This window comes from Rhinolophus sinicus, chromosome 8 (genome assembly GCF_057876585.1).
Source record: "Rhinolophus sinicus isolate RSI-liver-muscle chromosome 8, RSI-T2T, whole genome shotgun sequence".
NCBI lineage: Eukaryota > Metazoa > Chordata > Mammalia > Chiroptera > Rhinolophidae > Rhinolophus > Rhinolophus sinicus.
Genome location: NC_142508.1, coordinates 74791966 through 75943719, shown reverse-complemented (window position 1 = coordinate 75943719; position 1151754 = coordinate 74791966). Strand labels below are relative to the sequence as shown.

Here is a 1151754-nt window from a genome sequence, read left to right as displayed (position 1 = left end):
ATATGTTGTTTCATTTACAGCTGATCTGATGAAACTCCCTATTGCGTTCATAATACCATCTAATTTTAAGGGTTCCAGTGGATTTGAAGCCCATCCATTCAAAACTTTAGAATGATGCTTTCAAAACTTGAATGCAATTGTAACTGTCATGCTATTTGTCATCTTAAGGGTGTCACCTTTTTCAGTCTGTCAGCAGTTTTGTTTCTGACATGCCATAGACAGAGGTTTCCTTTGAACGAGGAATTTGTACAAAGGAATTGTACAAATGAATTTGAATTTGAAGAAACTTCCCCAAGAACTATCTTAAACATGCTTTGAATTTATGTTGAACTGTGCTAACCGTTATTGGTTTAGAAGCACAGTACAAGAATCAGTTATGCAGCTAAAATACAACTTCTGGGCATAAGAAAACTCCTGTAGGGTTTTTATATGATTTGGGTCTAAACGCTCAGTCTTATTAGCTTGATGTTTCTAATGGAATCCTCAGTGTCATCCAAGAATGTCTTAAAAAACAAGAAAAAAAATACACAAGCCATAATGGGAAAACTATTTTATATCTTGACAGAACTCTGAAAACTTTATTTCTTTACTTGACCTGGCTCCAAATTAAACAAGAAAGTCCCATGAGGACTGCATTAAACCTGCTGAGTTATATAACCAGAGATCTGACTGGGACCCCTGCTTTTAGGGGTCTGGGAACAGTAATTTAACCCCTCTGTGCGCTGCTTTCCCTGACAAGTTGAGGATACTATTCAACATTATTTGCGGTTTAATTTTCTTGAGTTTTGGTGATGAAAAGTCCTATCCAAATATTATGATCCTTCTTTGCAATATGTAATGTAGCCAAATTAACAGCAGCTCCAAATGGAATTTAACAAGGCCAGAGCTACTCAAGTTTCTCCTCATCTATTCCCATAGTAACAACTAATGCATGATATTGGTAAAACGTCTTATATTTGGTTTTATATCTTAATTTGGTTTCATGTCATAAAGCATAGCGTTTCTATCCAGTATGGAATCTTAGTATCTATAGAACTCCTCTCCTGTATAACTCAGTGTAAGAGAGTTTCGTGTCAGAGACTCACCACTTCACATTCATAGTCTAAATCATATGCAGATAAAATCAAGTGGAGACCTAGCAAGGCTCTCACAGTAGTGAATGGATACATGGTATAGAGAAAGCATTCTGACCTTGGGGCCCTCATTACAAGTCTCCGGCACAGGCATGAAAACTAATCACCAGGAGAGAGTTCCACACAGGAATTACAGTGTGGGGGGAAAAAACAATCCCCAAGCATTGTCATCGTAAATTTCAGTTTTTTTCCATGAATGCAAACTTTTCTGGTCTGGAAACGTGGACTATTTTGATATTTTGACTTAGGTGAGAAAATACAGAAACACGAGCAAATGGGGGAAACGACAAGCAAACTTTTCATACATGATAATAAACATATATTCAGTTACACGTATGAGGTTGATTCTCCTATTACTACAACCAGTTTGGACCATAGTGGTCTCTATGCTACCAGACAATACACAAGAAGAGCTCTAGAAAACAAATCATTTGCCCAGTTAACTATTACTTTTACTAAGAATAGATACAGTCATAGGTTCTGACAGATATATAGTAATTATGGACTGGTAACCCCCAAAACCCTAGCAGCAAGGAAGTCCTAAGCTGAGAATTCTTCCCCAGAATAGGAAATGCAGTATTTGCTCATAACCTAAGGAGCTCTTCAATAAAGCTATTTTAAAAACCAATACACTCAACACAATCATGAGGTGTGCAATTTTCAGTGTGTTTACACCCTGCCTTAAAAAAATATATCCTGGATTCACAGAAATCCTAAACTGTGGTCTTGCCTGTTTGCTGAAATATATTCTATTTCTTTTAAAGTGAAAGAATGACCTCTTTTGCAGGAACAATTTTCAGAGACAGCATGTTTATCAAATGGTTTCTCTGTTTTCATAAAAACAATTTATTTTCACTGAACTCTTCAAGATAAGCATCAAAGCCAGGAAGAATATACAATGAAATTTATAATTACACTCCAGAAACAAATACTGGGTAGTTTTTATTTTGCTCAAGTGAAAAAGATTTTTTTTTTTCTCCCAAAGAGACAAAGGTAGTGATGGGGGAGGAGGTTAATACTGGAATGAAAATCAGGAAGCTCAGAGGGTTTCCAGCAAGAGGGGCCCTGCAGTGTTGCCCTCAAAGACCACTAACTGAAGAATAAAAGCTGAGGACCCAGTACTCTGAACGTTGGATGAGGGTCAGTCCATTTTTTATTCTTCACCAAGGGACAGCAATGGGGCATTCAGGAGAGAAAATCATTAGATATTAATTAAACACTGCCACGACAGATCTATCAACCCTGGCACATAAATATCTCTCATAGTTAGAGCCTCTGATGACATCCTTTCTTTGGTAAGCACCCGTGTTCCTAGCTTAATTTATATGGTATGCTCTTTTTAATAACAGTAGAATAAAATTGTAAAAATAAAAGAACTGAGTCTAGTAAAGAGTGCGTTTCTTAAACAGGAAACAATTGCCTTTGATCAGACAACAGCCAAGAACTAGCAGCAAAACCATCTCCCCTAATTTGCATAGATCCCTGCGTGCCAAACAGATGAGTGTTTGCTTTTCGAGTAATAGTGCAGGTGTGCCTCCTGCAGTGGGGAAATCTCTAACTCATCAAACTGTTTCGCCAGAGTGGGACATGCCCTCTTTTCTGGAACAGTTTCAAGCTTTTTCCCCCAAGCATCCTAGCCACCTGTTTATGGAGTTCATCCTCAGGAGTAGATGCATGCAATTAGAAACAAGAAAATGAAAATAAATGACCTTGTTTGTTATTTATAACAAAGAAACTCAGCAAAATTAATGCTGTGGGGATTGACCTCTTGACCTGGGAGAAAGAGCCACCTCATGGCTTTGTGGCCCACGAACAATAGTCCAGCAGTTCCCATTGTCCATCCGGCCTGACTTGTGGATGGCCATTAAAGATGCATATCCAAAATATTAAATGTTTTACAAGTTAGATTAGAGGATTTGTGCTTTTCTAAAATAGCATGTTTAAAGAAGTGAGACTGCTTAGCAAAAGAGCTTTTCTTTTTAGGGCCAGCAGGTAAAATCATTTCATTTTATCTACGCAGTGTGCCCTGTGTCAACATGTTGAAGAAAAGGAGAGTATTAAAAATTTCGAACTAGGGCTCTGGGAATTGAAGAATGGTTAAATATATCATAGAAATCAAATAGAAAGGTGGTCTTGACAAGTAGTTCAGGGAAAACACGTTTCCTGCTTGTCACAGCTACTGGTAGGAAGGGAGAATACAACCTCCTTCTGTTACATATATGCAGTGTGGATGGTGCCCCCTAGAGTTGTGCAATGAAATAGCACTGCTGTTCCCTTCCTCCGCTTACCCCATCCCACCAACCCCAGAAACCCAGTGAAGGGAGGAAATGAAGATCACCATGGTGAAAGGCTCTTCAGAATTGGTGCCTGGTTGAAACATCTTGAGGTAAAATCTAGTCAAAAGTGACAACCTCCTGGTTTGTGTGGCTGGTCCTAAAGCTGGCCTCTGCTACCCCCTACTGCCTTCTTTCCTGCCTTTTGGTTCCCTTTCTTGTTCACCCACGACACATTCCACGAGTGTCCAAGAGTCTTCTAGATCTTAAATTAAAATCCAAATTTGATCCTCCCTCCCCCATCAGGTTGCTTATGTATTGTCCTGTCTGTCCAGGGCCACAATGTCTCAAAGTCTTTAACTGTTTTTATTTTTCCCCAGGAGTAAACAACTTTGTTTGTTTGTTTTTTTAAGAAGGACTTGCTACTGTTCTTCAAAATATCTTTTCCATGATGAAATGAAGCCAATTTCCCAAGATATGCAGATGCCATGCAAACACTCACCTGGGCATGATAGACCTTCCGTTCTCACCTTTCCTTTCCTTCTCAACCCATGGACCACTGCATCGTGTGCCTGTCCCCACCTTTCACTGGGGATGCTGCAGTCATAAATCTGGACAGATCCCTACAAACCCTCATTGCTCTCTCACATACTGACAGTGACAATGGCAACAACAAAATTATAGCCATTGAAGGTCCATCTTTCTGTTTAACATCAGTTGGACTGGACAACTCTCAGGCCCAAGGGAGAGGAGCTTCAGAAGTTTTTGCAGTTGACTGGTGTAAAGAAACCCACTCTGCAGTCCAAAGCGCACATCAGCTATTGTTTTACTGAAAGACCAAGTTCTCTTTATCTAGAAATGTCACCAAATGAGTTCCCACCGTGTGCTTACAGTACCACAGGCATTCTGTGAGAGAGACAGAATGGATGATTGCTCCCTGTTACCCAGAATGGAAATTACATTATTTGTTGTTCAAAAAAATTGTACTGTGTCTTTCTAGGTATGTGATGCTAAGGTTCCAGAAATGCAAGAAAGCATGATCTCTGTCCACACCAAAGATTATAAGACATGGAGAAAGTATTATAATATAGAAATATTGTAATCAGTGCCACTGGGGAAGCATTTCCTCCCTAGTGTAGTCAGCAAACACTGGTTTATAAATATGATTGCAGATAACATGTTGGGGTGTTGCTTAGAGAAGGGAGAGACCGTTTATGATCAGGGTAATCAGAGGAAACATCGTTGGGAAGACATAGAAAGCATCTGGGGAGGCAAGTGGGATGAAAAAAATGTCCTAGGCGTGGAGACTTGGTGGGATAAGATGCTGGGAGTTGTGGGGGTCGGGGAAGAAGGAGGAGACAGGATAAGAAGTGAAACATAATGGAGTTTTGAAGGCCAGGCAACTGAGTTTGATTCGCTGCAAGAAGCTACACAGAGGATGACATAAAAAACATGGCTGGGCACTCGATCTAAAATTTGCTTTGACTCATCTATAGCAGACTCATTTAACATTTAATGAGTTTATACTGTGTGCCAGTTGCAGGGCAATGTAGACATCTCTTTGAGGAAGATTTTCCCTTGTTTTAAATTTAAGAAGTGGGCTCTCAGAGGTTAAGGAACTCACTTAAAGACACAAAAGTAGCACATAGAGCTGCAATGCAAATTGAGGTCTTCCCTTTTACTGCATCACTGCAGGGCAAAGAAATAAAAAATGTCAACTTTCTCTAGTATTGACTTGTTATTCTTTACCTTTTCCTTATACTCACCGTCTGAAAGCAAGGTTAATACGATACTTTTTCTCCTCAAGTGGAAGTTGTCATGAAAATGATGTTTATATAATACTCCTTGTATAGTACAACTTTATAAGTGAATCAAGAAGAAACGAATCTTTATCTGAGGTATTAATTATAAAACCCTGTAGCAGAAACAGTTACTGTTTACTAAGTGTTTATGTGCTGTGCCCCAGACACTATGTATGTCCCAAACTTGAGGGGTCATGTGATCAGTTCTGGCCAATGGACTGTGAGCGGACATGTGTCACTTCCAGTCTGAGACAATTAAGAGCTGCTATGCATCCTCCATATATATCACTCTTGCCCTACTGGGGTGTCCTTGGAAACCAAGTGTCCCACATGCCATAGGTATAACATGCAAGAGGGCCAGTAATGCCTCAGAATTTACATGAACATAAAGATATTTTGATGGTGGTGAGCCACGAGATATCAGTGTTTGTTACTGCAGCATAACTAGTCGATCCTGATCAATACAGATGCCCCTGACTTTAATTGACTCAAGGGTAGGCACCCTATCTGTCTGGCTCATTCCCTGATCCCCACAGCTGAATAAAGGGCCCCCCTGTATTTATATGCTCAATAAACATTGGTTGGAAGAAAACAAATGAATCCAAAATTGACTCTGGTCTTTACATGCTATTTAGTTAAGCCATCTATGAACTGTTTTGGGAAAACAGTGGTTGACCAATCTTCCTGAAATATAACTGCATTATATGACTCCTCAAATTAAGATCTTACTATATATCTAATCAATTTCAAACTCCTCCTCCTCACATTCAAGGTTCTCATAATTTGACCTAGATTCCTATGATTTTAATACTTTATATTTCTAATCTAATCAATCACGACTCACTGACATGTGCCCCCCAATCATTTTTCCACTGTTCTAGGAGTATTATGTGTTCTTGAGCAAATAATTCCAAGTCTCTGAACCTCAGTTTCTCATGTTTCTCATTGTTATCTGTAGTAAATGAGAGAACGCATATAAAATTTGTAAATTATGTAAAATTATGAAAATCCAAACTTACTTTGTTTTTGTTCATATATAGTATTGATTAAAAGAGTGATATTAAAGACAGTATCTCTATTTCAGGAACACCTCTGTCAAACTTCCACGATAATCTTGTACATACAGTTGCTATCTAGGGAGCACTGCTAAAAGGACCTGTTGGTTACCTACTCCAGGTTCATTCCCCCTTCTTTTTGTTTAACCCTACCTTCATTTTAAGTGGCCCCACCCTCCTTAACAGGGCCACATTAATCCAGGGTAGATACTAGAATGATGGCTCCATTTTAACTGCCAGTGATTAGTTAGTCTTTGGCTGTGATGCATGTCAGATCAATGAGACATATTCAAAAGAGTATAGAAGGGCTTCTAAGGGTTTTCTTGCTCTTAAAAATAAACACTCAAGAATATATAATAATTTCATCTTCTGGATAATGTCATGTCTGAAAATGTTGCAATCATCTTGTCAACATGAAAGGATCTAGCTTGAGGTCAGAGCTGACACACCAAGAGGAGAATGATGGAGCAGAAACATGGAAAGAATATACTGGTAGACCCTTGACAATTTCATGAGTCACTGAATTAACCAACCCTGGAACTTTTTCCCTCCTGGTTTCTAGTTATGGTTTCTAGCTATGTGAATAACCTATATTCTTATCCTTTGATCCAATTAAGTCTAAGTTTCCTGTTACATGCAACAGAAAGCACTGAAACGCACTTAACCTTGCTGTATTAGTTTACCTGGACTACCATACAAAATACCATGGACTGGGTGGCTTAGACAACAGAAATATATTTTCTCACAGTTCTGGAGGCTAAAAGCCTCAGATCAAGGTTCTGCCATAGTAGGCTTCTCCTGAGACCTCTCTCCTTTGCTTGCAGATGACATGGAAGACCTACCTACTGACTTTTCAGTTAACAAAATTAAGGAAATGTCAATTAATATAGTTGGAGACAAAATTCAGACTCAAAATGATCATAAAAGACTAGAAACCTGGGTGGAATGAATAAGATGAAAATTAGCTCAGATAAGTATTAACTTCCAAATTTGGATTTCAGTATTCACTTGCAAAACAATGGAATGGAGTTTTCAAATTGAGCCCTTATATAAATTGTAGCACTCTATGGTCTGTGGCTCTTTCTGAGAACTTCTTGTTCTTTTAAATTAGTTGCATGCTAAAGTTAATTTGGCTAAGTAAATGTTTCCTTGAAGCTGGAACATTTCTATAATTTTGGTTTCCCTTTTGTTTACCGATCAAGTAGATAGCGAAAAACAGTCAGTAATTTTGGGTCCCTACAGGTAGCTCACCAGTCTGGAAAACCCCGATCTAAGAGATCCCTCCATAATGCAGCTTGGTAAGGGGAAGCTACTGTAATATACAGCATAAATCTAACCAAAATACTCTCTCTCCTTGTAAAGCTGGATATTGTGTAAGCTTGGCTTTCCCAACGCAGGAAACAGGGATAAAGACAAGCTCACTTTCTAGCTGCTGTGTCTATTATGCCATTTTTATTTCTTTAGTTTTCTGGAATCACCTTATTATTTTCCCCTTATATACGAATAGATCCTCACTGAAAACTGAAGTCCAAACATTACAAAAATGTGTAGTGTAGAAAGTAAAATACCTGCCTAATGGGTAACCACATAAATGTTAGGTGACTCCTTTTTCGGACTGTATTTCTCTATGTATTCTAACAAAATATTAACATTTCCATTTTAATGAATATAGGCTCATACTACACATATTATTTTGTAACCTCCTTTTCTCATGTAGCAGTATATCCCAGAGCTTGTAATGGCAGACTTGTTTGCTGTACACCAATCCATCAGCCAAGGACAACTAGAAAAGCCAGACAAAATATTTTGATTGATTTGGTTTGAAGGCATCAAAAAGCTACCAAAACTTCAATGACTTGAGGGGCTAAAATCCTTGAGAAAAGGTAAGGGCAAAGAGGTGGGCTCAACATTCAGTCTGTTCCCTCTCCCCATCCCTGCCCCCCAAGGCCCTAATCTGAGTCACAAGCAGTAGCTAGCTGAGAGCACAGAGCTGAGCAATGCTTCTGGCAGTCTTACCTTACTGAGGGGGGAAATGGGAGTTCAGAACCCAGTAAGGAAGAGGAGCCATGATAAGCAACCCAGGCTTTCAGGTGGCATCGATAAAAGCCCAGAAGTAGGGGTGAACCAGCCCTCCCCAAGAGCGAAGTCCGGTTTTAATAAACACAATCCCTGATTGGATTAGGTAATTTGCCTCTATTCCGTTTGTTAGAAGTAACAGCAAATTTTCTTTGTAAGGAAACAAAGTTATCCAGAGTCTCAGATTATCTTATTTTATTTTATTTTTTTATACACAACACCTGGCATCTACTTTTAAACTACCATCCATTTCAAGAGATGAAACCACATGACTGAAGAAATAGATGATAGAACGTCCTGATACTGGATTTATTACACATGGATTTTAAAACAATCATGATTAATACTTTAAAGAAATTAGATTATAATATGAAGAAATTCAGCATAAATACTATAGCTTTGTGGTATAGTTTGAATTTAGGAAGCATAATGTCTCCAATTTTGTTCTTCTCAAGATTACTTTGGCAATTTGGGATCTTTAGTGGTTCCACATAAATTTTAGGATTATTTGTTCTAGTTTTGTGAAAAATGCCATTGGTATTTTGATAAGAATTACATTGAATCTATAGATTGCTTTGGGTAATATGGATATGTGAATGATGTTTTCTCCTAATCCACGAGCACAGTGTATCTTTTCTTTTATTTGTATCATCTTCAATTTCTTTCACCCATGTCTTACAGTTTTCAAGTACAGGTCTTTTACCTCATGGTTAAATTTATTCCTAGGTATTTTATTATTTTTGATGCAATTGTAAATGGGATTGTTTTCTTAATTTCTCTTTCTGATAGTTCATTATTAATGTGTAGGAAACACAAATTTCTGTATTAATTTTGTATCCTGCGACTTTACTGAATTCATTTATTAGTTCTAATAGATTTTTGGTGGGGTCTTTAAGGTTTTCTATATATATAGTCTCATGCCATCTGCAAATAGTGGTAATTTTACTTCTTCCCAATTTGGATGCCTTTTCTTCCTTTTTCGTGTCTGATTGCTGTGGCTAGGACTTCTGATATTATATTGAATAAAAATGGTGATAGTGGGCGTCCTCGTCTTGTTCCTGATCTTGGATCTTTCAGTTTTCACTGTTGAGTATGTTAGCAGTGAGTTTGTCATATATAGTCTTTATTATGTTGAAGTATGTTTTCTCTATGCCCACTTTGTTGAGAGTTTTTATCATAAATAGATGTTGAATTTAATCAAATGCTTTTTCTGCATCTGTTGACATGATCATATGATTTTTATCCTTCATTTTGTTTATGAGGTGTATCATGTTGATTGATTTGTGGATATTAAATCATCTTTGTATCCTTGGAATAAATGCCACTAACTCATGGTGTATGATCCTTTTAATGTAGCGTTAAATTCAATTTACTAAAAATTTTTTTTGGAGAATTTCTGCATCTATGTTCATCAGGGATGTTGGCCTGTAATTTTCTTTCTCTTTCTTTCTTTCCCTTTGTGTGTGTGTGTGTGTGTGTGTGTGTGTGTGTGTGTGTGTGTGTGTTGTTGTGCCTTTGTCTGGTTTTGATGTCAGGGAAACACTGTCCTTGTAGAATGAGTTATGGAAGTGTTCCTTCTTTAATTTTTTCAAATAGTTTGGAAAGGATAGTCATTATTTCTTTATAAAATGTTTGCTAGAATTAATTTGGATAGCCCTGTGGTCCTGGCCTTTTGTTTGTTGGAAGTTTTTTATTACTGATTCAATTTTTTTACAAGTAATTGGTCTGTTCAGATTTTCGCTTCTTCCTACTTCAGTCTTGGGTGTTTGTATGTTTCTAAAAATTCACCCATTTCTTCTAAGTTGTCCAATTGATTGACATATAATTGTTCATAGTATTATTTTATGATCCTTTGTATTTCTGTGGTATCGATTGTAACTTCTCTTTCATTTCTGATTTTATTTATTTGGGTTTCTCTCTTGTTTCCTTGATGAGTCTGGCTTAAAGTTTATCAGCTTTATCTTTTCAAAGAACCAGTCCTTAGTTTCATTAACTTTTTTTTTTTATTTTTTTAGTCTCTCATTTATTTCTTCTCTGATCTTTATTATTTCCTTCCTTCTCTTTACTTTGGGTTTGTTTGCTCTTTTTCTAGTTCCTTTAGGTATAAAGTTAGGTGATTTCTTTGGGATTTTTCTTGTTTCTTTCATAGGCCTGTATCACTAGCAACTTCCCTCTTAGAACTGCTTTGGCTGCTCCCATAGATTTGGGAAAGTTGTGTTTCTATTTTCATTTGTCTCAAGATTTTTTAAAATTTCCTTTTTGATTTCTTTGTTGACCCATTGGTTGTTCTGTAGCAAGTTGTTTAGTCTCTACATGTTAGTGTTTCTTCCAGTTTTCTTCTTGTAATTGATTTCTAGTTTCAAACCATTATGTTGGAAAAGATGCTTGATATGATTTCAGTCTTCCTGAATTTATTGAGGTGTGTTTTGTGGCCTAACATGTGTTCTATCCTGGAAAATGCTCCATGTGCACTTGAAAAGAATGTGTATTATGCAGTTTGGGGATGAAATGCTTTCTATGTATCTATTAAGTACATCTCATCCAATGTGTTGGTTAACGCCAGTATTTCCTAATTGATTTCTTGTCTGGATGATGTATTTATTGCTGTAAGTGGGGCATTAAAATCTCCTACTATAATTGTCTGTTTTATATATTAATGTGCCCCTATATAGGTACATAAATACTTACAAATGCTATGTCTTCCTCTTGAATTGACCCCTCTACCATTATGTAATAACCTTCTTTGTGTCTGTTTACAGTCTTTGTTTTAAAGTCTACTTATCTGATATGAGTATTGCTACTACAGCTTTCATTTCATTTCTATTTGCATGGAATATCTTTTTCCATCTCTTCACTTTTAGCGTGTGTGTGTGTGTGTGTGTGTGTGTGTGTGTGTGTTTCTTTCAATCTAAAATGAGTCTCTTGTAGTACATATATAGATGGTCATGTTTTTCATCCATTCAGCCACGTATGTCTTTTGATTGGAGAATTTAGTCCATTTACATTTAAAGTAATTATTGATAAGTATGTAATTATTGCCATTTCATTCGTTGTTTTTTGTAGTTCTTATCTGTTTCTTTCTTCTTCTTTTGGTTTCTTCCTTTGTGGTTTGCTGGTTTTCTTTAGTGTTATGTTTGGGTTCCTTTTTCTTTATTTTGTGTGAATATTTCATAGATATTTGGTTTGTGGTTATCATGCGGTATATATATTTCAACTTATATATATAGCTGTCTATTTTAAGCTGATAGGCACTTAAGTCCTAATGCATTCTTAAAGTGCTACATTTTTACTTCCCCTCTCCCATGCTTTATGTTTTTGGTGTTATATTTTAGATCTTTTTGTTTTGCATTTCCCCTAACTACTTATTGTAGTTATAGTTGATTTTGCTACTTTGGTCTTTTAACCTTCATACTAGCTTTTTAAGTTGTTGGTCCACTGCCTTTACTATATATTTGACCTACCAGTGATATTTTTTTCTTTAATATATTTTCTTATATTTGATTATGGACTTTCTTTTCCTCTTAAAGAAGATCCTTTAACATTCCTTGTGAAGCTGGTTTCATTGTGATGAACTTTAGTTTCTGCCTGTCTGGAAAATGCTTTATCTCTCCTTTAATTCTGAATAACCTTGCCAGGTAGAGTATTCTAGATTGTAAGTTCTTTTCTTTCAGTACTTTAAATACATGTTGCCACTCCTTCTGGCCTGCAAAATTTCTGCTGATAAGTCAGCTGGTAGCCCTATGGGGTTTCCCTTGAATGTGACCAGTTGTTTCTAGGGTTCTTAAGGAAGATGCCACTTCCTTGGAAGTCTGCTGAAGCCTATGTACTCTATGTCAAAATAAAACTTGCAAATGCATACAGTAAGATACCTAGTATTATGAATAACAAAATATTTTGAAATAGAATTTCATCCACAGTTTCCTTGGCACTAAGGTTTGTGATCATTGTATTTGTTTTTGTGGTTACTTTCTAATTAAGGAAAGTGATATTGATTTCCATTTGCAGTCATGACATTCGATGTGTTTTTAAAATAAATTTATTTAAATTAAAGAGGAGAGAGGAATTAAAACATATATATTAAGTTAATAAGAATAGGAGATATGACAAAAACTGTGAAAGTAGTTAAGTTGTGATTGAATGAAGAATGTTGATTTATCCTGAATAGGTGACTTTAGTGGTTGGAATTTCAGGCACCACTTCAGGCTAATGATTGCACTAGACCAGACTTTGAGTAAATCTCTCTTGTCCATTCAATCAACATCTATTTACTGAAGTTGGGGAGAAGGCATTGAACAAGACAAGTGACCAACTCTCAAGGTGTTTCTGTTCTACTGGAAGGATACAGACAGTAGGCAGGCAAAAACATTCAATAGAAGATAACTTTGGGTGCTGATATTTGCCCTGAAGGCTCACTAGAGAATGAGTGACTTGGGATATGAGCAGGAAGAGTGAGGGTAGAAGTCTTGCCTGGCCACAGGTGGGTCAGAAAAGAACTGGGCTCCCACTCTGGCAGTGTCTGAAAAATCATGGAGAGACAAGCTGGGATTTCTGGATCATTACCGTGAGGAAAGGAATAAATGTGTATTCTCTCTCAGTTGCTCCTCTTGACACCTGGGCAAATGGTTGTTTACACAGGCACATCACCGAGCCGCTCCCTCAGAGGTAAACAGCCGCTTCCTGCTAGAATTGCCAGCACAGATTGGGGCCCTGAAACATTGTGTACCCAGCAAGAAGAAGAGATATCCTTCATGCATGTTTTCATCAACTCATTCCAGCAAGACTTACTGAGAGCCTCTTAAGTACGCAGCACCATGGTAGATACTGGAGATACAGTAAGGAACAAGAAAGAGGACACTCCTCCCTTGACCTCTGTCCACTCCACATAGAATCCAGGGTTGTCCAAGCTAGAAATGCCTCAGAGTCCCCAGGCCTCCGCTTTCATTGTGCAGATGAGAACATCAAAATTTGAAGAGGGGAAGTGTCTTGCCCAAGATGGTGATCTAGGTCACTATAGACTTCTGTTACTCAGGTCTTAAAAGTCCTCTGTCAACGGCTTTCATTGCCTACTATAATACTTCTGAGGTTGTTCATCACCCACAGTATTTTAATTGACTCTTCTTGTCAATTCAGTGTGTTCTCTGTTACCAAAATATCACGGGTGAGGGAAAGCAAAAATCAGGGGTCCCTTCAAGTACACTAAAATGTCATCCAATTTTAAGACCCTAAATCACAACATAGACTCCTCAGACTGCCCGAATTTGTCTTATGTTTATTTACCTTCTTCTCCAGAGAACACTCCCCAATTTCAGTTTTCCATTTTGAAATTAGTATAGCCTATAGTTAGGACAAGTATACATTGCATGTAACCGTACCTTCCGTTTTCATGACACATTGTATTTTAAATTGTTTCGTTCATCTGTTAAATCAGCAGGTGTTTCCTGAGTACCTACTGTGTGCCAGGCCTTGTGGGAGATGCTGGGGTTGACTGGTAAGCCACAGACAAATATATCTCTGAACTGATCCTGCTGTCATAGTCTAATCTGAGAGTTAAGCATTTGTCAAACAATTGCACATAGGAATATAAATTTACTACCGTAATAGACGCTTGTGTTAGTTCAAGTCCTCTAAGAAACAGACACCAAGACAAGACCAAACATGCAAGAGATTTTTTTGTGAGTACAAATAGGAAGGGGGCTGGAGAAGACGGGGAGAGACGTTAGGCAGTGAAGCACATCTTGAAGGAGAGTGATGGGCAGTCGTAGACTGCAGGGTTGTTCTAAGTCCTGCCAAAGCCCAAGTTGTCCATCGGAAAAGTCTCGCATTCTCAAGAATGGCCCTGTCTTAGCTCCCACCGTGCTCATTATGGGAAGTGTGGTCCCAGAAGAGAGGTGGTGGTAGACTCAGTGGACCGCAGCTTGGGGTGTCAGGCAGTGAGGCTCCCCTGAGCAAGAGAGCTAAGAAGCACAGTTTCATGGCCACTACAATACTATAAAAGGGCAAAATGTGGTAATAACAGAAGATAAATTAGAGGAGCTTGATCTGGTCTAGGAAAATGGAGATTCCCTGAGCAAATCATCTTTGTGTTGCGTTAATGAGGTGAAAGTGCTGGGTTCCAGGAAGTCAGAATAGCAAGGACAAAGGGCCTGCGGCAGAAAGCAGCATGGACTGTTCTAGAAACTCAGAAAAAGGCCAGTGCAGCTTAGTGGAGAGTGGAATGTGAGGCTGGAGAAGTGAGCCTCACTGGGACGCCTCAAAAGGTCTTTCAGCGAAGGATACACATCTAAACTTACCATGATAGATATAGACTAGAGAGACGGTAGAGTACTGTGTGTATGCCTGGATTTCCAGGTGGTTTAACTGCAGCATGATTGGTGGGGACCGAAGAATGGACAGGCTGGGGCCTTGATGGTATACACCAGTGTTAGGTTTAGAAGAGAGGTCACAAACTGGTGGCTCCCATGGCACATACAACTTAAAGATGTGTTTAGTGCCGCCCAGACAATCACTTTTAAAATTTGTGGATTTGCTGTCCACATTTAAAAATTAGGCCATTCTACACAAAAGATCTGAATTACTTGCTTCCCTTAAAAAGTCATAGATAGCAACACTGGGCCCACATTCCTGCCTGAAAAAAAAAAAGATCATGTAAAGAGTAGGGATTGCCTCCTTTAGACAGGGCCTGTGACATGGCTGTAGATCAATAAATATTTACTGACTGAGAGAATAAATGAATGAAAATACAGAGACCTATAGTCAGCACAGAATCCCTCTGAACCTGAAGAGAATGTGACTGAAGACTAAACCCAGTGTGTACTGGTAAATGTTTAACAACCACCTCTTTTGGAGACTAAAAAAAAGTCCTGATGATAGTGTTTGCCAATTTTTGTGATAGAAATATTCCCACCCTGGCTGATTTCAAGCTACCAATGTGATGTCACGGAACGTGGAGTCGGAGCTAAGCACAAACAGGTTCATGAGATGTTTCAAGTCAGCTCCAACACTCTACTCATGTGTGTGAGGCTAGGATTGTTACATCACTGAAATAATGACCTTCTGGAACATAGCAGGTGCTCAGTAAATATTTGTTTAACCAGCAACTAAATAGGTTGAAGCTCACACATGGGAAATCAGTGGGAAACAGGAAAGGATAAGAAAGTGTATAAAGAACTGGGGTGCTGACCCTGGGACCACGAGTCAGGGGAATGTTATAACTTCTTGGACCATTAACCTTTCAGATTTTCAGATCTCTCTTGGTCAAACGAAGGGGAAGGATTGGAAACTCTCCTTAAATCCTCTTAAAACTCCATGATGTAAATTAGTGATTTTCGGCCATTATTTAAAAGTGTGATTATCTTTTCAAACAAAATATCACAAATCTGATAAAAGGGGATATACATCTGTTGGGTGCCCTGACCCCTTAACTAGTTAGTTTCTCCTGAAGACCCTTGTAGTAGTCTATCAGCTTGGTGAAACCAATGAAACACATCTTCCTGTAGCTGTACCCTTGTGACGTCACTTCCTCTTGACTCTGGACTGAGCCTGTGAAATGGTCCAATCAGTGGAATACAGCAGAGGTGAGGATAGGCCAGTCAGTTTCGGGCCTAAGCTCTAAGAAGGGCCAGTGGCTTCCAGAGCCCTGCGTTGCTGCCTAAGAAGTTCAGTTACCCTGCTGGGGAGGCCACATAGAGAGTCCGTGGTAGACTCATGGGGAAAGTGAGAGGCCCTGAGACTGCATGGAGTGCAAGCCAGGAACCCAGCCATCCCAGTGTGCCAACTGAGCCCAGCCCCAAATTGACCTGCCAGCTAAATACCGGAATGACCACTGGCAAGACCAGTAGCATTGCCCAGACAAACCCAGTTCAGATTGCAGAGTTGTGACCAAACAAAACAGTTGTTGTTTTAAGGATTTAGATTATGTTACAGTTTAGACTCTGTTAAAGAAGTGATATTACCTAAATAGCCATCGACACAAAATTGATCCACACAACTGCACAGCTATTGAAAGAACAAGGCAAGTCTAGGTTTGCTGACGTGAAATGATCACCAAGGTTTACTCTCACATGTGAAAGCAACATTCAGAAGAGTGTGTAGAGCACAGGATCCTACCTGTACTATAGGAAGATAAACACGTGTACTTGTGTAGTAGGTGTGTGTGTGTGTGTGTGTGTGTGTGTGTGTGTGTGTGACTATAAATGCATAGAATATAGACTATTTCTGGAAAGATACTTAAGAAACTTGTAACAGAATGGTAGACTTGGGACGGGGAGACTTACTTTCACTACCTAACCTTTGCCACATATTCTTTACCATGTTCCCATTTATAACTTACTCAAGTCGTAGAAATAACATTTTGATAAAAACTAAACAAAAGAGTGAGCTCTACGAACATCATGCTGCCGATAACGAGCTATAACACTGTGGTAACACACTACTATATTCACCTTGATGATTTAGGTCTTTGATTAAATTTTACTCAGATGTAGCATGCAAGAATAAAGAATTAAAAATGAACGAGGCAATTACTAAGACCCAATATGGGTTCTCCAAGAGCAGATCATATTAGACCAGTCAATTTCCATTTCTGATTGAGTTACCTAGGCAAGGCCTCTGGCCATGTCACAGATAATATTCTTGTGGACAACCTACCAAAATGCAGAAAGAGTGACTGTACAGGTAAAAGCATATTTATTGCTGCTTTCAACCCACCATACTCATATTCAGCCCAGAAGTCTCTAGAGATAGTCCATAACATTCTTATCATTCCCTCTGTGGCGTTCAATAGTCTTTCTTTGGTGATTTGGATGAAGACATAGGAGGCATACTAACCAAATTTACAGAGGCCATAAATAGGGAAGGAATAGTTGGTATGTTTGATGGCAGAAGAAGGATTCAGCTTGTACTGACTATCCAGGTTAGTAGGCCAACACCAACCATATACAATTTAAATGCCATAGAGTCTGTATTTAACAACAACAACAAAAAAAAGTCAGCTATGCAAGTACAGGGTCAGGGAGCTGGTGTGATGGCAATTGAGCCAGAAAAGATGGGAGGGTTTTAATGAACCCAAAGCTCAATATGATCCATCAATGGAACTGCTTTCTTTATTTAAAGAAATTTTAAGCCTCGTAATACAGTATTCTTTTCAGTTGAAGGGCTGTAATAATCTTGATAGATTCTGTGAGGGGCATATTACCTCTGGAGAACTGTGTACTCAGTTCTGGGTGAAAGAGTAAGCAATTATACACAGGAGGGTTTTGGAATGCATGTTGCTGGGGATAAGTGAGAACAAAATGATAATATTTTGGGAACTAATAGTGACCGCCATCTATCTAAAGAGCACTCAGGTGTAAAAGGGAGTGAACCTAGTCTTGTTGCTGTACGTTTTAGTCAGCCAGTGCCCCATTAATGCTGTGCTGGCTTATGACCACCTCTATTTACTTCTTATCTGCCAGTGAACTGCAGTTGGTCTGATCTGATGTAGGCTTGGCTGGGCCTGGCTCCAGGCCGTGGTTGGGGCTCAGTTTTGCTCCATGTGTTTCTTTTCCCTTTGGGAATCAGTAGGTGCTCCTGGGAGTATTTTTCTCATCATGATGGAAGCAGCACAAAAGGGCATTCCTAACGGGGCGCACACATTAAAAGCCTCTGCGGGCATCACAGCCACCAACATCCCACTGCCCAAATCAAGCCATCCCAAAGTCAAGGGTCAGGGAAGTATACTTGTATACTTCATCTACTGTGAGACTATGGGAAGGGAACTGGATGCATTAGCATTATAGAGTAGTGGATCCATCCATTTATCCTATCCAGCCAGCCCAGCAGGGTAAAACTAGGGTCCATGGGCTAAAGTTATAAGAAGATTGATTCTGGTATAATAAATTAAAAAAAAAACAACTAACTTATCATTGAAACCGTCCAATGACAGATGTAAACTAGTGAAACCCTTGTCCCAGAAGAGGTTACACAGAGTGCAACAGCTCATTTCCCAAGAATGTCATAAACGGGATTCCAGTAGCACTTCGACAGTCAGATACTGAGCCAGTTGGTATCTTTCTACCTCCAACATCCTACAATTCCATGATCCTGTCTTACCCCGCACTCTTCTGTCCCGACTCTGACATCTTAAGGCTATTTCTCCCAGTGCTGTACCCCGGGAAGCTTAATTATATATGGCTTATTTGTGTCCCTGAGAGTTTCACATGAGCATTCCTTGTCTTCACAATTGCTGTGCAAGCATTTCAGTGGTACAGGCTGGATCTGAAACTTCTCTTTCCTCTTCTATAGCTGCTAGCTCAGTGTCACGCAACAAGTCCACAGCATGGCATTAAACCACCACCCAACACCCCGTCCGGCCCCTAACCCTCTTTCCAGCCTCATCTCCTGCTTTTCACACCCTATGGACAAGCCAAATAGAGCTACTTGCCTTTCCCCATACACAGCCTCTGCTTCTGAGGCCTTTGATCACTCAAATACCACTCTCTCTTATCCTCACAGGCCCAGATCCTACCCATGCCACCCAAGGAAAAGCAAATGCTACCTTCTCCAGATGGTTTCATTGATAACTCCACCCAGAAAGAAGTCTCTTCTTCTTCTGAATTGCCCTAACACTTCTAATGATGCTTAAGATTTTCATGGGGTGGAAAAGTTAACCCTATTCACGTGACTTGAGAAATATTTAAAACATATATACCCGGTCCCCATTTCACGATAGTCTCACATTATTGATCTGGCAACAGAAACCAAGTAACAGTGGCTTAAGAATAAAAACGTTTCGTTACCTGACATAGTAAGGTATACGGAAGTAAGTGGTTCTAGTATTGGTGCAGCAGTTTAATTATGTCACCCAAATCTGAGTCTCTTTCTGTCTCCCTGAACTGCCATTATCAATGTATCAGCAACGTCTCCCCCATGGTTGCCAGACAGCTGTTATGGCTCCAAGCATCACATCCTCACACCGGCACACCATGCAGAATGAAAGCAAGCATGGGAGAAGTGTTCTTCTCACATGTGTCTCTTGCCAGAGAAAGAGAGCCCCAAAGTTTCCTGCACACATTTCCTTACATCTCATTGGCTAGAACTGGGCCACACACCCATCCCTGACCTATCACTGACGAAAGAGAATGGGTTGTCCAGATTGCTTTAGGCCAAGCATGATCCACCGTGGGGGCCAGATTGTCTTGAACAAAATCCAAACTCTGAACACTAAGCAAGAGATAAGGGGGAATGGTGTCTAAGAAAAGCAGCTTTTATACATACTGTGTTTCCCCAAAAATAAGACCTAGCCAGACCATCAGCTCTAATGTGTCTTTTGGAGCAAAAATTAATATAAGACCCAGTCTTATTTTAATATAAGACCAGATATGATATGATATGATATGATATGATATGATATGATATGATATGATATGATATGATATGATATGATACTGGGTCTTATATTAATGTTTGCTCCAAAAGATGCATTAGAGTTGATAGTCCGGCTAGGTCTTATTCTCAGGGAAACACGGTAGATGGCCCAACGGGACAGTCACCTTGCTGAGTGTAGGAATTGTCCATGCCCACAGAAGCTTTGTGAATCTTCATAGATGCTCCATGGTCACTTGCTAAATAACCGAACCCTCTCTCTCCAAGCCCTTGTCCTGAATGATATTTTTAACCGATTGTAATGTGCACAGTCCCCACACCCCACTTATTTTGACTTCTGAGCATTTCAGTTTCCCCAGTCTCCAAATATAAGTCAGGTTCTCACTGAGGCCTGCAGAGCCCTCCCACGTGTAGAAATCCTATAAATATGCGCTAATTATTTAGGTTCCTAGAAAAATGTGTATTTATGAAGGAAGCATGGATTGAGCACAGCTCGTAGATAGGGTTTCTGTCTTTCCTATACTGTCTGCCGTGAGGCAGGATGCGGAGTGAATGTGTCAGACAAACCAGGGATCAAATACAAGCTCCAGCATTTACTGCCTGTTTGACCTTGGATAAAATGTTTAACCTCTCTGCGTGTTGGTTTCCTCCCGTGTAAAACATGAACCATCTCCCAGGAATGCTTTGTGGACTGATACTGATAATAACTGCAATAATAGTAACTACCACTTTGTGAGCACCCATTGCATGGCTGGCCATATTCTAGGTATTTAATGTATTAATACATTATTATTGTTTTTAATCTTCACAAAAATGCAATGAGATAGGGGCTTGCATGGCTCCTGAGACTCAGAGACGTTAAGGGACTTGTCCAAAATCACACAGCTGCTAGATGAGGGTTGAACCCAGGTGTTTGACTTCAAAGCCAGTTCTGGAGCATATCAATTGCTCGATGTTTCTTGGTTTCCTTTTTCCTTTTCTCCGATTATTTGCTGCGATTCCAAAATAATCACAATGGTTGCTGTCAGCACCCCTTCTCTTGCTTCTGTAATGCATCATTCTCTTTTTCTCTTTTCTCTGTTTGTTTCCCAGGTGTTCAGTGTTTTTTAAATACCCAGACACGAAATGCCCTTGTTCATACCCTTCTCTTGGACTGCCCTGCCTTGTCTGGGTTAGGGGAATGTGGAAGGAAGAAAGGCAGAAAGACTGAGGAACTCCAACAACCTTTTTAGCTTTGATTCTCTGTTTCCACTTCGGAATGCTGTGTCACTCTGTGAGTCCCCTCCTCTCAATCTCCCCTTTCCTGGAGAATACCAGCCGGGTTTCACTCTCCTTTTAAAATACCCATGGACCTTTGTGCCCCTGATCACTTCGGCTTTAGTGCACTGGGCCTCACTAATGGCACAATATCCTTTTCATAATAAGGTCTCCAAAATGGCACAGTAGACTTTTGTACGCGGCCAGAATCGCTGCATTCATCGCAGACAGCACGCACCGTTCTATCGGATACCCTCATTTTCTCTTTTCAGGAAAGCCCAGTGTCAGCTTTCATGCTGCCTCTTATGAACCAGGCGCTTATTTTCTCTGTCTCGTGGCTGCTGTTTTCCAATCTGTGCCAGTTTCCATTTCTGCATGACATCAGATGACCAGGATGTCCCTACCCGGAACTGGGACTTGGCTTAACCGATGGTTGGCTTCTCCCGAAAGTCCATTCTGCATACATTTCTGAAAACCCATTGATGTCCTGTCTACCTTCTTCCTTCCCTAAGCAGAATCTGGTGGACACATCACTTTCTTTGGTACTTCCATAATGTTCCCTGCTCATCATAAAGGAGCCATTTTTAAATTTTTTTTTAAGGAGGGCGCAGCTCACAGTGGCCCATGCAGGGATCGGGGATCGAACTGGCAACCTTGGTGTTACTAGCACCACACTAACCAACTGAGCTAACAGGCTGCCCCCAAGGAGCCATTCTTAACTGCTAGGGCTCACAGGGTCACATTGTAGGTGATGCAGCCACAGAACACACTCTAGAAATTTAAGAGGAATAATATAAGAAAAACCCTGAGATGAACTTTCTCTTGAAATATGAGCATAGCAAAGAAATTTGAGAGGAGAGAGCCTGAAAATAGGTTAATTGCAGTTTAATTGTATATAATAAGAGCTATCATTGATTGAGCCCATAATAATGCCAAGCACGCTCCTAAACACGTTGTATACATTATATTATTTAATCTATATAACAAGACTCAGAGGAACATATTATTATCACCCCAGATTTACAGAGGAAATTAAGGCTAAAAATGGTTAAGTAACTTGCCTAATAACATGCAGCTAGTAAGTATGAAAGAAGGGATTTGAACCTAGACTTTGGCTGATTTCCAAGTCCATGAGCGTAGCTACTGTAACCCAGCGTCACTTACTTTTTGCTCCACGCAGCACCTCTCTGATGGTTTGTATTTGCCTTCTGGTTAATGTTTACTCCCTTCTTTCCAGTACACCACGTCAAGGGTGTGGCACAGGCTTTCTGCTTCCTGAATGTTCATTACCTAGTTTAAACCAGTTTACTCCCTTTCAAAGGGACCTGAAAAGTGACAACCCTAAGCTGAATGGAGACCCAAGACCCGACTCCAATCAGAACTGGCTACTATGAAGGATGATGTTTTTCTTTTTATATTGTTGAAGCTTCTTTGATGCCAACATGGCCCAAACGTTATCTAACCTTCAGACAATCCCAGAGGACATACAGGAAATCCCAGAGGACATACAGGAGGGGTCGCTGGGGACAAATGGACTAAGAGAAGGTCCTGACGCACAGGACTGTTGGTGGAGGGGGAGCTTATGAGCAATCGTTTTTCTATTGCAGAATTAGTCTGGTGGAGGGAACGTGGGCTTTGGAGTCAGCCCTAGGTTTGTGGGATGACCTTGGGAAGCATTCTGGGCATTTGGGACCTGTGTCAGCTACCACAGTGGTGAAATGGAAGGAACAATATGCCCTCCTAGGAATATTTTGTGGATTTGTGACATTTTGTAGATAAAGGACCCAGCAGATACCTGGCACATTGCAGATATTCCCGACACAGAAACCACAATTCTTCTGAGAGACTTAACTTGACTCGCACGGGAATCCCCAGTGATCTGGGGCTTGCCCTCAGCCATGTTTCTGAGCCACTGAGCGAAGGTGAACGTGTTAGTTCCACTGCTGATTCGGGATCCTACCTCAGGAAGTGGAGCTCATCGTCCTGCTCTGCCTTTTGTGTGTTTTGAGAAGAGTCACTGCGTAGTCCAGGTAGCATTTTGAAAATCTAAAATACTGTTAGATAATTCTTTGTTTTTATCGCAAAGAAAAAAAGAAAAGGAAGGGAAGGAGGGGGGAAAAAAGAGAAATAGAAAAGAGTTCAGGACGGATGTTTGCCAATTTGCAAAGTGAGCAGGACTGGTGTTTGGTACTTTCTGATCTCTCCTTTTTCTGCCCCTTTTTTTTCCCTTAAAAGGGGGGGAGGGGAGATGTATTAGACTGTCCCTGACCTAGATAGAGTGAGAGACAGAGAAAGAGAAAGGATGAGGCACACCCCTTCCATGACCCCTCAAATTATGCCATAGAGAAAACTGTTTCTGCTTTTATGGCAGTTGATCTCACTGTCTTAGTTTCCTCATCGGTTGAAATGTATTTAGTAGCAGCTGCCCTGCACACCTGCCAAGTTGTTAGAAGAGCCGAACAGATGAGGTGGTAAGGAAACATGAGGTTGTGTTTAAATGGAGGTACAGAGGCTTCCCAGAGGGAGTCTCGGGAGGCAGCAAACCAGAGTTTCAATTCAGCGCAGGCGATCAGCAGCTCTGTGACTTTGGGGAAGTCACTCCCACTCCCTGAGCCTCAGGTTCTTGGTCTTGAAATGAGCAAAGCAGACCTGGCTCCTCTGGTGGGAGGCTCCATGAGTTCCCATGTGTGAAGGCACCTGGAAAATTGTGTACACAGGTCACCTCATTTCTGCCGCTAAGGGCAGTCCAGGTTATTGCTGCCTTGTTTTGTTTTATTTTGTTGTTTTCCTTTCCATCTTTCTCACACAGTAAAAGCACAGACGCGAATTCCCGTTCATATGCATTTTTAGGAGCATCTGGGGTCCCCAGAAGCAGGGTGGGGGTATAAGACAAAGGGAGTGTGGGCTCTGGGTGGGGAATGCACACTCCACCTAGAAGGGACAGAGAGACTCAGCGCCAACAGACAACTGACGTGGTGGGGTGTAGGTCCAGTGTGGCCACGTCTGATTTTTCAAAGAATGCCAGTGATCTTGAATTTTTTTAATGTAAAAATCTACCATACAGGCTCAAAACTAACTGTAAACAGCAAAGGAAAAATTCTATTGTCTTTTCAGAAGACATAATCTGGTGCGGCTGCCCCGCATTGTAGGTTGGAGGGTGAAATCCAGAGAATAGAAAAAGGCTGCTTGGCTGGTCAGCAGTTGACGCCCAGAGCTGGGGCCGCCTCACTCAAATGCAGCACCATCATTCTCTGCTAGCTACAACCAGGTCTCCTGATTTCCTGGGCAGTGCTTATTCTACCACACTGGGTTCCGTTTTCTAGAAAGGAAATGGGAGAAGTGACCTACAAATGAAGAAGCAAAGTGCAGAAGGAGCAAGTGAAGGAAAGAGAAGAGAGAAAAAGATCCCCAACTAGCACCACCTGGCCACGTGGTGAGTGCCCAGCATGCCTTTCAGAGGAACACAACCAGGTACCCCTTCCGCACCTACTCCAGCACCCCCAAAATGCCAAGTGCATGCTGGGCATGCTTTGGCTGTTGCCCCCAAGCCTGGAACAGAATGCATGCAACCCCCAAAGTCTAACTGTGGGACATAGTGGTGCCTTGTTGTTAGTCTCTAGAACTGATGAAGTTTTCCAAGAAGTGTTGGAAGACTGGCTTCCCAAAACCTGGCAGAGTTGGCTCCATTCTGTACCAGGTGAAGGGGAAGTAGGTCGTAAAACACTTTGGCTCTTATCAAAGGTTATTAAGAAACAGCAACCACCACACCTGACTGTGCCATGTTCCTGATAAGAGGCAGCGCAGGGGAGGGCGTTGTGGTATCCTGAGTGACCTCACTGCTTGCCTGACCCTTGGCCACCATGTTTTCTCTGGGGCAAGTCAGGGGACGCAGCTTTCTTCCTTGATTTGCTTCACCAGTTGCCCGCTGTGGAGAAGCAGGGAGAAAACAGCATCTTGAAGTCGTGGCTTTGGTGCCTGGTATGCAAGTACCTCTGCTGTCCCCTGACTCCTCCACTCACCAGCCCTGGGACGTCCCCTGCCTGAACATCACTGTCCTTTGCTCTAAAATGGATAACAATACGTCCCACGTGGCCTCCATGGGTAAATGAAAATGTAAAGCATTTGCCCCCGAACAAGGCACATAACAAGTTGTCACTAAATGGTGCCTATCGCTGGAGGAGCAGTGTCCTCTAGAGCTTCCAGAATCAGATCCCAACCAGGAGGCTGTGAGAGGCTGCCCAGCACTGCTCCCCCAAAGGTAGGCTCCAGTGCCAAGCTGCCTGAGTTTGGGCATCCTGAGTACCGCTTCTACAACTGCCTTCCTCCCATGTTCTCACCTGTGAGATGGAGTAATTAACACTGTACCTCGTGGGGCTGCTGTGAGGACTGATGGAGCGAACCCGTGCTGTGCTTAGCATTACTCCCCACCATGACTGCTGAACGGATGATAAATACTTCTATCCAAGCAGACACACTGGAACAGGGACTGACACAGGAGCTCAGCCCTTGTCATTATGGAGCTGACAACTGAGGAAGGGGCAGAAGACATGCACGAGATTTTACACAGAGAAACTGTAGCAGATGGACTGACACCCACCTGTTCCTTCTCAGGCCTTCGCCCTGTGGCTCATGGGCACTAGAGTGGCCAACCTTCCAATTGCCAGCCTCTGCATCTCACCTGAGATCCTTCTCTGGTGTTCAGAGCCTGCTCTGCCCACGTGTTCAGCAGGGCTGAATTAATGATTGACAGGAGCTGCTGTATAAATACCCCAGCTGCCTCCCGCCTCAGTGAGATAACTCTGAGGGGCACGGTTTACATTGGCTCCTGGAATTGACTGACAGGACTGAGACCCTGTTTGTTGGCCACTGGCTAGGTGACATCATTTACTGGCCGTCTTTCGGCCTTGTCCCAATCCTTCTTCCCCCCATCTCCAAATAAGATACTTGTGCTTGAATCCTTGTCTTACGAACCAATTTATGATGCATAACAAACAGAGGTGCCAAGCTGAGTACCCCCAAAGTGCTATGATGTCTGTATAGATGGCAGGTGCCAGAACTCCCTGGTGGGGACCTGGAGAGAAACCTTTGCTGTGGTTTCCTTCAATGGGAAACTGCTGTACACCTGGATATCTGGTAACTGCTCCACGCACCGCCCTCCTTGTTTGGGAGCAGGCTTCCTTTGTAATGTCCCTGGAGGCAGGGAGCCATGGGTGGGCTGATGCAAGAAGCTGGGATTGTGTCTCCAGGCTGGGATCACATCCTAGCACCCGGCCTCTCGGCTTAAACACAGCATCTGTGAACAAGAGGAAGCATCGTCCATCCAGGCAAATTGGAGTTTTCTCTGTGTCCTTTTCCCTTTTTTTTTTTTTTTTTTTTTTTGAAATGAAGGTAAAATGTAAAAACATGTAAGTCTCTGAGCCCTTTCTCTGTAAAAATAAGTAATAATTCAAACAGTAAACCCAGCTGAGAGAAGTCCCTGTCATGACAAGGAGAGACACCAAAAAAAAAAAAGAAAAAAAAAAAAGAAAAAAGAAGAAGAAGAAAGAAAGAAAGAAAGCTGCGCTCCCCAAACAAATAAGGAGACAGTGAGGTAAAAACTAAAACCTGGGAGTGCTCCTTCTGAACTGGGAAATTGGTGTGTGAATAAGTCAAGTGCTGGCTTAATTTTCGCTGAAAAACAAAAACAAGACACTCAGAGACAGAGCTGACACTCCAATGTTCAGTGGACAAAATGAATACACTAATTAGTAAAAAATTAATACAGAGACAAATCTGCCATTTCCAAAAAGCTGCCCTCTCTGTAGGAGCCTACTCCTGGCTGCGGCATTTTCCCTTCACACTGATAGATATTTTGATAACCTAACAGAAGACTCATGTCTAGGTGCCGAGGCTTTAAAAGGAGCAAAAAGATTGAAGTGCAGGCGTTTCTTCAAGGAAATTAGATTTTTGCAACAAGTCCGGGTCCTGAATGATACAGAGGACATGCAGAACCCTCCCCTTCGGCTCTTCCAAAACAAATACAGTCATTTCCAACCACTCACGGGTGTTTTTCCTCCCAAAACAAACACCGAAACAAGTATTTACAGAGTTATGAAAATGCAACAGGAGTCACGTGGGGCACAAGGTTTCCCTACCTGGGCCCAAGAGCTCCGGTGGGATTCTTAAACAGAATGTCACACCTCATGTCCACTGTGGGGCAGGAAACCCTCAGACCAAAGAGGATTAGTCCCAGAATGTATTCATCAGGATAAAAGCCACATCTTTTCAAGAAAGTGTTTGCAGTTCAAGGGAAGAATGGAATTAGACAAAGGGAGAGCCAGTGGCTTTTTCCTCATTTGCCCAAATTTGCAGAAATGCCCTCAAAGAGCTCCTGACCACCCGGTGCATCAATCCATTACGTTTATCAACAGCACAAAGTGTGGTGCTAGCTGTTGGGCTGACCACCTTGCATAATCTCTTATTTGGTTATTTACGAGAAAGGCCCCTTGTTTGCTTTTGCTCCCAAATGTCCCGGATGTGAACAGCTCTCAAAATTAGGAAATGCAGCTGGCGAGTGGTTGCTGTCAACACTCCGTATTTCATCCTTCTGCCTTCTCCTGTGGATCTAGAGAATCAGGCAAGAAAATAAAGTGAATGTGCTTATGGAAGGAGGAGAGAAAGATAAAGGGAAGGAAGGCGGGAAAGGAAAGAAGATGGAAAAGGAAGGGGGGCAAGAATGGAAAAAATATGGAAAAGAGGAAGGTGAAAAGGAGGGAGGGAGGAAGGGTAAAAAGAGAACAGAAAAGAGAAAGGAAGGGGTGAGAGAGACAGACAGCGAGAAAAAGGGAAAGAGAGAGAAGGGGACAGAGAGCGATCTGCTGCTGTCAGACCCTCACTGCTTTACACTGAGGAGCCCGATAGCCTCTCAGTGAAAAGCTGAGATTAAGCTCACAACATAATTTCCATTATGTTAATGTTGCTTTAAAATATATTGCACAGAGTGCTGCAACAATCAAATTATCAATTATAATGTCTACTCAGAGTAGAAAAGTGTTGCAAACAGAGGGCTGATTACTGCTTCAGTACATCCAATCTGCATACTCATTGTTCAGTACAGGGAAAACAAATTATCTTGTGTTGGCCCCAGTTCAAATTTAATTAAATGAGTGCAAAGCAATTATAATAAAGTACAATAGTGTAGTAATGAAAGGAAAATAACTCATTAACCTATTAATCTTTATTTATGTTCCTCTCAAATAACTATGTAATTTCTTTATCACCACATCCCATAAGAAAAAGGAGGGTCTCTGCGCGTGGCCTGGTTTACCAGGTTCTATTTGGTGAAGGTGCCATCACGTCGACCATTTATAACTAACTTTCCTTGGCTTCGGGACCACCCCTCAAACCTCCCATCCAAGTCCCCGCACACACGTACGTGTACTTGGTCTAGACTTAGCATTCCTCTCCCACACTTTCCTGACGCCTGTCAATACACAAGGTAAATCTCTCTGGAAGCTGAGATGTGCTCACCACAGCATATGGGAGAGCTATCCTGCCACGTCTGTCGCCTGAGGCAGTGCAAATCAGGAGAAAGAGCCCAGTGCTTTAAGCCTGAAGAGACACTAATAGCTCACCCTTGACAGTGCTTTCCAGTTGATAAAGTTTTTCACGTGTATGATCTCATTTAAGCCTCACGACAACCCTGTGGGGTCGTATGACTACCACTGCCTGCTTTACAGGTGAGGAAATTGAGATTGGATTAGGTAAGGGTTTTGCCCAAGTCTTGAAGGTCACCAGTAGGGTTCTAACGTAGGCCCACCGCCCCTAAATCTTCATTGCTTCCCCTGGGAACCTCACTTCTCCGAGTATGCTCCAGGGACCAGCAGCTTTGGAATCATCTGGAAGCCCATCAGATTAAAGAATCCCCTGGTGATTCAGCTGCACACAGATGTTTGGGAAGTGCTGGCACTGCTCGATACTGTGTTACCTTTCCTGGAGAGAACTGTGGCTCAGACAAGTCTCCCAGGGCAATGGTTTTCTGGAGTTCTCATAGCAACTACTCGGCTAAGTGTTTCCTGGCAACTCTCAACACCTTGAGATGACCTTGAGCGATCAGGGCTGACTCTGGCTTCACTGACCTGTCATCTGAAGACACGGCTGGAGTTAGAGGATGTAATAAGAGCAGCAGTGGGTTCTCTTTTTAGCCCTACCCCGACCCCCAAATCCTCACTCCTTCCTTCAAGGAGAATTTTCTTTTTGTAATGGAGAAGCAAAAGCAACTGATGAATTGAAGAAGGAAACACATTTGTTAAGTTCCTACTTTGTCCGTGTATTATTTCATTTAATGTTCACAAGGAACAGCTTTTTTAGAGAAAGTGACTGAGAACAGGATTAAATGATGGGCTCAAAGTCGCCGACACAGCTGCTAAGGAACAGAGGTGAGATTTCCTTTGGCTTCAAACAGTATAATTTCACTGTTTTAACATTTTCTCTAAAAACAAAAAAAGAGAAAGGAAGGACGGAAGGGAGGGAGGGAGGAAGGAAGGAAACCTTCCCCATTAAATGCCCTTCAGTCCAATTCAAGCCCCACATCGGGGCATCTAGCTCTGTACTCATGCTTCCTTGCCCTCATCAATCACTCAGGGGGCATCCGCGTAATTGGGCAAAAATCAGGCCGAAGGAAAATGGGTGTGTGTAGTTGCCAACCAATGACTGCTTGGGGTCTGTGCTGGGGGCAGAAACCACCAGACCAAGTCCAGAATGACAACCCTCATTGCAGCCCACTGCGAGGGGCTCCACTGTCCAGTTTTGTCTTTCTGAGGATTGTTTTGAGTTGTCTGCAGGATAGAAGGGCCAACGTCAGTGAGGAAGGGAGCGTCCTTGGCACTATGAGCTCAAAGATATTGAGTGCTAATTTACATCCAGCAAAATCTCTCTTAAATAAACTCTATTTAATCAATTCACCAAATTAACCGAAACTCTTTTGTATATAAAACAGACTTCTCACGTTCCCAGCCGGTTGAAGGCTCCAGTAAGGAGACTACTTTCCGGTGTGTCCCTGGTCCTGCTCTCCCATGTATCGGGTGCTGTGTTTACTGGGAACCCACTAGGTTTACTCCCGAACCTGCTTGTTCCAGTTGTATTTATTATGGGGATTGTATACCTTAACACTATGTGAGCAACAAAGGGAACTTAACGTTTCTGTGACAACTAGACTGAATGCTTTGGAAATATTTGATAAAGGGAAGTCACTAAAAACAGTGTTGGCAAATCTGTAAAAAATTGAAGGAAATTGTGAAGATCTTTATGGAAACAGCCCTGGAATGTTTTTTTAGTCTCTTCAGGTTTTTCACATTGCATTTTAAAGAAAATGGAACTGAAACTCAATACATTGTGAATGTGCTTTAGGTAAGAAAGATAATCTAGAACTCTAAGCAATGTAATATGACCATGTTTTTTTTTTTGTTTTCCAGAAAAAAAGCCCACATCCTACACCAAATGCAAAATAATGTGTATGTTTTGAATGAAGATAAAAGTAAATATTTCAGGCATGTGTCATTTAAAATCATTCCTAAATTTACCTCTAGCTAGGTCCCCCAGGGGCCTCTGATCAGAGGACGTTCACATTTCTACTTTCCATGTTTGTCATTTGCCCATTTACCTTCCATCCCATAGACATACTGTGCTATATTTAAGGTCAAGGTCTTTTACATATTCTTAATTCAACTACCTTAGTCTACACATGTTTATTGAACAACTGTTGTATGCCAGGCACTGGGTTGGGTGTGGGAATAGATCAGTGAAACCTAGAGCCTACATCGGAGAAAAGACACTTTAAATAAACCATCACAGGATCGTTATTTAATAATAATTGTATTGTGTGGATGGAAAAGCGGGGGTTGACCCTATCTTTATATAACTCAGAACTGGGATGGGTCTCCTACTTCTAGAGGGTAAAACAAGTGTTGTTTGAATAAATGAGCAGGCAACTTTCCTCCCTTGGATCCGATGTATAATGCAGTTTCTTTCCTCCTGCTTCACTGAGGTATAACTGCCAAATAACATTGTGCATATTTAAGGTACACAACTTGATAGCTCGATAATGGAGTCTCTTGGGGCTGAAGGGTCACCATCATCCTTAGCCGTGCCCGACGTGATGGCGTAGTGGCTGGAACCCTTGGGATTTGGAGCAAGTGCCTTCCCTGACCACTTTTCTTCCCTGTCCTCTAGTTTGTCCCCGCAATATTCTCTCCACCCTACTCTTCCCCCAGGACTTTGACCTTTATGGACCCTCTCAGCTGGCATCCTGGCCCTGGGCCTCCATGGGGATGAGGCCATATGAGGGCTGGGAAGGCAGGAGGAGGTGGAGATTGTGGGTTTCGTTCCTCAGCTCCGCATCTGCAGAGTAGCCATGTATTGGCTGCATCTCTCTCCGGAAAACCACAGCTCGTGTCAGGCAGCTTTCTCTATACAGCTGCTCTTTGGATCCAGGATTAGCAAACCAGGCTGAGATTAGGGTGAGGCAATTGAGATAGCTAGGTGCAAAATTTAAGGAAGTACTGACTCTCCTACCTTTGCTTTGTTTCAGCTCTGATGCAAACCTTTCCTATAAAGGGCCAGATAATACGTATTTAAGTATACAGTCTCTAATGCACTATTCAGCTCTGCCGTTGAATAGTGAAAGCAGCCACAGACAATGCGTAAACACATGGGCATAACTGTGTTTCAATAAAGCTTTATTTTCATCTTTCACGGGCAAGATGTGGCCCATGGAGCATGGATGCCAAACTCTGCTCTAAGTGGGACAGTTCCCCACGGTTGCTCCCTCTGGGGTACAACACAGTCCCATGTGGTTTCCCTTTAACCCTGCTCATGTCTTTGCAAACAATCTCTTCACTAAGCTCCCCTCAAATTATCCAAACTGAGTGTGCCATCTGTTTCCTGCTAGGACCCTAATTGATGCACTTGGCTTTGCATTTCTCCAACACAGGCTTTAATTGCAAAGTAACAACAACAACAAAACCAACAACAAAAATGGAGACCAGGACCAATTACTGTGTGGCGGGACACGGTGTTGTGCCTGCATCCATCCATCCCAGAATACGAGAGGCTACTTCACAAAGTTGCACGATGCTCTTAAAGTTGGCTGGAGCTGAAAGAAATAAACCTTTCTTTCTTGGGGCCTGGAGTCTCAATCCTGCTGCCCTACTTGTCCTCTTCTAATGGAATGGAGGTCTGTTCTAATTAAACAAGAAAACACATCTTTTCACAAGGGGAGAACGGAGGGCATTGTACTTTGTGCCTCAAAGAAAGCATGCTTTAATAAGAATCCTTTTATAATCCCTGCTTTTATTTGTTGCTTCCCAAAGCTTTTGCGGGTAATAAAGGGATTGTAAAGTTGACAAATATAAGCAGGGACAAAGAAGTTTGGGGAGATAATGCCTCGGCGAATGGGCAAGTATTTGAAAGTGTATTGATCCCACAACACATAGAAGATGATCGCAAAACACCAAAGCTGCCATCGGGGTGATGTTTCTATTACAAAGTAAAGGCCTGTGCAGGCAGGACCATGCATTCCCCGTATCGTGCAGAACTATGCCCAGAGTTAAAGAGAAAAATAATTCAGGCAAAAATGCAGGCTGTGGTATCTAAAGATCTGGGTTCACCGTGGATGCACTGCCCTTCACCTAACTTACTGCATTATCCTGCAGATCCGGCAAGTGGAGGCTCAGCAGATGTGTCGTGTTCCGTCACAGGTATGTGATGGTGTCCCACCATTGTCACTATCACCGGCACAGCCCATTCCTCCACCTGGCAAGAGCCACCAATTTTCCCTTGAGGGTCCCTCCCTCGCCTACTCAAAGACTTGATCCTTCTACCTGGCCTCCATCCCCAGTGCACGGTTGGAGCATGTAGCCAGGCCTGATCCCATCAAGGCACGGCATCCCTCTGGCCACAGAGATTGGTTTAGTTATAGGCACGTTTATCCATGAGCCTGAGATGCAGTAAGTGATCACATGGGCTGTGCTTTCCCACCAGACTTGAATGTGGGCACCGGAACTGCCTATACGTGGACCCTAAGGCTGAAGCCAACAGAGTAGAATGATGACATTGTTCAAGCCCCAAATACAGCCTCGCCTAACGCCGACCTTAAAGAGACTGATTGGGGGAAAATATAGACAAGTTTTCACACTCCCCTGAATCCACACCTTTTGTAATATGACTTTGCAGATTCTCTCATTGAGAGTGTTAAGAAATGGAAACCATGTCCTGCCCCTTGTCTAAGGACAGGTCTTGTGAGTTGCTCTGGCCAATGCAGTGCCGTGGAGGAGATGGTGCACATGTTCACGCTCGCTCGGCATCCTGCCACCACGCAGCAAAGCCTGAGCTAGCCTGCTGGAGGATGGGCCACGGCGTGGACCACAGCCAAGCCGCCCAGCCAACAACCAGAAGCAGTGCTGCCTAACCCATCCACAGATGCCTGCAGAAGAATGAGAGGGCCCAGTGGAGGCCAGAGAAAGCACCCAAGTGAATCCCTCTTAGATGGCGGACCCACCGATTTTGAGCTACATAAATAGTTGTTTTAAGCTACTGAAGGGTGAGGTGATCTATTCTTCATCAATAACGAATGGATACACAATCCCACTCCTGGGTTTTTCACTTATAGGGACCCCAAATTTATCATTCTGTTTTAATCCGTTAGGATTGGGTTATCTGTGACTTGAAATGAAAAGAATTCTAATGCAGTAAAGATGTGCCTTAATTCCCCAGCCAGACAGCCCTGTCAGGGATCCTGTCTCTCAGATCTGGAACCAAAGGGAGTGATCAATAAAGTCTTAATGACTGTGTGATACTGGCGGGTACTCCAATCACATTTTGAAGAGCAAAGGATCTATTTGCTCTTGAATCTCCAAAGTCATCTCTGTGGGGATCGTGGTTTACTTGCCTAACTCCTCCACAGAAATTCAGAAGATATAAGGGGTTTCTCCAACCATCACAATAGGTGAAAACAGATAAGCTGGCCTAGAGAAGGCACCATTCGTGTCTAAGGAACCACACTGTGGCATCTTCCTCAAAGGAATCCAGAAAAATCCCCCGCTCAATTCTGCACTCCTGAATTATATGGAAACCTGAAATTGTCTTGTTTTTCTAAAATAAAAGACATGTACTGTTTCCAGGCAAGAAGCCAAGATCCACCTATTCTTCTCCTCTAGGACTCCATCTACTCACTGCTATAACTTGCTGCATTATTCCTATAATTTCTTTTTCTTTTTCTGAAAAAAAGGAAAGAAACTAAAGCAGGGACTCCATAAGAGTCATACTCCACTGCAGTAATAAGATAGAATCCTATGTCAGAGTGGAATCCAGTAACCAATGTTCACCAACTGCTGACAAATTATGTGTGTGAGTGTGTGTGTGTGTGTGTGTGTGTGTGTGTGTGTGTGTGTGTGTGGAGAGAGTGAGAGAGAGAGAGAGAGAGAGAGAGAGAGAGAGAGAGAGAGAGAACCATATTGTGGTTCTTTAATCAGAGAATAACCAGACTTTGTCCACCCCAAGTAGTTTATATTTTAAGTTCTTAAGTAGTTGTTTTTTCTCAAATCCACAGACAAAGGTCAGAAGGAAGAAGACCTTGCTGAAGACTGAAAAGAGAAGTACGCTAGGGGGACAGAGATAACTTCCCTCAGCCCAGGGGTCAGGCAAGGGAATTGCTGGCTGACATTCGCCCTTTCTCTAAACTCTCCCAGGCCTCAACAGCTCCTAACCTTTCCTTTCTTCCTTCTCAGCCTCACTCAGAGGCTCAGCTCTTTCCCTGAGAAGCCTCAATGAAAAGTCCAAGGTAATAAATGCCATTCAGGAGAAACGGAAGCTCTGGGTTCGTTTGGTTGCTCTCTTCCGATCTAGACAATGAGCAACGGTCAGAACGAGGCCCAGAACCAGCTTCCTTCCTCATGCGGTTGCAGGTCGGCAGCATGGAGAGAACACCGCACTGGGAGATTGGGTGCCAAAGAGAAGATACTTAGATGAGAAATAAATGAGCTGAGGGGAGGTGGGGCAGGTGAGCTGTGAGGAGATGGGGAAACTGTGGAGTGAGGGAGGACAGTCTGCTGAAGCTACTAGACATAAAAGTGGCAACGCATGAAAGCAAATCAGGGGGATGAGGAGGAAAGCAGTGAACAACGTCATATTAGTCCTCGTCACTCATCCCCTTGCTTGCGTAATAAAATGCAAACTCTACAACCTGGGCTGATCCTACATAACTGATCCCCGCATCTCTTCAGCCTCTTCCTTAAAAAGGCCCCCCTTGCTCCTACTGTGTTTCCCCGAAAATAAGACCAGGTCTTATATTAATTTTTGCTCCAAACGACGCATTAGGGCTTACGTTCAGGGGGTGTCATCCTGAAAAGTCATGCTAGGGCTTATTTTCCGGTTAGGTCTTATTTTTGGGGGAAACATGGTAGCTGCACAGGCCTTCTTTTCATTTCTCCAGCATGCTAGCTGTACCAGCATGCCTGCCTCCGAATCTTGCCATTTACTGTTTTTGTTCTGCCATGGTAGATGCTTTCCCATCCTTCAAGTCTCAGTTCAAATGTCACCCCCTCTGAGAGGTCACCCTTGATCAACTTATCCAATCCAGACCTGCCCCTGCCCATCATTTTCTGACTCATTACTCTAGAATTTTCCCCTTCATTACACTTCACACTAGCTAAAATCATCTTGTTTATGTTACTTCCTTCCTTTTGCTAACTTTGGGTGCAGTTTGTTCTTCTTTTTCTAGCTCTTTGAGGCATGGAGTTAGGTTGTTTATTTTTAGCTCTTTCTTCTTTTATAATGTAAGCATTTGTTGCAATGAACTTCCCTCTTATTACTAGCTTTTGCTGTATCCCGTAAGTTTTGGTATGCTGTGCTTTCATTTGTCTCAAGGTATTTTCTAATTTCCTTCTTTATTTCTTTTTTTTTACCCAGTGGTTGTTCAAAAGTGTGCTGTTTAATTTCCATATATTTGTGAATTTTCCAATAGTCCTTCTGCTATTGATTTCTGGTTGTATTCTATTGTGGTCAGAAAAGATACTCGATACGATTTCAATCTTAACTTTGTGAAGACTTGTTTTGTGGCCTGACAGTCGATCTATCCTGGAGAAAGTTCTATATATGCTTGAGAGATGTGTATGCTGCTGCTGTTGGATGGAGTGTGTATGTCTGTGTATGTCTGTCTGTCTAGTCTACAGTGTAGTTCAGGTCCTCTGTTTTTTTATTGATCTTGAGTTTGGATGTTCTATCCATTATTTCTAGTGGGGTATTAAATTCTCCTATTATTATTGCATTGCTGTCTGTTTCTTCCTGCAGTTCTGTCAATGTTTGCTTTATATTTTTAGGTGCTCTGGTGCTAGGTGCATATAGAGTATTTACAGCTACTATACCCCCTGGGTGAATTGACCCTTTTACCATTATATATTGTCCTTCTTTGTGTCTTGTGAGAGTTTCTGACTTAAAGTTGTTTATGTCTGATGTAGATATCACCACACCTACTTTCTTTTGCTTACCATGATTGTAGAATATCTTTTTCCATCCCTTCGCTTTCAGCCTATATGCGTCCTTAAATCTAAAGTGCGTTTCTTGTAGACACCGTGTAGTTGGATCTTGTTTTTTCTTTATCCATTGAGCGACTCTATTAAAATCATTTTGCTTATTCCTTTGTTCATTTGCTTACTGTTTGTCTCTGTTCTAGAATGTCGGCTCTGTATCACTGTCTTGTCTCCTGTGTTGTACGCTCCCATGCCCAGCACCTGGCCTCACACATAGTAGGAATTCAGTAAATACTTTTCAAATGAAAGAAAAATAAACACAGACTTGGGGGAGAAAACAGCCAATTAAATAATTACTTAATTGAATAAAATATTGTTTTTTACAACACATGTGTCCTTACTAAGCCTTTAGAGTTTGTGTCTCATAAATCTTCACATCCCATGGGGCTAGTAATGGGTGAGGCCAGGAGACGCAGTGTGAGAAAGGGGACCAGGAAACCAATCTCAACCACAGGGGTTAATTGCCCCAAGGGACCCTTCGGGCTTCAAATGTGCTGCTTGGTGGCACAGAGCTGTGGAGGAGGACAGAGGTGTGGTGATAATAAAAAGTAAAACAACTTTCAGCCAATTTTATCATTGTTCTTAACTCCCCATAGACTATGCAGCCTTCATTGCCTGTCCCCTGGTGGACCACTCCCACCTCCACCCCAAAACTGTCTGGACACATCACTGGGTTTTTTCTCTGTGACTGAGTCCATTTCCTGGGCCAGCAAGTATCCTTGAAGCCACCTAGGGGGCCAGCTCCAAGAGAGCAGACATGTCCATATAAGTGAGAAGGGTAAGTATTAGAATCTTAACCCTGGCTATTGGGAATCCTTGCTCTCAGGCCACGAAAACATCTAGATGGTAGTTCTTTGCCTGCCAACTCCATATCTTCCTGCCCCTGGCAGAAATCCTTTGTCATTCCAGCTTCTCTCTGGAGGTCAGGAAGGGCTCTGTTTATCCAAGTCCATGAGCCATGCCAACCAATGACTCATGGCTTCCCCAAATCCATTAGGGCCACATGGACAAAGATACAAATGGGGTGGGGTGTGGGAAGGAGGGGGAGGTCTATTCTGGCAATATGAGCCTCATGATGGAAAGAGACCTAAAGTTGAGTCATATTTACTTCGCATCTCTCTGCCAGCCCTTTCCACAGTCAACAATTTACAGCTCTCGGAACATGGACAGTGCTGAGCTGAGTGACCGGCCATCTCAGCTTCTTGCCATTGGACACTCATGCTCCAACTAGTCACAACAAGGACCTACTCTTCGTGCTGCCTCCCTCTTGATTCCTTTCTTGAGCCCTCTTCTTCTGTTATCCCACTTAGCAATTTTGCATTATCACTTTGTGCTTAGTTCAAAAATACATTTCTTCGAGCACAAAAAACATCACCCAGACACAAGTATGTTAAATACCCTTGGTGTCCATGTTAAAAGACAGTTGGCATACAGCATTCTGAGTGTGGCAAATAGGTTTGTCACCTATGTTAATTTCAACTGTGTAGTAGTGGCTGCCTATAACACTGTGTTGAGAAAGATTCTGAGGTTGCATCTGAGTCCAGTGGCACAGAGTGCTGCAATCAATTAGTCATGTCTGCCACAGGCTTAGACTAGAAGGGGGACAGCCCTTGTGCCACGTATTTGTCACCCCTGCAGGAAACCCTACACATCCACAAGTTAAAAATTCATGGGTTCAGTTATTGCAGAGGAGTCCCAAATGTTCCAAAGCATGTAGTAATCTATATGTATTTTTTACATGTCTAGGATTTGAGGCTTACACACTCGGTATCTGGAAACAAGTCCCTGTACTGCGGAGCGTTAGTGGAACTTCCTCACACTCATATTGTAAAAATCCTTTGTGATTCTCACCCCTCTTCACATGAACAATATTTTTTACAGAAATCAAAACTTTTATTTCATTGTGGAAAAGTAATGTAAGCCCCACAACAGGAAGAACTTTGATTGTCTTTGTTACTATTATATATCTGGTAACAAGTAGGTGCATAGAAAATATTTATTAAATGAAAAAAAGGCAGAGAGGAAGCTATGGGAGATGAAAATATGGAGCAATGAGGTCTGGGAAGGGAGGGAGGGGAGCTGGAGAGAGGGAAGTAATTAAGTCGGTCCAGAAAGCATAAGTTTGGGATAAAACAAGACTGAAATGGCCCATATTTTTAGAATCATTAGGGGTTTGAGAGGTGTGTTAAGCTCCACTGCTTGTGAAGGGGAAAATTATAACTAAAGTGACATATGGGATGAAAACCTCTGTGGTTCTAGCCTTACTCCTGCCAGAGGAGGGGCTATGCATTGTTTATGGCTGAAGTGCCAACAGTGTCATTCCCCTGCTAGGGATTATTGTGTCTTCATGGAGACGAGAGGGGATTGAATCAGGATGCCAAATTTCTACATCTCAGTCAGAAGGAGCCCCTATGTTAGCCCCGGACGAGAGGAAAAGGGTGGAAACAGGGCTGGCCAGAGGCATCAGAAGATGTGGTTGGGAGAATTCAAAAACTGAGATCATGTGATCTAAAGTCAGACATACTCTGGGTTTGGGTCTCAGCTGCACTATTCCCTAGTCACGTGACTCTGAGGAAATTACTTTGGCCCCCTGAGCCTCAGTTTACTCACCTATAGAATGGGAATAATAATATTAAATAAGATAACGCACACAAGGCATTTAGCCCAGGATTGATGCATATTAAACGAGCCATAAATGTTAGCTATTGTTACTATTATTTTTGTTGCTGTTATTATTAATAATGCCAAGATGCCCATTATAGACTAAAGTGTGCATCAAATGGTTTTCCCTGGGCTCACGGTTTGACTGTGTTTGCCAGCTTACCTTATAGTTAGACACAACCATGTAACTGGGTTCTGGACAATGGCCCCTCCCAGGTCTGGCTTACAAAATCTCCCTCCATGCTCTCTGACTTCCCTCATCTTCCAGCCAGATGGAGGGCTCGAAAGTCCTAGGGATGGCAGAGCCCCTGGATGGAAAGAGCGTAATCCATGAATGACTGTGTGGGGTAAAAGCCCTACTGCCACCCCTGCTGGCCGACACTGCACAGGCATGTGAACTAGAAACACGCTTTCACTCTCCTACGTCGATGAAATTGGTGGGCCCTTTGTTACAGTAGCTTGCCCTAGCTAATACACCAAGGTTTGTAAGGACTAACCAGGAGACACAATTAAACACAGCTGAAATTCCTCTTTCCCACAAGTCACTTGCCCTGGGCCTTGGAACACGAATTCTAGCTGCTCATTCAACCAATGGCTGGAAACATTTTCTCTGTCTTCACTCATTTGGGTGCTCCCCAAGCATTCATTTTCTGGTGCTCGTGTCCTGGCCTAAAAGTGTGCAAGGAACAGAAGACTCCCTGGATTTATGTGCTCTATTGCCAGTATTAGTGAGGACGCCAGGCTGCAGCCATTCATCATCTACCAGCCCACCAGACAAAATGATTCACTCTAGACTTAAAGGTTGAAGTCGATTGAGTATTGTTTTAACTGGAGGGAGAGCAACTTTCATAAAGTGGCGAGAGCTTTATGACAGAAAGTTGTATTAATGACCCCACTTCAGTGCATATCAGGAGGAGGTCATATAATCCTCTTCCCGGAATTACATGCTGGCCAGTTCAGATAAATAACGCAGATCTCTGCCATTCATAATCCAAAATGTTAACAATTAATTTCTGCAATCAATCCTGAAGGGGGCTGGAAGCCTGAATCGCTAGGCCCAGACAGGCCCTGCTTGTCTCGTGGATTTCTCATGAGTCAAAATTTAAACCTTAAACTTGTAACGAACTGTTGTCAAGACACAGCTGACTTAGGCAATCAAGATAACATTATTCAGCAATAACCTGGGTGAAACATATTCTAAGTGTGAATTAATAAGTTGGCTGACTCCGGGCCCCAGATGTTTCCCACTCTGGCAATATGCCCGAAGCGATGATAAGCAGATTTACATACTTAACTAATATGTTTATTTAAAGGAAATTTCCAAATCCAAAATAACATCCAGATTTCTTATTTGGCTGCAGATCAAAAGACATGCTATCAATAAAGACAGAATCCAGGATAAACCCTTTCAACATCTGCTTAAAACCAAACAACAGATTTGAGGGTTTTGGTAAAACTTAATTGCAGACAAATTTTACTGCCTCTTACATAAATATATATTTTCGTGTCCCTGGGGTGGTTCTGACCTCATCAATTCTCCTGTTCACAATACACAACATTGTTCTTTTACTGGCACCAATAGTTCTGCCTTTACCAAGCATTCCTTTCTCAAGGTTTTCTTTCTGACTGAAGGATGAACAGATTTCCTCCCCATCAAGAAAGTCAAGCAAAAGTCAGGGGCCTGAGCTAGAGTTTGGAATGTTGTAAAACAACAACAGAAAAAAAAAAACACCCTCCGCTCTACCAACAAGCAAGTACTTTGTTTTTCCATAATTCCTAATGAGTGTGTATTTGGTCTCACTCTCCCTTCATTTTAGAAGGAGATTGTAGAAATAGTGATGATCCTTGAGTATCGACATTTTCCTTTCTGTTTTGTTGCTGATTCCCCAAGGGAGAGCTCAGTAACTGGATCAAAGTGTTAACAGATCTCTGTGCTTGTGAAGGAGATGATAATAGAATGGGTGTTGGTCCCAACAGCTCTTAGGTCTGTAATGTGAACACGTTCCCTTCCCTAGGTGTTAACTTCCTGGAACTGGATCGGAATGGTTGGGCACTGAGGCATTTTCCCAGCCACTGGCCAGGGCTGTAATTGAACTAAGGACCTGTTCCGGATTCCCTTTGCCGAAGGATCCATTTGTGTCGGGGCCAATATTAGCTGGTTGACCTTGGGGTGGGAAAACTGAGAGAGTCAGGAGTCATCCATCTTTGCTCCTGCTCCCAACTTTGAACTGAGTCATGTTAAACTGGGTCCAATCTCCTCACGACCAAGCTAGGAAGAAGAGGTTGGTGGAATCAATCAGAGAAACGGACACTAAAACAGCAACGGGATATCATTTTCCTCCTCTCAGTTGGCAAACATATTTCTAAATACAACATTTGACTATAGTTCAGATGTCCCCAATTACAGGTGATACATATATAACAACTATATATGTATAAAATACAGGTATCAAAAGTCTTAAACTTTTCTAACCTTTGACCCAGAAATTCTACTTCTAGAACGCATCTTAAGAAAATAATTATGGATTTGTGCACAGATTTAACTATGAGAATGTACGGCTTTGCACGTGATAACAAAAGAAAATATATCACAAAAGACCTAAGTGCCACACGATTGAGACCAACTAATTAAATGATGGTATACAATTTATAAAATTATTTAAAATGAAGTAATAGAATAAAATTTAATGATAATGAATGGTTGTCATGAGTCAAAATTATATTATACTGCTGAGGGAAGAAAGCAGAAAAAGTATGTATTATATTTTGCCTTTAAGAGATATACATGTACAAGTACGTAATTGGTAGTGACATACAACAAAATTATGACAGTGGAACAATCATGGGTAAGTATAATTTGTTTTTTGCTTATTTTATAACCTAAGTGTTCCATAATGAACAAATGTCACTTTTATTGCAAAAATTCTAAATATACTGTGAGGGATTTTATTTTAAATTAGTTATATAAAGGTACAATTCACACACAATAAATGCACTCATTTTAAGTATTCATTCCGATGAGTTTTGAGAAATGCATGTGCCCCATATCACTAATGAATTAAGATATGGAACAATTAAAATATAAAATTACTATATAATTCCTACTACCCTAAAAAGTTCCCTCCTGCCCCTTTGTAGTCAGACTCCTTTTCACCTCTGGCTCCAGAGAAACTCTCTGTCCCTGTTATGGGCTGAGTTGTATCACTCCCCAAATTCATAGGTTGAAGTCCTAACCCCCAGTACCTCATAATGTGACTGAATTTGGAGCTAGGCCTTTAAAGAGGTACTTAAGGTAGAATGAGGTTTTATGGATGGACCCTACTCCACTGTGACTGTTGTTGTTCTAAGAAGAGGAGACGAGGACACACACAGAGGGAAGACCATGTGAGGACGCAGCGAGAAGGTGACCTCTAGGAGGTAAGGAGAGAGGCCTTCAGAAGACACCAACCCTACCGACCTCCCGACCTCTGATTTCTAGTCATCAGAACTGTGAGAAAATAAATGTCTGTTACTTGAACCACCCAGTCTGTTGTATTTGTATGGCAGCCTTAGCCAACTAATACGGTCACTATTTTGTTCCCCAAGAGTTTCTATAATGGACTCGTACAGTGTATAGTCTGGCTTCTTTTGCTCAGAGTCAGCTTTGATGTTTTTGAGATTCGTCCTTGTGGTTGTGTGTATCTGTAGATCAGCAGGTTATTTACTCTAATCAGTTGATGATTCTTTTCATTGCTGAGTAGTATTTCATTGTTTGGCTGTACCACATTTTGTTTATTCATTCACCAGATAATGGACATTTACGTATTTAATACGTTATTTCCAATTTGGGACTATTGTGAATTAAATTGCTATGAAAATCTTGTACAAGACTTTTTGCAAACATGTGTTTTCATTTGTCTTGGGTAAATATCCATGAGTAGAATTGCTGGATCATTAGGGAAGGAAATGTTTCACTTCATAAGAAACTGCCAAACTGGTTCCAAAGTATTTATACCATAGTACCACTCTGCCAGCAATGTTTGAAAATGCTGGCTGCTCCACATTTCCTAACACTTGGTTTCCCAGTCTTTTTCATTTTAGCCGTTAAAAAGTAGATGTGAAGTGGGTGTCATTATAGTTTTAATTTGCATTTCCTTGATGACTAAGAATGTGAACATCTTTTCATGTGCTTATTGGCAGTTTGTGAGCTGTCTGTTCAAATCTTTCATCCGTTTTTTATTGGGTAATTAGTTTTCTGTTATTGAGTTGTAGGAGTTCTTTACATATTGTAGAACCAAGTCTTTGTCATCTACCTGTATTGCAATATTTTCTCCCAGTCTGTGGCTTTTCTTTATGTTTTCTTCATGGTGTCTCTCAAAGAGCAGAAGTTTTTAACTTATTTTGCTTTTGAGAAAAAGAAATGACCAGTGGTGCCTCTGAGAATTCAAGAGCATCTCTCTGCCTTTTGATCTGAGCTCAGCTTTTTTTATCTGAGCTCAGGCTCTGGTTTTCTTACTTGATTTCTATCTCTCCTGCTACATGCACTTTTCCTCATTAATCCAACTAGTGAACGCCTCCTGGTGAAAACTGTGAGCACAAAAGACAAATGAGGTGTTGGGGAAGCCATAGCAAAACCAGAAGCAAAGCCTAAGTCACCCTGGCACTTCCTCTGACCTCTAGGAAGGGAAGTGTCATGTCTGCTGAAGTACTTTCTAGCATTTCCTGGCTTTAAACTGACAGCAAACAGTTCCTTTCAGTCACAACTAACAAAGTCCTTTTTCAGGTATGATTTGGTGAGTGCTGTCATGCTTCTTTCCCACAAGCAAAACAGGAAAATAGAGATCCTTCAAAATTCTGTGAGAAAATAGATCTTTCAGGAAATGCAGAATCGGACTTTCTGAGCTAGAAGGCTCTTGCCTCCACTCCCCTAGAATTGACTGCTTTCTGCTGCATGACCCAAAGCAACCCTGCACACACATGCCTCATCACAACTCAGACTTTTTAGAGTGTGTATTTCTTTACGTGTCTGTCTCCTTCAATCACACCGGAAGTCCCTTACAGGCATGGCCATGTTTTGCCCATCTTTGTATGTTTAGAGCCGAACACGGAACTGGCACAGTATAAGAGCCCAACAAATACTGCCTGGATGGATGGATGGATGGATGGATGGATGGATGGATGGATGGATGGATGGACGGACGGACGGACGGACGGACGGACGGATGGATGGAGTCAATTAATTGCTCAAACCCCAAACACTTAAATGCCTATTCCCGTTCTATACCTGATCAAAGCTTTCACTCTGGAGTTGGACAGACCCTCAGTCACGTCTCAGCTCCGTGTCTTGCCTCTGCATTACTCTGACAAAGTCCTCAGCATTTGAGTCCCAGTCTCTTCAACTTATTAAAGGAGAATGATGGTTATGATTATGATCGCAAACTTATCAGTCTGTGTGGATTAACTTAGTGAACACAAGTGTGTAACCCAGTGCCTGGCTCATAGTAAGCACTCTGTAAATGTTACCTCTGATGACTTAGATGCTGTATTTTATATGACTCATTTCTTATGAAATTGCTGTTCATGTTTGCTATGGGTAGAAGATGATAGTAACGGTGATAATGATGATACTAGAATTACTATCAACCAGGTGCCTTATGTGCATTATATTTTTTAAATCTTCACAACAACGTTGAATCACAGTTATGTGATCCCTGTTTCATAGTTGTATCTGAGGTAACTGTGTGAGGTCCCAAAGCCGGTAAGTGATGAAGCAAGGATTCAGACTCAAGCTTATCAGATTCTAAGCTCTGTCAATGCAGTCACTCTGTCCCTTCACTCAGCAAGGTGTCCTCTGATTCAGAGGGGAGGATGCCTGTGGCCAAGGAGGTCAGCATAGGTCCCAGACATGGCACTGGCAGATTGTTCAGTCTGGACAAGCAGTGGTCAACCTTCTCTGGGGAATGTCAGTTTTGTCCTTTCCTTCTTTAGATATTATGTCACTTAGGATTGAGTTCCCCAGTATATTACAGACAACACAAGTAATAGTGGCTGAGACATGATAGAATTGTTTTCTCTTATGTAAGAAGGGAGAAGAAATATTTAGTCTAAAGCTGGTATGGTGGGTCCCAATGAGCAGAACCAGGTTTCTTTTACCATATTGCCCCCCAAAATCAGCAGTCCGGAGAAGTGCTTCCCTTCCTCATAGGGCCTGAAACTTCCAGCCCCACTGAGAGATATGCAGTCCCAACAGGGAGCCCAGCCCAGGAACCCTCTTTGTCTTGGGGGTTTGAGAGTCTCCTTCTACACCAGGTGCTACCCTTCTATTTGCATGGGGAAACCCCTTTGTCCCCTCAGGCAGCTCTCCTAGAGACAAGTGGGAGTCCCTGCACCACCAGATGTACCAAGCAGACCAAAAGAAGACCACAGAGGCTCTGAAAATTAAGCCATCCTTGGCCGTGTTCATCCTGGGATCATAGCTCAGCTCTACCTCTTGCCAGCCCACAAAAGCATGCCAGGACCAGTGTGCTGAAGCTAAACAGCCTGCTAAGAGAAAAGATTTAAATAGGACCCAGAGTCTCTCTCCTACCAATAATAGCCTAAATGTCCAAGATACAGTTAAAACCATCACACCAAGAGCCAAGAAAATCACAACTTGCATGAGAAAAGACAATCAACTGACATCAGCCATGAGATGAATCAGAGGCTGAAATTATCTGACAAGGATTTGAAAGCAGCCATCATAAAAATGCTTCAATAATCAACTACAAATTCTCTTGAAACAAATGCAAAAAACAAAAAACAAAAAAACAAAAAAAAGAAAAAGAAAATCTCAGCAAATAAATAGAAGTTTAAAAAAAGAACCAAAAGGAAATCATAGAATGGAAAAATAAAGATATAATAACAGAAATATATAGGCCCTATCCCCCAGCTGAGTCAGCCCCTTCACAGAACCCCAGAAAAACCACTTAATCTTATTGGCTACTTTCTAGCTACAAAGGAGGCTAAGAAATGTAGTCTTTAAGCTGGGACACGAGGGATAGGTTGGAGTTGTTTACTGGGGAAAAGGAAAAACTAAGTATTGGGTTATCAACCAGCTATGTCTACCACTAAAACAAGGGCTCATACAGTGAGAATGAGGCCAAGACCCTGGGAGTTTGCACTGGGAGACGGACTGATTACAGAAAAGACAGAGAGAAAGTGTGTGCCCATTAAGGAGGAAGATAAGTCATTTTTGGTTCAGTCTGGCATGATCCACAGTTACTGTGATTCCTAAAAGCCCACATAAAGACAACTTGATGCGACCTAATGCCACTAACACCTCAACAGGCTCACCTTCTCAGGGAAGGCCACTTAATTACCTGATTAATTTGCTCATCCTAATTAACTTGTCCCTGTTGTAGATAAGCTCGTATTGATTGCCCTGCTGGTAGTAATTAGAAAAGTGGTAGAGAAGTAAATGGAGGAGCCACAAGAAGGAAAAACAGAGCATGCATTCCCATCGCCCAGGGACTTACCCTCCAGGCTCGGAGCTCAACCCCTTTGCTTCTCCTTCTGGGCAAACATATGAGAGGTGCAAATCATTTTCTCCGACAAACATTTCTACCTACTCCACACTCCTTCTTATGGGCTCTGCCCTCTTCCTTTTCTCAAAGACTCTGCTCCCACACCCCAGTGTGGCCTTCCTCCCTCAACCACAACTGACTGGGACCAACCACCTTCAGTTTTTTTCAGCTTTTTGATTTGGGGCATGAAGAAACAGCAGCAGAATGCCAACTATAATTATATATATATATATATATACACACACACATATATGTATATATATGTATGTATATGGTTACAGGAAGTGGAGTACAGCATTAGGAATAGAGACAGTGGAAATGTAATGGCTCTGTGTGATGTCAGAGGGATAGTGGATGGGGGGAGGGGGGTTCACACAGTGTGAGGGATATAAATGATAAACGTCTAAGTATTACTTTGTCTTGTGCACCTGAAACTAATAAAATAAAAAAAGAAAGAAAGAAAGAAATTATATATTAAAAAAAGAAACAGCATCAGTTAACTTTGGGTGCTAACACTGTAGGATTTTGTAGACTTGGAGGGTGGCCAGGTCCCCCATATTGTAGCAGTCATTTTGGACCTTATACTCCCACCAGCTCTCCAGACTCCACATGACTTTACAATTCCCGGTCCCTTTCTTTCGTCCCCTAGCCATGCTTCTTACGCTGGGGTTTATAGGATACCTCCAATTCTTTTACAAAGTTTCCTTGTACAGAAGCTCACTCAAGTTGGTTGCCATTTCTTGCAACTCAGTAAGCCTCTAGTAAAGTAAAGCACTTCTCTCCATTTTAATTTTAAACACCTCTAGTAAAAATACAAATTTAAGGGACTTAGGAAAAATTAGTAAAATGGGAGTTGCTATCAAAAATGTATATACTGAGAACAGACTGAGGATTGGCAGAGGTGGAGGGTTGGGGATAGGAGAAATTGGTGAAAGTGGTCAAACGGCACAAACTTCCAGTTATAAGGTAAGTAAGTTTTGGGGACATATGTACAGCTTGGTGACTATAGTTAATGATACTGTATTGTGTATGTGAAAGTTGCTAAGAGACAAGATCTTACAAGTTCACATCACAAGAAAAAATTTATAAGTGAAGTGATGGATGTTAACTAAATTTATCATAATCGTTTTGTAGGATACATGTATATCAAGTCATTATGCTGTACACCTGAAACTAATAAATGCTGTATGTTAATTATATCTCAATAAAAGTGGGGGAAAGACTTACAGTGTGCTAAACTGCTCTGGCCTCCAACAGGACCAGTGCGGTGTCTAACCCTTTCCTACCCAGTAAATCAGGGCTCTGCCTGTCATTAACATGTCACTGTTTCCCCCACTCACTTCGGTCCTTTGGGGCCCCCTAATTCTCATACCCCACCCAGATTCCCAGAACTCTATGGCCTCCCAGAAGCAATCATAGTCAACATTTAGTGCCAGTTATTTTGGCTTGGGGCCATCGCCCTGCAAAGCTGGTATGGAAGTGGTACTCTCCTATCTAATTTGATTGAATTGAGTGTTCCAGTAAGACTGGTGATGTTTTCCTTGCTTCAGGGTCCATCCTAATGAGCAAATGCTGCCTCACTTTCATAGAAGCCTGCAAATCTGGGCTTGTAAAGAAAATCTTTACAAACACTTCTTGGTGTCTCAGAGATCACCCAACACAATTACACATGAGGATATGCTGGGAACTACTAAAATAAACCTGATTTACCATCTACATATGAATTTCATTTACTGTTGTGGCATCAAAGTTCAAAAAAAAATGTGTTTCTCCAAACATTGTTTATTAATTGAGAATGAAATGGAAGTGAAAGAGACACCAAAAATTCAAAGCAGCTTAACTGGGGAGACAGAATCCTGATCATGTGGGGTACCATGTTCCTGACCCCTTTGTCGGGAGTCTTCGTAAGCACCGCCTGAGTTTGCACAAGTCACACAAACAAGAACACCCCCAAACTTTGTTGAGAAGAATGAGGGCATCTTTACAAAGGACTAGTGAAGAGGAAACCCATGTGCTACTCACAGCTCTTTAAAGGTTACCCCGTGCCAAGGGTTTTTCGCCAGTTCTGACAGCAGAAATCTGGAAGCTCAATTCTAGACGACTGAGGCACCCCATCAGAGCCCCAGATGTTCACATTAGAAAGAAATCCACTCCTCTTTTAAAGCAACGCTTTTCTTCTTCCCCATTACCTGGAGCCTCATCTAATCCTCACGAATATACAAGATTCTCTGTTGACAAATACACGTCGACGACATCATTTAAATGGCAGCATGGTATTCCAGGATAGGGAACTAGCACAACCGGCCCATATGGTAGGAGGTTTAAGATTTCTCCAATATTTTCTATGTTAAACAAGCATCGATGAACACTCTAGTACTTAAACATCCATGAGCATCTTCAGAAATCTTTTTAGGATAAACTCCTGAAGTAGTTTATGTACACCAGTGTGGATGGGCCAGCTAAACAAGTGTACATATTTAAATATTTTTTTGAAACATTTCCAACATTCCTCTCCAGAGGGGTAGTACCACACTGTGCTCTACAAAGCCTGCAGGAAGTTGTGCATCGGTCGGTACTCTCCTTACACTGGTGACGATTTTTTAATCTTTGACAATTGGATTTATGCTGGGCTTTTGCAACTGGCATCATGGTCATGTGTTATCTCTTAGTCTAATAACTATCCTTTTCCCATCACCACCACCAACACTACCGATTTCTCTGCACCAGGGGGACCAGGACCAGCTCTACTCCACATTTACCTCATTTGGGGGAAGAGAAAAGTTACGACCATTAATTCCTTCATTCCTTCCTTCATCCCGTCTTACTGAGTGCCTGCTTTGTACCAGCATTGTTGTGCGTGCTCATGATATAGGGATGGACATGACTGACAAGATCTCTGTCTTCATGGAGCAGATGGCCTGTCCACCATTCACACCGCAGACTGCCTAGGGCTCAGGGTCTGCACATTGGAAGCAGGTCCCATCCCAGACCCTACTCTCTCCCATGAGCACTCACGCACCAACCACGGAAAGCTTCACAGACATTGCCTTCTTAATCCCACTGGTCATAATTGGGGATGCTCACTCTGGAAACACTATCATGGGTTACTTGTGCAGAATTTGGGTATTAGACAGATCAGAGGGGTCCTAATATGCTAGAGAGGAGACTCAGTCTTCATCTCACAGAATATTGAGTTTTCCTGAATGCAGTCCCTCAATTGTAGGTAGTATTCTCTTTCTGACACCCAATGACTTCAATGAACTTATGCATAAACCGTAGATCCCACCACCTTTCCACTCCTGAGCATCTAACCAGCCCAAGGAGGCAGAGCTCTGGAACATTCCAGGAATCACAGAATCTCTAATGGAGGTGAGATCTCAGAGGAAGTGGAGTACAATCCACTGCCTATTGTAGAACCTGCCGAGGGTCCATCTTTCATATACCCTGATTCTGTAGTAACCATCCTTCATTTCTGCAGCTTTCGTTTTCTTTTTTTTTAATTAAAGTTTATTGGGGTGACAGTTGTTAATAAAGTTTCTGCAGCTTTCTAGGTTAGATATAGAGGGGAACATGACCCAGAAGCCACGCTCCTTTCCCAGATGCAGACAGTCAGAAACAGGTTTTGGGACGGCAGAAAGATGCTCAGATGTTCTGATTTGAGGTACAGTATCCTGACGACGGCTCCAAACAAACTGAGATCTCTCTGGATCCTCGACTAGACCCCCAGTCAGGTCACATGGGTCTGTCTGTTGCAGATTTTATAAGGAAAAAAATAATGTACGTTTCAGGAACATTCCAAGTCCAAGAGGAGGGTGTGGGTATGTTTATACACGTGAGTATGTGTCTACGGAAGGGGAAGTTTTTTGGAAATCACACAGCAAACACAGGTGAATGGCCTTCCCACATACAGGCATACAAGCTTCCTCTATTTTGCTACTTTCCGTGGGAGCAAAAGAAAGGGATCAGAAGCTCTTGAGCTCTGCCATTTTCGTTGTGCATTTGTTTGTTTGCTTTTTTCTGTTCCCTGATGGAAGATAAGCTCTATGGCTGTAGGGCTCTTGTCTATCTTACTTGGCACTATCCCCCAGTAATGTAGAATGATGTCTGGCATATAGTAGGTACGCAAAGAGTCACGTAAGCAAATACATCATCACGTTTCATTCATACAATGATTCCGTGAGGGGACCTCTATTACTCATTCATTCAACAGTTTTGCTTGAGTGTCTACTATGTGCCCGACATCAAGCCAGCCACAAACCATGGTTAATCATCTTCTTCCTCCCTGCTAGGTGCCTTTGGGCCCAAAATGTATCACAAGAGGTGGGCATGTGTCCTTGTTAGCAGGTTGCACAGGCACTTGGCATTTCATTTGTCCCTTCAAATCCAGTTTGGAACAAGGGAGGGGAATAAAGACATTTGATTTATTACTGATGATGTGGATTAATTTGGTCCTCCTGGGGGGTACACACACACACTCACACATAAGAGATTCACTGGCAGGGATGTGGTTCTAATGACTCTACATTTATGTCCCCTTTTGCCCTAGTGCAGGCAGGCAAGATCCCAACCAATTCATGCATGCCTCAATGTCACCACCTCTCCCCATCCCCAAACACAGAGTCAACCTCGTCCTCCAGAGGACAAGCCTTTCTCATCTCAAGGTGGGACCTCGAAAGGGGCTGTGCCTCCAGCCAGGAAGCAGGGGAGAAAACCGGAAGCATGGCAGAAGTCTCAGTACTCTCAAGGGGAGGGGAGGAGAAGGGTCCCCAGAGGGTGACGTCTCCTGCAGCCCACTCGCTGGTGATTGGCACCTAGGTTTAATGGAGTTGGCTTTGGGGCCTGGGAGCAGGCACACTGCCATCTCAACAGATGGGCACGTGGGTAGATAGCCAACAGATAATGTATGAGCAACAAATGTGTTTGTCGAGGGCAGTTTTCCCAGGCAGGAGCATCAAAACGGGCTCATCCTGAGTCTCCACACCTGTGCTTCTCTTCTGTCTAAAATTCTGCTGGAGGCTGAGGTCCCCAGCAGGGGAGGGGCCCACACAACTGCTAGTTAATTCCTGCAGAAAGGAGAAAGACATGGCCCTAGGGAACACAGGGGAAGGACACCCCCAGGGGAACAACAACAACAAAAAACGATGCTACCCCCTATTTTCAATGAAGTCCTTGGGTTTATCTGTTTTTCCCTCTTATAGATGAGAAGTGTGAAAACCCATTTTCTGGCACTCATGTAGTCATGATGAGTTTTGAGGAAGAATGGGGAATGTGCAAAACATTGACAACTGCCCTGGGACCTTCTCCCTGGAAAATAAGAAGCTCTATCTTCATGCGGCATCAATTATGAATGTTATGACTAGTGTCCAGAGCAGGGGTGTCCAAACTGCGGCCCGCGGGCCAACTGCGGCCCGCAATCCATTGTTAATTGGCCCGCAGCAAATTCCAAAAATATATTTAGTTTACTTAAATAAACCAGGTGAGGCAATACGTACTTCACCTCAAGTCAGTGACCCAGCTATTTATGTATTTTACCGCACATGGCCCTTGGTGAAAACTGTTGAAAAAAGTTTGGATGCCCCTGGTCCAGAGCTACAAAAGGCACAGACCATGTGCAGATACTGCCTATTCAGTGCCCAGGGTAGACACCACTAATAGATTACAATGAATATAGTATTTTCTCATGAACCCAAGGTTGGGCTACAGATCTTTTAAAAAAAAAAAAAAAATTAATAGCTACTGCATTTGCCGAGTGTAAAATACAAAAAGATATACTTGAAAATTCACCCTCCGGTCCCTGAACCCCAGCCACCCAGTTCTCTCCCCCAGACAGGGATCAAAGTGCCCAGACTCAGGATATCTGGAGAGATAACATTCTGGGGAACCAATAGCTTTGAGAGGATGTGACATGGGAAATGAAACTGACTTCCATTCAGAATCTAGTCTTTCCGTTTCAGAAAAGTGGCCCAGCAGCATTTTCCCAGCTTTAGTCTCGGTCACCCACTGGTAGGCTGGGACCAAGCAGAGCTAGCTCCGTGGCGATGATACAGGCCCAGGATAACAACTGTACCCAGATGGGCACCTGTGTGCCCACAACGCCCTGAACCTCCTGAGTCATGTCTGGGCTGCACAAGGGTTGATACCCAAGCTTTGCTGACTAGACCTTCTCAGGGACCATTGGGGGGCTGCTCTTGGGGATGGGGGTCAGAGGCCAAGAGGGAGAATTTCAGTGGGCCGTGCATGTTGACAAAGCTTTGAGAAAGCACGAGGTGGAAGAGCAAGCACTGGACTGGGAATCAGAGGAATCTGGGTCCTTCTCCCCATTCCGATGTCTCCTAGTTGTGTGACCTCGGGAACGCCACTTCCCATTTCTGGTGTGAGATAAAGGGGCTGCTGAAGTAGGAAGACTGGTTACAGTTACATCCACAGGCTTTAGAGCCAGGCCTCTGAGGTGTGAATCTGGTCTCCAGCACTCACCGGCCCTGGGACCCCGTGTGAGGGACGCAGGCTCTCCTAGCCTTCATGTCCCCAAAATAAAGTGAGGATAGTAATAGTACTTACCTTATGGGGTTATTGCAAAAATGAAATGGGCTCACAATGCATTTATACGGTGTGGCATAATGCCTAACACATGGTAAGAACTCAATAAATGTTAGCTATTATTATTTTACGATGACTTTCAAAGGTGGCAGTAGATACTAAAGGGAAAAACTGAGGAATTAACTACCTAATTTATGCCAGTACTGCTGATGACAACCGGCTACTAAGTTCTTTGAAATTCTCAACATGCTCTTGCTGCCACCCATGTACTCCAAAGGCGGTACTATTAATTTTGCAATTATATCACCGTGAGAGAGGAACATGCTGTCTTGGGCCCCACTTTCTGCAGCACCCAGAAGAGAGCCTGGCTTGTAACAGGCACCGAGTTCCACATTCCATCATATCTACAATGACCTTAGTTGTAAGAGGCATCATTACTGTGCATCTAAGAAAGAAAAAGATGCTGCTAATTACACTCTGACCTGACAATGATGGAGAGACACATCCCGACCTAGAGATGATAAACTGTGGAACAAAGCGTGTCTTAGATGCAGTGAAATATGGGAAATGTTTCAATAACAATGACCCACGCAGAGTTCTGTTCTTGAAGAAATCTCCTAACCCCTGGGAAGATCAACGCAGAAGCCACAGTACTGCTCGTGAGCACGGTTCCAAGTATGGAGATCCTACACATAGAGAGGAGGGAGAGCAGGGTGGGTGCCAGGACCTGTGGAGAGGGGGCAGTCTGTGTGTAACAACGAATGTTCTGGCCATGTCCAAAGCTTATGATGGCATTTCTAAACACAAGCATAAGGTTGTGTGACTTGTTGAATGTAACAACTTATGATAGGATAGCACTTTCCAGCCTACAACACACTTTCACAGGGATTCTCAAATTTCCTTCCACCTCACAGCAACCCTTCCAGGCAGGCAGGTGAGGGAACTGAGGTTTAGGAAAGTTAAACGCCTTGCCCAAGATCCCATGGATAATTAGTGCCATGGCTGAAACTTGAACACATTCTCCTAACGCCGTAGCCAGACCTCTTGCTACACACCCAACTGACTCGAGTGCCTAGTCCAAGCTAATTACAGAGCATGCTAATTACAGATTCTATTGTTAACTAGAATTTTATTGCAATGAATTCTGCAGGTGAACCTTCTGGAAGATTCCAGAAAAGTATGAATAAGAGTTTGCGTGCCCTTGAGAGGATTGTCTAACTTCTTGGCTCCTCACTCACCCATTAGAGTCCCCCATTTTGATTCCAAAGACCTTTTCGTGTAAATGAGCTATTGAGCCAGTGGGAGAAAAACTCTGGGCTCCTTTGGGGGTGTATTTTGGAGCAGTTTGCTGTTTTCTTAAAGCTTGGGGAAGAGTAAGCGGTAATCAATAGTGAAATCTGCCTGAATCTCAGAGGCTCGATGAAGGTGCTTTTGAAACACATCACAGAGCTTGATTTTCTGTTATTTAGTGCCAAAAGTTATTACCTCAGCGGCAGTGCAATGTCTAATTTATACCAAATTGTTAGCTGAAATCTATTAAAGTTTATTAGCACCATCTCAGTATACAGTAACATCTCACTGGTTCTGCTCCTGTTTAAATTGACCAGCTGGTTTAACTCTATTAGCTTTGAGGCTGAGATAAACTCGAGTCCACAGGAGCCATCCACGGCACCGGGAGAGAATGAATACAGATGAGGCTCGGGGTATTTGGGGTGTTAGCTGCTATCAAGTTGCTGCAGACTCCATCTCTCCCAATGCCGCCACGACCCTGTTATTTCATTACCAATGGAATGGGGAGCTGTTCTCAGAATTCAGAGAGCAGTTGTCAATTTGATGGAGTTTCCAGCAGAGAAGGAGGCATTCCTGGAATTGTGAGGCTGACAGCCCACAACAGTGACTTGGAAGAACTCAGATTGTCTGAAAAGAGGAACTGATTTTTCAAGATATTTCTCCATTGCCAGTAAATCCGTGACTTCTAGAGGGTACCTCCAGTTGGATTGAGGGAGGACACACGGCCAAACGTTCCCACTAGAAAGATCTTCTGACCTTGCGTCCATCCTACCTGTCCTCAGTGTCAGGACCTTGAACAAAGCAGCCCACAGACATACGGAAGTGTTTAAGTCGAGGCTGAATGACCCACTAGAGTGGTACCCAAGGTTTGGTTGTTTGCGACTGCCTGGAGCAGTGAGAATACCGGCCTTAAAAGTCACCCAGATCTGATTTAAAAGCTGACCTCATTGCTTACTATCGGCACAATCTTGAAAAAGCGACCTAAACATTCCTGGTCCCAGTTTCCTCTTCTGTAAAATGGTTTTTGTGTGAGGGTTTGGGTGTTGTACACTGTCTCCAGCACAGCCTCAGGCACACAGTAAGTACGTAATCAACACAGTGTCTTTATCTTTACATCTGCTTAGCATTTTGCAGCCATTCGGTTAATTATATTTTCGTTTTGCTCTACGCTTCAACTAAGCTCCCTCGGAGTCATTCTCTTTTTCAAGTCTGAGAAGAACCCAAAAGAATACGTGGAACAGAAATGTATAGCTCTTTTTACACAATAGGAAGTCCTTGACTTAGAGAGGTAGAGAGACCCACACAATGTCACGCTGTCAATGTAAAACCATAAGACCAGGTTCCTCAGTCCTGCACCAGACTCCACTGCACCTCACCATGTGGTCATTATGTCACAGCGTTCTGTCAGGGAGATACGCTTCAGAAAGGAAACCAGCACACCAAAGCCAAACGGCACGGTCTCAGAAGCAGCAGAAACAAAGTTCTCAAGCATTTAGAAGCTCCAAGAACTATCCTTGATACATGGTTATGTGTTCATTACGTGCTCCTTGAATGAATGAACAGATGCACTAAGCTGCATTCCTTCCATTGGGCTCTCCAGGATGAAAATGGAAAGAGGATATACAGGAAGCTACGTTCAACAAGAGGCAAGGTGGGAAGATGGTAGAAAGACGTTTCCTAAGCACGGGACTTGATCACTCAGTGAGCGGAAAGTGCGCTCTGTTCTGAATCAAAGACAGCCAGGCCATCAGGAGTGGGAAGAGAAGGCCCCTGGGCAGCTGGAATGTTTGTGCTGGGGGAGGAGACAGAGGGGGGTGGAGCTCTCCAGGGACTCGGCCCTGACTGCACACACTCTCTGCACAGCTCCTGACACCAAGCCTCCAACTCTTGACCCTGTTCCAGGCCCCTTGAACTTTTTCAAGACACTCTGTGTCCCTGATCTAGCACATGACCTGGCAGCAAAACCGGCTCTTCTGTGTTAAGGTCAATGACGTCAAACAAAGCAGATGTTATTAGCTCCACTTGATAGCTAAGGAAAATGAAGGCCAGAAAATGAGCCCAATGGAAGGTTTCCATTCCTTCGCAGATAATAATTAAATAGCTTATGATCTTCTCTAGGCCGGCACTGTCCTGGGTGTGCGGGATTCCACAACAAACAGGGCACATAGTGTCTCTGCCCTCCCAGTGGAGGGAGACAGACCTGAAGAGGCAAGTACACCCACAGCACACCCGTAAATTGTGGTGTGAAGATTAACAAAAGATGGAGACAGAGAACAATGTTTAGGGAGTATATAATGTAGGTAAGTAATCAGAGAAGGCCCATCTGAAAAAGCAGGGATATAGGCTGAGATCTAAGGGGTAATGAGAAACCAGACAGAGAGAAGAGCTGACTGGTGGAAGCAGTGAGAGTGTTTCGGATAGAGAAAAAGCCCATGTTGAAAGCTTGATTTAGAAAGACTTGGAGCAGTGTGAAGAACTGAAATGAAAACTCTGGGGCTGGATCTCAGGGTGTGAGAGGAAGTGAGGTGCAGAGAGAGCCGGAAAGGTAGGTGGAGCTGGTTCATAAACAGCTTGGTCGGTCATGGGTTTTATTTTATGTCAAAGTGGAACCCACATGGAAGGGTGTTAAACAAGGAAATGACATGATTAGTTTACAACTTAAGAAGATCACTCTCTGCTGCAAGGTGAAGAATGGATGTGGGGAGGCCAACAGTGGAAGCAGGGTGCCAAGTTGGGAGGCCATTTCAGTTGGGATAAGAGATGATGGTGGTTTCTCCTGGGCTGGCCAGAGATGGAGAGACCTGAGAGGGGACATGGCCAGAGTCAAAGCTAGCCGGGCTGCAGCTAGAGCCCAGGAGTCCTGATTTGTCCAACTTGGTCCTTTCAATGGCCCAACTTTGGATGGTGCACAGGGCAAAGGGAGTGACTGGCAGGGAAATGGACAAATCCTTACAAGAGTTTGTCTAGAACATGGTGCTGAAGCTAGAACACAATCCCCGAGGGTCCACACACATTATTCTCTCCAAGAGGAATTTTTATTGTCACGTGCAATTCCAATGACAAGCAAAAAAGAAATCAATAGAAGCATATTGTGGACCATTTGGATGACAACTTTCTGACTGAGTTCAGCCACACTATCTCGGAGAAGACCTTTGCTTTTTTTATTGACCATCATGCAAGCTCCAAGTACTACTCCTGCTCTTCTCTGCAGAAAAGAATAGAGAAAGACCCAGGGCATAAATTCACAGGAGATGACAAATGCATGCCAAGTGATGAGAAAGAGAAGTGTTGGTCCCTTAGATCCCCTACCCCAGGAGAACTTGCACCAAAGCCCAAAATAAGACAGTCATGTTCAAAGAGAGGATTCCATTTCAGCTCAAGAACATCATCCGTCATATTTATTTAATAGTCTTAATTTGAATTGTATTGGATTTGCAGTGACATTTGTATTTAATTTCTAATTTGGTTTCATAATTGACTAAAACAATAAGCACAAGGAGTTTATATCTGATTTTACATTTATGTATATTAACATCTTAATAAAAATAACTTATATTCTCATTGGGGTCCACGGTGATTATTTTCCTCTAAAAAGAGTCGATATATCACTCAAGCTTAAGAAATCCTTGTCTCAACGAAATGAACATTAAGCTCTTCTAGACTACATGAAATTTATTCTCGGAGAGGCATAAGGGAGCAGGAATACCTGGAAGAGGAATCATTTGTCCTTCCTGGTACAACTCCCAGAAGATGCAAAATCTGCTGAATGTTAGGTTTAGAAGAATGAGCTTAAATTGTGCTAACTTACCACTGGATTCCCCCATGACAGCGGGGTATATTTTCTACCTCTTAACATAAAAAGCAAGTTATTATTCTCACAGTCCCTGAAGAAGAAGTCAGGGGGCCATGCTCTATGGAAAGTGTATGTGTTTAAACTTAAACCTTGCATTAGGTATAGGGAGCTGTGCATGTTATTGAGAAGCCAGTAGAAACAGAGACCATGAGACTGTCCTCCCCTTCTCAGCCTCATCGAAAGTGGAAGTGTGGGGGGGCGCCTCAGCACTCTTTACAGTTTTCCTTTTCCTCCTCCTCTTTGTTGCTTCCTCTCTAGTTGAAGTCTCCTGAGATCAATGTGGCAATAACGTGGATAAGCTATGCACATAGTGTCAGGACTCTAAGTATATGGTACACGGGAATGTTAGGTTTTGATTAAGGAGAGAAGGTCAACTACTCTAGATGTTGTTTCCTACATGGCACCCAAGGCTTTCAAGGTGAGTGTGACAACTCTGAGGCTCTGGGTTGGATGATTTTAAAAGGAGACACATGTAATTTTTACCCAAGACTTGCACTAATGGAAAGCACCATTCCTCAGCTGTCTGAGTAGGCCTAGAGCACCTATAAAAACGGAGGTTGCTCATCCGAGGACCTAGACCAGAAAAGTGAGGCTGAGAGGGAGAGAGCATATGAGTGCTGATGTCTTGACAGTGTCTCTTTTCACCTGGATACAGGATGGGACAGTGTGACCAAATTCGAGAGGCTAAAAGCCAGGTGTGTTAGCCCGGGGAGGGGGATAGCTCCTGAAATAGATGTCCTTTGCTTCGCTTCATGCATCATCACTGATCTCTGTCATTTCCCATTTGCGAGACACACAGAGTACATCCCTGCCCCATTGCTTTTTAGGTAAACATTAAACAGCACAGCACATGGAGAACAGCCAAAGCGTTTGATAATTCATCTGCAGTGACAAACCTGAGCGTCGCCATGTGATGCAAACGGCTTTGGCTTCCACACTGCTCCTGTTGCTTCAAGTGCTCATGGTAAATAGGCTTCCTTGGGATGACTATCAAGTATTCATTTTAGCAACATTAAATTACGACGTGTTATCCCACTTTACATTGTGCTACATGACACATTCACGGCGCCAGCCCTTTGGTGACTGATGTTTATTCATTCTAATCACTGCACTTGCCTGAGAGTTTTAGGTGAATGGGAACAGGACTGGAAAAAGATTGTGTGCAGGGTTGTTTGAGTGGGACCCATTTATGGCCAAAGAGGCAACAACCCCCCCACCCCCCAAAAAAATTTGGGTGATGGAAAAGGTGAAGGCCACTGGTGGGGGTTGAGTCTAATCAATGTCCTCATCTAGGGACTTCCCGAGACCACCACATCGAGGAAGCAGCAGTAACAATACGAATCACAATGCTAATACTCTTTACAATAATTACCATTTTTCAAGACCCATCCTATCTATTATTGTCACAATAACCCTGTAAGGTAAATACAGCAGAAAGTTTAAGAGTATAGGATCTGGGGACTGACTGCTGGGGTTAAACGTTGGCTTTACTTACTAGCCAAATGATCTTGGCCAAGTTTCTCAACTTTTCTGTGCCTCAATTTTCTCATCTTTAAAATGGGCATAGCAATCATAGTTACTACACAGGATTGTTGGCTAGTAGAACTGTTACAGTAAACGCTTAAAACAGAGTTGGCAGATGGGTTGTGGTAGTTCTTCAATGGTCCTGTTTCTCTCCCTCCATGTACCCTGCAGGAATGCCTTTCCCTGTGCTAGAGTTCAGGTGTGACCACATGGCTTGCTTGGCCCAATGAAATCACAGTGGAAGAAAATGCATCACTATAGAATGAAAGCATGTGGTTGCTAGTATGAAACACTGTCGTGTCCCCTTCCCTCTGCTTCAGGGACCATGGTATCCCACACCTATGATGGATCCTCTGACAGCTGAAGTCATGGAGAAAGGAGACAAGAGCAGAGCTCCCAGCTGACTCGTGACGTAGCACGAGCAAGAAATAAACTTTTGTTGTTATAAGCTGTATTTTTTTTAACTGAAGTATAATCCTACTTACCTAACTGATGTGCAAACTGGTCTGCATCATTTCTGTCATTTTGTGTATTTTACAGAAGAAGAATCAAACACTCGGAGTCATGGTCCCAATATCACACAGCAATTATGTGATAAAAGCATAATGAAGCTTCAGTTTTAAAGTTGATACTAAGAGGAATACAACAGAAATAGAAATTTCCTGACTCAGGGAGTACTTACTATCCAAGTGCAAAGAGCAGGCTCTACTATTTCCTGGTTGTGACTCAGTTTTCTCATCAGTAAAATAGAAATATGTAATAAAATAGAATAGAATACAGGGAATTGAAAGAGGATAAAATGAGATAATACATGTAAAGTACTCATAGGAGTATCTGGAACATAATAAATGATCAATAACGCTAGCTATTATTACTATTATTAACATGATTAAAGACCACTTATCTCGTAATCTTAATATTATCTGGTTTCATCAGTCTGTGGAGACAGTTGCATTTACACAGCTATCTAAGTAGGTAATAAAGCTAAACCAGAAGCTCCTAATTGCCTTCATGCTTGCTGCTTCCCTCTTCTTGTCACAGGGAAGTTGAAGCCCCCATCTGCCTTCACGTGTCCAATTCCTCCTACTATTAAATACCTCCTGCACCTGGAAGCCTTCCTGGCTCACTCCCACCCAAGACTGTTGTGTGCGCCCACAGAACCTGATGCAACTTTCCCAGGATGCATCAACTTCTTTTTACCATTGTCAAAGTCTCTTCCCTGCTGGACTGGAAGCTCCATGAGGGAATCTATCTGTCACGTTCACAACACTTGGGACTCAATATTAATTCATGAGAAGAAATAAACACACAGACGAATGGATAGATGATATGAGTGACCACTCACAGAAAACATATTCATCCATCAAACATGAAATGGTACTCAGCCTTGCAATATGCACTAAAGAAATGCATTAAGACACCAATGAAATATGATTTTCACTTTATAGATGGGGCGAAAAAAAACCAACATTGATAACATTAAGTAGAAGAGCGGGTAGGGAGAATAGAGCAGATTCAGACTGTCATAATATTGGTCCACATGGGGCTCACTGGGCTCACCTCCTTTCACAACCACCTCAAAATTACAACAAAACTACAGAACAACCATCACTGATATCACCTGAAGTCTAGCTGAACAGAAGCCCTATAAATAAGGATATACAGAAGAAGCCACCTGGAGACTGGTAGGAGGGATGGAAATGGAGAAGGGCTGGTCGCACACCCATGGGTGGCAGTTAAAAATCAGGAGAGACATCTCAGCTGCAGAGGTACCCCCTGAGGAGCTAGGGGTCCCAGTCCCACACCAGGCTCCTCAGCCCAGTATTCCAGTGCCAGGGAAAGAAGTCCCCACAACTTCTGACTGTGAAAACCAGCAGAGACTGTGGCTGAGTAGATGGAGGGCAGCAGGAGTCTCGTGTGCTCCTCTTAAAGGGTCCATGCACAGACTTACTCATTGATGGATCCACTTGCTCTGAGCTCCATATCTGAGGCAGCAGCTGAAAAGGTGTCAGGGACATACAGGGAGGAACTGAATAGTCTGGCTTCAGGACAAGGGCTGGAAGGGCAGCTTTCTCCCAGACAAAAGTGCTGGCAGAAGCCATTATGCCTTTGTTGAGCCCTCTTTCCTCCCAGCCTGCAGACTTAGGTAGGCACCATATCTGAGTCTTCATCAACCTGCCTAACACCATTCGCCCTGCCCTCGTGCTTTACTGAGACTCCGCCCCACCGAACTTGCAGGCCTACCCATTCTGCTTCTAATGGCTTTTCCATAGAAATGGCCTGTCTTGGCCCAGGCTGCAGACCTAACTAAAACCTCTCAAAGGTTCACAAACCCCAAACAGGAAGCATCTGGCCTCAGCATGCTTCGTACCTCTTGCTAAGCAGACCCAAGCCCAGCATTAGTGGCAGCCAGCCTCCCCCCAGGCACCTCCAAGTGCAGCACAAATGGTAACTATCTTCAGATCACTTTGTAGCTCATACCAAGTGGCCCCGGGCAGAGCACAGGCAGCAACTGACCTTGGCCTGCACCAGAGCTCCCCCAGAACCAACACTCTGAGTGGCCAACTTCAGACCATATCAGAACATCATGCAACCACCTCCACAAATGATACACCCAAAGGGCAGACTCAGCAAGCACTAGAGCCCCCCAAAACAGAATACTGCTCTGTAAGGTCGGCCTCTGCACAATAGTTCCTCCACTGTAGTCACAGTCAATCAGCCTGACAGTTAATCCCTCCCAATGTTGTGCCAACTACAATCAAGGCTCAACTATAACAGGAGGGCACACACAACCCACACAAGGGACACGCATGGATCACCAAGGAGACTGCATCACTGGGTCCCACAGGACACCTACTACAATAAGGCCACTCTAGCAAGATCAAGAGACCTGTTTTTACCTAATATATAGAAACAAACACAGGGAGGCAGCCAAAATGAGGAGACAAAGAAACATGTCCCAAAGAAAAGATCAGAACAAAGCTCCAGAAAAAGAACTAAATGAAATGAAGATAAGCAACTTACCATGGGCAGAGTTCAAAATACTGGTTATAAGGATGCTCAATGATCTCAGTGAGAACTTCAACAAAGAGATAAGAAACATAAAAAAGAACCAGTCAGAAATGAAGAAATAAGAACTGAAATAAACATTACATTAGAGGGAATCGACAGTAGATTAGATGAAGCAGAGGATTAAATCAGTGATTTGGAAGGTAAGGTAGCAGAAAATACCCAACCAGAACAGCAAAAAGAAAAAAAGACATGTGGTTTCCAGAGGTAGAAAGTGGGGGGCGGGGCAGCTGGAGGAAGGTGGTCAGAAGGTACAAATTCCTAGTTACAAGATAAATAAGTATTAGGGATGTAATACACAACACAATGTCTACAATTAACACTGCTCTCTGATATATTGGAAAGTTGTTATGAGAGTAAATCCTAATAGTTCTCATCACAAGAATATTCTTTTCTTTTTCTTTTCTTCTTTCTTTTCTTTATATTGTGTCTATATGAGAGGATGGATGCTAGCTGAACCTACTGCAATAATCAATTTCACAATATATGTGACTCAAGCTATCATGCTGTGTGCCTTAAACTTACGTAGTGATGGATGACAATTATTTCTCAATAAAATGGAAAACAAACAGAAGTTTGACCCAAAGGAGCTTTCACACCCCCACACTTCTGAGCTAGCCATATGTTCACCATCAACCGTGAAGCTCTGGTGTGTGTGAGAGTGGCAGGCTTGAGCCTATGGAGAGCTGGTAACCACAGCAGTGATGGGAATAATGTACAGGTGAGACCAAAGATTCTGAAGAGGTGCATGTAAGGTGCCTCATACACAGAGACTCAGGGATTCAGGGGTATAGGCTGGTTCCACATTAAGGTTTGACCATCTTCACACATGGCCACCACATCATGGAGGAACAGAGAAAGAAAAAGAAGGAACCAGGCCTGGAGGTAGCATATGCCATTTCTGCCCACATTCCACTGACCAGATCTGGTTACATAACCACCACCAGCACCCCACCCCGACCACCCCCATCAAAGAGGCGATAAGAAATGTACCCTTTCTGTGAGCTAAACAAGAGCAGGAAGCAGTTTGGTGAACACAGCACGTTGTCTTTTCCACTGGTTATACTGGGAATCTCTCCCAGCCGTTGAGGGCTTTGATTGAGATCACGTATGTTCAAGGGAGTGGGTGTCCCAGGCACATCATAGGCAGTTGACAAATGATATCTTGACTAATTATATGACTAGGAGTTAGTTACTAAACCTCTGTGTGTGTCTCAGTTTCCCCATCTATAAAACGAAGGTAGCAACAGTGTTTGCTTCAGAGGATGGCTGAGAGAATTAAATGAGTTAATATCTGTGAAGCAGTTAGAATAGGATCTGCTACATACTGGGTGTTGTATACATGTTTGCTAAATAAATAAGTGAAAGAAAAGGGTTCCATGACTTCAAAGAATTACACTGACCATATATGACAGGCTCCCATCTTGGGCTGAAACTCTTCATGATCGGTGGTTTTATTGGGTAAGTTCTTCTCAACTACCTCCTAAAAGAAATCTCATCAAAAGCGACTTGTAAAGAAGGAAATCATGCAAAGTTTTTAGGCACAATGACTTCTCTGCACCCCCCTTCCTTCCGCACCTGCAACCGTTAGGAAAATCCTAGTCCCTGCTTCAGAAGTCTTCTGTAAGAATGAGATAATGGATGTAAACAGGGGTCAGCAAAGTTTTCCTGTAAAGAGCCAGATAGTAAATATTTTTGGCTTTGTGGGTCACACAGTTTATGCTGCAACTGCTGACCTCAGCCATTGTAGCCCCAAAGCAGCCACAGATAATGTGTAAATGAATGAACGTGGCTATATGCCAATACAACTTTACTTATGGACATTGCAATTTGATTTTCATACAGTTTTTATGAGTCATGAAATAGTCTTTTGATTTTTTTAACCATTGAAAAATGTCAAAATCATTCTGAGCTCGCAGCCTGTACTAAAGGAAGCGGTGGGATGGACTTGACTCATAGGTCATAGTTTGCTGACCCCATCCATAAATACTTGGCACAATGCCTGGCACAGAGTGAGTGCTCAGTAGCTGTTGTTAACCCATTTATTATTAATATTAGTAGAGCACCAAGCAGGGGCTTCCTAGTCCCTACCATTCCACAAATACCTGAAGATCAGTCTTAGTCTGGGACTTTACTTTTCCTTCTTGTCTTTTAAGCAGCTGAACTCGACCCAGGTCAGGGCTGGGAGGAGGGGCGGGGTGAGGGGGGAGGAGGGCGTGAAGTCAATGCTTCGGTTCAACAGCTTCTTAAACATCCTGGCTGCTTGGACCATAAACTGCCAGCTTGAAAGGGGCTTTATAAATAAAGAGCCTGGAAGGCAATTCAGAATCTGATTTTGCTGCAAAAGCATGATTTTAACAGATCTGTAGCTGTTCCCAGCCTTTTAACACTGTCTCCTGTGAGTCAAGAGATTTTGATCTTGTAACTAAATTGACTCTGCCGCAGGTTTGCCATCCTCTTGGGTAAATTCTCTGACATACAAGGCTTCAGACCCAACGCCATGGGGGGGGGGGGGGAGGAGGAGGAGGAGGAGGAGGAAGAAGAAGAAGAAGAAGAAGAAGAAGAGGAAGGAAGGAAGGAAGGAAGGAAGGAAGGAAGGAAGGAAGGAAGGAAGGAAGGAAGGAAGGAAGGAGACACAACCCTCTTGTGTATCTTGTGTCTCATTTTCTCCAAATTGAAATATTTAAAAAATATATATCACAATGAATGTCAGAATCAGCTCCCTTTGGACCTAACCCTAGTGTTCTCTTTTTTGGCAGCAGACATTTCTGTTTAGTCCTAATGCTAATATTTAGAACAGTGGCAGCAGATTTAAAACAGTTATTTGCATCATGCCAGAGATCTATTGTGTTCCCTGTCCAGTCAATCAGTGCTTGGCAATCAGGCCTTTTTTTTAATTGTCTTTTTTTTTTTTTTTTTTTTGAGATAAATTGTTGCAGAATCCAACAAGAAATGGTTTCAAAATAAAGAGCTCAAAGAGTAGCTTGGCTGGGGCCGAAAGCAGCAGCTCTGGAAATGCAGGCTTTTCTGGATGCAGCAACATTGTCTGCTTTCTATAGCGAAGCAGGACGGTGTGTGCTGTGTTCTGGTGCCAGCATCCCTCGGGCATGTGCTGCCCACAAATCTGTGATCGCGGGTAAGGAACACCTCCCTGGGGCTGGTTTTGTGGAGCTGGAAATGTGTGTCACCTCCTAGAGCTGAGAACAGAATATGACCAGGAGTAAACATGCTCCTTCAAGAACAGGGGGAGAGAGGGGTACAGGAGGGAGAGAGGAGAGGACGGGAGAAGGTAGGGGAGAGGAGAAACACAGAGAGAAAAGAGATGACAGAGGAGAAGAAGCAATGAGCAAGTACGTGAGGGGCTGGGAGGAAGCATGAGAAGGTGGGTAACAAGTGTGCAAGGGTGTCCAAGCCTTTGGTCCTTGCACCTTTGAGGATGTGGGTACACTTAGAAAACAGCCTCCAATAAGCTCTGGAAAGAAGCGGTCAACAGCTAACTTCGAAAAATAGTTGTATTTTCTTATAAATCCAAAAATCCTATAACTCACAAACAGCAGGGTGTGTGTGTGTGTGTGTGTGTGTGTGTGTGTGTGTGTGTGTGTGTGTGTGAAAGAGAGACAGACAGACAGAAAGAGAGAGAGAGAGAGAAAAACAAAGAGAGAGAATTTCTTTTACTTTGTTTTCCCCTTCACCCAATCTGTTTTGCTTTGTTTTCTTGCAGAATAAGAGGTTATTCCCGCTGGAGGTCTGGGTGAGAAACTCGGAGCTCTAGAACTTTATAAAAGCTCCTCTATTGTCCTGAGAGGAACACTTTTCTGGGATGAATTGACCAGAGGCGTGGCTGGCAAGCTGGGAGAAGGACCAGAGGGCTCTGGAAGGACATTTCATCCCATAGTCTGTCTCACGGCTGTTGAAGAGAATCCCTATGTGCGACATCAAATCTCAGCTCGTATTTCCAATTCTTCCCCATCTAGGAAAAGGGAAATTGAATCAAAGCTAAAAAACGTGCAGGAGATGAAACTCAATTTATTAACCAGAACCTTCTGGTATCCAGCACTTTGGCCCATCTAATGAACAATGGTCCATCATTGTTCTCAGTACAGATTCCCCAAGGTGCACAAGATTTTTTGTTGTTGTTGGAATAGAGCACCTTCCAAGTGTGGGGGTCAGGAGTGAGTCTCCCTGGAATATGCAGATTATTTAGAGCTGAAAACAATTAAAGCCCAACAAACTCAGGAAGAGTTTTTCACCTTCCACTTTCCCGCCTAAGGAGATTCAGATTGAAAAAAAAGAAAAGAAAAATCTCCTTTGGGAAGGAGCCTTAGCATACTCACCTTAGCACACAGGAATCAAGTGTGGCAGACAGGGAGAAGCCAAGCCTAAAGCACTTCTGGCTAGACTCCCCTTTGTCCCGTTGTTTCTAGGTGGCCCTGCAAGAATTTGTTTACCAAATGCTTGCTTTTTCTCATCTCCATCCATGGATTGCCTACGTCTCCCTCCTTAGTCCAAAATGACACATCTATCTCATTTTGCCTCACTGTCTTTGGAATGTTCATGCTTGTGTGAATTCCCCTTGTGCACATATTAAAATTTGAATTTCTCCTGTTAATCTGCTGTATGTTGTTTGAATTATTTGACCAGCCAGAAGAACTAAAGGGTTAGGGGAAACTTTTCTCAGCCCTGACACAAGTCATCAAACAAAAGAGAAATTCTGTTCAGAAGATTTTTGTATCATAATGTCCAACATTTGTTGAAGGCTTATTATATTATACATATTGTCTCATTAAATCACCATATTATAACCTTTACCGGTAAATCTTATGGTTATTCCCATTTTATAGACGTGAAAACTGAGACAGAGAGTAAGATAACTTGCCCAGGGTTGTAGTCAAGAATTGGGAGGGCTCAGATTTGAGCCCAGGCAGGCCATCTGACCGCAGAGCTCTTCTGCTTAATCTCCATGCTACACTCTTTTCTTGTGCAAAGATATGTGTTTGCAGGGGAATAAATATGAAGCTAAAAAGGAGCCATTCTAAGGGAGCTTAGAGTCACGGCTAGTATGTGTAAGCAACTCATGAATGAATAAAAAAAGGAAGGATTTGACGTAGTGCTGTGCATGAAGGCATCCAGCCTCGGAGTGCCATTTTGTGTTGGGCTAGGCCACTTAGTCTACTTATTCTACTGGAGTGTGTGTGTGCGTGTGTGTGTGTGTGTGTGTGTGTGTAAGTCTCAGGGAGACCTTCCTGAAGGGGGATGTATGTGAGCCAGGTTTTATGAGGTGAACAGGAGTTTGAGATATAGACAGATGATGGGAAAAAGGTCTGAGGAAGAGGAAATCGGATGCTGAGAGGTATGGAGTCACAGACACCATGCATTGTTTCAGGAATTTTGAGCAGTTCTGAATGTCTGAACAGAAATTGCAAGCTCAGGAGTGGTGATAGTTGAGGCTGGAGAAGTAGGCAGGAGTCAGAGACTCCAGGGCCTTGTGTCTGATTCCAGAGTTTGGGCTTCCTAGGGCCCTCGTGAAGCTGCCTTGTTGGAAGCATATACACATCTGCAAGGCAGGGTAATAAGCCTGGTGGAAAACCAGGTTTTTGAGCCCAAGCAAAATAGACTTGTATGCATTAGAGGAACATCGAGAAACACAACCTTGATACGGGCAAAGCTTGAGTCCATGAGAACGATTAGGTTCCTAATACTGCTTTTTTTGAAGGATGGCATCTAAAATCAGTAATGCTCTTTATTCTTTCTTCTTGTTTATTTCTCCCTAGACCCAAGCTTTCCCTAAACTGGCCAGTTGTGATTCTCCTGCAGCATGGGCTCTTGGAAAGGGATTGCTAGCATATTGTTTTCAGAGCTGAGGTGGGGGAGAGGGCAGTGATCTGCCCAGCTTCCAGCAATCCTTTTTTTTGTAAAGACCCTTCTGTCTGCCACAGAAGATGGGATCTTGACAGCTGTGTTTGTACTCTTTGACCCATCCTATAGACAAAGTTGATTGGTGTGATGTTGTGATTTATAAGAAGAAATATATATTTGGTCTTTGTCCAGTTTTGGGTACAGAGCTCCTAAAACATTTGGAATTTCCCGTGACGGGAGCAATAAAGATGTCTCTTGTTATGTCCCACCCCCAACCTCCTTGGAGGAGAGAGGGGAGGAAGATTAAGCTCAATCACAAATGGCCGATGATTTAATCAATCAAACCTATGTAATGAAGCCTCCATAAAAACCCAAAACTATGGGTTTCATAGGACTTCTAGGTTGGTGAGCAAGAGATCAGGGGAGAGTGGTGCCCTGGAGAGGTCATGGGGGCCCCGTGACCTTTCCCCACAACTTGCCCTATGCATCTCTTCCATCTGGCTGTTCCTGTTACAGCCTTTTTATAATAAACTGGTAATCTAGTAAGTAAAATGCTTCTCTGAGTTTTATGAGCCACTCTAGCAAGTGAATCAAACCCAAAGGAGGGGTTGCAGGAACCTCTTGATTTATAGCCTTTCAGTCAGAAGCACAGGTGACAACCTGGACTTGCAATTGATACCTGAAGTTGGGGACAGCCTTGGGGGACTGAGCCCTTAACCTGTGGAATCCAATGTTATCTCTGAGTAGACAGTGTCAGAATTGAGTTGAATTGTAGGACACTCAGCTTGTGTCAGAATTCATTGGATGTATGGGGAACCCTCACTCCCTTGTGTTGGAACTGGGTGTTACAAGTTGAATTGAACCAAAGGGAAACATGGGGTTCAATGAGTCTAAACAAATTCTCTTTACCAGGAATGTGAAACAGGAATTCAGAGAGAATCAGTTAATTTGTGTGAATGGCAGGATTTGAAGGACACACAAAGACGTTGGACATCTGAGGCAGCCATTTTTTCTTTAAATCTATGCACTAAGAGGTAGTAAGCACTGATATGTAAAGAGAAGAAGGTATGTACAGAGGCTCAGAGAGAAGCAGAAATGGGGAGAGTGCTGCTTGGATTCCTAGGAGCTTTTCCAATTTCTGATAGCAATTCCATTCTGAGACCCATCTCTCTTCCTCCCCTTTGGGCTCCATGAGACATTTTGTCTTTTTTGGCTTGAGCTCCCTTGAGTGGACTTCTCTTACTTGAAACTCAAACAGTCGTGATGGTATTTAGACAACAGTCCCTACCTGCTAGTGGCCACCGAGAACCAAGAATCATACAGACCAAGAAGACACGGAGGTGATGAGAAAAGCTCAAGTGCAGTATTGCTGAACCAAGTCCCCTTATCTACAAAGCCTGAACGCTCTCAATTTCGAGGACCTTTTCTCCAACAAGGCACGTCCAACACTCTTCAAATACCTCTCTGATCAATCAGCTGCTGAATCCATGGCTGACGTGCACTGGCTGAAGATATTGGTTTGCTCCCCACAGATAGCCCTTGTTAGATTGTCTTCTTTCTCCAACGAGCTTTCTTTTCTCCCTCTGCCCACATTTTCAGTTTAGGAAATGTTTTTACCTAATTAGTACACTGAATATTCACAATGTTGTTGTTTTTTATGAGACAAGCAATGTAACCATTTGATAGATGAGGAAATTGAGGCTCAAAATGCCTAAGGTATTTGTACATGGCTCACATAATGAATAAGTGATGGTGTGGGGATGAGAACGCCACGTTTTCTTACCCTGGGCGCACTAATCTTTCCGTTCCCCTCTGCCTCTGCCTAGCATACAGGGGAAGACAAGATAGAAGAAGCAAGGCAAGGCCGTGAGTGATTGAATGTTAAAATACATGGTTCAGTAGAGTAGCTGAGAGAATAAAGAGAAAACTTAGCGTGAGCCAGTAGATCACTTGGAAGGCTTCATGGAAGACAAGCGTTTTGGGTTGAACCATGAGGAATTAAGACAACAGTCCCATGATAGGAATGGAAACAGTGAGCAAAAGAGAGTTTCTCAAGGAGGCTGGTAGTTTCCCAGAGTGTGAGTCTTAGAAAAACAAAAACGGAAAATGCTAAAGGCCATTAAAAAGAAGAAGTCCAAGAAATTTGAGCAGAGACAGTAAAAAAAAATGTCATCCTTCAGTCTCCACCAGACCAGGAGGAAGGATGAGAGCCAGAGAGGACTGAAATGCAGCAAAGTGAACCCGAAGCAGTGGGAGGAAGGGGTCTGTGCTGCAGTAAGACCAGCCAGGCCCTCTTGCAGGCTTTCTCCAGAGCTTCCATCTCTGAGAGGCGAGGCCCTCGGAAAGCCGAGCTTGGCAATTCCCAGAATTCCATCAGCAGATGACACGCAACTGCCACCAGCTCTACCTTGAGTGTAACACACCTTTTGCTGTGTGGTGATGCCAAGAGGATGGCTGAGAAATAAGTTCATCTTTGGCACTGGAGAGAGAATTTTGGTGTGGTTCTTTTTCTCCTTCTGAATTTCCACACTGGCCTCTTTCCTTTGGTGTAGCCCTCCCAACAACAACAGCAAAATCTCTTGGCCAAGGTGAACCTTGAAGAGATGGGTCTGACATTGGGTTGGTGGAGGAATCACTCTACAGGTCTCCTCTCCCCCGTGACTTTTAGAACTGATACCCATTGAATCAAGGGAGCAGTTGAGTTGACCTTGAGGCAGAAGGATTCGGACCACCTCTTCCTGAGCTGCCCTGCTGAAAGAACCCACTTCTATAGTCAGAGGGGCAAAGAAAATTCAAGATCAGCAAAGCAAGCAATCAGAGGGCATGCTTTTCCCTGCCTCCCCCACCTGACTCACTTCTCCACATTCCACCTGCTTCAGCCACCTCAGGCCCAGTCCCAGCTGCCAGATTCTAACTGAGGCAGTTCCTCAAATTGCCAGGAGATTGCTATCCAAACTGTCACCCCCTGATCAGAAAAGAAGGAGTTATGGAAAGTAACTGACAGCACCTGAGCGATCTCTCATTTGGATTAAATCAAGATCTTTAAATATTTATAAAGTTCTGGTATCTAAAATAGCCAGGCTTTGCCTTGCACACAGGCTGTTGAAATATGGGCTAGTGCATTCTAAACTGAATTCTTGTCTGAACAGTCATATATTTTGTGTGTGTGAGAGTGTGTGTAACAGTGTGTGTGAGTGTGTGGTGTGTGTATATGTTGAAAACCCTATTGCATTATGTTAAATATCCCAAGGGCTCCATATAGAACATGACTGGAATGAATATAGGACAAGAATAACTTTTTCTATCTCATTAGATGGTCTGAGTTTTGAAATCTGCTCTAAAAGTGTGGTAAAGTGTGCAGTGTTGTAGATTAATGCACTGAATACATTTCTACAGTTCTTGATGTGTTTCATAAAAGGTCCATTTCAAAAGTGTGCTGTATTATAGGTGAACACTCGCAGTAAATAATCTTGTTACAGAAACCTAAGCAATTTTTACAAGGCGTATTTCTGGCTGACTGAACAATTTATTCTCCAGATGTCACATTGTATTTTTCCAATATAAAATGAAACAGCTTTTTTTTTTTTTTTTTAAAGGCCGACTGTGCTGCTTTGTCTGAGTCTAGAACAAAGGATCTCTCCTTAAGGAGGCTGATGTGTTACAGCCCATCATTTTAAAATGAACACCACACCTGGGACGAACAGGCAGTGCCATCGCTGGCTTTCCTTTTCAGGAATGACACTTGGCAATCAGGCCGGTGTTCCTCTGGGTCATCTGGTCAGAGAAAACTCACTCGCTTCTTGAAACAACAAAGAGAGAGAGAAAAGGATGAGGAGAGTGAACAACAGGAGAGGGGAGGAGAAGAGGGGACAATGGGGCCTGGAAAGGGACAGGAGACAAATAAGGACTAGGGAGAAGACAAATTATGAAAAAGAAAGCTGGCTGCAAGAGATGGGAAATACGGAAGAAATATACAAATTATGCTGCCACTAGAGGCAGCATTTGCTGAGGTTTTTTTGCAGAACCATAAGCCCATGAAATACTCTATGAAAAAAAAATTCTATGCTCAAACAATTTGGAGGATGGTAAATTTCATATACACCCCCTTCCTTTGGAGATTCACCTTAGCATAGTAAAAGCTCTGAGAAGTCTTGCTGGAAAGATTCCTGTTTAACTTCACTTAACCCAAACTTATTGGAACTCCAAACCATTTATTTTCCCCCCACAAAGCATCTACGATTATGTGATTTGGATACATTCTCCTAAAGGTTTCTGGCACATCCATCACATGTTGTGTCTAGAAAAGCTGGATGGTCTCCCACCATCCACACCCCCTATATCAACAGTGTGTGTAAACCAAAACACTCTGTAGAGCTCTATAGTTATATGACCCTTACCCAAGGCAAGTCCCTGGAAAGTTATTTCTTAACACAGTAGCTAATGCTGACAAAGTGTATTAGTCAGCTTTGGCTAAGTAACAAATAATTCCCAACATTTCAGTGGCTTACAAAGGTTTATTTCTCATTCACTCTACATGTTGCTGTAGCAAAACTGAGCTTATATACTTCTGCTCCACGTGTCTTCCAGAACCTGGGATCCAGGTCTCATGGCAGAAGGAAAAGAGAATGAATGAACCATGCAATGCCTTTGAAAGCTTCTGCCCAGAGTATCATACCTCAATTTCATTGGCCAAAGTGAGTTACATGATAAAGCCTGATGTCAAGGGAGGAATTGAAGTCACATGGCAATGCCTGGGCAAAGTATAAACCTCTTACAGAGAGGAGCGTGGATGAAGGAGAACAACAGCAGAGCTACTACATAGAAGTTAGAGGGAAAAGCTATGGCCCACTGGCGTGTCTTTTGGGGCTCTTTATTTTAGGTGCGGCCACCTCACAGTCCTAAAAGGTGAAAAAAAATAGACAAGGGCTGGAAGTGGACCTGGTGCAAGGTAGATATGTTAGGATATTAATGAATACAGGTGGTTCCCACTTTCAGAAAATCCAATCACTATATGAAGAGTAGCGTATATACGAGTATTAGCGTTTAAGAGTTCACAGAGGACAAGAAATCTTTGCTTAGCCAAAAATTTCCCAGCAAAGAGCCATTGAACAGAGTTGTAATTAATTCAATATATTAGACGGAACCATATGAACCTGTCTTTTCTCAAAATTAAAAAAAGTTACCTATCAGCAATGTCATATAATTTGACCTATTACAAAAATTCAATTTCTATGCATATTATCAAAAACCATCACCAAGGCTGACTGAAAGGTTTCATCTTGGGTAACAGCCATGACTGGTGGTGCAGACAAGGATTCTGAAGTGGCATCTGACCTCAGCAAGGAAGAGCACCATGAACGAGAAGCCCTGTCTGCCATGGGACTGGGGGACTTCTGCTGTGCATTGCCATCCCTGCTCTCCTGCAGTGGATTAGGGGACACAGCCCTCTTTTCAAGCCATCAGCACACCAGCAGTAGCCCCCGAAACTAGGATCTACCTCTCAAAACTCAAAGGACTTCTGCTGGGCTGTATCTCATTGAAGGAGGTTTCATGGACCAACTCAAAATTCCCTCTCCTGGGGAAAAAAAAAATACTGGGAACTACAGAAAGCAAAACAACAACAACAAATGTATTGTGGGATGGGCAGGGCATGAAGCAGAAAGAGGCATCCAGGCGACAACCATCAATCTCCCTGGAGTTTCCCACTTGAGTGCCTTCCACAACAAAAAGTGTGCTCCTACGAGCGGAGCAGGGTCTTCCCACTGGCTGTTCCCTCTGCCTAGAATGTTCTTCCCCCAGACATCCACTCATCTCAGTCCCTTCCTTTCCTCAGGACTGTGCTCAAATGTTACCTTTGCAGAGAGACCCTTCCTCACCATGCTGTATAAAATAGCTACCCTCGTTACTGTCTGTTCTCCTTACCCTGCTATATTTTCTTTCAGATACTATGACCACCTGACATGAAGGAAGATGTGGGTTACAACGGACACTCAATAAATAACTCTTGAATGAATGAATGAATGAATGAATGAATGAATGAAATCAGACTAGTATCACTGTGGCCCAGGAGAATAGGGACATCTTAGAAAAACAGCCTTTCTCATATAGATTTATAGCTGAACATTGAAAAAAAGGTTAAAAGTATCTAAGTAGTGATTTTAAAAATATTTAATATGACATTGCATCTGTGAAAGTACTCAATAGTCATAAAGGAATAATGTAAAAGGAACCATTTCAGAGGAGTGAACAATAGAATGGAGACTAAAGAACAATACCCCATGAGTGAAGCAGAAGGCAAACCGGATAAATGAAGCCTCATCAAAGGAGAAGAAGGGCTTTAGACATGAAAACAGGAGAGAAGAAAGATGGGAGGGCACACTCGGGAGATCTGCTTTATAAGGAAAAGGAGTATCAAAAAGGGAAGAATAGGAGAAGCAGAAACAAAAGGCAAAGAAAGTGAAAGTCAAAAACATGTCTGCAGTAAAGGAAAGATCAAAAGGGTTTTCTGAGCACCGGGCAAATCAGTAAAAATGAGTCTTTGAAAACCTAACTTAATTTGAGGATTTACTGTGTGCCAATCACTGTGTTCGGTGTTAACAATATCTCATTTAATTCCCACAATCACAGGCAAGGTCGGATAGGTATTACACCCATTTTGCAGATGAGGAAATAGAGGTCTCGAGAGATCCAGTGAGCAGACCAAGGTCACACTGGCAGTTGGGAGCCAGGAGTTAAGCCTTCCTGGCTGCCACGCATCACTCGGACTCTGGTACCAACCTGCCTCTTGGCAAATGTGAAGTACTCAGTAGGACTAACAGGCAGCACAGGTCTGGCCCCAGATGGTGTGCCTGCACTACCTTAGTGCGTGCCTACAGTGTCAGCAAGGAGGAAGATATGTCCCCCCCTTCAGAGAGCTCTGAGGGTTTTAAGTTGACTTTGCAGAGATGGGGATGTCTTTCACTGAGCCATTCTCTCTCTCTCTCTCCCCACCCTCACCCCCCACGCTCATAGCATGGATGGGCAAGGTGGGGGTGGGGGCGGGACAGTATCTCTTCCGGGAGCCAAGCACAGTGAAGTTCAGCCTCTGGAGTCAGGCAGCTTGGGTCTGAAACCTGCTTGTGCCACTCACTAGCTGTGTGACTTTTTGCAAATTAATTAACTTCTCTGTGTCTCAGTGTTCTTAGCAAACACATAGAAATACAGCTGCCTCGTAGCGTTCATGAAAGGTGTATATAAGGCGAGACACATAAAATCCTTAGCACACGAGCACATAGGAAGCCTCCAATAGAATGAGATTTCATGAGCTCTCTGGCTCTGCTCAGTCTCGGCCTCCCAGACCCCTGCCATCCTTGCCTCTGCCTCCCAGGCCCCGCCACAAAGCACCACTGGCGTGCAGATGCTGCTCCATAGAAGGGAACCTGTTTAACTGGTTTCTTGCCCACCTACCTGACTTGCCACCCTCCCGAGTGGGCCACAGAACACCCTGTGCTGCCCGGCTCCCTCCTTGGGCCTTCGGTATGGTCTCTCCCCCTTCATACCATTTAGGCAACACCATTAATCAAAATCCTATAGCAGAAAACGCATGCATAAGTCCGACACATTTATTGCTATGGCAACAGTTCAGGCACTTGTCCCAGTGTCAAGCTATATCAGTGGAGATAAATTCTATTGTTTTCACAGTGACAGTTTTCTCTGTGTTAGACTTAATCCACGGAAAAATATAGCCTTTCTCCTTATTTAAGAGAGTGAGAGAGAGCTGGGAAGAAAGAGAAAGTGACCTCTGGGTTTCTTGCCCTGGGCATTCAGAACTGGAACCAATTTTTCTCCTTTCTTTTAAATGAAGGAAGCTATTCAGTGATGCAGCAGCGTCATCCTGATCAATTGATCAGCAGTATCCTGATAACCAAGATTCTCCTCTTTGGAACCTGCACTTCCAGGAGGGTTCAAATGCAATCTCCTGCTCTGTGCTGGCCTTCTCTCGCCTAGCCCCCCCCAGGCTCAGTTCTTTGGATACTGGGTGACCTCAGCCTAATGCCTCCGCAAATGGTGTCGGTACACACAAACGGGCTTGCTCAGAATGAATATTGTCCCCCATGAATAGCATCTCTCACCCAGAGAAACGGCCTCTTCTGTGTCTTGGAGATGTGCCCCTCGCCCCAGCATCTCCACCTGGAGCCTGACAGCACAGAGGCATTCAAACCTGGCTTCTGTGTTATGTGCATTTGGGGGTAGCCTGCACTCGCCACACCCACCCTTCGGCAAGAAGTCAATTAGCCTTTTATAAGCCCCTGGCTCTTCTTCTGTGCCCAGCCTCTTTCCCATCCCTCCAGCTGGCATTGCTCGATCTCCAGAGATAGAATCCAATGCAAGTCTACAAGCCTTTTCAAGCTTTGGTATCTGCCCAGCACTCTGCCAGGTGCTGAGTAGAATGCAAGAGAAGTAAGAACCACTGCCCACACATTGCTGATAGTTTAGTGGGAAGCCTGAACATTCATTCCTTCATTCTCTGCTACCAACTATTAAAGCACCCACTATGTGCCAGGGGCTTTACACAACACCTGGGTGTTAGTTTCCTCTTGCTCTCGTAACAAATTACCACCCGCTCAGTGGCTTAAAGCAACTCAAGTTTATTCTCTTACAGCCTTGGAGATCAGAAATCTGCAATGGGTCTCATTGAGCTAAAAGCAAGGTGTCAACAAGGCTGCGTTCTTTTTGGACGCTCTCAGGGAGAATCCATTTCCGGGCCTTTTCCAGTTTCTAGTGGCCAGCTTTCAAAGGCATTGCATGGTTCATTCATCTTCTTCTACCCCAACCTGTAAAGGTTGAAACTTCTTTGTAAGGTAGGTATTATTATCCTCATTTTACACAGGAGAAAACTCTGGGTCAGAGAATTAAAGAGACTTGCCAGAGCCATATAACTAAATAGATGGTGCAGCTAGAAATGGAGCACAGGATTCCCAAAATGCCCACATTCTTTACCTGGACGGACCACAGTAAGTCCCTCTTTGCTCACTCAATAAATCATAATTATTGAGCACCTAATATATGCATCTCTGTGAAACACCATTTTGGGGCAGGGTTAAAAAACAAGAAGGGAAGAAAAACAAGGCAATGCCCGTAACAGAAAGACAGGATGGCGTGTAATCAGGTTAAGAGTTGTATTGTCCCTAAGAGGAAACTCAGTATGAGCGGGGGTAATTCAGGAAGGCTTCCAGGAGGTGGTAAAGTTGGGTCTGCATCAAAACAAGGTACAGAAATAGCTCCATTCCTTCCAGACTGTAGGGTGTGTAAATATGGTGAGGCTGCCCCCAACTCTTGCCCTCAGTGCCTGGGGGAGTCCATCCCAGGGCAGGAAGTCTTGATTCTTTCCAAACTTGGAGGGCAAAGTTGACATTTTGACTTCCATGGAGGCCTCAGCAAATTCCCACTAAGGTCATTTCCCCTTGAGTTTAGAGTAGAATTTAATGCTGTGTTCCTTCAGTCCAGGGTGCTGGTGGCCATGGCGACAGACAGCTCCATGAAGCTGCAAGGTAAGCCCAAGACCTACAGTGGACACTGAGCTCCAGCTGAAACCGCCTTTACTTTTTCTTTCCTTTCTTCCTTTAAACGCTGAGAAACCTCTCTCCATGAATTATGGAAGAAGGGTGACATTTAAACATTGTGTTTTCAGTACAGTGAGCAAGTAAGCCTGAAAGGCTCAGGGAACCTAAGAGAAGAAAACCAGGTGATAGAGGTCTGGAATGAGAGACGGAGAGAAGGGAAAGCAATTGAAGAAATCACAGGCAGCAAAGGGTGAGCTAGAGCAACTAGGCCACAAAGAAGGGAGGGAAGGGCTCAGCGGAAACCACAGAACTTCTCGGGAGGAAGGGTCTAGGAGAAGCAAGCTGGCAGGAAGGAGGGCTTGAAGATTCCCTTCAAATACTGGGGGGCAATAGAGATTCTAGGGGCATAATGTCATCACTTGGTGGCAACCTGTATTAAACTGGATGGAAGGAAGGTGAGTTGTGGATCACAGAAGGTTCTTGCAGCTTGAGCAGAGTGATGAGAAGGTTGGGGCCACACCAGTCACCAGACAGGTTTAGAGAGTCCACTGTGGTTGGAGGCAGGAAGGGAAGGGGCTCCTTGGTGGCTCTGAGGGTTTATTTGTTCTCTGGAATTCTTGTTTCTTATTTCAGCATCTGTGTAATAGACAGTCGGACAAAGAAATCTTATTGTGGCACTGAATGAAACACAGTTGCCAGAACTCACTTGAAGGTTAGGAGACTTCTGTATCCTGGGGACAAAGAGGCCACAGAGCATCGCAGGAACTCCGAGCAAGTCCAGCAAGGAACAAAGAGGATTTGAAAATTGGGGCTGAGACAGGTGTTTGTTGCCCCCACAGTACCAGGCAAAGGCCTTTGCTATAAGGCAGTTTCCCAAATTTCAGCTGGTCACGTTCCACCTTCATGGTTTGCGCCCAAACCCTGTGCTATGGCCAGTGTGCATTTTTCTCCACTACCGCTGATCACCTCCCTGTTTCATTCGCTTATTTTTAAATTGACTTATTTTTAGTTCATTTTATTTAAAAGCGAAATATATATCAACTAACGTAACTGAAGAATGAGTGTCACCATAAAGAGAAGCGAAACACAGAATAAATACACTGGATATGAAACAATGTGATTAAATGATAGGTACTTATGATTCCCACTTAAGGTTTTGTGCCTGAGATCCGGTCTATGTTGAGAGGGAGCCTGATTGAGTTGCGGAGCGTTATTTAAGAAAACGCTGCTCCAAACAGAAATTTTCTCCATTGACTAATTCAAAGAATTGAAAGCAGATTGATACAGAAGCAGCTTTGTCACCATTGGCTTCAATGTCGTATCTGTGTGGGACACTCAAACGATAATCTTCCCAACGCGAGTGGCGAGTGTTGGGTACGGGGAGCAATGCTGTTGAAAGATGATGTCTTAGCACCCTTTCTCAGAGAAAAGCCGGAGGCAAAGCTTACGTGCTCGGGCTTTGTCAGAGGGTGCAACACCAGGACCTCAAAGAGTGAGGGAAAAGAGGTTGAGAGACAGGGATGAAGGGAAATGAAACACAAGTGGGTGCATCGCTGAGCTGGCCACAGCCTCGTGAGAAACACACTCAATTGCTTGGTCATGTAGGACATCCCTGGGAAAACTATGGAATCACTTCAACTCCATATGGTCTGTGGGAAGAAGGAAGGGTGAGGAATGTATCTGCAGACTCTTGCTTATACGTTGTTTTCTCTCATTGGGTGGAGTTTGCTTCATGAAACATTCCCTCCTCAATCAACACTTGTGGTTTGGGTGGCCCCTTTGGAATCTGTGGGTCCCGTGTGGTTAGACATGAGCCTTGGAGCTACTAGAGTGAGCACAATGGAAGTGACGCTAAAATGCAGCTTCATTCCTAGGGGAGGCTGAGACAACCAACGTGTTAGGACAGGAGGTCATGGTGGGCGGGGCTGAGATAGTTCCATTTCCTTTTTTCTGAAGTAACAGGTTGAGGAAAGCGATTCAGGAGACCCCATCCCATGCTGCAGTCCTATGGATCTGAGTAGATCAGTGACGTCTGTTTCCTCTTTTATAGAGTCAGAAACCCAAACAGGTAACGCTGGGGATCTTTTCTATGACAAGGATGTGTGGATCTGAGGGGCATGGAGGGCCAGGCAAATCCATGAAGACGCATCACCTTGTTCCCGCACTCGTGGCAACGAAGTTTTATGATGTATTGAGTTGATATGAAAACTCACAGCAAGAGGAAATGAAGAGAGATGGAATTAGGTTGATGTGGCAAATTATGATTCGGAAGAAGAACCATATACATGCTTTTCCATAGGTTATTGTAACTGGGAATCAGAAAGCCATTTTAATGCTAGAAGGGGTGGCCAAAATCATCTCCTCTAACACCTTCATTTAACCAAGGAGGGGTGATAGACAGCACCATGATGGCAGACTTAGAAGCCCTGGGCCCCCCTTCCCTCCCATGAACACACCAAGTCAACAACAATTCACAGACACATTTCCTTTGTGAGAAATCCAGAAATCCATTGAAAGGCTCCCTTACTGCGAGCATGAAACTATCCACATTGAAGCTGGTAAAGAAATTCAAGAACCCTATTGCCGCAATTCCTACCTCCAGCACAATGCCATAGGATTGGAAGGAAACCTCCCAGATCCCAGCTTCTCCCTGGGCAGGGCAAGAGTTGGAAAGAGCATCCAAACATGTAACGTTTCTGGGGGCTGCCTGAGGAAGCAAGTTCAGTGTCGCTGTCTCGCAGAGCTGACAGGACCTAGTTCACTCCAGGTGCCAGGCACAGCTAAGAACAAAGACAGCACACTGGACTAGTATGAAGGTCGGAGAGACACCCCCGAATCTCTGGCCAGGCTGATTGGTGAGGGTCTTCTTCTGGGTGAGGCCAGTCCATGAAGACTGGGTGAGGTGGCTGTTATGTTTCATTCACAGTCACCAACACAGAGAATCAAGGACAATTAAGAAACAAGTGAATATGTCGCGAACAAGGGAACAAGCTAAATCTCCAGGAATGGACCCTGACGACACAGAGTTATAGGATTTACCTGACAGAGAATTTGAATAACCAACATGAAGATGCTCGCAGAAGTCAGGAGAACAATGTATGCACAATGCGAGAATTTCAACAGAGAGACAGAAAATACACAAAGCAGAAATATACCAAACAGAAACCGGGGAGCTGAAGAATGCAATAGCTAACCTGAAAAATGCACTTGTGGTGTTCAACCCCAGATGTGAAGATTGGTGCCCACAGTCACAAGTAAAGCTCACACTTGAACCAGCTCTTCCAACCCTAAGTCCAGTGCACAAGTCACTTTGCAGCCACAGAATAAATGACCTTCTCCACCTCACCATAAAATGACTTACCATTAATCAGAATTACATCCCTAGCTTATTACTTTATTTAATAGTGTATTTAATGTGGGTTTAATATTAAAGACCCATAACATAGAAGCAAGAAATTAAGGTAGCAAACTTGTTTTTACCCTGTTCCTAGCCTACTATTCTAACCAATATACTACATTGGTTTAAATTGTATATATTTTTACACAACATTTTTATATGTTTCTGGTCATGGGCCAGTCATTTTTATTTACCTCAATGACATTGAAAACTCGCTCTTTAGGCAATTGGGCATTATATGGCATATTTTCCCTGGCAGGTTTATGTTTGTTGTTTTTTCATTTCTTTAACTGACATTTTTAAATGTGCATTTATTTATTTTGGGGTTTGTGTAAAATCCTCTTTTGTGGAAATGAGGCTGTATTTGCATAACAACTAAAATCTTTCTTTTAAAATACTTGGGGTTGTTGTAGAAACTTTCATCTCTAGAAAATTAACTTGTAAGACAAGCCCAAACAGAGAGTTGAATTGGGGAGCTGTGTTCAATGGGGGCTAAGTGGAAAGGAAAATGAGGAAGTTAGTTTTATTTTAAAATATGACAAGTACATAGCATTTTTTTCCGTTAGCGTGGGGAATAGGATTTTGTTTGGGTTCCAATGTTAGTACCGAACTTCCTGTGTTGCTCAAGGAAGCAATAAGATGTCAAAATGCTATGAATACAGGTGGCGTAGTGAAAGGAGCATTTCCTTAGGAGTCAAAAGAGCTAAGTGCAAGCCCCTACTTTCCATAAGCCTCAAATTTCCAGGTGCAAAATTGGGATAACACCTTTCTAGTCTCACTGGAAACTCTCAGATCACAAACCAGCTGGGAGATGAAAAGGTATGGTGGCCAAACTAGAAATATTCTTACTCCTGGAATCACTCGTGCTCAAATGAGAGCAGTCCAACACCGGCCTAAACTCCATAGTGGACCTTTATCCCTCGGAGGGACCTGCCTATCCACCTCTCATTTACTCTGCTGTGGCAAAGCCCTCACTTCCCTCCAAAAATTCATGCTTCCCCTTTGATAGTGCAGAGTGCTGCTAGGAAGAGATTTATATTTCCCAACCTCCTTGGAGGTTCAGTGGGACCATATGACTGAGTTCTAGGCAATGAAATGAGGCAGAAATGATGCCCACACTTCCAGATGTGTGCCACTAAAAAGAGGCAGGGGAAAGATTCCATACTCTTTCCCCCTAGAACACATAAGACCTACAGAATTAATTTGGGAGACACATACTGAAGACGTAGGGCTGCAAAATGGAAGAAATCTAAGTCCCTGGATCAAGCCTTGGAATTGAGCCTCCCAATTAGAAACTCCCAAAGGATATCTCCATGGTGGCCAAATAGGAGCTCTAGCACTCATACCTCAACAGAAACATCGATTTCAACAATCACCCATGGATGAGAATTCCTTAATGGGAAACTGAGAATATAGCTAAGAGGTTCTAGCATCTCAGTGTGTTGGGGGTGGGGGGATCCAAGAATAGATGCACTGAAGAGATTAAGAACAGCTTTCACTTTACCAGTGTCACCCCTCCCCCAAGGTGACGCAGTTCGGGCCCAAAAGAGATTCTCCCTGTTCACAGTTTCTCCCACTGGGGAAAATAAGAGCAAGTGAGTATCTGGCTTTCCTAGTCTGTGGAACACTGCCCGAGAAGCCCCCTTCTGTCTTGCCCCACCCAGGACACTAAGAGGATTGGCATGGCTAAATAGTCTGGGGACACTGAGGAACAGAGAAAGGGGGTGGCGGCTCACAGCAATCAGCATGCAGATCTCATCCACTGGCTGCCAAGTCTACTCACCAGCTTGTGTATTTCACCAACACCCCTCACATGTGGATTCCCTCAGCTAGCCCACACATGCCCCCAGCACTCTGCAGCCCCCACCCCCATGGCCAGTTCCCCGAGCTCCCCTGCAGAATGAGTGCATGCAGACCCCTGTAGACAGCATACAGATATAAGCAGCCAGTTCAGCTCTGCTGGATTGGGAGCAGACGCACAAGCTTTCAGACGTCAGGGCACTGCCACAGAGAAAATGAATGGGAGGCTTTCAGCACTCAGCCTGGCTTTGAGGGATTGAGAGAAGACATGCAAGCCTAAGATTCCCCCCACCCCCCGCAAGAAGGAACAAGAGGAGTGAAGCAAGCACAGTCATAGAGGAGATCTGAGAGACACCAGAATCTCCAACTGGTCTGATTGGTGAAGTTCCTTCTCTTCTAAGGCCAGTCAGTAAAGATTTAGAGAAGGTAACTGCTTCTTCAAATGTGAAGGCAGCAACACAAGGCTTTAAGAAACATGAAGAATCAAGGAAATATGACATCACAAAAGGAACAAAATAAAACTCCAGTGGCTCCTCCAAAGATATGGTCCATGAATTGCCTGACCAAGAATTCCCAAAACTGACTTAAAGAAGTTCAGTGAGCTACAACAAAGCAGATAGACAAGTAAATGAAGTGAGAAAAACAATATATGAACAAATGTACCATGAAACATACATGAACAAATGTTCAATAAAGAGCTAGAAACCATACAAAAAAGGGACCAAATGGAAATTGTAGAGCTGAATGACACAATCACTAAATTGAACAACTGGAGAGAGAAATTCAGTAGCAGACTCGACCAAGTAGGAAAAAAGCATCAGTGAACTTGAAGACTGATCACCCAGTCAGAGGAACAAAAAGAAGGAGGGGAAAAGGGAAGGAGGAAAGGAGGGAGGGAGGGGAGGAGGGAGGGAGGGAGGGAAGGAAGGAAGGAAGGAAGGAAGGAAGGAAGGAAGGAAGGAAGGAAGGATGAAGGAAACCCAAGGCACTTATGGAACACCAATCACCAATTAATAAATGAACATATGAATTATGGGAGTCCCAAAAAGAGTAGACAATGGATGAATTGATAAGGAAATTACGATGTAGACTTAAATGGAATATTATTCAGCTTTAAAAAAAAATAACAATCTGCCATTTCTGAAAACATGGATGGACCTGGGACATTATGTTAACTGAAATAAGCCAGATACAGAAGGAAAAATACTGTATAATCTCCCTTATACGTAGAGTCTAAAAAATTTTGAATTCATCAAATCAGAGAATAAAATGGTTGTTACCAGAGGCAGGGGGGGCTGGGGGAACAGAGAGGTGACGGTACAAAGTTTCAGTTATGCACAATAAATAAGTTCTGGGGATCTACTGTATAGTGAGCACAGTGCCTAGAGTCCATGGTACTTGTACACAATGTGAGCGCTGTGTATATGAAAATTGTTAAAAAGGTGAACCTTATGCTACGTGATCTTACAATAAATAATAATAATAATAATGATAATGGGGGTGGGAGGAAAGGGGGGGTGATAGATGTGATATTCATGGTAGTGATGTTTTCATGGATGTATACTCGTACTTACAAACTCATTGAGTTGTGTACATTAAATATGTACAGCTTATCAAATGTCCATTATACCCCCAATAAATTAATTTTTAAAAGAAAAACAATTAGGAACAACAAAAGTGGGCTATTACATGAGGGGGAAATGAACTTTTCTTGTGTTAAGCCAATAACTAGAATTAGGGATATTATCTGTTATAGCCACTGGCATTACTTTAATTGTTATCACTTTTGAGCAGGTCAATGATTATTTCCTTTCTGGAAATTCCTTCTTTCATTGTGTGTCACCTGGATGACACAGTAAAATAACTAAACAAATAAATAAATAAATAAATAAATAAATAAATATATAATAAAAATAAATGAAAAATCCCACTATGGAAGCCAAAGAGATCACCTTTCTCTCCCCAATCCAGTATAGTCAGGCGGCAGAGATATGACTTCAGCTCAGCTAACCAGATGCTCTGTCCTCGGAGAGAGTGAAGTAAAGGAGAGGTATTTTCATGGTTGGAGGTAGCGGCAGCATTCTGACCATACTATTCTCCCACAAGAGACTTCCTGTAAGTCCTATTTTCCATCCCTCCAGAGTTGCCCAGGTTCCTGTTCATTCTTGTTCAAATGCAAGGCTCTCAACAATTCTGTGAGCTTCTGATATCCTTCCAACAAATTTCATCTTTTTAAGTTAGTTAGAGTCCGTTTCTGTTGCCTACAATTAAGGAAACCTACCTAATACTATCCCTTCAAAAGAACAAACACTGAAGATACAATTTAAAAGAGCCCATGTTCCCATAGATACTTTGAAGATTGGTTTTGGTAAACAATACTAAAAGCAAATATAGATCACTTAAAATATAAATATGCTTTACCTAGCTGTCTCCTTGAGTTTTGCAGGAGTCTGGGGGCAGGGGAGACAGGAAAGAATTAACAGTGTGGTTTTCCAGAAGCCGCAATAAATATGAAGACAGTGTAGTCAAGTCAGGGGGACTGTGATTGATTTATTACATTACAGTTTCTTAAAAGTGTTCCATTGCCTTTTTAAAAACCATTCAGTTATTTCAAAATGTTTGTGAATGCAGCTTCCAACATCATTATAAGGGATTCTTGACAGCTCTTCATTTTAATGGCACCGTAATAAACAGGCTTCATAACGGTTCTGCTTAGTGGCAGGCCGCTTTGGAGGCCATTGTCTAAAGGAGTCCAGGCTTACGTGGTGCCCTGGTACAAACACTGAGTCTGAAGTTAATTCGTGTGGCATAACTGGGGAACTGGTTTTGCAGTGTGATGCTGATGGTACTTTCTAAATGGGCTAGAAAACCAGACAAGGCTCTCTGAGGTGTTTTCTTTTTTAAATCTGAAAGGCCAGGAAAACCAACGGAAGTGTCAGATTGTCCTTAAATATCCAATGGTAAGAACTGGTACTTATATGCAATTCAAATTGGAAGGGAAAGATTGTGCCTCGGGCCAATTGAAGAGAAAAGACTGGTTTTCTAATTTGTTGCAAATGAAGATGAGCTCTCAGCTGGGCTGGCCAGGGTCCCCAAGAGACCAGGCAGCAGGAAAAAGATCTGGTGTTGGGAGTAGGGCTGCATTTGGAGCAGTGCGGTTCCCCTCTCTTCTGGAGGGAAAGCACAAGAAAATACAGTCTGCACCTCCAGGATATAGAAAATGCCCACTGTGCTCTCGAAATAAATGTATAATGCAAGTGCTTACACCTCAATTCAATTCCACAAACATATACTGAGTGCTTACTTGGCCCCTGGTACCATGCCAAACATTGTTGGAATACAAAGATGAATAAGGCATAATATTTGCCTGACAAGTCGGAACCACAGGGAAATATAAACAAGGCAGGAAATAGATGTGCTGGAAGGATTAAAGGAGACATCTATTGCTTGTACCTGCGCAGCATCCCTCTTCTTGGGACAAGCACTTTAATTTTCTTTAGACAAATTGTCGTTCCACTCAGGTGAGGCTGACCGTGGCCCCACCCCACCTCATGCCCCACCTCCAGGATGGGCACACGAGTCTGAACAATCAGGGCCTTGCACTCCCCTGATCCTCGTGCTCAGGGTACACACGGACGACACTTGACCCAAGCCGGGCCAAGCAAACTCCACTCTGGAACTTCAGCTGGAACTACTGAGAAAGGTGCTGAGTTTTCAGCCAATGGATGCAAGCCCAGATCCGGTGGCAGTCATGGCGGGAGTCATTCATGCTACACGAAAAGTGACTGTTTGAGAATAAAAACGGAGGGGAGCAGAGTGAAGAGAGGGACAGAGACAGCTGGTGACATGGTTCAACGGGAGTACCCATCTCTGCCTGAAGCATTTTACCCTGGACATTTCAGAAAAGTGACCCAGGTGGGGCTGCAAAGAGCCCTGACTATTCCTGATACCAGCAGCCTCCTGTGGACAGGATGAAGTCAGTCCTCCAGGAATCAGGGGTGGCTACTGGGCTGCTGACATATGAATGGGGTGAAGGACAATCTACAAAACGACTTGTGCCTTTCATGTCTTCAGTTCTGTTCTGAGCCCAGTGGCCACGGTGGTTCCTTGGAAGACCTTTGCCTTGGTTGGTGTCACGTGACCCTCCCCGTGTGCTGGTCACTCGCGCCGTTTGCTTTTAGATCCCTTGCACTTCCCTCTGTTGTGTCCCAGGGCACTGACTCCTGCACATTTCGGTGCACAGGCTTCGTTAGCAGCCAGCTTCTGGTAAGGGTCCCATGGGACTCCCCGACAGGACACTGAAGAGGGAGAGGAGAGGACATGCTAAAGTATTTATACCAACCCCTCCTTTGGTGTCTGTCTTCAGCAGCAGCTAAAGTTCCCGCTCCCACCAGATGTCCCCATGGCTCCAGCTCCTGCAAAGTGGCCCTTACTCCCGGGCACCAGTAACACCTCCTGCTCTCTTTGTCCCTTCAGTCCTATGACGGAAGTGACTTTCTGCCATTGCTAACTCTGGGTGGCCTTACCATCTTTATCTGCCCTTTGAGTTCTTCCAACGTTTTCCTAACCAGTTCTCTACCTTAATTGCCCTCTATTAATCATCTGGCATGGACTGTATTCCCATTGTCTATCGCTATGCAACAAACCACTCCAAAACTTTATTGGCTTTAAACAACAACAATTTTTTAAATATCTCTCATGGCCTCTGTAGGTCAGAATGAGGGCCATGGAAAAGTAAGATCACCTATGGAAAAAGAAGGCAAACTAAAACTAAATGCAAAGTAGTATTATTAAATTCTAGCAAGATAATGTTGATTGTGCAAGGCTCTTAGCCTAAACTCTATTCTCTCTTTGTTGAAATAAGAAATTAGCAAATCTTAGGTGTTAAAGACATGCACCAAACTGAGATAATCAAAAGGACTGAAGGGAAATTTCTTTCTCATGATGGAGGTCTGAGGTGATATGAAAACAAACAAACAAACAAACAAACAAACCCAAAACTATAGCACTGTGCCACATGAAGTCATCTCTCCTGTTGCCTAAATATTAGCTTGTGTACCCCGAGGTGCACGTGCCAGGTTTGGGGGAGCAGTTTGGGTTAGGACAGGGTTGCTTGCAGAGAAAAGAAGTTTAATTAAGACAGCTGAAATTAAAAGGGCTTTATTTTAAGAACGCAGAGCCAATCTTCAGCACCCCTTTCTTTAGTAAAGTTCCTCTGCTCTGCCTGCAAGCTGCCCGTCCCAACTGCCCTGAACTCTTACCCGTTGCATCTAAGTGGCCTGCCAGGTCCCAGGACACCTACTAGAGACCAGGTAATATCATTGTAAACGTGGGGAAAGAAAATCCTCTTGGTCCAACTTGGGTGAAGATTCAGCTCTGGCTCAGCCAGCCCTAGCCCAGGTCGGGGTGTGACCCTGGGAGTAATAAGTATCCTGAAGATACTGACCCTTAGATGGTGTCTCTAGTGGCCTGCAGCTAACTGTGGAAATTAGGAAACTAGCTGAGCCCAGTGTACTTGGAAATCTGCTAGCAGGATGGAGAGAGCCTAAGGCAATGCAGTTGCTATGGGTTTTGAATTATGACCACTGAAGCTTGAGGTTCCTCCCTGGAGGCCACCTGTGTCCTCTAGTCAGTTGTTGATGGAGTCACAGTTTTGCATATGGTGGCTCACTTCTGGGTACACATACCAATAGGAATGCAAACACTCTCATCTGCAACTACCCAGAACTTACATTTAAGTGAAGTTTTTGTTCACTTGTTTTCTTTCTCTCTACATCAGGTTGTTCTTATAGTCTCACTTTCTTAAATTCCCAGGAGCGAAAAGTAATAATGACTTATGCTGTGTGCTGTTTAGACTTGTCAGACTGTTCAGTTCTAGGCTAACAGCCTGGAGGGAAGCAATTAGAATGATTTTCGCTAAACTTCCTACTCTCTGTTATTAATGATAAGAAAGATGTTTAAATAGCTAAAATGACAATCCCTTTCTGCTAACCCCTAAATTTCTGTTTATGTTTGCCTAACAGTGACACCATTTTGTCCTTTTCAAATGGTGGCAACGTATCATTATGTCTTCATTCCTCCCCCGTGGTTAGTTGGGAAATTGATCCCCAGACAACAAGCCTCGCACGAACCATACAAGATCCTAGATCAGAGACCACAGACGAGTTTCATTTTACATGCCAACTCTGATCCGCACTGGAGGCTGCACGGAGAGCTGTGTTGGAAAAGATTATTAAGGTCACATTTAGGATGAGCCAGGAAGAGTGTGAGGGTCAATTGATGATGTTTGCCACCGTTAGATAAAGGAAGCACGGCATCATTCAGGCATGTATTCGCCATCTTGGACCAAGACACGTCAGCATTTGTCCAGATATAACTCCCTGGGGTCAGCGAACAACATTTCATTTTAAAGATTGCATTAGGTCCTCACTACACCTCAGTGAAGTGGTAGGGCTGAAATTACTATGACCATTTGATAGATGGAGGAGACTGAGACCCTGAGGCTGCTTGAAAAGAAAAGCCTAGAAGCAGAATTCCTGTGCCTTTGACTCTTCCTGAGTAAGTCCACAGAGGGGTGGGGAAAGGCCCAAAGCTGGGGATCTCATGATATTTTGTCATCCTTTTCTGTTCCGTGGTGATCGGGTGGATTAATTCATCATTTAAATAGTTGAATTAAACAATGATAACTATGGAAAGCATGCCAGTGGCCCTACATCTTCGTTCACACATGGTCTTTTTGCTGTACCCAGTCTCACACTCCCGCTTACAGCATAGCTGGGAAATAAATATTCTCTGGGCTACAACCTCATGCAAGTTGGATGCATGGACCACACCGTCATTGTGTTTCATTCCACAGTAACTCACTTTGAGCTGGGCACAGAGTGGAGCTGCCTGATAAGTGCTTACTGAGAGTTTGCACCAACACCCTGGGCTATTCCAAGGAAACTGTGAAGAAAGCCAGTCCCTGGAGACCCCACCTTCATTCCCGGGACCTTCTTACCAGATCCCGGGAATTCTTATAGTGGAAGTATTCCAAATGGTTGATAACTTGTGGGGGCGTGGGGGTGGGCAGGGTGGCAGATACGCTCCTAGTAGCCCCTCAAATCCCATCAGCTTCATTCCCTAAATTTGCCCCCTTTTTGGCCGGCCCTGGATTTTCATGCCACATCCATCCTTCCTTTTCTCCTTCCTATCACTCCCTGCTCCCATCCCCACGAGGACGATGGGAGGCCATTTCCGTGCAGGGACACACGGAAACATCGACGTAATATCAATCAACTTTGCACATCACTAGGGAGTTAAAACAATGGCACTGAATTGTAAATTGTAGAGCTATAGAGATAGATTTCTATTCCCAGAAAAGAGGGTGATGGGCTCTTTAAAAAAAAAAAAAAGTAGAGGAATATTTTCTTGACATTTCATAAACAGTCATTTGAAAACTGCCCTAGAGCAAATTAGAAGTGAGTACAATGCCCTGGCGTTCACTTGTTAGACCTGGAAGAACGTGCACACACGCTGCATTCCTTATACATACATATTTACACACAATATACATAAAGAATGCCCTTCCCCCACTCCGCCCTTCCACTGCCTGCAATAGTAACATTTACTGGAGACTTTATTACAAAAGCAACAAAATGAAATTCTAATCAATAGTAGTTTGCAGGATGGTGGGAAAAAAAAGAACTGAATACATTCATAGGTAAAAGATGTTATTATCTCAGTTCAGTAACTATGAAAGAGAAATAGATGAAAAAATCTGGGTTTTATATTAAAAACCGGCACAGCTGTAGAGTTACATAATAAAGTATTGCCTGTATCCATGGAAATGGAGAGTAATTGATGCACCACAAGTTATTTTTATAAACCCAAACAAAAAAATTCAATCAGAAATGTCTTTCCCCGTTTTGGGGGCATTGTATATTTTGTATCTGTACATAATGCACACATTTAGAGTGTGAATGCACTCATTATTGATCAGCCATGTTGAATAGGACATGCTGTTTTCCCTGAATATTCAAGATTAGAATCCTGCGGCCTGGCTCCCACTCCTTCTTGAAAGACTTGCTCTGAATAAATTGTGCAGTGCTTAAAAATTCAGGCAGTTTCAACTTGGGGGAATAAAGGGGCCCCATTTCTTGTTTCAGCAGTGTCAGAGGGGGCAAGTTTGGAAGATGGGAACTCTGCCTCATACATACACTTGATTTCCCCCACAACACCATCTCCCCTTCTCCACTCCCCCCTTACCCCCCACCCCAGCGCTAAGCACAGAGCAGGTCTTCCAAAGATGGCAGGATGCACAGCACATTGCAATTACCCCAGTTTGCTTGGCAGTAAGACTCACCTTAAAGCACCTGTTAAAAATACAGATTTCCACCCCAAACCCCTCTATTGGATTCTTCAGGGGAGAGACCTAGAAATCTGTAAAATCTCTGTTGCTCTGCAAGGTAAGTCTTGCCATTAGGCAAATTGGAGAAACAGGTGCAGAGCTGGCTTCACAAGCCTGTGACGTAAGTAGCCAAACAGAGCCCTGCCTTCACAAGGTCCTCACTTTGTTGAATGCGCTGCTGTCTCCCTCTTGAACTTCCGAATAATTTTTAAACAAGGGGCCCCGCATTTTCATTTAGTACCGGGTGCTGCAAATTGTGTAGATGGCCCTGCCAAAACGTAATGGGGAAGAGCATAAACTTAGCAAATAGACAGACGTGCATAAAAATTCCAAGTCCGCCACTTAACGAGTTGGGAGACCTTTAGCAGGTTATTTAAACCCTCCGAGCTTCTGTGTTCTCATCTATAAATGGGAATGATAACTATATTGATCTGGTGGGCTGCTATGAAGATTAAATGACACACTGTTTGTTACATGCTCGCTGCTTGAAGAGAAGCAACGCCTCCGTTAGTGGGCACCATTGACACCGGCTGGGTTGAGTTGGGTTGAACTGAGCTGAGCTAAGTGATGTAAGGACGTGAGGAGGGAAGGGGCACTTTAGCTGTTGCTGGAGTGGATACTGATTAAGCCCTGGCCCTCCTGCTGTTGAATCAATGTCCAAATTGCCTCAAATAAAGCAACCCTGCTATGGATCAAGCTTAGCTGCTACCACAAGTGTTTAGCTCTGTATCAGCTTCTTTTAGGATGTGTCTTTGACTGACTGTGCCCCGGGAAAACACAGAGGAACGAAACTAGCTCCCGGGAAGGAAACCTCCTCCACCATCACTTCTAGATCCGCTGACCAGAGCAGGAAACTAGAGGTGGTTTGGAACAGGGTGATGTGACCGTGACAGTGAGTGGGGTTCCTACTAATGGCCTTCTGTCATGTGTCTCAAATCTGTCCACTCCTTTTCATCTCCACGGTCACTCCCTTTTCTGTGTCACTGGAATCTCTCACCTGGACTATGACATTAGACTGGCTTTCTGTTGCTATTTTGTAAAATTTTAAGAACAGCTTTATTGATATATGATTCCCACACCATAAAATTCACTATTCAAAAGTAAAATCTAGTGGGTTTTAGTACATTCACAGAGTTGTGCAACCATCAGCCTATTTAACTCCAGAACATATTAATCACCCCAAAAAGAAACCCATAATCATTAGCAGTCACCCCCCCCACCCATTCCAACCTCCCACCAGCCCCTGGCAACCACTAATCTACTTTCTCTCTGTATGAATTTGCCTATAACTGCACATTTCATGCAAATGGAATCATACAATATGTGGTCTTTTGTGTCTGCCTTCTTTCACTGTATAGTCTTTTCAAGGGTCACTCATGCTGTAGAATCAATCAGTGCTTCACTTCTGTTTCCTATAAATCATATCCCATTGTGTGAACAGACCACATTTTGGTTTTCTATTCATCAGTTGATAAACATTTGGGTTTTTCTACTTTTTCACTATTTTGAATAAGGCTTCTATGAATACTTATGTACAAGTTTTTATATGGGTACATGCTTTCATTTCTCTTGGTTAGATACCTAGGAGTAGAATTATTGGGTGATATTTTAATGCTACTTTTAACTTTTTGAAAAACTGCCATACTGATTTCCACTGCAACTGCACTATTTTACAATCCCACCAGCAAAATGTCTGAGGGTTTCAGTTTCTCTACATCTTTACCAACACTTGTTATTGTCTGACTTTTAAATTTTAGCCATTCTAGTGCGTGTGAAGTGGTATCTTGTGGTTTCGATTTGCATTTTCCTAATGACTAATGATGTTGAGCATCTTTTCGTAGGCTTATTGGACATTTGCACATCTTCTTTGGGAAAATATACATTCAGAGCCTTTGCTCACTTTTTAAATTGAGTACCATTTGTTGAAGGCTATGCTTTCCCCATTGAATAATCTTGACACCATCATCAAAAATCAACTGGCTAAAATATAAGGGTTTGTTTTTGGACTCTCGATTCTATTCCATTGATCTTTGTGTCTATCCATATGCTAGAACTATAACGTCTTCATTACTTAAGGTTTGAAATCAGGAAGTATAAGTCCCCCAACTTTCTTCTTCTTTTTCAAGGTTGCTTTGGCTATTATGGGTCCCTTTTATTTTTATGTGAAATTTAGGATCAGTTTGTCAGTTTCTGCAAAAACCTTTTTTGGAATATTACTAGGGACTGCACTGCATCTATAAATTACTTTGGAGAGTATTGCCATCTTAACAATATTAAGTCCTTCAATCTATGACCATGATATGTCTTTCCATTTATTTAATTTCTTTTAATAATGTTTCATAGTTTCCAGTGTACAACTACTCTTGCATTTCTTTTGTTAAATTTATTCTTAAGTATTTCATTCTTTCAGTGCTATTGGCAAATGGCACCAAATTTCATTTTCATATTGTTCATTGCTAGTGTGTACAAATACAACTGATTTTGTACCTTGATCTTATATCCTGCAACCTTCCTGAACTTGCTTATTAGTTCTAATAGGTTTTTATGGATCCTTTAGGATTTCTGTATACAAAATCATGTTATCTGCAAATAGAGATTGCTTGACTTCTTTTTTGCCAATATGGATGCCTTATATGTCTTTTCCTTGCTTGATTTTTCTGGCTAGAACCAGTACAATGGTAAATAGAAATGGCAAGAACAAACGTCTTTGTCTTAATCATAAAGCATTGGTTTAGGATTTTTTGTTGTTGCTGTTTTTTCCCCCCAAAATAGAGGCTGCCAAATTCTAGATCAGCAAACATTTCCTAGGTTCTAGATTATATGCAATAGTGTGTTGCAAAACCAGCACTCAGCAAATAAAACAAAACAAAATAAATTTTAAAAAAAACAACTCATTTGTTGTGTTCATCAATTTCTATGGAGTATATATTCCTACTACCACCAATTTCAAGCCACCATGGGTTTCTCAATTGGCTTACAAAATCTTGCAGTTTGCATAAACTGATACAAGTCAGGTCCAGTACCCCATCACGCAAGTCTTTATGCCTGGTGCTATGAAAGATACAAAGCCCCTCTGCACAACCTCAGTGAGCATATAATCTAGTGGAGACACAGATATACTCACTTTGGTCCATTGCTCTGGGTTTTTCCCAAAAGAAACCTGCATCAGCCTCAGTATTTATTATTATTCGGAGCGCATCAAGGTAAATACAACGAGTTAGCCAAAGGTTTAATTTTCAAAGATCGATAGACTGCCAATTTGTAATAATGTAGCTATCATGCCTTCTATTATAAATATTCTACCTTATTACATTTTCAAGACCCATATTCTAATAGTTCTTGGGTAACTTTTTTTTCAACATTGAAGCATTTGTGGCTAGACACAACTAGTCTTTCAAGATATTTAAAGACCATTAGCAAAAATCAAGTCCCCATTCCAACAGAAATTCTTTTGATGGAACAAGATAAAATCCCTACATTTGCTCTCAGATTTTGTATTATTTATGAACAACTCACAAATCACAGGGGGAGGGAGCAGCAAATAGAGATGAAAGCACATTGCGGGAACATATGCTGATGTTATGTACAACACGAACTGAAAATATTGCCCTGCTCCTTAGTCAGACATGTAAGATGCTCCCTATGATAATAAGGTTCCCTCAATAGTGAGACTAGTAGAGTACCTGCAGAGATTTCTGTCCTCGTTAGTGGGCAAAGTCTTTGACATTTGGATTTGTTTTGAAAGCACATTTTAGGAGAAAACCAAGACCAATCAGAAGAACAAGAAGACGCTTCCTTGAACGGGTTTCATTAAGAAAGAGCCATTCTCTGACGACACGCCCTCTAAGGATTCAAAGGTCTAAGCAACTAAGGCAAGAGAACACCGTGTTCCGTGCCGCTCACGTTGAAATTGGCCACTAAATTTTTCTTCTTTCAGACGGTGCTCAGCTTTCCTGCCAGGGCCACCATATTCTCTCTCTCTATCCCAGCTACGGCCTCTCTTCCCACTGAGATGGGATTCTTTGGGGAGTCCTGGGACCATAGAAGGTCATATATTTGCTCTTATGCAGCCTTCTTACAGATGCCTGTCTGCAGATGTTTAGCTGCTGTTGTTCCCTCGCACCTCTATAACTTCCGCCTCCCTCTGAGAAGTTCCCCAATACCCTTTCGTATCCGGCTGAGAAAGTAAACAAGTCCATGGGGCTTTGGTGCCAGGTATTAATAGATGTATATGGATTCAAGTCCCTTCTCGAATTCCACTAGCTAAGTCCCTGCATTCTGTCTACTGCATTCCACTAGCTAAGTAACCTTGGACAACTGCCTCACTCAGCCTTCTGAAGAAGTTTTCCCATCTCTAAAGTAGGCACATAGTAACAATAAATGTTTTTAATTATCCAACTCAAATGTTTTCGTGAAGGTCTCTGTCATCTCCCCAGCCAGAGGGAATCTCCCCTATTTCCTGTCTTCCAATAACCTCATTAGTTACATGCTTCCTGGTCCTCACTAAATGGGAGCCTCCTGTAGGTGGCCTCCATTCATTACGTTCTTATTCGTTCATCGGAGTCACCTTTGAGAGCTTACCAACGCCTGACACAGCGCCCTGCATGCTGGAAACTCCTGAAAGACAGAGAGCGTGTCTCTCTTGCTCACTGTCTCGGCTTCAGCACAGTGCTAGCAAACACTAGACCTGCGAGAAATATTTGCTAGATGAAGAACGGGCACATACGTAAGAACTTAATATGTGCAGCAAGACACGATGCACAAATCAGTGGTGGCCAACCACGAATTCTCGAAAGTTCTTGTTCACCACTGGATGCCTGGCATCCAGTATGCCCCTGTTCAGTAAAAGATCGTGAATGAATTAACCAATGAAACAATCGACTGACCTGGTGGCCTTGTATCTCCTATAACCCCATGGAAAGCAACATGCAGCTTCAAAGTACTACTGGGTACAGTTTGAGTAACGTCTGGCTGTGAGAACCAACGGAACAGATATGACACAAAAACGGATGAGTTTTCCCTATATCAGCGATTCCCAACTAGGGTGATTTTGTGCTGCACTGGAGATTTGGCAACATCTGGAGACGTATTTGGTTGTCACAGTTGAGGTACTGCTAACTGGCATCTAGCGGATGGAGCCCAGGGATGCTGCAAAATATCCTACAATGCACAGGATCACCCCACAACCAAGAATCATCAGGTTCGAAAATGTCAGTAGTGCAACAGTTGAGAAACCCTGCTGCAAATGATCAGATATGGAGAGATTGTTTTTCATAGCGACCTATTAAAACAAATATCAAAACTATTGAGATTTTCTATATAACCATCGGCCTCGGTCACAGAAGCACAGGACATCAGGATTGAAATGCACATTACTGATCACCAAGTCCTAACTCCTCACTTTACAACAGGGATCCTGCAAGTCCAGAAAGGGGAGTGAATAATGGCTGAGCCAGGACAAGAAGCCAGACTCCCGAGTCCCAGGCCGTTCCCAAGGCCTGTCCTACATCCTTTTCAAAGTGTCAACAACTGAGCCCCACTTTCACTACCTCCTGCAGGTTCAGCCCCAGCCCTGGATTCGAGCCCTGTTTCCCCGACTTCCACCCTTCACATCCTACCCCGATGACTTTTGCCTTATCTGTGAACCACCAGTACTGTTATTTACATAACAGTTTTATTTCAATTCACATTGACTTTTTTCTTAAAGTTTAATAAGGAAATTTTTTTATCATTACCATAAGTAAAAGCTGGTGTCAAATTAAAAGGGACCTAAACATTGGCACTGCACCAACAAAAACGTTGTTCAGAGCTGGCTTGGTACTGCTGCACCTTTAAGTCTCTGAGCCTGAGCCTGTTTGCTAAAAAGGGAGATTCACAAGTGTAGGAAGTGTTAAGGACGTCTTGGCACCAGACTGAGACGTTCTCCTTAGTGTATTGGAAAAGACTTGAAAAGGAATGCAGTTCTCACCATGTCCTTCCATATTATTTATTTACGTGCCCATGCACCACTTAAAATCATCTTGCGTTTTCTCAGCAGCGTATTTGTTTTTGGAAATACTGGATTAAAGGAATAAGAGTGACCAAAATCATGTCCGCCCTCTTTGATCCTAGTTCCTTTTTTTGACTTCCAGACTGAAGGAAGGTGGCACCCCGAAGTCTTCCATGTTCCCATGCCAAATGCAATTAAATAGGAAAATCAAAGCGAGATGAAATGAGGAATCATTCACTACACTGCAAACTTTCACAGGATACATTTTAGGCCGTAGATGGGTATAGTAGGAGAATTCTAGGATGAGCCCCATGACCCCCATCCTTATATAATCTCCTCCCTTTCCAGTGTGGGTTGAACCTGTGAATGTGATTATATCACACCTGTGAGCATTACGTTACATTGCAGTTGGAAGATTACCCTCGGTGGGCCTGACCTAATCAGTTGGTTGTAGAAAAGCAAGTCAGAGAGATGTGTTCCAGCGGACCGAGAAGAAAGCCAGCATCCATGTTGTGAAGTGCTTATGGGAGCCATGTGGCAAGGAACCATGGGCACACTGGACACTGAGGGCAGGTCCCAGTTGACCACAAACAGCAACACAAAACTTCAGTCCTCCATCTACAAAGAAATGTATTCAGCCAACAACCAGAGAGCTTCCAAGAGGAGCCCGAACCCAGACTTCTAACCTACAGAAACTGTGAGATCACTGCTTTGTATTGTTTTAAGCTGTTAAATTGTGGGACTTTGCTATGTGGTAAGAGAAAGCTAGGACAAAGGGATACCAAGATGAATGTGGTAGATTCTCTGGCAGCAGAGAATTTATACTCTAGTCCTGGAAATAAGACCTACATACACGTAATTTTAATATTAATCGGGGTATATAAGTTGTGTCTGGAGAAAGATGCAAGCAAAGTGAAGAAAGAAATATGGCTGAGGAAAATCAGAGAAGGCTTCATGGAGGAGTAAACACTTGCACAGGCCTTAAAATTCAGAGAATTTCAGCAAGCAGAGAGGTGGACCCAGGGCAAGCATCTCCCGGATTGACCAGATGCCTGCTTGGTCTTGGACACAGAGCCATGCAGTGTATAGGCTCTGGGTTCAGTCCTGACTCCACCACATACCAACTGCATGACCTTGAACAAGAGAAGAAAGCTCTCTGATCCTCACTGTCCCCATCTGGGAATGAGGTGTCCATAACAGTGTCAACCTTTGGTGTCAAAGTCACATAGCCAGAAAACGGCAAGCCTTCTTTCCTGGCTTGTGCGAACTCCACCCTGCATCCACCTTCACGGATTTGAATCTTCCCAAGGAGCCCCTGCCTGGAGGCTGCCTCCAACGTGTGTAAGGCCCGGGCCCAGAGTATGAGAAGCCTACAGACCGTATGTCTGGGTATTTACAAGTTACAGATCAAGCTAACAGCTGTTAAATAAAGTAAGCTCTAGCCTCCCATTCCGGCAACTACATAAAGACACAACTTTTTGACAACATTTTTTTAAATGGTTTTTAGAAGATGGGCTTACGCTGCCTTGCCTCAATTTGAGACACTTCTGAAAGGCAGTCTCGGCTCCAGAGCTCCCCACAGGGCGGGCAGAGTCCCCAGGTACCGAGGAGCAGCTTCTCCCTTTGCCGGATCCGGCCTTCCCATATCCTTACAGGAGCGTCTGCTGAGAACACTCACCCATGGACCATCTGAATACAAGTCTCTTCCCAAGATGACCCACCACCTGCTCACACATGCTCAGCTGGGGACCCAGCATCTTTCCCCTGCGGGAGGCCCTTCTAGCCTGCACCTCTAGCTCCTGTCCACCTCCCTAGCACATGCTGGTGCTCACCTGATGGCTTCAGCGCCAGGAGCCATGACGATAGAGGGAAATGTGGTTGTCATTACCTCTTTATTAAAGCTGAGCAGAGCCTCTTCCTTTGGCAGTGTGCCACGTGAATGCGCCCCCCTGGGAGAGCCGCACTGTGTGCCGATCACATTCAACGTTTAAAACAACATTTAATTATGTGCAAAGAGAGACTCCATGTGTCACTCGTTGGCCAGGTTTGTTTGGGACGTTATTATCATACATATCACTGTAGCCTATTACTCCTCAGCAGATTGGACAAGTTTCAAGGTTAATAAAAATGTTCTGGCAAATGGTTATTCTGAAAGTGATTGAAGGAAATGTCCCGCTCGCAGCATATGTTTGACCTTTGGGGAGAGGAAAAGGAAGAAAATGCTCATGGAAGACTCGTGCGGTTTGAGTTCTTCTGACAGCTCTAAATTGTCTGAAGCACGTGGAGGTGCTCTAAGCAGCACGGAGCCTGGCATTTCCTTCCCAAGTCTCCTCTCCCCTTGGATGCGTTGCTTCAGGTAATGATGATAATAATCCGTAAGTAATAAGAAGGTGCATTTGTTTTTAAGTCAGGCCCCACGCTGTGCTGTGTGTGTTATCTCGTCGTGTTCCAACGACCCCGACAAGTCAGAGCTCTTCTCACTTCCCTGGTACAGAAGAGGGAACTGAGGTTTAGAAAAATAAAATGACTTCTCCAAGGTCACCACGGAAGTTGTGGAACCCGTATGAAAACCCAGGTCTGTCCACCTTCAAACCACCAAATACTGTTTGTGCTCAGCCACAGCCAAAGGATACCATACAGGGGCCGCGCCCACCCGTCCGCAGCTCTTTCCTGGCTGACTTCCAGCCGCCAGTCCCTGGTGTCTGTGCCTGAGGGGGGCTTTCCCCAGCTTTACCGAGGTATAACTGACAAATAAAAATGCTACAGGCTTAGGGGTACAACGTGATGATATCTATAGATATATAAATCATTACCACCATCAAGCTAATTAACAGCCATCCACGTGTGTGTATGTGAAAGAGAGAGAGAGAGAGAGAGAGAGAGAGAGAGAGAGAGAGAGAGAGAGAGAGAGAGAGAGAGGTGAGGACTCTCAGGACCTACTCTTAGTAACTGTCAAGTATATGATCCAGTACCATTGACCAACGTCATGCTGTACATCAGGCCCTCAGAACGTAATCATCATATAACTGAAAGTTTGTACCCTTTGACCACCATCTCCCAATTTCCCTCCCCTGCCCCAGACCCTGACAACCACCACTCTACTTTCTGCTTCTCTGAGTTCGATTGTTTAGACTTTCCATGGAAGTGAGATCATGCAGTACTTGTCTTTCTGTGTCTGGTGAGTTTCACGGTGTCCTCCAGGTCCACCTGGTAAGGTAGAAGCCCGCGGTGCTTGTGCAGCGTAGGCCGGAAGTGCGAAGGAATTACAACCGCAGAAGAAGCCCTCAACCAATGATTCTTGAGTGTTGGTGAATAAACGTCCGGCTTCCTTGTCCTGTGGGTGGGATAATTCTGAGGCCACATGGTCCCCATGGGGCTAAGCTCCAGCCACCTACTGTGGTAGCTAATCGAGTAATGCACCTTTTATTGGCCGCCTTCCCTTCCCTGTATCACTCCTCCATTGGTGTCCTCGGCACCTCCCAGACCAGCTATTTGCAATTACATCTTAGGCTCTTTTGGAGTAATCTCAACTGAGACCGGGACTCCCTAAAAATACCCCTGGGAGTGGGATATCTTGGGCACTGAGGAAGGACGGGTGTTGGGCTGACCCATGCTGCTGCCCTGGTGTTAATTTAGACTTTTGAAAATTCTGCCCCCAACTTACTGCTCAACCACCTTCATGTTGGCCAGAAAATGCTATTCCAGGTAAACTCTTCCCCAAGGAAATTTAGGACCAGAAGTTACAGATTTAAGACTTCCAGCGATGCAGAATGACACAAACAATCAGATACCTCAAACCAATGCCCTTAGGTGTGGTTTCTCCCTCATCCTCCAAAGGAATGTTTGGTCTATGGTGGTCCATGATTACTTAACCCCCATATCCTCTTCCTTCCCGGTGCATTGTCCATTCATATTGAGCAATGCATTATTTTTTATCGTGTAAAAAAGAATGTACTAGGTTTGTAGTCAAAAGGCCTAGGTACAAATCTCTGTTACCTTAGCCCACATACCTAACGTCTCTGAGCCTCAGTTTCTATATCCATTGCCATCCGTTCTCTCATCATTCAGTCAATATTTTTGACCAGCTGTCCTGTGCCAGCTATTGTTCCAGGCTCTGGAAATGTGGCATTAATGAAATCACATGGTCCCTGCCTTCCTGGAGCTTAGAGTGAAGCAGGGGAGACAGACACTAAACAAATAATAAAACTAATAAGTCAACGAATCAACTATAATTGTGGTTAAGTACCAGAGTAGGTGCTATGGATGCTATGCCCACACCACTCTTCCCACCTGGAGATCACCTGCAACTTCAGTACACAATTCCCATACCAGCTGACAGCTTCTTCCTCTAAGCACTGATGGCTCTATGCCTGAGAGTGACCTCTGGAGTAGATGACACTCCCAGGAACAACTTGCAGCCGATGAAAGAAGCGAGTCGATGGATACATACCCCAGTTTTCTTGCTTTTTCACAGGACAATTCTGAGATATATTCTAGAGCAGGGTTCAGTAAAATTTTTCTTAAAGGGCCAGATACTAAATATTTTAGACTTTGCAGGCCATATGGTCTGTTACAACTACTCTACTCTAGACAATGCATAAAAAGTAAGTGGCTGTGTTCCAATAAAACTTTGTTTACAAAAACAGACAAGTGGCCTTGGGCCATAGTTTGCCAACCCCTACTCCAGAGGGTCTCTCAGAGGGTCCCCAGGGGAATGGGGCTCAGTTGCTCACAGCAATAACTCGTTAACACACGACTTGTCTCTCTTGCCTTCCCATTTCCCTGCACTAGTCTCTCACCACAGGTGCTGGGATCACCTCCAAAATCCTGATCTTGGCTCCGCTTTGGGGGAAACCCAAATGGAGACCATGCATTAAGAAACAGAAGTGTAAGGAGTCATGAGGCCACATAACAGGAAGCGTGTCCAGTCTGATGAGTTCAGAGGGAGTATTCCAGGCGAAGGGAACAGCATGTGCAAAGCCCTGAGTAGGAAGGAATCATGGCTGCTTTGAAAACCTGGGAAAAAAACATGTGTGGGTGGAAACTTCTATAGGAAGGGGCGGGAATAACAGAACCAAGTGACCAGAGAGAGAGGTGGGCCTAGATCCTGTGGGACCACAGAGGCCACACGAAGGCCTCGGGCCTAGGGCCAGAGGCAATGGGGAGTCACCGAAGCCAAGAGACACGATGTAATGCGAGTGTACATGACCAGGTCCACAGGGGCCACCAGAAGCTCTGCCACCAGGCCCCTACCCCATCCACTCCCAATTCATTTAGAGCTCCAGTCAGGAAATAAAAAGCATCACCCTCCAACACGAATCATGAACAGTTAAATACCCTCTATCAACAAGGGACAGAGGAAAAAATAACCAATAAAAATACATAATAAAACAACCACAGAGCAAATAGAGCTGCCACACTCAAGCCCTGCCAGGTTATTGCTCCAACTTAAAGAAGGATTTTGGAGTAAGATTATTTGATTTTTTCTGGCTCTTTGCCAATTATTTCAAAATGCCCTTTAGTCCTTCCTGTTTTGTATCTCTGTCAAAGAAGTGATGCTCTATAGTCTTCCATGGGGAATCCTGGAAAAATAGCCCTTCCTCCTCCCTTCCCCTCACACAGACAAGAAAGAAGGAAGTGTCATCACGAGTTCTTCATGTGTTTGCATGTTTTCCAGACACCCCCTTCTTTCAGGCATTTCTGAACCAAGCATCCTTTCGGAAAGATAACCCTGTGTTGCTGAAAAGAGTGTCTGCTACCCTCCTCTACAAGAATCTACCTGCTATTTGGAACTTGAGGGTAGACTAAATAGAGACCTGGTGAAGCTCTTAGAAGACGCTTGGCACTGTGACCAGGTTGGCAGGTAACTGTTTCCTAGGAGCGGCTCAAGGAGCAGCCACGTGGTCCATGTGGATGGATTCAGTCTCTAACAGTGGCCAGGCCTTCCAACAAGTAATTTCAGGATAAATTACTGCACTTCTCTGAAACTAAAGTCACTCAGCCACAAGCCACATACAGGCTTTCTCAGCACACCAGAGGCATCCTGTTCAATCCCTCAGCCTTTCCCTGATATGTGGTCTGAACATATGAACATGTATGTTTGTGTGCACATGTGTTAATTAGGTTTCTTTTAGGTCATTCTGAGGACATGATACTGTTCCTACAAGTAACATTAGGGCTGACAGACGCATAGAACCAAAGTCAGCCCCTGTATCTCCACTGGAGGTATCACTTGCATTCTGAAGTTGGATAGACCTTTCCAGGTCTTTATTTCTTCTGCTGTTCTTTAGACAGTGGTGCACTGAATACACTTCTAGGCCAAGTAGTTAGGGAGTCATGATTCCCAAAAGGGAAGGAGCACCTCTCTGGATAATGTTTCAGTTAGATTTCTTTTGGTTGCAACAGACAGAAAATCCAGCTCATGATTTTGCGTAAGCAAAAAGGAAATTATTAGGCAAACCCAACTGAAAAGACTAGAGGTAAGGCTGGTTACAGGTGCGACTTTGTTCTTTTTTTTGAATGGAAAATATGCTATTTATGATTTCTCCTGTTAATCATCAGTTGTGGCCAATGTCAGTCATAAATTATTTTTTAAATTAAAGATGATCACACCAATTAATTAAAATATGCATGAGGTGATAGTCATACAAACCTATGTAAAATGTATTGCTTTGAGCAGATGCATATATATGCATTAAGTGTGCATATGTATTGTATACAGATAGATGTGAGCCAGTCCCCCTCTGCGGGGCAGCTCTCTAAGTCTGTGTGCATCTGGTAAGCCCTGTACAGAGCTGAGCAGCTCTCAAGTTCATTGGTCTCAGCCAAAGAACAAACAAGTTTCTGAGGTGTGCTTGCTAGCAATTCTGATTATACCTTCCACTTGAAGAGAGATGCTGGGACAGATGCCAAACCCACTACAAGCCACTGTGGTCCTTAAACTGGCACTTACAGGGGCTGTAGAAAATATAAACCGGATCAATCATTCCAGATGGAAGAGCAATCATAACTGTACAATTCTCATTCAGCTCCATTCAACGAACAGTAAGTAACAGAGGGACTGATCTTTGTCAGCTCGGCCACCCACCAATTAAAAAAATAAGTGTAATAAAGACATATGTATATATACACTTACATATATATTTATGTCCAAATCATGACTATATAGCTCAACAAATGATCACAAACTGAACATACCTGGGTAGCCATCACCCAGATTAAAAACAAACCAGATCAATACCAACGTCACAAAAGTCAGCCCCCCACCAGGCATCTGTCTAGTCACTCTCCTAAGGGTAACCACTATCTTTACTTCCACAGCATAGATTTGTTTTGCAGCTTTGTATTCTATAGAAATGGATCATACAGTATCTGAAATAGAAAATTCACCAGATGAGCGAGACAATAAAAAGCAGAGAATGAAAAAAAAAAGGTCATTGACTTTTAAAACAGGGCAATAGCAATTATTCAATAAGGTAATATATTCTAAAAATTGAAAAGAAAAAAAAGAACCAGAGCCAGATTGACCTACGGGACAATAGAAAGCATTGTGTTGTGACACATGTGTGATTGCAATACCAGAAAGAGAGGTAAGATTGAGAATGGGGCAAAAAAAATTTTTTTAAATTGTGTAACATTTCCCAAATTTAATGAAAAACAGGTCTAAAAAGCTCAACTTCCCTAATCTGGCAAAGAAAGTAGACATACAAGCCCAGGAAGCACAGAGTGTCCCTAAAAAGATGAACCCAAAGAGGCCCACACCAAGACTCCTCATAATTAAAATGCCAAAAGTTAAAGACAGAGAGGATCTTAAAAGCAGCTGGTTACCTACAAGGAAGCTCCCATAAGACTGTCAGCTGATTTCTCAGCAGAAACTTTGAGGCAAGAAGAGATTGCTACGAAATATTCAAAGTGATGAAAAGCAAGGACCTACAATGAAGATTACTCTACTTGGCAAAGGTATTTAGAACCAAGGACAGATAAAGAGCTTCCCAGACAAGAAAAAACTACAGGAGTTCGTCACCACCAAACCAGTACTATAAGAAATGTTAACAGGACTTCTTGAAAACGAAGAAGAAAAATATCACAAATATGAATAATAAAATGGCAATAACTACATATCTATCAACAATGACTTTAAACATAAATGGATTAAGTTCTCCAATCAAAAGGCATAGAGTTGCTGAATGGCGAAGGGGGAAAAACCTTATACATGCTGCCTAAAACTTCAATTCAAAAGACACACACAAAGTAAAATGGAAATGCAAAAAAAAAAGAAAAAAGTTGAAATAGCAATACTTATTCCAGACAAAATAGACTTTAAAACAAAGGCTGTAACCAAAGACAAAGAAGGACTCAGTAATCCCATTTCTGGATATTTATCCAAAGAAACCCACAACACTAATTCCAAAAGACATATGCATTTATATGTTCACTGCAGCAATATTTGCAATAGCCAAAATATGGAAGCAACCTAACAGATGAATGGATAAAGAAGAAGTGGTACACATATACCATGGAACATTACTCAGCCAAAAAAAAGAATGAAATCTTGTTATCTGCAACAACATGGATGGAATTAGAGGGTTTTGTGCTGAGTGAAATAAGAAAGAAAAAGACAAATACCATACACTTTCACTTATATGTGGAATCTAAAAAAACAAAATAAATGAACAGGCAAAACAGAAACAAACTCATAGATACAGAGAACATTTTGATGGTTGCCAGATGGGAGGGAGGTTGGGGAATGAGTAAAGTGGAAGAAAGGATTAAGAGGTACAAATTGGTAGTTACCAAATAATCATGAGCCTGTAAAGTATAGCACAGGGAATATATCAATAATACTGTAATAATTATGTATGATGTCAAGTGGGTATTATTTTATCAGGGTGATCACTTTGTACGTCATATATATATATATATTTATATATAATCACTATGTTGTACACCTGAAACTAATATATTATATGCCGACTGTAATTGAAAAATAAAAAATTATTTTTAAAAAGAGCCAAAATAAATGAAATAGAAAACAAAGAAACACTTTGGAGGCAACAAAACAGATGCCAAAGAAATGTCTTGCAGTGCTGATTTACAAAAGAGAGAAAAATTTAAGTAAATGATAATGTGATAAAAACAGCACTAGCATTTGCACATCACAATATGATTAGGTGAATGATTTGATGGCATTAAATTTGAAAAGTTAGGAATAAGAAGACAATTTTCTGGAAAAAAATAACAATTATCAAAATTGACTCTGAAAAAATTACGTGATCGTGGATAAGTTGCTTAAGTTCTCTGAGCCATTTTCTTCATCCATTACTGAGTCAATAACACTCCCCTTTGTGTGGTTGTCAAGAAATTGGGGAGAATGTCCATAGTGTGCTTAGCTCAGTGTCCAGGGCTTAGGAGGCGCTCAGCGGAGTTGTCGCTATGGTGGGTGTTAGGTGTTACGTAAGAAAAACCAAAAATTGAAGTTCATTACATTGACCAAGTAACTTAATCTATGGAAACTTGCTACATTTTCTGCAAAATGGAGACAACCATGGTTCTATATTATGGGATTGTTGCAGGAATTAAGTGCAATAATATTTAGACCTTTGGCAAAATGGATGACATATAAAAATGAGCAATAAATATTTGTTATTTTAAAAAATTGAAGTTCAGGACTGCTTCCCTAAATCAAGGGTGTCTGAAGTTTTAATCACGTTTCCTTTCTTCTACATTTCCGTTTCTAAAATAACAATCACAATTGTTCATTCTATTCATGTTGGTTTGATCAACTTTGGTCTGTATATTCAGAGACATTGCATTTCAGAACCATTGATCATTTCAAGTAGTTACATCCCAGTGCTATGTATTTCATTTTAAAATCTCCAGAAAATGTGTGCCTCAGATGCAACTGGATCTTAAAATATGCACATTTTCTCAATGACTAACACAGCAGAGGACATCACACTATTTTCCAAACTTCAGTCTTGTGCTGACCACCTTCATAAATGTTGCCCTCATTTACCCGATATCTTTCAATGATTCACTATTTTTTGACTTAAGTTAATTTCAAAAGGCAACTTGGGGTACTACTATATATGGAGTACTAGTATCACTGACCATAAATAGAAAATATGCATTAAAAGATAGAATTAGAGGAAAACTATATTGTTACAGCTGAGCTACGAACTATTGCTTTTCAGAGTCTCCGAAACGTGAGGTTGGCGCTGTCTTTGTTGAGAGTGAGAAGAGAAAGAGCCCGAGAGAAACTGATTAGCAAATATTACAGGGGCCTTCACTACATGCTAGCTCCCCAGACTTGCTCTTTCTTGAAATCACAAGAAATAAAACAAATTAAAAGGGAATAACTTTCTCAACATGCAATTCAGTTTTATTAATGACCTGTTCCTAAGCCTTTACTTCCCTCATATATATATAAAAAAAATGGAGCACCTACCTCACAGGTTTGGGGTACATGATAGGCAAAATAACACATGCAAGGCTCTTAGCGCAGTGCCAGGCACATAGATGACAGTCAAGAAATATTAGCTATAATTTAAAATATTATATACACAATCATTATCCACACTCTTCTTGTTTATGGAAGAAACACAGGTGGGCTTCTTGCTATTTACCTTTTCTATCCGCAAGTTGAAATTAGGGGTTGGGAGGACTCTGTTGACGAGAAGTCACCATGGTCTACAATTTTAACTTGTGCGTAGACTTATTTTTTTTCAATTTTAAAATTTCTGAACTAAATATAGAAATAAGATCCATTATTGAAAGACTGGCATTTTCTGCCGCATGGCTTGCTGCATCCGTTATTCTACTCTAGTACTCTCCTTGGGAGAGAAATACTGTCTTCTACTTTTTATAGCTTCACTCTCCTTTACTCATTTTCTCTCTCTCTCTCTCTCTCTCTCTCTCTCTCTCTCTCTCTCTCTCTCTCTATCACACACACACACACACACACACACACACACACAAACACACACACACAAATACCATAGGTGCACCTAGGTGCATGCGCCTAGCCCACCACCATAATGAGTACTTAATTAATACTTGTATATTATGGAAGTCTTGTTGAAGACAGAAGCCCCATGTCTACCTCATTTTCAAAATACCTTATAAGAGGGAGAGCATGACTATGTGACACTGGTCCTTTTTCTAGTTTAATAATAAAAGCTTTGATTCTACTGAAATAATTTCTAGTAGCAAATTAAAGAAATCTTTTTAGTAAATTTGAATTTAGAAAAACTTCAAAAATAGGACCATAAACTTCTAGAAATAATGATGTATTAACTCCTGGTAGAAAAATCTAAAACTCACTACATTAATTCTGTATCTTTTTCTTCCACTGACAAGAGCTGTTAATTAATTGCTCTTTTTGCTATCAAAAACAAAAAAAGAACAACATAAAAGGAGAATGCTGTCAAATCATCACCATACATCAGACATAATGTTTTTTCACTTTCATCAGATATTTAGAATCCATCAGATATGTTAATATTTATGGAGTGTTTATGGAAGAAATCTGTTAGAATTAATAAATAATAAAGCTAATATATTTTTTAAAAATAAATCAAGAATCACATCATAAAGTTGCCCATAATTTACTGCAGCAATATAAAACCAGAAAAGCAGTAAGCAGACAGGATTCTATACCATTACTCAGAATATCTAACTACCCCCAAAATGTCTTAGTCTTTTTCTTACAATTAAATAAAATGTTTTGGCAACTCCAACTTGTAGGACTGTTTTCATCAACCTGGATGGGGCCATAAGAGATTATATGTACATAGCAATTCATACTAAGAGATTTTCTTTCTCCCTGATTTTAGCCTGAGATGTTATATTTGCTAATATATTATTCAGGATTATATTCTCTATATTCCAAACTGAGACTGATTTTCTTATTTTGTGCTATTTTATCAGTTTTTAGTAAGATTATGCCAACTCTTTGACAATGCAGACTATTTCTATTCCTAAATAATGTAATGATTGGATACTCCCAGGCATTATCAAGTGATACAAATCCTTCTACTGATCACAAATTTCTGGAAGAGGGAGAGAAGATATCATGTCTACACAAATAGCATCAAGCAATAAAGGAAGAAAAAGGATTAAAAGTTGTTGATACAAACATTTTTTCTGTAGTAGTGATGAAAGAACAAAAGTGTTTCACTATATACCAGCAGACCTGAGTGCTGGTTAACTTTAATTTTCCTCTTCCTTGATTCAAAAATGTAATTTCTTTTTCTCTAGATTATTGAAGTCTTGTTTCTATGATAGCCATGTCCCTGGGAATAAGGGAGTTAGATTTCTGTTCAAAACAATATTTTCAAACCACTGTTTTAATAACTTACTGGACCAATTGCAGAGCTGATGTGTGGACTGAATGTACTGAAGTTTTTGAGTCATATAGGTAGAAAAAAATACATGTTTTGTGGTCCTTCATGGCCTCTTTCGTTAGCAGCATTTTTATGTCAAGGCACTGTGAGACTTTGGGTGATTTCCCCTTCCTTTCCCGTCCCAGTCCGTGGGCTCTGCGGGTCCTACTCAGAGTTAGTCCTATGGAGAAAACCTGAGGGACATAGAAATCTTCGTTTCTTTGATCCAGCCCACTTTTGATAACTATGTTCTGTGACTATGGTTTATTCATTTTAATTTTCCCCAATTCTTATCATCTACTCTATATTTCAAGGCCCAGATTTCTTTTCCATTTCATTTTATTTCTTCTTTTCTTAAATTACTTCCAGTGTTTCTCAACCAAGACAGCCAGGGCCAAAATATATAAATAAAATTAATCTAAGGTTACTGCATTAATAGAATCATATCACTGTGTGTTTTCAAAAGTGTTCTCTAAGGTCTTCAATCCTCTCTAAGAAACCACAATAGAAGGTTTTTTTTTCCAATCAACCTTACTTTTTCAAGATCTTTGTTGGAGTCTCAAGAGTTCTATAAGAACCAATATATAATTTATTAGTAGAATCTGCAATGAATGGGCACTTGTTGGCTACTGAATTGAATTCATTTTTCTGAGCCAATCTTTTAACGAGAAAAATGAAGGAAATAAAATGGGACACTTAAAAACTAATAGAAATCTTGAATATAATAACTATTGACAAAAGCAATTAAGGAACACTTCAAACTTTTTTAGTAGACATAAATGAGAATGTTCAAATGACAGGCACCCAAAGGAAAGACGGAAATTTGTGAAATTTAACTGTTGGATTACTCCTAATTATTTTTCCTAAATCAAAGAGAAACTTTTACAACTTTTAAAAAAGTGCTATAAATAATGATACCTGAGTTTATCAATGAATGAATGTGAATTAATACTGTTTCCTGTGTATTCTCAATTAAGCATCCTTTCACCATCATAGAGTCCCAAACACATTCAGAATCACATGCCCATGTTTCATTACATGGAGAAATGTGGAAAAATCACACTAGACAGTTCTTTTCAATGGATTAAGGAGGTTTGTAAAAGGGGAAAGGGATACTAATTGAAACCGCACAACCCACATTTCTAGGACACCTCTTCACAACCACCGTTTTATTTTTCTGTGCAGGATATAAAACCATAGTCTGTATAGAGACCTATGCAATCTGATTATACTTATAAAATTTTCAAAGATCATCTCCTAAGGGGAAAAAACTAGTCTAAAATCCAGTTGGATTCATTTAAGGGCAAAGACAGCTTGCCGTATATTTCCAGGTATATGCAACTGTTCCCTACACTGGAGAAGTACGTTTTTGCCAAACTTCCATTTCAGAGTAGAAAAGAAGGTCTTCATGAGGGTCTTCATGTTGATGACCTTTTAATCTCCTTGGGATTCAAATACAGTAACAGTAATCTCTTTCCTTGGCCAATAATTGCTGAATCACTCACCTGCCTGTATTAGTAGGGAGCCCAGTATCTTCCTCTAAAGGCTTCTATTTGGTTGCCCATGAGAACCAGGGACTTATTTGGAAGTGCTGGAAAGTCTCCCAGGGCTGCCATCAATACCCTTGCCATATGGAAACAATGTCACTCCTGAGCACCAGTCCTATACAATCATATGCCTATCTTATGGCCAGTGTGTGCAGGATATATACTCGTATGTCAGCAAAACACTAAGACCATACGTGATCTTGCCTCATGGTGAGTTTGTGCTGGCTTCATGCTAGTTGATCTCAGTCTGTCAGGCAGTTTCTAGTAGCATCTCAAGCAGAGTTGTGTCTGTGAGGTTTCCTAGAGCTTGCCCTTTTCTCCCTAAAAGCTCAATGGCCCCTACGCCAAATGCCTACCTCCTTCCACACTATGAGTTCTTCAGGATGGGCTGTCTTTGCCAACTCAAAAGAAATCCTGCCTATTTGCTCTAGGGAGTGACTGACTGCTTTATGCTTACATACCTACTGCGAGCCTTCAAGAAGAGATGTTTTTGCATCCTCCAGACAGGATAGCAAATAAAAGTTTCACTGATAAAAAGAATTCCAAGTGTTTGACCATACTAGGAATGCTACCTGTAGGAAAAGGTGGGGAGAAATGTGCTTTTGGTGTTCCCATTCTTCCCAGTACAATATAGCCATCCTAACGAGGTTTTGTTCTGTAGGAGGGTCCTGGTCCACTTCCCTTCTCAGTCTACGTACTTGCCCCGGTCAGCGCCATATCCTGGCATCTGGCACGAGTCAATGTGTGCATACGGAGAACTCCCAGATCTGACTCTCCAGCCTGGATCAATCTCCTTGACTTCAGATATGCACACTTAACCCTTCTAGATACTTCCACCTACAAGTCTCACGGACATCTCAAACTCATTGTGAATGGTAAATTCCCCCTGCGTTCCCATTGATACTGTGGTCCACCCATTGCCTGAGCCAGAAACCTGGGAGCCATCCTGGATTCCGCCTAGTCCCTCACCACATAAATTCTATTCCGTAAATATCTCTCAAGTCACGCTCTCATGATCAGACCACTGCTGTGGCACTTTCTTAGGTTACCGTTATTTCTTGTTTGGATTAATACGACAGCCTCTTAACTTGTTACCTGCGTTGTCTCTCTTTAAATCATCTCCCACCTTGCAGTCAAAATAATTCTTCCGAAAGGAGATCTGACCTCCCCAGTATTCCCTATGACACCTAAAACTTGGTCTAAATTCCCTAAGGATTATGTCAAAATTTTATAACAAGTCTTCCACAAATCACACTTTGATCTGGCCCTTTCTCCTCCTCCTCCAGCTTCTTTCCTTCCTTCCTTCCCTTCCTCCCTCCCTCTCTTCCACCTTTCCTTCCTTCCTTCCTTCTCCATTTGTTCCATTCTTCCTTGCTCGCCCCCCTTCCTCCTTCCCCCTCTACCACCTGATATTTCTGGCCAAATTATAATCCTCTCTCTTTGGCCTCCAGGCCTTTGCACATGTTGATCCTTCTGTCAAAGCACTTTCCATCACTCCTTCTGCGTAACTAACTCTTACACATCATTCAAAGCTCATCTTAAATGTCACTCACCTGGGAAGCTTTCTTTACCTTTTTTAATTAGGTTAGGTACCCGTCCTAGAGGCAGGTATTCTCTGAAGGCACTTGCTGTCTTTTATTAATTAAAGCCCAGTCCTAATGATGCAAAGGAGCAGTGCCAGAGGAGAGAAAGGTGCTATAGCTGCGTAGTTTAAACCACAACTGGAATGAGGCAGCACAAACACGACTTCACCTCTCTCTTTTCATCTATTGGCTTTCGTCTTGGGCGGTGCCTCCTAAAGTGACAGCAGGAAGGGACTCCTGAAACTCCAGGCTTCTATCCCACCAGTTGCATAACCCCAGCAGAAAGAATTTTTCTCTCTTAGAAAAACTCTCAAGGCTGATTTTTCATGTCCCAGTTTGGGCCACATGCCCATCCCTGAAACAATCATGGAACAGGACACTGAAATCAAGTCTGAATTATGTACCCACCCATGGTACCATGGAGTGGAGTCAGTCTACCTGAACCATAGAAATTAAGTGGGAAAAAGATATTCTACAGTTTCCAGAAGAAAAGAGAATAAAAGCTGTACAGGCAAAAAAACCCAAAAACAAATGTTCACCTTGACAATCATCTTAATTGCCAGATGTAACAATTCTCTCTCAATCCTACTCTGACTTGTCCTTCTGGGCATATGTTTCCCTGTTGACCATCATCTACTTGACCTCTTACTCATTGCTTGATCTCGGGGTCACACCCATCATCAAAACACAACGTATGAGTCTGTCCAGTGGCTATATTTGGGCCAGTCTTCCAGGCCACACAGGTATCTTTTGCTCTGAAAGTCTCAGTCTCTCTTTCTATATTGCACGATGGAAGTCACTCGTGTGATTTCCCAGAGACATTGCACCTGAACTAGCAATCGCCGCAATGCCATGCTTCCTCTGTTACAAAAGTATATTGGAATGCAAGCCCCAGACAGTAACATTATTAAAGGGACAGCATTAATCCTTCTCTCACTGATTGTTTTCAATGCATTTGATATTTTTAGTTCATAATTATCAGTCATTTCGTAAGACATCTTCCACACCAATCATGACAAACTGGGATTTACCAGGTAACCAGGTCACATGGCCCTCAATGATCTTGTCCTTCCACCCACAGTCTTTGTCCGTACCATTCATTGGATCATGGAATCATATTCTGTTTGCATTTTTTGTTTGTGTGTTTGTCTTATGTAACTATTGCAAGGATTATAAATACACGTGACTACCTGAGTAAGGCCAGTAATATAAATGAGGGCGTAGACTAGATGAAGACAGTAAGGAGGGAAGGGGGATTGGGGTCCACTGGAGAGTACATTTCTCATCAAAAGGAAGTAGCCGCTACTCAGCTAGTTGTTACCATGAGGGAATGTGGAACCTGTGTTTCCACGTCATCTGGTATTTTTCATGCAAAGTCTGAGCTCTCAATTTTCAAGTGAAATATCCCAATTTCTAAAAGTTGGCAACCATCAAATTTTAGTTTTTATTTTATATATTTCCTTATTTATGATACGATACTATAAAGTAAACATTGTATCTGCAGGCCACATCTACCATTTTGCAACCTTTGGTCTCTAAGCCTTGCCCCTCACCAAGAGTGTACACTCCTGGTAAAACAGAAGAACTAAATATTTGTCTGCAAAGCTTACAGCACATTTCACAGGATGGAGTTTATAGCAAGCAGTCAATAAAAAAGAGAAATAAAGAGAGGCTTGCTGACAAATGTTAGAAACACAGCAAATGCTGCGACAGCAAGTGCACAGGCGTTGCATCAAGTTGGGTTTGTTTTCAAGGATGTCAAATGACCTCACCAAAACTTTCTGCTAACCAAAGTTTGTGATTCCATAGAAGCTGACTTTCTAAGCTGGATGAGCTCATTTAAATAAAAGTCACCCAAACAGACCCTGCGATGCAGGGTCCTGGTGCTGGGATGATGAAACAGGACTAGAGGCTCTGATTAAAAGCCCTTACCTCACAGAAGGGTTTTTCATTCTCACCACATTTTTCTCCCAGCCTTCTCCCATTTTCTATAAAGAGCCCATAATCTGTACACTGTACATACTAATGAGATTTACATATGGTATGAGTAAGTCTCTGAATCTCTCCTGAGTGACATGTGTCAAAAGCATGTCTAAGGACCTATGTGTCTTCACCAACTGCAGATAAGGAAGACCAACATGGTCTTGGTCTCTGAGTCTACATCTGAAAAGGACTAGGTGATAACTTGTGTAGGTGGCAAAGGCTTTACCTGTCTATTGATCCAGTGTTATTTGAGAATTGCTTAAATGAAAATGGTACCTAAAGTCAATATTTCATTGATTAATTTCCTTTACAAGTCAGTGATGGTCAGGACCAGAGACTGATATGAACTGAAGTCTAAAGCCAAACACTTAACACCAGTTGGCTGCTCCATGTCCACCTCCAGCTTTAGAATTAAAATCAGCACAACTCACAAGAGTGTCTGAGGGTGGCTGGCAGAGTGGCACCATGATCTGTGGTAGAGCAAAAGCCATGGACTCCCCCCTCCCTTGTTCCAGTTCACTGCTCACTGGTCCACTAAATGAGGGGATACTCTGGCTTCTGTACCTTGCATTGGATGCAGAGTTCTGCAGGCTACACAGGCTGGGGGAGGAGGAGAGAACCCCTCCAGTATTACCTAGTGTGCAAATGTTCTTAAGAAGTCCATGGATGAGGATGGAGAAAAGAAAGTCAGGGCGTCCCAAGGAGAGCGTAGAGAGTTCATTCTTAGCGTATGACAGCAGCAGAGACGTGATCGTTTCTCCTGTCTTACTCTTTTCTTACTCATTGCTTATGTTATAATTATACTCTTTATTTGCTATGTCATTTGATTATCAAAACAACATGAGAATTATTATGTGTGTTTTTTTTCCACTGATGAGAAGGTGTCCCAGAGAAGATCAATGACAATAATGGAATTGTGAAACTGGAAGAGTCTTTAGATATCGTTAATCTTATCCCGTGTATACATGTGGGAAACGAGGCCCAAAGAGAAGAAGGTGATTGCCCAAGTCGAGGGGGTAATTATTAGCAGCAGCCAGATAAGAATCCAGACTTTCAAACCTGCAGCTCCCCATTCTAGCTCAGTAGCTGTAAAGCTGCCAAAACAGCTTCCTGTAGTGCCCTGGAGCCAGCACCACCACTCAGGACCACGTTCTACGACTTAGGCTTTCTGTCATCTCAACCCTAAAGGCTGAGAAATAAAGACGTCTTTAAAGTCTTAAAATCTGCAGTAAATTATGAAAGGAAAGACAGTGTAAATCAACGTTAATATGAACTTTTAAGAACTCCCCGATTGTTCAATTTCCTTCCTCTAATGCTGACAAAATTTTGCTAAGTATGGATACCCAGCAGACTGAGATTAATGAATAGACCAGGATTACTTATAACTGACCTATTCATTGTTCCTTTGCAGATGGTTCTACTAAGTATGTGAAAACAATTTGTTCACTTAAATAGGTTATATATTCCCTACCCTCGATCTTGTTTACACTACTAATTTGCTTAGCAAACCCTTTTTTCCATATCTAGTACAAAGGTAAACTTCAGCCCAGCCAGAGGGTCTGAATTATTCATGCATTCTAAATTAGCAGGGTCCAGATTAATGAGGTTTTACTCTACTTTTTATCCTCAACTACCTTCCCTGGGGCATAGAGTCATTGCTATTCTCTCTTTCCTTCCCTATTATCATAAGCTATATCCCCCAAGTGATCCCCCCTTAAAGGGGCACCTGGTTACAGTCTCCCCAGGGCTGCTCTGAAGGCACAATGGAAGAAAGACAAGTGGTCGTGGGGCTACAAATCTCCCATTGCTCATCCGGGTTCCAATTCTTTGCAGTCAGTAGCTGTCAAATGCTGTGAACTCGCTTCACTTGCTTTTGTCCTACATATAATATTCTTAAAAGGTCTTGGGCACCATGAGGCCATTAGCTGGGGGGACAGAAGCAGAGAAAGCCTTGGAGGACCCCCCAGTGGACCCCTTGGTGGTCATGTACTTACTTAGTGAGAATTAGAACTCCAGCTGCAGGAGACCATACAGAGCGCTGGCTGGTTTGTGATCATACCCTGCTCTTTGGTGCTAGATGGAAGGATACATTTTAAACGTTCATTTTCCATGCACGATTCATGAACGACAACATTCTTCCTCGAAAAAACAACTGCAGGAAAGGATCTCTCTCTCTCTCTCTCTCTCTCTCTCTCTCTCTCTCTCTGTCTCTCTCTCTCTCTCTCTCCCCCCCCCCTCCTGCTCTGGCAATGTCATCTTTATGATGTAAAGATAACTATTTTGAGATTGCTGCGATCTGTGAAAACTAAAAGCAAAGAAATTACATGTGTTTATCCAAGGTAAGTATGTAAGCACCAGGAACATAAGAACATGGACATGGTTAAGGATTAGCTCAAAGCCAGTCACCGTATGCACACTCATTTCCTCTTTTACTGGTTAATTCCCCCATGATGCCATCTGATCATTTCTCGAATGTCCCCTGTGTCTTTGCCTTAACAATCGAGCCCGGTAGGCCATTCCACACATTTGTGATTCTCCGCATGAAAAAAAATGCTTCCTGACATCTGTTCTGAATTTGTTTCTCTTTAATTTCCATTTATGCTCCCTTATCCTAACATCTGTGTCATTCTGAAAACAGTAACTCAGACTGACGTTATCTGTGCCATTTACAATTTTATATTCCCCGGCTAGAAGTTCCTCTTAACCATGTCGTGGGTGTGGAATTCTGGCTGATGTTCCATCCAGCGAGTGGGGCTCAGGTGTGATTTCAGAGGGTTCAGCAGATGTGTCAGCTCCCCCCAGTCCTTTCTCAATATCTTTTTTGAAAGAGGAGCCGGGGCTGGGGGTGGGGGTGGTCAAACCTGGATAAACACAGTCTTTCAGCTAGAAACCTTTTGCTGAGGCTTCTTTCCTGGTCCTGCAATGCAGAGGTCGACCTGGATCCGCACATCCTAAAGCTTACCTGCCCACTTGTCTAAGAGTCACTTTCTTTCCAGCACGATTCAGAGCCTAGGATTTTCATGCACTCGAGAGATGTTAGTTGGAAGAATGCATAAACCAACGAAGCCAGGTAGGTGGGAAGGAAAAATGGATGGAAGGTTGGTGATTTCTTTGAAAACAAAAGAAGGCAAGATCTAAAACTCAAAACCAGTTCTAAAATAATCATGTCCTTCTGAAATTCATCTGCTTGTTAGAGCTGTTACTTGGCTGTGCAAAAATCTCTCCCCTGTCCTGTAGTCCCCATGCTTCAGGTAAATCTCTCTCCGGTGGGCTTGACAGGTTCATTCTGTGCTCAAGTCATTTACATAAATTCTAATCATGCTACAGAAAGCTGTTTCGCGGGCACCGCCACATTTTTCAGCTTACAGTCCCCACTTCTGCATCCCCGTTTTCATCGCTTCCTCTAAGCTTAAGAGCGTGCCCCTGAAACGTGTTCTGAGATCCAAGTGCTCCCCCCCCAAGAATGAAAGGGCCTTCCAGCTTAGAAAAATAATACAGTCATTCAAGAAATTTTTATCTGATGCACAACTACTTTGTACGAGGCACTGTGCTACATGCACAGAACAAAATGAAGAAAACCAGACATGGTCTCCGCCCCATGGGACTTTACGTCTAGTGGGGGAGGCAGGAAAAAGCACAACTAAGCAAGCGCATCAAATCAACCTCCAGTTGCACATCACGGCCAATGTGATGAAGGGAAGGAGCAGGGCACTATGAGAGAGGCGGAGGGGACAGCTGTTTTCAGACTGAGTGATCAAGGCGCGATCACAAAATAGAATATCACAATAAATATGGGGCAAAATAGTCAATGGCACTGCGAGCAATGAATTGGTCCAATGCAGAGGGTACCACGAGCCACATGTCGGTAGAAGAGAGACAGAGGCAAAAAGAAGTTAGAAGGTATCCTGTGACGTGGCCGCAGAGATGGATACACCTGTGCCTGTGTTAATCGGAGTGGAGAAGCAAAGATTGCTTGTTTTCAAATATGAAATAATTTGTAAAGCATTGCTATTAAAGCTTAAAGGAGGGAGAGCTTGGTGAAAGCCAGAGATGTCAGGAAAGCTTTGAGAAAGAGAAGGGACTTAGGTGGGGCTGGGTGGGATAAGAAGGTGAAAAACGTCTCACTTCTGGTCCAGGACACCACCATGTCCGGCTTCAGCAACAGCTCCCGTGTACCAACTGTCCTCCTTGGCAAAGCCAGAATGAAATTCCTAAAATGTAAATCTGACCCTGTCGCCTCAATGTTTAAACTCTTCAACAGTCCCCACTGAAGGCTGAACCCTTTCATGTGGTTTACAGGGACCTTCATCATCTGGTCCCTGCACGTCTCTCTGGCCACGACTCTTGGACGTCTTCACAACCCTTCTTTCCCCTAAAACTTCCGTTCCACTTGCGCCCACTTCCTTCAGTTCTACGAGTGTGTGGTGCACGTGTAGGTGCTGCCACGTGGACCTCTCTTCAGTGGTCCCGTTGACTCCCTTCTGCTCCCCCTTCAGAGGCTATTGATGAAATCACCACTCTGGGAAGCCTCTCCGTGCCTCCCCCAAATCTGAGTTGGGGGCCTTTGCTATGTGTCCCGACAACCACAGTGCCTATAGCCTGACCCTAATCACACTGTATTGTAAGTGTTTAATTGCCTCTTCCACATCATACGGTCTGTGAGGGCAGAATGCATAAGAGTCTGGTCCCCCACTGGTTCCCGAGAACTGGCGTAATTCCTCTTGGAAACAAATAATGAGTGAGTGCCGATTAAATTGTTGTACCACATTGTTGAACTGAAAAAAAAAAAAAAAAAAAGCTCTGGCCAATGGTGCTAGAGCTTCCCCAAGAAAGAAGATGATACTGGCACCCCACTGACCGATTCCAAGTTTCATCCTTGAAATTGTCCCCATTCAGAGATGTATCAGCCTCCCAAATAAAATATGGCCTGAACTAGAGAGGGCCAAAGAGACAGGGCCCGGAGTTCTGCCTATTAGTATTCGGGAAGAAATTAAAGGGAGCAAGGATATGGTGAAAGCGGGAATAGGTGTGTCAGCACTTCCCCCAAATGACACCAGGCTTTGACATCAAAATGTCCAAGAAAATCACAGATGCCTTTCTTCCCCTCCCCCACGTTATGATGCACTCCCTTTGTACATTTTGGAATTATTTATGGGGCACTGGGCTTAAATAAAGAATCCACTCTTTTGCAAGAAACCATGTATGTTCCCAAAACATTTTTTTAAACCTTGGTATACTGATGCTGTTTGTAACTAAGCACTAGTCTGTGAGTAATAGGTAAGTTTTCTTTCCTGGTTATATCAGACTAAAGCTTATTCAGCTGATAACGTTTTTGCTGCTGTATCTTGGCAACATGATTTATTCTGCAAATGCTCAGTGTTACCATCTCACAAAGCTGTACCATCTGGGTTGAATTAATAGGCTACCCAGAGAAATAAATGAGAATGGTCTCCCATAATTAACATGTAGGTAAAGTATATTTAACAGATTATTATAATTAATATGTCAGTTACTGATTTCATGCTAAATAGAATTGTGAACACAAGATATTAAGATTAGTTACCCTCTCTGTGTGTGCCTCAAAAAAAAATGCAATGGGGAAAGAAATGAGGGCACGGAGTTCAGTATCAATAAAATTGACCTTAACATTAAGAACATCAGATACCAAAACTCTAAGCAAACAATGGCGATGTCGGGCATTATAAGCTGGAAGCAACAAATTACTGGTTTCATAAATTCAGAGTTTATACCAGAGATGTCCAGAATATCCCAGATGTGACCTGCAAAAGCACAAGAATGTGGTTAATTTATACACAGCTGAAGGCGGCAATCTAAAGGAAGGGGGTGGGGATGGGGAGGGAAGACAAAGAAAGAAACCAGATCTGCTTCTGATGCCAGCCTGCGTTCCCTGATGCTCAGTAAGTCAGTTTGAGTGGGAAAACCCACAAAGGCGACCTAGGACGCTGGGAACTCAGGCTCCGAGCTGGATCTTTATGGGGAGTAGACAGAGTTTTTGTCAACTGGCACAGAGAGCAATGGACAGATCAGAGGGAACAAGGCGGGGGGGGGGCAGGGAAGAAGACAGAAGATGACTCATCGTCTTTTAATGTGTCTTTCACAACAAATTCCTCTATCAAAATTATTAAGTTCCATTTCTTTCAAAGCTTCTGGGAAAAGGAGAGATTCATCTTGGCAGAGATTCCCATGGGATGCTGAAGTGCATCGTTAACTCACCCAGCCATGAAAGCCACTCTTCTTCATACAGGTTCATCTGGATTTCCTGTAGTGGAGGTGTGTCTGCTTCGTACTACAGTGGTCCAACAATACTTTTTAAATGTGTGCTTGCAAATGCTTATGTGTGCAAATGAAGCAAGGATATGAATTTGCTTCCATCCTCTGGGTTATACTAGTCATTGAAGGAAGTATGTCTTCTGGACAGTTCCATTGTCCCCTGCTCCTCACCACTACTCAGTGATCAGAAACTCTTTGGAAATTACTTTACTTTCTCAGTGACTTTGAGCTTCTGGGCTTGGATTAAAAATCATAATTCTGGTTTCAACTGGCGTGTCCAAGTTGTCAGTTTCTCTGGAGGAAAATAGCTGAGGCTTCACTGGCCTCCAAGCAGAGGCCACATTTCTGGGGAAGTTTCTCCAGGAGATGTACTATGTCTCCCATCTCCCCCCAGCAGAGAGCAGTGCCGAGCGTCCCACCCACAGAGTGTCTGTTTCCAGGGCTCCCTAATTGAGGAACAAATGGATTCATGAATGCTCCAAGCTGAGTCTTCTTTAGGGAGTCCCTGAGGATGGAGTGCAGCACATCTCCAAAATAACCAGACTGTCAGAGAAATGACAGATAGAGTCAAATGGAATATACCTTCCAAGAATATCTCTTTAGCCCTTAGGAACAGAATGAAAGAAGCTTCTCCATCACCCATTTTCTCAGTAGTACAAAGGAAGGAGCAAATATTGTCTTAGCCTGAGAAATGTGTGTCGGGGGAGGTGTTGGGAGGAGGGTGGCAGTTACCAGAAAGAGAAATCATCAGGTTAGTTCAAGGAAAAAAAAAAAAAAAAAAAAACAGATTTATTGAGTTGATTCAGGGAATCTAAAACAGGAAGCACCCTTGATCTCAGGAGAGAATTCTGACATAAAGGGAGCTAACCTCTGCAGCTGTCTGTCTCTTTCTGGGACTTGTCAACCAATGGTCATTGGAGCCAATTCAATGTCAACAGTAGCCCCCAATTTAGTATGGAGTAAACAAAATTTTTTTTTACTCAGTGCAAACAGCTCAATTGTGATAGAGCATGGCCGTAGAACAGCTCAATAGTGTTACAGCATAGCAGCGAAGCAGCCCTTGGACAAGGCAGCCCTAGAGCAAAGCAGCTTTATTCCAGTCAGGTCTATGCCACGCTGCTCCAGTCCAGCAAGACAAGAGGTCTTTGGCAGTTCACCTTCGGGGAGCCTGGGAAACACAGTCTTCAGCATTCAGTGGAAAGGAAAAGCATGTACTACAAGATAGAAGGGAACTGATTTATAGAGAGAGAAATCCCCACCCCTGATACTTGATTGGTCCATCCTTATGCAAATTAGGACTCTAAGTCCTCACAGTTTGATTGGTCCAAAAAGCACTGTCCTGATTGGCTGGAGTGGCGCTACTCCAATTGGTCAGTGAATATGCTAATGAGCGGATATAGCTGCACATCTCTGATTGGACAGGGAAAGTCCCAGTCCTATTGGTTGAAATATGATTCCAGGAACTCCTTTGTAAGTGTTGGCTCGGAGAGCCGGAACACAAGGCAACCAGGCAGTTCAGTGCCAGAGGTAGGAGGTTTAGTGCAGGCTTCTCCCCAAAGCACAGCATACATGAGAGACCCCTGTTTAGAAATGCCTGCTAGGTTCCATTTTTTAATTTGAGCCCAGTTAGCCACTAGGAGCTCTTCTTGGTAGGTATCTTTTTTCTTGGGGTGGACTGACTGTATTGTTCTCTTCTTTGCTTCTTTCCTTCTCCCTGCATCCTTTTTCTTTGTCTGCAGTGTCACCTCTGTCCCATTTGCCCACTAGGCCAGTACATGGCTCCTCCTTTTAAATTCTTCCCAATTCAACTGCCCAAAAAAGTCTGACCTGAGTCCTGATGCTAAAATTCCAACTCTTCAAGAAAGAATATGGTTGGCTGAGCCTGAGTCAGAGTTCAACCCTGGTCCAATCAGCCATGCCAGGAATAAAGTGGTCCAAGTGGTCCCTCAGCAGGGGTGGAGAAAATAACTCTATGAGAGAGGCTAAGGGGGAGATGGAGGCAAAGGGATTGACATCATTTGATTTAATTATCTCTCCCAATACCCTGTTGATTTATCATTTACAATGTGGAACGTTGCTTACTTTTTTCAAGGAAAGTTTGTCTTCACCCTACCTTGGTTGGATTAGTTCTGGTTTCTAAAACACCCTTTCAGGCACACCTTTCATTTAAGGTGTTTGACACATAAATCCAAACTTGCAAGGAAAAGAGAGTATACCTCTGGCATGTTGTTAGAGTCACCACGAGTAGGGGGATATGTGTTTTTGGTGATTTATTCTATCCGTGACTCCTGTCACGTTGCTGGGCTCATAGTAGATACTCAAAAAATATTTGTTAAAGGAATGAACCAATTAATAAGGTTTTGTCAAAGGCTGAAGCCTGCAGCATGAGCCTCATAAGCAGCCATTCTCATGGATCCCCCTTGCATTCTCATCAGTCAGTGACTGCAGAGTGTTTCAGACTTTGGCTGTGGGCATCACTTGAGGGTACCACTCGTCACTGTCTGGTTGGGCAGCAGCGCCCAAGCGCAGCTGAGTCTGCAGGTGGGTAGCATGTGTTCAGAGAGGAGACGGGAAGCTGGCTCCAAGTCTGCCACGATGCACATAAGCCCTGGGCTGCTCAAGGAAAGACAAGACTCCGATGAGCTCTTGAATATAAAGGAGACGCCAGTGGGAGTGTGACAACTGGAGCAACCAAGAAGGCACGTCATCCCCGTGCCTGAATGATCCTAAGTACACAGGAAAAAGAGCTAAACTTAGCAAGCTCTAGAATACTTCACTGGAATCCCTTTAATAATGCCAAAATGGTCTCTGGTGCATTGACTTTAAAATACAGGAGCGTGTTTGACCCTGCGATTCTATTTCTAGGGATCTGTTTTATAGAAATATTCAGTCATGTGGGCAAAGATATGTATGTAAGGGTATTCACTACAGCAGACTTTAAAAAATTATTTTTAAAATGGAAGCACCTGAAAATGTCCATCCGTCAGGGAATGATGAAGCAAAATATATATGCCCATATCTGTGGATTAAATGTAGCCATCAAAAACTCTTAGTGGATCGATATGTTCTACTGACATGGAAAGGTACCAAGATATATGATTTTATTTTGGTTTAAAAGTAAACTTGGTACATGTGGCATGGGAAAACTATAACTCCAGAGAAAAGAGTTGAGAAAACTTTAAAACTTGTTACGTCTGGGAATGAGATGGCAGGAGCCACTAAGGGGGATTTTCATGCTGTACCTACTCACTGCTTTCTATTTCTGTGTTGACTTTTCATAAGCACATTTCCCTTTTGTAATTCTCCAATTTTAAAAAAAGAATAAGGAAAATGGGAAAAAAATTAAAATGTACCAACCATACTCCCCATGAAAGGAAACTGTTTCAGACACTAAGTAATTTACTACCAGTTGCTTGTGTAATTTGGGATTGGAATCTATATAATCTCTTATCACCTCCATGAGGCAATGGGTTTAAACTGTGTCATCATACATTTAAGTTAGATGTAAGGACTCAAACCATTCTGGGCTGACTTATAAAGTCAGCGAAGTGAGGTAGAATGTGGCCTCTCGTGTCTTCTAGATTGAGGTTTGGATTTTGCTCACTTATAAGCTATGTGACCTTGAGAAAGCTATTTAACTTTTCTGTATTTCAGATTATTCGTTTGTCAAATTAGGATACTAAGGGCATCTACCCCACAGGGTCATTGTAAAAATATAAATAAAGACTATATATTAAGCACAGTGCCTGGGACAAGTCCTCAGATATCTTAATGAGCAAATATGTATCATTCACAAAAAATCTTATTAAACATAAAAGGCAAGTTACTCGCTCAGGTTCTTAATGTGTGATCTGGAATCCCCAGGGGCCCACCATAACTAGGTTTCCAAGGGCCCATAACTAGGTTTCTGTGATTCTGTGAGCCATCCAAAATTACATGGAAAACTTTGTGGGAAAGAGCCCTGGTGAATCTAACTGGGAATGGGTATACAATCTTACCACATCCTGAAAGCTTCTCCTGAAGGCTAAGGATTCCTGCTTGGAGTCCACTTTTTCTTAGAAGCATGGGTTCTAAGCGATCTCCCACCAAGACAGCACAGCGCCCCAACAGCCCCCCCACCCAGCTTTTCAGGACCAGCCTTCAGCTGCTGGGGTCCTGTGGCCACCCCCTCTCACTAGAGGTGAGTCGACCCTGCACTGGCAAACCAGTCACTCTACGTTAGAGTAAATCTAGTCTCACAACAGGTTCGTAAATCCATAAATACTTTGTATCTCTGAATTGACCCAGTTTGGCTAAATTAATCAGCCAGATCACTGAATTAGGACTATTTCAATTTCAAGTGATGAAAATCCAACTCATTCTCAATGAAAAATAAATAGAACTTGGCCAGGAATGCATCTAAATTCAAGCAGGACTATATCCAGGTGCTCAAAAGATCATCAGGAATCTGCCGCCATCTCTTATCTCTGCTTTATTCTGGGTTGGCTTCAATCTCAGGTGATCAAATGGCTCCAACGAAACTCAGCAGCTCCAAGATAGTAACCCGGGGGGGGGGGGGGGGGGGGGGGGGGGGGGGGGGGGACTTGCACTTTACTCAACAGTTCCATCCAAGCTCCAAGATTTGCTCCAATTGGCCAACCTGGGTGATTGGCTCATCTCAGAACCAATTGCCATTGCCGAGGAGATCGGAAGCTCTGATTGGTTAGCCCTGGTCCCGCCTCTAGAGCTAGGGGATAGAGTTACCCACACACAACCACGTGAGTTAAGAGTGCGTAAAGGATGGTTTCCCAGAGAAAATCGGGGTGTTGTGCCCACAGAAAGGAGAATGGATGTTGGACTGGACAGCTCTTTGCTAACCTGTCATCAGTCATCTCAAAGACACAGCCTCTGTGTTGGTGTATCCAAAATACAACTGCTGAGTCTTTTCTGATGAAAACAGTCCACCCAGTCCTGATTCTGCATCATCATGCCACAAGCTCAGGCAAAAGATTTGCAAAACGAGGGATGGCTGCGGTCTTCTCCAACAGATAAGCCACGCAGACACGACTTCTGCTACTTGCCCTCCTCTCGGTAGCTCTCCACTGTGTTTTTCAAGGCTCTTATTAGCCTGTCAGGAGGAAAGGATTAACATGTATTTTGATTTCTGTTGAAAACACGTTGTTTCAGAAATAAAGTTGGCATGGAAGGCAACGTGGTTGATTTAATCTCTGACACGGGAAGTTTATTTATAGCATCACAGCCTTCTGAATGTTTTAAAACTCAAGCATTATGAGCCTGATGTGCTTTTCCTGAGAAGGATGGAATGGCACTAAATGAATAATGCCACCTGGGCCAGCAGCACAGGCACGCCCCAGAATCAAATGCAGCTTTCATCTGCTCCCAGTATATGTGAACTCCTTCCTGCCGAGGCTGGCCCCATCTTGCAGGATGTTTCCCGGGCAGCCTGTCCGTGCCCTGGCAATGAAAGTCCTGAACGGACCAGTCTGGCCTCTGGTCCCCTTTCCCAGTCTTCTCTCTTCCAAATTCTCTTCTGGATGGCTGGAGACATCTTGGAACAAGATCTGTGGCCTCTTCCACCAAGCTGACTCTTTCTACCACCATCTCCCCGAAAATAAGACCTAGCCGGACAATCAACTCTAATGTGAGTAAAATTAATTAATATAGGACCTGGTCTTATTTCACAGTAATATTTCTTCTTACATAAGACTGGGTATAATGTAATGTAATGTAATGTAATGTAATGTAATGTAATGTAATGTAATGTAATATAATATAATATAATATAATATAATATAATATAATATAATATAATATATAGTAATATAAGACTGGGTCTTATATTAAATTTTGCTCCAAAAGACGCATTACAGCTGATTGCCTGGCTAGGTCTTATTTTCGGGGAAACAGGGTAGCAGTCATATTCCACAAGACATGTGTGAAGAAGAGTTTTGTTTTTTGGGTTTTGTTTTTGTTTTTGTTTTTTTGAGAAATGGTGTTAAAGAAACCTAAGCCACTCCCCTCATTTTCCAGGTCAGAGAGAGTCTCACACAGTACATTTTCCCCCAACAACGAAATCTCACTAAAAATAGGTATTGGCGACAGGGACTTGGGTTAATTTAGGAATTTAATTCTGCCTTCCTGTCACAGGAAAAATTGATTATACTCAAGTTAAAAGGTAAGTCATTCTGGGTGTATTTAAAACAGCCAGGCATTCTTCTGCCCACATTCTTTTGGGCAGAAGACCCCAAATGAGTACTGCAAGTGTAAACATTTTATATTAATCTACAGGCAAGTGTAGATTATAGCCTCAATGCTATAATCTGGAAGCAGTGTATTTTTTGCAAGTCAAAGGATCAGATACTTTGTTTCTTTGTTTGTTTGGATGTCCAGGTCAGACATGGACGTTTTGACGTTTAGACAGAAAACAGACTACATGCATTTGAGATCAAGCTCACTCCACCTCTTTCTAGAATCTGGCTGCAAAGATAGCTATTCCATACCAGGGCTTTTCTGTAAAACATAGAACACAAAACAGCTGGAAAATAACTCTCCATTCCCTCTTCACAAGCTTGATTACAGGAAAGTTCTCATCGGGGAAAGAAAGTTCTAAAAGCCAGCTCAGGGAGCTCTGGAAGAGGCATGTGACAATCCGTATGAATTATGAATATGGGGTGTTATTACAATGGCCACACTGTTGAACCAAAAATCAGAGCAAGTGGTCTGAGAAGCACAAGAGTTCTTATGGGGGTAAATATTGAAATGAGGACCATCACAGAAAATGTACTGCACTGAGAGGGCACAGAATACTATCTAGGTCCTGGGTTTGGATTGCAAATGTACCAATTATATGACACTGAGCAAGCCATTCTTTCTCAGTAAACCTCAGTTTCCCCATCTGGATAAGGTCAATAATCATGTTATTTTCTTCCTAAGGTTATCATGAGAATTAAAGGAGATAAACTGAATGTTAAATCAGGATGCTCTGTATCATGAAAACGCATAAAATCAAAGATGATAAAACAGACGCCAAGTCACCCTTGTGGGACATGCTAAGAAGTTGTAAACCCAGTTTTTTGATTCTTGGCTCATCAATAACCTGGAGAGAAGGCAAAAAGTTTGATTGAAAAAAGGACAGTACTGAGGATTTTTTAAACTCTCTGGTGTGCACTGACAGAGATCAGCACCAAAAGCCATGGTCCCAGCAAGTCCCACCGGGAAGAGCCACCAATGGAAAGACATACAAGCAATGGGTGACTCCGGAGGGTGTCACCAGCATCCCCCTGCTATGGGGGTCATCTGTGGGAACAGACAGCATCATAGCAGGAAGAGACCACGTAGAAGGAAATGGCTGGGACATAAGGACGCCCAAGAGAACAAGTTCTTGGGTCTCACAGAACGCCTCTCATGTAGCCTTCTGGGTTGTTTTGGGGGGATTTGATGGAGCTGGATAGCCCACAAGGCAGATACAGTGAGCGCCAAAGAAATGTTTAGAAGCTGATATGGCCTAGGGAATGCAGATTCAAATGGGTGTGAAAATGCTTGGCCTATAGAAAATGCATTGTGTTTAAAGGAAGCAACTCATTGAGGTCACCAGCTGACAAAAACTGGGCATACAGTGCCAGTGGCCTAAGACAGGACCCCAAACCTGGACAGGGGACAATGGAGAAAGAGCCCCTCAAAGGAATCGATATCTCTTGGGAAATTGTAGATACAGTACCAACAGAAGCCAGCAACGCAAATGGTATTACTATACCAAGGAAACCTGAAATTTTAGCTACCCAGCTCCATCTCCTAAATCAGGCATTGGGAGACCAAATGCGGCTGTCATCTGCTTTTGTAAATAAAGTTTTATTGAAACATAGACATGCATATTCATTTACGTATTGTCTATAGCAGAGGTGAATAATTCTGGCAGAGACCATATGGCCTGAAAAGCCTAAAATAGATACTCTCTAGCCCTTTACCCAAATAGTTTGCTGAGCCCTGTCCTAAATCATGGATTTTAAATAAAGTTCTTCAACAGTCAGAAGATTTACTTACTCAATAACATAAGACATGATGCGGTGGGAACAAATATAAACTTGGGAGTCAGACTAAAACCACAGCAGACATCTGACACCTCCTCATGCTTGTCTTATGCCTGGAAGAAACTGAGTGTTTCCTGTGCATAACCTCACTTAATCTTCATAACGAGCCTGGGCAATAGAGTCATTCCATTTTACTGATGAAGAAACTGAGGCTCAGAGAGGGTAAGTAATTTGCTTAAGGCCACACAGCTGGAAAATGAGGAAGCCAGAATTCAAGTCCAGATCCAAAGGTCCTGCTCCTACCCCTTTCTTCCTGCTGTCTCCAGGTTCTAGAGCCAACTTGGTCCCTTCCCAGCCAAGCAAGGGAAAGTAAATCCTCTTCTTACTATGGCTCAGGGTAATTTTAGGAGCAAATAAGTGCTAATGGCTGTTTTTGTCAAATCCAAAGCATCCCCTATTCTCATTAGCCCTTCTCTTTTTCCCACTCTTCCTTTCTTTCCAAAGAAAAAGGGCAAATCTGCCGCCCACACACACACACACACACACACTCACACACACACACACGCATGCACACATACACACACACCGCCCTGGTGTTGTGTGCGAAGTAGCGATGAATTAAAGCAATGGAACAGATAGGAAATCAATATGTAGATGGGTGGGGTTTTTTTCTTCTTCTTCCAAGTTTGCACTTCAAAGTCACTTTGGCCAATTGTCAAAATGTCAAGTGTGGGCTTTCTCTCCTTTTTTCTCTCTGCCTCCTTCTCAGCTTCCTCACATTTCATGGTGTACACTGTTTTTGTTGGCCCTGCTACTGAGCAGGGAGAAATCCATCGGTTTCATTAGCTCTTTGAAAAACGAGGTGGGACCAAGTTGGTGAGGTGACGAGGTCACCAAGAGCCATTTATCATTTTCGATGAGGCATAATGAACTCCTAGAAGCTGGACTCTAATTGAATTGTCTTCTACTTAATTGAGGAGAAGGAAGCGAGTTCCAAGGTACCGACTGAAGATGTTTTTATTGAAACACAGACAGTTCTTATTTGTACCCTGTAGGTTACGGGGGTGGGGGGGGGGGATGGAAAACTGCTGCTAGTTAAGCTGTCTCACTCTCTATCACTCAACACAATCTTGATTTTGTGTGTAGTGAAGTCTAGATTTTCCTCTCCAACCTGATTCTTCCCCTTTCAGTAAATAGTACTATCATCCACCCAGCTGCCAAGGCCAAAAATCAAGGCTTCAACCTGACTCCTCAGGGTCCATAGCCTCGCCAGAGGGCCCCTCAGCAAAGCACACCAGCTTCACCAAAGCTCACCATCTCTCCCCATCCCTGGTGAGAATCTCCCTGATTTAAGCCGCCACCATGGCTCCGCTGAATGCCTACAAAGCCTTCTCAATGTTTTCCTTGTTCTCACGCTTTACCCTCCAAAGTTCTTTGCCCACCCAGCCGCCCAAGTGTGGAAAATCTAAATCCATGATACCACTTGAAATAGTTATCTACTGCTGCAGAACAAATTACTCCAAAATGGAGCAGCTTAAGATAAAAAATAATTATCTCGAAGTTTCTGGAGATGAGGATTGGAGCACAGCTTAGCTAAGTGGTATTTATTCAGCGTCTCTCGTGAGGCCGTGGTTAGGATGTGAGCCTGGGCTACAGTCATCTGAAGGCTGGACGGGGGCTGGCGGGTCCACTTCCAAGGTGGCTCACTCCAGCCATTGGCAGGAGGCCTCCGTGTCTCAGCACACAGACCTCTCCTAAAACGGCTTGAACGTCCTCATGGCATGGCATCTGGCTTCCTCTAGAGTGAACGAACAAGGTAGAAGCTGCAATGGCTTCTACAGCCAAGCCTCAGAGTCCTAGCTGTCATTTCCACATAGCCTGTTAGTTACAGGTCAGTCTTACTCAATGTGGGAGGGAGTGAACGCCAGGGAGCAAGGGTTATTGGGGGCCACCTAGGACACTCACTGGCTATCAGATGACTTTGTTGCTTTAAACCCTCCGGTGGCTTCTTACTGCAATTAGAATGAGATCCCCGATTGTTAGTATGGTTTACTAAGCCCTGTGCGATCTGGCCTCCACTTACCCATCCTTAACCACTGCATTCCAGCTACTGTGGCCTTCTTCTTGTTCCCCAGCCACATTCCTGCCTCAGGGCCTTTTCTCTTGCAGTTTCCTCTGCCTGAAATGCTCGTCTTCCAGACTTTCCCATGGCTGGTTCCCTGGATCCCTGTCATTCAAGACTACAGGCAATGTCACCTCCTGAGAAGCCTGCCCCCACCTACTCTGTCTAATTAGAGTTACCCTCCCTCTTTCTATGCCCATATTCAGGATTCAAGACAAAAACCAACTATATGCCAGGTTTGGTGTAAAGCTTATCCTGATGTGATCATTTCACTGGAATGTGGGTAGTCTCGCAGTAGAGCTCAGGTGCTTGGGTACCACCCCTCTCTCCATATCTCTGTGCCTCACACTAGACTCTCCAATGAATCGATAGCCCCCAAAAGATGGACAATCCCTAGGAACTGAATGGAGACAGTCAGAAGTAAGCCCCTTACCCCTAATCTACATGAATCTAATCCCTTCAGATTTTGGGGGCATGTGTGTGCCGACACCTACTTGCCATGTGTGGCACTTACTGATGCATCTATAAGGTGCTATGGGAAGCACTTCATAACTTCATAAACTGCATTTCATGTAACTGGCACAAGACACACCTCTGAGGTAGAAAGTCTTATCTCCACTTCACAAGTGGGAAAACTGAGGCTTGCCTGGGGCTCCACCTCAATTAAATGATATGAGCCAGCATTTAAACCCTGCTTTAATTACAGTGTGTAGTCTTAAAATTCCATTCCATCACCTCTTTCAGTGTGTAAAAGTCACTGTGTGTAATCTATAGCAATCCATTGCATTTCTCAAAATAATTTTATATTAATATATGAGTTTCTCTCATCTTAAAACAAACATTCATTGAACACCTGCTAAACACCCAGCACTGTGGGGGTTGCTATGTAGATCCAGAAAAGCATGACACCGTTCCAGCCCTCACGAAGCTTGCGATTATACATTGGCTTGAGAGGCTAAACAAGAATGAGGAATTTCCCTAACATTGAGAGGACTGAGAACATTACTGAGGTGGGTAGAGCAGGGTGGGGAGGGGCATTTAAGGTCAGAAGAGAAACAGAGTTTGAATCAAGCTTTCAAGAACAAGCAGGATTTAAACCTCAGCAGGGAAGGGAGGGGCTCTGTAAGCAGAAGGACCTGTTTTTGCAAAAGTGAGGACACAGGAAACATCAGAGAATAGTGAGATGACCAATTTGAGTGAAACTGAGGCTGCGTGCATGAATGTGAGGGGCGTAACACCACAAACTCCAACCTAAAAAGAGAATGATGTGTGAGGATAATTAACTGGGTAACACGGCAGTCTCCATAAATATTTGTTGAGTAAAGGAAGGAGCTACGACAAGAACCGTGTCTTTCCCAAGAGCATATCATTGGATAATTAGCTTTACCTCCTCTCTGCCTGCTCTTAAGTAACCTAAACATAAAATTGAGGAAATTGAATAGTCACACGTTTCCAGTGAATTATGGCTTTGGGGCCATATAAACAGGGCATCCGGCTACTTTACATTTTTTTCTGTTCTAGCCCAGTTCAAGACAACTGAATCCCTCCTACGTGCTCAGAACTATAAGCGGTGTCCAACACAGCTGGTTCCTACACCTGGCTCAGCCATGTTCTGGTTGAACGACCTGGTCAAGGTGAATCGCTTTTCTGTGCTCATCTGTAAAATATGCATAAGATACCATATTTACAGGACAATTGTGAGGATTAGTTTAGATAACAGCCATATTTTATAGGCACTCAAATATTATATTTCTCTCCCTAACCCTGACCTTTCATTCTATAAAGAAGATGGTTCACATTGGGACCGGAGGGGAGAAGAAACATGGGAATGACCAGTGATAGCAACCTCGTAAACATGCATTGAGGTGAACATCAATTATTTCAGCTGCCCAGAAAAGCAACACCTCTCCTTCCTGGCTCTGCTCTACGTCCCTATTATAATCATGTCACAGATCCCACCTTTCTGGCCAGAATTATTGTGTGAGGAGCTTATCCTAAACCAAACTGAGCCAATGACATGGCCCAACCGCTTAGCTACAACCTTATGCCAGAGATGGGCACCTGACAAAAACTAGGCCAATCAGAACTCTTTCCTGGAATTTTTGAACCTAGAATCAGGAAGGCTGGCGAAGGTTCAAGTCCTCTCCTCTGATATCCTCTATTCTAAAGAGGAAGTAGTGTGCCATCATAGAAAGTTTGAACATTCACCTGGAGGGTAGAGACAAGACTGAGAGAGACTGTTTGAGAAACATGTTGGTTCCAGTTCCACCCGTGCCCGGTATCTAGTCACCCTGTCGTCTTCAGTTTGTGAGCAGAGAAACTTCCCCGTCCTGCCTAAACAATTTTGAGTTAGGTTTTTGTCACTTGGCAGCACAAAGAAACCTACACCAGAGTGAAGAAGGAAGTGGGCTTGTCATGTCTGAAGAACAATGAAGAGGCAAACCTCACTGGAATAAGGGATTTGTTTTAAGGAATTGTGAGATCAGAGCTGAATGAAGAGAGGGGTGACTGAGGCGGGAAAAGCAGTCACTTAGGATGAGTCAGGTAGGAAAGGTCACCGAGGCAGGTAAAGGCTAGCGGCAGGGAGGCTGTTGGAAGTGGAGCAGAGTAGAGGCCATTGCCTCAACCTTCAGCAAGCAATGGAGAGGGAGTCACAGGTCTTCACCTTGCAGGCACATAAGCACCGAAAGCTGCCTCCTCCACCTTTAGAATTCTACTTGACAATGTCCTCATTAGGGAAAAGCTCCATGGACAGTCACATCAATAACTAGATGTGTAATTAACTTAGATTCCCCCCACGGTGGGGGGGACGGTGGAGGAGGGGAGGGCTGAGAATATAAGAGGTCAATATCAATAGTCAAAGCTCTTACAGATGTGTCTTCTTCCAGTGGGTGCCACACTGACAGCATGGCTAAATGAGCTTAATTTGACAATCCCAACAATCCATGGTTAACACCATGTCACTGTTATCATTTGTATTTGGCAAATGCAATTTTTTGGCTATTTGCTCTCCCCTAGCTTTCTCTTCTGGGTCCTGGACGCTTGGGTTCCTTGGGGGGCAAGTTTCCTTTTCAACACCACAAATACCATCTCTGCTACTGGGACACAACAGTTAAATAATGTGAAATTGCATGGATGCCAGTGAAATAAAAGTGAGTTTTACAAAACCGAGTTCCTTCCCTGAACATAATAACAGTAAATTTCTAGGGTCCTATAGTGTAATATCCATTAGATTTATTATGTTGCAATTCCCAGTCCCACTAGTTCTGCCTGAGGGTGAGTATATTACATTTCATCACAGTTTCATTTTCTCCTACAGATGAGAAATGGGAATGTGATTGCAGTTATGTAGCATGCATGTGTTAAATCTGATCTCTAATAAAATCAAACACATCACAACTCAAAGCACTTTAGCACAGTGTCGGCAAAATGAAACACCATCTGTCATCATGTAGAGATTGCCTTATTATAACACAAAATCAAACGGCTCGGTGTGAACATTGTTACTTAATAAATGGGTAAATGAAAACTGATAATTATGATCTTATTTATTTTAAATGATTACTTAAAGCCACCAAAAGCACAACCTAATTTGTCAATTAGACACTCTGGACCCCTTAGCAGCATAGAAAGCAAACACCCCTCACTCAAAATGGTAAATAGACTTGGAGAGAAACAAAGGCGAGGATTGAGAGGAACTCTCCAAAACTGCCAGAAGTGGAGATGAGGAAAGGAGCTCAAGACTTGAGAAATCATGATCAATCCTGATCAGGTGATTGCAGCTTCTACTCCAGAATTGCCCAATATTTTCCCTTGGAAAAAAAGCAACAGTTTCCAGCTGAAAGAGATGGTGGCAGCCTGAAGGCCCCAAGGAGAGCTGGTGGCACAGCCTTGGTTCCCATGAGGCACATGTAAAATTGTGATGTTTCCAACTGTTGAAGGCAGGAGGTTTTTAACTTGGTTTTAATCATTCATTTGACTAGAACACGATTAGTCTAGGGTTAGTTGTTATTTCTGAAAATCGATGTTAAAGTAGGTAAAAGACACAATGTAGGAGAGAGGAGTGTGAATGTTGAAGAGACATAAGGGCACTGACTGCTGTGAATCTACCATAAAATAGAGACATTTGCTCGTCCCTGGAAAAAAGAAAATGGAAACATCTAACTGGCTTTCTGTGATCGTAGCTACATGGTGATGTCTCTTTCTAATGCTTTTACCTATAATCCCGATTATCTGTCCTGATGAAATCGCAACCATTCCTGGGAGCCTGCAAGAGATGACAAGAGACTGCAAGCCCAAGAAGTTACATAAATACTTCCTGTCCCCACGCTAAGCAGTTTGATGTAGGTGTGCTACGCAGAGATTAACAATTCTGGACTCTTCTTTTGGCATGATATCCAGTTTTTCAAAGACTCTTACAAATATTAGAAATTCTCTTAGTCCACAAAAAATTGATGGAAGCGTTTACAGATCCGCCCTAGGTTTCCCAGACTTCCCCTAAGACCTTGAAATGGTATCTTAAATGGCAGGGAAATAAATCAAGTCTGAAAAAATATAGTCTACTGCCATTTTACCATGCCCCTCTCCCACACCCTTTAAAGGGTGGCTTCATGGAAGGATTGTCTTAAGCTCCATAGAAAATAATTTAGTTTTCTAATTTCAAGAAAACTTTATTGAAAGGTGGTTCCATCTCTAATATCCAATTCAATAAGGTAAATATTTTGGAACTTTTGATATATTTAAATCAATGAGGTGATTTAAATAAATAAGCAGTTTGCATTCATGTGTAATTTGCAAACCAGTTAGAGAGGGAAAACTTGTAACAATGATTAGAATTTGTGATAAGTGAAAGCAAATTATGTTCAAAGAAAAACAATCTGTGTAGCTGTTTAAAGGAAGGAAAGAACATTGTGGCAATCTGAAAAGACTCACAAAGGAGGTGGCATCTGGGATGGACTTTGAGGGACTCGAGATAAAGAGGATGAAGTAGGAGAGGTAGGGTAGGTAGGTGGTAGGAAGATGACCATGTGGTATATAAAAGCATTTGACTGGGCTTTGTCACAGGTCCCTGGCATAGAGCTCCTAAAATCCTTGAGATTTCCTGCTGCACTAATGAGGTGACTCACGGCGGGCCCCCTCTCACCACAAAGACCAATCCTATGAATAGAGGGTTGGAACTTTGAGGCAGCCTAGAGCTTTGGACCTACTGGGGAGAGAAAGAGGCTAGAGACAGTTCAATCATATGGCCAATGATTTAATCAAGTGCATCTACATACCAAAACCCCAATCTAAAAACTCTGGCCACCAAAGCTCAATGGAGCATTGTGGTTGGTGAACTCATGGACGTGCCAGGGGGATGATACACCCTTGACTTTACAGGGAGAGGGCACTCCCTGCCATGGCTCACCCGTGCGTGTCCTTCATGATGAAATTGTAATTGTAAGTATTGCTTTTCTGAATCTTGGGAGACATTTTAGCAAATTACCGAACCGGATTGTCGGAGCCCCCAAATTATAATGAAAACGTAAAAATTTGTAGTTTTCTGATTTACACTAGGGCAACCCCCAAATGCTGCCTGTTCTAAGATGATTTCTCTCCTCTGTGCAGTGTCATGAGTCCTGCTCAGAGAGCGTGCCGGACTCCCCAGACACCAATCTAAATAAGGCCTTTATTTTTGTCATTTAGATGTTGTTTCCACAGGATGACCAAATCATGGATTCATTTGATCAATTCAGCACACCACCTGTTAATTAATTTAAAAAATAAAGACCTTAGCCAAAGTTGGTTCATTAAACTGGCCCTATATGATAGATAAGCTTCAAACTTGTTGAAACAAAGATTTGCCTAAGTTATGACAGATCCGAGGCTTCATAGATGGAAAGTGGAGGGACTTCAGAGTTCTGGAGGCTCTTATTCCTCCTTATTTCTCTCATCAGTACAAAGCACTGAATGTGGCCACTTCTCTTGGACTCTCTCCAGTACGTAAGGGTGTTAGTCAACATTTCCCTTTCATCTGTGATTGTGTCTATCGTAGCCCAAGAGAATTTCAAGACAATTTTAGAGAGTCAAAGAAAACACTGAGAATTTGGAAGAAACATGGCAGGGTAGGCCTTCTACCTATTTTTAACATGGAAAGCAAATGGAAGTGCAACAATAATGAAAGGATGAGTATAACAGCATCTTTCCTGTTGCAAATGATCAAGAAGAAAAATCCTCAACTTGTCTTCAGTGCAAGGAAAAGAAAGAAGCTCAAGTAACTGGAAATCCGGGAGGTTCAGCTTCATTAAGGTGTCGTCACCCTGACCCCGGCCTCCAGCAATGGCTTCAGGATATGGTTCCTCCCTCTCTCCCTCTCTGGGCTCTGCTTTTCTCTGTGCTGGCTTCTCTTCCTCAACTGCTATTCAACAGGATGATTGCAAACAGGCACAGGTTAACATCCTCAGAAAGACCTCTGAATCTGGCAGAGACATTCTCTTTTTCTTCAACCATTCAACAAAAGCCCACAACTCAAATACTAGTGAACTGATTTGGGTCACATGTTCATCCCAAATCACTGTGGGGGTTGGGGGCCCAACTGAGGTAAGCAGGGTAGTTCTCCCCACACAAAAGTCATAGCTGTTACTGAATGTAGGACTGACATCTAGGCCAGCAAAACCAACAGGTGTCCACCACCAGACTCCTGCCTTGTTCCTGGCCCCCGGCACCTCTTCCCGACACCAGGAGCCATCTGACCTACCTCTGCGGCTCACTGGGCCACACTCCTGACCTCAGGCACAGGGAATTCAAGAAGCTTCAGTCTATCGTCCTGAAATTCCGCCTCAAGTCACTCTTGCGATTTTCCAGCTCTGACCCCACTTTACATCCCAGGATCCTGTTCTTGTTCCCTAGGCCTTCTCGTCTTGGCCAGCTGCCTTGGGTACCTCCTGTCATGCGAGGCATGGGATGACCCGGCCTTGCTTCTGCTAATTTTGTCCCAGAGTCTGGCTTGGAACCCCAGTCCCATGTTGGGCCATGTGTGGACACACTTCCACGATGTCAACATGGATGTCAGTACATGACACGCTCCTGAATTCCCTGCTATCGTGGTCCACTGGCCCATTGGGGCTCCGCCCATCACTTGTTATTTTCTGCGGAATCTTCAGTCTATCCCTACTCCACATTACCACCAGTCCTCCATAGACTAAAAGCTGCTTCCTGGGCAAGATTTTCAATTATTCAGAGCTGACTGACTTTTTAAAAAAGTGTTTATTTGTGGGGGGTATTTTTATATTTGTCACCCTGTGCCAATCCTTGTCTTGTTTTCCCTCAGATCCTTTCCCTTGCTCTGTTCTGCATTTCAGGAGAGCTGATCCCTACGAGCCGCATTCCCCAGCCCCCGTGTTAGCTGGTTTCCAAGTGGATTAAGCCGATGAGAGGCAATGGCAGGGCCTGGGGGGTGGGTGAAAGGGAGAGGCCAGGGTATTTCTCCCCCTCCCTCTCTGCCTTGGGTCATGTCTCCTTCAGTCAAGTATCTTCTTCATGGCCTCTGCACCTGCCAGACAGGCTCTGCTGTGGCTCCATATTCCACCAGGTGAACCTGCCCCTGCCCCCGCCTCCTTCCTCTCCTTGTCCCTCCTGCCGAACTGCAGTAGCAACATCCTGCTGTCCTTAGTCTCAGGATTGCTTCATCATCCCAATTTGGCTTCACTACTCTGCCACCACCTATGTAACTAATCTCCAGCATTAAATTACCTCTGCTTTAAATATTCAAAGTGGTTTCAGCATTTCTGGTTGGACTGATACCACCCTTTCCCCCATTATCGGTCCATTTGCTTCAACTCAAGTTGACTCCACCCCCAGACTTAGGCCTGGCCAATCAGAACATCTCATGCCGCTGGCCACAGTGATTGATTTGGGAATTTGCATAGAGCGCAATCACAGCCAGTGATAAACACTATCAGGAATTATGCTGGGACTGTTGGGAAAGAGGCAGATTGTCTTTTATTTCTTGGGCTAGCCCCTGTAAAGATGCAAGCCCAGATCTACAGCTATTAGCCATCATGCGACTTCATGGAGAGAGCCCTGCCTGAGAATGAAGCCAACATGGATGACAGCAGAGTTGGAGATGGAGGGAGGAAAACTGAGCCTTGATAATATTTGGAGTCTGACATCTTTCATCCTTGGAGTATGAAGTTAAAAGAAACTGCCTTATGGGGGAGGGGAAGGAGGAAGCTATATATATATATATATATATATATATATATATATATATATATATATATATATATATATCAATCGATAGAGGTTATCTATCTATCATTTTTTTTAAGTAACTGAAAAGAGCAGTCAAGAGGAGACCCAGAAGCTCAAATAATATGAACAAAAGAAGGTTCCCCCTTTCCTCCCCTCTCTTAGTTCTCATTGGCTTTGCTTAATCATGTGCCCCACTAAACCACTGTGACTAAGGAGATCTACTATTTCATTGCCCTGTCCTGGCCATGGGTCTACACCTACGAGCACGGGAGAGGAAGGAGTCAGCCCCACCTAAACCATATGGAAAGAATTTGGGGGAAAGTGGCTCCCTGAAAGTGTCTGCAATGCTGTAACTTCAGTGCAAACCAGAGGCAGTAACGGCGGGACCAAGTCCAGCTCTTTTGTTTTGTGGACACGAAAGCTAAAGATTGGACCAGGTAGATGACTTGCCCCAGGCCACACATCTCAAAACCACTTTTCTACGTCTAGCGTCATGGTACCTGGAGACCTCATTAGCCTCCTTCCAAGACAATTCACCTGAATTACCCTCTGTGACCTTCAAACCATACTCAGAATGTTCACAAACTTCCCCAGTTCACACCCTTGGAATCTCAGGAATTGTTCCCAGGGCCTCCAAGCCAAAAGAAATACATGACAGTTCCATTTATTTAGCAATTAGGCCCACTAAGTACTAACAATCTAATGACTTAGTGACCATTTGAAAAAAATAATAGTACAAATAGGTTTAAAGAAAAAAAATACATTTTTATTTTATTCTTTAATACCCACAACTACTTATTCAGGGCAGGCAGGTAACCACTGAACATTGCACAATTTCTCAAACCTTGGATCAGATTAGATACCACCCTTATTTCCTATTCCACACTGATGATCACATACTTCTTGCTTTTGATCAGAATAATTGTCAAAAAAAAAAAAAAGCAGCTTCACAAAATATGACATCACCGAAGGAAGTAGCACCATTAAATGTTAATGTTTATATAGTGTTCAACAGATGCCAACTCCCACTGGTTTCCTTCCAATGTTAAAGATCCCACGCGCCACGATGAGTGACCTGCAGTGTTCTGACACACCTGGACCATTTGGGAACCAAAGCCTTAAGATAAAGGCCATCGCCATGGGCTGCCCCAGGGTAGCACTCAGCAGCCCAGTAGCAGAAGGGAACCATGGAGAAGAATGAGGGTGCTGCCAGCAACGGACCAGATCTGGGGACATCGGAAGCCACCTGAGCAGAGCAGACACACTCCCTGAGACCCTCGTCCATCAGAGAAAAGTGGCAATGCCATCGCCAATTCTAAGGAACCAGGGTAACCACCATTGGCCTCTTCCTAAAGACAGTGGGACCAGATGTCACTGCCCCCAAAGACCCCTTGGGGTGCTATTTATTACATTTCAGATGTTTGCTTCTTCCTGATTCCGTTCTGATTTCATTCTGCCTTTCTGGCCTGTAACCTCATCACAAACAAATCACTTCTGTTATAAATTCCTTCAGAAACTGAAGCAAAGCCTATTTAAAAATTGTATTTTCCCCTAAAATAAAAATCGACACAGCGATTTTCCCTTTACCATGTTCACCGAAAGCACAGAGACCTGTGCTCTGAACTTGGCTCTGCCATCGCCTTGCTGTGTGGTGCTGACACGTACACACTCCCACATGTCATTTTTCTTATTTGTTAAAAAATAAAGGCAGGGAGTAGACTTTGAGATTTTATCAACCAGTACATTTTTTAACGCTTTAGAGTTCGGCTTACGATTGGCAAGTTTTAATATTGCCAAAAACAAACCAAGAGCAACTTCCATCTACTATTATCATTATTTTATGATATAAAGGTCATTTTACTATCAAAAAAGGAGGGGGAAAAAATCCCCCAATAGTCTCCATTTTAAAAGCTTGTTTCTTTTGCTTTTTTAGAAAACCATCGTTTGTCCATTTTTCCATTTTGCTTCAGACTGGTGAAAACCACATCACAGATCAGCACAAGTTACAAAGGAGCATTGCACACATGCAGTACCGCTTGTGGCCCTGACTTTGCAGATATTCACTGCAATGACAACTTTCTGAGCCTCAGTATTCTTAATCTGAAAAATGGGCACAGTGGAATTTGTTCTATTTACTCCCTAGTGTAAATGTTACGAATGTGAAATGAAAGAGTGAATGCAATGGGACTTAAAAAAAAAAAAATTAAGGTATCAACCCTATCCCCAACTTTTGACACCCCTTATGTTGTTGTAACCCAGAACCAAGGCTGCAATTATGGATCTCCAACTTTTTAATCGAACTCTCCAGCCTTGACTGGGTTTAATTTAGACCCTGAACATTAGTTTAACAAAGTGCTTTCATATTTATTATATTGGATTAGCAAATTATAAGCTATCACACGAGGCTTTTGAGAACACCCAGACAAATGGCCTGCACACAGGGAAACCTCGTATAGTCACCATATGGGCTTCATTTATTAAAGCTTTGGACCCGGAGCTTGGGGAAAGCCAACCTCTTCACAGAGAGACTCATGAGGATTGGTTGCTAGGAAGCTACAAAAGCGAGTGTTTTTAATGAGATTTAAAGTATCATAAATTATATATTATTTTCTACACTTAGGACATTCATAGCTCTTTGGTTTATTTTGTATTTCATTTTGCATTGGTGACATATAATCCCTTTACATACAAAATGCCTTGCATAAGAATTCCCTCAGAAATCAGAGCAAAATTACATTTTAAAATTATTTTTTTCCTCCCTAAAATAAAAGTTCACATTTCTTTGTCTCCTCCTGTGTGTCCAAGGCAGGCAATCGCAAAGAATTTATTTTCTCCAGCTTGAAAAAAAATTAATCCCAGCCTTTACCAATAGTAATTACTCAAGTGAATACTGTGAGTTGAGTCTAGAGCTGCTGTTAATAAGAATTCTCAAAAAAAAAAAAAAAAAAGAATTCTCATAATTCCATTTTCTGATGAGAGTTAATGTGGGTTCTGCGGGTTTAATTCCACAGATAATTACGGAGGCAGTACTTAAAAGGCCTGTTTTCAGTACCCTTCCTCAACTCCCTTCAGTTTTCAACATTAAATAAAGAGGCAGCCGTTCCACAAAAGAAATTCAAAAACTATTTGGTTTAACTGCCCATCTTTAAGGAGGCGAGTCATTATGCAAATGTGGCGCCCAGAATTGGCTCACAGAGGCCGGGTCTGTCCGATCTGCATAATAAAAGGCAGCCGCCAGTGGGATGCAAAGGCCATGAGCATATTTCTGCTGAAAGTGGCCACTGATAAGACAAATTAAGACAGTGGTTTTCGATTAAGAAATGTTTTGATCAGGGATCTTTTGTGAAATGAGATTTTAACAGCTTTGGAAAACAACGACCCCTGAAACACACGTCTTCTTGTTTGCTTCCCTTTGTAACTTTTCCTCTTCTCCATCGTGAGGTTTTTCCACTGGAGGTTCTAGAGACATTATTAGGCAGCTTTCAGGAACATCTCCACAATTAAATTTAATGAGCTCTATTTTCCACTTTTAACAAAAATTAAGGAATCTAGCAAAGTGCAATTAATCAATTCCAGTAAAAGTTTTAAGAACATGTGTAAGTCGAGACGTGGGGAAATCTGAGGCCACAATGTACGTAAGCGGCCTACCAACAATTGGAGACCAGACCATGGGGCCCAGGCTTGAAGGCTAAAAGTCACCTTTGTCTTCCCTTCACACGAGTGGGTGTGCACTCTGGGGCCAGGGCTTTCCTAGACAGCAGGGAGATTGGATAGAGCGAGCTCTACCTGCTTCAGGTTTCCGATCTCTATTTTTGATTGCTCAGTGTCTGATGTCTGGATTCAGTGTACCCCTCACTGGGCGCATGGCTCACCAATCCCAAATCAGGGCCTCACTGAGCATCCAGGCCCCACGTTCCTTGGGTTTGCTCAACACTAAAATACCCTTTCCGAATACATGTTGGTTCAGTTTGCTGCATTCAAGTGCGACTGTCCATAGATCTGTCAACTTATGAACTATGTCCTTTAGCTGTAATTTCAGGAAAACAGTGAGAGAATGGAAGGATGACATGGAAGATTGGAACAAGGGCAAAATGGAAAAAATAAGAACTTGTTGGCAGATTGAAAAGACCACTGGAAAGAGAGAAAAAAACAAAAGTCTGAGAAGATAGGCGTACACCAGAATAATTATAGAGGCTGTATGTGAGTTTTGCTGGTGGACTTATATACTTTTTGGTCTATTTGTTTTTTTCTACATTTTCTTCAATGATCATGCATTACACTTATAAAGATTTTAAATTTGCTATTTTTCTTTTAAGCATGTACTGATGGTCCGTGTCAATATGGCTGAGTGAAGCCATCTAAGTCTGTCTGGTTGCATGACCTTGGGCATATTATTTCACCCTCTTGGACTGCAGTTTCCTAATCTGTAAATAAAGAACTTGATTCTGAGCTCTTTCAGGACTCATATGTTGAGTCATCTATGAATATCTGTTTAATCCTAAGGATGAAAGAAGAATAAGGAAACGTAAGGGTCAGGAAGCAAAATAAATCTTCTTCCTACAACACAGCAATACTCAAGCTATGAGAGTGCTTGGAGGTCATCCAAAATGGTCTTGTTTAATAATTATTTGAAAAGAAATATTCCACTAAGGGGAAAAAATGGATAGGAACCTCTGATTTATTTTAATACGTTAGATAAGAAATAAGTGTCTCAAGGGTGACAAGCTGGAAGGAGGCAGAGCTAGAATTTGATATCTTAGATCTGTGTAGAGCTTCTCCTAACAAATTATGTGCTATCTTTAATTTGCAATGTTTCCCTATTTGACCCTTAAATAGGGTGACTGTTCATCGCGATTTGCCTGGGATCGTCCGGGTTTATGGCTGCTGTCCCAGTGTAATTATTAACAGCATCTCTTTTGCTCTCAAAAATGTCCTGAATTAGACAATAACTTTTACGGTCATGTCACTCACCCTTTAGCTCAGTCTGTGCCCCTCTCTCAGCCTGACATTTCACCTTGACACAGCCTGGCCTGGGCTCCTTCCGTAACATCTATCTTCATCAGAGAGAGGACTGACCCTAATATCTCAGAGTCCATCTTCATTCATGGGCCAACTTGTATGGTCTGGATGACAAAGAGATCCCAGGAGACATAAGCTGGGGTTTGGCCTCCCGACTCAGAAACCAAACTCTTCAACAAATCACGCAATATCATGCAGAGAAAAGCCAGCTCTGCTTAAAAGGAGCCCATCATACCTACACGTTGCAACAGCCTTTCTCTTCCTAAAAGGGAAGATATTGTATGCAAAATGTCATATATCTTCCCCCAACCAGCCTCTTTCATTCATTTAGTTGACAATTATTATGCGCCAGTTTCCATGTCAGTTCTTGAGGAGACACAGAGATTACCAAAACATGGTCTGTATGCCCAAGAAGTTCATGGCCTAATCGAGGGATAGAGGGTAGGGATATGGGTTTTACATATCACCGATTCATTTTATCATTTTCAATCTCCTCCACGCAATGTGCCACATAGTAGGCACTCAAAAAGATTTGTTGAATGCATGCGTGCATGAATGAATGCATTAATATTGCTTTGTTCCCTAAGTGCATTCTGTATCCATTGCTCATCCCCCAAGAGATAGAAACCATATTATGATTGGACAATAGACTTGGAGAAACAGTCACCTGTGGCAGGTAAGAGCCTGGGTTTACAGGCAGAGTCCCGGGGCTTAAATCTTGCCTCTGTCTCCCGCTAGTTGCACAATTTGGGGCAATTTACTTCACTTTTCTGTGCCTCAGTTTCCTATTCTGAAAATGAGGATAATAATAGTAGCTACTTCGTAGGGTTGTTGAGGAGACTGAAGTAATGCCTAGTGACAGTGCCAAGTGACAGAGCTGTGCTGGTAAAAATGTTTAACAATCAGCTGTCTGGTGATAAAAATAAATTAAATAATAAAATAAATTAAAAAGAAAACCTGACTTGTGCCATTTGCTGATTTCAGTGGTGTAAATGCTCCTACCAACCAACGTGAAGAATGCAGAGATGGAAAGAGATGTCTCCAGCTGATTCCGTGAGCCAGCACTCTACTGATGTATATCTGAGCTAATGTAGTCAAAAGTTTTTCCTAAACTTTACACATGTAAGTTTGCTCTATTAATCCTTTTTCTGCTGTTGGTCCTCACTGCGTTTAACAGAACATGGGATCAACGTTCTAAATAATTACATGAACAAGCCAACTACACTCACCAAGTCTGGCTGAGCAGCCAGGAATGGGGGAGGTCTCTTCCCTAGCACTGTCTGCTGGGGACCATGTCTCGAGTCTCTTTAGAAAGATGCCACGATAATAACAGCCACTGTTTTGAAGCACTGCCTATATTCTAAGAACTGCATCAGGTGCTTTAAATACATCATCCCATTTTATCCTCACAACAACTTTGTGAGAGTGGACGTGTCACCCCCAATTTACAGATGAGGAAACTGAGGCCCAGAGACGTAAATAACATGCTCTTATTCCATTACCACTAAGCGACAAAGCCAGGATTCAACCTTGTTCTGTGTGAAGCCAAAGCTCACCCCCAAAAACCACTGCACTTAACCTGCCATGGCTCCTTTTAGGTCCAATGTATTTTAATTTGACTGTTGCCAGTGGGCAACGTGATAGGGTCTAAGTGGCTACGAAGATAGACTCGAGAGGCAGACCGGTCCAAATACCACTCTGTTATCAGCCATGTGAGCTCCAGCAAGTTACTTAACTCCTCTGTGCCTCAGTCTCTTCATCTATAAAATGGAGATATTTCTGACATCTGTTTTAAAGGGTTGTTATGAGAATTAAATGAGTTCATATGTATGAAATATTTGTAGCAATGCCTGGCACAGTGTTTAAGTCCGTGTAAGTGTTTATTAAATGAACATAAATAACGTTCTTTCAGATGAGGTGAGAGTTCCCCTGGATTTCAAGACAGAAATAGTGTGAAATCAACTCTCAGATATAATAGCTAAGCTGCCTATTTCACTCAGTAGAAAAGGTCCAGGCAGAGGAAACCAAACAATATTGGGACCCAATATGGACAAACCCCAGGCCGATAGCTTTCCTTGCCCTCCACGCGTGCTGTGTACCCTGATTTTCCAGTTAACAGCCTCTATGGACCACAGTCATAACAGGTAAGGCAGAACTCACATTTTTCAAAGGTGGCTATCAGTGCCCCTCAGAGGACACATGATGGAAGGAAAACAAGGATTGTCATATGGTGGTAAATGCATGACTTCAGCAGCCTTCCTCACGTACAGGTGACATAACTCCACTCAGCTAACTAACCCCAAACAGGGCCCCACAGGCGTAGCACTCCCTCATAATCTTCCAAATAATAGTTAAACACTCCTGTGGAAAGGCAAAAGCTTTTGGAAAATCTGATAAAGACACAGACCCAGGTGAAGTTGCTGTATCTACCAAATAGGTGGCTTTCCAAAGGGACCCGAGGGTTTTCATTGCGTTCTTTCCTTTCCAAAAGCATCTAGAGACAGGCGGTGGCAGCAACACAAGTTAGGTGACCCAAACACCCCACAAAGGACTCTTTTGATAGGATGGACAGCACCTCTCAAAACCCTTACCGGCATATATACCCGTTCAGTACATCATCCCCAGCTCTGTTCTTACCATGTCCTCCAATAAACTCTATGCCTTTACTAACAATTGTCACCCCAATAAATTAAAAAAAAAAAAAAAAAACTCTATGCCTGAGGGATTCTCTCTGCTGTGTGGAAAGTTATAATAGGATCTAATAACCAATACACAAAAAGATCAGAGGTTAGAGGAACGTGATAAACGACACCACCAGGATGCAATCAGCAAAACGGGGAAATTCTATAGGATAAACGACCTGGTTTCTTCTATCAATAAACAAGGGATGTTGGGGGGCGGGGGGGAGGATGGGAGGGGAACTGTTATAGATTAAGAGACTTGTGAGCCATATCAACAAAATGCAATGTATGGCTCCTAATTCGTTTTGGATCCTAATTTGAGCAAAGCAATGATGGAAAGTCATTTTGAGACCATTTGAACACTGAAATGTGATGATATTAAGCAACTAGTGTCAATTTTTAGGTGTGTTAAAGATACTGTGCTTGTGCTTTTAAAACGTTCTTATCTCTTAGAATTACATACTGAAGTATGTGTAGATGAAGTAATAGTATTTGCTTTCCAACACTCCAGGCAGGGGGTGGGGTGTAGGGTGGGGAAGTCAGTCCTGATAAAACCGAATTGTCTGTATGTTGATAGTTGTTGGGTGAGAAGTACATGAGGGTTTATTATACCAGTCTCTGTGCCTTGTACATGTTCAAAGAGTTCCATAGTAAAGTGTTTCTAACTTTCCGATTCAGAAACATGTAAGAATCCTTTTTGACCCCTCCCCTTGCTTTCCTACTACCTGTCTTCCCCACTGCATTCAGTCACTAGGGCTGGTCTCTTCTGCGTGCAACAAATTGTCCCCTCCTCTCCACCCAACAGCAACCAGCTCAGACCCTCGTTCCTTCTTTCCTGCATGATTGCAATAGCCTCCTAACTGTCCCCAGTCTCAAAGCTCCCGAGCCATCACCTCTCCCACCAGAGTGATGTTTCTAAAATCAAATCTGATCAAGGCACTGCCCTGCTTACAACCCTTCAATGGCTCACCTTCACCTATCAGGAAGTGTCCAACTGTGACTCCCGAGGCCCTTCATGACCCATCCCCTGCCTACCATCCCGGCTTCACCTTTCCATCCTGCCCCCAAATGTGGTAGGTTTCAGCGATACCAGGCTCCTTCTCATTCATTTGACAAGAATTTGGGGGACCCTATTATAAGGCTAACAGAATGCTAATCCTGGGTAACACAATAGCAACCCCACAACCTCCCTACTTCATGGTGATAAACGGCAGATGTTTTCACCTATAATCCCCGGAGTTTGCTATGCTCGTAACCGTCTACATCTTTGCACATGGAATGACTTTATTTGGAATGCCCTTCCAAAACCAGTTCCCTTCCATCTGCTGAATACCTGCCCATCTATTTACCCTTTAAGACTGAACCCAGACATCACTTCTTTTGGGAAACCTTCCCTATCTCCCTCAGGCTTTGGTTCTATCACCAATATCTTGTGCATTGCCTAGGCCAAAGTTGGTTTTTAATAAATGATTATTGAAAGAACAAATGCGTGAGTGGATTGATGGATAGATTTCTGCCTTCCTTAAACTGACTTTCTTGGGCTTTTGAGTCATGAGTGTTAAGAGTGGAGGTGACATCTGAGGTGACATTCTATATCCTGAAGCACTTGGGGTTATGAATATACTTTGTTAACCAAAGTCATTGAAAATGGATATTTGCTTCAAGCAAAAGTTTCCCTACGTATTTCCAGTGAAGAAGTTTCCACTGTGAAATACATTGAGTTAAAGAAAAGTTATACTGGATTGTGTTTTTTTAACTCAGAGCCTTTAATACGCTAATTTGCATTGTGACCCTCCAGAATGATACTTTCTGCAATTTTGCAAAACATATTTGACCAACAGACCCTTTTGTTCTCAGGGCATCTCAACAGATGAATGTCCTAAAGAGAATTTGGTGGGAAACACTGGTTTACCTGGTGTTCGGCCTAAGATTTTCTTTTCTGGTCATTGAGATTTATCTTCAAACAAGGTAACACAACAGGGCTTTGCCACAGTGGCTCTGCAACAGCAGGAAAGTGTGGCAGCTCTCTGATTCCTTGCCTCCTTGTCTGTTAAACTGTGGGTAATAACGCATTTCATGACTGAGTCAGCAGAATGAAAATTACCTTACAAGGGTAGGGCATAGTAGTTTTATTGTGGTGGTGTATTGTTATCACTATTTTCCAGCTTTCTTTCTGTCTTTATTTCTCAGAGTACAAGTAAAAGTAGCAATGGCTTAGTAATTGAGAAAATGGCATATCAATCAATGCTTGTTAAAACAAACGGACAAAAATGAAAACCTCTAAGGACAAAAATCAGTAGCTGTTAAGGCTGCTTCTAGATGTGTGAGAAATGAAATAAGAGTAGACAATATGCCATTTGGGAGAAGAGAGTTTCTTTTCACACAGTGGTTTACATTGTTTTCAAAAACACAAAGAATGCAATAAAATACATGCGAATGTATGATTTTACACATATATGAATACCCATCTTACACTATCGCGTGAGAAAATAAAATTGACGAGGGTTTCTTTTCTGTCTGTGTCTTTGTAGCTTAAATGACGACTAATCTTACAGATTAAATCTGATCACTGGATTATTGATATTAATTCTTTCTTCAGCTTGACAGCTGTAGGATGGAAATGGCATAGAAAATACACTGAAATTGACTGAGCCCAATTTAGCAGGCAGGACCTGAGCGGGCACATAAAAAATACATCCATCACGGCTCACAATTTTATTTTTAATTCAGAATATTTTCATAACCAGAGAAAGCAAGGTTAAAACACTATATTAATAACACTGTTGTTTTTACATAACGATGTACCTGAGGACTTATGATTTATTCCATCGTTTTAGACTGAATCTGTTAACAAATAGTGAAAATTTTCTTAAACTCTTTAAAACACAGTTTGATGAAGAAACGTTCAGTCATGGAGGAGGCTTTACCATCTTCAGTATTTTAAGCCCTGCTTTTAGTTAAAGCTTTTAGTTAAACAAGGACAAATCTAATCTGGCAATTTGCAAATAGGCTCATTTCTGCACCCATTCATTAATGTGCTGATTAGAATCATAATGTAGAGTTGGGGGCATATCAAAGTCAACTCATTTGTGGAAATGCTCATAAATTTAGCAAATCGTTGTTCAAATAGAACCATTCCATGATTATAGATGTAGAAAAAGAGTAGATTTTAAGCAATCAAGAATGGAGAAGTGTACAAGTTTCTTGTTACCAAGTTACCCAGACTGAAGTGATAAAAGCTAAAATCAGAAGAAGTGAAATGGTAGAACTGACAGCTTCCAGCAAGAATGGTCCCCATCCAAGTACAGAAAGCAGTGGGAAAGGAAACGAAAGGGTACGGATGGAAGAAGGAAGTCGCTTGGAAGAAGTAAGATTGGTCATGAGTTGACTGTTGTTGAAACAAGGTGGTTGATTCATGGGGGTTATTACTTTTTTGTTTATGTGAAACTTTTCCTGATAAAGATATATATATATATTTGACTTCTAATTTTAAGTGAGTAAAAGGGAATCAAAGGCAAATCAAGAACTATGAAAGGAATATATTGATTATAAAGAAGAAGCAAAAGAAGAAACCTTCAGAGAAAGGAATACAGACTGTATAAGGAATATTTAGAAGAAAACCCGAATGGACACTCCATTGCAACAACAACAAAATGGTAATTACTGGAGATAAAGGACGTATTAACGATCCTATTGTGGTAAACAATATACGTGTATCAAGTCAACTTTTGCCATTGATTTTTTCTGAGTTTTTAGCACATTCCTGTGACTGGCAGAATGCCTGGCATCTAGGCATTAGTTTTCAATAAATATTTGTGCGGGGGGCTGAATACTTGAATGAATGGGTGGATGTAGGAGAATGAATGAATGAACCATAGCATTTCCTCTGCGTGACACCATTTCCCTAGACATCTGGGTCGCATGAGCTATCAGACTGAATTCAGTCCCATCTCATCTTGGAATGAACACATCAGGGAACTGGTGGCTTCAGAGTCACCCTCAGTTTCTCCCTGTCCCTCACCCTTCCTGTCCAATTATCCCCAGTATCACCTCCTAAATATTTCTCAATATACTCCCCCTTCCGTTGTCTAGCTAGACCCTTTATTACTAGACTGTGTCAATAGTTTCCTAACTAGCTTTCCATTCAACCCCTCATCGCTCCAATATGATCCTCCTTACCCACTGGTCCTTCATGCCACTTCAATTATGTAAATTGTCCACTGCTTCCCCTAAATCACAGATCCTCATAAAATCGAAGATCTTTAGCGCAACAAAGGCTTTCCACAATTGGAGCCTAGCTTTCTTTCCAAGGACTGTCCATACACCCACCAGTTCCCTCTTCTTTGGTGAGATATAGCTCTACTCGTGGGGGGGTCACGTTGATCTTGCACTGGGTTTTCTTAGACCAGAAATTCTTTTCTCTCGTTTTCTCTAGCTACAGAGCCTTTCAGGCCCATTTCAAATGTCACCTCTGAGAAACTTTCCAATCACTCTTTCTTCTGTTTCCTTTGGCATGTAGGTCATAGATTCTTTTTTTTTTTAATTAAAGTTTATTGGGGTGACAATTGTTAGTAGAGTTACATAAATTTCAGGTGTACAATTCTGTATTACATCATCTATATATGACATTTATTGTGTGTTCACCACCCAGAGTCAGTTCTCCTTCCATCACCATATATTTGATCCCTTTATCCTTATCTACCACCCCTCCCCCCCCTTGGTCATAGATTCTTGTAATACTTATCAGATCATCCACAATTATTAGTTTACTTATCTGTTTTTCCCACTAAACAATGAGCTCCTAGATGGCAAATGTTGATTCTTGTTCTGGTCAGAATCCCCCATGCCCAGTAAGCACCTGACATATAGTAGGTATTCGATACATGTTTGTTGAATTAACATAATTTATATTTGGGAATGAAGTGAGGGACAGAGAAGGCAGTGACCCAAGATAGAGTCCAAAGAATGCTATGAAAAATCCACAAGTTTTTTTTTTTTTGGAAAAGAATATAAAGAAATATACTATATGCACTGAACACATAAAGTCCCTAAATTAGCAAATGTCAGGAATGTAACAAGCTTTCAGGCCAACTGTTACTCCACTGTTAGGAAAAACGAGAGCAATTATCTAAGTTTTCCCACTGTGCAATATCATTCTATTGCAAAATAATTTTTTTTCTCATCTGACAAAAGGAAAGAGTGGATCTAAGAGGAAGATCATTCCTTGGAAGGAAGTGAAGGCGAGAAGAAGGAAGACAAAGGAGATCTGAAAAGATAAATGCAATGACCTAGTTACCTCAGTAACTTTACCAAGTTTGGGGGACCCAGTACTTTTTGTGGCCTGCTAATAATAAAAATCAGTACAGAACGTAGATACCAAATGGCAGTGACATGATCTCTCCTTTCTTCTTGCTTCCTTCTTTGCTAAAATGTCCCTGATTCCCACCCCCCACCCCCATCCCCCATTAATTGCACTCCAGTTTTCTAACATACAGAATATCTTCCAAATTACCCGCTGGTGTGAGTGATAATATAGTGTGTGAGATGAATGAAATACTCAGCTCCTCAAAGCTCCCCAAATCCTTTCTTCCAAAAATGATCCACAGTTTTCTTAGCTTGAATAGTCTTTTCAAACCAACCTCAGTGATTATCAAAGCAGTTTAATGTTATTAGAATATCATCAAGTTTCATTATGTTTTAATAAGAGATGGTGACAAGAGATAATGGTAAATACATTTTCACCAAAATTAAAATCACAAGTTGTAAAATTAATCCGAAAGTGTCTGTTATAATGTGATGTAATTTCAGTCGTCTTAAACTTATTCTTGTTAACTACTCTGGTATGGTGCTCTAGCAATAAAATTATAAATATGGTAAAGATGGGTATCTCAAATACCCATCTTTGCTTTCAATAATGAAAACTGTGGTTTGCCTCATCATTTTATTTGCCACTTAAAATGGATTGTCTAAAGGAAATTGATTGACGTGATCAAATATTTCATTGTCTATTCATCATTCATTGTCTATTCATCAAGAATTTACATGTAGAACATTATTGTGAGGTCCAGTGTGAACTAACAAGAAAGGTAAAAGATTGCATGCTCACTTTCCCCATTCTCTGTAACTAACTTAGAGAATAACCTAGGAAAGTATAAAATTAAATGTGATTTGTATAGATTCATGTGCAGTTTCATGTCAAAAAGGGTAACTGGGTTTCCTTTTTAAAAAAATATTAAACATAAGAATATAATACAAAAAGGAATAAGTTGGGATGAAAGGAAAATGAGAGAAAGTAAACGGTTAGGTAAACATTCTATTGAAAGAGGGAGACTATAAATGAGGCAGAGAGTTCCCTGAAGGTCAACACACACACACACACACACACACACACACACACACACACACACACGAGTTGCTTAGAGAAAGCCAAGCTTTTCTGGAACTAAGACGCAAGTTCTATTTTCATGGAACACATAAAGGGATGCTATAATGTTTCCTTGACAACATCATGTCTATATCTAGTGATGAAGTGAGTTTCATGTAACTTAGCTGATGTCAGAGTAGTAACAAGAGGCCAAAGCAACATGCACGGGCTAAGCTTGCTGCTTTCTAATCCTCATCTCCCAGGAGCCCATTACCTAGCTGGGGTCTTGGAGGTGTCCACTTGGAAGTAGAGCTCACATCGGAAGAGCTATGGTAGTTGCACGTACAAGGTATCATGACAGCACAAAGAAAGAGGTGGTAAAACTTGAGCAAAATTCTAAAGGTAGAGAAGGAGTGAGCTAAGACTAGAGGAAGGAAAGTAGTGGGGCGCAGGTCAAATCCGACACTCAGCTGTATTTAAAAAATTTTTTTAATTGTTTTAGAGAGAGAGAGGGAGGGAGGGAGGGAGGGAGGGAGGGAGGGAGGGAGGGAGGGAGGGAGGGAGGGAAGAGAGAGAGAGAGAGAGAGAGAGAGAGAGAGAGAGAGAGAGAAGGAAGGAAGGAAGGAAGGAAGGAAGGAAGGAAGGAAGGAAGGAAGGAAGGAAGGAAGGAAGGAGCATGTGGAAAAGTATGAGAAAGTGCGATGGCTTGGGGAAAGTGAAGGTGCATGTAAGAGTGATGAGGAGAAAGCTAGAGTGCCCAGGAAGACCCAGATCTTTCAAGACATTATTTATTACAGGAAGAATAAAATTTGTCACCCCTGTTCTTTGCTCACATGGTCCACTGACTCCACTTGGTGGGAGTAGCTCTTAGGGTCTAATTATTTCTGTGGTTGCAGATCTTGAATGGAGAGGCTCAACTAGGTATTTAACACACTCCTCTGAGAGACGTTTCCTAGGAACTTGAGCATTTAAAGACTTACATCTCGATCTCTTGGCTGCAACAGGGTGAGTTATTTTCTTGAATCCAGCAGTCATGAGGATTCTCAAGAATCAGTGTCCTCTGGACCTTTCTTCTGTATCTGGAAATCCATGTATGTCAAATTTCCCCCACTCCTCCCTGCAGACCCAGTGCTTCCCCCACACCAGGCCTGTTCAGAGGTACTCTAGAGACCCTCAGCATTACTACATGAAGCCGTCTGCTTTTCATCCACCGGGAGGTGAGATTTCCCTTCTTTGAATCCCTGTGGCCCTCATTGCTTGGTCTCTTTACATCACAGTTATTTGCACACATATTTCCTCTCTTATTTGATTGTTGAGATTTTGGAGGGATACCAAAAGTACTTTCAGAATGAGTGTGTGTCTTCCATTTGACATTCTTCTGCATCCTGTACACAAACCATGACTGACCATCTGCTATGTGCCAGACACAGTTCTAGGCACTGAAGAACCACATTTCAAAAGACAGCAAGGTCCTAATCTCAAGGAATTTATATTCTGGACGACAGATATGTTTATTTGTAAACACAAAATCTTTTCAGATGGTCACAAGGATATAAAACACAGTGAAATAAAGGACAATAGCCGGAGGAGGGATGCCACTTGGAAATGGAGTATTAGGAAAGGTCTCTGTGAAGAGCTGGCATTTGAGCTGAGACCCAAATTATACAAAATTCAAATGTAAGCATCTATAAACAAATATTTATTGGAACACAGCCATACCCATTCACTTACGTATGGTCTATGGTTGCTTTTATCCTACAACAGCAGTTGAATAATTGCTGTTGAACAAAGACCACATGGCACTCAAAGCCTAAGGGATTTATTATCTACCTGATCCTTTGCAGAAAAAGTTTGCGAACCCTTGAACTAGACTATAAGCTTCCCACGGTCCATTCATTTATTCAACAAATATTCCTAGAGGGCCTTCAGTGCCAGGCATGCTGTTGGCTTCCGGGGAAACATGGGGGAGTAAGTCATACAGTGAAGATTCTGAATTCCAATAAAGCTAAATTAAACACATGGTGAGAACCAGGACAGAGTTCTTTGAGATCAAGGGTTAACAACACTCTTACAATCCATGTCTTCCTCTCACCGAACAAGGACATCCAGTCCATTTTTATCAACCCGAAAAGAAGAGAGAAGCTAGATCCTGAAAACTGACCAGCTCGTTATATAGAAATGTAGCTAATCAGCAAAATCTGAAGGATCTAAAATAACATTGAGTCAAACTTTTTTTTTTTCAGAGCAAATATGAAAAAAAGAAGATGAAGTCCTCAGAAACAGAATATTATTTAGCAAGCGATGGAAAGTGTTCTCACTGCACTAATGAGTCATTAAGTGAGGCGTTTGGGAACTGGGGAGGAGCTATAATTAGGTTATCTGTATTTTTAACACAAGAAAAATAAGCCAAAGCAGCATTAACCAATGCAGCTGTATTGGAAAGGGGACAGCTCTCTGCAAGTCTCCTAACAGAGGGGAATCATTTTGAACAACTCAGAGCTCAGCTGAGCAGTTAATTTAACAAAATGCTTGAGAACAAACCTGCAGCCATTGGTAGCCATCCTGAACTGTCTCCTCGCTTTACCCTCACTAGCAAGCAACACCCCATTCCAAAACACCAGGCCTGTGCAGATATCAGTTTAGATGGAGTGGAAACAGCAAATCTGATCATAACAAAAGGGGAACACAAATGAAGTGAGTGATGGGTTAGGGATTCACATAATTAAATTGTCAAAGGCCATAAAAGGAATGTGAAAACCAGGGGATATCACCGTCATGGGGGAACAGAGAAGGGATTTAGCTATAAATACATTTCTGAGGAAGATGAAGAAAAAATAGAAGTCCAGATTGCTCATTTTTGGCCTAATGAATAAATCATCTTGCCCCTCCCAACCCCCAATGCACCTGCTGCTTTGAAAAGTCCTTCCACACCAACCCAACAGTAAATGCCTCACAATGGCTCCAACGAGGCTGGAGTCCCGCCAGTGAAAATTACCACTCTTCAACCAAGATAAACATCATATTACTTCATTACCCTTTTAAAACATATGCAAATTAAATCCATTATTCTTTTTTCACCCAGAAATGAAGTTCGTTTGGCTGGAATTCAGTGATTCCTTTTGTTGCAGTTGACCATGAATGGATGAACTTCATGTAGATGGTGCCCACTCCCCATCTTTGAATCAAACATTAATACCATTTGACAGTAATAAATAACACTTATCACAATAGGGATGGAATAATGATTTTCCCACTCAGCTGGCTCATCAGAGCCTATCAGCTGACAACTGCATAAATGAGATTAGCATAACAGCTGCCTATGACAAATGTATCTAAATCCTTCTAATGCCAGCTAGTGCTTTGATCTCCCTATCAAGTCGATGCCAAAACCCAAATCCATTTCTGCAAAATACATCTTGTTTATTATAGATACATATGTATGTCCCAGCACAGTCTGCAATCCCAAGACATCCTTAATTAAAAGGAGTCGGAATGTTGATTAAAAATGGTCACCTCTGGCATTGTACTTCCTTCTATGACTTTGCTGAGGATTTTAAGACATTTATTTTCAAAATGGAGTCTATGCTCTGCTTTCCCATACTTCCACTTGAGTCACTCACCAGAATGTAATGAGGTCCCATTCTGATGTTTTCAAATGAAAATAATTACCGTGGTTTCGTTTTGATTATTGCCTTTCAAAGGTATCAGGTTCATAAAAATTTAAATCAACTCCAAGTAACATAAGCCACCATCCTCCACTTCCTATTTTACAATCACAGTGAAACACAGACTTGCTCTTTGTTCGGGAATGCAAATGGGGTTTCAGGTCAAACCTGAACTATAATGTCTTCATTTAGCCTCCTCAACAATCCTCATTGCTGGTGAGGGTAATACGAGGAGCAGTAAATACACATTTTGGGTGTCCAGGTTCCTGCAAGCCTCAATTTGCTTCTCCTGCTGAACTTGAAGTTGAAGCAAGATGGCAAGTCCAGTGTCCAGGGAATAACACATTGGATGGTAGGGAGAATCGGATGTAAGGAGTTAGAGATTATCTGAAGAGAAAGGAGAGAAAAGCAAAGCTAGCACACGAATTGAGTGTGGCTCTTGTTCCATCTTGGAATACTTATTTAAACTAAAGGGAAAGGATAGTAGTAGCTAATTTACTTCCCACTGCTCTACATGACTCATTTTAATCATATCCATATCAACTATGTCCCCCAAACAATTAAATTAGTCATCAATCGTCATTTATTCATGCAATATATATGTGTCGAGGGTCCTCCATGTACTATTGTAAGTGCTGGGACAATCACAGAAACCTGATAAACAAGGCTTTGCCCTCACGGGACTTATATTCTAAGGGGCAAAAAGCAAGAGCTATTGAAAAAGAGCTGTGTAGCAGTGAACAGAGACAGAACACTTTTCAGATCACATATTAGAGAAGACGAACGGATTGCAACATTTGTACAAAGATGGGCAGTCATAAATAAAAACAGACATAGGTGCTCTCAGCTAATACAATTAATTAAGACCACATTTTAGGGATGACTTCTGAGTAATTGTTAGACTGAGGTTGAGATTGTTCTACAGTTAATTAATCAGCCCAATATAGAGAATTCAATATGAAACAACAGGGGATATTCATTAATTTATTCAACAAACATGTATTGATCAGCCACTAGGTGTTAAGGATACAAACATGTAGGAGACAGTCTGTTCTCGGTGGCACACCATCTCGATGGGGGAATGACAATGTGACAAAAACAGAGGTCTCCTGGGCTTGGGGAAAGCAGGCAAGGCCTCCATGAAGAAGAGACCTTTATACTGAGAACTAAAGGATGGGCGTTGGTATAAGACACAGAGGAGGATCAGTGTGACAAAAGCAAATGTCAGACAATAACAACAAAAAGCAGGCATGCCACAGCAAGAATTTCACCAGATCCAGTAAGGTGGTCTTGGCCATCAACACCAGATCCCATGGTAGTTGCCATGAAGTTATTTGTAGTTGGCTGGACATGGGTTTCTTTACCTTAAATGTTAGTTAACCACCCATGTTTCATTGTATAAGGTGGTCCAATCATGAGTGAAGGATTTCCCCAAGTATTATGAGGGCAAAAGCTTTATACCCTGCCCAGAGAAAGTAGATATGAAAAGCAATGCACTGTGCTGAGAGGTGTTGGAATGGAATCTTGCTGGTTTTTCTTCACAAAAGCTAGACAATTTGATAGATATTTCTTAGTCGATAGATATCTATATCAGCGGTTCCAGTGGAAAGGGCTCTGAAAATCTATGTGTATTACATGCATTATTTGTTGCTGGGAGAAATACTATGTATCACACAACCAATTTTGCTGTTTTTCAAATACATGTAAATGGAGCTCTAACAAGATAAAGCATCACTGAATTTGTCATTGCTCTATTATGGTATATTTTCTCTGTCCCCAGACACAAAAGTACTACTATCACAAAATTAGTGTTAAAGATAGGGGTTTTCATATTGTTTAAAAAAAAAAAAAAAAAAGATGAAATTACCGTATGGAAAAATGACCAATTCTGTGTTATTAGTCTTAAGAAGCTAATGATTAAGAATAACCAAGCAGTAAATCCCCTTGACTTCACAGAATTTCGTCCTTAATATGACCTCAGAGACTTTTGTTTGAGTCATATCAACATGCCATATATCCAAACTTGAAAATAAAATGGAATCAATAGATTCAGTGTTATTAGAAAGCCTATACATTTCTATTGCAGCCTTGATGGAAACTTCTGACCATGTTTTTGGTTGGTTGGTTTGCATTCCAAGAGCTTGCTATGTGCCTGGCACTTGGATGGTGCATGGAATATACAGTAACTTAAAAATCATGTTTCCTGACTTCAAGGAACTTACAATGTAATTGGGGAGAAAAGATCAACACCTAAGTTTCAATACAAGATAGAAAGAGCTAAGTACCATAAGAAATATGGGCACCAAGACTGGGAGAATTGTCCCAAATACTAGTACCAAGAAAGTCTGCTGAAGAAGATAATACAGAAGGTGAGTCTGGGAGACTGAGCTGCACCAGACTTCTGAAACACTAAATGGTCCAGACTGGGTAAAACTTCTGAGGGTGAAAGGATAAATGGGGACCCAAATCTTAGTATCAGTTGATGAACGGTCTTGATGATGCTGGGAGTCAGTAGGCTTTGAGAAGCCATCATCTACTTTTAAAAAAAAAAAATACTAAGCTAGGGTTTTATTTTCTTCACATAACAAAAAGTTTAGAGACGGGCAGCCCAGGACTGGTACAGCTACTCCACGAAGCTATCAGCTTCTATCTTTCCATCCCATTGTTCTTTTTTCAAATCATGGTAGAAAAACACATAATATAAATGATTTTTAAGTGTGCATTTAAGGAGTGTTAACTATATACCCACTGTTGTACAACGAATCTCTGGAACTTTTTTTTATCTTAAACTCTATACCCATTGGACAACAACGCCTTCATTTACGGATAACCTCAAATCTACTTTCTGTTCCTGGGAATTTGACTACTTTAGATATCCCATATAAGTGTGACCATACAATATTTGACTTTTTGTGACCGGCTTCTTTCACTTAGCGTCATGTCTTCAAGGTTCATCCACGTTATACCATGTGTCAGAATTTCCTTCCATTTTAAGGCTGGATAATATTCCAGTGCATCACATCATCTTTATCAATGGCCATTTGGGTTGCTTCCACCTCTTGGCTATTGTGAATAATGGTGCTATTAACATGGTGTGCCATCATTCGTTTTTGAAGTAGAGAAAGTGATAACCACATAGGCACACAGCCATCAAGATGTAAGAATTTTCACCTTGCTCAAGCTCTCATTGTCTGTTAAATAGTCACAAGTGAACAGAATTTATAAAGACGTACAACTGGCTCTTGCCCAGACACATCTGACTGGAAATACCATGGAGAACACGCTGTCCAACCGACCCGACCCTAGCGCTCACATGCACAGCTCGTGGACCTCCTCGGCAGAATCAGGCCTACTGGCTGGATTTGCCTGACTTTACTCTTCCCTTTCTCAAGGGTGAAACTCAGAGTGTATTAGTTCATTTGTTTGTTTGCTTTGTTTTCTCCAACCAACACTGGCATTGTCCATTATTTAATTTTGAAATACAAGGAAGCATGATTTATAACTAGGATCCCTAATGACAGACACTTGAGATGGTCAGCAAATATAAATGTTGCATTAACAGGAAAGTCCCTAGTCCTTAGAAAATTAATTTCTGTAATGAACTTCAAAGGAAAAAATAAATATCGGGGGTGCCAAAAAAAGGTATACACATGACTTGTATTCATCTTTTGTTATCTGTATATATTGAGTATTACAATTTTAATACAGCTTTTTTCCTTTCTTAAAATGTGCATACATTGTTTTGGCCGCCTCTATATTTTAAATTGTCATCCTTTGATTTATTGGGGGTTAATATAAATAAAGTCAGAATCAAGTACCCGATATCCATGATGTCCTCAATTGCTTTCTTCAGGCCTTTGCTCAAATAATATTCACTTAGCAACACATTTCTGGCCAAACCCTTCAAAGTCACATCTCCCCAACTTCTTGGCACTCCCTTTTCCCCATCCCTGATTTTTTTTTTCATCATCCTTATCACCTTTTATAATCTCTCTATTATATTTACTAATTTACTGTCTTCTGTTTCCCCACTCTAGAAAGTTCCATGTGGTCAGGGATCATGTCTGCTTTGTTTTCTCAGTGACTCTTGGTTCTTATCTGTATCCCTAGGGCCAGGCACACAGTCAGTACTCAGTAAATATTTGTCCAATGAATGAGTAACTGAATACATGGAGCATAATCTGAAGATACTTATAGTAAACACCTCCTGGTACCTGCAACAATCCCTTTTCTCAGAGAACTGCCCCTGTCCACAGGCTTAAGCCCTGGCAGCCACATTTGGAGAACATGGACAGTCACCCACAGCCACCGCTCTGTGCACCAGGAGAGGACATGGCCCTACCTGGACAAACCAATTGTTGCCTCTCCCAGAAATTAGAACTGGGACTGAGCGATGCTAATCTGAGGCTCTGCACTGATGTGATACAAAGCAAGGGGGCTACAGGGCAGACACACGAAGAGAGAAGCAAAGAGAGCACAGCTTCTGCAAGAAAGAGAGGGGGTTACAGAGAGAAAGGCAGAGAGGAAAACCAAAAAAGTCAGCCTTGGTTCTGGATGGTTTTCTCCGTTCTTATCCCAGTACCTTGTAGATTCTGTCATATAACCCTGTATACATCTAATAAATCCCCCTTCTTATTTAAGCTACCTTAGTGTGGGTTCCCATTCCTTCCAGCTAAGACACCCTTCGCCATGATCATGACACAAAACGTCGCCTAGTGTGGATGATAAATGGGTTTGCGTTCATCAAAGTGATATTTCAATGGGTCCGTGGTCAAATAGGTGCTCTCGCCTTTCTTGCACTTTGTGGCTTCATTTTGAGTCACTTGGGGAAGGGTTCACTCTGCAGTTTGAAGACAAGCCTCTTTATGGGGCCTTTTCATATGCTAATGTAGAGCATATTTTCAGCTCAGCCCTTAATCAAATGGGCATCGTCTAAAGGAGATATAATTATAGCATCTATATTGCTGGCTCTTAACTGAAGACAAAGCAAACAGTATGCTAAGAAGTGATATTCAATGATGACACTGAGAACAACGCAGAAAGAGGGTCAGTCAGCAGAGCGGAGCTACTATAACACTTTATCCTCAGAGGACCCCACCAAACAGAAGAGACCCGAGGATTGCTGGGTAGTTTTTCTTGGATGGACGGAGTGTGGTTACTTTAACAGGTTGTGAAATGATGGATGCTGGCATAACCAACAAATCTACATAAAATAAGGAAAAATAGCCTTGATTACCAGTGAATCATATTCAGTAATAACCATTAAATTCATTGAAAACAATTTAGGTAAAAGCCAATCATTTTTTGTTTTGTTTTAGATTTTTAAAATGTAATGTTAACTATTCAAACTCACACTGGAAAGTTCTATCTTCCACTGAAGATGTCGTATTTCAGTAACCTTGACACTTTTCTGTAGTTTAAAATTGCACAAATGTTAAAACACTGTAAGTGGTTAACAATGATAATGTCTTCTTTCTTAATATCACAATCAGAGAATGAAACATAGTTAGAGAACCGTTGGCTTGGAGTCCAATTATTTATCTGTCTCTGTTTGACAAGAAGGAAATTGGGCTTGCTCAATCATAAAAGTGACCAAACAGCATTACACACCTTCCATTGTAAATTAATTGCATCTCATATGTACCGCAAATGTGTTTAAGAAGTGGGGGGATAAGAGAAAATAGTTTCAAGAAATCCAAGCGATAAGTGCCAGTGTAAAGCTTTCTAATTCTATTTTTTTCATTTCAAACACTTCATAAGGTTCACTTAGACAATTGGGGTTGTGTGTAAACACAACTGACTGGTTCTCATTGAAAAGAGCCTTTTCCCGCTCTCCAGCTAATAATATTTCCCTTTTGTTCCACCTCATTACTTCAAGCTTTCCTAAGTAATTTCTCTCCCTCTTCATTGTCTGCACCTTTACAAATATTTGCAAGTGGTTAGCATGCCCTATCCTGATACTTACCACGAAGCAAAAATCTTCAGTGTTTTTAATACTTAATAACTGGGCCAGTGTCTTAACTGTGTTTCTCCCCTGTAATTTGGACTGTCTAACACGGCGTGGTAATTACCTAACGCTGTCCGCTGCAGTACAATATTGAATTTAAACTTCAAGTTGCTTTTCTTAACAAATGCTGTCTTGGGTAAAAGTACTGTAAGAGGTTATCAGAGCCAAAGAGCCACCACTGAGTCCTAGATAGTTAGGAGACGGGTCTTGAGATCTAACTCTTATTTCTACAACTGTGTGGCTTTGGGCAAGTCACTCCTTCGGTGGATCTCACTTTCTTTGCCTATAAAGTAAGGATTCAAATAGATTGTCTCTAAGATGCCTTCGAAATCCCTGATGTTAAGGCTAACCTACATTTTAGAGCATCCTTTTTAAAACTGAAATCTAACTAAGCCCTTTCTTTCTTAAGAGCCTTCAGTTGCTTCCTATTGCACGGAGAAAGAATTCAAGCTTCTTTACAAAGCTTGAAAAGCACTGCATGGATGAGCCTCTGCCTGCATCTCCAACCTCAGCTTGTATCACCTTGTCCATTGATTTTCGGCTGGGTTCCTCCAAATGAGACCCTGAAATAGGATATGAGTCCCAGTAGCTTATTTGAAAGAGGAATGATAAAGGAATGGGATGGAAGGCAGTCAAGGGAAACAAGCCAATAAAAGGTATGTTACCAAGCAGCTCGCCACAGTGGGCTACTGAGGCTCAAGCCCCCTAAGGACTCCTAGGAGACAGGGAGAGCACAAAATATGCCTCCCAGTAATCCCACCCACTCCCACTCATCACAGGTTGAGAACAGCTCCTGGGACCTCAACTCCCTGGCATCTCTAGCCTGTCCAGTATGCCAGGGAGAGCCGCCCCTGTAAAGGGGACCACTAAGGCCCACGGGGATATGGGTGGGGGACACATTTGTTTTCCATGGTTTACTAAACTCCAGCCTTGCAGGCTTTCTTCCAGGTCCTCACACTTGTCCCCTTGTCCTCTTTTTTAGGGCCTCGGTGTACATGACCCACTCTGACTCAGACACTTTGCAAGGTTTCCTCCTTCTCAGTGTTGGTAGCACTTTCTCAGGGAAGTCTCCCCTCGCCACCCCAATTAGGTTCCCCTCCCTTCTTTATTTTAGTAACACTCCATGTGTTTCTTTCATAGCATTCTTCATACTTTGTATTTATGCTGTTAGTTTACTTTATTTTGCATCTGTATACTCCACTAGACTATAAGTTGTCCTCAGGAAGGGACCGTGTCTATTTTATTCACCAATGTACAGCCAGCATCTAGTCCAGAGCTCATTAAATTGTTTTCGCAAAAGTAAATTTTTGAAAGCTCACAATCATTTGTATTAATAGAAACCATCCATTTACACTCAACAACCAAAAATGTTTTGGTAAGATAGAGAGAAAATATTTTGATATATCATTGTCTTATACAAGTGCTGCTCAAGGGTGTCCTGGAGGAGACGCTACCATAAAGTACCATAGGTACTTTAGCTTAAGTAACTTATACAAACACAATAATAGATATAAGCAGGAATGCGACATACTAAAGCTATCAGAAGACGAGATTCCAGTCTCAGCCTCCTAGGCTCTTATGCTTTAAGCAATAATTGTGACTTTCTGAGCCTCTGGTATACTTGCTCTCTTTTTGGAGTTTTTAATTTTTTAATTTAAAAAAAATAATGAGGAAATTGGATTATCTCTTGTCTCCTCTAAAGCCTCAACATTCTCTCAGTCTATTAAATGAGAAACATAAATATGACCCTTGCATAATATAGATGTTCAATAACTATTCAGTTTTTTTTAATGCTTAGAATATGGATAACTGAGCCACAAGCACAATAACATGAAATTCTGCTAACTGAATCTGTTTCTTCATTTGCAAAAAATAGTGTGAAACAATTACTTAATTCTGTGCTCATGGTAGACATCGCTAATCAATTGCCACACTGTTTACCACTTATCCAAAATGTAGCTCCAGAAACCAGACACTACATTAGCCAGCAGATCAAGGTTAACATTGCCAGTGATGAGTTATGCTGAAAGCAGGATAGCACGATACGATGTGAGAAGAAAGGCATTTCACCTCTGTGGTGCTCTTCTCAAAAACCTATAACCCCAGCCTAATCATGAGGAAAACATTAAAACAAATCCAAATTTAGGGACATTCCGCAAAATACCTAACCACTACTCCTCAAAATTCTCAAGGTCATGAAAAACAAGGAAAGGCTGAGAAACTGACCCAGCCAGGAGACATGACAGCTAAAGGTAATGTGGGATCTTGAATGGGATCCTGGATAAGAAAACAGTTATTAGTGGGGGGCGGGGGGGAATTTTAATAAAAGCTGAATAAAGTCCAGAGTTTAGTTAATAGTAATGTACCAATTTTAGTATTTTGGTTTTGGCAAATATACCACGGTTATATAAGAGGTCAACAACAGTAGGTAAAATTGGATAACAGATGTACAGGAACTCTCTATATTAACTTGGTGACTTTTCTGTAAATCTAAAATTATTCCAAAATAAAAGCTTATTTTTAAAAAAATCAGTGAGCCAGATCCCCTCACTAACAATGTGTTTAACCTCTTTGAACTTCACCTTTCTCATCAGAATATCTTTCATCTCTTTGGATATTTTAATGCAGATATAGAAGATTGAAATTAAATGAATACTATGAAATATTCCCTGTTAGAACACCTTGCTTCGGGACACATAGTAGGAGATAAATAAATGGTCCCACCTAACTCAGTGTTGCTTTTCTCCCACGTTCCAGTAATTTGAGTTGCCAGCAGATACAGGCTTTCCTAAATCAACACACTTTTTTTTTAATTTTCAAATTAATTTTTGAAAGCATCTTTTACTTACACCCAAATTTAATTGCAAAGTCTGAGATCGGGGCACGGGGATAATTTATTGAGTACTTTGATGCTAAGGAATTGCTCACTGCCCCTAACACTAACAATCAACTAAATTGCTACAAATCTTCTCTTAATACCCTCCAGATGACATCTGGGCTGAGGCTAGTCTTTGTTAGACTCAGACAGCTTTTCCCTTGAAGACACATACCAAGTGCAGGATGCAGGCTTTCTAAGTACTTATGGATCCCATAATTCATTGTCTAGGTGAAATGGGCTGCTTTTGAAAACTTGGAGACTACAGCCTTCACTTTTCAAATTGTGTAGCTAGCAGATTTCATTTACAGTATATTGCAACAAGTCCCTGGGAGTTTCCACCGAAAGCCATAAATCAGAATCAGTTAAGAAAAATGTTCAAGAGAATTTCCCATTTCTGCAGATAGACAAGGTTGAGAAATATCAGAGGTAGAGTTATATAGTGTGAAATGACACTTTCTAAAGGGCTCTTTTGAGCAATTTATTAAGAATTTGTCAAAGACATGCCAAGTACTCATCAGTGAATTAGGCATGTATTATAATGCTTATTGTAGCATTTAAAGATCATAGTACTTATCACTTAGATTGTACTTAACGTGCTCAAAACATTTTCAATTCTAATTAAATAATCTCCCACGTGTATCTGGGTAGAGAAATAACCATTTATAGGAGGAAGAAATACCCAGACTCACAAATAAAAAAATCCATCAGAGGAGGCTTGGGAACATGAATACAGTATATTAAATATGTAGGCAAATGTATAACATCTTGAGTTTCAGCCAGAAATCTAAGTTGGTTCCCCAAACAACCATTTGGAATTCAGTCTTCTCATCAAAATGAGCCTTCACGCATTTTTTTTTTTCCTGAAGTTTGAGCTGCCCTAGACAGAGTTTTGTAAGGTGTAGACTAATTATATGGAGCCAAACAGGGAAACCAAGAGCTTCCATTTTCCCAAATGTGGGGTTTGGCTTTTTAGAATTCAAGCTCAATAAGTATGGAGTCCGTGTATTCCAGCTTCAAAACTTTCTTTCCTTCATTTCTTTTTCCAAGTTTTTTTTTAAAAAGGCATTACTATTTCCCAGTGGGATCAACATTTTGTAGAGGAAACAACCAAAAGGAGAGTCCATCTTCACAAGTGAAAATATTGTTATTTGAAAATATAGGGCAAGGATTTTGGCTGAGAGAAGTTTGGGATTCAAAATTCAAATTCAGCCTCCCACTCGATGAGGAGGTTTCATGTTAGTGTTCAGACCACAAGCCCCCAACGGTAGGCAAGATGGTGGTATTTATCCCAATGGAACAATGCTTACATATGCTTTAGTCCAGGCATGGGACTTCTAGAAATCCATCCTAAGGTCACCCCATGTACAAAGTGTATGTACAAGTGTATTCATTGAAGCACTGTTCACAATCAGAAAAAAAATTGGAACTCTTCCAAATGTCCTTATAGTGAAATGCATAATTCATTCATCTAATATACTACAACCCCGAAAAAGCATGAGTTAGAACTAGTGTCACATCAGCGGGCTATGTTAGCATTTCCTCCCCCATAGAGAATCAGCCACAACTTGACCCAGAAGGATAAATTACTTGGGACGCAATGGAGTATTGTCATCAAGCTTGTGAGCAACAGAGCCGACGACCCCAGTTCAAATCCCAGCTCTGCCCTCCATGTGACCCTTGGTCTAGTTGACAATATCCAAAATCTGTAGTTTCATAATCTATGAAATGTGGACAATATCAGTAGTATCCCCTCCGTCAAGTTCTTAAGGGAATTAAATGAGACAACGCATATATTGTAGCACAATGCTTAGTACACAAGAAGTACTCAATAAGCATTGCCTGTTATGTTAATATACAGTTAGAAGGGATCTGAGAGCCTTGCAACTCAACGTGTAGCTTATGGAGCAGCAGTAACAGCTGGGAGCTCGCTGGAATGCAGAATCTCAGGCCCCACCCCAGATGCACTTAAATGGAATCCCCAGATAATTCACATGCACAATGTACTTTGAAACTAGTAAGTCTGGGGTAGGGACTGAGATTCTGCATTTCCAACAATCTTCTGGCCTGTGACCCCCAATCCGAGTAGCACATTTCATGTGAGGAGTCTTAAAGATTGCCCAGCTATGCACCCTCATTGTACGGATGGGGGAACGGAGTTCTGAATAGGTTAACTGACGTGTTCAAGCCACACACCCGTCCCTAGTAAATGCGGGACTCAGACCCAGCATTCCTTACCCTGAACCTCATACTTTGAACAAAGGTTTTAGATTGCAAATTGCCAGACCAGCACAGTTCTCCAAGAGCACAGTGGCTGGTTTGAAATGAACTCATTATCGAATTCTGAGACTCTGTACACGTGTCAAGGAAAGTGAGACCCTAAATGGTTGTTTTAATGAATGCAATGTTATAATTCACGCAGAGTCACTGTTGTACCTAGCAAATTCATAATTAGAGGTAATTTTGCACCTGCTGTCATGAGAAGATGGCATTTCCTTTAATTTAGCTTGATGCCTTGATTATACTGTGGGAGCGGCAGGAGACAAGGCAATCTCTCACTCGACTCCTGGAGAAAACACACAGCCTCTGGTTTGTGGTCATGATTAATAAAGCCATTTAGCATCCCCAGAATCATCAGCTGCTGCTTCTCGTGGAAACTGATACAGAATCTTCCATGAGGTGGGGGCGCCTGTCACCATCCAACCTGTTGCAGAAACTGCAAAAGGCTACTGGGTTCTTTTTCGGGTGAACCATCCCTAGAATGCCAATCAAACTAACTAGGAAACATAATCATCGATGGGGCTGTGAATCCCAGGTCACTAACCCAGGGTGATAAGAAATGTAATGTTATTTTTTGGTAAGTGAATTTACTTTCTAGTTCAAGATCTTGCGTCAGGAGTTTGGGAGTCTTCTTTTTTTCATGGGCTGCTTTAGATTTAGGGAACTTATCTAGAGCCAAGTCCTTAGGGGGTGTGGCCATTTTGACGGTCAACTTGACTGGCCTAAGGGATGCCCAGATAGCTGGTAAAACATTATTTCTGGGAGCCCAGGGGAGGATGTTTCTGGACAAGATTAATTACCATTTGAATTGGTGGACTGAGTAAAGCAGGTAGCCCTCCCCCATGTGGGTCAGCATCATGTAATCTGTTAAAGGCCCAAGTAGAACAAAAAGGCAGAGGCAGGGCGGAGTCACTGTCTCTCTCTGAGTGAGCTGAGACATCCATCTTCTCCTGCCCTTGGATGTCAGCACTCTGCTTCTTAGACTTGCAGCCTCAGATCAGGACTTACACCATCAGCGACCCCCCACCCCCCTCTCATCCCCCAATTCTCAAGCCTTTGGACTCAGACTGAATTACACCACCAGCTTTCGTGGTTCTCCACCTCGCACATGACAGACTGTGGATTTCTTGACCACCATAACAGCATGATCCAATTCCTGTGATAAATCTCCTCTTATCTATATCTATATCAAGATAGATATCTTGTTGTTTCTCTGGAAAACACTGGCTAATACAAGAGGAGAGGGGCATCTAGACAGGCTGACATCACGGAGAGGTCCCCATCTGGTACCGACCATTAGTCCTCTGTGGTCACTGCTGTTTCCATACACAGAATCCACCTGGTCCAGTGCTCTCTTGGTGACTCTTGGACACCCAGGCTTCTTTCTGCTGCTCTGTGCCAGCCAGCGGGGGGCTAGGTGAAGCCTACCCTCTAGACCCACCACAAAGCCACCACACCTGCTCCAGGATCATGCTAGGAGAGTGTGGAGAGCTATGGCATCTTGCCATCTCAAGATTCAAATCCAGGGTCAGCTGAGGTCAAGTCACACCTTACCCACTACACTAGTGAGTCTCTCGTTTTCCCCTTTAGCGGTGATCACAGTAGGGGAACGCCAGGGTTCTGGCTCTCTAACTGTATGATACTTGAAACCTATTGGGCGTTCTAGAGAGGAAGTACCAAGGTCAAGATGGGGAGCCAGAGGAAGACACAAATATGACCTGGGTCTATTCCCTTAGCCTGTCTGACTGTCCCTCTTCAGTCCTGACATTCTCAGTGGTTGGGGGGGATTCCACTATGCGCAGGCACCATCTTTTATTGCTCTTTTATTGCAGATGAAAAATTAGTTTATTAGCACTTTTTGGGTAAGTTTTTTGCTTATTTCTATTTTTAAAAAGATTTTCTTGTTTTTATTCTATGTGCCTCTCATGAGGTTCAAACTACAATTGAGGCTGGTATTAAAAGACTCATTACCGCAAGCCCGGAAGATGGAAGACTCAGCATGTTGCATATGAGTCACTTGATTTCAAGTGGTGTTTTTAATTACTCAGCTTTGGACTCAGGTATCACCTTCCCCAACAAAACAGCAATAGAGGAGCCACTTTCTAAGTGGATTAGATCACTTCCCCCATCACCAGCCAGCCCCAGAACCAGGAGCCATTTTGCCACATGGGAAAAGCTATTCTAAACGAGCCCATTAGATGGGTGGGGAGAGGTTCCCCGAGGCCTATGGGGAGAAAGAGACGAATGCAGGTGACTCCCATCAGTAGCTAACATCCCAACATTTTCCCCACCAAAGGTCTGCCTCTTCCAAGGACACTGCTCAAAGCACATGGAACCCAAAGAGTAACACATAAGAGCAGGGGCTTTGGAGTTGACCCCACAGATCTGAGCTCCAATCCCAGTCGGGGGACACCCAACCTTGGGCAAGTTCTTCAGGGACTTCAGACTCGCTTTCCTCACCTGTGAATAGAACATAGCAATATGTATTTGCCCCATAGGATTTGTGTGAGAATTAAATTTTTTAAAAAGTGTAGAAAGGTCTCGGCACCGTGTTTGGCCTGCAGTAAATGTTCATAGCTAGCAGCTATCACTTGTGTTATGGTGATGGCCCTTCTCTCCTCAATCTACCAAACCAACATCATACAGCTTCGTTCTCGTCATGTCTTAAATCGTCCCTCAACCAAGCACGTCTTCCACCACACTCAACTTCACATTGGCCTCTGTGAGGAGGGCCCCCCAGTCACACAAGCCTTGATCACTCTGCTTTTCAGCTGTACCATCCCTACCCCACCTCGAACCCACAGTGCAGACTTCCTTTTAACTCTTGCCCATCCTTCAAGTGTCTGTGCCTGGAACACAAGGCAGAAAGAGGGACAAAGGATTTAAAGTCAAACAGATGAGGTATCGCAGATGGATACAAATATAAGGAATGAAGGGGCCCTTTCCTCCTGAGGGTCACATATTGAGGGTAAGGGGAGTCACTTACTCACATCACGATGCTACAAGTTAGAAGATGGTGAAGCTGTGACCAAAGCACCCGAAGGTCTAAGGATGGGAGGACAAGAAGGGAGAGATAGGGTTACCTTTGGAGTAGCTAAGAGCTCTTGAGATTAGAGCAGACTCTGGAAATAATGGCTTGGACGTTGAAAGTAGAAAAGGTACAGAGGGCAGTTCTGTGGCGGGAACCGCATGCACAAAGCCCCAGAGATGGCAGAATAAAAACAGCACTCACGAAACGGTGAAGGGGCCATGGGTAATGGATAGAAATCTCCCACAAGACGTGGGTGTGCTAGAGAAATGGTTTTTTTCTTTATTCTCTTTAAGTCAACTTAAATTTGTCTCCAAGCCCCCAACCCACCGAACCAGCAAGAAAGTCAGTCTCAGCCACTGTTAAAGGCCTGAGTGAGTTATTGCACGTGATGCACTTAGAACAGCACTCAGTAAATGTTGACAAGTTTTGCTTTGACCGATTGTCCCAAACCCACGTGCATTCGTTCAATTCGCAGAGCCACTTCTATGAGGAGAGTAGAACATGATCGACGGATGAGGTTTAGAGAGCTGCTCTTCCTGTCAGAGTTCATCGTTCTTCTCCCAAACTTGCATCAAGTAGAAAGTCAAGGTCCTCCTAGACTGACACCCACCCAGAGAAATGTACTGTTAACCGTTGGTGTATATCGCCTTCTAAATGTTTAATAAAGGTCAATACATGTAAATGGAATCCTCCTATACAACCTGCCTTTTTTCAAAACAATACATTGTAGGCCTCGTTCACATCAGTACTATTGGATGCACCGCGTTCTTTTCAAAGGCTCATTATATTCCACGGCACTGACATATCGAACTCTGTTGAACTAACCCTCCACCCACGGAAATGTAGATTGTTCTCAATTTCCTCTGATCCTGCACTCATCATCATTTAAAATACATCCACACAAATTTGCCTAATTATTTAGGATACATTTCTAAATGTGGACTATCTGGGTCAAGGGACATGATTTTAAAATTCGGGTACATAGTGCCCCCAAACACCAACCCCAAGAAATCGTGTTTATTATGTTTATCCATTTTAGGTACCCTTCCTTCGAGTTGTGATTACATCGTACCTTGGGTTATATTGCACTTCCATCTGCATTAGGGTGCTAGGACTACAGTAACAAAGTACCACAGACTGAGAGGCTCAAAGAACAGAAATTTAGCTCCTCACAGTTCTGAAGGCTAGAAGTCCAAGATCAAGGTGGCGGCAGTTTAGTCCCTTCCTCTTGGCCTAGAGATGGACATCTTCTCTCTGTGTCTTCACAGGATCTTCCCTCTGTACCTGCCTGTGTTCTAATTTCCTCGTCTTATGAGAACACTAGTCGCACCAAATTAGGTCCCACTCTAATTTCCTCATTTTAACTTAACTACCTCTTTAAAGACCCCATCTCCAAATAGTCACAGAAGTACCAGGGCTTAGGACTTCAACATATGAATTGAGGGGCACAACTCAGCCCATGACGTTATCTGTAATCTAATGATGCCTCTTTGTATTTCTGGAATGCCTAGTACAAAAAAAAAAAAAAAGATGTTCAGTGATTTCCTGTTAATCAAATGGATATATTTGCCCAGCACCCTGGTCCAGGGTTCTGCCCACAGAACAAAGTAGGCACTAGTCCAGAGCCCTGAGTTGGAATGCCAACTCTGTCACTCAATAGCTCTGTGACCTCAAGCCGGTTGCCTAACCTCTCTGAGCCTGTTCTATTATCTATGGTAACAATAATAGCATTCATTCACTGTGAAGAATTATTCAGGAGCCCAAATGAAAAATCCATGTGAATATGCTTAGCAGAGAGCAAAGGATGGTTTAAAGACCAGTGGCAGTTGTTACCTTGCCTCTTCTTGCCTCTGCTTCTCCTGTCACCACCTTCATGCATCCCTACCCCTCTTGGCTTCTTGGGTTTACTTTCCCCCAGAAGAGGCCTGCTTCCTATGTAAACAGTCTCCAAAGGCAATTAAGACTCACCCTCCCTTCCCAGGGTTTGTGAAACTCTATGCATTCCATGCTTCTAGGAACATTAACCATTACTTGGTGACACTGTCCCAAAAGGGACCAATTGGCTTTGGGATAGTGGACGGTGACTTCATTGGGAAGGCCATTAATCATAATTATGAAATAATGAAACGGCTGCCAATTTGCCCATGCCTAATAACACCTAGTTAATAAGAGGGTCTTTTATTTCTCACAGAGGAAATGGATGGCCGAGGATTCTGTTTCTGGGAGAACATTACACGTCTTGGATGGCTGAGATGCCTTGGCCGGTGGAAGTCACTCCACTCTTGGCTGGATGCCTCGGCAGCACTCTATGAGCCGTGCAATAACCTCTCTGAAATGCACTGCTGCTCCTGTCTTATTGCTTAATTAATCCACTTCTAATTGACATGGCCATGCATTACCTCGCTGCTTCCCTGCTGTGAGAGCCCATAAAAACATACTTGGCTTTCTGAACAGGACTCTCGATACAATGTCAGGAACATGAACTTCTAAATGACATCATACTTTGTCAAGAAACGTGAGTCCCGTGACTTTGGCCAAGTATGATCCTGACATCTCATAAAAACGTCCAGGTCCACTGAAAGCATTATTATATTTCAAAGGATTTATATTGCAGGGAGGTGGGGGGAAGAGGAGATGGAGAAGGATAGGAACTAATTGGAGCATAGGGGGTTGATATTGCCTTTTGTACCCTCCTTTAGTAGTTGTCTTTCTAATTCCTTCCTCCTAATCACATTATTATAATCACCAAAAAGCCTCCATCAGGTACCTAACTGAATAGTAGGCTGTCCGAAGCACCATTCTGAATGATAAGTCATTTCGAGATCAGTCCATTCCAGATGTTTGGGAGAAGTGGTTCCAAAAATCCCAGCTCCATCACTCCCTAGCTGGATGCCCTTGGACAACTTACCTAACCTTCCTTGTACCCAATTCTCTAAGACATTTTTTTTTTTTTAAATCACATGAAACAGCATGTTAGGCTAGGGTTGGGAACAAAGTCTTTGCAAATTACATATAATCTAAATCATCTTTAGAAAATTCTTTAAAACCACTGTTGTCTTTACAAATCTATCTCCAGTAGTCCTCAGGCACATTGAACTTTGAGACTTCCAAAAGGAAAGTCTAGATCAAGGGTTGACAACTATGGCCCCTGGGCCGAATTCAGCCCATCACCTTTTTGTTTTGTTTTGTTTTTTGTAAATAAAGTTTTATTGGAACACAGACATGCTCATTCATTTATATATTGTCCTGCAGCTGATTTTATACTACAACAGCGGAATTGAGTGGTTGCAACAGAGGCCACATGGCCCCCGAAGCCTGAAATATTTGCTAACTGGCCTTTTATAGAAGTTTGCTGAGTCCTGGTCTCGGGGCAGATGTCTATTCAATCCAGCCCCTCTGCCTTTGAGATAACTATCAAATAGCTCTCTTTGAATGGGGAGAAGTAGAGAATTCTAATGCACATCACTTGCCTATAGGGTAGCCTCTATTCAGTTGTCATATTAAATCTCTACAGCTTTAATTTGCGTTAATGGAGGTGTTCATTGCCAAAAGAATTAAGATGTCTTGGTGTATATCTTGTGTAGGAGTTAGGCTCTAAAATCAGCTGTAATTGCACTTGAGATCTGATTTCTCTAAACACAGTGCCTTCTTTCCCAACTGGAATGTAAGAGTTGTGGGGGTGAGGGATGTCTGCCCAAAAGCAAGGTCTTTGGGAAGAGTTGTAGGGCCAGGCTCCATTCCCCTGGGAACTGGCAGGGTGAGTGACTCTGAAAAATTCTCTGTGAAGAAACAAATCAGGACTTCTCAGTCCACTGGATTCACAGGAGCCGTGGACAAACTGGCTTTGCACCCCTGGTCCATACTTCACTGTCAGCTCCCAATTTCACCTCCACCACTTTGCCTGCTTTCTGTACCGAGAGCCTGTTCAAAGCCCAAGTGGATTCTAGCGCCTTTCTTCCTGCACTCACTCGGTTTGGAGACACTTCACAGGCGATATTAATCATGCTGATTAGGCATGACCTCCCCTTTTGTAAACTCATGTTGACGGCCTCCAACCAATCAGTACCTGTCGCAATGTTTGTGTTCCCTAAATGAGGGTGGAAGACGGTGAGGGAGAGAGAGAGAGAGAGAGAGAGAGAGAGAGAGAGAGAGAGAGAGAGAGAGAGAGAGCGCTTTGTGTGAGAGTCAGGAGTCCCACCAGGCCCTGCCTGCTGCTAGCAGCTTATGCTTGGGGAGGAGGTGGTTTTCAGAAATTTCCTCATTGCTGTGGCTTCTCTTTTTATGGTCTCTTCATTGAGATATGATTGACAAATAAAAGCTGTATATATTTAGGTTCTACAACGTGATTTTTGAGAGGTATACAAAGTGATGATTTAATACATGTATATGTTGTAAAATGATTGCCACGATCAAATTCATTAACACATCCATCACCTCGCATAATTATGTGTGTGTGTGTGGTGAGAACACTTAAGATCCACTCTCAGTAAATTTTAATTATACAATACAGTATTATTAACTATAATCACCACGCTGTGCATTAGATCCCCAGAACTTATTCATCTTACAACTCTTTTTGTTCTTCATTCATAAGACTGCCCCTGTCGGTGGAAAATAACAATAACACACATCGATGCCGCACTTTGTGCAGCACGCCTTGTCTCCCTAGAACGGTGTTACAGGCCAGTGGCTACAAACCTGGGCTCAAACCTGATTCAAACTGCCACGATGTGAATCCTGTGTGCTTCTTACCGTGTTTCCCCAAAAATAAGACCTAGCCAGACAATCAGCTCTAATGCGTCTTTTGGAGCAAAAATTAATACAAAACCTGGTCTTATTTTACCATAAGACCAGGTCTTATAATATAATATAATGTAATGTAATGTAATGTAATATAATATAATACCCAGTCTTATTTTACTATAAGACCGGGTCTTATATAACATAAGACCCGGTCTTATGTTAATCTTTGCTCCAAAAGACGCATTAGAGCTGATTGTCCGGCTAGGTCTTATTTTTGGGGAAACACGGTAGTAGCCAGTGACCTTGGAGGAGTGTGAACTTCTTAGACCTCAGTGAAATCATCTGCAAATACGGAACAGCAGGCAGGGTCAGCCTTGTGGATGGGTGACATCTGCAGCTGCACAGGACCCCCGCTTAGCAGGGCCATGCACTTGGTTTAGTACTCTGCTGCCACCGTTGGAATTTTTAGTAAGTTTTGAGCAAAGAGCCTTGCATTTTCATGTTGCACTGGGCCCTGCAATGTTACAGGTGTGCAGAGTGGGAATCTCCCTCTGAGGGACAACTGGGGTAGACGAATGCTTGGAAAGTTCTTGACACAGTACCTGGAACATTGCAAGCACTCGAAAAATAAACTATTATTATTAATACTGCTTATTTAACATCACAGGAGCCTTATGAGGCAAACGGAACTGAGTGTATGATTTATCCAACAGTATGATTTTACTTTACAGATGAAAACATTGAGGCTCAGACACATGAGATATCGTCTCAAGATCATCTTAGTCCAACAAATGTCCATGCATTCATTCACTCATTAATTCATTCATTCTGAAAATGCTTACTAGGCTCCAATGACGCACCCATAGGCCTGAGGAGGCTGAAAAGCAAGACGAGCTGTGTCTGCCTTGTGCAGCTAACCATCCAGCACCTGCTCTTCAAAGCCACAAGCTGGTCCCTGAGGGGATCAAGTTCTGGAAACCCCAGAGTTGCCACCCTCTAAAGTCAGCAGACCCAGCTCATGTGCCCTCCCAGACATGGCTGCAGCCAACACACCCTCTAAACACCTTTGGTCCTGCCCTAAGGCCTCTGGGGAATTTTCCAGTCCTGGTCTTGGAGGACCAGGACCCCTGCCCTATGTGAGGCCCCAGCATTACCTTCCAAAGTCATCTGTCATCCCCAGGCTTCCCATCTGGGAATGGCCTATCGATGTTTGCCCCTGGGGAGGGAGCATACGTAAAAACACTGCTCTGCCCAGCCCAGTGCGGGCTGTCACTTATCCAAGAGGGGGATGAAACAACAGGCACCGAGGACCTTGCCAGCTGCTTGGCAGTCACAGAGCCAGAGTGAGAACTGGGGTCTCCCCCCGGTCCCCCTGGTCCCCACGATGAATCAGTTCCCTTTCCACGTCCCCTCCAGTTGTTACCAGTCCCCACCATTAGTCATTGCCTTGCTTCTGCCACACACACACACACACACACACACACACACACACACTCACACACTCACCCCCGCATTACAGGGCCTTTCCATCTCTCCATGAAATAAAACGTGATGTTTCCCAAACTTAGAATCATTCATGGCATTTTCCACATACATTTATCTTACAGGTGTACATAGTGTTTTTCTTCATGTTGCCTTTTTAAAAATTAAATACGTTTATTTAAAAGAAATGTTATAACTTTAACATTAATCAACAGGCCCACTTGCCTTACGTAGAAAGTGACTGTACAAATAAAAATAGAAAATGATAAAGAACACTGGATTACTTTGTGCGGGAACCGCCTATAACCATCTTCTGTACCACAGGGGTATGCAGAGCCCACTTGGAGACGCTCAGGGGTAAACCCATTCCCAGCCGTGCATTAAATAGCTGACAATACCTGCGTGTACTACCCATCTGTGGATACTTGCATTGCTATAGGGGACACTTGAAAACATAATGCTTAACCCATAGAAATAACATGGGGACTCTAGGCAACTGGTAATAGAGAAAATATTTGTGCTTAGAGCAGGGTTTTCCAGAAAGGCTGAAAGCTTACCACATGGGCGGCCACCTTATTCATCTCTGAGTTAATGCAGCCCCTGGACACTCAAGAGTGGGGTCCGGACTCCCTAGAGAATGGAGGAAGAAAGATGACCTGCTTTTCCAAAGAGCTCCATTTGCTTTGTGCTTTGTTTCTTTCCCAAGTGAAACCAGATAAGGCGCTGCTGCCAGGTTCCCCTGTCATTACAAATGACTGGTGGAAGTGTGAGCTATGGAACAAATAATCTAACAGGTATCTACTGAACAGGTGCTCGAGTGCTTATCTGCTGATTGCCGGGGCTGGCCTGCGGCAAAACAGAGAAGACAGTCCTGTTTGTCAGCCTTGCCTTTCTTGTCTGTCTTGCATTCCCTCTAGGAGTCACGATTCACCTCAGCTTCTCAGGGCTCCACACTCTCACCGTGCACTAGCTGACTTTTCCTTCCTCTCTCCCCCTCTAAATTTCACTGCCTTGAGCCATTCCCCATAGGACCTGCTCCAGGTAACACATGTAGAACGCCCTTGATGACCACTGTTACTTCATGTCCTTTGTTCTTCATTACCAGCCTGGCATACAAAGTTTTCTCACTTTCTGCCCCATGATTAATCACTTCCCAGGATGATTGACAGTGGGAACATTCATTTCCTTCAGAGAAAAACTTCTGTCCACTGGGTGTCATCTTGTCACCAGAGTCTCAAAAGAGCCACAAAAGAGTCAGCCATTGGTACATTTCACAATGTCCAGTCTTATCCATGACTAATTTCTCATGCAGATACATAGACCCTTCTAGAGACTATAGATTCCTATTGTTGAAATCAGATCAGCTTGAGGAGAAAAGATATGGGAATGAGTTCTGGACCTGCTAGAAACCTAGGGAGAAAGGCAGAAGGACCTGGTATTAGCACAAATTACATTTCTTTTAATATTCAAATTACAGTGAAGGGGAGTCCACATATGCTTACGTGATCCAAAGACCAGACTTTCCTGGGAATCTTTCCTCAAATATCATGTTACCCGCTGCCACCTTCCCGCTGAGACTGACTCAAGCATAACCCTGAAGGTATGACAGCCTTATCTGCTCTTGCTTACCAGGAAGCACTTCTCCCTGCCATGGCCTAAGTAGCCCTAACAGCTACAATCCAAACAGCTCAAGCAATCCAAAGCAGAGCCCTGGATACTGCCTACCATCTCCAATGCTCTTCCTAGGACCAACCATGGCTGGAGGGCAGGTCTCTGCTGACTGGCTCAGGCCTCATTGGGTCATCAAATACAAGAAAGGACAGTCACATTCAAGGAAGTCCTGCAGCAAAACTGACAAAAACTGCAAAACAGCTTTGTGTGAAGTAAGAGATGAGCCAGATGTGAGACACAAGCTGGGGCATTTTACGTTGTTCCCAGACATTTTGCAAACAGGGGCTGTTGCTCTAACAAAGATGGTGTGAGTAAGCAGTGGTTTGTGCATCTTTCTGGGTCAGTGCAGGCTCAGGTTTTAGACCCTTACTCCTGCTAGCACAAAGCACACCAGGACACAAGGAGCCACCTGGATTGAGTGTTTGATTTTGACCAGCTGGGCTACCAAAGTGGGTACTTCCAACTACTGCAGTTGCTATGGGGCTGATAAACTGAAATCTGTGAACTCACGTTGCCTGTCTTCCCTGAGATATTATTGCATGGAAGCAAAAGCCATCCACAATTAACAGACAGCCAGGGAGTAAATGTCCCCCAACCCCCAACATCTATCCCAGACAAATGAGAACATGGATGAAACAAGAGACTCTTAAAGAGCAATTTTGAATGCCTTGAATTCTTAATAAAACCTCCAAACAAGATTCTCCTAGGAGAGGACAGAAAAATGCAACTGAAATGAAGGCTTTTGGAAACAAAAAAGAAATGGCACATTTGACAAGGGTCAGCTGGCCAGGCTCCTGTGATGACAGCATTCTGGGAGTATTAATATGTACCAAGAGCTGTAAATGGTTGCAAAAATGTACATGGATTCCTTGACATAATGTACTAGCTCACACCATCTGCCACTTTCAGCAGTCGTGGCTGCATGCTTGAAATCCTTTTTAATTACTTTCACTTAACAAGGAGTTGAGCTGCAAGCTAATTTTTGAAAAGCTGCCACTGGTGTGGCTCCTTGGGGTTGTTGCTCTGGTGACCTTTAGGGATATCTAAGATGGGCAAAAATCTACTAAAGAATGCCAAGAATTTGAAAACTTTGTGTGCTAGTCCATATTGAGTACTAAATTGAGCTTCTCTTATGCTAATGCTGGCCATACACAGCAGGCACGGTGGTAGAATCCCCACATACAAACATGTAGTTTCCACAAAGTCAATTGAATGTGCTCGCAGGGCAAAAAGAATTTTTAATGTAATATAGTCCTGACACATCAGCCAACTGCTCTTTCTCAAGAAATTCAAGAGCTGTTCAATTCAAGAAATTGTGATTGCAACACTCCAGTAAAACATGGCAGCACTGCACTTATTAAGCTCTGATGCTCGATACCCCAAACCATGCTTGCTATATTTCCTGGTGAATATAAAATATTTTTAAAGAAAAATTTTAATTATACACAGTTTTTGCCTTATACTTTTAAAGACTTAACCTCAAGCTTACAAGTTAAGCCTTCTTTTGACACTCTCTCCAAGTCCACAGAAAGCAAGCCTCTCTTTGGAGACTGGTGGGCATACGTGTAAGAAAACAGAATAATTATAGTTAGTGCATGTAGGGTCTCTGAGGTCAACTCTCCAACTTACAGTGGGTTTGTTTTGCTTTCCCAGGGGAGAGTCCTCTTAGCAACATTTTGCCAAAAAGTCAACTTTTAGGCCCAAATAATAGGACTTTCTAAGAGAGAGAGAAAAATCTTTCCCATCATTCAAAAAGAGCATAAGAGAGACCAATTCTAAGATCAGGGCTATATGCACCCCACATACCCTGGAGAGATATATGCAGGAACCACACATTGGCACCTAAACAGGGGCAGTCATGTAATGAGACTTCTATATATTAATAGAAGCCACAGATGTTTGTCCTTTCCTCCATGAAATGGTCTTTGGGATCTCACTGGCCAAATGGACTGATTTTCTCACCAGATTTCTTTACTCTCTGTTGGCCCCTAGATTTATTCACCATAAAATGAGCTTGTTTCCCATCGTGTCTCAAATACATCTTGTGATGGTTAATCTTATGTCTCAACTTGACTGGACCAATCATTTGGTCAAACATTCTGGGTGTGTCTGTAAGGGTGTTTTGGGATGAGATTAACATTTGAATCTAGGCAAAGTAAAGCAGATTGCCTTCCCTAATGTGAGGGGACCTCATCCAATCAGTAGAAAGCCTGACTAGAACAAAAAGGCCGAATCAGAGGGAACTCCTTCTACCTGAGAGCTTGAGTTGGGACACGAATCTCTTTCTGTCTTCAGACTTGAACTGTAACTTTGGCTCTTCTCGGGTCTCAATGATGCTGGCTTTAGACTGGAACCACTGACATTCCGGGTTCTCAGGCCTTTGGACTCAGACTAGAACTACACCTGAGGCTCACCTGACTATAGATTTTGGGGACTTCACAGCCTCCATAATCATGTGAGCCGATTCCTTATAATAATAAGTCTCTACACACACACACACACACACACACACACACACACACACTCACACACCCTATTCACCAGTTTCTCTGGAGAACCCTGACTGAGACATGTATCTATAGCCAGAATAATATCTGTGGTGGTTTGCACATCAGACTAGGTCTCAAACTGACTACATCCATCAGAAGAGACTAGAATATGCCCTGGTAACAAGCAATTCCAAAAGCTCAGGGACTCATAGCCACAATGGTCATAACTCACAATACATACCCATCTCAGGTCAGGAGAGGAGCTCATGTCATTGCAGTGACTCAGAGAAGTAGGTGGATGGAGCACACACACCCCCAACCCCCACCAGACCTTGCTGGTCACTGCGCCCGGGGAAAAGGAAGCCCTGGACAGTCTTGCACCAGGAATGTAACATTCCAGTCTAGAAAAGACAAACAGTCCTTTCACTTACAACTCATTGACCTGGGCTGGTGCATGGTCCTATCTGCCAACTGGGGAACAGGACGTACAACCCTACCATGTGCCTGGAAGGAGATAGTTGGTAAGGACTGTTTGACTGCTATATGCATTTAAGAGGTGACTCTCACTTCCTCTGCTGTCTTCTCTAGTTGTCTTAAAAGCTGCAAAGCTCTATTTGTCCAGATCCGGTAAACTCATTGCTAGAACAGTAAAAAAAAACAAAAAAAACAAAAAAACCTTGGACTGGTAGGTTATCCAGTTAGTAAATTTTCATTGAAATAAGTAAGTAAGCAAGCAAACACACAAATGTTAAACCCTCAGGGTGGCCTGAGATTATTCTTGAACACTTCAGCTTTGCCACATTGTAGTCAAAAAGCATTACTGCCCAGAATAAAATGGTGTTCCTTGCAGGAGCCTTCTATCCCTATCTTCTACCCCACTTTGTGGACAATGAGCTTTCCAGAATTCTTATCTTATAGTCTCTATTCTTGAGTTTAATTCTCTTACATTTCCCCAAGATCTCTATCTTCCTTCCATTCCAAGAACTGGTGTTTTTCAGGTGGAACATACCATTTATCTTAAGAGCGTTATTACATAAATCATAGAGCAAGGCAGTGGAAGGGTAGCCTCAAAAATCAGAATTCCTTGATTTTATGGATGAGAAAACCGAGGCCCAGAACAGGAAAGTTATTTTTTAAGATCAGAGTCAAAACTCCTAACTACTAGCCCAATTCGCTTTTTACTAAATCACATGCCACCGTGGAGAGACCAGAAAAGGGATTTATTTTGCCCAAGAAGCACAGAAAAAAACTCTACAGGGGCTAGGACTGTGAAACACAGGGAGAGAAAAGACAACAGAAGTTGAAAATCAGTGATGTTTAAGGAAAAAAACCTAGCAATGCTTTTCCATATTCAAGATTTCCAAAAACTGTGGTACAAAGCTTATGACTTACCCGCCCCATTCATCCTTTTTCACTCTCTTGACTCACCCACAAAAAGAAATGAGCTAGAATACCTGAAACTAACATAATATTGTATACCAACTAGACTTAAATTAAACTGAAAATAAAAAATATTTAAAACCAAAGAAATGAGCTAAACACAACAACAACAAAAGCAGAACATGCAACCGTTTCATTTAGGATTTGAGTGCAGCTGGGTTATAAAAGGAAATCACCACTCATTCCTTCTGAAGGTACAAGGGAAACACAGGAGTTCCTGCAGCCTCAAGCCCACCCTTACTAGTATTGAAGTTTCCTTTATGAGAAGTGTTTTCCCAAGCAGTCGTATTATTATTTACGTTCCTAAAGACTAGTGCAGAAATCAAGATAAATATCTCTCACCTTAGACACCTACCTCTTCATAAGCACAATTACATTCTAACCTCTCTTCCATCTCTTTGATATTTGACATATATTTAAATATCAGTCCTATAGAATCACTGCATAATCTTGGAGAGGGTAATAGTCATGCAAATAATAATCCTAGATTAGGAACTGGGGGGGTAAAGGCAGTGTTCACTCCAGGTCTTCATTTGAAAGGCTCAATCTGTAACCTGTCCTGTCCTCTGCAGTTCCCTTGATTACATATAGTACATGTTGTGGCTTTCAATGGAAGGCACAAAGCATGTTAGAGACCCTACGAAAGTGTTCCCATCAGAATTCTCACTAACAACAGAGACCCTGATTAATATACCACAGTTCGTAGAGATATGATGAAACCTGAGGTGTCACTGACACCAGTAGAGTAACTAGTCAAGTTGTGATGTGAACTGGCTCAGAGTTAGAATTTTAACTACCACACAGAAAAGAAATCAGCATTTTTCAGTCCCCTGTTGTCACGGGGGTGTGTAGTGCTGGCCTACGCTGCAGAGCTGTGGTTGGAAACATGTAAAGCCCCTGAAAGGGGAGTCTTGTTTTCCAAACCTTTGGAAAACTGGCAGGGCCTTTGCAGTGTTGTCCATCTGGGTGATTATGTACAGCTGGGATGAACACAGCGAGGGCTTCAGCCTGGGACGTCCACCTTCATGGTCAAACACCCAACAGAGAAAGAGTCACCAGATGACTGCATGGGCCAGATTCCACTTCTGATCTAGAAGGTAAACCTGAGCACAGGCTTCCAGAAGAGAAAAGAGGAAGGAAAGTATTTTCCTTTCATTGAGAGAATTAAGAGCTTGCCTTGGGGGAGGAGGGGTGTGGGGGTGGAGCCCCAGAAAGAAGTTTCCAGGCTCTCGGCCTCACATAGAAAGGTGTTGGCTCAGGTAGTAAATGGCCAACTGTGATTGCATGGCCATCAGCTGTGGCTAGTTGGCCGTCAGCTGTAACCAGTGAGCCATTGGCCACAATATAACTGCTGTGGCTACGGAGAGGAGGAAGGAAGAGAAAGAGAAGAAGGATGGGGCTAGCAAGGAGATGGCGGCTGGGCTGGCAAGCGTGGATGGCGGTTTGCGGACAGTGTGTATCCAGCCTCCAGTGAGAGTATAGTGCCGCCAGAGAGAATAAAGTGGTATGACTCCCCTACCTATGGCTCCGTGGGTGTTCCTTTTTGGCCTCACCATATCCTGCGTTCTTGTATGGGGAGCGGGAGCAGAGACCCTGCAGGCCTCCCGCACGACAAATGGCGCAGCGAGCAGGGTCACCCGCACGACACATGGCGTAGTCGGCAGGATATGGTGCTGGCCAAAGCTCTCCAAAGGACGGTGGAGCAGTTTGTGTGTATGAACACTGAGTCTCAGGAAGACCAGGAGGAGCAGCTGCCGGAGAGCTGGACCCCCGTGGAGGGGTGGGAGGACGTGGACGGTTCTCCCACCAGCACAGGAAAAGCCATGCAGCTGCTGGAGAGATGGAGCCCCGTGGAGAGGTGGAAAGATGTGGACGGTTCCCCAACCAGCACAGGCCAGAGAAAGCAAAGGTCGTTGCAGCCCTGTGGGCTGGGGAAGTTCCTGCTCAGGCAGCCCGGATGCAGGACTTATAGTCCCAGGAGGTAACGCTTGCTGAGTCCTCTGTGGGAGATGAGGGTGAGGTCAAGGTCATCCCTCACCCCCAGGACAGCCCTGGCGAATGACTATGGACTATGGGGAATTGCCTTCCATCCCTAATTTAATGGACTGCTTGACTGTTTGTTTGGGAACTGTTGTTAGTGGAACTGGGGGATATTTGCTTTTGTCTCTTGACTGGCCGCCATTGAGAATATGTAAGCACCTTGGTTGTGAGTCGCTGTTGTTCCAGCAGGGTACCCTGAGAGGCACAGAGAGAGTGGCAGTGCCCTGAGAGCCCTGGCTGAGTCCAGGAAGTCTGGCTGAGCCCTGAAGATACCCTGGCTGTGCCCAGGAAGTCGGGCTGTTCCCAGAGAGAGTAGAGCCCTGGCTGTGTCCAGGAAGTTTGGCTGAGCCCTGAAGATACCCTGGCTGTGCCCAGGAAGTCGGGCTGTTCCCAGAGAGAGTGGCAGTGCCCTGAGAGCCCTGGCTGTGTCCAGGAAGTGTGGCTGTGGCAGTGCCCTGAGAGCCCTGGCTGTGTCCAGGAAGTGTGGCTGTGCCCACAGAGAGTGGCAGTGCCCTGAAAGCCCTGGCTGTGTCCAGGAAGTGTGGCTGTTCCCAGAGAAAGTGGCAGCGCCCTGAGAAATCCTAGCTGTGCCCGGGGAAACTAGTGGTACCCTAAGAAGTCCAGGAAGTCTGGCCGTGCCCAGGAGTACTGGTGGTGCCCTGAGAAACCCTGGCTGTGTCCGGGAAGACAGGTGGTACCCTAAGAAGTCCAGGAAGTCTGGCTGTGCCCAGGAGTACTGGTGGTGCCCTGAGAAACCCTGGCTGTGTCCGGGAAGACAGGTGGTACCCTAAGAAGTCCAGGAAGTCTGGCTGTGCCCAGGAGTACTGGTGGTGCCCTGAGAAACCCTGGCTGTGTCCGGGAAGACAGGTGGTACCCTAAGAAGTCCAGGAAGTCTGGCTGTGCCCAGGAGTACTGGTGGTGCCCTGAGAAACCCTGGCTGTGTCCGGGAAGACAGGTGGTACCCTAAGAAGTCCAGGAAGTCTGGCTGTGCCCAGGAGTACTGGTGGTGCCCTGAGAAACCCTGGCTGTGTCTGGGAAGACAGGTGTTACCCTAAGAAGTCCAGGAAGTCTGGCTGTGCCCAGGAGTACTGGTGGTGCCCTGAGAAACCCTGGCTGTGTCCGGGAAGACAGGTGGTACCCTAAGAAGTCCAGGAAGTCTGGCCGTGCCCAGAAGCACTGGTGGTGCCCTGAGAAACCCTGGCTGTGCCCAGAGAGCCTGGCTGTGTCCAGGATATTGCATTCACCCCCAGGCTCCTCGCACAGGTCCCCTCGCGGAAGACGCTTGTCGCGTAGATTGTGAGGCGAGAGCCTGTAGGGGTGGAGTGTGGGGGTGGAGCCCCAGAAAGAAGTTTCCAGGCTCTCGGCCTCACATAGAAAGGTGTTGGCTCAGGTAGTAAATGGCCAACTGTGATTGCATGGCCATCAGCTGTGGCTAGTTGGCCGTCAGCTGTAACCAGTGAGCCATTGGCCACAATATAACTGCTGTGGCTACGGAGAGGAGGAAGGAAGAGAAAGAGAAGAAGGATGGGGCTAGCAAGGAGATGGCGGCTGGGCTGGCAAGCGTGGATGGCGGTTTGCGGACAGTGTGTATCCAGCCTCCAGTGAGAGTATAGTGCCGCCAGAGAGAATAAAGTGGTATGACTCCCCTACCTATGGCTCCGTGGGTGTTCCTTTTTGGCCTCACCATATCCTGCGTTCTTGTATGGGGAGCGGGAGCAGAGACCCTGCAGGCCTCCCAGCACGACAAATGGCGCAGCGAGCAGGGTCTCCTGCATGACAAGGGGGTTGCACTTGTAAATAGGTGCTTGTTGTTCATACCTGTGAAACACACACACACACACACACACACACACACACACACACACACACACACCTTTTCTTTGCTGTGCTTTGCAGAGCAGCATGACCCAACTTTATAGGATTTCCTCTCCATTCCATGGGTAGAAACCCCACCTCTCACACATCTCAGAGGCCCAAAAGCCTATTCCAGATGGTTAAAACAAACTCCCTTCATTTAACTTGAATTTATATCAAGATTTTTATATAGTAGATTTGGGCCTAGAGGCAGTAAGCAAGGAGATTTTGTTCTTCTACATGTATTCTTTTTAGACCCCTGCTCTTCTTTGACCTCTTCCCTCTGGATCATACTTGCAGAATTTCCCTGCAGACACATTACAATCAAGCAGTTCTTAAGAAATCCATTAATACTTGCAAGCGTGCTCTTAACAGGTGAGAGGGATTTCTTCTCTTGGGCAGGGAGCAGTCTGGGCCAGGGATAAAGCACAAGCAGGAGAGCTTGTTAAATCCAGTTCCTTTTCTCAATGGCATGGGCCAGTCATTTCACTGCTCTGGGCCACTGTTTCCTCAACTGTTAAAAGAGGGACCTGATTACTGCTCCTAGGTCCCGCTGAGGATGTTATAGACATGAAAGGATATGAACTCCCTTGGTGGAAAAGGTATTATACAAAAATTGGGTGTTATTAATCAATTAAGGGAGAGGTTTTAAAAGAAACGGTTGAGAAGGGAAGATGAGAGAAAAAGAAAGATAGAGACAGTATAAAGAAAAAGATACCTTTGTGACAACATGGATGGATCTTGAGAGTGTAATGCTGAGCGAAATAAGTCAGACAGAGAAAGCAGAGAACCATGTGATTTCACTGACATGTGGTATATAAACCAAAAACAACAAAAGAACAAGACAAACAAATGAGAAACAGAAACTCATAGACACAGACAATAGTATAGTGGTTACCAGAGGGTAAGGGGGGTGGGAGATGAGGGTAAGGGGGGTGGGGGGTGGAGGGTGGGAGATGAGGACAAAAGGGATCAAATATAAGGTGATGGAAGGAGAACTGACTCTGGGTGGTGAGCACACAATAGGATTTATAGATGATGTAATACAGAATTATGCACCTGAAATCTATGTAATTTTACTAACAATTGTCACCCCAATAAACTTTAATTTAAAAAAAAAACTTTTTAAAAATTTTTTAAAAAATGATAGTATAAATTAAAAAACAACAACTATAAACCAATAGTTCTCAAAGTGTGGTCTGGGGAACCTCTGGAGGCCTCAAGGCCTGTTCAGGGGGTCTATAAGGTCTAAACTCTGTTCACAATAATATAGTATTACATATCATACATATTTGTCATTATAAAATATAAAATAATATATAATTATTTTAATGTAATGTTTGCCTTTTTCACTCTCTCACAATACAGTGAAGTTTCTAGAGGCTACAGGACATGTGATGCTATCACTCCAATAGCTAACTTAATAGATGTTTCAGTATTCTTCTGTTTACTAGATTTTCATAACTAAGTTTGTTCTCAGTATATCTACAGTGCTTTGAGTAGCTATCTTCAGTTATATTTCCTGGTATAACTGATATGCTTCATTATCACCCAATAAACCATTATTTTGAAATCTTAAAAAACTATATACATAGTATAAGCAAATTCATGAGTAGAATTATCCATCTTCAGAAGAGCTGTTGGAAATGTTGCCTACTCTGTGGGATGTTAATAGGCGTCATGGAATAAAAACATTCTAGCAATCCCATCCTTGGGCCCATGCAGACTCAGACTTGAGTAATAGAGGCCTAGCTCTGGCCCTCCCCTCGCTGTGACCTTCAAGGCAAGGAGTCCACAGGCCCAAGGAGACATGTCTACTCAGAAACCCCTCCTTCTGAGTAGCCCTCACTCTGCATGCACATTCAGTCCCCAAGCTCCTAGGAAGCAGCTCAGATGTAGATATGGAACGAGAGTGTCCACATACATATACCAGAAGTTTCTTGTCATATGGGATGGCAACCAGGGGAGGTATGGGAGAAAGAACAGATCAAAGGTAGGGTCAAGGAATAGCACTCCCAATGACGGAGTCTAAGGAGTCCAGGAACTCTCAATTCAAACATGAATTTCCAGGTAATTAGGAAGGTATATTTGTCAAGAGAGGAAGATATCGTATATTTTACAGAATAGTTTATTAGCTTAATTTGTAACCTTGAAATGTTTACATGTATGGTGTATGGACCTCCATTTACACTCTTGGCAGGGCCCTGAAAATATTAGGAGTGGGCCTAGAATCCAAGGTCAATTAAGTTTAGGAAACACTGAGATAAACATAGTTAAACAGACTTTTTTTAAGTGGACGATATCTCGGAGTCTTAAATATGCATCATGCATTATGCATATCCACGAAGGGATTATGCCATATCTCCTTCATTCCAAAATGCACATTTTAACATTTCCAAAATCAGAATGCATCTGACAATTGTAGGCAGCCAGAAAACAGCTGTGGCTGAACATATGCATTAAAATTTGCATAGTGGGTATCAGTGGCTTGGAAGAAAACCCCAGAGACAATAGTGGAGCATGTTTTGAAGAAATGTTGCATCACCCAAAATCTTGATGACCTAGAAGACTAAAAGCTTGTGGAAAACACACACACACACACACACACACATCAATGACTCGGAGTAAAAAAATAATTCAGAAGAGTTGAACTCAACATGAAGTGTGAGGGAAACTAAGCAATTTAATTTGCTTAAATGTTCTGCCATAGATTGATACAAGAGTGATTATAATACAAATCTGTATCTAAATAAATATTACACCACTTTTTCAATAAGTAAAAAATAAAAATTCCAAGTGCTAAGAAAGAGTTGTTTCGCAGTTTAGTTGGTAGCGGTTTGTCTTTCTTAGTTGAACATAAAGTAATGGTATGTATTTATTTAATGGCATTTTAGATTCTCTGAAATACAATAGCACGTAAAGTTTTCCAGATGTCTTTGAACAGGGAGGGCTTTTCCGTCTAATCATTACATGAGATACACATTTTCTGGAGCATGCTTTGAAAAGGCTGCATTAGATCACGAAATATTGAAAGGCAGGGTTGAAAGGGGCTTCAGAACACCCCAATATCTCATTTTGAAGATAGGGAAACTGAGGCATTGAAGGAGAAGTTTACACAGCACATAAATGACAGATGTAGAACAAGAGCCAGCTGTCCCCACTCCTCATAGGAAAATTTTAATCCCTACGTCAATTGAATCTTCCTGGTTTATACCAAACTGATATTTTCTGAGCCAACAAGAATTGGTCAATGAATATTCTGCGCTTTGGTGTCTTGCATATTCAAAACTTGTTTATGATTTGTCAATCATCAATTAAAAAAACTGAAATGGTTGACAAAAAAAAAGAAAATTCATCCAGAGGTCTACGAGCTCACAGAATCACAACACTCAACAAACCAGAAGCAGAATGAACTTAAAGAAAACTGCACCAAGATATCATAATCAAATTTCTAAGAGCAAGTGATTAAAAAAAAGAATCTGAAAGCATTCAGAGAAAACCAATAAAGATAAATTAAAGGTAACAGAATAAGAAAAAGATATCATGCAAACACCGATCAAATGAAAGCTGGAGTGATTTTATTAATAGTAGACAAAGCAGACTTTAGAACAGGAATACTACCTGGAATCCTCTAATGACATTTCTAATATTATTGGGCAGATATTACAATATCTAATAGCTAATGATAAAAAGGTAAATCATCAAGAAGATCTAACAGTCCTAAATGTATATGCCCAATAAGAGAGTTTCAAAATATATGAAGCAAAAAAGTGGCAGAACTACAAAAAGAAAAAGATAAATCCACAGTATATCATGAGATTTCAACAATCCTCTCACAGTAATCGAAAAAGTAGCGAGAAAACCTGTAAGAGTACAACTGGATGTACAGAAATGCACGCACACAACTCTTCGGAAAAGCCCGATTTGAATCTGGGTTATGTCACTATAACGTAGCAATAACAGACTCTAGAGGTAGTGCTCAGTAGAGGGTCCTGTCAAGTTTTACATGTGTCTCAGCTTATGATGAGCATGAAACAATTCATGAGTCATTAACCATGGGCTCTCCACCTCTGCCCAAAGCATTTGAGAATCTAACAGGAGCTTTTACAGGGAGCTGATTGTTGAATGACTGAAATATGTATGGCCTCTTTCTTGGGGAAACAACGCCATTAGGACACAGAGGGTAAAATATTCTTACTCCCTTTGCTGTATTGTGTATTTCTGGAGGATGCTAAATGCATGCTATATGATTCTCCATGTGGTACATGGATACTGTCAAGGCCCCAGTGAATCATGCCTCCTTGTATGTACATACGCCCATGTGTAGTTCCCGCCCACAATGACTGTTGTGTTAATCCTGTGACTTCATTTGGCCAATGGGACTTCAGCAAACATGCCACCAGCAGAGGCTTAAAAAGCAACTGTGAATTGGGGATTACTCTCTCTCTTGATCTTTCTGGAACCCAGCCACCATGTAAAGAAGACTAGGCTATGCTCCTCGAGACATGTGGCCCAGTTGACAGCCAAGCACTGGCTACCAGACATGTAACTTAGGCCATCTTAGACAGCCAGCTCTGTCGAGCAACAGGAAGTGACCCCAGATGAGACCAGCAGAAGCCCAGCCCAAATAGCTGACCCACAGAATTGTGCACAACAAAATGATTGCTTTAAGTTTGGGGGTGGTTTACTAGGCAGCAAGCAGTAACTTGTTAAACCCCAAGCACAGCCAGCTCTGCACCAAGTAAGACAAAAGTGGTACCTACCCTTCTAGTTACTCAAAGGAGAGACAGAAAATGTCTCATTAATATTGCCTAGGAATTCAGGCTTAACCTCTTCTGATGTAGCCCTTCTCTCAGCCCAGCAAATCAATGTTAATAAAACACACGTGCTGGAAATCCCCTGATGCCCTTCTAGGCGGAACTTTTTAGTTAGGAGAAGAAAAAGAAACTTAATTTGAAGCTTTAATAACCTCCCAATTAGGTTGTTTCTGTTGGCATTAATATTTAATCATGACATTACCGTGACTATTTTAGAATTGGACTGAAATTAAGTAAAAATGTTTGATCATAAATAATTTCATTATTAAAGATTATCTTGGTTATATATGTTCCTGTGCCCATCTTTTATTAAGTTTACTTTTCATGTTGACATTTTTAAGGGCATAATTGTATGTTTTCATTCTTAGTAATATTGTTACCATATATTAATTATGGCACAGTGCCAGGAACACTAGTAATAAAATTCATTGGTTTTTCTGCTTTAAGAGCCAGCAATAGGCTCTCTCTCCTCTACAACTAACGAATAGATGATAAGCTTAGCTTTACATTGATTCCCTGAATTATTGTCTCTTTTTCTTAATTTGTGCATATACACCATTGGTCTTGATTTATGGAAAAACCAGTGTGAAGAAGAGTGGGAAGGATGGTTATCTTTGCCCTGTTTTCAAGAGTTTCCTGGAGGCCACATGTAGCACCAGAGGAAAGGCAATATGTAGACAGAATAATGGTCCCCCAAAGATGTCTACATCTTAATCCCCAGAACCTGTGAATATGTTACCTTACGTGGCAAAGGGACTTTGCAAATGTAATTAAGGACCTGGAAATGGAGAGATTATCCTAGATTATCTGTGTGGGCTCAATGGAATCACAGGGTCCTCAAAAGTGGAAAAGGGAGGCAGGAGAGAGAGTCAGAGAAGAAGATATGGCAATGGAAGCAGGGTCAGAGTGATACCATCTGAGAGACTCAGCCCACCATTGCTGACTTTGAAGCTGGAGGAAGGGGCCATGCATTAAGGAATGAGGAAAGCCTCTAGAAGCTGAAACAGGCAAGAAAACAGATTCTTTCCTAAAGCCTCAGGCAAGGAATGCAACCCTGCTTACACCTTGATTTTAGCCTAGTGAGCCCCACAGAAGACTTCCGGCCTGCAGAACTATAAAAGATCTGTACTGTTTTAAAGCCACTAAATTTGTGGTAATTTGTTACAGCAGCTGTAGGAAACTGATACAGGCGGTAAGTATTCCCTGGAGCAGCTCGCTTTGAATCTGGGCAATCCCACTTATGGGCTGTGTAAGGAGGTAAGTCATTTAACCTCTCTAAGCTTCCATTTTCACATCTATAAAGTATGCATAATAGCAGTGATTTCATAAGATTATCAGGATAATTAAATGAGGTAATTTGCATAAAGCTCTTAGCACGTTGTCTAGCACTTTTAAAGTACTTGTTAAAGGTCAATTATTGTTACCATTATTCAAACTTGCAGTGGCTGACTTGTTCACACCTCTTTGTGCCCTGCCCTGGTAGAGGATCCCATCGCCTGCCCATCGGCAACTCACATGCAGAGCCCTCTAGGTGGTGTGTGCTCCCTGCCCATTGTCAGGCTTGGCCATGGGACTTCTTTGGCCCACTGTGAGCAGAACTGAGCCAAGCCACATCCAAGGGGAAGCTTTCAGAGCAAGTGCACAGTTTGGCTCAGCCTCTTATTCTTTTCTCATTGTGACAAGAAAGACATTTCCTAAATAAGGGCTGTTCCTTCCACCTGAGTCCTGGCTGAGAAATTACATGGCATAGAGCCACAGCACATGTAACAAGAGATATAAGTATTTATTGATATAAGTCATTGTGAATTTGGGGTTCGTTTGTTTTCATGTAATGTTGACAAACAACACACCGCTCATAGATATTGTCATAGAGTCTGTCAGCACACGTGTGCGCACACACACACGCACACACATGCACATACCTTCCCCCAGACTATCTATAAGAACTACACTTTGCTCACAACTATTTTGACACATTAGTATTCTGTGACCCCAGGGCCCCTAACCATAGTTAATCTAAGCACAGATGGATCCTTGGGCCTACTTGGGCCAAATAAATTTCCTTTCCAAGAAAAATTTGGAATTTTGTGACTTACAGGAAGCTAGACAAGCTCTGCCTATGTCTAGAACTAAGGGATTTGGGAAGAGGAGGAAATCTTAGGAATTATGGCCTGATCATCTTGGACCTTGCCGTTGGAGAAAGAGAAGTTAGATCTGCCGGGAAAGAAAAGTACATGCACGATGAGAAGAAATGGCTGACTGAGTCCCTAATAATTTTCTAATTCCTGGACTGGGACCACCCTGAGGCCTTGGGCACCATGAGGTAGTCCAGTCTCCTTTCAATCTATCCCCCTTCCTACTGAAGTAAGCTCAAGGTGGTGTCCAGAACCTTAAACCAAAAGCATCTTGGCCAAGACCAAGTTCTTTTTTTTTTCATAATTAAATATTTTTTTAATTTGTATTAAATTTATTGGGGTGACATTGGTTAGTAAAATTATATAGGTTTCAAGTGTATATTTCTATGATACATCATCTATATATTGCATTGTATGTTCACCACCCAGAGTCAGTTCTCCTTCCATCACCATATATTTGACCCCTTTTTCTCTCTTGTACTTCCTCTCCCCCCTTACCCTCTGGTAACCACTAAACTGTTGTCTGTGTCTATGAGTTTTTCCTTGTTTGTGTTATTCATTTGTTGCTTTCAGTTTTACATCCACATATGAGTGAAATCATTTGGTTCTCAAGTTTTTGTGTCTGACTTATTTCGCTTAGCATGATAATATCAAGATCCATCCATGTTGTCACAAATGGCAGTATTTCATCTTTTCTTATGGTTGAGTAATACTCCATTGTATATCTGTACCACATCTTCATTCAATCATCTATCGAAGGACACTTTGTTTCCATGTCTTAGCCACAGTGAATAATGCTGCAATGAACATAGGGGTACATGTATCTTTACAGATAAATGTTTTCAGATTTTTGGGGTAGATACCCAGAAGAGGACTTGCTGGGTTGTATGGTAATTCTATTCTTCATTTTTTTAGGAAATGCCGTACTGTTTTCCATTGCGGCTGTACCAATTTATATTCCCACCAGCAGTGTCTGAGGGTTCCTTTTTCTCCACAACCTCTCCAACACTTGTTATTCCTCATCTTGTTGACACAAGCCATTCTAACAGGTGTGAGGTTTATATCTCATGGTGGTTTTGATTTGCATTTTCCTGATAGCTAGTGAAGCTGAGCATCTTATCATATATCTGTTGGCTGTTTGTATGTCTTCTTGGGAGAAGTCCTCAGGTCCTCTGCCCATTTATTAATTGGATTGTTTGTTTTTTTGTTGTTGAGTTGTATGAGTTTTTTATATTTTTTGGATATTAGCCACTTAACAAAGATGTTATTTGCAAATATCTTCTCCCATTCAGTTGGTTGTCTCTTTGTTTTGTTGATAGTTTCTTTTGTGGTGCAGAGACTTTCTAGTTTGATATACCGTGTTTCCCCGAAAATAAGACCTAGCCAGACAATCAGCTCTAATGCATCTTTTGGAGCAAAAATTAATATAATACCCAGTATTATATTATATTACTATTATTATACCCTGTATTATATTGTATTGTATTATATTATATTATATTATATTATATTATATTATATTATATTATATTATATTATATTGTATTGTATTATATTATATTATACCTGGTCTTATTTTACTATAAGACTGGGTCTTATATTAATTTTTGCTCCAAAGGATGCATTAGAGCTGATTGTCCAGCTAGGTCTTATTTCGGGGAAACAGAGTAGTTCCATTCATTTACTTTTGCTTTTACTTCCTTTGCCTTTGAGGTCAAATTCGTAAAATCCTCTGAACACAAAGTCCGTAAGTTTATCTATGCTTTCTTATTTGCAATTTATTGTTTCAGGTCTTATGTTTAGATCTTTGGTCTACTTTGAGTTAATTTTGATATATGGTCACCGGCATCAGCCTAGTTTCAAACTTTTGCACGTGGCTTTCCAATTTTCCCAGCGCCATTCATTGCAGAGGCTTTCTTTTCTCCATTGTATTTTTCTGGCTCCTTTGTTGAAAATTAACTGTCCGTGTATATGTGGGTTTATTTCTGGGCTCTCAGTTCTATTCCATTGGTCTGTGTGTCTGTTTTTCTGCCCATACCGTGCTGTTTTGATTATTGTCACTTTGTAGTGTCAGTTGAAGTCAGGGAGTGTGATACCTCCAGCCTTGTTCTTTTTTCTCAGGATTGCTTTGGCTCTTCAGAAGTCTTACCAGCAGACATACCAAGAAAAAGTTTCCATCGATGAGAATCCGCAAAGCCCTAAGGAACCAGTCTACATGTAACAGAGGACACAACCTCCCCTGTCCCCATTTTAACAAGTCCCCGTCGGTGCAGAGCACATAACTCTGTGCTTGCCACAAAATTGAGCTGCCATGTTCGTTGTTTGACTGAATTAACGGGCCGTCTTGGCCAAAATAAGTCTTTTTTTATTAAATGTTGACAGATCATAGTATATCAAAAAGAAAATCTACAGAAGCCACTTTTCATTTATGTAAACAGTAAAACCAAAGTGGCATATTGGAAATCTCTAAATAATACTTTGTCTACATAAAAGGGTATAATTCTTTAGGTCAGAATAAATTAGGAAAGAAAGCTTCCTTTTCAAGCAGAAGAGGATTGAGAATCTAAATTACCCGGAGCTGGTATGTCGCCAATGACAGTCTGATCTCTTGCCACCTCTACCATTTCACACAGCTGGCATAGTGACAGCTCCATGTACTGAGTGATCGCCATGCTGTCTTTTATTTATTATCTTATTTAATCTGGCCAAAACTCTATAAGGTAAGGACTGCTATCCCCATTGTAGAAAGAGGAAACTGTGGTTTATGTGATCTCAGTAGCTACTCCAGTTTTACACAGATATTAAATTTCAGAGCAGAGGTTGGAACTTATGTCTGACTTCAAAACCCTTGGTTTTAACCACCATGTTGGTGGCTGCCTTCTAAGAATATTTATTCCTTCCCAGTCACATGACCGATATCTTCCTCTTTGTGCTGACTCAAAAATTCTAGAACATTCTTTTCCAATTGTTCTGGGACAAAGAGTACTCCCTTCCATCAGCTCCCATAAATGCAAATGGCCTCTCAAGAGCTCTGGCTTCAAAATTCTTTCACCCAATGTGCCCTTGTATTTCTTTTAGGTTCAAGGCTATGGGGTCCAATAGGGTCTCCCCTGCCCTTCTTAGCAGTCCGTTTTCCATGTATAATGTGGGTTTCTTGCTTCTGCTGCACAGTCTGTTTTTGTGGGGAGAAACACTTTCACACAGTAGTATCTGACCCAGGATATCCACTACTGCCTTATTGTATTTAACTCAGGCACGAAGGGGCTCTCTCTATGAGCACAATGGTAAGATTTTCATTGCGCTGTCATTGACTTTTGTCTTATATTTATAACCATGTCTTCATTTTCTCCTTTAATTTAAGGAGCAAGAGCTGCTTGAAAGTCACCAAGGTCGGCTCTCAATGGACTGTCTCCTGCCATTTCCTGATTGCTTCTTGCCTTTTATCCATCCCAACTTCAATGTCTTCTTTGTGCAGTGTGAGCAAAAGCCAAAGAGCATCATAGAACATGAAGAAACGGCTTCCAGTTAACCCTTTGCTTCAGGGATAAGGGCTCCAGTGGTACGTGCACGTTTTTTTTTTTTTTACAACACTTGGACTTTTTTTTTATTCTTTGCCTTAAGGAGTATGACAGAAATTAATAAGAAGTGAGCTTCCCATAATCCATTCTAATAAGACACAAAATTATTTTGAACAACTGCTTCAACAGCCTGAATCAATATCTTTAACTTCTAGACCCCTATTTTCAACACATATCTCTTAGACAACCATTATATATAATTGAGCTGAGCACCAGGAACAGACCCAGACGTTTAAAAAGTCATAGGAGATGAGGTTTGGAAACATGGGCTCCTCCTTAAAAAAAAGAAGAAAGCTTCACAAGAGTGGCCAACCTTCTTGCCTTAAGTGTCCTCCATCTCCACTCTTTAAACTTAAAAAGAGATTTTGTATTTTCTGCCTCTCTCCGTGCCCAGCGCAGCCATGGCTCATGGTCCCAAGAAGCATCTGAAGTGTATAGTGGCTCCAAAGCGCTGGATGCTGGATAAACTGACCGGTGTGTTTGCTCCTCTTCCATCTACCAGTCCCCACAGCTGAGGGAATGTGTTCCTCTCATCATCTTACTAAGGAACAGACTGAAGGATGCCCTAGCAGGGGACGAAGTAAAGAAGATTGCATGCGGGCGCTTATTAAGAGTGATGCGAGGTCCAAACTGATGTGACCTCCCTGCTAGTTTGATGCATGTCATCAGCAGCAAGACCAGAGAGAACTTCCGTCTGATCTACGACACCAAGGGTCGCTTTGCTATTCATCAGACCGTGTTTCCCCGAAAATAAGAGCTAGCTGGACCATCAGCTCTAACGTGTCTTTTGGAGCAAAAATTAATATAAGACCCAGTATTATATTACATTATATTATATTATGTTATATTATACCCAGTCTTATATTAAAATAAGACCTTTTAAATAATAACTTTTGCTCCAAAAGATGCATTAGAGCTGATGGTCTGGCTAGGTCTTATTTTCGGGGAAACAAGGTATTATACCTGAGGAGGCCAAGTACAGGTTGTGCAAAGTAAGAAAGATCTTTGTGGGCACAAAAGGAATTCCTCATTTGATGACTCCTGATGCTCATACCATCCCGTACCCTGGTCCCCTCATGAAGGTGAACGGCGCCATACAGGTGGATTGGAAGTCTGGTGAAATTACTGATTTCATCAGGTTTGACACTGGCAACCTGTGCATGTGACCGGCGGTGCCAACCTGGGAAGAATCACTAACAGAGAGACAGACACCCTGGTTCTTTTGATGTGGTTCATGTGAAAGCTGCCAATGGCTACAGCTTTGCCACTCGGCTCTCCAACATTTTTGTTACTGGCAGAGGCAACAAACCATAGATTTATCTTCCCTGTGGAAAGGGTGTCCGCCTCACCATTGTTGAAGAGAGAGACAAGAGACTGGCGGCCAAACAGAGCAGTGGGTGAAATGATCTCTACGTGACATGATTAGAAGAGTCTTTGTACTTAATTAAAGATAATATAGCATGATTAATTGCAAAACTAATATTTTGTGTTTTCCATAACTCCTTTTTCCTCTGAATTTACATCCACTTTCCAGGACAGAGGACAAGTGGTGACATAAAACATGCCCACAGAGCCATCTGTCCCCAAAGCTGTCCCCTGGAGGCTCCTCATAGCATTACTTTTAGGTTCCTATCATGTTAGCCAAGGTTGAGTTTAATCTCTAGAAAAAGATCCATTAAATCTAATTTCTTGATCCTAAACAGCATTTTATCTCCCTCGCTCCCATAAGTTTTTATTAAATAGATGATACATTTTACAATCCATGTCAGTTTAAATTTAAAGAAATAATCAATCCTCCTGACTCCCAGTCCAGGGGGCTTCTATTAATCTATAATGTAATATTTAATATATTTTAACATGCTGAAGAGGAACCAAAAACAACAAAAAGATGTTTATTTCATCTTTCCACCTGTCTATCCCCAAGTTTAAGCCCATCCCTTGGCTGTTGCCAAATGAGCCATGGTACGGAGGGAGACCCCTAAAATGGGCATGTGACCCCGAAGCTGCTAGCTCCTAACAGTGTGACACACAGAGCTTCCGTTTGTTCAGATGTCAAAATGGGGTGGGCAGGGTGAACAAAGACTTTGAGCACCTATTGCCCATCAGGCCCTTACATCTTCATCTTTTCTAATCCTGAGAGCAACACCATTCGATGGATGAGAAAGCTGAGGCTGAGAGATGTTCAAAGCTACTTTCCCAAGGCCAAATGCTAGGACTCTAACCAAGGCTCTCTAAGACTCTACAGAGCACTGGCTTAGGGATACCACGAGCACTAAATAAGAGAATGTATGCAAAATGTTCATTAAGCTGAAGCATTCTTCCCAAATGTAAGGTGTAAGCACTATTTTTTAAAAACTTATTTCAAGTTGCTCTCCCACCTACTTTCTGCCCAGTGTTCTAGTTGTCCTTTCCGAGATGCTCCACATACTTTAATGAAGGGTTTTGCTCATCTAATTCCTTTTGCCCAAATACGCACCCCCATCGTATCTACCAGTGAATCTTTTATTTAATTTTCAAAAAGACTTACTCAGTAATTACTTCCTCTTAACCTTTCTTACCCTTGTTCTGCAAACAAGATTGATTACCACTTCTTCTGGATTCTAATGGTATCTAACACATATAGAATACACACACACACACACACACACACACACACACAGTATTAACAAGAATGCATTAACATCCACCCCAAAACTCTGTGACTTCAAACAATAATTTTGTCTTGCTCACATGTTTGCGGGTTGGCTGAGAGTTGACTGGTCTAGGCTGGGCTCAGCCCCAAATTGCATGTTAGATCCAGATCTGATCCAGGTAAGTACTGCTTGGAGCTGCTCCACAGAAGTAAACTCTTTGTCTAGTGGAAAGAACTAAAGACACAAATGACAAAGGATGTAGGATAAGGGATAGGTGAAGATTTGAGGTCAATAACTCAATCTGTCACGCATGCCTATCAAAATGTTCAGATAGCCATTCACTCAACAACTTTTTATTGAGCACCTACTATGTGTCAGACATTCTTCTAAGCTCTGTGGACACAACAGTAAGCAAAACCAGATAAGGTGCCTATCTGTACAGAGCTAACATTCTGGCGGGAAGACGCAGGTAAACAGGCAAGGGAGATGATTTCAAATTGTGCTTATTAATGTAAAGAAAATAAAACCTAGACATATGGTAAAGTAAAGAAAGCAACAGTGGGAGCAAAGGGGAGTGTAGTTACCTTAGACGGGGCAGTTGGGAACGGCCTTTCTGAATGAAGAAAGAGCTTTTGAACAGATGCACATAATGAAACAGAGCTGGTCTCACGAAACACGTGGAGCTCTGGAAAAGAGCATTTCAGGCAGAGGGCAGTCTGCTGTGTCTGAGGAACAGAAAGAAGCCAGTGCAGTATCAAAATCTAGAAGGACTGTTAAAAGACAGATTGCAGGGCCTCACCGCCGAAGTTTCTTATTCAGTGGATCTTGTGTGGGCCCCAAAATTGCATCTCTAATGAGTTCCCAAGGATGCTAATAGTGCAGGGACCACACTTTGGAAATCAGTGCGACTGTACAATCACCAGACATAAGATAAGGCCTTTGAAGCCATGCTAGAGCTGGAATGTTATAGTGTGTGCATTGGGAAGCCATTGGAGGACATAAGCAGGGAGCGACGTGACCTGGTTTAGGTTTAATAGAGCCCTCCAGCTTCTACCTGGAGAGGATCACCAGGGGACCAAAGAGGAAGAAGGACATTGAGACACTTATTACATCCAACCGTCAGTTCCCAAGGTCTCTACTTGGGATGATGGGGCACCTGATGCCATTACCAACAGAGAGGAGAATCATGGTGAAAAGAAGGTTTGAGAAGGGGGGATGAGGGCAATTTTGAATTTAACTTGAAACCCCTTTGGGACATCCAAGGCCACCGTATTGCACAACTCCAGGGCTACCATTCACCCTGAATTTAGTGTGAATGGCCACCCTGCGGCACAGAAGCATAATCTGATGTGAACAGCAGCGCCTGGAATCATGCAGCATGTCAGACTTGGAACATTCTCCTTCCTCTGAGCTTGCATTCTAGTGAGAGGAAGTGGACAACAGGCAAGCAAGGTGCTGTCAAATGGTGTTCAGTACTATAAAGAAAATATACTCTGAACTCTGTCAATCTGGACCGCACGCGTTGCTGTTCGCCCCTGACTACATGGCTGGGGCCTCCGGGTGCCACCGTCCTAGGACCTACTTGGTTAACGAAGACACACAGAGAATGGTACCTCGCAGGTAACAATAGTAGCTAACAGTTACTGGCTCTTACGACGTGCCAAGCCTGATGAGCTCTTTTCACGTATTAGTTCAAACCATAATTCTAGGAGATGTGTGCCATGATTTTCCCCACGTTACAAATGGGAAAATTGAGGCACAGAGCAGTTTGGTAACTTGCCAGAGCCAGGAAGGGACAAAGCTGGGATTCACGAGCAGGGAGCCTGATTGCAGAGCTGGCTCCTGTACCCACTCAGCTACATTTGTCCTCAGTTGCTGGCTGGCAGGGTCTGTCTGAAGGGGTCTGCATCACCCTATTGCCCTGGCCAGGCTCCAGTATTACCAACGAGAGAAGCCCAACCTTGCCAAGGCTGATGTTCTTTGCCAGTAAGTAGCTAGAACTGTCAGAGTAGCATTAAGAAAAACCCATGCCTGAATCGACGTGCCAGACCTTTTACACAGAGAAAATATGGACATTTTCTTTTAATAATGCTACACAGAAATAATGAAATGGTAGCATTACAAAAACATAATTAGGTCTTCAAAAAAAAAAAAAGAAAATCTCTACTGGAGTCCTATAAAAAGACCACAGGTGTTCGTCATTATTTTTTATTTAGCAGGCAGTTTTAGCCATGGTTTGTTTTTTCCCCCCATTTATTAACTTCTGGTATTTTAAGATGATTTGTGTATAATAATAACAATAATTTCCTGTTTGCCTGTCAGTTGTGAGCCGCTTTAATTACAGATATTCATTTTCACAAGTTAACTTGGTAAACATACTCATTTGTTACGTTCCCTGTTCATTAAATCAGTTAGCACAGCTAGTAACTATATTAAGTATCTTGCTGTCGGGTTTCACAATGGATCTTCAGCAGTTTCCAATACTATTCCTCACAGAGACTTCCTGAGGGGCCTTTCCCATTGGGTTGGAGATGCCGTCTTCCATCTCTACAAGGCCAGGGGTGTCAGGCCCGATGGAGGCATCCACTCCAGGCTTTGTGCATCAGAGTCAAAACCATTAATTCAGACAAGAGTGCAGTACTTGGTGACTAGAGGCAAGATGTGCGATAAAGCGGGACCCTCTGATGAGGGAGGATTTCACTAGATGATTGGAGAGCAGGCCTGACCACAACCCTGTCCTTGGAGGCCCCCTGTCCTTGGAGGACCCCACCACCTGCCTTGAAGAAAGGGAGGGTCTACTCGACTATGGTTGTACCACCTGACCCTGACCTCTGGCAGCAGCTAATTATTCCTGGGACATCAGAACCATCAGCTGTATTCACGCAAGCATTTCACGCGGAGATGTCAAGTCGGAGATGGGAAATTCAGATAGAGTAGGGGGCTGGTCTCTGAGCTATAGCAGCCCCAAACCACACAAGAGCTGCTGTATGAGATGATATGAAGAGATTGATGAAGCTCTTCAGCAAAGAGAGAGGCTGCCACCAGAAAAGAAAAAGTAGACAGAGCGACAGTCACCTGAAGGCTTGGCTGTTCCCAAGAAGCCTAGCTATTTGTTTCTCGGAGTCTCCTGTGCATCTTTATAATAAACCAGTTACCTAGCTAATGTAGTGGGTCTCTGTTACTTACAACAAAACACCCTCTGATCAATACATTTGTAATCAGGGTGATTGTGATAATGGTTGTTCCACTAAAAGTGTCACATCTGGTAAATCCCAATTTTTCTAGGAAGGAGCCGCAGATACCAGTACCTAGGTCATTAGTCACCTGCTGATTAGATGCTTCGTTCCAAATTTTCCTTCAAGCAAGTGGGGGCTATGACTATGCTGACATGCCAAGTCAGGACTGAGGGAAATAAAAGGTTAGAGGCTCCCAGTCGCTAAGTCACATGGCTGAACAGAAAGTGGTTCATGTGGGGTGTGTCAGGGTGAAAGGACGTGCGTCAAGGTACTCAAGAGTGGATACTCAAAACAGAATTAAAGTTCAATGAGTCGACCACGGTCAATTCTTTTTAATTACCCGGCCCTGTTTCTTTGGTGGTCCCACTGAGCTTTCCCAAACAAGAGCACAAGACCCATTTATTGTAGCTGGACAAGCAATGATGAGAAACGGAATGAGTTCTGATATAAGCACGGGGCAATTAGGGAATGTGACATTTCGTTGAGCCGAGTTTAAGGTGGGTCTTCTAGGTGGAGGCGTCAGACACTGAGGGGCACCATTAAATCACCGTAGGGCAAAAGACACCGCGCTTATTATCCACACAATCTGGTTAGGATTCTGCAAGACGCCCCAAAACTTGTCCCTGCTATTTTCTCCATGATACAGGACATCACTCCCATTCCCTTCTGCAGTTTGCAATTTCAGTTCCTCCTTGCTTGGCTCTCCTCTCTGCTCGTCCCATGCTCATCTTCTGGCTTCTCTTACGGATCTCAGTTAACCCTAGATTCCCTCTCCCTCCAGAAAGAAATCCCTAGGTCAATGCTGGAAATACACGCTGGAATTCAGGAGAGAGCTGAGGGTGTCGTGCTCCTCCCCTGGGGAAAGGACGGACACCACCTACACCTCAGGGTCATGGGGCTGCCGGGTAGGTAAGGAAGGAGTTTTTGCAGCAAGGCTTCCAAAGGAAGTGTGAGGATAGGTAGGACTTAGAGTTTATGAGTTTATGGGAATAGTTATAGTCTTAGAAGAGAAAGAAACTTGCAAGGAGGGTAAACATTCAGGTAGAGGGAAGGAGTAACGGGGGATCTCCCTTCAGACATCTTCATCTTCCCTGTAACGGAGAAGGGTCCTGGGAGTATGCAGTTCAGAGACAGAATTACAGGCATGAACAGAGCAGTAAATATTTGGAGAGGGCAATGCCTACATACTAATAAGACTTGATTTTGGAAGCAAATACAGTCATCTGTGTGCTGGAGCTCTGTAGGTTTTGCCCACCCTGCATCAATTCTCTCTCCTCTGATAACAGTGTCTTGTTTTGATTTGGAACCCCCAATGGATGCAGTCTTATTGGGACTGTCAAAGTGTCCCGTGTGCCCTTGCTGAAGGAGCAGGCAGGTGACCCAAGCCAAACCAATCAGAGGTCTCTCCCTGGAATTTGAGTCTTGAATGTACTAACACGACTGAAAACTCTTGGTGCTGGTTCATTCTGAGAGTGGCTTCCAGGAGGCGCTACCCATTCGTTCCTGCTCTCCACGGGCAATTCTGACGCCAGTCTTTCCAGAGGTCTGGTTCTTTGAGTCTGTCTTTAATTTTTGTGAACCAACCCATATCTTTCTTTTTTTGCTTACATTGGTCATAACCAGGTTCTGCTGCTTATAACTTAAAAAACTCCAGCCAAGGCATAGTAAGTAGTATTACCAGTATTAAATAAAAAGCAAGACATGAAGGAAAGAGCGTAGAATGCCAGGATTTCAATCCCAGCATTGCCACTGCCACTGAGATTCTGGGCAAGTTTGAGCAAGTCCCGCCCTCTCACTAAACTTCATTTCTCACATCTAGAGAAGTGGTCGAACTAGAAGCTGCTAAGACCCTTTTCTATCTCTCGATAGAAAACAGAAATACTTTTTCCCACATCTCAAGTGCTTTCAACAGTCTCTAGTATCTGCCGTCCACCCTCACTAGCCTCAGCAACTGGGCTGAAAGGACTTTCAGCAAACAAAAGAACAGAAACATCATATCCCATCCCATAGCTTTCATAAAAAGATTTCCAAATCCCACATGATAAGCCAATTTTGTTAAGCAATCAAAGTTTAATCTTATTTTTTTTTCATTCTGTCAGCATCCGCTAAGTACTTCTTGCATAGATTTTACTTTTTGAGAAGCTGAAAAAGGAAGTCAGGACATGATCTCTGCCCTTAAGAAGCTTGGGATTTGATTGTGGAGGTACATGAAGTCCCTAGAGAATATTTCTAGGAGGGCTGGGATAGTGTACCCAGCACCTAACAGGTGCTAAGCATATAGTAGGTGCTTAATAAACAGCCGGTGATTGAATGAGGAACAACACACCGACATACTGTTATGGACAATAACCTTAAAAATTCAGAGTGATGACAAGAAGATGAATATTTTGCAGATACTACGCACTTCTATTATATAGAAGTTTAACAGTTTTCGATTCTGAAAATATTGCTCAAAATACATCAATTGAAGAAAGGTGATTGTTTACATTTCAAAAAAGAATATTCCTAACTTAAGAAAAATTACTTAAAGAGTCTAATGTGATTAAAACAGATTTCTCGTTGTGTGAAAAGTTTTAAGAACGTTTCTGTAGTTAACGAGGGTAAACCTGAACTTGACACACCAACATGTAACTCTATGCAAAAACTTGGGCCTGTCCCAGAGATGCAGTGTAATAGAATTTGACATGCAGCCGTGTTAAGCAAATGGAGTTGTTAAAGCCTCCGGCTTCTCGCCAGGCCTGTCAACACTCAGAGGTCTGAGTAACACAGGGGACTCTTGTTTCAAGAGGCAAAGTTCACCCAGAAGATCACAATCCATTAGGAAGTAACAAGAGCCTTCTGGCATGGCCAAGTGGACAAGACTCAGGAAAACCTGAACGGTACATGCAATAAAATTAAAATGCAATGGGGATGAACTGCCGCGGCAGCAAGCGTAACCTTCTTGGTGTCTTTAGCAGTGTTAATGGATCTACTTATGGCACAGATGGTGGTTTTCAGAAAAGTCATTTTTTCTCTAACAAATTCATGACTAAACTAAAAAGACCACTATCAACTTCATTATGCTTTCCAATTGACTTGCTTTAAGGGTTATTCTTTTATTATAGCTCTTAAGCTCCCATTTCTTTTTTAAAGTACTTCTTTTAATACCAATTTTCACAGCACTAAGAAATTTAACACTCTTCAGTGGTTATATTAATGGCAAAGAACTGTTGCAGGCTGGAGAGAAGCATGAAACACACCGCTATTGGACTGGTCATTTGTTATCTCCTCTGCCACAAGTTAGGGACCCAGATCTCAAGGGGCGACAATCCAATTGCCACCAGGGATAGTGGTAATGAAAGTTGCTGCCATCCCTCCTCAGAGAAAACTATCTTCCTCCCTGCAACAAGAGAGTTATGGCCCACAGCATATTCCAGATTACTCGCTACAAATATGACTCTACTGCAAAGCTCTCCTATCTAACTGTGGCCAGTTAGCTTTTTCAAGTGACCGGCAGGTCTAATTTGGGGTTGACTGTGCAAACAAATTCATAAGCATTTTACAAACATCATCATAACTGTAAACACAAAGATAAAACAGAGTTTGTATAACATGGGATCCGCCAGGGTTCCGTATCATGAGCCAACCAAATGAATTTTTTCAAAGCCAGATTGACTCGGAGGGAGACCAGATTTCATAGGAATGAAGATATTTATCAGAATATTATTTGTAAGAGTAAAAATTGGAATGAATTTCCTGGCAATGCGGAAGTAATTAAATATATCTGCTCAGCTATTAAGAACATCAGGAACAATATGCACAAATAAGGAAAATCATTATAATGTTAAGAGCAGGAAGGATCTATAAACAATACAACTATATAAGACATCCGATACACTGGAAAAGTACTAGTAGAAACACATTAAGATTCCACCAGTATTTGTTCTCCGGTGGTGGAATTACGCACATGTGCTCACACACTTCCATTTTTCTATTTTTCAATCTTATTACAATGTGTTCATTTATAGTCCTAATGAGGAAATCTTAATATTTTACCTCACATGGAAAACAGGACAGTAGTCATTCACACAGATTTTAGTGATAGATAACTGGTTTTTCGTGATTTGAATTCTGTGTGAAGGCCCCTTAGCCTATGGCATTTGAACTGTTCATAACATTACATTGAGAAATCACATTCAGTATGGAAGCTGGTCAAAGCAAGGGTCACACGCTCCGTCGCTTCCACTTTACAGGTAGAGAAACTGAGGTTCAGGCGTCCCTTACCTGAGACTTGGAGAGACACTCGTCCCTTCAGCTTCCTCAGCTCTCAACTAGATCATTCATTTTGAGGCAAATCCTTGCCCGTGTGTAGAAATCTATGAGAGTCAAAGGGAAAAAAGTAAAATTTAGATCCCACTTAATCAGCTATAATCACATTTTTTCACTATATTTTGCTATATTTCACGATGACATGGCCTGGGTCTGTTATAGATGTTCCAGGCATATGGGGAAACACAGAGGCCTGCACGCTCTGGAAAACTCACCTGGAATGCAACACTAAAAATTTCGCTTGCTAAAACTGTGTCCTAGGAGGGAAGTAACATGTTGGAATGCATGAGGAAAGTTAAAGTGTTTTTCAATGAAAGATTGAATTTTTTGGAGAAAAGTTTCTCTTCCGACTCTTTTCCTCAGAGACATTTCCCCTTTGGAAATGGAGCGCAATTATTTTTTATTCAACTTGTCTTTAATTTTTATCTCGTGTGAGGGAAGAACAGTGATCACTCACAAAATGGTTTCATGATTGATCGTTTCATGTCACGCATCTCCCCCACCCCCACCCCAGAGCACCTACGAATCAGGCCTCAAGGGTTTGATGGGGGAGTGGGATGGGTATTCCTTGAACAAAAAACACAGAAACAAAGGGCGGCAATTAGAGACACCTTTAGAGAGAGGAGAAATAAAGTCTCAAAATGTGAACTATTTGAGCACTTTTGAAGGTATTTTAGATTTTCAAACGCTCTTATCATTTCTCATATCCCGAATTTTAATGAGAATAGAGAGGTACAAAAAAACCTCAAAGAACAACCAGGAGAGTCCTGAAAAATCAGAGACGTTTGAAAGAAGCTACGTATATCTGTATTTCAACACTTTTAGTGAAAACAATGCTGAACTACAAGAAGGAAAATGTTCTTTGTCCTAGGGTGCAAAGTTTCTAAGTTAGACGAATGCAGTATTTATCTCCTTTCAATTCTGATTTCCCAGCACAGTTTCTCTGCAGTAGGGTCTCAGGGAGAATGGAGCATCGCATACCCTCTTGGAAGGTTCCACTTTCTTTCCATGGACTTCTAGGTTGGCATGGGGGTTGTGAACCGAAGGTCACTGGCACCAATTCAATGCCAGCAGGAGTCCCCAATTTGGGGAACAATGAAGAAGAAACCCACATTTGGTTCAAACAGCTCAACTGTGATAAAGCACAGCTGTGGAACAGCAGGGCTGCTAGGCGTCCCTCTGGAGCGGCCCCTCTTCAGCGAGACAGCTCTGCTCCTCTGGCCCTGCCCCTTCCCACCAGGTACAGGCAGACCTCTGTCTTTGGTGGAAGGGAAAGCGCACTTCAAAAGCCCGGCAGCTGACTTATGTAGACAGAAGTCCCCTCCTCTGGTCTGTGATTGGTCCATCCTCATGCAAATGAGGACTCCAAATCCTCACAGTTTGGTCCAAAAAGCACTGTCCACATTGGTCAGAGTAAAGCCACTCTGATTGGTTGGTGAAGATGCTAATGGAGCTATAGCTGCGTAGCTCTGATTGGATGGGGAAAGTCTCAGTCTTACTGGGTGAAACACAACTGCAGGAATTCCTTTATAAGGGTTGGCTCAGACAGCAGAAACACCTGGGGGCAGGCAGTTCAGTGCAGGCTTCTCCCTAAAGTATAGATTGCGTGAGAGGCCCCTGTTTGGAAATGGCTGCAAGGCTCTGTTTTTAAATTTGAGCCTAGTTAGCCACCTGGAGCCCTACTTAGTAGGTATCTTCTTTCTCAGGTCAACAGAGTTAACTGATGTTCATACTCCAAACCTCCCACTAAAATGACCACAAAGATACACAAAAGGACTAGGGTGTCTACACTGTAAACCAAAGATTGGAGAGGAAAAAACAAAAGACTAGATACCCATAGAGGGAACCGATTCTTGCTGTATCATCAAGTGAAATTGATTTTGAAACAGGTATATATTCTCTGAATCAAAACAGCATAGGTAGCTCCAAAGAAAGAGAAATTAACTCTCCTTCACTATCTACAGCCTAATTCTATAATTCAAGGATTGAACTGACAGGAAAACCATCACCCATTCTTCTGCACCCACAACTCCTTCATCCCCAACCTTTCCTCCATCAACTCCTCTCTCCCCATCCATTCAGAGATATCAAAGCCCGACATATAACACGGCATGGCAGAAAGTGGAAAAGGTTAAGCAGAAGTGGTTTTGCAATGGTAGCCGCACTGTATTCACAAGAGTAGCATCAGAAACAGGCATGAAGAACAAAAAGTGCTGGGAGAAAGGAAGGTATTGGAGAGAGGGGAATTTTCACTTCATACGCTACTCAAAATATTTTAAATGATCTGTGACTCTTGAAATTTTTAGATCAGTCTGCAACACAATTTGTAAAACAGTCAAAAATAGTATAGAGCCCAGTGGACAATAGGCAACTGATTTGTTTTGGTTTAAAAATTCACATAACATACATGCAACCACACATTTGTATGCATACACACATATGTACACACACACACACACACACACACACCTCTCTTCCAATCCAATCTTTATCACAATGAAGGTGAGGGCAAAATCTTAGATATGGACACATGAGACACGATGTTGGATTCGTAGGCAATACAAAAGATCAAAGAAGCAGCAAAAGCATCAGTTGGAACTCAGTGCTTACAAGTGATTTGAAGCATTACTCTAATCTGAACTGATGAACGTTAAATCCCAGATAGTGTTGGGGATTTCAGTACTTATTTTTAAATAATTGTTTAGTAACTTACTTTGGCTACTTCCCAAAAGTGACAAATTGGCCTTAACAATTTGCCTTCCATTTAGCTCCACCTCTTCAGCATAAGACAGGAATGTGATAATGACATTTCTTAAAAGAGTGCAATAAAGAGAAGACATTAAAATAGCTCAGATGGTCTGCCTGGAACTCTCAGGCCAAGAGGAAGTCATGTGGCTCTATACAGCTGAAGCGGCACATTTGGTAGGGGTTGGGAAGGGTCTTGTTCATTGAACCCCTTCGTGTCTGTGATAGTAGCATTTCCCTCCTGACCTAAACAAATTCTCAAGCTTAGGGAGAGAAGTCCTTCCTCAAATCTCATTTTGCAGGTAGACATCTAAAGAAAGGTGAGCTAGTGTACTTTCCTAGATACCATGGAGTCACAAATGCCTGGTATTTCTGACTGTGTGCTTTTAAAATGTAAACTTTCTTGGAAGGAGCATTGCCTTGATGGAAGAGTCACTTCTTATTCTTCGGGAGACTTTCACACAAGATCTATCTTGGTAATACGAGTTCTACAATACCCATTGTTACGAGTACTACACAGCAAGATATGTTTTCCAGAACTAAACTGCTGCTAGAAATCTCAAAGATACAAAGTAGGCGTTTTACTGAGACATCTTTTCTTTCCACTAGTCAGTAATTTCCTGCTACTACCACTGAAGGAAAGGTTCATCAAAAGACGTTCATCGAAGATTTATGGTGTCCCCACTAGGAAGTCAAGAGAATGAAGCCTACAGTTTCCAGGGACACAATCTGGAGATCCTGTTTCATAAGGTTCCAAAAGGCAGCTCAAAAGAAAAGAAAAAAATAACCTAAGTGTGATCTTTGAGGATCTAATAATCATGATAGCAGCCTTAGGTACTGAATGTCAGCTGCAATGGGAGTCACTCCATCCGCTGTTCTCTCTCTCCCCACAGCTTCTCTACCCTTAGTGGCATTTGACACAGTTGATCTCCCCCACTCTACTGAAAACTTTCTCTTGGCTCCAATGACACCACATTCTGCTGATCTCCCTCCAACCTCAATAGCCACTTTTTTTCTCAATTTTTTTTCCTCAAGGCCATTTCTAAATGTGGGCACATCATGGAGCTTTCTCTTCTTCATAGGTGAATTTTTTCTAGTCCCACGGCTCTAAATGCTCTCTATACACAGAGAAGTCCTGACCTCCCACCTGAGCTACAGATGTGGGTCCACCTGCTCATAACAGGTGCTGATCATGTCCCTGTCTTGACACACCTCCAGCTGCCCTCACCAGCATCTCTTTACCTATGGGCTTTCTCTGACAGCTAGGGGCCACTTCACTGGTATTTCCTCTGCCCACACAGTACTCCAGAGGTGCTAGGAAACCCTTCAACCAATGGCTACAGGGAGTTGATACGTTAAGAAACTCAGCTTCCTTGCTATTCAGGTAGATTAATGCTGAGGTGCATGATTCTACACGGACCCTAGAGTTCTCCAAGAAGAGAACTTGCTTGATCATGAATCCTCCATTGGCTGCCTTCGCCTCCCTGTCTCACCTCCCCCCTCCCATACTAGCGTTTCCTGGGATCACCTTCCAAATATTCTAATTACGCTCCAATCCTTATCTCAGGACTTTCTTCTGGGGAAACTCACATTAAGACTGCATCTCTCTCTCTCTCTCTCTCTCTCTCTCTCTCTCTCTCTCTCTCTCTATATATATATATATATATATATATATATATATATATATATATTAAAACTCCTCCCAACCCATTGTCTCTCCATGTCTCTCTCATCTCACCACTATTTTTTTTAATTAAAGTTTATTGGGGTGACAATTGTTAGTAAAGTTACATAGATTTCAGGTGTCCAATTCTGTATTACATCATCTATAAATCCCATCGTGTGTTCACCACCCAGAGTCGGTTCTCCTTCCATCACCATATATTTGATCCCCTTTACCCTCATCTCCCACCCCCCACACCCCATACCCTCTGGTAACCACTAAACTATTGTCTGTGTCTATGAGTTTTTGTTTCTCATTTGTTTGTCTTGTTCTTTTGTTGTTTTTGGTTTATATACCACATATCAGTGAAATCATATGGTTCTCTGCTTTTTCTGTCTGACTTATTTCGCTTAGCATTATACTGTCAAGATCCATCCATGTTGTCACAAATGTTCCTATATCATCTTTTCTTACCGCCGAATAGTATTCCATTGTGTATATATACCACAACTTCTTTATCCATGCATCTATCGAAGGACATTTTGTTGTTTCCATGTCTTGGCCACCGTAAACAAAGCTGCAATGAACATTGGAGCACACGTGTCTTTATACATAAATGTTTTCAGATTTTTTTGGGTAGATACCCAGGAGAGGGATTGCTGGGTCATATGGTAATTCTATTCGTAATTTTTTGAGGAACCTCCACACTGTCATCTTACCACTATTTACCCAGTTTTTCAAATTGAAAAATGAGGAGCTATCCTCGCCTTTTCCCTCCCCATCCATTTCCATATGCAAGTCCTGCCTCTTGGCCTACCTCTAAAATGTACTTCTGTTCTTTCACTTTTCTTCTCCAGTCCTATTTCCCATCAGCTTTGGTCTGAACCCCTCCATCGGGGCTCCCCACTTCTCTTCCCTCCCACCTTCCGTTCTCCACAAAGCATCCAGAGGGACCTTATAAACACTTGGATCAAGTCGCTCCCTTGCTTAAAACATTACAATGGTTTTCCATCACACTTTGAGCGAAATCTAAACCAATGTTTTCCGGGTTCCTTCACAATCTAGCCCCAGCCTCAATTCACTTCCTACCACTCTTCTTTTGCTCACTACATTCTAGGCCTCCCCTCTCCCTAGAGATGCCAAACTCATGCCTAAACTAGGATCTTGGGTTGGTATTCCCTCTGCCCAAAAATATTTCTAGGACAGACCCTTTGTCAGTCAGGTCTCTGCTCAAATGTCCCTTTTCAGAGAGACATCCCTGGATATTCCGTCTCAGAAGGCATAGCCAGTCCCTTTCTACAACACCGCCAGAAACCCTTATTTCTTTCCTTGCTTTTGTCTGTTTCCCTACACCAGAATGTAAGCTTGTGTCTACCACGGGCACCGTGGTAACCTCAGCCTCTGGAACAGTGCCAGGCACACCGCAGCTGCTCAGAAATACTTCTTGAGTGAGCGCACACTACATGCAAAGCACCATGCTAGGTGCTCTCCAGCTATGAGGTAACCATAGCTATCAACATTTCCCACTCTGACCTTCAATTTTCCATCTATAGCGTGGCTTGCCGAAGATCACTCAGCTAATTAGTGGAGATAACTGCCTACTCAGGGATGCTGAAGACTTAGGAATGAGGACTTATGGCTAATTGTTTCACTTGAAACTGCTAAAGTCATGAACAGCTGCCACATCCAGAAACTCAAATAATTAGGTCACACATTCGGCCTAAATTTCCTATCTTCCTATATTCACTTTCAAAGATCCTAAACTGGAGGACAGCAGTCCCTTGGTTGATAAAAAGATATCTAGCACAGAATTGTGAATGGAATTGTTCTCATTTAAACCCTAAAAATGCAAACATATTGTCCTTATGCTAAAGAGGCAGACTTCATCGGAGAATTTGAAAATTAGATTTCACTGATAAAGAAGTTACCAAATTATAGCAGAGTCTTATGACCATGTTTTTATCAGAAGTCACACTTCAGAACCTCTTTGTGGATGAGGCTATTTTTAGCATCTTTTTGATGGGTTAGGCTTGCTGGAGGTTCAAGGCCCAGTAGGAGGCATATATATATATATATATATATATATATATATATATATATATATATATATATATATAAATTCTATATTACTTTTAGCATGTTTTACTATGATAAAGTGTACATTTATCAAAACCTCAAAGGACTTACAGAATTTAGAACTCCAGGCACCATCCACATGAAGCCATTGTATTATTTCCTACTTAACAAGGGAATTACTTAAACTCAAAAATTGTTTGGATATCAAATCATAATTGTGTTACAGACGATTCAGTTTTAATAATGGATGTACTTCTTGGCCAGACCAATATTCTATGGGAATGTCCGAGGATAAGAAAGATTATCTCAAAAGAAGCAACATCAAAACTAAAGGGAGGAAAAGCCTTTTAACAAATTCGTGGCACTTTGAACAAATCTGTAGCACTAATTTGTGTGGCTCTTCCCCAGCAGGCAATTTATTAATAAGAGTTAGAAGAGAAAAAAATGAAAGGGAGAATACGTCCCTACAACTAAGAGGCATACTACAGTTAGAAGCTGGAAACTGAATCAGATATTTGAACACTTCGGACATTCCTTAGATAATTGTGTCTTTTGCCCACTGTAATCCAGACACAGGCCATTAAGTAGAGGGATAGGAATTGATAATGGGGGAAAAAAATAACAAAGTGGCATAATCATTGCTAAGGGAGTGACTTAAAATAGTCAGGAGGCTATTAGGGATATGGGACCTGCGCACACCTTGGACCCCAGTTCTCGAGCTGCCAGTTAAGCTGTTAAACCTATGGCTAAACTCAGCTCAAGGCTGAGCCCCAAACATCCCAGAGCCATAAACATCCTGGAACAACCATGGCTACATGGACATATATGGAATGTACCTCCTTCCTTGTAGTTTTCTCCTCCCTCACTTGGATATTGGAACTAACCAACCCCTGTCAAGCAAGCAGAATCCTTCATTTGCATGAAAGAATTACATTTTGTGGTTTTTGCCTTTATAAACCCTGCCTTCCTTTGTTCTCTCCAGAGCCCTGTTTGGGTTGCCCCCAAATCTGCATCTCTCAGATTCAAATCCTTTGAGACCCCAAACAAACTTTTAAATTGTTTTACAGCCTCAAATCTTTATTGATGGACAGAATCAATGGATAAATGCCTGCACCTCCTATCCTTTGGGGGCACTCTTCTGGGAGGCATTGTCCTTGCTTCTCAGGGGGTCCTGGTAGAATCGAATCTCCATTGCCCAAGCACCAACCTCAGTGACATGCTCTTATGCTGACGTTTCCTCGTTGCTGCTTCCTTCTCCCTGTTCCCTTACTCCAGGTTCCTGGAGCACCAGCACCCAGTCTTTATCTCAGGTTTCCATGATGACCTAATTAAAGCACTGTTCATTGGGCTTTATCTCCTTTGCTGTGACTGCGGTATTCGAGTTTACCCCACGAGCTCAAAAATACTTTTCCCTCTACTGTGGAGTTCAAGTATATATGCATGAAATAGTCAGAATATTACCTTTTTATTTTTTGTGGATTTTTGACACATTTTAAAAAAAACTTGAAATCAATTAATGCAGCAAAAGGGTTAAATACAGAACTTAAAGTGATCACTTCTTCTCTTGGATCTAATACTTTACTCTTCCCAATGTCTAAAGAACTTTCACCTACTGTGTTTCCCCAAAAACGACCGGGTCTTATATTAAGTTTTGCTCCAAAAGACACATTAGGGCTTATGTTCCGAAGATGTTATCCTGAAAAATCATACTAGGGCTTATTTTCCGGTTAGGGCTTATTTTCAGGGAAACACGGTGCTTACCACATTTGGACCTCTCCAAAACCTTCAGGATTGTTAATGGAGAGAAGGTTATTTTTCTGATTTGGGCAGTTGAGGAAGTTGAAATACAGAGGTAGAAAGAGGATTGGCCAAGATTACAGGTGTAGTAAGTGGTATGGCCGGACATCATCACCAACCCGGACCTTACACTGGTCAGTGCATTTCGATTTTCCTTGGCTGCCTGCAGCACCCTCCCTCCACGTTTGCCCAGATCCATCCTCCTACTTGTCCTATAATAGTTGTTCCAGCCTCATCTGCTCCAGGAAGGCTGCCCTGAGCTCCTTTAGGGTAGGGACTAAATCATACCACTCTTGGTATCCTGTTACTACCATAACATCGGTGCGTTATGTTCATAATAAGTATTTGTATAATAATAAGTATTAAGCATCTGTCCCTTAAATGAATGAGGAAAGTAGTGAATCAGTGAATGAATGACTCACTCTTTCAGGGCGTTTCTCACCGCGCTCTGATAAACTGCTTACCTGTCTGCCTCCCCGTGTGTCTATGAGCCCCTTAAGAAACCATGTTAGTCAACTTCAGAGCCTCTGTGCCTGGAACAGTGTCACACACAACTTGGTACTTATTAGTGTTTCATGAATGAATGAATGAATGAATGAATGAATGACTAGAACTTCACTTTCCTAACAATAAATATGGCAGTAGGCATAAGATAAAATGGCTAAAGTGTCATCTTGAAGAAAACTCTGGAGTCATGTCACAGATGAACCAAATCCACAGAAAAACAAAACTTTAGTCCAAGCTTTTACTAGGTAATTATTGGTTATCTTAATCCAACAATTGAAATCTAATACTAAACACACGAGAATTGTTGATAACAATGTATGCCTCGTAGCTGCTGCCATATGATGATGGTTTTTTCATTGCCAGGCTCTATGACATTTGTGTGCCTTGTTTCTCATCCATAATAATAATAATAACTCCACATATAGAGCATGGACTTTGTCCAGAGCTGCCACATGGCAGTGTGGGTTACGTGACTGCTGGAGCTGTGCAGTTCACAATTTACATGGCCATACTAGATAGCCCTATGTTGTACTAAGGACTCCAACTGTGTTATCTCATTTAATTCCCCCAACAACTCTGAAATATATAGAATTACAGGTTCCGTATTACAAATAAAGAAACGCATCTAGGGAGGTGAAGTGATGTACCCAGCATCACCCAGCCATAACCTATGAAACCAGGAATTTGCCCGTGTGGAGTCTGGCTCTGAGGCCCCCACGATTAACCTCATGCAATAGTTTTGCAGTATTATTGCAAAGTTATGATAAACTCGTAGCTAGAAAGGAAACACTTTTGCAAAGGGCAAAGTCGGGATATCTTTTGAAATCATTTTTTATCTTTACTTCTCCTTCATGGTCAACCCCTAATGCTCAAAACCTGAGAGGTTTTATAAATAACCGGGGAAAATTTCTAAGCCGTCTGTACAAATTCATATTTTATAACGTGAACATCAACTATATCGAAGAGAGAAATTGAATAAACCCCAGCCATTATTGATGTTCCTTATCAATAATGATAAATATAGAATGATTCTGAGCAAAGGGGATAGGAGCTAGAATCTGCTGAATAGAGAGTCACAGAATTTCCTTCCTTTAAAAAAAAGTCCTGGAAAATTTATTGGAAAAATCCTCAAAGGCACCAACTCAGCAGCAGCCCAACTGCTGACAGTGATGTATTCCCAGGGTCCCAAGCTGGAAACAACCTATTTCCTTCCAACTTTAGCAAGAACGGTCCAAGATACTCTTTTTCCTAGGAGAACACTCTGTTTCAGTAGTCTGCTTGAATACATAAAGTACATTTTATCATTCTACATAGGTTGCTTTAAAGAAAAAGAGAGGTAATGTAGATTTTGAATATCTTCCTAAACCCCACAGAGAATCTGTCCAAAGTTTCGTGTAGACAGTTGGCTTCGTTAGCTAGTCTCAGGCTTAAAGAGCAAACGATAAAAATACAATAGTAGCACTTCAAAAGACACAGATTTCAGAAAATAGAGAATTCCATAAGAGTTTTTCAGATAACTGATGCTCACTATCTCAAGTGTCAAAATTCCTTTTTTATTTTCATCAGTTTGGTGTCACGCTCTCAAATGTGTTCCCTAATTCACTGTCTGTGGAATCAGAATATACAGGAAACATTTTAATAGTTCCTGGAGGATGTGGGGTCATCATTATGAGTCTCACTTATCACATCTGAAATCATATCATCAATTGTATTATGCGCCCAGAACTATTTCTCCCCACATGGAAGGAGGCTGGTTGGCTGCACTTTCTATTAATATACATTTCTGTCTACCTTGAAGGTATCATTTTATCTTTCCTTCGGTTCAACAGCTATCTCTTCTTGCTGTCCCCTCTCTGCCCTGCTACTTCGAATCTGCCACCACATTTTAGATCCGGTATGGTCAAACGACAGCCCCTGGGCCAAATCCAGCTCGCTCCTTGTTTGGTAAATAAAGTTTTATTGGAATACAGCCATGCTCATTCTTTGCCATAGGTTCCATGGCTGCTTTCTCTCTACAACAGACCAAGTTAAATAATTGTGGCTGAGGCTGCATGGCCTGCAAAGCCAAAAATAGTTGCTATCTGCTCTCTGTAGAAAAAGTTTACCGGCCTCTATTTTAGATTCATGTATAAGTCAGTGTCTTTTAGAAAAATCTTGTCCTCTCCTTCTGAATAAAGTACGGTGCTTGACAACAACTGTGTTGTTCGCAGTGGAAAGGCCTTTTTTTTGCTTACACCTATGTTTCCAGATGTGTACTGGGTGGCTGAGGAGACTAAAACCCTGACCTTCAAATAAGGGAGCATTTCCCGGACTTTTTTTGAAAAGTTATAAAATCCCACTATGTTTAAAGGGAGTTTGCAATGTCCTAAAAACAGCATTTGTATATGATAGAGCTGTATCTGTAGCCTTAAGCCGTATAAACATCGTTCTTATTCAGAGTTCTGATGGCTTCAAGTAACTGAGCGCATAACCAGTCCCAATGCTCAAAGCACAGCTGGAGTCACTGCCTTAAATAATAATAGAAAAATGAGATGCAAGAGAGAGAGAATTAGGAAGTCGGCCAATTAAAAAAATAAAATTATAAGGAACAACAACTGAATCAAACTTCTCCCTGAGATTTACAGCGGAGAAGTCAACCAGAGACATTGTTTAAAATCTAACATGGCATTGTAACCCAGAGCAGGTTTCCAGCTAGAGGAATTACAGCATATGGTATTTCACACACAAAAGGTAATTAAGAACTGCCTTGGAAAAGAGCATTTGTAGCCACCTCCTCAGTGACCTAGCAGGCTGGTTTGTATCAGTTACTATTCATTACTGTCAGTAAGAACAAAACAGGATATGATTAATGGAGTCCATTGCAATGAATTGCAACAGAGGGTGACACCTCAAAAAGATGAAGTTCAGAAAAAAATATACCATCGTTGACTAAGCCTGGGGATACTATCTGCATTTTATACCAGTAGTTTTATTGTAATTATTATTATTACTAACAAAGCAATGAACATTTAAACATTGCTTAATACTAGTCTGTGTATTATATGGGTTTTAGCTTATTGAATCCTCAAAAAATTCAATGAGATAGATGTTTATATTATCCCTAATCTACAGGTTAGGAGAGGGGCTTCTAGAGATCAAGCAGCATCAACCGTCACTGGGGTTAGGAAAGGACTGGATAATTGGGGTATTGCAAGTTGAGTTCACGTATGAGGATCCTAGATTATTACCTCCTTAAGGTCAAGGGCTGTAATAAAGTGGTACTTGATAAACATTAGTTGAGTCCATGAATAAATAATGTAATGGATGAAAACAACATCTAAGCCAACCTGTCTGGTTTAAATATCAGGTCTATCCTAATTTGGTTACCTAGCAATCTAAATCTGTGTCTAAAATACTTACATTTTCCCTATCAAGTACATAACGTCCATTTGGACAGATGGCTTCTCCTCGATGGTTCTTTACAACATGGCAGTACATAAATATTTCCAGGTATTTTTTTAGGGGTGGCCCCCCAGCCTGATCACCTAGAACCTGGGAGAATTACTTCCTTCCTAGAGTAAAAGCCTGCAAAGTATGTTCCATAGCAGAGTAACAGGTGTTAGCCAAGAAAACAACACCATGGCCAGGGAAGTCTTGGAAAAACAGAGTTAATCAAATGTCTCAACTTCAGAAATTCTGAAGGCTTTTAATGTGCTGTAATGCCTTGAAAATTGCCAAGTGGAGGAATCTCGTCTACACAATTATCAGATCCATTTGATCATGGAAATACTCTTTCTTAAAGCGCCTTCTAGGACTATTAACCTGAGAAAGCCACCCTGGGAAATGTTAGAGAGAAAGAGGCATGGGTCAACATGGAAAACAAAATTACTAACAACTTAACGAACAGAAATGGTGGTGCGAAAGGATTGCAGCTGGGAGATTGACTCCGGTCAGGAATAGATCTCTGGTTTCAGGAGGAGCTGAATTCTGGAGCTGAAACACCCTCATCAGGATTCAGCACCTGTCCATGTCTCAGCATCTTCCCCCACTATGTGGGCTTTATTGCCAGGCCTCCCAGGTGGCTCTGGCTGCTCCAGGGTCACAGCCTTCTAGGTTCAAGCCCAGGGATAGAAGTGTTTCTTCTCACCTGCTCAAGCAAAAACCCCAAGATGTCTCTGACTGAGCCCAACTGGCTTGGCTTAAGTAGCCCCCCCCCAGGCCCCAATCACTGTGCCAAAGGACCAAATACTCTGAGTGGCCAGGCCAAATCACCACAAGTCATTCCACCACTGCAACTCAGTATAGAATTAATACTTCCCAAAGCACAGGGCTGAGGACGAAGTACAGAGTAGATCTCCAGGGGGGCGTTGGGGGTCTTTTCCTAGAAGGAAAAATGGATGTTGGGAGACTGAAATGACAAATTCCCAGCACGAAGATTAATTTCCCTGGATTTTTAAATTACAAGTAGCTTTCAGACTGGTTTGGAGAAAGTCCCCTCATATTAACAGTTGATTCAAAATCCTCAACTGAGAAGAACAGTTGAGATCTTGCTTCCCAGCAATTGTCATCAGTTTGGCTCAAATAAACTCTGATGATAATTCCAAAAAAAAATCCTAAACTAACATAGCACCTGAAGAACAGGCCAGGCCCCCAGACCCGTTCAGAACTTGACCCAACTAGTTAACCTTGATCCTGTGATTTGTTTCCCTCTGTCATTTCTGTGGCTGTAGTCTTATCAAGTTGGACAGCAGAGTATCACCAATCCCATCTTTTTCTTCTAAATGTTAATCCTTATTCCCCAAAACTAAAGAATAATGTATCCACGAAAGAGCCAAGGATATACCCATTTCCTTCTTGACACATTCCAAATCAAAGTTTCCCTGCCCTGGGATCCACATGAAGAACGTCTGATGTCATCACAGCTCTCTCTCTCTAGTGTTCACTGTTCTACATTTTAGCACTGCAGTGAGAAGACTGAAAAATAACACATCATTGTGATCTTTACTGGCATAAAAACTAAATACACACCTGCCACGGGAGGAAATCTCTAGGTCCACGCTTTCCAACACAGTGGCCACTAGTTGTATGCGGCTATGAAGCACTGGAAATGGGGCTAGTGAGGAATTAGAAATGCTCTCCGTGTAAAATACACAGCAGATGCCTAAGACTTAATGTAAAGAATGTAAACTATCTCGTTAATGATATTTGTATTGATTACACATTGAAATGACAGTGTTTTGGGATATATTGGGTTAAATCAAATATATCATTAAAATGAATTACACCTGCTTCTGTTCATTTTTTTTTTTTTTAATGTGCCTACCAGAAAAGTTAAAATTACATATGCAGGCGTCATTATATGCCTCTTGGCTAGCGCTGCTCTGGGTCATCTCTAATAAAGATTCGATGTGACAAAGAATGAGCCATATGAGCTCTTTACAGATGTAGCATTAAAGCAAAAGAAATGGATAAAAGAGTTGAACGTCAGTGCCTCCAGGAAACAGGAATGACAATTTCCATGGTAAGCCTTTTCAGTGCAATCTAAATTCTCTTTAAACCACAGTCATTCATCCCTTTAATTTTGAAAATGTGGATGGCCACAAAATAATAATTAAGCATTTCAGGGGGGTTTTATTGAGATATTTTAGGGGTGGACTTGTTTATAACTGCTGCAATGATTTCCAACTCAATGCCTGTGCTTCTTAACCTGGAGGCTACCGGTGGCATTTTCATAAAACTGGGACCAGCGTAGATTTTCCAAGCATGTTCTTTTTTCCCCCAAAGATTCAATTCCAGCTAAGAACATCTGGTCTGTGGCCTAGAACTCTGGGGCCTTATGGTAAGTGTTGTAACACAGCCAGACTACTTATTGAGGAAAATCTTGCCCCCACCTATAGGTGGTCTGTGGGTAACAGGTCCACTTCCTCAGGAAGGGGAACCATCTGCGAATCAGGCATGTCCTTAGGCTCCTCAGTTCTACCCCTGAGAACACGTGACTGGTGAGCATATTATGGCTTTAGTACTTGTTGTTCCACCGAAGAGCTACAAGGTAGGTATTTGTCAGGCTGACCTCAACTGTACCACCACTCAGCACATAGCTAAAGCCCCATCCAGGGAAATATGTGTGGCAGATTTCCTGAAGGATACATAACCTGGCTCTTTAGTACTTCTCAAAATATCCCCAGAGACTATCTGCACAGATAGCTCCTGTGATTCCTACACGAAATACAGACTCCCTTCTTCCAGGCCCAAGGTGGGGACGCACTGTCCTCCTCCTTTGAAGGTTAACATAACCAGGTGACTTGCTTTGACAATGAAACAGACTTGGGAAGTCACATGCCGGTCTTCCAGATGGAAGCTTAAGGAGCCAATGTGTGATTTGCCCCGATCTATTTCCTGCCTCAGCAATCATGGAAGCATGGATATGGCGCCTCCCTCAGCCAGGACCCCTGCGTACAAAAACCATAGACCAGAGACACCCAACCCCCAACCCCCAGCCCCCCCACACCCTCTTCCCCAGCTGACCTGCAATGGTTACGTAGCATGAGCAAGAAATGGACCTTTTCATTTGAAGCCTCTGAGATTTGAGGGCTGTTTGTTTCTGTAGCATAACCTGGCTTATCCTTACATATGGGGGAGGCCTGACAACTTCTACTTTTAACAAACTCTTGGGTGAATCTTATGCACAGTGAAGTCTGAGAACCACTGCAGAGATTTGCTATGATCTTTTATTGGCTTAGCCAAGGGCAAGAGAGAACTGCCAACCTAGGCTACAGGTTTGGCCCTCAGACAAATGCTTTTGCTGCTTGGTGATGTGCCATTGGCCTTCAGGGAGGGACAACTATCAGGAAAAGCCAAACTAATTGTCTGTGTTTCTTAAGGATGCCATTAAAGACTCTTGTCCTGCAGTTGCAGTGTCCTCTTGGTGAGGACCCAGAAGGGAAAAGTCTCTCTGCTGTCAATACCATGTACAGTTTGGCTTCTCCTGAGTCACTAATGTGTTTCTAATCTAATGGTTACTGGGAATTATGACATTAATCCTATAAGGAGCCTCTGAGCCAAATGCATGGCCCTTTTCCAGCAATGAACTAGGCTTCACAGTCTTTACTGCTTGGGTCAATCTCATGCCTTCACATTATTCTTCTGAACTGATGTCCCCCTTTCCACCAATTTTTCTGGCTCACTCATGTTTATTTTATTTTGAATTATGTATTTTTGCAAGCTGCCTTAATTCTTTTCAGGAAAAAGGCAGGCCATGAATAAAAATATATATGACATGCAAGCATGCATGCATAAATAACAGGCCCGTATTTCCAGAGCTACAATAATGAACCTCAACTTGTTTTTTAATGATGCAAGGAAAAGAGGAAAGAAAAGAGAAGGAAGAGGATGGAGAGGGGGTGGGGAGAGGATGTAATGCCATGAACATTCCCCAGTATTCGAATTCTGGCTTCTAGTTAATAGGCAGCAGAGAAAGGCAACTTTATCTTCAAGATAAATGTTATAAATTGCATGTAATGAAATAAGGTCTTATTTTCCCACCTTTTGGTTTCTTATTTTTAAGATATACAGTCCTGTGTCAACCAAAATATCTAGACTTATAGCACACAATTCTATTCAGCTTGTAGAACAAATTCACTGGCAGAGTCGATTTTTATTTTAATTATTTGTATAGAGTAGAAAGGAATGGCCTGATTTATTACCAAGTTGGGCTCCAATGGCAATATTATTATAGTTGCAACAGATGAATAAACCAATATATTTCTTAAAGCCATAAAACAACCAGCTACATGTCAGAGAAAATTGTTCTCCAAAACAACTGTAAAAAATAAAAAATAAAAAAACCAAGGGAAATCGTGGCCTCCTTAGCCTCCCAAAGCCATTCCAAAGACAACAGGACTCCCGCAGACCAGGAAAAACTCATTTCAACAAACTGACTTTCCATCCACCCACTGAAATTCAAAGTTCACTGAAATAATTTATACTATTGTCTCTGCCATTGATGTGTTTATTCCATTTGAATGTGCTTTAAAAACAAATCAGTAGCCACAGATCATTGCTGTCCCATAACCCAAAGCTGGACATGCTGATACAGCCCTAGGCAGCAAGCTGCAGGATGAAGTTTTGATCAGAGCTGTGTGCTCTGATGACATTTTAATGCCTGATCAGAATGGAACTATTCTCTGCAATGTGCTTTGAAGGAGGTGGTAGGTGAGGAGGGGGGAGGCAGAAGTGGGAAGATGGTTTTTATATCCCATCGTCGCTTATCTATGGCATGTGTGCCATCCCAGCATAGGCTCAGGACAAGGAGAAGTGAACTGCAGAGGGTGGCTAAAAGTCAAGTGGACTACTGAAAAGTCCTCCTGGAAGATTCCTGTCATGCAGGGTGTCATGCAGGGTCTCTGCTCCCGCTCCCCACATAAGGACATGGTGAGGCCAAAAAGGAACACCCACAGAGCCATAGATAGGTGAGTCATACCACTATATTCTCGGTGGCGCCTGGGTTGGAGACACAGGAAGCAGGAGCCACATGATCCGCAACCTGCCGTCCACTTCTCTGCAATCCGCAACCTGCACTCCGCCGTGCTAACTGCAATCCGCCCTTGCCAGCCACCATCTTCTTGCTAGCCCCCATTTGCTGCTAGCGTAGCCACAGCAGTTATATTAGTAACCAATGGCTCACTGGTTACAACTGACGGCCAACTAGCCACAGCTGATGGCCAGCCAATCACAGTTGATGGCCATTTACTACCTGAGCCAGCACCTTTCCATGTGAGGCTGAGAGCCTGGAAATTGTACTCCTGGCTCTGTCCTCACAGCTCCCTTAGGTTAGGTAAACTCCGAGGAACAATGCTGATTGCCAGGCCACAGGGTAACCAGGGCTCTCAATGCTCTATTACCCACTGAGATGCAGATGTTGATTTTCTGGTGCATTTTCCATCTGTATCTATATCAAGGAATACCTCCAGGTGGGCCGTATGAATGGGACAACAATGGACTTTTTAAGATGTAATGAATGTCTTAGTATCATCATCAAAAAGAAAGAGAGAGACAGGAAGGAAGGAAGGAAGGAAGGAAGGAAGGAAGGAAGGAAGGAAGGAAGGAAGGAAGGAAGGAAGGAAGGAAGGGAAAAACATATGAATGAAATCCTGGTTCCTTGTGTTTCTTGTGGTGTGTCCTTGGGCAAGTTTCCTCTTTGAGCCACACTTTTCTCATCTGCTGAGTGAGGACATTAATGCCAACAGTTGTTGAGGAGACCAAATGGAATATACTTCGCACCACACCTGGCTTAGAGTAGCAACAGCAGTTAACATCTCCCAGGTGTTAGTCCTTTATCAACTCTATCACTTGTAAATTGCACATGCCATTTGTTATGCCAATTGCCAGTTGCACATTCTCTCATCAGGTCTGGGACTTGATCATAAGGGAATCCTCTGCTGGTATTTATAGTTTCTTGGAATGTCCTATGTGAAAGCACGTCTTTTAAAGTGAGTGCTACAGCATCTTAATTCAGAGAAGATAAAGCACTAAAGTAGGCAACATGGAATGTAAATGCTATGAGCCGAAAACACTAGCGTGCCCACCAGGTTCCCCAGAGCTGTCAAAACATCAAGGTTTTTTCTCTGCTGGGCAGCACATTTAAAGATAACAATTGCATGTATAATAACATGTTTAATTATAACATGTATAAGGCACTTCCTGTGTGCCAGGCTGTCATGTGGGGTGGCCTGTGGGGTCTCTGGTCCCACTCCCCACATAAGAACGCAGGACATGGTGAGGCCAAAAGGGAACACTCACGGAACCATAGGTAGGGGAGTCATACTACTATATTCTCGCTGGCGGCTGGGTTGGAGACACAGGAGGCAGGAGCCACACTATTCGCAACCCGCCATCCACTTGTCTCTGCCAAACAATCTCACTTGCTAGCAATCCACTTCTCTGCAATCTGAAATCCACACTCCGCCGCTTGCTAGGTCAGCCACCATCTTCTTGCTAGCCCCCTTTTTTTCTGCTAGCGTTGCCACGGCAGTTATATTAGTGGCCAATGGCTCACTAGTTATAGCTGACGGCCATCCAATCACAACTGATGGCCATTTACTACCTGAGCCAGCACTTTTCTATGTGAGGCCGAGAGCCTGGAAACTGCTCTTTGGGGCTCTGTCCCCACACAAGCTTGGTACTGAGCCCTTTCCATGCAACAGCTCATCTAATCACAGCAATCCTGTAAGGCAGTTACTAGCTGCATTCCCATTTTATAGATAAAGAAACTGGCTCTGAGAGGTCAAGCAACTGGCCCAAACTACTGTTTCCCCAAAAATAACACCTACCCCGAAAATAAGCCCCAGTTAAGATCATCAGCCAGACGGACAAATTTAGTACATTATGACAATGTTCCAGAAGAAGATGACATGACTGTATTTGAATAAATGTAGATTGTTGTACATGAAAAAATAAGACATCCCCTGAAAATACGCCCTAATGTGTCTTTTGGAGCAAAAATTAATGTAAGACCCCGTCTAATTCTTGGGGAAATACAGTGTAAGATCCGGTCTTATTTTCGGGGAAACACAGTAGAAAGTGACAGAGCAAATATTCAAACCCAAGTCAATCCAATTCCACACTCAGGGTTTTAGCCAGTCTTTAGGGAAAATCTGAGGTGGGGGTCACCCACACGCTGTTCCTCTCTCTAGAGGTCCTTTTGGTTTCTCCTTGTGGTGGGGAGTTCACGCAGCACCTCTCACCCCTCCGTTGACACAATTCCACTATGAGGAGCCCGTTCTAAAGGCACTGAATGTAAAAGAATGACCTCAACGGTGGCAACTTCCAGCTTTGGAGACACACTCTCTTCTCCATCCCCAAGAATTCAACACACACGGTTCAGGTACTGCAGTCATAAAGTTATTAAAAAGATGTTCTCAGTGCGTTCCCATTTCAAAGCAAATGCACAAGTGAAAAAGTCCCCCATGTACAAAAGACCTGTGACTTAGGAAAAAACCTAGCACAAAGATCGGAGCAAAGAACTTTTTTTCCTAAGTGCTAATCTTCCCTCAGCACCAGTAATTAAATTTAAAGCTAGAAAACCGCCAACCCATCCAGCCTAAAGACCACGTCTCCAGCTCAAACTAGACAACAACCAAGGGATAATCAGAAGATGAAAACTATATGATTTAGAACTCTCTCCACGGTGAAAGAACATTCATATTTATTTATTCCTTATTCAAAAAAATTTCATTTCTAGAGGAACTCATAGTTTCTGTAGGCCATTGTTCTGATTTGGAGCAATTCATCACAGAGCGATAACACGCTGATGATGTGTTACACTAATACATCCTTACATTGGTAATGCTCTAATGATCTGGCAGCCTCCTAAATCACCAGAGAGCTGTCACTCCCGTGATGTGTTACTCAGAGATACGGCTCTGATCGGAGGAAGGCATCCAGGAACTCAACAATGGGAGAATTATATTTTTTGACTTCAGAATTTCCTGACTATAAATAATAACCTCTTTCGTAGAAAATAGAAAAGTCAGCCTGAAATCAAAAGAAGCAGCAAAATTTCTCATATTTTTGAATACACGAGAGATGCAGAGATAAGCATATATATCAGCAGACTCCTTGGCTGGGTGGTAGAGCAGGTCACTGATAAGAAAATGATTTCGGAAGTATTGATGGTGTTGCTGAATCTCTTTCTGAAAGGTAATCAGTTGGGTGCTTATGGATCCGTTTATCACTGATGTGGATTGCATCAATGCCCTAAAATAAACAGTGTTGAAACCTGAGTCAAGAGAAAAATGACAGACTGGGGAGAGAGGTACCCTCTTCAACACTGTTGGCAGGAGAGTAAATTGATATAACCTTTCAGAGGGCAATTTGGCAATATTTATCAAAATTTAAAGCACACGTAATCCGGGCCCAGCAATTTCATTTCTAGAAATCTGTCTGGCAGACATTCACACACATACAGAAGGATATATATGTGTAAGAACATTTACGGCAGCAACTATTGCAATTGGGGGAAAAAAAATATGGAAACAACCTCCATCTCCTACATAGTGGAGAGCTTAAATACATCAGTGTGTCTTCATTCTATAAAGTTTATGTGGCCGTTAAATATTATGATGTGGATCAATGGCTTCGAAAGTGTTGCAGAGAGTTGTAGAGCACTGGTTGTCAATTTTCTGTGTGTGCCAGAATCACCGGGGGAGCTAATAAAGCACTCAGAGGCCCGGGCTCATTGAAGTAGAATAAGGCCTGGGCCTCGGCATTATCGTCACGGTCTCCAGGTGGCGGTGAGAAACATTAACATCTAAGAGCCATTTTTCTAGAAAACCTAGGAGGGTCATCAGACCCTGGATTGTCACCCTACCCTCATCCAGAGACGCTCCACTGTGTGTGCTTGTGTGTGTGTGTGTGTGTGTGTGTATGTGTGTGTGTGTGTGTGTGTGTGTCTTTACTTAAAGCTCTGCAAAGTATTAGTTTTACAAGGCCGAACTGCTTTAAACTCATTTGAAAACAGTTGATATAGAAAAATAGCTAACATGATTGAGTTCTTATGCTGGGTTTTCCCATCATCCTCACTGCCTTCGGTGGCCGCACAGCGAAGCAGCTCATCTTATCATTGCTCATTTGGCAGACTACTACATTGAGGCACAAAGAGAGTAAATTCCTCATGATCAATACAGGAATTCTGGAGCTGGGATGTGAGCCTACGCAGCGTGATTTTAGAGCCTGAGCACTCTGTTTTCTGACTTCGATGTGTATGTAACTCTCAGAGTTGTTGACTTGGAAACTGGTCTGCAATCTAGCAGGGTTTTTTCAAAATTAGATTAATAAAGAATACGTGCAAGTGGGTACCGTTTTGTTGTATATTCATGGAAAGGAATGGATGTATTGCTCTTGTTAACAGGAAAAAAAAAAATGAAGGCATATCCAAAATGAAGAGAAGGAGAAGCATGGGTCAGCCAGCCAGAGAGCGTGTTCTGAAGATTCTGAATTCGGTATATTCTATGGACAACCCCTCCCCTCGCACAATCATGGCCCTTCCTCAAGTCATACATGGGTGGATTGTCCTTTGGGAGCCACTTGTGTGTGGCCAGCCCACATTCTCAAGACTGAGATGTGTTGGGTGTTAGGTTACCATTTCATAAGGAGATCCTGTGTCAGCTCCATTGCAGGCAAGGCCCCTTGTGTCCTCAGAGCCTACCCAACGGCAGGCACATAGTACATGAGCCATAAGTAATTATTGCAAGAAACGAATATTGTAAATACTGAGTGTTTTTCTTAAAGGCTATGGAGCTATGTTGACAAGAATTATTTTTTTGCATGTTAAGACTTTTTTGGGGTAACAATGGTTAATAGCATTACGAGTTATGTTACTACATATATAAGTTAGAGGTGTACAACGTTCTAATTTGATAACTGTATATATTATAGCGTGCTCACCACCGAAAGTCTAGTTTCCATTTGTCACCATACATTTGACATCCTTTACCCATTTTGCCCTTCCCTTCTCCTCCTTCCCCTCTGGTAACCACCAATCTGTTGTCATATCTATGAGTTTGTTTGTTTTGTTTTGTTTGTTTCTTTTTTACTTTCTTGTTTTATATTCCACATAGGAGTGAAATCATACAGTTTTTGTCCTTTTCCATCTGACTTATTTCACTTAGCATAATACCCTCCAGATCCACCCATGCTGTCATGAATGACAAATTTTATTATTTTTATGGCTGAGTAGTATTCGTGTGTGTGTGTGTGTGTGTGTGTGTGTGTGTGTGTGTGTGTGATCTTCTTAATCCATTCACTCATCAGTGGGTAAACAACTTAGGTTGTTTCTACATCTTGGTTATTATAAATAATGCTTCAATTAACATAGGGGTACAAGTATCTTTTTGAATTAGTGTTTTCATATGCTTCAGATAAATACCCAGAAGAGGAATTTCTGAATCACATGGCAGTTAAATTCTTAATTTTTTGAGGTACCTTCATACTCTTCAATAGTGGCTACACCAATTCACAATCCCATCAAAAGTAACAAGTGTTGGTCCGGCCCAGTGGCTCAGGCGTTTAGAGCTCCATGCTCCTAACTCCGAAGGCTGCTGGTTCGATTCCTACATGGGCCAGTGGGCTCTCGACCACAAGGTTGCCAGTTCAATTCCTCGAGTCCCGCAAGGGATGGTGGTCTCCGCCCTCTGCAACTAAGATTGAACACAGCACCTTGAGCTGAGCTGCCGCTGAGCTCCCAGATGGCTCAGTTGGTTGGAGCGCGTCCTCTCAACCACAAGGTTGCCGGTTCGACTCCCGCAAGGGATGGTGGGCTGTGCCCCCTGCAACTAGCAACGGCAACTGGACCTGGAGCTGAGCTGCGCCCTCCACAACTAAGACTGAAAGGACAACAACTTGAAGCTGAACGGCACCCTCCACAACTAAGATTGAAAGGACAACAACTTGACTGGAAAAAAAAGTCCTGGAAGTACACACTGTTCCCCAATAAAGTCCTGTTCCCCTTCCCCAATTAAAAAAAAAAAATCTTAAAAAAAAAAATAACAAGTGTTGGAGAAGATGTGGAAAAAGGGAACCCTTGTACACTGTTGATGGGACTGTAAAAAGACTATTTTTTTAGAGCAGTTTTGGGTTCACAGAAAAATTGAGAAGAACATACGGATATTTCCCAGGTACTCTCTGCTCTCACACATGCATAGCCTCTCCCTTTGTCAACATCCCTGCCGGTGTTAGGGTTCGCTTTTGGTGTTGGATTTTCTATGGATTTGAACAAATGTATAATGACATGTATCCACCATTATAGTATCCGACAGAGAATTTTCACTGCCCTACAAATTTTCTGTGCTCTACCTATTGATCTCCCTCTCCTCCCTAACCCCTGGGAACCAGTATTCTTTTTACTGTCTTCAAAGTTTTGCCTTTTCCAAAATGTCACATAGTTGGTAATATACAGTATGTGGCCTTTTCAGATTGGCTTCTTTCATTTAGTCATATTCTTTTAGGTTTCCTTCAAGTCTTTTAATGGCTTGATAGCTGATTTCTTGTTATAATAATATTCCATTGTCCAGATATACCAGTTTACTAATTCATTCACTACTGAAGGACGTCTTTGTTGCTTCCACGTTTTGGCAATAATGAATAAAGCGTCTATAAACATCATGTTCAGGCTTTGGTATGGACTTAACTTTTGACCCTTTTGGGTAGACCCCAAGGAGCCTGATTGCTGGATTATATGGTAAGAGCATGTTTAGTTTTGTAAGAAACTGCGGAACTGTCTTCCAACATGGCTGTACTAGTTACATTCCCACCAATGGTGAATGAGAGTTCCTGTTGCTCCACATTCTCACCAGCATGTGGTGTTGTCAATGTTCCATATTTGGGGCTCTCTGATAGGTGTGTAGCAGTCTCTCACTGTTGTTTTAATTTGCAGTTCCCTGATGACATATGATATGAAGCATCATTTCAAATGCTTATCTGTCATCTGCGTATCTTCTTTGGTGAGGTGTCTGCTAAGGTCTTTGGCCCATTTTTTAATCGAGTTGTTGGTTTTCTTCTTGTTGAGTTTTAGGAGTTCTCTGTGTGTTTTGGACAGCAATCCTTTATCAGATGTCTTTCTGCAAATATTTTCTCCCAGTGGTGGCTGACCTTGTCATTCTCCCGACAAAGTCTTTTGCATGGCAGTTGGCAAAATGTTCAATCACAAGTTCAAAACACAGACACAATTAAAGTTTTCTCACCTTTGTTTAAATCATCTAATCTGGATGAATCAATCGAATGGTTATTTTCAGAATCTACAGACAGAATTAAATTGAACTCACTCAGGAGCCAACAGAGGTGACACAAAAGAAGTGGCAGATGCTTCTCCTGTCTTCGTGAAACTTACAGGTCCTTTCTAGAATGAGAAAACATGCCTTTGAAAAGAATTACAAAATGACACGAAAGTTTACATGTTAGAATACATGGTGTAGGCCAAATTAAAGGAAGAGCAAGAACGTCAGCAGAGTCTCAAATGGCCAAAAAAGACATAGGTTTTGATTGGGCTCTCCAACTTGTATTGGCCAAGAACATAAATAGATTTTCCATCTATCTGGACCAGTGGTCCTCAACAAACGAATTGTCACATACTAATGAACCATCAGCCTGGCAGAGATACAACCAAATTTTTCCCAACGTGACATTTTTTTGAATGGAGGCACAGTGGAAAATACACACCATTGCAGCAGCATCCGTCTGATGGACAGTTTAGTTGAGCAGGCAGGAAAACATAAAGGGTGGTCCATCCGCCTGTGAACAAGACTAACGTGTGAGGTCAAGTGGATAAGAGCTTTTGAGTATTTAAGAGAATACAGTCAAGACAGTAAACAATTCCACTCAAATAGCAGGGCAGTGTGGAAAGGGTGACCACTAACTGCTTTGTAAACACTGGGGGATATTGTTACATTGTGGTAATGATTGCATTGTAATTATTCCTAATTTATTTAAATGTTGTTTTTACTCTACCAGTCATTCCAAGAGGGCTGCCAAAATGCTCATATTCAAAAATGTGCCATGAATCCACAAAATCTAGGAGCCACTGATTTGTGTCCTCTCCCACTCCTATATTTTGCTTAATTTTATAGTTTTGCCCTGAAGACACAGCATTTTAATAATACTAAGCAAAAGCATTCCTGGGCTATGGAATTTTGTGATATCTACAATTGTTTACGTTGAGAAGATACTATTTTAAAGTAACTTTTTATTTTGAAAGAGTTTAAAACTCACATGAAGTGGCAAAAATAGCATAGTGTTCTCACGCACCCTTCACCCAGTTTCCCCCAGTGGTTATAATTCATATGGTATTACCATAGGATGTTGTCAAAACCAGAAAACTGGCATTGGTACAATAGTATTCACTCAGGTTGTACAGCTTATTTTTAAATAGTATTCTCCAAGTATACAGGTAGTCTATGGAATATGAGTTGACGGGTTTTATAAAATAAATCAACTAGATTTTGAGTTTTTAACTTTGAAAATTGAGACATTTGACTCCATATGTTAACTCAGTCAGCAAAAATGAGTGTAAAAGTTTGGTTTCGGCATCTGGAAATCAGAAAGTAATGCTTAATTGAGCATCTATTAGGTATTGGGCATTGGACTAGTGAGTCAGAGATACCAATGGTCCCTTTATACAGCACATAGTCCAGAAAGAACCACAGAACAATGAAGGACCACTGGTAACATAGCTGGAAACATGTTCGGATGCTTCTTAAGGCACACATGGGAACACATGGGAAAGACACCTGGGTTTGGGAAGTCACAGAACATTTTCTGGAGGAAGCTGAGGCCTGAAAATTACATGGGAGCTGCTGTCCCAGGCAGAGGAAACAACCTGTGCTTAAACCCGGAAGTGAGAAAGAGCATAATCCACCTAAAGGACAGACAGAAGTTCTGTGGCTGGAGACAGTGCAGGAAATGAGAGACAAGCCCCACCAGAGGGCAGACAACCTGGTCTACAGCTGCACGCTGTGCAATGATGAGAGCCCCTGGCCACACGTGGCTATGAAGACTTGAAATTTGCATCGGCTTAAAATATTGTGCTGTAAACGCAAAACATGCACCAGATTTCAAAGACTTACTACCAAAAATATAATAATAATAATAATAATAATAATAATAATAATGTATCTCAATAATTTCCGTATTGATTTCGTGTAGAAACAAAAATATTTTGGACATACGGAGTTCAATAAAATCTATTTTTAAAATTAAATTTTCCTATTTCTTTTCATTTTTTTCAATGTGACTACCAGAAAATTTTAAATTACACGTGTGGCTCACATTATATTTCTATTGGACAGTGCTGTTCCAGAAGGTCCAGGATGAGTTTTCAGGGAAAATGTGATTTGAACTGAGGCCTGTAGGATGAGCATAAGTTAGCCAGCATACTGGGGGAAGGAGCAGCAAATGGGAAGGCCCAGAATAGAGACTGGAAAAGATGAGCAAGAGCCCCCAAATGCAATGTCTTCCAGGATATGGCTGAAACTTTAAACCTTCACCTGAGGACAACAGAACCACGGAAGAATTTTATGCAGGGGAATGATATGATAGATTTTTCAGCAGAAAAAATCCAACCAATCAATGGGATGGAGCAAGACTGGAGTAGGGGAGACAGTTTGGAGGCTGTTGAAGTATCCCCAGGCTAAATATCTTTCTGCCAGCCCTAATCCACTATTCCCCACGTCCATCCTGATGCAAATCCTGTCCAAATGTGCGCCCGCCAGAGGGCATCAAGGTGAGGTCAGAGCATACTTGGAAACCTTGTAAGCAAGCCTTTTCTCTGTAGCTCAATTTCTAAGCTTAAGTAATTAGAGATAAGGCCATTCCTGGGTGTACTGGATGAAATTCAAAGCTAATTACAGATTCCTCTCCATTCTCTGCTTTCCTTTGCCCTGTGTACATCAAAATGAAGGGATCTCAAAAGAATCGTTAATCAACTTTTTTTACATTTCAACTTTTCAGTGTCCCATTGGTATCTCCATTCTCCATTCAGGAGACTTACCTCAGAGATCGAAGCAGAGGGATTGACAGTACTTTCCCAATCCTGTCCATCAGTTCCAGCCACCAGCCAATCGAGTGATAAGGGATCCTGCTGTTAGCCAATCACATAGGTCAGATGAGGAGTTGGGGGTGGGGAAAGGATCAGAGCAATACTACGCTGCCAATATGCCTACATTGACCTTTGTTAGTCACATCTATTGGGGGTGATTTTAACCACCAAGTCCTCAATTATGTTTTTTTTCTAGGTTGACTTTGTTGCTATTGTTTATTGTTCTTATTGTTTTGTTAGTTGTTCCTATTTTTGGGGTTTGTGTTTTATTCTTGTTTTTTCATTAGCTCCCACTTTGGGGTCACCTTGGGGACATTGTATAGATGGAAACTGAGGTTTGGAGCTAAGCGGATTGTTTGTCTACTAGAGTCCTACGGAACGGATACAAAAATGATTAAGGGAAGGGGTTTGCCTTAAAAAATATAATTATCCTAGAAAAATAATGCAAATAGCATATGCAATAGCATAGATAATGCAACAGCATGCAAATAATGGAGGAGGGTGTAAGTCAAAGGGCCCTAATCAGCTGTCCTCCAGCCACATGAAGGCTGCAGTTGTGTTTGCTTACCTTGAACAGTGACTATAAAACATTTGAATTCATTGTCTGCATTTAAAAATTAGAAACTTTTACTTCCAAATCTAAAACATTTGAATTTGTTATCAGCATTTAAAAATGAGAAACTTTTACTTCAAAATCTACATTTCAGGCTTCTCTTGACAAATGGGAAGTTTTTGCCACACTGGACCTGTCTTCTCTTATAACAGTAACTGGCTGGAGCAGCAAGACAGCTGCTGTGTATCTTTAGTTCTCCCTCGTCTCCACTCGGCCCCACTCTTTTTCAACCAGCCTCCATCACTCCTTTACGTTGTCTGGCAGGCCCCAGCAGACAGTTGGGTTAGCAATCTGTAGCATCAATGCATACAAAAAGACATGAAGGATAGTCACCAAACCTTAAGAGCAGTTACCGATGAGAAGACTCATGCGACTGAGAGACATTCACTCTTTTCCCATTTACATCCGTATTTCTGAATGTTTCAGAACAAGAATATATTCAGGCTTTATTACTGCAACTTTATAAAACAATGTCTATTAAGAAATTACAATCATGTATGTGGAAACCTAAAAATACCATAAGAGCAGAGTAAGTAGAGTACTATGGATTCTTAGCAGGGAGAGAAATGATCTTCAACTGGGAAAATTCTCCTGGAGTTGGGAGGTTATGAGGGAATCTCAACTCTGTCCATTATTTGTCATTTAGCACAATGGAATAGGCGACATCTTTTCTGTGAGATGATTCCCTAATACATGTAATGGCAAAATAGTCAAATGGTAAAGTCAAAGAGGACAGAATATGTGAAACCTTGGACATAGTAGGTCATATTGAAAGAAAAAAATCAGCCTGAGACCAGTCTTTTGTTCTTTTTCTGCTTATACTAGTCCAAAAAAAAAAAAAAAAAAAAAAAAAAGCCAGACCAGGATATATATCTATTGAAGATGGGAGCATCTGGGCCAGTTGTGGTTTGCCCACCCCATACAGAGGCACAGAAAAGCATGACCATCAATTGGGCAAACCCAGAAAAACCTCATTCTTCTTAATACGTGCTGTATGTTCAAATGAATAAACACTGTTTAAGCATATCGACCTGCCACAATTGATGGCCCTGATTACTTTGATCTTCTTAGCTTATTCGCTACAAGATAGCTTTGTCCCACACATCGTCAAAGAATTCTTTAATCAAATTTCATTTTTAATTTTCCATGAAAACCTGAAACAAGAGATTCTCTCACCTGTTTCAGAATTCTACAGAAAGCAGTGAAAATAAACTTACTAGTCAGCTGGAACACAGAAAATAAAAAAAAACCACTGGTCTTCTCACACACTGATTTAAAAGGGAAGACGCAATGTATACATTTTTTAATCAATAACTGCAATTATTTATACATACGCTCAATTTGTTGCTATGCAGACAGACCAGCTTTACTTTAAAGATTTTTAAAAGAATTCTCTTTGTCTTTAAAGAAGTTTGAATGAGATGAATCTGTTAGTCCTCCCAGCTCTACGATCCTATGTTTTATGACAGGAAATTCGCTCAAACAGCTGTTGTTTTTAAAATAACTAATTAGCAGTATTATAGCTGGCTACTAAAGTTAACTGGGGGAGGGGGAAAGCCTAGCACTAAAACAATGTATTATTTCAACCCATGTGATGATTCCACTAAATTTCCGATGTGACTGCTTTATTATAAAAATAATAACAATATCCATTAAGTACTGAGTGTATTATGTGCCAGACACTTTACTTGTGTCGTCTTCTTAATCTTGACGTCAATTCTATTAAGAAGATACCATAATTTCCCCATTTTACATATTAGAAAACAAAGTTTCAGGGGGTTAACTAACTTTCCCAAGGTTACAGAGATAAGAAACGGTGGAGCCAGCATTCCAATCCAGATTGATTTTTATGCCCAAACTTTCACTCTTATTCATTACACCATACAGTTTCCTGACTCACAGGTAAGCTTTTTCAGCAGAACAAACCAATTTTAATCTATTCCTTTGATTAAGCCATGGAGTGATAGACCAAATAATCTCTATAACAAGACTCCAGTATGGTAGGTAATAGGAGCCGATTTTTCCCATCACCGTCCATTCTGCATATTTTAATATATCCTTATATTTCTCTATAGTTATAATATAATGCTCATGCAAAAGGTATTGGAGACTATAATTATTTTCATCAAGTCTCAAGCACAGTCCTCTTTTAAGGGAATTCTTAGAAATATGTGTCTGAGGCCTTCCACCCACTCCCCATACATCCCTTTATTACTGAACCGTCAGGATGGTTCCCTTGACAAAGAGTCTGTCACTTTCATACCTAATAGCTAAATAGGATTGATATGATACCAAACAAATGCCTTTCCATTCGGGAGAATTTATACTTGAGAAAACACGTTCCCCCTCGGAAGACTCCATTTATCCATCAGGATGGATCATGGGGAGGGGTAACCGGGCAGTCCCCAAAGAGAGGATTTGCTCACCTGCTTTGATTTGTTGAGCTTTCAACCCTGAAAAGTATACCTCCAGATTAAGCGTGTAGATTATCTTCTCAACATCTTCTTGGTTTTGTTCATTTCTGTGGGAGAAGAGTAAGTGTTTAGACCCAAAGCATTTTCCAAATGGAACATGCAAGCCAGATCCTAAACATTTACCAAGAAGGCATACTCTGAGTCCAGTCAGATTACTTTAAACAGAAACACTGTTTGGCCAGAAATTACTTCATTACAGCGTTCACCATGGCTTCAAAAAGGATTCTATTTTGGCTAGCAAATACTTCCAAAACAACATTTCTAGCCATCCATGGGAAAGGAGTGAGTGCCCCCTGGTGAAAATGTGGGAAACATTTCCATATGTTATTTTTGGCTGGCAAGAAGGTGCAGATGTCTTCACAATAAAAATATACTTGCTAGGAGTGCTCGTCTCCTTGAGAAGAATTGGCACCATTTGGAGCACTAGATCTACAGTGTGGGAAAGACGCGCAAAGAGAGGAGGAAAGCCAAAGCAATTACCAAGATGCAGTAAAGAGGGCAGGCACTGAACTTACACAAGCTGGGGACCAAGGGTGACTTCTGTTTTATTTTTCATACCTGGGCTGGATGGTCTCTTTCTGTCCCATCAAAAGCCACTGTCCACCCATCTCCTACCCTGTTCGATGTCCTGGGAGGCTGAGTTTTAGGGACTGTATTAACATATTCCTTCACCTCTGGCTTCTAGTTGGGTTCAACCAAAGGAAGACACCAGCAGGTGATCAGAAGATGGGAGGAGAGTGACATTGGGGTATTTATACCCAGGCCTGACTCCTTGCAAGTCCAGGTTGGGAGGGATTGGATCCTGCAACTTATAGTCTCGGCTCCGTTGGACCGCTCTCTCCTATGCCTACAACTCTCTCTAGGGTCTGGTGAACCCTCCCTTCCAATGCCCCTGTCCGGCTTAGGAATAGTAATAGCACCTCACTAGTGCTGGTTTGGGGTATTCACCATTCTTTGTTGGGTTTCCTTAATCTCCCCCACACTTTTGTAAAAAAAATCCATGCAGTTAACACAGCTTCTTAGCCTGTGTGTCCCCTCTTTTCCATGTGTGCTCTGACTAATTCAGTACTTCATGCTATATTTCAAAATTTGTACAACAAGCATCTATCCTTAAGCAACTCCGGGGATGCCCAGGGTTCCTGGCAGGCCCAAATTCCAGCCCCACCAGTGCTGACCGCTTGGACTGGGGCGAAGCCAGAAGCATCACAACATAGGACCCCTGTTTTCGGGGTCCCACTTCACCGCCCCAGGCTCCAGTGGTTTATTTAGCCCCCCGCCACTCTTCTAATGCAAGCTGTGGGCTTCAACTGCACCTCTACATTTTGAACAGGAAAAGAAAGGCTCTGTTTATGTTCAGCCTTCACCCATCTCACCAGGAGGAAAGGAGAACAAGGTGTTCTGACAGGAGGAATGGAAAAGATTAAGCAAACAACAGACTGGTTCTGGGGACCTAGAGTTGGCAAACCTGGGCACCCTGCAAACCACAAGAACAGAAGGGCAGCCCACTGGGTCAGCTTGCAGGGCATCCAGCCTAGGGCTCTGCTTCCGACAAGAGAACACCAATGTAGTTCAACCTTGTCAGCTACACCTGTCCTGTAAACATCCGGGCTTCCTTCACTTAATCTTTTGTGAAACTGTCATCCAAGACTTCGCCTACATACATACTTTCTGACATTGCGAATGGCAGTGGTGAGGGCGGGGCATGGCCGTAGGCCCCAAAGCTGTGCTCAGCTCACAGAGCCACTCTTACTGTACCACAAGGGGCAGTTTTACTTAAACTTTCAGAGAGCAACCGTCCTCAGCTATCAAATAGAGATGATAATACTTACAGCGCAGGATGGTCTCAAGGGTAAATGAGATCATCTATATGAGGGGCACCATTCCAGACACAGAGTTGGCACTCGATGAATATGAGTTTTCTTCTTCCTTTCTACTTCCTGAAGCATTGAAGGTTCCACATCTTCACTGAAATGCAACGATTAGATCATCATGAAGAAAACTGCTGAGGACTGATGAACACAGAGATGGAATTGTTCGGCATCCAGGATGGTTTTTCTTGTTTCCTTTGGCATCTGCCCAGGATTGATTACACTAGGGATAATAAAATTTAAAATAAGAGCAAATTATTGAGGACTCATAATGACTGAAGACTCATGAATGATTGAGGAAACAACAGGCACTGTGCTGAGACTTTTTTTTAATTCTATGTTTATCCAAGATATAAATGTACATATTTAAATAGTCAAAGAGTTATACAGGTTTATACAAAGCGCAGCAATTCCCCACCCTTCACCCCACTTCTGTCTTCCCAGAGGCCACCACTGTCAACCCTCTGAAGAGATTATTTGGGTATTTACTGTCACTTCTCTAAACAGCATACTTATCACTTCGTTATTTTTTTTTAGTTCTAGACGTTATCTATGGACCCCTTCCTATAGATAATGACAACTGAGCTTTTGCTCATTCCCCTATCCCTCACCACACCTTTCCCAGTATAATTTTCCATTCTCCCAACTTCCCTCTAACTATTTTGTAATTTTGCTAGATCAATATTCAGTATTGACATTATGATTATGTAAATACTGTTCACAACTGAGTCATGAGCAAATAAATGATTACTTTTCTTTCCAACACAAATTTTAGTTGCCCGAGAGATAATTCTTGTTTTCTTATTTGTTTTGGGTTTTGTGTGTGTGTGTGTGTGTGTGTGTGTGTGTGTGACCTTATCATTAATTCAACTTCAAACTGTCTGTCTCTTGTCTAAATCTCTCTTCAGAATATTTAGGTGATCAAATATTCTGTCAATTTCCTGTTCTTGGAGGAATCTTTCGTGGAGGCCTCTGATATGCTCCAACCTGAAGTGAGTCTCCTCTGGGCCTCGTGCTCAGCTACCACCCTGGGCTCCTCCTTCAACAGCATCCTGTGGATTCCCGTTGCCTCTCTCTTGGGTTGGATCTCCTCTTTCCTGAATCCCATGTCTTGCTCTTCATTGGTTTATTTCCTCTTTTGAGTGAAGTAGATCCTTCAGTAGCTTCCTGAGAAAAGACATGTGGGAGATAAAAAATTTTTAAACACTGCTTACCAAAACACAAATATTTGATTGGTAGTTTGGCTGTGTACAGAATTCCAAGTGGGAATAAACTTTTTTCAAATTCTGAAGGCATTTCTCCCTTGTCTTCTAGCATCCATCATGGCTGTTGAGAAGTTTGAAATCATTTTGATTCCGGTCCTTTGCGGGTGACTACTTCTCTCTCTCTCTTTCTCCCCAATGTTCTGAGATATATGGATCTGAGTGTAGATCTATTACCATCCACTGTGCTGATAACCCAGTTACTCTCCCCATTTACTCTTCATTTCTTTTCCCTGCATGGTTTCCATTTTTACCACTTTGTTCTGTGGTTGCTCATTTCTATTTCTGTCTTTCAATGTTTAAGCTTTTTCTTACGTCTGGTAGTGTAGATGTCTGCTCTACTTAAGGATGTGGGGAGAATAAACGGAATAGAAGCGCTGAGTGGGAGATACTGCAAACTTCACCAGGTGATCTAGCTCGGCTTTCCCTTGCAAAATGTCCACAAACCAGATCAGATTCCCCAGAAAAGACTCTTTCCATCTCCTAGGAAGGAAAAAGACCTGAATGTCCCGCTGGAACCTGAATGAAAGGAAAGTTAGGGTGGTCATAGCAACTGGAACACAGTCATTCATTTAAATCCTATGTTTGCAGTAGGGTAACCCCAACTTCAGGTATGACTGGGCCCCCCAATCCAGACACCTTCTGTTTTAACGTCTCAAAAGAACGGTCTTCAGAGAGGTTGAAGGAGGGACAGTTTTCCAGCTATATGCCATAGGGGAGGGGATTTGAGGCTCAAACTGTTCTTAAAAGGGCTTTCAAGAGTTCCTCCTAGATTCACATCCTCTGCTTCGCCCCATCTTGTGGTCCTGATTCCAAGTCTTTGGGTCTGTGGTTTAAATCGGGTTGGTTTTTGGCTTCCCACATGGCAAGCTTAGGATTCCATCTCCTCAAGTGCTAAGTCACTTAATATTTTATTTATCAGTTAATGGCCTCCAAAAATGTGTTGCTCCTGTCTTCTCTCCCATTCATTTATTACAAACAAAAAAACAACTAAAAACTAAACAAACAAACAAAAAACCCCAACTCTTTTTAGTATCATTAGTATCATTTTGGTGATATTTAGGAGAGAATGAAAGTAAGTAAGTGAAATGCATGGACTGTAAATGTCGTCTTTACTCAGATGTCCCACTAAGGACTTTACATATATTATTTAATTTATTCCCCACACCCCTCCTGTACAAGTATCATCCCCATTTCACAGATGTGGAAACCAAAGCCCAGAGAGATTAATTTGCCCAAGAACATACAACCAACAGGAGGCATAACTGGGATTTGAGATCTGATCTGTCTGACTTCAGAGCCCCATTTTTAATCATCATACTGATATACAAGGCCCAGAAATGACATAGACATAAGGAGAAAAACACACGGATGCAACTAAACCCTGTAGTCTGAAGTTTCTTGTGGTCAGCAGACATTATATGAAAACTGGACTGGATTTGAATTAAAATGCATCGCACAAGTAATTGTAGTATAATGTCTTGGGCTTAAACAATTGTTTGAAAGTTTGATTACAACTGGCATCGTATTGGATCATAATAAAATGGGTAACATTCTAAATAAAATGCTATAACGCAAAGGAAGGAGACTTTGAAATTTGAGCTCTTTCAGGGGGCATTTTGATCAAAGGCAGTAATTTCATCAGAGGTACTACTTCAGCTGGTAAAATAAGGCAGACCTAATCAGCAAACTTTTTTATAATTTGAATATGTGAAATTAAATTTTCGCTCACAGTTCCCACTTGTCTTTGCTTTTTCATAAAGTGTTTGAGGGAGTGAAAGACAACTCGTAATGTTTTCTTCTATGAGACGAGATCTTCTTTGGCGTAATACTCCTAGACTCTCTCTGGCCTTCTGTCACCCAGCCTCGGATGAGGGAAAGGTGGGAGAAGACATCAGAAATGCATAGTTCTCACTCTTTCTCTTCTTTCCTTTTTGTATGCTGGTTGTCTACTGGAAGCATCTTTCCTCCTTGCCCTACAGGTCAGGGCTGCCTGTGACGAGTGTGTAAATGTGTGTATCAGTCAGAGTTCTGCCAGAAAGACATTTATTACAAGGAATTGGCTTCTTCAATCGTGGGAGCTGGCTAGGCAAGTCCAAAATACACAAGGCAGACTGCCTGGGCAGGCTGGACACTCTCAGTCAGGAGCTGGTACTGCATTCCACAGGCTTAATTGCTTCTTCCTCAGGGAAACCCCAGTTTTCGCTCTTAAGGCCTTTCAACTGATCAGATCGGGCCCACCCAGATTATCCAGGACACTCTCCTTTACATAAAAACCACTGATTGTAGATGTTAATCCCATCTGCAAAATGCCTTCACAGCAACACCTAGCTTAGTGTTTGACTGAATAACTGTGTACTAACCTAGATGATACATAAAACTGCCCGTCACAGTGTATAAGCTCATGGTTGACTCAGACCTACCTAAGGCACATTCTCAGATGCCAGCTTTCCTTGCCACATAGTAGGTGCTCAAGAAGTACTTAATAAATGCACATATGATATTCTCAACTGTTTACCCTTCTCTTTTTTTTTTTTTATTAAATTTATTGGGGTGACAATTGTTAGTAAAATTACATAGATTTCAGGTGTACAATTCTGTATTACATCATCTATAAATCCCATTGTATGTTCATCACCCAGAGTCAGTTCTCCTTCCATCACCATATATTCGATCCCCCTTACCCTCATCTCCCACCCCCCACCCCCCGCCCCCCTTTGCTTACCCTTCTCAATGCATTTGGAACTCAGGATGCAAGAAAGGTTATGGTCCATTGCAGCCCCTCAAACTCACCCTGTCCTTCCTCCATCTCCCAGGCTGAGTTCATTAAGTTTGAGGAATGGCAGATGCCAAGAGAGGTGGTCAATATAAGAAATAATACATCATTATTGGTTGGTTGCTGTGGCTTTATACACAGCAATATAAAATGGACACAAGCATTTTGTGTCTAAAATGTTCACAGCAGCACTCTTCATAATAGTCCCAAACTGGAAACTACTCAAAAGCTCAGGAATGATGGAATGAATAAATAAATTGTGGTTTGGTCACACAATAGAGTACTCTTCAGTAATGCGAGTGAACAATCTACAAATACACATAAAAATGTGGATGGATCTCACAAATATCAAGTTGAATGAAAGAAGTCAGAAACAAAAGAGTAAACACACTAGGATTTTTCACTATAAAGTACAAAAATAGGTGAAACTATCCAAAGCTGTTAGAAGTCAGAATAGAGGTTTCCCTTGGGGGGATGGTCACTGGAAGGGAACATGAATGGGTCTGGGGGTGTAGAACTCTTTAGTTTCCCAATATGGGTAGGAGAGGCATGGGTATGATTAATTTGTAAAAGTTCAACAAACTATATGGTCAAAGGGTATAAACTTGTAGTTATAAAATGAACAAGTTCTGGGGATCTAAATTCAGCGTGGTGACTAAGTTAACAGTACTGTATTATGCACTTGAACATTACTAAGCGAGTACATCTCAAATGTTATCACCACAAAAAAAATTGTAGTTATGTGAGGTGACAGATGTGCTAACTAACCTTGCAGTGGTAAATCGTTTTGCAATGTATATGTGTATCAAACCATCACATTACATACCTTAAACTTACATGTTATATGTCAATTATATCTCTAGGAAGCTAGAAAAAAATAAAATTAAATAAGCTCAACAAACTGTAGACTTGTGTCAGCTCCCCTGGTAATACTTAATTAAAAAGTTTAACACATATATCATAGTGACTATACTGGGGGTTTTGGAAGTAGGACACTCCTTTCATGCCAATGCATGGTTATAGATGGATTCAGATTGTCTGAAAATGAATTCCCCAAATGTAGCTTACAATTACTTTCTTGAGTTCTGCTGGCTCTCATTTCTAGTTACTAATGCCTTAAAATGTACATAATATATTTCCTAAGGGTTAGCTAGAGATATGAGGCCAAACGAAAACTAAAAATTGGAGTCGTTCTATCCTTGAATGTCCTCTACAATATCTTTGCTAAATAACCAAAGTACTGTCTAGGTAATAACCATTTATTAGATACCAACAACATCTTGAGTTTTATGCCAGTCCCTGGGGGATACAGTGGCAAGGAAAATGGGTACATGGGTGGCCCTCGGGAAACTTACATTCCACAGGGGTCTACTTCAACTTAACCAGTAACAACTTAACTCATTATTTCACAAGGGAGCCCATATTACTCCAGGTAACTTGTTCGACATAACTTCCTTAGGTTAAGCCCAAATCTCTTTCCCTGTGTCTTTCAGTTCGATCTCTGATTTAATAGAACAAACTTCTGGAGCCTCCTTTCCTTGGGACTAAATGGCTTTGATTTCTTTCATTGTATCCTTTTTTAATCTGTTTCAAGTCCCCCGACTTCCCCCACCCCTCCTAGGACAAGCACCAACTGGCAAGACTTTTGTTAAAGTATTGGACTCAGAAGCAGATACAATATTCTAGATGAAGCTTGATCGAGAGCAGGGTTTTTCAACCTCGGCATTACTGACATTTGGGCCAGGGGAATGTCTGTCTTGTGCACGACAGGATGTGTAGCAGCTCCCCTGGTTTCTACCTGCTCGATGAAACCAGCAAATCTGCCCCAGCTGTGACAATGAAAACTGTCTCCAGACATTACCAAATGCCCCCTGAGAAGCAGGTTTTCAGTGTGGACTTTCTATGTCTACCTGCACACCACCACGCTGCCAATCTTGCACGGACTTCCCTGGTACTAACTAGATGTTTGTTCTTCCTCGCTCTGAACTACATCCCGCAAAATAAATACACCCTTGAATAAAATAAAGTGGAATTAAAAAGGCAATCACCCAGAGAAAAACAAACATTGCATTGTGCCCCTATAAAATAGAATCTCTCTCTCTCTTTCTCGCTCTCTCTCTCTCTCTCTCTCTCTCTCTCTCTCTGTGTGTGTGTGTGTGTGTGTGCTTTGTAAAATAAAGTTAATAGCTTTATTTTACATCAGAATGTCTCTTTCAGGAAGAACTGCCAGAGTAGAGTTAAACAGACAAAATTTGAGTCTCTATGACCAGATGGAAGAAAACCAAGGTCCAGAAACAAAGTGCGCACACATTTAATTCCCCCTCCAAACTCATCCCCCAGCCCATTATGGTGGGGAAGGGAACAAAATAATTTATGGGAAGGAGAGGGATTCAGTAGACTGTTAGGCTCTTAGAATCCTCAAGAGTTGTACAAGTCAAAATCAAAAATTGGGTCTTCATCATATGCTTAATAAGCACATCTTGAAACTGAATACCAGCCCAGTGTGTAAAAAGTAGACACTGAGAAATTAGGCAGGCGGTGTGGTTTTACCCTGGAACCCAAGGAGTATCTTAATCAGGCTGAATTCAGTTTAGTGGGTGGACTTTTGGAAAGGACAATAGATTGGATCTTGGTTAATTTTTTAAACTATAGAAATCTAAGTTTGTTGCTGTTGTTAGCTTAACATGTAATATGTTGGTACATACTAGAATTCTCTGCATAGAATGAGATCAGCTTGCCACCAAATTACACTTCTGGAACAGGGCTGTGCTAGCACTTAGCACAAGAAGGTAAACAAAGTGACCCACTCTTTTCTTCTTTTCTGTCCATAGTATATGTATTTTGAGTTTTCCTACTTACTTGGGGAAGTGAGGGGACATATTATTTTATTTTTGGTGTGCATAACTGGAGGAATTCCTTAAAGCTTGGGGTGGGAAGCAGGCGGTGAAAGGCCAGTGGTTGATTCTTTTGTTTGGTTTTTATTGTGCATGACTAAATGTATTAGACATGTTGGATCACAGAGAATATGCATCTGTGAAGCACGGCACTGTTGAATTTGTATGTGTTTTGCCTACTAATATCAGTTGCCCTTTCCAGCTACAAAAGGAGGCCTCCCTACTAACATGATATCTGAATTACTTTAATAAAACTAGAGACAGAGCATGCTATGTGACTCTTCTGTGAGAAACAAGAGGCCCTTCCCCAAGCCTTTATATATAATGATTTTTCTGTGATTTGCGTTTTCTTTAAAAACAAAATAGGAAAAGACCAGGGATGCGGAGGCAGGAAGCGTGGCACAGGAAAAGGAGTGATGAATATAACAGGTCTTAGAAATGACTCTGAACTACAAATAAAAGCACGTTTTTAATCTTTTCAACAAAAATGTGTTGAATCTGTACTATGTGAAAAGGGATTTGGCTTGGCGAGGTCATACTCCACATGGTTGCTGGAAAGCTACTGATTCAGACAGACCAGTTTTTAAATATATGGGATGGTTTTTATTCTTCTGTGGATGGAGGAGTCATAAAGTATTGACTGGGCTACTACTAGACACCAGGGGGAGAAATCTGAACGCCGTAAGGTTTTCATCAGCTTTATTGTCATTCCTTGGGAGAAGAAAAATGAGATTTACTTAATCGCAGAAGTATGACAAATTTCTTCAAATCTCCAAATGATTTTCAGTGAAGATTTTCAATTGAGAGAGATTATTTAGGGGGGAAATCCTTGAAAACGTCTTTGCATCATGTTTGAAAATCACTCGCCAGGAGGATTACTGCTCGCTTTATTGCTATGTCACAAAGCCAGGTGCTTTGTATTTAAAACAAAGGTAATGTGGCTGATATCGGACAGGTCACCTGACCGGTGTGAGGAATCTGATTGCTCCTGGCTCTCCCTCTACTAGGTGACCTTGATTTGGTCATTTTCTTTCTCTATACCTAGTTTCCCCATTTGGACAAGGAGGACTTTGGGCTAGATTATCTCTAAGGCCCCAATAGCTCAAAGAAATCCTAAGATTAAATCCGTTCCTGCCTGCCAGGCAACTATCACTCTGAGCAAGCATATTTGCTCGCCTGAATGGTTGTGCTTCCTCCTACACATAATTGGAGATATTTTATACCTGAAGTTACAATTTCATCACTTACCTACCCCATATCATTTAAGGTCTGCTCATGCTGCTTTGAAGTTCAAAGAAAGAGAAGTCTGTGTATAAGGAGAATGGCCCCTTTGAAATGCTCCCTCCGCAGCTGCAAGCTCTGTGGATCCTGCACTGTACCAAGGCGAGGAGGCTATTGTGATGCAGATGTGCTCCAAAGAGCGTCTGCAGCAAGAACATTGCCATGGGTCTTCCCTGTATTTCTTCTATTATTCATAGAACACAATGTAAATGAAGCCATAAATTTTACCCCCCACACTAGATGTAGAAAGAAGATAATGGAAATTGTGAATTATAAATGAATCACTGTTATTGTAATTCCTTAAGGATTCTGATGGAGATGATTAAATTCATGCAAAGACACAGATTCTAAACTTTTATGCCTGAGTCCTTAGTAACGCTGCTTGGAATTTCACAAGGAATGGACAAGAGATGATCTTCATTTCTCACTTACCCGGCAAATTATCTCACAGATAATCTACCTAGGCCTGGACAAATCATCTTAGGAAAGATGAAGAATTCATTCCTGGGGGAGGGGAGAGCGTTGTAAAATATGTGTGTCTTCCAACTATTCAGACGTATTGTTCAGGATCCTAAAACTCAAAACAGTTGAAAGTTTCAATACTGAGTTCTCAGAATTTTTTCAGAAAACTGGAGAGGAAAAAAAAGCAAAAATAATTAAAAGTCATTATCTTTCTTAAAAAAAAAAGGTCCAGCTATCTAATGGAGTCAAGGATGCAGATATTTGCCCACCTAAATTTATTCTGATAACATCCTGGTCAACAATTATTCTGTCCATCATGGTATACAATTCTTCTAAATAACGATGGTGGGCTACGAGAGTCAGAAGCTGTTCTGGTTTTGATAACGATAGAAAGTGGTTAGAAATACTTCACTGATCTGAGACAAAGTCTCTGGAAATGTTCAACCTTAATCTACCTTAATCTTGTGTCAGACTTTCAGAAGGTTACAGCCCCCAAAAATGAGATTTGAGATGATATTTAACAGTTCAAGTGTCATTCCGGAAAGAGTTCTCTTGCAGAACCCCAAAATAGATTTCTGACATTTTATACTATCAAATATGCATGAATAGATAAAGATATAGGCACATGCAGACTTTGGTTCAGTAGCTGTTTTCTACTCTCAAACACAAAATAATTTAAAGTTTAGAACATATGTGATCATGCCGGGTGTAAAGGTATGAGTGGAGAGTCTCCATAAAAGATGCTAATATTCACCAAAATGTAGTGGAGGCAAGATGAGCTACGAGTTCTTGGGCAGCCAAAACCCCTTCCCTGATCCTCAACATTCTTACCTGTGAAACGAACACTTTGGATTAGATCGTCTCTAAGGTAATTGACTGCACTAAGTCTCTCCATTCTTGAGAAAGCAAAACGAGATGCCATTGTTCTTTCTTTATCGGGCCTGGGCTATGAAGTACAGTAGAGGCTAGGACCCTGAAGTGAAGCAAAGTCTTGCCACCCCAAAAGTGTGCCTTTGACATAAGGGTTTTCATCTGGTTACTAAGAAACAAAAGATTCAGAAAGAACGCTTGACCTCCCCGCCCCCACACTTTCCTGCCTAAGAGATTCAGATGGACAGGCCTGATCCAGGAAGGAAATCTTAACATATTACCTTAGCAGTAGATATAAAGAATCCAAGCAGAGCCTGTTAACTAGGACCCCCAACTCTCATCATCCCCATGCCCACCCCGACACCCCTGCCCGTGTCCCATTGCTTCTGGGTTGCTTAGAAGGAATTTGCCTGCCACGTGTGCTCCACTCTACCTCAGATCCCTGTAAATTGCCTATTTCCATCGAACCTTTGGACCCCTGTCCCCTTTCTCCTTTGTCCATAATGGCATATAAATTTCAACTTCCCAATGCATTTGGGGGTCTCATATCTTATGACACCCCCAGCACGTACATCTGTAATACACTTTGGACATTTTCTCTTGTGAATCAGTCTCTGTTCATTTCACTATTCGGCCAGCTTGAAGAATTTAAAAGGTGGGAGGAAAAAATATTATTTTAGCCCCTACAATCCCACAACCCTCTGTCTTGAGGATTTAGGAATGTCCCGGAAGTCTTGAACAGAGGTTGTCTACGTGGGACTGTAAAAAATAATTTTCCTCCCATGTTCTAAGTTCTCCTGGCTGAGCTAAAAATCAATGTAACGGGCAGATTAACAGGAGAAAATGTCTAGTTTATTATACGAATGTCTATTCGGAGGTCATTAAGAATATGAAAACCCAAAGAGGTGTGGTGCAGTTGAGGTGTATATGCCATTTTGTCAAAGGAGGAGGGGGCAAGGGTCTGGGATTTCAAAGGGGAAATGAGCAATTCACAGGTAGCCAAGGCAGACGGAACAGGTGATAAACAAATTCCTGCTGAGTGACCCAGAAACAATGGAACAGAGGGGAGGAGCTAGCAGAACAGGTTTTTGCAAGGATCCTTCCTGTCTACCATATTCAATTCAAATTAGGTTAAGGTGAAAATCCTCAAGGTGAATATGCTAAGACTCCCTTCCTGAAGCAGGCCTTTCCTTCCAATTACCTTCCCCACCCAGAGGAAGGGGGAGGGGGTCAAAGGTTCTATCTGAGCCTTTTGTGTCTTAATAACCAGATAAAGATCAATATCCCAAAAGGCACATTTTGGGGAGGCAAAACTTTGGTCTCCTGCTCTATATAGGGCCACATTTGGGGGCACATACAAGGCCACAGCAGCTGACAGATTAGTATGTTGCAAGGTAGGGGGGGCGGGGGAGGGTCGGGTTCCTGGTGGAATAAACAAAAAAAAACAGCCATATCCTGAAGCTCCAGGTTCTGGAATGTCTCCTTCGCTCCAGGACAAAGATATGAGAACTTGCCTTAAGGTTAATAAATTATCTAAATCCCTTTTGGCCGGACAAAGGAGCAGATCTGATAGCTAGGAATGGGTTATTTCCTTAATCCCTTCAGGATGGGCAAACAAGACAAACCTGGCAGATGAATTCCATTAGAAGCCTCTAGCCCCCTTCCCCAAGCAGGCAAGGGAAGGTATAAAAGCAAGAGCTTTTGCCTCAGTCACTGGGCTTCCCAGTTTTGAGTAACCCCTCCCGCCGGGAGCTGCAACCTCTTCTCATGCCTTTAATAAACTATCTTCCTTTACAACTCGTTGCCTCTCCCTGGTCCGTGCGTCCCTTCTTTGGCTTCACGAGACACGATCCCGGCACTCACTCACTCAAAAGTCCCCTACATCATTTGGAGACTCACAGAGAAATATTCCTACGTCATAGCTACTAGCAAAGAGGCATCTTTCCGGTTGCCGAAGGTGAGAACGACTAGTGATCTGAGGGCGCCAATTCCCGCAGCTCCTAGACATGGCCGTCCATGACGCTCACTTGAATGGGTGCTCGAGTGGAGGCCAGGCAGTGTCTCAGAGGAAGTCCTGTCTGGCCCATACCAGCCCGTTAGGTCCGCTTGCCAGAGCCCATCCACGTGTTTCCTTCCTCCCAGGCCCTCCCGACAACTTCAGGATATTCGCCAGCATCCAGTCAGGAAAACAGAATTTAGGCCAATTTGTGGGCTTTTAATGTGGAGAACCAGTTACAAAGGTGTTAGAAAAGTTGACAGAGCCATCAGGAGACAATGAAGCAAGATGGAGAGCTAAAGGGACAAAGGGAGGAGGCAGTGTTCCCAGAGCCCAGATGCCCCTTCCACGCTGGAACCAGAAAGGAGATGCTGCTGGAACCATAGAGGTGATGCAGCTGCTGACAGAGACGCCACCAGAAGCAAAGAGAAAAGGAGCAATGCCCTGATGTCTCCCTCCTCTCACCCTCTGACACAACACCTGGGCCACACCCTAGACAAACCCACCTGGAGGCCAGATGGACAAGAGAATCTGGGAACGGCGTCTGCAGAGGTCAATACTGAGATGCAAAGCAGAGCAGTGGAAGGGTGAGAACTGGGTCTCAGAGCAAGCAGGCAATGACCCGCACACCTGGGAAATCTTTTCTCGTATTACGAGCCTGAGGTTTTCCTCTAAGGCGTAGGCTTTTGGAACTCACAACCAAGAAGAGACTCTTTTCTTTGAATTTCTGCTAAGACAGTGAAGGTGGAGTGTTTGGCCGACTGAATGGAGAAGTACCAAGAGCTGGAGAGAAATGCAAGAAACTGAAAACACATGGTGAATACTTTTCAAATGTTCCACCATCACATGTTCTGCTTTATGCTCACTGTGACTCTTCTAGGCTCATTGCAATAACCCCGTAAATAAGTTTCCCATCATTGCCTCCCAGGATGAAAATTTCTTCCTGCATGTGGAAAAAGTCACCTCAACTTGACTCACACAATGGTTGTGTTTAATGAATGTCAAAATGGACACATCAGTTCTCATCAGACCGATAATACTCTTCACCTCGTTTTGTGAGTGTCACAGACCCAGCCCCTATTAGTTCTCTATATATTCCAACCGTAAACACTAGGAGACAAGTGCCAATGACTTGTCCTTCCAAACAAGTCAAACAAGGACGTAGGCAGAGGCCCTTTTCCACCCTCATTTCTGACTCACGGTGTTGGGTGGGAGCAGCACCCACTGCTTCTCTTTTTGTTACATGATTCAGACTTGTAATTACCCATACAGTCTCTTTCCCTGACATTTTAAGCTCAAATTTTGTAGGGACTGTGTCAGTGGGATTCACCAATACTTCCCTAGTTCCCGAATGCCTGGCACCTAGCAGGCATTTCCTAAATATTTGGGGAGTGACTGGGTGAATAAATGAATAGGATTGCCTTCAGGCATGTTGGAGAGGTATTTTCCTCTCTGGAAAGACAGCCTTTCACAGAAAGAAGGAAGCACAAAAGATTTCATGGGCCCAACTTACCTGCCTGATGGCTGGCCATGATCCCCAGTCTCTACACAGATGCACCTCTCAGGGTTCACATACATCGTCCCACGTAGCTCCTGTTAAGTTGTTCTAAGTGGCAGGCTCATATTTAGGCCATATCAGACGAGAAAGCAGTTGACAAGGATGAACTGAACATTCTGAGGTTACAGGAGCATTTGGGATTTAGGCTTGAGAATAGCAACTTCAATTAAAATAATTCTTTCCAAGTACAATTTGCAAAATGTAATCTTACGTCTGGCTCTCCTCGAAAATCTTTCACCTTTTTATGACATTTCCATAATTACTTTTTGAGAGGAAAGTTTCTTTTTCCAAAAACTGTGGGTTTCTGAAAAACCAATGATTCCTTCCTCAGCCCCATAGTTCTGGAGCTAAGATTAAAGCTGAGTTTAAGCTCCAGTTTATACCGAAAATTTAAATCAATGGATGGGTACGTAGGTGTTTACAAACCACCTGAAGTATTAAAATATGAGTGTGCAAAGAAGAGGCTCCCAAGCATAATAGCTCCTCCAAACCATCTCAGATCATTTTCAATGTGTATTTCCAAGTCTCTCCCTAGAGATTCAGGTTCAGTAGGCCTGGAGTGGAACCCAGGAATCTGCATCAGAAAGTTCCCCAAGTGACCCCATTGATCACACTGGGGAACCCACTAAGTTCTCCTCCATCTCTGACATTCTAAGCATCTCAGTCTTTTCATCAGCAAGAAGCACTTGTCCCAGCAGCCCCTACTTTGTAATGTCATCGTCAAAGGGCAAGAGTTGTCCCAGGAGTGTTCATTGGTCGCTCTCATCAGTGCTGACAATAGCCACTGATCACTGAGTGCTTTTGACACAGTCCAGCTCTCAGCACACACCCAACTGAGCTAAGGGCTTTTCAAACACTACATTAATTCTTGCAGTAATCGTCCCAGGAATAATACATATTATATATTTTATAATATGATATAATATAGTATAATATAATATATAAAATATAATATAATGTATAATATAATATCATATATATCATATACATAACTTGTTTATCCAGTATGAGAACCCGCCTCCCACAGTTGAGGCAGCCAAGGCTTTGAGAGGCTGAGAAGCTTGCCCAAATCCCCTAGTGTGGGAGTGGTGGCAGCAGGGTTTGAACTCACAGCTATCTGATTCTAAAACCATAGGTTTAACCACAATCTAGACCATCTGTATGACAAAGGGCACAGGACTCCCATTTAGACAGAGGTATGGGGAACAGAGACAAGATTCAAATCCCAACCATTTCCTCTCAACAAAAAAGCAACCACGAAGTAAACAAAGACATACAGAAGGGCAAACATACCCATCTGTTTTCCAAGCAAAAATCCTGCGGCTGGCATTATTTACAATAGCCCAAAAGTGGAAACAACCTGATGTCCATCCACATATGAATGAATAAACAACATGTGGTCCATACATGCAATAGAATATTACTCAGCCTTTAAAAAGAATGAAATTCTGATACATGCTCCCATACGGGTAAACCTTGAAAACATTATGCTAAGTGAAACAAGCCAGCCAAAAAAGGACAAATATTGTAAGGGTTCAATTACACAAGATACTTAAAATAGGTCAATTCTGAAAAAATGCTCAACATCACTAATCATCAGAGAAATGCAAATCAAAACCACAATGAGATATCACCTCACCCCGGTCAGAATGGCTATCATCAACAAGACAAACAATAACAAATGTTGGAGAGGCTGTGGAGAAAAAGGAACCCTCATACGCTGTTGGTGGGAATGCAGACTGGTGCAGCCGTTATGGAAGGCAGTGTGGAGGTTCCTCAAAGAATTACGAATAGAATTGCCATATGACCCAGCAATCCCTCTTCTGGGTATCTACCCAAAAAATCTGAAAACATTTAGAGATAAAGACACGTGTGCTCCAATGTTCATTGCAGCTTTGTTTACGGTGGCCTAGACATGGAAACAACCAAAATGTCCTTCGATAGATGAATGGATAAAGAAGTTGTGGTATATATACACAATGGAATACTATTCGGCAGTAAGAAAAGATGATATAGGAACATTTGTGACAACATGGATGGATCTTGAGAGAGTAATGCTGAGCGAAACAAGTCAGACAGAAAAAGCAGAGAACCATGTGATTTCACTGATATGTGGTATATAAACCAAGAACAACAAAAGAACAAGACAAACAAATGAGAAACAGAAACTCATAGACACAGACAATAGTTTAGTGGTTGCCAGAGGGTAAGGGGGGCGGGGGGTGGGGGGTGGGAGATGAGGGTAAGGGGGATCGAATATATGGTGATGGAAAGAGAACTGACTCTGGGTGGTGAACACACAATGGGATTTATAGATGATGTAATACAGAATTGTACACCTGAAATCTATGTAATTTTACTAACAATTGTCACCCCAATAAATTTAATTAAAAAAAAAAAAAAAATAGGTCAATTCATGTAGAGCCAGAAAGAAAAACATAGGTTACTAGGAGCTGGGGCACAGGGGAAGGAGAGTTATTATTTAATGGATACAGAGTTCTGTTTGGGGTGATGAAATAGTCCTGGAAATGGTTGCACAACACTGTGAATGTGCTGAATGCCACTGAATTTAACACTTAAATGTGATTAAAATGGTGTAAAAAAAAAAAAATTTCACACAACTGCACCTCCAAACTGGATTGATCCCAAAAATACAAGAAGGGTTTAATATTAGAAAATCCATAAATGTACTTCACCTTAATAGACTAAAGGGATAAGACATTTTTTAAAATCCTGTTACTGTCACTGAGCCCGAAGTTATTTCCTATGCTAATAACTCCCAATCAAGTCTTCTTGAAATGTTTAAGGATGTAAAGTTGGGTGTCAACAAGATACCCCAGTGGCAAAACAGCACCAGTTTGAGGGTCATTTGTACAGTTTCCTATTTCTCTATTTTACATTTTCCTTCTGTTTATCCAGACAAGTCAACTCAATAAACATATGGACTGTCCTTTAAAATGTGACTTATGGGACTGTTTAAGTACCCATCACTGCAGGTTCTTCCCCCCCCCCCCCCGCCCTCCTCCCCACCCCCCCACACTTCCAGCTTCACCACTCCCCAGGACTTCACATTGCACATGTTTCATCCAAGGAAACTTTCTAATAGACTTCCATTTTCCCCATTGCAAACAGTGTGGAGTTCCCCATTCACCTGTAAAGAGACTTTAATAGAACAGTTCTTTACAGCTTTGAGAGAGGAAACATGAAAAAGTAACAGACTCTATAAAATCACAACCTGAATTAGTCTGCAGAGGGATATTCACCAAATTCTACAAGGTCAAGGTCTAGGGAACTCCTGCTTGTCAGTGTCAAAGAGGTAGGTAAAGAACAAACAAGAATAAAATGGTTTACTCCACATGGAATAGTATCATGAATTTACAAACGTGGTTCATACTAAATATTTCCAAGGCTTTGGGTAAGTTTGTGGCTGATATCATCATTCTGGATTATTAAATCAATACTAATTAATTATTAATTATATATCATTTACATTTAAGGAACTTAGAATAAATAATGCTACTCACCGAGTTCCAAAGAATTACGACATTAAGGGAGGCTAGATTAATTCATGGATCAGACAGCAAAAGTGGGACACCAACAGAAAGGAGTCGATGAGTCCGCCTCAAGTTACCAACTGGACAAATCGATCAATCTGACCCAAGTACATCCAGATCTGGGTACCCTTGCCAGAGAGAATCCTGTCCTACTCCTGTGCTCACTATGCTCTACTCTCAATCTTGTTTCTTTTTTGTTGTTGTTTTTTTCAATATGGAACGCTTCACGAGTTTGCATGTCGTCCTTGCACGGGGCCATGCTAATCTTCTGTGTATCGTTCCAATTTTAGCATATGCGTTGCCAAAGGGAGCACTCACTGTTGATTCTAACAGGCCATGCCCCTGCCTGCCTGGGGGCCTTTGCACATGCTGCTTCCTCCACCCAGAATGATCTCCCTGGAGAACTCTGCATGTTTGCAGAAACTGTCTTTCAGATGTCAGCTTAAATGGCTCTTCCTCTGGGTGACTTCACTGACTCCAGACTACTAGGTCCCTCTGTTACACACCCCTGAGCATCCTGTCCCTGTCCCTTAGTAGCCCTCATCACTACTGGAATTAGCAGCTTACGTAATTAGTTCATATCTGTCACTCCCATTGAACTCTAAGCTCTAGGAGAGCAGAAATGACTCCATATTTATTAGGACTGGCTACGTATTTTACAGACGCAGTACAAAATGAAAATGTAGGGACTCTTGTTTGAACATTATTAAGAATTTCAAGACAGCGACAGAACATTAAACGAAGCATAGGACCCTCCTAAGCATGTGGTCTCGGGGAATTGCACAGTCACGTGCTCAGGAAGCAGCTCTGGTCTTTTATCATTCACCACTGTATCCCCAGATCACAGCACAGAGCTTCGGACGTAGTAGGTGGCCAACAAATATTTGCTTGTTTATAAGTAGATGGAGTGCAGGAATTCTGGGGCACTTTCCTCTTCCTTTGTTCCACCCATTTCTCATCACTTCAAGCCAAGAAACGTGATTCCTACTATGGTCACTCCTTTGCAACCAGCTTTGCACAGCTTTCTTTAAAAGTTAGAAACTTCTCCAGCAGCCTCATTCAGGGCCCCTAAGATAGATTCGTTAGACGTTGCCGCTGAGAAATGTATTTTCATGTTTTCTTAAAGGAGATTCCAGTGCATCCTTCAGTGAACTGTTCTTGAAGAGGAGGGAAAAATCAATGCTTTCAGATAGCATTACCTTGCCCTGAATAATCCTGAAGCGGCCCGTGACTTACTGTAGAGAGTATAATTGAAGTGAGGATAAACTGCACACCATTTCAAAGTCTACTAAATTGAAACCGTTCTTTTTGTTGACACATGCTTGGGAAGCTGTAGATAATGTGATTTAAAATAAATACACTGGCCCAGTATACTTATATAATTGAAATAAATATGGAATAACCCATAGAGTCCACAGACAGTTGGGTAAATTAACCCCTTGCATATCAGGTGATACGGCACCTACACGAGAAGACGAATATGGCACTGAGTACATTTGGGGGAGGAAAGGGTACACACCCCCAGATGAAACAGACACTTTCAAGTGTTGAGTTTTTAAAGACTTGGCCTAGGTTTGTGCAGAAAAATCCTGCCGGGTCATGAGTCCTCTCTTGACTCTCCCACCATGCAATTCTGTTGAGTCAATATTAAGGGCCCCTGGCATCCCAGGGCAATAGCTACAGTGGATTTTAGAAAGGGAGAGAAAAATAAAATAGAAAGGGAAAGAGAGAGAGACAGCAATGAATCAGTATTCCTTCCTCTGATGGTCCCCAGGGAACAAAAAAGGACAAAACACCTAAAGCTACATTAAAATGATTTCGTCAGGGCCCTTTTGAGCAATCTTGGAATGTGTAATTTCTCCATCGGGACATAACTGAAGACCCAAGGAGATTTGTATGTATCAGTTAGGTTTCCATCACAGAAGTGGAGCCACCATGAGCGACAGGACAGACAGGTCTGTTAGAAGGTTAGGTCATCCGCCATCACTGGAGCTGGTCAGTAGTCTGTGAAGGTCTGTTAGCCTGTGCTTAGCCCTGAAACTGATGTAGGTGATGTTGGATCTGCTGGCAGTTTCTGAGTGTGGGCCGGGATCGTGTCTCATGAAGCCGAAGAATGGACACACGGACCAGGGAGAGGCAAAAAGTTTTAAAAAGAGGATAGTTTATTAGAGGCAGGAGAAGAGGTTGCAGCTCCCGAGCAGCAGGGGGTCCCTAATGGGGAGTGTCCCATGACTGAGGCAAAAGCTCTTACTTTTATACCTTCCCTTGCCTGCTTGGGGAAGGGGAGCTGTTTGAAGAAGGGAACTGTTTGAGGAAGGGAACTGGCGGCTTCTAATGAAATTCGTCTACCAGGTTTGTTCTGCTTGCCCATCCTGAAGGAATTAGCAAAGTAACCCACTCTTTATCTATCAGATCAGCTCCGTTTGTCAGGCCAAAATGAATTTGATGATTAACCTCAAGGCCTTGTTACATTATGTCCTGGAGCCAAGGAGTGATTTCAAAACCTGAAGTTTTAGGATATAACTGTCTTTGTTTATTCCACCAGAGACCTCCCTGTCTACCTAGGGACATGCTAACTCTCCTGTATCAAAATCAGCAGCCTCAGCCATTGCAAGAAGGAAGGTAGACATGACATGAGGGTGGATAAGGCCTAAATGGAGCCAGAAGAACGTTGTACAACCATGAGGAGGAACCGGAATGCGTGTCTGGCTCTCACAGGAACCCACATCGATCTCTTACCGCCTCCACACCAGCCGGGTGATGAATCTAAACATTTTGGATCTTACAAGGGAAGACAGTATTTGGCCAGAGAAAAATAACATTAAGAATTGTATTGTCGGTTGCCATTTTTAACGTTTAAGATAAACGTTAAACTGATTTATCAAAAAGCTGACTGTCTCATCAGAAAGAAAGTGGCCGTCCTTGAGCTTACATTCCAGGTGTGCGTGCATAAAGGTAAAGAGGGTGGGAGAGGAAAGACCATAAATTCAATAATGGTAAGTAAAATTAAAGAATAAGTAAAATGAAAGCAATAAAACAGAGTTTAGTAAAGAACAAATGGGGCTGAGGAGGCCCCTGGAGCTGGGGTGGTTGGGAAAGATGGTAACATTTGCACTATGACCAGGTTGATGACGAACCTGCCATATTCTCTAGGGAAAGAGCATTCACAACAAAAGGAAGAGCGAATGCAAAGGTGCCAAGTCAGGAAACCAGCTTGGTTCATGCAAGGGTGGCCACATTTTAGTAATCAAGGGGCAAGGTGGTCAACGACACATCTGGAGAAGTAGGTGGGTGCCAGATGGCGTAGAACCTTACTGGATGGTTCTACATCCCAAAACGAGGCTTGACTCCCATTGCTATGGGCTGACAGAGCAGGAGCTTTAAGCAGGGGATTGATTAATTCAAATAAATTCACATTTTTAGAAGACCACTCCTAGAGACGATGTAGAAAATAACGACAGGGTAGGAGTTGGAGGCGGGCAAGAATAGAAGCAGGGAGGCCAGTTACAGATGGGGCAATGGATGACCAAGGAGAGAAAGGGAACTTGTTCAAGGTCAGGCAGCAAGAAAGTGGCAACTCTGAATAGACCTCCTTCCCTCCTTTCAGGGAGAGAGGATACCAAGGGGAGCCCTCACCACGGCAAGTACCAGCCCCTCCCTGGTGCCACATAGCCTCTGGGCTGCCAACAAACATTCATTGTTGGATTTTAAAATATTTTGCTAAATGCATTTCAAAACAGACTCATTTCATTCAAAGTAGCATTTACAGTCACTCTACAGCTGGTGGCTGCTAATTATCATCTGTTAGGTGGGGCATTAGAATGTGATATCAGAAAGTCGGTCCGTCTGTCCTGGCATCTCTCAGGCTTCCTTATGCTTCCCATCCACAACCTGGCTTCTTATCACTCTCTCCAGAGCCAGCCCCCATGTCTCCTGGCATTTATGCCAGCCCTCTCTAGGAGGGGAAGACAAAGTCTCATTCTGGAAAAGTGGAAACAGTCACAGGAATTCAAAATAAGAGTCTGACAATAATAAAACGTATATACCATTAGCTAATCTAATAAAGAAAGAAGAAAACAGTACACTGTAGATATGAAATATCAAGTGATGACAGGGAAATTAAAAAAGACATAATTCAAAGAATCATAATAAAGACGTCAATTTCTTGTAAAGTTGAAGAGTGGGATGAAATAGGTAATTTCCTGGAGAAATATACTCACAGCTGACACAGGAAGAAAAAAAAGTCTAAATATACTAATTTTTTTTATAGACATTAATTTATCATAATGCTTTTACAGCACAAGTGGAACCATATACAACTACACGTTTTTCTAAAATACACTAATTTTAGATGAAATTCAGGAAGGAATCAAAGAGCTAGCCACCCAACATCTAGAAGACCCAGATGGTTTCACAAAGGAAAATTACCAACCCTTCACTGAACGGATAACTAGTGCTACTTCAACTTTTCAGAGTCTTAAAAAATTATTTCCAGTTTCTTTTTACAAAGCCAGCAAAACTTTGATACCAAAATCTGACAAAGATGGCATAATAAAAAAAAATTTAAAAATACAGAGTAAATCTCCCTTATGAATAGTAATGTAAAAATCTTGAATAAAATATCAGCACTTAGGATCTGGCAGCACACTAAAAAAATAATATACCAAGATTTAAAATGCAAAGATAGTTCAACATTAAGCACTCACTAGCATCACATATCTAGGGAAAAAATATATATATACTAACCATCTTCAAAGATGCTGGTAAAGATATTGGATAAAGACATCATTCAGTCGTGGTTGAAAAACATAAACTCTGTATTAAAATATAAGGATATAGATGTATCTTTAGTATGATTTTTTTAGAGCATATATATATAAAGAAAAAGTCATCTTCATGTATAATAGTGAATTACCAATCATTCCCACTAAAGTCTGGAATAAAATAAGATACCTACTATCACTACCACTATTTAACATTGTTCTAGATGCTTTAACAAGCCACAAAAATGTGGTAGTTAAAATTGGAACAGGGAAGGCAAAATAATGATTATTTGTACTTTATGTGATTGTATACCTAGGAAACCCAAGAGGATCAACTAAAAAGCTATTAGAAAAAGAGAACTCAATAAAGTAGTTCAATTATATATACAGATAATAGCTATCCATATACAAATCTTCCAATTAGAAAACATAATGAAAGAAAAAAATCTAATTTATAAATAGGAGTTGAGAAAGATAAAATACTTAGGAATAAACTTGAAACGCTGCAGAGTCTATAAAAAGAAAACTTTAAGACACTATTCAAGGACATGAATGAACACTCAGATAAATGGAAAGATGACCCTGTTGTTGAAAGGAGGGTTGAGTATTATAAAGATGCCACTTCACCCTAAATCAACCTATATATTTTACATAATCTCAATAACATATCGATAGAATATTTCTTGAATGACGAAAGCTCATTCTAGGGAACTATAAAGCTGCATTAGTTAAACTAATTTGGTCCAGGTGCATAAAACAGACAGAAAAGAATAGCGAGTCTAGAAAAGGATCTAAATACATGTAAAAATGTATTATGTGACAGTATTTCAATCAGTGGAAAAAATACTTATTTTTTTTCAATATAAAGTATTATGACAACGAACTAGCCATCTGGCGCAGAAAAAGCCAGCTCCCCAATTCACTTTTTACCCTCAAATACATGTTAAATAGACCAAACATTTACACATGAAAAATAAAGTAAAAACAGTGGGAGAAAACACAAGATAATTTTTTTTTTAAATTTTGGAATAGAAAAGGCTACTCTAAGCAAATGAAAGCCAAAAGCCACAAAGAAAAATGTTAAACTTTTTAAATTAAAATTTTGATTTCATGAAAATGCAAAATGTCTGCACAGTAAAATGGTCACCATAAACAAAGTCAAGCAAACAAACAAAAACTGGAAAAACATATTTGTGACACATATGACAAAAGGCTAATTTTGTCTAATATACAAGGTATGACAATTACATTCGCAAATTCATCCTAGGAAAACGTGGTACATACCTCACTGCTGAATATTACTACCTTCACCTTCGAAGTACTCCCCTTGGGAAGCTATGCACCAAAGTCAGCACCTAGTCCACCCTTCAAAGCAATTTTGGAACTCTTTTTCTGGAATGGCCATCAGAGCCATCGTCGTATTACCCTTGATATCCTGAGTGTCATCAAAATGTCTTCCTTTCAATATTTCCTTTATCTTCGGGTAAAGAAAGAAGTCATTGGGGGCCAGATCAGGTGAGTAGGGAGGATGTTCCAATACAGTTCTTAGTTCACTGGCTAAAAACTCCCTCACAGACAGTGCAGTGTGAGCTGGTGCATTGTCGTGATGCAAGAGCCATGAATTGTCGGCTAAAAGTTCGGGTCATCTTTTTTACACAGCCTTGTCAGCACTTCCAAATAGTAAACTTGGTTAACTATTTGTCCAGTTGGTACAAATTCATCATGAATAGTCCCTCTGATGTCAAGAACGTTTAGCAACATCGTTGTAACAAGTTCATGAACTTAATTGGCAGACCTCATAAGAAGTTTTCTAGAAATTAATAATCCGATAATAAGTAGGCATGAATATGCAATATGGTTCACAGAGTTAAAAAAATGCCTTTTAAAAATATACTGAACATGACTCATAATTATGGAAATTGAAGTTCAACCATTAAAAAATTGCCATTATAAAATAATGCTGCCTATCAGAGTGGCAAAAACCAAAATGCTGCCAGGGAAATGGGTGACCTCCATCCTCATATACTATCATTAGGCATGTAAATTGGTACAAACTCTACATAACCTTTCCAAAATGTCCACGTGCATAATCTTGACTCAACAATTCCATTCTAGAACATATTCAAGAATTTGTCCTACAGGTATATTCATACATGTACTCAAAGATAAATGTACAAAGATGTTCATTGAAGCATTCTCTCTAATAGCAAAAACTGGGACCAATGTAAATGTCTTTTACTTTGGAAATGGGTTGAAAAAAAACAAAAACAAGGTAAGCTATGTAAGTACAGTGCAGGTAGCCTTTAAAAAGAATGAGGCATTTCCTGGTATGCTGATATAGAACTATATCCAAGATATATTGAGTTTAAAAGAAAAAAAGCAAGATCCAGAACAGTGTCTACTATACATCCCATCTGTTCATGAAAGGACTACATCAAGGCAGCATATCTCTAGAAGGTGTCGTAAGAAACTAGCAAAGATGATGGTTTCTGGGAAAGGAAGCTTGTACCTGGAGTTCAGGGGCAAAGGGAGACTTATTTTTCACTCTATATGTTCTTATGCTGTGTGAATGTTTTACCATGTGCCACATGATTTTGAAAAATTAAACACTGTTCAAGAAAGTAAATTTTTAAAAAGTAAGTCTCCTTGAACAATCTTAAAAGGAAATTTAGAAAGCAGTTCCATTTATCATAGCATCAAAAATAATAAAATATGTAGGAATAAACTTAACCAAGGAGGCAAAGTACTCGTATGCTGAAAACAACAAAATGATGCTGAAAGAAATAAAGAAGACACAAATAAATAGAAAGACATCTGTGTTCATGAACTGGAAAACTTAAGATGTCAATACCACCCAATGCAATCTATAGGTTCAATGCAGTTTCAAAATCCCAATGGTGTTTTTTGCAGAAATAGAAAAAATTCACACAGAATTTTAAAAAACCCTGAATAGCCAAAACAAACTTGAAAAAGAACAAAGTTGGAGGTCTCACACTTCCTGATTTCAAAACTTATTGCAGAGCTACAGTAACCAAAACAGTGTGTTACTGACATAAAGACAGATATGTAAACCAATGAAAGATAATAGAAAACCCAGAAATAAATTTTCACGTATATGATCAAATGATTTTCAATAATGTGCCAAGATCATTAAATGGAGAAAGGACAGTCTTTTCAATAGATTGAAAATTGGCTATCCCCAAAATAAAGAATGAAGTTTTTCACCTTACACCATATACAAAAAGTATTTCAAAATGGGTCAAAGATCCATTTTTTTAAGAGCTAACACTATAAAACTCTTAAAAGAAAACGTGAGGGAAAATCTTGGTGATATTGGATTTGGCAAGGTCTTCCTGGATATGACATCAAAATCACAGGGGAAAAAAGTAAAAATAGACAAATTGGACTACAACAAAATTTTAAATTTCTGTGCATCAAAGGATGTAATCAACTGAATAAAAAGGCAAACCATGTATCTGATAAGAGGCTAATATTCAGAATATATAAAGAACTCCTACAAACCCAACAACAACAAAAGTAAATAACACAGGGGAAAAAATGGGTAAAGGACTTTTATCCAGAGAAGTGATACAAATGGCCAAAACAAGCATCTGAAAAGATGCTCAACATTACTAATCATTAGGGAAATGCAAGTCAAAACTACAACAAGATATCACCTCATACCTATTAAAATGGCTACTATCAAAAAAATAATAAAATAACAAACATTAGCAAGCTGAAAACAACCCAAATGTCCATCAATAGATGACTGGATAAACAAAATATGGCATATACTTTCAAGTCCGGAATATTATTCAGACTTAAAAAGGAAGGAAATTCTGACACCTGCTATAATGTGGATGAAATTTGAGGACATTAATACTAAGTGAAATAAGCCAGTCACAAAAAGACAAATACTGTGTGATTCCACCTACATGAGGTTTCTGGAGCTGTCAAACTAATAGAGACAGAAAGTAGAATGGTGGTTGCCAGGGGCTGGGGATATGGGAAATGGGAGACACTGTTTAACAGGTATAGAGTTGCAGTTTTGCAAGATGAAAAGTTCTGGCGATCTGATACCCATCAATAGTTGGGTGTTTATTAAGTGACTATACTTAACACTACTGAATGGTACACTCTGAAATGATTAAGATGTTAAATTTTGTTATGCATTTTTTACCACAATAAAAAAAAATTTTTTAAGTAAATTTCCAAACCCAAGAATTTTCTGAGTAATTCTGTTTCTCGTTCTATTTTTAGGTCCAGTGAGGTGTCATTGTTGGTGTCATCACTAGCACCATCTTTTTAAAATATTTAGTATGTAGGCGTTACTTTATATATTACTCAAAATTGCCCCATGAGGTTACTATATTATTTTTTACAGGAAACTGAAACTCAATGGAGTTAAATAACTTGACCAAGATCAATGACTAGCAGAGCTTAGACCAGAATCCAGGTCTGTCTTAATCCAAAATTTAGTGCATTTAACCAACACTTCTTCTGTTCGACAATTCCTCCTTATTTGGCCTCCCAAGATTTAAGATGTGGAGGTGGAAAGGGGTGTGGGAAAAGCAGGCAGGCAAAAAATATCCAGTTGTTTTTGTTTTCCAGGGACTTCCATTTTTAATGGCCCAACTGCACCTTAACTCTGCCCATCCATGGGAGGTTTCAGGTGAATTAAATCAGACATGTGTAGCAGCCCTAGAGAACTAGATGAAGGCCTTATTGTATTAGGCATTTTTCCTGTCACCTTGAATTAGTGTCATATTAGCTTAATGCAATACTAACATGATACAGAAATGTTAGCATATTACAGACTACTCGGTGTGTCAAGTAAGAACTTTATCATATTACTCTGTCACTGATATTTCAGAGAAGGGGGACAAACGTGATTATGCCCATAAAACAGAGACACTTAATGCAAAATCCAAGCAAAATCCCCAAGTTGGACCTTCGATTGGAGAAAAGGGTGAGAGAATGTGGTAAATACCTGATTCCAAAACCTGTAATCACATACATAGATACTAAGGGGAAAGCTGACATAGGTGCCTTCTGATAATGTAACAAAGATGATGGATGCCTTGTGAATTGATATTTTCGGCCTTGTGCCTTTTCCTGTCATGACTGACAAACACAAGACTGGAGGGGCACTGATGGGCAAGGAAATCTCTACTTAGAACTGAAAAAGTTGGATCTTCAATTCTCACATAAAGTCTAAACCCCTGTGAGATGAATAACACCTTATTGCTGGGTAAATGGCCGGGGTTCTTGTCTTAGGATAATAGACCTTAGAGGGGTCCACCATTGAGTCTCAGGGGCTGATCAAGTCCCCGGAATTCGTACTTGAAATTGTGTGCATGCAAATGGGCTTTTTCCCCCTTGGAAAGGGTCTTCAGAGTCGCAAAGCTGAGCCCCACATAGTTAGTCACCTCTACATTAAAGGAAGATAAGGAAACATCAAGGCTGAGTGGGCTGAGGAACAGCTGAAAGACCTGGAGTCCAGTCCTAACTCTGTCCCTGACTTGCTCGATGACATTAAATCAATCTGCGTCAATTATTTTATCCAGGTAATAGGATAATCATATCTGTGTTATGTACTTCACAAGGCTTTGGTAGGATTAATAAGATGGTATATTGGAAGGAACTTCAAAAAGGAAACCCCTCGCCCCAAAAAGTAAGCCATTAATACCTCCTTACAACATTATCGTCAGCTTTCAATGGGGAGACGTTCACCTACCCACCCTGATCAGGATATTCCAACAACAGGATCGACTGTATTTCCATAAGGACCTGCTTATTTCTCTCATGGTAACAAGTCTTTGGGTTTCTCTGCCTGTGGGGACATGGAGACTTCACTGAACCAGCTCCTGATGAATAACCTAGTCTATGATCCAAAGAAAACAAACTATCGGCAACTTTGGTCAAGAGAGATCAAGCCAATTTCTCAGTTTCTCCAAGTGAGTCCAAGGCTCCCCAGCCAAGCCAGGGGAAGGATGGTGAACTCAAGACAGTACAGCTCTACTATAAATGCGCAGTTCCCCTTAATTAAAAACCTATTAGCAAATTTCCTGATAGGCCGATGGTATTTACAAATATAAACTAATAGCTATTTATTAGAACGCTTATTCTAAGGCCTGAAAATGAGTTTTCCCTTGTAGTGTGATAATTGTTCAGATGGCTTCCTGCTGATTTAATTACTTCAATTAACAAGGATTCTCAGAGAGAAGTTTCCCTTGGCTTTGGATTTTTTATGTTGTTATCACTGGGGCCTCATTTTTTGTAGCTTGTGGGCCAAGCTAGTATCTGTACCACCCACCACCAGATACCAGTGTTGAAAGAAGTGAGTCGGTACGAAGAGGAAGGGGAGAAAAATTAAGCCTGTGTGTATTTCCCAGGCCCTCGTTCATAGATGGAGAGGATGCTACTGGTCCCATATTACTAGGCTGAGTCTCTTTTGGTTCAGAAAAAGAGTCTCTTTGGGGGCTAGTGGGGTTTAACCATCCCTATTTTTACTTCTTGCCACCTGTCACCAATGACCTACTTTCAAAGTTAGATGAAGCCTGGTGGAAAAGTATTATAGTTTACGAAAAAGGCTTAGGATCTGATGACCTGGGTATGGTGGTTTTAAAATATGTCCACCAACCTTCAACACACTTCCCTCCAAAAGGAGGCTTCTGATACCCTCCCTTTGATTGTGTGCTGGGCTTAATGGCTCTCTTCTGACAAATCGAATATAACAAAAATGACAGTGGGTGATGAGGTTAAATACCACCTCACAGCTTCCCCTTTGCTCCCTTTCTTAAATTCATTGTTCTGAATGAAGTTAGCTTCAATGTCATGACCAACTTTATGGAGAGGCCCATGTAGCAAGGAACTGAGGCCTCCTACCCACAGCCAGGTAGCAAGCCACCCTGGAAGCACATCCTCCAGCCCCAGTCAAACTTTCAAATGACTGAGCCGGGTCAACAGCTTGCCTGCAACCCTATGAGAAATTCTGAGCCAGAACCACCCTTTTGTTTATCAGCAAATGCCTATTAAGCGAAGCTATGTGCTAAGCAGTGTTCTCGATTCTAGGAAGGCAGCAGTGACAAGTCAGAGAGAGCCTGTTTTCATGATAATAACATCCTAATAAAATAAGCTAACACATAAATAAAAACAAATGGGATTGTGTCAGAGGGTGAGAAGACAGTAAAATAAACAGGATAATAGGATAGAAGATGCCTAGTAGTACTGGTCTATGTAAAGAGGCCAGCAGAAGCCTCTCTGAGAAGGGATATCCAAACTGAGATTTGAAGACATCCAAGACCTGGAAAAGAGTGTTCTGGATAGAGGGAAGAGCAAGAGCAAAATCGCGGAGGCGAGAAAGAGTTTGGTAGCTTGGGAATCGGAAAGAATGTCAGTGCACTGTGATGAGCATGGAGACCGTGGGATGTGATAAGGTCCAAAAGGTGTTAGAAGAGGGCGGAGCACGCAAAGCCTCATAATCCAATGAAAGGAGTAGCTGCAATTCCAAGGGAGGTAGGAAGTCCGTGGAGGCTTTTCAGCTGGCAAGTGACACAATCTGATGGGCATCTTTAGAAGATCACACTGGCTGTTGTGTAGAATGTCACAGAGAGGGCAAGAATGGAAGCCCTGAGATCCATCATGCTCAGCAGTTCACTCAGGTCAAAGGCCACATCTGGCCTGGGGTGGAAGCCGGGAAAAAATGCAGACAAGAGACAGATTTGAGCTAAGTGTTTACTGTAGACTAGATGTGAATGCTCAGATTGGACTTGGGGAAGTGAAAGAAAAGAAAAAATCAAAGATGGCTCTGATTTGGGGCTTGCACAACTGGGAGGAGAGTGAAGCTATTGGCTGAGAGGGTGAAGCCTCAGGTAGGAACAGGTTTGAGTCCTCCCTGTGAGACTCAGGCCTCCGCTGGTTATAGCTCTGTGCTCCATGAGGCCAGGCTTATGAGTGAGCCAAGGAAGGTTGCTATGTCATGTAGTGCTTCATACTTTGTAAAAGTAACATTTTTTTACTTACTTGAAACCCACAATTCTATGTGGTAATCCAGGTTAATATTTATACTTCCATTTTACAGATGAGGAAAACTGATACTCAGAGAAGTTATGTGGCTTGGGTAACATCACCAGCTAGAAAGAAACCATTCAGGACTTCTTAAAGGGGAAGCAAATGGCATTTTGGACAAGACAATTCTTTGTGCTGAATTGTTTCCTGCACTTACATCATCCTTGGATTCTGCATCCTTGGATTCTAAATGCCAGGGGGTCCCCTTCTCATCTATCCACCCACCCAATCATTGTGACAACCAGTGCATTTCCAAAGTCTCCCTAGGGGGGCAGAACTGCACATACATCTGGTTAATTGATGATTAACTGTTAACCCCCTCCCCTCTACACACACATTCGCGTGCGTACACACACACACACACACACACACACACACACACACACACACACACCTTAACCAGCTGCCCCCTCCCTGAATAATTTGTTCATGAAGCCCTTCCTCTCTGCCAGGCACTTGCTGGGTGCTGAGGATACAGAGATGGATCAAACTTATGCCTCATTTCCTTAACTTCTCAGTCAGGTAAGAAGCTCACAATCATTGCACCAGCTAGAGAAAAAATTGAGGAAGGTTTCCCAGGCCTGGTCGTTTGCAAAATCTCCAATATGTAACATGAATTCCCTCCTGCTGGTGATAAACAAGTATCAGCAGTCTGAATATACAAACACACCATACAGAAGAGGGTTCTGGAACCTCAGGCAAAATATTATAATATTTTCATGGGCTGCCCAAATTCTAAGCATTAGATTTGATGAACAGCTTTATTGAATTTTGTGGATAAATATTTAAAGCCTTCAAGGGCTTGTGTAAATCACACCTAGGCAGACGCACTTGCTCACAGCGCCATCTGCTGGTAGCTACTGGTGTAATGCAGGGAAATGAAAAGGTGTCGAGGACTCAATTGAGAGTAGACACAGTGCATCAGCGGCTTGCCCTAGGACCCTGATCCTGCGCAGACTAATCCAGAGGCACCAAGTCTCAGGAGCCTCCCGGTGTCCAGGAGCAAAAATTCTCAAAGCAACATAAGATGAAGGAAGCAAAAGGAAAGAAGATATAAAGGAGATGCAAGAATTTCTTGGGTTCAGAAGAATTTTGGAAACATAGTGCCCTCCAGAGGTCATACTCCCGGCAGAAATGGACCATCAGGAGAGGCGGGAGAGTTCACGGTCACCCCAGGACCGTTTGTTCCATTGCTGCCCCATACTTGTCATCTTAGAACATCGTGCCCTGGACGCATATTTAACAGCATAGGAAGTGTTCATATAGTCAGGTTGTGTAGGAAAAAAACATTACAAAGTAGAGTGTGTGTGTGTGTGTGGTGTGTGTGTGTGTGTGTGTGTGTGTGTACAGAAGACTATACACCAAAGTACTAGCAATGGTTGTCTCTAATGGTGAGACTAAGGGTGATTTTTTTCTATTTTCTTCTTTGTGCTTTTTTGTGTTTTCCAAATTTTCTCTAATGAACATGTATCATTCTTGTTAAGAAAAGGAAATCTTAATTTAAAAAATATTACACTAAGAGGACTAAATTCTTCCTTTCCCCTCTCCAGCTATATTGCAAGTTCATCTCCTCTGGTTTTACCCTCAGGGTAAGGTAACTTAACAATAATGATGGTCACTCACGATCGAGCATTTACTACTAACGGTGGCACATGTAAAGCACCTACGTCAGTATCGGGCACGTAGTAAAAGCTGAGTTAATGTGAACTATTATTGCATTACCATTACTATTATTACTATTGTCATTAGCCTTTCCTAAAAGATACAGAACACTGACCTTAAAAAGCTCACAGTTTAAATGGAGAGGTAAAAACAATACATAGAGAGTATCTAATGATACAAGAAAGAAAGTGACATGATTAATCAAGCAGGAAGTGATGCTCCTCGAGCTCCAATTCTTTTGGTTGCAAGTTTCCTTTGGTTGCAAAATCGAGAGCTCTACTCAGTTGAGCTCAGCTGAGGAGTCGTCTCAGAAATATCTCATGGAACCTGAAGGTAAGAACCAAAGAACAGCCCGCACCCACGGGAACTGAAAATGGGAGACCGGGAAGAATTAAGGCTCCTCTCCCTCCTCTTCCCTCTTCTTTCCATTCTATATCCTACTCTCTTACTAAACTGTGTACTCTTCCAAAGAGCTTATAATATCCACTCCCCAATTGTTCCTACCACGCTTATCATCCTCTGTACACAATACTAACTGGCTTAGTTTCTGTCTCCTCATTCAAAATTGCTGAGTGGAGAATTTGATTGACCTGGCTCATCACATGACCACATTGGACCACTCAAATCACTTACTGCTGGCCAGCCAATGGGTGAATTACCCTTGGATCAGGTACTCTGCTAGTGCAGTCAACTTGGTAAGAGGAACTGGATCACATGGTACCAAACATGCTACTGCGGCATTCAGCTGGGGTTATGGGTGAGGATACGGGGAGAGAAAGCAATAATAGACATTTCTAGAACAGCACTCGTTTGTTTCCATTTGTTTTGCAAGGTTTCTTTCTTATCTCTCCTCCTAGACCTATTTTACTGTGAGTCTTTGATACTTGAATCGCAATAAAGGAAAAGTTTTTTTGGTCACAGGTCGGGTTTCCCAGGAAGCAGATTCTAAGATGGAGATTGGGGTATAGGAGGCTGATTAGAAAGTACCCTTGGGATCAACACTAGAGAAGGGAAAGGAAGCAGGTTTGGTAGAGGACAAGGTCCAGCTGTGAGGAGATGTCAGAAGATATTATGGCAATTCTGTGAAGTCTTAAAGATGGTGTACCACCTAACAAAGCTGTCCCTAGTTGGGGCAAGAGGGCCTTTGTACCCCCAACTTGACGTCACACCCCCAGTCATGACGTCTAAAACATGCTATGGATATGACGGCCCCTAGGTATTCATAGAGTTTTACCTCTCACCCTCTCGATTGCATTTGTCACATAAGGCCTCCAGCATATTAGCCACTTCTTGCTTATCTGGTCCGATGAGCATGATGTTATCAATATAGTGCACAAATGTGATGTTCTGTGGGATGTTTAAACAGCCAAGATCTATCCAGAATAGATTATGATAGAAAGTACAGCGTTAACATGGTCCTGGAGCAAAACTGTAAATGTAAATGTATACCATTGGCCATTCCAGGTGAATGAGGACTCTGATCCTCTTTTCTGAGAGGGAATGAAAAGGACACATTTGACAGCTCAATGGCTACATACTGTGATCTGTGTGCATTGACCGTGTCTTTTGTTTTCTGTATTTTAACATCTGAGCTCTTACTGACCCTGGAGAGACTGTCCTCCCATGATTACCCAATTCCTTGTAAGTAAGTTGCTCACTAGCTTGCTTTTCAAATGCAAATGAACCAATCCAGTGCCCACACTGTCAATCACCTCTTTCGGCTCTCCCATTTGGGACACTCTCATCCTTCCCCCCTAATCACCCCAGGGCCAGGTACCAGACAAATAGGGACAGCCCCTGTGGCTCAGAGCCTGCTGAAATTATTCAAACTAGCCAATCCTAAGCCTAGGTACGCTGACTGCCCATTCCTTCATGAGGAAACCACAATGAAGGCTGTTGCCACATTTCCCCCCACTCCTTCTGCCTCCTAACCCTGCTGCTTTTCCAAGTGTCCCCCCACCCTGTGATGCGGCATGCCCCTTCCTCTTGGGAACTATGAATAACAAACGATGTTTTCAATAGTCATCATCTCCCAATCTGTTGGCCTTACTGAACCTCAAATTTTCTATTCATACACCTTTTTAGAACATAGTGGCCTTGTTAGTCTGCTCTAGCAAAGAGAACACATCTGACACCGAGCACACAGTGCAAGGGACACCACTACTTTAGGAGAGACTGCAGTAACCCACTGTCACCTTCCATAACCCACCTGATTTTTGCAGGGGCCAGATTAATGAACTAAATGGAGATATGACGGGGACCACCACTTCTGCATTCTTTAGGTCTTCAGAGTGGCCCTCATTTCTGTCACCCCCCCTTGGGATGAGATGTTGTCTTTAATTGACTATCTGTGCCAGGGTTGGAAAGTGGGGGGCAGTTTCAGAGCCTTCCGCTTGCCCTCCCCCACTATGATAACTCTGACCCTACAGACCAAGGACTGAACATGTGGGCCAAAACACCTAAGAAGTATGTCTGTCCCCATTGTACATTTGCAAACCTGGGACATGAGGACTGGCGGAGTCCAGAGACCTCGTGGATTGTGAGCTGGACGATAGCGAGGACCTCAAACCTGGTCCCTTATGCCCCCACTCTAAAATAGAGCATCACGAAAACTCTGGCCTCTAGGTGTCAGTGTCAATTGGGATGCTATGTGCAACATTCCTTGAAATATTTGGGCATTCCCCTTTCCCCAGTGTACAGTTACTCACGGAAATAGCTGTAAGGCCCTTTGGGGAAAGACTGGAGAAGTCATTACTCCACTGTGCTGCAGGGTCCTTCCTCCGGGAGAACTGGCCTCTCACTGGGATGAGGTTCCAAAGCTGACCTCGGTCTGGCAAAACTCAGCAAAGGGTTGTGCCTTCTTATTGGCAGTGATTGCTCTCAGCCTCCTGAGCATCAATCCTTGATTTCTTTGGACGGTACAGGTTCAAGGGTATTCTCGCTGGCTGCTCATCTCTTTTGCCCCTGGAGACGCCATTTTCCATTAAGCGTCTTCCTAACTCTTTGCAGGAAGGGCCTTCCTGCTTCCTCTTCTGACCTTTCCATTCATGACAATAACTGTGTCCCCCTGATGTTTGAGGTCAGCACCTGGCCTCAATTTTCCCAGAGTCCTAGCTTCCCCACTGCTATCAGTGAGCCCAGGTCTGTTGTGATGCTCCTATAGTGAGCCCCGGCCTGCCCAGAAGCCACAGCCAGACTTCTAAGGGACACTGGTGTCTCTCTCATCTCCTTACTAAATGTATCTCCTTCAAGCCTTTTCATGGCACACAATCACCTCGTAGATTTTCAAGCTTTACTCTGAGCCTTTCAATCCTATTTCCACCACCTTCCATGGAAATTCTCACTAACCACGGGCCATTTCCCTTTCCATGCCTCTAAAAACCATCACGGCAGCAGGTCCGCGTCATCTCCTGGGTCACTGCAGCACCCCTGTTGGCTTCTCCACAATTCCATCATCTGTGTAACTACTTTCTGCATTAAATTCACTCCTTTTAAATACTTAGAGGTGTTTCTGTTTTCCTGGGTAGACCTAAATGATCCTCCATTCAACATCGCCAGATTAAAACTCCCTGAGGGAAGGAACCATCTGTTCTCCATCTTTGAGGCATCTAACTAAGCACCTGATATTTAATCAGTTCTCAGTAGAAGTTTGATTAATTTGCTGGGCAATATTTACATAGAGAATAATTTCTCCAGTTGCAAATGTCTGCCATGTGTGTAATGAAGGGTAATCTTCTTACATGGTGTGAAGCATCATCCTTTGAAAAAAAAACTTAGAAATATTTCTGCCTTCAACTGAAAGGAACATTTTAAAGTCCTTTCAAAGATAATGAACTGGCAAGGCATCCCTCCATGATAGCTGTTTTGGTATGTCTGTTTTAGTCATTAGCATTTCTTCAGAAAGTCAAACCTCCTGAAAATAAATTGCCAAAATCACCCCACAATATAGGCACAATTTCCCCTTTTCTTCTACTCCCATCACTGTTTCACGTTTTCCCTTCTACCATTAAATCTGCAACTATAGAAAACGTTAGCCATTGCCTAACCCAATCCCTTTATTTATACGTGAAGAAGCAAAAAGAAGATAAATGATTTGTCCAAAGCCACAAAGCTATGACAAAGCCAGGACTAAAACTTACAGTTTTCTTTCTACCACCCACCCCATCCACCTTCCTGGACCCACCCAGTATTGCAGCTCAGTGAAACACCAAAGAAGACAGTTTTCTTTTCCTCCAAGTCTCTGGAAGTTTCACCTCTGTCAGTGGGGGTTTGAGAAATAGCTCTTATCTACTTAATACATGTTTACTGAGTGACTTCAATTATCAGACATGATGCTAGACCCTGGATATAGAATGCTAAAAGGAGGGATGGTAAATAATAGTAATAGTAGAAAGAAAAGAAGGAGAAGGGGAGGGTAAGAGAAGAGGGAGGAGGTTGGGGGTGGGGGGGGGAGAAAAAACTGACATGGCCCCTGCGCTCGTGAAGCTTCTGCATTAGAGCTTGTGTCTATAGAAAAGAGGAGAGCAGATCAGTCCTGGTAACATTTTGTCACTTTCTTGCTTATTAGATTTCTGTCACTTGCAACCTAAATAGTCTTCATAAGGTCAGGAAGGACTCATGGTAAATATTATCTAGTCCCTCCATTGATCAAGAGAGAATATTCAGCGGGCCATCCTAAATCAGTTGTTATTCAGGAACCTGCTAAATAAGTCACAGACCAATGGAACAAGTTCCAGGAACTCTTTCCTTTGTGTTTACCTTTGTACACCCGCCACAGCACAGCTCCAAAGGCTGCTGACACCTCCAACGCTGAATCATTAAAAACACTCATCAACCTCTTAGATCCAGAGAACAAAACTGGTGGTTGCCAGATGGTAGGGGGGTTTGGGGGCTGGGTGAAAAAGGTGAAGGGACTAAGAAGTACAAACTGGCAGTTACAGCATAGCCATGGGGTTGTAAAGCAGAGCATAGGGAATACAGTCAATAATGTTGTAATAACTGTATAGTGCCAGATGGGTACTAGACTTGTCAGGGGGATCACTTCATAAGTTATATAAATGTCTAACCACTAAGCTGTACACCTGAAACTAATATAATATTGAATGTCAATGTAATTAAAAACTTTTTATAAATAAATAAATCATTTAAAAAAAAAAAAAAAGAAACACTCATCAACCGACCCCTGGTCCCAATCAGCTTCTCCTGGATCATTCCCAGAACTTAAACATTTTCAAAGTTCTGTGAAATGGGAACAATTCTGAAGATTTCATTCAACCCTCCAAGGCTAATCTCTCGTAGCAGCATTTTAGCATTTTAGCAATCAAGCCCTATTTCATCTCCTGGAAATCCATTGTTACATGGTGGCTTTTACTACCAGGAATTTTTCCTCATTCGCAACAAGATTTTGCCTTTCTTAATTTCACGCAATTTCACGAAGTTAAAGCTGGAAAAGACCTTAGCAACCATCAACCCCCATGTTTCCCAAAATGTGGAACACGTAATACTGGTGGGTCTCAGGATAATTTTAGGTATTGCACTAAATGGCAACTAATGGTATCAAACATTTCTGAAGCACAGTGCATAAAAGTTGTATTCCCTTCTCAATTTTCTTTCCCTCTCTTGATTATAAAGACAAGGGATGTCATAGGCTGGTGTTAATATATCTTGAGTGCCTCTCTAGACTTGCTCATTTCCCTTTTTCCCAGAGAGCCGACCCAGACTCAGCCTGCAGCAGGCCACAGTATCCAGCTGGACCCTTAGGGCATCTGCTTTGTTCCCATTTTTACACTTACCTTCTATTTACTAGGACAGCATACTAGTTTTCCATTTATAGGTGTGACACAAAGCTTCCTTTTTAAATAAAATATGTATGCTTTAAATGAGGCTATTTAAAAAGCATATTAAGGGTCGGCCCGGTGGCTCAGGCGGTTAGAGCTCTGTGCTCATAACTCCAAAGGCTGCCAGTTGGATTCCCACATGGGCCAGTGGGCTCTCAACCACAACGTTGCCAGTTCAATTCCTCGAGTCCCGCAAGGGATGGTGGGCTCTGCCCCCTGCAACTAAAATTGAACATAGCACCTTGAGCTGAGCTGCTGCTGAGCTCCCAGATGGTTCCGTTGGTTGGAGCACATCCTCTCAACCACAAGGTTGCCGGTTCGACTCCCACAAAGGATGGTGGGCTGCGCCCCCTGCAACTAGCAACGGAAACTGGACCTGGAGCTGAGCTGCGCCCTCCACAGCTAAGATTGAAAGGACAACAACTTGACTTGGAAAAAAAAAGTCCTGGAAGTACACACTGTTCCCCAATAAAGTCCTGTACCCCTTCACCAATAAAAAAAAAAAAATATATATATATATATATATATATATATATATGTATATATATATATATATATATCTCACATTAAGAATGTCTCAGTGTTCTGCAAATATGGCAAAAATTGCAACATGAAAGACTTAGGTTTTGGAGTCACTGATGTACTGAGACTCCTTGAGTTGAGTTACTCATGTTCCTTGTAGTCACTCTACCATCATAGGCCCATACAAATCCTGTCTTGTTTAATTTTACATCAGTATATTTTTGCTTTCTTTGTGATCCCCTTTCCCATTCCCTTCTACCCCATGGAGGCAAGCATTCTAAAGTGTTTTATAAATGTGCTCAGATTTGTTTGTGCCTTTGAAAAATGAATAACATTATTTTGTATAGCAATTTTTTTTGCTAGATCTAATTCTGTTTCTTATTTGTTTCACTCAATGCTATTCCTATGATTTATTTACTTTCAGTGCTTTTAACTGCTGCATGATATTCTACAGTATGCATCGGCCATGTTTTTTATAAAAACCTAGTCCCCTGTTGATGAACATCTAGGTTGTTTCCACTTCCTTCCTGCTTCTGAAAAAATACTATGAGGAGCATCTTCGCTCATGTCCCTGGTGCACGGAGGTTTTTATCCAAGAGTGGGATTGCTGGATTGTACGATGCTTAATTTTACTAAATACTTCTGGTTTGTGCTTAAGAACAACTGAACAAGTTTAAACAGTCCTAAATAGAACATACAATTTGCCAATTATCCACATCCTTGCCAACACTTGCTATTATCCGAATACATCTTTTACTGTTTATAAATGTTATGGGTATAAAGTATTATCTCCTGGTTGTCCTAATCTGCATTTCTCTGGTTGCAGGTGAGGTTGAGCATCAGTTCACATACTTGTTAACCAATGAGGTTTCCCCATCTGGAAATTGCCTGTTCGTAATATTTTTCTATTCTTCTTTTTTGTTCCCTATCATTTTCTTGTTCATTAAAAAAGAGCTCCTGGGCCAGCCCGGTGGCTCAGGTGGTTGGAGCTCCATGCTCCTAACTCCAAAGGCTGCCAGTTCAATTCCCACATGGGCCAGTGGGCTCTCAACCACAAGGCTGCTGGTTCAACAACTCAAGTCCCCCAAGGGATGGTGGGCTGCACCCCCTGCAACTAACAATGGCAACTAGACCTGGAGCTGAGCTGTGCCCTCCACAACTAAGACTGAAAGGACAACAACTTGACTTGGAAAAAAGACCTAGAAGTACACACTGTTCCCCAATAAAGTCCTGTTCCCCTTCCCCAAGAAAATAAAATAAAAGAGCTCCTTGCATATTATAGATATTGACCTCACAAACATTATCTCTGTAACATATAACATAGTAATGCATATCTTCCAAACTAATATAAAGAGGAGATAAAATAATGAACTATTTTACCAATCCAAAAGAATATAAGAAAGGAGCTTAAAATAAATAGAGGACATATAGAGCAAATAGGAGTTATATACTAGATCATAAATTTAAACTCAAATATATCAAGAATTACATTAAATACAAATGGATTTATTATTTCAATTAAAAGACAAATAATTTCAACTGGATATTTTAAAGTTATAAGTTGTTTTACAAAAAAGATATCTAAAATGTAAGGATACAGAAAGTTATAAATAAAAGGGCAGAATATATACTGCACAAGCATAAAAATTTTAAAAGCTGGCATAACTGCATTAATATCAGACAGACAAAATAAACTTTAATGTAAAATGCCTTATCCTAATGATAAATATTTCATTCATATAGTAACAAGAAATTTGTATGTACTTAATAAAATATTCTCAAAATATATAAATATACAAATGAGACAAAAGCACAATCACAGTGGGAGATTTCAGTGATAGTTTATAGAACAAACAAACAAAAATCAGTAAAGATCCAGAAGATTTGAACAAAACAATTACAAATTTGCCTGAATGTGACAGCTCTAGAATATTGCAACCAATAACTACAGAAAACACACATTCCAAGTGTATTCTATTTACAAATATTGTTGGTCCATAAAGCAAGTCCCCTCAAAATTTCTAAGGAGTGAAACCATCAGAGTATGTTTTTTGACTCTAATAAATAAAGCTAGAAATCAATTACAAAACATAAGCTAGAAAAATCTGTAAGTTTGAAACTTTTAAAACACACTTATAAAAAAAACATAGATAAAAAAATTACCTATGCAATTCATATATATTTTAAGTGAATGATAACAAAACTAATAGAAAATAAACTATTTATGTGTAGACATAAATACTTATGAGCTGCAGATAAGCCCACGCTTTGAAAACAAATTTATAGCTTTATCAGAAAAAGATAAAGATGGACAATCAAGAGCTAAGCATATATGTCAATTAGAAAAATAAAAACAAAGGAGGTATAAAGAAATACAGGAAGAAAAATTAACAAAATACTAAATAAGCATCAATAAAGAAAACCAACAAAGGCAAAAGTTAGTTCCTGGAGAAACTACCAAAACTGATTAACACATGATAAGACTCCAAGAAAAGTAGATGGTGGACACGAATAATCTAAGTCATAAATTAAAAATGAGTCATTACTACACATTCTGTAAATGTTAAGAATATCATAAGAGAGCTGGCCCGGTGGCTCAGGTGGTTGGAGCGCTGTGCTCCTAACGCCGAGGTTGCTGGTTCAATTTTCACGTGTGCCAGTGAGCTCCACCCTCTACAGCTAAGATTGTGAACAACAGCTCTCCCTGGAGCTGGGCTGCCATGAGCAGCCGGAGGTTGGCGTGAGCTGCCGTGAGCTGCGGCAACCGACTGCCTCAACCAGGGGAGTGCAAGTCTCATAATACCAGCATGGGCCAGGGAGCTGTGTCCTACACAACTAGACTGAGAAACAACGGCTTAAATTGAAGCAGGGCAGGCGGAAGAAGGGGGGGGGGGGAAAGAAAAAACAAAGAATACCGTAAGAGGATATTATGAACAACTTCATGCTAATAAATTTGAAATAAATTTAGTTGAATGGACAAATTCCAGCAAAAACTGGCTTGAAAAGAGCTGGAAAAAGAAAATTTGAATAATCTTATCACATTCATTTATCAAAAACATGACTAATTTGCAAGTGGAGCCTTCAGCCCAGATTCGAGAGAAAAGGCACACTGGTGGCCCCTGGGACAGTTCCTGTTGCAGACATTTTTTATAGTTTTCACAGTGTTTTAAACTTTTTGTTAACTCTGAATGCTTTAGACTAGGCATATGTCCCCCAGTTCACCATCTAGATCTCATCTAGTGCTTCACTTATTTAGCTTACCTGCCTGGGCCCTTAAGGTGTTTAAACTGGCTACTTTGAAATCAGTCAGAATCATTAAGCTTGTTCCAATTTCAAATGGTTGCATAAAAAGAGGTCTGTCTAATGCTGTTTCTCTAAACTTATCAAATTTAGATTATTTTAAAAGGACCTCCAAATGAATTTTCTTGTTGGGGGGGGCGGGACGAGACATGATATTATTGCTCTGTATAACGGCATATTTGCATGCGAATAAAACCCTTTCAGTTGGTACTTAACCATAGTTAGCCAAACTGCAGTGGTAAGAGGGAACCATCCCCAAGACTTCCTTTATTTATGACACCAATTTCAAATTTGGGAGGGTTCCCCAAACCACCCTCAGTTTTGATAATTCACTAGAAGGATTTACAGAACACACTGATTTAGTCCAGAGAAAGGATCAAAATCAGCCAAAGGAATAGATACATAGGGCAGAGTCTAAGAGGGTGACAATGTGAAGCATCTGTTGTCCTCTCCCATGGAATCAGGATGCATCACCGTCCCAGTATTGATATGTGACAATATGCACACAGTATTGCCAACCATACTCTGTTCAAAGATTTTATTGGGGTTTGTTTACATAGTCATAACTGCCTAAGTTGTTAAACTCAGTCTCCAAAGCAGCAAATACCAGGGGACCCGAACCCCCACCACGAATCACATGGTGGGTCTTTCTCAAATGGCCAGCCTCCACCCTAAACAAAGACAGTCCAATCATATATGACAAAGATTACCTCTCAAAAGCTGAGGGCAAAGCCAGACCTCTCTTTTGCAAAGCCAATCCCTTACTACACAGTACTGACATATAAATGCTGGTCCTAATTCAAACTCTAGGGAGTCAGATCCATCAGCCCATTTATATATAGACAGGAACGTATGCAAAGAGACCAGTTTCAATAAAGGGACTATAAAAAGCAGAGTAACCAAATGCAAAGTAACATCATCTTACTATATTCTTTCCACAGGATATATTATCTCATGATTCTTAATTTTATACCCCTGGATAACTCACTTGAGATCCCAGCTGGTTTTCTAAGGCAATTTCAGCAAAATAAAAAGGTTAGGACACACTGAAAGCTCACCCTGCCTCTTCCCATTAAACATAGCTTTAGTATCTCTTTCCAACCCCAGAAATCTACGTTGAGAACAGAAGAGATCTTTACCATAGAATAAGCAGCTCTATAGCTTTGTTTTGTGGCTGACACCTTTCAGGAGAAAAAATAATAATAATTGAATATGTCTCTTCTCTTTAAGTTCCTTGACAACCAGACTACTCAACCACACAGAGACCATAACTGTGATAGAAACAAGTCTTGAGATTTTTTCATAGTACTAGTCACATAATATCCCTCAATAAAGTAGTCGTTTACCTTTTTAACATCTGACTCAAAAATCCTTATTTGTCAGTGATTATATATGCTCCAGAAACATTATTATAAAATTCTTTGAATAGCAAACTCTCTTTATGTGTTTAAAATCTGGTTTACATGGGTTTTCAGGAGCATAATATATAATAAGATTTACCTTGCCGATTTCCTTAACAGACTCTTTTATTTTTTGTTTTTTTCATAAATGGTATCATGGTAACATTTAGCCCAGGATGCATTTGAGTTATCACAGATTGCAAATGATGGCGTCTCTTTTTGGCATAGTATCTCACGCACAGTGAGTGCTAAATAAATATTTGTTGGATTGAAGTGGATTTGTGCATGTTTTGTTATACATCCATGTTGAAGCTCTAAGAACTTGAGATAAGAGGCTAACGGAGATGAGGGTAAAATCAGTTCAATTGTTTAATAACCAGGACTCTACGTGAAAGAATACCAATTCCTCTGCCATGTGTTTCCTTGAGGGAAAACACGTTTGATCAGCACTGATAAGACAATAGAACGAATCGTGGAGCCTGTGTCACTTTTTCTTCCAAATCCACAGTAACATATGTATTCATCTTGTCAGATTGCTATATAAATAGATGAGGTAAAACAACATGGCATTTGTTGTACTTCAATTACTTTCTTGTATAATGTCAAGAAGTAAAAGCTAACAAACCATAACTTTTCTTGACATTTCCTCCCTCAAGTGACCAATGATGGATTTGCCTTAAAAAAGCATTCATCATTTTAAAGAAGGGTAGAGACAGTAGATTTCTTTGTGTTATTTTTTCCCCCATTTTTTAAGCCAGTGGTTAAATTGAAAAGCCCAGCTCTCCTACAGATGGGAACCAAACTTGGTTGATAACATTACGTGTTTTTAATCCTGGGGGACGTTTGAAGTCATCCAAGTAGAGAGGGCATTTGCTGTCATAAATGGACCAGAGATGAAACTAAATTCCCAGAGAAGCCAAGAGGCCACCTTCACCATCACAGCCCCCTCCTTTTCCCCACCTCCAACCCTCATTCCCATTAAACAGGAGGTACTTTGCCAGGCAAATCTTTCTATGTGGCCAGATCTGACCGCCCAGCATGATTGTTAAGCCCACTGGCATTTGAGTTTGAGGGATATCGTTTCAAATGCCTCCTCTTCCCTTTACCAGCTTTGTCACCTTGCTCAAATTAATTGTCCTCTAAACCTCTGACCTCGTCTGTAACATAAAGACAATAGTATCTAATTTCATGGAGTTATCAAAAAGGATAAAAGGAGATAACATGCGAAAAGTATTCACTGTGCAGACTGCTCCAAAAAGAAAATATCCATCAGTAAACTCATTGTAAGCTCAATGAAGACAAGAATCACATGAGGCTTTTTCACCATTTATATCCCCAGAACCTCGCACAGAATTGGGCCTGTGGCTGTTCAATATTTGCTGAATGAATTAATGTATGGAATTATGGTGATGCTGATTTCTATCATTAGCATCTTTTTTGCATACCAGGGATCAGTGCGTCAAAAGAATAATGATAAATACCACTTATTGAGCAGTAGTAAGCCTGGGCACCTATGATTTCATGTGTTAAATCATCTAGTCATCACAACAACCCTAGGTAGGTACTATTACTGTCATCATTTTATAAGTGATGAAATTGAGGCACAGAGAGGTTAAATCATTTCTCCAAAATTATACAGCTAGTAAGCACTCAAGCAGGAATTTAGCCCAGCAGCAAAGCATTAAATTATACTCTACCAGGAAGTAGGATAAACCTACTACAAATAATAATGTTAATCACTACTATATATTGAACACTTATGAAGCAACAATCATCACTTTTATTTAACATTCACAATGACCCCAGAAGCATAATTACTCTCATTTTCCAGGTGAGGACAGAGACACAGATTGAGTAAACAAATTACCCTAGGGTACATAGCAAGAAAGCGGCCCAGTTAGGATTCAAACCCAGGTCTGTCTGATTATAAAACCATTCTTTTGAGCCCAATGTTTGAGAATATGATAGAATAGTTTGAGAATGGACCATTGTCAGATTATGCTGGATGTGGTAAAGATTGCCATTTGTTCACCGATGTGTTTGCCCTTCTTTTTGGTCACACACCCAGACATTTCCCAACTTCCTCAGCAATTGGATGTTATGATAAACCTGATTTCTAGCCAATGGGACATGAGGGGAAATTATGTGTTTTACTTCCAGGCCTTGCCTGGGGAACCTCCCATACTTGCTTCTCCACGTTCCTTCCCCGTTCTCTGCTGGAGCAGAAGAGAATGACCGGGTTTGGGTCAGGAGTCACCAAAACTATGCCCCAAGAGCCAAATCCAGCCACCTCTTTTTGTAAATAATGTTTTATTGGAACACAGCCACAGCCATTAATTTACTTAAATTTACTTATTGTTTATGGCTGCTTTCATGGTCCAACGCTAACACTGAATAATTGTGACACAGACCATACAGTACACAAAGCTTAAAATATTTACTATCTGGTTCTTTACCAAAAACAAAAAAATGCTAACCCCTGCTCTAGGGCATGGCAGAGCCATGAGATGGAAGGAGCCTGGGTTGCTGAGTGAATCAGTTAAAGAGAGCTGTCCTGACAACATGAACACCCCTCTCAGTTACTGAGCAAGAAATAAAATTCTGTGATGAGTCATTACATTCCGTGGTCTATTTGTTATAGCTGCTATCCTACCGTAACTTATTCACAGGACACTCTAGTTAGGGGAAATAATAACTAATTTATACATTCAGGAAGAATAACCTTCCTGGGTTTCCCAAAATTATCCACATACCATCTCATTGCCTCTCCGAATCACTCAGCCTTTACATTCAGCCATCACACTCAGCAAAGGAAGTACCTCATCCTTTGTAAGAATACACCACATGAGCATCCCCACTGCCCCCAGGAGAGACCTGCCAACGTCAGTGTTCTCTCTGGTATCCCTACTTATTGGCAATTTTTTTGTGTGTTTTTATTTTTATTTGAGGTTTCAGCATTCCAAAGAGAAACAGAATTACGGCGCTTATCCAATAATCCTGTCTATGTTGAGAAATAGGATTCTGGCAAGCATAGAAAAAAAGTATATTTTTTATTAGTATGTCCAAAACTGGAATGTAATAAAACACAGATCTTTCAGAAGAGAGAAAAAAAAAAAAAACTCTCAGTTAAGGGAAGGAAAGCCAAGAGCAGATTACTTACTGCTACAGAATCCAATATTGTAAAGTGCTTTTTTTCCTTTTCCCTATGCCACATTTTTAAGGTCTTCGTGAGCTCAGTGTGCTGTGACTATCAATCACGGAAAACTACTGACATTATGAAACTGCTTTTAAGATATACCAAGTTTTCAAAGCCAAAGTTGTCTGAAGAATAATAATCTTCAAGGCTTGTATATTTTCAGAAATATCTATTTGATACACCAAGCTGAGTAATGGCCAGCTGTCTCTATTCTGTAACTGCTTGACAGAATGCATTAATATGGTTTCGTGGAGAACATTAAATATGAGAAACAAAAACAGTTTATGAGGATCTCTGGTTCTGCTGTGGTCAACCTCTTTCATTGGTGGGCAGCAGAGGTCACATCAATGCCTGGGTGCTGAGAGTAGGCAGATCAGAATCAAATTAATTCGGAAGTGGACGTGGTCCTCTTTTTTGACAAATAAAAATTGTATGTATTTAAGTTGTACAATGTGATGTTTTGATATATGTATACATTTTGAAATGATTACTATAATCAAACTAACATATCCATCACCTCCCATAGTTATCATTTATTTGCATGTGGTCAAAACACTTGAGATCAACTCTCTTTGCAAATTTCAGGTATATAATACAGTGTTATCAACTATGGTCACCATGTTATATATTAGGTCTCCAGAACTTTGATGCTCAGGAAATTTTTATCTGTTTTTACACATAATGTGGATATGAGTCATGGAGTCAAGTCTATGGGCATGGACTGCAGCCTACGGGAATTTGCATCCTCTTCTATATGGCCAAGAAAGACCAACTAGAAGAAATAGACTCTGATCACCAAGCATTACTATCAGCATCAATCATTCCTTTGTTCATCAAGTGCTGAGTAACTGCTATGTACCAAACACCTTTTAGACACTGGGGACATGATGGTGAACTGAACAGAGTAAATTCCTTTCTTCATGGGGATTACATTCCAGAGGGGGATTATAGGAAATAAGTAAATGTATTAAGGCTATTGACACAGAGTGATATTATACAGAGCAGTCTCTGGTGATAACACAATATAATTAAAATTCAATAATAAAATGAAAACCATAGAAACTTTATATGTTTGGAAATGTTTAATTTATAAATATAGTGAATTCGAAGGTCAAGTAAAAAATTACAATGGAAATTGGAAAACATTTAAAACTGAGTAACAATGAGAAACACTGCCAACCAGACTTCGGGGGGAAGGGGTGATTAAAGCGTGATTATATGAAACAAAATCTATAATTTAATGAGCTAAGCATCCAACATCCCCGAAAAGTGATATTAGGAATGAAAAGGGAGCCATAAACACAGATAAGGCAATAACTAAACATTGATAAGTGTATACTATAAACATAAGGTCAATATACTTGAAAATTTAGATGAAATGGACATTCTCTTCCTTGGGCCAAAAAGAGCAGACTGGAAATTGTTGGCAATGTTCTAATCTGTCTGTGGGCTGCCCAAGGGACTGATGTGTGTCTCTCCTGACTTGGAGCTCACACAAGAATGGCAGCATCCTTTGGATCTCAGGTTGGAAGCTGCAGAAGACAGTGGAAGGCACTGCAGTACATGAAAATGGCATGAGGATGGCAGATGCACAGACACCTGGGGACAAAAGATTATAGGAAGAGAAATACATTAGAATATCCAAGGTCCTGAGCAGAAGCTAGGGTGAGACTCAGAGGAATTAAGGCACTTAAAAGCAGCCAAGGGGAATTGGAGGGAGAGGGGCACACGTGGCCTCAAAGAGTTTGCATGTTTAAAAAAGACCTGAGAAGAAGTTAAGCCTTCACCCTCAGGTGATCACAAGGCTCAAGGCCCACTGATTAGTAAGTCTTCCACACCAGTCTGCAAAGACTGGGAGAGATGGAAGTTTTTTCAAATATCCAATTTTCAACAAAAGATCACAATGCGTACAAAGAAGTAGAGAATGTGGCCCATTTAATGGAAGAAAATTAATCTCCAGAAATAGTCTCTAAAGAAATACACACATGAGACTTACTGGATAGAGACTTTAAAACAACTATCTTAACTATGGTCAAAGAGCTAAAGAAAAGCATAAACAAAGAACTACATAATTCAGGAAAGAACCAAAAAGAACCAAATACTGGAGCTGAAAAATACAATAACTGAATTTAAAATTTTACTAAAGTTCAGGTAGATGCAAACAGGCAGAAGAAAGAATCAGTAAACTTGAAGACAGATCATTTGAAGTTATCAAATCTGAGAAGGAAAAAAATATTAAAGAAAAGTAAATAGAACCTAATGGACTAACGGAACACCATTAAATGGACCAATATATACTTTGTGGGATTTCCAGAAAAGAAGAGAGAGAAAGGAGCAGGGAGATTATTTAAAGAAATAATAATGGCTGAAAACATCACAATTTGAGGAAAGACATGGATATACAAATACAAAAAGTTCAATGACTTCCAAGTAGGTTAAACCCAAAAGACTACACCAAGACATATTATAATCAAACTGTCATAAGACAAATAGAGAATCTTGAAAGCAGCAAATGAAAGGCAGCTTCTCACATACAAGGGTTCCTCAAAAAGACTATCAATGGATTTCTCAGTAGAAATCTTGCAGGTCAGAAGGCAGTGGGATGATATATTTATACAGCCAAAAGAAAAATATTGTCAACTGAGAATTCTATATTCAGTGAAACTGTCCTTCAAACTGAGGGACAATTAAGACATTTCCAAAGAAATGAAAGCTGAGGGGTGGCTGGTTAGCTCAGTTAGTTAGAGTGTGGTGCTGGTAGCACCAAGGTTGCCAGTTCAATTCCCACATGGGCCGGTGAGCTGCGCCCTCTACAGCTAAGATTCTGAACAACAGTCTCCCTGAAGCTGGGCTGCTGTGACCAGCTAGACATTAGCGTAAGCTGCAGTGAGCTGCCATGGGCTACCGTGTGCTGCCATGAGTGGCGGTGGCCAGTGTGAGTTGCCTGCAGCCAGTGTGAGCGGCCAGCCAGCAAGAGCTGCCATGAGCCACTGTGAGCCGCTATGAGCGGCCGACCAACGACTGGCGACCAACTGCCTCAGATGGGGCGAGCACAAGGTTCATAATACCAGCATGGGCCAGCGAGCTGTGCCCTACACAACTAGACTGAGAAACAATGGCTTGAACCTGACTGGGGTTGGTGGGGGGGGAGGGAGGGAATCTTTCAACAAAGAAAATCCCAGGACCAAATGGCTTCACTGGTGAATTCTACAAAACATATAAAGAAGAATAACTCTGTCCAAACTCTTCTAAAATTTTAGAGGAAAGAAACCCTAACTCATTCAATGAAGCACATAACCCGGATACCAAATCCAAAGACACTACAAAGAAAAAAAACTGTAAAACAATATCCCTATAAATAATGCAAAAATTCTCAAAAAATACTAGCGAATCAAATTCAGTAGCATTTTGAAAGGATTATACACCATGACCAAGTGACTATATCTCTGAAATGCAAACTGTTTCAACATTTGGAAATCAATCAATATAATATACTACATTAACAGAATGAAGGGGGGAATTATGATTACCTCAATTGATGCAGAAAATGTATATGACAAAATTTAACACACTTTCATGATAAAACACTCAACAAACTAAGATTAGAAGGAAATTACCTTAACATAATAAAGGCCATATATGAAAAACCCACAGTCGACATCATACTCAATGGTGAAAGACTGAAATCTTTTCCTCTAAGATAGGAACAGGATCCGTATTCCCACTTCTATTCAACATAGTACTAAAAGCTCCATGTACAGCATTTAGGCAAGAGAAAGAAAAGCATTCAAGTTGAAACAGAAGAAGTAAAACGGTCTCTCTTTGCAGACAACATGATCTTGTATGTGGAAAACTCTAAAGATTACACTAAAATAAAATAAAATAAAACCTATTAAAAGTAATAAATGAATTCAGCAAAGTTTCAAGCTATAAAATAAACACACAAAAATCAGTTGCATTTCTATGCACTAAAAATGAACAATCTGAAAAGAAAAGTAATAAAACAATTCCATTTACAATACCATCCAAAAAAATAAAATACTTAGGAATAAACTTAACCAGATTTGCAAAAGACTTGTACACAGAAAACAACAAAATGTTGCTAAAAGGAATTAAAGAAGATTGAAAGACATCAGACACCAATGCTTATGGATTGAAAGACTTGATATCATTAAGATGTCAATATTACCCAATGCAATCCACAGATTCAATGAAACCTCTACCAAAATCCTTACAATGGTTTTTGCAGAAATATAAAAATCCATCCTGAAATCCATATGAAATCTACAGGGACTTTGAATAGCCAAAATAATCTTGAAAAACAACAAAGAGCAAAGTTGGAAGTCACACTTCTTCATTTCAAAACTTACTACAAAGCCATAGTAATCAAGAGTGCAGTATTAGGGGTCGGCCCGGTGGCTCAGGCGGTTGGAGCTCCGTGCTCCTACCTCTGAAGGCTGCTGTTTCGATTCCCACATGGGCCAGTGGGCTCTCAACCACAAGGTTGCCGGTTCGATTCCTCGAGTCCTGCAAGGGATGGTGGGCTGTGCCCCCTGCAACTAGCAATGGCAACTGGAGCTGAGCTGCGCCCTCCACAACTAAGACTGAAAGGACAACAACTTGACTTGGAAAAAAAGTCCTGGAAGTATTCCCTAATAAAGGCCTGTTCCCCTCCCCCAATAAAATCTTTAAAAAAAAAAGAATACAGTATCAACATAAAGACAAACATATAGACCAATAAGAGAGAATAGAAAGCCAAAAAATCAATTCTCACATACATGGATAAATGACTTTTGACAAGCATGCGAACACATTTCAAATGGGAAAGCACAGTCTTCAAAAAACTGTGTGCGGAAAACTAAATATCCACATGCAAATAATTGAGGCTGGACCCTTATATTACATCATAGACAAAAATAACTCAAAATGTATCAAACACCTAAGTATAAGAACTAAAACTATAAAACTCTTAGAAGAAAAATAGGAAAAAAATGCTTCATTACATTGGCTTTGGCAAAGATTTCCTGGATCTGACACCAAAAAAGAACAGGCAATAAAAGAAAAAGCAGATAAGTTGAACTTCATCAAAATTTAAAACTCTTATGTACACTATCAACAAAGTAGAAAAGCAACACACAGAATGGGAGAAAATATTTACAAATCATATATCTGATGAGGGATTGATATCCAGAATATATAAAGAACACCCACAATTCAACAACAAAAATTCAATGTAAAAATGGGCATGTTGTACACCTGAAACTAGTATAATTTTGTATGTCAATTGTAATTGAAAATAAAACATTTATCAAAAAAATAAAAATGAGCCTGGACTTGAATGGACATTTCTCCAAAGAAGATATACAAATGGCCCATAAGCATATGAAAAGACGCTCAAATCACTAGTCTTTAGGGAAATAGAAAGCAAAACCATGAGATACCACCTCATATCCAGTAGGATGGCTGTTATCAAAAAAAAAAAAAAAAAAAAGAACCAATATTGGCAAGGATGTAGGGAAGTTGGAACACTTGTGCACTATTGGTGGGAATGTAAAATAATACAGCTGCTGTGAAAAATAGTATGGCAATTCCTCAAAAACTCGAACATGGCAATGCCATTTCTGGATACACACCCAAAATGAATTGAAAGTAGGGATTGAAACAGATATTTGCACACCCATGTTTATAGCAGCATTATTCATCATAGCCAAAAGGTAGAAGCAACCCAAATGTCCATTGATGGATGAATAAATTTTAAAAATATTATGATATATACATAAAATGGATTGTTATTCAGCCTCAAAAAGGAAGGAAATTCTGATACATGCTACAACATAGATGAAGCTTGAAGACATTATGAAATAAGTTCATTACAAAAGGACAAATATTTTGATTCCTCCTATATGATGTTTCTAGAGAAGTCAACCTCATGGAGACAGAAAGTAGAACAGTGGTTGCCAGGGGCCGAGAGGAAGGTGGAATGAGGAGTTAGTGTTTAATGGGCACAGAGTTTCTGTTTGGGAAGATGAAAAAGTTCTGGAGATGGATGATGGTGATGGTTGCACAGCAATGTGAATGTACTTAATGCCACAGAATTGTACACTTCAAGTGGTTAAAATGATCATTTTATGTTATCTATTTTACCACAACAAAAAAAAGTATTTAGTAATTAAATTTTTCTCAAAACATTTCCAACAGTTCGCCCAGAAGATTTTTACTTTCCTAATCACACCATTCCCATATTTTGCTCAATGCATAGCCTCTTGAGAGTTATATTATTATAATCTGTCTCATTTACATTCTGTAGGTGAGTATTTCTTAAACAGGGGTCTGTAGGTTCCTGAAGAGGACTGTGGACATATACTCAGCCCTTAAATATCTCTATGATATTCTAAGTTGTGTTTTATAAGTATTTGTATTAAGCATTTTGCATCACAATCACCTGCATAACCACATTTGACCTAACTATCCCCACACAATTTCTGTGACTAAGTTGACATTTGGGCACTCTGTTCATAGCAATCTATTAAAGAAAGAGCAGAGGCAGACTTCATTCTTTAAAGGTGCTTTCAACACGAAGGCAAATGGTGACATGGCAAACTGCAGTGTGAAAGTTCCACCGTGGTTAGAATGGAGACATATTCTGTGAGAACTGAGTCATCACGCAGCCTACAAAAATGAAAGAGTCCCAACCTGAAAAACAAATCCCGACCACAGCAGTGTGGCCCATATTCATTCCATGTGTGATGAGGCTGTGTCTACAAAACTGTGTTTTCTACCACCATAAATTAATGTTGCTAATTACATCTTTTAATGGTTAATTTTCTTTTTAATTCATGTGGAAATTTATTTTGGTTTTTATATGAACAAAAGTCATAAACTTAAGGAGTGTATAAAACATTTAATATTTAGATTTGTTTATACTTATGCAGATAACATTATAATAAAGCCATTTTAAATTTGAAAAATTTTTAAATGAAGGGAAAGGACATATGAAGATTTTGTAACTTGCATGGAAATCGGTGAGCAATGAGTGATTAAGGTACAGTATTTATAATTGCATTATTAGATTTGAAACTCCTTTAAATTTGAAGAGTCTGGATTTAACTGACAAGGAAACATGTGAGAAGCAATGGAAATGGATTGTAAATGTCAGCATCATGTTTGATCATACCAAGGTGACCTTAAAATGCCATCTTATCCACTTTAATTTAACAAGGCTGATTTCCTAAAATATCAAATATTTGATATAACCAAGAATATATATTGAACTACTGGAACAAATAGCTAGAAGATATTTCAGTTGTCCCATTTGAAAAAGCAAGATGTAGGCAAACTATTCTCCACATGGATAGTGGGGAGGGAGGAAGTCCTTCTTAAATGGAAAGTTTTATCTTTCCTCTGCACTGAAAGCTGGGAGCGTCAACCTCACCCAGACATGCAGACAGTTTTCTTTTATAGGATGTTATCTAAGGACCCCTGTCCCCACAAATGCCTACCCTCAGCATGTCATTCCTTTATTCAGATGTCACAGCTCCTCCTTTTTTAAAATGCAATTTCCCTGGGAAGAACTGACACATTAAATCCCTAAAATCTTAATGAACAAGCATTAATCAAATTGCCTTCTTCCCTGAAATGATAGGCTGCACATTTAAAAATGGAAGGAAGGCGCTAAAAATAAATAGATTTTTAAAATTTTCATTTATTGATAGCTAATTCCTTCAGATACTGTAGGGGCTTTATGTACTCTAATTCCTACAACTCTTTAAAGGAGGTTTCATTTGCCCATTTTACAAATGCGGAGAGTGAAGTAGAAAATTACAGTCATTTGCCCAGTGATAGCCACTAAGTGGAGGAGTCGGGATTTAAACACTGATACTCATCACCTCCCTCCTCCACGTTTCTAGATTCTCGATTACCCTCCCGCTCAAATACTGCCTGTGCTAGTCTCAGTGGCCCGCATAGTGGCAGGACACAGAGCCTCATGGCTGAGGGGTCTGATCTCCTGGTCACTGTACCCTTTTCAGGCCAGGATTGCTGCATTTGTCCATTTGACATCACAGGCGACCAAGGGAGTAGCAACAGGCACCCAGGTGCTGGCCTGCATGCCACACTTATTCCTCCATGACTGCTGTGAAGAAGCAGTCCTATCTCCTCCTGATATCAGTCAGTTATTCCTGCTAAGACGGTAACTCCTTTCTTTGTCTCACGTTCTCTGAAATACAAGAAGCCTGAAGTGCTCAGGCACCAGCTATCGCTTACAGTTCACTGGGGCTCTTGCTGTGTCATTTTGTTCCTACCACCACCCATCGGGCCTGCAGGGGTTGCATGGTCTCATGGCTGATTGCATCACAGCCTGGACTTGCTGCAGAGCCATGTCCTGTTCTGGGCACCATTCAGAGCTGGCAGCCTTTTGTGGCAGCTCTTATATGGGCCACAGCAGGATTCCCAGGTATGGAATAAGCTTCCTCCATAATCTAAAGGGGTCTGTCAACCATGCATTGGGCTTCCTCCTTCATGATAAGATGTAATAACTGAAAGGTGCAATAATTTGTCTTTTACTTTGGAGAGGATTTCCTGGCATCCCCGACATCTCTGGGCCCCTAAAAACTTTACTGATATAGCAGGCCCCTGAATCTTCTTTTTATCTCTTATGCTCCGGGACACATCCTCCAGCCTTCCAGCCAGTTCTTGTCCGTCCAGCCTGACTGGCATAATGTCATCAATGTAGTGGATCAGTGTGATATTCTGTAGGATTTCCAAACGGTCAAGATCTTGTCAGACTACATTAAGACAGAGGGCAGAGGAGTTACATAGCCCTGGGGCAAAGCTATAAATGTATATTGCTGTGTATGATTTATGAATGCAAACTACTTTGAGTCCTATTTTCTGATTATGATAGAAAAGGACACATTCACCCAATTAATGGCCGCGTACTATATATCTGAAACCATAATATGTGGCACTGTCAAAGACATATGCCTGTCATGGTGGCTACAATTAGGAGTTACTTGGCTATGTTTGCGGAACTCTACCGTCATCCTCCACGATTCATCTGGTTTCCACAGGGGCCAGACTGATGACTTGAATAGAAATATGTCTAAGTAGGATGTTGCCTATATTCTGCATAGCACCTATACTAGTATCTATGTAATATTTTTCATTAAAGGCACTTTCTTTTTAACTTAAATAAGCACTGTTTTAAAGGAAATTTTATTTTCCTATTAAAAAGGGGAAATGGGTATCACCTAGGGTAAATACAATAAAAGCTAAATGTTTAAAATTCCAAATTGTTGCCTGCAAAGCCTCTGAGTCTGAGGCTTGCTCTTTGCAAAAAGGGTGATTTTGCAGGCGGTTGGTGTTAAAGACGAACACCCATCTGAGACTTTAGTATAATCAGAAGGATTGAAAGAGAACTAACAGGGAATGGTCCTTTCCCCACACAGCTCTCTGTTATGAAACTCCCTGTCTGTACACCGCCTAAAATCGTACCTCACTCACCACCTAAAATGTTCGCACAGAAGACTAGGAATCCCTGTTCCTAGCAAAAAAAAAAAAAAAGAGAAGTTCTGGATTCTACCAAGCTCACCTCACCTTGAGTTTCTTGTCTGTCCCCCATCTCCTGTACCTTTGGGGTCTTTGATGACCGTCACTAGCTCTGTAGACACAGACACTGAGAAGAAGCACACTCCTTATGCAGTTCCTACTTAGGCACTCTGGACGTCAGTTTCCTCTTCGGCAAAACGAGGGTAATCATAGTAACTTCCACAGTGTTTTTGTGAGGATTAAATCAGTTCAAACACATAAAGTGTTTCGATTAATACCCAATACACAGTAAGTGTTATGTAAGTGTCTGCTATTACATTAATAATAGCATTATTATACTATTAGGGATAATGCCAGCATTGGTTTTTGCCTTGTGCTAAAATTATGGGGGGACTGGAAGAGAAATAAGCCATAGCCCTTGCTTCCATGAACTTATAATTTTACCAGAGAAGCGAGTGAATAATATACAAAATGATAAAAATAAATAATTCTATAGCAATTTTATAAAAGCCTGTGCTAAGCGCCAAAAATCACACCAAGTACAGATCAACACTGTATGGCTGGTTGTTCTCATTTCTATTTGCCTCCGAGAATCCATTCTTTCCCTCTCTCCCTGTTCCGTGCCTCCCAGGAGCTGACTCACCCCAATCCCTTGCCCTCTGGCTTCCAGTGAGAGGCAGCCAGTGGCAAGCAGCAGCAGGAGATGAGACGGTGAGAGGAGAGCAAGGTCAAGGTATTTCTTCCCTATTTCTCTTCCTTATTTCTCAAGAGCAGCGGTTGCCTCTCCTCTATGGCCCCAGGTCTTCCTGACTCTAGTCACTTGCTTTCCTCCCCTGGCCACCCCAGTCCTCCCACTGTTGCTGGTTCCTATAGACCTCAACATCTTTGTTGGCCCACTTTATGGGCAAAGTTAAATGGTCCGTAAATGTTCTCTTCCCTGAACTCCCTTCAGTTAAATCCGTTGGGAGGAAATTCTATTTCCGGCCAGGACCATGACTGATCCAAGAACTACAGGGCATCAGTAATCTAGGAATTGTCTATTCTTCCAGTAACTCAGAAAACAAACATTAAGGAACATGAAGAGCCTGAGGTAGGAAATCACAGAATGATCCAGACTCTCCCACAGCAGTAATCACGATGGCTGCCACCTTTTGAACACTCACCATGTGGCAGGACTCTGTGAAGTGCTTTTCATGCCCCATCTCATTTAACCCTCCTAAAACCCAATGAGTTTATTACCCTTAATTTAAAAGAAAGAAAGAAAGAAAGAAAGAAAGAAAGAAAGAAAGAAAGAAAGAAAGAAAGAAAGAAAGAAAGAAAGAAAGAAAGAAAGAAAGACTAAGATGGAGAGTTGCTAACCTCTCTAGTTGGGGACAAGGCAGAGGAAGGGTATAAACCCACTTTTGTGGCCATAGGCTTATACTTGCTTCCCTAACTACCAGGCTACACAGCCTCCCTCTGTTGTGCTGCCCTTAAGTGTGAGGCGTCATGGATTTCAAAGAACCAGGAGAAAGAGTCACCTCCCCTCCCTTTTTTCTGGAGCACATGTTTGCCTGGGTTTTTTGGGTTTGTTTTTTTTTGGGGGGGTATGTATATTGTCCCCAAAAAACGCTATTTTGCAAAATTCCTCAGATTTGCTCTCTCTGGGCTGTTTTAGAAGATTTGGGTTAAAACAAATGGGCAGGGGAAGGAAATGCATATATATTTCTCCTAGTTTGTGAAAACTGATTATATCACTTAAAATCACATTGTTTGACTCAATTTGCTGATCTGATTACCCAATTACTTTCTAGTTAGCTTTATACTATGCACCCACTGGTGTAGCCCTCTTTCCAAGCAATGATCTCTCTCTCTCTCTCTCTCTCTCTCTCTCTCTCTCTCTCTCCTCCCCCCCTCACTCCCAAAGCAAGGCTTTACTTCTATCTACTTACTTTTCCCCTAAACAACAATTTTTCTACCTGATTTTTCAATTATTACGACGAAAGCTTTCAAGTCAAAGAAAACAATGCTGCTTTCTTCCCAAAGCCAGCCATTCCCTGACACAAAGTAGCAGTGATACTGAACACTGCTAGCAATTGTTATGAAAATGCATTTCTCTGAATCCTGTTGTCATGGCAGCTAAAGATCAAGACATGCCTGCTACATGCAGCAATTTATACTGATTTGAAAAACTGTTTGGGGAGAAACATTAAAATGTATAATCGAATGCATTTGAAACTGTGGCCCGACAAAGTACAATATCAGTTATTCAAATAACATTTCTAAAGCAAAGTACATCATTTATTTCAATCAATGTTGTGTTCATTATTTATGCTCGTGGAGTTACTTTAATTTCCAACACACTGGCAATTTCATTATTTCTCTCGACATTCAGAATCTCTGTATTACCTTTGCTCAAGCACTGGCCAACTGAGCTCATACAGAAACACCCAAGTCACACAGTGAGACCAGAAACGCCACCGCATTTTCTCTATTGCTTCTTTGTTTGCTGGGCTGGGGACAAACCTTAGGTGAATTTCTCCCTGGGACAGCAACTGTTTGAAATGTCACAGCATGCTCAGTTCTCCTTCGCCCAGATTGTCATTTCACTGCAAGATACTGTACCATCTATATCATGTTTTTCTTCTCCATGGGGGATGGGGAGAAAAGTCCAAGAATAAAAAAAGATAGATGATGGGGGGCAGGGGGAGCCAAAGAGAGAATATAAAGGGTTTAGATGCAAATAATTGAGTACAAAATGCCACTTTTATTAACAATTTGGATGGTGGTTCTTGTCCCTAATCCTTTTTATTGGTTATCCCTCAAAATCACCCAGGGAGACAGCTGGCATTTGGCAGGAGGGAAGTAGAGGCATGGGGGGGATTAAGGGACTACAATCACAGAACAGATCCGTAGTGGAACTAGGATGAGAACTCAGAATTCTGACATTCCTGAGCCATTGTTTAGCCCGTGGCCTGCTGGACATGGGCCTAAGGAATTTTGCCGAGATTGTCTAAAGCTTAACTGACTGCCACTCCTCCAATGATAATTAGTTCCACTGCCTTTCCCACAGCTAGTAATGCACGCTAACATCTTGGCCTTGACTTTATGAAACTGATTTTCATCCCACTTCAGGATGGTCAATGATTTCAGCCTCTAAGTTCCTGCCCCTTCAAAATTGGTATTTACATGTCAAAAAGCAGCTAGTAGTCTCCACTAAGTCCAGCTTTCCTTCTTAAATTATGCACCTGGGTCAAATGTACACATCCACACTTGGCGTGGGAGAGTGCATTCATGTAAAAATCACCCATTTACTGCGTCTCCCCTCTCATCTTTACCCCAATTGACAGGAGCTAGCAAACCTGGTCATGTTATTGAAAAGGGAAGCATCGAAAAGCTGTCACTTACAGACTCTGTCTATGCATCAGGCACTATTTATTCTCAGTGTTTTTCACATCATAGCTTTACAATAACACACTGCACTAAGTTATGCTTATTAGCCTCACGTCTACAATGAGGAAACTGAGGCACATGGAGGTTAAGCAGTTTGCCCAATGTAACACAGCTAGTAAGAGGCCGAGATAAAATTGGACCCAGTTGTGTGGTGCCAGAGACTGATTGTTCAGCCACTATGCTAAACTAAACTGCCTCTGTGACAGAAAGAGGTCACAAGGCTCTGGAATCCAACAAACCAAAGTCCAGATGCTAGCTGCATGGGTGACCTTGGGCAAATAGCTCCACTAGGCTCCAAGTTCACATGTTGTAATAATGACTGCTAGATTTGCTAAATAAAGTCATTAGCACTGGACCTGGCACATAGCAAGCCCTCCAAAAATGTTAGCTGTTCGCTCTAAGGAATAAACAAATTCAGAGCAAATGGACCAAAAGATCTGGCCTGTGGCAGAACAGTCCAAGGAAAGAAATGGACGTGGGGAAAAGAACACATTCCCTACACACAGTCCCTTCCACAAAAGGGTGGGCGAGGCAGAAGGATGAAATGTGGGGGGTGGGGGTACCATGACCAGGGAACAGAAGAAGTGTTTTCAAGTGACAGGAGGCTGGCTGTGTTTTGGACAAATTAAGATAAAGAATGAGTCAACACAAGCCTGGCTGTAGGGATGAAAGACACTCTAATAAGGAGCTAGTCTGAGGCAGTGGCTTCCCAGGGTGATTGAATTAAACACTCTCTTCAGCCAAACAACTAGTCTAACTGATTTTTTATTTACCAAGTCCCTTGTTGCCTGAATTAAGCAACTCCTTGGTGTAGTGCGATACTTTTTCCTTTCTGTCAATACCTACTCAAAGCTGGAAGAGTTTGAATTTCTCTTTTAGGAAAGGAACAGTCTTCATAGGAAACCATGGAAACACAATCAAGTCCCAACTTCCGTGTGGTCAACTTACCAACACTGGGAATCTAGGTGAAATCTAGGACTCACCATACACTGAAATTTGTACTGGGCTCTTCTAGTCCAAAATGAGTATCTTGCAACACCCCAATGATCTGGAAATTTTCCTGTGGTTCTAGCCTAATACTGATCTTGCCATCTGTTTGTTTTCCTGGAGTCTTGTTCTTGAAATGCACTGGAGACTGGATGGGCACTGAAGTCTTGTCAAGGTGTCCAAGACCTGAAGACTGAGCCAAAAACCTAGGGTTGAGTTCAGGCTCTGGTACTCACTGCATGGCCTTGGCCAGTCAGGTCTCGTCCCACTCTGTCTGCTTTCTCATCTGTAAAATGAGAGCTTTCTATCTGCTTCAGGATCCTATGATTTTTGTGAACCCGTTCTATGAGAAAGATACTCTTTGATCAGTACATACTATCCATAGCGTGATTTATTACTGGGGGGGTATCATTTTCATGGTTGGTGGTTTTATATGATAATCATCAGTCCCCAGGGACTTGGAATAATTTCACCATCAAAATTTTCCATTATACTAGCATTATAGCTCTGTTTCAACAAGCTTGCTTAAGTAACTTTTCCATTCCAAATTCACATGATAATAGCATTATAAATGGCATCTCCAAAGACTTCAATTAAAATTGATTTGTCATTGTAATCTCAGCTAATAATGGTGTGATAATGGCATTATAATGAGGAGATCAAAGACTTACACGGAAATTATTTTGGCATTGTTATGCCGTATTCTGAATGGCTTTGAATAGGCTGCTCTCTACAGAGATTTGAAACTGTTGTGTCATAGTGATATTGAAAGCTAAGACTACAGGTAATGGAATCATCCACTCCTTTCCCCCAAAGCCCAGCTTGGAATGTCTTCTACCCTTTTCATTTCTCATAAAGGTGAAGTTCAAATAGAGCTTCAATTCTAATTCCCCCTCCTCCGGCTCTGGGGAAAAGGAAAGCGATTGAGAGGATGTTAATGCGTGCCTAGAAATGCTGCTCTCAGATGAGGCTAGAGGGAGCCCAGAAACCCTCCCTCAGCAGACGCTGAGCCCTGAGTGTTCAGCTCTCAGCTTGCTCTGGGACATGCTGCCCTGAGACAGATACCAGACCAGAGCCAAGGGGTCCTGTTAGTGGAGACAATTCTCTGGCTCCTTCATAGGGGGTCATGCTATGGAATCGGGATCCTGCAGCCTCTCACGTTTCATGCCTCTTGTCTCTCACCCTTGTGGCTTTGCAGTTGTCACAATTGTGAGCTTTGAGTGGAGTGGCATCCTTTGTCTCGCGGCTGTCTGGCTGTGAAACCAGCTGAGTGCATGTGGTGGTTTTGTGTTTATTTATTTACTTTGGCACGGACATAAATTAAGTGGAAAGAAATACAGACTCAGTTCATGTTCACGTTGGAGAATATTCTAAGGTTCTAACATTATTCTAGGTTAGAGAATTTTATCATTATATTGGGTGACACTAACACTAACATATAGTTCCTTCTACATGATAGAAGCCATCCAGACCACTCTAAATATGGTTGATTCTCATGATTCTAAAAAGTCACCACAAACACTGAATTAATGAATACTGAGCCACTGCTCATAGGGGAAATACAGGGTTCAGTGCCTGTGAGCCTCTGGTCATATTTTTGTCAACCAATCAATACAGGACCTTGTTTAATGTGTGTTTGTGTTTACAGACACCTTATTTAACATATATTTTTGAATCAGTCACATGAATTCATGGCCAGCAGCTCTATAACTCATGCCTGAATGAAGCTGATCTAACACACATGCTTTCTCTGTAAGGCCTATCACTGCCTTTTGTGCTAAGGAACACTAGACAGCATTTCGGCCCTGCACTTATGGGCCATTTTAAACAGCAAAATCACCAACAAAAGGAACAAAAATACAAAAAGCGTGGCACTAAACAGACCATGAAAAGCACACTAGTTTACACTTCAAGAGCTGAACGAGGAGACAGAGTGTCTGTCACCTTATTCAACCTTACCTGGGAACACGCTCTTTGAGCAACTTAAATTTCTCACGCATATCCACGAATGGCCACAAAATTGCCACAGGTGTTGATATTGGGTTTACAAATAAATTTTAGTGAGTAGGCAAATTCACAAATATACAATCTACGACTAATGGGAATCAACTGCATGATACTTTAATCTTTCCATCAACCCCATAAGTTAGGTACTGTTATTATGCTCATTGATAGATAAGGAAACTGAGGCACAGAGAGAATAAGCAACTTGTTCAGTGTTCAGTTTTAATTCAAATGAACTGATAATTCACTTGGTGTTGTTTCTTTATCAAACTAAATAAATCATATGCTTGGTACTTAGTTTAGGTTTTGTGGTTGTTGATGTTGTTTGGGTTTGTTTGTTGTTGTTTCTTTTAGGAGAATGATTCAGAAGAATAGTATGGCCCTAGATTGTGGATGGGAAGAAGTATCTATTTTTCAGTTGGGGGGCTCGCTTGTAGAAGTTGTAGCAGACACCATCGGTACTAACCCAAATCCATTCCAGACCCACATCTTCCTGGATGTCAGGTGTCAACCTTCTGTGTGGCTTTACACTGAAGACAAAGCCCCTCCACAGTCTTGGGGGGGAATTAGCGTACGCTAATCAGAACAATTGCCTTCATCAAACTGATTTAGGTGAGGGTGTGGGTTGCAATTCTAGCCAAACAGAAATGAAGGGAAATATACTGCAGAGTCCCCGAGAGAGGTTGTCCTTTTGCTTAAGAGATGTCTGAGAAGGACGAGTGTCTTTTTCTGCCTCTGGCTGTCACTGTGTGAGAACGTAGTACTCAGAACCACTGTGGCCTTCTCAGGACCAGGAGGAGACAAACTGGAATGGCAGAGCTGAAACACGTAGTGAAGGCGCGGAATGAAACATTCCCCAAGCCACCCTCCTGCCAGCCCTTTTGCCATCTGAGATAACAAACCCCTACTCATTTAAGCTGCTTTTAATTGGGGTTTGATTAGGAGAAACTCAAAGTATGCCAACAGATACAGGCATTTTGCTTGGGAATCTATTATAATGGAGAACTGGGAGGCTCTAAGTACAGAAATTATATAGACAGAAACACATAGAGGTTGGACCCAATTTAAGAAGCACAATGTATTGGTTGCTAAGAGATGCTGAGAGGATATACATGGCCAGGGAAATTTCCCGTACTCAGAAACAACTTATAATCTAGTTAGTTGAGAAAACCAAACACAGCCAGTTCAAGAATTCTTATACAAAGAAACAGTAAATTCCATTAATTCTGCCAGCATTAATTCTGAAATACATGTGGTAAGGGTCTGTTGATGAATTAGACATACTCCCTGTCCTCTACAATTTAGTAAAGAAAACTAGACTGAGAGGTGTTTAATTCAAGGAATATTGTGGAAAGACGTTTTGGGAGAAAGTTAAGTGAGAGATTAATTTTTTTTGGCAGACCCAGGAAAGCTTCATGTCTCTCCTGCTTAAAATTCTTCAGTGGTTTTCAGTTACACTTCACTCATTCAACAAATATTTATTGAACAATTACCCTGGGCCAGCACACTTCGAGGTGTCAGGGTATAGCAGTGAACAAAACGGAGTCCCTGGTCTCATGAATTTATAATCTAATAAAAGGGAGACGATACGATAAACAAATGAGTAAATATATCTATGTCAGAGGTAGTATTACCAGGAAAAATAAAGTAGGGTACAGAGGGTAGTCATGCTGGGTTTGAGGTGCTGTTTTATATAAGATGGTTAGAAGCTGGCATTTGAGCAGAAAGCTGAAGGAAGTGAGGGAGTGAGCTACATAGAGATATCGGGGGAAAGCGTTTGAGGCAGCAAGAACGGCAAGTGCAAAGGCCCTGCGGCAGAGAGTACCTGGCTTACTTGAGGGACAACAGGCAGGAGAGTGTGCCTGGAACAGGAGAAAAGATGGGGAAGCTGTGGGAGGTGAGATCAGACAGAGAGTTAAGGGTAGAGTCAAATTAACCATGAAGTTAATGAACCCTGACAATGTGTTCAGAAAGTCGTTAAGTTTTGGTATAATCTGGAAAAGTGAGATATTTTAGCCACAATCAGTTAAGATTGCTCTTTCCACTCGGACTTCTCCATCACATTTCCTTTCGTGCTGGGTCTTTAGAGAGACTACAGGTATTTGGGAGACCTGACTAAGAGGAAATTATCTTGGAGATACTTCTAGTCTGGGGTTAGTGAGATACATTTATGTGCATCACAGTCGCTTCCTTGACTAGCTGTCCCTGGGTAGGAGTGGTTTCCAGGAATCTTCCTACAGCTCACCACACAGTAGTGCGACCCAAAGATGGGGGCCAAAGGTCCAATGGGAATGTAATATGCCTACAGAGCCCACGTCTAGAACTCTGTGAGGAGTGAATGTTAAGGAAACGGAACTAGGAGCTAGTCCTGAGAAAATTCTCCCAGCATCTGATGTGTAAACTTGTAAGCAGAAGTTTCCATTCTCATTGACACCTAATCACAATGGAAGTGCTCTCCTGTTGGGAGTATATTCAAGAGAGGAGAAACTACAGTGATAAATGTACTTTGCTGATGGAATCTCGAGAAACAGAGTTTATCCAACAAACCCGAAGCAGTGCTACAAACTGTAGTCTATCCGTGTGTAAAGTCTCCCACCGTCAATAATAAACACCAAACTTCAAACAGTCATCCTGGAGGAAAAATTCATTCTATTCTCTCTATCGAACATGATATTATAATATCCTTGTCATATGGAGAGGCAATCAAAGCATAGGCAGACAAAAACTTTAAGGGGGAAAATGTGACAGAGGTGGTTCAATTCATTCATTAATAAAAACATTATATAATTTTTCTGATTTTTGATGTTTCTGGCATGTGCCATTGTAATTTGTGGTGAGTTCTTTTCTCATACTAAAAATATGTTCACTTTCAAATGTTGTGTTATAGCCCGAATTTTGTATTATTTATCTTAAAGAGAGCCCCGAAATTGCATCAGCTTCAGGTCTCAGAAAACCCTGGTCAGCTGCGTTTAGAAGACCTCTGAGGTATGGTGTGACAGAATCACAGCAAAGGTTTAGGAAGTTCGCTCCATCAACAAAGTTCAGTGATGAGTCCCAGACTTGGGCATTTCATGGACCAGTAATATTTCTCCCAAAAATACTGAGTGCACCAATATCTGATTGCTTACTTTAAAGATAAAAAATCATATAACTGTTTAAAACAACTATGTCTATTATGGTCGCCTTAAAAAAAATTGTTCTTATACAGAAACATACTGACGTCTTTATGGATAAAATTATATAATGTCTACACTTTGTTTTAAACTATAATCCAACAGGATATGGAGAAGGTAGAGACGGTTTGCAAAGCAAGATTGGGTGCTAGGTACATGAGGTTCATTACCCTAGTCTACTTTTGTACATGCTGCAAATTTTCATAATGAAAGGTGTAAAAAATTAACCAGATCTAAAATACTCATAAAAAAGAAAGGACATACGAGCACTCCAGAAGTTGGGAGGCCATAAGCTACCATCCTTTATGTTGAATAAATTTAATCTTATGAAAAACTCACTCTACTGTGCTTATTTTTGCTATTGTTGTTTTATAGTCAATCAGTGAAATGCATCCCAAGCTGTTCAGGGATCACCTATATGGAAGTTGGATCAGGTTGACAGCCCACTCTCAAATGGTTCAGAAAAAAGTTCTTTGAATTGTATATGTCAATTTTTTTAAGTTTATGGTGTGTGTGTGTGTGTGTGAAAGAACTGGGCTTTGCTCAGACCCCATACACATACACTTTACTATTTATGTCACATAACCTAAAACTGAGCCCTCAGTTTCTTTATCTGAAAAACGGGTATAATAATATGTACTTCACACAGTTTTTTTAAGAATTAAATAAGACAATGTGTACATCTTACACATTGAAGGTAGAAACATGAATCAGTACAACCTCTGCAATATCATCTCAAATTTTACAATACCTTTACCTTATGGCCCAGACATCCTACGTCTGGGAATTTATCCTACAGCAAGTTTTGCATACACGTGAAATGACACGTGTACAAGATATTCATTGCAATATTGCTCAACAATGTCACCAAGATCTGATTTCGTCCTGCCTTTCAGTTCTGCCTTCTTCAGTTCAACTACCTCTTAAGACTGGCTTCCCTATGAGGGCCTCAAAGGGCTATCAGTCTGCTTCTTCCTTTCTAGCCAAGAAAAATAGTCTTATCCCCTGAAAGAGCCCCTGAAATGGTCCTGAGATTCATTCTGATTGGACGGCCTTAGGACCCATGCCCACCACTTCTCTACCAATCACTGTGGCCAGAACGATGAAACTCAGTGATTGGCTCCGGAGAACATATACCACAAAACCTAAACTAAGTACCAAGCATATGATTTATTTAGTACTGATACTCCTGGAGTCTGAGAAGGAGTCTTACCTCAAAATGAGAGGGATTCCCAAGAAGAAATTAAAAGCTGTTGGAAAGGGGGCAGGAAAAGATGCTAGAAAAGCATTCAATGTAAGTCTACGGCAACACCTTTTTAACCCTTGCTATCCCATAATGCTTGATTTGGCCACTGGCTTGGAGCTTCCAGAACAGTCTGAGCCAGTCCCGAATTAGCTGGATTACACCAGATTTTCCCATCCACATTTCTGCACGCTGAACACATCACTCCTCCGCTTACTCATTTTATGATTCAAATTAGTAAGACCCTTTCCATGGCTTAAATCTCTCCACTGAACCAGCTTGTCTGTTATCTAGAAATATATGGTCACATGAACTTATTCAAAACACAACATTTTCTCATTATAACGAGACATGATTATTAAAGGCAGAGTGCCCATCAGAAATGAAACTAATCTTTCATTTGTTCAGAATAAATGTGCTCTAAAAAGTACGGAGATGGTAAAATTAATTTGAGAGTAATCAATTCCTGCATTTTAAATGAACATAATTATGTAATCATTAAATTATTTAATGGGTTTCATTAGGCTTATTTCTGGCTTGGGTGTCACATTTTTTTATCCCAATTAGCTCAAGTGCTAAAATTAATTTTTTATTACTGGGTACTAGTCCAAGTCAGGATGAACAGAGCCAGGGTCTGCCCAGCCCTACCTGATGGCTAAGCTAGGCCATCATTCCCCCAGCAGTGAGATTTGCTGTGTCAGTACAAATACAGCCAATCGAAGTTCAAAGAACCAGCCCAGTAGGTCCATGGCAAATGTGTGACCTGCTTCCAACCAGACAGGACACCTGTCAGATTCAACTGAGTGGTCCATAGAAAGCCTAGCAAAAGAGACATCTCCCAGAAAACCTACATGGCAGCCCACCACATCAATGCTGTATTATCACCAAGAATGGGCCTGAGCATCATCTGAGAACAGGAGAAACTTGGGCATTTCACAGAAATGCCCAAGTTTCAAATCCCAGATTTTGCTGGTGGTAGGCTCTGTGACCCAAAGCAATTTATGTAACCGCTGGGAGCCTCAGTTTCTTCATCTATAAATAGGGATGATGAAGTAACCATCTCCCCAGAGCTGTTTGTGAGAATCAGCAATAATGTGTACAAAGAGTCTGGAATATAGGATTCACTCACTACGTCATAGTTATTATTCTTGTCATCACAATCAGACATCCACAGATTTAATCTTCGGGGACGCTAAGGTTAAGATACAGACTAACTTTTCCATTCTGGACATTAATGATAAAACCTATACTGACAAGGATTCTGAGTGGCAGTGTTACAAAAGAAGAGATACTCCAAAACTAGGTTCTTTTAAGAAAACAGTATACTGCATAATGAAAGTGTAGGGGTGGCCAGATGGCTCTAGACAATAGGGTTGCCAGTTCGATTCCCACATGAGCCAGTGAGCTGAGCCCTCTACAACTAGATTGAAGACAATGAGCTGCCACTGAGCTCCAGAACGGGTGGCTGGATGGCTCAGTTGGTTAGAGCGCAAGCTCTCAGCAATAAGGCTGCCAGTTCAATTCCCGCATGGGATGGTGGGCTGTGCCCCCTGCAACTAAAGATTAGAAACGACAACTGGACTTGGAGCTGAGCTGCACCCTCCACAACTAGATTGAAGGACAATGACTTGGAGCTGATGGGTCCTGGAGAAACACACTGTCCCCCAATATTCCCCAATAAAAAAATTTAAAAAAAACCAAAGTGCGTAATACATATACCTTAATACAAACAATACATAATAATACAAAGAAGAGAGAGGCAATACACCTTGGGGATTAAGAGCAGGGCGTCTGGAGGCAGACTGCCAAGACATCTAACCTCTTCAAATCTCGGCTTCCTCTTCAACGTAAGGATAATAATAGAACTGAGTTGTTGTCAGGGTTAAATTATATAGTGCACAGAAAGTCAAGTCCTAGCACATAGTAAACAATATATGTTACCTATGACCATTGTTGTTCATTGGTAATAGCTATTGTATAAAAATACAGGACATGGTTAAATATGTTTTCAAGACTTTAGGAAAACAAATACTTTAAATTCAGACAAAAAGATAGATGGGATCCATTAAGTTCAGAAATAAATTTTATTCATTTATTTAACAAACATTTACTGGTACTCACTATGTGTCAGACACTGAATTTAGATGTGTAACAGGGGAAATATTGTGAAATTTTTCTGGCTTAAGACTCTAATCTGGCCTTTCATGCCAGCCAAGCTAGGAAACTTTTCCTAACATCTTCTTAGGAGGATGTGACAGGAAAAGGTCGTGCATATGTCATTCAGAAAGCTACCTTCCTTGCTCATGTATCAGACTAGCACTCAGGTCACAGTTAGAAATGCAAATGAGGAGCTCAGTGTCACAGCACGCATGCCCTTTCAGTAACTTGACATAACCACACCAGGGACCAAGTGCTTCTGTGTCCCAAAACAGGTTCTCTTTGTCTTTCCATATTACATCCATTATGGATGTCTAACATTAAAGTGACCCATCAAATTACACACAGAAGCCTAAAAAGAAGTGGTCAACCCTCACCCTCCCCGCCCTCCCCTCTCCTGTCCCTTTCTTCTTTCTTTTCTTAAGTTTAAAGAACAATAATTGCTCTCAGAACTCAGGCGAGTTTCCCTAGGTCAAATCAGATACAGATTTGGAGCAGCTGGCGGGCCATCACGTTTGGGAGAAAAGGGACAACCGACAGACATGGCCTTACGCAAGCTAACCCTGCCCTGATTCCCTGTGATCTCTGATTCATCAGGACAAAGGCTGAAGCTCTGTCCCCTTGACCTAGGTTGCCAACAATCACACTTCCCCGCATTGATTAAATAAACATTCATGAGCAAGGCCAGCACTAGGCAGTCCCATGATCAGTTCTGGAACTTGATGAAGCCCCAGCTTTCTGACCTTTCAGGTGCTCAATCTTTCCCTGTATGGAAAGTTTACAGAAAGCAGATTAGGGGAGGATTCTACAACTGCTGGCTAGAATCATGTCATCAGAAATCCTCTGAAACCAACGGCTGGACACAGGACTGATTAAGGATCCAGTTCAGGTGACATCCCTAAAGGTACAGGCTGCAAGCCTGACTAGGTCCACGCAAGGAAGGGAAACGTCTCTCAAGTGCATATTTCAGCCCATGCATGTCTGAAGCTCATTTCCAACATCCATCAAACTAATTAACAGTCACTAGATTTGCCAATAAAAATCCATTTTTGATACGAGTGTGCTAATTAGCAAATGCATTGCTGGTAATCTCGAAAAGATGGAAGGGCTTCCAGCGGCCACCTCTGGAGTCTGGCTCCATGTGACAGAAAGGTAGTTGTCCACCCCAGGCTGTGCATGCTGATTGTGGTTTCCTGACCACCGGGCAAGTTAACTGGCACATACCTACTATCCCATTAATTATGCTAAAATATTTTAAAAGAAATGTTATTGGTGTTGCAACATGCTGGGAGGAAGACTGCCTGTTGTTATCTGCTTAGAGCAAATCAGGCAGAGGGCGGAAACCCCAGCACCAACCTCATCCCTGGAATCTGAGGTCACTGAGTTGTAAAAGCTGCCCTGGCAGCCTCCTGAGGGATCCAAGAACTAATGCAAGTTTGAAAAGGGACAAGAGGCCTCTTTCTACTGGGCAGACATGACACCTCTCGCTGTCTTGCCATGGAATTTGGGGAAGTGCAGTAGGCTCGTGGATCAGCTTCCCAGGCCTTTTCCCACTGGACTTAAAACCTAAATCCCTGAGTTAACAAATGAAAAATCACTGGACTGGATTCTAAAAAATGGCACCTTCGGGACTGACCCTAAGCATCAGCCCCCTCGTATTTATATACTAGCCTGGTAGAAGTCCACGCTGCTCCACAACCACTGTGTGTTAAAGGCAGAGAAAGAAGCATCTGGAAGCTGGGTCACATCAGGACAATAAGACTATGCTTTTTCTCTTTTCCCATTTTTATATATCAACATTCTGGCTTATTTTAGCCCTGTTTTTATTTCTGCATGTTTTGTTTCAGGGAAAAAAATCTTTCTCTATTGGAGATGCTGGAGTATTCCATTAATTTGAAAGCTATCTAGGTTGTCACATTTTAAAGTATGAGAGTCTAATAAATTACATATGGCACTACAACGCTGATTAACATTTTACCCAACAAATAACAAACTTTTAAGAAAGATTTGGTGAGACCAAGACTCCAACGGAGCTGATGGAAATATAAAATGGTATAAACTTTTTGGAAGATACTTTGGAAATATGTACCAAGAGCCTTTGGGGGAAAGGAAGTTTCTATCTTTTGAGTCAATAAACTCACACTTCTGAATCTAGCTTAAGAAACATTTAAAGATGTAGGTAAAGATTTATCTGTGGACATATTTCTCACAATCTTATCAATAATCATGACAAATAAAAAGCATGTCCAATAAGAGGGAAACCGGCAAAGAAATTATGGCACATCTATATTATAGAATTGTATGCAGTCATTAAAATCATGTATTTTAAAAAGTTAAGAACATGAGAAAAATGCTCAAGAATTAATATTTTATGAAAAAAATCAACACTACATTGCATGATGCCTATTTTGTTTTAATATTTATGTATATATTGTGTACATAATTTTTAAAATATTAGAAGAAAATACTCCCAAATATTAACAGTGATCAATCTGAATTATTGGAAACTCATCTCTATTATCTTCTTATATCATTCCGTATTTTCCAAATTCTCTCTCATGACCATGCACTTTATCGTTATATATATACACTTATATAAATGAACACTTAAGCGTGATAGAATACACACACATATGTGCGTGTGTATTCTATCAAGCTTAAATGTTCATCCTCTTTGATGAAATAATTCTAGGTCTAAGAACACACCATAAAGAAAGAGATACAGACAAATGTTATGCTTCCCCGAGTCATACTCTGCATTGCTATGAACAAAGGTTATTGTGCTGTGGATATATTGTATAGATATTTTATTAACAGGGGATTCTGGTTAAATAGAAAGCCAGATGATAGATAATCAGTGATTCCTTCACAAAGCTGCTGAATTTGCTGAAAAATACAAATACCATGCACCTTAGAACTGACTGAGGCTCTAGAGGCCATCCACTCCAGTGGTTTCCCATATTTTTTAACCATAAAATTCTTCTTTTAAATAAAATCCTAGGAGAATCTGCAATACACATAAACCCAACATGAGAGCGATTGCTCTGAGTAAAGCGAGGGGCAGACGTTGAACTCCACCCCCTTGATCTCTGCACTGAGGAAGAACGTAGCTCTGTGCAAACCCCTCTGAAGACCACTGGGGCAGGATAATTTATTGGTCCATTAACTTACACTTGTTCAACCTATATTTTTTTTCCAAGCACCCCTAAGTGTTTTATTTATATTAACTGGTTTAGTCCTCACAACAACATTATAAGGAAGATACTATTACTGTCCCCATTTTACAGGTGAGGAGACCGAGGCAATGAGATTCTGCGAAGCTTGCTCTAGGCTACACAGCTATTAGGTGGCAGAGCCAGGTTCAAATCCAAGCAACTGAACTCTAGTTTATACAGTTTCTTAATGCTGTTTCTGGATTGTGGACAGAGAGAGGAAATGAGGTAAGAAGAAAGGAAAGATGATGTCTTTCATCCTCCAGCATTGCCAAGTGTCTGCCTAGTTTCAAAGGCAGTCTCCATTTTGGGCCTATTCCATCCAACATGTCGTGGAGTGCATGGAGTCGGCACTCAACTCCAGGGGATCTACCAGCATACCTGCTAATATATACTGCCCGTGTCCAGCTGCCTAGGAAGATCTGAAGAGACCCCAGCACCCAGCTCTAACAAGCATGTGGAAATGGATGGGTCACATATAAGCCAATTACAGCTGGCAGCCAGGTTTGGGGAAATCACTTTCCCTGGAACCAATTGGGAGCCCTTTTTGGAGATAAAAGGGACAGCACATTAGTCTCTGTGGTCAGAAGCAGTTTTCATGCATTTCATGGAGCAAAGGGAACCTGAAACATTTTGAAATGAGAAAATGGGGTACAGCCAAATTGCTCAGTCAAGGCATTTGAAGGGTCTTTAGTGTGACATTCCATACAGGACCTCGAAGCTTGTTCACATGTAGGTAGAAAATAACATGTGTCCATCTAGAACATGAGTGTGTTGCTATCCTTACATGCCTCCACATGTGTCACTTAATGCTTCTGTCATTAAGACATCCCGTCACATATCCATAGAAATGAGGGGTCAGGAAAACCTGAACAATTGGAATTCCTAGATAAACTGAAATCTCATTAGTTGTAATTAGTTAAACTTCCTATCCCATCTAAGATTTTTATCAGCATCAGTTTAGTAAGTTAAATACTAGCACCTTAGAATAAGGCCTATGTCATAGAGTCATAGAATTAGAAAATCTAATACTTGAAAGGAGTTAGAGATAATTGAATCTAACGTAGAGGAATAGGCAGACAGAAATGTTTGGGGAAGCTTCAGGACAGATCTGGTAAAGAACCAAAATTTTTAGCTTAGACACTATTTTTTTTCTGTCTGGGAACATGATAATATCTATAATACATGGTCAATCAGCCTCTGCACTCAAGGTGACTCCATTCAATTCTGTACATTTCTAATCTAAAGAAGACAAAAATACCTTTCTTTTATTAGACCCATATCTACCACCTTGAATAAATGAGGTCATGACTCCTTGAGGACTGATTGACTCAGCTTGTCTCCAAGATGTGTCTTTAGTGCCTCAGCTGACTCAAGGCCAGAAGTATAGCCATCAAAACACAACACACACACACACACACACACAGACACGAGTCTATTTACTGGCTTGACATCTCTGAAAATGACCAGCACAATTATAACATCAAAAGAAGATGAAGAAATAGAGAAGGGAGATAAAAGAGAAAGAGAAAGGAAAAGAAGAAAGAGGGGAAGAAGAAAGAGAAGAGGAAAAAGAAAAGAAGAAGAAAAGGAGAGGGGATGGTGGTGCAGTTTTGCAGGACTGTGTGGGCACTAGCTTTTTTGACCTATAAAGAGGAAAGTTGGACCTGGAAGTGTTGCTATTGTCTATGGACAGTCAATGGAACACCTTGGGGTCTTTTACAAAAAAATCATTTCTAACAAAAATCAGTAGAAGAATAAATACTAAAAATATTCATAATATATTGCTAAGTTAAAGGAGATTATAAACATGCAGGGCATAATTATTTTTTAAATCTCTATGTTACTTATTCATGTCTATAGATAAAATTTTATCAATAAACATAGATTCATCTATATGTGTAGTGGTTATCTCTGGGTGGAGCATTGACACAATGATCTGAGATATATATATACATATATATATAATATTTTTTAACATTTCTGTTTTTTGTTTTCCAAATTTTCTGCATTGGTTAGTATAACTTTATAAATAACTTTTTTAAAAATTAATTTAAAGCTTCCAGTGAAAGTAGCAGAGTAGGTAAACATGCTGTACTTGCCTCCTCCCACAACCACCTCAAAATTACAAATAAACTACAAACCATCATTGAGAACCACATGAAGTCTAGCTGAGCAGAAGCCCTATAACTAAGAATAAACAGAAGAAGCCACATCGAGATTGATAGAAGAGTGGAGACTCGGAATGAGCTGGTCCCACACCCATGTGTGGCAGTTAAAAATCAGGAGGGATATCTCAGCTGTGGAAGTCCCCTCAGGAGTAAGGGGTTGGTCCTAGCCCCATACCAGGCTCCCCAGCCCATAGTTCCAATACCAGTAAGTGAGGTCCTCATAACTTCTGGCTGTAGAAACCACCAGAGGTTGTGGCTGAGTGAAATGGGGGGCAACTGGAGTCCCAGGCATTCCTCTTAAAGGGCCCATGCACAGACTTACTCACTGATGGACTCATGCGCTCTAAGCTCCAGCAGTGGGGCAGCAACTAGAAAGGCACCAGGGACATACAGAGAGGCACTGAGGCTTCTGAGCAAGGGCTGGAGGAGAAGCTTTCTCCTAGAATGAAGTGCTGGCAGAAGCCATTGTTTCTTTGTTGAGCTCTCCTGGCACCCATGGTGCACATGCAGGCCACTGTCATATCTCCATCAACCTAGCTACCACTGTTTGTCCCACCCTGGTAATTCCCTGAGACATCACCCCACCCAACTTTCAGGCCCACCCAATCCGCTTCCAGTGGCTTTTCCATACAAGTGGCCTACCTTGGCTCAGGCTGCAGACTTTTTCTAAAATCTCTCAAAGGCACACAAACCCCAAACAAGCAGCATCTGGCCTCAGTGTGTCCCATACCTCTTGTTAAGCAGCCCCAAGCCCAGCACCAGCCGCAGCTGGCCTCAGTTTGCAGCTCAGCTTCTTCCAAGCACCTCCAAGCCCAGCACAACTGACAATCATCAGCAGATCACTTTGTAGTTCATATCAAGTGGCCCCGGGCAGGGCACAGGCAGTGGCTGACTTTGGCCTGCACCACAGCCCACCCCCCAAGAGGCCTCAGAACCAACTCACCTGGTGGCCAGCTTTAGCCCACTCCAGAGCAACACCCATCCACCTCCACAAACAACAGATGAGGAAATTGAGATTCTTCCGTTCTTAAAGTAAATATCCCTAACCTGGCCTCACCTCACCCCATAAAAGGACCAATGTCTGCTCTCTTACTAGACTATAAACTCCGGAAGAACAGGGACCATGGCTCTCTTGTTTGCCGGTGACGGATGGATGGATGGTGGATGGATGGATGGATGCATTGCCAAGATTGCAGAGCATGTTAATGTCAAAGCTGAGACTAGAATCAAAACCCTCTCTTTTCCAGCCCAGTTGTTCCCAATATTTTATAGTCAAACCTCATTATGTTCAGGAACAGTGTTGCATATATTGGAAATTCATACCAACACACTTGACATAAAAGGGCTATTGGCTGTTTCCAAAAGTGAAATCTACCCTTAAAAGATATAGATTTGCCAGTCATTTCGCTTTTCAAAAGAAATATACAGTTATTCCTTCAATCAACAAATGCTTTCTGAACATCTATCATATGCCAGGTACTGTGCCAGGCGCTTGCCACATTTTGTTTGGTCATTAGAATTATCTATGATGTTATTTTCCTGTCTGTCTTTTCTATAACATTCCATAATACAATATCTACATTTATAAAATGTTTAAAGCTTTAAGAGACTATTCTAAAATAAATAAATTATATTTCATACGCTCTGCAATTTTTTTTTTTTAAACTTTCAGAGTCAGAGCAGTATCTTCGGAGTGTTAAGCCTACCGACTAACTATCGGAGGACGAAATTCATATTGATCTGTAAGTACTGATTCAAGTGTGGAAAATAGATCTCCTGACCTTAGATACATTTGTAATAGTCTGAGGACACATTCCAGCAGCAAATTCCATTTCCTGCACTTGGGATCCTTCCTAATTCCAAAGAACGTGCCTCCATCATGAAGTGCCGGCCTGAGACCAGCCACCAGGGTGTCAGCAAGGACAGAGAGCATCACACGGAACAGCAACTGTTGCCACTGACACCCCGCAATGGGCAGTGTCATTCTTACATACAGAGCTCCTGACAGAGGGAATGAGTATTTGTTCAAGCTAAGACTTACAGACTGAATGAATCAACCAATGAACAAATGCCTTTTGGGAAAATCAAAAGTGATTGAAGAATGCGAGAGAGGTCTTCTGACCGCTTGAACTCCCCTACTCTCCTAAAAAACAATCTCTCCCGGCTGCTCTTCTTTGACACCTGACATTTCACCATTTAGATCAGGGATTGGCAAAACTACAGCCCACGGGCCAAAGTTAGCCCACTGTCTGCTTTGTAAATAAAGTTTTATTGGAACACAGCCATACTGTTTGTTTATCGTCTATGGCCGCTTTCATGTTATAAAAGCAGAGGTGAATACTTGCAATATAGACCCTACGGCCTGCAAAGTGAAACCATTTGCTATCTGGTCCTTTACAGAAAAAGTTTGCTGAACCCTGATTTAAATTACACTTTTAAAACGTCATTGGCAATAGTAACACTTTGAGCCTAACAGTCAGTTATATCTCACTATGAATTAGATTATTCCAGGGGCATTTAGCTGTTTGGTAGGGGAAAGGGTACAGAGAACTTGAGATTGCTAGGTTTTTGGTGTGTCAGAATATGAGCACAAAAAGGAAAACTATGGGAGAGTAGTACATAGACCTCACCTGTTTTGCAGTCCTGCTTGCCCTGAGCTTCAAATGGAAATGAGGCTTAGCACTGACTGTAAAGTTTTGAATAGTGGGAGTGTCAGACTTCAGAATCAAAGCCAAATAATTCTCTTTTGCAATTAAAAGAAAACTCAATATTCTGATTTTTCTTCCATATAACAGGTCCCTCTACTTTCAGACATGTCATTTTGCTTCCATTTCTCTGTGGCCCAAAGAGTTACAGAAATTGTTTTAAGCCACCCATCCCAAGTTTTGCAGTTCTGATTTTTTTTTTTTCCTCAACTGACCTCATTTAGCTGGGTGGAAGGCAGCTTTCCCTAGTCTATTAAGACTTCAATAAAATCATCCATTTCTAGTTAACTGGAATAGTATTCACATGTAGACCTGCATATTAATTGGCCGATAACGAGGTGATAAAGCTGCTTTTCTCTGCAGGTGTACCAATCAATTTCAATGAAACTGAAAAAATGAGTTCTTTTCTTGTTGCATCTGAAATTAAAAAGTGATTTATATTTTCTAATAAAGTGCTTTTCATTGATCTCCTTCTGAAAATGTATGGTTTCATTTGCACCCTTTTAAATTATAATAGTTTCCGTTTGTAAAAGAATGATTTTCCAATATCATTTCTGGCTTTCAATTGATGATTAAGTTTAATATAGATTTGAAAAAGAATGGTTGGGGAGGGCAGAGTAGGTTATTAAGAGCCTTCATTCCACCACCCCCGCCCCCCAAAAAAAACCCTACTACTTTTAATGACCTTAAAAACCTAGACTACAGAATTCTTTTCCAGAGTACAGTACTGTCAGAGGAAGTTATGTTTTTTCCCCCAAGAAATCCATTTTTCTATTTCACAAGTTTTCTTTTGTCATAGAATTTTATGTCTGTGCCGATTGTTTCCCATTTCTGTTGTGTCAGCCTGGCTGCGGGGCAAATGTGGAGAGAAGAGTTTTTTTTCTTTCTTCCCTCTGACACCGGCAGCAAATTCTTACTTGGAGATGTTCATGGAATCCTGCTGTTACTGGCTGAATTCTGGCAGATGTGAAAACTGGCAGAGCAATTACATTTCACTTTAATTTAGTATTATGGTCTTCTGAGCCATAATAATTAAGCAGCCATGAAAGGAAGCTATATTCTGAACTTGTGACAGAAAAGCAGAGTCCAGGACTGGACTCTGTTAAGAAATCAGGATCATCTCACTTCTTTGTCAACTCAGAGGCCCCTGAATTCACATTTAGGCTGGAGAGTCTTTGCAAACAGGTGTGGAGTGGAGTCAAGCGATCACGTAGGCAGTAGACTTCATTTAAAACAGATAGATACCAGGGACTTTGCTATTTATCTACATAGAGATAAATATTGGCTGATGAGTGAGTTCATGAATAGGTGAATAAATGGATAGAGGGATGGACGAATGGATGAATTTATGGAAAGGCAATTATCTTTGCCTCTCTCATGCAAAGATCAACTTTGTGATGTGACTTGAGTGCCCCCTACATAGAAATATTTCCCTCCCCTCTGCCCCAAGTCTCACAGTGCCTGAATAGTCCCCATTAGTCCCCATGTTTTAATCTAGATTAACTATTACCCTCTTCTAAATTCTCTTTTCAAAGGACAAGACTTGGGTGGCTAATAAGGCAGCATGGACTAGTTCATCACCTGCTTTCCCAAGTATCAGGAAAACATGGAGTACCTAATGACGATGGGCCTGACAGTGGGCTGGGAACACGGTCAAAGGTTAGAAAAAGTGGTGCAGGGCTGCGTAGTAATGAAGAAATCCTCTCAGATCTGTGGAGGACCTTGTTTCAGTTCTACTCCAAGGGACAATATTTCCCAGGTCTTCAGCCCTCCTGGAAACTCTCAAAGAATGATTACCCACCAATGTCTCAGATCCTGAACAGTCAAGACCAGCCAGGGCTGAGAACTGATGGCTTCTTTCTCCACTTGAAAATAAAAACGATGAAAATAAAAACAATCATAAAAATAAAATGTTCTAATTATAAAATATATCTCATAATATATAAATCATATTACATTATATATGTTATTAGATATGTTACGTAATTATATTAAAATAATAATATGTGATATATTACATAAGTAAATTATATACATTTAAAAAAGAGGAGTGTTTATTGAGCACCTTCTGTGTGTTGTGCATTTTCCATGCATTATCTGACTTAATCTTCAACATAATGCCAGTTCTGTGCCCACTGAGTGAGATGAGTTGTTTTCCCAGGGTCACACAGCAAGTCCTGGACACAGATGTGAATCCAGGACTTGAACCCAGGTACACATGACTCTCCAAAGTGTATGCGCCAAGCTCCACTCTCCCTTCCACTTTGGCTGCTATTAAAAATAAATACTTCAGGGCCGGCCCGGTGGCTCAGGCGGTTAGAGCTCCATGCTCCTAACTCCGAAGGCTGCCAGTTCGATTCCCACATGGGCCAATGGGCTCTCAACCACAAGGTTGCCAGTTCGATTCCTCTACTCCCACAAGGGATGGTGGGCAGAGCCCCCCACAAATAAAACTGAACATGGCACCTTGAGCTGAGCTGCCACTGAGCTCCTGGATGGCTCAGTTGGTTGGAGCGCGTCCTCTCAACCACAAGGTTGCCAGTTCGATTCCTCGAATCCCACAAGAGATGGTGGGCTGTACCCCCTGCAACTAGCAACGGCAACTGGACCTGGAGCTAAGCTGCGCCCTCCACAACTAAGACTGAAAGGACAACAACTTGAAGCTGAACTAAGATTGAAAGGGCAACAACTTGACTTGGAAAGAAAAAGTCCTGGAAGTACACACTGTTCCCCAATAAAGTCCTGTTCCCCTTCCCCAATAAAATCTTTAAAAAAAAATAAATAAAAATAAGTACTTTAGGGAAATTCTGTAGGGCCAATAACTCAATTTGTTCAACAAATATATTGCAAGGGGGAAAAATGAGAGAGGAGGACCCTATAAATTAAAGTTACTCAAGAGATATATCAGCCAAATGCAATGGATGGGCTTTGCTTGGATTCTGATTCAAACAAACCATTTGTTTAAAGAAAAGAAAAGAGAAAAGGAAGGAAATGAAAGAGGGAAGGAGGAGGGCAGAAGAGAAGAAGGGAAGGAAAGAAGGAAAGAAGGAGGGAGCGAGGACTCAATCATGAAAATTTCACTAGATGTTTGATGATATTAAGGAATTCTTATCAATATTTTCTGATTGATAGTAATATTCTGCTTACTTTCTTAAATGAAAGAGTTCTATCATAGTATTTGCAGTTGAAATGACATGTCTGAGATTGGCTTCAAAATTGCAATGCAGAGGGAGACTGGGTGTGTTAGTAATTGCTGAAGCTGAGTGTTGAGTACCAGGAGCTTTATTTACTAGTCTCTCAACTTATGTATGAGTTTGAAATTTTCTATAATAGAAAGTTTGTAAGCAAAACAATAATAGTAATAAATAAACAAAATGAAAATCATAAAGGAAAAATGGCACTATTTTTTTTTAATGGATGGATGCACAACTATGAATGTACTAAAAACTCTTGAATGGAACACTTTAAAAGAGTGAACTTGATGGTATGTGAATTATAGCTCAGTAAAGTTATTTTTTTCAATGATATAAACAAAAGAAATAACAGATCAAAGTACAGCCAATCACATGATTCTCCTAATTTTTCATCTAATATTTCTTAGTAGATGATTTTTAATAATTGAGTCACATGCAGACATGGAAAAAAACAACAACAACTCTGTCCTGTTCGGGCCTCTCTCATAGTTCTGAACTGTTACTCAAATGCTTTGGCACACACCCACCAGGATGTCTTCAGGAACTTCAAATAAATTCTGAAACCACAAAAGCAAATAAAACTGCTAAAAGAGCATTCTCTTCCATCCCTCTTTGAGAAGGGAGCAGCTGGTGAAGAGTCCTTAAGATGCTGTGAAGAAAGCTGAGGCAAGAAGACATTGTTCAGTATATGCGGCCCAGCCCCTGGAGGAACCACCACCACGGTGGCCAGCCTGAGAGGAGTGGTCAGCCTGCACTGAGGACGGAATGGTCTCTGTGTGGTCCAGCCTCCCATCTCTTGCCTGCAGGTATAACCTCCTAACTGGTCTAGCCTCATTGGGGTCAGCGTACCCACATCGCACCCCATGCTAATTAAAGGGTCTGTAATGCTCTCAAGATACAGACCAACAGCGTAACTTTAGCCTAAAGTGTCCAGCAATGTGGCCTCTCACTCTCTCTGCAGTTTTGTCCCACACCCCTGCCTGTCTCTCTCTGAGCTCCAAGAACACTGACCTGCTCCCAGTAGTCAAACATCTTTCCCTCACAGGACTTTTGCACATGCTGACCCTTCAGCATAGTTAACGGCTTGAGAGCTTGAGATCTCAGCACACACACAGGTTTTCTCAGAACAAGCTTCTTTGCCATCCCGCAGCCAAAGCCGCCGTTATTGGTTTCAACCAATTTGTCACCACTGGAATTTCACATTTAATTATTTATTTGATTAGCGTCTCAACTAGGCTCTAAGTCCCATAAAGAAGGAAACTATGTCTCCTTTTGCTCACCACTGAATTTCCAGAGTTGCCACAAAGCCTGGCACAAGGTAAGCATAGAATAGCCATCAAAAAAAAAAAGGAATTAATGAAAGAACAATGAAGGAAGAGATGGATCAATGAAATCTACAAGTGCTGTTTTTTGAGAACTTACACAGGCTCCATGAAAGCGTTTCCACTTGTAGATTTAAGAATTTATACCAAGGATAGTTTAATTTTTTTTTAATTTTTTTTTTAAATCCACCTCCAAAACAACCCAGTTAAGAAAACTCATCAGTGGCCTTCTCTCTCTGGCACAAATCCATTTCATGGAAAGAATTTTTAGTACTTTAATGATGCTTTCTTGCCTTTCAGCCTATGACAATATGGAGCAATTAGCTCTACAACTGGAATATGAAAAGGTTGGAATGCATTTCAATTGGAATTGATTTCTGTTTAATCTGTGCTTTCACAGGCAGAAATCAGGTTTTTAGGAGCCAGCTCATTAGAAAGGACATGTTGGTGGGGATTTGGGAATGTTGAAACCTTTCAAGAGAAGAAGGCCAGAACTCATATTTATTCTAGGTTGACTTTCCCTAGAATTATTGTTCCCTCCACAGGTACGCCCTGAACTTGGACCTCAAGTCACCTGAGATGTAACTGTCTGGTCCCAGGTGTGTATACCCCTTGCGTCGTGTATACACCCTGCCCATGACTTTTGTCCTGACCAGGGTCACTGGCCTCAGGGAGTCTATCTTTGTCTGTATGCACCAGAGCAGGGACCCTGACACATCTGACGACTTTAACACAGGCTAGTTGTGGGCAAGAGTCATGGCCTTGGCTCTTTGGTCATCTGGATAATAAAACTACCACCTATCTTTGGTGAAATGAGAAGGTTCTTAACTCAGAGCGTGCAATGGAATCACTTACAAAATATTTTAGACATGCCACCCAAGCCCCAAGTCAGACCTAGCAAGTCACCATTTCTAAATGTAGGAATTGGACATCTGTATGTTTTTGAAGCACCACAGGGGCTCTGATATATAGCTGAGGTTGAGAGCCCCTGATCCAGTAGACTACAGCTTACAAAGAGCTCTCACCTTAACCCTAAAGGGTTAGCTACGGAAAGTAATGATCACCCCCATTTTACAGATATGAAAACTGAGGCTCAGAGAGGTTAAGTGACTTGCCCAAGGACACACAGCTTGCAAGGGGTCTAATCTAGACTCAAACAAAGGTTTTAGCCTCAAATTCTTTAGTCCAGAATGAATGATGGATGGTATAATACTCAGTAACCAATAAGAATGATGATTAAAGGCAACGTAGCCTGAGCTTGCTTAGCTGGGTTGGTAGTGCTTTTCATTCATTTTCAAGTATTTTGGAGAATAACCCATTGCTTGTCATTCTTCTGAGGAAAGGGACCACAGGGGGCTCTTTTCATAAAGTTGTGGTTGGTGTTGTGTGTCCTTGCTGCCCCGTTCACACCACTGACAGTAGGAAGCCAAAAATAAGGCCACTTACAACCAGACAGATGGTAGATGATGGCTTGGTCCCCACCAATCAGAAGTTCAAAACAGACATTGGTGTAAGGTACTTGGAGGTAGAGGATTGGAGAGAGGCAGCAGAACTGAAGAGGCAGTCACTGGACATCAAAAATAGAGGGAGAAGATGATGTAATACAGAATTGTACACCTGAAATCTATGTAACTTTACTAACAATTGTCACCCCGATAAACTTTAATTGAAAAAAAAATAGAGGGAGAACAATTGAAAAAGAAGCAGAGACAAAAAAGTCACAAGTACAACAGCATTACAAGATTAGGGAGTGCCCACTTTAAAGGGGCAACAAGGTCAGGTCATTACTGCTGCTGTTGCAGACTGAACTCACTCTGAGACCTCGTTTCAGTTCTCTGAGACCGTTTGTGGGACTGCTGGGACAGATTTCTGTCTCCTTTACATCTCTGGGTATTCCTAAGATACCCACACAGGCTGTCCTCCTAGCTGTCACCTGAAAGTACTGACCGGCATAGTTAGGGCAATAGCGAGGCACTTCCCTGCTTACTGAGGCCGTTTTGGCCTCAGGTCTTCAGAGAGCTGTCTGCATGGCCTCGGAGCTTCCCAGAATCCTTTGCACCTCCGAGAAATTACAGAGCATCCACCATTGTCCTGGACCACTGCCTGGTGGAGCTGGCTCTTTATTCCTTTGCTTCTGTTGCCCTCTAGTGCTCACTTCCTGTCGCTCTCTTTAGATACCACTTCTCTTTAAGTTTAAGAATCCAAAACCTGGAAAGAAACTTCTTGCAAGTCTACCCATCACTCTGTGGAAGTTCATTGAACACATATGACACGTTCACTTTTCCATATGTATATTAAACCTCAATCAAAAGTATTTTAAAAGCCTATCCAGGCAATCATCTATCAAATATCTGTTGAGTGCTACCACAGCATAAGCCCCCTGTTAGAGGAGAGGAAACACAATTCTTGCCCTCATGAAGACACAGCTGGGGAGACTGCCAACAGATCTCGCAAATGGATGAAAAATGACCGCTGTGACAGTGCTGCAAAGGATAAGGTCATGGAGATTTGACTTGGCAGGGGGTCAGAGACGGTTTCCCTGGGAAAGTGAGAATGGACTGCGATGTGGAAAGGGCCAGTCACAGTGTTAACAAGGCTATAGGAGTAGCAAATGCAAGACTTTAGGAGAGAGTGGGATGCACCTAAAGAAGTGACAGGAATTCTGTGCAGCTGGAATATGAACATAGAAATGTGAGGCATGATGAGAGAACAGGCTGGAGGGGTAATAAAGGGACAGTCTTTACATGGCCTTGTTGACCGCATATGAATTTTGATCTTCATTAAAATCGTTGAAGAGAGCTTATTTGTTTTGTTCTGTTGAGAGGTGTAGGTGATCTGATGTGAGTTTTGAAAAGATCCCCCCCGTTGTGGGAAGAAGATGGATGGCAGCTGGGCCATATTTCACAGGACACTAGTTCAAAGGCTATTAATGTAGTCCCCGTGACTTGGTCTAGGTGAGAGTGTCAGAAGTGGAATAAAGTAGGTGGAGTCAAGTGATATAGAGAGAGTAACGGGGCTTGGTGGTGAAGTAGAGGTGAGAGGATGCTGAAGGACGGGATGTGTCAAGGATGGTTTTGGATTCCGGTTTGAGTAACGGGATGGAGAGTGGTGCTGTTTCCTAGATAGAGAACACCGGAAGAAAATAGATTGGGGGTGTGGGAGATGAGAGGAGCATGAGTTTGGTTTGGGACAAATTAAGGTTAATGTGCCTTTAGGACATTCAAATGGATATGTCAGCCCATTCATTTATTACTCAACCAATAATTTAAAAACCGAAACCATGATTATTGAGTGCTTACTACCTGTCAGGCATTATCACAGACTTTCCCGCTTATGGAGCTTACAGGGTAGCTCATGTCCTTGCCTCAGTGTGCAATGCTGTTCAGCTGCCCCAGTGAAGGGGTTCACAGTATGCCACCTCAAAATATGCCCCTCGGGCATAAGGATTATCTTGAGCCAAAGACAACTGACAAAAGCAGACACAGGATGAGCTCTCTGCCCTCCTCTTATCTAACGGAAAGCAGAACATAAATTCCCCTTATGAAGTTGTCCCCGTGCCTACTTCCTGTACCAAGAAAGGGACAACAAACTGACGACCAAGATGAGATGGCACTGAGAAAGAGTCTACACACACAAACCTGACTGACTAACCCTTATTACCCTCGGTTTCCCCAGGCATTTGCCTTCCCTCAGTTTACCACCCCTAGAAGCTCAGAGTCCTTTTCTTTTATCTTGTCACTTGTCTACAAAATTATTTATTTTTTGTCAGGCTGCTACACAAGCCCAAGTTCTAACCACCCCTTTGAGTTATTCATTACTGAGTACTCCCCTGTCTACACAAAATGCCGTTAATAAGCAATTGTTTTTCTCTTGTTACTCTATCTTTTGTCTACCTAATTTGCAGGACCTCAGCCAATGAAACTAAGATGAGTAGAAGAAAATGTGTGGGTTTTTTTTCCCTACCCTACACCAACCAGATGAAAATCTATTCAGTATTCAATAAATTTATTCTGGGACCGAACTACAACATGAGACACTGAGCTCAGTGCTCTCCGTGGCTTGGAGATTCCATTTCTTACCTTCATTCCTTGCCATGCCAAAGACGCTCTCTCTTCATGCCCTCCATATTACTCAAAAATCAAACTGGAGCATGCTGGGTAGAGTGTTGTCATGAGTGCGGGACCTCGTATCTCCATTTACCTGGACATCCCAGTAAAACCATTCACATGGAAAGCAGAGGACATACATTCTCTTGTTTTCTCATCCATTAACCAATGGTAAGACCATTGGAGACTTCCTCCCTGGGAATCCCCAGGCCTTAAGATTCAAGGACTTCGAGGAGGTGATGAGGAAAATCCTGGAGGTCTCTATATGCAGAAGAAACAGTCTTGTGAGGAAAAGAGTTTCGAATCCATTTAACTACTCTTCACCAAGGTAAATACCATGGAACAGTGGCTTCTGAAGAGACCCTGAAAATAAAATGGTGCTATCATCCAAAAAGTTGGAAAAATCTTTCATGTTTTATTGTCCTGTTAGAACGTCACGATGTACATTAGGATATTTAAAGGTCTGAGAAGGTCCTGCACAGCACAGGGACCTATTTAAACTCTGTGTCATATGTATTTCCAAACTTAGTTGATACCTAACCCTATTCTCATGATACCCATTAAGGTACCTGGGAATATACTCTGGTAAAAATGTACACTGATATTACAATATAATGGTTATAATAACAGTCACTGTTATTTCTTATCTGCTCTATATAATTCTCTATAATATCTATACTATATAATTATTATCTTAGTCTTCAAAACAACCCATTATATTACATGTATATATATCATATACATATCATATCATCTATTATATGTGTGTATATAATATACATTATATATATATATATGATAGTATTATATAACATTTAACAGATGAGAAAGCTAAGGATAAGAATGGATCAATAATTTCTCCTAGGCCACATAGCTGGTAAGTGGTCAAGCCATGCTGCGAAAGCAGGCTCTTAACCATTGTTCTCTATTCCTTCCACCTTAGTCCATATCTTATCTTATGCTTGAACAGTCTCATGCAATTATGGCAAAGAATGGTCCAATCTCTTTTTTAAACATCCCCAATGTCAAGAAACTCACCATTTCTCAAAACAACACATTTCATTACTGAATATCTTTAAACATTTTGAAAGGTCTTTATATTGAGTTGAAATCTGACTTGATGTAACTTATGTAACTCATTATTTCTGGTTTCCACCTCACAGATGATACATATTAAGCCTACTTATATTTCCACACAGGTACAGTTCAAATATTTGAAGATAGCTATTCTGTCTGCTGTCAGAAAGATAATCAAATTACAATTATATTTTTAGAAGTGGACTATTTTAGAAGTGTGTGAACTGGGATTTGAAAAAGTTCTTCTAAATGTTTTGTCTAATTCACATTCTCTTAGAAGTTTCCCTAATTTCCACAGTGACACCAAGACAGAATTTTTTTTTTTAAATCAGTGGGGGGACCAGAGAGAGAAAAAGATTGAGTGTGCGTGTGATATGTGGTGTCAGATGCACTTTGAAATAACTGTATACAAAGACATTTGATACTTAGCAATTTTTAAAAAGAAAGCAAGAAATCTTGGGAAAAGAAGAATGATGTAATTGCGTAACAACAAGTTTACCAAAGTGTAAGTACTCCCAACATATCCCCACTGGAAATTTTTTCTTTGCCTACTGGTTCCAGAAGTTTTTGTAATATCGTCATGAAGATGATTTTGCAAAAGAGGAGGGAGAAAAGAATAGAGATTCTTATTAGTTTCATTCTTGAGTTCTTTTTTGCTATGGAGAATTAGGTAATGAGCCAGGTAGAAAAGAGACTTAAAAAAAAATAGCAAGACAAAATTGATGGACACAATAAAAAGGAGGAAGATGGGGAGGCTGGAGAAGTAAAAAAAACCAGGGGAGATGAAATTGGGGAAGAGTTTGAGGAGATTCCACGAGAAGCTCAATGGCAGCTCTGGGGGTGGGAGAATTGGATAGAAGGAAAAGAATTTTGATAAGTATTGCTGTGGATTTGGAAATGGATTTTAAAAAATGTTCTTGAAGACAGGCAGTAACAATTGAAATTCTTTTTAGTTAATGTTGTTTTGTAAATTGTGGTTTTTGAATGTCACTTGGCTAAAACTGGACCTCTGAGGCTGTGAAATTTAGAGGGATTACACTTGCTTTTGACATTCCTTTGTTGTCAAGTCCTTTATATACTACAGATGGATATTAGTCCAGGGTATTAAAAAAAAATTGCATTGGAAGGGGATCAAGATAAGCCATCCCAAAATATGCCACTTTGTCATAAGAACTATTTTGAGCTAAAGGCATTTGAGTATATGGAATTTTTTTTTATCTACCTCGTTAAAAGATTAACTGAGGCATATTAAAACTTTTTAAGAGTTTATTTGAGCAAAAATCGATTCAAATTGGCCTGCACAAAAGTGGAAGTGATGAGGGGCAACCCACAGACAGGAGCCAAGGGAAAGACAGACAGAAGGTGCAGAAGCCAAGAAAGAAAGTTATTTGATTGGCTATCACTTTTATTGAGGTACAATTGACCTATAACATTATATTAGTTTCAGGTGTACAGCATGATGCAACACTTGTGTCTATTGTGAAATAATCACCACAATAAATCTAGTTAACATCAGTCACCAAGCTATCATTTTTATTTTGTCCTATGAGAATCTCAAACTCAACCCTTCCCAACTCGACTCCTTATCTTCCGTCCAAACCTGTCCCTCCTCCCAGACTCCCTTTTTCAGGTGGTGGCACCATCATCAGCCCCATCACCCAAGTGGAAACCTTGCTTGTCTCTCTCCCTCAACCTCTATGTAAAATCAATCACCAAAACTGGTTGATTCAGCCCCAAAATATTTCTTGAATTTGTCCTCTTCACTCTATCTCTTTTGCGTCAGAGTAGATTAATATTTAGCAAATATCCACTTGTCCACCCTCCACAGGAGAAGGTTACGTCCCTGTCTTGCTGATGTTGGCCTTGGCCATGTGACTTGCTGTGGGCAATGGAATGACAGGATATGACGGTGGCTGTGCAGTTGAACTCAGTCTCCTGTGCTCCTGCTGTTTGTTGTGTGAACACCCCTCAGGTAGCCTAGATCACCTGAACCTCAGTGACCCACAGACACACGAGCAAGGAGAAGAGGCTTATGCTTGTGTGCTACCACGATTTGGGGGGCTGGTTTCAAACTAGCTTTAAATAGTCATGATACCGGATATATCTTTTCAAGGTCAGACAATTGCCTTTGAATTAGTGTTCCTGCTTCTAGTCTTATCCCTCTCAACTCCATCCTTCAAATAGCTACCAAGATACAGGTAACCCCCATATAACACAGTTGTTAGGTTCCTAAAAAATGCTGTGTTATGCGAACCCATGTGATATGAAACAAAGAACTAGTACAAAAAAGGGGGTTAGGTTCCAAATATTAAAAAAATACTATTATATTTTTATAATTAAGAGAAATAGCTTTATTACAGCAATTTTCACAAAAAGTATAACATATTAATATGTATTAAATAATACTTTCTTCGTCATCACTGCTACGCTTTTATTACGTTCCATGTCGTTCAGGGATTTCCCTAATTTCGAATGAAATAGCTTTTGCTCTTAAAAGCTCTTATTACATTCCGTGTTGTTCAGGGATTCCCCTAATTTCAAATGAGATATTTTTTGCTCTTAAAAACTCTTATTACACTCCATGTTGTTCAGGGATTTCTCTAATTCTCAAACTGTGTTAGAGTGAAACGTGTTCTAAGATGCCGTGTGGTACGAGGATTTTCCCCAATTCTCAAACCATGGTAGAGCGAAACCGTGTTGTAGAAGTACCGTGTTATACAGGGTTTACCTGTACTCTACTGAATATGTAAATCTGAGTTGATCTGGTTTACCCAAAACTCTTCAAAAATGACAAAAAACAAATTCAAACCTCTCTTAGCCAATTCAAAAAGTGAGGATTTATTGGTTTCTATAAATCGTCTAGGGTTAGTTATTCACTTCTGGCATGGCTGGATCAGTTGCCCAAACAAACTCATCAGCAATGTCTCTCCTTGTCTCAGCTCCACTCTCATCTGTGGTTTCATTCTCAAACGGGTCCTCCCTAGTGATGGAAAAATCGTCACTAAGCGATTCCAGGCTTAAATCCTACAATTGTATTAACTCCAAGAGGAAGAGAATACTTCTCTCCTAATTGCTTCAAAAAAAAAGTCTCAGGGAAAACTCTCATTGGACTGGTTTGGGTCACATGCCCTTTCTTGAACAAATCAGTTTGACCAGGTCCATGTAGTGCTCAGCCTGCAGCCCAAGAATGAGATCAGCGCCACCCAATCGCGTAAACTGAGAGAGGGTTAGGAAAACATCCCCCACAGGGAAAAAATGGAATTGTTACCAGATGGCAGCAGTCCAAAGCAATGGGTGTCCTAGTATCGTTCTTCTGCCTAAAGCCCTTTAGAGGACGCCCCATCACCATTCAGATGAAAACTCTCAGCCTCTCGGTGTAAAATGTAAGGCCTTCCTTATATATGATCCGAACCTTTTCACTTTTCCAGCTTCACCCCATCACTGTGACATGCCCTTCAGGCTCCCACAATACAGCACAAATTCCCCCATGCAGCTTTTCATCTTGGCTCATATGTTCCCCTTCTACTGAAACACCCATCCTCTTTCCCCTGGGTAATCCCTACTTACTCTTCCAGGCTCAACCTAGGTCTCACCTAGACTGGAAAGATCTCTTTGGACCACCCTGTTCCACGCTATGGTCCCACAAAGACACAATTCATCATTTTATTAGCACTAAGGAGCTTGGCCTGGAGTAGTCACCCAGTAACTGGTGAATTAATAGGGGAATAAAGGAAGGAAGGAAGGAGTGAGAGAGAAAAGTAGAAACTCAATAAATATTTGTTTAATGAATGAATTTGGTTTAAAGGGGGAAATTAACTGCCTCATATAACTGAAAAATCCAAGGGAAGAGTTGAATGGATAGAAAGATAGAAGATAGAAGATAGAAGAAAGAAAGAGAGAAAGAAAGAAAGAAAGAAAGAAAGAAAGAAAGAAAGAAAGAAAGAAAGAAAGAAAGAAAGATAGATAGATAGATAGATAGATAGATAGGGCAGATGGATGGATGAATAGACAGAAGACAGGTGTATAGATAAGTTCACAAATAATAAACAAACCCCTCCTCTTCTGGTATTTTGGGACGTGGACTAGAGCAAGTGGGCTTTCAAGTTATGGACAGAGTCTGTACACGCCCATCTATCGAGAGGTTAGAGCTGTGTTTGAGTGGACATAATTCTGACCACTTTCACCAGACACTTGAGCCTTAGAGGGAGACAGATAAATAATACAGGGTCAGTGGAACAACTGGAATGTCCTTAAAAAGTAACTGGGGGGGTGGGGGGTGGGAGATGAGGGTAAGAGGGATCAAATATATGGTGATGGAAGGAGAACTGACTCTGGGTGGTGAACACACAATGGGATTTATAGATGATGTATTACAGAATTGTACACCTGAAATCTATGTAATTTTACTAACAATTGTCACCCCAATAAATTTAAAAAATAAATTAAAAAAAAGAAAAGAAACTGGGTGCTTTTTCCTGTTACAGATTAACTTCCTGGCAAATTCCAGCATGCCTGCCACAGCTGGAGGTGGATGAAGAATCCTGTTTTTAAAAGCCCTCAGAGATCTTGAATTTAATTAAATGCGCATTTTGCATCATCCGAGAAGGAAGTGAAAACAAACCACCACCCTGTTTCTGAACTTCTAAAGACCTGGCGCTTCCTTCATTTGATTCTAAGAAGCTGGGGGAGTTCTGGCCCTCAGGAGCTCGTGAAATAAGCGGCCTCCTGCCTCAAAGGTACACCACCAGCTGAGAACTTTTTGCCGGAGTCCCGAAGATGGACACCGTAAACAGCTTCTTACCAGACACAGCTGTGTTTTGCAGGGTGAATTTCTATTAGGAGGGACTAGAGAGAACAACAGAATTGCCTAACAAAAAAATTGAAAGCAGTTACCAGAACTTGGCCTATCCCCAAAGCTGTAGAAAGAGGCCCCAAACTTCCTGATCCCCCGCTGCAAGCCCAGGCCTGTCCCCTGGCCCACTACAAATGTGCCACCCCAGGGAGAGACCGGGGCTTTGGGCCAGCTGAGGAGGCCCCATCTCTCCCGCTGTTTCTGAGCAAGACAGCAGGCTCTACTGAAGCAGAAGGAAGGTCTGTAGTCAATTTTCAGGCTGAACTGCTTACTACTACCCTTCCTTCCTTCCTTCTTTCTTTCCTTCTTTCCTTCTTTCCTTCTTTTCTTCCTTCCTTCCTTCCTTCCTTCCTTCCTTCCTTCCTTCCTTCCTTCCTTCCTTCCTTCCTTCACCCCAGTTGTCTTGTCATCTCAAAACAATCCTACTCAGTTTCTGAGGTTCCGTGGCTAAAAAGAAGGGTCATTTTCAGTAGCTTGCGGCCTTTCCCTCCCTTCCTCCTCCCCCCACCCACCACCAAAAGGCCCGCAATGCATCACACAACCTGCAGTGGGGCAACTCCTAGCTGACCAGTTGGCTACTTCTCCACAAGCAGGTAGGTCCAAATGAGTAAAGAGAAAAGATCCCCACTGGGTACAGACCCCCCCACTTGAAGCAGGACTCTGCAATAGTAGACCATGCATTCGGGAGCCACCCTGCTGGGGGTCAAATCTGCCAGGAAGAACCCCGGGCCTGGCTGGCTCTACTCAGACAAGTCACTTATCCTCTTAGTACCTCAGCATCCTCATCTATAAATTGGGGATGATGGTGGTGACGGTTGGTTACGTGCTAAACCACCCACATAAAGTTCCCGGCATGAGGCCCGGCACAAAGAAAAGCCTCCACAGATTCTTTTCTCATTTCTGTTCTACAGAATCACACCCACCTTTTCCCACTGATCCTCTAAGCTCAGATCCCCAATCCTCTATCAAATGTTGTTGTGTCATTTATTTGCAAACATGTCTATTTGATTTCAAATTAAAATGCTTTTGAGTCAAAGTAGAAACAAAACACAAGCAGGGGGGAGAATAAAAAGGCTGACAGACATGTTAGTAAACAGCAAAATATTTTTGAAGGCTGGCTACAGATAGCTCAGACGCTAGAGGGTTCAAATTGACAGAATTTTGATACGAGGAGACACACGAATATTAGCAGAGGGACATTTTTCAGGGGATTAAAAAACCAGGAACATGAATCCGTCCTCCTTCCTTCCCACCAGGGCTCAGTGCTCCATTTCCTAGACGATCAAGGTCTCCTTGCCGTCCATTCACATGGTCACATCTGATCCTGATTGTTCCCATAATTCATTAACAATTCCCCAAGTTAGACATTAAATTATTCACACAAACAGTGTGGAGCGAGCCAAACGCAGAACCTGCCTGTTGGGGACACTGGCTATTCAGCCAGCTTTGGAGAAAAAGGAGAGAGAGCAAAGCCACCCACCCCAAACGACAGCTTTCACAGTGGAGAAAGTGAGGCAGGTGGGGTCACCAGGTTGTCCCCGCTCAGCAGCAGATCATCCCTGAAGCCAGAACAGTCTGCTCTGGGGCTCGTCCACGTCCAGAAGCTGTCAGCAAGTCCCATGATGTGAAGACTCCTTTGGTGCTCTGTGTTGGAGAGCTGAGAAACTCGGATTCCTCGTGGCCTGACCTTCCTCACAACTCCGCAGAGCAAAGCCTGTGGAGGTGACTTCTGAAGCCTGAATCCCCGCAGCGGGGGGTTTTCCCTCTTCCCTTGCTTCAGAGCTTCACAGGATGGGGCTTGTCGCAGGTGTCAGTGGCTGAAGGCAGTTCCAGAAATGAGGTGAGGGTCCTACTCGAGAGAGAAGCATCTCAGCTCTGAGGCTCAGGGGCGCCTTCCTTCATTGAGGCGTCTTTGCCATCCGCTGCCACAGTGCCGGCCTCCAGATTTGGCTCTTCTCCCGCGGGCTGCTGTTCTCCAGGTTTCTGGGACTCCCCCTCCACCTGGGTGGTCTTGCTGGAGTGGCATCCCATGTCAGTTGGACGCAGAGGGCCGAGCGCCCTGGGAGGTTCGAACCCTGATGAAGAGGTCTGATCCTCCTGCAGCTGGCTGATCCTTGGGTGCCAGAGTTAAGTGACTTCCTCTGGGCACTGTTGAAAGTGAACTGGTTCGGTTGCTATGGTCGCAGGGAGATGCCAAGTCCAATCTGCATAATAAGCCCCCTCCCCCATCTGTGTGGTGGGCAAGGTCTGCAGGGCCGCCCTTCCTGCTAACCAGCTGGTTCCCAGCACCAAGCCCCATTCATTCCACGGGAAGAATTCCCTTTTGTGTGACCCTTAACTTCTTTACAAATGACAACCCCCCGCCTAGTTACCTGTAAACACCAGCCAGTCTCTTCACACCTAAAGAAAGCCTTGTTCCTATTCCTGTTACCATGCAACTAGCCGAGGCCTCCTTCTGCGTCCAGGGTCACATTCAGTTCCAAGATCCACAGCGGGGAGGTCATCCCCTACCCTAAGGTGTCAACTCCACCCAGGGCTAAAGATTAGGGAGTGCTGAGACTGTGGGCTGCAGGGGTTACCCAAACATTGCTATGTAGCTGGTACACACGCAACTCTGTGTCAAGCACAGTTTGTATTCACGATTCTGTTTAATCCTCGCAGCAACCCTAAAGGTTGCATTATTTAATCCTCATTTAGCAGATGGGGACACTGAGGCAGAGAGATTGACTTGTTTATTTAAGGTAATTACTAACGGCCAAGAAACAGCAGAGCTGGGATTCGAACCTATGTCATCTAGATGCCACTGTCTCTCTGACTATGCTCGTCTCTCTTTTAAAGACCCCAGAGGCCATCGTCACACACTATCACACACTACCAAATTACCAGCTTGGGAAGCCTGTCAATTCATTGCTCTTTTAATCTGTGCATGTGGGTAAAGGTTTTCAAAGCTGTGAATGAATGATCTCTGATGTAAATTCTTCTTGAGTGAAGAAGTCTGGCAGGCTCTGGAACGGAAGTTAGCCCTCCAGGACCCTAAATCACACTCCTATTTCATTTTCTGACCACCTGGCTTCCCTTTTCCTAACTCTACAAAGGGGCCTGATAATCACGACCCAGCTCCTAGGAAGCTGGAAGAAGGGTCAAGCAGGTCTGTGAAAGGGGCTTTTTGGAGAAACACAAAATGTGCTCCCTCTCACGCATGCACCCAGCAGCCAAAGGTGACATCCACCCCTGTCCACTTCTGGAGGACGTTGCATGCCAACCGTGGACACTTTATACAAGTCCTCTCGCTTCCTCCTCACAATCAAACAGTCCTAGGAGGAAGTATCATGAACTCCACCTCAGAGTTTAAATAATTGAGTCCAGAGTGTTCAGGTCAGTGGCCTGAGGTCAGGAGCCTGGTAAGCAGCCAGCTCAGGATGCTCCGAACCCTGTGACCCCCACTCCCTGCGCCCCCCGTCCCCCGCCCCCTACTGCTTCTGGTTAATATCCTTCCTGGTCCTGGACCTGGGCGTTCAGTGGTCTGCAAGAATGTGGTAAAACTCCCCTATAAATCGCCTTGGTTTTTTTTAATGTACTTCCTGCCAGCTGGGCTGGCAGAGCCACAATTGGGAAGACATTATGATGCTGTTGATTTACCATTTCCATATAAACACCAAAGCACAATTTGGGGGCGTCAGGGTGGAAAAGGGAGGTTCCATTTGTCTTCCAATTCAGGGCACCTAATTAAGGCAAATCCTCATTCGGCTATTGGGATACTAAGGCAGCAAACCTCTTGTGAAGCCTCTACCTTCATCATACTTGACCCATGTCAGCACAAGACAGGCAGCAGGGGGCCTGGAACCAGATAAAATCCTCAGGTTGGGTTGGGTTAGATTACAGGTGTGGGCGGTGGGAACAGATGAGGGCGCTTTGTTAAGTTGCCCTGCCTGGGAACCCCCACACCCAGGACCTCTTATAGAACTTGTGGGCCCAGTGCAAAATTAAAACGCAGGCTCCTTGTTTCAGTAGTATTAAGAATTTCAAGATGGTGACATCAGGCTATTACGTGAAGCACAGTGCCCATGAAGCCCGCTCTGCCCCCACCCACCCTCTTTCTTGACTCTCTTAGAAACTGATTTACCTCTTATGATGGCTGTTATTGGCCAGATCACAAGCTGGCTCAGCCCAAGGGACTCTGCCCTAGAAACAGAATGAGGCCAGAAGAAAGACAAGAAAAGAGAAACGGGAGATGGACAACCCAAAGATGGATGGGACCTCAGTAGGACACTTTCAAAATATCTGCAGCTTTAAACTGCTTCCTTAGCTATGTGTGGGCTAAAAACAATTTAATACTTTTCCTTCCACCTACTAAATACTTCTAGCTAGATTAATCAAGTTAACGGAGACAGATTAAGAGGAGAAAATCAAAGTTTTAATACATTCACATGGCAATTCACATAAGCATGAAAATTCCAAAGACAGTGAGGCAGCACTGAATACATATGACAGTTCTGGACACAGGAGAAAGGCAGGGGATGGGGTATTAGATTTCAGAAGTGAGAATGGGCGATTTACAGGGAGCCAAGGAAGAGGGAACACACCTGGCAGGCAGATTCTTAATGGGCAGCTCAGAAATAAGAAATAATGGGACAAGGGGCATCTAGCTAACAGGCCCTGCCTGAAGCCTCCTATTTCCCGTACTTAATTCAAAGTAGGCTAAGGTGAACATCCTAAGATTTCCTTTCTGAAGCAGGTTTTTCTACCTGACTCCCTTGAGCAGGAACAGGGGAGGGCCAAAGGTTCTGAGTCTTGTTTCTTAATAAAGAGCCTAAAATCAAATCCCAAAAAGGCAGCTTCAGGGCGGCAAAATTATGGTTCCCTTCAGCTATTACCACCTACAAAACATAGCACACAAAACATATCAACATAAAAACACACACATAGGGCCGGCCCGGTGGCTCAGGCGGTTGGAGCTCTGTGCTCCTAACTCCGAAGGCTGCTGGTTCGATTCCCACATGGGCCAGTGGGCTCTCAACCACAAGGTTGCCGGTTCGACTCCAAAAGGGACAGTGGGCTGTGCTCCCTGCAACTAGCAATGGCAACTGGACCTGGAGCTGAGCTGCGCCCTCTACAACTAAGACTGAAAGGACAACAACTTGAAGCTGAACGGCACCCTCCACAACTAAGATTGAAAGGACAACAACTTGACTTGGAAAAAAGGCCCGGAAGTACACACTGTTCCCCAATAAAGTCCTGTTCCCCTTCCCCAATTAAAAAAAATCTAAAACAACAATAACAACAACAACAAAAACTGAATAACTGAGGTGACAGAGTCCCAGAGAGCAGTTCCCAGGCTCTCGGCCTCATGTGGAAAGGTGCTGGCTCAGTTAGTGGATGGCCATCAGCTGTGGCTGATTGACCAACAGCTGTAACCAGTTAGCCAATTAGCCACTGATGTAACTGCCGCGGCTGCACTGGTGAGTCTAGTCGAGTCAGAGAGTCGAGTCAGTTGGTTGGCAGGCAGAGAAGCAGACAGCAGGTTGCAGGTTGTGTGACTCCAGCCTCCAGTGAGACTATAGTCGTATGACTCCCTTACCTATGGCTCCGTGGGTGTTCCTTTTTGGCCTCACCATGTCCTGTGTTCTTATCTGGGGAGCGGGAGCTGAGACCCCGCATGACGGCCTGCATGACACACCAGTTCAATGAGATGAGGGCTCCATCCTTATGACCTCATTTAACCTTAATGACTTCCATAAAAACTCTATCTCTAAATGCAGCCACATTGGAGGTTGGGGCTTCAACAAATGCATTTGGTGGGGGGCGGGGGACACATTCAGTCCATAACGAAATGTAAACCTATGTTCACACAAAAACCTGTACATAAATATTTAGAGCAGGCTCAATTGTTAATATTCAAAAACAGGAAATAACCCAAATGTGAATGGATAAATAAACTGTGGTAACTTCATACAACAGACTACTAGTCAGCAATAAAAAAAGAATAAATTATTGATACATGTAACAGGTTCAACAAGTTTGAAAGATAGTATATGGAGTGAAAGAAGCCAGTCTCAAAAGGTCACTTACGGGGGGGGGGGGGGGGGGCCGGATGGCTCAGTTGGTTCAAGTGTGAGCTCTTAACAACAGGGTTGCAGGTTCGATTCCCCCATGGGCCAGTGAGCTGTGCCCTCCACAACTAGGTTGAAGACAACGACTTAGAGCTGATGCTGATAGGCCCTGGAGAAACACACTGTTCCCCAATATTCCCCAATAAAATGTTTTTAAAAAGAACAAAAAGGTTACTTATTGTTTGATTTCATTTGTATCACATGCTCAAAAAGACACAACAATAAGGATGGAGAACAGGTCAGTGGTGTTACTACCGAGTGAGAGCCAAAGGGGACTTTTGGTGTTCTGTATCCTAATTGTGGTGGTAGTTACACAAATCTCTACGACGGCTAAAATTCATAGAGCTGTGCACCAAAAATTTAATAAGTCAAATTTACTGTATACTAATGTAAGAAAAATTTAACATTTTTTAAAAAATGTCATTCGCACACACACAAAAATACGTAGATAAAAACTGTTTGCCAGGAACCGAGGGGCTTATTTGCCATCTGATCCTCATTCTCGAGATCATTAAAAATCCTTTTTCTCCTGGTTCCCACTCAAATAAACAAACAAAAAGCACACCTGCCCCTAGTTTAGCTGAACAGCTATTTATTGAGCCACATGGTACAAGGTTCCATGTGGGGTGTTGTGCGGTTTCCATAACCTTAGTGAATTGCAATTAAGGAGGGCCATGTGAGGAGGGAGGGTCACCTGACAGCTATGACCATAGGGCAGGAGAGTGGCCAGCCCGAGGCCCCCTGCAGAAAGCGAGGTCTTCCTCTGGTCTCTCCCAGGGCTCCCACCAGCCAAACCCAACTTGAAGTCACTAGGCATAGAAGGCTTTGGTCCTGCCCGTTTAGGTCAGCCTCCCAGGACGCAGAGCGGGTTGGAGCAGAAGGAGAGTTGATGTGAAGAGGCAAACACAATGGCTAGCACAGCCCCTGTGAATCCTGCTCTCAAGGGGCATAGACTCTGTTGGGGGAGGCGCCATCTTTGCGGGAATTAAAACGATGAGGCAGAAGGCGGTAAGTGCTTTCATATAGGGAGACGGTCACACTGGAAAGAGGAGTAGGGGAGGACTTCCTCGAGCCGGACCTAGAAAGATGAGCAGAATATTACCTGGAGAGGAGAAAAGGACATCATGGCCAAAAGGAAGACACGAAAAATCCCTTTCTAGGAGTTCAGTTTAATTCACCATTCACTTACCGGAAGGCAGCTGATGGCTTTGGTTAGAAGCACCTGTTTCAGCCTGGGAGGAACCTGGGATTAATACACACTCCCCCCTTATCCTCAGAGGATAGGTTCCAAGGCCCCAGTGGATGCTTGAAACTGCAGATGCTACTAAGCCCTGTATACACTATGTTTCTTTCTATACATACCTGTGATAACGTTTAACTTATAAATTAGGCACAGTGAGAGATTGACAACAATAACTGATAATAAAATAGGACAATTCTAACAATATGCTGTAATAAAAGTTACACATATGTGACTGTGGTCTCTCTCCCTCTCTGTCTCTGATAACCGACATGGCTACTACGTGACTGACAGGCAGGGAGCGTATACCCCGTGGATACTTTGCACGAAGGGATGATTCCTGTTCTGGGCAGATGTCACAATATTTCATCTTGCCACTCCAAATGACGTGCAATTCAAAACTTACGAATTATTTATTTCTGCAATTTTCTATTTAATATTTTTGGACCACAGTTGACTGCAGGTAATGAAAACCATGGAAAGTAATACTAATAAGGGGGGACTAATGTGATAACTCCACAGTGTGCATGCTGTGTGGCCTTCAGCAAGTGACTTAACATCTCTGACTCTCAGTTTCCTGGACTTTTGGGACAAGTCAATGAGGCAGTATATATGTCATCCTGCTGTGACACCTCCTAACATCTGGCAGGGGTTGCAGATATCCCTCATGACCGTAAAGTGACCAGACTTACTTCTGCCCATTATAGATACATTGTGACCCCAGAAGTCAAGTTACCACCCAGTCCACAGGACCGGCCTCACAAGATCTTCCTGGGATGGGCCCCCAGCTTCTTTCCCCTTGGTCCCTTTGGCATCCCTGCCTCCTTTCTTCTCACCCCTCCTCCTGCCAGGGTCCTGATGTTACCCTGCCCCTGCCCCTAGAATCCCCACTTCGAGCTCCATCCACTTTGGTCAATAGAAAATTCTCACCTTTTTAAATGATGAAACATCACTCTAGAAGATAAATAAGGTCTTTCTTACAAAAAATAGGTTACATCTCATAGCATCAGTGTGAACGTATTAAAAAAAAACAAAATTGAAACAAACAAAATTCTCCCTTTGAAAAAAAGGATTGACAGAACAAGAGAGAGAAACGTGAGTGTACCTTGTTCATCCAGTCCAGTATCTAAAACACAGTGCCCTGTACATAGTAGGCGCTCAATAAACAGCAGTGAAGTGCTCAAAGGCAAATGGCCACATTACTTCTTAACTCGTCCACCTATTGCAAGTTACTTGAACATTATGAGTCTCAATTTCTTCATAAAATGGGGATGATAATAGTGTCTACTTCATAGGATTACTGTGATGATTAAACTAAATAGTCCATCTAAACTTCTTAGTCCCTAACACATTACAAATAACAATAATATAATAATAATAATAGACGCTACTTTGACCTGTCAAACACTGTGCTATCCCTCAAGGAGATCACCCATGGAGAACACAGACCTGTTAATTACTGCAGTTTCCAAAACACTGTGATTAGTAGAATGAGAAAAATTCCAGGGAAACTCAGAGGAGAAAGTCATCAGGAAGGGTTTAACCTCATCAGGTAATGCCTGGCGTCAGAATCCTAGAGCTATAATCTAGAACTTTGCCCAGGTGTGTTTTGGGGCACAGTGGGGTGGGGTGGCAGGATGGAGTTCTTGCAAGGACTGGGGTAAGAGCGATCTGAAAGTGACTCAGAGGCTCTTCAAAGTGTCAGAATGGTAAATGTACCTGTCAGCTGGCTCTCACCATGGGCTGTCAGCACATCTCTGACCAATTCACCTTAATTAGGGCACCAGCCTGCCATGAGTAGGCTGGCACTGGGCTGTCTCACACACACACACACACACACACACACACACACACACACACACATTGCCCTTTGCCCTCCTAGGCACTGCCCACAGGTGATACCTCCTCCTCTGGCCCTAATGGTCACTTCGACCCTATTACACCAGTGCAGAGACACCAAAACTTAAGGAGGCACACAAGTCGGGGGAAGGAGTGTTAGCACAGGCCTCATTTTCACAAAGTGTCTCTAATACTTCCACTGGTGGCGTAATCCCCAATGTCACCACAGAGATAAACTCCTGTGGGGCCTTAAAAATAATTACTACTTTTCCTCCCACCTTCTAACTTCTTCTAACCAGGCTAACAATCAAATTAACAGAGATAGATAACAGGAGAAAATCAAAATTTTAATACATTCACATGTCAATTCACATAAGCATGAAAATTCCAAAGACAGTGAGGCAATATGGAATATATATGACGTTTTTGGACACAGGAGAAAGGCAGGGGATGGGTATTAGATTTCAGAAGTGAGAATGGGCGATTTACAGGTAGCCAAGGAAGAGTGAACACACCTGGCAGGCAGATTCGTAATGGGCAGCTCAGAAACAATGGGACACAGGGGGCATTGAGCTAACAGGCCCTGCCTGAAGCCTCCTATTTCCCGTACTTAATTCAAAGTAGGCTAAGGTGAACATCCTAAGATTTCCTTTCTGAAGCAGGTTTTTCTACCTGACTCCCTTGAGCAGGAACAGGGGAGGGCCAAAGGTTCTTTCTGAATCTTGTTTCTTAATAAAGAGCCTAAAATCAACATCCCAAAAGGTAGCTTCAGAGTGGCAAAATTTTGGTTCCTGTCACTTCCAGGATTAAAAGAAGACATTTCCCATATAACTTTGCAAAACTTGTCTCCTACCATCAGGCCACTCTGCCTTTGGTGCACTATAAATTGATTAAGAAAGTAATAAATCCTGTACTTGTCCTGTGATGAGCTCAATTACATTGCATTGCATTTTTGTGTTAAAAGTGTTAATTTGTTACATCAAATGTGAATACAGCAGAGATTTTTGGGGGTGTTTTGTTCTTTATTGTATTCTTTGTAGAAAAGTGTCTGGGACGTAGTAGGTACTCAGTTAATACTCGTTGAACAAAGAAATGAGATGGAAACATCTTAAATAGTCCACCATTTTTGTAATTCTGTCTGTCATGTCATTAAAATATATATATATATATATATATATATATATATATATATATATATATATATATATATATATATATATATATATATACTGGAAGCCTCAGGATAGGGAGGTGGCTGAGGGTTCCCTCAGCTCTGAAAAAAGCCTGACAATGGGACTCCCCTGGACATTGCATTTCATTGTTACCTGAACCTTAATTATTAGCTAATAGGTTCTCAGCTTGCCAGCAGAAGGCAATCTGACACCCTTCCCCCAAAACACCCCCTTACAGTGACTAAGGGGTGGCTACTGGCATTTAGTGCCAGCGAGTTGGGGATGCTAAATGTCCTGCGGTGCCAGGACAGCCCCAACCAACCAAAGACATGTCCGTGGTGCCGGGAGAAGCATGACCTGGTTACCAGCTCCTAAAGGACCTGATTGTGTCCCTAGACTCTACACAGGTTCTGATACTGCCTGGGTGTGTAATAAAGTTCAGCCACAGAGACTGGAGGGGACAGGGTAGGAGGACAAAGTTGGGGGGTGAAGAAAGGGTTGCTCGTAGGGGAAAGGCCTCCCTAGCTTGAGAGAAACCCAGTCCCGTGCGTCTTCGGATGCTCCCCGCATATGTCAAAGAAAGGCTATGAGAACCTGGGGTGTACTGAAAACTTTTGGGCGACAGGAAAGATCCTGGAGTCCAGCCAGGAAAACGCCAGGATGGATCCCAGGCCAGAAGTCAGGGCCTGGCTGCCCCTCCGTGCCCCCTCGAGGAAGGTTCGGCAAGTTCAGGTCCCAGGGCCCTGTAGAGCGCGAAGGTGGTCCCACCCCGCCGGGAGTTACGCCCGCGGTTCCTAGCGGCAGGGAAAACCGCCCACGTGGGAAGCGGACGCTGCCCATTTCCGCTCAGGACTCGGCTCTCATCTCCCGCCCCGCTCCCCGCACGGCCTCCCCGCGCCCACTAGGTGGCGCCTGCGCTCTAGCGGGCGCCTCTCCGCGCGGGCACAGGGGAGAGCGGAGCCCAGAGACAGAGGCAACCTCAGGATTCCCGAGACTGGAGAGCAGCGCCGGCAGCCAAGGTAGGATTCCCGAGCCCCGGGCGTTTCCCTTGAACGTCTGTAGTTGGGGTGGGCAGCGTGGCGGCCGCCGAGCCCTGCGCGCGGTCCACGGAGATAACCAGCGAAGTCGGAGCGACCACACGTGTCGCTGCGAGCGGGACCCGGAGACCCGCGGGCTCCGAGCTGGGCCTAGGGGCAGAGCGGAACATCAGGTCGCTCGCATACAAACATCCTCTGGAAAGCACGCCCAAAGCCCGGAACAGCATGTCCTGAAAGGAGAAAAGAGTTGCTGTTGCCAGAGCGACTTCAGCGTTGGCGCTGAGTGCTGATAAGATCCAAAGCACCATTTCTCAAACTTGGCTGCACATTGGAATCGCTTGAGGAGAGTTAAAAAAAAAAAAAAAAAAATGCTGATGCCCCAGTTCCACCCCCAGAGACTCAAATATAAATGGTCTGGGTCCGGGCCTGGGCATCTGGATATTTCAAAGCTTCCAGGAGATTCCAACTAACAGCCAAGTTTGAGGACCCTTGACGTCAAGGGTTGGAGAAAACCCCAGGACGTTTGTGGCAGACCAGAATGTTGATTCTTTTTCTTTTCTCTTGTTTAATGTGCCTTTGAAGCAGGAAATATCTCCGCCGCCTTTGAGCTGTCAAACCCAAGATAACAAACCAACAACCTCCCTCCCAATAGGGCTGGTTCTGAAAGGGTTGAATTCGGAAAGTGGGCAGGGAGCAGACAGACACCGATGTGGGATATGAGTGACGACTCATGGGGGAGTGGGTAGGGAGGCTTTCCCCCTAACCGAAGTTGGGGGGGGTTGTCTGGAGCTGCCTTGATCGAATGTAGCTGAGCAGTCAGACTAAGAGCCCTTGTTATTAATAAAAAGGACCCCTTATGTTTATATAACAGCAAAGTGGTGACCAGCATAGGTCTGTAGTCCCTGGAGCCAGCCCTTCCTTATGTATGACTCTCAAGAACTCACTGAACCACCCGTGGTCTTAGTTTTCTCATCTGCAAAATGGGTATGCTAAGATAAACCTCTTAAAGTTGTCCTGGGGAGTTATTAAATAAAAGCACAAGTAAAAGGTAATGTTCACCAAGGGTGTACCTGTGCCAGGCACTGTGCTAAATGGTTTCTGTGCATCACCACGTTGGCTCCTCACCATAACCAGTGGGACTATAATTACTGCGCTGAACAGTTGAGAGAGCTGGGGCTCAGAGAGACCAAGGAACTTGCTAGATCCCCTGTTTGAACACAGACAGTCTGACTCCAGAGCCATGTACAGAAGGGCAATGATCTGCTGTCCCCTTGTTGACTGAGGGAGCACAGAGACCACTTAGCACAAGGCAGGCCCGTGCGTGGTGCGTTCTCCACAAACGCTAGCTGGCGTTGCTGCCAACGAAGCACATGCCCTGAATTGACTCTGCGTCCATTCAAAATGTATCGATCGTTGACAGCCTATGTGCCAGGCCGTTTGCCAGATGCTAGAGATAAAATGGTAAGACAGGTAAACCAGCCCTCAGTGAATTCACAGTCTAGTGAATAAGAGAAATGAGGGGCAAGTACAGTAGATCCTCATTATCCAAATATTCCGTATTTCCGAATTCTCTGACTTGCTACAATGTATGTGTAACCCCCAAGTCAGTATCCACAGCATTTTCACTGTCATTTGTGGACATGCGCAGAGTAGCAAAAAATTTGAGTCACCCAACACACAGGTTCCCAGCTGAGGTCAAAGCAAGGAGATGCTCGGCTTTCTTGTTCCAGCTCTCAGACTGTACATACATATGTATCCTTCATGTGGTCTGTTTAGTGCCCTGCTATTGTTCTTTCCATTTTTTATCAACCATTTAAAAAATATAAGAACCATTCTTAGCTCAGAGACTAAGCTCATAGAAAAACAGGCTTTGAGCTGGCTGTGGCTCATGGGCTATAGTTTGCTGACTTGATCTAGAATCATGGTACCTAAGGGTCAGAAAGATACGAAGTGTCCATGCAATTGAATCCTTACCTGAGCCATGAATCTCATTGGAGAGATTGTGTGTCCCCCAAAGAGGCGAGGAAGCTGGGGTAGTTCCCCACCTCCCATCCCTCATTGATGGAGAGTTGCTACGCGCGCGCACGCACACACACACACACTCACACACTCTTCTGACCTGTTCTGCACACTGTCTGCAGTGCACATCCTGGAGCCAGAAAACGCTTTCAGGCAGAAAGAAATGAGACGCAGTCATCATCTGGAAACTGCCAATGACCTGCTGGGGACGCTGATGAGTATGGGTGGGCCACAAAGTGTTTGAGGGCTTTCTAAAGTGTGCTGCTCATACCACAGAGGGCCCTGTGAGGTGATTTGGTGTGGCATAAAGCCATGGCGCTAAAGCACTTGAAGTCTCAGGCTAGGGTAGGTATTCCCCTTTTTAAACGTCTCTTTGATCCTGCCCTGCCTCCCTCTGCAGCCCTCTGCTGCTCTGCCCACAGCAGGGGCTCCAGCCACACTGGCCTTTCACTTCCTTGAACTTGCCAGACTCTTCCTTCAGACTACAGTCAACAGAAGAAGTCTCAGTGAAGTACTAGAATGTTCTTGTAATACTCGCCTGTCCTCCTTGTTATGGAAAAGTCAGCAGTCCTCAAATGAAAGGCGTGGAACAGGCAGCAGTAGCTAAAATGTAATAACATTGTTTTTGTTTTATGTTTGTTTTTACAATTTCCACCTATACATGGCAAGTGTTACCAGCTTTGCACTTACAGTAGCAATATAAAGTTTCCTTTAGAATAAACTTATATCAAGAATGTGTCTACTTGAAGAAAAATATTAAATAAAAAGTAATAGTCACCACCCTTATTGAGCACTACTATATGCTGGGTGCTGTTCACAGCACTTGACAAGTATAATAATTTAATTACTCCTCGCCACAATCACGTGGGTTAACTATTGTTTGAGGTAGGTACTATTATTAGCTGAGAAAACAGACAAGGAAGTTAAGTAACTTGCCCAAACTTATATAGCTAGTAAATGACAGAACTGGAAAATGAACCAGGTGGTTCTGCTCCTGAGTTTGTGCTCATAACTGCAGGATTACACTGCTTCTCATACATTTGAAAAAAAGAAAAGTGCAGATGATATTTGAATTATTGCTATGAGAGGACAACCGCCTTAAAAGGTTCCTCTTTTTTTTTTCTTTTTTTTTTTTTTATCTAGCCGTATCTGTATCTACTGCTCCTTGGTTGTCAGGTTTTCTTCTGGAACCTCAGAGAACAGACCTGTCCCCTTTTCATCACCACAGTCCTTCAGATATTTGATGACAGGAACCGGCTGGCCCTCCCGGATCTTCCCTGCTCTAGATTAAACACTGCCAGTTCCTTCTGCTTGTTCTCTGTCTTGGCACCTTCCCCCAAGCACAGGGCCTCTTTCTTCCTTATTCTTTTTTATTCGACAGAACTTATAAAGTTATTTTTGTTGCTCTAGCACTTTTTTTTTTTTTTTTTTCGCAGGCCTCCCACAGCTCATATTCTGGGCTCAGGGTAAATGGCTGTGGTTGGAGTGATTGACGTGGCAAAGAGCAGCTAGATAGTGATGTCCAGAGGGAGGCTGGCCATGCATGACAGGGGGCTGGAGGCTGGTGATGCTCATTCTTGGCAGGCCAGAGACGGAGCTCTTTTAGTGCACGTGCTGCTCATCAGGCTGAAAGGGACAGACTAACCAAATTCACAGCAGCCTGGTGAGGAAGCCAGACCACAAATATATTCAGTCACAAAGGGACAAGCACTGGGAAGCGGCCTGGAAACTTTGTCAGCTTGTCAGCACATTCTTTCCCCTGCAGGAAAGTCCACATGGAAAGCCAAATTCTAGCTAGAAGGTTGGTGTTCGTGGAATCAAAACAAGGTGAGCAAGACGAATGATTTTAATAGTCAGGATAGCCTAAGATTTTTGTATCTCCTGAGGGATACAAGGGTCCGGAATGGCAGCATGGCTGGTCTAATCCCCCATCCCTGTGCTCATTCATGATAGACATGACTAACCAATGACCGCACCTTTGCCTTCCTACTGCTCCCGGGACCAACCTTGAGATCCTTATCAGGAGAGGATTACAGGGAGCTCTGGCCAGCCCTCTGAGCTGCCTGTAAAGCTCAAGGTTCCAGAGTTCTCACTACGCTGGACAATGTGGGAGACGAGACAGACGCTCAAAGACTTACTCTTCTGCACTGCTTTTTCTGAGCTCCTCACCCATCACTGTCTCTCTCTTATCTACTATTTCTTCAGCTTATGTTAATAACAATTGGCCTTTTTTCCCCCCATTATCAAGTGTTGAGTTGATTCCCAAGCCTCGCTCTTCCTGCTTTGTCCAGAGGCACATCCTGTCCTATCTGTCCTTAAGAACTTTTGCAGATCAATCATCGGACATGTGGTGTGTACATTCTACCATATACTCTCCCCACATTTTGTGGTGACTTGCTGTGTACCTCCCAGTAACAACTTCTTACAGCCAAGAAGTAGTGTTGCTGGGATGTTGGGTTTTCTTCCATTAGAGAATTGGCAGCATCACAATTTTAAACTACCGTTAGCACTCGGCTGTGCCTGGAGTCTGGGGTGTGAGGGGTACTGGAGAGTGGTGGGGCAGAAGAGGAAGTTTAAGGTATTAAACCCAACAAATCATTGCGTTTCCTGTTACGTACCTTGGTTATACTTCACTGAAAAGCCAGGAGTCTTGTCATTTTGGAGCAAGCAGACCTTTTGCCAGCCTTAAAAAATACGTATTTTCTACATGGCCTCTCTTCCCACCCATATAAAGAACCTCAACTTACCTAAGAGGAAGATAAAAGGCATATTAGAGAATCCCTGGCGCCTGGGGCCACGGAGAGAGCCCCCCCTCCCCTTGAGCTCCTCGAGAGGGAAAGTGAGCCCTGTGCTCAGGGGCTGCTCCGTCTGACGTGAGAGATCCAGTTCTCACACTCGGAAGGCTGCCAGGCTAGTGTGAGAGGCACTCTACTCTCAGGGAGTGTGATGCAGGAGAGGCGTGCAGTGTCCTTGGGGTGAACTAGTTCCCTCCCCACAGATGTCACTGGATCTGCTGCTTCTCTTTCCATCCCACTCTGTTATACCTGTGCAAATGCATCCCAGAGGGCCAGGGATCCTGAGGGTCGACCCAGGAAATTGTTCTCAACAGACCTTTTTATTTATTTTTTTAACAGTGTAGATTTACAGAAAAATTCAGACAACAGTCCAGAGAGTTCCCACACACCTCATACCCAGTTTCTCCTGTTATTAACATTGACCAACCAATATTGATATGTTTTTAGTAACGACAGTCCATTGTTTATTCGGATGTCCTTAGTCTTTACCTAACGTCCTTTTTCTGTCCCAGGATCCTGTTCAGGATAGCACATTACATTTAGTTGTCATGTCTCTTCAGGCTCCTATTGGCTGTGACACTGTATGAGAATTTTCTGGTTTCTGATGACCTTGCCAATTTTGAGGAGTACTGGTCAGGTATATGATAGACTACCCCACGACTGGAATTTATCTGATTTTTTTCTCATGATCAGACTGGGGTTATGGGTTTTGGAGAGGAAGACCCCAGAAGTGCCATTTTCATCACGTCACACCAACATGCCTTACCACTGGATACTGACCTTGCTCACCCGACTGAGGGAGTGTTTGTCAAGTTTCTCCACTGTAAAGTTGCTCTATTTCCCCGTTTCTTACTGTCCTCTTTGAAGGAAGTCACTACGTGCAGCTCACATTTCAGGGAGAAGGGAGTCCTATTCCCCCTCCTTGAAGGCAGAGTATCTGCGTAATTTGTTTGAAATTCTTCTGCATGGGAGATTTGGCTCTTCTCTCTTTCCCATTTAGTAATTTTTCTTTTTACTTATAATGGACTCATGGATTTTATTTTGTACTCTGGGTCATGATCTAATACTACTTTTTTATTGCTCGGGTTATTCCAGCCTTCGCCACTAGGAAGGGAATTTGTGTTTTTAAGCTAGCTCCTGAGGCACTTCTTGCATGTATGTATTGGCATTTGAGACCCATGAAGGTCGGGGTTTATAGCCCAGCTCCACCAGTTACTGGCCGTTGTGCACTCTTGCCAAGTTGGCTTAACTACTTGGGCCTCAGTTTTCTCCACTGGAAATGGAGCTAATATTGCTACCTACCACTTAGGGTTATTGAATAAGATGCACATAGTAAGTCCTCTGTAAATAGAGGTTGTTTTTATTGTGAGTTTGGCACTCAAATTCCTTCTGGATCTGGCTCCAGAAAGTTACAAATCAAGGCCGAGTTTGTCTTTACAAAACCTACCGTGTTTCCCCAAAAATAAGACCTAGCTGGACAATCAGCTCTAATGCATCTTTTGGAGCAAAAGTTAATATAAGACCCAGTCTTATTTTACTATAATGTAATACCGGGTCTTATATAACATACTATAGTATAATATAATATAATATAATATAATATAATATAATATAATATAATACCCGGTCTTATATAAGACCGGCTCTTATATTAATTTTTGCTCCCAAAGATACCATAGAGCTGATTGTCCGGCTAGGTCTTATTTTCGGGGAAACACGGTACCTTCCAAGATGACAGGCTTGTATGGCAGACATTGCTGCCTTGTGTCACCTTGCCCCTAGTCTCCTCTTCTCTGCTGAACCAGCATTTTCTCACAACTTCTGCCTCAATCGCACCACACTCCAGCCAAACAGCCGAGCCACCTAAAGTGTCCTCCACCAGTTCATATATCTTCACATCCTCATTCCTTCTACCCCCCTTAAACACCACTTCCTCTGTGCCATCGCCCGCCCGAGAGCCAAACACCAAGTCCCCTGTCCCCTGAACTGCCAGAGCACCTGCTGTGCCCGCAGTTGCCTTACAGCTCTTACCACTTTAGACCCTGCATCAAAGCAAGGTGCACCGTCGCCCCCCACGGTCCTCGTCTGTGTTCATCTTTCTATCCCACCTGCACACGCTCGGCTCCCCACACCCGTCTGTGGCCTTGTTTGCACCTGTGGTTAAGTTTTGACAAGACTAAGGAAGTAGGGGAAGTAGGAGAAAGGCCATATCCTGGGTGCTGACTCGGCCTAACTGGATAGCCAGTGAGGGCAGAAAATCTCAGAGGTCAAGAGGCTGACCTTGGGTCACTTCCACTTTATATATCTATATTATACATACTAAATATCTATAGATAAATATACCCGTATACATCATATATATATATATATATATATATATATATATATATATATATATATATAATATTATATATGTATATTATATTATATATATATATATATATGATGTATACGGGTATATTTATCTATGGTAAAATATACATGCCATAAAATTGACCATTTTAACTATTTGTAAATGTAGAGTTCAGTGGCAGTAAGTACATTGACATGGTTGTACAGACAGCAATCACCAACATCTATTTCCAGGATTTTTTTATCCTCCTAAACTGAAACTCCATGCTCATTAAACAGTGGGTTTAATTGTTTAATTAATTTTAATTTCCTCCCCACTCCCTCCGTCCTCCAGCCTCTGACACCCACCATTCTACTTTCTGTCTCTTTGACTTTGACTTCTTTAGGTACCTTATATATGTGGAATCAGACAATATTTGTCCTTTTGTGACTGGCTCATTTCACTTAATATAATGTCTTAAAGGTTCATTCGTGTTGTAGCAGGTGTCAGAGTTTTCCTTCCTTTTTAAGGCTGAGTATTCTGTTGTATGCATATACAGCATTTGATTTGTCTCTTAGTGGATGGACACTTGGGTTGCTTCCACCTTTGGCTAGTGTGAATAATACTGCTATGAACACGGGTGTACAAATATCCCTGCTTTTAATTCTTTTGGATGTATACCCAGAATAGAATTACTAGATCATAAGCTAATTCTATATTTTATGTTTTGAGCAATTGCCATGTCATTTTCCACTGTGGCTGCACTGTTTTGCATTCCCACCAGCAATGCAGAAAGTTTCCTATTTCCCCATATCCTTCCTAATACTTGTTATTTTCTATTTTTTTCAGTATAGCCATTTTAAATCCAGTCATCTACCAATGGTCATTTCAGTTGTTTCCATGTCTTGGCTATTGTGAATAGCACTGCAATAAACACAGGGGTGCATATATTTTTTTGAATTAGCACTTTGGATTTCTCTGGATAGATACCTAAGAGTGGAATTGCTGGGTCACAAGGTAGGTTCATTTTCAATTTTCTGAGATACCTCCATATTGATTGCCATAATTCTTCTTTGGTGTTCAATAGCTATGAGGATACAAAAAATTAAAAGCAAAAAATAGTACTAATCATTGTAATTAGCCATTTTTTACTCTATACATTTTATATGTATTATCTTTAGTCATCATGGTAATCTTATAGGGAAGATAGTCCATTTCATAGACAGAGAAACTGAGTCTCAGGGGGGGTTACATTTTTCCTAATAATAGTTTGTTCCTTTTCATTGCTGAGTAGTGTTATAGATATTATCACAGTTTGTTTTTTAAAAAATTAATAGCCGTTCTAATAGGATCTCATTGTGATTTTGAGTTGCATTTTCCTAATAACTAGTGATGATGAGCATCTTGTCATGTGCTTATTGGCCATTGTATATCTTCTTTCAAGAAATGTCTAAGTTCTTTCCCTTTTTTTTTTTTAAAGATTTTATTGGGGAAGGGGAACAGGACTTTATTGGGGAACAGTGTGTACTCCCAGGACTTTTTTCCAAGTCAAATTGTTGTCCTTTCAATCTTAGTTGTGGAGGGTGCCGTTCAGCTTCAAGTTGTTGCCCTTTCAGTCTTAGTTGTGGAGGGTGCAGCTCAGCTCCAGGTCCAGTTGCCGTTGCTAGTTGCAGGGGCGCTGCCCACCATCCCTTGTGGGGGTCGAGGAATCGAGCTGGCAACCTTGTGGTTGAGAGGACGCGCTCCAACCAACTGAGCCATTGGGGAGGCAGCTCAGCTCAAGGTGCCGTGTTCAATCTTAGTTTCAGGGGGCGGAGCCCATCATCCCTTGTGGGACTCGAGTAGTTGAACGGCAACCTTGTGGTTGAGAGCCCACTGGCCCATGTGGGAATTGAACCAGCATCCTTCGGAGTTAGGAGCATGGAGCTCTTACTGCCTGAGCCACTGGGCTGGCTTATCTTTGCCCATTTTTTAATTGGGTTAAGTTGTTTGTTCTTTTGATGTTGAGGTCTTTATATATTCTGGATATTAATTCCTTATCAGGTATACGACTTGCAAATATTATCTTCCATCCTGTCTTTTAACTCTGTGGATAGTGTCCTTTGATACACAAAAGCTTTTAATTTTGATGAAGTTCAATTTATCTATTCTTTGTTTTCTTATGTGTGCTTTTGGTGTCATATCCAAGAAATCATTGCCAAATCCAGTGTCAGTAGGATTTGTTTTCTCATAAGAGTTTATAATTTTAGATATAATGTTTAGGTTCTTGATCCATTTTAGGTAATTTTTGAATATGGTGTAAAGTAAGGGTCCATCTTCATTCTCTTTTAAGGAGACGTCCAGTTTCCCCAGCACTATTTGTTGAAAAGGCTGTCCTGAGCGGCCGGTTAGCTCAGTTGGTTAGAGTGCCGTGCTCTTAACAACAAAGTTGCCAGTTTGATCCCCACATGGGCCACTGTGTGCTGTGCCCTCCACAACTAGACTGAAACAACTACTTGACTTGGAGCTGATGGAAAAACACACTTAAAATTAAAAAAAAAAAGTCTTTCCTTTCTCTATTGAATGCTTTTGGCATCCCATTGAAAATCATCTGATCATCTGTGTGAGACATCTCTTTAAGCATTCTGTGCTATTCCACTGGTATATGTGTCTGTCTGTATGCCAATAGCACACTGTTTGGATTACTGTACCTTTGTAGTAAATGTTGAAATCAGAAACCTTGAGTCCTCCAGCTTCATTCTTCTTTTTCAAGATTGTTTTGGCTTTTTGGTATTTCTTGAGAGTTCATATGAATTTTAGTACGGATTTTTCTATTTCTGCACAAAAAAAAAACACCACCACCAAATGTCATTGAGATAGAGACTGCATTGAATGTATAGATTGCTTTGAGTAGTATTGACATCTTATAGTGCCTTCCAATCCATGAACATGGGATGTCTTTCCATTTATTTGTATCTTCTTTAATTTCATTCAGCAATGTTTTGAAGCTTTCAGTGTCCAAGTCTTGCCACTCCTTGGTTAAATTTATTTCTAAGTATTTTATTCTTTGATGCTCACTTCTACTTTTTGAGGCTCCTGATATATTGAAAACACACACACACAACGAAAGAAATACAAAACAAGGTACAAGAATGTTGGTCAATTTATATTGTACAACCCTGTCATGTTTCTCAGGGACAGCATATGTAGACATTGATAGGGTTATATGGTGTCAAAAGCCTAACTCTCAGTCCATTCATGAATGTGAGGTCCCCCTGTGCCCTCACTCCCATCATAATGGGAGGAAGGGCCTAGTGGTTTATCTTACTGCAATAGGAGTGGGAATAGCATAGTATTCCATCAGGTGGGCCCTGCTGAGGGATCCAAGAAAAGCCTGAAGTCACCATAGGCCTAATCAAAGCATCTCCGCAGAATGTGATGTCGAGAACATTAGACCCCTTTGAAGCCTCAAGCTAAAAGACCCCAGAGCCCGAGGGTCATGGAGACTTTCCCCCTGGAACAGAAACAGTCACCCAGAGGTGCAGACGAAATAGAATGGCCCTCTTGCTGTCCCCCACAGTCATGCTAACCTTGTGGGGATTTTGTCGGCTGTGTTTCTGGCCCACATCAGTTTCAATGTGAGGAGTTGTATGAGGACAAAAGGTGAGGGAGCACAGAGTATGAGGGCCAGCCCCTGCTCAGACATTCCCCCCAACCCCCGGGGTGGCTTCTGAATAGCAGGTCTCCCCTCTTCTGTCATTCCACTGTCTTAGGGCTTTCTTGACCTCAGGGTCACCAGTGAAACTCCATTCTTTTTCAGGCATTGGATTTATTTTGCTTCTTGTCTTTTTGGCCTGTGGGGATGCACATGCAAAACACACACACACACACACACACACACACACACACACACACACACACACACCGTTCTGTATCACTCCAAATGTCTGCAAGATGCATAAGCTGCAGTGTCTGGAGACACAGTCTGTCTCCTTTTCCCTCGTCTTCCCTCCTCTCCTCCCTCCCTTCTGAAGCCTGCTGTTGTCTTATCCCCAGCCGGAAGCCTCCTCTGTCACAGGGCCACTTGTTCTACTCCAGCTGCTGCTCCTGCAGGTCCCAGCCAACTCCTATTTCCATAGCAACTGAAACTCATTTTTCCATCCCTGCATTTCCACTTTGGAAAGGAAACCTATAATAGTCTTTTAAAAGAAAAAAAAATTGAGCTACATCTGGCACAGTCAACTTGAACCACACAGAATTCCTCGCTCTCCCGACTCGCCTGGCCCCCTGAAGGTCCTCCCCTGCTTCCCTCTGCTGGCCTCCGCCCCTCTAACTGCCCATGGCTCCTGGCTCAGAAGCAGGTTTGAGGAGAAGTCTGGGTGGGCCCTTTCTCTCTTTAAATCAATGCCAGATGACTTTGTGCTTTGCCAACCCCAAAAGAGGAGGAGGTTGGAGACTCTATTCCATTGTAGCAGGTAATGCTAACCTACGTCACCAGGGGCGTCTGTTTATTTACTCTCCTCCTGGACAGAGAGGTCAGAGGTCACTTAAATGTGCCATTATGTCATCTCTGAGGATGAGGCTCTCACTCTCTGACTCTCATGTTGTTTGAGCAAGACTTGATGACTACACTTCCGGTGTGATGGTTTGGCTGGCATGACGCATACGGGAGCCTAGGAGTATCGTGTGAAGGGGATTGGGAAAGCTCTCCCCTCTTCCTCCCCACCAAAGACTTTCTTTACTGACCTGGCCTATTCCTCGTGCCCAAAATTCCACCATTGGCTGTGATGCCATTGGGCTCTCAGCCCATTTTCTGTTAAAAATGGAAAGTGTATGTTAAGTTGTGCCCAGCTTGGACACTTCCCCCCGCAGCAGTGTACTTTGCACATAGTAAGTGTTCAATTAATGTTTGTTGGATTGAATTGATGTCTCAGCATACAGTGGTTCATCAGATAACTTTCTAATCTGATATCTGGCCAGAAACACTTCTGGAACAGAACTCTGGATAGGCACATTTTGGCAAGAAGGAATTTATAAAACATTATTATTAAGCACATAAAAAAAACGATCTCTCTCTCCTGCACCCTACCCACACTGCCATCAACAGGGATAATGGAGAATCACATACAAACTGCAGAGTCAGTTTGTAGTATAGCAGCTGCCTTTTATGGCTGCTCGAAAAACAATGTGTGCTGGGGAATTGAGTGTCATGAAACATCTCCAAGGAGGAGACACTGTCTAAACATGGGTCTTTATCTCTAAACATGCGCCCCTCACCCACTCCTGCTGCCCCTGTGAGCTGGACGTTTTGAGTTACTTGTGATGTGTTTTTGAACACGACATGGGGGGAAGGGCCCCCATGTTCTGTTCAGCTCTGGCTATGAAAAATACAAGCTGCGTTTGACTGAATGACAAAAAGAAATCTGTTGAGCCAGGAAGCATAGTAAATACCGTGAGTCTGTGCAAATGTGCACAGCCCAAACAGCTTTTTCCAGTCTGGAAAAATGAAGAGATTTGTCTGTGCGAAACCAGCCAAGTCTCCACCTCTCCTCCCTTTCTAACCGCCCCACCCCCCCCTCCTGGCAGGGCCTCCCACCCGGCCCCAGACATTCAGTCATCAGCTTTCATCCTTTGTGACTTGCTCTGCCCCAGGAAATAACATTGCCTGGGGAGCTACACCACCAGCCTCTCCCAAGCATCTTTGAGGGATGTCTGTCTGAGTGGGTTTTGCCGGTCCTCTCAGACCGTGGGCAGGTTTGGCTCCCAGCAGAATGGTGCAGGAGGCAAAGTGGGTCTGATGTCGCCTCTTCCCTGCTCACTTCCTGCTTTCTCCTCCCCATCAGTCTTCCGTCTTTCGCTTTGAAAGAACTTCTGTCCCTACTTTCATAAGACAGTGTTTAGAAGGAAGATTTGCAAAAAGGTGAGGGTTTAACAGCATTCGTTGTTAGTACAGGGGGTGGAGGTGGAACCAGGCCCAGGACAGCCTTTGGTGGGTACAATTTCTAAATGGGAGGGACTTTCAGGGAAAATCTGGGTTCACATTCTTGTCTTGAAGATACATTTGCATAGCAACAATGCTGTTGTTTACTTTGATGATATGTTTAGGGGTGCTGGAGGGGAGTGCTAGGGCAGTGAAGACCCAGCCACGGGAACACTGCAGCAGAGATGGCATATCCAGCCTGTAGGTCGGCATATTGGAAAGGGCCCTGGGATTGGAAGCAATGGGTCTGAACCCCGGCTCCTGTGAGTAGGAAGAACAGTATCTGTGTGATTCATCACTATATCTGCAGCACCTAGCATAGGCCTGCCAACAGCAGGTGCTCTGTTAATGTTTGATGAGTCAGTGAATGAATGAATGAGTGAATGAATGAATGAGTGAATGAGCCAATAACCTTGGATGTTTTTCCTCTTTGAGCCTCAGTTATTAAAAAAACACCTACTACTCTGCCTAGTTCACCAGGCAAGTGTGTGTGTGTGTGTGTGTGTGTGTGTGTGTAAGACAGACAGAGACAAGACAGAGACAGAGAAAGGGGACAAAAGTGTGAATGTTCTTTGTCCTCCATCAATTACAATTTAAAAGCCAGTCTGTCTCAGGTTCTATGCTTCACCCTTAGTGTGTATGCCCTTCCTCAGGAGGAGGGACTGTATTCCGGAGTGTCCCCTGAACACTTCATTCTCCGTCCCATATTCTGAGTACCCTAAGAACAGAAGAGCATGTTAAGTGCATTACCGAGCACTTTAAATCTGAGAACAGTGATTTTTAAGGTTTTCAGCCTTGGGTTATGGTGACTGCCATGTTGGTCCTGTTAAAAAAAAACAAAATTTAGCTAAGTACATTTGACGATCCAATTGGCTTTGTTCAGCAATTCCCATCTAGGAAGTAGAAAGGACCTTCGGGGAGCTGTACAAAATGGAAGGCTTTTATAGACAGATGAGGGAGCAAAAAGGAAGTTTCTAACAAAGAATGGATTGTTTCGGGCAAGGTCGCCATCCTTTGGGGGCAGGGTATGGGTCTGTCAGGCAGATGACCTCACTAGGGCTGACCAGGTGGTTCCAGAGTGACTGGTTACAGGCCACATTCCTGAGAGGCTGAAACTGCAATTAAGTCTTGGTTCGCTGGCGTGGAGCTTAGCGCAAGTGACTCCATTTTGGGCCTGTTGTTTCTTTTTTTTTTTAACAGACTCATACTGGCTTTAGAACTCCCCTGAAGTCCTGCCCAGGGTAGAACTTGCCTTAGCTCCAACAGCAGATTGTCGTCAAGGGCTGGGGGCAACCCCACATGCAGAGCTTTGTCCACACTGTGTCCTCTGCCTGAAGCACTCACTTTCCTTCTCCAGCTCATCCTGTAGATCTCACCTTCGACCTCACTTCTGTTCTTCCACCTCTGCCCGGCAGGTTAAGCTTCCTGCTTGCTCTCTCCATGGCCACTTCTCCTGTCTGAGTGCTTATGCTTACCCCACTGGATTACAACTTCCCAATCACGTGTCTGTCTCCCTCTTAAACGGTGGGCCCCTTGAGGACCAGGGCGATGTCTTTCTTGTTCACTAATATCATTTCAGTGCATCTCACAGAGCCAGAGACTGAGAAGGTGCTTGATAAATATATATCGATTAAATGAAGAGCAACAGTGTGTTGGGAAGATGGGGGAAAGACTGGAGCCAGGAGGGTTCTCTTAGGAGAGTATTGTATTTACTGAAGTGTAGAAACAACACTTCTTCTTCTACCAAAATGGCTTGCAAGAAACCAAGCATGCAAATACATACACACCCAAAGATTCCCGCACACACCCTCCTGCAGGCAATTGCTTGTGCAGTGCACTTTCCCTTGCTCTGAAATGCCTCCTCTTGTCATTCCCCCCAGTTGTCTTTCTCATTCCCTGTATGTAGGGAATTGCTAGAATAAAAGACTCTACCTGGCAGAGTAAAGATAATGCCAGGGGGAAAGTTTTGATTATCATACCTTTGCCCAAAATCTTTCCTCATCTTTCTCTGCACGCTACTGTACCATCCCATTGTAAGGAAATTCCACTTATCTTTATTACGCACAATTCAGGAAGACGCCTGAACTTTTAAAAATAGCTTGCTGCATGGTGCCGCCAGCTCTTCAGAGGCCTGCCAAATAACCGTGTCTTTTGGCAGATGGCTTCCAACTCTATGCCTTGGTTTCCCTCTTGTCTCTCTCACAGAGACAAGGAACAGAAACTGCCCGTGAAGCACCATCTGTTTTGGGGGGTGGAAAGCAGCTCCTCAGGTACGCAGAGTGACTGGTCATGATTTGCCAAGTATGAGAGAAAAGAAGGGGTCATTTGGTTCCTCTCTGGGCAGGTGAATTTTAAGTGGTTTTGCAGGTCGGTCAGAGGCTGACGGGAAGGCTTGCCTTACGCAAAGAGAAAGCTCTGAACTGGCCACGTGAACTGGCCTTGGGAAGGAGGAGAATTTCTGACTGGGCTGGGAGGGGTGTTGGTAGGGACCCAACTGGCCGCAGTTCGAGCTTGACAGCAGCCTGAAAGTGTTTTATGAGCCTGGGAACTGCAAGCACACCTTCCTCCTGCTAGGCCTTCCACACTGTGGCTCTGTCTGACCTCTGGCCTCTTCTCCTGGCCCTGCCTGCCACACTGCAGATGGAGGGGACCCACTTCCTCGGTCGGGGTTGCAAACGGGGGTGCTCAGGTGAACTCAGACTGCCAGACAGATTTTATTGAGCTTGTAACATTGGCCTTTGCGATACTGTTCATTTAAACCCATTGCCAAATTGGGAGACTTCATGTAAAATCCAGATCTCCACTTCTTTGGAAAAACGGGCGCTCTGGCAGCACAGGGGTCACATTTTTCCATGACAGTAACCAGCCAGCGGTGAGGAGCTGCTGTCCTTTCAGAGAGCACTTGTTGTCCCCAGTCCCCACGGCTACCACCCTTTGCTCCGCCAGGCTACCAGGGTCAGCTGCCTTTTGTCATCTTATGCCCCACCCCCACCCCGACCATTTAGGTTTCCTGCTGGGCCCCTGAAGGCACCTGAAGGTCTGTGACCTCTGCCTGGGTGAGGACCTCCTGTGCCCTAGGCCCTAGATGATGCAATAAACCACCTTTCCTTCCTGCCCCCAGTGGGTGCTGATTTGTCTAGTGTTTCAGAGTCTAGGGCTGGGCTCTTTCTGCCTTTAAGGGGTAAGTTATCATTACCGTGGAAATAAAGGGCCCTTGGCTAAGGAGCAGGCCGGGACCTGTTTCTCCCTTTCCAGATAAGACACTCCCACTTCAGCAGTAACCTTCTGGGAATCGTGCCCGTGACTTTCCTTTTTTCGATTCCATTAGTGACTTTCAAAAAGGACATTTCAGCCAGCTAAAGGGAGCAGATGGCCCTGTGTCAGGCTTCCTGCAGGATGAGTATTTGGGGTGTGGGTGTGGGGGGAGTCAGGGCTTTCCTGATTTGTTCTCGTAGCTGGTAGGCTTTGATCTCCCAGTTTCTTGAGGTGTGTTCTCCTGATGAAGGTATTGGGCCTCACTTAACCTTGATCATTGAAATCACTGTTCTCCTTGCCCTTCTTTCATAAACAAGGAAATTGGAACAGAGCTAAGAGAGGCTTTTTCATGCACTTTAGGAAAGAATGAGCAATGGAAAAAGGAAATTGAGAGCTTTGGGGAGTTTATAGCAAAGGAGCATTTGAGTTTGAAATAGGAGCTGGGAATCCATATGTTGGGGAGGAAAGAAAACAGCCACACGCACAGAGCTTCAAGGGTAGGGGAGGAAATAGTTATGGGAAAGGGGGCAGGGAAGCTCACGTGGGTCTCCCTTTATCAGACCCACATGTTCAGACAACAGTTCTCAGGATGCCCATGAAAGGGTCCAGAGCCTGCTGAGCTACACTCAGTGTTTTCTTAACTACCAAGGAGCACGTGAAATCGGTGGCTGGGAGCTTTCCACTGTGCACTCCCTGACTCCCTGAGGCCCTGCTGGGTCTGTGGCTTACCGGTCTTACACAAGTGCACAGGGCTGGTTCACCTGGTTCCCATCCCTGCCTCTGCTGCCCCCTGCCCCAGGCTCACCTTGGAATACAGGAGTTGGAAGACCCAGGTTCAACTCTCAGTTCTACCTGGTCTAAAGGACAGCCTCTCTGAGCCTCAGTTTTACCATCTTCAAACTGGGGGGAAAATTGTGACATGCATACAAGATAAGTGTAAAGGGCTTTGCAGTGAATAAAGCACAAAACATGTGTTTTAAATTATTCATCATACTTTTAAAAATCACTATGGGAAATTTCAAACATATGCTCAAGTAGACAGGGCAAACTCTCATGCGCTCATAACCTAGCTTCAGCCACGATCAACTCATGGCCAATCTTACTTCCTCTTATCTCCACCCACTATCCCCCTCCCCATCTTACATGGAAGCAAATCCCAGACAATCCTATTGTTTTATCCCACTTTTAAATTGATAGGGCTGACTTGCTCACCCAACCAATTGAAACTTATCCCGTCCTCAGATGTCCCTTTTCCCTTTCCAGAGTGCCACACCTACCATTCCCACAATGCAGCTGGTGCCCTAAAACCCTCTCAAAATCATGATTCCTACAAAACTGTCAGGACCGATCGCAGCTCAGGTTGTAAGGCCTGGGAGGCCTGAGACGTATTTGCATTTTACCAGAGCCCAGCATCTTCAGAAAAAAGAGTGGAACTCCTAACAGATGGGCATTGCAACACCAGTCCTTGGAAAGAAGATATTGGACCATTTCGAGCCCTCCAGGCTCTTGACATTAAGCTTCAGCCCTTTAAGAATTGACTGAGCTCCTCCTCCTATTGGTATTTACAGTTTTCCAGGAAGAGGGCCCCCAGGGGCAGAAAACACCAGTGAATGCTGTCCTCCCTCATCCACTGGCTGCAGGAGAGTCAGGGCTTTCCACTTCCAGCAGGGTCTCTGCTGCTGACTGAAGTGGGCCATGAGCTTTGCGCAGGAACCTCTCAGGTCTGTGCCTGAGTCCTTGGGGAGTGGCTTGAATTCCACCTCCACTACTTACATCCCTTAGCTTCTCTGGGCCTTGCTTCTCTTCCTCATCTATAAAGTGTGTGTGTTGGGGGTGGGGGGTGGGGTACAGTTCTTAGCTCGGAGTTATTAGAAAGGTTAAATGAGGGAGGTAATGCTATATCCCTTAGGATTCTCTTGGTAGCAAGGGACAGAAATGCCAACCTAAGATGCCTTTGACCAGAAAGGGAATTTGGGGGCTACCTTAAGGGGAAAAGTCCAGGGGTGGTAAAAAAAGATTCTATACCCTATTTCCAACATGGGTTGGAGGGAGTGGGGGAGTGGGGTGTTATACCGCCAAGGAATTCTCGGCAACACCCGTTGGGTGTCCTACAATTCAACTCAATTCTGACACTGTCCTTGTCCCAGAAAAATATGCCAGTTTATGAAAAAGGGGGAGGAGGCAGTGCTCATTGCAGGGCTGATTTCTCCCAAGGGAGACTGGTCGTGGAGCCAAGAGTGTCCCTTGCCAAGATGGAGAGGGAGGGCAGAATCTCCGGGTCAAGTGGGGGTGGATTGGCCAGAGCTCTCAGGATTCTCCTAAGTCGGAGTGTTGGCTCTCCGAAGAGCATTCCAAAAAACAGCGCCCCTCTTCCGCATCCAAGTTCTGAACACACTGATAAAAAGACAAAAGAATGGCAGAGAGCCAAAGGACCACCTTAATTATCACTGAAGCTAGCATGGAGGATGTTGCCCAGTGTGAGAACAAACGTGGCTTCCTGACTGAGCCTGGAAAGAGGATGGAGCAGAGCAGATCCCTGTGGGTAGCTTTCCCATGGCTTCCAGTCAGATAAGTCATTCCATTGCCATGGGCAGTGAGAGTAAAGACAAAAAGTGTGTTTAGGGAAAGTCCCTCCTCACGGAAACCAGAAGCAGGGAAAACATGTGACCTTGGCAAGTTCGAGCAGCCTCTTCTGGAGTAAGATGGGCAAAATCACAGTGGCTGCCTCACCAGCAGGCAGTGGGGATTCAAAGGGATAATGTGTGTGACAGCCTTGGCTTGTAGTAATCGCTCAGTGAAAGCTGGCTGTTTCCGTGTACAGTCCAGGTTCATGGCAGGTGGCCTTGCTTTTCTCTCCAGCACGAAGCCCAGGCTCCCCGAGTCCTGCTGTGCTTGTGTATTTCTCTTTTTCTCCAGCTGTAAAAATTTGTGAGAATGTGGGTGTGCAGTGGCTTTTCAGTTCTTGGCTTCTTCCCAGGTTGTGTTCTTCTCCTTGGGGGCAGGGGGATGGCAGACCTCTCCACAGTGGTGAGTGCCACCCCTCCAACCTCCCCATGCCCTGTTCCAGCAGAGCCTGGCTCAAAGTTCAAAGCCAAGGTGGCTTTGTTGAGTAATTCAGTGACACTGCCTGCCCGCCTACCATCTAAGGGTAAGTCTCACTCCCACACACCCCTTTGCTGAGCATCTGCTACCCTGTGTTTTGTGGTGTGGAGGCTGGAAACAGGCATGCTGCCCCAACTGACCGCGGTGAGGCTGAGCTTTCTTCCTCTCCCCGCTGCCCTTGGGCTCTCCGGCTCACACGGCCCCCCTCAGTGAGGTTTCAGATCCGCTCCCAGGCTGGTTGGCGCTGACTACATCTGGATTCACACCAACCTCTTCCTCCTGGGGGTTCAGAGTGTTCTTGGAAGGGAGCCTGGGAAGGGAAAGGCCTTCCCCAGCATTCCCCATCATCCAGTGCTTGGCTGACAGCACCAAACCGAGCTGCCAAGAGCTCTGGAGTCAGACAGCCCTGAGTTCAAATCCCTGGGTGACCTTGGGCGAGTTGCTCTCTTTGCTTCAGTTTCCTTATCTGTGAAAAATGTGACAGTAACAGGATCTGCCCTCATAGGATTATTGCCAGGATTCAATGAGAGACCAACTGTGGAACACTCACCCCATGTCTGGTGTGTGGGACATGCTTGAGAGATGACAGCCCTTTAACCATCAGTGGGGCGTCTCCCCCTTTCCTGTGGGTGTACTCACAGGAAGGAATCAGCACCACCTCCTGTGGCCCTCCCCACCTCCCAGATTCCATCCTTATTGTAGTTACTCTAATGTAACCAAACTGATTTGGTTCTATACAAACTCCTCTCCTTTGTCTTGTAAGTCCCATGCTTCGTATAACGCCTGGCACTTAAAAAACACTCAGTGTTTCTAGTAAATAAGTGGTGAGCAAAGGAGCAAGGGAGTGTCTGGCCAGCTGCATCTGTTCTAAACTCTAGACCTTTCTGCACCTTCCTTCCTTCCTTCCTTCCTTCCTTCCTTCCTTCCTTCCTTCCTTCCTTCCTTCCCTCCCTCTTTCCTTCCTTCCTTTTGACCTTCCTTCTCCAGACCTTCCCTTCTTTTTTCTAAATGGAAACAGCTTCCTTCTTTCCTTTTCTTGTAATATCCAAGCTGTGAGAGCATCCCTTGAGAGCCCTTCACCCAGCCTGAGAGCTGCAATTCCTCTTTCAAATTGAGTCTGTCCCCTGACTCATTCATTAAAATGCATAGGGCATGTGACCAAACTGCATAATGAGTCTCTCCTGAGGAAGGCTCAGAGGCAGGGAGATGCTGCCAGCTGCAAAGGCAAGTACTCCCCCCAGCTGTGGATCAGGCTCGTTGGCCAGCATGCCCCGGGAAGCCTAGGGGCCGTGTTCATCTCCAGTAAATCAGCCAAGCCCTGGAGAGCTACAGCCTGGCGCAGGCTGTGCAGCCTTGGAAGCTGTGTTGCTTTGGAGAGTCCAATCCATGACCTTTGCTTAACCTTCCCCCACCCCCGCTTCACATAGTTTTTCATTTATTGAAGTATATTTTTAACTGCACAAGTAATGTCTGAATATGTTTTTATCATAAAGTTTAGAGCTTGCCCCCTTTGATGACTCCCCAATACTACGACCCTTCCCTGGGAGGGGCACCCCTCTTGTCATATAGCTCGTTCCCAGGGGCCTTCAGCTGCTCCTGAACAGCTACTCTTCCCCTCCCCCCATCCCCCATGAAGGCGATTTGAGGGCCCAAACACCCTTTTGCCTACCTGAAGTCCTCAGCCAGTTCTCAACAAAATAGTTGACATGCCTCTTGCGTACATTCTCAGCTGCCTTCCTAGCAACACCCCTGTCTGTCATGAGCACCCCCCCTCACCCAGACACCCCCGCCCCCAAAATCCCGTCCCTGCAAAGGAACCCTACTGTCCACTCTTAGGAAGCAAACAGCTAAACCAGATTATCCTGATTAGAAACTTAGCTTAACTGTTGTCCAGAGGCATCCACACTTTAATATTGGAGTCTTGAAGAGTGAAGGGTGTCAAAATCCCGTGGTTCTCACAGTGGCCTCTCAGGCACTAAGGCCCCCTGTGTTCTGCTTTCAGGTGGCTTGGGTAACAGCCTATTCCGCTAGCTGTGTGGCCCTGGAAAAATCACTGAGTTCCCTGAATCACATGAACCCCCCTGCAGAATGGGGACAACTAGTACCTCCTTCACTCGGTTGTTGTGAAGCTTAAATAGAATTATGTACGTAAAGTTTCTAGCACTGTGCCTGGCACATAGTCAAGAGGCAATTCACGTTAGTAATTGTCCTCATCATTATTTTTAATGTGTAACGTGCCATTCTTTCAAGAAGTATTTTTATTGAGTACCTACTATGAGCCGGCACTGTCCTCGATCCTGGGAGTACGGCAGTGATGGCATCACACATGGCTCAGGTCTCAGGGAGCTTATATTCTAGTACGCACGTATTGCCCCTTTCTGTTTGATACGCACTTGGGTTCCCCATTATGTCATGTGGTCCTTCCTCCCTAATGCCTTTAAGTCAAGCATGGGCAATATGATTGTCCCCATCGTATAGACAGAAAGCTGAGGTTTAGAGAATTAAGCTAATGGGCCACCTAGAAACGGCCCAGCTACAACCTGATCGGGGGTCTTTCTCGACTCCAGTTTCTGGCGGCACTAATGATTGTTCTGAGGCATGGAGGATGGGGGCCGTGTAAGCAGCTCCCGGAGTCCTGAAAGCCCTGACCCTACAGCAGGAGCACAGAGAGGTGGGACCTCCCTTCATGGGCCCTTGAGAATCCCAGTTATTTCTGTCCATGAAGTCAGTCAATCAGCTGGGCTTTAACCCAGTGTTCCCCTGCCTGGTGCCACCTCGGGGGCCTCAAGAAGATGTTTTTCATTGAAGAAGTGTTTGCTCCAGCCGGTGGCCCATGGGCCCTGGCCATGGCAGCCTTCCCCCTGGGCTCCCCCTGGACTCCCCACAGCAGGAGCGAGGATGGCCGGGGCTATGGGCTCAGTCACCAGACCTCTGGGTAGCTCCCAGAACTCCAGCTGGATGGGGGTTCTCTGCACACTCCAGCATCCTGCTACTTAGGGCTAGGCGGGGCAGGGTTGGGCCTGTCTGAGAACACCACACGCAGGAAGTGGAAGTCTGTCTTGGGGGAAGTGGCATTGGCAGGCCTGGCAAAGGCCCCAGGAAGAGGGCGCTGAGGACCAGCCGCTGCACACAGAGACCCATGAGCTGACCAGCGCTCCACCACAGACATGTCCTGACCCCAGCCATCCCAGAGACAACTCACTCCACCTTCTGACTGCAGGTCCGAAACCTGTACAGCAGCACGTCACCGATGAAAGGGTTTCCACTTCCAAGGTCCACTTGGCCTAATCTTCCTGGAAACACACACGCCCCTAACTTCTGCAGCATCCTGTATCCACCCCGTCCTGCATCCACCCTTCCGAGGTGTGTTTCATAACAGTCCCACGAGGAGAGTTTTGTTTTTAATTGAATCCACGCACATAGGATTATTCATAATTGTTGATTCATGACATTCTTTCCTCTTCAGCTGGACCTTGCACAACAAGCATCGGGTTATTTTTTGTTTATCTGTTTCTTTATTTATTTGTAATACAGTACACACCTGTGAACCCACCACGTGATTCTTCCTATGTGGTCCTGCTTTTCCTATAACCGCCTCCCTCACTCCATCCTGCATCTTCAGTTTTCCATTCCTTTGCTTTTCTAAAAATAATTGTACTTAATATATTTTTCTAAAAGACATCTTGTTTAGATTTTGTTGTTTTTACCTTACTTAAGAGAATATCCTGCCGTACATACCCTTCTGGAATTGACTTTTTTCTCATAATATTATAATGGTAAAATTCATCCCTATGTAGCATAGAGTTGTGGTCCATTTGTTTTCACTATTACAGTCCTCTCTATTATGTTCCACAAGTATTTATTTATTTTCCTATCAATGAACATTTGAGATGTGATCAGCTTTCCACCACTTTGAATGTGCTGAGCTGAACTCTTGCACACGGCACCTGGAAATCAATACGAACGGAACAATTTATAATCTCACCAATACCGAACATATACAGGTCCTATTGATCCACATCGTCTCCAACACTTGACTTCTTAAAATTTTCCAACTGAAAGGTTATTAAGTGGTGCCTCATTGTGGTCTGTTCCTTTTTGTTGGCTATCCAAGTATGTTTTACAGGCGGCACCGGTGCAGTGGGGATCAGCCCACAAGGGTGCCGTGAGGATTGAAGGAGGCCCAGGGTGCTTACGGAGCCTCTCCCCGTTGGGACCGTGCCATTGTCCTGTTCAGCCCCTGGTCCCCAGGACCCAAAAAGTGCTTAATACCTCATTATTATCATCGTTGTCATCATAACAACAGGAATAATAGATAACATTTATTGAATGCTTACTAAGTGGCAGGTGCTATGCTAACTAACACCTTGACTTTTATTAGCTCATTTAATCATTCCAGAAACCCTGTAAGGCATATTACCCCACATAAAAGATGGGGAACTGAAATTAGGTATCTTGCCCAGAATCACACAAGCAGTGATGGAGCCAGGATCTGAACCCTGGCATCTGACACCCAAGTCTTAACCACTCCATTTTAGGTGTCTAATAAATACTTGAATGAAATGCCTCTACCTACTTATAACCAGGGGTAGGGTCAAATGCTATGGCACTTTTACTTTTTATCTCCTGTCAAGTATGTTTAAAATGCACCCACATTTTGGTTATAAACAAAGCTTAAATATTTTTATAATTTCGCTCTTGTCAAATGTAGCTCATTTCATTTATGATTGGTTATAAGATTTCTCAGCAATTGTTATGCAGACTTGAGATCTAACCTACAAATTGTTCTCAAATGTCGCAAGATGTTTATGAATTCCGCCTTTACCAACAATTCCCTTAAGTCTGCTTTGTTTTCTCTCATCAATCACACTTATTATCTCTAACATACCATATAATTTACTTATTATTGTGTCTATTATTTACCCAGAGGGACAGGAATACTTGTCTGCTTAGTTCTGTCTGTATCTTTAATTGGTTTATCCCTAGTGCCTCAAATTGTGCCTGGCACGAAGTAGCAGCTCAACAAACACTTGTTGAGTTAATGGAATAAATGTATGTTTATGTATCCAGGAAGGGAAAGAGGGAAAAAAGGAGGGGAGGAGGAAGGGAGGGAGGAAGGAAGGAAGGAAGGAAAGAAATGAACCAATGAATACTAAATCAAACGGTTAATGAAGATTGACTATATTATTTTAATTTTGCAATTTTATTTTTCATTTTGGATCAACAATTTCTCTTTTCGGTTTCAGGTTCCAAACATTTCTGTATACCTGAGATTTTGTGTCTTTAGGCCTAAAGGATAAAACAGTCCTGAAGATCCAAAACTGTTTTGTTGCCATTCCCTTTATCTCCTAAAAACCAACATCAGCAATGAGCAGCCTGCCTTAGATAAGATTAGCATTGAGGCAGGAGGCATTTCCAAGCAAAACTAAGTAAAACAAAACAAAGCAAAGCAAAGCAAAACAGTCCTGGCAGCTTTAATATAGCAGTTGTTCTAGAATCTACATCAGTGTCCATGTTCCATACCCCCCATTACGTATGCAAAGCCCCTGACATATGTCGAACCACTCTGAACCCCTGGCCGTTATTTGTATTTTCAAACTGAGTCCTTTAGGCAGGACTCGGGAACCTTCTCTCCTAGTCAAGCGTCTGGCTCAGTTCTCAGAGCCGGGCCAAAAGAGTAATTATAGCTTCCCTCTGTGGTGTATAGGGCAGGAGGCTGATTTAATAAAGGAAGCCTGCTTGTCTGTCTCCAGCCTGGCTCTGACTCATGGAACCAGGGAGTCCCAGAAGCGCTACTCACAGAGGGTGGTGAGCAGCTGGGGGTGAGGGTGACCTGTTAGCCAGGGCCAAAGCCCCGAGGTTCAGGAAACTCCCCGCTTGGCCTGGAGGAACCTGCAGCTGGAGCCAGAGGAAGTGAGGCTCAGACAGAGCAGCTGCTGTTCCAGCAACTACAGCCATTGCCGCACCCTTGACAGGAGGCCCCTGTGGTGTGGAGATGTAAAATAAAATGGGTTAGTAATTTTCATATTCAAAATTAATTGGGGGGAAAACCGAATTGCCTCTACTAGGGATGTCTGCCTTTGGATGATACACCAGTGGCTTTGGGTTCTTTCGGTGGGCCTGGGTGGAGGGAGGGATGATCCTTCTGTTCCTCTGATTTCCCCCTGTGGCAGGGGAGGCAGCTAAGTAGGTCTCTGCAGCCACGGAGACAGTTTGACCTGGGCGTGGCTTCAGCTTTCCCCAAGGTGACAGCCCACAGTGGAGTGGATTTCCATTCCACCTCAGATAGGTCACCAGAGGTCAGTTTATCCTTCCGTCTCCAGCAGCTTCTTCCCCTGCCAGTCAGCCAGATGGAGACAACTTGACCTCCTCCCATAGGCCCTGCGGGCCAGGAGATTCCGGCTCCCACCCCTTCCCTTCCCTTCCCGCTGAGTCACCCACCTCCCGGTCAGGTGATCCTCCCCTGGGCCCTTCTGAGAGCACCTTGACCTATATTTCTAACTCTCCATTACAGCCGATTTGAATTGTCCCGAGCAAGGACCGGCCAGGCCAGCGGGCATGGTGCCCAAGTGGCGGTGCTGGCAGCCCCAGGCAGCAGACGAGGCACCGTGGGCAGTGGGAGGGGGTGCCCCCCTTCCGAGAATGAGAATGAGAACGCGGGGCAGGCCTGGAAATGGAAAGTTAGGAGGCTGGAGGCTGTGTGCGGGGGCGGGGGAGGACTGGGTGGTGAGTTGAGTCAGCTGGGAAAGCTGACAGCCACTGGGAGACACGCGCTTCCCCCCTCCCGCTCTGGGCTCAGTGGCTGGGTGCCAGGGCCTGACTGAGCGGGCTGCTGGGGACAGCTCTGAAGGACAGATGCAGTGCTGGCTCCAGGGCTGGGTGATACTGCTGCCCAGGGGGAAGGGAGAGGTGAGAAACCGTGCAAACCATGGGATAAACCTAGCTGAGTCACCTGGATAATCCTAGCCTAGGAAACTTTTCCCCCCACAAGGAACAAGTTCCCATCTCCAACGTGTCCACGAAATGGCCTCTCCTTAGTCTGTTTATGGGTTCTTTGTGCAGTGGCTGCCTGTGCAGTCTTTGTGTCCTCTGGATGTGAGGATAACGGGGAGTGCTGTGGGAAGGGGAATTGAAAGGGAAGTGCTCAAAATCAAACTTTCAGCCACATCTTTGGGCTTCAAGCCTGTGAACAGAGATATTAATTGGAGATCACAATCCCCGTTGAATTAGACGGCTCTGAGCTAGGCGACACGCTTCAAAGCCTAGCTTTATCAGTTAGTGGGTCTGGGTCCTTGGCAAGTCACTGTAGGCCTCAATCTGTCACATGGGGATTTTAATAAAACCACCCTACATCAGGTGATGTGCGCATTCGATCAGAGGATGTGTGTAAAAATCGTATGTTAATTATATAAAATTATGTGTGACTATATGATGTTCTTTTCTCTAGGTTGTTAAATCCTTCCCCCCTCCCCCATCTGAGGGGATTATTTTATTAGTGGAATGTCCCAAACATAGGCGAGACTTGCCTCTGGGTGTGTTTATAAATGTAAAGAGAAAACTGTAGCCTCTGGCTGCATCGTGGTCTACCAGGCCTGACAAGCAGCCCCACAGAGCATGTGTACATACCACCCACAGGTTAGTGGTACATCCTTTTATGCCCTTTGTGAGAGGGATGGCAGGGAGGAAGAAGGGAAGAAGGAAGGAAGGAAGGAAGGAAGGAAGGAAGGAAGGAAGGAAGGAAGGAAGGAAGAGGCAGAGGGAAGAAGGAAATTAGGTAACTAGAGGAGCAGAGCTGGATTTACCTGGAAGCTGATTAGGCTTAAACTTCTGAGCCCTTCACTTGCATGCATCCCTTCCAAGGCCAGGTAGCTCGTTTTGAATTCAGGTATTCCTTTCCTAAACAGAGGCTCAGTGTTGTATACATGTCAGGCCCCACCCAACCTGTATCTGCCCCTTTACAGGTGCTGCTTTGAGAGACTCAATCCTGGTTCTTGTTTAAGATTCTCAAGCACAAAAGAAATGCAAGTGGCTTATGGGGGTGGCGGTGGGGAGGGATGTGGCATTGCTATGTCGTCTCCATCGCGAACTCCAAATCTGAAATTTGCAGGAAGACCCACTTGTAGTCCAGGCAAGGCCAGCGCCATAAGCAATGGGACGTAGGAAGAGGATGGAGGTCAGGCATGTGCAGAATTATTTTGCCAATTCCAGCTGACTTCTGGAATCTACTCTGGTGCTTGGGGACACTTCGGTTTTCAGGTTTCGTTCTGGTCTCACAGCATGGGTGGTAGAAAAACACTGGCTCACAATCTGGAACATTCGCGTTAGTCCTGGCTGGTCTTCCCTAGTCCTCTCTCACTAACTAGCTGAGTGGCTGTGGTGGAGTTACTTAACCTCATTGGGCCTAACTTTCTCTACATTTAAGATAATGGGAGGTGATTTCAGAGTACTTTGCTTAAACTCTCCTGTCTTCTGTATTCCCATGAGTACAATGTCCAATAACAATCATCATTATCTGATATTAGTAGCAAGAATATACATACTTCTTATAGATGAGGACATTGCAGTACAGAGATGTTACATAATTTCCCCAGGTCATCCAGCTAGTCAGTGGCAGAACGGTGATTCAAACCCAAGTGGTCTGGCTCCAGAGCCCCCTTGCTCAATCACTATATACTCTAAATATTTCTTAATAGCCTGTTTTTTTTAGAGCAGTTTTAGATTTACAGAAAAATTGAGCAGATAATACAGAGAGTTTGAGGAATGAAGCAAATCAACAAATGAAGTGTGTGTTCCTTGATTGAGACCATGATTCATTGTCCAAGATACAGAAAAGGCGAACTTACCCTTTGAGGTCTGGGCCCAGCATTTCATATAGGTTGTTCCATTTAATTCTCATAGGTACCTTATTTAGTAGGTGGCTTTAACCCCATTTTGCAGCAAGGAAACTGAGGCTCACAGAGGTCAGAGGTTGAAAGTTGACCTCTCTCCAAAACAGTTGAAGGGTTGAAAGTTCTGCCATGTCCGATCCTAAAGATCACAGTGGCCCCTCTGAAAACTTTGTAATTGTCACCAGAAGGTAATGCGCTTTGTAATTATGAACCTAACTTTCGTCTCTAGTTCCTTACAGTTTTAAAGATTTTTATCTTTTGGTCCTCACTGCAGCCCAGGAAGGTAGGTGAGGCAGCAATTATGATTCCATTGTTTAGAGGAGGCTGCTCAGGCTTAGAACATGAAGATCAGACAGTAAGGGTTGAGGCAGAGTCAGGACTGAAACCCGTACGTACGCTGACGGACTCTTATCCACATTGCTCTCCTCTCCCTAACTCACCCTTTCATTATAAACAACCCACCTCCTTGCACTTGGACTCTTGCTAAGCCCACACAAAGGAAATGCTTTGTTTGGTATGAGTCCTCTAGGGGCTGCTCCTCTTCCCAGGGTTGGCCAAGAGAATTTTTCCAAAATCTGAGCCTTGCCTGCTTTGAAGTCCTTTCTGACGTGATTCGCGTCTTACCTGCACTGTTACCAAAGCATGGAAGAAAAGGGTCATCTGACGTTTTCTTCTCCCCGTGTCTTTAACCAACACAGGGGAGAGTTGGCCGTTTTCTTTAGAGCAGGTTGTGTCTGATTCTGATAGCACAGTCAGAAACTGCAATGCCAAGGTCGAAAACCCATTGCATGATGGCAGCAAAGAACGGATTTCCATTCACCCTCAGTTCTCGGGCCAGTGTAAGTTATACTTCACCTGAAGCAAGGAAATTGTCTTTGTACTTCCCACTTCCTTGACAGCCTCTACTGGAGACGTCCAACTCATTAGCCCAGAGCAGCGTTCTTTTTCTTTCTTTCCTTTTTTAATCTAATAATTTTGAAAGAAAAAACAAACAAACCAAAACTACAGAAATGGTACAAGAAAGTTACAATGAACTCTCTTTTCTATACCCCTTAGATAAAGAAGAGCTTGATTAATTTTTTAAATCTTATTTAATTTTGTTTCTCTTTAAAATACTAATTTTATTTATTTGGGTAGGAATTACATTTGTTGGGTTCAAAATTCCAAAAGATATACATACAGTGAGGAGTCTCCCCCAAACCTGGTCCCCCATTATCCAGTGCACTTTCCTAGAAGGAGCCAGTGATTCAAGTTTCTTATGTTCCCTTCCAGAGATATTTCATATGTATACAAGAAAATATAGTTGTATGTGTGTGTGCTTGTTTTGCCTTTTTTCCCTCACGGTAAAATACTCTATTATTTCACACATTGGTTTTCTCATTTGAAATAATTCTAATTTATGTCATAAAGAATATTCTCATTTCTTTAAAAAAATGATTTTATTATATTCTGTTGTATGGGTGTTCCATTATTTGATTAACCAGGCCTCCAAGATGGTCACTTAGGTTGTTTCCAACTTTTGTCATTAGTGAACAGCACTGCAATGAATAACCTTGTATGTATGTTATTTGATAGACTAGTTTGCACCTTTTAATGGAGACCGGAATTGAGATTCTACTATGAGTTTATGTGCAGTAAGTTTCATAAATTCAGGTACTTACATCTGTTCTCACTCCTTTAATCTGGGGGTTGGTCACCTAATCTTACATTCTCTGGGTCTTAAAATTTTTCTTGGTGGTATCTCTGGTCACGATGGTGATGGTGATGAGAACTTTTCTGAAGAGGTTCTTTTCTTGTGCTGACATGGTCTGTTTCTCAGTGTTCTCCTGTGCCCACCTCTGCTCAGCACTCCGGCCAGTTACTTCAATACAAATAGCGTCTGTGTTGGCACCCCTGAATCTGAGCTGTCTGGGATCCATTAGGCAATGTGTGTTCTCACCTTGGTGCCAGGGTAGAACCCTTGAGCCAGAAGTTCAGGCTTCCTAATGTTTGTATTTGGGAAATAAATTGAAGCTTCCTAAGTGTGCTGTCTGAGGAATTTAATGAGCCATAGTAAAAAGGTATAAATACCACCACCAACAACAAAAAACAATAAACAGCTATTTCTCAAAGGACAGCTGGAAGGTAGTGCCACAGAGTTAAGTAGCCAGGAACAGCCTCTGTGTAGGTGTTATGGCATGGATTTATGAGGACACATTTTTTATTAAAAAAACTGAGCTCCATCGTTGTTAGCTCAGAGGAAAAGGAGAAAGGTTTTGAATCTAAAGATGCAGCAGTCACACCACACACACACACACACTCACACACACACACACACACACACACACACACACATACATACACATTCTGGATAAAGAACTGCTCTCCATCATTGTTAGCTCAGAGAAAAAGAAGAAAGGTTCATAATCTAGTTAAAGATACAACTGCCACACCACCCACACACCACCCACCCACCCACACACACACACACAGACACACACACACAGACCCACACACAGCACCATACCACACACCACACACCTTGCATATGATGTGGTTATACTGTAACAGTTTGAAAAAAAAGTCACCTTATTCAGCATCCTGCTCCCAGATGGGCTACCCTACATCTATTCTATGAAAAAAAGAAGAATGTATCTCATCCTTGACAATATTTCGGAAATGAAATGTGTGTGTTCCTTCCAAAAGATACATGTATATGTAAAGGAAAGACAACATCAGAGCTTCTGAGCTCCCTTCCAGCTTTAAAATGTCTCATCGCTTTCATCATCAAGAAGCTCTACTTTGCATCTGTTAATTATTGAAGTAATGGTCACCCTGTGGCTTGGGCACAAGTTTCTTTATTTAACAAACCTTTATTGAGTGTCTGCTATGGACCAGGCACTGCTACAGCCCTGAAGATATGGTAGACAGACAGATATCCTTATTCCATGGAGCTTTTATGTTTTAGTAAAAGTAGAGGCAAAAAACAAGTAAAACATAGTATATCCTATGGTGCGAAGTAGACTGGAGATATGAAGGAGGGATGCAGTGGGGAGTGTGGAATGGAGGGAAGAGGCCACGATTTTAATTCAGTGTTGGTTAGGGAAAGCCTCACTGAGAAAGTAGCATTTGAACAAAGTCCTAAAGGAGGGGAGATGGTCTCAGGATGGCCCTTCAGGTAAAGGAAATAAACCTCCTCCCTGGTGGTATAGTTTGAGGGCAAGGGCTTTTTTTATCTCCAAACATGCTTTTCACCAACTGATCACGAGTCCTAAAATTCCAGTATCAGTAACACACACTTTTAGGGCCAAAGGCTAAAATAAAAACACACAGTTATCAACTCTTAAAACCTTTGTGTAAGTTGGTTTATCTAATAGTTTTATAAGTTTTAAGGAGGGAGGGTAGTAAGGTGCTTGAACAAGAGGAAGTATATGCAGGGAGCAAGAATGTGACATGAGAGCCTGGATGGCCGCTGCTGGAGAGCAGGACTGAACTGCTCCTTAAGAATTGCTCTCATGTCTCCCGCTGTGCCCCTCTTGTCCTGTCCTGGGGGTGATCCTGGAGCTCGCAGCCAGGTCCTCTGAACTGTAGTGTGGAGTGAGGTGCCCTGGGGTGCAGGAAGCAGGCTGATGTGTGGTTTAATAATGTGTCTCCTGAGTGGCTTCCCGTGTTTGGAGTTGTGTTGGAGATGACAGAGACACACAAGAAAGCACTACTGGGCCTTTGTTAGCTCTGGTTGACTTCACAGCCCTCAGAAAAATTAACGAACGAGTCAGGAAACTAGGAAAGTTTCTTCCTTAATCAGAGCAGGAAAACAGCATTATTGATGATGACATTCACCTCATTTGTTGAAAATGGATTGTCCCCTATGTCTGTATCCTAGGTTTACTTTTGTTCCTCAAGTTCAATGATTGAAAATGCTTCTATAGACATAAACTTTAGACCCTGGGTCACAAACTCAAATGTTTGCAGGGACAGACAATAATGGACACCAGCAGGTGGGGACTGGTGGGGACTGTGACAAACTGGAGAGTGCATGGGACAATCTCTGGGATTGCTGTCAATTGGGTATGAGAGTTCAATGTTGCTAGCATTTCTCACTTTTCAACAGAAGCTGGAAATCCAAATTTTTAGGCAAAATCTTCCGATGTTTAAATGTCGGCAATCACTTCGAGATGGATAAATTGTGAGGGCCAATTTATGATTTCTGAAATAAACAGATAATTTGGTTCATTATGGAACATGATAGGAAAGGGAGGCAAAGGAGGGACATCTGATCGCCTGACGGTTTGAGAAGGTACATTTTTTTAGGGAGATGACCTCTGCCAAGTTGACCCCTTTGCTAAGGTTCTGCCTCGTCTGTGTTACCAATGGGTTATTTTGGAAAAACTAGCCACATCTGAGTAGTCCTGGGGGTGTGGCAAAAAGTCCTGAACTGAGAACTCAACAGCCCTTGGTCCTAGCTCGGTTCTCTCACATTCTTACTGTGCAACCTTATGTAAACCTCATAGTCCCTCGGGGTTTAATTTCCTCCTGTGCAGAATGAGGGGCTGGACTTAGGGTTTTCAGAATGCACCCCTCCAAGCACAGGAAGTCTTCAGAGATGTCTTCCAGGGGGTGGGGCAGGGCAGGGGATCCCAGGCAGCTAGGCCTTTGTTCTGTTTTTTGTTTTTTTGTGTGTTTTTTTCCCCTTTGGGGCTTCTGCTTTTCTGTGTTTTAGATCTTGAACTTCTGCCAAAAAAAAGAAAAAAAAAATTCTTTTTGAAGAAAGAGTTTCCCAGCTTTCAAAAAAGTTTCGAAATCACTGAATTGGTTTATCAGCTCTGGTGTTATTAGTAAGGGTTTGCAAACTCTGTGAGGCCTACAGCTAATCTGAATAATAGTCTTTTCTTCATTTGCCCACTGGTTTTCTTCATGTGCTGTCTGGCTCGAATTGCTGCTAGACCTGAGCTCAAATCACCAAATAGCCAACAAATATTATGGGAAGATTCACCAGTTCAATAGCTTGTTTGGCGTGGGGGGTGGGGTTCTTTCTTTGTTTTGGTGAACAGATGTGTTCTTTTTTGTGTGTGTGTGATGTTACACTGCTCATATAAACTGTAGTCATATTTGCCACTAACAAAACTTTTCCTGGTTCGAATGATTTGATAAATTATATCCACATTTGACAGTGCTCTGCAACTTTACACTCGAACAACTCTGAAAATCACTCAACTGACTTTTTAAAATTCGTTATAATTTATTGATAACCTAATATGTGTTGACTTTACGTATATCAGCTCTAAGCTTCAGATTATTAACCCTGAAAAGGAGATATTTTTGTGTTTATTTTACTAATAAATAAGGAACGTAAGGCTAGGTGAGGTTAAAGGCTTACCTGGACCACATAGGATTCTAACCCATACCTGTTATTCACAACCAGACGACCTGTAAGGTTGCTTCTAGCCTTGAGAAATTAGGAGGCAGGAGTCTTCCTGTTTTAAACTGTCCCACCATCAACTGCAAAACTGCTTTTAACTTTCAACTTTCCAGATCCCCTTATGTATTGAAAACCTTAAATGGAAAGCTGTTAACTCACAGTTATTCAAGTTTGTTGCCCAAGTCTTGACTGAGAGAGGGTTTTTTAATTCGTGCCTTCCATGACCTGGACACCTTCAGTGGGAAATGAAAGGGCTTTCGATCTTGGTGTGGAAGCAGACTTTGGGGAATGAACAAGCGGACTTTTCAATGTTATTTCTGCACGTGGCTGAGCTGAGTTTCTCCTGCTGCAAAGGAAGTCACTTTCCCCATTTACGGATCTATCTGCTGTTCTGGTCTAATGAGTTCAGTTTCCTTAGTGGTGGGTATATGCTCAGAGTGTGTCACAAAACATATCTTGATTACGCACAATTTTTTTGTTCAGCGCTTTGCCGGGCACATAGTATGTCCTAGGTCAATATTTGTAATGACTCTCACCACTGGAATTTTTTATTTTTGCTTTAGTAAAAGTGCACCTAATAGACAGAAGACCCATAATTTTCATTTGCACACTGCAACATTATCTATAGAGTACTATTTGTGAACATTATCTATAAGAAACAACAACAATGTGAGGCAGGAGGCGTAGGGGTTATGATTCTCATTCCACAGGCAAGAAAAATTGCTGATCATTTATTCCGTTGGCAAGTGGTAGAGCCCTGACTGTAACTCAGATAGTTCTACCTCTAATCCTGTGTCCTCCATTTCACTACAGCCACTTAGCTTTTCTAACTGGAGGGGAAACCAATTGAGTTTCAGCATGAACCTAGTTTTTGTTAATATCTCTGGTGGTGGTTTTGAAAAATAAAGGAAAAAGCAGTTTATTAATAGCATGGCTTGAGAAAAACACGAATACCGTTGTTTTTCTCTTAAAAAAAAAAAAGTGGAGGTCCCAATGATAAATAAGGCCTTAAAGTTTAGAGTTTGTCACAACAAAAAACATGGATAAGTGTTTCTGAGCCCCCCACTACTTGGCCTGTTTCCTCCAGGGAACAAGATGGAATTTGTGCTCTACTCTCTTCTAGGACCATTGCTTTATGTTTGCTTTGCAGCTCAAATTCTTTGATTGATTGATCAATTGATTGATCGATCGATTGGTTGATTGATTCATTCATTCATTGTTTCTGACTTCCACAGAAGGAGCTTGTTGAAGACTTCTTTTTTACTAAGGAAGAGAGAAGTGTGCTGGAACTTTCTCCCTTTAGTTTGAGGTTTTCGGAGAACGTTCTAACAGATGAAGCTAGGTTACTTGGATGCCAAGTCTCTTTCCTGAAAGGTTAATTTTTCACCTGGCTTGTGCCTAATTCTGCCCTTATGTGATAATGAAGCGGGTGTTTTGGAAGCCACAAGAGTACTCTGAAGAATGTTTTGAGTTGCCCTAGACAGAGGTGACAGAGCAGGATTCACCTAGAGGGTGAGAACTTGGTAATTGGGTAATTATTCAGTTCTTTGTTGCTTAGAGCAGTACTTTTTTACCTTGGCTGCACAAGTAATTACACGAAGATCTTTGAAAACTGAGACCCATCACCTCTAGGTCAGGGCAGGGTCTAAGCAAAGGTAATTTTTAAGTTTCTCCAGTGATTCTAATATGCAGGAAGGTTTGAGCATCTCTGATAGGGGCTTCCAGTGTCTCCTACAAAACCAGGTGGGATAAGCCCAGATAGTAGTTCTTGTTGCCAGCACGTTGCAGGTATGTCGGGTGAACAGTTTGGTCAGTGTAAACTACACGTTTATTGATCCCCTGTGTTCTAGGGGCTGGAGCTACTTCTAGGATCAAGACTGAGCCTGTCTGTGCCTCCAGATGCTTTCTTTCTAGTGGATGGAGATAAATAATAAACACACAAACAGGACTGTGATAAGTGTTAAGAAGGAAACAAAAAAAAGGTCCTGAGGCCAGGAGAGCCGTGTATTTGAGGAACAGGAAAAGACTGCAGTCACTTTCATTTATCTAGAAATAGGAGTGGCAGAGAGTGAGCCAGTGCCAGCCTGACATTTCTTAGAGTTTACACAAACTACTCAGTATGCTCTTACCAAATCGTATACACTCCGAAAAGGAAATAAGAGAAGTGTCCTTCAGGAGCCAGGGTAGCATGTGCTGGACAAAAAGGGCTCCACGTTGGTAAGCAAAATTGCTGACTGTGAGAAAAAGTTAGGCAGTCCTATATGACATTGAGATAAACCATGAAAAGGGGAAAAAATCAAGAACATATTTGAGATGCACAATATTTGGCCTAATTCTTTAGTCTTTTATCTGGTTGCTAACCCTTACTTGAACACAGCCTGTCACTGTGGCAGAACTGGCCTCATTTTGGAAGAGATTCAGGTCTCTGACATGCTGTTTCTGAGGTCTCTACTTAACCAACCTTTCTGGGAGGTGGGATGTTTGTCAAGTTTCTATAATGTTGGAGAAATCAAATCCATGCCTACAGGAGACCTAAATATTTTTGCGCTTTTCTGAAGATGCATAGATCCAGCTCCTTTCCTTGTTTTCATATACGACTTGTACTTAAATTGTGCAAAGTCACCAACTGCTTAACATCTAACGGTAACCAGAGAAAAAAGCTACACTGACTTATTTGCAGCAAAACTTTCTAAGATCCCTCTGCTCTTAAATTAAACAAAAATTTTTTCAATCATCTAACCCGGTTTGGCATGTTGTTACTCATCCTCTGTAAAACAAACCATGGGGTTCGGTGCAAAGAAAAGAACTATAATTAAGACACATCCTCAACCAAAATGTCCAAAAATATCAATAATCTCCAAATGCTTTTATTTATTTATTTATTTGTTTATTTTTTCTTGGGAAATATTGGGGAACAGTGTGTTTTTCCAGGACCCATAGGTTCTAACTCAAGTCATTTTTCAATCTAGTTGTGGAGGGCGCAGCTTACTGGCCCATGTTGGAATCGAACCAGCGACCTTGGAGTTATGAGCACCGTGCTATAACCAACTGAGCCACCTGGCCGCCCTCCAAATGCTTTTAAATAAGATAATATGCACTGATAAAATGAGAGTACTTCAAAAGATGACCTTAATAAGGAAGATAGTCTTTCTTAAGCCATCCATATGCAACAAGAAAAAAACTCACCAACTTATTTTTAAAAATTACAAGGCTGTGGTAATCGTTAAAGGATTTGTTTTATTCCTAACGACAATAGTATATATGAGTTTTATAAGCTCCTTCCAAGACATACGTAGGCGTGTGAAGCCTGGCCAATGGGATCATGGAAAGATGGTGACCAAATTATAGTCATGCCTATAACTAATGGGGGAAAACAAGTCAAGAAATACTCAGAGGGAACCGGGTACAATTTTCTCTCTTTTTTTTGTTTGTTGAAGTTTAAACAAGACAAGATGGATTTAAATTGTACCAGGATGGGTTTCTTCTTGAAATAAGAAGCCCATAATGCCTATAAAACAGACCAGTTGGTTAGGAAAAGACATGTCTATAGTTTCCTTCAGTTCATAGGCTATGTGGTATAGATCATACATGGTTTTTTAATTACCCTACCTGCAAATGGAGATTAAGTATTACCAAAAGTAATAAAAACAGTTGATTAGTGGGTACTTACTTCATAAAATAATTTGCCATGGGGCCAAAGCACCCCGTGTGTCCTATTCATTGCTGTATTCACAAGACCTAGCATTGGACCTGACATGTCACAAATACTCTTTAAATATTTGTGAATGAACTTATTTTTTAAATATCAGCTGCATTTCCTGCACTGGATCACTCCAAACTTGATTTAGATGTAACTTCTCCAGGAGGGCCTATATGATGCAAAGAGAAGCAGATGCACAAAGAGAGGCAGTGAGGTGCTCAGGGATGTCTTATCAAGGTAAACAGTGAGACCTCTTTTTCCTAAAGACCTTTGGAGACTAGGACAAGCAACTGTTTCTTAAAGCAGAACAGTGGAAGATTGGAACTGTCAAGTAGGAGTGTGCTTTGAAGTACATTCCTAGCTAAAAGCAGGGGATAAACTAGATAAAATGTAGAGACTCTAAGATCTGGCACTGATTAAATAGGCCTAAGAGTGAGAGTAAGGAATAGCTGCCTGGCCGAACACGTCGTTTGGATGTTGTTATTATCAGCAGCCTCTAGATTTGAAAACAGCGCTGAACATGCTTTTCAATGATCTCTGAGGTGCTTTAAGCTACAGATGAAAGCCTGTGTAGCCCTGTTTTCTATTTGCTTGAGCAAGAGCCTGCAAAGGATGGCTAAAGAGCTTTCTAGTGACATCCTTCACTCTTGTTCTAAAAAGCACCTGTGTTCTTCACTGAGGTAGGGAAATTTCACAACTCCCAGGGGCTCGTGTGACGTCGGTTTTGACTTACTACTGACCCAACTAAAAGTTCCTTTCAGATTCTTTTCTTGACGTAGAAAAGTGAGCTCTTCAATTTACTACTCATTATTGCAGAAAGGTGGAAAGCATGTCCTATTCCATAATATAATGAAGCATAAGACATTGAAATTATGAATCTATATAAAACGTGTTACTTATCATTGGCTTGTGAAAGAACATTTTCTTTAGTGCCTCAATCTATGAAAAAATGCCAATAAGATTGAGTGAGAAGATATTTTATACGCACACATTGAAATGTTCAATATGTATTATTACTTATATGGGAATAATAATCCTTCTTTTGTAGCCAACACAGCACCCAGCCTGGTACACATACATGGTATAGGTATTTAAATGCATGTAAATTACATTAAAGTCGCAAAACTGGCAAGCCCAATGAGAAATAATAGTGCTACTACAGCAATCTTCAGACTTAAAACATTATTTGCTGCTTAACTAATTTGATAAATATAATTAAAGTATATCTGTTCTTTTTGTCTCAATATGTGTTCATATATATGTGTGTGTTTATATGTATATGTACACACATATATGTACATATATATTGATTTAATGAGTATAATATAACAAAGTTGGAAATTGCTGCCTAGTCATCACTTTAAAAAAAATAGCTTTATTGAGATAGTATTTATTTACCATAATAGTCACACTTCAGTGGTATTTAATATATCCATAGTTGTGCCACCATCACCACAATCTAATTTTAGAACATTTTCATCACCCCCAAAAAGTACCTTTTAGCAATCCCTCTCCATTCTTCGTCCCTTGCCTTCCCACCGTGGCCTCAGCAACCTCTCGTCTACTTTCTGTCTCCATAGATTTGCCTTTTTTGCACATTTTATATAAGTGGAATCATATAATATGTGGCTTTTTGTATCTGCTTTTTATCACTCTGCATAATGCTTTTAAGGCTGATCCGTGTTTGTAGCGTGTGTAACTATTTAATCCTTTTTATGGCTGAATAATATTCCATTGCGTGGATATACCACGTTTTGTTTATTCATCAGTTGGTGGACATTTAGGTTGTTTTGGGTTATTATGAATAGTGCTCTATGAACATTTGTGTGTAAGTTTTTGTGTGGACATGTTTTCATTTCTTTTGTGTTGCTCGGTCATATAATAACTATGTTTAACTTTTTGAAGAATTGTTTTCTAAAATGATTTCACATTCCCACCAACAATGTATGAAGGTTCCAATTTCTTTACATCTTTATCCGCAGTTGTTATTGCCTGTCTTTTTTATTATAGCCATTCTGATGGATGTGAAGTGGTATCTCATTGTGGTTTTCATTTGCATCTGTCTAATAACTAATGATGTGCATCTTTTATGCACATATTGGCTATTTGTATATCTTCATTGGCGAAATGTCTGTTCCAGAATACTTTGCCCATTTTCAAATTGGGTTATTTGTCTTTTTATTGTTGAGTTGTAAGAGCTCTTTATACATTCTGGTTACTAGACCCTTATTAGATATATGATTTTCAAGTATTTTCTGTCATTCTGTAGGTGTCTTTCTTTGTTCTGTCTTAATGGTGTCCTTTGAAGCCTGGATGTCTATTTTGATGTTCAATTTATCAAATTTTTTCTTTGGTTGCTTGTGCCAAAGTTTTTAATTTTGATGAAGTCCAATTTATATTTTCTTTGGTTGCTTATGCTTTTGGCATCATGTATAAGGATCCATTGCCTAACCCAAGATCCTGAAAATTTATAGTTCTACACCTTACATTTAGGCCTATGATCCCTTCTGATTTATTGTGTATGGTGTGAGACAGGGATCCAACTTCATTCTCTAGCATTAGCCTATCCAGTTGTCTTTCTCAATTTAAATGTATTGGCACTCTTGTTGAAAATCAATTGACCATAAATGTAAAGGTTTATTTCTGGGCTCTCAATTCTATTCCATTGATCTATATGTCTATCCCTATGCCAGTAGCACACTGTCTCAATTATGGTAACATCATAGTAACTTTTGAAATCAGGAAGTGTGAGTCCTCCAAATTTCTTCTTTTTCAAGGTTGTTTACACTATTCTGTGGGCATCACTTCTGTAGGTCTCACTGAGGTAGGGTCTAATCCTTAGTTTTGCAGTTTTAGGATCTTAATTGTATCCGTTTTCTCCAAAAGTGAACAGGTACTAGAGCATTGGTTTATATTCCTCAAACATGCAAAATGCCAAGTTTGATATATACATTTTGGGATATTCCTTTTTTGGTGGCTTCAACCAAAATCCCTATACAGAAATTCCCCTGTACAAGGTGCCAAATTAATTACTAAAAGATTGCTTGATGAACATGGAATTGGAAACTCAGATGAAAGGGAGGGATATAGTATAATGGTTAAGAGTTACAGGCTTTAAATCCAATCAGTACTACGTTTGAATCCTATCTCTGCCACTGAATGATTGGGTAACCAAAGCAAGATTTTGGAACCTCTTCATCTAGAAAATGGAAAAAATAATCCCTTTCTCATAGAATGGTTGTGAAAGTAAAATGAAATAACAAGTATAAGCCCTTAACACAGTGCCTGGGACTAGTTAGATTTCAGTAAATGGTACCTATTGGATATACTTGAAAATACTTCCGTCAGGGTTTGGAGAACCACTCTCTGTCATAGTAGACTTCCCAAGGGACCTGGAGAGCATTGCTACCCCCTGGCTCAGGGCATTCCATCGCCTGATGGAAATAGTAGGTCAGGGTTGCTGTATTTTGATGATGTTATGATACTGATTCTTATCAATTTGAATTTCAAAGGCTAATATTTACTGATCTAGCCTTTACATTCTAGGATCTGGAGCCATCCTTTGCAATAGCTTCTCCAGAGAGCACATATCCAGAAACTTCAGTTATCAAGAATACCACCAAGATTTAAGAAATAGGGAAAAACCAGTCACTGAGCAGTCAAAACATTGTCACATATACTCATATACTTAACCCACAGGAGAACCCCACAGAAAAATATTTGCTCAAAACCTGAAAGTCTAAACTAATAAAAGTTTGTCTGTGTCTAAGTTCACAGAATAGAAGCAGAAAGAAAGAAAAGGGAAAAAAAAGAAAGAAAGAAAGAAAGAAAGAAAGGAAGAAAGAAAGAAAGAAAGAAAGTTGTTAGGTTAGGAGACGAGACAAGTGTCAGCCCAGTACTGATGAAGGAGACATACAAAAACAAAAACAAAAAACAATAGATGTAAGTTTAAAATAATGAAAAACAGCATTCCAGAGGCCATTTATTATAGGAACCAACAGATCTACATACTTTTGAGGGCACTCATTGATCCTAACAGAACACAACAATGTTGAGCACGGTAATGATGACCCTTAATCGCCAAGTTTAAGTAATTTTCAAAGGCCTATATTGAAGAAAACCGTTTTCTTGGGGAGAAAAGCTCTGTGTAGTAGCTAAAGATTTCATTCATATGGGATGTCTTCCCCTATGATGCTAGATAAATGAGATGTTACTGGCTTTCAATTTGACTCAACAGGTTGAATTTGCAAACTAAAGTAGTATTTAAATAAGTAGTGCAGGGAGCTCAGAGATGAACTGTTTCTACGCATTCATTCGCATCCTAGTATGTGGTTGTTATTAAGTATCCTTGAGAGGAATCAAAGCTGTACTTGTACCTTGTCTCTCAGCAGGGTTTCCTCCCAGCCCTTTCAGTATCTCAGTTAAATAGTTGTGTTGATCTACTCTGGAGGGCCTTCGTGGGGAATATAAAGAATGAAATTACTTGGCCACTGACCCTCTGTTCCGTTCTGGTCAGGCATAAACAAGCACAGTGACATTGCTCTGTGCTGCTTCGTGGAGACTGAAACGCAAATTTAATTTGTGTCAACTCTTAAGGTGAATATTAAATATCACCCACAGTAGATTTGAAATGGTAAACAGTTTCAAACAAACTTAAGGCTTGACTGAAAGTTCTAACATTCCGTTATTTTCTTCTCTCATACTAATAAGGATTTTAAAGTTTTTAATTAGGTATTAAAGCCAGCCCAGGACCTGAAAAGAGAGACTCATAGAAGTTTAGAGCTGGAAGGCTTTTAGAAAATTTGTCCAGCCTCTTCATTTTACAGACGTGAAAACTGAGGCCCTGGGACACATTATGATTTAATGTAGGTCACTCAGTTAATTAGTGACAGAGCGAGAGGGAACCCAGGTGTCCCCACGCCTTCGTAGGCCAGCTTTCCAGAACAACCCCTACTCCTCGACCAGTGTCGCCCTCCCCCTCTTTTTTTCGTGTGTTCTTTCTTTATTAAACAGCTGTGCCATTTGGAACGTGGGCTCGGACCTGGGAAGACTCGGTTTCAGCCCCAGCTCTCCACCGCTTGAGGTGCACGCTGTCTTTGATCAGGACTTGGGGCTGGGTCTCTGCTTAGCCTGGCGCCTTTTGCACGGCAGGTGCTTTGCACCTGGACTGAATCGCCGCTTCAGCGCGGCTGCACCGTCCTTGTTTCCCATTTTACAGCACAGGCGTGTGTCACCGGGGTCCCCGAGCGAAAGGAGAACGTGGGTCCCAATCCACTGCCGTTTGAAAAGGGAGGCTCTGGGCACCCTCGTGGCTCCTCGGCGGACCCCGGCTGGCAGGGACATGACCAGCTTGTGAGTGACCTCGGCGCCGACCCCGCCACCGGTCAGCTCGCGGCCGGGGCGTGCCTGCCCGGCCTGACGTGGCGGCGGGGCCGCGGGCAGGGGAGAGGCCGCCGCCAGGGCGCGGCCTGACGTGGCGGCCGCGGCGGGGCGGCGAAGGGAGCCCAGGCCACTGCACTGCCCGGCGTTCCGGCCAGAGGGCGCCGGGCCCCCACACTTCCCCGCCCCGAGGCCGCCTGGAGCTGCTGGAGTAAGCGCTCCCGCGATTGGGTCGGCGGCGCGGCGGGGCCATGTTGGAGCAGGCCGACGACCCCGCCTCCCGCCGCCCACCGCTCCAGGTCGGGCTGGGCCCTGAGGGGAGGGGAGCGGCGAAGGGGATCCTCCCTCCCCGGTCGCCCGACGCTGCTGGAACACCGGCGGGAGCTGCAGCGGTCACGGCCGCCCCTCCCAGCGCGGGCCAATCAGCGGCGCGGGCACAAATATGCAAATGACGCGCCGGTGCTGCCGGAGTGCCGCTCGCAGGGGCTGGTGGGGTCGCGCTGGGGGAGTGAACTGGGCCAATCAGGCGGGTGCGTGGCGGCGCGGGGGAGGCGGTGCCCCTTCACTCCTCCCTCCTCTCCCTCCCGGCCCCGCGCTGACAGGGGGGCCTGGCCGCGCCGCCGGTAAGTGCCGCCGCCGCCCGTCGCTGCCACCCGCCGCCCCAGGCAAGGAGAGGAAGCTCGGGGGCACCGCGGGGCCGCGGGCGCTGCTCAACTGGTGGGGAGAGGCGGGGGTGGGTTCTGTCAGCTGGGTGGTCGCCGGAGGCCGCCCCCGCCCGGCCAGCCGCGCGTGTCAGTCTCGGTCGAGGCGGGGGGCGGCGGGGGCGCCTCAGTCATGGCGAAGCCCGAGAGCCAGCGAGCGGCGGTGAGTACGTGCCGCCGCCGCTCGGCGGGGTGAGGGCTGAAGGGTCGGGGCAGGCCGGGCCGCGCCGCCGGAGGTGAGGGGCCCGCGCCCGGGGACGGGCGGGCGCGCCGGGAGGCGGGGGAGGGGGCGCTGCCCGCACGTGCGGCCCAGCCAGCCCGCCCGCCCCGCGCCTGTCATGGCTGCGGGCTGCTGCCCCCGCCCCGCAGCCCGCAGCCCGCAGCCCCTGGGGTCGGGACCCGGCCGCCGCGCCTGTTGCGTCGGGAGGAGGTGAGGGCAGGGTGGGCAGGGCTCCCCTTCCCCGCCCCGCGTGAGGTCAGGGCCTCCCCGTCTGCTCGCTTCCCTCCCGAGAGTCGGGCTTCCCTCTGTCCTGCAGCCGCTTCCCCCGCCCGCCGGCTTTCTCGCCTCCGTGACTCATGACAGGGCGTCCCGCGCGAGCGCTCGGTGCCCCCGAGCCCGGGGCGCCCCCGGCGCTTTCCCAGGCCTTGCCTCCCGGGTTACGACCGCACTGCCTTCCCTGGGATCCTTCGCCCCGAGGGCCTCTCCACGTCTGCAGCGGGGCCCTGACCCCGCCGCCTCTGCCGCTTTCTTGGGCTCTGGGTGTGGGACGTGATGGGTGGTTCCAGGGCTCTCTCCGCGGACATCCATCCCAAAGCCAAGCACGACCCGGAAAGCCTGGGTGTCTTCCTGGCTTGTCGCAGCCGCCAGCCCAGTGGTTTCTGTTTGTTCCTTTTTTGGTTTTGTTTTGTCTTTTTTTTTTTTTTTTTTTTTAAGAAAAATAAAACTTTTCAGAACAAAGTAGACAATAATTTTTTGTTAATTGGGTTATTAACAGTGTTACACAGTTAGTTTTTTGGAAGTCTGGAATTATTTATGTGACATGCTCATAACTATCTCAGGATTCCCCCGTATTAAATAAAGTTTATGTTCATGAATAAAATCACACACAATTTGGTTTTTCGGTTTTGCATGCTACTTTTCACCTTTTCCTTTTCTCTGATTTCAAACACTCCAGTTCTACTTAACCAGCTAGGACCTTGAAGAGGAAAGAGGGCTTGCCTTGTGTAATGTTACTCTACTCAACTCTGCCCATAATTGTACCAGTATTTTTGCAAAGTACCACTAGTTCTACAAACATGTGGATGTATAGAAGGTGAACTTCAGGGGGCTCGCCACTTTACCCAGGGGGGAGGGCTGTGTTGTGTCTTGTTTTTGCAATGCAAAACTATGAACATAGCGAGTCTTTTCTGCTGGATTTACAGGACTTGAATTTAAATGGGACTTTTTTGCTAATAGGCATCACAGAGCCTTCCTTAGGATAGATAATTGATAAATTCCTGTTAAATGAAAAATATCTGTTGCTCCAAGCACGTAAAACCTGTATTTATCTTCCAAGACTTTTCTGTTTCTGCCTTCTATTGCTTTGACACTTCACATCAAATTGCTATAGTGTACTACAAAATATTAGTAGGTCTTAGTCCTTGGGGTTTTCCTATAAACTGTGGGGTATATAATACAGACACGAAGTGCTTGGCAGGGTGGAAAATAGTTGCCTCTCAGATTTGTTAATTGTATCTTTGTCATCCTTGAAAAGTTTTAGGAGAGTGGCTATTGTAGATTTAAAAAAACAAAAACCTTATGATTGGTTAACGAGAAAAAGATGATGTCCTAAGTAAATAGTTAAAAAAAAACTGTGCTTCTGTAACCAGTAAAGCCTTCTTGGCTAGCAAGGAGTGCTGGTTGGAGAGAATCAGGACCCTGTCACTTTACTAGCTGTTGTTAGGGCTGGGGACGCTTTCCCCTAGCCCTTTTAGTTTTGGCTGGTCAAATAATTCAAACAACATACAGCAGACTAACAGAAGAATATAAAATTTTAATACGTGCACATGGGGAATTCACATAAGCATGAAAATTCCAAAGACTGAGGCAAATGAGGTAGATATGTCATTTTGGACAAAGGGGAAAGGGGGAGGGGAGCGTCTGGTATTTCAGAGGGGAAATGGGCAATTCACAGGTAGCCTAGAAAGTGGCAAACACATTCTTGCTAGGCAATCTAGAAACAATGGGGCGGGGGCGGGGGGGGGGGCGGGAGGAATCTAGTGAACAGATTTTTGCATGGATCCTTCCAGAATACCATACTGAATTCATAGGATGTGCTAAAGTGAATATGCTAAGGTTCTCTTCCTGAAGGTTTTTCTATCTGAATCTCTTAAAGAAGGAAAGGGGGAGGTAAGAAAATAAAAAAAGACTCTTCCTGAATTTGTTGGCCTTTGTTTTCAGCTTGAAATAATCTGTATGCCAGGGTGGCACATCCCGGGGCCCTGACCCCCACCCTGTGTAGCTTAGTCAAGTTTCTTAACTTCTGTGAACCTTAGTTTTCTACAGTTGCAATTCTGTGATTGTAAATATCCCATGGAATCTGTCCTCTGAAATACAAAAATTATACTTGGATTTAAATGTAAGAAAAAGCTGAGGTTTTGAAACAAACAGCGGTATAGTTGGCCTTACCTGAATAGAACGTTTTTAAAAGAATAATCTCCAGTGGGCAGGTATGACTAAACATAAGCAGTATTGTCAGTGGAAAAAACGCATAACAAGATGAAATTAATGAAATCACAAGTACCTTTAGAAACTTTAAAATCCAAACCCCTTATCTAATGTAACTGAATGCCTTCTGTTATAAGGCTTGAACTAGACCTTGGCAGTTTACCTATGGAAACAATATAGAGTTGAAGGGAGGAGCTTAATGTGTAAATTTAAAAGGCAAGAACTGAAGTAGTAGTACAGATTTAGAAATAAAGTCGACTGAAGCCTATATCAATTGTAAAATAAAAACTTTGGAACATGTGACTTAGATTTTCAAAAGGATTAGATTTGTTAATAATCACTGATATAAATGTAATAGAAGAAGTCAACTAAACACTTAGAAGAAAAATGAAATCCTGGAGAGGTTGAAGTCTGAAGGAAAAATAAATATGACTCAAATAGTAGATCTACTGGGGAAATTTCATCACGTATCAGTATAGTGAAGAAAGAACACAGGTAAAAATATGGAAACTTGAGACCGTTGGTCAGAGTGAAGATGAGTTATGAAAACTAATTATTAGGATATGTTGTCATAAGTGTTTGAAAAGCTTCAAAAGCCAAAGATTGGAATCAGATTTATGGATGCTGAGGAGACAATGATTTTATTGTAACCTTTGATTTTATTGTAACCTTTTAAATGTTTTGTAGCTGTGATCTTAACGTGATTAACATGTCTTAACACAATGTAGACTTCTTTTTTTTTTTTAAAGTGTGTTTTTCCAGGATCCATTAGCTCCAAGTCAAGCAGTTGTTTCAATCTAGTGGTGGAGAGTGCTGCTCACAGTCGCCCACAGAGGGGGATCAAACTGGCAACCTTGTTGTTAAGAGCACCTGGCTCTAACCAACTGAACTAACCAGCTGCCCCAACAATATAGACTTCTTACCTGACAGAAGAATTAGCTTTTTTACACTTATTTGTTTTGTAAATATAAGTTGCCACATTCCAGTTTTATAGCTATTTTCTAATACTTTGTATCTCTGTTTACTTCCTTATTTGGACTTCACTCCCATACATTCCATCTGTCCAAATTTTACTAGTCTGGGAATACTCTGGTCAAATACGTTTGTGAATAAAATCATCTTTTGTCATTGTAACCCTTAAGGATCCCTCCTCCCATGAGGTCATAGCATTATTATTTGACATATGTACAACTTCCTGACATTCCCTCTGTTTTTTTGCCCTTAAGTTTATAGGAACATTTTTTTGCTCCTCCCTCAAAAAAGCTGATCAAGTGACAATGGGAAACCCAGAGAAGGGGAAGCCACTTTGAGCTATAAATTTGTTCACTGGACTCCGGGTCATTCACATCCATTCGTTCATTAAACAGATTTATTAAGTTATCTCTTAATTTATTATGTATGATATTTATCTAAGTGTATATTTAAGTGAACTCTGCCTTTTGTAGAATCTACAGTCTGATAATGAACAAGTAAATAAACAAATGTAAAATTGCATCTTGTGATGGATTTAATAAAGGAAGAGAACAGGGTGCACTGAGGGAGAAAAATGGGCAAGATTTTAAACTGTGGTCAGAGAAGGCCTCTCTCAGGTGGTACTATTTAAGTCATGACATAAAGAAGCCAGACAAGGAAAGAGTTTTCTGGAAGGGAGAAAAATATGTATGAAGGCAAGAAATAGCTTGTTATGTTGGAAGAAATGAAAGTTCATGGTGGCAGGAGCACAACAAAAGAGGAAAATACGGAAGATGAAAGGGGCAGAGAGCAGATCATACAGGGCATTACAGGGTGTGTTAAAGACTTTGGTTTTACTAAGGACATTGCAGTCATTGAAAATTTTGAAGCAGAGAAGTATTGTGCTTTAAATTTTAAAATGGATTGGAGAAAGCAAAGACATTGTACTACTACAGTTCAGGTTAGACCTGATGGTAACTGGAATTAGAGTAGCATATGTAGAGATGAAGGAAAGGAAAAGGTGTGTGTGTGTGTGTAATTTTACATAGAAACAGGAGATAGGAATGACAACTTCATGGTGGATTGGATGTTACGGGAAAGGTGTCAAAAATTACCTTGAGGTTCTTGGCTTGAACTAGATAGATGGTGATGAGATTTACTGAGATGAAGAAGATGAGGGGGAAAAAATGTTTGGCAAGAAATTGGGTTTTGAACTCCATCTCCAGACAAGCAGTAAGTGCTTCAGAAAGTGGGTACTGCCTTTCTCTGAGTGATACAGGTGCTTCAGGATAGGTATGTGAGCTGTATGTGCGACACTATACTGTGACATATACATAATGAGTGTCTTACGGGGAAGGAGCAAGCTTCACATTTATGTTAGAAGAATTGGTAACTGAAATGACGTTACCTTTTAACAATGCACTTCAGTTTTTAAAAGTTTGTGAATATTTTCTTAATATAAATTATATTAGATGTGAAGGTTTAAAGAAAACATGTAATATAAGATGGGTTTACATATTATTTGGGTTATACAGAATGCAAAATTCTTATACTCCTGATGTTTTCAGGAAAGTAGCACTCTTTAAAGTTATTAGCTTCTAGGCAGCTTGATATTAAATTTGTCATTTTAATGAAATGCCGATGCTTACGAGTGAAAATTATAGCTCAGGGCATTAGTAGCTATTATTTATCAATTAGCTACAGATGCTGATGTTTCTGTTATAATTTGGCGTTATTACAGAGTGAATATTAAGTTTTTTTGTGTGTGTGCTTAAATACACTTTTTAGCCAATAATTTTAAACATAGTTATTGCAACAAAGGGACATGGTTTGAAATTTGAGGGGGGAAAAAAAGATTATTTTTCTTGTCCAGTGGTCATTTCAATTTAGTTTACCCTGACTAAGCAGCAGCAGTATAAAGTATATTTAATTTTATTCTATTGGAAATCAATGACTATGGATCTGAAATATAACTACTACTGTATCTTGTTAGTTCCTTTTATAAGATGAAAGAAAAAATGGAATAATGATTAGATGTCATATTTTGCATAAAGTTTGTTTTATTTAAAAATTTTGTGCTTTATCACAGTTGGAGTAAATTTAAAAATCATTCTTTTTCCCCCATGGAATTAATGGACTGGAATTTAATCTATTTCTCTATATTTTTAAGTTTATTCTTAAACCTTAGCGTATTCACTTTAGCACATCTTATCCCAAATCTTTGCAGCATTTATCTTTAAAAAGGCAATTAGATACTTATTCATTAGCGTTTTTTCTTCCATTCCAGGAGGTGGGCAGCTTTACCTAAAACAAATCTAGGAATTTAAGATTATAGATTTTGGGCACTTAGTCTGTTCTATAGATGAAGAAACTGATATACGGAGAAACTGTGTTGCATAAGATTTCTAACATTGGGGAGTATTTTATTTCAGAGGTTGCATAATTTAGTGAATTATTGGGGAATATTTTACTTCAGAGATTGCATAATTTAGTGAATTTACTGCATATCCAAAAATAAGAATACATTTATTACTTCTGCTTTGGTAAACATGTTGAAATCAGTAGTATATAAGAGTTTATTTATGTCTTTTCAGAGACCATCCTGTATATGTTTATCAATATTTGTATGAGTGACGTATACTCTAAGGGATTATTTAATTATTTAATTACATATGCTTCATCTTGTTCCAGTTAGGTTTAAATTTTTTTTTAAATTATAGTGGACATTCAGAAAAGTGTGTAAATCATAACAATATAGCTGACTTATTACAAAGTAAACACATCTCTGAAACCACCACGGAGGTTAAGGAATAGAATGTTATTTGCACCCCAGGAGCGCTCCCCTTATATTCCCTCCCAGTTGTCACTCCCTTTCAGCCTTCACAGAGGTACACATTATGTTCGCTCCTAAACCCATGGAGTAGTTTTCCTGTTTTTGAACTTTATGTAAATGAATCATATGTTCTTTTACTTAATATTATATCTGAGACTAATATGTGTTTTTCCCTGCAGGAGTAGTTCATTATCATCGCTGTTAACTTTAATGTTTGATGGACATGTTTTCCGTTTGGACTGTTACGAATAATACTTATATGAACATTTCTGTACTTGTCTTGTGTTACACATGTGCACACATTCTTGTGAAGTGTATATTTCTACAAGTGGAGAAGCTGGTCATAGGTGTGCATATGTTCAACTTTAGCAATAATGCCATACAGTTTTCCAAATTTGTTCCAGTACATGCTCCTTTTAGCAGTGTATGAGAATGTCAGTTACTCCGTATTCAGTTACGTGGTATGATTAAAATACCAGTATATTTGAAAAATCTTGTGCTTTTATTTTTAATCTCCAAAGTTGAATACTTGATGAGGAGCATATATTTCTACATAGTACAAAGGAATCTGAAATAGCAAATACAAAGATTTTCAGTCCCCAAATGAGTGCCATGTTGTGCCTATTGGATTGCAGCAGATTAGAACAAACAGTTTTATGTTCTCAAAGTTATAGTCGAATAAGAGTCGAATATAGTTGAATATAGTCGAATAATACTATATTTTCTTGATCCTTAAAAATGTTTGGTTTTAAAATAGAGTGAATTAGTACACTCTTATTTTAGTGGGTATGGTTTGGGAAGAAGGAAAAATGCTTATCTATAACTTCATCAAAAAAATCTTGAAAGAGATGGATGGATTTTGATCAGATTTCAAGGAGGGCAATGAGATGTTATATGGTGTCATTAAAGTAGTGGGATATTGGTTTTATATTTTAGTTTTCTACCAGTAGTAAGAAAAAATTAAATGACTAGTTTATAGTATTCCAAGAAAATGGAATTGAGTTTCTCAAGGATTTGAATGGGCAATCACATTTTAGAGGATATGGTGAGGAAGATGTGTCAACATTTGACTGAATTTGAAATGCTAAGTAAATGGATTTGACAGAAATGAAATCACTGTATAAAAACTTATGTGTATTAAACTATTTTTAATAGGAAAAGCAAGGAAAGCCATAGGAAAGAAAATCCAAGGTAGTGTGTCATAGAAGTTAAAATATCCAGAAGGCAGAGGGGTTAATTGAATTCAGAAAACATTTAAGGAGTTTTTGTTATGGACCAATCGGGGTGGTGTGTGGTACCTGAGATGAGTAAATCATAATCTTTGTTGTTTTAAGCACTCAGAGTCTAAATAGTATGTGATAGAGGGGGATTCATAGACGATTGGCGGCTTCATATAGGAGATAGCATTTGAGTTTAGCTTCTGCTGTCACTTTGCTTAGTGATGGCAAGTGTTTCTTAGTGGTCAATGACAGGGATTGAGAGAACATTTAGGTTTGTCTAGGTTATTAGTCATCTTTGAAAGTATAGTTGCAGTCCAAGAGGTTAACAGGCAAATGGGTGTTTGGAAAATGGAGGCAGTGGATCATTTATTTGCAATGTTTGTCATTGAGTGGAAGGGTAGAAATAAAGTGATTTGGTTTGTACATTTTTGTTCAAGTAGGGGAGGTCTGCTGATGCCTAAAGTTAGAAGGCAATTGCAAGGGGATTAAAAATCCCTGAGAGAGTCAGAATGTGTGTGGGTCTAAGTCCTTTAAAAGGCTAGATGGAATGGTATTAAGAAGTGCAAGATTTATCTTGGGAGAAGTCACATTTCCTCTTCTGAGAGGAGAACAAAAAAGGAATAGATACAAAGACAGATACATGATTCTGAAAAGATTGTTGGTGAATTTAAACGGGAAAACCTCCTGTCAAGGGAGAGTTTGAATGACTGTTGGCTCTCGGGAAGTCAACAGAGATGACAAGTATGAGAGGGAAGACTACATTTATTAAGCACTGACTAGATCTGAGGAACTTCGAATGTATTTCTAAACCCGGCAGCAACCCTCAGTCAGATGGTGATACTCAACCTGGGTATCAGTTTTCACTGCATTTCAAACTTGGGAGAATTCTGCATTTAAATCAATTTCCTGTTTTTCATATTAATTGAAATTTATATGACTTTAGACTATGTATTTACACTTAATTTGGTTATGCGTATGATTGATGTTCAGGATTTTGAATTCAAGAACTTGACCTGACTTGGTAACAACTGGGAAACTTGTAATTAATTTCAGTATCAGCCCAAAATTAGTTATCCTCAATCATTTTTTAACAACAGTAGAGAGGAGATTGTGTTGTAACGATTTTCCTTTCTGTGAGATGCAGAGTAACACGAAATTAAGTGTGAATGCCAACAAAACTGAATTTAGTAAATGGGTACCTACTTAGGAAGATGTTAATATAAGCATTGGTGGTTGCTATTAAGATGAGTGGTTTTTAGTTTTTAAACCAAGGAATCCTTTGTTTTTAAAAAAATCCTATTTGAAAGCTCAATTTGCAAAATAAGTGAAAGTAGAATATTCAGGGTGAAATGTTTTATTGGGGAGGAAGTGGGGATGGGAGGTCTAAAGCCCTCTCTCTGTCTCTCTCAGTGGCTGAAGATTACCCAGCAGTCCAAGGGGCGCAGTGTGAAAACTGTTTACACAGTGCTCCATATAGATTATTGATTGTGGTTCTATGAGAGCAGTACTGTTACAATCTCCATTTCACAGGTGAAGAAACTGAGCTTCAAAATGACTGATTTGCCTAAGAATACATAGCTCAACTAATAAGTGATAAAGCCAGGATTCCAGCCGTACCAGTCTACTTTCAGAGCCTGTTCTTTTAACTACCATGTTTCCCTGAAAATAAGACCTAACCGGAAAATAAGCCCTAGCATGATTTTTCAGAATGACATCCCCTGAACATCAGCCCTAATGCATCTTTTGGAGCAAAAATTAATATAAAACCTGGTCTTATTTTCGGGTAAACACGGTACACTGCTCTAGGGCCCCGTGCAGAATGACTTATCGATGAAAGGAGGGTTCTTTGAGGGATAATGGAATTAAACTTTAACTTGCATCACTGAGCCATTTGTGTGTGTGTAATATCTGTATAACATAAACTTCACTATTTTTAACGTTTTAAAGTATATAGTTCAGTGGGGGCCTTCTTCAAGTCATAAAAGTGATATGCCATTGCTTAAAAGAATGCTTTTGAATCTCAACTTTTGGCATAACTATTAAGGATCAAAAGGTTTTGTTTTACGATAGGACATTTTTTAATTCTTGAAAGTGTTTGAGTATTCTGTGCCAGGAATTATACTAGTAGAAGTTAGGGATACAAAAATGAATAAGAACCAATCTTCACTTGTCTCATTTAGTAGGGAAGACAGACAAATAGACCAAGAATGATAACGCTGTGTGTAAGGTGTGGAATACAAAAAATGAGTGCTTAACAGTTCCAGTGTGTGTGTGTGTGTGTGTGTGTGTGTGTGTGTGTGTGTGTACGTGTGTACACAGGCTTCCTAGAGATGGTAGAGCTTGAGTTTAATCACAAAGTCATTACTTTATCAAATCGTGGAAGGTGAGTGGTGGGGAGCACTGTTGTATGCAGAGAACTTCTGGAAAGAGTTCATGGAGATTTGAGAAAGTTTGATGAATTCAGACAGTATTTATAATGAGATTGAAGCATGGATTACCTTTGGGAGAATGGAAGCAAATAAGGGTGGAGAGACCTTGCTATCGTTAGCAAGGGAATAAGATGAGAAGTATATATATGTTGTCAGGACAAAGTTAAGTTTAGGCATGTGATAACTAGTATAAAATATTTTAAAAATGAATTGCAAGTACCATCTAAGTATAATCAGATATAATAGGCTTGGGTCTTAGTAATTTTTTTAGGAAGTCAGCATAGAATCTTGGTCTGTGCTCCTAGTTCTACAGGTCCATGAAAGGGTAAATAGTATTTATTGAACACTTACTATATTTTAGTATTTTGAATATATTCTTCTGAACTCTACAACAACCCTGCAATGGTAGATGGTCAGATGAAGAAACAGACTCAGAGAGCTTCCAAAAACTGCTCAAGGTTACACAGCTTATAGATAGCAGTTGGAATTTGAACTCACTCCTGAGCTCCTTCAGCTATGCCTTGGTTAACTCATATTTGCTAAATAGTTTTCTAATTAACTAGTAATCTAATTTGTTTTACAATCAAACAGTTGAATATATACATAATACAGTTAGACTAATCTAAAACATATCAAGAATACATAGAGCAGAAGTAAGGATGGGATTTGATAGAGTTGTATAAACAAATACAGGGATTGGAATACGTGACATTAAAGCCTCTTATCAAGTGGGCTTCTGTAATGATTTTGTATATTGTACGTTAATAAAACAACCTAAAGATTTGTTAATTAGCTGTTGGAAATAATTTAGAAGGATGTCTTAGATAACTATTACAAATTGGTTTATTTTTCTGTTAGGTTCTAATTTTTGCTAGTACATGTGATTTTATATGTTAAGGTCATATACACATAGAAAATAAAAAAAATGACAATCTTATTCAATATAATGACCTTTAACTTAATTTTTTTGAGAATTTCAGGTATAGAGAATGTTATGGTTGATGTCTTCAAGAGGACAAAAAGATATTTTGATAATTAAAAAGCATTTTTGAAGTTAAATCTCAGATAAGTTTTTTATTTTAGAATATAGAGCCCACTACTTTATATCTTCCTTGCATTTATTCCTTCATGAGGATTTCAAGCTTTTTTTTTTTTCTGATGGAGCTTATATCTCTAGTTGGTTGGGTTATTTGCTTGTTTTTAAATTCCTTTCTTGGAAATCTATAGAGTTCTTAAAGATTTGTGAATATGTGGACAGAAAATAAACCAAAATATACACCTTCACATGCATCCAATTCAAACTGGTCATTGATGAGGAAACTGCAGGCCAGAGGGTGAAAAATATTTTCACACTTTCAGTTAGTACCAGAGATTAGAATTTTGGTCTCCTGCCAAGGGTAAAGCAAATATATACTAATAGGTTTTTGTCTACAATTTTGGGTAATGAAATTTCTCTTGGATCGTTTTAGCCTACTTTGAAAATGTTTGTTTTAGGCTTATAAATAACGGTTAAGTGTATTAAGCAGAGACACAGTTGATGTCCGGATTAAAAAATTACTTTCAGCGTACTTTAGAAATTTTCTAAGCAGTTTAGGGCTGAAAATTGGGTCAGAGTTTGGGATTTGCTATCTAGACATCTTTTACTCCGCTTCCCATGAAATAGCTAAGTATTCTACCAAAGGGTGGACTTCTTTTTTTAGCAGCACATCATGCTTCTCGTTCAAAAAGAACTTGAAAAATACCCAGCCAAATTAAAAATGAGCCATAATATGCATACAATCGTATATTATGTATGACATGTGCTATAAAGTAGATGAATCTTGAGGATATTATGCTAAGTAAAATAAGCCAGTCAAAAAAATACATATATGATTCTACGTATATGAGGTATCGAAAGGACTCAAATTCATAGAAACAAGGTAGAATGGTGGTTGCCTGGGGCTGGGGAAAGGGAAAATGCAGTTGTTTAATGGGCACAGGGTTTCAGATTTGCAAGGTGAAAAAATTCTAGAGATCGGTTGCACAACAGTGTGACTATACTAAACTATACACTTAACGGTTAAGATGGCAAAGTCTGTTATGTATATTTTACTACAATTAAAAATTAAAAACGGTTTTTAAATGGGCCATAAAGTCAACGTCCGCCATAAAGTCAGTGTCCAGATAACCACTGTTGCCATTTTATAAAAAAGTTTCACGTAGGTTTTCTAAAAGGACAAAACACAGTTACTGCCTTTCATAGCATTCCTTCTCCGCCACCTAAAATGAAAGTTTTGTTTGTACATTCCATAAATATTTGTTGACTGCTTACTATGTGATAGATGCCGTTTACTAGGTACTAGGGATACATCAAATAAAAACTTCTGACCTCCTAGAACTTACATTTTACAGGGAACATAGACTTGAAACCAAATAAATATATAAAATATATAGAATGTTAGCCAGTACTAAGGCCAAAATGTAAAGCAGGGCCGGGGAATGTGAAATGTGGAGGGGAATGATGACATTTCGATAGGTGGTCAGGAAGGGCCTCACTGACAAGGTGACTTTTGAGAAGACGGTGAAATGAGGGAAGAGTGCAAGTGCAGTCTTTGAGGAAGGAGCATGCCTGGTGTGTGTGTGTGTGTGTGTGTGAAGCTATAACATAAAATGTACCATTTTTATTAAGTGTACAATTCAGTGGCATTTCTGTTAACAATTATTATGCAACCATCATCACTATTTCCAAATACTCCAAATTACCCCAAACAGAAACAGTGCTCTGTAAGAAAGAGCCCCCTGCGTGCTCCTCTTCCCAGCCCTGGTCATCACTAATCTCTCTGTCTCTGAATTTGCCTATTCTCGATGTATAAGAGAAATCATACAATATTTTCCCTTTTGTGTCTGGTTATTGTAGTTAGCATAATGTTTTCAAGGTTCATCCATGTTGTGTGTATCAGAATTACATCCCCTTTTTATGGTTAGATAATATTCCATTTTATATATATATGTCTGTGTGTGTGTGTATACACACACATATATATATATCAGATTTTATTCTGTTGATCGACACGAATTATTTTCAACTTTTGGCTATTGTGAATAATGCTACTATAACATTTGTGTATAAATATCTATGAGTCCTTGTTTTTAATTGTTTTGGGTGTGTAGTGTATATCTAGTAGGCATGGAATTGCTAGGTTATATGATAATTCTACGTATGTTTCACATTTTGAGAAACTATCACTCTTTTTCTCAGTGCCTGCACCATTTTACATTCCTACCAGCAACGTGTAAGGGTTCCAGTTTCTACACATCCTCTCCAACACTTGTTATTTTCCATTTTTTATATCATCTCTATTAGGTATGAAGTAATATTGTGATTTTAATTTGCATTCCCTTAATGTCTGATACTGAGTTTTCATGTGTTTCATGGCCATTTAAAAAAGTTATTTTATTAATTATAAAATAAAAATTTGAAGTGGTATAGTGTCAGTTTAATTGGCAGCATTTTTCTTCATGTTACATCAGCTGATAATACCTTATATTTGATGGCATATTGGATTCAGTAACTTTCATTGTATTTCTTTTTATTTTCCCCTTGTTAAATAATCACATCTTCATATAAAAACATAAGACATTGCTTTCCTAATTAATGGCTTAGGTATACATAGATGTTCCCTAATTTAGAGTCTGAAGCTAACTAAATAAAAGATATGTTTGTTCCAGAGAAGTGACTTCACCTACCTTATTTTTTCGGCTTATGCTTTGTTCAGTTCAGTTTGCATAGTTTTCCATTTGCTTGGTCTCACAATTATAAAATCTGGAAAAGTAATTCTTTTTTTTCCATATTTTTTTCTAAAGTCATATTTGTTAAAGTACTTAGATAGCATTGTGATTGTTAATAAGTCCATTTCTAGGTAAAATTAATACAGATTTTGATAGTTTTTACTTCTCAGGATTTTTTGGAAGTATTTCTATATTTAAATAGCAGACATTTTGTTTAGGAAATTTATATTTCCTAATATGGGCCTCAAAAATAGAAGTTCTGGAAAAGTTTCTTAGGCATTTGCTAATTTTTGAATAAATTAATATGTAGACAAGCAAGAACCTCCATTTGTGGTTTTCTATGCAAGACAGTGGGGGCAAAACCATAAATACTTTTATTAAAAATGTTTGGAATGCAGCTATAAAAAAGATAAGTCTTGGGGATGTAATATACAAGATAGGAAATACAGTCAATAATATTGTAATGGTGTGGTATAGTGTCAGATGGTTGCCAGACTTATGGTGATCCCTTACTTAGCATAGGGAATACAATAAATAATGCGATAATAACTCTGTATAGTGCCAGGTGGGTACTGTTGAATAACTATGATGTATGCCTGAAACTAATAATATTGTATATTAGTTATATTTTAATAAAAATCTTTAAAAAAATGTTTGGAATGATAAAAGCCTGGAAGAAAATTGGCTAGCCATTTCATATCAGCAAGTATCCTGTTAAATCCTTCCCAAACATAAATAGTGTGAATGTGTATGTATATATAAATATATACATAAGTGTAATTATGTTTTCTCTTGAGACTACATTGAGACCAATTTATTGCTTAGCTCAAGCTTCTGTTTTTGCCTTGGGTTGATTGTCAGTACACATTTATTTGCCCACTTTAGTAACTATAATAAGCAACGTGTACTTTCCAAATTATTTAATGGAGGGGCACCTTAGGGACAGAGTAATGACTATAACTATGGACCGGAAGGTACTTGGTTTAGCTCCACAGATGTCTGAATTTGTTGGCTGTCAGAAAGGCTGATAGTCCATGATCAGTGACAGGAGGACCATGGTAGCAACATGGAGCCATGTCGCCAATATGCCACGTGTCTGTCTGGTCTGTCCGTTGATTGGATGTCTAACTTACCTCATTTTGGACCACTTATGACCTCATACAATCGCTTTTCTTGATGCATTTCCACATATACTCTATGAAATAATAGATTTATCTGCTCAGAGATCTAAAGGAAAAGATCACAACACATTGAGAGGATCTCATGTCAGCTCTCTTAATAAGATATAACTTTGAAGTATAATACACATATATTTTATATATACTAGAGCTGCTGGGGAGCGATGGCCATTTCATGGTATTGTACAGAGTGACATACCATTCTCAAGAGTAGATTCTGTCATCATAATATATGAACTTCAAAGTGAAGTAATGCGCATTGTTACTTTTAAATGCATATAATCATGTCCCCTGCACCAGCATTTTTTTTCTTTGTAGGGAAAATTAATGAGCTGTTTGCAATAAATTATTCTACCAAATAACATTGTACACTGAGATTTTGTTTTTTAAATCACATATAAACTTTGTAGAATTTTAATGAGTGCTCATTATTTAAATAAACTTTAATTGCTTTTGTTCTTATTTTTCTAGGATTCTGACGTTTCAGGACATGTCGTTATCTAGAGCAGTAATGAACATTGACCTGCTTCGGATTAGTTGATGACCTTTGGAAATGATCCAATAATATCTACTGCAGAGAAGCTCAATATACTTCATTTGGAGTGAACAGCTCAGGTTGTTACTGAATTTTTCAAGATGACAGATCCAATGATGGACTTTTTTGATGATGCCAATCTTTTTAGTGAGACTTTAGAAGGTTTATCAGATGATGCATTTGTACAACCAGGACCTGTTTCACTAGTTGATGAATTGAACTTGGGTGCAGAATTTGAACCTTTGCACATAGACTCATTGAACCATGTTCAAGGTACTCCAACACATCAGAAGATGACTGATTATGAACAGTTAAATCAGTTTGATTCAATGAAATTTCATCACGTTAATCAGTCTTTTGGTAGCCCAGCGGAACATGTGTTATCTCCACACTCTCAGTTTAATTGTTCTCCGATCCACCCCCAAACCCAGCCCAATGGTTTGTTTCCAGATGTCGCAGATGGCAGTCCAATGTGGGGCCATCAGACCGCTACTAGCATATCCAATCAAAATGGATCTCCTTTTCACCAACAAGGACATTCTCACTCTATGCATCAGAATAAAAGCTTTGTAGCACACCCTGACTTTGCCTTATTTCAGGCCAATGAACAACACACACAGTGTACTTCACTGCGCTCACAGCAAAACAGAAATAATCTTAACCCAGGGCAAAATTCTCATAGCCAGTCTAAAAATTTTATGGATATTAATGTTTCTGGTCCACACAGAGTCAGTGTTAACCACCCACCACAAATTACTAATGCATCTACTTCACAACAGTCTCTTTCGATGCAACAGTTTTCTCAAACGTCCAATCCTTCAGTACACTTTCTCAAGTGTAGCAGTCGGCAAGAAGGAAATTTTAATGGGCCTTCTCCAAATATGACTTCTTGTTCTGTCAGTAATTCACAGCAGTTTTCTTCACATTACTCCTTTTCCAGTAATCATATATCTCCGAACAGCCTTCTTCAGTCCTCTGCAGTCCTAGCACCTAATCATGCAAATCAGACTTTATCTGACTTTACTGGAAGTAATTCCTTTTCGCCTCATAGGGGAATCAAGCAAGAATCTACTCAGCATATGCTAAATCCCAATTCAAACAGTTTCCAAATGATGCATTCATCACATCCTCAGGGTAATTACAGCAATTCAAAATTATCTCCTGTGCACATGAACTTCCCGGGTCCTGTTGACTCAGGAACTCAAATGGGCCATTTCAATGATCATGTAGAAACTAATGGCTTTTCGTCTTTAGAAGAGAATTTACTTCATCAAATGGAGTCTCAAACTGAGCCATTCACAGGACTTGACCCAGAAGACCTCCTTCAGGAAGGTCTCCTTCCCCAATTTGATGAGTCAACATTTGGGCAGGAAAATTCAAGTCATGTTTTAGATCATGACCTTGATCGGCACTTTACTTCACATCTTGTAACACGGCCTTCAGATATGACTCAAACTCAGTTGCATAGTCAGGCTCGGAGTTGGCATTCATCACTTTCAAATCATCAGCATTTACATGACAGAAATCGCCTATGTTTACAGCGACAGGTATGTAGCTCTTTTGGTGATTTGGGGTAGGGTGGACTTTTAATCACTGAGTTAATTTTATATGAGACATCAGAATTGATCAAACTAATCAGTACTATTAAATGAATATGCATATTTTGACATAGGTTTCTATTTAAGACTTATTTGAAAGCCATGTATTGATGTGCTCAAAGCAAAGCAGTGGAGTAACATAGTTAGAAAATTGTAAGGTTTTAAGACCTTGTAACTTTTAATTATGATTGCCTTTAACAGAAAGATTTATTATCAAAAACAAATCAGAACTTAATAGCCATAATTTAAAGGGAAACAGCATATTGGGAACATTTTACTGCATATATGATGGATATAGGGTTAATATTCCTATAAAAAGCTCATACATTGATGAGCAAACTTAAGATCTGTTTGGTAACTACATAAAGCCTTATATATAAGCTGAAATTCACAAAAGAGGAAATTGAATTAGTAAACAACATTAGTATGTAACAATAGTGATAATTCATTTTGCAGCATGGTTTCATTTTTATCGCTTATAAAATGTTTTTAGTGTTAATGCTGGCAAATTTATGGTGAAATTGGAACTTATAATAGCTTTGTTAATCGATACAAATATTTTGGAAAGCAATTTGGTGGTATATTTGAATATAAAAAAATACTTTATTACAATAACCCAAACATAGCAAAAGTAATATACGCAAAGATAATTATCTTGCTATATCTATAAGGGACCACTGAAAACAGCATAATTTATTATATCCATATTAGATGGACTATTATAGGCATTAAGAAGACTTTGAAGACTAACAGTGAGAATTTGTTAAAGATAGGGGAAAAGAATTCAAAATTAAGATCACAGTAAAGTGGTTAAGAGTGTAGGCTCTGTTACCCAGACTATCTGGGTTAGAATCTTGGCTCCTGTTATTTGTTAGCTGTTGACTTTTTAGTCATTTATATAATTTCTATGCGTCTCACTTGCTTCATCTTTAAATGTGGAATAATAATAAGATGTAATAGGGCTTTGGTAAGGATCATAAGAGTTATAACATGTAAAAGTGCTTATTAGAACCATGCCTAGTTATATAGAAGCACTAAATAAGTATTTTCGTAATAATACTTTTTTCATACTATGAAAATATGCATATGAAAAGATACTGGGAAAAAAAAAGAAGGTACTGGGAGGAAATAGATTTTTAGGGTAGTAAAATTATACTTTGTTTTCTATTGTTTTTGTCATGTGAATAAATTACTTTCATAATAAAAATGTATTTAATGCATTATTTTATCATTTTTTGAAACCTCGTTAAATTAAGGATTCAGAATGCTTCAATGCCTTGGTTACCTGTGAGATTTGGTGAACAACAAAGTATGCCACAGTTCTTGAAATTAAATATTTAGGGATCATTTTCTCATTCAAAATCTTGAAATGTTTGAAAAAGAAAAAAGTCTCTTATCTTTTCCTTTGGGTTGATTTTTAGTTCTGTTTCAAATGGTATTTTCAGTACTTTTTTTTTAAATGTCTAGGTAGATTTTCGTATATTTAAAAGGCTCTTCTAAATCCTTCTCCTCTTCTTTTTGTGGTCTGAATTTGAATATTATGATTTTGCTCCCTCTACTGGAAGAGGGTCAAGCATCTTAGCTGGACCCTGGGAAAAACTGATTGACTCTTGGGTCATCTATTCACTTTATATGTAGATTTCTGACTAGTTTGACTAATCACTTTGGCCAGAATATAATTGAAGTCATGAAGCCTGAAAATTATTAACTTCTTAAAATTTTATTTTTCTAAGGCCTTGTCATCATTTTAATTTTCTTTTTAAATTCATGTTTTTCTAAATAGTTCTACTGGATTTAAAAAGAATTAAAGACCCCTTTTTGATAGATTTGGAATGACTGGAAGATAATTATAAATAACTAAAGTTGTCCCTAATGCTGGCGTATAGAGTATTGTACTATCTGAGAGAAATTCTTTTCAGACCCATCATAAGCAACCTTTCATAAGTTACCTTAATTTGCACTGATAAATTCAGGAGACTTTGTTGAAATCTGCTCACCTTTTTGTTTCAGAGTTTGTTTTGCTAACTTCTTGTTCTTTTTATTATATGTTCAAAAACTGATAAAAGGCAGTTGGTTTGGAATACTTTTTTGACTTACTGAAATGAAAGTCTGTTCCCAAGTTTCCTATTTATTTGTGTTCAGAATGATATCTGGTAGTTGCTGATTGTGGGAGTGAAGAGGAGAGATGTTAGGGGGTTATTATTATGATAAAGATGATTATATATATATAAGAGGTCATATATATATATATATATATATATATATATATATATACTAAATTATATAAGTCACATATCCTAAGTAATGTGAAATTCAAATGACTTAATATGTGTGATGTATGACAAATTTTGGTGGAGCATATGTTTTTTGCCTATGTAATTTTGGGCATGTTCTGGATGGTTACGGTTGTTACTACATTGCCCAAATGTTAGTAAGGAGTTCTTATATTATTATGGTGTTTCTCCAGGTTGTATGGAAATAAATTCTTTCTTTAGGTTTTTTAAAAACTCTTAATTGCAGTAAATTCATTTCAGATGAAATTAACATTGTTAAATATATATAGAAGTTAAGAGATTAAAAAATAATAAAGTGGCAGAAGTTTTGCTTTATCAAATTTAAAAAAAAAAAGAGATTTGTTGTAGCCAAAACAATATATTCTTTAGTTTGTTGTCAGAAAATTCATGGAAGGTACACTGTTTAAATTCTACGAAACTTTAGTGAAAATTTTCAATATGTAAGAATTATTTTTAAACCTCACTTTTTCTTATACCCCAACTGGGGTGGGGAGGTTGTGGATATAATAAAGTCTGTATCAGTCGTTAAAAACAGTGAATATTGCTGAGAACATTTCTTATGTAATTGACTCTAGAATTTTACCACTTAAAAAAGAGAAAAGAAAAAAAGGTGAGATGCTACACCGTGTTTCTAAATGTACTCACAAAACATAATAAAGAAAATACTAGCTTATTTTTTTCTCTAATTTTTAGAGCAAAGGAATTTTGAGTGACTAATACTATAAATTTCATCCTCTTATGACAAATACTTTCTGCTATTTTGTAACAAAATCTTTCATTTTTATCTTATTTGTGAAGTGGAAATAACATGGATCACGGTGTGATCACTCAATGTTAGTAAATTAAATGGATAAGTTCTGTAGCCATGAAAAACATGTAGGATAGCTGAAAATAGCAATCAAAAGAATAGAATTTTGGGATGTATGTAATTATACATAATCCTTTGTTGGCTTTCGTATTTTGATGAATGTATTACTTTATTTTACTACCTTGAATTTTTATTTTGTGTTTTTCCCAGAGGTAGAGAAACTTACTTATAAGCTTAAAAAGAAAAAAAAAAACTTAGAGAAACTCAGGGTTGAACAGCCTATGTAAGGCACATTTTAAAATAATTGGATTTTTTCTGATAAAAAATTTAATACATGGTTGTTATAAAATAATTGGACCATATAGAAAGCAAAGAGATGAAAAATAAGTGACTTGCAACATCACTAGCAGAAGACACCACTGTTGCCATTTTGTTGTGTGAGTTTCCAGTGAGATCTGTTGCTTGTCTCTCTCCTGTCCTCTACCTACATATTTTAAGAAACGAAATTGAGATCATATACTTTATGAGGTTGCCAAGTTGCTTTTTTAACTTCTCAATTAATACGTTGCAGGCATTTTTAATGTCATCAGATATTCTTCTGAAAATGATTTTGAACGGCTGCGTAATTTGCCATTGTAGGGTTGCTAAAAGTACCATGTAAAAGCAAGGTTATTATTGAGATCTGTAAAAATCTGAATCAAGATAATTAAAATATCTTTGGATTTTTCTTGCATTTATTGCCATAATAACTCAATTTAAAGTAGGTGCACAGTGATAGCAAAAATGATAGTAACTAACACACACACAGGGCACTTCTTCGTGCCCAGCACTGTTCTTACCACTTAACGTATATTAACACATTGATCCCTCACAACAATCCATTTATTTGGATACAGTTAATTTCCTTCAGTTCCTTTGGGAGGAAACTGAGGTACAGAGAAGTTAAGTAATATACCCCAATTTACACAGCCAGTGGCCAGGCTGGATTCAAACGAAATTTGATTCCTTTGTATGTGTTCTTAACCACGTTCACTGTACTGTAAAGTATTGTAATGCATCGTAATAGATACTCAATGGTTTCTCCCTACTCAACCCTCCCCCCCCAAAAAAATCTACCTTACTGATGAGGCAAAAACTTGCTTTAGAACCTTTAAATGTAGAAGACTATACATCTCATGTTTTCAGATTATACTGGCAAATAGTTTATCCATTGCCAGAGGAAAAAAACAACCCCAAAGCAAACAAACAAACAAAAGAAAGAAAAAAAAATAAGCTGAAATAGCTATTCCTTCCAAAAGTGTTCTGACATTTTTTATGATTTTGTTTAAGATGATAACAACTAATGCCCAAAAGGTAAATCTGACAGTTTTCTTCAAATGTTTAAAGGACTTTAGAGGTCAGAATTAGTCCTACTACGCGGAAGTCACAGAAAAGCAGATTATCATGTAGTATAATAAAGAAGTTTGAAATAAAGCTCTTTCACTGAGAGTGGGGAGATGGAATGTCTCAGATGTGCCACAGAAGGAATTCCTGTCGTGGGTAGAAAATGGACTATACTGGTAGGTTCTTTTCAACTCTTAAGAATCTGTGGTTGTAGTTTTGGGGTTCACTGTAGGACATATCATTCATATTGTCTATTTAGCTCCTGAGTGGCGAATACAAATAACGAAGGAAGGTAAACAAATAGGACAAGTTCTCTGCTATCCAACAACGTCAAGGAAATATATAGATTAGTACACTTTCCAGATAGTTGAAATATATTCTATTAAGTATCCAAACCTTTAATTATATGGTTTTCTTTCCCCCCCAAAGGTTATGGTGATGATGGTAGTCTTGGTTAGGAAAAGATAAAGAGAAATCTTAGATTTTTATAGGGAGGTCTTGTAGTGTTTATTCTTACGCCTCCAGGAATTACCCTCACTTAAGTAAGAATCTGTTGGAACACATTAGATATTTGAAAATTATCTTAAGCAGAAACGTAGCTAATTTTGTAATTCGTCTTAAAAGAAGGAAAATCTATGTAAAATTAAAAGAAGCGATTTCCTATCCTTATTCATACCCATTGAACTCAGAGGATCCTAAGCTCTTTGCTATTTTCTTTTAAACAGTGGTTTTTTTCTAAGTCAAAAAAGCAACAGTATGTGAACAATTAAAAAACTTGTCACTCCACTTTTGCCCTAGACAAAAAGAAGAGGAAAAACTAAGTAATATTCAGATTGTTCCCTTGAATAATTAAAATTCTTATAAAGTACCATCTCTATTAAAATTTGTTTAAATCTTTATGCATTTTGCATGGCAGGCTTAAAAGAAGTTTCAGAATTCTTAAGTTCTCTAAGCCAAAACACAAAATAGAAATTTTGTGTAGGAATTAACCTTCTAGTTGCTTTCTTTTCTTTTTTTCTTTTTTTTTTTTTTTTTAGCTAAAGTGGACTAGTTTTTGGTTTTGACATTTCTGTGAAATCTAGATTAAAATATTTTATTTGAACTGGGAAATTTGTAGAGTATTAACTAGTTCTACAATATAATCTTAATTATGAAGCGATGTACTATATTGTAGAAGAATTGAGCTCTGCACTGCCTGTCAGGAATCAGTAACAGAAACTCCAGTTGTTAACAGTAGCTTGAAGGCTGTTGACCTCTAACATGCATCCTTAAGGGTGAGAAGTGAACAGGAAGGGAATTCCAGGGGTGGGGAAGAGGCATCAGTTGGTGAGAAATTTGTGGACTAGTGCAGTCTGTGAAGAGCATGAGGTTCAAGCCAAACTTCAAAGTAGGTCTAACAAAATCTTGCTGTATTTAATTTGATTGATGCGGTGGGTTCTCAGATACCTTAGGACTACTCAAATGGTTTACTTATCATTATTCATGTCTGAAATGGAAAATAATGTATGAGGGGCTCTGAGCCATCCAACTTCTTTCCTGTTTTGATAACATGAGTATAAATTTGTTTTGGAATACTTAAATATGGGTGATCAGGTTTCTTTATTGGGTAATTGGACTGAAATGATTTTAAATTAAGGAAATATTTTAATAGGTGGTCAATATATGGAAAGAGGGAGTAGTAAGCACATAATTAGCAGGCTTGTATTGAAGTTTTCAGTTAAATAAAATCTGGTAATGCTGTGGTTAACTATGCAAATAATAACTTGCATTTATTATGCACGTGACACCTTACAAATTATAAAAGGAGAACAATCTTTAAGCAAGGTTTGTCCTACATGGATATGTTTATATACCCGAAAACAGTACAAGTTTTACATTGACCATTTCATGGAATCACAGGATTTTAGAGCTGGACAGGGTTTTGCTGTATCTTCATATATAAAAAGCAAAAACAGTATTAGAGAGTTCATGACTTGCTTGCTGTCACACTAGCTCTCAGTTCCATTTCTGGTTTAAACTAATTTAAGGGTAATCAGAAATGAGAGTGACATCACACTATGTTGTAGAATGTAATTATAACTGGGTGTCTCCAAACTGAGAAATACTTTTTCAAGTTTTTTTTTTTTTTGCATGTGTGTCTTAAGGTTTTAACTATACCTTTAGTGTTAAAAATATACCCTTACTGTATTTGTTGAATGTAGGTATAAGCTGTAGACATGTGAATGACTGAATTTTATGTAATATCTGTTTTGGAAATATTGCATTTTTACTGCTTGTATTTGTTTAGTATTTACTAGATTTCTACCAGGTATAAGAGATTATGCTAGGCACTGAGGTTGCAAAAATAAGTAAGATATTGTCCTTTGCCTCTGAAGAACTCAAATTAAAAATTGTCATACTTCCCCATTGGTCCATAGTAGAATTTCAGAGCTGTTCTCTTTTCATTTCTGATTCAATTTCAATTGGAATTCGTTTCTAGCACTTTCACTTAGCCCTCCAGCTAAGTGATTTGGAATGAGTGATTTACAAACAAACATTTAATTTCCTTGAGCCATCCTATTTAGAGAAGTTGTTCCCCTAAATTTCTAGATTAGCTCTCTGTTTCATGATATTCTGGCAATCTAATTATTTGAGTCTTCATATATATATTATAATAATGTACATTAATATATAACTGTCTGAGATCCAATTGCTTTTGTAAATGGCAGAACCAAGAAAGCAGGGCCTTTTCTTTTGAGCTTCTAATCTACTTAAGTTTATTACAAGCTAAATCTATCATCTGTGTCCTTTCTGAAGCTGCTCCTATTGACCGATTCCCACCCCCCGTCACCCCCATGTGGGTTTTATTTTCCTGCTTCTTTGCATGCCTAGTGATTTTTTAATGGATGCCAGACATTGTGGATTTTTGAGTGATGTTCAGTGATGGAAAGTTTCATATTCCTGTAAATATTCTTGAGTTTTTGTTTTGGGACACGTTTAAGTTACTTGGAAATTGGTTTATCTTTATAAGATCTGTTTTTAATCTTTCTTAGGCTGGACTAGAGCAAGCTATAGGCTAGGACTAATTTTCCTCCACTGCAGACATAATTGTCATGGGAGTTCTCTATCCAGTGTCTTGTGAAATACAAGATTTTCCACAATGGCTGATGGAAAGATGAACTATTCCTGGCCCTAGTGAGATCTCAGCTAGTTCACGGTGGTTTTTTTCTGGGCCTTGGGCAGCCTCTTTACAAACTAATAGTGCCGTTTAGTACTCAACTAAAGCCTTGAGAGAGAGGACCTTCTGAAGACCTCTGGGAAGCCCTCTCCTCCAGATCTTTCTCCAGCCAACTGGTCACCCTGGCTTCCCTGGACTTCCAGCTCCGTCCCTTTCACTCAGGGAGGCTGTGTGATTTCCACCTGCGTTCCTGCTCTCCCTGGTCTAGAGCTTGGAAACCATCCTTAAAGTAAGTTGGGACAATAGTCAGTCTTAGCTCAGTTGTTTCCCTTCTCTCAGGGTTGCCTGATGTCCAGTGTCTAAAAACTAATTTTTTAAATATATTTTGACTGATTTTTCAGTTTCAAGCATGAAGGTAAATCCAGTTCCTGTTAATCCATCATGGCCTTAATTGGAAGACTTAAAACACCATTTTAATGATTGCACAATAATTTATAATGCAGAAGGACCATAATTTATTTAACCAGTTTATTCTTCTTGGATACTGTGATGACCATCTTTGTACATAGATTGTTTGTGTATCCATGGTTAGACAGATTCTTAGAAAATCAAGGTAAATGTACAAAATTTCCTTTGAAGATCTGTACAGTTATGAATAATAAAAGTACAAATAGTCCATAAATATTCAGCAGTTATACTCATGTTCAGGTTTTACATGTATTGTCATTTAATCTTCAGAACATTTCTGTTCATCCACTCTTCACAGATAAGGGCTTGAAGGATAGGATGGTTAAATAGCTCGCTTGCTCAGGCTCACGTAGCTAGTCAGTGGCAGAACAAGGACTTGATACAAGCGGCCGAACTCTGGAGCCCACACTGCCCTGTGTTGCCTTGGAGTACGGCAGTGTTGACGGTGGCCGCGAGCTAGAGCCATGGAGCCGTTACTTACTGCGGTTGGTAACAAAGTAGCCCAAATTTGGTATCTACAAACAACACAGATTTATTATCTTACAGTCCTGGAGCTCAGGAGTCTGAACTGGATCTCACAGGGCAAAAATGAAGGCGTTGCAGGGTTGCGTTCCTTTCTTGAAGCTCTAGGAGAGAATTCATTTTCCTGTTGCCTTTGCCAGTTTATGGAGGCTGCCCACATTCTGTGGCTTGTGGCCCCTTTCCATGTTCAGCAACAACGATGGCTGATTTTTCATTCTCTCACTGCTTGATGCTTCTGCCTCTTTCTTCCACTTACAAGGACCCTTGAGATTACATGGCACCATCACCGCGGATGATCTAGGATAATCTCCCCCTGTTTTAAGGTCAGCCGATTAGCACGCTGAACCCCATCTGCAGTCTGAATGCCCCGGTGCCATGTAATTCACCATGTACAGATCTGGGGATTAGGAGGTTGATATCTTTGGGGGCCTTTATTCGGCCGACTACAAGCCAGGAGGCCAGTTAGAAGATATTTAACTGAATAATAAATTAACAAAGGCCTTTTTTATGACTTTATGACCTCATGTTATAGAAAACCTGTTTGAGTATTTTAATCCTCAGCAGAAAAATAATTTCTGCTCATTTTCTTCTCTCTGCTTCTCATGCTAGGAATCACGTAGTTGTCATAGAGTGAAATGATTAGAGTCAGGCTGTTCAAAATCTATAGTTTCAGATTTCTCAATAATGTATATTTAAGTGATTTAAATAAACTCAACAATTTTTTGAAAGAAACAAAATTTTCATTCATTCAACATTTATTTAGTAAACCCCTGCCCTATAGGCATTGTGCTGGATACTTTTTCTATGTCATCACATTTTTATCCTCACAACAGTCTTATGATGGTAATGGTGGCACTTTAATTTATAAATGAAGAAACTGGACTCAAGGTATCATAGCTTAGAAGTCACACAGCTAAGAATTCAACACAAATTTGAGGAAAAGTAGGTATTGAGAAAAGATAAAGAAGTCATGGTTTTGTAATATGTAATCCAGTATTTTTGCTTAATTGTTTTAATAATCATTTATGTAATATTAACTAAACTAATTTTACATAATTTCAAGTTAAATCCATAATCATCTTAGATATTGGAGTATTGCAGGAATCACTACTATTTTTTTATTAGACATTCTGATTTTCAAACTTTATTACTATATTTTTTGTAAAAATGCTGTTGTTGACGCTGTTCCTTTTTATCATGTGATTTCAGCACTTTTTCCCCCCTTCTGCCCCCCCCCCCACCAGTTCAAGCTGTTGTTTCTCAGTCTAGTTGTGTAGGACACAGCTCCGTGAGCCCTGCACTCCCCCGCGCTGAGGCAGTTGGTCAGTCGGTCAGCCGCTCACAGCAGCTCTCGCCGGCTGCTGGCCACTCACGCTGGCCACCGGCTGCTCAGAGTGGCACCCAGTAGCCCACGGCCGCCCAGCTCCAGGGAGAGCTGTTGTTCACAATCTTAGCTGTAGAGGGCGCAGCTCACTGGCCCATGTGGGAATCGAACTGGCGACCTCAGCGTTTGAAGCACGGTGCTCCAACCACCTGAGCCCCCAGGACAGCCCTCAGCACTTTCTTAATATTACTCATGTGGCTGTATCGTTTACTGAATTGAGCCGCTTACTGAATTGAGCCGTAATGACTGGAAAGTTGGATTCATGAACTTTTGTCATCAGACAAATGAGCTATTTGTGAAGGAGAGGAGTTAGATAGTTTTCATCTTTGTTCTTGGCATCAGTCATTTGTTTCTCAGTTCCTGTGTTGGACAATAAATCTTTGGAAGTGGGCTTTCAAATGTAGGTTTCATGGATAAAGTGGGAAAAGCACTGAATTTGGAGTCAAGAGAACTGGGTTCATGCCTTGACTTTGCCTTCTACGGTCGTAGCAGTCTTAGACAAGCTGCTTTCTCTGCAGGTTTCTCCTGTGTAATATGTGTGTGTAGACTTGTATGTGTATATTTCAGGCATTTTGAATTAATAAATGTGGTAATGAACAATGAATTTGCAAGTGCTTTATAAACTGTAAGGTCGTCTTGTTTAATAAGGATTTCTTGCTTTAAGAATTTTTTTAATTTTTAGAACTTAGAAGGGGCTTTAATCAATTTTTAAAAATTTTACAGTTGTAGAGGCCCAGATATAAAGTCTACATAGCTTTTTAGTGGCATAGTCTAAAGGAAATTCTCTGATTCTATTTTTTTTTATTGTTCTTTGTCTTCAATAACTGTTTAACTCATTTTTATGCAGGCTTGCCTTAACATTTGTGCGTCCCAGGGAAGGAGTACAAATGGAAGCTCTCATACTGTATGTCAAAATATTTAAGTGTTGTAAATAAAGCCAGTAAACTCTTAAATACGTTCTGTCCTCCGTGACAAACAGAAGCACTGGTTTGAATTTAGAATTCTTGGACTCTCTGGAGTTCCCCATCCAGAGCATAGCAGAAGAGGCCGTTCCACATTCCATTTCCACCCCTGGTCCCATCCTGCACCTCTCACCCCATCTCTTTGGCCGAAGTATGTACACTGGCAATATGTATTCTTTGCCAAACAAGGAATTCCTTGAGAGAACAAACCTAGGGAGCACACCAGGCAGGCATGCTCTGCAAGTGGGTGTGAGACTGTTTTAGGTGGATTCTTGCACACCTAGAGCATATTGTAGAAGGAGAGAGATAGTACATCCTTTTAGCCCTGAGGAAGGGTGTGGCAGATGATCCAGACCTTCTCAATTGTGCAACCCCAGGAAGGGACCCCTGGTGCATGATCTAAAGGAAGTTGTTCTCTTCATGAGCAGTGGCACAGATTTGTGAAGTTACTTGATGAGAGCAGGTGAATTAGTGAGGGATGTGGGTAGCCTGTCTGACCAGGAGAATGGTTTTCACTCTGTAGAAATCATTATCATTATCTATACATTAGGCTCTGTATCTGTCAATTCAAATAGTGTTGATTTAGGAAACACTTTAGAGTTTATGGATGACTGTATAGTTTTAAAATTTTCTTAAAAACAAAGCTGTTTATGTTCTTGGAATTCCAGACTTTAAAGTCAAATTGTCTTGTGAGTTGTTAGTATGGCAGTGATCTGGACAAGCTATTTTCTCTCAGTTTTTTCAATGAAAAATATTCAGTATCCAGAAAAGTAAATAAAATGAAGTAAATAAATGAAAGAATAGTAAATAAATGTTTCTTCACTTCAATAGTTGTTAACATTTTGCTATATTTGCTTTTTTAAATACATAAACACATATGTTTGTTGTTTTTTGGCTGTATGATTTGAAAGTAAATTGTAGTCATCAGGAGAATTTACCTCTAAATACTTCATCATACATCTAAGAATAAGGAGATTCTTCTATACAATCAATATCACACCCAAGATAATTAATAATTCCACATGTCACCTAAAATCTAATTTATATAGTAGTTCCCCTTTATCCACAATTTCACTTTCTACAGTTTCAAGTTACCTGTAGTCCAAAAATATTGAATAGAAAACACTAGAAATAAATAATTCATAATTTTAAATTGCACGCCATTCTAAATAGTGTGATAAAATCTCTCATAGTCCCACACGGTCCCACCTGGGACATGATTCATCCCTTTGCCCAGCGAACCCACTCTGTATGCACTACCCCGCCCTTAGCCACTCAGTAGCTGGCTCGGTTATCAGCCTGACGGTTGGTGGTATCACTTAAGTAAGTCACCCTTACTTTACTTAATAATGGCTCCAAAGCTCAGGAGGAGTGATGCTGGCAATTTGGGCATGCCAAAGAGAAGCCGTAAAGTGCTTTCCGTAAGTAAAAAGGATATGTATATATGGGAAAAAACATAGTATATATGAGGTTTGGTACTGTCTATAGTTTTAGGCAACCACGGGGGTCTTGGAACACATCCCCCACGGTTAAGGGGGGAACTACTATACTCAAGTGTCAAGCTACTTAATTTTTTATCATTTCACTGAAAATATCATCCCAGTGAAATGTTTTTACCGCTCTTGTTTTGATCATGACTTGAATTAAAAATGTACCCAGTCTTACTGTTTTGTCTTTTTTTTTTAAAGAGTTTTTATTGGGGAAAGTGTATACTTTCACTTTTTTCCAAGTCAAGTTGTTGTTCCAAGTCAAGTTCACTTTTTTTCAGTCTTAGTTGTGGAGGGCACAGCTCAGCTCCAGGTCCAGTTGCCGTTGCTATTTGCAGGGGGCAGAGCCCACCATCCCCTGCGGGACTCGAGGAATTGAACTGGCAACCACGTAGTTGAGAGCCCACTGGCCCATGTGGGAATCGAACCGGCAGCCTTGGGAGTTAGGAGCATGGAGCTCTAACCGCTTGAGCCACTGGGCCAGCCCCCTGTTTTGTCTTTTTTAAAAAAATTAGTAATTAAGCCTGGCTTACAAATTTTTGCATATTTTCTCATTGTCAGGATGTCCTTTGAGGAGCAATGGTCTGTGAATAGCTCTGAGTTCTTCTCTGACATTCTTGAAATCTGTTACCTTACCTTTGTTTTACCACGCTTCCTAACTTTATTTTTTTCTTCAGGAAAAACGTTGACTAAGACTGGGTAAATTAAAGGGATTTGTATAATTTGAGGAAGAAAAGTGCGTTGCTAAAGATCTTAGGTTTTTGTTTTTATTTTTTTAATCTTGAGGGGAGAGAAGAATGAGAGAGATTATAAATATTTGCAAACTTTTTAGTGATATATTAAGGGGAAATGAGATGGCAGTACTTGTGGGGAGAAACCACCTAGACTTAATGTAGAGAAGGGGTACATTTCATTTTCAGCGCTGGATATCTTAAGTGCATATCAGCATTATTGTGATGTTTGTTAACGATATGGTTATTGAAGTGGGTTTCTCTAATGTGTATGAGAGCTTTAATTTCTCAATTTAAGTCTTATTTTAGAACTGTAATTTTTGGCTGAGTGTGGAGATAAATTGTAAAAATTTTTTAGTAACAATAATTATTAATATCACATAATTATTCATATATACATAAGTAATTCATATATACTTAAGCAAAATTGGAATGATTATATGAAACTTAGTTATAGGAATTAGCAGACCAATATTTTTTTCTTTAAAACACCACAAAATCAGTTTCACACCTGAAAAATAACTAATTCCTTCACAATCAAATATCCAAAGTTAAAATTTCCCCAGTAGTTTAATAAATGTATTTTATTGTTCAGGTCAATATCAAGAGAAGGACCGTATATTACATTTAGATGATATGTATTTTAATGTCCCTCCTTTTTTCTTATTTCTTTTTTTAATTTTGGCATTACATTTAGTCATGTCTCTTTTAATCTATGGTTTTTATTTTGTTTCTTATAATTTCTTGGCTGAAGAAACTGAGTCATTTGTCTGTAGTTTCCCACATTCTGGATGTTGCTGATTACATCCCCATGGTATCCTCTAACGTGTTCCTTTCTATGTTTCCTGTAAGTCATATAATTAATTTTTATTTTTAAAAATATAGAACTTTTGGGGGCCGCCAGATGGCTCAGCTGGTTAGAGCACGAGCCCTCAACAGCAAGGTTGCTGGTTCAATTCCCGCAAGGGATGGTGGGCTGCGCCCCTGCAACTACAGGTTGAAAATGGCAACTGGACTTGGCGCTGAGTTGCGCCCTCCACAACTAGATTGAAGGACAATGACATGGAGCTGATGGGCCCTGGAGAGACACACTGTTCCCCAATATTCTCCCAATAAAATAAAATAAAAAAGATATTTAAAAAATAAAAATATGCAACTTTTATGAATATCTACTGTTTTCCGGAACTGCTCTGTGGATGATTAAAATGAAGGCAATAACTTTCATAGCATTACCTTTATAATGTAAAATTGAAGATATATGACACTGAAAAAAAAGGAATGTCTTGATTAGCTACAGTACAAATCTGGGTGGTACACAGGTCCCAGGATGAAAATAAGCCTTTTATTGTAAACATGGTAGTTCACAGATGTGAAGAAAGCAAAGTAAAATCATTGTTTCACTTCCATCAGAAACTCTGAAAACAATCTAACGGTAAAACTCAGAAGACTTTGACAGATTATATAATACCCTCTTGGATCAATTTCTCCCCCTCTTTTCTCTTTAAAAAGCAAGTCTTTATTGGTAGAAAAAAATGTTATATGCAATAAATAAAAACCAAAAGAAGTCACCATACTGATGTTTGACACATTACTAAAATTAACTACAAATGTATTGTTTTTAGAAGGTTGGTTTAGTGTGAATTTTTAAGTAAACAATTATCATGACTCTTCTTAAGGAGATTAAAAACTAGCACACTGGCTTACTATAAACCATTTAGGAGAACTAAAAGGCCTTGTAAGGTTGCTTTATAATTTCAAATTACTGTGAGATACTTTACTTTTGACTGTAGACCTTCTCACTCTTTCCTTTGGGCTTTCATGACACTCTTTCTTTCCTGATGCTCATTTTACCATTCTTGTAGTTTCTTTTTGTTTTCCTTCCTTAGTTCCTCTTCATCTGCTAGTTCCTTAAATGTGCTGTTTTGGGGTTTCACTATTGATTCTCTTCTGTTATTTTACATTGTCTTTCTAGGCAGTAAAACGTATGCTTGCTCAAGGCTTGCTATGTCTATTCTGTTTTTCACTCTCTTCCAATGGAACCTTCATCCACCTCGTCCCCCAGGCCTGAAGCCAGAGTCCTGTCTCCTGAGAAAGGTTGGAAGATTTTTTTAGCTACAATGCAGTTTTGTCTATGTTGTTGAAAATTCCTTGTTCTATTTTTTATTCTTACTAAGGAATTATATCTTCCTTATTTTATGAGGCCTTTTATTCCTTCATATTGTTTTAAAAATACGTGAAGTAGAACTTTTATTTATTTTTCCATATAGCATATTTTTCCCCAGTTGAGGAACCTGTGCTCTTAGTAGATGTATCGTAGCCATGTGATCATTCTCCCTGTCTTTTGGGAAGTTTATAATTTCCACTCACTGGTGATGTAATAATTTTAATTATTTGTATACAACTAAAATGTTTGAAATGGATGAACTCCCCAGTATGGGTTGGGTGAGTACGTGGGAAAATTATTCCATCAAGAGGGACGAGACCTGAGACCCTACGCAGGTTTTAACACCTTATTTCTTGCCCAAATCTCTTTGTTTTTTCCCCATGAAAGAAGATAGAAATAACAGGTAGTATGAAAACTTTCTAATTTTGTAAGAGGTAACATTCGTAAAGGCTGGGTGCCATCCTTTTTTATTCTATTCTATATATTTTTTTAGTGCTAGTCTGGACCCACTAAATTCATATCATGTCTTTCTATTAGGTCATGATCTGTGTAAATTCTTGGGTTTCCCCAATATTGAAATATCATGTCCAAGTCTTCCATATATTCCTCCCAGTTGTTATAAAAATAATTAATACATTACATATGATATCATCTTTATATTATCCTATGGTTTCTTTTTCTTCTAAATTTTGGATATGATGTTAATATGTGCCTTCTATGTTCTTTATCTCATTTAGAATGTAAGATTTTGGGGACAAAGGGCTTTGCTTTCATTTTTAACATTTAAACAACTTGCATTTTGAAACTATGACAAACTTACAGAAGAATCACCAGGGAAATAGAAATTATTTTCCTTTGTGAAGAATTGGAGAGTAGATTGCAAAGCTGATGTTTCATCACCCCCCAAAACTTTAATATATATGTTTTTTCGATGGATAAGGAAGGATCATTGCCTACATAACTGCAATGTAATCGTTAACAAATGGGAATTTAATACAGCAGGACTGTTTGGACTGAGAAGAGGAAAGTAAAACAAAATACAATTAAGTAGATTTGACAGAATTTGACGACTGCTTATATAAGGAAAAAGTAACATTGAGAAAAGTCTATCAACTAACCTTGTGTATGTGTGTGTATGTGTGAATTGAGAAGTGGTTTACATTAAAATGTTCAGTTACTTGACACCTCAGTATTGATGTTCTGTGGGAATATATAGTTTCAAAATACTATATTCTAATAGTAGGAGAAACATTTGATCACAGATTCTTTACTGTTGTTTACTGTTACGGTTTGTTATTAAATAATTGGGATTTTGAGTCAGCTATTGAAAAGCTTTACAGGAGAAGTGAGATATGTTGGAAATCATTCTAGGTTCTGTGGACAGTGTCAGTGAGTTAAGGGTATTGCAGGCAAGCAGTGGGAGAACCCACATCTTCTGCTCCAGCTCTGACTTCTGTAGCTTCGTCCCACATTTCTAATACTGGAGCTCTCCATTTCAGACTCAGTGGGAAAATAATTAAAGTCCTTATGCACACATACACACCCTTTCTCAGCTATTCTTTTACCTGCTCCTGTACCTGTACAGGTTCTAGAAACCAGATTTTGACTCTTCTGCCCTCCAGCCATACCCCTCCCATATCTAGTTAACGTCTGCCTCTTGGAAAGGGCCCTGGAAAAAGCCTAAATTTCATCCTAGCTTTATCGAAGTATCTCTGCAGTTTTGAGAAAGTCACTTTCTTTTGTGTTCAGACTAATCTCTATAAATTACGGTATTTGAACCAAATATGATAAAGCAGTTAAAAACATGGTTTCTATAATGAGGCTCTCTGCCTTTCAATCCTTGCTCCATCATTCAGTAGCTGTGTGATCTTGGTCAAGTCACTTCTCAATGCCTCAGTATCCTCAGGTATAAAATGAGGGTAACAGTAAGTAGTACATATCTCACAGGATTGTTTTGAAGATGGAGTTACTATAGATGTAATATTAGGAATAGTACCTGGTGCATACAGAGGACTAAATAAGTGTTAGCTGTTATTATTGTTATTATGATTTTTTAAATTGTTTGCTCTCTCAGGTCTGGTCTATCATCTTGTAATACTGCTCTAAAATCCTCTCTCCCACTTGCTGTTCTTTTCTCTGTTGTCACTAGTACCCTGTTATCATCCAGGATTAAATTCGTCAATATGTGTAAAATGCTTAGAATAGTGCCTGGCACTTAGTAAGCATTAGCCCTTGTTGTTGGTTATTGTGATTTTTACATAGATGACCTCTTGCCATTTGTAGTCCTTTGCCTCTAATTTCATCTTCTCTCCAGATTGGTCTTTCCAGGACACTGTTCACATAATGTGGCTTTGTTTCGAGACCTCTGGTGCCTAAAAAAAAGCAAAAACAGAAAACAGGTTTACTGATAGAGGTATCAGATGACTTGCCAAGACCAAATGAAAAACCAATACTAATGAAAGAGGTCAACTTGGATTGTGAAGCAGTGAAAATTTTGTTTTAGCTTTTTAAAGGCACTGCTTACTAAAATAGTCTCAATTTTTATAGAAAGAAAAGTTGTACTGATGACCAAATTCAGCTGGACTTGCTACTTATTTATTTTTAGCAAAGGGACTAAAACTCTATCTGAAAACTCAGCAGTTCAGTTAGAATGTGTAGTAAAGATCAGAAAGGTTTTATGAGATTTTTATGTTATGAAATTTAATTAATGTATTTATCCAGGTTTAAATAAAGAAAAATTTATGTGGTTGGTTAGTAATTCTTTATAGACAGCTCTCGTGTTCATTTGAAAATCTTAAGCTTCTTTTTAGAATTTAAATGAAAATAGATTCATTTCTCTATTTTAAAAATAACATTGTTAGCTTATTGCTAGAAGAATCATAAGAGACCTTATCTAATTTCTTAAAGAGAAGTCACTTGTTATGTGTTCAATTTGCATGACCTGCTCTTTAACCCTTTGCTAATCTTTAGCTATTTTTATATTTTAAAGTATCATGGAGAAAAGTATTTTTCTCCAGTAAAAATTGCATTGGGTTTTGTTTTTTAATACTGATAGCTACATAAAGTCATTTCACCACAATTTTAGTTTTCAGATTTTTAAAAGTCAGGTTTTTTGTATGGTTTAAAAACCTTGACTGCTGGAAATGGCAGAGTGAGAGTTAATGTGTTACATGGAGGGAAGAACAGTCCATTGGGGGTTAAACTGCAAAGTCTAATGGAATAATAACTGGTAGCACCATCTGCTGGCCTACTTCCGCAGAAGGAGTCAGTATTTTTAACGACATCTCTAATATTCATGCTGATGCATTTTGATGCTTTGTGCATTCATTTCTTTCTGTGCTTTGTTGGAATCTGGCTATCTGCTTATAGCTGTTGAGGAAACTCCGCTTTTTAGGAGGAGTTTGCAGCCTTTTTCATACCTAAATAGGATGAGCAGTTGGATATAAACTTGCCAAGGCAGAAATGTGTTGATAAATCACAATGTGTATTTGTGGAGGGTTGTGCATCTCTTGGTTGCAGCTTGCTAAATAGGCCATTTAGGAATCTTCTTTCAATGCTTTTTTCTTGAGCACTGCCTGGGGTGGTGAAAAAGCAGAGGGCAAGCCTTTGTCTGACGCCAAAAATGTCTTCAGTGAAGAGGCCAAGAGGAAGGGTAAGTGAAAGCCTGAATGAGTGGGAGGAGGAGGGGTTCTTTGGGCTAAAAGGCTAATGGGATTGAATAACCTTCCTTATTACTGGCTGCTGCTGCGGGAGTCGTACTGCATCGCCATCTTGAGCTTGTTGCTGTTTTCTGGAGTCTTGGTTATTTGTTATAGCCTGTAGGCCTTAAGGTGGCATTTTAGTGAGCGATTCTAAACCCTCCTTCCTTTCCCAGTGCTGTAGCACTGCTATGAAACCTTTGATGAGGCAGGTATAGAAAAGATATCCAGTGAAGCATACTGGAATCAGCATGAAAATGTGTTTGGAAATTCCTGGTGGTTTTTTCCTTTGCTATAGTCAGAGGCATGTTTACGGGTAAGAACATAACACAAGTGGGATCTAAGTATCTGTGGATGAATGCGTGTTTGAACAGGATATTCTTTTTAAAATGCTGTTGATGTGCTTCCTGTGATATTGCTAAAATATTAATAATTTTAACGTTAAACTATAAAACTTGTTTTTTTTCCAGAATTGCTTGAGCAAAATAATTATGATATAGAAAGAGAAAAAGAAATCCACATTTAACTCTTTCACGGAAAAACTAAAACTTTCTCTAATTTGAAGTATGGGAATGTCTGTTTACTAACTAGCTATGTTGCTGCATAGATTGCACATTAAAATGATTTCAGGTTCTAGTTTCTTGTAAAGCAGACGCTTTATTCTAAAAATCATAATAAACTAAGTATAGTCATGCTATATTAAAATTGCTATTTTAAATTTAATAATTTTCAGAGTTCTGGAGTGAAGAAGAAAATACTTTTCTTCCAAATATACAGAATATTTACAGGACAAAATTTGAATCAACAGACTAATCAAGAATGCTATGAAAATATCAATGGATCTATATTACCGTTCTTTAGCCTTCATTTTTAAAAGCAGTAGTTGAGCTTTTTGTTTTATACCTACACTAATGTCTAGATCAGCAATGTGTTTTAATTTTAAATTTGTAGCACTCACGTATTTTACTTCTTTAAGCCTTTAAACTTTCAGATGTTTATGTTAATTGTTTTTTATGTGCTCTGGTATGTCGCATAAATAATATTTTGGTTTCTCTAGCCTCCATCGTCCAAGAAGAATGATGGTTCTGGGACATATACTAAGTTGCAGAATACCCAGGTGAGGATCATGTCTGAGAAGAAGCAGAGAAAAAAGGTGGAATCGGAAAGCAAGCAAGAAAAGGCTAATCGTATAATATCAGAGGCCATAGCCAAAGCAAAGGAGCGTGGGGAGCGCAATATTCCACGAGTAATGAGCCCTGAAAACTTTCCTAGTGCTTCAGTTGAAGGAAAAGAGGAAAAGAAAGGCAGAAGGATGAAATCCAAGCCAAAGGACAAAGAGAGCAAGAAAACAAAAACTTGTTCTAAGTTAAAAGAGAAGACAAAAATTAGGTAAGTTGGTTAAAAATTAAATTTAATTCCTTTGAATTTTTCATTGAAGTACAATCAGTCCAGTCTTTTAGTTTTGATTCGTGTGTGGTGTGTTTATACCCACATTGGAGTTTTAAATTGTTAGATACTGTGTACACCCTGTTTCTTTTTTTAATGAATTAGGTAATATTCCAGGATCTAAATTTTACTGTTCTGGGAACATAGGTTTTTTTGTACATTAATATTAGTAAACAGAATTTAAAAGAATAATATTTTATATATAAAACAGACAAAGAAAGGAAAACCAAACCAAACCCATATTGCTGTGTCAGTTCCAAATTCACTTTCTATACAGAACATGCATTAAAATTCTTTATCAGATTTCTTTATCTCTTAGTTGTACTTCATTGGGCACCTTATAGTTTGGAAACATGAGATACACAGCCTTGTGTATTTATCATAAATTCACAACCTTGGACTAAATGGAATGGCAAGAATACTGACCGTTTAAATCACCAATAAGCAGCCCTCGGCTCTTTCAGCCTTTCTGATTTACTTTATATAATAAAGAGGCCAAGTGAGGATTAATGTTCCAAGATAATTATAAGGACAAAGAATTGCTCTGGAAGGATACATTAATCCTGGGTATTTTTATTTGACAACTTGTCCAATACATTTTCAAAAACTAAAATGTAGTGAGTATTATTAGTTCTATATGTGTGTTTGTTTTGCTTGCAAGGGTAAAAATAACCTTAGGCTGGCATTGTTTAGAATTGTTTTTTCAGAAATATTTGGTCATTTTTGCATGTTTTATATGAAATTACAGATAAAGTATTTAATCTATTTTCCTTTTTCCATACAAGAAAATACACAATAAAGAAAGAATCCCTTTATTATGAAAATCTTCATTTGCTTAATAAATTATTAATATATCATATAGGTATTTAGAACTAAAACAATTTTGTAAGCCAAATTCTCAGCATTTTAAATACAACCAGCAAACTGAATTACATTGTTAGGTCCTGATGCCTTTCAAATCAAACCATTAAATAACATGGGCTTTCTTGCCATAATAGAGCAATAACTAATGTTACTGGTTTTCTATTTTATTTGCAGACAGCTAAAATGAAATTTGAAAGTAAAATGTCCACTCCTTTTATATTTATAAAGGTTTTGGTATAAAATATCTTATTTTTCCAATATTATATCTAGTTTTAATTTAGGAAACCTCATATTTAATGCTTTAATGTATTGAAAGTTAACATAATTAAAGTTTTTCCAGTTTTAACTTATACAGAAATATAGGCAAAGTAGTGTACTATTTGGAAGAGTATTAAAAAACTACATAAAACAAGGAAATTTGTAGAGAAACTTGAAAAGTTACAGCAAGTTTAAGTTTGGGGCAAGGGGAATAGCTAGAAGCTAAAGATAGCAGATGTGAGTCTGGTTCAAGAAAAAACAATGTACATAAGGGGAAATTAGAATTAATTTAATTGTAATAGAGAAGCATGGAATTTTGAAAAATGTGAATTGATACGGTAAGGAATAGTAATTTATTGCAGTAGAGTATCTGGCTCATTCTATGATATTTTTATTTTTGTTAGAAATAGTTAAATTATTAACAATAAATTATTTTTATTGCATAGCATTGATAATTTAGTACTTGTTTTTAGAGACAGAATGCTTGAGAAAGGCGAAAATTGTACTGGAAAGATATACAAGGCCATGAGGTATTGAGTAGCTGCTAAAATTCTTGAGAGTATAGGGCTTTTTGATGGAGAAATTTATACATTAGAGACATGTAAGTAAAATTGAAACTTGCCTATATATTTTTAATAAGCTGTTAGAGTAAAACTAGAATTTCTTGATCATCTTTATCAGACAAAGACACATTTTTCTCATTTTGGAGGAAAAAGCATATTTGGAAATGAAATTCATATACAATCTAGAGTTTCTGTATTACTCAATTGAAATATTTCATTACTTTGTTTTCCAATAAGCCACTACGTTTTATAATTTTGAATTTGACAAGTTTTTAATTTTGGTATGAAGAGTCATTTAAATAGTTTAGTTGCATCATTATAATTAACTGCGTTTTATGATATATTAAATATTTTTTGTAAAATTTTTATTTTTCTATTAGTTTTGGATGAATTGGACTGTTGCTAATATCAAATGATTGGTGTCATAAAATCGGAGGGAATATAGACTGGAATTTAACCATGAGCAATGTGAAACATAAATTTAAAAACATAAATTTGTAAACAATAAGTTACGGTTGATACATAGTCAGAGTTGGTGTTCAGTCCATGTATTTGATTTGGTAATATGCTGTAGGAGGGAAGATTAATCTGAAGAATTCCATATTGCCTCTGCTTGCCAGTGTGCTTGAAACCTTTTCGTCACTTCTGTCACTTTTATAGATCAATGTTTCAACAATACAAAGAATAGAGTGTCCGTTTCAGAGCATTTTGGTGTGTCTCCTTTAATCTTTACAGCACTTCTGTGAGTTAGATTGAGCGTACAGTAGGATAATGTGGTTAAATTCTTTGGTTTTGGAGCCAGTTGCATTTGTCCAAATCCCAGTTTTGTTACTTACAAGCAGTGTTAACCTGCACAAATACTTAACCTCTCCAACCTTTAGTTTCCTTATAAATAAAATGGTGATAATGTTAGTACTTGCCTCGTAGGGTTATTTTGAGGATAAAGTAATATAATACTGTGTTTCCCCGAAAATAAGACCTAACCAGAAAATAAGCCCTAGCATGTTTTTTCAGGATGGCATCCCCTGAACATAAGTCCTAATGTGTCTTTTGGAGCAAAACTTAATATAAGACCCGATTTTATCTTCAGGGAAACACGGTAACATTTAAAGCACATAGAACAGTACCCAGAATTTACTTAATAAATTGTTAGCCATTGTTTTCAGAAAACACATATCACATAGCTATTTAAGGAAAAACGCCAAGGCCGGGAGCCATGCCTCTTCTTTCAGCCTAAATGCTCATCTGCCTAGGTTCTCTTTCCATTAAGGTTGTGTTCCTAAATAAGATCATTTAAAAACTCAAGCAGACAGACAAAAACAGAGTTGCTGCTTATTAAGAGGGATTTGGGTTAACTCATTAATGGCTTTTTTCATATGAGCATGCCTCTGTTTGTCAGGTCAGCTAGAGTAGCGTTTAGGACAGGTAAATTTTGTTTGAAATAAGCCTGGAGTTTGAAAGGGTTGCCCATGGTTACATGGAATGGTGTGAGTTGAAATGGAAATAGCAGGTGTAAAATAGTGAGGCAGGACAGGAAACAACCCTTTTTTACGCTAATTGTTTCTCATGATCTTGGCAGTCAGGTTCTAACAAGCTGCCTTTCAAGCAGAATAGCAAGAATTTCTTCAGTAATAGTAGGTACTCCAAGGATGTAATGGAGAGGATTTCATGGACTGAATGAGTGAAAGAAGGAGTGGAAGATTAAATATTAAAAGATAACAAAACGATTGAATTTGATTGGCTAAAAACAGACATGGCAAGCTAATCCTTCGTAAAACCACAGGGACATAGCTAGTGGTTTAGTAATAGTAGAGAGTTAAATTCTAAAATAAAGTAATTTTAAGACTTCCACTAGAATTTTCTTATGGCTCTATTCAGGTTTAGATGATAAGCATTTTTAAATTTATGGTTTATAATTTTGACATTTAAATTGTTTCCATGTTGTCAGAATGTCTTTGTGTTATAGATTATCGGCCTGACAGATAAAATGCCTTTGATACTTAAAAATGTTCTTGGCACCCTATCAGTTTAATTGATAATAGTCCTTTACAATTAAATTTAAACTTTTTTTTATATTATTCATAATTCTTTCTATTTGTTATAAAAATGCTAGTTATTAGGTGCTAGAAGTAGCTTTTCTTTTTTTTTAATTTATTGGGGTGACAATTGTTAGTAAAGTTACATAGATTTCAGGTGTACAATTCTGTATTACATCATCTATAAATCCCATTGTGTGTTCATCACCCAGAGTTAGTTCTCCTTCCATCACCATGTATTTGATCCCCCTTACCCTCATCTCCCACCCCCACCCCCCGCCCCCCTTACCCTCTGGTAACCACTAAACTATTGTCTGTGTCTATGAGTTTTGGTTTCTCATTTGTTTGTCTTGTTCTTTTGTTGTTTTTGGTTTATATACCACATATCAGTGAAATCGCATGGTTCTCTGCTTTTTCTGTCTGACTTGTTTTGCTTAGCATTATAATCTCAAGATCCATCCATGTTGTCACAAATGTTCCTATATCATCTTACTGCCGAATAGTATTCCATGGTGTATATATACCACAACTTCTTTATCCATTCATCTATTGAAGGACATTTTGATTGTTTCCATGTCTTGGCCACCGTAAACAAAGCTGCAATGAACATTGGAGCACACGTGTCTTTATGGATAAATGTTTTCAGATTTTTTTGGTAGATACCCAGGAGAGAGATTGCTGGGCCATATGGTAATTCTATTCGTAATTTTTTGAGGAACATCCACACTGCCTTCCATAGCGGCTGCACCAGTCTGCATTCCCAGCAACAGTGTATGAGGGTTCCTTTTTCTCCACAGCCTCTCCAACACTTGTTACTATTTGTCTTATTGATGACAGCCATTCTTACTGGAGTGAGGTGATATCTCATTGTGGTTTTTATTCGCGTTTCTCTGATGATTAGTGATGTTGAGCATTTTTTTCATATGTCTATTTGCCATTGGTATGTCCTCTTTGGAGAAGTGTCTCTTCAGGTCGTCTGCCCATTTTTCAATTGGGTTGTTTGTTTTTTTGTTGTTGAGTTGCATGAGTTCCTTGTATATTTTGGATATTAGCCCCTTGTCAGAGGCACTGTTTGTAAAAATCTTCTCCCATTCAGTTGGTTGCCTCTTTATTTTGTCGATGGTTTCTTTTGCTGTGCAGAAGCTTTTAAGTTTCATATAGTCCCATTCGTTTATTTTAGCTTTTACTTCCCTTGCCTTTGGAGTCAAATTCATAAAATGCTCTTTGAACCCAAGGTCCATAAGTTTATATGCAGTTTATTGTGTCAGGTCTTATGCTTAAGTCTTTGATCCATTTTGAATTAATTTTGGTACATGGTGACAGATAGCAGTCCAGTTTCATTCTTTTGCATGTGGCTACCCAGTTCTCCCAGCACTGTTTATTGAAGAGGCTCTTTTCTCCATTGTATGTTTTTTGCTTCTTTGTCAAAAATTATCTGTCCATATTTATGTGGTTTTATATCTGGGTTCTCAATTCTATTCCATTGGTCTATGTGTCTGTTTTTCTGCCAATACCATGCTGTTTTGATTATTGTAGCCCTGTAGTACAAGCTAAAGTCAGGGAGTGTGATACCTCCAGTATTGTTCTTTTTTCTTAAGATTGCTTTGGCTATTCGGGGTCTTTTGTGGTTCCAAACAAATCTGATGATTTTTTGTTCTATTTCTTTAAAATATGCCATTGGGATTTTGATGGGGATTGCATTAAATCTGTACATTGCTTTGCGTAATATGGCCATTTTAACTATGTTGATTCTGCCAATCCATTAGCATGGAATCTCTTTTCATTTCTTTGTGTCTTCTTCAATTTCTTTTAAAAATGTATTATAGTTTTCAGCATATAGGTCTTTCACATCCTTGGTTAAGTTTATTCCTAGGTATTTTATTCTTTTTGCTGCAATTGCAGAAGGAATTGTTTTTTGTATTTCTTTTTCTGAGATTTCATTGTTAGTATATAGGAATGCAATGGACTTTTGTACGTTGATTTTGTAGCCGGCAACTTTACTGTATTCGTTGATTGTTTCTAATAGCTTTTTGGTGGAGTCTTTAGGGTTGTCTATATATAGCATCATGTCATCTGCAAAGAGTGACAGTTTAACTTCTTCATTCCCAATTTGGATGCCTTTTATTTCTTTCTCTAGCCTGATTGCTCTGGCGAGGACTTCCAACACTATGTTGAAAAGCAGAGGTGATAGGGGACAGCCCTGTCGTGTTCCTGAACGCAGAGCAAAGGGCTTCAGTTTTTCACCATTAATTATGAGATTAGCTGAGGGCTTGTCATATATGGCCTTTATTATGTTAAGGTATTTTCTTTCTATACCTGTTTTATTAAGTGTTTTAATCATAAATGGATGTTGTATCTTGTCAAATGCTTTTTTTGCATCAATTGATATAATCATATGATTTTTGTCCTTTATTTTGTTTATGTGATGTATCACATTGATGGATTTGCGGATGTTGAACCATCCTTGTGCCCCAGGGATGAACCCCACTTGGTCATGATGAATGATCTTTTTAATTCATTGTTGTATTCGATTTGCTAGAATTTTGTTTAGGATTTTTGCATCTGTATTCATCAGAGATATTGGTCTGTAATTTTCTTTTTTTGTGTTGTCCTTACCAGGTTTTGGTATCAGGGTAATGTTGGCCTCATAAAATGAGTTAGGGAGTACTTTCTCTTCAATTTTTTGGAAGAGTTTGAGCAGGATTGGTATTAGATCCTCTTTGAAAGTTTGGTAGAATTCACTAGTAAAGCCATCTGGTCCAGGACTTTTGCTTTTGGGAAGGTTTTGGATGACTAGAAGTAGCTTTTCTCTTTAGTTAAATCAGAAAACATCTAAATTAGGAAATACCACACTCAAGGAGAAATTAAGGGTGTCATATTATAAAAAAAAGAAAAACACTGAATGATCTCACAATTATATCTTGCCCTTTATTACTATAGTCTTTTTGAACCCCCAACAAGGAAGAAGGAAAATAACATTTATTAATTAACCTACCATCATATATATACATACATGTATGTGTGTTTTCCTTAAACAAAACTAACATGTAAGTATATCCACATGTGTGTTTATAGAGGGACATTTACATCTAAATAATAAAATATAAGGGGAAAATAATATAAATAAAATCTGAGGGAAAAATAAGATGAATCATTAGACATTGGGAATTATCTCCTTATTGTTCATGTTAATCAAGTGAGAAATGAGACCTGATTTGTCTCAAGATAATAGCATTTAGTGTCTGTTTGTATAAAATATAAATGGAATACTCATTTGTTTTTTGGCATATGATAAAAAAATCAGTTTTGAAAAAAATGTATGGTATAAATTTGTTCTATAGTTAATTAATCACACCCCATTAGTAGTCTCTGTATAAGTTCTATAGTTTTTTCATTCTCAGCAGATAAAATGTTGTGTTGATTTCACTCCTTCCATCTAAACTTAAACTCAGTGAAAATCTGAAACATATTCTAGAGAAAGTATTGATATATACATTATTATGAATTTAATTAAAATTTACAGTTTGATTTTTAACAAGTATCCCTTTATATAAACTGTATTATTAAGGTTTATCATTAGCAAACGTTGTGCTATATTTCATTGAATCTAAAGTGTCTTTGATTATAAGACATACTGTTATTTTATGTGTTGATATGAAAGAAAAAAGGTACTGCCAGCTAAAACTATGGCATATCGTTGGTTATTCGATGAATCTTGATTTCATAGATGTTACTGTGTGGGAAAAATGTGCATCTTAGAACCACTAAATTAAAATATTTTATGTTAATGTTCCTATTTGTCAATAGTTTTAAATCTAAAAACCATTTATAAAAATGTTTTATAAGAATAAGAGTTAAACTGTGGTGATAAAAATACATTGGCTATGATTACTACTTAGCTAATATTTGTATCCTTAGCAACTATTTACATGAAACAACTAGGTGAATTCAACTTTTTGAAAAAAATGTCCATCCTTAAGTAGGAAGTAATTTATAGTCCAAGTTTTCAGTTTATTATACAATGTTACTTTCACAAATTTAAGGATTAACTAAAGTAAATAACCCTTTTAAAACTTCATTGGTTTTCCCAGATGAGTTTAAGCTGGAGTCTTGAGTTGAACCTTAAACTGGAGTAATTTTACCAAGTTAAATGTATTTCTTTAAAAAAAAAAAAGTTTGTATTTGATAACTTTAAAAATAGCTCCAGTGTTTTCCACTTGGCTTACAAAGAAAAAAAAAAAATAATTTGAAACTATTTTTGCTTGTTTCCTTCACTTATGATGAATTGGATGAATTAATTACAACAAATGGACTAATTAGATAAGATTCATTGTTTGTCCAATTATTGCAATGAGAGAATCAACAGGGGCCAATTACAGATTGACACTGTGTAGACTGAGCTTGTTACATTGCCTCTCCTAATAACATGTGGGCAGGATTTAGATGAGTGCATAAATTACATCTGAAAATCAAATACAGATGTCAAGTATAAACAGTGAGGGTTTCTAGTGCCTAGACTTATCAAGTGAATTAACATTTCAAATTTATACTTCGTTTGGAATTGCCCTTTGCTGTCTGAAACAAGTTATGTTTTGATATTTATTTCTTATATTATACTTGCCTGATAATCTGTTGCCAAAGTTTGGTAACATTGATAACAGATTCCTTTATTGTTTTAACAAAACAAAATTTGCATGAAGTCTTTTTTATTAATATATTCTGTATTACTTTGTGGCTTTACTTTGTATTTCTAGGAATAGCAAATACCAGTTTATTTGAAGATTGTATCTATAATGAAATTTTAGTTTTATTTATCATGAAATTTCATTAGAATTAATATACATTAGTTTAATATAGTAAACTCTTTGTGATCCATGATGGAAGGCTTGCTCTTTGGTACTTAACTGATTTTATTTTTTTTTTTTCTACGTTTGGATCACCTGATTTCCTGCAGATAACATTTATGGCTGTCATTGGTCATTGTATGGACAGTAGAAATTTCTGGTTCAAAAGTCGGATAAACTTGATCCTTAATAATTTACTAAAAGATAATAGTTTCGTGTTTCTCTGTATTCATTAAACTGTGATTACTGATATAAATAAATATCTATTGGCTGGTTGAAGTATAGCGTCATTTTAAAATCAGTAAGATATATTGGAAATAGTAGACTAGGGATAAAGAGACCATACGTATTGTTTTTTACCAAACTGATGACTTTGGCAGTTTATTTCATCTTTTGGAGCTGAAGTTTCCCTATTAGTATGCTGTGTTTCCCCAAAAATAAGAGGTAGCTGAACCATAATGCGTCTTTTGGAGCAAAAATTATTTTAAGACCCGGTCTTATTTTAATATAATGTAAGACTGGGTATAATATAGTATAATACCAGACTGGATCTTATATTAATTTTTGCTCCAAAATATGCATTAGAGCTGATGGTCCAGCTACGTCTTATTTTGGGGGAAACACGGTAGTTGCACCAATACCCGCCTTGCCTATTTCAGAGTTCCCCAGGATCAACTGAGATATTATAGGCATACGCACTTTAAGTATTCTACTATAAATATAAAATAGTTTTATTATCATGAATGTTTGTTCCTAGACTGAGCTAGTGGTTTCCCAAATCTGGTGGAGCATCAGAATCTCTTAGGGAACTTTCTAGAAGTCTGATTGGGGTCCCATCTACTAGATCTGTATCCTGGGCTTGGGACCAATGTATGGTGTCTGTATTTTTTTTACACTTTTTTTTTTGACTTTTTATTTTGAACTAATTTCAGACTTGTAAAAATAGATCAGAGTTCCTTTAGGCTCTTCACTCAGCTTCCTCAAATGTTAACATTTTATGTAATCAAAGAACAATTATTAAAACCAGGAAATAAAGATCTTAGTACTATCCTATTAGCTTATTTGGAGACCTCATACAAATTTTGTCAGTTCCCCCTTTTTTTGGCCAGGGTCCAATTCAGGATCCTGCATTTAATTTTGTTGTTGTGTCTCCTTATACTCCTCCAATTTGGGATAATTCCTTTGTCTTTCATGACGTTTTCAATTTTGAAGCATACTGGCCAGTTATTTTGTAGAATGTCTCTCAATTTGGGTTTGTCTGATGTGTTCTCATTAGGAGTCTGTATTTTTAACAGACAGCCTCCTAACGAAGCCTGCTTCACACTTATAAGAATTATTGATCAATACCAACCTAATTTTTGTTCCCCTTTGTGGTATCACCTATATACCACTTTAGAACTCATAATGAACTGATATGACTTCAAGAATCAGTGTTCTATATAAGTAACCTTAGTTTTTAAATCTTATTTGTAGTTGACTCAGAATTGTCAGTTAGTAATGATTTCAAGTTTTGGAATCAACTTTTCTTTTTTTTTTGAGGTTGTGCAAAACTTACATTTACAAAAATGGCACAAAAGTGAATTCAACAGTCGATGCACATGCATACTTCATTCACATCTTTAACAACAAAAGGTATTCTAACTATAGAACCGAATGTTAGCATCAAGGGCAGCTGTTAAGCAACAGGGTCACATAAGTTACACCAGAACGGGCAAATATTGCCCAAGGAAACTTCTATTGTTAAAGCTGAACAGGTTTAAGGCCATTCAAGTTCAAGCACAGAAATAGAATCAACTTTTCTTCTACCATGGAAGTATACACTCTTTTGAACAGAAAAGGCATGTGTACATATTTTAGACTTTGAGAGGTTTAGTATAAAGCTAGTATAATCTGAAATGTTTCTTACGAAGTTAGGATTTGAAAAAGATTTTTTTTCATCAGTTAAGAATGGTTAGTGAGTTCGTAATAAGATGCTATTTCAAGCCTGTAGAACAATGTTGAAAGAAAATACAGTATATGAAAACAAAATAAAAGGATTTACTTTTAAGTACATATTTAAATTAATATAATGAAGTTTTGTCTCAGGTATTATGGGTAACAGTTTCATCTTACATACCCTCCTCTACCAAAAAGGGTGTTTAAGATTGATTTGGCAGCAGTTTTTTTCTTTTCTAGAGATTTAGTTAATATTTATCTGTAAGAATAATGTTTAAACAGCTTAGTCCACTGACCTTACAGAGTTTTCATTTAATTACCATGTACCACTAGAAAAGAACAGTATAACCTGTTCATAGTCATGCATAAACACACACAAAAAAGTTGATATGTCTGCTTTTGATTTTATTGAACTTTTTATTCAGTGGGATGTGAGTCTTTACACACCCACTTGCTCTATTAGAATACGTATTTCTTATGATTTATTTAGCTTACCCAACACGGGTAGAATGGCTTTTTAAGCAATATATTGAATGGTATTAACAGGTCTTGATTTGCATTTCATAGGAAGTGGTTAAGTAACTAAACTTTCTTTTCACTAGTTTTGTTAATCTGCAAACTAGCCGAAAACATGCATTTAGGTTTGGAGCTGGAGAGCAAATGGTATTTCTACTACCCAATTTTACTTATCAAGTTATCCTTGACCTTGCCTTTGGAAATCATCTGCACAAGTGCCTGGGGTTGTATGAAGTAATCACAAGTATCATAGTGGTTACCCTGAGGAGGAGGTTGTTACTGGAAGAGAAGGCAAGAGAGACTACTTCTGGGGAACTAATAATATAATGCCTCATTTCTTGATCTAGAAGCTGGTTATGCATTTATGTTCGTTTGAGAAAATCCACTGAGGTGTACACTTCTGATGTGGACACTTTTCTGAATTTATATTGTACTTTAGTATTAGTAGACTGCTGGGTATAGGGAAAGGGAGGGATTGCATTTCGGGGCATTCTGAGATTGTGATATCTGGGACATCCATATGGATGTGTCTAATAAATGGTTATATGAATCTGAAGCTTCAGTAAAAGTTTTGAACTAGAGATGAGAGATTTGAGAATCTTTAACTTATTTTGTAGTTAAGAATCGATTAAATTAAATGTCGCAGGTTCAGTATATAAAGAGGGAGGAAGGCTTAAGACAGAATTTTGAGAAATACCGAAGTTTATTGGTCAGGCAGAAGAGTTGTCAAGGACTGAATCCTGCTTAAAACCAACATAGTAAGAGGAGATGGAGGAAGAGACGCCAAAGAAGTTTAGTGAGAACCAGAAGAATCTTGTGTCATAGAGCCAGGGTGCAGAGAAGGAAGAAGTGATTAGTTATGTGCTGGTAGGTAAAACTTCCAATTTCCATCCGATCTGGCATTACAAAGGTCGTTTGTGGTCTTTGACATTAGGAGTTCTGCTTGGGAGTGAGGCATTAATTTCTGTATTCTTTCTATAGGTGTGACTTGTAACAAGTTATTTAACTTCTCTAAGCCTCAGTTTCCTCTCCTTATTTGCCTCTCAGAGTTGTATGAACATCAAGTGAGAAAAGTTCAGATTATAGTTGGTTGAGAAATGAAACTGAAACAGTACAGATGACTATTTTGAGAACTATGGATAAGAAGGAAGAATAAGGTCATGTGATATCTAATAGTAGAGATGACCTCAAGGGAGATTGTTATTTTAGGAAGGAAACCAGAGTAAGGAAAAGGGAACAGAGGAGGGTGGAAATGACCAATGAAAGTCGTGAGAGAGATTGGAATATATCTATGGTTGGTTCCTCAGTGTTGTTTCATAATATCTTTTTGTACTTTTATTTCCTGGTTCCAACATAAGCTACATATTTACTCTTACTTTCTTCACATACTCAGAAGAGTGAGGGGGAGATACCATCAGAATTACCATTATCCTGTTGAAAGTGGTAATCATATCAACACACGAATAACTGAGTATAAATCATGCTAGAATTTTTTTCTTACCTCACATCTACTCATCTAGTCAATAACCAGGTCCTCCTGGTTCTGCTTCCAAAATAACAATTGCATCATTTTGACCTCTTTACCTTCACAGCCATGGCTGTCTTACATTCTTCATCATTTGCTTCATCACTGTTTTCCCTGCCTTGCATTTCACTTCCTTCTGGTTGCATTGCTCTCTTATTTAAAATTCTCCCCTCCCAATTTTACTGAGATGTAATTGACATATAACACTGTATTAGTTTAAGGTGTGCAACATGATTTGATATATGTACATATTGCCAATCATCTTACATAGGAATTGTTTTTCTCGTGATGAGAACTTTTAAGATTTATTCTCAGCAACTTTCAAATACTCAATACGTTATCGTTCACTGTAGTTAATCCCCAGAACTTGCTTGTTTAAAATTCCCATATTTGCCAATTGCTTTTTTTTTCCCATTAAAAATATCTCAGCGTCATTTGTTGTGAGTGGTGAACAAGACAAATAGATTCTTTTTAAATTCATGCCCTACGGAGTTTAAAAGCTGGCCTTAAACTAAAACATTAACTCCTCGCATGTTATACAAGGCCATCTTCTGTGACCGTCACCCTGTCTAGATGACCATCTCTGTTCCGTCCTCCTGCAGTACTTACTCTGTGTATCCCTGACATGCTCTTAGCACTGCGTACTCACATTCATCTGTGGAATCCCCCTCTCTAGAATGTACCCTGCCTCTTTCAGTACCTGTTGAACTCCCTTTCGTCATTCAAAGCTCAGACTTCACCTTTTCTGTAAGGCCCCCTTTAGTCTTCACTTATTCCTTTTGTTCACATTACATCCAGTGAGTGCTAAGTTCCATTTTAGCATTTTCACTGTGATCATGTTCTAGCAACGATACTTCAAGGTTAGGAACTATGTCTGCTTTATCTTCAAATCCTAGAACCAAGGATAATGCCTAGCATATAATAATCACAGTGTTTGCCCGAAAATAAGACCTAGCCGGACAATCAGCTCTAATGTGTCTTTTGGAGCAAAAATTAATATAAGACCCAGTCTTATTTTACTATATTATATTATATTATATTATATTATATTATATATTATATTACTATATTATAGTAAAATAAGACCGGGTCTTATATAATATAATGCAATATAATATAATTCTGGGTCTTATATTAATTTTTGCTCCAAAAGACATATTAGAGCTGATTGTCCGGCTAGGTCTTATTTTCGGGGAAGCACGGTAGATGCAGTAACCATTAGTTGAGACATTACTATGTGTTAAGACTTTGCTAAGAGGTAACATACATCATCCCACTTAATTCTCAACAACAGTAGAGGTAGCTGTTATAATATCCCTATTTTCCAGGCAAGGAAACTAAGGTGAGAAGAGATCAGGTAATTTGCCCAGTGTCTCACAGATAGGTAAACAGTGGACTCAGGTTTCAAATCTTTGACTCTATGATTTCAAAGTGTATGCCCTTAACCTCCAAATTCTCTCACACTAGGAAATAATTGTTGAAAACTTCTGATACATCTGAAATATTTTGGGAGTTATTTATGTTTGGAATAGATATCTAAAATAGAATTTACCTAATTAGCAATTAGCGTAGTGTGATTAATATGGTACTTTAAGATCATGCCTTCCCATCTATTAAATCAGATAAGGAAATGTGGGAACTCTGTACTGCTACCTCTGTTCAGGGAAAAAAAATCAAAAACCCACTTTCATTTTATACATTTGTATTTCATGTGTGTGTAAATATTAACACACGTATAAGAGAGACAGGCAGGCAAACTGTTGGAATATAAAAAAATAAGTAAAAGAAAGTTCTTACTCCTTAGGAACATAGAGTACATCTAAGATAAGCCCTAACATAAATGAAATAATTAAAGAACAATTAATTGTTAAAGTGTTTTAAGTAAGGGAGAAATTAGGGGAGAAAGAAGTAGAGGCTTTTAGGGAGTAGGTGGGATTTAAGGATATTAAATGGAATTTGAATTTAGTAAGGGAGAAGGAAAAAAGTCCCTCATTTCAAATCTACAAGAAAATAAGGAAGTTATTTTAATTATTACAGTTACATTGCCTGATATTTTTCCTATAAAAAAATAATTTTGAGTCTTAGAAAAAGTGATAGAACTTGATATACAAGTATATTAACTGTAATGTTAATTGGTATTTGCTCCATTAGAATACAGTTTTTGTCTTGAAAACTACATTATGGATTTCATGATAATTATCATCTTTGATTGAACATTCAAGTGAAAAGTTTATCATGGCAATCTTAATTTGACCAAAAATGCAAAGAGATCTTACTGTTTACTCTTTTCCCCTTGAAACAGTAAACTCATTATTACATTGGGTAAGAAACAAAAAAGAAAGAACGAATCTTCAGATGACATATCCGATGTGGATCAGCAGATGGCTCAGCATACATGCAGAGAGGAAGACTCTCAAGTGAGTATTAAGTGTTTTTTGAGAGCTGACACACTGGTAGAATTGTTCAGATAGCATAATATTGCTTTATGGATAATTGTATTATAGTTCAGTCAAAACACATTTTATTGCAAAGTAGAATTTATATGACAATATTACTACAGTATACTCTTAGCAGTATTATGTATCTTACAATGTTAGATCTGGGAGGAAACTTATATATCCTCTCAAACCCCTCATTTGTCAAATAATGAAACAAAAGCCCAGAGAGGTTAAGTAACAATCCAAAGTCCCTGCTGGCTTTTGGCACGGAGAAAGAAATATCTAGTGATATCCTATACTTAGAGAATGCTTTGGAATGAACTTAATGATGGACATACTTATTTTTTAAATCACCTGCAAATGATAAAGCAAATGGATTTACTCATTCCTAGAGATAATTCCTTTCGTCTGCTTCTGTCAAAGAAAAAGATAACCATTTATATTAAAAATCCCCTAATGTAGACAAAAATACTGTGTATTTTCCCCTTCTTTTTGAATAGATGACTATACAAAATAACCTTGTGAAGTTAAAAAAAAATACATTATATATATATATATACACATATATATATAGTGAAGGTCATAATAATTCAGGCCACCCTCTGCTCTCTAATAATTAAAGTACAAATATAGGCCGAAGGGGTGGTGGCAGTTGTTGAATTATGGGGCCAGAAAGCCCCTGAATGGCCTTTCTTCTTCCTTATGCAGCTTCTTATCCAATGGGAGAGTAGTGGCTCAAGGCTCCTGGGCTGCTGCAAGAGTTGAGGTAAGGGCAGTGACTGAAGCTCCTAATATTATATGGCCTGGCTTTTTCTTTATGTTATCCTTAACTTAGGGAAACTTATGATTAACTTATTCAACATGAGAAAATTTAGTTTAATTTTTACTAGAGTAATGCTGGCCATTTTTCCATTATGTAATCACCAAACAATGAAATGGTAGTGTAGGTTAACATACATTTCTTCCATCCCTTTCACTATAGTGTTAGTTTGCTTTGATGGGTCTTGCTCTAACACACAAAAATAAATGGAGAAGGAAGGAAGGAAATATTTTCTAATAAACACTTATAAATCTATATTATTGATATATTTAAATGTGTCATTATATAAATGATAGAAAGGTCCACATTAACTTTCAACCACAATTGATTGTCAAGATTTGAAGACTTGAAAAGTAATTTAAGGTTTGGAGTCAGATAGTAATCTGAAAATGAATATGACATTTAATTTTTCACCTTTTATCGTAATAGAGAATACTTCAATAGTCTGACTATATTTAGACTTAAATTATTTTAAAGCCTCTGCAGCAGATTATATTAAGATTATTATAGGAAATTAACAATATGATATCATAATGAAGTATTAGCATTTAAAAACATGTTTCTGACCTCTTATGTGTTAAAGCCTTTAAGACATAAGAAAAAAGCTAGAAAGAAGAAATTTGAGGAAAGAATTTGTCACTTTTAAATTGTGCTTTGAAAAACATCATGGAGGAAGAAAGCCAGAAAAATTAAATAAGCCAAAAAAGTGGACATCAAATTAGTTTATTTTATAAAGTAGTAGAGCTATTGTATGACAGAGAAAGATAATTGATGAGAGTGACACCTTGTTTGGATATGCCTGATATGTAACTATATAATCTAGTGGAACGTAATTTATGATAAAATAGGCCGTAACCAAGTCTTTTAGATGAATAGTCTTCATAAGATGAGAGAGCAGTTTACAGTCACTGGTCTTCACTGTGTCTTGTGAAGAATTGCCTGCATGTGCACTTTTCTGAGTTCAAAGGATTCTTTTAGCCACTCATTTACTATTTTCTAAGGACTAAGTGAGGCATTTCAAACTAGCAATAGGAGCGTGAATTACTAGAAAGGAAACGTTAATGCATAACAGAACGTTCTAAAAGTATACTGAATTATTCTCAAACTTCATTATTTAGAAGATTTGTGCCTAGTGAGACATAACATTGTTAATACATGTTATTGTTAGAATAATAAATGTCACTGTTGGTTATTAATTTAAACTAGTCTTGAATATTAAGAAGCACTGTATGATGCCCATAATAGAAATCTAAACATTCCTTTAGCCTACTATTAAATCAGAGTGCCTTAGAATTTTTCCCCCCAGGGAAAAAGAAATATTTTATATCTTTCACAACAGGATGTGGGAAAATTGGGTTTCTGTAAGTCCTTTTATTATAATTTTTATATGCCACTTTCCTGTTTCCAGATATTAACAAAAGTGGTAGCTTCCTTGAGTTTTGAAATGTAAATGTCTTCTTGGCCAGGAGTTGGTGACTTATCCTAAATGAGGCATGGAGTTGTCTACTGCATTTGACTGAACTTACTTACCATATTAGTTCCTTTCTTTCTCTCAACATTCCATTGGTCTTAAGAGAAGGAGGCAGAGGCACGTTAAAGGCCACTGCAACCTTCCTGGATGCAAATAACAAGTTTGTCCCCACACCACTCCTGAGTCAGCCATTTTTGTCATGGCTGTGCAAGTATGAAAGACCTACCAAATTGAAGACATTGTCTACTTGCTGGTTGCATTTTGGGGAGATGTCACGGGAGTTACTGAATATACAAAAGAAAATGGAATAGAAAAAGGAGGAAGGGGTAGATTTACCAAATCTTGAGCAATAGAGTAGTTGGCTGAAATGCTTCCATACATGAGGTTTTAGAGAAGTGAAAAAAAGCAAACCTAAGTCCTTTGGGATTTTCAAACCAATGTGAGAATTTGTTTTTATAGTGGGAACATCAAATATTAGATATTTAGGGAGGTAAGTAAAGCCTTGTGTATTTGATACCTGATTTAAAATTATTTAGATTATTTAAAAATTATGTTACTACGTGTATTACTCTTTTAAAGACTTAGTTCTGTTTTTGTGATAGTGATGGTCTTTATTTTTAAGGCAAGATAGTAAAGATAGTAAAACACTGGTTCCCCCTTCATTCACTAATTATTTCATAGATTTTGTACTTTATTATTTTGTGTACTTTAAAAAACCATTTTGTGTTATTTTTGTTTTATTCTGTTTAAAATGCAAATTCATGGGTTTTGTGGCAAGTATTATTTAATTTCTTTTAGTTTTATGCCTCTGATTAATTATTTAACCAGTATTCATCTGATACACTGTTTAGGTTTGGGGCAAAAACTGTAAGTTTTAATAGTTTAAAATACGCGTATGTGTTGTCCAAGGTGTGAAATAGTTAGAGAAAGCATACACCTTTTTACTCTTGTTAATAATAGTTTCTAAAGAAAAGTAATAAAGCTATTACTAATTACTAATAAACTATATTTTGCGCAAGCTGTGAAATAGTTAAATAAAATTTTTTCATTCTTAACAATTTCTAAAGAATGCCAATAAAGGTATTACTAATCTTTGTTATTTGAAACTTTAGGAAGTAAATCTAAAGATTGTAAACCTGTGGAAAAGGGAAAATTATAATCTTCCTTTAATTAAAAGGAAAAATGAGGAAAGATGAACATTGCGTACAGTTTTGAAAATTTAATGTACTACTAAACTGCCACACTGGAGTTAATTATTTTTAAAATCTTTCCTTTAAAATAAGCCCCATAAATATGATCCTTATGGTTCATTACAGAAAAGAAGATCAAATCGACAAATTAAAAGGAAAAAATATGCAGAAGATGGAGAGGGGAAACAATCTGAAGAAGAAGTTAAAGGCTCTTTGAAAGTAAAAAAGAATTCAACTCCTTTACCTGGTGAACAGCCTTTACAATTATTTGTGGTAAGGCAGATTTGGGATTATGACAACAAAACATTGTAAACCAATATAAATTCTTTAAAGTCCTTTACTTACATTTCCTCCTAAAACCTCTTCCAACTTTCCCTCCTGGATTTCTTTTTGTAGGTAATAGAACCTTTAATCATTCAAATCAGAAAGCCAGGGATTCATCCACTTCCCAAATATGTATTCCAGAAACTCCTCCAAACTCTGTCCTTTCTGCAGAATATGTCTAAGTTACAAGCCCAATAATACTACTTTTGTACTAAAAAGTCTGGTAGTTCCCTAAGTCTTACAAAAATAACGATACCTTCTTAACACAGCATAACAAAGCATTGTGTGTATGGATTTTCTGGCCTTATCTCCTGCCACTTCTCTGCACTCAGTGGAGAGAAGCACTCAGTCCACTGGCTTTATGAACACAGTTGCCTGAATGCCATGTTTTAATACCTTTGTGTCATTACATAGCATTTTCCTCTTTGTATGATTCTTTAATCTCCCTTATCTGGATTGCGAACAACTGCTGTTTGCTAGCTGAGTGATCTGGCACCTTACCTTGGGCAAGTACCCTGTTTCCCCGAAAATAAGACCTAGCTGGACAGTCAGTTCTAATGCGTCTTTTGGAGCAAAAGTTAATCTAAGACCCAGTATGTTATGTTATGTTATGTTATGTTATGTTATGTTATGTTATGTTATACTATACTATACTATACTATACTATACTATACTATACTATACTATACTATACTATACTATACTATACCGGGTCTTATAGTAAAATAAGAGTGGGTCTTATATTAATTTTTGCTCTAAAAGATGCATTAGAGTTGATTGTCCGGCTAGGTCTTATTTTGGGGGAAACACGGTACTTACTTTCTCTATGCCTGAGCTTTCAAACCTATAAAATGGAGATGAAAACAGTACCTACCATATAGTGTCGTTGCAAGGATTAGATTAGTTGATACACATAAAGTGCTAAGAGTAGTACCTGTCACATTAAGAAGCATGTGTTCACTATGATGATGATGCAGATAATGAAGACAGAAAAAAACATTTATTTTTCCATTTTTGTATTCCTAACGTTTAACATGGTGCCTTGCACTTGTGCTACATATTGTTTGTTAATTTTCTTGTATTCCTAAACATACAAAGTGGAAACTAAAGGAATTTTCAGAATGTGCCATGATTTTTCCTCCCTCCTGCAGGAAAATCCAAGTGAAGAAGATGCTGCAATTGTGGACAAAATATTATCTTCTAGAATTGTGAAAAAGGAAGTAAGTGATGGTACATTGCATCTTATTCTTTCCATTGTATGGGTTCATAATAAAAGTCATAATTATTGATTTTATTTTCTTAGATATCCCCTGGAATGATGATTGATACAGAAGAATTTTTTGTAAAATACAAGAATTAGTAAGTATTTCAATTAGAAAATAATAGATGTGGATATAAGTGTAAGTTAATGTATCTAACTATATTAAGATAAATTGATTTTTATTTTATCTGCATTTTAGATGTTTGATTATTTCATGAACTTAAACTTTCAAAAAACGAAAAGACTGAAAACCTTTCATGTTAAAATCAATTTTTTTAAAAAAACAATTATTAACATCAGATTGTAGGACTCTATAAAATATGCTTTTACAAATTAGACATTACATTTGAATTGTTGAACTTTTCAGATTTTATTCAACTTTTTCCTTATAATTTGGTGCAAGAAACTGTTTTAAATAAAATTACATTGTTTTCCAAACAAATTAGCTTTCTGATCATGACAAAATTATTACAATGGAGAAATAAATGATAAATTACAATTTGTTATGATTCAGTTTACCGTTCTGTTTATGGCAAATTGCAGACTTTAGACTACAGTCTTCTTAGAATATATGAGTTATCACAGTGGTTACTGACACATTAAATGAAAAGATGAACTATCTGTTTGTAAAGTGGAAGATAATATTTTGTATTGTATGCTATGAATAAAAATAAATCTAAATAAACCAAAACATGGTTTTATATATTATTCTAATATGTTGCTTTTATAAAAATTTTAGTTCCTATCTTCACTGTGAGTGGGCCACTGAACAACAGCTTTTGAAAGATAAAAGGATCCAGCAGAAAATCAAACGGTTCAAATTGAGACAAGCACAAAGAGCACACTTTTTTGCAGACGTAAGAAAAAAAAATGACTATTATGTGTTGAACTCTGAATACATGTATTATTTATCAAAACTTTATTATTCATTTTACTTCTCAGGCTTTAAACTTTGATATTTGACTACAAATGCTATCTACATACAGTATTTTTCTTTTCCCAAATTTAGATTGGGAACTTCCTGAAACAGAAACACTGATAATTCAGACTGGTAGATAAAGCCTGTATTTTTAAATAGCATGTATTTCAGTACTTAAGAGTTGAATGTGAGTGTGTTAATATCTTAGAATTTTATCAACAAAGTTAGTCAAGTGGTAGAAATGGTAATATAACAACTAAATTTTAAATAATATTTTTAAGTATATGAAATATATTGTGTATTTTCAATACCAGTTTTATATATATGAACAGAACATTGTTGGAAAAATTCATTTACCTTTCTACACTTTACTAAATAGTCTGATGTTTTTTCTTGCTCTAAAATCTTTTTCTTTTAATAGATTTTTTTTTTTGAAGCAGTTTAGATTCATCTAAATTTTTTTTAATTGAAAATTTTTTAGACTTTTTATTTCAAACAATAAGTTGCAAAAATCGTACAGTTAATTCCCACATATGTTTAACTAGATTCCCAATTGTTAACAATTGACCGTTTTTGCTTTATCATTCACACTCATTCTCCCTCTGTGAGCCTTTGCCATGCACATACATTTTTTCTAAACCATTTGAAAGTAAGTTGCAAATACTTTATTTTCTAAAAACATTCTCTTGTATAATAAATAAGTTCTTTTATATATAAATATAGTATAATTGACACTGATGCAGTACTGTTGTCTCATCTACAGACTTTAGTCATATTTCACTAATTGTTCCACTAACGTTTTTATAGCAAAAATTGTGTGTGTGCTTATTCTGGTCCCAAAATCCAATCCAGCATTACATACTGCATTTTGTTGTCGTAGCCTTTAATCGGTCTTATTTGTTTTTTATTACTTGGACATTTTTTGAAAGAGTTTAGGGTGGTTTATTTTGTAGCATGTCCCTAAATTTGGGGTTGTGTGATATTTTCTCAGAATTCAGGTCGTGCAGATTTTTAAAAGAATGTCACAAAAATGATGCTGTATTCTCCCTGAGTCATATCTGGAGGTACATGATACCCATTTCAGTAGTACATTCTACATGTAAGAAGTGATGAAGTAGTGAGAATGAGGAGGGGGAACCAATTTGAGTTATAGTTAAGTAGCATCTGTACAAATTGATGATTTATTAGATTATTATTATTATTAAAAGAGAAGAAATCTAAGATGGCACCTCCATTTCTGGCTTTTATAACTGGGAGTAGGGCGTAGAGGGAATCCTGTGTTACCATCAACCCAGGAAGAAGTATAGGTTGAAGAGTAAATGAGTGCAGTTGAGTTTGGGGTAGCTGAAGCACAGAATTTGCAATTCAGTTAGGTAAGTTCTTGAGCAAAAGAAAGTGTTTGATACAACTGAGAGATGAGCCTGCATTGGGGTGATTGGTGGTCTTCAACTCTTGGACCTGAGGAAGGTAGCAAAAGAATGGTACAGAGACAGCTTTAAGGACACTTCTAAAGAACATATCTTCTAGAGTAACTTATTTGTCTGGAGTACCTTATTTTTTGTGCTTTTGGTTGGTTTTATTGTATATAACATGGTGATTCATAATATAGACGTCCTAAATATCTTTGTGAAATTAAAAAGGAAATGTTCCATTTATTGGAAATTTAATTGAAATCAAATTTAATGTATTTGTCTTACAATGAATAGCTAGTAAATTTTATCTTTCTACTTCTTCGTCAAATATTGTTACTTTTTAATTTTAGATGGAAGAAGAACCATTTAACCCAGACTACGTTGAAGTAGACAGAGTGTTAGAAGTCTCTTTTTGTGAAGATAAAGATACTGGTGAGGTAAATATTTGGTAAAAAAAAACTTTTTAAGTAAGAGAAACCTAAAACTTTCCAATGTTAAAACTTACTTTTTAAAAAAGTTAATGACCTAAGAACAATAAAACGTGTTTTGTTAGTTTTTATTGATGTAGGTTAATATCTTTAAACTCTTTCTAACTATTTTTCCAGATGTTAAAACAAAAAAATTTTTTTTACAGCCTGTTATTTACTATTTAGTAAAGTGGTGCTCATTACCATATGAAGATAGTACTTGGGAACTAAAAGAAGATGTAGATCTTGCAAAAATAGAAGAGTTTGAACAACTTCAAGCTTTAAGACCTGACACAAGACATTTGGTAAGAACATATCTTAGACAACTTGATAAAATCCAAGCACTTCTTTATTCAGCAGGTTTACGTAATCTTTGAATTTTTAATTCAGTCTTTTGTATACAATTAATACTGTATTTTAAAATTGCTACATAGTATCATATATGTATGTTAATTTAACTGTTTCTCCATTAGTGGATATTCTAGTTTTTTGAACATTGAACATGATGCCCTTGTACAAGTTCCTATAACAATTCAGAATTCAGAATTTTAATTGTTTGGTCAGAGCATATGTGCATCTAAAATTGTGATGAGTATTTCCTTCCAAATTTCCCTCCAGAAAAGTTATGAACACTTCTACCTCATATCTGAATTTAATAACTTCCTTTTCATGTATGAAAATATCACATATATCAGTTTTAACTCCTTAGAGTAATTCTCTATCAAAAAATCCACATTATATCGACTTTTCCCTTCTTTTCTGTAAACCAGTTATTTATCCATAACTAAATAGTTCATCTACTTCCATAGTAACTTTATTTTTAGAACCTTTTGTATAGAATATTGTTAAAGGCATATATAAATTAGGCACACTGGTTTCTTATAGATTACATGCATATCTTTTCCCTGTTCAGAAAAAAAAAAATAATTGAGTCAGTTTTTTATTTTTCTATTACAGAAACTGTAGAATTCTAGAAGTTTATGGCAAGTTGTGATATTGCTAATAATAACATTATTTCTTACTTTCATTTCTCTAAAACAGGATTGTTGTCATGTCAATCCAGTTTAGGGAGCCAACAAAAAGAAATTCACTTAGAGGATACACATTATGATTTTATTAAATATTTTGGCCTATCCTCTTTCAAATATAATTTGGTCATAGAAATGTTGTACTTAAGAGGGAGTTATATGTGGAAAGACAGGAACCGATCACTTTTGGATTAGCACCAGAGTGAGGCAGTCTTCCATGAAAAATTTGGAGAGGTGGTGTAAGAAAAGCAAATGAATTAATTGTTGCATGGAAGAGATACTATTTTTATAATATTTTGTTTCTTGTATTTTCCTGATTTTCTGGTCTTCTTAATTTATCTCCCAATAATACCCGTAGTCTATTACCAAGAGAACAGCAGCTAACCTCCATTTTTTTTTACTTCTACATTCCTTTCCTTGAAGCAGGAAAAAACGTGTTTATTAGTTCAGGGAGGAGTGGATCAAGGGATATTGTAATAAGGAAAGATTTTCTTTTTGGGGTGGAGATGGTGCAGTGCGTCTGTACAGTGTTGAATAATGGTGAACATCCTTATCTTTTTCTGATCTTAGGGAGCAAGGCATTCAGTCTCAACCATGATGTCTGACGTTAACTTTGGCCTTTTCAAAGATGTACCTTGTCAGGCTAAGGAAATAACCTTCTATTCAAAATTTAAAGACAGTTGCTATTAGAAATAGATGTTGGATTTTCAAATCCATTTCCTGCATCTATTGAGAATATTATATTTTTGGTTTTTAGTCTGTTGATCAACATTGATTAATTTTCAAATTTATACCACCTTCTATTCCTGGGGAAAACCCCACTTGGTCATGATGTATTACCTTTCTGATTATATATTGTTAGATTCCATTTGCTAAAATTTTGTTGTGAATTTTTTCACCTGTGTGCATTAGGGATATTGGTCTGTAGTTTTCTTGTAATGTCTTTGTCTGATTTTGGTATCATTCATTGAATAAGTTCAGGCGTATGCTTTCCTCTTCATTTTTCTGGAATGGTTTGTGTAGAATTAATTTGGTCTTTAGATGTTTGTGAAATTTCATTCTAATGCCATATAGTGTTCTGCTCCTAAGATTACTTTAAAAGTATTGCTTATGAGATGTATGGAAGATTAAAACGTTTGAAATACATCATTCATTCTTTGTTTTTCCACTAAGGATCGTCCTCCCTCTAATATTTGGAAAAAAATAGATCAATCCAGGGACTATAAAAATGGCAATCAACTCAGGGAATATCAGCTGGAAGGACTCAACTGGCTCTTGTTCAATTGGTACAATAGGTATGTAGTATATCTTAACAAAAAAATTTTAGTATGTGAAAAAATATGTTAAGTAAAATAGGTACTGCTGTTGTTGTAACTGTCATGGACTCTTTGTTTTTGAAAGTGATGTTACTTCAGGAAGATATGTAAATTATAATTTAGGATTTTGACTGCAATTGCTTTATTTAAATGTATACCAATCTAATTGAAGAAAGTTGGTAGTTTGATTAATAATTAAATTTGAAATACCTTTCTTAACATCATAAAACATATCTGTTACAGAATGTTTTTCAACTTATCAACGTATACTTTTGTCTGTCAATAATTGAGTCTAGTTAGTAAGGTGTGACCAATTACATCTGTAAGAATTAAGTCTTTTGTTTAATATAAATCTTTAAGGAAGGAGGCTGTCAGCAGTTGCTAAGGAATTCAATACAAAATATCAGAACTTAGTAACAGATTACCCCCTTTTATTATCTGTTTTTTAAGTTGTTCAAATGCTTTATGGAATATTATCTTACTTTTTTTTATTGAGATGAAGAGATAATTGCAAAGAAGTAAAAATGGTACCATGGCTGAGAAAGAAGTATATTAGTGTATACAAAGGAGCAGATGAAGGCACTATTATCAGTAATAATAGTTAAATTTGATGACGCTTTTATTCAAAATAATTTTTCTGTATATTTACTTCTCACATGATTCTTCTGAGTTGTTCCACTTAGTAATGGTGAATCATACATAAGACTCAGTCAGATGGAGTTAGGGAGACCTGTAATCCCATGCAGTGTATGGGATTTCCCCTGGTTTGTATTTGTAAATGTTAGTCATTATTTTTCCGCAAGAGAACCTTCCAGGTAAAATAGTTAACAAAATACTTTTTTTCTTCCCTTTGGTACCCTTTCACATTTGGTACCCTTTCACATTTTCTTCATTGCTTGTTTTAAACACCACTTTCTTCAAGCCCTTTATCACAACCCTACCTCTGTCACTCTTTTTATGACTGCTTCTTAGAGGAGCCTAGGGCCAGCCAGTAGATGAACTCATTTAAATTCTTGCCTGCCACCCCAGCCTACAAATGTAATTCTTAACCTCTACCCCTGTGTATCAGAAGTTCAAAGGTCCCTCCCCAGGACCAGGACTAATGCTTCCACCTCAACTCTTGACATGCATCTCGTCCAGTCTTCTCAGAAGCTCCCTTTATTCAGTTGTCATCCTTGGCTCTTATATCTTCAAGCCATCTCTGAAGACCAGCGCCGTCCCTTAAGTCTGTGAACAAATTTGGATTTAACCTATGTATAAAAGTAATAAAGAAAAGGATAAAATGTCTCCTTGTTCTCTTTCTCCTTCTAGCTACCTTGATCCCTCTTGTTACTTCCTAGGTAAATTTCTAGGAAGAGTTACCTGTGCGAGCTCTGAAACTTTTAATTTTCCACTCCACAGGACGTTTTTCAGCCCTAATTTGCTATCAGCTGAATCGGGTAATAGTTGCCGCTCCTTCCTTCTTTAAACTTTGTCCCCATGCTCACCCCCAACAGCTTCTGGAATGTGACTCTCTCCTAGCTCTCCAGTGCCTCTGTGACCATTCCTTTCAACAGTCTTTGCTGAATCTTTTTCATCTGCCTACGTTTGCGGTGTTGGTCCTTCTTGCCCCACATTCAGTCTTTTTCTTCTCAGCTGACATATTTGTTCTCCCTAAGCCATATTCTATACCCCTCTGTGCTTTCACTTATCAGTAATATTCAAATGATCTCATACTTTTGTCTCAAAAAGGATGTGAACCCCACATCTTACTCCTGTTTGCCTCCTGCTACCTAATGTCTATCAGTGATCCTTGAAGCACAACAGATGCAAAATCAGTCTTATCATTTCTGGTTTTCTCCATACCAAATGTATTCTTCCTCCATATTTTGCATCTCAGTTAAGAATAACACAATTCATTTCGTCCCCCAAACTGAAATCTGGCTGTCACATTCACACTGTATACCTGGTTGATCACTAGGTCGCGACCATTCCAACTGATAACGTTGGAATCAGTTCTCTCCTCTTAGTCCCTCCTCCCTTGGTCCAGGTGTCCACCCCTTCTGTCCTGCAGTATTGCACTACTTTCCCAATTAGTGTTCCAAGTTCTAGTCACCGCACTTAATGTCCACAATGGCGCTAGAGTAAATTCCAAAATACAAACCTAATCTAACGAGGTTTTGAAAAAAATGTTTCAGTGACGTCCAGTGCATATTAGAATCATGTCTAACCTTCTGTATTTATGCCTCCTGCTTCTTAGTATTATCCCCTCCCTTTACCCTTCTCTCAAAACCATATGGTCTTGAGAGAAGGCACCTTGTGGTCTCCTAGTGGATCAGGTTCTGGACACTTCTGTTCCTTTGTTGTGTACTCTGGCAAACACTGACCTCCTGGTGGTCTTCTCGTCTTGCATCTCTTCTAGCCAGAGTTTGACACTTACTCCTCTGAGCCTCCATAATAAACTTAATACTGGTGAGTCTAACTGGGTGTATATCATAATCATCGATGGAGCTTCTTTAAAAATTACAGCTGTTTTTAGTCTGTTCCATACACATTGAATCAGAATGGATAGGGGAGGGCCCTGGGTTTCTATCTCTTTCAAGCTTTGTAGACTCTTCTAATGCACAGCCAAAGTTGAAAATCAATGCCTAATAGCACATTGCATGACTGTTTATTATTTATTTGCATGTCTGGCTTCTCTAGTAGATACAAGCCCCTGGAAGCTAGAGAACATGCTCTATTTATTTTGTATCCCATCTTCTCATACTGTCCCTGAGATACAGAAGGTATTTAATAAAATGCTTCCTAAAGAAAATATTTAGTTTGCCTTGCTCTTGCCATTTTACTCTTTAAAAAATCAAACATCTAATGGGTGGTATCTTTATTTTGGAGCTACAAAAATCTGTAGTTTTCCTTTTGCAGGATTATAATAAAATTGTAATCATAAGCCTACTCTGCGTTTCAGCAACTTTTACATTTTTATAAATGCAGGCATTTTAACTTGATCTTTGATTATTTTTGTATATTTACCTTTGAAAACATTGTAGTATATAGAAAAACCCAATGTATGCATGGATAATATATTTGTTTATTTCAGACGAAACTGCATTTTAGCAGATGAAATGGGTCTTGGCAAAACCATTCAATCAATTACATTCCTCTACGAAATCCTTCTGACTGGTATAAGAGGACCTTTCCTGATTATTGCTCCACTTTCTACTATTGCAAACTGGGAGAGAGAATTTCGTACATGGACTGATATTAATGTTGTGGTTTATCATGGGAGCCTGATTAGCAGACAGATGATACAGCAATATGAGATGTACTTCAGGGACTCACAGGTGTGTTCTTGGTCGTTTTGTTTGTTTGTTGAATTATCAGGTTTGAACAAGATGAGCATTACATATTAATTACTTTCAAATTTAGGGTAGATTTTCATTGCCTACTTAGATCTTACTTAAGTCTCTCTATTCATCGTATTTATTTTACAATAAATTTTAGTAGCTAAAGAGAACAGTGACAATAGTAGTCAAGTTGGTGCTCTAGTTCTGTATAAATTTGCTGATTTATACAAATGTACAAATTTGTATCTTTAATTTTTAAACTAGAACGATTGTTTTACTAATTGTTTTTAAATGACATTAAATTTAGAATTATGATGGTCTCTTTGTTCTTCTTCCAGTTCTTTTCCCTCCATTTTAAAAAATTAAATCTCTAGTGAACACCATGAGTTTAAAGGTGCCTATTGATATGAAGCCGTAGGTTCTCTTTTGTGTTCGCTGGATTTTGATTTTAAACATTTTGAAATTTTTGGTTTGTTTTATATATAGATGCAAGCATACTTCTGTATCTTTTCACCTTTGGATTGGTTATTGCAGTACTCTGGTAATTTTATGGTTTTCTTCTCCCATGTATCTTAGAGGAATATTTTTAATTTTAGTTTGGCCATGTACTCATTAGGAAGAGATTTCCTATTTTTCTGCTACATACACAGATCATAAAATTAAGAGATGGAATTATAAGAAAGAATTGTCTAACAGAAAGTTAAGACTAGAAGACATGAAATGCCAAGTTTTAAGTGGTAATATGACTCTTTAAGTAAAAACTTTTATTAAGAAATAAGAATCAAAATCAATGAAAACACATTTTACACAAAATTGTACTTTTTAACTGGAAAGGGTTTATCTCCTGGCAGTCTACGTCTACCTCAGTAGCACCTTAATATTTTTCTTCCAACAAGTCTTCTGTTTTTATATGGATCATTATAATATATGGCCAGGTCATGTGATGTGATGTAGGTTGAAGTAAGGCAATATGCATAGCCTTCTACTTTCGCCTCCCAATTATAACTATTTTTGTTCCTTTCACTTCATTTTCTCATCCTTCTGTGGTTGAAACAATTACATTTCTATGAAATTAAGCATCTACAAATCCTTTAATTATTTCTCAGTTCTATTGAAAACTATTATCTTTGTATCTTTGGAGCCTGTGACATCTTATGTTATAGTTTGATTTCCTTCCATAATGTTCAATTGTTATTAATCATATACATGTACAGTTTTAGAGCTGTATGGTGTCATATAAATGACTTAAATATCAGTTTTTACACAAGGTGCAATTAAAATATTCTGAGATTGTAACAGGTTACAATTTTAATATTTCTCATGAATTCGGTATGAATATGATAGCCACAAAGCTGGAAGATTCTGGATGTGTTGTATTCTTAATATATGAAATATTATATTTTTATGGTAACTGTTATACATTCTTGAAAAATATTATCTGAGGGGTTTAAAATTCCAAAAGATAATGATATCTCAATGAAACAAATAGGTCTGTACTTTAAACATAGAAATAACTTTCATGATCTCTTTTAAGTATATTTTAATATAAGTTAAATGAATATTTAACTTCTGCTTTTTTCAAGTTACTAAATAGCTTGGAATCACAGTAGTAATAAAATTGTGCTGAATTGCCCACGAAAAGTAACAGAGATAATAACACTAATAACCACAAACATTTATTGAGTATTTGCCATGTGCCAGGCATTACTCTAAACAGCTTATATATAGTATTTCACTTAATCTTTGTAATGCCAACCTTGTAAATAGGTAATGATATTACTCCCAGTTACAAATGAAGAAACTGAGCTACGAAGAAATTACATAGTTTCCCCCAAAGTCACAAAGAAAACTGGGTTTAATAAACCCAGGTTATTTTTAATTAAGAGTCCTTGTTCTTAATGTGATACCAATTTAACTGCGTATATTAAAGCTCAGGTTTTAGAGCTGTATAAATACTATATAGCCTTATACTTTACCTATTTTAATAATATTCTACTGGAACTGTTGTTCAACTTAGTGCCAGTGCATGCAATCAGTATGAATTAGTCTAAAATAATCTGAATTAAAACCTAAATCAGAACACACAATCTTTCTTAACCCTTCATTTCTCCTAATTCCTAATAGTTTATAGTTTTCAGTCCATTTAAACATTCCCTTCACTTGGATTCCAGGTCTGTATATTGTCCTATTGCACCAGCTGTGTCTTCTGAAGCCCCCTCTTCTGGTCCCTTTTCATCTTCTCTATATCTAAACATGGGGTTAACCCAGGTCTCAGCCTTCAGATTCTTTTATATCTATAGTCATTTCATCAGAGATTTCATTTAGTTGCACAACTTAAGTACCATTTGTGCTACTGGAAAGTCCCAAATCTATGTCACCAATTCTAACCTCTTTTCTAAATTCCAGAGTCATATCCAAATGCCTGTTCAACTACTTCACTTGGATGTCTGAGATGTTCAGTCATAACCTATCCAAAAGCAAAATCCAGAATTTCCTCACTAGTAAATAGCAGCACCAACTTCTAATTGTTAAGTTAAAAACTTTAGAGTCAAACTTGAATCCTCTCTTTATCTCATTGCACTCCTATCCATTAGCAAATCCTGTAGCTCTGTTTTCAAAATATATCCAGAATTGAGCACTTCTCATGACCTTCAGTGATGATCTCTTGCTTCGATTCCTATGACCACCTCTTACTTGGTCTCTCTCTATATCCTTGGGCCATTTCAGACTCTTTTTACCAGAGCAGCCAAAAGGGACTCTTGTCAAATCATGACACTTTTTGTCTCAAGACCTTCCAGTAGCTCCTTGCTCAGAGTAAAAGCCAAAGTCCTTACACGTACAGCCTCCTTCCCTCCATGCTCACTGGGTGTCAGCGCTCTGGCTTTCTTGCCATGATCTGAATCCTGCCAAAGATACTCCTGCGTTAGGGTCTTCACACTTGCCATTTCTGACAAAAACGCTTTCTTCTGTAGCTCTCTAGGTATCAGTAACATGGCTTCCTCCCTCATTTTCAGAACTTTGCTCAAATGTCACTTCTCAGTAATGGTCTCTCAGCCACTCTATAAAATTGCAGTGGTCACCTCTGACCCCATACTTTCCACATCCCTGTTTATTTTATTCTACGGCCTTTACCAATTTCTAACTTTAGTTTTTTTTGTTTTGTTTTAATTTTTTGCGTTTTTTCTTTTTTCCTTAATGCCTATGTCCTACATTCAAATCACTGGATTGTAAGTCCCACTTGGATAATTATTTTTGTCTGTTTACTGCTGTATCTCCATCAACTAGAACAAGGTCTGGCACATAGACACTCAATAAATATTTGCTGAATAAATGACTTGAGTGGCTAATTTTGGTATTAACTACTTATTTGTCATTATATGTGTGGACTTATAGATATAATTAATAAACATTAATACTGAAATTTCATTGGCCAGATTGGGTAATGGTCACTTATTCATTGCCCTAGAATTGTTATTAGAACTCTTAAAAATTATACAACATTTTATTAAGGGCTACTTATTTGGGTATAATTATAAATTACATAATCGTGTTGGCATAATTTTTAACATTCTTAAAACACAGTGACCTATTACAGTTTTAATACTAAACTTTATTTTAAGGAAGTGTCTATATATAAAAATTTCAGTGGAATGACTTAGCAGATGTCATTAGATTTATTTTTATGCTATTTGATACGAAGTGAAAATTATAGTCAAGATATTCTAGCAAATTACTGTATTTGGTAATAAATTTTTAGGGGCGTATCATTCGAGGAGCTTACAGATTCCAAGCCATCATCACCACTTTTGAAATGATTCTTGGAGGCTGTGGAGAGCTTAATGCAATTGAATGGCGATGTGTGATCATTGATGAAGCACATAGACTAAAAAATAAAAATTGTAAACTTCTAGAAGGTCTGAAACTCATGAATCTGGTAAGTAACATCATTATTATGACTTAATTCAGTTTCTTAGCTACATAGTTAAAAGGTTAGATCATCAGAGGTAATGGTAAAAACTTCTGCCTTTTTAAATTTTAGCGTATTGATATATCTGATTTCTACCTGTGGTGATTGAGATTTTTTTGCTTTAATTAGTAAGAAAAAAAAAAATCTCATTTGTTTTCTGTCTTAAAATTTTTTAGCTCTTTCCTCCAGAACGCTTTAGTAATTAACATTTAGGATGCAAAAAAAAGGACACCTCTGCAGAATGTGCTATTAAGGAAATAAGATCATAACTTTTAAGCCCATAAATTCTTTAAAAAAAAGTCCTTTCACCAAAGTTGTAATATTATTCAGATCATTTATGATAGAGGAATAAAGTTCCTACACAAGTCTACATGCGTAGCATATGTTGGTTATAATTAATAAATAGGATTTTTAAAAGTCATCTTCTTAATGTGTATACTTCTTTCATATCAAAGTGGTTTGTCTTTTTGTTACTTTTGATTCAATTAAAATCACATAACTAGTATATGAGCACTTGAACAAATAACTCAAATATACAGAAGTACATACAGTAAACATTAAAGTGCTCCTTAACATCCATCCATTCCCACCCCTAGTTCCATTCCTTACTCCCCGTTTCCTCCAGTATTTACAGGTTGGTGTGTGTCTTTCTAGACCATTTACTAGCACATATGTACACATGCAGATATATAGATACACGTACAAATATTTAGCTAAGGAATTTAGAAGTATTTGTCAAGTTGAATTTTAAAGTAATTTGTACTTTTATTATTAAAAATGTTCTGTTTATTTCCTTCTGTTACTATTATGTTTTATTTGTAATACAATTCTAGGTTAGAAGTATATTCCATTCAGCTCTTCACATTGTTGGATTGTAGCCTTAATGATCTGAGAAATTTGTTCTTGTGCGAAAATCAAATGATGATCAGCCAAATTATAAAGATTGAGCATAGTTTTGTATACAAATTCCCAGACCAGGAATGGTTGAGTACAAAAGAAACAAATAACCTCTTTATTCTTAAAAAGACTGTTTCCTTGAGAAAATCTAAACTGCGGTTCTTAATTATTTAAAACTCTTTTCTTTTAAAAGCATGAATAGGTAAAAGTGTGCAAAATCAGGTATTAGGAGAATGATACAGAGTTTTGAAAAAGTGATTGAGAAGTAAATTAATGAAGATTTGTGGGTAAAGATGCATTTTGAGTTGACGCTTGAAAATTTTGGTCAGAAAAATATTTGCTTTTCCAACACTGAACATTTGATAACCTACGTCAACTTTCATATAATTTTAGTACTGTGGTGTTTGACGTGAATTATTCTTGCTTTATATAGGAACACAAGGTGCTTTTGACTGGCACACCTCTCCAAAATACAGTTGAAGAACTATTCAGTCTTCTTCACTTTCTAGAACCCTTAAGGTTCCCTTCTGAATCAACATTTATGCAAGAATTTGGGGATCTAAAAACAGAGGAACAGGTATCCTTTTGGTCTCTGTGAATTAGTACATCAACTCTTTTAGCATTGTAATTATTGTGTACGTATGTGTAATTGAATGTGCATGTATATTATCTCCATCGTTTTTTGTGCAGGTACAGAAGCTTCAGGCCATCCTGAAACCGATGATGTTGAGACGATTAAAAGAAGATGTGGAAAAGAAGTTGGCCCCTAAGGAAGAAACCATCATTGAAGTAGAACTTACCAACATTCAAAAGAAATACTACCGGGCTATTTTGGAGAAGAATTTTTCCTTTCTATCCAAAGGCGCAGGGCAGACAAATGTACCGAACTTGGTCAATACCATGATGGAGCTCAGGAAGTGCTGCAATCACCCTTACCTCATCAAAGGTGCTGAAAACGGTGGCGCAGATACTTTCGTTGTTCTTTCAACGAATGCTCATTAAGAAGTTGGGGTGGCTATTAGGAGGAGAGGCAGTAGTCCTCTGAGTCTTCATTCCAGTCTGGAGTTCTGGGGCTTACGTGTGTTCCAGAACTCTAGGGGCAGTGCGCACTACTTCAGTACAGGGTCCCATGTTACAAGGCCCCGTCACAGGGGCGGGAGTTGGATTCAGTCTAACTCGGATGGAATTTCTCCCCCAGTTCAATCCTCCTCACACACAAAGGCAGCAAAACCCATGTTTGGGCTTCCACATTCACATATTTTTCTCCTGGTTTCTTTCCAGTCCAGGAGCCCCAGTTAGTTCCTCTCAATTTTTGTGCTGTAATGTTATTTTTAATGTCCTGTCAGATTCTCCGCTAGCATTCTCTCCATACAACGTTTGGGTCTCTTCACTTATTTCTGGGTATATACTCCGCATCTTACTTGATCCAAGACAAGTTATTTCTTAGCCTAGTAACTAAGTCACTTGCGATCCTGGTACTATTGTTATGACTATACAGGCGGAGGGAAGGCAGAGAGCCTGGAGGGAGTATGCAACAGTGACTTGTAACGTAACTTCTCTTTGAATTTCTCTTGTTTCCTTGTTTTGATGTCCATAGACACATCCAGATTGTGAGCACCGTTCAGTGGTGATTGATCACTGTCATCTCGGTGTTGAAATATGAGATGTTTGTTTAAAGACACATGTTGAGGTTAGGACCTAGCCTATGTCTAGGTTAGGACATTTTCATTAATTCTTTCCCTAATAACATTCATGAGACATTTAGCAAACATAAACTTACATATGGCATCATGCCAGGTGTCTGGGGAGATAAAAAGATGCTTAAGACATTGTCCGTATCCTCAGTGAATTACAGTCTCGTTTTGGTGGGAACTTAGCTAAAAACGTAAATGATTCTAATAAGTAATTTACTTGCCATCAGAAAATTTTAATTTGTTGCAGGAACTCAGAGGAGCACTAATTCTGACTTTTGAAAAATTAAAAGCAACTGGGAGTTGCCTGCACTTGTGCATTAATCTTATACTTTCTGGGCAGGTGCTGAGGAGAAAATACTTGGAGAATTTAGAGATACGTATAATCCAGCTGCTTCTGATTTTCATCTTCAAGCAATGATCCAGTCTGCTGGTAAATTGGTCCTTATTGATAAATTGCTTCCCAAAATGAAAGCAGGCGGGCACAAAGTCCTCATCTTCTCTCAGATGGTACGCTGCCTTGACATCCTGGAGGACTATCTGATACACAAAAGGTAAGGCATACAGTCCATCTACTGAATTGTACTGTGAATTATGCTAGGTTTGTCATTAAGGTGCTGGCTGCACTGTACTGTAACTCACCTTTGCTCACATCTTTCTCTTTATCTAGATAGGAATCCAATCTATGAGGACAGATTGCTTAGGATTATGTGTCAGGTGTTTTCTTAACCTACTTATGTTGCAGTCCTAGGCAGGATTAAGGAGACTGACTTAGAAAACTTTGCAAACTGACAGGTATTTGACCTAGGAATGGGTTTATTAGTGTACATTTTACGCGATTTGTAAACTTAGTAGTAAAGACATTTTAAACAGATTTATAACCATCTTCAAAGTGGAAGAAAAATTGTTCAAGATCCTTTGCAGATCTATTTCATTGTTATAATTAGAACTTGCTGTACTTTGATTGTTATACACTATATAAAATTCGTTCATGATTTAATCTTTTCTGATTTGTTAATATTAGCCTTTGTTTTGTTTTTTGGGTACATGGCAGTCTTAAATATTGTCTCATCAGTATTTAGATAAATAGGATATTGATCAGGATATTTTATCACAGAGCATTGGTGATCTAATCAGATTTCAAAATATTTATATAAAAGGGAATCTGAAGATGCACCTGTAGATTTTAGTTTGACCATTATATTTAAAAGTAAAGGTCTATACTAGTTTATAGTTCATAGATTATATAGTTCATTTTTATTTTTCAGTTTTATTTCTATCTCATTTTTAGTGTCAGTGTTCCACTCCTTTAATCTCATTCCAAAATATGTACTGTTCTCAATTTTATACCATATAAGTAGAAAGAAGATTAAATTGCAGTATTACTAAAAATAGCCATTCTTACATTGTCTTGATGTCTTTACACAAATTTATAAGGTAAAGATAAATTTCTGTTATGATGAATTTCATAGAAACCTCCAAATTTCTTTAATGTCAAAAGTAACATTACTGGAAGTCACACCCCATTCTCTACTGTGGAGCTGCTGCTGAGACTTTAGTAAATTATATGTGTTAACAAGTGTCTTGAAACAGAAGAGTTGTGGCAAATGTCCTGTGTATTCCTCTTCCAGTTTCTAAATTTTTATGTGTTTCATTGTTATTGGTGTCTAACAGTTTTTGAGTTTCGTGTTAAATGAAGGATAAAAGAAGTTAAAAGTGAATTGCTTGACAGTAATGATTATAAGGAAACAGCATTGTAGTTTGCCCTTGATAGATTTATAGTTTACAGTTAAGCATATCAGTTGAGAGAGTACCATTATGGAGACAGAGAAATGTTGGTAGGCTTCTTGTGTAAAGGTTTTTAATGTCTTTGTTTCTTGTTTAAAAAAAAAAAATCATGAGATCAGCAAAGTAGTTTTATGGCCTGCCTTTTTTTTTATTCCAATTCTAAAAATGATGTTCATTGTAATGGTATTTATCCATCAGGAGTGAGGAATGCAAAGATTTTGTATCTTTACATTACTTTGTATTTCCTCCTTAGGACCTACACTGAGAAGAGTAAAACCATAGAAACTAGTTGGGGTAGTACTGCTTCTTAATTTTATAGTCAACATGTTCTAGGAAATTACATCGGATAGAATGTGTGTTCGTTTTCATTATATCCCTCTATCTAAATTTATTGCATTTCATTTGATAGATATTTATATGAGCGAATTGATGGAAGAGTCAGAGGGAATCTTCGACAAGCTGCTATAGATCGATTTAGTAAACCTGATTCGGATCGATTTGTTTTTCTTCTGTGCACCCGAGCTGGTGGGTTGGGCATCAACTTAACTGCAGCTGACACATGTATAATTTTTGATTCTGACTGGAATCCTCAGAATGACCTTCAGGTAAATAAATAATTTTTTAGCTAAGACAATTTATTTTTAAATTCATGTAACTATTTTTGATAATTCACCTCTTATTTTTGTCTGGACAGGCTAACATGTATGTTTCCCTAAGAAATAGCTGTGCCAAATAGAAGAGCTTCAATTATTTTTATTTTTATTTAATGACAATAAAATATACTTATTTAGTTATCTCACTAACTTCTTAAAAGGCTTACCTACTTGAGTATAGATTTGTTTAAAGTATATTATGTAAATATGAAAGAGGGTGAAGCTTTAAGAATAACTTATCTGTAAAAGATAAAATTTTTAGAAATTTACTTCCTTAGAAATAAGTGTTTGCTTATCCTAATTTCAAGCTTTCAATCATCATACAATACAGTATGCATAGAATTGAGTCATAATGTAGTATGCCTTTTATGAAATACTATAAAAAATTAAGGTATACATATAAGTTAAGACTGCTTGGACTTCATAGAAACAAAAGAATTAATTAGAGTGACCAAAGAGAGTCAGAGTTTGCAAAAGAAGCAATGTTGGAAAGATAAGACAGGATAAAGTATAAGAGAAATTCGTCTTTTATTGACCATGATAGTCTTAATTGTATAGCAATTAATATTACTTTAAGTAGATAATAACACCAAATACAGTAAATTGTTACTGAAATTGTACCTGGCTTAATTAAAAATAAGGTTTTAACCTTTCATTTGTGTAACTGTGTAATATAGTTCAAAATATCAAAGCTTTATCCAAAATTAATAGACTAAACCAGGGACAAACTCTGTAGAAAGTCAGTAAATATCGGGGGTGCCACAAAAAATGTGTACAAGTAGACACTTTGGTCAACATTGTTCAAACGGTAGTTAGAAGTGTCTGAACGCTGATGGTAACCATTTTGAGCACCTCTTGTAATTGCAGAAGTCAAGCATGACTTGTATTCATCTTTTGTTATCAGTATGTATTGAGTATAACAATTTTAATACAGTTTTCCTTTCTTAAAATGTGTATAAATTTTTTTGGCATCCTCTGTATTTTTGGTTTTGTAGGCTTTCACACATTTGTTTGTTTGTTTGTTTTTACAATCCTTTAAATATGTAATACCCATTCTCAGTTGACAGGCTAGATTTGTCCACAATCTGTATTTTGCCAGTCCCTAGATTAAATCCATATCAAAACTAATTCCTTCTGGAATGGAGATTTATACCCACAACTGTCTACGGTGCATGTGATGTTCTAAAAGTTAATCTGAAATCAAATAGTAAAGTCATATTTTAGAATCTGGAAAAACTACCAGATTCCCCAAAGTCTCTCTCTCAGGTGGCTTTTCCTGCTTACTGCTAATGTAGACCTATCTAGTCTTATAGACTAATAAAAAATTTGGCCTCTTATACTTTCTCTAGACCTGGAGCAGAGTTGTTCATGCACAGGTCTGAGTTTTAGTGGGCACAAGTGGATATGGATAGAATAAAGATGTCAACAAAGGGTATAGAATCAATGCCACCTATAAATTTTAAAACCAAATTAATGATTTAATCTGAAGATATTTGGAAGGTGATTAATAATTTGTGAAAAAGACCATTGATTGTGTAGAACCTTTAGGGTCAAAACTTACACAAATTTTAAGTTTAGTTGGAACTCAAGATAAAAGATGAAGCTCTTACGTAATCTCTGATGTCTCTACGTCCAACAAGTATACACATTAGATAATTAGTTCTCTCCATTTAAAATAAAATTTAGGTCTCCATAGTTAGTCACTTTCAGTTTTTATCCTTCCCTCCCCCAATTACCCAGTTGAACTAAAATATATTGAAAAGATTGTTGATAACAGAAAAAAATTTAGAAATTTAGGGTACAGGTTTAAAGGATGAGCTGCCAACAACTAAGAAATTGTAGAATTTATGTTCCTGTTTAAAATTATATCGATGACACTGTCTTTAAAATAATAATTCTTCAATGATTATATTCTCCGAAATTTGAGCATAAATTTTAACTTATAGCTGACTGTGGGATCGTTTCTTATTTTAGTGAGCTCTACCTTCATTACTTTAAAAAGGTTATAGCTAATTTCATAGCAAAAGGTTCTAAAAATTCTTATATACTTTTATATTCTTTCAAATATTTTACTATTAAATGCCTTTTATGTAATGTTTTTTGTGCTATTTTGTAAAATAAATTGAATCTATAACTTTTTGTTTTTTATAGGCCCAAGCTCGTTGTCATAGAATTGGTCAGAATAAAGCAGTTAAAGTCTACCGACTGGTAACTCGGAATTCCTACGAGAGAGAGATGTTTGACCGAGCCAGTCTGAAACTGGGTCTAGATAAGGCTGTGCTGCAGAGCATGAGCGGAAGGGAAAGTAATGTTGGTGGGGTATGTATATTTTCTTTTTCCCTTGGAGCTTTTGTGTTTTTGTTTGCATTTACTTTTAACCTCAGTAGTGTATTATTTAATTTTGATCCATACCAAACACAAAATAGACAGTTTTATGTAAGGAGGGATTTCAGAATACTGCGACATTTAGTTAATACTTTTCATCCTGTTCTGTCTGTATAACTCCAGAGCTTATGAATTCGAAGAATGTGTTTTCAAGGAAGACATATTTTTGCTCTGCTTTTAGAAAATTTGTATCATGGCATAACAAAATAGAATTTGTGAATTTTTCTATATTATTTCTATACAGTTTTTTCTTTTTTCTTTTTAACTGTCAAACTACTAGCATTGGTTTTGTCTTGTTATATAAATGACATTCTTTGGCATTTCTCCCTAAAGTTTGTTGTCTTATATCTTGTACTTACAACCATTATAGAATCCTGGTACTGAAAATAACCATCACAGGTTTCCTGCTCCATAGACTGTTTTAACTGAAGCCATTTTAGGCAAATGGCAAATCTTATTTTAAAAATAGTAAAGAAGAGTCAGCAACGTCAATGTATTCTTTCAGAGAATTCTCTCTTGAATACATCTCAAACCCCAAATGGCAATTTAAACAAGACCTCAGTGTTTGACATTATTTAGGGTTACTTTCTCATTCTATGAACTTTAAAAAATATTGTTACCAAAATTATTTTCTCTTTAGATTCAACAGCTTTCCAAAAAGGAAATAGAAGATCTGCTTCGAAGAGGTGCTTATGGTGCTATTATGGAAGAGGAAGATGAAGGTTCTAAATTCTGTGAAGAGGATATCGATCAGATTTTACTACGTCGCACAAAAACTATTACAATTGAGTCAGAAGGTCGTGGGTCAACATTTGCTAAGGTAACAGTGAGTGCTATTTTATATATATGTACTGGTAACTTGCGTTCAATGCTAAAAAAATTTAGCTGTCTCTTTACTAATTATTTGCAGAACATCTAGTTTATGTTTAAGTAAATTGAATTATCTCAAAAGAATTAGGTAATATATTCTTTTTCTTCATTTTTTCTGATCTCACATATCAAATTTCCCATGTGCTCTTTTGATCTTAGTGAAATGGAATAAGTATAATAATCAGAAATAGTTCTAAGTATTAATCAAAGTAGAACATTTGAAATGAAATTAGAAATTAAAACACATATATGTCAAAGTTATAGCAAAATATAAGCAACAGTAGAGGAGGTTAAATCATCTTACATCAACTTGTAACACAGTGGTCCCCCTTATCTATGATTTAAGTCAACCATGCATGGTACAAAAATATTAAATGGAAAATTCCAGAAATAAGTCAAAAGATATTTTGATAGAGAAACCACATTCACATAGCTTTTATTATAGGACATTGTTATAATTGTTCTATTTTATTATTGTTAATTTCTTAGTGTGCCCAAGTTATAAATTAAACCTTATCACAGGTATGTATGTGTAGGAGAAAACCGTAATATATAGGGTTTTGTACTATCCGTAATCTCAAGCATCCACTGGCCGACTTGGAATGTATCTCTGGAGCATAAGGGGGTCTACTACAATTTAAAGTACTTACAAGAGAGAAAGGGTTTCTAATTTCATTTTAAATATTTAAATCTAATATGCAGACAGTAAAACAAAATTTGTCTTTTGAAGTGTTAATAACTATTCTACCCTATCTGGGGAAAGTATTAAAAGTTTACTAACTGCTTTTATATTTGTTCTTCTTTTCTTTCTCTCTTGCTTTCTCTTTTCTTTGCACCAGAGACATGGTCAATCTATATCTTTCATTCATCTGAAGAGTTTTTTATTGTAGCATTATGTCCCATCTGCAATGATTCCTACAGGCTTTTTCCTTTCCACTTTACTTCCTTTCTACATTTTCTTCCTTCTCCATCCCCCAATTTGTTTTCAACCCAGAAATCTTTATCTTTATGGAGAGCAGTGTGTTTTTGCAGGTGGTAAAGGTGCTACACCAAAAGTAATGTTACCAGTTTCCAAATGAAAATTTTCCTCTTGCATTCATTCAGCAAACTAATGAAATCTTGTGTGAAATACTTAACAATGCTGGAAATACTAAAATGAAAGGATTCTAGTTCATGTAAATGTAAAGGGGGAAATGATTAATTCTGGGTAAAATGGGAGAGCAGAGAATCAGGAAAGCCTTACCAGAAAAAAATAACATTTGAGCCAAGTCTTGAAGGAAATGTAGATTTCATTGCATTTCAAAAGAGGTCACATTAATGAATCATATGTTGCTAAACTAAGAGGAAGATTTCAAGGCATATTATAGGCCTGTCTGGAAGCACAGGATGAATTAAATGGAGGTGAAAATGAAGGGGTTAGGGAGTTTAGATCCAAATTGTGAAGGACTCAGAAAAATTCCATTTTGAGGAATTTGCACGTGATCCTGGGGCTGTTAAAAAGCTTTTAAATCCCTTCAAGCAGAAAATGGACTTAGTGTGATCCAGTTTAGAAGTTTAACTCTAGCATCAGTGTAGAGAATGAGTTTGAAAGGAAAAGACTAGAGGCAGGGAGATGAGATAAGAGGCCTATGTAGGAACTAAGGATGGGTGAATTAGAGTAGTGGAAAACCACTTTAATTAACAGGTGTTCATGATCAGTTAGAAATTCGTGGGAGGAGACAGAAAATGACTTGACATTTTCTGGTTCAAGTAGCTAGGAGGGTCCTGGTGTCATTAAATAAGATAGAGAATGCAAGAGAAGGAAATTTATATGGAGAAAATAAAATATTGGAGCTGTTGTATTTGTGGCATTTATAGGGCATCCAAGTGGAGATGTCCATGTAAGAGTTGCCTCAGATAGAGGTAATAGAGTTGGGAGTTATTAGAGAATAAATCAGAAGGAAGTAGTATTGTGGAAACAAAAGGAATACTATAGAAGTGTAAGGCTGAGAACTAAACCTAGTCATGATTGGGTCGACGTACCCTGGCTGTAGCTTCCTTCCTGAGAAATATAATTTATTTCAGATTCCTTGGCTCTACCCAAGGTGTCAACACACTATGTATGCGTATTTCTCCCTTATGCCTGAAATTAGTTAATTTAATCAAAAGGTATTAGTCATAGAAATGGTCTTTGTTGGTTAAGCTAAGCATAGAGATATTCTTAAAGGTTGTTTTTTTGTTTGTTTAATCAGTGTAGGAATAATAGGTAAAGCACTTAATGACCACAGGAGATCCCAGGCTTTGTCATTTACAAAGTTAATGATAATAAGCATGGCAAGTCAGACGCCAGGGTTTGAGGTCTGACTCATAAGCTGAGTGACCTTGGACAATTAACCTTTACAAGTCAGCCTTTTCTATAAAGAGGAGAACATAATTATGGTTGGCCTTTCCTATTTTGCTATTGCTATGTGAGTATTATTTTACTCAGGTATACTCTAATCATAATATACTTTAATGATAACCAGCTGTGCTCTTCTAATGTGAAATACTTAAGCATTTAAATATCTATTTAAACCCTCAAACCAGGGAGTAACTGTTACATTTAAAAAGAGCTGACTGATGAGGTATAATAGCTGAGGAAAGTACAGAGAGTTTGCCTGTGGTTGTTTTATAATTTGTTCATTTCCATATTTGTGTGGCAGTGCCACTATTTAGTGAGCATTTAGCATAGAGGAATATGGCGTGACTATATATAGTGGCACTGCTGATGTAAAGTTCATAGTATTTTATACCTTTTCCTGGAATTTCCAGAGACTTCGGCTATGTACAATTGTTTTCAATGGTATGGATAAATGAAGTAATTCCAATCTGTGTTTCTTTGCATTATCAAATAGTTTTGATAAGCTACGTATATGGAGCCTTGTGCATAATAAGCCTACTTAGACTTAGTACATATCCATCAAATAAATCATTATTGGTAACTTGATTTGTAAGTTGTGGTGTCACCTAGACATTGTTTTGAAAGATTTTCATAAGGACCATCAGGTGGATCCTCGAAATAGGAAGTTCCTAGTCTGATTTAAAAATTTTTTGGTATAGAACAAAAGACTTAGAATTGCTTAATTTCCAAAAGATGAAACAAAAGTGTCAGAATCATGCTTCCGATGGATTGCTTATTTGTCAGGGCCCTTCTGTGGTACCTACTCTCCTGCTACTTTCTGATATGGGAAGATAGATTTCACCACTTAAAAGTCTTTCCTTATAAATAATTAAGGGTTTTAATGATTAAAAGAATACACTTAAAGAACAATATTTTTCTGGGAGCTAGGATATTAAGATGTAACATTTGGAAGGAGTTGGTAAACCTGTAATGGATGATAGCTTCCACAGGCATTGCATTTCTGTAGGCATTAGTCCATTATTACAATCCTTGAGAATTTCGTTAGTCAACTTGAAAATATGTTACATGTCAATTAACAGTAGAATCTAGAATTATTTACAAATATAAAAAAGTGATTTGAAAAATAATTTTATCACTTCTCTTGTAATGAATGTAACAAAAGCTATTTAATTATTTAGTGTAGTTCTTCCAGGCAAATTATTTTAATTATCAACAATTAACTGGTAGCAGAAGAAAAATGATTATCCACTGTAAGCTAGAATTTTTTTTTAAAGGTAAGCAACCGTAGAGTAATGTTTCAAAAACCCATTTTTTTATTTTAATGACTTGATATTTAATTGCTTTTAATGTTAAATATTCTCCAATTCATGTAAAGCAAATGCTCATTTGCTACATTGCTTAAATTTTGAAGCATATATCAATGAAATTATGGTACAAAATAAACCCTATGAACTTCAGTGAACTTTTTTCACTGTTCCTAAAAATTCATGAGTTTATATTAATGAAGATTTCAAAGTACGGGTATCATATTAGTTAAAAATTTTATTTCTGAATTAATAAAACGAAGTCCCCTCAGAGCTTAGGAGCTACTTGAGCAGTTAGATGATGTCAGTTTCTCATACTCATTCATACTATTTCTATGAATTGTCGTCATATACTTTTATGCAGGTGGCTGTCTACTTTTTGTTTTATTAAGCTAATTAGACTTTGTACTTTTAAGTTGGATGTGAGTTTTTAAAATATGTTGTTTATCATTAAGAAGTGTCTCACTGGATTATTTCCTATTGCCACTGTAACAAATTACCACAAATGTAGTGGCTTAAAACAGCACAGATTTACTTTCTTACAGTTCTGGATGTCAGAAGTCCAAAGGGCTGAAATCAGGGTTAGCAGCAGGACTGGTTCCTTCTGATGTTTCCAGTGGAGAAGTTGTGGTTATCTCTTCCAGCATTTAAGAATGCCTGCATTTCTTGTCTTGTGACCACATTATTCGAGTCCCTGCTTCTGTTGTCACATAGCCTTTTCCTCTTCTCTGGTGAAATGGCCTCTTCTTTCCTCTTATAAGGACAGTTGTGATTACATTTAGGACCCACTTGGATAAAATATACATCTGCCAAGTCCCTTTTGACATATAAACTAACACTTACAAGATTCCAGGAATTAGAACCTAGATATCTTTGGGAGCCATGTTTTTACCCTGCCAGACTCATCATTTCAAAGAAATAAAACAAGTACTAATATCAGTAGTTTCACAATATTATTAAAGCTATCGTTTAGAGCAAGTATTAATAAAAAAAAGAAATTTAAATTTAATTCATTAAAACATTTCTGTCACTTGTTTCATAAGTATTCTAGCAAAGTACACATTTTTAAACATTTATAATATTTGAACACTTGCTATATACAAGCATCTTACAAACCCAATCTCAAAATAATGTTTTAAAAAAAGTAAAAAGAATGTTTTGATGGAATGAATGTACTTGCTACTTGATAAGCAATGTTATGAACAGAATCTTAAAGTTCAGAAGCATTTTGGATTTTAATTTTGTTCCTGTTTATTTTTTTCAATGTTTTATAAAGATTCAGGCTACAAATATAGACAGAATAGTATAATGAAACCTGTGAATTCATCACTTAGCTTCAATAGATACCAACTCATGCTAAACTTATTTCATTACTACCCTACCCGTCTATCATATGATTTTAAAGTAAATCCCAGACAGTATATCATCACCTCCATAAATGTTTCCATATGTGTTTCTAAAGATAAAGATTTCTTTAACATAACTACTATTATCACATTTAAAAATAAAATTCACAATAATTCCTTGATATCATCAGTTTTCCAGTGTTGAAACTTCCAGTTATCTTGAATGACATAAATGTGTTATTTGCTTCTAATAGTTTTATCTTTTTAATGTATGATATTTTGCATTTAAAAATTCTATCATGGTGAGTTTTGTTTGTTGGAGGGCACAGCTCACAGTGGTCCATGCGGGGATCGAACCGGCAACTTTGGTGCTACCAGCACCACGCTCTAATCAACTGAGCTAACCAGCCACCCCTCAAGATGAGTTTTTAATGAGGGTTTTAATCATTTGATTATATCCCAGATAATTAGGCTTATCTTAAAGCCATTTACTAATTATATTCTTCTTTGAAAATCATTTTATGTGACCATGTTCTTCCATTAATTCTTATAAGAGTTAGCATGCATCTTTCAGGCCCTTTCCTTTCATAAAGCATCATGTATCTTCATTGGTTATTTCATTTTTATCAAGCACTTTTTTTACCTTTCTTTGAAGTGGCATATTTATGTTTAGGAACTTCAGTTGCAATAATGGTTATTAGTTTATATGTTACAGTGTTGACCTGTAATGTCTAAAGTTAATTCCAACTAAAAGATTTTATACTTTTTACAATATTTAAGAACATAAATCACTTATATTTTCTAATTTTGTTACTCTGCAATTTATTAAAGTTTTACAATGATTATGAAGTGTTTTTGTTGTAAGGAAAATAGTTTGAAAAATAAAGACAGTGATTCGTTTTTCTTTATTTCTTATATTCTGTATTTCATTTTCTTTAGGAGACATATTTATCTAATAATATGATTGAAGTAAAGTGGGAGAATACCAGAAAATGAGCTGTAAAGATCAAGCAGGCTTGAAATTATTGTTCTAATCTAATTTCTTAATATTCATGTGGTGTTTCTAGAAAGCATATCTCTGTCCTGTGTGGTTTCTTGACCAACAGTATTTGATCCTTGCTTACCAAAAGTTTGAGTTAAACAGCAATAACAACTTATTTAACTCTGCTCCTAAAACTCCAGCCTGGGTTGGCATTCAGCCTTCTGCCTTAAGCCTTTTGCTTTAAGTAGTTGCTTGGTATGTTTCATTCTCTGAACGTAGGTGTGAATGCTAAATTTCAAATTCTATTCACAGTAAATGTGAGGAGATAATGTTTTAAACATGCTTTGATAGATTTTTCCTCTAAGCTTCAAAACATTTTGAAAACCTGCTATTATTATGTATTTCAGGCGAGTTTTGTGGCATCTGGAAACCGGACAGATATTTCCTTAGATGATCCCAACTTCTGGCAAAAGTGGGCTAAAAAGGCAGAAATAGACATAGATGCCATCAGTGGCAGAGTAAGTATTTATTGACTTTTATAAAAATTACCTTTTGGAATACTTGGTAATATTATTATAGTATTTTAAGGTATTGAACTATGTACTTACCAGAATTAATTTACATGCATAAGTAAATTGATGTGGGGTAGTAGAATGATCACATACTGAGTCACAGTGCTTCAGTTTCATACTTCTGATGTTTGTCATGACAGGTGTAATACAAGGAAAGTTTACTTTTGGATATTAGTTATATTCTTAAAATTATGTGCCCCTCCTCACCCTCCACCCGCCCAACTCCGGTTCAAGCCGTTGTTTCTCAGTCTGGTTGTGTAGGACACAGCTCCCTGGCCTGTGCTGATACTATGAGCCTTGTGCTTCCCCCGGCTGAGGTCGTAGGTTGCCAGCTCACAGCAGCTCATGGCAGCTCTCGGCTGCTGGCCACTCACGCTGGCCACCGGCCACTCATGACAGCACACAGTAGCCCACAGCAGCTCACGCCAACCTCCGGCTGCTCACAGCAGCCCAGCTCCAGGGAGAGCTGTTGTGCACAGTCTTAGGGGTGGAGTGCGCAGCTCACTGGCCCTTTTGGGAATCGAACCAGTAACCTCAACATTAGGAGCGTGGCGCTCCAACCACCTGAGCCACTGGGCTGGCCCAAATTATCTGTTTTTTTAATTTTTAAAATTTCTTCAAGTTGTGTGTTACTTTTATTTTGCTCTTTAACTTTGTTTTCTTGATGTTAGATCCCATTAATGATGATTCATGCAAATATAAAAGGAGGGGAAAAGAAGGAGTCAAGAAAGTGGCAATTTTAACCTGTTTCGTTTATAACTTCCCTTGGAACTAAGAAAGAAAGGGCCAAAAAACTAAAATAGAATTCATGGAACTGATAATAATTGTTCATTTTATAAGACACCTGTCTAATAATTATGTTGGAATCAGTTTGTGAGCCTTGTCTACTATCAAAATAACTGCTAAATGATTAAAAGAATTTCATATTAAGATTGATGCATGGAATGTATTTGGATTTTAAAATGTAAAATTGTACAGTGATGAATAATGCCATTGTCATACATAGTCATTTAATATATTTTGGAAATATGTATAATTCTCTGTGAAAAGATAGTAATAAAAAAGTCATTATTTGCATATGGCATGTTCATATGCCTAAAAATACAGTGGAATCAGCAAACCACTATTAAAATTAATAAGTGGGTTTAATGAATTAATTGGATAAACATAAATATGCCATTTAGCCTTCCTAAATATTGGTACTAACAGAAATAGAAAAATATAGGAAAAGAAGGGCAGCTGGTTTGCTCAGTTGGTTAGAGTGCAGTGCTCTTAACAACAAGGTTGCTGATTCGATCCCCACACGGGCCACTGTGAGCTCCACCCTCCACAACTAGATTGAAACAGCTACTTGACTTGGAGCTGATGGGTCCTGGAAAAACACACTTAAAATAAAAATTAAAAAAAATATATATAGGAAAAGAGATCTACTTTACAGTAGAAAATAATATGTGTACTTAGGGTTATACCTAAGGAAAGATGTATATGGTTTCAGTAAAGTGAATTAACAAATTTAATTGGGACATTTGTCATTTGGAAAGGAAAAACTACATATTTTAAAAAAATTTTAAGAGATTCTAAAAATGAAAATGCAACCCAAATCAATTTTTTCATAAGACCAGGCAAAATCTAAAATTCCCTTAGAAGAATAAGTAGTCAAGACTATTAAATGTTCTCCTAGGAATCTGTCCTACGGCAATAATCACCCATGTACAATGATATTGTACAGAGATGCTCTTTGCCACATTGTTTGTTTTAGGAAAAATTTAGAAACTAAATCTTCTTTGATAGATGATGAGTGGTACATTTATACTGTCTAATGCAATAAGTAAAAATAATCATGTCGATTCTTATATATTGACATAGAGCTTCAAGACGGTTAAATTTAGAGAGAGAAATACATAGCACAATGCATATAATATGATCTTTGTTTATAATTTTTCAGAAGCATGTATCGGTAATACACAGACACAACACTTAAACGCAATAGATCCAGTCAGGGCACACTATGAGCCAAGCACCATTCTCCCATTAGGGCTGATACGAGCAAGACAGACAAACCCCTTTTATACAGCTTACGCATCCTGATGGGTTAGACAGAAGTAAACAAATAAATATGCTATTTTTAGAAAGGTAAGAAAATAAAACAAATTGGTAGAGAATGCCTGGAGGAGTGGATAGCGTTCGGTAAAGTGGTCAAGGGAGGTCACTCTGAGGGGACATTTGTGCTGAGACTTGAATGGTAAGAAAGACACAACAATATAAAGACACAAGGAAAAAACTTTCAAGGTAGACAGAGTGGCAGAGAGCCTTTAGTGGAAACAAGCTTAATGTATTCCAGCATAGAAATGACATTGTGGCAGAATGGAGGGAGTTGGTAATAGTGGTGACAGGGAAGGTCAGAGACCATAGATAGAGATCAAATCAGTACGGCCTTGTAGATTATCTTAAGGAGTTAAGGATTTTATAAATAAATTTATATAAGCGTAGTTATTAAACACTGCAGTTATATTTTCTAATTTATACTTTGTTAAAAAACGTTGAAAATTTTTCTGAAAATTAAGTATAATGAAGACAGACAAGTGTTACATGTTAAGATACAAAAGCATGTTAATATATTATAAAGGAACCAAAATTTAAATAAAGACACCAAGAGAAAGATTTTAACAACAAAGAATAAGAACAGAAAAAGGTCAAATTATAAGATTTTAGTAAAAGATAGTATTAGAGTAAAAAAGAGTAATAATTGTCATTAGAATATGGAGTTAGCATTGGTGAGGAGCATCGTAAAATATCTGTACCAATAAATACCTATTTATGATAAAATTTTTAATTGAAAATGCAAAAATAGAAAAACTAGATTTTTATTTTGTCAGATGTTTTGTGAGAAAACATTCTCAATTAGAAATCACAAAGGAAATGATTGGCATGTTCAAATATATAAGATTAAAAATCATGTAGTGGAAAAATAGAAGTGCAGTCATACTGGTGAGACTTTGTAGCAGAAGTGTATATGGAAGTTAATGTTATATAAAAACTAATAAAGTTGATCAGAAACATCAAATCTCAAAAGATTATGGGCAAAGGACGTTTGAAATTACTCAAGAAAGAATAAAATTAGGTGTGTGTGTGTTTTAATGGAACCTGCACGGAGGAAAGGGACAACTCTTCTTAACAGAATGCCAATTAATAAATGTAGAAGGATTTAAGAGAAATAGAAAATCACCATTAATCCACCATAGTAATAATTCTAGCAGACAAAATCCATTGATGAATTCTAAAATTTTGTGGTGAGATTTAAGGAGAAACAGGATTTTTACATGTTCTCAACATATATGTTCCAAAATACTTATTAATTGGAAAGCTAGTAATTTTACAGTGAAGAGACTTGGCAGAGAAGGTTAAGTTAATAAGGAATAAGCCAGATTAATATGTATCCCCTTAAATCCAATACTGTGTATGTACTGTGGTACGTCCCCTCGTGGTGTGATGTCTGCTTCCTCTCCTCCCCTTTGCCGTCCCCTGCTCTAAAGCATTTCCTGAACATCTCATTCCATTTCAGGTCCCTTGCTCTTCCCTCTCCTTACAATGTTATCTCCTCTTTGACTGCCTAGCAAACTACTTCTCATTCTTCAAGATTCTGTCCTGGTATCACTACTTTATGAAGCTTTCTCTGACTCCCTTTACACATTTGTCTGACCCATATGACTATAGATTCCTTATGAGCAGAAGCTGTCTTATTCATTTTTATATCTGCAGCCGATAACATAGTGTCTAACTTAGAGAAATTTCTCAGTAAAGGTGAAACGCATGTCAACTTAGGTTGTTTTTGAATGAGTTACACTGAATTGCAAATGAGGTTCATATAGTTATTACCTTGGTTTTTGTGTATTAGTATAAGTCTTGAAAATTGAAAAGCACTGAAACATGTTTCTAGACCAATAAATGTTTATATCCTTTGACCAATATTTCCATTCCTGAATATTTCACTTCTTTTGGATTTATCTTTAGGATAAACTTAGATCACAAAGATTTACTTTAGCATTATTTATGTTAAAAATTTAAAACAATCTAAATTGAATTATGAATTAATTAGATGAAGAAAAGTATGATCCATAAATTCAGCTTAAAATATGTTTTATGATTATTACAGATGCACAATACAATAACTTTCATATTAATACTAAAGCCAAATACAAAATTCTCTTTAATCCTGTGACTGTAATATCACAAAATTATATGCGTATGGTATTAAGGGTTTTAAAGGAATAAAAAAAATTTTAAGTCGATTTGGCAGGTTGTTGGAATTGTTAGTAATTTCTTTTTCTGGCTTTCTAGAATTATTTTATCATTTATACAGTTTATCATTTATACATTGAAAAATGTAAGACGTTGTTATAAGCAAAATAGTAAAGGACCTTCAACTAATAGCTATTAAATTTTACAGAACAGCTTGGTTATTGACACTCCAAGAATTAGGAAGCAAACGAGACCTTTTAGTGCCACAAAAGATGAATTGGCTGAATTATCTGAAGCTGAAAGTGAAGGAGAAGAAAAGCCCAAACTCCGGAGACCCTGTGACCGTTCCAATGGCTATGGAAGAACCGAATGCTTCAGAGTAGAGAAAAATCTGCTGGTTTATGGGTAAAATATTGTTTTTAAAGTTTCTTGTTAGTAGTCTGGCATGTTAAGTTACAGAAAACATGCACTATTGTAGTATATATTTTATCTTGTTAGAATCAATATAATCTATTTCTGAAATACCCTGAATTTAAGTGTTTAACATATATTTAATAAGAGAATGATGGGATTTTCTTAAGTTTTAAATTACGAATGTGTCAGTTAAGTCAAATTCTTCAGATTTGCCTATTCCAAAATGCAAAATGGATATTGTTGTTACCCGTTATTGCATAAAACATACTAGAAATTACTATACCATGGCTCTGCATGTTACTCATGCAAGAAAACCCTTAAGTAAAACCCTTAAGTAAATCCTGTGAATGACACTGTGGTTTTTTTTTGCAGTTTTCAGGCCTTTTATCCATGAGCTCTGTTTTTCTTTAGAACTTGCTCAGTATTAATGTAAATATACCTTTTTAACCAGATGGGGCCGATGGAGAGAGATTCTATCACATGGCCGTTTTAAAAGGCAGCTAAACGAGCATGATGTAGAAATAATTTGCCGAGCCCTCTTAGCATATTGCCTTATTCATTACCGGGGAGATGAGAAAATTAAAGGCTTCATATGGGATCTCATTACTCCAACTGAAGATGGGCAGACACGAGAGCTACAAAATCATCTAGGTAAGAACCTTCTTCCGTTTTCTTTTTCACTTTATTTTTAGTTACATAAATAATATTCAACAAAGTACCCTATAAAATACTGAAGCATTATAGACAGTGTTAAAGAACCTTTGTCCTTCACCCTCAGTTTCATGTTCCAACTTAAGAAAATACCAATGTTACCAGTTTTGTTGAGCTTTATATACCATTATCAAACATCGTTCGTTTGCAAGCTGTTGACCTAATACTGTAACTTAGAGCTCTTCCTATCTGAATTTATGTAGCACCGTCTCAGTTTTTAAAGTCCTGCTTAGTAGTCCAAAGTATGGATATTCCATAATTCATTTAGCATTTCCTTCAATGATGGGCTTTTAGGACATTTCCACTTTTAGACAATTGGAAAACAAGTTTCAGTGAAGATCCTTGTACATTCATCCTTGTGCATATGAATCAATCTATCACAAGTAAATATCAAGAAATAGAATTGTTGAGTGTAGCATATATACGTACATCCTTGGAACCTAAAATGTGGTCTGTGGATCAACAGCATCAGCATTTCCTGGGAGCGTCTTAGAAATGCAGAAACAGGCCTCAGACTTACTCAATCACAATCTACATTTTAACAAGCTCCTCAGCAATTTGTATGTAACTAAAGTTTGGGAAACAGATGTACATTTTAAATTTTCATAGATACTAATTTGCTGCCACATGTGGCTATACCAAATTTACAGCCTTATCAGAGTTATATACAAGGACTTTTTCTCCACAGCATCGGTAACAACATTCTTTTCTGCATCAAATAATTATTTCATAGCATAAAATAATTGTATTTTTAAATAAAGATAAAAACGTTAATGTGCCCTTAAAGCTGTGTTAAATTTGGTTCTATTTAATGAACAAATACCTGTTGAAGTACTTGCTATGTGCTTCTTGTGCGTGGTACTGAAAGATAAGAAGAAGCAAGATATACAACATCCCTGAGCTCATGGGCCCTACATTCTGGTGAGGTAGACAGACATAATACAAATCTAGGTGAATTGACTAAATAATTAAAGGTTGAGGTAAGTACTGAGAAGTAAGTAAGTGCTGAGATGGAGAATAACAGAAAGCACCTATTTTAGAACAGGGTGGTCATTGGAGGCCTAGCTTAATAGGAGGCAATGACATTATTCATGTGAAGAGCTGACTTCTGATAGAGAAGATTCACAGAAATATAATTCTACTCTTCTTTGGAACCCCACTTACATGTCAATAAAGAAAACATAGTAAGGCATTAAGCTTGACAAATTCCACAGGCAAAAGTCCTAGTTTTTTCAACAGATACTGGGAGGAGAGGAAATGGATTGGGTATCTATAAACCAGTGGTTCTCAGCTGTACATGATTCTGTGCCTGAATCCCGTCCCCACCCTGGGTTGTCACAACTTTGACCATGTTATTGGCATCTAGTGGGTAGAGGCCAAGTATGCACCAGAGCACCCCACAATGAAGAGCTGTGCAGCTCAAAACACCAACAGATATGGTTCCTGACTTAAGATGGTTTTGACTTACGACTTTTTAGACTTTACAATGGTGTGCAAGGACTAGAATACACATTCAGTAGAATCCTTATTTGGAATTTGGGATTTTGATCTTTTCCTGGGTTAGCAATATGCGACATGATACTTATAATGCTGGACAGGGGCAGCGAGCCACAGTTCCCCGCTAGCCAGGCAATCATGAGGGTGAACAACCAGTACTCCCTGTTGTATTCATTGTGTGAGATGATTCTGCCCAACTGTAGCCTAATATAGGTGTTCTGAGAACGTGTAAGGTGGGCTGGGCTAAGCAGTGATGTTCGGTAGGTTAGGTGTATTAATGTATTTTTGACTTAAGATATTTTCAACTTATAATGTGTTTATCAGGATATAACCCCATCATAAGTTGAGCAGCACATCTAGCACTGAGATTGAAAACCTTGCTATGACCTAAAAGAGATTTAAGAGTCTTCAACCAGTTGCAGTGTGTAGGCCTTATTTGGATCTTGATTGAAACAAACAACCCAGGGAAAATTTTTTATCATGTTTATTAGACAGTTGTAAATTTGACTACCAACTGTTAAGGAAGTATTGTATTTCTTAGGGCTGATAATGGTATTGTTTTTTGTTTTTTTAGAGGAGGCCTTATCTCTTATAAAGAAAAAAGATACTCAGGTACTCATTGATAGAATGATTGATGTGTTAGATGTACTTCTAAAAATGTGAGCGGTTAGGAGTAAATAGGGTAGAGATTAAACGAAATCGGCTATGGGTTGATAATTATTGATGTTGAATGATGGAACATGGTAATCCATCATGTAATTCCAACTATTTTTGTATATGATTAATTCCATAATTAAAAAATAAATAGGCGCAAACCTTCAAAAGTGGAGCTAATGGGAGAAGAAATAGTAACAAAATTTTGGAATTAGTGATAACTAACTTAACGAACCAGAGAGAGCTGAATCTTAGGTCAGCATGGGAAAAGGTAATAATGCACTGATGTGCTTCATATACTACCCAGGTGTTTCACGAGTTTATGACATCAGGAACCTCTGAAAGGGAGGGGGGATTAAAGGACAAAGGCTATGATTAAAAGTTGTTTAAGGGGCTTAGATCCCACGTGCCCTCTTCAACTCCTTGGAGCCAGGATGAAGACTGACTGAAAGTTTATTCCCTGGAGAGGGTACAATAGAGAATCTCTGGGTTGCATTGGTATTTGGGATATGGAGCTACTAAATGGGGATTAAATGACGTCTGTATACTGGACAATACCCTACTCAAAGAAGAAAACCGAGGAATTTTCTGTGCTGAATCTCACCAGGCCAAACCTCAAGATCATGACAGGAAACAGCCAGTAAGATTACCCTTCAGTGAGTCCAGTCAGTTAGCTCCACCCATTCAGATGACCTGTCAGCCCTTTGTACTGCCATTCGGAAATAAGAGCAAACGACCGAGGATATCATATCTGAGGAAAGTCTCCAACGTGAGAGATAGATATCCTCGGAAAGTCTCCAACGTGAGAGATAGAGACCAAGAACAAACCCTGAAAATGAAGTTGAAGGAAACAAAGAAAACTATAAACAAGGAAACTATAAAAGGAGAAGACAACTTTTAAAAAACTATCATTAATATCTTCAAAAATATTTCAAGTGTATTTTGGTTTTGAAAGACGAATAAAGTGCTATAGAAACATTTAAAGCAAACAGACCTCCAATAAATTCTAAGTTACATGTAGCAGAAACAAAAAGTAAGTCGGATTAAATGAAAAATATGAGAACATTTTGTTAGGGACAAGTTTAAAGTATAGAATGCCTACAGGTTTTATTAGAAAAATTTAAGTATACATACTTGTATACTGTTTAGTTTTCAAACCAACAATGGTGAAGAGGACTGGAATACAAAACAACATTAATGTAGAACAAAATAAAGTTTAAGATAGAAGGCATTAATTGGGATTTTAAAAATGACAGTACCTAGTAATAAAAAAGACCAATCCATAAAAAAATATAATTATGAATTTGTATGCACCAAACAAAATGACCTCAAAATATAAAGGCAAAAACCGCCAAAATTTTAAGGATAAAAGGGCAAATGCACATAGTTCTTCTCTTTACCACTATGATGCAAATCCTAGTTGGTAGAATACAGCAAGGAAAAGATATATGAGGCAAGAATTGAAAGGAAGAGTGAAAAACTCCATGATTAGTAATTGTGAAAAATTGTAAGTGGAACAACTAAAGTATCATGGAAGATTAATGTGAGGTGGTATAGTCATACAATAGAATTTTACACAGCAATTCAAATGGATGAATTAGAGCCTCATGAATCAGCAAGTATTAATCTCAATATCGAGAGTAGTAAATAAGTTGCAGAATTCCGTGTATAATATGTCATAACTGTTAAATACTAAACATTTCTCCAACATTCGAGTATAAACATTCCTGTAATGAAAAAACATATTCAGGTTAAGTGATTTTCTTTGGGAAGGAAAGAGTGAATTGGACATCAACTATATGTTACTTCCTTTAATAAAAAACTAACCAAATACAGAATATGTTAAGATGAAGAGTGGGAATTCTTTAATGTATTTTTGAAATATTGAAAACCAAAATGTCAAAAAAATAAACAGGAAACCGTAATGGGTAAACCTAATCCATGTTATTAGTAAAACCAGTTTTGAAAGTTGAAGCCAAAACTTATTATTTTGTAACTAGGGAAGCAAAAGTAAAGCAGACGGAAAGCTTTATCATTTGGTTTTTACATTTGGAAATAAATACTGTGATTTGGAACACAAAAAGAAAATCAGAATGATATATAGTCATTCAATGATATATAATCAATGATATGTAATCAGTGAGATATAAGAATTATTGGGGGAAATTGTGTTAATATGTGTGTGAAATCATTATGTTAACCCATATCTCGTGTTTGGATCAGTATTATAGTTACCATTAATATTTTAAAGATCTCTGTAGAGCCTTCATAGACCTCTGAACATCTCCAGAAATTTCTGGGATTGAAAAAATGTTTCAAATTGCAGATCTTTTGTACAAATGGTTCCTGATATGACATGCCCTTCTTATTTTAACAGGCCTATCAGCCCCTGTACCCAGGGGCCGAAAAGGGAAGAAAGTAAAGACCCAGACAAGCTCATTTGATATCCAGAAAGCAGAATGGCTTCGAAAATATAATCCTGAGCAGCTACTTCAAGATGAAGGCTACAAAAAACATATAAAACACCACTGTAATAAGTAAGTAGTGGAGTGTTTTTAACACAACTCGTTAAAAGTTTACTTTATTGAATTTATTAATAATTTAAAGCATGCTGATTTTGAGTGTAGAGACAGTGTGGTCTAGGACCAATCCTAATCTTAATCTTACAGGGTATCCCTTCAGCAAATCAAGGTACCTCTTGTGTCACTGTTTTCATCAACAGAGAGAGAAATAAAACTGGCCTCCAAATGATCTCATTATATCTTACTTGGATATTAAATAATGATGATTATGAAGATTTTGGAGAAACCTATTTTATATATATGGTAGTAATAAGATTTATTTAATCAGAAGTTATTATTTCATTATAAAAATTCTGTATATAAATTCTTATCTAATTTAAACCCCACGGATGGATTTTCTTTAATGATTAGTATCTTGTTTCTTTTGATTTCTTTTCCCTCATTATTAGGGTTTTGCTTCGTGTAAGAATGCTGTATTATCTAAAGCAAGAAGTCATCGGAAGTGAGTGTCAGAAAGTATTTGATGGAGTTGATGCAAGGTAAATGAAATACTTGTTTATATTTATTTTTCAATAACGTGATTAGGCAAAAATTATATGACCAGGAAACTGTATATTAAGTGGCTCATTAGTTAGTGAAATTCACAAGAAGAAAAATCCACCAAACTTAGAGAATGAATCCTTACCAACTTGTTGCCTTTTTTCTGTTAATCTCATCTTTGGCTCTGTCACTGAATGTGATAACATAATAACAGTAGTGACGTCAGTAGTAGTGTCTTCTTAGCAGCAAATCTGAAACTTAACTTTTCTATGCCCATTCTTCTCTTCTTCCCACTCATTACAATGGAAGAGGTTTTGTGGTGACTGACTTTGTCCACAGATGAGCCATCCCACACCTTCGTCTCTCAGTTCTTTGACGTTTATCTACAATCATCATTTTTTCTCCCCTCCAAAGCCACATACTCACTCAGTCATATACTTAAGCTTGCCATTCTCAATAACAGCATTACCTCTTAAATTTCCACAATTACTTCCTTTTTTCAAACTCACTTAACTCGGGTGCTTTTCACTCTGCTCTGTAACTTCATCACGATGTCCTTCATCTCACCACTGACTGTCTACCCCCACTGTCATGCCCCTGCTTTCCTTGTTACTTAGCATATGTTTTGTCGTCCCACACTCTAATCATTAACTAGCATCCTTTGCCTGCCTGTCCATCTGTTCTACTCACCTGGCACAGCTCCAACTCAGGATAAACCCCACTGTCCATTTACTTCTGGCCTACACCTGTGCAGCTGAACATTGCTGGAGAAAATTCAGGCAACCCTGCTGAAGTGACTCACTTCAAATTCATGAGCATTGATCCCGAATGATATTAATCACAAACAGACTTTTTAACCACTGTGACCAGTAAATTCACTTTCCTACTCTTTAAGAGGACCAGTCCACACCTCTCTCCTCTGTCCACACCTCTCTCCTCTAACCCTATCACCACCATCCTCTCCTAATGAGGGCTGTTAATTCATGGTGAAAATAGCCACAATCACCCAATAGCTACCCTTACTTCTACTCCCAGGTGTGTCCACCTGTTGCTTCCCTCAGAAATCAGTAGAAATGTCCCTCCTCCTAAGGCAATCCGTGTGCCTTGGAACTCTTACCTGTTAAGGACTTTACTCCTGTAGCCATCTTTTTTCTGAATCATCATCCCCCCCACCCCCCTTACCGAATCATTCTCCTGGCCTGCATACATGCCTTAATATCATTCACTTAAAAAAGAAAATAATTGGGCCGGCCCGGTGGCTCAGTCGGTTAGAGCTCCGTGCTCCTAACTCCGAAGGCTGCCGGTTCGATTCCCACATGGGCCAGTGGGCTCCCAACCACAAGGATGCCAGTTCAATTCCTCGAGTCCCGCAAGGGATGTTGGGCTCTGCCCCCTGCAACTAAGATTGAACACGGCACCTTGAGCTGAGCTGCCTCCCGGATGGCTCAGTTGTTGGTTGGAGCGCGGGCTCTCAACCACAAGGTTGCCAGTTCAATTCCTCCACTCCTGCAAGGGATGCTGGGCAGCGCCCCCTGCAACTAAAATTGAACACGGCACCTTGAGCTGAGCTGCCACTGAGCTCCCGGATGGCTCAGTTGGTTGGAGTATGTCCTCTCAACCACAAGGTTGCCGGTTCGACTCCCGCAAGGGATGGTGGGCTGTGCCCCCTGCAACTAGCAAAGGCAACCGGACCTGGAGCTGAGCTGCGCCCTCCACAACTAAGACTGAAAGAACAATAACTTGAAGCTGAACCGCACCCTCCACAACTAAGATTGAAAGGACAACAACTTGACTTGGAGAAAAGTCCTGAAAGTGCTCACTGTTCCCCAATAAAGTCCTATTCCCCTTAAAAAAAAAAAAAGAAAAAAAAGAAAATAATTCCTGTAACCTACACCCCACCACTCCATTGCTATGCTCACCTTCACACCAAACTTCTCTGAAGAGTTGTCTGTTTGTTTACTCTCTCTTCTTCACCTTGCATTTTTCTCTTCAACCTGTTCCACTTAACCTTTAACCCCACTACCCCACGGAAATGGTTGTTAACAAGGCCTCTAGTGACCTACAGTGTGATCGGCTCTCTAAACATAACTCTACTCCTTTGAAGGGCTGTCTTCTGTGGATCTTCATGCTCCTATCTCCACCTAGTTGTCCTTTTCCCTTTGCGAGCTCTTGTGCCTCTACCATATCTCTAAATGATGGACGGACCAAACTCTGTCCTCAGCTCTCTTTCTTGTCTATTTTTTCTCCTTAGGTGAACTCATGTATCCTCATCATATCAAATGTGATCTGTAAACAGATGACTCAGATTCACATACTCCTCTCAGACCTGTCACCTGCGCTCTAAGCTCTGAGTTATTAGCTGACTCCCAGCATGTCCACTTGAAAGTCGAACTGACACCTTCCCTGGCTCTCCCAAATCTTCTATTTTCAATCCTTTCCCTCCCACCTTCCCACATACAAGCCTTCTCCGTCCTAGTTACCCTAGGACTCCTTAGAACCTGCAGGAAGCTCTGATAGCTCAACAAGGAATGTGCCAAACCTGAGCACTTTTTGCCATCTCCTGTGCTAATCCCCCATCCAAGCCACCATTATCTCATGCTTAGACTTGTGCAGCAGTCTCCTGATTGGGGCTCTGCCTCTGCTTGGCCTTTCGACAGTCTGACCTTCACACAGCAGCCAGAGTGCTCTTTCTGAAGCAAAAGTCCGGCCATGGCAACTCTTGTTCAAACCTTCCAGGTGCTTTGCATTTCTCTTAAAATAAAATCCAGACTCCTGGTGGCCTACAGTCCCTGCACCCCTCTGTGACCTCTTCCTTCTCTCTGTCACTTACCCACAGTGCTCCAGCCACACTGGTGTTTCTGTTCCTTCAGCCTGTCATGTCAAGCTCATTCTGTCCTGTTCCTCCTGTTCCAAATACCCTTTCCTCCGATCTTCCACAGCACTGCTTCTTCAAGTTCTTTGGGTCGCAGCTGACGTTTTGCCTCCTCACATGGGCCTTCCCTGTCCACCCTAGCTAACGCAGCCCCCCAGTCTCTCAGGACTACTGAACCCTATTTTATTCTCGTTCATGATACCTATTACTATTGAAAAACATATTTATTTTTTTATGGTCTTTCTCCCATTATAATTCAAGCTGCTTGAAAGTTAAGTATGCTGTCTGTCTTACTTGATCATTGTGTTCCCAGCTCCGAGAATCTGGGAAGTAGTAACACCCAGTAAATAATTGTTGCCTAATTGACTGCTCTTTACCCTTGGCCTGACTGGGTCCAGTCCATGTATGATTTCCCAGGTATGCTCTCTCTGAATTATCCCCATGTTTCCATCTGTCATTAATCTCCCCCTCTCGGGCTTCTCATTTAACGTTTACATCTCCCTCAAAGAACACTTACTTGCTCGCCCAGTCACTTGTGGACCCCCTGTCTCCTTACTACCATATTATTACTTTCCTTGATTTCACACCCAGACTTCTAAGAAGTGTCTGTATTTGCTCTCTCCTTCTCCTCTCCCCTCACTGTGCAGTTCACCACAATTCACTCCTACACCCTCATTCCACCTCCCACTCTAAGAAGTTCTCCCTCCACATTTTGGAGGCTAAATTTGATGCATACATCATTGCTTTTCTTACTTTACCTTTATTGACGTCTTTCTTCTTTCTTCTTAAAATGCTTCTGTGATGCCATTCTCCTATAGATTTTCTTTTTAGCTTGCTTCTTGCTGCTTTCTAGCCACCTCTTCTACCTGTCTTAGAAATGTCTTCAAATTGGCCTTCCTTGTCACTTAACTGTTCTTGGGTGTTATCCTCTCTGAGGCATCAATTTTTATTTCTAAACTGATGTCTTCTAAATCTGTCTCCAGCCCACATCCCTCTTCTGAACTTTGGACACACATTTCTCAAATGTGCCATCATTGCCAGGCCTTTGCGTTCTTGCTGGAACATTCTGTTTCCCCCTTCCCTCCATTCTCCCTCATTACTGCCCACCTGACACCAGCTCGGCCTTTCCTGACCTCTCAGGTCTGGTTGGCACATACCCAGTGTCATAGCACTCATCACACAGCAGTGCAGGACCTCTTCACAAGGGCAGGGCTCTGCCTTACTGTTGCTGTTATGGCACATAGGGAGTGCTGTTTAAATACATTTTGGATGAATGAGTTAGCTTGCGGAAGTGAAAGAAGGCTTTATGTAAGCAACATCAGGGAACTGAATCTTTAAAAACAGAAATCAACAGGAGCACATGCACCTTAATATGTTCCATTGCCTAGCACGTAATGGACAATGAACATTCATATGGTACTTGCATTGGAAGGCTAGGTATGTTCTGAGTGCCTTTTCTGTTTTGGGGGTACAGTGCCACCTGATGGTTGGTGATAGGAACTATCTGACCCACACTTTGTGTTTCCCATTGGGGATCCTATCTCCATTGTTGGGGATCCTATCTCCAGTGTTCTTTCCTCTATCCTTTACCTTTTTGTAGTTATGCTTTGTTTAGCTCTGGTAAGGAAACAATAAAAAATAAACATCTTCTTTGTGTTTTTCCTCATCTCTTTTTCATCTTTGCCATAGGCAAATCATTCTTCCTCTTTTTCTATTTTATTACATCAAACTATTAAATATTGTGATTGTGACCTTTCTGTTTTTAAGAAAAATTAGATATAACAAGATGCTTATTTAAGTGCAGAAAGATTTCTTTAAGAATCTAGAGAAAGTTCTCTATCCATTTCTCTGTATTCGTGGGTTAAAAACTTTTTCTGCTGGCAAAACAAGAAAAATAAAAAGTGATTTCTTACCCATTTTTTGGTCTTATTTTTAAACTTGTAAGTCTTTCTCTTTGATTGCAAATGCCCTTATTTCAACTATATTAATGTAAAATACTGGGTTCCTATGGACTAACCCAGGAACATATTGAGCATTTATGAGATTATTTCTATATATATGAAAATTTGAATTCCCAAAGACAACCAACTTACTCATGAACTTTTGCCACACAATTTAAGTAGGAGACTCCCCATTTCTTTATATCTATAGGCCTTTATTAATTTATGAAATTATAGTGCCAAGACAAAGAGAGAAAATTCTACTTAATATAATTTGTGTTATGTTTTATTACATTTCCGAGTCTTTGAAAATTAATAATTCATGAATATGAAATAGGGATTTTACCCTATCTAATCCCTACCTCTTCTTTGACTGTTGAAAAAAATATAAGAATGGTGTATATATCAATTAATGATACATTTACTAATCATTGTCAGACATTTGCTCTGTGCTAAGCTAAAGGAGATAATGGCTTCAATCGCCGTGGTAAAGAAGTGAACATTTCGGTACTTCCGTACGTGGTGTCTTTTTCTTTTTAGAGGTGTTGTACGTGTTACTTGCAGAGGTTTCTGGGGAAATAATTCCAAGTGATAAGCATTGTAAAAGGAAATTATGTTTGCAAAATTGTAAGTGCCACAGTTGTTGTTTTTTTTGTTTTGTTTTGTTTTTTTATTTAAATTTATTGGGGTGACAATTGTTAGTAAAATTACATAGATTTCAGGTGTACAATTCTGTATTACATCATCTATAAATCCCATTGTGTGTTCACCACCCAGAGTCAGTTCTCTTTCCATCACCATATATTTGATCCCCCTTACCCTCATCTCCCACCCCCCACCCCCTTACCCTCTGGTAACACAGTTGTTTTATACTCATGAAAATAGCCAAATTACCAAAGCATCAAGAATGTATTACAGTTTTTAATACTTCATTATGTTATCATTTTGTGATATGGTATTATTTATATACAGCATGAAATAGCTCTTTGAGTGTTTTAATCAAATTATGAATCAAAACCTTGCCATTTTCCTTCACTAGTAAGCAATTCTTAATTTTTCAGGGTATTTTCCTAGCAATAGCAGTCTAGAAGAGACATAATGTGTTTTGTAGCCTAAATGAATTTATTTGCCCTTTTAGGGCCTTCGTCCCCTCGTATGCAAAATGAAATATTTAAACCAGGTGATTTTTATAATGTTGTTTGCTGACGTAAGACTCTACTTTCCAGTGGAGCCCTTTATCTGTATCTAAGGGAAATCAGTGAAAAGAATATCATTATTTAACAGTAAAGTAAACCTTGTTGAAACTTATTTCTTCTGTTGAATTTAAGAATATTAATTCATTTTATAGTGACTTTCTTGATATTGTTCAATTTTATGATTTTAATTCGTGGTAATTTGTTTTGTTTTTCCTAAGTGACATTGATGTTTGGGTCCCGGAACCAGACCACTCAGAAGTGCCTGCTGAGTGGTGGGATTTTGATGCCGATAAGTCACTCCTCATTGGAGTTTTTAAGCATGGTAAGTGAAAAGTCACGTATGCACAGTCTTTTTCTATGTAGGTTATAATTGACGTAGTTCTCATTCTCAGTTTGTTGATTTCTACTTACAGATTTATCCCAGTAACAGCCATGTTATTACATATATTATGTAAAGCATACACTCCCATACTCTCTGTCAGTGACTGCATTTCCTCATGAAAAGAGTGGCATATGTGACCTGCCCCTCTTGAACATAAGTCTCCCATAACTTCCCCTCTGAGGAGGAGTTCTTATGTGAAGTGTATAATGTATCTGTGATGAGTTTTTCCTTTTTGTTCATTTTAAGTGATAAAATTTAATCTAAATTTTCAAATATACATATTACCAGATCATGTAATATTTGTGATAATTTCTAGAAAACATGCTTAACCTGTGATATTTTAGTACATCATTTCTTAAGGATCATCATCTACCATAAATATGAGAGGTGATTGTATCTATATAACTTTCTTTTTATCTTTTTTACTTCATGTCTGGTGATCCTTGTAGGTTATGAGAAATACAACACTATCCGAGCAGACCCAGCATTATGCTTTTTGGAAAGAGTGGGAAAACCTGATGAGAAAGCAGTTGCTGCAGAACAGAGGGCGAATGATTATATGGATGGGTACGAGCATCTCAGTCATGCATTCTCCTTACGTCTTATCAGCGTATTCTGTGTCACTGGGTTTATCTTAGATAATGTAGTAGTAAGACAATTGGAGTTCACAATCAAAAGGAGCTAATGATCAGGGAAGAGACTGGATCTGCCCCACACATTCTTTTGATGAGTTCTTTTTTCCATTAATGGTCATGGCCATTAAGGCCATAAAATTCAAGGGGCATAAGAAGGAAGAATAAAGATAGAATATCACAATTAAAGAGAAATGCGATCTTTATTATACAAGTTCTAAGGCCTTAATTATACTTCTTTTCTTACCAAAAGAGGAAAGTAAGACGCTGTATTAAGGTTAACAATCCCACATTTAAATGTGAACTTGTGTGTAAATTAAAACTAGCTTTCTTCTGACTTGCCATTTAACAGCCTTTATGCTATGGCTTGGGTTCCTCTGAGTAGAGAACAGAGAATTGAGGGTGACATTAACAGTAAAAAGTCCTTCCAGCAAAACTCTATTTGTTTGTCTTGTCAAGAGAAATTTTAAGTCCACTACAGTTAACATAGCGTTTGTTGGTATTTTAACAGGGATGTGGAAGACCCAGAATACAAACCTGCCCCAGCTCTCTTTAAAGATGATATAGAGGTATGCTCTGATTCATATTTTCAGATCTTTGATTTTAGTTATGCTGTGGTGTCTTTGCTTTTACTTTTGTGTGTTTTTCATTCATATGTTTTCATTATACATAATTCTGTTCCTTAGAAGATTAACTAAGTTAGTGATCACAAATAATCATTCTGAATTTACCTGATCTCCTTTTCTAGACAAGTTGGAGGCTGGTTCAGACATGTGGATAATGTAGGACTTGCACACATGCTATACTCAGGAACTAGGAAACACAGTGTCCAGGGGCAGAATCCCAAAGCAGAGTAAGAGATGAGGGTTAGGCTGGTGTGCCAGTAAGAACTGCAATCCTGTGTAAAATCAGAACCCTCAAAGGCAGACCATTCTAACAAACAGCACAAGGAAACTACAAGGAAATTTGTCTTAGCATGGACTCTCAGTAGGGGAAAAATTGTCACCCCTGAGAATTCATAGCCATAGGCCTGCCTTCTCATGAGTTTATGGTTTGATTTTTCTTCTTCATCTGCATGGTCCAGGAACACTCAGGCAAAAACTGTATATTAAAAGGGGTTGAGTACTGAAGATAACGCCTTCCCTAAAATGAGGTTAACATCCAAAAATTCACATTATATGAGGAACAAATTACCATGAGTGATTGTTAGCCAAAACAACAGAGAACAAGACTAGACCTGTAAGAACGTCTGGTGATTGATCTATTGAAATACAAAAGAGGTAAATTTTTAAATGATTAAAGACATTAAAGAAAGAACCAGGAAGAAAAGAAAGATAAGATACGATTTTAAAAGACTAGGGACATATGAAGAAGAATTATATAACTTTGGAAGTGGAAAGCACAGTTGTTGATATTTAAAACTCAACAAATAGGTTAAACATTTGACTAGAGAAGGAGGTTAGACACAGTTCGTGAGAAAGAAGTGATTTAGAAAGTAGATATGAGAAAATAATTCATAGTGATCATGATTAATCACTTCGGGCCAATCTGGAGAGAGAAACCACTTGTAATTTGAACAAGAAAAGTTGAATGTATAGGATTATTGACTATAATGGGGGGGTTGAAGTAATGAGGGACTGGGTGGTAAGAAGTTAAAGGACTAACGAATAAAGGAATGGCCTCTACTCCTAGGGCTGACAGAGCACCCAGGAAAGAGCCCCGTCCCCGAGATCCTGGCCTTTTGGGGGATGGAGGGGCCTGGACACAGCTCATTGGATGGCAGAAAAGTTGCCGTGCTGCCACACTCCTGTAACTTGGAGTAAATCCACCTTCTAGGGTTGCCAAGGAAGCTTTTCCTGGGGAAGCGTCTCACTGGAGTTACTCCACTGTAAAACTGGTGGGGGGGACGGTTGTAGGGAAAGCTGCTGGCCAGCAGGTGCTAAAGAAGCTACCTGAACACCAGGAGCTGGCATTGGGGAAGCTGTGTGTGCTGGGGAGCTAGCAATGGAGGAGCTCCCCAGAATTAGGAAGTGAACCCCCTTTCCTCCTACAGCGTCTCAAGCTCCCACTACTGACAAAACTTAACATCATGTTGGCTGGCTAAGAAAAGATATTTAAAGAGCCCAGATCTATTTTCTTAGGGCTAGCAAGAAGCATGGGAGACAGTAAATTTATAGCTGAGAGGCAATAAATCAATAACCAACGCAAAGGAATATATAAAAAAATTTTAGAGACAAAGAGAATAGCGTGAATTTGTCTGGCATGTGTATAATAGGGATTCCAGAAGGAGATACTAGAGAGCATAAGGGAGAAGCCCTATTTTAAGAGAGATCAGCTGAGGGTTTTTCTGAACTTGATGAAAGACATGAATCTTCAGATTTAAGAAATAGTGTGACTCTTGGCAGGACAAATAAAACTAAATCCACTCTAAGAAATATCCTGGTGAAACTGCACGTACACCAAAAAGAGAAGATGTTAAAAACAACCAGAGAAAAAAAGGACCCACCTACAAAGGGATGATGATTCTAACTTTAGGCTTTTCTAAAACAACAATATACACTGGAATAAAATCACCAAAGTTACGGATACGTTGAATGTTGGGCTATCTAATTGAAGGTGCTCTATTGACAGATAAACGTAGTTATACAGCATAAGCAAAACTGCTCAAGGCTGGGAAAGATTTCAAGTTTGTCTAATAATGAAATATGAGAATGAATAGATCGTGAATGAATAGAGTTGGTATAGAGAACAACAACAGCAAAAAAAAAACAGTTTTAAGTAAAACCTGAGGCATATTTTACAGTTAGAGGAAGAGTGGAGGAAAAGAAAATGGCCTAAAAGTAATCTTAAAATAGGAAATAATTTTAGTAATGACTGGTCAAACACAATAGAAAAGTATAAAAGGGTGAGAACTTAGAACAAGAAATGATCATTTTTATTTTTGCTAAATTAATCATTAAAATTTCTCTATTACAAAAAAGTTTGATTCTCTTCTTATTTTGACCCAATTACCCTGTGACAAATTTCTGTTTTCTTTTAAAAGGATGATGTTTCCTCACCAGGAGATCTTGTTATAGCAGATGGAGGTAAATTGCATTCATTTCTTTACTTAGTATTATTGTAAATTAACATTCTCATGATACCATGAGGTCAAAAAGCTAATACATTTTTATAATATTTCAAATATATATGAAATTTTGTTCAAGACAGTTGTAATTAACATGGGACATACTAGTTGATTGGGAATTTAACAATATTTTTTGTTGTTTAGCAGTTACACAGTAAGCTTTTATAGAATAGAAGAATTGATGATATTATGGCATGATTGTTAAAATTGTACATAAGATTTCATCATTACAGAGTTAATCCATTCAACTTATTAGTTCCCTATCATATTAGGAACCATTCTTTATCACTCAGTTTCTGCGAACCTTTTCTGTACAGGGTGTTCTACTTTTTTCTGATATCAAGATAGGAAAATACTGTCACTAGAGTACACTCATTCCCTCCTGGGAACCAGGGGGAATCGAGCCTCACTCTTCCATAGTTCAACTAAGAACGAAACAGTAGGTTTTGCTTAGCATGAATGATTACCCCTTGATTATGGTGTATGTAAGTATAATATTCAACCCTGGAAACGGAGAGCTAGATCCTGCACTATATTGGGTATATAGAAGTTTAAAAATTACAGCATTGTCATACTGAATTTTTATAAATGTTCTCCTCTAATGACTTTTTAAAATATTTTGATTCTGATTAAATTGAGATAAATTTAATACAGAACATATCAGTTAGAAGAGTTTACAGTATTCAACTTCTCATAGATTCCAGTTTAACTTTTAACTTCCATAAGTTAAAGCATTGAGTATTCATCAGCCACTACACTACAACGTATTAGACCTGGAAATGCAAGTCTTATATTTTCTGTGCATGTAAAGTTCTCTTTAAATAGATAACATCGTGGTTCTTTATTCCACTGTGACCTACTTACTTTGAGTTGCCTTAAAGTTTGTTGTAATGTTTTTACACAACATTAGAGCTATACTTAAAACTTTTTTATGATGCGACATTAGTTTTGTTTTGTTTTTTCATATCAGATTGAAAGAAAACAATGTTTGAAACTAGGGAAATTTTGCTGCTTTTGTAAGGTTCGTTACAGTATGTTTAGTTTTGTTTTTAATCTTGTTTCTAGTTTTTTTTTTCAATTGACACAATTATCTTTAAATATAGATGGTCAGCTGTTGGAGGGTGATAAAGTTTATTGGCCAACTCAGTCAGCTTTAACCACACGTTTGAGGCGTCTCATCACTGCATATCAGCGTACCAATAAAAGTAGACAAGTCCAGCAGATACAACCTACTTTCTCAGTGCCTGCCACTGTAATGCAGCCTCTTTATGAAGAAGCCACTCTTAATCCTAAAATGGCAGCCAAGATAGAAAGACAGCAGAGGTAAGACAATAGCACTATATTTTCAGTATATAGTATCTAAGTATAGTGGTTCATTCTGAAGGCCGTTAGGGTGTGATTCATGAGTTTGTGAAAAACACATAAGTGGAGAAGTTCAAAATAAAACGCTTTTTGCACGTGTGCATAAATCCATACTTGCACACATTCTTGTATATACACAAATATGGTAAAACTAATAAAAATTATTGCATTTTATAGGTACTAGCTATACTTCATATTTTAATCCTTTTGTCATGTTTATGAACAGTAAAGTATGAAAGAAATGAAGGTACAGAGCAAATTCAAGAATTAAATTATTAACGAAACATAAATTACATGAAATAAATTCCATTCTATATTATTTTGCGTTGTGACTTTTATGAAATATCAGAATGTATGAAAGACAAGTCCATCCATGCTTTATATACAGTATGAATGCTTGGAATGACTATGTCAGAGGAGAACAAATAGAACTCTTTACAAGAGACCTTGTTAAGGAAACAGGGAAGCTACTCTTATCTCAGAAACTTTGACTTTTTTAACAGAGTACATGGAAAGGAATAGGAATGGTTAGCAATAACCTGGCCTCCTTGTTAAACCTGGATCCTTGAATGTTCTCTGGAAGATGAACCATTGTTCTTCTGTTTCATTTAGAGTACATTCATTGTATCGGAATTTACTTAGTCTGATACTTAAGATTTTAGCTATCCTAGACGTAATGTTCAAATACTGCTACCTCTATAAACAGGGTACACTGAAACAGGTAACTTTCCGTTATCTGTCCTTGCATTAACAACCCGTATCAAACCATGGTGACTTAACATCAGTTTTTTATTTCTCACAATGAAGTGGCTTGACCAAGTAGCTCTGCTTCAGATAGCGTCCGCTGGAAGGTCCAAAGTGGCCTCACTCCCTTGGCTGGCAGTTGGTGCTGGCTGCCCCTTGGAAGCTCAGATTTTAAGAGAGAGCATTCCTAGTGGCAAAGACCAAAACTGCAGATTTCTTAAGTCCCCACTTCAGCAGTTACAAAGTGTCACTTCTGCCACCTACTGTTGGTCAAAAAAGTCACAGGGTCAACCAGAATCTAGGGGAAAGTGAAATAGATTGCGCCTCTCGGTAGGAAGAGGGGCAAAGAGTTTGTGGCCATCTTTACTCTACCGTATACATTTTCCCTCAACTGTAGGATCTTCCTAAAATACTCATTTATCGTGATATTCAGTGGCTCCTTATTTAGTATAGATACAAAGTCTCAGTTCTTAAGCCTCAATTCAAGAGTCTCTTCAATTTAGGCTCCAGCATGCATTTCTAATTTTATCCATTACTATGCCTTCAGCCTTAGTGTACTACTTATTCTTGACTCAATATCCTAAGTTTATGTTGTTCCTGTCACATGGAATAATATCTTTCTTCCTACTTTAGTCCATACTTCAGGCTCAACGTATGTCTAAACCTTTACTAATTTTTTTCTCAACCAGTCTAGCTCACAGTATTCTGTTTTCTGCACTCAGATAGCGCTTATCTATATAAACTACTCTTTTGTCTCAATAATAGAAGATATTCTAATGACACTTATCTTCTCCTTTCTATGTCTTGTGTTCCTATCTCAATTATAAATTCTTTGAAGGTAGACACTGACATTTTTATTTTGTGACCTGCGTAGTTGGATTTCAGTTCATCCTTTGTTTTCCATTCCTATTTTTAATACCCAGGTGCAAGATTCGTATGACTTGATTGGTATCCTCGACTGACTATTTTTAAATCGTCATTACATTAATCTTCTTAATGTATCACTGATAAAAATCACCAGTTAATGTTTTTCAAAGTTCTTTCTCATATGCTTTTTCTCTACACAACAACCCTGTGGGTTAAGCAGGGAAAAGCTTCTATAAATAGGCTGTGCTTGGAGATCTATGGTGTGTGAGTTAAATATTACCCTCTTGAAGTGTCTTTAGGAGGTTTGAACTGAATAGAGATGATTTTTAACCAGGCATTTAGAATGTTTCCTAATCTGACCCCCAACCCTATCTCCCACTGTCCCCAGTATGATCCAGCTCCTTATCAATCTGGAATACTGGTCATCCTGCAAACATGTAGATTACTTCCTATTTTGCTTATTCTGAACCCTCTTCCTAACATCCCTCCATGATCTTAGCCTCATTCCATCTTAAATGCCACTTTGTGATGTGTTTCTTGATCACTTAAGTCTAAACTGATCCTTTCATCTTCTGTGCTTTCCTAAAATCTGACTTTTATAATGCATAAAACTATAAAATACTACCTTATATTATAAATATGTTTGAATTGTTTTATCTTTTTTCCTGAAAGGAGGGTCTTCATGTCTTAGTATATCGTGTACCCTATGCATATTTTCTCACATAGTAAATGTGCAGAAAACTATTGTCTGAAGGAAAAGAAGAATGGTTGGACAGATGAGTCTAGTAGTATTTTAAAATGTATTTACAAGGCAATAACCCTGGATTTAATCCTTGAAAGTACTTGAAATGCTTCAAATGTTTATTATAGTTATTATATTGAGCATTAATAAATATTTCAGTAACCCATGTGGCTTTTTCTTTAATCTGATTCAAAAATAGATGGACAAGAAGAGAAGAAGCTGACTTTTACAGAGTTGTATCTACGTTTGGAGTTGTATTTGATCCTGACAGAGGCCAGTTTGATTGGACAAAATTTAGAGCTATGGCTAGGCTCCATAAGAAAACTGATGATAGCTTGGAGAAATATTTGTATGCGTTTATGTCTATGTGTCGGAGGGTTTGCCGTCTTCCTTCCAAAGAAGGTATGTATAAAATTTCTTATTTTTCTTGTTTAGGTGAAAGAAAAAAAATCACTAAAATCTAGAAATTTTCAACTCTCATTTCAATACTGTCCAGTTCAGTATGTCAGCAGTTTTTCATTATTGTAAATAAACTATGCTTAAAAATCCCTTTTTCCTTAACCCTATTAAAATGAGATCTAAATAAAATAAAGGTCCACGTTGAATTTTGAGAAAATATCCAGTGTTTTTATTCAGTATTACATTTATGATTGAGGGAGGTGGAAGATAAAGGGTAGCTTTTGGTAAACAGCATTAACCTACATTTTTAGTCCATCTTACAGGAACTGTGCTAGAGGGCTCATTTTACACGAATAATTTTGCAGGAAATGAGGCCTCCACTGAAAACATGTAAAAAGGTTTAGTAGGAAAAAATCACTCAGGGCTTTCAAAAAAAAAAAAAAAAATGACAACTAATCAGAGGTACTAATGCTCAGCTAAGGAATTGTTCTGAGGTAAATTTCATGGTTTTCGAGGTCCAGAGAAATAGCTTATCCTGTCAGCAGTTCCTCTCAGTAGTGCTGTGTTACAATCAACTGTCTTCCTTCTTTGTTCAATATGGTTTCTGGCTGCTAAACCCAGCGGCTTCCAACTCCTGTTTCATAGTAAAAATACAAGTGGCTCATAAAAGGATCTAAATTCTATGTGGGTTTGTTTGTTTTAATTTTATTTCCTAACAAATTTGTTGTCAGTCTACTGAATAGAGTAGCCAATCGCTTGATTACCTAAATACTAGATGATTCAGAGTTGATTTTAGTGTACTGTAAGGTCCATTGTAATATCATAAATGGGTTTAAGAAGAGGGATATGGGAAAGCACTATCTTGTATTATTTATAGTTGCCAAGAGGCTCTCATTTCTTAATTTTTTAATTCCTATTAGCAATATAAATTTAAGTGAATAAATTCATCACTTTTTATTCCCGGTATAAAAGAGAAGGGAAAAGGGTTAATTACTAAGTGATGATTGAAAGGGTAGCTTTTCTTTGTTAGAAATGTGGGATGTTTTGCTTAGATCACTTTCCCAAACTTCCTCAGTTCACAGTGCCCTTAATATCTCAGTCAGTTTTCACAGCACCCGAGGACGTAAGTTCTTCTTAACTAAGAACTAGGTAGGTCCAAACTACTTAATCAGTATCTGTGTCCTAACAACTAGTAATTGTTTGAAAACATAGCAGAAATTGAAAGAAAAAAACAATACTTTTATGTCTTAAATAATCACAGTTATTTGCTAATGGAATGTGTACACCTTCTTAAATCTTAGAAGTAGCAGGGACACTCCCACTCGTGTTTCTTGTTACATATTGAGTTTTGACTGGTCCTTGATTTACTTTTTCTTTTTTTACTATTTATTTTGAACTACTTTTAGGCTTTCAGAAAAGTTGTAAAAACCAGGGAGTTTCAATATATCCCTCCATCTGTATCTCTGCTCACAAAGCTATGACTTCATCAGAAGGAAGGTCGCATGTTAAAACTGAACTATCTCATACAGTGTTTGAAAAATGTCCCCGTGTTTCCTGCAGATTTTAAGAAAGCCTTTGGTTTCAGTTAGGGATGTGTGGACTTATGTTTGTTTATGGAGTATTAACAGTTTTAATTTATATTTATAAAAGTGAGTTTGAGTGTTTTTCTCTTTTATTAAGACACTGAATAGTAAAACCTACTTCATAGGGAATTTCTTTAAAGTAAACTAGTTTTATTAATATACTTCCAAAACAGTCTTAATGTTTTACTTACTTTTTATAGATCCAATATTATGTATGTTATATGATTTTTAGTACTTCTTTTTAAAAATTCAATTTCCCCATTTAAGAATATTAAAAATAAATTCTGGAAACTATACAATGATATAGAATAAAATTACATTTTGGAAGTTACGTTATTTGTTTTAAATCTATAATGAAGTATTTTTGAGCTTAATATTTTTGTTCTGTTTTAATGTAGAGTTCGTGGATCCAAATATTTTTATTCAGCCAATCACAGAAGAACGTGCTTCTAGGACTTTATATCGCATTGAACTTCTAAGGAAAGTAAGGGAACAGGCCCTCCGACATCCACAATTGTTTGAGCGATTGAAGCTTTGCCATCCAAATCCAGACTTACCAGTCTGGTGGGAATGTGGCCCTCATGATAGGGACTTGCTTATTGGAGCTGCTAAACACGGGGTGAGCCGAACAGACTATCACATTCTTCGTGATCCAGAACTCTCCTTTATGGCAGCTCAGAGGAACTACAGTCAAAGTAAGATGGCTCATTCCAGGACTTCTACCCCACTTTTACAGCAATATCAAGTAGCGCTGTCTGCTTCTCCTCTTACCTCTCTACCTAGGCTCCTAGAAGCTAAAGGGATTGTTCTAGAGGAGATGAAAGTTAAAAGTGAAAACCTTAAAGAGGAGCCTCAGTCTTCTGAAGAAGAATCTATGTCTTCTGAGGAAACCAGGACACTAATCAAATCTGAGCCTGTAAGTCCAAAGAATGGTGTTTTACCACAGGCTCCTGGAGACCCGAAACCTGGTGGAAAGGGTGAAGCAGACAGACGCATGGTTGCAGCCCGAACAGAACCCTTAACTCCAAACCCAGCTTCTAAGAAACAGCGGGTCCGCAAAAGAGGATCAGAATCGAGTTCGGATTCGGACTCAGATTCTGCGCGGTCGTCCTGTTCCTCCAGGTCCTCGTCTTCCTCGTCTTCCTCCTCCTCTTGTTCCCACTCTCGATCAGGCTCTAGTTCTTCTTCATCGTCCTCCTGTTCTTCCGCATCGTCTTCCTCCTCCTCCTCGTCCTCCTCCTCCTCCTCGTCCTCCTCATCGTCATCAGAAGAAAGTGACAGTGAAGAAGAGGAAGTCCAGAAGCGAGGTATGTGCATAAAGTGCTTTTGCTATTTGGAGACAGCATTTCAAGTGAAGAGAAGTGATTCAGATAACTCAACCGTGTTTAAAATGGTTAGCTTAAATTTTACGTGTACACGTTTCCTTAGAGAAGCGCTATGGAAAAGGAAACTAGAATTACTGGCACACACTTCCTGCCCCGTAGTCAAGGCACTGGAACATAGGTTAATCAAACAGGAATTAGCGTTTTTTCACAATCATTTTATTTCTTGGTGATTGCCTTACATTTAGTATTCGATTTTTCCTGGAAAAAGTTGATGAGTGAGCAGATGAAGATACTATTCTATTACAGCCTCCAGGATTCTTAGCTGAAGCAGTCAGGCCTATAAGAGCATGGTAGGCCCTGCTGGTCAGTAGCCTAGTGTTAGGCTGTCCTCTTCTGCAGGGCCCTCGAGCAGCCCGTTCACGTACATGTGAGTGAGTTAACATCTAGTGGGTGCAGTGTCCGCTCAGCTTGAAGAGCCTCCACACCTCACAGGAGCCTCAGGCTGCTGGAACGACTCCATCGGCATGACATAGCATTCAGGGATGCCACAGGGACATGTCCCACTGTAAAAGTCCTATACTGAGAGAGTTCTCTTATCCCCACCAGGTATTTGTGACCCTCCCAGTCCGAAGCAGTCCATCAATCAGCAGTTTCTCTTTGTCAGGGAAACAGACCTGGAGAGTTAACTGAGGGTCAGATTTTTATGCAGAAAAGGCTGTTTGGTCAACCCTTTGTCCACCAACTCCTTAGTGCCACTTCTTTTGCTTTTGTGCTAATTTTAAAAAATAATGAGTATTTTATTCTAGGTGAATTTTTTCCTTTTGTTACCATTTGTTTTACTTCTTTTTTCATTTTCAAATATATCTGAATAATTACATAAGATTTGAGAAGTATGTGTAAAATTGTTTTATGCAGTCTTTTTTAAACAGTTATAATTGTTCGTAGCAGAAGGTACCCCTCACATGAATGCCTATGACGAAGAAAGCGTCGCATCACTGAGTACCACTCAGGACGAGACTCAGGATAGTTTCCAGATGAACAATGGGACGCCGGAGTCCACTTACTTCCTGCAAGGCGGATACATGCTGGCAGCTTCCTATTGGCCAAAGGTAAAAGAAGAATTTCTTGCTGGAATAGGTCATTTTTTGTGAACATTTTTTATATTGCTTGAATGGTAAATATTTTTATTATGTAGAAAAATAGGTCACTATAAAATGTAGGATGACATTTTGGTATTATTATCAAGTAAATTAGGTCTACTTAAATGTGTATGCTTGTCAACATAACCTTAGAATGTTTAGAATGAAAGATAATGCTTATGTTCATATACAAGTTAATATTCAAGTGCTTCTTTATGAAATTAGTGCTTTCAACTGAGTCTCCTTGAAGAAATTTACTGTAGCCAGCTGTGACCCCGGGGAAAAAATTCATTTAAGTACATGTACATTCAGTGGTAGCAGTTGAAATTGAATTAATACAATTCTTCTAGTACGTGACTGGTACAAGAGTATAAACCTCTCCAAGTGAAGCTGGGAAATGGGGGCGTAGAGAACTCTGTACTCTTTTATATATTTCTGAGTTGTCCGAAGTTCTCACAAAGAACTTGTATTACTTTGGTAGTTACAAAAACAAGACTATAGAAAAGTATATAATACAGTTTTTAATTTCACTAATGGGAATTTGTATTTGAATAACTTGTTACTGCGATGTCATATGTGTGTGAGAGAGAACCTGTGTGCATACCAAATGCACATACATTGTACCAGGGTTAAGTTCATCGAGGCTCGGAGCCATGTGAGCCGAGCCCCACAGGTCTGGCCTGATTGTGAAAATGACACTCTGATGTTGCATGCTTTTCCAGGATCGTGTGATGATCAACCGATTGGACAGTATTTGTCAAACAGTTCTGAAAGGGAAGTGGCCTTCAGCCAGAAGGAGTTACGACGCCAACACAGTGGCTTCTTTCTATACCACAAAGCTGCTGGACAGCCCTGGCGCAGCTACAGATCATAGCGAGCCCAGTGTGCCCACTCCTCCAGGTGCTGCCGGCGTTAAAGAAGAACATGACCAGTCGGCACAGATGTCAAAGGTGAAGAAGCATGTACGAGAAAAGGAGTTTACAGTGAAAATCAAAGACGTATGTTTATTTTTATTGCCCTAGGACCTGATTGCGATTGCGGTGTGCAGCATGCTTTTCCTGCAAATGGCTGCCTGCTCTTCCTCTTACTTCCTTCACACACTTGTTTTCTGGTTTTTGGATCGTTTTCCTTTTGATATCCAGGTCATTAAACTTGAATATTCTAGAGGGATCATCATTAAATATTTTTCTCTGCCTATACTTCTGAAAATAGTCCTTCTGCTTCTCAAGATGCTTTCTTAAACAGTCTGACAATTTCTAGTTGTTGTGGTTCTTTACATATTTCAATGGTGTGTCAGTGCACTTTTTGTTTGAAACATTTAGCATGCCCTGTTATCAGTAACCTCATTTTTCCGTCTGATTTTTGAAGCTTAATTGATTTCTCAGTGTCTTAAACAAGGGTAAACATCATATGAATAATGTACATAGAGACGAATGTCCAAAGCTGAAAGTGTTACAATGTACTTGGTCATGTGAAAAACTTTGTTTTGCTCATAAAAGTGTATATGGTCCCGGCATTTTTGTTTTGTTTTGTTTTCATTAAAGATAGACATTTTAATAGGCATTGTAGAAAATGATTAATTTTTTTTTCAATTAACTTATGAGCAAAAGAGAACTTGATTAATGTTTCAGGGTTTTTACTTAGAATTTTCTCTTAATATTCTGCAATGAGACTTTTTCAGTTGTTCCTTTCTGAATAATGGTGTTTGTTTCACAGGAAGGTGGTTTGAAGTTGACATTTCAGAAGCAAGGGCTTGCTCAGAAGAGACCATTCGACAGCGAAGACTGTGCCCTGGGACAGCAGCAGTACCTCACCCGTCTTCGGGAGCTTCAGAGTGCATCAGAGACCAGCCTCGCCAGTTTCCCCAAATCTGTGCCAGGATCAGGTGACTATGGTAGTAACAGTGGCCTCAGGATGAAATACTTCCTGTCACTTCCAAAACCTCTTTCATTTACTCTCATAGTAAAAATCCATTGGTCCTTTAATGTTGGAACCTCTCTTAAGTCTGTAAGGTAATCAGTATAATTTTCACTATAAATAAATATTGGAACTTTTAAAAGGACATTTTAAAGTGTAGAGGGCAGTTTAGTTTCAGGAGCTTATGTGCTTGGGTAGAAATATTTTATCAAGTAGCTTTATACAGGTAAAAGTTCTAATAGCATTTCAATATGAAAACAAATTAGGAGTTTAAAGAAAAACACCTGGTAAATCACAAATTAATGGTGATTGGTAGAGGAAGTTAAAGTTAGTTGTTTTAGAAATACTTTAGAGTCAACACAGTCCAGGCATTTATGGGATACAGGAATAGTTTATGATGAAGCCCTGGAAGATAAGCTTTCATTCCCGTGGAAGGAACACTTGGAGAGAGATTTGTATAACATCAGACCTGCTTAGGAAAGGTAAATCTAGATTGTGGGCAACATCAAGAACTGAGCTGGGGAGGCACTAGGGGTTAGTGGTCATGTATGAATGGGGTTGATGTAAGGCCTTTCATCCATATTAGCATAGGACAGAAGCCAGGAGACATTCTTATAAACAGAATAGTTTTTAAAAGTGGTGCTTTAAGAAAATCTATTATTACAGCTAAAATGTCGTATACTGAAATAATTTTGAAACATAATAGTTTGTTAATCTGATTATAATAAAATTCACTATGTGGATATAATGAAAGCTTTCCTTTTTTTGTAATGTTGTATGACATTCCTAAGTGCTTTTATATGCAAAAATGATTTTTAATCATTGTGATTAGTTATTCCTTACCATATTAATTAAGGTACCTTTTTGAAACAGATGTAGGAAGTGACTTTGATAAAGTTCCACCACAAGCCAAAGGGCAACGCCTTTTTCAGGGATACCCATGACTTGCTTAAAAAATTCTCCTTGGGGCCAGCCCGGTGGCTCAGGCAGTTAGAGCTCCATGCTCCTAACTCCCAAAGCTTCCGGTTCGATTCCCACATGGGCCAGTGGGCTCTCAACCACAAGGTTGCCAGTTCAATTCCTCGAGTCCCGCAGGGGATGGTGGGCTCCGCCCCCTGCAACTAAGATTGAACACAGCACCTTGAGCTGAGCTGTCGCTGAGCTCCCAAATGGCTCAGTTGGTTGGAGCACGGACTCTCAACCACAAGGTTGCCAGTTCGATTCCTCAACTCCCGCAAGGGATGGTGGGCAGTGCCCCCTGCAACTAACAACGGCTACTGGACCTGGAGCTGAGCTGCACCCTCCACAACTAAGACTGAAAGGACAACAACTTGAAGCTGAATGGCACCCTCCACAACTAAAATTGAAGGGACAACAACTTGATTGGGAAAAATGTCCTGGAAGTACACACTGTTCCCCAATAAAAAAAAAAAGTCCTGTTCCCCTTCCCCAGTAAAATCTTAAAAAAAAAAAAATTCTCTTTGAAACATTGAAAATGCATTTCTCGCTGTGAACCATTTTAAACAAAAGACATCATCCTTAATAATATTTCCTTTTTATAAGAGAGTTCTATTGTGCAGCACTCTTTAAGGAGAAGAACTCTGTCTTACTCATCTTTGAAACATCATAGTACCTTCTACATAGCTTTTTCATAAATATTTATTTACTGGGAAAAAGGGACTGAATGCATGGAACTTTCTTGTTTATGTTTTTTTGTTTTTTGTTTTTTATTGAGTGCCTACTGAAATGAGGAATGAGAAAGGTCAATTTAATTTGTCAACTGAACAGTTAGTGATCTTAAAGAAAATACCATAAGTTGGCTGGGGTAGGATGGACTATGGGAAATTGAGGAATGAGTTTATTGTGATAAAGAGGAACACAATAGTGACAGGTCTTTTGAAAATTTTAAAAGTTACAAAAAGGCCGATAGAAGTTTTGTTTTGTTTGTTTGACTTGGCCATGTTTTTAAGTTTAGAAGAATCTAATGTAGGATAAGACATTTTGGCATAAGAAAGCAAAGATAAATGATAAAACAGGCTTTGGAAAAAGTGGAAATGAATGGGTTCAAAGAAAGGGTCAAGGTTTATCTTGTCCATGAGAACCGCTTGCTTCTCGCTGTAAAAGGGGAAGGAAGAGAATACATATGACTATCTGGGGAGAAAATTAAGGAAATAAGTCAAAGGTTGAGAGACCTGGATTACAATTATCCAAGTTTTTAAATGAGAAATCGGGGTGGTGTTTTTAGTCTGAAGAATTGCTTGATTTAGGATATGTAAAATAGAACTAACACTTCCATATATTTAGAAAAGTGGTTACTTTAATTTGTTTAAGAACTAGATTTTTATGACTGTTTTGCTTTTTTAATTTTATTAGGTACTTCCATTCAATCAACCCTTGGTGCCAATGGAGTTATATTAGACAACCAGCCCATAGTCAAAAAAAGGCGGGGAAGGAGGAAGAATGTAGAAAATGTTGACATCCTCTTTTTTAACAGAAATAAACCACCTAATCATGTAAGTAAAGCAATATGTAAAAAGTACTGAACCTTTAGTTCAAAATTCAGTTCTAGTAAATATGTATATTGCTGTTTTGTGAATGTTTTGTAGAATAATAATTAGGAAATTAGAAGTATACTATATAGTTTTAGATTGTATCTCAGTAAATTCAACATTGGCCAAGCTTCATGGAAATCTTAAATTTGAAAGATTTAGTAGACTTCTGAACAACTTATTTTTTGATTCCTCTTCAAAAAGAATTCCTTCATTGGAACAAAATTAGAATACTAAATCATGGAAGTAAAATTTTCATTTTGTGTTTTTCTACAGGTTACTTTGGGCTTACCCACCTCACAGATTTCTACAGGGATAAATCCAGCACTGTCCTATCCTCAACCTCAAGGAATTCCTGATACGGAAAGTCCAGTTCCAGTTATTCATCTTAAAGATGGGACAAGACTTGCAGGCGATGATGCACCGAAAAGAAAGGATTTGGAAAAATGGCTTAAGGAGCACCCAGGCTATGTGGAAGATTTAGGAGCTTTTATTCCTGTAGGTGATACCTTACAAATCTTGGTATATTTTATTTCTATGATTTATCAAACGTATAATGATGAAACATAAATTCTACCCACTTATATTAAATATGTGTTCTGCTCAAAATTTAGGAAAATGAGCAGAAAAAGAAAAAATAAATACCCACCTTTCCCATGATACAATACAGTACCATTTTCAGTTTTTCCATTCTGCATTCAACAAGTATTTACCAATAAAAATCACCTTTGATATACAGAGTACTATGTTATACCCAATGCAGGTTGTAAATGTATAAAAAAACTTCAATCCTATCCCTCAAGGAGATTATTGTAAAATAATAATGTCATAGTAAACTTATATGGAGACTTTACTGTGTGCCTGGCATTATACTTAGCACTTACTTACGAGATAACATGTATTAAGTCATCTAATACTCCCAACAACTTTATCAGAATGGCATTGTCACAACTATTTCATAGATAAAGAAATGGAAAATACTGAAATTTTTAATTAAATAGTTCCATGCCACACAGCGAATAAGTCTTAAACCCAGTGTCCAAACCCCTATTCTTAAGCTCTTCTTAAAGTTACAAGAATATAGTTTCTGTGCCTCTTCAGATACACAATGAATTACGTTAATCGAAGATGAGAATCATTGTATTTCATCTGCATTTTCTTTATGCTCTGAAATACTACTCACTATCTTAAGGGTATTTAGCTTTCTCAGTCACAGAAATCTATTCATTTCACAATACTTCATTATCAGATGCTGATATACCAAATTTTGTGTCCATCTTCCTTGACATTTCTGTGTATTTTATAAGGTAAAAGAATAAAATATGTCCTCTATAGAATGAATTTACCATGCTGTTCCATCTGCCTCCATTATGAAAATTAAATGGATAGCACAATGCAGCTGTCCACACCCTGTGAGCTTCTCAGGGACTATGTCCTGTTCATCTTTATATCCCCAGCACTTTGCTCATAATTCATGATTCATAGAATAGTATCTAGCTGCCTGTAAGTATTTATTGAATCAATGATTAAAACACAAAAATTGAAGACTAAAAAGTGCTATATAAAGGTAAAGTGATTCTTAATTAATAACAAAAAAAATTAATTACTTTGATAATTTTTCATGAAAAGGAAACACAAAGCTCCAGTCCCTAGAGTAATGGGACTATATCTTTAATAAGTATTTTAATATATTTGTATCTGTAATATATTTAGTTCACTATTTTCACAGCTGTTATTGTCCCCAGCAAATAACCTAGTAGTCTGAAACAGTGACCCTCAGACTTAGCTTTTGAATACTTGTCACATACCTAGTTTTCTCAAAGGGTGCCACAAATTCTTAAACTTTTATTTAATTCCTTTTGATTAAAACAAAACAAAACAAATAAAGCTCTCATAATTCAGAGAGGGGGATTTTTCACAAATCTGATAATAAAATGAATATAGCAACTCTAAAAATAACGAGAATTTTTAGTTCAATGCTGTAACTTAACATATTAGAAAATACTAGGCTGGTTTAAAAGTAATTGTGGTTTTTGCAATTTTTAACCTTTTAAACCATACTTTTGCATCAATATAATAATATTCATTTATTCAGTCAGTAAATTTGTATTTAGTACTGTGTGCTACTTGCTATTTTAAGGGATTGAGGATAAAACAATGAACAATAGTCTTTAAAGGATTTTCATTCCTTTCTCTTATCACTGCAAAGGAATCTTTATTAATTTTTTAACATAACCATTTAGCATTTTCACTGCAAATAAACCTTCTATCGTGTTTTCTATAACTTTATTATTAATATTTTAAAACATTTTTAAAAGCATTTGCAGTAAAGAATATGAAATAATAATTAATTTCCCAAGGATACATTAATAATTTCCTCACACTCTATTGTGGTATATACCTATAACTAGATAATTATAACATGGTATATATACTATAACAGAGGTATGTGTAAAGTGCCATGGAGGCAGATAAAAGAAGAATTAATCTGCCTAGGCAGAGTAAAGTATCCGGAGAAAGATAGAAGGAAAATAGAGCTGACATGACTAGTGAGTTATGACAGAATCAGGAGGCATTAGACCACGTTATCACCAGAATAGGATATTCTAGGCATTATAAAACAATATGAAGAGAGTTTTAAAAGGATAGGATTGTAAGGCATAGTCATAAAACAATGACTGGTCTGATTTTCCAAGTTGTGTGAGGGAATGTGTCGGTTAATAGTTACTGGATAGAAAAGGTTGAATTAGGTCCTGGCTGTCATGGGACTGGCTGGTCTGCCATGCTGAAGAGTTAGAGCATTCGTCTCTTGGAATGTTCTTATTGGTTGGAAATAACTACAAACCTCAAGTGCTGCTTTGTTAACAGCTGTAGACATAAAAAGCATGGTTTGATGGAAAGAGTTTTTATTGCCAGATATAGCTACTTGCTGGCTGCATGACCTTGAGGAAGATCATTTCTCCGAGCCTGGATTCCATTTATAAAGTAAGAATAACATCTTTGAGTATTGTGTGGATTACGTGAGAAGATGTAAGAAAGTCTATCAGTCAGATGAAGGAAATGAAAGCCTCTAGCACACGTATAAACTGTATCAGAGCCCAGAGAATTTTACCTGAAGTTTCAGGTAAAATTTATCAGAAGTAGAGAACTGTCCAATTTAGTGGAAGCTACTCCAGCATTCTTGGTTGCTCCTTCAAGTAGTACTCTAGCAATACCATTGTCTTTGAGGGCGATTAAAGAAGGAACTAGCAGTGTCCGCATTTCCGGTGCCTACTTTTATACAGAATGAAAATGTGATCATTATGGTGGCCTTCAATTATGTTTAAATTTATAATATGAGGAAAAGATTCATGGGATCAAATATCTGGAGAACTGACTCTGGGTGGTGAACACACAATGTGATATATAGATGATGTATTACAGAATCGTATGCTTGAAACCTATGTAATTTTACTAATCATTGTCACCCCAATAAATTTTAATTTAAAAAAAAAAGAGAAAAGATTAATAGCTTTTAAAGTCTTATTTAATCTTTTTGTTAATTATAAAAATATTTAAAGTTTAAATGTTTTTTGAAGTTTAACAATTATATATATATAAGCTATATAAGATTTTTAAATATATAATGTGATATATATCTTCAGTATTATAGGATTAAATTACTTTAATCAGTTCATTTGCATTATTTGCACAAGTGAAGATTTTAAAACTATTTTTGTCTGTTTATTTTAGAGAATGCAGCTCCACGAAGGGAGGCCCAAACAAAAAAGGCATCGTTGCAGAAACCCCAATAAGCTAGATGTTAACAGTCTCACTGGAGAAGAACGTGTTCAGTTGATTAATAGAAGAAATGCCAGAAAGGTATTCATATGTTTGTTGTCCTTTTATGTTGATTGAATATTTAAGAGATTGCTAGAATATTATTCTTTATGCAGTAATTTCTCACAGACCTGGAAATGGGTTAAACCTAGAGATTTATGGGAAAAGATACGGACTATAAATTTATGCAGTCTAATTTCAAATCCCATCTCATAAACCGTTGAATGAAATAAGAAGTCGCTTTACATAGCTGTGCCTAAGCGCTGCATAAGAGCACTACATCTCACACAATGGTTCTCAACAGGGTGGGCAGTTTTGTCCTCTAGGGCACATTTGGCAGTGTCTGGAGATATTTTTTGTATCCACAATTGAGGAGTAGGGAGGTGGGTGGTGCGCAGGGAAATGAGGCTGTTGGCACCTAGAGGGTAGAGACTAGGGATGCTGCTAAACTTCCTATAATACACAGGACGACCCTCAACAACAGGAGTGCGAAATGTGTAGAGTGGAAAGATTGAGAAACCCTGGTGAAAGGGCAACATTGTCACCATAGCCATCGTATATTCATATATTTATCACAGTAGTTTACTATTGGCTGGCCGTAAAGTGTCTTGTTCTATCTAAATCGGCACATTACGTAATTTTCTGATAGATGGAAATGAACTGTCTTAAACAACGGTACCTTATAGACTAATGGTACCCCTGTGCTTATCCTGCTTTATTGATTGATGCATGGTAAAAGCCAGATTTTTCCAAAGTATTTCTGGACCAAATGTGGTTCAACATTTATTTCCCCAAATTGTTTGCTTTATGTTTGGATTGGTATACGTCTCTTTTATCACCCAAAGTAAATTACAGGATGCTTACGGCACCTTTTTCTAAGTTTATAGCTTTGATATTTTTATTCTGTTTTTCATTCTGATAAGTAAGCAACAACATAGGTAAGAAATAAATACTGGCCTCAGAGTAAGAACAGCAAATTTCCCATTCAGTTCCTCCAGTCACAAGTTAAATTACCCTAAGAGCTCATGTTAATTCCCTAGTTCTCTTTTGCTGCTAGTATAAAAATACATAAAATTATTTGAATTTCTCAGAAAAGATACTGGAATTGGAAGAAAACTTTTAAAACTAAGTTCCTTTGATATGATTGTATACACCAACTCATTAAAATGAATACTAATTTTTCCTCCAATTTTGTAGAGATATCTTATTCAGCTATTGTTAGTATTTGAAGTGATGTCATAGAGGTATTAAGGGAAGAGCAAGGTGACAGTTTATAATGGTAGCACTTTATTTAATTTCGTGCTTAAATACTCTAAATTTTATTTTTAATGCGGTAACCTGATTAAAGGCCCTATTCATTTTCCTCAATTTTCAGAGTTTTTATTGTCCTGAGTCTTTAGAGTACAGGCTCAGGATTCATGTGTCACTAAGGAAAAGAATCTACCTGCTAAATCCCCCATAAGCCACCCAGAAGGCCTCCAGTTTAAATTGGAGCTTAATGAAGGGGATAATAAAAAGGAGAAGGGAGCAGAAACTACAGATACTAAGTAAAGACGATAGGAAATATTAAGAATACTTACAGGTGTTATAACTAGCTATATTAAGCCCTGTCTATATCCTATCAAGATATAGTATGTATTCATTCAAAGATGTGTGGAAGAAAGAATTACTCAAGAAATATCTTTAGACTCCAAGGGACCATTAAATTGGTAGGTCCAAATCATTTAAATTTAAGTCATTTAAATTTCAAAGTATTATTTTGTATCAATTTCATACTAATTATTATACATAGTTTTTGGTTTGTTTTTTTCAAATTTACTTATGATTAGTTGGTTATTTCACTTTTCACACACAAAGAATATGTACATTTTTATACTTTTAGGGTGTCAATTTATATAATAGATAAGAGCATGGGTGTTTGAGACCTTAGTTTGAAAGCTGACCCTAACACCATGTTTCCCCAAAAATAAGGCCTAGCCAAACAGTCAGCTCTAATGTGTCTTTTGGAGCAAAAATTAATATAAGACCCTATATTAGATTACATTAGATTAAATTAGATTATACCCAGTCTTATATCATACTATATAAGACCCGGTCTTATTTTACTATAATAAAATAAGACCGGGTCTTATATTAATTTTTGCTCCAAAAGACGCGTTAGAACTGATTGTCCGGCTAGGTCGTATTTTCAGGGAAAGATGGTATTAGCTAGCTTAAGGAAACTTATATAACTTCTCTGAGGCTTAATTCCTTCATTTGAAAAATAGAAATAATACTATCTCAAAAGGATGTAGTGAGAACTAAAATAAATTATAAAACTGAGGCTCAGAGAGATTTACTGATTTTTCTCAAGTTCATATAGCTGTTAAGTCTGACTCCAAAGTATATACGCTTAACTAGGCTATACTGCCTATTCAGCATAGTAAGTGCACAAAAATGGTAGTTTATTTTTACGGTTCTAGTTTCTCTACTTAAAACATTAACAATTTACATTACCACATGTTTATATAGTATTTTAATAGTCCTTATGGGACTATTAAATACAATATAATAAAGATTGTCAAAGGTGGTTCAAAGAATAAATGTTCTAAAGAAATAAACTGTTATAAACTGAATAAAAAGCAAGTTGTGTCTCCATATTTAATCGTGTTTTTACATGTCTAACAATTTGTTTTTTGTTTACAGGTTGGAGGTGCATTTGCTCCCCCTTTGAAAGATTTATGTAGATTCTTAAAAGAAAATTCAGAATACGGAGTTGCGCCTGAATGGGGAGATGTTGTTAAGCAGTCTGTGAGTATTTCATAAATACTAACTCAGATGTCATTCTAAAAATTAGATGTCCAATTAAATTTTAAGTTAAGAATCTACAAAATATTTCATGAACATGTGACAGTGCTTTTTAGTTCACAATTTTTATTTTGCAGAACATGTTACAAAGTTTTCAGATATTTGTTGAGTTTGAATGAGTAAATACTGATTTGTTTTTATTTTAACCTCTAAGATACTGTTTGAACAAATGCACAAAGAATAATCAATGATGTGGGGAAAGAAATACATAAAAGGATATTCATCTTAGTATAGTACTAGAAAATTGGGAAAATACTAATGGTCCGGGCATATGTTGGAAAACTATGCAACTGTTTTAAAAATTGTATCTTAAAAGAACATACTGTACACCTGAAATTAATATAAAATACTATTAAACGTCCAAAAATGAAAAAAGAGAAGAGCATCTAATGACACGGGAGAAAAAGTTCACAATATGTTAAATAGGATGGTAGTTAAGCTCTTGGAATAGCAAGGCCTAACCATGTGGTAAATGCTAAATAAATAATAGCTTGTTTCTACAGGTGTTCAAATGAAAAGGGCAGGCTATGCAACTGTGTTCAGTATGATTCTATTTTTTATTTTGGAAAGGGAGGTGGGGAGAATTGTAGAATTTATGTATATATACAAGTGAAAAATGGAAGCACACATCCTGAAAAGTTAGCAATGGTTATCTCTGAATGGTGAAATTACAGATGAATTCTTTATTTGCATTTTTTGTTGTCATGTTTCCTGCAGTGAACCCTAATCCTTTTGAAAAGAGAATAAATAAATTGATCGATTCAAAAGGAAATCTAAAAACAGTCCTATGAGAGTCTTTTAAACCACTGTCTAGAGCTGAACTGTCGCAAGTGACAGCCCCAGGCACACGTGGCTCTTGAGCTGGTCTGAATTAAGATGTGTTGTTGTAAGTGTAAAACACTATCTTGGGACTTTGAAGACTTAGTTTGGAAAAAATATAAAATCTGAGTAATTTTCATAGATGACATATTGAACTGGTAATGTTTTGCTTTTATTAACTAAAATTAAGGTCACCTATTTCTATTTTACCTTTTTTAATGTGGCTACTAGAAAACTTAATATTACATACGTGGCTTACATTATATTTCTATTGGACAATGCTGGTCTAGAGGTATTAAATTCCTACAACTTCTAGGAGTTTTGAGCCTGAGAAGATCTTAGGAGAATTGTAAGAAAGTAGCATAGATTGTTCTCCGTCGTCCTGGACTTGATGCTCCCAGTCTGCAGGTGCTACTGCTGTTCTGAGTCACGTAATTTCCCCGCCCTGTTGAGTATCTTTTTCAGCATGGCTGTATCCCATATTCCCAAAGTGATAGTCAAAAAATTCATACGAAGCATCTCAATCTTAATCTTTTACTTACTTCCTCTATCCTTTCCTTATTGTTCTTCCAGATTAGAACGGGGCATTTCTTTAGCATTCTAGACTATTTGGTCATGTGAAACATGTCAGGGTATGGGAGTAACCCTCATGAAAAATTTCATTTGTACCTTGTTTTCTAGAGCTAGTCTACAAATGTATGTCTCTATGGAGGAAGGCTAGAGGCCACTTAAAATAAGAAGTGGAAGAGCTGTTTCCAGTCACTACTTAAAATAATAGGAATTTAGGTTATCTCTCTCATAATTGATTGTTTTATCATACAGAATAAGTTTATAAATAATTACCTGTTTTGATAGCTTATTTGTGTCACAAGCTAATAGCTATTGATTTTAATATAGATATTATTAATGATTTTTTTCCTCAGGGATTTCTTCCAGAAAGTATGTATGAACGTATTCTCACTGGTCCTGTTGTGAGAGAAGAAGTAAGTAGGCGAGGGAGACGGCCTAAAAGCGGTATTGCGAAGGCCACAGCGGCAGCAGCGGCTGCAACTGCCAGCAGTGTTTCAGGCAGTCCTCTGTTAGCCAATGGATTACTTCCAGGTATGGATCTCACAACTCTTCAGGCCTTACAACAAAACCTACAAAACTTGCAGTCACTGCAAGTAACCGCAGGGTTGATGGGAATGCCTGCCAGCCTTTCTTCTGGAGGAGAAGCTAAAAACATGGCTGCCATGTTCCCCATGCTCCTGTCAGGAATGACTGGATTACCCAATCTGCTGGGCATGGGAGGACTCCTGACAAAGCCTGCAGAATCTGGAACAGAAAAAAAGGGAAATGACTCGAAGGAGCTGGAAGGAAAAAAAGAAAGGACAGAGAGCCAAAATTCAGAGAATGGTGGAGAAAACTCTGTATCAAGTTCTCCTTCAACATCCTCTACTGCTGCATTAAATACAGCTGCAGCTGCCAACTCGTTAGCTCTTAACCCACTGTTACTATCTAATATCATTTACCCAGGGATGCTTCTCACTCCAGGCCTTAATCTTCATATTCCAACTTTGTCCCAGTCCAATACTTTTGATGTACAGAAAAACAAAAACAGTGACTTAGGCTCATCTAAGTCTGTAGAGGTAAAGGAAGAAGATTCCAGAGTTAGAGATCAGGAAGACAAAGGGGGTACCGAACCAAGTCCTCTCAATGAAAACAGCACAGATGAGGGTTCAGAGAAAGCCGATGCTTCGTCCGGATCTGACAGTACATCGTCGTCATCCGAGGATTCAGATTCTAGTAACGAAGACTGATCCCCAGACTACACTTAAATTATGAACTGATTTGGGATTTTTTTTCTTTAATTATTAATTGTAAATACCCCAGTGTGGAGTGCATCAATAACTTACTGACCGAACATTTCAGTTATTTGTTTAGAAGTGCAAACTGCTTTCAGAGACTTTTTGCATGTAAAATTTCTTAAGATTCATAAGTTTCTGAACTCGTATGTACTATCAAATACATAAAGGTGTAAAATTACAACAAAAGGCATTATAATTTTGTTGGGGGTTAATTTTATGGAAATTATGCTCAGTAAGAGTTGTATATTTAATATATTTGCAGTGAACACAGAATCCTTTATGCATATTACTGATTTAATTTGAATATAGTTTTACAGCCTCCTTGACACCTATAATTTACAGAACAAAACTCAGCAATAATTTGGGCAGCTAATGAATGTCATGAAAGCTGTAGAATCTACATCACCATCCATTGTTTTAATTACATGAAAATGCTCTAGTGTTGTGATGCACTGCTGATGTTTCCAATTCAGGTACAAGTATGTTTTAAAGAAGAAATAAGTTTCCCAATCAGCCAATTTAACTGGCTACCTGTTACCTCAGCTGAGTTAGTTTAGGAAGTTTACATTCGTTTCTAATTCTATACTTGTTTTCAGGGGTTTTTTAAACACATCCTATATATCATGTCAATCTGGCAAGAAATATGACTTGCTTTTTGCTGAGCTTAACTCTGATATCAGTAAAATTCAGTCATAAAATAATCCTGTGTCATGTAACTTTGGCACCCTCTAGACATACTTAGTTGTAACTTTTCAAAGTTTGGCCTCCTATTAGAAATAATTATGTCTCAGATGAGTAATGTCTGTTTCCAGGGTTCAGAAAGGGCAAACTCATGAAATGCCACTGAAAGAACTTTCAACACAGCATACTTCATGTAAAAAAATTGTTTGTTTGCTTTATTTGTGTAGATTTCTATTTGTGTTTTATGTCATGGTAATATTACAAACTTAACAGACAATAGTGGTAAAGTAATATGCAAATAGTCTACATTCACCTTGAGTTTCTTTTAGGTGTAAGCAGACTAAATGTTGCCCAGAATCAGTGTTGGGTTATCAGTTTATATTAAATATACTGAGTTGCCCATTTTGAAAATGCACTTTGAATAATCTCAAAAAAAAAAAAAGAAAGAAAATACAAGTTATACCTGTAAACCACAAAATGAAGCCCAAGGCTTCTGATCAATTTCTTAGAACCCTTTACCATGTAAAATTTGTCTGATACTTGATTTGTGATACAGTATCTCCTGCTAAAGCTGCTATTATTCTGACAAGGTAGAGGTCCAGGTTCACCTTCATACACATTTAAAACAATTAGAATTTCATTGAGTGTAAAATACCATTTATATCCTAAGGAGAGGTAAATGTTAGCATTCTTCCGGTACTTGAATAAGTCAGTGATAAAGTTTGCAAGGGGATAAATTTAGGGAACAAAATACCCCACTTCTCTTCTACAGAAAAAAATAACTTTAAGTATGTTTTGATGATAGAACTTGTTGCTTTGTCATGAATTAAGCAATTATATTGGATTTTCCAAGACATTTACCAGTAAATTGTTTCTGTATGTAAAATAACTAACCCCTTATTAAAGAGAGACAGTGTTATATGCATTTACAAAATTATATAAGTTTTAATGGGATGGTATTGATTTTTGTATTTTTCCCAAAATAGTACTTTGATAGTCCTTTATGCAGTCTTAGCAATAGTCATAATACCCATCCAGGAGAAGTGGGTAGTAATTCTTCATAATGAAAGTGATATATTACATACTTAGTATCTTCCCTTTGCAGTATTGCACTTTTGTTTAACTAGAATACACCTATGAGATAGCCAAAGTTTTTCAAACACAGTGAACTTAGGTTGCCGGTGGAGTATTTCAACACCATCCATATTTCCCTTCCCTCACTCTTCTTCTACCCACATGATCTTTATTCCTTTCTTTCCCCAATTAAAAAAAAAAAAAGGAAAAAAAGCCCTAGATCTTATCACTAAAATCTAATTTATATCAAATTTATGAGATAAAGTATTTTCCTAATTATGCTCAAATGAATTTGGTTAACATCTTAGTGATTCTCTTTCTATGTAATAAGGCAATTGCAGTTTTCAAAATATTAAGGCTAATATTAACTTTAAATATTCTCTTGGGTTTTAAGACATTTCTATTTATTATTGATTGGGGGAAAGTTGTCCAGCTATCAGGTTAAAATAAACCATGCAAATATGGTTGTGTAAAGTTAAGGGTTATAAGGAAAAAAACAGTAGAATTACATAATACTAAAGTTGCAGTGAAAGGATATCCAAGTATGTGTTGGTAGTTACTAAAAGAATTATAGCTGTTATTGCCTTGTATTTATAGCCCTTGTTTCAGGTTTCATGATTCAAGTCTTAGTCCAATTTTCCTTTTGGACATTTGCAATATTTACCAGTTGTGTTTTGTGTAGTCTGAATTTGCTTTCTGTAGTTGAGCAAACGTCTTAAAAAGTCATTTGTAATTTATTAAATTACTTTCTATGATGTTCTATAGAGCAAATGGAAGTTTAATTATTTTTTATTAAACATATTCTTTGACTACCCATGATGTCAGCCTCTGTACATGACAATACTTCTTTTTTTATTTAGTTTTATATATAAAATTTATCTTATCTCAGTTATGAAAGACAGTCATAAATCTTAAAAAGGAAAGTATACTTTGGAAGAATTTTTAAATGACAGAAGTTGGCAATAATTATATCCACAATATTATTATTTTCTTAAGCTTTCTTCCCCTAGACCTTTAAAGGAAATCCAGAAAGCCTCAGATATACCTAACCTCTTAAAGGAGTCCATTTGGGAAACTAATCATTTTTTTCCTCGGGCTTAAAGAATCTCAATTCATTGCCATTGTCGGTAGTGTTTTTTGTAAACATGAAAAAAATTTGTTTTCCCTCTAATTACAAAAGTAAAACAGTGGAGTCTTATCATACACTCATTTAACTTGAACACATTCAACTATATACTTTTATGCTTAGCAAACCTTTTTTTTTTCTTTTTTCATACAATGTAGCATGTAAACACAAGCCAACTGCTTCATCTAGTGCTTACCCAGAAGAACAGTAATCTACACCAATGCTGGAGGAAGAATTGGAAATGTTGGATGTTTTTGAAAGAAGATGCACTGTGTATTCAATTATATAGTCTGTATTTTGTGAGCTGTAGGAAGGAGTGATGTTTGACTACAGATAATCTTCACCCTCCACAATAAATTTAGAACTTAATCCCTACATAAATGTAACTCCACTACATAAACTATTTACTTTTAAGTGCAGAAAAACAAAAAATATTTAAATCATTCATAAACCCACCCTGAGATATTGTTGGTATAGATTTCCAATCTTTTTATGTTATATACTTGCAGTGGGTTGATTAGTGTCCTATAAAAATTCGTGTCCACCAACAACCTCAGCATGTAACCTTATTTGGAAATAGGGTCTTGACAGATGTAATTAGTTAAGATGCTATCACACTAGATTAGGGTGGGTCCTAAATCCAATGACTGGTGTCCTCATAAGAAGAGGAGAGGACACAGAGACACCGGGAAGTTCATGAGACACCTGGCAGAGATGGGAGCGATGCAGCTGCAAGCCCAAGAACACCAAGAGTTGCCAGCAACAACCAGATGCTAGAAGAGAGGTGTGGAGCAGATTCTCTCAGAGCCTCCAGAAGGAACCACCCTTGCCAACACCTTGAGTTTGGACTTTACTCCTCCAGAACTGTGAGAGAATAAATTCCTGTTGTCTTAAGCCACCCGGTTTGCAGTATTGTGTTATGGTAGCCCTAGGAAACTAATACACTTTTATAGTAAACCATTATATGGAGCATAGTATTTACTGTTCTGCCCTTGATATACTGACCTGCAATGTGATTTTTAATACATAGTATTGGCTCATACAGATATAAGTTATTTAACCATGTACTTAAATACAGACATTTGGGTTTATATGTGAATTAATTTTTTTGCATCTATCCCTAATGATTTCCTTAACCTGTAGAAGTGAAAATACTTCCTCTGTTTTTAAGGATTTTGATTTTGTTGCCAAGTTTATAATGATGCCATTAGTAGCAATTTATACTACCCTCAGCAGCATATTTTTGTGAATGCTCATTTACCCCCAATCCTTACCAATACTGTGTATTGTCTTTTGAAATAATCTTTGCCAAATTGATAGGCAAAAATAACATCTTGATGAATTTTTAGATTCTTTTTCTTAGAACAAACAAGACATGCATATTACATGCAGAACATCTGGGGGTGGGAAAGCACAAAGTAAACAAAAACCCCAAGAATGCTGACCACTCAGATAATTGTTAACTTTCAGGTTTTCTTTGCATATACATATATATTTTAATAAGAATGGAGTTATACTGTACGTAACCATTTTGTAACCTTTTTCTCACTTACTATATAATAATTTTTTCATGTCATTAAAGAATCTTCCAAAACATTTTTAAGGACTTTCTTGTTCTAATATACAGATGCAGTATAATTTATTTAATACCCAATTATTGAGCCCTACACACACACACACACATACACACGCACGCACATGGTGAAGGTCTCTTATGATACACTCCTATAGCTCCCTGAATTTTTTTTTATAATATATTTACACCTGATAATTACTTGTTCTAGATCTGTTTTACCCAGGAGATCACATGCTTTGTAATGGCAGAGACTGTGGTTGTCTCATTCACTGCTATATCAATGATTGGCAAAGTACTTGACATATAAAAGACGTTGACTAAACATTTGTTGAATATTTGAATGGACGAGGGCTTGGATCTCTGGCTGAATGAATGAATGAGTGAATGAGTAATCAGACCTAAGAACCAAACTCTTAATAACCAATATTAATTTTTTTTATTGAGATGTAATTGACAAATAACACTGTATTAGTTTTAAGTGTATGACATGATTTGATATATGTGTATGTTGTGACATGATTACACTGTAAGTTTAGTTAATATCCATCACCACACAGAGCTACAAAATTTTGTTCTTGTGATGAGAACTTTTAAGATCTACTCTCAGCAACTTCCAAGTATACAATACAGTATTGTTAACTGTGGTCACCATGCTGTGCATTAATCACCAGGACTGACTTATCTTAGAAGTTGGGAAGTTTGTACCTTTTGACCACCTTCACCCATTTCGCCCAACTCCCATTCCCCAGCAACGACCAGTCTGTTCTCTATGAATTTGGTTTTTGTTTTGTTTTTTATTTCAGATTCCACATGTATGTGAGATCATACAGTATTTGTCTTTCTCTGAATTATTTCACTTGCCATAATGCACTCAAGGTCCATCCATGTTGTCACAAATGGCAGGATTTCCATCTTTACTGTGGCTGAAAAAATATATATATACCCACATACCACATTTTCTTTATCCATTCATCTATTGATGAATACTTTGTTTCCATGTCTTGGCTATTGTAAATAATGCTGCCATGAACATAGGGGTGCAAACATCTTTTCAAGATAGTGATTGTGTTTCCCAGGATAAATACCCAGAAGTGGTTTTGCTGGATCATATGGTAGGTCTATTTTTAATTTTTTGAGGAATCTCCATACTGTTTTCCATAGTGGCTGCACCAATTTACATCCTACTAAGAGTGCACAAGTGTTTTCCTTTCTCCACATCCTCACCAACACTTGTTATCTCTTGTATTTTTTGTAAGAGCCATTCTAACAGGTGTGAGGTGATACGTCACTGTAGTTTTGATTTGCATTTTCTTGATGATTAATAATGTTGAGCACCTTTTCATTTATATGTTGGCCATAGTATGTCTTCTTTGGAAAATCTATTCAGAATGCACATTTTACAATCTGGTTGTTTTGCTTAATTTTGTTCTATTGAGTTGTGTGAATTTTTTGTATATTTTGTATATTAACCCCTTATCAGATACATGATTTGCAAATATTTTCTCCCATGCTGTAGGTTGCCTTTTCATTTTGTTGATGGTTTTCTTTGCTGTACAGAAATTTTTTAGTTTGATATAGTCCGAGTTGTTCATTTTAGCTTTTGTTACCTTTGCTTTTGGTGTGAAATCCAAAAATTAATTGCCAAGACTGATGTCAAGGAGCTTACCACCTATGCTCTGGGACTTGTATGGTTTCAGGTCTTGATGTTCAAGTTTTTAATCCATTTTGAGTTGATTTTTGTGTATTGTGTACGATAAGGGTCCAGCTTCATTCTTTTGCATGTGGCTGTCCAGTTTTCCCAACACCATTTATGGAAGACTGTCCTTTCCCCATTGTATATTCTTGACTTCTTTCTTGTAAATTAATTGGTCATATGTGTGTGGGTTTATGTCCTCTCTATTATGTTGCAGTGATCTATTTGTCTTGTTTTTATGCCAATACCACACTGTTTTGATTATTATAGCTTTGTAATATAGTTTGAAACCAGGAAGTGTGATGGCTCCAGCTTTGTTCTTTCTCAAGATTGCTTTGGCTATTCAGGGTCTTTTGTGGTCAATATTGATTTCTTGAAACTCAATCCTTAATGTCCATGCCCTCCATTCCAAGCAAGGCCCTCACTCACAGCCTATGGGGCCTTAAGTTGACACACATTTCCCACCACCGCAGATACTTAGTTTGCAAGTACCCCTAAAAAGAAGGGAGAAAAGGGGTTACCAACAGGTCATATGGTGACCCCAGTGTAAAGAAACATTTTATAGCCTGAATGCAAGAAGGCAAAGAAAATGGACAAAAATGTTTTAAAATGCAGCAATAAAAAGCAGCTGAGAGTGTGTAGCCCAATATCTACTCTCATAGGCCATAATTGTTTATGACAGAAAAGGCTCTAAGGGCATGTTGTTTTTATTCCAGAGTACCAAGGCTTCCCTGTGTGTTAAATATAGCTAATTGTTTGTAGTTTATACTGTGGATTGAATTTTTAGCACAACAGATTCTCATTCAAAATAAGCAGAGCTGGAAGGAGGGGTAGACCTGCGGGGCTCATAGTGTCAGGCCATATTGGACAAGAATAGCTGAGTGGAACTAATCGCAAAATGCCGGTTAACTCAGGTCTCAACAGGAGACTTAATATACCAGGTAAAATGTAAATTGGCCTCAGCCCTGCTTGGGTAGATAGCATCCTCAAATGGAAATTCAAAACAAATGAGCAGTTTTTGCTAGTAGCAACACACGTAAAAATATATTTATGGGAGACCCATATAGTATTGCAAACTCAGTTGAAGCCACATTCTCAATAATAGCCATTTGATAACTCAGTATGGAAGGAATTTAACACTGCCTAATGATCACAGGGAAATAAATTTCAATTTCAATGTGGCTGGGAATGCAAGATGATAGACCCACTTTCAAAGAAATTTGGCAGTGTCTTATAAAGTTCAACATTTACCACACAACCAGCAATGCCAATCCGTCTTAGCCTCTCTGCGTGCCCATGGTGGCCCTTTCTCAGTCCCTGAGTGTGGCCTTCTAAGGCCACCAATCCTATTGGATTAGAGCCCCACACTTACGACTTCATTTAACTTTAGTTACCTACTAAAAGTCCTATCGCTGAATGCAGTCACACTGGGGGGTAGGTTTTAACATGAATTTTGGAGGGACACACATTGGGCCCATAGCACACTCCTAGGTATTTACCCAAGAGTAATGAAACTCTGTCATGAAAGCATGCACATGAATGTTAAAAGAACTTTTCTCATAATCACCAAAAACTGGGAACAACCCAGATGTTTTCAACAATCTTTTGGGGCTTTTAAAAAAGAAAATTCAATAATTACTTAAAGGCTCAAATAAAATTTAAACTTAGGAAAGAACTAGAAATTAGGAGCGACACCAACAATGAACTTTGTCAGAAAGGCCGTTGCTGTTATCCTTATTTTTTAGATAAAAACACCAACCGTTTAATGGATAAGTGTTGGGACATTCATATAAATATGATTTGCCAACAGAAAGGAACAACTGACACATGCAACTTGGATGGATCTGAAAGGCATTATGCCAAGTTGAAAAAAGCTAGAATCAAAGGCTACATAGTGTATGGTTACATTGTATGACATTTTGGAAAAGAGGGAAAACTATGGGGACAGAAAAGTGATCAGGGGTTGCCTGGGGACGTGTGAGGAGGGTTTACTACAAAGGGGCACTAGGAAAATTTTCGGGTGATGGAAATGTTCTATATCTTGATTGACTATATTAATTTTGACTATTGGTCAAAATTCATAGAACTGGACACTTAAAAGAGTGAATTTTATCATATGCAAATGAATATCAATGAGTTTTACAAAAGAACAAACAAGGATACTTTGTACATACATTTTTGATGAAAGGAAATATGAAAGATCAAGAAAGGACTTTCCAGGACAAAAGACTAGGATACAATTTTGTTGGGATAGAACAGGAGTGTGAGGTAAAGGAGAAAAAGGAATGATATCAAATTGCTCATTGTTAAACGAAAGTTTTGTAAATGTACTTTTTAAATGGATTATAGTGTCAAAGTGCTATGACATTTAGAGTCCATTGGCTTGAAAAATACTGATAGCGACAAGCAAAGAATATTTTAATAAAACATATTTGGTGGTTTATGACTAATTTTACTTCAATTACATTAATTACATTAAATTTTACTAAAAAGGGTAGAGTGTTACCTCAATAAAGAATTTAAATTTTACTTCTAGTAAAATGTTGATGATGGTATCCAAAATAAGCAATATATCATTCTTTAAAAGTTTAGTATCCCCAGCCCAAATATAAGGGAAGGAGCAGAATTTCTTATCAACGTATTTACAAACACTTATAAAGCAGTTGTGTCCGACCTCTGTTCTTGCCCTTGATCATCTTAACTCAGCACTGAGAAAACAAATCCAACTCTAATTACGTGAATTTCAAGGCAGGGTATACAAATAGGGTTTCATCGTCTCAAAATTGTTCGGGAGGCGTCTGTTAGCTTTCCTTAGTTCCTTCTCTCCGACCTCCACGTTTCCTCCTGCTCTTCTCTCCTGCTCCTATTAAAACTTCCCTAAACTGCTTTTGTCCCAGTATTTCTTTTCCTCGGTTTACGTAGTGTCTCACTGAGCAATGCCTTACGGCTTATCAAGCATGAAAATGTTTTATAATATGCCCATTTATAAATCATAGAGGATTGGCAATAAAGTGATTCAAGTCTATAGATATGAAAAGAAAGCAAACCAAAAATAAAGGAATAAAGTGAAGCCAACTGGGTGATTGAGGACAGGACACTCAATGTCACAGTGAACGTATATTGGCCCTATTGGGGGAGGGCTTTTAAAAAAGAAAATCCAATGATTACTTAAAGGCTCAAATAAAATTTAAACTTAGGAAAGAACTAGAAATTAGGAGCGACACCGACAATGAACTTTGCCAGAAAGGCCCTTGCTATTATCCTTATGTTTTAGATAAAAACACCAAGGTGATGAGTATTCTTTCTGGGGACAGCTTGGATATTAAACCTTCACATGTCAATTAACGTTTCTTGGACGTTTTCTCTTCAGTAGAGTCCTGCTGAATGGTCTCAGGATGGGGAGGTACTTAAAATGTAGAGAAGCCGCTTTTATTTCATCCCAAAGGATACTACGAAAGCAGATTTTTTTTTGGGGGTGGTGGTGATATTTGACCCCCTTGGCTCTCCGGCCCGGACTACATTTCCCAGCAGGCCATGCTCAGGACTACGGGTGCCTACGTGAAGTCAAGCGCCGTGAGCGGCGGCGCAGTAGCCGTATAAGCGGCCGACGGGCGGGCGCTTCGCGGTTTGAATGGCTACGGGCCCGGGCCCTCAGCTCACCTGAGGATCGGCCGCCCAGCGGTGCGCTATGCCATCGGGAGGCGACCAGTCGCCGCCGCCGCCGCCACCCCCTCCGGCGGCGGGAGCCTCGGAAGAGGAGGAGGACGACGACGGCGATGCTGAAGACGCCGCGCAGCCGGCCCGGTCGCCGACTCCTCAGACCCAGCAGCGGTTCCACGAGCTGTGCAGCCGCCTCAACATGGACGAGGCGGCGCGGGCCGAGGCCTGGGACAGCTACCGGAGCATGAGCGAGAGCTACACGCTGGAGGTGAGCCCCGGGGAGGAGGCGAGGGGCTTTCCGGGCCTAGTCGCCGCGAGCACGGGGCCCCTTCTTACCCCTGGTCGGGCTCCCCGCCGGGACTCCCCGGCAGGTCCCTGGTCTCCGGGTCTCCAAACTGGAGACGGATGGGAATCCTCCCTGTGCACCTCAGTCGTGGAAACCTGGCGATGGAAAGGCTCTTGATGCTCCCAAAGGTGAACCCCGCCTTGCTGTTCTTCCCTTTCGGGTTGCGAATGGGGACCACCTCTCGCCCTAACGTAGCAACCGCGAGGCCGAGGTCGGGGTTACAAAAGGACAACTACCTGGTCGGCAGAATGAACAGGTGCCCTTGTCAAGCCCGGTGGGAGAAGGGACGGACGCTGTCGGTGTTCGCACCGAGATTAACCCTCAGGGTTTCTAGCCTCCTCCTCCTGTTCCTTTCCTCCTGCACCGCATCGCCCTAGTCCTGGCGCTGCATCTGTCTGAGTAAACGCGTTACGTTCCCGGCTGTGTTCGCGTGTGTGTAAACGGGAGAAACCTCCGGGGCCAAGGCAACGGGCTTTCTGCCTCCCTGGATGTAGCCACACGCCCCCATTTGTCACTAGGAAATCAGGACGGCGACGACCTGGAGCGCCTTTGGGTCCCCCAGACATTGCACAGGACTCTGGTAGTCGCTGTGATGCAGGCATGTTATGGCCCTTTCTTCAGACGGGGCTCGCAGATGAGAAAAATGGGCTTTCTAGCCAGTGAGACTCAGCTGTGTAGGCACCGCCCCTTTATGGGCCAATGAGAAGCGACACGGAAGTCGGGATTGTTTATCAGCTGTTTCACTGCTTGTGTGCGGAGCGTTTACACCGGAAGCCACATGCTTCTCCTAGATTGTTTTACGGGTTGTGGGAAGAGTAGGGCAAATAGGCTCAGAATGGGAAGGCCTAATCAAGGTATTTAGAATAGGGTATTTCTGCCTTTGTGTCACTAAGGTTATTTTTATTTATTTTTGCCTTAATAGCATTTTCATTCATTTCCTTCTCCCTATTGTTATATCTACAGAAGAAGAAAAAAAAGCTAGTAATGTAGTAGCTTTAGAACCTAAAGTGATTTTGGACAATTAACTACCCCCAAACTCAATTCTGTGATATGTAAATTTGAGAGATTTGTATCTACCTCACAGAGCTGTCTGAAGGTTAAATAAGGTAATATGTCGTTTCTGGCACATACAGCACTCGTGGACAGTGCTATAGAGTCTGCAAAGCTCTTTCATATACTTAGGTGATCTGGCTGAATAGGCCGTGTTCCTATTTATTTCTCAGTGGTTCCTGTCGTCGGGCAAAGAGAAGGACTGTTTTTTTTGGTGATGGGCATTAAGTGCCTCCAAATAAGCTCTTACTTTACCCTCAGGATAATCTTGTAAATTAGATAGAACAAGCATTATCTCCATACAGTTGAGGTATTTCAACTCACAGAGGTTAAAGTCCTATGAAGTCCAGTGTTATTTAGTGACAAATAATAGATGCTTCGTAAATAATTTTTGAAAACATGTTTGCTCCCTCAATTTCTAGCCTGTGGAGCTTACAGTTGGGTACGCTATAAGATAATAGTATATGTAATACAGAATACTGGTTATTGATTTCTTGTATTGTCTTTGCTTCATACTTGTAACTCATTCAATTCTCACAGTCCTCAGATAAGAAAATTGAGTGACTGTTAAGTCATTTGCTCAAGGTATTTTACTCCCATGTTGGGGACTCCCAAAGCACAGGTCCTGTGAGAGAGTCCAGTGGACTCTGTATTGCCTTTTATGATCTCGGGAAGTTACATAGCATCACTTAAGCCTGTGCTATTGGTTGAGACAGTTCAAAATGAGGGAATAGAGACTCCTGCCTCTCAGTGGAAGAATGTCAGTCACATTCGAAGAGCACATGGGATAGGGCCATCATTAAAAATACAATTCCCCACACATGTATACGTATTCCTTTCTATTTAAACATAAGATTTTTGTATTGAAATATATATAACTCACTAGCTAACCATCAATTTTCTTTTACAGGGAAATGATCTTCACTGGTTAGCATGTGCCTTGTATGTGGCTTGCAGAAAATCTGTGCCAACTGTAAGCAAAGGGACAGTTGAAGGAAACTATGTATCTTTAACTAGAATCCTGCGATGTTCAGAGCAGAGGTAACTATGTTAGAGTTTAAAAAGTAGAATGTGATTAATATAAAAGCCCATAAATCACAGTAAGAATTATCTTGGTTCATCGTTTTCTGAGCATTTGTACTTATGGAGTGCTGAATTTTGACACTAAGTCATGGTTCTCCTTTACCACATCTAAGTTAGTATCCATTATATTTTACTTATTTGGTGAAAAATACTTAAATTTTAATATATTAGGCACTTGTATGAAGAGTTTACTATTAAAGGTTGTGGCTCATCATTCTATAATATTGGAGAATTCTGAATAAGGATATTGAAAAACTTTAGGAAATGTTCTACATTTAAAAGGTTAATAAACTATTATATGGTATGAAATTTAGGACTACATGCACAGGACTTGTATTTTAATATATATGGAATGTGTAAATACTTCTAAGTTTCCTGTTTGGGGTATAAGCAACACTATTATAATCAGTTACAGAAAGGGTCAAATAATGCTATAAAGAGGCAAAAATTGCTTTTACTATCTGTTGTGTAATTGAATTGATTACATTTATTATTTGTGACTTTTGGGTGAATTTTCTCTATGACTTACTAAAGATTGGTAGAAAAAAGATATTTGGCATTTTGCAGAGTAAATACCACTGTCAAAATTTATGGACCTAACAGTTTAAAAAAAATCACTTACTATTGAAATAATTAACAAGAAATATAATATTTAGCTGTAGTCTGTTTATTAACTTTGAACTCCATCCTGAGATATATTTAGGCTTAAGAACAAGAGGCAGTACATAAAGAGTAGAACACCTGGGCTGTAAACCTGGAGAAGTGGACTTAACAAGGTACAAAACTATAATCATTATGGAGAAAGTGGAGGCAGAGTAATCCAGTTAAATGACAAGGAACTTTAGAGGCAAAGGTCAAATTATGGATTCATCATTATAAACCAGGGGTGTCCAAACTTTTTTCAACGGTTTTTAACAAGGGCCATATGCGGTAAAATACACAAACAGCCGGGCCACTCACTTGAGGTGAAGTACGTATTGCCTCACCTGGTTTATTTAAGTAAACTAAACATATTTTTGGAATTTGCTGCGGGCCAATTAACAATGGATTGCAGGCCGCAGTTGGCCCGCGGGCCGCAGTTTGGACACCCCTCTTCTAAACTATAGTAAATGAAACTTATCTAACATTTTTATGCAAGTGGTACAGTCCTGGGCTTCAGTTTTTATGTCCATTTAAAAAACTCAATTTTATCTTTAAATTTTTACCTATGTGTTCAGATTATGTACTTCTCTGCCATAGTGGACTAAATAGATTAAAAACAGAGCAGATTGGGAGAAGATATTTACGATACACATCACTGACAAAAGGTCAGTATTCAAAACGATAAAAAGAAGTACTAAGAAATGGTTAAATAATTGACAGCTACTAAAAAATGGGTAAAGAATATGGTTTCACAAAGGACAAAACTCACATAGCCAATAGATATAGGCAAAGACGTTCAATCTCACTAGTAATCAAGGAAGTTCAAAGTAAAAACAGGATAGCATTTCATTTTCATTAGACTGGGGAAGCTTAAAGCCTGATCATACCAAGTTTGGTCATTATGGAGGGAAACAAGACCTCTGTATTACTGGTGCACATTGGTGAGAGTAGAAACTGGCATCACCACTTTAGTGGGAAATTGGACAGTACCTAGTAAAGTTGCAAATGTACATTCTCTTACTCAGCAGTTCTGCTTCTTTGGGTAGTTCCTAAAGAAACTTACAATGCAGGTACAAGAATGTGTTCACTACCGCATTTTTGATTATAATGAAAAATTAGATACCTCAATTTCGATTGGTCAGGGAATGAATGCAAAAAACTGTGGTAGTTCATATGAAGGAATAGTTTTAGCAATTAAAATAAATGAATTATATCTATATGTATCAACATTAATCTCAGAAACATTAAATGAAAACGCAAGTTGCAGAATTCTGCTTATAGTATGATACCATTTATATAAAATTGTGAAATCACACATACAAATGCTATTGCTTAGTATTTATGGATACATATACATCCATATAGTTACTAGTAAGTTTGAAAACATGGATGGGAAAGACTCAGACTAACTTTATAATGGTGGTTATTTTGAGGGAAAAAGAGTGGGGAATGGGATTGGAGAGAAGTACAAGTGGGAACTTGGGCTGTTTATGTAGAACCTGAAGCAAACATTGCAAAATTTATTTGATATGTTAATATTTGTTAAATCTGGCAATTGCGTACATCAATGTTGGTTATGTTACTCTGGATAGTTGTTTTGTATTTTTATATATTTCATAGTTTTAAAAAGCTATTAGTTAATCTCAGAAAAAAGTAGGAACTTCAGAGAAATCAATCTGTAAGATTAAGCTATTCAGAGGGATGCGTTGGGATGCTATATCACTGTCTAAAAGTAATATAATTTAATAAGTTAGTTTTTATTTATCTTTAATTACATTTGTATACTTGTGTTAATTATGAAAATATCTCATTTTTTTATTTTTAATATCAGCTTAATTGAATTTTTTAACAAGATGAAGAAATGGGAAGAGATGGCAAATCTACCCCAACATTTCAGAGAACGTACAGAGAAATTAGAAAGAAACTTCACTGTTTCTGCTGTAATTTTTAAGAAATATGAACCCATTTTTCAGGACATTTTTAAATATCCTCAAGAGGAGCAGCCTCGTCAACAAAGAGGAAGAAAACAGCGGTATGTCTTTATATTTGTTAGTCAGAAATACACATTTGTGTGTGCTACCGTGTTTCCCCAAAAATAAGACCTAGCTGGACAGTCAGCTCTAATGCGTCTTTTGGAGCAAAAATTAATATAAGACCCGGTTTTTATGTTATATTATATATTATATATTATATTATATATTATATAAGACCCGGTCTTATAGTAAAATAAGATCGGGTCTTACATTAATTTTTGATCCAAAAGACGCGTTAGAGCTGATTGTCTGGCTAGGTTTTATTTTCAGGGAAACACAGCAAAGTTTTGATCCCTCAATTTTTGTCCTTTAGTTTATTTTGCTAGTCTTAAAAAACAAGTATGATTTCATAAATAATTTTTTTCCTCCGAAGAGCTTTCTTTTAATAATAATTACTTGCTTTTCATCACATGTTAGACATGAAGAGTTTGGCTTCTTTCATAGTGTAAAATGTGTGGAATCTTTGTTTATATAAATTTTCTCTTTTCATTTAAGCAAAAAATGCAAAAGATATTAGATATTTTTATCAGTTAGCTGCCTTGGGTATAGAATTTGACAAGCTGATTTTCTATTATTGACTATATTAACTATATTGACTATATTGACTATATTAACTATTTCTGTCATTTTCTATGTATTAAACTATATATCGACTATTTCTATTATTTGGCGTTTATGTCAAACTGAGTACTAAATAATCCCCCTGAAGTGGCTTCTCTGTGTATTTGGATGTTTACAACCAATCAAGTGTAGAGAGACTGGATTGGGGAAAAAATAGGGGACCTGAAAGTATTATGAATTTGTGCTTTCTGATCACGTCTGCAAAGTCTATAAACTTACTTTGACTTAGTGTTTTCCATTTTTTCTGATAAGGGCAGTTATGGGATACAAATTCTGTACCTTTATCATGGAAATTTTTTTATAAAGTAGAAATGGAAATTTGTTCCTAAAAGAGAAGCAGAAAAATGTTGACAAGAAAAGTAGGGGAAAAGAAGTTATTGTAATGGAATGAATAATGTTTGCTTCTCTTTCAATATAAAAATTTTCCCATATTGTGAAGGATGTTTACAGTAAGTGAGCAGCTTTTAAAAATAAACTGTACATTTTTATATAGTTGACCCCACTGATATGGAAGCAGCTGGTCTAGTTTGCTTGCAGTTTTGGGGAACTATTTACAATTAAGTTTTCTAAAGTTTGGATAGAGCTTTGTTCTGAGTCTGAGGGAAGCTGATGTGATAATTTATAGAAAGATACAAAATATTTTCTATCTTTGGAGTGTTACAGAAAATGATTTCAGATTGTATTTGTTGTGATATTTATTAGGGTTTATATACTACCTAATTCTAATTAAGAAAACTGTAAGTTAACTTTAAAAATTTTACATCTATATTGCCCTATATGCTTTTTATTAGTACTTTTGGCTAATAATAGTAATCATAATGTATACCATTTACTGAGCATTTATTATGGCGCAAGCACTCTTCTAAGTCTTAAACAATATCACTTCATTTGAAATCTCCATGACAAGTTTATGAGGATGATGCTATTGTTACAGGTGGGGAAAAATAAGCCCTTCACAGGTTAAGCAGTTTGGCCAAGGTCACACAGTTAATAAGTGTGGAGCTGTTATTGAAACTCAAGCAGTCTGCTTATAGAACCCATGTGCTTTACCATGACTCTATAATGTATCTCACACACACCAGTGTTTGAAAGTTTGTCACTATTTATTGAGAATTTACTGTGTGAAGTACTTTGTTGGGTGTTATGTAGGTTACAACTATTAAAAAAACACCATCACTGTCTTTTGAGAGTTTACAGTATAACGGGGAAAGGAGACATATAGAAATGCAAAAGCTAATCAAAATGTAGGACTTCTGAGGCAAAAATAAGCCACTCTACACGACCTAGTCAGGTAAGGTTCTATGGAATAAGTAGAAATAGGTCTTCAACAACGGGTAGGATTTTGCTAGGTGAATTTAGAGATACACTAGTCCTCCCCTTATCCAAGGTTCCACTTTCTGTGGTTTCAGTTACCCATTGTCAGCTGTGGTCCGAAAATATTTAATGGAAAATTCCAGAAATAAACAATTCTTAAGTCTTAAATTGCGTGCCGTTCTGAGTAGCATGATGAAATCATGGTACATCCCACCCGAGACATGACTTATCCCTTTGTCAGGGTATCCACGCTGTGGACACTCCCTGCCCCTTAGTCACTTACCAGATCAATTGTCAAGGGAGGTATCACAGTGCTTGTGTTCAATAACCCTATTTTACTTAATAATGGCCCCAAAGTGCAAGCGTAGTGATGCAGACAATTCGGATATGCCACAGAGAAGTCGTAAAATACTTCCATTAAGTGAAAAGGTAGGTGTGTATAAGAAAAAACATAGTGTATATATAGGGTTATAGAGAGAGAGCCTTCCACGCAGAGGTAAAGAATGAAGACACCGAGGCAGCAAAGCAAGAGGAAATTTGCCTGAGTAGGTTAAGCTTGTTCTAGAGTTCTCACATCATAGAGCCAGTTTTTAGAGTGGCTTGAATGTTAACCTGAAAAGTTGGACTTGTCTTGGCAGGCATCCAAACTAGATAGTTTATCGTGTGCCTCTGGTAGGGAGGCTGCTTTTTAAAGCAGGGCACGGACGTTTAATCTTTGCCATGGACTGATGGATTAAGGACAATATTATACCCAAGTAGAATAATCTCTTAGTGGATGAAGAGACTAGAGCACATGGAGAGCAAGAGTACTGAGCTAATGACTGCAGAAACTAAGCTCCGGTCTCCTGATTCCTCTTTTCAAAGTACCTCGTTAGAATAAGGCTGTTGGGCTGTGGAGGCAACAGATGTCTCATATCAACATTGGCAGAGGTTCTGATGGAAAAGCCAAGCTTAAAACACGTCTTGGCAAAGTACAACAGGTACTCTTAATGACAGAAGTGTAAGGATCCCTGGAAGCCCAGAATTTACATTGGAAAGTCCCTTTGTGACTTGCTATAATCTGGAATGTTTTTAGGGAGGAAAGGTTTACAGTTCATCAGCTATGATAGAGGAAAAAGAAACGGGGGAAATACCTGACTGCATACATGGGCCTTAAAGCAGCATAAGCCTTGTTGCAGTCACCAAAAAAACTATTGTTTCTTATTTTGTTTTCTACCTTACCTATCTTGACCTCAGAAAGCTTTTAACGTTCTTCAGAATTTTTTCTGAGATGAGCTTGCCCTGGTCTCCAGTTATTTCTGTACCAGTATTGGGTTGGAGTAGAACTTGCACATTTTCCATGTGAAGTGAACGTGCTCTTCTGTTTCTCACCTGGTTTACAGTCATTTGGGATGTCTTTTCTAACTTTTTTGTTACCTCATGACTTTCTTTTCCCCCAAAGGCGACAGCCCTGTACCGTTTCTGAAGTGTTCCATTTTTGCTGGGTGCTTTTTATATATGCAAAAGGTAAGAAAGGAGTAATATTTATTTAAATATTAGTTTATTTAAATGTTCAGGTACTATTTTTATCAACCTGTAATGTGTATCAGGAAAAGATTCTCACGGAAAAATTTCCCAAGGGTTTTAACCTTAGATTTTTTTTTAAGTGTTGCCTTTTCATAAAAGTCTTTTAAATTTCTTTACAATATCCAAAGCCTTTCTTATGAAATGGAAAAATTTTAAATTTTGTTCTTACAGAACATCTTTTCCACTCAAAGCTCTTCTTCTGAATTAATTATGGACTGAAAATGCATTAGTGTGTCTATGCTTATATCTGATCCGTAATTTTCATGAGACAAGTCTTATTTTAGTTGCTCATCCTCAGAGTAGTTCAGATTATTTTTTGCATCTTGTTCAGATGAATAAGCTCTTGATCAAATGCCTTTAGATACAATTTACTTTCTCTCCTTTTCTTCTCATTTCACTTAACCTCCCCAAGTTCTGTATTTCTGTATAGAAATGATTTTTAGTAATCTAAAGAAGAAAAGAAAGTACAGTTACATAAGTTATTAGGCTGGTGCAAAAGTAATTGCGGTTTTTGCAATTATTTTTAACCTTTTAAGCTGCAGTTACTTTTGCACCAACCTAATACATAGCTTTTTCCTAGAGTCTAAATGGAATGCCGTTGCCTATGTTAATAATAAAATATAAAAAGCAAAGTTGAAATCAAAGAATCACAGAGCTGGAAGGAAGTTTCATTAGTATAAGAGATTCTCATTATTAGATCAACTAGTCTAGCTTATTTACTTTAAAGATTAGGTAACTGAGGCCCTGAAACTAGCTGCTGGAAACAGACCTAGGATTCGAACCCAGATCTCCAAGCTCTTGATTCCATGATGGATGTGAAGGCCCTCTAGCATTGATCCTGTGATTTGATTTCTCTGATTATATAGCTGGTCCTTTATGCCTAGTTAGTCGAGAGTGTATCCTTCCTTCCCTGAGTTGCATGCTTGACTGCAAAGAAAAAATTTTCTTCTGTCAGAAATAAGCTGGTTGGCTCAGTTGGTTAGAGCGTGGTGCTAATAACACCAAGGTTGCCAGTTTAGTCCCCGCATGGGCCACTGCGAGCTGCGCCCTCCTTAAAAAAAAAAAAAAGCTGTTAGATATTTTGCTTTCCATCACACTGACATGTTTCTTTAGTGGAGATAAAGGTGATATGCTCAGTGGCAGGAAACAAAGAAAGGCTTAGGAGCATGTAAACTGTTTTCATAGTGGTTTTACTTGCTAACACTTTTAGCTTGCTGTAGCTGGTATTATATATAAATTTGTCATTGGATTGTGGGCAGGTATATTGGACTTCTAGGATTTTTATCTGTTTTGTGTCTTTTATGGCATATGTGTGATTGGGAGTAAAGGTCGATGTAAACTATTAAAGAATTTTATTTTCCTTATGTAGATTTTGGTCTCACTTGATCAACTAGGGTGCCATTGTTTGTTTCTGCAGTTAACTCAGTGTTTGAGTTGTATCTTATTATTAATTCAGTTTATAATTACTTGATTCGAAGAGTCCCCTCACAATCCAGCACTATGATCTTTTTGATTCACTGGGATCTTTTCTAATAGAGCAGCTTGTTTAACTGTTTATTCAATTCTCGGTGTAGTTATTTGGGAGGAGGTGTACTCTATGATAGCCGCCTTTCTCATGATTTTGTCTGCAACATATGGGCCTCCCACATTATCTCATTCCTGCTTTTGCCTGTTACATCTGTCAACTTCCTGTGGCACGTACTCTCCAGTGACAAGTTTGGGCTTGTCCTCAGGAGGGGATTTGTGGCCTGAAGACCAATAGGTACCACTTCTTATTTTGCATGAGATCCCAAATCCTCTCATTCCTCATAAATAAGCTGAATTTGGAGGTTAAACAGGTTATTTTTGTTGATTGAAAGATGAAATATCTCACAACGTGAGATTTATTTCTAAAGTCATGTAAAGTATGTCATGTTGGGACAGTCCTGGAGTTTAAATGAGATTCTGATCTTTAGGGGCATTTCAGCTTTTCGTTACAAGTTGCAGGGCTGCAGGTTTTTTCCTTCTATGGCAAGTACACACCAGTGACAAGTTTAGGCTTGTCAGTGTGATGGGTTTTGTAGCTTGAAACCTTTAGGTGCCACTTCCTGTTTTACGTTTGAGAAACCGAGTATATTTTAGTATTAAACATCTTTAAAGCAGAGCCAAGCAAGTTAGTTTGCTTATATCAATGCAAAATTTAACCTATTATCATTTGCCATTCTGGCAACAGAAAAAAATTTTGTTCTCTTTAATTCATTTAAACTGATTTGTCTAATGTTTCCATCTATACAAAAAAAGAATTACTTCTCCTTAATGTGCTGAGGTAAGTGGTAATTTTCTTGGGTGAAAAGGAGAGAAAAAAGCCTAAAACAGTCTATGTGTTTGTGTATGCATGCATTTGTGTAGTAGGCATTGAGTGTGAAAATGCCAAAGTTTAGAAATAATTGTGTCAGATGTATGTTAGCTACTTAAATTAAATTCATCTGATGTTATAAGAATGTAAAGTTAATATAAGCATATATATGCAGTGTTTAATGAGAAGGGATATGCTCAAAGTTACAAAAAAAATCTAGAAATATTTCTTAATTTCTAAGAATATTAAAACTGTTTCACTGCTATAAAAACTGCTTTCAGTGTTAGGAGTTAAACCAAACTGCACAAATGACATTTCCATAGGTTTAAGTTTTGGTTTCTTTTTTCTTTGTTACGAAGCATCAACAATTCTTAGGATACTAACTCTAGAACTTAAATTGTGGTCCTGTTGCATTAATTTGTATGAACTTGTGTTCATATGTAGAAAAGTATTTAAAATGTTACTGTTAGGAGTCTAATTATAGGTTCTGGTCTTTTTAAAGTACATACATGAAAAAAATAATTACATGAATAATTTTTTCAGCTATTTCCATGTAAATATTTCTACAGAGTTTATTGACAGAAAAATATTTTCATATAAAACAATTTCTTTCAGTTTGAGATAACTTAGGAAGTTGTGTTCAGATTTTCAAAGGAAAAACCATTGATGATAAAATTTTGGGGAGCTACTAGGCATTTAATAAATGCTTATTTAATGAATACTGAGTGAACAAATGGCATTTTAAGTAAAATTTTGGTTTTCATTAAACTCTTAGAAATTAATTAAACTATAAGAGTAATATATCAAAATGTAAATTTACCAAAACACTTTATGTGGCTCTTGGGTCAGCTTTGTACATTGGTGTATAATGTCATTTTAATTAAAGAAAGAAATTATTTGTAAAATATTGTAAAGTTGATGCATATTTAACCCTGTAATTATTTATAATCCTTCAGGTAATTTCCCCATGATTAGTGATGATTTGGTCAATTCTTATCATCTTCTGCTGTGTGCTTTGGACTTAGTTTATGGAAATGCCCTTCAATGTTCCAATCGTAAAGAGCTTATAAACCCTAATTTTAAAGGTAAGTTTGTAGATCAAAGATTATTGGACAACTCACATTTCTACATTCTGTTTCTCTTGGGAGTGTCATACATAGTGCAGGTGTCCTAGCATCAGAGAACATAAAGTGCTTTGAAAAGCTCTATCATTATTGTTTTTCAGAGTACTTACAACTAAGAGTCGAGCTCTCTGTAAAAATATTTATGGAAAAGGCAGTTGCAGATATCACAAAGTTTAAAGTCTTAGATGACCACATTAGAAGTTTCTGATATACATACTCAACAAGAAGGAATTTAGAAATCCAGAGTAGCCAAGATGACATTAAAGCTGATGGTATTTTTCTACATTGACAAGCTTCGTGCCTGACACACTGTGGAAGGTCAAAACGGATTTATAGAAAGAATCTTCATTTCAGATCTTTTCTACAGAAGAGTAGTTATGGTTCTAAGGTCAGGAAAAGGAATTTTCAGCTCTTAAAAGATGTATGAAAGCGATCATTATTTGGGTAATGGATTTAGTAGGCTTTACGGTATGTAATTTCTATGAATGATATACAGTAAGAGACCAAATCGTGATATACAAAGCAAACACTAAAAATTATTTATAGAACTAGTATATAATGTTGCTGCTATTTGAATAATACCATAGTAGGATTCCAAGTGATTGTCAGTTGTGGGGTGTTTACAATTAGAATTTCAGCTTGTCTGACTCTCAAAGTAGATTTTTGAAGTTAGTGAATTTAGTTACTTCAGTTGCTCCTCGTTTGGAAAATTTAATGTTCTTTGTATTCTGTCTTTTCTCTCATTTCCTTCCTAACTCCCTTTTATATATCTGTTTCCTTTCATTTTCCCCGTCTTGTATTTTTATTTTTTTCCACTTGGTCTAGGGCAAAGATTAGCTGTAAATTAATATGATAAACACATAATTCAGTGAAATATATAAATAGTATATACTTTGAACACTAATTTTTTTGAAGTGGAATTTTTAAAATTTGAATGTAAGGCTTATTTGAAAAGTTATATTTTCATGTTTCAGATCTTATAGCAATGTACTAAAATTATTTTTTATTTTTTTTAAACCATCTCTAGATAAATAATTGGAAAACTGGAATCTTGTGAATAGTGATACACTTTACCTCTATTTGCTATTTTTGAGGTATATTTAAATAGAGTCAAATCAGGCCTGTATACACTATTTCCTGTACGTTCATAAGCTAACTGACCTGCTGATTAGACTCTATTACTTACATTTCAATTTATTACAGTTTGGTTTATGCTACCTGATATCTCTGTTCTGTGATTCATACGTCATAGGCCTATCTGAAGATTTTCATGCTAAGGATTCTAAACCTTCCTCTGATCCACCCTGTGTCATTGAGAAACTCTGTTCCTTACATGACGGCCTTGTTTTGGAAGCAAAAGGAATAAAGGAACATTTCTGGAAACCCTATATTCGGAAGCTTTATGAAAAAAAGGTTTGTAAGTAGTAAAGAAGTAATGTGAAAATATTTTCTGGAGAAATATTTGATTTAATATGATGACTTAAGGATCTTTTCTTTTTTATCATAGCTTCTTAAGGGAAAAGAAGAAAATCTTACTGGGTTTTTAGAGCCTGGGAACTTTGGAGAGAGTTTGTGAGTACTTCTGTTGTAAAACTGTTTTAATATTTAAAATTGTGTGCTTAGAAAGCCTCAGTGTTTCTTATTTTTATTGTCTGTACCTTGGAAATGTAGGATATGTTTTATGGAAGAATACAGGGAAGCAATAAAAAATTCTATCAACTGTTACTCTAAGCATATTTTTAAATTCATTGAAAATTGTGTCGCTGTTCTTGAAAGCCTTAATAGTTAAGCTTTTGGATCATAATTTTTGAAGTAAAGAAATTTTTTTGGAACTATACAGGTGAAACATGATGAAGGGGAGGTACTGAGGTCTTCAAAGGTGACTGGAGCAGCTAGGAAAGATCATTTAGCTTCAGACCAGAAGCTGCAGTCGCCAGGCAGATTGGTGCAGTGCACTCATCAGAAATATTGTCAGGAAAATATACTTTATGATGGGTGAGCATGGTGTAGGCACTCCTCAGTTTTTATCATTAACAGAGTGATCCCATTAACATTTAACCGTCACAAAATTATTAGAACTTTTAGTAAATAAGAAAAAATGAAATAAATGGAATAAAACATTCACTGAAGTGGCAGTTCTGTGAGTCTACATTTTGCCTATTTTTTTTTCTCTACAGTAAAGCCATCAATAAGGCCTATGAGGAGTATGTTTTATCTGTTGGGAATTTAGATGAACGGATATTTCTTGGAGAGGATGCTGAAGAGGAGACTGGGATCCTCTCCAGGTGTCTGAACACTGGTTCAGGAACCGAGTCTGCCGAAAGGGTGCAGATGAAGAACATCTTGCAGCAGCACTTTGACAAGGTGAGAAGAGTAGGAATACGGGAGCAGACATGCCCAGGGGCCTGTTTTATTCCAGAAATTGTGTGTCTGTGTGTGTGTGTTTTACTTGCTTCCAGTGTGAAAAAGACAATTCCCATCATCACTTATCTTAATTGAAAAAGTTACCTCCATGTTTGTTTACTGGTTCAGTTTTTGTTAACATCAACTTTCAAAGTTTTTGGTTAGATCTGAGCAAAAGAGAATTTTTTTTTTTTTTGAAGGGGAACAGGACTTTATTGGGGAACAGTGTGTACTTCCAGGACTTTTCCAAGTCGAGTTGTTGTCCTTTCAATCTTAGTTGTGGAGGGCGCAGCCCAGCACCAGGTCCAATTGCCATTGTTAGTTGCACAGGGCACAGCCCACCATCCCTTGCGGGAGTTGAACCGGCAACCTTGTGGTTGAGAGGTTGCGCTCCAACCAACTGAGCCACCCAGGAGCTCGCAAAAGAGAATTTAATATGAATTTAAATGAATGTTTCATGCTGATGATTGTTGGTTTTGAAAAGATGGGCCAGTAAAATATAGCCTTTACATACTGAACATTGTAGACATTTAGAAAACGTTGATTGACCTAAATTGGTGCCTTTATCTAAGAGACTAGAGAAACTGAGAATCTAGTCTTTAAGAAAGTTATTTTAAACTGAGGTTGGGGATCATGTGATGTTGTTTCATGCAGACATTGAGGATGATTCCCATCTGTTGTGTGGTGTTTACAGAAAATATACAACTTCTGACAAGTGCCTCCAGAGGCAGAGTGGATAATTCCACGGGGCAACTCACCTGTAGGACCAGAATTAAGACTGGTTTGCTTATTCATTCAACAAATATTCTAAAAGTATTCTGGATACCAAATTGTATCCTGCACCCTGGGGCTACATCAGTGAACAAAACAGCCAAGCATATCCTGTTTCATATTCTAGTCTGGGGAGGTGGACAATAGGTAACCAAACAAGGTAACTATATCGTATATCAGATGATGGTACATGAAGAAAAATAAAATCGAATAGTAGTACAAAGTACTGGGGAGAAGGGAGACCAGCTGGACCTCGGGCTGTTGCCGATAGGGTGGTTGGGAAAGGCATCTCTGAGGAGGAAATGTTCTCGGAGACCTGAAGAGAGGAAGCAAGTCTTGTGAATAGCTGCAAAATATATTTGAAGTGAAGCGTACAGCAAGTGCAAAGCCATCAGGTAGGAGCATGATTGGCTTTTCGGAGGAGCGGGCAGAACGCCAGTGTGGTAGGAATGGAGTGAGGGAGGGAAAGAGTGATTAAGATGTGTGGGCGCAGGTGGGACAGGCAGACCTTATAGGGCTTTGGGAGCCATGGCAAGGAGTTTTGCTTTTGCTCTGATTGACAGGAAAGCCATTAGGAAGGTGTTCTGGAGAACAGTGACTGACATAATCTGATTTGTAGTTTTAAAGGTCTTGTGGGGTGGTGGGATGGAGGCAAGGGTGGAAGTAGGGAATTAAAAGGCCATTGCAGTGATTCTGGTGAGCGTTCACAGTGGCCCGGGTCAGAGTAATTCTTGTATTGGGGTTGTATTTTGGAGACAGCACGCACAGGATTTACTGATGGTTTGGATCTGGGATGTGAGAGGAAGAAAACAGTGATGACTTCAGCTGGGTAAATGGTGTAAAAGCTAAAGAAATGCCTGTGAGGTCTTCAGTGATCTGGCCCTACTACCTTTCCGAATTCATCCACCAGTTTCCTCCTCCCCTATTGCGCTTAGGCCACAGTTAGCCCCCTTTTTCATTCTTCCGCTGTGCCAAGCATCCCCCAGCTCAAAGCCTTTGCCCTCGCTGTTTCCTCTGCCTAGCACATGTTTCTTCAGGGTGTTCGTGTGGTGTACTTCATTCAATTCATTCCAGTCTCTGATAACCTGACTACTGTACAAAATAATAACCACCAACATCCTCCCCAACCCCAGGACTTCCTTTCCCCCTTACTCTGTGATCAGTGTTCCTCTTAGTATTTATCTCTGTCTGACAGTAGGTTAGGTAGGTAGAAAGAATTGTTTGTCTGACAGTAAGATGGATGGATGGGTGAAAGGATGGATGGAAGGGAAAGGGAGGAAGGAGGGAGGGAGAGAGGATGTTCGTTATCTGTCTCTGCATTAGAATATACGATTCATGAGGGCTGTGACCAGTATTGGATTCATGCTTGGTACATAGTAGACATTTCATGAATATTTACTATTAACCTTTATTGAGGGGGAAGAGCAAGTTTGAGGGAAGAAAACAAGAGTTCAGGTTATGAGCATGTTAAGTTCGAGATGTCTTTTAGGCATCTTACTAGAGAAGTTGAGTAGGCAGTTTCGATATGCAGGACTACAGTTCACAGCAGAGGTTAGGGCTGTGTACATATTCTGGAGTCGCCAGGACACGGGCTGAAGAGAGATTAGCTATCGGATGAGTGGGTAGAGAATAAGAGGTCTGAGGACGGAGCTTTGGGACACTCCAGAATTTAAATTTACTTGGAGAAAGAATGTCTCAGTATCTTTACCAACTTAAATTAATATTTACACTTGAGTTAGAGAAAGACTCCTCTTGATCAGAAAGCACAGGAAGCTTTAAACTAACAGCTTAAATACGTGTAGTGCTACCGAGAAGCCTGTGCTGGCCCTGAGGCCTGAGGTGGGAGGCTGTTTGTAGTCAGATACGTGTTTCCTGAGTGGGAGCCCTGCTGTGCATAGGCAGTGTGGTGAGATGCTGGGCTGGTGTTGGTTCTCCTGTAAACGTCCAAGGTGTTTTCCCTCCGACCAAGGCACCAGTTCATATACGGGGAAGAAGCTGGCTTCCAGAAAAGCTGTCTATAGCAGGGAGCAATCTTCTGAATGTTAACCTACCTAGATCATCTTACCAACCTAAAAAAATAGAAGTTAATCTCTTTGAAAGAAAGTGGAAGTCTTGTCTCTACTCCTGTTTATGTCACCGAGAGAGCATATAGATTTATTTCTGTATGGTTAACTTCTGTGCTTTTCATAAACTTGAATAGTTTATTCCGTTGCCAGGTGAAAATTTTTGGCAGGTATTTTTACAACTATCTCTAGAGTAAGTGCATTTAATACATAGGGAAATACAGTTTATCTTGAATATTAAAAATACTCTTAAGCTATCTTAACCTTTAAGTTTGTTGGAAAAATTAGAAAAGATGTATTCATGTAAGCCTATGTATTCATGTTGAAATTTTTTGACATTAAATTGTCTTTCTCATGTTTATAGTCAAGAATATTGACTTAAACTTATTTATCTGAAGATCTGTCTACTTTAGGGGGGAAAACTGTGATAGATTCTGGTAACTAAGAGTAAAGAAGGGCAAGAAGATGAAGAAGGATATTTCTGCCTCAGGTTCTTTCCTGCATCGAGGAATGTTTGTTTTATCCTCTCTCCCTAAAGCAAATTTGATGATTTAGATGGGCTTTTGTTAAATCATAAATTTTGTTTCAGCCTGATTTATTTCATAGCTTTCTTGAAGTATTTCTAAAAATAGCAGAAGGTGGAAGCTGTGAAATTCTGTTTCTCAGAATTTTTTAATGCTTATTTTTGCCTTCAAGCTTAAGTTTTGAAGGAAGGATAATAGAGAAATATGCCTTGTCTTAGAGATTTAACTTTTAAGAGACAGACGTTTTAGTTGGCTAAAATACAAATTGTCCTTTAATACATCTTCACTTGGATGGTGGTGGCTTTTAGTGGTGTTATGTTTAAATTCCCAGAATGGTGATACTTGAATTACTAAACTTTGTTGATATGTAAAGAAAAGTCTTGATTGCTTTGAATTCTCATTTGTGAAATAATTGAAAGTCTTTCTGACCTAAAATAATGTTCTTTTCCTCCCCCCTTTAGTCTAAAGCATTTAGAATCTCCACACCACTTACTGGTGTGAGGTACATTAAGGATAACAGCCCTTGTGTGACTCCAGTTTCTACAGCTACACATAGCTTGAGTCGTCTTCACACCATGCTGACAGGCCTCAGGAATGCACCAAGTGAGAAATTGGAACAGATGCTAAGGTCAGTTTGAGCCCTTCTTGCCTCCTGAAATTTGGTGGTTGACCATTTTCCAATTTTCTGTTATAATGTTTCACTTATTAGTGCCTTACACCCATTAATAATTGTATATCAATTATTTGCTCAGTCCTGTTTTCAGTCTGTAGAGGATACAGCAATACAAGATGTTTGACTAGAAGATAATCATTTTTCCTCAGTATCTTAGTCTTTTTGGGCGGCTATAACAGAATACCATCGACTGGGTGGCTTATAAACAACAGAAATTTATTTCTTAGAGTTTTAGAAGCTGGATGTCCAAGATCAAGGTGTCAGCAGATTCAGTGTCTGCTGAGGACCACTTCCTGGTTCATAGACAGCTGTCTTTTCTTGCTGTGTCTCCACATGGCCCAAGGAGGCAAGGAAGCTATTGGGGGGGGGGCGGGGGCGGGTCTCTCTTCTAAGGGCACTAATCCTCTTCAGGGGGGCTCCACCCTCATGACCTAATCACCTCCCAAAGGCCCCGCCTGCAAACACCATCACATTGGGGATTAGGTTTCAACATGAATTTGGGGGCAGGGGACACACAAACATTTAGTCCTCAGCACTCAGATTTCTTTAATATAGTACAGGAGACGGTAACTAACACTAGACACTGTAGAATAAAGCACCAAACTGTTCTGTCTTAAGATTTCAGGGAAATGGGATCAATAGAGGTGGTAGTTGTTAAAGGATCTCATGAAGAGGAGTGGACCTAAGCAAATTTCTAAAGTGTGGGTCATATTTGAGAAGATAGACAGTTACATTCATAACCAATGTAAAACCACTAACTTTTTTTTTCTGTTGTAGTTGACATTCAGTATTGTTTTATATCAGTGTCAGGCATATAGCATAGTGGTGAGACATTTATATAATTTATGCATCAGTCTAGAATCTACCTGGCACTATACATAGTTGCTGCAGCATTATTGACTATATTCTCTATGCTGCACTTTACATCCCTGTGACTATGTTGTAACTACCAATTTGTACTTTTTACTTCAGTTTTCCATCCAGCTCCACAACCCCCCTCCCCTCTGGCAACCATCAGTTTGATCTCTGTATCTATGAGTCTGTGTCTGTTTTGTTTGTTTATTTTGTTCTTTAGGTTCCACATATAAGTGAGATCATATGGTATTTGTCTTTCTCTTTCTGACTTATGTCATTTAGTGTAATACCCTCTAGGTCCATCCATGTTGTCGCAAAACCACTGTAACTTTTGTAAACTCTGTAAAACACCCTTGAACTGAAAAGGAAGTCCTAAAAGTTTATGATTTGATGACATAGAACCTATAGGAGCCTATTTTATTTCTGGTGGTATGGTATGAGAAAGCCCTGCGTGCACATACTAGTAATTTCCCACTCATAGCTGGACTCATTAAAGACCAAGGCTGACTAATTTTCCTTTACATTACCATGAAGTCTACATTTTTTCATAAACTTGATTGTAATTAACTCTCAATGGGCTGTGTCTGTATGGCCTCTTCTTAAGTCATGTTTCTCAAATGTACCTTGTTTACCTGGAATTCAGAGCATTTTATAAATACATTTTAGAAGCCTGGTTTAATCTCTATATCTTCCAGATATCGTTACAATCTCTAACCAGGTGTAGCAGCTTCTTTAATTTTAAATACCATTAGTGGTATTTAAATACCGGTAGATACTAGGTAAAACCAAAGGGCCCTGTTTTTGTAAAAAAGGTACCTGTGTGTGTTCATAAATAAAATCCTGCTTACGTATGATATTCAGTTGCTATCTCTAGCAGGATCATGACTGATTTTTCATTTTCTTTATACTTCTCTAAACTTGAAACATTTTAAAAATGAATATGTTTATAATCAAAATAAAAACAGTTGTTACAAAAGCCCACATGGTAACAATCAATATGCTTTTGCATTGAACATATATTGCCTTTCTAGTTAAAAAAAAAAAAAAAAAATCAATGAAATAAACCTCATTTTGTCCGAAAAGCTATAGAATGCCAGTAATGGTTTATATGAGTCTGAGTATAGTGTATATACCCCTTCATTCTATTTTCTTCCAGTTTTCATGGGCGTTGTACTGCCCTCTGGAGAAATAGTTGAGGGCAATTTTGTCTGTCATCAGTGACTGCAGATGTGTAGGTTAGGCAGGGCCACTCACTAAATTACTGGGTAAATTAAGGGTGCTAAACTTACTTCAATAAAAGGTACAACTTGACACAAAAATTTTTTTTCACTGAAAATGTAATACCAGCACCTTTGTTTTAAGGAAGTATGGGATCTCCTGGCTTAATTTTGGAAGTGCATAGTTTCTGTTCAAAGTATTTTGTGTTTACACGTTGGTAAAAATACAGAGTTGTAAATAGTTTATCACTCGGTAACTTGGAACTAACTTTTGATTAGATCATTCCTTACAAATTTTTTAGGGCATGTTCCAGAGATCCAACCCAGGCTATTGCCAACAGATTGAAAGAAATGCTTGAAATATATTCTCAGCATTCCCAGCCAGATGAGGATTTCAGTAATTGTGCTAAAGGTAAAGCTTAATATTGTCTATATTGTTCTCATCTTGAAGTTTAACTGCATGGAGTTCTTGTTTTGGTAACTGAGTTGGAAATATGAAGAAAAGATTTTTGCCTTTAGATTGAGGGCTAGAATATGGATGTCCAATTTTTCTGTCAATCAAGTGATTTCTGGGCCCTCCTCAGTAAGAGAAATCTTAGACTGATACCTTTCTTATGTTGAACTGTTTTGTTTAGGAAATCTTTAGTTTTCATTTGTACACTGGACTTTAAACATAGATTCTTCAAAATATTAAGTATAGTGATTCTTCAAAATATTAAGACTAAGAACAGAAGACATAGCTGTTTTCATGCCCAGACCTGTCCAGGGAGTTGTTTGATGTCATGAATTAAAACCAAGTATGAGTGGAATAGTAAACCAGTTATATACCTCTTAGCAAAGGTATATGTCTGTTTAGACATACAAAGAAAAAACGTGTGAATTTTAATGGAATGCAATTGTAGTTTTTATGTGAAATTTTCATTTCACAGTTTTAGAAACATTTGAATGTTACCATGAAAAAAATAAAGGAATCCTCGGGGTGGTTGAAATAGCAACTGTAGGAAATGCATATGGATGAAGAGTTGTGTTGGTTTTTAAATTTTATTTTAAGGGGGGGATGGGATGAATCCTCATTTTCCACAATATTTTTCTTTACATGTGATTTGTGTTTTTTATTATTTATACAGAAATTGCCAGCAAACATTTTCGTTTTGCAGAGATGCTTTACTATAAAGTATTAGAATCTGTTATTGAGCAGGAACAAAAAAGGCTGGGAGACACGGATTTATCTGTGAGTAAATAACCAGTGTATTGATCAGCACAATAAAATGTAGTTTCTTTCAGCCTGACCCACCAAAAAAAAAAGGCTATTTGTAAGGAAATATTCCATGGGTAGTAAAGCTCTATAGTCAAGGATTAAAACATTCACACTTAACCTTAATTGAGTTTTTAAATAACATAGAGTTTTTATTTAAGCCTTGTTTAGCAAGAATAAATTGAGTATTGACTAGAAAGAACTTTAATATAAACATTAAAGAAAATTACAAAATTGACCAGTAATTGTTCTTATTTCTTATAACTGTTTACATTTCTTTTTTATATATAAAATACTGCTGTAGGAATTTAAAAGGCTGGGTTTATGACAAATTTTTAAATTTTGAAACACATACAAAAGTATGTATAAAACATAGCTGTAGTTTAGGGGCTGATAATAAGTGAATACCTGTATACTCACCTAATAAATATGTTTTAAAAAATTTTTCATTGTAGTAAAAGATACATACAATTTACTATCTTAAGCATTTTTAAGTGCACAATTCAATGGCATTAAGCAGTTAAGTACATTCACAGTGTTGTGCAAACCTCACCACTGGCCATCTTTGAACTTTTTCATCATCCCAAACTGATAGTCTGTCCCCATTAAATGATGATTCCCCATTCACTCCTCCCTGTAGCAACTGGTAACCTTTGTTCTACTTTATGTCTCTACGAATTCACCTATTTTAGATACCTTATATATTCATACAATATTCGTTCTTTTATGTCTGGCTTATTTCATTTAGCATGTTTTCGAGATTCATCCATGTTGTAGCATGTATCAGAATTTCATTGCTTTTAAGTCCGAATAATAATACACACACACACACCACATGTATGTGTATATGTTACATTTTGTTTATATATTCGTATGTTGATGGACGTTTGAGGTTTTTTTTGCACCTTTTGGCTATTGTGGTGTACAGGTATCTATTTGAGTCCCTGCTTTCAATTCTTCTTGGTATATATTCTCATTAATCCTTTATCAGATATATGATTTGCAAATATTTTCTCCCATTCTGTAGGTTTTCTTTTTCACTTCGTTGATAGCATCCTTGGATACACAAAAATTTTTAATTTTAATGAAGTCCGTTTTATTTTTTTCTCTCGTTGCCTATGTTTTTGGTGTCTATGTAACTTTTTAATTAAAAAATAATAAATATGTACAATTTTGGAAAATTAATAAGGAAATAAAATAAATGAAATTCATTTGTGATTATGTCACCCTGAATAAACATGTTGACTTTTGGTCCATTACCATCTGGCCAAGTCATCTGCTTTCCTTCCAGCTATCTCTTTATGACAGTGGCCTCTTACTGTAAATACTGTTTTCTCACATACTTCCACATCATTATTTTTCTAAGCAACAGGATGATGTATGTGTATTTTGGTTAGGGATGTAATCTTTTTTATTAGCTATATTTCATAATATGTAAGATTTTTTAAAGTTCTTATACATTCCATTAATAATGCTTTTAGCTAAAAAAATGGACTTGAAAAGTTTTCTAAGAAAATAAGCACACACTTCTCACTAACTCAGAAAATAAGACTTCTTTGGTATTTTTATTTAACTTAACTGAGTATGAAATGTACAGAGTAGGCTAATGTTTCTCAATGTTAATAAATTTGTTTTATAGGGCATTTTGGAACAAGATGCATTTCACAGATCTCTCTTGGCCTGCTGCCTTGAGGTTGTCACTTTTTCTTACAAGCCTCCTGGGAATTTTCCATTCATTACTGAAATATTTGATGTGCCACTTTATCATTTTTATAAGGTATTTTTAAAAATCTGATACTGATGAGGAAATTGTAGATGAGACCAACTTCCTGTTATCCATCTAGTTCATTTTAATATATAAGTACATTTCTTCTAGTTTCAATTACATATTTAATAATTTCTATTCTATTTGGGGAGCAGAGGAAAAATAGAGTCCGTAAGAACTATATAAATTTTTTTACTGTAGTATAAAGACCTACTTTTGGATAAAAGCTTCATTTTGTCCTTCCTTTTATTTTATAAAGGTTTTTTTTTCAATTACAGTTGGCATTCAATATCATATTAGTTTCAGGTGTACAGTGTAGTGGTTAGACATTTATATAATTTACAAAGTAATACCCCTAATTAGTCTAGTACCCAACTGGCACTATACATAGTTATTATAATATTACTGACTATATTTCCTATGCTGTACTTTTCATAAAAGCGTTTAGAATACTTTCATTTTATGAACTAAGAAAGCTTTAAAAAAGTAATAAACCTATCACTAGCTAATCTTGTATAGCAAACTGCTTTTTTTATTTTATGGAAATTAAATAACATTGAATGTGTCTTTCAGAAACATAAAAATACTTTCACTTATTATATAGAAGCACAGAGTTATGGCATTGATTTGGTAGTTGTTTTATTCTTGAGACTGATTTAGTGTATGAATTTGTCTTATTTCAGATATAGCAGTCAAAAGTAATTTTTATAGTGACAGATGAATGTCTAGTTTTCAAATATGAAATTTAAAGGGTACTGTTTTCAACCTCAATAGACAAACCGTTTTTACATTGAAAATTTTTTGAAATACTATACAAAAGATTTTATATAATTCATATGTAGTTTAATAATTATTTATTAAGACAGTGAAAGGAAGAGCAGCTGTTTCAAAGTAGTATAATTCTTTAAACTTGTAATTTTTTATAAATTGTCTTTGTTGTATCTAAATATGTAAAAAAATTTAAATGTACCCATTTTGTTTTCATAATTTTTTTTTGTAAAAACAATAGTTATTTTTATTAAACAAACTGGGGCATTTTTCTTTATTTCAGGTGATAGAAGTATTCATTAGAGCAGAAGATGGCCTTTGTAGAGAGGTGGTAAAACACCTTAATGAGATTGAAGAACAGATCTTAGATCATTTGGCATGGAAACCAGAGTCTCCTCTCTGGGACAGAATTAGAGACAATGAAAACAGAGTTCCTACGTGTGAAGAGGTTTGTGAAAATATCTTAACATCTTTCTGTAACAAAAGTACATCAATATTTAGCCTATTCATAATCTTACAGCGAGCAATTAAATTTAGTGTCTTCCTTATGCGGGACTGGGAGGTGGCAACTAGGTTTTATATGGTATAATCACCCGTATAGCTAATAGGAAACAAGAATCAGAAATAATTTGTGATTGCCCCAAGTTTTCAGTGACAGAGTAAGAATTCAGTGTTCTGTCTTGATTTCTTAATCAAGTTTCTGTACTTAAGAATGGTTGATAGTCTAATTCTCCAAATAAGGAAGGTTATTCATATTTAATTCATATTTAAGGCTTTGAATTGTGTAAGACTGCCAGAATTTATTTTTTAACGTTAGTGTGAAAGTGGAAAAGATACCTGATAGTTATGGAATATCTGATGAGCAAAGATAGGTTTTTTCACCTTAGATTGTTACTGTGTTTTTAGTTATAATACTTGTTGGAGTAATGCCATTTGTATAAACAATCCTTTATATAGGTCATGCCACCTCAGAACCTGGAAAGAGCAGATGAGATTTGTATTGCTAGCTCCCCTTTGACTCCAAGAAGGGTGAGTGAAGTTCGTGCTGACACTGGAGGACTTGGAAGGAGTAAGTTTAAAATACTAGGGCAAATATTTGTGGAGCCAGATAGCTGGGAATTTAAAGTCCATCTAAAAGTAGAAGTGACGTTGATAGTGTATATATAGAAGAAAATATTCTGTACATTACAGTGCCATATGGGTCACTTAAAAATAATGCTTTTGAAGAATATTTAAGAAGACAGGAAAATGTATGCTATAACACGTGTCTTTAAAAAAAAGATAAAATACTATGTATTAATGTGATTCCTGTTTTTTAAGGGTGTGTTTATATATAATAATACAAAAAGGCTGAAATGGAAAAAACCTGAACTACTAAGAATGATTATTATTGGGTGATAGAATTCCAGGTGATTTCTGTAAATTTTTGAAGATGTAGTACTTGTAAAAGCGGAAGAAACAAAAGCTTCTTAAAGATATGATCCAATTAGGTACAGACAAGCCAGTGAGTTAAGAGGACTGACTGGCCTGGGCATGCTCACCTCTGACTCTTCTCAGTGGAGCTGTGCTAGCCTGGTTGATGTGACAGCAGTGCTGGCCCAAGAAGTACAGGTTTTGCTATTCCTCTGATTATGTTTTAGGCAGGTTTTCTAACATCTGCCAAGTGCAAGGTTTAAATTTTCACACTTGAGATAAAACTACTTTTTAAAAAGCAAGCCTGTAAATTCACAGAGTTCTAAATCCTAGGATGCTATTAAGGATATTCTTGTTTCTAGATCAACTTTTTAATGGAATTGATAAGCACTGGCTATAAAAGATCAGTTTTAAAATCAGGAATCACTCTGTCAGTGCATACTCAATACATATGGATGAACTCTAGGAAAACTTCGTGTTTGAAAGAGGAGTCACAATGGTTTAACTATTTTTCTGTGTATTATCCACTCAGACCCATGGCTGACAGCTGGTCTTCTGTCAAGATTAGGACTTGACTTTAAACTTCCATTTTCTTTGTACTTGTCACTTCTCTATTTTCATGAGGTCTCTTAATAATTTTAAGATAATGATCGTAATGCACTCTTTCGGACTCTGCAGCTTTATTCCAAATACAAATCTAGTAAATTTATTTGTTTGTATCATCAGGAAATTGAAATGTTAAGCCACAGTCTACTGGGACTACTACTGTCAATCCTATTATGATATCCCTACATATATTTTTAAATTAAAAAGAACCACTGATGTGTAGTTTTTACAGCTAGAGATGAAAGAGGGAAAGGAATACTTCTCAAAAATTCAGACATTGGTGTGACTACTTAACAATACGTGTAGACTAAGCCATACGGTTAATAGTGTTTCTGTTTGGAAAGTTTTGTAAATAGATAATGGTGATTGTTGTACAACATTGTCAATGTAATTAATACCAATGAATTGTATACTTAGTTAAAATGGCAAATTACGGTACATATATTTTACCACAATTAAAAATAAATGACAATTTAATATGCCAAAAACCATTGCACAAATTTAAATGGGTGAAATGTATGAGAATTATATCTCAATAAAGTTGTTTAAAAAATAATAAACTAAGCTTAATTGAATTCAGAAGACATAAGTCTACTCTTGCTGAAGGACATTATTGAGTTTTAGTAATTTTCTATATGGGGAAAAAGACAAAGATGAAGATTCATAAAACTGGGGGAAATGCTCCCAGATGATACCATAGCAGTATCAAGTCCTTTTATCAAGTAGTGGCTTTACAGTGAAATCACATTTTACGTGAGTGTTAGGTAGAAATTGAATCTGGTCAAAAATATTATGGAAAAAATAGAAAAATTCTTTAAATTAGCACTAAATCATGAAGGCCCTATAGTCTTGGAGGGCAAAGTCTAGTTTGAGTGAGCCTTAGGTGGCGTGAAGGGAGTTATGTGAGACAAATAGAGAAAAATCTTTCTTTACATTTTGCTCAGAATAGTGTGCAGTTGAATTTTCATTCGTTGAAAATAGCTATGATGTGACTCCTATAATTTCTGTTTGCTTTTTAAATTATGAAGTATTTCAAACACTAATTAATTTTGTACATAACAGCTTGGATCGAAGTCAGGTCTGTCTGCTTGAGTTAAACTGTTTTTCTTTCTGACCCTAGGCATGCCGTCTCCAACCACGTTATATGACAGATACAGCTCCCCAACAGCCAGCTCTACCAGGAGACGGCTGTTCGCTGAGAACGACAGCCCCTCTGACGGAGGTACACCTGGGCGCGTTCCCCCACAGCCCCTAGTCAATGCTGTCCCTGTGCAGAATGTATCTGGGGAGGCTGTTTCTGTCACACCAGTTCCGGGACAGACTTTGGTCACCATGGCAACAGCCACTGTCACAGCCAACAATGGACAAACTGTGACTATTCCGGTACAAGGTAAGGAAGGCAGAGTTGGATATTGAGTTCTTCTTTCTCTGTGGCATTTATTGGAAAGTTACCTGAGTTTTGGCTGGAATGATGATAGAAGTGTGGGAGGAAGAGGGTTAGGAGGGGAGAAACCGGAAACCTGTGCCTGGAGAACCTTGTATTAGCAACGCTTTCTTCCTGCTTTTTTTCTTTGTAACAAACTGTAGGTATTGCCAATGAAAATGGAGGGATCACATTCTTCCCAGTCCAAGTCAATGTTGGGGGGCAGGCATCAGCAGTGACTGGCTCCATCCAACCCCTCAGTGCTCAAGCCCTAGCTGGAAGTTTGAGCTCTCAACAACAGGTGACAGGAACAACCTTGCAAGTCCCCCCTGGTCAGGTGGCCATTCAACAGATTTCCCCAGGTGGACAACAGCAGAAACAAGGCCCACCTTTAACCAGCAGCAGTATTAGACCCAGGAAGACCAGCTCTTTATCACTTTTCTTTAGAAAGGTAATATTTCATGTACCCTTACCAGGTCAGGAGCTTGGGAAATACAAGTGTTAGATAAACAATGTTTGAAATGGTTTTGTTTATCTACTAGGTTTACCACTTAGCAGGTGTCCGCCTTCGGGATCTTTGTGCTAAACTGGATATTTCAGATGAACTAAGAAAAAAAATCTGGACCTGCTTTGAATTCTCCATAATTCAGTGTCCCGAACTTATGATGGACAGACATCTGGACCAGTTGTTAATGTGTGCCATTTATGTGATGGCAAAAGTGAGTACTTTGAACATAAAAGGAAAAAAGATGCTATTTCCTTACTGTCAGAACTGCTAACAGCTTTATTGAGATATAAGTCACATACCACATAATTCACCAAAATGTAAATGCAGTTGACTTTAGTGTATTCACAGATATGTGCAGCCATCACCATGGTCAATTTTAGAACATCATATTCCATTGTATCAGTATATGATGTTTATCCATTCATCAGTTGATGGACTGTTACCACTTTTTGACTGTTTATGAACATTTGTGCACAAGTTTTGCATGGACAGTTTCATTTCTCTTCAATATGTATCTAGGCATGGATTCCTGGGTCATATGGTAACTCTTGTGTTTAACCATTTAAGGAACTGCCAGACTTTTCAAGTCACCACACCATTTTACATTTCCACCAGCAATAAACGAAGGTTCTGATTTCTCCACATTCTTACCACTTTTTATTATCTGACTTTGTTTTTCTTAAATTATTTATCAAGGTGATAACACAAAAGTAGCCATTTTAAAATGAACAATTCAGTGACATTCACAATATTATATACGGACCACCTCTGTTTAGTTCCAGAACATTTCCATGCCTGCAAAGTAAAACTACTTACTCATTCAGTAGTTTCTCTCCATTCCCAGGCTCAAAAGTGACTGTTAACCACCATTCTACTTTGTGTCTATGAATCTGACTGTTCTAGGTGCCTCATATGAGTGGAATTGTGCAATATTTGTTTTTTGGGGATTGGTTTGTTTCAATTAATATAATGTTCTCAAGATTCATCTATGTTGAAGTATGAGTTATAATTTCCTTCCCTTTAAAGGCTGAATAATATTCCATTGTATGGATAGACCACATTTTCTTTATCCATTCATCTACTGATGGACACTTGGGTTGCTTCCACTTTATGGCTATTGTGAATAATGCTACTGTGAACATGGGTATACAAATCTCTTCGAGTTTTTTGTTTGATTTCTTTTGTTTTTATACCCAAAAATGGAATTGCTGGGTTATATAGTAATTCTGTGTCTAATTTTTTGAGGAAATTCTATATTGTTTTTCACGCTAGCTGCACCATTTTACATTCTCACCAGCAGTGCACGAGAGTTCAATTTCATTCCTTCTTGCCAGCTTGTTATTTTCCATTTTTTAATTTACCCATCCTACTAGGTATTGATTGGTACCTTATCATGGTTTAAATTTGTATTTCCCTAATGACTAATGATGTTGAGTGTCTTTTGTTGTGTGTGTTGGCCACTATTATCTAAGCTTTTGATTTTGACCATCCCAGTGGGTGTGAAGTGCTATCTCATTGTAGTTCTGATTTGCATTTCTTTGATGACTGATGATGTTGAGCATCTTTTCATTTGCTTACTGGTCATTTCTATATTTCTAGAGCAGTATCTGTTTAAACCCTTTGCCCATTTTTGAATTGTTTGTTTTGTTGTTGAGTTGTAGGAGTTCTTTATATATTCTGGATACAACTCCCTTATCAGATACGCCATTTGCAAATATTTTCTCATTTTGTGTGTTATCTTTTCACTTGATAGCATTATTTAAATTATAAAATACTTAGATTTTGATGAAGTCAATTTATTTTTCCTTTGTTGCTTGTGCTTTTGGTGTCATATCTAAGAATGCATTGTCAAATCCAAGGTTTTGAAGTTTTATCCGTTTTCTTTTAAGAGGTTTAATTGACTGCTTTTCATACATTAAACCAACTTTGCATTCCTGCTTTCCTACTGTAAATCCTACTTGGTGGAGAATTCTTTTTATATGGTATTAGGTTTGGTTTGCTAGTATTTTGTTGAGGAATTTTGTCCCAGTCATAAAGAGATATTGGTCTGTAGTTTTCTTGTTAAAAAGAAACAGGCTTGGTCTGTTTTTGTCATCAGGATAATATTGGACTCATAATGCACAGGGAAGGGTTCCTTCCTCCTATTTTTTGGAAGTTTGTGAAAAATTGGTATTCTTTAAATGTTTGTTAGAATTCAGCAGTGAAGACATTGGGGCCTGTGCTTTCTTTTGTGGGTAGTTTGAGGAATAATTCTTTATTGTTATAAGTCTATTAAGATCATCTATTCTAGAATCAGTTTTGGTAGTTTATATCTTTCTACGAGTTTGTCTATTTCCTCTGGGCTAATTTGTTGGAACACAGCTGTTCATAATATCCCCATATAGCCTTTTTTCTTGTTTTTTCTTTTGTCAATTTATTTTCTTAGTAATTGAATCTTCTCTTTTTTCTTGATCAGTCTAGCTAAAGATTTGTCAATAGAACTACCTTTGGTTTCATTTATTAATAAATGCTCTAATCTTTATCACTTCTTTCTGTCTGCTTGCTTCAGGCTTAGTTTTTGCTCTTTTATGAGTGACTTAAGATGGATGGTTAGGTAATTGATTTAATAGCTTTTTTAATATAGGCATAGGCATTAACAGTTAAAAATTTCCCTTTAGGCACTGCTTTAGCTGCATCTCATAAATTTTGGTATGTTGTCTCTTCATTTTCACTCAAAGTATTTTCTAATTTCTCTTTTGATTTGACTCATTGGTTATATAGGCATGTTCTTATAATTTCTGCATATTTGTGAGTTTCCCCAATTTCTGTTAATGATTTCTAGTTTCAGTTAATTGCAGTCAAAAAATATACTTTATATTATTTTAATCCTTTTAAATTTATTGAGGTTTTATAACCTAGCAAATGGTCTGTCCTAGAGAATGTTCAATGTGCATTTGAGAAGAATGTATATTCTGTTGTCATTGGGTGTAGTGTTCTATAGGTGCCTGTTAGGTTTAGTTATTTTATAATTTTGTTAAAGTCTTCTGTTTTGTTAGTTTGCTAGTTGTATCCATTATTGAAGGGGAAGTACTGAATGCTACAAATATTATTGAATTATCTATTTCTCCCTTTATTTCTGTTTTTATTTTATATATTTTGGTGCTCTATTATTAGGTGCATGTATGCTCATAACTGTTACAGCTTCCAGATGGAGTGACCATTTTATCATTATGACATGTCCCTCTTATTTTTTGTTTTAAATACTTTATAGTATACTTGTAAAGCCACCTAGCTTTTGGGAGGTTTGCAGTTTGCATGATACATCTCTTTCCATCCTCTTTTGTCCAACCTATTTGTATTTTTCAATCTAAAGTGTGTTTTGTAGACGGAGTATATATACTTGGATCTCTTTATCCAGGCTGACAATTTTTGACTTTGTGTTGTTTAATCCATTTATATTTAATATTACTGTTATAACTGGATTTACATCTATTTTACTTGATACACACACACACATATATAAAATTATGTCTTTTTGGTCCTTATTACTCCTTTACTGCTTTCATTTGCATTAGGTGAATAGTTTCAAATGTGGCATTTTAATTTCTGTAATGCTTTTCACTTTTTTTTTTTTTTTTTTTTACTTATTTTCTTAGTGGTTACTTTAGGGCTTACCATATACATATCTATATCTCTCTTCCTCAGCTTTATTGAGATATAATTGACATATAACATTGTGTAAATATAAGTGTACAATGTGATGATTGTGATAAAGTGATCCATCACTTCACATAACTGCTTTTTTTTTGTAGTGATGACATTTAACTGTTAGCAACTTTTAAGTATATGGTACAGTATTGGTAACTATAGTCACAATATAATATGTTGTATATTAGATCTCCAGAACTCAAGCATAACTAAAAGCTCGTACCCTTTGATTAACATCTCAACTAACATCTCACGTCCCCCGAGCCCCACATACACATCTTATCAAAATCAGCTTCAGATTTATACTAACTTAATTCCAGTGAGATATAGAAGTGTTAAATGTTAATGCTGTATAACTGCTTCCTTTTCATCCTTTTTGTGGTATTGTTATGCATGTTATATCCATAAGTGTTATATATCCAACAATACAGTATTGTTTTATATGATTTCATGACTTTTAAAGAAGCTGAGAGGAGAAAGGAGTGTAAATATTTATTTATAGCTTTTGTTATATTAACTTTATCATTTCTGATTCTCTTTATTGGTTCCTGTGGTTTCAAGTTGTCGTCTGGAGTCATTTCCCCCTAGTTTTCTTTGTGCTGTTTTTGGCAAACGTATCACATATCTGTGTTATATAGGTCCAACAATATATTATATACACATTGTTTTATACAGTTGCTTTTTAAATCAGTTAAGGAAGGAGAAGAAATATACATTTTATACTGTATAATAACATAATTATCTTTACCAGTGCTTTTTGTCTTCGGGATTATTTGAATTGTCTGGGGTCTCTTGCTTTTATTTGAAGAACTTTTTTTATTATTTCTTGTATATGGGTCTGTCAGCAGCAAGTTCTGTTTTTATTTATCTGAGATTGTATTTATTTCACTTTAATTTTCAAAAGAGAACTTTGCTGGATACTGGATTTAGTTTTTTTACTTTGAATACTTTGACTGTCTTGTTCCACTGCCTCTTTACACCTCTATAATTTCTGATGAGAAGTCGGCTGTTATTTTATTAGGGTTCCCTAATAAGCGAATAGTTGTTTCTCTTGATACTTTCAAGATTTTCTCCCTTTCTTTGGCTTTCAGCATTTTGACTGTGTGTCTGGGTGTGTATCTCTTGGTATTTATCCTACTTGGATTTCATTGAGGTTCCTGGATATGTAGATTAATGTTTTAAAAATCTGGGAAATTTACAGCCTTTATTTCTTCGAACATTTTTTTCTGCTTCCCTCTCCCCTCTCCTTTTGGTACTCACATTATGACTATCATGGTGTTCCACATCTCTCTGAAACTGTTAGTTTTTCTTCATTCTTTTTTCTCTGTTCTTTGGATTGCACAATCTGTCTTTAAGTTTGCTAATTGTTTTTTCATTTTCAGTTTAAATCTACTGTTTTGTCCCTCTAATGAATTTTTCATTTGTTGCTGTATTTTTTATCCTAGATCTTGGTTTAAATACCATTACTCTCTGTTGTTGAATTTTAGTAGATTTTCTTGAATAGATCATTTGTTTTATGTCCTTAGGACCATTTCCAGAGACATTAACTGGCTGTTTTTTTAATGTAAATTTTTACTAATTTCATTGTGGAGCAAGTATATGGAGCTCCACACTTTATTTGGCTGGAAGTCAATATCTCTCACAGAATATTCTTATTTTCAAGGTCACAAAAGAAGACAAGTCCTTCCAGAATATTATGCGTTGCTATAGGACTCAGCCCCAGGCACGGAGCCAGGTAATGACATTCTCTCCAAGGGCTGAAAATAAAGCTTAAAGTCTTTGATGACGAAACATTAACTGCAGTTAATTCTGTAGACTTTTCTCCAGGTTAAACAACTAAGATTTTAAGGGAAGTCTTCACTTTAACTTTCTTTAATCATTGACAGACAACTTCACATCTTGACTAGTTTAATTTCTCTTTTCTCCAAAAGGTAATTATGTGAAATATTTCACTCCTTCTTAATTCAGCTAATCACAAGAAAGATGTAAATTAGGAAGTTCTTTGGTTTCTATGTCACCTTTCAATCTGGTTTAGGAAACACAGGACTGTACATTTAACCAAGATAACATTAAATGACATTTTAAAACTCATTTTACCTTTAACACTATTCATCTATCTTTAAAGAGGTAAGTATGTGAGATCTTTGTGTTTGACTTAGAATGACTTGATTTTTATGGTTGGGTTCTATTACTGTTCTGTAGTATTGTAGGCAGTATTTGGAAGTTGAAGCCAGACAGGCCTTGTAAATTCTGGGTCTGTTATTTAATAGATATATGACCTTAGTTGCTTTTACTAACTTACCCTGAGGAGGACAATTACTACTTAGGGTTGTTGTGAGAATTAAATAACAGGTCAAGGTCATAAAGTCTAGAATGCATTCAATAAATACTAATTTCTGTCCCTTTCTCATGGTCTCTCTAAAGGTGTATAGAAGTGTTTTGATAAAAGGGAAAAGGAAAAGAAGAAATTCTGGCAGCAGTGATAGCAGAAGCCATCAGAATTCTCCAACAGAGCTAAACAAAGACAGAAGTAAGTGAGATCTTTATGAACATTACAAAGTAAAATTAGGAGCTTCTCTTATTTTTTAAGCCTAGAAGATTTAAGGATTACTAAACTAAATTACTACTAAAGAAACTGTGAAACTATTTTATTGGCAAAGGATTTGTTGGACCAATAAACAGAATTCTAAATTTAGTGGCACAAAGTTGTTTGTGCATAACATTTTTCTCTGGAGGATTTAGAGAAGGTTTCAGGCAGGAAATCGGTGGCCTGAGTTCCAGAAAAGTCTGGCATGTCAGTTGAAACCATACTATGGAAATACCATCCCTGTTTGTTTGCACCACTTAATGCAGGGCTCAAGTCCTAGAAAACTGGGGTAACTTATTAGTGAAAAGTATTCAGTATTTGTGGCCTGTGGGTAAAGTTAGTACTTAATGTCTTATCTGTGCTTTGCATCCTGGTATGAAAAATAAAGTGCCCTGTTGCTGCCATTATACAAGTTACAAGTAGAGCAGGTAGCTGTCTGCCTTTATCGTACTGAATTTTTCTTCTTAAAAACAATCTGGAATACTAGCCTCTCTGTGTAACACCCTTTGTGCTCCCGGCTGCAGCCAGCAGAGACTCCAGCCCTGTCATGAGGTCGAGCAGCACCTTGCCCGTTCCACAGCCGAGCAGCGCCCCTCCGACACCTACTCGCCTCACAGGTGCCAACAGTGACATGGAGGAGGAGGAGAGGGGAGACCTCATTCAGTTCTACAACAACATCTACATAAAACAGATGAGAACATTTGCCCTGAAGTACTCCCAGGCAAACACAGTAAGTGTGACGGGGACAGTTTCTTGCTGTTTCCACTGGTGAGGAATAAGGATCCACTTAACATTTGAGCTGCTCCCTCTGTAAACGAGTTTTACAAATATTTCTCTTAAGTGAAACAGAGGAAGTCTAACAAATAATTTGACTAACCAACATAATTTCTGTTGTTGTATAGCACTGGAAAAGAATAAGATGGTATTAGATTCCCTACAAAGTATAGCAATATGAGAGCGAATGCATTAGTTCAAATTGTCTAAAACTTAGTAGCTGTGGTGACATTGCAAGTTATTTGACTTTCTGTACCTCTTGTTTCCTCGTATATAAAATGAGAATAAGAATAGTCCCTAGTTGACAAGATTAAATGACATAATGTATTAAAAATGCTTAAAACAGTGACTGCCACAAAGCAAGCACTTACGTGTTTGCTATTTGTATGGTTTTCTTAAGGTTTAATTGTTGCTGTCATTGTTTACCATTCATAAAGCTACTGGTTTATTGTGTTTCTTCACCCTTTCAATAAAAATAACAAAAAATACCTGGTTAAAAACTTTGTGTAGCTTTCTTAGAAATACTGATTTTTTTTTTAACAGATGGATGCTCCTCCACTCTCTCCCTATCCATTTGTAAGAACAGGCTCTCCTCGCCGAATACAGCTGTCTCAAAATCATCCTGTCTACATTTCTCCGCATAAAAATGAAACAATGCTTTCTCCTCGAGAAAAGATTTTCTACTACTTCAGCAACAGTCCTTCAAAGGTAAGCCTAACATATATCTTGGCCTTTACTAACTCCAGAATGTTTAGGATGCTAGAAACAGCATCAATGGGAAACCTTTGGTACTCACACGAGTACGGGGAACTGCCCAGGAAGAGTGATCAGCAAGTCCCAATGGATCAAAAACCAGGGGTTTTGGGGGAGAACTTTAGGCTTAGAAATCAAGTAAGGGATTTGGATTTATTTTCATTCCTTCCTTTCCTATTTGTGCATTTGTAACATTCTACTGTAAACTGGGCTTTTGCGTTTTTTATTCTATTTGTAAATTTTTTAAATTTCAAATTTCTATTAGGGAGAGAAAATTTGGATCTCTGAACTGAGTGCCTGTTTCTGGGACAGGCAGTGTCTGTCCTCTGGATTCATTGTCTAAGAGGAGAAATGGACATTTTATACAGTGTGATAGCCATATTAGCACAGATTTGTGTGGCGGGCAGTATCCTCCTTAGTCTGCGATGGGGATGGAAGCTTGAGTCAGGCCTCAATGGATGAAAAGTTAGCAAGTTGCTGAGGTGTGGAAGGAAGGGTATCCAGGAAGAAGCAAATATGGGAAGAAATACTGTCCTTGAGGCAGTAAGGTTAGATCACTGGTCATGCTGTGTTAAGGAGTGCAACTGGCTCTCCCAGGCCTTTACGTGGTATTTGTATTGATGTTGATATTGCTTAGAGAAACATACACATGTAACAAATGGCCTGGACTCTTTAAAAAAATGTTAATATCATGAAGAAATGGTAGATGGTGAGGAGGGCACTGTAATGGAATAGAGGAAACTAAAGAGACATGGCAGCCAAATGCAGTACAAGTTTTTGATTGGTTCCTACGCAGAAAAGTACAGCTATAGAGGACATTTTTTGGGACAAGTGGGAAAATGTAATGTGGACTTTAATGTTAATATTTACCTTTAAATTTCCATTAAATTTGTTTGGTATTGATGATGGAGGTGGATTATGTAGTTCTCTATATGCTTCAAATATTCAGAGGTGATCTGTGTCAGTAACTTACTTTCAAATGATTCAGCTAAAGAAATATAGAGAGAATGAATGTGGTAAAGGGTGATTAATAAATGGGTGTTGTACTGGTCTTCAAACTTTTCTGTAAGCTTGAAATCCTTTAAAATGGAAAGTTGGGGAAAAAAAGGTAGCAAAACTTTTCCTATAATAGTGATAAAGTGTTACATGCCTTGGAATAAACTTAGCTTTTGTAGAACAATTATTTAACTTGAATTAAGAGATTTTTTAAAATGGAATAAATGAAGACCAAATATTAAGATATAATTTCCTCCAACCATTACATAAGTTTAATTCCAATGACATTCCCAGTGGGATTGTGAAAACTGGGAATAAAAATGGCAACAGCCACAAAAAGCAAGTGGAGTTGAAGGAAATGACTCTGACATTTCCTCTAATACTAGATCTTCATCCTATAACTAAATAAATTCCAAGTGGATTAAAGTTTTAAATGAAAATAAAAAATGGATCAGTCAGAATACTCAATTCAAAAGAAGGTCCAAAAAGGAGGAAAGTAGAAAAACATAGAAGAAAATAGCAAATAAATAGCAATTAAATGTAAGTGATCTAAATACACCAATTGAAAGGCAAAAATTGTAAGATTGGACAAAAAAGCAAGACCCAACTATTTATTGCTTATATGTAATGCACATTAAGTATAAAGACACATATTTAAAGTAAAAGGATTATAATCCAAATGTCCTGTTAACTGATGAATAAAGTATATATCCATAGTATGAAATATTACTCCAATAAAAAAGTCCTGATAAATGCTACAATATCAATGGACCTTGAAAATACTATGCTAAGTGAAAGAAGCCAGTACAGAAAGAGAAATGTTGCATGACTCCAGTTATATGAAATGTCCAGAATGGGAAAATTTATAGAAGCAGAAAGTAGGTTAGTGATTGCCTAGGGTTGTGGGGAGTGGAGGGTTTCTGCTAATGGATACAGAGTTTCTTTCTGGGGTGATGAATGTGGTGATGGTTGCACAACTGGGAACAAACTAAAGCCATGGATCTGTACACTTCAAATGGTTGAAATATGGTATGTGAATTATATCACAGTAAAGCTGTTTTTTAAAGTAAAAGGATGGACAAAGTTGTACTCCACTAATACTAATCAAAACTTGGAATGCTATATTAATGTCATTAATATTATCTGAAAGTAGATTTCAGAGCAAATAATATTATCAGTGATAAAGGTAATTTCATAATCATAGAGGATATACTATAATCCTAAACAGAAAGAAACCGTTTATATTTGAGATTTCAACATAATTGACAGAAAAAAAGTAGACAAAGTCAGTAAGGATATTTGAGATGTGAACATTGTCATCAGCCAGATTGACTGACTGACATTTGTGGAACACTCCAACAGCACCAAGTGCACTTGGAACATTTACTAAGATAGACCACATTCTGGACCGTAAAACAAGTCTCAATAAGTTAGAAAGGATTCAAGCAATGTATTTTCTCTGACCACAGTGGAATTAAATCAGAAACCATTACCAAACATACCTAGAAAACCACCCAAATTTTGGAAACTAAATTGCATTTCTATGAGTCAAGGAAAAAATAACCCAGAAAAGTTGGAAAGTCTTTTGAACTAAATGAAAAGCTAACATCAAAATTTGTGGAATGCAGCAAAAGCAATGCTAAGAAGGGGATTTATAGCACTAAATACTATATTAGAAAGAAGGTTTCAAATTAGTGACCTAAGGTTTCACCCCAAACAACTAGAAAAAGAGTGGAAATCAATGAGATAGATGACAACTCAATGGAGAGGAAATTAAGGCCATTAAGTTAAGGGTTTTTGGTTTTTTTTGAGAAGATTAAAATAATTGATACCTCTCTCTGTATACTAATCAGTAAAGAAAAGACACGTTACCAATATCAGAAATGAGAGATATCAGAACAGGTCCTACACACATTAAAAGTATGATGAAAGATAAAACCAACTTTTTGCCAATAAATGTGATAATGCAGATGAAATGGACCAATTGCTTGAAGGACAAACTTCCAAAATACTCAAGAAGTAGTCTTAATAGCCCTATTATCTATTTTTAAAAATGCAACATTTATTCATGATAAAACTCTTAGGGAACTTTCTCAGCCTGATAAAGAATATGTTTTTTAAAAATCAGTAGCTAACATCTTACTTATGCTGAAAGACTAATGCCTTCCTTTTAAGGCAAGGACAGCTACTCTTACATTCCTACTCAACACTGTAACTGTGGGTCCTCACATATACAATAAGGCAAGATAGAGAAGGCGTACAGATGGAAAAGTCTCCATTCACAACGTGATTTTCTACATAGAAAAATCAAAATCTACAAAAAATGACTGGAACTAACAAGATCAGCAAGGTTACATTTAATATACAAAAATCAAATGTATTTCTATATACTAGTAGTAAGTAATCAAGAAGAATTTAAAAACACTATAAATAGCATTAAAAATTAAATACTTACACGGATAAGTCTGATAAAAGATGTATAACACTCATATCCTGAAAACTACAGAATCTTGGTAAAAAATGAAAGGTGAGAAAATGGAGAGATATATCATGTTCATGAATTGGAAAAACGGTATCAAGATGTCAGTTTTCTCCCACTTGCTGTATAAATTCACCCAGTTCTTACCAAAATCCCAGCAGAATTATTTGTATAAATTAACAAACTCTGGTGCCAAAGTGTATATGAAAACACAAAGGAATTAGAATTAAAACAATTTTGAAAAAGTTGAAGGACTCACACTATCTGATTTCAAGACTTAACTATAAAGCTACAGTAATCAAGACAGTTTGGTATTGGTGAAAGAATAGACATTTAGATCAATAGAATGGAATAGAATCCAGAAATAGTCCACACATATATAGCCAACCGATTTTCAACGAAGGTGCAAAAGCAGTTCGGTGGAGAAAAGATAGCCTTTTCAACAGATGGAGCTGACACAGGCAGACAGCCATATACAAAAATAATAGTAAACATGCACCCAGACTGCACCACATACAGAAACTAACTCAAAATCGACCACAGACCTAAATGGAAGACCTAGAACTATAACACTCAGAAGTTAAACCATAGAAAATCTTTGTGAACATAGGTTACACAGACTTTTTAGATACAGCATCGAAAGCATATCTATAAATAATTGAAAAATTAGAATTCATCAAAATTAAGAATTTCTGCTCTTTAAAAGATAGAAAAAACGAGCCAGGCGGGGAGAAAACTTTACAAATCTCATATCTGATAAAGGATTTGTATCTACAATTTATAAAGGATTATCAAAACTCGAAAGGAAAATGAACAAAAGTGGACAAAAGATTTAAACACACTTCACCCATTACGTGCCTATGAGAACAGCTATAATCTGAAAAATGACAACAAGTGCTGCCGATGATGTGGAGCCAATGATTGAGACTTCTATATATTGCTGATGCATAGCCATTACACCTGGAAAATAGTGTGACAGTTTCCTGTAAACATCCCTTTACCATATAACCAGTCATCTCACTCTTGGGTGTTTCATTCCAAGTGGAATGAAAACTTAGATTCATACAAAAACGTGCTCATGAATGTTTATGACTTTATTTCTAACAGCCAGAAAGTAGAAAACAACCCAAATGTCCTTCAGCTGATTAATGGATAAACCTGTGGTAGACCCAGCAAAGATTACTACTTTGCAATAAAAAGGCACAAACTACTGTGACACTTAGCAACACAAATGAATCTCAAACACATTAATGTGTAAGCGAAAGGCCACTTACCAGGATTCTACTTCTGTGACACTGTGGAAATGGCAAAACTATAGGGACAAGGAACATCATCAGTGGTTGCCTGGAGGCAGGGTAACTAGGAATGATAATTTTTTTGAGTGAAGGAACTGTTATATATCTTTATTGTGGTGATTACATGACTGTATGTATTTGTCAAAATGTGTACAATTTACAAGGGTGAATTTTACTGTATGTAAATCTTTAAAACAAAAAAGTTAGGTTAAGCATCCAGATTAGTGGCTTTCAATCCTGCCTGTATCATATCACCACCTGGGGAGGTTTCAGAAAAATTCTAGCACAGAATTAGGAGTTTCTCCAATAAAAGAAAGCAATAGTAGACTGTTGGTTAGAGAATGATTTGTCATCATGATTTAATAGGTGATAACTGAGATCAAGGAAGACTGTTACAAAGTAGGAAGTGCCTTGGGTCTAGAACCACCCTATAACATCCTAACATTTACATGGCCATGAAAAAAGAATCAAGTAACACACAAGATCAGTTAAGATGACCGATCATTAATGACACTTGTCAGGGCAGTTTCAGGGGATTGGTACAGCTTGTTGAATAATAAATTATGGTAACATTGCTTATAGTATTAAACTTTGGGATTAAATAATATCAATGACATATCACTACGAGATTAAACTATGATACAGATATACTATAGAATACTATATAGCAGTTAAAAAGATGTCATCTATATTGGGGGTGCCAAAAAATGTATACAAGCGGACACTTTGGTCAGCATTGCTCAAGCAGTAGTTTGCCGTAATCAGAAGTGTCTGGACACTAATGGTAACCACTTTGAGCACCTCTTGTAATTGCGGAAGTCAAACATGACTTGTATTCATCTTTTGTTATCAGTATATTTCGAGTATTACAATTTTAATACAGTTTTCCTTTCTTAAAATGTGTATATTTTTTTGGCACCCTCTGTATATACTAATAATGGGAAGATGTAAGACAATTTACTGTAGTAAAATGCATGTAAATATGCTCAGTATGCTTTCCATAAAAGAACATGGGCAATGAAGCAGCACATGAAAAAAAAATTTAAATTAACAAACTACCAGAAAATAGTGTGATAAAGTGACTTTGGGGCTTTGGAGAAACTTAATGCTAAAGGCACTATAAACAGATCCGGTTTCCAGCATCCGGCAGTGTTTTTCGCAATAGGGATTCCTAACAGAAAATAATTTGCCTAACTTTTCTCAGTTCTCCCAAGGATAACATATAACTAGTACATTCTAGATCATATTAATAAATTACCCACAGTGGGTGCTTTAGGGAATTAAGGCTTATTTCTCCTGTGAAATTCTAGTTAAGAATTGCTGCTAACAATTGAGTAATACTAGACTGAAAAACAGGCATACTACTGTGAGAAATCATTCTACGTATTTTTTTTAATCATTCTTTTTTTAAAAATGGAAAATGGTGATGTATGGAATTGATTAAATACGGCATACAGTGTGATTCTCTAGCTATTGTAAAAAAAAATCACAAATTTGTGAGCTCTTACATTGTTGAAAAGTATGCATCAAAATCACCTCTGGAACTCATTAAAAAATGGAAATAGTCTTCCTCCACCCCAGTCTCAGCCAGCTGAGAAGTGAAATTGGAAGGATAAATAATTTAGTAGTTCATTTCTGTATGAAGATGTTCAAACAGTTCAATGTAAACCACTTAGCTCATTTGAGGTCCTTTGCCTCAACAATGAATTATGTGTATTAGCATTTTAAAGTTTTTACATCTATTTTACCTCACTCTAGAGACTGACAGAAATTAACAGTATGATACGGACAGGAGAAACTCCAACCAAAAAGAGAGGGATTCTTTTGGAAGACGGAAGTGAATCACCTGCCAAAAGAATTTGCCCAGAAAATCATTCTGCCTTATTACGCCGTCTCCAAGACGTAGCTAATGACCGAGGTTCCCACTGAGGTTAGTCTGCTGTATTGAAACTGTCTTCTCACAAACTGTTTAACAGCATCATTTAATGCATGTTAGATCATGGGGCTCTTCTTTAATCCTCCCAGTCTCTATCCTTAGGATAGTTTTATTCATCCCATCTGCCTTTTTTTCCCTACCATGAGTGCTTGCCATTAAGACTGCTTAGAATCCAAATGGGATTTTTTTTAACTCTTTGGCAAAGCTTTTACAAGTATTGCAGAGAAGGAAGCATGTTTAAGTCGGTATGTGAGGTCTCTGTTGATATGTTATGGAAGAGGAGGTGCGTTTCAATTCATTCCTACCTGTTTTGTGGTCAGCTATGGCCCTCATGAAAAGCAAAACAAAAACTAGGAATTTTGTCCTAAGACACTTGGTAGGAGTGTGAGATTTTTGCACTCCTGAAACATAACAAGGGAGAGAGCCCAGATTCAGATGTCCTAGCTTACCAGCCCCCGTCTCCCATTCCCTGTGTGTAATTCTCCCCTCTCCCGTCAGGTGTGGTGCAGCGTCACAGGTGTTTGATTGTTGGCTGTGCAATGTGTGAGTGAACTTGTATAAGAAGTGGCACTTTAGGGCTATGAAAAGCATGATTTTGTAACCCAGATTTTGCTGTATATTTGTGATGGCACTTTCTACAATGTGAACTTATGTTAAGTACAAAACTTCTAGGCTGAACACTATCTTTGATGCTTTTGTACTTTTTTAAACTGTTAGAGCCCCCATAGCCACCTTTTGGGCATATGTTTTAAATTCTCCAGTTTGTGTTTGTTTGGTCAATAGGGATCAGCTGGCTAAATGAAGATTTTAAATCAAGTTGAATTAAGGGAATTAATATGAAAAATTATGACCTCTTCCTTTAGGAGGTAGTTATCCAAAAGATGTGTGTCTACTAAGGTGATATATTTTAAAATATATCTTTGAGCGTGTTCCTGGAAGTTTCAAAAAATAGGTTGGGGAATTTAGGTTTTTATTAGTACATAGAACCATTTATACAAATTAGAAAAGGTTATTTAACAGCTATTGAATTATCTATATATACCTTTATTAATCACTATTGTTCCAGCAGTTTTCAAGTTGAATGAATAATCTTATTAGGAAGAAAATTCAATTGTAAATTGAATCAGTATAAACAAAGTTACTAGGTAACTTCATATTGCTCTGAGAGAAATACGGAACTTACACTGTTCAATTAGAATAGTGTTCTGCAAAAATATTTATAAAACCTCTCAAGATACTTACTGCTACTGTAATTTTATATGAAAATAAGTGTATTTTTCAATAAAGCATTTATAAATTAATCTGTTTAGCTATATTGAGAAAAGGGTATTTAGTTTCCTGCATAAATGACAAAGAACCATCATTTATTGGTTTATTTTGTCTCTACAAAACACATTAGTCATTCATCATTTAAATAATTTGACTTCATTAGAAACCGTTTTAACACTTTTTCTCCCTCCTTCCATAAAAAATACAGTAAGTAATTTGCTTTAAAAAAAACACAACAACTCTGAACAAGTGTTCTGGTTTCCTCGCACTCACCTAATAGGTACTTCACCGATAGCAGTTTATAAATCAGTAAGACAGTAGGCTGAAGACTGACGTTCAGATCTTCCACTTCAAAAGTGCTAACAAGCTACAGACCTGCTTTCCCTATACCTCTCCTCTCCGTATCCTAACATGTACAACTGAAACCACTGATTCAAAAATCATTATAGTGCTAATTAAACTCTGCCTACTCTATTAGTTTAAATGAATGCCACTTACCTTTAGCATTATATTCAGAAAAATACTTAAGCCTCAAGGTCCCCAATAATTTGGAGTACTGAACTAGATAACCGCCGTAAAGACACTTCTGACAGAAGTAATGCATCATTTAAAGAGAGGTTTCCGAACTTGGCTGTTAGACCTAAGCGTACACGGACGACACTCGTACCAGTCACTGTTCACACAGTTTACTCTCAGGCATCCCTGGCCACCGGTCAGCGTTAACCAGGCCGCGTCCGGCAGGAAAGTGCACGGTGCACGAGGCGCCCCAGCTCCTAGGTTGCTACTGCTTTCTCTTCTTTACTGAAAGGTTGCACTGAGCCAGGCTTTACCCATGACAGGCCAGCAACGTGAACACTTTTATTGTGCTGTTCTTCAGGCTTCTTCTAGGCACAAAGACAGACATTAAAACATGACTGATGAGATTTCAGCACTGGACAAACTCGTCTCCCAAAGAGTTATTTGTAGATAATGAGTAGTCTCCAAGGATGACATTTTTGAAAGGCAACAGTGAGTTAACTATTTCAAACGTGGTTATCTACTTACTTTCTGAGTCAGCATCTTCTCTCTGGCTTCATCGTGTACAGAAGGATTCCATGGAGAAAAGCTTAAGGAAGAGAAAAATATGTAAAAACTGTTGTGGCTTACTCAATTTGTGTCACATCTACTTTTTAATACGTAAGCTAGTTCCTGTAACAGAACATAACAAGGAACAATACTTTTTTTAAAGATTTTTATTAAACTATAGCTAACATACAATATTATATTAGTTTCAGGTAAGGAACAATACTTTTTAAAGAGTAGTCTTTAATCAGTTGTCAACACATATGTTTTTAGACATTACCTAGATTATTTTCTCACATAGTAACTACCCCTTATTTAGGTTAGCTCATTTAAGCCTCACAACAACCCCTGAAGTACTACTATTGAAAGATCAAGAAAGTGAGGCCCAGTCAAATTAAGTAATTGCTCTGGGTCAGCAAAGCCCGTGAGTACAAAAGTCAGCCGTCTGTCTGCGGAGCCTACGGCCTTAGCCAGTGTAACACACTGCCTCCCCAGCAACCCCAGGGCAGCAAAGAGCTACATCACCAGTTAGTTCTTCAGTTCTCAATACTCCTCCAAACACTCTTCCCCAAGATCAAACACCCTGGTGCTAATGGAACCCACTATTCCCACTATTCATTTTCCCTCCTTTCACCAAATCTGAATGTCGATGGGGAAACGGCAATTTCAGAGGGGCTCCAGCTGAAAGTGCGAACTGAAAAGTCCTGACATTTGAAAGAGCACAGTACAAGGATCCTCAGGAAACCAAAGGCACTAAATCGCTCGCTATCGGCATTATGTGCTAGTCAATGTAGAGCTTTTTGTTGAAGGAAAGAGCCCAAGAGGTATTAGAAATCAAGTTGACAACAAATAATAACGGTTGTAGGCTAACAGATTATCTCCACGTTCCCTAAGTCCCCATTTTGAGACCACCTGAAAAATGGAAGCACAGGCCCGCAAAGTACAGCTTACTAGGTCATGTCCCACTTACCTAATGGCATAGGGGTCTTCTATTTTAGGTTGGTCAAACAGACGAGCCGCGCACACCTTAACACTGTCAACCACTTTACTCTTAAAAAGCTGAATGTCTTTTTCATACCTGTGTTGAAAGTTTACATCAAAAAGTTACCAACAAAATCGACTTGGCTGCGTTTTCGGACTGACTGAAACCATAAAGCCGGTACGTACAGCACTGCAGCCTCTGGGTTGAGAGGGCTTGCCGTGTCGATCTTGTAGAACACTCTCCGGGCATACATCAACACTTGCCAGATGTGATTGTGGTTCCGCCTAGAGGGAGACAAGCGTGACTGCTGAGGCTGCCTCTTGCTGACTGGTCACGAAAGGAAACACTTATGTACTAACCTCCACTTTGCAAATGCCCTCTTCACATCCAGTTCACCTGAGGTGGGATCAACGAGCGGGTGGAAGACGGGGATATCAAACACCAGGCGCTGCACAGAGAGAGACACATGTTTTCATGGAAGCCACGGTGCTCATTAGACCCGTACAGATAGCTGAGAAAAGCTTCTGGACAAGGCAGCCATGTTGTCAAAGGAGGAGCCACCTCAAAAGGGATACGTAACCACTTTCACATGTTCTTCTAAAGTTAAATTCCGCAGTAGGGGGAAGTCACAGCACAGCGGCTACCGTGCATGGACTCAGTGCTGTAGTCCAGCTTCCAGCCTCAGTGCACGCGGGCAGAGAAACCAAGAAGAGTGAAGGCACGGCACAAGGTGCAGCAAAGCACAGACCTCCCTCGAAGGACTACTGAGTAGACAAACGTTAAGTATTCACTCAGGAAAAGAACCAAGAAATCTTTCAAGCGCTTTAAGCCCTCCTCACTGGACAGCAGATGAAGCCAGACTGTCTCCTACTTACTGGACAGTCACCGTCCGGGTAGTTATCAGGGATGTAAACTGTAAACTTAAACACACCGTCTTGATAAAGTCCATGCCGAATGAATATTACTCCAAACCACACTGCAAGAAAAACATAAAACTAGTTAAGACCTGTGTTTGTGTCAGGGGAACCAAACGCGCTATAAATGTGTTAGAAAAGGAGTGAGTCCTTACTTAATGCGGAGCGGTAAGATGGCTGCACATAGACACCTGGTAACTTCTGCTTCACAACCAAGGTACTGAAACAGAAGCAGCAGAATGACGAAACTGTATGGCTGTAAGGGACACACACATATCAGACCACCCCACGTGATTTTTTGAGAGAAGGAACGGTCCCTGGAGGGGCAGCTCTGCCCTCGCCACACATGCTGCGTCTCATGTGGCCCTGACTGCTGCCCGCTCACTGGCTTCATGACCCAGCTCAAACACGGGAGCCGAAACAGGGCCCCCGATTAAGGAATTAAAGCCAAACAGGGATACACAAAAAAGCAAGCTTTTCTCCCAGAAGTCAGCTTCCCCAAAACATTGTCTTGGAAACCAAGCGGAAGTGATTCTGAACAGTGGAACCTGGTTTAAGTCCTGGACATTAAATCCGAGGTAAGGGAGAGTATTTGTAAGATTACTGCTTTTCTGACTGTGGACGATAGAGCCTGCCCACACATTCAAAAGCCATTTTTAGGTAATTAAGATAGTGCCATGGAATTGCCCCACTTAGGTGTCATTTAAGTTTGAACAGCTGGGAGACAGACGGCCGTGTTCAGAGTTTCTGCAGCGGTCCTGGGCAGCAGGCATCAGGCACGTACACTGACTATACTCTGCTCCCCAGTTCACCCCATGACTCCAACACCTGAACTCTGGGCCAAGTGGGGAATGCTGGGAGCCAGAACAAGGGGACACACATGCACTGGCACAGGGCTGCACTGGCTCGTCTGGGACCTCGTCGCCCACTGACAGCCATGCCGCTCTGGTCCTTGCAGCTGAGCCGGGAGCCTAAATGAGCAGGGCTGTGACCAGACCTTGTAAAGGACAATGCTGAGCCAGGACCTTAAAACACACGAACCTGCCAGTCCTGAACTGGAACTGGAAGTAGCTTATTGGGCCTTAGTCAGTAGTTTTCATTATCTATTTGGTATCACACTTATCTTGAACCATTTTAAAGTAGTCCCATTTTTAAGTCACTAAAATTCCGCGGGTAACAGCAGCATGGTTGGCAGGTGTGTCTACTAACATGAAGTTTGCCAGAAAGGCCGTGTTGTGTTCTCATACAGACAACACACTTACTGCCCCAGTAGAGGCCTGTCCGTCACTGCCCAGCCTCATACACAAGGCCTCCATTATAAAGCTAATGGGACCACTGCCACCAAGGCACACTCAGGCATTCACACTGGGGCGTCAGACCCTCTGACCATTACACCACCAGTACAGCAAGTGAAAGAAGGCTCAAGGGTGCTTAAAATAGCTTCATGTTCAAAGAAATTGTAAAATAACTGAAATTAGGCATTAAGTCTCCTAACTTCCTGCCCTTGTGACAAACTATTAAATCAAATGCCACCTGCACTTCTTCACTGTTTGAGCCCCTACGATGGGCCAGGAGTACTCTGCAGAGCTGCCTACCTGCTCACACTGCAGTCATGGGCAGCGGCACTCCAAGTTTTCACTTCTGTGAAACTGCCTAAGTCTGCCTTTGGGGGTCACAAGGATAAGTCAAATTCCCTCTCTAATGACAGAACTTCGTATATATGAAGACAGGTACTTCCTCAGTTTCCTCTTCTCCGAGTCAGCAGTTCCAGTTCCTCCAGGTGCTCACTGCTAAGGTCTGGCTTTCTGACCTCTGCCTCCTGGGGCCACCTCCCCCCAGTCCGTCAGGATGCCGCTTACAAAGTGGTCACCATAACGGAGCGCAAAGCCTCCAGCTGGGTATGACCCGAAGACTGGATTGCCATCCTCGCACTGTCCCATCCTCTACGACCACCTCTTCAGGAGGTGGATTCCTCACTTCATATAGACAAAGACCAAAATTAAGTCATTAGGTTCCTGACCTACTGTACGTGCTTAATAAATCTTACTTTCTTCCTCTTGTTCTGCAGACAGACATGTAAATGAAAGCACACATCTCCCTCTAAATCTTACTTACCCAAGCTCTGAAGAAGAATCATTACACTTATGTAACACTAGGCCTTGGTTAAGAAAGATCATATTCCCTCTATTGTTCTATAAACATTAAGGCTGATACTTGAGGGGTTTGAGCTTTAAGATTAAATGGCTGCCATTTACTGAGTCCAGTCCATCTGAATAAATTTCATTCTTTACCCTCAAGAGTCATTCAAAATGTAATGAAGTAGTTGGTTAAAAACTTACAATTCTGCAAGAAGAGAGTATTCCAGGTAGAAGGGTCCATAAGAAGCATGCGTGCCATTTGTTGCCTGTGCCACTGGGGCAGGAGATGTAGGCTTAGTGATGGGCAAAGCATTTTTGGGAATAGAGGGGAGCTGTTTCTTTGGAGCCGTGCGTGGAGGACTGGTTTTCGCATCCCCCGTTAATGTCTTCTCTTCACCATCAGATCGCTATTCAAGATGAAGTGGTGAGAACATTTGTTAGGGTGATTCTTAAACCACAAGAGTACATGTGATGTACTCTTAGTCCTTGACCTAAAAGCTGGAATTACTCTTTTGCAAGGACACCCTAGCATCATGCTCAAGGTGACTTAAATGTCCTTTGAGCAGATGGGCCATTATAAAGGGCAGGACAAAGCTGACGCAAAACATTAGAAAACCCTTTTGTTAACTGCATCCTATAAAGACAATAAAGCTAATATTTACAAGATTTAAGAGAAACAAAGAAAGAAGTGGTTTCTCCTGGTGGCCCCCAAAAGAGGGCAAGGGGTTACTAAACAATTAGACAACTGTACAAGACTAGAAAAGTCCCTGGGCACTGAGCTGCTGTAGAGGGTCAGGTGCTAAGCAGCTCGGAATAAATAGTAGAGATGACTGAAATGAGTCAGTCACGACCTGAGGTTAGCACTTGGGTTTGAAACCAAGAATGAAGCTATTCTCTCACTGGCAACGGGTCTGATTTTGATCTTGTCCCTAGTGGATACGTTTCCACATCTGGACTATCACCAGCATCAACTGTCACCCACAGTAGAGACAAAGGTCTAAATGAATCCGAGACTAAACTACCATCTCATAGGCACTTCCTTGGCTCCAGTGCAGCAAAGGCTGTTTAATCAGCCGTTTTAAAAATGTATGTCAGATGCATAGAAGAAAATATTAATACCGTGTTTCCCCGAAAATAAGACCGGGTCTTACATTAATCTTTCCTCCAAAAGATGCACTAGGGCTGATGTTCAGGGGATGTCATACTGAAAAATCATGCTAGGACTTATTTTCCGGTTAGGTCTTATTTTCGGGGAAACATGGTAGCGGTGCTCTCGTAGAGGTGGGATTATGGGTTGTATTCATTTTTTGTTTGCATATTTTCAGCTTTCTGAAAATGTATTATTTTTGCAATTAAGAAACAGACATTTTATTTAGAAAAATTAAACCAGGGCCCTCAAGTCTGGCTTGACAACACTAGACTTGCCTTTCCCAAGGCTTTTCTAACCATAGAATCTTGCCGTTTAGTAGAAACTACAATAACATGTCACAGATTTCATCATATGTAAATATAACCTGTCAAAATAATGTTAGAATTGTGATTACCAGAATGATTTCTATTACTTGAGATGCAATCTCAGTCTCAGAAACTGACTTTAATCAGCAAAATAATTATTTCACAAAAGTAAACATGAACTAGAAAAACCAGGTAATCTTGTTAAGATTGCAGGCAACCTCAGTAAGAATTATCTTGGCCTCTATGCTGATGCGAATGGTTTCCTCACTAAATTTATCAACTATACCTACTTTGCGTACAGAGCTTGTAGACATGCTCCAGAAAGGGTTCATAACGTGTACTCCACACAAAGAAATTCAGTGGTCTGTGACATCAGACTCTTCCGTCTTCAGAATTCACGTTACCTTAAAATGAGACGGGAAAACAGATGTACCAACAGCAAAAGTTAAGATTTCAGAAATAACTGTGAACTAAATCTGACATTCTGAAAAGAAATACAATAGAACATTATAAGTTATAGAAACATAGGGGAAAAGTTTTCAGAAACAGTTTCGTTTCGTTCCCCCCCTGTCTTTTGACTCCAATTTCTCCCACCTTTAAAAGCCTGCGGGAATCTGTGGGCCCAGTACTTGGCCAGGATTCAGAATATTCAGTGACACAGTTCAGCTTTGGTGCCAGAAATGCAGAAGATGTGGACTACGGTTGCTACTTAGCATAATATATAGGCATTTGACTACTGGGAAAGGCAGGTTCAGAATGCACTGTACCCACATAATACAAAAAACTCTATTGCTGTTTGCAGGGTTATGAGGAATGAAAGATCCATGGGGGCTGATTTAAGTGTCTTAAATGAGTTGTCTTAAGTACAAAATGATTCTCTCCAATGAAACTAGTAGCCAAAGAAATAAGAAAAAACATAGGGGAGGGAGAGCATGTAAGACAGTGAGGGGTAACTGGGTCCTGTTGGGACCACCCCCAAGAAACGACCATTTTCAACTGCTTGGAAGTATGGAAACTGCAGGATTGCGCATTTAAGGACCTGCCAAGCATTACATACAAATGCAACAGAGGAGTGCAAATGAGACATTTCACAAACACCAATTCCACCAAAGCTTTAAGCAGTGGATAAGAAATCATGTCTCAAAGGTCACAAAACCAGTGGGTCATTTACTAAAAATAGAAAGGAATAGAGGCAAAGGAAAAACAGCAAGCCTAGCTGTAGGAACAGCAACTTCTCTGCTCTGGCGAGTTCCCCCAGGCTGGGTTAGGTTTGAAGCAGAGCTCCTTCTCTGAATTCCTGCTTGCACCAATCAGAAGGCTGAAAGTGAAAAGGGTCGAAACGTATCAACATTTTAACTAAATTCTGAAGAAGCCAGTCATTAGAGAATCATGTACCAAATGTTCCTAATCTGCAAAAACGTGTTTTCTGGCAAGACTTAAGACACTCACAGGTGGGTACCAGGTCTCCCATGCCCCGCCAGTGCCAATTACTGCTGTTTTGATTTCCAAGATATGCCACCTGGTAATTAAAGGAATGGAGATCCTGATTCTTCCACGAACCTGTTGACTTATATCCAATAAACAGCAACTTATTGCTGAGAGCTCTCTGGAAATCTGCCTTGAAAGGTAGATTTATGACACGTAAACATGGCTGGGACATCCCTTATTGAAAAGCCCCCCCTCCCGCCTTGGGACAGTGCTGACCACCGTGTAAATTTACCTGGAAGGTCCCCTTCAAGTCTAACAAGTAATGATTCTGTGACTTTGCCTTTAAGAATCAAAGCTTGTCCCCAGTGCCTCCTGTCTTTCAGCAGGAGGTACTGTCTACTGCTGCCTGTTACCAGCAGCAACTTAATCACCTGGAGAAATTGTAGCACGTTTTTCGGGAATACCTACACCATTTATTAGACGGCTAGTCTACCTAGGCAGTATAGCATTTTCCCACAGGAGTGACATACATGGAAGGAAGACAGAGAATTCGTCCTAGTCAATAGGAAGCGATTTTAGAACGTCTGCCGGTTAGGCCAAACAAACACGATTGCCTTCCCTTATATCATACAGCTAAGAAGTCAGGATCTTGGACCCATATGAATGATCCGTACATGGCATGAGTCAGAACTCACAGATGGGTGCTGCTTTCCTACTATGTGCCACAGTCCCTTAATAGGCACTACCTCTTAGAAACAGCCTGACATTCCACGTTAAGAGGCGACAGAGCAGGGCCAGAAAAAAAGGCGAAAACAGCCTTGGTGCCAGCCCCAGGTATCTGGGGACTGTCAGGACGGGCACGCTCGCCCTGGGCGGAAACCCATCTCCGCACACGCAGAGAATCTGGACAAACCTGTCTCGAGGTGATGCAAGACAGGGGCCATGTCTTGGCCTCACGGCGAGCTCGAGGCCGGGCCCGGCGAGCGAGCCCCTCTGGTGGGGGGCTGAGGGCCTCCGGGGCTCGGGGACTGCCCCCACCCCTCAGTCAGGGCCCAGGGACAGAGCCGGGCGTGGGGACGACAGTGGAGGGCGGGTCCTGGACGGGGCAAGCGGGTCGGCCCGCCTCCTCCCCTCAGGCCAGCCCGGCCCAGCTCCCGGACAGCCCCCAGCGCGCGCCCACAGCCCCTCGGCGGCTGGCGCAGCAGGTGCCTGCAAACGCGGACAGGTGCCCAGCCCCGCCCCCGTGTCCCATTGCGGCCGCCGTCGCTACAGTCAAGAGTGCCCAGCAGGGCAGACAAACGCCGGGCCCGAGGACGCTGGCGGCCCGAGTTTAAGGACCCCACGACCCTCGCGTACCTACCAGTCAGCCCGGCAGCGCACTTCGCCTCGGTGCCTTCAATGCAGTGTCCCCGTCTGCGGAGCGCCGTCGCGAACCGACAGCATCTCTGGCTGCAGCGCCAGCCCAGCCCCCGCCTGCGCCCCGCCCCGCCCTACGCTCGGTGTCGGGCTCCGCCCCCTGCCCCAGGCCCGGCCCAGACGCTTCCGCCCAGCCTCCTGGCAGGAAGTGGTTCCCATACCTGTCGGTCAAAGACGTTCTTCCGGGGATGTTGAGACGGCAGCACTCCGTCCTGCCAATCAAATCTACTCTGCTCGGGTGGGGCAGCACTGGACCCTCCCCTTACGTAACAGCTCCCGGAGCGAACTGTCAGTCACGGAAGTATCGGCGGGGATGGTTGAGGAGGGTGACAAGCAAGGCCTGCACTTAATTGGTCACAGTGTCCGCCAGTCACCATAGAGACCCACCCACAGGTTTGTGCGTTGCCACAGCAGCCATTCAGGGCGGCTGGGACTGCGGGTTTTACTAGCCTGGGAGGGGGGGCGTGGGACCAGACGGGGGTCCTTGGGAGACTTGGGGGCGGGGCCGGCCGCCTGTGTGACCTCCCCGGAGTCCGCCTCGTTAAGTTGCGCCCCTGGTGATGCCGCGAGGCCCGAGGCCGCCACGTCGGACCGCCGTGGTCCGGTCGCCCTGGACTGAGAGGCTCTTTCAGGTTGGGGGAACCTGGAAGAACTCTGTGTAGTGTTGAGAGACCCGTTTTCGATGCCTAGGAGTGAAGGAGCCAATGGATACAGATGATGGGAACCACACTTCCAGAGTCATCCCTTGGCGGTAGCGTGGCCAGAGGAGCTTTGAAAAAAGTGTGCCCGTCGGACCCAACCTGTGAAATGCGAGTGCGGGGCGGCGGGAAGGGGGCGAGTGCCAGGAAGTTGTTTACATTTGTCACAAGTCGCTCTGGAGAGTCTGGTACACACACAAGTTTGGGAACCTCTCCCGTAGCCCCGTAGCTCCTGGTCCTCGCATTCTTGATTATTTTTTACCTCAGAAGCCATCACTTTGATCGGGAACACCTTTAACACGGCTCAGAAGCGGTCCACGGGAGCCATTGCAGACCGAAGCGAGTCTGCGCTCGGGCTGACTGAGGAGGCGCCGTTCCCGCAGCCCCGTCCTTTCCCCACGTCTGTCCCCAGACTCTGAGAGCTGCTCTTGGCTTTCACACCTCCAGGCCGTCTTACCATGGTGCCTTCTTGGCCTGTCCCTCCAATCTCCTCCTGACTGAGGACCTCAGGCTCAGAAGAGCAGACAGATAGTCCATGACCAGGCTGTGTGTTCAATTTTCGGCGGCCTGTGCGATTCTGGTAAAATGACCTTGTTAACTGGCAGGCCGCCAGACTCGCCTAATGTTGCTCCCAAGGGTTGGTTCTGAAGTCCAACTTCCTCCCCCTTAGGAGCTGAAAACGCTCCTCAACCACTTCCTTTTGTCCAGCTTGACTACACTTAGGAACGTTGTAACGCCCTGCGTGTTGGTCTCAACAGCATGAAAAGGCAAGCGGGAAATCCTTTCTTCTGGCCCCAGGGGTCTCCCTTGGCACGTCTCTGTGCCGACCCCTCAGCCTTATTCGCAGGCTCGTCCACTCCCACTCTTTTCTGATCTCACCTTCTACTCTCCTCTTGGAAATCTCATCCCTTCCCCCGTGCTGCACGGAGAACTCACATTTCTCCAGCTCACATCTCTGCATGGAGCTACAGATGCACGGATCCCGCTGCCCACGTGGCACTGGATGCCTCAGTCACATCAGTTGGAATCCTTATGGCTGCCCAGACCAGAAAACCCAACTTAAACTGGTTTACTAGGCGGACAATGAAGTTCGCGAACTTGCCGCCGTGCGCTTCCATTGGCTGCACTGTACAAACAGCTCGGGAAGGTTTCCTAACCATAGTATGTCGGTGTCTCACGCCTGGGTCCGTGTCAGCGTGTGGCGGTGCCTTGCTGAGTGGCGCTCATTATTGTTGTGTGTTTTTGTGTGTCATCGCGAGAACGTCTGAGCTGAATTAGAGCAATGAACAAACATCACATTTCTTGTTAAGCTTGGCAAGCGTGGAAGTGAAATCAGGGACATGTTAGTCCAAGTTTATGGGGATAATGCCATGAAGAAAATGGCAGTGTACAAATGGATTAAACGTTTTTCTGAGGGGAGAGAACACGTCACTGATGAAGAGAGGTCAAGGCGGCCAGTAATGAGCAGAACTGACAAAAATATTGCAAAAATTCGTCGTACATGACAAGGGGATTTATCTCACACACGAGGGCGGCTCCAGGGGTGGCCCCCCCGGCTTCATTTCTGCTTTCCTTACAGTCCCTGGAATTGCATTTTCAGACTGGTAGCAAGATGGCTGCTGCCATTCAAGGCACACCCATATGTGACATAGTCTAGCCAAATAAAAGGATCCTTTTTTACCAATGGTCACTTTGAAAGAGCAAGAATAGTTTTCCCAGAAGTTCCTCAGAAACAATGCCCACATTTCAGTGACCAGAAATGAGTCACTGGGTCCCAGTCTACAACTAAACCAATCAAGGGCAAGCAGAATGAGTCTGCCATGATTGGCTTGGGCTGATCAGGATTTACCCTGGATCCCTAGACTCTAAGCAGAGGAATGACATGATCAGATTTATATTTTGAAAAGGTCACTTTGTATGGAGAACAGATTGTACTCTTGTTTCCCCAAAAATAAGACCTAGCCAGACAATCAGCTCTAATGCATCTTTTGAAGCAAAAATTAATATAAGACCAGGTCTTATATTATACCCAGTCTTATAGTAAAAGGACTATGAGAGTAGGAGAGCATTTGGGAAACCACTGCAATAGTTCAGCAAGAGACGATTGCACAATTTGATGGTGGAGATGGAGAAGTGAATGACTTCCAGAGAAAGTTAAAAGGTGGAATGGACAGGATTTGGCCATGGGTTAGATATGGGCGTAGGGGGCATGAAGATGGGGGGAGGTGTCACGGATAAGAGATTGATTACTGGCTTGAGTTACTGGATGAATGGTGAGGCCACTTACTGAGATGAGAAACAGTAAACCATATTGTTTATGGCAGGATGGGATATGGGGAAATAGTTCTGTTTGAGATATGTAATGTTTGGTGGGTGTTTCTGTAAGTGTTACTGTTACCGGAGAGTGGGCCCTTCTCTGTGGGATGACCAGGCTTGGTTCCCACACCTGGGGTCGAACCCGGGCCTCCTGGATGAAAACCGGGAAACCTAGCCGTTACGTTGCCCGAGGGTGGGCCCTCCTCGGCATGGTATCCAGGTTCTTGGCATGTCCAGCAAAGAATTGAATGAGACACAGAGGTAAAATGGTGAAAGAACAGTGAATTGGAAGAAAAAGTACACTCCAAAGAGGTAGGAGCAGGCCCAAGCAGAAGGCAGTGGCTCAAGGGCCTCATTATTAGAAGAGAAAGTACACGCCAAAGGGATAGGAGCGGGCCTGAGCAAAAGCATGGTGTAAAAGGTGCCGGCTGGTGAGGAATTGGTGGTTTTATTCTCTTTGCTCTAGAATGGGCCACTCCTCCCTAGGTGTGGGGCCACTTCATTGACACCTGTGATTGACTAGAGGCTATGACCTCATGTTTTTAGACTGTGCGTGTTCCTTCCTAGAACTCAGTCTACTATAATGATATTAATGAACTTCTGGGCATATGTATGATATTATAATGATGGTATAATGAAGCCCAAGTGAAATGGTCGTTGTGGCCCCTCCTGCGCAGGTGTGAGTGACTGGTGTAATCTAGTTGGGTATTTTGTACCCATTTGTTTCCACATAGGGGTAGGTAATTATAGTGAAAAGGGGAAGTTTTGGGTGGAAAGGGGAGGTCTTTTGGGCGATCGGATTCTGTGGGTTGTGTTGGATGTGCAGGAATGCAGAGATCCAATGCCTATCTAACTGCCTGCATTGTTTTCCCCTTGAGAGACGTGATCCCCATAAAATATCTATGGCAAGTTGAGGGACAGAGGCCTGTTCTTCTGTATCTGCTTTCTGCTGGGCAGGGGCGTAGAGCTGTCCCTACCTATCGGGGGTTTCACTGACTCTCGCCCTATCTGATCTCAGATGAGAGGAAGGGGTCTCGAGATCTGCCTGGAAGACCATGTTGACTTCTTTGGTTGGGACTGGTAATCTTGCTGGGGTATCCTCTGTATCCTCAAGGCCACTGAATGAGGAGAAATAGACTTTAATTAATAAATTTAAGTGTTGGCTTAAAGAGCAGAACTCAAAGCTATGGATGCGGGGTGGCTACGTGATGGAAAGTCCGTCAGCTGTGTGAGCCTGTGGCCATTCAACCGGTCATTCACGTGGTGTTTATTGTCCAGGAGCTGGGCCCAGAACACGTTGGAAAGAACATTAGGCTTCAATGATTACAATCAACAAGTATAAATCACAAGTTTCAGGGTAATTATCTAAAGCAGGGGGTAAAAACACTTCTTAGGATTCAGGCTAAAAACAATCTGTTGCTTAAGATTAAGAAACTGATTTACAAAAGAATTAAGAAGCGGGGGTAGGTGCTAAGAAACTGGGGAAAAGGAAACTTAAGGAAAAGGAAAGAAAACTTAAAGTTTTTCAGTGTGAGGGGCTACTCGCTTGGCCCACATCATTACTACTTGTGTACCCGATACCCATCTGACAGAGCCTCCAGTTTTGTTGAGGAATCCAACCCTCCAAGGTTCCTCATCACTCTTAGAGCAAAGCCCAAACTCCTGCAGGGCAGGGCCAATACCCGTCTAGCCCCACCTGTTCCAGGCTCCAGCCACTCACACCCTTATAATCCCTGGGAGGCATTATGCTCTCGTCCCTGCCCCAGCGCAAGAGGGGGATTTTGCACTGGATGTTCCCTTTGCCTGGAACATCCCCCCCCAGGTCTCAGCTCAAACACCTGCCTCAGGGCCACTTTGTTGATTTGGGAGATGACGTATTTAGTGTCTTTCTCCTGCACTGTACTGTAAGCTCCAGGAGGCAGGAACCACCTTTGTTTCACTCTTCAGCATCCACTCTTCTGGATGCTGGTGGTCGCCCCGGCATCCAGTCCAATGGATGCAGTGGGTATGTAATAATTTAATAAGTATTTGACAAATGAAGGACAGAAGTAACTAGACTATATTTAAAACACCTACCAGTCTGCATGCCCCCAGCTCATTATGAAAATAAGGATGATTTATTCAAAGGGAACTGAGGATGCAGCCTCAAGGTACCATTTCTTTAAGACAAAAGTATACAGTACTGAGGGGAAAAAAATGATCCTAAACCTTACTTAGAAAACCTTTTCAATCGCTTCATATTACATTCCTCATTCTAAATTTTTGGAGCACATCTGATGCTTGTGTCAAAAAGTGAATTCTTCTTGCATCAGGACTTTATAGATAGGATCTCTATGAGAATTCAAGACTCTTGGTCATGTTCTAATCAGCACAATATTCACTGAATCCATTCTTCTTTTGGTTTCTGGGAAGTGAATGGTGTAAAGCAGTAGCTCACTGATTTACTACTTAAAAGGAGGCCTTAACAGAAGGAAGGGGCAAAGTCATGGTTAGTTGAAATGTGTGTTTATTTCAGACACGTGCCTACACAGGAGCCGATATTTTTAGCTCCATCTATTTGCCCCATACTCTTTTCTGAAAGGAGAATTCCTTAGATGGTGTGGTGCTTGTATCACGGGTTACACATGTTGTTCAAGATATATGAGATGATTGAATAGCTATGCATTTATTTTAATAATGAATATCTAAGAAAACAGATCAAAACTACAATTTTATGGATAGTAATGTTTAAGATTATCCATAAATACCACAGTAGGCATTTAAAGTTCTTTTTTAAATGACTGGATTTAAGGGAGGATCTTAAGTAATAATCCTGTAGTAAATAATTCTCAGATATGGCAGGAATCATGAATTTTTGACAATGATTGAAGTTTTAGAAACACGGCTATAGGGGAGAATGTGGCATTTGTCTTTCTGCATCCTCACTGACCACTACTATTCTTGCTTATAATATCACAAATGTGCTTCCATTTTTGGGCTTCACATTTTCTTCCCTATTCTATTCGCTGTAACTCCTGGCCCTTGAATAAACTAGTGGCTGGATGAATGAATGATTAGATAAATGGATGAAGTTTACAGAGTACAGCATTTCAAATCTAAATCAGAGCAGCTGATGGACTACTGTGAATATTTATGCCTTAAGGAAAAGCAACCAATGTACAATGTTGCAGCTCCCAGAGGGCTAGAAGAGAATTGATTTTCTTTTATAATCAAACAGTGTTTTGAACATAGCATGACACTACAAATCACCACCCACTCTCTTAGCATGCTGCTATCTGTACCACCAGCCACAAGAGCAGTCTTCCCTTTGATTGGCGTTATCTTTGCAAAACCACCTCACTCTGCGGTTTCAAAATATTTGGAAAGATGATAAAGGCTGAAGGTTAGTGTTAGCTAGAGTAGCAGACTTGAAAAGAAAACGAGAAAGAGAGAGAGAGAGAGAGAGAGAGAGAGAGAGAGAGAGAGAGTCAGAGTCATATTTGTCCATTGATACATAATTCGGGGTTCGCTGTGGGTTGGGCGCTGTTCCAGATATAGACACCTTCCTTTCTTGCAATAGGTAAATGGTGATTCATGAAAGATAAGGCATCTCTGTGACTTTGAGTCTGCCACCCAAAGCAAGTGACACTGTCACCATCATTTATTCCAACTTTCCATTATGAAAGTTTTCAGTCATACAGAAAAGTAAAGTACAATAACCACCCTTACATTGACCACCTAGATTCAGTAGTGGGGGATGGTTTTGCCATATTGCCTTTTCCTATCTAATTATTTCCTCCTGAATCATTTAAAAGTAAGTTGCAGTCATCACAACCTTCACTCCTAAGTACGTCAGCGTGTATCTCCTCAGGGCCAGGACGTTCCCCTACAGAATTACAGTGTCACCATCACGCGAGAAACTTCTCTAAATTCCTAGCCTCATTACATGCCCACACCTATTTAAATTGCCCTAATTGTTACATACCATAACAAAGCTTTTACAGTTATTATGGTCCTAAGCCAGGATCCAATCAAGATTCATTCATTGCATTTGGTTGTTACGTCTTTTTAATCTCTTTATTCCAGAACAGTCTGTTCCCCTCCCCTCCTGCCCCCACATGGACTATGGGAACAGGCCAGGGTGTTTCACATTCTGGATTTCTTGTGATGTTTTTTTAGCTTGATTCCCTTATCCCCGTGTTTCTTGTACACTGTTAAAGTCTGAAGACTTGATTAGATTCAGCATTTCTGGCAGGAGCGCTTCATGGGTGAGGAGCTTACTATGACTCCTTGAACTATTGACTTAGTAGCCCTGCATGCTAATGAGTGTGCATGACCTAATAAAAACAGAAATGTGCGCAGTGCTAACACGAGTTACTTGAATATCTGGTCCCGTACATACTAGTAAATTTTGAAGTTTTCAGTTGGGTATTTTGGCTACAGCCACTTCCCACCCTTGAGGCTGATTTACTGTCAGCGACTGTTCTCACAAATGTCAGTGAGTTCATTGATCAGACCTGCTCTCTTGGCCACTTGCTGGGGACTAAAATGCTAGTCAAGTTGAATCCAGTTGAAAAAGAAACGAACGCGGTTCAGAAGACACTAGGTGGCGGGCTGTGGTTGCGGTACTGGCAGATGTTAGCGAGGGGAAGCCGTGAAATGTTAAGGAGGGATGTCTGTACACGTCACACGTAAACATTTGCCACATCCTACCCGTAGCCACGCGCAGCCTCAGGTCCCCGCCAAGTGGCATGCTGGCTACTCGCTAGCCTCACCGTTCACCTTTTCTCTCTCTCATGTGACAAGGTACCCAATATTCCTTAACGTGTGGAGAAGAGAAAATAAATTGAAGGAGAATTAAAGCCAGATGCACTCTTGCTTTCCCTGGGAATGTGACAACCCAAAGGTGACAGCAGAGACCCTTACTGTATAACCTAATGGGTTCACAGGAATGTGCGTATATTTTCCCCAGTAACACGCAGCCGATTTTCCTGACACCATTTATATGGCCCTTCCCTTTCAATTAACACTCAAAGGGTAACCTCCCGCTGCCCTGCCTAAGGAGGCTCCAAGCCTGAGAAGGCGCGGGTGAGTTTAGACACAAGGGACGTCAATCTCAACTCCTCCGAGTGGGCGGTCGAGTGCCCTCTGGTGGGCAGTGGGGAGAATGCATGCAGCAAAGCCGAAATTAATTTTCTCAAGCATGTTTCTCAAGAGATTAGTATATCCACTTTTTTAAAAAGTCCATGCTCTTAACACAAATCCCGATCTACATTTGCATTCCTGAAAAAAATCACACCTAAAAGAGTTTATTTCCTTACACAAGTGCTTCAGGGTTGCATCCTCAGGTACGCAGAGAGGAGGAATAGATTGAAGAGAAACATTTCCACTGACCCTTTCACCTAAGGCACCTTACACACCCTATAAGCATCTCTGAGAAACCGTTCCTCCCTGCTGCCCCACTAAGAAAGGTCATGGCATTGGCTTTACCCTCTCCAGCTACATTCCTCCCGCCTCTGTCAAAACCAGAACTTGGAGGCTTCATTCCCTGAGAGAGAAATGAGTAATGACTGTTTAACCTTCCGCACACACTAGGCTCAAAGCCTTAAAGAGATGAAGCGCTCACTCATGGGCCCAGAGCACAGTGACCAGTGTCCTCCATAGGAGATGGGCTGTGGGGAGGAGGGTCCGGACGCATTAGGAGAGGTTGAGGGCTGACAGCCAGAAAGCGATGGCTGCACCGCCCCCCCCCCCAGGTGCCACCCTCATGCCATGAAGGAGGGCTGCAACAATGCCCAGTTATCACGCCAACCCAAAATATGCCCATATGTCTAAGGACGAGGTTGACCAACTAGGGTGTGGCGTCTCTCACCCAGCTTGTGTTTAGGTAGAAATGTGGGGGTGGAGGTGTCACTCAAGAGTTAGCCCAATCCCCTGAGGGTCATGTGATCCAGCTTCTCAGGACAAATATTTACTGTTGAGCTGCACTGGTTACACTGGTCTGGTGGTATCAGCAATCACCTTCCAGAAAGCAGATTAACCCAGGACATGAGCTCTCTGGGGTCAGCTGGGGAAATCCAATTACCAAGAGGGCTTGGGAGAAAAGTCACAACCCCAAACCACCATCCTCCCACATCTTCACAACTGATCCCATGTTTACTGGGGTCTTTCTGCTTTAAATCACATGACATGGCGAGTGGTGGGACGCCCTGTCTACCACAACTGTGGGGGATCTTCGCCTTTCTCTTCCCGCTGGAATAGCCACAGTCACTTATCTCTTAGCCACTGTGCCAGACGCCACTGCACAGGAAACTCAGGCTGATTCGAGGGTATGTCACTATTGCTTCCTGACCACAACTATCACTCAGCAGTAAAATGCAAGGTCACACACAGAGAGGAAGGGGAGGAAGGGATTATGCTGCAAAACAGATAATCCCAAATCATCCCTAGGCCTCCACGACCCCGGTGCAAGCCATCACAGTCTCTGACCTCTCACCTGGATGACAGACAGCTCGTGCCTCCTTGCTGAGCTCTGGCTTCCCCGGCCTCCTCTCCATCTGTGTTCAACATGACATATGAGCCCATTAAGCCCCCAGTCAGGCCATGTCACACCCTGCTCAAACCCTCCAATGGTTTCCTATCTCATGGAGACTAAAGGCTGTGAGAGCCCAGGTAATCTAGCTCCTGCCACCCACGAAGCTGCCCCCGACTCTCTCTTTGACTTCCTCCCCTAGTACATTTCCCCTTCTCATGCCACTCTCTAGCCTCAGTGGACTCTGCTGTTCCTGTAAAATTCCAGGCGTTCTCCTGCCTCAGGGCCTTTGCAACTGCTGTTCCCTCTACCTGGAATGTTCCTCCCTGCCCCCCCCCCCGCCCATCTACACAGTTCACTCTCTCACCACTTCAAGTTTTTTTTTTTAATCAATACGTTGTATTTATTACATTGCGGGCTTTTAATGCTGGTACAAGAAAATTGGCATGGCTAGTTATTTTGTTCTTAAAAGTTTTAAAGAGTTGTGCTGAAATCTGCCCAATCTCCGCTGATACCAAAATACTACAATTACCAAAACAATTGCCACAACACTACAATTACTTTTGTAATACTGTATTTTAAAATGATAAATGCTCAGCTAGCAAAGATAATTGTAACTGGATTTCTTTTTTTCAGTGTAGGATTTCATTATATCGGCGAACTAGAAATTGGTAATATTAAAAGTTCCAGGAACACACGCAGCAAATGTATATGTGATATTTTTCATGTTACATAGTTTCCTTTTAAAACACACACACACACACACACACACACACACACACTTTACGTTTTCTTGTTTTGCATATGGCTGTCCAGTTTTCCCAACACCACTTTTGAAGAGACTGTCTCTCCTTTTCCCATTCTGTTTTCTTGGCACCTTGTCAAAGATCAGCTGATATATACACATCCATTTATTTCTGGGCTCTAGTCTGTATATGTCAGAATATACATATAATCTGTCTGTGTATTGTCAGTTCCATACTGTTTTGATTACTGTAGCTTTTGAAATTGGGAAATGTGATGCTTCCAGCTTTTTTCTTCTTTATCAGTATTGCCTTGTCTATTTGGGATCTTTTGTTGTTCCGTATGAACCTTAGGATTGTTTTTTCTATGCCTGTAAAAAAATGCTATTGGGGTTTTGATATGTATTGCATTGAATAGGTACTATGGACATTTTAACAACTTTAATTCTTTCAGTCCATGAACATAGGATGTTGTTCCATTTATTTGTGTCTTAAAATTTCTTTCATCTGTGATTAGTGTTTTATAGTTTTCAACACACAAGTCCTTTACCTCCTTGGTTAAGTTTATTCCTATTTTTTTAATGTTAATGTGAATAGGGTCATTTTCTTGATTTATTGGGCAGTTTGTTGTTAGTGTATAAAAATGCAACTGGTTTTTTTTTGTTTGTTTGTTTTTTTAAGATTTTTATTGGGGAAGGGGAACAGGACATTACTGGGGAACAGTGTGTACTTCCAGGACTTTTTTTCAAGTCAAGTTGTTGTCCTTTCAGTCTTAGTTGTGGAGGGTGCAGCTCAGCTCCAGGTCCAGTTGCCATTGTCAGTTGCAGGGGGCAGAGCCCACCATCCCTTGCGGGACTCGAGGAATTGAACTGGCAACCTTGTGGTTGAGAGCCCACTGGCCCATGTGGGAATGGGAGTTAGGAGAACTGGAACTCCAACTGCCTGAGCCACTGGGCCGGCCCCGCAATTGGTTTTTATATGTTGATTTTGTATCCTGTAACTTTACTAAATTTGTTAATTAGTTCTAACAGTTTTCTATGGACTCTTTAGCGTTTTCTACATAGAAGATCATGCCAGTTGCAAACAGAAATAATTTTACTTCTTCCTTTCTAATTTGGATGCTTTTTTTTCTTTTTCTCGCCCAGTGGCTCTGACTAGGACTTCCAGTACTGTGCTGAGTGGAAGCGGCAAGGGTGGGCGTCCTTGCCTTGTTATGGATCTTACAGGCAAAGCTTTCAGTTTTTCACCACGAGTGTGGTATTAGCTGTGAGCTTTTCATATATGGCCTTTATTGTGTTAAGGTAAATTCATTCTATGCCTAATTTGTTTTTGAGAGTGTCTATCCTGAAGAGACATTGAATTTTGTCAAACGCTTTTTCTGCCTCTATTGAGATGGTCATATGATTTCGTATTCTTCATTCTGTGAATGTTGTATTATACTGACTGATCTGCATATATTGAACCATTTTTGTATCTCAGGGATGAATCCCACACGGTGATGGTGTATGATTCTTTAATGTACTATTGAACTCAGTTTGCTCATATTTTGTTGAGGATTTTTGTGTTCATCAGTCAACCCATTCAGTTTTCTGCTCAAATACCCCCTTATCAGTGAGGTCTTCCCTGGCCACCTTATTTAAAATAGCAACTCCTTCCCACCGTCTAGTACCCGCTTCATTTTATTCCATAACATTTATCACCAACTATACTAAATATTCATGTTTATTTATGGTCTAGCTCGCCCACCCCCATCCCTGACCCATGTAAAGCCAGTGAGGGCACAGAATTCAAATTTTGTCTGTTCTGGGTACTTTTATAGCCCTTTCACGTAAAGAAAGTCAAAAGCATGCTGCACAGTACACACGTGTTATGAGCTGAACTGTGTTCTTTCAAAGTTAATATGTTGAAGGTCTCACATCCAACCTCCGAATGTGACTGTATCTGGAGACAGGGCCTTACAGAGAGGACTAAGTTAAGAGGAGGTCATAGGGGTTGGCCCTGGTAGGAGAAGGAAATTTGAACGAAGAGACACCGGGGACTGACGCTAAGCAGGAAGGCTAGGTGGAGAGGCAGCGAGAGCAAGGCCGTCTGCAAGCCCAGGAGAGAGGCCTCAGGAAACCAACCCTGCCGACACCTTGGTCTTGGGTGACCAGCCTCCAGACCACACTTAGAATCAGGAAACCCGATAACCAGCTTGTTCAGATGGGACTGACTCCATCCCTCAAACACAGTTCCAAGTGAAACACGATGGGCCAGTCAGACTATCCCATTCCTTTCCACTCTCCCCCACTCCCATTGGGTCAAGGATTGTCATGGGATACAAATTAAAGAGCCTCCATCCTGGAGTTTTGGACTTCTAGCAGGTCTTAGGGACAAGAAACTCTTGTACTAAGCCAAGAGGATGTCAGCCCTGACACTCCCTTTAGCAAGACTTGGTTCTTCATGTCTCCCACTTCCCAGCAGGGGGAGTCTGATGGTTCTAGCGCAGGCCAGGCCTCTACGGCAGACCAGTGAGTGGTCTGTTGCTGTGAGGGGTGGGGTGGGGCACGAACCACCACTGAGCATAAGTCACAAATGCTAAGAAAACAGGAAGTGAGCAAATGAAGGTCAAAGCTCTTGACCATCAAAATCTCTTCATGGGTAAAAACAGGCCCCAACATCTTGGCCCCAACATCTGTCTCCATTGACACTACGACCTGTCTTTGCCAACGACTTGTTAACAGAATCCTCCGAGCCATGGGCACAAGGCAAATGGGCCAGGAGATAATATGAATGTAAGAATCCAGCAAGAATGAACCAACACATCCAAAACTTCTGGTGCTGTGGCCAGGCCGCAGGTCTGCCTAATTAGGCTGCTTTTAAAACAACACAGGCCAACGAACACGTGACCAAAGATGGCCCCCCCTGATGCCAGTTTGCAACTCTTGCAAAGCAGCCACATACTGCCCGTCTACAAGGAATTTTGGGCAATATATATTTAGGGGTGGCACCAAGGAAACAAACCTTGGAGGAAAACCCAGAAAACACATCCTTTTTGTGAGACAGAGAAAGGAAGAATAGATATAGCACTGGACTTCAAAAAGCTTGCAATCTGGTCAAACACATGTGACACATGCAAGAGAAAATGGTTAATGCCCTAGCCCCTTCCTTGGACGGGCCCAACTGGGCTCTGTCAGGGGTACCGGAGATACCAGAAGTAGATGGCCGCAGCGACCACTTAAATAACTTGACACGTGACTCTTGCACTGGTGAGAAACCCAGGACAGGAAAGAAAGGCATCTTTTAAGGAAGAAAAACACTTTCTCCCACAGTCCTCTTGGTTTGGCTGAGTGGCCCCGGAAGGTATCCATGAGCTCTCTCTCATTCATTCCTGGGACGGGTCACATTTTATTAATACTAAGTACTCTGTGAACCACGGGCAAAGTGCGATCGACAGTCTTTATAACACAACCATAAAAATGAGAGAACAGCCCACTCAAGCGTAAGAGGGTCCGTTCATCAGCTGTGGCCCTCTGTGCATGTATATTCATTTTTCTGTCACCTCTACCGGGTCTGCGGGAGAACCTCAACGATTCTCTCAGAGCCAGCGGTTGCGAGGAGTTAAGGGAGTATGGTGGCACCTTGGCGAGAACCGGTGGTGCTTCTGTTTGCTTCCACGGGAGACATCTGAAGGCATGTTGTGAGAAGGGAGGGAGAAAGAGATGGATTTCAGCACAACAGTGTGTAACAACAAACTCCCTCGGTGACACCACATGTGGTTTGACAGCCACCGGACAAGGGGAAGATTCTCCAGTGACAGGAAATATTTGTGCTCCTCCCCTCCCTTTTGCAAACTGTACACCCAAGACGTCCACCCAACATTGGAGGGAAAGGCACGGGCCTGTGTCAAAGGAGCAACCTCATCTGAAATAGATCATGACAGATCACACACATTCTGGCTCTGAAACTGAGGTTCCTAAATTCTGATTTGATTTAAACAGAAGTTTTAAAACAATCACCGTTTTTCCTCCTCTCTCTCAGCACACTTCAGTATCCTGACCTTAGTGCGATCACCCCATTCTGACTAATGGTCTCGAGGTTTAAGCCCCTGTCAGGCTTAAGATAGTGTCTTCATCTAAGTTTCAGCCCCTGAGCCAAGGCTGGACGACTCCTTTGGCTACGTCCCTTTGAAACCAGTTCTGGACGCAGGAGCTAACCTTGGAGTTGTCCTCAAGACCTGAAGAAATGATTTATTACCCCACCCTGATCTCACCTGTGATCAGGACCCCTGAGCCCACAATGCCCTGTGATTTTGCCGTGTGTAATCTGTAACCTTCGCCATCGGCAAGTCAGCTCTTTCAGAGCTTGGGCTCGCCCGTCTCCTGGTGGGCCAGTTCTAATGAACTAATTCCCTTCTTACCGCAACCCCCTGCTCGTGCATTTTTTGGCCACAGCACGCAGGCGGATGGACTTAATTATTGGGGTTTGGTCACAGCTCGAGATGGCCACAGGTCGGAGGAGCATGACAATTTCTGCATAGTTCAGACAGGGCTGCCTCTTTGGCTGGGCCGCGTCAACAAGATAGGAACTGTGCATCCTGGGCCTCCTGAAGGGTGGGACTCGAGGCACAGAGGGGTTTGCCTCTGCCATGCAGACGTACGAAAACGGTAGGTTAGCCTCGCACTGTGGCTCCATCACACTCGTTTTCATGGAGCCAAATGCATTTCCTGGCATCCCACACGCCGAATGGGTTGGAGTTTATGCTTCACGTTCTTTGATGGTAACACCCTTCATGAGAGGACACATAGCCACCTACATGCTCACATGTCACTTGGAGTATTTTTCAAGACATGCTGCTGCTTCTTGGTCTCTCCCCACCCAACCCTCTGCTCCAGCAACAGGAGGACACCTGCCAAAGTGGCCACTTGCCCGAGTGCCCTCAGAGAAAGGTCTCTGCTTCTACAACCTCACATCTTTCTGCTCCTTCGAAAGGCAGAGAAAAACAACCCCAGGGGAGGGGGAAGGTTTGTGGAGCTGTGGTCAAGAAGTCCCTTCCCCATCACTGTCCTGCCAGGATTGCCACTATTAGCTGGGATTGGGTCCCATCTCTTGCAGGAAGAGCCTCAGCTTCCCAAACTGTGAAATGAGGAGACTGCTTCCCTCGTCCCTTCCAGCTCTCAACTCTGATTCTCAAGATCTCACGTCAGAAAGGACTTTAAAGATAAAATAGCGTGTGTATGCGTGCGTGTGGGTGCATGCATGCGTGTGTGTGTGTGTGTGTGTGTGTGTGTGCGGTGTGGCTGCATGTGTGTGAAGGGTCAGAGGGGGTGGGAGGGGAGAGCAGGGCTCAGAGAGGCCGTCTCTCTCCTTTCACAGATCGCCCCAGAGATTTTCTTGACTTTACAGGTGGAACTGAAGATAAATGGATTAGCCAGGTGAATAAACCTGTATTAAAAACTTTCTGAAAAATCAATTTGAGAGGGAAGATTTGGGAAAATAAAATATGATCAACTGTGTCAGATAGCTTGAATAAATCGATGCTGGCAAGTCTGGTAAACAATTTCTGATCTACGGCCCCCATGGTCCCCTCGCTGGTGATAGTTACCTCAGTAATTGGACCGTGGGATGAGGCCAGGCCAGAATGAAAGGCATTAAAAATGATGTTTCTTCAAGTGAAAATTAATTTATTTGCTGACCAACAAAGACCAAAGTAATTTCAGAATTTTAAGGATGGCGAGACAGCATAAGATTGTTTACACTTTTCACGCCCTCCTTACATTAGACATGCAACCTGCATGGAAATGAAAAAGAAACGGGCCTGTCGGTCCCCTTGCCTGATAGTCGCCGCTGACACTGGGAGAAGCACAGGTCCCCAAGAGACTAACGCTTCAGGGGCAGAGAAGGGAGGGGAAGGCGGGACCCCACATTGTGCCAGAGAACTAGTACCCCTGCCTATGGCGGGTGGGACCTGAAATGACGCCAAAGTCCGAGGGGTTTCTTTTCTGCTCCAGACTCTCTCTACATAAGGGCAAGAGGAGTTCAAGAGAGGAGCAGCCTGGGCACTGTAATGAGTCGGCCTCAGAACAGCACCAAGTCCATTGTGGAAATAACCTGAAGACCTAAGGCTGTGGTGGGCGCCTCAGCAGAAGAGGAAGGTGGGATGTGGACGTGGGCCTGGGTGGTCTGTAGACACACGGGCCACACAGCAGCCGGAATGATTCTCCTTGCGCAATGCGTGGAGCAAAGCCGGCTCGTGATGTTCTCTTTTCTGAAATGCCCTGGAAGTATAGGAAGCAGGATACTTTCCAAAAGCGAATCCTGAGAAGCAAGGAGCTATCATCAGCACCCAGTGGGGGTCCATCTGTGCACCTCTCTTGCTAACTCTGAGTTCAGTTATGGTCATATTTACGCCGTCAGTAGGTATCGGCAAACAATACAAATCAGCCCCAACCCCAGCTGATGGTGGGCCATTCACCAGCACACTGCTGCTGAAAACCTTCCCTGGGCCTCAGACAGATAACCCCTCCCTCCCTGTGGCTCGGGCCTCCCTTCCCTGCCGCCATCAGCTGTCGTTCTCCCTTTCGCACATTTTGCACCAACTCACCAGCCTGCCGTCTGCCTGGTCTGCTCCTTGGAGGGTCCCTTGAATAGCCTGTGCCCGCCGCTGGGAAAGCTCCTTCCCCAGGTCTTCGCCTATCTTCCCCTCGTTGTCAGGCCTCGGCTGAAATGTCACCTCCCCAGAGGCCGCACCCCCCCATCACTGTCACACTGTCCTGTTTTATTTTCCTCGCAGGACTTACTGCCCTGCTGAAATCCTCGTTGGATGGCTTGGCTGCCATCTGCACTCTGCTAGAACAGAAGCTTCTTTGAGCGGGGAGACCTTAACCCTCTCATTTCCTCAGCGCCCATCCAGTGCCTGGTACACCCCAGGCTGCGTGGGATGAATGAATGAGTAGTACAGAGCCTCAGATACGCCCATGGACCAGTGGGCCCTCCATTTCTGCTCTAAAAGTAAATAATTTCAGGGACGATCCCACTTCCAGGGACTAAAACCCTCAAGGGAATAAGTCTCTCGCTTTATGTCCTCCTGGGCAAAGGGGAGAAGCAAAGAAAAGGGCACCAAATGCAGACTTCTCATCTAATTCTTCTGCTGAGTGACATTTCCAGGTGCTGTGTTAAGAGCTACAGGCTATCTACCTGTAATAAGAGAGATGCACACTGAAACTCCACTTATTAGAAAAAAACCTCTCAGATGGAAAAGATCAAATAATTTGGTAACAGACCGTGTTGGAAAATGTGTCAAAAAAGACACTTTCATATATGGCTGTGGGAGCTTAAAAATCCCAATGCACGTGCCCTTTGACCTAACAGTTCCACAGCTGGGAATTTACCCAACATATCAATGCTTGCACAGGTGCAAAATTCCAGGTGTACGAGGTTATTAATTGTGGCAAAGGATTGCAAACAACAAAAAAGTCCCTTCGTGGGAGCCTTAAGCAAATTACAGAACAGCCAGAAAATAAAATGTTACAGAGAAAAAACAAAGAAGGAGGAAACTGTGTACTACTGTGAACCCATCTTCAAGATATAGGAAATGAACTGTAGGTATATGCTTCCACCTGTGTAAAAACAGGTGAAGGGAGAAGTGTGTGTACCCACAGACATACAGCTACGCTTGCATATGCTGAGGACACCTCTGGAAGAATGTACAAGAAATCAGGTTGACCTGGGTGAGGAGTCAGGTGGCTGAGGGACAGGGATAAGAAGACTTGTTACTGGTTTTTTTGAATTTGAACCATGCGAATATATCTGCCATGCACAAAAAAAAAAAAAAAAAAAAAAGGAAAAGAAAAAAATATTAAGTTAAAAAAAAATTAAGCTATGGATTTGCGCCAGAGAGAAAATTCTACATTTCAGGCATGTTAATAAGTCAGCAGAACTTTCCACTGAGCTTTCCTCTCTGTAAAAGAGGGACTAAAAGGGGAAGAACTTCTAACGCTGGGTGTCAACTGGCCCACTGCTGTTTCCTTCGCTGGTTTCTCCACGTGTCCCTGGCCTCAGCCCAGGGACCTACTCTTTGTTCTGTCTGTACTCACTCATTGGTGACCTCATCCAATCTACACCCAAAGCTCCCACTCTGACTCTCCAGCCTGGACCTCTCCCCTCAACTCCAGACTCCTGTCACCAGCTGCTTCCTCAGCATCTTCACTTGGACACGGTCACCTCAAGCACCACGGCCAGCTGCTGTGACACACTAGTCCTAAAGCCTACCCTGTTGTAAATGGCCAGAACCTTAGGGTCACCCCTCCTCTCATCCCCCACATTTAACCTGTCAGCAAATCTGAGTCACCCCGCCTTTAGTCATATCCCGAATCCAGCCACTTGTCCCGGCCTTGGACCTTGTTTTTACAATACACCAGGTGCCGTGACTCACCCACAGAAACCCCACAGCCGAGACGAGCTCAGGCCGGAGGGAGGTTCTGGACCACGGGGCCGGGCAGGCCAGCTTGCACCCGAAGCTCCTGGCAGTACGCCCCACCTCGCCCCAGCTCGCTGGAGAGGTCTGCGATCTGTAAGAACACCGGCCTCTGCTGTGGCGAAGGAAGGAAGGGACAAGGGGACAGAGTGGTCGCCACTACCCTCTCCTGCCCAGACGAGCCCCTCGGCCTTGCCCATTGACCACGCCAGCTCTGCCCTCCGAGAACGTGCTGGATGTCATAATCTCAGGTCGGCACCGCAAAGTGCGTGTGTTTAGGAATTAGGCCATTTTAGTGCTGGAGATCAGGGGGATCACGCAGGAGGAGGAGGAGGAGGAGGGACCTAGCGCTCCCGGTCGTCGCGCCTTGCAATGGGACTTAAAACCTGAGGACCAATATCACAGTGGCCTCTTGGGACCGTGGTCTGTCTGGAACGCCCCATGGAGCAGGGCTCGTTGCAGGGCGGGCGGGGTGCAGGGGCCGGGCTATCCTGGGGCAGTTTCCAAGCTGACACCCCCAGGGCTGGGAAAGCCTGCTGGGGTCCCCGGCGTCGCTGTGAGCTTCCGAGTGCTACTGTCTGGGGTGACAACATGAGCTCTCCTTGGGGCTGCTCTGCAACTGGCTTCCTTGAACACGACCTTCTTGAAGGGCAAAGAAAGCCCAGGTCCTGGTGGCAACCTGGTTACAAGGCTGTAGTCCCCAAGCTCCTGGTGGCAGCTGCCTCTTTCTCCCAGCATCAGATTGCTCTTGGGCCCCCTCCTGGCAAAGCCCCATCTTTTTGCACAACCCCCCACCCCCTTTGCACTAGACCTGGTGCTTCCAGAGCCTTCATCAACACAGCCTCTTCATGTCTCAGCATCTTCCTTTTCCATCGACAGGACAGCACGACGCTTACCCCAGGTGGGGTCTTCAGACATTTAACGATTGGATTCCCGTAAAGCACTAGCCATGGGGGCTTGGTGAGTGCCTGCCCTCGTGAGGCTGCTAGTGGGAAGTTTGTTCCTGCCCAACGTTATACTGGACGTGAGCATGTGTAGAGGGGAAGTGGTCCCTGGGATCATAGCTGCCCCCATGATCAGGCTTTCGCTAAGCTGGCAAGGTAAAGCTTCCGAACACTTGTCTGTGCTCCACCAAAAATGATATCCTTTGTGGCAATGCCAAAGCATAACCATGGACAACTTTAAAATGAACTGTGGCTTCTTCCCGCCACCGCCCAGCAGACCCTGCCTCCTGAGGGGGTGCCGCCGCAGCCCCCAGACCCAATGCCAGCCAAGTTATTACATGGCGTCTTCTCTGCAAGCCTCCGCTGGCCCCACCAGCCCCACCCGCCCCCACCCACTTCTCACCAAGCGCTCAAGTGCCTGGGGTCTGTGCTGCCCACCTGCCCGCTCGCACGCCCACCTGGTGCCCAGCCACCATCACAGTGATCGTGAAGTACTAAGGCTGTGTCCTTTCCTTTCCACAAAAATAATCACCGGGAGCCCCTTTGATTTGTAGGGAAATCGGGGCTTCTTGCTGCACTTCCTGTCAGGCCGGCCCTTTGAACAAGCTCACTCCATAATTTAGAGTTTGAATCTCGTTTTAAATGGCAGTTAAAAATTGTATGTGGCAGTTCACAATGAAATTTAGCTTGACAGCTTGGACATAAAACTAAAAATAAATGACTTCACATCCAAATAATAAGTAATAACAATGTTAGCCTGCATAAGAATAGCAGGGCTGGATTCAAATACAATATTAATTTTAGGAATATGAGTGACTGGGGAGAGACAGAGGCAAAGAAACAAACCCTTCATATAGCAATCGTCTCCTCTTATCCCCCAGGCAACTGGCTGCCTTTCTCCTCAGACGCTCAGCAATTATGTGGTGTAATGGAGGCAGCGCAAATAAGCAGAAAGATTTTATTAAACCAAATGAGCAAATCATCTGCGTATTATTGCGATTTGATTGACACTGACAAGTGTCGAGCAGACGCGGAGGTGAATATGATGAAGGAGCTTGCAGAAAAGCTCTTGATAATGTTACTCTTGATAAAGTTGCCCGGCCACCCTAAGTAAATAAAGGGGCGAGGGGGATGACGCATATTAATTTCCCCAGTTTGCAGCCTGCTGGAGGAGGAGAGGGGGGAAAAAGTTGCAGTGGGTTCAGCGTATGGCATTTTCTGTGAAGACTGAAATTGCATCCGTGATTCGCAGAGACTTCACGATAATATATTAATATTAAAACTAAAGGTCATTCCACATAACAGTTAAGCTGCCTGAGCTTCAACCTTTATACCAATAACAGACTCTGGAAAGTAAGTAGGAAATATCTGAATACTCTAAAAAAAAATTAAAAAATACATTTTTTTATTTGGGAGGATGTCTGGCTAACGTGTGCTCAGGTGGCCCCTCACCCACCTGCCTTCTCCTGGGACAATTACAGGGCTACCTCGAGGATGGCTGCATCTGAGACAGCTGGAGCTGCCGAGAGGAAAGGTGATTAATTGCCACAGGCCTCCGGGCCGTCGCACTGCGCCGCGTTCCACTAATGACTCCCTTATGAGCCGGGCGCGCTGCCCCCGACGGTGCTCACGGAGTCAGCACAAAACTTTCCTCGGCTGCTCGGGGCGCTCGGAGCAAAGGGCCCCGCGCGAGGCAGGCTCTGTCTAGGACGATTTACCGGGAGACCCGCCTGGAGGCAGGGGGCCGGCCGCGGTGACCTCTGGAGCTCCCTCCAGGGGCTGCTTTGCTCCGATTCTGTCACTCGGACTGGCTCAGGCAGAAGAGGGTCCCGGCTCGGGGAGCCGCCTGGCGGACCCGGACGTTTCCCGGGGAGGGAAGCTTAAGAGAAGAAAACGGCGGGTTGGGAGACGTGCGTACACAGAGGGGCTGTCCTCCTGGGGCAGAGCGCCCTTCCCTGGAGTCAAGCCAAACTCGTGTCCAGACAAGGCAGTTTTTCTTGCTGGAAAGTTGAGCCACCCTTGTCACGTGGGCACGGTCACAGTCTGGTCTGCGAAGGCGGAAGGCGGGTGGACAGAGCTTGGTGAGCCCGAGGCAGCTGGGGCAGGCTCACCAGCTCCCTAACTCTGCATCCAGTGACCTCGGTAGCTAGTTGGACGTTGGCCACAGTGGGCGTGTTGACACCACGGAAATTGGCAGACACTATAAATCAGGGCTCCCCCTGCACCAGCCGGTTTTTAAACATTTTCTCAGCGCTGCAGTGGCTGATTCAGGGCAACACAGGCGATTTCACTTTCAACAAGTAGCTGGGCTGCTGTTGCTATGGTTACCAGCATTGCGTCGTGTGGGCATAGCACCCAGTTTATTTTATCTAGAACTTGGTCTTCATGAACCCCCATGTAGTGCAAAGCCAGAGGTGGGAAAAAAGAAAAGACTAGAGGTGAAAAAAACCAAAACAGACTAGATTAGATCCAACCTAATGCAATAATTCTCAACTTCTCTAGGCAATTTTCTGCCTCTTTGGAGAAAAGAATTTGGGCTCTGATTTCTCCGTCTTCCACCTGCCCAGCCAGCTTAGCTTCTCTCAGAGGTAGCAGTTTAGTAAACCCAGTGGGCGATGGCAGGCGTCCCTTGGCCACTGGCTGCGGCTCACCTTGCTGTATTCTAAAGAGCTTGTGAGCTGATGGGTCTCCTGACTGGCTCAGCCTCAACTTTGGCAGGTAGACCCTTCCCCTCCAACCCTAGTGCGCCTCTCATCTTCTGCTGTGGAGTCTCCTTGCCCCTCCTGGAGGGGAAGCTCCTGGTTGCATCCACGCCGTGAGGGGACAGAATGGAACAGAATGCAAGGCAGCTGTGGAACGCTGTCCTCCTCCTCTGCCTGACCACTTACCACCCACCTCGCTTTGCTGTGACCTAATCCAGGCTGGTACAGAGGCAGATGGTCTATGTCCAGGGTCCCCAGGGGACTTGGGGCAGACATACCTCTTCCTTGCACCTCCCCCTTCCGGTCCGGGTCAAAGTGTGGAGCAGGGAATAAGGACGCACCGCTGACGCTTGGCCCTCCTGCCTTCCTCCTCCCACGTCTGCCCAGGCCCATTCCTCTTGCTGGTGGTTTTGCAAACCGAGTCATGACCCGTTGGTGGGGGATGACATACCGTGGGTCACAACCAGCATTTACCAAATAAACAGAATTTTAAAAGAGAAAATACCACATTTAACAAAGCTAAGAACTGTTCTCTGAAACTTGTTTTGACTATATGTGTGTGTGTATGTGTGCTTTGGTTAAAATGTAAAATGAATTTCTTACTGTGGGTCACGAGGAAACGGGTTTGAAAGCCACAATCACCACGTTCTCTTGTCCCAGAGCAACAGGCCGCACATCCCGCGGGCACAAGGAGACGTGTCCACACGGGGACATCTCCAAGTACCGTGGCTCCCAAGCTTGGCTCCTCTATGCTAACCGAGGAGATGAAATAATGGAGAAAATCCTCCCAAGACAAGTCTGGCTTGCCACACAAAACCCAGTTTCGAACGTCAAGCACTGAGCATGACTCTTTCTCTTTCATTCCTTCTGGAAACAACTGTGACCTTTCCTCTCTCGCCAAGGAAGACCGATGCCTCCAGCCAAGTGGAGAGAGGATCACATTCAGAAAGCCCAAGGGAAAAAGTGACTAGTAGTTTTTTCAAGATATTTCTCCTGCTACACTCTGTCTACCAGGCTAGTTGGCCGAGTCCCCATCTACTGCCCCCAGCCCCCACTTAGCCTGATGCCGGTGGGAAGTAATGGGCCCTAAGCTATACATTTTCTCAAGCGTTAGAGCTGAACGGCCCCACTTCTGAGAAGCCTCTGTTCTGTGCCCTGCTTGCTGATGCCCACGTGAGCAATGTTTGGCTTCGCCGAGCACGTCTCGTGAGACTGTGAAAAGCCCAACCTAATCAACCATTTGGGGGTCCCTTCCAGCAGGACAGGGTTGGGGCTGTCCTCACAATCCCTCTAGACTGTGAGCTTAGGGAGGGCAGAGAACACATCTGCTTTATCATGACTCAGCCCCATTCCTAGCAGAGTGTCTGAGGCGCAGGGTCGGCCCTCGATAAAACTGTGTGGAATAGCGTGAGCGTGGACTTGCGTGGGAGAAGTGCCGAACTTCCTCTATTGCTTTTGAGTATTTCCATAATGGGGTCCAGGGAATAGTGTCAGATGTGGTTCTCGAACAATGTCACATCGCTGTATTAAGTCAAAACCCCCTTTTGTGCGTTCTTTTACACATTTGCTATCAGGCAGAAACTTTAGAGAGAAATTTAGTGATGTCTGGTCTGTCTCCTAATCTTTTAATAAAACATTGTCACTTTTGTTTCTTGTTCTCGAAGAGTCTGTTTTAAGAGCTCAGCATTTAAGATAAATTTACAGCCCACAGTGTGATACACCAGAGTATCGAATATTCTCTGCATCTTTACACACATAGCTTTACCGCTAGTAAAGTGAGATGCATGCCCGTCGACATACTCTATGCCCTTCTGTTCAAGAATACACACAATGATAGCATCATTCCCTATTTCATTTGAATACTGGTCTGAGGGAAACATAAACGAGGCTATGTATTTTTTTGAATAGTAGGTCTTTAAATTTTAAGAAATTTCAAGGGATAAAATCAGTCGTATGTATCTCTTTTATGGTAACTGCCATTTCCCTGTGTTTCCAAGAGAATTGGAAACCACAATTGTAGGATATTCAGTGTCTGTAAGATATACGTATTCTCATCCTTGCTTTTTAGGCCCACCATAACCCGAACTTTATTTTGAATGAACAGAATTTTCCAGAGGACCACTTTCAACACTGTTTTCCCATTGCCTGTGCACAGTGCAGACTTTGTAACCTGGCACTCAAGACGGACATACTTGTAAGCTGAACCTACACACCTCTTCCCATCTTATTTACTCATTCATCCAGTCACTCCACCAGAAAACACTGATTAAGTACCAGAATATGAACTAAGACCTTAGCAAGACACGCAAAGCCTCTCCCCTTCTAGATTTTACATTCCAGTAGAGGAGAGAAAGAAGTGAATAACTACAGACTGGGATAGGTGCTAAGAAGGAAGTCTACAGGCTGCGGGGTGGTGGTGGGGGAGGGTGGCTTTAGATGGCACTGTTGGGGAAGGCCCCTTGGAGGCAGCTTTGGATCTGAGCCAGTTATGGGGAGGGCCAGGTCACAGCTGAGAGGACAGAAGTTCAAGGCCCTGGGGATGGAGCACTTCCTGATAGAGGAGGTGAGCCAGGGGGAGCGCCATGAGGACAGCTGGGACGGGTCAGCTGAGGACAGCTGTGGCCAGCTGTGGCCAGCTCACACAAGGTCTGGAGGATCACAGTGAGAAATCCACTTTACGTTAAAAGCAATTTGAAGTCAAACGTCACTGTGTGGTGGCTTTATTCATAATTGCCAGAAAACAGGGAAAAACTCAAATGTTCCTTAACACGTTGCGTACGGATCACGAGAATCTTCACGAGGGAGTTAAATCCCGCCGTATGCAACGTGTTAACTACTAAATGGGGAAATAAACTGGCACGTCCATTTGAAGTCATGCTACTCAGCACCACAAAGAAACAGACGACTTACGGACTCAACAACGTGGGAGCCCTTCAGCTGGATCGCGCCAAGTGTATCAGTTACCTATGGTTGCCTAAAAAAGTATCCGCAAACTCAGCAGGGACAGGAAGCACTGTCTTACCTACCATCTATCTGCAAGGAAGGCAGGAAATAGCTAATGAGCGGCACAATGGCCAGTTGTAGAAACTGCAACGAGGTTGCTGTCTGACTTCTAAAGAACAAAAGAGAAAGTTCTGTCGTTCTTCACGAAGGAGCCTCCTCCATGGAGCTTTGCATAGTGATAGAGATGGAACTTGTCAGTTGCATTAACAGAAAAAAAAAGGATTCTTTCGTTGGGTCAGCTGGGAAGAAAAGATGGCCTGTGACATGACACAGCCGGGACACGCGTGGGGTAGCATTTGACTGATAAGAGCCATGGCAGCGGGTACACAGCCACAGAGCCCCATGCTGGTTCCCCACTGACACCTACGTGACCCCAGACACACGATGCGTCAGAGCCTCAGTTTCCCTCACCTACAGAAGCTGTGGCTAGGACCCGATCGCTAAGGACCCTTCTATCTATTAACCCTCATTCTGTGATTAATATGCTGCTGCTTGTGCGGTGCTCTGTCCTGCGTTCCCAGGCGGCTCTGGGGACTCCTCAGCCCTCTGAGCACGTCCATGCGTGTCTCTCAGGGCTGTTAGGGCACCACCTGTACGATTTCTGCCACATCTGCTGGCCACCTGCTGTACGTTTACTCAATCTTTTAATTCAAATGAACTCACTTTTTAAAAACTTAAATTTTTAAGTATGTTTATTTTTAAAGTAAACATACCGTCATGGTAAATGGAGAAAAAAAATATCAGCGAGCCTATCAATTAGAAGCCAACTGTAAAATAAATACAATGAAAGCAAAAGTAATGTTGCCAATTGCAGCTGGAGATTTGGGGGGCGTCTATGTCTGCTTTTTCTTTTTTTAAAAGAAAGGTCTATGTACTCATATGTCTGCTCAAATTTTAACATGATTGAAGAGAGATACGAAAGACCTACTAGCACTTAAATGAGACAATTTCCGTGCTTTATCGGAAGGCTTAAAAGATAACTGAAAAGGGCACAGCTTTGTGCTTTGGTGATGCAGTGTTATTGAATGCCATGTCTATGTACCATCTAATACCACTGCCCATTATACACACAAGTGTGCCCTCCACACTTTGGGAAATGTTGATCTTGGCATGCGTTACAACTATTTATTTTGGAGTTGGTTCCCTTGTTTCCCTTAGCTGAGCTCCCAGAGACCAGGTGGGTTCTGGCTTATCCATCTCTGCTTCCCAGCAGGCATCCCTTGTCACCTCCTCCAGGGGGCTTAGTGGCACCTGGCACAGGTCAAGCCCTGAGGAGGCGTGAGAAGAGCGAGCAAGGCGCCCCCATCGTCAGCCAGAGAGGGTGGTATTTCAGTCCTGCTTATCGTTATCACTTCATCAGTGAGCTTTGTCTGAGGCGCTAAGGAGAGGAGGAAATGGCCCAAGTTCAGGTCCTGTTTTGAGATGATTTGAGATATCTTGAGTCTCCAAGTGGGTTTAAGGCTGCAAAACAACAGCTACACGGAACTAACATTGAACAGCAGTGAAAATTTTGAGGCGTATATATTTTTTAAAATGAAAAGACGGGGTTTAGGGTTTCCTTTTTTTTTTTCTTTTTTTTGTTTCCATGAAAAATTAGAGCTGAGCCTCCTTTGTCATGGGACAAAACTGAGTAAAGAAACGCCTGAAAGGTCCACACAATAACCTGTACATCCGTGTTCACAATTGTTGATTCACAATGGCCACCAGCTGATAAACAAAAGGTGGTGTTACCCATATGCTAGACTATGATTCAGCCATAAAAAGGATAAAGCAGATACTAATCCATGCTACAACATGGATGAGCCTTGAAAACATTATACTAACTGAAAAGCCAGGCACAAAAGCCCACATATTATATGATTCCGTTTATAGGAAACGTCCAGAACAGGGAAATCTATAGAGACAGAAAGCAGAGAAGTGGTTGCCAGGGGCTGGAAGGAAGATAGGATGGGTGGGGGGGAGGCAGGGGTCACTAAAGGGTGTGGGGTTCTCTTTTGAGGTGATGAAAAGATTCTAAAATTGATGTGGTATGTGAATGACATTGCAATAAAGGTGTTACCAAAAAACAAAAACAAAAAAAGCTTGGCAGAGCACAGCTTTGTAATCCAGCTGGGAGGGTGATGAGTGATGGCTGATGCCTGCTGATGAGGTCGGCTTAGAACAGGGGTTCTCAGCCCTGGCTGAACATGACTCACCTGGGGAGCTTTGAGAACTCCTGGTGCTCGCCCCACTGGACTGCTCACATCAGCCGTTCTGGGGGTGCGACTGACCTGCAAAATCTCCCTGGGCCGTTCTGAGAGGTGGCCGAGGCTGCAAACAGTGGCTCGGAAAATTCACAAATAAAGAGGTCAACTCAGCCCAGATCCATGCATCTGCTCATCATCAGACTGGCCCCCTCTGTCCTGGGGAACCCTCCATCCTCCCAAACACCCCCTTCTCCATTTTGTGACCTTTAAAAATAAGGCAGCTATGTGAGAAGCTATCTGCTTAATCGTCATTAGTCCTTAGGGAAACCAAGCCAAACCACAGAGATGTCACTTCACACCCATTAGCATGGCTACCATCGGGAAACGGGAAGTAAGTGTTGACGAGCTTGTGGAGAAATCGGAGCCCAGTGCACTGTTGGTGAAAATGTAAAATGGTGCAGCCTCTGTGGAAAACAGAAAGATGGCTTCTCAAAGAGTTAAGCTTAGAATTACTGTGTGCCCGTCCCCCCAGTTCTAATCCTAGGTAGAGAGCCAAAAGAACTGAAAACAGCTACTCAAGCAAGTCAAGTCCTCACTTAATGTCAAGAGGTTCTTTGAAAATGGCAAGCTTAAGCGAAATGCCATACAATGAAACTACTTTTACTGTTGGCTAATTGATAGACACAAGAGTTCACTTCCTATGGTACGTATTTCACGTCACAAAAACATCACCAACTTCTAAATACAGATTCAGGACGCTTCTAATATTAAGCATGGAAATAAATGTGAGCAATATGTGCATTTAAGAAAGAGTAATAAAACAAGATCACTTTTTCCCAACCTGCTTCTTCCAGCTCAGAGTCAAGGGCGGCTGGACCCTCTCCCACAGCTCAGGGTGCAAGGTGGGACCCCCACCCCGGACAGGACGCCCTTCCATCGCAGGGCCACTCACCCCCCCCCACACTCTCACTGGGACAGTGGAGACACGCCAGTTCACCTCACGTGCACATCTTTGGGATGTGGGAGGAAACCAGAGTCCCTGGAGAAAACCCACACAGACGGGAGAACCTGCAAACTCCACACAGACAATGGCCCCTGCCAGGAATCAATTTTTTTCTCATCAACGTTACAACAGAATGATGCTAACGAAACATTATTTGAGGACCCGACCTGCTGTACAGCATGTACACATTCCTAGCAACATCATTCACAACAGTCAGATGGAGAAACAACCCAGTTGTCCATCAGCAATGAATGGATTTTTTAGGATGTGGTATATACATAGCCTAACAAGGAATGAAGTTCTGGCACACGCTACAACATGGATGAAACTTGAGGACATTATGCTGAGTGAAATTAAGTCAAAGAAGGACAAACATTGTGTGAGGATGATCTGGTTATGTGAGATACCTAGAAGAAGCAAATGCATAGACACAGAGAGAATGGGTCAGCAAGGGTTGGCAGAAGGGGACCTGGAGATTAACAGGTACAGAGTTTCTGTTTGGATGATGAAAAATTCTTGAGATTGATAGTGATGGATGCACAAAATTACGAATGTAATTGAATTGCACACTTAAAAATGGTTGAAGCGATAAATTTGGCATTATGTATATTTTTACCAACAATTAAGAAAACTTAAGGACTGAAGGAGAAAAACACGTCAGCTACAATGGCAGGCGTAGGGAGATGGTTCCAAACCCCACAGGGAACAGACCCGTTAGAAGCAGCTGGGGGAAGGCATGTACCACCGTGGGATCAGGGCTGCTCCCTCCATCTCCCTGGACCTCAGCTTCCTCGTCAACAAAAGGATAACAGCATGGGCCACCTGTTGGGGATGTGGTCCATTCAAAAGGCAGGGTGTATTTTGGGAGTGGTGAGAATGTTCTGGGATTAGACAGTGGTGACGGTTGCACAGCTTTGTGGATATACTAAAAACCACTAAATCGTACACTGTAAAATGGTTAGTTTTTACGGTGTATAAATTATATTGACATTAAAAACAAAAAGGGCAGGGTGTATAATCACACAGCAGCTTTCCATAATGTACACACACAATTGCATGTAAGGTACACATATTTACTAAGCGGCGGAGTCCCAACCCCAACGGCAGACGAAGACCTGATTGCTGCTATTTTGTAAGACACCCCCTGCCATGGTGTCAGTAACCAGTCGAGCTGGGACCCCGGGAACCTCAGTCACCATTCTCTCAGGACAACGAGAGGCTGCAGCATGGACCCATCTCTAATCTGCCCTGAAGTGAGACTGGAGCCCCAAGTCCAGCACAAAAGAGGTTGAGCTTGTTCAGCCACATGTGGGGCCAATACCTGCCACAACGGGCTGGGAGAGCGGTCAGTCTGAGTCGGCGGCAGGTAGCAATGAGGCCAGGGCATCTGCCATCACCGAGGGGCCACACCTCCCCACCAGCAGGCATGGTGCAGGGCAGCTGACCTTTCTAAGCACAAAGGCAAAGTACCCTGGGACCAGCCATCTCCTGCCGGGAGCTGTCCCCACCACAGCCTTCGGGCCAGCCACGTCTGGCTCTTCAGTGGCACTTGGAGCAGGAGGGGAGGCGTCTGGACCTGCCGTAGCAAATCCAAGGCAGAGCCACTGGGGAACAGGGCGGGGGCAGAAATAGACAGGTTCACGGACACCCCAAAGTCTACAGTCTCCCCCACTCCGCGGGTCACACCTACCTGTGGCTTCTGTGTTGTCTCCCTGGAAAGCTCTCTTTGCCTGGGTCAAACCTGCAGGGCCAAAGGGATGGAGGAAGATGGTCACTCAGCAGCGCCCCCAGCCTCGGCTTCCTCACCGCTGAAGGCAGGCTGACCACGCTGGCTTTAAGGGGCTGTGGGGAGGGGCAGGAGGGGTCATGCAAATCACTGGGCGGGGCAGCGGGTAGATGGTCCCAGTGGCTCAGTGCTTCATGGTAACAATGGGCGGCACGGCTTCGGCAGGGAGGCTTCGAGAGGTGGCCCAGCTGGAGGGGTGCGCGTGGAATCAAGCCCTTGGCCGCGTTGAGGGAAGAGGAACTGGGAGAGAGGGCAGATTCCAAGGTTTCTCTCAAGCCATTGGGAGACTTGGAATTCTAGGAATGAGTGTGAATGTTTTCCTTTTGGGGCAAGAGAAAAAATTCCCCATCATGATGACCGTGTGTTAAAGTAGAAACCTAGCAACACCCACCCTGAATTCAACAACCGTTGATGGAAAATGTGCAGATGATGGCAGCACAGTGAGTGTGTGATTGTGAGGTCTCCCGAAAGAGGAAGAGAGAACAGGCGGCGTTGCCCTCTGGAGGCTCACAGAAAGGGATCCAGGGGAAAGTTGTCCAAAACAGTGAGAAGGTCAATGTCATTATGAGGATTTAGGAAAGACACAGAATGTACTGGACATGTCTCAATAAAGCGTTTGAATTTAAACAGATGAGATGCTATAAGTCACCTGACCCCTGTAATTTATCAGGCCTCATTGCCTTCCCGAGACAGGGAGGAAGGGCAGGTGGAAGCTCCACAGGGGCTGAGGCTCATGGCGCTCAGGCCATTTGCTGGAGGAAAGATAGAGCCGGGCCTCAGATTCCATGCCCTGTGAAGTTTCCACAAACATTCATGGGCCTTTTGTTGGCCAGATAGTGGGGGAAACATGGGGAAAAGCTATGGGGAGTGTGAGGAGAAGGTTTCCATTTGGGATTTGCCCCCTACTCACTGTGTAACTCTGATCAGCTGGCTTCTCTCTGGACCTCAGTTCCCTCGTCTGTAAAATGGGGTCAGGAAAGAGGGTCTGCAGGACCCCTTTTTGCCCCGGGAACCCAACAGTGATGTGTGAATAGTTTTTCTAATTTTAAAAGCAAGACCAGCCTCTCCTTTCCACCTAAGTATTGGGGAGGATGACGCATTAGTCTCCCAAGCAAAGCAGCACTGTTTCCTTCCAAATCTAACTTTGATTCTGCTCTGAGACCAGCTTCCTACATTTCTTAGGACCTCAAAGTTGTGTGTTTTCTAATTCCAATGTGTTTTTCAGTATTTGTGTATTTAAGTGTTAGCGAATTCTATTTATAAGGATCAAAGCATGTTTTTCGCTTTACTCCTAAAAGGTTTGAATATCGGGTGGCTTTTTTTTTTTTTAAAGGAAAATGACAGATATCAGCCCTTAGACAACTCAGCTCACGTCGAGACCTCCGTGGCATTATCGCCTCCTTTAATATTGCTGATAGTCTCTTGCAAATGTATCACAAGCTGGCATTTATTAGTGCGAGGCACAAGTAAGGGGCATGTTATTTGATTTGAATAACAGCTCGGAGCTACAGTTTGAGTCCAGAAATATATTAGTCAGAAACAATCTCATTTAATAACACAGAAACTAATAAAAGAAAAGGATTCCAACTGATTCAGAATTGAATTTATGAATATTGCTTTAGCAGGATTAATGATCAAAACCCCAACCTGTTTGTCACGTTATAACTGACTTTTCCATTTAAATGCAAAACCAGAAGTCAATGACTCCCAAGGATTGTATATCGCTTTGAAGAAAACCAGTTCATTTTACATGTAAGCTTCCAAATTGGCAATAAACTTTAATTACAGGGTCAGATAATCAAATTATAATCAAATAGCCTCACATAAAAATCTATGTTTGAAATTAATGAGACACAAGCCTGCCACTTGCTATCATTGCACCTCTGTAACTTACTAACAGACGTTTCATTTTCATTTAAAGTCACCGTAAGGACTTTCTCCTCACTTTCCACTGTGTAGCTTAATTTGATTTAGAAAACATTTCATTCTTAGACCATACAGCCCTTTGGATGTTCATATTCATCTCTACAGTTTCCCTCCCCTTCTCACCCCAGGGAGGTCTGTCTTATAATTGACCATGGGGTTTCCAAATGGGTGCTCCTGTAAACCTTTCCAACTGTGAGATGCGTCCATATCTACCTGTCTCTGTTGGGAAGAACCTTCAACCGGTGTCAGGTGTCATCTGACAGAGGCAGCAGCCACACAGCGCTGCTGAGTGGCCCGGGAAATTGTGCCCGAGGGAAAAAGAATGTGTATGGCTTAGAAATACTTAAATCATTTTGAAATCAACACATCTGTTGGCAAGTGAATGGCATTAAACGCTTAGACCTGCTCCATTGTCTCATTAGCCACGAACAAGCAGAATTCTAAGTTGTGCTCCAAAACCTCCGCATTTTATCTTTAAAAGCGGTATCTTTGTCTTCTTCAGTAACAGTAGCTTTTATTTTTGTACGAATGATGAAGAGCCAGCTGCTGGGGCTTCCTCTTCCTGGCAAACGGGCAAGCTGGGACGAAGTAAGACTGATGAGCTGAGGGGCTCAGAGAGGAATGCAAAACGGACACTCTTCTATCCTTGACGTACCTTTTTTCCTAAAAACTGGACTTCCTTGGGCTTTCCCGTGTTATACAATAAATGGGGTGCCTAGCATCTGACAGAGTCGCCAGATACAAATAGATTTTTAGCATAAGTGTATCCCAAATACTGCATGGGACATACCTATACTAAAAAAATAATTCCTTGTTTATCTGAAATTCGCATTTAATTGGACGTCCTGTATTTTTATTTGCTAATGCTGGTGACCCCTGTCTGCAGTCATAATGATAATAAATGTTCTTTGGAGTGTTCAGAGCTTGGTGTCTTCTGAAACATGAAAGGGTTTCCTGGTGATTACCTCCACATTTCCCCAACTCGCCCAGTCACCCACTCACGAGAATCAGCTGGGAGCTTCTGAAGGCTGCAGGCGCCCAGGCCCCTCCTGGAATTGCTCCTGATTCAGCCCGTCCAGGGTTTGGCCTGGGCGCCTGTATTTTGACAAGTTTCCCAGAGGATTTCCGGTACTGGACAAGTCTGGAACATGTGGCAAATGTCTCCTGTCACTACATTCCTGAGGAGCCAGTGGCAATGAAGCACAAGAGGTAAGGCCATGTTAACTTGCCTTTCCAGCCGGAAAAATCATGGCCCAGAAAATGCGGGGAGTTGCTCAGCTGTGTTCAGAACCGCACACCTATTGAAATGTCGGCCTCAAAATATTTTATTTCGTTGTTGCATAAAAAGGTCATTTGGCTTAGAGCTGGGCAGGTAGAAGGTATATGACCGGGTGGTCTGTCAGTGTCATGGGGATGTCTGCTGTTCTGTCTGGCATGCTCAAGGGTCCTACTGTGCGCGGTCCTGAGGTGTGGGCGGTGGGTCATGTCTGCCTCAGGTTTGTCACCTGTCATAAGCAGACCCCTCCCCTGCCTCCAGCCTTCTCCATGGATTCACCACTGGGGTCCAAAACAGAGAGAGCCGAGCTGAAAACCTGTGAGGGACGGCACCCTGCAGGTGATCAGCTCTGTCTCCCCAGTGCCACTCCAGCCCCCACGGGCCTCCAGGGACATGTACAAGGAGCCGACTGACACTGCCTGGGGGCAGCTAGGGCACCACGTACGTGTGAACCACACCTGAGCCTTCCCCTACTCTCAGCAGGTTACATGTGCTTTCAACGGAACCTGCAAAGATGGCAAAGTGCTGAGAACATTCCATAAAAGTGGAGAGGCCCTTGGGTCACGCCCACACGGCCCGGCTCTGTGCAGTTACCTCCTGGGCTTGAAGTCAGCCAGTGCCATCCTGCTCCCAAGAGGTGTTCACCAGCAGACGTGTGAGTCAGACGACAGGAGTGAGGTCTGGCGTCACCATCCACGTGTCATGTCACCCCAGCCAAGCACGCAGGACAAAACATGGCCAGGAGCTGTTTCTTCACGAGAGACTCGGCTTCTAGAAGGAGGCCTAGGCCAGGGTCACCCTTTTGGGTGTCCGCTTGATCCCCAGCCGCGAAAGCAGTCACCTTTTACCTCCGCAGTCAAAGCACCGTCTTTTGGTAACCGTGGAACGATGACTGGGCCAGCAGTCAGAAAGGCAGGTCCCCAGCCTGTCCCCAGCCTGTCTCCCGCCAGGCCTGGGACCTTGGGCAGCTCTCGTCTCTGGCTCACCTTCCTCCCAGGTTACGTGAGCTCTACTGTTCTGTGGTTGCCTCTGATGGGGGATAGTCAGTTAGGCACCTGCGAAGATCAAAGAGACGCAATTTAATTATTTCTCCTTTTCACCTAACGTCCATTATTTCTGTCCCATTTCATTCTAAAATCAACCCCAAAGTGACTTCTGTGCAATCATCAAGTAAGTTCTGCTTTTCACTATCGCTTGAGTTGTTTCTACCCTCTAAGAAAAGCAACTGAGGAAAATGTAATACAGAAAACGTATCAGTTCTACAGGAAAGAATCTGCACATCTTCCGTCAGCCAGCGTACTGCCTCCTTTGCTCACACCTCACATTCGAGAGGTGCCAGGATGTGTTTCAAAGACCTAATACATGGGGTTGCCTCTTACACTGTTCTGAGGCCTCCAGAGGAGCCCCACTCAACCTTACAAGACACGCTGGACAAAGCATCTGTGAGAACAAAGTGTGGCCACGGTGTAGGAGAGGCAACAGCCAGCCATGGCCACGGGTGGGCCTGGGCGACAGAGGTGAATACAGGTGTTGTAGTTCCTCAGTGTACTGAGCCTGTGGTGATGCCCTGTTGACTAAATGGGTACCAGCACCAAAACCTGTCTTGCGGCCCGTCTTCTAGGGGCACCCCCAGTCTGAGTCACCTACGAGGTAAAGAATTTATCACAACACGTCTGAAGTGCTATTGCTATGGCCTGAGGTGCAGCACAGCTCCCTTTAACCCCCGGAACACCCCTCGCCGTCACACCGAGCTCTCTCTGGAATGGTGAACACTTGGGGCTCCGAAAGTTAGATTTGGGTTCACATGTGACGTGAAATTCTAGGAGGGTCTCAGCAGCCTTAGCGGCTCACACCCTCTTTCATCCAGAAGTTCCATGGCTAGGGGTTCATCTTAAGGAATAGCTGAACATAGCTTGTAATTGTGAAAAATTGGGCATCTTGTACGGAGTAAATAAATCATGGCTCGTTGACATGACAGAAGACCCTGAAGGCATTCAAGATCACGGAGACGAATGTGTAGCAACGTGAGAGAAATGTCCGTCTCCTATGGGTTGGTGAAAATACAGAGAAGACCATTTTTATAAGGACAAAAGTAGTACAGGGCCACTTTAAATAGTTAACAGTGGTCCTCTCTGGTTGACAGAATTATGAATACTCTAGATTTCCTAGTCCTTTTTGTCTTGTTTTCCAAGTTTTCTGCCCAAAGCAAATAGTTATTTTTTTCTGTTATTTTTTTAATTGGCAAAAATGTTAACTACACTTTTGAGGAGTAAAAATCCATAATAGGACAAAAATCTTACTGATCTTTAGGGAACTGACTTCCAGTTTCCATTTTGTCATGAGTCAAATTATTGTCTGTTCATGGTGTTTCGAAGTTGTTCTAAGCGCTATCACCACTGGTGACCTTGGTCTTTCTCTTCTTTCTTGACCCGTGTGGAAACATTCCAGCCGACAGGAGGTAGCAGCAAAAGTTCTCTCTGATGTGTCAATTACGGTAAATGTTCAGACCGGACTTACTGTGCTTGTCACAGAACCTGACACATGGAAGGTGCTAATTAAATGTTTGTCGAATGAATAAAAGAAAACTCGATTTTGCTATTTTTAAGGGCTTTTTATTGGTTCTGCTGTTAAAAGAGAGAGAAAAAAAGTGAAAACTAGCATTTAACTCAATTTATAACAAACAATGGTTTAAAATAGAAACCTCAAACCAAATTTGCCTAAAAGGGTTCTGGTATATTCTGAACAGCTGTGGTAGACACACTCTGAAATAACTTCCAGCGAAATTCCAAGTCTGTGTTGAATAAATGGTACGGATAGGAGAAAGGGCTTTATCAGAGGCTGCTATACTCAAAGGCCAGGCTCAGAAACCTCTAGCAATGGCGATCCTTTCGTAGGCTGTAGATGGAGCCATAACATTACTGAATGGCACCCCGGCAGGGGAGGTGGGGGTTTTGTGCTGTAAAAGCCAGATGTTTGGAAGTTTTTCGACTTACGTTTCTGAGTGTGAACAACCAGAAAACTCAGACCTTCCTATTTCCTCTGAAGCTGACTAGGCTTGTAGAAGCCAAGATACTGGTTGGGGTGGATGGAGCTTTCATTCTCCCGGCAATTATCACCTCCTCTCACCTCCGTCTCTGACAATTTCTCTGCTTGAGGGCATCCCGGGGCTGTCAGTCCCACCTCGGCTGGTGAAATCGTTTAGAATATCACACCTTCTTTTTTCACAAGAGCCACTGGCAGTGAGGAGTGTGGGACTCACCTGCTGAAGCTTCAGGCGGTTTCACACCCCCACATGGGGCCGCAGTCGGCCTGGCAGCACCTCCTCTTCTCCCCAGGAAAGGCTTCCATAGGACTTGACCAACTGCAGGGTCCCTGCAGGCCAGGCTTCGAAAGCCTCCCTGACTTGGCTGAGCTCTGATTTTCCTTTCTCCTTTAACTGCTGTCTTCCCTCTCTTCACTCTCCTCTCCCCATCTCTTCTCTCTCCCCCTTTCTTCTCTCTCCTCTGCCTGCCCCCCTTCTCTGTCCCTTCTCTCTTTCTCTTTGCACACACAGGTCCTCGAAGCTAGAGTCTTGAGACAAAGGGCTTTGTCTCACATTCACCTTCCACATCTTATCATCTTACTTCTTTCCTCCCCAACACGCCATGGCTCCCTCCCTGCTGTCATTCTGGGAAGTCCCACCTTGGCCTGGCATCCCAGGGGTATGGGTCTCCCTCCTCTTTCCCCCTCCCTAGTGCCCTAAGTGCAGGCCAGGGGAGGGGAGGCCTATCCAGGTGACCCTGAAGCTCCGTGCCTCCATTCACGCCCTCCCTCCACGGGCTGAGATTTCACTCATCCCTCAGGCCCAGGTCACATGCCCCACCTTGTTCATGCAGCCCTCCTCGCTTTCCTCCAATGGGAATCTCTCTCTCTCTCTCTCTCTCTCTCTCTCTCTCTCTCTCCTGAAGGGCTTCGCGATGGCACACACTGGATTCGCCTTAGACACAGGCTACTTGCGTGCATGTCTGTACACCCACAGTCACTGGAAGGCTATCCCTGTATTTCCTTTCCCACTCACTCTGTGCACTCTTCTGGTCCCGCTGGTACAAGAGAAGGGAGAGATCCACGCCAGGGACAGTGAGCTGCCAGAGTGGCTTCCTCTGCCCTGTGAGGGATGGGGTCCCTGGCAAACACGGGAGCTTCAGGTCACCACGGGCTGGAGAAAGGATGTGTTCACATCACAGGTCCTCAGGCCAAGCAGAGGTGAAGGAGACGGGAGCACAGATGCTGGGGGTTCTTGAGAAGGGGCAGCGGGTTGGAAAACCACTGACCCTCAGATAGCTTTGTTGGGTCTTAGAACAGAGGGTCCCCGAGCCTCCATTTCTGGAGGTGGAGGGGTGGTTGGAGAGGTGACCAGAGTCTACTGACAACTCAGATACAGGAAGGGTCTGGGCAGAAAAGGCCTTACTGCCCTGCAGTTTCCTGTCTCCAAGCGCGGCACAGGGGGATTTGGGGATAGGATAATGACCTCCCACGTACCCACCACGCCGCACCAGCGATAATCACCTCATAGCCAATCTTGTTTCTTCTGTATCCCCACCTACTCCCCCACTTTCTGCATTATTTTAAAGCAAGTCTAAGACATTGCATTATGTCTTTCAGTCAAGCATTTCACTTGTGTAATTAGAAATAAAAAGAATTACCTGACACATTCTGAAACTAATCGCCCTATACTCTGCTGTAGAAACTGGGGGGAGAGGGTGGAAACAAAATGTAACTGTTACTGTCTAGGGGATTTAGAAGAAATGTGTTCTCTACCCATGATTGTTGGCTCCAAAGGACGGAATCTCTAACAGTGGGGTTTCATTTATCTGTGGGAGGGGCGGTATTTGGGGGCAGGGACTCGGGGAATGTGCTCAGCTACTCCATGGTGTAGTGCTGGTCCTGGTAGGGAAATTGCTGTCCGTTCTCTTCTCTAACCTTTCTCGCACCGTCTGTGCCAGATCCCTCAGTAAGCACTCAGAAAATTATTTTAAATGACCTTCAGCGGTTCCCCAGCCTCTCTCCCCTCATCAAACAAAGGGAAGTTTTGGAATTCCTGTGGCTGTAGCCTGCTGTCGCCCCCTCACATTGTGTTTGTTAAATGTCCACTTGGACACCCAGCCCGCCTGACACACCCGCTGGGATCTCCCCCTGACTTCATTTCGGGGTGAGTTGTTCTCCTGCTTTGTTCATTTGGATTAGGAACCCATGACATGCCACCTGGCTTACAATTTTCTTTTTCTCTTTCAAAACAATAAAAATGTTTTGGAGGGATTCTGGATGACATTAGGTGATCATTTTCAATTTCCATGCGAGACATGTGGAAAGACTCACCTCCACTTACAGCTTATTTCCTGAGACGGCCTGACCCACAAAATGGAACAGACCTTCCCGGCAGTCAGCATTTCAGCACGTTTCCCGCTCTGTCCTGCACTGACCGTGGCTCAAGTCAAAACTCACAGAGGAACGCAGGACTCTTCTTGACGATCTGTTCCCGGCTGAGGAAACTCAGTCCTGGGGTGTCTCCCTTCTCCCTGAGGCCAGGACTCCCAAACCTCTGCAAAGCGAGACTGGGCTTGAGTTTGGGGGAGGAGGTGGGGTGGCACAGGGCCTTCTCTGTTTTCTCTGGGAGCGGGAGAGAAAGCCCAGGGGGGTTTATTTGCAAGGCTGCTTCCTCTCTGCCTAGTTGAGTTGATGGAGAAAAGTCATCAAAGGCTGGCTACGTTGTGTTTTCCTTGCAAATACAAATGTGAATTGCTCCAGTGCAGGGAGTTTGTTAATGGCTGAGTAAATGTTTGACCTTCCGTGAGACTGCAGAATTGAGGTGTTTGGGTCTTTTTTGCGTCATTGGAACATACAGGCTTGCGCATGACAAGTTAAGGGGAGACAGAAATAAAGAGACAATATCCTTCACAGAAGATGGCAGCCACCGGGCAGGGAGCTGGAAAATTCTCATGTGCCTTTTGAGGTGCGGATTAGCTGCAGAAGAAAACTGCGGCAGGGAGATTTGAAAAGAAAGACTCTTTGGGTGGGAGAAAAGACTGGGTCCGCAGAAGCAGACCCTGCTCTCTGGCAAGGTCGGGTGAGGGGTTCTATGGGTGTAGAGAGAGAAGAAAGAAGAGACCTTAGGCTGTTTGGTGTGTGGGTCTGGGGGAGAGAGAGATGGAGGAATGACTTTAGAGAAATGGCTGTGGATGGGCCTGGAATCTCTTTGGACGTTTCCCCAGAGACCCAGTGAGGATTTAACTTTCTTCTCAGTTGCTCCCGGTTGTTGCATGTGGCACGGACGGGCTGGTCCAGGTATGTTTGGGTTAGGCGTTTGTGATGGTGCACCCCTCAGGGCCTACAGAACACAGTTCGAGCAATTGACCTTTGGTTGAACAGCTAGAACCCTCTTTCCTTTCTGACAAGGAGAGGGTCACGGATGGCTGGCTCTTGCCCACCGCTAGCAGTTGGGTCTGGGCCCAGCAGCGTGTGGACAATGGGCACTGTGGGAACCCGCCAGTCTGGGAGCAGGTTTTCCCATCCTCGCCTTAAGAGCTGTGTGGACGCAGCCTGCTCTGCTGAGATGTGGTACACTGTGCAGGCGGGAGGCGGGAAGTGAAACGAGGAAGGAGAAAGGCACATGTCAGCAAGTTCTCCATCCCTCAGTCCTGGGGACCTGGCGGGCCCCCCAGACTTTCCTGGCATTGGGTTCTGAAGTAGGTAAGGCCAGCTGGCTCTGGAGAGTTTTGTCAAGCTTATGTCAGCCTGCGTCTTGGGGTCTTGTTTGCTGCCTGGGAGGTGACGGTGCTGGCTGGCTGAGTCCCAGCTGTTCCTTTGGGGGCCCATGTGGGGGCTTTGGCCTCTGATAGGATCTTTCAAGCCAGTAAAGGATGGGGGACAGGAAGGTAGGGCTGGGGTGGAACAAGGGGTGGGTCTTACAGCCAGAGCTGGTCTCCAGGGCAAGTCGTCAGGCCTTGAAGGAAAGAATTCGAGTTCACCTGGAGGATAGCAGGGAGAGTTCCAAAGTTCTTTCCCTCCTACTGTGAAGTATTTTGCAGAACCCAGCCCTCCCTGGGGGGCGCCCTTCCATATGGGGTGTGAGGCACGGTTTGAAAAGGCATTCTTGACCTAGTGTACCCACAGGGGCTGCTTCTTCTCTGGATGCAGACAAATGCTGTAAAGCTCAAGTTTTATGCAAACACTTAGGAAGGCAGTCTCTCTGCCTCTTTGCATTACCTTCACTCCACACACTCCATCCCAGGCCCGGCCTGGGGGAGGGAGTGCGGGGTTTGCCTCTGAAGCCAGGGATCCTTTGCAAGTGATGTGTGGGCACATTTGACTCCCACTGCTCCAGCCTCAAGGGTCATTTCCATGGGAAAAGCTCAAGTTTCTCCTTCTTTGGAGCTACAGGATCTTTTCCTAGGGGCCTCCCAACCTTTCTAGTGCAGCCAGGAGCCAATCCTGGGCACCCCCATCCAGTGTCTTGGGCATGCTCACATGACCAGCTCCCAGTCCGCTTTCTCAGCCCTGAAAAATAATTTCCCTGCAGGCTGGGGGCTAATGAGAGCTGATGCCTACTGAGTGTGCCAGACCCTCTTCTACTGTGTTTCCCTGAAAATAAGACCTAGACGGACAATCAGCTCTAACGCATCTTTTGGAGCAAAAATTAATATAAGACCCAGTCTTATTTTACTATAATACCCGGTCTTGTATAATATAATACCGCGTTTCATATTAATTTTTGCTCCAAAAGACGCATTAGAGCTGATTGTCCAGCTAGGTCTTATTTTCAAGGAAACAGGGTAAGTGCTGAGTGTGGAAGAGCTCAGGGAACCCCCATAGTAGTAACTACGTGAGGTACTGCTCCTTACGATCCTCACTCTGCAGAGGAGGAAACTGAGGCCTGGAGAGACGATGGAACATGCACAGGGTTGCCCTGCCCCGGAGCAGGGGGAGCTGGGATTCAAACCCAGACTCTTCTTGTCCTCCGGCTCCCTTTCCCCGCCAAGCTGTACAAACTCAGGGGCTTTGGTTTTGTGCGGTGGGACTGAAAGCTTAGCATCTTCTGGGAGGAAGCTTGGTGTGGGGGGAGGGGGTTGGGACACAAGCGATACTCGGGGAGCAGAGAGTGGAACGAGATTCTTCCTGGAAGCCCCATGGGGCTCTGGAACCAGAGAGCTCTTAGATGTACAGCATCACAGCTGTGCGCTTGTCCGTAATTTCCCACCCCAATTGCACCCCCTGGGCCCCCCACTGTCCCACCCCAGCAATGGTGGACATGGCAGCTTGAGCGTCTTCACCCAGCGTGTGCCACGCCAGGCGCAGCTCTCGGAGCTGAAGATAGAGATAAAAAGACAGAGCCCCTACTGCTGGTGATGCTAAGACAGGTGACTAAATCCTGTACAGCGTGTGTGTGTGTGTGTGGGGGGGGAGGTTGGGTAACAGTTGCTGTGGTTGCAGTCACTTGGCCTCTGGGCAGAATTCCACAGAGGGCAAACCTTCTTGTATTTGCAGAGACCTCTCTAATGGGCCTGCTTGACTGAAAACCAGCGTATGCCCCATGGACATGACCTAGATGGAGAGGTTTAGACAAAGAAGAGTTCAACTGTGCATCGCAGCAAAGAGAAGGACGTTTGGCATTATCTGCTGAAAGCTTGGGATGGAATTTGGGGTCCTGGAAAAAGAGATGGGAGTGAAGGGCCCCCCAGATTGTCTTCTATGGCTAGGACCTGTGGAGGGCTGAGGCAGGCGGTGTCTGATGAGATCTGGGAAGAGTGAGGATCTGTTTAAAGTTGTGTCCTGCCAGCCTGGTAGCTATGGACTGTAATCGCCTACTGATTCCCTGACCGTCTGTCCCCAGGACCTTCGGTAAAGGTCGGTCACACACAATAGTGTGTGTTCGAAGCGATGGTACAGTGGAGAGGGCTACGGCTACCCGGAGAGGAATTAGGAGGTGACGGCTATCGAGGGACAGGCCGCAGCACCCACTGACCAAGGAGCAGATGCCTAAGAGGCCCTGTTTCCCTCCGCGCCCCGGGGAGTGTGGGACAGAGGCTGGGTGGCCCGGTCCTGCTGCTGCTGTCGTAGACTCAGGGCTGGGACAGGGCGTGGCAGTGAGGCAGGTCTGCCACCTGCCTCCGGCACAATTCAGAGTATGGCCCAAAGCTCAGCCATCAAGATAAATCATTTTTAATGCAACATTTAAAAAAACAATTAATACAAAAATCCGTGGTGAACAAAATATCAAAATTTTAAATAAAGACAGGGTAAGTATTACTGATTTTTCCTTTGGCCTCAGGCTCCTCTATGGCTGAGCAATGCATTGTTATGGGTCCTGTCTTCATTCTAAATGTTGGTAATTTAGTCATTATGGTTTTTTTTTTCCCCCAAGTCAAGTTGTTGTCCTTTTCAGTCTTATTTGTGGAAGGCGCAGCTCAGCTCCAGGTCCAGTTGCTGTTGCTAGTTGCAGGGGGCGCAGCCCACCATCCCGTGCGGGAGTCAAGGAATAGAACTGGCAGCCTTGTGGTTGAGAGCCCACTGGCCCATGTGGGAATCGAACCAGCAGCCTTCAGAGTTAGGAGCACGGAGCTCTAACCGCCAGAGCCACCGGGCCGGCCTGTGTTCTTTTTCTTTTAAATAGTTCCCTGTAAAATCAGATGTTAACTCTCTCTGAATAAACCCAAGTGGAAAGGCTTCTTTTTTTTTCTTCTTTTCTTTAATACATAATACCAGTGACAATAGGAACAGGTGGAAAGAATGTGTGTCCCCTCACCAACAGAGCACAGTGGTTTAGCAGGAAAACACTAAGTTGTTACATATGTAACGGACAATTCTTATTTATTGATGGTGAGACAAATGAACAACAAAGCTTCCAGGGAAAGTACGGCAGGAAATATATTAGCAGGAGGAATGATTTATGTCTTTGAATGGGGCCTATTTCTTTTATAAATGGGTTTGGTTTTGCATCTTGGTCAACAGCAGCTTCGCCCACTTTTTAATTATTAAAACTTGTGTTGGCCCCATCATTTATTGCAGCTTTTTGAAACCTCTCTTTAGCTAGCAAACCACAAAACAGACAGTACTTCCAGGATTTGCCACTCAGGGGATGTGTGTGTACTCCTTGGAATCCTGAAATTATACAATGCTCGAGCCAGATGGGATCTTGGAGGTTGATGAGTCCAACGTTACAATCCCCGCCCTCTCAGGATCACGCAGTTAGTTAGCTGGTGGTGGTGGAAATGGGTCATTTGTGAAGAGATGCTTTGTAGGGCGGCTGGAGACCTAGAATTCTACACTTGGTTTCTTTCTTTTAATTTTCCCCCAAAATGTTTCGTAAGAGTTTCATTCATTGATGTTGAGTATAGTATAGGTGGCTTTGACAAAAACACCTAAAATACCCAGGAGCACTTTGCTTCCCTCAAAAGATTGCCTGTCTCGGGTTAGTGTTGCATCGTATTTTCAAACACTTGAACTTCACACAGGGGGCTAGGAGAACCCTTAGGAAGCACCCGAAGTTTTGCTAATGGTGATAAAGTTGAGTTTAAAATGCTGCACGGGGCAGAGGGAGAGGCGAGGTAACAGGAAGATCTGCCCATCTGTAGACATGGGCCCCACACAAACCTTTGTCTTGTACATGGTCAGATCTCGAAAATTTCATGCTCCATAACGGCTTCTTGTCGTAATTACACATACTATTCTTTCAGTTTAAAAAGGACCAGACAAGGAAATGTCCCTACCTGCATATTTACAGAATTCTCTGAGGGGTGGGCCTCGGGGCCACCAGGTCACTCACATAGCACTGGCGTTGTGCCATTTTCCTAAATTTCGTTCCTTTGATTCCTGAGTTTCCAGACTTGTTCCCTTTCAACTTTTCTTTTTGTAATTGTTACATTTGTTTGTTTACTTATTTTATTTTTAAAGCTTTATGGCACAAATACTATGCATTCATTTTAGAAGAATGAGAAAAGTACAGATAAAAACTTTAAAAGACAGAGATCACCCATAATCCTAGAGTTAGCCAAGCGTTGCCATTTTGGAATATGTATTTCTAGACTTTTTGTATAAAGATGTACGCACTCAAGTATATCTTAACAAAAATGGGATCGTACTGCATATACTGTTGCATGGCCTCTTCCTTTCACACAATGTGTTGTGGTTTTAGAACCTGATGACCCTGGCAATGACTCTTCTCTCTGGGCTAGGCTCTTATTTTAATTTTTTTCAATGCAGAGAGAAAGAAGTTTCAGTATAACAAAGGGGGCACCCACCAGGTGGATTTTCTTGTGCCCTTCATTCTCTGTGCATGACAATTCGAAGTGTTGCTTTCAGCCTTTTCCTGCAAGTGGGATTATTTTCAATTTGTAAGCAGCCATAGCTGTTCCCACGGTCCTGGACCCGCCACTGGCCTCTCCGATCCGTTGGTGACCTGCCACCCATGGCCATACTCCATGAACATGGCTGGGTAAATGACCAAGGGGACGGTCTCTTCCAGTACTGACATCCACACCAGAGGGTTACATTGTTACAACCGAACCTACACTGACACGTGGCTGTCACGCACCGTCCACAGTCTGCATTAAGGCTCTCTCTCGGTGGTGTACGTTCTGTGGGTTTGGACAAATGTACAGCAATACGTATGTACCATTACCGCATCGTATAGGGTAGTTTCACTGCCATCAAAATCCCGTGCTCCACCTATTCAGCCCTCCCTGCCCCCTACCCCTGGCAGCCACTGATCTTTTTACTGTCATCAGTTTTGCCTTTTATAGAATGTCATGTCGTTGGAATCACACAGCCTGCGTGGCCTTTTCAGATTGGGTTCTATCCCTTAGTCATGTGCATTTGTTTTCTTTGTGTCTTTTTATGGCTTTCCTGGCTCATTTCTTTTCTGTGCTGAGTATTAATCCATTGTCTGGATGCACCACGGTTTATTTATTGATCACCTACTGAAAGGCATCTTGGTTGTTCCAAGTTTTGGCGACTGTGGATAAAGCCTGGTGGCCACATCTGTATGCAGGCTGTGTGGAGACATAGGTCTTCAACTGCATTTGGGTAAATATCAAGGAGCTTGATTGCTGGATCGTACTTATGGTGAGAGTGTGTTTGGCTTTGTAAGAAACTGCCAAACTGTCTTCCGAAGTGGCTGCGCCATTTGCACTCCCACCAGTGATGGATGAGATTCCCGTTGCTCCACGTCCTCACCAGCATGTGGAGTGGTCAGCGTTCTGGATTTGGGCCATCCAGATAGGTGCGTAGTGGTGTCTCGTTGTTTTAATTTGCAATTCCCTAATGACATATGATGTTAATCATCTTTTCATATGCTTATTTGCCATCTGTATATCTTCTCTGGTGAGATCTGTGTAGGTCTTTTGCCTATTTTCAAATTGAGTTGTTCATTTTCTTATCATTGAGTTTTAAGACTTCTTTGTGTATTTTGGATAACAGTCCTTTATCAGATATCTCTTTCGCAAGTATTTTCTCCCCGCTTGTGGTTTATCTTATTCTCTTCACAGTGTCTTTCGCGGAGCAGTAGTTTTAAATTTTAATGAAGTCCAGCTTATCAATTATTTCTTTCATGGATCAAGCCTTTGATGTTGTGTAGTTTGTTTTAATAACAAAAAACAACGACAATAACAAGACTAAGGCAAAGTGAAATGTTAATGGCCGCAAAAGCCAACCATTTGGTATCAACTAGAGCTCAGTGGTGATGTTTTATTTGGCATTGAAGGCTCCTTCCATGCAAATCACATGTAATGTGAAAACATAAATATTTACAATCACTTTGTCACTGTAACTATTTCAAGTGAAATGTCTGCAGGAGAAATAGACCGGGCTGCACATGTCACTCCTGAGTGGGATTAGCAGGCAGCAGTCACTCCCCAAGCTGCTGCTCCTGACATCTTGCTTGAACTCAAAAGTCAGGTGTTATCCACAGAGGTGTTTTTGCACTCTCTGCACAGCGAGTGATGGTGTTCCACTGAAAAACGCCTTCCTTCCCTGTTCCCAGTAGCACGGACCATGGCTGCTAATGACTGTACCCTGCAGACACATTAAGCGTCAGGATTTGCTGTAGGAGTTGCTGTGCCGTGGCAAGAAATGGCAATGACGCTAACAAGACAGTCCCATGCCTAGGAGCTGGACGCCGAGGAAATATATGTCAGGTGGACTTTTGGGAAAAGCGCTTGGCAGTCCTGGTCTAAGAGACGCCGTAGCCCGTGTTCACCAGCCAGTGAGCTCAGAGGGATTGATCCCTGAAGAGGAAATCAAAGGAAATGGGGGACTTCTGAAAGGCGGTATCAGGAGCTCACACAGCACCCCCCACCCCATCCCCATGCTCGAAGCCGTCATAGTCGCAGCCCACATTCAAGGGGGAGGAAAAACACTCCCCACCTCTCGATGGGGTTCACGGATGCCATTAATCCTCCACCTACACTGTGTTTTTTTCCTGCTCTTAGTTCATTGGCACAAGGAGCCCAAAGAGTGACAGTGTTCTGATTGTGGCTTCCGTGGAACCCTGTGTTCTCTTAGGTGAAAGTGTTCCCCTCTTGGGAACCAGGACCTCACAGAACCTAAAACTGTGATGCTGGGAAGCATGCTGGGAAGCACATTACCGACAGTGGAGGGGAAGGGGGCACTCCTACTTCTACGTTCTGGTTTCTGGACCCACGTATTTTAGCTTTGGGCACACGGTGCCATACCAGGTGTAGATTCAGTACCTAAGTTGCATCTTGGGGGACAGCACCTCAACTTTCTTAATTGCCTCTGAGTAGGCTCTTCAGCTGAGCCTGTAATAGGCCGTTCCATCCTTCTCTGAGTTTGGCCACTTCCGGGTACTGTAACAGGTGGTAGAAGCAGTCACGTCCCCTTTTCCCTTATAGGGGTCCCTTGATCTGAGACAATGTGATGTGGGAGTTCACTTGGCGATCAGACATTGTCATCCCTCCAGAGGGGGTACCGGTAGAGCACCGTGGTCGGGGATAGCAAACGCATATCAAGAGGAGGTTCAGTTCCAGCGAGAACAAACTGCTGCCTCCTGCAGAGTGGAAGGGGTGCAATGTAATCCACTAGCCACCAATGGCTGGCTGGTCCCCTTGAGAGGTGGTACCGTACTGAGGGCTCAGTGATTGTCAGTGCTGCGGGCAGGCTGAGCACTCAGGAGAGCAGTAGCCAGGACCAGCCTTGGTGAGAGAGAGTCCGCCGCTGTTGGGCTCGTGCACGGCCGCCATCCTTAAGTGAGCGTGGCAGCCATCCGTTTTCAGCTCCCACCAACGCACGGGGCCTTCTGATCCACAAACCAAGCGTGAGATTTTTTTCTTCTTCTGTTCTCTAGTAGTCGCACAGGTCCTTCCTGTCCCATGGGACCAGAGGTGTGAGCTGAGGAAGAGGCAGTAGCATAACCAGCCAGGTGGCATGGGGGTTCGGGCTGTCCGTTTGTGGGTCTCACCTGTGTTCCCCGATTGCTCCCTGCATAGGGCTCTCGGGACTGATCCCAGATGTACCCTTTCTATCCGTAGATTTTGCAGCGTGTGGACAGGCTAAGTGAACTACTGGTAATCACAATCCCAGAGCAGAAAGGACACAGTGCGCACCTGGCAAAATGCTGTTAGGGTGAAGTGAGTTGAAGCCATCACAGAACTGGCCACCAAAACCACAGCTGGAATCTGGGATGTGACAGAGGAAACATGAGGCGGGCCCCAGAGGCATCGAGTACGCACCCCGTCTGCTTCAGCTGTATTATCCCAAGTTGACTTACATTCTCTGGCCCTGACTCTGTCCATGTTTGAGGAAAACAATGGTCAGACTGGGAAAGCAAAGCAAGGGACCTTGGAGACCTCTAGCCATTGAGAAACTGCGTGACACCATTAGACATTTACTCTGTGAAAGGTTTTACTTCGTTGTTCGTGGCTCCCTACTCTTAGGCTTTTCTTTATATACAAGCCCCAATTTATCTCCTTCTGTGTTTTTGTAAGATGATTTTGGAGCACCAAAGTGTACACTTTGCAGTTCCTACTGAGTTGTTTTTTTTTCTTAATTGAGAAATCTGTTCTAGTTCCCATAGCACATTATACTTCTCAATATAAACCCAAGGACATTCCGTGGGTTCCGACATCAATCTCCAAGTCTCCCATTTCTCATTCTTAAGAAATGGATAATAACTCTCGACCAGTGCTGCCGAGACAAGTCATGCGTCCTCCCTTAGCGTCTCTCTCGTGGGCCTGTCCGACGTGCGCTAGGATGTGTCCTGGTTTCTGCGCTGAGCGTCTGAGTTCTTAGTTTTTGTTTTAATTACTATGTCATTGTTTTACTCCCACCCCCACACCCACCTTTGTCTTCTCCCTCCAAATCACTGCCAGCTCACTGATGTGCTAACATCCGTACAAAAAATTGTACACAAATGTTCATAGCAGCATTATTCATAGTTCCCCCAAAAGGAACACACGTAAGTGTCTTCCATCTGATGAACGCATACATAAAATGTGGTATATTTGTACAATGGAATATTATTCAGCCACAAGAAAGAATGAAATACTGTTGTGTGCTCCAGCGTGGATGAACCTTGAAAACATGATGCTGAGGGAAGAAGCCAGTCACAAAAACCGCATATTGTATGATTCCATTTGTGTGAAATGTGCAGAATAGGCAAACCCAGAGAGACAGAAAGTGGATTAGTGGTTACCTGGGCTGGGGGCAGGGAGGCTGCAAATGAAGAATGATTGCTGATGTGTATGTATGTGGTCTAATTTTGGAGTGCTGAAAAAGTTCTAAAATTTTATTTTGGTAATGGCTGCAGAATTCTCTTTTTGTTTGTGTTTAAAAAATATTTTTATTAAAAAATATAGCTAACATACAATTATTATATCTGTTTCAGGTGTACACCATACTTATTCAACATTTGTGTACCTGAAGAAGTGACCACCTCAAGTGCAGCAACCATCTGACACCATTCTATGCTGTCACAATATCACTGACTATATTCCCCATGCTGTGCATTACATCCCATGACGTGTTTGTTTTATGCCTGGAGATTTGAACCTCTTATTTCCCTCCACCATTTCTACCTTTTTAAAATTTATCCATTACAGTTGACATTCGATATTATTTTGTATTAATTTCAGATGTACAACATAGTGGTTATACATTTGTATAATTTAAGAAATGATTGCCCTGACTAGTTTAGTACCCACCTGGCACTGTACACAGTTATATTGTAATATTATTGACCGTATTCCCTATGCTGTACTTTACATCCCTGTGACTATTTTGTAACTGCCAATTTGTATTTCTTAGTCCCTTCACCTTTTTCACCCTGCTCCCCAACCCCCCTCCCCTCTGTCACCCCAATAAATCGAGCACCGTCTGACACCATAGTGATTACAATATTATTATTTTCCTTCTGGTACACCCATGACTACTCTGTAACAACCAATTTGTACTTCTTAATCCAGTTCCATTTTTCTCCCACCCTCTCAATCTCCCTTCCATCTGGCAACCATCAAAATGTTCTTTGTATCTATGAGTGTGTTTCTGTTTTGTTTGTTTGTTTGTTTTGTTCTTTAGATCCACATATAAGTGAAATCCTATTGCATCTGTCTTACTGTGTCTGATATTCTCCACTCAGCACAATACCCTCCAGGCCCATCCATGTGGCCACAGACGGCAAGATCCCATTCCCTTCCATGGACAAGTAATATTCCACTGTACATATGTACCACCTCTTTATCCATTCTTCCATCGACAGACACCCAGGCTGCCTCCACATCATGGCCTTTGTAGACAATGATGCAATGAACATATGGATGCACATGTTCCCTTGACATAGCATTTTGGTTTCTTCAGATAAATATCCAGAAGTGGGATTACTGGGCCCACCTTTGTCTCTTGTTGTAGCCTTTGTTTGAAAGTCTATTTTGTCTGGTATAAACATTGCTACCCCCAGCATTTTTGTTTTTTCCATTTTCATTTTCATGAAATATGTTTTTCCATCCCTTTACTTTCAGTATGTGTGTGTTTTTCAATCTGAAGTGAATCTCTTGTAGGCAGCATATGTAAGGGTCTTGTTTTCTTATCCATTCAGCCACCCAATGTTTTTGATCAAAGCAGTTCATCCATTTACATTGAAAGTAATTGTTGATAGCTATGTAACTATTGCCATTTTATTATTCATATTTTTTATTTTTTTTCCATCTAAGGAAGTCCCTCTAATATTCCTTGTAATACTGGTTTGGTGGTGATGAACTCCCTTAGCTCTTTCTTGTCTGGGAAGCTCTTTATCTGTCATTTGATTTTAAGTGACAGCCTTGCTGGGTAGATTACCTTTGGTTGTATGTCCTTGCTTTTCATCACATGGAATATTTTGTGCCAATCCCGTCTGGCATGCAGTTTCTGTTGAGAAATCGGCTGACAGTTTTATTGGAGCTCACTTGTAAGTTACTAGTTGCCTTTTTCTTGCTGCTTTTAGGATGCTCTCTGTCTTTAATCTTTGCCATTCAAATTATAATGTGTCTTGGTGTGGGCCTGTTTGGGTTCATCTTGTTTGGGACTCTCTGTGCTTCCTTGGCTTTTATGTCTATTTCCTTTGCCAGGTTAGGAAAGTTTTCAATCATTGTTTCTTCAAATATGTTTTCGATCCCTTGCTTTCTCTCCTCTCTTTCTGGTACCCCTATAATGTGAATGTCGTTATGCTTAATGTTGTCCCAGAGGTCTTTTGAACTATCCTCATTTTTTTTTTTAAAGATTTTTTACTGGGGAAGGGGAACAGGACTTTATTGGGGAACAGTGTGTACTTCCAGGACTTTTTTCTAGTCAAGTTGTTGTCCTTTCAATCTTAGTTGTGGAGGGTGCAGCTTAGCTCGAGGTCCAGTAGCTGTTGCAGGGGGCGCAGCCCACCATCCCTTGTGGGAGTCAAACTGGCAACCTTGTGGTTGAGAGGACGCGCTCCAACCAATTGAGCCATTTGGAAGGCAGCTCAGCTCAAGGTGCCATGTTCAATGTTAGTTGCAGGGGGCGGAGCCCACCATCCCTTGTGGGACTCGAGGAATTGAACTGGCAACCTTGTGGTTGAGAGCCCACTGGCCCATGTGGGAATCGAGCCAGCAGCCTTCGGAGTTAGGAGCACAGAGCTCTAACTGCCTGAGCCACTGGGCCGGTCTTATCCTCATTTTTTAAAATTATTTTTTTTCTTTTGCTGTTCCAATTGGGTGTTTTATGCTACCTTGTCTTCCAAATCATTGATTTGATCCTCTGCTTCATCTAGTCTGTTGGTGATTCCTTCTAGTGCATTCTTTATTTCAGTTATAGTATTTTTCATTTCTGACTGGTTCTTTTTTATGGTTTCTATGCCTTTTTTCTACGCTTGCTATCTCTTTGTTGAAGTTCTCACTAAGTTCCTTGAGCATCCTTACAACCGGTGTTTTGAACTCTATGTCTGGTAAGTTGCTCGCCTCCATTTTATTTAGTTCATTTTCTGGAGTTTTCTCCTGTTGTTTCATTTGGGACGCATATGTTTGTTTCTTCATTTTGGCTGCCTCTCTGTGTTTGTTTCTATGTATTATGTAGACCTGCTGTATCTCTTGCCAGGTGGCCTTATGTAGTAGGTGCCCTGTGGGGCCCTGGCATAGTCTCCCTGGTCAACTGAACCGGGTGCTCCAGGAGAGTCCCTTGTGTGCGTTGTGAGTACTCTCCTGTTATAGTTGAGCCTTGATTGCTATTGATATGTCAGTGGGTGAGACTGATCCTCAGGCTGATTGGCTGTGGGGTTTGACCACATCCAAAGCTTATGGGCTGTTGTGCGGGAGGCTTACCCCATTGAGTGGGATTCAACCCAGTGGGCTCTGGTTCCTTTGTGTGCCACTTGTGGGGCTAATAGGGTGGTGCTCTGCTGTGGTCTGAAGCCAACCTCTAAGTATGTTGGTTCTTGGGCCTCTTGGGAGGGGCTCCAGTGCAGGTCCAGGTCGGCTCCTGCCTGTGACCAGTCAGGGGCTACCTGGTAGGAGCTACAAAGCCACAGTTGGTCGCTGCTTGTGCTGGACCTGGAGGTGTGCAGGACAGGCCACTCTGTGAACTGAGGACGGCTGCCACCAGTACTGGGTCTGGGATAGCTCTGCACAGTCGGGACACACTGAGGCCTGCTGCCGCTGACTGCCAGTTGCCAGCTTTGGTAAGATTCAGCTGCAGATAAAGCCTCCTGCCCTGCGGAGTTGGGTCTGGCAGGGTCTCAGTGAGTCAGCAGGGAGGAGCAACTGAGTTCACCAGGCCAATCAGATTCAGGTTTTGCTGTAAGCGTAGGGGGCGGGATCAACACAGGAAAGATGGCGCCTGCCTGCCGGCTGCACGGGAGGGGGAGCCAAACAGGGAAATTGCCAACCGTCCTCCAGCCACCTCCCCGAGGCCATACGCCTCAGTCTGCCTCCCGTGTGTCTCTGACACTCCCTGAGTCACCGTCTCTTCGCTGGAGTCCAAGGTGAGTGCCTGCGAGTGAGTCTGTGCACGGGCCATTTAAGAAGACGTCTGGGTTTCGTGCAGCCTTCCGTCCTACCCTAGTGGTCGGAGTCCCCCATTTTTCACAGCCAGATGTGGGGGCTCCTCTTCCCGACACCAGTACTCCAGACTGGGGAGGCCGGTGTGGGGCTGGGGTCTGTCGCTCCTCTGGGAGGAATCCCGCTGCCGAGATACCCCTCCGGGTTCTTAACCACCACATGCAGGTGTGGGGCCCATTCCAAGTCTGCACCCCTCCAACCAGTCTCGACGTGGCTTCTTCCTTATATCCTTAGTTATAAAACTTCTGTTCAGCTGGACTTCAGATGGTTCTCCAGGTTGACTGTTCTATAATTTAGTTGTAATTTTGATGTGTTTATGGGATGAGGCAAGCACCTAATGGAGTGTGTATCTACTCCATCGTCTTGGATTGTTCCTTTCTATAATTCTGTGAATATATTAAAAATTACTGAACTGTACACTTTAAAGGAAGGAATTTTATGGTATGCGACACATATCTCAATACAGCTGTAAAAAATATATAAATGGAAACACAGTGAAAAAAAAAAAAGTCAGTTTTACTTTTACCTCTTCCCCTAGCTACCCAATTTCCTTTCCCTGAATCTACCGCTTACCAGCTTCTGGGGTTTACTTCCAAAAATATTTTAGTGTAAAAACATGTGTTTTTACATAATTTGTTGTATACACCACACACTATTTTGTACCTTACTTTTTCACTGAAAAATGTGTCTTGGAGAAACAGACATAGAGAGGAGAATGCTCTGTGAAGATGGAGGCAGCTGGCAGGGGTGGGTCTAGAAGCCAAGGACTTACCCGCAAGCATGATGCCAGTAGAAACACAGGGAACAGATTCTTCCTTAGCGTCTTCAAAGGGGCTATGGCCCTGCCAACACCTCAGTTTCAGACTTCTAGCCTCCAGAACTCTGAGAATAAATTTCTGTTGTTTTTAAGCCAAAAAAAAAAAAAAAAGAAAGAAAACTATATCTTGGAGATTAAACCATATAAGCACATCTACGTTTGAACTTTTAACTAGTGGCATAGTTTTCAATCTCATGACTGTAACATAATTTATTTGATGAACTCCCTATTGGATATTTAGGGTGTTTCTAATATTTTGCCTTTTAAAACAATGATGAAATAAATAACCTTGTCCGTACCTCATTTCTTATAATTGCAAGTACATCTTTGGGGTAAATTCTTAGAAGTAGAATTGTTGGATTAAAAGATAAGGATACTTTTTATTTTGATAGAATTGCTAAATTGATCTCCACAGCATTTGTGGGTAAATTACCTTCCCACTAGCAATGTGTGCATGCATGTTTCCCTCAGCCATGTTAGCACGACATGTTATAGAACTTTTGATCTTGTCAGTCTGTTAGTTGAAAAATTTTATCTCACTGTGACTTTAATTTGCATTTTTGTTATTATGAGCATGTTAAGCATCTTTTCCACACTTATCAATATCATCACACTACATAAAATTTATGTTATATTCACTTCGTTCAGTCATCGGAATTTTCTTTTCTGTAAATTGTTTGTTCATATACTTTACTCGTTTTTCTCCAGATTGTTGTTCTTTTTCTTATTGTTGTTTTCTTTAGGAGCTCTTTGTTTATTAAGGAAGTTAGCCATTTGTCCCATTTTTAGCAAACATTTTTCCATGTTTCTCATCTGTCTTTTGATTTGATTTGATTTTTTTGCCATGAAGAAACTCTTATTTTTGTGTAGTCAAATTTATTACTATTTTCTTTTATGGCTTCTGGAGTTTATGTCATACTTATAGAGGCTATACTCATCACTTGCGATTGTAAACATAATTATTGGTTTACTTCTAGTGCATTTATCATTTCATTTTTTACATGTCAATATTTATGGAATTTATTTTAAGGTATGAATAGGAATCCAATTAATGTTTTTCTAGATGCCTTTTTAGTGGTTTCAGCATCATTACCAAGTACTCTACTTCTCGCCACTTATTTGATATGCCACCTTTGCGTTGCCAGCTTCTTGTATGTATTTGGGTGTTTTTAGACATTCTGAGCCCCACTATGTGCTGGAATAAACAAATACCTCTTGATCATGGTGTATTATATATTTTTTTCTTGAAATTTTTTTTCATTAGTTTCAGGTGCACAAGACAAAGCAATACTTAGACGTTTATCATTTATATCCCACACACTGTGTGATCCCCCCTCCCCCCATCCACTATCCCTCTGACATCGCACAGAGCCATTACATTTCCACTGTCTCTATTCCTAATGCTGTACTCCGCTTCCTGTAACCATATACATACATATATATACATAGGTATATTATATTTTTATGTGGTCAATTATATTTGCTAATGTTTTACTTAGACTTTTTTCTTCAGTATTCTTAAGTGAGATTAGTCTATAGTTTTCTTTTGTGTTTGTGTGTGCAGTATTTATCAGGTTTGCAAATCAATAACATATTCACTTATTTAAAGGATTATGGAAATTTTTCCTTTTTTTTAATATCTCTGGGATAGTTTGAATAGCACTGAAATTATCTAGTCTTTGAAGGCTTATTAGAATTCCCCTGGTGCTTTTTGTGGGGATTAGCTCTTTAATAACTGTATTTCTTCTATGGAAAATTGATCTTTTAAACTTTCTCTCTCTACTAGGGTCAGTTCTGGTAAAGTCTTTTCTAGAAAATTATCCATTTAATCTAGATTTTCAAATGTATTTGCACAAAATTGTACAACTTAGATTCATGATATTTTAGAATAGCCTCTGATTCAATAGTTAATCTCCAATTGTCATGTTTTAATTTGTACTTGTGCTTTCTCTTTTATGATGATTAAATCTATTTTGTTGATTTTTTTCAAAGGAATATCTTTTTATTTATTAGTTCTACTATTTGGTTTTTAACTCAATTATTTCTGCTTTATCTTAAATATTATTTACTTCTCTCTACTTTCACTAGATTTACTTTTTGCTCCTTTTCTAACTTTTGAGAAAGATGTTTAATTTATTGTTACTTTCATTTTCATTCCTATATTTAGTCTATGCATTTTTTTAACCTTTGCTTTAACTGTATCTCAAAGCTTCTGATATATAGTTTTCATAATCTTTGTTTTTAAAAGAAATTGTTCAATTTCAATTTATAGTTCCCCTTTGACTAAGGAGTTAATAATTTTTAAATTTCCAGATTTTTGTGTGTGTTGGAGATGTAGATAAAAAGATAAAGAGGGTGGATGAGACGTAGGGTCCAAGAAGTGTTTCATACTATTTTGTAATGACTTCCACTGTTTCAGTCAGCTCTTAGTGTTGTCGTTTGTTTCTGACTGCTTTTAAGATTGTCTCTATCTTTGGTTTTCAGCAGTTTTTTCTATGATGTGCCTTAGGTGATTTTGTGTTTATCCAGCTTGGACATAAAGGACTAAGTCATTATCATATCTATGTCTTCTGTGGATTCTGGAAAATTCTTAGCCATTAGCTTTTGGAATATTGATTCTAATTCTTTTTCCTCTCCTGGGACTTCAACTATGTCTATAACTCACACAATCCCATGTTTTCTAATTACCCCCACCCTCCATTTTTAATATTTTTCATTTTCTTTCAATGCATCAGAATGGATATTTTCTTGATTTTTTTGTTTGTTTACAGTTCACTGAGTCACTATTCAACTATGTCTGATTTACTGCTATGTGTACCTAGTGAATTCTTAATTCCAGTTATTGTAGTTTTCATTTATAAAATTTCCACTTTGTTCTTTTTAAAAATGTCCACTTCTGTCAAATTTCTCAAAATTGCCTTTTAACACTATGAACATATTAAAAATAGTTTTTTTGAAGTTCATGGGTGATGAATCCATTATCTGAATTAGTTACGGGCTTTTCACTTGTCTTTTGTCTTAGTCTTCAGTCACGCGGTCTTGTCTCCTTACGTGCCTAGTTAATTTTGTGTGTACCAAACACTCTACACAAAAAGTGTAGAAATAATTTGAGGGAGGATTAATTTGAGCCTGGAGGATTCACTGGGGCCCCTCGTCTTTGGTGGACCCTAAATTGCAATTTTTGTTCTTCAAAGCCCTGTGAGTCCATTGAAAGCTCTGTTCAGCTTCTGAGCCCTTTCCCCATGCTTTCAGATTGGCAGATGCCTCTAGGAGAAAAGCAGCCTTCATGCCTGGTTCACCCTCTGGGTTTCCCAGATCTTGTTCTATAATCTTACAGCCTAGGTAACTGGTGGCACTTTGATGTTTTCAAATACTGTGTGTGTGTGTGTGTGTGTGTGTGTGTATAGTATGTATAAAATTAGCTTTTCTAGTTGTTCTTAACAGAAAGGGTGGTCCAAACAATCAAATTCACCATTACTGGAGTAGAACTCCATCCTGCTAAGATGTTTTGATTTTCATTTCATTTTTTTTTTTTGGAATATGGATCCAGGATTCTTTTTTAAATTAAGACTTATTTGTTTTGGATTTTCCTGGACCAGCCATGGAAGAGAATCACATGGGTGGAGGAAGGGTTTGGGTGGTTTACAAGGTTTCTTAGCTCAAGAATGTCCTCTTCTGTTGCTACAGAGAAGTGCATTTCTTTAACAAATATCCCTTTTACTGATATTGATATAACGTAATGAATCCATCCTATTTCTCTGGAGCCCATAGTTTCAGTTGGTTCCTTCTTTCACTTCACTACTGGCTCCGGGGGATACCGCTCCCTTCCAAAATGCCCCCTTCTCTTCCAGAAGAGGTGTGTTTCCAAACCTGCTACCTTTGGTCCTAGATACTTGCCAGGAGCCCTCCCTATACTTCCCCAGTGGCCACTACTCTGCTCCGCCAGGCTTCAAACCTGTTTGTAGTATTTCCCCACTCAGGGTGAGCCTTCTTCTTCTGGGGGAACCATAGTTGGAATGCTATGTTCCACCACCACTAGCACCTCGTCTGTCACACACTCCTCTTAGGCTCAACCGTTGCCTTGCTCCCCTTGAGTGTGGGCTTCTGAACTGATGTTTCCTTCTCCCTCTTAAACATAAAGTGCAGTTTGTAGAATGTCTCCCAGTTATGTTGTAGGAGTGGGTTTTCTTGTCCTCTTAGAAACCCAGAACAACAACACATATTTTTAACTTTTACATAGGATTTTTTTTTTTAGCTATCCTTTTACTATTGATTTTTAATTTCACCGAATTTTGCTTAGAGACACAAAATGTAGTAAGTTTATACAGCTTTGATTTTTTTTGGAAATTAAGACGTCCTTTGTGGCTGAGTACATAGCTGATTTTTCTTTGAAACTTCCATGTGCATTCTATATTCGTTTAGGTTTAGTAATCATATTAAGCCAATCTAGACTTATTTGATCTGTCACTCTTTGAGAGTTAAAATTTAAAATCGATATAGCCGCAGTATTTTGTCCATAGTTCTGTTAGTTCTTGCTTCATGTGTCTTGAGACTATACTGTCAGGTATACATGTTCACGTTCATCGTATCTTTGACCTGTTGTTCCCTTTATCAGTATAAAATGTCCTTCTTTGTTCCTTGTTTTCCACCTTGGATTTTATTTCGTCTGATATTAAAATTGTTACCCTGCCTTAATGTTTACATACTCAATACATCTCTATCTTGTTTTATAGCTTGTTTTTCCTCTTGTTTAGAATAGTCTCCCAACCTCTATGTTCTATGTAGTCTCTTAAGTGTTATTCTAAAATTTCTCTTATTTTCCCTGTTGTCAAAGACATGTGTGACTATATGACAAAAACATTTATACCAAATAAAGCTCGATTTTAATGACATATTTCCTTAAAATTAAAAAAAAATTCATTATGCTTCAGCTCCTCACCAGTGATTCCTGAGAACTTTCTGAGTTACAGCCTCTGTTACTTCACTGTAAAAAAGTACAAGAAGCATAGAGTTAAAAATTAGCTTGTACAGTACTACGTACTGTAAGCCGTAGTCCATTGGTGCAAAAGTAATTGCGGTTTTTGCAAATTTTTTTTTTTTTTAACCTTTTAAACCACAATTACTTTTGCACCAACCTAATAGTTTTCCTCAGTTTCATAATGGCTGAGTCCCCCTGCCATGTTAAATTAAGAAAAGTCTTACACAAAAGAGCATTTTGGGAAGGCCATTGGAGCGGTCACAGATGCTGGCATCTAAAGAAGTAGCTGTCCTAGCAAGAAAAGGGGTGGGGGGGGGGAGTGATTTCACGAAAAATGAATATAGGTAGGGAGATAGATAGGTGGGGGGAGGTGTTCAGTTGAATAGAGGTGTGAACAGAATAGATGAGAGAAGTATACAGATCAAGACGGTAAATTTGATTCCAGAAGAAAACTAATGACTTTCAGTGAAGAGAGAGGTGGTGCTGTTACGGAGATGATAAAAGAGAGTCTCAGTCGAGTGAAAAGGGGCAAAAAGCAGAAGAAAAGCCTAAAGGCGTCTACCGCAGAAAAGCGGACATGTTCTGAGAACCAGATTTTCCTTCAAAACAACTGAAGGAAAAACATTGTTTAGCATGTTAGTCAATGTTGTATGGAAAATGAAAGGGCAGGAACAAAAGGTGCAACAATACCGGGAACGTGGGCACAGTTTTCCAGGAGGTCGCACTGTAAGCCGCAGTCCATTGGTGGCACTTCGACATGGAAGTGAAAATTCTGTCTTGCAAGATGAAAGCGGTTAGGATGAGGAGATGTTTTCAAATTCTCTATTTTCAGTTTTTGAAACACTTGTTCCTATAGCTTTGATAGTTTTTGGGTTCTGGTTGACGGGGAGGTTGGTTTTGCTCTGAACAAAGGGTATATAAAGCTGTGTTTGCTCCCACTCATGGATCTAATTAGGCATGTTGCCCAATATATAATAAATCATGGGTTTAGCTTTTCTTTGTTAAGGTAGTCAGAGGCCTTCAGGCATGAGTGACTTATTAAAATGTACTCTCGGAGTTGGGGATGAATTATCATCCTGATACCGTCAATCACTTAATAATTTTATATCCCCAAAAACTCTCCCTTGGTTGTTTTATACGACACAAAGATGACATTTTATTGTCAAATTTGTTCACAGACATGATTCACATTTTGCTATCGCATGCATAAAGAAATCATTCTAAATTCAGCAAGAGTGCCAGTTTGACTAAAAAAAGTTATTTTCCATAGCCACAAAAATGTGAATCAGATTCTTGTTAGAACATGTGTAAGAAGTGGTTTTCATTGTCACAGCTCTTGATGTCAGATTGCTAAAATAATTGATGTATTATTGTGGGAACACGGTGGCACACAGAGCCCTCCCAAATCACATGACCACTTCCCAGCCCGTACTTCTTCATAACACACAGGGATTATTTGTGTTTTGTGGTAACGAATGAATGGCAGGAACAGCAGAATTTCAGTGTGGCTGTTCTTTATTTGGTTAAATATATTCTCTATTTATTCTTTTAAAAAACTAATTTAAGTTAAACGGCAATAAACCATGATAATTTAGAAAACATGTTGAAACTGAGAGTGAAGAGAAATGTTCTCTATGTAAACCGCATTGTAAACCATAAAACTTATTTTTGTCAACTGCTTCTCATGACAGTGGCTAGGAATTTGACATTTCTACTACAGTAGGCAAAAATACATGTAAAATACACTCTCCCACACACCACATCACATCTCTATTTATATTTCCAAACTAATAGCATTACAGCCCCCAAAAGTGCTGAGTGTACTGTGGACGCTTCCACCGGGAGCTGTAAGTTCACACAGTGTTACCCTGATCTGGTGTGTCTGTGCGGCACGGCCGCTGTGGGTACCTTCCTGCCCCCGAGCCATACTCAGTGCACAGGTGTGCCCACCAAAAGGACACCACTTCTCTGCAACCCAAAAGGTGGTGAACCTTTCCATGAACTCGAATCAGCACAAGACAAAGCAAAGACACCGATCTTGGAAAGAGGATGAAACCCGACTGAAGCATCGACGTGACAGGGGTCAGGACCACTCATCCACCTCAAGTGTGGCATCACCTACTCAGTTACTTAGGAAGACGGGTTTTGTGAACATTTACGTAGTTTGAAGGTGAGTACTTTAAAGCTAGAAGAGGAATATTTAATAATCCATTAAGGTGAACACGAATGTGACAGAAACACGGCTAATCCTCTAATCTTATCTGGGGTACACATTCCACACCGTTGACTAGATCTCAGTTTTCTCATAAAAAACGTCCTCTCTCCACTTAGAGATTAGAAGTCGGTGCAACCCCGTCCTTCTCTCTGCAGAAAGAGCATTTCGCTGGGGATGTAATGTTTTAAAACAATAATACAAACCTCCTGGGAGAATACCACAATAAATGTCTCAAAAACCACTCAGTTAATCCCAGGGTATAATCCGGCTGTTTTAAATTACTGCAGGGACTATCATGGGTCTTAATGACACTGTAACTGCAGAAAGCCAAAGAAAGCTAGCGAGAGAGGCCAAGAGGATGAGCTCAGAGCCAGCTGAAGTGACAACAAACATGTGGCTGTTTACTAGGATTGGAGAGGTTTAGTCTGCAGATGTTTGTGGTCTCTAGAAGGTTCCAGAGGAATGAGTTATTATGAAGATTTGCAGAATTTGATGAGAGCAAGATTCTTCTTGGAGATGGCAGGCCCCAAACAGGGAGGCCCAATGGTAGAAACAGAATTTATAGATTTCTGTGGTCAGATCATACTCTACTGGTCCCACAATGTACATCAACAAATTAATATTGTACGGATGTCATTTCAAAGCCTCCTAAAGACGAGAGTCATTATTGAAGCCATTAGAGCACAGATGGTTCAAACTATATGCAGATATTCATACTTGCATTTTTGCATTATAGCTGCTTTTTTTTTTTCTCTCTGTTGAACTGTAATGAATTGTCTCATAATCTATTCCATCTTCTTGCCATTAGCGGGCTTTGAATGTTCACAAATAGGAGCAAAGAACTCATTTTCCAGAGCTTTAATCACACAAAGAGGGAATGCCTAATTCTCTAAATGAAATGGTCTGTGATCACTGAAGCAGAGATTTAATATATCACGGCAAATTAGGTAGATTTTAATAAATTACTTATCTCCCTGAATACTTTACATATGCTTAAGAAGGAACATAGCCTGTTTGCAAACAGTGAAAACCCGCAGCCTATAAAAATCCTTTGAAGAAAATGACAAATAAAAAAGTAAATTAAAAAATGAAATGCGTTATATCCTAGACCTCTAGAGACAATTCCTTTGCAGCATTGATTCACAGCTCCATTAAAAATATCAATTAAATCCTTCAGTGAGATTGGGTAAAAGCTAGAAAATTAACTTTCTAAGCTGCTTTGTGAGGGTCTGGTTATCCAGATACACCCCAGCGTTGTACAAGCTTGATGTAAATTTTAAAAATGATAAAAAGATACTCCTTTCAGGTCTAACTAAGCATGCCATACTTTAAATAATTCTAGGTCATAAGCTAAATTTTCAAAGTGTAAGTTTCCTATATCTATCTGTATCTGTCTCCTCTTTATGTACACACATCCCTGCCTGGATCCCTTTATCCATATCACCATTACAAATCCTTGAAAATAATACACATAGGAAGAATTACAATTTTTAAGGAAAAAAACCCCAAAAAACAAAAAACTTGCAGTAATTTAATAAGTTGGTGCCAAGTCTCATTTTTTATATTTAATTGATAGAAACTGCATGCATCAAAGAAAATGCACACTGAGCTTTAATGTGCATAAAATGGATATTAGCATTTTAAAGAGGAAGATTAACACATTAATCCAAGTAATTTTCATATATTGCTTCTAATAAAATCTTCACAGTAGAAAACTCTTAATGAGGCTAATCATAGGCATTCCACTTAGTGGGACGATTAGGGATAACATAAAAGTATTTCTTTTTCGTAGGTTTTCTAAGATTTATGCTTTTCGCTTATTAAAAATAAAAATGGGAACTGTCTTTCAGTTCTTCGTCAGAAAATGTTGCAAATGCAAATAGACTTTCTCATGCTATCATGTAGGTATAAATTATGGAGAAGATGTTGCCCACCGTGGAGACGTGAAATCCTGAGGGGTGGCAGGCATGGGAAGGAGGGAATAGAAAAATAAACAAACGAAAGAGTATACAAAACTCGAACACTTCAAACCCAGGCCCCCCCACTCCCCTCCCAGCTTCCCATGAATTATAGATTATATACACCAGAGTAATTACAAAAACCTCAACTAAGAGCTTTCATGTGGGCCTCGACTCAGGAGTAGGAGACGCCTCCGGAGCAGCTCCTTTCAAGCCTCCAGGTCCTGTCTGTACTGCTCGTGGACGGACCGCAGGGCCTGCACTGCTTCGACTGTTACTTTGAGCTGGCCAATACCTCCACCATCTGCTCGTGCGTCCAGCACTAGGGAGGAAACAGCACAAAAAGGTTAATGTCATTCAACAGATTTTTCTTCGGCTAGTGTAGCTGAAACAGTAGTTGAAACGATGAAAATACCTCTATCAAAGTCCGTTCACTGGCAGCTTATAAATCTTGAAATGAAAGCTGCCACTGCCATGTGTGCAGGAAGAGACACGTTTTAGCTGTATTGCATGTCCGTGTCCATGTTGCTTGTGGAGTTAAAACTAATGACCTGTCATGAAGTGTATCTAGTGGAAAGGCTACCGGATAACAATTGCAACATGGAATCAGAATTTCTAAGCTAGTAAGAAATAAGTCGAAAAGGGGTCAAGATACAGCAAAGGAAAATTGGTTCTAACACAGTGAGTGTTAATAAGAAATTTCAAAATGCTGAACCACTGTAAAGAAGTCACATGATCATCATTCGGACGGGCTATTTATCTTTCTAAGGAGAACACTGCATTTAAAATAGATTTCATGTGAAATCAGAAAACGTTAACATGGCAGACTCAGGAATATTAAGGTCCATGGATTGGCTGTGAGGGCTCGTGACCGGCTGACGCGGGCAGATGTAAAATTTCCAGGGGACGTGGGCTTTTCTGGGGAGAGTGTACCGAAGGTAGCCAACGGGAGCCTGGGGCCCCTGTGAGCTCGGCGGTGGGGCCGGAGGGAGGCTGATTCAGAGCCTGGGGCCCCATCCGCCGGTGCTCGCTGGTGCGTGCTTGTGACTCGGCCTGAATCCTGGACTTCGGAAGTGTGAGAGCACTTAGGAGTCTATGTAGTTTCCTGTTGATATTCCTTGCGGTTTTCCTTGAACTGTATGTGAGATGAGTGTGTGTGTGTGTGTGTGTAATTCCAAGAAAGACTGTAAGAAAACCTTCAAACAAAACTCAGAAGTAGACCAAGACTTGGGTGCAGGTGAACAGGCAGGGAGGCTGCAGAGGCACAGGTAGGCGCGCTCCCTGCCCGAATACTCCCGTCTTCTGTGGGGCTTCTTCCTTCTGTGTCTGGCACAGCTCAAAACACTGAAACCCTAAACTGACTTGTGCTTCATCTTTGCCTCCTTCCCCAAATATGGCCACAACAGCTGTCTGTGTCAGACCAGCGGGGCCATACGTGGTCCTGCAAACGAGAGGGTGGGTTGCTAAACAGAACTGACTCAAAAAAAGATTAAGAATATAAAGCACAGATAATTTTGGTCCTTTTCATCAGGCTCTCTTGCTCCCGGGTGTCTTTCTTTTTATTTTGTTTTTTAAACAGTACGGAGGTCTGTTATTTTTTCACACTTATCATGCCGTGAATTCACAGGGGATGGGCTCCAGGACCTCAGGCTCCTTCCGCTGGTTCTCGCACAGTGTCCTTCTCTGGGTGGGGCAGGCTGGCGCTTCCGTAACCCAGGTACCGTTCCCTGGGGCTTCCTTCTTTTTTGGTCATTTTCCTTCACACGTTTCTGGAAGCTGTCTCAGCTCTTAGGGTGCTTATTAATATGCTCAATACGTACATTAACCCTCTTGGCAAGAATCTTGCCCTTAACTTGTTTGTTTACAACAATGCCAGCCTCATGCTGGGTAACACTGTAGACCCTTCTAGCTTTGCCCTGGTGACATTGGTGGGGCGTTCCTCTTGAACAGTCCCCATTCGCTTGATGTCTACACTGTCACCTTTCTGGTAGATTCGCATGCATGCTGCCATAGGAAGAACTCCACATTTTCTAAAAGGCCTGGACGACATACAGCGGGGCCTCTCCTGTTTCCCTTTGTGTTGGTCATTTTGGTGAATTACTGGAAGATGGCGGTTCCGGCCGAAAAGGCCCTGGGTGTTTTTAATAGGGAGGTTTAGGCTAATATTTCAGTTCTCTCATCTTTTTCTTCTGTGCCTGTTAAAGCGGTGACCAACTGTCACAGAGTTAGGATATGTAGAGTTTATACAAATTTCTCAGAATGGGTTTTTTGGTCTAATTTGGTTAATTATTTGGCCTGATCCTGACTTTTGAATACTTGACACATCTCCGGGACAAGCAGCTTGACACACAAACCCTTTTCGTCTGTGGTGTGACCGACGTGCCTGGAACTGAGGTGCCTAATTAAGCGTTCACTTAATACGTGAATAAATGAGTAAACAAGGCCTGGACGTTTTCCCAGAAGGCTTTGCTGACTTGACAAACGAGACTGGGCCGCGGCCTCCTTTCCCCACATGCTGGACACAGCCCCGGCCACCCCTGCTTAGTATTTTAAGTGGTCTGATTCATGGAGTACAATTCCTATACTATGTACGAACAGAGGGTAGAATTAAGCACTGTTGGGATTCACACCTGGTGGGTGAATTATCCATACCCAGCAGAGCACATTTTGTCAGGAATCCCGTACCCTTCTCTGCATCCTGGAGGGAAACAAGTGACCGAAAGCACCCAGAGTTCTTTTCAGTGACTGTGTCACTGGATGGTAACACTGAATTGAAGACAAGCCTTGCAAAAGACGCTAGAATGTTCACTCAGAATAACATGCCTTAGCTGAAATAAGGCTTGACAGCATGAGGCTTCTATAAACATGAAAAAAATCCAATGGTCAAACTTTCGTCACACACACACCCCTGATATTAACAAAATGCATAATGTCTTGTGAACCACAGCAAATTATTTTTACATTTCTCTTGATTCAAAGGAAGGCAGAGCGGGAGGGCAGGGGAAGGGTGTAGGGAGAGGCTTCCAGCTTCAACAAAAAAACAGCTCGAGTTGCAAAGGATTCAACTAATGTGTGACTCGCTGTCCTTGCAGCCAGCAAAAAAGAAGGTTTTAATAAAGCGCTTGGATCTCAGCAACTGTTGGTTGTACAAATGGAGTGACACTTCCCCCCTACCATCGATATTTTGCGCGATGATGTCTGCCCCTTCCTGGAACACGGCGGCAAGGTCCACGCTGGCAACGCCGATGTCCTCACACTCCAGGTCCTGCTCCTCCTCGGGTGGGTCACTGACCACCGTGAAGCGAATACTGAGAAGGGAAAGAACAGAGAGAACCGCCACAGAGGGAGGAAGTCACCACCGGGGAACACAATTCCCGGGCAGGTTTTGATCACTAAGGGAGCCATCCGGACATTTCCACTTATTCCAATGAAAAGAAAATTTCCTTAGGCTGGGTAAGTTATCATATGAACTATCAGAATTATGATAATATACCCAGCCTTCGAGTGAACAATGATCCACTTTTCGAAGCCCTGACTTAGCCCTAGACCCTGAGGAAAATTACCAGGCAGAGAAGCACTGGACGTGCACTCGGTTACACGCCGCCTGACCATACTCGATCCGTCTACTTCAGGGCTGACAGGATCAAGGGCAAAAAGGCCGTGGAGGTTAGGGCAGCGTTTCCAATGGAAATGCAACATTTTCCATAGAAGTGCACCACTCTGGAGTTGCCACTAAGCAATTTGACCAACTGTATGTGTTCTATAAAATGTGGGCCCTTGTTGGATAAATGTAGCTTTGCCCAAGGGCGATATGAGATGTTCGCATTACTTCAGCAATCTCTTAACTTACAGTCATCGCGTCCAAGTTCTAGCTTACTTTTAGACACATAATTGTAGGGCTCTCATGGAGCTGATTTGAATTAGCGGCTTGCGTTGAGGCCAAACACGCTTGGACTGACCGAATGACAGGAATTTACAGTTAAGTTCTCTTTTGATATGTCTTGGCAGCACAGCTTAAACCACGGATGCTTGTAAACTACCATTTTAACCATTTTCAAAAACATCTCCATTCCAAATCAGAAACAAAATGAGAAACTTGTTTCTTAGATAATGTTCTGAGATAAAAATCTAAGTCTCTGAGAAATTGTGCCTTTTAAAAGATGCATAAATAAAATCCTTTCCAAATGCTTATAGGTAAACATGATAATATTTTAAACCGATTTGTTGAAAATAAGTATTCAACGTTCCATTCCTTTATTAAGTCTGTGTTTTGCTGGCAATAATTATGATTAGAAAACAGAAATCAAAGGTAATACCTATCTACATAATAACTGTGAAGAGGTCAGATCCTGGTCTGCAAGTGGGGAAGAGGAATAGTCCGTACAATGCATAAAATAGAGGGATTAAGATGGACTGGTTAAGGGCTTCCATTCTGGGTTCAAATTTCTGTTTTCCTGCTTATCAGCTGTGTGACCTCGGACAAATCCTTAACCTCTCTGATCTCATTTCCTAATCTGTGGAATGGGGATATTTATACCTATCTCATGGGGCTGTTGTGAGGATCCAATGAGATGATACATGCAAACAGACCCTGGAGCATTGTAAGCACTGAGTAAACTTTTGCTCTTTTCTTACCACTATTTTTGACTTTAGTAGATCTGTGTAAGCTTCTGTATGTCTGAGGAGAGAGATAAAGAAGGCATGAAAAAGGCTTGTTTCAATTGAAAACTAAGATTCCCAAATTATACAGTGACTATGTAGTTCAGTTTAAAGAAGAATGATGATGAAAGAGATTGTCCTAAAATGAACAGGCTTGGAAGAGGAGAAGTTAAAAGTACTATCTGATGTGCATTTATACCCACAAGACTTACAGGAAAGAGGGAGGCTACAGAGGTCGTTATAATAATGTTAAGTGTTATCCTTATATAGTACCTCATATCTAAAGATGATATCTGTATCATCTTTACAAGTGCAAACTATTAGTGCCACTGAATAGATGAGAATTCTGAGACAAAAAAGAAAAAAACAACTTCTAAACGCCGGGAAAGGGCTAGAAACCAAAAAACGCAGTATTTCTGGCTTTCAATTCTAGAGAGAGCAAAAGGAGACGTGAAATACCAGATTAATAAACTATAAGGTTAAGCTAAAAAGCGAGGCAGGTACATTAAAATAATGTCAAAACGACAGTGTGGCTTAGGCTACACTGTCCACACACACACACACACAGATACATCTGATGTCTTGCCTTTATCCCGCCAAGACAAAGAGGGGAAACCTTGTTTCATCTCCTCAAGGGGCTTCCGGTCTGGTCTGAGGGTCTGGACACACACGTATGGGCTCCGTGCCACGTACCTGGGAAGGTACCAACTGGATGTGCCAGGAGCTGTGCCTCCTCTCCCCTGTCTCCCTCCTGTGGCTTCTCCACTTCTCAGTGACCCTGACCTTGCTTCCCTCCCCTCCAATTCCCAGAAACACACCTCCGCCCGCTCCAGGCCTGCGGTTCCCTCTGCCTGGACTGAGCGGGTCGTGAATGGGGCCTGTTGTCCTTCACTAGCCAGCGGAGTGTCTCCTCCTAGGTCTGCCTTCACTGTTCTTTCTATTCTATTTTAGCACCTCCTGTAATATGTAAAAGGTGCTGCTTGCTTGAGGTCTGTCCTCCTCAGTGGCATGTGAACTCCACGAGTGCAGAGGCTTCACTCTGCTCACCATTTCAGCGCCTGGCACTTCCGTAGGGGATCCTGACTGCTTGTTGAATTATGACACGAGCTGTAAAATGGACCAAAGGCTGGCTCATCTGGGGAAGGTTTCCTGGAGAAGACAGGCCTTCGGCTGGGCCTCAAGGGGCAGACCTGAAACGTCACTGCTGTTGTTTAGGAAATCAAAAGTCACTAAAATTACTCTTTACGTCATTTAACATAATTTTTGCCCTTTCCTCATTCTGAAATAATTCGTTTTCATGTGAAACAGGGCAGAAGAGCCTATGGGTTTTACATATCGCCGAGTGTTACATGTTCGATGCTGATGGTTACGTAGGATGTGCTCGTTAGAACACTGCTGAAGAGAAGAAAGGAAACCAACAAGGAACCTTAAGTCAGTGTCAAAACTACAACTTCAAATAAATAATTTTAAAGTCCCATTTCAATATGTCGCCTCCCTTTTAAAGTGACATTTGTCTATCTGCAAATGTCGCAAGAGGCAGGCTGCCGAGGTACTATATAAAATTCCTTTTACAATGTATAGAGTCATCCACATGTCAGGGAAGATGGGCCCAACATCTCTAGCTGTGGCTTCGTAAGGTACCACCAGTATTCAAGAGGGTTGCTGTCTCAGAAACTAAATTCTTACGAACTAGGAGGTACTTCAAGTAATATGACCTCTGAGCATTTCCCAAAGGTGAGAACGTTCACTGGAATAACAACTGTCTCTTGGCTGTGGGAAAATGTAAACGTACCCTCCCTTTTTCTCCTTAGAACATGACACTGTCAGGGGAGGAGGGGGGACAGGGCCCTTCCCTCCCACGATGGCCCCACTTCCTCCCTGGTGGTCGGAGGCGGGAGCCAGCACTGCCAGCAGTCACGAAGCTGTCACCAGCCTGAGTCAGTGGCTTCGCACCTGCAATCCCTCTCTCAGCATTTCTCAGGCACGGCATGAACACTTGCGTCTCTGTGGGGCATTTAGAGATTTTTTTTTTCAGAGAAACTGATGACAGAGTGGGAGGCATTACAGTTACCGTGGACTTTTTCATTTTTAAAACTATTTTGGTACAAATAAGCAGGTCTTTCGAGGAAAGGCAGGTCTAACATTAAAGCAGAAGCTGCCTTTTTAATTTTTTTATTTTTCATTATTTGTTTATTTTTTTAATGAGGGCGCAGTTCACAGTGGCCCATGCAGGGATCGAACCAGGGCATCACGCTCTAACCAGCTGAGCTAATCAGTCACTCCCAGTATCTGAGTTTTTAAAAAGAAACACTTACGAGGAAACAAAATTGTTCCCCCCCAACAAGGAGTGCTACTTATGATATGTTCTAACGTTCTAGAAACAAAGTGAACACAGAGGGAGACGATAGGACTGAATGGGTTGGTATGTGCCCCCAGGGATGTTAACGGGACAGAACTCAGTCCGGGACAGTGACGCAGCTGCTTGACCGCAGAGAGGCAGGCGACATGGCCAGTGCTGTTTACTCGCTAGAGAGCTGGGAGAATTTGGGGGGACTGGTGGTATTGGAGGGGGACTAGAAAGAAGCTGATGTAAATAAATAAAACTTGAGTGATTATCTCCCATCCTGGGAAAAAACAGAACCTCAGGCTAACTAACAGGGTTTTACCACCCCTTCTTCAGAACTGGGATCCAAAGAAATGATATACCTATTTGAAGGAGTTAATGAAAAGCTACAGTCAGATCCTAAGAGCTAAGAATTCCAGTCTCTTTTCTTGAAACAGAAGATACAGTGTTAGTTTGGAAGCTCTTCTGTGAAGTGTGTCTTTAATATTCACTTCATGACGTCTAGGAAAGGAAAGAACTTGCGTCGCTCTCTAAGGTGGCAGGGGTTAGCACCCAATTCTGAGGCAGGGAGAGGCTGTGTCACCTTTGGGCCATAAAGTCCAGGAGAAGAGGACTACAGAGAGAGCAAGGGTGCACCAGGCCAGGCCGGGGGGGGGCCAGCTCAGGGGCCAATGGGCCGTTAGAGGCTCAAACTGCATTGGATGGGAGCTCAGGCCAAAGTACAAACTTACTAAGATCAGTTCTTTTTCCTTCTCCAAAGGATATAATTTCTTTACTTGAACCAGAATTGCAAAGTGTCCTGTTCAAATTTGCCCCCGAAAAGGACATTTAAAAATATGAAATGATGAATTATTAAATGGTTGATAGTAAGATAAAAATTAGTCTGAAAGGCTGATGAGCTATTAAAATAACATTAGTGATACTGAAATTAGCACCTATTGTGCTCTTAAGTACCATGTTTCCTCGAAAACAAGAGCTAGCTGGACAACCAGCTCTAATGCGTCTTTTGAAGCAAAAATTAATATAAGACCCAGTCTTATTTTACTATAATATAAAACCAGGTCTATAATATAATATAATATAATATAATATAATATAATATAATATACCGGGTCTTATATGAATTTTTGCTCCAAAAGTCGCATTAGAGCTGATAGTCCAGCTAGGTCTTATTTTCGGGGAAACATGGTATGCGTCAGGTGCTGACCTATCCACCTTACATGTATTGTCTCATTTAATCTCTACAACAATCCTATGTGGAATTATTATTTCCATTTTATAGACGAAGAGAATGAGGCACAGGGTGGTTAGGTAACTGGTCCGAGGTCAGACAGCCAGTAAGTGATAGAGCAGGAATTTATGTTCAAGCTATTTGACTCCAGAGCACACCGTCCTTGCAACCGCTGTTATGCTCTTTACAGTTGCACTTGAATGTCCATGGGACACTTTATATGTGCGGTCCAGTGTTCTGGTTTTTAGAGCCCCATGGGCTCCATGCAGTTCCTCTGTCTGGTTGGAAGGGCTGCTGTTTCTAAGAGGAAAGAGACCCAGAGGGGTCATGGCGCATGACGCCTCATCCTGTGCTTTTTTCGCCATGCCACGCTACAGAGCTCTACCTTACATAATCCATCAGATAATTTAGAATGCTTAAATGTACCTTCTGTTAGGCATCTCTTGTTTTTGCAGTATAGCTTTTAAGATGTCTCTCTTTGCTTGGTTGTTTTCTTCATCCACGTAGATCACTATACCAAAAAAAAAAAAAAAAAAAAAGAAAAAAGAAAAAACAAAGCCACAGAAGGAAGTCACTCAGGAATATGCTATATTAGTACCATTCTGTATTTGTGTAAATTCCTGTTTTTAGAGACGCAAGTCATGCCACCTCCCTTGTACGCCTGGGAAAAGAAAGCAGCTCTGGAAGCTAGAAGCAAATCTGAATGGTCATGTGATCTAATGTCATGTCGCTGGCAGGTCTCTGTGCACACTGTCAGAAAAGACACGAGCAACATCTAAGGTGCCACGTCACTGTCACCGCCTGTTACCGGCACTGGCAGTCATGACAGTAAAAGACAGCGGTCTTTATTGTTTTGTATTTGAGGGATTTACTGCATTTTCTTTCACCCGAGAAGCGAGTGATAATGATAACGTATGGCAGAGAGCTTGTCCTTCCTGACAGCAACGGTAATTTAATCCTTCTCTCCTGCCACAACACGCAATAAAAGAGGCATCTAGTGTGCTGCCTGGAGGAAATCCACAGGCTGACGTGGGCCGGGGTGGGGGGCGAGGGACAGAGAGGCTTTCTAGGGTGTGAAGTTTGTCTTGGGTTTTTAAAGGTCCATGCTGGCATGCAGGAATGTGGCCAGACTTTACTGAGCTGAAATAGGAGATTAGATAACTGATCTCAAGTCCCACCAGGAAGAGGCCGGTGAACACTTGAAACTGTAAATAAGCGTCAGCACTTTGGGAAATTGGTATCTCAGGGTGAGAACATTCCAATTTTCATCCTGATTATTTTTTCTCAGCGCAGAGGCCTCTCAGCCATGCCTTAGCTTCTGAAGACATTTCTTTTTTTTTCAGATGCCATTTTGGAGGTAAAAGGCTCCCCTGTGACCAGATCTCAACTTAGAGATTAACCCTGATCAAAAGTACACGAAGAGTGAAAGATACCATGACAATTCTAAAGCCAGGCTCCACGGGGAACAAACATATTTCACACTGAGAATGTTTCCCTGGACAATTTCAGTTCGATCTCAAATTATGATGCTATCAACTGATTTAATCGTTTGGCTCAGTTGAGCAAACATTAAAGACGTGCCAACACCGAGTCAGGCACACAGGTGTCTGGAGGGGTGGGTTAGTGATCTGAGAACAGTAAGAACCAAGGTTAAACAGTGACCTTAGCTTATTGCTCTTTGCATGACGCCATATTGGTAAATGGGACTAGTGATATAGGTCACTGGAGATTTATAGGAATCGAAAAAGACAAAGGGTTCAGAGTATTTTGTAAATATAATATTTTCTTATCAATTCGAAAAAGTCATGCTAATGGATGAGTTCCACTAATGCTGGGGAGATGTACCTCATTTTGACCACCAGATCACCGAGCTAAATGGAAACTGTTTTTTTCCAAATGGGAATTTTTCGTTTTTGTGGTTCATCCCCCATACAACGTGTGGTTAAGACCATGTTCTTTTTGACTTCAGAGTTCTAAAGCTTTTAAAAGCCATAATGGTCTACATTGTTTTTCTTGTGATAATTTTTTGGATAATTTTGTCTCAGTTTTATTAAGATATAATTGACATATAACATTGTATTAGTTTTAGATTTATGACATAATGATTTGATTGTCTATATTGTGAAATGATCACAATTAAGTTTAGGTAACATCCATCACCTCATATAGTTACAAATTTTTTTTTCTTGTGATGAGAACTTTTAAGATTTACTCTCTTATCAACTTTCAAATATACAATACAGTATCATTAGCTATCATGGTATATACATTGTTTGAAGACAAGGGTAATATCAGTGATTAAAAAAAAAAACCTCAAAGTTTTTTGGAATTCAAAGTCCAGCATTCAAATTAGGAGTCAATTAAACTAGACCAGTTCTGATGAATCTCCATAGCTTGGAAAACAAATTTCTTTTACTGTGGTAAAATATACCTAACAAAGTGTACCATCTTAACCACTTTAAGCGTACAGTTCAGTGGCATAAGTGCATTCACACTGTCATCACCCATCTTCAGGACTTTTTCATCATCCCAAACTGAAACTCTGTGCCCATTACCTTCCCGCTCCCACCTCCCTGCAGCGCTGGTAACCACCATTCTATTTTGTCTCGATAACTTTGACTATCCTAGGTACCTCATATTAGTGGAAACATACAATATGTGACCTTTTGTGTCTGGCTTATTTCACTTAGCATAATGTTTTCAAGATTCATCCATGACATGTATCAGAATTTCATTCCTTTTTAAGACTGAATGATGTCCCATTGTGTATGTGTGTGTGTGAGTGAGTGAGATCGCCACCATTTATTATTGAGTGATGTTTATATACAACTTATTTACTGTAATCCCATGTGCTAAGAACCATGCTGATTTACAGATGATTAAACAGACACAGAGAAGGTAGGTAACTGGCCCGGGGCTACCTCATTAGAAAGTAGTGGAGCCAGAATTTGACTCCAGCAATGTCTGCCTTCCTAATCTCCATGGTATAACTTCTCCTTCTTCCATATGAAGCCAAAACTTTTCCTGCTGTTGTTTCAGCTGCAACCGTGTGGGTTGCACAGGTTGGAGTGTGAGAGAGCGTTCCAGAACTGTATATGGGAAGACACCTTATTCTCCTTTCATCTTTCCTGAAGGGATATTGCTTAAAAACACCTGGTCTTGGTGTCTTAAATAACTCTCTCGGCTGAACACTTTTTAAAGTTCCTTTCTGATGAAACTCAAGCTACTTACCAATAAGCTTAGTTCTCCAAAGATGCACTAGATTAAAACTGCGGGTACAAACGTGGCCTAGACCGGGTGTGTGAATCTAGCCTAATGATTCTTAGTCTTTCATGTGCATCAGAATTCTGTGGAGGGCTTGCTAACATGCAGGTACTGAGCTCACACCACGCTCTGTTGCAGTGGGTCTGGACGGGGCCTGAGAACCTGCATTTCTAACACCTTCCCAGCTGCTGCTGCTGGTCAGGACGCCACACACTGAGAACCTCTGTGGAGTCCGACATCCCTTTGCCCAATTCTTGAATCGGATCAGGAACTAGTGAACACTTTTGTGTTGAACACGTGGGAAATAGGGTACATGACCACCTCTAATTAGGTCAGGGTCCCAAGGACATCCATTTTATGTTCTGAAACTAGATGGATCTTGAGATTATCATGCTAAGTGAAAGCCAGACAGGAAAACTTGAGAATCATGATTTCACTCATACGTGGCATGTAAAACTGAAAGCAACAAACGAATAAGACAAACAAAAACTCATAGACACAGAGGGTAAGGTAGGAGGGAGGTGGTAGAAGAAGGTAAAGGGGGTCAAATATATGGTGACGGAAGGAGAACTGACTCTGGGAAGTGAACACAATGCGAAATACAGATGATGTATTATAGAAATTACTTGAAACCTGTATAATTTTACTAACTATAATGTCACCCCAATCCATTTAATAAGCAAGGTCTATACTTTCAAAAATTCAAATACATCCTTTAAAAAGCAATTCTGGTGATTATGAACAGTATCAGAACTCTCCAAAAGTTAAGCTACTAACCTTTCATTCTCATCAGAAATCACATTTGTTTAGGACTTGCTAGATTTGGACATAAATTTCCTGAAAGCGTATGTCTCAAAAAGATACAAACCAGTAGTCCAAATACTTGAGCTGATTTTGAACTGTCTTACCATTAAAAACGTATCCCTCACTTCTGCAGGTTGGATATATCCTTATATTCTCTATTAGTGTCATTTGGCAGAAGAAATGCAGATGGTTTAATTATAAAGGGTTGATGACATTGAATCTCAAATATCATTTTGCCAAAGCGTTATCATCCCCCCAATCCTTATCTTTGCCAAGTTTCTCCTATTAGCAACAAAATCGGAAGTCCTGCATCCCTTTCATATTCTGAATTAAACTTTAATTGTTCCAAAAGATAGATGTTCATGCTCAAAGACTAAGAGCACAGATCTGCATAAGTCTCATAAAAACTTTGGACAATTTCGTTAATCTTTTTTCTTCTCACTGTCAATTACCTAAAAGGCTTTATTCAGCCCAGACAACATTCTTCAGATCTACCATTAATCTTTCTCTTTTTCCAAACTATTCTCTTGCTTTCTCAGCATTCTATCAGCAAAATTTTCAAGCCTAATAAAATACAATTGTTTTGTTCTTGCTATCACTATTTAGCAAGTGAATTCAACTTTGGGCTTTTTTTTTTTTTCCCGTTAGTAGCCCACAGAAAGATACCTTTTTTGTGCAGGTGAAACTGGTATTAGCATCTCTTAACAAAGAGTGAATTAGGGTGTGAGTACTGGGGATCACTAATTCAAACCTCCCATTTTATAGGCCTATTTTAGGCCTCACAGACGAGCCCCTTTAGAACAGATTCAAGTTCTAATGCAGGGTGAAATCATTGTGAGGTTTAGTTAATGTCTCAACAGGTATGGCGCTCAAACAGGAGATGGCATGTACTTAATGGTTCTCTAAATTTTCCGTATGAATTAAAAAGTCACTTCACAAATACAATTACTTTCATTAACATTTTATAAGATTTGAAGGCATAAGGTTACATTATGTTGACCTTTTACATCAAGTAACAAGTGGATGGTAAAATCATTAGAATAATTAGATGAGACAGTTACTTATTTACCAAAGATTCAAGGAGATTCCCCTGCAATGAAGGATATGCAAATATTATCATTTTTTGATATGATTTATTTTTCTGGTACTTTGTGGTGAAAAGAGCTACACGAAGCTCGAGAAAATAGTTTTTGGAAACGTTTCTGTTATATCAAGTCAGGGAAAGGAAGGGGGGGTTGGATTCTTGTCCTGCCCACACAACTTACTTCTCATGTGATTTTCAACCCACCTGATTTTACAGAATTATGGACTTTGGGCACCTTATTAGCACCTTATTATTAGCACCTTATTCCATAGATGAGAAAACTGGGAACCATGACATTGAAACATCTTGCCTATGTTCACATAACTGGTAAGAATTATGGGTACGGGGAAGATGAGACCAGATCTCTGGACCCTTGTGATTACTGCCATCACTTTCTCAGGCAATGAACACATTTCTAAAAGTGCCAGCGTAAAAAAAAGTAATCACAAAAATTTGTAATACTGCTGTTGGTACAATAGCATGATAATACATATTCGTTAAGTGCAATTTATAAAACTGGTGAGAAAAAACATTTATGTTCAACTAGCATGGGATGGCCTGTTTTGCTAAAGATAATGCAACACTTATTTTTTTTCTTTGATGAGTTACACATTTATTTATTTAGTTTTTATTTTTTCAAATGGTTTGTTTTAATATAGGCTTTAGGAGAACTTAATAAGCAGTTTTAACTTAGAGTCATGGCAGCTTGACATGACTTTTTACACCTCTCTAATTATACACTGACACATACTGTTTTAAGAACATCAAAGTTGGTTAGTGGAAGAATCTACAGGTTGTCTATTGGGTCTGTATTGGTCCAGTAGACGTGCATGTCAACTAGCTGACACATGAAGTTCTAAATTAAGAGAAAGCCTGCCTGCTGTGAGAAATGGATGTGTGGGGTAAATGATGAAAAGACACTGTAAGGACTTTATGACATTCTATTAAAATCCTGAACATCTAGACACTGGAGAGATATCTACATGTATTGTGACAACATCTGTGGGGATCACATTGATCAGAAATGTTGAAAAAATTAGGCCATTGAATCACTGAAATCATATGATTAAAAAACTACATTTTCCCCTCTTGGAATATCATATTTTTTGATTAAATTTAGTTGTAGACCGAGGTGGCATTTTAAAAATGATACTATGATATAGCAGGAACATCTAGAAACATTATTTTCCCACTGTTTTTGTTTTCTCTAACTTCAGTGTTACTTCAGAATTTTCTTCAATTCTACTTCAATTTTTTAATCCTTATGCTATGGGTTTGACTTTTATTAATCTATCCTGACAAGGCTTCTGTGATATTGTATGAAGAGTAGAGAACTACATTTTCTCCTTGTTCCTTCAGCTTCCTTCACAGCTAAGACAAAAAGAACCATCTATATTATAAATGAACCACATACCATTGCTATAGTTGTAGTAGACCCACTGCCCACTCTTGGGTTTGGGGAGTGACACAGGGGTCTCCACGGCAGGAAGACTGTAGAATCGGTATTCCACAAAGAGCCTTTGGATAGTGTCATCCGCGGTGACTCGGGAATCATTAAGTCTTAGAGCTATGATTTCAATTCGAATTTCGTCTGACGTCTGTTTAAAGAACAAAAACAACAAGGAAACAAAACAAATGAACAAAAAAATCCTTTACTCTTTTTCACTATCAGTTTTAAATAAAACATGAAGGCCCGTGGGTTTCTTTTTTTGGAACGCATGGTACACTACTATTTAGTCACACATGATAGATTATTCACGACAGAGAGAGAGAGAGAGAGAGAGAGAGAGAGCGAGAGCGAGAAAGAGAGAGAGAGAGAGAGAATGAGATTCCAATGCCCAAGGGTTTGAAGTTAACAGTGTCAGGGCAATAGTCTCCTGATTTACATTCGAGGTTATAAATACCCACTAGCAGTCTATCAGGAGGGAAGATTATGAGATCTTCATTTCCGATTGCTTTCAGAATGACAAGTATCAGTGGGCCTTGTATCAAACTATGTAATGAAGTACATGTTTATCACTGCTTTTATTTAATCTACAGTACCTGAGAAAGTTTCAGTTATTCAGAGATCAAAGCCTGTAGAGTACTTTATAGCTGTTATGCTAATATACGTAGCTATGCGAATCCATATTAACTAGAGTAGAAACTATCATTTGTTCTCTTATATATTCTGCCATAACATACTTCATTCAATAAGTAATGTTTTCAAACAAAAGAAAATAAATTTTTAATCTAATTTAATACATTTTCTTGCCATTTATTTTAATATAATTTTTACAGAATTAACAACTCAAATATGTGTTTGTTTGATCGTGTAATTTTCACTTCAGTTATTATTTAATATATTTTGGTGTCACAGATATTATTATGGGAGTCACATATGTTTATGTTTCCTGGAGTAATGATTTAAAACAAATAATAGACTATGACTTAAAAATTACATCGCGCCAAGATAACTCAGTTAAATGTTTGGTTTTACAATATTAAATTTGTTCTTTATTCCCCTTTACTAAATTCAAAGGCATGGTACTGTAAATTACATAACTTCAAATAACAATTAGAAAATCCTGAAAATAAGACCTGGTTATATGGCCGACATTTAGAAATTCATTGTTAAATATAAATCAGTGTGTAAATTTACCATAGTCATTACTTAGATATTTCAAAGTATACAATATAATTAATCAAATTGAAAAGCATAAGTATCCTGTTGTAAAAATATCCCCATAAAACACAATTTCCATCGCTGTCAAACCCCCTCAATATTTGATGAAGTAATTTTACCCCCTTCTTTCAAAAGACATTTTCTTTTATTATGTATTCTGAGACACTTTAACTAAAAACCCAAATCTGAATATTTCAATAAGGTTATTTTATTATTCAGTAGATTCATGGAAATTTTACTAGGATGACAGAGAAAATTCCACACCATTCTGTCTCCACTAATACAGGTACAAGGCTGCAGCTGGCAATATTACTAGGATTAGCATAGTATGATGAAATATTTAAAGGAAAATTTTTTCTAAAACCTAATAAATCAAATGACTGCCAAATGTCATTAAAGTGATGGTCTTTGACTTGAATATGCTTTTCATATTCAAATTTGAAAAGAAAGAGATGAAAGCCTGGAAAGGTTACTCGGTTTCCACTAATAACCTCAAGCCCTCTCCGTTCACGTGCATAAAAAATGAAGTTGGCTCTATTGTCTAATCTCACTTCAGAAAAGACCTTCTCTGCTTGCCGAAGACTAACGTGGTCAAGAAAATATTTTAAATCATATTATTTTTTTCCCTTAAAATGTATTGTGGCTGTCAAAATACTGCATACACATACATTTTATCATTCTGGTTCAAATGCAGGACTGCATAGTTGACTCATTTACGTAAGTGGTAATTTGACAAACTTGGAATTGTTGTAACAATACATCTTATAAAACCTTCCTGCTTCTGCACAAAAGAAATAAAAAAGAAACACAGCTATAAAAAAGAAAAAGAGGTAGACATGGTTATTTTTACATTGTGAAGATAAGAATTTAAAATTGTTTATCACAGAACCCAACGAAGAGACAAATGAACTTTTAAATAGCAGAGGACTCAAATTTATTTAAGTGGTTATTTTATTAATAATATATTAACTGTAGAATCCATATATGAAAACTTGCATTATCAGAATGGATTTAGGCTGTCAAATAAGACGATACACAAAAATCTAATTCCAAGTGAAAGTGGATACTTGGATCACAGCCAAACCAACCAACCAACCCATCCACCCACCAAAACCAAAACCAAAACCAAGAAAACCCATCGTATTATCCAAAGAAATAAAAGAGCTTTAAAACTCTTTTTATGATGACTATCTTCTTTCTGGTCCTGTTTCACTTTTTTAAATATTCCCTCCGCCCCCCAGCCTCATAGCCTCATTACCTCTATCATGTGTCCTTTTTAATTCTCTGACTGGTATTATTGACAGAGCTTATTAGTTATCATTTCTTGATTCCTTTGATGCCACATGAATCAACTTAAAATAAATCCAAAAGGGGTAAGTTCCAAATAGTATGTATCTAGGGAAGCGTGCTCTGAATAAAGAATTTCCTAAACATAAGTTGTAGCCAACGGTGCTGGCCAACTTATTTTTCAACATTGGAATGATTCTGGTTGTATTTATGCCCCTGAATCAAAAGTTCAACTAGATTATATGTGAAAATTTTGAAGATTAAGAAGCACATCAGCTGCATAACAGACGACTCCAACTTAGTGACAGACATGAACTCCCTGGCTCTCCTGCCACCTCCTCTCTGCCCCTGTCTTCATTCATCCTCTGACATCTCCCATCTCAGGTGGTGAGATCACCGTCTACCTGGCCACCTACAACCACAAGACCCTGGAGTCACTCTTGCCACTTCCATTTTTCACATCCACCATATCCGATAGCTCACCCATTCCTGTTCATTTTACTACCTAAATATCTCCATGATTCGTTGAATTATTGAAAACTTAGGATATTTAAACATTGTGTCAGCTATTGGGGCTATAAAGACAAAACAAGATGCGGTTTCTTTTCTGTTTTATCTCTAGAGAAGCTTCTTTTGGTTCTCATCTGATCTGAGGGAGGAACTAATATAGCAGCTTCCTAATACTAGGAGGCTGAAGTTTCATAGAAGGAGGAGGGAGAAAAGAAGGAGGCATCATAAAAGATCAGTGGTTGGTAAAACTGTAAGCAGACAGACAGTACAAGACTACCAGCTCAGTGACACGGGGACAATTATCTCGCTTATTGTATCATGGCTGTGGTATGCAGCAGACACTCAAAAAGAGTGGCTCTACTCTGATGGCAGCACCAGAGGGGAGGCACTCCTGCCCCTAATCCCTTGCCTGCAGCCACAACTGCTCTTGTGGAAGCATTCTCTCCCTGTGAAAACTAACCGGGCATCACCTGCTTGAAAACCTTTCTAGTATCCTACACTCTAACACTTTCCCCAGACCTGTGGTTTGCTGTTTATATTGCCCGGCTTTTGCGTCAGAAATCTTCTTCTCCATCAGACAAAATTCCATTTATCTGAGGCTCTCCTTTACGAGAGCATCATCGCTCTCCAAGGGTGAGGTGGTTTCTCCTCTGGGCCCTCGTGCACTTTTTGGTCACAAATGTGGATGTGTTTCCATATCTGCCTCTCTCTGTAGACTGAGCTCTTGGAGGCTGGGACCGTATCTTATTCTTCCTTTTCAGGATCTGGCACATAGTAGGCTCTCAATAAATACTTAATGATATGGAGTCAGTGGCGGCTGAATATCTCCTACATATTCTGAATATCTTTCATCTATTGCCAGACACACGTGAAGCTGCAGTTATTAGTGTTTTCTCCTTTAACTAATAGTTATCCTGCCTATTATGTTTTGCAAACTTGGTGACTGTTAACCGTTGAAAAATACACAGAAATCTTGCTGTTCTGGATTACAATTGAATAGGACGATCTCAGAGACAGGTCAATATTGTAGAATCTAGGCAGTAGGGTACCACTATTTCAACTTCTCTGTATGGTTGAAATTTTTCATAATGAAAAAATGAAATACAACGTTCAATTAGGAGAACTGGAAGGGGAAACAATATACAAATGAGAGTGGATGAAGCAAAGCCGTGTCAGACACGGGCATACTGTCTGTTCAGAATCACTACAGCAGCATGGCAGGCCGTGACTACAGGGCACGCATCCTTCAGACACGGGGAGCTGCCCGGACAGTACAGGCTTTAGGCTTTCCCGGTTGTTTCTTTTCTGTGTGTGTGAACCTTTGTGATTAGCGACGGCGCTGCTTCTCAGTAGCTTTGTGTGTGTGTGTGTGTGTGTGTGTGTGTCTTGTTCCCCAATTGCCCTATTAGCTTCCTTAGTTAGCAAGATGTCAACATCAGCATATACAGCAGCATTTTAAGACTCTCACTGTGACGAACATAATAGAAGTCGCTCAAATAAGAACTGTGTGCAACTTATCTTTAGCTGTCGGTGTAGATGGAACTGTGCATTATGGGGCTGAGTGATCTAGACATGTGATGACAGCTTGTGTTGCTCTCAGAGAAACGAGTTATAGTTCCCATGATTTTGGCTCAGGTCCACTATTGCTTCCTGAGCGATGCTAATGCACATCGCAGGCCGTATTTTTCTATAGTGTTTACTTGGGCTCTGACTGGCATGCTTAGGGTTTTATGTTTTACTTCAGAGGATCATGCGGAATTCTTCCTCTGGTTTCAACCATCATAGCGGCCACACTGGAGTTGGGTTGTTAGGCTTCTAAAACCTAATTCGACTTGACAGCCCTTAAACACAGGGCTGCTTAACTGAGAACGGCCTACGATAAAGGTTTCGCAACTTGTTTCAGTCAGTTAGATTCAAATCTAGCTATGGTGAGATTACGTGTGAGTTTTATTTCATTCTAAATTTCTACAATGAATAAACATTTCTTTAACTTTTTAAATTATGAAGTATAGAGAATAATTTGGCATAGTCAAGTACTCAACATCTTAAACAGATGTGAGCATTTTGCTCTATCTGATTAAAACCGCTTTTATTATTGTTGAAGAAATAAAATATTTCAGATATAAAGTCCTCACTCCCCAGTTCCTTTCCACTCCTTCCTTATTTCCCCTGAGGTAACCACCATCCTGAAGTTGGTGCGTTTTCATTCCCAAACATACTTCTGTATTTTCTACTTCATATGCATATACCCATAAATAACATAGTATTATTTTCCGTTTTTAGATTTTATAGTAGTGGTATCATCCTCTATTGATCTTTCTGCAATTTTTGTTTTTTCACTCAATACTATATTTTGAGATTTATCCATGTTTATAATTAAGATATAATTCATATTAACTGTTATATAGGTTTATATTATATATATACTCTATAGTCCATTTTTTTCTCTACTGATGAACAATTTTGCTATTGCAAACAATGTTGCTTTGAATATCCTTTTATGTTTTCTTGTGTACCTGAGTGATTCTCTTAGGAGAAGAATTGCCGGGTGATAAGATTAAACTTCACAGGATTATCAAATTACTCCCCAGATGGTTATATGAATTTACATGAGCATTATTTTTATCACCATAGAAATGTTTTGTGTGTGTGTGTGTGTAAATACAAGTAAGTCTGCCTGTAGGAACCTCAGTATGTAGAACTTAGGTACTTTATAGCAACCAATAGAGACAAAATGGAAATAGAGGGCGATGGTCTATGTCTGGGCCTCCTAAGAGCTAAATTTTAATTGGGGTGAGTTCTAAGACAAGTTCAAAATTGTTGGTTCAAAAAAAAAAAAAAAATCAAACTTGCCATTGGTACTGACAGAGCAAAATGTGAGTATGGTAGGAACCCATACTGATTAGTGGCAATTCTCACAACTTCCCTTCTTCATGTCAGGCTTGGGGGGGCAGTCATCTCACAGACTCGGAACAAGTCCCATCGACCTCACAAAGCTTCCTCTTGTGAGGAATCATCTCTATTCTTCATACAAGTTTTGATGGAAAAGTCTTTGTTTTTTTAAAAAATAATACTAGGTGGGTGCAAAAGTAATTGCGGTTTTTGCAATTATTAACCTTTTAAACCACAATTACTTCTGCACCAAACTAACAGCTCTTTGGGAGAAGTAAGAGTAAATAGAAACTCACACTGTCACAGTAATAATGTTTTTACAAACAAAACACAACAAATCCAACCCAGTTGTCATCAGGGGCAGGAGCCTACCATTTCTCATGTTCCGTTAAAAGGTCCTATATTGAACAAACGATACAAATACTGAAAGCTTCAGTGATGGAGACCAACATGGTGCTGGGTTGGGGGTGCTTATTTTGAGAACAGCGTCACTGTCTCCCCACACACCCTGCAAACCACACCCATAATGGTCAGCAAATGACAGGAGCTTGTTACCACATGTTGTAAAGCAATGGCTGGAATATGTTTTCCTGTTCGAACACACCTGAGGGATACGACACATTTCCATCATTAACTACGGCTTACTGTGGCAGTATAATGTGAAGGAAGGAGAGAATTTTTAAAATTACCCTCAATTTCAGGTGATTTTGCCAGGCTATTCCACGTTCACCATCATTGAGAACAGATGTCGTAGTGCCGTGGTTCTCAATTTTGGCTGCACATTTGTATTGCGGGGGGAGCTTTAAGCAACATTCTGATTTAACTGATTCGGGTGGAGTCTGGGCCTTGGCATTTCAAACTGCTCTCACGGTGATTCTAATGTGCAGCCATGGTGAGAAGCTCTGCTTTTCCCTGAGCTTGCCATCCTCAAACTTTACTGTACCCCAGACGGACCTGAAGGGCCTGCAGCACACAGGCTGCTGGGCCCCAGTCTCAGAGTTTCTGGTTCGTTGGGTCTGGGGTGGGGCCCCCGCTTCCAGAACCACTGTCCTCAACCAAAAAAGATTTAAGCTACATTTATTGACCCTTTCGAAGATATTTATAGAAAAGCTTCTACTATATGCATATTCAACTGTTCCTTAGTTAGTTAACATTTCAGTACAGAATACACTAACACACTATTTCCTTTTTAGGAACAATCTACATTCATCATTAAAAAGAACCTAACAATATCAATCCTAAAAAAGAAAGTATAAAAGTTGCTTGTTTTCTCCCATCCCCTAACTAAGGGGTTGGCAAATTTTTTTCTGTAAAGAGCCAGATCGCAAGTATTTTTCGCATTGCAGGCCACGTGGTCTCTGTTGCAAGTACTTAGCTCTGCTCTTGTAGAGTAACAGCAGCTACAGAATTACGTGTAAATGATGAGTGTGGCCATGTCCCAATAAAACTTTACTTACAAAAATAGGCAGAGAGCTGGATTAGGTACATGGGCCATAGTTTGGGGACCTCGACCCACGTCCCAGGCATACTCACTGCTGACAGTGTCTGGATTATGTACCTCCAGATATTTTCTTTGCTTACATAAACCTAAATGTTATGTCTGTATGCTCATATAAAAATAGACGAGTATGTATATGCATATACCTTTTTGTTTGCTTCTTTTTAAGTGGAATCATCAGGCAGATATAATTTCTTATCCATTAGTCAGACAAAGAGTGATGTGAGCAAATAGGCATTTTCATATATTGTTATGTATAAAAATGTTACGTTGAATAAGCAACATTTTAACTAGAAATATTTGTAGTCTCAAAAACTGATAGAAACCTAAGGGTCCATCGAAAGGGGATTATTTAAATAAATAGGGTAAGCTATACAATAGAATAGTATGCTCATGTTAAAAGAAACAGAGTATACTGCTATGGAAAGAAGTCCATGGTAAATTAGTAAAAAATAACAAAGTCGCAATACATAAACAGTTTTAAAAGCAATTATTATCAGGAGAGTAATTCAACACTTACTTAAAATATAGTTTGAAACCTACTCTCCCATCTAGCTTAAGATTACCTAAAACATGGGGAGGGGCTTATTTTACCCTCTGATAGGATATCACATTTGATTCTCAAGTGATTTAATAATTTTTAAATGAACTCTCAAAGTAGTGTGTTGCTTTATGCACTTTGCCTTTCAAAGCTTTCCAGCATGTTTTGCTGAACACCATGGTTGCGATCACCTGGAAATGTCAGTCAAGTGTTCGTGAGAACCTGGTGTCCAGGTGGAATGGCAATTTAGTCCAATTGGATATGGCAGTTTTTACAAAACTGCTCTTAGTAGGAACGGACAAAGAGAAAGATGTAAATATGCATCGCATGAAAGAGTCCATTGCTCTTCCAGCCTGTGAGTTCCCATTCTCACCTGTGGGCACACATTAAGAAATCTGTGAGTCATGGCAAGTTGTGAAAATTGAAAGCCGTGTTGCTTAAATGATAAAATTAGAAATAATGTGAAAGAAGGCTTAATTTTTTTTAAATGCCGTGACAAATGCAAATTTTCAGTTTTGATGTCTAATTTGAGGACCTGAAACAAGGCTTTTAATCAATGTATTATACATCAAATTGATACTGTTAACTTCTGATTATTCAAATGAATAAAATATTCATGGAGAAATGCCCAAAGTTTTCCATTTCTCAGACCCTCCCCCCTATTAATTATCATGCCTAGGAGCCTTTCAGTAAACGCAGCAGTCATCAGGCCGACGGAATCTGACAGGCCAGCAAAGCCTGATTACACTGGTACTCTGCGGCACTTTGATGTCCTGGAAACGAAGAGACAGAGGGGCAAATTGGGTAGCACGTTATGTTAATGACTTGATTTAATCCAGCCACTAAACTTTATGTAGCCCGTTAAAAAAGATGCTAACACCAATTACGCCACTTTGGAAAGGAAAGGAGGGGACAAGCATTTCATTCTGACAAAGTGAAGCTCATAAATGTTGTAAATGAAATGAAACAAAATGAAGTAATCTATGATTAATTATACATCACAGACGTGAAGAAAAGCGGAAGAACCAAGTAATATGTCTAAGTCCTGGGAAATCCGTTAGATTCCTTTTAAGGATCGACATTTCTAAGCAATAACTATGAGCTGTCAGATTCAGTAACATGGAGAAAAAGCTGAATGATCTTAAATTGCTTACATAGTGTAGTAGATAATTCAAATTCATAGTTTAATTGGCATAAATGATATTTATCCAGGACACTACTTCTAAGTCTCAATTTTATGACAGTATGGTAGAAGCAATTAAAAACAAACCTATAAAGTCGGATAACCACAGAGTAGGGTTATCCACTTTTTAACTAGACTCTGTGCCTCTAATCGATCCTTTACATTACTGATGGTATGATCCTTTAAAATGTGATTCAAGAGTGTAAACTCCATAAGAGCAAAAGACGTATTCTCTTATTCACTGCTATACTCCCAGTCTCTAAAATCAGGCGGGGTACACAATAAATGCCCATGAAATACCTGTTTAATGAATAAGTGATTTTCTTCCCTATCCCTTGAAAATCCTCATTGGCTGCTCACAGAATCTCAGGATAGACTTCAGCCGCCTCAATGCAGAGGCCTCAATGCTCTGGACATGGCCAGCTTTCCAGAATATTTTTCTGGGGTTCCCCATGTGGGCCATAGGCTTAAGCCCAGCCATGTCCACATTCTCTCGAATTCTCATGCTTTTCTTCCTTTGGCCTCAAACGATCCCTCCTCGGCTTTCACTAACTGCCAATCATCTCCAGCACTTGGTTCCAGCTTCAGGGACTCTAAGAAGTCATCCCTGAGGAGCGTCCCTCCTGCTGAGCCAGGCGCCCCGCACCCCCCCAATGCTCCCAAGCACCCTGTACTTTCCACTCTCTGTTGACGACCATGTGTTGTGATCGTTTCCCCTGCAGACTGCGAATTCTTTCAGGCCAGGGAGTGCTTCTTTTGCAACACACAGTAGAGGCTAATGAATGAAGAACTGTTGTGAGAATTAGAGGAGAAATTACATAAGATGTGCTTAGCACATAGTAGCCATTCAATAACACCTTCCTTCTGGTGAAAGCCGTGTATCACTGTCCTGGGATTTCTACCTGAAGCCGTGCTTAAGGAGGAGACAAAAGAAGAAACTACTGAGCCACCAATATTTTTAAGCTTATGAAAGGTTTATGCCTCAACCGAAGTTGACGTCGTCAACAATGGAACCGATCGACACCCGTGCCTCCTGGTCCCACGCAGTGGGAAGAGCACAGCACGGCTTCTGCAGAGCTCCTGCCAGCCTCACAGCGACCTGAGTCCAATATGCGGACACATGACGCACACCCAAATCCAAGGGTATTCCACAATAGAAGTGGTCTGCAGCTGTACTACACGTCCATGTTATGAAGGACCAACACAGAGGAAGGCTGACAAACCGGTGTGGATTAAGAGACATGAAAACTAAATGCAAAGTGTGATCTGGGTAGGAGCCTGGACCAGATCGAGAAAATGGTATAGAGGATACCACTGGGACCAGTGAAAAATTCTAATGAGCACTGTAGATTAGGTACTAGTAGTACATGATTGTTCTGAAGTATTTAGGGGTAACAGGGCACGATTCACGCAACTCTCGAATGATTCACTACAACTATGTAAGAATGTGTGTAATAAGTACATACATATGTGCGCATATACACATGGGAGAGAGAAGAGAAATGATAACAAAAACGTGTAGCAAAATGTTAACCACTGGTGGTCATGGCTGAAGAGTGTGCAGTTCTTTGTCCCACTTTCACAATCTTAAAGAAGAAAGTCCCAGGACTCATTAAATGATTTGCTAAAGCAGCACACAGAAACAGCCACAATCACTAGAAAATGCTGTATGTCATATTTCACCGTGACAATGATCTCTTGAGTTCTGTTCCTATGTTTGCTGATATTATTTTACTATATTTGGTATACAGTTTAACAAAATGAATTTCACCTGTTAACATAAGATACTGGGCAGTACCTTCTATTAAAAGTAGAATTTTTAAAAGCACCTGGGAGCTGGTTAGTGGCGACTGAGTTATTGCTTAGAGCGGTTGCTTGCTTTAAATGACGTTCACACATTTGAGATGTCGTCTAAAACCATTGTATGAAATCACATTTTGGAATGGGAGCAAAGGCTGTATTAAGCCTTAGCAAAGTAACGCAATGACTGTCCCAGAAGTAATAAGGAAAAACCCCAGTTTATGCTAAAGGAAAAAGGTATGTGTACAATAGAATTAGTTGACTATTTCAGAGGAACAGTTCTTTCTCTCACTGAAGTTCTTTGTTAAACTGAAGTTCTTTATTCTACCTTCGCCACGGGCAACGCACCATCCCCCGGAGACACAGTTGCTGGCACTCACCCCTTCTCGCTGCAGGTGTCACGTGAGCTTCCCGACCTCAGCACACTGGTGTTTGGGGCCAGAGAGCTCTTGGCTGTGGGCTCTGTGCACTGTAGCAGGTTTAGCAGCAACCCTATGATGCCAGTAGCAGTCCCTCCCATCGTGACAACCAAAGATGTCTCCAGACGTTGCCAAATGTCCCTTGGGGGACAAAATCGCCTCTAGCTGAGAAGCACCGTCTAAGGCGGTATAATTAGATAACATTTTCCCATACTTTGCAAGCTACTTTTAGATTTCGATGAACACAATGTGTACAAAGTTAAATGAACTATTGCATTATCTCTCCAGTATCCACAGGATAAAATCCGAAACGTTTAGCCTTCTGCACTGTACTTGAGGCCCTGTGTTCCTCTACACAGAAAGGCTGCTCTACTTAGTGTATTCTTGCCTTTTGAAACACGAAACGTACATGCCTGCCTAGAAGTGCCCACAACTGTCTCTCTGCTGCCATATATCCCCATCTTTGAGATGTCACAGTTAGAGCAGGACACTCCTTTTTACTGTGGGACTGGCCACACTGAATGAATCAAGGGTGAACAACTGATAAAAATGGACGCAATCTGAGGCTAGACATGGCTAACCAGATCTCTCTCCTTGAGGCTGGGAATTTTTGCGTGGCTACCTTTGGGCAACAAGCAAGTGAGACAGAGAGTCAGCTTAAGCTGAGAGGAAGCAGTGATGCAGCACCCAAGAAAGGGAAGGGGGTGGGCGGGCCCGCTCATGGGCACCTCCTCTGCAAAGTCTACTGAAAAATCACTCCAAATTCCTCCCTCCTCTGAACTTCCTTCATTAGTTGCATGATTGTGAGCAAGTCACTTCATCTCTCAAGATCTCAGTTTGCTCCTTTGGAAAATGAGGAAGGGCTAGAAAACAGCTAATTCTTCTTCAGCTCAAATATCTGAGTCCGATATTACTATTGGTAGTGCGTCCCGACCACTGCTTTATGCTGGGATTTATCTGCTGCATTCCTACTGAACTTCTCACGAACACGCCTTCCCAGGTAATGGGGGTGCTCCCTGAGGGCAGGGCAGGGCCAGAGCACTGCACTGACCTCCTCAGAGGGAGGGATCACCAAGTGCAGATGGGGAGTCGCTGGGAATCCCTGGTTCACAACAGGAGGAAGGAGGGCTGTTTGGAGACTGACTGAATGAGAATATCCCTTTGTACCGGGACGGAGTCAACATCTCATTTCTCATATTTTCATGTTCAAAAGGTTAAACCACACAAGCATACAAAAATCCCGATGAGGCAGGCCAAGTCCTGCAGAAAACTCCTTACTGAGACGTGAGAAATGTCTGAAGCAAACACGCAGGCTTACTGTGCTTGATGTAATGAAGGGAGGTTCTTAATAAAGTGATGTGTGCACTTGACTGGGCCACAAGGGGCCCCGACATTTGGTCAAACATTCTGGGGGTGTCTGGGAGCGTGTGTCTGGATGAGATGAACACCTGACTCAGTTGCTGAGTAAAGCAGACTGCCCTCCCTAATGCGGGTGGGCATCTAATCAACGGAAGGCCCGAGTAGAACAACGGGTGGGTAAGAGGAGACTCCTCCTGCCCGACTGCCTTCACTGGGACTATGGTCTTGTCCTGCCTTCGGACTTGAACTGAAACACTGACTCTTCTTAAATCTCTAGCCTGCCTGCTTTCGGAACGGAACCACACCACTGACTCTCCTGGGTCTCCAGCTGGCCAACTGCACATGTTGGGACCTCTCAGTCTCCATAATCACGTGAGTCAATCCCTTCTAATAAATCTCTTTCTATATTTATACATCCTATGTTTTGCTTTTTTTCTGGAAATCCCTGACTAATACAAATGACTATAAAGCTAAATCCCACACAAGGAGCCCATTTTCCAATTGATTCCCATTATCAAAATTGTCTAATAGAAGGTAGAGAATTTCTATTCATTGGTTTGATAAATAATTGAACAATTTCAGACTTGATAAAGCAAAATAAAATTAAATTGAACTAAATGCTATAATTAAAAGTCTTCAGGGAACCATATACAAAATTCTTTCCCTTTCCCTGAAGTATCAATTTTGAACAATAAAGATTCCACGTATCAGGATGTTACAGGTTAAATGAGGTTATGATAATTAATAATTATGTAGTAATAAAACTATAACTTTAGACAGATGAACTGTTCTGTCTGCATTTATCAATCATTTGTATTTATCAGTCACAGAAACAAAGACTTTCTCTATGGAGACATCTGTGATAACTGAAATATTCTGTTCTATGCATTTGATCTGCACAGATTACGCTAAAAGTTTTAAGAGTTAAAAGAAGTATTGCAATTCTTACCAATACAGTAGAGATTCTAAAAACGAGTACAATTAATCATTATAGGAAAATTAACGTAGACAAATAGAAAAGCTAGAACTTTTTACTTTACTTTTTAAAAACTTTTTTATACCTGCTCTAGTAAGTGGTATACTTCCCATATAAATTAAAGTATAATTTTCTTTTCAAAGTTTCAGTTGACATACTACTTCTCAGCAATGTGCTACAAAACAAGCAAAATATACTTACGTGAGATAATTACTGTCTAAGAAGGTTTAATTTTTTTAGCAGAAATGAAGTAACTTTAGCAGTTTATTGGTAGACATATTTAGATATGAAGGGTCTATTAATTCACATTTGCACATTATTATAATTTTAAATGTCATCTCACATTTTGAATTCTTTAAAGTTCAGATTTGATTTAACACATCTTTATACAATGGTTCTGAAAAGAAGTTAGGGAAGTGAACTGGTTTAAGCAAGTACCTATTGAAGCTACTGAATGTTAGGTACTCTTAACACGCAAGCAAAACTAACGTTTACATGTTATAGTCCATTATATAATGAAACTGTAAATAAAAGTTTCTGATACTAGATGATTACTTGAATAAGATTATGATAAAATATTAATTTTTTCCCGGAAATATTTTTGCCTTAAGATGTTCATATATGAAACTGATATACTATGAATGAACATTTCTAGTTGGTGCCAAGTTACTGACCTGCTTGATATTCTTGGAGGTAGGACCCGGGATAATACACTCATCACTGTCAGAAGCTGATCTGTCTTCTTCATCTGTCAAAACACCAAAATTTTAGTGGTTTAAATCTGTTAAACTAGTTATATTTGTAGCTTGTGAAGTGGAGAGAAATAAGCTTACATTATAAGGATAACCTCAAAAGAACAATATGATAATCAGGTCTGAACCTTTTTTAGCAGCAAAGATATTTTCATTTACATTACATTTTAGAAAAGAGAAAAAAATGACAGAAAATTCCAAGTTTAGTTTTAGTAGAAACAAAGGAAATAAAAATACAGCTTGTTCTAATATGAACTTAAAAAAATAATTTTTTAAAAGAAGACAGGGTAATAGATACTTTCTTACAGCTTAACCAGTAATATTGTGTAAGAATCAAGTTATTATTATTTAAAAACATTTTAAAAAGTTTTATAGCTTTATTGTGTTAAAATGGACATACAATAAACTGCACACATTTAAAGTGCAAAATTTGATAATTTGACATATACATTAATTCCATGAAATCATCACACAAGGAAGACTGTGAACATAGCCATCAGCCCCAAAAGTTTCCTTAGGTCTTTTTGTAATCTCTTCACTTCTTCATCTCTCTTCCCATTTGTTCTTCCCAGGCAACAACTTAAATGCTGGCTGTCACTACAGATTAGTTTGCCTTCTATAGATATTTATATAAATTAAATAATGTCATAAATTGTCTTTTTTGTCTGAGTTTTTAGTTTTACTTTTTAAAAAGTTCTCTAGAATACTCCAGATGATAGTACAGAACCAAAAGAGAGTATAAAACCATTTAAAATATAATGTGGGGACACGGTCAGCAAAGCCACTATCATTCTATTGTGGCTCCAAGTGGAAATAAGCAGATTTGCCACAATTCCACCTGATCACAGCTGACGGGACTGAACCACGTCCATCATTTCTGTCGAGAAATAGGTATCATGAAGTAGATCCACTTAAATGAAGATGATCCAAAGGGCATACTCTAACAGATTAAACAAAGCTAAGAGTTAAATACACAATGTCAATTTAAAAAAGAAAGTCACCTTCCGGCTCCAATTCCTCAGTTATTTCTGTTTCATCTTCAGAAGAACTCAAACTTCGTTCTGCAAGCTGACCCATGGATAGTAAAGACACATCATCATCTTTTCCTTGTTGCATTTCCTCAGTATCGTCTTTTACCTTATCTACACAGCTTTCTTGAGAATCCTGAAGAAACAAAAGCACACTGATATGTTTATCACCGATTAGATCACATGTACAGCATTTTTGCTGAAGCACTTGAATAATAAAGTGTGTAAGCCTGAGATTTAAATATACAGATATGCAATATATATGATTCATTAGAAAATAATCACTTAAATTGTACAAATGAAAATATGCAGCTAAATGAAAATTATAAATTAAAAAGGAACAATGCATTAATCTCAAAATAAATTTTACATTAATTCACATATCTATTTGATATTATGCTAGTACCAGCATAATTGTACCTGTTACATGTGTCATATTTTTCACCTTTCTATTCCAAGGAAGTCACATACAAAAATAAGATCAATGCTGTGATTTCCTAATCCATGTCAATACAAAGACAAAGTCTTTAAGAACCAAATTAAACTTTTCAAAATAATTTTGATATAAATACATACCTCGGGAATATGTGAAACAGTTGGCACATTAATATCTATTTCTGGTGTATGTTCCACTTCTGGTGAAATTTCCTTTCTACTTTCAGGAGGAGCAGAAGTCTCCTTATAGTAATGTAAAAACATGCATGTAGGTTATTTTGTATTATTACTAAATCCCAAATCATTCTCTCTCTCACACACACACACACACACACACACACACACACACACACACACCACACACATATGCAGTTTAAGAACTGCAAGTGTATTTCATTGAAGCATTGTTTGTAATGTCAAAAAAGGGAGAGCTATGCAAATGTCCAACAATAGGGTATTAGTTAAATCAAATATGGTGCGTCTAAATACCTGAGGTTAATGTAACGATGAGAAACCTAATAATGTCCATCTGCACTTACTGACACTGAAGAGTTTACAATATAATGTTAAGTAAAAAAGCTAGTTATAGAACAATGTATATAGTTGTATACTGTTTTGTTAAAAAACAAACACTCAAACAAACATAGGTGTGTACATTTACACGAGAAAAAGTATGGAAAGAAATTAACCAAAATTCTATCTTTGGGTATCTAGATTTGGGGGAATTTAGTTTTGCTGTTTTAAATTTTTTGCTTATTTTTTTAAATTTTCTAATATTTATAGAATAATTATAAATTATGTTTAATTACTCATGTAATTAAACAATTGCCTATGCTAGAATAGGTACATGCTTTCTATGATCAATATTATCTTTTTTACTGTATCAAACATCAATTTATATCAACCATTATTCCATGGTTCATAAACTGATGTTTATTGTTAAACTATAGTTTATCATTTTTGCTATTTTAGAAGTTAACATGCCCAATATAGAAAATGTGAAAGATGAACAAGAAAACATAAAATAAATGAACAGAAATCCACATTCCCAAAACCCAATGATAATATCTGTTAATAACTAGTTAGATTTCTATTCCTTTATAATTAATTTTTAATGTAAATAAAAACAGTTTTTGGTTATACAGTGATAACTATATTGTAAATACAATATATATTGTAAATATAATAAATACAATGCAACAATTTATTTGTTGCATAAAAAAGCATTGTAACAAAATTTTCTGATATGAAACTTTGGGTAAACATAATTTTTAATGACAATACAAAATATTACCTTGAGAGGATATATCATGATTTAATGAACCACTTTACTAGTGTTGGATATTTTACTGGTTCATGATTTTTTGCTACTGTGGTTAATGTTGTAACAAACATTTCCATGGATGCCTTTTTTATATTCATGATCATTTTACTTAGGAATCGGGCTACCTGTGGTCAAATCCCAGATCTAATACTTTGATCTTGAGCAAGTTACTTAACCTGTGTAGACATTACTTTCCTGATCTTTAAATGGGAATATTTCTAGTATAAACATTAGAGTTGTTGTAAGGATTAACCGAAGTCAATGGATATGAAGCATTTAGTTCAGTGCCTGACACATAACGAAAGCATGATAAATGCTAGTTATAAAACATTGCTTGAATATCAATTGTTGAATTCATTTATTTAGAACATATATATTAAATGCTCTGTATATATCAGGTATTATTTTAAGCCCTGGGGAGAAAGAATATTTTGAAATGGGTGGTGGTTACATGGGCCTGTAAATATGGAAAATTTCATTGAGCTGTTGTGTGTTTAAGACTCATACCCTTTACTACAGAGAACTTTTTTTTACAAAGAAAGATGTTTTTAAAAAAATCGATGCAAGTGGATGGTGACTTGAGGGGTACAGTGGATACAGGATATATTTTGAAAGTACAGTTCACAGGTTTTGTGGATAAACTGGATGTAGGATGTGAGAAAAGAAGGCGTCAAAGGGATGCTTCCAATATTTCATGACTATGCAACTAGGTGAACGAGTAACTGAGAATGGGGAAAAAATGAAAGAGAAAAAGTTTGAAAGCGGCTTGATGAAATCAGGTTTGGTTTTTGACATGTTAACTTTAGATTCCTATCCAGTATATATGAAATAAGCAGTAAAAAGATAAATATGGAATTTGGCAGTGAGATCAAAATTGACAGTTTTAAATATGGGAGTGTCAGCATATAGATGCTTTTTACAACTAGGGGACTACATAAGATCTCTTAACGTAGATGTGGATTGAGAAGAGATGTCTCGGTCTGAAGTTTCACTGTTGAGGCACTTCAACAGTTAGAGATATGGTCCAGGAGAGGGAGAGAATAACTGGTAAAGTTGGAGACAAACAAAGAAGGCATGGAATCCCAGAGGCCAAGAGACGAGGGAGCAAGTATTCCATTATGTTCAGTGTTACTGGGGGATTAAGATGGGGACTGAGGTTTGACTACTGGATATGGTGAAGACAAAATCTGAGCAGAGTGAGTTTCAAGAAACAATATGAGGAAATGGAGACAAAGTTAAAACCATTTTTGAATGGTTTTTGTTTGTTTGGGTTTTGTTTGTTTGTTTGTTTTCTTTGGTAAATGGGGAGCAGAAGATTGGGGCAATAACTGGAGAGAAACATGGGGCCAAAGGAAGGTTTAGATTAAAGAGTAAGGACAACTAATACTTACACAGAGCGCCAAATTACTACACCTGTATCATTTATTTACAGCATTTGTTATGGGAAAAAACAATCAGTATTTTGAGTGTTCACTACTTACAGAACTCTGATGCGGTGCGATATCCACAAAAGACACCTTCTTCTCTACAGGTGTTAGACGTTGCCTTGGTTTAGGTGTTGGTGCCTAAGATAAACCAATATGTCAAACTGAGTATGATGAACATACATTTTAGATAGAGCTTCAGCTATTTATTTTTCTTTTTGTGGTTATTTGCTAGGTTTTACAGGAAATTCAAAGTCACTGTTACTCACCACAGCTACCGCGCTAACAGAGGATGCTGGAGGCGCTCTTTGCACAACTTCTGACTCTTCTTTGTGCAGGAAATTTCCTAAGTCTTCAGTTGTTGTGGATCCACTTGGCGGAAGGTAAGCAAATTTCCACTTCAGTATAACATGAATGGTTCCTGCAGGATGCTTTTCATGGTTTGTTAACTCAAATATTCCTGTCAAATCACAAAAATGACTTTAATTAATGCTAGAGTGAAGTTTTATTACCATAATAATTAAAGAAGAACAAAGAGAACTACCTACAACTTAAAAAGTAATTTTGGCTTTTACCTACAACCTAAATGACTTAGAGAATAAAACAAGGACAAAAGGGTCTGTGATAGGTTCATCTCTAAAGCAGACCGCTTTCAGAAGTTAAGGCCTCAAAGATAATACTGATTCAAAGATGAGAAAATTAAATTATAAATATTTTAATTCACTGAAATTAAATTCTGAGATTATTCAAAATTCTTAGCCATCCTCTAAGATATCATCTGGGTTATAGCTCAAATATCAACCTTCATTCTGATTTGAGTATTCTTGCAAGAATTGTCTTTATAGAAAAATATATTAAAATTTAAAGTTTCAAATAATTTCTATATCTAAAGGAGTCTTTGTATTACTATATAATTCTATTATAATTTTAAATATTTTATTGGAATTTGTTAAATTACTCCAAATAATAGCATAGCAAAAAATGTCCATAAGATAAACCATCCAAACATACAGCCAGTAACAAAAAGTACCATCTACCTATGTCTGTAATATTGAGTCACAAATTTTAATTATCGTACTAAATTTTTCAGTATGAAAAATCCCTGACTTGAAAAAAGAAATCTATATTTCAAGGATAATTTTGTTTAGAGGTGTCCTTTACTCAGTGCTCAAGTGTATATGACACATCTTTTAGTGGCTGGCTGGGAAAGAAAAAAACAAAACAACTCTAAAACAAAAGGATACGGGTGGAATATAGGTAGGTGATAATCTGTTATAGGCGCAGGTGAGCATTCCAGAATGGCTGAGTGAAGAGCTCAGTAAATCCTTTCCATAAGGAGCAACGATAAAACTAGACAGAAATGATCAGAAACAATACCCTAGTGAGCTACTTGTCCCTGGCTGAAGGTGAGACTTGTAGACTGCCTGAACTTTGAAGGCATTACCCAAACCATTCACTGAGCCCCAGGCAAAGGGCAGAAGTCTGCCATCCCAAGGTGTTTAAGCACAACCTCTGACCAATCATTGGCTGACCCAGGCTTAAAATTAAAGCAAGAATAAAACAAGCAGAAACTTAGCAGAGACATCAGTGGCTATAGTGAAGGAAAAAGACTATAGAATTAGTCTAGGCAAGCTGTAAAACAAAAACAGCAACAATAATCACCCCATAGATTGGGGAAGTTGGAATCTAGAGTTGCTAAAATATAGTATCCTAAATGTCCAATTTTAAGAGGAGAGAGAGAGAGAGAGAGAGAGAGAGAGAGAGAGAGAGAGAGAGAGAGAGAGAAACAGGAGAGTGTGATGTATACACAGGAAAAAAGCCATCACTATACATTTTCTGAGGGTGTCCAGATGTTAGACTTAGCAGACAAAGACCTCAGATCAGCTTTTATATGTTCAAAGAACTAAAATAAACCATATTTAAAGAATTAAAGGAAAGTGTGACGACAATGACTTCTAAAGCAGAGAACATAATAAACAGAAATTACAAAAAGAGAACTCAATAGAAATTCTGGAGTTGAAAAAGTGTAATTACTGAAATGAAAAAATCAATAGAAGGGCTAAACAGGAGATTTGAATTGGCAGAAGGAAGAATCAATGAATTTGAAGATTGATCAGGCCAGCCCGGTGGCTCAGGTGGTTGGAGCACGGTGCTCCTAACGCCGAGGTTGCTGGTTTGATTCCCACATGGGCCAGTGAGCTGTGCCCTTTACAGCTAAGACTGTGAACAACGGCTCTCCCTGGAGCTGGGCTGCCATGAACTGCTGAAGGGGAGGTCGGTGTGTGCTGCTATGGGCTACTGTGTGCTGCCAGGAGAGGCCGGTGGCCAGCAGCTGGTGAGAGCTGCTGTGAGCGACTGACCAATGACTGGCAACCGACTGCCTCAGCCGGGAGGGGCGGGGTGCAAGGCTCATAATACCAGCATGGACCAGGGAGCAGTGTCCTACACAACTAGACTGAGAAACGATGGCTTGAACTGGAGTTGGTGGGGGGGCGGTGAAGCTGAAGAAGGGAAAAAAAAGAAAATAAAGGAAATTATTAAAAAAAAAAAAATTGATCAGTTGAGATTTTCCAATTGGAAGAGGAAAAATGAAGAGAAATGAACAGAGTCTCAGAGACCTGTGGGACACCATTAGACATACAAACATGCGTAACGAGTCCAAGAAAAAGAAAAAAATGGCAGAAAATAATTCCAGAAATAATGGCAAGAAAACTTCCCAAATTTGGTTCATAACAGCATCCTACACATAAAGAAACTCAACAAATTCCAAGGAGGGTAGCACAAAGGGAACCATACCTAAACACTTCAGAGTTGACTTGTCAAAAGCTAAAAAAAAGAAAATCTTGATAACACTATCAAGTATGAAGGAGCCATAACAAGATTAACAGCTGATTTCTCATCAAAAATAATGGATGCCAGAAGTTAGTTGTCTGATGTACTCAAACTGCTTGAAGGAAAAAATAACTGATGACCAAAAATATTGTATCTAGCAAGACTGTCCTTCAAAAAATTAAAAGCAAAATAAAGACACATTCCCACAAAAATATGGTAATAACTATGTATAGTCCCAGGTGGGTTCTAAACTAGTCACGGGGATCACTTCTTAAATATATGAATGTCTAACTACTACGCTGTACACCCGAAATTAATATGACATAATACTGAATTTCAACTGTAATTGAAAAATTAAAAAAGGGGGAAAAGGTGAAGGGGAATAAGAGGTCCATTTTTAGGTATAAAACAAGTCATGGGGATGTAATATACAGCATAGGCAATATAGTCAATAATATTGTGATAGCATAGAATGGTGTCAGATGATTGCTGGGCTTCTGGTGACACTTCTTTAGGTACATAAATGTTGAATAATTACTGTGTACCCCTGAAACGAATACACTATTGTACGTTAGCTATATCTTTAATAAAAATCTTTAAAAAAAGACATTCCCAGATAACGATGATAAAGAGAATTCATTTCCAGCAGACCTGACTTATAAGACTTATTAAAGGAAGTGCTTGAAGCTGAAAGGAAGTGACATCAGATAGTAACTCAAATCAACACAAAGGAATAGAGACCAATAAAGGTAGTTACACAGTAATTATAAAAGATAGCATAAATATATTTTCCCCAATTTCTTCTCTTAACTGATTTAAAAGACAATTGCATAAAACAATAATTGCAAAATTACATTGTTGGACTTTTACAAAGACAAAACACATATGACAGTAACAGCACAAAGGAGGGGGAGGAAATGAAGCTGTATTGGCGCCAGGAAGTGACACCGGGCAGCAGAAGATGAAGAACATCAGAAATGGTAAATACATAAGTTAATGCAAAAGTCTGTAATTATGTGTGTTCTCCCTTCTCTTAATTTCTTTAAAGGACAAAAAGTTACATAAATCAATAATTACAACATTATATTGTCGGGTTCATAACAGATACTATATACATATGTCTGACAACAAGCACAAAGGAGGAGGGGAGGGAATGAAATTATCCCAGAGCTGATCTTCTGTATTTTAAGAGTTATTAGTATTAATTTTAAGTATATTATGATAAATTAAGAGGCATTGTAATTCCTGCAACAACCACTAAAAAAATAACTTAAAAAATATAACATGGCCCAAAGTTTAAGATTATCTGAGATGGTTAGGAAGAGTAGTTATAAACAGAACATGTCCGTAGCACTAAGGTTAGTTAGGTTTGTTTTGACAATTTCATAGAGTAAGAAACAGGCTTACCTGAGATACACCTGTCATGTGCCAATGAGATCAGAGGCACATTGGCTTTCCCTATGTAAATATTCTCTTGGGTATCACTATCATCAAACACATAAAAACTCAGAGACTCTGACTTAAGGTATCGATCCAAGTCCGTAGTCATTGGCACCGGGAAACACATGTGATCATCAAACTGGGGATCATTGCTACTGGGGATGATGGCTGTATCATGGTCTGCAAAATCAAAAAACTGGTACACGACATATGGGTGCGGCTGCAGGTGGCTCGCTCGGGACGGCAGGTGGTTGCAACATCTCACTGTAATATGAAGTTCGTTTAAGTTGCCATCGGCGCAGTCGGTAGAACTAAGCTGAGCAGTTTTGGGTGCTTGCTGACTTAACTGGAAAAACATACATATTTATATTATAGTAATAATACAATGAAAAGATAAACATCAGTTGCTAACCCCCACACAAGATAATTTTGTAAATGGACAAAAACCTGCATATTTTCACTTCATAGTGAATTTCTCAGTAAAAGCCTCTTGATTCTTATTCAACACCAATATTCACTGGAACATGTGTGAACAAATGATCCTATGCTATTAGCAATAAACATAGAAGACTGAACATACATTTAGAGATTGCTGTTAAAACCAAATAAAACCAAGGAAAAGGGAATCTGATGCTCTTTAATTCTATTTAATAATTAACAAGTAAAGTTAGCAGATGGGTCCAAAGATGAATGTTCTCTAGTTCACAATTTTATTAAGAGCTAATCCTTCGACCATTCTAGCTATGTGATCATAGCCCATTCTTTGGTGAGAATCCAATAAACTTGATGGCTCCTCTTCTCTCCCTGAGACAGAATCTGGTTATATTTGGCTTGGCCCTCATCCTGAACCAAGCAGATACCTGAGGCCAAGATTAGCCATTATTTCAAAGGCCAACTGTTATAAGAACAAGAGAACAGAATCAGAGATAAACCTTGGAGGGGATAAAAAGCTAGGATTGGGAGGACAGTTCAGAAGAGAGATGAGCATAAGGACGTTATTAGGCAGAGCTGGAAACTGCCCTATGGCCCCTCTGCTCAGGTAGCCAGTGCACAGGTATTTTAGCAAACAACTGCACTGACTGTCAGCCCTACCATAGCTGATGTGAACTGGGACAAAGAAATGTTAGTGTTTCAGTGCTTTGTTTATTTAGTATTGGAGAATTCTCTACCTTCCACAAAGGGACCCCTCTTTCGCTGCATTTCTGAATCTGAATTGTGCATCTGGGACCTCTGACTCTAGAGAAGTTTACTGGCGAAGGAACAATAGAACCTGTCTTAATCTCCTTAGTGGAGACATCTGGTGGTGTGGAGGCAGGAAATCTAGAAAGGGACTCACAATACTGCTTTCCCAGGGCTAGTGTGCATTTCAGCTATAGAAGGTTGTTGAGTGGAATAATTTACAAAGTACCCCCTCCACCTCTTCCCTGAAGTCTACCCACAAAAGCTGAAATTCTAACAGTAAAAGATCATTCAAGCCACAAGTGAAGTCTAAAAACCTTTAAATACAAAACTAAATAAATAATCTGGTATTTCTATTTCTAATGCCCTTTCTATAACAGCATTTCCCAAAGTGTGTTCTGCAGAATTGTAGTCCAGAAAGATGGCCTCTGAGAAAGGGGTGCCATTCTTACTTAAGTTTGGGAATCAATGTTATATTAGTCATGATTCTTTCATTGCAAGTTATAGAAACTAATTCCATCCAGCAAATATAACAGAAAGGGCCTTTAACATAAGGCTATCAGGCTAGTTCATGGAATTGTTACAGCAGAAACGTGGTTGGGCCTTAGGAAGGTAGTAGGACTGGAAAACCACCAGAATTCACTCTTTACCCAGTTTCCATTTCTCTGGGTGTGTGCCCACTATTCTCTCTCCAGACCCATTTTCTTTCCTTTGCTGGTTAACATGGTAGAAGATGGCTGTTCCATAGCTCCTAATTTTACGTGTTCCAGGCATGGAGAGTCTTGCCTTCTCTTTATCTTAGGAAGCAGAATCTGATGGGCTCCACTGGCTTCAGGTGGATATTCCGAATCATCAGTTACAGTTGGGTGGAGACTGGGTGAGGACAGGGTCATCAGACAGAAGCTTGCCCCAGTGGGCCCAGCCCCTTAGATTGGCAGTGAGGGCAGTTCCAAATGAAAAAAGATATTTATGACTCGAGCAGACACATTCCAAAACGTTTCTACTATATTCTGTCCCTTTCTTACTCAGCATAACTACATACTTTACGCTTCCTTTTGAGATTCGTATTACACACGAGAATTCCTAAAATCAAGGGCCCTGTTGAACTTTGCTCAATTCAGTGCTTGCTGCATTCATTGGATCATGGAATTCTTTTGGAAATACGGCCATTAAGACTCCATGAAACATAGTTTGGACAATGCTACCTTGAGTAATTGCAGTGAAATGTCCAGCTCTCAGTAGGAGAATATTTGTTTTGTATTCTTGGCATTTCAGAAAACTAACATGGGGAAACAGTTTGAAAGAAGAATAACTGACAGTCCAATACAAGCTACTTGTTTCCTTAACAGTAGAAAGTACAACGAAAGTCAGTTGATGTGTGATAATTATATTCCAATTCTATTTTTCAAAAGCATCCTGGGTAGTAGTACAAGGATGTCCCTTGGTGGTGATGAAACGATTCTGTATCTTGACGGTGGTGGCAGTTACATGAGCACAGACACGTGATAAAACTGCACAGAACTCTTCCTTCTTCTCCTCACCCACACATGTAAAACCTGATAAAATCTGAATCAGGTCTGTGGCTTAGTTAACAGCATTGTACCAATGTCCATTTCCTAGTTTTGATGTTGTACTACGGTTATGTAAGATCTTACAACTGGGAGAAGCTGGATGAAGGACCTCTCTACTATTTTTGTTACTTCCTGCAAGTCTATGAGTTTCAAAATAAAAAAGTTAGAAAAAGCCACTTGATGGTTGTGAAAGAAAATAATTCCAGTTTAAAGCATGACATATAAAGAAATAGTATAACATTTCTATGTCATAAAAAGGTCTTAAAAGCAAGCAAGCTTACCCATTGCATTTGCTCTGGCCCCTTAAAATTTGATGTTATATATCCCAAAGCCTTTGCCCGTTCTCGATAAAGTCGAATTGCTTGGTCCATGGGAACTCTTAATTGGAACCAGTATTCCACTGTGCCAAAATTTGGGATGGCTCCTTTAGTTCCTATAAATCAACACATAATTTGCTATTAAAACAGTCTCATAAATCAAACTATATACCAGTAAAAAAAATACATCAATGGTATTACATTAAAACTATAAATTTTATGCTGAGTAAAATAATATATGACTTGCACAAATGACGTGTGATTGGCAAATTACAGAGATGAAGAAAACAAAGCTACTTCTGCAAGTATGAGTTTCACTCTGTTAAATGTTATTAAAGAACTATGTCAAACTATGTTTGAGATATACCAATTTATACTAGTTCAATCATTCTAATATAAAAAATATCATTTAAATATAAAAAAAATCTAAGCATTGAATCAAATATTTCATGGATTCTATTAAATGCTGCAGTACATTTTTTAAACAAGTTGCACTCAATGTAGTCTGACAGATACAATATGAAACCTCAAAATTACAAATATGACATTCCACATTGTAATTCAACTTTCAAGAAATCTCTGTCACCCTTCCACTCTGCTGTGTCACAGGTATAGGGAACAATGCCATAGCTAGGCCACATATATACTGGATGTAGCGACCCTTGTATGACTGGGCCCTACCCACCCTCAGGACTCCTTTCAACTCAGGCAGCTTTTCATCTCTCTTCTTCTGTAAAGATTTCCTCTATGGCTCCCGGGCGACCTAAAAGCTCTCTCTGATTCCTTCACAGAAAGGAAGTATACGTGCTCATTAGGGCAACTGACTGCTTTGATACACCTGTTCACCAGTCTATTTCTCCACCACACTGTAAGTTTCTTGAGGGCAAGGGCCATGATTTCCACTGATATATTCCTACCAGAGGGACTAGTACATAATGGATATATAGTAGTATAATTAATACTTAAACCAAATTAGTGACTCAAACAAAGTAACGGTTGATAGATAATGTTCTCTCCATACGCTTTCCCAAACAGATTATAAACAATATCACCCCGTTCTCTCCTACTTCATCACTTTCCTCCTCGCGAATGGATCATTTTCATCAACACGTAAACATGATTCAAATCCACCATTATTTGAAAACATTGTCCTAAAAGACGACTATTGACACATACACATATTGGCTTCTATATGTATAACATTTAGGGGAAAGAATTTGTAGCCTTTGGTGCGGGAACCCAGGGTCGCTGGGGGACAGGGGAGGAAGGTGGACATTTTATAGTCTAAATATTTGTGCCTTTTTGACTTTTGAATCGTGAATATATTACCTATGCAGTAAATCACTCAATTGATCAAACAAAAATCCCTCCCCAGAACCGAAGTCGCCCTCCTTCCTCCTTGAAATGGTCTCTTCACTCGGCCTCTAGGATACTGGATACTCTGGGTTTGCCTCCTACCTCAGTGGCCATTCCTTAGTTCCCTTTGCTCGCTCTTCCTCTTCTTACTGAACGCTAAATTTTGGAGTTTCCCAAGGCTTAGTCCTTTGCCATCTTCTCTTTTTCATGTACATTCACTCTCTACGTGATTATCTAGACACAAGGCTTAATGTATATTCTATATGCTAATGACTGCCACTTTCATCTCTACGCATGACCCTCAGCCTAGTGTATCCAACTGCTGATGTGACATCTCCACTGCGCAGGTCAACCTTAACTTGTTCAAACACAATTCTTGATTTTCCTCTTCAGACTTTCCCTTTCCCAGGCCGATAGTAAGTGGCCTCCCTGTTCTGCTAGTCGCTCAGGCCAGAAATTCTTGCCTCCTCTATTTCCCTCATTATCCTACATTCAACTGATTAGCTATTAGCTAGTCTTGAAGAAAGAGCTAATCAGACATACACTTATAACCATTTCTTACCACCACTTTCATTACCATCTTAATCCAAGCCACCATCACATTTTCACAGATTAATGCAATAGCCTGAAAATGGTCCTATTTTCCCTCTTGGTCCATACAGACTATTCTTCCTATAGCACTCAGGGTGATTTTTCTAAAACCTGTGTGTGATCAAGTCACTTCCCTCCTCAGAATCCGTCACTGACTTTCAACACTCAGAGGGGAAACAGTCAAATCTGAACTACTCACCCTTATCCGAATTAGCAACCTTCCATCTCTGTCTATAGCCCCTTGCCCTGATTGTTTTTCTTCACATCTCATGATATATATACCAGGGGTGCCAAAAAAACATATACAAGTGGACACTTTGGTCAACATTGCCCAAGCAGTAGTTCGCCATAATCGGAACTGTCTGGACGCTGATGGTAACCACTCTGAGCACCTCTCATAATTGCAGAAGTCACACGTGACTTGTGTTCATCTTTTGTGATCGGGATATATTGAGTATTACAATTTGAATCCAGTTTTTTCCTTTCTTAAAATGTGTGTCCACTTTGTGGCCCCCTCTGTATGTGTGTTATGGCCGGTCTTGTCCTCTAGAAGGTAAGCTATATGAAGGCCGGGGCTCTGCCTTATCTACCACTGACCACTGTATTCCCAGTGGCTCATGACGGCGATAACAAGATAAGCTCTTAAAAAATTAGGTCCCGTAAGAGAACCTGTAAGAGAAGATACTAATGTGGAACACCACGTTAGTATATGAGCCAAATTAGTGATCCAAGCATCTAAAGTTTATAAAATCGCACTTACCAACCAAACTTGCTGTGCAAAATATTCGACCACTTTTTTCGAGAATTTCATGGAATCTCAACTGACATGCTGCAATTGTTTCATAATCTGTGCTATATGCTTGGTGGACCTCAAGAGTGACAGTATTCTTCTGAATATATTGTAAAAATAAGTCATTCACGTGAACAAGATACTGAGAAGTAAAGTTATATTCTGGGTGAAGGCCTCGCACTAGGGGAGTTGTCTGTAGTTCAAAGTCATAGAAAGCATAGGTACAGAAAGTGACAGGCTCCTTATCTCCAGACGCCTGTAAAACTTCAGAAGAAAAGGTTACTTTGCTGATACGGATTTCAAATAGGTTTTCGCCTCGTTCTAAGTGAATGGTTTCATCAAATTCATCAACAGAGTCGTCCGGCATGATTTCTGGTTTAAATTTGTACTGTTTGGTGCCATAGGCAATATCCTTTAATTGAGCTGCAAGAGAAGACACACAGTTGAGAGATTTAAAAATACTGACATATGAAGATACAAACTGGCTTCTGAAGTGGTAGGAAGTTTGAGTACTTTTGGTGAATAGTCTCCATCTTAAATTCTATGAGTATACTGTTTTTCTGTAAAGAATATTGTATTCCCCAGAAATTCATCATCTGTTTTGTTATCACTTATTACACAACAAAATTACAACTTAAATGGTAATGCAGGCTATCCCAGGGAAGAGGGGAAAGGACAAACCAGGCCTCTGAATGAGCAGCTGAGGCAAATATGTGCATTCCCCCTGTTCCTCTATTATCTTCCTTCCTATAATGTCGATTTCTCTTTCCACTGGCTCCTTCCCTTTAGCTTACTAAAATATGTATTTTTCTATTTTGGGGGGTGACGGATATGTTTATTATCTTGATTACAGTGATGGTTTCGCTGGTGTAGCCACAGGCCAAAACTCACCAATGCTTCATGGGCACTGATGACCGTGTTCTCTTCTCTGAACGTCTGTTCTGCTTTGGCTTCCACGTCAGCACTGGCCCTGCTGCCTCTTCTCCTGCCTCTCTTCTCAGTCTTTAATGGTTTCTTTATCTGCTAGTTTGTAGTGGTTCTGTTTTTATCCTCTTCTTAGTTCTATGTATTCTCATCCCCTTTTGTGATTTCTGCTACTATCAATATGCTCACATTTCTATTTTTAATTCAGATTTCTTTTCTGAATTCCAGACCCACCTAGCTAATGGCTTGCTGAGCCTTCTATGTAGGTATCTCCGGGGCACATCAAACTCAATATATCCAAACCAGAACGTATCATTTTCTTTTCTAGTAATTTCTGTGCTTTGCATCTCAAGTGATGGTGTTAGCATTCACCCAGTTACCTAAGTTGGGTACCAGAGTCATTCTAGTTTCCTCTTTTTCATTTCCTCTCCCCACATCAGTAGAGTCACAGCCAACTCTATTTCCTAAGGCTATCAGATCTGTCCCTGCTGTCTCTGTCTCCACTGACATGACCTTACTCACACATCCAGTGCTTATTACCTATATTGTTAAGGAACCCAAACTGCTTCCTTCCTTCTTATCTCACTCATTCTTCCCAAGACCTAAAGCATTAACCTCTAAAATGCAGTTCTGGGTGTATTACTCCCCGCTTTAAAAAATCCCTTAGTGGTTCTCTAGGTTAGTAAGGTTCAGACTCTTCAGGGTGGCAAACAGGGCCGCCATGATTTGGTTCTGCCTGGCCTGATCGCCAAGCTCTACGCCCTTTACTCAGCCCGAGTTCCCAGGAGATGGATCCACACGCAGCTTCACACAGGAATAGGCCTGCTTCACAACTTGGGTCCTCTTTACCCCTTTTTCATTTCCTTTCCCCACAATGCCTTTTACTGCTTTCTTCTGCTTCATGGGAATTCTGCCATCTTTAAGGATTCCAAACCTACTGTGTGCAGTCTTCCCTGAATCTTCAGGTGTAAATAGGCATTCCTTCCTCAGTACCTTTTGTATTTCCCTAGCTCTATAGTCTTCATGGAAAACTCTATTTACTTGTTCACATCTTATGAATTCCTGGAGGGTGGTGCTTTCCCCTTATTTGTATTCTCACTGGTGAACACTTTGCTTAGGATGTTTACGGACTGAGTCACTGGATTTAAGGAACATATAAAATATATTGGTAAAGACTTAGTAAAACTTGAAAGGAATGAAAATCCCAAACTCTGTGACCTCTGTGTTATTCAGGAAAATTCCATCAAGCAAATTTTTATTGAGTACTATTTGAAATACAAGGTACACACTGCTCTGTGACTTCTGGAAAACCCTGTTCAGTCGAGCAGTGGTTCTCAAAGTGTGGTCTGAGAACCTCTGAGGGTTCCCTAAAATCGTTCTGGAGGTTTGTGAGATTAGAACTATTTAAAAAATAATACTAAGGTGTTATTGCCTTTTTCATTATTATTCTCTCACAAGTGTATGATGGAGTTTTCCAGAACCTACATGACATGTGATATCATAACGGATTGAAGACAGAAGCAGATATAAAAACTCAGCTGTTTTCTATTAAGCCAGACACTACAAAGATTTGCAAAAATGTTATACAATTAAAAAAATTTAAAAAGATTTAAAACAATGTCACTCTTCTCACTGTTTTCCCAGTGTAGAAAACACAGCTTTTTAAAAATAAATACCGTAATTTATGTTACCATGTAATGGGTTTATTATTATTATTTTAACATGACAAAATATATATTTAAAAAATTTCTCACTTTGAATTTCTAAATATCATAAGTATAACCCACATAAACAAAAGGTCTTTGGAATTCTCAGTAATTTTTAAGAGTGTAAAATTACTGCTGACACAGGTCACTGAATTAAGCGTTGTGTGGCAAGGGACATGAAAGAGAGAAAGTACTTATCATTGTAGAAGTGATACTGTAGTTACAGAGAATGTGCGGAACCCCAACAGTGAAGAACACGTGTATAATATAATCCCCAAACATGTTCTGAGCACATGAGATAAATCGGTAAGTGCTCAGATAATGTTTTTCAAAACATAGTCTTTCACCCCCATCTGAATTGCTTGGAGTTATTTCTAAAGATACAGAATCATGGCTCCCAGGTCTAGGGCCAGGGCCCAGGAAGCGGCAACTGAAATGAGTTCCCCACATGGTTTTCCTATTTGCTCAAGTCTAAAAACCACTGCAAGGGCATTTCAAGTAAAGGACTAGCTGAGCGTACTGGGAGCCAGCTCCCTGGCGTGGGTGTGCAATGAGTTAGACCCCGAAGCAGGGGAGGGTGTATGAGGGAAGCAGGGCAGACAGGGGCACAGGGAGGGACTGACAAAGAGCCTGCAGACGTGTTGGGCTGAGATACATAGCTTCCTTAGGAGGTAAGTTAGAAATGAGGTGGGACATTTAGTCTGAGATATTTTAGGAATGACTTTTGAAATCTTGCCTGCAAGCAACACTGAATTCAAAAAGCAGGAGGGAGTGACTACAATTCAGGAGTAGAAAAGAATCAGATAAAAAAACCACTTTTCTGGTAAATTATTCTTAGAGTTATAAATTAGAAAATAAATAGAGCAAAAAGAAATTGTGAGTGTAGATTTGGATGACATTTTCAACTGTTAGAAAATCCATTCGCCTAGTTCGTACGGACAGAGAATTGTGCACACTGTACCTTCCAGCTTCTGGATACGTGCAGCCCTGAGATCAAGAAGATGAACATATTGTTCCACTTTGAGTTCATAATCTTGCTGCAAATTTTCCATCTTCTGGGTCACTGCCTCAACTTCCATCTGAAAAATAAGAGATAACAAACTTCAATACTTATGATTAGTTCCATTTTCATTGTTTACAGCAAGCCTGATTCAAGCATTTTCTAGATCCTGGGGATATCAGGAGCTGTAACCATAGTTTCTCGACCTCAAATAGCTTACAGTTTGGAAAATTATGTTTGGCAATGCTCATAAATCAGAAGTAAAATCAACAAGACTCCGGATTCCTTTTTGTGGAGGTGATTTCCCCGTTTGTTAAAGGCTGTGGTTGTGGTTGTGTATAACAGGATTGTGGCAGGGCTTCAGGATAACTATAGCCATTTGCATAATGTGCTAACACTAGTAAGGGTGAGTTCATTGCCACTGTTTGTTCTCTAAAATCAGGGACTTAAAAAATGTATTTGCTTTTAAACTATTTATTTCAAGGATGTAGTTATAAGGCAAAATTCCAGGCATGTGATAACACACATGATAATAGATGGATTAGACTCGTACATGGTAATACATGACACTGCTTAGAAAAGCAAATCACCAGTAGAATATTAGAGGAAACTTACTCTCCCAATTTAGCATATTACATTACCTGATAATCTTTATTAATTTTATGCTGCATAATTAGCATGTTTCTTGTCTTTTCAAGTTCTTGCACTGTTTCTGCATGAGTTGCTTGCAGCTCTCTCATGGAACTTTCTAGATCTTTACTGATTTTATTGTCTACCTTCTCTAAAAAGGGAAGGTCTCCATTTTTTTGTGATTTTTGAGCCTAAGACAAAAACATGTTTTATTACTGAAACAAGAGTTTCTAAAATGTAATCACGTGACATGGATATAGCAAGGAAAAATCATTAATTGAAAACAGATATATTTCCATTTTCCATCAGGAATAAAGTAGTCTTAGTATAGAAAATATATTTGGATAGACATTTGGAACAATTATAGAGAAATCAAAAAACAGTTTATTACTTCATGACATAAAAAAGAAATCAAGTACATTTATTTCTGTTTCTTCATTTGATTAAAATCTACACTGTGATGATCTAAAAGGAAAGAAATGCATTTTCTCATATCTTCTTGTAAATAACAGAATATCCTAGAACTGGAAAATATCTTCTGGTAACCCGTATAATTCAATATTTTACTTAAAATAATCGTGTGTACCAAGGTTTCTTAGGACAGAAAATAGATTAGTTTTATAATAAGTAAGGCATGTAAAAGTATAATGTTTGTTACCGGTGGAGAAAGTGCTTCAAACAAGAGTTTTTAAGGTCTATTTTAATGTAATTTTGATATCATCATGAAATATGTATATGCTGTAACTAAATGTCACCTGACCACTTTCCTGAATAATTTATTCTCCAGGGATAAGGGTTACAGATAAGGGTCTTCATTATGCTGAAACAGTTATATGTAGACATGAAATTCATGGTGAAGTTCAGAAAGTTACCTTTATAAGCAGGAGAGCTTCACTCAGTTCATCAGCATTAATATCACTCTCCTGCAAAAGTCAGAGTTAGGTAAAAGCTTATAATGAGATATTAATGGAAAGTACAAGAGACATGCCAAGTATGCAGCTTATCCTCATGGAACATAAGCTGTCTGACAACCTGAATTAATAAACTAAGTAATATATTTGTATTCTTTTGCTTGACCGTATAGTGTTTTCTCTATGCATAAAATATTTAGATAAAAAATTTGGAGCTCACTTCCTAAATAAGAAAAGAGTTCACCTGGTTGTAAAACTTCATGCGGTTTTTAAGTTCATCAAGTTGTTGCTTTTGTTCCAGACACTGTAACTGTTGTTCTCTATTTTCTTGCATCAGTTTCTCATTTTGGTCTTAAAAATAAAGTCACCACAATTAGAACGGTAAGAGAATAGGTATAAGAACACATTTTAAGTGACTGTAATTTCTGCTACACACCAAGCTCGATCAAGTATTGTTCTGGTCCGAGAGGAAGCGGAGCTAGCACCCAGACACAGGCCGCAGGGGGACGAGGAACAAATGAACACTCTCATGTGTCTGCCATATGACTCACTTGCTTATCAAAAACTGAAGACTTAAGTTCATAGTATTAATATAAGGAAATTGTGGCCTCTGGGACTTCAAAGGCACATTCTATCTAAAATACCTAAGAAAATATGTTTCTAAATCTATGATTTTTACCTTACTTATTAAGGGTCTTGAAAGGCATGCAAAAATTTTTTTTTGGTCTTTTAGTTTTTTCGAGTTCCTTCAATTTTCTTTCCCAAACAAGATACTTTCTCTGGTAATAAATCCTCAATTTTAATCATCTACACTTTCAACAAATCTGTTAAGATAGGAGAAATGGATTCTCAACCAGTGCATGGCGGTACCAATAATAATTCATATGTGTTCTTTATGAGTTTACAACATTAATTAGTAGGACATGGATTTGGAGCTATCATTAGGGAATGAAGGTAGGTCATGTTTCCCAAGGTACTCGTTTGCCATGACTCACAAACAGGGGTATAGGACAGAAGACAGTAACTCCATAAAGAGACTCATTTTTCACTTCCTGCATGAAGCATGCTTTAAACTAAAAAAAAACGAACAAAACCAAAAGCATAGTAGCTAACAAATTTATTCTTTAGTCTCATGTTCTTAAGTGTTCTCTTCAATAGAGTTCACTGTCATGGTCAAGCCTCCTGCTTTTTGGCTTCCTGGGGACTACCTAAACCATGTCATCCAAAGTGTCTCCATTAATTTCATCCTACTCTCAAAGATTTATGTTTATCCTAAGTCCTCAGTTCAAGTTGTACATTTTTGTTTTCCTTTTCTTAAAAAAAAAGTAAGTCAACACATTTGCCAAAAATTCTTTACATGAATACATTTGTAACTGACTGCATTTTATACAGAAATATGTTTCTGACTTTCCTAATGCTTTGTGTTCTGAAGCTAGAAATAGTACATTTAAGTAAAAAGTTTAAAAACACAGTTAAGAAGCAATGGAATACATGTGGATATAAATTTCAATGTCACATATTTTCTGGCAAACTAAAAAGTAAACAACAAACAAACAAAAAAAAAGTGACTCTAGGGTATGCAGAGATATTTTAATATCAAATATATAAACATCTTTATCTTACTGATGAAAGGTTAAAGGTTATCCTAGATTAAATTGCTAATATTTAGTGAACTAAATGAAAAAATTTTCAAATGTGGACAATACTTGGAAATTTTGAAGGCAAAGATCAAATACTTGTCATTAAACTAAAAATTAGGATTAATAATGAATATGAATTCTTATGAGATAACCTTGCTGTTTAGAGAGTAGAATAAGAACATGAAATGCTTTATGTTGATTAGGTGAAAACAACATCTAGTAGAATAATTAGGTAACAAAAAGAAGGTAAATATAGTCAGAAGGATGGAAAACCAAAGGTCCTGAGGATACTATATCTTCCAAAACTTGTAGGGATTCTGAGGGTGAACCAAAATGTGAAGGATATGACTACTCTATCTTCACCCAGACACAGTATAATTTGATTATTATTTTTATGCTCTAGTTTTTCTATTGTTGCAGTTTTTCAGAGCAGGGTCCTAAGAATGATATGCTAGTATGTATAAATAAACTAGTTCCAATGTTTCTTCCTTTACTGATTTTTGTTTCAACCACTGTGTCCGCAGATGTTGACTGATATTTTTAAAACTATGGCATTATTAATAAGAAAATAACTTAGTAGGAGAAGACATTATTGAATACCAGTAAATTCTATCACATTTTATGTAGAATTAAACACTGTATTTTTCCTTTCTTAAGCTATTTATTGGGGATATAACTCCTGGGTCTTTAAAAAGTATGGAGATGCTATAGTTCAAAGAGGAAATAGACTTGCTGAATTATCATATGAAAAATCAAAGCACCCTGTACAAGATGAAAAACAACCTCCTTACCTTATGATTTGACAAAAAGCAGGTTAAACTAAACAGCATTTTATTCAAATGAGATAACATTTCACTCTTTTAAAATTATGTTCTTCAAGCACACCATTAATAAGCAGAGTACAGAGAACAATTTAACTAAACAATTTTCAGAACTCCTTTGTGCTAATATCTTCAGCTGTGATCAATATAACCATATGCATTATGCTGAATTATGCATTTCAGCTAAAGATAGAAAGGAACTTTCAAAGGCAGGCCCTTAAACACATGCAGTTAATTTAAGCATTAACCAAATGCAAACTGCATTTACATATCCTTCCCCACATATTCACACAATCTGAAACTAATTTGTACCTTGAATAAAGAGGTGAGTATTCTATAAAAATAATTTGCCAGTTAGATGAATGACTACAAGAAGCCAGGGAAACATCTTCTGGCAAAGAACACTTGATACATGAAAAGGCAAATGTGTGAAGAGACTTCAAAGTAAAATTAAACAATTTAAAATTTGTAAGACAAAAAGGAACTTTCTAAATATTAAAAAGTGTCCTTAAACAGACAATTTCAATTTTTTTTGTTTAGTGTTTCCCTGGAAAAAAAGGGTTAAAGGCTATAATATTTTTCTTATAATCTATTGTAACATTGTCACAAAAAAACCCCCCAAAACTTAAATCATTTGGCCTGTAAATGTCAGGTATTCATGCAAAAATAACAGTTGCATTAAAAATAAACATATAGATCTAGCAATTTTTCTTAAGAAAATAAATGAAGAAATGTACAATAATTTGTTTAGAAATATTTATGATACTTAAAAAACTAAAGCTATTTAAAAATTCATCAATAGAAGATTGTTAAACAATCTATGATATATCCTCACACTGGAAAACTATGACAGCCATTATAAACGATGCTGATGTGAACTTATATTAATGCTCAAGGAATGATTTCACAATATAGTAAATAAAAAAGCATGTTATAAAACTATATATACACAGAAAACTCTGGAAGGGAATATATAAAAATATTAATAGTGATTATCTTCAGAGTTGTGAAATTGAGTGATTTTTAGAATTTGTTTACTGGACTTTTTAAAAATAGTGTACATGAGTTATTTTTATTATTCAAAAAATTCAAGAGACATAAAAACCAGTAAAAAAAGACACTAAATGAAATGGACTAGTTGAAATAAAATAACTTAGCAATTGTAACTTTAATAATTTATAAGAACCCTCAGAATTCAACACCAATAAAGAGGTTTAAAAAAAAAAAATCAAGATTCTATCCCCTTAAGAAGAGTTTTATAGAGATCAATTCAGATATCTACAGGTAAGAGTTTTGGAATTCTTGATATGTAGGGTCATACAAAAAGCATGGAAATAAGAAAAATGTATTTCATTTCTCTTTCCTTTAAGAATGAGAAATTTATATGTTTTTGGAAAAGAGAGAGAGAATATAGAGCACTTCCACTTCCTTCAGTGAACAAGAATTTATTGAGCAACTACTAAACAAAGCACTGTTACACACTCAGTGTTGCATATTAAAATCAGAAACTATGTATCATTGACATAAAAACTTTTAAGTATCCACCTGGTCAGAAATCATGTCACCATTTTACTCACAGTCTTCTAGAGAAAGATTCACAAGTAATCGTTCATTAAATGTAACCACTCAGTGAGTAAATATTACATGTGTGTTTCATTGAAATTAAGACTACATTATAAGATGTGTTGTTTCAGACGCCTCAAAAGGTTAAAAAAAAGCATAACTTTTAACCGTTACCATTTATAAGATGGATTATAATTTCAGAAATGTTAAAATGGGAAAAAAATCTTATAATGATATATGACATTGTGATTTAAATCAATATACAGAGCACTGACTAGATAAGTAATTATTTGTTCTCACTGCGCGCATTAAACTTTTAAAAGTTCTCATGCAACAAAATTGCAAATGTTCTAAAGAAGCAACCTTATTATCACATTACTTGGTTTATCTAGCGGATGAGCAAACAGATACTGCAAGCAAGTAATTCAATTCCATTGTTGTGCATTTATGTGTAATGTATGTGTGTATAACACAGTAAATCAAACATCTACTTTAAGTATAATTATTTAACTTCTATGAGACAAGAAGGGTGACATCTGTGACCCGTATCGTATCATGATTATTATTTAGTAGGGACATCTGGACAAGGCTTCCTGGTATTTAAGTTCACTGTCACAGAGAAGAATTAGACATCTCTTTATCAGAGAGATCTTCCCTGTCGGACCTACTTTCGCCGCTGTCATCTTACTGCTTTGTTTTTATTCCCAATGCACTTGCCACCACCTGACATAGTCCATATTTATTAAATTCTTGTCAGTGTCTCCCTATTGAATTTATGCTGCATGAGGGCAAGGCCTTTGTTTCTCTCATTGCTGTATCCCCAGAACTTAGAACAGTGCCAGGCAAATACTGGTGCTCAATAAACACTTGCTGACTGTTGAAGAAGGGCTCAAAATTTAGGAAAATATTAAACAAATGAAAGACAACCTGAATAAGAATAACTCTGAGAAAAAAAATAGTTCCTTTGGTGTTTATGCTAGGATGGGTCAAGGAAAATTCTGAGCAACCAACCCACACGTGAAAGTGGATAGCTGTGAGGTAATACAGGCTGTGCCCCAGACGGCAGGGTGCCTGGCCCAACACTAGGCGCCACAGTGAGGACCCACTGAGTCAGGGGAGAACAATGAATAAAACAGAAGTCTGAAACAAAGAAGCCAGTCGTCATTGCAGATGTACCTCTTTCAGTTTTTAATCTGTCAAGGATTTCGGTTTTGTCTGTTAAGTCAGATTTTAAGGCAGTCTCGAGCTGAGCAATCTGCACTTTCAGCTGCTGTTCCTTTAACTTCCATTGCTCTTCATGGGTCGCGCTGAAGGCACTGCAAAACACACGTGACATGCAAGGAAAGCTCGGAAATCGGCTTCAACCGAAAATAATAAAGAGAAAAGCTTTTAGTGGCACCGAGACCACACTGTCATCATGTCTTAGGAATTAAGTAAACATATGCTGGTCGGCTGCTGTTGAAACCAAGGCGCCTTTCTCAGGCTGCGGTTAGGGAACATGAAAGGGTTTGTGGGATGAGCAAAGGAACTGGCCTTAATTTAGAGCTCTACAGTCAGGAAAGTTGGCAGTGTGCGGCTTTTGTGGGACTAGTGAAGGAATTCAGATACTGTACATACTCCAGAGGGATCCACAATTCCAAACCTCAGCCATCGACATCGGACAAAACCGTTCTCTCCCACACATAGACCCTCTTCCGACAGAGAAAAGGGACTCTCCACCTGATCTTTAATTCTAGAATCTGAAACTGTCAGAGTCTGTGTTATTAACATTCACAAAATATTGGCCTCAAAGTGATAGCATACTGAACTACAAGATGGCAATTCTGATATTAAGGAGTAGTGATAATGCAGTTTTTGTCCTAAAAAACACAAGGCCATAGGCCCGAGAACAGTTTTACTTGTAACATGATCAGGATGAAAACACAGTAAGAATATCTTGATAGGAACGACAAAGATAGAAATATTATTCCTCAATAAAAGAGTGACAGTTTAAACTATGGTTAAGATCTACCAGTGAGCAAGACCCAAAGTGTCAGAAGAACTACGTAGTTGAAAAATAACAAATGGGACACAGAACGTACGCAGTAAGTAAACTTTCGTTTAGGCCAGTGGTTTCCAAATGCTGGCCTCACCTAAACACTGGTGCTAGACCAGCTAAACTAAGAACACTCAGGGAGATTTGCAAACGAAGATCATGGGGCCCAGGAATTCCTATTTCTCTAAAGCTCTCCAGGTGACAGCCAGGTTTTGGAAAAACTGATCTTGATCTGTATTTCAGCAGAAAACTATTATCTGTGAAGCTTGATATGACTGAATAATTATCAGCAGCTTTGACCTTTCTGCTTATTTTAAACCCAGTAAATGAAACAGAAATTTCTAAAATCTGGTTTCATACTGATGATGAAGTAAATGGAAAAAAACTCGTTATTGAAAACTGCCCTTAACGTGGCTCCCAGCTAGTCTTGAGGTTTTATCCCCAAAGAGATACTTTTCTGGGAGGCATAGCTTTCAAAAGAACAAAATTGTGCATTCACTTTACATTTTGAATGTTTTTATTTCACTAAAAAAATAACATAACCTTAAAAATAAATGGAATTCTAGAAGTTTCCCTAAATATGACATCTGTTTCATCTATCAGTGTTCTCGTTTCACATATGGAACCTTAAAAAAAATGCATGGATTTGATATACCAGTATTTTAAATTACCTTTAAAAAAGGTACAATTACCTAGATTTAAATGAAATCCAAATATAATATGTACTTTAAATACTAAAGTTAAGAATATTCCTTTGCATTTTAATTTTTATATAAAGAACAAATATACTTTCTGTGTCTGGTCAAACTATATATAACAAACACTAACATATATATGCATGTAGGTGAGTGTGTGTGTGTGTGTGTGTGTGTGTGTCATATTATTAAAAACATGTACTACCCGGAAAAAAAATTAGCATGATGAAATAGGCACAACTATACATTATATCAGACGCCAAAAATGAGAAACAGTAGTGTTCCAATAGTATTAGTACCAGCAAAAAGATCACCAACAGTTAATCTGGCAGAAACATCAGAAGCTGTATGTGTTTAAATTAAGAACAATTTAGCAGCCTGGTTTTTCCAAACCCACAAAATACTAGTGTAAATCAGCATAAGTCAATCTGAATTTAGTCCACTGCTATCTTCCCTCTAAATTTAGGATTACATTCCACTGGAGTTTCATGAGGAATTCCTTTTGAATTTACTGTATTCCTCTGTGCTCGGAGCCATCTGTGTAACTATAAATGGTGACCCACATCTGGCTCTGTTTTCTTTGTAAGGGCTGTGTACATGATTAAATCTGCATATGAGAACAGTCTTTGAGAACTTTTTACTCATGGAAACGTTTTTGTACAGCACCTTCAGCGACAATGGAGGGGGCATCGTAGCTGGTCTTTGTGCACATTTCGTTGTTACATTATGTTGCAGGAGTGATAAAATGTCAGTCTGCAGTGGGATGCCCACTGGTGCCTGTGGTCACTGGCAGGTCCACTGGCAGTCATGGGTCAGCATACTGTAGGCACACACCCTTGATCAACGACATGGTAAGATCAAAATAAGAGTTGAAGAAGTCATCTCTACCCTAGGGTCTTTTTTCTTACAGGAGAAATTCCATCTATTCCAACGTTCAAGGGCATCCTAATGTGAGAGACAGGGAGGTATAAACTCTAAATCATCCAGGAAGAAATCCATAGGTACTTTAGTTAGGGCCTAATGGAAATTAAACACATATTTACATCAGGGTATCTCACTGAAGAAAAAATGATGGCCCAAATGTCCTCAGTCTGACTTCTGGGAAGCACAAAGTGCTCATATACGATCATATGAGCTTTTGTGTTTCCTGGAAAATTGCAGGGGACAGGTGTTCACTTTACAGAAATGCAGCACAGAGTCTCTGTGTGGTCGGAACTGCTCCTTTACATTTTGGATATTAGATGACTAACGCATTGTAAAAACTTGATTCACCCAGTTCTTTTAAAAGGTTAATATCATCCTCAAAAACTAGACCAACTCTTTCTTTTTAATAAGCATTAGATTAGTATCTCTCAGGGAGTTAATATCTTAAAGTCACCTTTAACCGATTCTCTGGATCCAACCTCAACCTGACCAAATCTGAACTGGATGGTGGTGGAGATTGTGGGAGGGCAGGTGGGGACATTACAAGGGGTGGTGAAACCTACATTTTCTGTTTTCTAGGTTATTCATATACATGACAGTTGAGGGGCCATTGCATTCATCAATTACATGACCCTAAAACCATACTAACTTCAAAAACAGGATGCAGCTTTGCTATATTATAGTATAGAGTTCCTCTCTAACCAAATAGAAAGATTTAATCGCAAAAAATTTAATCTGTATTTTTAAATTGACATTTCTGAAAGTCGTACTTATTTCTTGGCATTGCATCAAAAATGTTTGAGCATATTAAAAAAGCCTCATACCAAATACTAACACGAGGGTTTTTTTCTTACCAGATGATTCTCTAATATGTCATATGTCAAGTAATAAACACATTCAAAATTTCATTTGAAAAAGGAAGATGAGAATGCAATCTGCAAATCACATTTTTCTCCTGAAAACGAGCCAATTTTTGGATAACAAACAAATGCTCCCCTTTTAAAAACATGCTCTCACTCTGACTAACCAAACAGGGAGGGTGTGTAGTTTGCGATGAGCGTTAGTTGTTGGCCATGATGAATAACAGTGCCTTAAAGCACAGAACGAGAAAGAATCTTTGGAACGATGCTGAGTTTTGCAGAGTTTGTTGCGTTTGTCTTGAGTTTTGTCGTTTCTACAACTTCTGGACAACATATATTAAAAATTGTGTTAGAGGATTTTATATTTCTATTGACTATAGTGTGCTTGCTGGGTTTTGTGCTTAAGTGACATGAATTTCTTTTTTGACACAAAATGTTTTGACATTCATTACACGCATTTACTTCCACACACCTCACACAAAATTCAAGTGCAAGCAGTGTAATGAAGTCTGTTTTTAACGTGACAGGAAAAAAAATGCAGCTCAAGCATAAAACATAAAACAAAACATTCAAAGCCAGATTTATACTCTTAGATCATCTTCTAATATGAAAAGATAGAGTTTCATGGTGATAAAGTAAATATGAGAAAAACATGTCTTTCTCAAAATTCCATTTATGCATTATTCCCAGATAAGTTTTTTATTCCTAGAAAGCATGTTCAGTAAATCCTCTAATTGGGCAGAAGTAGAAAATATGTAAGTAGTGGCCAAATGGCACTTATTGTATTAAGACCATGTTAAATTATACAAAATGATAAGATGTTGAAGATAAAAATTTCTCAATGTATGTTAGTTCTGTCATTCCATGAATGTTTCCCTTTCGAATATATTAGGTTGGTATAAAAGTAATTGCGGTTTAAAATAAAGACAAAAACTGCAGTTACTTTTGCACCAACCTAATACAATTTTCTAATGCAATTGAAATCAGACAGATAGTGAAGCACAGGGGGAAAAATTCAAGTTCTAGAGTCAAAAGATTTGGATTTTAGTCCTATACTGGAGTGTCAGCAATGCCATGTGACTCTGTACACGTCTCACTTTTTCTTGAGTCTCAATTCCCTCATTTATAAAATATGAGGATAACATTTTCTCCACCATATAATATGATGGCTGTGTGACCTGTATACTGTAATTTGAATTTTTCATACACATCACTACTACTTAGATACATATCAATATAAACCTAGGTATGGTTCTGTAGAGATGGAAGTATAAAACAGGAGGTATAATAAATGCTTTGGGGAAAATTAATCCGGGCTGATGAGAGGAACCAGAGCAAAGCACTAGGGCCAAATGCTCTGGAAGAGGGTTGAAGGGACATCCTACACAAGGATTTTTAGCCAGCCTAGCCTTGTTGGAGAGCCCCAGATATCATTTTAACTGATGTTTCAACCTGCTGCTGGTAACCCTTAATACAAGGAGCCACTGTGCAAAGAGAATCAATACTAGCAGGCAACGAAAATGATACATACCCCTGGAACGAGGCCTAACATTAATTTAGATATCTTTTCTAGGTAAAAAATAAAACGTATCTCTATACTCTTTAGGTGTGATTTGTTTAGTTTACAAAATGTAAATTTAGTTTACTAAACATAAAATAGTTAAAAAGTTAAACATATATTTGTAGATGGCTTTTTTGGGTGTTTCAGAATGTGATCAGTAGAAGCAAGCAACTGCTGACTATCAGCTCTAACATATATATTTCAATATATATAAAAACCTGTATTTATCATTTACCAGTGTCACATACAAAAAAGCCTTTAAAACACACACATACAGATACCTGTATCACTTTGAACTTAGCTGGGGAGGAGAATTCTGTTTCTCACATTACCTGAAGAGATTAATTTTTAAAATACCCTCATTATGGAGCAGATTAAAAAACAAAACTGAAACAGCTCTTCAAAATTCGTCTTGAGATAAAGATGCTTATGGTACTCTTTATAAGGAATAGAGACAATGGTAAGCGAATACCTTTGCTTCCTCCACCAAAAGAATCTCTTAGCTAAAGGCGGGGTAGCCCAACGGAAGGAACGAGGGCTTGGAGAGAACGAAAGAGGTTCATATACAAGCTTGAGGACTTCATAGCTTTAAGAACATAGGCAACTTACTTAATTCTGTTGTATTTTCATTGTCTGCAAAATGGGACTGTACCATATGCACACCTCCAGGTTGTTGTGAGGTATTTATAATAACGTCTACAGGGCATTGAGCACAGCCCATGCTGGTTTACAGTGTGTGTTCAATAAATGATAGCAGTTATTACTGGTAACAAAGCGATATGATTTTCTTAGTAATAGACTACCACTCAGATTAAAGACCTCATTATCAATACCTCAAAAAGCTTATTTTTCTTTTATAACACACACACACACACACACACACACACACACACACACACATATATATATATATATATAAATATATATATATATATATATTTATTAAAGAGTTAGCAACAGATGATTGCAAGGAATATATTATATCATCTGTTGCTAACTCTTTAATAAACATCAGATTCTGACATCCAATGCTTTGATATAAGATTTCAAACACAAAAATGACAGAACACATGGAATCATGATTTACCTGTTATCAAGTTTATCATAGTTTTCTTTTAGGAGCTCCCGTTCCTTTTCTAAATCATTAATTCTATCTTGCAGCTAAAATGAAAAGAAAATTACACATTAGGTGATTATCATATGAAACAACATGGGGTAAAAACAAAAAAAAAAAACGAAAGGAGGCTAATATGTTTCAGTCGATTTCTAAATTGCAGCTGCTAACTAGTCTACTTAGATTGTCTGTATTTAATTTAGCACTGATTTTCTTCCAAGTTGTTAAGTAAACATGAAATTAATATTTCTGCTTTAATTTAGTAGAAATGTATGCACTGCTTTACAGCAACCTTTGCCAAAACTCAATAAAGAATGTGTTAAAAGCTTGCTGTTAAGTTTGGGGAAACATAATATTTTTTACTCTCCTCCCCGATGAAGTCCATCATATTCATTTTGTATTAATTTCCAATTGGCTCATAAAAAATAAAGGATGAATTTTTCTTTTGGTTCACAGTTGAAACAAACTGTCAATCACTACTTACTCTGAAGACACAATTTCTCATATTACCTGGAATTTACAAAGGGCCAGTAGCACATCTTTTAAATAAATGAATGAAAAAATAAAATTGTATACCTTGTTTTACCCCAAGGAACTTTTTGAGAAATTAACTTGGGGTAATGATTATATCTTTATGACTAAAATTCAGCTTTCTGTGTTTGTTTCTAGTATTTATGTTTAAGTTTTATTCAGCAGTATATTTCATAGTTTACAACATTTTCCCATGGATCATAGTATTCTAAAAATTCATTTTCACCCTCAGAATTCTCTTTTTACTGAGTCACAGTAAAAGATTCTCCCAAGATTGGAAGAGAATATAGGCATCTTATTTCATTTCCATTTTCTTCAACAAGTTTAACAGGTTACAGAAAAAGACTGTGAGAGCTGGGAGACATTGGCAGCAACAATAATAGGAAGATGAGTTTTCAAACAACTTCTCAGAAAAAAGAAAATAATTTCACCAAATTGCTGGTGGTGCAGAATAGAACATCCTTCTCCTCAGAAACAGGTATATTCCTACAGCTTTGTTCTGGTGTTGCGGATGAGTACTAAGCTGTTAAAATGGACAAAGTTAAGTTCCACAGGTAATCTGGCATCAATTTCCAAACACCGTGTTTTCTTTTTCCTTACAGCCCCTTAATAACACGTTAGGTAAACAGTGGATCTCGCCACATTTGCGAGCACTTTTCAGCACTGGTTTGCCATGCCCGTAATACATTCACTGCAGTTTGCTGAGCTCAAAGCACCATGTATGTAGCTTAAGATTTTTAAATAAATAGTAACATTTGAAATGTCTCTGTTCTATTTTTTTCCAAACTGTCAGTGACGGAGAAGTTTTAGTGCAAGCAATGCTCAACACTCTGGAGGCTTACCTCTTCGAGTCTCCTTTCAGAAAACGTCACGGAGTGTAACTGTTTCTCAAGACCGCAGCATTTTAAACGCTGCTCTTTAAGTTGCTTACTTAGCTCCTCTCCGTTTGCCACCAAGGCCTCATGGCTGATCCTCAGCGTTCTCTGCTTCTAAAACCCAAGAAGGAAATCTTTTCAGAATTAGCTTGAGATTTGGATTTGAATGAATGAGTACGATTCTGTAAATGAATTTACTCCTGAAGTTCATGTGGTACAATTTATTCTTCAACGCACACAGTGTTTTTGTGCTGTTTGTCCACAAGAGACACTCTCAACCCACGTGTATCATGAGGAAGAAAATACAGGGTTAACTTAGCAGTCACATCATGCAGACTGTTTTTGTCCTTTCTTAAACGTCTGCCTCGTTTTGGACTTGTTGGTAGTGACTAGTGAGTAAATTCGTTTTAGCAATTCATTCTTTTTTCCTTTTTTTCTTTTTGCTGGAACTACAGTGGTTGGAACTGCTGTCTAAAAATACTGCTACAGGGGTCAAAAATCAATGCTGACCCCAGATATTCAAACTGAAAGAATCTGTCACCATAACATATTAACAGCCTGGGAAAGTTAGCTTCTAATTTTAATATAATTAAGTTAAAATTTTCAATTCAGTAAAATAGTTACTGAAGTCTTCTTAATTTTAAAATAGTCTGTTTATGAACATGCTTTAAATTCAATTTTATATACTTCAATGCCACATACTTCTTTCATAAATAAACAAAGGTGATTACACTAAAGTCTTTTCACAGAGACCCTATGACCATAACACATGCGCTCCATGTGCTAATTAATATCACTTAACGTTCTACTGAAGTTCTCCTTCAATCACTTAAGAGAAACATAGCGACCAAGCTACCCGAGTCCAGTCTCTGTTAACCTTGGTCTTACTACCGAGTACTATCTGTTACCAGCTTTTTCTGCGCTTCCGGCTTCATTGAAGCTGTTGGTCTGTACCTCTCAAATCTTTACCCAATGTCAAGTCCCTAGACCTGTGCTCTTGCAGACACTTGCTGGTGTTGGCATTTAAACAAATACCTGGCATCACTGTTAAATGGAAATCAAAATGGTCAGTGATAAAAGAAGAAATCACTTCTAAATTCCTTTCTTAATTCTTCATTTTAGAAATGGTTCTCTACGACATGGATTTTGGACTCTCCCTCTTCTATGTGCAGATAGCGCTATCTATCATTCCTACCCTCTAATTAGCCTCCTCTCTTTTATAAATTCTCTTAGAAAAGGTACTTATTACTTGACACTTAAGGAGGTTCCTGCAGGATGAAAAATACTACCCAGAAAATGGTTTAACAACGTTTATCTAATTCAGTAGTGAATTTAGGATTCAGATGACCCTATGCTTTGCACCGATTTACTGCTTCCCTTGTCTGAGTACTTCAAAGAAAGCACAGTATCCCCCCGTATCCATGGGGGATACGTCCCAAGACCTCCAGCGGAGGCCTGAAACTACTGACAGTACTGAACCCTAGACATACAATGCTTTTTTCCTATACCACACCTATGGTGAAGTTTAATTTATAAGTTAGGCACAGTAAAATATTAACAATAACTAATAATAAAACTGAACAATTATAACAACATACTGTAACAAAAGTAATGTGCAAATGGTCTCTCTCTCTCTGATAACCGAGATGGGTCCTGCGTGACTAACAGGAGGGTGGGACCTACAGTGTGGATACTCTGAACAAAGGGATGATTTGTGTCCCAGGCCGGATGGCCCAAGATCGTAGCACACTACTCAGATCGGTGTGCAATTTAAAACTTAGGAGTTGTTTATTTCTGGAATTTTCCATTTAATATTTTCGGACTGAGGTTCACCGTGGATAATGGAAACCACGGAAAGTGAAACTGCAGATGGGGAAGGCGGAGGGCTACTGTACTGCTTACTATAAATTCTGCTCACCTGGACTGTTTGGAGTTAATGCATTTCAGAACCTATATTGTTGTAATAATTATGCAGCACCAATAAAACAGGACACCTCTGATGGCACATTCCCGTGGGGCCACCGTCCTTTTTAAAACGATCATGGGGATGAAGAGTCCCAAGTATTCTCCACCTCAATGGTTAAGATTTAAAATAAATGCATCGAGAGTTGCCGTGATGGGTACTCAACTATTTTCTGATAATGGCAGTGACAAAACAAAGCAAAATACCACATCAAAGACTTAACAAAAACTGACTATTGGCCCACTCCTAACTTTGGTCTATCTTGGCTAGTTCATAAATGCTTAGAACTGAAGATATATATAAATACATCTAAGCCTTCAGTGCTATGTGCCCACATAAATTCAGATAAAAGGAGTTAAAAATGAATTATCTTGGCATGAGATGATTTACAATAAATGCGCTTATTATTTTAAGATGACACAGGTATTTATAAAAAGTCCAAGCAGTTAGTTATTTCTTTAGTTATTAAGTTATAATATCAAAAAATATTTGAAGTTAAATTACACACACTTGAAAATAAAAAGAGTAATCTTTAAAAGTTACTTTTTAGTGTTACGACCATTCTCCTTAAAAAAATACAATTTGAACATTATTCTTGAACCATTGTATCTATGTATCACCATAATAAAATAAATAACTACAGTACCTCTTGAAGCTGAATAAATTTTCCTTCCATTACTGAAAGAGCATTGCTTTTCTCCACTAGTTGCTTATGCAGCTTAATCATTTCTACATTGTCCCGAATGTTTGACCTTCAATGGTGTATTTAAGAAAAAGAGAGAGACAGAGTGAAAAATGCAAGGCAAAAGGAAAAAAAAAATCTGTGATGGAATCACACATTTTCATTGAATGTTACCTAGAAATAATTTACACACTTGCAGATCAATCATTAAGGTATGCAGTTTATTGTACACTTGGAATAGATTTATTATTAAAATCAACCAACAATCATTCTTGAACTTCCACAAACACATAGACTCTCGGAATTTGAAGGAAGCCCCAAGTTTGATGACTTGGGCCACCTCAACAATGACTTACGGATTTTAAGTCATTTTACAGTCCCCTTAAAGGTGGTGCAAAAGGACATCAGTCTTTAGCACAGAAATCGTTTCACCACCAAACTTCAGACTTATTTTAAGGGGGACGATCATACGACTTTTCCTTAAATGAAAAATATGCCATATAGCCAGCCACTCATCTTCCCACCACTCCCTTGAAACAAATGGTATCATAAGATTACCATTTATTGGAGTTTCCTCCTGGAGTTTGAACTTTTCAAAATATTTGCAAAAAAAGTGACTTAGCGTTTTATACTAATAATGCCCAAAGCTGGCATTTAAATATGTTGCAGATGTGTCTTTGGCTGTAAGAGATCATTTAACGTCCACAGGGTATATAGAAACTCTATATGCTGCAATACTAGTTTGTATTTTTTCTACCGAGATTAAAGCAAATGTAGAATTTAACAGGAAGATCTTATTAAAGGTTAATCATAGATCTAAATGAATACCTGTTTTCAAAAGGCATGTATTTTCCTGACAGAGAAAGGTTCCTTAATTTAATACATTCAAAAGTATTTTAAGAATTGTGAAGCTCGGTTTTAGACTTCATTTTTAAGAAAAATAAACACGAAAATTTTAAATTCAGAAAATTATTTCAGTATTTAAAGTAATTTTGCTTCCAAAACTTATCGAGTGTACACATATTGGAAAAATTGTCACGATGCCCTACTGGAACCAGAAAATGGACTACAAAGCTCACACATCTGTAAACCAGCTGAGGACTTGAAATACTTAATTTTCCTCTTTGATATTTGAAAGTTCATTGTATTTTGGCATTGGACAGTTAGTTGTCCTCACACAGAAGATAAACAAGTCCAAGAACCTGGATCTTGCCCAGGGTACAGTCTTAACACAATGTTAAAATAATTATGTGTCTAAAACATGTTATCTAGTAGTTCTGAGCACACATTCAACAGTACACTTACTATTATTGCCCTTAGTGTTCCTTTTACTCACTAAAAAGAAAAAAAACCCTATACTATGAAAAAAAAATATTTTAAATAGGTCTAAAGAAAAGATTCTTTTAAAAAAAATATATTTAGAAGTCAAACTATAATTTATGTGTTTTTTCCAAAATTACTTGGTTTGACCTCTCAACAGGGAGTGACATTTATTGATATGGAAGGAAAGAATACTATTCAAATAATTTCAAATATTTTCTTATATTTTCAGTTGTCCCTGACATTTTATTTTTCTTATTCTTAAGTATGTTAATATTTTTAAGAAGCTATACATGTCAGATATATTTAAATAATAACTATTACTTAACGATATTAACAAAGAATTAAGTCCCAATAACCCATTCAGCCACACAGAGTCACAGAAATAACAGGTTTTAATTTTGAATTTTCTTTTGTATGGCAAAGGCCAGTAAGTATCTAAGTATCTTTCAAAAACGTTCAGTGGTTTAATTGGTGGATATTTTCTTAAATTCCTTGGACTCTTCACAATATTGCCAGGAAAAGTAATGACAGTGTTTTACACTCATAATGCCCAACAAGTGGGCACAAACACAAGTAATAGTTAGAAATCAGCAATACTAATGTGGTTCTTTAAATAAAATGTTAGGTACTAGAGAGGACACCTGTGCTGGGACAGTACGCCACACCTCCAAGTCTTTAATAATTATTTTTAAGTGTCCCGTTTGGGGGCTTTCTACCTCATACTCAGTATTACGATTGGATATTTTTGAGGGGTGACGATGAGAGGATGACTGGCTGTCGAGCTGAAAGTGCTGAGTCAATGATATAAAAGTACCTAAACGTTAACGTCGACAATGTGATGAATGTGGTCTGGCCTTCAGAAAGGTGTACAGTTAGGCATCATCTCGAACTTGACCATCAACTCAGCATTTCTCCACAGACGGAACATGGTAAAAGGACAAGGGCGGAAGTGAGAAAGAAGAGACGGAAGGCCGTGTCACAAAAAGCAGGTTAAGAAATGTGAGGAGGACGTAGGAGATAAGGAGCGGGCGTCACTGGTCAGCGGCCTGCCCTGCCCGCTCTGCTGGGGGGGGAAGGCCTCAGGCTGGTTTCCTGTGAAGACGGGAGACAGGGCTAACTTCACCAGCCACAGTTTAAGCGCCCTCCACATTACGTTTTCCTGCCCTGCTCCGTGCCCTAGGACGGGAATCTCACATCTTCAGGACGATGACATTCTAACAGAACGAACAATGCATAGTAAAAACATTCAGATGAACTCTGACAGTCATGCACCAATTCATACATGCTGCATTACACATGGTGAAACGACTTGCAAATAGATATCAAGCATATCAATTAAATGCTTTGTAAAAATAAATTTCTCAAAATTTTCAGCAAGGATTTTGAAAAAACTATGAACCATTAAGTTGAAAAATACAGTTTCTTTTTCTTTTCTTTAAATAGATATATTACTTAGAATTATGCTAAAATCTTCTAAAACTATGAAAAGAGTTGTTGGCCCATCGCTAGATTAAAAACAAACTGAAATAAATTAGATTTTGTGTTGAAAAAAGTAATGCAGCTCAACAACTTATGTGCCAAGTTTCTCTCATAATTTGAAACAGTCAAGCAATAAACTCTGAAAAAGGAATTTCTAATGGAAGCCTTGAAAACACTTGACTCCAGCTCTGCTACTGGGTGCCATAATAAATCCAGAAACTTAAAACCTCAGACACACTGGAGAAGGAAAAACTTTCAGTGGAGCTATGTAATGTATAGTCTAATATGAAAACTTAAGAAGCGAAGATCTTTGCCCCAGTGAGTTTCTTATACTTCATTTCCCAGGCACAAAACTCCCTCCCCCCGACCCAACCCCCACTGACATTTCATTCTTTGCTGTAGTAAGGATTATGAATGCCCTCCCACCCCCCAAAAAAAGCCTCTTGTTGTTTTTGAGGCCAAAATGTTATAATATAGTACTTAACACCATTTAGAAGAGAAGGCATTAGGGTACAGAAGCTAGACTGAGATTCTGGAAAGCAATTAGGTCAAATATTTATGAAATAGAATAGAGAGGCTCTTTCTGAGTAACAGTTTTAGGCTGTCTAAATTTGGGGGATAAAGTTGAAAAACACCATAGGATTAAAAAAAAAAAAGAACTTTAGGTTTTTTGTTTTCTTTTGTTTTTTTGTTTTTAAACAGTGGCAGACATTCTGTAAGTGTATCATTGAAAGAAATGTTGGTCATTCATAGCCATTAGGGATACACAAGTAACAATCACCAGCAAGGTACCCCTTCTGAAGAGGGTTACAGAAGGTTGATAGAAAATGAAATGGAGCATGCTTCACTAAAACGGCTGAGGGCCGTCTATCTGAAAGGTAATGGTTTTGCTCAAAACTGCTCCTTGAGTTCACAGGTAAAAATAACGCTCCCTGATGGAAGACTGCATAGAGGAAAAATTTTGTCTGTGAGTGTTTATTTGCCTCTGGATCATAGTTTTCTTGTGGTGCTGGATTAAAGTAGAAATCAGAATTTGGTATTTTTGTACTCTCAACATCCGCGAGGAATGGAGGGGGGCAGTTCTGTCACGTTCTCTGCATACAGACAATCGGACTCTTCTGAAAATGGAGGGAATACTCCCAAGGACTGGGTGGGCACAGGAAGAGTACAAATCCTGACTCTTCTTCTAAAGAGGACCAATTTTGAGGATCAAGTTTAATGGATTCCAACTAGTAGTGGGAATCTGAGAATTATATTCAATGTATCAAAAAGCCCAATAGGAAATCTAGATGTACTGGCGATTCAGCTGCAAAAGTGAACTACAGGTCTTGTATTGTTTTTAACCTTTTGATAATTATACCAAGTTAATAGTAGCACAGGTTATTTCACAATTATCAGAAGCAATGATTGGTATGATACAGTCTTCGATGAATAAAACAATTGATTAAATTAATAAATAGCATTCAGTAGACAGAATCTTTCAGAAACACAGGTCCCTAGGGATAAAAGTGGCTATTGTTTAAAAGGCAGGTAACCATTTACCTGTTTGCATCTCTATGTCATAATTGAGGTAGCTGAGTCTAACACAAGGAGAGAACGTGGCCAGCATCCTTACCCGTGAGGGAGACAATACTCAATCTAGTTCTAAGAGAGAAATTCTTCCTACTCTTCTAAGTTGCTTCCTTCCACTGAGATGTTCCTACATTTTGGCTTTCCTTCCATTCTCATGTATGTACGCACTAAGACTTTTTTTTACTATTAATTGTGACGATTTCTGTGGTTTGTATAAAGTGCTGAGAAAATACGTCAAGTTGCTATCACAGAAAAATCTTAAAATAATATCAACAGGAAAAAGGACGGATACAAAAATGGAATTTGAGTGCTATTTATCATTGGGCAAATTCTAAGGTATTCAAAACAACAGTAAGAGCTTGGTGAATATATTTTTAAGAAAGGACAGGTCACCTCCCTGTGTAATAATAATGTTTGCATGCTTATCCCTAGCCCCAGTTACCCTTCCATGTGAGAACCAGATGTGCCCTCTAAATCAGACAAATGCACACTGAAGGACATTCTGTAAACAGCTCTCAATGGGCTGGAAAAGACTGGGAACCATGTTAGAATAAATGATAACAGCTATTTAAATAAAATATCCATAAAGGCCATTATTGGGATGACTGGGAAATTTGAATGTGGACTGTGTATTACATGATGCTACTGTGTCATTCACTGTTAAGTGTCCTGAATGTGACGGTTACACTGTGGTTATGTAGGAGGATGTCCTTGTCCCTAGAAGGTACCTAGAAGTGTAGAGGGGGGAAGTGACATATGCACTTAACTCTCAGATATGGGAGGGGGATGGGGAGAGAAGGAGGGAGGGAGGGAGCGGGGCTCAAGCATCACCAGGCAGGATGCAGAATAGGCTTGTGCCATCCACAGAGAGGCAAACGGGCGAAAGGCATGCGAGTGTTCACACTGCTATTCTTATAGCTTCTCTGGAGGCTTGCAATTTTTCAAAATGAAAAGTTGGGAAGAACTTAAGAGTGCCAGGAAGTAATCCTGTGTTGGCACTGAGACAGGAGAGATGGAGCCCCCAAAACCAAGCTGTTTCTTATGCTGCAAACGGCGGGTTAGGGTTTGGCCGTCCACTGTCAACCAAAGGGAAGACGGCAAGTCAGAATGTCTGAAACATTTATGGGTTAAATTTCCTCCACTGGGATATTATGGCACTTACATGATTTTTAATGAAGAAGGTAAACACGCTGACATGTACTTAAAGAAAAAAAAAACGTAGTACAAACTACTTACACATTTGGTAAGAGTATAAATATTTTTGGAGTTGAAAAAGTCAATAAAAGGTAAAATCATTCTGATTTTAATGTTCATGTACATGTGTTCACTGGTTACTGCTTTGCATTTAATTTAAGACGGCCTTTTTAATAAGCAGAAAATGTGCATTTTTATATTGCTTAAATTTTAATATGGATTTTTGTTCAAAACAACACAGACATTCAGGCTACTTGTAAATGATACAAGATTTTTTGCTAATGAGGCATTATGTAGAACATATGCAAAAATCACAACTCAGTCTTCCAAAATAGACCACAATAACAGGAAAAAACATGATTTTAATAAAAAAGAGCAGCACTGGCTTTTTACTTCAAAGCAATTAAGGGCTTTGGATAACCAAAAGTTTATGTCAAGCTGATGCCAAACCAAACTGGTCTATTAAACACATACTATGAAGAGTTTCTATAATATTCTATGAAAAGGCTCTTTGCCATAAATATCAAGCACCACACTCTGAAGATTACAACTCTGTTTGCTTCATGTTTGAGAACAAGGAGTCCAACATCCAGATCAGACTTCTAGAATTTCAGATCTGAAATAATGTATCCGTGAAAGACAAGTTTAAATATGTTTTCCATTTTTGTGATTTTTCTCTACAGTAAATTATACCAAGTTTTATATTCCCCCCAACATTTTTTTCAACAGTTTTCCATTAGTCTCAAAAAAAAAAAAAAATTTGCTGTTACACATAAAACTTTGAGCTATGTGTAAACATATAAGAAAAAAAAAGACTTGAAGCCTCTTATTTGAAGTCATTTCTTCAGTTTTCAACAACTGTATTTCAGGAAACAATATGCCATTCAGTACAGGTACCCTTTCTTCCGAGCAAATAACATGTAGTCTTCAATTTTATAAAATCAATGAGGTAGGGTACAAACTGGTTTATTTCGTTGGCCTCTGCAACAAAAGTGCCTTCACGTATAATTCTTATTTTGTCTCTACCTCTAATTTTTCATATGACAAAAAATAGGTTGTACAGAGTTAATAATCTAGTCCCCTGAAGAGGGCAGTAGTTTAGTTTTTGAGGTAAACTCTTCTACATGCATATGTTGGTGTCTCTTGCTGAAAATACTTTCAGTAGAAAATATGTGTTCCCGTCTATGACTCTGTTTCTTCTACTCTTCTAGTCCTAGGACGGAAGGACGTCTGGATCTCCCTTTCAATTAGCATCAAACATGCGAGTTCCTAGATGATCATATCCCTTTGGAAAAGGGAACAGCAAACAGGGTCCATGCTACTCTTTGGGAACTTACGAGATATAACAGAGAAAGCGAAGCTGATAGGGCTGGACTCCAAGCTTGGGCGAAGGCCTAAGTGCCGACTTTCTATATTCAGATAATAGCGTAAATATGGCCGTGGGCAATTTATGAAGCTAACCATACTCAGGGTTGGGGTCTGGTCCTTCAGCACGCTTCCTCACGAGGAACCATTTCTTGGTTTTCCAAGAAGGTTAAGTCTAAGTCAGTTCTTCTTCCTAGGGGAGCGTGAATAACTCCTAGGTATTCAAGCTGGTTCAAAGCCAGGGTTCAGATTACATCCCCTAATATAATTCTCAAAAATATTCCTGTTTCTTTTGCCCTGCACTTAGAAGCATATATAAACATCACTAACTATGCAGAATTTCATTATACAATTTAATTTTACACATAACTTTTTAGGAACAGAAATTATTAGAGCTAATGCTAACCTTTTACATCTCTGATAGTTTTTCATGTATTTTTAGCCCACTTTATTTTTTAAAACAAGTCTCACATGATGCATCATTTCTTAGCTTTTTCAATTACCATGTAAGGTTAGTTTGTTAAAGGAGAATTAAACTCTGAGCCTGACATGAAAAACTAGAAAATCATACTTGGTGTTTCTAAATAAGAACTTCGCCACATAAGCATGATATGACATAAATGGGAAAGGGGAAAAACAAAGACAGGATTGAGGTCTGGTTTAGGAACACATGAAGAGAGAAATAAAAGAGCTATAACAATCAAAATGCAATGTGAAGACCTCATTTGGATTTTAATTCAAATCAACAGCAGAAAGACATCCTCAGGGGAGTGTGAGTAGATAATATTACGAGACAATGTCAAGGGATTGCTGTTAAGTTTGGTAGGTGTCCTAATGGCATGTGGTTAAGTTAAAAAGACAATTCCTTATCAGACAGGGGTACACACTGAAGTATTTACAGGCGAGATGACATGCTATCTGACTGGGGCTCAATAATTGAAGACAGTAAAGGTGACACGATGGATGAAACAGGCCTGGTACCACGCTCACAACTGTTAAAGCTGAGTGATGCATACACGGGAGTTCAGTATACTGCTCTCTCTACTTCAGGGTATGCTGGGTCCAAAAAAACAAAGAGAGACAAGAAAAGAAATAAAAACAGAAAAGCCATAAAGGGAAGAAAATAATTCAAGAAAGAATACAGTAAAAACATAAAGTTTTGTTGGAAGCACAAGGTGAAAGCACAAAACAAAAGGTATTAGAAACCAGAAAATAACAAAGGAGGATGGAAAAGAAAACACTGCACATGTCAAAAGGCAGCGAGGAGACCACGGAAGGGCCCCTCTGTCATCCGTAACAATCAACAGATTTTGACGCAAACTGAATATTAAGAGAGAGAACAACTTTTGGGGATAGAAAAACTGGTACCATGTTATGGAATTTACTCCCTTTTAAAGTTGAGAAAACTTAAGGCTGGACTTATTCACAAGGTACGCTAACAGCTTATGGAATTTACTCCCTTTTAAAGTTGAGAAAACTTAAGGCTGGACTTATTCACAAGGTACGCTAACAGCTGAGTCCTCGTCACATGTTTCTCTCTGTGGATCTAATCAAACGGTGTCAGGACCTTCTACAGTCTTGGGAAATGGGGCAAATGAGTGGAGCCCACCAGATGAGGCAGAGGAGCTTAGGGAAAACTGCCCTTTGACGAGAGTTGTTGATAGCAGTTGGTAGGTCTAGGGCAGGCTTCTATGAAGAGTGTTAAGTCAAAATGTGACTTTTACAGAGACTGGGCTTATCGTTCTATGGCATGTGATAAAGTATTTTAAACTAATTTTGACCTTATCACAGTGACATTTCTGTTTTAACATACCTTTGATCTGTGGCCTGCTGTTCTCGAAGCTGAAGAAGAGATAACTCAACTTCATTTTCTTTCCTTCGCAACTGAGTTTTCAGGATCTCAGCCAAGTGCTCTAACTCTTCTATCTGGCCTCTCTGTGACTGAATAACATTTTCTCTGAAATAAAGACCCTTTACATGAATTTGCAGTTTGAAGAAATAGCCGCAGTATTTAAGCTCAGTACAAAGAAAGCTCTTGATAATAAAGAGCAAGCAAATGTTAAAAGTTTTAGCTTCAGTGCCTCTGTGTGTAGGAAAATAGCAGATTAAATGTGATCTGCAGGTCCATATAAAAAAAAAAAAAATCGAAGCTATCCTTTTTATAAGATAATGTCATGGGCAATGGATTAAACTTCCGTTCAATCTGTCAGTATTTATTGGTCACCTACTGTGTACTCCCCGATCTGGTCATCTTCAGATTATTTATGTGCCTTTGTTCCTTGCTATGCAGATCTCCCTATGCCACCCAAATTAACACTTCAGAGCAAGATGGCAAAAAATTTGCAAATCATTATACAGTGGTCTCCAGCATGTATATATATTGACCTCCATCAGGCCTGGCAGCATCCCAGTGAGATGAGCCTCAGGAAACCGGTATGGAGCTGGCTTTTCAGCTGACTAACAGGTCAGTTTTATTCTCTCACTGTATAACCATTCCTGTAACTGGTATTTAAAATATTCAAAGGGAAACATTTTAACCCTTATTGGTCTTAAGCCACTATCTAGAGTATGATACTCTGCCTCGTGTCTTCTTTCCTCATTCAGAATTGTTATTTTTTGATGATCCAGGTGAAGGCGGGTGGATAACGTGGAACCTTTCTTCATTTGTGTGACTCACAGACACTGAAACCATGAGGCTTTGATTAACTGGAAAAGTAAGCTAAACGTGGCAGAAGTAACTTTTCTGAAACCATAGTATGATGAAGAATGCAGTACCGTAGAATCACAGTGAAACAAAATCTGAAATCCATATGTCTTTGATAACTCCAAACTTTTAAGCCACTCCCTCCAATTTTTTTTTTTAACCACAAAAAGGCTAATTAATTCAGGATTTTAAAAAAATTACCTGTAATTTTTCTGAAAATGAAAATGTTGCCTCTAAAGCTTCGACTCCTCTAAATGAATAGACTTTATGCTATTCCTTTGGGGGTGAAATTGTAAGAAAGAGGACTATTCTATAAAGCCTTCCATTGATGCAGTTGGTTAAGCTGCTCATTTTCCTCATTTTAATGGAAACGCGTTTAATAATATTTTCTTACTCCACAGATTTAGCTGAATTTTAGTGAATTATTTGTACGTCAGCCAATTTTGTTTAGAATAAGAGAGGAATCATAAACAAACATGATCAATCAACAAAGTTCTAAAATGACCACAAAAAGAATACATACAAATTTCTTATTTCTCCTTTGGCTTCTTCAAGTAAACTGTTGCCATGTTTTGTAAGCGTGGGTTGTAGAGTTTCTGCTACATCAGCATCTTGGAATCTAATACCTAGGAATAAATTAATAAGATTATAGAAGTTAGAAAACAGGACCCTTGGTTTGCTATCAGAAGGAAATTTGTAGTTTAATAAAATTTCCTAAGTATTGAGAGATGTGTGTTCTATAGTACAGAGAATTAGAAATACATTGCCAAAGGGACTATGAGATCTCAGCCACCAGTTGGCATTAAATAAAACACAGCAGCAAGTATAGTCTATTTAACAAATTCTACCATAGAGACTAAATTACCTAGAAATAATTTGATTCAACTTCAGATTTAAAACCCCAGAAGTAATTTCTGTGGTTAAAGAACAAAAGTCTACAATTTAGGTTTTTACAATATAAACTGAAGTATGAAGGAAAGGGTTTCAAAACTTCACTTTAAAAAAAAATTATTTTTGATAAAGGTTTTTCGATTTTTAAATTAGTTATTCACATTCTTTGACCTTACATCTTGTACCTTATCTTCATCGATACTATGAGTGTAAGTCAAATGTTTCCTGTACTTTGGTTTACTCCACACCGCAATACGAAAATCCATATTTAAACGAAGGTAATTCGAGCAGGGATCATCAACAGGATTCCTTTATATAAAACATTTTGCTGCTGTACTTAAAATATAATTTTTCTTATAAAACTAGTTATATGCAATTTTATAAGCTTAGTCCCATTGTTAAAAAATGAGACATACTTTTAATTATATGAGTTACTCTAGACTTGTAAATTATTAGAGTTCAAGGTGGATAAAATATGATATAGCATAAATTATTAGAGTTTAAGGCAGATAAATTATGACGAATAATTTAGTTTTTAATGGAGCATAGTCTCAGATGTAAAGGTACAGAAAAAATTCCTTCTCTTCAGAAAAGTTTACTTTTTAAAAATGAGAATTTTAATTAGAATGATGGAACTATTATTTGCAGTTTCCAAAATTTTTATCATCTATTGCTGTAATGCAGACTAAAGAACAGAAAAAATTCTATCTAAAACATTAAAATAGTTTACTGTGTTTAAATTTGCCAATTATATTTATTTTGGCAGTAATGCTAATTCTTAAGCATTTTGTATATAAATCATGGGAAATCTAAACATCACTAGTGGAATTTAAAAAACCTATTTTTATTCAATATATATCTTACAACTTGCCAATGGTTATATTTTGAAACATATACACTTCATAAAAATCTTTGCTCTTCACAATAAGAATTGTTTCTACATTACACTGATCACGCCTTAAGCTGGTACCTTTGTCCCTTATCCTGACAAGGCATAAATAGACAACGGTAATATTTGTACAGCAGCTTGGGGGTAAGCTGCTTGTGGCCAGAGAGGGTCTGGGGTTCTCACCCAGCCACCCCAGGCCGCGCTATCTCTGACAAGTCTGGCCCAAGTCCCAGTCTCAAAGGTGGTCTTGAAGAGTCTGTTAGGGTTACTAAGGTACCAACCTTGATAATGACGCCTCAAGTTTACTCAGAAAGATAGCGGGTATCTATCATTAAATAGGTCAGCACTATTTAATGCTTTGTGCAGCGTCTATGTCTTGGACTCTGTATCAAACAGTGAAAAAGGTCTGAATTACTGAGTGGAAACATAAGGAGAAATCTACGCTATGTAGTCATATTTTAAAAAGGCTCTGCCACTCTGTGGCACTTATTGTTCTACATGGAGAAACTTCCATCCAGCTCTTCTATTTAAACAGTGATTCACAGCACGAGATTAGCTTGCCATGTTACTCTGCAATTTGGGCATTGTGTTTACTTAGTATGGAAGACCTTGCAGACTTTATAGAGATCTTGCCCAAGTATAGTCACGGATGATAAAACTAAGGTTCAGAGAGGATAAGTGACTTTTTAAAGACGAGAGAGATTCTTTTGGCTCTACCATGTCCTGAGCTTTTTTCCTAATCTGGTGTTATCACACCATTTTACAGATGGGGCAAATGAGGCTCTGAGAGGTCAAGTGCTCTCTTCCATGTGAAAAGTTAATTAGTGGCAGAATGCATGTTCTGATTTATACTTCATTCTGATGACTTTGGTTATGTTCGAAGTCTCCTGCCAATCTCCCATGGCTAGGAGTGGTCAGGCTCTTTCATCTGCAGCTGCACGCTGCCTGTGTGGAGGCCTTACTGACTTCAAAGGTGCCATCTAGGGAACAGATAGTGTTAACATTTTGGCTGGGAGAAAAAATAGAACAAATTTTTCTCTCTTTTGTTCATATGGTGTTTTTTTTTTCTTCCTCAATGAATTGAAAGTTTTACATCATTTTTTATGTCCCTAAAAATGATAGGTCTTTATGTGAAGCGTATTCCAAACGAAGATCAGTTAGAGGTAAAATTTTATGGCCTTCCTTGTTGGTGAAAATTTTAAAATGTTACCTAAAATATTTATTGACTAATTGCTTCATTGTCAAGTTTGTCTGCGGGTGGAGAGAATTCAGATTTTATTAGAAATATTTAGTTTTTTTTCTATATTGAGTCTTCTCTATGTAATTGAATTGCTTTGTAACCTGGGTAGGTTTTAGGGGATTCATTTTCCTCAAAATGAGGAAAGTGGCCTATGATCACTTTTAGAGACGGAAGAGTGGAGGAGACCTTTATGGTCCCTTGCTTGCGCCCTTTTATTTTATATGTAAAGACAACTCAAGTTCGGGATGATTAGAGACTTATCCACGGTCACCAGAAACTAATTAGAGGAGCAAGAACCCATCTTTCAAAGCTCCTACTTATGTACATATTCCACTGTTATGTTGTCTTCATACAATGAGAAAGATTTAAACAATTTCGCAGATTTTGTAAAAGGTCTTTCTATGAAGAACTTAAGTGTGAGCACTCAGAACATAAAGTGTGTTCATATATAAGCAAACTAGCTGGTTTCTCCACTAGCCTGAGTGAATGTGATCTGCTTCTGTAATATAAGAAACCAACTCCAACTAAACGGAACTCATATTTTACGTAGTTTCATACATGTCTCTTATCAGTAAGAATGGTTATGTTCAACAAATTTGATTGTGATCTCGTGATTCTTAAATCAAATGATCTTCATGTTAATATTAATGACTATCAAAAACTCAAAAAACTACTTTTTTCTTTCTAAAGACACCTAAAAACAGGAATACAGAAATAAAATTGAGTGTGTGTATGTGTGTGTGTTTGTGTAAAACGACCTATTAAAAGACTTAAGTTTAGGATTTAATGTAAGCTTTATTTTACCTTTCCGAGGGCATTCCTGTAAGCCTGCATTTTCATTCACTTTTCTACGCCCAGTATTCACACGAGATTGCACATGATTGTATGGAGTTTGCCTGTAACCCTGGATTTGAAGTTGCTGTTTGGCTGAAATTAGTCTGTTTTTGAGAACTTCATTTTGTCTTTCAAGCTCATGAACTTTCTCTTGCAGCTGTTCAATCATTTCTTCCATTTCCACATCACGTCCCAGCCGCTTGGGGCCGCCACCAACCCGCTCATATCTTTTCTTGTCATTAACTAGCCGTATTAACTTGGTGGCCATTCTAGGGAAATAATAAAAAGATGAAAAGGAATGTGAGAAGTCAGCATAAAATGCATTCTGTTGAAAGGAACATAATCACTGTGAAGACTTCAGTGCAGAACCTGAATAATAAATTTCAGGTTTTGATGTAACTATTACTGCCTGTGAAGAATCCTTTGATGATAATTGAAACCACTGGGCAACAATCTGCTTTATAGCACTGACAAATAACAGTTTCCTAAGGCTTATCATTTAAGGTTAGTAAAGAGAGGACACATATTTACTCCATATGTTCCTCAAATGCAATTTTTAACGCATGACCTTATGTAGGAATGCTGTATGCACTTAAATGCAGTGGGTTATATCTGCAAGCCACAGTGAGTTAAAACTTTTGGAAAGTGTGTTAAGACGGTGCGGCATTTAGGTAATACATTGTTTTCAGTTTCTCTGGGATTAAGACATACTACAAATATAAAAGTGTTAGAATGCATAGATACACACATATAAAAAGCCCAATGAAAAATTCAAAAGAACCCAAAATGCACCATTAAGTGTTGCTTAGGGCTCAAGAAACATCCATGTTTAATGGTAGAAAATAATGAGATGAGAAAAGTACTATTTTAATGCTACCTTTAAGGTTAGACATAAATTGTGCTTTTGACATCTCAGGAGTTTATACCTTTGATTTTTTTAAGTTTTGATAAAAACTGGTTAGACAGAACAAAAGACAGAAAGGGCACATGGGGGTGATGTAATATACACGTACGGAAAACATGCCTGACAGTGAATGGAAAAATCTTGGCAGGACAAGAAAGAAAAGGTGGCTTTGATGAGAGACACAAGTTCAAGACTTTACAAAATTGGTCGCACATCTTCAATAGCTGATTCTAGTTTATAGTGAATCTATTTTTATAAAGACCCAGACAGGAGATTGAAAATAAAAACTCACTTCATTTTTCTTTAAACGGCGTTTGCTTTATTTTAGCATGGTTATGGACAGAAGCTTTTACTTAAGAGAACAAAAGTGAAATAAAAAAATCCTTAATAGCTTTGGGATGTCATAGAACAACCTTTTTTTGCCCTAAGCAGAGTCCTCTGTAAAAGCGGTAGTAATACATGTCTATCTACACTCTGGCTTCTCGGCCTACAGCATGTGGCATCAGGGAGAGCTATGCATAACATAATCAGTTAAGATTGTTTTCTCTTTCCCTTGAGGCACATCCATTAAACATGCTTTATAAGGGATACAGGATAATAAAAACCAAGATCCAAGAGTACCACAAACACCCTAGTAAAATAATCAATGGATTAGTTCCTTTTCCACCTAATCCACAGAATGATGTATCATTGGGAAATTTGGGCAGGTATCAGAGCCCAAGAGAGTCACACACTCTTCCTAGCCCTTTAATGAGCTTAGGATCCTGAGCCCCACCCAATGTTTTATCCATAGAAATATGGTAGCCATCTAAGCGAGATGTCAACCTGAATATCTGAATCTCCTGTACAGAGTGACTTTGACAGAGATACAGATTACAGTCAAAAGAAAGACACAGATTTAATATGAAAAAGCAGTCAACATCTAGAGAAAAATCAATGACCCCAATGTTTAAGGCAAGAAAAGCACATCAATAGAGTGGCTTTAAATTCCTTCCAAGAATTTCAAGTAAACTTTGTCAAGAAACATAGATTGCATCTCTTGTTCCAGTAATAGTAATAATTTTTGTTTGTTTGATTTCATTATTTTATGATGTTAAAAAATTCATTTGAGCACTTACTTAAAAATGTGGTTTACCAAAGCTACATCTATAATGAAGTAAGTGATACTAATTACATCTTAAGGAGAAATTTAAAGGCAGTTCTATGCAGGTATGTGGGTAGTGTCAGTGGTGTGAAATCGAGAAGGAATCTAGAACTTGGGTTACAGTGGTCATTAGATCACTACTCTGAGGTCTGAGGAAAGCCAAATCCCAGGAGGTTCAATGGTGTGAACACATCATAGGCTGGTGGCAGAGAGGTAACAGAACACATGCGCACAATTTGCACACAACTCCTAGCCGAGTCCATTTTCCAGTAAACCGCGCGGCTCGTTATGAAGTTGTTCTGTATTTTCTGGCCAGGACAAATTACTAATGAGGCCAAGGTGGTGAATTCAGTTTTTTTTTACTGACCAATTAGGCTAACAAAGAGAAAGAAAACTGTTTAGTGGTCACAGACCACATCCCTCATTGTGAGAGGCTGGTCAGAAAAGGAATCAGGCAAGTGAGTCACATGCCTTGAAAAAAAGGACTTCACCGTCACTCAAAAGCCAACTCAAAGTAAAAGCCCCATGCACAGCATGTCAGTAGGTCATTAAAACAAAGTCCACAGAGTAGAAACTGAACTAGAATCACCCCTTCAGGATAAATTCTAAGCAGGAAAAAACCCTATCTTCTGTCTTGGCTGTCTCAGCTTTTCACTGAATTTAAACATCAATATGAATATACAGACCTGTTCATGCTTCTAGAGGTGAACACACTTTTTTGGTTTTAATGCGACCCCTCAGAAGACAGTATAGAGTTTCTGAACAGGAAAGAATGTCTACTCTTAAGAAATGATCTCTGCAGAAATTTTTGCATGCAAGTCAAAAGTGACAATGTTTCTTCAGAAACAGTTGAGACTCTTTAAAATATAGATTCTAGACGAACCTAAACAAAGTTAAGTATGTTCCAGATATCGAAATAATGTTTTCATTAGTAAACCCTAAATGTTAAGGAAACATGCATTCTGACAAGTTAAAGTAGCTAATTACTTTCTTAAACTTTCATTTTAAAATCAAGACATTTAAAAACAGATGCTTTGGCCATTTGCTTGTTAAACTATAAATATTAAACCAAAAGTTATTTATAGATATGATATACTCATGGCACTCTTAGCTATTAGCTCTTTCTTTCAAATAGCAACTTCAGACATATAACAATCGTTTTGGTTTATTATTCTAGTTTGTAAGAGTTTCCATCTTTAAAAATTGTATTTATTTACAACCTGCCTTGTTCCAAAAAAAAAAAAAAAAGATTCAAGGTGGGGTTTTCAATTAAGTTTATAAAAAAGCATATCCTCCAAACTTTACAGAGTCAGGAAATAAAGCTAAAAGCTTTTTATCATAACCTTTTAATTTTATCCTCTTGCTTGCGGGCATGCTGTTTAAGTAAAATGTTCTCATCATGCAAACGCAAAAATCTGTCTTCCAGTTCCTCCCGGCTAACACGAGACACCGCCTGGCGATATTTCATTGTCCTTGTTGAAGTTTCTGCAAAAACGCCAAGGTAATTAATAGTGGGATGACTGAAAATAAAAACATTTATCAATGGTAAAAATGTTAACTGTTGATATTAATATAAAATCTGACGTACTCATCTCAGATTTTTTCTTTGAGACCTACAATTAAGATTGTTTTAGAAAATATTAGAGCATTGTTCACATTACTGATTGGAGGTGAGAAAAACCTTTGCTGTTGATACTTTATATGTAATATGAAGAATTTGAACAGTAATAGTATCCACTCAAAAATATATTCAAACATCCATTCTTTAAGAATGTAAGCTGGAACTTTGATTCAACAGACTTTTCAATTTATATGCTGAATGTTGAAAAAACAAATTAAAAGTCTGAGTATCTGAAAGCATTTTTTATTTTACAAAGGTAAGAATTATAAAAATAATTTGGTGAAATAATAAGATTAAGATAGTTTTGTGATCCATGGGTATTGGATTATAGAAAAGAAACTATAAAATTTGTAAGACCAAACAAAAAAAAAAAAAAACCTTCACAAATTATTTATAAGCTATGTTAAATATTTTCAAAGAACTTTTATACCTTTTAGCATGTGTATATATTTTTTTGCGTAAGTTTAAATTTGGTATTTTCCATATCACTGTGAAGTCGGTTGATTTTCAAAAATCCTCCGAAAGAAACAAAGAACAAATAACAAATTGACAAAGATTAAAGCCCTGTGGTGGGTTACTGAGGGCAAGAATTGAACTTTGGGTATCAAATCCCAATAAATAGTTTTGCACACTTAAAATTTATTTGTATTTGAATTCCTGATACTCTGCCAAAAATCTAAAGCAAAGCTTATACATGCATTCTACTTTGAACAATAAAAGCTGCACAGTCAAATTAATCTTTTTCAGTCAACAATAATACACTGACCACCTTTCTATGATAGTTCAAGGAGGCTGCTTGCACTCACTATTCTGATTAACAGGTGTCTGAAGATGCCTTAGTGGAATGTATTTTACATCGCAGTCCTCTCAATGACAAGTGCAGTGGCATGACAGCTTAGCTGACATACTGATCACAGGCAAACAAAAACATAGTTCTCCACTCTAAATTGTTCCTTAAATAAGGCAGTGCTTTCCTTTCTCATTTTGAAAGTGCTCTATAGTAACTACTAAGAAATAAAAGAGAAAGAAAAGCTTTAATGTATGTTAATTTGATAAAACAAACTCAGTATCACTTGGATAAACAAACCATTTGGAGATACTCTACTTGAAAGACAAAAAATTTTAAATATGGTATTTCCTCCCATATAAAATTTAAACATAGGGAAACATTTTAATGGGAAATGTGATTTAAGCCAGGCAATTTGGTTTGGAGGCTTGATACTCTCTGTAGCTTCTACTGATATGTGGAATTTTAAAAAGATGATTTATAACAATTCTTTATCAGAATAGAGAGAGTTTTACATTTTCTATGAGCTGTTGATAATTGACGCATGCAGTAAAATACCACATGTTGTTCTAAACACGCCATCCTTGTTTAGTCCAATCAAAAGCTAAATAGTTACTTAAATGGCTTCGTTTGTATGAATATCAAAAATACTTTAAATTAAAAGTAAAGAAGTTACTGATCAAAGTTCATAACTGTAATAAATAACAGCTGGCCATACCTTGTAACCCTCCCATTCCAAAGAGGTTTAGACCTGTATCTTTCACAGGCAGGTCTCCTGCAGTCTCATCAGTTGGACCAGACATGGCCTATCTGTGGAGAAAAGAAAATTCAAATAAAATCTTTCCAAGTTATAACATTAACTATGCAATGGAATGAACCAAATAAAACGAATAAGGCACTAGAACTTTAATGGACATCTTATTGCCCACATGTGTAGGCTGAAGAAGATGAAAGCTTCTATTTTAAAAGTAATACTACATTCAATCATGGAGACAGTGTTCCTTTCAACAGTATATTTCCTATAGTTTGCTTAGGAAATGAGGTAAGATTATCATTCTTCCTCTCTCTTCTTCTTGTTCCTCTATGTGAAACAAAACTAAACTCCCTCAAATTTGAGAAATACCTCCTCTCCATTCCCCATCCCTTTCTCTGCCCCCCAAAGAAAGCAGCTATCTTAGAAAAAACTCAAGTCAGGAACTTGATTCCAATGGTTGTTCTATTGCTTCCTAGCTGGTCAAGTCATCTAATCTCACGGAGTTTCAGTTCCTTAATTTAAAAATGGAAACAACAATACCAACAATACCTATCTCACAGTTATTCTAAAGGTAAGTGAGATGGTAAATGAAAAGTGTTTAGTACATTTGCCTGGGATGTCAATATTACTTGAATATTAATTTTCAGCTTGATGCACAAATGAGTAGGTAGTTCCAAGTTTTGCAAAAGAGGTTTCATAAATTCACCAACGGGCTTTTATTGTTGTTGAGACCTGTCTTTGTTGCCAAGAGGCCTACGTCCCAGGGCTTACTGCTTCAACATACAGGCTGCCCAGCTAATTCTGGCATTTTTAGAGTTTCTATTCTTCAGAGATACACAACAGTAGCTTAGCTTTGTATGTGGATATGAGTGGTCTTTGCAATGTCTACTATGCCAAAATAAAAAAAAAGATTTTATATTTTCATTTCAATCTATCCAGAAAACCAAATGCAAACTGCCAATGAAGATGCCCTAAGGCAGAGGTTTGCAATCTCTAGAACCGGGTCCTAGAATGTCAAGTCCAAGAGAAGAGCAAGCTTCTTTGATTTGTTCTCCTCTCAGAGGCTGGCACGGAGCTGGGCACATAGCAGGCATTCACTAAACAGTTTCTGAATGAATGGAGTCCATGGGGCTTCAGGGTCTGTGGACCCAGAGAGCAGAGATGGTTTACAAAATCTTGTACACTTATGTGCATATGCAGTACCTTTTAGAGGGAAGGTTCACAACTTTTATGATAAGTCATCAGAGGTTGAGAACCACTGCATTTTGCGGTGACATACATAGCTAACAGACAGATACCTGGGTGTTCGTTCATCTACTTCTTTTGGAGACAGTGCTATAAAAAAGGTCAATTTTAGGAGCCAAATTATCAAGCAGTTTAAAGACAGGACACTTGTGAAACGGAGAGCTTTTCCATGACAAAGGTATAATAGCGTTTATAATAACAATGACGACCGTATCAACATTTATTGAATGCTTACTATAATGTGCCAGGCGCTCTTCCAAGTGCACTGCTTATATGAATTAATCAAATATCTCACAACATCCTGGTGCTATTGTGAGTCCTGCTATGCAAATGAAGAGTGAGACAGCACAGGTAACTTGCCCAAGGTCACACATCTCAGAAGTAACTGTCTAGTCTTATTTTTGTCCCTCTTAGGAAGGGGGGTGTTCTGGCATCTAGAGGTAAGCGCTGCTGCTAAACATCCTCAGTGCCCAGGATGGTCTGACCCAGAATGTGAATGAGCTTGAGAAACACGGTGCCGTGCGGCAGTACCTTTCCAACACCCTCTCTCACCAGCCCTTCTTGCTCCCTGTCCTCCACTCACACTGTTGTCCTTTAGGGACCCTTGCTGGCTCCTCATTCTCTGGAGCTCCGCTCCAATGTCACTTCCTCAGAGAGGCCTTCCCTGATCATCCTGTGAAAGTCCTCTTCCTCCTGATTTCACCGCTGTTTATATCTGTTACAGCAATCATCTCTAGCTGAAATTTTAAAAAACGTTTACTAGTTCGTGACAAGTGTGTCTTCACTAATAAAGTACAAATAAGCACCTTCAGACGAACAAGCATCTTGAGACGGGTTTCTGTCCTCTTTACAGCTGGTTGGGAACAGTGCCTGGCACAGGTGGGCACCAACCTTCCTATGTATTGAATGGATAAATGAATATCTGGCACTGAGATGAAAATGGTAAACAAAGTCCCTGCCTCTATGTACTTATTAGGCTAGGAGGTAATAAGCTGATAAACAGATAATGATAAATAGTTAAGCACACAGTAGGCCACTCAGGAGGCTTGTAAGGGTGTGCCAACCAATTCCTAACCCAGATACAAGAAGCGAACAGTGTTTATGTCACCTTCTGCTTGAAGAAGGACTTGAACGGGCACTGCAATTAGCATCAACTCTCATCAGCTAGGGTTTAGATCTGGGACATACATTTTCAAAACGGTGCTGGGCGTGGGGGTAACGGGCGGGCTGTGATTCAGGCCTGAGGGTGTGGAGGTGTTTCGTGCTGGGCTGCTTTTCAAGCGAGCAGAACTCCAGGGCCTTCTCCAGGCCGTCGAGCAGACCCCAGGATCCCGGCCTGGTAGGGGATCGGCCACCTCCATGCCCCCCGCCTACTCCCCCAGAGTACTCACCGCCACTCTCTCCCCGCCGGTCGCTAACCGTTGCTATAGCGCCGACGGCGTGTCCGGCGAGTGGCCGAGAGAAGCACGGGAAAAACATGGCAGGCCCTGTTGCCTCCTGGGAAATGTAGTTTTCCTCGGGCCCTGGCCCGCCAGCTCGCAGAGTAGCGGACTACGCTCGCCCAGCTGTCGGATCTGGGAAATTCTAGTGCTCTGGACTCCGACACAATCGGGAGCCGCTGCGGTGCATCCTGGGAGTGGTAGTTCTCGATGCCCTTGTGGAGAATGGCGCCGGACGGAAGCAGGATGCCGAGAGAACTACACGCAGGAGGCGGGGTCCAAGGCGAGGGATCTACAAGACCAGCAGTGGCGAAGGAGGCAGGAGCGGCAGCATGAAGCGGACCCAGACCGCCGAGGAACGAGAACGGGAAGCTAAGGTATGTCGGGCTCTCTAGAGTCTGGGATCTGCCGTGCGCTTGCAGTTAGGGGCAGGGAACCGGAAGGGTTTGGCTGGATGGCGAGTGGACGCACAGGCTTAAGCCAAGGCATGAAAGGGCCTTGCCAGCAAGGGAGCCAGAGATGGGGTTATAAACTCGTGCTGCTCGGGATGCAGGCCTAGTCCTGTTGGGTCAGCTCACAAATGAGAAGACACCCATTTACTTGTTCTGCTTCTGCACTTATTCCTTGAGTACATTTATAGCTACTCTTGTGCCTCAGTTTACCGGACTCTCAGATGACTGAGCATACCAGCTGTGTGTTCTCTTTGGTAATGATTTCTGAGGACTGAGAGCAGTTTAGATGAAGTCTATGTGCGCTCAGATGTGTTTATTTGGAACAGTTGTCTCGGGGGCAGCTGATAGGTTCCATGTCTTCAGCACAGTGCGTAGGAAAACTTAACTACAATCCTATTATGTACTTTTGGGGTTTAGCCTCTGGTAGCTGCCATTCCATCGGATGAAAATAATAATAGCAATACCAACTCTTACAATAGTATTTATTACATGTCAGGCTTTGCGTTGAGTTCACAATATTTATATTATTTCATATTCTTACCACAGCAGATTGCAAGATAGATATTATACAGATGGAGTTATCAACAGTCCTGTTTTACGGATGAAGACTTGAGGCTCAGAAGAATTAAGTGTTTTCCTTTCATTCCCCAGATCAAGTCCTATGTGTCTAAATATATTGGTAATTTATCCACTTATTTCCATCTCCACCACCTTGGACCAAGCTACCATCGTCTCTTTAATGGATTGTTACAACAGTCTCCCTGTTGGTTTACATTCACTCTACACCCTAACACTCCTTTGTCCTCTTCTTCCCGTCCTCCCACATAATCAGTCTTTACTCCATATTGTGGAGTGTGATCTTTTCAAAATACAAATCTAATCATGTCAATTTCCTTCCTTCCTCCTCTTCCAACCACCTGTTTAAAATATTCTATGACTTTTATTGCTGTTAGGATAAAGACGAAACTTCACATGGCCCACAATGTCCATGCATGGTCTGGACTCTACTTCCTTCCTCAGCCTCATTGGACATGACACTCACCCTGCTCTCTGCCCATCAGCCACTTTGGCCCTCTTAAAAGCCCCTCTTTCTGTTACCAAACTCAAGGGGTTCCGTGCTTGGGTTGTTCTATTCAAGAACGAGACATGGTCATTGTCAGGTAGTTTTATTTACTTGCAGCAAGTAAAGGAGAGGGGATTCACATCCAAACCCCTGAAGGGATGCTTAGCTATTGCTTATATACACTATTTGGCAATTACATTTTGATTTCCTCTTTGCACTTGGCTTTACTTACCCAGATTTGGTTAATTACATGTTGATTTCTTAGCATCAGGTTGGGTTCTTGATCCAGCTCACAGGATTACAGCTGCATCTGCAAAATACTGTGCTACCTTTGAACATCTAGTAAGAATAGCATTTAGTAAACCCCCCCTTGAGACTTTTGCCTTATCTAACAATTCCTCCCTTTTTCATTCCTCATTCTTGAGGGAATGGGGACGAGGGTCATACTTGTGTAACTGCCTCCTGCAGAACATGGACAGAGTACGTCTTTGAGTTCAAGGAGTGAAATTCTCTGGCTGCCTGACTTATAAAAATCTTGGGGTCATCTAGGTTCAGGGGTTCCTGAGAACAGGAGTGCATGAAGAGACAAAATATAGAAAAAACCGTTAGGAGTAAGAACAAACGTAGTGGACGTCACTTAACCTTGTAGCAGCTTGAGGATCTGGTTCCTTGTTCTCACTGGGAGGTATCGCTAGCTTCACCTGAGAGAGGTCTCCAGGAAGCTGTATCTTGCAGTTTGAGAAGAATAAGTTGTTAACAACAACAAATGAGGACCTGTCCATGTTGGGTTCAGTGGATCTTATAGGGATCACGATTTTTAGATTTTTAAATATAAACCCGCTCCCTGCATTATATGGGTGTAGTTTAGTATCTGCTGATGTGAGTAAAATCAGATTAGCATACTTATTTAAGTTTTCAGTTACCTTTCCTAATTGGATACCAAAAATTAGAAGACTCTAGCTGCAAGGGGTCCCGGGAATGGGAGAAACCAAGTTATGTTGGGGAGGGCCGATTTACTGAGTTCCTCCTGCCAACCCCTAAATCGTCCCTATGAGTGAAACCACTCCAGCAATCACTAAGTCCTATCTATTCCTCTTTTTAACATTATGTGTAAGGTGGATCCTCTGGTATGGGAGCTCCAGCTCTACTTTAAAGTGTCTTCATTTATATTATTATTTATATTTTTTCCTCTTGATCAATATCTTTCCTTGAAAGCATTCCTGATCAATGATCAGAAACCAGCACTGATGAGTTATTAAAAGCATCACTGGTGGCTCATTTTGAGTATGTCATGCCATTCTTGGTTCCTCATCGCCAGGAAGGCTCATTTGCAGTATATATATCATGTCCCACGTAGAAGGGAAAGTAGTTTCTTCTGTCCTGGAGGCTTTGGCCACATTTGAGCAACGAGAGCACCAGAACACAAGAAGGCTTTATTGTCATGTTTAAGGGCAGGGCCTGGATTATATTTAGTTCTAACTTTATTTTATCAGAGGTGTTTTATCCGAGTACAGCAACAGTTATTAACAACAGAGCAAACCTCACCTTGCTTAGCTGGAATGTTGTCAAGACAAATTCTATTGTCTAGTAATGCTTTGGTGGTCACTGTAACAACTGTCCAAGGAAAATTATTCTTAAACATCTTCTGTCATTTCTTGAGGTTTCTTCTATGAAAAACAGACCCAAGTGATCCTTTCAAAACACTGAGCAACCATTATCAGTGGTGTCTTTATAACATCAAGTTAGGCAAAGCAAAGATTTATAATAGCAAAAATTCTTATAGTAACAAAATTGTCAAGTTCAGTTTGAAGACTAGATCTGAACCAAGAGTCAACAACTATAGGCAGTTAGCCAAAGATATTAAATAACCATGAGGTGTTAGTGGGTATTGTGTTTAATCATTTGGCTTGTGCTAAATCTGGTACTTTTATTGGGGCTGACATCACCAGGTGTTAAACATCCAAGACTTAATACCTTTAAATTTAGTCACATATGGATTAGTTAAGCATACCTGAAGTTTTGTATTTTAGAGTGTCAGAATCTCTTCTATGAATCTCTTTGAAGATGAAAGGTTTTTGTAGAAACATTTTTCTAAGAGCATCAGAGTAAAGCAATAATTGTCTAAGTGACGAATGACTTAAAAATGGCCGTGATTAGAGTTCATATACATACATCTTCAGGTCCTTTCTCTGTGATCTTCTGCAGTGTATACACACCTTTTGCACCTATGTACAGGTCTTCTGTAAGTTACATATATCTTTCCGTTTTTGACCTAGTTTTCCTCTCCTTAGTTTGAAACAATCGTTTTATTCTAGAACGGAATTATTTTCCTTGTTCTTTCTTTACCAATAAAGCCCATGTCCTTTATATCCTTCTTTATCTAAAAACACTTTTGATTCTTTTTTCTGTCAGTGGAAGTGTATCTCTATTTTCCAAACCTTCTACAAAAACACATAAGCTTTTCTAAATACAATCAAAGGTTTATCATCATTTATTTGACAATGTTTCCCTTGTTATTTAACATACCAAATTGGCCTAGTTAGTTTAACTCCTTTTATAAAGTAAGAAAACAAGTCTTTGAGGCGTTTCAGGGATCCTTCTGAAAAACTCCAAAGTTCTTAAAAATCTCAAAGATTAGAAAAAAACCTCCTGAAATTTTGAATCTTGGGATTTTTGTCAAACATTGCAAAGTTTTAAAACATTTGTCCAAATAAAATCATAGGTAACAATACTTAAAAGTTATTCGTTTAAACAAAGTGACAGTCAAAGATTTTGGAGGCAAATACAGGAAGTTGCTAAAACAAAATTTCACCTTTTCCAAAATTAGGAAGATTTGTGTACTTACATAAGTAAAGACCTGATGATAAAGAGTATACCTTTGCTTTCTCTGTATAATCTCTTATTAAAAGCTACCAATAATACAGGAGACATAGCATTGAGTTTTGGCTTTACATAAGTACACCATTGCTATTACAGCTTAATTTCTTTTAAAAAAAAAAAAGCTCTTATAATAACTTAATTTCAGCCAGCTTAATACACAAGAGGCAAAATTCTCCTTTTTTTTCTATTTTTTTTAATTTAAAATTTTTAATCCTAGAAACCTTAGTTTTAGTGACAACCAAAAGTCAAATTTGTGAGTCATTTTATAACCTCTACAAATATAGGCTTTTTGGCAAGTATATTTTATAATTGTTAGAAACATGTATTTCCTGAATATAGCATAAGACATTTTTATTAACAGATCTAAGCATCTTTAGATTCTCTATTAAAAAGCTAGAAGTTGGTAGCAGAACTTGCTTTTGTATACCCAGATAAAATCCAAAAAACTTAAATCAGTCTTTGTATTACGTCATTTCCTAGACCATGTGATCCTGAAAAGCATTTGTTATTGTCGTGCGGGAGACCCTGCTCGCAGCGCCATTTGTCGTGCGGGGAGGCCTGCTCGCCACGCCATTTTTCAGGCGGGGCGGCCTGCGGGGTCTCTGCTCCCGCTCCCCACACAAGAACGCAGGATATGGTGAGGCCAAAAAGGAAACCCACGGAGCCATAGGTAGGGGAGTCATACCACTATGGTCTCACTGGAGGCTGGGCCCACTGGATGCAAGACCTGCCGTCCGCCTTTCCGCCAACCGACCGACGACTCTCCTCCACTCTCTCGACTGTTCCTCTCCTCTCTTCCGCTCTCCTCGGCTCTCCTCTTCCGCTCTCCTCGGCTCTGCTCTGCTCTGCTCAGCTCCTCGGCAATCCTCGGCTCTCTTCCGTAGCCGCAGCAGTTATACCAACGGCCAATCGGCTAACCGGCCACAGCGGACGGCCAATCAGCCACAGCTGACGGCCATCCACCACCGGAGCTAGCACCCTTCCACGTGAGGCCGAGAGCCTGTAAACTACTCTCTGGGGCTCTGTCCCCACAGTTATATTCCTTAATTTATATAAGTGCTTAATTTCTTTAACTAAATAGAGCTTTTTATAAAAACCAAGTTTAAGATTTTCCTCAGGAGGCAGACAACATGTAAACATAATAGACAGACAAGACCAGAGACCTGAAAGTTTCATTTTAAAATTCCTTTAGCCACGAGACAGATATGGAAAAAAATCATTAATTTCTATTCATTAATCAAATGTAGTAGCCGGCTTTAAATCGAGGCAAAACAAACTTCAAGTGTAACTGAAGTTACCAAGGGCATCTCTCAAAGCCTTTTTCCCTATGACAAGCAAAAGGGGAAATCTCCAAGCCAAATGGGCCCAACAGGGACTCGGACAACAGGAAAGTCTCTGGGGTCCTTGGTCCACCCAGTTCTGGAGAATGCACGCCAAGGGGCTGCATTCCGGGATCGAATTGGAGTTTCCCAAAGAGGGCGTATTTACATATAGGACCAGCAAGGCAAACGCAAATGTGCACACAAGCAAAATCTTACTCTTGCAGGACAGACACTAAAGTGTGGCGAACTGTGATGCCGTAACTTCTAGCGCACTGAAAACGCCATCAGTGACCCTGGGTTACCTGACACCCAGACCGGAAATCATCTCCCAAGGATGTCTTAGATCGCACCACAGGTGTTTCTTAACCCTTGGATTAGACCCCTGAATCTGGCCTCCCGGAAACAGTTCCTGCACGATCAACCTGAAACCGAGTGCGCATCAGAAATGAAACTAACCTTCTAACAGCCCTATACCCCAAATGGGAATAGAACACTAAACTGACCACAGGGGCTGACCTACCCACCTTCCTTCCAAAGTGCTGAACGAAGCAGATTCCGGTGGCCACGGCGCTTGTCTGTGGAGGCAGGACAGGCAGCCGTTCCAGCGGTCAGCACCAAACGGGTTCTATAGAACAGACCTCGGTGCAGTGGAGATGTGGACGAGTAAGCCCAGGACGAGCTGCTGACCTTCGCCAAGCGTCCACAGCAGGCCGAGAAGGGAGTCCTTTTAGGAGAGTCTCACCTGAGTCGCAGGATTTGTTACCGAACTTGGGGTTGGCTGCTTGGGGTACGCTATTCAAGAATGAGCCGCGGTTGTCATTAGGTAGTTTTATTTCCTTGCAGCAAGTAAAGGAGAGCAATTTTACATCCGAAACGCTGTCTCCACGAAGCGATGCTTAGCCATTGCTTATATACACTATTTAGTCAATTGCATGTTGATGTCTTCTTTGCAGTTGGGTAAACTTACCTGGATTTGGTTACTTACATGTGGATTTCTTCTTTTGCCTCATGTTGGTTCTTGGTCAAGCTCATGTGGTTACAGCTGCATCTGCAAAATACTGTGCTTTTTTAACATTTAGCACTAATAACATTTAGTAAGAATTGCCCATACCTAGAGACCCTTACCCTAGCTAACATTTCCTGTGCCTTATCTGGTTCCGTGTATGTGACCTTTACATATGCTATTTGTTGCCTCCTCAGTGTTAGGCGAGTATTGGAAGTGAGGACTGATGGTGAATAAAACAGACACATTTCTTGCTTTCAGAATTTAGAGTCTTACGCGTGAGTTTGTCCTAGGACAGTACTTCTGCAGATTTAAAATATGAAGTCAGCTTTATAATGACCAGAGTTATAGCAAGGTTTCACCAGGGACCTGAAGTTTCCATGTTTGAATCTGCATGTGATGTGAACAGTATACTAAAGATGGGTTCAATGTGGGACAAGCCTTCTGCATGAGTCCACATCAGTGCTGTCGTGCGCGGAGGCCTGCTCGCTGCGCCATTTTTCAGGCGGGGCGGCCTGCGGGGTCTCTGCTCCCTCTCCCCACACAAGAATGCAGGATATGGTGAGGCCAAAAAGGAACACCCACGGAGCCATAGGTAGGGGAGTCATACCACTATGGTCTCATTGGAGGCTGGGCCCACCGGACGCGCGACCTGACGTCCGCCTTTCCGCCGACCGGCGACTCTCCTCCACTCTCGCGATTCTGTTCCTCTCCTCTCTTCCGCTCTCCTCGGTTCTGCTCGGCTCCTCGGTAATCCTCAGCAATCCTCGGCAGTCCTCGGCAGTCCTCGGCTCTCCTCCGTAGCCACAGCAGTTATACCAGCGGCCAATCGGCTAACCGGCCACAGCCGACAGCCAATCAGCCACAGCCGAGCCAGCACCTTTCCATGTGAGGCTGAGAGCCTGTAAACTACTCTCTGGGGCTCTGTCCCCACAGTGCAAAGAGACAAATGTCACCCAGTGGCATTGTGCATGACGTCTTTCTCACCTTTCGGGTTTACGTTTGAAGTTATTCATTCTGTAAAGATTTATTGAACACCTGTTACTTGCCAGACACTGAGTTTATAATGTTGGCTAAGATGGAATCCCCACACAAAGGAGCTTTTACTCTGTTGAAACCATCACCACTGCCTGCGAGGCTGTATGAACGTCATCCACATTTTATGGATGTGGAAACTTGGCAAAGACAAGACTGGCCCGAGGGCACTTGGTTGGTGTGGAACGAGGGCTCAGAACCAAAGCTTTATGTCATTTTCTGCTTGGGAAACATGTTGCCTTCTAGAGCAGGTTGTTTTCCTGTTTACTTAAAAATTTTTTTTTTGATCTTTATTTAAAATTTATTTATGAAACATTGATTAGAACCAAGTATAGGCAATTAAGTTTTAAATCTTCAATAGAAAATGTTGTATTACTCGTGACTTATCTTCTCATTTTCTCATCAACTTTATTGAAGTATAATTTATGTACAATAATTTGCTCCTATTTATAGTGTACAATCTGAAGAATTTTGACAGATGTGAAACCACCACCACAATTGACAGAGAACATTTCAGTCCCATCCAGCAATTTCCTTGTGCGGATTTGTAGTCAATGTCTTCCCCCACCTTGGCTCCCACGTAACATTTTCTGTCACTGTGGATGAGTCTGTATTTCCTAGAATTTCACATAAAGGGAAGCATACTGTCTGCTTTCACTCAGCAGAATGATTTTTGAGATTTATTCATGTCATCGCGTGTATCGACAGTTTGTTCTTTTTATGGCTGAGTAATTGTCGACTGTGTGGCTCTACCATTTATTGTTTATTCATCACCTGTTGCTGAACGTTTGGATTGTTTCTGGTTTGGGGCTGTTATGTTATGACCATTCATGTAGAAGTCTTTGTTTTCATTTCTGTGGGAATCCAAGTGCTGAAAAAGTCGCATGCCAGTTCTTTCTTTAGGCTTATAAGAAAGTGCTAAACAATTTTCCAAAGTGATCCTACCATTTGTATTAGTTTCCAGGTAACTCGGTGTCTTAAAACAACAGAAATTTACTCTCCCACAGTTCTAGAGTCTGAAAGCAAGGTCTCGATAGGGCACACGCCCTGGGAAGGCCCTCGCTGAGAATGCGTCCTTGCCTCTTCCAGCTTCTGGTAACTCCTGGCATGGCTCGGCTTGGGCAGCGTAACTGCAGTCTCTGCTTCTGTTTTCCCATGCCACCTTCTCTGGGTTTCTGTGTCTCAAATCTCTCTCACCTTTCTCTTGGAAGAACACTAGTCATTGCATTTAGGGCCTACCCTAAATCCAGGATGATCTCAATCTCAAGATCCTTCATTTAATTACATGTGCAAAGACCCTTTTTTCCAAATAAGATCACATTTACAGGTACCAGGGGTTAAGACTTGGACCTTGGATGTATCATTTTGGGCGATGCTATTCAAACTCACGACATTTTTACATTTCCATCAGCTGGGTATGAGAGTTCTAGTTGCTCCGTATCCTCAGCAGTACTTGGTTGTCAGTATTTTAAATTTTAGCAATTGTTGTGTGTGTATTGGTATCTCATTGTGGTTTTAATTTGCATTTCAGTGATGACTAATGAGGTTGAGTATCTCTTCTTAAAAGCTGTTTTTGTGGTACAATTTTGAAGTATAATACTATAAAACGCACTTGTTTTAAGGGTATAGTTCAATGATTTTTAGTGCATTTACAGAGTTGGGCAGTAATCACCAGTTTTATTTTGGAATATTTCTATCATCCCCAAAAGAAATCTTGTGCTCATTTGCAGTTATTCTCCACTCCTACCCTCCCATTCCTAGGCAACCACTAATCTATTCTTTGTTGTCAAGATTTGCCTCCTCTGGAGATTTCATATAAATGGAATCAGACAATACGTGGTCTTTTGTGCTTGGCTTCTTTCACCCGGCATAATGTTTTTGAAGTTCATCCATGTTGCAGCGTGTATCAATACTTTGTTCCTTTGTAATACTGAATAGTAAAGTATTCTAATGTCTCAACATACCTCATGTTATTTAATCCATTCAACAGCTGATAGATGTTTGGGTTGCTTCCACTTTTTGGCTGTTAAGAAAAATGCAACTGTGAACTTTGCATTCTACTTTTTACTTTTTATATGCACATATTTTCATTTCTTTTGGGTAGCATACCTAGGGTGTAGTTGCTGGGTCATATACCGTGTTTCCCTGAAAATAAGACCTAGCTGGACAGTCAGCTCTAATGTGTCTTTTGGAGCAAAAATTAATATAAGACCTGGTCTTATTTTACTATAGTATAAGACCAGGTATAATATAATATAATATATATAATATATATTATATATAATATATCCTATACTATAATATAATATAGTATATAGTATTATATATAGTATAGTATATAGTATAATATAATATAATACTAGGTATAATATAATACCGGGTATAATATAATATAAGACCGGATCTTATATTAATTTTTGTTCCAAAAGACACATTAGAGCTGACTGTCCGGTTAGGTCTTATTTTTAAGGGAAACACGATAGTAAATCTATGTTTAACATTTTAAGAAACTGCTATACTGTTTGTTATGGTCTGAATGTTTTTGTCCCCCACGCCCCCCAAATTCTTATGTTGGATCCTAACCCCTGTGTGATGGTATTAAGAGATAGGGCCTGTTGGAGGTGATCAGGTGATTAGGAATAGGATTCGTGCTCTTACAAACGAGGCGTGAGAGAGCTGCCTCACCCCTTCTGCCACGTGAGGATGCAGTGGGAAGTCGGCGTCTGGGACCTGGAAGAGGGCTCTCAGCAGAACATGACCACACTGGCACCCAGACCTTGGACGTCCAGCCCCCAGAACTGTAAGCAGTACATTCCTGCTGTGTATAAGACACCCAGTGTGTGGTGTCTTGTTATAGCAGCCTGACTGGGACTAACACATTGTTTTCCCATGTGGACGCACCATTTTATATTCCCACCAGCAATGTTTGAGGGTTCCGGCTTCTTTACTTCCTTGCCATCACTTGTTGTTTTCTGACTTTTTGATTAGAGCCATCCTAATGGGTGTGAAGTGCTTTCTCATTGTGGTTTTGATCGGCATTTCTCTAATGATTAATGATTAATAATGCTAAGCTTCTTTTCGTGTTTATTGACCATATCTATCTATCTATCTATCTATCTATCTATCTATCTATCTATCTATCTATCTATCTCCTCTTTTGTGAAGTTTCTGTTCAAATCTTTTGCCCATTTATTCTGTTGGGTTATTTGTGTTCTTAATATTAAGTGTAAGAGTTCTTTGTATTTTCTAGGTTTAGGTTGTTTGTCATTGGTGTGTACTGTAAACATTGTCTCCCATTCTTTTAGTTTACTTGATGGTCTTTTGAAGAGCAAAAATATTTAATTTGGGTAAAGGTCCTCTTTATAGGTATTTCCTTTTATGATTCATGCTTTTAATGTCGTATCTATGAAATCTTCACATATCCCAAGGTCACAAAGATTTCTTATTTGCTTTTTAAGTTAAACTTTATCATTTCCATAATGGGCAATTACTTTTGTTTTTTTCTTTTCTCTTTGAAATTTACATTATATACTTTTGTGATTCTTAATGCTGTAGACTTTTGTACAGTGTCCAAGTCTGGTGGGTGAATAAAAAGATTGTAGTAAATGTTTAGCTTTCCAGGACAGCATTTGTTTAACTTGTGGTAAGGTGTAAGAGAGCGCCAAATGAATTTTTCTTGTAAGGCATGTCTTGGAATAGTCCAGATGAGTATTTGATGGGCTGAGTTAGAACCATGGCCTCTAAAATTTCCTTGCTGTTGGGACAGAGGGTTGGCACCTTGCGCCTCAGTTTCTCCAACCAGAAAATGGAGTCAAGCATAGTTGCCTCTGTAGGTTGCCGTGAGGGCCCCGTGTGATTTGGTTCTGTCACTGTGCCAGGGACAGAGCAGGGTACTTTTGACTGAGTATTGTGCCCTGCTGACACCGGGCTGTCCTCGTGCTTTTTTTTTTCTCCAGTTGTTATAATTTATTATTTTGAAATGATTTAAAATTTATAAAAGAACGGCAAGAGTAGAACAACGCTCTCACAGACCTGTCATTCAGATTCTCAAGTTAGCGTCTTGACACACTTGCTCTGTCTCTATTTCTCTTTCTCTCTCTCTTTCTGCAGACCTCATTTTATTGTGCTGTGCTTTATTGTGCTTCACAATGTTGTGTTGTTTACAAATTGAAGGTAAGACCCTCCACCAGCAAGAAAATTCTGAGCCTCGCTTTATTGCGACACTCGCTTTATTGCGACACTCGCTTTATTGCGACACTCGCTTTATTGCGACACTCGCTTTATTGCGACACTCGCTTTATTGCGACACTCGCTTTATTGCGACACTCGCTTTATTGCGACACTCGCTTTATTGCGACACTCGCTTTATTGCGACACTCGCTTTATTGCGACACTCGCTTTATTGCGACACTCGCTTTATTGCGACACTCGCTTTATTGCGACACTCGCTTTATTGCGACACTCGCTTTATTGCGACACTCGCTTTATTGCGACACTCGCTTTATTGCGACACTCGCTTTATTGCGACACTCGCTTTATTGCGACACTCGCTTTATTGCGACACTCGCTTTATTGCGACACTCGCTTTATTGCGACACTCGCTTTATTGCGACACTCGCTTTATTGCGACACTCGCTTTATTGCGGTGCTCTGGAGGCGAGCCTGCAGTATTTACCAGGTACGCATGTACACATGGAGTGTTATTATTTTTATGAACCATTGCAGTGTATGTTGGAGACATCAGTGCTCTTTATCCCTAAATATTTCAACATGTATTTCCTACGAACAAGGACACCGTTAAATGTCGTCAGTTGTCAATTTCAGAAAAAGTTGACATTGACATAGCACTGTTACTTAATCTGACATCTATATTTCAGTTTTGGTAATTGTTCTAATATCTTTTATAGCATTTTCTTCCTGGTCCAGGTTCCAATCCAGGATCACACATCATCTTTAATGGTTATGTCTCTGGTTTATTTTAATCTCCTTGAATCTGGTCTCCTTTAATTCGGTTCCTCTTCCTTTCTTTTTCTTTCAAGACGTTGACATTTGTGCTTTGTAGACTGTCCCCGTATTCTAATTTGTGTAATATTTCCTTATGAGTAGATTGAGCATTTTTGTCATGCATGCTTTTTAGGAAATGTAGGGGTCACTAGAGAGCACAAATTTACAACTCATGTTTATCCTGCCTGTAGATGTATTTTATTTGGCCCAAACAAACCATTAGAAACTATCTGAGTTATTTTCTAATATTTAAAAGTTGAGAGATTTCACATGAAATTCTGGACGTCTGGCTTCCTTGAGAAACTAGACTGCTCGGCAACACTGGGCATGCATTTCTCTAACTGGAGCTGATCAGGGGCGGCCCCTTTAAATGGGAAAAGTACTCCATTTTACCACACTCCAGTTTTGCCCACCCGAAGTATAGTGCTTTAGGGCAGACTGCTCAAATTGAATCCTGCCCCATCACTTACTCGGGCAAGCGACATAACTTCTCCAAACCTCAGTTTCCTCATCTGTGACACTGAGGTGATATTTATGGTTGTGGTGAGGATTAGGTGAGAGCTGTACGTAAAGCACCTAGCACATTCCTGGCACACAGTAAAAATAAATGTCATCATCATTATCATCATCTCTTGACCGTCATCACCACCTGTCTGACCCCAGGAGATCTTTAGCCTGTATTCAGATCATTCATTCCATAATCTTACATCGAGTGTCTAATCGGGCAGGCTTTCTCAGTCAGGATTCCATAAACCTCTCTCCCAGGTATCCTGAAAGCCATGCTGGTTATGTACCACCTTTGGGAGATTTGAGAAAACAGTCAAAAACCATTTTCTGTGCTCAGTGATCCAGATGAGGAACCTGGTTATGTGCCAAGTGGTTTACTCAGTGGTTATCTCATGGAACTGGCTGCCTTTTTATGAAAGGTGAATAATCCCCCAAGTCAGGAGTAGGGTTCTGAGTTTTATCATGGGAGCACCACTTGGTAACAGTGAGGATCTAATGGTCTGAGGTGATGGAATCCCTTTCTCAGGAAGATCTGTTTAACCAGAGTAGGCGTCATGGATTTCCTTCCTGAGATCGGTTTAACGGTGAGTCCTTATGAGAGGCATGGGACGCCTTTAAAGGTTGTTCAAAAATACTACTACTGTTCTTTGGTCATGGGATGAAAGGTGTGGATGTTGAATTCCAAGTTAGCGTTTCTTACGCTGGCATGGGTAAGATCACCTTTTAAAAAAATAGTGAAAACAGACATAGTTGAAATTTATTAAAAATGTGATACACTTAATAGGAACATAATAATTGTGAGTAATGTATATTTTTGTCAGTGGAGGAATATATCAGGAATAAACTTGCTGTTTCAGATAAAAATAAGAAGTAAAGTCTTCTGTTTTGGTGACAATTGTCTTAATATCATTTAACAAGATAAATCTTAAGTTAGGTTTAATGGATTATAAAAAAAATAATGAAAGGAAGTTTGTTATTTATATATGCACCTACTGGGTATTTCTACCTCAATTCATTTTCTTTTATTTTTTTTTTCAGTCTGGCACTTTAGTGAGATCCTGAGAAGGTTCCTTTGGTCCCTACCTTTACCCTGGATTGTTCTGGATTATTTCACCAGTTTATGTGATGGTAATTTAGGAAACTAAATGTAGGGCATTTTTGGTGGTGGACCAATGACCAGCGTACTTAAAAAAATTAACACTTTGCCTGACAGATTCTATTCTGTGTTTTTTTCTCCCCAAAGATTACCTTGATCTTTTACTTGATCTGTCTGCCAGTGTCAGCCTTTAATCACCTTCTGTAGATATAAGGGTTAGTTGATTTATTCAGTTTCCAAATCACTTTAAATACCTTCCTTGACAATGAACTAGATCAACCAATGAGTAATAGTTCTTGTTACTTTCTGTTATTCCAGGTCTGTTTCTTAACCAGCTTAGTCTTGGTTTTAAAAACGAAATTTGCCATTTGAAAAAAACATCTTAGACACTTTTTTTTTTAAACACGTTTAACACTTAGACACCTGAAACAACCATTGGCTTCTTTGAAGACAGCATTGGTGTCCCACTCATCCTTCCAACTCTCCAGAGTACCTAGCTGAGTGTCTTATGTAAGAGGCGTTTGGAAATAACCTGTTGAAGAAAGATTGACTGGTTGAGAGCCTCCGGTGTCTGATACCTGTTACGTGTGACCCTAAATTATGATCACGCTGGCTCCCTGTCTGCTGACTGGATTTATTGTGGCCGAGTTTCACAGTACAGGTTTGGGCAGACTATATGTTCCAAGAAAGAAGAGACCATGTCTTTTCAGTTTCCTTATTCACTACTCTATCCCTAGCACTTAGCATCCTGCCAGGCACATAGTAAATATTCCATAAATATTTGTTAAATGAATGAATGAATTTCCAAGAGCTTCACCTGTTATTTATTGGTTGTTAGGTTTTGTGCTTGCAAGAGATGGAACTGGAACCTGAAAGGAACAACGGAAAATGGCTAAATACTTTATGGATTATAAATTATATAGCATACCATAGAAATAGGTATTGTTTTTGAGAAAGCAAAACTCTTCGATAGATGCTATAGCAACTACCTATCAACGCTTGTTTTGAAGCATTCTCTTTGAAATTTGAATTGCTAGTCTACCCTCCAGGGTTGGTGTATTTTGTTGTTGGTTTATTATGGTAGATTTCTTGATAAAGTTATATTTCATATAAGAGTGGCTTTGTAACTTCTAGAAGAAAAGAACTCTGTAGTTGAGATGGTAACTTTTGGAACCTTGAAAGGCACAGTTTAGAGAAGGTGAATTTAGAGTTCTGCTAACTTCACGCGCTTAAACCTTCTGTTATATAAGATGAGTTTGTATTATTTTACACAGTTGTCTCACCAGTTGATTTTCCAGTGTAAACTGGTGGGAATCGTGGGGATTGCTGGGTTGGGTCTGGACGTGCTCAAGAGATTAAGAGTTGCGTTGGCAGGCCCTGGCTTCCAAACATTTGTCCTTGGCACGATGCTCCTGTGCGAGGCCAGTGCGTGTTGGAAGCTGAATCTTGCATAGGTGCTGCAGGCTTCCATCTTTGTTTATAAACAAGCATCTGTCCTGTTGCCACGCTGATCATTTATTTGCTCTGCAGTTTTGGGAATGACCTGCTTGCCAAGAGACCGTGCCTTCCTTTTTGTAAATAAAAGTACTGCCATATGGATAAGCGGCAGTTGAGACCTTTACAGCTGGTAGAAACCAAGTAGAAAACTCAGTCTGAAGGACCAAATTATGTTGCATCTGGTCTGAGGAAGAGATTAGTTGCCAGTGCATGAGTGTTTCCATAACCATGTGTGATCGGAACGGAGCTCTGATTTCTGCATTAGCCCTTTGGCACCTTCACTTCGTGACTGGATCGTTCAAGGCTGAGCCTCAAGGGCCAGCATTTCTCCAATAATAATATAAAATGGGCTGATGTGGCAAGCTTAACTCACTCCGCTGAATTGGGCGTGATTAAAGTCTCAAGGTTGTACTAATATGGATTTTTCTCTTTCTATGTACAGCATCCATTATCTCACTGTTTTCCACTTTGCCATAGTTTGAAAACAGAGATGGAAAATTTTGCTGATGAATTTTTTTTTTTTTTCTGTCAGCATGAACGTTCTGCACTTTTTTTTTTTTTTGCCTGAGAATAGCACCAGCCAAAAGAATGAATGCAAACATTACAGCTTATGTGGACTCTCGCCTGTTGTCATGTCAATCTTGGTCTTTAGGTAAATAGTGTGCAATTTCTCGCGGAATCAGCAGCCAGTATGCCGCGAGCGATTTTTGTTTTAGTCACAGTATTGGCTGGTCACACTATTAATGAGACAATAATTGGGAAATCATCGTCATTGTTCTCATAAAACATGATCCTTGTATTGGAACCAGCCAGGCAGAGGACTTGCGCAGACGCATGGAGAGGGGAAGGATGAGTAGCCAGTGTGCCCAGCTTTCAGATTCATCAGACCCCTGCTGCTTAAATTGCCCCAGCTGTTAATGCTGGAACCATTACAGTAATGGACTCAGCAAATGAAGGAGAACGAAGACACGCACACTTTATTACCAGAGGGGCAATTTTCTCTTCATCTGTAATAGCAGCCGTGCCTCATATTGATCAGACCATCAAGATACTAATCCTCTGTAAAATTACTTGTTATAACTGAAAATGTGTTAATCCAAATCAGTCTGGGTCCTGACTGCCTACTTACTATTGAATACAGACTATTAGATGGTTTAGTTTTCGTGATTGAAAGCCTTTGCCCCGAAAACGGGTGGCGTTTCCCTCGCAGCCCTGAGTGCTCCATCTTAGCTATCGCCCAGGGTTGTCTTTTTGTTTTAAACAGAACATCACCCACTTAATTAAGGAGTGAGTGTGTCTGTCTTGCTGTCTGAGTTATGCTGGTGTTTTATGTTCCTCTGGATTTATTAAGCATCTTGTTTTACATTCAGTCTGTGGTTTGTGCTGTAAATAAAAATAGGCCCATCTTGCACATATTAGAAATTTGCAGGTAGCAAATGTCAATAAGTACCGGGGATGTAAGGTTCTTTGATTTATATTTCAGGCGCCAGGTTGTGCTTTGTCGATTGCACCCATAGGCAGCACACATCCTGGTGTCTTCTGTGTAGCAGATGGATTTTTGCATCCTTGTCTGAGAAAGTTTATGGTTATTTCTGCATCCTTGGTTCAGTAGATTGCTTTTTAGACAATGAGGCATATCTACTCCGCCTTGTGTTTTGTGAATAATGACTGCAGCTAGCTAATATTATATTATCGGAAGACCTGTTAAAAACTGAGTTCTATCTTCCTTAATATTTAGAATTTTAGGAATTAGTCCTTAGATTTTCCATTTTTCTTCATTATTGTCTCCACATACATTATACACAGACTCAGATGCCCTCTTGGCAATGTTTTTATTTATTTTAATATATTGCCATTGCTCAAAACATTTGTGTGGCATTCTCCGTCGAGTTCATTCAGAAATAATTAGTCGTCTTTGTGTGCCAGGAGTTGTGGGAGGGGCTGCAGACTCAAGGGTGAATGAGATACAATCTTTGCCATCCAGGACCTTAGCTCAGTAAGAAGATAGGCATGGGAACAAATAATTACAATAATGCAGTATAGTCAATGTTAAAATCGACTTGTGAATGTAGTTCCTGGGCCCAGGTATGTATCAGTTATGGGCACAGTAGTGAAATCAGCATCATCGATTTTTCTTGCCTTGTTACCCAGAGCAGAATTGTGCAGGTTCCTCCCACTTTCAGACTTGGGTTTGAATGATTCCTACCTGTTGGAAAGAAATCTCATTTTTGCCTCACCGAAGACTGTGTACTGCTCCCTGGAGACAGTCAAAGGAAGGATTTTAAAAAATGTTTTGATTGGTGACACCTCTGTGGGCATGTATGGAGTTTCCCGTGGAGACTACTTTAAAGGGGGTAGTGCTTATTTGATTGTTTATGTTGTGGCATTTATATTATAAATCAGTCCTGCTGCTTTAGAGTATAGTTTATCAGGAGAGACAATAGCCTGTTGTGGTTAAGGGCGTGGGGTTTGGATTCCGACTGCCTTTTTTACCCCTAGCTCCTCTATAGATGGTGTGATCTCGGGCAAGTCACCAACCTCCTTCAGCCTCAATCTTCATCTGAAAATGGGGATATGAATAGTTGTGAGCATTGTTACCTGAGTACATTTTAATAAAAAAAAAAGTTGTGAGGATTAAATGATCTAATAAACAAAGCATTTAGAATAGTGATGTGTGCATGTAAATGTTCTGTAACCGTTAGCTGTTATTACCATGGATGTGACTGTAGGTAATGAAATTATTTTTCACATGTGGCTTTTGAAAGGCAACTTTGTAAATGCGTGACCACAATACGTATGACGTATAAGATGATGAAACATTTCTTACTTAAATTATTACATTTTCCCTGATTACGTAATAATTTGTTATTTTGGAAAAATTTTAAAATACAGAAAAATACCAAGCAGGGGAAAAAAAGGTCTGTTATAATCCTCCAGAGATAACCACTGTGTTACTTCATATACATATTGATGTATTTCTTAGAATACTATTATTATTATGCCTATTATATGTATCATATATCCAGTATGATCCTAGTTTTATCTAAAATATATTTGACACATATTAATCTGATATATTTTAAACAAAAAATGGAATCATAATGTGCATATTTTGTACTTTGCTCTTTATTGTGAACATTTTTTTCATGTCGTTACAATTACATAGTATTTCCTCATATGGATTTCTTTTTCCTGCTATTATAAATTATCCTTCAGTGACCATTCTTGCACATAAATCTCTGTGCAAATCTCTGATATTTTCCATAGGATAAACTAAAAGAAGGTGAATTGGGTTAACATTTGTAAAGATTTTTGGTTTGCACTGTCAAATACCACAGAGTGGTAATGCCACTTTCCACTCTAACAAGCAGTGCATGAGAATGCATGTTTGGTATACCTCTTCCGCTCTGGGAATTATATTATAAAATAAAAATATTTGCCAATATGGAAGAGATGAAGTAGGAGTTCACTGTAGAATGACTTTGTATTTTCTTACTAAGTATATGGTTGAATTCCCTCCTCCCATATTTATTGGCCAAATATAGTTCTTTTGTGATTTATTCATAGAGCCTTTGTTCATTTTGCTCATATATGTTTATCTTTTCTTATTGACTTGTAAGAACACTTCATAGATTAGGGATATTATTATTGGTTAATCATGTGATGGAAATATTTTTCCTAGGTTGTTTATTTAGTCAGCCTTTTACTTTTGTATTTTTGTTATTAAAAAGTTTTCCCTTATGTATAAGGAAACTTTTCCCACCTACATAACAGACTAATGGTCAGTCATATGTCTTAGTTATTGTATGTTTTAACGTTTTTTCATATAATTCTAGAATTTAGCTGGCATATGATATGAAGTAGTTTTCTTTTTCCTCCCAAATGGTTAACCAGTTATCCCCACTGCATTGATTAATTTGAATGCCAGATTACTCAGGTCGGCTTTTTATTCTGCTTTTGTCTGTTATTCTTGATACACCATTTTAGTTATCAGAGTTGTATGATGTCTTTCAGCAGTACAAGGCCCCGTGGTTATTCTTTTTTTCTTTTTCCAGAAGTTCCTTGGCTCTTCTCTTGTACTGAGAAGATGACTTAAATTTTTTTCCAGATAAACTGAAAAGTCACTTGTTTAAGGTCTCCTGTGTATTCCACCAACCCTTTGGTATTTTAATTGTTATTGCACTAAATTTTTAACTTAATTTGGAAAGAACCTAGAGATGTTGTCAAAAGAAAAAAAATGTAAAATAACTGTGAACACTAAACATGTTATATAGATATAAACATATTATAACATACAAGGCTTAGTGTTCTCTTAATTACCACTCCACCAGCCCCATTCCCCAGTAAGTAATTTTTCTCATTCAACAACGTTATCTTCACATTTATTTAAGCTTTCTTTTATGAAAGTTTTGTAATTTTATTCAGTTGCATACTATTTATTACCTTTTACGTTTATTCCTGGATATTTTACATATTTGATTCCTATTTTTGGTTACTGTTGCAAGTGGGATATTTTTAAATTGTATTTTTAAAGTGATACATGGGAAAGCTTTCTGTGTGATCAGCAGACTAAGGCTAGTCAGCACCTGTCACCTTGCAAAGTGGTCACAGTGTTACTGACTAGATCCTCTTTCCCCTTTTCACCCATCCCTCCATCCCGCTCCCATCTCGCAACCATCAGTTTGTTCTTTGTTTGCATGAGTCTGTTTTGTTTGTTTGTTTCTACTGGCTCTTCACTAGAGCTAGTAGCCGCTGTAGTGGAACAAGCACTTCGCTGCCAGTTAGGAGGCCGAACTTGTAGTATTATTATCTGTCACTTTAATCTATCTGTCACTAGGCTTTACCTGGTGTGAGTCCCCTGACCTGTCTTGTTTCCTCTTCTGTAAAATGAGGACAATCATCACCTCCCCTCCTTTCTTCATCTGAGATGTTGTCAAAAGATAATGAATGTAAAATAACTGAACACTAAACACATTATATAGATACAAATATGATACAGCATAGAAGGCGTTTAGTATCCTCTTGACTACCACTCTAGCAGCTCCATTCCCCAGTATAGAAATGATCAAGTTCTATGGAGCAGAAACTATTTAAAAACATATCATATACATATATCGTCTGTACTCTGAAATATCTAGCGAAGAGCTTTGTTGACAGATATACATATTTGTTCATTGAGTGTTTTCTGAGACTTACTTTTCAAACGCTCATTACCACGTGATCCTTAACTATATTAATACCTCGGAGCCCTGCATCCAGCCATGGAATTTCTTGTTTACTATGAAAAAAAAAAAAAGCTTCTAGTTTACTTGGGGTGACCTGCAAGCTGCATCAACACAAGTTGGTGAAATGGACGAGCACTGCTTGAGGACATAAGGTAAACCTGTTGTTCAATCCTGTTTCCTCTGCAGAAGAAAGCTGGACACGTACTCCTCTCTTCCCAAGATACAGACTGAAAAGTTAGTATAAGTTACATAAATTGATAAATTATAAAATTGATAAAAATTCTTTTCCATTTTCATAAAGTCTCAGGGCAGTTTTTAAAAAAAAATTCTTACTTGGAGGAAAAATAAATAATATGATTATTTCTTCCCTGTCAGTTAACAGTTATTACCATTTCATTGTTTCCTTTGCACTGAGATTTATTTTTATTTTTAACTTCTTTTGTTTATTGCCAAGGAGGGGTGATATTGTATCACTGTCTCTTTTACTCAAGATTTCCCGTGTTCTTTGGGGAAATGCATGCCATCTGATAAGTCAGCCTTAGATTAACAGACTGTTTTTAAATTGCTAAACGCCATCCAAATGCAGAGTGATAGTATTTTTCTATGTAGTTATGAAATATTCTCTTTTAGAATAGTGTTCACTGAAGGACTTCCTATAACCACTTGACATTTCAGTGTCGTGGCTTCTAGTAGAGCAGGTGAGTGTGCAGTACCCTTCCCGGGAGACCCTCCCCCCACCCCCCTTTTTCACAATTTATGGCTGCTGGAAAAAGGAGGCATAACTTTTTGAAAACAAAGATACCCTTTAGGCTACTTTTAAGGATTCCTGTGAGACTTTATACCTCAGATAATTGATGGTAAATTCTGTTTGGTTGTTTTTAACCTCATACCATTGAGATTTACAAAAAAAGTTTCATCTCAGAAATAAAAACTAATTTGACGATGTTGTGTTAGATTCACCAATCCCTGAGGAATTGTCTCAAGATCCCCGCCTTTCATGCAGCTTTTGAGGATTTTCCCTTTCATCTCTTTCCTTACTGACCTTATTTCTTACATCAAAATGTATAGTAACAACAGTAAGTGTGCAAATATACACTTGCTGGTGTGCGGTACTGTGCATCTTGACATTTGTTCATATTAAACTTGGCATTTTATTATTGCTTATACCTATTTTATATAATTATCTTTTCCTAGGGAGAGTATATACTACTCTTGGCTGAGAATCACATTATACATTTATTTTATATATCGGACAGGATGCTGAAGATACGGTTGGCTCTTAACATTTCTTGTCAGATGGAAGCATGTATAGACTGAAACTTGAGGTTGGTTTTTTTTTTTTTTATACACTTCACAGAACGTTTATTTATCTTCAACTCTCAATTTGTTCTCCATCAACAATAGAAAATATTTTGTTTAGCAATATTGTGTGTAAAACCATGTGATAGAATAGACCTCAGGAAACTATCTGTGGACCATAGGAAAATCTTAGATTTTGGTGGCCCTTTACCTTTCATTGTGTTTTAAGAGTTCTGTCTGCACCACCTACGTGTCCTCATTCCTTTTGCCGTTTCATCCACTGCTCTTCGTCCTGTTTTTATTTAAGACTATAAAGTTACTTTAGTGTAACTGCTGCAGTCACCTTTGCCCTTAGCTAATCAAATAGTTTACCTTGAGGGGAGCATTTATCTCCCACTTTCATTATTATTATTTTTGTAGCTGTAAAGATATATATTTTATGTCTGCAGAAGGCTGTAACAGTGAAACGAGGTATTGATCTGCTGTATTTAGCAATTTCTTTCCACCTTGCCATCAATAGCGTGTCAGCATCTGTCTGTACCGTGGTTGACCTCACAAATAGCTCTTTATGCTCCCATTGGATTCAAATGATATAGTATGCTGAAAACTAAATCAATGAATGATTATAAAGTTTTTAGTATTATTTCATGACCCGGAGGCAACTGGCACGCCTGGCACCGAAGAGTTCCGTATGCAATGAGTATGGTAACATGAGTGTGCCTGGCTTTTGTTTGTCTGAAAGGAGCACAGCAGGGCACCTGCTTGCCTTAGCTCCCACTTCCAGACAGTGATCTCAAAGCACTTAGGCACTTCCGTGCAGCATCAATCCGAGAAGAGAGCAGCCCTTCCATTTAGCTTTCGTCCCAGCCCCCACCACCATGAGCATGTAGCAATGTTTCTAAAATTATTTGAGCTATAAGCATGTAGGCTTTTGCTTTCATTTCCAAAAGAAAGATAAACAAAATTAGACGCTGTGTGGTTACACCCCTGGGGACCTAACAAGAAAGCACCTCGTCAGAGGACAGAGAGCCACCTGGCTCCAGGTCCAGTGGGACTCTTGGCTGCTGTCAGCGCCTGGAACAAATACCAGGGTACAGTCATTGAGGCCACGTCCTCCTACGTGTGGGGTTTCTGCTCACCTCTGCTGATGTGTGCAACCCTGAACTAGCAGGAGGCACTAATTTGACTGCTCGTGAATGTTGCTGAACCCAGCAACACAGTTCATAATCTTGCTGAATCTTTCAACCTGTATCTACATAGGAAAGAACCTTTTAGATACTGAAATTCGGGATATGTGCCACGGTGGGAGGGGGTGCTAGTGGGTGAATGGGGCAAGTAGAGCACAGCAGTTGTTATCCTGATCTTTTGAGGGTATGAATCAAATGTATTTCTCTCTAAGAAAATGCCATTGTGGTGTATTCCTTTGTCCATCAGTCCAGTTGAGAATTTGTCAAGGAGCACGGAGAAATTCATATATTGATGCATTCCTTAGACATTTATTGAGAGTCTACCATGTCCTGAGTTTGAGAGAGAGGATGTGAGGGCGAGTCCTTCCTCTTGAATGTTCATGGGAAAACTTTGTCAGACTTGAAATGTGTCTATCTGCCTTATTCCTGCCAACTACCATACCCCTTCCTCCCACATTAAGATATTCGAAGACGGGAAATAAAAGATGGGTTTTATGGCCACAGGTTGCTGTCCAGCTAACTTCTCCTGTATGTCATCTGCATGAAAGGGGGAAGTGGGGACCCTTCCCCCAGAGTCACAGAGCAGGAAGAGCTGAGGAGGGAAATCAGCTTGGCCCTCTGAGTCTGGGGTTGACGACGACAGATCCAGGCACCACACCCTCTTTTTCCTAAAGTGTAGACCACGCTGATAAAATTTTCATAATTTGAGCATTGGACTTACCTGTGTAAGTTGGTCTTGGGATCTGCCTCTCCTAAATTCTTGGCTTGCTGGTAAGAATCTGTAACTGATTAAAGAACTGATGTGTTTTTGAAGCCATTTAAATTTTTGTTCTGGATTCTCCCTTAACAGTATGAGTGCCTTTAGTTGAGTCCTTTCGTGGTATCTAAAGGAGTACTTTAGACTTGGAGGTTTGCAACCCAGGTCTAAAATAGGATTTGGGGAAGAAGTCCCTTTCTTTGAATTCAGTCTTTGTGATGTTGTGTCCCATATATGCCTGAATATGAAGTAAGGAGTTTCCCCCCTCAAATTATCCCCAGGAAAGAGAAATCATTTCATATTTAAATTCTTATCAAGTCTCTTGTATCCCAGAAGGCTCACTTAGTTACTTAAATTTGAACAATCAATATTGTGTGAATAGTTACTTGTGACTTAGATATGTTTCTCGATCAGAGCTACCTGTGCTCATCTGGGTTTATACACCATCGTTACTGCTTTTGCCCGAGAGTGGAAGTTTGATCCATGCTCATACCTTCCTTAAAATAACTTGTGTTTGGTTGTCTGCAGCTCTGTATTAGAAACTGACTGTGTTCTTGTTGTAAGAGCACAGGGCAATTAGTTGACCTCTGTCTATAGCAGCTTTAATAATGGGGTGTCTTAGCTTTGTTCCTGATACTTGATAGGTTATCGCCTCTCCCCAGGCTTACTTAAGGAAGGGTGGGTGATAGTGATCAGGGCTTAAAGAGTGACGTTAGTGCTATAGTTGATGGAGACCAACACCTTTATACACGGTTCATGGTCAAGCTGGTACCACTAACGACTGTCTCTGATGAGGGCCACTTAACGGCTCTGTTTGTGGCGAGAAAGCCTATTGTTGGTGGAAAGGGTGTAAGAAGATCTGTTCAACTTAATTCTTGATTCCAGCCTGTTCCTTTTAGCGCCAATCCTATCGCGTCTAAATAAGAGGAGCCATTTCTTTTTACTCCACCAAGATAAAGAAGAAATCTCTGTGTTAATATATGTTAATACACACATCTGAGTGGGATCCTGTGGTTCCACTACATAAAAAGAGAACAAGATCTCAGACTTAGAATTATGTTGCTGTCCTATGCTGAATGCTGAACCTTTTTTCAACTATTTTTGTAACAGACTCAAAAAATATGTAAACTGTATTGATAAGTTACTGTGTACTTAAAATTATACTGCTTTTATTAAATAAAATTCTGTATATAAGTACACAGTTATATTCTTTTGCTGTCATAATAATATGATAACATTAAGATGAAATGATTCCTTTTTAAGATTACTTTCTATGGTAGACACTTACGAACTTTTCTAGAAAACTGACAGCTGGATTCTTCTGTGCCATTTTTAACTGCATACTTGATTTGGAACTCCCTAAAGAAGAATACATTTATTTTGCGTTTTCTTTCCTTTCTTTAGGATCTGAGAATGTGTGTATGTGTGTCTGAGGCGACGTATCTGTCTGAAGGCATAGCACGCTTAAAACCATGGCTGAAGAGTCATGCTTAACTATACTTTGCATGCATTTGTGATTTGAAATAAGAAAAAAAGTCAAATCGGAGACAGCTTGAATGGCATGCTGTCAGTTTGGAGCTTCATGAATTGGCAATGGTCTCATTTAGGACCTTCAGCCGTGTCCGTGCCTGGACGGGATGAGAACGTTTTTGCATGTTGTGGAGGAGGCAGCCACGCCTCGCTGCTGCACGGGAGGCAGTGGTGCATGACAGCTGCCCTTCATTGCTGGCTTCTTGGAGCTTAACCTCTGACCCTCGGCTTAGTCGCCGTGCAGCAGTCGGAGCTGGTTGGAGATGTTGGTGAATGACGGGCATTGGCCTGCAACGTGCTTGTCATTATTTGACTGTCAAAAGGAGCCTGCCATTGGTTTCCATCAAGGTTTGAAACCTCTGTGCAGCAGTCCATATTACTTAACTTCCAAGGCTGTCAACAGCATGATCAAGTGTGCATAAAAAGTCAAGAGTGCTGAATATCTCTTCAATCAGAAGAGAGGACGTTTTTCTCCTCTTTTCGTTCTCTCTCTTTCTCCCTTTTTTCACTTTTCTCTTCATTAAATATATTCAGATGACTTTCACAGGGCCAAGAGGTTGAATCTGTTGCCACGGTGAGAAACGTGAACTGTTGTCTCCTGTGGTCTGAGTTTCAAATAGCGCAGTGTAGGTCCGAGCGGCGCTGCCAGCTCAGCTCTCGACTTGTCTTGCATATTCTGTCAGCTTTCGGCCATTGGTTTAAGGGACTGGAGGCTAGCCCAGTGGTACCCGGCGTTAGCTGACAGGATGAAGCATGTACTTTGGTCTTTGTGTAATGTTGCAAACGGATGGAGAAGTCAGTGGATGTGATTTGTGAAGCAGGAATTAAAATTTAAAATAAAGAACAAAGTGGGGACATATTGGCGGTGTATGGTTATCATCTGATTCAAGGCTTCTTTTTCTCCCCCCTCATAGTAAAGAAATGTAAACACAGGGAGTTTAATTGGTTGTGATCAAGCTTAGAAACCCCAGGGGTCAGTCTTAGTTAATACTTTTTTTAGATACAGAAAAATAATGGCCGCAAAGCCATCTTTTCTTATAAATTCAAAACTCTGCATGAAAAAGCATCCTGAAGTGGAGGAGGATGAAGGAAAGACTAACGATATTTTTAACGTATTTGACAGGTTCTGGTAACGGAAGTTGGTTTGCTTCTAGCTTTGTGGAGTGGGTGGGGCGGGAATCTGGAGACCTGAATTTCAGTTTTCCTTCTGCTGTCACTTTGGATAACTCAGTTAACCCCTCGGTTGGGCTGAGTTTCTTCCTGCGCAGAAACGGGTGCTAGGTTTGTGGTGAGGATGAGAGGAGATCCTTTTTGTCAAGCTCTTGCCTTGGTCGGTACTCCACCCCCCCATGGCCTCTTTCTGGTCTCCTCCTGTCCTTTTAGCAGAAAAGATGGATGAAATAGTCACAAGGCAATGCGTGGGCAGGTAAAATACACTAGAACTCAAAACAGTCTTTGTGTTTCAACTCCCCCCCACCTCCCTGTCCATTACTGATTTTATTTAATAGTATCACATTTTAGTGATACTAAACCACAAATCTGAGTGGCCTGTGTGGGGAAGGAACAAATTTTCCTCTATCCTCAAGGTTCTTCTGGCTGAGCTAATATCAAATAGACATGAGACAGATGAGAAAGAGAAAATAACCAAATGTAATATATACATATGTCTGCGAATCCCTTACCTGAGAATCAGAGATCCTACAAGCAGGAGAGGTTCAGAGATAGGAAGGGAACCCGGGCACTTAAGACGTCCTGAGCTCGGATGAGTTAAGTACCTTGGGGGCTTCAAAGGTTCATTACAGGATGATTAGAAGAGCAAATGTTTAGTAAACAGTAGTTGGCTTACCCGCCCTATAGGTAGGTCAGAAGAAATCATCTCTGATAATCTCTTATGATGAGCAAGGCCCCTAATGCAAGCTCTTCTAGGTAGTTAAGGGTAGGGCAGGAGTTTCTCTTGAGGCTGAAGCCAAAATTGCCCTTAGCGCACAACAATCCACGACCCCCCCAAAAGCCCATCTTAATTAAGGTGACTTGTTTGGAACGCCCATACCTGCAGGCCTTCTCCCTGCTTCCCTCCCTCCTACTCATTCATTCCTTCTCTCACTCAGCAAGTCTTTTTTGAGCTTTTACTAGGTGCCGGCCCTGTTCTGAGTTCTGGAATACAGCCGTGAACTAAGCAGGCAGCACCCACCTTCATGGAGCTCAAATTCTCCAGGGAGAGACAGAAAATAAACAAATAGCTGTCTCTTGGTAGTTCTGGAAGCTATGAAGAAAAATAAAGCAGGGTAAGAGGATGAGGCGTTATTGGGTTGTCAGGTAAGAGCTCCCAGTGGAGGATTCTTTCTAGCAGAGAACTGACGGAGGCTGGGAGAGAACCCTGGAAAGAGGGGGGATGGGGCTTCCTGCTGAAAGGGACAGCACCCCTCTATCCTGCTCCCCAGCCATTGGCCACCAAGTCCTGACCTCTGTCCTAATGTCTTTCCTTTTCTCATCTCTTCATCTTCAAGCCAGTCGTGTGTTCAGGCTCTTTGTATTTCCTCCAACTCTCAGCCTGCAGCTTTGTTTCCATCAAGTTTTTTTACCATCTTTAAAAACGCAAAGTGGTCATGTCACGCCACTGTTGAAAATTTCTCAGAGGTTTGCCACTGGCTCCATGTTAAAATTCAGACGTCTGGGCTCGCTGTCTGAGGTCCTGTTGTGTCAGTCTCATTTATGATCTGTGGTGGACCCCCTGCCCCCCGCCTCATCCCCACAACTTCACACCTGGTACTCCGGCTGTAAGCAAGTGGGGCCCCTGTGCTTTCACACATACCTCGCTTTCCCAGTCTGTTCTCTTCCCATCTCACTGGCACCGAGAAAATGAGAAAACGACATGTCTTTTAACAGTCTCCTCACATGCCCCCTCTTTGGAAACTTCCTGGATTCTGCCATCCTTGGTGTTTCACACACGTCCTTAGCTTTTACCTCGCTGCCCCTCTCCAGCCATTTGTTTGGCTAGTCTGTGAGCTCCTTGAAGACAAAGACTGTGCTTTTGTTCGTCTCTTCTATTTTCAGTATCTGACATAGTTTCTGGAACAAAACAGACACTCAAATAAACTATCCCCTGTTGAGGCATCATCTACAGGAATATTTAGGGACAGATTTATCATGGAGTTTAAATGTAATCGGTGTGGATATATGCCTTTTGAAAAGCCCTTCAGTCACAATACTCCATTCTTTTTGGTGGGACTTCTTCCCTTAGGCCTACGTCCGGTAACCAATATGGATCCAAAGGAAAGGGGAGTGGAACAGGAACATGTGAGAAAATAGGAATATTCCATCAACTCCCCAATAGTGACAGTAAGACCAGGGTGGAATGTCAGGGAGCAAGTTAGCCCCAGGTAAACGTGCACGTTGCCTTTTTGTAATCCAACACGTGATGTGTCTTTTGCCAAGGAAGATAGTACTAAATTGAAGTATTCCAACTCAGTTAGTAAGTACATTTTGTAATTTATCTGTCCATCCATTTATCTTTACATTTTCCAGATGATACTGTATGGAGTCATGATTTTTTGCATTTTTTTGTTGGAAGACATTATTTTGTTTTAGTGCCAAAGCACTGTAGGCCCATCATGTGGATAGAGTGGTTTATTTAAAAGTTCCCTATTGTTGACCATTTAGCTTATTTCACTTTTATTAGCTTAAATAATGCTGCATTGAACCAGTTTGTTCAGGCATCTTTATGTGCATTATTGATTTCTTTATGACTAAATCCCCAGAAATAGAATAATTAGGTCAAAATAGAAGACTATTTTTAAAGGCCCTTTGATGCATGTTGCCAGATTACCTCCTGAAAAAGGTGTATAAATCTTTCTCAAGGTAGGCTGTAAAAAGTACCCTGTTTTATAGTGTATTTCTTGGGTTACTTGTGAGCCATGGGGATTTTAAATGTAAGAGGTGATCTATCTACAGGAGAGTTCAGTAATGGCTGTTAGGAGGAGAAGAAAGAAGATTGGGTGAAAGAAAGAACAGCAAAATCTCAAGGTTTGCTCTTCTTAATAAGGGTGTAGGCCCAGGGAATGGATTTACCGACTGTCCCGGCATCGCTGGGACGTTGCAGCACAGGTGGGGGCCTGAGAATAGCTTGGCTTCTTTTTACTATGCATTTACAATAGTTTTCCTCTGGGTAAGATTTCTTCCCAATGAATGGTTTCCAACGTGAGAAGTTTGAAAGCTGCTGATTAGATTGCTTAAGTTCGCTAGTAGTGTTTCCAGACTTGCGATTCCCAAGGGATCCTGCTCACACTCTGCTGTTTATTGGAGGTCAGTGTCCTCATTCAGTGTTTTCCTCAAGGCACCACCTGGCTGGCCCAATGAGAGAGGAGCAGCCTCCTGAGTTAGGTAGGCATTCCTCCTGGGTTTTACAATGTCCTACTACCTGGCTGGGGCCATGTGGTGTCAGATCACCATCCAGGGCCAGCCTCAGCGTAGGAACTCCGAAGGACCTGCTTTAGGCCAGGTACAGGTTAAGGCACCTTGAGGGCAGAGGCTTCTTATCTTCTTTTATTAGCAGTGGTGCACTAAAAAGCGATAACCTGCTCTTCTTTCTGATAAAAGGAAAGTGACCCGCCTGGTGTGGATGGAGAGATAGGTGCCTGAGGCAGGTTACGGTGTCACCTATCATGACAACAGCAGATATTAAAAAAACTACCCCCCACCACCCCCAGAAGGCCAGCAGATTTCTGTTCACCGTGGAAAGGGTTGACATTTTCGCCTCCTGTTGAAATGTGCTGGGTTGAGAGGAAGAAGGAACGTCGTAACTGTGGAAGAAGGGATGGATGAGGAAAGAAAAATAGGAGTCTGGCTTCACAGGAGAGATCTGAGGACAGAAGGGACTTAAATCACACGCCGTCTAGCAGTCTGTTGGCAGAGAACTAAGACTTCAAACCCGAGAGCGCACTACTCCTTCAGTCTGTGTCTTATTTACCTACATTAATTTAGAGCCGAGATCTCTCGCATGACTTGGCTGACTTCTCTCTAAAGGTGAACTAAATACAGGGCTACCTGTACAGTTCATAGTCTCTGAGGAGATGCCAGCGTGGAAAATTAGAGAACTACCCACTCCTCAACACAGGGAGATTTTTCCCCCTCAGTTAAATGTATTTACTTACGTGGGTTTGAGGACAGAGTCTGAGAACTCTTGGAAAAAAGTTGTTATTTTGAGATGTTTGGTGTAATTTTTTTTTTTTTAAGACAGTAATTGTTTGGCTTAACCAGTCAGCTTGAAATATGAATCATATGGAGGTAACATTAAAAAAGTTATAGGTGACCCTTCTCGGGGTTTTAGGAAAAGCTTTGAGTTTGTCTCCTGTCTACCATGGCCAGACTCTTGAGTTGTGAAGAATATTAGATAAGGCTTTGCTCTAGGATTTTAACTCTTAAAAGGTAACTTTTAAGAGTCAGTAGTTTAGCCAGAACTAAAGAGCTATATATTAATAGAAACTGACTGGAAAGAAGGTAGAAAAAAACACACCACAGCAATACTAACCACAACAAAACAAAAATAGTACTTATACCACATTATATAAACACACAGATTTGACAAATTGAAGGTATTATTGGAAATTTGTTTAACTTCTTCATTTGAACCAACTCATGACAAACCGTTTTTTTAAAAAAGGATACAGTATACCTGAAACTAATATAATATTGTATGTCAACTATAATTAAAAAATAAAAAATTAAAATAAAAAAATGTACAGAATGGAAAACATACTGAAAAAGCATTTCTTGGTTTACTGGTATTACCAGGTCAAGTCCAACGTTGCAGTTCCCTGCCAGACATTTTCTTTCTCCTTAAGACATGATGTTTTGCACTTAACGTAATTTACAAGTGGTAAAAATATAATATTGTATGTCAACTATAATTAAAAAATAAAAAATTAAAATAAAAAAATGTACAGAATGGAAAACATACTGAAAAAGCATTTCTTGGTTTACTGGTATTACCAGGTCAAGTCCAACGTTGCAGTTCCCTGCCAGACCTTTTCTTTCTCCTTAAGACATGATGTTTTGCACTTAACGTAATTTACAAGTGGTAAAAATGCTGGATAGTACCACAACTTCAGATTCTGGGTTTCTGGTCTATTTAGGTTCCCTCCGAATGAGAGATTCAGTTTCTTATTTTTTAAAAGAAGTAATTTGTATTCCTATCACTGTCTATTCTATTCTGCACGTTATGAACCCTCCGTACAAAATTTGAGAGGGATAGATATGCTGTGATGATGTAGGGACTCTAATGTTTCCAAAAATGACAGTTTTCTTCCTCTAGAATAGAATAGCATTCATCTGATTGCAAATCCTAAATGTCTGTGTTACTGAACCTAAGCAGGTGTACCCAATGCTTCAAAAGGCCGAAACTCAAAACGTCAGAATTTGGAGTAAGGAAAAGTTTATTTAAGGTGCCAGCTGAAAAGATGGGAGACCTAATAGTGCCTCCAATCCATCTTGCTTGCTGGCCTAGGTTAATTAAGGGTTTTTAAGAGTTTAGGGGGAACAGATATGCGGAAGCACTGGTGAGCAGGTTTTAATTGGAGGACCTTGGAGCTTGGCCATTTATGGAAAGGGACGTCAGCACCGGGTCTTGCTGGACAGTGGACGGTGGACCCTTTGCTTCTGTGTTCAAGTTCCGGTTATGTCCCGGTCACTTGGTTTTGTGCGTGCGTGCGTGCGTGCGTGTGTGTGTGCGTATGTGTGTGTGTGTGTGTGTAGATTTTGGTTCCGGGTGAAGCAGGAGGTCAAAATTCTCTCATCTGTACAGGCTTTGGCTGCATGACATGCGGTTTTAGTCTGTTGTCTCTGAAAAGCAACTCAGTGCCCTGTTAAATGGGATAGGACCATTCTGAGCTGGTTCTGTGGTTACATCTGCAACTCAGGTTGGATGGCCGATATCACATGAGAGTAGATATGCATTATTAAAGTGTTTTGTGTATTTGCTCAATATGAATTTCAAAAACATTAGAAGCCATGCAGATAAAAGTTTCTGCTTCTTACTAACTGTGTAAGAAATGGTTTCCATGAGCCTCAGTTTCCTATCCTAGAAAATGGACATGACCTGTAATATCACTGTGAAGATGCCATAGTAGAGACAGCAAGCAACGGTATGGTACTTCATATGTGCAGAGCACTTTTCTAAGCACTTCATCTCATTTAATACACACGTTATGCCTACAAAATTGGTCTTACTATTATCTCCGTTTTTACTGATGGAGAAACTGGGGCTGCAGGAGTTAAATAATGTGCTCAGAGATCTCCAGCTAATAGCTGGTAGGGCTCGGTTTGAACACGGGCTCTCTGGTTTCTGAATCTGTGGTCTATGCTGTTGTCGTTTTTTAAAAATTCTTCTTCTTTTTTTTAACTTTTATTTATTATTTAAGTGTGCTTTTCCAGGACTCATCAGCTCCAAGTCACATAGTTGTTTCAATCTAGTTGTGGAGGGCGCAGCTCATAGTGGCCCCTGTGGGGATCGAACCAGCAACCTTGTTGTTAAAGAGCACCACGCTCTAACCAGCCAGGCTGACTGCCCACCCTGTGGTCTACGTTATACTGAGAAAAGTCCATTGTACTGTTCTATACTCTCCTGTTCGGGGACAATCCAAGTCCAACTCCCAGCTTAGTGCCTTTGAAATCCTCCACCATCAGTTCATAATTTCTACCCTTATCAAGTCAATATTGATTCCTTTCTGCAAATCTTGGGGTCACTCTTCTTTCTCTCACCGTCTACCTTTCAGTCTGTCAGCAGCTCTAAAATCTGACTCTCCTTCTTCCTACTGCCTCTGCTTTAGTTTAGATGACCTCAGAATACCTCCTTTTAGCAAAATTGGAATAGCCTCCTCACTGGTTTTCATGCCGCTATTCTTCCCTTCTCCTCAGCATTCCCTCTGCCCTTTTTGCCAATCCATCTTTTACTTAGCTAATAAAATGGTTTCTTATATTAGACTCTGATCTTAATTCATTATAGGTCTCAGTTAATTGTATTCCTGGTGCCTGTACGATAAAATCCAAGTGCCACAGATGCATATGTGTGCTTTTATTTCCAGGCGACTATCTAACTTAACCTTCCCTTCCCAAATCTGTCTTTTCCCTCTTCCCGCTTCCTTACTTTTTTCTATTAGTATGATTGTATTTCTTTTGCCTTCGTTAAAAAAAAAATATAGTTCACATAACACAACATTAACCGTTTTAAAGTGTGTGAGATGACAGCACTTGTTCATGTGTATTTCTTAATGCTTCTTAACAGGTATATTGTCTTTAAAAATGTTTATGCATGGTTAAAATACCTTTATTTGTTTTAAAAAAAGAGGGACAAATACAAAGTTTGATTTTCAGGGAGCCATCATAAGTGTACACAGGGAATAAGAATATAAGGACCAGAAAAGGCAAATCAGAAGTCACTTGTTTTGAAGTAATGAAGGTAATTATGTCGACTTTCTTCCATTCTTTAGATACCTCCTTTTCACAATTAGAAAGATGTGCCTGCCTTGTGTTCTGACATGAATATTTAGCAGTGTCCTCTGTGACCCTAGGAGCCACGGTAAATGTTAACAAGGAGCTCCAGAACTTGTATTTTCCCATCTTACTATTTTTCTACAGGAATGGTGACAGCTGGACTGGCTTTATGACACTGTGCTTACAAAGCCGAATATTACATGTGTAGTTACTTACCTGGGTAGGTGTAGAGGGTATATTTTTTTTAAGAGCTGGATATAGTGACTGGATGTCATCAGTTACATCTGTTTTATAATCCTGAAGAATTTTGCATATATTTTGAAAAACATTGCAAATAATTTTATAATACACTATATTTCCATGTTATGTGTCTACTGAGTGAATAGAATACTTTCTGAAGATATGAAACTTCTAATGTACATGTAGAATTGAAGTACTTTATGTAAAGGTTTTTCTTGTGTTTCTACTCAGTGTGCCATCGTCTCATTTTCTTGTGAGAAAACATGCACATTTCACAGCAGATTCTCCCAGTCTGTTTCAGTTCTCCATCTCCTATTGCTGGTTGTCAATTATATACATGGTCTCTGTCCACTTTGGAGAATTGGTTTAGGGCCACTGAGAACGTTCTCTCTGGCTTAGCTGACAGTTCTCATTGCCGATCTGGTAGGGACCAGGTCTGTACTTTTTCAGTGCTTTCTGAAGTCCCACTGTCTCTCAAGAAACTTTTCCCTTCTTTCCCTGCCCAGCTCAAATCAACAGAGTTTCACTGTGTATTCTAATTATAAAATACATGATCATATATTCAGACAGTGCTGAAAGGTCTAAAGAAGAAAGAAAAGGTCATCCTTAATCTTACCTCCCAGACAAACAAAATCACTGACTACTTTGGCCTATAACACGGGTTAGTCAGTTACAGCATATAGACCAAATCTGGCCTGCCATCTGTTTCTGTAGGGCCTTTGAGCTAAGAATGCTATTTATACTTTAAAATGGTAGGGAAAAAAATCCAAAGGAGTGTAATATTTTCTGAGATACGAAAATAATATGAAATTTAAAATTTAGTTTCCATAAATAAAATCTTACTGGAACGCAAACATGGTCACTCATTTACGTCCTGTATATGCCTGCTTTCATGATAAAATGGCAGAATTGAGTAGTGACAAACTGATGGCCTCCAAAGCCTGAAGTACTTACTGTCTGGCTCTTTACAGAAAAAATCTTGCTGACCCTTCATGTGTTAAAATTTAAGACTTTTCCCCTTTGTGTGAGTAGATGTGTGTGTGTATTTTTTAAACAATAGGGTCATCCTGTGTGCTTTTGTAGTCTATCCTTGTTATGGAATGTTGTGTTTACCAGTAACTTCTGTTGAATTCTTTTTCTGTTTGTTTATTCCATTGAAGTGAAATCTGAGGACCATACTTTTCTTTTTATGTTTGTATTACATAAACCCATCAGATGTTACCTGGGAATAGTAGTAATAATAATAATAATAATAATAATAATAATGGTATTTACTGTATCACTTAGAATTGATTTTAATTGTTGATTGAAATGAAAGTTTATTTTTCTCACCCAAATCATGAGCTAGGTAGTGGTAAAGCTGTCCAACAAGGTCACGAGGAGCCCAGATCTTTTCAGCATCCTGTTCTGCCATTCTCAGCGTACAATGTCATTGAAAGATGGCGAATGGACTGTCATTGCTGTGTGACAAATTAACACAAAACTTAACTACCTGCAACAACAAATATTTATTCTCTTACAGTCTCTGTGGGTCAGAAATCCAGATACAACTTAGTGGGGTACCTGTGGCTCAGGGTCTCTCATAAGGATGCACTCACGATGTTGGCTAAGGCCACGGTTATTTTTAGATTTGACTTCGGGTGGAGGGATCTTTTTCCACGCTCACACTTGTGGCTGCAGATGCTCGCTGGCTGCTGGCTGCTGGCTGGAGGAGATATCCCTGCCTTGCCACATGGATTTCTCCATATAGGGCAGTTAACTTCCCCAAGTGTGTGTGTGTATGTGAGTGAGTATGTGTGTGTGTGGTGTGTGTGTGTGTGAGAGAGAGAGAGAGAGAGAGAGAGAGAGAGAGAGAGAGAGAGAGAAAGACAGAAGAGACAAGAAGTTGCAGTCTTTTTGTGACCTAATCTTGGAAGTAATATCCCATGACTTCTGTAGTATTCTATTCGTTAGAAGAGTAAATAGGCCCCGCCTGCACTCAAGAGGAAGAATTACCCGAGGGTGTGAATACCATGAAGCAGAGCCTGCTTCCATCATTCAGTGTGAGGTGTCATTTAAAGGTGCTGGATAGACCCTCAGGCACTGGTTGGAGGTCCAGGCAGGAAGTGGAGCTTTTTTTTATTAGGAAAACAATAGTAGACTTGCATTTCTGTTGTATCACCTAGAACTGTCACATGGCCATCCCAGTTGCAAGGAAGTCTGGGAAAGCAAGCTTTTTGGGTGGGTACATTGTTGCCCAGGTCAAAATCAAGATTTTGATGACAAGAAAAATTGTCAGAACAGACGCTGACAATAGTGGGCAACAGGTGGTCTCACTGTACCTGTCTTCTAAGGTGGTTGTAAGGGCTCCGTAAGGTAACAACCTAGCACTTGTCTGGTCTATAATATGTACTCACTGAAACACTACCTATGACTATGTTTCCCTGAAAATAAGACCTGGCCAGACAATCAGCTCTAATGCGTCTTTTGGAATAAAAATTAATATAAGACTCGGTCTTATATTACATTATATTATATATTATATAAGACCTGGTCTTAGAGTAAAATAAGACCCAGATATTATATTATACTATATTATATTATATTATATTATATTACATTATATTATATTATATCCGGTCTTATAGTAAAATAAGACTGGGTCTTATATTAATTTTTGCTTCAAAAGACGCATGAATGCTGATTGTCCGGCTAGGTCTTATTTTTGGGGAAACACAGGATTATTGTTATTACTTATAAATTATGTACCTTTGGAGGTTAGCTTGTTGAGATAACAGGATCCCTGTACATTGATACTAAAAGAAGTAGCAAAGAAAAAAAACGTACATTTATTGAATACCTAATGTGTGCCAGACTTTTTATGAATATAAGTTACCTGACTTAATCCTTATAACAAACTGAGAAGTAGGTATTGCCCCGTTTTACAAACTGAAGCCCAGTAATATGAAGTAGATGGTTGCAGGAGCACATGGCGCTGGTGTTTCTTGAATGGGTTATGTAGACTGTGGAGACATCGGTCCCCTTAGCTCTTGGAGCCAGCAGGTGGGGACTGGGGCAGCTCGGGGCCCTTCCCTCCCAGCTCCAGCAGCCTCTTCTGTTTATTCCAATGTGCCTCACAGATTTCCTCCTTTTCTCCGTGCTTCATGATCTGGAAACGGTTAGAAAGTATTGCTGTGTCAGTGAGTAGGTGGAAGAGCTAGAACCTGAACCCAGGTGTGTGTAAGTCCAGAAGCCTCTCTTCTTCCCAGGACTGGGCCCTTTACAATCTATAGAAGCGGTGACTTTTAGTCTGAAATAGGGGTTGAAAGGTGGCTTTGTTTAATACGGAAAGTATTATATTTATTTTGTACTTATGTTTCTCTCTTTCTTGCTTTTGATGTCCAGTCACATGCTAAAAAAGGTTTTCTTGGATTAGAAAGTTGCTCAAGTTAACATTATTTGCTGTTTAACTGTAGTTCGAATGGAAACTTACTCGACCGCTAGGTGTCTCCTTTTGGTTCTGTCCTTTCTCCTCTGCCATATTCTTAGAAGGACCCAAGATGGATATAAGGAAGAGTAGGCAACAAGGAGATTAAAAAATTAATGGGACCTGCACTCTGACGATTCCAGTTGCCTTTTTTGTCTTTTACTCTCTGCTTCTGTTCCTCCTTGCCCCCAGGCTGATAGTTAGGGAATAGATCAATCCTTTGGAACCTTAGATAAGTGTTTGAGGCCTCTTTCTCATTAGTAAAAGTAGTAAAGTGGGGGGAAAGAACTGGCTCATCTACATAGGTTAGGTAATAAAATAATTGTAACATGTTTGCAGGGAATTTTAGGAACAATTTTAATATAATTTATAATTATGGGAATACCTGTGTTACTAGGGAAATAATGATTGTGCTATTAATATTAATTTCCCTGTTCTTTAATATAATAATCCTGGCTGTAACTAACATGTATTCTCTTCTGTAAACCTCACAGGAACCCTACATGGTTGCCATTTTTCTCCTGATTTTAGAGATGAGGGAATGAAGCTTAGAGAGATTGGTTAATTTGCTCCAAGTTTCATAGAGCTTGGTTGCTTTCTGATTTCCCCCCCCTCCATTCGGCAGTTGTTATATCGTTATAACGGTGGGGAGAGTTTGACTTCAGTCAATAGAATTTAAAATTCCCCCAAAATAATTCAGCAGAGAGCGCTTCTGGAAGTATGGTTTGGCTATGAGTACAAAAATCCATTTTCTGCAGTTGTCTTGAAGTGATCGGTGTGCTCTGGATGTGGGCCCCTTCAGGAAGACTACAGGCTCTTTGCAGAATTACAAATTGTGTACACTCAGGGATCACTTCTTTTCAGTTGCTTACAAATGCAGCGCCCATTATCATAGAAACAGCGGGACACTTGACAGCTTCGGTTCAGACCTGGAGGTCATGGAATGGAACATTCTTCTTATCCACTTAGGGGCACACTAAAAAGACGGGAGTGCAGCGAGGCCGAGGGTTTTCTTTGAGACTGCGGGCTGATACGTTCTCTTTCACCTAATTTAGATTCTGCATTAATTTCCAGATTTCTCCAAATTGTCTTAAAAAAAAAAATCAGCTCATGCTAGGTTTGCTTTAGTCTCGAATAATTTAACGGTGCTTAGTATCTCTCCAGTTGACTCCCCAGTTGTGGTGGTGATTTTTCCATAGACCACAGGAAAATGTATAACAAATGTGAGATGAGAGAGCTTTGTCAGGTTGGGAGCACTTTCTCTGGGAAGTTGGAGCTGGGGCTGGGAGCAGTCCCCAGCGCTAACAGGCACACCCCAAGATCTGCCTCCAACACTGTCACTTCTCTCTCTTTGTTCCCCTTCCCAACTCACTTCCTGCCAGGGATTTGTGACATATTTCCTCGCAGATCAAATGAGCCCCTGACACCTGATTGCTGAGTGCTGCTTGTTTACAGTTGCTTTCCAAGGACACCTAGACAAGATGGAAAGCTTAACGTGCAGTAATTAAATTTGCATCTGCTCTGTGACAGGACTCAAAGGAGTTTTCTTCCACTCCACATACGAATCTCACTGTAGATCTCCTTCTCTCTTTGACCAAACAGCATCTAACAAGGCAAGACGTGGACAGGTAAACAAACATTGGTTCAGTCTACTGCCTTTCATTATCATGATGAATATTAAATAAGGTCCCTGATAGCCTTTTTTTACTTGGCTTTCTACTCTTCACCTACTTGTTTAGCCAGATTTATAACCGGTCTTAATATAACAACTGTAGCTTAGAGGTAGTTTTTTTTTTTTTTTTTTTTTTTTTTTAATTCTTTTTAAAGCAAAACAAGCATTGCTGAACAATGTGGATTGGTTTAACACCCTTTGGATTGTACATTTCTCACAAATGCTACTGAATAATTCAGCAAAGCCAAACACAATCCGCTGGTGGTATCTAGTGTTATTCACACTCGCTGATGAATAATTCCCTTTGGCTTTTGTAGAGCAGCCCTAAGGAGTGACTTCTGAGACTCAGATGGGTTATTATTGGGCTATTTGTCAGTGTCCTTGGGGCATTGTGAGCCAAAGTCCAACTGGGCTCCTCACTCCACATACATTCTGTGATTCTTCTGGGGAATGTGCAGCTCTTTCTGTCCGAGCGTTTTAGCCCTCGAATGTTGCTATGAAAGGGGCAATGCACCAACAGGATTCAGCTCCTCTCTAATTTTATTGAGTCCCTTCCTTCATTGTATTATTCCAATAAAGAAGTATTCGTTGAGCACCTTACTCGGTACAAAGTCCTGAGCACGGCATTGTGGGTATACGGAGGTAAGGCAGATTTTCTGTGCTAGGTCCTCAAAGGGAGTGTACAGTATGTGGGAGAGGCACGGGGTCCTGGAGGAAGGTGCTCAGGGTCTTTTTGATGGAATGACCTGGTTTGTCCTCATGATCTCAGGTACGCGTTTCAGTGCATATTTGCTGTTGATGAAGCTGTGTGGTACTGCTTTCCGTAAGCCTGAACTCTGACTACTCTTGGAACTGCTTATGGGGTAAGCCTGAGCACAGAGTCCCAGAGATGACAGGCTAAGTGACCCATGTTCAGTTCTGCGGCACTGAAGTCAGGAATGTGGTGTGATGACCTGGCTTTACTGGCCTAGAGAGTCTGAGGATGGTGTGTGTGGATTTGTTTATGCCGGAGGGGTCTACATACGGGACCTTAGCATTCAGGCCTAAAGTACAACTGTAATTGGTGAGGGACACCCTGCCTGGGTGAGGTGTTTCTGGCATCTGGTGTCTACTTCAGCGTTTTCTGTTCAACTCCTAGTTTTTGCTCTTCTTTCTGAGCACGCTAGGGAGATTACAGTTCACAGCTTCCTTGCAGATAGGTGGGATCATGTGATCAGTTCTGACCAATCAAATGGAAGTGGAAGTGCTGGGTATCATTTCCTGGTCAAGACCTGTAAGCGCTAGTGTGCCATGTGCATGCTTTCCCAATCCCTGCCACAGTGAACTTGGGGGCTCTGTGTTCCAGATGTTGAGTCTCCATTAGGCTTGGTCCATGAATGTCTCTGGAGTAGAGCCCACTCCCTCCCCCCATTCGCCCACATTGGACAGGGAACTTGAGCGAGAAAGACCTTGGTTGTATTAAGCCCCTGAGATTTGGGAGTTTATTCACAGTGTAGCCGAGACCATTCTCACTAATACAGAGGGATTAGTACAGGAAAAGATTGTGTGCATGTGCACTAGTGCGTGTGTGTGTGTGTGTGTGTGTGTGTTATCTAGGGTTTGGTGTTCAACAAGATTTCAGCTAGCTTTGCAGAATGCAGTATCAACTGGGAATTGAAGGGTAAACCTAATTTAGAACAGAAAAAGAGTTCAGTTAATCAATTACCAAGGCAAAAGTGAGAGAAATAACATTGGTATAAACAGTCATGGAAATAAGCGAAAACTTGGTAAGAAGAGCCAGAATTGAGTTGAGGCTACTATAACTCATATCAATGAATTTTAGATTGTATCCAGCATGTTAATTGTTAAGATTGAACGTGTAATTTTTCTCTTGGTGTATTGTTTATACCAGGGGTTGGTCCTTGAGCTAAGAATGGATTTTAAATTTCTAAAAGATTGTAAAAAAAAAAAAAAAAAAAAAGGAGACCATTATTTAGTAGGGGCCATAGGTGGCACACAAAGCCTAAGATATTTACTATCCTGCCCTTTATAGAATAAAAAGTTTGCGGTTCCTTCTTGTATACCCTTAAAATCTCCATAGGCTATTATCAGAAAGTGTCACACTTGCTAAAATGTGAGTTCCTTGAGAACCGGAACTTAAGGGTTTTATTAATTACTGTCTCATTCCACCTAGCGTGGTACATGCAATGTAGTACAAGTTCAGAGCAAGTTTACTTTATTGAACTGCACACAGACGTGGGAGGAGATAAGACATTTCAGAGGATGAGAACTGAGAAGAAATCATGTCAGGCAGGTCAGAATGAATAGAAAGTTTCCTACGCTGTTCACTTGGCTGGTGACTGTTCTGGATTCGTTTAAACCTACTATGTATGGATATTTATGTAATTTTCATATTCGTTTTTATTATCAAGTAAATGTCATATTTTGGAAGGCTTCAAAGATATTAACTTGTACTCCGGCGTCAAAATATTAAGAGTCTTCTTGTTAATATTTGGTGTTGATGTTTTGTTTCCTCCTTTTCCCCAGGTGACACTCACATTATTATTTTTTTAATTCTTATGCAGGTTTCTGTCGGTTCACTCATTCATTCACTTATTTGCTCACTCATAGATACATAGCCACAAGAAAATGAAAACATTTCCACACAAAACCTTGTAAACAAATGCTCTTAATAGCATTATTCGTAGTAGCCCAAAAATAGAAACAACCCAAAATGGCCGTCAACTGATGAATGGATAAACAAAATGTCATGTAGTCATATGCTGGAATAATATATTACAGTAAAAAGCAATGAAGTGCTGATACATTCTACAGCATCGATGAACCTTGACAGCGTTAAGCTAAGTGAACGCCAAATGCAAAAGACTACATATTGTATGAATCGACTTACATAAAATGTCTAGAATAGGCAAATCTGTAGAGACAGAAAGTTGATTAGTGGTTGCCTACATCTGGGAATGGGGTGAGGTGGAGATTGAGAGTCACTGCTAATGGATACGGAGGTTTCTTTTGGTGTGATGACAGAGTTTTAAACTTAGATTGTGATGATTGTTGCAAAGCTTGCTGAGTATATTGAAAACCACTGAATTGTGCATTCTAAATGGGTGAATTTTATGTTATGTGAATTATGTCACAATAAAGACATTATATGCAGTGGACTGCTTGTTTTCTAGTGACGTTGCTGATTATAAATCTTATTCAAGCAACGCTCAGGTTTTGAGTCTCTGATACTTTACCTTCTTGAATGAAAATTTCCTGGAAACAAGATTTGATTTATATTCCAGTTCCCTTTGACCCAGCTATTCTACTTACATGAATTTATTCTACTTTATATATCAGCACATGTGTACAAAGACATATGCAAGAATTTCATTGTGGCATTATTTGTGGGGGCAACACATAAGAAACAACCTAAATGTCCATCAGTAGGGTACACATTAAAAAAATAAAGGAAGATGTAGTCAGTGATCTCCTCTAGTGCTATTAAGAAGAGAATCGGTTCTCTGTGTACCAATATGGAACAATGTTCAAGATACTTCAATTAAAAAAGGAAGGTGCAGAATACTAGTGTTATTACTATATGTAGAAAATGTTTGCGTAAAGTTGGAATATCTCTGGAAAGATTCAGTCGTACGTAACTGTCTAGGAGGGAAAGTTTATGTGGGTCAAGGAATGGGAGAGAGATAGCCTTTGGCAGAGTTAGACTTTTTTTAAAATACCCTTTTTATTCCATAGCAGCATTATTCATAATAACCCGGAAGTGGAAACAGCACCAGCGTTCACCAGCTGATGAACAAAATGTGGTATGTCCATATCTTCATGTTAAGTAGAAAAGCCGATTCAAAGGGGATTGAATATAAATCAGTTTTGTCGTTAGGAATTTTTACTCAGGAGGGTCGTTTGTGTTCAAATATTATCACAACAAATTTTCTTGCGTCTGTTTGTGCATACCCCTTTTCAATCCGTGTAGAATAATTTGTTTTAAGACTGTTCCCCCAACCCCAGCCATTAATGATGGAGCAAATACGTGTTTCCACGGTGCTTTTCACACTGCCCTCTAACCCAGCTGTGTGGCAGCAGTGTATCTGCAGGACAGGAATGAGGCTCGCAAGGGACAATATCAGATTGCCTTCCATTATTTTAATGTCTCCTGTGATATGATAAATGAGGTTTATAGTTACAACAAAAGTAAACCCATTTCCCCCAAGGTATAAAGAGTTTGCAAATAAAATTCACATAATCAGATGTTACTTTTTTTTTTTTTTCCCCTGAAAGGAACCTTCATTGAGGAATTTAAAAATAATCCAGGGATAAGTTTTCAATGTGGGCATTTCTTTCGTCATGCCTGATAAGGATGAATCAAGTATGAAAATGTTACAAGATTTTTAGCTGCGCCCCCAGGAAGTTACAATTTTTGTTGTTGGTGTCACTGAAAATTTTCTTCCAAGCTTTGCCTGTGTGTGCATGCTTTGTAGCACTGACTTCCTGTAACTCACAAAATATTTGCTGGGATTTTTCCTGGTCTTAGGAGGTTCTGCAGTTTGGCTGTGATTCCTGCTTTTTATCATTTGGTAACACTTGGACTTGTGTCTTTCCTAATTATTGTAAATCCTCCAGCGTGGCCCCATTTCCTTGGTAAGACTGCCACCTTGAGAGGTGAGCGGTTTCTGCTCGCAGCATTTGACGCAGTGCCCACTGCCGTAATCTAGATGTCTCTTTGAAATTGGGCTACCTCTCACCATTTGCACAGCTGGGAAATGTGGGACAAGCAGCTCCCCTTCTCCCTACATCTGACGCTTTCTGCTGTCACGTGAAGCTAGGATTTCCGTGTTGTCTTTCCAAGTGCAGGAGGTCTGGCGGCTATGTTTTCATTTCAAAGATATTCCACTTTCTTCATGTTCCTGCTGCTGCTACCTGCGGACCCCCAGCCAGAGGCTGCTCCTGCTGTCGTTTATTCATTTGCATGGCACGGCACCTTGCTTTGTGCAATTGATGTCTTCGTTTAATTTTTATATCTTATGTGTATTGTTAGTGAACTGGGTGTGGAAGTGTCCGTGCCTTAAACCCTGCCGTGAATCCTCTTAGAATCCTCTTTCAGGTAGGTTCTTTTTACAAGTTTAGGTAGATGATTTTTATTACTATTATTAAGTGGTACCACTTGCACTGTTAAATCGGTGAATAACCATATGGCTTCTCTGAGCCAGACGTTCCCATAGTACAGCTGGGGCCCGGTGAAGCCTAGAGAGCTTGGTGGCATCTTCAGGATGACACAGCTGCTTCATGACAGAGCTGCATCTGGAATTTAGAATCCTAGGTCCAGAGCTTTTTCCGTAAACTAAATTGCCGTACAGATTCAAAGCTACCTTGAATTGAAGGGCGAGTCTAGAAATTAATGGTGAATTAAGACTAATAGCACTCCATTAAAATACCTCGACAGCAAAATACTTTGGGGGGAAAATAATGCTTAAGTATTTTAGAATGTTCTTTACCTTCATTATCAACGAAAGGAAGTAACACATCTTGTAAAATATTGTCAATAGGCTTTACCTATTCTTTCAGGAACTTCTACAACGTACCCATAGTATGACAGTATTGCAGACTGTGATTCTTCTTTTCGCTATCAGTGTTAGCTCAGACCGAAGAGGAACGTGTACGAGGGCAACTGTACAAACACCGTTCCAGCTGGCTGTAGGCACGTCAGAAGCTCCGTCTTTCCTAGGTAAAAGGGCGGACCTGTTACAATTGCTAGCTGGTGTGTACAACATGTGTTAGGAGAAGTAATTATTTTTAGCCGACTGACTATGACCAAGATGAATAGCTCTTGAAAGGGCAATAATGAAAGGCTGCCCCAACTGGCTTCTACATTATTCTTTATTTATCCTGCTCTCATCCTTGTCACCGTTGGGCATCAGCCAAATGTCATTTACGTGAGATTTGCCCCTCGGATGTGAAAGGCCTCTCTTTCTTAATGATCGGAGGTGATTGGGCTGCGGGGCTAGGAACTCGGACAGTTGACCCGACCAGAGGGGAGTCCCTCCAGGTCTGTGGGAGTCACACAAACAGGACACTCCCTCCCCAGGGGGAGAGACCGGGAAAATATTCGGCTGAATGATCCCAATCGGAGGAAGGATTATAGTAGTTCAAGGGCTTCCTGGTCAAGTCCGCGTGTGTCACTGGCTCTTCTGTTTGAGGCATGTGCAAGTTTCTTATTTTGAAGAGGATTTTTGTTTTTTGATGGAAACCATCAACTATTTCTACTTTTCTAAAACTTGGCCGTCTCCTTGTGGTAGAGACTGCACGTTAACTCCCCAGCCCCTTCTCGCCTCCCTCTTTCCTGGATTTTTCCGGGCAGTAGCTACCCAGAATACAGATTTCCCAGCGTCCCCTGCAGCCAGCTGCGGCCGTGTGACTAAGGAAGAGAGTGTTTCCTTCAGACAAAGCTCATGTGCCTCCTTTGCCCTTTTCTTCTTAGGCCATGCCTTTTATCCTGCTGCCTGGGATGTAAACACTGCTTGGGTCCCCAGGGTGAGGGCCAGTCCCTGGCGGTAGCAGAGTGGTGAGCTGGAAGGAGCTTGAGTCTGCGGACAACGTGGTTAAGCCACTGTCATTCTGGATTTTCTGTCACTTGCAGCCAAACCTAATCCTGGATAATACATGGGTTCTACACACTGCAGAAGAGGAAGATAAATCCCAAGTCCTTAGATGTCCTTCTCTCATCCTGAATATTCATGTCAAAATTTAAACAGATTTATCATTCTTCCTTCTTTCACCTGCTACAAATTAAAACAAGTTACCAAAAAGATAATGCATTAATATATTTAAGAACTGAAGACGTGAGAGACATATTAGTAGAAATATACCTAAGAGCTAGATGAGCAAAAAGGCTGGAACAGAAAATCACTCATTTAGGAAAACGATGGGTCCGCGTAATCTCAATGGTCGTCTGTGAGAGTTGGGTCAGGGCGTCCTCACCACCTTCCAGTGGCAGCAAACAGCTTCTTAGATTATTAGAGGGCCTTAGAAATTCAACTTCACCTGGTTTCGTAAAGAGTTGGGAGCTTTTTCAAATTTCAGGTTTCCAGTGTCAAATGGAGTCAGCCCTTTCTGTTCCCTTGCGTGATACCGCTGTTTATATTTTGCCTGACTCATTGGTTCTAGGCCATCGTGTTGCCTGTGACCTCCTTGCCTCTAATACATCTACACTAGATAACATGTGCGATATTCGCTATAGTGGGTTGCAAATTATTACAATGAACACAAGCCTGTTAAAAGAAAGGCTTATTCGTCATGAGTTTTGAAACTTTTGAAAGAGAGGAGCAGTTATTTGGTTCACTTGTTCTCATTAGCATTTGTAAAGTGAACCCAGAGAGAGGTTTTCTGTGCAATGTTTTTCCTTGCTGTTTCTTGCCTTTTCATTTGAAGAATGGCGGGATCTTGTCTTTTGTTCACACAAGTAAAAGTCCAGTCGGCCGGAAACCTGAACACTATGCCCTTTGTGGACTCAGAGCATTTGGTTTGGTCACACACTAGTTGCTGTTTAACTACAATAAAATTGTGACCAAAGGAGACAAACATTTAAAGGATAAATGATAGGGCTGTTAATCCAAAAGCAGGTTTTGTAGCATTGTTGTTTTTAGCTAATAGGTATATAGCCGGGAGTCATGGGGAGGACTTTTAACTCTGAGTAAAATCTCTGTTTCCGACCAGTAAAAAAAAAAGACTTGATGTCACTGGATATTTTTAATGGCTGATCGTTTTGTGTTTTAAAAAGTCATTTGAACACATCTATTAGAAATTGTCTTTGGAAACTTCTAGGAATTTACCTGATGTGTTTGCTAAACTTGGCCATGTCATTCATATATGTAGATAGAGATATATTGATATAGATATCAATAGATATCAATATCAATATATCTCTATCCATCTATCCACCTATCTATCTATCTGTCTGTCTATTTCTGTATTTTATACACACACGCGCACACGCACGCGCACGCGCGCATACACACACACACACACACACACACACACACACACACGGTGCCAAAAACTGTACACACATTTTAAGAAAGGAAAACTGTATTAAAATTGTAATACTCAATATATACTGATAACAAAAGATGAATACAAGTCATGTTTGACTTCTGCAATTACAAGACGTGCTCAAAGTGGTTACCATCAGTGTCTAGACACTTCTGATGACGGCGAACTACTGCTTGAGCAACGTTAACCAGTGTCCACTTGTACACGTTTCTTTGGCATCCCTGGTACATATACGTATATATGTAAGTACATAAATACTTATATATGTAGATATCAAGTATATTATCTAATAAAAGAGTCTTTAGGGCTTTTATAAGTCTGTGAATTCAGAACTTGATCCATCTTTACCCCCGTAAAGTGTTATGATTTGCCTGCCCTTTGGTGTTGGTGGAGAAAAAGCATTTTTGAGAATTTCCTTTCTCTATAGGGATCAAAGGGTACATCTTTGTTTTTTTCTCTCCTTTCTCTGTTCCTTTCTCTCTTCTCCCCCACCTCCCACCCACGTATAGAGCTGAAATCTGGGTCTTTGGCATATGACCCTGGAGAAGAGCTCTTGCTGACTATGCTGAGGTTTTGGAGTGCTATTTGTGTTCTGAGAGATGAACCACACAAGGTTCCACTTGTCTGTTGTTGTTCGGTGCTGGGGTGGATTTTGCCTTATCTTACTGCTTCATTGGATTATTCAGCCTTTTTCCCAAGTAAATCAAAGTATATCTTGCAGATGTCTTTTCCTTTTATGCAGTCACATCTTGTTCTACCAGGAATCTTAAACTTTGCCTACGTGCATGGTCCAAATAAGGGTAAGCTGATTAATGAATGCTGCGACTCTGTCTCAGCTTAGCGACAGCAGAATTTGGAGGTGCCAGTGGTGAAACAAGAAGTACACACACTGTCTCCAGGTTCCAGCTGTAACTTAGCTTCATTGTATGAATGTGTTTGCAGATACGTGGGTTTTTCGGAAGAAGCTGAAAACGTGGGTTTTTACTTGAAAGTTCTTTATTTAAAAAAAACTGTCTACTAATTGAAATTTAAAACCCGTATGGTCCAAAAATACCATATTTACTTCCTCAGGCTGGAAGCAACTGAGGGCCGACCCTTTGTGATCTCTGTTATTCAGAGAGGTTGTGTAGCTAATGTAACCAGAGAAGGAGGTGTGACCAAGCCAAAGAAAAATATATAGGTTGACATTTGGGGATATCTAAAGAAAAGGCCAGGTTGCCAGCATATCACCACACAACGAGGCCCACCTGTTGACAAACTCCGTTTCTGCACATACAACTTCCAATCCCATTGGAAATTTGAATTCTCACTTGAAATTGTGAACTGATAGGCAAGGATCATCCAACATGAGGAATGCCTCCAACAAGAATGACAGAATACAAAATAATAAACAGAAGGAAAGGAACCCAGAGAAATAGGGCAGTGTGGAAAGCAGAAGAAACAACTTCAAAACAAACAAAGTATAATTAATATTCTTAGAGTGATGAGGGGAGATTATGAACATGAAACAGGAACAAGATGTTAATGAAAGGGAGCATTCATATTGTTACTCTTGTAACGTGATAATATATTGTGATTATATTTTTTATAAAATGTTGTCCTTATATGTTAGAGATACATACCAAAGCATTGCAAGGTAAATATTAAGATGTCTGAAGTTTACTTTGCAATAATTCAGAAAAAAGAGTAGGATGGGAGGGTAGATGAGTTAAGATTAGCAAAAAGGTGAAAGGGATTAAGAAGTACAAATTGCCAGTTATCAAAATAGTCACAGGGATGAACAGTGCAGCATAAGGAATATAGTCAATGATATTGTGATAACTAGGTGTGGTGTCAGATAGTTACCCGACTTATTGGGGTGATCATTTCATAAATTTTATAATTGTCTGATCACTATGTTGTACACCTGAAACTAATATTATATGTCAACTGTAACTAAAAAAAAAAAAAAGATTGGCAAAATGTTGATAATTATTGAAGCTGTGTAATGAGTACATGAGGGCTTATTGTACACATCTTTCTACTTTTGTAAAGTGAAATTTTCCATTGTACCATGCTTTTTAGAAAGGGAACATTTAGAGAACAGGAAGAGTTCTTGGAAATTAAAAATATGATAGCAAAAAAACAACAACATTTCAATAGGATTAGAAAATAAAGTAGAACTGAGAAGCTAGGACAAAAAGACAAAGCAATGGAAAATAAGAGAGGAAAGATTCCAAATTAGAGGACAAGTCCAAGTTGTCCGATATCTAACTCGAGGATTTGTAGAATGTGAGCCGAAGTTATCAGAAGAGAAGAAATTATCAAAGAAGTAATAAGACGTAATTTCCTTGATCCAAAAGACACGAGTCTGAAATCTAAAGGGACCACTGAGTGCCCAGCCCAAGGGATGAAAACCGACCCCCCCCCCCGAGGCACTTCATCATGAAATTATGGAACCCTAGAGAAAGAGAGGGTCCTAATAGCTGGTGTGCACCTCTCCTCTCCACCCTCAGCTGGGCTGGGTACTCGAGGGTCCAGACCGCCCTGAGCCAAGTGCTTTGCAGACAGTTAACTGTCTTTTGCTTGGTCAGGACTGTACTGGTTGCCTCCTTACTGGCACTGAGAGAAAGAATGGGGGTTTAAAGCTCTGTTTATAGTCTTCTAACCAGGCTCCCAGTTTTCAGCTCCACTTCGGAAATACACCTGCCTTCAGAGGTACCTGGTTCCTGTAACTCCTGAGCCTTTCTGTAGAGGGTGGTGTGAATCAGCTCACTGCTTATTGGTCTTCCCCCTTTCTTCCTGGACCCCTACCCTGCCAGGAGGCTTCAACTTTTCCTGTTCTCTGACATTACTTAACACTCCCTTTTCATCTTCCAAAATGTGGGGCTGACAGCTTTCGTCTGTTGTAATAGTCTCTCTCCTTCTCTTTGTCCTTGAAGATGGGTGGGTTTTTTTGTTTTGTTTGTTTTGATTTTTGCTTGTTTTGTTTTAATTTCCTTAGAGGCATTTCATTTAGGTTTTGCGAGAGAGCTAAGTGCTTGTTTTGTATCCGCCATGTTTAACTGGAGGTTAATTTGTTGTGTTAATCATTAATTTGGGTATCTTTTCCTGAAGGTTTATTTGGAAATCAAGTGAAGACAACAAAATTTAGTGTGCAGAAAACAGTTTGTTCCTTAACGTCTTCCTTGACCACTGTCACTCAGATTGGCTTGTTTGTACCTTCTCTGAACTACTGAGGCCCTTGAAGACTCCTGCTCAATTTAGCAGTGAATTCTGTGCTGTTTTGGGTCTTACTCTAAGCACCTAGCCAGATTCTGTAGCCTGTGAACGTCAGATGATGTCTTAGTCTGCTTGTGTATCTCCTGTGGGTCCTGACGGGTACTTGCTGGTCAAAGTGTACTACTCCAATTTTTGTTGCTTTGTTTTCATATGTGGTATAATTTGATTCTTTTCCAGTGTCCTCTCAGCCTATTGCTCAGAGAGCAGTAGGAAAGAATAAGTATAATATAGCCATTGGAGGAATATCATTCAGTTAAAAATGTCATTGGTCTCCAGCTTCGAAAGGATTGAACTGAAATGGTGAAATTTTCAAGTGTATTTAGAGAGAGGAGAAATGGAGACCTGCCTAGCCATCTGGCCATCATATCAGGGAAGGGACTTGAGTTCTGATTTTAGACTTCTGTGCATAGCCTGTTCACCGCGTGTTTGCTTAATGGTTGCTACCTGTCACCAGGTACTTCTGTTTATTTTAAGTCCCTGCCTTTTAGCATAGGATGGCTTCATTGTTCTGAGTCTGCCTCTCGTATCAGTAACTGCTGTCATTTTATCTGCAGTCACCTTTTTTTCTTAAAGGAACCCGTTAATAGTGCCACATATTCTTTGGTTATGCATTTCTGTGAGTGCGTACTGACCCCAGCTCAGTGTTTAATAAATTATTGAACTTGGGAGACCCTTTGAGAAGCAAGGGCTTTATGTGACTGAGCAGCAGACATGAAAAAACGCTGTCCTCCAGAGTATGTAATAGACAGAAATAGAGGCTTGATCAGTACTGAGTGAATGATGGTAATACCATGAAATATTTATGCCCGGAGAGCGTGCTGGGGTGGGGAGGAGGGTGAGGTTTTGTCACTTTGGGGTGAACCTTATGCTGTACAACTCGCCACTCGATGATCTGAAAGACAAAACAGAAAATAAGAAAGAGAGAGAGGGAAAGAAAGGAAGGAAGGGAAAGAAGAGTATTGATTTGGTGATATTTTGTTGTTTGCAGTAGCTTTTCACAAAAGCAAGACTCCTTTTGTGGTCTGTGACCTTACTAAGAGCCAAGTCCTTGAAAGAGACTAAAAAGTCATGGTTTCTTGCACTATAGATTTCAAGTTTTCATTTAATCAAACCTCATGATGTAACATGCCTTGAAAGCCGTCATTTTATTATCCAGAAAAATAGAGACTTGAATAGCAAAAAACCAAATGGCCTGATGTGTTCTTACTTTTAAACAAAATTTTCAATTTATTTACTTTTTCATACAATGCTATTTTAAATTGACTTGTGAATTTATTTAATAGTGATCTACAGAGAAAATTAATATACGGAAGAGTTGTCTGGATTACGTAGGAAAGGCTTGGAAGAAGATACTTATCTGAGCTGATATGGTTAGAGAATTTCTCGTATCTTCCAGTAGAGAAAAGGGCTAATATGAACATGCCAGACCAATTTGTTTTGTCCCTCTACCCTGTATTTTGTATGTAATTTTTTCTTACAGTGATAAACCTTTATAGATGTCATGATATTATGTGGTATCATTGAAAATATTGTTGATGATGAATAAAGGTTACAAGAAATAATTAGATATTTTAAATTTAGTTTTACTCATGATTTACGTAAAAAAAAAAAAAAAAAGCACCCCACGGATTGTGTTTCTTTGGGTGGTATTTTCATGTAATGTTTTTCATTTTGCTATTTAGTGGTAGTAGAAAGAATAGAATTATAGATTAATAAGGGGGCTGGCTGGATGGCTCAGTTGGTTAGAACGCGAGCTCTGAACGATAGAGTTGCTGGTTCGATTCCCACATGGGCCAATGAGCTGCGCCCTCCACACCTAGATTGACTTGGAGCTGATGGGCCCTGGAGAAACACACTGTCCCCCAATATATATATACATATATATACTCACACGTATGTGTGTATACACACACACACACACACGTAGATAAGGAAGCACAGACTGACCAGAGACATTGGCCTATCAGAGGGACCATCTGGCTTTCTGGACTCTGGGATCTGTCATGAGCTTTCTGGATGTTTGATTATGTGTTATGCTAAACTACATTATTTGTCCCCATGATCACACTGACCTAAACTGACAAGTTTTTGTCACTTGTAAAGTTAAAGTAATGTTGGAAGGGAAACTTTGGTGAGACGCTCCTTGGAAACTGTAATATTTTGCCTGTAGAATTCAAATCAGGGAACTTGGAAGATTACTGTGTGTAATGCAGGAAAACACTGCATATAAAGAAGTTCATAGGCTAAGGACCCAGTAACAGTGACACGAGATACAGATCGATCTGTGACAGTATGCATTAGTCCCCAAATTGAAACAGGAGAAGTAAGATAATATTGGTGTGTCTGTTATTTTTTGTTGCTAAAATAATGACTTGGAAAGAATTGGGATTTTAGAGTTTGAATGATGTGGATTTCAGTCCTGCCTCTGCCACTTTCCTGCTTGACTTCTGGCAAGTTCACGGGCCCTGATTCAGTTTTCTCATTTCTAAAAATGGGGTTAAAGATACTTTACTTTTTAGTACGAAAGCTTCTAAGCAGTTACCATGGTCCGGTCCACAGTGTGTGAGTGATACTCGATAAATAGTAATTGTTTTCTCCTTCCTCTTCAGGAAGATCAAAAAGGTTTTATCTAGAAGGGAGACTTTCAGAAGCTCTTGACTGATGGAGGGGAGGAGACACTGAACTGGAAGAGCAGGCTGCCTGTGCACATCTGTGTGAGATGGCTGTGTGCACGTTTGTGTGTGTGTATACAAGTGTGTGTGTGCATGTGCACATGTGTGCATATGTATGTGTGCACACATGTGCGTGCGTACACATGTGCGTGTGCGTGTGTACACATGTGTGTGCATGTGCACATGTGCATGTGTGCATGTGTGTACGTGTGTGTACATGTGTGTGTGTGTGTGCGCGTGCCACCTGAGCTTCCACTGCCATTATTGGCTGCTCAGAATTGGAGTACAGAGCATATGCAAAGTTGAAAATGAATTCACTTTTCCCTGTTGTCTTTTTGAACATGTCACTGTTTTCAAATGCAAAATGTTAGACGTGTTTGATCCCATCTAGGGCACTTCAGAGGTTTATCTGTTCTTAAATTCTGTCTCTGACCGTTAATACTTTGAGAGAAAATACACTGCTGATACTTTTAACATGACAGGTATCAATAACAAATTTCTAAGCGCTCCCCATGTGTTCATTCAGCAGATAGTAACTGAGGCCACTTCTATGCTCAGAGCTGGACCCTGGGGATTCAGTGGTGACTGACAGACCGGAGACCCTCCTCGCATGGAGGTTAACGTTTTGTAAACAACGAAGAAAACATTTCATTAGAGGAAGAAAGGCAGTAAACAAGTAACCAGTATTTAAGAGGATGAATAAATAAGACCATGTTAATAGTAATAAACAAACAGTGTGATATGAAAATGACTGGGGGGGCCCATTGTGGATAGAGCTGTCTGAGGTGGGTTTTGATGTGAAATCCGACCTGAGGTGCTGATAAGCTTTGCATGCAGGAGGGCAATGGCCAGAACTTCAGGAAAAAGAGACAAAAGGCAGAAGGACCGAAGCCAAGATCACGTTAGGGCCCTTAGGCTGTGGGAGAGGTTTAGGTTTTATTCTAAGCTTGATGGGAACCCATTGGAGGGTTTTAAGATGGAGAGGGCTTTAAGAGGATGGGGTGGCCGCATCTGATTTGCCACGTGCAGAGACTAATCTGGCTGCCGTGTGGGGAATATTGTTGGGCCAGAATAGAATGAGGGAGAAACATCAGGAGAGCGATGTTGATGGCTTGGCCCAGGTGGGGAAGGATGTAGGATCCATTTGAGAGGCACAGCTCACAGGGTTTGAAGGAGTTTCGAAAGAAAGGAGGAGTCAAGGATAACTTCCACACTTTCAGCTTGATGACCGGCCGGTTGGGACAGTTCACTGAGACCAGAAGACCAAGCAGGAGCCGATTGTGGGTGTGACATCAGGTGTTTTCCGCGGGACGTCCTTACATCTGGTGCCTGTTTGGCGGCCAGGGGGCTGTCAGTTAGGCTGTTGGGAAGGGAGAGTCTGGAGGTCAGGCTGGAAATACCAATTTTGAGAGCATAGAGCTAATGGGTTTACGCCTTGGAACGCCTCTCTTCATGAATTGTGGGTAATGAACTTTTAGGCCCCAGCTTTCCTGAGCGGAAGTGTTACTCCCGTAGCTTTCCCCCCTCTGGGTTGCACTGCCAGACTGTCTCCAAGCCCCAGTGTTCCTTCCAGGCAAAAGAGAGAAGATGACACACAGCATGTCCCAGCCTTTCCATGACAGACTTGTAAGGAACAAGATAATCTCATTGTTCCTCCTGCTACTTAAAATAAAAGTAATATTGATTGTATAGTAGCAGTTCGGCTCCTAAGGCGTGCTATTGATTAAGCGTCTGATGAGAATTTGCAGGGTAGCCTGTCAGACCTGCAGCTACAGGGCACGTCCCTGCTGGGTCGGGCCTTGTGCTGACCTCCCCTGCTCTAAGTGCTGTTTTTCTTAGGAATTCTTGGCCCTGTTTAGTCTAGGCACTGTCCAGAAGCATTTATTTTACCTGATGGATGGCTCAATCCAGACTATTACCTTAATCTGACCTTAAAGATGGGAACTCTTTTGTACTTGGTAAGTATGAAGACTAATTTTCACACTGTTTAGAATTATTTTCTTAATAATAACAATGGGTTTGATGTTGAATCTTGAAACGTCCTATTAAAATGCTATAATTTGACGTTCCTTTTTTTTTTTTTTTCCCCAATGCTACTTTGGAGCAAGTCTCATTTCATGGATTTTTTTTTTTTTTTTTTAAACAGGAAAGGTACCTCTTTCAAAGGTGCCATTATTAAGCCCATGGGACTCCTGAATTTTAATGTCGCACCAAGGACAGCAATTTCCTTGTGGTTATTGTGAGATGATGCATTCAACATATTCCATTTACGGGTTAAGTTTCATAACACACGTCAGGTTCTGAGGCTATTTTGAACAATGTAATAACAATCAAGGGATAAATTGTTTCCTGGCCTAAAGTATATGAAGAATCCCCAGAAATCATTCAAAAAAGAACAGTTTCATATAAAAGTTTTGACTTTCTGCTGTAATAAGACCTATATTTTCCCCGTGTCTGGAAATTCTGGCTGGATTATTCATGGGGTGGTTTTAAGGTTTGTATGAGTTAGAACAGCCTGAGGCACTTAGTATAGTGACCGATGCATCGCATATGCTTGACCGGTGTTAGCTGCTGTTACCGTGCTGCCCCCAAAATAACCGGGTCTTATATTAATTTTTGCTCCAAAAGACGCATCAGGGGATGTCATCCTGAAAAATCATGCTAGGGCTTATTTTCCAGTTAGGTCTTATTTTCAGGGAAACACGGTAGCAGCTCTGACATTAGCCACAAGCTCTGTTTCTGTCGGCCAAGATACCCGGCACAGGCCTGGGCACACGGCATAGTGTGTAGCTAGGTGATCAGCGGCTGGTGCATGTCTCCAGCGCTTAGGACTCCCTCCCACACTGGTAACATCATAGCCGATTTTACGTCTTCCCTACACGGTCTAAGTACCTGACATCCTGTGGTCCTCTGTCCTTCCCATGGTGACGCGCCTAAGGGCCTAGATGAATTTTGACCATTTCCATAGCTGTCTACTGTGTTAGTTGCCAGATGGGGCTCAGGTTTTAAATTCTTTGCAGTTAGAAGAGACGATCAATGTTAACATTCCTAGTACAGTACCGGGCCCAGAACAGAACAGGTTAAATGCCTTTTGACTCAGCATTGTGGCTGCTGGTCAGTTCTACCTTCAGGGGTAATGCTGGGAAGCAGGGTTGTGGTTTCTTTTCAGGTCGAAGGTGAAATAGTTATTTCTGATCCTAGCAGATGGTACCAAGGGGGTCTTACGCTCCTTGTAATTTCTCTGGTCGTTGCACAAAGGGGCAACTCTGTGTGGCAGGACCTTGGTGGCACGGATAGGCAGCTTCATAAGTGGAGAAGTGGCCTCTGTTTGGCTCATGGGCACAAAGCCATTTTGGGGGTTGTTTTATGAGTCGTCTGAAATATGCATTTAATCTAGACTTGTGGCCTGCTGGTGAGGCTGCTGCTTTTTTTTTTATGATTTCACATGTCTTGTCCATGTCAAAACTTGCCTTGTTTCTTTGTTGACTTTGAATCAGGAAAACGTTCACGACCGCATTTGGAATCCTTCCCCCAGTGTGCCTTCGGTCACATCACCCCTGGCTACGACCAGTGCATGACTGTTGATTTTGGATATCCTCTTCTGATGTTCAGCTCATTTCACCCACAATGCAGTTAATCCGGGCTTCTCTGGAAAAGTACAGATTTACTCATTAGCTGCTTTCCGAGACATTTGCATTTTCATGAAAGTGAGGCCACAGTTCCATTGACTTTTGGACCCGTCCACCCACGCGTGCAATGGGTGCCTTTGTAAAGGCGGGATTTAGCTAGAACAGACCATACCTGTCCTGAGTTAGCGGGCGCTCTCTTTAAGGTCCATAATGAACATGTGTGTGACAGACGTGCCGAAGTAGTGTTGACTATTCTGATAGGTCCATTTATCTGGCCTTCTTATGGACGAGAAAGAAGGAAATCAAGCTACTCCAGAATGCAAGTTTTTACCTCTTTTCCCCCATTTATAGCACACTGGCTAAGACATGGCTGCCACATCCGTACAGCTTGGGCTTGTGTCCTGGCTCTGCCACTTCTGAGTTGTATGACTTTGGGCAGGTTGCTTAATTTCTCTGTACCTCAGTTTCATTATCTGTCAAGTGGGGATAATTATAGTAACTACCACCAAGGAGTATTATGTGGATCAAATGAGCTGATTTGTGTCAAGCCATTAAAACCGAATCTAGTACGTAGTTACTGCTATGCAGTGTCAGCTATTATTTGTATTAGGAATTAGTAACCGCGCAAGTAAAAAAAAAGAAAAGAAGGTGTGAATCATTAATCAGGGCCCTTTCTCTGTAATAGGAGACACTATAGGCATTGTGGGTTTATGTTAGGGTAGGTTACCACTGTAACAAAAATCCTATCAAAATGTTGCATAATGTCTTTAAAATAATAAAAATGTATGTCTTATGTAACAGTCATAAGTAGGTACATAGGTTGGTGAGATGGCTTCCTTCATGCCTTCATTTAGGGCTGCAGTCCGAAGGAGGCCCTGCCGCTTCAATAGTCTAAGGTCACTGTAGGTTATCTTCATTCCAGCCAGTCAGAAGGGGAAGAGAGGAGGCAGAAACATGTTTAAGAGTTTTGTATGGGCCAGACCTGGAAGTGGCCCTCATCACTTCTGTTCACGTTGCACTGGCCTGAACTCAGCAGCTACCAGCCCGAACCACAGAGTTTCTCAGGGGTCTGTAAAAATGAACAAGGCCTGAAAAAAATGTGTTGACTCCAAGTTTCAAACATAAAATTGCAGAATTGAAACGAATCAATGTTTAAATGTTTATCACCTGTAGCCTTGTATCAGCTCTGTAAGTTGTTACAGTTAGTATTCATAAAATGTTATTAGATTTGAAATTCATTTGTAAGTTGGATATCCTGATTTCTCAAGATTTCCCACATACACCCAGTGATGGCTGACAAATTATAGTCAATCAATCAGCAATGAGTTTCTCAAAGCCAAATAAATTCAAATGCAAAATTATAAAAATCCACTCAAATTTTGTCTAGTGCAAAGAGACTTTATAATGTGAAATGTGGGTACAATGTAATTTGTTTATTCTGATGTTGAGTGGAGCCTTCAAAAGTAGCAGTAATCCGGAAACAGTCCTGTTGTTGGCTCTTAGTGTATGCAGCCACATTTTGGTTGCTTTGAAAAGGTGTGTGATGGAGGCGACTAAACACACTTTGCATTTTAAGCCCAGATGTTTCCTTCCTTAGGTTCCTCTTTTTTCCCCTCCCCCCTTCTTAGTTTCTAATAAAGTATTTGCTGCTGTGATAACCAGGGTCATAAATTGCACTGCATATAGTAGCCTGGGTTCTTGGTCTTGGAGGTGCGGTTGAGGAAAAGTGCCCTCTCTTTCCACCTGTCATGGTTGAAGGGTAGGGTTTGGTGGGCCTTCCTTTTGAGCCATCCCGGGCCTCCTGGGCCGTGGTTTCCCCTTTTTGAATTCTCCTATTCTCCTAAAGCAAGGCATTTCTGAATGGGCACGTGGCAGAGGTGGTTTCGAAAACCACTTCTGTAATGGATCTTGTCGGGTGACTTAATTACCATAGCTTTTGGTTCTGGTGTTTTTCGCTCAGTCTTGCCAGTTGGAATTAGATTGTTGATTACAAAAGCAAAATGCCCAGAATAGCTCTGGGGGGTGATGGCATAGACTTTTTTGAAAAGGGGTAGGCAAAGTAAGAAACGTGGCAGTTGCTTCTGAGCAAGCAGTGCCGGGATCCCCGAAAGTGGAGTGTGGGGAACCTCCAGAGCGGGAAGGGAGTGGAGAGGGAGCTAATATTTATTGTTCCTTCTACGGTCACCTGCAGCTCGGTGACGTCATCCTTCCAGTTGGTCAGGCCAGAGCTCTTAGAGACAGCCCTAACTCTTCTTTCATAGCCCATGTCTCATCTATTAGCAAATTCTGTTGCCACTGTCTTCAAAATACATTTAGAATCCAACCATTTTTCACCACCATTACTTCTGCCATTCTTCTCCAAGCTTCCAGCGTCTTTCTTCTGGATCATTGCGATTCCTTCCTAGCTCGTCTTCCTGCCTCTTCCCTAGCCTGTCTTCATGTGCAAGCAACCAAAGTGAGTCTTTCAAAAGAAAATTCAGATCATGTCACTCTTCTGCTCAAACCTTATGGTTCCTCAGAAATGTTAAACATAGAGTGACTACATAACGGAGCAATTTTACTTCTTTTACTAGTTACCCAAAATATATGCCCTCACAAAACTGCCCGTGAATGTTTATAGCGGCATTATTCAGAATAGCCCCAAAGTGGAAACAACCCAAATGTCCGTCAGATGCTGAGTGGATAATCAAAATGTGGCCTAGCCTTACAGTGGAATATTATTTAGCAATAAAAAGGCTGAGGTAGTGATATATACCACAACAGGAAAGACGTTTGAAAACAGCTTGCTAAATGAGAGGAGCCAGTGACAAAGGGCCACGTATGATGTCATCCCATATCGAGAATAAGCAAATCCACGGGGACAGAAAGTAGATGAGTGGTTGGCAGAAGCTGGGGAGAGAGGAACGAGGTGTGACTACTAATGGGTACAGAGTTTCTTTTTGGAGTAGCGAAAATGTTCTGGAATTAAGTTGTGAGGATTGCATAACTCTGAATATACCCTCCGAATTATGTATCTTTAAAGGGAAAATTGTGTGGCATATGAATTATATCTCAAAGCTGCTATAAAAAAACCAAACCAAACCAAATCCCCTCTTCTGTCTTTCTATTCACCTGCCCCCCAGCACGTCTCTGAATTCTCTCCTGCTCTGCTCTTCCTCCTTTCTGTCCCACTCTTACCTCTCCGTTCAAGCCCAAGTGCTTCTGCCTGGGGCTTGTGCCATCGGCTTCTCTCTTAGAACTTTCTCCCCCAGATATTTGCATGGCTGCTTTCCTCACTTCTCTTAGGTCTCTGTTTAAACAGGACATTCTCAAGAGGCTTTCTCTGACTACCCTAAAATAACACTCTCCATACATCGCCTACTGGCGATCTCTGTTCCCTTTGCCCTATTTATTTTTCTCCATGTCTCCATCATCTGATATGCTATATATTTTTGGTCTGCCTTCCTCCCTTAGAATGTAAACTCCATGGGGCGATGACCGTGTCTGCGGCAGTATAGGCCAGAACTCTTTTCACCAGACCATTAGCATGAGAAAGACATGGATTTCCGTGGCACTGGTGCTGTTTTGGGAATACACTGTATTTGTGTGGAATGTTCAGTGTACTTATCTGATGCAATGTTAGAAATCAGCAGCCTGGAAATAGCCTCTTTGGGAAAAGTAATTTTGGTTTACAGGGTGGAATGGAACTCCTCAAAGTTACTGTCAGAAAGCTCTTGCTGTAGATTGGTAAGTTTTCCACTTTTTTTTTTTCAACCATTTGCATTATGCTAATATGTTATGGAGTCTTTGCCAGTTTTCAGAATATGTCTCTGGATTCAAAGCCTTTACTTCTGCTTAGTTGTAATTTACCACCCCTCTGCTTGCTATCTTTTGCTACCTGGGACGTTCTTGAGGTTTAGTTTTGAAGACGTTTTCTGCCAGAAGGTGATTGGCAAAATAAATTATATTTCTGGAAAACAACTGATTAGTCCGAGCCTTTGATTTCGTTTTAGTGGAGTTTATGTTGAGATATACCTATTTTGTGGCTCTTTAGGAGTACAGAGGTGGAGAAAACAGAAAATGCATGTATGCTTTCAAAAGCAAGTACTGAGTTTGAGGAGCCCCCCAAACTCCCTTTCTTCTACTCCTGTTTCCTTTTCCGACCTCCCAGCTTAGGTGGAAGGTACTGGGCAGTTTCCCTAACTCTGTACGTTACAAGGTGCATGTCGCTAGGTGGCGCTGAAGCATCATTTTCCGCACACAGGAGCCATAGACCACTTTTGTTATCTTGCTCCAGCTGACTGGATTTCTAGGTGTCAGGGAAATTGTTTTATTGGTAGAGGGCATAGTGTAATATATTCATCTCCACCCTAGGCAGCCATTGAACGCCCTGAGACATGCCCCTCTTGTGGCCATGGCCTGTTAACTGTGCTTATTTGGTGTAATAATTAGCAGAATTTCTCACTAACAGGGGTACTTACCAACACCTCACATCTTCACTGCGCTTTTGTACGTGATGGATTGTACATTCTGGAGGAAAAGTTGGGAAGGTCAAAGCTTAACCTCTAACAGGGCTACTTGCTGCACATTTGCTCAGAATGGGTTTATATTAACTAGCTCTTGAGCTTCTTCAAACCGGAGTTGCATGTAATATAAACATATTTGAGCTTTTATGTAATGGCCTGGTGAAGGTTGGTAAACACAACACTGTTAATTTTCCAACTCTTAGAATGATAGAAAAGTAAATGAATAGCTGCCTAAATAATTGGATGACACTTGCTGCTCGGCCTGTGGGTGTTGGAAGTGTGTCACAGGAATAGGAGGCCTGCCACGGGCACCACATTTTAGGTTAAAATTGGAGAAGAAAACTGCACGTAGAATTTTTATTTTTTCCGTGGTTGTCAGTTAGGCCCCATTTAATTCCTTGTGGCTTTACAAGCCCTCTCAGGCTCCTAATATTTCTACATCACCAATTTTAACATCTGCTTTAGAACATGGTTGGAGGTAACCGACAGAAGACCAAACGGGAAAATAGGTTTAAAGCAGGAAATACTTGAGTTGGACCACTAACTTACCCTCTATGACCTTAGGCAAATTGTTTGCCTTCTCTGTGCTTTCATTCTCTCATTTCTTAAAGTTGAGATTATGATACACCGCCCTTTTGGTTTCCCATGCCAGGTCAAATGAAATGAAAACTCTTCAAAATGCCTTTGCTCCTAATCAAACCTCCAGATGAATGTAAGATGGTAAAATTACTTAAGAAAAGGAAGAGGATTTTTCCTTGTTGATTCAAGATGAGTTGTGGAAGTTTTGTTTCCAAGTTTTTGTTTTATTCTTGTAACTATGTATCAAGTATTTTCACTGGGGTTTTCTGCCTTTTAAACCCACATGTGTTTCCCTGGTTTAGTTGCAGAAAACAAACTGGACATGTAAGACAGGGAAATAGATCCTCACCAAGTCACTGAGAGGTCCCGAGAAATGGGCTCAAGGCGGAACCTCTTGGAGGTGGGCTTGTGAAACAGCACCACAGACTGGCTTGCCAGGTGGGCTGCGCACGCATGAAGACCTGGAATCAGGAGGCCATTAGGAGACTGTTGATTTTTAAGAAAGTATCACTGTAGCTGGAATGGAAAACCACCACCATTATAACTGGCATTTGATAACCTCAAAGCTAATAATGGCCAGATCCTGGAATGTTGTTGCGTCAATCTCCAGTGTTTCCATGACTACGTTGCCTACAGAAAAGGTCGAAACAGCAAGAAGATGGCCTCCATTTTACTTTTGCCTTCCATATCTCACATGGGGCCATTTAATTGGTAGAGCCTAATTCTTGTCCAGAACTCTAGCTACAAAGGGGTCTGGGAAATGTAGTTTTCAGCGTTCCATCCTTTGGAGCATAGGAAGGCACATTCATAGATTAGAAGGATGCTGAGTGCCAGTCCATTATATCCGCCCCTCTCTCTCAGGATGTTTAAAATCGCATATCCTAACCTGCAGATCACTCTTTCATTTACTGCCTAGCACAACCAGAGGTTAGCAGACACTCAGTAGGACGTGGTGATAACAACCTTGCCTGCTTTATTTCTGTGTATGGTCCCACCCTGGGTTTTTTTTCTTTTTTTTAACAGTCTTGGCCCCATATTAGATGCCAGATCTGTCTTCCCCAGTACAGTTCTTGATTCCTTCCCATTTGCACTGTCATCTCCCTGTTCTGGCCCAGCTCATGTCTGCTTGGGCTCTTCAGTGGTCTCCTTATCTGGTCCCCTGGCCTCTAGTCTTGGTTTCTTTGAACTCAGCTGTATTATTAATAGATGAATGTTTAAAAAACAAAACAGCAAATCAAACAGCATACTTCCATTGTGCTCCTGTTCTCAGAAGGCTTTGGTGGCTCCCCCTTACATTCAGGATAGAATCTACACTACTCAGCTCGACTCTTAAGACCTTCTGTAATTCGTGTACAGGTCGCCATTCTAGCATTTTCTTTCACTTGTCCCTGGTAGAAACTGAATTTTATTAGGTTGATGCCAAAGTAATTGCGGTTTTTGCAATTATGTTTTAACCTTTTAAACCGCAGTTACTTTTGCACCAACCTAATAGCCGAAAGGTCTAATCCCTGATGCCTGAGAGTGTCTTGTTCTTTACTAATTTTTGTGCTGTATTACCCCTTCCTACCTGTTTGATTTTCTGCTTTCTTCTTCCCATTTATTCACGCCTTTGGTCATGCTGGTGCATAGTTTTTTTCCTCCTTTCTTCACACTTCTATAGCACTGTTTACTCGAGCATTTTTTTTTATTACCTGTATTGTTAGTTTTCTTTTCATGACTGCATACCCTCTTTTTTCATGTAGACAGTATAAATATTTGTTATGGATTTGATTGACTTGTTGATTCTTCATGGTTCAGACATTTACTTGCTTGGGAGAAAGGGGATGGTGGGGGGCCAGTGTGGGGGCTGAAGCAATACTCTAGCTGTGTGATTTTGTCCTTTTGATTTCTGGTGAAAGGACAAATTAACTATTTGCTTTGAGCAAGCTAATGCTGTGTTTTGTGGATTTAGTGTTTGAAAAGGGCCCTTGGCTGGAAAACGGTGGAGTTGAGCTCCTTAACCCTATTTGCCGGCCTGGATGAGCTCCACGTCTATACGAGGGCATTGCAGTTTGCCTAAGAGTGGGTTGTGAAATAGCAATGGAATTTGTCTGTGGTTTCTTGCCAGCGAGGAGGAGGAAGAAAGGATTCTGATTAAATCAGACATGCAAATTAGCCAGGCCCATGGGCCTTAAGTAAATTACACAATAGAGTCCAAAGAAATTCAGTTTGTCTTTCTGCTTCCCGTTTGTGCAGGGTGTGTGTGTGAAAAAGGCAGCTATTATGTATCTGCTTTAGGCCGAAATTCTCACCTTATTGGCTTCAGGATCCTTTTACACTTATGCTGCCAAAAATTATGGAGGACCCCAAAAAGCTTTTGTTTATATCGGCTCTATCTATTTTGATATTATATGGGCTCTATCTAAATTGATATTTACCCCATTAGGGACTAAAATTGAGGAATTTAAAAATATTCACTGAGCCATTTAAAAATACCCAAACAATCCACCATTTGTCAACATAAGTAATATTTTTATGAAAGTAACTATTTCCAATACAAAAAACTCAGCAAGAAGAGGGGCGTTGTTTTACATTTCTGCAGATCTCTCTAAAGTCTAGCTTAATAGATTCTGATACCTACTGTGGCATTCAGTTGTTGCAAAGTTGCTTTTTGTCTGAACAAAATCCAGCCTTACATAGACACTAATGAAAAAGCAGAGTATTTTAATTGATTCTTCAACTATTAAATGTGGGTCTTTGATATTGCACCACAATTCGACAAAGCAGAGTTTCTTAAAGGTTCAGTTGCGTTGTAGAATCTGGAACCACGTCAGTGATCTTTTCCTACTCTGTCATATTATCGTCTGTTGGTCTTTTTTGCACTTTGAATGGATCCTTTGCTCACGCATGGATCATGCATTTAGTCATTTGGAAAAATATTAGTTCACTGAGTTAGGCAGATCTTCCAAATGTTGACAGATTTCATTGTACAGTGTCAAAAATCAAACTCATTAATATCACTACTGATCTTCTCAAAAAAGTCTTGAACTATTAGGAAGCTGTCCAGTGAAAGGTGGCAAATAGAAATCTTCCGAATTTCTAAATCTTTTCTTGCAAGCTCAAGTTTTATCGCTGGCAGCAAATATGGTCAGTTGAAGTGACGACAGGTTCAGTTCATTAATTTCTGAGAACGTGCCTGCCAGATACCGAAGTATGATTAACCATATTTGCCTGTCAGTCATTACAAATGGTGTTCCCTGAAAAGTGGCTCCACAACTCACATCACCCGAGCTCTCATCTTCAAGACAACCATTTTGCTCTGGTATTTATCAGAAGTACTTTATGTGTATTCCCATTTTGTCACACAGAAAAATAAAAAGACAGCTACTTAACATTCAAGATTTAATAAAAGTAATAATTTTTACTGCTTCATCAAGGACACTTTTTTTCTCTTTTTACTGGAATGCAGGGTGTGAAGAATACCGTGACTCTTAGTGCAGTGTGGTGCAAGGCACCTGCGCTTTTACCCACCATTCTTTTCAACCATCAGTCCAAATGTCAAACAAAGCAAGTAATTATTATCAGCATGAAAATAACCTAGATCCAGTGGAGTCTTTGCGGACCCACTGCGCTAGAGCAATTAGGGAGATTTGACTACTTAAAATGGAAAAGAATGGAGTAAGAGTTTTATTGGTTTTGTCTTCAGGGCTAAGTTCCTCTTCACTCTGGAGCTGAGTGAGGCCGTCCAGAAGAGAATTTCTCTCCTGTTCTGGGCTTGCTCTCAGCCGAGGGTCTAATTCCTGGGGCTTGATATAATATTTTTTGCTTTTGGTGATTATTAATGTTTAAATTATATCAATTGATTGTGCTGGGTTTTTATTGTTGTTGTTTGTTTGTTTTTTGTTAGAAAACATATGAATGATGAGTGCTATGTGTGAGATGGTTGAAATCACCGCGGGGCCGCCTGTTTGGGACATTTGTGAGGAAAGTCTTCTCGCAAAAGAACCTGTTTCGGGCAACATGTGAAAACTCTTTCAGTCAGTTGGCCTCCTTTACAAGCTTTTGATTGTTTCACTAGTTAGTGTGCTTATGTATTTACTGTTTCTATATTTGAAAGGTGAGCTTTCTGTCTCTGGAATCCCTGTCCAATAGCATCATCCTGCTCTAGTGTGAATATAGGCTGGACTCGCGGCAGCAATTAACTGATCGTGTAATAGAAGAATCCCAATTTTCCAGTTTCTTTTTTTTCTTCTTCTTCTTCTTTTTTTTTTTTTTTTAACTTCTTGGGTGGTTGGGGCACATTATTGAAACAATTATTACATTTACTCAAGAGTTTGTCTTTTCTATTAAAAAAAAATTCCATCCAAGTGCCTCGCGGTGAAGAGGAGGAGATTCTGTAACCCGAGTCTCTTCTGAACTGGTCTTGATTGTTGAAGAAGACTGATCCCTTTGTGTTTCAGCTTGGCACACAGAACCGGTTTTAATTTCACAGAGCAATTCTCTATTGTGTTCTGAATTTGGTGCATTCCCAGTTTACTCTCTGGGCTCCTTTGGAGAAATTGGGGTGGGAGTGTCAGAGAGGCTTCGTCATTTTGGGGATGAGTTATAGTTTATCCCAAGCTTTGTATTAATTAATTTTAGACAGGGGGGTGCGGAGGGAGGAGTCATTCGCACTTGTCAGGGCCTGTTCTGTGTCAGATGCTCTGCTTGGTGTTTTGTCCATCCTTATCTAATCCTCATGGTGACGCTGACACATCCCTCCATGGGTACTTTGTGCCACCTCTGTGCCACGACTGCACAAGCCAAGTCACCATTATCTCTTGGGGGAATCTCTGCACCCCCAAATTCGTCTCCCTGCTTCAAATTTTCACAAACCTTTTCCCCTCATAATTCATTCTCCACACATCAGGTGGACTCATATTTTAAAAACGTTAGTCGACAGATTTTTTGTGTCACCTCCCTACCTAAGGCCCTTCCATGCGTGCGTCGCACACAGAATGCAATCCCTGTGCTCTGGCCATCCAGGCCCGCACTACCTGGCTTCTGCTCCATCTGAGAACACATCTGCCACCTCCCCCAGCTCGTCCACGGTGCTCCAGACCCGCTGGCCTCCTTTCTGTCCCTGAAAGCCACCAGGCTGGTTCTTCCTAAGGCCCTTTGTACCAGCTGTTCTTCCTGCTTGGAACTGTCCCTAGATCTTGACTCCAGGCCCGGTTTCTCCTTGTGGTTTGTGTCTTTCTTTCTTGGTGCAGCTTCCCTGACCAGCCAGGTTGTAGCAACCTCCCTCTGTTGTATGAGAACTTACATTTTCATTAAGTCACTCAGTGGCGTGTGGAGTGAGGTTCTGTTGTCATGTTGTCTGGGTTTCGATCTTGGTCTTATGGCTTATTGGCTATGGACTTTGGGCAAATTACTTAACTTCTCCAGGCTTTAGTTTTCTCCTCTATAAAATGGATATAATAGTATTATATTCCTCCATTGTGAAAATTAAATCAGTTACTACTTAACTCTTACAGTACTTTCTGACACATTATATATACTCAAGAACTGTTAGCCATTATATTTTAAGGTGCTTAGAATTATTAAAATTATTTTATTTTTTCTTATTTATATGGTTCCTTGTCTCCTCCACCTAGAATATAACAAGCTTTATGAAGGAAGGAACCTTATCTGTCACATTCACAAATGTACCCCTACAGCCTAGAACAGTGCTTCACATAAGGAGGCACTTGCTAAAAAATTGCTGATTATTAAAATAGGAACGATTGGTATCCCTACTTTAGAAATTGTGTAATCAGGGTTCAGAGAGGTAAAGTCACTTATCCAAGGTTACACAGCTACCAAACCATAGTCCTGGGATTTGGATTGAATCCCCATTCCAAAGACCCGTGTTCTTCCCATTACACCACAATACGTAAGTGATGTTTCTTTACTTCAGAGTCTGCCATGATTGACCCATGATTTTCAGGTTGCCTTTTTATATAAATCCCGATATGACTCATGAAATAGAAACAGCCATGTGCGTGAGTATAAGGGGTCAAGGCCAAGAGTTAGACCCAGAGGAAAGTACAGAAACTGAGATGTACACAAACCCACCAAATTCAAGGGGTGGCATATGCGTTACTCTGACTTCTGCCTTGGGGTCAGGCTGCCTGAAAGGAGAGTCATGTGGTTGGACTTCTGAATGGAAAGGATCCCAGAAGCCATGAACCCCTAGATTGGGCCCTTATACTTCTGTCATCTCATTCTCGTGGGATGAAGGCGGAAGTTAAGAAATCGGAATCTTGGCTCTTGCACCTTCTAGGAAATAGGAGGCTTGAATCTGCCTTTGACAACACGGACCGTGGTCCTTGCCCGGCGGGGGCCTCACTGACTCACTCTGTTATTTAAACAGCCTGCCCCTGTTTCTTGGTAAGCTCTGAAAGCAGGGTGAGAATACATGACACAGAGGACAAAATATAACCTTTGGAGGTTCCAGATCAGGGTTCAGTTTCTGCTGTACCCCTTCCTTGCTGCGTCTTAGCACTTAGCTTCTTTAAATCTGTTTTCTCATTTATATGTTGGGGATTTGTATAAAAAGTAGAAGAGAGACCTTTCCTAAAGTGTCTTGTGGAGTATCTCCAGTTTGGACCATTGACCCTTCTGAGAATTGAATAAAAGCTGTAGACCCTCTCCCCCAGAAACATGCCCATACACTCAAAATCTGCTGTTTAATTTTGTGGGGTTCACAGAGCCCCTGAAACCTGGGTTAAGAATCTCTGCATTGAACCAGGATCCTTATGGGAAGAGCCTGTGTTTTTTTGTTTTTGTTTTTTTTCCCTTAGGAAGTAGGCTAGTGCTTGGCTTCCTGCAGTCTCTTATTAATGTTTGTTGAATGAGGGAATTTAACTAATTTCTGCATTCCTTAATCACCTTGAACTTGATATTTGGTTTCCTTTGCCCCAGGGCCTGTGTGACAGTGCCAGCTTCATTACTTAGTCTGGGCATGCAGTAGCCACCGCACCGTGGCAATAAATAGCTGAGCCTGTGGTTTTGTCTTAGGTAAACTGTAGAGGTGGACTCATGAAATTCTCGGAAAATATTTTCAGTTTATAATAATGTGTAAATGTCAAGAGCCAGCCATTGAGGGGTGGTAGCATACAGTATGTGACACCAGATCGGGCATAGCCCCCACAGTGTACGGAAGTTTGCCAGTGCGTCTTTACTAAGAGAATATAAAATTCTTAGGTCTAGAAAGTCTTAGAGAGCATTTAGTCTAATTCCTACAGATCGGTTGATTTGTCCAAGGCCACTCAACGGGTCTGGTGGCAGAGCTCGGGGCGTGTAACCCCACCAAGACCCCCACCCCCGTCACATGACTGTCCTTCAGCTCCTCACGAAGCAGTGACTTCTACTGACGTCTGTGTGGTTTAACAACCTCGGAGATTAAATGCAGCCATTTTAATGCAGAATACCGTCAGTGTCTGATGTTGTTTTATTTCTTTATGAATGTTTATTCCCCGTCTCTTCCTCCATTCTCCCCAAATGTGGACCCCACAGGACAGGAATCTCGCCTATTCTTCAAGTCAGTCTCCTCAGAGCCTTCCACATACTAGGTGTATAATAAGTTTTGGCTGAAGGAATGACCGAGGAGGAGTTTACCCAGCATTTCTCTTACTAGTGTCAGAAGAGTTGGGATTTCGCCTCATTTTTATCACTAATTTAGCAAACGTTCGTTGATTGGACCTGCTGTACCTCAGACTCGGTACCAAGGACCAGACATGAATGTGACAGGTGCCTCGCTTTAAGAAGTCTCAATACGAAAACAGCAAGGTCAAGAGCTACAGACCGAGTTTGGCCTGCAGTATTTTCTTCTTTAATTTGCATACACGCTGAATTACTTCGTCTGTCTTTGCTTCACCTGCTTTGCCCCTGTAACTGCCTGACTTCCGATGGTATTGGAGTTCAGGTTCTAAGTATCCGTGGTTTCTAAATATGGTTGTTACCATGTCCCCCCAAGGGGCTTTAGAAATGACGTGCACACCGACATCCAGACCCCACTCCTGGAGATTCTGAATCAGGAGGGCTGGGGGGGGCCACGGGGGGCTGTACTGAGACACATAAGTCCATAAGCTCCACAGGCAGTGGTCAGGGCAGCCGGATCCCATGGGCTCGCCCGCTTTCTAGGTGGTGCTGGGCAGGAGGACGTCTCAGGTGAGTACTTGGCCTTAGCACCTGGATCTGATCGTCTACACTCATAGCACCTTCCTCTTCCTCAAAGATGTTCACGTTCTCCTCAGTCCAGTTTTCTCTCCCAGGGAGCTCTGCAAGTTCACGTCGTGGGTTTGCTGTCTGTATACTTACACTCGGAAACGCCCTGAAATCACGTAGATCCATGAAGGTGACACATCAAATAAATAACCCCTGTGCTGGTAAGAGCCCTTTTTGGCTCTCCTTGTATCCTTTCCTGCGTGAGGGGGAACTCTTTGATTAGATTCAGTATGTAAACTGAGCATGGGGTGCTTACGTGGTGTCTCGTAAGGGTGAGTGATTTTTGTGGAACAATGGATACAGATCCGTGGTTTCCCAGGATTCCTCTTCCTTGAGTTGGCAGACAGACAGGCCTATCTCCGCAGACCTGGAAATAGGTGAGCTGTCAGGGTGTTGGCAGTGATGGGCTCCTCGGGGGGGGACTCAGGGCGCCCCACCAGCAAAAAGGAGAGGAGGCGAAATGATTTCACATTTGGGCTTTGCTTATGATAATTGTTTGAAGTGCTCCACTGGGTGTGACAAATCTCATAGGTAATTGCCAAGTAGGTTTCATTACCAGCCGTTGACTAGAGAAATGATGTTCCTTATGTTAAAAAAACAAAACCAAACAAAAGAAAAAAAAAGACTGTATTGGGTGTTGGAATTCAGATGTCGCAGATAGGCTCACATATTCAAACTTTCAAAACTGTGTCAGTTAGTTCAGTTACTTCTGTCAAGGTCGGGGGTGCAGAGCAGAGAGAAGTGGGGAAGTGATGTGATTTATGAGAAACTGTAAAAGAGGTAGGCTTGGTAAGCCAAGGCTTTTCTGACAGGAGTGGTACTTCCTAGTAAGTAGCCTCCAGATAACACTTGGCTCTAAATATCTGTGTTAGAACTATGATTTTTGATATTATCATAAACTATTTATTACTTCTCTGTGAGTGACCAGTCTCAATAGATTTCACTCATTACTAACTTGTTTGGTTTGATGAAAATATTTTTAAAAGGCATACTGATGCACAACAGTAAAGCTTGCGAAGCACATCCCTGCACTGTTTCATTCACTCCGTATTTGTTGAGTGCCTAGTGGGTACTGGGGATTCAGTGACAAACAGGGCAGGACGGCAAAACCCGAGGAAAGCAATTTTACCTCGTTGGGGTAATACTTCATCCTAGACACTAGAGCAATGCCTTGCACAAAATAGACACCAAATAATGACCGAACGCACGAAGAAAGGAAGATATACTTGATCTCTGCTTCCATGGAGCTTACAGTCTAGTGGGAAAGACAGGTAAAAAATAAATATAAATAAATAGCAGTGTCTGGAGAGGGGATCATGTTTTTGATAGGATGGCCAGAGTCCGGCTGGTTTGGCAATGGATTGATGAGGAAGAGAGAGAGTCTCGCAAAGCTGGAGGGGAAAACAGTATTTCAGGAACAGAAAGAACGTGACGGTGAATGGTGAGTCACGGGGAGACTCAGAAAGGTAGGCAGGGGCTGGGTGTCAGGGTAAGGAGTTTGGATTTTCTTCTGTGTGCAGTGGGAGCCCATTAAGAAGGTAGGAGGTTTTAAGCAAGGGAATGACACAGTGTGATCTACCTTTGACAAAGAGGCTGCTCTGAGCTCATACAGAGACTAGGTCATAGGAGGGGATGAGAGGAAAGCCAGGAGTGTCGCAGGTGAGAGATGATGGTGGCTTGCCCCAAGCAGGTAGCAGTGGGGATGGGGAGAAGCGGATGGATTTGGAACGTATTTTGGAATAGACAGAATTGTTCAGAGGTCTCAAAGAGTTTCATGAGAAAGTACACACACACACACACACACACACACACACACACACACACCCTCCCCATCCTTTTGATGATGAACCTTCTTTAAAAAGTGTTTGTTGGATTATGAGATTATTTTCTCACAAATGAGAAAACGAGAGGACCAGGAGAGGAGAAAGCGAGCTGTGTGCTGCTCAGGGTGGCGCCCTGCTCTGGTTCTGTGGTTCCAGGCAGTTCTGACAGTGTGTATTTAAGGCGGAATGGCAACACACACTGTGTATCTGTTGGCAGATCAGAGCATAATGAAAATAAAGTCAGAAACTTCAACTCTGGCTCTTGGATGAAATAGGATTCAGAAGAGATTATCTCAAATCTAGTTTATAAGATAATGTGCTTTCTTATAAACACACACACATCAGTTATGCATTTTGAATGTCTGCTTTATTATTCTGGATTCTTTCTGGCTGCTGTGGATTCAGTGATCCACTTGGATAGTCTCTGTTACTGTGAAGGTTTAATAGGTAACCGTCAGAAACGGAGTGGGAGAACATAAAAAATAAAAGCAAACCGAAATGCCCATAGCCGGTACCCTGAAACCCTTAACTATCGCCGACCTACTGTAGGAACAAGATGGCAGAGATGCCACGTGGGACTTGGGCACCGGTTCGTTAGAAACATCCTTCTCCTAAAAAGCCTGCACCTTCCATTTCCAGAGCGGTGGCGTCTCCTTTCAAGCCCCGTGCCTTTGAGGAGGCGCTTGCTATCTGTACCGTCACCTTTATGGATGAAAGGGCAAAGGCAGGTGAAAACAGCTCTAGTGTTGTTAGAAGAGGCTAATGCAACCAATATTGGCTAGTTCGACTTGATTTTGGTAGTCACACTCCTTGGAAGCAACCCTAGATAGAGGCCTTCGGCTCCTCGCATTTTACACATAAAGAAACTGAGGGTTTGCCTGACATTAAACATTGAGTATAGATGTGCCTGTTGGCCCAAGGAAAATTGAGCAACTATGATTAAAAAAAGAAAAAAGAAAACAGAACTTTCCTTTGTGTTAGGTTTCAGAAGAATTGTCAGTAGGAGATACCTGATCGTTCATTTCAGTGTGACTCATACAGTTTCAGCAGATTCTATGTGAGACCTGATGTTGACCAGAAAGGGGAATGATGTCGGTAAGAATGGATGAGATGCACGCTATGTTGGCAGGTGAAATTTCTTTTTGTAAGCTTTTGAGCCCCCCAACCCCCATTTTTATCTCATCTGCACGTCTGGCATATTTATCTAATCATATAAACATCTTTCATCTTAGACTGTGTAGTGTGTCCCTAGCAGACTAGGTGAGTCAAGTGAAATTATAGTTAAGTCAGGCCAAAAAATATAATATCAGAGAGAAGGCAAATGAGTCAAGACTCCCTAGTGAGGGGTGGGGTTCATCCCAGCCAAAGCCACTGACAGAGCCAATGCAGGGACATGTTACACTGATTCCATGGGATCCGGTAATTCTAGGGCTGGCCCCTTTGCTTCCTGTGCCACTCAGGTCTCCCTCCTTCACCTAACCATGCTTTGCGGGTGTTCAGAAATACCATGCTTTTATTTAGCAGGATTGGCATGAAGGTCAACAAAAAGCAAGATGGGCCACATTTTTTTCCCATCAAGCGATGTTCTGTCAACACTGATAAGATAGATGCACTGAATTAGGAATGAACCATGCAGGTTCCTTAGTGTCAGAAATTATAATCTGATGGCTCTTCTTTAGGTTTAAGCCTTCACTAAAGTTCGTAAATTATTCCTCTTTCATCTTTGCTCTTTGTTTACTCTTGATCTCTTCATCTTTTCACTTCTTTGTCTCCGTGTTGTTCTGCTTTTGATACAAAATTGACCTTATTCATGGTCAACTTCTATCTCTATTGCCCTATCTTCCTGGAAAGTACTTGGTGCTGGATGCCTCTTTAGTCCCCTGGGTGCAGTTACCTCCTGGGGAGGACGGAGACCTTGGGTATGCGTCTTGCTTGGACGTACACCGGGCTCTGCCCTTGAGTGTGCAAATGCACTGTATTTTCCCATTCAAGCATATTGTGTAAGTAATAAGTACCAGGTGTTCAACTACATTAATCACATGCCAAACTTCATTTTGGAAATGAACTATTTTAGTCTAAGACTGTAGTACATTTGTTAAGCTGTAATATATTGTAGCGATGAACGCTTGATAAAACTTGTGATAGCTGTGCACCTTAAAATTATTCCTTATTACCTGTGTTCTGTGCGTGAGTTTGTATATGTCATTTAGGTACATACAAATATATGAGTATAGATATATGCTCATTTACATACAGACAGATATACAGGTATTTCCTGGGCAAGAACTTGGCATGCCAGATTTTAGCCTGAATTGAATATTAGGGATGAGAGAGATACCTGGAAGTGGCACCCTTGGTAGCACCATGTGTGATCTAACCAGCAGACAGAGCGTAGGGGTCTGCAACATGAGCACAGGATCTAAAATACTCAGAGGACACTCAGAAATACTCAGAGGCAAAAGCTTTTTTCCCTAATGAACTGGGTAGTTCTCCAAAAGCAACACATCCTACTTGTCTTTTCAACGAGCTGTCATGGGGCCCTAACACTCTGGTTTAAACTTAATGGGGGTAAGACTCCTCCACCCCCTCAGCCTAGAAAAACTCTATGGTGCTCGTGCTCTTGGAATGTGACGGAAGTTTCCTAACTGTGAAGCTAGAGAAGATTCTCATTTCTAATCAGGCAGTTGTTAACATTTTGTTTTTTTTTCTGGTTTAATTCCATGATGCCAAGAAGTACTACATGGTCACTCTATTTGGAGAACGGTATGTGGCCTCAGATGCTTGAGGTCTTATCCAGTTTGGAACTCACGCCAACTGCGTTTGTGTGTTTTTAGTCTTGTCTCCCCAGACTTTCTGAACTTTTTGATTCCTTCAGATGCGCCATCTTTTTCTTGCATTCTGACCTTCACATATAATGTTTATAGTGTATAGAATCCTTTTTTTCCAATTGTGGTAAAATACACGTAACATAAAATGTACCATCTTAACCATTATTTAAGTGTACATTTCAGTGGCATTAAGTAAATCCACCTTGTTGTTCAAGCATCACCACCATCCATCTCCAGAGCTTTTTTATCATCCCTTACAGAATCTCTGTCCCCATTAAATACCAACTTCCCATCCCCCCCCCCCCCCCCCAGGCCCTGGCCACCACTGTTCTACTTTGTCACTATGAGTTGGACTATTCTTGGTCCCTCATGTAGGTGGAATCAGATAGTGTTCGTCCTTTTGTGACTGACTTCTGTCACTTAGAATAGTGTTCTTCAGGGTTCATTCATGTTACAGTATGTGTCAGAATTTGTTTTCTAAGGATGACTAATATTCTATTGTATGAATATACCACATTTTGCTTATCCATTCATCGGTTGATGGGTCCTTGGGTGACGTCCACCTTTTGGCTGTTATGCATAAGCTGCTAAAAGAATGAGTGTACAGAGGCATCTCTTTGAGACACAGTTTTGAATTCCTTTGGGTGTATGGAATTGCTGGGTAATATAGTTATTTAATTTTTTAATTTTTAAATAAAAATATAGCCATTTTGAGGAATGGCTATACTGTTTTCCACAGCGACTGCACCATTTTACATTCCCATCGACAGTGTACAGGGTTCCACTTGCTCCACATCCATGCCAACACTGTTATTTTCTGTCTGTTTTCTTTTAGTTTTTAATAATAGCCCTCCTAATGGTTGTGAGATAGTATCTTTGGAACACTTTGACCACCTTTTCCTCTGCTTGGTTAACACCTACCTACTGATGTTTCAGTTCTCAGCTCAGATGTCACTTCTTCTGAAAATCCTTCCCCAAGAGCTTCCTAGCCTATCTTTTAAGTGAGTGGCTGCACTTCCACTCTTTGCTTCCTATAGCAGAGGACTTCCCACATTTGATTACAGTTTGCTTGTTTAATTTGCCTGACACTTCTACGATGTGTTGAGTTCCATGAGTGCAAGAGTATCGGTCTTGGTATTTCTGTCATGGCCACTGTTGTCTACTCGGGCCCCGGCACAGCAGAGGCCGTGGCTGGCAGGTGTGCCTTTAGGTTGACACCGTCAGTGCCTATGTGCTGTAATGTGCAGCCCGGGCTTTGTAGGTAAACCGTGTGAATTCAAACCCCAGCTCTGACATTCACTAGCTCCGTGATCTTGAACCGGGTATTTTGTCCGTCTAAGTCTTGGTTTTCACTTCATTACGATGGGGGTAATGATATCTGCTGGCGGAGACTTTCGTGTTGTAATTTCCTGGAGACAGTTTTAAATGTAGGTTGGGGCTGGAGATGAGGGTTTGGGTGTTATCTGTAAGGAACTCATTTTAAGAAGATGAGATTGTCTAAAGGAAGAATGTTTTGTGGAGCCAGAAGCAGAAGAAGGGTGGGGAATGTCTGCTAGTGAGGAGGGCAGAGGAAGAAAGACCTGAAACAGACAGAGGAGGAGGGCGCACAGGCTCGAGGCACAGAGCGTGTTACAGAAACCCAGGAGAAGGGGAGTCTCACAACTGCCCAGGGATTCCCAAGTGACCAGGGGTATGATCTGCACCTTAGCGAGACTGGCTTTGGGAAGGATTGTTTCCGCAGGATGGCAGTGGTGGAAGCCAGATCATAGTAAAGGCAGGGGAAAAAGGAGAGATACCCAGAATTTCTCTTAAATTGTTCTTCGGGAAGTTTGGTGGGGAAAGAAAGGATGCCGTGGAATGGTACTAGCTAGAGAGGGAAGAAGAAAGATCCAAGGAAGGGTTTAATTCAGGAATTAATTGGTTAATTAATAAGTAATTTTAATGGGGCAGGATTATTTTTAAAGTCTGAGGTAACGGAAGCCTAAAGGATGAAGAGAACAGACCTTTGCAGAGGAAGGGGCTTGCGTGATGGTAGAAAATAGAACTGTAATGACTGGTACAGGACCCCAGGGAAGGCAGGAAGGAGCGGGACCACTAGGACAGACAACATTGTTAGTCTTTTTAAAACTTTTATTAACACGTATACTGAAATAAAGTGTTTTGAGCTCTTCTGTAGTGTTTGTTTTGTAACAGAAATTGCATATACGTCTGTCTCATTTCTCATTTAATTTAATCTTCATAACAGCCCTGGGAGGTACGTGTGATTACTGTGTCTATTTTACAGACCAGAAAACCCAGGCAAAGGGAGATGAGGTGACTTACTCAAGGTTACACAGCTAGTAATTAGCAGAGGCAGGATTTGAACCTGTAAGATCTGATTTTGGAGCCTCTGCTCTTAACCATTATTTTAGGCTATGCTGTCCTGCCTTTGTTTCCTTGTGGTTGGAGGCCACTTCAAAAGGTGTCTGTACATCTGCAGTTAAAATCTGAATAGCTAAGTGGTTAGTCTGTCCTCTGGTTATTACATCTCAGATTGGAGTGTTGTATTTTCCAGCATGTGGAAATTATACATGTGCTAGTTAGGTTAGGTTGTAAGCCTTGGCATATTTGAAGAAGAATAACTTTTATTAGAATTATTACTCACTTTTTATCAGACAGGCCAGCAGTGGTAATTTTTCCTTAGTGATATAATTAGAAGAGGAAACTTAACATAAAATGCACATTTTGAAATAAGATTAAATCCATGGTGATGAAGTTACAGAGTTTTATGCAATGCTTCAACCAAGAAATGGTGATATTAATAATAAAGAGTGTGTATTGACTTTCTGGAAGCCTGGAAATGGATAAATAAAAAGAAATATCTCCTTTGTATTATACACCTCCAAAATAATTACTAAATGACTTGTTCTTCTCAGTATTTTTCTTTAACTTTCACGATAGCTAAGCCAAACTAGTAGTTGATACGGCGGTGTCAGCAGCAAAGGGATTTTTGTTGTTTTTAAAGTAACACGTCCTACCTCATACAATTCAGTTGCAGCTACATGAGGGGGAGTGTTGAATATCTGATTTTGCAGCACTTGCTATGGAAGCAGCAGAGAGCCAGAGAGGAACAGGGGAGAGCTGAGGCTTATTAAATGGACAGCCACGGAGGTCACTTACTGATGTCTTTACTGCCACCTCATGTCCATCTGCGTTCCCATGGCAGCTTGTTTGATCATGGTTTCATGGTTAAAGCTTTGTAAAATTACAAAGAAGTCAAATGCTGCTGGTCTCAAGTGTTGTTTACAATTGGCCTGCTAGCGGGAAAGCCCTTGGTTCGATCCCACTACTAGTGCTAAGCTGGCCAAGACACGTGGTGCCATCTCCTGGAGCTCTGTCCTCTGACCTGCGATAGACTGCTAAGGTATAAAATTTCAAGGTGGAAAGTTCCCTGAAGACTGAAGTGTGACTGAGAGGATTTGACTTTTTCATCTAAACAGGTGTGGGCGAGAGGAGCATTTTTCTCCTCCTGGGAATGTGAGGGGTGCATTATTAGGTCCTTGGAGCTATAATGTAGGAACAATGGCAATGAAGGAGTTTTAATTAATCTGTTATCTCTCTTTCATGGTTTGCCCTTGCTCTTGTATTCACTTACAAAATTATGGGCAGTGTTTTGATTGTGAAGGAGAATGTTGGGTGATTATCTCGGTTTTCATTCGAATACTTGGAAGTGGCTCAAGGAAATTCTAGTTTACAAGGCAGTTACTCCAAATGAAGTCAAAGAAGTTAGAATTGTTCTAAGTCATTATACCTTGAGTAAAGAATCCAACACTTAATTTTGTTAAAGGTATTTAATTGCTCTGGTACTAATATTCTTCAGATATGGAAACTACCCTTCCCCCAAAGTATCAGCCCTTTCCACAATCAATCCCCAACTTTTACTTCTTTTTAGATCCTGTTTAGCTGTTTTTCATCATAGAAATTTTTCTTTTTAGGAAGCTTTCTTTTCCACTTGAAATTTGGACTACCTTTGTAAATTTGACGATTGTTGGTGGGAACTGAAGATGAAATTGGCGAGACAAATAGGTTTTGATATTCACATTATTATCTGAAGAGCTAAAAGACATATTTTGTACCTGTGGTTTTATTTATTTACAAAAATTTCCCTTGCAAGAGTAATTTACGATATCACGGAATGCTATGGCCAACTTAGTAGAATACTTGGGAAAGGATGAATTCTAGTGAAGGATGATGTCTGAGGGAGAGCATTTTATAAGTGCTGGAAAATGTAGTGTTATAACTTGATGTGAGAGAGGCGAAATCTACTAGGAACTAATTAATTTGTTAGAAATTTGCTCATAATAAAAGAATGAAGGAGTAATACAGAGAATTCTAACTAATCAACTTGCATAAAACGCAGATTCATTGTCTTTACATGGACACAACGTACAAATTCTTAGATTTAAAAACAGGGAGAGATAAATACGCCAGCAAAAACTGGACAAAAGACATGAGCAGGGATTTCACAGAAGAGCTACTGCAAATGGCAGTTAATGTATAAAAAGTTACTCAACATGATTACTAATCAAAGAAGTGTAGATTAGAATGAGCTTGTTTTTTTCATTTATCGACTTGCCAAAGATTTAAAACTTTGATAAGAACTGATGTGGTGTGTGAGTATATGAAGAAATGGGTATTGTCTATTGATGGGCATGAAGTGGATACCGTTTTCCCCGAGGGCAATTTCTCAATCTGAATCCAGAGTCTTAATAGAGGATACCTTTTGACCTAGTGAAACTCCTGCTAAGAATTTTTATCACAAAGAAATCATCTGTGCCTGCTTGTCAGATGGTGCAGGAAGCTCACAGTTTGTGTATGCCTTCTGCTCCAAACACGTATCACTGACAGATAACACATTAAAAGAATAAAAGATAAGAAAAGACTCACAGCTGGACTTACAGACAAGATATTGTTGTGGACCAAAGAGAACTGAATGTGAAGGGATAAACCAGATTGAAACCATGGCCCTGCAAGGGCTTCAAATGTGGAAACAAAAAGTAGCAACTGTGAGTTTCGGTTCTGTGGGATAATAGAGACTAACAGTTTACCAGAAGTAAGCTTACTGTGTGAAGCCAGGGGTTGAGGTGAAGTTGTACTTCTCATAAAAGGAGACTGAATAAAGATCACGATGTCAGGGAAATAGCTTATATGGAGAAACGGGTCTTGGGGGAGACGGTAAGATAGATAAACCTTCAAGAATAGAAACTGAATCAGTCTGATTGGTTATGGAGTAATGAGGGAGAGATTGTGATGCTTCGAATCACCGTTGTATGAGGGTTGGTCCTAGGCTGGCGGTACATGGATCCTGGTGGAGGCAATGCTAACCCACTATGGGAGAAAACGTGAGCATAGATGGAGAGATGGGGGGTGGGGGGAGGAGCAAAGACAAAAACATCATCCACTCAGAATGAGCCTTCAATACAAAATACCAAAATAGTTGAAGAAAATATCTGCTGAGAGCTAACAGAATCAACAATGAGAACAAAAATTAATTCCAGATGAGATTAATTTTATAGGGAAGTCAGTCAAAGACTAAAATAAGCATGTTCACAGGGTAGATACACGCATCACAGCAGTAAAAATGAAATTTAAGAATGCCCCAAAATATGCACAGATGGAACAGGAACAGCTACCAATACATGAGAAAAAAAGCCATTTACAAATTTTGGAAATAAAAAGCATAATCATAGAAATAATAAACTGAATGTCTAGGATGAATTTTAGATCTGACACAATTAAAAAGAGAGTTGGTGAATTGGAAGAGAGCACTGAAGAATTCATTCACCCAGAAGGTAGCAAAAGGAGACAAAAAATTAAAAAAAGAAGAGAATATTTAAGTGACTTGGAGGATCGATTGAGAGGTTCCAACATATGTCTAATAGGAGGTCCAGCAAAAGAGAATGAAGATTATTGTGGAGAAGCAAAATTTGAAGAGCTAAAAGCTGAGAATTTTCCTTACTTAAAGAAAGACATGAGTCCTCAGATACTTTGAAGAGTACTATCATGTTGAAACTGTAGAATGTAAGGGATACAAAGGAAAAAAAAATCCTTAAGAGGTTCAAGGCGTAAAAATTCATATTATCAACAAAAGAAAGATTCTTATTAGTAAGAACAGATGCTAGAAGATGGGAATATGAGTAAAATCTTCAAAGTGCTAAGGGAAGATTACCGTTCATTTTAGTTTTTAAAACCCAAGTAATTTTTGATTCAGGAGTAAGGAAAAAATATAAATATTTTTAGTGATAATAAAGACTGGTTGAGTTACCACCCATAGACTCTCATTAGGAAAACTGTTAAAATGTTGTAATTTAGCAAGAAACAAGGGTGAGCATAGAGATTGAAAAAAATGTATTGGGAAATTCACTTAATTATTGGTTTAAAATACCACCTTTCTGTTTTAAAATGAATACAAAACTAAAACTGTAGACAACAGTAACTAATGGGACTGTGAGAAAGGAGGTAAGTCATGTGTGATCCAATATTAGGGACTCAAAAGAGGACACACTGTTGGTATTATTGATTTCTAAGAATAATAAGGAAACATGATACATTTGAGAACTAAGATGAAATGGATACATATCTGAAAAAATACACATTACTTAAATTGCCTTAAGAAGTAGTAAAAAGTCTGACCACAGCAATGAAAGAAAATCAGGTTCATGCCTTAAATGACAACGTGTCTAGTTTTGCAGGGAAGCTATACCATGTTTAGATAATCCTCACTTTCTCTACTCCCTGCTTTTAAAACAGTTTTATTGAGGTATAATTGACATACCATAAACTTCAGTGTTTAAATTGTACAACTTGGTAAGTTTTGACACGTGTATACACTTGTTAAACCAGCACCAAAGTCAAGGTACTGCACATATTCATTACGCCAGGTAGTTGCCTTATGCCTCTTAGTAATCCTTCCTCCCCTCTTCCTCAAACCCTGGCCTCAGGCAGCCACTAATTGCTATTTGTCACTAGGAACTAATTTGCATTGTCTGGAATTTTGCATAAATGGAATCATGCGGTGTGTACTCTTTGTTTTGATCTGGCTTCATTTATTTAGCATAGTGATTTTGAAATTCATCCATGTTTTTGTGTGTCAATAATTCATTCCTTTTTATTGCTCAGTAGTGAATTTTTGTATTGCTCTACCACAATTTCTTTTTTTCAACATACTACAATTTCTTTTCTGTTCACTTATTGATGGACATTTGGGTTATTTCCCGTTGTTGGCAATTACAAATAAAGCCGCTATGAGCATTTATGTACACGTTTTTGTATGGACATGTGCTGTCATGTTATAGGTATGATCTTAACTTGTTAAGAAATTGGCAGATTTTCTTCCAAAGTGGTTGGTCCATTTTGTTTTCTTGAGAGCAGTGCATTAGAGTTCTATAATAGCTTGGAGAGTTTTGAAAATAGAAGTTCTTGGATTTGATAGTTTAATTTATCACTTTTTTTCTTTCATGTGTTGTGCTTTGGTTTCATATCTAAGAAAATTTTGCGTTGTCTAACCTAAAGACTCAAAGAATTTCTTGTTTTCTTCTACTAATATTATAATTTAGGTTTTATATTTGGTTTTAGGTTTTATATTGATATATTTACTCATTTAGAGTTTATTTTTATATATGGTACAAGATGTGGCTTAAATTTTTTTGTAAGTATGGATATCTAATTCTTCAAGTAGTATTTGTTGAAAAGAATTGCTTTCTCCATTGAATTAACTTTGAATCTTTTTCAAAAATCAATTGACCACAATTGATTTAGGTGGGTTAGTACCACACTGACTTGATTCCTGTAGTTTTATAGCAAGTCTTGACATTAGAGTGAAATCCTTCAAGTTTATTCTTCTTTTGCAAAGTTTTTTTGGCCACTTTAGGTCTTTGTATTTCCATATGATTTTTACTAATAGTGTGTCAATTATTAATATTATATATATTTAAAAAAGAGCCTACAGGGATCTTGGATTGGGACTGTATCAATTTGGGGACAATTTGACATTGAGTCTTCTGACCCATGAACAGTGTATCTCTCCATTTATTTAGAACTTCTTTAATTTCTCTCAGCAATGTTTCATTTTTTTTTATAAGTCCGGAAAATCTTTTGTTTTATCCCAAAGTACTTTATGTAATTTTTGATGTTACTGTTTATGGTATTCTTAAAATTTTTAATTTCAGATAGTCAGTTGCTAGTGTATAGAAATACACTGATGTTTGTGTATTGATCTTGCAAACTTGTCCTGCCGATTATCTCCTGCAGCTTTCTGAATTTACTAGTTCTAATAGCTTTCTTTCGTAGATCCTGTAGGATTTTCTATACAGGTGCTTATATCATATGCAAATAAAGACAGTTTATCTATTCTGTATTTTTTTACTGGAGTGCATGCCTTTCATTTCTTTTTCTTTTTTTTTTTTTTTTTGGCCCTATTGCACTGCCTAGAACCTTCCGTGCAATCTTGAATAGAGGGGTGATACCGGACATCGTTGCCTTGCCTTTTTCCTGATCATACTCGTATAATGAAATCATTTAGTTTTTCATCACTAGGTATGATGTCACCTGTTGACTTCTTTATCAGGTTGGGGCAGTCCTCTACTTTGCTGAGTGTCTTTAGCAGGATGGATCTTGGGTATAGCTGATGTTCTTACTGCATCAATTCGATGACCACATGATTTTTCTCTCATTGCCTGACAATATGATAAATGATGTCAATTTTCAAGTGTTAAACAACCCTAACATTTCTGGGATAATACTTGGTCATGATGTATTATCCTTTTTATGTGTTGTTGGATTCAGTTTGCTAAAATTTTGTTAATAATTTGTGTATTTACATTCCTGAGAGGATATTGGTCTGTAATTTTATTGTAATAATTCTGCTTGGTTTTGGGATTTAATTTCATTAATTTTCTGGATGAGTTTGTGTAGAATTGATATTATTTCTTAAGTGTTTAGTAGAATTCAACATTGAATGTTCTGTGCTTGGAGTTTCCTTTGTGGGAAGTTTTTAAAATACAAATTCAATTTCATTATTAGATATAGGGCAACTCAGGTTATCTTCTTGAGTGAACCTTGGTAATTTGTGCCTTTCAAGGAATTTTCCTATTTTGTCCACGTTCTAAAATTATTGGCATAAAGTTCATAATACCCCCTTATTATCCTTTTAGTTGGTATGTTGAAACTTAAGTTAGAGTTTTTTTCCTTATAAGTTTAGCTAGCGATTTGAATTTTCTCAAATAACTAGCTTCTGGCTTCATGGGTTTTCTTTACTTTTCTGTTTTCTATTTTATTGATTCCTACTCAGATCTTTCATAATTTTCTTTCATCTGTTTACTTTGGGTTTCATTTGCTCCTCTTTTTCCATTTTCTTCAGGTGGAAACTGAGGTCATTGGTTTGAAGTCATTTTTCTTTTTTAATATAGGCAGTTAATGTTATATATTTCCCTGTAAATATTGCTGTAGCTGCAATGTAGAAAGTTTTAAAAGTTTTGTTTTGGTTTTTATTCAATTTAAAATACTTTCTGATTGCTTGTTTGGTTTCTTCTTTTATCCATGAATTGTTTTGAAGTGGGTTGTGTAGTTTCCAAATATTTGGGAAGTTTTGAGACATATTTCTGTTATTGACATGTAATTTAGTTCCATTTTGTCAGAGAACACTCCCCTGCCCACCCCCCCCCGCCAGCTTTATTGAGATATAATTGACGTATAAGAACATATAAGTTTAAGGTGTAAAGCATGATGGTTTGATATACATTTATATTGCAAAATGCTTACCACATAGGGTTAGTTAACACCTCCATCACTGCACATAATTCGATAGGTTTTCCTTGCTGTCTTGTGCCTGTGTCCCGTTTACTTACTGGCGCTATGGAAATGGGGGTAGCCCTCATGGAAGGGTCTTCGTATGTTCCTCCTGCCAGGTGGGAGAGCTGAGACTGTGCTCTCTCTGGCTTTCTGGGTGGCATTTGTGAGCAGCCTGATGCGTTTGACAGTAGTGTGACGGCAGAGCAGTGTGCTGTAGGGCCCAGTGGTGTGGATTTATCTGGACACCAGGCTGGGGAGTAGCAGTTAGCCAGATCTGACAATCAAACACGAGCGCCTTCCACCTCCATTCCAGAGTGCATTTGAATTTGTGTGTGTTTACCAACTGGGTGGCATTTCACGAAAAGAAATTGTCAGAGCCAGGTTTTTTTGTTTGTTTTCCCTCTGCACTTCTGCGTATGCTGCGAGTCTGCGATAGTTTCCCCCTCAAATACTTCACTGTCCATCACACAAGTATGCCTTTCTTAAAGCTAAAAATCATGTCAACTTCAGCTTTATACTGAATTTGGTGTTAAGAATGAATGGGTAATGCGTTTGAGCTGATACTAGGTAATGCATTTATGTCGTTCAAAATCAAACCAGCATAAAAAGGAGGATTGGAAATAGTCTTTTCCCACCCGTGTCCCCTTCTACGTAGGTATTTCCCACCTCTATCATTGACAGATAACCACTTTAATTGTTTGCCACATATCCTTTCTGTTTCTGTATGCAAATACAAGCGGGTGTTTTGTCTCTTGCCTTTTACTTCCTGATAAATCCCGGAGAGCTTTTTGGTTTCATTAACAGGGCGCTCCCTTGTTCTTGTTTACTGGTGCTTTGTGTTTGTTTTGTTGTGTAGCTGTCCCATGGTGTATTTAACCATCCTCTGAGGATGGACACTTGAATAGTTTCTCATCTTTTTGTTTAGTTGACATACAATTTCACATACCACAAAATTCACCCCTTTAAAGTGTACCATTGAGTGGTTTTTAGTATGTTTCCAAGCTTTTGTTGTACAGATAGTGATCTAGCGAATAAACTTGTTTATATGTTCTTTTGAACATAGCACATCTGTAGAAAAAAATATCCTTGGAAAGTAGGAATTCTGGGTCAAAGGGGAAATGCATTTGAATGTTGATAGGAATTGCCCATTGCCCTCCATCCCTACTGTGCTAGTTCGGACGCCTCGGTAACAGAGGGCTCGTTTCTCCATAGCTGTGCCCAGAGTGCCTTGCCTTTTTAAAACAAAGCAATCTTAATATTTAAGAAACGTGTGATATTCATGAACTACCAATTTAATCTAATATTGATTCCGGATTGATTTCACCAAAGTAAATATGGCCGAAAGTTCTGTTTAAATTGATAAATGTTGTTCCTTACAGTTGCTCTTATTAGTTAATTGGTAAAATCGAGGCTGTGAAGGTTGATGCACGGAGCAGATTTCACCTGCGTGGTCTGAAGTTGAGTGACTTCCTGTCCCCCGTTCTCGTCTGTCAGATAGGTACAGTGATTACAGGATTAAAATTAACATTCCCAGTGGAGGAAGACCGTTTAAATTCTGCTAGCTCTGGGGTAGGAATGCTCTCGGAGAATTTTACCCTTTCGGTACTGCCTTCCAAGTTCTAATGCTTTATACAAACTGTTTTATATGCTGGACCTCAACTGGGCCGAGAAGTGGTTGTTTTTATAATACTTTAGCTGAAGTATTAATTATGAACAGAATTTCAACCTCCCCTGGTGCTTGTTGACCTATAGGACAGGTCTGTTGCTGTTTCATCTGATTAAAGTGGAGTACTCACTTCCTTCTGGGAAGGAATGCCTTCTGGGAATCGCCTTGTGCTCCTATGCACAGGGTAGCTTCACAGACTCTCCTGAAGAGACCTTAAGATGGTATATCTGTAAGGGGGAGGCGTTTCAAAGTGTGAGGTATCATGTGCATTTGAATTATTCAAGGCTTTTAACAATGGGTTAAATTGGGGGGGTGGGATTTAAATATTATATCTATAAAAAGGACTGGTAAAGAGTCACAGGAAAGTGAAGGCTTTCCTGAGCCTGAAGTGAAAATTAAGGTATAGATTTTGATTAAATTCATGATGGAGTGCTTAATGTGGAAGTATATGCATGGAAATATCATTAGTTCTTTCTGAGTCCCAAATAATGGCGAATGTTGAAAACAGATAAACCACTTACCCAACGATTTGTCTAAACGTATGGTTTGTGTTAGTATTATATGTCTTTCGTAAAGGAAAACTGTTCATAGTTTAACTGGTAAGCTGGTCTTACTATACCGTAGATGAGAAAATACCTATAGTCAAAGCAGAAAGGTTTCGTTCAATAAACAGACTAGAATATTGTATACGAGTAAAATGTACTGTTTTGTCTCTCTTAGGTCAACTGGTTGCTATATTTCTGTTCTCTTTTTTTCTTTATTCACCGTGGATAATTATACAGAAGATCCAGAAAGAATTTGAATCTTCCCAAAGGTCGCTCTGGGTTACTCTGTGATGGTGTTGTGAGAGAAGGCTGCTTTCCTGGGGTGGGGCGGATCTCAGGGTGACCACGTCTGCCTGAGCAGGTTGTTTACTTCATATGACAGTGCTCGTCAGAGCAGGTGGGGCTAAAATCCAGTGTGTGTTCACCAAGACACACCATAGTTTTAATTCTCATAAAGGTGCCTTATTAGCTGACAGCAGCCTCAGTACACATTTTACTACAGTTTATTTGAAAAGTAGGTGTTTCTGCCCTTTTTATTTTTCTTTCAGAAAATTTCTGTAGTGTGTAGATAATTTCTATGTGTATGTGTGTCTGTGTATACACATATATGCCATTTATATGCCATGTGTGTATCCCCCCACACACACCATAAATGTTTGAATATAAGGTCAGATACTCTTTGAAAAATAATCCCTTAGAAGGAGGGTGTCATCTTGGTTTCTTAGAAAATACTTTATAATATGGGAACCTGTCTTAACTTAGTTTGAACAGCATGGTGCTCAGGTTTGCCCCGCCATCTGAAAGGAGAGTGTTGCCCTGAAACCTTTCGTAAGCTGAGGACCAAAAAATAACCTACCAAGTCATATCAAATAACACATAAACCTAAAATAACACTAACATATAGTAGAAACAAGAAGAATAGGGTGAATACACAGCCTATATAAAGTAGGAATAATGTAAGAACAGTATAGTTTCACTTCTTAAAAAAACTGATTTTCCCTTAAATATAAGATAATGGAACAGCACACTTGGTACACCCATCGGTCCACTCACGCAACAGACTTTTCCATTTTATCCATTACTGGATAGTGACTGAAAGAGACCACTTTGCTACTAACAGAACCAATAGTATTAGAACTTTGGCAGCTCTCAAGATTCTCTCTCTCTGTGTAAATAGTACAAATGGTGGATGCAGGCAAGTTCGGTGCACACACTGTGTCACTATTTCCTTCACCGTGATCAAAACGGTAACTACGTCCAATTCGACGCTAAGCGTTAACACTTACGAGCTCGCTTAGGCTTTTCTGATACCTTAGGCACATCTTGCTAACGGATACGCAAAGTAAAGTGAGGTAAAGCCCAAGGGCTCACAGACAAGTTCAAAGCTCTGGGGTTTGATGCTGAAATGCTGAGTGTGGTTCCCAGGGAAGGAGCTCAGCAGGCAAGTCTCTCACTGCTTGGTGTGCCGCTGGCTCCATAACAGCTCACTGCAAAACAAACTCTGAAAAATACTGTCGCTTTTGCCTTTTTTCGTAATAGCGAAAATCCCTGTCTGATTTCTTTTGGTTAGTGAGAACAGGTAGTAATACAGGTCTTTGTGGAAGCAAAGTAACGGAGTGTGAACTTTTGGAAAGTGGGGGATACCAGTATTTGGGAAGACCTAGTATCCTGAAATGGCATCAGACACGGCTAGCTTAAAAGGATTTCTTTGTAAAATTGGAAAAGCAAAGCAAAGATGCTTAACATAGATATAATAATTGCTCTAGCTTTAAAAAAGTAATAATGTAAGTGATTATGGTCTCAAATAAAAGTATACAGGATGAATAAATATTGTGAATATCCTGACATTATGCACATGGATACTTGTAACTTGGTTTGGTTATTTCTGGTGATAGTATCACGGAAGGATTCAAAAACTGCTGTGTCTCCAGCAGATTACACAGACAGGAAGACTTCTAGCGATAAAAAGACCCTGATGTTAAAGATACATTTCAAGAGTGAATCAAATGGTTTCATGAAATGTAACAGTGAATAAAACCATCATTTCTACAATGTGTCACTTAAATGTGTGTAATTAAATTATTACATTTTATAACTGACATTTGGCTAATTTCTGTCTCTAAAAGTTTATACATTCAAGTTGGCTATTTTTTTTTTTTTTTGGTGTCCTCTTATTGGAAAAATAAGGGATTGTCTTATATTTTGAGTCACTCTATAGTCAGTCACCTATAATTATTATTTTAAAACAGAAACTGAGGCTTCTTGAAGAGCTTGAAGACACGTGGCTTCCTTATCTGACCCCCAAAGATGATGAATTCTATCAGCAGGTAAGGTCTCTTCCTATTTTGATCGATTTGTGGTGATTTGTTTGGCTCTCCCTGAGTTTACCTGTGAAGCAGCTGTGGTGCAGAGAGGCGTGGCGTGGTCTGATGTGCTCATCCAGGGACTGGCTGCTCGTCACCCACAGCGCCTATCGGTTCCTTCACAGCCTGCGTTCTGCTCACCTGTCAGATGCTTTACCGTAGCGCACTGTTTTCTCCCCCAGCATCCCATGCTCTTTCCCACTTCTTGCCTCTGCTTGTTCTGTTTCTTCTGCTTAGAATATCCTGTTGCCCGACGGCTGATTCTTAAGGCCTCCCTGAAACATCACGCCCTTTGTGAAAGTGGCCTCGACTGACTTTGCCTACAAGGAGAGTTGACTGCCCTTGCCTCTGTGCTGCTTGTCCTTTACACGTGCCTCTGTTGTACCTTCCACGTGTTTATCACCGTTGTGGGATTGTGCACATCTCTCCCTGAAACAGTTGTCGCTCTTTCTTTCAACTGCAAGTGACAGAAACGCGAAGAAACTCATTGTGGAAAAAAGGGAATTGATTGACTTACCTTGGATGTGTAGAAGTACATGGCTAAATCCAGCTTCTCAAAATACATCGTCTGATCACTGTTTTTTTCTGTTTCTGGGCTTTCTTCTGTGCGACTTCATGCTGGATAGGCTCTCACCTGATCAGCTAGGAGGGGCCTGATGCCCAAGGGGTGTGTGGCCTTAAGTCATGAGATGTTAGAAGAAGGCAGTGGTGTCTTTTTCCTGGTTCTTTTGGATTCCCCTGGAGCCTTTTCATTGGCCTGGTGAGAGTCACGTGCCATCTCTGAACCAGTCGTGTACAGCGGAGGGACGTGCTCCCGGGTGCCTGGCCTGGCTCATGCACCCTCTCTTGGAGTAGGGTTGGAATGTGACTGTTCCCACTCAGACTGCACGACTGTGAGTCAGAGATGGACGGTTTTCCCAAAGGAAAATTGGGGTCCTGTTTCCAAAGAAGGAGGGCAGCGCATGCTGGGCAAGCAAAACTCGTACATTTCCACCCATTTTTCCCTACTAGAATGGCAGCTCTTGGGGTCTCAGAGTTGGGCCACATGCTCTTGGTTTCTCCAGCGCCTACCATGCGCTTGCATAGCGCTGACTCTCAGTAACTGTGGAGGGAAGACCGGAGAGAAGGCGTGGCCCTGTCCAGAATCCAGGCCTTTTGACGTCCAGGACGTTGTCTTCTCATCGCCCTTCTCCTTAGACCTTCACTGTCTTTCACCTGGTCAGACCTTTGGTGGATTGCTCTAGCCTTCCCCTTTGCCCCTCTTGCTTAGTCCTTAAAGCTGCAGTACATTTTCTAACCGAGACATAAATCCGAGCACGTCAGCCCCCTGCTTCAGACCCTGCAGTGGCTGTTCGTTACCTGGCTCCTGCACTTCCAGCCCCATGTCCCCTGCTCATTCACCTTTTTCCGCACTGGATTTTTACAGTAGCTCAGAGTAGCCATGCAGTTTCATCTCTTGGACCTTCCTGCTACATCCTCTGCTGATGTGCCTTCTTTCCTTGGTGAGTTTCTGAGTTTCCTGTTGGTAACAGCTCACGTGTCATCTCCTGTGAGACACTTCCCCGGCACCTCTGCAGCCCAGGGAGTTGTCGTCTGCCCCCTGTCATGTGCACCTGTAGTACTTACTCTCTGTGTTCTTTCATTGGCTCTTCCCTCCTTTATTGTAATTTTTTTTATATGTATATGCTTGTCTCCTTCATCTGTACTTTGTACAGTGCCTCGTCTATACTAGTCAGTGCTTAATTAGTTTGCTTGAATGAATGAATGAATGAATGCATTCATTGCATTAATTTGAATGCATTAATTTGAAAAGGAAGTGAAGGCATAACATTTAGTAGGATTTGAATTTTGCTTTCATACACACACACTCCTGTCCAGGGAGGTGGCGTCTGGAAAGATTTGCAGGATTTACACAGAAATGCTATATCTTAGTGTGGGTTTTCTCCTTTGAGCTTTTCTAGTTTTCCAAATTATCTTAAATGTGCATATGTTCTTTTATAATGAGGGAAACACATAATTTTAAGGAGTACCCTTAAAACAGGTAAACCCACAAAATGCAATCAGTTCTTAAATCCTTCCTAATGTTTTCATAGATATAATAAGCCTTCTGGTACATGATTACCCACTGTTCTAAAGCAACCACTGCACCATCTCAGCTTTTGTATTGGGAAAGTACTACACGGAGAATGAAACACGAAAGGTTATCAGCCCACTGTGCCCTGAACCAGCCATGCACTGGGGGATAAAAAGAAACTCAAATGCAAACAGAACAACTGTCAAGGCTTCTCTTTTATCTTTCCAAGACCCACAACAAACCTGATACCAATATCTAATCACTTTAAGTGCACCTTCTAAGAAGCCTTAGTGCTTCAACAAAACCTTAGGAGAGTAAATCTGTTCTCTTAAAAGATGAAGTGAAAATACTTTTTTTAATGACATGGATACACGGAAAGTTCCGACCCGACACTGGATCCCTTACACAGGCCCTCGCCACAGGAATGCGAGTCATAGAAACAAGACTTGCTGCAGCTTCCATCCTGGGTCTGTGCGTTGGTCGCGCCCGGTGCCATGGCCGGGCCCAGTGTTTTATGGATGCTGTCACACCAGATGCTCACAAGGGCATCATTCATTGAGCCGCGACGCCTCCTCAGGCTCGAGGTGCTTGAGCTGTAGATATTATCACTGCTGTGTTAGAAATCGGGAGAGACCAAGTTACTTATCTGAGTGGCAGAGCTGGAATAAAAGCCCGTATTTATCTGATCCTGAGGCCTGTGCTCTTGCTGCCGTACTGTACGCCTGCAGTGTACCTTGCTCAAATTCAAAACACCTTCGGAGACGTTTTTGGATTTCTCTCCATAAGACCATAGAGAAAACAAATAAACGAAAACAGCAACAAACTCAAAGCAGAGAGAACCGCTGTTGATTCACCACAGAGCACGAGAAAATGAGGAACCAAGGAGTCAGAAAAACGGGCTCTGGCCTCCAGATATACTCGTATGAACCCTGCCCCTCTTACCCAGAGAAGATGCCAGCCTCCTCAGTGTGCCCTTTTGCTCTCAGTTATTGGGCACTTCCCATGAGTCAACTTGTTCTGGCACTGTTCTCAGTGCTTTACATGTATTTGTTCACTTAAACCTTACCACAACCGTCTGAAGCAGATGTTATTAAAACCCCATTTTAGAGATGAGGACACTGAGGCACAGAGAGGTTTACATGCAGGAAGTGTCAAGCCCAGACTTGTGCCCAGCCATTCTGGCACCAAGGTCTGAACTCTGAACTACCGTACCTCTCCCCTCTTCCCCGTATCTCTCAGTTCTTCTGCGATTTCTGTGCTGCTATCACCGTGACCACAAACCTCTGTCCCCATCCCTGCTCTCCCTGGTGTCCCCCAGTGCTCCAAGTCCAGCTGCCTACTGGGCGGCTCCACCTAAAAGTCCGGCAGGTACTTCTAATGCAATATGAATTCATTAATTACTTCATTAAACAAATGTATTTAGCTCCCCCACTGGGTGTCAGATAATGTTTTTGGTACCAAAGATGAAGTTGTGAAAAACAAAAGATTTCTGCCTTCTTTGAGTTTATTTCTTGTGTGGCAGAGACAGGGAAGGGAGTAGAAATTAGAGAGAGAGGTATTAAAAAAAAAAAACCCACAAGAGGGAAAACTGGTATGGGGATACCTAAAGCCCGTCAGGGGTCCCAGCAATGCCATTGTGGGTGGAGGATTGCGAATAGAGTGGTTCCAGAAGGCCTTGTAGTGACACGTGAACAAAGACCTTACGAAGTGCAGGGGCAGGCCGTGTAGGTAGATACCTGTAGGAAGATTGTTCCGGGCGTAGGGAACAGCAGAGCCTCTAAGGTACGTGGGAGGAAAGCACCAAGGCTGACAGGTCTGCAGCGAAGTAAGAGTGTTGGGGGGAACAGAAGGAGATGAGATCAGACAGCAGCACCCTCATTATTCGGGAATTTGCCTCCTCGGATGAGACCGTTGGCTGTGAGTCTGAGACGTGAGAAGACATGAGGGGGTTTGGAGCACATGTGTGACAGGACATGACTTACATTTTAGTAAGGATCCATTTTACAGGAATCCTGCTGTTTACTCTCTTCTCTAGTGGCATGTCCCTTGTCTTAGCCTCCACATTAGAAACCTTGCTCTCCTCGGCTGCCTCCCCGTGGCTTCCATCCCTCCTTCAGTCCCTGGAGCTTGGCCGTGCCACCTCGTTAGAGTCTCCCGCGTTGTTTCTTTCTGCCCAGTTGCACCGACACTGTCTCAGGCTGGCCCCCCATTTATCATCTTCCACCGACACAGTGTTAACATTCTCCCAGTAGGTCCTTGTGCCCTGCCCAGTGCCATGCGAAGTGTGTTTCTATAAATACGTCCGACTTGTCCCCCCTGCTTTACACATTTTGCTGGGTCTCGGTTGGCCCTGAGATAAAGCTGAGCATGTCCTGTGAGGCCATTGACTCTGACCTCAGACCATCTCCATCTAATCTCTACCCACTGCCTAACACGATGCCCAACCGTAAACTCCTGTCACAGTTTCTCACTACATCAGAGTCTGCCGGGCTCTTCCGTCCTTCATATTATTCCTACTATGTCCTCATTCCCTTTTCTATCTGTTGAGCATCTATTCACCCTTCAAGACCTTGCTTGAATTCTTCCTCTTCTGTGAAGATACCAGGAAATCCCCCTTGTTTTACTGTCAGAAATACCAAAACTCTGACTACCTCTCACTAGCTCTGCCACTTACATGTAGGCAAAGCTGCCACAGAAGCCTCCTAATTTCTCTTACTCCCAAGTCCGGTCTGTTTTAACGCAGCAGCTGTAGTGCTCTTTTTAAAACATAAAGCAGCTCGTTACACTCTCTTGTTGGCCCTTAGGTAGCGTCCCATCCTGTTCAGAGTGAAGTCCTAGGACCTTCCTTGCATTTACCTACAAGGCACAAGGAGATCTGGCCCCGGACTGCTGCTGTCACCTCGCGTCCTGCTTCTCCCCGCCCCCTCCCCTGCCCACTTGGGCATTCTCGCTCCTCCTAGAATAAGCCAAGTACACTCCTGCCCCAAGGTCTTTGCAGCCTGAAGCTCTCTTCCCCCCAGGTATCTGCAGGGCTTGCATCCTCATTTCCGGCATTCCTCTGCTCAGATGCCATCTGGTCAGAGAGGCCTTTTCTGACCATCCTGTGGAAAATCGTGCCATTCACCCCTAGGACACCTATCCGACTTACTTGGCTTTATTTTTCTCTGTAGCACCATCACAATCTAAAATACTATATATTTTACTAAATAAATAAGTAAATACTAAGCAAACAGGTAAAACACTATGTAAGTTATGAGCTGTCTGTTTATAGTCTGTATATATAAACACGAGCTCCTGGAGAGCATATAGAAGTTTCCCCTTCTGCCTTCCCAGCACCTTGTGCTTTGCAAATGGTACGTACCCGATAAGTCCGTTTTCAATAAATGAGGACTTTGCAGACACCCTTCCTAATTATGTATTCCCTGCTCCCATAGCAGTGTATTCAGACTTCTGTTGTGTTAAGTCTTTCGCTAACTATTGGTTTATATTAGGTGGGTGCAAAAGTAATTGCAGTTTAAAAGGTTAAAAATACAAAATTGCAAAAACCGCAATTACTTTTGCACCCACCTAATATTTCTGTTAAACTATGAAATGCTATGAAACAGAACCTCACTTGTTTTTATCACTGTATGTGTGACACTTTACACACTTTTTGCACACATAGTGGATATTCCATAAGTTTTAAATCAACAACAAAAAACAACTATTGAATGAATGAACGAAGATCTCTGTGTCACTTTGTAGCAAACCACATATTATCTATCACGAGACTCTAGGGCTAAATAAGTACCGTGTTTCCCCCAAAATAAGATCTAGCCGGACCATCAGCTCTAATGTGTCTTTTGGGGCAAAAATTAAGATAAGACCCGGTCTTGTTTTAATATAAGACCAGGTCGTATGTAACATAATGTAGTATAAGACCGGGTCTTATCTTAAGTTTTGCTCCAAAGGATGCATTAGAACTAAGGATCTGGCTAGGCCTTATTTTTGGGGAAACACGGTATATAGCCCATCTGTCAGGGGATGGCTGCCAAGTCATAAGCATTTTACAATGAAAATTATGTAGAAAATATGACTGATAACTAATGCAAATTTCTATAGAGTGCAGAATATAAAGTTACCAGCAAAATCTATTAAAAATCTATTAGATATATTCTATTAAATATATTAGGTACAGCTATATTAGAAATATAGCCAGATTACAAGTGTATTCCCAGAGAACAGGAGCATTCCAACACTTTTAAATGAAGGGCATTTCCCAAGTCACTTGAAGATTTTAAATTTTATTTCACTCTACTCAAGGTCAAGTTCCATTGGGCTTTATTTTGGTGAGTCTCCTGTAAACTGGTACCTTATTCATTTAACATCATGTCTGACTTCTCTGTATGATGAAATTCTTTCAGAAGCATCCCTTGATATGAGAGGAAGAGGTAGGATTTTTCCATAATGGTTTTAAAATAGGTTGAAAATAAAGCCTATCTATGCTCCAGAGAACATAGCATTCCACATCTTTCAACTACTGGTAAAGGGCTGGCTGGCATGTTGGCAATTTATATCTAAAATACCTTTCCAAATGCTTATTAAACTATGTAATCGTCATTTATGTCATAGGATCTTTTGTAGATCTCAAGAAATATATTATGTGACCAGACAACTATTAATATAATTGCATGACAATATACTCCCTGGAAAAACTTTAATGGGATTAAATGAAAAAATTTTTTTAACATATTTGGAAATCTGCCAACAGCTGTTCGAAATTATTGTGCGATATCTGATGTTCTACATGTACCTGTCCAAACTGGAAAGTGAACTTATTTGTTTGACAGAATGAATTCATATTAAATTATTTAGTGTGCAGTTCTTTTCCAGAGTTACCGTTCTCTTTAAAGAAAAACTTAACAAACTCTACATGGCACTTTTATGTATCTGGCACTAATCTAATTACTAAATAAATAATAAGAGAGGGCATTTAGGTTTGGGTTTGTTTTTCCTCTTGCATTTTTCTTTTTTTTTTTTGAGATAGTGATAAAATTAGCCAATTATTGTTATTTGTATTTATGACAGTCAAATAAAAATGTTCTAGAATATTGAACAGCATTACAAGTCAGATTTCAATAGTATCAGAGCACAAAAATGGGAAATTTTTGAAAAGTTAGGGTCACCAAAAAGAATCTCCTGGTAAACGTAAGAAATGCCATGAAATTAAGAATTTTTGAAAGCAACGTCTTTTTCCTGATTTGAAAAGTATTTTACATTTATTTTTGAAAACTTGAGAAAATATACAGATATCTAAAGAATGAAATTGAAATTATGCCCAAGTTCACTACCTAGAGATAAGCACTGTAAACTTTTGGCCATGTTTCTCTCCAAATTTTGTTTTTTTGTGTGTGAATATTTACATACTTACGTTTTTCACTTTTTATGGAACTAGGATCCTACTGTCTAAATATCTTATTACTAATTTCTTGTATAACAGTAGTTCTTTTACTTACATTTTTCATAAAACAATATAAAAATCCTTGTAAAGTGTGTTACTGAAGTACTTCATCACATGAATGATGTACTATTTTCTCCTCTAATCTCCTATTAAGCATCTTAGTGGGTTTCAGTTTCTAATTATTATAAATAATAGTGAATATCCTTATAATCTTGATAAATTTCTCTGTTTTCTTGTGATAAATTCTTAGAAGTAGAATAATTAGATGAAAAGATATGAACATATTATGTTTTGATACATTTTTGACCGATTGGCTTTAAGCGGGGTTATAGTATTTGCATTTCTAACTGCAGATTGTCAGAATATTTCATTTTGCACTCACCCACAACAGGTATTACTATAAAATTTTATTTTTTGCTATTTTAATAGGTATAACTAAATTAAATCTGTATTGAAGAGCCTTCTGTATTTCTATTGATATATATGTATAGATTTATATGTGTATATATATATTTAAATTTGGAATATTTTTTTATTAAGACTATTAAGTTCATTTCTGCCATATAAATTGCAAATATTTTTTTTAGTTAGTATTTGGCTTTTAATTTTATAATTCTTTTTCTGCAGAAGTTTAAAATTTTGTATATTCGAATGTAACAATTTTCCTTTTAAAACACTTTATTGATACACTGTATGTATGTCCGATTTACACACCATAAGTTCACCTTTTAAAATGATACAATTCAGTAAATTTCGGTAAATTTGCCGAGCTGTGCATTCCTCACCACAGTAGTTTTTGAACATTTCCAGAATCCCAAAAGAACCCTCATGCCTCTTTGCAGTCAATCTCCCACCCCCCTCCCAGGCACTCTTTAATCTGCTTCCTATCAGTATTAAAGCTTTTATTCTGTAATTCTTCCGAAGAAGTCTTAAGCACTCATGTTGGAGCCATGTGCTGGAGGCATAATGGAGAATAAAAAAGCTAACATCGCCTACTTTTAGCACATTGCAGTCTTTAGGAGAGAGTATCACACACATAACAGTTCAAATAAATACATAGTTACAGATGGATGAGAGCACTGAAAGCTAAGTCAAGTGTGTGATGAGTGGTAACAGGGATACCTGTTTGAGGGTGGAAACTCAGGGAAGGTTTCTTTGAGAAAGCGACACTTTCTTTGAGAAAGTGGCCTGGAGGATGAGAGGGACCTGCCAGGTAGAGAGTTGGGGGAAGGAACCTGCCTTGAACGTGCAGGCCTGAGGCCTGTAGGCAAAGAAGCAGACGTGGTCAGTGGGGAAAGGGACACGAGGTAGCAGTGAAAAAAAAACTGTTTTGAATACTCTCCCATGTCATTATTATTGTTTTATTTTTAGGACGCTGCTTTTAATGTCAGGCTGTTTCCACGTGATACTCACGTGGTTATGTGAATTTCCCGGTTTCTTAGAATTAGAATTGGTCTGTGTTAAATATATTTTCTCCAGCCCCAGTACATGCTGAACAACACCAGAACGAGTGGTGTGAGTATGCGTATGTGTGTGTGTATTATTTCCAGTCTTCTTCCTCTCTCAGCCCCAGAAGGAGCGTGTTCTAAAACAAAGTTCCTGGGAATTGTCTTACTTTTCCTTAATATTTTACATTAAGGACTAATAAAATACCACTGAAATTGTTAAGAAACTGTGGAGAAATGTGCTTGTTAATTATCGCTGCTAGTTAGATGTACTTGAGGTTATACTGAGGTCTCGGGGACTTGCTCAGAGAATACCCAGTTTAGTGATAAAATTAGTTAACTGCTTATGGCTTCAGAATGTTCTGTCTCTTGCTTACTCAGTTACACTGCTACCTTCCTGAGCTGGGTAAACAGGAAGTGTGATATTTCTGTTTTCACTTCCCATTGGGATAAATGAGAAATAGAAACTATAAATTCTGAACAGATCCCTCAGTCTCCGCGAGAGTCCATAATGGTGTGCCACATAACTCTGCTCTTTGTCACTTTAAATGTATGATCATGCACCTCAGATGGGCCCTCTGAAAAGCAAGACAATCCTACTAAGCTTCCCTAAATTCATTTCCCCCATTCAGACTTGACTTTATTTTTCTTCTGCAGACTTCCGCAGACTTTCTTCTTGCCTTCTATTTCCTGCATTCTGGATCAGCCAGAATAGTCCAGATGATGCTGCAGTACCAACCAAATCTCAGTGGCTTCACCCAAAAGCATTTCTTGTGCATTTTACATATCATTTGTGGGTTGGCAGAGAGTCACTACCCATTAAAGTAGTAACTCAGGCATCCAGGCCGTCACCAGCTGGTTACGATGCCAAAGGGAAAGACAGTTTTCTGGAGGGTCTGGCACTGACAATGAAATGCTCCAGGCTAGAAGTGACAGCCATCATTTCTCATTGAACAGAAATAGTCATGTTTCATCCAACAGGAAGGGGCCAGGAAGTGTAATTCTACATTGGGCCCCAAAAGCTGGGTGATGGGAGAGGAATCCAGAACTCTCTGGCAAACAGCCCTTAATGGACCAGCACATACTCGTAGCTGGTGATTTGTTTTATGTTTTCACTGAGAAAAATGGCAGCGCCCCCTTTCTCCGCCCCCCAAAACCCTGAGACGTAGTCATCTGCCTATTATCAAATTCACTGTCCTACCTGAATGTATATATTCTTTCTCCTTCCAGCCTATTCCAATACAGGAAGTATATTTTCTCCTTTCCAAATGTTTTGGATCATATACTCCCGTCAGTAACAAAGTTTGAGCATAAACAGTGGTGTCCTACTAAATATTTAACAATTGGTTCCCTGGGGTGGAGAACAGCCTTGATTTTTAGAGTTTCCTGATTTCTGTGGTGTAAATACTCCACTATGGTCAATTTCAACCTGCCAACGTGGCGTTTTTGAATGTGCCGTTGGGAAGAGATGTATATAGGATAGGCTTTCTCAAGCTGATACAAAGGGACTCCAGCACACCACTTATATGCTGGAGTGACATAGGTATGTACACGTATTTTAGTAAAGCTTGATTTCTTTCTTTTTTGTAGATTTAAAGTGAAACGGTCCTACTAGCCCCGCCTCCTCCAACTGTAGTGGATTGCCATCCAAATCGCACAGGGTACACGCCCACCTCGCTTGGCAGACTTTTGCTCCTGTGGCCAATCACCCCTCTTCTGCTGTATGAGCATCTTCCTCTCTATCGTTCCCACGAGTATAATGACAAATCTTAGTGTCGCTGCTCTCATTGTTAAGGGCCGCCCCTTGACCTAGCGTCCTTCTTCCTCAATAGCGCCCTTTCCTGCTCCCCCAGTGGACATTTCTGCAGGCCTTCTCCTCTTCCTCCTCTTTCCTTCCACCAGCAGCCTACTCTTATCTGACTCTCTTCCCCGTCACTCTTCACACGTTGCTCTTGTCATTGTTGCCGGTGATTTCCATGCTGCCAAACCCAGTGGCTAATTTCTGTCCTCATCTCCCTTGGCCTCTCAGGGGCAGCTGACATAGTTGAGTATTCGTCCTCCTTGAAATGTTCCTCTCTTGGCTTCTGCGTTAATGCACCCTCCTGATTTCCTACCTGATCTCCTTTGCTACGCCTTCCTCTGTGACTCAGGAAATGGCTCTGGGCCATTGCTGTTTCCGAAGGACATCTCAGGAGTTTCCAGGGCTTTGCAAACCACCTGTGAGCTGACAGCTCCCACCTGACTTCCCTAGTTCCACTTTCTCTTCTGAGCTCCACATGTGTGTATCCACTTGCCCCCTTGCTATTTCCACCTGAAGATTTCATAGGTATCGTGATGGCTACAGCTCCAAAATGGAATTCCTCTTTCTGCTCTGTTCTTCTCCCTACTATTTTTTATTTCAAAAAATAGTAAATTGTTTATTCGTTTGTTAAATCCAGAAATTTGGAAGTCACCCATAACTTCTTTCCTTTCTTCATCCCTCACATCTAACCCATGAGCACAGCCTTTTACTCTCCCTATTAAATATGTATTTTATCTGTCCATTCATCTCTGTCTCTCATCCAAACCATCATCACTTTTCTCCTGGATGGTTGTAACAGCACCTACTAATAGGATATTCCACTTTCATATTTGCCTCTTTCTAATCCATGCCCTGTATTTTCACTAAGAGTGATTTCTATCCATGAAAATCCAATTACTCTTCTCTCCGTGACGTCCTCCAGGGCCTTAGCGTAAAGTCCGGAGTCCTGACTGTGTCCTCCCAGGCTCCGTGTGGGCCAGCCTCCGCCTTCCTCCAAGTTCACCTCTTGTGCCTCTGGCGTTTTGCTCTCTAGTCAAGTGGTCTTTTTGTCTCTAGAACGAATAGGCTGGTCTCCATCCTCAGAGCCTTTGTAGTTCTTAGTCCCTCTTCCTGGGAAGTTCTTTGCCTGGTTTGTCACATGGCTGCTACCTTCTTTTCTGGAAGATGCAGCTTAAATGCCAGCTCCTCAGAGAGTCTTTCCTATGCTAATGACACATCTCCTACTGCTTTATAGCTGGGCTATTGTCTAACACAATTTGGGGTTCCTTTTCCTTATTTATTTACCTGATTTGGTAGAAAGCTCAGTGAGGACAGGAACCTAAATCCCTACCTAGTATTTCGTAGGTGCTCTACAGACATATTTTGAATGAAAAAAAGAATGTCTGGGAGGCTAAGTGGTCTTGCTCTGTTTATTATATAAATGATAATTATTGAATGAAAATATACAATGAGTGCATGTCAAAAATGGTCAGTAACACAATACTAAGAAGCAACCAGTCAGACTAAACTTTATCGGGGTAAATGTAAAATCCTGTGTGTTGGTTTAAAAAACAGTTAATTTCATTGTTTGGAGTCAGGGAACTCTGGCTCGAAACCAATTCATATGTCAAGTCCTAGGGGCCAGAAGTGGTGGTTGAAAAGGTAATGCAGTCTAAGTGACATCAATAAACCCACTTATTTCCGTGTTATAGAGAATTATCTTACAGTACTGTCCTCCAATACCACCAGCTAAAATTATTACCACTTTCTAAATTGCAGTGGAATACCCCACTCATTCATTCATCTGTTCATTCACAATTTAGTGAGTATATTCTAGACACCAGTATTATCATTGGGAACAAAATTGTCTCTCGTGGTTAGGGAACTTAGTTTCTGCCTCCCAGAGAAAAGTGATTTCTCTTTCAGTGAATGTGTTCACGGAGAAACGAGTTTGTTGTTTATTGAGAGGCAGTGTGATGTAGTGGTTAAGAACCCAGTGGCTTCAAGTTCCAGCTCCTGTACTGAGTGATTTGGGGCAAGTTTTAAAAATGTCTCTCGGCTTCAGTCTTTTCATCTCTATAAACTGGAGACCAGCATAGTCCTACCATGTAGAGTTGTGAGAAGTAAGTGAGTTGATGTGTCTAAATCACTTAGAACAGTCCATGGCACATAGTAAGTAAGCACTTACTACATAGGTGATAAGCAGTCAGTCAATACAATTGTGTTTTCTGGAGGGCCAAAGGCTAGAAGACAGATTGAGAGTGGGGAGAAGCGGTCATAGCGGGAGCCTGAGAATTCACAGCCCAAATTATATTATTTTGTTTATATGAACGATTCTTAATTGAATTTGGACTTGAAAATCTTGATTGGAGAGTTGATGACATTTGTTTTATTTAGTCTTCTATTTTAGGCTAGAGAGAAACTAATCCTCTTTAGAAATACCACCGGACAGTTGTTTTTGTTTTTTTCCCCCCCTAATGCTCACAAACATACATCCTTTGGAAATAATGAAACAAATGCCATCCATAAACACTTTTGCTCTGGTTTTGTTTTAGTGGCAACTGAAATATCCTAAGCTAGTTCTCCGAGAAGCTGGCAGCGTCCCCGAGGGGCTCCATAAGGAGGTGCAAGCAGCCTTTCTCGCCCTGCACAAGCATGGCGTCCTCTTCCGGGACCTGGTGAGGGTCCAAGGCAAAGATGTACTTACTCCGGTCTCTCGCATCCTCATCGGTAACCCAGGCTGCACCTACAAGTACCTGAACACCAGGCTCTTTGCGGTGCCCTGGCCCATGAAGGGCTCTAACACGAGATACAGCGAGGCTGAAATCGCTGCCGCCTGTCAAACCTTCCTCAAGCTCAACGACTACCTGCAGGTCGAGACCATCCAGGCGTGGGAGGAACTCGTCGCCAAAGACAAGGGCAGCATTGATGCCGTGCCTCTGTGCATCGGTCCAGACTTCCCCAGGGTTGGCATGGGCTCCTTTGACGGACAGGACGAAGTGGACATTAAGAACAGGTCTGCATACAACGTCACGTTGCTGAATTTCATGGATCCCCAGAAAATGCCATATCTGAAAGAGGAACCTTATTTTGGCATGGGGAAAATGGCCGTGAGCTGGCATCACGACGAAAATCTGGTGGAAAGGTCAGCGGTGGCCGTGTACAGTTACAGCTTCGAAGGTACAGTCTGCCCAGGGGATGAGCAGCCCTGAGTGTCACACGACCAGAGTGGCGCAGGTTCTGGAGAGCACGCGTCCGTGAGCATGTGTGCACGTGTGTGTGTGTGTGTGTGTGTGTGTGTGTGTGTACTACAGGGGTGTTGTGTGTCCTTGTTAGGTTCACCCCAACCGCAGAGCTGCAGAATATACATTTCTCTTTCTCCTCTAGCTGCTCTGTCTGGCTCATTGTTGGACTGTACGCAGATAGAATATTTTCACGTGTAAGCACTGCTGTCATTTTGTCTTTCCCAGGCCCAGGAGAGCCTCATCTTGGTTTCATGCAGCCAACTGCCTTTCTGTAAAGCTCAGCGTAGATTGTACAGTTGCTATAATTAACTTGCTGATAAAGGGCTGGGAAAACAAAAATCTGTCAAATCTTTCCAGGTTCCCACAGGTGCACATTTCCAGTTTTGCCAAAATATTTTATTATGGTTGACATCACTGTCTTGATAGGAGTGATTTGTGAAATATGGACGTGTTCTTGCCTTTATACAGTTTTGACTACTGTCCTACCTCGCCAGATGCAGTGGAGGTGGGTTTTGTAGGCAGACATTCCCTCTTCTCAGGAAAGTCTCCAGCCCCTCCATCAGCTCGGTGGTTTTTTTGACCTAATTGGGTGGCTGTGGTGAGCTGCTCCTTGCCCTTTCTGAAATCTGGTCCCCTTGGAATCTGTTTTACGTGCCACCCAAATTTCCCTCCTTCTGTTGTTCAGTTTCTGGGCATTTGGGGTCTTCATTGTTTTTCAGAACGGGGCCATTAAAAGGGTAGTTGACAATATTGAGGACAGGACAGGACAGCGTGACCACTGTGGACTTTGTCTTTTGCCTGATCATTTGAAACAGGAATACAAGACACGGGGTCGGCTCTCTTCCACTTGTTTATTGAAAGATATTTGGAAAACGGGAGTTGTAGATACCCCATCAGGGAACCGAACTGGAACTTTTAAGGGTTATTGTTGTCTGACGACTAATTTTTTTAATGGGATTTTGTTGTTATTTGTTTTTCATTTACTGAAACGACTGTTTTGGAAAAGGGATTTAAAGAAATTCTCATGGTTCTCTTTAAACTTCTTACCATTTCCCAGTCTCAAAAATTTCCTCAGAATAACTGAAATATTTTCTAACGTTACCTTAAGTCTTCCGCCCGAAACAAGGAATGAGTTCAGCGGTTGGAAATTTCACTGCTTTCTCTGGCGTCTTAAATAATGACGCTGACCTCAGAAAATTGCTTGGAGGGGATTTGATGCTGTCCTAATGGAAAGAACCCAGATCCTCTGATCTTTAATAAGGCTTTGCCAGGGGGTTAAGAACGATCACATCCAAGAACTCTGAAGTGAACCAACAATGGCGTTTGTTAGTTTCTTTCCTAAGGAGACAACGCTCTGAAACTGAGGCAGCAGCATGTGATAGCTCAGCTTGCTACAAAGGTGTCTTTGTGCTCCCAGGTACTCTCAGCCCCAGGTTAATGGTCCTATTGTCCTCCCAGAGTGTGGGTGATCAAGTCGTTTTTGAAATCTAGAATATCTTTCAGAAAGGAATTTACATTTTTAATGAATAGTTTCTGCGGTCAGGAGTAGTGAAGACTGATAAAGTGTACACATACACGTAAATACATAAAGGTTTATCCTTGCAATTATCACATAGAGGAGGGAACTGCAGAATTCGAATCTGTAAGAGCAGCGTAAGTCCTTTGTTTTCTTAAACCCCGAGACTCTCAGAACTCGAATAATAGCAGCAATACTGGGGAGCTTTTCCTTCCTTGAGCACCTGCTATGCACCAGCCACTGATATAAGTGTATTAACTCATTTCATTTTTACAACAACCCCGTGAACGAAATAACTACTGTTGTCCCCATTTTACAGATAAGGAAACTGACGCACAGAAGGATGGTGAACGTTCCCAGGGTTATACAGCTATTAATTAGTAGAGCTAGAGTGTGACCCCAGACATTCTGGCTTCAGAGTCCTAACAGCTGAGGCTGAACTCAGCCTTGTGAGCAGTTAGTTCCTATCCCCGCAGTATAGCGACCTCTGGGATTTGGGGTTTTGAAATGTCCACCTCCGGGTGGGTTCGGCGCGTGTCCTACTTGCTCTTTATGGCAGATCCTGATACCCTCTGTTCTCCCCGCACCCTCCCTTCTCCCCACAGCCTCTGCTGTAGCTGCTACACAGGCTCTCAGATGACTGAATGCATTAGCTTATTCCATGAAATGGAACTTTTCTCTAGGTTTTTGGCTACGTGTGTGATGTTGGGTCAGAGGGTGTACAAAGCATGTCCCTTGAAACTTTTTGGTGGGTGCGTTTCTTCCAAGTGCCTTCTTCTAGGTGACAAGTTATATGTCTGTTTCTCTAGTCTCCGTATCCTCCCGCCAGAGCTAAGTAAAGGACGACTTGAAGAGAGCCGTTTGGGATAAAATCATGTTTGGGTTGGGAAGGGCTTAAAAGGGAGCAAAGAGAGTGGGCATTTCAGACAACTGGACTGTTCTTTTTCTGCCCTTGAACTTGGTTGTTGAGCATTTGCTAAGGGCAGTTCACCTTAAGAATTGTTCCTACAAAGACAATGTTACAGAAAGCGTTTCCTTCCAAATAAACAGAAATGGTGACCAGTAGTTATTGTTTTAAGTGATGTTTTTAAGGTGTTCCAGTCTAAGAAGAGGTGTACGAGCATATTAAACAATGGGTTTTTAATGCCATCTCTGCTAATTTTATGCGTATCCAGGAATAACAAGCAATTGCCAGCAAAGCCAGAATAGGAAAATCAAGTACTCTGACATTTACACATGGTTCCCCAAAGCCGAACAACAGAGTTGTTCTAGCTTGGATGGAGACTCCAAAGGTAAATCAAATGCCGTTGTTGCCTGGGGAGGATGGGTGAGACCAGGTGTGCTCTTGTGATTATAATGATGAGATGATAAAACGTCAGATCTGAAAGGGACTTTTGAAATCACCTAGTTCAAGCTTCTCATTTCACAGATGAAAATATGGAGGAGGGGAGCATGGAAGTGATTTGTCCAAGGTCACATAGTCACTTAGTGACAGGAGAGCGTTCCATGCTACAGGAAAAGCTCATGGTCAATGCATTGGAACTTCAGAAAAGAAGTGATTCCTTTCTGCTGAAATTAAATTCAGGTAAAGCTTAAGATCTTTCAGGACTTTGCTCTCAATACCGTTTCCCAGTGAAACCTTCATGTAGATTTATAATGAGTCAATCATCCTCTTTTGGTTTATTTCTGAGCGGAGGTCACTGAGAAGTAATTCGTGTAGGATACGTGTAATTATGTACTAAATTCATTGGCTTCACAAGCACTTCTAGTTAATGGATATCTCCAGTAGGAAGATTGAAATGGTACAATTTTTAATCAGGAACGGCTTTGGGGAACCATGTGTAAATAGTCAGAGTATTTGATTTTCCTATTCCAGCGTTGCTGGCAATTGCTTGTTATTCCTGGATATAAAAAAAAGAAAGAAAGAAAAGAAAAACAAGCAAATTTTAGCAGAGACGGCATTACAAACCCATTGTTTAATATGCTCGTATACCTGTTCTTAGACTGGACCACCTTCAAAAACATCACTTAAACAATAACTATTGGTCACCTTTTTTGTTTATTTGGAAGGAAGCATTTTCTATGACATTGTCTGTGTAGGAAAAACAATTCTTAGGATATTTAAGTGCCACAATATTGCCAAATATTGAAGATTCTTGATATTATCCTCTTGGTCTCTCGTGAAGGGCCAACGAGGACAAGGAAGCAGGGCCCATCCATGTCTCCTGTTGTATATGAGAGAGGCTAGAAAGCAGGGACTTTGAAATAATTTCCTTTTAACTCTACAATTTCCATTCATGTCTCTGACTTGGGAAAAGTTGAATCCACTTACGGGTGGACATTTGTTTCCATAATTGTTAAATCTTTATTTTGAACTGAGTAGCTTTGTAATTCTTAGGTCATCTTTGAGACCGTGAAAAAAGCTACGCTGTGATTGCAGCTTAGAGTTTTGGGACAATCATCTGAAAAATGCTGTGGTATTTAAAGTTTTGCTTAGCCTCCCAGCATTCCTGGCTAAGGTCTCAAAGCTCATGTACCTTGTTTATTTTATTGTATTATACTGTGTCTTGTCAGTTAGTTTTGAAGTCACTTACACTGCTCAGTAAAACTTATTTGGTCTTAAAAGTCACACACACACATATACATATATATATTTACCCCCTTGAAATTATTTATTCAGTTAACAGTAAGCATCTACTTTTTGCCAAGCACTATTCTAGATGCTGAGCACATAACAATGACCAAAAGTCCCTGCCCTCACAGAGCTTATGTTTTAGCAAGGGCAGACAGAAAATAATCAGCTAAGTAGATTGTGTGACCAGGCTGAGACACAGGCTTACAGTTTCAAATAGGAAAGTCCGGTTTCCTTTCAAAGGAAACATTTGAGCAAAGACTAGAAGGAGAGAGAGAGAGAAAGAGAGAGAGAGAGAGAGAGAGAGAGAGAGAGAGCGCTATGTAGAGGGAATCTGGAAGAGGAACAGGAGATAAGAGGACGCATTGGTGTGGAGCAAGCTGTATCGTCTGTGACATAATTGGGCAGTTTAATCCTGTGCTATTGAATGACATCATTCCTCTTGCTATTAATTAGCTGTGGGACCTTAGGCAAGTTCAGTTTCTTCCTGACTCAATAGTAAATAGTGATAAGAACCAAGTGAATCCCACCTCAGGAGTGTGAGGATTAAATGCTTGTAAAGTGCTAAGAATATAACAAGTGTTTATTTTAGCTCATGGTAAGTATTCAATGAACGTTATTTTTAGTTTTTATTGAAGTTACACGTTCATATAATTTTAAAAAGTCAACTATTTCTGTGAGGTTTGTTAAGAAAAAGCAGCAGTTATTGATGCCTTTTCTCCCCATTCTCATTTCCCCAGAGGCAATCATTTATATTCTTTTCTGTCAGGTAATGATTTTGATAGTTAATAACATACTTGCATTATTTTGGGCATTGTTATTGACTTCCTGATATGGAAAGTGAGGATTTACTGAGCCCTCTTTTCTCTCCCTGTCGGCCGACACATGCGCCCCCCTCAGGTTCCCCATAGTCCTGTGATAATGGTACGTTGTAATTTTGGTTACAAAATTTGGCTGAATCAGCATTCAGCCTTTATAGTTATCATGTCCATGGAAATGCCACTCAAAATCTTGTCTTAAACTTTGATTGGCTTTCCTTTTCTTTATGACTTCTTAGTTTTTTCCTTTGTTAATAGTGGTCTTGAGTAGTTTTCTATGTAGTTATCTCCAGTTAAATCCTATGCTCTCTACCAATTGTCTAAATCTCTCAAGAGCTTCAGAACCATCAGATATTCTGTCCATTTCATTGTCATGGAGAAATAGCTACCAGAGTTTTCCAATCTGCTCCGGTCTGGATCGGTTACCTTCTATGGCTTTTTTTTTCCCCCCTGTGGGATTTGACGTTTGGGGTGGCTCTGCAGAGAAGACGACCACATATGTCCCATTTTATGATATCCCTTCAATGTAATCCGGTGGATTCCCTTCATCTGCTTTGTTGATGACTCAGATTCCTGCATCCCATGTGTTTCTCTTTCCTGATTTGTTTATTTATTTTAGTGGAGCATATATATCCTTTAATTTTTCTTGAGAAAGGATACTTAACTGGTTATTTGTTGAGACCGCGAATATCTTAAATTATCTTTATTCTACCTTGACGTGAATAGATCCTTTCGGTATAGAAATCTTGGTAGGAAATGATTTTTCTTCCAAATTTTCTTTGGAGGGCATTACACCGAAGTCTTTTATCTTCCAGTGTTGGTGTTGAGAGTTCTGATTTTTCTTTATCCTTTATGTGACTATTTTTTGTTGGATTTTTTCCTAATGTTTTATCATTTCACAGTGATTTTTTTAATCCATTATACTGATATTTGGTAGATCCTTTTAATCTGGAAACCCATATCCATTAATGTGGGATATTTCATTTTATTTTTTTATTTTTTTGGGGGATGTTTTCTTGAATTACTTTGTTAATTATTTCTTCCTCTCAAATTTTCTCTCTAGAACCTGTTGGACGGTCCCTCTAATTTTCTTATTTATTCTCTTATTTTCAATATTTTGTATTTTTTAATCTACTCTCTAATTTCCTTAACATTATCTTCCAACTGGTCTATTGAGGTTATTTTTATTTTTAAGTATTGAAATATAGCATAGATCATTAACGAACAGCTTGGTGAGTTGCCACAAAGTGAGCATATTTATGGAACTAGTACCCCGATCAATAAATAAAACATATAAACACCCCAGAAGCACTCTCTTCCACAGCAGTAACCACTGTCTTGACTTCTAAGGCCATACATTAGTTTTACACATATTTGAATTAGAATTGTAGCTCCTTGAAGGCATGGTTTGTGTCTCGATCCTTCTTTGTATCTGCATGTAATGGACAATCCCTATTTGTTGCCCCAAATCGGTAGCATTGTTTGTTCTTGAGTAGTATGTGCTGTTCAGCTGCATTGCGATCACTCTCCAGTAACTCTTTGATTTCTGTAACTACAATATCTGCTTAGAGTAAGGATTCTTTTGATTTCATGTAGCAAATATGTGACCTAAATAGGCTTAATTTAAAAGACGAGGAATGATCTCACTTACTACTGAGACCAGAGGTTTCATTGGCTTCAAGTGGACCTTGTTTCAACAGTAATAGTGTGATCAGTTTCCAATTTCTGGTCCTTCATCTTTTGGCTCTTCTGTCGCTTTCTTCTTTTGAGGAAAACCAACTTCTCATGGCTTCCTACTGGTTACCCTCTAGCTTTTATGGTCACCCTCTTTCTTTTTCATGAGTTTTGGGAAGAGAAATTAAACACATACTTTGAGCCCTGGATAAAGCTTTGCCTGGAGCTAGATGAACAAATAACTAATCCTCTTTTGATTAATCCAGTTTGGTTCTGGTCTTCTTCTATGTTATTTACAACATAAAGGTTTCCTGTAAATGTCCAGAACTGTCTTTGTACTTTCCTGAGGAACTGCTGTGTCTATTGTTAGAAGCTTTGGTTTGGAGGATGTATTGTTTCAGAAGTATTTCTGCTTCCTTTCCTGATTTCATATTACACTTTAGATAATATAGTGGTTTTGAAGCTTTAGCTAAGAGCAATTTTCCTGTCCTTTTCTCACTTTCACTTTTCTCCACCAAGTCCATGAAACTTGATGGAATGAGGTTCTGCTATATATGTGAATATTTATATCTTCTTTTTTTTTTTTTTTCAAATGGTTAATCTGAAAGCTGACAGAGCCAGAATGATGTTGAAGGACTTTAGATTTTTCGGGAAGGAGTTTTCACCTTTTGTCCTGAAATCCCAGAGAACTTATAATTAATTTTACAGTTTTTCTCTGAAAAGAGATTATGTTTGTCTTGAATTGCTTGTCTTAAGGCTTCTGAGCGCAGTTGCTTGTTACAGATTCCGAGCTGGACTGATGAGCTTGACCTTTTTTCCTTCTAACTTACCTGAATTCTCCATCTTCCCAGGCCATTGAGTCCTCATGGAATCAATGAAGGGGGAGCTCAGTATCGGCCGCAGGCGTGACAACCAACAGGGAAAGCGTTTGGACCTTGTAAAACTGCCGCGGAGGATTTTCCTTGCCTGACCTTCCCTAGGGATACAGTCCTTCCGGAGTGTTTCCCAAATGTTCTTTAGCTTTCACCATTTGCCATTGCTTTGGAAACCTGCCCAGAAAAATGATACAAAGTCTGCACTTAGAAGCTTCTGCCCCCCAGAGTGAACAACAGGTCTGCCCTGTGAAGAAGTGTTGAGTGTCCGCCATTGTCCTTAGTAGAAGTCTAGATTCCTTGCTGGTCACAAAGCCTCCGTGTCCCAGCCTCTCCACCTCTCTAGCCTCTTCTCTTGCAAGTCCATGACATTCATAGGACACCTGTTCAACTCAGAATCGTTTATGTTCTTATACACCCACCCGCCATTGCCCTCCTTAAATGTGTCTTTCAAACCTCACACCTTCCCTTTTCACCTTCTCTCTCCCTCCATCTTTCTTTTCTTTTTTTTTTTTCTCCCTCCATCTTTAAAAACAGTTTCCCCGTCCCAGACGCTGGAATGTCATAGATCAGGGCTGGACAGAGAAAGCATCATTAGGCTTCACATACCAGCTGCCCATCTGTAACTTCAGGGTTTTTCCTGCCTCAAGATCTGTGACGTGGATAGGAAGGGACCTGCTATTAATACTTAAGCCTCTCTAGGCGTGGGGTTAAGGGAGCAGAGAAAATATTTTGCAAGGCCAAAGTCTTAGAAATCTTAGCGCTCGGCCAAAGAAATAGGGCTATTTTTTAATGTGTGGTGTTGATGAATATATACTTACATATCAGGGACATTACTGACATACGGTATTAATGGGGTATATTATTAAATATGGTACAAAATTTCAAGTGATATATTTTATTTGATTAGAACTGTCATCTCTTCCTTCATGCTCAGGCTTGTATCTTTTTTTCCTATGTAATGGTGGCATATCGCTTTAAAAATGTAAACAAAATATTTGATGGCATTTACCTTTTATTAAATGGAATTAATTTTTTTCTAAAAACTTGAGCATAAAAAATCAAATTGGCTAATTTTGCGGGGGTGGGGGGAGTCTTAGACATGTATAACTTACATTTAAACTTTGCATTCTTTTGGATTTTGTCCCATCTTTTCCTTCTTAAACAATGTGGTTAGTGGGAGCTGGGAATGTACCAAACACACTGAGACACTTAAAATCCTTCCAGTGTTACCGAGGCTTAGAGGCAAGTAGGAGCCTACCGTCCCTGCTTGTTTCCAAAATAACATGGGGCAAGACTAATCACTTGCAGTCGTAACAGATAATTACAAGTTGATTTTATTGAGCAAGTGAGCAACACTATACTTATGCAATAAAAAATTTATCCGACCTACAGCTTCCCTCCTCCCTCCTCAGCCCAAGGGGGAAACAAACCTTCAGCAAAACATTATTTTAATGAGCGCATTTCAAAGGTGCTGGATTTATGGGACACATCAGGAAACACTGATTGCAATTACTGTCTCTCTTTGTCGTTCAAGACTTTATTGGTGCCATATTGAGAAAAGTGCTAGGATGAAAGTGAGACGGGAAAGCAGTCCAGCCGCCTGGTAGCCTGTAAAGATTACCACGTATTAGCATAACCATACTCAGTGGTATGAAAACCGTTGTCTCTGTAGCTTAAAATCATTTCTTGTACAGTTAAATTGATGTGACCAGAGAGGGAAATAGCAAAAAACTTCTTAAACTATTTCTGTTGTTTTTTCACGTGCTACTGGCTACATCTGTTGTCATGTGGGTCCCCCTAGAATGAAGCCACCCAATGCCTTGGGGTATCACAAATAGGAACATACGATTTCTCAGATCAGTATTGTTTTGCTCAGTGGATCTGGACATCAGATAATTTAGCAGGAATGATTGTGTTGTATGCTAGTGTTAATCACATTCCACGAGTAGCTCGTTGTCACATTACGTCACCACTATTTTAGCCAGCCTGGGCTTCCTGACTATATGTGCAGTAGAGATCTCTGTCAGATCACGGATATCAGGACTCTAGAGCAGGGCTTGGCAGATGTTTCTTTAAAGGGACAGAGAATAAATATTTCCGGGTTTGTGGGCCTCATTTGTCTGTGTCTTTGCTATTCGCTCATACTGCTAAGTGTGAACACAGCCATGAACAGTGTGTGAATGAATGGGCGTGATGAGTGTGTTCCAGTTAAACTTTGTAAAAAGCAGGTGACAGGCCTGCTCTGACTGTGGGCTGGAACAAGGGTCAGAGACTTAAATGCCTGTAGGGACCAGGCAGGTACCGCAGATGAGTGACGTGGCTGACAGGGGCGGCCAGTAGCAGAGAACCCATGCTTTGTATACAAGGGGCAGCTGCTTCTTACCTGTCTCCACTGGTGACCTGTCTCCACTTTGTGTGCAAGGGGCAGCTACTTCTTACCTGTCTCCACTTGTGACCGGCTCAGTGATAGCAGACACTGTAATTCAAGAATAGCTGGAAATGTATAATTTTATGCAGAGTACATTTATCGGTGGGCAACTAACTTAGATATCTTAAGGAAACCAAGTACAGATCAAGCTGTATACCTTTGTGAGCTCCTTTCTGCTCCATGGGATCTAGTTTTGCAAATTCTGGTATTCTTAGGTATAGCTATGTATTACGTATAAATACGAACTTCCTGGGCAATGTCATGAGATGGAGATAAAATAATCCAGTTCTGATGCCGCTAACTAACCCTTCTAGTGCCCATGCGCACATCAGTAATTGATCATACCGTCTTTCCTGCGGGGCCTGGAGACAGTTGCAAAATTCTTCTCCACCAGGGCTCAGAAAAAACACAACCAATGAATTAGTTGGGTCCCTTGATATGTAAGGTATTTGTCGTCCCTGTTTGAGAGGACTCTCCTGAAAGTGTTTTTGGGCTTAACCTAGAAAATGGCTTTGGACGTTTCACTGTATGATTTTATTCTAGCTAAAAGCGGCTTAACTAAAGAGTATTTGAGAAAACATCTATCGGAAATAACTACAGATATGAGAAAAGGTGAGATTCTGTTCCTATGGCAGTATCCGATTTTAGATTCAAACTTAGGGAATTGAAGACTGTCCAAAGTTGGATGTGTCCTTAAAGGTCATTTAGTACCATTCCTTCCTTGAAGAGACCATGAACTTGAATTTCTGGTCTGATTTTTTTCAGCATACCTGTGCCAAGTCATGTGAATGAGTAGTCATAAAGGGGAGTTCCTGTTTTCTTTCTTGTACTGCCTTTGATCCTTGTGCACAGTTACTGTAGAGTAAGGCATTTGGAATTTAGGGGTGCTGTGTTGGGGGTATGCCATCTTCGATGCATGTACTTCTGGATTGTGTACGTGACATGTACGTGATACAGCCTAAGTAAAAACACGCTTTAGTGTTCATTTCGATCACATACAACTTTGCGTCTTGTCTTCCCTCATCACTTTTTACTCTACCTCTGTGAGTATAAACCCCACTTGTCTTTCAGATTTCATCTTCTCTAAGAATTCTGCCCTGGTTGTTTGAACCCTCTCTTCTCTACACTGTCTTCTCTACACTTCTTAGTATTGAGAACTGCACTAATTTAGCAGTGGCATGCCTTATTATGTTCTTTGATTTAATTTGTGGTGGTTTTTTTGTTTGTTTCTTCTTCCTGAATTCACATTTTCTTTTCTTGCCATCCAGCACGGCGAGGACTGTGAATGGTGTGAACTGAAAGAACATTTTGTTTTGAAGCGAGCAATTAGTACAAGGGTTCCTTGAATGCTTTCTGTGTGCCAGTGACTAGGGCTGTAAATGGATGAAACAGAGAAATGAACCCTGCCCTCAAAGATCGGAGTCTTAGTGGCTTCAAGTCTAATGGAATTTCAAGTGTTCTCTCACTTGTAATCCTTGATGGACATTTACTGGATGAAAAGCTGCCCTGGGGCATAGCTGTTTCATTCACTGATTTACCCCCGTGCCTGCGTCAGTGCCTAGTATATACTAAGTGCTCAATAAATATTCCTTAAATGAGCTTTTACAAGTTTTTATGGAGGGCCGTCTCCCTGCAGGACTGTTAGTGTAGGCAAATTTTTGTGTGTCCTTTCTGCTTCTTTTACGTGTTTTTTCCACCCCTGTACCCAGCCACATAGTTCTCCTCTCAGAAAAATCAGTTTAGTGTATCCTTCTTGAAATATAGGTACATATATACAAACACGTGTGTCTTTGTATTTTTCATACAAATTATAGCCTATTAGTTTCTTTCTCTTAAAAATATATCAGGTAGTTCTATATTGGTTCATAGTTATATTACTTTTAGTGCCTATGTAGTATTTTATTGCCTGCACATCTCATAATGTATTTAATGAGAAACTTATTGATGGACATTTAGGTTATTTATGATCTTTCACTCATGTAAACAGTGCCACAATATATATCCTTGCTCAAAAGTCATTTTGCAACCTCTGCAAGTAGGAATTTTAGTATATATTCATTAAAGTGGAACTGAGGAATGCTTCTAAGTTCCAAGAGTTTGTGCATTGCAATTCTGATAGGTATTGCCAAGTTGTCCCCTACAGAGATGGAGTGTGCCATTTTGCTAACACCGTATTTTATCAAAGTATTTGATCTTTCCTGATCTGATAGGTGAAAAATATCTATTGTGGCTTTAATTTGAACTTCTCTTAGATGACTAAGTTTGAACATCTTTTTATAGGTTTACAAACTCATTTTATTACCTCTTATGTGTTTTGCTTTCATAACTTTTGCCCATTTTTCTATTTGATTATTGATGTTATCTTATTGATGTGTAGGAGCTCTTTATATAGTGGGAAAAAAAATTTCCTGGCTGTGCTTGCTTGTTTATGTTTTCATGTGAATTGGACAATCAGCTGGCCTAGTTACCAACCCCATTCATCTGAAAATTGGTCCTAGTGGTATTTTTATTCGTGTCAAATTTATAGATGAATTTAGGAAGAAATGACATTTCCGTGATGTTCAGTCTTATTTCCCAAGAACTTAATATGTCATTACATTTGTTTAATAGTCTATTGTGTTCTTCATTAATATTTTAAAGGTTATCTTCACAGAGAGATTGTACATATCAGAATCTTACTAGATGTTTTTATGAAAATTTTCTGAATTTGCCTATTGCTTGAGATTATATTTTTCCTGGTTCACTTGCAGATAAACATCATATTTGCAAAAGAATATTTTTTTCTTGTTAAAAAACTTTTTACCTCTTTTTGTGTCTAATTGGGTCTCCTCTGTTACGCAACTCCAAAGGGCACCATTGTGTTGGCTATTCTTCGCAGAATAATGTTTAGTTATTGTGGTGATAAAGGACATTGTTTTCTAATTCTGATGTTTCCCTGTTAAAATATGATGCTGGGGTTGGAGTTGCGATAGATCAGTATTTTGTCATCTTAAGAAACATGATAGCCAGTTATTTCTATCTTATGGAGGTTTTTATCATGAAAAGATGTATTTTATTGAATACTTTTATGTATCTCTGGTGACTCATGATTTTTAAAAATTATGAATATGATTAATGTTAAGTATAAGTTTTTGCATATTGAACTGTCCTTGTATTTCTGGAATAATTTCTACTTAGTATTGTGGATGGTTATTCTTTCAATATCCTGCTGGATTTGGATTCTATTTCCTTATATTTATTTAGGACTTTGCATTGATTTTCAGGTGGGTGACTGCATGCGCATTTGTGTATTTGCGACTCTGTGTGTGTTTTCTCTTTGGATTTTGATACATATTATTCTATTTTATCTTCATGAAAAGAATTTGGAAACTTTTCTTTTTCTATGGTCTTAAACAATTTAAAGTGTGTTGAAATTACCTGTTCCTTAATTGTTTGGTAGAATTCTCCTTTGAAACTCTCTAGGCCTGTATTTTCCTGAGCAATTTAACAACTTCCTCTATACCTTTTGTGTCTTGTTTAGCTTTTCTATCTCTTCTGATGTCGCTTTTGGCAATTAATACATCACTAAAAACTAACCATTTAATTGAGATTTTCTAATTTATTTGCTTGGAGTTGAACAAAATAATCTTATTTTCCTTGGTATCTGTGGTTATTTCCTCACCATTTTAAGATGTTTCGATTAAAAAATAAATTGATGTTAAAAATATTCTAAATAATTTTTTTTTAATAAATATGATGTAAAGGAGGATATTTTTATTAAAACTTAAATTATTCCTAAGATAGCTATTGTAAAAGTCAGAACTTGAGATGAAACATTTCCTTTTTGGTCACTCTGTTCTCTTTTAACAGGCCCGGAAGAGGAAAATGAGGAGGACCCTCAACTCGAAGGCAGAGATCCTGATATTTGGCACGTTGGTTTCAAGATCTCGTGGGACATAGAGACCCCTGGTTTGGCAATACCCCTCCACCAAGGAGATTGCTATTTTATGCTTGGTAATTAGCTGGATCAAATCTTTGCTGATGCTCTGTTGTGTAAGGTTTAGATTACTGGGTACATATTTTGAATATATCTTTTCAAATATGTTTCAAGTATTTTACAGTGATAGTAAAACTTCTCCATGTAACTATGTAACTAGTTTTTTTTTTTTGAGATAATGCTAATTTTTCAAAGTTGCTTTTCTTTTCATTCTCAGTCTTTACGGAGTTCCCTAAATGTGCTAAACAATTTCCAGGACTCCTCATCAGAGCTACTAAGTCATCAAAATCAACTTATCAGTGTGAAGTTGTTTTTTTTTTTTTTCATTTTTTAAAATATTTTTATTGGGGAATATTGGGGAACAGTGTGTCTCTCCAGGGCCCATCAGCTCCAAGTCATTGTCCTTCAATCTACTTGTCGAAGGCGCAGCTCAGCTCCAAGTCCAGTCACCATTTTCAATCTTTAGTTGTGCGGGGCTCAACCTACCATCCTATGTGGAAATTGAATTGGCAACCTTGTTGTTCAGAGCTCCTGCTCTAACCAACTGAGCCATCCGGCTGCCCCCTCAGTGTGAAGTTTTAAAAATAGTTCCCTGTTGATATAAATTCTCACTGAGGAGGGTTTTTTTTTTTTGTCAGTTTTGAATTTAGTTTCTTCTCAAAAACAGCTGACCTGATAACGGCTTTTCTCTGCACTTGTCATTTAGTTCTTTGGGAAGCAGTATTTCAGCTGTGGCTAAGCCAGCTGAAGCTGTGGGGTTTGTGGGGCTTTGTTTTTCCTTATTTGCTCTAAGTTTTTTGTTTTGTTTTTGGACTTTCCTGCTTCTTTTCTGATGCACAGGGAGTATACCAACAGCATCCTTTCTTACTCACTAAGCATCTCAGGATTTGCTCTCTCCTTGGCGGTGGCTCCTGGTTATTCAGGGTTTGTTTCACTCTTACCTGGGGGTTCTACTCACGTGTTGGTTTTAGAGCTGATAAGCACCAAGACTCAAAGCAAGTATTTATTACAATAATTATTTCCCAATTGAGCATTCGTAGTACATGCTCTGGATGCTGCATAAGAATCTGGAGGAGACATTGGGAATGGAGAAAACTTGGCCCCTGCCTTCTAGGAATTCACAGTTTGCAAGTTCAGCCATTACGTCATTAAGCACTTTCCAAATTTCACTCATTCCCACATCAGCTCCGAGGTTCTTGCCATATCCCTGTGCTACCTTACTGTCACTTACATAATATTTCTAAATAAAGTCACCTTTTCCCTTTTACTGGAATGAATTCATTTTAGTAGATTTTATATTACTATGTTAAGTGCAAAACCAGTATCGCTTGGCATAATTAGAAGAGTTTTATAGAGAAAGTAAAACAGTATTAAGTGCCTGCAACCTTTTTTTTTTCTTTTTTTTTCCTGAAGGTCCTGCTTCTGAGTTCTCTTCTGCTTTTGATAAAAGGGGAGCTTAGTAACTGTTAGAGAGGTGTCCACTGTATAATGGTACATCCCTGAGATGTCCTGCTTGTCAGCAGGAAGGTTGGAAGGTCATTTTGTAGGGAATCACTTTCTCACAGTGTGACTCCCTGGTACTTAATATTGTGTCCCTTTGTCGCTTAAATTCTTCTCATGGGCTGATTCCTGCATTTGTTGAACAGGATGGAAGGAAGCCCTAAATCTCAGTGCCTTCCCTCTGCACGTGGCCTTACAGTTTACACATCACTTTCCCATAAGCCAGCTCATCCAGTCTCGAAGCAGCCTGTGAGCCACCGGGCTCACGCAGATTGTGCTTTTCTTAAGTGATTGCCTACGGTTTACTCAGTACGAGGCAGAACAGGGACCAGGATGGGTCCCAGGGTCTCTCTACAGGTGGCCCCTAACTTAGGATCGTTCGACTTACACAATTTTTTGACTTTACGATGGTGCGAAAGTGGTGCCCATTTCAGTAGAAGCCGTACTTGGATTTTGATCTTTCCCCGGGCTAGCGCTGTGCGGTGACGCTCGCTCCTGATGCTGCTGGACAGCGGCAGCAAGCCACGCCTCCCGGTCACCCAGGCGACCACAAGGGTAAACAACCAATACGCTGCAGTGTACACTGTGTGAGATGATTGGCTAATGTAAGTGTTCTGGGCACGTTTATAGAAGGCTAGGTTAAGCTGTGAGGCTCGGTAGGTGAGTTTATTAAACACATTTTCAACCTCCGATCGGCTTATTGTGACGTAACCCCGTCGTAAGTCGTGGAACCTCCGTAAAGCGTTTTTCCTCCCGCTAAGGGATCATTCAGACTTGCTCCCTATACCCTGAAATCTCTGTGTGGGAATGTTTTTAGGTTAAGTTCATATCTTCCTCTGCCTCTCCCAGGCCTCCGATACCAAGTTTCTATTCTGAATTCTCTGCCCCATTGTTGAGTATCGTCTGTAGGTAAAACAGGTACCGTGTTTCCCCGAAAATAAGACCTAGCTGGACAATCAGCTGTAATGTGTCTTTTGGAGCAAAAATTAATATAAGATTCGGTCTTATTTTACTACAATGTAAGACCGAGTCTTACATAATATCAGACCTGGTCTTATATTAATTTTTGCTCCAAAAGACGCATTAGAGCTGATTGTCCAGCTAGGTCTTATTTTTGGGGAAATGGTATTATTTCATTTTTTAATGTCAGATTCGGATATTTACCTTGAGGATCAATGGGTGTTCATTTCAGCCACTTAAACATCTTTCCTTTAGATACTTTGTTCAGGAGTTTCTATTAACAAATTGAATCTTTAAAAGAAATGAGTCAGAATGGTGCCATTTTTGATAGCTTTGTTAATTTTCTGTAGATAAAAGCAGTAAATACATACTGTAAAAGTTCAGCTACCTTTCATTTATTTATTAACATCTCATGTGTTCTTCTCTGATTTGAAAAGTAATGTATTCTCACTGTAGAGAAAAGAAACTGAAAAGTAAGAAATGAAAATATAAAAATCTGCTTCATGCGGATTTTTGGTATGTTCCTTTTCAGTCTTTTTTCCTACACATATATATGTCTGGAATAACAACCACATTTATTGGGGAGTAACAAGTCAAGCATTCTTTTAATCTTTTAAATAACCCTAAAAGTAGTATTAGCTATATTGCAAAAGAAAAGATCAAGGTTAGATTGATGTAGTTACTTAGCTATGGTTACACAGCTGATAAGAAGCATGGATTGGAACTTGGCATTTTGTTCCACTGGGGCTCTGCCACCCCATGTTGGGTCATGCCTCCTCACCCCCTCGACGCTGGCCTCTGCTGTGGGCTTCTGCATGCCCCCTCTCCCTCCCTCAGCATTGATGCTCGACCTCACTTACAGGCTTTGGGACTGCATTGTTCAGGAAGGGAAAAATAAGAGGACAACAGTCCATTTGTTTCTTTTCAATTTCTTTTTAAAGTTAAGTTTTATTCTTGCCTCTGAAATAGATTAATAATGAAAATATTAACTAATTACATTGTCCTTTTGGATATTTACATTTTGAATATTTGTATTTTGAATATTTTGTTATAGTGCATATACATTTTTAAATACATATTGGGTCCCTTTAGCTATTGTAGGTGATAATACTTCTAAGTGAGTGTTACTATTTTATAGGCGCTAATATCCAAGACATACTATCTGTTCCTGATTTCCCAACTCCTGCCTTCAGATATAGGTGAAATAGCTGGTACCCCACTGACGGGCCAAGCACAGCACAATGTACCCACAGTTTGCATTTAGAATATATTTTCTTATTAAGATGTCATATTGGATTTCTAAAATGAATTTTCCTCCGTCTCCTCTTAAACAAAACAAAACAAAAATGAAAGCAACCATGGTCAAATGCTCCCTTTTCTCTTGACTCTGGAAAATCCAAGTCCTCTAAGGAGCTCTGTGGAAGGACCTCGGCCCAGTGCTGATATCTGAAATCTGAACTTCATAGCACTTATGAAAAGGAAACAGTTTAGCTCAATTTATAATAATATATTGGTCTGCAGAGGAAGTGCAGACTGAACCCTGCTGTCTCAAGTAAATACTCCAGGGGTGTCTGATGGGGGACTTGTCGGGTGCCTGTAATAAATCCACTGCCTGTGGGAGTGACTGAAGGCCCTGCTGGCAATGCCTGAGGACACGCTTAACTGGGGTTGTCACGGTTTTACTTTTAAATTGGAATCTTTGCCCTAATCTCAGAGTTAGACATGACTAGATTTGCAAACAGATTTACAATTTTCACTAATTTTCCAACCAGGACTTCAAAACACACTTAGAGGAAAAAAATATACTCTGGTCTTTTTCAGAGTAGGATGATTTACTTTGCCACAGATGTTTTCCATAGACTGAATGTAACCTGGGAGTTAGGGACTTAAAAGTGACTTGGAGACAAACTATGGGTTTTTCTTTTTTTTTTTAGTGGAACAGATTATGCAGTTCAAGGGACATCAACCAAATTATGTTTCTTAAGCAGGAGCCGGGTGTGGAGGTGGGGTGTTTCAGGACAAAGGTGAATGCTAGGTAAACAATTGGGGCACCCCCACCATTCCCCCCACCGCTTAATTTATTATTATTACTTTTTACATGTCACTGTTCCTGACTCCGTTCTCTCTGGTGTCTTTACTTTTGTTACCTTAAATCCAACTGAACTCATTTTCAAATATCTGGTGTTACTATAACAATCAGTTATTTCAAAGTTACAGTTGCCCAGTGAAAATTCCACTGCAAAAAAAGAGAAAGCAATGTAAATCGAAATGCGTAATCTTTGTTTGTTTAGGTTTTGCTTTACCTCACCAACAGTTTGGGGTAAAACCCTGAACAGGCCATGGGTTTTCTGTCAGGTGACCAGGTTCCGGACTCACTGCATTGTTGTTGCCTTTCTGAGTCTCTGCCCCCCTGGCCGACCAGTGGGCATGATACTTGCTTCCCAGGGTTATTGTGAGGCCTAAGAAGAAAATGGGCGGGCAAGTGTGCTGCAAACGGTGATGAATGTGGGGACGGATGATGAAGACTAGGCCCGGCCATGGTTATCCGAGAACCAGTGAGGCGAGGGGGTGACAGAAGAGTGCCGAATGCTGTGTTCTTATCCCGCTTCCTGCCCCACGTTCTGCCGGCTTTGCACCGAACTATTCCATATATATTTCCGTAGCTCATGAAGGAGCTATGGGAAAGGGAAATCTTACCCATCGATTCTTGAGGCTGCGAAGAGTTCACATGTGGCCATGGTTGAACCAGAGCTCTTGGTAACCACCGTCTTACCCTGGTTGAGGCTGAACTGACAGTCTGCCCAGGAGCTTTTTCTAGGTGAGGTGCATGGTGTTTGTAATACCTGCGACTCAGAGCAGCAGGGCCCGGAGTGCTGGGGACCTTTGCTGTGCTCCAACCTGACAACAGGGCATGCTTCTCTTTGGGGGCAGCAAGAGCCACTCTGGTTGGTCAGTTGCCCTCCGAGCAGGGAGAACAGACACCTTTAGGAGTTTAAAGTCTCTGAACTGAGGCTCCTCAGGGACTTGACTTTGAGACTGGTATCTTAGTAAATCCTCCAGGTGTGCCTCCATCCTGCCCTGTTTTAGACGTTTTATTCAAAGGAAAAGGCTTTTGTTATTTTTTTTTCCTCTGACCCCACTCCCTTCCTCCCCCAACCTCTGACTGACCAACTGAAGTAAAAAGTACCTGTAATTTATGGCTTAATCATAAATTCTAAATAATTATACTTTATTACCTCTCATGGGTCTTGAAAGGTAGGTGCCATGTTCTGCTTTCTGCCAAGGCCAGGGAATAATAATACAGAAACAGTAATAAATTATAACTTCAGGCTGCAGTCGGTAAGCTTGAGGAATTGCCATTTAAGTGGAAAGTGCTTGAACAGCCAAATGAGCACCTGTCATGTTTATTTTCACTTTGAGAAGTAGAAACATGACAGTCTAGTTTCAACTGCTTGTCCAGTGTGAACTTCCGGCATTCTCTTACCTTCTCGGCAACTGCACTGTTTGCTCCTGCTACTTGCTTTGGCTGGGTGAGGGTGCGTCTCTCTTCCTGAGACGTTCTGCCCCCAGATGCTGACATTTTCAAACTTGCAGTTTTGGGCCTGATGCCTGGTTTGCTTTTGTTTTGTATTCAGGAGAGTTCGGAAGAGGGCATGGCTTGTGAATATGCTCTTGAGGCTAGGAACCTGAGTGCATTCCTAGGTAGTTGAAAGGATTTGCCCACCTCTTATGCTTTCTCACCACATCCAGTCTTTTTGCTTAGGTCTTTATCATTTTGTCTCGAACTTTAATTGAAATATGTGGGATGAGTACCTGCTGAGGGCCAGGCACGTTTCTGGAGGCTTTGACATATTTTATTTGTTTCTCAGAACCAGCCTATCGGGTACTGTGTTTCCCCGAAAATAAGACCTAGCCGGACCATCAACTCTAATGTGTCTTTTGGAGCAAAAATTAATGTAAGACCGGTCTTAATATAATATATAATGTAATGTAATGTAATGTAATGTAATGTAATGTAATGTAATGTAATATAATATAATATAATATAATATAATATAATATAATATAATATAATATAATATAATACAAGACTGGGTCTTATATTAATTTTTGCTCCAAAAGACCCTTTAGAGCTGATGGTCCGGCTGGGTCTCATTTTTGGGGAAACACGGTAGGTACTCCTCGCCCTCTGATCCCCACTTTTTCCCAGAGAAGAAGATGGATGGATATGTGGGATTGACTGCTAGTGGATACATGGTTGCTTTTAGGGCTATGGAAATGTGCCTCGAGTAGTTTGTGGTGATGGTGGCACAATCCTGTAAATATACTACGATATAGTGAATCGTATACTTTCAATGAGTGAATTGTTTGGTGTGTGAATTCTATCTCAGTAAAGCTCTTTTAGAAAAGGAAATTGATGCTTAGAGAGGTAAAATAACTTGTTCAAAGTGACATACGTAGTGAAGCTTGTGTTTGAATCCAGGTTTTTCTGGGACCAAAGCAGTTGTTACTTCCATTGAGCTTATCTCTGCTAATTACAGTCATGGAATCTTTTGTCTTTGAAAATGTGGAGAAAAAAATAATTGAACCATGAATAGATAAATACACATATATTCTCACCATAAACGATTCAAACAATATGGAAGTATGTAGAATACAATCTAGAAGTGTTCTTTTACCTTCCTTTCCTATCTGGTCCATTTGTAAGTATTAACATCAATATAATTATGTTAATTTATGTACACATATGTTGCTGTTGCTTTTAAAAACGCACGGAAGGGACTTTATTATATAGATTACTGTAATCGTAGTATGTCCTGGAGATCTTTTCGTGTAAGTATCTTATTCATCTTGTTATTGGTATTACAAAACTAATATATGTACGAGGAAATAAAGATTCACACAGTTGAGGATCTGAAATGGAAAGTGAAAAACGCTTTGCCACCTACCCCAAGTTCCATTTCTTAAAAGTAACTAATTTTCACTGTATTTGCATTATATTCTTTAAAGGGTTACCTCCTCAACTCTTGAACATATGCTTAATACTTCTGTTTCTTCATCGAACGTCTTTAAGTTCATCAGTTTTTCCGTTAAGAAAAAATGTGGAATTGGCTGTCTTACACTGTTTCTCACTCTGGCTAACTTTTGTTAGTTAACGTTTAGTTTTGTTTTTCATTAACTTTATAACCAACGTACAGATACTCTCTCTTGACGTTCAGTATGTACGATAGGGAATTAAAGTTCTCTTTCAACTGTATCATTACTTTCATATTTTTGAAGTTTATAATGTTTACATACTTATCTGTAATTTTGATAAACCTACCATGCTTTTGCTGACCCGTGATTATCAATTTTGAAAGTCAGTACATAACAGTGTGTATGTATGTGTTATTTGTTGCAGGACCAAATAGGATGGCTGGATAATCCACTGTGATCACTAAACCCATGTCAATGGAAAGGGAAAGCTGTCAGCGTCAGGTCGAGATGCTCCTTCATCACAGGCTCCAAAGATCCATTTTAGCTTGCTTTGTATTTGAACCATGACTTTCTTGTGTAGCTCTCCCTCTCCGCCAGGAATTCATAGATGCCTTTCTTTGTTCTTATTGCTAGAAGAATCAGGCTATAGTGATATCTCTATGCCAGTAGATGTTTTGTCATACTATCTGTTTAATGTTTTGGTAAGTACTGAATTCTTCAAACTCACCTGGCACAGTTATCATACTGAGATTTCGTCTCATTTCACTCCTTTGCTAATTCCAGTTACTTGGGTCCCATGTCTTCCTCTTTCTTGGAATTTTCTAAAAATGCCTTCTAGCTACAATATTTTACATTCCTAAAAATTTGTAACCTCTCCAGCACCTAACACAATACTTTGAACATGGTAGGTACTTTAATAAATATTTATTGAGTTAATGAGCGAATGAATAACCCAAGGATTGGCTCTCTTTTTTTTTTTTCTTCTCATTTCATGGCATTATGTCTTGGCCATATAGCAAAAGGAAATATTTATTCTGTCTTTGAAAGCTCTTGGCTGCAAAAGGTTTTGAAATCCCTTCCCCAAACAGATGGCCCATTCATCTAATACTTGGATCTCTAAAGATACCTTTTAGACTCTTCCGTGGCACTCTGTTCCTTCAGTGGCCATGCTTTGGTTCTCTATTTCTAGTCCAAATACCCATGTGACGTCCCAGAACTTTCCAAATTGACACAATGCCTGGATCAATCGGTATATTCTCTTTCAAATCTTTTATAAGAAAGCCACCAAAGGTAACAAAAATGCTGGTTTCTTTTAAGCTAAGGAGGGATGTGTTACTGTGAATTGTGAGATCCTTCTATTCTTCCACGTTTCCTTCAGTCAGAATCCTGCTGTGTTGGGATAATTCTGCCTCTGGGTTGGGTGAGTGGAGTTTTTTCCCTTTGGCTGACAGTCTTACTCTACCATCTTTGCCTCTCTATCTACATAACATAGCAAGAGCTGTGGAAAAGAATGTTTCAGGCTTTTAATTTGATTGCATATCCTGTGTGTATGCTTTGCCATTTCTGTCACAACAGTGGAAGAAGGACCATGAATGATGCATTTTTTATTTTATTTTTTAAAATTAATCCTTGTTGAAACTTTGAGCCTAGAACTAGACCAGGAGTGAGTTTGTCTTTTCCTGAATCAGTCCCTACAGCAGATGTCAAGGCCAGGCTGTGTGCCCCATGATGGAAGATTAACTAAACTCTTCCTGTGGAATAATTCTTCTAGGCTCAGTAAACATTTAAAAATGTTTAAAAACATAAATTATAGTCCTCGGTCAATCTATTGTAGTGTCTTTGGCCTAAAATTGGCACAAACGTTTTTCCCTTGTCTTTGTTCACACTGCTCCCTCTCCTGGGTCATGCTTTTCCCTTTATCTAGGTGTATGTACATCTCACCTGTTTAGGGGCGACATTAAAAAAATTTAATACCCGCAGTGCAGGGGCACCAACCAACTAGTGCAGATGCCGTAACTCTTCCCTTTTTGCACTATAGTGTTTGATACAGAAGTCTTACCTACTAGAGCCAAGCTTTTAGAGAGCCGGCACTATATTATGTATATTCTCGTATAGCACACAACACTCAGTGCCTTGTACATAAAAGGAACTTGCCCCATATTGGTAAAGCACATTCTTTTTTCCTTCCTTGGTGTTAGCTAGCAACCGTAGCCATCTTCCTCCATTGCCAATGGAAAATGAGACGTGAGCTAGGGGTGACCAAAGAGGGGAGTCCAAAGTTATATGACGAAACAGAACGTAGAGTCTTCAGTGGTTGCTTCCGTGTTGCTCATCAACTTTATATGGAAAGTTCTGGTCCCTGCAGTTTGTTGGGGGTAATGGGCAGAAGGCAGTGATGGCTCTGCGTAGATGGAGGGGGGACAGAAGGAAACTACTTCATTCAAGTTGTGTGTCAACGTAAGCCCTGTCCCTTCTCATCGTTTCATTCCCCCTTTCCCTTTCGCCCTCCGGTCTGTCTCTTGGGGACAGTTGCAGCCTGGAAGAGTAAAGGTAGCCCTTGCTCTGGTGGGGTTAACGTTCTTTCTGCATATTTAATAGCAAAAATGAATGATTAACCTCAAGAATCTATTCTCTTCCCAACCCAACGACAGACAACGCATTCCATGCAAGTTAATTTAAACAAAAGAGGGGGGAAGCTGTGTACCCTGGGGTCATCTTCACCTGGTACTTGTTTTTATACAAGAGTTTTCCCTCCCACAGAAAATCGTATTTGGGGGAAGGTTTACTAACGAAAGCTTCTCCCGCCATCACTGATGGCTGTGAGCCATCGTCTTTATTTGGGGAGTGAATACCTCTTTTCTGAGGCTCTCCTCAGTAACTGTCTCCCTTTGGATCTTTCAAAAATAGTGATACTTACTGTTTTGTTTTTCATTGCTAAGTACAAACGTAATAATACATAACATGAAGTCAAAGATGCCATCAATTTTCAGAAGTTGTCCAATTTCGGAGATGCTAAATACGAAGAAAAAATGTGTGCCTTGGAAGTGATGAAATATGGTACATGCTCTTTGTAGAGAACTTACAGACTATCAAAGTAGATAATAAAAATGCATAGTAATATCACCATACAGCGATAATATAATTTATAACTAATTGGTCTAATTCCTTCTAGTGTTTCTTTCTGTATAGTGGGAATATATGTTTACTTCTTTTTAGAAACTATCATATTAGGTACGACATTTTGTATCTGTCTTTTTAAAAAATAGTTTTGTATCTTGAACATGTTTTCTTCTTAAGTACTCCTTGAAAGTTTTTTTTTGCAAATGTGGCTTCAATATTAACCGCCTCTTTTTGGTCATTTCATTCATTTCCGGTGTTTGGATATTATATACATTGCTCCGGTGGCCATCTTCTTACATCTGTTTTTGTCTGCATCTGTTCTTGAGGAAAAATTGCTAGAAGTGGAGTATCTGGGTTAGGGTGGAGGGTGTGGATATTTTAAAACTGTACTTACTATACTGTCAGACTGTTGTACAGAAAGACTGTTCAATTTCCATTCCCACCTGCAGTGTGTGCAATGAGGTTATCAGTTACTTTTACCCGCCTCCTTTACCTCATTCACCCTAGACAAGACTGGGCACTACAATTTAAAACTCTTTTTTGCCAGTTTAATCGGTGACCATAACATGCTGCTCGTGTACATGGCATTTCTTTACATATTGATGAGATTGTGCATTTTCCACGTTTGATGGCCATTTGTATACTTTTTTCTGTTGCTGTCCATTGGATGATCATTTTTCCATTCTTCTGTTGAGTGTTTTTCTTGACATTTATTTTCTTAAACTCTTCTGCTCGCTTCCTAGGTATTTTTTAAATACACCCTTTTGGATTTTTGACTTAAAATTTTAATATATTATTGTTTGGGGCAAAGCATCTTTACTTGCAATATTATTTTCCTATACTTGAATTAACTTAAATAACTGTATTTGAAATTATTTGCCTACTTTTATGCTTGCCAGTAGTCTTTTTATACTGTGGTTTTAATTATGTTGACTGCTCCCCTGGTCAGCTAACGTGTAGGTTCTAACAATTTTTTCCTGAAGTCTTATGGCAGCGTATTCTCTGAGTAGTTGCATGATCTGAGTGGTTTTCTTTACCTTCGCTTATTAGTGTTTCCTTGAATAGCTATAGTATTCTTGACTAACAAAGTTTCCACCTTAAAACTCGAGATGTTGTCCATTGACCTCTGATATTTGATATTAGGGAGGTGTCTGAGGCCATCTTCATTTTGATTCTGCTGCGGTAAATTATGCTTTCTCTTTGCACATTCATACTTTAATATTTGAATAGAATACGTTTATGTACTTGGTGAACCATTTTGTGGTGCAGACACAGGCCTTTACACACCTTTGGAAAATATTCTTGTATTGTTTTTTTGATTGTTCTCGTACTTTCTGTTTTCTAAGGTGCTTGTTATATGTATTTTGGCTTCTAGAATCTGTCTCTCGTGTCTTCTCTTTTCTGTCACTAATTTTCATTTTTCCCTCTGAGTTCTAGGAGAATTTTTTCACTTCAGTAATTTGATTTTTGTGCAGCAGGCGTTTTGTTGTTCACTCCATTCATCATCATTTTACACGAAACAACACTATGAAAAAAAAATTAACTGCGAGAAATGTTTCCTGATCTCATGCTGTCCCGTCTTCATGGCTAATTGCCTCATTTTCGCAGATACCGTGCCTTGTTGAATCAGGTATCTTCTCAAAATATTGAGACTGATAATAAAACATGTTTTCTGTCATTTTGAGTAAAACTTTTTCAGAAGCGACCGTTTCCATCAAAGCGGTGTCTTTCTGTGGAACTGCAGTACTTTCGCTGGAGTCTAGCGATTCGTTCCTGTCTGTTTCTCCTTGTAGAAAGGGGACTAGTACTGGCTTTTGGTCAAATAGGTGCTGAGAGTGTTTCCATGAAAACGTAGCAGAAAACGTAGCAGAGATGGCTAGCCAAATCCTTCACTTGAAGGAAGAAGGGAGAATATGGATCCTCACAGGGCGAGAGAAGAGAGTCGACAACCTGGAGTGAGTAACTAGCTTTTGTCTTTGTGGGGTGTAGTGGACTGCTTGCGGTATGAGCAGGCCATGGCAGCCTTGGCCCATCGTAGCATACTGCTTGCCCCCCTTTCTTACGTCACCAGGGCCTGGTTCTTTTCTCAAAGTGACACCTTTTGCCAGAACACACCCTGAGGTCTCTGAGTACCACAGGTTGTGTGTATTTCGTGCTGCTCTGCAGAGGCAAGAGGCCACCTTCTGGGCGCCCCATAACCTCTCACCTTCTGCCCGTCACCTTCTGAGTTAGGGGTGAGCTCTACTCTCAGGACCTGCTTAATGTATTTCTCAGGATGCAGCTCTTCCAGAGTAGACGGTCATGTGTCAACCTTCTTTAACCTCCTCCCATCTTTACTGTGTCCAGCACAACTCCTTGCAGTGTCTGGCTTATCGAGCACCTTTCCCAAATATGTAGTGCTGAAAGAAGTTTCCATCCCATTTAATATTTCGTTGATCGTCTCCTTGGGAATCTAGGAATGGGGCAGCTAGAGGCCTGAGTTTATACGGACATCTTGCTGGGAAGTTTCCCTTCCCCCCCTTTCACTGGCTGTTGAATTCTGAAAATGATCTCAGTCATGGATGTCTCCACATCTAAGAAAAATAAGGTCATAAATATTAAGATTGAGGGATGAGAATGGACAGGTGAGTAAGAACGCAAAGCTTCAGTGATCGTGTGACACTGGGAAGATTGGATTTCAGTATTGGGCTTATTTAGCTCAGAAAGGCTTACTGAGTCTTTAGCAAAGCTCTTGATTGTTACTTTAAGAAATTTGGGGTGAAATAGCCCTAGCGACACACTGAGCCGCAACACCGAGGAAGTAACGGCTGGGTTAAATTTAGAGGGGCTACTGTTGGGGTTTGTCCGTGGGGAGGTGTCTCAGGATAAGGGACTTCAGTGTTAAAACCAGGAAAGTCCTGGGCATGAATCGGTCACTGTAGCGTAAATGACGCCTTTGCATCTGTGGTCTTTTATATACAAGATGACATTTCATGCTGCATTGCGTGTCTGGAGCTCTGGTCCCCCGCTGATGGAGCACGCAGCATTGAGCCAGCTCACTGTGAGCCTTTGCTCGTTTTGTTTTTGGTGAATACATTTCATTCTACAAGCTCCGATTCCACTTGAATCTAGAGCCAGTCCATTTTTAACTGCATTCTGAGATAGCTGTGGCAAGTAGCCACTCTTTAATGTTTTCTGTCTAAAAATTTATTCAGAGTCGTCTTTTAAAGCTAGGAATGTCTTTTTAGTACATCCTTTGACAAGCACAATCCATGGAGCTCGAGCCATATTTATAGACTTCGGGTTTTAGATAAATGAGATGCTCTTAAAGGAAAATTACAGGGGTCTTTCTAAGAGTCATAAAGGATTAGAGACAGTTGGGAGCAATTTCAAAAAGAGTTGTTTGATGAGAGAGTTGCCAAGGATTTCCATAAATACGGTAAAAACCTGAGTGTTACCTGAAATGCTGTGTTCTCCACTTGACCTGCGTCAGGTTTAGCCGCCCTCCCTCTGTGGAACAAAAGCCCTTCACAGATCTGTTCATTAAGATGATTGTTTCTCCTTATGATGTCTCTGGGTCCTATTATCGATGACGTAGGAGCAGTTAGACTTTTATTTGAGTAGGTAAAGATGAGACTGGCATTTATGTCTGTCTTAGAAATTGTTTCAAATCTATATGGGAATCTGCCCTGGGGGAACCTCCTCCAACCTCTGCTTGTTTGTTTGACTCTGAAACCCCCTGTAGGCAAAACCGTCTGGACCAGCCCAGAATTCTGGAATGTCTTGAAAGAGCTGGAGAAGAGAGTGGCATCCAGCCTTCCTCAGGCCGTAGCCCCACTTCTGAGCCCTGGCCTACAGAGACTGGGTCAGCTTCGCTCCTGTCTGTTAGCCTTCCTTGTCGCCTTTGTATTTGCATTTCAAACTCCAGATATATCCCGGATGTCATCATCCCCACCTTTCATTGCATTTTTAAAATACTGTTTATGCAATCTCCTAATGTTTTGTGACTTACTCACCATCATCAGTTGTTCCTGTGAAAACCCACAAAGTTGCTCTTTGTTTCTCTCTTTCCCTCACTTCATGTATCCAGTCTGTTAGCAGGTCCTATTGTTTTCCCCTAAACTCTGAATCTGGTCACAGCTCACCATATCCCCTCACCGTGTCACTGTCAACTCCTGCTGCATGGATTCCTGCAACAGCTTCCTGACTGGTCTTCCTGCTTCAAATCGGGGTCCCTTTCAGTCCTCTCTCTTTTCTATAAAGCTGCCACAGTGGCCTATGTTAAACTTAGCTCACAGTTTTTCCCTGCTTAACATTTTCTAAAGGCTTCCCACGTTGTATCTGTAATAAAACCCCAAATTCCTACCACGACCAACAGAGATGTCCCGAGTCTGTTCAACTTCCTGGCTGCGTCTTGCCCACCAGGCTACCCTCTCGCTGGTCTGCCTTCTTTCGCGAGCACAGCAAGCTCATGCCCACTTCCATGCTTGGCTCCCTCTGTTTCCTCTGCCTAGACATCTCTCCTCCCAGAACTTAGCATCGCAGGCTCCTCACCGTTCCCATCTCATCTCAGCTTCCACGTCACCCGTGCAGGCTGTGTATGAAGAGTACACTATTCCGCTCTGCCCCTGCTGACGCTTAACGCTTGTTAGATTATCCTTTATTTTCTCCATAGCACTTCCCATCTGAATTTCTTGTCTGTATCTTCTCCATTATAATCTAACTGCCATGAGAGAAGAGATGTTGTTTTGTTCACTGTGCAGATGCTTCCCCAAATATTAAATTAAGTAATGCAAATAAGAGTTTTCCTTTGCTGTGAGAACACTCAGGGCGAATAACTTTGTATAGTGACATAACTGCATATGAGTATATTACTGGTCTTAAGATGGGGAGCGAGGCAGTCTTAGAGATGTTTTCTGAAGACTTTTCAGTTGATATTGAAAAAAAAAAAAAGATGATTTTTTTAGAGCAGTTTTAGGTTCACAGCAAAATTGAGCAGAAAGTACAGAGAGTTCCCGTCTACCCCTGACCCCACTGTTCTTCCCACTAATATCAACATCCCCACCAGAGTGGGACATTTTTTACACTCAGTGAACCTACATTGACATGTCATTATCACTGAAGTCTATATTTTACATTAAAGTTCACTCTTGGTGTTGTATATTTTATAGATTTTAAAAATGTATTATGACATTTATCTACCGTTATTGTACCATGCGGAATAGTTTCATTGCCTTAAAAATCCTCTGTAATCCTATTCATCCTCTTCCCTCTACCCCCAGCTCCTGGCAACCACTGATCTTTTTACTGTCTCCATAGTTTTATCTTTTCCAGAGTGTTGTATAGTTGGAATCATATGGTATATGTAGCCTTTTCAGATTGTCTTCTTTCACTTCGTGATACACATTTAAGTTTTCTCATGTCTTTTCATGGCTTGACACCTCATTTCCTTTTAGTGCTGAATAATATTCCATTGTGTGAATGTGCCATAGTTTATATCCAGTTGCTGGATGATCTCCTTGAGTTCTTACGTCCTTATTGATTTTTGCCCTCATGATCTGTCCATTTCTGAAAGGGGACGTTGATGTCTCCAACTACAATAGTGGATTTGTCCATTTCTCCTTGCTGTTCTATTATTTTTTGGCCTCACATATTTTGATGCTTTGTTATAAGGCCCATATACCTTAAAGATTGTTATGTTTTCTGGGAGAATTGACCCCTTTGTCATTAGGTAATGTCTTCCTTTATTCCTGATGATTTTCTTTGCTTGGAAGTCTGCTCTAGTTAAAATTCATTTAGGTAGTCCAGCTTTGTTTTAATTACTGTTAGTGTAGTAAAGTTTTCTCCAGCTCTTTACTTTTAATCTGTATTTGCCTTTATTTTTAAAGTGAGTTTTTTGTTGACAAAATATAGTTGGCTCTTGTTTTTTTTTTCATCCAATCTGACAATCTCTGTCTTTTAATTGGTGTATTTAGATCATGGATGTTTAAAGGTATTATTGATGTAGTTGGGTTAATGTCTACCTCATTTGTTAATGTTTTTTTATGTGTTGCCCTTGTTCTTTGTTCTTATTTTTCCTCTTTGGCCATCATTTCTTCAAATATTTTTTTCTGTCATCATCCATCCCCTGAAAGTCAAATTACATTTATGTTAAACTGCTTATTAGGTCATAAGTCTCATAGGTCATGGATGCTCTTTCATATTTTTTGTACTCTTTTTTCCTCTGTATGCTTCATTTTGGGTAGTTCCCATTTCTGTGTGTTCTAGTTCACTGATCTTTTCTTCTGCAGTGTCTAAAGTGCTGTTGAATTCATTCAATATGATATTTTCTTTCAGGTACTATGTTTTTCAAAAGTTCATTTTATTTCTTTATATATGTGTGAAAGACAGTAAAGATATATTTATCTTATGTATTATATACAGAGGGTGCCAAAAATGTATACACATTTTAAGAAAGGAAAAAACTGTATTAAAATTGTAATATTCAATATATACTGATAACAAAAGATGAATACAAGTCACATTTGACTACTGCAATTACAAGAGGTGCTCAAAGTGGTAACCATCAGTGTAATTTTAATACAGTTTTTTCCTTTCTTGAAATGTGTGTGCATGTCTTTGGCACCCTCTGTATATTAAAAAATCACCCTTCTTGGTATCTTGGTAAGAAGCTTCTGTTGCCTACATGGGAACTCTGTTGCTGGGGAACAGTCCTCTTCATTTCTCTTCTTTGTAATACAGGAAGTGATGTCCTAATGGAGGTGATACAGATTTTGCCTGACATGTGGCATCATTTCTTAGAACACACAACAACTCGGCCATTGGTTTCTCTCCCACTGCATGTGGTTTTAGGCATATTCTTCAGCTGATGAATTCACCACCTACTTCACTCTTGGGTTGTGAATCCGTAAGCTTGAACTCTGTTGGGAGAGCCAGAGCTTTGCAACATGCTGAGTTGGTTGGTTTGTTGCCTGGAAAATTGTTAGGGCAAAATTGATAGTTTGATTGGGGAGAGAAAGACAGATTTGCGGATGAAAGATGTTCAACATCAAATAATGTGAAAGAATGTTGGCTTATTCTGAAGGCACAGGTAGAATTAGGTATATCAAAAGAAAGAAACAGAAGTTCAACCGATAAATAGTAAACTTTGTGACGAGTGGTATCATAAGATTACAAATACGTAAGGTAACCCGTAGATCTTGTTTGCTAAGGACAGTACTGTTTTACACCAGTTGTCCTGGAATAATTATTAATAAAATCCCCTTTCACTCTTAAAAGTGTCATGGTTTTGATGATCATTTTGTTTATAAAGAATGGTTTAAAGACTACAAAGCAATTGTTAATTCCTTGAATTCCTATTGCCGTTCTTCTTGAATGATGGATTTACTGTTTATTTTGCATTTTAGTTTAATAGTACATAGTGACTAATAAGTGCTAAGTATGTGTGTGGGTGTTTTTTTATTTTAATTTTTGGTATTTTTCCTGCAGATGATCTCAATGCCACCCACCAACACTGTGTTTTGGCTGGTTTACCACCTCGGTTTAGTTCCACCCACCGAGTGGCAGAGGTAAGTGTAAATAAAAATATGATTCAAACTTAATTGGATGTGGCAGAAGTGGTGGAATAAGCAATTTATCATAGAACTTTGGAAGAGTATTTGATAGGAAAATTGCTTCCATCTAACTTGACTTTAGCCTCTATTAACTTACATTTTTAGCTTTGAGTTGTGTTGGATAGTTTTAAAAAGTATATTCACAGCGTGGGATAAGTATATTTTGCTTCTTTGGGGTTATGTTTCTTGGAGAAGGTAAATGCCCTTGGCATGTGTTGCTAGTTAGAGATTTTCTAAGGGGTTTGTATCTGTCAAGGTCAAGGGCAGGAGATGGCCAAAAGGAAATGGAGCAGATTTGTGTGCTTGTGCATGTGTTAGCTGTGATTGGGCTCAGATGGTTGAGAATTTACATTTCCCTTAACTTTCGGTCAGGCTTCTGGGCATGTGAATGTAAATTAAGGAGAAAGTTACAGTGCTGCCAAAATCTTCTGAGCTCCCCAGTTGTGTTCATAACCCAGGCTTTATTGCGAAATTCTGCCACCAGTTGGAGTGGCCGATGGTCAGCCCATTAGACTAGTTCAGTATAGAAACTCAAGAGATAAAGAAGACTTAGTAGTCACCTTGGGTTACTGTGCGCTCAGTTGGGAAGGATTCCAGAGAGCAAGGGAATAATCGTGAAAAGGATTACAGGTTTACCTCTTTCCGAGCTTGCTATCTGTGTTTTACTTTACAGTTTGCCTTTTTATCTTATCACGGGAGACCAGTGTGAGAGAGTTGGGCAGAAAGGATACCAGAAAAGTGGCAGGGAAGCACAAGCCCGAGACTTTTTCAGTCCTCAGACTGTGTGGGTCTGTAAGGCAATGTCATGTCTTTTGGTCATTAAGTAGCTTTTCTGGTGGACTGGCCAGTTGTTATGTGGCAGAGAGGGCATGTGTGCCTGTTTCAGTCAAGATGCCAGCAAGCCCATCAAGCATTCCTTCCTCCCTTTATCCTTATCGTCCTTTCTTTTCTCTTTCCTTCACTCGTTCATCTAAATATTTGAGTGTCTGTTGTGTGTTCAGCAGACTGCAGCCTTGAGAGACAGAGCCATCAACATGACAATTATGGCCACTACCTTTGTGGAACTTCCATTTTAGTTGGGGAGATAAATAGTAAGCAGATAAACACAGAAATAATTATCTTAGAGACTTACTTGTGTAAGTAAATTCTGTTACGAAATTGGGAAAGATGGGAGAGAGGGAGGGAAAGAGAGAGGAAGACAAGAAGGAAGGCAAGGGACGGTGAGAGGAATGGAAGGAGGGAGCAGTGAGTAAGCATTTATATAACATCTAATATGTGCTTTGTATTGTACAAAAATATACTTCATTTTCATACAATGCAGGATGTTGCAGGCATCTGCCTTTCTAGCGATAACCCTCCCAAGTGTCCTTTTCTTCTGGATCAGTTGGAGTGTGTGATTACCTGTGTATCCTTGCAGCTTTTAAAATCTAATCTGGAAGAGTAGACAAGCTGGTTAGTGCTGTGCTCAGAGGGCTGTACAAAACGATGCATACAAAGTTTGGGAAAACATACTCGATGAGGATGACAATCACCTACTTCATAGGGTTCTTCTGAGGATTAAATGAGTTAATACATGTTATTTTTTTAGAACAGTGCTGGGGTAGAGTATGCATTCAGAGAATGGTGGCCACTACTACTATTAAATTACTACTATTACTGCTACTACTAGTAGTATCTTTTTTTTATTTAATTTATTGGGGTGACAATTGTTAGTGAAATTACATAGATTTCAGGTGTACAGTTCTGTATTACATCATCTATAAATCCCATTGTGTGTTCACCACCCAGAGTCAGTTCTCCTTCCATCACCATATATTTGATCTAGTAGTATCTTTTTTATTTATCCCAATGGAAAACTAATAGGAGATGGGAACAACCAGAGCTCTGTATGGAATGCTATTCTGTCTCCATTTATACACCAGCATATACATAGTAGTAAAGCAAGAGACGTTAAGTCATCAGTGAGTCTTGATTGTAAGAGTTGCTGTTGATTGAAAGTACTACTCAGAAGAAGGGAAGTAATTTCAGTTCACCCATCCATTCTGCAAATGTTCATGTTCAAGCTCTTCTCTTAGGCACTTGTGAACAGGAATGGTTGACACAGTCAGTGTCTTCAAGCCGCTTTCAGTCTAAGAGTAGGCAGAGTGCAGAATAGAGAGTAGCAAACAGCGTAAGGATTCATGGATGAGATGACATGGAAGGCTTCAGCGTGTAGGAGTTGGGGGATTTTAAGATATTTTAGACAGCTAATGGGGTGAGGACTCGGGTGGGAATCCTGTGATCGGGATGGGATGGAGATGCACAGGGAATACTGAGTGGCTGTGCTTTAACTGGATACCAGGCTGTCACAGAGGGAGTGTGGGCAGCGAAGGCTGATGCCTGAATGGGGCCAGATTGTGAGAGATCTTGAATGTCAGTCAGATCAGGTGTTTGGGCTTAAGGTGGTTGGCAGGTAGGATATTGATTATTTTCTTGGTAGTGACATATTGGAAGCATCATCTGGTAGTTTTTTAATTGGTATACTTTCTGGAAAGCTATGTGGGGATATGTGTAAAGCACCATAAAATATTTGTATCTTTGATCTCATAACACTGTTTTTGGAATCAAACCTAAGAAAAATTTAAAAGAAGTGTAAAGATGTTTCTCTAGCATGATTAATAGTACTGCAGAGTTGGACAGAACCTTAATGCTTTTATATCATGGGACCAGTTAATTAAATGATGGAATATCAGCTCAGTGAGCAGCCATTGAAAATGGTAGTTTTGAATATTTATGTACAAACAGTGAACAACAGCATATACTTTGAATCATCGCATAAAAATAATTAAAATAGGGCCGGCCCGGTGGCTCAGGGGTTAGAGCTCCATGCTCCTAACTCCGAAGGCTGCCGGTTCGATTCCCACATGGGACAGTGGGCTCTCAACCATAAGGTTGCCAGTTCAATTCCTCAAGTCCCGCAAGGGATGGTGGGCAGCGCCCCCTGCAACTAAGATTGAACACGGCACCTTGCGCTGAGCTGTCGCTGAGCTCCCGGATGGCCCAATTGGTTGGAGCACGTCCTCTCAACCACAAGGTTGCTGGTTCGACTCCCGCAAGGGATGGTGGGTTGTGCCCCCTGCAACTAGCAATGGCAACTGGACCTGGAGCTGAGCTGCGCCCTCCACAACTAAGACTGAAAGGACAACAACTTGACTTGGAAAAAAGGCCTGGAAGTACACACTGTTCCCCAATAAAGTCCTGGTCCCCTTCCCCAATAAAATCTTTAAATAAATAAATAAATAAATAAATAAATAAATAAATAAACCACTGTCAAAAAAAAAAATAATTGAAATAGGGTAAGGTGGTAGGATTATGTTTTCATCTTATTTAAAAACTTTTATTTCACCTTGTTTTATTGCTTTCAATAATAGAAGAGGGAAAAGACGTTTCTTCCCAACACTAAAGTTACATTATTGTTTCCTTCAACAGAAAGGGAAAAATATCCACACAACTTTATAGCACGCAGTTATTCGACAAATGTCCTCTCCCTACACACCAACATCACATGTCTTATCTGTGTCAAACAAAATGACGTGTGATTTGCTGCCTATTCACAGTAGGGAGGAAACAGATTGTCTTAAGGAAATGATGTTCTGAAATGTATTTCAGTTAATCAGAGAAGAAGTCTATTCAGTTCTTCGGTTGCATATGGCTAGAGTATGTCTGATGCCTCTCACCCTTTATTTCATTTCAGTTTTTTTCTGGTTGTTACAGAATGTTCCTGGGACTCAACACAGAATATCTATTTTTTTTAATTTAAATTTTATGTATAATTATATTTTGAATAAGCAGTTACTCAAATGGTTCAAAACTGAAAAAGTACCTAAGCGTATACAGTTAAAGTCTCTTTCTCCCCAAGCCAACCATTTCCTTCTCCCCAGAGGCAACCAGTGTTATCAGATTCTTGTTGTCTTTTCAGTGATATTTAATACATATGTAAGCAAATACATATGTAAGTTAACAATTTTTTTTATACAAAAAAGAGCCTACGCTACACACGGTTGTGCTCTATTTGTTTTGTTTTATTTCAGTAGATCTTGGTGAGAATTACTTATCAATATGTAATTCTTACCTAAGAGTAGGCAGTGGTTGGTTTTGTTTGTTTGTTTGTTTTTTGTTTTTTTTTTAGCTATGATACCAAAAGCACAAGCAACCAAAGAAAAAATAGATAAATTGGACTTCATCAAAGTTAAAAACTTTTATGCTTCAAAGGATACCATCAAGAAAGTGAAAAGACAACCCACAGAATGGGAGAAAATAGTTGCAAATTCTGTATCTCACAAAGTGCTCGTATCTGGAATATATAAAGAATTCTTATCACACAAAAATTAAAAAGCTAATCCAGTTTTTTAAAATGGCAAAGGATCTTTTCAAAGGACAGCTCTCCAGAGAAGATATACAAATGGCCAATAAACACATGACTATGCTCAACATCAGTAGTCATCAGGGAAATGCAAATCAGAACCCCAACACCTCATACCCACCCCAGCAGCTATGATTATATTATAATCATAATCACAGTAACAGGTGTTAGCGAGGACGTGGAGAAATGAGAACCCTCACATGCTGCTGGAGGGAACGTAAAATGGTGCAGCCACTTTGCAGAAGAGTCCGGCACTCCCTCAGGAGGTTAAATACAGAATGAGCCTCTGACCCAGCAATTTTATTCCTAGACACACACCCCAGAGAAATGAAAACTTGTCCATGATTGTTCGTGGTAGCTTGATTCCTAATAGCCAAAAAGTACAAACACCTCACAGGATCGTCACCTACTTACTTGAACGGATAAACAAAATGCAGCTTATGTACGCAGTTGCATGCTATTTGACAATAAAGGCAAATGGAGTGCTGCTGACACATGCGAAGACTTGGATGGACCTTGAAAACCTTATGCTACGTGAAAGGAGCCAGTCACATATTGTATGATTTAATTTAGGTGAAATATGCAGAATTGTCAAATCTGTAGACACAGAGGGCAATCAGTGTGCCCAGTCCTGGGAAGGTTAGTAGAAATGAGAGGGTGTGACTGCTTACGGGTACAGGGTTTCTTTTTGAAGTGATAAAAATATTTTTAAATTAATTGTCATGATGGTTGCACAACTCTGTGAATGTACTGAAAAACATTGACTTGTATGCTATAATGGGTGCATTTTATGACGTGAATTATGTCTCAGTAAAGCTGTTATTAAAAACAACAACAACAAAAAACAACCCTCAGTCCTGGTTATAGGTTCTCTATATTAGGTAAAATTCTAATCATCCAGAAAAAAAAAAACTATGTCTCCCTTCTTTTTTTTTTTGACTGCAAGTATGGCTCCACGTAGTTCATTTAACTGGTCCCCTATTGATGGGAAATTTAGATTGTTTCCAGTCTTTTGTTACACTAAATGGCAGAGCAGTCAATAAGCCCTTAGGTAGGCTACTTCATACTTTGGAAAGTAACGGTGCAAGTAGAATATGTTTATAGACAGAATGTCATTTTTTAGAAATGTCGTAGGGGTGTCTGTGGGACAGAAATGAGTGGTAATTCGACTCCAGGTTTTCTTTTCTCTTGGTAGCAATTTGGAGCTGCCCGCCCTTGTGTTCCTAGCACACTGGGGCCTTCATACTAAAATCTGTCTTAGTCGAGCTTCTGTTTTTGGCACAGACTCTTTGTTTTTTTTCCCCAGGCTTGTTCATGTCACGTCGTAGTAAATGGCGGTAACTGTGCAAAGAAGTTTTGTACCAGGAAGTTAACCTTCGATGTTATTTCTAAGGGATCAGTCTAAGGGACAAATATTAAAATAAAAATACTTTAGGGATACATTTCCGACGCTGGGTCTAAAGGATATTTATAGCTTACTTGTTATCGTTCTAGGAAATCATGTCATTATCAAAACAAACGGATGCGTACTCCACCTGCGTCCTCTTCTTTTCTGACATAAGATCCTTCAAAGCAGGGGCTTTGTTCATTTGACCCATTTTGCTCCCCCAGACCGAGAGGGTTGAACGAGTTATCTGTGCCCTTGCTGATACCTGGGTTCTAAGTCATGCTTTTGAACGTGCCTTGAGGACCTGAGCCACATCGTCTCCATTATTGGAAGAGTCTATCCCGCCAAGGACTGCAGTTGCCTAGTGCATGCGTTTTGCAGAAAAGGAAAATGAGTTCTTTGCCCTGCATTTATAACTTCACTTTTTTTCTCCTCCTGCCATTACTGTTGTCTGTTGTGTACTTTTGAACCAGGTCTATACTCAGGTTGCCTTTCTTTTCCATTGTTAGGTTCAGGGCACTTGAGATAAAATCAGTGTCCTTGACTTGTTGGTTAATTAGTTATTCACTCAATGACTACTTATTAAGTTTCTGGGACATGTAGGACTCGGTTCTAGGATTGGGGCCTTAGCCTGAGGGAGCGCACTGTTTCGTAGAGATATGAGGCCTACATCGTATCATTAGAGATATGAGGCCAACATCATAAAGGAAAACCAGCAGGATGAGTGGTCCAGGTGAGGCCACGCTGGCAGCACAGAGCCCAGTGAGCCACTACAGTCATTCTTAAGGAGTATAGGCTGAGCTGTAAGGGTGACAGGTGAATGTGCAGAAAGGGGACAGATGTGTACCACCCTAGGAAGGGAGGCTTGGTGAACTTGGAGCTTACTTATAATCTTGACTGCTGGTCTGTCTCTGCAGTGCTCGACGGGAACCTTGGATTATATCTTACAGCGCTGCCAGGTGGCTCTGCAGAATGTCCGTGAGGAAGTGGACAGCGGTGATGTCTCTTTGAAATCCTTGGAGCCTGCAGTTCTGAAACAAGGAGAAGAAATCCACAATGAGGTGAGGATTATGAACAGCGAAGCCTCTGAGATCCTATTCTACTTGCAAGCTTACCAGTTATTCTGCCTTGTTTCATGTGGGTGGAAGACATGAGACTCCTAGGTCAGAGACAAAGGACGGTTTGTTACTTACAGCAGTAGCTAGAGTATCAGCATTTTTGCGCCAGTTTTCCAAGCCTCTGTTTCCACAGGGCAGTGCAAAGTGGGCCAGATAACCCCACATGGGCGCATAGAGGGGTTGCCTTATAGGAGAGGAACCTGAACTAAGTGAACCCAAATGTTTTATAATAGATCGTAAGCATGCCTGTCCTCTGCTCCAAATCAATACACTGTCTTTATCCTCTAAGTCTGTTAGCAAACCTGCCCTTCGTTCTGGCAGGAGAAACTGTATCTTCCAGGGCTTTTCACTCTACAAACATCCACGCAATGAGAGTCGGAAACAAAGGACAGTCAGTGCCTTGCTTACAAGCCATGCAGAAATACAAGAGACCCAAGAAGAATAGTCTCCCAACACATCTAAGGGGAATTGAGGGTGGATCCTAGGAGCAAGTGTCAGCGCTTTGCCTTTTATTTAGTCGTTAGAATTCTGCAGTCTGTGAGACCAGCAGGTCCGGACCCCGTGAGTGAGTTTCACAAACTTTGCTGTTCTCTTGAAGACCTTTTTGGCTACATCTTTGGACCACATATATTTTTGTCTATTTAATACATTTTAAAATCAACTCATTTTTTACTAAATGCAATTCTTTAAAAAGGAAGCTTTATATTGCCACTTTAAGTGGAAAGCCAGCATCAGTAGCCAAAAGAAGAAGTAACTAGAAAAAGCAGAGCCAGTGAAAATGGAGCAGTGTTATTAAATTCCAGCAGATGTGTTACTGGGAGAAGGCTCTGAGCCTAAAGTCTTCATTCTTCCCATTAAGATGGGAGATAGTGTATTACTTCATATATATTCTAAAAGTCACTGAATTCTATGTATGAAGTGGGTGAATTTTATGGTGGGTAAATTACACCTCAAAAAAAAAAAAAAAAAAAAACCCTATTAAAAGGAGAAAAGAGTTTGCCAAGTGGTAGAGAATTGCTGAAGATTATCACCAATCTGAGACTTTCTCTTTGGTATCATTAGAAGGATTGATGGAGAATTTGGAATGCAAAATACTCTCATCCACTTCAATAAATAATTACTGACCATGTGCCAAGCATTCTTCTGGGTGTTTCAGTATATACTGGTAAAGAAAATAGACATTCTTGTTTAGGGAGGGGACAACAAATAATAAACATAACACATGGGTTAATGATATAGTATGTTAGATGTGATAAGTGCTACACAAAAACCAAACAGAGCAAGGCGATGGAGATGGAGAAAATTAGAGTACATCCCCACTGATAAGATGTCCTTTGAGCAGAGGCATGAAGGAGGTGAGGAATGAACCATGTGGATATCAGAGAACAGGAGGAACAGTGTTTTGAGTAGAGGAACAGCCACTGCAAAGAGAGACTTCCGGTTCACAGACCAGTTAAGGGGCAGTCTGATTTGAGGGGCGGGAGTGAGGCTGTGAGTTAGAGGAGACGCGGTACCTTGAAGGTTTGAAGGCCCTGTGAAGGACAAGGTCTTTCCATTTTACTCTGTAGGGAATGGGGTGTCATGAAGGGATTTTGAGCAGAAGTAAACCTTCTGTTTCCCCAATGCCATCTAATCCCTTTAAAGAGATATTTAATGTCTTAGGAGTTGCTCCACAGTTTGTGAAACGTTGCCATAACCTCCAGACCCAAAGACAGAGAAATTCTGCCTTTCAGGGGAATTACAACCACTTCCAGTGCTAAGTTGGCCCCAGGATTGGCGTTCTTTCCTTCATTGTGCCCCATCGCTGTCCCCCTTCTCTCCCATCAGCCCTTGCTAGAGACATTGCCGGTAGCTAGAACTTCAGGGAAGATAAGCATTGTGGGCCTGGTGACCTCCCTGAATTAGACGTGGGAGCCGTTACGTCTTTCTCCATATTTGTAGTGAAACAATTCTGATCTGGAAATGTAGGTACGTCCTTTTCTAAAAAGCTTGCATTTGATGAGTCAGGCTGGCAGAATGGGTGCTCCCTTTAATATCCCGCAGGAGCTATTTTTTTCTCCCCTGTCCTTTCTGGTCTTAATCTGTGACTGCGTCACCATGGAGGGGTGTTGGGCCACAGTCAGCCGCTGCCCTGCTGATGGTTTGTCCCTTCCTGTTGCCCCCATGGCTGTGAGCCCCCCGGAGGGACTGCACTCTGGAGAAGGGATGAAGACCCTACTCCGGTCACGGCTGGAACTTTATCAGTCCGTCAGTGTGGTTAGGCTGGTTTCATTCAGCCCTGAAGTAATAGGGCTTCTGCTCTGAGTCCTTCACCTTTGGGTTTTGTGCAGTGTCTACCCTGCAGCTTTCCTTTGGGGAGAAAAAATACCTGCTTTTTCTTTTTTCTTTTCTTTTCTGTTCTTTTCTTTTTTCTTTTCTTTTCTCTTTTTTCTTTCTGTAACTCAAACTTTGAATCAAGAAGCTGGAAAAAATTTTTTTGGCTTCCTTAATTAATTTTAACTAAGGAGCCAACTACTTCTCTTGGCATTCGGGGAGCTGGTGAGGGTGGCATTTGATTACAATCCTGTAATATTTTTGCCCACAACATTAAAATGAAAAAGTCAGGTTCTGGAGTTGAGTAAAATGCATGCCAGTGGGTTTGATGCCCACAAAGATTGTATCTCACGGGCAATACTTTCACTCAAGAATACAACTCTGTTGGGAGTAAGTCCTCTCAGTTTTGAATGTTTCTGACTGGCTTCAGGGAGTGAGGGGTGGGCATGAGAAGTTAGAACTTGTCACTGCTCAGAAAATGTCCTAAGATTGTGACATCCTTGAAGACAAGAAGTCCTAGGCCTTGTGGCCTTGTTCAGTTTGTATTCGTAGCATCTGGCAACCACATGGCACATAGTAGGCCGTTCATTATTAACCCACTTAATCCTCACTACAAATCTATGTGGTTATTATATAATTATCTTTATTTTACAGATGGTATGGCTGTTTGGTAGTGGAGCCCAGTTTTGAACTGGCTCCAGAGCCCTCTTTTTTAACTATGACATTGTCTGCCTTAAAAGAGAGTTGGGCATCTGCGGAAAAAGATGAAGTCATGATTTACTGAACAGGGCAGGGTCTTTCTTTGCCCTCTCGTCTATAGCAGAGTCTCCAGCTCTGCCCCTTTCCTTGTTTCTGAGTTTGAGTTTACAGAAATCCAGACTCTAGTGTGTTCTGAGAGGTTGACTGAGCTAATTCCCTCTGATCATCTGTTTTATTTCCTGGGATACCAAGGTTGCCAAGGCTGATGTGTTTTGTCCTCATCACTAGAAATAACCAGCCCAAAGATAGGAAAACTTCTTTTAAAAATCGTTTCCATTCTCCCTAACATAGGGCGTGATGCTTTGCTGGTAGGTTGTTTCTGTAGTGGGAACCAATTTCATGTGAAATCTATTAAAAAAAGAGCTCTTTTTGTTGTTGTTGTAATACGTAATGTTGTTAAACCTGTGTCTTCAGAGAAGTTGAACTACACACACTTGTATTTATTCTGCTTTCAAAGCAGTCAAGCTTACTTCTGTTAACCACTGTCTTTTAATACCACCGATAAGGTTTAGCAGCTATTGTCGTAATATTGTCTACATTCCTTTTTTTTGTTTAAACAGCTTTAACTGAAATCAGTCCTACATATCAAACAAACGTTTAGTTAATGTAAACTAAAACCCTTTCATATGACTTGGTGTTCTCGGGTTAGTTATTTGAGCCGTTTTCACCATTGTTAAATCTTTACAAGTTGCTTTTGTTTGCCTCATGCAAGTTCAATATGGATAAACAAAAAAATTCTTTGTGGTAACAGGTAAAGATTATAATAGCTCTGTGTCTGTATATGGAACATGATTACCTTAGCCAAACCCGATGACCTGACATTAAGCTGTGAAAGCGCTCCATTTCTTTAGAGGGCAGAGGTAGAAAGAGTTTGGGGGATGAATGGAGCTATACGTACTTTGATGGTAAAATTTAAATTTCAAGTTGAAGATGAGTGCTAGAAGACTTGGAAAATAGAGTGGAACCAATTTCTTACCCTTTCAAAGCTTTACTCAGCCTGTCATGTACATATGTGAGGATTATTTTAATTGCAGCAGGCAGAAAATGCAACCTGAACTTGTTTAAGTAAAAAGGGCTTCAGGAATAGCTCGATCAAGAGTCAGTTGATGTCACCAGGACCTGGTTTTTGTATATTCATCTTGCAGTCGCTTCCTGCTGTGTTGCCTCCATGCTTCCCACCCTGCAAAATGGTGGCAGAATCTTCTTCCTGTATCTTCTGACAGTCTATCGTCTCAAAACTTACTCTGATGGAACGTACGTCTGTAACCCCCAAACCCAATTCTGGGACTAGAGAAATGTGGTGGCCTGACTGGCTCAGACTCAGGTTGCACTTTGCACCCCTGGTATTAGAGCTGGAGCCCCACCCAGACCACATGGCCCGAGACTGGGGGAGGGGAGGGGTTATCAGGTGGGGTAGGGGGGGTTGGCTACCATAGAAGGAGGAAAGCTAACGAGACCAATAGTAGAAGTTTACCATAGTAGGTTCATAGGAAGGAAAGAAAGTTATTAGTGTCTTTCCTGTGCTTTGTACCTATTGTCATTTGCCCTAAGTTGAAACGTGAGCATTTGAATGGCTCTGTAGGTTTAATGTATGTGTGCCTCCATAATTCACTCTACGTTGTTTCGTTATATGGGTAGACGTTATCCCCTGCGCTCCCTGGCCCCTGGGTCAGCTCTTTTTTTGGCTGTACTATATTATTTATTTTATTTTTTTAAGTTAAGTATAGTTGGGTATGGTCTTTATTTATTTTAAGTCTAAGAAACTTAAAATTGGCATCTCATGTGTCTCCTTACTGTTAATGCTAGTCTTTAATAAAGGTGTCTCATAAAAACACAGTTTGCTTGATTTTGTCTTTCCCCTCATGCATAGTACAGGCTGCTGTACCCTTTAGGATCTGAGCATTTGTTGTCAATTGGTTTGTAATTCCCTCACGTCGGACTGATAAGTGTGACTGACCATCCCTGCCCAGCCTGACCTGGGCTGTCTTACTAAGATTTAAGACTCCGTTTTCCTTGACTTTGCGGAAATGCTCTGGAGACCAGAAGTTATATCGGGAACTGGTTCGGCTGAGCTTTTCTCACCTTTTCTCATCCTGTGGCTCTTCAGTTACTGGAGGAGAATTGAGTGACGAAGTTATTGTCCTTGATCGTCCATCACAAGGGCATTATAACCCCTGCCTTGTCTTCATGGTCCACAGGTCGAGTTTGAGTGGCTGAGACAGTTTTGGTTTCAGGGCAGCCGATACAGAAAATGCACCGATTGGTGGTGTCAGCCCATGACTCAGCTGGAAGAACTGTGGAAGAAGATGGAATCTGCGGTGAGTACTGGAGGTCTGCAACCGTCTTCTCGGGGATGTTGTGCAGTATAACTCCTCTGCTGCCTAATTTGCATAGGTAAATGCATATTTAATTATTCTAAATTACTGAGTTAGGTTACCTTTGGTAAGGTAATGGAACAGGCAGGATTTTCTCAGTACAGCCTCCATTCAGTTCGTGCACATCTTTTGAGCATTTCCTACATGTAAGGTGCCGTATTAGACACGTGCTGTCAAGTGACGATGAGGGGAGTGCAGTACAGCAAGAATGTCTAAAATTCGGTGGCATTTTTTTATGCACACGAGGCACTATTCTACAGGTTTTCCCTCTACTAAGTTTTAAAATTTTTGCAACAGTCCTATGAACTGCAGAAACTGTTATGAGCCTTACTTTACAGATGTGAAAACCGAGGCTTTAGAGAAATTAGTGCCTCGTCAAGGTCACTGAGTAAGTGGCAACGCCGGATCAAAACACAGGCTGTCTGGCTCTATAGCTCGTGCTCTTAACCACTACATCCAGTTTAACAAGGAGAGAGACTTGAATATAGCCAGGTGTTACATTAGCTAAAATGAAATCCTGTAATAGAGACTTTTTAAAAAATCACAGTCCAGAGGAGGGAGTATTAAATTCAGACTACTGGAACGGGAACTGTTGTGAAACAGCAGATGTGGCTTTCGGGGACCTTGGATGGGGAGGAATAGGGTCAGATAGGGCATTTGGAAAGGAATTTAGGCTCCAAGAACTGTAAACACGAGATCAGAAGTGGGATTTACAGTGCGACTAGAACAAGGAATATCAGAGGATGTAGCAGGAAATGTTGCTGGAAGGCAAGTTGAGGCCACATGGAGGTTGATTTAAGCCTTAATTTAACTAAGTAATAATAACAAATACTTACACGATACTTATTAAGTACCAGGCACTATTCTAAATGCTTTACATGTAACTTATGTAACTTTTATGACAACCTCATAAAGTAGGTGTTATTTTCCCCCATTTTACAAATGAGGACATTGAAACACATGAGGTCTACATCACTTCCTCTAGGTCATCCTACTATAAGTGGGCAGCTGGGATTTGAACTCAGGAAGGTTGGCTATAGGGTCGTGCCCTTCACCACCTCACTGTTCCACCTCCAAATAGTTGAATTTGGAATCTAGTGGAAAAGTGATAAAAGCCTGCTAAACTCTTGAGAGAGTGCCACTGCACAGACTTTGAAATGTGCTGGAAACAATGAACTCATCTGCAAAAATGGGTAGCTATTGCTAATCCCTCTTTTATAATAATGAAAATATCAAGTCACAACCCTGGAGGGACCCCAGTTTGAAAGTCTGCATCAGAATCCAGAAGTCTCTGCCTTCCAGACGTCTCCTCAGATCTTTAAACCATGCCTTTTCATTGATATAAGTCTGAGGAAGGAATGTTATAATCCTTCTTTTAGTGTACTGAGAGTATCACAAAATGGATTTCTCCAAAAAAACGAATCAATGCAAGAGTGTCGTAAAAATGACTTGCAGGTAATGAAAAGTTCATGCCTAAATCTCCTTAGTTAGTTCTATTCCTAAAATTAGCCTGGATGGAGTGTGCTCCATTTTTATGGGATAGATATATAAAGGCAGCTTCAGTTTCAGGCAATTTTTTTGTTGTTTTGTTTTTCATTCTGGTTTTGTCCGTTTACATCTGAGTTAGAACTTATTTATTTGCTGAACCTTGACTCGAAGACATGAGCTGGACTTTGGGACTGTAATTTTACAACGCTATGAATTAGAGTTGGCAAACAAATAAGAAAGGAACTCACTGACGATTATGTCAAAAATGGTTTTCCATTGCTTTTGTTCAAGCTGTTTCTTTCTTTTGATTTTTAAGAGAAATCTTTGGTATCGTGAGTTTCTCAGTGATGTTCATGATGAATTCATGTAAAAGATTTAGTTATAATGGTTTTTTTTTAATTTGGGGGCGATGGCACTTTAGATGGAATGTCTTCTAGTTACTTTATAAACGCTCATGTGAAAATGCTGAAAAGAAGAGCAATCTTGGGAATTCTGCGGAGTGAGTTTCCTTGCAGCCGGTGTGGCATTACTCAGTGTCCCGAGTGAAATGAATGGCCTCAGTGTCTGTCCCTGAGCCTCAGGATGATGCTTATCAGCAGAGTGGAGGCTTGGGCCAAGATAAAAGGGATGGTACTTCTAAATTAAATCTGAGCATCGCTTCAAGCCTTTTTTAATGACTTTTAACAAATGCATCATAATTTATTTTCGCCATTGGAGGAGACAGAGGAGAATAATCACTGGGAATGTCTACGGGTCTGGCTCTGTGCGGTGCCATCTGGTTTTCGTGGACTCAGGGTGGAGCTGGCACTGGCTGCTGCGATTCCGGCTTTGTACTCAAACCCACCTCATATTTTTTCAGTCGCGAACAGTAGGGGGCAATGTTGAGCTACCAGTTGGAGGCCCCCAGCCGCTCGCCTTTCAGGAAAATGCATACAAATGTACCATTAACTGTCAAGAATTATCCCCGTTGCTTCAAGTTAGCTGTAATCTCCAAGATTCCATAACACAGGAAATCAGTTGTGGGTTAACAAATTCAACAGCAATTTAACATAAAAAGTGCAGTGTTTGGTGCACATTTGGATTCTATAGAATTAGACTAATCTAAACGGCATTTCTGAATGTACTCACTTTGCTTCCAGGGAATATATTACTCAAAATTATTATCCGTTTAGACAAATGATTCTTCTTTATCTTTATGCTTTTTTTTTTTTTTTTTTTTGAATTGTAAAATCGTGTGTGTTGTGGAAAGACTTCTCTAATTGATGTATTTTTTTCTGTTCTGTAACATAGCATTGATCTCTTTGGGCGAGGAAATAAAACAGAAAACCTCAGGCAATATGTACATTACTTTTCACCTTTTGCTTATGAGTAAAGCAACCTCTGACAGCCCTTGTATCAGGGAAGAGACCTGTGTTGTAATTTCTCTCTGTCTTGGTGTTCTTTTTTTCACTTTGTGGTCGGACGGTGTAGTCTCAGGTAGGATATAGAAGAAGAATGGAAAATGAGCTTTGAAATTGCGTTTCTTCCATTAATGGTAATTGCTTCACATGTCATAACCAGTCACATATTTCAAACAGTTGAGTCAGCCGTCTCCAGAGCTCCCCTAGCCTCGACTGCCTACTCCCTGTTGCAGCAAGCACCGTTTTTATCACACTGTTTATTCTTGCCACTTCTCTCCCCGAGGATAGTTTTACTTTGTGCCTGCTCTTGTGATGTAAATGTTAAACCTTATATTTGAATGACATTCTGATAAAATATCACATTTTCCCTGAATATTACCTCATGAATTAAACCCAAAGCAACATAACCCTTTCTTATAACCCAGGAATTTAGTCCAACCTTTCCTCTCATTTTGCTCTCTATTCAGGAAGGTATTATAATACTGTAATACTATTCAGATATGTGTATTTTATTTTATTTTTTTAAACCACCCCCCCACCCCACATCTGAGATTACTGTATTATGAGGAGACACTACAGGATAAGAGAGAGTTACCATTTGAAAGAAACTGTACAAGCTTTGCTTTCTGGGTAAAGAGAAATATGAAAAGCCGAAATCTCCTGTGAGGTGAGGAAGTCTTGCTGTAGCCAGAGATTCAATGGATAGGCCATTTGTCTCTCAGGGTCTGGTATCGCGCTTTGCAAAACTGACATTTATTTTACCTATAAAATGTTTTAACACTGTCAAATTCACAGTGATCCAGAAAAGACTGCTAGGTGTGATGTCCTCTAAATTGATGACATTTACTCATTTCCTTTTGACCTTAAAAAAAAAAAAAAAAAAAGGTCAATTTGGTATAATCCATGGAAATTTTCTAGAAGAGTTTCATTTTCTAGAAGAGTAAACATTTTCAGAAGTACTGATGATTTATAATGGAGAGAAATATCTTCATGCTTTTTTTCATTGCTTTTTCTCTTTTTGAGGAGAAGAGTAGCTCCTGATCACTTTGAATATTTAGAATTGCACTTCCTGTCTTGACAGTTCCTGTGCTGGGATTGCAGTGCATTTATTTATATGGCAGTTGGCCTTCATAAGCTTTATTGACTTCAGTGAGTAGGAGCCAAGGCTGGATTATTTTAATGTATCCGTTTTGAAACAGTGTAAAACACAACATATAATTATGTTAGGTAAGCCATAGGCTACTTTTAATTTTACCCATTTATGTTAAAATTTGGCACAGGAGAACAGCAGAGAGATGTGGAAAATGAGTAGGTGTTTTATTTTAATACTGTTACCTGTCTCTTGTCGTTCAAGTTTTAAAAGAGAATGTGAAGGTTGTCCTTTACAAGTCAGTAGTAATAGTTTAATTTCAAGATGAGTCATGCGTCTCCCCCCTTTCATTCTGGCCTGTGTAAATAATCTCACTGTGTAAATCAGCTCATGCCAGGAGTCTGTCCACTGCTGTCTGGGTGAGCCCTTCACAGTATAGGTTACACAGTCGGAGGCTGTGACGGAGCTGAGGAGCACTTTGTTTTTGGAGAGATTAATGAAGCTATCACCGCAGTGCTTTAGATTGAAATCTCTGGAACCGAATAGAGGAACAAGGCTGCTTTGTCACGTGCTGAAATATATGCTGAGTGTACTTACTGGGTTTGGCTATCCTGTTATAGCTCAATTAGCCAAGTTCATTTTAAATGTTCTTCTAGGATTAAAGATTTTTGGGGGGTATTAGGAAGAAAATGATTTAAGTAAATATTAATGGTTTATCCACACTCATGGTGAAGTCACCCACTTCTAAGTATCCATATGGATAGCTGTATTTATATTTATACATATATATATATATAGCCCCTGTCCTGTTCATGTATATACCAAATTATGTTTCCTAACAGAATCTTGTCTTTTGTTTTCAGAGTTAGCATTTCTGATACAGGAGCAGGAATATATTCTAGTCACTTAGGATCTGGTGTGAGATGTCCAGTGGTTTTAAATGAAAATAATTCCCTTTTCCCCTTTTCGACTGGTACGGTACAAGATGAGCACAAATCGGAGGCAGGTAAACAGTCACAAGCACCCAGTAATTCCAATTATGTACGCGGTCACTGAGTTTTGGGACCTCCATGTTTAACTTTGGAAATTTGGAAAAAAAAGAGGGGAAAAAAGGTAGTTGTCAGCTACGGTGGCTTGAAATCCTGGGCTCACATTTTTTATTATCTTAAATGTGTTCACCGAAGGTTGGTTCTTTCCATTGTCCTCCCTCCCCAGCCACCCACTCCAATTCCCCACAGCTGTATTGTTCTATTAAGAGTAAAATATCTGGGAGGAAATTGTACATGTAATTTAGCAATGAATTTTTAACAGGTTTTGATTCCTTCTTTGATTGCCTTCTGGATTTCTCTCAGATTTTTCCAATTTTTCCCTTAGTTGCTACAGACTTAGTAATGATTTAAAAAATAAAATAAAAAAGTGTTGTGTCTCCTGCCTTTTTGGGAAGAAATTTACAATTCCAAGAGAATTCAGGCTTAAGCCTTAGAAACAGAATGTGCATTGAAAGCACAAAGGAGTATGTTTATGATTCTCTTTGAAGTGTTTTTGCAACTGGATAAGGAAAATTTTAGAAATCGTCTGATAGTGTTCAGGGTAAATACTTAAACCCCTTTAGAGAATTTCACACGCAGATACTGTGCAGCAGAAAAAAGGGATACTTATGTTTCTTAAAGCTGCTACAGCCTACAGCTTTGTACTTAAAGACAGAGGTGTTGAATAGAATTCTACTGAGGATACATCCAGTGACAATATCTCCAAGAACATCAGAGCAAACCAGTGGGTAGGACTTTCTGCTTTTAACCCTTCCTTGAGCTGTGTGAGAGTTGCGCTTTCCTGGTACCGAGGACGAGAAATGTTAAGAGGATGGTCCAGTCCTCTGCTCTGCACACAATAGGAACAAAGCTGAAAAATGCCAAAGATGCTGAAGCAAAGTGACGGACGGGAGCTAGGAAATTCCAAATGAAAGCCTTCCCATTACGCTTGACTCCTGTTAGTATATGGAAAGAAACACTGGAGTAAACAGCCACGATTTCTAGCCTTTGTTAAATAGACACGCACACATTGCACACACATTCTAAATATATATGTATTTTTAATAGATGAATTCTGTTGTTTTAAATAATTTTAACTGTGCTGGAATTCAGATAGACGGAAAGGTGTGGAGCTCCTGCTACTTTTCCCTGGGGTGCTATTACAGCCTTGGCTACTGGAATTTTCACTAGTAAACCATCATAGCATTTCAGATGTGAATTCAGAAATCCTGGTGGCAGATTGGGGTGTCAGGAATTTCCTCTTTCTCCTGGAAAAGATACAGCATAAAACAAACGCACACTTCTTTTCCTCTAGTTTTTTTTGGGCATGGGGCATTAAATTCAGCTCCAGTCTGTCATTTATCTTACTCTGAACACCTTTGAGATAGTCGAGAAGAATCTCAGTCTAGAAAAATGAAGTTATGTTTCAAAAAAAAAAAAATAAAATCAGCAGACGTAGTTTTGAATGGGAAGCCAGATTTCCGGAGGATGTGTGCAGTTCTTGGGAATATTATCAAGATTTTAGGATCTCTTTTTCCCCAAGTTGATTAATTGAATGGTCCCTTAAACTGTTACCTTCTGAAGAAAATTCTTAGGATGATCCAATGAGAAAGCCCGTAAAGTGTACAATACTGTCCACAATCAAGGCACCACCAGTAGTGAGTTTAGAAGGAAGTGTCAACAATCCTTGCGTTAGGGACCCTCACTTAGAGGTCATCTGACCGAGTCTCCCTTCCCCTTTTCTCATTTCCCTTCCTCTGGAACTAGGCTCAGTCCTAGAGCTGAAGGCACTTACAGCTCCTTGGAGCCCAGAGCTACTCTGGGAACGTTTCTGCTCCACTGTGGGCTACATACTTGGGAGGCTGGGCTGGGAATCTTTCCATATTTTGCAAACATGTCTCTGGGGAAATGCGTTCCAAGCGCCAAAATCTCACCTCACCAAGCGTGCTGGGAACACATTAGGGTGGCTCCTCCGTGTGTTAAGGGCAACGTAACAATCATCCTGCTCTCCCCTCATTTGACATCTGCAAAGGATGACCTGTTTTTTCAAACCAAAGGAAGCTGTGATGATGTTTCCTTTTCAGTATCTTTGTTATCATTGGTAGGTGATATTTTTAATACCATCTTTTCCCTCACACATAAATTATGGTTGACTTTTTTGTGTTTTCTCCCTGTGATCTCAGCCCATCTGGAACCACCTGTGACAATCTCATTTGTAAATTTGTCCTGGATGTGTATCAAATCTCAGGTAATCACCAACTTGGTTTTGATTAATTGACAAAATTAGCCTTCAAATAAAAATCTGGAGTATTATGGCAATATTCAAAGTGAATTTCCAGTGTTTTAGACATATCTGCTTTGGTTATAAAGACTTGGAACAGGTGGTAGCTTGGTAATATATATGCCTCTTACTTAAATATTATTAAATTAAATGAGCAATTATGAAATACCCAGAACTATGCATCAGATCTTTCACAGGTGTTGGGGGATTGGGAGGGCTTGTATTTTATTTAATGTCATAAACTTTTCATGTAGTTACAGTGATTTTTTTTTTAAACAGATGGAAGTGGTGGAATATGCCAATGCCTGTCATAAGTCAATATTTTCTTGGTGGTGGAGTCTCCTGTCTTGGGGCACCTGAACAGTAGTTGGGAAAAACTGGCCGTCGTCCGCCGTCTAGTAATAAGAATTTCAAATTTAATATATCCCAAACCCAACTCTAGATTCCCATAACCCCCCCCCAAGCCTCTCTCTCAGTATCACACAGTTCAGTAATTTGCACCATCGGGTTGCCCAGCCTGAAACCTTGGAGTTGTTTTGGTCTATCCCTTGCTTTATCAAGTGAATCTAGTTAGCTCTATTTTCAAAATATATTCATGATCTGACCTCCCTCCCCCTTCCCCATGACCACCTTAGTAAGAACCGCCATCATTTGCAGAAATAGCCTCCCTGCTTCTACCACCCTACGTCCACCCCTGTCAGAGTGCTCCTTTGAAATATGTCAGGTTATTTCCCTCCCCTGGTCCAAACTTACCATCACCTTGAGAAATCCAGCCTCCTTGCAAGGGGCCTCGTGCCCTCCCTGTAGGGCGTGCCCCCCTCTCCCAGCCTTCTTTGTGGCTTTAGAACATGCCTGTTTCCTCCTGCCCCAGGGCCGTTGTTTGCCGTTGCCTCTGTCTAGAATCTTCTTCCCTCTGCTATTTGCATGGCTCAGTCCCTCACCTCCTTCGGGTGTCCCTGCTCCTGTCACTTTTGGGAGACAGTTTCTCTGGCCAGGCTGTCTCTCATTATAAAGGATGCCTTGCCCTGCTCGCCTTAGCTCCCTAACCTTCTCCACCACCTGCCACGGTACTGTTTGTCTGCCCCCAACTGATAGAATGCTCTCAAGGGCAGGGACTTTGTTTCATTCACTGTTATTTCCCCAGCTTCTGGAACAGTGCCCCATATATGGTAGGTCCTTGACACTTGCTTGTTAAAGGTGAATCGGTTGAGGTCAGTGTTCCAGCCCTGCCATTGCCTCACACCCGTGTTCACCTTTAGTCAATTGTCTTTAACTTGGGAATTTTCCCTAAAATGGTAGGTCCTCCTTAACAGGAATACTTTGGGGTCATTTTTATTTTTAAACAGGCATAGTGCCCCCCACTAATGCTCCAAAGCATGTTTAACATTTAAAAAAAATACATGTTGAGAACGCAGAGGATGCACGAGACTGTCCTGTGTCATGCTTTTGGCAGTGACCCTGAGAAGGTTGAGCAGACACTGCCAAAAATCTCATGCAAATATGGAAAATCTTTTTTTTTTTTTAAATGAGAAATGTAAGTAGGTTATTAGTTTCCCCAAGTAGCAGTGCCGCTGAAACTTAGAATCATGGTGATTTGTCTCATTTGTTGGCGTCCTTACTATTTTAGATTTTCCTATTCTTGAAAACTTAATAGAGTAAAATTGTCAGAAAACTTAAACGAGTTTTCCAACGAAGCTTGGACTTTTTGTACTAATTTCCAAAGTCCTATAGGGAGTGCGACATATACTGGGCAGGTTTTAGTTACAGAACTAGGGTAATCTCTGGGGAATAAACTGACTTCCACTCGACAGGCTGGAAACTGATTAAAATATTTATCATCCTTTGGGTATGCAATAGCTTTTGATGATGGAAGGCCTATTAATATTCATCTTTGCGGCTTGTCTACACTTCAGACAGATCCCAGGAAAGGATGTTGAGATGACCAGTTTTCTGTCCTCACCAGGAGTCCTGGAGACCCAGTACAGCTTGGAACCGGGAAATGCCTTGTGATATGACTGAGTTTTTCCTCTGAGAGATGGGGATGGGGGAATACAAACCAGGAGAGGCTTTGGGACTGGAAAGCTTTAAAGGATTACAGTTTTCTCAGAGGAAGTCTTTTGTTAGAACAAAGGGAAAAGTTGGGGCGTACTTTTATGACCAGGACAACTGCCTTTGCTACCTGAGTCCCCAAGGCCCAACTTGGCTCCGTGGGTGAATGGGAGAGTTGTAAGCCATACAAAGGATTTTGGAGTGAATGCCACTGGAGGCTCAATTTCCCCCTCTCTTGCCCCCTTGTTCCCCATCTTTGTTGAGGAAGGAGAAGAATTAGTTGTGTTTGCTGAAGACTGGTTGTTCTGGGGACGCTCTGCCTCTTGTCTTGAGACAAAGTGAATAGATGTGGTGTCCACGTAGCCTTGACATAAAGAACACAGGGTCGCCTGCTGGATTCTCAGAATCTTTTCATTTTTCTTTTTTTCCTTTTAATGGGAGAAAGAATGTGGCTTAATTAGTTCAGTTAATTAAGCAGTATTGTTTTCTTTCAAAATCGGAGTAGCCTTGATTATATTTTGTGGGCAAGTAAGAGCTTTGAAAGCACCTGACCTTTTTATTGAGTGGTCCAAAAAACCTGGAAATTGAATAGAAGATTCTCATTAAAAGGGCCATATGTTAAGACATTTATTTTCTGTTTCTTAAATCTGACAATTCAGAATCCTCCCGCTTTTGCATTTTAGTTTTTAATTATTCCACGTGGAGGTATTTTTAGGAAAGGTACCCTGAAAGTTGGACAATAATTATATTTGAAACCTATTTTAGTAGAGCGATAGCAGAAGAGAAATATTCTCTCTTCGTCTTTGTCATCTCATTATCCATCTGCTCTGCTTGGTGCAGGTAAGTGCAACGTTATACAAAAAGCGAGGACTTAACGTCTTCCAGGTTGACAAGGCACAAGGCAGTAAGTAATTCGGAAGAAGAAAAAAAAAACCACAAAGCAGAAAAGTGGATTGTGACATAGGCCTTTGGGAGTGCGAAGGATTTTGATAGATGGAGGTGGGTGGAGGATATTCAAAGATGGCAGAAGCAGAGACATCTTAGTGGAAAACACCAGATCTGCTTACAAACTTGATTAGACTGGATGGAGTGTGGTTTGTGCGAGTCCAGTCGTGAGAGATAAGATTAGGAAGATTGGCAAGCACCTTCTTTTTCTAATGCATTTCTTTGCAAGGTACAGTGCTTCTCCCTCCGCACCCCCCCCCCCCCCCCAAGACCTGGCTTTCTGTCAGTCACTGGAACCAACGTGGTAACTAAAAATAAAATGAAAACTGTTTTATTTTCTTGCATTTGCAAAGGTTTTACTTGTGAAGCAAGTCAAAATTGTATTATTTGTACTAATTTCAAGACTTGTCCGCACCCTGACTACACCAGACCAGCGGCACTGTCCACTTTCACAAGAATTACAAATGAGTTGAGGAATTTTCTTATCAGGCTCTTTTTGTTTTCCTTCTCTCATACATTGAAAACCAGCCTCATAATTTTGGACTTTGGTCAGAGGCCAAGCTTCCCATGTGTGAACCACTTGTGATTCTCTTCCTTGTTTAGAAAACTTTGGTCGATTTCTTTTCTTTTCTTTTTTATTTTTGATATTGAAATTGTGGTTTGGAGGAAGTGACATCTCCACTGCCTCTTGTAGAGGGGACAGTTTTGAGGGCTTACGTACTTGCATAGAAGTGTTTTGAAATACAGCCAGAGTGTTATTCATGAGTTACTTGATTTGGTTCGGGGTAGCGGGTGTGCTAATCGGTCATTTCCACTGCCTTTTTAAAATTAATTAGAGTGCTTTCTTTCTCACGCACATCTCCCCATTCTTTGGCCAGCAGCTCCACACCCCTGACTGGATTTGCCGTTGTACTTTCGGGGTGTCAGCCACACCACCTGAAAAGCTGCGTCAATGTTCGGAACGTACACGGTGGTTCATTCTGGTCTCTCCCCCCTTTATACAGATTTCTGCCAGACTCTCACTTTTCCCCTTTGTGATGTTATTACTTTCTAGTGACTGGTTTTTATTACTTCTAAGGCACAAGATGTTAATTCTTGAGTGATTAACAATTCTCTGTCAGTGTGTGTGTGTATGCTTCAGACTTGGGCTTCTGAAAGATTGCCTTTACTTTGATTCTGTTCAGGAACCTAAGGTCTTGAGTTATTTCAGAGGCCACCGCGGATTCTAGTGAGATGGAGAAATGGTATGGTGGGGCTCCTGTTTCATGCTACCAGAGAACCTTATGAGAGAGTCACACCCGCGTGGCGCTTCCCTAGAGAACAGACAGGCTTCGGGCCTCCTGGCGTGCCTTCTCTTTTGGTGTCTCTTTATTGCTAACCATGCAATAAAGAGAAACTGGTAGCAGAGATGTAGTCACGTTGGTCATTGTTTAGTTTCTTTCCAGGCCTGGAACATTTCTCCTGGGTTCTGTACTGACTATAGTGGTGGCCCAGACTGGTAGCCTCTGACGAGCTCAAGGCCAGCTGCCATGGAATCCTGGGATGTCGGAGTCGGAAGGGACCCAAGAGATGAGCATGCCGTTCTCTTCGTTTTGGAAAAGGAAGGACTCAGGAGGTACGGAGGCTTGTCTGGGGCCTCAGAGCCAGATACCTGGTGTGCATAGAACCCCAACTTCCCAATTCCCAGTTCAGTGTAGTGCACCATTTCCCAGGTCTCCCGGTGGCTGTGCTTTCTCTGATGCTTTTACCAACTTTCAGCCGGATGCTAGTCGCAAAATGTGATAAAAATGAATTGTTCTCCGGCGCTTTCCCTCTGCCTTGCGTTTGGGCCTGGCACGTCAACGTCAGGCTCTTTGATGTCAAGGTGGACGATGGGGTCTGCTCTTCCAGCTTCCAGTCCTCCTTTTCCAACAGCATCTGGATGTTGCCGTGTGGACCCACTTCCTTCAGTGGCTGCAGGTAGAGGGGCATTGCCTTAGTCTGGCTGCTCCATGAGCACGTGACCTGAGCGAACCCTTTCAGATGGGCTCTCCCAGGACTGTTTGCTGACACATGGTGCAGAATTCAAACATGATAGGAGCATTTGCAGTGTAAAGTAAGCCTTTCTCCCCACTCACTTCCCCAGCCACCCATTTTCCCTTTCCCAGAGGCTAGCACTATTCCCAATATTTCCTGTAGCTTTCCAGAGATATTCTATATACTTACAAACATTTATGTGTGTTTTTTTCCAAATGAGTAACACTATCTTTTAGAGATATTTGTGTATTTGTATACTCTTTTAAATGACTACGTAGCTTTTCGTTGTATGGTTTCATAGTTTATTTAACCAGTCTCCTACTATCTTCAGGTTTTTGCTTTTACAAATAATGTTGTAATGAATATCTTCATGATATCAGTGGTAATACGTAGGAGCAAGAGTGTTGCATCAAAGCATATGTGTAGTTTTAATTTGAAGAGACATGGTTAAATTGCCTTCCATAAGTAGTTTATAGCGGAGTGTATATGTGTGTGTATGTATAGTTTATGTGACATAGTGCCTGTCTTTTTCATGTCCTCACCAGGGCAGTATATTAAAACACTTTTTGACAATGTGACTGGTGAAAAATGGTGCCTTGTAGGTTTCATTTTCCTTTCTCTCATTCCTGTTTTGCAGCTGAAGAAACCTAGGCTCAGAGACTTTAAGTGACTTTGCCTAGGTCACAGAGGTAGTGAGTGACAGCTGTCAGCAGAGGCAGTCTGGCTCCAGAGTCAACTCTCAATCACTAGAATAATCTTAGCTGCAGCTCCTTTCTGTTACTTGCAACCAAGGAATCCCTACTATAGAGAGTTCCGCTGATCCGTGGCTGTTTTCAAATGCAGATTAACATGCCCCTCCCTGTAGGAACTCATTCATGGGTTCCAGTTGCTCTTAGGATAAAGACTGAAATGTTTGATTCTCACCGTACTTCTCTCCAGCCTCACCTTCCCGCCAACCTTCTTATTCACCATATTCCTGCTGCCCTGGCATTTTCTCCGTGACTCCAATGCATTAAGCGCCATTCTTCCTCAGGGCCTTTGCACATGGCATTTCCTTTTCCTGGACTATTTTCTTCCACCACAACATATATGTAAGTTATTTCTATTCATTTTTCAGATCTCAGCTCAGTTTGCCACTTCCCCAGGAAAGACTGACTACGTCAGGTCCCTGTTCCCCTCATGAAAGCCATTCCCGGGAGCTCAAGCTTTACCCTGGAGGCATCGGGTATTTATGGTAGATAGAACTTGAGGAACCGAACTGATCTGTGAAGGTGCCATCCTGTTGGAGACATGAAAATTGCAGAGATGATTTTTGGTAATTTGTGAACTCTCATGAAGCACCCCTTGACAAAGAACTGGGAGTTGTTGGTTATATTGTAAAATGCAATGTGACTTAGCCATGCAGTTTCTTTGTACAGATTCTTCCAAATTACTGGAAGACAAGCCCATTCCATAGCGTCAGTTAGGGTCCTGTTATCTGCAAGAAGACAGCCCTCGTCAGATTTTCTTTGTAAAAGGCAAGTCCAAAATGCACAACCATTCCATGTAAACCTGTGGTGAAGCCATTGTCCACTTCTTAACCAATTATGAGTAGATGAGTGAATGATGAAGGTAAGTCACCTCAGTTGTACTCACTGTAATGCTCCTTTCCTAACTTTAGTATCTTCCAAACATCATTCACTTTAAGAAGGGCCAGGGTTCCTGGGGGGAGGGTCTTACTTTTCTTTCTCCTGACAGATATAAACAACCCTGGGAACTTTGGCCACCAGCCTTTTCCAGTCAGAAAGGTTATGAGCCACTGTCTGTGATACCACCCTAAGCTTGTCTAGGTTCGGTTTCGTGTGACAAATCAGGAACTACCAAGGGCCCATGCAGAGTCTGGACAGTGGTTTCAGGAGTGTCGTTTAGGTGCCATTCTTTCTGATTCTTCTTGTGTTGATGGCCAGAAACACCATCTAGCTTGAAGGTTCCCTGGCCCAGGGTATCCTTGGCACATGTACAGGAATCCTTATGCTGACTGAGTTGGCATCTCCTGGTGAGAAGTGATTTGTTGCCCTGATTAGAATGTAAACAGTTGCTGAAGTTGAGTTTTGTCTCTCATGTGAGTTTTATTACGGCCTTCTGTATTTATAAACATATCTTGAGCACGAGGGAGAAATGCGATAACCTTTGAGCCCCCAAGAGAGTATCCATTTGTTTTCCTGTGGGTTGGAATGAAGACGACTTAGCCTCCTTCTCTGAGACTCGCATCTCCCTCTTGCTTTCTCCAGCTGCTCTGGGATCATGCCCAGATCGCCATTCCTTAATTGTTCGTCCTCTTCTATTAGAGTCCGTAATGTCTTTTGACAAAGTGTGTTTCCTATTCAGCTGGCATCTACTAGAGGGACACAGAGTCCAGGTGAGGCTTCGGTTCAACCCAACACACAGTGATTGATTTTCTTTTTTAAAGATTCAATGTGTCAGGCATTGGTGCAAGTGGAGAGGTGCTGCGTGTGTGGAGTTTGCATGCACATTAAGGAAATAGACACACAGACACACACATAAATAAGGCATGATGTAGAATGTCAAATGAGAGGTAGAAATACAATGTTAGGAGTGTGCCCCAGAGACTGTAAGTCGGGTTGAGAAAACAGGGGACAGTTTCATGGAAGAGGAGGAACTTTTTAATTGGACCTTGAAAGAGTGGGCTACCTTGGAGAAGGCAGAGTTTTTGCAGGGGAAGAAGAAAGACAGGGCCCATTTTCAGCAGTGCAAACGGTAGATACTAGGGCTGGGCTCTAGAGAATACAAGGGCATGTTTACAGAAACGACCTTGTAACCTGGGCTTCAGGTACCTATTTGGGGTGGAACGGCCGAGAAGGGGGGCAGGCACCTAGGAACTAGAGAACAAATGAAAAGAGGAGAATGTGGCCAACTTATAAAAGAGTCTCGAATGGCAGGCTTAGAAATTTGGCCTTTATTCTGGAAATAATGGTGGGGAGTTGGTTTCAAAGACTTTTTGAATGGAAAGTGGGTGTAGTCAGATCCATTTTTTACAGTTGTAACTGGCAGCAGCATAGTAGCTAGATTGTAGAGGGGAGGGGCTGGGGCACGGAGACCTTTGCAAATATTCTGGTGAGAAAGAATGAGGTTCTGAACCAGGGCAGTAAATGGAGGGAAGAAAATGGAGGCATGAATTCCAGAGTTGTGTTTTTAAACAGGCACATTGAACTTCACCGTGACTTTGGATGTTAGGGATGAGAGTTGAGAAAGAATTACAAGCAGTTTTCCAAGATTTCTAGCCTTATTGCTAGATGGATAATGACACCATTTACCAAGCCGGGGAATAGAAGAGGAGGAAGGAAGTGTGGCTGTGGATGGAGTTCTGAGGAGCCAGTGGAGCATCGAAGAAGGTCCGGAAATACTGCTCTGGAGCTTCGTGGAGATGTCGGTGCCGAATGTCGATGTGGGAGTTTCATGTGTCTTCAGTAAGCACTCCTTAGGTGCCTGTCACCGGCCAGGCCACGGTCTCCCATGTGTTCATCCACGCTTGAGAGCACCTGACACGTGGTGTCACCTACGTAGAGACGATAGCTGAAGTAATTGGACTGAGAGAGAATGTAGATAAAAGAGTAAAGGGCTTCGAAGGGAGAATGTGGGCGTGATCTAGTCTAAAGGACAAGCACGGGAGAGCCAGCAGGACAGCCTGAGACGACAGTCAGGGGAGTTCGAAGGGAACCACGAGGAGATGGTGGGACGGAGGGAGATGAGTCGTGTCCGACCCTGCAGAGAAGTCAGTAGGGTCAAGAGCGATCCCATGTTTGGGTTCAGCACAGAAGGTGTCTCAGTGGAAGGTCAGGGCAGAGGACAAGGTGGGAGAAGATAGGTGACCCTATCCATTATACGTTTTTATGATCTGATCCAAGGGGAAGTTTCTCAGAGCAGTTTTGTCTCCTAGCTGTGCCTTTAGGTCAACCTGATTTTCGCCAGATGAAGATGCTGCACTTGGCTTTTATCCGAGTTCCTCCAGAAATTAGCCTGTAGTAGACATACAGTTGCTTAGTATGGTAGCGAACTAAAGAATGGCTGACCTATAGTGGTTAACATTTTAATTTGCGAAAGCACCATTGTACATCACCAAATGGGAGGCCATTGAGCCACACATCTCCAAAATTGCACTGGGCGCTGGCTGGGGTTTTGCAATTGTGTTGAAAACTAAAACTGAACTCTGTGGCTTGAAAACAAATTGCTGATTTTGTGATTAATTGGGTCTCTAAGGTCAAGGAAACCCTTGCTGTAGATGAGTTATAAAGTTATGGTACTATTTGTGGAGCAAGATGAGAAATCAATATCGTAACCACAGGATAACTCTCTTAAAAACCAAGGTATGTTTTGTTGCAAATTGTATGGAAGAAACTGACCCCCAAAGGGACAAACATACCTTCGTTATTGCACAAGTGTGTGCTTGTTATGGAAAAGCCGAGGAAAATGGTTGGGTATTACTAGAGTGTGGCTGGGTGTTCTAGTATAAGGATCAAATTGTTGCAATTTCAAGTCAGACCTCACTTACAGTTATGTGTGTCCTAAGGCAACCTCATCCAGCAATCTCTAGAAGGGGTGTGCAGTGAGAGGCCAGGATGCCTGGGTTATATTTTAGCTTCTGCTGATCACATGCTGGTGTTAGGTCTCTTTCCCTCCTGCGTGTGTTCTGTGGTTTTATGTGTTAGTACTTCAGAGACGCATTGCCACCCTTGAGTGAAAAAGGAATGTCTTCCATTAGCATCACTGGGAATAAGACACACAGGAATCATTGACGTTTTCCACTCCTAGAAGTGAAACTATACTTCCTTTCTAAGAAGCCTGTGCATGTAGAGGAGCGTGCGAGGAATTCTGGTTTTGTCTTGGTAAAAATGAATGATCTCCGCTTGCCATGGCAGAAGACTCATCATAACAAGACTGCTTTAGACACATAGAATGTCGAGGGTAGAACCTTTTATAGATAGGAGTGTTGAGGACCGTGAAATGACTTGCCCACAGGTCCGTTGTAGTTGGCTACGGTGCCAGGTGAGAAGTAGGTATCTCAACATCCAGGCAGAGATTCATTCTCTGAGCCTGCCGCCATTTTCCCAAGCCGAGCTGGAATTCATTACGATCCACGATCTTGTTGAAACTTACTCCCAGCTTCTTAGCCTAGTACATTATAAAGTTCTCTCCTTACAGGCCAAGTCTCACTCTGAGGTCAGAAGAATAAGATCAGGCTTGAAGAAGGGAGTGTTAGTGGAAACGCTAAGAGCTCTTTCCAGTGAACTGTACTTCAAGGGGCCCTTTTAAACCGCTTCTGTTCTATGTGACTTACAATTATTGGAGCGCTCGGCTTGGCGGTGGGTTGTCCTTGATGGATGGGGAGAGGTGGTGATTTGTTTCTTTCCTTCCCCATCTCTTTTGCTTCTCCTCATTTCAGCTTAAGAAATGAATTGTTTGGTCTTTTATAATGTAGAGATTAGTGCAGCCATTTTTAAGTCACTTCTTGTGATCTCTCATAAGAGCTGACTCTTTGCAAAAGAAACACTTCTGTCTTGTCAGAATGACAGTGATTAACCCCCAGTTTGGATCATCTCCAGCAGCTTTGTTCCCTGAAAAATGAACTTGATTTGATGAATAAAAGTTTGGTGTATTCGATGAGTCAGAGGGCAGGAAAATGTCCTTGTCTCTGATGGGGCTCTTATAGTCAAGACACATTGAACATCAGGGGTAAAATAAACCTTAATCTCCAAAGGAAAAACCCTGGAGCATGAAACTGTTCCCACTAGAAACGCCGTAAATCTTGCAAACCATGTAGGTTTTTCTGTTTGGGGCAACATCAAAGCCCAGTGACTTTGGAGATTAAAGTGTGTTTGACAAGCAAAACTTTCCCTGTGCCCCACTCTTTACGAGATTTGGCCTGTCTTTTGCCTTTGTTTCACCTCAGTATGACTTCCTTTCTTCCCAAGAAGTGGGAAGTCTCACCTCCTCAAATCTGCAGCAGGCTGCGATGGTTTCTTCTTCTAAAGCCGGTTGCAGGCCAGGTGGTGGCGGTCCTTCATCCTTCCAGCATTGTCCCACCCCCGCGGTGGACAACACCTTCTCACGGGCCTTCCCAGGGACCCTCTTATTTGTGGCAGAGTTTCAGAGCCTTTTGCTGACTGAAAGAAGATCAAACAACAGGAAGACAGTGGTTTCCCTCAGCTCGGACAAAGGAGTTAGTCTTTTGCCTTAGAATTTCTGTTTCTTTTAAAACCATCTTCTCTGCTGTCCCAGAAGAAATGCTTGGTTCTTTTTGTTTGTTTGTGTGTTTGTTGGTTTTACCTGTTTCTAACTGTGTTTTAGGGAGGCCTAAGTGCTTTCTCTACAGATTGGAAATAAGCAACTGCAATTCTGTTCCAATAGCGAAAAATGCTTTTCAGATAAATTATTGTTCAACAGAGTACAAACTTTTCTTCAGTAACATCTTTTTTTGGAAGTGCGATAAGATTTTGCTTTCAAGTGAAACTCAGCTATTCTAAAGGAATTGTGTTCTCTACAGTCGAACATTCCTGCCTCCTGCCAAGTCCCTCTAAGATCTGGCTGCTTCTCAGGGTGGTCAGATAGCAAGGGGACAGACCGGGGAGGCCAACGGCTTGAAGGGTAAACCCCACCGCGGAAAATCTCATTACTGGAAAAGCTCTCTGCATCCAAGGACAGGTATTCCCAAGTGGAAGGCTGGCGATGGTGAACGGTTAAGGGACTCAACGGAAATATCTTAAATTGTCTGCGTTAAACATGCAGCATCCTCAGAGGTCAGACAGACCTGAAACTTGAACAGCTGTACAACAAGCATCTGAGATTGTTTTTAATTGTGTCCCCTTTTTCTAACAGCAGTAATTCTTGTTTATATTGTCAAGAACCTTTCCACCCAGCACAAGCACACCATACTCGAAGGTCAAATGCTTAACCCTTCTGCATGGTTACAATGAAAATGGACCCTTTTGTTTTCATTAATGTATAGCCCTGCCGTCTATACTGGGAGAATGGGGGCCTCAAGCGTTCACCAGGCTGAAGTCACTTATTGTCCGAGTGCCACAAAGAGAGCATATTTTTGTTTCCATACAACAGTTGCTGAGCCTTCGTCTGTGCACCCAACCACAAGACAGTATGCCCATTTATCAATGGGCAGAAGTTTGGGGTACCATTTTGTTCCTTTGACCTGTGTTACTTTTTACTGACCCGACCAAATTGCTTAAAAATTTTCCCTTTCTGCTGTCACTGCTTAAAGCTGCTTAATGTCTCCGAAGGGATTCCACACCCCCCTCTTCTTTTTAACACTTTACATTCCTGTTTATCACAGCACCTGTTACTGTAGTGAACCATGAAATCACAAATGTTATGCGGCTCTTAGTGAGCGATGAGACTTTATTAAATATAAACAGAGCATCTCCTGACTCTGGGATGGCGTGTAAAGGTAAGCAGGCAGATGCCATGTGTTCACAGACCCACACGCGTTTTTTTTGATGCGGGCCAATCAGGAAAGTATGTTGGTGTATTATTTGTTTGTGCGTCAGGAAAGAAGTATTTCTTGTCCTGTTCCTTAAGAGTTAACCAAAACTAAAGGGGCCAGTTCAGCAAACATTAAATATGAGGCTCAAACATGAAGGCTTCTTTGTTCCTGAAACAAAAATGCCACAGCAGGTGGTAGACTTGAACACAGGAGGAAGGAGGAGGTTCAGTGGTTGCCCATTTTTCTAATCCTTTCAAAATACCCATTGTCTAAACCCCGAAGTGAAAGTGTCCCTGGTCAGTCTCATGGAGACCGTTTGGGCATGAAAGGACTCTGCCCATCACTGGTTTCCTCCAACGGTCCTGTCTTTGGGTGTGGAATGTATAACCACAAAACAAGGCAAGACAGGCATTTATCTGTATCAGATGAGCCACCGACATCTGCTTATCAAAGCATAAAAGTGTTCCGAGTGTGGCAGGTTAGAGTTAAGTAGGAATTCATGCCAACAGCAGTCGTATTTTGCAGGGTTTCGATTCTCTGACGACAGAAATGGTGTTTTTGTTGTCTGGGGGACTCTCAGAGCAACGTTGTGGTGACCACATTACCTTTTCAAAGCTAAGGTTCAATTCCACAGTGTGTACCTGTTTGTATCAAGGTGTTTCATTGGGGGTATAGGGTTTGAAAGGGATTCAGGCTTGAAGTGGCACTCTTTCCCTAAAGATGGAGGAAATGTAGTTTATTACTCTAGCACTCAGACCCCCTAATGGGAGGTGTTAAAGGATGCGTGAAAGAACAGGCGGATCCTACCTTCCGAGGAAGGTACCAAATAGCCCTTTCCTGCCTCTGTGTACTTGTTGAGCTGTCCTAATTGTTTCTTTTATTCTAAATCACAGTTGGAATGATTTATGAAAATGAGTGCAGTAGTGATAGTTTTCTTTTATAAATTCATGAGAAGTCTGGAGTTGAAAATCTTGTTTCCACAAACTTCAGACACTGCTCATAAGTTCAGACGGTGCTACTGCTGGTACATAAGTACGTGTTCCTTCAGTTGCGTCCGTACACGAATTGCTCACGTGATCACCGGGCATGCTGCTAACCTTTTGGAAACACGCTACATGGCTGCTGCTAAAGCCACACTTTAGGTCTAATGACAACTGCTTTCAGTGGCACTAAACACACGTATAAAGAGAACCTTGTCTGCCAAACCCGTGGACTTGTATAACCTTCGGATAACACTAGCATTCAGAAGTTAGTGTTTCCAGCTGACATTTAGGTTCCTTTCCTATGCGGCACTCCTACATGTCTGAAAGGGTGAAAAAAATCCTAGGTGATAATATCATTTTCAACCTTGATTTGGGACCTTATAGCTGGGAAGGAGCTGAGATGCCTGGAACCGATGTCGATGGAAAGATAGTTTGGGAGACAAAAGGATCAGCGACCATCTGGTGGTTGTCTTGTGTATTCAAAAAACGATGTTGTCCCTGTGACCTCTAGTCTTGTGTCTTTGTGTCCAAGTGGGTCTCGAGACTCCCAGGGAGTGAGCCACTGTTCCTTCTACAAGTACAGACTAGCTGCAGACCCTCGTCTGTTACTGAAATCATTGTCAGGAACTTAGCGTCGTTTATTCCAGTTCTGCTAACCGCCCTTCCTCTGTCACCCATGGGCAAGGAGATCCTGGGCCAGTTATTAAACACTTGTAAAATGAGTTCGCGGGTGATACCACCGACCTTGTCGGGTGGTTGGGAGGCTGAAATGAGATGCTGTATCCGTGTCTCAAAGAAAGTGCTCCAATGTGTTATCAGTCATACATCGTTAAGTGGGTAAGAAAGTGAACTGCGAGCAGACTGCCCAGGTTTGAATCCTGGCCTTCTACTTACCAGTTGTGGGATCTGAGGTGTTACTTATCTATAAATTGGGATAATAGTAAAACCGATTTCATTGAATTGTTATGAAGATTTAATGAGGAATACACGAAACGTGATTAGGACTGGGCTTGGCATAGAATACATATTCAGTAAGTGGGAGGTTTTGTTATTTTCTGTCATTGTTAATACCTTTCTAATTTTATAGCCACTGTAAAGAGTTTTTCTTTTCAGTTTTTCTTTTCAGTTCAGTTTTCTAACAGTTACTGTTAACGCACTAGTAATATGTACTGACATTACAGATTGAATAGTCACTTAAATAGGTCCTGAATTCCTGTTTGGCAACTATATCCCCAAATGAGAGGTGTGTGTGTGCGCGCGCACGTCCGTGTGTCTCTGAGTAGATATGTGCCAGTAACAACTATGCTGACATTGAAAACTAGACAGCAGTGTTCATGGAGAGTGGCCTGGCAGGGACTGCGTTTGTCCCAGGTAGATGTTACCTGAGGACAAGGGCAGCTACTCTGTCCATGCGACCTTCCCTGAATTATCTATTCCTACCAGATTGTGCCTTCATTTAGACTTTCAATAGTCACGTTGTCAATACCATAAGTCATTTCATTATAGTGAGACATAGCTCTGACCTCGAGAATCTTAAGAAAAATAAGAATTTTTTTAAAGAGTGAGCAGATGTACGTAGTGAAATGTATCAGTTATGTCTTTGTTCTTCCGGGTCGACATTTTAATTTTCATTGTCTCAAAATGAAAAGGATCAGTGTACTCAATAGATCGGTGTTAAATGATCATATTAAGGTTATATAAGCAATGAACAGGACCTTCGAGTAGAGTATCTTTTTTATGAATGATTTTTGTAAACCAAAATCAATTCGATGAGCTTTGTTGAATTCAGCAGTCATTCTCCATAGCCCCCTGGGTCACCCTTCACTCTGTGCATATATTTTATTTTCCTGCCTAGATCATAGCCTCCCAGTGGCCAGGCACTGTCACCTTATGGACGTCCCCCACACAGCAGAGACTCAGATCAATTGATTTATTACATGAGACTTTGCCTCTAGCCCAGGCTGTTCCGTGTGTTCAGTTTGAACGTGCTGGACTGGACTCCTGTACTCCTTTCGCTGCTGAATGGACTTGAGCGGAGCCTTGGATTCCTTCTCTATTATGATGTGGTCAGTAAGCCCTGCTTTCCCTAACTCACATAGTTTATATGAGGATTAAATAAGACATTGTTCCCGAAAGCACTTTGTAAAGTGTACATCAGGTTACACATGTGGCAGCTTCGGTCACCGGTGTCTGATGCCTCGGTTAGGTTTGGCCCTGTTCATTCACAGAGTAAATTTGGCAAAATCTCTTAACCTTTCTACATCTCCAGTTTTTCATCTGCAAAATGAAGATGATAATTCCTTTGTCCTGGAGACATATTTTTAGGAGTCAGTGATACAGTGCATGTGAGTAGCACATGGTCTGTAGTAAGCGCTCAGTAATGTTAGCTGCTATATCATCATCACCACCGTCACCGTCACCTCACCATCACCTCACTGTCACCATCACCATCACCTCCCCATCACCCACCATCACTGTCACCATCACCGTCACCATCCAGAAAGCATCCAGCTTAAAGGTCTTGGCTTGTCTGGTATAGATGCTTAGCACTGAACAGGGGCTTAGGTGGTATGAAAACCATCAATTTTGGTAGCTTTACTGTGGCTCTAAGTGACCAGTATTGTAACGTGGCTCACGCTGATTGGCCGCTTCTCATGTGCCAGGTGTCATTCCATTCTAAGGCCCCTTTGTGTAAAAAATTGAATCCTGTCCACCCTCTGCAGTAGGTGGTGCAAATATCATCACTTGGTAGGTGAGGAAACTGTGGTACCGAGAGGGGAAGTAACTTGACTGTGGCTGACTCAACACTAAGGTGGTCAGATTCCAGAGCCTGTGTGCGTCCTCCCCCTGCTAAACCCCACATGGACAAGAGCCACCTCCTGACTCACCATCCATCCTCTTCTCTTCACAGCAGCCATGACTTGAGAATCGTCCTGCATCCACTTTGCTTAAATTTGTGTTCTGTGCAGTCTAGACCCCTGTCAGACACAGTGACATTTAAAGTGCAGAATGGTATGTTGGTGCATATATAACTTTCCCGAATCTTTCAGTCCTACATATACACTTCTCTCATACTTTGTACCCAAGTCTGCTGAGTGTCCCCCAAGCATTCCCAGCTCCTCATGTCTAAAACTGAACTCTTCCCTTGTGGCTTTGGGGAGTTACTCTCTCTGTGCCTCAGTTTCCTCATCTTTACAATAGAGGTGCCTCATATACGGTTATTGCTGGGTTCAGTGAGATAAGGTTGGTAAAATGCTGGTTGCAATACCTGGTGCATAGTAGGCATTAACCAAACGTCCCTCTTGCTGTTACTGCCTCCTGGGGGAGCACTTCTCTGGGCATGGCATCAGTAGAAGGGTCTTGGCAGGCATTCTGGCGTCACCCTCCCAAGCAGTTAAAATGTCCACTAGGCCTGTGGTTTGGATGTTACTGAAAGAGGGGCTGGGCAGGAGGGGGGTTGGGGAGCAGATATATACAAAGGAGAGAATTACAACAAAGAGCCTTTTCTGCTTCAGTTGTCGTGTAGAAAACATATGTTCAGCGATGCAGGCAGCAGTTGGGTTAAAGACACACTGTAGGGCTGCAGACAAAAGGCCTGTACTCTTCCTGCATTCACAGCGTTTCCAAACATATTCACTTGTCTCACTTGTTAGGGACTGAGCTGTCAGCTGGCTCCTCTTGCAAGTGTGATTTCTTTTTCCCCCGTTCCCTTTCAAAGGCCTCCCCGCCCTCCCTTCTCCCCCAGTGTCTTACAGTTCATATAATCCGGTGTGCATGACAGGCCACTTCAACCTTTGTGTTCCTGATGTGGGGGGGAGGAGAGAGCTGATCTGATGACGCTCCTGGGTCACTTCTCACTTGCCCAGGGATCAGAAGGTGCTGAGCCACGTTTTAGGCCAAACAGCATCAGTGGCTTAGATAGTCAGTGCTTCACGTAGCTAGCCATTCTTCCCCTTCAATTAACAGGCCAGCAAATACACTAGTGCAGGGAGCGTCTTAGGGGCAGCGGCTGGGACCTGAGGGTGTGTGCACATCGTGGGGTTGGGACAGTTCTTGCTTTTATTTGTGGGGTGAATCGTTTTTGATGAAAAGACAGAGATAAGGCCAGGTACTGCTGAAGCATTGGAGAGAAGTTGGCTGACATTCTAGTATTCACTCTGTGAAATGGGCACGTATGTCCACACTCAGTTCTAAGTCCGGGTAGTATTGGTCTGTACCATGTGTGTACTTTCAACTTTTTTATTTTCTTTATTGAAGGTTTTGCAGCCATGGTAGGTTTCTTTCCATGGATGAGACTTTAGAAAGATACTTTCGTGTGTATCACTTTTTAGTTATGTAATGTACATAATATAAAAGTATATGTATATTACTTTTATGTCTAATCTCTTAGAGCTTCCATTGCGGTGAACAGTCAGCTAGAGATGTGAACAATTCTCATGCCAGTGCTTCTGTCACGATGTGTATTATTCATGGGCATTTCACCTTCCCACTCTCCGTCTTCCCATGTACAAAATGGGAATTCCATCAGAGTCACCCCTGATAGTGCAGATTGTAATAGAACAAAATATGTATCTATAAGGTAACGGTCGGTGAAAACGCTCCCTCATCTTGGTAGAAATCTTGTGTTGTGTCTATTATTGAGTCAGTTTCAAAGCTTTTGTTTCTTTTTTCTTCTAAAACTCTTGCTCATGCTCTCCGTTTCATGATATAGTTCATTAGTTGAGTTGCTCATCCTGAAAAGCACTAGCATATTCCGAGGAAGGAGTGGGAGCAGGGAGGCAGGGGCTTTCCCATTGGCTGAGAGCTCTAAATGGGCAGTTAGCTCATTTCAGCAGCAGAGGCAATTACCATCCTGCTAATGACTAGGCAGTGAAGTGGAATTTCCCATATACAGTGTCTTCTGGTGTGAGGATAATTTCAACACCTGAAAATCCTCAGACAGAAAAACATTGTGTAAATATTTTCTAGTGGAAAGTGCCAGCAAAGTCATCCCACCAACATGTCAGACCTGACAAGGGAAACTACTGATGGTATTACAATTTTTAGTGCTGTCATTTGAAAATCCTTGAAAGAAAAACATTGTGGAAATGTGTATATGTTCCCCTCAGACTGAAAATAAGTCTGCAAAGATTTTCGTAATGGATAAAGCGAGTCGACTGCAAGTTGGGATAGAGTTGCCCCTGAGGTGGCACCTTCCTCTCTTGCCCGGAGTGGAGTGTCACCCAGAGCCAACAGTAGAACCACTGGAAAATAAATCGATGTTATTTCCCACGTCGAATGGATGCATTTCACAGAGCGAGGGGAAAGGGAACTGAGGGTCATAAGAGTGTGTTTGCGAGGCTTTCCCCCCTAGTGTATAGATTTTGTTTATTTCTTGTTTTTAAAGAAACCTGATGCTTCAGGAGTTAGAATGAGTCCTGGACTTTCTTGGTAAGAATAATTATGCTGTTTCTTTCACCTCTCTGTGAATCAGCTTTATTATATGGACTGCGTGTAATAGTGACCAAGAGGAGACTCCTCCAAAACAAATACATCTATTAGGCTACTTGGAAAACAGAAGGGAAAAAAGAACAATGATTTTGTAAACTCCACAAAGGTCAAAAAAAGGCTTTCAGTAAGTATGCAGAGACTAGAAATCAAATCCCATTTCCTATCATAAGAAGCCCGTTGTTTTAGCCTCGGTAGTTAATGTACTGTATGTGAAAGATTTAAGACTAGTTGGAAAGCTTTGCTTCTGTTTTATTAGGCTGCTATTGAAAAGCCAGCAGCATAACTTGGACTAGGTGCTTTGAGATTTCTTAATGGGCTGTCAGGGGCAAGACACCAGGGCTGTGCTATACTAGCTCTTTCCTGTACATTAAAACAACAGGGGCCAAGCGATCGCACACAGAAGTATGAATTACTTGATGCTTTCTCTGTTCCATATGGCCAGCCATGTCTTTGGCAATTAATCATGTACAAAATCAGTCGAGTGCTTTCTGAAGCATTGAAGTCAACATTTAGTTGTACCTGTGCCAGTGGGGGCAGGGGGGGCAGGGGGGTTGCAAGCGGGAAATAGCTGGATGAGGGGCTGCTGGCGCCAAGGCCCAAGCAGCTGGCTTCTATAAACACCACTTTTTCCCTCTTCACCTTTTTTTCTCTCTTTCTCTCTCTCTCTCTCTCTCTCTCTCTCTCTCTTTTCTTCCTCCCTTCTTCCTTTCCTTTCCTTTCCTTTCCTTTCCTTCCCTTCCCTTCCCTTCCCTTCCCTTCCCTTCCCTTCCCTTCCCCCTTCACTTCCTCCTCCCCTGTCTCTCCTTCCCTCCCTCCCTCCCTCCCTCCTTTTCTTCCTCCTTTCCTCGGTCTATTTCCTGCCTGGTACCCCAGGTTAGGCACCCCAGCTTAAGCACAGGGAGCAGGCCATCTCTCCCTCCCCAGCCTGGTCGTTCCAGCAGTCACCCAGGGGGCTGTGCTGCGAGTTCACACAATCCCAGGCAGGTTGCTTTGGCTCCGTAGCTTTTAGTGAAACATGAGGAATGGCGATTTCTGTCCTGGTAGAAGGTGCTGTGCAAGTGCTTTGGGAAAAAAAATTATTCAAATTCATGGCTGTGGTATTTTAGGATAAAAAAGAGTCAGTGTCCACACCTTCTGTGATGTCTCCCCCCAGTCTTTTACCCCTAATACTGCTGCTGATAATAATAGTAATAACAATTTGTAGCATTTATTGAGCATATTGTACGTGCCAAGCATCATGCAAAGCGCTTTACGTGGATTAGCTCATGCACCCATCACACGGGCTGTAGATTCTGGCACCTCTACCCCTGTGCAGATGAGGAAACTGATCAAAGAAGCGTTTTCCCTGAATTCTTTCTCCAGACATTCTCGATTATTCTCAGCTCCCGTAGCTCAATAGTGCCCGATGGAAAAATGCAGAGATATGTCATTTGGTAAAAGTCGCTGAGATGTTCATTGAAATAAAGTGGGTCTTTAGGTCACAATAAAAGGCTGCTTTGTTGGCAGTCTCTTGGAGACGACTGCCTTTGTGCCTTCCTTTCATGACAGTCTAGCTTATCTCGTGCTTTCCCGGGTAAGGAGACTGGGAAGGGTGGGGTAGGGGAGGGAAAGGATGAAGACAGCAGCCTTAGTGGTCCAGTAGACGTGGCACCCAGTGGTGACTTGCTGTTATCTCTTAGCGGAGGTCATCCAGGATGTGTCTTCTCAAATTCAGGAAACAGGGGAAAGAAAGTTTTAACATTGTGTAAACATTAGCACCCCCAAAACCTCCTGCTCCCGGAGAGGGAGATAAAGTAGGCAAAAAGGCTGAGAGGAATGTTTATTTGTTCTGCTGGGCTGTGGATCCAAGCATGCTGGAAATCTTTGCTGGTGCCCAGTCCCGCTTAGAAAATGTGAAGGCATCACTCAGCATTGAGCTCCAGAGGCCTCACAAAAGAGCCATCTTAAACTGACAATCAGTAAATGAAGGGAGACCTGAGATCGACCTTTCTTTGATGGGACTAAGGCTATCTCAGTGGGTTCTGTGCCTTTCTTCTTCTTCTTCTTCTTAAAAAAAAAAAAAAAAAACGGAAAGAAAGGGGGGGAAAAAGTGCTTCTGGACTTTTGAAGAGGGGAGCCCTGGTTGGGTTTTTGACAGCCCGTGGCAATGTTGATGTGAGGAAATAGCTTTCCCAGCTGATAACATCTTAAACCAAGTTTCTTCACAAGTTGAACCTTTAGCCCTCATTATCAGTCCTCGCATATCTTTGTAATTTGTGTGCGCTTGGGGGAAATGTAACACCGTCATGAGGCAGATGCATATATAAAATGATCGGCATTTCACCCATAATGACAGCAGTCGTTTTTTGGTGGTGATGGTGAGGGTGTGGAGATGGGAAGGAGGGGAGGCCATGAAATGCTGGCATCCTGGGGTTATGTGCCTTTTGAAATTGGACAACCAGCAGCTGATTATTGTGTTTTTTTTTAGAAAAATGAACTAAGCAGAGGGGTTGCCAGCCATATTTGTGGAATGCCTCCTGTTTTCATCCATTTTCTTAGAGTTCACTGATTTGTAAAAAGGAGGGCTTAAATCTGAGTTTGTAGTTAAAGGCCTATCAGAAGCTGTTACCCCATATCAGAAAGGAACACAAGAAGTAAAGATGTACATAGAATTATTAGTAAGGAATAAATGCTATACTCTCGTTTCAAAATCTGAGTGTCTCAAAACCTTACGTGGTACAAATTCTGCATATTGCCATGTGTGTCCTTACGTGCTTTCGTAGGATACCCTACAGTTAAGACATACAGAGAGTTACTGAGTGTAAAAATATATACAACAAGAATTAGGTGAATTGCTCAGTTTTAAATGAATAAATTCAGAATTTTCCAAGAAAAATGTGAAAGTTAAACTTAAAAATCCAAGGCTTCCTAGAGCCTTAGAGTTTGGATTTTTCTTTTCTCATTCTCAATCTGTGGTCACTCCCCCACACACCCTTCTGGTTGTGATTATTTTACTTTGGTTTTAGATGTCAAGTTTTGAGCCAGGAGAAACTTAAAAACAATAGGGAATTCTTGGAGGTCCTTAGAAGGCTGTGGGTTGCCATCGCCCATCCAGTGTAGTGTTCTCTACTGAAATGGAGAGAGAGGGAGAGAGAGGGAAAGAGAGAGAGGGAAAGATAGAGAGACTTCTTTCTTTGGCTTATTAGGAGGGTCTACATAGATTAAGTGTGATCCTACTGTAGTAAAAGCACATATTTTTAGACATCCATCCAAATGAGTATTGCTCTTCTAAGTAGTCATCGGGGGGATTGCATATATTTTCCTTGATGCTATTGCTTAAAAATAGTTTTTACAACTTTTTTCCTAGAATCACCCTTAGGAATCGTTGCCTCAAAACCAACGCTTGTTTCACATACTGTTAGGGATCTTGACTAGTACACTCTGGCTCGATGGCTCATCTTCCTCCCCAGCCATGCTCTGGCATGTCACTTGGCGTCATTTATTCAACAAGCATCTATCAGGATCTACCTTGGTGACGTGGTGCCATATGAGGCACCTTGGAGGATAGTAAGAAATGCGTACGGGCCCTATCTGTTCTAATAGACCTCACAGTCTGGAGGAGGAAACACCTAAGGAATAAATAAGTGCAGTGGAACATGACATGGTTTGTGAGATGCTCGGAGCTGCCGCATAAGAAGGGATGGTCAGCTCTACTTAATTTGGTGGAAGGATGTGCTTCATGGAAGACTCCACAGAGGAGGTGTTACCTGAGATGTTTCTTGAAGAATTAGTAGTTACTGGTACGTTACACAGCTAGGTACAAATGCATACGTAATATAGAACAGCCATGTATTTTCAGGAACCTGCAGTTAGTTTTATATGGAACAGAAGATGGCAGGAGATAACATTTGAGAAGTAAGCAGGATCTATATTAAGAAGGGTGTTTTTTTTTTGTTTGTTTGTTTTTTTGTCCATGTTAAGGAATTTGGGCTTTTAACAAAATTACTGCATTTTTTTGGATCCTTCCAATGCCAGTAACTGAAGCGTATGTGAGCAAAGCTGCTCCGGTTTAGGTAGAGTTTCAAGACCGCTGCTGCTTGTCTCTTTTGACCCTGAGATACTTCCTGGAAACACAGGTCTTCCTGAAGACAGCTTAAAACCCCTGCTGAAGCTAATGCTACATTTGAATTTGAATGGAATTAACATGTCCAGACTTGCACTTTTAAAAGATTATTCACATAAAGGATGAGAAAAATTCACGTTAAGGATGAGATTGACCCAGAGAGACTAGTTTGGATGAGATTCCATAGTGCAGATGAGAGAAGGGCCTGAGTGAAACCTATGGCAGTGAAGAAGAGGTAAGTTTGCGTCCTGCTGACCAGAGACGAATGGCGGGATTCAATGTTTAGGTATCGAGAGTGCCAGAAGGGGAGGGAGGAGAGAAGGATGAGTCCTAGGTGTCCAGTCCGGGTTGGATGACTGCATTGAGAGCAATGCCATTGGCCACTCTGGGGAACTATGGGAGATGGCGCGGGTTGACGAAGAGGAAAGAGATTGGGGAGCAAAAGTTGTCAGTTCAAATGTGGGCAAGTTGAGGTGGAGACACCATGTTTGAGGTGTGTGTCCAAGGAGAGATGGCCAGTCGTTGGCTGGTGGGGCTACAGCTCAGTGGAGAGTTCTCTTTGAAGGTAGAAATGTAGATGCCGTTAGTCTACAGCAGACCCTGCAAGCCACTGGAGGAGGAAATCACGCACAGAGAGAGAGCAAGAAAGAGGGATGAGGGGAACCAAGGGCATAGCTCGGGGCTGACAGCAGGTGAGGGTCCTAGAATGAGGAGCCCTCACAGGAGTCTAAGGACAGGACAAGTGTGGGGAGGTGGCCTGAGAGAGATGTCTACTCACAGAGAAACATCAAGGAAAACCGGGACTGACTCTAAAAAGAAAACCCACTCTCAAAGAATGCAGATGACCCACTCACTACCTGGCATTTGCCTCTGGCTCTTGGTGGAGGCTCTTTCTGATTGTGGTTGGTCAGTGACTGCCTGATTTCCTTTTGAAGTTTTTCATTTAAAGTAATAGACAGTTTCAGGAATCCTTTTGTTAAAATATCACAACCTAGCCCAAGGGCGATTAGTAAGTTTAAGGTAAAACTAAACAATAATCACCATAGTGGCGCATGTATTGGGTAAATATCCCACAGGAACTCCTGGGAGGGTCTGTTTTCCTCCCCATGTTGCAGTTGTAGAAAAGACTCACACCTAGGAGGTGACAGCTGGGATTCAAACAGCTAGCACTCCTTAGAATATTCTTGGTCTTTGCCTGACTGGCCAGCAGTTCCATAGATTTCTGTGGAAAAAGAATTACTAATGCGATGAAATTCAACCTCCAGTGCGTGATTCCTAAACCTATGGCGTATTTTTCGTATAATTTGAGGGGGAAGAGGGAGAATGTGTTTCTGGTAATAGGAGACTGTTTGTTTAAAAATTGGTACTTGTTTGAAGACAGTTCTGTGTTACCACTGATGGGAAAATGGGCTGTTAACATTTCCTTTGTAAAGTCAACCTTTGAGGAACCAACACTATTATAAGGAGAGAAATTTCACCTTAATGCTTATAAAAAGGATTCTCTTTGACACTGAAATTTCCTTTTGTGCAGTGACTTCTTTTCACTCTAAATTTGATGAAATATTATATTTCAAGGTTTGAATGCTCTAAGTTCACCCATTTTTTTCCCAATACCTTAAAAATATTTCTTTTTGTAACAGAATTTGTTTTGTCATCCAGATATATTTCTGTGTATTTTTACTAACTACTTATTCATTAGATGTATTTATATGTAAACATGTTCTTTACATTTTTTCGTGCCTTAAAAGTGTGATGAAAATGAATTTTAAAAATTAAATTTTATAAAATGTTTGTGCGATCAAGTAGACTTTTTTTGGATATACAGTTTGAGAAGTTTTAACGTATCTGTCTATAACTTATGTAACCACCACCATAATCAGGAAATGGAATAGTTCCGTCATTCCAGAAGTTCCCTCGTGCTGCCTCTTTGTAATAAATGCTCTTCCTGCCTCATCTCTGGCAACCGCTGGTTTGTTCTCCGTCCCTATGATTTGCCTTTCCCAGAATGGCACATAAATGGGATCATTCAGTGTTTAATCTTTTGAGACTGGCCCCTTTCACTCAGCGTAATGCGTTTGCGATCCATCCACGTCGTTGCATTTGTCAGCCACACTCATCCCTTTTTATTGCCGGGCACTATTCCATCATACGTTTGTAGCAGTGTGTTTATCCATTTACCCTTTGGAGGGCGTTTCGGTTGTTTCCAGTTTGGGGCAATTATGAGCGAAGCAGTTATAAACCTTTGCGTACATGTTTTTGTGTGAACCTAAGTTTTTATTTCTTTAGATAAATTCCTAGATGTGGGATTTCTGGGTCAGGTCACATGTTAAGTGTGTGTGTGTGTGTGTGTGTGTGTGTGTGTGTGATTTTATAAGAAACTGCTAAACTGTTTACCAGAATGGCAATATATTGCATTGCCACCAAGAATGCATAAACTTTCAAAAACAGTCGAATGCCACTTTAAATGCTCTTGGGTTGAGGTTGGCAGGTTGTGTATCAGCAGTTCCTTGGAGTTTTGAAGAGTTGCCTCCTGACAAACAGAGCCTCCAGGTCCCCCATATCAGCTTCAAAGAGAACTGCTCCAGTTTTATTGCTATGTTGAGTTCTGTGTGAAAATACCTTTGGGGAGAAAAGAGGTTTATCTGGGAAGTGTTTGGACACCCCTGCAGTGCATGCAGAGTGGGGATGTGGACCACGGGTGTTCCCCAGGGAGACACTGGGTGGCACTCGGGGAACCCTGCGCAGGGTGAGAAAGGGGTTCCCTCTTCAGCCCCTTTTCAGCCCGTGAGATTATGTCAGGGAGGTCTTCCTTTAGGCCGACATGTCTGTAACGTTTCAAACATACCTTAATGCCCTCTTTGACAAGGAGGGAACAGGCTTGTCTCAGAGCCTTCAGCAAGCAGCAAGGCCCACCCAACTGCCAAAAAACCTATAGCTTTGTGTTTCATGTACTGTTTTTATGGTTATTTTCTCATTTAGGACAAGTACCACTGGTGTTCCTTTTTCCTTTTGAAATACATTTATTGTATATTTTTAAAAATGGGTCAATTTATGGAAAAATATTAAATATTATGTATCTTATACACGAATATGGCAAGGATTATAAGAATGTGCTAGAATGACTGAAGTTTGAGAAGCTCTGAACTAGGGGACTTGGTTATTTAAATTGACCTCCAGGCGAATCCTTTTGTGAAGTGAAGGGAGCTCAGTATATAAACAGTACTTTCTTAAAAGGAGACTGTCTTCCATTGCTCTTTGTTTTTGCAATACTTGTTTTTCAAGTTCCTTCTTTATTTAGTGATTTCACAAATGTTTATGAAAAGTCATTAGGCCAGTGAGGATAAAGTGGTGAACTAAACAGACCAGGTCTCCTGCTCTCAAGAAACTCCCTTTCTTACATGCTGCCTCCTTCCCCTGCATTCAGGATCCTTGGAGAATAAGGGCCTCTGGATAAAATTTAAATGATGTGAAAGGCAAAGAAGAAATAACTGACTTTTTAACAAAGCTGTTTATAAATACAGTCAAATTGAGAAATCATTTTATTTTCATCATGTCTTTGGAGCCATCTAGATGTATACTCTGCCTTCCGTTGGAAGCATTTTTGCATCTGGGGAAAAGAATGCACACCTGCAGACACAGTGATAAGCTACATGACTTTCTGAAGCCCCTTCCAACTTCTAGTACATGAGGTAGGGTATCACAGACAAGGAACAATACAACAAGCATCGTTGTGAGGATACCCTTTAGTGCCAGCACCTCTCTGCCGTTAGACATCGTTGACACTTAGACATGACAAAGTGGCAGCTGCCGAGTTCCGTTCAGCCATGGGTGTTTCTTGTTGGGCCCACAGGATATTTAAAAATTTTTTTGGAAAAAATTAGTTTCCACCATTTAAAAACCAGGGATTTTCACATTTTTATCTTTTTTTAAAAAAGTAGATTTCATGTTTATTTTGAAAATTCATGAATCCAGCACCACTGAGCCAGTTTATCTGAATGGCAGAGCTGGCTGTTGCCGAATAATGGCTGCCCTTTTAGGCAGAGCATGTGCTCTCTTCAGATAACTTCTGCTTAACCCATTCAGGTTACCTTCCTGGCCCTAGTGGGTATTTGAATTTGCTTCCCTCCCCATCACCACCACCACTTTAGCCATTTGGAGCTTGGGCTTCGTATAGTAGAATTGCCTAGAAAACCTGAGCATTCCTCCCTGTGCTGGAGGGCTGAAATATTGTTGCCCTGAAGCTCACTGAGGGTCCGCCTGGGTCTATCGCTTGGTATAGTAGATGTAATTCTGGACCTTGGAGGCAAAGATCGCGGTTCTTTTCCTGGTTAGTGCTGTTCCGGTTATCTTGGATCCTTCAAAATGGAGATACTGTTTCTTGTCTTAATCTCTTTGTCTTAATTTCTTTCTATCCTCTCTTAATCTCTTTGTAGGGTTTTTTTATTTGTAAGCAACAGAAACAGATTCTGGTGAAGTTGAACAAAGTGGGACTTGATTGAAAGTATATTGGATCAGTCAAGGTATCAAAAGAAAAGGAAATGATCTGGACTCAGAAAGTTCAGGAAACCAGGAATACTTGGAGGCCCATGGGTGGTAGGAACTAAGGAAATTGATAAATTGCCTCCAGATATTTTCCCATTCTTTGTCATTCTTCTGTGTCTGAAGTCCTGGAAAAGAGAATGAGGTTGGCCTGCCCCACATCCTTGATGGGGGAGAGTGGGACACTTTGGTTGACAGTCCTTCTAAGGCTACATACAATAAAAGACTTCCTCCCTAAGAGGAGATCTGGGAGCTGTTACAGGAAAGGGGGACTGGGTATGGATGGAAGGCAACCAAACAACAAATGGTCACCACACCCCTTCTCAAGGTTGTCATGACGATACTAAATATACACTGTAAAATGCCATAGCAAGGAAGTAGTTATTTCAAGTTACATCCAAACCAAATTATGAACGTGCTCTTAAAGGTAGATAAGGAAGAATGTTGAGTGACTGGAACAGAGAAAGTCACAATTTCATTCCTTTTAGCTTTTGCTTTGGTTATAACATCTCCAAAAAAGCCACACTAATTTTAAATGAAAACCAACGTTTATAAATTCTAAAGGTTTCTACTCCAGTCATGTGAAAATAAATACATATGACGAAAAGTTCTGTGATTAAAACTTGAACGGCATTTGCTCACTCAAATTTCAAGTACCAAGACAACACTTTTTCATTGTTTTCTTACTTGTTTTAATTGTGTTCCATAAATGTGCCTGTTTAAAATACATGCATATAGAAAGAGCATACAGAGGTGAAAAATTGAAAAGACAGTTTCAAATTTGAGTTTTAATGTACTTGTTAGAGTGAGCAGGGCGTGATGTGCTGGGGCTTCGGCTGCTTCTAAAAGCATCTGACGTTTCCCAGTGCTGAGTAGATGCTTGAGTGTTTTTACACTCAATCACCTGTGAGCCTATCAAATAAGGACCTATCAAATATGGTCCTTATATTCATGACCATAAACTAAGCAATCCTTCCCCAAATCCTATGTCTCTGTGCAGAAGAATCACTGTACATATTATTTGAAATATGTAGTGGATTTTCAAAGCTGGGAAGATATTCACTGAGCTATAATACGTTGTGATTTTTGTGCTCTTATTCTTTCTTTCTTTGCAAGGTTTTGATTGACAACAAGCAATGGAAATAAGTGAACAAAAAAAAAAAAAAAAGAATTGCCGGCATGGCTGGAAATAGAAATTAATGATTCAAATAAGAGGGGCAGTACGGAAAAACCTCAGCTGGTCAGCAGGAAATGGAGAGAGCGAAAGTCAGGGACTGCTCTTTTTTAAAAGGCACAACAAACAACTCCCAGGGACGTGGACGTGAAAATCATTTCTAATAATAGCTCATGGTAGGCAATTCCCAGGAAAAAAATCATTGGTGCACTGAGAAAATTAGAGTGAGAACGTACAGGGTCTTGATGTGTTTCTTAAGGCGATGGGGCTTTAGAGTTTACCTTTGTGCCATGTACATTGATTAAAGACAAAATATATGCCGGCCATTTTTGACCATCATTTACTGTATTGATTTGTTAGCAGGGAAACTGTAATAAAAAAGCCATTGATTTACTGTCCTTATTTGCTTATGGGCTTTTTTTAGTATTAATTTTTCACTTTCTCTCTCTCTCTCTCTCTTTTGGATCATTTCTTCCAGACAAATGCTGTGCTTCATGAAGTTCGAAGAGAGGGGGTCCCTGTGGAACAAAGGAATGAAACCTTGACTGCCATCCTTGCCTCCCTCACCACACGCCAGAACCTGAGGAAGGAATGGCGTGCCAGGTTAGTTTTGCTAGGAAATGGGATTTGTTGTCCCTGAAAAGCAAGAGCAGTGTCCGGCCGGCTGGTCTCACCCTTCTTGTTTGAGGGACCGTGAAAAATAACCAAGTTGCAGATGCTTTCAGCCAAAGTTAGCTCCTGCACATGGTACCTCCATTCATTGCAGTGGCATCTGTATGTGTATACGCACTATCCCCAAGTATAACATTTAGCATGAATGCTTACATCTTGAGCATAATGGTTATAAGTACCTGGTGCTGAAGAACCCTTTTAATCAACAGTCTGAAAGACTGTCATTGCGATTTACTGAAGGCAGACGTCTGGGAAACAAACCCTCGTAGTGCTTTTATGTCACTTGATGAGAGGCTCATTGCTTGAAAGTCGTCTACTTATCAACCCCGTTTTCAGAATCGACCAAGTAGGAATCCCTTTGGCTTCAACATGATTTCTTTGCACATGGATTTACCTGTGATTTTGGAAAGCTATGACTAGTAGAAAGTTTGTACAAAAATCATTCAGTTTTGTTTTGTTTTGTTTTTTATGGAATTGAAGCCTGAATACTAAATATCATGTTGTTCTGCTCTTAGCTGAAAAACGATCGATGGGTAGAAGGCTAGAACTAGTTGGCCCACATGTTAGGGTTATCCGTTAGGTGTGTAGTTTGTAAAAATTGTTGAATTATCATCTCTCTCTAAGCAAGAGGGCGAGGAATCAGGAAAGACCAGGCTGTGTTGGGTCTCAGAGTCTTCTTCGATGCATAAAAATTCTGTGTGCCTTGGAGTCCAGAACATTTATCGACAGCCATAATGTTCTCCAAATGAGATCTTTCAACAGAATGTACAATAATTGATAGCTCTACTGGTAACAATGATCATAAAAATAGATTTGTCAGAAGAAGGCTGAAGATGAGCGTTTTCCAAGAAAGGAGACACTAAAGAGTATATGAGCTGTCTGTTCTGATTGGGTATCGGAAAGCTCCTTTTTCAAATATGTGTATTATCTCTAAATTCCGACTTGCATTGAAACAGTAATTTTTAAAATTCCCAGTGGTATTCTCCCTTTCTGTCCTTTTTTGTAGTATGGCCAGAGTAAGTGACAGTTTTAACTATAGCAATTAGATTATTTCCAATTTAAGTTCCAATAATTAATTTTTGAATTTTCTTTGTGTTACAGTTTAAGTATATATTTCAGTAAAGTGTGCATATTTTATTAAATAACGGAATATCAGTGTGGGGACATCTAAGAGGTTTTTCTCTCTCCGTGTTCATATTTTTTTCCCCTATTGATGCTTATTAAATAGGAAAGGGAGAAAGAAAGAAAGAATTCCCCTGTAATCTTTCTCCCGCCGTCCTCATCCCTCCAAAGACAGCACCACTCAGAGACCAAATGTTGAGAATGGATGTCTTCTGTTGAGTGCATTTGGTTTGTTAACAATAATTTCCTAATACACCAAATCATCAGACAACGTGGCCGAAATGGCCTGTTGGAAAGGAGTCTGGTTGCAGCGTTTCTGGCCCGTACTGCTAACAGTTTAATCAGGAGCTGGAGCCAGTGTTGAAGTTGATATAGTCTAGCATCTGACACAGAACTTCGCAAGTCCTTTGTGGGAGGGGAGGAGGAAAGAGCGAGCTTAGCAGCTGACACTGTGCAGGCCTCCTTAAAACTAAACACCTGAAAGAAAATTTCAAGAGGGTGGTGTCTTGAGAGCTCAGAAGGAAAAGTGTCCTCCGAGTATTAAATAACCATAATCCTTCCCCCTCCCACCCCTTCTTCACCCCCATTTGATGTTTCCCATCCCGGCGACCTGTCTAAAAGACTCGTCCATATGATCCGTATAAACAGACTATTACCATACACCTTTCTTTTCCTCATCAAAGCTTCATCTGGCCGTCTGGACTTGGGGCATTGCCTCCTGTAGCCATCAGGCGTGTGGTGGTGAAAGTTATAAAACATCCACTGCGTTGCCGACTGAGCTGCTTGTGTTCTAGAGATTGGCCTATTGTGTACATCGGGATTGCGCGAGGAAAAATGGGCTTTGACAGAACATAATTAGTGCTCGCTGAAGGCCAAGCGATAGGTTACAGTATTTTACTTTCTTCAAAGCTATCAGGGGATCAGTTAGATTAGATAATAGGAATTTTTTTCCTCTGAAAGTTAAATACAGATGACTGTAATTACGTTATATTGCCCGTTCGAGGATGCGTTATGAATAGTACAACTTCAAGAAATGTAGGTCGGCAGAGACTCCACAGCTGGCAATGACTTCAGTTTAAGTCCACTGCAATAAAGGTCCCCATCTCCCCCTCTTCAGCAGGTTCATTTGTGATAATGATATCAGAGAGAATTTTCAGTGAAACTTGTAACTCGGTTGTGAAATATTTGTATCCCTGGGGCCGGGAGCCCAGCCGTTGTGTGGGACTCACTACATTCTCTTAAACCAAAAGCACATGTTCCCTGTAATTTAGCTTTTGGAGGCAAGTGTCAATCCTGCATGACTTGGGGTAACCGAGTTTGTCACAGCGTCACACAGCCCTGCAATTCCAGAGGCACATCTGAGGGCTACGGGTTTCCTTCCCCAAGCTCAGTAATCCCATAAACAACCCTTTCCAAATAGGCTTATTAGGGCTGTCTGTTCACTTCCCCGGAGTTGAATGATCCAAAAGACGTCGGGAGAAGCTGTGTGAATGCAGGGTAAGTGTTAACAGAAGCGATACAGAATTTCTGAAGATTTGGCTTTGTTTATACAGTCCACTCTGCCTGATGGACAGCTTGTTATAGCTTTTAAAGAACTGGCCAAGCCCTCTGATCTGACCCCTTCTTGACCTCTGCAGCCCAAAGGTCAGTCTGCAGCTAATCAACTCTGAGGTTCTTAGGGTCTACTGTAGGAAAAGGCAGCAAAAGAGCAGCTGCAAGGACTGGGGATCCCAGGATAGGCTGCTTTAAGGTCACTCTCTGATAATGAAAATGATTACCAAATTATATGGAAGTTTAACCGCAATAGTGAGTGAGAGGAGGGTGGAGCCCAGCGTATTAGGTTTGATAAATGAACTGTGAAGACGCCCATCTGGCTCTCAACATCTTTCCTCCCCTCTCTCCCCACCGAGGGGAAACATTTTAAAATAACAGCAGTACATATAGACTCAATGACCCATGCAAGGAGCTGGACTGGATTAAGATTTAATGGTGACAGTGGAAGAAATTATCATTTGAAAAGTGCCCTAAAGAAAAGGTACAGTTCAGTGTCCGAGCCCGAGTTGTTTTTCTACATATAGGAAAAATCCGTGCCTTTGTTTATCTTACACAAATCCCTAGCGTCTTTCCTAGCTTGCTGACAATTTTGAGGGCGTGTTTATTATGGAATAATTATTTGTAGTCAGCTTAAGGAAAGGAATGGTCTTCCTTCGCCACTAACACATCAGAATGAGAGTCAGATATGTTATTTCTGCCTGCTTGCTCCGTTTAGAGAATGTAGGTCAATCAAGTGTTAGAGAAAATGCTTTACAAAAAAAGCTGTGATCTATTCCAACATCTAGTCACTGAACATTGTGTGTTTTTTTGATACTGAATATATGTGTGACTCTTATGCACTGTTTAATTCTTACAACTTGGCGGTTTTTCTGTAAAAATAGGAAGAAAGCACGTAATAGTAATTGAGGAGAAATGTTTGTTCCTTTCTTTATTCCGTTTTCAAAGAACCCTCATAGTGATGCTGACCAGTGCCAGCAAAAGGTAGGTCGCAAGCTTTATGTTCATTTACTGCTAATTGATCAGAGCAATCTAGCTAAGCTCTCAGGAGCCTCCTGTGAACATAGAGGGTCTTGGTGTCTGACCAGTGATACTGGATTCACAAAGCTCTGTCCTGTTCTTCAGAGACGGTTGGCCCATCCCATGATTCTACTTTCGGAAGCCAGAATGATTTAATTTCATAAGCATTTCGTACACTGTTGTATATACCACCATACACAGAAGGCTGCATGAGAGACGGTGCCTGCGTGGGTGTGCCCAGCAGCCCGTTTAAGAATGTGTCTGGGGCGAGGATTTAGCAAGTTCTTAGAAAGAGGCTGTGGAAGGCAGTGAGAAGGAAAGTGGGGGCACCATCGTCACCCCAGTGGAGTGGCACGTTGCTCTGACCTACTCAGGAAAGTATTTAATTGTAGATTTCTTTGCAGACTAGAATTGCTGAAAACTTTTTGAAAACCTTTTATCGTGAAGTATAATTGCCTACGTGATAAATACAAGCCTCGCCCAGACAATGATTATATTTAAAATAGATGTAAATATGATCCAGAGTTAGCATATTTTCCATCTTTGGTTTTGACCTGACCATGTATGTCCAGGGGGATTTACCAGTGAGCAGAAAGCTAGGTGGTAGACAGTGCAGGGAGACGAGGCACGCTTAGAATTAACTGTGCTTTTTAACTTTAAACAATGCCTTTAAATTTAAGCCAAGTAAGGTAAGAATACAAAAAATAAGACAAGACCACACCACCGGGGTTTTTTACAAATTGAGATATAGTTCACATAATATAAAATTTCACGTAACATGAACTTAATCTTTTCAAAGTATACAGTGAAGGACTCTTTTAGTATGTTCACAGGATTGTGCATCCATCACTACTATGCAATTTCAGAGCCATTCCATTACCTCAGAATGAAACCCTGGACCTGTTAACAGCCACTCACAATTCCCCCTTCTCCCCACATCTCTAGGCCACCACTTGTCTGCTTTCTGTCGCTATAGATTTGCCCATTCTGCACATTTCATGTACATGGAATCATATAATGTGTGGCCTTTTTACACCTGGTGTCTTTCATTGAGTGCAGTGTTTTCCAAGTTCATCCATGTTGTAGCTTGTAAGTACTTCATTCCTTTTTATTTGCCAAGTAGTATTCCATTGCATGGACACACCACATTTTGTTTATTCATTCATCAGTTGATGGACATTTGAGTTGTTTCCACTTTGGGGCGATGATGAGTAACACTGCTATGAATATTCATGGACAGGTTTTTGGGTTTTCAGTTCCTTCCAATGTATGCCTAGGGAAGGAGTTGCTGAGTCATATGATAACTGTTATGTTCAACTTTTAAGGAGCTGCCATACCGTTTTCCACATCTGCTACACCTTTTTTCATTCCTACTAGTAGTACACAAAGGTTCCAACTTCCCCACAACCTCACCCACACTTATTTTTTATGATTATTATAGACATGCTAGTGGCATCATTGTGGTTTTGATTTGCATTTCTCTGATGACTAATGATCTTTTCATGTGCTTGTTTAAGACCGGTAGTTTTTTCTCAGGAGGTTCTCTAACATGGCAGACTTGTGTTGGGCTTGTGGAATAGATGGAGTTCCAAACGGAGCTGTCCTAAGAATGCAGCTGCACCCATCGCCCCATGACCTTGCGTAGGCCTGGCCTTTTACTTGTTTGCATGTGGTGCAGCTGATTTGTTTCTGGAGAGCCCCTGCGTGTATCTTCCAGCATTCTCTTACGTTTCTTTCATTGCAGCATTGCACACTGGGTAGGAATGCAGCCCGATTAAACGGAAACTCTGTCTACTCATCCCTCCTCAACGTCCAGCCTCAAACAGGACTTACTCTAGTTCCCACAGCAGACAGCTTCAGTGGGGTCCAACGAGCCTTAAAATGGTGCTGAGAACAGTTTCAAGAAATATTTATGGGAGCTTCTTAGAAAAGCTTTGAGGACTACCTACTTCCAGTTAAAAGTAACCCCCTAGACCTCGATGGCTTTATATACATGTCTTCCCCATAGTGGGCTTTTGTGGCTCAGAAAACTGCCAAGTTAGCACTTTTTCTGGACAAGTAAAACACCCATCTTATTATTGACCACTCATCCCTTCATTCTCCACAACCCCAAGCATCACCAGTTACCTCCAGGATGGATCCACTTTGGGGGTCTTTGTTAGAGCCCCCAAATCTAGTTATAACTACGCTCTTGTAATAAGTAGGATTTACTTTTCTCAGTGAATCAACTTCAGAACTCTGCTCTGGGTACAACAGGTGAAACAGTTTTTTGTGTGGCAGGTTTTCACACAAAACCTTTTTTGTGTAAATCACTTGTGCAGATCGACTCTGGATCTCAGACTGGCATGGTAAGGTTTTCTCCGTGGAGATCTGGTTTCTCCCTTTGCTTCCTGGCAGGCCTGAATTATACTCAAAACTGACAACTTGGCTTAGAAGAATTTAGCAATGAACTTTTTTTTTTTTTTTGCATGCTTATTACGTACAAGTAACTGTGCTGAATGTTGTGGGGAATATCCAGAAGAGCATGGGGAAGGTTAATGACACAATGGCTAGCAGCATGCAACTTTTCATTCTGTTTTGTGTGAGGCCCTGCAGGAAACTGAAAGATGACTTAGCCATGGAATCTTCTTCAAGGGAATTTCAAGTTTGGTAGAAGCTTACGAGAAAGAGTAACCGGACGTGTAATATCTATGTACTTGATTCTGTGTTCACATGGTATCATCCCCGAGCCAGCCATTCCTGAGCCCCTGCCCTTCCTGGAAGTGAACTAGAACTAGAAGAGGAAAGGAAGAACAGGGGAGAGAGGAAAAGACCTCCCTAGGGTCCTTCCACTGAACAAGGGGATGGGTTTCAGGCCAGGAGGGGCAAGGCTGAGGCTACACTTGGTTTCAAGTGCCATATTTCACCTGCTCCAGGTACCCGCTCTTTCTTCGCTGGTGACCTGTGATGTGGCTTTACTGGTACAAGTGCTGTGAGGAGCAGCAGTCGTGGTGACTTGGTGATTTCCATTCTAGGGAACTGTGACCACAAAAAGTGGAATCACTGGCCTTGAGAATGGTCTGTGGGATGATGAGGCTGAGACAACATGCGATGATGTCCGCTGCCGTCGCTCATGCTAGAGAGAGAGGCTGCTGATTCTCGCAGAGGTAGTTGGGAACCAGAAGCTGTGGCTTGCGCACTTCAGTCTCTGTCCATTGCTGCTGGCTGGATTCATTTGCAATATTGAGGTGAGAATGAGGAGTAAATGGATGAAGGCGATGCCAGGGAGAATGTGTGGGGGGCACTGGCCTGCTAGTTGCCATCAGGGTCTTTCTTCTTTAATCCATCTGTCCCATCTCCTTTAATAATTGTAGCCTCTGCTTTCTGCTGCTCTTAGCAGAAGACAGTCCTTTGTGTCTCTGAACCAGATGACTCCATAAAACCTGATAACTCCATAAAACCTCCTCATAAATATGTAGGAATTGAAACATTGTATAAATTTAGAGCAAGGATTAAATGAGTGTAAAGATAGTGTTGCCAAGATATAGCAACTTATCTTAAGGAGTCAAGTGTTGTTAGTGTTATTACAATAACATTGTTGCTGTCATTATTTCAACAGTTTTATGGGGGACACAAGCCAATTGACATCTGCGCGTCTTATTTATAAAATCACGCAGGCCTCAGTGTGAGGTCGGCTCCCGGCAGGTTTCTGATTGTGATTGGTCGCTGGCTGTTTCTTACGTGCCGTGCTTCTTAAGCTTGTTGAGAAAACATTGATTCATTCATTTATTTATTCAACAAATACTTATTAAGTGCCTGCTATTAGCCAAGCCCTGTTCTAGGTGCTGGAAATACAGCAGTGAAGAAAACCGCTGAAAATTCTTTTCATGGAGCTTACATTCTAGTGGAATGACAGACAAGAAGTGTTTTCCTAAGTGGAACTCTGAAAATTTCTTCGGGGAAAAAAAAAAAAATGTATGTAGTTGCCATGTCCTGCATTTCAGTAGTCCTCAGAACCCAAATAGAGTCATGAAATAAAGACAGAACTTTCCTTTCTGATCTTCATCACAAAGGGATCGAGCACTTGTTATAAAACTTGCACTTCTGGTTGCTCATGCTTGCGAGGTATTCATGGAATCCCCACGTTCTGAGGAACACCATCCTGGGGTTCCTCACGTCAATTTCTCCTTAGGTAACCTGCACACTGGTTCCCAGTGACTTTAAAAAAAAAAAAAAAAAAAAAAAAAAAAAAGCAAGGTGTCACCTTAATAGTCTTGACTGCAAGGAGGCCTTAAATTCAGGCCATGTTATCTCTCTTAAGAGAGAACGGGACGAGCTGTACCTATCTCCTAGGCGCTGTGATATTATCGTGTGTATTACGTGTGACAATGCACTCTGGCACTTCCTAAATGGTGGGTACGGTTACTGTGAGTGAGCTGTCAGCCATGCATTGATTCAGCCAATATTTATTGAGGGTCTCCCTGTACCAGGCACTGCTGTAGGCCATGAGGCTAAGGAGATAAGTAACACTTGACTGGGGGAAATGTATTATACAACGTAGCATAAGAAATGCCGTGAACGAGGGTAAGTCAGGATTCTGTGGACACCCTTGTTCCAGGGAAGAAAGCGGCGGGTTCCCTTGAAGTGTTGTTGTGGGAGTCTCCCCAGATGCCCAGTCATCTCATGGGGAAGACTGCCCCATTGTGCGATTGAGTCGGCTCCAAGTGGGTAGGTAGCTGTTTGTCTGGATGAGTGAGAAATAGGGAGAAATCTATATGTGGTTATGGGCTATAGGATAAAATCTAGGCTCCCCTCTCTGCGGGGACCTAGCCCTCCATGTGAAATGGCTGGAAATTTCTTTCTTTCAGATTTTCTTCAGGGTAAATTCCAGTAATATGGCGTAGAGTTTGGGAGCATGAGTCAGATGGTGTGGGTTTGAATCTTGGATCCACTTCTCTAACTTCAGGCAAGTTACAATTATACATTGTAACTAGACAAGTTAGTAACCCCTCTGAACCTCGGTTTCTCATTTGTAACTTGCCTGGGGATAATAATAATAGAACCTATCTCATAGGGCTGATGAAGGGATTGCCTGTAAAACACCCGAAGCAGTGCCTGTAACACAGTAGGTGTTCAATAAAAATGATTCCTCGTCTTCAGATCAGAATAAAAATGGCAGGAACAAACCCAGCCACACTCATCCCAGCGAACTCTCTTCGGAGAGGGTGCCACCACGTTCAGCTCAGCCTCCTGGCGGGGGCCATGTTACTCATTTGGTGCAGAGAGGAGCACGAGACCTCAGAGCTGGAGCTCACCTGCGCCAGCCTCTGCATGAGGCACCGCCACATAGATTGACAGACAGAGACCAGAAGTCCAGGTCGAATCCTCCCTCCAGGTGGCTGTCGACCCTGACCATGTCACAGACACCCTGGATATCAGCAACTTCATCCGAAAAAGAAGGGGCTCGATCCAGGTGACTGGAAGGCGTCCATCAGCTCTGGCAAGATGCAGCTCTGTAAGTTAGATCCCAGGGAGCAGCTGCAGGTAGAGTAGGTGTTACCCCTGACAGCTTCTACCTCCACTCTCCTTGCACTAATTTTAGTGATCACAGCTGCTGACGTTGATGGAGAACTCACTAAGTGCCAGACAGTTTTAAATCCTTCATGAGATTAAAAAAAAAAAAGGAGGCCTAAAGATGCAGAGTCACTCGCCCAAGGCAACACAGCTAATAAGTAGTGGCGATGGAATTTAAGCCCAGACAACTCAGGTCAGACCTCCGCTGCATGGCCTCTGCCACAGCTGAACAGGCTTTAATCTTGTAAACACGTACGTTTACTTCGTACTTTGGGTCTCACAATCGCGGGCTTAGAGACCTTCCAGGATCTTTCCGTGTGGAGATAGGCAGGTGTGCATCTGTAACGATTTATTTCCTCTGGCACCTGAACATGTTTCACCGTGTTTAGCTGTGGGGGCATCTCTGTCTTATAAGGAAGTAATTTCCAGCTCATGCTTTGTACGTTTTTCTTACCATAAATCTCTTAAAGTTACTACCTTCATAACTAGGCCATGCCTTTTATATTGGTTACAATCTTTTAGAAGGTGGGAGAGGAGGGGTGCAGATGAGAACATCAAAGTTCAGCCTCCAAGAATCTGTAAATCCTCGAAGTGGAGTCATTTGGGGGCTGGGTTGGTCAAGGCTGATTTGAGTAGGTTCCCTTAAGTAGAACGGGTAACGTTTATCTCCTGTATGATGGATTAATCACCAGCTGTACAGCATGTTTATGTATCTAGGAAACAATTGACCGCACAGGAAGAGTCGTAATTTTATTCTATCTCGGGGTGTCCCCGGTGTGTTTTACAAATTTACTCTGTAATGTATAGTCCAGGTTATAGATAAAAGTTTAACTTTGGCTTTCAGTTGAGGAAGTAGCGGTGGGGGGAGGGGGCAAGGCACAGCTCTGTTGGCCTGTAGGGGACACTGTTGCATCATTTATCAGAATGATCTTCAGTGTCTTGTCCCAGGACAACAAAACAAAACAAAACAAATCAAAAACCAGAAGTGGGTCAATCACCTAAACTTTACTTATTGAAATTATTTGAGCGATTCTGGTGTGTTTCGACCCTGCAGTATTTTGGGGGTCCAGATCAGCTCTCTCTCCATGCTCTCCTCTGGGCAGGGGGCTCAGGTGCATACTTCTTAGTTCAATAAAGCTTTAGGTGTAGTGGACCATCTTAATTTTTTAGTGAAAATGCTTCCATTTTACTGTCTTCTAAATAAGTATCACAAGCCTTCGCAGGACAGTTTGGAAGGGCTCTTTGTCTTCCTTCCACCCATATCTTTTTCTTCACTGCAAAAGATGCTGTTTTCCGAGAAAATGAAGTCATGTCTATGAGGCAGGCTTATGTGGGGCTCGGTGTGAGCTCCAGGAAGCACGATGCCAGCTGCTCGGCGTGGCTCTTGATCCCATGCCTCTCTTTCCAGACTGTCGACAGCCTCTGTATGTCCGTCCAGGTGCCCCATGGCTTTGCCAGCAAACCCTCCACCCCCCCGCCCAGCTCTGGCCTGTCCCCACCAGAATATGGGCTCTGGAAGGTGATGGTAATTAACCCTCAGAAAGCATAGGTTTTGCTAAGGCAGTGTGCACAGTAATGATATTGTTAGCTTGCTTCATTTCCAGTTTCACCATCAATTATACCATGTGTTTCATCCAGTTGGTGCTACCCTCCCAGTGTTAATTATAACCTACAAGACTGTTACAGTTAATTTTATGGCAAGCATATTGTCTCTTCAAGGCTCCGGAGCAGCTCATAAATTATCTTGAAGGTAAAATGTAACTTGGGGAACCAGTTATGAAAATTCCATCCATCTCGCTTAGGAGCTGCAGCTGCTACTGTCAGCTGCCTCGCTGCTGCATTGTGAAGGAATTATGGTGGGTCAAGTTTAAGAGGGTAGGCCCAGGCTGTCACCAAGGAGAAAGGCTGTCCTGGCCCTGTCAGGCAAGTACCTTCTGCCAATCCCCGGTGGTTTCACTTTGCAGGCAGGAAGAGCCAGGCATCGCAGGTGGATGGTCCCCAAGCTGTCTGTATTCATTACTTTACAGAAACTTGTTGTAGGGTAGGCAGGTCCAGAGACCTACCCTTTTCTCTGTTGTCATGATGTTAGGTATCGCGTGCAAAGTGTGTGAGAGATAACTCTATAACTAACCCTGGCCGTGGTTCGGGAGGTGATGGGAACAGAAGGGCCAGACTTGTTAGCGGCAGTAGCCCACCCCCCGGTCCCCACCCTCTTCCCCAGCCCCACGCTGGCCTTTTGCCCGTTGATTTCTGTCTTCCTTGAGCCCTGGCTTGAAGGAGCATTTTATTTGTGGTTGTGACTTTTCATATAATCTGATAAAGTGAGATTGCACCGTGAACAAATGTACTCTAAAATTGCCTGCTAAATAAATGAGCAGGTTATCTTATTGGGATAATAAACACACTCCTTCTCTGTTTCCTCACACGAAGTCGAAGCTTTACATTTCAGCCCTTGGGGCTTGAGCATTATTATTTTTAATGACTGAACACAAGTCTTTCATTTAGCTTGTTTGTATAGTTACTGTAAATGATCTTTCTGCTGTTGGTTCTTCATTTGAAATTCTGCATGTTGTGCTCGCTTTAAAAGCTTTGAGGGGGCCTCTGAGGATTGGGAGCTATGCTAAGCACAGCATCTTCCAGAAGCATTGGAAACAGGCTGTGGCAGAAAAGTGAGAGAGGCCATGTAGGGAAAGTAGGCCTGTATGTGTGAATCCAAGTGCAAGTTTGAGTTGACGTGTACACCAACAGTGCCGGCTGGAGCAGCGGCTTGTAAAGACGGGAGCCATCGCCGTTGTCCAAGCTGGTACTTTCTCCATGTGCTTCCGGAGCATTTGTGTGTGCGTCCCCCATGTACTAGCCTCTGTACCACGGGCACCCAAGACCATTACATCTGGGCTGTGTAGCTAAGAGAATAAGACCTGGTTTTGAGCGGTAAGGAGGGCCCATGGAATGGGGACCTCTTGCCCAAAGGGACCGGGCTTTCTCAATGAAGTATCCTTCTGAGCTTTTGATGATAGCAGCATGATACTTGGATATTTGTGAGTTTTCTAGTGAATTCAGACAAGAGGTTGCAAAGGCACATGTCCGCAGGGCCTGGCAGATAACCCAGGCAGATGAAGCCGACAGAGTTGGGATGGAGGAGAACGGAGAAGTTCACATGTTGTCTGAGATGCGTAGCAGCCTTCAGCCCTCTCCATTTTCAAGGAAGTGAAAAGTTCAGATTGTGTGTATGCTTACGAAGTCTCCTAGTTATGTAAATGTTAGCAAAAATCCAAGTATCTGTACCGGTTGTCTAGGCCAAGCAATACATGTCTGGAGACTGGGTGGTGTGGATAGGATTCTCACACAGGGTGGAGGTCTTGTCTGTTTTGAATGAAAAAGCCTCTCAACCTTCTCTCACTTCTGCAGAATAGAGGCAATGACCCTGGGCAAGAGACCAGAATGCAACCTGGGTACTGCCTTCTGTGACCTTGTAACACTGTTGCCTACTCTATGTAGGTTCTTGCGTGGGGGAAATGTGTGTGTGTGTATGTGTTTTCCTTTAACTTGGCAGTCTTTCTTTTTTCCTTTTACAGGGAAAGCATATGAGGGTTTTTAAAAGTGAATGAGGTGTATATGGTACTCACTGTCACCATAAAAACAGTGTCTGCAAAAATGTTGGAAATTTTGAATCCGATGAAGGGTTTGACTCTCAGGAGAGAAGGGCAGGGACGTCATTGATCGTGATGGCCATTACTTCTCTCAACACACTTGAGTTTGTGCCTCATTCCCAGCTCCTCTGTGAGGGAACCCAGCTGTTCCTCCATGACACAAAGATGTCATATGGTCAGGATAATCTTTTAGTCTCAGTGCTCCAGACTGATGGCCACAGGGAGGTGTGGTCGGGGAAGTTGTTAAACGCATGTGGGTTTGATCTTCTGGAGAAGAGGAAAATGTAAAAACGATTTCTTTCCTTTAATAAAAAGAAAAAGGTAAGCCTAAACCTTGGCTGTCGCTAAAGTCAGCTGTTACGCATGCGTGGTTAAATTTCATTGTAAATATTTCATAAGGGTTATTAGAGTGGGGCCAGGTTGACTTCACAGCCCCAACTAGACCCAAGGAACCATTTCACTAAAATAAGCCAACATTTCTAAAGAAACATGAATTTGTAATGTGAAGTTAACATCAGGTCAGAAAACCCTCTGGAAGAAACGTCTGTATCAATGTTCATAATCTCTGCATTTATGGATTTGCCGTTTGTGCAAAAAAAACAACAACAAAAAAACCCTAAGAGACTTTATTTTGGTTAAATAAGACTAGCTTGTGAAATAGTCTGTATATCCAAATCCATCCTAACCCAACGTGTTGGCAGCCTTTTGTATAAATAATGTCTTTTCCAAAATGTGTGTATTTGAAAAAGGAAGAGGAAAATTAAGTGGCAAACTGTGTCTCTGGGTTGCCATAAACTGACAGAATCCTAGAAACAGAAAGCAAAGACTGACAGTTCATTCATTCTTTGAGCAAATTTCAGAGCTGTACATTAATTTGTTGATTTTATTCATGTGTGGAAGGTTGCCGTGAAGAGCAAAATGTTTGCCTTCACTACTTTCATTTTCTTTCCTTTTTTTTTTTGGTGTGGGGGGGTAAAAGTTTATTTAAGTAGGCATTTTTTTGGTGTGTCACACAAAATATGTATGAGGTTTACCGCGGCATTTGGCAGAAAAAAATGAAAGGATAGTCACATTTTGTACAAACTTAATCTACACTCACAGATGGTCCTGTTCAGGTGTTATTTTAATTATGAGGTAAAGAGCAGCCCCACACAGTAGGAAGTCGTCTTAATAAATGGAGAGGGGCTTTTGTCTTCAAGCCTCCAAAAGCCTTGTTACTGAGAAATGTAAGTACTTTGTGTTACAGGGGAGAGTCTCAAAATGACCACGATACTTGGAGAAAGGAACACGATGGACTTCTCTAAAGATCCAATGTTTTACAAGTGTGTAGCTTTGAGCTTCCTTACTACTGGTCATTGTAGCGATGGCTTTTCCAGTAATAAATTGTCTACCATAGATATATCCATGTGATCAGGAGGAAAATAAACAGAACAAATTGCAAATACATTTTAAAAATTTTAATCCCAAATGGAAGTATTTCTTTATGGTTCTTAACCTCACAGGACCGCTTTGCCTGTCGAGTGCTGGAGTGCTCAAAAAAAAGGTAATAATAATTCAAAAGCTGCTATAACTTACAGCTTGCATTAATAACACACAAATACAACAGTCCTTTTATTAAATATTAGTAATATATTACAGTAATGTTTTCCTGTCTTTCCCTTTGTGGGGAATTAGGAGGACCTCGTGTTAAGACCTCAGTGTCCTGACACAGTTAATTATCCATGGATAATGGTTTCCGCCATCGCTGTTCTCAGCGATGCACCTTTGTTGAGGGTTTATTAAGTGTTGCAGACTCAGGTGCAATGCACCTATGCACTTTGCTACAGAAGCAAGCAGCTGTGTTTCCTTTACCATATTATACATCACATAGAGAGTCTCATTTGTTATACCTGGGCTAATGATGCAAGTACCAACCTTTCTGTCCTGTTCTATACAGCGATCATATATTTGCTGTAGAGATGTTAGCTTGTTTTTCATAAGTAATTAATCTTTTCTTGTACTGAATGTATCACGTGAAAATGGTTTAGCACAGGGGTCAAAATTCATTCAGTCCGGTCTGCAGAGATTGGATGAGACCTCTAGATATGGTGTCTTTCTTTCTTTCTTTCACCGTGGCCTCACCCTGTCTGCAATCGACCCAGCAGCATGATGCTCACGTTACGGGGAACTTAGGCTCATGAAAGGGAATTATTTTCAGTCCTTTAGCACGGAGACAGGCTTCAGGCCTGAATATGTGCTAAGTGAAGTCAGCTTCATTACCGTCACCCATGTTTTAGTCCCTTGACAAGGCTATGTATTGTCCACGTGGATATTTGTGGCGGTAGATTTTTGTCCAATCTAAAATGCCTGCCCGGCCAAGCCAAAGCCCAGCTCAGAGGCTACTGAAGTCTTATAACGACAGCTCTGGTGGTACACAGGATGATTTTGCAATGCACTGATAAATATTTTTTCTCGTAAGAGTTACGTATTTTGCTTTAGGTTAGAAATGCATCATTCGCATTTGGATCCATGGCTCTCAAATAATATTATGGAGAACAAGGGACTAAAATCAGCCTTCAAGATTTTTTTTTTAAAGTTTTAAGTTGATTCAAAGAAAAATGCTAGAAGTATAATAATGTACATGGTTCATGGGTAGGAAACTACATATGAAAATCATGATGGCTGATCATATCATCAGAGGTTAGGAAACGTGGGCCTCACAAACCAAGGGGTCAGGAAACGTGTGTCGCAGTCATAATTACGCCATCGATTATGAAAATGAGCGTTGTCATAATTAACAGTAGCAGCTAACTTCTGATGAGTCCTTCTGATGTGCCTAGGACTCTTCTAAGAGTGTTACTCACATTGCCTTATTTACTCTTCCTGCCAACCCAGTCAAGGAAGTACGGTTTTTATCTGCATTTTACAGTTGTGATAACTAAGGCCCAGACAGGGATAAAACCAAGGAATTTACCCAAGATCACCTGTAACACAGGTTGTCAGTGGCCAGACCAGGACTTGAGTCCAGGCAGTGAGGTTCTGGTGCCTTCTTTTTCTGGTGCCATCGTGATGGACTCAGAAATATTACCCTGTGTCTCTTCTCTAAAGAAGGAAGGTGGAGAAACACGAAGACAGGCAACACTGCATATAAGAACATATTTCTAAATAATATATAATTTGTGAATAATATGTAATTTGTATATAGTATTTACATATATATCATTATCTAGAATATAATAATGCATTAACTGTACATGTTTTGTGAGGGCGCTAACCTACGCGGCTGATTGGGCCTCGCTATGACTGTATCCTGAGCCCTTGGTTTGCGTAGATAGCATCCTGGATGTATACTAGAACAGATATGCCTTAGAACTTGAAATTCTTTATTTGGATAAGTGGGGAAAAAGGGACTAATTTTTCAGGTACTGCCATAGAACCCTCCAAACATGCACCCTTAGGGGATAAGTAACACTTACTTCTTTCTATACAAGGAAGGGTCTATAGAGCAAAACGTCTTTGGCAACTTCTCATATTTTTGTACTTAGAAAAGCATCATAATTCTTTTCCCCATTCACTTCAAATATATATAAACAGTGACTAATCTTGCCTGAAACTTGAAGTGAAACTCTTCAGCAAATAGCATGGTTATAATCCCAGAAAGAAAAGACAGCGTTCACCTATGAAAATTAATCTCAACTCTTAACAAACGCCCCGAAATGAATAGAACAACACAGCCCACGGGACCCAGATGCAGGTGGGAGTTAGGTGTCCCAGGCCCCAGACCAAGACCAAATGCTCACAGTTCTTCCGTGACTCTTGGCGTATCTTGATTTAAAGCCCCAGAAAAATGCTCAGACCGGCAAGAATTCTCATCTGTCTTCCTCATCTGATATTTTTCTGAGCCAAAGTGCTTAGTTTTCTTCAGTGGTATTTATGACTAGTTTCACTGCACAAGGAAACTTCACTTGGGTGAGGTGTTAAGGTAACGGAGAAATGGGTAATTGGGCCACTTAGAAAGCCTGTCCAGTGAATGTTTCCAAGCCAACCTCCACGTGGGCCAAGAGCCATCATGAATAATTACTTGAGAACTGTGAGGTGCTCACAGAGGAAAATGGGAGAACAAAATGGGTTGAAAGAATTTCTACTTTTGTCATTTCACATTGAAGCCAGGGGCTAAGACTCATGTCTCACACCATTGTAATCTACAAGCATTTAATTTGCTAACAAGACTTAACTGATCAGGGCCTGTAGGTTTTCCTCCAGTATAATCAAAACAAGAAGCTTCTGGCTCTGGAAAGTAAATGTCGTAGATCTTTTATTGTCCAGTCTCTCCCCCCTCCCCGCCCCCCCGCCCCCTTTTCTTTCTGGCCGTTTGAGATGAAACAGAAAGCTGATATTTGGAGCCACTGGAATTGCAGGCCTTGTAATTTAGAAATATCCATTTTATCCCATGTAATTTCTTCCCTAAGATTCCTCAGTCTAAATCTGATACAGGTAGGAGCCAAGACAAACAGTAACCATTTATAGTCACCCAGACCAGTTTGAATTTCACTCTAATGTAAAGCAAAGAGAGTTTTTGGCTTCATTTCAGGTGTGTAACAAGGGTAGAAAATGCATTTAAAATTTAGCAGCAAATGTTACCATATGTTTCCATAACAACTGCAAACTTTTATGTTAGAAAAGCAATAATATAAACACATGAGAATCTTGGAACAGTAAACTATTAATTTACCAAATATAAAAAATCCAGCATGAAGGGGCTTTTATAACCACAGAAGCCGTGAGGGGGCCCAGCCTCCTGTGAATTTCTCCATCATGTGGCAGAAAATGCTGCCAGTTGGTTTAAATGAGCAAATCTTTTAAAATTATAGGTACAGTGTCAGTTCTCCACAGTGCATTTTTCCGAAACAATGTGTGGTGGTGCCAGCTATGGCTGATTTCTTTTACCATCTTGAACTAGTAAAATACACTTTAGGAGCTGTCCTCAATGCACATCTGTAATATAATTGCTTTTTCCTTTCATCCGTAGCTTCCAACTTAATAATGAAGGCTGGGGTCTTACAGAAAAGTGAAGTGTCTAGGAGCTGGCTTGAACGCTTGTCATGGAAGAGAGGTGTTACAGATGGTTGCTATATATGAAGAAGGTTCAGTTCTCTCTCCTACCCATTTTGAAACATAAAAGAGACAGGGGGAGAAGGAGAAAAATGGATCTACCTGACCATATCTTAAGAATGAGGAGTTAGTAACTAGAGTTGTTGAAATCACCACCAAGGGAAATTCAGTGTTCTCTGATTTCTCTGTGGGGCAAAGAAATAATCTTTTAAGGGATGTATTAGAAACATGACAACCTGTGGATGGGTCTTTCATTCGAAAAGAAGTATGACTTTGATTCCTAAACCTGCCTCAGAGTGTGGATAGGGTTTGGAATCTTTTCCTAGAACAAAACAACATTACCATGTCATTTAAGGTAAGATGATGCACCTTGAGATAACTAGCATTGAACATACTGATCAAATAGAAAAGGAGGTCAAAGAGGGGCAGGCTGCCCTAAAAATTACGTGCAGAACTGCAGAGAGGGCATGCACTCCCGAAGGGCCCTGGGATGGTTACAGAATAGAGAAAGGGCTGGCGTTCTCAGGATTTCAGAAGGTGGAGGAAAGAGCCTCCCATTGGCGCCCACAGGCTGTAGAGGCAGAAGAGATACAGCCGGGGGCATTGGTTAAAGCAGGCCCCGTAGTGTTAGTGGGCCAAGGAGAAGATAGAGGCTAAAGTTTAAGGACCTGAGAAAACCTGGCCAAGCAGGAATGAGTATGAGAGGTGTGACTGAGGGTAGAAGACATGTTTTGTGAAGACCTGATGCGTCCCCGAGTCCTTCGGGGATGGGGGTCGGGGTGGGGAGTGGGGGGGAGGGGCTCTTTAAAGCCAGAAACCTAATTTCTCCAGACTGTTGCCTTCTCTGATAGGGTTAGTAAGAAAGGTTCTCGTGTTTCTATCCGTACTGGACCAGTTCTGGGATATTTTTTTTTTTTTTTTTTTTTTTGCCATAAGCATTAGTGAGATTGGAGTCTGGCATCAGTCTTATGGGGTCCTTAATTTGTGTCTGACTCTTCAGTAGCATGAAGATGCATAGATGGTTAAGAAGCAAGCAAAGTGCCATTCATTCATTCAACAGATATTTAGTGAACACTTGCTATGCGCCTGGCTCTGGGGGTATCACGATGAACCAAAAACACGGTCTGTTTCTCGTGCTGGTGGAGTTTATAGTCTAGTGGCAGGAGAGAGTCTAAAAACAAACAAATAAATAAGAGAATGCTAGACAGAAGTACTGTGGAGAAGAGGGAAAGGCGAGTTTAGCTGAGGAGGAGGAGAAGAAACCAGTGTGACTAGAACACAGTAACGGAAGGGAGAAGTGAGATGCGGTTGGAGAGGCGGGAGGGGAAAGGTTTCATTCCATCATGATGTTTGTTGACTCCGATTAAAAATGAATCCGGATTCCATTTACAGAGTATTTTAAAAGTTTCCACTGTGTGTCCAGTACTTCTAATCAGCGTTTCAGTGTAGTTGTCAGAAAACAGACACAATTGATGGCACACAAATTAAATGGCATTAACCATCAATAAATCATGGGCTCTTTGAAATAAGTAGTCATTACAAGTTGGGGAAGTTTTTCTGGAGAGAAAAAGGGCATCCAAAGGGAGCTCATCAGGTACTGAGCACCTACTGTGTGTTGATGCTTTGTATTTTCATGTTTGTTCCTCACCGAAATACATCTCCATTTGACAGATGACGCAATGGAATTCAGAGAAAATTAAACAGTCATTGACAAAACTAAACTCAAACCAATGTAGCATGTTAGAAGAGAACCAAAACTTAAAAATCAGTAACCACTAACTGAAAACTACCGTAGACTTTTGAATAGCCCTATGGTATCTTTCCCCACCCCCCACCCCGTTGATGTGCTGACATGTCAACACAAAAGGATCTGTGTGTGTGTGTTTTTAAGGGATGTGGGGAAGACAGAGGACTCTAGGGAGATTGTGGCCTATTATGAAGCCAGTCTTTGGGAGAAAATCCTCTCAAATAGAGTAGCAGTGGCAGCTACTAAGGAAAGGAGAATTACTGGCAGAAAGGGGTGCCAGGTGTGACCTTGTGGGGTTGAGGGAGGCACCGGGGTGAAAAGATCCTGAAGCCACTCGAGTGTCAAACACATCATCACTAGTATTATTTCCTGGAGCCAAGCAGAAATGCCATAGAAGGAGGCATAACACAGCCATGAAACACGAACATTTTCCTCTTTGGTCTTAGAATCTCTGAACAACCCTATTTAAAATCTGTCCCTATACTATTCAGATGTTTGCTTCAGGGGTCCTTTCCTTAGATGATCTTTTTGAGGGATGGCCCTGGCAGCAGGTAGGTCACCTTTAAGATGACCTTTTTCAAACCAAGGCCATATCCCAATAAAAGTTTTCTTCGCCCCTGGCTTCAGTTGGGCTGGTGTTTCTGACAGACGCGTAAACAGATGCAAGCATTGTTGCTAATGACAGGTGATTATAAGAGGCATGGGTGGGGGCCAAGGTAATTAAACCACGATTTGACAGGAACATTTGGCAATGTAATATTTCAGCATTAGAAATATCTTTACAACGCGCTTTCCCCACTTGGTTTGGTGAATATAATTCATTTTTGTTCTTCAGAGCGCAGTGCTTTGAGATTGGGAACTGACATGTCTGAATTCGTCATGGTTCATTGTAGGGCTTCAGAAAATGGTTACATTTGGACTGCGTGGGCATCTCATCCGTGTCTCAGACTCTAGAGTGGTAGTGGGAACACGGTCTGTGACCCTATTCCTGGGATCACAATTGACATGTCATTATGTCCAATTTGATAGTGATAATGCCTTTGGAGAGAAGCATGAATTATTTTCATACCGCTATAATTTCAGCTTCTCTCCCTATTACCTTGGAGTTGCCCCCATGGAGCAAAAGATAGCATATTCAATTCTCTTGTCCCCTAAGTGCCCATTACTAGAAGTAGGGGGAAAAAATCTCAAATCACCAGTAACTTTTTGTTACAAGAAAACAGTAGTAGAAACTGTCATCAAGACATGGAATTTGTTCGTTTATTCATTAGATTTAAATGCTATTTTAAAAAAAGCTCTGCATTTCTTTTTGCTGTTGGGATGATGGCAATGCCAGTTCAGACACTCAGCTGTTGATGGTGGCTAGTTTCTGCTTATAGGTTTGGGGGAACCCTATCTGCTGTCGGACAAGCTGTAAACTTTCATAGACTTAATATTTATAGTTTTGACTATTGGACTGGCTCTGTGAATCTTATTTATAGCAAAAGTGGTAGCATGGTTCTTCTAATAAAGTGACCGCTAACATTTGCTATTTTTAGGGTCCTGGCACTTGTCTAAAACGGGAGCTTTTCCCAAGCAGGTTAGTTCATTGCTTTGCTGCAAACCCAGCTTTTTAATCCTTTTGGTATCATGTATCTTGGCTCTTTTAAGAGATCAGTGAAGCAGACCATTCAGAGAAGGCCAGCTACTGGCCGGGGAGCCGCTTCTTTTCCTCTGCCGATTCCGACTTTCTCTGGGGAGGGAGGGGGACGGGAGAAAATGAACTTGCAGATCCAGTCTGGTTTATTCCAGAAGAATGCTGAGTGGTTGTGACTTTCTGTGGGGTGGCCCCCTCCAGCGTGGAAAGCTCAGGGCCAGCCATTGCATTCTACTTCAGGCTGAGTCAGTTTCTAAGCAGAGGCTTTTTTAAAGCTTTGTCAGATAGGTTAAAAGGTGTCCCACCCCGGGTGTATTAAAAGAGCGAGAGAGATTAAACTCACTAAGCCTGCCATGTTCCCCGTAAAATATCAAGTCAAAATGATTTTTAAATCCAAAGTTACTAGGCTTACGGGGTGTGACCTGTAGTGAAAGCAGCCTTGGACCGGGGGAGGAGAGATCTGTGCAAAAGACAGTTGGCCCACAGGCTGATGGCCTTGGGAAAGCTGCTGAAGCCAAAGTGAATAGTCTTGTTTCTCTGCCTTCCTTCAGGCCAACCGAGCTCTCACTCCAAATAAACACCCAGCCTGACTCCTAGGTCCCCGGTTCGCTGCAGGGTTCCAGGCAGCAAATCTTTTTCAAAGTGCCTGCTTCATGCCACCCCGGCTGAGCTCCAGGGGGTCCCAGACGCCAGTAAGGCAGGGACACTGCCCTCAGGAGGCCTAAAATCGGATGCCTGCTACGGCTAATAATAACTCTCACTGCACTCTTCCTAACTCAGCCAAGTGCATTCCATGTCTCGTTAACTCATCTAATCCTGAAAGTGATGCCTAGTCCTTACTGCATGCCTCTCTGTGCCAGGCAGGTTGTACGCCCTTTCTGGAATTAACAATCACAACGGTAAGGTGGCTTTTTGTTGTTGTTGTTGTCATTGTCCCTAATTTTAACGGGAAAACGAGGGCAAAGAGAGGTGAAGTAACTTTGCCAGGGACGTGGGGCTGGCGGCTGAGGAGTTGGGATTCCAGAGCAGGCATTAAACTCAGGTCCTAAGCCAGTGTCCTCAGAATCCCGCATTGTGTGCGTGTGAGACAGAGATGGCAGCCCCTCCCCGGGTGGGGCTTGAGAGTTTGCATTTCTAACCAATTCTTGGGCTTGCTGATGCCCACAGCTCTATGCCAAGTGGAAACCAGTTGCTATAAAGCAGAACAAAATGGGACTCTGATTGTTTCGTATTAGTAACATAAACACCCTGCTGTGAGAATACCAGTAGCAGTGATGTTATTAGGTAACGGTGTTGTCACTATAGCCACATTTATTGAGCGTTGGCCCTGTCCTAGACCCTGTTTTGTAACCACATAACCTTTGTAACTGTTACTATGGGCTGTCTCATTTAATCCTCACAACGACCCTATGAGGTAGACCCTCCTGTCCACACCATTTTACAGCTGAGGAAACTGAGGCACAGTATGCCAGATGAGGATTCACACGACCCCAGTGGAAGGCCAGGGCCCCAGCCCTTAGCCACAGAGAGAGTGATGGCTCTGAGGGGACTCAGAGCCCCATCCATGGAGAAGGCAGTGGGAGAGGAGGAAAGGCTTCCCAAATGGGATGGACACGTGAATGTGCACGGTGGCACAGGGAATGGAAAGGGGCTGGAGGCCTGGAACATGAGGAGCCGGTACTCAGACTGGGCTCGGAGCGTTTGCGCACCCGTTGGGGGCGCCCCCTTCCTCAGAACTCATCTCGAGACTTCCACCCAGGATGATGGAGTCGCTCTTTGTCAAGGACGCTGCCAGGCCACCTCTCCTCTACCTTTCCTAGTCTTAGAGGGTCAGACTATGTTCCCAGGTAGCACCTCTGTGACAGTGACTCGTACCCCACCAAGAGAAAAGGGAGCTTTGTACACAGGCCACATCAAAGACACATGGGACCTTGTGTCCACATCCGTGAGTGTGTCCTTGTGTAAATCCACGCACCACACTTAGAAACGCCGGCTGTGGTCCTGGTGCAAGGGTATCGTCCGAGCTGCCAACTCGCTTTATTTCTGATATCGCCTGGCAGCCCCCAAAGGAGGGAAAGGATGAATTTTTATCTCCCATTTACCAGACTTTCATTATATGGTGCTTACAGACGCACTGTCAGCACATAAAATGTTAAACGTCACTGGTCTGCGAGAGGCTCCCATCGTCTTACCTCTGGTGCTGGGGGAATCTTGCTGGCCTTGCTGGAGTGGTTCTGTCAGTGTAATATGACATGAAGCATTTCTCAGTAATGACAGACATTGAATATGAGTGACAGGAACCCTGACCGCGAGGAATGGGTTCAATTACCACAGACGGGGGTTACCTGCGATAAAACCAAAGGGCCCCACTGTGCGTGGTTTCCACCCCCTGACTTCCAGACCTAGAACAGCAAAGACAAATGGCTGATTAACCGGCCCCTAACCTCTTTTTCAGTGACCGACTTGTTTGGATCTCCCTGTCTGAACAAAATCTAGTGGTGGCGTGTTTCTAGAGGAGACAGGATCAGAAGGCAGTAAGGCAGGTGGCCAGCCATTTTCGTCTCTCGCAATCGGTCATTCGATCTTGGAATGGACCTAGGACACGGTGCCCAGAAATCAATACAGGATCAGTGGTTGCCCCCTTCACCCCACCTTTCTTCTGCTGCAGCGGCTATGCCCCTCTGCTTCACCTGTAGCCAGCTTGATGCCCTGGTCAGGGACAGAGCCGGCCATCAGGAGCATTCCGTTTGTCTTTCTTCCTGCTCCACTCAGCATCAGCTGCTGCCTGGTGCGTGTTTGGGGTCCTGCTCAGAGCCCCCAGATAGAGTTCTAGCGGGCAGCTCCATTAAACTGTCCCAGGCTGCCCTCCCTGCCCAGCTCTGCAGTCATTTAGCCAACAGACATTCCTGACTATTAAAGTTAGTAGCAGCATGTCTCCGGAGCTGCAGATAAAATGAATGAAATTTGTTATTCTGGGCTGACACTTGATCCCAGCTGTTGAACTAATACTGTTGCACCTGAAGTTTTTCTTTATGGTAATTGCTGTCTGTGTTGTTATTTCATATACTAAATTGGAGAAAATTGCAACAGGTATTAAATTCTTTGAGCCAATTCACGGGAATTCTATTGTGCATTCTTTGAAGGTAGATGCCAACTTCTGTTCAAGGCTGGGAAGACGGCTTTCGCTCGCCAGTTGCACTGGCTTGTGTTTCATGATTATCAGAGACATTCCAATCTTAAGGTCTGGTCGGGCATTTATCAGCTTTACCTGAAATCTGTTTCAAAATCTGCGTTTCTTGCTAATTCAGTCAGCATATGTTGGGACTGGCCCTGTGGGGGTGGGGGGTGGGAAGAGAGAGAGGGGATTTCGTTATGATGGCCAACGTTGAGAGTGATTTGTTCCAGCCTGCTTGATGGATGACACAACCTTGGTGGTATCATGAAGTCCCTTGCATTGTGTGTGCTTAGGTAAAGGGGCAGCGTGAATAAGGCTTCCCACCTGGTACTGTGGGAATTCACCACCCTCAGTGGCCGTTCTCCGACACCTCAGGTAGTGCCGGTTCCTTGAGCACTCATTGGAACAAGGACTCCGGAGGTCTGGCGCCTCGCGGCCTCCCACGGCGTGTGAATCACCGGTCCTCACTGCCTCCTCATGTTCACTGTCTCCTGATTTCTGTGACCCTCTCATCAGGTCTCCCTCCAGAATGAGGGGAGATCATTTGTAGACTTCCCATAATAGCATACGACCCAGATTCCGCGTTTAGTGTGCTCCCCACGGTTTAGATAGCGCAGGAGACCGTTTCTTTTACAGCCCTTCACTGGTTTACTTGGTGTGTTCAGAGCTGATGGTAAAGGTTCCAGACAGGACCCACAGTGTGAAGTCAGGCCTGGCTCATGGTGGGAATACTGTGCTTGCCTTCAAGTTCATGCTTTGGGGGACGGCGGGACACGGACCCCCATGATGTTGTCATTTCAATTGCTACCTGAAGACCATGCCTGGTAGACATAGCAGAGCTCTGTCAAGTTCAGGGACCTACTTACATCTTTAGGATCCAAAAGCTTTGTCACTGTCCCCACTGGGAAGCAGCAGACAGGCTCTACTCCATATTTTGACTAGAGGCGAATGTGAGACGTTCGAACCTCAAAGTAACTGACGATGGACATAGGGCTGTGTGATTACGTTTGCTTCGTCATTCTATCCCCACACGTAGTGACAGCCTGAAGGCTCCAGTGCAGGGATAGCGGGGAAGCCGTAAGGCGTCATCTGAAAGTCCTACTCAGGTGCTTTCCTCCCCGAGATAGACACCTGTACTTTGAATGCTGATGGCCCGTCTCAGGCTGTCGATGGTAGATGGGTTTTTATTGCCAGTTGAAGTCCATATACTCTGTGGGGTCTCAACCATATTGAATGCATGGGGTTTGCCTTTTCTCAGATATTCATAAGCTTTGTTTAAATAAGCTGTTTTGAAAACTCAAGTCTGCCGAAATGGAATTGCTGTAATTTACAGCAAAGTTCAACATGAGAAATGTGTATTTTCTTTCCCGACTGAGAAAATGAAAGAAGTATTAGTCTTTATATATGAAATGTATAGAATTGTATAGAGTATCAAGTATAGAATATGTTTTAAAATCCTGGGAGATTTATTTTCTCACCCTCAAATCCAGTCGGAAAAACTGGCATATTCATCCAAACTAAACTAAGACTAATCATTGTTTTATTTTTTTAAAATTACCAAATGTACAACAGTTTTAGGTATTTTTAAACAATATATTCACAGGCAAACATTGACTTGCTCCCAGAGGCCCTTCAAATGCACATTCATTTTTGTACTTGAGGACCCTAATGGTACCATCATAACACCAGTAAAAGTTGTTATATAATAACTTCACGTGTGCATTTCAGATCCAGAACTAATTCTTCACATTTCTGTCTCCGTATCTCTCTAGCATAAACAGCAAGCTCTTCTCTCCAGATCTTAACTGGATTTCTTGTTCCTGTAGGGCCTAGATTGTTTGACCTGTGAGGTGTGGATGGCATGGAGACTGTGGCAGACACCTCTCAGCCAATGAACCTATAGGAGAGCTGGTTAGGCAGCTGGCTGTTCCAACAGTTTATATAAAATAGGAGTCAGAATTTGGAGGACTCCTGAGATGGGGAGAGCAGAGAGGATCACTGAGATTTGGACTCTCCAAAGGCAAAATTAAAGGAAAACAAAGACCCTTCTCCGTGGTACTAGGAATTCAGACCCTATGGACAAGCTACTAGAGAAAAAAGATTCGTAAGATGCCAGATATTTGGGTGAGGTAAGAAGAGTGCCCTCAAAGGAAGGGCTGTTGAAAGTTTATCCTGCAAATCCTGAAATAATTCCTTTCTTCTTCTCTCACCTGCTCACAGTTAGAGACAGACCTTGCATCAGGGGCCTCACATCCATTGTTAACATCTCCTCTCCTTCACCTTAATTCACTGAGGTAGATTATGTCCTCACTTTACCAATGAAGAAACAGGCCTCCAAAAGTTACCGTACTGATTCCCACTGAACGTTTTTAAATTACTTTTAGAAGGTGGGACTCGATCCTGGGTCTGTTGCTCCTAAAGCATATCACCCATTTTGGGTTTGTATCTTTGTGACATGAGGTGCCTTCATCTTGGAAAGCAGAACGTGTAGCAAGTTCAAGCAGATTGCTAAAATTCCTCAGAGTTGTTCCTGATAAAAACACTGACCCAGTGCTAGGCTTTTAGTCATTGCTGTAAAAATGAAACCCTACCAGGATGTAAAGCAATGCATAGTTCTTAGAATGGAAACCTTACACTGGTTTCCATGAGGGTGAATTGTTTAGAATTGGTTAAGCTCCCTGCCATGTGGATCACAGTAGGTATTATCAAGACCAGGGGTTGGCAAACTTTTTCTGTAAAAGGCCAGATAGTCAATATTTTAGGCTTAGTGGGCCACACAGCCTCTGTCACAACTGCTCTATTTTGCTGTTGTAGCATGAAAACGGCCACAGACGATATGACTAAGTGTGGCGGTGTTCTAATAAAATTTCATTTATTGAAACAGGTGGCAGGATTTGGGGTCCACGGTCCACAGTTTTCCAACCCCTGGCCTGGACCTTGACGAAGAGTTTTATTTAAGGGAACCAGAACACAGCAAATGTTGTATTCTCTTTTCATTTATAGTCATTTGTGTAGATTGCTGGTGAGAGAGATGTCCTCTCAGCATAATGTGAAACCCTTTTCACTGGCTTGGATTTTAGAGTTGGGCTTTTTTTATTGTTTGTTTGTTTGTTTAAATCTCTTGTTCAAGCACATGTTAAATGGGTCCATGTTCTTTCCATTAAATATCTTGGTTGCCTTCCCAGACTTCAAATTGCAGTGAATTTATCCCCAAAGAATGTTTGGTATCAATTCTCAAGATGCCGTTTGAATGTAGTCTGTTTCTATAATGGAAACAGGATTCCGAATCTTCATTATTGAAGTTCCATACGCAATAATGGATCATTGAAATGGCTGGTACTTAGCGCTGTGACGGTATACCGACTCCTTTGTTTTCTTGTCTTATAACTTTACATCAGCTCACGGCATAGAATAGTATGGAGATTTCATTTTAGGGTTGCCTACGAGGCATTAGATTACGATTTCTAGCTAAGCTGCGCTGAACTCAGATCATATTATAATGAAACTTGTTTTTTCACTAAGCATTTTCTAACAGATAAAACTGAAAACAGCAGCAATAACAACCACAAAACCAGCAAACAGTTTGAGTCCTAGAATCATTTACCCCAAGTGGAATAGTTCCCTTGTTGTTACTCCCTTCCTGTAGTGATGAACCCCCTTTTATAAAACATCCCATGGTGTTGTCACTATTTACTAGGAATGAGGGGCATCACTTCTTTTACAAAGAGGGATTAGTAGTAGAACTAGACAGCAGTACTAGCAGTATTTAACTGCTGGCACGCTTGGGTAGTTAGCTTTTCTGGGGGTACCGTTTATTCAATGCAATGGGAACAGGGCCCCCTGGCATTCTGTCACAGGATCGAGTCCCACCTTCTAAAATTAACTTAAAAACGTTCAGTGGGAATCAGTATGGTAACTTTTGGAGGCCTGTTTCTTCATTGGTAAAGTGAGGACATAATCTACCTCAGTGAATTAAGGTGAAGGAGAGGAGATGTTAGTAACAGATGTGAGGCCCCTGATGCCAGGTCTGACTCTAACTGTGAGCAGGTGAGAGAAGAAGAAAGGAATTATTTCAGGATTTGCAGGATAAACTTTCAGGAGTCCTTCCTTTTTTATACTCTACTCTCACCTGATTCTGTCACATGGAAATGACAGCAGAGATGGTCTCCAAAGTCAGAGACTGAGGCAGGCCCCCAATTCACTTCAGGGAGCTTTGGAAGGCAGCTGCTCGCTAGAGCAGCGGAAACCAAGATCAGCAAGAGATCCTGAAAGACTTCACAGAGAAAGAACTGCCCTATGTACTAAAATGTTGTCCCCTGAGAAAACAAACGGCGGTTTCACCTAGGAGCCCCAAGCCAGAACTGACAAAGGCAGGCGCCTGGAATTTTACTCCTTCCGCACCCAAGGGCAGCTGTGGTGGGGAGGAGGGGAGACAGCAGCAGGCACTGTGTTCTCAGCCCCCGTGTGGCTTCTCCGCCACGTGACTGAAGCGCATGCCCACTGACCCCAGCCTTGCTGTAAAGTGAGGTGCTTGTGTTCTCCTGATGTATCCAGCACCGCGCATGTGGAATAGTTACCCTAGTCCTGTCTTTCCTCTGTGTTTTCTAGAGCAAGGATGTAAGGCAGTGCAAAACGTATGAGTTTTATAGTCAGAAACTCTATTATCTTGGATGAGCCAGCTAACTTCTCTGACCTTCGGTTTCCTCTTGTGTAAAATCAGAATAGTACCGACATTATATGATGTTACAGAGTAACTCTGAAAAACTTCAGTGAAAATGTGTCAGTGCTGTGTAAGTTGGACTTATCATGTTGGGAGTTATTTCTTACTGTTTAACTAGTTCTCTGGCCCTGCCTTGTTCATGAGGCTCCTCTACCATCATTGAAATAACTAAATCCATAGCGCTTTCATCTTGGAGCGTCCTACAGGGAGTTGCCCATGCGAGCAGTGGTATGTATAACTGCCAATCAACCCAGGTCGCCATGTGACAGAATGCCAGGGCACACTGTTCCCATTGTGTTGAATAAATGGTACCCCCAGAAACACAATTTCAGTACTAAAACCAATGAGTAAAGTTCCAAACGCCTGCCTTTGTCAGTTCTGACTTAGGGCTCCTAGGTGAAACCGCCGTTTGTTTTCTCAGTGGACAACATTTTAGTACATAGGGCAGCTCTTTCTCTGTGAACAGTCTTTCAGGAACTTTTGTTGATCTTGGTTTCTGTTGCTCTGGCGAGCAGCTGCCTTCCAAAGCTCCCTAAAGTACTCGTAAATTTGAGGTATGCCTGAGCCTCTGAGTTTGGAGACCATCTCTGGGGTCATTTCCATGTGATAGAATCACAACTGGAAAGAAACTTAATTGTTGAGGGGCAGGTGGATATGAACATAAGGAAGGTCCTAATACCTTCTGCCCATGTCAAATAAGCTAAATAAACCCTTCCCCAAAAGCCAGCCAGGAAAGCGTATGACACCATTTGCAATGGTGTCCTGTGGCATGCTGTTCTTCTGTAATTACAATGGCCTGAGTGGTGTGGGGTGGGTGAGTCTTTCTCAACAATCATTAATCTACTGAGTCTTACTTTCAGCAGCCCACCTAGAGGACCAGCAGTACTTGGCGGGGTGAGTAGGGCTTTGATTTCATTGTAATAAGGATAGCTTTGTTAAAATTCTGCTGTGCGGTGGTGCCTAAGGATTCTGGGAAGAGAAGGTTTTTCTCTCCCCCACCCCACCCGCCTTTTTTTTTCTTTTTTTTTTTTCCTTTTTTGCATGGTGGGGATGAATTGTTTCTCTCGCTCCCATCCCCTAGGTTATTGTTTATGCTCTCCCTTGATCTCCTGCTTGTCCCTTTATTTCTCCACGTTGTGAAAGTTTCTTTCTGTGTGACCAGGAGTCTGTTTAGCAGACCATATTGTGAGTGAAGGGCCAGCGTTTGTTGCCTGATTTTGGCAATGCTGGGCGGTCAGCTGGGATATAATTAAGACTCTGAGAACAGGCTGTCTTCTCCACGGGAAGGGCATGTTAGATGGTGCTGGGATTTGGGGCTGTCAGTTTGGCCAAGGCTGGAGACAGAAAGCTAGGGACAGAGATATTTCCTTTCATTTATAATCCCTTTATGTACAGTGTATGCACTTGGCCAAGTTTACATATAACCTGGTGGCTAGAGCTTACGAGCCAATGCGGTGAAATTAGCATATGTTACATGTATATTTTAGTAATATTTTAAAGCAAGTGCATATTTCCAAAGTGAATTATGCATGGATGACAGCATTAGGGGTGTGTTGCGCTGGGTGTCAAATCCCACAACTTTTTGTCGAGACCGTGGATTTTACACTAAAAAGGCAGAAGGACTAAACGAAGTAAAACAGTTTTAATTTTTAACAGTTTGGTTCGGCCCAAGGAGCCAGGCTGTGACAGATATAACTGACATTTGAATAATTGGATTAATTTAGAGAAGGGCAAATCTGGTTTTGACGGTTGTGCTTGTGTGTATGTCTTTTTTTTTTTTTTCCAGGCATGCAGTTGTGTGGCTCAGATATGCACTTTATGTGTTGCCAAGCAGACCTTGAGGAAACTCCGCGAGATTTATAAAATTGTCATTTAATTAGTTTCTTTTGAGATCTATGTGTCTATGTGCCTTTGTGTTCCCATAGTGTTGGGCATTCTTCATGGGTCGTATAAAAGGAATCCACAATATGTATTTATTCAGCTCTATCAGCGATATGCATATGTACGGTGTTTCCCCGAAAATAAGACCCAGCCGGACCATCAGCTCTAATGCGTCTTTTGGAGGAAAAATGTATATAAGACCCGGTCTTATAGTAAAATAAGCCCGGGTCTTACATAATACAATACAAGACCAGGTATAATATAATATAACATAACATAACATAACATAACATAACATAACATAATATAATATAATATAATACCAAGTCTTACACTAATTTTGCTCCAAAAGACGCATTAGAGCTGATGGTCTGGCTAGGTCTTATTTTCAGAAACATGGTACATATTGCATATACGAGCACATTTTAAGTGCTCTTGGGAACTTAGTAAGCACGGCCTGAGGAAAATGCACACCACTTCAGAGGCTGTGTAGAAAATGTACCGACCAGGACACCACCCACCATGATGTTGGCAAGCCCGTTTTGTCCCTATATCACTGTGTGATAACCACAGTGCAGCAGACAAAAAAGCCTAATTCGGTGTGAGGGGTCCATTGGAAGCCGAATTCCACCTGGTTAAGTCCTCAACCCTACATTCCTTGAGATTACTGTGGCTTTTAAAGCTTCTTGTATGAAGATAATCTTAGCAACTTAAAACCAAATACAGCCTCATAATACCCCCCTCCTCCAGAAATTCTGTTCGTGAAATACACCATCGCCAGTCAGCACGCCAAGACCAGAACTGGTGGCAGGCAGTCTTGAACTGCGGCTCTGGGCTGGCTCTGGGAGCCGTTTCCCCAGCTGGACATTAATAGACATTAACACTCCGGCAAGAAGTGTTGATGTGTGGTTTATAACGTTAGCACCCAGTTAGGCAGGTATAACACATGCTGTAGGAATCTTGTACCAACACATGTGTGTGTTGAGTCAGATTAATGAGAACCATAAAAGGAGAGACATTTCCACTCGAGCCGGGGCCTTCATCCTCTCCTGCTTTTACCAGGCAGTGCTGGTGCTCGGCTTGATTTTTTTTGGTGTCAGCACAGAGAGGAGGTTGGGAAATTTGTTTTGCTCTGTTGCTGTGTCATGGTGGAGCCAAGTGTCTTAGTTGTTCTTCACCTGAAATCTCCATTCCATCCAGTGCCATTCAGATGGAAGGAAACGTCCACAGCACTCACAGCTCGACTGTCAGGCAAACACTGCCCTTTTCCTCCCTCGACTTTACCCGGCTCTTCTTCAAGTGTTTCTGACTGGTTCTGAGATACGTTCTGGTTTACTTTGTAAATGGGGCAGTGAAGCGTTCTCGTCCCCGGCCTGGCTCTCCTTAGAGGATTCGCAAAGCCTTTTAAAATTGTGTGTTTTTTCTGGGGCGGCCTTGAATGTCCCAGGAGTGAGGTTGCCATCTGTCCTTTATATTAAAAGAATCTTCTGTATTGTATACCTGATGTGCTTGTCCCAGAGATAGATGTTGTTAATTAAAGGACAGCATTTGTCCTTTATCTGAAATAAATCTTCTCTTGTGCCTGAAGAACAGTTTTCCGAGCTTTAGGAAACAGTTAAGGACATTCTGCCTGGAGTCCTGGTGTTTGTTAAAAGGTCCTTGGTCCAGGATCCGTCCCTCAGTTTTCCTTTGATCAGACGTGGAGAACAGTAAAGTACTTTTTTTTTGCTTGTTTTCTAGTTAATTTATCTGCCAAGATTACAGCTTTTGTAGAGGCTTGTGTAAATGAGTATAACATATTGTTAGTGATAATGTGTGACATTTTTTTGTGGAGATTTACAAAATAGCAAGCTCCCAGACGTCCTCGTCACGTGGTATCTTCATGCGGTAGATATGGTGGCAGCTCTGTCCTCCAGTGCCACCTCTGCACTTTGCTGCACAGTCTCTGTTTCTGTACCTTCTGCCCCTGGGAAGAGAAAGATGCAAACATCTGCCCGCAACAAACAGAGCCAGAGTCTGTCAGATTGAAGCTGGAATACGTACAAGGAGAAAGAAAGCATCTTCCTTCGCCTGCTGGATCTGTGTCTCGAGAAGCTCAGAAAATCATCTGGATTTGTACGATGGAGAAACAGCGAGAGTCACGTGGCTCTGAACTACAGTCTAAGAGTGTGAGCTCTGGAGTCCTGTTACCCCTGGAGGAGGAGGGCGGCCAGGGCCTTGCCAGGGACGAGATTTGAGGAAAGGATGAGACGACTGCACCAGCAGAGACCACTGACTGAGGTGCATGCCGGGGTAGAGACCAGATGGGTCCACCTGTCCTCTCGTTGGTAGGAATCACCTGTGCCGTGGGGAGGAGAGTAGTGGATTGCATTGCGATATTCCGAAGACGTAACAGTCCTAACGAAAGCTCAAGCTTAATGTGCAATGAGTCACCCTTCAAAGGGGACTCAAATGAGGTATAATTCTCACCCTTGTTTTTTCTTTCTTGTATCATGCTGACTAGGATAGGGCAGGTGATGTGAAGGGTGAAACAGGCTTGGCAGCCCTGACAGATCGGCCAGCACTTACCCCGTCTGCAAGGGGCAGCTGCTTCTTAACTCTGACCAGTCGTCACCTTATGGGGAATGAGCTAAATTCTCAGATTTTTCCGTCGAAACTGTAGCTGTGAACCTTTCTGAGTTTCCCTATTGGCAGGTAGCTCACTGTTTTAAAACAGTACAGGCCAGAAAAACCTCGTCTATAGTAAGATGTGCTTTATGGGCTGCAATGGGCTGGTATTCATAATACAGTATCGTTATCAAAGTGGGGATATTTGAAGTGAAAACCTGACAATGTGTTCACTTCATTTTTTTTCAATGTTTTCAAAACTTTAAAAAAAAAAATAGAAGGAAACTAAGCCTCCAACAGCGATTAATATTTTGGGGTAGTTCCCTTTGAGCCTTTGTCTACTTCATATGCATTTTATATGCACGTCTTAAAATCGTTGTATTCATAGGAGCCTGTGTTTTTCACTTAAACCATTAGAGGCCGTTTCCTTTTGTACTGTACACTGGCTATACGATATTCCATCAAGGAAATGTGTCACAGTACGCAAAAATCATTCCCTTGTTGTTGGACATTTAGGTTGCTTTTGGCTTGACATCATTATAAGTAATGCTGCAATTACAAATATACTTACACTGCTTTTTCCTTATTTTGGATTATTTCTTCAGCATCTGAAAGGAGGATTGCTTAATCGAAAGATAGTTGTGACTTTCGCTGCATATTGCCAAATTGCTTTCCAAAAGTCTTGTACCAGTTTATACTGCAATCAGCAAAATATGAGTATACGAGTTTTCAGTATATCCTTGTCAGCATTATTATATTTTAGAGACTCCCCTCCCCAGATTAGTAGAGGAAAATTGGACTTCCTTGATGTTTGAATTTTGTATTCGTTTGAGATTTTCCCCATAAATCTATTGACTACATTTGTTCCAATAACATCTGTATCTTTGGAGGCTAAATTTCATGGAGGGTTTGTTTGCTTTTGTGTGTGTGTGTGTGTGTGTGTGTGTGTGTGTGTGTTTTAAAGTTCTCTCTGTTAACAATTGACCAGTAATTTGGGAAGAGCCTTCTTGGCAAGGCCCTTCTCCAGGGGACCCCCTATCTCAGCATTGCTGCAGCTGCTACGTTTGCGGTGCATTAACTTGGAGCTGGTCCCGGGCCTAAGCAGGGTCCCCTTCCTGCAGAGGGGCTCTTGTGTGTCTGGTGAACCACAAGCTCTGGGCTGTATCTGCCAATGTGTTTTTGGCAGAGCCAGCTAATGAAATCCCATCCTCACTGTTCTATGAAGTGCAGTCACCAACTTGGGTGATGACTACCCGATGCCTTTTTTTGGTAACAGCTAATCCCCATGTCTTAGATGGTTTTTGTCCATCGCCTCCCCGCTTCCCTCCTTCGGCACACCTCTTGGTGCACTTTCTGACTACAAAATAGATGAGATAGAATCTGAGTTCTTGCAGCCTGGTCTCGTGGACGGGGCACTGAGCCAGTAATATGGAGACGGGGGTTCTTGGCTCTGCCCTTTGTTGAATAATAGCTTCACAGAGCCAACAGCACCATTCCTCATATTAGTGAATCTTCATAACAATCCAATCAGGTAGGAAAGATTATTACCCCCACACAGGTGAGGAAACCAAAGCTCAGAGAGATGAAGTCTTTGCCCAGGATCGTACTTCATTTTTCTGAACTAAAGCGAGTCTTTCATTTCTCAAGGTCTCAGCCTCCTCATCTGCAAAGCGGAGCCTCTCCTCTCTACCTCGCAGCACTGGCACGGGACTAAAACGATGTCTCACGTGTTGTGTTGAGTTTTGAGATCCAGGACGTGTAATAAATTGTAGTTATTGTCTTATTTACCTCTCTGGCTCTCAGCTTCTTCATTCATAAACTGGAGGTGCTGAACCAGATTATTTTCATTGGTTGCTTTCCTCTGTCCCATTTCCTCATTGGCTACAGGGTCAACTCTTGTTGAGAAAAGTCTGTTTGGTTCCTGGGGCCGTGCATACCTCGTGCAACCTCGGCGTGGCAGGCCAGGTACATCCATCTCTCTGAGCTGTTTGGTGGGGGAAGGAAATACAGATTCTCAGAAAGGAGGGATTTCACTCTTTGGTGCGTACGGAGAGGATAGGGAAATTCCCATGATGGGGTAGTTGAGGTGCCAGTGTCCACTGGCTACTTTAAAGCCATATGAAACTGCCTACTTTGGCTCTGTGGATACTGTGACCTCTTAAAATGAAAGTGGGATATACCTTATTTCTGTTTTGCCTCCAATCTTACCCATGGGTGGAAACTTAATTAACTAAAGTGTTTAATGGAGAAAGGAAGGCGCTGAGTCAGCTCCACACAGAAATGCATTCAGGCGTGATTTCATACATACCGTTTTTTAAAAATAGGGGTTCAGGATCCCATATGGCACTTAGTCTCCTAAACAGAGATCGTCAGCCCTAGACGCGAAGCAGGTGGCCTGGGAGAGAGCAGAGGTTATTTTTGCTGCTGGGCTCCTGCCATCTCAGAGCTTAACCGTGGCAAGGCTGCCATGTGGGAGGCTGACCCCAGACGCTCTCCCTTTGGCGCGGATAGAACAGCCCACCTCCCTGCAGGGAGTTAACTTCATCAAATCTAGGTCACGGTTACCCTCCCAGAAAAGTCTCTGTCCACACGTATTCCCGTTTTCTCCTTAATTGCTACTTCCAACTCTGATTCATTTGGACTGAAGTAATAGCCATCACTGTACACCTCCCCCACCCACCCGGTGTCTCTTTAAAGCCTGTGGTGATGATGATAACGTGGCATTTTCTTTTAGGTCAATCCTTGGGCAACAGGTCAAAAGGCTTAGTGTTGAGGGTGGTGTTACAGACCAGAAGTTTGGAAACTTCGATTCTACTTCTGGCTCAGCTTTGCCCCAGGGTTCAGTTTCCCTGTTTGTAATTGGAAGAGACTGGGACTAGGTCAGGAATTTCAAATTCAACTGCTAGTGGGCAGGTAACAAAAATGAGTGAGATGGAAAGAGGAAGGAAGCGGGGTGGTGGTGGGAAAGGAGCATGAGGGAGCTCTGGGGTGGAAACGTACATCTTGATTAGGTGATGGTTACGTGGCAATTACAGTTTTCAAAGCTCATTGCGCCGATGCTTAAGGTTGCATGTTTCACTGTGTGTACAATAAGTGTGAGTGAGAGATGGACTGGGCGGTGAATTGAGGAGCATGTCCTTTATTTAAAGGGGCGCATTGGTGAGCTCTACCCAGTTGCTTCTCTGCAGAATGTGGGCCCAGTGTTGCTCTATTTTCAAGAAATCCAGAAATTCCGTTTTTTGGTGTTTGTTTCTCCATAAAATCTCAGGATATGTAGATTTGTAGGCCCTGTTTGGTCAAACAGAACACCAGTCTGTGATCTTTGAACTGGGGGATGCTTAATTTTACCCTAAGGATCATTGCAGCCCCAACCTTGAATGATCTGGTTTCCTATGAGACCTTGAACGGGGGGGAGGGGGGGGGAAGCTGGCCCGTGCCTCAGTTTGCCTCACCTATAAAATGCTGATAATTCATGACTAATCTTATAAGGATCTGGCGAAGAGGACATGAGGTGCTTTGTACAAAACCACTTTGAAACACGAATAAGTAGCACATAAATCCAAGTCACTGTTACCTTTATTATTGCTATATAAAGAATTATTTAAATTGTTAGACTTAAACGATTGTTCAGAATTGAAGCACTGAGCTTTTTAAAGATGGCCAATAAAAACATCAAGAATTTACCGGGAGTCAATTGCTTGCCTGCAAATGAACATGCAGCCTTTTCATTATCCTTGGAGGGGACGGTCTCTGTGGTGTGTGACAAAAAGGGAAGGTGTTTCATTGGTGCGGCTGCTCATATAAATTGCCAAAGCTCAGGGAGCTGAAGTCCAAGGTGAGCAACAGCATGTAAGGAAGTGAAGTTGATGCTTCTTTAAGGTTCCTTGTCACATGCACTCCCTGCCCAGGAGTCAGGACCCTCCGGCCTTGTCACTGACATTTTGTGACGTTTTGTATTGGGTGGTGATAAATGGATTATCTTAAATGTCATCCTGCGCTGTTTTACAGCTGCAAGGAGAGTTTTGATATTGCGTGGTTGGTTAGTATATGCTATTCCAATCCTTTATGATGAAATAATCTGCTCAAGTTACACCCAGAAATGTCAAAGTTGCTTATTTCTTCAATCACCCGTAGCAACATTTCTAATACAAGATCCGCAGAGAGGATTGTGTAATGATGTCAAACTATTTATAGAAACGTTTCCTAGGAATCTCTACTCTCCTTGAGTTGTTTGTGTATTTAATACTAGCGATTTCTTTTTATATTTATGTATTTTTTTCTATTTCTAAATTGACTTCAGCTGTGGACGTTGCACTAGGTTTTAGATAGAGCGCATTTAAATGTTGATATTAGAATTAAAAAACTAAAACTTGGCCAGTCTAATGTTTTTAAATATAACGCTTCACTTAATTGGGTTTAAAATATTGTAATATTTGTGTGTGTGTGTGTGTGTGTGTGTGTGTGTGTTACAGTGATGTCCTAAACATTATGTGGGTGTTAGAATCATAACAAATTTAAAACATGGTGTTTATTTAGGATGAAGTAATTGTAATACTTTGGCAAAAGAAGTTTTACTATGTGTTGCTAATTTATACTTATTTTTCGTAGTTCTTTGAAGTTCCAGGTTTAATAAAATTCTTACTATTACACAGAATATAGTCATGTGTATAAAGATTTGGTCCGGTGGATTTATATGGAAATATTCACAAAGTAGATTTTGAAAGTATGTCTCAAGTTTTACTTGGCAAAGTTATTCTAAATATTGGCTTTCTTCCCTAAGGAGGTAAGATCTTTCTAGACACAGATATGGAAATTATTTAATATTTCTGTACATAGTAACTCCCTCCAGCCCTTCTGTGCTCTACTAGTCTTACCCCATCCTTCCTTCTCTGCAGTCCTTAAAAAAGCATGTAATGTGTTTTTTAAAAATCAAAACAATACAAATAATAACATTAAGTTGAACCATATAAAATTAATATTTTTGTAGATCAAACATCACATATCAGCAATTTTATACGGCTCACCCTAACAGTTTACTATATGCCAGGCATGTGCCCGATACATATTAATTCATTTATCGATTATAGTAATCCTGTCAGTAGGAACTGTGATTACCCCAGTTTACAGATGAAAATGCTGAGGCACAGATGAATGTAAGTAACTGTCAGAACTAGGCAGCCTATGGCCAGCGTCTATGCATAATCATTTCTCCAAGAGAATGCCTCCCCAGAAAAACAAACTTCCTCTGGCCTCTCCCATCAAATGTATTGCTTTCCCCTGGAAGCAGCTTCCTGTGGCCCCTTTCATCTGCCTCTTAGGTGCTTGCACACATTTATATATTACCAATAGAACATATATGGTATTGTTTTATTCTTTCATTTATTCTTTTTCTTTCCTATTCAGCATCTTCATTTCTCCCTTTCCTCATGCATTCCTTCTTTCCCTCTTTCTCTTTTTATCTTTTACATAATGGTGTATTTCATGTAGTTCTACAAGTTGTGTTTGTTCACTGTAAACTGACTTAGAAAACTATTCATGTTAGTACATAGAAATCTAATTAATTCCTCTGACTGCTGCATGATATTCCATAACACAGGTGGGTCTGTCCTACTCTAACTGCCTTGCTATTGATGATATATGAATTTGTTTTCCTTTATTCTTTTTTTGCTATCACAAACCATATAATGAATGCCTTTTTAAATGCCTCTTGGTGCACATATGGACTATTTCTGTAGCATAGATCCTAAGAAATGGTATTAATAGGTTAAAGTGTGTGCATATTTAAAAAATTACTAACTGTTAAATATATTGATCTCTAAAAGATCTGTTCCAATTTATATTCCCATAAACTGTGTATACAAAGAATTCATGTCACTTTATCAAGCTTGTTTATTTTATTTTTGCCACTTTGACAGGTGAAAAATTCTACCTTGTGATTTTAATTTGCATTTTCCTGATTACTAGTCAGCTTTCCACGTTTCTATTGGACATTTTGATTTTTTGTTTCATATTGCCTTTTCATATCCTTTATGCATTTTTTTATTAAGTTGTTTATCTTTCTCCTGTTGATTTGCGGTTCTTTGTATGTTCTGGATATTCATTCTCTTCTATTTTATATGTTACAAATACACTTGACCCTTGAACAGCAGGTTTGAACTGCGCAGGTCAACTTAAACACAGGGATTTTTTTCAATAAATACTGTAGTTTTTCTTTCTTATGATTTTCTTAATAACATTGTCTTTTCTCTCGCTTGCTTGATTGTAAGAATACAGTATATAATGCATACAACATACAAAAATTTGTATTAATCGACTGTTTATCTTATCAGTAAGCCTTGCAGGCAACAGTAGGCTATCAGTAGTGAAGTTTGGGGGGAATCAAAAGTTATGTGTGTGGGGGGGTCAGCACCCCTAACTCTCATGTTTTTCAAGGGCTGACTCTGTGTTCTCTCTGTCATTTGTTATTTAAATTTTGAAAATTTAAATATGATAGTTTTTCTTCGATGTGTTTTAATTTCTTACCCTTTTCAGATATTCTTGTCAAATATATCATTCTTTTTCTGTATAGTTTGTGCATATTACACCTTTCTTAAGGCCACTTTTCTTACTCCATGATTTTAAATAAATTCACTTTTATTGTAGCCTGGGGCTTTTCATAGTTTTGGTTTGAATGTTTACCTTTTTAATCCTTTGTTATGGGCTCCTAGTTAGGGGTTAATTGTATTTTATTGTTTTTTTCAAATGGATAGCCAATTGGCATAACACCATTTATGGAGTACACCATTCTTGTTGGAATTAATTTAAAAAGACGCTGTTATCATATACTAAACTCCCATAAATGTACTGTCGGTTTCTGTATTATCAGTGCTGTTTGATTTATAATTTTTGCCTAATTACCATAACTACATGTTTTGATGTAGGACTTGCTTCCCTCCATTTTATTTTTTTAAATACTTCTGTTACGGTTCTCATGCCTTTCTCTTCCAGATGATTTTAGAATCAGATAGTGAAATTCCATTAAAAAAACACCCCTGTTGACATTTTTATTATACATATATTTAAATATATTTAATTTATAGGTAAAAATTAAGCTTTTTATCCATTAAAATGAATTATCTGTTCATTTATTTATGTCATCTTTTCTGTCCTTAGGTAGGTGAGTTTTAAATTTTTCTTCACATCTTCCTAAGTTTATTTCTACATATTTCATAGTGTTCCTATTGTAATAGATTACAAGTGTGTAGGATAGCTGTTGATTTTTTACATTTACTTAGTACCATACCAAACTCATATTAGTTCTAGTAGCTTTTCAGTTGATGCCCTTGGAATTTCTAGATAAGGAATTATATAATCTAAAATAACAATGCTGTTATCCTTTTCTTTCCAACATAGCGTTTAAATTTTTCTTTCTTACTATCTTAGCTGAGATTTCCAGAATAATGTTAAATAATAATAGGGATAATAGGCATCTTTATATTTTTCTGATTGTTAATTAGAATAGTTCACATGTTTTACAAGTAAGTTTGAGATTTGCTGAGATTTCTGGTAAATATCCTTTATCAAGTAAAGGAATTTTTCTTCTCTTTAATAGTTATTGCATTTAATTGGTTCCTATTTTTTTAGAGGGATGTTGTCTACCGAGATGATCATATGTTTTTTCCTTTAATTTATAAATGTTGCATATACATTATTAGAGTTTATGCTGTCAAACCATCCTTGCACTCCTGGTATATAGATCTTTCTTGATCGTGATGGAATATACGGATGGACTTGATCTGCTGATAATTTATTTGCTATTTTCATAGGTGAGATTTTTCTGTGGAGGTCTGTTCTTGATAGAGACCCTAGTTAACAGGTCTTAGTAGAACTCATTCAATTCCTAACTTTTCTGTGAAGTTGACTCTTTTGAAGTCTGTCCAAGGCTTGATTGGCTTTTGGCTGTTTTAGTATCAAGGCTTTTGCATGCAGCTTTCCTCATATCTTTAAACTTTATTTCTATTTATACTGTATTTTGCCATGTGTAATGTGCACTTTTTTGCCCAAATATGTGAGGGAAAAATAAGGATGTGCATTATACATGGATAATACTAATTCCGTATCTGTATAAATGTTCTTAATTCTTTTATTTATGCTTATGAATTAAAAGTGTAACTTTAGGAATCAATAATGATATCCATATGCAAATAATAATACCTTGGAATACGATCATCGGTTTTGTTGAACTTAGGACGAATTTGCAAGATGAAGAGTTCTTGCCCTACTATGATGCATAAATATCATAAATTTGTTACCTATACATAAAATTTCTTGTATCTTGTATCTGTTCTTGTGTTTTGTAGTTGTTTGTTACATAAAATTTCTTGTACCATAATATGTTAAAAAACAAGTGCTAAAATTCCTTTATAATATTAAAAACAGGTGTCTAAATATAAACAAATACAAATTTGAATTAAAAAATTAAAGTGAAAGACTTTTTTAACTGAAAGTTTGGGCCAAAAACATGGGTGCACATTATACACGGGAGCACATTATACATAGCAAAATACAGTAGCTTTCCCGAGGAGAGGCATGAGTTTGCTCTTTCAACTTTTGTTCTTGCCTTTCATCTTCTTTATGGGGAGAGAATAGAAATAGTTCATTGAAGTATGATGCTATACCTTTAGGAGACCCGTAATTGCCCCTTTCCAATTAGAAAGTATCAAGTTTTCTTTCTCTTTATTCTTTGCCCATTGAAGCTATAGTTTTATTTAGTCCTAATTTATATTAAATGTAGCAATAGACATTTACTATTTCATAGTGACAGACAACTGGTTTGGAGGAGACAACCTTTAATTTTTGTAGGAATGTCAAATACGAGGCATCTGTAGCCCCACTCCCCTTCTCCTGCCCATGGCAGGTACCACTCTTCTTGGTGCCTCTTTTCCTCCTGAGCTCCTATATAGCCTTCTCGACACAGCAGATTACACAGCTACTACCCATTGATTGGCACTTGTAACTTAGATGGAACCTATTGGCAGTCCTCCTATCGTGGAAACAGCATAGTAGGAAACCAGGAGTCCTAAGCTTAACGTCTCTGCCTTGCAGTGCGAGATCAAGCCATTTCAATACTCACCCTTAGTTCCCACAGCTATACGATGAAGAGACTAAACTGAGTGATCACTAATGGACCTTCTGTTTCGAACATTTTCTCATTCTGTTTTCATATGCTCCTTCAACATTGTTTCAGGGCCTAAAATGGACATATTTTCAGGATTTGTAAATCTCTACTGAATTATACATTTGTAGTTTTGATATCACCATCGTGCTGCTTTCTTGTTCAGTTGTATGGGTTTCAGAGTCTAAATACATCTGCGCTTTAGCTAATTCCTCTTTCGTTGTTCAGTACGTCCTCCTACCTTTAAAGTTAATAAATGCTCATTGTAGAAAACTTGAAAACTATAGAAAAGCACAAGAAGAAAATAAAAAATCACCCATACACCAACTATCCAAAACCGTTAACATTTGGTGTATGATTAGAATATTTCCTTTTTTTCTCAATTTTTGTACCCTTTTGCACAGAACATCATTGTGTCATTTTCTCATTATTATACTTTCAAGAATAATTTTTCTTAAAGTATACAATAATTTATTTAACCATATGTCATTTGTTTTTCACTTTTCAATATTATGATAGGCATCCGTTTGTAAGAATCTTTGACCCTTTATTGAACAGAGTCCTAGATATGATATTACAAGGTGGTAGGGAGTGTACATTTCAAGTCCCTAACAAATCACAGGTGCTTGATAAATATGCGTGTAACGAGTCTTTGAATAAAACATTACCAATTTGATTTCTAAAAGGATGTACCAATTTACATTTTTATCAACCATTTCTGAGAATGCCTCTCCGTTCTCCTGTTTGGTAGCAAAGAATATTACCATTTCAAAAAAAAAATCCTTGCCAATTTTATGGGCAAAAAGTAACATCTCATTTCTTTGTCACTGTTGTAGATGACCATTTTTCATGTTTATTGGCTGTGTGTGTGTGTGAATTTCTTGTGTCTTCTGCACATTTTCCCCTTCCTTTTGAGGCATACATGCTAATTGTTAATAGCTACGATGGGTATGAACTCATTATCAGGGAGCTGCTAGACAACCTCTTTCCCCGAAAATAAGACCTAACCAGACAATCAGCTTTAATGCATCTTTTGTAGCAAAAATTAATATAATATATTCTATAAGACCCGGTATTATATTTTATTATATTTATTATATTATATTATATTATATTATATTATATTATATTATATATTATATTATATTATATTAATTTTGTATTATATAGACCCAGTCTTATTGTAAAATAAGACCGGGTCTTATATTAACTTTTGCTCCAAAAGACGCGTTAGAGCTGATTGTCCAGCTAGGTCTTATTTCCGGGGAAACACAGAATTTACAGTTGCAGCTAATCTTTGGGGGCAGACCCCAATATGGAGGTGAATAAGGGACCTGAGATGTCTCAGTACCTCGGACATGATTTTCCTGGCGCTCAGTCTGCTCTCCTAATTGCATTCTATGATAAGGAAGTGCTAGTCTCCTGGCCAACTCTCTGGGTAATTTCTGAAGCTGCTTTGATGCTCTAAGCCAGGGGTGTCCAAACTGCGGCCTGCGATCCATTTTTTATTGGCCCGCAGCAAATTCCAAAAAGATATTTAGTTTACTTAAATAAACCAGGTGAGGCAATACGTACTTCACCTTGAGTGAGTGGCCCGGCTGTTTGTGTATTTTACCGCATATGGCCCTTGGTGAAAACCGTTGAAAAAAGTTTGGACGCCCCTGCTCTAAGCCTTCCAGGAGGCCTTCAGCTCGCTCTGTCCTTGTCCACAGGAAGCCTCCAGCCTGCACATTGGCTCGTGAAGTCTGGTCCCTGGGCCTTAAGTCCTGGCTTCCAAATTTCTGATGCTTACCAACAGAACTCCATTCACGGCTCTGCATGCCACCAGACCTGCTGATCTCAGCTCTGTGTGTGCTTCATGCGTCAAAAGATGAAGGAGATAGAACCAGTCTCACCCTTAAGTCAAGACGAGCTGGTTAGTCACAAAGTGAAACCACATGACTGTGCTTGTTGCTGTTGCGTCTCCTCGTTACTTCTGACTAAAATTCCTTGATTTAGTCCCCATTCTTTGAATTTGAGGCTATTGGGTCATTTTGTCCAATACTCGTGAAATGAGTCATTGACCTCTGCTTTCTGGTGAGATGATTTGACAAGACTTTTGCTACCTGGAAACCCGAGTTGGAAAGAGACCTGTTTATGCAATTTTTTCATGCTCAATACTAGACAAACAGGTTATACTCTGCCTATGGGCTCCTAGCGAAGGGGGCTCACCTGAGGGAAGAGGGGCTGAAATCTGACACAATCCCCTCTCCAATCTACGCTGCTGGGCCTCTTCATTTGCCCAAAGGGGCACCTCTTTCTGATGTGCCCAGAGGTGCTGAGAAGGCTTGCGGAAGCCCTTTGCAATTTATAGACATGCTGTCCTTCCAGACAGGTTAGGATCCAGAAAGCTGCCCGTAAAACCTTTTATTTGTAAACCCAGAGTGGTATACAGTCTGTTAGGGACATACTTTCACTCTAGTATTTAGGCTTGTTCTCATCAATAAATTTAAATTAAAAGTTGTCAAGTAGGGAAACTTCTGTATTTAAACAGTTCCATGTAAAGCCAGTTTATTTTTTTATCGCAATGTTTTTGTTTTTTTCCCCCCTGCAGTAACCATGACTGATACAGGATTAGATACAAAAAACAAAACAGAAACAAACAAAAAAACCAAAAACCCACTTTCTGAAAGAGCATGGAATCACAAAATTCCCAATTCCCACCGATTCCTGTTGTGCGCCAGTCTACACCGAGTGGCGCCAGTTTTCCTCCCAGAGAGCGTGGGTTTGCCACAGTATTCTAGGTGTAGCGAGCTGTTATTATATTTGCAAGTAAAGTCATAACAGCATCTAAAGGCCATATTCCTTTGTGTTCTCCAGATCGTTGCCCCCAAGAAGAAAAGCCATTTCCCCTCTACTGTCAGGAGATACGAAGGAAAACCTGAAGCCTGCATGCTTTTTAGAACCATTCTGAGCTTAATTTCATATCTCAATCCTGGGCCTCAGAAAAATTACGCAAAGGCTCACCCACCACGCTCTGTTATTAGAAAGCGTTATGGAGGAGGTGTTGGGGTTAATCTCAGCCTTACTGTTGATGAAGGTTGAGGGTCGAGCGAGCTCTTATGAAACGGCACGGCCCACCTCAGGTGCTCTTCGTTTCCTTTGCCCAAATCTGTGACCATGACACAGTAGGCCGCTCTATGTGAGACTTGGATCTCCCTTTTTCATTGTGGAAATTAGATTTTAAGCAATTTTCATTAGACCTTTTGTTCAAATAACATGGTCAACGAACAGCTGAAGAAAAACTTATCTTGATATTCACGTGCTCTGATGCTACAATCAGAGGTGTTTGAGTGGAAAAGCTTGCCTTTCGGGTTCAGAGAGCCTGCCTTCTCTCCCACACCACATCCAGAAGTCTCCGTTGTAATACCAGCTTGTGAAACCTTGTTCATCCTCACTGGTACAAATGCACGTCTTCAAGTGACAGGATGCTCAAAAATATGGCTCTCTTGGAAGCTATGCCCGAGAAACGTAGTTTTCTAACTGGGCTTTGCAGCTGTTGAAACTTCATCACCTTTCACCTGAGTCTCTCCCATGTGTTGCAAATGAGGAGCTGGTGAGAAAAACATGCCGCTGGAAGCTGGCAAAGTTTTAAGTGGGTAAAGCTTGAAGCTTTTAGATCATAGCCCCAAATTACTTAAGGGCTTCTTCTAACATGGAAATCAGACTCTTTACTGCTGAGAGAATGGATATTCAGGTAGATTTTTTTGTGAAGGAATAAATATTTCAACATGCAAACACTACCCAAGTGGATAGTGATGCTTCGAAACAAGGTCAGAGGTCAGGGTTTTTTCCTGTGTGTTTTTTTTGGGATGGCTCCAAGTTTAAAGGTACATTGCACATTAGTACCTACACTGAGCCTCACATGGTAATGATGGCTGCTAGCTAGTGCAAAATCTGTACATTCGTTTATTTCCGAAGAGCCTGAGATTTCTCTCTGTGGTTTTCTTTTTGAGTGTGTGCGCTCCTCATTATAAAAAATACATCATGAGGAATGATGGTTTTCCTCCGTCATAACTATAAAAGACTCAAGCTGAAAATTCTTGTCTGCCAGTTCAACTTGTACAAACTTAATTTTGGAGAAAATAATAAGAATAGAATGTATTTTTCCTTAGAGAGTGCTCTGGGTATTTGCATAGTTTGCCTTTCACATATGTGCCAGACCCCTGGGGTATTGGATACTTTCTAGAGGACACGCTGACTGGGTGGTCAGCCATTCTGAGTGGACTGGGACCCAGGGTGTGTCCAGGTAAGCAAAAGATATGTGGCGTGCTTCGTTCTGAAGCTCAAACACTGACTCACTCCCTGGAGGGGAATTTTGGTCACAGCTGAGATTGCTAGACAGGACTGAGAGCTTCTGAAATCCTTTTCTCTCTACCTACCTTGAAGTAGGGAAAAGAATGATTTTGCTGGGCAGTTCGTTAGTCGTCACACAAAGCAGCAGAAATGGTAAGCTCAAATTCATACATTAGCCGCAGGTAATGCCAGAGAGAGCAGCCAGCTAGGCCATACCCTGTGGGGACAGGGCAGAGCCACCAAGAGCACGGCCAGTACTTTGCTCCAGCCAGTGGTGGCCCCAAGGTGGGGGTGGCACTCGTCAGATGCCATTGTTTCCAAAAGAAGCCAGAAATCCAGATTTCTATGTGAAACGTACGTGTACAAAAATGTTGGCAACTAATTTTTCCAGACATTTGAAAACATACTGAGGGCTGGACTTGGTCTGCAGGCCCCGTGTGGTGACTTCTGCTTTCGGAAACTGCGAGAGGCGGAGCTAGTACTGACCGGCAGTGCTTTCTCCTTCTCCAAGGGAGGTGGTGAGAGCCTCCTATATTCTGAACAATTGCTGTTCTGTGGCTTCAAATCCTATTGTGAACAACACAGAGTGACTCTCTGAAATTGAGGGCAGCTTGTCACATTGATATCATTTCTTCTTAGTAACACAGATCCTTTGTCAAGGCCGACGTAAGGGAGTATAGTCCCAGAAAAGTTTATAGGGCAGAGTTGCCCTCAGCTTTTTCTTTTTTTCTCAGTGACTTTTAACCCATCGCAAAGTAATTGCTTTCTCCCCAGCCCTGCCCACCACCCCCCATCCACCTTTGGAATGTGGTTGTTCTTTAAAGTTCCTTCTGAGGCATTAGTCACTTTCCTTCCCCAGAGCTGCAAAGCATCAGCAGAAGATAGTGTTCTTACGGCAGCCTGCTAAATCCTCACTCTGTGTGTGCTTTTGAGTAATGACTGGTTTAGCGATGATCAGACAGACAAGAAAAGGTCCCGACTAACTCCGAGATACTGCGATCTGATGGATTTCGTATTGTTTCTTTTCGGTTGTCTAGCTGTCGCCTTTTCTCCTGGCATCTGAGTGTCTTGGGCAGAGCGTGTAACGAAGGGAATGTGTTTGTTTTTCAGGGTGGAGAGGAGTGGTGGTGAGGAGAGAAATTACAGTGTGTCCTCAGCTGCCACTGATGTCCTCCAAATAGGTGAAATTTAGTGTAAAAGCTGCCATTAATTCTCGGCCTCTGGCAAGAGTGGTACAAGGTGGCTTGTTTGTTCCAGTGGATGTATGGGGGTTGGGGAGCGGGGACGGGCAGTAATTAGTCAATGACATTTATGACTGATTTATAAAATACAAATGAAATAATTGGTTACAAAATCATGACAAGCCGCCACTTGTCTCTCGCAAACTTGTTCTCAAGACTTTGTGAAACCTGATGAACACGGTTCGCAGAAAGCAAACACCAGCCGGTTGGCAAAGATCGAGCCAGAACACTCGACTTTGGGAATAGCTATGGGACGAGAAGCTTCTCGAAGTATGTTTTCCTGTTCTCTTCACAAATAAACCGCATTGTTATTTTAGATCCAGAGCCAATCTCAAGACAGGGAATCCCCGCAGTTTGGGTGTAGGAAAAGAAAAGTCTTTCCCACCAAACTTGAAATGCATGGGAGCCTTTTCAGGCCTGTGCTAAGATTCAAGCACAGGGTGTTTGTAGAAGAGTGAGAGGCAGTGTGCACATTGGCAGCCCTTTCCTCGCCCATTAAAATACTGTGCGATGCGGCATGGAGAAAATAAATGCCAAGGTTGACACCAAATGACAGCCCTGGGTGGTTTTTCTGTTTTTCAAATCTCCTTTCAGTTCCCCGCCTCTAACCCTGAGCATTTTCATCCGGTCCCACCTCTAGAGAGAGACCATGGCTGAATAAAACGAAACGGGAGCAAGAAGCTAATGAAATGTTTTAAGGCGGGTGTATTGGGGTATAATTTGCAGCTAATTTTTAAAAGAATTTGTCCATATCTTTGATAATAAAGTTCTCAGCCTGAAGAGTGTAACTGTCAGTTGTAGCAGAGATGTTCCATTTAGTTTTTAAAAAAATTCTTCTTAAACATTTCAGACCCATGATCAAAAGGGTTGACTGCATCTGAGTCTTTCATTTTCTGTATTCCTGAGCGAAATTCAGAAAAACTGGCTAGTTTAGTTTAGAGAAGCAAGCCAATGTGGGAGTATTTTCATCGTGCATTCCTACTGTAAGTCCTTTGCTTTTAGTGATAATTCTAATTTTAAAATAATTTTGTACTGCTCTAACACTCTAAAAGTCCAGTTTTCTTCTTCGACTGTTTAAAATAACTGCTTATCACCAAATGCCTAAAGTTCACTTCAGTCAAAACGACGTGATTGAAATAGGAAAGAAAAAGCAACGAATGGACATTACCCAGTAAATCTAGGTTAAACCGGTTTGAGTTTTCCCAGAATGCACTGTTGAGGATCTCAGCCATCTCAGGCCGGCAACATGGTGTTTCCCTGCTCTTTTGTGAAGACTAACCATGTGTTCCCTTCACTGTGCTCCAAAGCTGAATAGCAACCCAAATGCTCTGGATCCTTCTGAGAGCCTTTGTGTGGCAGACAGGAAGGGATGGGTCATGAATATGCAATGACTGACATGTAATGTTGTCTTCTGCTAAAAATACAAAAAGGGTGCTCTGATCTCAGAGTTAGGAGCTGATTTCTGATTTCAGCCTAGACAGATCTGCCTAAAACTATAATCAAGCTGATTGTATTGCCCTGGAATTCTAATTTCCAATTTAGGGTTTTGCTATATAATCTCTGGTAGAGTGCGTCTAATTTTCATGAACCCCAGATTCTGTATATAAACTCCATGGACTTTCTTCCCTGTGTCTAGGCCGAGCTGAGCTGTGCCTTTAGGCTGAGCTGGAGAGACATTAAATTACTGAGTAGATGGAGGCAGCGTTGTTATGTCACTCTGTCTTCTTGAAAGACCAACTCAAATTCTATACGCTGTGGCTTTGATCCTTTTCATTTAATTCTAAGTACACTTGTTATTATAGTAACTGTTGTTTGTATGTTATTTTAGCTTTTTACTTAAGTAGCTATTTAGCAATTTAAATGAAAATGTAATTAGGTTACATCTGTTTTACATGCATGTAATACCACGCAGATGTAAACTTCTATTAAAGCCATATTTTCTTTTTGGCAAGAAAAGGCAAAACAAAATTGCACCAATCACTGGAGTACGTCTTGCTCTTAAAAAAAAAAAAAAAGTGAATACAAAGCGCTCTGCCAATGTTTATGTGGTGGTGAGAGTCCATCACTTCTATTTTTTTGAAAAAAGTAAGAGAACAAACAAGTGCCTTTTCATTTATCCAGATACAGAGTTTAAAATGACAGTATAACCTTCCTCCTTTTGTGGGTTTGTGTAGACAGGGATGCACCCATCTCCACATGACTCCCCAAGTTCGGGGCTCTTATACTCCCCGTGCTGTGGAAAGAGTCCCGGAGCTGCCAGGAATCAAACCCAGCTCTGCTTTACACTCACGTCAGTGAAGCTGGTTAACCCTTCTCTATTATTAAATACACAACAATCCAGGAATAGCAATACTTACCTAACCTGCCTCATGGGCTCGTTGTGAGGGTCATGGGAGATAAAGTGTGTACAGGTATTTTGCAAAGTATAAAACATATTTGTCAAAGTATAAAATGTATTTGTTAGAATATTATTAGTATATGAGTCTGAAAACAGCAGGAACTGTAAGCTCTTTTGTTTCCGCCACATTTTTGTGTGTACAATGGGGCTTGAACTCAGAAATTAATTCTCCCGTTTTGGGAACCATTGCCTCCCTTATAGCCTGTTAATAGGATTTATAAAACATCATTTCAGACAAAGTCATTTATCTTACTTGCTCACAAGACACAAAATTTGGACTGTCTGGAACCAGGTAGTATTTTAAGAGTTGCCCATTTGTTTCATACATGTTCAGCTTTGCAATGCGGTCATTTTTTAATGGTGGTTTTTATAGCATCAATAAAAATATTTTCAAATAAGTCTTCCTTGTAAATATGGTTAACTTTTAGCTTTCTGCTACTTGGTGACCTGTTAAATAGCTTAATGTACTTTCAAATTGATTGTTCAGTGCCAAAACAATAAGAAGCCAGGAGGAGCCAGCTTTAAAGCATTGTTCTTTTAGGTTGGGGCCTTAAGCTGAGCTGTGAAGAAAACAATTCTAGCAGAGTTTGTAGTATCCAACTTTTTGGAGTTTTTTTAATCCCTGATTCTGAAAGAGGGAGCATGGACTGGAATACCAACTTCTCTTTTATGCTTCTTTTCGGGAGTTAGTATTTTAGATGACAAGGAGAAGGCACCTTCTATCCATGTAATGCTACAGCTCCCACTAACTGAGTACCTACTATGTGCCAGTGCTATTCTAGATGCTTCGTATATGATTTAGTCCTTTAGAGCAAATCCATGGGGGTTGTTACTATTATCCCTCATTTCTGAGATGAAGAAATTGGAGCCTAGAGAAGTTTAGAATCTTTCCCAAGGTTAAGCAGCTAGGAAGTGAAAGCGTGAGGGTTTTAACCTTGGCAGTCTGGTACCAAGGCCTAGATTTTTTTGCCCGCTGTGCTTCTCCATACCTCATGTAATACTAGGGTTTTTGTTGTTGTTATTTCTTTGCTTTTATTCGTTGTATCATCTAAATCACGCGTCTGTGATCTGCAAAGAATCTTAAGATATTCTTCCTCCCGACACCTTCTTTCTCCAGTTCAGAAAAGCATATTCGGAAGACTTGGGTGCCACTGAAAAAAAAACAATAAATAAGACATGCGCTCCCAGTACTTACAGTTTAGTTCATGAGGGGTCTGGGTAAGGGATCTAGATGAAGAGAATGCTAAGGAGGATGAAATACAGACTCAGTGAAGATTTAGCTGATGTGCTCTGCAAGTACAGAGGATAGAGTGAGCAAGATCAGAGGGGAAGCCTCATTTGACCTGGGTGTGAAAGAATGTACAGGATCGTGCTAAGCAAAGGAGGCAGGCGGTATCAAGCTTTAGGAATAGTATGAGCAAAGACTTGGAGAAAAGCAAATGTAAGCTGACTTACCTTGGTTCCCCGAAAATAAGACCTAGCTGGACGGTCAGCTCTAATGCGTCTTTTGGAGCAAAAATTAATACAAGACCTGCTTTGATATGATATGATATGATATGATATGATATGATATGATATGATATATTATACTCGGTCTTATAGTAAAAGAAAACCAGGTTTTATATTAATTTTTGCTCCAAAAGATGCATTAGAGCTGATTGTCCGGCTAGGTCTTATTTTCGGGGAAACACAGTATTGCAATAGTTTAAGTAAGAGATGGTGAACCTCAACTTGGGTACTGATAGAAAGAACATAAAGCAGAATGACATTGCAAAAGTAGGGTGATGAGATTTGGCAATTGATTAACAGGCAATACGGAGGGAGAGGGAGAATGTGAGGAGGGTATTGGGGTCTCCCACCCAGGAGGCTAGTAGCTATGTTCATTATAAAATGCAACTCAAATAGAAGAAACTCAGTCATTCGGGCACAGCGAGTTGGCATACAAGAACATGGGCGCTGTGTTCTGATTCCTATGTCTGAATCTGTGCTCTACCACTTCTTGCTACAGTGACTTTGAGCAAGTGGCTCGTTTAATTCCCAGTTTCCTCATCTCTCAGATGGAGATAATTTTAATACTTATCTGTAATGTTGGAGAGAAGTTCATGTTTGTGGAATGCTCAGCCCTGGGACTCACAGCATACATTAAATAAATACCATTTAGTAGCTTCTTACTTTGGGGTCAGTAGGCTTTTACCCCCACTTTGTAGATGAGGCTACTAAAGTTTAGGCAGGCAGAGTAACTTTCCAAAGTCCTACAGCTGGTCAAGGCTTGCAGGGGTGAGTAGAGACCAATACTCTTGCCTCTGGTACAGTGCTCTGTCCTGCTAAATGTTAGGCACCTCTCTGCCTGCCCATGAGTCAGTGTGAGGCTGAGTCTTGTAGTGGTGATTCTTTGACCTTCTTTCCATGAAAGGTGGACCTGGCAGAGAAGCAGGTATTATCTCTTCTCTTACCTTTGTGGCCATGTACTGAGCATGTATTTTATTGGGACTTGTTTGGCATACATTTCTAACGACTGAATGTAGGTTTTCCTTCCTTTCTCTCTTGACTTTCTTTCTATAAATTAGACATTTGGGTGCACCAAGGGGAGTTGCAGCCTGTGTGTTCCCTGTGGGATTTTCATGGCAATATAAATTGTGTTTCTTGATGACCTGCAGGGACAGGAAGGCCACCCAAAACATACTGTCTTCTGTAACCTAAATCTCAGTGCGTGTCCTCTTTTTCGCCTTGTCAATGTGCCCAAGTGAAACCATCAAATAGGTAATACACCGTTAAACCCAGATCGCGGTGCTCGGGTAAACAACACCCACGACTGGTGAATAGTGCGCACTGTTAATTGTCCGGCTGCCCGCGATGGTGGGTGGCTGACCTCACAGTACCTGCCTGTGTGGTGACAGCTCTGTCGCACTGAGGCCGTCCATGAGGATCTGCCGTGATGGCGGGAGTCGGGGATGAGTCTGGGAACCCTGGACCCGGCATCAGATCACGTTTCACCCAGAGCACAAGATGGATCTCTTGTGTTACGTGCGGGTGAGGTGGACCCGGCCCCACTGCACCACAAGCTTTTTCATTCCCTTGTCTGCTGAGGATGCAAGTACAAACAGCTTTCACACAATTTTTTTTTTTACCTAGAAAGGAGCCTGGGGCTGCATCCAAGTACATTTAACATATGAAAATTGAGCTGCTTTGAACTTGTATGTTTTTGATAACTGCGTGGTATGCTTCCTAGAGGATCACCTGTAGGCTTTTCTTTCCAAACCCTAATCCCTTTGATTGAGCGCCAGGGCAGATAGCGCTCATTGAATAACTCCAGTCTCATAATTCTTCCCTCATTCAGAGTTGAAAGGGAACAGCTCCAGATTCAATAGGCAAATCCTCAGATTTAGCTAAAGTGATTCAAACACTTTAAAACTGAAATTGTTTTGTTCTAAAATTGGGTTCAGATGGGCTACTGAATGTTTACACAAGCCAGTTGCTGCCATGAACACAGGATGGGGAAGAAAACCACACTGGTCTCCAGCTCCACCCTCAGCCCCCACCTTGCTTCTCTCCTTGCCGTCTCTGTGACCGAGGCTTAAAAGGATGACATGGAGAGGTAGCCGTTTCAAAGCAGCCTGGCCCTACTGCATTTCAGTGTGGGCATGAGAACATGCCGGACTCTTCTTGTTTTCTCTCTGCCATGAGACCATGCCAAACGTTCCTGTTCTCTCCTCCCATCCCCCTTTCAGAGGAAGGAAAACCAACATGTTCTTTTTATCTTTACAAATGTGCCTGGTGGGGACTAATCTAAACCAGTTCAGATGCTTTTATTTAAAACTGTTTAGAGGAACGGAAGGTGCTGCAGAATTAGAAAGAAAGTGGCATCGGGGCCTCTCCCCTTCTGCTCCTGAGCTGCGCCTCTTTCTTTTCTTTCTTTCTTTCTTTTTTTTTTTGGCACCAACCTGGATTTCTGCTGAGATCTCTGTTTCGAGTCTTTTCAGAGATCATGTTTACTGAAAGACGGTTCCTTTCTGTTGAACATCCTGTGTCTGTCCTATTTGGCCAGAGTTTACTTCTGTTGGGAAAGGCCGTCCTCTCTGTGCCCAGTGCCCTAATTCAACAGGAAGTCTGAAAAGTCAGTTCCATGTTCTGTTGGTGACTGGGCCCTGCACAGCTTATCCGAGTGGATGTTTCCTCCTGGGCGACAGTCCTTACCCTCCCTTTTGCCACCGGATGAAGAAGACTGCAAGCGATTATCTGAGAGTGTTTGGGGACCTAAGGGCCCCACTCAGGGTGAGCCTGTGGCAAGGCTAGGAGATTTATTCTCCCCTGGCTAGTGTCTCATTGATAAAAGGGGCTACTTCACTAATCATTGATACCAAATCTTTGCAAATAACAGAGTATAATGACGAAGTGAAAGGTGTTATACAGAGATGAAAAAGCTTCAAGGCTGGACTCTATCCCATTAGGGAGGACACAGAACGAGTCCACAGTGACCATATGAGTCTCATCTGAACACATTTGACAGCCTCCTGTTGGGCTGAGAGCTCGATCCAGATCCGTCCGAGGACCTAACCCTGTGTAGCTTGTGACTTTCGACCCATCGATGGTTTCGGTTTCTGAACAGCCTTGTTCATTAGATCCTTCCCGTTTCTCCTTTTCTCTTTCTCTCCCCGAAAGGTTTTTATGGCCTTGTAGTCATTTATAATTTTAAAATGCCCGTAATAATGCTTAGGAACAGCCCTTGATTTTAAAGAGTGCTGCTTCACCATAGAAGGATTATATCTGCGTTACTGTCGATTCTTACAACAATACTTTGGCATGAAAGGAGAAAGTTTATGACACATTTTATTATAGTCCTCCATGTGGAAGAGGATTCTAATTTAAAAATAAGTGGCTCTACTTTTTAATTCTTATTTAGCCTCTGTCGCTGTTTTAATATCCCTTTTATGGTTGGCTGGTCGATGTTTTCAAACAAGTTCTTCAGGGACTCCATGCCCATTAGTCTCTGGCAATAAAATCTGAACTTTACTAAAATAAAACATGATGCATGGAGCAATTAAGAGGAGAACTTTCAGAGATGACTGTGAATATGAAATACAGTCATTTATTTTATTAATGGATTTGGGGGAAACCAGCCCACCTTTTTTAAGCTCAACTATGTGTATTTGGGGGGTTTTATATTTTTAATTTATTTCTTTGTTTCTCTCAAGGCAGGAGGGGATTCCATGGCGGGCTCTTAAGGTACGCCAACCCTCCTTTTGTAGCCTGCTACTTCTGAATACGAGCCTTTATTTTTTCCATTTTATATGGAAAATGGGGTGATGTCACTTAGGAAAGCATTTTTCCCCCAAAGTGGTTTTGGGAACCAGAGTCTGGTGATGTGTTATTTAAAAGCGATAATGTAGTAAAGTTATGCTCTGCGCTTTAAATAATTGTAGGATTTATGGGATATATCCCTAACTATTCGGTTTTATGGAAGGACGAAATACAGGTATTCATTTCATCATAGTTTCTTAAAAACTTAGGAACGCAGTCGACAGTTATTGCTCTAACATTATAGTAACTTCTTTGTTTATTAAACTACTACATAGTTTGTAGTAATTTAGGAGGGCTGCAATTTAGTAGTTATTTAATTTGCAAATGAGATTGGCCTCTCTAACCTTTGAAGGAAAGAGTTACTTTTAATGCTTTAAAACTTTCATTGTCTCTCAATTGCCAACTAAAGGATAAAGTTCAGATTTTAAAAAGCCTTAATGTCTTTCACCTTCTTCTCTGTTTCCTCTACCCCTCCCTCACCTCGCCCCACTCCCAGACACACACACACACACACACACACACACACACACACGCACACACACGCATCCACTTTCCTCTCAATGATAGGTCTTCTCCAGACCATTTACTGTTTCCCACATTGTCCGTCTTCTTTACTTTTAGGTCCCCATGACTCTGCTCATGTTTTCTTCTCTCTGAGGATTCTTCTTTACCTTGTTCTTCCCCCACCCCTCCCGCCATTTGCACTCTTCCTTTGCCTCCGATGCAAATTGCCTCCTTTAAGAGGCTTTTTTTGACGCAGTATCCAGGGCTTCCTCTTACCATGCAGTGTGTGTGTGACAGCCTGGACGGCCGGATGCAGGGGTCCTGCCGCCCTCCTTCCCTGCCCGGCGAATCGACCTTCTCTCTTGTCCATGGCACTTTCTACAGATCTTAATTATGGTACTTGTCATGTTGAGCTTAGTTATGTGTCTAAATGTTTGTCTTGTTCACCAGACAGCGAGCCTCTTGGGGGCAGAGGTTGTCTTAACGATCTTTGTGACCCAAACTGCCACAAGGGACACGCACAGCAACTATCAAATGAATGTGTGAACCAATGTTTTCTTGCCTTAAGAAATGTCAAGAGACATTTCTTAACATAAGAACTTGGGTGAATAGAAGCTCCCCCCGCCCCCGGCCCCCGCCTTTTAAAAGTCATTACACAGCTCGCATGATACTACTGAGGAAACCTCATGAACAGAGCTAATGAACATTAAACTCGGAGATCGTCAGGAGCTGGCCAAGAACCCATGTTTGCCTAGTGAGAAACCTCGGCCTAGAAACCTGAATCTTTTGGTTTCACAGCCAGATACCCTGGCAACCACACAAATGGTATTCTGGCAGGCACACTTTGTGGCCTCTCCAACAGCCAATCCCCTGTCCCTCCCCTGCCCTCTTCACCCCTGCTGTCAGAGAACCTGAATTTTGTTTAGCCAGTGGATAGAGGCCTCTTGATTTCAGGGATGCTCGGCCCCTGTACCAGCCCCAGGCGGTACCTCACGGTGGGTTAGGCTATTCATGGCACGCCTAGTTCTGTTTGCTAGATGCTTGCTTTCCCAGCCTCCTTTGCAAGTAGGGGGCCCAACGGTCAAGTTCTGACCTGTGAGATGTAAGGCGAAGTTTGCTAGGGGGTTTCTAAGAAGGATTTTTCTTCCTGGTTTAAAAGAGAGAGAGAGAGTTTTATCCTTTGCTCTTTTAGAGGCTTCCTGCCTTGACACATAGTGAGAGGACACAATGCTGGAGCTTCAGCAGCCAGCTTTCAACCATGAGATGACAAGTTAGAGGACAAAGTTATTATACTAATGTTGGATGGATGGGAAGAGCCAGGATCCATGATGACCAATCTTAGAACTTTCCACCTCCAGACTTCTTCTTAAGTAAAGAAGGATGCTAATGGTTTAAGCATTTGAGAGTTAGTTTTCTGCTGCTTCAGGCAGAGCACATCCTAGCTGATTCAGTTACTTTTACTGAGAAAATAAAAATGGAAGAGGTATCCTGAGAGGATCAGTAGTGACTGGCTGAAATGTCTAGAAATCATGACAACGTGGCAGTCAAGAAATTCGGTGGCTGGTTTGTACACTTTTAAGTTCAGGGAAGACCCACCGAGAAGCCCTAAAACAGTCATCATTCAAGAAACATTACATTATTATATCAGGTAGTCCTGGTACTGTGCAGAGTGTTGAAGGCACAGGAATGAAAGACAGTTTCTAGCCTTAATGAACTTTTAGTCTATAACGGAGACTGGTGAGTAAGCAGATATTTCACGAACATATAATTGCTATCTTTTGATAGGGGTACATTCAAGGAATTCTGGGAATTCAGAGGACCATGAAACCCTGAGAGGCTGGGGAATAAGGGGGATCAGGAAAGGTTTCCTGGAGGAAGTGAGACCTGAGCTGAGTCTTGAAGAAGGAATAGGATTTCACTAGGCCGAGAATGATGCGGAAAGGGGAGAAAGGGTATTCAAAGCCAAGGGAACATGTGCTGAGGTAGAGAGGTGTGAGAGCAATGCAACATTTGGAAGCTGTATGTCTTTTGCTATATTTGATTTAGATCTTTTTTGTTAAGATTTGGCAACGCTGGTGATAGATAGCCATAAGCATGTTTGATTATTCTGTCTACTTTGGAAGTTTAGGAATATTTTACAATAATTTTTCAGAGAATAAAGGGAGGTAAGAGATAAAGACAAAAGAGCATAAACCATCATTTCCTAGTGTGTGGTCTTCAGAATTCCAGATTTTTGGGATGGTAAATGATTTTAAGCAGAATAACAGAGTGGGATGGGGTGGTTTCCATGGTCAAATAAGTTTGGGAAGTGTTGGGTTAAATAAAGTTGAATAGTCTTCATTCCTGTAAGCATTCCCAGAGCGCATAATACTCTCGTGTTAATTGTTACTGTCCAAAAAGAGGCTACCGTCCAGAGCATTTCCTGAAATGTATTTGACCGTACACTCTTACCGTGTATGTCACCTCAGTTCTGCAGAACTGAGGCTTTGGGGAGGGTTGGTGTAGACGTCTCCTTCAGAAAGCTTGACTGAGAAAGTATAGTTATAGGGTGGCAACCAGAATGGCATATGAGTAAAAGGAGACATTTTATAAGATCGGAGAGTCAAGAGCATGTGTCCATGCCAAGGGCAAAAAGCACTGTGGAGGGCGGGCGTCAGAGACACAGGGGTAGGGGTGCAGGATGGACAGGACAGGCAAGGTGCTTGAGGTTACAAGTGGGATGGAATATGAAAGGCCTTCTCCCAACCTCTCTCTTCAGGATGTCAAGATTATTATAATCCCGTGTTTCCATGTTCCAGGAGAAGATGGGACTCTGGATCGAGACTCAATATACAACCACAGTCTACTTACTCAATTTAGGTATCAGTCAGTATTCTTCCAGCTGTAAGAGACAGAAAACCCAACTCAAATAAAAAGAGTAGAAACTCTCTTTACTTTATTGATTCATGTAATTGAAAAGTAATGGCCACTAGCTTCAGGCATAACTTAACCCAGGGACTAAGCGTGTCACCAGAACCCATCGTCTGCTCTTGGAGTCTGCTTAGTTGGTTCCGTTCTAGGTTCCCCATGGCTCCTGGCAGCGTAACCTCTTCTGCTTGTGAGGTGGTTGCAGCTCCAGACTTCACATCTGTCATCCCGCCACTAAACCTATCAAAGAAGAAAATCTTCTCTTTCTCAGAAGCCCCAGCTTCTTACCATGCCTCCTTATTCTGAATGAATTACGTGTACATCCCTGAGTCAATGTCAATGACCAGGAGATACTGATTGGCTTAAATCAGCCATGCCCCCTCCTGCCCTGAGTGGCAGAAATTCCCAAAGGAAAACCAAGAGTTCTGTATCTCAAGAGTAGAATATGTTAAGAAGGTGACTCCCTCCCATCTCCACAAAAGGAAACTCTCAAAACAGCCCTTAGATGGTCCCCAAGATGATTTTCGATTCCAAATGTTGGGATGTTTAGGGTCCCAGATCTGATAGCAGCGATTAGATCCCTGCATTTGCAGCACCCAAGTAAATGAAGGGTGTTGACAGCCATCACGGGAAATGCCGATGCTCACGGAAGAGGCCCTGCAGTAACTCCTCTTTGGAAATAAACAAAAAGCAGTTTTTGAGAACCCAGCTTTCACCAAAGACCAGAACCTGTCAGCCGCAGGCTGAGGTCGTTAGCAGGATTTATACGTGCCCGCATCCAGCACTGAGTCGAAGGGAGCTACGCAGAGGGGTTTCTCTCTTCCGGAAACCCAACAGAGGAATGATGAAGACTTTCTGGCTAAAGTTTCAGAGAACCTAATGCATAAATCCCCTTAACAAACACTGGGATTTGGGTTTGTAACTCATCCTTCTCAGCTTAGGTCCTATGGAGACAAGCAGCCGTAGGACCAACACAATGAAACCCAGGACAAAAGGGGTAGAATTTATGGTGAAAATATGGAAACTGTGTAAAACGGTGACTTTTTCATAAGGTGACACTGTACATGTTTGCTTTCTTGGTTGTCCCTTGAGCAGTTGGTAAAGACCCCATGAAAGCAGCCGGTTGCTGGCTGGCAGGTGTTGTCCCCTCTCTGTGGTTTACATCTTCACTGCCCTTCATTTCTCCTCTAATTAGACTGGATTCTCCCAAACTCTGTGGCCAGTTAGAATGGGAAAGTCTGGATTCTCTCCATGTCTGCATCACAGAGGATATCATTAATTTGCTAAGTTTCTGCCTCACGGGGAAATTTAAAAAACCAATATACTTCTTTTTCCCTGTGGATGGACAGACATTCTTCATGTAGGTGCCTTCAGCTTTGAGAAACGCAGCCAGAGTCTATATCCAGATAGCATGTCATGATTTCTCTTTACCTCTTAGTGTAGTAGATATAAAGTCAGAGCAAATGGTGAGTTCCAGAGGAAAGATCCGGAATGCAGCCTGCTGAAGAGAACAGGAATGGTCTCGTAGGGTGATAAATGCTCTGTTAGTTCCTTGGCTGTGAACTTGGCCGCCATTCAACAGCCTCCACGGCTGGCTTTCTGCATGCTTTTTCCTTTCCTCCCTCCTCCTGTTTGGTTGCAAACTTATTTTGACTGAGGATTTACTTGTCACCTCATGTTGACATTTCAAGTTATTGCATTTAAGAAAAACACAGGAGAAAGCAAACACAAGCAAGTATACTCCAACAGGTCTCGAGGCGTAGAAGTTATGCTCAAATTTCAAAGAAAAAGGCGGGGGTGGGGTGCGGTTTGGCATGGGGAGTGGAGAACAGATACATTTATAAGGGAAAAACCCTCCTGACTTTTTGGGCCCACGTCTGATCCTGTGGATTTTTATCTCAGCTGCTGGTGATTCCTGGGCCTGCTAAGGGGTTGAGATTCTGGTCCAACTGGAGTTGCCACGGAATGCTGTGGAATCCAGGAACATTCTGATTTCTGTGATTATAAGTGAGTGCGACAACAAAGAGGCCCTGCTTTCAGAACTGTTTCCGCAGTGTCTCCAGGGGCCAGGCCTGCTTTGGTCTGTAAATTCCCCAAAGGCAAGCTGAGACTATGTAAATTAAAGAAATAGAGCCAGTGACACACCAACTCTGGGCTTTTATTTGATTTTCCAAAACACACGTCCATCAGCATGTTGTGGACAACACAATATGATCAAAGCAGGGCGACAATCACCCCTCTATTGCATTTTAATTGGTGTGATGTGTGATGAATAGGAAAGTTGGAACCACAAGGCTGTACTTTTACCTTTGGGCTATTTCTCGGATTCATCAGAATTTATAACCACATAAAATAGGAGTCAACAAGTCTGCGCTCTTAGCTGGGGCTCTGCCCCTCCTCAGCCTTGTGACCTTGGATAAGTCACTAAATATCTTTGGCCTCCCAGTTTCCTCAGCTACAACAGGAGGGCTTTAAACCAGAGAAGATCTGTTAGTCTTCCACTCTGAGTCTGACTATTCCAAGGCCTTTTCTGGCCTCTGGAATTTTATTGCTGAATTCTGTGACCTTACGTCTTTCTAGCAATTGAGTCCATTCCTTTATCATCTATGACAAAGATGATTTTTGTCCAAACTTTGGATTTCTGAAACGGATTTCAGTGAATTGAATCATACACATTTTTAACTAGCTTATATTAAATGGGGGATGGGGAGGTTGGGCGAGAAATAGCAGTAGCAATTTAAATCGTTCTTTTCCTGCCATTCCATTTCATGAGCATTTGCCCTGGAGTGAATGTGGGATGGGAGTCAGGAATCAGTGTCTGCCTCTCAGAGGGGGAGTGTCTTCCTGAGTGTGATTCTACACCTTAAAGATATGTATCGTTTTTGCATAATATGTCCCCTAAACATAAGGTAACTATTTGGTGCTTAACTGAAGAAACACATCTATTCCAGCAATGGAGGAAAACTTAGCTGTGTTGGACTTCCTACAAGGGACAGGTAAACATTTGTGTTCGACTTACAGGATATTTGAGAGTAATTTTGACTCTTCAGAGTTCTTGCTTTCTCTGAGGACGTTAGGTCTGACACCCCTGCCCTTTTTGCTGCCCCTCAAGCATCCGATAGGACCCATCTACACAGTCCGTTAGATTTCATGCTTTTTCTCTGCTTCCGTCCGGCGTGTGAAATGGTGAGGGTGGAGTCGGGAATGGCAAAGCATATTCATCTAACCCAGAGCTTTACGGCTCCTAAGGCTGCTGAACTAGCCTCCCAGGACTCATTCCTTCCCAGCGTCTCTTGGGAACTGGCCTTTCAGAACATGATCACAGGCCACCTGCACGTCACCAGCTTCATCCTCAGCCTTCAAACCCTAGGAGGGTCTGGTCTCACAAAGGGCTTCCGGTGGTGGTGGGCCACGTAAACGGTAACAGTGTATTGCAAACACTTGAGGAAAAAGACAACAAATATCTACTTGAATGCACACTTTTACCACCTAGAAGCAAACCAGTGGAAGACTAGGAGAATATACTGACAGACGCACTATATGTAGTCTCTTTAGCTGGTTATGAAGCTAAGTGCCTTTTTATCAAATTCTAAGCAAAGACATATACGCATATTCCACTTCAACATCTTTGTCCTTATTTTCTACTTGCTGGCAGCTTCATGGACAGAGATCTCTCTTCTCGTGATATCACCTTACTCTTTAGAATTCCAGAATTACTTCAGATCCTCAAAGCTCCTAATAAACTGTGACTTTTATACTTTTTAAAAGTAGTGATACTTAAAAAAAAAAGTGTGATCTTTTGAAAACGTATACCATCATAATAACAAATGTTGATGAAGATAGGGGAAAATTAGAGCCCTCATACATTGCTGATATAAAATGGTATCGCCACTTTGGGAAACAGTTTAGAAATTCTTTAAAAAGTTAAACATAGAATTACCATATGACCCAGCAATTCTACTCCTAGTTACCCAAGAGAAATAAAAATGTGTGTATACAAAACTTGTACATAAATGTCATGTTATTCATAAAAGCCAAAAATGGAAATGACCCAAATGTCCATCAAATGATGAATGGATGAAATAACGTGGTCTAGCCATGCAATGGAATATTATTCAGCAATTAACAAAATGAAGTTTTGATACATGCTACAATATGGATGAATTTTGAAAACATGCTCAGTGAAAGAAGCGAGGCACAAAATACCACATATTATGATTTTATTTGTGTGAAACGCCCAGAATAGACAAACCTATAGAGACAGAAAGTAAATTAGTGGTTGTTTTTGGTTGGAGTAGGCAGAGAGGAATACACTGAAAGTCAGTGAAATATACTCTTTAAATGGGTAAATCATATGGAATGTGAATTACATTTCAATAAAGCTGTTACCAAAAAAAATAAATTAAATAATTTTTAAAAACCCTTGTGTCGGACCGTGCCATTTCCCTGTTTCTCTATCACACCTAGAACAAAACCAGTCTCCTGCCTGCCGCTCTGTCACTCACTCGTCAGTCATCTGGCCACCCTGGCTTTTCTGTTCCTCCAGCACATAAGCATGTTCTTGTCAACAAGCCTTCATCCTTGTTTTCCTGTGGCCTGATGTGCGACGCCTCTTTGACCTTTGATAGTTTTGTCATTCACGTGTCACCTTAGAGAGGTCGTTCTGGACTCCCCTCAGCCAAGTCACCGTTCCATGTCCTGCAGAGTCTGGCAGTTAGATCATCCTGTCCGTTTTCTTCAGAGCACCCAAGTCTATCTGAAGTCCTTATTTGTTCGTCTGTTGACTTATCTTCCATGTCCCGCACTAAAGGAAAGCTGCTCTCATGGCAGCAGGAATTTTGTCCTGTCGACGTTTATATCCCCAGAGCCTAGCTCAGCGCCTGACACGTGCACCCAAGACATATGTGTTGGTTGCATGAATGAGCATTCTAGCATGCTCTGCTTGTCCCCTGAGAGTGCCTGTCCCCGTTTTGTCATGGTGACCCCCTGCAATGGGAATTGCTCAAAGCCTTTTTACCTCGGCGCCTTTATTTCCTTCCTCGATATATCCTGAGATATAAGGAAGGCTGAGAAGTAGCATCCTTGATTGCCTGAGGGGACCCAGAGGTGTGTAGAAAAAGACTAATGGACATTGAGATTGTGATCCAATTGAGAGTTTGCAAAAAAATGTTGTTCATAATTCAGTGTATTCACTTCTACCCATTCAGTCTCTGAAATACTTTCTCCTCTTACTACTTTTGTAATTATACATTGTATTTCTGTTGACTTACTTGTTTCTTTTTGTCTGTAACATTGTATCAGAAACTCCTGGAAGGTAGGAAATGTGATTATTCCTTACCCAGGGTTCTCAACATATGTGCAATGTCTTGTGTCTCATCGGTATACAATATACCTGTCATTTGTAAACTCAAATGACTTAGAAATCAAGATGTTGAATTAGATTTTAGAGCACCTCTCTCTGGGAACCCGACTTTTTTCCATGCTCGTTGTACTTTACAGAGTAATTCCACTTTCCATTGATCTCAGAGGTGCTGTGGAGTGTTTGGAGGTTACCTCTGTAGAGTCTGACCTGCTAGTGATGTGAAGAAACCTGTGAGGACAGCAGCACAGGCATGGGTTGACTTTTCACAGGAAGCAGGGGTCCACTTTGGTGCACCCTCCCTTGGGTGGCTGTGACGTGGGAACCAGCTACCCTGCCATTGTACATGCAGCCTTGTGCCAGGTCCTGGGGGAAAGAATAGATGCTATGAGATATATGGGCCCGAGCTTGCCAGTGGGGACCCCTTACGGAATGATAGGGAGAAGTAAGGAGATGTCGGTACCTTTTCCTGCCTTTTACCAAGGCTCCAGGGCTTGGGGATAGGCGCCCTGAGGAGTTGCACCAGCTACTGGGTACAGAGGGCACACGTTTGTGAGAGAGAAGGCCCCCAAGTGTTGTTGGTGTGAGCCCCAAATGGGATCATGAGGTCCTAGATATGGATTTATGGGAACAGAGGATCTCGCCAACATCTGTCACTGTTTAAACAAAAATAAGTTAATTTATTGGCATTATTTGTCACTCCTTGTCACCTACTTACTTTCTGTTAACCCGTGCTTAAGCTTACAGTAGAGAAATGAGGTTTATGTTGATTTCCCCGGGGTTCCATTTCTCTGGTCTACATCTCCATGTAGAATTTTCTATAGAGATGTTGTCCTAGGAAATATGATAGAAGTATTTCAGGTTTTAAAAAAGGATTCTGTCTCTTCTCCACATATAGTTAACCTATGGCTAACAGCTTTGCTATAAAAAAAGTTATCCTAAGTCATTTTACATTTTCTGTTCTGACGTCTCTTTAGTGGATGCCATACTCAATTAGTTGTTCCTTCTGAAGAACTAATGTGATTTCTGTGAGAACATTAAGCTTTGTTACTCTGCAACAGAGAACAATAGCCTCTGTACCTCAATTCTTGATAGGCCATGTAGCCCAATGACATGGAAATTCAATGGAATGCCTGACATTGTGGGATATCCCCAGGTAGTACCAGATTTCTGTCTTCATATCAAGGTAGAGTAAAAGGGAGCAGAACCTTCTCCCTTCTCCCATTCCTTTTTCTATGGCCTTCATGGGCCATAGAATATTTATATTTATATTTATATATGTGTATATATATAATTTATATATGTGTAAAACAAAGTGTTATATTATTAGTTGTAGTAATGGCTGTGTAACATAGCTGTGTGTATAATTGTTATATGAATTATAGTATTAGTTCTATTAATAGCTATATAATGTAGCTGTGCCCCAAGCACTGTGGTAGGGTAATGCACATAGTACATCTTAGTTGTATTATCTCATTGAATCCTCATGGGAGTTCCTTAAGGAGGATTTTATTACCATTTTACAGATGAGAAAACCTGAAGAGAACAGCAGTTAAGTAACATGCCGTGCTTACCCACCTAGTTCTCATTCCCTCATTCATGATTCGTGAAGCATTTATCAGGGGCAACTGCTATATTCTGGCGTTAGAGATAGAAAGAAGGTTCAAACGTGATCCCCGCCCTCAGAGAACGCAGTGGACTGGGCTGGGGCAGAATCTTGTTATGTCATTTCAAAGAGAAAGGAACGCAGCTTGGGGGTTTTCTGGCATCTGCCTTAGGACCATATGGCCAAGAAATATGTAGTGTACATCAGTGTGCTCGTGGGAGGAGGGGTCCTGAAAAACAGTTTTTTTCGACGTGTCTAGATTTCTTGTGAAATTACTCGTTCATTGTTAAGTTCTTTGATGATACAGACCATTGCTCAGGAAGCTCTTCCCAGAGCAATTTATAAATATGAAGTGATTTTTATGATGGATGGTTCCAGAAGGGGTTAAAGTTAGCCTCTCTGGGACACGTAATGGGAAAGTAGCTGAACATGATTTCAGAGGGATTTTTTAGGAGAGAATTCCAATTACAGAGAAGTAATTTCCCTTTCTAGCTTACTAAGCTCTATTTCAGACTAATGCAGTTTCAACATCTATATCCCTTCTTCCCTTATTTCAACAGATATTTTGAATATGAAAATCTTATGTCAAAACTTAGCTGAAGCCTTCATCAGGCTTTTGAAAGGCTAAGTAAGAATTCTGTTTCTAGGAATAAAAAGATGGGGATCAGAAAGATTCTTTGCCAGCTAGAGTTCCTTTTTGGATGGTAGTTGAAGCAGTCTTTAATCATATTTTTGTTGATTATTTATTAGTTTCCCTGGGAAATCAAAGACTCAGTAACGTAAAATGTATTTTTAAAAAGATATTATATGAATCAGAACTCAGCGTAGAGAAATAATGGAAAGTACATTTCCTTTGCTGATATGGACTAATTGGGAATTAAAATATCTTTCTTTAGTCAGAGCCCACATGGAAATGCTAAGTGACCCAACTGGCCTGATTGTACCCACCACAGTTTCCGCCCCAACAAAACCCTTGTGCCACTAGTAGATAAAGAGAATGCTTTGTCAGTAAATCAAAACTGTAGAGAACTAGAACTAAGTTAAGTGAAAGGTTAGGCTCCAAGCAAGCTGTTTGGGTAAACCCACCCTGGCCCGATCGGGAGACTGATGAAACTTAATACACGTGTGTCCCGTCGTCATCCTCGAATGTGTGTACGTACCGCAGGCTTGTAGTGTGTGTCACCGTGACACGTGTGAGGCAGACTCCCACAGCCCACTGTGCGGGGCTGCCAGCCTGTCACAGCCTTGGTCAACACAGGGCTGGTTCTTGGGGAGCCAGACTTAGGCTTATTTCCTGCCGGAGGGTTAGGGAAATTGTGCCGTGTGTTCACATGTCTACATCTTCCTGACCAAGTGAAATCAAAAGGCATTTGGGGGAAAAAAAATTTGGCTCAAGTAAAACACAATGGAAATAAGATGCATTCTGTGACGTTGAGTCCAATATAGGATGGGGGATGTGAGAAGGGCACATATGAAAAACTACAAAACAGTGCAGGGTGGTAAAGGATGTCTGTAACCGGAGCGGGCTGTGATGGCGAAGGGCCTGACCCTGGAGCCAGGTGGTCTGTGTTCAAAACCTACTCTACCACGTACTAGATAGGAGACCTGCAGCCAAGTGACTAACCCCTTCTCTGCATGGGTCCTCATCCGTGAAACGGAGATGGTCAGAGTCCCCACCTCACAGGGTTGCTGTGAAATCACAGATGTGAAGGTGTTTCGAATGGTGCCTGCCTGGCCCACAGTAAGTGAGCGCTGTCTACGCTGGTCATTGTTGCTATAAATCGGAAGTCACGAGCTCGGATGCCTGCAACGCTGAGGAATCCAGCACAGTGATCTGGTGACAGACACCCGGCCTCGTGTGTGGAGATGACAAGGATGTAGAGACCGTGACAAACTGCTCTTTAACTGCAGCCACCATTCTGTTCTGCACTGGGTGTGGCCTTACGGGAATATTGGTCGGTGTTGCCATAGCTTCTGATATTTCAGAAGAAGCTGGAAATCTGGATTTGGTTGAAAATCCCCAACTCTGAAATGTTGCTGATGTATTTCAAAATCTCCTACAGGCTGGATAAAACACTGTGTACTACATTGTACAGGCGCTGGGTCACCAGCGAATGATCGCTTTGGTCTCATAATGACACATTTAGATGTAGCTTATGGAATCCATCCAGTGGATTATTGTCCCTCCTGTGAAACAGACGTTCATTTTGATTCCAGAACTATCCATTGAGTTCCTACTATGTGTCAGACTCTGTGCTGCTATGGAGGGTGAGGAAGAAATTGGAAGAACCTATGGTTCCTAGCAGGAACTATAATTTCACAATCCAACATTTCCCCCAATGGGTCAAATATTCATACTATCATCAGTAGCCCAGCATATTAAGATGCATTGGGAGGGGAGGGTGTTGGAGAGGGTATTCCTTGGTCAAATACATTTGGGAAGCATTTATTTAGACAATGTTTACCAAGTAGTTTTCTAAATTGCAGTTTAGATGGACAGTCTGAGGAACCCACACACTTTACAAGCTTTTTGAAGAGAAAGCAGCACCCGACACTTAACAGATTCTCCGTGAATATGGATTCCCGGATCCTCCCATTACTTCTGAGAAGCCTACCAGATCCAGTGAGCACTTGTGAGCCAATCTAGGTTTCTGAGTAGCGATGGTGAGATGCAGTTACAAGCAAACGAGCCTACCAACAGTACTGCAGACGTGCTCTGCTAAAGCTCCATTCGTCTGAAGTTTCCTGCCTTTTGTGGATGGATCAGAACTTACGGACGTCGGCTGTGGCATTTTGCGGATGTTCGCGCGCTGCTACACATTTTTCTCGTTTTTCCCTTCAGAGTATGAACTTCCTTCACACTTCCAAGGGCTCCATGGGGCACTGATCCTGTGAGCTAATTCAGTGTCACATTTGGGAAACGGGGAGTATTATATATCCCCTTCCTTTCTTGGAGAGTCACAAAGCCCATTAGCAGAGCCCAATTAAAGGCTCTGAGGAAAAACTGCAATTTAGAAAACTACTTGGTAAACATTGTCTAAATAAATGCTTCCCAAATGGATTTGACCAAGGAACGCCCTTCCCCTATCGCCGCTTCCCCCCACTTAATTCATCTTAATATGCTGGGCAACTGATGGTATTTGACCCATTTGGGGAAATGCTGGATTGTAAAATTAGAGTTCCTGCTAGGAACCGTAGTTTTTATTATAGCTCCTGCTAGGAACTATGTAGTTTTTTCCAGTTTCTTCCCCACTCCAGCGTTCATAGATAGAGATAGCCCCAAAAGCTCAGACTTTATTTTCAAGGCATCCAGCAATTTGAGTGTGACAGTGGCCATTCTTGTTCATACCTAACAATTGAACTATAAACTCCTTGAGGAAAGAGACTGTCATTCCTGGTACTCTCCATACCAAGCTCAGGGTCGTTCTGTTGTGGGTGTGTATTAAATGCACTTCGAATGCTCTAAGATTCCTTTGTCACTGCGATGGTTTAACTGACCAGCGAATGGCCCCAGCAAAAAAAATACTATTGCAGGAGATGGTCAAAACAACCCATATTGCAAGGTTTGGCAAGCTTGAGAGCTAGGAACAAGGAAGAAATGGAGGGTGCCATACACAGCTCAAGAACAGGGAATGAAAATTTACTGGGAAGAAGAGCAAGTGAACACCAAGGTCAGCAGGTTGGGGTTTTCCCAAAGCCCAGTGCCTGATGTGGGTCCCAAGATGGTACCTCCCAAGTGCCCAGTCCTCAGGCCGCATTCCAGACTGGACTGTGCAGGCCCCCACCAAGTCGTGTGCCAGTGGTAATTGCCAGTACATTCTGCCTTCACAAGGTGCCAACTCCTCCACTGCCGGCCTCGCCACCCCCCACCCCGCACGTCCACATCTGGCCTTTGTGCTTCGAATCCAGCCCAGTAACCTCCTTTCCCATGGTACAGCTTCCTCCACGACTCACCCCGCCCAGCCACACTGCTCCGTGTTTCTTGGCCAGACTCAGCCTAACCCTTCTGTGGAGAAAGGAGTTGATGTCAAAATGGAGGGTTCAGCTACAAAATGACGTTTCCCACTGTTGAACAGTTTCCACGTGCTGCATGCCAGCGAGGAACTTGAGTTTAGTTTTGACTGTTGCATGGAGTTTTGTGCAGACCCCAAAAGACAGAGCAACACTGAGCTAACGGAACCATCCTTCTGGGCCTCTAGCTCTCAAATGTGTTTTTCGGTTGTGGGCAAATTCTTTGGCTTTAATACAACCCCTGCCCTCCTACCGCTTCGCATTTGTAAATCTTCAGTAAAATGTATGTGACACGTTCCAGCCCAGTTATAATAGAGGAAGACCGTCCCGCCCTTTAAAATCCTTCCTGTGGACACTACTATTTTTGCAACCCTTCCCTGCCTCCCCCCCACCCCCACCTCCTGATTTTTATGAACACGAGCAATGTAGGACAGTCAGAGTCACAGGATTTTTAAAGACTTAATTCCTAGGTGTGCTCAGAATGGAAACAAAGATAACCCCTGTTCAGCAGTGAATTTGTGCCTCTGGGTGAATGGCCAGGTGTTCTTTCAAGTGGACTGTGAGACTAATTTCTTCCTGGCCTCTGGAAACCAGCTGAAGCAGTGGGCCAGCTGGTATATCTTCAGTCTTGCATACCAACATCTTTCTCTGATTCACAGATGTCCTTGATCCCCAGCACTTCCTCTGGTATGTGCATCCCCAACAGTAAGCGATATCTTTTATTGGATCTGGGCATTTTTAAATTGTGAGTCTTTGGGAGGAAAGGGGAGAGGAAGGAGGCTGGTTGGTCACGTTAGAATATTTCCAGGGGGAACCTCCCTGTAACGTCACTCACCTCTGACTCTGGTGCCCCAGACAATCTCCACATTCATAAGGAGGTGCCACTGAAGTCACGGAGCACGACCCTATTATGAACATAACTCTTTTTAATATTTAGTGATCTCAGAGGAAACAAAGTGAATTGACATCCAGTTATTGTAATATCCACGATTAGGAGTTTAACACAGCAAGAAGTTATGGCGATTCTTACCCAGATGAGAAATTTCTTTTGGAAATTTTCTAATGACTTTCATTTGCAGAGCACCGTTTTTTTTCCCCGTTCCTAATGGACTCACGTTCAATGGTCTGAGATTTGGAGAGGCACAGCGATGTACCTGGTTGAGTCACAGAGGAAAACTCACACTAGGAATCAGGTGCCTACACCTGACCGTCTGGTGGTTCTCAAAATACCAGATCACAGCCGTAATTTATTTTCCCAAATAGCCGTGACATCTAAGGTTCTTCATGCATTAAAAAGGGTGTTTGAAAGTCGCAAGTGATAGAAGTCCACTGTCAGCAGTGTGCGCCTGTTGACACTTCTAGTAGAATCTGTATCCTGTCTTATGTACAAGTATCTGAAAAGAAATGCATTTTTCTTTGCTAGTGACACATACGCTTGGGTTTTCCGGAGCCTGCAGTGCTTTGGTTGACGCTCTGTTTTAGAGAAGGGGTACCCCTCCCTAAATTACAGGTCCACCCCATCCCCCACCCTCACCCCCCCAGTGTGAGCTGCCCCCTCAGGCAAACTGGGGGACCTCCTTTAGTCTGGCATCGTGAACATTTTGGTTGGCTGAACCGAGTACTCACTGTCATGGCTCAACTGGAGAAGGCCACACTCATGTCATGTGCACAAACCTCACTGGCCTGAAGTGTGCGCTGTAAAATGTACGTGGATTTTGGGGCGTTTTTAAGTGGGGAGAGATGTGTTGGACATTGCAACAGCAGGTTCCTTTGAACTGGATGTCCTCAGATGTTTACCTGTTACACAAACACTTACGTTTCGTGTCAAGTATTGTAGCACCTTTCGCTCCTAAGGGTACACCCCCTACACTGTTTCCACAGAGTCGTTTATTGTAGCAGTCCTTGGCACGTGGAAACAGTTGTAAACAGTTCACGTATTACTAGCACCTTAAGAAGCACCGTAGATTAATTTTGAAAAAGGCATTTCCCATGGTTAATCACTAATAATACAATGAGAAAGCTTTGCCCATGGCGGAAACAACAGTCCTAACCGAAGGAACTGGGACTAGAGCAGAAAATTTGGACTAGCTTTTTAAAAAAGATTTAAAATTCTAAGACTTTGGGAAAATTTACCTTTAAAAAAATAACCTGAATAATGAGTATAAATATTTATTGCATGTGTACCATATGTCAAACACTGCAATACCTGCTTCCTATAGATGTTTCACTTTCATCCTCACAACGGTCTATGAAGCAGGTGCCGTGTTCCCCCAAAAATAAGACCTACCCGGACAATCAGCTTTAATGTGTCTTTTGGAGCAAAAATTAATATATTTTACTATAAGACTGGGTCTTATATAATACAATACAATACAATACAATACAATACAATACAATACAATACAATACAATACAATATAATAATACTGGCTATAATATAACATAATATAATATAATACCGGGTATAATATAATATAATACCCGGTCTTATATTAATTTTTGTTTCAAAAGACACATTAGGGCTGATTGTCCGGCTAGGTCTTATTTTCAGGGAAACATGGTATGTATTGTCCCTATTTGCCAGATGAGAAAGCTGAGGTTTCAGGAGGTGACTTACAAGGTCAGATAGCCTCCAGCAAGTAGGGGGAAGAGAATTCCAACTCAAACGCTCGGCCTTGGAGCGGTTGCTCTTGGCCATTTTTCTGTCTTGCCTCATACATCATTTCTTTCCTACAGCAGAGGTCATGCACTGGGAGCCAGCAGGCCAAACCTAGCCTTAGGAAACAGTTGTAGCTATTGAGCAATTACTGTGTCAGGATTACTGTATGCACATTCATCTCTTCCTTCATTTCATCTCAGAACAACCCCTCAAAGTAGGCGGCAGTTATTCCCATTGTGTACATGAGGAAAACTGACATTCACATTAAATAATGTGTCCCAAATGTTAAGACAGCCCGCACCCAACTCCAGGCAGTCTGGTCCCAGCATCCACGCTCTTAACCATCCTGCTAAAAAATGTACCTGTTTGCCAGCATTTTGCAACCTGGATATTTTACAGTTCAAATGAACACACTTGACTTCTCTTAGAAAAAAAAAACAAAAAAAAAACCACAAAACAGGAGATCAGACCACACTGGTCTCCTTCTACCTGGCAGCAATCACTTGGACCCTGTGGGCAGTTGCCTATTTTAGAGGGTGCACCTCTGGCCTTGTTGCCATCTGCCCTCACTTGCTGCTTTACTAGGTCTGGCCACCTAGACTGGGGGCATTTTATTTTGCAATCCCAGCCTAGCGTCTCCCTGGAACTGGAGCTGTCTGTCTGCAGCAGCCTAAATGTGTGTTGTATTGTAGCACAAGTCGTTCGGGGCTCCTGGAAAGCATTCCTCCAAAACAACAGACTCCCCCTCCCTGTTCTCCTCCCTGTCCTTTTCCCCCAGAGGAGGGCAAGTCTGCAGGTCTGGTGTTTGTGCCTGACCAGCTGGGGGCATGTGCGGTGGATAAACTTTCCTTCCTCTGCCTTGTTTATGGCACTCGGTGGTGCTTGGTTGGCAATGACCAAGCTGGGCACAGCAACTCCAGACTTTGGCGTCCAGCTTGATGGGTGTGACATAGAGACAGCCAGCCTCTGTGCATGTCAGAGCAAAATACAACTGTAACATCCAGAAACGAAGAGAAAGATTTTGGCAGGTATGCAGCTCCTTCTCAAACTAGACATTTATGTATTTAAAGGGGGGCTTTTCTAAGATTATTTGTTCCACGTTGGGCCAAACCAGTGCGTTATTGGTAAGGTAATGAGTGGCATTCACCCAAGGGGAATCCTTTCAGGGTTTTTGATGATGCGGTAAATCACACGTGTAAAGCCTGAGTGGTTTGTGCCATTAAAACCTCAAGATAGAATTAGACTTGTAATCACCACTTGCCCGTGTTTTGTCATTTATGATAATTACAGCAGTAATAATCCGAGTATTCTTGAGAAGTAGCAGTCAGAAGCATCCATCAATTTTTTATCGACACCAAATCAAGTTGATGCTTCATCTTGGCTGCAAAAATGTAGATTGCACCAATTAGTCTAAAGAAATTGGGCAGTCATTAGCAGTGAAGTAAGCAGTTAATCTGCAGAACATTTCTGGTCCCTCTGATGCCAACAATCCCTCTTAATTACGTGGAATATTGTGAGCTTCTTTGGGACCTCTGTCAATAGTGCCATCGTTGGCTAAGATTAGAAGAAGCATGTATGGCCCTGCTTTTTTTTTTTTTTTTTTAAAAGGAATGCTCTAATACCTCCCAGCCCCCACTTTGTACCCTTCTGCGTTTCCAGGCAGATTTATTCTTGAAGCACAACACTCGGATCAAAGCAGTTGGCATTTTCTTTTTCTTATTTAGAAATAGGAATTTTCCCCAAAGGGGTTCTTTCAGTAATGATGAGTTAGCTCACCATCCCGTACTTGTTCACTGTTCTTGTTCACCTTACCCATATCATGGGATAATCATCTCCTTTAAAAAAAAAAAAAAAGAAAGAAAGAAAGAAGGAAGGAAGGAGAGAAAAGGAAAGAAAAGTCAAAGTTTAAGAGAAAAATCAACTAGTTGTGAAGAAGTCCTTTTGCTAATGAGCTTTCTGCATCTGCCCCAAGTCTTTTCCCCAGGCTAGCCCAATGTCCCTCTCTAGACATTTTCAATCTGCATTACCCACAAATTTTACTAAGCAGCTGAATGATGCAGGGTGGACATTTTAAATATGTATATTTTTATGTTTACCACTGTAATTTACTACTGGATTATTACTACTGTAATTATCAAATAGTTATAGCTATAGATACAGACAATATAGATATAGATTTTTTCTATTTAGGAAATTTGGAAAGGAAAGAACAGAAAAATAACTCACCCCTAATCTCCCACTGTGACACCAACTCTGTAACCATTTTTTGGTAGATTTTATTCCAAGCTCTTACACATACACACATATCAAGTTTTGCTGTTTTTGTTGTTTTAGTGTTATTACGGTATTCACTTTCTCACTTGTTAGAATTTTTTTTTTAACTTAACCAGCAGTTTGTAATCATTATTTTTAATGGATGTGTAATACTCTTGTCAAATATAGAGTATATATTTATGTCTGGGGTTATTTCCCTGAGGTAAATTGCCCGATGTGAAATCCTAGATCAAAATTTATAAACTTCTTTGTAACTCTTGATACATATTGACACACTGCTCTCCAAAAGGATTGTACCAATTTAAAAACCCCACCAGTAACATATGCAGATACCAGTTTAATACGTATTAGTGAATGAGATTTAAATTCGGGTGTGTTGGCAGGCTTGTAGCTAAACTAAAAATGTAAGTGCTACCCCTCCATCACAGACAAATGGGTACAGTATCAAATTGTGCTCTGACTCATATTGGCTTAAACAAGGGCAATTATTATCTCACATTACGGGAAGTTTAGAAGTAGGACAGCTGTAGGTGTGATACGATCATAGGCCCAATGAAGTCATTGAAGACCTGGATTCTTCTCTTGTAAGCTCTGCCGTTGTGACCTTTACCCTTATGCTGGCTTCCTTCACGTTTCAAATGGCTGCAGCTGCTCCAGGCATCACATCCAGATGTAGAAACAACAGAGATGGGAAGACATCCACTCTTCTGGTATCTTCTCCAGAGTGAGGAAATCCTTCCCAGAAACTCCCCACTGACCTCCCCTCAGGTCTCCTTTCCCGGCTCTGAGTCAGACGTCCACTCTTAAACCAAAGACACGGCAAGGGAATGGAAACACCCTTACTGGCTTATTAACCAAGATTTACTTCTGAACGGGCAATGGAGTCGGTTTTCTCTGAGTGCTGACCAGCTGAATAAAATAGGGGTTCTGAGAGCAAGGAGGAAGGAGGGAGTGGGTGTTGGGGAGGTACCCCTCCGTGCCGCCCACAGACACCAGGCTTGTCTTTCTTCTGTCTCTGGCACAACTCTTCGGACCATTTAAAATCCTTTAGTAACAGTCGATGCGTTTAATGGATGGATGCAAAGTGTATGCAATTACCCAGCCCGCGTGAACAACCCTCTCCTCTCATGCACAGTGTCGGTGTGCTATACTTCCTTTACGCTGTCCAAAAACCCTACCGCAGTGCTGGGCCCCTAAGATAGAAACCAGGAACTCCTCTGTTTGTATACGCCTTTGGTGTCTAGATCTCCTGTGAGAAAGTAGTGGAAATGGCTTTCCTGTTGGAGAATCCCTGTTTGGGAGAGACCGGACATGAAGTAGTGCCCTTGTCAGGGCTTCCACTGAGTGAGACAAGGTTTACAGCCTCATGAAACATGTCTCGTTTTCCAGTCTGAATAACTCACTGCTCATTAGCATCAGCGGTGGAAGACCAGGAACGCAAAGGGAGGAATCAAGGAATTCAGATCAGTCAAATACTTCTTGTTTTTAGTCGGAGAACTGGCTGAAATTCCTGCCTTCAAGAGTATTTTGAAAATAACTTAAGTTGATTTCCACACTTACTTTCCCTCTAATTATGCAAATGGATGGCAAAATCGCATCTTAGTGTAAAATAAATCAGAAAAAATTTTCAAAAGAAACAACTGAAGAAAACATGGCCCTGGGTTGAAGAAACCAGCCTAGATATATGTGCCTTGGAAACGCAATACTGTTTTGCATTTCATGTGCACAGTTGTATCAGAGGCTATAGATGTTGTTTCTTTATTAACTAAGTGCCTATGTTGGAAATATTACTTGGCACCAGGCGCATCAAGGCGACCTTGAATGAAAACTGCCTATTCCTTCACCCAGGTAGATGAGAGCCAAAATAGACCCGTATCTTACCCCACCATGATGGAGTCATTACATCAGTGTTTTTCTGGGTGGAAACAAAAGAAAAAAGGAAAACACCAACTTGCATACTTCGTGTTTTATAGTTTCATAAGTATTTTTACAACCTAATCGCATGTTCTAATTATGAGATTACCTGCATTTCCACCATTTATATAATCAAATATAATTACATCGACTACTTGAACAGACAATGATAAAAATTACTTGAAGCAAAAATTACACAACAAGATGCTATTTCAGAAAGGCGTTTGGAGCATATGTTGCACAGACTCCCAGAAGAGCTTGATGAAGGTGAATATATAATAGTGTTTTCATAGGGTATGGCACTAAAAGTGGCTTGTATCATTTTGGAAGATTCGTGTTCTTAAAACTGTTCTCCAAACATCACCCCTCGATGTTTGGAAGCTGGTGGAGTTCTGGTATTGTCTCCTTCCTCCCCGTCTCTCTGCACTTCTCCCCCTTTTCATCTTTCTTTCCTCCCCTACTTCTTCCTTTCCTTGAGAGGCCAGGAGGAGGGTTTGAAACAGTAGGCTAATGGGGACAAATGGCTTAGATTCCTGGAACGTTATTTCCAACTAAAGTAATCCTTGGATCAAAATGTTTGACGGCAGCTGGCTTTGAAGAGTTTATGTGGTCTTGAAGAATTTCTGACTTACTCCTCAGAGGGTAGCCTGGATGTCAAGTCAAGGTCCGTTGGGTTTCATGGCCTTTCGGAGTATTTTGAGCACGATGTTATTGTTATATGGGAGAAAAGGTAGAGAGAGGAAAGTAAACACAGACTACGATGTATGCAAAACTAGGAGCTTTTAAAATGAAGTATGCTATTTACGAAAAGGTCCTTAAAAACAACATGCTAGTTTATTATAACTGCTTCTTCCATCACTGAAAACAAAGTGTATTGAAAGGATAATTTCTCTCCAAGTCAACTCTTTTCTCGCCAGTGTTTCTTCAAGAGAGAAAATTAAGCAAAATGTTTTTTAAGTAGATTTTTAAGGTTGTTTATTTGTGGGCTGTTGTTATAGTATTAGGGTTCCTCCAGACCGTTTTCCTTACTTCACCTATTGAGTTTTCTATATTTAAAAAAATAAGATTCCTAATCACTTGTCCTCAGTTTACAGTCAGGGCAGGGTTTTTTTGGACTGGTTAGTCATGTTCTCCTAAGGACAGTATCTCTTAGGTGTGTCCATATGGAGCAAATTAGAGAGTGAGAATGGAGCTGCCCCTGTTTCTGATCGGTTACGGTAGTATTAAAAAAAAAAAAAAAAAATGGACTTGCCCTGCTCTGGAGAAGAAAGATGGATAAAATGCTCTTTGAACACACTAGTCTTTTTTTTTTTTTTTTTTTTTTTTAATGTCACTACAGAAGGGTTGCATTTATATTTGGCTTTCCAGACCTGTCTCTTGACCTTCTAATTACTTTATTTGAAACAGCACTGAGGGTATAATAAACCTGGACGTTGCCTCTCCTTTGCTTTATCATAAATTAAAGCTGCTGGTTTGTTGAGGTGAAAGTGGAGGCAGAATGTTCATTACTGCTCAAGTGACGGCTTGTCAATAGCAGTGCTTTTTAGTTTGTTCTAGTCAGCACTTGCTGTGCGTTTTGTTGGACCACTGGGAAATAAATACAACAAGATTATACATTTGGAATACCACAAGAGTTCACAGAAAAAAAAAACGTGAATGATAAATTATACACTTGGTAGAAAGTGACACGCTATCTTGTGGTATTAACAACCAAAGATAATTGCAAAGAATTGTAATTGCAGCTTGCAACTTACAGTACAGTGTGTCCGACATCAATCTTAATAGTGAACAAAGCAATTTATATTAAAACTTAATTCACTTGGTAACTTTCTGCTGTATACACGGGAGCTAACAGATGTAGCTTTTCAGAAAGTTCAAAGGCATTTGAAACGTGGCAAGAAATGCTAATGCAGCGAGCCTCAGAGAAATATTGCATTACTACTTGTAATGAAAACAAATGTATGTCATTATCTCCTAGTTTGTGTTTATTTAATAAAATATGCAGTTTGCACTTTGGTGAATTCAGTGTTTCTGAATGGATAGAGAATGATGTTCTACTTGGAATCAGAGGCCAAACAGGGCTAGCAATTATGCATCTAGTGTAAATAGATGTGCTTTACTATTTTAGTAGCATGCACCTTAATGCTTCAGTGGATTTTGGATGAGGTGTAACAGCAAACTGGGGTAACTTTATTCATGACTTTCCTTAGATTGGATGTCTTTGAAGCAAGAAAGGGAGATCTCCCGGAATTACTTAAGAGAACAAGCATATTTGTTTTGTGAGCTTGACTGATGGCCAATAGAGCAGTTGAGTGAAATCTCTAAACTGATTAGGGCTTTAGTTCAAATAATCTTCTACCTTTTTCATTAATTTATTCCTTAATGCTATTTTGCTGCTCTTCTACCAAGGATAATAATCTCACACTCACTGACCTCTATGAGTGGATGACCTGGAGCCCATAACTAATCTTATTTACCCTCCTGACCAGCCGAGCTTCATTTACCTTGACTGGATAAAGCGCCTTGGCGTTGCTAAGCTTCCCCTCTTTCCTAGCCTTCTAGCTAATCTACAGTGAAGGGGGACGATAGGCTTTCCCCGTCGAGATCCAGAAGCGTTCTGGGCCGCGCAGACTTGGTGCCATTTCTCCTCCTTCCTTGAAAGCATGTATCCCCTTTTTGAAACTTTGAAAATGGTAGAGAAAAAGTGGGGGCTGACATGTATCCACAGTCCCACTCTCCTAACCCAATTATTTTAATTTTGAAAGTCACTTTCCTCCAGCCATGAGCCAGTTGAATGCATGGTTTAGGTATAATTGTTGAGTACATGTAATTTGGTGTTTTGCTTTTTTATTACCAAAGTGTTTCCCAGGTTGCTTCATAATTTGTTACTTGTGCATTTTAATGACAACAATAATCCGTTAAGTTTGTATACTCTTTTTTCCTAATCATTTCCCATTGTTGAAAAGTTGGGTTACTTCCACTTAGCTGCACTATTTCGAATAATGCTGCAATAAAACTGTCTTTAGGTGTTTTCTTCATTTAGATTGTTTCTCTGGAATATACTATTAGAAGTGTATTATTAGGTAAAAGGTGCAAATATGTGCATGGCTTTTTGCCTAACATTTCCAAAATAGGTCCCTGGACTAGTTAATGGTAGTTTACATTGTCACCAGCAAGGTGGGAGGATGTGCCATTTTATCACAGTAGCTTTGAGATTTGACCCTGTTCTTCCGTTTAGAAACTAAATAACATTGGGCAAGGTAACCTGTCTGCCTCATCTGAACCTCATTATTCCCTATCTGAATAAAGGGGATAATTGTGTTTACCTCATGGATTATTATTGTATATCACTTACATATGTAAAGCGTGCCACATAGGAAGCACTCTATAAAGGTTAGCTGTTATTATTCCTAAAGTTTAGTTTTTCTCCTCCTTTGATATCACCTTCTATGTAAGCTGCCATTTTTCAAGGAAATGGAGTAGTTCACGGAAGCTAAATAGTCAACAGACTCCATCATCAGCAACTTGTGCCTGTGTCAGTGACAATTTTAAATTGCTTAGGGGATGAGCCGTCATGAAGAACTTTGGGGTAATGAGCGTCCTGTCTGTAAAGCGCAGGCTTGGGGAGCACGTTCTCCACATTTGTAATAATAAAATAGCTCTTATTCCAGAACTCTCTAAATGGGCCTTGCAGCCTTAGGGCTGCGCTCTGCTGATTCTGTGATTCTCACATCCAGTGAGAACTGCAGTTCCCTCTTTTCAGGTATCGGGCTCTGCGTGAAATAATGTCAGGTGTTTGTTGGTTTTCAAGTAAGACAAAGAATGGATTTCCTGGGTCCCATCATTTTGAAAAATTGATTTCAAATGTATTATTTTTCAAAGAAAGACTAGGACGAAGTGTATTATCTTGTGGAATGATTTCGATGAGATGCACGTGCTACATCTTCTTGAGAACCCCACCTTCCAAAGCGGGAAGTCAGAGCAGTTTGCCCTGTCTGACCACGGAGCCCCTGGTCGGACTCTGCCCAGGGCTGGGCATGTCCTACCCAAAACAGAGGCTGGAAATTACTTTTAAACAAAAGGAATGCGGATGCCCTATCGTTCCCTGTGAATGATGATTTCTGAGTTAGAATTCTTTGGTTGCAAGCAACAGAAACAAATGCTGACTAAGCAACAACAACAACAAAAGGCAAGAGAAAGAGAGTTTTGTTTTTTTTTTCTTTTTTGGGGGAGGGATATGGGATGGTTTACAGTACCCATGAAAAATAACTCAGGAGAGGGAGCAGCCGAGCTCCAAGGATCCCGCCTGCAGGAACGCGAGTGCGCTCGTCAGGGTACAGCTGTTGGAAGGAGAAAGCTGTGCTCCACTCAAAAGTCAAAGTCCATTGGGGCACAGCCTATGTGAGCTAGAGGAGGTCAGCGCACCTTAATGACGGTCCGCTAAGACTGCATACTACTGGGGTAAGTAATTTCCCCAAAGAAAATGGAAGCCCTATCCTATGACTAGGAGAAGGGAAAAACGGAGGCTGGACAGCTAAAAAACAACCAGGGTGCACTGAACTTTTAAAAGACTGTATTACTATAGCACCTCGGCATTAGTGATTGAGAAAACAACTAAATGGGTACAGACACCATGAAATACTTGGATCGCCCAAGTCCTAGAAGTCACTCTCATTTTTATTAGTCAATATGGCGTTAAGGACTTGCACAATCAGACCTTTATTTTGTAGGAGAAATGTCTCGTGTTTGGCTGCAAATATCACAGACCTGAAAGACAGCGGCTTAAACCATATAAGGATTTATATTTCTTTCTTGTGAAAGAAATCTGTAAAGAATAGGGCTATTAGGGTAGCTCCACCATATCACCATTTTTCAGGACTCCTTCGGTCTTTCCGCTCTGCCATACTTTTGACACGGCGTCTATCTTTAGGTTTCCTTCATGGTCGCAAGAGAATCACTGCAGCTCCTAATATCTCATCGATGAGTAAGAAGAAGGAAGAAAGGGGGGGGGAAGGCAACTGTGCCTAGCAGTTGAGTCATCTCCTGCCTCCCTTTAAGGGAGTTCCCCAGAAGCCCTACCCAACAATCTCCACCTTGATTTCATTAGCCAAAACTTAGTCACTTAGGCACACCCATCGATAATGGCAATAAATAATTTTCAGCTGGGTACACTGCAGCTCCCAACAAAATCAGGATTCTGTAAGGGAGGGAGAAGAGGAGAATGGATATTAGGAAAGCGACCCGCGGTTTCTGGCATAGCCCCCGTGCCTGGAGTAGGCCGTCTTCAGCTCTGTGACCTCTCCCGCCAGTCCCTGATGTCAGCCAGTATTACAGACGAGAAGCCAGGAGAGCGATAATGAAGCGTCTTCTAAGGTAGAGAGAGAAGTAAGTGGATTGAATGATGAAAACTTTAGGTCATTAAATAAAGTTCCAACATTTTCTTCTTGCCCACAACATTCACAACAAACTCTGTGGAGTAGGAATTGAAGGAAAATGTACCATGCCATTTTTCTTTCGCCTTTTTGCAATGCAACAGAACAATCAATAGAAATCTTTGCAGTAATCATATATTGATTTTCCTAGAATATAACTCCATTTAAAGCACTTTTATCCCCAAGAGTAGAAACATTGGAGGCTATCAAAGGAGGAAGTAGGTCTGCCTGACCCCATCTGCAGTGCACAATTGATTAACAGAGGATAGTTATGAGAGAGATAGAGAGAGGAGAGAGAGAGAGAAGAGAGAAGTCACCGAAAGGTTAATACTAGCTAAAGAGAAACACGATTGTAGGACGTTAGGCTTTTGGTAAAATCATAAGGTCGGGATAAGATAATGATACCGTCTAAAATTACATGAGATTTGGGGTATGTCGTGTCCTCTTACTGTGTACCCCCCCCCCCCCATAAAACAACCACAGCTGAATTTTGGGGATTGGCAAAGCTGTGAATGGACATCGACGGGTTGATATGTTTAGGTTGGGGGCTGATGAGCTGAGCTGGCTTGATCAGGGAATGAGTGATACCATGTTAGTTTTTCTGAGACATTTAGTCACTAAGTGTGAAACTAAAACTTGAACGCTTATCCCACGGAATGCCTCTTTGCTTCAGATAGAGCTGAAAGAAAAAGAAAGGCAAATATTTTTTAAACTCTCATTTTTGTGCCTTTTCTTAAGAAAACAAAACACAAGCCTACTAACTCCCTTCCCTCCCCCTCATCACTTCAATCCCTAACAATAACAGCAGCAAAAAAATCCACCTTCTGAAAATCCCAGAGGGCTTACTTAGGTCTGCTGAGTATTTCTCTGCGCAGATGTCTTCATCCCAGAGACGAGGAGGGTAATTGGATGGTAACATTGGAGAAGGCGTGTTAGTTCTGCTCTGCCTCTGGCCTGAGTAACTGGGATGTCGCCAAAACGGAGGGTGGCGCCTGCTAGAGCAGTCCCGAGCTACCTTCTCGTGCGCAGTCCTTCCCGAAAGGCAGGCGGGTGCCCTGGTGTTCTCGAGTTTGCAGCACGTTGTACTCAGCACTTTTCTCTCCCTAAATCCCACTTGTTTTTCATATCAAGGCTGGGTTTTCACCAATAAGCTCTTCATTAAATTAAAAGGTGCATGTAGTCTCGTTCCCCTCCTCGAGGTTCTGTCCTGGGTACTGTTTATGTTACTAGCAACTTCGGGACTTTCTGTTTTGTTGTATATTGGGGGGTGGGGGGGCTTTTTTTGGCTTCAGGCAAAGCAACTAGTAGACATTGTCAGATAAACTATCTTATCTGTCAGCAACACCCTTGTGAATTAATCATAATTCAATAGGCTTACTAATCAAGGTTTGAGATGAATGTTTTGATAGAGCAATCAGATTTGTCTAATCTATCATTAGTTGACAGTCGCTGCGGGCAGAGTGCGAACTTGGCAATAGTAGACCTGTTTCTGATCCCTTTGGCCTGGCCCACCATTTGGGCAGCATTGCGGCTTGTTGCATTGGACCCAGGCATTGCTCTTAATTACCTTCTGTTTCTTGCTCCCCCCACTTCTCCCTCCCCTCCGACCTATTTTCAGAATATGTTGGGTGGAGTTCAGCTCTTGTGAACCCCCTCCTGTGATCAGCAGATTTGGGGATGTGGTATTCCCGTTGCCATTGTCACCTGATAACAGAGGTGTGCCAAGCCAAGTGACACATCTCAAGAGTGATTATGGTGCCACTTGTAAATGGTGGTCAGAGAAAATAAAATAAATATAGTCTATTTTTCAATGTTACTGATTACAACTCTTGTCATGTCACCTGTCACTACAATCTGTATACCCCATTTGACTGAGTTGTGGATTCTGGGAAATATTTTACAGCATAGCTTGTACATTGGTTCAATTTGATCATGTAAATGAAAGTTTTTGTTATAGGTTAATGTTTTATTGTACACAGTATTTCAAGTTCTGGGATAAAATCCTGAATTAATAAGTTACACTGTGTATTTTACATGGTGGTGGTCATTAATACATTATTACTGTGGAAATGTTAAGGGGAAGATCATTTTATGGAGGAGTCTTACCCATTTTTCTTTTCCTCCCTACATTTGTATTAGTGTAAAGATAGTATTTCCTCATTACAGGAAGCTTGGAAAATTCCAGAAAAATCTAATAATTTTGAATTTCCCATAATTCCATCAACCCAGAGTTAATCAATATTAACAGTATGTCATCCTAGTAAAATGAAATAAGTAGCAGCTCACAAAGCTCCATAACTGATGGCCTGGCCCTGGCATCAGTAAAGTGCTGTTCTGCCTGCCATACCGTTCTGGAATCCAGGGAACACCAGAAGAAAAGCCACAGGGATCCAGGAACATCCTGCTTTGTCTCAAGGTTTCAGTTTCTGCATGAAAAGCACATGGGAAAACTCATTTAGGCTGTTAGTGTATCTAACATGTTGGAAGTGACAACTTTTCCATTTCACAGGCATGTCCCAAGCCTCACTAAGCGAATGCTGGCCTCACTTTGAGAGATTTGTAGCTTGGGTGATTTAGACAGGGGATAGTGGAGAGTTACCTAATTAGACTCCAGGTGTAATTATGTACCGCGTTCCCAGCAGCAGTGTGCTGTGTGTTAATTAACTTTCATGCTGAACACACAGGAGCCCCTGAACAAAGAATGGCTCCTGGAGGAGATGCTTCCTCCCTCTGCCTTGGCTTTAGTTACTCTGTCACTAACGCTGGCTCCCAGTTCCCCTTTGTGGTTGAGGCATGAGGACCAAGGGCAAGCTGCTTCGCAAGAAGGTCATCACTTGTCCCTGGAACTCCCTTCCTACTTTCTCCTGTAATCCTAATACATGCTTTAGAATGATCTTTGACAAAATAAAATGAGGTCTGGGTATTTAGTCACCGATTTATCTGTTACTGGTTTGTCAAATCCAAGTCATTTCCAGCCTTGGTGTTTTGCTCTCCGTGAAACTCCGCAGGTCTCCTCCCATGGTGCAGAGTGGCCTTCACTGACCCACAGAATTAGCTCACATCCCAGCCGTCTTGTGCTGTAGTCTTCCGTTGGTCCCATTCCTGTCTCTCTGTAAAAGCAGTGGGAAAGGCTCTGGTTATGGAGTAAATTCGTCCAGGGCTTACTTTATGTTGCCTCTGTTGGTGATTATTCTTAACTAAGGCACTAAAATGTGTAAATCCATATGAATCAACTCTACACACTTGCATGAGAAGAGATGTCAGGTAATCAGTGAAGGACTGTGTGTGGATAGGGGCCAGTTCTTTCTGGTCTGCTTACAGATCTCAAATGGGAAAACCCCGTATTGAAGTTCTCTGCTCCTTCTCAGCTCATCCCCCTGACAGCTCCTTCTTGCTGTATTTTGCTACTGATGAAGCGTAGGATGACACACAGGACTGCCCTGTTCATGTGGAAGATAAATGGTAGTTCTAGAATTCTCTCTGGATAGCAGGACATTAATATAAATTAAGGATTACCAGAAATGTTAAAAATGTATTGGATTCAGCACCTTTTTAAAATTTTAGTACCGTCTACCAATTATGAGAAAGAAATGCTTCAATTTTATTGCTTTGTACTAGTAAACAGTCTTGATTTTTATTGTTTTATTGTAAGAAAGGAATAATAAAGACCATTGTGATTGTACAGGCAACGCTTCTGAGTGATGCAACCCTAGAGTGGACGGGGACATTTGGACAGTTTGAGTGATCCCTAAGGAAACTCTGTCTTCATTGTTTTTTTTCCTCCCCTGGCATCCAGTGTCGACCAGATCAGGCCTTCATAGTCAAAACCAAAGCAACCAATTTGGACCAAGTACTTGCTCTTTACAAGATTGTGTTTGGTGCTTCAGGAATCCAAAGAATTCTAAGACACAATCCCTGACCCTGGAGAGTTTGTCCTCTGTTTGGGAAGATAACACATAAAAACATGGAAAGCACAACTCTAATAAAGGATTTAAGTAACAGTTCAAGGCGATGCTAGGGAAGATATGTCACATGACAACACATGACTGTCAGATGCATTTACAGATTTCTTTTAGAAGAAAAATATTCTTGCACCCTTCCTGCAGTAGAGACTCATAGATACCAGTTGTGAATCCTTAAAATATTAAGAAAATGAAGTATTGTTTTATAAAAAATGCTTCTCAGTTTTGATATTTCAGTGCAGAAGAGAAATCTGGTCTATGTGACCAGTAGAATTATCATTTTCGATTATCATCGAATTGAAGGCATAAAATTTTTAAATTCTCATAAAACTCATGGACCTCTGAGAAAATGCTAGTGGACCTCACAGACCCAGGATGGGTAGTCATTTCATGAGTGAGTTCCAAGTTCAGATGGTGGGTTCATTTCAAGCTACATAGGGAAAAGATGAATTTTGAGTTGGGTAAGGGGTAGACGGATGGGAAGAGGTCGTTTCAGTTAGGTAGAATTCATTATGAGGGCGGGACTAAGGTAGCGTAAACCAGGTTCAGTGTGTTAAGCTACCTGGCTGAAACAGAAAGTTCAAGAAACTTAGACGAAATATATGTGAGGTATTCAAAGAGGGTTGAGTTCTGGGAAGCCTTCAAAGGTTTCCAAGGCCGAGGGTGACAGGATGCTGTGATATTGGGGGAAGATGAGTTTGGTGGAAGGGTGTACAGTAGATTTATGCTGTTCTTATGTAAAGGGGTGTATTTGGAGAAAAGCAGTGTTCATTTCTGGAAGAGTAGATGTGGGCATGCGCCAGGTAGAGCAGCGATGATGGAAGAGAAGTGTGAATGTCAAAGGATTGCTCATGGGAGAGAACTTCATAACCAATTGGCTATAGGGGGTGAAGAAGAGGAAAGAGTCAAGGGTGGTTCTCTGATTTCAGACCTGGAAGTAAACGGGCATTTGAAGGAGGGGGTTTTGTGCTCCAACACTAGCTTAAGTCCAGGGAGAAGGTTTAAGGATACATCCACAGACATAGCTGTTGGTAAGACCTAAAATGCAAGGAAGGAAGCACGGCCCCAACTATTTGTGCAAATTATGAAATTATTCTATGAAAGAAGACTTCAATCTTTGTGTCCACTCAGCGACCATAGATGTATTAATACCGAAGTACCAAGCCAGTAATGGAAAGAAAAAGATGTCCAGTTGTTTTAGTGATTTCATATTTTATTGTGGGTTGGTAATCGTCTTGACTGTCTTCTCGTAGGGCTAGCAGGTAAGGGCTTGCCCATACCCTCACCCACGCGTGACCAGATTCCCTCTTCATCCCTCTTTAGCTTTAAATGTTTTCACATCACCTTGAATTTCAGAAACTTGTCGAATTGTCAAGGGCCTGTCAATTCCAGATGGACTTTTTTCACCTCCTTGAAGAGATAGTGTTGTCTTTAAAGAACCACTGTTTTCCTTCAGTGATGTGACTGAACCTATGTCATCTTTGAAGAATGGGCCACTTTGTGTCCAACAGAGAGCTGAAGTTCAGGCAGTGAAGCTGGGCGATCTCAGGCAATACCCTCAAGTGTGAAGAGTGAGGAGAAATGGAGCAGAAAAACCCAGGACCTATTGCCCAGCCCATTTTCTAGATCTAGGAATCTAGATCCGGGCAAAACATTGAGTTGACTGCACAGTTGTCTAGTATCAAACCATCTTTATAAAATTGACTGTCACCCCATTGCAGGAAACAGGGTAAGTTTCATGTTGGTCAGAACCGACTGAGTTCTGTGAGCCCCAAATCATGGGACTTTTTCCTTCATGAATCACCTTTAAAGTCCTGATAATTGTCCGGGTGTCTCGTGTAAGATGTGTTCAATATTGTATCGCTGTGTCCTCCTTTCAGCTGCCTCAGTGGTGCTGTCGTCACTGCTGAGTGGTGAAGGTTAGAGGTATGCTGCAGGGGCCAACTGCCACTTCATGAGGGCACAGCAGTGCTTGCCACATCTTAAACTCATTTTAAAAATCTGAAAGTAAAGAATTAAAGGTGGTTATTTCCCCTGTTACTGAATGGGATATGTGAAATGTTGCATTCACCTTTTTAAATAGACTTTCGAATGAACACTGACTTTCCTCTATCTGGGAAGGCAGGTGTTTGTGGAACGAGGAAATGAAGCCGCTTTCAGCAGCACTTGTCTAATAAAAGATCTAGTTGCTTTTCCAGCTCGCAGTGCTTTATGATTGTGAAAGGAAAAGAATTCCCTTGCCATACAAGGAAAAAAACGATGGAAAATGTTTGCCAAAGAAAAGTACCTTACTTTGCCATCTCACTGGAACCTGTTGGCACGAGTACATTGGAAGCAGGAAGCTTTTATTAGGAAATAATTGTTTCCAGTTCGGTTACAGGCATTATCCCAAAAGTGTCCCAAATGCCGTGCATGATACTGTCCCTGGGACCTGGTCAGCCAGAGGTGGGAGATGCACCAATAAGAGGGTGTGAACATCAGAGCAGGTAACAGAGCTGTTCTATGTGGTAGTTTCAGGGTATTGAAAAGGGTCATGAGTGCTTTCAAGCCACTAAAAATCTCTTTAATTCTTCTGGAGCTAGAGCTTCTGACATTCCTATTTCACAGTGGCACATAAATTAGCTTGAATGAGTTTTTAATAATACACTGGTGTCTATAGCTATGTCTGTCTCACTATCAGCCCCCATTGGCAGTGTGGGCTTAGAGAGAACGGATGAAGCACGTTGAGTCACCAACAAAACATAGTTGGGAGCGTAAATCCCTTCGAACATAACAGACTACAGTCACCATGCTGAATGTGAAGATTTCGGAATCCTCCATTTTGATTTCATTTGGGGGGCAGGGGGATTACTGTAACCATTCAGGTCAGGAAATGCAGGGCTGATTCCCAGTTCTTCCTTGTGGTTTGAAAGAATTCATGTCTCCAAGTGCCTCGTGTTCAGCAGGAAGTGCCTTACTGATTGAACAGGATCTGCTTTGTCAATTTTATTTTCGCTGTAAAACAGATACTCCCTTTGTCAAACCCTCTACTTTGATTCCAATGCATTCCTTAACACGAACTTGCAACAAAAGGAGCCACACCAGTACTTTCTAGGTATAAAAATCACAGCTTGATGAAAACCCGTGACGTTTCCAGGACCCCATAGCTGTCTGCATCCAGAAATGAAACGAGACCCCTAAAAGGCCTCTTCTTCATTTTGGTGAGGTCATTGTGTTTCTGGCCCCTGAATCTGGCTTATGGCAACATGAGGGGGCATATCTCAGATGACTGCAGGGTCTTCATTAGATGTCCTGTAACTATGTCTAAACGTGACTTTACAAAGATCTCTTAGCCAGATACTGTCTGGAACAACTCCTCCCCTGGGAGAAAAGGGTCTTTAAGGTATTTTGAGGGGAGGACAGGGGTTAAGAGGTCTAATCCATAACTCTAAATCCCGATGCTTGGGGGAGCTCATTGACATGGTCGGTTTTAAGGGCTCCCTTGGAGCCATTACGGTTTGTCATGCTGAGGCCCACCAGAGAACACTTAATTGTAATCATGTCCTCGTGTGTTACAGGCCTTTCCAGGGTCTTTGACAAAGCAGCTTCCTGCCACTTATGGGAAACCTTGGGAATTTTGTTTTTTAAGGTTTGTGCTTTTAAATTAAAGAACTGGAACTGTCAGAGGTTTTTGTATCTTCCCCTCACTTCTTTCTTCCTTAAATCAAACCTCAATTGTACATAGATCCTTGGGTGCTGGATATATGTTGAATTCATTTCTTTCCCTCTCTAATTTCTTTGTTTTTGAGGTTGGGATTGCTTTTTTTTTTTTTTTTTGGTGGTAGAGATGGTGTAATGAACAATATCTCATCCAGGACTGCAAAGCTTTAATTTAGAAATGTAATAGAGATCACATCGTCTCATATAGAACCAGTTCCTGCTCGCCTTCTTCCCCCAAGGAGTGAAGGGAATATCTCTGGTATATGGTTAAAAACCTGATGAATCTGATAAATGAGACCTTCAGATAGGCGGGTAGATGAAGCCAACAGGCACACACACAGAGCTCGTGTTTTCAGCTGCCTATCCTATTTTAAGGTTCGTATTGCCCCTTAGTATTCTGAATTTTCCGGATTAGTCCTAATCTAATATTTGGCTTTTTAATGTTCTAAACAGTTTGGCTGGACTGAGTTCCCAGCTTCCATGTTGTCTATCTCTGTCAACATCTCTGCACGCATAAGAGGGTATTCATTAGGGCAGGACTGAGGGAAAGTCACCAAAGACCAGACTCCGTGCCTTGGGGCTAGAAACACGAGGCCCTCACATTGAGAGCAGAATGAATGGAGAGGACGGCCTGGGTCGTAAAGACACATCCGAGGGTCAGAACTAACAACCTAGAACGTCTTTTTGCTCATAACTCTCTGCTCACTCAGAAATGCGTTCGTTTCTGAAAACACTGGAGGTTTGCAAGCTCTAGCTCCTTCTCGTGGTTTCCCACACTGTAAAATAGAAGTTAAGCTATAGGGTCAGAAATAATTAACAAATAGAGTCTTTGTGCCAAGCAAGAGTCCGTGGATGGAGGCCTAGCTCAGCCAGTACATTTCTGTGTTTATTTGGGTTTTTACAAGCTCATTGCCTCAGTTCCTCTTCTATAGATAGAGCTAATAATGCTGCTTTGTTTCTGTCTTATAAAATTAGCAAGAGGTATAGTCGTACAGTAATAGCGAGGACGTTTAAGGAAGGCTGTTACCTCTGAGTCCCTTTGCTATGTGAGATGTGCCAGTGAAATGAGGGACGTGACTGGGAAGAACTCTGCACAGATACAGGATGACAGCAAACCTGATCTCAGGAATAGATCGGGAGGTCTGCCATCTTTGATTTCCACATCTCCCTGCATATCTGCCTGCTCCCCAACTTCTGCCGTATCTCTGGTCCACGCCGCTGAAAGGAGGCGACCACTTCTGGAACATTCAATTCTGGCTAGGGGGTGAGGCCACACAACAAACATGGCTGCCTTTACTGAAATCGTGCACACATGTGAGAGGTCCATTCCCAAAAAGGGGGAACGAGGGACACAACCCACTGTATTTCTACTGTACCACTCCTTTAAGGAGTGAGCTAAAGCACCCATGGTTCTTTGTGTTCCTCAGAGTAAAGTTGCTTTAAGGAATACCCATAAAATTAATTTAGAGCAGGAAAGGATTTTAAAGTTCCCCCAACCCTACCCTGTATGTCATTCATGTTTAGGAAACTAAGGCAAAGGGAAGGTGATTACTTTTCCAGAGGTCCTAAAGTGAGCAAATAGTGTCCAGCGCTCATGCTTTCAGGTAAAAGTATATCCTTTATTTAATTTTCTTCTGCCATATCACAGCTGTACATGTTTCAGATGTTAGTTTTTTCCTATTGCCTAGAAGCTTTCGAATTATAAGGGATTTATATTTATAGTCCCTCATTTAATAGATGGTTTATTTTGAGTTTTTATAGACTCTTCCAGGTGGACAGGCAATGTTTATGAAGACAACATACAAACATGGGGAAATGCTTATGATTACCATGAAGTGAAAACAGCAAATTAATGATTATGTAGCCTTGACATTAAAAAAAAAAATGGGTAAAAATTCTATATGCATGTGATTGTCAGTCAGGTTCATTAGAATGGTGGTGTTAAGTATAACTAAATTTTTCCTAATACTGTCATTATTTTTAGAATTTTAGGAAGCATATTTATTATTAAGAATACACCCTACTCTACTCTTTATCTTAGAGCTCCCTGAACCTGTGTCCTGGTTGTTCTTGCCCACGGAAGTGAACTTTCCTCAGGGAAAGGCATACTTTTACTCCAGTAGTGAACACAATGAAAATGAAATCTTCGTAGCTATGGCTACCACTGCATTACATTCGTGTCTAAATAGACTTGGCCCCAAAAAGATGACCCACCAGAGACAGAGGATAAGATGTTTTCAAGCATTGCATGGAGTCAGAATCTAGGAGCTGGGAAGAACTTTGCATCGTGTAACTTGACCCTGTGGTCCTCGGAACCCATGATGGAGACCTCGACCATTTCCAGTCTTGAGAGGCACACCTGGTTCCAATCCAGGTTGCGGATCTCAGCGAGGTTCTTTCTGCAGCCATACCACATGCGCCATGTTTGTGCCCAACCTGCAAAGTGTCTTTGCCACTCATTCGTTTGCCCCCCTTCCAAGCCTCACTGTCTACTTCTGGCTGCAAAACTGATGGAGCAAATCCAGTCTCTTAGACACCGTCTGATTTTTTATCTGCCCTCGTATAACAGTCCATATGTAAAGCACAACAGTCCATTTGTAAACCACAAGGACAGCGAGAGCAGCCATGGGGCTTCTGAGGGCAGGAGGACCCACCTTCAAAAGGGAGGCCTCCTGGTTGCACTGCCCCCTTTTCCTTAAAAGGGCAAACTGGCTTTGCAAGGAAGAGGCCTGTTGTAGGGAGGGACCAGAGCCCAGCTGTCACTACATGTGCCACACCTGCCAGGTGCCTTTAACCCGTTAGCTCCCGGTCCCTAGGAACCTGCTTTTCCTTGCTTTTTGCACACAGAGCAGAGCACGGTGTGGTTGTGGCTTCCTGAAGGTGATGTCTGGTGAGTTTGATGAGGGCGACAGGTTGTCAGCAGTAACCTCAAAGGCGCGTCTGCTTCTCCAAAAGTAGGAGTCTTTGTTTCCACGTCAATGCAGAGGGGTTGGAGAGAGGGGAAGAGACTTCGCTTTCTGGAAAGAAACTGTAGAGATACATGGAGAAACGGGGTGGAGGTAGGATTTCCATCCCTGTGGGATTACCAAGCATTTTAGCCCTACAGCGATGCTGTGGCCCATTCCGTCACTGACAGATTTATTTATCGACTTATGCTTTTCATTCAGCCAACTTTTCCTGAGCACCTCCCACTGTCCTGAATCCTGAACATCAGTGGAGAACTAGAGAGACGTGGCCCTGCCCTCAGGGAGCTTACAAGGCAGGCCTGTCGCCAGGCTCACTCCACTACACCTTGAGTGCTTTCTTTATCTATAAGAAGCTACCAAGGTGAGCCACTCATAGTTCTCAAGAAGTGCTGGTGTCAGGGAGGGTGTATCCTAACCGTAGCCTCTCCAGAGATTTCTGTCATTTCTCTGATCACTCGTCAGGCCTCTGGCTTGAGTTGGAATTTGTTTTCTACATTAGGTTCAAATCTGCCTGTTCTAATTTCAGCTTCCTCTCTTCTGGCCCTGGCCAGTCCTCAGAGGTCAGGGTTGCCCTTGGTACCTGCTGGTCGAGGCAGGAGTGTCGCTGAACCAACCAATCTTGGCTTGGCCATGGTTTCACTTAGCTCCTCTTCTCTCAAGCTGGATTTGGCAGAGATTTGTTTGAACCTCTGCAAACTTCAATTCAAATCAGAGCTCAAACCTAGTGAGTGGTTGAGTGGGCTGCTTTAATACTGACAGTGACAGAATTGACTTTAAAATAATCCTTTTAGGGACACAAGATGAGTGGTTTGACCTTTTATTAATATCCTTGTCTTTCTTTCTAACAATAATGGTTTTAAGTCAACATCGCTTTAAATTTGGTTCATTCCATTAGGATCAGTCCAAAAAAGAGTTTCCATCAGTGACTCTGAAATCCAATTGGGATGAAGAAAAATCACTGATATGGTAAAAATCCCAGTTATACTGACCAGATTAAAGATTTCCTGCTGAATTAAAGAGACATTCGATGCGCTGATTTTTTTTTTTTTTTTAAACTCATTGTAGATATTCGTATGTTTAAGCAGATGGAGAAATCTACCCTGAAGTTTTAGTATTTCCAAGTTCTCTGGGAGCTTAAATTCTAATGGGAGAGACCCATGTTAAGTAAATACATAAGATAACTTCCGATAGTGAACTCGGAAATGGGGGTAGACAGGTAATATTAGACAGAGAGGTCAGGGAAAGCTTCTCTGAGCTGTGACATTGAAGCTGAGATCTGAAAGGCAAGGAGGACACAGCCACACGAAGACATGGAGCTAGTGTTCCAGACCCAGGGGACAGGAAGTGCAAAGTCCCAGAGGTGGGGGCAGGCTTGAGGGACAGGAAGTGTGTGGAGCAGTGCTCACGGGGGAGCCATAGGACGTGGGAATAGAAAGGAAGCCAGGGCCATAGGAAGAAATGCAGATTTCATTAGAAGTGCAGGGAGTACGTTAGCGAAAGCTAAACACTGACTTTTCTAAGCCATCAGCACAGGAAAAATGGGCCTGAGGGGTGTGTTTTATTTAGGACTGAAAAGGACACTGCTGAGGTTTCCCTTTTTTTATACTTCTGCATTGAGTTATACAAGTTTAGTAAAATGAAATAATACGTACAGAAGTGCTGAACGTGATTGATGGTGTTATGACTTGGTGGTAGAAAAAACTTGAAGCCTAAACTTGAAGCCAGTGCTCCCTCTTAAACCCACCTGGCAATTCCGTGAGACCTACATTGCTATGAGACTGCATTACCGTTTTTCCATATCTCACGAAGGCTTAAGGGAGGATGATTCCCACCATTTAGATCCACAGACCCTGAGGAGAGAAGCCCCATTTGGCACCCTGCTCTCATCGGAGGCCATAGGGGGCAAAGGTGGGGCTTTCCTGAGGTTGTGGTTCCCAGGATGTCTCCACTTCTGGGGCCACACTGGCTACATGGAAATTATGAAAATATCCAGGGCAGGCGGCTAATAAATAAGAAGTGACAGGCATCACATATTAGGGGATTACTGCACGTACTGACTCTCCTGCAAGACACACGATGAAGGTTGAGGGCACCTAATAATCCCATGATATGTGCTGCCTGATGCACGGCTGATACAAAAGAAAATCTGCTCTATGGGAACAGGAGACCAGAAGGGTCACGTCCTAGGGATGACTGTTCCCTTTGGCGTGGATCTGTGGGATGTTTCTGAGAGCTTTTTTGTGACCTTTGGTTTCTAAATGCAGTCCGGGGCCCTGACCTCTAAAAGAGATAAAGTCTTGTGTTCTAGGTTTGTTCACTGGTACCAGGAGTAATTACCAGGAGTAATGAGGAAGCTGAGATTCTGAGAGTTTGTCAGCTCGTATGGGTCCAGGGTGGCGATTACCATTGGGGCTGGCTGTTGTCTGGGCATGGCCCCCTCCGTGGAAGTCTCTGGCAGGGCTGCTGTAATCGTGTGCTCAGTGAAGGCAGAAGTGACTCTGATATCTTTTTGCTAAAGAATTCCAGCAACGCTACCCAAGCCATGCGTGGCACAAATTAATTGAGCCAGAAAAGTTACTTGCATACAGTTGGCACTTCTGTTCTTGTTAGGATCAGAAAGAGCAATTGGATGAAGACCACTTCAGGAGAAAGGAAAAAGCATATGTTACTTATTGTTTGGGGTGAATGTTTTTATGAGAAAAGGGGATGCCGCATCATTAATAACGCTGGCACGCCGTCCCAAGTCTGGTCGGCCTGATAGATTAAACATGAACCCTCTCATTATGCCAGCGGCACTGGCTTTCCCTCCAGCCTGATATGTATTCCATGCACAGTTAAGTCTCTGAGTTGACATCTTCTTCTAAAATTGTTTGGCTGTAATAAATATAAAACTTTCAGCACTGATGTAAAGCATTGCTGGCTGGCATCATTTTCTACCCCCTTTTAATTATTCCTGACACTGTGGAGAAACATCTAATATAAATCTGTAATGTGCACTGATGACAAACTACACGGTTGAAGGACCATGTAATTTCTCCACAATTAATTAAAGCGCATGGAGATTTTTTTTCACATTCTCTTTCTTTCTTTCTTTTTTTTTTTTTCCCCCAGCAGCCAGATGCCACTGACTGGCTCAAATAACACTGCTGTCAACTGTAAAAAATTAAGATCCAAACCGTAAGAAAGGTACTTAGATAAAGAAACCAGATGCTGGGTTATTTGTGATACCCACATACATCTTGATGTAAGCCACCATTGTTCAACATCTGTACTTCCACAGCCTTAATTACGCACTTAACTCAGCAAGTCTGTCAGCAGTTTATTTCCACCAGTATCGTCACTTTTGTAAGTCTTTTATTAAAAATTGAATGGTGCCAATCAGTGGGGGGTGGGGAAGAGAGACACCCGAGGACGTGGACGAGGGGGAGGCCGCTGCCTGTTTACGCCAGGAAGGCGCTCTGGTGTTCATGGACGCTTGCGTGTGGTCAGCAAGGAAAGTGTACGCTGCTACTAGTTCAGGCTAACCTACCACCTGGAATTGATCAAAAGCAAATTAATTTTCATTTTCAATTAAGAATACAATTAAATCCAATGCAGTGAGGGGGGGAAATTGTAATGTTTACATCTAGCTCCTGCAGTGGGAGGGCTTGGGGGAATACCAGACGAAATGAAACACTTGTCTTTGCATCTTTGTGTTTAATTCATCCAACTGTTAAGGTGGTAGGATGGGCGGTGGCTGCTGCTGCTACATTTTACCTCCCAGAAGCTGCCTCTTCTCCCCCCGTCAGGCAGAATTCTAGGAACAGGGAAGAAGGAGGGCAGATGGAGTAGAAACTGCAAGATGTCCGTTGGCAGGGCCCTGCCCCATCACTCTGCCAGCTCTTTTCCCAGGATTCCTCCGTGTGTCAGGGATGTGGGTGATTTCGTGAAGACCCTGCATTAGGAAACAGGAATTTGGCTTTGCGTCCCGCCCCCAGCTTGCTGGCGCGCCGTGTCAAAGCAGTACCTGGCAAATGGATCCCCCTTCCAAGTCCGGCCATCATCAGAGATATTGAGTGATTGTGTGAAAACAATCTGGCTGCTGAATGCCTCGTGTCACAGGATCCCAGCTCTCTTCACTTGACTATTCTCTACATTCAACTGCTGCCTTTTGTTGGAGTAACTGAGTGGGGGGGGTCTGTGGGGCAGGCAGGATTCCTCCCCGCTGCCTGGGGAACAGTTGGCCCAGTGTGCTCATCACCAAGGGTGGTCATGTGGGCAGCTTTGACCCCGATTTTAAGGAAAGTCAATTATTTGTCAATTATGAGACCTAGAGATCCAGATTGGAGACTCGGATGCTAAATGCCCTGCTCCCTGGTTGGGCGATGGATGACAGTGTATTGGTGAGTATGAAGCAGGTGTCTCCTGGCCATCTCTACCTGCCTATGCTCCCAGACCAGCTGCCCCTGGCTCGCTCTAAGCAGGCTGCTGTGCTGGTGAAAAACTTCTCACTAGCCATCTGAAAGAGCAGCCTCTTTGAAAAAGCAGTGTGAGTGATAAATATTTTGTCATATGAATAACAATAAAGATAGCTTCAGATAATAGCTTACATCTTTCTAAAATCCTCTGGGTGATGGATTAAGAGGAAGAGAAGGTTCTGGGTCATGGAAACAGCTGCTTTGGGTGAAAGATTATTCAAAGTAGTGTGGTGACCACGAATCCCCAGGATTCCAGTCCATATTTTACTTCATGCCACCCCCACCTCCCAACGCAAGGGTTTACGTTTCCTCCCTGCATGGTATTTGTGCTTTAAAAGAAGATTTTATTACTTCTGCTACAGTGGAATTTCTCTTTTTACTAGACAGTTGGCATGACCACAGCCTGAAACCACGATGGGATGGAGTTGTTAACACGCTGGGATCAGTTTTTCCCCCCTTTAAAGCTCTTTTCTTTTCTTTATTTTTTTAAAGAAGAAAAAAAAAAGGCTCCAACAAATCAACAGAACTATTAACTTTCTGATTTATTTGCTACAGAGAGCAAAAGAAGTCAATGTGAAGTGACAGAAACACCAGAACAGACAGTAGGAAAACACTCTACGGGAAAGTTTTCAGCTAAAACCGCACCACAAGCAGTGGGTTAGAGGAGATAGACATCTTCAATTTCCTGATTGCATAATGGAAATGGGATTTCTTTTTCCTGTTTTTTTTTTTAAAAAAAAAAAGCGTTATCCATAACACTGACATGAAGTTTTCTGTGCTTTGGGTTCCAAAAAAAAAAAAATCTTCTCTCAAAAGCAGGCTTCTATGGTCTCGGTTGCAAACAGTTCCCACAATTGCTTCTGTTGGAGGGAAAAGGTAAATGTTGCCAATAGGATGAAGGCCGGAAGTCGTCTTCAGGGGACTGGGAGATTAACTGCCCTCCTGGCAGATGGCATGGCGTTTAGTAAATAGATCCCCCCCCCCAGCATAAAGACAAATAGCCTTGAGAAAAATTAATCTGCTGTGGATTGGCAACCTGATAGCTGCATTGCCAGCACACGTTATCGCTTTGCAAGTATCTCGGGGTTAGAAGTTTCTAAGGATGTGAGACTGTAGCTTGCGGCAGTTCATGACAGTTTGGGCAGTTGTCCTGGCTGGGCTTGGGCCAGGCTTCTCGGCTGACCCTCCCTCCCCACCGGCGGACACAGGTGATGTGTGGTCTTTAAATGTACGCATCTTCCCAATGCCCTTGGTGACCAGGCTCTACCATGTTTCCCCAAAAATAAGACTGGGTCTTATACTAATTTTTCTCCGAAAGACACATTAGGGTGTATTTTCACAGTATGTCTTATTTTTTCATGTACAACAATCTACATTTATTCAAATACAGTCATGTCATCTTCTTCTAGAACATCATCATAGTGTACTAAATGTGTCCATCTGGCTGACGATCTTAACTGGGGCTTATTTTCGGGGTAGGTCTAATTTTCCAGGAAACATGGTATATTACCCTCACCCCGGGTTTCTGATGACCTGTTTCTGACACGGAAAATTCTTGGCTTTGGCTGATAGCTTACATCACTTTTGCACTTAAAAATGTCCCTGATCTCCAAAGCAGTCCTGATTTTTAAGTCACTCTGTATATCAATACTTCACTTTATTTAATACAGTGTTTTAAAATTATATTTAAAAGGCAGCCTTTTGTCTCGTGTGCTCTTGGCTGGGAAATAAAGGAAGTCTCTTTTAAGAGGTGTTTTACATTTTATGGCTGCTGAGAGAGAACATAGTTCTTTAATAGGTATATGTGTAAAAGAGTTCCACATTCTATGTCTTCAGAGATTCGTTCTGGAGTAAGGCTGTTTGATAGAAACCTCAGAGGTTTGGATACAAAGCAGAACGCTCCCTAAACTTGTGGGCGACGGGAGCTTCTGGGAGCTCCCACTCGCACCAAACAGAGCATTCTGCCTTGACTGCTGCTGAGGGCTGTGTAACACGGATCATTCTGGTCTTCTGCTTCATGGTTATGGCCACGTAATATGTTCCTCATTGAGCCGGGCGATTGACGGAGACGCCAGTGCATTTAAGACTTGAGTCTACTGGAAATGAGACTTGCGTTCTTGCCAGAAATGGATGCTATTCTGTGTCCACCACTATCACACATCTCGATTTTTCTCTTAATCCTGACTCTTAAAACAATAATATCAAACAACTCCAGGGGAAAAAAGTTAAATATTTCCATATGAAGAGCTGATTAAATTTGGATGGTTTTCTTTTCAGTAAAAATTGATATGTGATTAAACACAGTGCAGCTGGATCACTGATTTGGGCTGATAGTCCCAGATCCTCTGATCTCACTACCCAGCTCTAAGAAGCGGTGCCCAGTGACCCGCCATGTTGTGGCCCAGGTTCTGAAATGCCCATTCCCAGGGCCTCTGGGCTGCAGCACGCAGGCGCTAAACACAAAGTCGGCGGTCACCTGGCTCAGGTCTTTCCTTTTAAATCACACGGTTCTCCTCTGTCCATTCCTCTCAAAGGCAGGCTGAGTCCATGTGAGGCATTATGGTTGCTAGTGGGCATGCTCCATCAGTTAGGATTCTTTTAGTTGAAAATGGAGTATAAAGCTCGGCTGGGGTGTGGGAGGAGGTGGTGGGGAAGATGACTGATTGGCTCATGTGTCTGAAAAGGTCCAGTGTCTGGCTTTAGTACACTAGGATCTTGGGTTCAGGTGAGGTGGCCGTGACCTGTGTTCCCTTGGCCCATACGCTGCCCCTATTTCCTCAGTGTTTGTCCCACTTTTGGTCAGACCCTGTTCTTTGGGTCACAGATGGCTGCCACCAGCTCTCGGTGGGGCTCTGTCCTTCTGTGTTCACATCCCATTGCCCTGGTGCTTCCAGCTCAGGTGCCCATTCCCCTCGACTGCAGCCAGGGGAGTGGGAAGACAGCAGGGCACTGCTCCCTGCACTGGAACCCCTGGGGCTAAGAGCCTGAGAAGAAGTGGCTTGAGAAGTAGAACTCTTTGATCAGGAAATGAGTGTTTTCGTGAAACCGCATTCGCTTCTGTTTTCATTCTCTTTAAAATGTGAATAATACGAGGAAAGGGCTTCTTGATTATTCCCGTGGATGTACAGGCTTGACTTTTGATTCTCCCACTGTTCAGAGCCAGTGGTTCTCTTCTGCTATTGCCGTCGGTGACCACAGGTAAAAGCGGTTATTGTTGTTCAGCAAACTTGAGGGAGAGGAAACCATCCTGCTGCCTCCATGCTACAAACCATGTCCATCTTTCTTCTCTGTAGACTGGAAGTTACCAAAGAGTCAAGGATGCCCCCAGGCTTCAGCCATCTTTGTCCCTTGCCGGTCACACATTCATGGCGCTCTCCTTAACTCTGAGATGGGATAGCGCTGGTTTTAGCCTTTTATTCTGATCCTTCTTATGTCAATCCACCCTCCATTTCTCTCTCCTAGAAGTCCCAGATCTCTGTCTTGGTTACCGTGATGTCTTCCCCTTCTCTTCCAGGTTTTGCCAAGACCATGTCCTTTCCAGTCTCAGCTCAAAGTTAACTGGGTTCGGTGGCCTGGCTTCCAGAAGCCGAACTGCCCTGAACCACCTCTGGAAGGAGTGACTCCTCCCGAATGAGGTCAGGCACTCAAAAAATTGATAGGTGACATTCACTCTGGGTTCCTCTTGTACATTCTTCTGACGGTAAAGGTCCCCCCAACTTGGGGACTCCAATTTTGTGATAGAGAAACAAGACAAATTTGACTCTGAACGTTTGTTAGCCTCCAGGGAAGTATGTGTGTGACTGACCCATTCTACATGTCTCTTTGTCACACTGAGTGTTCACTGGGCTCCCTTACAGCCCTCCTGCCCCACCAAGAACCAGACTACAAACAAAGCATTTACCCGCTGAGGATTTCGTTCTAATTAAAATTTTACATATACCGAATAAACAAGGGCGCTTTTGAAATGTAAATGTGTCATTTTCATAGGCAACTTAAGTCGGCTCCTCCTACCCGGAGACTGGTTTCTCCTTCAGCACAAAGCCCTGTGTGTCTTGTAGTTTCTCTTTAGTTTTGTGCAGCTCCAGTTCCCTGTACACTTAGATCCTGGTGGGGGTTGTTGTGTTGTTGTTGTTGTTGTTGTTTTCCTTGAACACTTTCTGCAGTTTAGTTATTTGTTGTAATTATCAAGTTCATTTTTGTCTAATAGACGTAATTAAGTATATTTAGCACTGTGTAATGAGTTTTCTGCCTGGTTGCATCTTAGCTAATAAGGAATTCCTTAGTGGCATCTCTGCCAGCTGCTGGGAATCCCAGGTCTACGTTGCCACAGGAGACCCTTTCCATGAACTGCTAGCATTAGAGAAATTAACTCCATTACACTCACCATAAAATTGAGGCTGAAATTTGATTACTAACAGATCTTCAATTCAACTAGAAACTGTAGAAACGGGGTGGTGCCAAGTGGGGAGGAAGGTGAATGTGTGTGAAATGCCCGTAGCCTCACTCTCGTCGGTGCGCGTGTTCCGATACCTCCAGCCGCCAGCTTATCTCATGAGCGGGAGCAGAGGACAGTGCCAAGCTGATGGGTTTCTACCTGTGAGATTCAGTGGGGATGCGACTGGAGGAAGTCTCTGTTACTGCCACGATGGTCATTAGAACCTTGTTACTTATTATTAGTGCTTCTGTCTTCACTGAGCTAAGAACCCTCTGGGTGTGTGTGGCTTTTTTTTTTTTTTTTTTTTTTTTGCCATCAAAACTACTTGCCGTTGTCACAGGCAGTCCAAATTTGTAAGGCTAAAGTGCTGAGGACAATTAGTAATTGGTGACTGGCTGCTATGATGTATAGTTGCTTAGCAACCATTTCTGAATTAAGTCTCTGGAAGGGGCATACAGGAAAAGACAAGACAAGAAGATGAAATAGGTACCATTTCAATGTGTAGGTGAGTCGGTAATGAAAAAAGATATTTGTAATCATAGAAACAGCTGAGTGGAAGATTGGGGCTAAAGGAAAGAAAAGACAGAACGTAGTTCCTCTCTTGCTAAATAAAATAAGAGTAAGTGGCTGTTGAACCAACCTCACTGATGTAAGAGCGCTTTCTCTTTCTTTGACACTTTCCTGTGATTCCAATGCAAGCGGAACTCGGGGAGTGTTATTTACCCAGAATGCAGCACGGACATTCATGGAAGGAAGAGATGGAGCAGCGAGTGGTGCTTGATTCTGGAAATCTTTAGAATGAGCTATATTTAGCTTCAGTCAGTTCATATGAGTGAAGTAGGATTAATGGGGGACAGGGCTCGGTTTTGCTCCAGACCTGCTTGGGGTACCAGGTGGAATTGGTGCTCTCGTCAGCTGACACTCAGGCTTGCTCCATTTGCAGTAAGGAGGCATCCTGAAGAAGCCGAGAACAGCAGCATGTCCATTTCATTAGACTCGGCTGAGTTTAGAGACTCTCAGCAGACTAAGATATCACCCTGAACTCCATGATTCAGTGAGCTGGTTTAGCCTCTGGAAGGCCAGATGAGCAAAAGAAAGTGGAAACGCAGTAAAAGACCTTGATCCAGATATGGAGTCTTGTTAAGAGGCTGCCTTATCTCTGCAACGAGCTCTGTCTAGAGGTCTGCAAAGGTCCAGGGACTCGTTACTGTTAGTGGGGGCTGTTTTGCAATTAGTGTTGAAACACTGAGATAAAGAAAGGATATGTAGGAATTAAAAACAGATAACGTAAACACTAACAAACAGCCTTAATCCCCTTGGCTGAGTGTTTTTGCATGTTTACCTCTGATCAGAATTCTTAATAATATCGAGTGTGTTGCAATTCAATAAAGATTCCCTAGGAAGAAAGAAATCGATTCTTGGATTACAAAACACAACAAGAAAAACAGAAACAGAAAAACTTATACTTGTGACTTTCTATTACTTTAAAAATAAAATAATTCAGAAAAATATACAATGGCAAATAAGTTACATTACACAGGAAGGTTTGTTTTGCTTGAGTTTGGTTGAGATCACTTATGGGCACAACTCGATCCCCCGTGATCTCGTGATTAGAAGGGTATCTTGAGGGCTCAGAGAGCAGATTTTTTTATCTCCTCCTATGACTTGTTTTCTCTCTGAAGAATAAAGGTGGCAATCAAGAAAGTCTTTGCCCTCCTGGCCTGAAGTTCCTCACTGGAGACGGGAAGCAGATAACCATCTCTGCTTCTTGCCTAGTACCTGTAAAGGGCTCCTCCTCACAATAGAGCACTGCGTTTTCAGAACACTATAATTACGTGGGAAAACGCCACAAACGATGGCTGGTACAGAGTAACGGCATGTATAATAACACAATCTGTCTGATGGCCCGCAGTTCCAGTTTAAAGGTGTTAAGCTAAGGGTGCTGTGTGCTGCTACATTCCCACCCTTACCCCCACCACTTCCCTGAGGTTCACTCATACTCTAGTTGTTTAGCACCCAGCTTCCCTACGATTACAAGTTCTGCGAGGTCACGTGCAGTATCCCTTGCTTTCCCCCAGGCCGTTGTAGCTCTAGCACCCGTTGTATCTCTTACGTAGGAGGAACCCGGTTGGTTGGATTTATGGTTACCTTCAAATCGAGCAGGGGTAGCCAGCCTCCAAGATGGTCCCCAGCGATCCCCTCCTCCTGGCATTCCCAGCCTTATGGAATCCCCTCCCTTGGAATGTGGACTGGAGTTGGTGACTTCCTTCTGACAAATAGAATAAGAGGGGAAACTGAGTCATAAAAGGCGCTGTGGCCACTGCAGTCTCTTTCTCTCTGGACCGCTCGCTCTGGGGGAAGCCAGCTGCCATGCTGGGAAGTCATCCTGTGCAGAAGCCCTCATGCTGTGGAATTGAGGCCTCCAGCCCACAACCATGTCAGTGAATTTAGAAGTGGATCTTCCAGTCCAAGCCAAGCCTCAGATGACGGCCACACAAGCTTGTACACTGATGATATCCTTGTGAGAGACCCTGAACCAGACCCACCCAACTCCCAAATTCCTGACCCCCAGAAACTCTGGAAATAATAATGCTTGTTTTAAGCCCCCAAGCTGGGGGGTAATTGGTACACTGAGTAGATAATGAATGCCCTGGTTGCTTACCACTGGTGTCACGTCGTTCACTTACCATTCAGTAATTATTGGCTGAATGCCAACTCTGCCAGAGACTGTCCTAGGTGCTGGGGACACCAGATAAATAAGGCAAGGTCCCTGCCTTCAAGGAATTTCCGGTCTGGGACAGGGAGATGGCTATATAGAGAGAAGGGAGCTGGAATGAGGGGGAGCCATAAAACCAACAGAGTGGACTCTTCTGTAGCCTTCTCTCACCCCAATGCACATACACAAATATATCGCAGGAAATATTTTTTCCTGACTGTACCTTAGCTTAGCTGTAGCTAGTTCCAGCAAACTGTCCAACACTGCCCCTTATTGCTTCATTCATTATGGAGCTGGGCGGCCCCTACAGAAGAGAGTAGATTCTGAAAGTCCCTGGCCCTGGCGTGTGCTGCCCCCACCTCTGCCATTTGACTGAATCTGAATGGCTCTCCCCAGCCTGTCAGTTTTCTTTATCCCTCCCCAGTCTCTCCATCACTCACACCCCATTATCCAGGGGTATTTTGATTAGAAACACGTAGTTTGATTATTTAGAAAAAAACCACAAGATTGTTGTAATGCTTTGAATATTTGTCGGATGTATGAAGGCAAGTTTCGCCGTGGCTGGAGGCTGCACACGGCAGGAGGGTGAGTCACACCTTGGGCATACTAATAGAACCCTTGTAGGGCCTGCCGAGAACATAGACATCAGCCGACAAAGCCCTGATATACTGATGGTCAGTAATAAACCACGTCTCCAGAGGGTCCCTGCCGTAATGGCTCTTAGAATGGCTGATTCATTAGTAGACCCATTTCCAGGACCTCACCCTCTGGGCTAAACACAGCTTGCCCTGTACATAGATGGCGTGGGGCGGCTGACCTAGGGCCTGAGGACGCGTGCCAGAAGTTGGTGAGGGGAAATCCACTTTGCGGTCAAGAAGCAGCTCTGCTGGACCGTGGTCCTCCACCCCCTAGCAGGTGGCTCTCGGGAACAAGAAGGAACAGGAACAGGCACCAAAGAACCCCAGTAATACTGTCTAGTTGCTCCCAGGTTTAGAAACAATGCCGAAGAGGAAGAAAGCGACACGCTGTTTTTTCCGTGTGCCACAGGAAAGCAGTAACATGGTGATACCATCCTCTTCCAAGTCCACCTGCCTAAGTGGGCAAACCGAGACCATGTGGGAGAGACACCAAAGATTATTTGGCTTTTCCCCACCTGTGCACGAACAGGAGAATGATGGAACGAGCTGGTTGTGTTTAGGGCCTTTAGTTGCTTTTTTCCTCCCCTTTAAAAACACTCTTCCTTTGTGTGCTGCCGTTGTGTCTACCTTTGTTGTGGCGGTTGTTGTTTTAAATAGGAGAACTTGTGAAATGAGACTGCATAAGAGATGGACTTGTTTTATATATGGGATATTGCCTGTCCTTCAGATCTATGTGTTTCGCTTATGGAATGAACCGAAGGAGGAGAGATAAACTAATATTTTGTATAAGCTCAGCCAGACAATACAGATGATAAAGATGTTTCATCTTCTTATGCATGCAGAAAATATGAAAAATCGTAGTTTACACATATTTGCTCAATTCAAGTGTAAAATTGGGCCCCTCGATTGCCCTGGGCCACAGTGGCTGTGGTAAGGAAGCTCGATTTACCTTGCAACCGAGTGAAAAATGATCAGAATATTAGACTCATCTAGCCCACATTAAGGAACCATTGCATTTCCCGACAATTTTATGCTATCTCAATATGAAAACAGAGCAATTTCAACTCATATCAGGTTATGATCGCCAATTACAGTTGCATAATTCACCCAGTCGTCTCTTTGCAGGGCCTTTATTTTCCCTCTTGGTGACATTCCTGAGAAAGTGCCTGATAAAAATGTCATATATCATCCCAGCTTTAGAACTCGTGAGGGGGTAATCTGCTCTGCCTTGCCGAGCCCACATATTCATCATTGGGGTTTTGACTTGGAGGGGTCACGGCACTCATAATTTCCTGTTTGATATTGTCCTCAGCCGCGCTGACAAGGGCCGTAAAAGCTTGGTTGTAGGCAGTGGTTAAGCGCCGTTCCAGTGGGGCTCATCACGAGCTGTAACGGGGCATTGCTGTAGTTGGCCGTTTCCAAGATAATTAGATTTGATGTCAACATTTCTTTATCACCTGCATCCTTTTGTGCATCTGTGTGTCAAGTTGTTATTTCCGGATTTATTAGCACCCTCAGAGCTGCTCTCTATCTGTCAGCCTGTGTGCTGTTTGTGTTGACAGTTGTAAAGTTAATTACTAGTACTAATGAGCGTCGGGCTTTTGGTGGACATGGCGTTTTGGACATTTAAAACTATAATTAGTTTTTTTTTTTCTCCTTGTGTAGTGCTTCAGTACAGAAAACAGTGTTTAAAAAAAAAAAATCTTTGTTGCATCCCATTTTGACATTCTGTGTGCAGTCAACTTATCTTTTATTCAAAGGCCCCCAAAATTCACTCCTGTTTATTTTTCAAAATACACTGTCTTTTCATTGTAACGCCCTGAATTATTTCCTTTGTTCCTTCCTTCTCTTCCAGCTTGATAATGTGGTCACTTCATAGGCCTTGAGAATTAAGGATAGTGATGGTGGAATGATCAAAAAACGTGCTGGGTAAATGTTGACCTGCACCCAATCAGTATACTGCCAGTTTCCCACTTACAACTGTCCTCTTTTCACATCTTAACTCTGGGTTCAGCTGAAAGAATCAGTGAGTGAAGACAACTGGATACAATGTAAAGCATTCTAAACAGTCCCCCGGGTAGCTGGTCTCTTAACTAATAGTAAGTTTATGTAGTGTTAATTCTCCCCCGAGAATCACGGGTAGCTCTGTCTCTAGAGTCCGTCCTTGAATCCTTCCAACAAACCTGAGAGCTTGGTACTTACTATCATCCCCTCTTTACAGTAGGGGAACCTAAGGGGCAGGAAGGTTAAGGAACTTCAGTCTAACAACTGTGAAGCTGTGCTGGGATTTGAACACTTGTCAGTGCCAGGGCTTGTAACTACTACTCTACAGGCAAAAAGTGTGCTTTCAAGAAAAATTAGCAGACTCCCGGGGCATGTATTCTAGAACAACAAAAAGCAATCACTTACGAAATCCGAGGGGCTCATTTGTATTTCACTCCCCGTCATACAGGAACGCTGGTTTCAGTGTAATGGCAATTATCTGTGGCATGTACTTTATGGAGGTATTTTGTTTGCTCTGTTGGGGCAGCCGAGCCCCACTCCCTTGCTGCTATTCATATTTACTTTCTATTCATCATTATCTGCCATTTTGCTAAATAACTATCCTTCCCGGACATAAATCATCTATAAAAATACTCTGGCTCAGAGAAAATTTCGCCCTGGCACTGCAATGATGAGATAACCATTTTCATCTCTTGTTGAAGCATTGAGATTTATTGGCTTTCGATGGGCAACAGACCAAGCATCACTCTCTGTGCTAAACAGACTCCCACTTGCATTTATTCTTATTGCATTTAGTGATTCGCAGTAGAGCTCTCAGAATCCCTTGAGGGTCCATTCCCAGCCTGGGTGGGGTATGATTACTTTATATTAGATAAGGGAAGGACACACAAAGAAACATGTGGTGATTCGGGTGATTTTTTATTTCCGTTTAGCAGTGATGACAGAATGTCATAGTGAAATGACTTCAAAAGTCATTTTTCCCCACTGCCCTGGTTCTGCAGCCTGGTCCCTTGAGGGCTCTTCCATTGTACAGTGTTATTAATTCTGCTAACTTTCAGACTTCATTGCTGACAACAGGCCTCTTGGCTTTCGCAGCCTATTACATTAAATTTCCCATCAAACCATGTCAGCCTCTGAGGTCACAGATTTCGAGAGAAGCTTTCGATATTTTGCCATCTGACTTCACGGGCAGGTGTTTTCTAAATTGCTTTTAGGTTTGTTTTTCCAGTGTCAGAAATCAGATTGAACCTATTTAAAAAAAAACAACCTCAAGATAGTGAGCTCTCATCAGGGTAAGAACAAAGCGACGTTGGAGGCACGCCTGAATGGGTGTGTGCGTGTGTGTGCGTGCGTGTGGGTCTGCACGCGCGTGCACTTGTGTTTCAGTTGACCTTTCAAAGGGAAAGCAAAGCCTTCTAACTAGACTTCATCCCTGACCCCACCTGGTGGGTAGAGTGTCTTGTCGACAATTTTTCTGACACTTATTGAAGCCCCAAACTATGGTGTGGCTGCCCCGGTGAGCAGAGCTGTGGCCCACTGACCTTGGTTTCGGAGGGATCTGTGGAACTGTTGAGCGGTGTCAGCAGGCCACTATGAGCTGGCCGGTGAAAGGATTGCAGGTTAAGCGTGTCTTAATGTGGGATCCCCGAGCAAGTTCCTGGTGACAATAAAAATTCAGTGTCTCCCTGGATGCGCTGCTTTTGGCACGTTATTGTGGGATTAAAATAAAGGAAAAGCAGAAACCTTCCTTCCACGGAACATGGCCACAGGCACCACGTTACTGTCAAAATTACATTTTGAAGGAAGCCTGTGGAGGGAAATGGAACGGGGGCTCCACTTAAAAACAGGAAAGAAATGAGATGTTATTTCTGAAGCAGTCGACTCACGAAAATGATTACAAATCATTTGGCAAACCCAAGGTACCCTGGAAATTTTTTTCTTTATTAGTTCCCGTTAATATTTCTGCTCTAGAAATGACAACATTCAAATCTCGACTTGCCCTGGTCAGAAAACAGCCTTTGGTCCCTTCACCAGGTATATGTGTGTGCTCAGGAGGGTGGGGAAGTGACCGGCCCTGGGAGTCAAAGGGAAGGGGGTAGTCACTCTCTGGCTTCAGTGATAGGTGTTAAACACTTGGGTGCCTCACCTATAAGCAGGTGACGAGAGCTTGGGTGCATCGCAGGAAGCGCTGCGTGAATGCTAGCCCTGCGCCCTTTCTTCGTTGTAATTTTGAGAGACTATACCAGCCCACTCCGCCCTGAACCCCTCATTGCCCACCTCTCCCCACAGGAGGAGGTACCGACGTAGGCGAGGGCCAGAGAAGGATGAGGGAGGCAAGGTAGTGTCACTGTGTTTCCCTGCTAGCAGCCATAAGGAGAGAGAATCATTTGTGGCACTCTGGGGACAGTTTTGTCACCCTGACAGTAATGCTGTTATGCGCTGGCTTGACACACAGGATGAATCCATAAAGACAGATAAGTAACTGTGAAAGTGGCTGGGGATCAGGCTGAGTGCCACCACTCACCTGCAGTGACAAATAGATAGTCATGAAGGATTGGAAATCCTGCCCAACACGGAGATCTGTCAGCGAAGAGATGGACTGCAACCCCGGGTGACACAGGCAGCTGGAGGAAGGCGTGCGAGGCCGACTTCAGAGCCCTGTTTGGGAGGGTTAGGCTTTTCTGAGAGGATGAGGGTGTCCGTGCGGGTGGGAGGAGAGGATTTCAACACTGTTTTATTCTTTGTGAACTGCAACGGTGCGTGTTGTGTCCTTTTATTAGAAAGTTCAGGCATATTTGGTTAAGAAGGCCGCGTTTCTTTCCACTTTCCCTGGTTGGTTTTTTTTTTTTTTTTTTTTTTTTTTTCATACCAATAGGGGTCCCCATCTGCAAATCAAATGACTCCAAGTTTTGATAGTTAGCAAAACATTACCGCGAAGCTGCTGCTGTCAGCCGCACCAGGCAAAGGGCGGCGGAAGCAGGGGCCCCGTATTTATCTTCTGTGCTGGAAAGGTTTGTTATTTCTGGTGGGGAATCTGCTTCTCTTCAATGGAAGAAATTCCGAGGGAATCTTTTGAGGAAACAGGCTCTGGGCTGGAGCTGCTGGTTTCCCCTTGGGTTGAGACCCCAGCAGCGCTGTGTTCTGCCGCTTGGAAACCCATTGTCTTTACCGTGCCGACTGTGGCATCTTTGTTTTAATTATTCTTGAGGTCGCGGCTGCCTGGCTGCATCCTGTAATCTTCGTGGGAAGTCACGAAATAGGTTTGAGGTGAAAAACAAGCATAAATAATAAGAGTGAAACCCCCTTAGGTCACTGTCAAGGATTGAGACAGAAGCCTAGAGCTTTCGTGCAGCCATTCAGAGCTCTTTTTCTTTCCTGTAGAAGGAATATTTTGACCCCAGGGATAAGCGTTGAGCGTGCTGAGCACCTGAAGGTTTCAGACCGGGTGGGTCCCATGTCTGATGCGCAGGTTAGCAGGAGGTGGGGGTGGAAGTGAAAGATATCCAAGCATCTGTTTCCTGTAACAGTGATCACGACGGGTAGTGTGAGTTAATAAAATGGCTGCATGCGGGCTACAGAGACTCATCTATAAAGTCGTTGTTCTGACTGGAATGAAATCATTTTGTTTTAATCCAAGGAATTACAGTAATAAACTCTTTTTTTTCCCCCCGGATGAGTCCTCTTCTTGCCCTATTCCTTTGCTTCCGTTGTTGCTGCCTGCCTTTATCATAAGGGGAAGTGTACTGGATCCAACTCAACTGTACTTACTCAGCTGAGCTACTTGTGTTTCTGGAACTCTGTTTCCTCCAAATCGGCTACATGCATCTTAAACTACTACTGCTAGTGCCACTGCTACTATTGCTACTACTATGACCACTTGTGTTTGAGTGCTCTGTATTTAAACATTTAGTCTCCTGTCTAGGCAAGTCCTTGCAGCCAGAGATTTCTCGAGGAAACCCTGGGGTGGGGCCTGTTCGTTGGTTTTGAGATTCTTTATTTTAGTTTATCATTTTCGGAGGCGAAGGATGTTTGAAAGCAATTCAGCTATAATGAAAACATTTTTTTGTGTGTGACCCTAGGTTCTCAATGTGACATGTTTTGACCCTATCACTCTAACCGTGATTTAAATTCTGAATTTCCAGAAGCCTTATTAAAGATGTCAATTTGTGCACCAGCATGGCAAATGTTCCTGTGAACTTTGACTCCTCAAGGAAACTCTATTTTAAGAGAATAAAAGATTTTCCTGATAAATATGTTCCTCATTTTGGGCTAATACTTTCAGTCTGAATGCCAGAGTGGGAAAGGGCCGGCCGGTTGCCTGACCCCACTTGCTCCTTCATTCTGTGACCCAGCGTTCTTTTACAACCCACAGCATTAGATTTTTATTTTGCCAAGATCACTTTAGTAATGGGATATAAATCTCCCAGTGCACACCTGATTAAATCAGCCTGCACGTGAATACAAAGGAGGGTGAGCCACCTGCCATCAGGGGCTACAGGTAAGCCTGTCAGCGAACCACAGCTCAGTAAGCTGAGGGAGCTCTATGGCTCTTTTTATTGACTTGGGAGCCCAGGTCATACTGCTTCTCAGGGCCTTTCCCTGACTGCAGATCTCCTCATGGTGGTTCACACAGATTCTCCTGGAGGCTGACCAGCTACCTACCTGTTCTCACTGGACGGCCGTGATGCCCACTGCCAGCGGAGCACTATGGGCAGGCAGCCCTGAAGCCAGCGGTAGCTGATTTGTGCTTACACTTGTCACAGTTGCTTTTTCTGTTGTCCCTGGCTGCTTATGTGCTGCTTTTCTGTGTGTACGCCAGCTTTGTGGTCAGGACACCCAATACCAGATTTTGTCAATAAAAAAGTGTCATATGATGCTCGTATTCTCAGTTTTAACTCCAAACCCATCTTCTCAATGAGAGTAATTCGGGAGAGAAATTTCTTCTGGAGAGTCTAACTACCTTGTCGCCGGTTCTCCCTGTGTTCACCCAGTCGAACTATTCACAGAGAAAACGGAGGCACCTTATTACTTTCCTAGACATGGAAGCGTTATTTAGGTAATAAGATACAATTCTTAAAAATCAATGTGCCCAGCCCATTTTGCCTCACATCTGTCAACAATTCACATTACCTCGCCTTTTTAAAGTCCTTTTCACCATCCATTCCCCTCTGGTCTGAGTGGTTGCTGGGGACGTCAGTGTACTTGGAACCATCAAGAGGAGACCTGGTTCGATAACTTGCACAGGGGTGCTCCTCAGAGGTGACTGACCACTTGGCACATTCTTTCTCTTGATCCTCTTAACATGGTGAGGTGACTGAGGCCGCTGTCGTCCCTGCTTTACAGTAGGGAAACTCAGAGCTCGAGCGGTCCCACTGCTAAGCTGCTGGGCTGGAACTCACCGTAGCATTTTTGCTGTCCCAGGAGACTTTTGTGGCCCTTGTCTCCCTGAGTCCTCACAGTAGCCCAGGCAGTTGGCGGGACTGGTAATGGTGTCCCACTTTGCACACGGGGAGGCTGACTGGATCTTTTGGGGATACAGCAGATGACAAGTGACACTGCTGGGAAGCGTATCCCAGACCTTCTGACTCTTAGACCAACACCCTTCCATCACCCCAGGATTAACTCCACAATCAAGAAAATCTCAAGAACAAAGCTCCTCTGAAGTCTCTCTGTAGCTTCACCCTTAATATGATTCTAGGTTCCCATGTCAGTCAAGCTGCAGTTCCCTGGGGAGATCTCATGAAGGGAAGACCTCTGTTCTGACCAGGCCAGAGAGGGCTCAGCACAGTGCCCCACATGTAGACCACGTGCACCAACCCGTGGGCATCCGAGATGCTGACAGCTGGACCCACGTTCTGGCACTGCTTGCCTGTTGCTGACTCGTGCCCTGAGTATTTGCAAAGTGCATGGGCTCTAACACAAAGATGGGGGGGGGGGGGTGTATGGAAGGGGGAAGTGCAGGTGTTGCTAGGGCTGGCAGGCAAGGTGTCCGGGTCAGTGGGAACAGAGAGCAAATGCAACCATCCCTCAGAGCAGACATTGGTGGCAGAAGACTGCACAGAGAAACCTTCCATCCCCGAAGCCCGTGCCTGGATCACAGGGGAGGCTGCTGCAAGCCAGAGCATGCTGCATTTGCAAAGGTCAGGCTTTAATTACATGCACAGTTAAATGGAAATACTGTAGAGAGGTCACGCTCATATTTCTCTGGCCTTCATTACTGTTATTGCTCTGTCACTTTCTCTCTCCTTGGGTTTGTAAATGAAAGTTCCTTTAGTACATTTAAAAGGATTATTTATTTTTAATCGTTTTACCTCTGGAGGGAGAGGTTACTCTTTTTTTTTTTTTGAGTAGTTAAAAAAAAAAAAAAAAACTTTGCCTATGCATTTTTTGCTAATTTATTTCAAACCTCGTGCTTTTTATAGTCTTATCTACTAATGCTTTTGATTAAAACACAAGCAAAAACCAGCCATCACAAACAGGTTGAATGCCACATCTGTGCAGAAGATAGCAGCTCACTTATTTATGTCTCAAAGAAATGGAGCCTAAATTAAGCTGGCTATGGCTGGAGAGTGGGTAAGCGGCCATTATGAATTATCCTTAATTATAGCGATTTCCTAAACTAATAAACCTGCTAAATCTTTATTGCAAAGGTTAGTTGACGCAGTGCATAAAATCGCATGTGCTCTGCAGCAGCCTCCAGCTGTCTGACAGTGTGTTGCTATTTCAGTGTGTGCTCACATAAATTTTATGTTGGTTATATTAACAGTCAGTCCATATCACTACCCACAGATGCCAGTAGACATAAAAATTGCTCTCCAGTGAGCCTAAATATCCCTAGAAGCTAGTTGTGTCTAATGTTCCATGTAGTATTTGTACGCGAAAGCACCAGATTGGAGGGTTATTTACAGATGAATATTTCAATCCAGTTAGTTCATATAGGCCTACTTAGCCTTCTTTGCTGGTTTATTTGTATGCTAAATAATTCACCAAAGGTTCTTGTTTACTTTCTATAGTAGTTTCTGTGAAATGCAAACAAGGGAGCCAACTTTAGGCGTCCCGTAGGCCAAGCAGCTCTGTGTTTAAATGCAGGTCAGAGCCTCACAGCCTTGCCGACGGGCTGTCACTCAGTTTTATGCATTCCTCTTCTTCGTTTTTTTTTTTTCTTTTTTCTTTTCTTCTCCCTTCTCCAGATATAACAGGAGCTTGCTACTTTCATACGAATTTTTTGGCTGGACTATCTTTATTCTAAATTTATCTTTTCCGATCCCTGCTGTGTGCCACCTCATGCTTGCACGATTAGCCACCCTGTTCCAGCAGCCAGAGTAACGCGTCCTGGCCTCTCCGAAGGTTCCCTGCAGTCCCCTGGGCTGACTACAACGGAGCAGTCCTCTGCTGTTGAAATGCCCTTGTTGTCTTCCTTTTTCTTTGTCTTTTCTTTTCTCTTCCCCCCCTCCCAGCCCCCAGTAGTTTTTTCTGGTGCTTTTTCAAATCTCACGATTTGAAAGGACAGCAACTAGGACCTTTCTCTTTTTCCTGGAAAGCCCTGAGGCAGCCCGACCTCTGTCACCCTGGGGGACGGAGTACCGAAGTCCAGCTCTATAGGATGGAGCCTTTAGCAACCCTCAGCATACATGCTCACCTTGGTGGGAAGGATAGTCTTTTCTAGCAAGGTGACGGTCACCTGGACCTATTGTGCCGATATTCCCATGGTTCCGTTTCCCTGTGAAAAACACCTGTCAGCCCCCACAGTTTGCAAATGTTTATGATCCTAAACATTTGCCCCTAAAGAGATTGGAAAATAGCCTCCTTCGTTTTCAGCCAGGTGCTGCCAAGATGGTGAGAGAGTCCAAGAGCAGTGCTAACTTTTTATTTAATAATATTGATTTTATCATTTTTACTACTTACAATGGGGATTGGTCGGCCGAGAGTTATTTGACCTCCCTTTGTGCATGGCTGTGGAGTGCTTCGTTAAAGCTATTGACATAGATCTCTCTTCCCTCACTCCTCTTCCAGCAGCCCATCTCGGCAAATACTATTGAGATGCAGTAACCGTTCCCTGATATTGATTTCAGATTGTGCTCATCACACCCTTCCCGGGGCCAGGCAAAGAGCAGCAGGCCCAGTTCTGTAAACCCTTGACTGCTGCAGGCCAAAGTATAGTTTCCATCCTCCAAGCAAGAATATCAACCATATATGTTTCAAAGAAAAAAAATTACCAAGGAAAATGAAAGCGTTTTTTGATCTTGATTATTTTTTATGCATACATAATTAAACAGATCCCTTCAGTTTTATGTTGGGTTTATTCTGTAATTTTTTCCTTTTTTTCTTTTTTTCTTTTTTTTTTTTTTAAGGAACAGTAGAAGATGCATGGGTCCCTGAGCTGGTAGGAGGAACGCTGATTACATTTTAAACTTCTACGATTCAGGGTTTGGCACACTCAGCCATCGCTCGGGCCTCTCTGACCTTCGGTTCTCAGCCATCTGGGGCTCTTCTCACCACCTGGGCCTTAAAAAAAGTTCCATGTTTGGCTCTGTAGAGTCAGTTGAGATGGCAGCATGTGTAAAAGAACCAGGAGTTTAACGTTCAGGGAATAGCCAGCCTAATGCAGTGATTATAATCACATCCATCCATAGAAAGGGCACGACACGTCGTCTGGGTGGATTTGCATATTCATTGAGAAAAACACCAAACACTGGGCAAATAGTACTGGAAATCCTAAGTTTTATAGACCAAAAACAGGCAATAGAGAATCTGCGCCAAAAGTGATAATATCTGGGTGGTGGAATTGCAGGTTATTTATGTTTTCTTCTCTGGGCATTTCTATATTTCCTAAATATTTTTCTTGTAATTAGAAAACAAATTCCTACTCGTAAGTGTCATTTGTAAAAATAGAAAGGTTGGTAGGAGGATTGGAACTCCAGAAGATTCCTGTCCACCAAAGTGAATGCATTAGCCAGGGTTGAAATTGACTCGCCGACCATGCTAATCTCTGCTCCAAGGGAAGCAGGACACGCGTCACTCCTGTCACCGTGCACCTGCCAGCTTTTATTTCGTGAATCCAGTGGGGGTTGCACTCGCCTTTGCCACTGAACCAGAAACACAGAATGGTTATGAAGAAGGGCTTTACAAACAGGCAGGCCCAGGTTTGGTTCTTGGTCCCTTCTCTTACCAGCTCTGATTTTGAGCAAGTTGCTTAACTTTCTCTGCAGAGAAATAACCTCCTCTGGAGAGTGGGTTATTGAGAGGATTAAATGAGATAGTGTGTGTAAGCTCATAACATAATGCCTGGCGTCTAGTAAGCAATCGATAAATGGTAATATCGTTGCTGGCATCCGTGTAGCAATGTCCTCATCAGACCAGAGCCATAACGGGAGTGAGTATGTTCATAGTCCACAGAGCGATGATTCTTTTTCCTTAAGCCCAACCAGGACTCAGTTGAGATCTATCCACTGTCTAATACATATCAGATCTCCAGGACAAACCTGATTTCTCATACAGCACTCCTTGATTAAAGGCAGTTCATTTTGAAATGTATATATCCAAATGTAATTCTGTTTTTATATTTTTGTGAGGAGTTTTACATAAATAAATGTTTGTATCCGGAAGGAAAGTTACAGGTCTTTATTTATGGTCCTGAAAATATGATCAGCATATTGGTAGTTCTTGAGCATAGAATACACACCCCCCGCAAACACACACACACACACACACACACACACACGCACGCACGCACACCCCTCCTCTTTAAAGCAAGAATTCCTCCAAAGAAACACTAGAAAACGTAACAGGAACCCTGAGACTGTCATCTCATTTTTGTCACAGCGTCAGTTTTGCTATTCCAGAGCGTCTTCCATTTGTATGCTCAGAAACACTTTCTAATACCGTGGACGGCATAGGCTGTTCCCTGCAGGCAGCCATCTTCAGGGCTGAAAGCAGAGTGTAAAAGGGAGCTAAATTAGAGACTTTACACAGTTGCTGGAACTGGCTTAATGAGAGGCAGCGAACATTTTGCAGGCTACTGAACTTCTGAAATGTGACAATCCAAGCAAATGAAATCATGGTACCTTTCATTGTAGTTTAATTGGTTTCAAACTTGGCACGAGGGGCTGCTGAAAGCTGTATTCAAGGAGATAGACAGGAACAGTACAACAACTAATTCAGTCCACACAACACATCGTACAACTGCCCGAGCGAGCTCCACAGCGCTCTCAGGACTGACTCTTTCGTACAAGAGAGATAGCACTGCAGTGAATAAAAGCCAAGGTAATAAGGCCGGCCAAGTACTGGCGTAGGGAATAGTATACCTGTCACCCCCAGTTATGCACTTGACATAGCTCAGCTTCCTGGCAGCCAATACAGGCCAATTTATTTTAAAGAGGCAAAAAGAAGTGAAACAAACTTCGGCCAGCTCTTCTGCCTGTTCGGGTGTCAAGATATCAGTGTCAAGGAGTCCTCTGAACAGAAGGGTGAGGATGAGTTGAGCATAAACACTAACAAGAGAAGAACTAAACACAGGCCTCCCGTTGAGTGCAGCTTAAATGGGAATCCCAGTCGAGTAACCCAAAAAGCAGAAAATTACCAGAGCTGTCAGGAATGGGACCAAAACCCTGTCAGGCAACAGCAAAGGGCATGGAAGCTGCAGAGGGAAAGGTAAATTTCGAGTGGGAATGATGTTAAGAAGCAGGTCGTTTTAGGATGTGCATTCTGGAGCTAGGAAGCCCTTGGAAAGTTCAGAAGGGTATCTTGGCTTCCGTGTTTTGTTCCCATAGCATTCGGGTTCTCTGGCTTGAAACTGATTATGTAATCTCAGGCTCTTCGGCTCTACGCATCCCGCCTGACCACTTGGGTCCACGTTTATTACTGTGATTATGGCTTTAAGGTTTGGCAAGTAAGGCTAGGAGAGTGGACAAATTGGGTGCCTGCGTGGAACAGGCCATCCTGGACATTGATTTTTGAAGGTTCATTAGATAAATGCTGACATCACAGATTGATGTCTCTTTAAACCAGTGCCTAGTGCAGGGCCGTCTTGGGAATCAAAAATATTGATGTAACATGTTTGAGCAGAAGGCCCACTGGAGAATTCCCTTGCCTAAATGGGATCCATCAATTTAGGCTTTCCTTAATTATTCTAATTCTGTGTATCACATGGCCGGGGGAGGGGGGGCGTTGGGGGGAGGAGTTTGTCTGCAGAACTGGTTTTTATGGGGAATGCTGTCCATACTTGAGGGCCAAGGGAAGGCCAGACGGGGTGTACGCATCTATTTTTCATTGTTATTTTGAGCTGCTGTTTAGTAATTAAAATTTTTGATCATAGCCTAATTTTCTCATACAGTGTGGCCGTGGAATTGACAAGGGACTGATTAATGGGCCGACCCCAGGGCCAGGAGACTGCTGGGTTGTTCTCTTGTGGAAGGCATGCCAGCAAAATAAAGTTGATGGTTTTGTTTGTGTTTAACCCTTCACCTTGGCACTATCAATAGATTGAAGACATCATTTGTATCTGCAAGTGTTTCTTTAATTAAGACCTTCTAAAAATCTTTCCTATTGATTCATTCCATTATCCTATTGATTAACCGCAGTGGATCATGTACTTGGTCTTCAGTGGAAGGCAACAGTCTCGGCCGTCTGTCATGGCTACAGACGCAGACCACAGGCAGCTCGCATCCAGCGCCCAGGGCTGGCAGGAGTGTCGTGCGTTCTAATGAGCCATCGACGGTGGCTCGGTGGGGCTCGCTGAACACCACTGAGAAAGCCGGTTGTCTCCTGCTGGAGGGGTGGCCAAGCATAAAGCATGCCTTCCAGTTATTTATACCGCAGCCACTTAGCAAGCAGCACGGGGGTACTGGCAGGCAGGGTGGGGGGAGGGGAAGAAGGATTCTGCTCTGCATCTGAAATTGGAAATTTTGAGCTTTGAAGCAAAATCAAACTCAGAAATCTAGGTGCGAGACATGGTTCAGAGACAGGCTGTTCATCTTCTTTGTCCAGGCTGTCGCTTTATGCCCGCCCCACGTGTTAATCAGCCCCTGAAGGGCTTCCTGTTTTAGAGGGGCTCCCCGTCTACCTCGTTCGGAAAGAAGAGCTGGCTGCTTTTGTACCTTCTGCCACTGGACATGGGTCGAAGTCATCCCTTATTATTAAAAATGAAGAAACCTACGGCTAACCTAGTTCTTCAACATTGTGTTTTGAAGTATTCCTTAACATCAATAGTCACAAAGAATGGCTCTGGCTGGACGTTGAGGAGAAAAGGACTTTATAAGGCTGGAGTTTGGTATTCTGGGGTATGCAGAATCAAATGAGATACAGTGCTCAGCACATAGTAGGTGCTCAATTAATAAACCAATCATTGTTGACCTGCCAAAAATTCATTTTTCTTCCTCTCATACATGTCCTTTTGTCTCCCCGCCATGAGTTCTCCACCTCCCTATCCTTCAAATAGACCCGAGCAGATGGCCTTCTCATCCTGGTCAGGATGCCATTTTCCCCAAATAGAATGCAGAAGCAGGGATGCTGGACTGGAAGCAGATTAAATTAGAGAATGTGATATCTTTCTGCTCAGACTCTTTAGTAAGCAAATTAATTGATTTTCATTCTCAGAGTGAAAAATCCTGAGACTTTGTAACATCTCACTTAGGCAAGGTCATAAGTGGTCTTCATCTTCAAGATCAAGCTTGACCTGGGTTTTCAGTAATGGGCATGGTCCACAAGTTTACACCAGTGGCTTCTTTGTAGTCCCTGAGAAAGGAAGTCAGAAGGTCCCGCCCTGTGTTTTTGGGTTGAAAAGGTGGCAGTGGGAAAGCTGGTGGTAGCCGGGAGGAACTCTCCTTTTGAATATGTAAAATAAGAATGTCCCCATTTATAGAATTTTTAAAATCAAAATTGAGTGCAAATTCAGGACTGTTGTGTGTTTCTCCTGCTGACTGTTATGAAGAGCCAACGAATCTTTTGTGCCAAGCCAAATGCTTAGTGTCGAAGGCACCAGATGTCGTCTTTTGGGTCCATTCTGTCCAGCGGGTCAGCATTGTATAATGAACAAACGGTTTCTCAGGCCTAGGGCCTGACCATCCCAACTGCCAGTTCCACCCTTGTAAACTTTTTTAAATGCCTTATTTCTACATTTCTGTAAAAATTTGTCATTGTATAGATGCCCAGACTCTTCTCAAAAAAAAAAAAAAAAAAAAAAGAAGAGAAAGAAGAAACTTATTTAGATCTAAATATACTTTTTTCATAAGGTAAATCATTTAGAAAATACGGTAGGACACATTTGTAAGGCTCATTATTTCTGTGTTTACTTTCTCAGTGGGCATGTTTTAAATTAACATGTAATCTGTACTAATACAAATCATTTTTTGAAAACTCACAGAAGTATGAAACAGAAAAGTCTTCTCTAATCCCACCACCTATGAATATTTTAGTGTATTGTCTTCTTATCTTTTTTCAATGCACACATACGGACATATATACTTTTTCAAGCAAAATTAGGACCATAACATTTACAACTTGCCTCTTTTCACTTACTATATCACAAGCAATTTTTCATCTTTAAATATTCCTTGGGAAGAGGGTTGTTAATAGAAACTAGGATCCCCTTTGATGGGGGTCCTGTGTTTATTTAATTTTTCTCCTATTGTATATTTAGGTTGTTTCCTATTTTTCCCTTACACCGAGCACTGCAGTGAATATCCTTGTCTGGAAATGCTGTGTGAATCTTTATCACCTTACGATAGATTCCTAGAAATTGAATTACTGGGTCAAAGGATACGCACATGTTTAAGGACATGTATTGCCAAAATGTTCTTCCAAGAGGTTGAACCAATTGTATAGGCTCCCCCTGCACTGTATCAGTTTGCCTGTTATCCTGTACTTTATCCGCACTGGAAGGTAGGGGTGTGTGTGTGTGTGTGTGTGTGTGTGTGTGTACATAGGAAAACAATATCTCCTGGATTTCAGTTTCTTCTGATTACTAATGAGGTAGAAGTATTTTCTTATATTTAAATTGCTATTTATATTTCTTCTTTGGGGAAATATTTGTCTATGTCTTTTGCCCATTTTTATTGAAATGTTTCACTTTTTCTAATTGATCTGAAGAATTTTTTTTTTAATTAAGAATTGTGGCTCCTTTTCGTAGATAATCAGATTAGATTGTTATAGGTAACCAGATTAGATTTTTCATGTAGACATTGAGTTAGATTTGAAATATCCGTTTATAATGGCAATGTTATTAATGCACTTGTTTTTTTCTTTTTAATTGGGGAATATTGGAGAACAGTGTGCTTTTCCAGGATGTCAAGTCATTTTTCAATCTAGTTGTGGGCGGTGCAGCTCAGCTCCAAATCAGATCGTTGTTTTCAATCTACTTGTGGAGGGCACAGCTCACTGGCCCATATGGGACTCGAACCGGTGACCTTGGTGTTATGGACACCTGCGCTCTACCCACTGAGCCAACCAGTCTCCCATCAGCTCAAGCTGTTGTTTTCAATCTAGTTGTGGAGGGTGCAGTTCACTGGCCCATGTGGGAATCAAACCGGCAACCTTGTTGTTAAGAGCTCGTGCTCTAACCGACTGAGTCATCTGGCCGCCCCTTAATGTACTTTTTACTTTTAAAAAAATGGCTAGTTTGTCTCTGATAAAAAAAAGACATATGAAAAAGAATCTGACAGTGTCAGTCTAGCTCGAGTTAACTGTCCCAGGACACCACAAGCATTTTATTACAGTTGTCAAAAAACAAAAACAAAAAAACAGCCCAATCATTCTATTGTTTTGATTATTGAGATCCAGCCACAGATCAACTGAGCAATTAAAACCTCTAAATAACATTCTCTGAATTGTCAAACAAAGGATTAGTTCCCAGTGGAAAGGACTTTTTTAAAAGAAGATAGTTTTCTCTGTAATGTCTGTGCCAGTAAATGGTTGCACTAATTGGAATATACAGAAATATTTTACCAGTTTAACAATGCATGACATCCTAATAAGATTGTGATGACAAGCTTTTCTTTTTATGAAAGGTGATGTTACTGCATGCTTCTAATATATATGGGCTCATGTGTCTTTTTATGACATGTTATAAATGAAAGTTTTAGAAGAAATTAATCTGCTTTACTAAATCTTTCCTGTATATGAAATTATTTCTTAATAGCGGGACAGCAGAATCTTGATGTCTGTTGTTTTAAGTACTTGCCATAATATATTTTAAGGAATCTTGGAGTTGAATAGAAAAGGATCACAATTAAATGGGTATTGAACTGCTCATCCCAAATCCCACTAATCTGCCACTAGAATGTGTGAAGCCAGATTCCCCGCCTTTCCCAGCTCAGGTGGCTGGCTGAGTGCAGGCCTGGGACAGTTAATGACAATCTTCCAAGACCAGCAGGACTTAACATCAATATCTCTCTCCCTGATAATCTATATACTCTGGAGGTGGTGAGCTCTGGCAGGGTTTTGATGATTTTATGATGGCTTGTGTATATTTACAGTGTGTTTAAAGTACTCTTTTTAATTATCATTTGAGTGACAAAGCTTAATCTTTCGATCTTTATCTGCACCGCCTGCTGGTGTGTATTTGTTAGGTAACTAAAAAGCGGAAATTTAGCAAAGCCAGAGCTTTCGGCGAGTAATAAGACTGAGGAGCCCATAGGTGATTAACCTGCCTTTCTCCCCTTCATGAGAATAAAGGAGTCACTTTATAAAATCTTCGAAGATGGCCCACATATTTTAAAGCGGTGTCTAGATCCATAGAACAGCTGTACGGAAACAGACAACGTTTGAATTTCACACAGCACACAGGTATGGAAAAGAATATCAGAAAATCATTTAAATACTGTTCTTCAAACACAAAGATACGAACCCCCATTGAAACTGTCTATGTCCTGTGCATTTCATGTACGCATGTATTTTGTGTTTGTGTATATATACACAAATGTATACATACACATATATATGCAATGTATATATTACATACATATAAATTACCATGGAAATATGCAGCATGTGTGATTGGGTACTGATTTTTTTGTTAGATTTTTTTTTTTTTAAGGGCTAACTAAATAGGATGCAATCATTATTTGGCCTGTCATAGCCACACCTTACAGTGCTTCTTTAGTATTATTTCACTGGAAACAGGATGAAAGGCTGGGGTTATTATTCCTTGCTGCAGATGAGTGAAGGCATCATGTTAATAATGGATGCTTAGGATTTAGAATTAAATATTGAACCTCTGTCTTGATTTTCCAGAGTGATGAGGCACAACCACTACCCTTTTTGAAAGCGCTTGTTTCATATAATAATAGGTCAAATTTTTAAGCAAAAGCAGAGGAAAACAATTTCAGCTAACTGGCCTATGTGGTTATTGACATATGTGATTAACTGATAAAAATAATGAGGGTGACCATCGTTATGTATAAAGGAACTCCAGGCTTCCTAAGACTCCTCTTGAAGAAACCTTACAAGTCATGGATTGATTTGCAGATTTAGTGGGATATTAAAGGCTAAGGTTGTGCCTGAATAAGATAAGCATTCTATATTAGACTGTACTGGAGAAAGCCCTCCCAGGGCCAGGTGATTTTATTGACATCTCAGAACTAAAAACCATAAATTCCACTATCGGGCAGTATATTGTCCTAAGAAACGGGCGTCCTAAATGCTGACACTGCCTTTGGGAGCCCAGGAGACAGCCATGGAGTCAAAGCAATACACCCAGACCAAGCCCCGTACCTGCAGAGTTGTCACCTGTTTTCACCTTGATATTGGTCAGTGTGGCTGCCATTTGTAACTCGCTCATTTCCCTTGAGCAGTGTTTCTCCAGCATCACCAGTGAGTCATACTCAGGGCCACCTGTGCATCCTCAGGCTTCTCCCCCACCAAGCTGTTCACATCAAAAGGATGGTTATATGGTCGCCACGTTGAGGTTTAGGCAGCAGTGGATGGAGTCTGCGCCTAGATGGGAGTTTAGCGAGACAGGAAAGCAAGCTCCCTGAGTCCCCTCAGGCAGGCAGGCAAGTGTTCATGTTCAGAGAAGTCCCCCAAGAAAAAGGATGGTGAGTTGAGACAAGCGTATGGCCAGGGTGCAGGTGGGTGAGGGGTAGGGTAGGGGGAGCTGAGTCAGAGGAGGAAGCAAGCCAGGTCTGGAGGCCAGAATGGCAGGCAGTTGGGTAAATGGTCCAGATTAATGGATTTGGGAAGAGAAGATCAAAGACTGAGACTAAGTTCTGGGCCAGAAGGGGTCAGCAAACCAGCCCAGAACGCCTTGACAACAAAAAGCAGACACGGAGCTGAGATGGGCAGTGAGGTACCCAACAAGGCAGTGGGAGCAGTCCACCCAGCTGTCCGTCCTCCCCATCCGCGCCAGCACTAAGGGGGGGCGTTGTCTGTCGAAGATTTAAAAACAATAATAAAACTAACAAGAGTCAGTCTGCTTTTCTTTTCATGATCACCATTCCCCATCAATCCTAAACAATGTCAGTGATAGAATACTCCTCTCTAAAAAAAAAAAAAGACTTTGTTGCCCTAATTTCTACACATTTTTTGAATTAATTCTGATATTTACTAATATATATATCTGTGTGTATATCTACATGATGCTTCAAATGAGCACATTTTAGTAACATGTCTTTTAGTAAACATTGCATTCTACATAGATATGAGTTGAGAGAATTGTCAGTTATACAGGCAGCAACTGACACAAACATACTCAACTACACCCATTCAAGAGTAAGTTCGTTTCCATGTAGAGTGGTTTAAGTTGCTTCAGGTATAGTGTATGTCTCCAGACACGATGGTGCCACATATTTTTGCATCTACACAGCAGATTGGAAATAATCGGTGACAGACAGCGATTAAGACAAAGAAACAACAGCTGGGGAACTTCAACTCCTACCATGCCACCACTTGAAGATTTTATTTTCATTTAAAATTTAAAACAGTGAAACATTTTACAAACTACGCTGTGTAATGTTGTTCATTAAATAAGTGTAGTTCCCTACATGAAATATTTGCTTGAATTTAAATAGCATTTTGAAGTTGAAATTTATTATTTAATTGTTCGTCGATTATTTTAAACTAAACAATAAATCAAGAAAATTATTGGGACTGATTCTTATATGATGGTTATTGAGAATAAGTTTGTTTTGTAGAGGAGGGGGGTGTAAAAAGTGATCTGCTTCAGCTGTCAGATGTGCTAAGCGTGTCCCCGGAGATGGGTCGTGTGTATGAGTGAAATCAGTGCCTGCTGACAACAGTCAATGAGAACAAAGAAATATAGGCTCAGAATGGCCAAACCAAGATGGAAGCTTGGTTCTGAGCTTTCAGATCTGCTAACTCCCTACAGCCTCAGGGCCTGAACTGGCCTCAAAGTGAAGTCAGGGCTGACGCCACAGAAGGAACTATGTGCGTAAATTTGACTAGAGTTAGAGAATGAAAGCAAATGCTATATGTTGATGGTCAACCCATGTAGATGCCACCCAAGTAACTTCTGTGGCGTGGGGGCAACTCATGAGATGGTACGAAAGCACCTCCAAGACCCTTCTGAACTAAACATTCATAAAGCAAATGGCCAAATTCTGGAAGAAGCCAAATGGACAAACCAACGGATGGTAATGGCAGCAGAAGTGGGCTGGCCCTTCGACCTGGCACTAGAGACGAATAAAGCAGGCCAAGCGGGGGGGAGGTGGACTGGTTTCAGACTGGAGCATGTGTGTCCTGTCGGAAGGGGGCAGCCGCTACTCGGCTCCAGCCAGCTAATGTCATCAGGAAATACTGGCCCAGAGAAGCAGATCTTCACATTTTTCAAGCAAAGCCAAAAATTTACAAGAGCTAATACTCTTTGAGCCAAAATAAATTGTGAGCTAGCTAAACGTGGCCCCTCAGCCACCATTTTGTCATCTCGGTGCCAGAAGCTCTGCCACCAGCCACAGGATGGTTGTCATGCTTTGGAGTACCGGAGAGGGCTAATAATCGTGCTTATAAGAAAAGCGGAAGCATTCCTAACTGTCCAAGACAGTGATGGAATGACTGTCACAACAGCACTCACAGCTTGCAGTCACCGATGCCAGGCAAGAGATTACACGAATAACGATAGCTGTCATTGATTGAGCCAGTGGTCGTGTGCCAGGCACTGTACTCTACGCTTTGCATCCATGATCTCATGGAATCCTCACGGCAGCTCCAGGAAGCAGGGATTTGTATCCCCATTTAGGGATAAGGAGACTTAGCGAGATTTTATAAATTTCCCAAGTTCAGTCACACTCCAACCCAGCCCTCTCTCGGACTTCAGAGCTCAGCATCTCAGCCACGGAGGCTAAGCTGCCAATAACCGGGCGACTCTGTTAGTTACACGGCGTAGAAGAAGCCAGAGCTGGGTTGCCTCGACTACCAGTCTGAAGGGCCCATCACCCGGGAACACAAAGGTGATGGGCTGTGGCTTCCCCAGCAGCACAAAGATAACAGACTCGTTAGGTGGGTTTTGTTACCTGGTGGGTAATTCTAGTTTGAACGCCAACGTTTGCCATAACCCTTGCCCTGTTATGGAGAATGCGCTTCAACAAAGCCCCTGGGACAAGGCCCTGGCTGATGTGCAGTTTGGCCTGAAGCGCTTGCGTCAGTGTGCTCCTGGAAGAGTATCCTTTGACTTCTGCGTCGCTTGCTTAATAGACCACAAAAGTCAACATCCCTCTGGGAGAACAGCTCGTGCTTGGAGGCGGCACAGCCTCCCGAAGATCCTGTTGAAGCAGGATGTTGTGTGAAACCCGTAAGGGGAGCCGTACTCCGTGTCTCCTAATGATGACGCTGATATGTAAGGAAGCGGCAGAGACCGCCGCCGTGCTCCCTCCCAAAGAAGGGGCTGTGGTCTGTGTTTTCCCTTTTGCTTTTCGGACCTGGAAGCGCATCCACATTTTGTTTTTTCAACAAAAGAATGTGTCTCTTGTCCCTGGGCTCATGGCAAGGCTACAAAGAAGGTGAAGCCAACTGGTGGGGGGAGGGAGAGGAGGTGACTGACAGAAGCCCATGCCCATTGGAAAGAGATCCAAGAACAGGGCGTGTGGTGCAGTCCCATCCCCCGTCCCAAAGGAGGCAATTGGATATATTTCACATAGTCTTCTCTTGTGTCCTCATTCCATTTTCCGGGAACCCTGTGGCAGACCCCCAATTTCTTTCATCCTGCAGCCCAATCTGGGGTTGGGCTTGTGTGAGGGACCCAGCCCACCATGCAAGTCTTGGCGTGGCAGCCTTAGGACACATTCACAAACAGGTGTGTGGCCCCAGAGTGCCTGATGGGCCCCTGCTGGCTGCCTCATGGGCACAGTGTGTCTGCATAAGCTCTGGCTGTGTTCAGTCCATGCCAAGCCCTGTATCAGTAGCTAAAGAGGAATCAGACTTGAACCAAAAATAACCAGCATTATACATCATTAAATGCCTCCAAACGCTGTGGCATTGTCTGGAGATTATGGCATGTGTAGGCTACTAAGAGGCATCTAATCAGAAACTCAAAAATGAGCAGCCTCGCGGAACAGATGGGCACACTCTCTGGACTTTCTTTCCTTCGTGAGAGGAGGGGCCCTTATTTAAATTTATATTCGGTGGATGCCTCGGGAACCGCACTCATCCTGACGATTAAATCTGGATGACACAACATCCAGATGCATTAAACAGTGACCTCAAATCAGACATGAGCAGAGCTGCCACGTGGCCCCGGCCAAGGACACAGCGAGTTCATTCGATGGGCATTTTAGGTTTGGTACTAGGCAGGTAGAGACACAGCAGAAAGAGACTGATTTTCACCATCATCTGCCTGCCCATTCAGACCAGGGATGGGCTCTCCTACCTCAGTTCGAGTCCATGACCCTCTGTTTGTTTATCTGAGAAATTACTTCTAGCAGATTCTTCTACCTGTAAATAGTCATGAAGGGGCATGAGAACTCTGTGGAGTGAGTGAAAGGACATGGCAGAGCGGACATACAGTTTGGACTGTCAAGGCAAGGGTCGTGTCACCCCACCCAGGCTGTTCAGCTCTTTTCAGGAAACCTGAAAAGAAAGCGGACCACCTGATGTTTCAAATAGTTTGAATCCCAGTTCCACTTCTTGCTCCAGAGGCTGGGGTTCAGGGAGCAACTTCACGTAGAAACCAGCGTTCCCACCAATACCAAAGTTTTACATAGGAAGCATGACCTCTAAGACTCACCATACTCAGTAAAACCCAGGGTTTGGGCCATCCAGTCTTAACCAATTCTCCTTTGGTGAAGGTACTAGAAGACTGGGAGTAGTACATGACTCAAAATGACCTTATCATCATCGTCCTATGTGCTCTGTTAATATATCACACTCTTCTGGGATTTCCCATAGACTTAGGCAGGGCGAGCCCTTGTCTCCCCCACAGTCCATAATGGTAAAATTCAGTTTAGATTTAACAGATGTAGGGCCCCCTATTGTTTCTCATACCATTTTAGGAATCCTTAAGTGTCCATTTCTCACGATAAGCACATTTTCGTTTAAAAACTTTATGAGGTGAGATTATTGTTCATTCCTTCATTCAGGTCCAAGGACCCCTTTTGGTTGTAACTGACAAAAGAAAATCTTTAAAGACAAATTTTATGAGAAGGGACAAAGGGTCTCAGTTTGGGGGCTTTCTTTATTGGGTTTGCCGCCTTAGCCCTTACCCCGAGTGGAAAACCATACGTCACATACATACTTATATATTTTTCTTAATTGTAAAGCATTAGATACTCTAAAATGCATTTTTTTTTAAATTGTGATTATGTTACAGTAGTTTCTATGTACCATAGATTAGATTTTTATTAAGGGTTTTATTAAATAACTGGTGTTTCACCAACATCTAATTAAATCTTCTATCTAAATTGAACAGAAAATTATGGGCGAAAAGAAAGCATTTGTAGCAGACTTTATTACAGATAAGACTATTATTTGTTCATCTTAAGAATTTGAGATCAAATTTACAAGCAGCATTCTCATCAAATTTCTTTTCTGGGCTGCTGAGCCCTGGCCTCTTGAAAGCAGCCCATTATATCCCCCCTCCTTTTTATTATAGTGTCCTGGTTGTTGGCAACACGCCCGCTGTTTAAGGTTACTTTCATTAATTAACCGAAAGTTAATTTCTTTGCAAGCAAAATCTCTGATCTCATTATGTTGTCTTTAAAGCTGAAAGCTTCAGGTTTTCTGGCCTCCTTTGATGGCACAATAAAAAGCATGCTCTTTATCTTAAGGGAAACTGTGTCTCCAGGGTTTAATTTAATAGTCCTTGAAATAGTTACAGCACAGCCAGGCGGACTACAATAATATGCCAGTTTTAGAAAACCTTGGCTTTGTCGCAGAGAGCCCAGTGGCTGGTACAGATGTGGACTGACTGCAAGGGATCCACGGCCAAACAAGTTCTGCCTTTTACCTCTTGGAGGCCCGTGTTTGCACCCTCATTATATGTCCTATCTGAGAACAGAACAAACACCAGCACCAGTGTCCCTTCCACAGCATGCCACTGCCCAACCATCTTATTCTCGGGGCATCTCAGACATTTTGGGGGCTTGACATTGCATCTGTGCGCCCCTCCTGCACTTGGTAAGCTGTCTTTTGCTCCTCTGGGAAATGAGACAACATGGGCAGAACAAAGACTTTCGGGTCGTGGTTTGGAGCCTGGCAGGCCTGGATTTGAATCCCCTTTCCTTGGGCAGGCTCTGTGTCCTTGGACAAGTTATTGAACCTCTACGTCTCAGTTTCCTTATCAGTAAACTTTAAGTGATTATACAGAGTTAAGAAAATTAAATAAAGTCACTGGTCCACAGCAGGTACTGAGTCTCCTTCCTTTGACAGTCCTGCTCTAGTCTTTACCGACCGCAAATCTGGTTCTGGATTTGGGGTTCATGCTGATATTTGGGGGCTGGCCTCCAGATTGCTACAGCAAAAGGAGCAGTTTGGGCAGATGGCCAGGGTCCCCTGAGCGCATTTGTGTGGATTCGATGAGTTGGGTTCCACAGTGCCCCAAATGCACTTTTATAGACGTGGGGACATGAGAAGTGTATTCTCTTTGTCCCTCTGAGTTAGCTTCATCCTCAGTGATGAAATCGGGTTGCTTTCTGGAGCATTAAATTCAGTGCGTTGAGAGCAGCCAAAATGTCTTTTCAGAGCCACCAAGGTGCAGGTCACACAGAGGGGACAGAGCCCTTCAGGTGGCTCAGGTCTCGGGAGGATCCAGATACATGAAGAAGCCATTTGTATCCCGTTGAGTCCGGCGACACAACGCGCACACACAGCCGAGATTTACCGAGTCTGGGGGGCAGGGCTGCCGAGAGGGGGTAATGGCATGACCGGACATGATGTTTCAGACGCCTGGGAGATGGGGGCTGTGCCGTGTGCATACGTCACCTGTACCAATTCCTAATGAAGGATGCAATTGACTCAACTCAGGCAGGTCAGAGTCACATAGGCAGAAAATCCCAGGTCTTGGGAAGGAAAGTCATGTGCCTCCAGAGGCCTTGGCAAAGTCGAAGGTCCAAGGTAATGTACTGGCAACGATCCTGTCTGCTCTGGTACCTTACTTACTGCTCCCCCACGCTTTTAGGCAGAAGTATTGTCAATGCTATTGATTAGTTGATCTTATAATCCAGCAGGCTTCCTGGTGTGTTAAATTTCCTACTTTTGGATGACTGTACGTGTAGGCAGAGTGTATGCTTCAGCTGGGGGGAACTCTCCGTGGACCTTGCTTAGACACTGCTTCTACTGAGAAATTGCTACAGGCATGACGATTCCAATTACTGTTTTGGCTGTCACATTTAACCCTTCCCAAGACAATTTCCCCCTGGTTATCCATATCTTCTGGCCTTACTGTATATTTGGAAAAACACTTTGTCTTCTGCATCGCGCCTCTAGGATCTCTTGATTTATTAGCATATGTCATATCTATATGTCTAGGTTTTCATTTCTTCAGTTTCGTTTTCTGTTGTGAGGACGCTCCATTCTCTGCATCGTCCCTTCCTTCGCATGCCCTCCGTGGCAGAAATCATATCTGCCTTTCTCCTTGTCCTGTCCCCATCTGTAAACATTCCGTCCGCCATAGCCCTCATTTGAAAAATCTCTAGCAACTTTATGAAAGGTAAATAATTCACGATGTGTAGGTATCAAACGAAAGGGCGACCTTCGGCCTGAGCGGTGGAGTTTTCTGTAAGGAGCTCACTGATAATAAATATGCGAGCACCGCATTGTTGACATTTGTTTGTGAGTTGTTTATTTAGAGCCTGGTCGGGAATAGCTGGAAACTTCAGTCCCCTCTGATTTGTCTTCCTTTAATTGTTGGTTATTCACCCCACCTTCTCTCTGGCCTCAGTCTCCATGCTCTTCCACCTTGTTGAAAGATGCCTAAAGGGACCCTTGGAAACCCAGACTACTAGTTGGATTAACTATGTCTTCAATTGTTAGGGTCCAGTGTGCCGTTTGTTCTACCTCCCCACTTGCTGTGCTTGGCATCAAGTCAACTCTCTGCCTTGGTACAAAAAATGGAGGCCGACTCCTTTAATCCCCTTTGCAAAACAACAACAACAGCAATAAGGCCTCCAAGCAGAGAAAGTTAAGCCTAATTCAGATTTTTTTACACGTGGAAAACGAACCCTAAACACCTGAGGAATGAGGTTCATAATGGAAGCCTCAAGGAGCCCTTTAACCTGGGCAAAATCCTATACCACAATTATATACAGTTTCACACTTGACTGGAACTGTTATTTGAGCAAAACTAACCATTTTTCTGCTCGCACTAAATGAACCCCGAGATCCGTGTATCCAGCTGCAGAAAAATGTAGGCTCCGCGGTTCATTCCGCATATAATCAGCGTACTTGATGGCAAGGGCATTGTAGGATCAAAAGAGTTAATAATTGGATCCTGCCCACAGCAACCACACAATTAAGGGCAAGATTAGCAGAGATGAAAAATTCATTGTGAAAATGCGACGCTGGTCTGAAAAACAAAATGATTTCACCGAGCAGTTGGTCCTCTTGCCGTAATCCTAATGATCAACTCTGTTTCACTAATAATAGGAGAAAAACTAATTGCAGCGAGGACAGGACAAATCTTTTTTAATCTGCGTTGTCATCCCAACTAAGTCCCAACCCATTTGTATTAACCTTTGCTGACAGAGTCACATGATGGACATAATTTCTTATAATTTACCAGCCATGGACCTAACCTTTCTTCATCAAATATTCATAAAGGCAGGATTCTCAATGATTTTCTGTCTCTCTTCATATTTACAGCTTGTTGTCTTCTTCCTTTTTACAGTAATTTGGACACAATTGAAGTCAAATGGAATTAAAGTTAAATGCCTTTAGCCACTAAGGTGCCTAAAGCAAAGGCTTAGGTGAGGGGTCGCGAGCTGAAGGGGGAGAGCTGGGTGTTCCCAAGACCCTTCGACATCGCAACATCTCAGTAGATTGCCCTTCCCCCAAAGGGAAAAACAAAGTCAGCCAGAGAATAAGACATCACCCTCTGTTGGCCTGCTGAAATGTAGCTCTCGCAAGCCTGTTGTGCGTGGGGGGTGGGTTGGGTGGGAGGAGAACTCTGAAGCTGAGCTGAGCTGAGACTGAGAGCCCCAGGCCGTCCTGTCTTCAGGGCTTGCTGGGAAATTAGGCTGCGCTGGCCAGGCCCTGTTTGAGCATGTGTGCCCAGAGGGGCCCGAGAAACATGCCAGGGGCTGTAATGGCTGCCGAGAAGAGTCTCTTGGTACAGTTACTTAGAAAACAACTGTGAATATCTGAGACCATTCCCAACAGCACTTTTGATGGAAAAACATCTGTTTCCACTTTGCATCTTTGTTGCTTTGACAGTTTTCTTAAGAGACATGTAGATGAAAGCAGTTTCATAAAGCTTAGGTGTTTAAAATAAGTATAGTCCCCGGTCTTTTATTTTTACCCTTCTTCCCCTCGCAAAGCTTCCCTTCCCCTTGCAAAGCTTCAGTGTCGGTGGGATGGCCGGGGTTTGGGGAAGTTGAGATGAAACAATGAAAAGGACTCCCTTTTGCTACTCCAACCCTCAGGGCCCTACCTTTAACTAAAACAGCTAAGAATGTTGTCGTTGTTAAGTTCGCCCTTAAGATGCCAAGGAATTATTTTACCGAGTTGACTTCAAAGTCCTGTAATAACCAGGGCAACTATTTACTTCTCCCTGAGTTCCCAGAAAAAATATTAGAACAGAAGACAGTTACATTCTTTAAGAACTGATGCCGCATCCCCAACTGAAGTACACATTAGCTTGGTGCAAAAGTAATTGCAGTTTTTGCAATTTTTTAACCTTTTAAACCGCAATGACTTTTGCACCAACCTAATACTTTGTTCCATTCACTATCAGTTAGCATCTTTGATTTTAATTATACAAGTATTACACAAATATATTTACTTTATTAAAAACACTAAAACTTTATAAAGTCCTCCTTGACTGCTACCCCCAATCTCAGACCTTCTTGCCCTTTAGAATATTTTTTCGGTGCATTTACAGACACATAGATGTATCCCAGATAAATATATGTTTTCTTTGTTCTACATAAATGGTTATTATGCTATACAAATCAGTACCCAACTTGGCTTTTGTGACTCAATAATATGTCTAATATTTAGAAATCTTCCCGTTAGACCATATACATCTGTTAATTGTTGCAGAGAAGTCCATAGAATGCACATACTGCAGTTTGGTAGTATTCCCACAGTGATGGGCATTTAGGTTGTTTCCAGATTTTCAAATTATAAGCAATTATGCAAAATGTCGTTATCTATTTGGAACTGAAATAGTTCCAAGTAATTGTTTTAACAGCACACTGGCTTTTGCAAATATAGTTTTGAGCAAGTTTACGAGTATACTGGCCTGATGGCTCAAAATATTTTTTCAGTGTTTTCTACCACATTTCCTTTCTGATGGGAAGGATGAAAACAAGTATGAGGCAGTTGGTGTCCTAAGTGCCCCACAAATAAATAGACACTCCAAATGGCAGTGAATTTGATGTTTGCGATAGGGGGGAAACGATAAACAGCTGCAGAAATGCCCAGAAAAACTTGTTACGTAAGGAGCACATTGTGGTGAGTTTCTTGTTACACAGATCCACTTGTATAGAAGGTCAGACTATGTGTGTCCCTTGCGCGGCAGCTACGTATGGGAAAGCCCTGTCCGCATGCTGGCATCCTCCTACATGGTACTGGCTTCTCTAGTTGTCTTCCTTGCTAAGGCTCCTGTTATAGAGAGGTGTTGCGGATTATGTAAAAGATGGTTTTCCAGTTAGGATAGGTAGATGTGCATGGTCTTAATAACTACTTAGTCTCTTACAAATCCAGAAGGTGGTAGGAATCTCTTTTAAAGGACCAAAAAATTTTGCCAGAATATTTGAGGGGTAAGTCCCACGAATGGTTTTACTGGGAGTCTCAGGTACTGTCATCCCTCTGGACTGGAATTGGATAGGTGCTGAGATGCTCACCGTTAAGTGGGAGAAGTAAGCATTAATACAGTCCGGTCCTGTGCGTTTGCAGAAGTGCAGAGTGGAAATGTCCAACCTGAGTGAGTGTAAATAACAGATTCTAGAATCCTTTTGAAAGTATTTCACATTAATTATGTTAGGTTGAGGGACTAACTGAAAGCTGGGCTAATACTGTTATCAAATAGAGGTTTTGTTTTGGTGGAAACCAACAACTGACTTGCGAATGGCTCGTATACGGAAATGATCCCTCCAGAGCACGTGAGACACTGGGTGTCTCGTATTCCTTCAGCTCCATTTCATGCTGTTAACTGGCTCAGACTCTCATTATATTTGGGGCACTCTTATCCTTATCTTTATAAAAGGGGGACTTGAGAAATTCTGCCAGAATTTAGTAGGATCTAAGAAAAAATAGATAAATTGGACTTCATCAAAATTAAAAACTTTGTATCAAAGTTTTCACGAAAGTGTAAAGACAACCTACAGAATAGGAGAAAGTATTGTATCTGATAAAGGCTTAATATCCAGAATATGTAAAGAACTCCTAAAACTCAACAACAAAAAGATAAAGAACCCAATTTAAAAATGGGCAAAGAACTTTATTAGACATTTCTTGAAAAAAGATATGCAAATGGCAGAAGTATATGAAAGATGCTTAGCATCACTCGTCATTAGCGAAATGCAACTCAAAATCACAGTGAGAGATTACTTCACACCTACTAGGATGGCTCTAATTTAAAAAATAAAAATAATTTAAAAAAAAACAAAACAAAATAACAAGTGTTGGCAAGGCTATGGAGAAACTGGAACCCTCTGACGTTGCTGGTGGGAATGTAAAGTCATGCAGTGCCTTTGGGAAACAATTTGTGAGTTCTTCAAAAGATAAACATAGAATTACCATATGACCCAGCGATTCCACTCCCAGGTATGTACCCAGAAGAACCTAAAGCAGGAACTTGAACAGACAGTACTTGTACACCCATGTTCATCACAGCATTATTCACAACAGCCGAAAGGTGGAAACAACCCAAGTATCCACTAACAGATGCAAGGATTAACAAAATGCATTATATACATACAATGGAAGATTATTCAGCCATTAAAAGGCATGAAATTCTGACACATGCTACAACCAGGATGAACCTTGAAGACATTATGCAAAGTGAAATAAGCCAGACACGAAAAGACAAAATCACATGATTCCACTTACGTGAACAATCGAGAATAGGAAAATTGATGGAGACAGAAAGTAAATTAGCAGTTACTAGGTGCTGGGGGAGGGACAATGGCAGTTTCCGCTTAATGGGTGCAGAGTTTCTGTTTGAGATGGTGGGGAAATACTAGAAATAGTGGGGACGGTTCAAAACATGGTGAGTGCAATCCACACCACTGAATTGTGTACCTGACAATGTTAAAATGGCGGCTCTCATGTTATCTATTATTCACCACACTGGAAAAAGTTAATGGAACCAGATATAGAACTTATGCATAACATCTAAAGTTACAAGGTATCCAGCTAAGGAACTAAAAATGCAGAAAACACTATTTCAGTTATCCATTGCTACAAAGCAAATCACCGCAAAATGTAGTGCCTTAAAACAACCACGGTTATTATTTCTCACATCAGATCCTGGCCTGCTGTGGGTTCACTGGGGCTCAATGGGTTAGGTGGTTCTTCTGCTGGCTTCCCTGGGGGTCTTGCGTCTGACTAGTCAGGTAGCAGCTGGGACTCTGGGATTGCCCGGCCTCTCCCCCTCCAAGTGGCCTTTCCATGTGGTTGCTCCAGCATGGTATCCAAGTTCTCACACTGAGGCTTAAGGCTCCCAAGAGCACAAAAGCGGAAGCTGCCAGCCTTTTTTAAGAAATTCGCGTGTCCCCTCTCCTGCAACCTATTGTTTAAAGCAAGTGACCGGGCGGGCCAGCCAAGACTCAGTGCAGGAGTGAATGCTAGAGGTGTGGGGTCCTGTGGGGGCTAGTTACCACAAACACCGTTCCACGTGCACGAAATAAGGGAGAGCCAAATTCTCATGTAACATTGCAGGACGCCAACAGATAATATCAGAAGTTGCTAAATCAAGAAATAGCAGTGGGTGTATATTGGTTAGAGATAAAGAAGGGAACCAGCATTAGGAACAAATCCAACGGTGGGATGATCTAAGAATGGGAGACTCTTGCTTTATAAACCCTTCTGTATTATTAGATTTCAGATCTTGACTGCGCATTGTTTCAGTAACACTGTACGGGGGTGGTTTGGAGTACGGCTCTTGGGCCCGACCGCCTGGGTTCCCGGCCACATCACTCACTATCTCTGTGACCTTGGACAGATTACGTAGCCACTCGGTGCCTCAGTGTTCCCCTGTGGAAGCTGGGGGTAGTGATTGTACCAACCTCTTCGAGTTATTAGAATTACATGAGTGAAGCGCTTGTTAGCATACCATCTGGCACGAAGTAGATCCTCACAAAATGTTAGGGATTCACATTGATAACATTAAATAAGAAAAAAATCCAAGCCCGCAGGGAACTAAGGATCCAGAGACTCTGCCATAATGTGTTGAGTAAGTCTGTTAACGTTGCCTTTAAATGGGGAGAGGAGTCGGGGTGGGGGGTGAGGGGGGCAGGTAATGAGATGAGATTAGCTCCTAAGAAGAGAGGTTCTGTCAAATTTCAAGTCCAGAAGAGCTAGCCATGGTTGTCACAAATTACCTTGCTGAAAAATGAGAATTCCCTCCTTTTTAGCACAGCGCTTCGGATTCTTTCCCGTTCAACCTGCTCCTTCATCCTCGTCCGCGACTCACTACAGAGAAATAATTCACAGACTCGCTCGCTGCCTGTCTAAAGACCTTTCTCCTGGGAAAGAACTTTATAAATCATTTTAAGTTAGTGGCCATAACTCCCAGGTGCTTACATGAGACCAACTGGAAAAGGACATTAACGTGGAACCAATTAAATTGCTTCTAGTCTGTATTTGCTGGCCTCCTGAACGAATCTCTCCCAGAAGGCTGTTCACGTGCTCAACTCTAGGTGAAACTGCGAAGAAGGTAAAATTGGGCTTTGGAGACCCTACCTCTTCCTCTCACCCAGGGAGGGCAGAGCTCACTGGCTTCTCTATCACACCAGGAAGCAGCGTGAGGTCTCTGAGAGGTGACTTAAAATATTGTCCTCCTTAGAAGTAGTTGCATTTTAAAATGGCCTTTCTTTTCACCATACATTTGAAAAAAAAAAGAATCAATGGTACACTTTCCGGCGTCGGTTGGAAGCCAGAGCAAGCACTGTTTTTGGAGGGAACGCTGTCCTGGGACCTCTCCATTTGGACCACATAGGCAGGCCACTTGTTGATGGCACTTATACATCTGACCCTGGCCTTGTCACTTACTGGTGGGTGCCTTTGGGCCCTAGGACATTTTGCAAGTCAATCTCCAGCTAGAAAGAACAATTGAAATTAGGAATGGCAAATTACCCTGGTCTTGCCGTCTCACTTGTGCCTGCAGAGAAAGCATAATGGACCCTCAGTAAGGTATTCTGTGCCAACTCCCAGGTGGTCTTGACTGCAGAGCTGTTCTTCCAAAAAGTGTGCATTCTAACTTAGCAGTCTGCTTAGAAGCCTGGCTCCCTGGCAGGCTAGGCATGGGGGCAGGAGGTTACAGCAGCTAATCAAATCCTTGCTGTGCTGTCCTGACTCACCACCGAGCCCCGGCCCGTTCCCAGCTGACCCCACTCCTGTAATGCTCAGTGAGGAGCCGAACTTCTCCATTAGTCGGCGTGTTTTCCGGAGCTGGAAAGGTGACTTGTAGCAGGCCTCTTGTTCTCAGATTCTTCTATAATGACATTCTGCACAAGCAGATGTCGTCCTTTGATTCCTTATGACCTTCTGAATTTTGGCAAATGAAGAAGCGCCTGGGATCCGCAGAGGGCCTAAGGGTGTCTTTCCTGCATAGTGACACTCTCGTCTTCCACCCCCGCCCCTATCTCGAACTGGCATGTGGCAAGGACACGCGCAGCCTCATTCATTTACCCCGTTGGAAAAAGCCTGCTTCCCGGGACGAGGGGGCTTCGACAGGAGGTGGCCAGTACTGGCCCATGCTGGAGTATTTACCAGACGTAACTCCGGGGCTCTGTGGCTGTCTCAGCTTGACAGATGAGAAAATGCTGCTTAAGGGCCTTCCCAAGGTCACCCCACAAGCAAACACTGGTGCTGGGAGAATGAGATCACCCCAGACAGTGAAGGAACTACCGACCCAAGCTTTCAAAGGCCTGAAGTGTGAGACTTCGCACCAGCCAGCCCGTTGAAGATGAGGGAGTACAGACTGTAAGTAATAAATAGATAATGGCTTGTCTCTCGGTGTGTGTTCTCCTCCAAGATGCCCAGGTGGGGAAGTTAGCCCTGTGATGATTAATGAATAAACCCACCCAGTTAGTCTGAAATTTGGAGGCCACACTGCAACCCTCAGGCAGTCTCTTTGGCACCTCGTCCTTCCTTCCTGTGGCGCCGATGGGCTTTGTCCGCTGGTGGCACCGCTCGCAGCACAGCAAAAACTTCATTTGGAGAATTTCCGAATTTGGTCTGCTTTCTATTGAAGTGCAATTTTTCAAAACTCCTTTCAAACCAAGTCATTTTAGAAGCAAACCGAGCGCTGACTCAGAGGCCTGTTCAGCCTTTCGTGGCTCTCAGCATATAGGATTACCCTTCCTCCTCCGCCTGAATCCACAGCCCCGAAAAGAAAAAGAACAGCGTAAATTGGATGTGAGTTGAGTTCCGAAGATACACATCAGGTGAACTTAGGAATACGGGTAGGCTTTGGCGTTATTTCTTCTTTTCTATTCCAGTGCAAAAGGGAACAAAGCATCAAAGCCGTCAGGACGATCAGGTTCAGAGCCCGCCCTTCCTCTCGGCTCCGGGTGGGGGAAGGGTCTTAAGGGGGCTATTTTGCTTCATCAGCCGAGCCCTGTGTGTATGTTGAGCATAGACGGTTGCTCTTATCGAATGACCCAGTTCCTAGAGCAGTTGGAAGCTTTTTGCAGAGTACTGGGACACAGATGCTATCACGCTCCTGCCGAAACCCTCCACGACTTTCCCATCTTAGAAGAAAATCAGTCTGTACAGTGACTTCCAAGGCCCTGGCCCTCTCTGACCCCATCTCCTCCCTCCCTTGTCACTGTCCTTCAGCCACAGTGGCCTCCTTGATGTCTCTTGACCAGTAGGTGACTCAGGTGATTCCTTCTCACGTAACACACCTGCCCCCAGGCACATGCCTGAGCCCCATGCCTGCCTCTCCACGCGCTCTCTGCTCTTAGTGGGCTCCCCGTTGACTTGCCCAGAGTATCGGCTCTAGCAGAAATTACCTGAGTATCTACTTGCTTCCATGGTGTGGCAGAGAATACTAGTTTCTCATCCTGTCCCCATTCTTTCCTTCTTCCTTAGTATAGACGCTCAGTTTTGACAGAGGAAAGGAGGAAAGAAAGGATAGTGTGTCCAATTTAAAAGCTACACCTCCCAGCCTCTTCTGAGCCCAGTGACTGCGTTGTCATCGATGTGATAGAGGTGGAGGTTGGTCGGCTCTCTTCCTTAAAAAGAGGAGGTCACGGCCTATTTTACCTCTTCTCCCCTTTCTTCTGTTCCCTGCCTGGGACTCTAGATATGGTGGCTGGAGCACCCTGGACCATGAGGTGACCTCAAGGGTGGCAGCCGTCTGCTAAGGATGGCAGAGCAAGAAAGTAGATGCAGGAGCGGGCGTCCGGGATGTCTGTGCACTGCTGTCATGTGACCTCCTTCAACTTCTTTAATGGGAAAGAAAAATAAACTTGCATCTTTACCTACGTTACTTCTAGTCCCTCTTGCCAGCAGCTAAATGCAGTGTATAGCTAATACTCGTGTATTATCTGTCCTCCCCACCAGAATGGAACTTCCATGAAACCTGGAACTTGGTCTAATTCACCACGGTACCTCTAGATCTTAGTACCTAGGCAACGTTTGTTGAATGAATGAATGAATGGATAAATGAACACCCACATACACCCTTCTGCCCAAGTCCTAGCGTTATCGGTAGGCGGCTCTTGGTAAGCCACGTTGAGTTGTCATCCTTCCTGATCACCGAACCCAGTAACCCATATATTTTACGTGGGTCAAAGCAATTTTGATTTCTAAATGTTAGCTGCAGAAACGGTGTCATTCAGTTCCTGGGGGTATAAAATGCAGAATTGCTGTGGATTTGACCGTCGGGCGTTTCTGACATCGTTGGAGTTCAGGTGGCCTGTTAGCACAGCAGTCTCAATGCTGCCGTAGCTTAGACTTCTGGCCCTTCGGCAGAAGAGCTGCACCGAAAAAGAATTACGCGTCTATGATAGAACATGCAAATGGAGCAGTTTATGATCTCAAATCTTGCAATGAAATGGCAGCTTTTCGCAAACCCGGGGATTCTTTGGCCTGGTGGCATCTGTGAGACTCATGTCTTATCTCTGAGGGGATTAGAACTTGCCTGCAAAAATAGTTTTTGAATCAGAGTAACAGTGACTGGTAGTACTTTGACTTCTACCAACAGACGAAGCACAGTTTGGTGTAAAGATGGCGGATTAGCGAGGGACCCAGGTTCCAGTCCCAGTGAGTAGCTTACTGGTCATGTGGCCTGGCGCACGGCCTGCACTTCTCCTTTAGGGAGCGAAAGGATATAACACCTCTTTCCTACTCTAGTCTTGAGGGTCATGTGAGATAAGGTATGTGGAGGTAAGCTGTAATGTTTATATATAAAACCTCAATTTTTTAGACATCTGAAGAACCTTAGGGATTGTCTAACTCCACCCTTCATTTTACACATCTGAGTATCAATGGCCAGAAAGTCAAGGTTTTGCCCAGGGTTACAGGATAAGGTCGTGGCAGGGCTGCGTGTTGAATTTCCAGACCACTGTTCTTCCTACTGTACTATCCTCCGGGCCAGCGGCTGTTCACAATATTGTTACAATTCCTGCTTTGTGCGTTGTACTTCTACTGTTATACAATTGGTTATGTCACAGGGAGATCACTTCTGTTTTGAGGAGGTGCGGTTCAGATGCAAGTTGGTTTCAGTCATTTGTGCATTCCGCTGAACTTACTGTGGCTACAGTGTGCCGAACTCTGCTCTAGGCTTAGAGGACACAGACAGAAATCCTTGCCTTCAGGGAACTTATCTTACGTACACACACACACACCAAAGGGTGTCAAGTGTTGTGGAGAGAAATAGGGAAAGAAGATGGGGAGTGCGGGGCTTGGAGAAGGATGGGGGAGCGGAGCTGCTGTCTTAAGGACGCCCTCACGGGTTTGGTTATGTTTAACCAGTGACCTGAAGACAGGGGAGCAAGCCACATGGATGTATTAGGGGAAGAGGTTTCAAGGTCAAAGAAACAGCAGATGCCAATACGTGCAGAGCGGGCTTAGCCTGTTCAAAGAAGAGCAGAGAAGCCCACACGACTGGAACAAAGTGAACCGTGGGACAAATGGAAGGAGAGAAGGTCAGAGAAGCAGAGGTGGGAAAGGGCAGATCATGCAGGGGCTTGTGGACCGTTGTAAGAATTTCGACTTTTACTCAGCTGTTAAATCAGTGCACAGCATAAATTCATCAGAAGACTGGTATGTCCTAGGTAAACTGGTGTTTTATTTTGGCCCGTCATTTTCTCTCGAATTCTGAATTTGGACTGCCCCACGCTGTGGGTGTTGGGCTCCACTAAGTTTCTCACCGTAAGTGCTCTTGACTTGTTAGTGAAGGTTCTTAAAGAAGAGAAGAGAAACAGAGGCCCAGCAACCTCATGCTCTGAATAAGGTTAAAATAAACTTGGGTGTTGTTTCTTGGCACCCAAAAACCAATTAAACAGGGTACCCGGAAGTATTTCTAAAAACAGCAGTACAGGGGAAATAGACTGACAGGTAAGCAGATGGGGGACCCATCAACTCAAATTTATTTCACAGCTTACAACTCAAATGAGCATTCCGAAGTCAGAACAGCTGGCCTTTTGTTCTGTAAGCCGTTGTCCTTTGCTTTGCTCATCTCTCAGGAGTACGAGTGGATTACACGCCACTGGCCGTCTGTCTGTCAGTCTTTGCCTTTGCAGGGAAAATCCTTTGTAGAAAACAGGCTCTTGATGATAATCAGATTTCTCTGTAAAGTCTGCTTCTTCCGTGGGTCATGAAGTCTCTAGATTCTGGAAATCAATGACCTTAGCCTTTCAGCTTTTGTTTTCATAACTGTTCATTACCTATGTGACTGCTATTATCTGATTTGGAGTAAATGGAATTTAACCAAATAGTCCAAAAGCAACATTTTTAGATTTTCCAGAAGAAACTTTTTAAAAAAATGTTATATAGTGCGTCCGAAAATCACAGCTGCCTTGAATTTCTGATCGTTACTTATTCCGGAATCCTTCTGAAGTTTGAGACTGTCTCATGCAAACTTTACTTAAGTTTCAAGCAACAGGGAAGTCATGAAATTTGGAAAGGGTTATCTTTTGTCAATCATGGTCCTTTGTGGGGTACTGTGCTGACAGAGGACAGCGGACAGACCGTCTTCTGTGGCTGAAAGGAAGGCTCGATATTACCTGGTGGGGATTTTGTTCCAATAATTGCATCAAATTGGGCCTTCTGCCGTGTTGCAGGTATAGCATTAATATCACTCATTAAGTCACACGCCCGTATGCCTGCCCTCCCAATGGCAGAGTCACTGGCAGAATATATTTTCTTCCAAAGTGTTTGTTTTCATTGTTGCCCTTTAAAAATAATGAGTTCATTCTATTCCCTTGCAAGGAAAGTTACTCTAGACTGCTTTGAAATTGTAGATCTTTTGTTGCACACATTTCTGCAGTGGTTCCATAGCTTTGTGTGCCGGGGAACCCAACCCGGCCTCTCTTAAAGCTCCTAACCAAGCTGCCTCAGACGTGATACATATAATCGTCCAGCCTATTTGACCTTTATATTGTTACCATTGGCCAGGTAGAAGTCATGCAAGTTTCAGGTGACCCTATCATGTGACCGGAGATCAAAGGTCAGCAGCTCCTAAATGTTCAGCTGTCAAGGTAACCCATTCATCACTATCATTATGTAACTGACAAGCCGACAAATGAACCTGGGGATAAAATTGTTCTCCACCCTCCACCTCCTGGGTTTACCCAGCGGTGGGCCAAGCAGTCTCACATATTAAGTGGTTCCACGAGCCTGTCGGAGTCCCTGAAGTAGGGAGGAGGATTCCAGAAGCCCCGGTTGCGTAAGTCGGGAGGCCGGGAAACCCTCATCAAAGGAAATTTCTTCTTGGAACCCCAAGCTGGAACTCTAAATGTCCTCTTTCATTAAAAAAAAATACATCGAAAGCCCATGATATTCATGGTTATAGGGCTATGTAGCATATTAATGTTATGTTTCAGAGAAATTATAGGTAGTATTGGTGTTGAGGGGAAGAACTGGGAACTATGAAAATGACTGTTGATGCAGAAAATGCCTTTTGAGTTCCAAACAAATGTGGAGAACACAGCCATTTCCAACAGTGGGGCTTTGCCTGTGCTTTTCCCGTCTCCTCCCAGTGAGAACAGTATGACCCAAAGTGGGTACTCCACAGATATGCTAACGATCGGCTAAGAAAAAGCATTTGGGGGGTATTTGGTTTTTACAGCACTAACAAGGCTCTCATAATAGGTTTCTCACTTCTTCCCTGAAGTGTGAGCTCCAAAAGTAGATTCTTCTGTAATTAGAAGTTAGTCAAGCCTTGCTTTTCAAATGGCCATGATGGAAAAATAGTACCTGCTAAAAAGGTATATTGACACAAGTGGAAAAAAAAAAATGAGAGAAGGAGCAGCTGACCCCATGGGCCGAGGTTTGGCTTTTCCTCACTCTGGGTGTTGATGTAGCTGATTTGGAGACATCAGCATGTGATACGGAGGCAAGAGGTTAAAAGCCTTTCAAAGAGAAACTGAACGTGTCTTTTTGTGGAAACTCATTTAGGAATTGGTTTTGCTTAGTGGTTCTGCAGTGGGTAAACTGAGTTATACAAATTTAACAAGCTGACGTCATAAAGCTACCTTTGTCAAATTCAAGCCTTGTGACAGATAGTACAGGGCACTATTTATTTGCGAAGTTGTCCACAGCACCCTGATGGCAGTGCCAAAAAGTCCAAGAAGACAAGTTATAAATCCATTAACTCACTCTTTTCAAAGGATTTAGAGTATCAAGGGTAAGATTATTATAAACTGGACTGCATACTCTTCTCACCACTGACTAAGACATTATTTGGAGCAAAGCACAGTAACCTATTAAAAAAAAAAAAAAGACAACTACAATAGGACGGTCTCTCACTCGGGTAGATTTCAAATGTGATGGTTAAGGTAGACACCATGGAAAGTCAGATCTAAAAATCCCTAAAAATCCCTGACATTGCACATAAAGTACTGCCTGGGACGTAGGTACCATGTTATGTGAGGAAAATACTTATCTTTAAACATTAGAATCACTCTGCGTGCCCAGATGCTGTGACTCTAATGGGCCTAGAGAGACTGAGGAGAACCGGGGACATTTGGTCCACCCGTGGGGGTGGGCTCATGCTCCCTCCTGACTTGAGGCTGTCGAGGAGATTGTTACCCCTTTACTTTGTTACTTCCCGCCTTTTCTATTTTGATCCTGGCCGTTGGGTTTTTCAGGTAAACATACATTTGATGTGATGCCGTACCAGCGTTTTCTATGTGAGTGCATTCTGACTGGCACATTCCCTGACAGACTCCTGTCTAACACGAGACAGAATGACTGTCAACTCTTCATGGTCAATTAAAATTCTAGAGGAAAACCCTGACTTGAAGAAGATTGAGGTTTTTCAGTCATTGGATCTTTTCTGATGAAGTTGTTAGTCTAAATCGGTCGAGTCTTTAGGTGTGTGACTTTGTTCATGTTTATTTATGAGTATTACAAGCACCTCGCCAACGTCGTGTGATCAGCTGTTTTAAAAACAAGACCTGTATCACACAGGAAAAGGGATAGTGAGGCATAATTACACATATGTGTGGTACTTTACGTGTTTTAAAGGGCTTTTATGTACATTATTTGATTTTATCTTTACAGAACCCACAAAGCAGAGAAGCGTGTACCAGTTAAGGAAACTACGTGGTTGAGAAGATTTTCTCAAGGTCACCCCCAAAATATAATTAGTTATAATTTATGGCCTTAAAAGATGAGCATGTATCTTTTATTCCTATAGACTATAGATGCTTATACGATAAGAACCTCAAAACCATTGGAATGAAAAGAAGAAAAAGTTTTGTCAGTCATTTGCCATAATAGTCCTTCCAGAAATGTGGGGGAGGGAAATGTTTTCCTCCTTTTTTCCCCTTGAATTGGTTTGGAATCCCTTCAGGATCTAAATTGGGCAAGAATAGCTAAGTAGTCAGAGAATAGGGTCCAGTTTAGTCCAAATGGAAATCCACGGAATAGATGAAATGTAGTGGAAAGGGCAGCCAGCCAGAGGTCCGCGTCCGGCCTGGCCCTGACCCTCCACTCACCACTGAAATAACCTTGGGTAAGGCAGCCCTCCATCTACATGGGGATCACGTAGCTACCCCTCCATCCCTCTCAGGTTATTGTGAAAGTGGACTAAAACGCTGCTGTGTATTAAGGTTCTTGGAGGTGTTTAAACAATGTACAAAATGTAATTGGCCTTTTAATCAGGAGTTGCTCTCTTCTTTCCCATGAAAGAATTCTCTTAGGAGTTCATTTTTCTTGTCTCCTCAATGGCCTGTGCTTGGTGGTATTTCTCCATCAAGTTCGAGTTCTTTGTACTTCTTTTTAAGCTTGTTTATCCTCGTGAATCTTTTTAACAAGAAGCATTTCTCCTGAACTCTTTATCATTTCAGCAAGAGTAATGGAAATGTTACCTGTCCTTCTTTATTTGTTACAAAATTTAGGGACAAGGAAGAAGACCGTCTATGTTTTCTTAAAATCAATGGCCAGCACATTACTGTAAAACCTATTGATTAAAAACACAGAGTATAATGTTAGTCATTTAGTCTGTGAAGTGATGCAATAAGTGAAGAAATTTCGCCTTTGACTTTTGCATTAACCTTTTATTGACTGCTTGCATACCCATAATTAACACACACTTTAGCTAAAGTGGTTAATTTTAGCATGGTGACCAGTGTCCACTAATGTAGCTGCAATCCTGGTCATCCACATGGAAGTGTCGCCCTGGGGGAAATCAGTGGGCAGTGGGCCCCGCATGAGTTACACCTGTGAGGGGAGAAGGGGGGACCTCCCCACAGTCTGCTGACAAGCCAGCCGATATGACACCTTTCAGTTGCTTCCTGTTATGTCACCAGATCATTCAGGGAGAACCATTTCTAAGTAGCAGGAGTTTGGGGGAGGGTAGGTTATAGACAGTTCTTTGAATTGAAATAATGTGAATTTGGGAGGGAGAGAGATGAAGTATATATTATTTTCCTTTGCCCCCTTGCAGTGTCCCATGAAAGGAGCAGGGGTTTCTAAGTAGATCCAAGTTTATTTGTCAACCCAAAGCATTAAAAATAGGATTTTTCCTTAGGATAGGAGTACAGGGGACAATGTTGAAGGGGGAAACTATACCTTTCATACTGTTTCGCAGGATTCCAAATAATCTGCTATCCTTGGAAACACAAGAGTTTAGGGAAAAAATTGTTTTCACTTCCTTTAAAACGATTATCCAGCTCTGGTCATTAAAACTGGCTTATTTTTATGCAAAGGCCGGTGCGGATGACACTAGCCCTCCCTTGTTTCCTGGGTAGAAATTTGTCCCAAATAGGAATATTATTTGAACGAAAAAGCAGGGTCTGTATGCACTGCAGTGCGTCAGCAGCAACATGTGGTTTGGGAGAGAGGAGCGTCAGTCCCCACGTGGCAGGCAGGGGCCGTGGAGTGAATGTTGTAATAGGAGGGAAGCACTGAGAGGTGAGACCCGTGGCCAGCACATCACCAGACTCCTTGGGGTGCAAGTGACAGAAAAACCTCACTCAGACTCGGATTGCTCAGGGACCTGAAAAGTCTAAGCGTACCTAGCTTCAGGTGAGGCTCGATCCAGCTACTTAAGCAGTATCTCCCAGGACCCAGCCCCTTGTTGCCTGGTAGCAACGTGACTATGGCAGTTATGATCACACATCCTAATAGTTCATAGACCAAGAGATTAGAAACTCTTTTCCCTTAGCTCCTATACCAGTCCTCTGATTTTTATTCTCTCACTCTTGCCCCAGATTGGGTCATGTGCCTTCCCCTAAACCGCTGCCCGAGGCTGAGGGCGTGGGCTGTGCCGATCAGCTCTCCCCTGGCTGTAGAGGTGGGGCCAGTCCCACCCAGCCACGTGGCTAAGCTGGGGAAGATGGCTTCCCCAGGAACATTAAAATCCTTTTTGTATGAAAGGTGGGAATATACACGAGGCGAATAGTGTCCACCAGTCAATATTCCTAACATTTCGTAAGAGAATGTACTCTCCCACCCCTGTATTTTGCAAGGGACTAATAGAATAAGAAACAATCCAACTTTATTTCCTATAAATGCCCAGTCATTCTGGATTGTTCTGAAACAGCCACCACTTGCAACAGCTCCTTTTATTAACTCTAGGTCTTCAGGAACACCTGCTAAGTCTTTCTGACTCTGAGCACTTTAGCCTGTCAGGGAATGTTGTAGCAGCTTGAATACATAAGCCTCAGCGTCCTGGAATGTCACACTGTGATAGGATTCAGCCACAGGCTCAATTTGACTCAAGCCAGAAAGAGCAGCTTCTGTATCTACAGCGCGTCCCCAAAAGGAGCCAGCCCAGTGGCCACCCACTCAGTTTGTGTGAAGGGAGGGGATTGCCACAGGGACAGCAGGTGGCCCTCTTTGGTGTCTCCCTTGTTGTCACTGGTACTTGCAGTAGAAGTAACGATAGCGGTCATGGTATTTCATAATTATCGAGTGCTATGTGCCAGGCGGTGTTCTGAGCACTTCCTTCACAACAACCCCATTCAGGGACTGTCTGCATCACCATCCCCACTTGACCGGCAAGAAACTGAGGCTCGAGGAGAGTGAGAAACCTACCCAAGATGTCGCGCCTCTAGGAAGCAGTGGCTCCACGTGTGCGGAGACCACAGTCTTAGCCCCCTTAAGCATGATGCCTCCGTCTCCCGGCTTCCCCAGCTTAGGAAACTGAGATGGAAGAGAGGCAGAATGAGCAATGGGGCAAGACAGGTGAAAACCCCAAAGGGGCAATCGATGCCTTCAAGTAATTCTCAGTCCTGGCTTTTTCAATTCCACAATCTGGCCTGAAGTTGAATCAGACAATAGCATTTGAGTTGGGGGTGATTGTCCTTTCTCGGAGGTAAATACATCACCTCAAACATGAGCCCTCTGCTGGGCCCAACCACTACCATTTGGCAATGGGCCAGGCGCACTGGGCCCTGATGGAAGAGCTTTAAGGTGACCTTGAAAGATCTCAATGAAGGCCCCGACGAAACCCTGTCAGGTTCTATCTAGCTCCACGGGGAACAGTGACTACACACAACTCCTAGCCCCTTGGGGCCTGCATGAAAAGGAGAGGGTCTCACACCAACCAGTCCTTTGATGAGAAGAATAATAGCAGAAAAATCATGGAGCATCTTCCCCCACCCCACCCCCCAAAAAACACTTAGTGGGCTGAGGCAGCTTGTACAGCATGCCTCAGCAAGCCTCTGCAGCAGGTTGTGATGTTTTTAATACTTTCTTGGAATGAGGGGGCAAAACCCACTTGACAGGTGAAAAAGCATCTCTATTGACTTTCGACAAACCCTACAATATTCTGGCTGGATCGACACTTAACACAGCCCTTTAATCTGCCAACCAGGATAATGTGCGCACACGTAATTTCTCCTCTGTGAGAGCGAGAGGCTCACTTTGGAGTAACTTTTCCTACCTTGCAACTTGACCATCGCTCTGTGATTCTGAGGCAGAGAAGAAAGCACAGTTTAAAAAGCTTTGCGGAGTTCCTTTGTAATTAGTCGCGGCTTCCTTTGAATATTAATTTCCCCCAAGACTGTCTCTAGAAGTACAGAGACACACCCTCAGAACCAGGCCGGCAAGCAGCAGTCTCAAACACCTATTGTTAAAGAGTCTGCAGAACATCCCCTCTGCTCTTCAGTGCAGCTTATCAGTGCAAACAGTTTAATATTTATGCTAAGAGGATTGTCAAAAGCAGCTTCTGTTGCTTTAATTCTTGTTTTAAATAAATAATGAGAACATTTAAACACATTACTCTTCTTGGGGCCCTGAGGTCAGCTAATCTTATTATTTATGAAGTGATGTGCTGCATAATAGTACTTTAGTGCATGTTAACAGACGCTATTATCAGGGCCTGATGCAGAGAGCTCAAGATATATTGGAATGTTCTGTGTAATGTGCGACGGATTGAGTGCCTAGGATGCCGGTATAGCAATTACCCACAGGAGAAAATAGGTGTTCAGTTGAAGTATGTTTTCCTGGGGGGATCCCCTCACCATTAATAATTCCCCAGAGAAGATGATGTCTTCGAGTTAGGAACCTTCTCTACCATCAGGCTTGGCCATAGGGCCAGGATATTCCCTTTGTGATCTTTTCATAGTTAGTACCGCACAGAAGACAAATAGTGGTATGACCACTTCTTAATTGATTTAGAGAACAATACAGAGAAGGGGGGCAGGTGGTGGGGAAGAACCCATGCAACTCTTGGTAGACCATCCCCAACTTACGATGGTTCTACTTCTGATTTCTAGACTTTCCAATGGTGCAAAAGCGATATGCATAAAAAAATCACTACATGAGCTATTCAACACTTTGTTCTAAGGCTTTGTGAGAGATGATTTTGGCCCCTCTGTAGGCTCATGTAAGTGTTCTGAGCATGTTTAGGGTTGGATAGGCTGAGCTATGGTGTTTGATAGGTTAGGTGTAGCAAATGCGTTTTCTTTCGACTTACGGTATTTTCCGCGTATGACGGGTTTAACAGGATGTAACCCATTGTAAGTCGATGAGTGTCTGTATTTCTATTTTGTGCACGCACTTTCACCACCATGTGCTCCAAGAGAGTAGAGAAATTGTCCATTCTTTATTGCAGTTTGTGTTTCCTTCTCCCTGGTCCCTTTTTTTCCCCCAGATAAATAAAGCTAAAGCCACTAATCTTTGCCAGACCAATTTTAAATAAGCTGGTCTCTCTAAGAGGTAGATGCCTGCCAAGGTGTGATGGTGTGGTCCCAACTTTTTTCCTACAAAGCTATGATTTAGTTGCATATGATAATTAATTTTCTCTACTATTGATGAATAATCCATTTAATAAAAACCGTGATTTAAGTGTTTTCCTTAGGGAGTAAGTCTTGCTAGCCTCTTAATTTAATTCTGTGGAAGTTTTCCCCACCTATTCATCAGTGGAAATGATTATTAACCTCTATTTGCATATATCCTTATAAATCGGTCTCTCCTTGAGTGCCTTTTCCTGAGCACAGCAAGCTGGGACCCTTGTAAATCTCTAGGATCTCTGGAGTCCATCCTGGTCTGTAATATTGTTTAATCTATTCTTGGACGTTTTAATGCAGTAAATTCAATTTAATCTTTCCCAGTAATCTAGTAATACATTGAAATCCCACAAACATTTAAATCTGATAATGGCTTAATCACACACTTTAAATAACAGTTGAGATAATGAAAAAATAATTCACCGTTTTAAAGGCAGAGTAACTGAGTTTCCCTGATGATTGGCTTCTACGAAACCACTAGAGATAATACAAATCTGGGAATTGGGGGGGGAAAAAAAAGTTCCCATACCATAAAGAACAATTCTTCCTTATTACAAACACCTGCTTTCTGCCTTCAAGCTCGTTCTTCCATTTCGTCACCACCACCACCACTACAAAGGACGATCCCTGGAGCATTTGGCAGTGTCGCTTCAAGTCGCCCTTGAGTTTGGCTCTTCCAGGAATTTCCTCCCGTGGATGAATTACCTGTTTTTACTCTTCCAGATGCCAGTCCCGAATTGCCCGAACTTTACCCGCGGATCAGAAGCCAGAGTGTCGGCCATACTGGGAAAAGGATGACCCTTCGATGCCTCTGCCCTTCGACCTCACAGACATCGTTTCAGAACTCAGAGGTCTGCTTCTGGAAGCAAAAGCCTAGGAGGAGCTCACGTCTCAGGTGGAGGAGGAAAAAGAGATTGTTGGCTTCTCTCCTCCACTTTGCCGTGGGGTCTGGCAAGAGCAGTGTGGGCAGCCCCTTTCAGATTGTAGGACCTGGGTCCCAGTGAGAAACAGTTAGGGAATGGAGCCCATGAATATTAAAATGTTTTAAAAAGACATGGTGTTACAATCTGATTTAGTATTAAACAAGATCCTCCCCTCCCCCCAAAAAAATTATCCCCCACTTGGATTTTTAATGTGAGCCATTCAGCTCCCAAGGGCCAAGGTAGAGGATGAGGGGAGCCCAGCCTGTGGCAGAGCCTAAGCTACTTTCCTCTCCTTCTCAAGCCTTTTTGGAGACTCAAGAGTGGATGACTGACGTCATCTGGGGGAAGACAGACTTAGAGACGTTCATCCCAATTTCTCACCACACCCTTCAGAGGCTGTGCTGTTCATTATAGCAGCCGCTAGCTACCTGTGGCTTCTTAAATTTAAATTCCACTTTAATCGTAATTAAAAATTTAGTTCCTCCATTGCACTGGCCACATTTCAAGTGCCTAATGGCCATTGTGGAAAGTCCTAGCGGACTATACTTCTACACAGAGTTTGAGGGCAGGAGAGCCTCTCTTTCACTTCTGTCCCTGTAGGCAGAATAAATTAAAAGAGAAACAACTCACTGAAGCCTCTTCCCCTTCTCTGAGAACGACCTAAGTAAAAGCCTGACTTACGAGTCCTGTCCTCTGCACACAGGAATGGAGAAGTGTTGAAAACAAAAAGTTAAAGTTGCCCTCCTACCTTCAGGATGTTTCCCTGATCAAATGAAAGACACACAGCCCTGTGGACACTGCTTCCTGGATTAAGCCAGCATAATATTTTTTTTTCCTAGAACTCCCCCATTCTCACATAATGACAGGTGAGATTGAGGTTTGAAGAACCGCAGTGCCCCATCCTGCTGACATTGGAGCGCTGGAGAGACAATGCAGAGCAGAGGTTAAAACCTGGGCTCTGGCTTTAGAGTACCTGCATCAGAAGTCCCACTAGCTTTGTGACCTTTGACATGTCACTGTGCCTGGGTGTCCTCCTCTGTATCATGGGAATACTGAAGGCACCAACCCACAAGGGGAAGAGTCACTGAAATAATCTAGCCGCAGACTTGTTAGAACGATGTCTGACGCGTAGTTGAATACCTAATAAATATTATAGTTATTATGTGTCAGTGAGCTGACATGATGTAGACATTCCCCCCCACCTCAATCCTTGTGCCAGTGTCGTGATGCCATGTACACATGCCTCCCTTTGGGCTTGGCTCCTGCCCTTCAGTGACCCCGGGGATGGTGAGAATAGTTTGCCCCTTCCCCCAGCCCTCTGCCTTCTTCCATGATTGCAGCAGTTTGAAGGTGAAGAAGCCCATTGAGAGGGGCACCGGAGACCAAACCTCTCCTGCCATCCGAATCTCACTGGTTCGCGATGCACGTTCATTCAGAGCAGCCAGGGTCTCGTCACGTTGAGACTCGTCCTTTGACACCTTGGGTGAATTCCTGATGTCCCTGAGCCTCCAAGTCCTCATCAGTAAAGGAGATGAGGAGAGCCTTGCAGAGTTGTTGTCGCTCAGATGAAATCACCTAGGTGAGGAGTACATGGCACAGAGAAGACACAGACTGGACACCCTCAGGGCCATGTAGCCTAATGTGTGATTTGGTCCCATGATGTTTGTTCTTTGTTATATTTTATTAGGTGCCAATATTTAAAAGTTGGGCGATTTTTTATAAAAACGTGTACAGTCACTTCAGAATTCAGAACATCGGGCAGCCCTCAGCCTCCGTCCCAGCAGTGGCGACAGGCTAAGTATCTTCTCGCGCTCAGGCAGGGCATGAACCGTTCATGGCCCCTGTCGCTCCCTCGTGCCATTTATTGTAAACCCGACCTCCTCCACCCCTTTGTGTCAGCACTCCAGACCTGCTTGCTTGCCCCTTCGGTAGAAATCAACAATAATGTTTAGTGCTTACCCCAATATATGTGTATTACTGTCGCGCCGTCTTCAGAGATTGCTTGTGCTAATGTGCCCTGTACATCAAAACAGTCGTAAACAATAAAAACATTAGAGGGACGAGATGCGGAACCAAGAGAGGTCCTTGCGCTTTTCTCCTTGCATACCAGTGGGTGGGCCTGCTTTCCTGGCCCGGGTGGGGCCAGGTGAGGACAGCCAGGGCGGGAGATGCCACCCTCCACAGTGAATCCGAAAGGGGAGGTCCACGTTTTCTCAGAAGAAATGCTGGCTTTCCGTGGGCAATGGCTTTTCGTGTGTTTGAGGGTTGCATATGCTCCCGCAGGAGGTTTCCAGTGCATAGAAAGAGGGGAGGCCAGAGGTGATAAAAAGGGGGGTGCTGGGGACACCGACAACTAACTCATTTTCTGCAGGGCCACAGGAAAGCCTGTTTCTCCCCCGTGAACTAGTGAGGAACTGTCTGGGTGGGCGTGTGGCTGAGGAGCAGGAAGCCTTGTCCCCCGACAGACCACCTGAGTCTGTGGTCCCCACCTGCGCCCTGCCAGGCGGCCCTGTCTCAGCTGTCGTGAGGAACGTGATCTGAGCGAGCCCTCCATCCCACAGATCTTTGCTGACCATCTCCCACAGCTTAGCAGTGTGGTGAGTGCCGGGCACCCAAGGACAGGTCCCTGCCTTCCGGGAGCTCCTCGATGCCAGCTCCCATGCCAGGTGCTGGGGCTATGGAGCAAAACAGGAGTTTACCCTGTCGTTGGGAGGCAGACAATAGACCAGCAAATGAATAATGTGATGGTTTCAGATCTTTGTAAGTGCCGGGGAGGGAACCCACTGGGTGAGGTTATGGAGGGTAGCTGGGGGCCGAAGAAGGGTGGCTTAGGCTAGGAGGTCAGGGAAAGGAGGTGAGGGATGGGGCTTTCCTGGAAAGCACTGGGGGTGGGGTGCTCAGGGGAGAAGAAAGCCCTGTGGCCAAAGCAGAGAGAGACGTGGCGGGAAGGGAGATGCAGGTTGAGCAGTGGCTGCACCGGCATTTGGATTTGAAGTCAATATCCGGAGAAACACGGGTTCTGTGCAGAGAGGGGTTGGGTCTTGACATGGTATGCTCATGCTTCTAGATGACGGCTCTGGCCACTGTCTGGATTCCAGAGGGTCTCTTGAGAGCAGGCAGGTCAGTCCAAAGGCACAGCTTTCTCACTGGGAATTTCCCTTATTCCGGGGTGAGATCTTGAGATGGGGACGTGTCCCTCGAACCCCTACAAGTGCAGGAGATAGCCCTTCCTTCGCTGTCTGCCACCACCCCTTCCCCTGCAGCCTCCAGCCCAGGGGACTTTGCTAGACAGAAAAAGAGCAAGGTTGTGGCATCACTTGAGACATAATTTTAGTAATAAGCTTCTAAATCCATCACTAACTGAATCGAGGGATGCTAGCAATGAGATTCCACGGGCCCTGTTGAACGGATACCCCACATTCAGGAGAAGGTTTTGTGTGTGTTTCGAGGGATGGTATTTTCAAATGCAGTTTTCTTTTTTTTTTTTTTTTCCTGCTCTAGTTAAGGCTGATTTTTACCAGTGGGCAAATTGCATACATTTGGACCCATGCCACACTAACTACTGTTTATTTTGGAGATCTGTCAGAGGCAAGCACATGGAAGACGGGACTCTTATTTGGAAAGGCATTGCTCCTCCGAACAGATTGAGGAGAGGAGCAGTGTGGATTAAAATGCGCTGAAGTGGTAATGCCGTTTATCCAGTTTGCCTTTGTTACTTGGTGATTAAATGGTGTTTTTAATTACGTTTCATTGGGAGCCATAGGTATCGCGGTGGTGAAATCAATTTGACAACCATAAAGGAGGAGGGGAGGCCCAGGAGCGTTGTAATGATTGTGGCTGTAGGGAAAGGCAGCAGCTTTAAGAGGCCGGTGGGGAAGGGGGAGGCAGGGGAGCCGGCCAGTAACGACTTCCTGCAGGACAGCCAAGCCACCCATGGCTGTTGCAGTGTCTGGAAGGCAGGTGTCAGTGGCTGTCAGGAAAAGGGATACACCTGGCTCTCTAGCTCACCTGAGGGGCTCCCGATAGATTCCCAGGCTGGCTGGGAACTCCAGGAAAGCATCTGAAAGGTCTGTTTCTCGTTTCTCTCATTAACAACGGAGAAGGCGTGAGTGGCCCCAGGTCCCCTGCTGCAGCCTGGCTCCGAATAGCGCTGCTCCCCAATCCTTCAGCCCATCAGCCCCCTTCTCACACGACAGTCCCAGTTTCTATTACAGGCAAGGCGTTCTTCCTGGTGTCATGCCCACACTGAAGACCTCTGCACCCCCTCGCTGTAATTTCTGCTACGTTGATCAGGTTTCAGAACCTTCAGATGGCTGGATGGCAGTAGAGGCTTCTGGCTGCAGAGTTCCGGTTCTGCCTGTGACCCTAAGGCCACCCACCCTTTCAAACCTCTGTTTTCTTGTCTACAAAATGGGAATACTAGTAATGTACCAACCACCTCAGGTTGTTGTGAAAACTATGTAGGTGAACGTGCACGCAGGTCTTCGGGACTAATGATTATTATCCCAGTTTCCTGTGACAGCAGTTGTAGCTGTGTGACTTGGGCCAATCCCTTGACCTCTCTGTGCTCTGCTCTTTGTTTATGCAACAGGGAGGATGATAACGCCTGGCTCATTGGACTGTTCTGTCCCCACGATCATGCATGTTAAGTGATGCACGTCATATCTCGTAGTAAGTGCCAGAATAATATGTTCCCTCCCATGTTATCCCATTTGCTCCTTCACCGCTTCCATTTTTTTCTAGGCAGATAGCGTGGACCTTTTTATAAATGAGATACTATGAAAAATGATTCTTTAGTACTCGCATTACTACAGCGGGATTAGGTCACCCATTGCAATTTTACATTTGCTTAAAAAATTCTCGCCGTCACCTTCTAATGGATGGTCTGTGTACAACAATTGTTTATTGACTCTGAATGTCTAAGTACCAGGGTCAGTCTATTTCAAGGGGAGGGAAGCATTAATTAACTTCCAGCGTGAGATTTGATGATTCTTTTGCAGCGGTGCAGTTCATGACTTTGCTTGCATTTACTCTTCATCAGTCCTGCAAGAATCGAGATAAAATAGTTCCAACGCACATGTGTGTCAAGCTAAATGGATAACAGCAGATACAGATCTGTTTGCCTGTCTGCACTTGCCTTTAGACAAAATTCATCAATTTTACAAAAGCCACTGACTAAACATGGCACCAATACAAATGAGAGCTTGGAGCATGCGGGTTTCCCCGTTGTTTTTAATCTGGTAAGTGCAGTAGCTTCCTGCCGAGAGACGGGACTTGCTGGCTGAGGACAGCACAGTGCCCCACGGATGGAGACAGAAAGGTCAAGGCCGTGCTGCAGGAAGTTTGGGAAAAGCACCATGGTTCCGGATGGTGTGTGCTCAGAGCCGCTCCGACCTGCTTCGTTCACGACCGTCTGCAGGATGGTCCTCTGCTGTCTCGCTAGGTAATAAAGATGAAATAAAGACCACCTGAGTGGTGCCAGTTTCAAAGGCACCCCGCTTGCCCTACCCAGCTTCCAAGACAAGGAGAGGCTCTGCAAGCTGAAGGAAACTCACAGGAAAACGCCCTCAGCAGAGACCACAGGTGGGAAGACTGTGTGAATGCTAAAGCCCTGTGCAGTTCCAAGGAGGAAGAGGGTTTATGTTGTGAGCCAGTTTCATTTGGGTGGGTAATAGAAGCAGTGGCGTACATGTTTGTCACTTCTGATGGGGCAAGGCTAGTCTGACACAGGAGCGAGCGGCACCTGGCTCACTTTTGAGGCTACAAGGAACTGCCAGAGGATGGGGGCATGCAGACACCTCTTGCACAAGAATAGTCTCAAAGGATTATATTACCGCCTCTTTTCAAAGCTTTGCAGATGCCAGGCACCCCCCGAAACATACCAGACCTGAGTAGAGGTGCCGTGTGTCCCCAAAAATAAGACCTCGTCGGACCATCAGCTCTAATGCATCTTTCGGAGCAAAAATTAATATAAGAGGCATAAGACCCGGTCTTATATAATATACCGGGTCTTATGTTAATTTTTGCTCCAAAAGACATGTTAGAGCTGATGGTCTGGCTAGGTCTTATTTTCGGGGAAACACGGGTATGTCTGTCACTTGGCAAAATATTCTTGGGGCCTCAGAACATGGGGATGGATGGACTTGTTTCTTTGCAAGACTGCCGTCCCCAACTGAAGACCCTTTTTATCCTTTCAAACAGGGAGTTCAGCCTTTCACTTTGGAGCAAGCACAGTTAACCTTCCAACCCCGGAGCTCGGAAAGGGGCTGATCCAGAGCAGCTAAAGCATGTATCTCCTCCGACACAGAAAAGTGGTCCTCTGGCCACCCTCCTGCCCCCCGCCTCCCCAACTCTTCAGACAGAGATTTCCAGTTGATTATGCCTTGATTAGAGAGTCGGGAAAGAAGCACGCCAGGTATATAGGATTCCCATTGTGCCCCCTCCACTGCTCCAGACCAGGGTCAGGCTGACAGGGCTCTCAGGGAACGTGGAACAATCAAGCCCTGTTTACCATGGATGCTTAGTTTTCTTTTCTCAAAATCAAAACAGAGTTTAGTAGGCAGCCTGTTTCATACATGTCTCTTGATCAATGGAAAGATCTGTCAGAAGCCATTAAAGCCCCCATTAGCTTGAATGCATTCAAAGCTAAACTATTGGATCATTTAAGGGCCGCAGTGATTGTTTTTAATATACTGTACATTGATTTCTCCCTGCGAGCAGCGACATAAGTTTGAAACTAACTGTGTATGACTAAGGCTTCATTTGCTGTCTCCAGTCCTCTGTGAGAAGCATGGTTTCACTTCGACCAGAAATGTCTGTGTATAGTTTTTAAAGAGATGCAGACCCTGGTAGATTTCCCAAGGTTTAGACTGAATTGCGTTGTTCTTTTTTTCCCCCGAGCTTCCTCCCATTTCTTCGTGCCCATTAAGTGAGCTGTACGTGCAGAGGCATCCCAGCCAAGGACCCAAGCGAAAGGCGGTGGGGAAATTTTTCTGAAAGCATGAAGCCCCAGCTGAGGCCAAAATTGAAGTGAATTTGACAGCCTTGCGCCAGCAAAACTCTGTGCCCAGCGAAAAGCAACAGAAGTGTGGCTGTGCCAGGCATCCTTGCTGAGTGGAAGGTAGGAGAGCCAGGTGAGGAAGCTAGCCCCAAGCCCGCTGCTGGCTGCCATATTGCCAACTCTTGGTAGTGTTGACCCTTCTGTGCCTCAGCCAAAATGGATTTTTCGAAGGAATACTCCTTGACTCCTTTCTAAATACCAGACCCTGTCCTCGAAACACAAGGTTCCTGTCCTCAAAGTCCTGGTCTCCGCCCCCTGCTCATTTTAATACAAAGCCTTAGAATAAGAAAGTTGGGTCAAAGAAGTAGTGGTTGCCACATTTGCAAAGGCGTGTGTGTGAAAGAGGAGTTTTATAGGTTGTACCCATTTTACAGATGGGATAGTTCAAACCCAGATGGCAGAAATTAAGTTATTTAAGGTAAGCTATAGAAATTGGATTTCAAGTTTCTGCTATATATTGAGATTTGGGAAGAATATGAACGTTCTTTAACCCACCTCCGAAGTAAACCTAAAGTACGCTGATGAGGAAGCTGTTTCCAGATTGCTTACAAGAATGGCCTACCCATCCCCCCAATTCCAGCCAATAAAGGAGAAATTTCATTAGTGTAGAAAGCAATTTGCTTGCCATTAATTCTTTTTTTCCTTGAGCCACCAAGGTCCACAAAATTGGGGGGATCTTAACTACCCAAGCAAGCTATTGGAATTTATGGTGCAGGACCTTAAAATCAAAGAGGCCAAGATTCATCATCTCAAACACTGGCAGGACAAGCGAAAGTCACAATAGTGAAATCTAGAGCAGGAGTCAGCAAGTTACAGCCCAAGGTCAAATCTGGCCCACCGCTTGTTTTTATAAAATAAAGTTTTATTGGAACACCGCCACACTTGTTCATTGACATATTATCTATGACTGCTTTTGCGCAGTTGAGTAGCTGTGATGGAGACCATGGGGCTTCCAGAGCCTAAAATTTTTCCTATCTGGCTCTTTACAGAAAGGATTTTCTTACCCCTGGCCTAGCTCAGGGGATTGCTGTATCAGCTGTGATGGCGCATGTTAGCCGATCGGCGTCCTGTCTAGTACTTAGTAATTACTCAACACAGATGAATGGCGCTGAGAAATCCTAGGAGGGTATCCCAGTCAAAACCCTCTTGCCAAGATCATGCTCTGTAGAGCAACATGGAAAAAAAGGGTCATACTGCTAAGGAGCTAGACGGGAGCCAGAGTAAAACTAAGGCTCTTCCTGAATTAAAGAAGCCCGAGTGATGCAGTGAAGGGACCAGGGGAAGCTACCCAAGAGGGGGGCAGCCACCCACTGGTTCAGAGACCTTGTCTCCACTGAGGGCAGGCCTGCAGGGGAGCGAGCTGCAGCCTGATCTTCCCTGCAGAACAGGTGAGGGGAGGGCTCTCCCGCATGGTCCTGAGCCTTTCTTCTCTGATAGCAGTGCCAAGATTATTCTCATGCCTCATTAAGAGACGTGGTGATCTGGTCTGTGACTGCTTTGTTTTTTTTCTGGAGGGGTCTCTGCTTCCTAACTTACAGGGCTGATTAGTGTGTCATTATAAAACATGGCTGCTGCTGCTCCGGGGTTGACTCATCCCCTGGAAGCCTCTGGCTCTCAGAGTTTCTCTGAAGGGATTGCAAAGTGAGCCCAGTTGTTCATTGATGTCTTCTCCGCCCATGGGGTCCTGTCCAGTTCTTCTCGCCTCCTTAAAGCCGCTGCACGTGGCTTCTGTCTTTCCTGCCGCACTGGTCCTCTTGCCACCTGAATCTGAGTCATTGTAAGTCACTCCGTGTTGATCATTTGCATTTGTTCTGTCACCAGAGTGTTTATGAATCCTATTTTACTTGTCAAATTTGGTGGTCATGTTGGATCATAAAATGCCAGAGGGCAGAGTTCTCAGGATCAAATCTTTACTTCATTTTATTATATTCCTTAATCCTCAGAATAACATTGCGTATCCCCCAAATCATTTAATATTTATTAGCTATCAATGCGGCTAACTTTGATCTGTTACATAGTAGGTGCTCAATAAGCATTTCTTGGCTGGCTGTCTGCTAGACTGAAAATCTACCACCGCCATCCCCTGCTTTAAAATCCCCCCGGTTCCCTTTCCCCTAAGATTTTCCAGCCACAGCTTACAAGGCCATTTGAAATTTACCCCCAACATCTCTCTCTAACTTCATCTCCCAAAACTGGCTTCTCACCTTTGTTCCAGCCACACCTGATTTTCACTGTCCTGAATTCTTTAATGGCTCTTCTCCCATGTCTTAGGGGCGTTTGCCATGAGCATGGTGGAACTTAGCAGCAGGCAAGAGGATAAAGCCAAGAAGGGTGGGGCTGGGGAGAATTCACTTAACAAAGTGAGTGTCCCAAAGGGGTGTTTGATCAAAGAAGTGCTGATCTGCTCGCCAAGCATCTGAGCTGGTTGGTGGCACATGGCTGCACAGAGGTCTGTCTAGGATTAACGGGGGCAGAGGAAGTGCCCCAAGGAAAGAGCGGGCAAGCTCTCCCTGTGGGGTCAGGGCCCAGCCAGGCTCCATAACATTCAGTATAGAGACCCAGGCCCGGCACCGCTCAAGACAGCAAAAGACGAACTGCCTCGGCCACTGGAGGTGGAGGGAAGACTGGATGAGCTCAGTGGACGTGGACTTGGGGCAGTGGGCTTGGGTTTGGCGAGACTAATTTTAGAGCCCACTGGCCTGGGGTCACAAGGCGACTAACACAGTGGAAGCATGTCATAAACATTTAACACAAGAATTCAATTACCAGTGCTCAGCAAACACAGACACAAAAGGGCAAAACAGCATCATGATTCCATCCCCAAAGTGCGCTCAGTGAGGGTGATGGAGGAGATGGGGGATGAGAATCTCTTTTCTCCCATTTGGGAAGTTACCACATGACTTCAAAACCCAAGCCAGGTACTTCACCTGGTGCTCTGGAGAAACACCTTTCCAGGCAGTTCTCCAGAGAGGACATACAGGTGACCAATAAGGCCATGAAAAGATGGCCAACACCCTTAGCCATTAGGGAAATGCAAATGAAAACCACAGCACACCGATGCGAATGGCTAGCATTTCCTCAGCAGTGACCATACTGCATGCTGAGCAGGACGCTGAGAAACGACCACGCATACACTGCTGGTGGGAATGTGAAATGGGGCAGCACTCTGGGAAGCAGTTTGGCAGTTTCTCATAAAACTGAACATGTAATTAACTCATGACCCAGCAACTATGCTCTTGACCATTTGTCCCTGAAAAATGAAACCTGTGTCCACACAAAACCTGTCTGTGAGTGTTCACAGCAGCTTTATTCTTAATAGCCCCAAACTGTAAACAGCCTTCAGGGCTTTGAAAGCAGCCCACGCCCTTCGTCAGGTCGAGGCCGTGTAATGAACACGGCCCCCCCTGAACGAACTGGAGTTGGAAACTGCTTTCAGTCTTTGTGTGAAGGGGAACCTCAGGTTGGCCAAAGGTGGCAGGGACGGGACGGCAAACTGATTCCTCAACTGTTCTAGAAGCGATCGAGGTAGGGGTTTGGAGTGAAATTGGTAGATAACACCACCCCATCATTTTTTTAAAAGAATATTCTGAGTATTCCTTAATATTCTTTAAAATTTTTTGTTCAACTTCATATAAAACTGGTGGAAACCTTTATTTTTCCCCCTGGAGAAAACTTGTATTTTTGCTGTCACCTCTCTGCTCTCATCTCCTATGACACTCACAATCCCCACTCCCACCCCCTGCCATCTCTCTCTGCACCATTCACTCTGCCATGCCTGCACTCACCCACCTCAGGACCTTGGCACTTGCTCTGTGTTCTGCCGGAACGCTCTTTCTCCAGACATCCAAGCAGCTCCCTTACCTCCCGGAGGTCCACTGCTTCACCTTCTTCAGGTCCGTCCTCAACTGTCATCTTCAAAATCTTCAAAATAAGGCCTTTCTTGACCACCTTGGACACAACTGAGTATTAGGATTTTTAACATTAAGTCCAAAATAACGTTTTTTAATAACAGCTTTCTTGAGCTGTAATGCACATGCTATGACCAAGATAACAGTTTGAAGACTGAGAGGATTCTTAATCTCATCTAGTTTCAAGGACAGTATTGTGTGGATTATAAAGTGCCTTTTTCTTCTTCTAGTTTAAATGTCTCTGACATCAAGGTGCATCTCACAGTGACAGCACATCATAATTTAATTGGCAGTGCTTCGTTTGTTTTTTCTTTCTTAGTGATACGTAAAATAATGGTGTGGCTTACAATCAAGGGCATCTTTGAACCGATGAAATATGGTAACTAACGTTTCCATCACCATTTATTCTAAAGAGCTCCAAGTATAGGTTTCAGGATAAAGGTGCAAAGTACGTCCTTAAACTGCAATAAGAAGAGATGCCATTTTGGGTTAGAAAACATCAGTGGGGTGGGGACATCAAATCTGCAGGCGCTTCTAAGTTCATCTCTGCCGGAGGGGACGAAGTGTTTTCATTAATTTATAATTCTTGCTCTTCTGTCTGGAGTCTTTTCCTTGTTGACGCTCCTGTTTCTCTTTCTTGAATGCTTGCTGGGGGATTTCTTTTCTTTTGAGCATGTTAAGAACAGTAATATTGAGAAACCTTCACAATAACTCAGTCTTTGAAAACTGACATCAAGGTGAATGTCTAGTGGAAGTTTGGGGCTTGCCAGGCTGCCAGGGGCCGTTTGCATTTAAACAAGTTGTGACTTTGATTGAAGAATTTGACTTGATGGGTAATATATTCCCACGCAGGAGATGATGTATATACTGTTTCCATCAGAAATATCAAGTTCTGTATGTGATGTGTTTATTTCTCTGAGTGGTTATGTACTTAATAAATAATGTGGTTCAGTGGGTATTATTTTCATTTCAGTGTTTAATACCTCTACAATATGTCTCAGATTCAGGGTTGAATGACACCTCATAAATTACGAGCTGTTATTAGCTGCTTTCTCGTTGCATCTTAATTATTGGGCTGAAAAGAGAGGGCAGACTTTTATAAGCATTCATATTTTCTGTTTACAAGGCTTTTACTGACGTCTAATAAATTTAATTACCTCTAATAAGAAGAGGAAATGAAGTTCTATTTAGCAAATTCATAGCTTTGAAATGCATGTTGTAGCTTTATGAGCGTGGCAAATTCCAGGAAGGTGAAAGCCGTTTAAGGAGCTGTTGCTGGGTTAAACTAACTGCAAAACTGTTAAATTATTGTTGTTTCCATTTTATTGCTTCACCTCCAGGGGTAAACTTCAGGCTACCTGATAAAACAGCCACTCAGGAGCTTTAAACTTTCCATGCTTTACCCCCACAAGGCCAAAACAGGCTCCGGTATTTAAGGTACGTTTTTCAAACCTAATTTTAAATTTGGAAATTGATTGTGTCTTGGACGTACTTATTTCCAAGAGCGGTACATTCCCAACCCCTTTGTGTTGCGTAGATTATAAATCTATTGTTCTTTCAGACGGGATCCCAGCTGCTAAGGGGGTGGAGGGAGGAATGAACGGAGTGAAGACGAGCTCATTCTGCGACCACTAGCTTCACATTCGAATTAGATCCACAGTTAACTGGACTCGGGCTGCAGGAAAGAAACGTGGTGATCTCAGATCACCACTTCCTTCAGCAGGCGGGAGCGTCAAGATTGTGTCTGAGGCCAAGGAATCCTATCAAATATTTAAAGACTTATTTTATAGGACATCAGACAGTGAGTTTGGATTTATTTTTTAAGTCAGACTATCTTCCCAAGTAACACTTTCAGGCATCTAGATTTCCATTTATTGTAGTGTATTGGCAGACAGAACCTTGGGAAAACCATACTGCTTAGTGATAACTCTTTCTTTTCCCCCTAGACCCTGAAAACCACTGTTTTACTTTCTGTCTCTATGCATTCAACTATGTGAAGTATATTGTATCAGTGGAATCATACCATATTTGTCTTTTTGTGCCTGGCTTTTTTCACTTAGCATGTCTTCAAGGTTGATTCATGGTGTAGCCTGTGTCTGAATTTTCTTCTTTTTTAAGGCTGACTAATATTCCATCGTACACATATACCACATTTTGTTCATTTATTTACTCAACGGACAATTTGAATTGTTGCCACCTTTTGACTAATGTTGAATAATGCTGCTATAAACATAGATGTATAAATATCTGTTCAAGTCCCTGCCTTCAGTTCTTCGGAGTATATACCCATACGTGGAATTGTTGGATCACATGGTAATAGGACTTTTAACTTTTTGTGGAACTGCCATATTGTTTCCCACAGCGGCTGCTCCAGCAATGAACAAGGGTTCCAATTTCTCTACATCCATGCCAACACTTGTTGTTTTCTTTCCTTTCTTTTTATGTAGGCGCCATTCTAGTGGGTGTGAGGTGGTGTCTCACTGTGGTCCCAGTTTCTTCTTGACCCTTTCTGTGCCAACTAGGAGGGAAGCCGTAGTTGTCACTGTCCCTACAAATCAGAGAAGTGCATTCAGTTTGGGTCTAGGTATGAAAGCGCCTTTAGTAAAATGATGACATAGATGAATTCTTTTACACTTGTTCTTCCTGTGTCTTATGCCCCTCTTGCAAATGTCCCTTCTTGTAGATTCTTTTGCCCATGAAAGTGCTTCATTTATGCTAACAACAGAGGGAGACCTCCCAGGAGTATTTGCTGTTTATACATGGGGTGGGGGTTCACCCAGAGGAATACAGTGTTGATGGCACAAGCTCAAAATTCAGGGAGAGTTTTGAGGGTGGGGTACCCCTGAATTGAAATCACACAGATAAGAATGCTTCACGGAAAGGATGCCCCATTCTCACAAGCAATATCCTGAATCATGGCCGCATTTAGTCATGATGCTGCTGTTTTATTTACTGTATTTGGAGTTCAGTTCTCTGAGATGTGCCCTTTAAATGACAGCATGATCACATCACATTACCCAGAAGATGCCCTGAGACCACATGAAAGCCCAGCTATAAAACTCAGCATCTTTATTGGAACTAAGTCTTTAATAGGACAGAAATGGAGTCCTAACATTCTGGCATGTTCCTCAGGCTCTGCCAAGCAATGGGACTGTGCAGAACCTTTGAGGACCGATGGGGACATGGCCAGGATGGGGCTCCATGATGGAGAACCAGGCCATGGGTGTCTGGTCGGCCAGGCCTGTCAGAGTCCATCTTTAGACGTGATACTTATTGGCTCTGGCAGTGCTTCCTAGTGACAACCAGAGTGGCACCGCGGCTCCTTAGCACAGTGCCTCTGGACCTGAACGTGGGGGCTACGACTTCCCTCCCCCACTGGGAGGTTAGGGCATGGAGCTGTAGCCAGTGAAACTGGGGCTGCGGTGGGTTGCACACCCCAGCTGCCGTCATCTACTGATCCTGAGGAGCTCTGAGTGTCATTGCTTTCCGTGTAAAAGCCAGTTACAGGAGGCAGCCCTGCCGGCGTGGGACAGTGTGGGGCTGGCTTCCGTAGCACCACCAGCTGTGTCACCATCGGGACAGCAGCCTCTCACCTCCCTTTTCCTCTAGAGCATCTTTTGGCAAGAGCTGCGCTAAGTGTGGACGCCTGCATCGCCTGCCCCCAGGCCTCTGCTCCCTCCCAATGCCTCTCGCTTTCCTCCTGGGCAGCTTCTGAGGTTCCAGGGCTACGTCTTTCTCTGCTACAAGAACAGCCAGCATGGGACACACTTTATTTAAGGTCCCTGCCCGAAAAGGAAAACAGAAATCCATCCCATGGTTGTCATAAGAAAGCCTGCACCGCAAAGCAATGATGGACACGAGTGGCGTCGTCGAGGTTGCTGATAACCACCGGGACTGACACCACATAGGGAAACCTAACACTGAAATGGGGCTCGCTCCGCCCGAAACCAGCAGTCCTCCCGAGGCCTCACAAGGGAGGCCGTCCCTGCCACCCCGCTCTTTACCTGCGACCTTGCTACCATATTGCAGGAGCTGGATAGTCTTCCCAGGCAAGAAGCTCCCTTCTCATGCTTCTCCCACCTCCAGTCCAAAGGCCTCAGTGCTTATCCCTTGTAAGAAATCGTTGTTGGGTGTTTTCTTTAATCACTTAATATAATTTTCTGCAGAGGTAGCCCTGTCCTCTGCGAAGCAAGCATTTGACAAAGAAGTAGATGTCTTCGCGTCTCGTCGGGAACGTGTCTCCAGGTGACACAACTGGCCCAGCACAGCAAGGAGGGTCTCACCTAATCTCAGCATGAATGAACTCACCCATCAAGTGTTCCCTCCCCAAGTGGGGGTTACCCCAAGGAACACTCCCAGCGTCCACCCTGGGAACTGCCAAGTGTTCGGAAATATCGGGGCCCAGTCTCACACCACCCTGCTAAGACTTCCTAGTTCCCAGTCTACAGAGTGACCAGTGTCCTCCACAGCTGCAGGAAGATGGCAACCAGATCATTAGATTGAATCCCAAAGAACATTTCAGTCCACCGTCCAACAGGCATTCATTGCACCTATCAAGAGCTCACCTCCTATAAGGTCCAGTTGGGGATTCAGGACTCTGGCCAGGACAAACCTCCAGGCAAGTTTATGTGGGAACAAGGAATACAATGAAAATAATACAATATGATTCACGATCAAAGACTGATTAAGGAAATGACACTTCAGTAAACAGGAAAAGTGTCACTTGCTCTGGGAAGTTTGTTACAGAATCCTGAAATTCTAGAGCTAAAAGGGTCTTGGAAATCAACTGTTCTGACTTCTTCACTTTCGAGAAGGAGGTTGACATCCAAAACAATTACAATACTTACCCAGGGTTGTGCAGCTGGTGGGGTCAAAACTGGGCCTGTTGTCCAGGGCTCTTGACTTCCAGCCCTTAGTGTGTGTCATGGACAGAACTGACGCTCTCAGGGGGTCCCGCTGCCCACGCCTGTAACGGACACAAATCCCTTCATCTCCCTTGAGCTCACTGGGGCTTCTGTTACCTGGAGGCAGAAGGAGCTTCCTTTGCCTTTGAAGACCCAGGTCTCAGTCACGGCTGGACCACGTGCCTGGGAAGCCAACGCATCGCAGCTGATCTCCCCGCTCCACCTCTTCCCTTCAGGCCAGCAGCAGTCTCCCTCACAGCCAGCTCTGGTCAGACCACGTCCCCGCTCAGGCTGCTGCAACGACTCCTCTTGCCTGCTTGGGATCTGCTAAATTAGTGGACACACCCTTCTCAGGGTCAGTCTTACTTCAATCCTTATAATCACCGCCAAAGAGATTCATTTTTCTTAATTGAGATATAATTCACATACCAGAACAATTCACCCTTTTTTTTTAAATTAAAGTTTATTGGAATGACAATTGTTAGTGAAGTTACATAGATTTCAGATGTACAATTCTGTATTACATCTGTAAATCCCATTGTGTGTTCACCACCCTTCGGTTAATTCACTCGTCTTAAGTGTACAATTCAGTGGTTTTTAGTACATTCTCAAAGTTATGTGTCCACCACCACTATCCAAATTTAGAACATTTTCGTCACTCCAAAAAGAAGCCCTGTACCCATGAGTGGTCACTCCCACTCTCCCCTCTCCCCAGCCCCTGGAAACCACTAATCTATTTTCTGTCTGTGGATTTGCCTATTCTGCACATTTCATGTAAACGGAATTATACAATATGTGGCTTTTGTGCCTGGCTCCTTTCACTGAGCATAATGTTTTCAAGGTCCATCCATGTTGTAGCTTGTGTCTTGCTTCATTCCTTTTTATGACAGAATAATATTCCATTGTGTGGATAGACCACGTTTGTTTGTTTATTTATTCATGAATTCATGGATATTTCGGCAGTGTCCACTGTTTGGCTGTTATGAATGATAATGCTATGAACATCTGTACAAGTTTAGGTGTGGCTGTGTTTCAGGTTCTCCTGGATGTATACCTAGGAGTGGAATTGCTGTTTCATGTGGTTACTCTATGTTTAACTTCATGAAGAACTGCAGGACTGTTTTCCAAAGCACCTGCATGATGTTACATTCCCATCAGAAGTTTAGGAGGGTTCCAATTTCTCCACCTCTTCACCAACACTTTTCATTGTTTGTCTTTTTGATCATAGCTGTCCTGCTGGGTGTAAAGTGGTATCTCACTGTGGCTTTGATTTGCTTTTCCCTAATGACTAATGGTGTTGAACACGTTTTCATGTACTTTACCACCGTTTGTATGTTGTCTTCAGAACAAGGTCTATTCCAATCCTTTGCTCATCTTTTAATTGAGTTATTTCTGTTTTTATTGTTGAGGTGTAAGAGTTGTTTATATATTCTGGATACTAGTTCCTTATCAGATATATGACTTGCAAATATTTTCCCATTCTATGGGCTGTCTTTTCACCATTTCAGTAGTGTCCTTGGAAGCACAACAGTTTTAATTTTGATGAAGTCCAGTTTATCTATTTGCCTTCACTGGTAGCTTGTGCTTTGGGTGACATATCTGTCCAAAGGTTACAAGACGACACTGAATGACATGCAAGTGGTACCTGCGCATCTCTGTTTTAAGGAGGGATCTTTTTCTGTTCGAGCAGTCCAGGGCTCCCAAAATGCTCTTGAGGGAAAACATAGAGGGGTTGCACCGTGTACACAGCTGGGAAACTGCTTCCAGGGGGTGGGGTGGGAAGCTGCTCAGGGAATACATTGTGGGCCAGGGTGGTACCCAGTCACTACTCTCTTTGAGCTCATTTGAGAGGAACAAGTCGTCCAGATTTGCTTTAAACCTCTTTAAAAGATAGAGACAGATATTGAGCTCTCTTCTGTGGACTTTTACCATCTTCTGCAGGCCTCTTGGCTTCTGGTCAAGGTGTGACCAGGTGACCCTTTCCCTCCCTGGAGAGCAGGCTTTGAGTGGCAGAGTCTGATTTGGTCTTGAATCCAGTTCTGAGGTAGACTCTGCTAATCTTAATGGTTCAGGGACGTCCCCTCGGTCCCGCTCTCTGCAGGGCAGATGGTCTGCGCCACAGCTGTCCTTGTCCCTTTGAGTGACCAATTATGGGTTTTACCCTCTAAAAAGCTCGTGATTCTGACAAAGCCGGAGTCTGGGGCCGTGGTGGAATTCACTCCTAGAGCTGCTTGGGTCCTCCCAGGATCCTTTGGGGACTTGTCTGCTCCAGAGCAGAAGGACCCAGCAGAAGCCCTGGGCAGTCGTGCACCGGAATTTGGGAGGTGACCATGGTCTGCTCCGGGAGCTCATCTTGCTGTGCTCACCTCATTGAGATCCCTGAAGTCTGACGTGTGGGAGCTGAGTCAGATCGTTGCTTTTCTCCACCTCTGCTTCAGGTTCTCGGTCACCTGGCCACTTCCCTCGGCCAGCTTCCAACCAGCTACCTGGGCACAGCCAGAGCTCCAGATTTGTAATGGAAATAAGTGAAGTAAACCCTTCAGCGAGGGGCCCCTAGGGTTTTCAAGGGAGGCCTTGGAGTCCACTGCCTTGTGTCTCGACGAGCAGCTGCACCCCCGAGGAGGACGTCGTAGGAGGGAGGTGCGCCGGGCGTTGGCTGAGAAGACACTTAGAGGAGAGACAGGAGAGATGATGAATCTGCCACCTAATGAGATGGATCTGTCACGCTCCCAGCCTCATGGCCACATCCCCGGGATGGATCATGCCGTTGATAAGTGGGAGATGAAACACCCTGCCTCCTCTCATTTATTAGGACTTAGAGAAAATGAATCTGATTTGGAGCTCTCCGGGGTCGGCACTGGGCTCCATTCCTTTTTAGCTGGGAGGTGGAGGGTCTGGGAAGGTTAGCAGCCTGTCTCCGCTGCTGTGAACCAGTGAGCTCAGCGGCTCGGGAAGGGGGGGCAGCCACCACAACATTAGGGAATGAAGTCTGCCACCTGACCCCACTGGCCATGAAGGTTAAGGAGCTGGTGACAACTGATGATTTCTCAAGGGCGTTTTGTTTGCAGATGGCTTCCTAGTGATTTAGGCAGCTCGTTAGTGGATCGATACTTTTCTTGGGAGTCTCTGAAATCCCTGGCTGCTTGATCGTGGAGCCTTGGAAGTTATTTCTAAGGAGCAGTTGTGCCCAATGGTTGGGGAGCTTCCTTGCTGTTTGTAGCCATCATCTGATGGCCTCTCTGAGGAGGTGACGTTTGTACCAATTTCTGGAGAAGTGGCCATGCCTGGGGAAGAATATTCCAGTCAGAGATCTGGGGTTGGCAAAAGAACTGGCATGTGTGAGGAAGAGAGAAGCCCAGGTGGCAGGTGTGAGTGAACGTGGCCGAGACCCGTACGAGCTGCCGCAGGAAGGCGTGAAGGACGCCCACATGTGGGCGGGGCAGGGGTTTGACTTTGCTGGTAAAACCACTGGGAAGTCTCGGCAGGGGTTTGAGCGCGGGAGTGGCATCATCTGATTTTCACTGTTTGAAAAACAGGCCAGCTGCTGAATGGAGAAAGGATGGGAGGACGACACCAGTGTACACGGAGCAGAATGCTGGGGTGGTCCAGGCGCTGTGGGTGGAGGTGGGGGGCCGCAGACATGGAGACAAGTGGCTGGACTCGAGGCGGAGTTCGAGGGGAGAGATGGCACCACCTGGTGTCGGTGAATACGGAGGCTGAGGCAAAGAAGGGCACCGAGGACGACCCTTCCGTCTGGCCTGACTTCTGATTTCACTGAATTCTGCTGCAGTAGCAAACAACCCCAGAATCTCAGTTGCTTATGAAACAGTTTTGTCACTTAGGTCCTGTGTCCGCTGCTGGTGGCATCTGCTCCATGGGTCTGTTTCATTGCAGGATCCAGCCTGAAGGAGCAGTTTCTCTTCTAGATAGATTGGAAAAGAGGAGGAGAAATGGCAGAAACACGCTGTAGCTCTCAAAGCATCTGCCTGCCTTACATGCCACTGGCTAAAGCATGTCAACTGGCCCAGTTCAATGTCAAGGATGGGGGTTTCAGACGCCTCCCACAGGATACACTGCAAGTCTCAGGCTGTGAGCAGGACTGCAGAATCATCCCTTAGCAAGGCAGTGACTACCTGGGAGCACAACCAAATGTGCCACGGGGCCTGGGCTACCATACCAGCTAGTAACATTTATTAGGACCTGGGGGGTTGGCGGGGTGGGGGGGCGGGGAGGTAGGGAGCAGCAAGTTTCAGGGGACAACATTGGTAATTGTCCTTCATCTCTTATCATCTGAGTTCCCAGCAGAGGCTTCGGTCCAATGTTAATTGAATGTGTGGGATGCAGAGCAGCCTGGGAGAGTGGCTCAGAAGCAGGGATGACCCTTTCCAGAGAAGACAGACTGGATATTCTAGAGACCAGAGAGCATGCAGGTTAACTTCCCTTAACAAAAAGGCCGGTCACCCAAGCCCTTGTACTTTATTCATCCCCTCATTTTAGTCTGACCGCCGAGTTCATGGGGTGAGCCAGGGCCCCCCATCTTTGTTCTCTCTCCTCTCCTCCAGGCTCAGGGTCTCCATGGCCTCTGGGGGCGTCAAGCGCTGGTTCCCTGCCCTCCTTTGCAGAGATCAAAAAATGGTTCCCTGGTTGAACAATGGCCCGACCATCTGCGATATGTTAACTGCATAATGGAATGTAACTCGAAGGGCTTTTAAAAACACGAAGAGAGATTTTATTGTAACTAATCGTGATGGATGGTGAGTGTGGTCACACTAGGACCATAAATCTTTGTGCCAAGCCTCGAACTAAAAAGCCAACTAACTCCAGGGTTCAGGGAGCCTGGTCCCCAGCCCTAGGCAAGTCCCTCGGGAGAGGTTTTGAGACCTCATCTGCATTAGGAGGGCAGACACCGTCCCCCGTGGCCCCTGCCCACCCAGTTCACTGCTCCTCTGCTGTGAAGTCACTCTGGCTGCCTCTGTTTGAGTCATGGGCTGCCCCTCGGCTCCCATGTGGACCAGGAGCCAGGCTCCCTGCGAGGGGATAGGGCAGGGGCTGTGGGGGCTCCGACCACTCTCCCATTTAATTAACCAGAAGAATGAGTCAAAGACCCGGGTGAGCTCTCAACAGACAAGTTCATGTGTAATAGCCGCTCCTGTTTGTTACGTTCACCCTTTTAGAACCATCTCGGCTCCCGTGAATGTGGTCAAGGCTCTCCCTTCATAAAGTTTATTTATTAGTCAGGTCAAGGTTTTATGGTCGCTGGTGAAGGAGCGAGAACACCGGACTTAAGGTCGGAAGTTCTGGACTCAGGAGTCAGCTCTACTGCTGTGTGACACTGGGCAAGCCACTTCACTGCTCTGGGCCTCATCTGGCTTTCCCATCAGTCATCTGGTAAGTGTCCATAATAATACCCGGGGTACCTAATGAAAAGAGCAAGTATGGGGAGCAAATGAACTTAGGTATGTTTCAAAGCAGTTTGCCAAACACTCAGATATATTGTTTTTATTCAATTTGAATTTGGAAAACACCTCAAACAATATTCCTAGATATTTTTCCCCCTAGAAAAACAAAAACAAACAAACAAACAGAAAAAAAAAAGAAATGAGAAAACTGGGTTGGCCTCACTTTCAAAACAGAGATATGGCATGGCCTCCCATCCCCACCCTCCCACCCTGCCTCACCTCCAACTTTCTTTTTTTAATCTTTACACTCACCATTTTGGAATCTGAGACTGAAGATGCTGCACTTTTTCATACAGAGACAGTGACAAATTTGTGCTTTGAAAAAATACTCTTCCATAATGGTGTCTTTACTGTGGATCTTTACTACTGAATACTCGAATTGTCTGCAGGGCAAGGGGCCAGAAGCCAGGGGCCACAGCCCAGGAGTCCCATAGGCCAGGAAAGGCACCCTGGTTTCTCCCAGGTGACTGTCCCCATCGTGGGCGTAACTGGGCTGTCATCAGGAAGTCAAAGACTCGAGTACACTACACTCGAGTACCCTGTTGGCTGTCCCTGGGCTGTCCACATCCTGAGCCCCACCCTTCTGATATTGGGGTTCTCCTGGGCTCTGTGGGTATCCAGATTCTTCTCAGGATACTTGTTGGACTTTTTGTCACTTGTTGGATTATTTTTCACTTCTATTTCTGCAGCTTCCAGAAACACTTTAAACTTTGGGTCCATTAGTTGCGTTCTTCTCAGGTTTCTAGGATAACAACTACAGATGGTTTCTTACGTTTAGATTTCTTCAAGCCTTTCTGTGGCATTTTGAAAATGAGGGGGAGAGAATTGTTGGGCTCGATTCTGAATCTTAAAACCACCTCTCAGGAGCAGTATAAATCTTTTTGAATTTATTAAGGTCATCCTTGGAAGCTAAGGTAATTCTCATAAGTATTCTATGGCAAGTTTAAAAGAATATTGTCTTCCTCTGTAGGGCATACAATTTGATATGTATATATTAAATTAATCTTATTGTATTATTCAAATATTTATGTCCTTATGTAATACTCTTGAGTCCTTTTGTTTTAGGGTTATCTAACTAAATAGCTTATTTTATTTTACTTTGAGGATCTCCGAATTTAATAGAGTTAATTAATTTATCTGTTTTTGCTTTAATAGTTAATCTATATATTATGAGAGTAACGTTTGGTGTTCTATTATTTTTTTTTTCTTTTTTAGGCTTATTTGATTTTCTCTCCTTCCTGTTTTTTTTTTTAAACATATAGATTATGTTTAATTTCTTCCTTTTATTGAAAAATAATTTAGAAGGAAATACCCCATTTTTGTTCTGTTAGTGGCAACCTTTACCTTTTTTAAATGCATCTTTCTTTGATCATTTCTCTCTGTCATTATAAATCAGTATCTATCAAACTTTCCCATGTGTATAATGGAAAATGTCTTGAATTTGTCTTTTACCTCATTAAATTGATTTTCTGCAGTATCCAACCTGCTGTTCAGATGATGGTTTTTAATTAATCAATTGTGTTTTCTCTCTATTCACTGTTCCCTTATCTCAGATTGTTTCTTTCTCATCCTGCTTCCTCCAGTGTCTGGATTCAATGTCTTCTTGAATATTGCTAAAAAAGCAAATCAGAAATTTCCTAAAGCTGTCCGTTTCTTGCAGTAAGTCTATTTGGCAAGACAGTGGTTTCTATTGCCCCTCAGGCGGTCTCTTTCTCAGGCCTGCAAGAGTTCCTACAGGGTACCGAGTCCTCTCTGCCCATTTAACAGGAGCTCGCCCTTCCTGCTACTTCCCCTCCAAGTGAAGACAGCTGTGTGGACCTCTGTCAAGGTTTCCACCACTTCCTCCCTGTGCAGGCTGCTCTGAAAAGGGAAGAGGGATGGAGGACAGATCTCCTGGGCCTCTTCTCCCATGTTTAGGGGTCATCCTTATGAAGAGCAGTGGTATTTGACTCACACGCTGACAACAACCAACCCTTTACTGGTTCTTCATTGCCTCGTGCAAGAAGCAAAACCATTAACATCTCTCAGTCAGTGGTGGGCCTGCCCCTAGACTATGGGTATTGTCTGATCGCATACAGAGGTGCAATAAGAACAGGTTTCTTTCAGTGACAGTGTGAGCTGTTTTTGAAAGGACATTAGTAGCTGCATGAACTCCTGTTCTCACAGTTGATGCATCGCCAGTAATTACAGCTGCGCACAAAGATTTAGTCCATAATGAATACACAGTTGTCTCATATTAATGTACAACTGGAAACAGCCTAGAGGTCCAAAAATACATACTAACTGATTGATGAAAGCTTGGTAATGCAGCCCTTAAAAATAATGTGGGAGAATTTAATACATGGTAATACTTCCATTGTTTAACAAGTAAAAAGACACAAAACCATGTTTAGGCTCATTTTTACAAAAGTAGTGTGTGTGTGTGTGTGTGTGTGTGTGTGTGTAAGAGGGAGAGAGAGGGAGGGGAGAGAGATAACTTAAAAATACATTGATATGTTAATGTCCGGGTGAGGTAATTCTAGAGATTTAAACATTTTTATTCTTTAGGCCTTGCTGAATTTACCTGCATTCTCTTCAATACGCATGTAGTACTTTGTATTAAGGGAAAAAAGGTATTTTTAAAAATCAGTTCATTGGAGGAGTTTGGGAACTCTTATGGATGTTATCTCCATATTAGACGATTTTGCTATTATCGTGCGCTTTTCTCCCAGTAAAAAAACAGAAAAGCTATATATTCTGGATATACTATTAATAAGAAATCATATTGATATTCATCATTATAATCCTGTTATACAGGGACGTTCTGAAATAACTTATGAGTTATCCAAAAAAAAAGTAGAATTCACTTCCTGTGTATGTGTATTTAAATTTTTTTTGTTAATTTTCTGAAAGCCGGTAACCATTTAGCTATGTGACACTCACAGACTGTGGGATTCTTGAATTAGAAGGGCTCTCAGGGGCAGTTGTCAGCTGGAGCTGGTAGGAGGTGTTTCAGGGCATCTCTTCCCAGCTGCGCATGTAGTCATGTCAGAATAGTAGCTTGAAATCAGCCCTAGTGGGGTATTTACACCATGGGAATGGGCAAACCCTAGTAATCAGGCCTTTGTATCTCCAAGAGCTTGTTGTTTATCAGAACACCATTCCTTTAGGGATGATCTAATCCATGAAGGAAGTGGGGCTGGGAGAAGTAAAGTGATCTGGCCACAGTCACATGACAGCTTAAGGACAGAGATGGCTTGACAGCCCGGCCTGCCTTTGGATTCCCTCCAGAATCTAAGTGTCCGCAGGGGCTCTGTTCAAATCAACACACCTTGGTTTTTGCCAATGCTGAAGAGAAACATGTTCATTTCATTTAGGAACAGGGAAAAACCTGGTTTCTAGAGTATAAAGAAAAATGAACAGGGTACAGATAGACACTACTTCGCATTCTGTGATTCCTAGAGTAACTGAGAGTGATAACTAAAGACAGTCAATCTACATGTGAAACTAAGCATTTATCAGATAATTGTAAAAAAAAAAAAAAAGAAAAAGAAAGAAAAAAAAAAAAAAGAAAGCTTAAATCCCTGTATTAGACAACACAATATTCTTACGATTTGTGCAATGATTTGTTAATTAAATTGCTGCTAAAACAATATTTATTTTTCACCTTAAAATCAGCCGAATATCAGTCTACAATCAATACAGTGTGGCCTGGAGGCTTCTCCTGCTTCAAATTTGCTTCACAAAACTGCTGCAGGTAATTTATACCCAGTCAATAAGACATGTTTCAAAAGCCACTTTTCCCTCCCAACAGGCAACCCTGGTCTAATTTACAATTGGATAAGAGCTGGCAAACTATACACACCTGAGTTAAATGTAATTTGTAATAGGATTTTTTTTTTTAAGCAGTAGTGAAAGATTTGATTTCTTCTGTTGGGTATGCAAGTAATCTTTGGCTATTTCTGAGACAATAACTAGAAAACATAAATTGCTTTTGTTTCCCTTTCAGGCATAATTTTTTGTTGTTCTTATTTGCGTGGGGAGGGGGAACCTTCGGGGACAGTGAACATCGAAATGGCCATTTCCAGTACAACATTTGCAGAATTCATGGGTAATAACTTGAGAGGCGTTATTATAGTTTGGATTTTTTTTTTTTTAAGGAAAGGAATTCTTTATTCCAAGGCAAATCTTGCCCTGTTGCCTTATCTTTTGGAGGAGGCAAAGGAAAAAGCAAGAGCTGTTAAATTTTGGCTGAACGAAGGACTTATAAATTAATCCCAGGGCTTGAAATCTCAACAAAGGTTGCAAGCTATAATTAGTGTTAGAAACTGCAATTAACATATTAGGAAGCCGGGGTACAGTTGGGGTACATCTTGTGCCGTGGGCGGGAACCATCATTAGAGACGTTCTCTGAGAAGTGGGTCTCTTAGCTCTCACCCCTCCATTTCATTCCGCCAGCTGCCAATTTGATTGGTTAAGTAGTTTAGACTGCACAGTCCTCTCTTTTTCTTTTGGATTGATGTGTTTATTACTTTTTGTGACAGTGGCTCCCAAGGCAGATGTTCAATAAAGAAAAAAAAAAAAATCTGATACAGACCCAAGTCAAGAGAGAAGCGGTGGAGATTGCAGAAAATTGGGAAAGTTATCATAAGCATAGAGCTGTTATTGGCGATTTTGCTCCCAGCATTTGTAGCAGTTGTGTTATTTACTCTTCCACCGACGGAAACCTAGCTGGGAATTATTGAAAGCTGAGTTTCCTGAGTTTTAAATTGCACTCGGTTTGTGTACATCATGCCAGCCAAAGGGTGAGGTAAATTGAAGCTCAGAGAAATGGGAACTGTTCTATCTCTGTGTCTCTCTCTTTCTGTGTGTCTCTCTCTTTTCCAGAATGAGAAGAATGGACTTAACTCTTGATAATAAGGTGGTGTTTATTTGGTGGCACCAGGGAGCAGGGTCAGGCTTAGGCGTAAGTGAAGTAGGTAACACTTGTCTTCATGGTTTTGGGGGGCCCTGACTCCACACCCCTACCCACCCCTATGGCTCAGTCAGGCCCCAAGGCTCTGGTCTACTGATCTTCTCTTTCCTCATCCTTTTCCACTCCCTGCTCATTCCCCATCCCCAGAAAGACGTACCTGCCCTAGACATGTGCCACTCTGCTGGGGACCCAGTGACAAATCCATGCAAACAGACTTGCTCCAAAACACTCCTGTGTGCTCTCCCAGCCCTGATAGAACCAAAACACGTTGAATCAGGTACCCCCTAGAGACATACCTTCAAGCTGCAATTCCCTCAAATGGGCTTTCACGACCCCCAATTTCCCAAACCTCCAGGTTTCCTGTCTGGACAAGTGCCTCTCGTGTCACCCCAAAGGCCATTTTTTATCAGGTTTTTACCCCTTCCCTGCCCGGTTAGTGTCCTTCTCCACAGTGTGTGAAGCTCTGCATCTATAATGCCGCTCCACCATGCGGCAAGAATACTGCAGTCTGGGCTCACTGCATTTTGGAATACTCGACCCAAATAAATGTGTTTGCAGGGGGCTGCCTCTCTTGGCATGTCCTACGGCCCATCCGCTCACCAAAGCCCTGAGAAGACCCAGAGTAAGAAAACTTGCTTCATTTTGGCTTTCCCCAACTCATCGGGCCAGTAAAACAGTTATTCTACAGAGATTTATTGAACATCCTTCATGGCACGCCTCATGCTAGGACCTGGGACAGCAAAGGCAGCCTGTCTCCTTTCTTTTCAAGAACGCTCTCTTACCCTCCAAGGTACTGATTTAGATGAACCCAGTGTTCCACAGAGCAGAGCACACTTTGAAAAAAATGTTTCCTTACATCAAGCGAGTGGCTTTAAGGTGGAGGTTTGAGGCACAGTGGGTATTCTGGGGCCAGGCGGGCCCTTTCAGTGTGACATGATAATCACAACGTTCAGAGACCAGCCTACGTGGCTGGCGTAAAGACCTGTTCCTGAGAGCAAATGAAGCTTGTGGTGATAAGAATGTAAAGGACTAGTTGATGGATCTGGTAAAATATCAGAACCACTTTCCTCCAACCCCCCTGGCCCATCCTAACCAGCGTTCTCCAGCCTCCCCACTGAATCCCTCAGAAGGGTTGGGAGACAAGGGCCAGGGCTGGCAGGCAACACAGCTGTGTGATGATGTTATTGCTCGCATTTTCTCCAGGGGAGCTGAGATGTGTACAGCCCGGCAGGACCCATCGCCTGGCTTGGGGTATTTATCACAGGCCGGAAAGTAGCCTTGGAAGTTCAGAGCTGAGACAGGTGGCTCTTCTGCTGAGAACACACAAAGATCTGAAATTTCAGCTTCCAGAAAGAAGTTGAAACACAACAAACCAGGGAGGGGTATCAATATTCCCACCAAGTATAACGGCCAGGTTAAAACCACAGTGTATCCTGTTGCTTCTTTCCTGTCGAAAGGGGGCTTCTCAAGGTGATCCGGGAGAAGGTAATGTGTGTGGGCATGGGCGCTCAGAGAAAACATGAAATGCGGCTATGAAATAACAAAAACGCTGCTTACTTAGCAATGACGTCCCTTAAAGATAATTCAGGCACTCTGTCCTCTTATTGTGGGGGTTTGATGCCACTAGTCTTGGTAAAACCCTTTCTGCATGGAGGAGTGTGTGAGTCTAGTGCTGTAAGGGGCACAAAAGCTGAAGACAGACCTTCCCTGTCAGCAGAAAGCTTAGTGTCGAGCTCTGGAGGGTGTTATGGGCTACATGCCACTCCCCCAAATCATGTCCTCAGGACCTCAGAATGTGACTGTATTTGGAGGTAGGGTCTTAAGGAGATAAGTAAGTTAAAATGAGGTCTTTAGGATGGGCCCTAATCCAATCTGGCTGGTGACCTTATTAGAGGAAACTGAGATCCCAGATATGTGCGCACACAGAGAAAAAGACCACGTGAGGACACAGCAAAACAGCAGAAAGGCAAGCCAAGCAGAGGCCTCAGAAGAAACCAAACCTCCTGACTTCTCGCCTCCAGAATGGGAAGGAAATCATTTTGTATTGTGTAAACCACGGGGTCTGTGGGACTTTGTTTTGGCGGCCCTAGCAAACTAATACAGAGGTGAAACTTGATTCAGGAGTAGAAAACAGTTACATTAAAGGTCAGAGTCCTGCTAGAGAAAGTAAACAACATGGACAATGAAGAAAGAGAGAGAAGAAGAGGAGTGGGCGTGAGCAAACATCAGGAGGGGGCATGGACTGTCCCCAGCTGTCCCCACAAACCCTTGCACAACCAAAGACCCCTTATTCTTATTTGAGAAACACTGGCCAGGAACGCACCAGCCTGTGGAACTTGAGAAGTGTGTGCGTAGCAGTTTGTTTCCTGAGTGACGACAATGGGTCCATTTGACCCTTTTTCTTTTTTTTTTTTTTTTCAGATGGAAAGTGAAATTTTGGTAACACTACCCATCAAATATTTTCGGTGATTTCCAACCTCCATTTTGGCTACTTAAGGCTCAGAAACATTGATGCTGGTTTCTGTAGAGATGAAATGATGGAAGGGAGATGTGAAGACTCCCAGCTCCTCATTTCAAAAGAGATTTAAAAAATCAAGAAACTGCCACATGGTCAGATGAGCAGCAGAGAACCTGAAGATGGAATGGGTTTTCGATTGAGGCTAGGAAGAAATACTCTAAATAGTGCTGGAAAATGCCAGTTTTTAAAAAACAAACCTCCCCGGATGTCTGCATCATATAAATCTAATAAGACAGAGTGAAAAATATTGGATTTATTTTTACAAGTTAGCTGTGACCTTCTGACCTTCTGAATGGATTCACTTCGCACGGTTCGTCTTAAGGGCCTTAGGGTGATGACTAACTCATAAAAATAAATCCAATATTTTCCCCTTAGCCATGTCATAGCCAATGTAAGAATTCAGATGATGGGGCAAGGGAGGTGGGTTTTCATTTCGTTTGACCTCCCATTATGAGAGGCGCTGAGCCCGCAGCCCTGGCGGGGACTCCAGCTTCCAGCCCTCCTGTAACCTGTGTACAAAGGAAGAAAAACAAGGCACCCACGTTGGGGCCAAGCCCAGGGCAAGGCGTTGTGGAGCCGTGCTGGCCAGGCAAGGGGTCCCGGCTCATCTAGAGAGACACCCTCTTCCTGGACTGAGCGAAAGGGCGATACCCTCCCATTGTTTGGGGTGGGCCAGGGGGCAGATTTGTAAAACGGCTGCTATTCTTCAATGAGAAGAAAAATCCCACCTTAGGAGAAGGGTCTTCACAGCGAGAGGGAATCCCGCCTCGGCAGAATAGTCTAGATTGGGCCTTCATTAGGCAGAAATGCCACCTGGATTGGAGCCTCGGCCCTTGTTACCACCAGGGACCTTGTGCATTAAACACATAGGTCCTAATGGCCTGCATGTCAGGCACATGATGACACTGAGGATACCAGGTAGCAAAACCAGGCACTTCCTGTCCCCATAGGCCCTGTGGGCTGAGACAAGATTTAGAAAACTCACCAAATAAGCATCGTAAGCCATGTGTAATCACAAACTGGGATAACTTCCATGGACAGGACATCCGAGTCTATGGAGGCCAATAGTGGCAAGACCCTGACTGCAGGTGGGAAGGAGAGACAGTCCCAGGCTACTTTCCCGAGGAAGTGACATGGAGCTGAGAGGACAGGGAGCTAACAGGTGGTGGGAGGGGTGAAGGAAGAGGGACCAGCGTTTGTGAGACAGGCTGGGTTCTCAAAGCAACTCTGAGGCAAGCATGCACCTGGGGTTACCACCTACAGGAGGGAAGGGGAGGGGAGGGAAGGGAAGGGGAGAGAAAGGAAGGGAAGGGGAGAGGAAGAGAGAAGAAAGGCAGAGGAAGGGAGCGGAAAAGTGGGGAGGGGAGAGGAGAGGAGGGGAGGGAAGCATGGGGGAGAGGAAGAGAGAAAAAGTGGGGAGGGGGGGAAGGAGAGGAGAGGAGAGAAATGTCAATTGTACATGCCAAATAATGGGGCTACTGAGATGGGGTACCTATGAAAGCATTCCTCACACCACTTTGGGGTCACCTCCAGAGTCTGGGACCATCCGTCAGCAGAGGTCCCACCTGCCTGCCCAGTAGGGAAGCAAGATGCACCATCTTTTACCTCTCAGGTGCTTCTTTAGACTTTTCCTCAAAACCAAGGCTCCGTGTACAATCTACCCCTTTTCGGTAGCAGAGATACCTAACAATCTAAGGGGAGGACGTAGCTAAACTCCCATCACTAGGTTATGTAGGGAATGCTTGATGCAAGCCTCCGAGGGAGCCCCTCGGGTGGTCCTAGCGAGCCGGGTTACTTGGTATTCACCCGGCCACAGGTTGTGGACGGTTCATCCTTTGATCCTGTCTGCTCTCAGACGTTCTCTTTCCAGACCGATGACGCTGACTTTGATGTCTTTCATCCAACAGCAGCCCCCTGGCCCCCGGGCCAACACTGCAGCTTTGCAAACTGTGTGGCTGCTTATTTTCCCTTTTAAAAAAATGTCTGTCCTTTTTCTAATTATAAAAGTAAAATGCTTTTTGTTGTTGTTTTGGTAGCTGTTTAAGTAATTCAGGAGTATACAAACAATAGAAATGGTAGTCCAGGTCTCTCTTAAGTAGAGGATAAGCATTGCACTGACCCCCATCTGGGGTGCAGACAATCAAGGGTTTCCTACGAGGCCGGATGGCAAGAGAGCAGCATGGCTCATGGGCAGCGTCACAGACCTGTGTGTGACAGGAGGCCTGCTCTCAGATCCTGGCCGCGCCACTTCTCTAGCTGTGTGACCTCGGACGAGTTATGGATCTCCTCTGAGCTCCACTTGGAAGCTTTGGTGAGGATCAAGTCAAAGAGTGGAGGGAACCCTGGGAAACAGCACTTAGAACAGGGGGAGCACTCTGAAAACATTCACGTGCCCTCAGCCGAACCCATGGGCAACCCACAAACCCAGCCCTCTTCAGGACGTCCGCCTCAGTGAGGGGTCCACTGTCCACCTCGAAACCCAGGCATCCCCCTTCACACCTCTTTGTCCTCCCTTCCCAAAGGCAGTGCAGGAGCCAGTCATACGGACTCCACTTCTGCTCTGTGTGTTCTTCACTTGTCCCTTCAGTGCCCTGTCCATCCAGCTCTATCCCACAGGATGGCTGGAGCCCTGGATTGCTGCTGGAATTGTCAAATGGCACAGCCCCCGTGGGGACTGTTGGCATTTCCTCAACACGAACACGCAGTTCCCATAACACCCCGCGATTCCACGTGTAGGCAGATACTTACAGAAGTCTTCAGAACAGGTGGTCATTCAAAACTTTACACAACTGTTCATAGCAGCTCTATTCACAGTAGCCGAAAGGTGGGAACCACTCAGATGTCCGTCAGAGGATAAATGGATAAAAACCAAATGTGGTCCATCCATATAAGGAATATTACTCAGCCATAGCAAGGAATGAAGCACTGATAACGGGCTACAGCACGGATGAACCTCGAAAATGTTATGTTGTGTAAAACAAGCCAGACACAACAGGTTACATATTCTAGGATTCCATTTATATGAATGGATAAATCCATGGAGATGGAAAGCAGATTAGTGGTTACCAGGGCTGACGGGGAGGGGTACTGGGGAGTGACTGCCTAATGGGTTACCGTTTGGGGTGATGAAAAACTCGAGAACTAGATGGTGGTGCTGGGTGACAACAATGTGCATGTACTTAATATCACTGAACTGTACACTTAAAAATGGTTAAGTAAATCTTAGGCTATTTGACCTCAATAAAAAAAATGGTGTACCCTTTGACCAATACCTTCCCATTTCCCCCTCCCCACCCTCCACCATTACCCCTAGTAACCCCCATTCTACTCTCTGCTTCTCTGAGTTGGACTGTTTTAAATTGTATATATAAGTGAGTTCATTCAGTATTGGTCCTTCTGTATGTGGCTTATTTCACTCTGCATAACGGTCCTCCAGGGTCACCTCAGTTGTTGCAAAGGGCAGGATTCCTTCCTTTTTAAGGCTGAATAATATTCCATTGCATGTATATCCCACCTTATTTATTTATTTGTTTGTTTGGTTGGTTTTTGGCCAAAGGGTAGAAGTTGCGGTTTTGCAAAACAAATGAGTTTCGGAGATGTAATGTACAGCATGGTAATGACAGTTGATACTGTCTTGTATACTTGAAATTTGCTAAGAGCCTAGCCCTTAATTTAAATCTTCTCAAGGCACACAAATGGTAACTATGTAGAGGTGACAGATACGTTCGTTTGCTTAACGGTGATCTTTTCACAATGTACACGTGCATCAAGACATCACATTGTACACCTTAAATATATACAGTTTTTAATGCATAAAAGACATATCAATAAAGTCTAAAAGAATGACGTGTTAGTTCTTGAAATTCAAATTTAACAGCGCATCCTGTGTTTTGTTGGGCAACCCTGTCCCCAACCCGCCGTTGCTCTGGTGTCTTCTTCCTGGCGGTCCCCTCCCTGCAGGCAGGCTCTCTCTTCCTTCTGCTCTCCTCGTCTCCTCACCTGCAGCCTGCACAGGATGGGCTTTCTGCCTGAGACTCTCTGCCAGCCTTTTCCTCTCTGTCATTGCCTTGGACTAGTTAAGTGGCTTATCTTGATGAGGGGAAGTTGGGGGACAGTTTGAACTTCCCGTAAGCCACAGGCCTGCATCCCTCCACTCCAGCTGCCCTGCTGCAGGTCAGCACTGGTTTGCCCTCCCTCCAGATCTTTAATATCAGCAATAGCCTCCCAGCCGGGGCTCCTATGACAGTGTTTGCCTTCAAGAGCACAAATTAAAGTGATGCCACCAAAGGCAGTAATGGTCTTAGCAGAATCAACAGAGAGTATCGGGAATCCCCTGTTTAATATTAAGAGTGACTAAGCAGAGGCACTGCCCTTCCAGCCAGGCCTGTTCTGAATACCAGAGAGCCAGCCCTGAGTGGGCTGGGAGACAGGAAGAGGGAGGAGCCCCGAGCTGCCAGTCACCTGCTCAGCTCCCATGCCAGCCCTGTGGGGCTACGCGACAGAAGGTAAAGGTCAGGAACTCTCAGCAAATATTTAGAGGGCTATTCCCACGTCCGGTGGGTTTGGACACACGGTAATCCTCTTCTGGAAGGGCCCCAGTAATCCCTGAGCAAATGCCTGGCCTAACCGGTAACTCCATGGCTGAGCCAGCCCGTATCCCCTGGGACAGCCAGGGAGGGAGAAGGGGAGGCCCACCCCAGCTTGAGGCTTGACTAGAGAACACCTACTGGAGAATGCTTTAGTGTGAGACCGATGGGATTGGGGTGTACAATATTTTGTTAGCTATAAAAACATTTACAGAGGGGCGGCGGGTTAGCCCAGTTGGTTAGAGCGCGGTGCTCTTCACAACAAAGTTGCCGGTTCGATTCCCACATGGGCCACTGTGAGCTGCACCCTCCACAACGAGATTGAAAAACTACTTGATTTGGAGCTGATGGGGGACTAGAAAAAAACACTTAGAAAAAGAAATTTGTGGAGCATGTACTATGTACCAGGCTCTGAGCTATACGGGCTTCAGAGATGAAAGTCGTGGTCCTTCTCAGAACCCAGAGTCTGATGGGGGAGCTGGTCTGTAAGCTCTCCGAGGACAGGAGTTTGCTCATGATTGGCTCCCTAGCAGCTAACAAGGTGAATGAATGAACAAAAGAATGGATGAATGACTTGTAACGCAATGGGGCCATCACCCCATCTCATGAGCCTCAAGGATGGCTTCCTAGGGATGGACTTAAAGAAGCATCAGCGACAACCCGGCAGAGAGGTGATGGAAGGTTAGGCCCAGACAAAAGCAACAGCATGTGCAAAGAGGGACCGTCCCGGGGGCGTGAGACTGAAGCTGGAGCCACCAGCAGGAGCCATGTCTGCAAGGTTCAGTTTTGAATGCGCTGAGTGTGAGGTGCTTGTGAGCTTGGGAGAGAGGTCTGGGCTGGACAAGCTGCTCTGGGAGATGGTCGGTACCTAAATATATGGTTGGTAATTAAATACATGGAAATGAAGAAAGTCATCTAGAACAGTGGTTCACAACCAGGGGTGATTTTGACTCCCCGGGAAACATCTGGCAACGTCTGGATACATTCTTGGTTATCACAATCGGGGTAGAGGGAGAGTGCTACTGATCTCTAGTGGGTAGAGGCCACAGATGCTGATAAACATCCTGTTAGGCACAGGACAGCCCCCACAACAAAGACTTATCCGGCCCCAAATGTCAGTAGTGCCGAGGTTGAGAAACCCTGGTCTAGAACAAAGAGTAAGAAGAGAGTCTAGGAGGGAACCCTGAAAGCTCTGACATTTAAGGGAGAGCAGGTAGATGAGGAAGGAGTGATCAATGGAGAGGGAAGAAATGCATACAAGAAAGGAGGAGACAGGCAAGCAAGAAACAGCGACCCCAGTTAGGACACAGCAATGGGGAACAATGACATACCTTTCTTAGTTGAGATCTTCTCATTTTCATTCTTCTGGCCCAAGTGAGACCTATGGGCAGCCCAAATTCCAAGTACCTGGAATACAGAATGACCCTCAAGGTAGGCAGTGTAGCCAAGGGAAAAGGACACAAGCCCCAGCACTTTTGAACTATGTCGCTTAGGCAAATGGCTCAGGCCTCCTAAGCCTCAGTTTTTTCATCTGGGAAATGGGTTTGGGATGGTGATCAGGTGAAAAGATAAATTTAACACATAGTAAATGTTCCATTTTTCTTCCTTTCATTTATTATCTTGTGGCAGGCTTGCTTATGAGTTATTCTTAGATGTTTATTCAGTCTATTCTCAACTTTGCCAAAATGCTACTGAAAACAGGACTGGTCTTTGGGTGACGTCTCTGGCTGCTTCCTTACCTTGCAGATAAAGTTTGGCTAGTTGTTTTCCAGGCTGTTGATGTGAGCTATTTGTGAAGCATGTTCCCTCTGCCAACCATTTCTTTCTTTCCTGACCGCCCCCTAACCCCAGCTTTCTCTTCCCCCTCATTCTTTCGTACTTTGCATTAAGGATGACCCCAATGGTAGGGCCAGGTCCTCTGTGATACAGCTGGGCTTTTTTTTTTTTTTTTTTATCGTAGGAAGCAGGAAAAAAGTAAAAAGTCACCAGATTGGAAACTCTTTGAGGACCAAGGCATACCAGACCTTTTCAAACTTTCTCATTGACATTACTCAGCAAAGGACGATAAACTTGACCCACCCTTCATCCAGCCTCCCAGGCAGGGTTTGGGGTGTAATGGGGGCAAGGATTAGGCGATATACTCCAGGAAAACGTTTTTTGTCAAGTCCCCTGTTTGATCTCAACATTTTAATAAATTAAAATTCTAGTTGTTAACATATAATAATATGATGTTCATTTTAATATAAGAATACAATTTTATATTCATTTTTAGCTGAGTTTTATGGTCTCTCACCGTCCCCTAACCCATTAGTTTTCCCAAGGTACTGAGATACACCATCATATAATCTCAGGAGGACCAGAGTATCTCCCCTTGAGGTCAGGTTCAACTTGATCTCGACAAAGACCCACATGCGCTCCTTGGGTACCATATACCTTTTGGACATCGGACAGACTCCTAATGAGGAAGGGGACGATGAGGAATAAAGGCCAACAGCCATGGGGAGCATTAGTCTGGAAGAAAGAATTCTCCTGGGCAGATCCCAGAATTCTCCACAGCTCTGAAGAGAATTTGATTTTTTTTTTTTCCAACTAGAGTTTTGGTGGTTAACAGACAATGTCACCAACTTATTTTGGAATCTTACTGAGGGCGCTTGATGTCATTCCTGTTTGGTAATGGTTTGGCCATCTCAGGTATTGAAGTTGGAGGTGTATGTTTGCCTACCCCAAAGCCGTTCATTCCAGACACCCTCTGCAGTAGCAGACATGGCCAAGCGAACTGGCTGTCAGGGCCTCCCAAGAATGACGTTGGGGAAACACACTGTCAAAGACAACGTTGTCTTCTTTGTCTCTTGAGAAAGAAGTCATCCCCAGGTTGCTCAGGCCCGGAGGGAGTTGATTCTTTGACACATCACATGCATTGCAGTCAAGTTCGCAGAGATTCCAAACAGCGATTGCAGTTTCCTCCCAGAAAAACAATGTCTGCTTATTTTTTGCTCATGTGAACAAAATGGCTCATAATTTACATAATTAAAATTCCGGTGTCTTTCAGATCATAACAATGGGTAATTAACATTGTTACTTGTCAGCTGGGAACTACCTCGGGAGGAGGCTATCCGAGCCCGGCCATTTTTATTTTGGGCCACATCTCGTGGACAATCGGGGCTAATTGAATCACCCCCATCTCATCGGAAATTAATGGAAGAACATTGCACGTCACTCTCCGGGCTCGCCATTGACTCAGAAAGGCTGCTGCTCAAACAAGCCTATGCGAGATCAGAACCTCAGCTCCGTGTGGAGGATGGTGGCCTGACAGTCTAATTTAGGAGCGTTGCTTAAAATCTTAATCAGTGCATTGAAATTAACAGAGGCGAGTTGCGACACCATGTTTGTTGTTTATGGTTATCATTTTTAATAAACGTTAAAATGCTTTTACAGGTGTGGGAAAAGGCACATCCGTGGGACACTGCTCTCCTAGGTTTGTACTTTCTATCAAGAAAAAAAAAAAGTCATCGTCGAGAATGAAGACGTAACATACTCATCAGAGCTTGCCTTCCTTTTATTTTGTGGTTCCCTGAAAGCTATCTGCAATCTTAAGCCGGGGGTCCATCTTCCCTGTGCAAGCGATATCTTGATTGACACATCTCCAAATAAGCTTGTGAATAGCTCTCCGTATTAGCCTCAGAATAATTCAGATGTCAAATTACGGCTTGCAGACTCCTTGACTCCTCTCGGGCCCCAGAATGGATTTTTTAAATATTTGGGAGAAAATATTAAATTTTGTTCAGGTTGGGTCAAAGTGCATATCACTGGGTAATAAAGAATCACGGAGGCTTTTTGAGCAGGGTGGGGGCTGCGTGGATTTTATTTTGTGCAACAGCTGTAGGTCAGGCTGAGCCCTGGTGAGCAGTGTGGAGTTTGCGAGCCTGTGGCTTTCGGCATCTTGGCAGTTGGTGGTGGGTTCCCTTTGGACAGACAAGGGAACCAGAAAAGAAAGAAGGGAAAAAACGCAAAGCGTTTTCTCTCTGTACAGGACTCCTGTCTGATGTCATCTGTAAATACGCAACGCAGGTCTAATTGCGCCTCTCTCTAGCAGGGACAGACGATGAGATCTTAGTTACTTGTTTTCATCACCCTTGAAAGGGCACTTGCCGAATCAGCCCGTATTCCCGTCCTGCAAACCACACAGAAGCATTTCTCACAAGGGACAAAGGCAAAGCAGAGCTAGCCGGCAGATAATGACCACTTTTCATAACATTTGTTGGATGCTCTGGAACGTGTGGCTGAGAAAACCTCTCGTTATTACCGGCTGTTTTTGCAGCTGTAAATATTTAACCAAGAATGCTACCTGCTTTGTGGAAAGACTTGCTAATTACCCCTGCTTCCCTCTATAATTACATATTGTTATAAAATTCCATGATAATGACACAACTGTGTCTTCTTCATGCAAGGGGTAAATTTATACCAAGTCGGCACCTGAATTTCCATAAGCAATTAGTCGACACATTTACATCCCTGTGTTTTCCTGTGATTTTATTGAAATGAAAGCTAATGAATTACATCCAATTACAGCCAGCAGACAGCTAGCAACTTGATGTGCATTTGGAACCGCAGTTCCACTTCATAAGCAAAGTGAGGAAGAGAACCATGCTGCCGCTTACTGCACTTGAAGCAGCCTGAAAAATTAGAAATGCCTGCCTGAGAGCAGCCACTCTGATGAACAGCCCTTATTGGAGTTGGGGGTTCTCTCGACAAAATGCTTTTCGAAGAGGTGCACATTTCTAGTCTAATGAATGTAAAGTACCGCTCCTGGCGTGGAGCCTGATTATTGGTGGAACATCTCTATAAAAAATAAGTCTCCCCAGGTGCCATAATAAAACCTGAGACAATAATCCATAGTTTATAGAGTTTGTTGAGGAGAGGGAGAGATAGAGCCCTGGAATTCAGGAAATAAGAGACAAATAATATCCTTATCTTTACTTGAAAACATGGGCATTCCTACTCTTTTGGAAATCTTAGCTCTCCAGGAGATATAAGAGACATATCCCTTCTCTAGGTTACAGAAAAATAAAAAAATAAAGAGGTTTACCTGCTTTAATCAGGACAGCATTCAAAGATACAAAGCCACAGTTCCTGAAAAACAAAACAAAGTAAGTGGTGTGGTGATACAGACACTTCCAAAATGAACGTGTCTCAAATGAACAAATATGCAGGTTTTGTTTTCTTTTCCTTTTTGTTCCCTCGCCATCTTTTCTTTCCACCCCTCTTCTCCCGGTGTATAAACGCAGACATCTCAAAATGTCAAAAGCAGAGAAGTGACCCATCCTTTAACAATGCAGGGGATGATCATGCTCCCATCTCTGCGTCCTTTCAGACGCAAACACAACTCCCAGGTTTACAGGCTCTCCAGAACAGTTTTAAACTTCATGATGAATGTACTTATGTATGTGCAGTGGTCATGACTATTCCTACTAGCACTTTAGTAAGTCTGAGGGTGGTGGCGTAATTATACCAGGCAGGGAGAGGATAATCAGTGACAGCCCTGTCACCAGGCCAGGGACCAGGAGCTGATAGGTTCTGCTGCCCAGTCCAGTCAGGAAACTATTCGATTTCCTCTCAGTGGCAGGGCTGGAGTGTGGCTGCCTAATGGTTTGCTGTCGATACAGTAAAAATGCTAACCATCTTTACATCTAATCCATTCTGAGAGGGCTCTTTACATAAACGGTATTCCAGTTCTTCATTTTCAGAAAAGCCAATCAAATAAGATTGAACCACACAGGCTTTGGTACAGTGTGTTTTGTTAAGTGTGTGTTTTTTAAAAACCACAATGATTAATTTTGAAACACGGCATTTTGTGTTAAGTTGTCTTTGACTGTTTTCTTCCTCGTTTTTTTTTTTTTTTTACAGGCTCTGAAAATCAATGCTATGCTTCACTGCCATCTATCTTGATATAGTAATAAATTAAGTGGGAAGTATTGATATTTTTGACGGAGCTTTTAAAATTTACATACTAATGACAATTATACCCTTGTGACTGTTGATTTCCGCTGCTGTTGACTGCTCGTGACTTGGGAAAATGGCATCTGAGTTTCGCCTGTTTGCGCTGATGTTCCTTAGTGACACGGGCACCTCCATCCACGTCTCAGGTGAGGTCTGTGGGAAACACAGTCCCAAGACAGGGAGAGCTCAGAATGCCTTACCCATCTGCTATCTTTCTTGCTCTCCTGAAGAAGCTCCACAAGAACCCCACCACGGACAGGCCGACAGGCCGGATGACCACAAGCTTGGCAATGAATGGATGACCACTAGGGTGGTATCCAAATATTGAACAATGGTGAGCAATGGGGCTGGATGACCATCTGCTTTGCCAGATGTTAACCCCATTGGTGCTACATTGGGGGGAGGGAGAAGGTTCTGGGGAAAGGTCAGGGCACTAGGCAGCAGAAGACTTAGGAGAAATGGCTATTGACCAACTGGTACAAGATGTCCCGATATTTAATACTGGTGCAGACTGGGTCAATTTGAGCTCTGAATATGAGCCCTCCCCCAAACTTAGGAATCTTGGGGAGGTCACAGAAGTAGTATGTGCCCTTCCCATTCCTTAAGAAAAACAAATTAGAATTTCAAAACCTTGACACTGAGTGTGTTGCTTACGCCATGCTTCCAAACTGTTTCTGACAAACTCTGAGTTTGGGCAGAAATTCAGACGTCCACCACTGGCTCTCCTCTTGCCTTCTCCTTCCCTCAGCATAAGTTAGGGCATCTTCTCAGCACTGGGCAGGGGTGTTGGTTCTGAAGGGGAGACAAAGCCCCGGCAGGGATGTAATTAAAGGGGCAAGGTCAGGGCAGCGATATGATTTTATTTCATGAAACCGAATCCCTCTGGACAATTTGACAGCCCCCCCCCCCCCACAGGGAGAGGACCAAGAAAAATACCAAGAAACTGGCACATAGGCCTCCACTTCATTTGAACAATTATTTGGAGGAACTGGGACAGCCTTGAAGCTAACAACAGTTTATTCACAGAGATTAATTTGTCAGTAATATTGATTGTCGCAGGGCTGATTCATTCTAAGATTCCACAAGGCCCAGACGGCAGCTACTCATGCGTGATTTCTCCCTGTAGAATTTCCAGATTGTTTGAGGAGGCAAGTCCAGGAGACACCCCACAGCCAGTCCTGCCCGAGGAGATAGACACTGCTGGGCCCATCCCCAAGGCAAGGGGGTGGTGGATTTTGTTTACACATCTCCAAGGCAACTGTAAATTGTTTGTTTACATACGGGGTCTTTTTTCCCCCCCTCTAAAGCAGGTCACCCAGTTACCCAGTGGTCCAGGCGCCTCGTGTGTAGAGGAGCCAGTGGAGCTTTCCAAACTCAACCTGAAGTCATTATGCAGGATTATCCAAATATTAAGGCTGCTGAAAGTTGGGCTTCTCGGGTTTCCTGCTGCTCAGAGATTGCTCGGTTACATCCATCCGTCCAGGAAGTGCCTTTGCAAGAGTGTCTGTAAAGAAAGGAGCGAACATATGAGAGGTGTGGAGGAGCACTCACTTTCATCAGAGGATCGGCTTTCAGGATGATTTGGGAGCCCAGAGCGTCATTGTGTTACACTCCGCACTGAAATGCGCCTTGTTCCGCTCTTTGTCTCCCCCCTCCCCCATCGTTTCTTTGAGTGTTTTCGAAAGAAAAAGAGGTGTGTTTTTTTTTCTTCTTCCAAATTGCGCTGGGAGGCAAATTCTTGAACGGTGTAATAGAAAATGTTAGACAATATTCCTTACCGGAGCTATTGACATTTTGGATAGTTGTGACACTTTGATTTTTCTCAAAACATATGGATCAAGCCTGGCTGCATTATTGGACAGGAAGTCCTGATGAAAGACCTTCCTTTATCTTTCTTTGTATTGCCCCCCCTCTGTTTGTTCGTGGCTTTCTCTCTGAATATAACCGTGGTTTTCTTAAGCTGTCCGGGGAGTCGTTATTGCCTTACTAAATATTTCATGGTGCACAGCACACCATACCTGCCAACTGTCTCTTATTTGTTGTCAGAAATAAAGGGTTCATTCTTCGGAGAGGGAAGGAAAAGATCGCAGGTTTTATTCTATTGTTTTTATTTTAAAGTGTCTCCGATGCACCAAAAAAAAAAAGAAGAAGACTGCATGGCAACACAGCAAATCTAGGAGTTGTGCTCTTTTATGTGCCGAGGACGCGGCTGGCCATTTATTTATTTATTTATTTGCAGCTTATTTATTTGCTGCGCACTCTTTTCTCTGATTTCCAGCACTTGTTTCCTTGCAGTTTCCCTTCCTATTTGTTCAAAAGGGAAAAGTTCAAAGCAGCTCTGTCAGCTGAGGGAGAAGCCTGCTGAATACTAACCCTCCAGCGCCCGCCTGGGCTGACCTTGAGAGGGGAGCTGTAAACGGTTCCATTGCAAACCCGCATGTGTGTTTTGTTAGACCAGGTCGGGAGGGGTCAGGGCTCACCTGAGGCCAGTAGAGCCCAGCCGACCTGCCGGAGCAGCGGGGTAATGCATTTTTAAAAGGGACATTCTCGCCTCTGAATGGGCCTAATATGGTCTCTGTTTAAAAAGCTGTCAGAATCCCAAGCACACACTCCATAAAATATAAATAAGTACTTACTGTTTGCAGATGTTGCTTGTTTTTCATAATGTTTGTATTTGAAGTCTCGAATCCTCACTTCCTGTCAGGCTCCCTCATGCCTCTCTCCTCCAGTTTCCCAAGGAACAAGGGGGAACTTCAGATCGCAATTTCTCAATGAAGACGCTTTCTGTCAAATCTGTCAGCGTGCCTGGCACAATTAGCATTCTCTTTCTTTTCTTCTCTCTCTCTCTCTCTCTCTCTCTCTCTCTCTCTCTCTCTCTCTCTCTCTCTCTCTCCACAGAGGTTTTTCTCCCCACAGCTTTACCTGGGCCTGGAGAGCCACCTCTTTTGTTAGCAGCATTTGAAAGACGCTTAAGTCTCAGGAAAGTGTGATTTTTGAGGCCCTGAAAAGCGATGCTGTAACTCAATAGGATTGTAATCTGCATACTTAGATTAATTGGAAAGAATTAGGAACGGGACTACGGGGAGCCTCCATCATCGGTCCTGGGGAAATTTGTAGATGGGCCCTCATACGTCTTTGCCATATCCATCCCAGGAGTCCCGTTGATAAATTCATGTGCAGGTGTCTGATTAATTTATACATGCGTTTGGCTGTATCTGGATGGTTTGTCCCCTGAATCTGGCCCCACGATTCCTACAGTGGTCTTTTTCTTGCCTCCACCGCACAGTTGGAGCTCACCCCCAGCTCCAAAGATTCAGGGTGAGGACCTGGAGGGGTGAGGTGGCGCAGGCTCCTTCTCTGGGTCAGGTGTAAGCTCTTCTCCCGCCTCCTGCCTCCCTTCTTAGCTTCTGCTCTGGTGGGGGTGATGGGTGACAGGTGGGACCTCGCAAATCATTTTACATGACAAAGCCAGGAGGTCATTTATTCCAGAGTTCCCGATGGACCATGCGTGAAGAAGACTGTAGAAGTTGCTATTTGTTCTGCAGCCCTCCTACGATTCGCCCGGACATTCTAATAACCCACTCTCTGGGGCCCCACCACGCAGACTTAGACAGCAACGTGTGAGCTCTTCCTGCAAAGCCTGTGGACTGGCTGAAACCGGTGGTTTAGACTTGTATGTTTTTACCTACTCATTTTTTTACTGTTTATGTAGTCCTCTGGTTACAAAGGCCAGCACAGTCCCCATTTCTCAACCCCATTCCTGTCTTTACTTAGAAAGCGGTGGCTTGGGAGGGCCCCACTGCGCGGTTCCAGCTCTACCTACACAACCCTCGGTCCTTAGTCCCTCAGTCTGAAGCTGGCCATCATCAATAGCCTCAAGAAGTGATAGCCGGCTGCCCCAATCCCAAGTGACTGCTGACAATCAAGGAACCCATCCACCCACTTTAGCCAGAAATTCATGACAATGCCATTCACTTGCAAGTTGCTTTAATATCTATTATTTTAAAAAAAAGAAGAAAGAAAGATAAAGAAAAGGAAAAGAGAAAGAAAAAAAAAAAAAAAAGAGGAGACACACGCCACGCCTTCCCTGGTTTCTCCTCAGTTTCAGGAGGATGTGATAATGAACACACGCCCAGGACGGCCTGCCTCCGTGCTGGAATCAGGTCAGTGGGGTTTGCTTCATCTTTAAAGCACAGCGACCATAAATCAAGATGAAAATCCTTCAGCCCCAAAGCCTTACCAATTGATACAATTTGAAAATGGGCAGCCGGAGAGGCTGGGGAGAAAGCTGACATGATGACTTTTATAATAGCAGAACGTTTAAGGTTATAGAAATAAAAGGAAGAGGAGGAAATCAGGCGCGTTGATCTCTGCCTTCAGGCTCTCTCAGCTTACTGGAAGCGCCAGCAATTATTTCTGCTCTGGCTTTCCCCTCCTTTTTTTCCAGCAGTCTGTTTGAAATGAAGCAGAACCGGGCATGGCAGGCTTATCAGTGTCGTTAGCTGACAGCGGCGCTCGGCACACCTGCTTTTACTTGCTGCCATTTCAGGCACTAATGCCACAGAGAATGTTGCTTGGGTCCTTATAATGTGTAAAGATTCATTTATTTCACCTTTTGAACCTGCCTGACCCCCTGGGCTTGTGTTGGGGAGGGGGTAGAGGGCTGGAGAGGGTTTTTTCCCTGGCACTTAGAAGTAGCTGGCAATTAGGGTTCTGGCCCTGGGGCTGTTGCTATGATAGAAGCTTAAAAGGGAGGTGGGGGCTCAGCCAGGGAGGCGCTGGGAGCCAGGCAGGGCTTGGACCACCCGAAGGGGACTGGGGGATGGTGCCGAGCAGAATTCCCCAGGCTACTGCCTCTCTGGCTCCATGGTGTCCCACATTTTGTCACTTAGGCACCCTGACCTTTGAAGACCCCGCCCCACACCACACAGGTATTAAAATGCATACACCTCTCACTTTCACTGTGATTGTTGAAAAGATTTTAAAAATCATCTTGCCTTTGAAATCATGTGCTCTGAGTACCTCATTTCATTTACGATGGCCGATGTTTCTTGGCACTCATTGTGTGCACCTAGGAATTCCTGCAAAGGGAGAAACAGCTACCCTTCAGACTGTTTTCCAATATAATGAAACTTTTATGAATACTAAATTTAGCCATTAATGAAGTTGATATAATATGAAGTTGTGCAGACATTTTAATTAAACACCCATTCATTTCAATTTTATGGTTTTCTTTTCATATTTGGAATATATATATTTAGAGCTCAAACATTCTACTAGCACCTGAAAACAAAGGCTGATAGCCCCAAATCTGATGACCCAAGTACTTAATGATTCCCCCTTTTTCTTTTTTCTTCTTTTGTTCTTGCTTTCCTTTGGTGCATGTGTGACATACATTTTCCTTTCCGTAAGTCTTAGATTAAGGTCTTAGTTTCCTTGGAATAAAAAAGTAGTTCTTGTTGGTGGACATTACTCTCTTTCAGGACTTTGATTCTGGTTCCTTCTGTTTTGTGTCTCATGGCTAGTGCTAGCGACAGAGGGGCATATTTTTCAACCTCTCCCTGGAAATCTGGGGCTTCTTTCATTTCTTGTCGAGAGAAACAATGCGTCTCTGTTGTTTATACCTCATCAGAATAGGATGAGCTCTTTCCCAGGAAGTCTTAGCACCCAAGGAAGATCACCCTTCCTGCTCTGCAGAACCCAGGTTGAGTTTTCTAACCAAAGGCATCACTATTCCAGGGGTTGGGGCTCTCTTGAAAACTCGAAAGTGTCTACCAGAAAAGCACCTGTCCCACAAATGTAAAATGGACTCTTTTGCTATCCCCCAAGTTCATGATTTCAGGGATTTCACATCTTTTGTGAGTGCGTGACTTTCCAATGGTTCTGTTTTCTACTCTTGGTGGCCAAGTATTCCTAGATTTACAATAAGATTTGTTTTATTTTTAAAAGCTGCAAATTCCAAGTGCAACCATCAGTTGACTTCTGTCTGAAACCCTTTCCTGGTGGAATTTTATTCTTGCAGACATTGCACAGTTCAAAGTTCATAGACTTGAAATCTGAAGATTTCTTTGGGATGAAAACATCTGAGTCTGCGGTACTGGCAAGTGAATATAGCATCATATAGTCTGGGCATGTATATGGCTGCATGGTGAATTAATACTTGTCAGACCTTGTTATTGTGAAATAGCTGTGGCAAGGTAATGACCATCATTCGTTTTATTTTATTACTTTTTCATTTGATTTCATTTAGGCTTTGGCAAAGGTGAAGGGACTAACTCGTATTTCCTGTTTATGTTTGATATCCAAAAGCCTCTTGGGGGAAAGTGATACTAGCTGAAATTATATAAATTAAACAGGAAATTTGCTAAGATACCTTGAGAAACTCGGAAATGAGAATATCTAGCTTTAACTATTTGGCCACCCCAATTCTTGGCTCTCGCACTCATGATTGGTGAAGGAGGTTCAGAGAGGGCCTGAAGCAGGTGTGGTGCTCATCGTGAATGGCTTTCTTATTTGCAAATGAAATGGTGGTTAAGTTTTAGGTCCATAAGCGCAAAAGCTAAGTCTGGCTTAGCAGCTAATTTAGAATAGGAAGCCAACTGAATGATGAAACTTCAGGTTTTCTCAGCGTAAGAATCATCCCTAGACTTGTTAAAGTTCTTGAATTTATGAGCTGGTACATCCGTGAGGCACTGTGGTGGGGGCCTCCTTTGGGAAAGAGACCATTCTAAGAGGAGATGCAAGAGCAGACATTTGGTTCTGGGACAGAGGCAGCATGGTGTACTGGAAAGCAGTAGAAGCTCAAATCCCACTTTGACACTTACCAAGTAGGTGACTAACGTTCAGATAGACTGTTCTGGCTCTAATTACAAAGGCAATAGTTGTTTCATAGAAGCAAAAAGAAGAAAACAAAAAACACCCTCAATCTCACGCAGTCAGAAAACAATCTACTCTTAATTTTGTATGGCTATCTTTCCAAATCCTCTTTCATGTATAGGCAGACCTTGGAAATACTACAGGTTGGATCCCAGACCACTGCAATAAAGCAAGTATCGCAATAAAGCAATTAGTAATCTTTTTGCTGGTGGAGGGACTTGCCTTCAATTTGTGAAAAACGCACCATCTGTGAAGCTCAATAAAGTGAAGGGCAATAAAACGAGGTCTGCCTGTATAGACCTGTGTGTCTACCTAAGTTACGAAAATAAGGTTGCACATGGCATTTTGTAAACCTCTCTTTTCTCCTATTGTTCAATTCTGAACATGGTTCACATTATTTTTAGTGGCTGTACAATGTCCCATCTTATGGATATATTTTAATTTATTTACCCAATTCTCTATTGTTGAACATATAGGTTGCCCCAACTGTTTATAATTACAAAATGGCTGTGATAAATACTTGTAGCTAACTGTTCACTCAAGTTCAAAATAATAGTATTTCCTTAAGGAAACGTTCCTCAGAAGTCACTTTTCGGATGAGTGGGCATGTACATTTTTTCTTAGAGTTTTATTGAGATTCTTGGATATGCAGATCCATGTATTTCTCAACATGTAGGACTTTTTGGTCACTATTTCTTCAAATAATCATTCAGTTCCTTTCTCATGCTCCTTCTGGGATTGTCATGATGCATACATGAATCTGTTTAATGGTGTCCCATAAGTTCCCTTGACCCTTTTTACTTGTATTCTTTTTACGCTTCAAACTTAATAATTTCAAATGACCTCTCTTCATGTTTGCTGATTCTTTCTCCTGCCTGTTCAAATCTGATCTTGAATACCTCTAGTAAAATTTTCAATTCAGCTATTGTATTTTTCAGCTCCAAAACTTCCTTTTGGTTCTTTAAAAAATAATTTCTATCTCTTTTTTAATATTCTAATTTTGTTCTTATGTTGTTTTCCTGATTTCCTTTATTTCTTTCTCCATATTTTCTTTCATCCCTTTAAACATATTAAAGACACATATTTTAAAGTCTTTGCCTAGTAAGTCTGATGCCTATGTTTCTTCAGGGACAGCATCTGGAGATGTATTTTGTTCCTTTGCATGAGCCATGTTTTCCTGTTTCTTTGTATGCATTGTGATCTTTTGTTTAAAATAGCGTGTTTAAAAAACCAACCACCTCTCCCAGTCTTTGCAGATAGGTGGGAAATACCTTCACCCATTGGCAGGGTGGGTTCTGAGGCTTGGAATCATCCTTGCATGAAGGCTTAAGGTCTTCTCAGGCTTTTTCTGGACATATATCTTCCTGGGGCCTGTATATATGATTTTGTCCAATCCTCCCTATATGGCTTCTTTTAAGTGTCTTCATTTACCTCGGAGTCTCATCCCTGTTTATTCTTGGGCCTTAGCTGTTTTATTCTATTCCCTAATCGCTAATCTCTTGCCTCAGGAGTCTGCAGGTCTATAGTAGTTCTCTTGCAATTTTCATGAGCCATGCTGGCTGCTTCCTGCAGCTTCCTCTAGCCTGAGGTCCAAGTCATGGTATGTTTGGCTGTCTGAGCTCCAAGTCAGGTGACACAGAGACCAATTCCTCATGCAGCCCCCAGACAGGTTAGCACATTGCAAAGTAGGTCCACTCTGTTCTCTCTGATTCGAGGAAAGGAACTGGGGACTGGGTTGCCACTTCCTTCAAACTGCACCATCCCATGCCAGGGAGGGAGCAAGGAAAGGATGAATACAAAGACCACAGAATTTCCTACCTTTGAAATGTGGCTTTTTCTTGATTGGGCATTTACTTAGGTGCTGTGGATATTTGATTTCCAGAGCTCCTATAAAGTTCTTTTAACCAGTCTCTGGTTATTTATTTAATGTTTCCATGGGGAGCATGTGCCTGGGGCTTCCTACTCTACCATCTTGCTAATGTCACTCCTGGGCATGTGTATTTTTAAGGTTCTAGACAAAATAATATGCTTTGAAGACTGTGAGAATCCTGCATCCTATGAGCCAGCACTTACCAAAGTTTGGGACATTTAATTTCTCAAGATGCTCTGGTAAAAAAAGAGGGGTGGGAGAGGGTTTCTTGGTCAAACAGGTTTTGGATGCACAGCAGGCATGATATTGCCTATGGACAGACACATATTAAAAGCTCTGGAAAGTCCCTCAATAAAGAAAACCATTCAATTCTACTAATGCCAGCATTTCCCAGGCTTAATTGACGATAAATACTTTTTTTTTTTCCTCTGAAGGATCAATATCCTTGAGAACTCATATTCCTTAACAAAGTATGGAAAATGCTGCTTTCCGAGGGCTTGCTCAGGCTCCTTGTTGACAGGTAGCCAAACTGAAACCAAATGTCTTGTGATATATTCTCAAACAGCTATGGTATCACAGCAAAGCTGCAGTGGAACCCAGGCCTAAAATCCTCTGAATGCCTGTGCCAGTCCTGCCTCATTCATTTCACCTGCTTCTAGAAGTTCCAATGCCCCAGTCTCCAGACAGGAAGAAGTTTAAGGCCAGGCAGGGTAAGACAACAGCACCTTTATCCATCAGCCTCTTCTGGAACATTGAAAGAGATTGTCTCAAAGATGGTATCTGTGTTTTTGGTCTTCTTGGAAAATATTGCACTGTTTTCTCATTGACTTTTGTGTTTTGATGCCAAAAGAAGGATTCTCAGGTAAGCTTGTTTGTTTGTTTGTTTGTTTTAATATTGGATGGCCTCATGGTCTGCAAGAATCAGATTGCATGGTTCAGTTTAAGTCCCCTGCAAAACTCACCATCGGCTACCAAGTCTGTTGGTCTTTTCTATTATGGATTGTCATAGGACTGGCCTACTGTATGAAACTCACTTTCCTGAACTTTTATGAGAGCCAATGATATTTTCTCTAGTTGTTTAATGTTTCTGTGTCTTGTCTCCTCAGCTAAGGGAATAGACTTCTCAAAGATGGATGACATAGTCAGGAAAACAGAAGCCACTCTATGTAGTGGAGGTGTGAAGGGGGTAACATTGTGATTAGAGCCTCCACAACCATTAGAAAATCTGGAGATTGCAGGTGAGGGAAGCTTACTGAAGTCCTCAGTCTGAAGCACTTGAGTGATTATTCGAGAGCTTGCTGGGAAGGTCCTGAAATTCTCAAGAAAATCTGCGAAGCTCCTCCCAACTCCTTCAGTTGGCACCGATGTAAGTCATTCCTGAAGTTCTTTGGAAATCTCACATCTATAAACCTCACATCATCTTATGTACTTGGCTGCAATTGCCTCCAGAGAAAAATGACGTCTTCGCTTCTACCTTCCATATCTCACATCTATGCCTCTCCTGGATTCTAACTCTAACTTAGAACGACATGGGGAAGGAGGTTCTGGGAAATGTAGTTCCTACCTTTGTGCTACAGAGGAATCCTTGGAAGGAGATTGTGGTGATGCTGAGTTGACAACAGATAGCAACAGCACAGCTGGAAACCACTCTTTGCACAGTAATTGTCACTAACTAATTAACTGATGGAAATGCACGTGTAGAAGTAAAGGCACCATCTGCAAGTGTAGTTGGCTGGCTAGATCACTCTCTCCGAAGGTCACTGTCTTGACTGCCATCCCGACTTATGCCATATTTGAGTACTATATTATCAGTTACTTAATTCTTTTCATCTAAGTGATTACTCTTTCATTTAAACAAAATTACTTCAGAGGAAACTCTGTGTATGAATTCCACAAATGGCAAAGCAGTATCATTTGCAGTACATAAAAGATATCTGTTTAAAAAGTGAAAGCAAAAACATGCTGCAATTTCTAGCTATGTATTTTTGCTCTATCCTCCCTCTTCCATCACAACACCCCCAATTCCCCTTTCAACTGGAGCAGGTCAGCTTTTGCCTGAGTTACACCCTGGGGGTTCCTCCTCAGCTGAAAATATTGATCCCACTGTTGCTCAATAGCTGGAAAGATCTGAGTACCAGTTGATGCATTTGGAGGTGCTTCAGTGAGATGACAGCAGGGAAGGTAACTCCTAGCTTAGTGTGACTAAAAGGCATTTGGTTTCAGGTGAACCAAATGAAGAAAGTGTCTCCATGCTATCCTCAAAAAGGAGGACTCTGCCTCGTGTGGCATCTTCTGTAAATAGGTCTTAGAATCTTTGGGGGGAGAGATTTTGTGAAGAAAATCCCAAACCGTCCATGGGAATTTCCCTTCCAAATGAAGCCATAGCTGTTACAGCCTTTCTGAGTGGTAGATGTGGCCAGACCTTTACCTTCCTCCTGGTTGAATTTGGGGACTACCCTTACAGCAGGAGACCGGGGAGTTATAAAGGGAGGGCAAGCAGGCAGACAGCTTAGGGGAGAAAACCATGCCCGCAGGCCGGGGAATGGAGGAGAAGCTTTCTGGGGTCCCTTTCCTACTGCGAGACCCCAAATTTGGGTTACATTTTAAGTAAACAAAGGTTGTTGGAAGGGGTATGTGGCAAGACGGAGGGGCTGTGCTACTTTGGGCAAACTCAGCCACACACCATTGCTCCTGGGTGAGCACGTGTGTGTGCGTGCACGTGTGGGTGTCCCTGAGGTGCTGTGTGCCAGTTTGGAGCCTTCCTCTTAGCCCACTTCTAGCCTTTCCCTCTGCAGTACCTGAGCACTGCCTTTATGATGTCACCAGAACACACCTCATCCTGGAGGGAAGAGGCCGGACAGTGAGGAAGGCTTGAAGGCAGGCCAGCTGGTCTGCTAAGGGACCAGAGCTGGGCACCTGAAGGGAGCCTTGAGTCTTTCTAGAGAGCAGCTATTTATGGAAGGCCTGGGTGGGCCTGGCTTTCCTATCATCTGGAGAGGAATGGCAGGGGCAGATATGGGATGGGCATCCTGAGCCCGTGCTGCTGGGGTCTCAGAGGGCACAGGAAGAAATTCTGGCTCCAGGTTCTCTGTGGGTGGAGCTTTGAGAACCCATTTGTTGTCACGAGTGAGTAATGCGAGCCAACTTGGGCTGCAGCTTGCAACATTTCAGGCCCTGGCGTCAAATTGTCTAACAATTTGGGGGTGTTGAGTTTTCTCTCTCACCTTCTCCTATCCATCTTCCTCACCCCCCTTTCTGAGTGTGCCTTTCACCCCAGCAGTCTAGCTTCCCCTCTTATTCTGGATGTTGGGGGCAGGTTGCTCTAGGAATGGGGGCCAGACTTGGGCAAACACATGCCCAATGCTGCTTGCACAACCGTGTATCATACTGTGAGCCGCTAATACATACAGCATGTCTCCCACACGCGCCCACACGGGTGTGGTTAGCCCAGCCAGCCACACAGGCATGTTGGGGAAGTGCCACCCCTCCCTAGGCAGCTATTAAGCCATGAGTGTGACAGCAGTGTGGTCAGGTGGGTCAGGTGGTGTTTGGAGGGTTTCTTCCTGGATGGACAGTTTGTGGGCCTGGGGTGTGAGGGAATCTGGGGTGACGTTTGGGGATGCAGCCGTGGCAAAGGGCTGGGCACACAGACTGGCCATCTCCCTGAGGCCACCTACTTAAACCCTGGCTTCCATCCTGGGCAGCTTGCCCTGCCCCTCACCCAGCTCTGTCTCTGCTCCCTGCAGGACCTACTACTGCTCCGGGGGACCTGCGGGTGGGCCCAGCCCCGACCACAGACCAGGGAGAGTGAGGCCTCTGGGGGCTCAGGAGGAGCTACAGACCAGGCAGGGCCTGTGATATGCCTCTGCACAGCCACTGACGGCCATCGGAGGCTTTTGTTCGGCTCGGTCATGTGGGAACGGTGTCCTGGGGGAGCCGTGAGTGCGTTTCCAGAACTGAGTGACAAGGTGGGGGAGGAAGAAGATGGGGAGAGAGAGGAGGAGGGATGGGAAACAAAAGGGAGGAAAGGTAGCTTGGGGGCCGTGGGCCTAGTCAGAGAGAGTGCAGCTCCCTAGGAGACAACTTTCTGGAAAAGAAACACTGTGCATGTGAACACTTCTTTTTGCAAGGTGCCAGTGTCTAGGCCGAGAAGCTGCTCCTTCCATGGGCGGAGAGCTGCCTGTGGCAGAAATTGACTCCTGAGCCCAGCGGGCAGAGGAGGAAAGAACCCCTGGGACAGGCCAAAGGGAGGCAGCTGGAGCTGGGCAGGGAGGGGCTCTGAATGAGAGCCTGGCTTGTGTCTGGCATGGCCCTCAAAGGGAAGAAAGAAAAGAAAGAAGCGGAGGGGACCCACGTTTCCTCTGCCTCCATGATTGTTGGAGGGGGGACGCTAGGAATTTGCAGTGCGGCGCAGTTCAATTGCAAAATGACTTCTACGGGCTTCCAACCACATTTGTTTCTGTTTGTCTGCCCTGTTGGCCTCCCCACCCACCCACGCAGCCCGGGGAGATGGGAGATAGAGGAGCTAGCAGCCAGTGTGAAAAGCCCTTTTGTGCTCTGCGGCTGGAAAGGTCTCTCGTGCTGCTCCGAGCACACTCGGAGATGGGGATTTGTTCCTTTAATTGATAATGAGTATCAGAAAGGTCATATTTACATTATGAGCTGGGTGGGAATTGTGTGTGTGCCAACAGTGGGGGAAGAACTCACAAAAATAAATGACATCCAGCTCTGTGTGTTTCTGGCTGTGGGAGGTGCAGAGAGGGTGCAGAATCCAGGGATGCTGAGAAATGAGAAGTGGCAGAAATGAAGAGGGGACAGAGTGTAGAAGGAGGGCAAGGGGAGAAAATGAGAATGGAGGGAAGGAAGGAAGGGGGTCCCGAGAGTGACAAGGTTGGAGGCCATAGGTCTGCAGAGAGACGGGGGAGAAGGAGAGCAGCAAGTGGTCCAGTGAAAGCGCCCACAGAACTGTCAGATTAGATTGCTTTAACCGTCCGTTATGAGCAGGGAGGGGAGCCACTCCCATCATCCTCCTGGAGGTCATTCTCAAATACCCACACTGTGGCCAAAGAGAAGTACAAAGAGGGTCACATCACCATCGTGGTCAGAGCTGTTGAGTGGCTCCCCACTGACCTCCTCAACACAGCTCCCCAGGCCCTGGGGGCTCTGGGCCTGCCTACCCTCCACCATCACATGCCATGAGTTTCCCTGGCCAAGTGGCACCTCCTCCCCAAAGCCTGACCTCGTTCCTGAAAACTCCACTATGTCCTGACATCCCTGGCCTTCCCCCATCCCAGAGTTGTAACTCACGCCATGTTGTAACTGCCTGTTTAGTTGTCTGTTCCCCCAGGGGACTCCAAGCTCCCTGAGGGTAGGGACCTGGCTTAGTCACATGAGCACAGTCATGTTTGTATGTACAAATGGCACTCAGTGCACATTTGTTGAATTGTGTGGCACCATTTTAATCTCTTCTAGCAGAGTTCCCAGAAAAGTCTTGTCCCTTATTCTTACATGTGGGGGCTTGGTGATCTCTGGGGGCAAAGACCTTACAGAACAGTGTATCTGGTTTCTGTTGGAGGCTCCATGAGGCGAGGGGATAAGCCGAGTGAGCAACAGTTTCCCTCTGGTTGCCTTTTGATTGGAAGCACATCCGTCAGAGGGGTGCCCCGTTCCTTAGGTGCTGGCAGCGAGTACTCAGGAAAAGATGGGAGACCAGAAGAGCCTCCCTCTTTTCTCCTGCAGACATCACTCATGACTCTGGGCAGGATGGAAGAACAGGAAGCTGCCACAGGAATGAGCCTGTCAGTGGGACCATCACAGAAAGGCCCCCACTACCAAGACTGAACCAGGGTCCCCTCCTGGGCTTGGAGTATTTAACCTTTAAACAATGTGATGCTTCCATATGTCACTAACAAGTAAAGGTGAGAGTCAGCAATTTGGGGACATGGCTTCCAGCTGGTCCCCTGACTGGAGAGCCCAGCATGGCATTAGTGAGTGGGTAATGAATAGCAGGGGAAACACAGTTTCCATCCACATGGATAGGAAGGAGGGAGATTATTGATGCAGGAAGAGAGGTGTGTGTGTGTGTGTGTGTGTGTGTGTGTGTGTGTGAGAGAGAGAGAGAGAGAGAGAGAGAGAGGGGGAGGTAAACCTGGGGGTGGTGGGGAAACAATATAGGGACCATGGACAGAAGAGAATTCTGTTTATTTTTATAAATAATGTCAATAGTTTTTCTTTGAAAACATAAAACCGAAAAATTATTTTCATGTGTTCTTTTCCATAAACGGTATCATACAACAGTCATTTGTTTCATTTGGCAGTGGGAGAGGGAGGAAGCCGCCACCACTCTGGTCATGTATGGAAAGTGGGCCACTGGTGGCATGGAGGTTTGCACCCTTGCTCTGCAGGGCAGCTTGGGCGTCATAGGCCTGGAAAGGGACATCAAGGTGGTAGAGAGAGGGTGGAGGGAGAGTTGAGCATCCGTGTAAGTGTCCATGTTTATTTCATCCTTTCATCAAAGAGTTGGGCATGGAAGGGACAGTTTTATGCATGTTACCACGTGCCATCCCCTGCACCTGTCATAATAATTTGTTCTCCATATTGATGGAGAACCACCTATGGGCAGCATAGTTCTAGGCACCTGGCATACAAGGATGTGTAAAGGAGACAGTCTCCTCATTGTCTTTTGTGATAACATTCTAAAATTGTAGAAATGTCTGTCTCATATAAAATATTACAAAATCTATTATAAACCCCTGCTTGTTTTTATGTTTAATGATAATAATAACAATAGCTCTCATTAATTGACCGCCCATATGAGCAACCCTTTGCCTGCTTCCTTTGATTTAATCTTCATTATGTGGATATCTAATATTCCCACTTTACATGCAGGAAAACTGAGGTTCATGACTGGAGTGCAAGACCAGTCTTTAACTCTAAAGCCCACGGTCTAACCACTGCGTTTACTATGCATCAAAAGGACTCATAAATAGTGGGCCCCCTTCAGGCTGTGTGGAATTCCTGGGGTTGGATGCTAGAGAATGCGTGGGACCTGGGAAGGGATGGAGTATACAACGGGGAACCCGTTCCATGTGAGACACCCTGCAATTAGTCAGTTCCTGCTTTTTGATTCGTCTTCCCCTAATGTGTGTTCATCATGTAACTCAGGAAAGATTGCTATTCAGGGAGGGAGGTAATTAAACTGTCTCAACCGACGCGCTCAGTCTCTGAGAACAGACCTGTTTGATTCTGCAAAGGAAATCATTGGTATTTTAACAGGAGGCAGGAAACTTTTGATTAGCAAGTGATAGATAAACAGATCGATGCCTTTTCTGGCGACATTTTCAGCTTCATTATTGTCACTGGAAAAGAGAGGGGGCAGACGTGGAGGAAGAGGAGAGCAGGTCGTGGTGAGTCCTTTGGGGCTTGAATCAGCGAGGTGCTGGGGAAGGGGCAGAGCTGGGGTCCTAGGAAGGCGACGCTGGACCTTGGTCCCTGAGTGCCTGTCCCTGCCTGGGGTGGTGGGAGAGGAAACTAAAGCCCCCTATCTGACGGAGTTCAGGAGCTGGCCCTGCAGGGACATCGCTGCCCCAGCCGCGCCTGATGACATTCTCCTGGCAGCCAGGCTTCTTCCTGATTGTCTAAATCTCGTTCCCACCCGCTGCAGCCCCTCCGCTTTATTGCCGCTCTCTCAAGGTCAGGGGGAGTTAAGACCAGAGATTATACTGTGTCAGTTGTGCCTTTTTGAAATATGACTCAGTGTAATCTCTTTCCACACCGGAGGAGAGATGCCAAAATCGCACTTCAATCTCAAGCTCGCAACGGGTTTATTGGGATTTTAGCAGGGCTCTGGTGAGATAAGGCCGTTTCTTCTCTCAGGGTGCCCTTTTACAAACTTTGGTTAAGTGAAGCCGTAGCTTAGCGGGGGCAGGTTTCCAGATGTCACAGACCCTGTGCCCAGTAGACAAAGCAGAGGCTGGGCCACCCTGTGCCATTGGTCCTGTGCCAGAGCAGGAGGGAAAGGCAGGCTCCCTGGCAGCTGTGCCGGCTCCACACTCACGCGCCTTCCGATTGGGTGTTTGGTATTAGCCACACGTGGGTTCAAATCCCCGCTCATCTTTCTGAGCCTCAGTGTCTCCATCTGTAAAATGGAGGTAACATCCCCACCTCTCATGTTTATCCTGAGGCTTTAAGATAATGTAGGAAAAGCATGTGGCCCTTAGTGGCTGCTCACTAAATGGGAAATTAATTCTGCTTTCCCTGATTTTGGCCTTTGTGTATTAAGGTAACTGGTGAAGGGTGGGGGAAGAGTAAAAGGTAGCCAGAACATTCCATGGCGCTATCTGGGACATATATAGCTGGGGATTTGCCAACCCCGTCCTTGCCCAAGCACGTTGGGGACATCCACCGGTGATGTGACGGCCCCGATGATATTGGGTCCCGGTGGTTCAGTCAGTAAATGTGCATGTGCCTCTTACTGGATGGTGAAAGGAGATTGGGTCTGGAGGGAGCCCAGCAGCGAAGGGGAGGTGCTGGCCGTGAGAAGGACAAGCCCGCTGTTTGGGTACCAAGATCCCCACCCCTAGTTTCCTGCTTCACCACATTGGTCCCTTGAGTTTACCGAATTTCCCCCCACCTGGGCTCCCATTCTGCACCTAAGAATCCGTGGGGTATTGGCTGCTGACAGCTCTCCATCAAATCCCACTCTGGGAGCCGTGTGTGAGGGGACGTCACTTAGGAGCCTCGGTCTCCTCTTCTGCATAGTCCATCACCTCCTGGGACTGTGATGAGATGAGATGAGACCACAGTGCTCACCGCTCAGCTCACCGCCCGGCACCAGGTGGAGGCTCCACCAAGTAGCCCCAGCAGCGCTGTTCTCCTGACCCTCCCCCTCCTTGGTCAGCCAATGAGATTCTCCTATTGTTTGCCCCGCCCCCTTCCTGGCCAATGGGTGGACACGTGATCCGAGCTCAGTATTTAAGAACCACTCTCCAGGTGGAGCGCGGCTGGAGCTCCGGTCCACTCTGAGGAGAGCTTGGGCAGGTCTTGCTTCCCCAGGTACCTCTCTGCCCTAATACTTTGCCTTTTCCTTTAATCTGAGAGCTACCCGATGCCTTTCCAGACACTTCCCCTGTGCTTATGCCAGCCAGGGATGGTTTGTGCTGCTTGCCACCAAAGAACCCTGACAAATCCCCCCTGTGTCCCTCAGGTATTGAACATTTCTCGGTTATTTATGATGCAGGCAGGGAGGACAGCCCCTCTGCCCTCATCTCCTCCACAAGCCCTGCCTCCCTCATCCCACAGAGCAGGACTGATCCTCAGGAAGTCAGCGCGAGAAGGGGGTCAGGAAACACTGTGAGCAACGTCAGCCTGGCTTCCCTGACCCCGGGATGCGCCTCTAAGAGGGGTCTTTGGTTTTGCCCTCTTAATGAATCCCCTCATTCTCTGAGGCCCAATCCATTACTCGAATTCTGGTGCTCAAATCCACCTCAGCTCTCTTCTCGACTTTGCTTGCATCCCCCACCCCACTTTCTCTTCCAGTAGCTATTTCTCAAGACTCATAGAATTGAGCCATTGGGCACTCCCTGATTTGCGGTAGGGGGAGGGGAGCTACCGTGGCCAAGGGGACTCACTGTGATTCTCTTCCCCAGACCCTCAGGGGCAAGAGAAGCTCCTGCATGTGTGTGTGTGGGGGGGGCAGCCCCTCCCAGCCTCCATAGGGGACCCTCACAGCCTCAAACTCTTCTTGCCTTCAGTCTGGGAAGATTCCAAATCCTCATGGTTCCCCGGCTTACCCTGGGGCAACTGCTATGGTCCCGACTCTGGCCCAGAGTGAGGCTTGGGGGTGAAAGGGGGCTATTTCTATTCTGACTGCCTGTTGACCTCTGATTCATTAGCTGCGTGAAATCAAATGTTCCTGACTGGCCAGCACCGGTGGGCTCACAGCCATGAGATCAGTCAGGCCTGCCTGATGTATCTGTGGCTCGGCTCACCCCAAATCAATGCCATGGTCCTCTCAAATGGAGGCTCCTGGTGAGAGGGCATTGATTTCTGGGCCTCCAAACTGCAATGCTAAAATTCCATTGTCTTTTCTGTCCCAGGCTAGCCAGTAATATTTCTCCCCTGTTCTTTGGGGAGCACTCTACCATTTCTAGAATACAGCTCTGGCAAATGCTAGGGCTCCCCATGAGGCAGAAGGAGAAGGCCATGACTCTCATCTCCAGCATGTGGGTCAAGCTGGCTGCTGCACCCCTCTACCCTATTCAGAATTTCTAATTCCCTTCTCCATCCCTCTGTTTCTAAGGCCTTTTTAGCAAGTCACCAAACCCAAGTCACACTAGCAAGAAAGGAACTATTTGGGCTTACGTAACTAGAACATCTTAGAATTCTGGGCTTCAGGCACAACTGTGTTTAGGAGCTAAGACATTGTCACTGGGACTCTGTCTCTAGCTGAGCCTCTCTTACCTCCACTCTCTTTTCTTTGGCTCCATTTTCATGGTAGCAGGATGGCGGCCAGTTTCTCCAGGCTGACCTGTGCCCTAAGGCGTACGTTCAGTGAACAGAAAGTCTCTTCCCTGAGCCGCTAATGATGGTCCTGGAATTGACTCTTTTTAACGCTGGTTTGCCTAGTTTTGGACACGTGCCCATCCCTGAATCAACTACAGTGTCTAGAAAGATGTCATGCTTGATTAGGTCTGACCGAGATCACATGACCGCTTAAAGATAGCCCCACTCAAGCTGCACAGACAGAATGTGTGATGGGTGGTTCCTGAAAGCAATATCAGATGTTGTTTCCAGAAGAAGGGGATGGGTGCTGGGCAGGCAGGTACCATGACCACCTAGCTATGGGCAGAGGAGGGTCCCAGCCCTTATACAATTAGGGCAAGAAAACTCTCATTCAGGTCAACCTCACTCAGTTCTTGAGGGGACAGGTGGAGCCCCACTCATGGGGAGCAGCTGTATCTGTATTCTTTCTCTTTTCCCACCTGACCAAGTCCTGGCCTTGCCTTGCAAGCCGCTGATCCAGGTCCTAGAAAGGAACCAAGATGTAGAGACAGGGTTCTGGGATATAGATAAAGGTCAGAGGAGGGGGAGACCTTCTCCAGCTCCTGAGCAACAGCTCCCCTGGGCTTGGTACCCAGCTTCTGCCTACAACCTGACAATCTTGACTCCCTGGCCAAGAGGTGTGGTAGTTTCTCTAGGGCACGTGGGAGTGGCCATCGGTCACAGAGCACTCAGGCAGCGGTACTTGGCAGGGGGTTGAGAACCCCTGAGATCTTGTGGGAAGAGGTAAGCGTTTAGCATCTGGTTACAGCCAAGGGCTCTGAAGTCACACCTGTCCTGGGTTCAGATCCTGTCTGCCACATCCATGGGCAAGTGTTGTAGCGTATCTGGGCCTCAGTATTCTCATATGAAATGGGGTAATGATGGTAACAATAATGATGGGTAATACTCAATGAACATGTTATGTGCCTGGTGCTATGGACTGAATTTGTGCCCCACCCTGCCCCATTTATATGTTGAAACCCTAACCTCCAATGTGACTGTATTTGGAGACAGGGCCTGTAAGGAGGTGATTAAGGTTAAATGAGGTCATTGGGATGGGGCCCTAATCCAACAGGGCTGGTGCTTTATAAGAAAAGGAAGAGACTAGAGCCCTCTCCAGGCGAGCACAGAGGAAAGGTTATGTGAGAACCACCGAGAAGGTGCTTGTCTGGAAGCCAGATAGAAAGGCCTCACCAGGAACGAAACTGGCTGGCACCTTGATCTTGGGCTTTACAGCCTCCAGGGCTGTAAGTTTTTGTTGTTTAAGCCACCCAGTGCTGTCTATGTACTTTGTTATGGCAGCCTGAGCAGACTAACACACTTGGCTCTGTTTTAAATACCCTTTCTCTCCATTACCTTGGAAACTATCACGTGATGTGAGGTACTATCATTTGCATTTTACAGGTCAGTTCTCGGTATTTGAGGTCCAGAGAGATTAAGTCACTTGCCCAAGGTCACACAGCTAGTAAGTGGCAGAACTGGAACTTGAAACCAGGCAGCCTGGCTCCAGAATCAACGCTTTAACCACTAAGCTACACCTACTCGACTGGCTTGGTGTTAAAATAAATGAGATACTATATGCAAAGGGCTTTGCACGGTGCCTGGCATACGGGAAGTGCTCAGGAAATGACTGAAAGCCCTCCTTCTCCCTGCTGACCTGTGACCTAACACAGGGCTTGCTGTCATGCCCCCTGCCCCCCGCCTGAGCTGGAGAAGCTGCATTGCAGGGTTTCCATGGCAGGCTGGGCCACGCGGGCAGCATGTGGCCCTATGGCTGCTCCTAGTTCCCAACAGCACACGTCAAGAACCCACCATCAGACACTCCTGTTTGCCCATCTCACCCATCACCAAGCAACACAGTGCTGTGGGAGGCTGAGTAAGCAAATGGGAAATGAAAAGGGCTTTGGAAACAAAAAGCCACCTTGGGCAAGGTGTTTGTCTATAGGGCCTCGTGACTTTTAGGTACCAGGCAGGGCAAGGATCCTTGGCAGTGGGACGTTATCGTCAGGCTGGATATGGAGGTGTTGGGAGGTAGTTTCAGGGGTCAGAGGCTGATGACTATCCCACTTGCTTGCAGCAGCTTCAGCCCCAAAGCGTCTCCGTTTTTATAGCGACTGTGGGTGGTGATGAGGCAGCAGGGGTGGAGTGGTAGGGTTAATGCCATGAGAGCTGAAGCATGCTGGGAACAGTGGCAGAGTAGTGGTGGGCAGGGCTGACCACTCAGTGTAAGGGGGCTGGGAGGCATGCTGCAGGGGGTCCCGATGGACAATTCTAGTTCAGTCCACAAGCCAATCTTTAAGCACTCAGATCACAAAAGCTCAAAAGGGACAGCCCATTTCGGAGACCATCTTCCATGAGCTGGAGAGGCCCCAGGCTGGAGAGAGACCCTTCAGAGCCTCCTGCCCCCGTGTTTCAAGGTGACCCTGGCCTTGAATGGATGCTCTGTCTCATTCTACCCGTGATGGAGGGTGGTTATTAACAAAAGTGGGACTCACTGCTGATTACCTTCCCCACCCCATTAATTTTCATTTTCCCTGAATCCTTCGAGGCAGGCTGTGGGCTGCAGCAGTGAGGTGTGCATGTTACACTGAAAGTACCACGGTGACTTGCTCCTGATTTCTGAATTAGAACATCTTGCCCCTCTGCCAGGGGCAAGTTTTTCTGCTCCGTGTTCTGCTTACACATCCACTCTCACTTATCATCAGCCACTTCTCTATTCTGCCATATAATCCAGAGTCCTTTGCTTTAGCCCCTATGCTGGGAGCATTGAGAAACCACAGGTAGGCTAGGGGATCCATCTCACACCTGGCCAAAGGACCCTGCCAGCAGAGAGAGCTGAGCCTGGGGAGAAACCAGTGTAGCCCCCAGCCTGAACAGTAGCTGGCTTCTCCTTTGGGCAACCTGCTACGTATAAGTGATCAACAAGGGGTCTTCTGGTACAATATTTCAGAGGGTAAAGGTTTGCCCATGGAAGTACTAGTTCTCGGGACTCAAAATGCAGCAGAACCACCTAGTGAGTTTTACTAACCGGTGCCTGGTGGGGAAGGTACCTGGGCCTGTCTTCAGAGATTTAGTTTCAATGATTTTGGAGTGTGGCCCACGTGATTCTAATATACAGCCAGGGTTCGGAACTACTGCTACCATACGTGGCCTCCTCCCCTTCATGCAGGTGAACACGTGACTTATGGACCACCTCCCGTAATCAGTATTTTAATACTGCATCTAGTCACCACAAAGGAATGAATCTCTAATGGAGAAATATAGGGAAAGGGGAAGTGGTATGTGGGGCAGGTGGTAATGGTGTGCCTCTTTCTTGAGAGGTGTAAGTTGCTGTGTAACTCACAAGGCAAGCCCTCATGGCCATAGTTAGTACTGTTCCCTGTTTTTGGAGGTGGTGCCTTGCTAGGGATGAAGCCTGTGTTTTTTCCTTTTCTTCATTAGGAGGAGTTCCCAGCTACAGGGACGGACAGTGTCCTTGGATTCAGTAAGCGTGGCCTCCTGGAAAAGGTAGGAGACGGGTAACGCAGTTGCCCTGAGACCGGAAGCAACCCAGCCGGAGTTGGGTGTTCACTGTGGGGACAGGGGGTGGTGGTCCTGAATCAGTGCCTGGTGGGTAAGGGAACTGGCCCGGCCTGAGCTCATGGGGAGACCGTCCAGGTGTGGAAAAGCCAGGTGCTCAGTGGGCTCGTTCGAGGTTGTGTGGACCCATGGGAGCTCGAGTGTTCCACGGTCGGCCTCGGCTGGGGTGTGTTTCCTGCTTTGCTTGCTTCTGAGGAGAGGTTTCGGAAAGGCCTCTGGTCCCCTTTGGAGCCCCTCATCTCGGAGACCTCATCCTCAGTGTGTGGTGGCCGTTGGCTTTGCTCCCTTGTCCTGTGCTTGCTGCGGCTACTTGCTCTCTCTCTGGGACTGGTGACCAGGACCACAAAGAGCAGTCCCGGCCAAGTCACCGCCTTGGCAAAGGCCCGGGAGTAGGAATAGACTTGGTGTGTTCCAGGTACAGAGGGGAGACCATCGCCTCCAGAGCACAGATGATTGAGTGGGAGAGTAGTGGGCGCGGTGTTGGCGAGGTGACCACTTCCTGCTCATCCCAGGTGGGACGGGGCAACACGTGAGGGTTTTAAACACAGATGTGTCAAGATCAGCTGTATAATTTCTTAAAGACCACTTTGGTTGTCCTGTGGGGAATGGATTGGGGTGGGCAAGAGTGGAAGCAGAACTGGATTGGGTCCACGCTTGGTGCCCCAGGATTGGTGGCAGCAGTGGACATAGAGAGAAGTGGGAAATGCAGCATACATGTTTGCAGTTGAGCGGCGGGAGTCCCAGGACCTTCCCCAGGAGGAAGGCTCTCTCAGTAGCACTATTTGGGGGGTGGGGGAGTTCCCCAAGGGTAACCGCCTCCCTTGTGTGCCCGCAGGCCCAGCAGCTCTGGGAGTGCCTTTGTTTTCAGTCTGCTCTGCTGTTTGTGATTAAATTGATCTGCATGTAATTGATGCTGCTTCTCGCCAACCTGCAGACTGGACCCATATCAATGGGGCCGCATTGTTTTCCACAGCACAACTGCTCCACAAAATCCTCCTTCCTTCCCCTTACCAGAGGAAGGGAGGGGGTCAACCAAGAGTGACAACAAAAATCTTGGCCCTTATAATTTTAATGATTTCTAAAGAGGGTCAGCCAGGTTTTCAAGACAACATGTGTTCCTAGAAAACGGCCCGAGCTTGGAGACATACAGGCATTATCCTATTCAAATCACAAACAGAAATCTTCGCTTTCCGCCATCTCCAGTTAGTCGCGTCGGAAATTAGAAGAGCTTGCATATTCACTGTAGTCGGGTTCTGTCAAATTGGAAATGCTTATGATAATCGGGACGTGGCATTAAATGCAAAGTTGTGGAGTGTGTAAATAACCAATTCTGAGGTTTTTAAAGGAGAAGCTTGTTTGGTTCTGAGAGGCAGATTCTCCGCAGTGGAACTAGCTTTTGCCCTTGCGTGATACGGATGTAATTTGAAGTATCCCTGAGTGTTCTCCTCGCACTGTTTATTTAAGGTATTTATACAAGAATAAACTATTGAAATGAAGCCGCATGGGTTGAGAGGGGCTCCCTGAAGCCAGAGTGATATTGATTACAGTCCCAGAAGACTGTGGTGTCAGGTCACCTTCCCACCATTGATTGTTGATCACTCTATAACGTCCCCTTCTCCAGCCCTCCCGCCCCTCCCCTCTGCCCATCACAGACACATTAATTGTGGGGACAAATTTAATCATTGCTCCCTTGCAGTACTGTTGCGATTCCCAGTCATTTTTCACACAGTAAAATTGTGGTTAGGCTGTGGAAGGGGAATTGTGAGGAAAGCAGGCTACTGCGGAAAGATACAACGTATTTCCATCGTTTAATGAGTGGAGCTGGCAGCCTACTTAATTCTGTCTGATGAAGCTACAGCTCTGTCTGGGTGTTGGGCTGGGCAGAAGAATGCAGGATTGACTCTTTCAACTGCGAGGAAAATTATCCTGTCTTTGTTCATGACGGGCAGCCCTCTCTGCCCTCTGGGGGTGTGATGGCAGAAAATGAAACAGCCTTGCAGATTAGCTACTGGCCTACTTAACCAGGACTGATAACAGCAGGGGCCAGGCCAGCAATTACCTCTGCGGTTGGTGTTAATTTCATTGTCTCTGTTGCCTGTTTGGAAAAAAAAACCAAACTAAACACTTCTGGAGTGAAAAGATTTTAATCTTGCCAATATAGATAGCTAAGTGAATACTTATTTTGCAAAGTAAGATCTAAATCCTTACCAGTTTCAGTTTTCTTCATGTAATGGCAATGTCACCAACATCATGTTACACGTAGTCATTCATTCATTTTGTAAATATTTTGAGGCGAGGTGCTGAAAATACACAGAGGAACAAAACGTACAAGGTCCCTGCTTTGATGCAGTTGATATTCTAGAAAAGTCAATGCTTTTTAAAAAACCTTTGTGGTAATAGGAACACAACATGAGATCTCTCCTCAACAAATTTTACTGTTATTGTTAACTCGAGGTACAATGTTGTAAGCAGATCTCTAGAGCTTATTCATTTTACTTACCCAAAGCTTTATGCCTGTCGATTAATAACTCCCCCTTTTCCCCTCTCCACCCAGGCCCTGGCAACCACCATTCTAGTCTTTGATTTTATGAACGTGACTATTTTAGATGCCTTGTGTAAGCGGAATCATGTCTTTGTGTGTCTGGTTTATTTCACTTAGTGTAATGTCCTTTATGTCCACCCTTGTTGTTGTTGTTGCAAATGGCAGGTTTTCCTTTTTGAAGGCTGCATAGTATTCCATTGTGTGGCTAGACCACATTTTCTTTCTCCATTCATCCACCAATGGACATTGTGGTGGTTTCTGCATCTTAGCCATTGTGAATAATGCTGCAGTGAACATAGGGGTATGCAAATGGCCAACAGGCATATGGGGAAAAAAAATGCTCTTTGTCACTAATCGTCAGGGAGATGCAAACCAAAACCACAGTGAAAGATCACTTCACACACGTCAGGTTGGCGTTATATAAAAGCAAAACAAAACACAACAAGTGCTGGTGAGGATGTGGAGAAACTGGGAGGAATGCAAAATGGTGCCGCTGCCGTGGAAAATAACATGGATATTTTTCATACAATTAAAAATAAAACTACTATATGCGTATGATACAGCAGTCCCATTTTTGGAACTATATCCAAAAGAATTGAAATCAGGATCTGGAAGACATATTAGCATGTCCATGTCCAGAGCAGTGATTTTTAAGTGTTAGTATGTTTCAGAATTCCCCAGAAGGGTTGCTAAAATGTTAGTTGCTGGGCTCCATTCCCGCCCCATAGTTTCTGATCCGACAGGTCTACGGTAGGGCTCTAAAGTTTGCATTTCTCACAGGTCCCCCGGTGCTACTGCTGCTGGTCCCGGGAACCCCACTTTGAGCACCATTGCACTAGTTTAGAGCAATGGACGTCCAGTCCGGTTGCACATTAAATCACCTTTTGAAAAAAATACCAGTGCCTGGGGGCCCACTGCCAGGGACTCTGATTGAATTGGTCTGAGCTGGGGTCTGGGCAGGGGTGTTTTTTGTTTTGTTTTGTTTTTAAAAGAGCACCCCAGATGATTCTGTGCAGTTGGGTTCCAAACCCCTTTTCTTCACCTAAATGTGAAGAGTAGAGGATGGAAGCGGTGAGCATCACAGCTAAGAGTCTGACAGATGTCGCGTGGCGCTCGGGTTCCATTCCTTGCCCTGGCGAGTTACTTAATCTTCCTGTGCCTCCTGGTCCTCATCTGTAACAATGAGCATATCTGACTCCGTAGAGCTATTGCGAGGATGGAGGGAAGGAATATAGATGCTTGGCGTATACCAAGCCCTTGATGCATGCTAGCTCTTAGTATTGTTTTTAGAGTGGTGCACACTGCGGAGCTCTGCCAGTTTTAATCTAATTACCTGGTATATTTCCAGTAAAATGCCTTGCCTGTTCAGATCCCGGTAGAAGCTTAGGCTATTTGTCTTTCTTAGACTTGCCATTTGCTCTGATGTTGTCTAGAAGCATCTCGGCCCCCTTCCTTCTCTTTCTTCATTCAACCACCAATAATAAGGTCCTCATGCTTTTCCAACAGCCCCGACTTCTTAGCAAAAGTGTCTTGTTTGCAGCTGTGGAAACATTCGTCATCCAGTGTAACTAAGCAAACCACCCCGCCCCGGGACGTGTCTGATACACATGCTGGAGATGCGGTGCCAGGAGTGCAAATGGTACCCGAGTATAATTCCTCAAATGAGCCACAGGCACGTAGTGAAAGCTGTCGGAAGCCAGAGGACCCATTTTTAGAAATTTGATTGGCAGTCAAGTTGGCTGCTCTTTCCATCTCTTTCTCATGGCCTGCTGTGGTTTGTGCTGTGCAGAAAAAAAAAAAAAAAAGTCATCACTTTAGGGTGTGGGGTGGGGAGAGGATGATGGGAACAGTGAAAAATTGGGGCAGGACAGTGTGTGTGTACATGGGAGCCTTGTGAAAGGTGTGGTGAGGGGAGCCTGGGCTGGTCTAGGAGGGTGCTTTGGAGTGGGGTTGGGGTTCACAGAGGGAAGGCCAGGGAGGAGAATGTGTGCTCTTGCATTAGCCGTGTGGGAGCTCACATAAGCTAAATTTATACATGGCGCCCACTGAGCCCAGGAATGCAGACTAGCTTCAGGGTGGGGAAAGCCAGGGAGTGGGTCCAGGACCAGTTGCCCAGAAGCTCTTCTAAAACCGCCTGAACTGCCTTTTACTCCGGTTATGCAGGGCACACAGCATCCTCCTGTGGGTCACCCACAAATTTAGGCTGTGTGGCCTGCTGGTGGAGAATGCCAACTCCGGGCTCAGAAACAACCTTAGCTGGCGTCCTCACGGCTTCCTCTTGCTTGATGTGTGACCGGAGGCAAAGTACTTCATGTAGCTGCGTTTGTTCCTGGTCTGTAGAATGGGTATAGTAATAGCTCGGTAGCCAGAGTGCAGGATTGTCACAAAGTTTGAATGAGATCATGTTTGTGAGGCACTGACAGCCCCTGGAACACGGTGACTGCTGCCCTTCATCCACCCAGGAACTACCTAGTCACACCTACTTTGTGCTGGCCTGGCTCGAGGAGCTGGCCTACAGGGGTGAAGAGGGCAGGCGAGGCCCTTGCCCTCAAAAAACATATATCCTAGTGCAGAGAGGCTGAATCAACAACTAAATAACAGTAAACAAAGAAGGGGAGGGGGAGTAACACTAAATGCTTCACTGATAATTAAAATAGGGTGCTGTGAAAGAGTGAAGGGGGCCCGCTTTCCATTGGGGGGGCAAGACGAGGTCTCTACGAGGAGGAGGTATTTAAGTTGAGATATTTATTATGAAGAGGTAGCCATGCAGATATCTGTGGCAACAGAATTCTGGGCAGGGGACACCTGTGCAAAGGCCCTGAGTCTGGGTGCAGAGGACGGATGGGAAGGAGGCTGCCACAACGTGAGCCAGGGGGAGAGGAAATGGACATGAAATGGTGGGAAGAGGCAGGAACTAGATTACATAGGACCTCGTGCACTCTGGGAAGGACTTTGGATGTTCCTTGAGTGCCGTGGGAAACCCCGGGAGGGTTTGAATAGCGAGAGATGACTTGGTTTGACTTCTATGTAAAGATGACGCCTGGGGCTGCTGTGGGACAATGCATTGACGGAGTGAGAGCAGTTGCAGGGAGACCAGTGAGAGGGCTCCTGCCTCTTGCAGAGGGAGAGGCCAGCATCTCAGCTGCTGCTGCTCACTTACTTTCAGCCCGCCTGCCCACGCCGGGGAGGGAGGGAGCCCACAGCCTCCAGTCCAGCTTCCCATCACCATCACCCAGTGGCCGTGGGGGGAGAAGGGGTTCGATCCTCCTCACAGCACACCCACTGCCGCAGTGAAGTGAGCTGAGGTGCAGCTGGAGAAGAGACCCCCCCCCCCCCAGTTCACAGGTCCCCCGAATGCCCGCCTTTCCCGCAGGGCAGCAGGACCCTGGCCTCCCTCTGCCCTGGCTAGGAAGCGGCTCCCTGAACCGGCAGGTTTTCCTAACCAGGGATGGCGCTGGGCGGTTTCCAGGGGTTTTCTGGATCACTTCCGCTCTTGGATGCAAGCACATCACCAACATGTGTAGGAAACATGCGTGCTCTGCCTGCTGCCCAGACGCCCGGCCAACCCTTAGGAAGGTGTTTGGAATTTTTATCCCCGTCTTGCTGGGTCCATCTGGTTTGGATACCGGAGGGGCCTGAGCCTGGATGTCTGACTGGCTCTGCCCCCAGCCCTCTGGCTCTCTCACAGGCTTGTCTCTGTGTGAAGGCCACAGGCCTTTGGGGTAGAAAGGAACTAGGGAGGCTTGAGGACAAAGCGTGGCCACACGGAAAGCATCGCTTGTTCGTGCAGTTGGCGCAAGTGTCCCTGGGCAGGTTGGCAGCCTTGGGTCTGTCAAACCAGGTTTCTGGGAGCCCCCACTCCCCAGCCTGTCTCATGCAACCAGAGAATTAGATTTCCCATTAAAATAAATTTCTCCTTCTCTCCTGGTGTCCTATCTAAGCCCTCAACTTGAAGAAATCACTCCCCATTCTGTGCTTTTTTAGCCAATCTTTGTATCTCTTCGATTTTTATAGCCAACCATTTTATACGTGAACTAAGTACTAAACAAGCATTATTACCGCTTTGCGCATGGAGCACCACAGAGGCATAAATCCCACATTAACCTCATCCTAAGGAGCTGCTGACTGCATTTTAATAAATGTCCCAAATGGTTTCAGTGTCTAGTAGCCAAACAGAATAAAAAATGCACACACATTACAGGATGTTATGAACCTTTCTATCAAAAGTAATAATAAACAGACTGCTTGTTGGGCTCGGTGATTGGGTTACATTTTTAAACAGTATATTGAAAGACAAATCAAGGTAGAGCTGAGATGATTATGGGATATGATCCAGTGGGGCCCAGCAATTTCCAGGGGTTTGCTATGAGCAGGTAGGTATCTCTCTTGCCTCGCGATACGTTTTCATTCTAAGCTCTCATTCTAAATGGTACCAAGAGAAACGAGCAAATTAAGAAATCTTTGTTGCACTCAGATATTTAATATAAGCAGCCCGATAAAGGCAGGGATGCACATCATTTGTCAGCTGAATAAAAATTCAGATGAGGTATTTTCCTGACGCTGTGCCAGGAACCATTAGGAAAGCATTTTGTTTTCACGTGTCAGTGACGGCATGCTGTTGGAGCCAAACTTCCTCAGCCTACAAGGTGGCACTTGAAGTCAGGCCCAGCACAGCTTTCTATCTCGGGCATCGCATCGAGAGGTGGTGACTCTGAGACTGTCACCAGCGTGCCTGCTCATTCCCACTGTGGGATTTCCACTCGGAAAGTTTCAGAAGTTAATTAGCCATTTCGATCATCATCCTAGACGTGGATAGAATATCACGCCGGTGGCCATTTTGGATGTACAGATGTTTTGGTTTGGGCACATCTGTAGGCAATCACTCTGCTTTCTGGGCAGGAATGGTGTTTTATTATGGGATTATATGTGTAATCTTGGATAAATAGTAGAAATTGGAGTACTCCAGTTGGAAGACTTGTTTTCTCTCCCAGAGAGCAGTGTAAATAGCAAACCCAGAAACCATTCGCTTATTATTGAAGCAATAATCGAACGTGCCAGTCTTCTCCCTTCTGGCTGGACCTCAGAGGTCAGTGTGAAAATCTTGGCGAGCAAGTTGCAGTGGGGTGTCAGGCCGGGCGTGGGCTTGGGGGCGAGGGGTGGGGGTGGAAATGGCCAGGCTTTTGCTACCTGGCCACCAGGGGATCTGGGCTGTGTCTCTGTGCCTCCTGGCATTTTTGGAGGGTAGTTCTTCCCTCCCCCAGCCAAATGCCTTCCCCACCAAGTGTGAGGAATGTGAAACGTGGTGGTAGTGTTCAGGCAATCCAGGCCGTTACCGACTAATTTCTCCAATTCTGGTAAGAGATATAATGATGTTACTCCATTTTGTTTTACATTTCCAAAACAGATGTACCCAATCCCTGTAAACTGAGCTATGGTAATGCACGTAATTTTCATCTTCAATGTTCAAGGTAAAAGCGGATCACTTAAAGCAGAAACATGTGTCACTTCGCCATATGTTGGCACAGGACCCAGCCTCTCCCTTGCCACTTACCTGTCTGGTCTTGGCACTGCCATTGGCCTTCTGACTTTGCCCTTGTTGCTTCTCCTCCTTTCTCACCATAACGCGTTTCTCCAGGGGCCTCCCCACCACTTAGTGTCTTCTGTAGCTGGTGGGCACTCCACGCCTTGGGTGGTTCTCAGTATTGCAGAGCTTGTTCCTTTGGGCTACAGTGAGTGGACTGCAAAGCACAAGTGATTTGGGAAGTTGGAAAAAGACATCTCAACGTCGTGTTTGATTGTGGAGAACCAGCGTAATGAATGGTCAATGAAAAATGAGTGCTCCCTGACTTAGATGCTGGCTAAATATTAAAGCAGACTGGGGGATAGTTACCATACATCTTCATCCATGAGTACAGGCTGAAGTAAAAGCCCTGAACTTTTCTTCTTGGAAATGGGGGTGTAGCTTCTTAACTCAGAGGCTCAACATAGGCAGCAATTAGGAAAGTCCACCTGGAAATAAGGACTAGGGTTGTCAAAACGGAGGCACACCCTAGTGATGGGCCAGAGGGGTTTGAAATGCTGGGATACAGGGTGATAACTTTTCTCCCAGTAGGAGACTCCAGATCCCCACATTTCTCTCATTACACGCTGGGCATACCACACGGTGCCACCTTTCTTCTGAGTAGTTCCTGGTGGCCACCCGAATGGTATGGCATTGCTGAAATGTCTATCCTTTGACCTTAAAGTTAAGAAGAGTTGAAGGCAGATGGACATCTTTTGTACCCGAATTGGGTGGGGGTAGGGGGTATTGCCATTGACTTCTGGGGTTGACTTCTTGGGAGCAGGTACCTATGAGACGCACCTGTAGATGAGTAAGCACAGGGAGAGGGAAAGGCATTTGGAGTCTGGAGACCAAAAGAGACCAGTCAGAGTGTGGGAACTGCAAGTGGTGGGTACTATGGGGCGCTCAGTACCAGGTCCGGGCCGGGGATGTAGCAGGGCCAGGTTACAGAGGGCTGTGTTGGGGAGTTTCAGACCTCAGCCTGAAGTCGATGGGGAGCCTTGGAACAGAGCGACATAATTGATTTGTGACTTAGAAAGACCACTTTGACAGCTCTGTGGGCAAGACTGAAGGCACAGAGACCCAAGAAGAGATATTGGCCCCTTTCGTTTCTGATATCTGTCCTTTGCTCACCTGCGAGTACCAATGGCACTGCTGGGTCATCGTGTCCTTACCCCCTCCTTTGGCTCCGTGTTCTTCCCATTCCATCCCTTCCTTTCTAAATCTTTGGCATCCAAGATTTGGATAACTCCTTTCTCCTTCTTGGATCCCAAATTCTTCATTTTGGCCAAAATTGGAGAGAACTCTATCCTTCCAGTGAGGCCCATCCAAGGAAAGTCTGAAGACCAGTGTGGGACAAGACCAGTGGCATCAGAATCTCCTGGAGGACTCGTGCACACAGGCCACTGGGCCCCATCCCCACCCTTTGTAATTTCATAGGTCTGAGTATCTGCATTTCTAAAAGCTCCCAGGTGGCAATGCTGCCGCTGGTCCAGGGCCACTCTGAGGAGCAGTGACAGGACTCTTGGTGTCTGCAGCCCTCGTCACCTTGGTGGGCGGGTTCCGGACCCTGCAGGGGGGTGGCCTGGGTGGCATAAGTGGAGATACTTTCCCAAGGGAGCTTCAGAGGTTCAATGCAGAGAAGGATCCTGGGGTCCCACACAGCCTGCATGCGGCCTTGAAGGGCAGAATCATCTTGGCTCTAACTATATATGGAGGGTCCTTTTCTTCATCCAAAAACAACATGGCGGGCAAACAAGAATTCAATTTGGCAGGGGCACTTTCTGTTTAAGCATACTTTCCCTTAATTGAATCACCCATGCAAGAGCCTTCCAGACGTTTGGATGTAAGCGTTTGGAAATTCAGCCGATTTTCTCAGATATTTTCATTCTTGAACATTGGTTGGGGGAGGAGGGCTGAGAGGTGAGGAGCAATGCAGGCAAGTGGACAGCATGCTGCCAGAGACTGGAATGGGGATGGAGAGAGTTGTGAAAGAACAAGAATGGACTTGTGGGAAAGATGCATGTTCTGGAGCCAGACCCACCTGGTTGGAATTCCAGACCTGCCACTCACTGGAGTGTGGCCCTGGGCAAGTCATCAGACCCCTCTGAACCTCAGTTTCCTCCTCTGGAAAATGGAATGATAACAGCTCTCCTCAGAGGTGATATACAACACAGCCTAGTCTGTACTCAGTTAATGTCATCTATTATCATAACACTGCTGTTATTTTTCTTATTTTAATCGTTGTCCACCCAACCTGAATCCATTTATGTTGTAGAGTACTGAGAAAATAAGAACATCATATGAGTCATCCCTTTTTTTCTTAAAAAAAAAAAAAAAATCTGGGTCAAAGGCTACATCGGTGTTCTCAACCACAGAGCAGTTTTGCCCCCCAGGGGCCATTGGGTTATGCCTGGAGACTTTTTTTTTTTTTTGATTGTCACACTGGAGGGTGCTACTGGCACATAGTGGGTGGAGGCCAGCGATGCTGCTAAACATCCTACAACACATAGGACAGTCCCCACGATAAAGGATTATCTGGTCCCAAATGTCAATTGTGCTGATGTGGAGAAGCCCTGGGCTACTTCTTTGGGATTCTAGGATTTGAAAGAAAAAGAAAAAAAACAAGTTACTATTTACTGAGCACTTTCTATGTGCCAGACATCGGGTTTGGCGTTTCATTCATTGAAGCCTGCAGCAACCGTGAGATAGGAAGTCCGACTAAGCCATTTGCAGAGGAGAAACCTGCCAATCAGAAGATGGAGCTGGATTTGAATGCAGGCCTTTGGTTACGTCAGTTCTCTGTTCCTGCACTCGTGTGTTTTTCATTCCATCAACACTCTTCAAGTGTCTGTTCTGTGCCAGGCTCTGCTCTGGGCCTTGGGGACAGAGTGTGAGCGAGCTGGGTGGAGTCCCTATCTGGGCCTGGTGGAGGAGACGGAGCTTCATAAAAGGGACAACTGCCGTGATCGGATCCTGGCACCGTGGGAGGGAACTAGGTGCTACTGACCTCAGTTTGGTGGGGGGCATAGGGAAGGACACCCCAGTTTATCAAAATTTTAAATGAGACAGCATCCTACCCTGCATTTGCATGATTCAGCCTCACTCACCTCACCCTAATCCTGGCTCTGCATCACCCCATTATGCAGATGAAGAAACTGAGGCTCAGGGAGGCTATCTCTCCTCCTGCCTTTCATTCAGGGTCTTCTAATTGAGGTGTAGTGTCAAGGCAGGCAGCCTTCATTCTGGTCTGAATAGTGCTCTGTGGGTCTGTGTTCACTCACCCCTCACAGGGGACAGGAAAATAGAGAGTAAATAGCAAGGAGGCAGGGACAGCTGGCCGTTTCTGTTGTGGTCGTCCTTACTGTTTAACATGCGTCCAGGACCCGCAGTGCACTTTGAAATCGAAATGTACCAGGAAGCATCCTGGTAAACTTAGCTCTTCAGTCTTTGGGGGCACCTGGCTGTACTTCAGAGAGAAATCATATAAAGCAAAGACAAGGCCATTGTCAGTGACCCCAGATGGGAAGGCAAGGGAGACTTGGACACCAGAAAGGAGTGTGTGGCTCCTTGAAAGAGAGCACCCGGGGAAGGAGGATGGAGCAATGCATAATAATGTTTTTTCTTATTTTTTTAAATGACTTTCACAAACACTAGTTCATCATCTATTCATGACAAGATAGATGCCACGATTTCCATTTTCCTGTTGAGACCACTTAAGCGTGGAGAAGGTGCAGCATTAACTTAGGGTCGGGTAGCACAGCTAGTTTTTCTTTAGGTGTTGGGGAGACCCGGACTCAGGTCCGCTGCTCCATTTCAGCTCCTTTTTCTAATTCCATTTCATCTGCTGCACAGACCGTTGCACTCATTACACAGGGTTTGTTTCTATTCAACTCATAAACACAGTGCTAAACTCATTACGTCTTTGATTTGGAAGGAAGCAATAGTTCGCTCACCCCAAATCTGTGTGCCACAAACACGCCCACTTCCCCTTCCTGTGCACGTGCGAGTAATTCCTGGACCATATTCTGGACTTTGCACTCATCACCTGTTAAAGTCACTGTGCTTCTGTCCAGGTCTTTCTGGATGTCAGTGCTGTCGTTTGCTTCCATAATAGGTAGTATATTATAAAATGGCCTGGATGAATGGCCCCTGCATCCGTGGCCTCACAGTGCAATGATTCTGCCCTGCCACTGCGCGGTGAGGTCCCTTTGTCCACTCTCTCAAGGCTGAGCTGGCTTTGACTTCCAGAATGTGGCAGAAGTGAGGCTGCATTGTTCACAATAGCCAAAAGGCGGAACCAACGCAAGTGTCCCTGTTGCCCCAGAAGGAGGCCAAATGCTCATGAAATCCATTGTCTACATTTCTCCAGGCAGAGCAAAAACGTATCAAAGGCTTTCTGAACCAATTAAGTTAAGAGTTTAGGTCAGTAAAACATGGAACCTCACACACTGCTGATGGAGAAAGTATGTGGTACTACCTTTCTGGAGACAGTGTGTCAATCTTGACTAAAAGAATTAAAATATACATATCCCATGACCCCCACATTTCACTTTTAGGGATTTGTCCTAAGTAAATAATTGTGGATTGGAGCAAAGATTTAGCTGCATGAATGTACATTGTGGTATCATTATACTTGTGAAAAATTGGGACTAACCTAAATGTCCAACAAGAGGGGATTGGTTAAATCCTTTAAGGTACAGCCATAGAGAGGAATGCTATGTAGCTGTTAAAATTATGTTGTAGAAGACTATTCAATGATATAAAAAGATGCTCATAATCTCTTGGGAACCAATATGTCATTAAAACAATGTGATTTCACTTTTATGAAAGTATATTGATATAAAATACATTGTAAATATGATATATGTATATACCATGTATACATATATAGATACATAGAAAGATATATACCGAAATGTTAAGAATAGTTGCCTTCAGGAGATAGAATTAAGGATTTTAATTGTTTTCAGCTTGCCCATATGTTCTGCTTAGTTCCCAAATGTTCTATACTCAATAGTTATTACTTTTATATTATGGGGAAACACAGTGAAAGAGATGGTGACATCCCGTCAAAAATACACATCAAACAAGATATATATTTTTTAACGATGGGAGAGAAGTTGGGAAAAAGTTGTCCTTCCCTCACCCAATCTTTTAAATGCGTCATTTAAAAGCAATGAGGCCAGTTGTCCGAGTCTCTACCATGGAGCAGAAGAGTGAGACGCTGAGGTCCTGGTCAGTATCACTGAGGACCATGTGTCCACTGAGCTTCCCACAAATCCTCATTTGGGGAGCATGGCTCAAGAATTCTAAATGTGGTCTCCATCTGAATGGCCCAAGGCAACTGGATTAACACCATGGCCCGTGGAATCACGCCTTCTGGATTGGAATCCTGGTTTTGCCTGTTATTGGCTTTGGATCTTAGACAAGAAACAAAGTCCAGCCTTTTGTTTACATGAAGCAGGATCAGCTGCCATCTTGCTTGAACTGGTCCATCAGTTGTTGAAAGAGTTGAAGTCAGAAGCTTCCAGGGCACGCATGATTGATACATTTTCCCCCAGAGAAAGCTCTGGAAGTTGTTTAAAAATATCCAGGACCTAGGATTCTTCCTGGGTGAGTTAGTGGTTGACCCCTTCCTGTCCTCACGGGGTCTTGAGTTGGCTGTTGGGCATTCCGTGGGTGAGGAAGGGCAGTGCCCTTGGAACATACCCACATAGTCTGGACTCTGTTCCTGACTCTGTGTCAGGTGCTGAAACCCCAAATGCTTCCTGAGAAGTCGACGTGTAGAGAAATAGCCTATCTGTGCCCCACATGGAGAGGCCAGAAGGAAAGACAAATGTTTTAAACTCAGCCACCCAGCCTCCTGTTCTTGATATTTCCCTAACATATGCTAACATATGCTTTCCTCAAGAACTTCAAAAACCTGCTTTTAGCAGCAATGAAAATAGGACCATGCGTCCAATTCAACTCTAAGCTTCATCGTTTCCCTCTAATACCATTACCTCATGTACAGAAGAAAATGTAAATCTAAAATATGCTGGTGATTATAACCTTTCTTCCTGACAGACATTGTAATATAAATGCACATAAATTGAATTTCTTCTTTAAAGAAATTTGAATACCTTTGGAGCATTTTAGCAAATCACGTGCAGCCCTCATGGCACCACATCAATGATCTGTGGAAAAGTGATCTGTCTGTAGCATGACTTCTGAAATAGAAAGATGGAGCGGGGCCGGGACATGCCAAGAAAAATAGGACGTACTTTATTGATATTCAAAATTTATTTTATTAAACTTGCACAAAAGACAGAGACGTGGGGAGCTGGGGCAACCAGGGGAGGAGCTTGAGAGATTAACTCCCTAAGTCCTGCTTATGTCATCTGCCTGCCAAAATGGGGGAGAAAATGAAGGCAGGGTAATTGCAGATTTGCAGTTTTGCTTTATTTTGACTCTGCTCACTGGGGCCCCCTGCAGAGGCCTTGTGTTAACTATTAAATCCGAAATGGTAATGGTGGGGAGTGGGATGCTGCAGTGCATCAGAGAAGAGTCCCTGGGCCCAGATGTCCCTTGGGGACCAGGAAGGGCCGTCTGAACAATCTTGGGCTCACCAGCTGTGCCAGATGAGGACGTGGCAGCTCAGATCTCCCGTATGTCTCAGGGGCTGAATCCAGGGCCGCTTGGGGACTGATTGTTGATGGTCATGTTAAGCTGGTAGAGTTGAAATAATAATAAATTATTATTATTAACAATAATAATAATAATAATAATAATAACACCCACATTCTACCCTCTGCACCCCTGGCTTGAAACCCTTTTCCTGAGCCTGGGTTCATTGTTCAGCTGTGGTGTGGCATCTTTGAAAGTGACCAGTGTGCTGGTCCCAATGCCTCTTTCGTTTTCTGCCCAGTGGGGGCCCAAGGACCCTGAGGCTGTGGTTTTGGGGCTTGGCCATGGATCCATCTGGTGTTAGCTGCCGTCTAGAAACTTCTCAGATGTTAGGAAAGGAACTGCTGGATTTCGACTGGGTGGAAGTTTCCAGTTAGCAGCGTTGTTTTGGTGTCCCTCACCTGTAAATAGTGGCCTTATGTCTACAGAGGACCCCTGTCCTCCAGAAGCAAACACGGTCTATGTTCCCTGTGAGTGAGCCACCACAAATAGTGAATCTGATTGTGTCCCCTTCTACCATCACCTCCCAGCTCCAGGGACCTGAAAGTCCACTATACACATCTCTTGAGTGAGAAGCCAGAGACCCCAAATCTCTCAGGAAGAGTCATCAGGGAGCCCTTTTCTTGGGCATCTGGCCCTATGTTGGGTCAAGCTTCTGGGCAGCTCTTTTTTGATCCATCAAGACCATGCATCCCCCTTACAAAATAAAGTCCACCAGCATCTGATCAGGGACAGGACTACTGTGACAGTGAGGGGGTCTGCAGGGGAAACAGGAGAGGGGAGTGATTCAGAGCAGGGTCTCCTACCACAAACTGCCCAGGTTGGAATCCTGGCTCCATCACTTTGGGACTTTGGGCAAGTGACTTTCCCTGTCTGTGCCTCAGTTTGTTCATCAGTAAAGTGGGAATAATGTTATGAGACCAAACCATACGAAACTACCATCAGTGTAGGCCAGAAACTGTCAATGGCAAGTTCACATGGTTGCTCCTAGTAGTACGTACTCATGGAGCCATCGTGAGGTTAATGAACAGAATCATGTACACACTTAGAATAGTATAGAGTGTGTGGTGAGAGCTCAGTGAGTGTTAGTCCTGGGGTTTATTCTTACCTGTCACTCCCTTGCCCAAGGCAGAATGAGGGGCTCTTTTTCCCCGGGGGTTTTCTGGACTCATGGTGTACAGGGAGGACAGAGGATACAGCTGACCCAGATTCCCTCACCCCTTCTACTCACCTGCACTTAACACAACAGCCCTGTGTACCAGTCGTCTTGTGACAAATGCATTCATTCAGCCAGAGCCGAGGCTAAGGTAAGGCACATGAGGCAAGATGTAAGTGGGCTCCAGAAGACTCGAATCAAGATAAAAAATATTTTAATGCAATATTTTTAAACCTCAGAATTAATGCATAAAATTCATGATGAACAAAATATCAACATTTTAGAAACGACAGCGCCTGACAGAGCAGAGTTTGGCGAGGGAGGTGAGTCAGCCAAGTGCAGGGTAGGGAAGCTGCCAGCAGCCTATAGGGGGAAGGGAGAGGCTCAGGAGAGGCTGGGGGTGGGGTGGGCAGAGTAGTTGCCCCTCATTTCCTCTGTTCCTTCTTTACCATCCGTTATTTCCAATTGGGGCTTTATATTCTTTTTCACGAATTTGGGTAATTTATTTGTGTTTGAAAAAAACCTAACAACAGCAACTACAAATCATGTGATGTTGCGTCTGGGTGTTGGGCGAATGGAGCAACTGGCAGGCACCGTCTGCCCCCTCTGACAGCGCTTGTTGCAATCACATAATTACTTGTTAGACTGAACTGTACTGATTTATGGGGGATCAATCTTTCTGCTAGTCTCCATTCCACAGGGTTCCGTGCCAGGAGGTTGTCAGAGAAACTCATTTCACGAGAAGAGAGAAAACAAACAGGGAGAGTGCAGTTGCAGACGTGGAAGGCCAGGACCAGTGTCCTTTCCCTCACCTCCTGTACCTGGGAAATCTTTGAACCCCTCAGCTCAAAGTCTGCATGCAGGAGGCTGTGTTCAGGATAGCACTAGTGACGTTGAGTGCCCAGGAGGTTATGCCAAAGAATGTGAATGTGTTGGGCCCATCAGAATGGCAGCCCTGCCCCTAGCTCCATGGGCACCCTCTCTAGGAGGATGATTTCCCTGAGACTTCGTAGAGATGGCGTGGCTGGAGAGGTCCACTCGGCATTGTTGGGGCTGGCCAACCAGGGAGGGAGAGAGGTGGAAAAAGGTGTTTGTTTTCTTAATACGATGAGGCTTTTTACTGAGGGAATTGCTTCTATTGTCTTAGTCGATGGTGCACCCATTTATTCAACACATTTATATTGACTACTCATTATGGACCACTGTTCCAGGTACTGGGGATCCCGCAGTGAACAAAGTCCCTTCTCTCATGGAGTTGACATTGCTATGTGGAGAGAGAGTAAGCAAAGACATAAAAGGTCAAGAGGAGGTAATACATGCGAAGGAGAAAAAAGAAGCAGGTTAAAGGGATGGAATATTAGGAGGGCTTCTCTAAATAGGGGATCAGGAGTGGTCCCTTGGATTTGGGGACACGTGAGCAGAGATCTGGATAAAGTGAGGAAGCCATGTGGCTATCAGAGGGAACGGAATTCCAGGGACAAGGAACAGTAAGTGCAAAGGCCCTGGGGCATGAGTGTATTTGATGTGTTCAAGGAATAGGAGAGAGGCCCCTGTGACTTTAGTGGAGTGAGAAAGGGGGAGAGAAGTAGCTGAAAGCAATCGTAGAAGCCTCAGCAGGGCCTTGTAGGCTGTGTGAGAACTTGGGTTGTATTTTTAAAAAATAGCTTAATTGAGGTATGTTTTGCATATCATATAATCCACCTTTTTCAAGTGTATGACTCAATGCTTTTTAAAGTAAATGCACCGCGTTGTGCAACCATGGCTCTAAATCTGTTTTAGGGTATTTTCATCACCCAACATGCTCCCGTATGCACATTTACCCTAACCCCCGTTTCCCTCCACCCGTGCAGACAGCCACTGTCTATGTTCGCTGTCTTTACAGCTTTGCCTTTTCTGGCTATTCCATCTAAGTGGACTCATACAACATGTGGTCTTGTCTGCCTGGCTTCGTTCACTGAGCATGATGTTATTGAGATTTGGCCATGTCGTAGCTCTTATCCGTAGCTCATTCCTTTTTATTGCTAAATGGCATTCCGACTTGGATTGTGTTTCAAGCAGTGGCAGGACTCCATTGGAGGGTCTAGAGCCGAGGAGAGGCTTATCAGGAGAGGCTCACATTTATTTCAGTGTTAATATTAGTGTTTTGGGTCCTTATTTAGAAGTTCGTTGATGATTTTGTGATCAGAAATATGCCATAGGAACTTAACTCTTGGTTCTATCCATCAGCCTATGGTAAAACTCATTTTGTTATATGTCGTTTCATTTAAAGTCAGTTTCTAAGAACCTATGGACTATGTTAAGCGAGGACTTACTGTACTACTTTTTTTTTTTTAACCTGTCAATGGATTCATCTGTCGGTGGACATTTGGGTTGTTGTCCTTTTAGCTGTTATGCATGATGCTGCTGTGGGTATGGTGTACACATTGTTTTTAGAATGGGGACCCACCCGACACAATTGTCATGAGGATTAAATGAAACGATTCACATACAGTACTTAGCACAGGGCCTGGCACACGGAAAGTGCCAAGTGAACACCATTCAATAAAGATTCAATAATAATAGAGCTGTTATTATCAAAGCATTTGATAGGGAACTTTCACAGGACTGCAGACTCAAAGGGAGGGCAAAGGGAGTTTTCTTTCTTTCTTCCTTTTTTTTTTTTTTTTACTATAAATACAGTTGCTATGATAAAAGTAACGTGACCCTACTTTTTAAAATTTAGAAAATTGAGAAGAAAAAACTCCACCCATAATCCCACCTCTTTAACTGACTTTCGTAGTCCTACTTCAGGGGGATTAAACAGACTGCATTACAGTGGAACAGAGGGAAACTGGAAGGGCCTGAGTGGGGGGGTGTTTCGGGGGGTGGCCTGGGGGTAGGAAAGGAACCCCACGGAAGACTCTTCTTCCAGAAGAATTATGTTGGTGTTTTGCTTTCAAAAACGCAGGGCCCAGCTGGTTCAGCCAAGCTGGGATGCATTTTTTGGCTTCAGCACTAAAAGAGAGAGGAATCAAAAAAAGGAAATATCATTTCCTTAACTACTAGGTATTAATATCCTGTTTAATTTAATTTCGGCTTTCTGCGCCGGTGAGCCCTCTTCCCTCTAACACACAGTGTCAGCCTGGCAGGGAGTTTCTGACAGTATCAAAAGAGGATTTAGCTCTGAACCCTTGCCATGAAAGCATCTCTATCTGCGCCCAGTGCAGGCTTTCAGAAGAGAGCATTGTGTCCTGTGAAGACGGTAATTGAGTGAATGAGGCCTGGCACCTGGGCCTGCGTGGAGCACTGATAAGGACATAAAGACAGGCTTAAAGGGCTTGTTTGCCAGAGGCAGAGAGGAGGGAAGCCCAGCCATCCCCTCACGGAGCTCAGCCCTCAGCCCCTGCAGCCCTGCAGAGAGGGGCCTGGGCAGAGTGGAGGCTGGAACGTTCCTCACCTCAGCACAGTGCACTGACACACTGGGGGAGGGGGGGCGCATAAGCAGGGGTGAGTGGGGTGGGGCTGGCCCAGCTGGCCGATACACCCTCTATTTCTTGATAAACACGGTGGTATTCTTATTTGGCTGACCCCCATCTAACAAGCTGCATGGGGACAAAGATCCAGCCTCAGCGGACTTGTGTATGTTTCGTCTTGTCTTGAAGGGCTACATGGGCACAGAAAGACGAAACCACGACCCTTGTGAGTCTACATGGTTAATTTCCCTAGGGATTCCAACTGGGTCCACTCGTTCTGGGTCAGGCCTCACAGCCTGAATAGGATTGCCCATCTCTCTGAGGGCTCTCGGCTCTTTCCACTTTCAAGGGAAACAAACCCTTTCTGGTCCTCCTTCTGTGACCTGAGACAATTGAACAGAGAAATGACCACAGGATTATTGCCTCCCCACCCATCTATCCATCCATCCATCCATCTGACTTTGGAAAAACTGTTATGCTTTAAGCACTGGTGGGTGGTATCTTTTAATGGACTTTTAATGGTGAGAGCTTTGGACAAGACGTTGAAGCTTGAATCCCTAACTAGCTATGTGACCTTGGCTGACTCACTGCTTTAGAGTTTGTACAACTGGGACCTACACAAGTTAGGGGCAGGCTAACTTTTTAAACCATTGTTCCCAAATTTCAGTGGCTTAACCTCATCTAAGTTTATTTCTTATTCATGATCCAAAATAGATATTCTTGGTTGATGGACAGCTTTCATCCATGTAGTGACTCAGGGGCCCAGGTCCCGTCTGTATTGAAACTCAGCCTTCCTCTAACCCATGGAGCCCTTTCCATGCTGCTGGTACCTGAGGAAAGAGAGAAATGAAGATTAGCTATGTTAGGCCTGGAAGTGAGTGGCGCACATCACTTCTGCTCACATTCCATTGGCCAGAACCCCATCCTAAGGCCACAGCTAACAGCAAGGGTGGCTGTGTGCCCAGGAAGACAAGGAAAACATGGACACTGGGAGAGCCAGCAGTCTCTGCCACTGGGCCTCCAGCTGGTTTTTAATCACAAAGAAACAGTAAAATGTTTGATACCAAGAGGAAGAGCTGGGTCAAAGGCTTCCAGATGTCCTTTATTACCTCAGCAGAAAGTCAGGTGTTATCTGCTTTATCCCTGCTGCCAAAAGGGGGAGATTCTTCAAGAGTCCAAACAGCCTGGGACGTCAGGCCTGTGTACTCAGGAGTGGCTAGTAGAGGAGTTTTATTGACATCTGAACCCGGAACCTTTCAGGTATGACCAGGACCCTGTTCCAAAGTGGAGGCAAGAAGATCATGCCATGACCTCTTTAAATATTTGACACTGGGAAGAAATCGAAGGTCCATAGTATCGTCTGATCATACTCTTCTTTTGTCTGGAATTCTGTTGGACATGATCATACCTAGTCTTTTCTAGAAACATATATAAGTATGTATTTCAAAATCATCATTATCATCACTGCCAACATTTACTGATTCCTCACTCTGTGCCAGGCACTGTTCTAAGGGTTTTATATAATTATATAATTTACTTACAATAACCTTATGATTATTATTCCCATATTACGGAAATCTGTGACAGGAAGACATTTACTTAAGATCACGCAGCTACTAAGTGGTAGAACAAGCAAGAACGATTTTGGTGACTTTGTTTGAGCCTAATAGCATCAAAGTGTCATGGGGGCCTCAGGCCCAGTGCAAAAGATTTTCCTGACAGTCTTTCTTATGGCCATTTAAACTCTGTGTCTCAGTTTTCTCATCCATAAAATGGGGATGCCTGTCACTGTCCTGCCTCTTGGGGCAGCTAGATTGAAAGGACCATAGAGGGGAATGGGTTCAGAAGCACTTGTCCCAGTATTCGATGCCACAAGTGAACAGAATCGTTTCTTTGGGTGTGATCTTACCTGTTTACAGGACTTTTTCTGCCCTTGGCCTCAACATTGCTAAAAAGCATGAAGTGAGTTATTCAGCAAAGTGAGGGCTTAGGACAGAACATGGTGTCCAGATGAAGTCCCTGCCTTTGAATATTAACTCCGGGAGGCTGGGGAGAATTGGGAAGTCGAGAGCCTTCCCCTCGGTCCCTGGCAGCCTGCTCAGCTGTGTGTATTTTTCCAGCGTGAGGAGAGATTGTCCTCATCTCCACACTCCAGATGTTCCCAGCTCTGCAGAGCCGTCATCGTCTAAAGTGAGCTGTCGGGTACCAACTCTTCGGGTTACATTCTCCCGTGGGTTCTCTTCGACTGGCTGCGTTCCACGGCAGGGAATGCTGAAGAGACGCAAGTGGTTTTGTTTTTTCTGCTTAAAAATACAGAAACTGTAATCTGTTTTACATCTGCATCTGGCTGCAGTCAAGCGAGTGAGCGGAATGGGCGGTGGGCAAGTCAGCCTCAGGAAGAGGCACATACCCCTTGGCCGACAGCACACCTGTGCAGGTGTGACAGACAGACAGCTCACTGTGCAAAGAGTCTCCAGAAGGTGCAAAGCCCCTCTAGTTGGGGCTGGGGGAGGAGGGACGTTTTTGTTTTTCACTGATGCCGGACCTTTCCTCTTGGAGCATTTCTGGTTCTGTCCGGTTCTCTGGAAGCAGTTAGAAGAAAGAGCTGGATGTTTGAGGGAAAATGTCTAATGTGCTCAATATCTTTATAAAGCCGATTCACATTTAGAGAAAGGGCTGATCGGAACTGTTTCTCCCCAAAGCGGCTCTGTTCTCCCTATGCAAAGAGCTTTCCTGAAACGTCCAAATGTTTATGGGGTGGATTAAACAAGCCAGAGGTCATAAAGTGCAGCTGCTATTTAAATATAAGCGTCTAGGGCCCAGGCAGCTGATTATTGATGGGTGTTGAGTGCCACTTGCGAAGTCTGCAGCCGCCTGCCTTAAATAACTCTAAATAGTCCCAAAGAGTCCTGAAGAGGTTTCGAGGATTAGATCACAGCCTGGCAAAAGCTGAGAAAGTCTGGAAAAGTCCTAGGAGAATTTAAAATTTTTTCCCCCTTTTGTTTCAATCTATCAGATCAAGCAGCTGATGCAAACTTTTGGATCAAATTAAACCTTTCAATAACTCATATTTTTTAATTGCAATCAGCTGGAGGAATTCTGACTTGCAATATTCTTGAGGATGTTTTGAAAGTCTCACCAGGAGCAAGGCTGGTGAAGCAAATTACTGCCATTTTCCTTAGGCAAAATAGGATTTGTTTTATGCCGACCTGCAGGGGGCTCAGTGGGGTAACTGGCAGACAGAAAAGGGCCTAAATTAATGTCTTAGTCAGCTTGGGCTGCTCTAACAGAGTACCATACACTGGGTGGCTTAAACAACACACATTTATTGCTCACAGTTCTGAAACCTGGCAAGTTCAAGTTCAAGGTGCCAGCCGATATTTGGTTCCTGGGGAGAGGTCTCTTTCTGGCTTGCATAGCAAAGACAGCTTTTTTCTCGTGTGTGTCTTCATATAAGGGCACTAATCCCATCAAGAGGATTCCACCTGTATGACCTCCAGAAGGCCCCATCTCCAAATACTATCACATTGGGGGTCAGTGCTTCAACATGTAAATTTTGGGGACACAACTTATTCCATAGCACCTCTTGGGACCATCAATACATTTAGCAAACCAAGACACAACATAAATGCCTCCCCGAAATTATGTCTGCTAGAAATGCTTCTGCATTAAGAAGCACAAAGGAGATACGTGTCCTAACCATGGATGCAGGTAACAGTGTCACCCAGGAACTGTCACCCAGGAGGTCTTGCTCCACACCTGGCCCCTCATATCATGAGCCAGACAACGTTGGCACAGGCGGGTCTGGAACAAAATAAAATTCCGAAGGACCAGCATCGTCCGTGGGGTTCTCTCTCAGTGTTTATTCCATGAATGATGGGTTTCGTCCTTTGGGACTCAGTGTTGGAAATAAGCTTGGCTGCACAGGTAAACTCTTTAAGAGGACTGCTAATGCTAGGTCATTCTCTCGGCTTCTGAAATCTCAACCTTTTACTTGGCCATATTTTCAGAAGAGAAGACAGCTAATGGGAGGAAGTTCCTTACATTAAAAATATACTTACAGTTCGCAGCACCAAACCACTTACGTTGGCAGGAGACCAATTATTAATTAGATGAATGGCCTTTTATAAATCCCTCTGCAGCCTCTGGACAACTGATGGGTTTATGGTCCATGCATTAGGGCATGTGGTTCCTCTGTGGTTATAATTATCCACAGTTGCTGGCAGTTTGAGGGTCACTGCACCAAAAACAGCTGCCCTACGGACATGCTACCATAGGAGTGATGAGAGAAAGCTGAAATAGGGGAGGATGGTTTGTTCTATTGCCCTTCTTAGCTGTGTGATCTTGGCAGAGTCCCTAGAATTTTTTTTTTTTTTTTTTTTTTTTTTTTAGTTCCCTCATCTGAATGTGTGTTTAATTGATATTTCTGGGTTTTACCTGCCGAGACTCTATTTCCCCTTTCTTTTGATAACAGCGTCTTTGTTTCCTTTGAGAAACCATCTCTTCCCTATGCTCAGCCCATTTGGTTTGGGGGAACTGGCTCTGCTCTTGGCTAGGGGTGGTCATGTGACCCAGGCTTGTCCAATCAGAACAGTGCATCCTTCTAGCTCAGCGATTGGTTCCCATCTAGTCAGCAAAGCAACTCAATTTGCTGGCACCACATACACAACTATTATGTCAGATTCGACATGCTTTACTCTGGTACTAAGCTTTGTTCATGTCTGTGAATATTTATAAGTTGAAATTTCTGAAGGTTGGTAAGTTTCTGCAATTCTTTAAAAGATATTCAGAAGACGAGAAAAGAAACCCATGGCTTTTATAACACAAACTACAGAAAATAGAACTGCTCCAGATCTTGGCTGGTGGGGCTGAGAAAGTCCTTGTTTAATAGGGAAGCCCATGGGCCCGTGTTAGTCCAGGGTCTGACTACTGCTGTAACATACAGTGCACGATGCTTACTGGCTTAAAACACGCTGTTTACTTTTCATCTATGTCCTGCCCCAGTGACAGTGGGTAGGAGAGGACTCTCTCCCCAAAGTTGTTCAGAGTCCAGGTTCTTTCCAGCTGGTAGCTCTACCATTGCTGGCACCTGCCAAGTCCCCCTGGGTCTTTGCATTCTGACAGCAAGCAAGGCAAGAGAGAATGTGGAGTGCAGGGCTGAGGTTTGATGCGTCAGTCTTGGCGGTGATGCACATCAACTCTGGCCACATCCCTCTGGCCAGAACTCAGTCACATGGCCATGCTAACTGCAAAGGAGCCTGGGAAATATAGTCTAGCTGGGTACCCAGGTGTAAAAGAAAAAAGTGTAGGTAGACAGCAGCCAGCTAGCCTCTGCCATGCCCCAGTATCACAATTACAGGTTGGTTCAGCTGACAGCATGTTATTTTTGTGAATATGGATATCACAGGCGTGCTTTCTTTTGGGGATTTAGCGAGAAAGAAAGAAAGAAAGAGAGAGAGAGAGAGAGAGAGAGAGAGAGAGAGAGAGAGAGAGAGAGAAAGTAAAAAGAGAAAGAAACTCTTAAAGCCAGCCATTTCTCAGACTTTCTGGCTCCATGAGTTCTAAAATATTTAGACATTGCAGGCTTCTTGGTTCTCATTGAATGTCACATTTGTCCTAAGTGATTTATTTGACATTGGTTAACAGAATTGAGGGGTCCAGGGTTGCTCTAGTCAAAACTGGGTTTTGCTTTAACTATCTGTTCTCTTGTTTATTACTGTCTTGAAATGTAGTTCCCAAGAAAGCTGGAGTTTCATATATGTCCAGTTATCTTAAGGCTCCATTCTAGTTCGATGGGTGACATTATGTGTGTTCATGAGAAAATCATTTCAAGGGCTACAAATGAGTCCTTTAGTAATACCCAGGAGTCATAATGTCTGTGACATAATGAACCTTCCTAAATTACAACCTACACTAATTAGATCACTTATTGCTACATTCCAGGCCCTGAAACAATTTGCTTAAAGTGATAGTTACCTCTAATGAAAAGAAACATAACGGAAAATGTCAGCAACCTTTTAAATCCTCCACCACTTATCAGGAGGACTGTCTAGTACAAAGTGCTCACAGTGGAACAGCATCTTTTGTCACCACTTCCTCCTAAATTAGGCAAGTATTTTATGATCCCGTGGAAAAAAAGAGAATTCGCAGGGGTAGTAAGAAGATTGGGGAAGGGCTAGCTGCCTTCTCCAGCCCTTTTTCTACCTTCCCTACCCCCGTACTCAGTGTGGCTGAAACACTCCCAGAATCTTACCTAGAAAGATCTGTGGTTATCAGCTGCTTATAGACTGGGCTTTCCTTGAAAGCCTGGGGTCCCTGACCACCTGACAGGGGTGAAGTTCCTTGTCTCTCCCCAAGCCCTTCCTGAATGGGGTGTATTTCACGGCCACCTCCCTGATAAGGTTGGAAGGGGTGCTCTAATAGTGAGGGCTGATGGAAAACTGGTTTGGACAGGGCTTGTGTGGATACGAGGTTAGCAGTCAGGCCCTCAGCAGGAAATAAGGTTATTGGAGGAGACCTTCAACAGGCAGGATTTGCAAAGATGTGGGCAGGATACAGAGAAACCCAAGGGATGACCGTGGAGCTGTTGCCACCTCTCGGGCCAAAGCGACAAGGGGAAGAAGCAGTTATCAGAATCCAGAAGAGAGTATTGTATAGAAAGGACCTTCTGAGCCACCTGCTAAGGCCTACAGCCTGTCCCAGGTGCCCCACAGGGAGGGAGCCAGAGAATAAATGCCCCAGCTTACTCTCATCTTTTCCTCTCCGCCTCCCTTCCTCTGTTTCGTTGTAGGGACCCTGTTGGGTCAGACTCTCCCTACAGTCCCTTGGTTGGGCAGCCATCTTCCCTGCCTGCCGCGGCCCCACTTCCTTTGTCCCTGGGGGCCGTGAGCTGCCACTCTCCTCTGGTGGATGAGGATCAGCGCTCTGGCCAGCCTGGGGTCTCACCACTGGTTTGGCTCCTCTTGGGGAGCAATGGCTGCTTGTCAGGGGCACCTAATGACACTGTATTGCTACTCCCCTGCCCACTTCACCGCAGGGCTGTGAGGCTACCTTGAGTTTCAGGGCCCACCCTCATGGCCTGAGGGTATGTCCTGGTGAGAATGGACATGTCCCTTCAGAAAAATAG

General features: G+C 41.3%; 7 protein-coding genes, 6 long non-coding RNA genes, 1 other non-coding gene and 1 pseudogene across 45 annotated transcripts in view; 7 read left to right on the top strand and 8 right to left on the bottom strand.

Annotated features, from left to right (window-relative positions):
* The first annotated feature begins 198708 nt into the window (after positions 1 to 198708).
* On the top strand, positions 198709 to 199708 carry LOC109447703 (small ribosomal subunit protein eS4, X isoform-like; annotated as a pseudogene).
* Positions 199709 to 228460: 28752 nt separating this feature from the next.
* On the bottom strand, positions 228461 to 241956 carry LOC141567686 (uncharacterized). The gene is made up of 6 exons (XR_012490507.2): positions 241780 to 241956; positions 240754 to 241015; positions 238877 to 238971; positions 235790 to 236741; positions 233464 to 233535; positions 228461 to 233143 (listed from the first exon to the last, which is right to left on the bottom strand). It is a non-coding gene; the product is annotated as an uncharacterized LOC141567686 (long non-coding RNA).
* Positions 241957 to 257653: 15697 nt separating this feature from the next.
* LOC141567764 (U6 spliceosomal RNA) lies at positions 257654 to 257759 on the bottom strand. The gene has a single exon (XR_012490594.2). It is a non-coding gene; the product is annotated as a U6 spliceosomal RNA (small nuclear RNA).
* A 74706-nt stretch (positions 257760 to 332465) lies between these two features.
* CHD9NB (CHD9 neighbor) lies at positions 332466 to 334187 on the bottom strand. The gene has a single exon (XM_074315909.2). It carries the CDS (start codon positions 333405 to 333407, stop codon positions 333246 to 333248), a length of 162 nt encoding a protein of 53 aa, XP_074172010.2. The 5' UTR covers positions 333408 to 334187; the 3' UTR covers positions 332466 to 333245.
* Positions 334188 to 342625: 8438 nt separating this feature from the next.
* CHD9 (chromodomain helicase DNA binding protein 9) lies at positions 342626 to 520502 on the top strand. 11 transcript variants are annotated; one of them, XM_074314881.2, is made up of 40 exons: positions 386087 to 386224; positions 401860 to 403470; positions 423637 to 423968; positions 438869 to 438983; positions 442612 to 442758; positions 443961 to 444029; positions 444113 to 444168; positions 444810 to 444927; positions 446752 to 446838; positions 447036 to 447173; positions 449070 to 449191; positions 452289 to 452532; positions 456293 to 456469; positions 457833 to 457976; positions 458090 to 458345; positions 459434 to 459644; positions 461288 to 461483; positions 463683 to 463850; positions 464557 to 464736; positions 471206 to 471316; positions 475818 to 476014; positions 476475 to 476674; positions 481263 to 481422; positions 481857 to 481946; positions 488174 to 488277; positions 488787 to 488904; positions 489481 to 489538; positions 492013 to 492055; positions 493200 to 493419; positions 496011 to 496213; positions 498192 to 499100; positions 500064 to 500227; positions 500980 to 501255; positions 501974 to 502142; positions 504548 to 504687; positions 505000 to 505221; positions 508456 to 508584; positions 511228 to 511332; positions 513132 to 513309; positions 517095 to 520502. In XM_074314881.2, the coding sequence occupies exons 2-40, from the start codon at positions 402025 to 402027 to the stop codon at positions 517145 to 517147; spliced, it is 8055 nt and encodes a 2684-aa protein (XP_074170982.2). In that variant the 5' UTR covers positions 386087 to 386224; positions 401860 to 402024; the 3' UTR covers positions 517148 to 520502. The 11 variants fall into 11 exon arrangements, with proteins under 11 accessions (XP_019587897.3, XP_074170982.2, XP_074170980.2 ...); XM_074314883.2 differs by lacking the exon at positions 517095 to 520502 and adding an exon at positions 439713 to 439770 and having other exon boundaries at positions 386088 to 386224; positions 513132 to 516643; XM_019732338.3 differs by lacking the exons at positions 386087 to 386224; positions 517095 to 520502 and adding an exon at positions 342626 to 342756 and having other exon boundaries at positions 513132 to 516643.
* Positions 520503 to 523787: 3285 nt separating this feature from the next.
* On the top strand, positions 523788 to 568031 carry RBL2 (RB transcriptional corepressor like 2). Its single transcript, XM_019732348.3, has 22 exons — positions 523788 to 524133; positions 526172 to 526302; positions 528818 to 529018; positions 532396 to 532460; positions 535812 to 535940; positions 537232 to 537392; positions 537487 to 537551; positions 538157 to 538343; positions 542202 to 542368; positions 544788 to 544897; positions 545613 to 545716; positions 547380 to 547517; positions 548557 to 548721; positions 549231 to 549342; positions 551413 to 551682; positions 551880 to 552166; positions 552258 to 552434; positions 557574 to 557645; positions 558335 to 558440; positions 559022 to 559227; positions 559815 to 559979; positions 566553 to 568031. Exons 1-22 carry the CDS (start codon positions 523894 to 523896, stop codon positions 566721 to 566723), a joined length of 3429 nt encoding a protein of 1142 aa, XP_019587907.1. The 5' UTR covers positions 523788 to 523893; the 3' UTR covers positions 566724 to 568031.
* Positions 568032 to 568088: 57 nt separating this feature from the next.
* AKTIP (AKT interacting protein) lies at positions 568089 to 577693 on the bottom strand. 9 transcript variants are annotated; one of them, XM_074314888.2, is made up of 10 exons: positions 577556 to 577693; positions 574841 to 574954; positions 573297 to 573502; positions 571113 to 571213; positions 570919 to 571019; positions 570403 to 570491; positions 570229 to 570327; positions 570032 to 570139; positions 569044 to 569104; positions 568089 to 568883 (listed from the first exon to the last, which is right to left on the bottom strand). In XM_074314888.2, exons 2-10 carry the CDS (start codon positions 574880 to 574882, stop codon positions 568773 to 568775), a joined length of 918 nt encoding a protein of 305 aa, XP_074170989.1. In that variant the 5' UTR covers positions 574883 to 574954; positions 577556 to 577693; the 3' UTR covers positions 568089 to 568772. The 9 variants fall into 9 exon arrangements, with proteins under 9 accessions (XP_074170989.1, XP_074170985.1, XP_074170990.1 ...); XM_074314884.2 differs by lacking the exon at positions 577556 to 577693 and adding an exon at positions 577339 to 577493; XM_074314889.2 differs by lacking the exon at positions 577556 to 577693 and adding an exon at positions 577339 to 577493 and having other exon boundaries at positions 568089 to 568880.
* Positions 577656 to 627316, top strand: LOC141567514 (uncharacterized). The gene is made up of 2 exons (XR_012490188.2): positions 577656 to 577787; positions 626818 to 627316. It is a non-coding gene; the product is annotated as an uncharacterized LOC141567514 (long non-coding RNA).
* On the bottom strand, positions 591030 to 594696 carry LOC141567515 (uncharacterized). Its single transcript, XR_012490189.2, has 2 exons — positions 594246 to 594696; positions 591030 to 591328 (listed from the first exon to the last, which is right to left on the bottom strand). It is a non-coding gene; the product is annotated as an uncharacterized LOC141567515 (long non-coding RNA).
* A 12691-nt stretch (positions 627317 to 640007) lies between the features above and the next one.
* On the bottom strand, positions 640008 to 725953 carry RPGRIP1L (RPGRIP1 like). Of its 5 annotated transcripts, none has more exons than XM_019732369.3 (26): positions 725780 to 725949; positions 723108 to 723199; positions 721325 to 721466; positions 717904 to 718202; positions 714603 to 714705; positions 713189 to 713332; positions 704407 to 704512; positions 701765 to 701911; positions 700365 to 700438; positions 694379 to 694518; positions 689423 to 689529; positions 689140 to 689190; positions 688279 to 688458; positions 687599 to 687716; positions 683978 to 684430; positions 681235 to 681386; positions 678171 to 678549; positions 674201 to 674391; positions 673989 to 674072; positions 671325 to 671426; positions 670722 to 670884; positions 669643 to 669716; positions 655253 to 655436; positions 649113 to 649197; positions 643627 to 643760; positions 640008 to 640774 (listed from the first exon to the last, which is right to left on the bottom strand). In XM_019732369.3, the coding sequence occupies exons 2-26, from the start codon at positions 723190 to 723192 to the stop codon at positions 640662 to 640664; spliced, it is 3810 nt and encodes a 1269-aa protein (XP_019587928.3). In that variant the 5' UTR covers positions 723193 to 723199; positions 725780 to 725949; the 3' UTR covers positions 640008 to 640661. The 5 variants fall into 5 exon arrangements, with proteins under 5 accessions (XP_019587928.3, XP_074170968.2, XP_074170970.2 ...); XM_074314867.2 differs by lacking the exon at positions 725780 to 725949 and adding an exon at positions 724972 to 725108; XM_074314869.2 differs by lacking the exon at positions 721325 to 721466 and having other exon boundaries at positions 725780 to 725953.
* A 96-nt stretch (positions 725954 to 726049) lies between these two features.
* Positions 726050 to 1065072, top strand: FTO (FTO alpha-ketoglutarate dependent dioxygenase). 2 transcript variants are annotated; one of them, XM_019732370.3, is made up of 9 exons: positions 726050 to 726204; positions 815407 to 815484; positions 828815 to 829439; positions 843297 to 843440; positions 861448 to 861527; positions 868279 to 868422; positions 873750 to 873869; positions 910482 to 910606; positions 1062797 to 1065072. In XM_019732370.3, the coding sequence occupies exons 1-9, from the start codon at positions 726160 to 726162 to the stop codon at positions 1062948 to 1062950; spliced, it is 1515 nt and encodes a 504-aa protein (XP_019587929.3). In that variant the 5' UTR covers positions 726050 to 726159; the 3' UTR covers positions 1062951 to 1065072. The 2 variants fall into 2 exon arrangements, with proteins under 2 accessions (XP_019587929.3, XP_074170973.2); XM_074314872.2 differs by lacking the exon at positions 815407 to 815484 and having other exon boundaries at positions 726055 to 726204.
* LOC109447721 (uncharacterized) lies at positions 1007216 to 1008546 on the bottom strand. Its single transcript, XR_002137404.3, has 3 exons — positions 1008154 to 1008546; positions 1007904 to 1008081; positions 1007216 to 1007679 (listed from the first exon to the last, which is right to left on the bottom strand). It is a non-coding gene; the product is annotated as an uncharacterized LOC109447721 (long non-coding RNA).
* An 18038-nt stretch (positions 1065073 to 1083110) lies between the features above and the next one.
* LOC148757603 (uncharacterized) lies at positions 1083111 to 1103803 on the top strand. 5 transcript variants are annotated; one of them, XR_016022103.1, is made up of 3 exons: positions 1083111 to 1088063; positions 1102290 to 1102716; positions 1103690 to 1103803. It is a non-coding gene; the product is annotated as an uncharacterized LOC148757603 (long non-coding RNA). The 5 variants fall into 5 exon arrangements; XR_016022100.1 differs by lacking the exon at positions 1103690 to 1103803 and having other exon boundaries at positions 1083111 to 1083298; positions 1083431 to 1088063; positions 1102290 to 1103043; XR_016022099.1 differs by lacking the exon at positions 1103690 to 1103803 and having other exon boundaries at positions 1083111 to 1083622; positions 1084103 to 1088063; positions 1102290 to 1103043.
* LOC141567513 (uncharacterized) lies at positions 1099620 to 1105206 on the bottom strand. Its single transcript, XR_012490186.2, has 6 exons — positions 1105019 to 1105206; positions 1103706 to 1103886; positions 1103037 to 1103174; positions 1102409 to 1102535; positions 1101472 to 1101515; positions 1099620 to 1100556 (listed from the first exon to the last, which is right to left on the bottom strand). It is a non-coding gene; the product is annotated as an uncharacterized LOC141567513 (long non-coding RNA).
* A 13142-nt stretch (positions 1105207 to 1118348) lies between these two features.
* Positions 1118349 to 1151754, top strand: part of LOC141567512 (uncharacterized) — a 290200-nt gene continuing 256794 nt past the window's right edge. For all 5 annotated transcript variants that reach the window (XR_016022095.1, XR_012490185.2, XR_016022096.1 and 2 more), the window contains exons 1-2: positions 1118349 to 1118534; positions 1125112 to 1125177. Coding sequence is in view for 1 of the 5 variants with exons in the window: in XM_088800347.1 (XP_088656473.1) it covers positions 1118448 to 1118534; positions 1125112 to 1125177 (153 nt within the window). In the remaining 4 variants the exon portion in view is untranslated. The remainder of the gene's footprint in view (positions 1118535 to 1125111; positions 1125178 to 1151754) is intronic.

What these genes read in the sequence shown, in the direction of transcription:
- CHD9NB (XM_074315909.2), bottom strand. Translation starts at nt 333,407, where the DNA reads ATGGGATGCCACTCCAGCAAGACCACCCAGGTGGAGGGGGAGTCCCAG.
- CHD9 (XM_019732338.3), top strand. Translation starts at nt 402,025, where the DNA reads ATGACAGATCCAATGATGGACTTTTTTGATGATGCCAATCTTTTTAGT. An exon ending in AGCCTTTACAATTATTTGTG is followed by an intron (nt 442,759 to 443,960) that starts GTAAGGCAGATT and finishes TCCCTCCTGCAG; the next exon opens with GAAAATCCAAGTGAAGAAGA. An exon ending in CATTGGAGTTTTTAAGCATG is followed by an intron (nt 488,278 to 488,786) that starts GTAAGTGAAAAG and finishes TGATCCTTGTAG; the next exon opens with GTTATGAGAAATACAACACT.
- RBL2 (XM_019732348.3), top strand. Translation starts at nt 523,894, where the DNA reads ATGCCATCGGGAGGCGACCAGTCGCCGCCGCCGCCGCCACCCCCTCCG. An exon ending in TATAAACCCTAATTTTAAAG is followed by an intron (nt 535,941 to 537,231) that starts GTAAGTTTGTAG and finishes CATACGTCATAG; the next exon opens with GCCTATCTGAAGATTTTCAT. An exon ending in TGTGACTATTCCGGTACAAG is followed by an intron (nt 551,683 to 551,879) that starts GTAAGGAAGGCA and finishes AACAAACTGTAG; the next exon opens with GTATTGCCAATGAAAATGGA.
- AKTIP (XM_074314888.2), bottom strand. Translation starts at nt 574,882, where the DNA reads ATGAACCCTTTCTGGAGCATGTCTACAAGCTCTGTACGCAAA. An exon ending in AACCCAGAGGCTGCAGTGCT is followed by an intron (nt 570,140 to 570,228) that starts GTACGTACCGGC and finishes CTTTCAACACAG; the next exon opens with GTATGAAAAAGACATTCAGC. An exon ending in GAAGACCCCTATGCCATTAG is followed by an intron (nt 569,105 to 570,031) that starts GTAAGTGGGACA and finishes CTCTTCCTTAAG; the next exon opens with CTTTTCTCCATGGAATCCTT.
- RPGRIP1L (XM_019732369.3), bottom strand. Translation starts at nt 723,192, where the DNA reads ATGTCTGGTCCAACTGATGAGACTGCAGGAGACCTGCCTGTGAAAGAT. An exon ending in AATTTATTCAGCTTCAAGAG is followed by an intron (nt 701,912 to 704,406) that starts GTACTGTAGTTA and finishes CTTGGGTTTTAG; the next exon opens with AAGCAGAGAACGCTGAGGAT. An exon ending in AAGCTCTCCTGCTTATAAAG is followed by an intron (nt 688,459 to 689,139) that starts GTAACTTTCTGA and finishes TTTTTGTCTTAG; the next exon opens with GCTCAAAAATCACAAAAAAA.
- FTO (XM_019732370.3), top strand. Translation starts at nt 726,160, where the DNA reads ATGAAGCGGACCCAGACCGCCGAGGAACGAGAACGGGAAGCTAAG. An exon ending in GTACAGTTACAGCTTCGAAG is followed by an intron (nt 829,440 to 843,296) that starts GTACAGTCTGCC and finishes CTCTTTTAACAG; the next exon opens with GCCCGGAAGAGGAAAATGAG. An exon ending in AGGAAGGAATGGCGTGCCAG is followed by an intron (nt 910,607 to 1,062,796) that starts GTTAGTTTTGCT and finishes TTACTCTTCCAG; the next exon opens with ATGCCAGTCCCGAATTGCCC.